The 1,153,433-nt window shown below is 43.5% G+C and overlaps 3 protein-coding genes and 2 non-coding genes across 5 annotated transcripts in view; 3 read left to right on the plus strand and 2 right to left on the minus strand.

Annotated features, from left to right (window-relative positions):
• Positions 1-17,479: 17,479 nt before the first annotated feature.
• On the plus strand, positions 17,480-624,661 carry ppfia4 (PTPRF interacting protein alpha 4). Its single transcript, XM_080210286.1, has 30 exons — positions 17,480-17,765; positions 444,727-444,828; positions 454,653-454,817; positions 465,076-465,150; positions 514,608-514,715; positions 529,720-529,941; positions 532,005-532,151; positions 535,719-535,853; positions 543,623-543,706; positions 549,844-549,975; positions 553,555-553,617; positions 557,027-557,118; positions 563,731-563,872; positions 564,746-564,972; positions 565,620-565,860; positions 567,096-567,125; positions 568,650-568,789; positions 572,361-572,533; positions 578,024-578,038; positions 579,147-579,240; positions 588,754-588,835; positions 590,385-590,585; positions 594,986-595,048; positions 598,876-598,902; positions 603,651-603,826; positions 605,851-605,948; positions 610,348-610,523; positions 610,628-610,696; positions 615,135-615,309; positions 622,413-624,661. Exons 1-30 carry the CDS (start codon positions 17,526-17,528, stop codon positions 622,460-622,462), a joined length of 3,744 nt encoding a protein of 1,247 aa, XP_080066412.1. The 5' UTR covers positions 17,480-17,525; the 3' UTR covers positions 622,463-624,661.
• Positions 535,976-536,167, plus strand: LOC145357181 (U2 spliceosomal RNA). Its single transcript, XR_013889267.1, has one exon. It is a non-coding gene; the product is annotated as a U2 spliceosomal RNA (small nuclear RNA).
• Positions 624,662-661,908: 37,247 nt separating the features above from the next.
• On the minus strand, positions 661,909-666,903 carry myog (myogenin). Its single transcript, XM_080209952.1, has 3 exons — positions 666,365-666,903; positions 664,942-665,041; positions 661,909-662,368 (listed from the first exon to the last, which is right to left on the minus strand). The coding sequence occupies exons 1-3, from the start codon at positions 666,860-666,862 to the stop codon at positions 662,238-662,240; spliced, it is 729 nt and encodes a 242-aa protein (XP_080066078.1). The 5' UTR covers positions 666,863-666,903; the 3' UTR covers positions 661,909-662,237.
• Positions 666,904-1,060,853: 393,950 nt separating this feature from the next.
• On the minus strand, positions 1,060,854-1,061,045 carry LOC145357178 (U2 spliceosomal RNA). Its single transcript, XR_013889264.1, has one exon. It is a non-coding gene; the product is annotated as a U2 spliceosomal RNA (small nuclear RNA).
• A 59,678-nt stretch (positions 1,061,046-1,120,723) lies between these two features.
• Positions 1,120,724-1,153,433, plus strand: part of LOC145357128 (adenosine receptor A1-like) — a 116,273-nt gene continuing 83,563 nt past the window's right edge. Inside the window, exon 1 of the mRNA XM_080210287.1 lies at positions 1,120,724-1,121,612. Within this exon, the coding sequence (XP_080066413.1) occupies positions 1,121,251-1,121,612 (362 nt within the window). The 5' untranslated portion in view covers positions 1,120,724-1,121,250. The remainder of the gene's footprint in view (positions 1,121,613-1,153,433) is intronic.

Consider the following 1,153,433-nt stretch of genomic DNA (forward strand, 5'->3'; position numbering starts at 1 on the left):
GGCTTACTTCATAAGTAAGGAAACCAAATGTAGAATTTTCCCAAAAATAAACAGAGTGGCGCAGTGAGTAGGAATAACAGTGAGAAAGACCCAAAGGTAGCTTTCCCCACCATATTGTATAGCTCATAGCCAAAAGAATATGAAAGTTTGGATCCCACAATGTCACGCTGGAAATCAGAGCCTGTCCTGCTGGCAACTTTGGTTTCAAAATGTATGGGTACCGTTTTAATGGGTGCTCAAGACAAAGGGGGGATTTTACACTCCCATTTTAGGGAGTAGGATCGATGCCAGGAGCGAAAATTCCTATGGAGTCCCAAAACATGGTTTATGTTATGTCCTTGGGGGTGGTGGTGGGGTTGGAGGAGTGGAGAGGAAGGTTTGTTGGGAGTTGGTAGTGGTGGGGTTGGAGCAGGACAATCACAACAGGAATCCTGCCAGTACAAACTGCTTTTCGGGACTTATAGAATTTCTCACCCCCACCCGCCACCAATCCCACCTCCCCAAATTAGGGGCAGAAAATTCTGTCCCCCCCCCAACCCCTCCCACAGTCATTCTTCTTCCAGGAACTTGTATTAAAAGATACTTTTGAATTTGATTTGATTTATTATTGTCACATGCATTTCTGGACGCATTGTCAAATAGAAAAATGAAACAAATTAAATTAAAAAACAAGAAACCTGAATAGGGAGGAAGTAACAATGGTTTAAAAAGTCACTTTGCTTAAAGATAGCCAGCTAAAACTTAAGCAAGAAAAAAATACATGTGAACATAAGAATAATAGAATTGAATAACTTACTATGTGAACTGATTTAAATAATTCTAATCATTTTGAGAGAGCTGGATCTTTAAAACTATTTTCTGTATAAGCTACAACATTGGGGCCATCTAATGTTATTAAAATGAAATAGTTATTCAAAACCACAATGTATAATGTATGGCAAGTGTACAATAGCTATTTTCAGAATTAATTTGAACATGGATATCCATTATTCATGTAACAGTGGGATAGGTACAATTGTAATAAACTACTTTGCATCATGCCGGCTCTATGTAATCTGACAATGAATCAATTGTGTTTTAGCTGGTCCACATAAATTATCATCGATGTGTTATACAGGGGAGTTATTAGTCCAGTGCTGACACATGACTGAGATTCTTAATTGTGTAAATGGCAAATAATTCATACACAACATAGTTGTGAAGAAGTAATGAGATTTTGCTTCCATGTATCATTTATTCATCCATCTCTTGGAAGTGGTACACGATTTCATAGAGCTTCTAAGTGTTAATGGCCTGCAATATATAAAATAAACTTCAGTGCATTTTTAAAACATTGGCGGAGCTGCCAAGACAATGTTCATCAACTTATGTTGAAAAATCCATGCCTGTCTCCAGTGGAGACCCTTGAATACTTTTGCCCCTCTTCCTGAATGGTATCATTTGAGCATCTATCATCTCCCTTGTTGCCTCTCCAGAATTCATGTTAAAAAATTGAAGGTTATCATTTAACAAAGAAAGAAACTTACCCTTTATTGTGGTTACAACATTTATAAATATTTGCAACAAATCTCTGGGACACTGGTGGTGTGGGAGCGGGGGGGAAACGTTGCTGATACTTGCATTGCATCTCATGTAGCTCCAGGTTGAGGAATTGCGGCTTGATATGGAATGAGACAGTGACCATGCATTGGCCATCCAGGGATGGAGAATTGGGGGAGGAAGTAATACGCGGGATGGGATAGTTGGAGATTGTGCAGGTGGGAGAGAGAGTAGGGACTGAGTGTCAGTGTGGACTGGGCTTCGACAGGGGATGGGGAGAGATGAGAGGGAGAAAGCAGAATGGGTTGGGTATAGCTTCCAATATTTCCTCCAATCAGGATCAGCAGCAGGAACAGTTGCAATGTGCTAAGAGGAAGGAGTCCGCTGCACTATAGCTTTGATCATTGTATGAAAACTTTCCTTTATTCACTCATATCCCAGAAATGTTTGGTGCCCAGCTGAATTTGTGACAATGTGCCCCATGAGAAATTGAGTCCAGCACCCTTTGTGCAATCTTTCAGCCTGGTTCAGATCAGTTGCTGGCGGCCAAATTTGACGTGGGAAATCCCAATATGGAACAATACTAATTGAGACTTCTGGTTTAGAGTTGTCACCATCACACAAAACTAGATTCCAAACAGTTGTCATTATTTTATGTGCATTTACCTTTAAGGGAATTATTAAAGCAACTGTCAATAATTGCCACCTTGACAAGATATGATACATTAGCCCCATGACTTGCATCAATTTAAGGGCAGCACAGTGGCTCAGTAGTTAGCACCGCTGCCTCACAGAGCCAGGAATCCAGGTTCGATTCCAGTCTATGTGAAGTTTACACATTCTCCCTGTGTCTGTGTGGGTTTCCTCCGGGTGCTCTGGTTTCCTTCCACACTCCAAAGATGTGTTGGTTAGGTAGATTGGCCATGCTAAATTGACCCTTAATCTCAGGGCGATTAGTGGGGTAAATACATTGGGTTATGGGGGTAGGGCTTGAGTGGATTATTGTCGGTGCAGATTTGATGTCCGCACTGCCTCCTTCTGCACTGTAGGGTTTTTGTGATTCTATGAAATATCATTATCAGGCCATTGAGTCTGATGGCCCTACACACTGAATTATGCCGTCACACGAATGTGAATCACCACAAGTCACTCATGACGTGCACCTGGTGAACAGAACCTGCTGGAGGCACACAGGTGAGTACAGCCCCTGGAGGAGAAGGTCATGCCCAAGCAGGGCACAGCCCCTTGGCACAAGGGGGAGATCTGTGGGGAAGTGCCCTGGGTTCCATGGGGAAGGTGCTGGTGGCGGTAGTGGGGAGGAGTGGGGGGGTTGGTCTCTGGTTGAGGATAGAGTTTTGTGCTGAATGGGGATTGGAGATCCTTCGAAGAAGCAGTGTTGCCAGTTTAATTTTTAAAATTCTTTTAAAAACTAAGTTGCTGGGGGCCGGGGGGAGGGGGTTCATCCTGAGCCCGACCCACCACTCTGACAATGTAGGACCCACTTCTTCACATTTTTTCAGTGTTTTAAAAATTTCAGTGGGATAAACTGGCAATGGCACTGGTGAACTACCTTCCACTTTACCCACCTGAGATGGCAGTTAGGCAAAACAATTGGAAAATTTTGCCCTGGCTGGAGCATATCTAACCTCAGTGAACATTATTTGTATATAATTTTATCCTCATTATTGCTTCACCAATCCTTATATATGTTTGATACATTTACATCTAAGAGAGAATGACATAAAATTTAAGTTTTAAGGTTAAGTTTATTTATTAGTGTCACAAGTAGGCTTACATTAACACTGCAATGAAGTTAAGATGAGAATCCCCCTAGGCGCCACACTCCAGTGTCTGTTCAGGTACACTGAGGGAGAATTTAACATGGTCAATCTACCTAACCAGCACGTCTTTCGGACTGTGGGAGGAAACCGGAATACCCGGAGGAAACCCACGCAGACACGGGGAGAATGTGTAAACTCCACACAGACAATGACCCAAGCTGGGAACCAAACCTGGATCCTGGTGCTGTGAGGGAGCAATGCTAACTACTGTGCCACAGTACCAACCCCACAGTGGCAGCACAGTGTTTGAAGATTTAATTGCCACATATACGAGCTTCAGCTCTCCACATGCAAAAGTGAAACAAATATCAAGACTCACCATTTGTAAGGATTCTGCACACACCATACTGTATTCTGGAGTATCCCCTTTCCTCAACAAGCAGATAACGGGTCCCAATAAGCCTGTTCGCATGTGGGAGAATTTTAATGGTTAAAGTTTACCTGCTGCAAAGTCTAAGCAAGATCAGAAATTAAATAGCAGACAATACTTCCCCTCCAATTCGATTTTCAAGTTTGTTGATGACACCACCTTAATGGGTTGGATCTCAAACAATGACAAGACGGAATACAGGAATGGGATAGAGAATCTGGTGAACTGGTGCGGCAACAATAATCTCTCCCTCAATGTCAACAAAACAAAGGAGATTGTCATCGGCTTCAGGAAGCGTAATGGGGATGAGGTAGAAGTGGTCAACAGCTTCAAGTTTTTAGGTGTCCAGACCACCAACAGCCTGTCCTGGTCTCCCATACAGACATTATAGTTAAGAAAACCCACCGTTGCCTCTACTTTCTCAGAAGACTAAGAAATTTGACATGTCAGCCACGACTGTCACCAGCTTTTACAGATGCACCATAGAAAGGGTTCTTTCTTGTTGTATCACAGCTTGGAATGGCTCTGGCTCTGCCCAAGACCACAAGAAACTACAAAAAGTCATGAATGTAACTCAATCCATCACGCAAACCAGCCTCCCATCCATTAACTGTCTCACACTTCCAGCTGCCTCAGCAAAGCAACCGGCATAATTAAGGACGCCATGTAGCCCAGACATTCTCTCTACCACCTTCATCCTTTGGGGAAAAGTCTGAAGTCACGTACCGACTGACTCAAGAACAGCTTCTTCCCTGCTGCTGTCAGGCTTTTGAATGGACTTACCTTGCATTAAGTTGATCTTTTGCTACAACCTAGCTATGAGTGTTGCACTACATTCAGCACTCTGTCCTTTCTTTCTCTGTGAACGGTATGCTTTGTCTGTATAGTGTGCAAGAAACAATATTTTTCACTGTATGTTAGTACATGTGACAATAATAAATCAAATCAAATCAAATTGGTCTCATTTTAAGTAGAATGCCATAGATAGGAGAATTCATTACTGCTGAAGCTGAAAGCTGTAGACATTGCTGGGAAGAAGACACTATCCAGTAATGGCTGACAAGAAACTTGTCAAAAAAGGTTTTTTTCCCACTGTTTGTTCATTTGCAAAATCTGCAGGCATTTCCCAACCCAAATCATTACTTTATGGGAGCTTTGAGCTAAAACCAGGAACTAAATCATTCAGAACTCCACAGTGTCACCATAAGTTATTCAGCAATACCTTAAGACAAGCTAAGGCTGTGGCACCAAAGGTACTGTAACTCAGAATGAAATTAACTTCAAAAGAGCTGGAAGAAACTTGCCTGACTGCTAGAAGCTCCAGCTAGCCTTAAAAATCTCGTAAAAGCCTGAAGGACGACCACAAAGTCACAAGATCGCAACACTCAACAGGAAGGCAACAGACCTCATATCTGAGTTTATTTTGTTCTGACAATGCATCCAGTTGTTTTTTTAACTACAAAATTTCCAAACCAGATAAACAAGGTATTAAAATTGTTATAGGGAATGAAGGTGTCCATAAACTGACCACATCACGTCCTCCGATAACCATCTAAAGAATCCAGGAAAAAAATGGTCGGTATTTGAAGGTCAGTTATGAAAGAAGTTCAACTTCGGAATGTGTCGTCAGGAATTCTTGTCTTTCAGGCAACAGCTGACCAAGATCATTGACTAATTCATAAGTAGATACAGCACTCTGATTGTGACTTTGTGGCAGTCATGCTAGCTGACAGAGGAATCACGATCATATTGATCTTGATTTGATTTATTATTGTCACATGTATTAACATACAGTGAAAAGTATTGTTTCTTGAGCACTGTACAGGCAAAACATACCATTCATAGAGAAGGAAATGAGAGAGTACAGAAGGTTGTGTTACAGTCATAGCTGGGGTTTAGAGAAAGATCAACTTAATGCAAGATAGATCCATGCAAAAGCCTGACAGCAGTAGTGAAGAAGCTGTTCTTATATATTTCATCTATATCATTCTATATCAACTACCTCAGTGGAAGTATTCCAAAAAGACGCCTTGGACTAACTCAGTAAGTACATCATGGAAGCATTACTGAAAAGCAGACACAAGTACATAGCCATATTACTGGGTTGGCAGAGTCTATGGCAATGAATAATTCATTCACCATTGGCACAATAACCAATATAGACCAACCTGGTGAACAGTGTGAGCAGTGCAGCCTCATACATGTACCAAGAAAATACTCAGCTTTTAATACGACGTACAAGGCATCTGGCGCCATACAGAAAGCAAAGGCCAGTGATTGTCATAGAACACAAATTGTCGTGGTTTAGCAGGAGGCTATTCGGAACATTCCAAATGAGCATTGCGTCATTTCCCTGCCTTTTCCCCCTATCCTTGCACATTGTTTCTGTTCACATAATAATCTAATGTCCCCTTGAATGGCTTATTGAACCTACTCCATCACACTTCCAGGCAGTGCATTTCAGAACTGAACCATTGTCACCATCTTTATTTGTCCTTCAGTATTGATGAAGACCATCTTCATTTGTCATCCAGATGTGGGGTTGTATGGGTGAGAAGGTGATGAATGACTCTTTACTCTCTAATGCAGTGGGGACGTGACAATGAGGTTGGTAGCTAGTTGGGGGCACTGTTCTCATGGTTTTTAACGTGCTCATACATTTGTTTTGGGTTGATACTACCTGTTCCTCCTGGCGGCATGGTAGTACAGTGGTTAACACTGCTGCTTCACAGTGCCAGGGACCTGGTTTGATTCCTGGCTTGTGCCACTGTCTGTGTGGAGTTTGCACATTCTCCCCATATCTGCACAGGGTTTCCTCTGGGTGCTCCAATTTCTTCACACAGTCTGAGAAATGTGCTGGTTAGGTGCGTTGACCTGAAAAGGTGCTGGAGTGTGGTGACTAGGGGAATTTCACAGTAACTTCATTGCATTGTTAATGTAAGCCTTACTTGTGACTAATAAATAAATTTTAACTTTACCTGTTGGGTCTTTGGCAATTGCACTCCTGCAGGCTTGCGTGGTCAAGGGTCTCCCATGATGCAGATCCTTGAGGGAGATTTTCAGAGTTTCCTTGAAGTTTCCTTCTTCTGGCTATGAAAGGAGCATGCTCTGTTCTACTGTTCACTGAAGAAGATTTGCTTACAGAGTTGGTTGCCAGGCATTCCAACGTCATGTCCAGCCCATTGGAACAATTTTTGTCATAACATCATGAAGAAGTTGACCATGCTGGTCATCCAGAGGGCTTCTGTATCTGGAACTTGGTCTTGCCATTGATCTTGAGGAGCTTACAGAGGCAGTAAAGGTGGAAACAATTGACTTTCTTTGCGTGTCGCTGGTAGACAGTCCAGTTCCTCATCCTGGAAGGTGTCAGTGAAGGTGTAGCTGGGAACTTGAAGAGGGCCAGAACCAGTGCATAGTCCTTCTCCACTCCATTGGTGACGGTGAGGATGGGCCTAAGTCTCATTGTCATTGAGGACTGGGGCCTATACGCCAATGTGAAACTGTCGAACCATCTGAATGAATTTGTCTGGGCACCCAAACTTGCTCATAATCTTTCAGAGCCCTTCAGGGCTGATAGAATCGATGACTATGGTTAGTTCGACAAAGATGACGAATAGGTCAGCATTTTGTTCTTGGCACTTCTGCAGTTGGTGAGCAGAAAACACCATGTTGATGGTTTCCCTACTTTTTCCTAAATCAGAAGTAGACCCTGCTCAAGATGTAATGTGAACCGGTTTATATAATGTGAGCCGGTTTAGAAGAATCTGGTAAGGATCTTTCCAGCAAAAGACAGGAGAGATATTCCTCAGCGATTATAACAGGACTGATGTTTGCCTTTGTGTTGTGAACAATGAAGGTGTCTTTAAAGTCTTGTGGAAGGACCCCTTGCTCCCATGTGGACCAGAAGAGCTGTGTGAGATTTCTGGGCAGCTGTGATCCACTGGATCTACAGATCTCCACTGAATCCAATCAGTCCAGGGGCTTTGCCACTTGATAATTGCTGTACAGTTTTCTCTGTTTCCGGCAGTGTGATGGAGTGCCAAGAGTAAGGTTGGTGCTGACCTTGGCCAGCCTATTTATAGCTTTATCATTGATGTGGAATGATCTGTTGAGGACATTATTGAAATCTCAGCCCATTTTGTGAGAATCTGAGATTTTTCTATGAGAAGCATGATTCCCATCAGCACTGAATAGTTGAAAGGTGTTGGCTGCTTGAGGACTATAGACTAGCCCTTCAGATTCATAGGAGTACTTCATGTCATTTTTGTCAGCATAAGATTGTACTGGATCTGCCTTTTGACTCAGTTTGCATCTCACATAGTCTTCAGTAGACTGTCCTATGGATGTTGTTATAAGCTGTATTTTTGGCCGTGGGCCCATCATTTAGGCACTCCCTGTGTGACATGTATTTTCCCTCAAAAAGCTGCTCGATCTCAGCGTCATTTCATTAAACCAGACCATCTACCAATTGCCCTTGGAGGAACTGAGTTGCCAGAACTATGCCGTCATGTGCACCGTGGGAATCAGGGTGGACGAGGGACAGACATTGGGAATGTTTGTTGACCTCGGGTGGGATTTTACAGTTTCGGGATGAGCACGACCATAAAATCCCACCCAGTATCTCTGAGCTGTAACGTATCCTGTGGGGACACCCAGATTTCCTTGATGTTTTTGAGGGAGTCTGAAGGCCACTTCACCTCATTTCTGGGTCAGTGAACTGCTGTTAGATGGAGTCGATTTTCAGTCTTGAGATGTTCAGAGACTTGGGAATCTTCTTCCCTTGAGGGCAACACTTTGGCTGAATGCTCAGTCTTCATAACTCGAGATACTGGTCGGAATTTTAATGCCCCACCCACCACGGGAATTGGAGCAGACGAAGGTGGTTGACTTCACGTAGGATTTTACAGTTTCGGGATGAGTGAGGCAATAAAACACTGCCCATGATTAATCCATGGTCAGTCCAGAAGTCAGCACCATATGCGCACTTAGTTCCCTTACATTCCGTCTGTCATTCTTCCTGACAATGAGATAGTTGATGAAATGTTAATGCCCAGAGTGGGGGTACTTCCAGGCAGTCTGAGCTCGGCTTGATAGCTGGAGGACCATGATAGAGAGTGGGAGCTCATGCTCAGCACAGAATTGCAGGAGTAGAAGATCACTGGTATTGCCTTTCCTTGGAGAGAGAGACAGATTGGAGATGCCAACATTAGACTGGGGTAAAGACAGTAAGATGTCTCACAACACCAGGTTAAAGTCCAACAAGTTTATTTGGTAGCACAAGCCACTAGCTTTCGGAGCACTGCCCCTTCATCAGGCGAGTGGGATTTCTGTTCACAAACAGGGCATATAAAGACACAAACTCAATTTACAAAATATTGTTTGGAATGCGAGTCTTTACAGATAATCAAGTCTTAAAGGTGCAGACAACGTAAGTGGAGAGAGGGTTAAGCACAGGTTAAAGAGATGTGTATTGTCTCCAGACAAAACAGTTAGTGAGGTTTTGCAAGCCCAGGCAAGTCGTGGGGGTACAGATAGTGTGACATGAACCCAAGATCCCGGTTGAGGCCGTCCTCATGTGTGCGGAACTTGGCTATCAGTCTCTACTCAGCAACTCTGTGCTGTCGTGTGTTATGAAGGCCGCCTTGGAGAACGTTTACCTGAAGATCAGAGGCTGAATGCCCGTGACCACTGAAGTGTTTCCCAACAGGGAGCGAACACCTCCTACATGGTGATTATCGAGTCGTGTTCATTCATGCATTGTAGCGTCTGCATGGTCTCCCAAATGTACCATGCCTCAGGACATCCTTTCCTGCAGTGTATCAGATAGACAACGTTGGCCGAGTTGCAAGTGTATGTACCCCATACCTGGTGGTATTCTCAGGTGAGATGATGGCATCCTTGTCGATGATCCGACATGTCTTGCGGAGGTTGCTGTGGCAGGGTTGTGTGGTGTCATGGTCACTGTTCTCCTGAAGGTTGGGTAGTTTGCTGCGGACAATGGTCTGTTTGAAGTTGTGCAGTTGTTTGAAGGCAAGAAGTAGGGGTATGGGAATGGCTTTGGTGAGATGTTCATCTTCATCAATAATATGTTGAAGGCTCTGGAGGAGATTTTGTAGTTCCTCCACTCCAGGGAAATACTGGACGACAAAGGGTACTCTGTCTGCCGTGTCCTGTGTTTGTCTTCTGAGGAGATTGGTTCTCCAAGGTGGCCTTCATGAACATGAAACGCAGAATTGCTGAGCAGTGACTGATAGCCAAGTTCCGCACACATGAGAACAGCCTCAACAGGGATCTTGGGTTCATGTCACACTATCTGTAACCCCCACGACTTGCCTGGGCTTGCAAAATCTCAATAACTGTCCCGGCTGGAGACAATACACATTTGTTTAACTTGCGTTTAACCCTCTCTCCACTCAAATTGCCCGTACCTTTAAGACTCGATTACCTGTAAAGACTCGCATTCCAATCATTATTTTGTAAATTGAGTTTGTGTCTTTATAAGTCCTGCTTGTGAACTGAAATCCCATTCATCTGATGAAGGAGCAGCGTTCCGAAAGCTAGTGGCTTGTGCTACCAAATAAACCTGTTGGACTTTAACCTGGTGTTGTGAGACTTCTTAATGAGAGAGAGAGGCAGAGAGAGAGAGTGAGAGACAGAGAGGGAGTCAGACTGAGCCAGAGAGAGAGAGACAGAGAGCGAGAGACAGAGAGGGAGTGAGCGACACAAAGGGAGAGATAGGGAGAGAAAGAGAGAGAGAGAGACAGAGAGAAAGAGAGATAACACCTCCCCATGTTAGGTAATGTGTGCCAGCCCTGACATTAAAGTCACCAGGTATGATCAGCTTATCAGATTTTGAGGTCACTGTGGTCAGGGTGTGGAATTCTGTTCCCTGACTACAGTTTTCCACAGATGTTGTCAGACATATGAGATTTTCCAGATTTTCTGTTTTTGTATCAAAGAAATTAAATTGGAGAAATGCAGAATCAAGCTCCCAGCCCTGGGTGAACCAGATGATATGAGGTTGCTCGCTGTTAGCAATTCTTTGCATGCTAATCTTCTGGATGCATATTCATGCACCCTAGGGTTCATCATAATTCTGGTGGGAAAGAACGATGAATGTTGTCTTTTCGCTTTGGAAGCCAAGAAAATTAAAAGGGTGGTGGAAAGCACCTTCGTTGCAGAAACCTGGCAATAGGTGAACAGAGTAAGAAGTCTCATGATATCAGGTTAAAGTCCAACTGGTTTATTTGATAGCACTAACTTTCGGAGTCTCAGGCTCCTTTATCAGGTGAGTGAGGACTTGTGTTCGCAAACAGGTCATATAAAGATACAAACTCAATTTACAAGATAATGCGAGTCTTTACAGGTAATCAAGTCTTAAAGGTACAGACAATGTGAGTGGAGAGAGGGTTGAGCACAGGTTAAAGAGATGTGCGTTGTCTCCAGCCAAGACAGTTAGTGAGGTTTTGCAAGCCCAGGCAAGTCGTGGGGGTTACAGATAGTTTGACATGAACCCAAGATCCTGGTTGAGGTTGTCCTCATGAGTGACAGTCCCCATGGTTGAAGCCATAGATATTGAGCGGGGGGTGGGGGCGGGGGGGTTCACTTGTCCATTATACTGACAGAAATGTTATATAGGGGTAAAGTGGGAAAAGTTTGTCCACAGAATGCTATTTTGATAAATGATTCCTGTGGGACAATGTCTATTCAATGAAAATATCACTGAGAAAAGGCTAAGAATGGACTTAGCTAGTATCAAATAAATATCAGGAAAAAGGGAGATTTCTCAGATATGATGGTATGATGAAAGTCACTAATTATTAGAGTGCTTAATGCAAAAAACATGCCTACTCCAAAAAAAATTGCTAAATGTATTTGAAGAGGGGTTTCTTATATTCTATTCACAAATTGGAAAACTAAATTTTCCTTTGTGGTCGTGTGTGTATCTAACTATGGTTAAGGGAATGTGGGATTTAAAATGATAAAGCACGTAACTTTGTTTCCATTTGTTTATTTTGAACAATGTGTTCTTGAATTTCTTTTTGTTTCTAAAGAAGGAAGGGGAATCCGTCAATGCATCAGCAATTACATCCTCTGTATAATGTCCTAGTTATGATTGGGGTTCCAAACAAAAACAAAAGATGTTGTTTGCATGTGTGGATTCAGAGTAACACACAGCAGATTTATTGAAAGAGATGGGGCCAGATGGGGCTCGGCCAGAAGAAGCAGGGCCTACTGGGAGTCAGGCTGATTGGTGGTGGGGGAGGGGTGGGGGGGTGACCCGCTGGACACTCTGCAATGGGATCAGTGGGAGAGTGAGGTGGGTGGCCATTGGGGCTGCACCAGGGGGAGAGGGGAGTGTTGGTGGGGAGGGGGATCAGGCTGCAAATGGTAGGGAGTCGGGGCTGAAAATGGGGGGCTGGGTTCAGGCCCGCACATGGGGGTTGGGGTGAGGTCTGGCCATGAGGGACTGTCGACTGGGGCTGGCCCAGGAGGGTGGGGGTCGGTTAGCTCGATGATCCAGAGGGGGTCAAGTAGGCTGGCGATTGGGTGGGGTGGGCGGGGCGGGGGGGAGCGAGGTGGTGGTCAGGGAGGCTGGCAATTGTGGCGGGAGGGGAAGCGTTGGGAAGCTAGTGATCAGCAGTGGAGGCCTGGAAAAGAAATCAGGAGGCTGGTGATGGAGGGGCCGGGCAGGAGGGAGGGGAGGTGGTTAGAGGGGGGGCGGGGGGGGGGGGGGGTGGGGAGCAGCAAGGGTGCCAGGGGGGCAGTGTGCATGTTCCACTGATAGATCGGTGCATGCAGAGTGGTCTGCTCAGCACATTGATTCTGGCCTCTCCAGCAGGATGAGGCCCCTGTTCCCCACTTAAGGCAGGAATTCACCTCAGACACTCTGTGGAGTACAGATTGCCAGAGATTCATGAAACTGAGCACACCCAAAAAATGGGTGGAAAAATTTCCTGTTTTCCCGCCTGTTGGGCAGATAAGGTTTTTTCCGGGAGAATCAGCCCCATGTTTTTCTCATTGCACAGAACTGAAACTAAACAGCAGCCTATCTAACATCCTAATACTATCACCATTAAATCATGTGATTAGCTCTTAAAGCAATTGTGCAACTACTTAAATAAATAAGACATTGGTGATTACAATGTTAAAGGTGATGATCATTGGCTCAGAGCATAAATGGGCACTGCTGGATCAGCTGGATATGGACAGTCAGAAATCATGTGTAAGGTTACTGAGTCATACTAAGAATAAACTTGTTAAAAGTAAAAGGCAAACTGCTGTATTATTTCTCCGTTATATACTGTTAGTGGAATTAACATACGATGAGTATGTGTATGTTGAATTAAATGAATATAACAGGATAGGGGAGAGAGATGGGGCATGTTAAAAATGACATCAGATATGTAGCTTCACTACAGTTTACAATCCAAGGAGATTCTTGCTGTTTTTTGGAGTCACACCCAGCAAAGGAAGATCTTAGTGGTTGTTGGACGTCAATCATCTCTGTTCCATGGCATTATTGCAGGAGTTCCTCAGGATAACGTCCTCAGCCTCAATATTTTAACTACCTTATCCATAACACTTTTCCTCCATTATAAAGTCAGAAGTGAGGATGTTTGCTGATGATTGCATAATGTTCTGGGCTCAAAGTCTGGTTTGGGAGAAGTGGGTTTGGGGGGAACGGGCTCCAGGACTGAGGAAAGTGGGACCTAAATCATTGGGATGATCTATACGTAAACTGTGCTGGGACTAGTGTTCTTACAAGTGTCATAACTAGGGAAGTTAATAGAGTTGAGATAAATAGTTGGGGCAAGTGTTCAATTTTGGAAAGATGTGGTGAATGAATAAGCAGAAATAAGATAAAGAAAAACGTATTATCACAGTCAATGAAAAAAGAATTGTGATAGGAAGGGATTTACAGTACAAATCTAATAGTAAATCAACAGATGAGACTAAAGGTTACAAAAACAGTAAAAGGATAAAACTAAAAGCTCTATTTCTGAAAGCATCTTGTATTCCATACAAAACAGTTGAACTGCAGAGAACGCAGATAGAAATAAATAAGTATGATTTGATAGCCGTTACAGAGATATGTTTGCAGGAGGTCATGGATTGGGACCCGAACATTAAAGGTACAGGATATCGAGGAAGAATAGGAGGCATGGAAAAGGTGGAAGGGTGGCTCTCTTAGTTAATGATGGTTTCAGTGTCATGGAGAGGAATGATCTAATTCCAGGAAATTAGGATTTTGAAATGGTTTGGGTAGAGTTGAGAAAATGTAGAAGTAAAGAGTCACGTGTGGGAGTCGTGTATAGGCCCCCCTTTGTAGTAACCACATGGTATCATGGAGCATAAAGGAAGATATTATTGCAGCTTATTGTAAAGGCACAGCAATATTCGGTGAAAATTTAATTTACCTTTAGACTGGAAAAGTCAAATAGACCAAGGTAGCCGAGATGAGGAGTTAATTAAAAGTTTTCAGGGTAGTTTCTTGGAACAGCATGTCTGGAGCAACCAGAGAGCAGACTATACCGGGCCTGGTGATGTGCAAGAAGGTGGGAATAATTAATGATTTCATAGCAAAGGTGCCAGGAGTTCGCAGCAACTATAATATGATTGAATTCTGCATGCAATCTGAGGGAGAAAGGAGTGGGTCTGAGGCAGTTTTTTAAACTTAAATGAGGGCAATTATGAGGATATGAAAACTGAGCTGGCTAAAGTGAATCAGCAAACAAAGGTAAGGGATAAGTTAATGGAGATGCAGTGGCAAACATTTAAAGGGATATTTCAATGCACAGAACAGATACATTCCAATGAGTGAGGAAAAGTGTAAGGGACAGACCCATCATCTGCGGTACTAGAAAGTCAATTTTATTTAATAGTTAAAGTCGGTTTACGTTCACACTGCAATGAAGTTACTGTGAAAATCTCCTAGTTGCCACACTCCAGCGCCTGTTCAGATATACTGAAGGAGAATTTAGCATGGCCAATCCATCTAACCTGCACATCTTTCAATCTGTGGGAGGAAAACTGAGCACCCGCAGGAAATCCACACAGATATGGGGAGAATGTACAAACTCCATAAAGTCAGTGACCCAAGCCAGGAATCACAGATTCACAGAATAACTGAATCCCTACAATGCAGAAGGAGGCCATTCGGCCCATCGTGTCTGCACTAACTCTCCAACAGACCATTTTACCCAGGCCCTATCCCTGTAATCCCACGTATTGGCCCCATTAATCCTCCTAACCTAAGGTTTTAGGACATTAACATGGCCAATCCACCTAACCTGCACATCTTTGGACTGTGGGACGAAACCGGAGCACCCGGACAGAATCCATGCAGATATGGGGGGAATGTGCAAACTCCAAACAGACAGTCGCATGAGGCCTGAATTGAGTCCCTGGAGCTGTGAGGCAATAGTGCTAACCACTGTGCTATCATACAAAAACTGAAGTTTATTTGTCAATTACATGTCAGTTCTCAAATTTTATAAATGTCTTTCTTTGTTTTATTGCAATCCTCTACCTTAACTATGCAAACTGCAACTTTTCAAATTGTGCTTCTCATTTCTAGGTCTGAACTACTTATGTAAATGATGAATACAGCACCAACTTTTCTGCAACAAATCTTTGCAACTTCTGAGGTCTTACGTTTAACCTCTATTGTTCTGCAAGCAGTCTAAGGACGGATGGATATCCATCCTTCTATTTGTCCAACATTTGATTTGATTTAGTTTATCATTGTCACATGTATTAGTATACAGTGAAAAGTATTGTTTCTTGCGTGCTATACAGACAAAGCATACCGTACATAGAGAAGGAAATGAGAGAGTGCAGAATGTAGTGTTACAGTCATAGCTAGGGTGTAGAGAAAGGTCAATTTAATGCAAGGTAAGTCCATTCAAAAGTCTGACAGCAGCAGGAAAGAAGCTGTTCTTGAGTAGATTGGTGTGTGATCTCAGACTTTTGTAGCTTTTTCCCGAAGGAAGAAGGTGGAAGAGAGAATGTCTGGGGTGTGTGGGGTTCCTAATTATGCTGGGTGCTTTGCTGAGGCAGCAGGAAGTGTAGACAGAATCAATGGTTGGGCGGCTGGTTTGCGTGATGGATTGGGCTACATTCATGACCTTTGTAGTTCCTTGTGGTTTTGGGCAGAGCAGGAGCCGTACCAAGCTGTGATACAACCAGAAAGAATGCTTCCTATGGTGCATCTGTAAAAGTTGGTGAGAGTCGTGGCTGACATGCCAAATTTCCTTAGTCTTCTGAGAAAATAGAGGAGTTGGTGGGCTTTCTTAATGATAGAAAGGGACCAGAACAGGCTGTTTGTGATCTGGACATCTAAAAACTTGAAGCTCTCTACCCTTTCTATTTTGTCCCCTTTGATGTAGACAGAGGCACATTCTCCTTTGTGTTTTCTGAAGTCGATGACTTCATTTTGTTGACATTGAGGGAGAGATTATTGTTGCCGCACCAGTTCACCAGGTTCTCTATCTGGTGTGAAGCCACCAGTAAAGATATTCAGCTAGGGGTCTTTGTCCTTAATCGATACAAAATAAATGCAGTAACATTTATAGATATCATAGGTTCAATTGTCCCTAAATGCCTCCATTGGAATTGGAAACCATACCTCAAATTGTTCTCGATATCATTACGTAGGTATTTTTAAAACTTCAATGAATAGCACAAATCCAAACAAATAAAGCTATGTTTATTTCTAAAACAAGATATAACTTTTAAACACAAATAAATAAGTAATCCTTTTATACCTAAAAAATAAACTGCTAGTAACTAATAATACGGTACCCAGTCTTGAGGCATTTTGTAAACAGTGGGCACAGGGGGCACAAGATATTGTAGATACCAAATACAATATTAAAGTTTAATTGGTGTTCATTTTGTCTGCTGTTTATCAAGTATGTTATTTAATTGGATTGTTTTTTTTATGATTTTGCAATTGCCATATTAATTTTTCCGTTCCCTTTGGTGTCATTTGGGAAGCAGAGTGGCAGCTTCGGAGGTCAATGTGGAAAAGTTTCAAAACCAATACCTAGCATAGTGGCTGAGGGGTGGAGAGGGGGCGGGGCAGGGAGAGGGGGGCGGGGCAGGGAGGGGCGGGGCACACAGGGGGTGGGGCAGAGAGGGGCGGGGCAGAGAGAGAGAGAGGGGCCTTGGCAGAGGGGGGCGGGGCGGGGAGGGGGGAGGAAAGAGGTAGAGGGCGGGACAAAGAGTGGGGGCGGGGCATTTAGAAGGATAGAAAGAAGGGAAGGACGGGGCAGCGCGCGGAGAAGAGGGTGGGGCGAAGCATGCCGGGGGCGGGGCGGGGAGAAGGGGGTGGGGCGAAGCATGCCGAGGACGGGGCGGGGAGAAGATGGGCGGGGAGCACGTGAAGAAGGGGCGGTGCAGGGAGAAAGAGTGGGTGGGGCAGCGCGTGGGGAGGGCGGGGCGATGGGGAAAGCGGGCGGGGACACTTGAGCATATGCGCACTGTGTTGCGGTGACGCAAGGGCGAAGAGGAGTGAGGAGGTGGTGCGCAGGCGCGGGTGGAGTGGCTGGGCGCACGCGCCGTGGCAGTTGGTGCCGGCAGAATTGTGGAGGAGCGCGAGAGCGGCTTTGGTTTCCCGGAGTGAGTGGGAGCGGCGGCGGCGGCGGCGGGGGAGTGGGAGCCGGCTCGATCCATGCAGACAGCGGCCGGGGGTGTCTCGTCACTCACAGATAGATATCCCATTGAAGGGTTGGTGGTCAGGCTTTGGGACGTGGGGTCGCTGAGGGACGATGATGTGCGAGGTGATGCCCACCATCAGCGAGGACACCCTCACCCAGAGGGGCTCCCAGAACGGCGCCGAGGACGCCAATTTCGAGCAGCTGATGGTGAACATGCTGGACGAGCGGGACAAGCTGATGGAGAGCCTGCGGGAGACGCAGGAAACTTTGTCCCTCACTCAGGAGAGGATGCAAGAGGTGGCCCACGAGAGAGACCTGCTGCAGCGCCAGCTGAATTCAGCTTTACCCCAGGTAAGGGGCCGGGCTGGCGGCTGCTGCTGGGTGGCACTGAGTTTATTTCTGAATTCACCGCCTCCCAATACATACATCTGCCAAAGGAGGGGAGAGATTGCGGAGTTCTGATAGGGAAAATGGGTCCGCAAGGGAATTAATTATTTTGTTATTTGTGCATTGCCTTATTATATAACGTTGAAATGATGTGTTGCAGTAGCACAGTCTGGTGAGCAAAATCAGTGATCGGTGTGCGTATTTATGGACTGCTCAGTAGATCAGAGCAGTGATTGCACACCTTTTTTATTCAAACACCATCCTACGTTGATCAGTGGGAACCGGTGGGTGAGTTGTTGGAGAATCCGTTTTCTTGGAGGGTTTTTAATTTGTCGCTCTCGTTGGAAGCTGTCGTTTTCCCTTTGGTGGCCTATTGTGCCACGCACCTGTCTTCAGGTAAATGGGCGAACCGAAGAGACCTAACGGTTTTTAAACTATTTAATACCTGCCTGCAGTCTGTCTGAACGCTACCACCAGGGGGCTGGATCTTAAAACTACAACAGATTTGTTTGTGGAAGACTGCAAATCATTTGTTTCCCTGAGAAAATGTGCATTCACGTTTTTATCTTAGTGTAGCTCCAGCAATTTTAAAAAATTTGACTGCTTTTTCACCCAGGTTTTGAAATTATTAGTGCAGCTGTACTAACAGCAAGTGATTAAATTACATTCTATTGATCATACTGCAGTGTTGTGAGTGTGTATATGAAATATTTCCTGTGCAGATCCCGATAGGGATAGAACCAAATACCTCACCAGACTGCATGTTAGCTTATTCTTATAGGTTCTTTAATACAATTCTGACTTTGTTGATCTATTTCGTAAAGGAAAGCAAAATCTATTAGAATATCATCACTTTGACGTGGAACACCATGTTCACAATGAGCCCCTGATAGCTCAAACCATATGGAGCAGCAACACCAACTGAGGAGAAAGCAATACAATTACACTAATTATACAAAACTGGAACAATAAAGTTTTAATGTGCAAAGTGATAAACAATTGGGACTGTGCCATTGAGGCTATAGAACATAGATTTCAGATTATATCTAACTGGAATGTGCTGTACCCATGAGTCCATTCATTGTCTTTGAGGGGAAAATTACTTTTCTTGTTTCCCACCATCCTATTGTTGTCTTTGAAACTAGCATGTCTTCTGTTAGCACCAGTCGCAACCCAGGATGAGCACACAGCACAATTTCCCCAAACAAAGATATCGCCGCGTAATTTCTTTGATATAATCCTGAACCAGCAACTTGCCCAAAACTCAATCGCCTGCTGTATCCTGTCTGAGTTGTGGCAAGACTGTCTAGGTGCATATCAACCTTAGGATTCTGGTGGATTTGTAGGTAACTGCTGTCAAATACCTCAGATGATGAGCTTAGGAGGACAAACAAGAATATTCTTTTGAGATGAATATAAATTCTTGTAAAATTAAATTGACTTGATGCAATTAAGTCCATATGGTACTTGCATCTGTATGGGAATGGATTTTTATGATGAGGACTATAATTGATGGGATTAGTGGAAACTATTAAAATGCCGATAGCTTGGAAACAAACTGCCTTTTTTATGTCTACTCTTTTGATGTTTTTGTCTTGAATACTAGATTCAATTTCATCCTGAAGATTTAGCCAGGTTTCTCTTTCACTTAATACCTTGTATTTTCATCCTGCTACTGGCTTCCAGTTCTGGCATCTTGTTTCTACTGCTTCTCATTCACGTACATACTATAGCTTTGACTTGCATTCAAGGTACACTAAGTTCTGGTCTCTGGTGCGCGTGCTTCTGGATATTTGTATTCATTTTTACTTTATATTATGTGTTTTATCTGGGATCCTCTTCTGCTTGTCTTTCTCAGACCCACTCCCCACCAAGCAATACTGATTTTTCAACCATTTGTGTTCCTTTGATGTCAAATATCATGATTACAACATGATTAATTATCCTATAAGTGTAGATTCTTGTCAATAAATTGTAAAGAGATAAGGTTTATAAAATTGCAGCCTTTTTATGGAATAATCTTTGGAATAGGATGCTGAAAAACTCAAGCAAAGTTGCATGACTTTAGCTAGCTGTCTGAGCTTTTTGATATCCTTCCTTTCTAGTTAATTACTCTCCTTGTATCTGTGTCACTTGCTTTTTTAGGCTTGTTCTCGTGTGTCCAGCAAGTGTTGGCACTGGTTTTGTCTGCATTTTCTAGGCCATTGAAGCATGAACAAAGTTGAAGGAAAAAGGAAAAGTTTTGGCAATATTGAATGCTTTCTCTCCTACTTCAAATTACACAATGTTGTATCGCTGAGCTGGTAGAGGCATGAAAGGTCCAGTGCACCATACCTTCTTCTTTCTCTCCCCCCCCCCTCCGCCAAAAACTGGGAATTGCTCTGATGATGCTTGTATGGACATCACCAGGGAAATGTAGTGAAGAATGATACTTTCCTACTCAGAGGTGCCAGTTATAAGATACATGAACCACAATAATAAACTTCCAGGCCAAATGTCTCAAAACATATTCTGAAGTGTATTGGTCAAAACAACGTTCAATGTAATTGCTCCATGAATCCAAAGGAGTTTTTAGAATGGCAAATTTCTGTTTAGACTTGAGGGGCAGGTAGTCATGAAATTACAAATATATTCTTCCAAGATAATTTTGTTTTCATTTACAATGTTGGCTGAAGGGAAGTGACTTTCTCCATTCATGCTTCTACTCTTACTTTATTTCACCCTTTTTCAATTGTGAAAAGTTTAACAATCATTCCCAATCTCCAGAAGTTTCAGTGTCCATTATATTCTGATATGCAAGTCACTGAAAAAAATAAAGTCATAGTTAGCAAATTGGACTCCTTCAGCTTTATTTTTAAAGAGATTGTAACAGTATATTGATGTTGTACCTTTCATATATAGAAAAAAGAGCCTAAGGGAAGTGCAGTGTAACTTAATCAGGAAAGCCTCCTGACAAAAAGTTCTAGAAGGTGACCAAGTGAACAAATTGAGATTTTTGAGGAGTATTTTGAAGGTGGTGGAAAGTACCAACAAGGTGAAGAAGTTTTCTCAGAGACAACACACAACAGTACAGCACAGTAGAGGCCCTTCGGCCTTCAATGTTGTGCCGCGCTATGTCGGAATCTAAGATCAAGCTATCTCGCTCCCTATCATTCTGGTAAGTTCCATGTGCCTATCCAATAACAGCTTGAAAGTTCCTAAAGTGTCTGATTCCACTATCACGGCAGGCAGTGCGTTCAACACCTCAACCACTCTCTGAATAAAGAATTACCTCGACATCCCTCCTATATCTCAAGGATAGTTTAACGGCTGCTGAAAGGCATTTCGAGGGGGATCTGCCTGCTGAGATAATATGGGCTGAAGTTAGAAATAGGAAAGGAGTGGTCATGTTGTTAGGAGTTTTCTATAGCCTTCCAAATAGTAATAGAGATGTGGAGGAGGAAATGGCAAAGCAGATTATGGATACGTCTAGAGGTCACAGCGTAGTTATCATAGATGACAGTCAAGGGTAGTAGTGAGAACTTCTGCATGGAGTCAGAGATAGGAAAGGCATTGAATGAATACTTTTCTTCAGTCCTCACTTAGGAGAGGGGCCATGTTTTTGAGGATGTGTGTGATACAGGCTGGTGGGATGGAGGAGGTAGGTGTTCTGAGGGAAAATGTATTGGCAATTTTGAAAAATCTGAGGGTTAAGTCTCCTGGGCCAGATGGGATGCATCCTAGGATACTTTGGGAGGCAAGGGATGAGATTGTGGAGCCTTTACCTTTAATCTTGGGTCCTCACTGTCCACAGGGATTGTGCCAGAGGACTGGAGAGTGGCGAATGTTGTTCCTCTCTTTGAGAAAGGAAATAGGAATGACCCTGGTAATTATAGAGAGTTCCAAAGACCTTGGTAGCTGGAGCAGGGGAGAGAGTTGCTAATATAGGTTACAGTGAATGGGGTTGAAAAGTTCAGAGAGAGGGCAGGATAGAATATGGAGGATTTTAAAGCTGAGACTGAAAGCTTAAAAACTGTTAGTCTGGTAAATAGGGAAGCAGTGAAAGTCTGAGCAAGAGTGATGGTTTTGTGACATACAAAAATGCAACAGAATACAAATAGCACACATTTGAAGGGTGTTTTTCAATAGGGATGAGCATTGAAGACAGACAAGACCATGAAACTTTGATGACAAGACGGGGTATTCAGGGTTTAGTAACCATAGAGTGATTTAGTTACATGCGTAATAATTAGTTGCATTTAAAGTGGGAGGTAAATTTCATGCATCCACCTAAACAGTCTATTAAAAGATTAAATTCAATTGTACAACTAAAGCAGAAGCTCGAATTCCAAGCACACATCAGAAGTTGGTCATGAACTGATTTAGCAGTAAAGCAAAGAACATTACAGCGTGAAGAAACAAAGGAGGATGAAGTTTGAAAATAGTTCAAACTGAAGACATGACAAAATAGCAATCGAAAACAGCAGAAAACAAAGGCATCGGAAATGGAAGTAAATGTGTTGCCAATGAGATCTCTAAGTGAATCGAATGGATCTAACCCATGATTCAGTGTATAATAATTAAGGTAAATTAAACTATATTCCAAAGTTTGAGATGGCGTTTATCAGGTTTTCAGAACTTTCCAATTTGTAACCTTTTGGACAGGGACAAAAAAATGAGGGGAGAGGCATTATCACCGAGTCTGAAGACATTCAATGCATTTTCCTGTTACAGCTGTGATGTCAAATTAGGAATTGCTTTTGAAGTTGTAGCAGAATTATATAGGTGTAAATTTAAAGTTGCTGTAGTTGAGTTCTGGTACAGTGACCTATATACTGTCAGTATATCAAATCTTCTTTTGTGGACGACTGTGGGTTAAGGGCAGAATAGTGCCATTTCAAAAACCTGCCGCAAGGATCTGGGTGAATGATCTGCTGTAAATTTGTGATGACACCTTACGAAATAAGTCTCCTGTCTGATGTTTTGACCTTCTAGATTATGGAGGTACAAATTTACTACATGCTGGTTTGTTTAAGGTAATGGTTAACCTGTGTTTAGGTAGACTAATATTTATGTTTCCATTTCCAGAGGAGAGATTTGCTAAAGTGGAAAATAATAAAATAAGCATCTAAATAATGGTATTTTGGTGTTAGCTATAAATAACTGGATAGAAAGTCCCAAATAACATGACCAGCTAATTAAGTGAAGATTTCCTACATGGCATATACGCATGTAGGGAGTAGGCTGAATTGTATAAGAAAATTTAAGAGCATGTTGAAACAAACTACTGTTGATGTATAAATCAACCAGCTAGTTCTGGGGATTAACTGCAAATTTCTGAAACATGCAAATCAATTTGCATCACATCTAGTTGTGTTGCATTTTTTCCCTCATTCATTGAACAGTTCTTAACAATTTCCCCCTCATGTTGTTTGTACTCTTTGTTCAGAGTGAAGTAGTAATTGTCTCTTTAGGCAGTCCTTTGGGATCTAGGATGACGCGCTTCCACTTTGGATATCAGCCATCTTGGAACCTATCAATCCAGTGTGCAATCTGTACTGCCACAAGAGTCAGGTGGTGCTTGAAGGGTTGGATAGAAGGGTTGTTGAAGGTTTGTGCCCTCCCTTCAACACTTTGACTTCACTTCTGCACATTCCCAACAAAGTCTCAATTGTTTGGTGCCTTCCTGGATGAGCATCACCATTTTGGTTGATCAGAGGCCAGGGTCTCCCATGAGTCGATCAGTATATTTGATCTCTTGAAGAATGTGCTGAGGACAACTCTGAAGCCTTTTTGGTGTTCTCTCAGGAGTTTCCTGCCATGGCTGAGTTCTGAGTAGATCAATTGCTGTGGCTGTCTGCTGTCTGTGTCGATATGCGCGATTTTCTTGGAGACCCCCTACACTTGGAGCCAGCAGTTTGCGGTGTCGATGGTAGTCATGATGTCTGCTGTTGGGCAGGTGAATGGCATATCCAGGCCAGTGAGCTTATTTTGAGCGATGGGTACCTTGATGCTGGGCAAGTTGACTTACAAGAGGCACTGCAGTTGGAACATCTTTTGCTCCACTGGTTTTGAAGGGACTTGTGAAGGCACTACAGGTCGTACTTCTCCAGTGCTCTGAGATGCTGCTGTAAGTTGCCCAAGTCTCTGAGCAGATAGGAGCACAGGAATCATTGCTACCCTGTAAACCATGACCTTAGTCTCTGATTTGAGATTCTGGTCCTTGAACACACTCTTCCTCCTATACAAAAGAATGAACAAGATCAGGATTTCTTGTTTCATTGTTTATTGCAAGTAGTAAAGTTCCTTTTCATGTTGGTAAGAGTGAAGGATATCTATATTGGTGAATGCAACACTTCACTGGCATTTCCTGTCAACACTGAACATAAACACAAAATTACATTTATGTTCTGATTTGTGCCTCTGTAGGTCATCCCAACCTGCACAATATACCTTGAGAACAAACCAAGGTTGCATGCCTTGGGCAATTTCTGAACTGAAGATCTGCAGCCGAAGAAAACTGTCTTGGAAGTTCCCATTTTTCACATTTGTATCCTGCTCTAAAACAGAGCGAGAACAATTTTTCTTTTAACTTTTTACTGTATGATTCATGGGTAACAAGAAACCTTAGTATCACCGTCAATTGGCGATGCTTTACGTTTGCCTAAATAGAATGTCAGCAGGCTGCTGATTTTAGGAGTTTAGAGGGAGATATTTTGCTGACTTTGATTCTGAACCATCTAGAAAGCTTTGATGCCTTCTCGATATGGAACCTCTTGATTTAGAGATTACTGAGCCTAGTTCTACTAATAAGACCTCAGGCCTCATTCTATTCATAGATGTTTGCAATTTAAATGTGCACCTACTAATATGTGTTCCAGAATGTGGAAATTACAGACTTGTATATTCAACAGAACTGGGAAATATCAGAAAGAAATTGATGAACACATCTAAGGTACCTTAGAATAGTCTATGAATGGTGATCTTGCTCATATGGCAGCCTGTGGGATTCATGTAAGTTGCGCATTGTAAAATAAAACTTGTGGGAAAATGTACAACTGAAGCTTCTAGTTACTTTAATTTTAGGTAACAAAGTGCCAGTAAGCACATCAGCAAAATGTTTACACTTGTTAATGTACGTTTATTGGTTTGGTATTTCATTGTTTATCCGTGACTGAATAAACACTTGGATTGTTGCTCTCAAATGTGAGTAGCCTTTTTACTGTATAACAAGCAAGACACTTGTGTTGCTGTAGTAAGGCATTATGTGATAATGCTTTTACTGAGAATCTCCCAAATATTGTTCACAAGAAAATGATAAGGAAACAAATTGAAAACTTGGTGTTAAAAATTTAAACTATCCATGAAAGATAGTTTCCTTTACCTTATTTCCTTTACACATTTACCTTCGGAAATATGTCATTTCATGCTTGGATTAGTTCATTGACGTTATTATGAATTACTTTTGAGAACAATTGATTTGAACTGTTTTCTGTAAGCATTTAATAGAATCCATTGGGATAGCTAGCCATGGAATTTAAGTTGGCCCAATTTATAACTGACAGCTATATTCTGCTGCATTACATAATGGGACGTTTGTGAATTAAATTAGTGTGTGTCGATCGTCCAAGAGCGGTTGAATTATTTCTTGTTTTGGTTGGGTTTGGAATTGAATTTTGCCAGAAGCTGATTGTTAAATGTGCCTATCACATGTTTACCTTCATCTGTTTTTAGTTGAACGGTTGCGTTGGAGTTTAATATTATGGGTGGAAGATGGATGATGGAATTAATTTTTAAATGTTCTCTTTACCTTTCTCCTGTTTTCCCTCAGCTTAGCAGACTGCACAATTGTGAATCACAATGTCTGGAGACAATTGACTAAGATCAGTGGACCAATCTTGGAAAAGACTGCTTGTACGTGTGTACGTGTTTTTCTGGTCATGCAGAGGACTTGCTGATTTGCATAATGAAAGAAGCACGATATTTATCGGGCCATCACTGATGTAGTGTACAAATGTCAAGTGATATTTTCAGTCATGTGCACTAAAGGGTGATGCAGATAGCATCTGACTTCAGGAGGATGCAGACTGGTGAAATGAGCAGAAACAGTAAGGTGAAACTTGAGGTAGCGAAATGTGAAACAATTCACTCCGATGAAGAATGGGAAGACAATATGGTACTCTTTTGAAGGTGCAGGGAAGCACAAGGGGCGAATGTACAGTCTTTTTAAGTTGTCCTGCCACCTTAAAATAATTAATAGGATTTTTTTTGACTTTGGAAGCAGAGATGATGCAAAAAAATCTGGAGCTATGCTAAACCTTTATTTAATGTGGTCCTAACTGGAATAGGTGGCCAATTCTGGATACCACACTTGGAGGATATTAAGTCCTAGGGAAAGGTACAGAGATGTGGCAGAATGGTGCGAAGGCTAAAATACTTCAATTATATTGGAGAGACTAGGGAAACTGGGATTCTTCTCCTTGAAACTTTGAAGGTTAAGGGGAAATTTGAGATGTTCAAGATCATGGAGTAAATAGGACAAATTGTTTCAAGTGGCATGGGAATTGGTAATTGGAAAATAAAAATTTTAGGTAGTTGTTGAAAGAGCCAGAAACAACATCAGGAAAACATTTTTTACACAGCCTGTCATGATCTGGAATGTACAGTAGACAGAAGCCAATTCAATAATTTTCAAATGGGAATTGGATACTTGAAATGGAAACAGTTTTGTGTGGTGAAAGAATAGGGGCAAAGTACTAATTAAATTGTTCTTCCAGATGAGATCTGAGTGAGGCTCTGTACAACTGAGGCATTACTTTTTACGCTTTGATATTCCAACCCTTGTCTCCATTTAGAAAATATCCCACAGTGCCCTTATTGGATCTAAAGTGCACCTTGCATTTCTTACACTGAACTTTCTATGCCACTGTTTTGTCCACTCGCTTAGTCTATTTTCCCCTCTCAGTTGCTGCTTCCACTTTACTTTTTACTGTTACTATTAAATTACTGTTTGCTGCAAATTTAGTTATGCAATTCTCTACATCCAAAGAGAGTGAAAAGCTGAAGACCCAATATAAATCCCTCGTAAGTACCATTTGCCTAATCTTGCCTAATTCTTCATGCTCGCTTTCTATTTCCTACATCTTCTGGGCACTGTACTTTAAGAAAGATGTTAAGGCCGTGGAGAAGCTGCAGAGATTTACCAGAATGGTACCAGGAAGCACTTCAATTTTTATGGATCTCATATAACCAACAAGACTATCCTTTATCCACCATGTTATCACCACTCAAAAATCAGCTAGATTAATCGACCATAATTAACAGTAAAGGATCGATGCTGTCTCCTAAATCAGCTGATACTTGTCAAATGCTCTGTTCCTTTTGATGGATTTCTGCAACTTTCTCACAAATCATGTTGAATTAGAAGTTCTGTAGTTTCCCAGTACCTCCCGCTCTTTCTTGAACACTGGAGTAATAATCCAAAAACACTTGCTAAAAATTGTAAATAATACATCAGCAATTTCATCACCTGTTTTCATACCCTTGGCTGGAACTCATCAGAAAGATGAAGAAATATCTATCATCGGCCCTGTAAATTTCTCCTATTGTTAACTTATTACATTAAATATTTACCTATCTTTGAATCATTTTTGTGCTCTTTCTCCAACATGAAAATTGACGCAGAGTGTTAATTTAACAAGTTAATTTGCCATTTCTTTACTGCTATTAGTCTTATCTGCATTTGTGTTTACCACTTTGTTTCTAAAGACTTTTAATTTTAGACGTTTAATTTATTGAACATGTCTTTATTACATTTTTTCACCCATTATTTCGTGATAACCATGTAGCTGAGAAACACTATATCGCAAACACATCACGTTGCACAAGTATGTCAGTGACAATCAACCTCACCACTTTGCTTGGATCTATCCACTGCCTTAATTTGTCACACTGCTTCTTTGTTCTGCAATGTGGAGATGCCAGCATTGGACTGGGACAAACACAGTAAGAAGTCCCAGGTGGCTTTTGCTACCAAATAAACCTGTTGGACTTTAACCAGGTGTTGTGAGACTCCTTACTTTGATACACAGAGCTCTTCTTTCCACTGTTCCTCAACCTGAGCAATACCATGGTGCTGTTCGACCCCAGGATGATCTTTTTAACCGTGTCCTTCACTTCCAAGCCACCTCCAGCTCCTAGAAATCTTTGAGATCTCTGGCATCCTCTAATTTTGCTTAAGTCTGAAGCTCTCTCACTTTTAGCTGCTCCTTTAAAACCTGCATATTTTACTAAGCCTTTGGTCAGTTGTCTCTATCTCCTCCTGTTCCTTGATGTCAAAAATGTGAACTGCTTTTACTGATACTGTTTTTAAGTACCTTGGGACATTTTTAAAACGGATAATGTGGATAAGCTACATTTCTTTCTGCATTATACAGTGATTCCTTTTTATTTTTATGGGCTGGGGGATGACAGCTGATGATTACAGTCTCAGAATAATAGGTCAGCCATTTAGAGGTGAGAAGGCTTGTAAACCTTTGGAATTCTCTGCCGTAGAGAACTGTAGATACTTAGCTGAGTATATTAAGTCAGAAACAGATATTGGACACAGTGAATGAAAGGGATAATGCAGGAAGGAGTTTGAAACTTACTGACTGCTGGAGCAGATTTGAGGAATAAGAACATAAGAAATAGGAGCAGGAGTAGGCCATCTAGCCCTTCGAGCCTGCCCCGCCATTCAACAAGATCACGGCTGATCTGCCGTGGCTCAGTTCCACTTTCCCGCCCTCTCCCCATAACCCTTAATCCCCTCGCTTATCAAAAACCCATCAACCCGCGTCTTAAAAATATTTAGCGAGGCAGCCTCCACCACTTCAACGGGCAGAGAATTCCAGAGATTCACCACCCTTTGAGTGAAGAAGTTCCTCCTCAACGTCGTTCTTAACCGTCCCCCCCCTCTATCTTGAGGCTGCGCCCCCTAGCCCTACTGTCCTTTGAGCGGGAAGAGTCTCTCCACCTCTATCCTATCCATCCCATTCATCATCTTATACATCTCAATGAGATCTCCCCTCATTCTTCTAAACTCTAACGAGTACAAGCCTAGTTCATTCAGCCTCTCCTCATAGCTCAACTCCGGCATCAGCCTAGTAAACCTCCTCTGCACTCCCTCCAAGGCCAAAATATCCTTGCGTAAGTGCGGCGACCAAAACTGCACACAGTACCCCAGCTGCGGCCTCACCAGTGCCCTATACAGCTGCAGCAAGACCTCCCTACTTTTATATTCAATCCCCCTTGCTATGAAGGCCAGCATCCCATTAGCGTCCCTGACCACCTGCTGCACCTGCAGGCTGGGTTTTTGCGACTCATGCACAAGGACCCTGAGGTCCCTCTGCACCGTCGCCTGCTGCAGTTTTTCTCCACGTAAGTAATAGTCCTTCCTACCATTCTTCCTACCAAAGTGGACCACCTCGCACTTGCCAACATTAAATTCCATTTGTCAGTTCCAGGCCCATTCGCCCAGCCTATCTAGATCCTTCTGCAGACTCTCCACACCCTCCGCGCAATTTGCCGTTCCACCAATCTTGGTGTCATCAGCAAATTTCGACACTGTACACTCGGTTCCCTCCTCCAGATCATCTATACAAATGGTAAGTAGCTGAGGTCCCAGCACCGACCCCTGGGGCACTCCACTAGTCACCAACCACCAATCCGAATAGCACCCATTGACCCCCACTCTCTGCCTCCTATTTGACAGCCAATCCTCTATCCACGCTAACACCCTACCCCCAACTCCATGCCCCCTTACCTTCTGCAATAACCTCTTGTGAGGTACCTTGTCAAATGCCTTCTGAAAATCAAGAAAGACCAATGGCCTTCTATTTCTTATGTTATCTCTCCCAGCCTGGCCCAACTGATTTTCTACTTTGCATTTGTGGTGATCTTTTTTAAGCTTGATATTATGACTTATGTAATTTGTAGACGAGGATTATTTAACTGCACAAATGAAGTCTTTGCCTTTGAGAGACTTACACTGGTTTTGGTATTAAACTTATTCATTTTGAATATTTTTAAGACATTAGTTGTAGGCTTTTCTTAATCCTAACAATTAGTCCAGTTTATTACTGTAAATTTATTTCTCATCCTTCCAAGTTTTCCCTATCCAATTTTAAAACTGTAACTTCTCCCGTCACCCTTGCCAAACTTGATATCAACTCATCATGGTTAAATTGTTTGTTGTCCATCATAAAGTCTAGTATGGCCTGTTTCCTAATGTGTTCTATTGCTATGTGCTGCACTGGTACATCTTCCTCTTGGCCCGTTATGTTGCTTAGAAGACCAGGAGGCAACTCCTTTCAGAGCCTTGCATCCTTTGCAGTTTGTTACTTTTACACATGCTTTTTCCATTTCACTGATTCCCTGTACTGAAATCTCTTCCGTCCATTGCTGTATTTCTGTTTCAATAATAATACACACCTCTTCCAAATTACCCTGTTCTTCCTAAAGATCTACAACTCAGAGTATTAATCGCGTTCAGTGGATAGGTAGGCCTTTGTAATGGCTGATTCTTCTTGTTCCTTAGAGGAATGTCCTTATGTGGCGTATAACAGAAATGTTAAGGTAAGATTGAGTCAGGCACAAAAGTCATCAATTTAAGAGAACAAAGACTAAAAAGAAAAACCAGGAGAGGTTTTTATTTTGAGTGTCAGAAAGTCACGTATATAATCTGTCTTGATAATATGCAAAATGTAGTGGAGGACATGTCCCTATCTATATCAATGGTGATGAAGTAGAAATAGTTGACCACTTCAAGTTTCTAGGTGTTCAGGTCACCAGCAGCCTGCCTTGGTCCCTCCAAGCTGAGTTACATTTAAGAAAGCCCACCAATGCCTCTACTTTCTCAGAAGGCCAAGGAAATTTAGCATGTCCACGTAAACTCGTCAATTTTCACAGATGAATCATAGAAAGCATCCCTTCCGAATATATCACAGCTTGGTATGGCTCCTGCTGTGACCAAGACTGCAAGAAACTACAAAGGGTTGTGAGTGTTGCCCAGTCCATCGTACAAACCAGTCTCCCATCCATTGACTCTGTCTACACTTTCTTGCTGCCTTGGAAAAGTAGCCAGCATAATCAAGGACCCCACGCATCCTAGACATACTCTCTTAAGAAAACGATACAGAAGTCTGAAAACATGTATCAAACAAATCAAGACCGACTTCCTCCCTGCTGCCATCAGACTTTTGAATGGACATACTATATGTTAAGCTGATCTTTCTCCACACCCTAGGGGTGACTGCAACACTATATTCTGCACACTCTCTGTTCCTTTTCCTATGTATCCCATGAATGCTATATTTTGTCTGTACAGTGTGCAAGAAACAATAGTTTGCACTATCCATGTGACAATAACTCGAAGCAAAAAATCTTTATAGGTCAGGTGTTAATTTGATGAATAAGTTATCAGGTTCAGCTGTACCAGCAGATGGTGCTGTAGCGCATGCTTAGCATAATTTACCCACAGCTGCAGTATTTGCAGTTGAATTACTTTGACCTTTTTGAATAATTTAATTTCAAGTTCTTGTTCACCCCCTGAGGAAACAATCTCTGCAGCCTCACATCTGAATTGGTGACAATGCATCCAGAAATCACAAGCACCAATTGCTGTTTCTCATGCTTAATATGATGGGCCGGATTCTCTGGCTTCACGCGCAGCTGGGATTTTCTGGTCCTGCTGAAGCGAATGAAAATTTGGCTGAGCACCAAATTCTCCATTCTTGCTGGCAGCAGGGTGTGAACAGCCGGAGAATTATGTTTTTCAGATTGACCTTATTCTGCTGATACTGCCGTGCTCTTGCATTTCAAACACCAGTTCAGAGGTTTATATCCTGTCAAAACTCTGTCCCTGTCTTATGAGGACACGTACCAACTAACTGAAGGTCAGCTTCTTCCCTGCTGCCATCAGACTTTTGAATGATGGACCTACCTCACATTAAATTGATCTTCCTCTACACCCTGGCTATGACTGTGACACTACATTCTGCACTCACTCTTTTTCTGTTCTATGTATGGTACATTTTGTAAAGCGTGCAAGAAACAATACTTTCCACTGTATGTGACAACAAATCAAATCACTCATGTCTGCTGTCCCCATACATTGTAATTTTTCCTTAAACAAATATCCTTTGATCTTAATAAAAATGCCAAAGTTCCACATGCAACACAATTAATTTCTATGGAGGAAGATGTAAACATTTGCATGACAAGCTCCAAGCCTCATTTATACAGAACTTGGATATTTTTCTTTAAGAATGATTTGATATGCACATTCTTCCAAAATCCAATTTACCCAATTCCCTTCCGAATTTTGGTGTAAATCTTGCTTTATCCGACAAGCAAGGTAAAACATTTATATTTTAACAACCCTCTGCAGAGCATTTTTCTTAAGAGATTGTGATGGGCTTCAGGAAGACATAGGCTGGTGGAATGGGTGGACAAGTTCCTGATTAAATTTAATTCAGAGAAGTGTGAAGTGATTAATTTTAGTGGGAAGAATGAGGAGAGGCACTGCAAAATAGAGTACAATTTTAAACGTGGTGCAGGAGCAGAGGAGGAATGGGTATGCACGTAAGTGGTAGAGTAGGTTGAAAAAGTGATTAACAAGTTTTATGATCCTTGATCAGACAACTAAGTTTTGGTTTGGAACCACAAACGTTTTGTTTAAAGTAGACAAAGTTTGAGACTTAAGATGTTAACTCAGTGAATAAGCCAGAAGATTCCCCAGGTTTTGAACAAAAAAGTCAAAGACGAAACATTGTACAATACCTGCCTTGAACTCATTCTCATCTAGGGTAAGTATTGAACAAAGAACAACCCAGCACGCGAAACAGGCCCTCCGGCCCAACGAGCCCGCGCCGCCATTTCAACAAAGCATTTTCCTACACCTACCCTGCCCTGTGTGTATGTGAATGGTACCCCAAATGTAGCCAGATCCAGGGGAGAATAGTGTAGGGTCAATTTGGTACACCAATCAGCCTAAGAAGCATCTTTGGGGTGTGGGAGGAAACCCACACAACCACAGGGAGAATGCGCAAACTCCCACAGACACAGACCCAAATCCATGTATCTGCACAGCTAGCAGTGATAGTCACTGAGCTGTTATGGTGCCCGTCTGCTGGTCCAGGATTAAGCACACACAACGACACGAAGTACTAGGCCACTTTCGAAACCTCCAAGAGCAGCCCACGCACGACCCACTGTGTGCATGCCCCTCGTTTGACAACAAGGTGGACCGACACCTATGGATTAAAAGAGACAAAACATTGATATGTAGTATTACATTTCCAGTGTCATCCCGAGGCTCTGACCCTTTTTAATACTGTCTTCTATAACCCTCCATTCCTGTTTCACTCGTGTCTATCTAAGTAAACCTTAAACAAGTCCAACGTGCCTGCCTCCACCACTTGGTAGCGCGTTCCATACCCCCATGAACCTCTGCGTGAAAAACCTTCCTCTAGTATCCAAATTATACTTCTCCCCCCTCACCCTTAGATCGTGACCTCTCGTAATAGTTGTCCCCAATCTAGGGAAAAGCCTGCCACTGTTGACTCTATCTATTCCCTTCCTTATTTTATACACCTCTATCAGATCCCCCCCTTAATCTCTGTCTTTCTAAGGAGAAGAGCCCCAGTTTTTCCAATCTTTCCTCGTAACTCAGTCCTTCCATACCAGGCAGCATCCTGGTAAACCTCCTCTGCACTCTCTCCAGGGTCTCCACGTCCTTCCGGTAGTAAGGTGAACAGAACATAGAACATTACAGCGCAGAACAGGCCCTTCGGCCCATGATGTTGCGCCGACCAATTAAAAAGCAATGACCCTCTAACCTAAACCAATCCCTTTCCATCCATAAACTTATCCACGGATCTCTTAAACGCCCCCAAACTAGGCGCATTTACCACCCTCTGGACGCAGTACTCCAAATGCAGTCTAACCAACGTTCTGTACAACTGAAGCATTAGCCAACAGCTCTTATACTCTATACCCCTTCCTATAAAGGCTAGCATTCCGTAAGCTTTCTTCACAACCTTCTCTACCTGTGTTGACACCTTCAGAGACTTGTGCACCTGCACTCCCAGGTCCCTCTATTTCTATACTCTTAATCGGTCTACCTTTTATCATGTAACTTCTCCCTGCATTATTCCTTCCAAAATGCATCACCTCACATTTTGTCAGGATTACATTCCATCTGCCATCTATCTGCCCAGTATGCCAACCTATCTATATCTTGCTGTGTCACCTGACAATCTGCCTCAGTATCTGCCAAACCTGCCATCTTGGTGTCATCTGCAAACTTGCTGATCACACCACGTACGCCCTCTTCCAAGTCGTTTATATAAATTACAAAGAGGAGAGGTCCCAGTACTGAGCCCTGCGGCACACCACTGGTGACTGACCTCCAGCCAGAAAAGGACCGTTCCACTACTACTCTCTGTCTCCTGTTGCCCAGCCAGTTTTCAATCCATCTAGCTACCTGTCCTTGTATCCCATGTGCCTTAACCTTTTCTACCAGCCTACCGTGAGGGACTTTGTCAAACGCCTTACTGAAATCCACATAGATGACATCAATGGCTCGTCCATCATCACCCGTTTTTGTCACCTCCTCAAAAAAATTCCACCAGATTCGTAAGGCAAGACCTCCCCTCAACAAAGCCATGTTGTGTATCCCTAATCAGATCACAACGCTCCAAATGCTTGTACATCCTATCCCTAAGAATTTTTTCCAATAATTTTCCTACCACTGATGTCAAACTCACTGGTCTATAATTACCAGGGTTATCCCTACTACCCTTTTTAAACAGCGGTACCACATTAGCTACTCTCCAGTCCTCTGGGACCTCACCTGTGTCCAAAGAAGAGACAAAGATTTGCATCAGGGGCCCAGCAATTTCATCTTTCACCTCCCTAAGCAGCCTGGGATAAATACCATCAGGCCCTGGAGCTTTATCCGTTTTTATGGTACCTAAAAACCCTAGCACTTCCTCCCTCGTAATGGATATTTCCTTCAAATGATCTACAGCACCCTCAAGACATTACACAACACCAAACCCCTCTCCTTCGTGAATACCGATGCAAAGTATTAATTCAGGATCTCCCCCATTCCCTCAGACTCGATGCATAGCTCCTCTCCTTTGTTCCTAAGAGGACCAATTTTCCCTCTAACCACTCTCTTGTTCCTCATATAAGAGTAAAATGCCTTAGGATGAAGGAAAATCCTATCAGCCAAAGCCATTTCATGCCCTCTTTTTGCCCTTCTAACTCCCTTTTTAAGCTCCCTCCTACTCTGTCTATATTCCTCCAGCGCTCTCTCCGTTCCCAGTTGTTTCGACCTAACATATATGCCTCTCGCTTCTTCCTGACCAAGTCTTCAATACCCCCTGTAATCCACGGCTCTCTAATCCTGCCTTTCCCATCCTTCCTCTTTGCCGGCACATGCCTTTCCTGCAACATTATCAGTTTGCCCTTGAAAGCCTCCCACTTACCAACCGTGGACTTGCCCGCTAACAACCCCTCCCAATCAGTGTCCTTCAGTTCTCTCCTAATCCGGCTACAGCTCGCCTTCCCCCAGTTCAGCACCCTCCCCTTCGGACGGCACTCATCCCTTTCCATTTTTATCCTAAAGTAGACAGACTTGTGGTCACTGTTAGCCACATGTTCGCCGACCGCAACCTCAATCACCTGCCCCGGCTCATTACCCAACACTAAATCCAGTATAGCCCCCTCCCTAGGGCTAGTTACGTACTGCTCCAAGGACCCTTCCAGCCACCTCTCCTCTTCAACCCTCCTCTGTCACACCTAAAACACTTATACCCAGAAACATTCAGCTGCCAATCCTGCCCTTCCTTTAACCACGTCTCCGTCACTGCCACCACATCTAAGTTCCTCACAAACATCAAGGCCCTAAGCTCATCCGTTTTACCCGTCACACTCCTCGCATTGAAACAGACACAGTTCAACCCTCTAGGCCCACTCGGAACCTCCTTCCCCCTAATAATTTTCCTTTCACCCAAACCTACCCTATCACCCAACGCACTCCCGACCCCAGTGTCTAATGAGCTATCAGTCCCATCCCCACCCCCATTCCCTATTAGTTTAAACCCTGCCTAAACACTCCAACTAACCTCCCTGCTAAGACATTTGTCCCCTCCTGTTCAAATTTTCCCCATCCCTCCTGTATAGGTGCCCTTCTCTCACAAATACTTCCCAGTGATCTACGAAAGTAAAGCCCTCTACCTTGCACCAATCTCTAAGCCGTGCGTTCAGCTGCATGATCTCACTATTCCTAGCCCTGCTGGTACTAGGCAGCAGCCCAGAGAATGCCACCCTGGAGGTCCTGCTCTTCAGTTTGGACCCCAACTCCCGAAATTGCCTGCGTACATCTGCCCTACTCTGCCTTCCTACGTCCCTCTCTCCTACGTGTATTATTACTTCTGCCTAGGTCCCCTCCCCTTTGAAAATTCCCTCTATCCTCTCCGATATGTTCTGTACCCCTGCTCCAGGGAGGCAGACTACCATCCTGGAGTCACGCTTTTGCCCACAGAACCTCCTGTCAATTCCTTTGACCCTCCCATCCCCCACCACTATCTCATTGCCAGCCCCCTTCCTTCCCTCTGAGTCATTCTGGCCCTCCTGTCTTTCCTTTTGTACCTCTGTCGATGCCTTTTGGGGGGGCCCCTGGGGTGCTCTTTGGACCAGGACTATTCTTCTTCTTCCTCCTCTTCCTCTTAACAGTTATCCACCCATCCTGTTCCTCAGCCCTTGGGACCTCCACTTGTTATTGAGGTACGTGTGGAATAACAAGTCAATATCAGTAACACTGAGCCTATCAAACTTAATGAAACTCTGTTCCCCTCTTATGAGGGATTCCAGTCTTCACCTTTGAAGATTTAACCTGGAAATCCTCTTCAGTAGCTGGTTCAACTTGGATGTCATCAACATCCAAGGCCCACATTGTCATTTGCCAAGATTCTTTTCCTCTGGATTCTCAAGTCTGCACTCAAGTTTTTTGGCCCTACAGAGCAGAGCACCACAGCTCCAAAGAGGTATTTTCACATCAGCCACATATGGAGTCACCAGCCTTCCACAGCTGCCTTGGATCTCCAGGGCTTCTCCTGAGCCCTCTTCATGGACATAATGGGCTGAATGGCCTCCTTCTGTGCTGTAACTATTCTATGATTTTATCAGTGATTGTCATTGGTTTTAATTTCAGGTTTCTGGTTGATCCTCTGGCAGATGCCATCTATCACCGTTTCCCTTTTCAAAATCTTTGATAGTGATGCACACCCCTTGTTCTGGTCCTCCTTAATCATCTGTTACAGTTTTTATTATGGCAAGCTTTTTAATAACTGCAGCTATTTGTTGACATCTTTCTAAAGTGTGGTAGGCAAGAGTTCAAACATTTTTCATCTTTTTCATTGCTTTCTTTTCATTCATATAGTGTGTTACCTGGCACAACCAATATTTGTACAAGTTGTGTCAATAAGTCAAAGAAGCCAACAAATTGGCAAGGAATGGAAGTGAACAATTCATCTCCGAATATGTTGAATGGATTTCAAGCCATGAAATTCTCATTACTTTGTCTCACAGTGAGTGACTGATCTAAATTGCTACGTTCTGGGGCAAGGATGCAAAGCAGAAGCGCATTGTCAAAGGAAACAAATTTAATAGTGACTCACTTAGTGTCACCTTTGCAAATTGTTAGGCAAGTAGTTCATGAGTGATTATGGCTAAATCAATGAGATCATGTTACCTGCCTGTTCCATATGTGACTGGTGCACAGCAGGAGACATTTTCACTTTGGATGTGACGGACGTTAAAATCGCTGCAGATCTAATAGATTGCATTGAAGACGCTTGCTGACAGCCTTGCGGCTCCTGGTATTGGAGCTTGCAATTCTGGAATAATCAGTATGAAATAACTCCATGTGTCAGCCCTAAAATCATTGGGTATTATCTTACAATTTAACTGCAGATAGGCATCACTGACTGACATAACGGAGAGAGAATAGGCACAAAGCTTTGACTACCGAAAGTTTTGAGCGCGTGTGAATTTTGGTTTGCCATATTTAGTGTAGGTTTCCCATTGGAAAAACAATAAAGTACTTATTTTAAAGTAATGACCTTAATTTATTAAGACTTACATTTATGACTTTAAATACTTTGAAATAGTTCCAAGATTATGCACAAATGTAGATGGACATTTAGTTTTTTTGACATTTTAATAACAAGCTTTTTGTTTTCTCCGCACAAAAGACTAACTTGTGTGGTCAGCATGCAAATCATGGGATTTTAATCTAAGCGGGGTTTTCAGCCTGAATAAACACAGTAAATTGCTGAAGATTGATAGTTGTTTATCTGCTTCTTGTTTACTCTGTGCAAAAACCTGGTCATTTGAATGATTACTTAAAATACATCACAATCTTTGGGATCAAATATAAAACAGAAGAAGTGTGTCAGCAAGTCACATACATTGTGGGAATTCCAAAATTCAGATGGCTGAAGGCTGTACAAAAGATTGTCGAGGAGGGGAAAAGGAGTTAAGTTGGCTTGTAGGGCTGACTTAAGATTGTAGGTGCTTTTTCAAAGCTGCCATTCATGAATTAGCTGTTACTGAGCAACTGGCCAAGTGCTTCAAGTTAATCTATACAATTCCAAATATCAAAAATAGCAAAATGTAAGAATTTTACAGGGATTTTCAGATTCTCCCTACTGTTTGAGATGCTTGGAAATGTCACCTGATCCTTGGGTGCTGGAATTTCAGGATATCATGGTTTAATTTGTTTGTTTTATTTGCAACTTTGAGTTGGTTTTGCCTGTGAAATTGTAACCATTCAAATGTGCCAGAAAAACGCTGGATAGCTACAGACACAATAGTTCCAGCTTTGTGACATCACTAAGCTCGAACCTTGTGGATTCAAAGCAGAACTTGGGACGATAAAATAAATTCTCTGAAAGGTAAAAATTGGATATTGGCTCCAAGGATAATAGCGTATTGTCCAAGCTGCTGAGTGAGAAATGAGCTAGATAAGGACTGAAATTCTGCTATCGTGTTGAGTTTATGCATTTTATAATTTGCTTTTTTCACATTGCTGCAACAACTTTAATTGATTCTAATTGTATATAATGCCATGTTTCTCTGGCATGGGATCAATAAAAATCAAATGAATAAAACTGATAGAATTGGATTTTTTAATTTTAGGATTTAGAGAGGTTTAAAAAAATTCTGATTCAAGTCATTGTGAATGTCTGTTTCATGGCCATCATGACCTTGTTGTGATTGAAGTGAAAAATAAACTTGAATACAGCTTACTTTCTATGTTTCAAGCTGCTGAGTCTTTTATAAATGCATTTTTGCATTGGGATACTTTGTGAATAATGGTGACCTTTAGTGACAAAAACAAGAGAATGAAATCCTAATTTAATCACTCGAAGAATCGGGTGCTGTTCTACCTCTGAAGCGAGAATCATATATAAACAGCATGCATTATTCTGGCCTTCATTGTTCCTGTTGTTTTACTTGCTATTAGCAAAATTAAATTATATTAGCCACCTCATATTTCAGCTTTATTGCACTTGAGAAGGTGGTGGTGAGCAGCAGTCTTTGACTGCTGCAGTGCACTTGTCGGTACATCCACAGTGTTGTTAATATCTGTCTCTAATTGACCCTTCTATTGTTAGTGCATGTATATAATTAACATTGCTCAGGAAGCCTGGTTCATCCCTGAAATCGAGATTGCTCCATAAGTGCTGCTGAATACTCTAATTCAAATATTTTCTGCTTTTATTCGAGTATACAACAGATCGGTTTTCTGAATAGTGTGGTGCAGCTAATGATGCAATTTCAGGTCTCCTTTAAATAAATGTTTCCATCTGGCAACTTTTGATGCCTTAATGTCACGTCATGATGTTAACTACAAAGTAGACCAAGGCATTGGAAAGGTGTTTTAAATGGAGACTCACTGGTCACCAGAGCAATGACTGTCGTATCCTTTACATTTCCACCGCAGCCTCAATAGTATGCTAAGATGATAACGGGTGTAATTTGCAGGACTAAAGGAGGGAGGCCATTCAAATCATTGTACGAATGCCAGTTTTATGAAAGCCCTGCTATTCCCTTATATTCAGATAAACACTTTTTGTTTTTGATAAATTAATGATCTGGAGCTATCAATTGAGTGAAAATAGTTTGTTAATGGAATATTCAATATTATGAAGCAATCTTAGAACCTAGTTTAAGTTTTGAAGTTAGTTCCAGTTTCTTAGTGCTTCTGCACAACTGCCTTTTGGTAGCCTTTTGCTGTCTCTCATGCCACCTTGCATCTCATCTAATATCTACTTGCAGTATGTTTATGCAGGCTTATGCAGTTGATGACAGCTGTGTTGGCTTGGAATTGGTTTTCTACATGTAGTAAGAATAGCCTTGATTTTAAAACAAACTTAAACGCCCATTGCAACTCGGTTGATCATGTTGCGCTCGTAATGCATAACGCTTGCATATTGAAATAAGCTCTTTCGCATTTGCTGGTCAAATACTTGTTTTTCTTAACTTTTGCAGAAGTGAAAATATGACTCAATAATGTACCATTATGTTCTTCATATTTATTTATTTTTAAATTGCAGGGCAACATTTATTGTTCAGGTCCAGTCGACTCAAAGTAAGCTGAATGTTGGTTTCTCTGTCATCCCTGAAACTATGTAGGAAAAAGGCAAAATTACCAGTGAAGAGCTCAGTGAAGAGGCAGGAATAAGGAAAAGAAGTGAAAGCAAAAGTAGAAAGTTAATGAGGTAAAAGAACACAAAAAATACAACTGAAGGAAGGTTTGGACAAGGATGTAACGAGTCGCAACATTTTTTGTTTTTAGGATATGGGCTCTTTATCTCTTTCTCTTGCATTCATTTTGCTGAGGTAGATATTGTGACAGTGAAGTGACATTTCCAGGTGAATTGTATATTTTTATGTTAAAATATGAAATATTTGCCATGACTGTACAATTCCCTTGAAAATATTAAGAGCTGAAAACTTGGATATACCGTAAGACAATGCTGTTAGTGTATGGATTATTTTACAAAATTGAAATGATAAAATATGGTTTTTAAAAAGTGATAGTTGAGCAAATTCAAGAACAAAATCACTGTAAATTTAGAGTAGCTAAGAGCAGTGGGCGAGAAGAGGATTGGGAAAGGTTTAAATGTCAACAAAGATTGACAAAGAAGTTGATAAAGGAGGGTAGGAGAAGTTATGAGGCTGGGCTAGCACTTAATATAAAAAAGGATAGCAAGAGTTTTTATAAATATATAAAAAGGAAGAGGCTGGCTAAGGTGAACGTTGGTCCTTTAGAGGATGAGAAAGGGGAGCTAGTGGTAGGGGATGGGGATATGGCTAAGGTCTTGAATAACTTTTTTGTTTCTGTCTTCACGGAGGAGGACGTGAATAATTTGCCGGGTGTTAGAGATGGAAAGGTGGTAGGAATGGAGGGTCTTAATGACATTACTGTTACTAGAGAGGTGGTGCTCGACAGACTGGAGGGGGCTGATTGTGGACAAGTCCCCAGGACCGGATGGAATGCATCCGAGGGTTCTGAAAGAAATGGCGGAGGTGATAGTGGATGCCTTGGTGGTTATTTTCCAGACGTCGCTGGATTCCGGGGAAGTGCCGGAAGATTGGAAAAACGGCTAATGTTACGCCGTTGTTTAAGAAGGGTGCCAGGCAAAAGGCGGGGAATTATAGGCCGGTTAGTTTAACGTCTGTGGTAGGTAAAATGTTAGAATCCGTCATTAAGGAGGAAATTGCGAGGCATCTTGAAGGGAATTGCTTGATAGGGCGGACGCAACACGGTTTCATTAAAGGGAAGTCGTGTCTGACAAATTTACTGGAGTTCTATGAGGATGTGTCTAGGGCAGTGGATAGAGGAGAGCCGGTGGATGTGGTCTTTCTGGATTTTCAGAAGGCGTTTGACAAGGTACCTCAAGAGGTTATTGCAGAAGGTCAGGGGACATGGAGTTGGGGGTAGGGTGTTAGCGTGGATAGAGGATTGGTTGTCAAATAGGAGGCAGAGAGTGGGGGTCAATGGGTGCTATTCGGATTGGCGGTTGGTGACTAGTGGGGTGCCCCAGGGGTCGGTGCTGGGGCCTCAGCTATTTACCATTTATATAGATGATCTGGAGGAGGGAACCCAGTGCAGGGTGTCGAAATTTGCTGATGACACCAAGATTGGGGGAAAGGTAAATTGTGCGGAGGGTGTGGAGAGTCTGCAGAAGGATCTAGATAGGCTGGGCGAATGGGCCAGGAAATGGCAAATGGAATTTAATGTTGGCAAGTGTGAGGTGGTCCACTTTGGTAGGAAGAATGGTAGGAAGGACTATTACTTACGTGGCGAAAAACTGCAGCAGGCGACGGTGCAGAGGGACCTCGGGGTCCTTGTGCATGAGTCGCAAAAACCCAGCTTGCAGGTGCAGCAGGTGGTCAGGAAGGCGAATGGGATGCTGGCCTTCATAGCGAGGGGGATTGAATATAAAAGTAGGGAGGTCTTGCTGCAGCTGTATAGGGCGTTGGTGAGGCCGCAGCTGGAGTACTGTGTGCAGTTTTGGGCGCCGCACCTGCGCAAGGATATTTTGGCCCTGGAGGGAGTGCAGAGGAGGTTTACTAGGCTGATACCGGAGTTGAGGGGATTGAGCTATGAGGAGAGGCTGAATAAACTAGGCTTGTACTCGTTAGAGTTTAGAAGAATGAGGGGAGATCTCATTGAGACGTATAAGATGATGAATGGGATGGATAGGATAGAGGTGGAGAGACTCTTCCCGCTCAAAAAAGACAGTAGGACTAGGGGGCACAGCCTCAAGATAAAGGGGAGGCGGTTTAGAACAGAGTTGAGGAGGAACTTCTTCACTCAAAGGGTGGTGAATCTCTGGAATTCTCTGCCCGTTGAAGTGGTGGAGGCTGCCTCGCTAAATATTTTTAAGAAGCGGGTTGATGGGTGCTTGATAAGAGAGGGGATTAAGGGTTATGGGGAGAGGGCGGGAAAGTGGAACTGAGCCACAACAGATCAGCCATGATCTTATTGAATGGCGGGGCAGGCTCGAAGGGCTAGATGGCCTACTCCTGCTCCTATTTCTTATGTTCTTAAAATAAGCATATGATCACAAGGGTGTCATTCTTCATGTTGGTTTCCATCAAGCTGAATTCACAAATATTGAATGCTCAGTTAGATGTGTCTTGCCCACTCCGATGCAAAGACTTAACCTAATACTTTATTGCAGGCAAATTTTTTGTACAATTCCATTGTACAATATTTACTAAAGGTGAAATTATATTTTTTGATATTCTTTGTTTTGAAATTTCCTCTTTTTTCCTTCTCACTGCTGTCCATCTCTAATGCCATTCTATTCCTGAATGTGCAACCTCCTTTTGGGTATCGTTTCCTTGTAATCAAGGAAATGCAGGAAGCATTCGGAATAAAGTGGATGAGCTGGTGGCGCAGATCGGCGCAAATGGATATGATCTGGTGGCCATTACAGAGACGTGGCTGCAAGGTGACAAGGACTGGGAGCTGAATGTCCAGGGGTATCAAGTGTTTAGGAAGGATAGGCGGGAGGAAAGAGGGGGAGGCGTAGCTCTGCTGATTAAGGATAGCATCAGGGTGGTAGCAAGGGATGATATTGGAGCCAAGGAGTAGAAAGTGGAATCGTTGTGGGTAGAGATTAGGAACAGCAAAGGGAGGAAGACGCTGGTGGGTGTCGTCTATAGGCCCCCGAATAATGATCTGGAGGTGGGGCGGGCTGTTAACGCACAAATAAGTGCGGCGTGCAGGAATGGGACGGCCGTAGTTATGGGGGATTTCAATCTACATATTGATTGGTCGACCCATGTTGGACGCGGTGGGCTCGAGGAGGAGTTCTTGGAATGCTGCCGGGATAGTTTCCTCAAACAGTGTGTGTTGGAGCCGACGAGGGAGCGAGCTATCTTGGATCTGGTGTTATGTAATGAGGTGGGTAGAATTAGGGACCTTGAGGTGAAGGATCCTCTTGGGGAAGAGTGATCATTGTATGGTGGAGTTTCTGGTGCAGATGGAGGAGGAGAAAGTGGGTTCCCGGACACGCGTCCTTTGTTTGAACAGAGGGGAGTACGGTAGGATGAGAGAAGAATTGGCGAATGTGGACTGGGGGAGCGCGTTGGAAGGTAGGTCTGCTGATGAGCAGTGGAGGATCTTTAAGGAGATCTTTCTTGGTGCTCAGCAGAAATTTATTCCGATGGTTAAAAAGGACCGTAGGAGGAGAGGTAATAAGCCGTGGATAACAAAGGAGGTGAAGGAAAGTGTTAAATTAAAAGCGGAGGTGTTTAGAGTAGTGGGCGAGAAGAGGATTGGGAGAGGTTTAAATGTCAACAAAGATTGACAAAGAAGTTGATAAAGAAGGGTAGGAGAAACTATGAAGCCGGGCTAGCGCTTAAAATAAAAAAGGATAGCAAGAGTTTTTATAAATATATAAAAAGGAAGAGGCTGGCTAGGGTGAACGTTGGTCCCTTAGAGGATGAGGAGGGGGACTTAGTGGTAGGGGATGGGGATATGGCGGAGGTCTTGAATAACTTTTTTGTTTCTGTCTTCATGGAGGAGGACGTGAATAATTTGCCGGGTGTTAGAGATGGAAAGGTGGTAGGACTGGAGGGTCTCAATGACATTACTGTTACTAGAGAGGTGGTGCTCGACAGACTGGAGGGGCTGATTGTGGACAAGTCCCCAGGACCGGATGGAATGCATCCGAGGGTTCTGAAAGAAATGGCGGAGGTGATAGTGGATGCCTTGGTGGTTATTTTCCAGACGTTGCTGGATTCCGGGGAAGTGCCGGAAGATTGGAAAACGGCTAATGTTATGCCGTTGTTTAAGAAGGGTGCCAGGCAAAAGGCAGGGAATTATAGGCCGGTTAGTTTAACGTCTGTGGTAGGTAAAATGTTAGAATCCGTCATCAGGGAGGAAATAGCGAGGCATCTTGAGGGGAATTGCTTGATAGAGCAGACGTGTGTCTGACAAATTTACTGGAGTTCTATGAGGATGTGTCTAGGGCGGTGGATAGAGGAGAGCTGGTGGATGTGGTCTTCCTTGATTTTCAGAAGGCGTTTGACAAGGTACCTCACATGAGGTTATTGCAGAAGGTCAGGGGACATGGAGTTAGGGGTAGGGTGTTAGCGTGGATAGAGGATTGGTTGTCAAATAGGAGGCAGAGAGTGGGGGTCAATGGGTGCTATTCGGATTGGCGGATGGTGACTAGTGGAGTGCTCTAGGGGTCGTGCTGGGGCCTCAGCTATTTACCATTTATATAGATGATCTGGAGGAGGGAATCGAGTGTATGGTGTCGAAATTTGCTGATGACACCAAGATTGGTGGAACGGCAAATTGTGTGGAGGGTGTGGAGAGTCTGCAGAAGGATCTAGATAGGCTGGGCGAATGGGCCAGGAACTGGCAAATGGAATTTAATGTTGGCAAGTGCGAGGTGGTCCACTTTGGTAGGAAGGATTATTACTTACGTGGCGAAAAACTGCAGCAGGCGACGGTGCAGAGGGACCTCGGGGTCCTTGTGCATGAGTCGCAAAAACCCAGCTTGCAGGTGCAGCAGGTGGTCAGGAAGGCGAATGGGATGCTGGCCTTCATAGCGAGGGGGATTGAATATAAAAGTAGGGAGGTCTTGCTGCGGCTGTATAGGGCATTAGTGAGGCCGCAGCTGGAGTACTGTGTGCAGTTTTGGGCGCCGTACTTACGCAAGGATATTTTGGCCTTGGAGGGAGTGCAGAGGAGGTTTACTAGGCTGATACCGGAGTTGAGGGGGTTGAGCTATGAGGAGAGGCTGAATAAACTAGGCTTGTACTCGTTAGAGTTTAGAAGAATGAGGGGAGATCTCATTGAGACGTATAAGATGATGAATGGGATGGATAGGATAGAGGTGGAGAGACTCTTCCCGCTCAGAAAGGACAGTAGGACTAGGGGGCACAGCCTCAAGATAAAGGGGGGGGGCAGTTTAGAATGGAGTTGAGGAGGAACTTCTTCACTCAAAGGGTGGTGAATCTCTGGAATTCTCTGCCCGTTGATGTGGTGGAGGCTGCCTCGCTAAATATTTTTAAAACGTGGGTTGATGGGTTTTTGATAAGAGAGGGGATTAAGGGTTATGGGGAGAGGGCGGGAATGTGGAACTGAGCCATTACAGATCAGCCATGATCTTATTGAATGGCGGGGCAGGCTCGAAGGGCTAGATGGCCTACTCCTGCTCCTATTTCTTATGTTCTTATGTATGAAAATGTTCCAGAAAGAAACCTCCTGCCTTTTACTTGCTCCTTTGCTGTAACCATCCTGTGGGTTATCATTGACCAGAGACTGCACTTGATTAGCCATATAAATACTGTGACTGCCAGTCAGAGACAATCCTGTGGAAAGTAACTCACCACCTGATTCCTCAAAACCTGTCCACCATCCACAAGGCACGAGTCAGGAGTGTGATTGAATACTCTCCACTTGCCTGGATGAGTGCCGCTGCAACGACACTCAATAAACTTGACACCATTCAAGACAAAGCAACACACTTAAGTTCATAAGATACAAGAGTCAAATGAGTCTGCTCTGCCATTCAATCATGGTTGATATGCTCCTCATTCCCATTTCCCTACCTTCTCCATGTAACATTTTGATCCATTACCAATTAAAAATCTGTCTAACTCAATTTTGCTCACTGTCCCAGTATCCACATCACTTTGGGGTAGTGAATTCCACAGGTTCACAATCCTTTTGGGATAAATAATTTCTCCTCAACTGTTTTAAATTTGCTGCCCCTTCTCCTAAGACTATGACCTCTCATCCTAGAATGCTCCACCAGCAAAACATTCTGCCCCATGTCTAGTTTATCCATACCTTTTATCATCTTGAATACCTCAATTTGATCTCCCCTTATTCTTCTAAATTCCAGAAATTATAGGCCTAAATTGTTCAATCTCTGATCATACGACACATCTCTCATCTCTGGGATCAATCTAGTGAACCTCCTCTGAACTGCCTCCAATGCCATTGCATCTTATCTCAAATATGGGGACAAAAACTGTGCACAATATTCCAGCTATTGTGATTTGGGCTCCGTCCACCACTGATGCATATTGTGTATCATCTACAAAACAGCATTTTAAAACGCCCATGCCTGCTACTATCAAGAAGGACTAGGGAAGCAGACATTGCACCACCTGGAAGTTCCTCTCCAAGCCACTTAACATCCTGACTTGGTAATATATTGCTGTGCCTTCACTGTCGCTAAGTCAAAATCCTGGAACACTCTCCCTAGCACATTGTGGGTGTACCTATACCACATGGTCTGCAGTGGCTCAGGAAGTCAGCTCACTATTGCCACCACCTTTTTTTTTGAGGACACTTGGGGATGGACAGTGAACACTGGCCTAGTTAGCAATATGCACATCCCCTGAATGTTTTAAAAAGTTGACACTGAATTATCATATCTCTTAATTACATGGAGAACAAGGAGGGTGTGGAGTTGTTGCCGGTGAACTATGGACATAAGTAGAATCCTACAAGTGCTGTATCATTTCGTAGTGTCATAGACTCTCTAGAGGAGGCCATTTGGCTCATCAAGTCTGCACCAACTCTCTGACGGAGCGTCTTGCCCAAGTCCTTTCTCTCCTCCTCCTCCCTATTCTCATACCCCTTGCATTGATCTTGGCCAATCCACCTATCCTGAACATCATAGCCATTTGGACAATTTAGCATGGTCAACCCACCTAACCTGCACAGCTTTGGACTGTATGGGAGGAAACCAAAGCACCCAGACAAAATCCACACAGATGGGGGGAGAATGTACAAACTCCACAGACAATCGCCCAAGGTTGGAATTGAACCTGGGTGTCTGGACACTGAGACAGCAGTGCTAATGGCCGTGCACAATCATGTCTCTACTGCAATGAAGTTAAATTATCAGGCTGGAAAGGTAGACCAATTATAGATTTAAATTCTGAAGCTGATGTTGAACACACTTTGCAACACAGCCTTCCATTGACAAAAGAATAATATTGATTTGTCAGTCTAATAGTTATCGTTAATGAAGGACCAATAAATGTATGAGAGTCGTTAATGGTTCAAGTGCTTAAGTTTAATTAACACATCAAAACCAAAATATAAGTTGTTTTCAGCATTTTACACTGACACTACATGACATGAGTTGTTGTAAATGCAAATTTATCAAGTGTTGGATATGTGCATACATTTCAATATTCATTGCAAATGAATAGAGATCCATTGAAAAGAAGTGACAAATGTCAGTGACGGCTTATGTGTTGCTTTGTCAATAGTTAAATCTGCAACACATAATAAAATTCTTGGAAAGGTGAATATTTTTTAAGTATGTGCTGTAACCACCAATGTTGTGGAGATGCCGGTGTTGGACTGGGGTAAACACAGTAAGAAGTCTGACAACACCAGGTTTAAGTCCAATCGATTTATTTGATGGTAAACTCACAAGCTTTCGAGGTTTCCCTCTTTGTCAGGTGAATAGTGTGTTCTGGCCTTAGACAGTGCATATAACAGCACAGACAGTTTACAGATTACTGACTAGAATGTGAATCTTTACACCTATCCTGCTATTCAGACTCACCATGGACTACTCTCCAGAATCGGTTGCATTCTTGGACACGCGCGTCGCCATCAAGGACGGTCACCTCAGCACCTCACTGTACCGCAAGCCCACAGACAACCTCACAATGCTCCACTTCTCCAGCTTCCACCCTAAACACGTTAAAGAAACCATCCCCTATGCACAAGCCCTCCGTATACACAGGATTTGCTCAGATGAGGAGGATTGTGACAGACACCTTCAGACACTGAAAGATGCCCACATAAGTACAGGATATGGCGCTCGACTCATCGATCAACAGTTCCAATGTGCCATAGCGAAAAACTGCACAGACCTCCTCAGAAAACAAACACAGGACATGGTGGACAGAGTACCCTTCGTCGTCCAGTACTTCCCCGGAGCGGAGAAACTACGACATCTTCTCTGGAGTCTTCAACATATCATTTGAAGACGAATATCCCGCCAGGGCCATCCCCACACCCCCACTTCTTGCCTTCAGACAACCGCATAACCTCAAACAGTCCATTGTTCGCAGCAAACTACCCAGCCTTCAGTAGAAAAGTGACCACAATACCACAGCAACCTCTGCAAGACATGCTGGATCATCGACCATGGGTGACATAATCACACGTGAGAATACCATCCACCAGGTATACGGTACATACTCTTGCAACTCGGCCGACGTTGTCTATCTAATATGTTGCAAGAAAGGATGTCCCAAAGCATGGTACACTGGGGAGACCATGCAGACGCTACGAAACGGATGAATGAACATCGCTCGACAACCACCAGGCAAGACCGTTCCCTTCCTGTTGGCAAACACTTCAGTGGTCACGGGCATTTGGCCTCTGACCTTCGGGTAAGCATTCTCCAAGGCGGCCTTCACGACACGACAGCGTAGAGTCGCTGAGCAGAGACTGATAGCCAAGTTCTGCACATGTGAGGACAGTCTCAACAGGCATCTTAGGTTCATGTTCATCTGTAACCCCCGTGACTTGCCTGGGTTTGCAAAACCTCACTTACTGTACTGTCTGGAGACAATACACATCTCTTTAACCTGTGATCAGTGCTCCTTCCACTCACATTGTTAGCCATTTTAAGACTTGAACAGCAGGTTAGGTGTAAAGATTCGCATTCTAATCAGTAATCTGTAAACTGTCTGTGCTGTTATATGCACTATCTGAGGCCAGAACTCTCCATTCACCTGACAAAGAGGGAAACCTTGAGTTTGAGTTTACTGTCAAATAAATCGGTTGGACTTAAAGCTGGTGTTGTCAGACTTCTTACTGTAATCACCAAGCCAGGCAATGGAGCTTTTGAGTCCTCTGCTCAATATTGTCAGAGGGCAGTCATCATTGATATGTCATTGTGTGCACCATAGCTGCAGGTGGTGTTCCCTTCAAGGCCCCACTTGTGCCAATTTTATGCACAAAGACCTTGCAGAAATGATTGGAGTGCCCAATATTGGCATGGCAGGTTGAAGCCGGGTGGTGGGCTGTGGGATCGATGATGAGTAAAAGTGAATCAAATTGTTTTTATGTTGACCAGGGCAGCAGGGATATTTCCCTGTTGCATTTAAAGAAATGTTGAGATCTTTTACAACCCTCTCGGGGACGGTGAGGTCTCTGTTTAATATTTCATCTGAAGGGCAGCACCTCTGATATTGCTACTCCCTCATGGTGGTTCAAAAGTGTTGGTCTAGACTATTATCAAGTTGTTGAATTGGGACTTTGGCTCATTATTGAGGTGATAGTGCAAGTACCAAGTCCAGGATGCTGAAATGATTTTCTTGTTTAGCAATTTCACATGAAGGACAGTGACACATTAAACTATGATTTAGTGTTTTCATTTTTTTGTAATAAACTGTCACTGATTTAACAGTTTGGATGTCCTTTAACATTACAACGTTTGGCCTAACCTAACAAATTTTGGCTTTGTTTAGTTGCTTATCACATGCCATTTATGAAATTAAGTAAATTCTAATAAATATCAAGATTAAATACATGACAATTTATTTGTATGGCTTGTGTCACCAATCAACAAAAACCTATAAACTGTATAAGATTAATGGAGCAGGTTGCCAAGATCAGTCTTTCAAGGGAAAGAATTTTGCATTGAAGGAAATCCACTGCAGAGATCTTGAGTGTTAAGTCTGGCTGTGGGATTTAAATTCGGATATAGTAAGTAGCTGTTTCAAGCATAAGAACTCAAAAGCAATTGACTTTACATGTTCCACTTGGCCCAAAAGCTCTGCTCAACATTTTGTTCAAGAGAAGCTTCATGGACTCCATTCCTAGAAACTTGAATTTTGAAAATCTAGAAAAGCCCTGTGGAGATAATTAACTAATAAGCAATGAACTCCTGTGGAGTGGCTAGCCTTTTCTCTTCATTGTTCTGCATAGCATTTGACTAATATCGAGTTTAAATGCACAAATCATTAGTTAGTATGCAGCATCCCCAGTCTTCTGGATTGAAAGGATGCACATTGAGAACGAATAATTGAGAACAATTATTGTCCTCAGTCTGGGTAGTCTATGGCAGATGTTCTTGTTTCTCAGTGTTGGAATACAAACCTATATTTCAGTAAGTTTAGTTTCTTTATTTGTGTCACAAGTAGGCTTACATTAACACACCAATGAAGTTACTGTGAAAGCTTGTGTCACCACACTCTAGTGCCTGTTCGAGTACACTGAGGAAGAATTTAGAATGGCCAATACACCGAACCAGCATGTCTTTCAGATTGTGGAAGGAAACCCACGCAAATGCGGCTAGAATGTGTGACTCCAGACAGACAGAGTGACCCAAACTGGGAATTGAACCTGGGTTCCTGGCAGTGTGAGGTAGCAGTGCTAACCACTGTGGTGATAGCAAATGTTTTAATTAAAAGGTTTCGTATTTCCAACTTAAATTTTGATTGGAATAAAGGAACTTTTGGATTCAAAAACACTTTTTTTTGTTTCATCCTGGTTATCCCAGCAACTGGATGGCATTCTATTTCTCCAACCCCCTGCAAGGCTGCATATTCACATCCTGCAATATGTTTTAAGCTTCAAACTGTTTGAAGTGTGTAGACCATTAGACATTGAACAACGTGGTAGTGTTTTCTATATTCAAGGAGTCCCTTCTACATTTTAATTGAATGGTTGCTGGCTAATTAGCATAACTTAAATTGACCCTGCTGATTCAATGGGATGCTATAGAAGTGTAGAAAATATGAGCAGAGGGTGGCCATTTGGCCCTTCAAGCCTGCTCTGTCCTTCATTATGATAATGGCTGATTATCCAACTAAGTAGCTTGATCCTGCTATCACCCAGTCCTAAAGAAAAAAGAATGTCACTAATCCATTATTGGCTTAATGGCTTGTATGAAAAGTGAGGAACTGCCCATTCCACCTAGCATATCTGAATAAAGGTCAATCTCGTATAAAAATCGACCCCTGACTTTGACTCAAAAATCCAAACTGTTTGTACTTTACCATTCACTTGCTGCTGAGGTCAAACTCACTCGAACACTAGCCTACTTAATGATAGAATCGTAGGACAGTACATCATTGAAGGTGGCTGTTCAGTTCCTTGTGTATGCAAACATCAACTATGTGATGTCCAGGTGATCACCTCACTAGTATGTTGCATTCCCAATAATCCTGACCCTTATCATGGCAAGGTGGCATCAAGAAGGAACAGCAGATACTCAATGCAGTTCAAACTTAAGCGTTGAGATTGCAGAGCAGACAAATAATTGTGCAGCAGCTAGAGAATGCAAGAAATCAGAGGAGAACATTAGAAATTGGAGAAAGCACTCTACGTAGCTTAGGCAGAATAAAAGTGCAGAACAAAACATAGTACGTGGCCACAGTTGAAAAGTTAAGTTGTGAAAATTGCCAAAATGAACTCTGTTTCTTGTGGGTCTGTGAGTATTTTCCACAAAACCAGCAGGAAAATTAGACTGTGCAGATTACAAAACCAGCCCTTGGTGATATTCCAGGTGAAGAGAAATACTTCGTACCTTGAGAAAAGACCAAGATTTCACAGCCTCTCCCAGCAGAACTTGGTAGCAGACGTATCGGATTTCAGCGATTTATAATCAAACATTGACAAAAGGATGCAGATTGTACTGTATTGCGAGCGTGGATGTAACTGCCCTGAATTTGGATATGCCAGACTGTCAAAAGGTGAACAAAGTTGGGGAGAAAGCAGTTGGTTATAAAATAGAAGATTGGCTCTTGTGTTTATCCGACAGGGCCAAGCTTGAATATCAATGGTGATATTCAAGAGAAAAACCCTCGCAAAACAGCAATTCCTAAAAGGAGTTGGTGACAAAGAATGGAAGAATAAAAGTGCCTCGAGAAAAGCTTAGAGTTTCAGACCAGAGGAATTAAGTAAAGAATGTACAGGATTCAAATGGGTCGCAGAGGCCTGGGGTGAAACCAGATTGGAGATTGTTGTCAAATTATTCATGTAACATGGAAGGTCCAATGCATTTGACGACAGAAGGTAACTGTTTTGGGAATGATATGGCTGATGAAAACATGATAAGCTGTACGATGATGCCATTCAAGAAACATGTTGAGATGCGTTATTTGGTTCAGAAGATGAAGACAATGATAATTTTAAGGATTTTAATACACGTTCCTTGCATGCATGTAGTGTTCCGTGCTAGGAGGAAAAGTGAAATTGTAAACTTGCATACATAGCTTGTTTCTAAAATGGATAGATTTGATTTTAGTGTACACAATTTAATGTCTGTCTCCATGGATTTTAAGTCTACATTTTGGCTGTGACGTACCACTTGTGGAGGTGGGTTGGTGGGAGCACTCTCCCATCTGGTGACTCTGATCATGCAATGATGGGAGAGGGTGAATTTCGACGCTTAAACTGCTAGTGTAGAAGTTGACCCCCCGCCCCCAGCTTATTGTCTAAAAATTTCATCTTAGAAGTGGAACTTTTACCTGATTATGTAAGTTACCTGTGCTGGGCAAAGTTTCCTGGTTTGGTTAATAATATGCTTAAAAACAGATGTGTGCATAAGTTTAAAAAAATGCTTTATTTTAAACTCTTGACCATCTCAATGGAAAAAAATGCTGCTGAAGGTAGAATGATGAGTATTTCGGCCACTTTCAAGTAATGTGCGTCTGTACAAATAAGTACATTTAATGGCATTTGCTCAGGATGAGCAACAGGAGGAGGAATTTTACTTGGTGACATCAAGTGCAGTTTTTGAACTTAAGTTGCACATGTTTCCTTGGATAAACTGAATTTTTGTTATTTATTGAGCTTTTCTTTTTCAGGACTTGTTGGCGATCAGTTTGTCAAAAAATGACGGCCTGGATTTTGCATTCAGCTGTGGAGGAACGACATTCACCTTTCATGCCTCTAGCTGTTCGTTTCTGGGCTTTTGAATGACAGTTTGATATTATCGGGTGCTTATAGGGCCTTGGAGGGAGTGCAGAGGAGGTTTACTAGGCTGATACCGGAGTTGAGGGGATTGAGCTATGAGGAGAGGCTGAATAAACTAGGCTTGTACTCGTTAGAGTTTAGAAGAATGAGGGGAGATCTCATTGAGACGTATAAGATGATGAATGGGATGGATAGGATAGAGGTGGAAAGACTCTTCCCGCTCAAAAAAGACAGTAGGACTAGGGGGCACAGCCTCAAGATAAAGGGGGGGCAGTTCAGAACGGAGTTGAGGAGGAACTTCTTCACTCAAAGGGTGGTGAATCTCTGGAATTCTCTGCCCGTTGAAGTGGTGGAGGCTGCCTCGCTAAATATTTTTAAGAAGCGGGTTGATGGGTTTTTGATAAGAGAGGGGATTAAGGGTTATGGGGAGAGGGCGGGAAAGTGGAACTGAGCCACGACAGATCAGCCATGATCTTATTGAATGGCGGGGCAGGCTCGAAGGGCCAGATGGCCTACTCCTGCTCCTATTTCTTATGTTCTTATGTTCTTATGTTCTTATAACAGCAAATCTGTGGCGTGTGAGGGCAGCAACAGTATTACCTTCGAAGCTATTAGATTGAAGAATCTTCATCGAGACATCTTGAATCCTTACCAGGGAGTGTAAATTAGAACATCTATAAAATCATTTAAAGTTAAATGAGGGACAAAGAAAGATGGAGTTGAGGGAAAGAAGTTTTGGATTTTAAATCATAATTTCTTTTTGAGAAAAATCTCCAATAATTAACTTTTAGATGGAATGGGACTCTATTTGTAAAATTACACTTTCATTGCCAGTGAGTCTGCTTGGCTGTAATTATGATAAATCACAGTTACACTTAACCTTTTTATCTGGTTTGTTTAGTGGACAAGTACAGCAACTTCATACCATTATTTGGATCTCAATTCAAGATCTATTGATGTACTGGTGGGACACAGCTTGTGGAGGAGCATGTAACTCCAGAGCAATGTCCTGATTTCCATGTCTAACTATGCGATTGCAGATTTCTGAAATTTGTCAGATTTACTGAACAGATAATGCTGACATCCTTTACTGGTGATACAATATTAACAAATTCCTGCCAATGCTTTGATATTGAGGTCATGAACAGTGAGCACTAGAATTATGAAGAGATATTGAATAGTCTGGGGTTGTTTTCCTTGGAGTAGAGGAGATTGAGATGTTGTGGCGGGGGGGGGTTGGGGGCGGTTGCCGCCATGATTGAGATATATAAAGTTATGAGGGACATGGAGTAAGCAAGAAGAAACCTTTCCCACTGATGGCGGATCAGTGACTAAGGGACAGGAGGTTTGGAGGGGATGTGAGCAACAAGCTTTTCACCTAAAGAGTGGTGGGAGTGTGGAACTTGCTACCTGAAAGTGTGGAGGCAAAGACCCTGATAAAGTTGAAGAAATATTTAGATGTGCACTTACTATGCCAAGGCATACAAGGCTATGGGCTGGAAAATGTGATTAGAATAGTTGAGTAGTTTGTCTTTGGTGCAGACTTGATGGGCCTTAGGGCCTTTTTCTGTGCTGTATGACTCTGACAATTTGGAGCTCAGTGTGGTTGTTGCTTACAGGTTTAATTGAAGATGCATCTGATGTGTGCATTTGAAGCAATATTCTTGACTATCAAGAGTGATGGTCCCAATACAAATTGGGTTCAGTGGATGAACAGCTATAATTGAAAGAGAGATTTTCAGTTGATAGGACACTTATTATAATCTAATGTAACTCAGTTATCAGAAAAGATTTTGTTATTCGTGAAGGTTACTACATAAACTTAAGGTGGGTTATTCATAGTAAAACCAGGAACTGGATAAATAATGTTTGAATGAAACAGTACTGTATACAAGTTAGAGCTATGCTTTCCAAACTATTTTCCACCAGGACCCCATTTTATCACTTGAACATCAATATTGAAACAAAATAATAACATTTACTAGTAACAGAATTAACTATTAATGTTTTCGTATTGTACAGCAGTATACAATGTGTTGGGTAACTATGGAAATTCTAGGCCACTGGTAACTGGCAGCAGACTGGTCACTAAATCCAAGAATCAGAACAATGTGGCTGCACAGAAACAATGAGAGGAATGTAATGGGTGTCAGTGTGAGATCCAACACATTAGAAGGAAAGAATGGTGAATGTTTACTCAATTAATGTTGATCAAGCTTGTGGTAAGGCTAACGGAGTTCTGGGATTGATTGCCCAGTTATTTGTAAAGTAACAAAGACAACAGAGTGCTGAGGCAGTTCAGTATATATGCTGAGGTTGTCAGGCTATAACTGCCACACTCACTGCTGTAATTCTTCACTTGAAGCCCTGTTTCTTTTTAATTGCTTCAAGGGATGTGGATATCACTGGCTAGGCCAGCATTTATTGCCCCATCCCTAATTGCCCTTGAGAAGGTAGTGTTGAGCTGCCTTCCTGAACCGCTGCAGTCCATGTGGTACACTGTCAGTGCTGTTAAGGAGGGAGTTTCAGGATTTTGACCCGGAGCAATGAAGGAACGGCAATACGTTTGTCAGAATGGTTAGTTCCTGCAGGTGGCTCAAAATGCTGCTACTGTGTTTCAGTGGTAGGGAACGAATGTTTGTCGATGGGGTGGCGATCAAGCAGGCTGCTTTGTCCTGGATGGTTTCACCTTTATCCCGTTTCCTTCAATTTTCTTTTCTTTCTTGTCTGTTGATTCTCCTTTCCTTTCCTTTATCCTGCTTTCCATCTTTCCCCTTATCACTGTCTTGTCTCGTCTCCCCTCCCCACCCCACTGAGGTCATTAAGAAACTGTTTTCACTGAACCTGTTTCAGTTTGTCCTTTGACAGTGCTTACCTTGTACTGCCATTTAACACATTCAGATCTCTGTGTGCTACTATCAGCACCCTTCTTAGCCATGATCACCATTATTTACACTCCCTTTGTCATTTTGTCCATGACATCTTTGTTAATCCCTCCATGCCTCCACAGTCATCCAAACTCGAAATGTTAGCTCTGAACATTTCCACATTGGGCATGTTAAAATTCTGCCCAGAGTTTGTGTAGAAAATATACTCTTGATATTTATCTCCTGAATAAATTAGATGTAAAATTTAATCAAACTTGTGAATAAGTACTCATCTGATACAAATTACTTCAAAATGTAGTTTCTACGTGACTATCGACTTAAAAGACCTGCATTTATATCATCTATTGGGTCCCAAAACATAGATCGGCCAATAGGTTTCTCTGTAGTGACTTACTTGCTCTTGGGTATGATTTGTATGGTAATTTTCTGCTTTTGTTATAAATCAGTCATTTAAAATGTGATGCTGCAGTGCCCAGAAAATGGCGCTGAATGGGTGGAAGTGGTTTCTCATTCTCCTAACCCACCCTCTAATTGTAAGTATCATGCTAAATTTTAATCAAAATTCTCTCTGCACTGAACTAGTTTGGTGCATTAGTCTTTTCTGTACTGGGATTTTTCCATTCAATACAATAGTCTCATGGACCTTGTTATATTTTTGAGATAGAAAAAGGAAAAAGTGATTGTGCTTTGATGCTCCCCATTCACAGTGCTGAGTTTTGATACTCCCAATACTGCTGGGATGAGAAACAAATCATTCCCAATCCTGTAGATTTTTTCAAAATAATGAATGAACCTGGCAGCATAAAATTGCAACTTAAATAATAAAGTAGTAGATGGCCAGTCCTTGTATTTGAAAAGCAGAATTTTTCCTGGATAAATCTTTGTGAATTGATGCAAAAGTGTATTAAAAGAGTGACTTCAAATTTAGCTCCACAAATTAGCTCAAGCCTCTTTATTAAAAAAATCGGTGAGCCATGAGTGTGTTTTCACAGCAGCAGAAATGTATTGAATTGGACTATATCTAAAAATGAGGATGTGGACTATAGTTTTTTTTTGTTAATGCCTATTGCTACTCGATATTGCCATGCTGTTTGAGTGGGAAGGTGATGCGTTTATCACTTAAAAGGAACTAAGATCCAAAAAAACGAACCAAGGAAGATGTAGCATCTGTGAAAAATAGCAGTGCTGCAGTCATCTTCACACCTTGTGTATAACTGCGTAGGTTGAAGTATTCATGGATTTTCAGTTTAGAAAATGCACTCAGTCGATAATGAAGAGGAAACCAACTGGATGTCCAATATCATTGCAGGAACACAAATTGCAGTTCCAATGTGTCCTAAAAGTATGCCATTGCATCAGCACTATACCATGGTAACTTGTTAGGATGTTTCATTATATATCTGTGGTATTTGCAGCATGTAGTGATTTGTTTTTGGGCCAATATATAATTTCTTTGGAGAACGTATGGTGAAAAATTGAGGCTTTAGTTCCTAGTGAATTTGTTTGAGCCTTTTTTTGCTCGGATTAAATTAAAAAATTTAGATTGTAAATCTGGCTGATGTCACAGTAACTTCAGGCAAGGGCAAATCCGTAATTAAAAAGTGACGGCAAGTCCCTGGCAGAGGTACATATCTCTCTGACTTTAACTCCATGAACGCATTCAAATGCATTGAGGTTTCTATACATGATGTGAAGTAATCTGTCAACAAAAAGTTAAGTGAATTCAAGTCTAAGTTCCTTTTAACAATGAGATTGTGCTTGATCTCAATGTGTAAGCATTTGAAAGAATTTTAATGTTGACAGAATGGCATGTCATACAGATGATTTGCCAAATCTAATCTAAAAGAAATAATACTGAGTTTTTTAAGTACTCAGCAGCATAGTTTATTTTACAGCAGAAGAGATCAAAATGATCATTAAAAACTAGGCAGCTGCCCTTGTCCAAATGGCAGGAACATTCTTGTGATTTGATACCAGTTGCTTTTTTCATGATTTCCCCCTTGAGATCTACAGTTGGTGCTTGAACATTGCAGAGAGATTGGAATTCAGGAAAATTTCGTAGCTGAAAAAATACATTTTGTCAAAGCTTTTCGATAATGCACTCATCTGGACAATCACAAGAACCAAGGGATGGTTGTTTCCCCTGATATTGGCAATCTTGAGAAGGGTGATGAGCCATATTAGCTTTATAAACATAAAAATTAAGAGTAGGAGTGGGCTACTCAGCCCCTCAGGCCTGCACCACCATTAAATAAGATCATGGCAGATCTGATTGTAATTTCCATTCCACATTCCTGCCTTATCTTTCACCCCCTTGTTAATCAAGTGTCCATCTAGCTCTGCCTTAAAAATATTCAAAGACCTTTTGTCCTCTGCCTTTGAGGAAGAGTTCCAAAGACTCATGACCGCCTGAAAGAAAAAGATTCTCCTCGCCGCTAGGCATGTAGTACAAAAATAAGCAGATAGTGCTAAACTTTTATTAAACTCTGGTTAGGCCCAGCTGCATTTTTGTTGCTGTTTCTGCGCACACATTCCAGGAAGGACGTTAGCCTTTGGAGAGAGTGCAGAGGAAATTCACCAGAAAGGGACCAAAGATGAAACATTTCAGTTTCGTGTAGATACGAGACAAGCTGGAGCTTTTGTCCTTAGAACTTTGAAGGTTCAGGGGACAGGAGAAATCATGAATGGTTTTGAAGGAGTAAATTTAAAGAAATTGTTTCCACTGGCAGAGGATCAGCAAAGTAAAAAGTCTGACAACACCAGGTTTTAGTCCAACCTATTTATTTGATAATATACTCACAAGCTTTCGAGGGGACTGCCTCTTCGTCAGGTGAATGGAGAGTTCTGGCCAGAACTCTCCATTCACCTGACGAAGAGGCAGTCCCCTCGAAAGCTTGAGTATATTATCAAATAAATAGGTTGGACTAAAACCTGGTGTTGTCAGACTTTTTACTGTGCTTACGCCAGTCCAACGCCGGCATACCCACATCGAGAGGATCAGCAACCAGAGGACCCTGATTTAAGGTGATTAGCAAAAGACCCAGAGGCAACCTGAGGAGAGAAACTATAGAGTGAGTTATGACCTGGAATAAACTATCTGAAAAAGTAGTAGCAGATTTTGCAGCAGCTTTCAAAAGGAAGTTGAATAATGCCTTGAAAAGGGAAAAAAATGCTGACTTTGGGCAAAGCGTAGATGAGTGGGGTTAATTGGATAGCTTAAGAGAGCTGATAGAAGCATACTGTACTAAATGGCTCCTTGTTATAAAGAATTTGTGGGCATGCTCCCTCCTGCCATTATTGATCTGCTAAAACAATTGAACATGTGTTGCATAAATATATTAACCATTGTTGCACCATTGTCAACTGTAATTTCTGTCCTATGTTGCTGTTTTTCCATTATTAAAATGGAGTCTACATTTGGGAAATCTACCTTTTTTGTGTGAGAATACATTTACTCAACATTCACTGCATTTTTCTTGCCTCCCATTTCTCAGATACCAATTTCCCTTCAAGGATTTGCTCACAGCTCACTTTTCCTGAATCAGAGCTTAATAAAGCTGCCCTTTCCCAAATTGAGAAATTGTCATGACTAGTCACTTGGTTAAAAAATTAAGCAGAGGAAGCACAGTCTTTTGGGGAAAAGGAAAGAAATGAGGCACTTCTGGAAATCGACTTATATACAAAATAGATGCTAATTTGCCCCAGTTGAAATGAGAAGTGGTTTCTACTGTATCTTCAACAAAGTTTAATTCAGGTTTTACAGCAACTTCAACTGTGTTGTAAAATAAATGGAGCTGAGAGGCTATACTTGATGGACTATACTTGAGAAACAGTCAAGTCCACTTGCGCCTCATGCCAAGTCTGGCAAACCACATTTTCAGGCTCTTGTTTCTTTAAAATCACTCTAGCATGAAGCGATTTTTATTTCCAGGAAATAAAACCTGAATTAGACTTTGGTGGGCTTTTTCTACAAAGAGAGATCGAGAGACTGGGATTATATTTTCTGGAGTTTAGAAGAATGAGAACTGATTACATTAAAGTGTAAAAAGATTTTACGGGCTTGAGAGTAGATGAAGGAAGGATGTTTACCCTGGCTGGAGTGGGGGGTCTACAGTCAGGATGCACAGGCCATTTGGGACTGAGGTGAAGAGGAATCTCTTCACACAGGGTGGTGAAATTTTGGAATTCACTACCTCGGAGATCTCTGGAGATGCATTCATTGAGATTGCCAAGGCAGAGATTGATAGATTTCCAGATATTAAAAGATGTCAAGATATATGGAGAAAGGCAATCAACCAAGATCTAGTTGAATGCCAGAGCAGGTTCAAGGGGCCAAATGACTTACTCTTGCCCCTATTTCCTGTGTTCCTATAAATAATGGTCAGGATATGTGAATTAGTCTCCTGCTCTGTGTAACACTTTATCCAAAAGTCAGTGGCTCTGATAGTAGTGAGTGAGTGTAATACAGTTTGTATCGGCACACATTTTTGTGCTCAAGGCTCGTAGTGGTAATTGAACCCAAAATCTTGTCAGAAGCAAATGTATGGCCAAAAGAGCCATGGCTAACAGAGGTTTTCTGAGATGAAGTTTTGAGGGTAAAAGGTGGAAGGCTCGCTAGCGAACATTTTAAATGGGAAATTGAGTCTGGCAGCAACAAAGGTATGGATAAGGTTAAAATGAAATACATAATGTGATCATGTAATCCTCTTGCTCCCAGCTATGTGTTTTTCTTCAAAGGCACTTATGAATAAGAGCTTTAATAACGAGACGTTAACTGATTCTGTAGCTCAGTATTTTATCATGAAAATATTTCAAATCAATTTTGTATTAAAATCTGATCGCGAAGATGTCTGTTTATGGGTTTTCAGTTAATATTATATGACTCCTATTTTGTTTGGGGATAGAATATGTTTCGATCCTTTGTAGTCATTCCCTCTCCTTCGCACCTTGGTTATACAGAATGAAAATAATCATATCTTGGCTGTTGAATTTGGGTTGATTTAGCAACTGCTGGGTTTGCTCAAGCTGTGAAGCTAGACTTCAGAGGACATCAAGATCCCTCAAGTGGTTATCTCTCTTTGCTCGGGCTTTATGTAGTGTCAAAATAAGTGTTTGGGGCCAGTGAACATTTTGTGTACACTCAAACTTAAATGTTGAAAGTACCCAAATATAAAATTTTAATTCTTTTGAAAAGAAGCTCTGCTTATGCATGTACACTTAGAGTTTTCCCTCTAAGTGATCTCATGCTCTCATAGAATTATAAAATAGTTATCCTGAGGCAGCATGTTCCAATTTGTCACCACTCTTCTTTTTAAAAAAAGCTTTTCTCTCATGCAACCTTGGGGTATTTAAGTCGATGTCCAATAGTTCTCGACCCTTCCACCATTGAGAGTAGTTTGCCAGTCTAAAACTTCCATGATTTCAACAAGCTGTCAAATCTACTCAAACTTTCTCTTGAGGGGAGATACCCAGCTTTTCCAATCTATCCACGTAAACTGAAGCCCCTTGTCCTTGGAATGATTTTCATCAGTGTTTTCTATACCCAGCATTCTCTGTTTTTTATTTCAGATTTCCTCCATCCACAGTCTTTTTCTTTTATTTAAAAAATGATTATCCTAATATAGACCGGGAAAATTTATGGGCAGCAAAGAAGACAACTATGTTCAGAAGAATTTTTTTGATTGGTGTTTTTCTGGTCCAGCAAAGGAGGAGGTATTGTTGGATTTGGCTTTGGGAAATGAAATAGATCAAGTGTCAGTGGGGGAATATTTAGCAATTGGTGATTGTAGATTGTAGGACTCGTAAGCTGAATATTATTTAAAAGGGGAGAGACTGCAAAGTGCAGCTGCACAGAGGGATTTTGGGGTCCTTGTGCATAAATCACACACAGCTGATTTGCAAGGTCAGCAGGTAATAGAGAAGATAAATGCAACATTTCCCTTTATTTCAAAGGGAACAATGTAAAAATAGAGAAATCTTGCTAAAACTATACAAGGCACAAGTTTGACCACACCTGGAATAGTGTGAACAATTGTGGCTCCCCTTATCTAAGGAACAATATACAGGCATTGGAAGCAGTCCAGAGAAGGTTCATTGGGTTGATCTCTGGTATGGAGTAATTTTCTCATGAGGGAGGTTGAGTAGGTTGGGCCTGTACTCATTGGCGTTTAGAAGAAGAGGTGACCTTATTGAGACATACAGGATTGTAAGGGGGCTTGACAGGGTCAATATTGAGAAGTTGTTACCCCTTGTGGGAGAGTCCAGGATCAGAGGACATAATCTGAGTATGGAGTCACCTATTTAAGATAGAGATGGGGAGGAATTTCTTCTGAGGGCAGTGAAACTGTGGCATTCCTTCCCATAGAGGCTGGGTTGTTGAGTATGCTCAAGGCTGAGTTGGACTGATTTTTCGTCAATAAGGGAATTAAGGGTTATGTGAATAAGGTGGGATGGGCCAAATGGCCTACTTCTGCTCCAAAGTCTTGTGGTTTTATGGACTACAAAAGTGAGTGTAAAATAAAGCAGAAAAATGGTGCACACAGCAGATATCTGGTAGATGATACAAACGAGAACTAAGTTCAATGCAAAGAAAAAGGGGAAAGTGAGAAAGGAGATGAGGCAAAGACAGTATGAGAAAAGATTGGCAGCTCATAAAAGGGAATAAAAAAAATACTCCATAGGTGTGGTAAAAGGTTAGTGGGGAAGTTCAGGCCCCAAAAAGGGGACTTGTGTATGGAAGCAGAGGACATAGCTGAGATATTGGATATCTTACATCTGCCTTTACCAGAGAAAATGCTGCTGAAAGTAGTTGAGATACAGAGAGTTAAAATTAATTTTGTTTTAAGAAAATAGAAATTTAGATGGGCTGACTGCTTAAAATTGGTAAGCCGCTTCAATCAAATGAGATATTTCAAAGGATGCAGAGGGAAGGAAGGATGGAAACCATGAAAGTACAGGCCATAATTTTCTAATCCTGCTCCAATACCAGATGCTGCTGAAGACCCTTGTTCAAAAAAGGGTGTAAGCATAAACCCAGCAACTTAAGGTCTTAAGATAATAAGCAATTTAACCTTCATCTTGGAAAAACTTTCTGAAACAGGACACAATTTAGAGTTAGATAAGGAAGATGAGCATGGATTGTTAAAGACAAATCATGATTAACAAATTTGTTTTTTTTGATAAGGTAACAAGGATGATTGCTGTGGTGTATTTGTCATTTGGTAAAATGCCACATAATAGAATTGCCAACACGTTTGAAGCCATGGAATAAAAGGGACTGGCAGCATGGATACAAATTTAGCTAAGTGACAGGAAACAGGGTGTAAGATTGATCTTTGGACTGGAGGGAGATACATAGTGGGGTTCCCTAGGGATCAGTACCATAAGAACATAAGAAATAGGAGCAGGAGTAGGCCATCCAGCCCTTCGAGCCTGCCCCACCATTCAATAAGATCATGGCTGATCTGTCGCTGCTCAGTTCCACTTTCCGGCCCTCTCCCCATAACCCTTAATCCCCTCTCCTATCAAAAACACATCAACCCGCGTCTTAAAAATATTTAGTGAGGCAGCCTCCACCACTTCAACGGGCAGAGAATTCCAGAGATTCACCACCCTTTGAGTGAAGAAGTTCCTCCTCAACTCTGTTCTAAACCGCCCCCCTTTTATCTTGAGGCTGTGCCCCCTAGTCCTATTGTCTTTTTTGAGCGGGAAGAGTCTTTCCACCTCTATCCTATCCATTCCATTCATCATCTTATACGTCTCAATGAGATCTCCTCTCATTCTTCTAAACTCTAACGAGTACAAGCCCAGTTTATTCAGCCTCTCCTCATAGCTCAACCCCCTCAACTCCGGTATCAGCCTAGTAAACCTCCTCTGCACTCCCTCCAAGGCCAAAATATCTTTGCGCAGGTGCGGCGCCCAAAAATGCACACAGTACTCCAGCTGCGGCCTCACCAATGTCCTATACAGCTGCAGCAAGACCTCCCTACTTTTATATTCAATGCCCCTCGCTATGAAGGCCAGCATCCCATTCGCCTTCCTGACCACCTGTTGCACCTGCAAGCTGGGTTTTTGCGACTCATGCACAAGGACCCCGAGGTCCCTCTGCACCGTCGCCTGCTGCAGTTTTTCGCCCCGTAAGTAATAGTCCTTCCTACCATTCTTCCTACCAAAGTGGACCACCTCACACTTGCCAACATTAAATTCCATTTGCCATTTCCTGGCCCATTCGCCCAGCCTATCTAGATCCTTCTGCAGACTCTCCACACCCTCCGCACAATCTGCCGTTCCCCCAATCTTGGTGTCATCAGCAAATTTCGACACTCTACACTCGGTTCCCTCCTCCAGATCATCTATATAAATGGTAAAAAGCTGAGGCCCCAGCACCGACCCCTGGGGCACTCCACTAGTCACCATCCGCCAATCTGAATAGCACCCGTTGACCCCCACTCTCTGCCTCCTATTTGACAACCAATCCTCTATCCACGCTAACACCCTACCCCCAACTCCATGTCCCTCGACCTTCTGCAATAACCTCTTGTGAGGCACTTTGTCAAACGCCTTCTGAAAATCTAGAAAGACCACATCCACCGGCTCTCCTCTATCCACCGCCCTAGACACATCCTCATAGAACTCCAGTAAATTTGTCAGACACGACTTCCCTTTAATGAAACCGTGCTGCGTCTGCTCTATCAAGCAATTCCCTTCAAGATGCCTCGCAATTTCCTCCTTAATGACAGATTCTAACATTTTACCTACCACAGACATTAAACTAACCGGCCTATAATTCCCCGCCTTTTGCCTGGCACCCTCCTTAAACAACGGCGTAACATTAGCCGTTTTCCAATCATCCGGCACTTCCCCGGAATCCAGCGACATTTGGAAAATAACCACCAAGGCATCCACTATCACCTCCGCCATTTCTTTCAGAACCCTCGGATGCATTCCATCCGGTCCTGGGGACTTGTCCACAATCAGCCCCCTCCAGTCTGTCGAGCACCGCCTTTCTAGTAACAGCAATGTCATTAAGACTCTCCAGTCCTACCACCTTTCCATCGCTAACACCCGGCAAATTATTCACGTCCTCCTCCGTGAAGACAGAAACAAAAAAGTTATTCAAGACCTTAGCCATATCCCCATCCCCTACCACTAGGTCCCCTTTCTCATCCTCTAAAGGACCAACGTTCACCCTAGCCAGCCTCTTCCTTTTTATATATTTATAAAAACTCTTGCTATCCTTTTTTATATTAAGCGCTAGCCCAGCTTCATAGTTTCTCCTACCCTTCCTTATCAACTTCTTTGTCAATCTTTGTTGACATTTAAACCTCTCCCAATCCTCTTCTCGCCCACTACTCTTAGCTACTCTAAATTCCTCCGCTTTTAGTTTAACACTTTCCTTCACCTCCTTCGTTATCCACGGCTTATTACCTCTCCTCCTACTATCCTTTTTGACCATCGGAATAAATTTCCGTTGAGCACCAAGAAAGATCTCCTTAAAGATCCTCCACTGCTCCTCAACAGACCCTCCCTCCAACGCACTCTCCCAGTCCACATTCGCCAATTCTTCTCTCATCCTACCGTACTCCCCTCTATTCAAACACTGGACGCGTGTCCGGGAACCCACTTTCTCCTCCTCCATCTGCACCAGAAACTCCACCATACAATGATCACTCTCCCCAAGAGGATCCTTCACCACAAGGTCCCTAATTCTACCCGGACAACTGGAGTGCAGAAAACATTTACGAGAATGGACTTGTTTGAAGAAGGATCAAATGGACTGAAATTAGCACTGTTTCTCTCCAGAGATGCTGCCAGGCATGCTGAGTCTATCCAGCATTTTCGGTTTTTATACCACCGTTCTGCAACCTTGCACCTTTGTCATTCCTCTGCAAACTTGCTCCTATTTATTTTTCTCAGTGGCATATGGAATACTTCCAGTAGTGTAACAATATTGTTTCTTGACCTAAGTTAATCCTGCCCTTGACCCCTTCAGAGCATTTCCTCTCTTCCCAATACTGTGATATTCTCCTTGATCAATGCTGCCACCCCTCTTTTCTTTCCTTCCCTATCTTTCTTGAATATTTTGTATCCAGGGATATTTTAGTACCCAGCCCTCTCCCTCTTTGAGTCAGGTCTTTGTTACATCATCGAATCACCATGGTTATTGCAGCTCATGAACATTATTTGCTGCATTTCTTGCATTTATATGGATGCACTATAGACATTATTGCATTCTCTGACCCTATCTTGTACCTTAATGTTTGCTACTCCACTGCTAACTGTGAAGCTGGGACTCAAACTGGCAGCCACAATATAAATTGAGAAAGAATTCATGATATGCAGGGAAAAGAATGAATATATGCACAACTGTAATGCAGTCAGAACTGTTGAAATGTCTACTTGGCAATTTTTAAATAAAATTGATAATTTGTGCTTTTATGAGTAGCTGTTGGAGCACACCTAGCAGCATTTATGATTAATGATCAGGAGTTTTTCAGAATCCTTACTTTGAAAATCCAAGAAATGGATTGTGCTGTCAAACCTGCTGGTTACCCAGAATCCTCAAAGAAACATTTTGCTTTTTACAGAAACCTGACTTTGAGTGGCAATTTTTCAAAATCAGCAGACACTATGTAGTTGACAGTATTGAGAAATTTATTGTTTGAAGACCAAGATAGCGTAACTCCATCTAACAATAACTTCACACAAGAATAATTTTAAAAAGTTTTCAAGGAATAATATATTTAGACGAGCTCTGGATTACCCAGGCACATACTTCTCTGTGGATGCATTCCTATCCAGAAGACATTCTAACAAGTTGATCAAGGAAGCCTGTGGCCTCCCAACCAAGATCTTGGCATGTGGGATGAAATTGCAAAGGAGAGGGAACTGGTGTAGAAGGAAAAAGGAAATAATTCAGGACCAATGAAAGATTGCACAAAGCCCCTGATTTAAATGGAGATTAGAGATATTTCTAACCAATGTGCTAGTTTTCATGTTCAGGTTAGATCAGATTCTGTTCACGTGAAATCAGCTGAAGACGTACCAAGATCAAGTGTGTGTTTCAGTATGAACAGGATCATGAAGAATATGACCCAAGGTCTTCATCATTGTGTGAAGCACTGGCTTAATGAGGAGACTGGACTTCAGTGTTGCAATTTCTTTTCAGTACTGTGAATTGTTGGAAATACTAATACAATGTTTTTGCATCTCAAAGCAAAAAGTTGGGTTAATGTGTTGGACACGAAGAGTGAAAACCAGTTATCAAAACTGAAAAAAGGGCCACTTGTTGCATTTCTGCACATTTCAAGTAGTTTCTTGGTAGAATTTCTGCTTCAAATTTAACATTGTTATGGAATTTGTCCATCAGACTACATAAAATCGCTGATAGTTTTCCAGTTTTTATGAAGTGCAACTTGTCTCATGGGATGGAATGGAAATTGTTTGAAGACGTGCTCGTCCAACACTTTCTGATCTGCTACTTCATGTTCAAAATTTTAGTAAGTGATTTTGACAGTTTTTCAAAGAATAGTGCCTGCAGTCGCAGGTAATTTCTCTCCTGCGTTTGTTACGATCAGCAGCACTCATGGGAAAGTCCCTGACTCTAGGAGCAGCTTTCTTCAGGAATAAAGTGCAATGCCAGTGGTGAGTCTGTCGGTAAGGCAGGGAGGTTTTCAGGGTGGGAGGGAGTGTCAAAGTTGAAGCAGAGCGGAGCTGAAAATGGCTGCTGTGATGAGGGTGGGGGGCAGCAACCCACAGAGGGTGAGGGTAAGTTAACAAATACCCTGAGACCAAGCTGGAAAAACACAATTTGACAATTTGCTAAAATCTTAAGCAATCTTAATTACTTAAGATTTTAAATGATCAATTTATTGTTTTGACATTGCTTTATTTTTGCTCAGTAAGTTGTTTCTTTTCTTACTGCAAATGAATGTTTAATGTTACACCAAACCTTATCTTCTCGAAATTTGCTCGTCAGACCTTGGGGTAAGAGAAAAATTGAAATGTGGCCCCTCTCTCAAACGTTGGGCAAACTTGTTTTAGAATTACAAGAATGTTGCTACAGTGATTGCTATGTAAGAAAATATGTTTGCACTGTCTGCTATGTTGTCCTCGTGTTTGAATTCCAATTCATTTTGTCAAGTAAAACAGCTAGAATTTCAAAAATTTTCATGAAGATTGTGGACTAGGTGCATCCTTTGACAAAAATCGATAGCCAATGGTGTTTTTTAGGACAAATCAGCAAGTTGTTGGCAAGTATGTGAAAGTCTTCACAGGCCCAGTGTGTCAAACTTTGGTCAGTCAAAAATTTGGACAAACTTTGAATTAATTGATAATTGTGTTCATGTAAATTTGGTATGCTTGATTTAAAATTGATTTTATAGCAATGAATTTAAAATTGTAACTGAAGTAGATACAATGATGCTGTATTTGGCTAAAGATTGAAGCAAATCAGAATATAAGTTAGCTTATTTACAGCAGCTGTGCTTGTTGAGTTGTCAGCTGTGCTTTGTAATCATTTAGTATTTAGCTTTCTACGTGTGTCGGTCTTTATGGAATGATTGTAAATTATATTAGTGCCGTTAGTTTTGTGAATCTGGGTGTCTCAGGTGGCACAACTGTAACAGTATAAATGCAGTGGAACTTGTTTGAAGTGATCATATATTAGTCTATATCTCCATTTCAACTTCTAATCAACTGGAAAGATTTAAGGCTGCAAACACACATTGTCTCTTTCTGTTCCCCTCCCTCTTTCAATCCTGACCACATCTGGCTGGCAGGAAATGTTTTTCACCTTCAAGTCCTTTCACATGTGGCAGTGGAGGCAAACAGCATCATCTGGAAAGTATTTCAGCTTCTGTAGCATCAGTCACCATTGTTGTAGTCGCCCTGCTTAAAAAGAAAACATGGTGAAAGATGTTGGTAGTAGAAACGAGCTGCTTCAAGAATGGAATACAATTTCTAAAAGTGCTTCTGCTGAAAGTTATTTTGTGCTCCTCAATAGGAAGTGCTGGAAAATGGACTTGCCCCATGACTTGCCTGGATTTGCAAAACCTCACTTACTGTACTGTCTCCAGACAATACACATTTCTTTAACCTGTGCTTAATGCTCTTTCCACTCACATTGTAGGCATCTTTAAGACTTGAATACTAGGTTAGTTGTAAAGACTCGCATTCTAATCAGTAATCTGTAAACTGTCTGTTCTGGCCTCAGACAGAGCATATAACAGCACTCTCCATTCACCTGACGAAGGGACAAACCCTGAAAGCTTGAGTTTACTATCAAATAAATTGGTTGGACTTCACCCTGGTGTTGTCAGACTTGATGTGGGGAAGGTACTGCCAGATTGAGTATGTCATGAGTTGGGCACAGAGGGGAGCTTGCTGTACTGAGCTCAGTAGTGCCTTCACTTCAAGAGCACTTCATACTGTTCAATGTGACACTAACTAAATGGGCCAGTTGGTTTTCTAGACTCTGGGCATGGATGGCATTTTAATATTATTTGGGCAAAATGAGTTATTTGTGGCATAGACAAAAACCTAAGCAGACACTCTTAAACTGCCAACTTAATTTAATTAGGACTTCTGCAACTGCATAGGTAGGTTGAAATTGACTATGTACGCTTAGAGTTCTGCTATGATGACTAACTGAAATGTTAAGCACCATGGACGACCTGTCACCATTGCTAAATTGACCGTGTTTCCCCCCCCTTGTGACGTTCTGAACAGATCCATTCTTTAATAATCCCCATAATCATCTCATCTTCCAACACTATATTCCCATTCAGGAGATGCAATACATTTCTTTCCACCAGTTCTCTTTCTACCAGCAGGGACCAAAAAAAAACTCCTTTCTAGGTGTAACAGTGATTTATTGGATCTTCAATTTATTATACTATATTTGTTGCTTACAGTGAAGGCACACAATGTTGAGCAATTGCAGCTTGGGTGACTTCTTCGCAAAGATCTGTTCAGCCTGCAAGTATGGTGTGGAGCTTCCAGTTGCCTGTTTTAATTATCTGTCCTACTGTCCCCCTCTGACCTTTATACTATTGAAATGAAACTTAAAGGACGGCGCTCACCTTTCAGTTTGGCCCTGTGCAGCCTTCCAGATTCAACAATTTCAAATTGTAAGCAATGCTCCCATTTTTCGGACAGTAGCTGTTGGTGATACTTCTGAGAGAACCATTTGCACCTCCAGGTGCATCTTTTGTTTCATTACCTCTCCCATTACTGTCTTCTATTGCTTTGCACCATTAACCCAATTATCTTTTAATCTCTTCTACCTCCTTCACCTGATGACTAACTTCTCCTTTTGTTCCTTTCTCCCCTGCACTTTCTTTGCCTCTCTACTTGCTTAAAACCTGCTACATCTCTAACTTCAATTGTGATGAAAGACCATTGTCCTGAAATGTTCGGTTTGTCTCTTCAAAAATACTGTCTAATGTTAGGATGGCACAGTAGTTAGCACTGCTGCCACACAGTGTCAGGCATACGGGTTCAATTCTGGCCTCGAATGGCTATCTGTATGGAATTTACATGTTTTCCCTGTGTCTGTGCGGGGTTTCTCCCACAATCCAAAGATATGAGTTAGGTTGATTGGCCGTACTAAATTGCCCCTTGTGTCAGGGGGATTAGCAGAGGATATGGGAATAGGACCTGGGTGGAATGGCTTCCTTCTGCACTGTAGGGATTCTATGTTAGTATTTTCAGTTTTAACTTGAGCACTTGCAAATTGCAAGTAATTTTGAAATTCATTAATGGAAACACAGTTTTATTGTGTTTTGTTTTGAACGTTGGATGGAGTTGCAAAATGAGCACTTCAATCCAATGAGACAAATTACTCCAATGGTGTAAGCCCATTAATTGTACTATTGCTGTGTCTGTGTTTATAATAATGTGGAGATCCCAGGGTTGGACTGGGTAGGCACAGTCAGAAGTCTCACAACATCAAGGTGACCCTTCCTCACATGATGAAGGAGCAGCACTCCAAAAGCTCATGTTACCAAATAAATCTGGTGGATTTTATCTTGGTGTTGTGAGACTTCTCACTATGTTTATAATTGTAAAGCTCAGTGAGTTTGATACAACAAATAGCACAAATTCATTCCTAATTTTGTAACTTATCTTGATCCTGTTTTTTAAATTTCTTGCCACAATTCTCTTGGCTCCTACATTTATGTCATAATTGATTATAGTACCTGGAATAAGCGAATAGAATCACAAAGAAAACCCTGTCGATTATTTGTAGGAGCAACTGCAGCACAATCCTTGTGGAGACCCAATCTCTCCCTCATGCTGAGGACACTTTCCATTGAATTGTGTAACACTCACTCATGTGATAAATGGAATACATTCAGAACACTATCAGGATTTTAAGCTAGTAAGTGATGGAGGAGAGTTCAGTTGAAAAACTTGGTATAATAATTCAAGCTAATGAAAAGAATGAAAGTAAATTAATAGTCATAAATTGTACTTGGGTACAGCAGGTAAGGAAAATAAAGATGTAAAGTAGTTAAAGCGACAAAGAAATATGAAACTTATGAGTAAAGTACTGGAACAAAAGGACAGGTTAGGTGTGTGGCCCAAATAAGTGTTCCTTATACACAGAGCATAAGGGGAAAATTGAATGAGTTGTAGGAACAAACTTAACTTGAGGTGTATGACATGGTCACTACTCTTGAAAAGTTTCAGTTCTGATGAAAGGCCATTGACCTGAAATATTTGCTGGGATTCTACCACCCCATCTGCCATGGGAATCTGAGCAGGTGAGGGGCAGACAGTGGAAAGGTCTGTTGAACTCAGGTGGGATTTTCCAATCTTTGGTCAAGCAAGGCTGCAAAATCCTGCCCATTAACAGTTTCTCTCTCCACAGATGCTTCCTGATCTGCTGAGTATTTACAGCATTTTCTGTTTATGCAAACTTTCAAATTTTGATTTGGATATTGTTCTTTTCGCTTGGAAGATTGTGCACTGTTTGAGAAAAGCAAGAGGTGGAAACCAGGTAATTATAGACCAGTTAGCCGAACATCTGTTGTTGAGAAATTATACGAGGCAAGAGTCTATAATTAAGAATAGAGTGACTGAATACCTTAAATTTTCAGCTGCTCAGAGAGAGCCAGCATGGGTTTATAAAGGGGATGTCATGCAAGATAGACTTGATTGAATTTTTTTGAAGAAGTTACTAATAGGGGAATTTCTCTGTATGTAATTTAATAAAAACTTCCAGAAGGCATTCAATAGGGTCCCTCATAAGAGACTATTGCTAGCTCAATTTGAAGTGCATGGAATAAGAAGTAAATTATTGGCTGAAGTAGCAGGAGATGGGAAGGTTGGAATATTGAGCAGGTTTTGGAAGGAAGTGATTAAGTGTTCCTTAAGGATCTGTGTTGAGGCCTCAAATGTTCACCATATTTATTAACAACTTAAATAACAATGGAAAACCATGTATCCAAATATGTAGATGACAAAAAGATGGGCAGCATTGTGAGGAATTCAGAAGGAAGCATAAAATTCCAGAGGTATTGATAGATTAAGTGGACAATGGATTTTAATGAATGCAAATATCCTGTCAGATAGGAGAATGCTTTCTAAATGATGAGAAATTCTAAACAGTGGTGGTTGAAAGAAACACAAGTCCACTACATTATTTAAGTGTCATGAATAGGTGCAGAAAAATAATAGAACAAGGCTAATGGAATACCAGTCATTATTTAGAATACAGAGGTAAAAACCATGTTTCAATTATACAAAACCCTCACTGGACCACAGCTGGAGTACTGTGAGCAGTTCTGGCCACCACCCCTCAAGAAGGAGATGCTGGCCTTAGCTGGGGGTGGGGAAGGGTGGTTGGTGGTGGATACAGAGCAGATACCTGGTTTCAAGTGTTAAATTCTGAGGAAATTTTTACCTAAACTAGGATTGTATTCCCTTGAATTTAGAAGGTTAAAGGGAGCAGATAGGGTAGACAGAGAGAAACCTTCACTGCTGGCTGTGGAATCAAAGGATGTAGGGAGAAGGGATGGGAGTGATGAAGCTGTGGTGACATAATTTAAAAATTAGAATCAGACCTTTCAGGAATGAAATTCAGAAATAGTTCTCCCGGCAGTGTGGTAGACGGCTGGAATGATTTCACGCAAATGGCAATTTATCCAAAGCTATTCAAGGATGTGGGACAAAAGCCCATTGCAGATTACAAGTGCAGTGTTTATTTCCAAGCACAGACGGAGACTGAACCCGTGACTTCTAAATTTATGATACCAATGCCTTCGTACTTGGCCACTGTGATAGAGAGGATTAGGGCACAGCATTCATGAGCTTATTTATTAATCCAACAGATTTGGGGCTAATTGGCCCATTTCTGTTCCAATGCCCTGATGAGCTGTGAATTGCAGGCAAATGAGACATCACCACTTCTCATCATATTGGAGGTTGCTGCTGATTGGAATCTCCAAAGGGTGGCACGGTGGTTAGCACTGCTGTCTCAGCGCTAGAGACTCGGGTTCAATTCCAGTCTCGGGTCACTGTCTGTGTGGAGTTTACACATTCTCCCTGTGTCTGAGCGAGTTTCCCCCCACAGTCCAAAAATGTGTGGCTTAAGTTGATTGGCCATGCTAAATTGACCCTACTGTCAGGGAGACTAGCAGGATAACTATATGGCTCTACAGAAATGGGGCCTGTGGTGGGATTATGGTCACTGTAGGTTTGATGGGCTGAAAGACGGCCTCCTACACTGTAGAGGTTCTATGGGTTCTAACTGGTGTTGTATTGGTGAGATAGTATTAATCCAAACACTAGAATAAAGTCTGAAATTTAAAGATTAATTAAACCTTGAAGGTTGAGTTAAGCAAGGCTACATCTTGTAGTTTTGCTTGAATAATTCTTATGCATAATCTGAGCATAGTTATTAAAAATTCTGCATTAAGTCGTAAACAGTGCAACTTTATTGGATTTTAAATCATAAAAGACTGATGAAAGAAGACAGTTGACATTAAATTATGCTTTTGTTAAATTTTTTACTCCATCTTATGGAACAAGTGAAGTTTTCTAACATCATGACAGTTGGGAATGCTTCCATATTATTGAGAAGCACTGATCTGTCCTGCATGAAAATTTCAACATTTTTTATCCATGCTCTTGTCTAAAGGTTTTTTCATGACTGACAGGCTGCCCTTCATCAGAAGATTAACTTGGCACGAATGCATTGCCTGGGAATCCCCTTCGGCCTGAGAATATGATCAGCTAATCCTCCTAAATAAGGCTTGTTACACGAGAGCTTCGATCTCTGCCTTGTGATTTGCACTGTTAACTATTGCGGGCATCGAAGAAGGTCGCTTTTCACTTTAAATGTGAAATGGTGTAGGAAGTAATTTGGAAAGTCCAAATAATTGTAAATGTACTGCTATACTCTCACAAGTCTACCCTTTATTTTAGTGAGGCATTATTTGTTATCTGGCAAAGTCCTGAAAGAATTTTAAATAAGTGCTCCTTTCAATAATCTCAACTTACTGTGCAGATGGCATGAGAAAGAAGATCTATGCAAGATAGTATGTATTTCTTTAAAACTGGGATGGTAATCAAAGCAGTCTTGAACAGTGCTCTCATCAGTGACAATTCATGAAACATACTTCAAATATTCGGAGCAAACAGTGACAAAGGGCTGGTGCATCATTTGAGAATTCTTTTGGAAATCTCTCGATCAGAGCATGCAATGCATTGGAAGAGGATGCACTGAAAGCCCAGTAGTTGAAGGTTAAGTGACTTTTGAAAGAATACTTTAAGTTATTCCATTTGGAAAATTGCATTTTGAACAGGTTTTAGCAGTAATTTTAAAGTTAATAATTTGCTTCATAAAAAGCAGTAATTTAGTTACTAGGTTGCTGTTTGAATAAGTATTAGTGCAAAGAATATTTCTCGTTATTGAGTCTTCATTATCTGACCCGCTATACATCTTAGTGTAATGTGTTTTTACACCACATGCAATATTTGGTGCAGAGAAAGTATGACATGCACTGAGCACTTGCCACTTACTTTCTTGCGTCAGCTGACTATAACTCTGGAATTTTAGGATTGTCTGACGCAACTTATTTTAAGATTTTAAGAAAGGACAAGTAATATGACTAGAAGCGCAAGCATAAATTTTAATTGATGCTGAAAAAAAAATCCTCCGGTGAATACTGTGGCACCATCTTTTTGTTCAGTGCACGGAAAAATGTTCTAAACCATAGTCCAGAGTTTTCTGTTATGTAAAATCAGTTAGTTATTTGGAAATGCCAGTTTGTTCTGGACAAATTGTTTGAACAGTCGGCGCGACTTTTCTCACCTTGTCGTCCTCCTTGCCCATGACTTCCCTCCCCTTCCCTGTCACTGCCATCCACTTCAGCTCCATAACTCCTCCTCTCTTCTCCCGTTCCTTCCTGCTCCCACTTGACCCCCTGTGTCCCACTAGTTCTTCTCTCCTCCTCCACTCACACCTGCTCCCCCAGATTGGTGTCTGACACAGGCATGGCCCCATCCATCTGTGGCCACCTAACCACCCCCCAGTTCTGATTTCCATTGTGGGCAGTCGTGGCAGTAAAATTCCGGCCAATATCTTTCTCATCTTGGGCACAGTAAAAAGTCTCACAACACCAGGTTAAAGTCCAATAGGTTTATTTGGTAGCACGTGCTTTTGGAGCATCGCTCCTTCTTCAGGTGAGTGCCAGAACGCTCCAAAAGCTCGTGCTATCAAATAAACCTGTTGAACATTAACCTGGTGTTGAGACTACTTATTGTGCCTACCCCAGTCCAACACTGGCAACTCCATGTCACTGCATATTCCGAGTGGGAAGGCAAATCCACAAAATCTGTGCCCCATTGTCCCCACCTGATGGCAGCTAGCTTCTGGATGCTTTTTACAAGTTCCTTGTGTGGTAACCAACTGGGCTTCCATTGTCTCTTAGAGAATTATCCTGTAGGAATTCAGACAGTGAAATGTAAAATGTACACCCAAGTTTTTTAAAAATTCAGATTTTCTTTAATGTTCATTATTTTCAGACATAATTTGGTTCTTTTTTCCTTCTCTATTCTGATAAAATATAACATGTAATTGTATGAGGCACCTCAGAGTACCATGTGATTAACTGAAAGAACCTGAACTGTATGGTACTTGTGTAATATCAACTTTGAATAGTTAAGTCTTTTATAAATTTTATTAATAAAGTGATTGCAATCCAGTTATAACACGATGGTTTGAGGTCCATAAAATTTTATCATGGAAAAAAAGCAGGGTCGCGCTAAGTTGGGGTGCTAACCTGCACAGCTTTATTTCAACATTAATCTCTCCATTTTTGCGGAACATTATAACAGGAGGCAAAACGTGCAACATGATCTGTTAATAGGATTAAAGGAAACAAACTCAATCCATATTAAGGAAATGTAAAGGCCCTCCTCCATCTTATTTCAAAACAGTCACAGCTTCTTCTGAATGAATATAGCGTGAGTTCAAGCTTCTGCAACGCGTCTCATTTACAGAGAATGGATACTGCATCAGTCATTTAGGTAGACATTGCCTTTAGCTCGGAGGTTATTACAGATCAACAGAGATGGGGAAAGGTGGAAGGATTTAGGTCAGGATCTTTGTCAGGGCCTAAGAACAGTGTTTGAAGGTTTTATCACCCTTGATGGGGTGGACAGAGGGAGATACTGAAATAAGTGGCAGTGAATCAGTATCAGTATTTCCTCGGTTTTTGTTTCCTTTTAGAAAGATTACCATACAAAGTGAAACATTTTGATTTTGTGACAGTTACCAGATATGCAAAGTCTCTTCTGCATATTTTAAAACAATGACAGGAATGAGAAGTAGCCTTGTGGGTCCAATGATTCATCGCGTTATATCCGAATTTGTGTAAAATCGGGGTTTCACTTTTTTTTTGAAAAGAGCTTTTCAAAACTTTAATTCTGTTGGAAACTGCCTTGCAATTAACCAGCAAGCAAGATGATTTGACGCATTGGTCTAATTAGAATTGGGGAGACAATTTTATTGAGGCAAAGGAAGTATGGAAGACTGAGATTAAGGTCTGATAGCTGACATTTGGACAATCATCTCCTCTTGTCCACATTACTACATTAGCAACTTTCTAAAACGCATACTTTACAGTAAGTTGATAGCAGAGGTCATTTCCTAGACCAGGCTAGCTTTCAGGTTCTAAGTGATAAATTTGTCATGATACTGTCATAGGATCTCTTTAACACCACCATAATTTCTGTCTGAGAAGAGATGTATACTTGAAGGAATTAGTGTCCAGTTGAAATTTGCGTTTCTTTGACTGAGGAGCCTCCAAAGGGCATTCATCAACCAGACGAAGAAGAGCATTTGGATGACGGTGCTGTACAAAATCTATTTTTCAAGCAAATCTTATGTATGCTTTTAAACAATTGCTCTAAAAGTATGGGATTAAACTAGCATGGCCGAGTGCATAAAAGCACTGGCACAGACAGATCAAATAGCTGTAGCATTATGATACTAAAGAAGTATCTTTACTGGAGCCATAGAACGATTGTGTAAAACCTGAAATAGGAGTGCATTGGCAGCTTTCTCATTAGCCCAATGAATCTAAATATATTTTGGTGGAAGATTTGAGTGACAAGATTGATAGCAATCAGGTTTGGGACTGTTTTTCAGTCAGTACGACGTAGACTTCCGGTGGCACTAGGAGTTGATGCCAATTCATGGAGAACGCAGATCATGAAGATGGACATGAACAGAACCAATGTTATTACTGTTCCCAGGTTTGACAGATCATGATTACTAATGTTCAGTATGGGGGAAAGTGTTTGAAAGTATCAGTTCAGTATTGTGAGGGTAAACTACCTAATGTAATGGAAATTTTAACCAATATAAACAGTACCGGAAAGGAAATGGTGAATTCTTTTCTCAATGATTCCTCCTCCAAACATGCACCTGATTACATTAAAAATTGAAGAATGCTATTGGGGAAAATGCAGCCACAGTTATTTGTATTTCATTTATACAAAGCCAAATGGCAGCCTAATTGGAAAAAATACTGAACATTGCCGCCATGTGCAATTAGAATGCGTTGCCACTTGACAGTGAATTGCTTGTGAAGTGGAATAACTTTGATAGCCTTCACTTCTGATGTAAACATTTCAAGCAAAGTTCTTGAAACTAAATATATATTGACTAATTCAATGTAATGGAAAAGAAAATGATTAAAATCAAGTGGCATGAAATTATTTTATTGAACTGATGCAAAAAAGTTGGTCTATTTATCTTGATTTTGGGTTCAGAAGGAGAAAGAACTTAAATGTGAAGAAGCCTCCTTGTTCACTGCTGTCCCACATCTTGCATTATATCTGCCTAACATTTCAACTCGTGTGAAATGATTTTGCATTTGGGGAAGTATGCAGTGTTTAGGTCACGGTGTGGTTTTTGCAAGATAATGAGTAAGGTGAGGCTAGGGAAACTGGTTGCTGCCAATTGGGTCAGGATGGTACTGCTGTGTGAGAGGAATGAGGGTTTATTCCCCACCACACAAAGGGAATGCGGATACTACCGTGGAGAGACTGACTTCTGCTCATTGAGCAAAAAGAATGGGGAATAATGCCCAGTGGATAAGTCAGGGGACTTATCTGGGGATGTAACCGTACAGTAGTGTCATCCTCGGGGCAGTGTTCTAGATGGAGTAGATTGCATTTACCCATTATTTTCAGGCCAGGAATTGATGGTGCAGTCCTGCGGTTTGCAAACTGCATAATTGTTAAATATTGAGTTTTAAACCACAAGATTTCAAAATAAATAGAGATGAGGCCCATTACCAGGGTTATAATTCCCTCATGGCCTCTGTCCCTGTTGATAAACTTTTAATTCACACCATTCTGAAAGACAGCAAATAATTTTCAGCCTTGCGTGAACGGAGCTCAGGAAATGTTTCGACCGAGTCTGTTTTGGACTTGACAGACTGAAGTTGTTTGGAAAAATATGCCAAGGGATATCTGTCCTAACTGCACACTTTCAGATTGACAAAGCTACACACAGCTTTGAACATTCCATTTAATTATTGCAATTTTTAGAAAAAATGAGCCTTTGCAGAGGTTTGAGTCAGCTGTTGGTTCAGATGCTGGCTAATGCTCACAGAACCAAGTTCAGCAGCGTTCAGTGTCTTTGGAAAGGGTCAAAAAAGTTAATTTCATTAAAACCCACAACGAATTTATTAGTGGGCAGAGGTACCCAGCATTCTTCTTGGTAAATACTTAGATGCCCACTGCAGCTGCAGAAAACATCTGCACTAATTGTGCACTGCGGAGCTGTAATAATGGAGGATTGTAGTTCTTCCTACCAGTCCCAGAGGCAATGACAACTTTGTGGTTCCGATCTAAAATCACTCCCACCATTTTGAAAATAAGAATACTTGAATATAGATAGCTGTGCCAGTCATAAAAGTATAATAAATAGGAGTTGGAGTAACTCATTCAACTATTCAAATTTGTTCCAGCAATTAACAAGACCATGTGGCTGATCTAGTCAACTCCATCTTCACACACTATCTCCATATCTCCTAATTCCCATAGTGCCCAAAAATCTATTGACCTCAGTCTTGAATATGCTCAACGACTAAGTATCCACAACTCTCTTCAGAGAAAACAAAATTTTATATAATACCTTTCACCAGCATGGTGCCTCAGTGCATTTTACGGCAGTTTAATATCTTTTGCAGTGTAGTCACTGTATTCCACAGATTTATAGAACATAAATGGGCCATTCAACCCAACTGGCCAATGCTCGTGTTCGTGCTGTACAGAAGTCTCCTCTATCTTTCTTTCTGTAACCTCAACAGCATACCCTTCCTTCCTTCCTCATACTTCAGTAACTTCATTTAGGCTATTCACCTGAACTGCTCTCCGTGGTAGTGAGTTATTCTTCGGATAAAGACGTTTCTCAAAAGACTTGGGTGAGCAGTTGGCATATCATAACTATCAAAGCTACGGGCCAAGTGCTGGTAAATGGGGTTAGGTGGGAGGCCAGGTGTTTCTCACTTATCAGTGCAGACTCAATGGGCCAAAAGACCTCTTCTGCAGTGTATGATTCTATGAATTGCCGATAAGTTTTATTATCACCTTTTATATTTTTGAAGTCATTTTGCCATCTCCCATAATTAGACATAGCTAGTTTACATCAACCCTATCAAACACCTTAATTTTAAAGACCTATTAACTCACCCCTCATCCTTCTCTTTTGTATAGAAAAGTGTGTTAACTGGTCAGTTCTTGTGAATTTTACCTGAACAATTATCACTATCTGCATAATCCTTTATATATTATGGACGCTGATATTGTACAGGCCCTAAGTAAGGTTGGTAGAATCTACAACTTTTTTAAAGAGTTGTTTTGGTCTCCAGCAGATAATACTTATCCACTGAAGTACAGAATTGCTGATTTTCAGATCCTTTCTTAGAAGCTGCTTTAAAAAGGGACATGTTTTAAAATCTAGCTGCTCATTGTTCCAGGTAGATTTCTAATTGGAAAAAAACTAAGTGAACTTCATTGTGGTGTTAATAAACGTGAAACCTTTGACTCTTGAATTCAAAAGCCTGTTGACTTTGATCTGAAGCAAAGCTGACTATTTTGCTTTGGGGTGCCCATGCCTTTAAAAAATATATGGTGTAATTGCAAGTTTCCAGTACTACACAAGCCCTTGTTTGCCTGAAGTTCTGCTTAATGTATGCCATTCCTCTATGTCATAGAAACACAGAACATGTGCAGTATATTTGGCTGAGATTGGTTTTGTGGATGCTATGTATGAAAAGATCATGTAATAGTGAATGTGATCTGTCTAGATGGTGAGATCATATGGCTTTGAGCTCCAGATTTCCATGGTGAAAACTGAACACATCATTCACGTAGTAGGCAATCTCAAAAAAAACTTGCTAGTTATAACCGAGGATGGAAAAGCAGCAAAAGATTTCAAATTCTTAGTTTTACTAGTAGGACCAAGTGTTGTTCCCCCACCCTCAGAGCAATAGTTTTACACTTATGTGGAGCAAAGGCTAATGTGTTTACACTTGATTTTATTTTTAAAGAAGGCCTTATTTAGGATCCTGATGTACGTGGCATATGAAATTTACAATGGTGTGCTCAGATTTTATTTTGAATTTCCTCCAACTTCTCCAGTCTTCACCACACCATGCTGGAGCATAAGTGAAGTTTTAGCGCTATGAATAGAGCTTGGCCTAATTCAGGATAGTTTTTGGTAGTCTGGATTGTGGGGGAAAGGTGGTGCAGTTTATTTGGTCTATGTGGACAATGACTCCATATAACTAACCATTCATCTACCATTTCTATTGGTGTTCTGTGGCAGTGTATCTGTGTTCTCATTATTTTCATAGTCGCATTTGTTAGTTTTCAAGCATTCAAATGGAAGTCAAGAATGCTTGATTTATTTAAACTTTTAATTCAAATTGCTGTTTTTGGGAAAGATAATCAGTGATTGTAAGTGGTCTCCTTGGTACAAAGGTGGATCTCACATCAACCTATTCCTTCATTGTCAGTGGGTTAAAATCAGGAATTCTCTCAATTAATGCATTGGCAGCACTTTACCACACAGTGGCTCAAGGAAGAGGCTCACTGTGCAGGCACTACAGGTAGACAACAAATGCTGGCCTCACTAGTGATGCTTGGCTTCTGAAAGTATTTTTAATGACAGGATGAATGGAATTTTATAGTGTCATCAGCACTTCTGGATGGTTATTAATATGTTAGGAATGTGATTTGATATGAATATACTGACTGCTATGGGAGCTTTTTTGACTGGTGAGAGTAAATATTGGTAGTTCCTGCAGGATGAGTAATTTAATATTTTAGCTCATATAACATTTACATAGTTTTAAAAAACTTTTGATTTCAAACTAGATTCTCAGCATTGCAACCATTTTGCTTCTTTTTGTTAAGTCACAGTTAGACATAATTTAGCGCCCACTTTAAAGTTGTGTTTTTATGTTCTATATCTTTCCATTAATTTTTTCCCTCGGATTGGAAACTTGTCATTTTGTAGTTGCACTTTCCCATCAGCAGTGGAATTAGTTAGGAGAAGATATGTTGCCAATGAAATATTCTATACAGACACTTGGACCAGTTTATTACTCAAAAACACATTTACCCAACTGCCCTTCCTTAGAGACAAAGGATTATAGTTCAAACTTAGTTTCAGTAAAACACTTGCAAGTTAAAGAAACAACTCTTACATAATAAATTAAGTTCACTTTTCTCTAAATTAGACTGCCTCCTTGAAATGCACATATACTAAGGCAAAGGCAAAATACTGTGGATGTTAGAATCCAAAACAAAAGCACACAATGCTGCAGAAACTCAACAGGTCTGACAACATCTGTGAGAGAGAATAGAGCCAATGGTTAGTTATTTGGTACACACATACTACCTGCTCTGGTGAACCTGACTGGATTCAATTCACTGAGCTCAGGTCGTTGGTTAAACTCTGGGTCTCCTTGGTACAAAGGTGGATCTCACATGCCCTCTTCTGTCATCATGGGGCGCAGCACGCCTGTTGAGTCTTCACTCAGGGTAATCTCCAGGGTGTCTGCTTTTATCCCCCATCTCCGAACCTTTCTAGAATGTTTTCCAGCTTTCAGCCAATGGGGTCACAGGGCGGCAGTCACAGCACTCAATGAGGTGAGGCTTGGATACACGTACTTCAGATTATCTTGGAAGGGGGTATCAGGGAGTCTTGCTAAAACTGGGGAGAACACCAATATAGTGGAGGACAATTTTCCCTTCATGCTGCCAGAGGAATCATAGCAGGCGGAGGGCAGACCGTGCAAAGGTCTGTTGACCTCGGGTGGGATTTCTGGTTTTGGGGTGCCCATGGCTGGAAAATCCTGCCCAATGTCTTTCTATTGTTCTGAGTTTCTCTTGATGGGTTTCCCATTGTTAAGGTCGAGCACCCCTGTTCAATATGCAAGAACGTTTGGATTGGGCCCTGTTGGCTATGTCCTGTAATAACTTTGTCGTGTCCGCATTCCATCTGGCCTTCCTTGCTGAAGCTAGAGCTGTGGTTAATTTAGAATGTTCAGTTTTATGTTGGGTTTAATTGTTAGGCTGTTGGCCACTTGTCTAGATTTATGTGACGCACGGGTAGTTTCCATTTTTTATGCGAACATAATTTATAATTGGTGAATTTGAGAGGAGGTGGACATTAATGGAGGAATTTAAATATACAACTAACGATCTAGTGATGTTGCATGCAGGCAGTGGCTAATGGAGTTTAGGATTTTTGCATCAGTCATCTCAATGGCAGAGCAGACTCAATGGGCTGCATGGCCTACTTCTTTTCCTAAAGCCTTTTGACACTTGGGTGTAGCTGGTTTAGAGCCTGGGGGATCAGGATGTGCATAAATAGGTTATTCAGTCTCCATTTAAAATCACATCTCTGCTCTTGCATTCAGAGTTCCATAATGAATTTGAATGAAGAAACTAGGTGACCTTTCTTGTTGAGGCTGCAGACCGGTGTGTAATCGGATGAGACACGTGCCATAACCATACTGCTGGAGGTCAGACATGTAGTAGGTGTGGGGATTAAGAAGATTGGAAGACACCTTGGAGGTGATGTGTGGGAGATCATCAAAGGGCGCACATAGGGCTAGGGTCTAGAAGAAGCAGTGTAATTGCAACTTGTCCGCAGCATGGCCCCAAAGAGCTGGGTTTTGTGGAGAGTGTGATGGGGAGGAAAAGATAGGGTGACCAGGGCACAGGAGAGGAAAGGGGAGCAAAAAACTGAGGACAGGGTAAAGATGGGAGCTGAGAGTTTGGTGGGTGGGGGATGTGCAGGAAACAAATCCATAACAGCCTTACTTTAAGGTTATAATATACCCAAGGCTGAGGCTGTTTTTTGACTCAACAGTTAAAATTTCATCTGACTTTGTACTGACTATTTTAACAGCGATAAAATTTTCTTATCGATATCATGAGGTGTGTGTGTGTATTTTTTTTGGTTGAAGTTTAAGTTGACTTCTCTCATCCGATTTCAGTGTTGGTTACAATAGTTATTAAAAATAAGTGACATTGCCAATTCAGTACTAAACTGTGTAAGAATTAAGCCGACCAGATTCTCTGAATTAACAAGGAGTTAGTTTTATTACTAAAACTCATTCAGGTAAAATCCAGAAATTAACAAATAAATTTGAAATGTAGGGATATGCCCAACTTCCCACCAATGAAAAAAAACACAGACACAAGTTCTCAGGCATGCACAAAAAGAAATAAAACGTTAAGAGTATCAGGTGTTAAAACTTGGCTGGGTTAAAAACTGAGGGGCAGAGTCAGTAAAGGTACTCACGGATTGACCAAATTTTTGTTTGCAGCTAGCCAGTCACTTTCCAGTGTGACTGCTGTACTTGGGTTTCTCGCTCTGGAGTTATGGCTGGTTGATTCTCTTTTCTCGTTTTGAATTGGGGTCCTCATTAAGAACTCATGGTTTGGCTTTTGGTGGCTTTCAAGGTACAGTAGGAAGTCTCGTAACACCAGGTTAAAGTCCAACAGATTTATTTGGCAGCACTAGCTTTTGGAGCCTCAGTTCCTCCTTCAGGTGAGTGAGACTTGTTTCACAAACAGGGCATAGAAAGAGACAAACTCAATTTACAAGATAATGTTGGAATGCAAGTCTTTACAAGTAATCAAGTCTTAAAGGTACAGCCAGTGTGAGTGGAGAGAGGACCAAGCACAGGTTAAAGAGATGTGTATTGTCTCTAGCCAGGATAGTTAGTGAGATTTTGCAAGCCCAGGTAAGTCATGGGGCTTGCGGGTGGTGTGACATGAACCCAAGATACCAGTTGAGGCCGTCCTTGTGTGCAGAACTTGGCTATCAGTTTCTGCTCAGCAACTCTGTGTTATCACGTGTCGTGAAGGCTGCCTCGGAGAACGCTTACCCGAATATCAGAGGCTGAATGTCTGTGACTGCTGAAGTGTTCCCCGACTGGAAGAGAACACTCCTGCCTGGTATCGTGGAGCAATGTTCATTCATCCGTTTGTTGCAGGGTCTGCATGGTCTCTCCAATGTACCATGCCTTGGGACATCCTTTTCTTCTGTCTATCAGGTAGACAATATTGGCCGAATCGCAAGAGTTTGTGCCGTGTACCTGGTGGATGATGTTCTCACGTGAGATGATGGCACCTGTGTTGATGATCTGGCACGTCTTGCAGAGGTTGCTGTGGCAGGGTTGTGTGATATCGTGGTCACTGTTCTCCTGAAGGCTGGGTAGTTTACTGTGGACAATGGTCTGTTTGAGGTTGCGCAGTTGTTTGAAGGCAATAAGTGGGGCTGTGGGGATGGCTTTGGCATGATGTTTGTCTTCATCAATGACATGTTGAAAGCTCCAGAGAAGATGTCGTAGCTTCTCTGCTCCGGGGAAGTATTGGACGACTACTCTGTGGAATCGGTTGCATTCTTGGACGTGTATCTCCATCAACGACGGTCACCTCAGCACTTCACTTTACCGCAAGCCCACGGATAACCTCATGATCGTCCACTTCTCCACTTTCCACTCTAAACACGTTAAAGAAGCCATCCCCTACAAACAAGCCCTCCGTATATACAGGATCTGCTCAGATGAGGAGGATCCCAACAGTCATCTCCAGATGCTGAAAGATGCCCTCATAAGAACAGGATATGGTGCTCGATTCATTGATCGACAGTTCCGACATGCCACAGCGAAAAACCGCACTGACCTCCTTAAGACAAACACAGGACATGGCGGACAGAATACCTTTCGTTGTGCAGTACTTCCCCGGAGTAGAGAAGCTATGACATTTTCTCCGGAGCCTTCAACATGTCATCAATGAAGACGAACATCTCGCCAAGCCATTCTCCACACACCCACTCTTGCCTTCAAACAATCTCAAACAGACCATTGTCCGCAGCAAACTACCCAGCCTTCAGGAGAACAGTGACCACGACAGCTCACAATCCTGCCACAGCAAGACGTGCTGGATCGTTGACATGGAAGACATCATCTCACGTGAGAACATTGTCCACCAGGTACGTGGTACAAACTCTTGTGACTTGGCCAATGTTGTCTACTGATATGCTGCAGGAAAGAATGTCCTGAGGCATGGTACATTAGGGAGACCATGCAGACACTACAATGAATGAATGAACAGTGCTCGACAATCACGAGGCAGGAGTGTTCCCTTCGAGTCGGGAAACACTTCTTCGGCAGTCACAGACATTCAGCGTCTGATATTCGGGTAAGTGTTCTCCGAGGTGGCCTTCACGACACACGACAACACAGAATTGCTGAGCAGAAACTGATAGCCAAGTTCCACACATAAGGACGGCCTCAACCAGGATCTTGGATTCATGTCACACTATCTGTTAGCCCCGCAATTTGCCTGGGCTTGCTAAATCTCACTAGCTATCCTGGCTGGAGACAATATACATCTCTTTAACCTGTGCTTAATCCTCTCTCCACTCACATTATCTATACCTTTACCTTTAAGACTTGATTACCTGCAAAGACTCACATTCCAACCATTATCTTTTAAATTGAGTTCGTGTCTTTATATGCCCTGTTTGTGAACACAAGTCCTTACTCAGCTGAAGGAGCTTGAGGTTCCGGAAGCTACTGTTGCTGAATAAACTTGTTGGACTTTAATCTGGTGTTGTGAGACTTCTTACTGTGCTTACCCCAATCCAATGCCACATCTCCACATTTCAAACTATAGGCAGAGCTCAGCTTTATTGAGGGAGATTTCAGAGAGGAGGGGTTAAGACTGTTGCCTCTATTATTCCTGCGGCTCTGTCTGTGTTAGTTCAAATCCAGTTTAGTTAATGCCTGAGAGCTGGATGATGTGACCTCCCTCTCGTTCCAATCGGTGGCTTACCCTCACCATTTGAGAGCTCTGTAGATCCACCTCCATAGCGTGCCTTGTAATCTTTATAAATACAACTGCTGTAGGCAGATGACATTACAAATGTTGTATATTGCACACCATCATAACATCTCCACGTGACATCTTTCATTGCAAGGTGTGGAAAAAAAAATAAGCACATGCACACCTATTTCACTCTTTTAATCTTACTGATTCAGCTATGCACTTTTGTAATTTTGATACCCAGGTAATTGTGACCAGACTTAAATTGTGGGCAAAGCATCAGATATCATGTTCTGTTTCCCTGCGATGTTGGTGACCTTTAATAGTTTATAATCTCAAACTCTGCGAAAATAGCCTGGCATTCTGGGTTTTGAATTTTTCCATAAAGTTTCTGGGGTTGTGGTCTGTATATTCGAAGGTCTCTCTTTATATCTGTTTAAGAGCCGGTAATGTTGGCACAGTGGTTAGCACTGCTGCCTTACAGCGCCAGAAACCTGAGTTCAATTGCGGCCCTGGGTTACTGTCTGTGTGGAGTTTTCACCTTCTCCTCATGTCTGTGTGGGTTTCCTCCCATAGTCCAAAGATGCGCAGATAAGGTGGATTGGCCATGCTAATTTTGCCCATAGTGTAGGGGAGTAGCAGTGTAAACATGGGGTTATGGGCCCTGGGTGGGATTGTTGGTGCAAGTTTGATGGGCTGATTTGGCCTCCCCCTGCACTATAGGCATTCTATGATCCTATGAATATCCCCTGGTTGCCTTTTCCACAATAGCATGTCTTTTTGTGTTAGCTTAACCTTTTTGGAAAGGTACCCCAATGGCCCCTTTATGCCTGACCTATCTTTCCAGGCCATTAGCCACCTTAAAGGTCTTACTGAAGTTTGAGGTAGCGAGCATTGGTTCATTGAATAGGATGGCCTTCAGTCTCTTAAAAGCTGTTTGGAATTCCCTTGAGTACACAGGTCTGTCAGTGGCACGGCTATAATGCTAATGTTATGAATGAACTTGTGGTAGAAGATATGCATCACTAAACATGGCATAATTTGTGTTTAGCCTTGTGGGTGGAGAAGTCAGTCAATGCTTTTGTACTACTGTTCTTGGCAATGCCTTTCCCTGACCCACAATATGCTCTGGATGAATTACCCAAGCTTTAGTGCATTCGCACATAATAAAAACAAAATGTTGAAAAAAACTTAGGTCTGGCAGCATTTGTGGAGAGAGGAACAGAGTTAACGTATCAAGTTCACATGTTCTCTTCAGAGTCTTCATATGGATTTGAAATCTTAACTCTGATCCTTACCACAGATGCTGCCAGACCTGCTGAGTCTTTCCAGCATGTTCTGATTTTATTTTAATAAACTTGCTCTTCACGAGATTTACCACTAAATCATCTGACTGTAGTATTCCGAAAACGGCTTTCAAGTTGTTTAAGTGGTCTGTGCAGGTGTCACTGTATAGTGGTTGTCAAGATCTTTGAAGAAAATAAAGGTTTACAAATTGAATAAAATAAAGGTTAGAGTCATAGAGATTTTAACATAGAACACTACAGCACAAACAGGCCCTTCGGCCCACGAGTTGCGCCGATCACATCAACACCTATCTATAACCCCCAATCCCATAAAACCCCATATACTCATCCAGAAGTCTTTTAAAAGACCCCAGCGAGTTCGCCTCCACCACCACTGACAGCAGCCGATTCCATTCACCCACCACCCTCTGAGTGAAAAACTTACCCCTAATTTTCAGCATGGAAACAGGCCCTTCAGCCCAACTTGTCCAAGTCGCCCTATTTTTTTTAAACCCCCTAAGCTAATTCCAATTTCTCGCAAATGACCCATATCCTGCTGTACCCATCGTACCGTGTAATTATCTAAATGCTTTTTAAAAGATAAAATTTTACCTGCCTCTACTACTGCCTTCTGGCAGCTTGTTCCAGGCACTCAGCACCCTCTGTGTGGGGGAAAAAAATGCCCCTCTGAACATTTTTGTATCTCTCCCCTCTCACCTTTAAACCTATGCCTCTAGTTTTAGACTCCCCCTACCTTTGGGAAAAGATATTGACTATCTCACTTGTCTATGCCCTCATTATTTTAGGAACCTCTTTAAGGTCACCCCTCAGCCTCCTATGCTCCAGAGAAAAAAGTCCCAGTCTATTCAGCCTCCTTATAACGCAATCCATTAAGTCCCAGTAACATTCTAGTAAATCTTTTCTGCACTCTTTCTAGTTTAATAATATCCTTTCTATAATTGGGTGACCAGAATTGCACACAGTATTCCAAGGGTGCCTCACCAATGTCTTGTACAACTTTAACAAAACGTCTCAACTCCTGTTTTCAGTGTTCTGACTGATGAAACCAAGCATGCCGAATGCCGCCTTCACCACTCTGTCCACCTGCGACTCCACTTTCAAAGAGCTATGAACATGTACCCCTATCTTTCTTTGTTCTGTAACTCTCCCCAACAGTTGACAAAGTTTGTATAAAATAAAGTCTGAAGAATGGGATGAAAGAGGAATTAATAAGAATGCAGGTGTTTGATGGAATTTTCTGATGTGCGAATAAGCTTAGCAAAAAAGCAAATGATTTCTTAAATTTAAAGAGAAAATGCAGGAAAATCTCAGCAGGTCTGGCAGCATCTGTAAGGAGAGAAAAGAGCTGATGCTTCAAATCTAGATGCTTCGAGTCAAAGCTGGGCCAAAGGGTCATCTGGGCTCAACATCAGCTCTTTTCTCCTTTATAGATATTGCTAGACCTGCTGAGATTTTCCAGCATTTTCTCCTTTTGGTTTCAGATTCCAGCATCTGCAGCAATTTGCTTTTATCAAACGTTTTCTTAAGTTTTGTGGGGCGCGATAGGAATGTAGAATTTTAGTTAAAACTGTAGAGGAAGTGAATCCAAAGCAAAGAGATAAGAACGCAGTTCACATCTAGATGCTAAAAGCCTGGTCCAAGGCGGTGTTTAGACGCAATAAGATACAGACAACGTGAGTGGAGAGAGCATTAAGCACAGGTTAAAGAGATGTGTATTGTCTCCAGACAGGAGTCAATTAAGATTGCTTGTTCTCTCCCTGTTGGGGAACACTTCAACAGTCAAGGGCATTTGGCCTCTGATCTTCGGATAAACATTCTCCAAAGCGGACTTCATGACCGACATACAATGCAGAGTCACTGAGTAGAAACTGATAGCCAAGTTTTGCACACGTGAGGATGGCTTCAACTGGGATCTTGGGTTCATGTCACACTATCTGTAACCCCTGCGATTTGCCTGGGCTTGCAAAATCTCACTAACTGTTCCGGCTGGAGACAATGCAGTCTCTTTAACCTGTGCATAATGCTCTTTCCACTCACATCGTCTAGACTCACATTCCAATCATTATTTTGTAAACTGAGTTTGTGTCTTTATATGTCCTGTTTGTGAAGAGAACACCCACTCACCTGACGGAGGAGCAGCAAGCGCTCCGGAAACTAGTGGCTTTTGCTACCAAATAAACCTGTTGGACTTTAACCTGGTGTTGTGAGACTTCTTACACTGGGGAGACACCCAGAGATTAGTGTAGCAGCACCTGATTGGACTTTAACAATCAGGGTGATCAAATTCTGATTAATTGGCCATGGCCAAAAGGGGTGCGAAAACCAACAGAGTATAAAGGGTACTGTGCAACAAAAGAATCTCTCTTGCTCTCTCTCTCTCTGACCCCACGAACGAGCTGCAACAGTGGTGGCCATTGCCAGCAGTGACCAGCGTGAGGAGAGCCACCGCATCTGAGAAGGAAGGAAGGCCAGCGGCAGAATATCAGACCAAAGGACCAGACTATGCAAAGGACCACAGAGACCAGCACGCAGATAAAGGCCAATATCTGCCTGGGTACTTGCCAGTCATGTTAAGGTCTAGTATTGGACTTGAGCTTTAGTATTTCTATAAGATAACTTATTGTTGGTTGGGTGGGTGATCATTGATTGTGACTTTAAATAAATATTGTTGTACTGACAAGAAGTCTACTCGCATTTTTGTCCATTGTATAAGGGTCAAAACAGACTGTGTGGCAGGCTCAACAGTGTCTATGTCCATGAATTGCAGAAAGTCTATATGCAGGTGCAACGTGGAATAAAAAAGACAAATGGAGCGTTGGCATTTATTGAAAAGGGACTGGAGTATAAAAGTAGAGAAGTGTTGCAATTGTATAGGGTGTTGGTGAGGCCACATCTGGAGTATTGTGTCCAGTTTTGGCCTCCTTATTTGAGGAAGGATGTGGTAGCATAGGCAGTTCAGCGGAGGTTTACCAGATTGATTCCAGGGATGAAAGGATTGACATTTGAGAAGATATTAAACAGTTTGGGCTTAAACTTGCTGGAGTTTAGAAGGATGAGAGGGTATAGATTGAGTTATATAAAATTTTAGAAGGGATTGATAGAGTGAATGTAGACCAAATGTTTCCTCTTAAGGGGCAATCTGGAACAAGTAGTCACAGATATAGGTTGAGAGGTGGTAGGTTTAAAACAGAAATGAGGAGGAACTACTACGCAGGGTGGTGAATTTGTGGAACTTACTGCCCCACATTGTGCGATGGAGTTTGAATCATTGGTTTCGAGAAGGAGATCGATATATTTCTGATTTTAAAAAAGTATATCGGGATTTGGGGAACAGTTGGTGAGGTGGGTTTGAGTCCAGAGAAAGATCAGCCATTCAAAGGGCTGATATTTTCTATGTTTTGCATATCTTTATTCATATTACATCAAATCACAAAATATAGCTTTAAAAACCAGTGTTCCACATTGCCTTCTGAGTTTTGGGATACACTTACATCTAACATTAACAAGGTTCTTTACATAGCACTGTTAGGGAGCTTGGCTATTACTTGGTTCATTAGACTCTGGAAAGGTGCTAGAGCTTTTCTTAATCTGGATGATATAACTCAGCATTGGAAGAATCCGTCTGGGTGACAAAGGCTGAGGTTTATTTCGCCCGGAGTTTTAATGGAACCTGCCAGTATCACTTCAGAGTGCTACTCTGCCCTCTTGGAGTGATATAGTGGTTAGCATTGCTCCCTCGCAGCGTCAGGAACCTGGATTCGATCCCCAACTTGGGTCACTGTGCGGAAACTATAAGTCCTCCCTGTGTTTGTGGGTTTCCTCCAGGTGCTCTGGTTTCCTCCCACTGTCTGAAAGATGTGCTGTTAGGTGCATTGGCCATGCTAAATTCTCCCTCAGTGTATCCGAACAGGCGCTGGAGTGTGGCGACTCAAAGTTTCACAGTAACTTCATCGCAGTGTTAATGTAAGCATACCTGCGACACTAACAACATAAACTTTACAATTTAAAAAAAGGTGCTGTTGATAATTTAAAGACTCCCCCTCTGTGGGTAGAGTGGATGGTGGTTGCCCAGATAGTGCAGAGATAGTCTCCCCTCTTAGCTGTTCAATTGAAATTCTCTTTCCTATCTTCATTCCTGCCTCTTGTTTATCTTTTCCCCTCTCTTTACGTCTGTTTTTTTTTCCCCTCTCCTGCTCTCTTTCTCTCTCTGTTTACTCTTTTCAGGAGTAAAACAGTCCCTAAAGCAATGAAATTTAGAACAAATCAAAATTGATGCTAGATCAAATAATTTCAAAACTAATAATTTGTTATTTGCCAAAGGTGTTAAGAGATATAGGGAAAAGGCAGTTAAATGGAGACAGGTCAGAGGAGCCCTGGCCTCATTGCTGAACAGGCTTAAGGGAATAAAAGGCCTACTGTTGACCTAATGATGTGGAGGTGACAGTGTTGGACTGAGGTGGGCACAGCAAGAAGTCTCAAAATGTTAGATTAAAGTCCAACAGATTTATTTGGAATCACGAGCCTTCAGAGTGCTGCTCCTTTATCAGATGAGTGTTAATCCAATGGGACCAGGGCCTTGGTCCCCAAGCCCAGATTACTAAAATATCAATCGATTAAAGCAGAGTAATTGTTAAAATTGTTATGACTGAATGGGGAGGAATGAACTGGCTCCCCTTTATTCAGCCGCAATAAGTGTTTTGTAAAAATGCATTTTTCCCACAAGTGCCTTTTCCAATACCAATATATTTAATTTTTACAAAGGAACCAATCAAACTAGCTTTGCTTGAATCAATCAAATGATGTATTCTTTGGATTCTGAAACTGAGGAAAAAAATGAAGGATAAAACCAAACATGCAAACCCCCCAGAAGTGTGAAACTAAGTGAAAGATGGAACGTAGATAATTGAGTTCTTTGCTTGCCCTTGAAATGCAGATTGTTGAATGTAACGACTGTATGAAGTTCGCTGGTCTCTTTTAAAATCCTGGAGTTGAATTGAAGTCAAGGAAACTACACTTTACTGGAGACAATTTCCTTTCTTTTAATTCTGTGATCCAGCTCCCAGAAGTTGAGGGTTTTTTCCCATGGTTCTTTCGAATGGACAACTGTTGTCTCTGGGAATGATTTTTACACTGTTAAGAACATAAGAGAGTCTGCAGAAGGATCTAGATAGGCTGGGCGAATGGGCCAGGAAATGGCAAATGGAATTTAATGTTGGCAAGTGTGAGGTGGTCCACTTTGGTAGGAAGAATGGTAGGAAGGACTATTACTTACGTGGCGAAAAACTGCAGCAGGCGACGGTGCAGAGGGACCTCGGGGTCCTTGTGCATGAGTCGCAAAAACCCAGCCTGCAAGTGCAGCAGGTGGTCAGGAAGGCGAATGGGATGCTGGCCTTCATAGCGAGGGGGATTGAATATAAAAGTAGGGAGGTCTTGCTGCAGCTGTATAGGGCATTGGTGAGGCCGCAGCTGGAGTACTGTGTGCAGTTTTGGGCGCCGCACCTGCGCAAGGATATTTTGGCCCTGGAGGGAGTGCAGAGGAGGTTTACTAGGCTGATACCGGAGTTGAGGGGGTTGAGCTATGAGGAGAGGCTGAATAAACTAGGCTTGTACTCGTTAGAGTTTAGAAGAATGAGGGGAGATCTCATTGAGACGTATAAGATGATGAATGGGATGGATAGGATAGAGGTGGAAAGACTCTTCCCGCTCAAAAAAGACAGTAGGACTAGGGGGCACAGCCTCAAGATAAAGGGGGGGCGGTTCAGAACGGAGTTGAGGAGGAACTTCTTCACTCAAAGGGTGGTGAATCTCTGGAATTCTCTGCCCGTTGAAGTGGTGGAGGCTGCCTCGCTAAATATTTTTAAGAAGCGGGTTGATGGGTTTTTGATAAGAGAGGGGATTAAGGGTTATGGGGAGAGGGCGGGAAAGTGGAACTGAGCCACGACAGATCAGCCATGATCTTATTGAATGGCGGGGCAGGCTCGAAGGGCCAGATGGCCTACTCCTGCTCCTATTTCTTATGTTCTTATGTTCTTATGAATGTGATTAACATGTATTGCAGTCACCGCTGTGGAACAAGTAACCGCATTTTTAATCTTTCATCTCCCAAACTTTTGATACATTTTAAGATACTAGAAATAATTAGCCAGGATGGTGTTATTCTGACTTGCACAGGGATTTTTCAGTGCCTGTTGGTTATGTATATTGTTAGTTAGCTATATTGTCTTTACTGTTGATTAAAGACAACATTTTTGCACTTGTATTGCCTTCCTTTCAACAGTCCCTTTGAAATACACCTTGATGCCCCAGATGTGCAATTCCATGTAACATGTCAGGGCAGGTCTGCAGTGCAATCTACATAGGAACTTCCCAGAAATGTGGTCAACTTACAAAACCAGGCATCAGGTGACATGTGGCAGCCATCTTTTGTCTGCACATTTTCAATATTTTTAGTAAACCAGATCTTCAGATATATTGTGGTTAGCTGGTGAAGTTATAGGCTGACTTCACTTGGTCATAATTTCCTGTCATCATGACAAAATTCAGAACGTAGAGAACCTGAGAAATTTAAATTCTCCAATATATCGGCTTGTAATTGGTTCCTCCACCTTGTCCATCTCCTGTGAATGAACAATATTGTGGCAATGGTGCATATTGTTAAATGGAAGGTGTTGGGGCACATATATGCACATATGTACCTTTAAAGAACAGATAGAGTTGATTGATAGAGTTAGGATAATATGATGAAATTCCTCCCACAAGTACAGTTATTAACGAGCCGTCCCTTGGCAACCTGCAGTTTTGTTTGGAAACGATCCTGTGAACAGTGCATTCCCTGGAACCAGGTGGAAGCATGAACTGTTAAATATTTCATCTGTTGCTCAGGGCACTGATCCTCAGTTAAATGAAACAATTATAATATGCAAGCATTAACAGATTTAGTGTTAGGATCATGCAAAGGCTGTGGAACAGTAAACTGTTCGCTTCGAAAGTAAATGGTCTAATCTTTGGATTTTCAAGGGCTGACCTTTCTGACTTCCTGAAATACTTCTTGAAGAGCACTTAACCAGTTAAAGTAATCCATTGATTTTTTTGAAACATACAAAGATATTTAATTAAACGCAGTGGACATTTTGGAACAGAAATTGTCTGCCAACTGTTACAAATTGATTCTCTTTTGGCTGTACAGAACTTGAATGTTGCTCAAAAAGAGAGACACATTACTGAAGCTTATCATCGTGCACTCAGGACTAATGCAAGAATGCCAAATTTTAAACCAATGTAACAATTTATACTCCCAGGAGTAAAAGGTGCGCATTTGTTGACAAAGCGACTTTGGCAGAGGCTCATACTAACCATGCGCTGGTGAAAGTAATAAAGGATTCAGTGTAGTACAATAACTTACTCCATTTAATCAAAGGTGGAGGACATGGCATGCTTATTAGAAATTTTTACTTTTTATGATAAAGCCATTTCCAGTTGTGTTAATAAAACACCAGGTTACCAGTCTGAAATTCATCAATCAATTCTTTATAATGGGGAAAAGACAATCACTTAAATTTCCCTGCTGTATTGGTTCAGGGAATATTTCATTGTGCAAAAGATTTTCATCTGGAACTTCAACTGTAACCCAACCAGCAGAATGTTGGCCTATTTTGGCCGACGTATCATCTTTTACTGCGGCAGTTTTATTATTTTGATCTTTGTCCTCTACGCTGAATGTTCCAAATGAATTCAACTGGAGTGAAATATATTGAAAATCCCAAGCAAGATTAACAAGCTAACTGCTATGCAATAACCTTCAGAATATTTGGTTATCTCCTCTGATCTACACATGTTTTTTTTTCTTTTTCCCTGTGAGTTTAAAGTTAGATCTATAACTTGCCAGGATAATGGCAGCCCCAGATGGCTTGCTTGGCCTTCAGCCCAACAACCATGTCAAGATTGGTTTTATAAAATCAGGATGGGAATTATAAAATTAGTTCGAATATATTTCCTTTTTAAAACTCCATTCAGTTTTTTCATTTGATTTGGTTTATTATTGTTGCATGAATTGTTATGAGGTGAAATGTATTTCTTTCTTGCGTGCTGTACAAAGTATACCATTCAAAGAGAAGGAAAGGAGACAGTGCAGAATGTAGTGTTACAGTCACAGCTAGGCTGGAGAGAAAGATCAATTTAATATAAGGTAGATCCGTTCAAAAGCCTGATGGCAGCAGGAAGTGTAGACAGTGCTAATGGATGGGAGAATGGTTTGTGTGATGGACTGGGCTTCATTCACAGCCTTTTTTAGTTTTTGAATTTGTATGCTTTGGGATTTTATGCTCATTTTGCACTGGCCTTTGATTAGTGCCATATTCAAAACAATCGAATTGGGCAGCTCCTTTGCATGATTCATATGTGCTGAATGGACAGAGGCACAGCTCTGGCTGCTCTTTCAAAGATGCATAGCGGGCTATGATAGCACTGTGCACTGCTGCATTCTGCAATATTAGGAGGAAATAACAGCAGAATTTATGCTGTGTCATGCAATATCATTCCCCTCTCAATGCTGCTCCATAATTCTAGAAAGAAAGGCAGCATTCCTTTTAAATGAGATGTAAATTACTGGTTTTCACTCCCAAATGGGATCAATGGATTGGGAGCTAAATAAACACGCATTAGGAGTTCATGAATGGATTCAGAGATTAAAATTTAGTTGGGTGGTAACGTTTCCATTTTATTTGTATCTCAGCAAATTCATGCCTGCAGCTCCCTTATTTCTATTCTCCATCTCTCTCTTTCCTTAAATTGATACTGTGTCTCTGCACAAATTGTCCCAACAATTCATTGTGTCATCTTTCCTTCAATTAGCCATTGAAGAAAGAAGTTAGGAAATAGCGAACGCAAAAGATGGTTGAAATGTGGAATGCCTTCTCCCAAAAAACAAATATTTGCCCGGATTTTCAATCTGAGATTGACATATCCTTGATAGAGAAGTGTAAAAAGGGATATCGTCAGGGGGGATAGATGGAGTCAGAGTACAGATCAGCTGTGATTTCAATGAATGGTGGAGCATGCTTGAAGGGCGGTACAGTGGTTACACTGCTGCTTCACAGCGCTAGAGGCTTGGGTCACTGTCTGTGTGGAGTTTGCATGTTCTCCCCGTGTACACAGTCTGAAAGATGTGCTGGTTAGGTGCGTTGGTCATGCTAATTTCTCCCTCATGTACCTGAAAAGGTGCTGGAGTGTGGCAACTAGAGGATTTTCACTGTAACTTCATTGCAGTTAATGTAAGCCTACTTGTGACACTAATAAATAATCTTCAAACTTGAGGGGCTGATCTTCTGTTTCTACCTGACATTTGCCTCATTGTTAAAGCCGTTGATGCTTGATTCCATCCTGTGTTCATAGCACCTCACTCCTCAGATGAACATTCCAGGTAAGGAACAGTTCATAGTTGCCTTCCAGCATGACCAAATAAAATACACATTTGATGTGAACTTTTATATACATAACCACAAATGACACTGAATGTTAGGAGACTAAGAAAAACTTTGTCTCTCTCTGTGTCAAGAAGCAAGACTCGATCTTAATAGTCTAAAAATCATGCACAGAGATAGCGATTGTCCATTGGAAAGAGGCTCAGGAGAAACCTATCGATTTCTGGAAGATGGATCACAGAATTAAAAAGAAGGAAATTGTTTCCAGTAAAGTGCAGTTATTTTGACTTCAGTTCAACTCCAGGATTTTAAAGGAGTTTGAATCCTGATTTGTTTTTTTCTGGTTTTTCTGTCCTTTGGTTTCCAGATGTGTCAATTGTTTTCCTTTTTGTTTATGATGGTGCATTGTAATATTAAGTGCAAAGCACCATGCCAACATGTGATTTTGCGTTATTCTGTGTTGCTTCAACTACGTAAATGAAACAGATCTTGCTGTATTTAAAATTAGAGGCGCAATTAAGTTTGCAGTATACGTGCTCCAACTAGTAGAAGTAACAGTTCCAAAAATTGATGCTTCAAAGGAGTAGTAACGTGGGATCAATTTATTATTTTTGCTGAAGAGGTCTGGATAGTGGCTTGTCTGAGGCTTTGCTAAATATGTATTCGTTCCAAGCTATCCTTGTATGGCAGTCAGCTGTATACATGACGTTGGCACTGGTTTCAAACTACCTGCCTCCTGTTATAATTAACCCAGACCAACAATAGAAGAATTAGTCCTGGGGCTTCCATGAGAATAGCAATTTGTAGCAGGTGGTGGATAGTTCCCACTTTGGTCACAGCAGGTGGGAATGTCTGGTCAGTCTGATGGATAAATGTGTCTGTATTCCTGGTCCATGAAGCAATGTGATCTGAAATACTGTATACCTAACTGTGATGTGGTAAGACTATTCAATTTGCTGATTACATTAACGAATGATAAGGGCATTTAACTTGGCTTCATCCAGAACTTGCAGTCATTTTCCCAACTGCAGCTTCCACCAAGGTGCTGTTGGATCATAATTTAATATGAATCAATAGAACAGGCATTAACAATAGCTGTCCTTGCTTGGAGAAAGCATAATCAGTGACTGTGCACATGATTTAAAAAGTCCCATGCAGGCAAGATAAGGTAGCCAAGATATCTCTCAGCTACAACTGGATCCTGGGCTTCCTAACTTACAGTCCATAATCAGTAAGGATAGGCAACAGCACCTCCACAATCATCCTCACCACCGGTGCCCCACAGTGCTGTATTCTGATCTCCCTACTATACTCCTTATACTCCTATGACTGTGTGGCCAGTTCGATTTTCAAGTTTGCTGATGACACAACATAGTGGGTCGGATCTCCAAGCAGTGACGAGATAGAGTACAGGAGTGAGATAGAGAATCTAGTGAACTGCTGTGACAACAATAATCTCTCTCCCTTAATGTCAACAAAATGAAGGAGATTGTCGTCAATGTCGGGAAGCATAAAGGAGAAAATGTCCCTGTCTACACCAATGGGGACAAAGTAGAAAGGGCCAAGAGCTTCAAGTTTTTAGGTGTCTAGATCACCAACAACCTGTCCTGGTCCTCCATGCCAACACTATAGTTAAGAAAGCCCACCAACGCCTCTACTTTTTTTGGAAGACTAAGGAAATTTGGCATGTCAGCTATGGCTCTCACCAACTTTGATGTGGATATGCCGGCGTTGGACTGGCGTAAACACAGTAAAAAGTCTGACAACACCAGGCTTTAGTCCAACCGATTTATTTGATAATAGATCCACAAGCTTTCGGGGTTAGTCCCTTCGTCAGGTGAATGGAGAGTTCTCCATTGTCTGGTGTTGTCAGACTTTGTACTGTGTTCTCACCAACTTTTACAGATACACCAGAGAAAGCATTCTTTCTTTCACAGCTTGGTATGGCTCTTGCTCTATCCAAGACCGCAAAGAATTACAAAATGTTGCGAATATAGTCCAATTCATCTCACAAACCAGCCTCCCATCCACTTCCTGCTGCCTCAGCAAAGCAGCCAGCATAATTAAGGATCCCACACTCTCGGGTGTTCTCTCTTCCACCTTCCTTCAGGAAAAGATACAAAAGTTTGAGGTCGTGTACCAACTGACTCGAACAGCTTCTTCCCTGCTGCTGTCAGACTTTTGAATGGACTTACCTTGCATTAAGTTGATCTCTTTCTACACCCTAGCTGTGATTTATAACACATTTTGCACCCTCTTGCTTCCTTCTCTCCGAACGGTATGTTTTGTCTGTGTAGTGTGCAAGAAACAACACTTTTCACTACATGTGACAATAATAAATCAAACCAAAAACTTTGAATTGGGCCACTTAGGCAGTTTGGGTAAAATCATTCTTCTTCCAAATGTTTTCTGGAACTTTGGCTGATTAATCTTCACCTTAGTTAAGGTCAGATATTTACGCACACAAATTGAATTTTTGACAGTACATCCTGTACTTTTCCTGCTTGGCTTGCTTGTTTCTACTCCATTTACGTTATTGCCGCATGCTGGTTGCTTGCAATCCATGTTGTAAGTTGTGTGCTGGGTATTTGGTTCATTTTATCCATGCTTTCAGCCAACTGCTGTTTTGCTGATGGAGTATCAGCTCTGCTGCCCTTTAATGTTGTATGACTTCTCTCGGAGACCACTGAGAATTGTTACTCATTCTGTACGTCAGTGAGCTGGTTTGCAGAGTTGGATGCTGTTATGTTGGAGTGGCAATGCAGCTGTGAAATGTGCCTCTGATTGCTAGGCTGGATGTGCCTTCAGAGACCCATGGGCTCCAATCTCAATAGTTCTGAGCTTTCCCACAGCATTGCCCAGATCTTTCCTATTCTGTAGATTTTGCTGTAAGCAACCTTTTCACATTCCAAAATTGCTTTTTGATTGACAACTCAATTCTACAAATTCAAGTCACAAAGAGCATAATAAAAGAGGGGACAGTTCTCTCGACCTCTTCGCGTTCAAGATAATTTTAACTCTAACTTCACAAAGTGGAGGGCTTTCCTATTTACGCTATCAAAATCCTTAGTTTTAAAATGCCCCCAATAAATCTTGGAGCTTTGTTTGCTGCATTGGGAGTAATTCCAGTGCTTTGAAGCTTGCTTGATAATTGGGTTTTTATTCATTGAATCATCCTTCTAAAACTTTGCTGTGGCTTTAGTGTCCGTTCCATATTTTTAAAACTGTACATTGAGCCAACTGGTCTATTTCATTGCCATAAATCCAAGAAGGCTTCAGACTACCGTATACAATTTTGAAGAAATGGCACCAATTTGAGACATTTATGGCCAGAATTTTACTGCCATGTCTGCCTCTGGATGGGCGAGGCTCGCAGAACAGAATTCGCTGTTGGCCTTGGGCAGGATTAGCCTCGCCCGAGCGAGGGGTAAAATACCGGCTAACTCTGTCCATGTCACCACGGATGCTGCCTGACCTGCAGAGCTTTTCGAGCATTTTCTGTTTTAATTTTCTACCTGCAAGAAACTTTGCTTTAGTTCAAAAGTAAACATGATTCATGTCTGCCTTCTAAGAAACTGCAGTTGAGAATTTTGACTTGGTGACAACACGCTTGCCTTTGTCAGGAGATTATAAATTCAAGCTCGCCCGAGTGACTTGTTTGTAACCCTGGCTAATGCTTCAAGATGGTGCTGAGGATGTGCTGTACTGTCAGGTTCTTTCAATGAAATCTTAAATTGAGCCCCTCTTCCTGAATGAACATATCTCATGCCACCATTTGAAGAGAAGCCAGGGAATTATTCCTTTGTCCTCTAAATATATTACTCAACCTCAAACCACAAGCATTATTTATTTATTTTTCTTTATTATTGTTACAAGTAGGCTTACATTAACACCGAATGTTACTGTGAAAATCCTCCAATCGCCACATTCCGCCTGTTTAGGTACACGGTGTGAGAACTTAGCATGGCCAATGTGTCTAACCACTATGTCTTTCGGAATGAGAGAGGAAACTGGATCACCTGGAGAAAACCCACGCAGACGCGGAGAACGTGCAGACTCCGCATAGACAGTGACACAAGCCAGGAATTGAACCCGGGTCCCTGGTGCTGTGAGGCAGCAGTGCTAGCCACTGTGCCATCGTGCATCATGCATCTAATCATTTGTTTAATTTCTGTTTGTGAGATCAGGTTGCGTTAGTGACTAGATTTTAAAAGTACTTCATTGGCTGTGAAAACACTTCTTGGGACATGTGCAATTGTGGAAGTTGTTCAACAAATTCCTTGCCTGTGTTTGGACATTCTTCAGTATCTGCACCCTGGCTGCTAGACGCTTTGGCAATCAGTAGCGTGGCAGAGAAGGTCAGGGGCTAATATTCGGAAGTGCTGAAATTAGAATTAGTGCTGTGATTAGAAGTCAGTTGGCACTTGGACTGCGTAATGATCCTTTTAAGATAATTGAAGTAACAGCTGGATTGTCGAAAAATTTCTGTGGCAGTCTGAGCACTAAAGTTAGAATTATCTTGTATGTAATCTTTTTGAATCCTGAAGGAGAGAAATGAGACAACTGTTGATAGAACAAAATATATAGTGAGGCCTTCCAAAACTCTTAGCAAGTCAGTGAAGACATTTGCCTTAGTTGGAAGTGGAGGATTTTACTTGCACCAGAAACATCAGTACAGAAGTTGATGCAAGTATCGGCAGCTAGAAATTGTCTCTTAATGATCGTGTGTGTCTGTAAAAGGGAAACTTGATCTAAAGAAGCAAGTAGTCTTCCAGAATATTTACAGATTAAAGTTAAATGCAGCAAAAATAAAATGCTGGAAAATCTCAGCAAGTCTGACAGCATCTTGGAGAGAGAATAGAGCCAACGTTTCAAGTCTGGATGATCCTTCGTCAGAGCTTAAATGCAGCATGGTTTTAAAAGTAGTACTAAGTAACTGACACTATTATTTTTATATCACTAGCGCTGTGAGAAACCAGTTTGTAAAACTGAAGATTCCAGTAATTTGTTCAACTGTTTGGAAGGAAATAAACGACAATCTGGCAATTCCCCAAATTAAATTTTTGTTGGATAATACTTCAGAGAGTGGTATGGTTTAATTATGGATGGTACAGGGTAAACTCTGATCTGAAACTGGGGGAGGGAACAGTTCATGGGGGAATTGTGATTGCAGCCCAGTTTAGGTTTTGCGTGCTAGCTGTAAGTGCTGCTCACTGCTGAGAGCACTGGGTCGCAATCACTTCACTCTGGTAGAATTACTGGGGGAATACAGCAGTGGCTAGCAAGGATTTTTGTGTCAGTTTTTTGCCAAACTGGAAGCATGTCACAGAAATGAAAAAGAAAACACCTGTGAACACTGAAAATGCAGAGCAGATGTTGTGTCTGCAGCACACTGTGTTGTGGTTGACCCTTATGGTTGAGAAAGAACTGCGAGTCAACCTCTTGTTAATACAGTAATATTTATTCATACACACACACAATGTTAAATAGTCACACAATCAATATGGTAGTTTACAGAATGCTAATGTTCAAGTTCAGTAATAGGCCTTGACTTAACTTTTGACTGACTAGCAAGTCCCCAGGCAGGATTTATTCGTGTGTTGGTCTCTCTGGTGCTCAGTGTTGTCTAGTCCTTCGGTCTGGTCTGATACTCTGGCTCTGGTCTTCCTTCCGTTGACAGTGTGGTGGCTGTTCTTGTGGTATCAGTTGCTGGTGGTGGTCACCATTGTTTTGTTCCTGTCGAGCACACTTTGTTTCTCTTTCTGTTCTTTCTTCCATTTGCAACCCTTTTATCCCGCATTGGTTTCGCGCCCTTTTGGTGGCCTCTTGATTATCACCAATCAATCGACCAGACTTTGATCACGCCGACCAATCGGGTGCTACTGCACCAATCTCTGGGCATGTACATAACGGCCATGCCTGTAGGTGCTGAAGGCACATAAGTCACATACCTCCCTCCCAAATAAGGGGTTAAGGCCCCCTTTGGTAAACAAGTATGTTTGTCAAGTATGAGTCTCAATTGTCTTCGAGATAGTCTATTTCTTGTGTATTTTGGAGTTGGGAGCTCCAACCTGTTCAGCCTTGTCCAACATTCACTTAAGCTGCAGCCTGTCCATTTCTGTATTTGGCCAACTGTCCCAGTGTGCTTTGTAAATCACTCTTTTAGGTGGCTCATTTGGCCACACAGGCCATTTATAACTTGGAGAGGAAAGACAGTGCAATATGTTGGGTGAAGATTGTCAGAACTGTAAATTTGTTAATTTGTTCAGTCTTGTACATTATAGAGACAAAGGTACAAGTGGTTATTGTTTGTGCGTTGCCTTGCGTGGTACTGTGTTAAAGCAAGCTGAATCCAAAGGCAAATGAGGTCTTTGAATTTCATGAAGTTGTTGGAACTTGGCATGTACTATGAACATCGATAAAACAACAAAGTTCTTGGAAATGCAGGTGGGAAGAAACCTACACAACATATGGCCAAACTTGATCAGTACAACATATGGCAATGAGCAGAATCCCAACATTCTTCATTTTAAGAGTTCTGTTCATGCACAAACGTTGGTTTCCCGACCCGGTTGAAAGGATAATTTTTAAATCTAGAGACATCATTCTGTTTTCTTAACTGTGGTTTGAGTTTGATTTGATTTATTTTTGTCACATGTACAGTGAAAAGTATTGTTTCTTGTGCAGTATACAGACAAAGCATATCCTTCATAGAGAAGGAAAGGAAAGGGTGCAGAATGTAGTGTTATAGTCATAGGATGTAGAGAAAGATTAACTTAATGCAAGGTAGATCAATTCAAAATTTTGATGGCAGCAGGGAAGAAGCTGTTCTTGAGTCATTTGGTGCATGACCTCAGACTTTTGTATATTTTTCCAGACAGAAGAAGGTGGCAGAGAGAATGCCCGGGGTGCTTTTCTGAGGCAGCAGGAATTGTAGACCATGTCAGTGTATGGGAGGCTGGTTTGCATGTTGGACTGGGCTTCACTCACGATCCTTTAAAGCAGGTGCCAAAACAAGCTGTGATATAACCAGAAAGAATGCTTTCTATGGCACAGCTGTCGAAGTTAGAGTTGTAGCTGAATGCCAAATTTCCTGGTTATTAATGCTCCAATTGTTACTTAAGGGGAATAGTTTTGGAGCAGTCAACCCAAGGCACTTTGTAGATGATGAACATGCATTGGCCATGTTCAAACACGGCCAGAAGAGCAAGAACTCCTTTGGAAATATAGCTTCCTTCACCTGTTCTGTTGTTTTACTTAGCCTTTCTCATTGCTATCTGCTGGCCTGGTGTTTTGTTTCCCTCATCGTTCTGAGAAATTCTTCTACCATTGCTCTTAACTCGTTTTGTTTCTCAGTCAAAGCTGAGAATGGGACTTTAGTGCTGACAATAATATGTAACTATTTCACTGAGATTCCTGAAAAATCTTCTGTGTCCTTCCCCACCATCCCCCTCACATTTGATATTTGATCTATTTAATAAAAGGTTTACTCTCTTTGCTCCTGCTGTGTTTTAAGCTACACGATGCATCCAAATGGCCGCCTTCAGCTAAATTTCTGAAGCCCAAACAGCCAGCCGGAGCTGCTTGGGATTTCGTTCGACGCTCTGGCAACCTGCTTCAGTTGACAAGATGGTTTCCATGTTAATGCATTGAGGGCAACTTGATGAGAATAAAAAAAAGGCCTTATTGCCAACGAACAAATAACTATATTTACAAGAGGCTCAGACAAGATAACTGTGCGGCTGTACACTACTCCTTCCTGGCTCTGACTGCGGATCCTCCTCCAGTCCAGGATATGTCCCTTTGGTTCAACTTCCCACCTCTACACTCCATTAGGTAAGGCCCGACCACGTGGCACTTAGAGAACGACCTCTTCAAGGAGCCACGCTACCATCCCACGAATGTTTTCTTCCGTGGAGCACTGAAGTGTCACACAGTCCTGCCATTGCAGATATCCTATTTGACTCCGACGGTGATTTCCAGCCCTGTTGAATTTAGCCTTTAGCTTAACATTTATTTAAATGAAAACATTTTATTTTTCTTTTCTCATCTCACTCACCCTCTGTGGAGGCACAGTCGGAAACTGAAAAGTGTGATCATTTCATCGAAACTTGATCTCCTTCAGGACTGAGAACCAGGTTGAGCCAATAAATAACTAGTCACAGCCCTTTAAAATTCAGCACTGAATCTGCGCAGTGTTCACTGATCTCAATGGATGATGGATGGCCTTCAACAGTTATTGGGATTACATGAGAAAAATAATCAACTGATATCTGTCCAATGATCTCTGGAAGGAAGAATGATCCTCCCCTCCACCTCACAGTGGAATAAGAACATAAGAACATAAGAAATAGGAGCAGGAGTAGGCCATCTAGCCCTTCGAGCCTGCCCCGCCATTCAATAAGATCATGGCTGATCTGTCGTGGCTCAGTTCCACTTTCCCGCTTTCTCCCCATAACCCTTAATCTCCTCTCTTATCAAAAACCCATCAACCCGCGTCTTAAAAATATTTAGCGAGGCAGCCTCCACCACTTCAACGGGCAGAGAATTCCAGAGATTCACCACCCTTTGAGTGAAGAAGTTCCTCCTCAACTCCGTTCTAAACCGCCCCCCCTTTATCTTGAGGCTGTGCCCCCTAGTCCTACTGTCTTTTTTGAGCGGGAAGAGTCTCTCCACCTCTATCCTATCCATCCCATTCATCATCTTCTCAATGAGATCTCCCCTCATTCTTCTAAACTCTAACGAGTACAAGCCTAGTTTATTCAGCCTCTCCTCATAGCTCAACCCCCTCAACTCTGGTATCAGCCTAGTAAACCTCCTCTGCACTCCCTCCAAGGCCAAAATATCTTTGCGCAGGTGCGGCGCCCAAAACTGCACACAGTACTCCAGCTGCGGCCTCGCCAATGCCCTATACAGCTGCAGCGAGACCTCCCTACTTTTATATTCAATCCCCCTCGCTATGAAGGCCAGCATCCCATTCGCCTTCCTGACCACCTGCTGCACCTGCAAGCTGGGTTTTTGCGACTCATGCACAAGGACCCCGAGGTCCCTCTGCACCGTCGCCTGCTGCAGTTTTTTGCCACATAAGTAATAGTCCTTCCTACCATTTTTCCTACCAAAGTGGACCACCTCGCACTTGCCAACATTAAATTCCATTTGCCATTTCCTGGCCCATTCGCCCAGCCTATCTAGATCCTTCTGCAGACTCTCCACACCCTCCACACAATTTGCCGTTCCTCCAATCTTGGTGTCATCAGCAAATTTCGACACCCTACACTCGGTTCCCTCCTCCAGATCATCTATATAAATGGTAAAAAGCTGAGGCCCCAGCACCGACCCCTGGGGCACTCCACTAGTCACCATCCGCCAATCCGAATAGCACCCGTTGACCCCCACACTCTGCCTCCTATTTGACAACCAATCCTCTATCCACGCTAACACCCTACCCCCAACTCCATGTCCCTCGACCTTCTGCAATAACCTCTTGTGAGGTACTTTGTCAAACGCCTTCTGAAAATCCAGAAAGACCACATCCACCGGCTCTCCTCTATCCACTGCCCTAGACACATCCTCATAGAACTCCAGTAAATTTGTCAGACACGACTTCCCTTTAATGAAACCGTGCTGCGTCTGCTCTATCAAGCAGTTCCCTTCAAGATGCCTCGCAATTTCCTCCTTAATGACGGATTCTAACATTTTACCTACCACAGACGTTAAACTAACCGGCCTATAATTCCCCGCCTTTTGCCTGGCACCCTTCTTAAACAACGGCGTAACATTAGCCGTTTTCCAATCCTCCGGCACTTCCCTGGAATCCAGCGACGTCTGGAAAATAACCACCAAGGCATCCACTATCACCTCCGCCATTTCTTTCAGAACCCTCGGATGCATTCCATCCGGTCCTGGGGACTTGTCCACAATCAGCCCCTCCAGTCTGTCGAGCGATGACTAGAAACTGCTGAGATGAAGAAGTCGTCTCCTGAGAAGATAAAATGTCCCTTGATCACCCACAAAGTCTTTTCTTTTAGAAAGATGGGGAAGTAAGCATGATGCATGCGTTATGAAATGAATGGTTCCTTTAAATAAATTTGTTGAAGTTGCTGGAAAATATAGTTTGCTTGCAGCTCTTTACTCATTCTGCCTCCTACCCCACCTTTCAGTATCTAATAATTAATGACATCCCCTGGAGTTTGAAAGTGAAGCAGGCATCCTCCCAGCTCATGAGAATTAACATGGCCTTTACCAGTGGATGTTGAAAATCTTTCGCTGTCTGCGTTCCTTGGGGACAGTTCTCATGGAGCGCTTCATTAAATTTCTTTTTACCTATCTGCTTCACTCTGCGTCAGACCTCAACAGCTCAGGAACGTAGCTGTACTGATGCGTGTGAAAAGTGTAAAGGTGTTGGGAAGCAACTGATTAACAGGGGAAGAGATTTTAGATTTAGAACAAAGCTTGAGAAAATGGAAACCTTCTGATATTCTTGCATGTTCTTTTCCTCTTTTGCAAAAATATGTATTCATTGGATGTGGGTATTGCTGGCCACGCTAGCATTTATTACTCAACTCTAATTGCTCTTGAGAAAGTACTAGAGATTAACGATCTTGAACTGCTGCAACACATGGTGCTTGAGGTACCTCCTGCTCCCTCAATCCTATTCCCAAGAAAGTGACCAAGTAATTTTCCTTCCTGGTCTATGTTAGGCAATGATGTCCTGTTTTGGACTCCCCCTCCCCCTATCAACTCCTTTAAAGCTACTATCATTACCCCTCTTCTGATAAAACAAGCCCTGACTTTACACTCCTGGCCAAATACTGCCCTGTCACCAATGTTTTTATCAAAAATCTCCTCGTGGTTTGAGCTAGAATTTTCTTATTCCTCTTCTTCAGGGTTCAAGATTATGTATAAGACAATTGTTAATAGAACTGAATTTTTGATTTGATTTATTATTGTCAGATGTAATAGTGAAAAATATTGTTTGTGCACTATACAGACGAAGCATATCATTCATAGAGAAGGAAAGGAGAGGTCCAGAATATAGCATGACAGTCATAGCTCGGGTGTGGAGAAAGATCAGCTTAATATATGGAGGTCCATTCAAAAGTCTAAGATAAAAGCAAAATATTGTGGATGCTGGAATCTGAGACAAAAACTGAAAATGCTGGAAAATCTCAGCAGGCCTGACAGCATCTGTGGAGAGAGAATAGAGCCAACGTTTTGAGTCTGTATGACCCTTCGTCAGGACTCTAGACTTGAAACTTTGGCTCCATTCTCTACCCACAGATGCTGTCAGACCTGCTGAGATTTTCTAACATTTTCTGTTTCCATTCAAGTCTGATGGCTACAGGGAAGAAGTTGTTCTTGAGTTGGTGGTACATGACCCCAGACTTATATATCTTTTTTCTGATGGAAAAAGGTGGAAGAGAGGTGGTGCGTGGTGTCCTTAGTTATGCTGGCTGCTTTTTCAAGACAGCAGGAAGTACAGATGATGTTTGTTTCTTTAAGTCTTTAAATGTATTGCCACCTCTCAAACCATGCCTATCTTTACTAGAGCTTCCTGTTTTAATCCCTCTTATCAGGTTTCTGCCTCTGCAGGAGAGAGATGTATACGATGCAGGAATCTAAAGCAAAAGCTGAATTCGTCATGTTAAATATATAGAAGAATACAGCCATTTCCACGTCTCTTCTCCCCTCTCCCCACCCCCCCCATCCCCTCTTTGCTGCCATCTTGAATATTCTTAGCTTTAAACATATTATGCAATAACAGTCAAATACGTTGATAAGGAAATAGATTTTTTTTAAAAAGCCACTCATTTATGCTTTTCACACAATAATGAACAGCATTGTGGAATTTATTCTCAAAAGCACTGCTTGAAATATTCTGTACTTTAAACAAATTTGGATGATTTAGTTGCAATTAATCAGTGGCCCTCTTATGCCCAGGGTGAAATGGTGATCATATCAAACAGCATATTCTTCAGCTCACTATGAGCAGTGTTACAGGAGAGCCGTGAGAGTTCAGCTTTTAAAAATCGAGTCAATTAAGCTCCATCTCTTTTTGACATTGCGCACAGCCTAAGTGTTGAGGATATCATGTACAAAGCTGTACACGGGAGTGAAAATGACTGACGGCAATGCTGACCTGCCTCTGGTGGGCACACATGCACCAGAGTGTTTCCTGTTGGCATCAATGTTGTAATCCTTTTGACTCGGTTAATCGTTAATCTGTCTGCACAATGCTGCCGTATCACCAATCAACTGTGATGGGTTGTAAAAATCTAATTGCAATGCAAGGTTCCCTCCCTCCTTTTGTGTTGAGTAGGCACGTCTCAGTGAGCTGAAGTTGGGAGAGGACAATCGATTAGGGTTTCCATAGAATTTATAGAATCTCTACAGTGCAGGAGGAGGCCATTCGGCCCATCGAGTCTGCACCGACAACAATATCACTTTAGCCTATTTCCCACATGGTGACCCTCCCCCCTCAATAGTTGAGGAAGGAGCAGCGCTTTGAAAGCTTGAGATTCCAAATAAACCTGTTGGACTTTAACTGATGTTGTGAGACCTTTTTATCACAATAATAGCACAGCATACAGGCCAGACAGTGTTGGTGTACGTGGGCAATGTTGTGATGCCCATGTGGAATAGCCTGTTGATTCTAACCATCTGCATTAATCCACAAATAATAGCGATTGGGAACCTTGCTTTTCAGGAGCTGGGTAATAAAGAACAAAGAACAACACAGCACGGGAAACAGGCCCTTCGGCCCAACGAGCCCATGCCGCCATTTTAACATTGAGTGCCCTCCTCCACCTATGACCTTTGTCTACGCCTATTGGGGAAGATTGAGGGAAGACGAATTTAGGGACAATTTGTTACACCAATCAGCCTAAGAGCACCTAATATCCCATTTCATTTTAGTGTGGTATGCTGTTGCATGGATTTGAGGAGCTATTGCATTCCTCACTGATATTTCTGTTTCAACATGTCTCCAGGTTTGTGTCCTCATTGCCACTGTGGGAAATATTAATATTGGGGAACAGAGCGAGGTATTTGTTGTCTGCCTGTTCAGTAGGTCTCGGACAGAGCTTCTGAGTCTTATATGGTCGAACATTAACTATTTAGCACAATGCTATGTACAAATACGCAGGATTAAACTTCTGAGCTAGCTCCGTGCTTTTTAACCGGCCTCTGTCCAGTTGTCCGAGGTCGTGTGTCACACCACATCGCACTGTTTCCCAATCTTTTTGTTATACCAAATGCCCTTGTATTACAGTATTGCAAAAAATAATAAATTTCCACATTTTCCCCGGCACATCTTGGGACTATATAATACACTGAGATTTTAAGTGGTTACCATTTTCCAGAGCATATCATGGAGCATGATGACATTATCACACCAGTTTCCGATAATGGTGAGTGGGTCAAAAAGTCAGGAACCCACCCTGTTGTTTAAATATCAATTTGAAAGGCAATTGAGCTAATTAATTACTTGTCTCATTGCAATAATGTAATCAAAAGGCAATGACGTGCCTTCAGACTGAGACCCACGACAGGTGGGGATCCATTTTTTTTAAGGGTAAGACTAGAGTTTCAGCTTTGCAATTCCAACAGAATTGACTACAGGATTGCTCGTTTGAATGTGCAGAGTGAGATTGTGAAGAGGAATCCCTTGACAATCAGAGGGTTTTTTGATTATTGATTGCATGTTCTGTCGCCTGTAACCCAGAGGTGAGGGGTGAAAACTCTCGCATATAGGTGGGGACCTGTGGTCTAAGTTGGAAAGATAACATCTAGTGAGGGGGAAAGAAGTTAGGAGTGCGGGAGGAAGAAGGGGAGACAGTGAGGCATAGGATATGGGAAAGGTGGAAATGTTACTGGGACTTGATGGTTTGAGTTATAAGAAGAGGCTGGATAGACTGGGACTTTTTTCCTTGGAATGTAGGAGATTGAAGGGTGGTCTTATAGATGTCTGTAAAATAATGAGGGGCATAGATCAACTAGATAGTCAATATCTTTTCCCGAAGATAGGGGAGCCTAAAACTAGAGGGCATAGGTTTAAGTTGAGAGGGGCAATATTTTTAGAGCATAGTGAGTGTCTGGAACAAGCTGCCAGAGATGATAGTAGAGGGCCAAAAATGCAGGTAATTGGGCTAGCTTTGTGACGAAAAACTGGGTGGTATGGACAAGTTGGGCAGAAGGGCCTATTTCAATGCTGTAAACCTCTAACTCCAAGGGGGCACAAGAGCAACAGACCCCAACGATCAGGAGGAAACCAGAGACACAGGCAAACTTGTGTCACCCCAAAGGTACGCAGGCAGTGAATCAATGCCTACAACTGACTGAGACTCAGTGCAGACGATGATTCAGGTTTTGAAGGTTAGAGACCAGTCAGCCTGTTGGGTCTGCACTGACCACAATCCCACACAGGGCCAATTCCTGTAATCCCATATATTTACGCTGCTAATCCCGCTGACACAAAGGTCAGTTTAGCATGGCCAATCCATCTAGCCTAATTTTTGGACTATGGGAGGAAACTGAAGCACCTGGAGGAAAACCAGGCAGACGCAGGGAGTATGTACAAACTCCACACAGTGATCCGAGGCTGGAATTGAACCCAGGTCTCTAGCACTGAGACAGCAGTGCTAACCACTGCCACCATGCCACCCAGTAGAATAACACCTCTTGCTGCACGCCATTGCATCAAGGTGCTTGCAGAATCCATTTTCCAAAGACCTGGGACTTGTAAGTCCTGCATGCAGTATGTCTAAAGCCAGATTTGCAGTCATTGCAGCATTCCCCAGTTTGCGGGGCGCCTTGACTGCCTGTACATAGTCATTAAGGGCAGCCACGTACCTTCCTAGACATAATATGGAGATGCCAGCGTTGGACTGGGGTAAACATAGTAATAAGTCTCTCAACACCAGGTTAAAGTCCAACAAGTTTATTTGATAGAAACCCGGAATGCTGTTCCGAAAGCTTGTGGGTTTACTAACAAATAAACTTGTTGGACTTTAACCTGGTGTGTGAGACTCCTTCCTAGACAGGCAGGGCTTCCACTCAGTGTGCAGCTGGTATGTGACCATAATGCTAGTGTGTGTCAGACAATCAGGCAGCAGTCTTGACTCATGGATCTTGGACTCCCAGGTTCCAGAATTTTTGACTGGGAGGGATGGTTACTCGGCGGTGAGGGCTGTTCACTGAAAAGCTGGCCCATGACACATGAGAATCAACACAGCACCTGGTCCACAGCAGTGCGGTGGCACAGTGATTAGCACTGCTGCCTCGGCACCAGGGACCCCAATTCAATTCTGGCCTCGGGTAACTGTGTAGAATTTGCAAGTTTTCCCCTTGTCTGTGTGCTCCAGTTTCCTCCCACAGTTCAAAGATGTGCAGGTTAAATGGATTGGCCATGGTAAATTAGTTAGGGAGATTAGCAGAGTAAATATGTGGGGTTATAGGGATAGGGCTTGGGTAGGATGATCTGAGAGAGGGTCGGTTCAGACTTGATGAGTCAAATGTCCTTTTGTGCACTGTAGGGATTCTATAATCTGTCTCTTAATGTTTGGACAGATCTGGAGGTGTGTTACATTATTGCCCTTCACACATTTCCCTGATGGTAATGGTTTTTCTGTGCACTCCATAATATCGCCATGCGGAGAGGAGATGTTCTGGAACATAATGACATGCCTAATGGCAGCCAATACACTAAGATGAGGGGCAATGATGAATTGAGGGATCTTGGTGTGGCTCCTGCTGATGGCTCTGGCTGTGATTGTGTGGGTCGCCATGAAACCAGAGATACAGCCAAGTTTTCTCCAGTAAGTTTTGCTGCTGCAGGAGGAGTTTGATTAACTCTTTTCCCAGCGCTCAGCATAGGCTTATCACGTCAGCCATGTACGGCATGCAGATGGGCACCAAGGGCAGCCGAGCTGAATCTGGGGGAAGCTTTTCACCTTCTAGAACACCTCTCCCCTCACTCCAATTACACTAACATCAATGCATGGAAATCTGTAATAAATGTGTCACTTCTCAATGTCAAAAGTTGGGAGACATTAGAATTTTTAAAATTTCTGCCATTGATCAAGAGTGACATGGTTGGCACAGATTAGCTAAAATTTCATTGGGCTTACCTGGCCAGACTGGAAAATACGCCAATCTTCACTGTGCCTAGTCAATGTACTCGACCAGTCATTTGGTCTGGTGCCAATGGTCCTTTAAAGTGCTGGCCATGACCTTGTTCCAGGTCATGGCCCTCCAGCACTCATTGGATAGGATAACAGTCTGTAACCCACTCTTGCTGCTAATTCACAGCAATTGATACATTATCTGGCACGCACCGCTAACTGTCTTACCTGGCAGGGATGAAATTATGATCAGTCAGGACATGAGGTTAGCCCATTGCACTGGGGATGTGTTGATGCCTGCAAAAAGTAGTTTGCCTAAGTTCGGGTAGAGTTAAAAAGTCAGGATAGCTGATGAGGTTAAACTGAGGCTTTACCTGGTGCAATTTTTCAAAGCAGCCGTCTCGGCCTTTTGGCTAAGATGAGATGTTAGATCGAGCCCGGGAAGGTGTGATGACTCCTGTCAACTTGGATCTTGTTTGAGTGAGCTCAAGATGGAGTGCAAAGACTCATCTTGTCAGCATGGATCTTGTTTCCCCCTTGTGGGGACGATGAATTGGATTCAGTTTGAATTTCGTTTTCTGGATAGAATAAAAACTTAAAAGCGTAGGAAGTCATAATGCCTACCATTGGTGCACAACCACATTATCGGTTACGAGTGGTGTGCCTTTCGGTTACGAGTGGTGTGCCTCAGGGATCTGTTTTGGGGCCACTGCTGTTTGTAATTTTTATTAATGATCTGGATGAGGGTATAGTTGGGTGGATTAGTAAGTTTGCTGATGACACCAAAGTCGGAGGTGTGGTAGATTGTGAGGAAGGGTGTCATAGTTTGCAGGGTGACTTAGAAAGGTTGCAGAGCTGGGCCGCGAGGTGGCGGATGGAGTTTAATGTGGAGAAGTGTGAGGTAATTCATTTCGGTAGGAATAACAGATGTGTTGAGTATAGGGCTAACGGGAGGACTTTGAATAGTGTGGAGGAGCAGAGGGATCTAGGTGTATGTGTACATAGATCCCTGAAAGTTGGGAATCAAGTAGATAAGGTTGTTAAGAAGGCATACGGTGTCTTGGCGTTTATTGGTAGGGGGATTGAATTTAGGAGTCGCAGCGTCATGATGCAACTGTACACAACTCTGGTGCGGCCGCACTTGGAGTATTGTGTGCAGTTCTGGTCCCCACATCACAGGAAGGATGTGGAGGCTTTGGAGAGGGTGCAGAGGAGGTTTACCAGGATGTTGCCTGGTACGGAGGGGAGATCCTATGAGGAGAGACTGAGAGATTTGGGGTTGTTTTCGCTGGAAAGAAGGCGGCTAAGAGGGGACCTTATTGAAACATATAAGATGATTAGAGGTTTAGACAGGGTGGATAGTGATAGCCTTTTTCCTAGGATGGAGAAAGCTAGCACGAGGGGGCATGGCTTTAAATTAAGGGGGGGTAGTTATAGGACTGATGTCAGGGGTAGGTTCTTTACCCAGAGGGTGGTGAGGGACTGGAATGCCCTGCCAGCTGCAGTTGTAAATGCGCCTAGTTTGGGGGCGTTTAAGAGATCCGTGGATAGGTTTATGGACGAAATGGGATTGGTTTAGATTAGTGGGTTAGTGTTTTTTTTTAAAAGCTGGTCGGCGCAACATCGTGGGCCGAAGGGCCTGTTCTGCGCTGTAATGTTCTAATGTTCTAAACTCCCTGAATCTCCTATACTTCCTGTACCATTTTTACATTATTCTTGTTAACGTTCATCTGGATAAGCTTTTACTTCTTGATTTAACAAGAAATGTCTAACTTTTTAGGAAAAAAAACATGTTATTGTGAATAATTGAGTGTTTAACCCTGGAGAATTTTGATCAAGCGTTAGTGCTTTATGCCAAAGCTTTTATTGAGCTTTTAAAAGACAAGTCAGCTGAGCTTTACAATTTGAAGATGAAAGAAAATGCTAAATACTGTGCACTGTTACTTACAACGGAATTCCTGACTGGCAATGACAGACTCCGGATTGACCTCGCTCTGATATTTTTATAAAGCTGAGTTCATTGTTTGCAAACTGTGGGCAAATCTGCGAATGCAAACTGCAAAACCTCGCTTTGGGACTTAAAAACACTGGGATTTAATATAGCTTACATAACAACTGACTGTCCACGCACTTTGGTTAACTGTTGTATTGTTGTTGTTAATGGCTGTGTATCCGAAACTCCAGCAGAAGCATAAATGTGGATGCTGGAATCGGAAACAAAGAAAATGCTGGAAAATCTCAGCAGGTCTGACAGCATCTGTGGAGAGAGAATAGAGCCAACATTTCGAGTCAGGGTGACCCTTCATCTGAGCTCAATCTCTGCTGCCTCATTCACATACAGCGCACAATCTTACAGATTTCTGAAGTGTTAACGTATCAGTCTTTTGAATTTACAAAAACAGGAGGAAAATAAAGCTGCAATGATTTGCTGTACATACTGACAATGTTTAGCTCTGTTCTGTCTCTACAGATGCTGAGAGCTACAGCAGAAGTGATTTTTTTTTCGTTCCTTCTACCATTGAATAATTAGGTTTTTCATTTGGTTTTGAGGTTACTTGCTTGAATACAAAGAACTAATCTACAATTGAAAACTCATTAGTTTCTCACCGATACCGTGATCATGATCAGCTCGGGCATCACCGTGGCAGTGTTTGGCACTGCTGCCTCACAGCACCAATCCAGGTTCAATTACAGCCTTGGGTTACTATCTGTGTGGAGTTTGCATATTCTCTCTGTATTTACGTGGGCTTCCTCTCTGTCCAAAGATGTGCAGGTTAGTTGGATTGGCCATGCTAAATTGCTTCTTAGCGTCAGGGGAAATTAATGCAGTGTTAACGTAAGCTTACTTGAGACACCAATAAATAAACTTTAAAACTTAAAAACAAATACATGGGATTATGGGGGTAGGGCCTGGATGGGATTATTGTCGGTGCAGGCGCGATGACTAAATGGCAGCCTCCTGCATTGTAGGAATTCTATGAAATGGGCAAGTCAGTCCAGTCAAAGTTGTTAACTAATGCAGCAAAGTATTTACAATGGAGAATCCATTAGGAGATTTGTATGAAGTTGAATACAATTAGGCTAGTGGAAAATTGTGATGTGTGAAGTATTAAATTTGTTGAATTGAATGTGCAACGAACAGAACTGAATTAGCAAAGGAGAATTAGCTGGGAACAACAGCAGGCACTGGACTTGATGTTCAGATAATGCAGGAAGCAATTGAGACAGTTTCAGTACTGAGATATAAAATAAAGCCAGTGCAGTAAAGTAAACAGTTATCGGAAGTCATACCAGCTTTCGCAATTGTGGCCAAGTGGCACTCTGTCTGATGTGGTCTTTCTAGATTTTCAGAAGGCGTTTGACAAAGTGCCTCACAAGAGTTTATTGCAGAAGGTCGAGGGACATGGAGTTGGGGGTAGGGTGTTAGCGTGGATAGAGGATTGGTTGTCAAATAGGAGGCAGAGAGTGGGGGTCAACGGGTGCTATTCGGATTGGCGGATGGTGACTAGTGGAGTGCCCCAGGGGTCGGTGCTGGGGCCTCAGCTTTTTACCATTTATATAGATGATCTGGAGGAGGGAACCGAGTGTAGAGTGTCGAAATTTGCTGATGACACCAAGATTGGGGGAACGGCAAATTGTGCGGAGGGTGTGGAGAGTCTGCAGAAGGATCTAGATAGGCTGGGCGAATGGGCCAGGAAATGGCAAATGGAATTTAATGTTGGCAAGTGTGAGGTGGTCCACTTTGGCAGGAAGAATGGTAGGAAGGACTATTACTTACGGGGCGAAAAACTGCAGCAGGCGACGGTGCAGAGGGACCTCGGGGTCCTTGTGCATGAGTCGCAAAAACCCAGCTTGCAGGTGCAACAGGTGGTCAGGAAGGCGAATGGGATGCTGGCCTTCATAGCGAGGGGGATTGAATATAAAAGTAGGGAGGTCTTGCTGCAGCTGTATAGGGCATTGGTGAGGCCGCAACTGGAGTACTGTGTGCATTTTTGGGCGCCGCACCTGCGCAAAGATATTTTGGCCTTGGAGGGAGTGCAGAGGAGGTTTACTAGGCTGATACCGGAGTTGAGGGGGTTGAGCTATGAGGAGAGGCTGAATAAACTGGGCTTGTACTCGTTAGAGTTTAGAAGAATGAGAGGAGATCTCATTGAGACGTATAAGATGATGAATGGGATGGATAGGATAGAGGTGGAAAGACTCTTCCTTCTCAGAAAAGACAATAGGATTAGGGGGCACAGCCTCAAGATAAAAGGGGGGCGGTTTAGAACGGAGTTGAGGAGGAACTTCTTCACTCAAAGGGTGGTGAATCTCTGGAATTCTCTGCCCGTTGAAGTGGTGGAGGCTGCCTCGCTAAACATTTTTAAGACGCGGGTTGATGTGTTTTTGATAGGAGAGGGGATTAAGGGTTATGGGGAGAGGGCGGGAAAGTGGAACTGAGCAGCGACAGATCAGCCATGATCTTATTGAATGGTGGGGCAGGCTCGAAGGGCTGGATGGCCTACTCCTGCTCCTATTTCTTATGTTCTTATGAGTTTCGTGTCAGTGCCAGGCTCTTTGGTTTCATTTGAACATTGAAAATGTTGTGTGTGAATTGGAAACTGACTTGGAATCCATACTTCAGCAATATGAAGGTATTGGAGAGAATATAGTGGAGATTCACAAGAATAATTCCAGGAATAAATGACTGGAACTATGAGGTTAGATTGGTGAGGTGCTGGGACTGTTTTCCTTGGTGAAAAAGAGGCTGAGAATAGGCTTGATGCAGACATTCAAGATCCTGGGGTGTGGGGGGGCGTTGTGGACAGGGTAAACAAACACTTCCCTCTTAAAAGTTCATTAAAAGCTTGAGGGCACAGATTCAAAAAGAGTAGAAGTGATGCGAGGAAATATAGTTTCACCCATAGGGTGGTTGGAGTCAGGAACAAACTTCCTGAAAGAATGGTGGAGGCAGGTTTGATTAAGCTATTCAAAAGCAAATTGGATTGCTGTCTGAAAAGAGAGAATGTGCAGAGTTACGGGGGTAAGGCAGAGGAGAGTGGGATAAGGTAGAATGTTCTTTCAGCCAGTCAGTGCAGACTTGATGGGCCAAATGGCCTCCTACTGCACTAAGGATTGTGTGAATCTGAATGAGCGTTTCTGAATCAGAGCTTCACTACTTGATCCTCACAAGTGCACAATTTGGGTTTGACTCCCAATTTTGAATTTTGTCTGTATTGACAGTGTAATTGCAGCATTCATACATAGCAAATCTCATGCTCTAGTTAAATTTGAATGCAACCTTCAGACTTCTTTTTGTTGTTCTGTTTTTGTGAGGCTCGTGGAAAAGTGGCAGAAATTGTCGAGAAGCGTGGTGATTCATAATTTATTGGGATTTTTTTGGCCGTGTGTTTCTGGCTGACATACCCACGAATTGTGATGCAGAGTGACATCAACAGCATGTGTTCAATTCCTGCACTGGCTGAGATTATTCAGCATGGTGGCACTGTCAGCGCCAGGGACCTGCGTTTCATTCTTAGCTCGGGTCACTGTCTGTGTGGAGCCTGCATGTTCTCCCTATATCTGTGTGGGTTTCCTCCCAGTACTCCAATTTCCTCCCACAGTCCAAAAGATGTGCTGGGTAGGTGCACTGGCCACGCTAAATTCTCCCTCAGTGTACCTGAACATGCGCCAGAGTGTGGCAACTAGGGGATTTTCACAGTAACTCTGTTGCAGTGTTAATGTAAGCCTACTTGTGACCAATAAATAAGTAGACTTTTATTCATGAAGGCCCCACCTTCTCAATTTTGCCCCTCACTTGAGGTGTGGTAATCCTTGGGTAAAAATCGCCAACAATCAGCCATTCCCCTCAAAGGAGACAGCAGCTTATGGTCATCTGGGAGTATGGAAACCTTACCATGTCCATGAATAATGGCAGGTTTCATTAAACTCCATTTACTTTGACATATTGATTTGTTTGTCGAAACTCATGGATAAACATGCAACTGGAGTTGTTAGAAAGAATGTAGTTCTTTTAAAGAATTTCTTTGAGTTATTTTGTGTTTCAGTTAGCCTTCCCTTGATGAATTGAAAGGCTGAATAGCAACTCAAAGTAGCTTCCAATTCCCAGTGGCAAAAGATCTTGAATTTAATTTGCAGTGAGGAGTTAAGGCTGCTGTGTGCTACATTTGCCCCATGTTGAAATCCTGTGTATTAAGATGAGATGATGGGAGAAAGCAAAATAATGAATGGTTTCTAAAAAACTGCAGCATATTTGAAAAATATGTCTTAAGGTGGCAGAGAGATCATGTATGAAGCATCTATTTGCCTTGCTAATTCATCAAGGAAAGGCCAGCTGAAGCACCAAATAATTTACGTAAACATTGAGAAACAACTTAGAAGGGAAATAAAAAAGAATTGGGACTCATGTCCCACTTCAGTAGGAAGCTGTGATGCTTGACCTAATAACTGATAAATGCTTGTATTGCAAGCCTCCAATTTACACAAAATAGGTATTGCTGAAAGGAGGACAATGCTAACCACCCTTTCAAAGCTTTCAAATACAATTTTTTGAAAATAAATTGTTAAATTTGTTACTCCAATGCGAGTAGGATATAGCTGTGTAAAGGTTTTTGGAAACCATGACCAGTTATTTGTAAATAGCGAGGAGGAAAGCCTAGATTACAGGGTGATATAGATGATGAAGTGGGAAGTCTCTAATTAGTCAATAAGGTTTTTAGACGGTATACATTTAGACACTGACAAGGCTACCAGTAAAGAGTTAAATGATTCTTGAAACAGGTTAATGAGACAAATAGTTTACACGTGTAAGCTGTTAGAGAATTAAACGACTAATTGTGAATTTAAAACATATTGGTAATTTAAATGTATTTTAAGTTTGTATGAATCATTGTTCACTTCAGCCAAAAGCAGGTTACTGCATAGTGTGATGGTAAAGGTGAAGAGTTCAGAGCCAAAGGCCTGGGAACCCTGTAGTTGGTGAAATTTGTATCTGATGAGGGAACACATCTTGCAAGATGATGAATAGCTTCATTCATTGTTTAGACTCAGGATAAGGATGTGCCTGGACGTAGGATCATATGTTTATCCAGGTTGGCAATGATCTGGTGGGAATGCCCTGTAGCAGGGGTAACCTGGCAACCAGGAAGTGATTTTAGGCAAAATAGGAGTTAGCATTTGGATTTAAATGGACAAATGAGATATCGTTATGCTGGATGATAAAAATGCAATTAGCTGAAGTGTATGTGAGGGATTATTATTGATGTATGTTTACTGAATGCAATTGATTTTAAACTAATGTAAGGCAGAAATAATTTATCAAAAAACTCTTGATCTGTTTTTGATTGTATACGTCAGGTTCATTGGAGAGGTTCTGTCACTCTTTCTCTGAGCTACCTAACCCTATTGGTGATCTCCGAGGTGTTGTTTGCTGTGTTTTGGTTTGAATAAATGCTGCATCTTTATACAGAGTTATCTGCCTCATGCGTTTTGTATGTCTATAGTTAAGGACAGTATCGGCCATCTCAATTTACCTCAACAGATGGGTAGAAAGGTGGCAAATGGAACTTAACCCTGAAAAGTGAGAGGTGATATATTTTGGGAATACTAACAAGACAAGGGAATAGACAATGAATGTAGCATGGTAGGAGGTCCAAAGAGACCTTGGGTGCATGTCCAAAGATCCCTAAAGGCAGCAGGACTGGGTGATAAGATGGTTAAGACGACATATGGGATACTTGCCCTTATTGGCTACAGAGGTTATGGTGGAACTGTATGAAATGCTCATTAGGTCACAGCTAGAGTACTGTGTGCCGTTCTGGTTGTCACACTTTAAAGAAGGATGTGATTGCACTAGAAAAGGTCCAGAGGAGATTCAGCAGGCTGTTGCCTATGGGGCAGCATTTCAGCTATGAAGAGAGGCTGATTAAGCTGCGGTTGCTTTCCTTAGAGCAGGAAAGGGTCAAGAAAGACTTGATTGAAGTGTACAAAATTGAGGGACATAGAAAATACCTTCTTCCCTTCGTGGAGGGATCAATAACCAGGGCATACATTTAATGAGGAAAATTAGAGGGAATTTGAGGTGAGGTGTGAGGACGATGCAGAGATACTTCAGCGTGATTTGGATAGGCTGAGTGTGTGGGCATTAAGCATGGCAGATGCAGTATAATGTGGATAAATGTGAGGTTGTCTACTTTGGTAACAATAATAGGAAGACAGATTATTACATGGGTGAATGGGTGAAACTTGACAGAGGTGGATACTTAATGAGACCCTGATGTCCTCATGCATCAGTCGCTGAAAGTAAGCATGCAGGTACAGCAGGCAGTAAAGAAGGCAAATGGTATGTTGGCTTCATAGCAAGAGGATTTGAGTATAGGGATGGGGATGTTTTGCTGCAATCGTATAAGGCATTGATGAGGCCACACCTAGAGTATTGTGTGCAGTTTTAGTGTCCTTATCTGAGGAAGGATGTCCTTGCTACAGAGGAATACAGTGAAGGCTTACCAGCTTGATTGCTGGGATGGCAGGTCTGTCATATGAGGAGAGATTTTGTTGGTTAGGATTATATTCACTGGAGTTTAGAAGAGTGAGTTGGGATTTCATAGAAACGTATAAAATTCTAACAAGTTTAGACAGGGTAGATTCAGAAAGAATATTCCCAATGGTGGGAGAATCCAGAATTAGGGGGTCATAGTTTGAGGATAAGGGGTAAATCTCTTAGAATTGAGGTGAGGAGAGGTTTCTTCACCCAGAGGGTGGTGAGTGTGTGGAATTCACTACCACTCAAAGTAGTTGAGGCAATATGTCTGTTTTCAAGAAGAAATTAGATATCGCTCGAGGAGTTAAAGGAATCAAGGGACATGAAGGAAGGAGTCTCAGGGTATTGAATTTGATGATCAGCCATGATCAAAATGAATGGCAGAGCAGGTTCGAAGAGCCGAATGGCCAACTCCTTCTAATTTCTGTGCTTCTATGCTTCAAAATCCTGGAGGGTAAATTTTCTGGTCCTGCTCGCAACAGGAATTGTAGTAGGCGGGACAAAGTTTGGCAGAACATTTAGAGGCCACTTGACCAATGGCTGGAATTTCTGGTCCTGGGGCGCATGGGGCCAGAAAATCCCACCTTGTGACTGTTCAATATCAGGTTACTTGCAGATATCGTGGAATCATATAGTCCCTAGAGTGCAGATGGAGACCCACTGTGTCTACACCAAAAGACATTGATTAAATTTTTTTGCGCTAAACCTATTTCCAATTTCATTAGCAAGTTGGCACTCTTAGATGCATCAAGGGGGATTTTTAAAGCAAAATCTAAAAGAAATTGCATTCGCTGGATTTTTCTGGTTCATAGTTTGATATGCAGGTGAGCTGAGCCGCAACCTGGAGAAAAGAATCAGTCCTCAAATCTTGTGGGTGGCATGCTGGGACAGTGATTAACACTGCTGCATCAGTGCCAGCGACCTGGGTTCAATTCCAGCCTCAGGTGTGGAGTTTTCACATTCTCCCCACGTCTGTTTGAGTTTCCTCCCACACTCCAAAGATGTGCAGGTTAGGTTGATTGGCTGTGCTAAGCTTTCCCTTACTGTCAGGGGGATTAGGAGGGTAAATACATGGGGTTGCAGGGAGAGGGCTTGGGTGGGATTGTTGTCGAAGCAGGTGCAGTGGGCCAAATGGCCTACTTCTGTACAGTCGGGATTCTATGATTCTAGTGCCAATTTGGACTCAGGTGGTTAGTTATGCTCAAAACAAACTTTCCCACAGCATTTGCTGATCCCAACCTGAATCCAATCAAACAGTTTCAATACATTTAACTAAGAAGGGTACAATAGTGATCAGAGCTTTAAGGCGCTCTGGCACAACTATCAAATTTAACACTAAAATAAGATAAAAATACTTTGCATACTGGAAATCTGAAATAAAACCCGGAATACTGAAAGAACTCAGGTCTGGCAGCATCTGTGGAGAGCGAAACAGAGTTAATGTACCAAGTCTGTGTGGCTGTTTTTTTCACATTATTTTCATTTCCAAAGAAGAGTCATACAGACATTAAATGCTCATTTTCTCCCTCTGGACCTGCTGAGGCTTTCCAGCATTTTCTGTTTTTATATCGCATTTAACTGTTAGCTGGACACACAATTCACAAAATTTCACAAACCTGGATGTGGCTTGGCTCCTTTCTCTTGACCTTTTTAATGGCAACCCAGAGCAGACTGTTTTGTAGTAAGTGTATTAATTGCAGCTGGATTTCAGATGCTGGCTTTTGAACAGTTTGTCATGAGATTGAACTAACAACCTCTTCAAACTCAAAGGAAAACTAAAATATTTTTTGTGGTTTGGCCTCTCATTGGCCTGCCAGTTATTAATCATTTTATCTTTTGGTTACTGGCCGTGAGTGAACAGTGCCGTGTGTGTCACAGAGCCTTCGCAATGGTGATGGTGCATTGAGCAAAGGAAGCAAAAAAGAAGGCACCTTGAAGGCAGTTGTGAGGGAAGTGGTCACTATTAAAGTCCAAGTGAAATGTCTTTGCTGAGAGAATAGTCAGAACATGGAACTTGCTGAAGGTGAATAATGAGGCTGTCTCAATCTTGCTCCTTGCCTGAAGTTTGACCCTCAGGTTAAATCGCCCAAGTCAGTTCTCGTCCAGAAAAGGATAGAGCAGCTTATAGTCATTTGGGACTATACCTTCAGTATACGCTACACAATGTACGCAGAACAGGCCACTCAAGCCGACTGATCTACGCTGTTTATGCTCCATGTGAATTTCCCTTTGTACCATTTCATTCCACCATTTCGGTATATCGCTCTATCCTTCTCCTCCTTGTGCTTATCAAGCTCATCCTTTAATATTATCTACAATAATAATAGTATTATTGTAGTAATATTGTATACATTAATAATATATTAATAGTATTAGTCACCTTGATTACACCCTGCAACGAATTCCACTTTCTAACTATTCGCTAGGTAAAGACCTTTCTCTTGGACAGTAATAGTGACTGTTCGTATTTATGACACTCGGGAACTGAGTGTATGGTGTCGAAATTTGCTGATGACACCAAGATTGGTGGAACGGCAAATTGTGCGAAGGGTGTGGAGAGTCTACAGAAGGATCTAGATAGGCTGGGCGAATGGGCCAGGAAATGGCAAATGGAAATTAATGTTGGCAAGTGCGAGGTGGTCCACTTTGGTAGGAAGGATTATTACTTACGTGGCGAAAAACTGCAGCAGGCGACGGTGCAGAGGGACCTCGGGGTCCTTGTGCATGAGTCGCAAAAACCCAGCTTGCAGGTGCAGCAGGTGGTCAGGAAGGCGAATGGGATGCTGGCCTTCATAGTGAGGGGGATTGAATATAAAAGTAGGGAGGTCTTGCTGCAGCTGTATAGGGCATTGGTGAGGCCGCAGCTGGAGTACTGTGTGCAGTTTTGGGCGCCGTACTTACGCAAGGATATTTTGGCCTTGGAGGGAGTGCAGAGGAGGTTTACTAGGCTGCTGCCGGAGTTGAGGGGGTTGAGCTATGAGGAGAGGCTGAATAAACTAGGCTTGTACTCGTTAGAGTTTAGAAGAATGAGGGGAGATCTCATTGAGACGTATAAGATGATGAATGGGATGGACAGGATAGAGGTGGAGAGACTCTTCCTGCTCAGAAAGGACAGTAGGACTAGGGGGCACAGCCTCAAGATAAAGGGGGGGGGCGCGGTTTAGAACGGAGTTGAGGAAGAATTTCTTCACTCAAAGGGTGGTGAATCTCTGGAATTCTCTGCCCGTTGAAGTGGTGGAGGCTACCTCGCTAAATATTTTTAAGAAGCGGGTTGATGGGTTTTTGATAAGACAGGGGATTAAGGGTTATGGGGAGAGGGCAGGAATGTGGAACTGAGCCACGACAGATCAGCCATGATCTTATTGAATGGCGGGGCGGGCTCGAAGGGCTAGATGGCCTACTCCTGCTCCTATTTCTTATGTTCACTCCTGGGGCATGATCTTGGTGAGCCGGTCAGATTGCATGCGGAACCAGAAATCGGGCTTGCGCCAGTTTTGCACCGCCTGCAGTGTAACTGGCACTCTTTGCCAGTGGAAAGGACGTGAAGCCCATTTGAATGTTAAAGCCACCATTAGCATGACAGTAACATTATTTGCACTGGCGTTTATGGCCTCATCTACACTTACTACGGAACGTCTGAAATGTGGAGTTTTTTCAAGAAGCAGCTACTGTGGGTCTGTGATAGGTATGTCCCTGTCAGGCAAGGAGGAATTGGTAGGGCTAGGGAACCGTGGTGCACAAAAAAAAGTTGATTTGTTGGTTAGGAAGAAGAAGGAGGCTTATGTTCGGATGAGGCTTGAGGGCTCGGGTAGTGCAGTAGAAAGCTTTAGATTGGCTAGGAGGGAGTTGAAGAGGGAGTTAAGAAGGGCTAGAAGAGGGCATGAGATGACTTTGGCTGATAGGATTAAGGAGAATCCTAAGGCGTTCTATAGGTATGTCAAGAACAGAAGGTTGGTTAGGGCAAGATTAGGGCCAGTTACAGACAGTAGGGGGAAGTTGTGTGTGGAACCGGAAGAGATTGGAGAGGCATTGAACCATTATTTCTCTTCGGTGTTCACGCAGGACGATATGAATGTAGCTGAGGAGGTCACTGGGGTGAAGGGGTGTAAAATAGAAAGTATTGTAGTTGATACAGAGGATGTGTTGGATATTCTAGATGGGTTGAAAACAGATAAGTCCCCTGGTCCGGACAGGATTTACCCTAGGATTCTATGGGAGGCAAGAGAGGTGATTGCAGAGCCACTGGCTCTGATCTTCAGGTCGTCGTTGGTCTCTGGTATAGTACCGGAAGATTGGAGGACAGTGAATGTTGTCCCATTGTTTAAGAAGGGGAGCAGAGACTTCCCTGGGAATTACAGACCAGTGAGTCTTACTTCTGTAGTGGGTAAGGTTTTAGAAAGAATTATTAGGGATAGGATTTATAGTTATTTGGAGAGTAATGAATTGATTAGAGATAGTCAGCATGGTTTTGTAGCGGGAAGGTCGTGCCTTACTAACCTTATTGAGTTCTTTGAGAAGGTGACCAAAGAGGTGGATAGGGGTAAGGCAGTAGATGTGGTATATATGGATTTTAGTAAGGCGTTTGATAAGGTTCACCATGGTATGCTTCTGCAGAAAATGCAGATGTATGGGATTGGTGGTAATTTAGGTACTTGGATCAGGAATTGGTTAGCAGATAGGAGACAGAGGGTGGTGGTTGATGGTAATTATTCATCATGGAGTTCGGTTACGAGTGGTGTGCCTCAGGGATCTGTTTTGGGGCCACTGCTGTTTGTAATCTTTATTAATGATCTGGATGAGGGTATAGTTGGGTGGATTAGTAAGTTTGCTGATGACACCAAAGTCGGAGGTGTGGTAGATTGTGAGGAAGGGTGTCGAAGTTTGCAGGGTGACTTGGACAGGTTGCAGAGCTGGGCCGCGAGGTGGCGGATGGAGTTTAATGCGGAGAAGTGTGAGGTAATTCATTTCGGTAGGAATAACAGATGTGTTGAGTATAGGGCTAACGGGAGGACTTTGAATAGAGTGGAGGAGCAGAGGGATCTAGGTGTATGTGTACATAGATCCCTGAAAGTTGGGAATCAAGTAGATAAGGTTGTTAAGAAGGCGTACGGTGTCTTGGCGTTTATTGGTAGGGGGATTGAATTTAGGAGTCGCAGCGTCATGTTGCAACTGTACACAACTCTGGTGCGGCCGCACTTGGAGTACTGTGTGCAGTTCTGGTCCCCACATTACAGGAAGGATGTGGAGGCTTTGGAGAGGGTGCAGAGGAGGTTTACCAGGATGTTGCCTGGTATGCAGGGGAGGTCCTATGAGGAGAGACTGAGGGATTTGGGGTTGTTTTCATTGGAAAGAAGGCGGCTAAGAGGGGATCTTATAGAAACATATAAGATGATTAGAGGTTTAGATAGGGTGGATGGTGATAGCCTGTTTCCTCGGATGGAGAAATCTAGCACGAGGGGGCATGGCTTTAAATTAAGGGGGGGTAGTTATAGGACGGATGTCAGGGGCAGGTTCTTTACCCAGAGGGTGGTGAGGGACTGGAATGCCCTGCCTGCTGCAGTTGTAAATGCGCCTAGTTTGGGGGCGTTTAAGAGATTGGTGGATAGGTTTATGGATGAAAAGGGATTGGTTTAGATTAGAGGGTCAATGTTTTGTTTTTAAAAATAAGACTGGTCGGCGCAACATTGTGGGCCGAAGGGCCTGTTCCGCGCTGTAATGTTCTATGTTCTATGTTCTACTACCTCTCCGGTTGGATCTCTCAAAGCAAGGATCACTCTTAATCCCCCACCATAGGGACCAGTTGTGATGGCCATGCCAGGGGAATCAGAGACAATTGAAGCACTTGGGTGGTTGGAGAACATAGCTGGACAGTACCATTAGATAGTACCTCCTTGGCTATGCCCATCTGGCACCCTGGCACTGCCTGGTTGGACAATGTAAGTCTGCTGAGGCATTGCCTAAGTGGAGGTGGGGCCTGAGTGGGAGCAGGCCTGTAGGTGTGGAGCTTCAGCCAGACCAAACAAGTGCTCTGAAGCTGGCTTCACTGGCAAGCTTAAGCTCTACCTCTTTAACTTCTACTGTCAAAAAAAGTGACAGAGCGTGGGAAGATTTCATTGCCGAAGTTGCTCAAAAATCTGGCCTGAAACACCTATTTTCAGACCCTTTTTGACGCATAGAATTTTTTTCTATATGATTGCACCCCTAGTTTCAATTCACCTACAAATGGGAATATTTTCTGGATATGCTATCAAAACCAATCATAGTGTTTAGGATTCTTCTGTCACCTCATAAACCTCTCTTTCCTAACCTGTTCAGATTTTACTGAAAGTATTTCTACCCTCTCCATCTGGTGTCATCCTTATAAATCTTTACTGCACTTTCTCCAGTGCCCCTCTATCCTAGAATTGGAATGAGACCCGTGTTCACAGCACTCCAAGTGTGGTCTAACCAAGTTACTGTTCAAGTTTTTCAGTTCTATCCTTAGAGCTAATTCCAGTGTTGCACTTTTTGTAATATCTGATACTGTCAATTTAGGCTACAATTTTACTGAGTCATGCTCAATTAGTAACTCTGAAATTGAATTTAAAGTTTATTTATTAGTATCATGAGTAGGCTTTCACTGACACTGCAGTGAAGCTACTGTGAAAATCCTCTAGTTGCTGCGCCTGTCTGAGTACAGTGAGGATGAATTTAGCATGGCCAATCCACCTAACCAGCAAGTCTTTCAGACTATGGGAGGAAACCGGAGCATCTGGAGAAAACTCTCTCAGACACAGGGAGAATGTGCAGAGTCTGCACAGACGGTGACCAAAGCTGGGAATCGAACGCAGATCCCTGGCACTGAGACACACAGTGCTAACCACTGTGCCATCTCCACGCTTGGAAATGTACAGATGATGATATCAGTTTCCTGGCTATATAGTTCACTAAGTGAAAATCAAGGTGATAAAATACTACGAGTCAGCCATTTGTTTCTCCAGGCACGTGAACATGGCCAATGGCAGATGAGTTCAGAATTAATTGTTGCAATCACCAATAACCATCTCTTTCCCAAAAAACATGTGTGCACAAAATTCACCTTTGCACTTCACTGGAGAAGCAAGATGTTATTCTCTTGAAAGTATGGATTCTTGTTTTTCTTCTTGCTGAAGGCAAGTGCTTCATTAGATCAGTGTCAACTTGTCTCTTATTTCATACAAGGATACAAATATTCATCATCTTGGAGATGATTTATCGTTATAGTGATTGCTAAACCTGTAATGGCATCTTTTAATTTTGCTTTGCAATTTTATTGGTAGATATTGAGTATAGTACAATCTCAATTAATCCAAATGCAAAACACTCATTATCCAATTCTTTGCTTTTATTCATTTTGGGCTAAAAATGAACACAAGTACTAACATCTCATTGAAACTAGACAGTGTTGTTTCTTCACCGCGTGTGGCTCTGTTGTAATGCGTGTACACGGCCACACCATGTTTTCCTGTGATTGATGTCCTGAAGTCAAGGAGTAGTAAAGTACTGTGTCCACAACACTTTAGAGAAATTGCTTTTAGGCTGAATTGTTTTAATGTCCAAAGCAGCGAAAAATGCACCAAGCAATGTCAGCAAACGAACAGCACTGGAAAGGTGGCCACAGTCCCCTCGGAATTCAAAACGCCCCTTTCGACCATATCGCTTTTATAAATTTCCACGTTCATAGCTGCTGCAGATGACACAGTGGTGTTTGCTAACGTGTAATAAGGCAGTGAAATGTCAGATATATCAGCGGCTTCAATGGCTAGAAGTCCCCACTGTATTCACTTTTTCTATTTTATTCACGTCGCTCTACTCATTTACTTCTCCCTGATGGTTTTGGTTAGCGCTAGCCGAAACTAATTGGCTTTCAGTCAACATCATAGAATTCCTACAATACGGGAGGTGGCCATTTGGCCCAATCTGACAGAGTATCTTACCCAAGCCCCATCCCCATAACCTCAAGTATTTACCCTGCTAGTCCCCCTGACAGTAATGAGCAATTTAGCATGGCTAATCAACCTAACCTGCACTTCTTTGGACTCGAAGGAAACTGGAGCACCCGGAGGAAACCCATGCAGACACAAGGAGAACGTGCAAACTCCACATAGACAGTGACCCGAGGCTGGAATTTAACCCGTGCCTCTGGAGCTGTGAGGCAGCAATGCTAACCGAACCACTATCAAGTGACATAGCATTATGCTTTCTTTTATCTGCATTGTAACAGCATATCTCAATTATAATGGGGTTAACAAATGAAAGAACCTCAAATGATTCAAAAGAAGCCAATGCTTTTTCTGTGCTGGTGCAAAGAGTACTTGTATCCTTCAAATATGGAAATTGTTTCAGGCAGATTTAGCTGTGCAGATTCTGATATTTATAGATTACCTCCTATGAATGTTTCTGGTAAAGAACAAAATCATTCCATTTGGGATTTAAGAGCAGTAAAGGTGTGTAGTGTTTACAATGGTGCAGTATAGTAATAACAAGTTTTCTTTTCATGCACTTAGATTACACAATTCCTTGAGGAGACATGTGTAACATCAACCGAGTGTTTTGGGAACAGCTCAGTTTATCTTGATGCTACTCAACAGCTGATCCAACTTTAAAATAACTGGTTAAATTTAAGATATGACTTGTGATGGTTTGGTTGGTAGCTGGAAAGACTGGGAAGTTGCTCGCAGACTTTTCTGGGGTTTGAATGTGTTCAGCTTCCAGCAGGAAGTCTGCATTAAACTCATTGCTGGGGTGTACAACTTGAAACCTTGTCGGTTATAAACAAGGAATCATTAAAGTCTCTGCAGCACAGGAGGAGGCCTTTTGGCCCATCAAGGCTGCACCAATGATGATCCCACCCCAGGCCCGATCCCCATAACCTCAAGTATTTACCCCCTGACAGTAAGGGGCGATTTAGCATAGCCAATTAACCAAACCTGCAAATCTTTGGTTTCTGGGAGGAAACTGGAGCGTCAGGAGAAAACCCATGCAGACAATGGGAGAATGTGCAAACTCCACACAGTCACCCAATTTTGCAATTGAACCTGGGTCCCTGGCGCTGAGGCAGTAGTGCTAACCACTGTTCTCCCACTCTGTCCACTGTACCGCCCTTGCTGGAAAGGTCCCTTTGCCCATCCCGAATTACCCATGAACTGAGTGGCTTGCTAGGCCATTTCAGGAGGTAATTAAGAGTCAGTCACATCACTGTGCATCTAACGGAGTCACATGTAGAATGTAAATGCAATGTTAGTTTGAGAACCCTTACACCTTGGTAAGTTCTCAATCCCTGCTCAGTTTGTGCACTGACTTACTAGTTTATTTTGTACACTTGTACATTAGTTGATGGAACTGTGCACTCATTCTGTGAATTATTGAATTTTTCTAAGATTGACTAAAGCCTGTACTCCTGAACATACCTAGTAGATTAGTGTCATTATGTTGGTCTTTGAATTCCACTGTCTTTAGTATTTCAGTGGAATTCTCCAAAGCCACCGCCAGCATGTTTAATGTCAGGAGAATGGGGCAGGAGATTCAAATTGTTTTCACGTAGTGTGAATTTACAACAGGATCTTCCACTGGTACCTGCCGTGCAGGTTGAAAAACCCATCACTAGAGGCTGGCATGAACCTTATTTGCATCCCATTAATGAACATAACATAAGAAATAGGAGCAGGAGTAGGCCATCTAGCCCTTCGAGCCTGCCCCACCATTCAATAAGATCATGGCTGATCTGTCGTGGCTCAGTTCCACTTTCCCGCCCTCTCCCCATAACCCTTAATCCCCTCTCTTATCAAAAACCCAACAACCCGCGTCTTAAAAATATTTAGCGAGGCAGCCTCCACCACTTCAACAGGCAGAGAATTCCAGAGATTCACCACCCTTTGAGTGAAGAAGTTCCTCCTCAACTCCGTTCTAAACCGCCCCCCCCTTTATCTTGAGGCTGTGCCCCCTAGCCCTACTATCCTTTGACCCAGGATGTTGATAGAAGGGGATTCAGTAATGACAGAAATCATAGAATCCCTACAGTACAGGAGGAGGCCATTCGGCCCAATGAGCCTGCAGTGACAATAATCGCCCCCTTTCCCCACAAGCCCCATCCCTGTAACCCCACATATTTATCCCACTAATCTCTCTAACCTATGCATCCCGGGACATTAAGGAGGAATTTAGCATGGCCGATCCATCTAACCCACACACCTTTCAGGTGTGGGAGGAAACTGGAGCATCCGGAGGAAACCCACACAGACATGGGAAGAATGTGCAAACTCCACACAGACAGTGACCCAAGTCAGGAATGGAATCCGGGTCCCTGAAACTGTGAGGCAGCAGTGCTAACCTCTGTGCCACCCAATATGTAATGCCATTGAGTATCATGTTGTTAAATTCTTTCTTACTGGAGATGGTCATTGCTTGGAATTTAAGCAGCAAATAACATTTGAGCCACACATCATCCCAAGCCTGAATGTTGTTCGGATCTTGCTACATGTGGGCATTGGACTGCTTTGTTGTTTGAGGTGTTGCAAATGGAACTGAATACTGAACAAACAACCCCACTTCTAACCTTAAAATAGAGGGAAGGTCATTGAACGGGGTGAAGATGCTTGGACCCGTGACACTGCCCTGAGACCTGGGACTGAGATGCTTGGCTTCCAAAAACCGCTCCATCTTTCTTTGTGCAAGATATGATTCTGGACAGCGCAAAGTTTTCCACCTGATACCCACTGACTTGAATTTTGCCAGGACTCCTGGATGCTGTACCTCTGTCAAATACTATCTTGTTGTTAAAGGTAGTCACTACCTCATCTTTGGGGTTCAACTCTTGTGAACGTAGTTGGACCAAGGCTGTAATGAGGTCTGGAGCTGAGTGGCCCAGATGGATCAAAAGCAGCCTCAGTGAGTAGGTGATTAAGTGCTGGGTAATCGCTCTGTCAATAATATAGTTTGCTGATGATTGAAAATACACTGATGGGGCGGTGATAGGCAGGATTGGATTTATCTTGATTTTTGCGTTCAGGACATCTTGGGCAGTTTTCCACATTTTTGGATAGATGCCAGTGTCGTAGTGAGACTGGAACAGCTTTGCTAGTTACACAATTTGTTTTGATGCACAAGTCCTCAACATTAATGCTGGGATGTTATTGGGAAGTGTCGCCTTTGCTGTATTTAGTACACTTAGCTATTTGTACATGTGGACACCAAAGTAATGGAAAATATCAGTGGGAACTATGCACATATGTACCAATTTTAATGTGTTGTTGATTGTGTAAGATAATGTTCATAACACAGAACCACTGTTTACACCCTCTCGCCAGCTTCTCTGCCCACATGCCCACCTGAATCCAGAGGGAAAAAACCCATTAACCATTACTTTTCTGGCATCCTATTCAGGTTATCACACAGCTTTTTTTAATACCATGTGCTTAATGTTAACAAGCTACCTATGTGACATCCCATTTAAAAAATCCATGCGAATAATATTATATGATTTCTTTGTTAATACAATCCATTCTTCCCTTTGGGGACTATTTTGAGTACATCAGCCACACTTGTTTTTTTCATACATCCAGCCTGTTGTTCTGCATTGACTTTTGTCCTTTATAATGGGCTCTACCAATTACAGTAAGAAATCTTACTCTGCTTACCCCAGTCCAACGCTGGCATCTCCACATCATCTCTGCCAGTTACTCAGACTGCTAGGTTGAAATTTTGATAATTCCCGGATGATTCTTTTCTCAATTTCTAAATAACAACGTTTGACTCTTAATTCTCCAGTTATCTGGAGCCTGTTTATCTCAGGATATTTCAAAGATCACGTTCAAAGGCTCCTCTTTTGACTGTTGAAGCTTCCATGACGTAGGTGATCAACACCCAGTGAAATGCTACTTATCTATTCCAGGCGACTGTTCCGCTACTTGCTCTTAGATCCTTTTGTTCCACATGCTGAACTCCTTTGTGAATACCAATGCTAAGTGCACATTGGTATTTCCTCCATTCTTCCATCTTCCACTTTTTTTCATTTAATCCGCCGACCGGTGGCACATTGGTTAGCACTACTGCCTCTCAGCACCGGGACCTGGGTTTGATTCCTGGTTTGGGTCACTGTTTGTGCTGAGTCTGCATGGGTTTTCTCCGTGTGATCTGGTTTCCTCCCATAGTCTGAAAGATGTGCATTGGTCATTCTAAATTCTCCCTCGGTGTACCCGAACAGGTACTGTAGTGTGGCTACTAGGGGATCTTCATAATAACTTAATTGCAGTGTTAATGTAAGGCTACTTGTGTGACTAATAATTAAACTTAAGCAACCTTCCCTTAGTGTTCCTAATCTTTCTACTTTCCCTTTGTTCTCAATACTCGGTTTGGTATTTCTTTTGTTAGAAGCCATGTTTAAACCTTAATTTTATTTTTATCTTAGGAACCTTGTACACATGTGAACATCTAACCTGTACCCTTGGCATTGCCTAATTATATGGTTCCTGCGCATTGTTAATTTCTTTTTGTCAGTTTTTTGTTCCTTGATCATTTGTGCACACAAGTGAAAAATATTGCAGGGTTTGAGGACACCAGATCCCCAGTTTGGAAGGAAAAATAACTTGAATTGTGCTGTTCTAATATGCCTGCTTCATTATTCAGTTTGCCAATCCATTTAAAAAAAACAAATAAAATGAATGAGCCTTTCAGCTGGGAGAATGCTTTTGTTTGTTTGTGACTTTCAGAATGCAAAGTATTTTTCTGTCTATCCTCAGTTGCACATCTATTTCACGTTGTGTCCTGGCCTCAGAGGGACATAATATGATACCAACCTTGAAGTATGCACAAACAGTGTACAGTTCTGGTCGCCCTATTATAGAAAGGATATTATTAAATTATAAAGAGTGCAAAAAGATTTACTAAGATGTTACTGAGATTTGATCGTTTTGAGTTATAAGGAGAGGCTGGATAGATTGGACCTTTATTCTCTGGAGTGAAGAAGGCTGAGGGATGATCTTATAGATGCCTATAAACTAATGGGCATAGATCAGCTCGATGCCAATATCTTTCCCCAAAGATAGGGGAGTCTAAAACTAGAGGGCAGAGGTTTAAAATGAGAGGGGAGAGATGTAAAAAGGTCCAGTGGGTCAATTTTTTTCAGAGTGGTGAGTGTCTGGAACGAGTTGCCAGAGGTAGTAGTAGAGGCGGGCACAATTGTCTTTTAAAAAACACTTAGATGATTGCATGAGTAAAATGGGTGTAGAGGGATATGGGCCAAATGTGGGCAATTGGGAGTAGCTTCAGGGTTTAAACAAAAAGGGTGCATGAACAAGTTGTGCTGAAGGGCCTGTTTCCATGCTGTAAACCTCTATGACTATAACAGCAAAATACTGCGGATTCTGAAGATTTGACAAAAATAGAACGTGCTGAAAAAACTCAGCCGGTCTCGTAGCATCCACACAGAGAGAGAGAGAGAAAAACGGAGTTAACATCTTGTGTCCAGTCAGACTCTTCCTTGGAACTTTGAAAAGAGTTCAGATTCAACCAGAAACATTAACTGATTCTCTGTCCAGCGATGCTACCAGACCTGCTGAGTTTTACCACCACTCTCTGCTTTTATTTCAACTAACAATTCTTCTCGGGTTGAAAGAAAAAATGGTAACTCTTGTAGCTTCAGATTCCAAAGATGATTTACTCAGAAGACCTGCTGGGGCAGAGAAAAGCTGAAAAGTATGCCAGTGCCTGAGGAAAGTACGAAAAGGTCATCACTGGTGTCTCAATTCGTTTCCAACTGTTTTTTGACGTGGTTGACATTTTGAGTTCAACAAGTGTCCAATTTATTTCAGAGAGAAATTTCCTAGTTTGTCATTTCATCATTACTATTTTAGTCTCAGTAATTATCTCTGGCTGGGATTGACTAAAACTTATAGCATTTGCATGTTTCAGGGGCGTGAGACAATTAACACATACTGTGCCCACCTTGGAGCAATAAGGCCATTTTTCCTTTTGTGCATTATACATTCCAAGCAAGTGATCATTTCCAGCCAGAAGATCCATCTCATGAACAATTGTGTGCTACACCAGGTCCAGCTATTTTAATGAGAACTTCTTTCTCCGCTCCAAGTGCTGAATATTTGTATCACATTTCATTGCGACTTCAGGTTTATTATGTTGCCTATGGCTGTGGAGTTCAACGTTGCAGAGTTGGTTTAGATGCAGTCCGGGGGAGCTGCTTTTTTCCCCAGAAATCAACGTTCAGATCACCTTACCATTGTCACTGCTGCAAGCATCTTTCTCCCAAAGTTTTAAATTATATAGTGAGACTGAGTCTGATTCAACAGAAATAAAAATTGAGAGCCCTATTTGGGATTTAAATTTTTAGGTTGCAGTCTGAGCCGTACAAATGTTCAACAAAATGTGACTGTTCTGAAACCCAAATTTGTTCTTGATTTATAATTGCAAGGGAATAGCATTCCTGACTTTGTTTTTCTTTGCGGGATGGCACAGCACTTAGCACTGCTGCCTCACAGCGCCAGGGACCTGGGTTCAATTTCCAGCTTGAGTAATTGTGTATGGAGTTTGCATGTTCTTTCTGTGTTTGTGTGGGTTCCTCCAGGTGCTCCTGTTTCTTCCCACACTCCAAAGATGTGTGGGTTAGGTGGATTGGCCATGCTAAATTGCCCTTTAGTGTTAGGGGGACTAGCTAGGGTAAATGCATAGGGTTGTGAGATAGGGCACAGGTAGGATTGTGATCTGTATAGACTTGATGGGCTGAATGGTTGGCTGTCTCCTGCACTGTAGGATTCTATGATCTGTGTACCTGTGTATTTTTGTACCAACTCTAATGTCGTGTAAATGGATTACGTCATGCACATTACCCCGCAGCCTGCCAATCTTGCTGTTGTTCACTCACATCAGAGATTTTCCTCTCCCTAATTAGAATATGACTGAGTAATGATAGCATCAAATTAGAAGCAATGCACTCGCAGCAATCAGCTGAATTATGGCCCACATGCAGTGCATCAGATCAGATCTGTTCTACACACATTGTTCAACAATATATTCACACATTTTCATTTTTATAAGTCTCTGTCGTGCAATATGTTAACCGGCCTCTTATGGTTTAGGGAATGAATCAGGAATGCATTTGGATTGCAGTGGTTTAAAAAGTCAGCCCACCATCACCTGAAAAATTAAGGATGAGCAATAAATGCTAGTGACTCTTCTATCACATGAAAGATGGCAAAGAATTGAGCGCTTTACCAGTGATAGTGCATTCAGCTGCTTCAGCTTGAAACTCTGGAATTCCCTCTTTTCCCAACAAAAAAAGACTTCTCCTCGACCTCTCTCTCTCAAGTTCCTCTTTAAAAGCTGCTTCTTGTATATATTGTATGCCACAGAACTATGCAGCAATAACAAATTTATAAACTTTCATAGAATCCCTACAGTGCAGAAGGAGGCCATTTGGCCCATCAAGTCTGCACTGGTCCTCCGAAAGAGCATCCCCCCTATGCCCTATCCCCATAATTCCACACATTTACCCTGCTAATCCCCCTAAATTGTACGTCTTGGGACATTAAGGGGCAATTTAGAATGGTCAATCCACCTAACCTGCACATCTTTGGACTGTGGAAAGAAACCCACACAGACATGGGGAGAATGTGCAAATTCTACACACAGTCACCGCAGGCCGGCATTGAAGCTGGGCCCCTGGTGCTGAGCAGTGTTAACTACTGCGCCACTGTGCTGCCCTTTGTTTTATAAAAGTTTTATACAATGCTTTAAAATGGTCACAGCTCTGGCTTCTAGCTCTTGCTATATTCTGGTTATTTTTTTCTGAATCACCCATGTTTAACAATGCAAGCATAGTGAGCATCATTAATAAATAGACTTGCACAGTCAAACACAACAGCAGAACACTACACCTCTGAGCAAGGATTTTGTCATTTGTCTAAACATCTCCTTTTGCTGCTTGATGTCATATTTTGTTAACATTCCTCTGAAACACCTTGGGCTGTCATGCCATGTTGAAGCAGCTACATAAATGCAAGTTGCTGTTGTCAAGTAATTCCTCACTCATCTAATGCCATCAGATTTTTAAACCCAATTGGAATAGCCTCACCAAAAACCTCTGGCCTCTCCCGCGGCTTGGATTCTCTGGTGCCTCTGTGGCGAATGAAGGTCTGGCTGAGTGCCAAATTCTCTATTCTTGCTGGCAGAGGGCCAGCCATGGACCAGATGGGAGAATCTTGTGCCCTGACTCCTGTATACCATGGTAGACATTACTCTGATCTAATGCCTTCCCTGAAAATTAAAAATAAATGTGTGAACTTCCTTTAATTTATTATTATGCTCAAGGTAACTGAGTACTGTAGAGTACATGATACTGATGTAGTCATGATGCCAAAATGAATGGTGAAGCATGCTCGAAGGGCTGAATGGCCTCCTATTTTCTGTGCTTATATGTCAGATTACATACTGAGAACTAAGAGGGATCTGGAGGAGAAGTTCTAACCTTGTGTCGAGGTCCTAATGTGCAAATACTTGCTGTAAATAAAAAAAAAAGTAATGGTTTTGAGTAACTGCCAATTGATGCAGCATACATCGAGAGAAGAGACTATCCCCAAATCCATCGCCTAGATCCCAGTCACACAACAAAACACTTTTATTTTGGGGGGGAAAGAAATCAGTCTTGGATCAAGTGCAAGTCAGAAGTGGCATCTTGCTGTGTCCAAACGCCTCAACTGTGTTTCCTCCCATCAGTTTCTTTGAAACACAGTCTTTAATGCGAAAGCATCCTAACAACACAGTTTTGATTCTCAGAACAAATGATTTAGTTGTCTAGTCCATCAGCTTCCCTCCATGCTCGAATTGTTGATGAAGCAATAAATCACACCACTGTCCGGAATACAGCACCGTTTTGAGTGTAAGTTGGGAACCAGGAGGAAATTAGCATCGAATCGCGAAGTTTTGTCTTTGGAGTGGGGTAGGGCTTTGATTTCAGTGCAGTTTCTGCAAGGATTGTGGCACATGGAAATCCAACGAAGTTACAGAATTTCAGAAGTCACTTGTTATTATATTCCTTTGTGCCACAAGTGAAGCCAAACGACGAGGATAGATCACTACAGTGGTTCACATTCCTGCGAAATCGTGGTGGGCTTTGGCCAATGTTTATGTCTGCATTTTGAAATAAAGTTTACTTCAACCTTGTTCAATAAATGTTAAAAAAAAACAGTGACAGTGTTGGGGATTGAATATAAAAGTAGGGAGGTCTTGCTGCAGTTATATAGGGCACTGGTGAGGCTGCAGCTGGAGTACTGCGTGCAGTTTTGGTCGCCGCACTTACACAAGGATATTTTGGCCTTGGAGGGAGTGCAGAGGAGGTTTACTCGGCTGATTCCGGAGTTGAGGGGGTTGAACTATGAGGAGAGGCTGAATAAACTAGGCTTGTACTCGTTAGAGTTTAGAAGAATGAGGGGAGATCTCATTGAGACGTATAAGATGTTGAATGGGATGGATAGGATAGAGGTGGAGAGGCTCTTCCCACTCAAAGGACAGTAGGACTAGAGGGCACAGCCTCAGGATAAAGGGGGGGCAGTTTAGAACGGAGTTGAGGAGTAACTTCTTCACTCAAAGGGTGGTGAATCTCTGGAATTCTCTGCCCGTTGAAGTGGTGGAGGCTGCCTCGCTCAATATTTTTAAGATGCAGGTTGATAGGTTTTTGATAGGCAAGGGGATTAAGAGTTATGGGGAGAGGATGGGAATGTGGAACTGAGCCACGACAGATCAGCCATGATCTTATTGAATGGCGGGGCAGGCTCGAGGGATTAGATGGCCTACTCCTGCTCCTATTTCTTATGTTGTTATCTCCTTCGTTTTGTTGATATTGATGGAGAGATTATTGTCTTTGCACCAGTTCACCAGATTCTCTATCTTTTTCCTGTATTCTGTCTCATTGTTTTGAGATCCAACCCACTACAGTGGTGTTGTCAGCAAACTTGAAAATCAAGTTGGAGGTGAATCTGGCCCCACAGTCAAAGATGTATAAGTGTAGTGGGGGGCTGAGAACACAGCCTTGTGGGACACTGGTGTTGAGGATGATCGTGGAGGTGGTGTTGCCTATCCTTACTGATTGTGGACTGTGGGTTAGGAAGTCTAGGATCCAGTCATGTGGGAAGGAGCTGAGACCCAGGCCATGGAGTTTGGAGATGAATTTCATCGGAATGGTAGTGTTGAAGGCTGAGTTGTAGTCAATAAAGAGGAGTCTGTCGGTTGGTACATGATCTCAGACTTTTGTATCTTTTCCGTGACGGAAGAGAGTATATATGTGGTGCATGGGACCCTTAGTTTTTTCCAAAGCATGCTTTATTCGGAATATTAGTAAAAGTACATTACATTTTTGATTTGATTTATTATTGTCACATGTATTAACATAGTGAAAAGTATTGTTTCTTCTGCGCTATCCAGACAAAGCATACTGTTCATAGAGAAGGAAATGAGAATGTGCAGAATGTACTGTTACAGTCATCGTTAGGGTGTAGAGAAAGATCAACTTAATGCACGGTAGGTTCATTCAATAGTCTGACAACAGCAGCAGGGAAGAAGCTGTTCTTGAGTTGGTTGGTACCTCACACTTTTGTACTTTTTACTCCTCTGGAAGAAGTGGAAGTGTATGTGTCCGGGGTGCATGGGGTCCTTAATTATGCTGACTGCTTTGCCAAGGCAGCGGGAAGTGTAGACACAGTCAATGGATGGGAGGCTGGTCTGCATGTTGGGCTGGGCTGCATTCGCAACCCTTTGTAGTTTCTTGCAGTCTTGGTCAGAGCAGGAGTCATACCAAGATCTGATACAACTGGAAAAGATGCTTTCTATGGTGTACTTGTATAAGTTGGTGAGAGTTGTAGCAGACATGCCAAATTTCCTTAGCCTCCTGAAAAAGTAGAGGTGTTGGTGTGCTTTCTTAACTAAGAATGGGGAGAGAAACTGTTGTCAAACTGGTTCATTATTTTACCTGTTGAGGAACTGATACCGGAGTTGAGGGGGTTGAGCTATGAGGAGAGGCTGAATAAACTAGGCTTGTACTCGTTAGAGTTTAGAAGAATGAGGGGAGATCTCATTGAGACGTATAAGATGATGAATGGGATGGATAGGATAGAGGTGGAAAGACTCTTCCCGCTCAAAAAAGACAGTAGGACTAGGGGGCACAGCCTCAAGATAAAGGGGGGGCGGTTCAGAACAGAGTTGAGGAGGAACTTCTTCACTCAAAGGGTGGTGAATCTCTGGAATTCTCTGCCCGTTGAAGTGGTGGAGGCTGCCTCGCTAAATATTTTTAAGAAGCGGGTTGATGGGTTTTTGATAAGAGAGGGGATTAAGGGTTATGGGGAGAGGGCGGGAAAGTGGAACTGAGCCACGACAGATCAGCCATGATCTTATTGAATGGCGGGGCAGGCTCGAAGGGCCAGATGGCCTACTCCTGCTCCTATTTCTTATGTTCTTATGTTCTTATGAACAATATTGAAATGTTAAAGTTTATTTATTAATATCAGAAGCTTACATTAACACTACAGTGAAGTTACTGTGAAAATTCTTTAGTTGCCACACTCCGGCGCCTGTTTGGATACATTGAGGGAGAATTTAGCATGGCCAGTGCACCCTAACCAGTTCATCTTTCAGACTGTGGGAAGAAATCAGAGCACCCAAAGGGAGAACATGCAAATCTCTACACAGCCACTGACCCAAGCCAGGAATCGAATCTGTGCCTCTGGAGCTGTGAGGGAGCAGTGCTAACCACTATGCCGCCCATGTTAGATTTTGAAGAATTAACATGAAAATGACATTTCATCTTCTGTGCTTGATTTCTGGAGGTGTGCAGTTGATATAAGTACATTTGTTTTTAATGGCCCTTATCGAGCAGTTTCACGGCAGGACGACAGTTTCGACTTGCATTCACCTTTTCATTTCGCTCGTATCAGAAATCGAACTGGATGAAGGAATGTACTCATGCATGCTATCCATATGATAATGTGTTCAGAGCTCCAACTGCTCTTCCACTGCCGTCCTGTCTGAGGAGATGAGACTGAGACACAAATAATAGTGATTTTGCTGATTGCTACATTAATGTAAAGCTTGCTCCTGCAAAAAAGGTTTGCTGAAACAGCGCATCAATAAACTCTTCACTTAGCTCCTGTATTCGATTTCAGAGTTAGCTGACGTGTGGGACGAGTTCTCCTGTTGTTTGTGGCTGGCTGCTGAACAAATTTGAGTATTTCTGCTCATGCGGTGTCTTACAACCACACACACACTGCAGGTATTGGTTATGTTTCTGTAAATATATATGTGATATCCAGCCTCAAGTACAAAAGCAAATTACTGTCGATGCTGGAATCTGAAACAAAAACAGAAAATACTGGAAAATCTCGGCAGATCTGACGGCATTTGTGGGAGAGAATAGAACCAATGTTTCTAGTCTGGATGTCCCTTCGTCAGAGCTAAAGACAAGGAAAATAGGATGAGATATATACTGTAAGGGTGGGGCGTTTGTATAATCGACCAGAATGTCATGGACAAAAGGACAAAGGAAATGTAAGTGGTAGTTAAAGGCTAAGAGTGGTGCTAATGTTGTCCATTCAGAGATTGGAATGTGTAAATGGCAAAACAAAGGTGCACAGTATCAAAGGGAATGGCACAGTGGTTAACACTGCTATCTCACAGCGCCAGTGACCTGGATTCAATTTCAACCTTGGGTGACTTTGGAGTTTGCACTTCCCCCGTTGTCTGTGTGGGTTTCCACCGATTTTCCTCCCACAGCCCAAAAACGTGTAGGTTTGAGTGATTGGCCTTGCTAAATTGCCCCTTAGCATTGGTGGGATAAGCAGGATAAATACACGGAGTTACATGTGATAGGACCTGGGTGGGATTGTTGTCATTGTGGACTTGATGGGCTGAATGGTCGTCACCTGCACTGTGGATAGTCATGAAAGGACAGTTGAGGATTCAGGGTGGATCATTTAGGACAGAGGTGAGGAGACATTCCTTCACCCAAAGAATGGTGAGCCTGTGGAATCCATTACCGCAGGAAGTAGTTGATGTCAAAACATTGAATCTATTCAAGAGACGGCTGGATATAGCACTTGGGGCGAATAGGATCAAAGGCTATGGGGAGAAAGCAGGATTAGGTTTGAGTTGGATGATCAGTCATGATCATAATAAATGGCAGAGCAGGTTCGAAGGGCCAAATAGCCTCCTCCTGCTCCTATCTTCTATGTTTTTATGACAACCTGAGGAATATGGTAAATGGCTTTAGTGAGGTGTGAGAGTGGCCAGGGAGTTGAAATAAACTGAAATGAACTAGAAATGGAGTATATATTAAGTATACATCTGTAATTGGCACATGCAAAATAACCATTGCTGAACTTTTTTTTATATATTGCATTGTAAACTCCATTAAGCCAAATAATATGCTGATTTCTGACTCCATTCGTCCACCATCTCGTGCAGGTCAGATACCAAGGTGCAGGCCTTTGCATTTCACCCCAAAGTCATTTTAATTTGAGATTTTGACAGTACAAGAGGAAAGCTAGGTTAGTGCCCGTTCTGGAGGAATGATCTTCTGAGGAGAGGTTGAATAGGTTGGGCCTGTACTCATTGGATTTGAGAAGGATGAAATATGACCTCATTGAGACATGGTTCTCAGGGAGCTTATGGGGTAGATGCTGCAAGGTTGTTTCCCCTTGTGGGAGAGTCTAGGATCAGAGGGCATAATCGCAGAGTAAGGGGATCATCTATTTAAAACAGAGATGAGGAAGAATTTCTTCTGAGGGTAGTGAATCTGTGGAATTCTTTGCTGTGGAGGACTGAAGAGGTTGGGTCATTAAATATGTTCAAGGCTTAGATTTTTAATCAATAAGGGAATCAAGGGTTATGGGGATAAGACGGGAAAGTGGAGTTAAGGATTATCACATCATCATCTCAGTCTTCTTCTTGAGCAGTGGAGCGGACATGATGGCCCAAAAGGCCGCCTTCTGTTCCTATGTCTTATGGTTTATCAGCATTGTGAGAGCGGGGAGTAAGGAGAATAATTTGATCAGTGCAGTGAGATGCTTCTGTGCACTAGTGGAGGAGAACGCTTCTTGGAGGTTGCTTGTTTTTGTCCTTGTAAAGCTGAGACAAACTGGAAGATAGTCATTGAGGTTTACAGCATGGAAACAGGCCCTTTGGCCCAATTTGCCCATGTTGCCCTTTTTTTTAAATGAATAAGCTAGTGCCAAATGCCTGTGTTTTGACCCATATCCCTCAATAACCATCTTACCCATGTAACTGTCTGGATGCTTTTCAAAAGACAAAATTGTATCCACCTCTACTACTACCTCTGGCAGCTTCTTCCAGACACCCTCCACCTCTGTGAAAAAAATTGCCTCTCTGGACCCTTTTGTATCTCTCTCTGCTCTCTCCTTAAATCTATGCTCTCTAGTTTTAGACTCCCCTACCTTTTGAGAAAAGATATTGACTATCTAGCTGATCTATGCCCCTCATTATTTTGTAGACCTCTATAAGATCATTCCTAAGCCTTCTACACTTCAAAGAAAAAAGTCCCAGACTATCCAACCTCTTCTTATAACTCAAACCATAAAGTCCCAGTAGTATCCTAGTAAACCTTTTCTGCATTCTTTCTAGTTTAATAATATCCTTTCTATAATAGTCTGGAGTGTTTACATGTGCAAATCCTGCCATTGATATTCAGTCGCATGCCAGATTTTTTCTTTTAAATTCATTTGCCGTGGATTTCACAGCACTAATTTGCTTTTTTTTTTCCCCTTCTGTGCTTCCACCCGACTGGTTCCGAAACTGATCTGCTCCCTGTGCCTGTCATACTCCTCACTGGGTTTCAGGTATGTGTCATCTTGTTAAAAACTAAAGAGAGAAGCAAAATCTGTGGAGTATATTTTTTGCACATGCTCTGGATGAATGTTTCTGAAAAGGCATATTGTTCATAAAAGCATCAGGCTCATTAATAATTCATTGGAACGCTTGGCACGCAAGATCCTTTAATGTTGCTGTACTTGTGTTTGATTAGTGAAGTGTAAAAGTTTATATGATTGTAAATGTGTTGGGTTGACTATTACAGAGAACTGTATCACCACCTTCCATCCATGAGCACTCGGACATATTCAACACCACATTGTAGAAACTGAGGAAGCTCCCTCATCGACATGGCTCAGTCTTGCCACTACTGTCCAAAATGGCTGAAATTGGAAGGACTGGGCCTGTGCAGGTGACGAGAGGAAAAGCTCCATGAGGGAGGAACCTACTTGACCTCATGCTCATTGTCGTAACTGTTGCAGATGTATCTATGTTGGTAATGGTAGCTGACACAGTGTGACGATTATTGCTTCTTTGACCTTTCTTCCTCTGAATTGGGGCTTGGGAGGGTCAAAGAGCCAAGTTCTTATCCTGTGCATTTATTTTTCCATATCTGGGATTGCCTCTGAGATGGAATCTGAGCTTGTTCTACCTTAAAAAAAATACAGAAATTGAGGAGAAAGCTGATTTGGCTTCCAAAAAGCTGATAACTCAGCAATACACCAGTAACCTATCACCTAAATAGCTACATAAGCTTCAAGCTGTTTTGGTGGTTGGAAAGGGGGTTGCACGAGGGTCGAGGTGCATGGAAGAAGTGATGATGTTCAGCAGAAACGTGTGGCTGTAACAACCCTTACTTGCATTTATGTAACAACATTAACATGAAAATAATATATCCCTACTGATTCTTAAGAGGGAGGAAATGTGAAGCCAAGAGAAAGATGAGGGTTGATCTTGAAAGCTTGGGTGAAAAAAAATTAGTTTTGGACAAGTTAAGGCAGGGAGACAAACAAGAATTGCAATGTCCAATATTGAAGATCCAAGGAAGAAGATTTGAAGTCTGTTGCCTCTAAGTGGAATGAAGTAAAGGGATCTGAGAAGGAGCCACTGGTGTATGGGATAGGGAGGGTGGAATAAATCATGGAGAAACATTAGGAAAATTTAAAACTTGATGTACTGAGGATTGGAAAGGTAAAGTTAGAACGATGCAAGCTAAAGCATTGAGCTGGACAATGGATGCAGGGTGTTGAAGTTGATTATTATACTTGACGATACCAAAGGGAGCAAAAAGGATGAGTGATGATGCATCACAGTCGTGGTTATCTGGCCTCCGAATCCAATTCATCTGAATCTCAAACAGGAATAGCTTTGGTCCTACCAGCACATGTGAGAATAGTCCTTGTCTACAACTGAGGGGACGCATTTTTAAAACATGCTTTCTGCTATCATACTATTAAATTGGCTTTGACTGAATGCTTTTGGATGTGTGATAATTAGACTGAATGTCTTAGCGTGCAGTGAAATTCAAAGACTGAGTAATTGTCCATGTCCATCATGGGAAGCGAGTGTGCTCCAGGCTTTTCTGCCCTTGGAAAACTGCACAGTTTTAGCTGAATGTTTTCAGATGTATGATAGTTGCACTGAATACCTTGTACAGTGAAATTCAAAGACTGAGTAATTGCCCCTTTCCATCTGTTCAACTGTACATTAAACAGTCATTTCCTCAGGCACTGAAGAGTGTATTTATTAAAACAAATGTTTTCATTTTGAAGTCTTTTATTACCCCTAAATTTTGTTCGGTGGAATTTTAAACATGGTGACCAACAGATCAAAGAGGAGCTTGCTCGGGTTACCCCCTTGCCATTGCCCTATCTATTTAATCTGCTGCATTAACTTGCAGCACTCTGTAATTTTTGATATTTAAGACATGATTGAGTCATCCACTTGTGCTAAACCTGCTTCAAGCCATTTCCAGCGTTCCTGCAGAGTAGACAGAGCACAGCTGATAAAGCACCTCTGGCTCTCTGAGAATTGAAAGCGCCTGACACATGGAGCTCATGAGTAATTGTACAATGCTACCTTGAATGAAAACCAAGAAAAATGCAGTCTTCAGCTTTCTTGTTTTTAAAAAAAATCAATGTTTCAACACAATGTGAGATTTTTTTTTAACCTCGGTCACTTTCGTTTATAGAATCGGCGGGGAGAAGGTTTGGCTGTTTCGATTTGCCCTTTTCCCAGCGAACAGAAAAGGCACTGGTGTCTCTTGTGTCTTATTTTCTTTGGAAGCTTGATAAAGGCCGAAGTTACAATGGAAACAGTTGTGAAGTTTGACATTTCGCCCCTATTTTGAGGAGCTGGGGGCCAAATGGGAAAAGTGCCCCACTCCCCCAGACCTTTTTGCTTTCCATATGTGACTCCAGATTATGGGGAGCATGTGTGATGAGGCATCACAGTCATGGTTACCTGACCTCTGAATCCAATTCACCTGAAGCTCAAACAGGAATGGCTTTGGTACTACCAGCATGTGTGAGAATAGTCCTTGTCTACAACTGAGGAAGGACATCTTTAAAACACGCTTTCTGCTCAATAATAAATTGGTTTTGGCTGAATGCTTTTGGATGTGTGATAGTTAGACTGAATGTCTTAGCGTGTAGTGAAATTCAAAGACTGAATAATTGTCCCACTCCATCATGGGAAGCGAGTGTGTTCCAGGCTTTTCTGCCCTTGGAAAACTGCACGGTTTAAATGTCAAAAAACAAGTCCCTTCCAAAAGAACATGTATACTTTTTATCCCTTGCTTTAAGCAAGGCTGTTTGCTGTATTCCTCTGGAATAAGATTTATTTTGGGGGGAAAAAGACTATCGTTCTGGTTGTAAGGCACCTTCTCCAACATAGCTGGTCCTATTTCTCTTCAGGTTATTGGATGGTTAATGAGGGAGTTTCTGCCCCATCATGCCTTTGTCCAAATGAATCAGGTAGAAAATGCATAGAACTGCAGCTCCTATTTGTTCGCTCCTACCCCATCAGCCACTGCATGTCCAATATGAAATTGCTTTCAAAGTCAACTTTTCTATTACTTAGAATATTGCATTCAATTCTGGTCACCACATTACAGAAAGGATGTGGAGGCTTTGGAGAGGGTGCAAAATAGGTTTACCAGGATGCTGTCTGGATTAAAGAGCATGAGCTATAAGGAGATGCTGGAGAAACTAGGATTATTTCCTCTGGAGGCTGAGGGAAGACCTGATGGTCTATAAAATTGTAAGAGGTGTAGATAGGGTTGACAGTCAGAATCTTCCTCCCAGAGTTGAAATGTCTAATACCAGGGGGCATTCACTTGAGGTGAGAGGGAGAAAGTTGAAAGGAGATGAGGGGCAGGTCTTTTACATGCAGAGTGGCAGGTGTCTGGAACACTCTGCTGGGGCTGATGGTGCAGGCAGATACACTAGGGGCTTTTAGATAAGCACATGAATATGAAAGGATTAGAAGGATATGGACCAAGGGCAGGCAGAAGGTATTAGTTTTATTTGGCATCATGTTCGGCACAGCATTGTGGTTCAAAAGGCATGTTCTGGTTCTGTAATGTTCTATGCTCTATCTTTTACATTTAAGAGTTTTGCATTCTACCCATATACCAGGCAACTCAAATGTCCTGTTGACTTTTTAAAAAAAAAATTGACTCCAATAAAAATTAACTCTCTCTTCAATGAACGCAATTTACTATAAAAACAACCAACAGACCATGGAAACGAAACATCAGATCCTCAAAACATAGGCAACAACCTTCAGGTAGCCATGTTGCAAATATATTTCAAAAAATGAATGAACCACGTTATTCAATAAAATAGTTTTGAAGATTACTATTAAATTGTCTATCCAATTTTATACGTGGTCCCGAAGTATTCTGACACTTAACCAGATTCATGTGACTCCTAAATACGTTTGACCTTCTCTTGGCCATGGATTGACTGCTGTTGGTTTGCCTATGGTAATAAAAGTTTATTGGCAACTTGGTGTACCTCTCTTTGTCATTATTGTTTTCCTGACACTTCAGTCTCTGTTGTGTATGCTGGCAGCAGCTATCCTAACAGTCAGACTCAGCTTGGCAATGGTCAATGCCATTCACATCCTTACTGAGGAAGTGCTGACCACATGTTGGGCTGATAAAACAAGCACTGAGGGAATTAGAATTGATGTGTTTTGATTTGGCAAACTTCTTCACAATTCTGCCAATTAAGGAGTGCGTCAGTTTTACCAAGTTTGAAATGATTTGTTTTTCACCCCTGTTGCTATGGAAATGCAATTTCTCTGACTAACGTGACTGCACTGTGGTTGCGCTGAAGCCTGAGTTTGGTGGGTAATGTTAGCTGAGGTGCAGCGTCTGTTCAGCGTGACGTTAATTACCATGTTTGCATGTGTTGAACACAGTGAAGACTAGGAATCTGGGTCAGCACGTGCACACAACAAACAGCTCATTGAGATATTCCAATTGGCACATCTTCGTTGTTGGTGTGGAAATTGGAGGCAGATGGTACATCATTGACCAGTCTTGATGACAGTTGTAAATTCATCAGTGTTTCTGGCTCCACACCAAAATCTAAATACCAAAAGTAAAAAATTACTCTGAATTGACCTTAACGTTTCGAATGGAGGAAGACTTTGTCTTAACATTGCTCTTAACATTGCTATTAACAATGTTGCAAAAGGAAATTGTTTGTGTAGATTTCCTTTAAGTTTTATTTATTAATGTTGCAAGTAGGCTTACATTAACACTGCAATGAAGTTACTTGAAAATTACCAAGTTGCCACACTCCAGCGCCTGTTCGGGTACGCTGAGAGAAAATTTAGCACGGCCAATGCATCTAACCAGCACGTCTTTAGGAATGTGCGAGGAAACCGAAGCACATGGAGGAAATCCATGCAGACATGGAGAGAATGTGTAGACCCTGCACAGACAGTGACCCAAGGCTGGATATCGAACCCGGGTCCCTGGGGCTTTGAGGTAGTTGTGTTGACCGCTGTTCTACCGTGCCACTCATGTCATTCTGCTGGTTGAAGAAATCCCTGAATTCTGTTATCCGTGCATAGTTTGTAAGATGTCATCGCACCTCTGATGTGCAACCTGTCAGTGGAATCAAAACTAATTCTTTTGAGCATATCTTACAATGCACTCTGCTACAAATTGCCTTCAGTATTTGCCCATCACCAAAAAAAAACATTTATATTGCATATCTGTAATATCCTGAAGAGATGGAAGGATGCCTTTGAAGTGTAGGAGCTGCTAAGTAGGCAAGGATAGAAACCATTTTTTGTTTGCTGCAGAAGGGAGATGAAAGCCAACAGTCCTATTTTGATGGTGATAGTTCAGAGGAAAATGTTTATGTTTGGATAATACCCTGCAAACCTAACTGTCCCCTGAGCTGCTCACAGGCAGAAGGGGCACTGAATCATGTTGCACAACCTCAAATGCATTTGTCAGTCCGGATTTTGTGTTCAAATGTGGGACTTAAACTCTAATCTTCTGACTGAGAGGCCAGAGTGCTCCCAGCTGAGCCAAACAGATGAGCAGCCACATGGCAAAGAACCCACCTAAAGATTGATGAGTTTGGGTTTTGAATGCTCTGGACTGACAAGTTGTGTTGATAACCTCCCCTCGCAGTAGGTCTTTTAGCTGAACGTGCGATGCTGTTTAGGTGGATTCCTAAAATTCCTTCATTGGAGAAGGAGGCCATTCAGCCTATCGAGTCTGCACCACCAATTATCCCATCCAGGTCCCATCTCTGTAACCCTACATATTTACCATACTGATTCCTCTAGCCTACGCACCCTGGGACACTAAGGAGCCATTTAGCATGGCCAATACACCTAACCTGCGTATCTTTGGACTGTGGGAGGAAACCACGCAACCACAGGGAGACGGTGACCCAAGCCAGGAATCGAACGTGGGTCCCTGGAACTGAGGTAGCAGTGCTAACCACTGTACCACCATGCCGACTGACCACGCTAAACTGTTCTTTAGTGCCAGGGTGATTAGCAGGGTAAATAGGTGGGGTTACAGGAAAAGGGCCTGGGTGGGATTGTTGTTGTTGCAGGTTCGATGGGCCGAACGGCCGCCACCTGCACAGTAGAATTCTATGACCGTGCACCAGTGATGCTGTTCGATTTTTTTTAACCTATTTTTGCCTTTGGCTAGTATGAAGATATGTTAATGTAGCCTCTGATTGCAGGTTTTTTGTTTCTAGAATTCCGTGGGCAGTTTGTGTCTTGTGGGGATAGTTTGGGTTTTCAGGGCAGTGGGCCTTCAGTGGTGAGCTTGAGTATTTCTATAATGTGCTTTGAGAGTGGAGTGCTGTCAAGCTTGAGGCAGCTTCGCTGAGGTGATTGCGAAACAGTAGGCTTGGCTTTCAGAACAAGGTCTGTCTCCGCAAGGGCCGCAGTTCAACTCCACCAGTGAGTGGCTGCAGTCCCATTGTATTAGCAGGAAAATGGTGCATAATTCCAACATTAGAGTGAGGGGAGGTGCAAATATCATCTTGGGTCAAGAATTATTTTTGCCTCCGTACCCAAGAATTACGTTGTCAGGAATTAAAAACAAGCATGATTAGTGTCAGCTTTTTAACTTCCTTTGGCATATCTGACTTATAAAGGGAAAAAGAACATGACTGTACCATCACACTTCCTTCTGGTAAGCTTTGACATTTTACCTTCAGTTCCAGAATGAACAGGGTAATCACTGGGGGCCTGTTGTGAGCTGTTTCTGTTTTTTTATATATACACGTGCTTCATTCTTTGACTGTGATTACTTTGATATTTGGAATATACGAAACTCTACAACTTCTGTGAATTTTTTCCAAAGACTCAGACCTTAAGTTACCGCCTAATGGAACTACCTCATCAACTCGATTGCAGCAAGGTTGGGATGTAGTGATACCAATTTGCTGATGTCAACAATGTTTGGCGAATTGCTGACAGGCTAATGAGGCCAATGGTCAGCTCAGTTCAAGTTGAAATGAGTGTATTCTTATCTCACCATATTGCTTCCAAGGTCAGCATCTGAACGATGCTTCCCCTCAATCCAGTTATCTTAATTTGCAAATGAATTACTGTTTTATGAGGAAATATTTCAGGGTGTTGAGCTCCGTTTACATGTCTAATTGACTTGGACCTGGAAGGTGCAGGTGAATTATAGACTCTCTCCAGTACAGGTGGAGGCTATTCAGCCCATCGAGTCTGTACTGACCACATCCCACCCAGGGTCTATTCCACTCACCCCACATATTTGCCCTGCTGACACTAGTGTCAATTTAGCATGGCCAATCAAACTAACTCTCATATCTTTGGTGTGTGGGAGGAAACCAGAGCACCTGGAGGAAACCCATGCAGACACGGAGAGAAAGTGCAAACTCATGTATGCAGTTAAAAATTTCCCAAAGGTCAGTATGTGGACATTGTTTTTATCTATTCTTTTCCAGTGTGTAGGTGTTGTTAGCTGGGTCTGTATTTTCATTCCCTTCCCTAATTGTTCAACTCTAATTGTCCTTGCGAAGGTGGTGATGAGCTGCTGCCTTGAACTGTTGAAATCCATGTGATGTAGGTACACCCACAGTGCACTTGGAAGGAAGTTCTAGGACTTTGACCCAACAACATCATATACCTCCAAGGCAGGATGATGTGTGTCTTGGAAAAGGACTTGCAGGTGATGTTGTTCCCATCAGACATCAGATATCCTTGTCCTCCTTGACGGTAGAGGTTGTGGTTTAGAAGCTTTTATCAGGGGAGCCTGCAGTATATCTTGTGGATGGTGCACACTGCCACACTGTCGCCAGGGGTGGAGAGAGTGGATGTTGAAGGAGTGCCAATCAAATGTGCTGCTTAATGTCCTGGACATATCAAATTTCACAAATATTATTGGAGCTGCACTCTTCTGGGCAAGTGGAGAGTATTCATCACATTCCTAACTCATCTCCTGACTTCCAAAAGCCAGTCCACATCTAGAAAACGTGAGTTACTCTCTACAGAATTCCTAGCCTCTGACCTGCTCTTGTAGCTGCTATATTTATATGGCTGGTGAGTGGTAACTTCCGATGTTGATAGTGGGGGAAGGTTCAGTGATGGCAATGCCGTAGAATGTCAAGGAGAGATGATTAATTATCTCTTATTGGAGATAGTCATTGCCTGGCACTTACGTGGCATGAATGTAACTTGCCACTCATCAGCCCAAATCTGAATGTTGTCTATGTCTTGCTGCATGTGGGCATGGACTGCTTCAGTATGTAAGGAATCATGAATGATGCTGAACATTGTGCAATCATCCCTATTTCTGACCTTATGATGAAAGGCAGATCATCAATGAAACAGCTGAAGATAGCTAAGCCCAGGACACTGAGAAACTCAGTGATGTCCTGGGACAGAGATGATTGGCCTCCAACAACCATAACTGTCTTGCTTTGCGTTAGGTATGACTGCAAACAGCATAGAATCTTCCCTCTGATTCCTGTTGACTCCAGTTTTGCTTAGGCTCCTGGATGCCACATCTGGTTCCATTCAGTCTTAAACCCTCAAACCAATATCACCACGATATGGCTGAAAACACTTCACATCTCCAACAGTGGCATAGTGGTCCGGCTGCCTCACAGCATCAGGAATCTGGGGTCGAATCCCGGCTTCGGTCACTATCTGTGTGGAGTCTGTACTTTCTCCCTGTGTCTGTGTGGGTTTCCTCCGGATGCTCCAGTTTTCTCCTACAGTCCAAAGATGTGCTGGTTAGGCGCATTGGCCGTGCTAAATTCTCCCTCGGTGTACCCGAACAGGTGCCGGACTGCAGCGACTAGGGGATTTTCACAGTAACTTCATTACAGTGTTAATGTAAGCCTATGTGTGACACTAATAAATAAACTTTAACTTCATAATGGAGTTATCTGATGACAGCTAACCTGTGCTAATGTTGTGATAATCTTCATTGGATTAATTCTTCAATTTTGGACTGAAATTAATCTCTTATGGTATAGCCTGCCTCTGTTTCTGCTGAGGTACTTTTTTTGTATTTGATTTATTATTGTCACATGTATTAGAATACAATGAAAAGAATTGTTTCTTGCGCGCTGTACAGACAAAGCATACCAAACACAGAAGGAAATAAGAGTGCAAAATGTAGTGTTACAGTCGTAGCTAGGGCATAGAGAAAGATCAGCTTAATGCAAGGTAGGCCTGTTCAAAAGTCTAATGGCAGCTGGGAAGAAACTGTTCTTGAGTCAGTTGGCATGTGACCTCAGACTTTTGTACATTTTTTCTGAAGGAAGAAGGTGGAATAGAGTATGTCCAGGGTGCATGGGGTCCTTGATTTTGTTGGCTGCTTTTCTGAGGCAGCAGGAAGTGTAGACAGAGTTAGTGGACGGGAGGCTGGTTTGTAAGATGGACTGGGCTTTGTTCATGACCTTTTGTTGTTTCTTGTGGTCTTGGACAGAGCAGGAGCCATATCAAGCTGTGATACAACCAGAGAGGTGGTTTTCTATGGTACATGTATAAAAGTTGGTGAGTCGTAGCTGAGATGCCAAATTTCTTTAGTATTCTGAGAAAGTAGAGGCATTGGTGGATTTTCTTAATGATAGCGTTGGCATGGAGAGCAGGGCAGGTTGTTGGTGATATCGGCAGAGAAACTTGAAGCTCTCCACCACTTCATCCCCGCTGATGTAGACAGGGGCATCTTCTCCACTACGCTTCCTGAAGTCAATCTCCTTCGTTTTGATGACCATTGAGGGAGGGATTACAGTTGTTGCACCAGTTCACCTATTTCTTTATCTCGTTCCTATATTCTGTCTCGTCATTGTTTGAGATCCGACCCACTATGGCAGTGTCATCAGCAAACTTGAAAGTCAAGTTGGAGGGGAATTTGGATACACAGTCATAGGTGTGTAAGGAGTATGTAGGGGGCTGAGAGCACAGCCTTGTGTGGCACCGATGTTGAGGATGATCGTGGAGGAGAAGGTGTTGCGTATCCTTACTGATTGTGGTCTATAGATTTGGAAGTCTAGGATCCAGTCGGAGGGGGAGGAGCTGAGCCCCAGGCCATGGGGTTTGGAAATGAGCTTTGTAGGAATAATCATGTTGACAGCTGAGCTGTAATGTTTAATTGTAATACTTGACTCCATTTTAATATTTTGTGAAGTTCAGTTGGAGAGGATTCCAATCCTTCAAATGTCATTCCTTATCTCCCTCATCCTCCCTTAACACAGCTGAGCCATGCCATCCTCCCCTAAAGCCTGTTGTTTGTTTTCCTACTGAGTGAGTCAGTGATGGCTTCTCTTCCTGATCCTTCACTGTTCACCCTGCAGTCTTCCAAAGTTTTATTTCTGCATCACGCATGCTCATCTATATGCTGTCTCCTGGTGACATCATCTGAAGACACTAGATCATCTTTCATGCAGATGACATCCAGCCAGCTTTACATTTTCACCAACCCCCTCAAACTCCTCTTCTGTTTCTGAATGGCTGGACTGCTTACCTGAAATCTATTTTGGTTAAGCTGATATCTCTTCCAGTGATATATTGGGAAGCTTGACCTATGAGGAATGTTTGAAGACTTTGGGTCTGTACTTGGAGTTTAAGAGGATGAGGAGGGATCTCACTGAAATCTACAGAATACAGAAAAGTCTGGATAGAGTGGGCATGGGGAAGATATTTCCATTAGTAGGCAAGATTAGTATTCAAAGGCAAAGCCTCAGAATACAGGGACGACTCTTTAGAATCAAGGATAATTTCTTCAGCCAGAGGGTGGTGAATCTATGGAATTCATTGCCTCAGATGGCTGTGGAGGGCAGGTTATTGAGTGCGTTTTAATAGTTTGAAGTTTATTTATTAGTGACACAAGTAGGCTTACATTAACAATACAGTGAAGTTTCTGTGAGAATCCCCAAGTCACCAGACTCCGGTGCCAGTTTTGGTACATGAGATAATTTAGCATGGCCAATGTACCTAACCAGCATGTCTTTTGGACTGTGGGAAGAAACAGGAGCACTTGGAGGAATCCCACGCAGACACAAGAAGGATGTGCAGACTCGTCACAAACGGTAGTGACCCAAAATCGGGAAGCGAATCCAGTTCCCTGGCGCTTTGAGGCAGCAGTGCTGACTGTGCCACCCATATAGAGATAAATAAGTTCTTGTTTGCTAAGGGAATCAAAAGAAAAGGTGGGATAATGGAGTTGAGAAGTTTGCCAGCCATGATTGAATGGCAGAGCAGACTCAATGGGCCGAATGGCCTAATTGTACTCTATATCGTATAGTCTGAAGTCCTCGAATTCACCTCTAACTTTGTACGCTTCTGATTTACACTGTCTCTTCCTTGGATTGCCATCTCCAGTTGAACCAGACTGTTCCCAACCTTGGTGTCCTATTGGTTAGAAACTGACACTGTATCCTGTTCAGCATAAAAACGTCAGCTGTCCCTCCAGCGATGTCCACCTCCCTCTTGGCTAACTCCTTCCTTCATTAGGAATAAACTACTCAATCTGTTCAGCTTCTTTTACCTCTGACCTGGCCAAGTTTCCTGGTATCTGCACAATAAGTGCAGTTTGTTCTTTGAAAGCTCGGAGCTAAATATCAGCGTTAAATCCAAAAGACTGTATGGATTCCAACAAGCCTGCAATTTGTTTTTGAACACTAGGAATTAAAAACAAAATTAAAACGAGGCTTAATAAGCTTGTTACCCTTGATTCTAAACACTGTTTAAAATAAAAGCTGATCCTATGAAAATATTTAATTGATTATGGGTTGCCCAGTAATCATTCACCATCCCTGCTTTCTTCAGGGGCCTTCAGACCAATTACACTGGCAGCAGTTTTAAAATAACTATATCTTCATAGTGGAATGAGGCAGGAGAAATCATGTTATTTCAATTAAAATGAAAGTAAGGCATAAGACATAGGAGTAGAATTAGGCCACTCGGCCCATCAAGTCTGCTCCACCACTCAATCATGGCTGATATTTTTCTCATCCTCATTCTCCTGCCATTTTCCCCATAACCCTGATCTCCTTATCGAGAACCTATCTATCTCTGTCTTAAAGACATTCAGTGACCTGGCCTTCACAGCCTTCTGTGGCAAAGAGTTCCACAGATTCACCATTCTCTGGCCGGAGAAATTCCTCCACATCTCTGCTTTAAAGGATTGTTCTGTTAGCCTGAGGTTGTGCCCTCTGTTAAAGCCAATTGCATTATGCGATGCAGTTCACATCTGGGGCAGTTATAGTTTTCATTTGTGTTGGTGTGAAGCAGTTTTAGCTTGGCAAAAATGCCCCAAAATGTGCAGGTTAGGGGAATTAGTGGGGTAAATACATAGGTTGAGGCTAGGGCCTGGGTAAGATGCTCTATTGAAGAATAGGTGTGGACTCAATGGGCCGAATGGCCGCCTTCTGCATTGCAGTGATTCTATGGTTCTAAAAATTGTTCAGCCCAACTGAGCTGCCAGTGGTTTGAGATGGCGATACTGTTCTCTGACTGACTGTTGTTATAGCTGCACCCAGTTTGTACCAAAGGCTGAAGATACCCAGGCTGTCAGCTGGATGCCTGGAGAGTTTGATGAACTTTGTCTTAATATTAGAAGTGACGGTTGTGCCTTTAGCTCTGACTCCATCAACCACCCCAGCTGCCACCTCTGACTGAGTCAGCGAGCGCTGAGTCTTTTAATACTGAGTCTTGTATTTCTTTCCCTCTCCCACCCCTCCCCAACACAGCTGACAAAATTTTAATCCACGCTTTATTAGCTTGACTTTTCTTGCACGCTTCCAGTTAACCTCTACCCTACTTCTGTGAGTTAGATGCTATTCAGAACATTGCAGCCTAGATCCTACATCAGCATGGTGGCACAGTGGTTAACACTGCTGCCTCACAGCCCCAGGGACCTGGGGTGGCACAGTGGTTAACACTGTTGCTCTATAGCTCCAGGGACCTGGGTTCAATTCTGGCCACAGGTCACAGTCAGTGTGGGGTTTGCTCATTCTCCTCGTGGCCGTGTGGGTTTCCTTTGGGTCCTCCCACACTCCAAACACGTACAAGTTAGGTTGATTGGCCAAAGCAAATTGCCCCTTTGTGTCAGGGGATTAGCAGGGTAAATATGTGGGATTGTACTTGTTGCAGATATGATGGGCTGAATCACTTCCTCTGCACTGTTGGGATTCTATGACTCTTATGCAGCCCAAGATTAAACAGCCTCTTAAGTTTGTCCCCTCTCAGCTTTAGTTGTTACCTGCGCCTCAGCGGGTTCATGGCAAACTTCTCATCCTTGTTTTAAACGTTCCAGAGTTTTGCCTCAGTCTCCCTTAAATTTCCTCCAGCTCTGCAATGTTCTTTCTCTCTCGTGGGGCGGCATGGTAGCACAGTGGTTGGTACTGCTGCTTCGCAGCTCCAGGAACCTGGGTTCAATTCCCGGCACGGGTCACTGTCTTGTGGAGACACATTCTCCTCGTGTCTGCGTGGGTTTCCTCCGGGTACTCCAGTTTCCTCCCACAGTCCAAAGATGTGCGGGTTAGGTTGATTGGCTGTGCTAAAACTGCCCCTTGGTGTCCTGGGATGTGTAGGTTAGAGGGATTAGCGGGTAAATTGCTAATTTGCTGATGACACCAAAGTTGGAGGTGTGGTAGATTGTGAGGAAGGGTGTCATAGTCTGCAGGGAGACTTAGATAGGTTGCAGAGCTGGGCCGAGAGGTGGCGGATGGAATTTAATGCGGAGAAGTGTGAGGTAATTCACTTTGGTAGGAGCAACAGATGTGTCGAGTATAGGGCTAACGGGAGGACTTTGAATAGTGTGGATGAACAGAGGGATCTAGGTGTGTGTGTACATAGATCCCTGAAAGTTGGGAATCAAGTAGATAAGGTTGTCAAGAAGGCGTACGGTGTCTTGGCGTTTATTGGTAGGGGGATTGAATTTAGGAGTCGCAGTGTAATGTTGCAACTGTACACTACTCTAGTGCGGCCGCACTTGGAGTACTGTGTGCAGTTCTGGTCCCCGCATTACAAGAAGGATGTGGAGGCGTTGGAGAGGGTGCAGAGGAGGTTTACTAGGATGTTGCCTGGTATGGTGGGGAGGTCCTATGAGGAGAGACTGAGGGATCTAGGGTTGTTTTCGTTGGGAAGAAGGCGGCTAAGAGGGGATCTTATTGAAACATATAAGATGATTAGAGGTTTAGATAGGGTGGATAGTGATAGCCTTTTTCCTCGGATGGAGAAAGCTAGCACGAGGGGGCATGACTTTAAATTAAGGGGGGGTAGCTACAGGACGGATGTCAGGGGTAGGTTCTTTACCCAGCGGGTGGTGAGGGATTGGAATGCCCTGCCTGCTGCAGTTGTAGATGCGTCTAGTTTGGGGGCGTTTAAGAGATCTCTGGATAGGTTTATGGACGAAAAGGGATTGGTATAGGCTAGTGGGTCATTGTTTTTGTAACTGGTCGGCGCAACATCGTGGGCCGAAGGGCCTGTTCTGCGCTGTAATGTTCTATGTTCTATGTTCTATGTTCTAAATGTGTAGGGATGTGTGGGTAGGACCTGGGTGGCATTGTGGTCGGTGCAGACTCGATGGGCCAAAGGGTCTGTTTCTGCACTGTAGGGTTCTATGTTTTATAATAGGCCAGACTTGTCATTGGCTTTCACTTTACCTTGAGCAATAATACTCCTGTTCTCTCCAAGCTCTGCCTAGTTCCTTTTGCCTCTCACCCTCTGTTTTGATGCCATCTTATCACTATACCCTATCTTTCTGGGTGCTTCTTAAATGCTCAGTGCAACCCAATTGAACTCGCTGCAACTGAGGAGAGTTGTGGGATTGTGAATTTCTGACTCTTTGGGATGACATTGTAACTGACAGTCAGATGCCCTGGTTGCAGGGCTCAGTTGGAGCTCTGTGTAGGCTGAACCTTGGTCTGCATTTTTTGTAATAAAACTCTCAAAGATTATGGTACCTTTCATGTAATAGATCTGTCCCACTATAACCACAGGATATTCTTTTTCTTTCAGTACTTTATTTCTAATCAAAAAAAAAATTCAAATTAAGTCAAATGATGGTCTCCACGAGAGGGATAAAATAGATCCAAGCTGACTGGATGAAACATTGCATCCCCACCTGAGCTTTATCTAATGCTTCATTTTAGCAAAACAATTGCATCAGGTAAAGTCTCAGTTTAACCTCATTGGGTATCCTGATCCTTTACTCTGTCCTAGCTGGTGCAGTATAAATAACACATTGAATTCCAGACACAGGATGTTTTTTCTGAGGTGGAGAAGGTTGAAGTGCAATATATACCAGTCATTGAGTAACAATCTCTGAGTAACATGAGTCAGAAGGCTGTGGGTTCAAGTCCCACCCTATCCCCAGGGTTCAGCAAAAACCTGAGGCTGATAGCCCAGTGCAGTATCAGAATGTCTGAGGCCCCCTCCCTCATGGAAAAGGTCCTGTGGCACTACGTTGAAGGAGACCAGGGGAATTGTCCCCTGTGTCCAGTTCAATGTTTATCTCATTCAACATCTCAAAAGCAGATCATCTGGTCGTTAGCATATTGCTGTTCATGGGAGTTTGTGCAAATTGCCTGTGGTGTTTCCTTCATGACTACACTTCAACAGTACTTCAAGTGCTTTGAGGTTTCCAGTGGTCGTGCAAGGCGGTATGCAAATGCAAGTCTTTTTCATAATTACAGTTGTGGCTGGCTGGTGATGATGTGGGATGTATGAAATCCAACCTTTCACCGGTGGCACCATTAGCGTGCACCATCTGCTCCTGCACCCGATGAAATCAAGCACACCAATCACCATGCATTCTGCATGAGTAGTTAGCTTAAAAATAGCGCAGTAAATAAAAAGAAAGTGAGAATGACATGTTATTTCGAAAAGTGATCTCATTTCTCCGGTGACAGTATGTGATACATTCACTGGGAAGCATTTTGTTAAAATTGTGGTGGCAAGTGACAGTTTAATTCTGCCTGTTACTGGTAGCTACGGCGTTCTAACTATCGCATGAGAAAGTTGCATGCTCACCGTGCTGTTAATTATTGGTTGGAACTGCTGTTTGGTTTTGAGCAAGACTCAAGGGATCTGTGATTTCATTTGCCCTTGTGCTAGTCACACAAGAGTTGGTCATTGGTGTTTGAGCAATGAAATAAAACCAATACCATTTATTCCTTTTGAGAGCAATTTAATTCACCTTCAAGTGAAGGTTTTTTTGAACTTCATGCTATGGTGGAAATGAATCCTGAAGTAACACTTATTGAATAGTTTAAAGATGTATTTCAGTGAACCATTTTTCCTAAATAACCTCACCAATTGTATCTGGAAATAGGCATTAATTAACTGAATGTGTCTTATTAATGGCTGACAGTACAGGACTGCAGACATTGTCCTCATTGGGTAGAGAAGCCTTTCTGCACTGCTGTCTATTGATGCTGATGTTTAATTTTGTATCTCTTGCTGTTTGATTCATTCAAACATACTCATCAGCTTCAGATCTGAGCAAGATGTTTGGTGTAGAGCCACGGGCTTAATGCAAAGATGTAAATGTTGATTTGAAACTGACTTGTGTGAATGGTTGGGCAGAAAAGGTGCCCTGCTGTTTGTGATAGCTCGTGATTTTCAACACTGTAACTGAAACTAGTTCATGTTGGACAGGGGTGATTAACACTGCTACCTCACAGCGCCAGAGGTCCAGGTTCGATTCCCAGCTTGGCTCACTGTCTGTGCTGAGTCTGCATGTTCTCCCTGTGTGGGTTTCCTTCAGGTGCTCCAATTTCTTCCCAAAGTCTGAGGCAGTTCGTTGGGTCATTTCCATCTTACTGACAGTTATGTCCATAAGCTGATTGCAGATTTCTTGGAGCCTTGGCTGGCACTGGTAGCAGAAAGGGATTTAAGACAATGGTTTGTTATGTCAACACCCAAAAGATGTGCTGGTTTGGTGCGTTGGCCATATTAGATTCTCCCTAAGTGTACCTGAATAGGTGCCAGAGGGTGGCAACTAGGGGATTTTCACAATAACTGCATTGCAATGTTAATGTAAGCCTCCTTGTGACACCAATAAATAAATTTAAACTAAACATAAATTACAGCTTTAGTACTGGTGATCCACACTGATAAAGACCAGTGCTATAAAGGCAAAGCTACCATAGTCCAAGATAACCACAGGCTGCTCCCACCTTTTGAGGGGGAGAGCTGACTTGTGATTTAGCCACCAGGTGAGGGGCAAGGTTGAGAAGGTGAGGCCTTTGAGTAACCTCAGTTGGTACGGGAATTGAACTCATGCTGTTGGCATCACTCTGCATTGTGAACCAGCTGTCCAGCCAACTGAGCTAAATGAAGGTCCCTAATACCCCACAATAGCTTTGTACTGCTGGGGATACGATTGCCTATGTGTGGCTGGAGGCTTGGACATTCGCCTCCTTAACTTGGATCAAGAAAAGGCCTTTGACAAATGTTGCGCAGCTGCATGATGGGTTTGCTCGTCAAAATGGGGTTTGGGGAGGGAAAGTAGATCCAACTGCCCTACACAAACCTCCGTTTCAATCAGTTAGTGGGAAACAAAGTTTTCCTATCAAATTTGTAGTCAGACAAAGTTTTCCCTCTTCTATTAAGTTGTTTGTCGAATCCATCCAGAAGGATGTGAGTGTAAGAGGGATGACAGTCACTGGCAGCCGTATTGCTCAATGAGGCCTAGGTCTATCCCTCTTCTGGATGACCGAAAGCTTGGGGCAGCCAACTCCAAGGCTCAGTTAGATAAGGCTGTCTTACCATATCATGCTGAGGGGCTGGAACTTGTATAAAACCCCCTGAGCTGTGTGTACCAGCAAATGTTTGAAATGGAATGGTAATGTACGTTGTAATATGGGGCACGGTGACTTTGCTGCCTCTCAGCTCCAGAGACCCATGTTCGATTCTGGCCTCGGATGTCTGCATGTGTGTGCGCATGGGTCCTGCGCTGGAGCGTGTGCATGTGGGCCCTGTGCTGGAGCCACATTGATGCCAAATGCTGTCCTTTGGATCCCCATCAACAAGGCGGAGAGAGAGAATCTGATGCTCAGGGAAACCAAAAACACACTCATATCCTGTGCAAAAATGCACCATGAAGGGGTTACTTGATCACTTAATGTCTTTTGAGACCAGAAAACCAAGGAGAAAAAGAATGACAAGTGAGGAAGCAGTATGTGTACAATATTGAATGAAGCTGCTGTAATGCTTATACTTTCTCAGAAGACGAAGGGAATTTGATATGTCAGCTACAACTCTCAGCAACTTCTACAGATGTGCCATAGAAAGCATTCTTTTTGGTCGTATCACAGCTTGGTACGGCTCCTGCTCTGCCCAAGACTGCAAGGAACTACAAAGGGTTGTGAATGTCGTCCAATCCATCACACAAATCAGTCTCCCATTCATTGACTCTGCCTACACTTCCCTCTGCCTTGGCAAAGCAGCCAGGATAAGTAAGGACCCCATGCATCCTGGACATTCTCTCTTCCACCTTCTTCCGTCGGGGTAAAAGGTACAAAAGTCTGAGGTCACGTACCAATCGACTCAAGAACAGCTTCTTCCCTGCTGCTGCCAGACTTTTGAATGGACCTACCTTACATTAAGTTGATCTTTCTCTACACCCGAGCTATGACTGTAACAGTACATTCTGCACACTCTCATTCCCTTCTCTATGAACAGTATGCTTTGTATAGTGCAGAAGAAACAGTACCTTTTTGCTTTATGTTAATACAGGTGACAATAAATCAAATCAAAAATGTGATGTACTTTTACTAATATTTTGAATAAAGTATGCTTTTGAAAAATATATCTGGATTTAAATTCGAACTGACATTTTGAAAATTCTGCTGGGACATTTAGTCACTGGGCACAATTTTTAAATGTTTTACTCCTCCTTTCTTGTCCTGGTGCCCAATAGTACTGAGTATTTAACCCTACTATAGCTCTTACATCAACGTGTAGTGCTGCCACTGGCCAGTGTCAAAATAGGTTAGCAGACCATTGCAAAATAGAGAATATCTTCACACTGTGAATCATATTATTTGTTTTTGCTTATGAGAGAAATTTATGTTTGGGGATGGGAAAAGTTATATTATTTCCAGTGTGACCCAATGCACTGAATTCAAAACAGTTCAATTGTTTGAAATGAACTAATTTCTTTCAGTGTATATATACCACATTGTGTCTCATATCAATTTGCAGCCTGCAACATGTAGATCCTGTATATGATTGATACCAATTCATATTTAGGTTACTCTGGATTTGTAAATCACTAACCTCATATCCCCCTAATAATCTGTAATTATTCCATCTAAATTGTCCCAAAAGAATGGTTTAATGGTTCCTAATTAATGGCAAGTCATAAGGGATGTGTCTCTTTCTTAAGCCTGGAAATCTTGTTGAATTGAATTTATTGTGGCATAAAGTCAGGCAGAGACGGTCACAAATCCACACAGGGATGGGCAGAAATAGGAAGCTACAAGTGGAAAGATAGGGCAAGAATGGCTAGCGTACAGGGAAACTGAAGTATGGATGCCTATAGATAGAGAAGGAGAACTACAGACAGCAACAAAGGAACACAGGTGTATGTGTGGACCTGAGTCTATTCGCCAGGACACACATTGAGTATCACAGGGAACAGAGAGAGAGAGACATCAAATGCACACGCGCACACAAACACAATCAGTCGGAGAGGGAACAAGAAAAGAATGCATGGAACATAGGGGAAGACAGAGCCAGAGATGTGCACAGATACTGTGTCCCCATGTATGCTTTATCATTTTTGATCAAAGATGGGCTGATGACTTGAGCAAGTTGCCAACGAAGATTATTACAAAATGGCAGAATAAATTAGTTTTGTTTGATCAGACTGAACATAAGAATTAGGAGCAGGAGTAGGCCATCTGGCCCCTTGAGCCTGCTCTGCCATTCAGTAAGATCATGGCTGATCTTTTTGTGGACTCAGGTCCACTAACTCATCCGCTCATTATAACCGTTAATTCCTTTACTGTTCAAAGATTTATCTGTCCTTGCCTTAAAAACAATCAATGAGGTAGCCTCAACTGCTTCACTGGGCAGGGAATTCCACAGATTCACACCTTTTGTGTGAAGAAGTTCCTCCTCAACTCGGTCCTAAAGCTGCTTCCCCTTATTTTGAGGCCATGCCCCCTAGTTCTAGTTTCACCTGCCAGCGGAAACAATTTCCCTGCTTCTATCTTATCTATTCCCTAGATGTTTCTATAAGATCTCCTCTCATTCTTCTGAATTCTAATGAGTATAGCCCCAGTCTACTCCGTCTCTCCTCATAAGCCAACCTTCTCAACTCTGGAATCAACCTAGCGAATCTCCTCTACGTCCCCTCCAGTACCAGTATATCCTTTCTCAAGTAAGGAGACCAAAACTGTACACAGTACTCCAGGTGTTGCCTCACCAGCACCTTATACAGCTGCAACATAACTTTGCTGCTTTTAAACTCCATCCCTCTAGCAAATGAAGGACAGAATTCCATTTGCCTTCTTAATTACCTGCTGCACCTGCAAACCAACTCTTTGAGATTCTTAGACAAGGACACCCAGGTCCCTCTGCACAGCAGCATGCTGCAATTTTTTACCATTTAAATAATAGTCCATTTTGCTGTTATTCCGACCAAAATGAACGACCTCACATTTACCAACATTGTACTCCATCTACCAGACCCTCGCCCACTCACTTAGACTATCTGTATCCCTTTGCAGACTTTTAGCGTCCTCTGCACACTTTGCTCTGCCACTCATCTTAGTGTCATCTGCGAATTTTGACATGCTACACGGTCCCCAACTCCAAATCATCTATATAAATTGTAAACAGTTGTGTTCAATATTGATCCCTGAGGCAAACCACTAGTCACTGATCGCCAACTGGAAAAACACCCATTTACCCCCACTGTTTGCTTTCTGTTAGTTAACCAATCTGTCCATGCTAATACATTACCTGTAACATTGTGCACCTTTATTTTATGTAGCAGTCTTTGATGCTGCACCTTGTCAAATGCCTTCTGGAAATCCAGATACGCCACATCCATAGATTCCCCACTGTTCACTGCGCATGTAATGTTCTCAAAGAATTTCACCAAAACAATCAAACATGTCCTGCCCTTCATGAACCCATGCTATGTCTTCCAATGGGACAATTTATGTCCAGATGTCTTACTGTTTCTTCCTTGATAGGTTCAAGTGTTTTCTCTGCTACAGAAGATAAGCTAACCGGCCTATAGTTACTCACCTTTTGTCTATCTCCTTTTTAAATAGTGGCATCACATTTGCTGTTTTCCAATCTGCAGTAACCACCCCAGAGTCCAGCGAATTTTTGTAAATTACCACTAGTGCATTTGCTATTTCTCCCGCCATCTCTTTTAGTATCCTGGGATGCATTCCATCAGGACCAGGAGACTTGTCTACCTTTAGCCTCATCAACTTGCCCAACATTACCTTTTTTGTGGTGATAGTTTCTAGATTCTCACCTGCCATTACCTTCCTGTCATCAATTTTTGGCATGTTATTTGTGTCTTCCACTGTGCAGACCGACGCACAATACCTGTTCAATGCCTCAGCCATTTTCTCATTTCCAGTTATTACGTTCCCCTTGTCACCCTCTAAAGGACGAATGTTTACTTTAGCCACTTTTTTTCGTAGAAATATATTCTGAGCTTGTTTACTCTCATCCATCTTACTTTTCTTTATAGCTTTTTTATGGCTTTCTGCTGACCTTTTCCAATCCTTTAGGTTCCCACTAATCTTTGCCACTTTGTATGCATTTTCTTTCGATTTGATACCCTTTTTTTTCCCTTAGATATCCGTGGCTGATTATCTCTTTCTACAGTCCTTCTTTATCACTGGTGTATTCCTTTGCTGAGCATTGTGAAAGATCACTTAAGTCCTCCACCGTTCCTCAGTTGTCCCACCATAAAGTTTTTGCTTCCAGTACACCTTAGCCAACTCCTCCCTCCCCTTGTAGTTTTCTTTGTTTAAGCACAAGACACTGGTATTAGATTTTACCTTCTCACACTCCATCTGTATTTTAAATTCAACCATACTGTGACCGCTTCTTCCTAGAGGATCCTGAACTGCAAGATCATTAATTATTCCTGTCTCATTACATTGAAGTTTGCCATCTTTAGTTCAAGATGTTGGTGTGTTTACCAGTGACAGCTCCCCCTATCAGTACAGTTGCTGAAAAGTAAGTTGAGTTATAAACTGCTATTGCTTAGGGGACATGTTCAGCATGCTATTTGTAATTGCCACCAGAAGCTGCCAGAGTCCTTTGGTTGACAACATAATCACAAGCAGAGGACAAACCTGTTAATTGTCAGTGTTCCTATTTTACTACTTTTGGCTTGGTCTGCCGCTTATTTCTGTCTGCCTTCCCCAGTTAGAGCAGGTGAATGGGCTTTTGGCCAATTTGTGAAAGGCAGTAGCTGTTGCTTTCACTTGGCTGCCACCAATTTGGTTTTATGAATGTAAAAACATTGTGTTGCCCTCACCACCCTGTCAATGTTGTGCCTCCCAAGCTTCTATTGGGGAGATTTTACTCTTGAGCTGTTGCCGCAGACTGGCAATTGTTAACTGCTAGTGATCATTGGGGTCTTGTTTCCAGATTTCTGTTGGGACAGGATTTCCATTGGTGTAACCAATTTGGGGAGGGTTCAGTGGGTTTCAGAAAGAGGGGGAAGAGTGTATCTTCCATGAAGAGGAGACCAAGCAAGACCCAAACTGATTATTAGTTTACGAAACACTTGTGATGCGAAGATCGCTAAATTTGGCACTCAGTGGTACTTAGAGCTGCCACTTTATCCATTCACTTCTATTCAGTTTTAGACAACAGAATAGACCTTTGTTTCTGGAAAAATTTCTTAGTGTGTGTTACGTCCATTCGTTCATCTCAATAGACAAGGAGACAACACTGATATGAGTTTGTGTTTTTTTTGAACGGAACTTAAAAAGATGGACGTGACAGAAGCGAAAAGAAGCAAACTTGGAGACTGATTTCTACTGCTAGCCCCTGTACTGAACTTGAACACACTGAACTGGATCTCAAAAACAAACTGAAGTAACACAAACTAAAATCCAAATTATATTTCAATATTTCATTGGAAATGTTTTTTGCAGTCTGTTTGTGTCTTCGAGAAACAATCCTTGCAGATGCTGTTATGAAAACTTGTTTGCCTGCATTGTGTAACTTTCAAGAATGCAGTCAATTTTGAGCTCACCTTTAGCCTCCTGATTTTCCATGTAGTCAAGTTAGCAGTCAATTTTTAAGTTTAGCGGAGTTAGTTGCACAGACAGAAGTCTCCTCAAATGAAATCATTGTATAGACTGAAACAAACAGGGTTAACCATGTGTACAATCTCTGCGTGGGAGTGGTAGTTAGTTCAAGTAAAGGCACTCCATTTTAACTTCCTTGAGCATAAATATTTAAAGCTTGAATCAAATAGGCAGGGGAAATGCACACCTCCTTTAATAGTCTCCAAGAATATTTCTGTGCGCCCAAGTGTAATTTTGTGACATCTGTGCTGCCATACATCTGAAAGGCCATGTTAAGAAACAAATGTCCAGTGAGCCTGGGAGGAAACATGAGCTGTGAATTGTTTTTATTGATGAGATTGCATGAAAATGATGCAGTTATTCATGCCTTCATAGATATTGAACTTTCTATTAATTTAGAAAAACAGCAGCCCCTTTGAAAACCTTCAAGATTATAACAGGAACTTTCTCACCTATATATCTGACCCAACATTATAATTGCTTCCTTATCCTGGGTGTGAAAAGGATTGTTCAGCCCAGCAAATTGGCTCCATTTGGATAAAGTTGTTGTAAAGCTTGCAGATAGTGAAGTTCTCTGCTCAGTCTACATGTCTGATTTTGAATTAGAGATCAATCAAGCAGTGGTATTGCAAATGCTTCCATAACTCTCATTATCGAACACTGCCTGTTCCACATATGTCATACAGGGGAAAAAATGTCAGGTTTGCCATCTCTCTCTGTAAATTTGCTTCTCTGCCTTCCATTTCTAAGTTCACTGTTGAAGTAGAGGCACCAAAAAGCAATTTACTTGTACCTTTCTTTGATCTGGATCAAGTTTCATGGTTTGAGTTTTCCTGATAACTTGATCCTCCTAAGCCTTAATATCAGTGTCTTGGAATCACCCTGGTCACCATCTCTGAACTTATTGAATGCATCTATTTCCTTTTCCTTGTCCAAGCACCAAAACATTCTCTAGAACTAATCTCGCCATTATTTGTTAGTCGTTTATTAGGCGTGCTGGTTAGATGCATTGGCCATGCTAAATTCTCCCTCAGTGTACCCGAGCAAGCGCTGGATTGTGGCGACTACAGGATTTTCACTAACTTCATTGAAGTGTTAATGTAAGCCTAGTTGTGACTCTAAATAAACTTTAAACTAAACTTACACGATTTTCTAATGTGCCTCATTGATATCTGCTTCATACTGAGCAGATACTGGAGGGGGGAAGGGTTGCAATTAGAAATCATTCCTACAACTTATTTTTGATTTCTACTGGCCTCTACATGTCCCGCCTATGTTTATTAAACCTCCTGCTTTTGCATCATCTATATTAAAACCTGCTGAACTCATTTTGTTTTTCCAAATATCAACTCCTTCCTGCTCATGTAGCTTTGCATTATCAAATTTATTCTTACTGCAATAGTTGCTATTTCACATCATTCGTACGCGTTGCTGCCAACAGGGGTTTTGGAACAAGTCCTTGTGAAATGCCCCAGGTTGCACACCACCACCACCACCCCCGCCCCCCCCCCCCGCCCCCAGGTGGAGCATTTATCACTACCCTCCTCCTGTGGTTGAGCCAATTCTCAATGCATAACGTCATTCTCAAGGAATAACGTTAAAATCCATACAAGTTTTATTGGGCGGTACCTGTCACCTGGTTTCAGAGCGTGGTGTGTCTGTTCACAATTGGCCTGTAAGTTTATAGCGACTGGGTGCTTACTGAGAACATAGGATCAGACACATTTTGTAACTTACGTAATTTTGAAAATCTAGGAAAGCAATAGCAATTGGGTAACCCTCATCCACAGTTACTCCCTCAAGAAGTTCCAGTAGTTTTGCAAGGCATGTGTCGTTAATTCTCATAGAATCCCTACAGTGCAGAAGGCGGTCACTCAGCCCATTGAATCTGCACCAACTCTCTGACGGAGTATCTTACCTAGGCCCTTTTCCCTAACATTTGATCCAATGTTTCAATTGTTCCTTCAGACACTGAGCTGATGGTGTTCTTTTTCCCATCTTGAGTGTTCGGTCTCCCTGATGTAACAACTTGTTTCTCAGTGTTGTAAATTTATGAAGTTTATCACCTTGTTGACTTTTAGAGATGGATTTTCAATGCTGTTGATCATCTTCTGTTGGATTTCTTTTGAACCTGTCATTCCTCACTCCCCCTCTCTCTTCACACTGCTGTCGTTACCCACCGTACCCCTCCCTGCCACCTCACAATTTCTCTCACCTGCACATTCCTGATGATTCCCTCCTGTCATCCCACAGTTGATTGGGCCACCCTTTTCTCCTCACCACACAATTCTTTCTATGCTGGAAGAGGGATGTATCTCTGAATTTTACCCCTACGTAACTGACACAAATGCTAGATTATTCATCTTAATCCAATATTAGATATGAAGAATGAGAAACTTTTATTCCACAGACAGAGGAGAATGTTTTTTGCAGAGATCGATGATGGTGCCAATCTGCTTATTCCTTTCTTACAGGTTCTGACTGTGATTGGAATACCAGTCTGACACTTGACCAACTTGCCACTCGAACTATCTCTGAGATGCACTGACTCTCAGAGAATATCTTTCACCTCCCTGTCCTATCCCAGTAACCCCATGCATTTACCATGACTACCTAACCTGCTCATCTTTTGAAACTAAGAGGCAATTTAGCATGGCCAGTCCACCTAACCTGCACATATTTGGACTGAGGAAGGAAACCAGAGCACTAGGAGGAAACTCTCACAGTCACCCAGGGCCGGAATTGAACTTGCATCCCTGGCGCTGTGAGACAGCAGTGCTAACTGCTGTACCACTGTGCTGCCCTATCAGTCCTCTCACCAAACTCCTCTGTATTTCCATCACTTAGAACTTTTATTTTAACCTAGTTTATATCACTCTTCCTAACCTCTTCCTCTGGGACTGCTTCAGTTTCTGTCTGATTACTCTTGTTAAGTCCCTTGAGCCATGTTTGTACATTAGAGGCACAGATTTTCTGAAGTGTATGAACAAAATACTCAAGAAGTGATGAAGATGGAGTTTATATGCGGATCCAGTCTCCTTATCGTGACACTTAGGCTTATTTGCTATGAGCTGTGCAGTGATGAGGTTGCAGCATGAGGATCTATCATAATGTTTTAACAACCTCTTGTGGGTGAATCAAGAACTACAAGGTTTCACTTTTTGACATTTTTGTACGACTGGATTTGCTTTCTCGAGCCGAGGCAGGAGCGAGGTTCCGAATGCATGCATTTTAGTTTGAGTTGAGTGTTATGAGGTGTCAGATGATGTTTAAGTAGGACAACCTTATTGAATTTGCCCGACTATGTCTGACTGCATTTCTATCACTTTCTGCTAATATTAAGAAAAAGCCCAGTTCAATTTTTACTCTGAATCTAATATTAAAAAGAACATGTTTGTAATGTGCCTGCATAATCTAAGACACGTCACGAAAGGTGATGAGAACAAAATTGAGTTACCAAAATTTAAAATTCTGAGTTGGTCATGGTGCAGGGCATCCCACAGTGATCAAGGTTTTGAGAGTTGATACTTCTTAGGGCTTGCAGCTTTAAGTAATCCACAGGGTGGCACAGTGCTGGGCACAGCTCTATTCAATGCAAGGCTGACTGGATTCTGATGCGCTGCAATTCCCACATACCAGTAAAATCGCTGAGACACGCAGGATTTGGGATGAAGAATTTTTTTGTGGCAAAAAGATGACATCATGGTTGGCTGGCTGCCAGTTGCCATGGCAATTTGCTCTTGAGCTCACAGCTCATCTTCCTCTGACAGGAACTATTGCAGTCTCTCGCTGATGGACGGGAAGGCAGTCCAAAAGGGAAAAAAAACACTTTAGCTCAATTAGTGCTGAAAGTTTCTGGGCAGGGGCAGTGGGCATTTGGTGTCGCTAAGTAACTGATGTAATGGGCTGAGTAGAATTTAATCCAGAAGAGCAGCATGAGGGGTCAGTGCACAAATAAATAAAGCAAGTGCTTGTCTGTGATCATTCTCTCTCGGCTTTTTCTGAAGCTCTCTTATCTATGCATGTAAGGAGATGTCAAGTCCTGGAGTGTGAGATGAGAAAACTCACGGCTTGCCGTTGGTTGAGTGTGTCCGTTATTCATAGAATCATAGAACCCTACAGTGCAGAAAGAGGCCTTTCAGTCCATTCGAGTCTGCACCGACCTGTATCCCATCCAGGCCCAACCCCATATCCCTATATATTTTACCTGCTAATCCCTCTAACCTACACATCTCAGAACACTAAGGAGCGATTTGAGCATGGCCAATCAACCTAACCCGCACATCTTTGGACTGTGGGAGGAAACTGGAGCACCCGGAAGAAACCCACACAGACACGAGGACAATGTGCAAACTCCACACAGACAGTGACCCGAGTCAGGAATCGAACCCAGGTCCCTGGAGCTATGAAGCAGCAGTGCTAACCACTGTGCTACCGTGTCGCCCCACAGTTCTCTACAGTTTGATTTAAAATTGATCATGCCGAACTGGTTAAGTTTCCCTCTCACTGGGTTGGTGATCCAGTCGGAATGGAGGTGCAGCGTGTGCAGTACTGACATTGACAACTTTTCCTGAACGTTGCAGCAGGGCTTGGACTGATGGAGGATGGCTGAACTCTTTTTCCTGTTGGGAACGCAATTGACGTCTTGGCCATGGAGTGACCGGTCACTAATGTATGACAGTGCTCTGGACTAGCCACTCTTGGCGACATATTGGCATCAGTGGATTCCAACTCTACTGCAAATACCTTCTCTGCTTTTGATGTTAATGACCATTTCTTCAGCAGCAACACTTTGTGACATGAAATGGGTTTAAGCCATTGAATCCTGACAGTGCACAGAAAGAGGTCATTTGACCCATCGAGTCTGCACCAAGTCTCCCCACAAGTGCATTTTACACATGCCCACACTCCCACCCTATCCCCATAACCCTGTGCATTTACCATGGCCAATCCACCTAACCTACACCATGTTTGGATACCAAGGGACAATTTAGTATGGCTAATCCACCTAACTTACACACCTATGAACTGATAGAGCTGTGATTCATGCTTTGGATGAGCTCTTGCCCTTCCCCACCTGTTGTTTTTCATGCTTGACATTTTAATTTGTTTACATCCATTCATTATTGCATTTGTTTAATGAAAGTCTGCATTAAGTGTGGGCATACTGGTTAAGAATAAATCAATCTGGAGATCACTATACTTCGGGACAGCATATTAGCTTGCTATAAAAGGCTTGAGGATGGATTTTCTTCTGCGGTAAGTGTTGTCACCAGAGGTGGGCTGGAGTGCCATTTCCACTTTGCTCCACCAAAAAGATCACATCCTACCTAGGGTGAGTGATCAGATCATAGGTACAAGGGAGGTATCCAAAACTGAGGGAGAACAAAACCCAGCTGGGTACATGCTGCATTGCCAAAAGTAGTGAGAGCCACAGTTAAAGGGCAAAGAGTTCCTTTTCAAATCAAGAACTTACAATAAAAGCGCAAACTACTGGGAAGCGATGGCCTTACGATATTATCACTCGACTATTAATGCAGAAACTCAGCTAATATTCTGGGGACCCAGGCTCAAATCCTGCCACAGCAGATGGTGGAATTTGAATTCAACAAAAGAAATCTGGAATTAAGAATCTACTGATGACCTTGAAACCATTGTTCATTGTCAGAAAAACCCATCTGGTTCACCAATGTCTTTTAGGGAAGGAAATCTGCCATGTTTACCCAGTCTAGCCTACACGTGACTCCAGAGCAATGTGGTTGACTCTCAGCTACTCTCTGAAATGGCCTAGCAATCCACTCACTGGTATCAATCACTAGCTCACCATCAACTTCTCAAGGGCAGCTAGGGATGGGCAATAAATGGTGGCAGCCAGCAACACCCATATCCAATGAATGAATAATAAAAAAAGCGGAGGCCAGCCCATACAGGAGAAGGCATTGGTTACAGGAGGGAGGGAGAAATGCCCAACATTAGTCTCTCTCTCTCTCTCTCTCTCTCTCTCTCTCTCTCTCTCTCTCTCTCTCTTTCCGCCCCCCTTCCTCTAATGTGGCATTTTGCAGGATTGCAACTCTGGCTCCATTATACTGTCGCATTCCTACGCACACGCACAATCACTTTCTTCAAGATTAAGTGGCTGAGCTCCCTGCCTGGAGGAAGTGGCTGAGAGAGAAAGACTGCAATGTTTGTAGGAGTCGGGATCTGGCAGTCAGTTTCTGCCCTGTCTCCTCCCGTTCTCCACACCTCTGTAGGGTCATCCAATCTGATTGCTGCAGTGCTGAAGCAGCAAATCTCAAATGAAACTGGACACATTGTCGGGGATTCTCCGGTCTCGTCCACCCTGGTCCCCGCTGCCAGCGGGAACAGAAAGTTCGGTGCTCTGCTGAAATTCCATTCTCTGAACCAGCACTGGAGAATCCCAGCCACGGGCGAGGTCAGAGGTTTTCAGTGATTGTTTGTTTCTCTCTCACATTTTAGAAATCAATTATTTTCTTGTGTCTCACATTATTATGAGCTACTGCTAATTAGACACACAGATTAAAGCTTTGTTTTTAATCAGCAAAGCCAGCATTAGAACTCTAGACTTGCTGAACTGACCATGTATTTTGATTCTGACTGCAGCCTAATCTCCGGATATTGTGACCCTTCAATAGGTAGCCATCATGCTGACAGGCAATTTTGGAAAAAGTCTTTTATTATGTTGGTGAATTGCTGATGACAATTCCAATTAAACCTTCACTTTGTTTAACAACTGGAAATGTCTTGTAAGAATGGCTCATATTCAGTCTACCCTCTGGTTGGCTTGACACAGAAAAGGTGCCCAACTCCATGCAGAACCTTATTAATCCTAGAGAATTATAGCCTTCAGAATGAAAATTATTCATACCACATTGGCGGGAGTGTTGCAGTCAATAATGCAATCCTGTAGTTGCTGATCTCTTGTCAAAAACAGAACTGAATACAGATGCTATCCACATAGTATAGGCTATGTCAAAACTGGCCAGATTAAGTGACATGATAGCACAGTGGTTGGCACAGCTGCCTCTCAGCGCGAGGGACCCAAGTTCGATTCTGACCTTGGGTTACTGTCTGTGCAGAGTCCTCACATTCTCCCCATATCTGCATGGGTTTCCTCTGGGTGTGCCTGTTTCCTTCCACAGTCCAAAGATGTGCAGGTTTTGTGGATTGATGTGAACTTAACCCGATGTCAAGGACATTAGTAGGGTAAATGTGTGGGGTAATGGTCGGTGGGATTGTGGTTAGTGCAGACGCGATTGGGCTGACTGGCCTTCTTCTGCATTGTAGGGACTCTGATTCTAGGATAATGTGACTAATGTTAGAGAATCTGGGAATATGTTGCCATTTGCTCTCTCGTGGAACTGCGGGTGACATTCTCAGGAGACTGAAGCAATCAGGTAACCATTGGGGAAACTTCTTTATTTAAAAGAAAACTGAAAAATAAGGTGCCGTTTTGGAATGGATTTTCAATAATTCCACCCTATTGACGTATGAAGGAGCCATTTGAATATTGCTTTCTATCCCAATTTCCAAATGATTGTCATTCAGGAGGTGTCAGGTGACAGTGGTTAGCACTGCTGCCTCACAGTGCCAGGACCCAACTTCAATTCCTGGCTTGGATCACTGTGTCTATGTGCACGTTCGCCCCTTTTCTGTGTGGGTTTCCTCTGCACGCTCTGGTTTCCTGCCACAGTCCAAAAGATGTGCTGGTTTGATGCATGCTAAATTTTCCCTCAGTGTACCTGAACAGGCCCCTGAGTATGGCGACTAGGGGATTTTCACACTAACCTCATTGCATTGTTCTAGTTTTTCCTACTAGTGGAAACATCCTCTCTACATCCACTCTATCCAGGCTTCACAGTATCCTGTAAGTTTAAATAAGGTCTCCCCTCGTCTTTCTAAACTCCATTGAGTATGGACCCAGCATACTCAACTGTTTCTCATATGACAAGCTCTTCGTTCCAGGGATCATTTTTGTGAACTTTCTCTGGACCCATTCCATGGCCAGCACATCCCCCCCTTAGGTATGAGGCCCAAAACTGCTCATAATACTCCAAATGAGGTCTGACCAGAAAACAGTCCCTGTAATTTGTATTCAACAGGCTCAGTGCTACTGATGGCAGGGAGCCGGACAAGGTTTTAAAAATTCTTCTTTTGTGGCGTGGAGGCGTTGCTGGTAAGGCCAACATTTGTTGCCCATCCCTGATTGCCCTTGAACTGATTGACCTTCTGGGCCTTTTCAGAGGGCAGTTAAGAGTCAACCACATTGCTGTGCCTCTGGAGTCACATCTAGATTCCCTTCCCTAAATAGGAGTTGGTGAACCAGATGGGTGTTTAAGGTTATCGGTGATAGCTTCATGGTCACAATTACTGGGGTTAGTTTTCAATTCCAGATGTTTTTTATTCATTGAATTTAAATTCTACCGGCTGCCGTTGTGGGATTTGAATCCACGTCCCCAGAATGTTAGCCTGGACCTCGGGATTACTAGTCCAGTAACATCACCACTGTGTCACCCTCACCCTTGCTCTGAAGGCTGATTGCCAGAAAGGTATGTTTGCTGTACATTTACCACATGTGACTCAATAAGGCATTCCTCTCAAGGAAGCTGGATCAACCTGATGGGTAATCCTCCTCATTGCTGTTACTGCAGGTAGCCACTTAAAACATTCCAAGTAAAAGTGTTCCCAGTGCTTTTCCTGCAATGTGTCATCCTCATTCGGCATCCCCAAACTTGACACTGCATCACACTAAAGGTCAGCAGTGCGAGTGGATTCCAAATGAAATTAATAAATGAAATCCCAACACTGCCTGGGCATCTTTCCTGAGCTTTTTGCAAAACATTGAAATTGTTCCAGTTAATTGGGTTGATTAATGCTCCTAGTACAGGGATCAACTGTTCTGTGTTGGCAGCATTACTTTTTAGGAGTGTGTGAATGATGGCCTATCTAGCCGGTGTACTGGGTGGCTTGACTGAGGTAAATATGATGGGTTTGGTTTCCACACTCAGTGGGGCTTCATGTTGCAAGATTGGGTGTGTCCTAAAGTTTGGAAGAATTCTCTTGGTGATGAGCTACTATTACTTATCAAAATTACCCTGGCAGCTCTGTCTGTTGTACGGAATCACGTGCCAATGAAATTAATGGATATTTTGTCGATTTCATCAGGATAATGTCTAAGCTGTGACCTAATCTATTATAATTCAAGACCAGTGGATTCTCCATGTAAGTTTACTACTTCACACTCACAAGAATGATATAGAGGAGGAAAACTTTTCAGTCCTTGGATCTGCCACATCCTCCAGCTTGAGTTTTGCGCCTTAGATGTGCTGAGATGATACTCACCAGTTCTGCTTGTCAATAGGAGTTTTATTAAAATGTCAGCTGCCTCAAGCTTATTTGTGGCACAGTGGTTAGCACTGCTGCCTTGCAGCACCAGCAACCCGGGTTCAATTCTGGCCTCGGGTGACTGTGTGGAGTTTGCACTTTCTTCCTGTGTCTGTGTGGGTTTCCTCTGGGTGCTCCAGTTTCTTCCCACTCTCCAAAGATCATAGAACCCTGCAGTGCAGAAGGAGGCCATTTGGCCCATCGAATCTGCACCCACAATAATCCCTATCCCCATAACTCCATACATTTACCTTAGCTAATTCCCCCTGACGTTAAGGGACAATTTAGCACAGCCAATCCACCTAACCCGCACGTCCTCCCACAGTCCAAAGATGTACGGATTTGGATGACTGGCCATGCTAAGTTATCCCTTAGTCTCAGGGGGATCAGCAGGGTAAACGTGGGGTTTTCGGGATAGGGTGGGATTGTTGTCAGTGCAGGCTCCATGGGACAAACAGCCTCTCTCTGCACTGTAGGCATTCTATGATGATTTCTCTAACTACCCTCATAGGCTTGATGTGCAGAATGCAGCACAGTGAAGCATTAAATAATTGAATGTAACATCTTGCTTGTATTCCCCAGTGGAACTAAAAGATCTTGTTTTAAATTAAACCTTCCTAAACCACAAACATATATGAACAGTGAATCATTTCTTGGTGCCTGGAATGAACATCTTTCTGAAGTGCAGATATAGTCTTTGAGATATGAAGGTGGCTGACAACAGTGCTGAGATCTACACACTTGAGGTTGAGGTTTCACGTCTTCACTGTGTGAACGTCATGGTCACTCAGTGGCAAAGAAATGCATCCTCGTAATCACTGTCCTTGAAATCAATGATTTGATGGTCTGCTTGCCATCAAAAATCTCGCATTTGACTTTGTGTTGTCATCCGACTGATAAACACAGGTACTGAACAGCCACTTGACCTGTTTTGGTGCTGATAGAGATGATATGAGCTTGTGGTCACAATTTGGCCATTTGATGTGAACACAATATCTAAATTCAAATCAAGGAGCGTTGGAAATGGGAGCCTGCCCTGTCCGTCAGCCACCTGGCTGCTCTTTTACCTCGAACCATTTCCCCACACTATCCCCATACCACTCAATATCTTTAAATCATAGAAATCTGTCTATCTCTGTCTTGAATGTGCTTAATGAATAAACTTCTACAGCCCTCTGAGGCGGAGAATTCACAAAGTTCACAAATCTCTGAGTGAAGCTGATGGAATTGGTGTGGCGGTGCGGGAAGCAGTAATTCCCCGAATCCAGTAAGTTAGGAAGGATACTGATGTGCCTAGTTTGTGTCTGGGATCACGTTAGTGCTATCTTCAGGTTTGAAGCCAAGCTAATTGAGCAGGTTTAGCCTTCAGCTATGTAGGGCATGAATTTGTCTGGGCTGGCATTTTTGTCGGTGACCGGAATCGCAACTGTGCTCAAAACCAGAATAATCGAGTCACCATAAGTTTGACAAATTGCACGATTCATTGTTCCAAAAAATAACATTGATAGTTTGTCAGTCAATGTCAGTGCGTTTGTGCTAATGTTGACCAGGAGCAGCATAGACATACTTGCAATCCCCACTGTGCAATCCTTTAAAATAACCTGGTGCTTTACCAGGTTATATTCATGTCATATTCATGTCTCGAAATGGTGTTTGTATTCATAGAATCCCTCCTGTGCAGAAGGAGGCCATTCGGCACATCGAGTCTGCGCCAACCACAATCCCACCCAGACCCTATTCCCATAACCCCACGTATTTACCCTGCTAATCCCCCTGATACTAGGTCAATTTAGCATGGCCAATCAACCTAACCCGCACATCGTTGGACTGTGGGACAAAACTGGAGCACTCGGAAGAAACCCACGCAGACATGGAGAAAGTGCAAGCACTGCACAGTGACCCGAGGCCGGAATTGAACCCGGGTCCCTGGCACTACGAGGCAGTAGTGCTAACTGCTGTGCTATCGTGCTGCCCAACTTCCACATGGTGTCCAATTTCAGGTGAAAGATTTTGGGGACACTTGGACATGGTGTTGAGCCTCTAAGGGTGGGAGGGTGCACAGAGCTATAGTGGTGGTCAGAGGTTTTGCTGAAGGTGTAAGAGTGGGATCATCTGGGTGGGGGGAAGGAGAGGTGGGTGGCAGGGGAGGGAGGATGCTGTCAGAGGTGCTGTGGGGTAGGGGGAACCTGCTGTAGGTCAACTGATAACGAAGCACGAGCCAGGTATGACATGCATTGAGCTTGATACATACAGGAACACAGAGGAAGGAAGTGCTGCATCCGGTGCCTGTGTGAAGGTGAGATTAGACCTTTCACGGCCCAACATGAGCAGAAATTAGCTGAAGGAAATCAGGAACAAAATACCACCCGGGAAGGCCTGACCTGTGACGCAGGACGATCCAAGAAAAGTCAGGAAGTTGGCTGCCCTGATTTTTCTGGAATTATTTCTTTTAAAAATTGACATCAAAAGGCTGCTAAATTGGCTGCAAAGGTTAGGTGAGTCATAGCGTTTTACAGCACAGAAAGAAGCCCTTCAGCCCATCATGTCTGTTCCAGTTATCAAGCACCTATCCTGATCCATTTTCCAGCACTTGGTCTGTAGCCTTGTATGTGATGGTGTTTCAAGTGCTCATCTAAATGTCTTTTAAATGCTGTGAGGGTTTCCGCTCTAACACCATTTCAGGCAGAGTTCCAGATTCCCAATACTTTAGTGAAAAAGGTTTTCCTCAAATCCTCTCAGAATCTCCTGCTCCTTACCTTAAATCTGTGCCCCCTTGATCATGACTCCCTATATTAAGGGAAAAGGTTTCTTCCCATCTCCCATATCTATGTCCCTCATGGTTTCATACACTTCAATCAAGTCCACCCTCAACTTTCACTGCTCTAAGGAATACAATCCCCCCGCCTAGCCAGCATCTCTTCAATGTTGCCACTGTTCTGTCCAAGTGACCAGCCCGTCTGTATCATCTAGTAATCTTAGGCTATCCTTGCTGTTTACCACAGCACCAATTTTCATGTTATCTGATCATACCTTCCACATTCCATCCAAGTCATTAATGTACATGACAAACAGCAAGGGACCCAGCACCGATCCTTGCGTACACCACTGGATACAGGCTTCTATTCAAAAAGACAATCTTTGACCATTGCCCTCTGCTGCCTTGAAGCCAGTTTTGGATCTAATTTGCTAAACTGCCCTGGGTCTTGGGCTTCTTATCTTCTTGATCAGTCTGCCATGGGGCACTTTGTCAAAAGCCTTACTAAAGTTCATGTAGACTGCATCAGCTGCACTGCCCTAGTCACCGCCTCAAAAAAGACAGTTAAATTTGTCAGACACAATGTCCACCCTGACAAAGCCATGCTGACCATCCTTCACTAAGTGTTTATTGCCTCTGCAAGTGCAGATTCATTCTGTTCCTTGGAATTTTTTCCAATAATTTTCCACTCAATGGCCTTTAACTTTTCTTTCCCTCACTTTCCCTTCTTGAACAAGGAATCACATTAGCTGTCTTCCAGCCTCTGGCATTTCTCTTATGGTAAGAAGTCTCACAAGACCAGGTTAAAGTCCAACAGGTTTATTTGGTAACAAACGCCACTAGCTTTCAGAGTGCTGCTCCTTCGTCAGGTGAGTGGGGAGTTCTGATCACAAACAATGCATATAAAGGTACACACTCAGTTTACAGAATACTGATTAGAATGCAAGTCTTTACAGCTAGTCAAGTCTTAAAGGTGCAGACAATGTGAGGGGAGATGGCATTAAGCATAGGTTAAAGAGATGTGTATTGTCTCCATACAAGACAGTGAGTGAGATGTTGCAAGCCCAGGCAAGTCATGGGGGTTACAAATAGTGTGACATGGATCCAAGATCCAGGTTGAGGCTGTCTTCATGTGCAGAACTTGGCTATCAGACTCTGTGCTGTCGTGTGCCGCGAAGGCTGCCTTAGAGAACATTTACCCAAAGATCAGAGGCCGAATGCCCGTGACCGGAAAGCTAGTGGCGTTTGTTACCAAATAAACCTGTTGGACTTCTTACTGTGTTTACTCCTGTCCAACACCGGCATCTCCACATCATTTCTCTTATGAAAATTAATGTTCAAATCCCTGCAATCTCTTTTCTTGCTTCATAAAGCAGCCAAGGATGCGTCTCACCTGGGCCTGGGGATTTATCCATTCTCAATACTCCAAAGCTGTTAACACCACCTCCCTTTCGATGCTAATCTGTTCACATATATCATAAGAACATAAGAACATAAGAAATAGGAGCAGGAGTAGGCCATCTAGCCCTTCGAGCCTGCCCCGCCATTCAATAAGATCATGGCTGATCTGTCGTGGCTCAGTTCCACTTTCCCGCCCTCTCCCCATAACCCTTAATCCCCTCTCTTATCAAGAACCCATCAACCCGCTTCTTAAAAATATTTAGCGAGGCAGCCTCCACCACTTCAACGGGCAGAGAATTCCAGAGATTCACCACCCTTTGAGTGAAGAAGTTCCTCCTCAACTCCGTTCTAAACCGCCTCCCCTTTATCTTGAGGTTGTGCCCCCTAGTCCTACTGTCTTTTTTGAGCGGGAAGAGTCTCTCCACCTCTATCCTATCCATCCCATTCATCATCTTATATGTCTCAATGAGATCTCCCCTCATTCTTCTAAACTCTAACGAGTACAAGCCTAGTTTATTCAGCCTCTCCTCATATCACAACCACCCTTCTTGCTTTCTATGCCTACATCATGCGTCCTTTGAAATTTCTGCATTGACTCCAAATGACCCCAGATTTCTGGAAGGCTCCTGATTGAATAACCATCAGTGGAGTACCCCTTAAACGGATGTAGCAAATTCGATCCATCTGTGGAATTCAGACCTTTTTTTGTCTGTGCACTTATCCAAAATTCAAATTCAACACCCACTGCAGCTTAGCTCAATACTTAACAGAAGAGATGTAGAAACCAGTGAATCATGAATAGGTGTAAATGGCCACCATTCATCTTGTGGTGTGTGGTAATGGCTTCGAACATCAACTCATTCTGAGTCAGCAAAGTGCAGTCGATTATGTGACAAAAACTTTCCTGCTGCTACCCCCCCCGCCCCCACCCACCCACCAAGAACCAGGGGGAAATCGGTCAGTTTGGAAACCATCAAGACAAGAGAGGCCAATCCCCCAGCCAGGAGAACAGAATCCTGCCTAACAACTGGTTAGTTCAGTCAGTCTGCAAGTTGGATTAAGATTTGTCTCTTGGCATAAATTTGTCAGAAAATCCAGAAACTTCCAACCTCCATTCATCTTCACTGGACCATGAGAGAGAATCCATCCAGCCCACCCTGTGTACACCTTAAAGAACTCAATCTAAATGTGATTCACTTCTTATATTTTAATATTTTAACTGTGTGCTATGTACAATAATAGCTGCGCATCTGTACAATAATCGTTACTTGTGTTTCCGCCTGTGTGCATGAGGAAGTGAGCTTTTTTTTTGATTGTGTTTACATTTTGGGATGTTACGTGACTCAATGTTATCCTTTCTTTTGGTTTAAACTTACGTGAAATCCTGTGTCATGTCTATTCGTAGAAGTAATGGGCTAAAAAGGTAAAATGCTCTATCTAAGCATGCAGGGACTCTCAAGCTGAGGAGAAAGGGGAAAAGTTATCCCAGCATCTTTCTCTCTCATCATCTGAAAATTATGCATGGTATTATATTTCACTTGGAGGAATACACCTCTCCGTGCGTCAAACTGATGAAGTCTTTGACAACCTGCACATCATTGCAAACTGATTCATCTTTGATTTAATCCATCATTAAAGAAGAAATAGTAGGGCACTTGGAAAAGAATGGTTCAATCAAGCAGACACAGCATGGATTCATGAAGGGAAAGTTGTGTTTGACAAATTTACTGGATTTTTATGAAGATGTAACGAATGCAGTTGACAGAGGAGAACCGGTGGATGTGGTGTTTTTAGATTTCCAGAAGGCGTTCGATAAGGTGCCTCACAAAAGATTCCTGCATAAGATTAAGGTACATGGAGTTGGGGGTAAAATGTTAGCGTGGATTGAGGATTGGCTGTCTAACAGAAAGCAGAGAGTTGAAATAAATGGGTGCTTTTCTAGTTGGCAGTTGGTGACTAGTGGCGTGCCGCAGGGATTGGTGCTGGGGCCTCACCTGTTTACTATAGACGATCTGGAGGAGGGGACTGAGTGTAGGGTAACAAAGTTTGCTGATGACACGGAGATGAGTGGGAAAGCAAATTGTGTGGAGGATGCAGAAAGTCTGCAGCGAGATTTGGATAGACTGAGTGAGTGGGCGAGGATCTGGCAGATGGAGTACAATGTTGGCAAGTGTGAGGTTATCCACTTTGGAAGGAATAGTAGTAAAATGGACTATTATTTAAAAGGTGAAAAATTACAACATGCTACTGTGCAGAGGGACCTGGGGGTCCTTTTGCATGAATTGCAAGAAGCCAGTCTGCAGGTGCAGCAGGTGATCAAGAAGGCAAATGGAATGTTGGCCTTTATCGCGAAGGGGATGGAGTATAAAAGCAGGGAGGTCTTGCTGCAATTGTACAAGGTACTGGTGAGGCTGCAACTAGAGTAATGTGTGCAATTTTGGTCCCCTTATTTGCAAAAGGATACATTGGCCTTAGAGGGAGTGCAGAGAAGATTCACCAGGTTGATACCGGAGATGAGGGGGTTAGCTTATGAGGAGAGATTGAGTAGATTGGGCCTGTACTCGTTGGGGGGATCTTGTAGAGACAGGGTAGAGGCAGAGAGATTATTTTCACTTAGAAAGGAAACAAGAACTAGAGGGCATAGCCTCCAAAATAAGAGGAAGTCAATTTCGAACAGAGTTGAGGAGGAACTTCTCTCAGAGGATAGTGAATCTTTGGAATTCTCTGCTCATTGAAGCAGTGGAGGCTACCTTGTTAAATGTGTTTAAGTCACAGGTAGATAAATTTCTGATCAATAAGGGAATTAAGGGTTATGGGGAGCAGGCGGGTAAGTGGAACTGAACCACTTTCAGATCAGCCATGATCTTACTGAATGGCGGGGCAGGCTTGAGGGGCTGGATGGCCTACTCCTCCTATTTCTTATGTTCTTATTGAGCATGGATGGCTATGTTTTCTCTGCAGCTGGCTGCGGAGCTGTGAATAGATGGGCACTTCTACAATGTGGGTACGTTCCTGAGGGTATCTGACTGCAATGGGGAAACCTGCTGATGAGACGACTGATAAACCAAAATACTGCAGATACTGGAACCTGAAACAACAACAGCAAAAGCTGGAAAATCTCAGCAGATCTGACAGCATCTGTGGGGAGAGAATAGAGCCAATGTTTCGAGTCTAGATGACTCTTCATCAGAACTGACTCAACATTGGCTCTATTGTCTCTCTACAGATGCTGTCAGTATTACTGAGATTTTCCAGCATTTTCTGTTTTTTATTGAGATTACTGATGTCTTGTTGTAAAGGCTGGGCTTGAACTGGGAGAGTTGGCTATGCTGCAGTCTGAAGGTGCACTGCTATTTAACCTGGCCCATACCAAATGTGGCAGCTTTGATCTGGGGTGCAGCAGTTGTGGCTTTTTGAGGCTCTGTCATTTTTCCCCACAAGGAGGTTTCCCTAAATTCACGGAAGTATTTTTCAGTAAATTGGTTATGAATTAGCTTGTTGGTTAGTTTGCCAAATTTACATGTTGAAATTACCAGCCACAAGGCTGACACATAGTTTTATGGGCTCTGTTTCCTTGGATCTCTCGTACAATGTACATTGTTTATTATCATCTATGGCCTAAAATATTTATTGAAAGCAATTACCAGCCTACCAAATGTAGATGCGTCTTGTGAGCTATTCAACCACTGTGGCCCCAGGCAATAAATGGGCCTTGCCTGCTGCTGCTACCTGCAAACTGTCCATATGCATTGTGACCAAGTCACCGTGGGTGGCATGGTAGCGCAGTGGTTTAGCACTGCTGCCTCATAGCGCCAGGGACTTGGGTTCAATTCCAGCCTTGGGTGATTATCTATGTGGAATCTGCACATTCTTCCATTGTCTGCGTGGATTTCCCCCAGGGGATGGAAAATTAGGGGTATTAGCAAGGTAAATATGTGGGGTTATGGGCATAGGGGCTGGGTGGGATGCTCTGTCAGAGGGTCTGTGCATTTGATGGGCTGAATAGCTTCCTTCTGCAACGTAAGGATTATATGATTCTGTGATTGTGTGCGGGAGACTCTGGTGACCTTTCAGATGCTGGGTACTGGACAGCGACCAGTTATTTGTAAAGTTTAGTTTGGTGTCTATAATACTGTTGTGAGTATAGGCCAAGGAGAAACTGTTGCCTGATCTTCTCACTCACCAGTTCAGTCAGTTAGGTACCTGCAAGTGGCTGTGTGATTGAACCCTTTGCACTGCGAAACTCTTTCTCATGGCACCATCTGAAATTCTCACCCACAACCTGTGCCTGAGCCTTGCTGCTGTGTGTTGATTTAATTCCACACTAAGCAATTGCCACCTGAGTGGTGGGACAAAGCGTGAATGGCCCAGTGTTTTTGTTGCTTTGGAATTATAGAATTTCTACAGCGCAGAAAGAGGACATTCAGCCCATTGAGTCTGTACTCAGCCCTTTTCTCCAACCCTATCTCCATAACGACACACATTTCCCATGGCTAATCCATCTAACCCACACATCTTGAGACACTAAGGGGCAATTTAGCATGGCCGATCCACTTACCCACACATCTTTGGAGTGTGGGAGGAAACTGGAGCGCCCAGAGGAAACCCAGGCAGACACGGGGAGAATGTGTGGACTCCACAAAGGCACCCACCCAAGGCTGGAATTGAACCTGGGTCCCTGGTGCTGTGAGCTGCCTAACCACTGTGCTGCCCCGTTGCGAATGCAGATTGTGGAGTAGCTTTTTTGTATTATCTATGTTACGAGCGGTACCATTTCCCATGAGCGTTAAAATAAAAGTGTGGCCTGCGATCTTTGTGTATATATGTGTTATCTCCTAAATAGCAGATCCAGGGGAATTTTATAGATCAAAATATGAATATTTTTGTGGGTTGCACAGATGGAGATGGGCAGTGGAGGTGCGAAAAGTAAAGAATCGGTGAATGGTTTTCACTCAGGTCAGATTATCCAGTTTTCTGCTGATAATGTGTTGGAAAGAGAGTGCTACCTCCAGCTGCGCGCGCTGATGACTTTTTAAGATGAGTGGAAAGAGCCTTTCACGATTACCATATTTCTTGGACCTTCCCTGCTGACTCTCCCATGTGCCTTTGTGCTCAATCTCGTGAGTTAGCCCCTGCTGTCAGCACAATCTATCGACATTTCCCTTCCGCATCATTTCCAGAATGAATTAGCTGCGGGTTCTGTAAAAGCCTGTTCATTGCAAGCACCCCTGGGGAAAGAGTTCCTGAAGGAAACTTGTTGAAGAATCTCCTGGGTCAATTAGTGATTTTTTTTTCGTTGTTCAGGCTGCAGAATCTACAACAGAAACTTGAGTTTGTATTGCACCTTTAAATGTTGGGAAAGGGTGTATCACAGCACACCGGACAAATATTAACCTTGGACTACATGAGATTATAGAATCATATATAATCGTTACTGGGCAGAAGGAGGCCCTTTGTTCCACAGTGCTCTCACTTGCTCTTGGTGAGACCAACTCAGCTGCTTTCATTCTCTCTGCCTCCACTCCCCCCCCCCCCACCCCCAAACTCCTTCAGTCCTGTAAATCTTCCCTCTTTGGATCATTAACCAATTCTCTTTTGAAAGATATAATTGACTCTGCCTCCAGCACACACACAGGCAGATCCTAAACACTCGCTCCGTCAGTCCAATTTTCCTCATTCTGCTTGTGAAATCTTTTGCCATTCATCTCAAATCCATTTCCTCTGGTTCTCTGTCCTTCCACCGAGACAGGGGGTGTGGTTTCTTGCCATCCACTCCCTTGTGATTTGAGTTGATTTGTTATTGTATTGGGATGCAGTGACAAGTATTGTATCTTGTGTGCCATACATCAAAAGGCCCCATACATAGAGTACACAGGGGAGAAGGAAAGGGGTAGGTTCAGAATATAATTGCAGTTATAGCTCAGGTGTAGAGAAAGATCAGCTTAATATAAGGTAGGTCCATTCAAAAGCCTGATGGCAGCAGGGAAAAAGCTGTTCTTGAGTTGGTTGCTATGTGATCTCAGATTATTGTATCTTTTACCCGATGGAAGAGAGAATGTTTGGGATGCGTGGGGTCCTAGATTATGCTGACTGCTTTGTTGAGGCAGTGGAATATGTAGATGGAGTCAGTGGATGGGAGGCTGGTTTGTGTGATGGACTGGGCTACATTCATAACCCTTTATGGTTTCATGTGGTCTTGGTCAGAGCAGGAGCCATGCCAAGCCGAGATACATCCGAAAAGGATGCTTTCCATGGTGCGTCTGTAAAAAAAAAAATTGGTGGGAGTTGTAACAGGCATGCCATATTTCCTTAGCCTCCTGAGAAAGTAGAGACATTGGTGGGCTTATAAACCCCTATCAAATTTATTTTAAGTTTCTCGCCTCTAAAGAGAACACTCAAAGCTTCTCCAACCTAGCCCTGTAACTGAAGTCCTTCATTCCATCCACACAAATTTTTGTTACCACACATGATTTGAGATGCCAATGTTGGACTGGGGTGGGCACTGTTAGAAGTCTCACAACTCCAGGTTAAAGATTTATTTGGTAGCACGAGCTTTTGGAGCGTTGGGATCACAAACAGAGCATATGTAAACATAGACTCAATTACACATGAGAAACCACTTGATTAAAGGGGTTAATGTAAAGAAGATATTTAAGAAAGAGAGATGGGGATATGGGCCCACAGCTTGGGGTTGGGGTAATTAAAGGCTTGGTGGTTGATGATTTGGTCATTGAGAATGGGAGTGCATGACAAATTATTGAAGAAAGGAACTCTCGGGTATGTTATGTGTTACGCGGTGGCCACATTGCTGTTTTTTATTCTAATCCGTGGCCTGTTCATTTTGAGGGTCTGCCCGTGACCGCTCCTATAATCAAATAGTCTGTCAGCGTTCACGGCACTTGATGGAACATCAGTCGCAAAATACTGCGAATGTTAAGTTTCAAAATAGAGCTGTAGAATTGAAGGTTCTAGGACAAGGCAGCAGAAACTCAATAGACCTGTGACAGTGGAAATGATGGACAGTGTGCGTGTTTCTGTGAATTGGACATTGGTATGGAAATGTGATCCTCACCCAAATGGACATTTACAGCAGTGTTTAATCAGTGCACTGTGCAGATGGCTTTGCTCTTCTCTACATTAATGCATGAGTGTGTGTGCGCGCATACGCATGCGCACAAGTATGTGCTTGTGGTGCGAACACACGTGTGTGGTTTGTGTGTTTCATAGGATCTCTACAGGGAGACTATTCTGCCCATTAAGTCTGCATTGGCCACAATCCCAGCCAAGCCCCATTCCTGTAACCCCATGTATTTACCCTGATAATGCCCTGATATTAAGTGGTAATTTAGCACCGCCAATCAGCCTAACCCACATAACTTCGGACTGTGGGAGGAAACCGGAGTACTTGGAGAAAACCTACACAGACATGGAGAGAACGTGCAAACTCCACAGTCACTTGAGGCTGGAATTGAACCTGGGTCTCTGGTGCTGTGAGGCAGCAGTGCTAACCACTGTGTCATCATGTTTGTGGTGTGTGTGTGCAAAGTTCTTTGGAAACTTCACTGTGTGCCTTTGCAACTACAAGGAAACAGTCCCATAAGATGGATCAAAGAAAAATTGTTTGCCTTGTAAGGAATTGTAGTTTGGATTAGTTATGTGCATTGGATGATGCCAGTGTTGGTACCTTCTCAACATTAGACCAAATTACTTAACCAGTTATTAATTGGTTAACTTACTGACTGTTTTCAGAAAGCCATCCGTGTCAGTAGATTTTTAACGTTTATTTATTAGTGTTATGAATAGGCTTACATTAACACTACAATTAAGTTACTGTGAAAATCTTCTAGTCGCCACAGTCTGGCACCAGTTCAGGTACATTGAGGGAGAATTTAGCATGGCCAATCCACCTAACCAGCACGTCTTTCAGACTGTGGGAGGAAACCGGACCATCCGGAGGAAACCCATGCAGATACGGGAAGAACGGGCAGACTTTGCACAGACAGTGAGTGACCTGAGGCCAGAATTGAACCTGGGTCTCTGGCGCTGTGAGACAACAGTGCTAACCACTGTGCCAAAATATTTCCATGGCTGCTGTTAAAAAAAAAATTGTAGGTATAAAAAGAATTTTCATTTCTAACTGGTTGAAAATACAGATAATTGGCACAAAATGAAAACATACTCTATTTGAAGAATAAAGCTTCTGTTTTCTTGCATCCATTGTAATTGCAACTGGGTTCAGCAGAGGGTGCCAGAGACAGTGTAATGTGAGTACTGGAACTTTAGTATCAACTTGGTATAGTTTAACTCATTGCTGATTCTTCTCTCTTCCCCTTGGTATGGATGTGAGTATCAAACTTAATTTTGTCAGTGATTTGTTTTAAACCGAAGTATCTGTGCTGCATTTATTTTGTTGGCCAGTCTCCATTCTAATTTGTTGTGGTGTGGGGAAAGCCAGGGTTGTGTCTTGTTGAACAGGTGGTAGTGCTTTTTCAGCAAATTATTTCTGTCCTTGTGCTGTTTGGTGACCCTGGCATGGTGTTTGGGGAATTCCAGAATTCTGAGATGCATCATGTTATCCTGGAAGTGATTTATCCAATCCCTTTGGGCACCTGGCCTGTCAGATATTGGATTCATATTAACTTGCTGCTTTTCTAAAGGTTATTCGCTGACAACAATCTCCCTGTGCACTGAAACGGGAGCTGAATCAGTGGTTGATATCTGCTCATTTCCGATGTGAATGGATGACTCAATGAAACCCAATCCTTGTGCGTTGTTGGAAATAAGCAATAGCTGTGACCTTAAGCTTGCTTTACCCACTGTTAGAACTTGCTGTGTTGCTGAAAGTGCAGTTGACAACTGCCAGTCTTGAGCTTTCATGCTCTTCCCTAATGATGTTGCCTGTGGAATTATGACATTTTCTACAGCATGACATTAAAATGTAAAAAGAAAGCTGAACACATGTGTCATCTTGTGACATATTTGCTTGGAGATTTCCAGGTCACTTTATATATAAACAAAACAATCTGTTCAACACCTTGTTTTGAGTCATTTGATGCAGCATCATCACAGCTTTAACAAGTGTGTTAGAAGCAGAAACCCGGCTGCATAAGAAAGGTTTGAGGAGCAAGTGAGGCTGGCAGCCTTCCTGCATCTTGCTCTGGGGTGGCATGGCAGCACAGTGGTTAGCACTGCTGCCTCACAGCACCAGCATCCGGGTTTGATTCTGCCCTCGGGTCTCTGCCTGTCAGGACGTCCTCCCTGTATCTGCATGGGTTTCCTTCGGATGCTCTGGTTTCCTCAGGAGATTAGGTTGATTGATCATGCTAAATTTCCCCTTAGTTTCAGGGGGACTAGCAGGGTAAATACTTGTGCTTAGGGGCATAGGGTTTGGGTGGGATTGTTGCCAGTGCATACTTGATGGACCGAACTGCCTTGCAGGGATTCTGTGATTCTTTCTTCTGTCTGTGAAATGGCCCCAGCAACATAAATAGTAATTTTACCATGTTAAACATGCCAGTGGGAACTATAAAGGAGCATTATTCTGTTTCATAAATCCAATTGATTAACCAGAATTCTTGGACCATAAGCTTTAAGAAAGAGCAGACTGGTGGTGATTTAACCCGAGGGGCATTGCATCTCAGATGAGGGTTGAGAAGGTGGGACCTTTGCGAATAACTTCAGCCACGCTGACGGCACACTACATCGTTAACCAGCCATGCAGCTAACTGACCCGACCCCACACGCGCACACACCCCCCCCCCCCCCCCCACTTTAAATTAGTTACCCGTGATAAGAACATAAGAACATAAGAAATAGGAGCAGGAGTAGGCCATCTAGCCCTTCGAGCCTGCCCCGCCATTCAGTAAGATCATGGCTGATCTGTCATGGCTCAGTTCCACTTTCCCGCCCTCTCCCCATAACCCTTAATCCCCTCTCTTATCAAGAACCCATCAACCCGCTTCTTAAAAATATTTAGCGAGGCAGCCTCCACCACTTCAACAGGCAGAGAATTCCAGAGATTCACCACCCTTTGAGTGAAGAAGTTCCTCCTCAACTCCGTTCTAAACCGCCTCCCCTTTATCTTGAGGTTGTGCCCCCTAGTCCTACTGTCTTTTTTGAGCGGGAAGAGTCTCTCCACCTCTATCCTATCCATCCCATTCATCATCTTATACGTCTCAATGAGATCTCCCCTCATTCTTCTAAACTCTAACGAGTACAAGCCTAGTTTATTCAGCCTCTCCTCATAGCTCAACCCCCTCAACTCCGGTATCAGCCTAGTAAACCTCCTCTGCACTCCCTCCAAGGCCAAAATATCCTTGCGCAGGTGCGGCGCCCAAAACTGCACACAGTACTCCAGCTGCGGCCTCACCAATGCCCTATACAGCTGCAGCAAGACCTCCCTACTCTCGAGGAGGAGTTCTTGGAATGCTGCCGGGATAATTTCCTTGAACAGTGTGTGTTGGAGCCGACGAGGGAGCGAGCTATCTTGGATCTGGTGCTATGTAATGAGGCGGGTAGAATTAGGGACCTTGCGGTGAAGGATCCTCTTGGAGAGAGTGATCATTGTATGGTGGAGTTTCTGTTGCAGATGGAGGAGGAGAAAGTGGGTTCCTGGACACGCGTCCTTTGTTTGAATAGAGGGGAGTACGGTAGGATGAGAGAAGAATTGGCGAATGTGGACTGGAGGAGCGCGTTGGAAGGTAGGTCTGCTGAGGAGCAGTGGAGGATCTTTAAGGAGATCTTTCTTGATGCTCAGCTGAAATTTATTCCGATGGTCAAAAAGGACCGTAGGAGGAGAGGTAATAAGCCGTGGATAACGAAGGAGGTGAAGGAAAGTGTTAAATTAAAAGCGGAGGAATTTAGAGTAGCTAAGAGCAGTGGGCGAGAAGAGGATTGGGAAAGGTTTAAATGTCAACAAAGATTGACAAAGAAGTTGATAAAGGAGGGTAGGAGAAGCTATGAAGCTGGGCTAGCACTTAATATAAAAAAGGATAGCAAGAGTTTTTATAAATATATAAAAAGGAAGAGGCTGGCTAGGGTGAACGTTGGTCCTTTAGAGGATGAGAAAGGGGACCCAGTGGTAGGGGATGGGGATATGGCTAAGGTCTTGAATAACTTTTTTGTTTCTGTCTTCACGGAGGAGGACGTGAATAATTTGCCGGGTGTTAGCGATGGAAAGGTGGTAGGACTGGAGGGTCTTAATGACATTACTGTTACTAGGGAGGTGGTGCTCGACAGACTGGAGGGGCTGATTGTGGACAAGTCCCCAGGACCGGATGGAATGCATCCGAGGGTTCTGAAAGAAATGGCGGAGGTGATAGTGGATGCCTTGGTGGTTATTTTCCAGACGTCGCTGGATTCCGGGGAAGTGCCGGAAGATTGGAAAACGGCTAATGTTACGCCGTTGTTTAAGAAGGGTGCCAGGCAAAAGGCGGGGAATTATAGGCCGGTTAGTTTAACGACTGTGGTGATCAGATACTTGACTGAAGTATAAAGTGCTGGGGAAAGACCTGGCAATTACCCAGAGTTTATAACACAGAAGTCGGCTATTTGGCCCAACTTGTCTGTCCTCCATGTGAACCTCCTTTATTAAATCCTATCTGCATTCGTTTTTTCTATTCCTTCACTCGAATGTCCTTCTCCAGCTTCTACTTAGTGGTATCTGTATTATTTGCCTCAATTATTCTTTGTTATAACAAATCCCACGTTTTGACTGGCACGGTAAAGAGTTTCTCCTGAATTCTTTATTGGTCTTCGCTTTGGAACACAATGGAGAGAACGGACGTAGCACATGGCAAAACTTGAGTGGCGGGTTGGGGGTCAAGAGAGAGCGAGGACATGCATTTCTTCTTCCATCCCACACACTATGTGTGCCTTGAGACATTATTGTGTTGATTTTGTGAGGGTTGGACATGTATATCAGCAAATAATTAGAAGTGGTAATGACCAGGAGAAATAATATTGAAGACAATGCTGACTGATGTGGAACCAATGTTGGAAATTTAGCTGGAATATGAAGGTATGTTACCATTGGTGCCCAGGGGATGCATCATTTAATGCTGTGCTTTGAACATTGCAGGTTTACATAGAGTCTTTGTTGATTCAATGCACATTTCATTGCAGTATAGAATCATAAAATCCTACAGTGCAGAAAAAGGCCATTTAGCCTATTGGATCTGCACCAACTCTGACGACAATCCCACCCAGGCCCTATCTCTGTACCCCTGATATTAACCTCATTAATCCCTCTAATTTATGCACTTTGGGACAATAAGTGACAATTTATCATGGCAAATTAACCTAACCTGCACATATTTTGGAGTGTGGGAGGAAACTGGAGCACCCAGAGGAAACCCATGCAGACACAAGGAGGACATGTAAACTCCACACAGATAGCCACCTAAGGCCAGAAGTGAACCTGGAGCCCTGGCGCTGTGAGGCAGTAGTGTTAACCACCGTACCAAATTACTATTCAATGTTTGCTTTGTACTATCTGAGTGGGAGGTTTATCACATTATAGTAAATGCTCCAAAGCAGTAGTGCTTTTTAAGGTTATGGTCACAGACACACAGAGATCAACACGGCTATTCATCGACAGAAAGACAATCTCACACAAGTATACTAGACTCTTGAAGATAGTGATACAATTTGATGTGAGTTTTTTTATTTGATGTGAGATTTATTTTAGGCTCCTATTTGAAGTTGCACTTAGGTCGGGCATGTGATTCAAAGAAAAATAGAAATGCAAAAACAGCTAAACCGTTGCTGAAAAGCTTTTAATCACTTGGTGGATTATCTCTTCATTCCAACGTACTTGCTCACTAACAGGTTGTAACTTCCTGGCTCCTGAGTATTGGATTGGTGGGGGGATGGTACCCCAGAGATATGTTGGGGATTCCCCCTTGGAACTTCACTGGAAATCATTTGCCTGGAAGTGGAACCATCCACTGGGCAATTAAGCTGCACTGGGAACCATTCTAAATGCGATTTAAATCACAAACTTTGGGTGATTCTGCCAGGGTTGCACTCATAGTTGCTCAGAAAAAGTTTGAAGTATTAAAATTTCTCCTAACATCTGGGAAACTGTTGTGAAGATCCAGTCCCTGCGGTGGCACAATGATGATGTGGAAATGCAGTGGTTAGCACTGCTGCCTCACAGTGCCAGGGACTTGGGTTGCATGCACGATTTGGGTGACTGTGCAGAGTTTGCACGTTCTCCCCATGCCTGTTTGGGTTTCCACCAGTTGCTCGGGTTTCCTCACACAGTCCGAAAGATGTGTTGGTTAGGTGCAGTGGCCATGCTAAATTCTCCCTCAATGTACCCAAACAGGCGCCTGACTGTGGCAACTAGGGGATTTTCACAGTAACTTCATTGCAGTGTTAATGTAAGCCTACTTGTGACACTAATAAATAAACTTTAAACACTCCCCCACCCCCCCAACCCAACCATCAGCATCCAACGGGAGGAACTAGAAACCTAACTGGAACACTCGCACCTCCTGACTCCTCAAAGCCTGTCTCCTATGGACAAGGCATATCTCAGTTGTGGGATGGGATACTCTCTACCTGCCTGAATCAGTGCAGCTCCAACACCTTTCAGGACAAAGCAGTGTTGATTGGCACATAATCCACATTGTTCAACATGCACTCTCTCCACTCCCAACACCCAGTGGTAAGGTGCACTGCAGCAGCCCTCCAAAGCTCCTGTGATAGCAGCTTCAAACCTGCAACCTCGATCATCTAGACTAACAAGGGCAACAGCGCAGAGGAACAGCACCACCTGCAAGTTTCTTCTCAATTGTAATTAGGGATGGGCAATAAATGCAGTCCTGGCCAGCAAAATCAACATCCCTTGAATAAATGAAAAAAGAGTTACTCTCCAAGTCTCTCACTATTCAGACTTGGATCACCATTCCTTCACTGTCTCGGGGTCAAAATCCTGGAACTGCCAAACAGTATGATGAGTATTCTGACATCATATGGACTTAGTGGTTCAGGAAGGTGGGCCAATACCACTTCGTGAGTACTATTAGAAATGGACAACAAATGATGGCTATGCCAGCAATGTGCACATTGCATGAACAAATAAATATATAGAATCCTACAATATAGAAGGCCATTTGGCCCATGGAGTTTGCATGACCACAATCCCACCAGCCCTATTCCTGTAACCCCATGTATTTACCCTGCTTGTGCCCCTGACACAGGTCAATTTAGCATAGACCAATCAATCTAACTGCACATTTTTGTACTGTGTGAGGAAACCCAGACACAGGGAGAATGTGCAAACTCCACACAGACAGTGACCCAAGGCTGGAATTGAACCAGGCTCCCTGGTGCTATGAGACAGTAGTGCTAATCACTATGCCACTGGTTATATACTTGTAAAAATTAATTGTCAGTACTAGAGAGCTTGTTAAGCAGCAATTAAGACATCCTTTATTCAAAAATTGATTACACTGGAATGGCTAAGCCCTAAGATTCTGTGACCTGATTAGTTTTTCTCTATGATATGATTAGGAAGTCATAATGCTGTTTCACTGTCCAGTTTCTTGGTGACATGATGAAGCTTTTGGAGATGTAAATTCCTCTAAGTTACACTGCTGAACAGAATGTGCTGTTCTGTTCTCATTTCATTAACAATGAACACTGATAGCCTTCACTACAAAACCCGGGCCCAGGAGTCTCTTGTCTTTTTCCCTTAGTTTGGTATGTTTGTAATTTGACCAGTAGCTGGTGCTGGAGGACTAGAAATCTGCTGAGAGTTTACTTGGATAGGAAAGAGTCCTTTGGAATTTAATGTGGAAGCCAAATGGCTGGAGTTCAACGTGACATTGGATGTCGCACCTGGTTGGTGCCTTAATCACAATCTTTTTATTAGCTGGAAGGTGTCAAGAGAAACTGCTAGGACACGTCAAATGGTGGAAGTCATTATTGATATCGTGCGGTGAAGTGTTTTTGAATCAGATGACACGGCGGGGTTTTTGCAGCTTTAAATAAACTGACTTGATGAAATATTTTGTGACCTTGTTTTGTAGAAATGGCTGCAGTGTTTGTTTGAACCTTCATTCCCAAAGTCCTTTTACAGGAAGCAGGCATAGGGGTCCCGTGAGTCTTAGAGTTTACAGCATGGAAACAGGTTCTTTGACCCAACTTGTCCATACTGTCCAGTTTTACCAGTAAGCTCATCCTAGTTGCCCGTGTTTGGCCCATATCTCTCTATACTCACTTTATCCATGTAACTGTCTAAACGCTTTTTAAAAGACAAAAATGTACCTTGCTCTACTACTACCTCTGGCGGCTTGTTCCAGATACTCACCACTCTCTCTGTGTGAAGAAATTGCCACTCTGGACCCTTTTGTATCTCTCCCCTCTCACCTTAAACCTATGCCCTCTAGTTTTAGACCCTCCTACCTTTGGGAGAAGATATTGACTATCTAGCTGATCTATGCCCCTCATTATTTTTTAGACCTTACAAGATCACCCCTCAGCCTCCTACTCTCCAGAGGGAAAAGTCCTAGTTTATCCAGCTTTCCTTATAACTCAAACCATCAAGTCCTGGTAGCATCCTAGTAAATCTTTTCTGCGCTCTTTCCATCTTAATAATATCCTTTCTATAATAGGGTGACCATAATTGTATACACTATTCCAAGTGTGGCCTTAACAATGTCTTGTACAACTTCAACGAGACATCCCAATTCCTGTATTCAGTGTTCTGATCAATGAAACCAAACATGCTGAATGCCTTCTTCACCACCATTTCCATTTGTGACTCCAGCATTTCTTTACTAAATTTGATCTGTGGCTGCTCTGCACCTTTTGTTGGAGTCTTGTGTTGGGAAACATCAGGGATCCCGAACCAATCATCAAGTTACTTCATTCAACCCTTTTCTCTTTCTCCCCTCAACGTTGTTGCTCTGCCAACTCGGTTGAGGACTCTGGGTTTATACTCATTGGAATTTAGAAAAATGAGGCGGGGGGGGCGATCTTATTGAAACTTACAGGATTCTGCAATCCCTGGATAGATTGAACATGGAGAGGATGTTTCCACTAGTAGGAAAAACTAGAACCAGAGGGCACAATCTCAGGCTAATGGGACAATCCTTTAAAACAGAGGCAAGGAGGAATTTTATGGCTTTAAACTAAGGGGGGGTAGTTATAGGACAGATGTCAGGGGAAGGTTCTTTACCCAGAGGGTGGTGAGGGATTGGAATGCCCTGCCTGCTGCAGTTGTAAATGCGCCTAGTCTGGGGGCGTTTAAGAGGTCTGTGGACAGGTTTATGGACGAAAAGGGATTGGTTTAGGTTAGTGGGTCATTGTTGTTGTTTTTTTTTTAACTGGTCGGCGCAACATCGTGGGCCGAAGGGCCTGTTCTGCACTGTAATGTTCTATGTTCTATGTTCTATGTTCTTCACCAGAGAATGGTGAATCTGTGGAACTCTTCACCACAGAAGGCTGTGGAGACCAGGTCATTGAGCCTCTTTAAGGCAGAGGTAGATCGGTTCTGGGTTAATGAGGAGATTGGGGGTCATGGGGAAAAGACAGGAGAATGGGGATGAGAAAAAAATCAGTCATGATTGAATGGTGGAGCAGACTCGATGGTACAAGTGACTGAATTCTGCTCCTCTGTCTTATGGTCTTGTGGTCTAATACGCTGATTCCTCACTTGCATCTAATTGCTTTCTCCCCTCAAGTTTTAACATACACGTCTCCTCATGCTTTATGGTCACTCAGTCTTTGGTTTGGAACACCATTTGAAAATATTTTCAGATCATGCGGTACACTGCCAGAACTTTCCTCAGTCAATCAGAAAATGAGAAGTATCTCCATACGTGAAGGACAGAAAAGTGGGAATAATTGAATAACTTCAAAAAACTAGTGCAGACAAGATGGGCTGAATGGCCTCCCTCTATTGTGTCCCATAGTATAATTTGGTCAGTCATGATCTTCCTTGACCAAGTCTCGCACCTTATCCTCCGCCTGCCCCGAATTGATGCAAATGACCAGATTGTTACAACCATTTTTACATTCCATTTAGGGGAGACGATGACCCAGTGATGATATTGCTTGACTATTAATCCAGAAACTCAGCTGATGTTCTGGGGACTCAGTTTCAAATTCCATCACGGCAGATGTAGTGTTTGAATTCAGTATAACAAAAATCTGGAATTAAGAATCTACTGATGACCCATGAAACCATTGTTGACTGTCGGAAAAACCCATCTGGTTCACTAATGTCCTTTAAGGAAAGAAATCTGCCGTCCTTACCTGGTCTGGCCTGCATGTGACTCCAGAGCCACAGCAATGTGGTTGACTCTCAACTGCCCTCTGAGGGCAACTAGGGATAGGCATTAAATGCTGGCCAGCGACACCCATGTCTCACAAATTGAATAAAAAACAGATTCCATTGATATTTCTCAGTCTGTTGTTAACTTCATATTGTAACTCTTTTGAAATTGGTTGCTAGGTTTTCAATTTGGGAGAATTTTCCAATTTGTAACCCTTAGTGCTGAGAAGTGTGCTAAATATATAGTTTGGACTTTGCATCATTCGCGATATTACTGAGTTTAATTGTGCGATAGGTGCTAGAGTATAGAAATATTAAATGGATGAAAATGTAAAGAAAGGATGTTTCTAAAGCAATCTGTAATGGCACAGTGCACTGAAAATGAAGCCCCTGTTGCCACAGAGTGAGGTAGTGTTCTCCTGGCCCAAATGGCAAATTCCTTTCCTTCTGTATCTTGTGATCTGATGTGCATGTAGATGAGATGTTAAATAAGGTCCTGTCCATGCCTTGGGTGGACATAAAAGATCCCATAGTTAGCTTCGGACATTGTTTTCTTGATATCCTTGCCAAGCAATATAATTGAAATAGATGAACTGATTATTCATATAATTAACTTTAGTGGAATCTTGCTTTCAGCAAATTGGTTGCTGCCTTTCCCAGCATAACAGCGATGATGCTTCAGATATACTTGATTAGCTGTGAGCTTTGGAAGGTCTTGTGGATGTGAAAGCTGTTAAGATAAGCAAGTTTAATTCCTTACCTAGTTGCTCTCTGTTTATACTGAAGTTAGGGAATTGTTAAAACAGATATTCGATATTCAAGAAGATGCACTCTGTGTGCCAATTAGACACTTTCTGACTCTGGTCCTTGCTATTTTTCTTGGCAACGTGTAACAATATAATGAGAAAATTCAACTAATTACTGAATGTTTAATTGGTCTCCAGCCTAATTTCAGCAAAAGACAGTCTTGTAATGTTTGTACACTGGGGTAATGAGCAGAGTGATATAATCACACTCTTCTCACCTGTGTAAGGCTTAATTAAAGCTAAATAAGTTATACTTGTCAAAGTTTTGAATGCTTCAGCTCACTGCTTCAGCCCATTTGATTTTGGTGGCTCAGTGTCCTAAGTTCTGATGGGAAAAGAAGAGCCTGTTAATTGTCTTGATGAGAAGTTACCATGGGGTTGGGGCAGAGTTTCCAGCCCTTCCTGCTGGCAGGATCTTCCAGTCCTGCCAAAGGTGAACTCCTGTGAAACTGACAGCAACTGTGGGAGTCTGCATATTAGCAGGATAGATAATACAGCACACGGTGTTGCTATGTCTCTTGTAATCACGAATTGATGAGGGACTGAAATATGATGAGTTTTTAAAAAAAATCAATTAAATAGCACAATGGATTTGTTTTATCAATGATGAAATTTGATGTTCCACAAATGTGTAATTTGGTTTTCAGGACCAGATCGTTTGTCAATGATAGATCTGACTGCGCACACTATTAAAAGCCCCAGTAGACTTCATTCAATAATGCACAAAGTTACCCTGAGATTAATTAATTTCACAATGAAGTGAAAGTTTACATCAGGTCATGTGAGTTAGGTCTGTGGACTCACTGACAGCAACATTTGGATTTATCTGGGTCAATACAGACACTGATCCCGGGCCAATCACTCAGCCCTCTCTCTGGAATTATCCAAGACCGATATGGACCATATCCAACATTGGTGTGAGATTTGACACTGAGATGAGCTTCCAGTGACATAGCAGCTCCATCTTCAAAACTCCCAATTCCTCTATAACCTCACTCCTGTCTCTGATTGTCTCCCTCATTTTGCCATTGTTACAACAATTTGAGTAATCCAAAGCTCTGCTGGTTGGCTTCCCCTCTTCTACCCTGTGTAAACTGGATCTTATCCCAGACTCCTCTGTCTGTGTCTTAGCTCACACTGAGTTGCGCTCACTTGTCACTCCTGTGCTGAATTGGTCGCTTAAGTGTCCCTCTGTCAGGTTTCAAATGGATTTTGAAATCTGCTATTTAAAAACTAGATGATTGCAATCGGCAGCCAAATCAGAGTTGGGATTTACAGCTGCCCTCTAACGGAATGTAGTTGAACATGACCAAGCTGACCTTGCCTAATAGCCCTGAGGGATTGGGCAAGTGAAATTAATCTTTCTTTGTCTTTCTCCACTTTTCTCTTCCATTTAAAAAAAAATTGTTCATCTCTCTGTATCACCTAGAAGTTGTATTCAATCCCGTCTCGTAATGCAAACCCCATTCTTCTGCTCCATTCCTACCCCCAAAATCTCTCCCCCCACTCCACTATCCCCCATTTCTCCCCTCCTTGCCCCCCCCCCCCCCCCCACGCCGTCCTCTAACCCCCAACATTGTGTGTGGGGTGAGGGGGTCTGTGGGTGGGTATGTGTGTGCTGGGGGTGGTGATGGTGTGTGTGTATGTTTGCTGTTGGAGAGGTTGTGTAGCTGAAGCTGCAGGAGAATAGTGCTGGGAAACTCTCATTCGTTAATGGAACAATGCCCCTCCCACAAAGCCTGTCATCCATGCGTGGATAATGATATTGGAGCAGTGTTAATGGGTTATAAATAATCCTATTGACTTTTTCCACTGAATACCCTTTCTACTCACTGCTACTCTGCCTTTAGCCACTGTTAGGTAGTGTGGGCAAATAAGCACATTTTACTCAGAAGCTTGACAACAATGTAACTGGAAGACAGCTAATTGCAAACAGAGCATTGCCTCTAAAACACCTACTCAGAAATTGTATGAGCAAATGAGAAGTTGCCAAGGAATGACCTATATATGCACTACAGTGTAAAGCCTGCACATTGAACATGGTTTGCAGCTGCTGACCCTGTTGGTGTGAATCTTGCTTTATTACACTTGACCAAGTCCTAGATGCACAATCCAAATGCACATTGCAATGTCCTGGCATCTGGAAATGATTCAGTTTGAGTAGTTTTGTTCCTGATGTGCAATAGTAGATTTGCCATTGGTGTTGAGAGAAAATCTGATTATAACTAAAATACTAATTTTCTCTTGCACCTAATTTGGTTTAATGTTGAAAGGCAGGGGACAAGGCTATGATCTTTCTGCAGCTAGGGAGTTGTAACCGTGCCGGTAATGCAGTAAATTAGAAACATCAACAGTAAAGGGGGTGACAGGTCTCTCTGATCTTGACAACACCAATATCCAGAAATAATTAAGGAAGGATCGTGGAATGAATTAAAATTTGAGACTTCCCCAAATCTAAAAGTTGGCAGGTAGGACAGTTGTGGAGCATTGACAGAGATTGTTTGGGTATAGTTCAGCTACGTTACCACATCCTTCCAACTAAAATACATCATTTCACGCTACCCTGCATTAAATTTTATTTGCCATATGTCTGGCCACTGAGGTTAAACTGACTGGCCTATATTGGAGAAAGATCAGTTAGCCAAAATAAAAGCACCCTGGACAATGAAAGATACAGAGAGTATGATGAAGCTTGAAAAAAAACAGATGTCAGATCAATAATACATGAGAGCGAGGCTGAATATTGAAACATAACCAGAAAAAGCAGGGAAAACGCAACAGGGTTGGCAGTATTTGTGAAGAGAGAAGCATTTCAAGGCAAACATGACTAAGTATGGAGTCCAAAGGGGGAAAAGAAAATATAAAAGGCAAAGAGAGAGTATGAGAAGAAGCTGGCAGTGAACAAATGAGAATCCAAAAGTCATATAAATAGTAACTTAAGTATATAAAGAATAGATGGGCAGTAAGAGGTGGATGGGACTGATTGACCACAAAGTCTATGACTGGGGTGCTAAATGAGTATAGTGTATCTCTCTTTAGCAAGGATGCCAACATAGTGAATGAAGAGGTAGCTAAGATATTGCATGGACTAAAAGCTGATTGATGAGATATTTAGCTGTAATTAAGTTTAATAGTTAGCTGAATTGAATGGAGTGGGTCCCAGGATACTAAGAAAAGTTAGCTTGGAAATTGTGGAGGTAGTGGCCATAATTTTCCAGTCCTCCATAGACATGGATTGTGTTGGAGAATACAAGAATTGCAAATGTTTTATGCTTTTCTTCAAAGAATGGCAGTAAGAATAAACCCAGCAACTATAGGCCAGTCAGTTTAAACTCAGTGGCTGGACATATGGCAAATAAAATTTAATGCAGGGTAGTGTGAAATGATGTATTTCAGTTGGAAGGATGAGGCAAGGCCATGTTAAATAAAGGATACAATTCTTGATGGGGTGCAGGACAAACCTGGGGGTATATGTGTACATATTATTGCAAGTAGCCAAGCAGATTGGGAAAGTGGGTAAAAAGGAAGGGTTATCCAAACTTGAGATGTTAGCTCTGCTCTCTCTCCTCAGATGCTGTCAGACTGACTGAGATCTTCCAGTATTTTCTGTGTTTGTGTTGGGTAAAAAGGGCTTTATAAAAAGATGTGTGGAGTACAGCAGCAAGGAAGTTAAAGGGATCCTTTTACAATGCACTTGGGTATTGTATTCAGTTCTTGGCACCTCACTTCAGGGAGAAAGCAAAGGTTTTCGTGAGGTTGCAGAAAGCAGGTAGGTAAGGTGGTCAAGAAGGCATATAGGATACTTGCCTTTATTAGAATGTAAGAACGGTGTTGGGGGGGGGGGGGGGGGGTGGGATAATAATGGAGCTGTATAAACACTTATTAGGTCACAGCTATGTGCCACATCAGGAAAGATGCAATTGCTCTAGAAGGGGTGCAGAGGAGAAACATAAGAACATAAGAAATAGGAGCAGGAGTAGGCCATCTAGCCCTTCGAGCCTGCCCCGCCATTCAATAAGATCATGGCTGATCTGTCGTGGCTCAGTTCCACATTCCCACCCTCTCCCCATAACCCTTAATCCCCTCTCTTATCAAAAACCCATCAACCCGCGTCTTAAAAATATTTAGCGAGGCAGCCTCCACCACTTCAACGGGCAGAGAATTCCAGAGATTCACCACCCTTTGTTGGGCTGGAGTGCTTCAACTATGAAGACAGGCTAGTTAGACTGGGGTTGTTTGCCTTAAAGCAGAGAAGGCTGAGGTGGGACCTGATTGAGTTGCACATAATAATGAGGTAGGTAGGAAGAAATCTTTCTCCTTAGTGAAGGGGTTGATAACCAGAAGTCATAGCCTTAAAGTCAGGGATAATAGATTAGAGGGGATTTGAGGAAAAGGTTTTTCATGCAGGATGTGGTGGGAATCTGGAACTCACGCCTGAAAGAGTGGTAGAGGCGGGAACACTCAACGTTTAAGAAGCATTTTGATGAGCACTTGAAACACCATTGCATGCAAGGCTACAGGTTAAGTGCTGAAAAATAGGATTAGAATGGAGAGGTGCTTAAAGGTGGTACAGACACAATGGATCAATGGACTCTAAAAGAATTGGACATATGGACAGCCCTATGGACTTCAGTTGCCTGGATAGATTGGAGAAGCTGAGGCTGTTCTTAGCAGAGAAAGATCGCAATTGTTATAGTGCAGAAGAAAACTGTTTGGTCCATTGCATCTGCACCAACTAATAAATATTTAAAATCCAATTCTCTTTGGAAAGTTACCATTGAATTCTGTTCAACTGCCCTTTCAGATAACAACTCGGAGTGAAAGAAATTCTCATCTGGCGCTTGTTCCATTGCCAGTTGCCTTGCCAATCTCTGTCTATGGCTGTTGATCCCTCTGTCTAGTTTTCCCATGTGCTCGCACCAAATCCCCTCAATTTTGAACACTCCTATTAATTCCCCCCCCATCTCTCCCACCCACCCAGAAGATAACATAGGAACTATAGTAGGCCACTTAGTCCCTCAAGCCTCTGCTGCCATTCATTCAGATTGTAGATGATTTAACACCACATACCCACCTTTACCCTATATCCTTTGGTTAACAAAAATCCATCAGTCTCAGATTTCAAATCAATGATTCAGCTAGCATCAATCCCAAACTTCTACCACCCTCTATGTTCCCTGATTGTCTACAATTTAGAGCCAGAGCTTTCAAGAGCTCAATGTCCCTTAGCCTTAGACATCCCAATCAGGGGAACTATTTTCTTGGTCTACTAGAGTAGACCAAAACAATCAATTTTCCAACACAGCAAAAGAAGAATGGCCACCTGATCAAAGAATGGAGGAAGGGGCAAAATGACATGATTCACAGAACCACGTGAATGGTATAAAGGAGAAACACACAAGGTTCATTTGGAAAGGGCAGAGGAATTGGAGTCAGGAGAAAGCTCTTTCAAAGGGTCACAAAAAGCCCACTAGTCACCTCCTATGCTATAAAATTCTACGCTTACTTCATACCAGTCCTCAGGCCACATCCTCAGACATATGATTCCAACAGGTTCGCATTGGCTGATTATTTCCTTCCCAGCCATGAGACATTCTAATGCATCAGACCTGGAGCTTCTGGTCCCCAAGTCTCAGTCAACAAACAGACCAAGACATTCCACCAATTTCAACAAAATATCATTATAATCCAGTTACATATTGGTGAAGTTGATTGAAACTGGCACAGGTTACTCATAACTAGACTTAAAGAGACGGTAAGGAGCAAGATGGAGGGCCTTACAAAATGTGCACTCGCAATGTTGCATCTGATAGCTCACTGGGGCTTTCATAGCTTGCAAAGAAGATAATCTCAAAGGATGGGTACAGAATAGAAGGGGGCTATGTGACTATGCAAGCTTATCTGCAAGAGCAACTCAACTAGACCTATATCACTTCATAGCCCTGCAACTTTCTTCTCATTAGGTCTTCCTTATGACATCTTGTGGTTCAGTAGATACTAAACCACGCCCCTGCACCAGAAGACCTAGGTTCGGCACAGTGATTAGCACTCCTGCCTCACAGCACCAGGAACCCAGGAGGTTTGGGTCACTGTCTGTGCAGAGTTTGCACTTTCTACTGTATCTGTGTGGGTTTCCTCTGGGTGCTCCGGTTTCCTCCCACACTCCAAAGATGTGCGAGTTAGGTGGATTGGCCATGCTAAATTGCCCCTTAGTGTTAGGGGGATTAGCTAGGGTAAATGCATGGGGTTATGGGGATAAAGCCTGGGTGAGATTGTGGTCGGTGCAGACTCGGTGGGCCGAATGGCCTCCTTCTGTACTGTAGGATTCAATGATAAGTCCCATTCCAGAATTTGGCCACAGGGTGGTTCAGGATGTGGTTCAACAGATTGATAATCAGCCTGCTTATCTTTTCAACACTTTCCACTATCCCCCAAATGGAAGAAGTGTCTGGGAAGATACACAGCTACTGAAAGCCTTGATTGGACCACAACTGGAGGACTCCAAGATTAAATTACAAAGTCAAGATGACACACATTACCATATTCCCTGCAATTTAGAAGATCAAGTGATGATTTGATCAAAGTATTCAAGCTATTAAAGGGAGCAGGTAGAGGAGGGGCACACAGTGCGGTATTCTGCCTCAGAGCTGGCCCGAACTGTCTGAGCCAAGATGACATGAAAAAAAAAATTCCAGGGGTGGGATTTTCCAGCAGCGCTCGCCGCAAAACTGGAAAACCCTGCCCGAGGTCAACGGATCTTTGCATAGTTTGCCCCTCGCCCATTACGATTCCCATGGGGGACGGGATGGGAAAATTCCCCCCAATATCTTTTTGTCTTGCCTAGACTAAACTAATGGCTACTGAGACAAGGGTGTTGCTGGCTAGCCAGCATTTATTGCCCATTCCTAGTTGCCCTTGGAGGGCAGATGCGAGTCAACCACATTGCTGTGGCTCTGGTCACATGTAGACCAGACGAGGTAAGGATGGCAGACTTCCCTAAAGGACATTAGTGACCCAGATGGGTTTTTCCAACAATCAACAATGGCTTCATGGTCATCAGTAGATTCTCAGTTCCAGATATTTTTATTGAATTCAAATTCCATTGTATGCCGTGGTGGCGCTCGAATCCCGGTCTCCAGAACATTCGCTGAGTTTCTGGATTAATAATCTAATGACAACATCACTAGGCCATCACCAGTCCCCATGACATTCATGTTGGCGCAACACCAAAAGCTACAGGACTGCCTATGAAAGGGATTAGAATCAGATGCGTGTTGTGTGCCAGCATTAACGTCAAGCTGGACGTCAGAAAATCTTGGCTTGCATAACTTCCATTTCATTTCCCTCTCTGATGTTGAAGGGTTCATTCAAATAGAAAGACGCTGCTTTAATTGTGTTTCTCTTTTTTTGAAGAGAATGACATGGCTGTTGTACAGTTATGCCGACATTCAGGCAATCAACAGAGCAGTGCTGTCATTATAGTTGACAGTCAGCCTGACGGTGCTTTTCCACTTTCAGATAAATAGAAAATCCCATGGTTTCTGTGAGTGAGCTGACAAACTGTAATCTAAATCCCTTCTTAAAGTATAGCAGCTACTTTATAATTTCTAAGGACCGAATTGATTAATTTTTGCCTTAACCTTGAGGATTTTATGTTGCCAAAATGATGACTGTTTCAGGAAAGCACCATTTTACCTGTTTCTGTCTTGATGTTACTACTGCGATACCAAAAGGGCCTTCCCTTCAGATCACCGTCATGCGTTCAGGGTTACAGTTGGCTGGCAGTGGGTTTAGAGAGTTGGGTCAGTTTGAATAACCTCATGAATAGATGTATTTCAGACACTATCGCTGAAGGACAGTGGTGGTCAGAGTTCCAGGCATGTGCATGATGTGACCGGGGTGCCTCATCTACATGGTGCACTGCAGCAACTCACCAAAGCTCCTTCAGCAGCACCTACAAACCTGTGACCACTCCTACCAGGGCAGTAGCACAATGGGTAACACAGGTGGCTCTCATTGCTGCCTCACAGTGCCAGGGACCTGGGTTCAATTCCCAGCTTGGGTCACTGCCTGTGCAGAGTCTTCACGTTCTCCCCATGTCTATGTGGGTTTATTCCAGGTGCTCTGGTTTCCTCTCACCGTCTGAAAGGTGTGCTGGTTAGATGGATTGGCCATGCAAAGTTCTCCCTCAGTGTACCTGAACAGGCACTGCAGTGTGCCAACTAGGAGATTTTCACATTAACTTCTAAGCCCTACTTGTGAGACTAATAAATAAGCTTAAAAGTAAACCTAGAAGGACAAGAGCAGAAGGTGCATGGGGACACCACCAGCTGCAAGTTCCCCTCTGAGGCAAATGGAATTTAATGTTGGCAAGTGTGAAGTTGACCACTTTGGTAGGAATAATGGTAGGAAGGACTACTACTTACACGGCGAAAGGCTGCAGCATGCTACGGTGCAGAGGGACCTCGGGGTCCTTGTGCATGAGTCACAAAAACCCAGTCTGCAGGTGCAGCAGGTGATCAAGAAGGCCAATGGGATGCTGGCCTTCATAGCGAGGGGAATTGAATATAAAAGTAGGGAGGTCTTGCTGCAACTGTATAGGGCATTGGTGAGGCCGCAGCTGGAGTACTGTGCGCAGTTTTGGTTGCCACACTTACGCAAGGATATTTTGGCCTTGGAGGGAGTGCAGAGGAAGTTCACTAGGCTGATACCGGAGTTGAGGGAGTTGAGCTATGAGGAGAGGCTGAATAAAGTAGGCTTGTACTCGTTGGAGTTTAGAAGGATGAGGGAAGATCTCATTGAGACGTACAAGATGATGAATGGGATGGATAGGATAGAGGTGGAGAGACTCTTCCCGCTCAGAAAGGACAGTAGGACTAGGGGGCACAGCCTCAGGATAAGGGGGGTGCAGTTTAGAACGGAGTTGAGGAGGAACTTCTTCACTCAAAGGGTGGTGAATCTCTGGAATTCTCTGCCCGTTGAAGTGGTGGAGGCTGCCTCGCTAAATATATTTAAGACGTGGGTAGATAGGTTTTTGATAGGCAAGGGAATTAAGGGTTATGGGGAGAAGGTGGGAAAGTGGAACTGAGCCACGTCAGATCAGCCATGATCTTATAGAATGGCAGGGGAGGCTCGAAGGGCTGGATGGCCTACTCCTGCTCCTATTTCTTATGTTCTTATGAGTCACTCACCACACTGGCTTTGAACGTGGCTATTTCTTCACGGTCACTGGATCCCATATCCTGGAACTCCTTTCTACCTGCACTGTGGGTGTACCTACACCACAGGGTTTGCAACGATTCAAGAAGGTGGCTCACCATCAACTTGTGAAGAGCAAAAAATGCTGGCCTAGCAGCGATGTCCATAACTTAACAATTGGTGCTGTGGTAATACCAGTTGTTAAGATGTTGGCAACAAGATAGGTTTTAAAAATTTAATCTGACCCTGATGTGGATTAATCTTGGGATTTAATTCCACTGTGCTATCTTGTTTTGCCAACACAATATTTTTTCATATGAACATAGAATATTGAGTGTTATCCGTTTGTCCTGCAGAGATCAATGTCGGCAAGATCAGTCCAGTCTTTTCCTGATGGCCCACCTTGCTTTAGCAGATATCCCTGGATAGTAATTAAGGATGGAAAGTGTCTTTTCATTAGTTCAGATTGCGATTATAATGTGCTTAAAATTTCCCCAAGTGAGGACAAACCACCACCTGAAATGTCCAGTTCAGACACAGGAATGTCACGGATGACCATGGAATCGCTATCATTCCTGTGACTGTGATTCTGTTTTACTCTGTTTTGATTCTGTGTCCCATTTGCCTCTAAAGAATCATTGTATCTATTGCTTTATGGTTTAAAGCAGTTTTTATGCTGCTGTGTCACAGAATGCAATCTAATTGTGATATTAGTTGGGCATGAAACGTCAGAAGCACTTTTGGCCTCAATGTTCTTTCAGTTAGGCGGGGAAACAATAATGTGGTTTCCTGCAGCAACCAGAAGTACAGAGACAGATTCTTGATCAATAAGGAAATCAAGAGTTATGGGGATGAGAATGACATCAGCCATGATTGAGTGATGGGGCAGACTCGATGGACCAGATGGCCTGTTCTGCTCCTATATCTTATGGTCAAGAATCACACTGGGTGAAGTTTTTCCAAATTGCACCCAGAGTGCTGGATCAAGTGAAGAAAGCTGTGACACTTGCTGGCTTCACAAGACATCTTTTCCCAGCTGATTAAACAACCCTCTGCAATTCCAGAATGCTGGTGAGGATCACACAGCCAGCTGGAGGGGTGGGGCTTAAATACACCAGCAAAGCAAGGAATCCTAGTTCGGGGCGTCGAATTAACATTTCAATGTTAAATTTAAGAGCCCCCTCCCTTTCCACTCCAAGGAGATCGGACCTGCTGCACCACAGAGATTGGGACCCGCCCTCACACCTCCTTGTCTTCCAGCATTGGAGCACAGCCTCCCTGCCCTTTTCCCCACCCACCTTTTACCCGCATGCACCACCAACACCGGGATACCCCCTCACAGGTGTCTGGGCTCTCCTCGTCGGCCCTCCCACCAATAAAGGATATGAGGAATTCCCCCTGCCCCATGGAGCAGGATAACCCTCCCTGCAAGAGCCCCCTTTCATGTGTCTCCTTGGTACTGCCCCTGCTGCTGGCGCTGCTTGGGAGCCAGGGGGCAATGCCTCGCTTTGTCTCTCAACCCACAGACCCTACCAGCGCCTCCACTCTCCTGGTGTGGTCATCATGACTGGTTTTCACTTTGGAAACCTGTCATGATTTGTGTTGGCATGACATCAAACCCTTGGGGTGGAGGATGCATTGCGGGCAGATGCTATGTCGTTAAGCCAAGTAATTACTTTTGAATTTATTAAAAGATACGGAAATGCGATTCACCCTTTCTCTGGATGTGAACTGAATCATGTCATTGACGGGGAAACAGAGAAGATCTCAAAACTGAGTTCAAATCCTGTTTGGAAACATTGAAGATTGGAGCAAGAGGAGGCCATTTTGCTCTTCGAGCCTGCTGCGCCATTCATTACAATCATGGCCGTATTTCTGGCTGCTCGCGAGATTTAGCAGCCATTACAGAATTTGAAACCATGTCTAATGGGGCCACGAAATCACAGCCACTGTTTGAAAGCCGTTTTTGTGTATAAGGAGAGGAACTACCTGGAAGGCTGACAGTGTGAATTCTGCAGACTATTCTTCCCAGTTTCATCGAAGAGAAATATTCGAAGCTGCTCCCACAGAAGTGTTAAATTTGTAATGGGTAAAAATGAAAAAGCTCAAGATAATCTGTGACAGATGACAATTTGAAATAATTCCCCGACAGCAAACAGTCCAAAGATGCGCAGGTTAGATGAGTTAGCTGTAGTAAATGTATGGGATTACAGGAAGAGGGCCTGGCTAAGATCCCCTGTCAGAGAGTCAGTGCAGACTCAATGGGCTGAATGGGCTCTTCTGCATTGTAGAGATTCAATGATTTAAATTGCAAGAACACTGAAGTTCAAATGTCACTCCGGAAGTTCTCAATCCTGTTCTGCTCACAGTTTATTTCTTTGCTTGTCATTTATGGCTGGTGACATGAGAGAGAGAGAATGCAGAGAAAGCTGCCCTGAAGAACTGATCGGCACTCGCTCCTGAATCTTGTAGTCACTGTATTGAGGATTTGTATTGAATATTCTGTGCATGAGATGATTTGTAAAGGTCACCAGCAATCAGTAGCGAGAAAGCTTTTTAGATTGGAAACACAGTACTTGTTTTTTTTTTATATTTTTCAAGCACCGAGCCAGTAATTGATTCAGATAAGAGCAGTGTGCTTCACAGCTTGATCCTGGGTGCAGTGCACTTGGTCAGTACAGTGTAGACCCTTTGCTTGGTCAACTTGTTTCAAGCAATACATTGGACCTTTTAAAATGATTTGAGTGTTGATGTACATTCCTAATTTTATGGTTACCTCACAGGTGATAATTCTTGCTGAGAAAATTCTTAATGATATGGAAATAAAAGCTATTAAAATCATTGCGGAAAAACGTGGCATCCCAGAATAAAGGTGCTGCCAAAATGAAATATTCATATTTCTTTGGGCTTTGATAATAGATTTGTGCCCACAAAATATCTACAAATGCAGACTAGCACTTGTATTGTGAGTGTCAATAGCTATCAAATGAAGTGCATTCCTGCAATTTAGTTGAGTTCATAATCATGAAACTAACGTTCATTATTTTAGTGTTACGTACACGTTATGATTATGACCTTGAGTAACCAGAAATGGAACGAGTGGCTTCTTTTCACCGCTGTTTTTTTTTTGTGTTCCATGTTTCTAGCTAGGTTTGTTGCCACTCAGGACCGTTAGCCGCTGCAAAAGGTTCATAGCGATTATAAACGAAGGAGTGAAAAGATGAGGGAATTTGCAAATGCCTATGCAGTTCAAGCTTTTCTATTGTAATCAAAGATAGTAATTAGATCCATGACTTGAGAAAGAGTCTCAGATTTGAGATCGCTGTTATGGACTGAGATATACGGTATGCTAATGTATGTTGCTGAGTGAAACAAGCAGTTGGGAAAGGTCAGACCATGGATAAATAGTGGAGATGGATGAATAGTCCATCACTTCACCAGCTTTGCTTGATTGCTTTCAAGCATCTGGAAGTAGGTCTGTAACATTAGCATTGAGGAGATGAAATAGTTAGGTGGAATCTGCGTATGATGGGCACCGTCATACGTGGTTTGTCAAAGGTTGACCAGGTCAAGTCGTCTTCTCTTCTGTACTTTATACGAAGCATGTAGTGGATATCTGAATACGTTATAATGAGTCTCAGTTGAATTATGCAATAAGCCTGTACTTGCATTACTTTATACACTGTATTGATAAAATGTAAGTGCTAAGTATTCCCAAAATAAAATGCTTTATTTGTCACCTACGCTGCTATCTTTGTGACTGACTGCATTTTTGAATCCTGAACGTATATTCTGATGCTTCATTTTAAAAAATTCTTCACCATTGTCACGACGACAGCGCAGGCCCCAGGGGATCATCAATAAATCTCAAAGAACAAAGAACAACACAGCCCGGGAAACAGGTCCTTTGGCCCAACGAGCCCGCGCCGCCATTTCAACATTGTGAGTTCCCTCTTCTACCCACGACCCTTGTCTACGTTTATGGCACTCCACATTGGAAACCAGATTGAGGGGAGACTAATTTAGGGACAATTTGGTACACCAATCAGCCTAAGAGCACATCTTTGGGGTGTGGAAGGAAACCGGAGCACCTGGAGAAAACCCACGCAAGCACGGGGAGAATGCGCAAACTCCCACAGACACTGGCCCAAATCCATGTATCTGCACAGCAAACAGTGATAGTCACTGAGCTGTTGTGTTGCCCATCAGCTGGTCCAGTTTAAGTGTACACTAACGACGTGAAGCACTAGGCAACTCTCGAAACATCCAAGAGCAGTCATCGTATGACCCATCGTGCGTATGCCCCTTGTTGGACAACAAGGCGGACCAAAGCACCTGTGGATTAAAAGAGAAAAACATCAATAACATGCACATCTTATGCAAACATTCAAGGGAATCCCCAGAAGCTCAAAAGTAAAACAAATGAGCCAGAAAATATGTTGGAAGGTCCATAGGAATCAATTGATTCCCAGGAACGTCCCAAGGCTCTTGATCCTTATTTAAAACAGTCTCCTATATCCCTCCATGTTCATCCCGCTCATGTGCCTATCTAAGTATCCCTTAAACAACTCCAGCGTGTCTGCCTCCACCACCTTACTTGGCAGTGCATTCCATACCCCCACAACCCTCTGTGTGAAAAACCTCCCTCTAACATCCAAATTATACCTTGCCCCCCTCACCCTAAGCCCATGGCCCCTCATAATATTTGTTTCCAATCTAGGAAAAAGCTTACCACTGTTTACTCTATCTATACCCTTCATAATCTTATACACCTCTATTAGATCTCTCCTCATTCTCCATCTTTCTAAGGAAAACAGCCTCAATTTGCCCAATCTTTCCTCATAACCCAGTCCTTCCACACCAGGCAGCATCCTGGTAAACCTCCTCTGCACTCTCTCCAGGGTCTCCACATCTTTCTGGTAGTAAGGCGACCAGAACTGGACACAGTACTCCAAATGCGGCCTAATCAACGTTCTATACAACTGCAACATTAGACGGCAGCTCTTGTACTCTACACCCCTTCCTATAAAGGCTAACATACCATGAGCTTTCATCACAACCTTCTCCACCTGTACTGCCACCTTCAAAGACTTGTGCACTTGCACCCCCAGGTCCCTCTGCGTTTCTATACTCTTAATAGGTCTACCCTTCATCATATAACCCCCCCCCCCACATTATTTCTTCTAAAATGCATGCATTCTCTTCATGGAATTTGTGGAGTACGAGGTGTCTTATTGAGTAAACAAAGGCTGACCCAATGGAAAGCAGCCAGCAGGGGTTTTAAACTTGTAAACTTGTAGGTCCCGAGGTGAAGAATACTTGGCTGGACGCTACAGGAACGATCTTTTCCTTTTGGTGCGCAATAAATGTTGTTGGTGATGTGAAACTGGCATTTGGCTGAATCATGTACACCCTTGAATGGAGTCATCACAGCATGGTGGCACAGTGGTTGGCAGTGCTGCCCCTCAGCTCCAGGGACCTGGGTTCAATTCCCGGCTTGGGTCACTGTCTGTGTGGAGTCTGAATGTTCTCCCTGTGTCTCTGTGGGTTATCTCCGGGTGCTCCAGTTTCCTCAAGTGCTGGTTAGGTGCATTCTCCCTCAGTGTACCCGAACAGGTGTCAGAGCATGGTGACTAGGGGATTTTCACAGTAACTTCATTGTAGTGTTAATGAAAGCCTACTTGTGACACGAATAAAAAAAACTATAATAAACTTGTTTGTGTGCCCAGTCACGGGTAGTAGTGATAAAACAGGACACCCACTCTGATTTCTTTGTGGAAAACTCTTAGAATCCTGACAGATCTATATGTTGTAATTCCTGAGTTTGAGAGCATGTTTGTGATGCAATCTAATTTGTGGATTCCTGTCATCCACATTGGGCAAGATGGGGAGAAGAATTGCATCTGAAGGGAAATCTCTTGCAGATTGCTCGGAATGCTGAACTGAGCATTACATGTCCTGGTGCCCCCATGCCGACACTATAGTTAAAGCTCACCAACGTCTCTACTTTCTCAGAAGACTAAGGAAATTTGGCATGACGGCTACAACTCTCACCAACTTTTACAGATGCCCAATAGAAAGCATTCTTTCTAGTTGTATCACAGCTTGGTACGGCTCCTGCTCTGACCAAGACCACAAAAAACTACAAAAGTTTGTGAATGTAGCCCAATTCATCACGCAAACCAGTCTTCCATCCATTGACTCTGTCTACACTTTCTGCTGCCTTGGCAAAGCAGCCAGCATAATTAAGTACCCCAAGCACCCTGGACATTTTCTCTACCACCTTCTTCCTTTGGGAAAAAGATACAAAAGTTTGAGGTCACGTACCAACAGACTCAAGAACAGCTTCTTCCCTGCTGCTGTCAGACTTTTGAATGGACTTACTTTGCATTCAGTTGATCTTTCTCTACACCCTAACTAAGACTATAACACTACATTCTGCACTCTCTCATTTCCTTCACTATGAATGCTATGTTTTGTCTGTATAGAGCACAAGAAACAATACTTTACACTGGATGTTAATACATGTGACAATAGTAAATCAAATCAAAATGTTAGAACTGAATTGTTCAGGTCAAGGTGGTCACATACAAATGAAGATTTATTTGAAGCTTGTATTTCCCTCTTCTTTGCAGGTTGGAGAACATTTATTACAGGAAGTGTTTCACATTTAAGACATTTGGAGATGGTATTTTCCCAATTTAAAATTGGGTTTGGGCTCCGTGGTGATGCCAGGGTTTAAGCTCAGTTACACATCCGAGAATGCAAATCTCAAAGCCATAGTGCCAATGAACCAGAGATGGGTGGGTATAATTCTTGGTAATTAAAGGGATTTGAAAATAACTATGGAAGTATATACATGGAATATAATACAAGTTTACTGATCCTTGTTGCGGGAATTTTCTGTACATTGCCTAAGGGCAGTCTTGGGATTATTTTGTGTCCAGTTGAATGGAAGGCCAGTTCCACTCCAAGTCTCACGCCATCCTGACTTGGAGCCATATTGCTGTTCCTTCACTGGGTCAGAGTCTTCTCAATCCTTTCCAAGCAGCACCTTGGCTGTCCCTTAACTAGATGGGCTACACCAATTCAAGAAGATGGCACACCATCTACTCGAGGGTGATTAGGGATGGGCAGCAAATGCTGGCCATTGCAGGAATGCCCATGTCCCATTAAAAAAAATCAAAATAAATCATAGGCGGGTATGTTTAAAGCATCCAGTTTTAAATTCTATCTGTGAAAAAGTCTGCCGGCCTTTTAGCTGAAGACATAGCCAGTGACACAGAGGATGCAATCTGCTTCTGTCTTTATAATGGCTGTTGGCCTCTGATTTGAAGCCAGTGTCAAATGCCAGAAGTACTCTTTGGATTTATAACCCGTGACCGTGTGTCGATAGCACTCGAACTTTTTTTAGGATTGCAGCTTGAATTTATTTAGTAGAGGAGCAAAGCTTGATGTAGTTATTGGAATGACTTCTGTCCCATAAACATTGAAACCTTTGGCAAATCTTACAGTCTGACAGCACCAAAGGTTAAAGATTCAGCAATATTAGTTTTACTGGACCAGTGAGCAGATAGCAGTAACCGTCGTATAAGTTAATAGACCCGGTGTCCAAGTTATATTAAATACTTAAGATGCAGAATACAATCTCACTGTGTGGTGTAGTACAGAGTAGTGTGCCTTGGTAATGAATTCAGAAATGTACAGATGCATGGTGTAACTTAGTAAGTACATTTTCCCATTCCAATTTTCCACATTTGTAACTAAATCCTTCACCTGGTGCACAAAAAATACCTTACAGGAGAGATGATATGCGTATAATACTCTTGAAATGAATAATATTCTTGGCGGCATGGAGGCACAGTTGTTAGCACTGCTGCCTCACAACTCCAGGGATCCAGGTTCAATTCCTGGCTTGGGACACTGTCTGTGTGGAGTTTGCATGTTCTCATCATGTCTGTGTGGGTTTCCTCTGGGTGCTCCGGTTTCCTCCCATGATCCAAAGATGTGCAAGTTAGGTGCATTGGCCATGTTAAATTACCCCTCAGTGTCCCAAGATGTGCAGGTTAGGTGGATTGGGGAGTAATTACGGGGATAAGGTGGGGAAGGGGAGGGCCTGGTGAAAATGCTCTGTCAGAGTGTTGGTGCAGATGTGATGGGCTGAAAGGCCTCTCCTATTGTGTAGAGATTCTACCTTTCACACTCTGTGATCTGAAGAAGTTATAAACCCAAAATGAAAACCTAAGTTGGACATTATTGGAAACTGCAATGAAGGTAAAACTGGATCATCTGAAAAATAGTTTTTGACTGTGTTCATTAGTTGTAATAGTCGCTAACAAGCACTGAAATTGCTGTTTAATATATTGGAACTGTGTAATCTGATTGAATCCTTGGGTCATTATACATCTAACACATGGTAATTGGAATCATTGACTGTGCCCAGTGAAAGCAGATGCAGGGTTGGAACTGTTGTAGTTTCACACATGAAAAGATCCATTGTATCACTGTTAATTTGAACAAAAAAGCAAGTTCTGAATATAAAACAATGTTTTCCAATTTTATGCTGATTAAGAATTTGTTTTCTTTATTCTTCAATGGGATGTGAGTGTCACTAGCAAGGCCAGCATTTGTTGCCCATCCTTAATTGTCCTTGAATTGAGTGGCTTGTTAGCCCATTTGAGTCAACCATGTTACTGTATGAAGCTGGAGTCACACGTAGGCCAGATCAGACAGCACATCTCCTTCCCTGAAGGACATTCATGAACCAGATGCGCTTTTGTGACAATTGACAATGGTAACATGGTCAGCATTAGACTTTTAATGCCAGATTTTATTCGATTCAAATTTCACTATGTCGTTTCGAACTCGGGTCTCTGAATTATTAGTCAATTATTAGAACCATCAAGAGTATAGAAACACAGAGGGACCTAGGTGTGTAAGTCCACAAATCCTTGGAGGTGGCAGCACAGGTGGAGAAGGTGGTGAAGAAGGCATATGGTATGCTTGCCTTTATAGGACCGGGTATGGAGTATAAAAGCTGGAATCTGATGTTGCAGCTGTATAGAACATTGGTTAGTCCACATTTGGAGTACTGCGTCCAGTTCTGGTCGCCACACTACCAGAAGAACATGGAGGCTTTGGAGAGAGTGCAGTGGAGGTTTACCAGGATGTTGCCTGATATGGAGGGTCTTAGCTATGAGGAGAGATTGGATAAATTGGGGTTGTTGTCCCTGGAAAGATGGAGAATAAGGGGAGACCTATTAGAGGTGTCCAAAATTATGAAGGGTACAGATACGGTGAACAGTGGGAAGCTTTTTCCCAGGTTGGCGGTGACGATCACGAGGGGTCACGGGCTCAAGGTGAGAGGGGTGAGGTACAACTCAGATATCAGAAGGACGTTTTTTTACACAGTGTGGTGGGGGCCTGGAATGCACTGCCAAGTAGGGTGGTGGAGGCAGACACGCTGGGGTCGTTTAAGACTTACCTGGATAGTCACATGAGCAGACTGGGAATGGAGGGATACAAACGAATGGTCTAGTTGGACCAATGAGTGGCAGAGGCTTGGAGGGCCGAAGGGCCTCTTTCCTCTGCTGTACTGTTCTTCGTACTTTGTTTCGTATAATACTACTCTGTTAGTGGAGAATTATATACTTCTACCCTTGGTGAGGGTGCTAGCCTAGGGATGGTATACATGGAAGCCAATATTTGATTCTCAATAGATTTATACTGCAGTGTAAAGAAGGCCATAGAGTTTAAAAGTTTATATATTAGTGCCACAGATAGGCTTACATTAACACTGCAATGAAGATTCCCTAGTCACCACACTCCGGCGCGTGTTCGGGTACACTGAGGGAGAATTTAGCATGGGCAATCCGCCTAACCAGCACGTCTTTTTGGACTGTGGGAGGAAACCCATGCAGATATGGGGAGAACATGCACACTCTGCACAAATAGTGACCCAAGCCAGGAATTGAACCCGGGTCCCTGGAGCTGAGAGGCAGTAGTACTAACCACTGTGCCACTAAGCTGTATCTAAAGAGCTACTTTTAAAGATAAGCTTGAAGGGTTAACCTACTTCAGACACAATTTTCCTATTGTTCAGGAATAACACTGGAGCTTCCTTATCAGAAATGTGTTAAAAATTCCACTTCCTCCAGTTTCAGCCAGAAGTCTCCTCCGGTTGAGCACTGTTTCCTTTGGTCCTGAAATTGAACATCTGGAGTGGATTTGTTCTTTGCCAGTAGATATTAGATTAATATGTGTATAGTTTTAGTTGGAGTCCTTCACATGTTCAGCAGTTGACTAGTATTGTTGAAGCGGCTCTTGGAAATTAGTCACCATTTCCAAACCATTCAAGGCTAGAGCTTGCAGGCATCGATTTGATGCTAAGTGTGTCAGGTGCTTTGAGCTGTCCTTACACATCAGTTGGTAAACCTGTGTAAGTTAAGAATTTAGCCACGTTAAATTGGCTTTTTAATGCAAAATGCCATGGGGAGTGAGAGCGCTGAGGGGAGGATGTTGTAACACGTACTGTCAGAAGAAATGTTTCCTATTGTGACTGGCTGTATCAGCCTTTCTCTTTCTCAACTTTTTTTCCTCTTGTATGACTATCCCTTGTGATGTTGCCAATGCAGCCCACTGAGCACTCACTCATGGCACTAAACACGATTGCTTCATGTATCTTTGGGCACAAATTCATGGCTTAATTGTGGGGGGAAAAATTTGGATATGTTCCATGGCCACTGTTGACATGAGTATTCAGGAGGAAGGAGTAACTAAATTAGTTCTGGAAGGACTAAATGGCATTTTTATCCTCGTGCATCACAGACAAGGGAAGATGTTTAAATCTAAAATCTACAAATGGAGCTCATATCAAAGTAACAAAAAGAAAAATCTCCTTCCTGGATTTCATTTCCTTTTAATTAAGAGTAGAAAGCTATAATGTTGCTGCATTGGCAAGTGTTTGGCACTTTGCATTAGAATGGTCAGTTTTGAGTCTTAAAACCCAATTGAACGAATGCTTGACTTCAAGTTTCTTGCAATGAAAAAATGAGGGGGGCTGTTAGATGCAGACCTCTGCTGAGAGTCTGCATGTGTTTGCATGTGTCTACTATTGGGGAATGGGTGCGTCTTAGGAGGAAACTTGATACAGGGAATTAATAGCTTAAATTGATCTGCTGCTTGTGGGATACAGGGATTTAGAAATGAATTATTTTCAAATGCTGTGTTTTAAAATGGTGATTTTCCACAATAGTAAGAGCAAAGGGCTGTAGCTACTGACAGAATTTGTTTAATCAAGCAGTGAATCTGTGTATTACAAGAAGATTTTATATAATGCCTTTAACCTGGTAAAGCATTCTAAGGTGCATCATGGGGTAGTAATTATAAAAGCGATAGAAACATAGAATACCTAGAGTGCAGAAGGCGGTCATTTGGCCCATTAAGCCTGCACCAACAACAGTCTTATCCAGGCTCTATCCCCCAAACCCCATGGGTGAGATACTCCCAAAAAAATTCTAAGTGCTGAATTTGTGTAAAAACTGGAGTAAATCACACTTTTTTTCAACAGCATTTTCAAAATGAGTTCCCACACTCTGTATATTGCAGAGTGCACTGGCATGAATCTCATTAAAAAGCTGTGGACGGTGCCTATTCCTGCTGGAGAGGCCGGCAGCATAGCACTGAACAGACCACACTGCTCATGAGCCAATCTGTCAGAGCAGAGATCAGTGCATGCACAGTAACCACTCTGGCCAGCGCCCCAATCACTGGCCTTCTCGATTGTTAGCCAGCACAGCAGCCTCCCACTGGCAGTACAATCCCCCCCTCCCCAAATCACCCGATCACAGGCCTGAATGTGTCTGAGCTAGATGTGGCCCTCTTTACCCACCTCCCCCCACCCCATCCTGGCCACCTCAATCTCCTCCCATTCCCACAGCCCCAACCATTGGCTTGCCTCCCTCTGTCACCACGCCCAAGTGCAGAGTGGCAGCAGGATGCCCTGCTTCCATTAGGCCCTACCACCTTGACACTGCCTCATGGCTGGTGGGCAGTGCTAAGGTGCCCCAGGGCATTGCCATTTTGCCCCTAGGGGGCATGGCTGGCACTGCCAAGCTTGCAATGCCCAGGGTCCACCCCCTTATCCCCCAACCTGCTGGGGCACCTCCACAGCCCATTCTTCACTCCAGAGGGGTCAGGCTGCCAGCTTCCCATTAGTGAGGAGCTGTTGTAAATCTTGCTGGAGCAAAACACTCCTGGGTGAGATGCTATCCGGCCCAGAGACTTCAGATCTAGGCCCGCTAATGGTATGAAAATCTTCATTTAAATAATTTATACAGAAATCGGCTTCAGTCTCTCAGCCTGCTGCACTGCTCTAGCTGGGAGAATTACATCCCCTCTTGTATTTATCCTGCTAATCCCCATGATATTAAGGGGCGATTTAACATGGCCAATCAACCTAACCCACACATCTTTGAACTGTGGGATGAAACTGGAGCACCCGGAGGAAGAACATGCAGACCCCAAACAGACAGTTACCCAAGGCTGGAATTGAACCTGGGTCCCTGGCGCTGTGAGGCAACAGTGCTAACCACTGTGCCTCCATGCATGCTGCCCAGTCTAAAGGGGGAGATATTACAACACATAGCCAAACGTCTGGTGAGAAAGTAAGATGAGGCATCTTAAAGTTAGAGAAAGTTGGAGAGCTGAGGAGGTTTGCAGATGGAGTTCAAGAACTGAGGGCTTAGTTCCAGACTCAGATGTATATGGCAGCTAAAATGGAAGGGGGGATGCACAGAAGATCAATATTGGAGGAACAGAGTTCTCTGGGGATTGTAGGGCTGGTGGAAATGGGATGAGGTGAGGCCAAGGAGGGACAATAAAATAAGACTTAATGTCGTGGCTTAGAGTCTACTTCAAGCAGAGGCATGAGATGCTTTTCAGCAGCTAGTGTCCGACCCACTCAGAAAACTATCGGGGGATTTTTAAAAAAATGATTCTTCCGTCCAAAGTATTTTTTGTTCACAATAGAAGTTTAGAGAAACTCATATCAGGGCATGCGTGGAATACAAAATATCCACAGAAGTCACAAGGGAATCTTATTGCCATGTCCCAAGGTTATGCTTTCATATCATTAGATATTTGAGCAGTATATGTGCATTCCTGGACACTTGGACCAGTTATGGAAATAATGACACGGTATCTAAAACTTGTAAATCTTCCTTCTCCAAGTCAATATGGAGATATCATTTATTGGCACTGTCGTGAGGGGGGAAGGGGGTGTCTATGTCAAAAAGACCGTCAATTGTGATATGAGGAACGGTTGAGGACTCTGGGTCTGTACTCGGAGTTTAGAAGGGGTGGAATCTTATTGAAACTTACAGGATATTGCGAGGCCTGAATAGAGTGGACGTGAAGAGGATGTTTCTCTAGAAGGAAAATCTAGAACCAGAGGGCACAACCACAGATTAAAGGGACGATCCTTTGAAACATACATGAAGGTGAATCTGTGGCATGCTTTGCTGCAGAAGGCTGTGGAGGCTGGGTCATTGAGACAGAGATAGAGAAGTTCTTGATCAATAAGGGGATCAGGGGCTATGGGGAAAAGGTAGGAGAAGGGGGAATGAGAAAAATATCAGGCATGATTGAATGGAGGAGCAGACTTGATGGGCCGAGTGGCCTAATTCTGCTCCTATGTCTTATAGTCTAATTGAATCTCAGCTCCATGAGGGGACATTGGAGCCTTCTCTGCTCAGGGGAAAAAGCACAATCCGTTACAAGTTGGGATTGAACATTTTCCAGTCTGTCGGTTTCCCAGGCCAAGACAGCTCTTGGTTGCTGAGGATTTGTTAATTCCTCTTTGGGAGCTGTTGCCACATGGTCCTGGTTCTCATAACTGACCAGTGTCATGGCTCAAGAGGAGTTTAAAAATCCAATCTGAGGGGCCATGAGAATTGTACATGAAGATAATCAAGTAAATTTGTGGTACAAGTGTTTCAGTGATTCAAATTGAAATACTCATTGAAGGTATCGCTTCACATGAAGTATTCTTGTTTCTCCTTTTTTCCCTCTTCACCATTTCACTATGTCCATCATCCCTGCTGTCCTCCAGTCTAGTGGGCTAAGATGAGACAAGGCCAATGCCCTGATTGCTGTGTTACAATGTTCTAATCAACCAAAGATGCACAGATGCGTTTTGAGTGATTTCTTCCCCATGTTGCTCAAAAACAAAGCTGCCACCAAGCTTCTGCTGCTGAAATTTGATATTTGGTATTTTGCCAGAGTCGTGGTGGGGAAAGAAGGAGTTTTAAATGCTTGAGGCAATGATTTGAGGCTTTGGGCTCCACTGGAATGCCAGTGCTTTACAGCAAAAAACTACCCTTCGAACTGAGGAATTTTTAATGTCCTGATTTAGAATTGAAAAAAAACAACTCATGTATAATCATTCAGGCTATTGTTTCTGAATTTGATGACTGTTTTACCATTCTTTTTTTTCCCAAAGAACTACTGGCTCTTGTTACTCATTACCTGAGCTTCACAAATTAGTGTTTCTTCCGGAAGTGCTTGACAAGCCAGTCAGCATCTATGGAGAGGAGAACAAAGGTCTGAAACTTTATCTAACTTGGAGGTGCAATGGTTAGCACTGCTGCTTTACAGCTCCAGGGACCCAGGTTCAATTCCCGGCTCAGTTCACTGTCCGTGTGGAGTTTGCACGTTCTCCCTTGTCTGCATGGGTTTTCTCCGCATGCTCTAGTTTCCTCCCATAGACCAAAGATATGTGGATCGGGTACATTGGTCATGCTAAATTGTTCCTTAGTCTCCCAGGATGTGTAGATTAGATGGATTAGCAATGGGAACTGTGTGGGGTTTAGGGGATAGGGTGGAGGAGAAGGCCTGGATAAGATACTCTATCAGAGAGTCAGAAAGACTTGATGGGCTGAATGGCTGCTTCTGCACTATAGGAATTCTATGGTTCTCTCTCTTCACTGCATATTTCCAGCATTTTCTGATTATAAACCAGATTTCTTACATGTGCGAATTTTTGTCTTTGTAACTATTTATTCTAGGTGGTTGGTTGAAGATATTTTAAAGGGAGGTTTTGCCTGGGCCATTAATTTGAGTAGTTTTAAGAGCTGTGGGCAGGGCAAGCAATGCTGCAACAATCCCACCTGATTTTAACCTGCATGTAAATTGTCCTCCTTTGAAATCAGTCAAGTGGCCTTGTAAAACATAGTGAATCGCTGCTGTGCAATGCACAGACATTGGGGAACACAGTCAGTGGGAGTGTATGAGGAAGGTGAAACAGAACAATTCATTGAATGAAGAGCATTGTCTGATACAGGAAACTTGCAGCCCCCAAACAACTGAGGCGGTATTCTCATCTGAAAATAAGTGAGCAGTTTTCGAGCCCTGACGGTGGTAGGTCGATGTTGGAGATCATTATTTAACTGCAACACCTCTTCGTGTTCTGTGCTCTATATATTTGCTGGACTGGATCATTGTCTTATTGTTTGAACCGTGCCTTTTTATTTCATATCTATTTATTTCTGGCAGCTGAGCTGTTGTATGCTTAGCTTTATGCCCTGGGCTAACGTGGAGTCACTCAGCCCTGCACCTTCTCCAGCTTGTACGCTGCTCAGTGGTGCAGTAGCAATAGGTGTGAAATTGCATCGCATTTCTACCTTTTGGGCAATCTGCCTCCTGTATAACTTCCAAATCAACCGTTTGTCTCCTTTTCCTGTCGTTTTGCAAAGCTGAAAAATTATTCAGTCCGTAATGCAATGTAGTGATTGTCTATTAGCAATCTGCTCATTGGCAGCGTGACCTGCATTTGACTAGCAAGTGCCAGTGATAATTTGGCTTGCCTTAACTTAATTCCAAAACTTGAAACCTCTTAAAATGCACTGAGGTACAAGGCACCCCAACATCAGGTTCTCACAATCAAGCTCTCTTGTTTTGAAATGTTATCATTTGTCAGTCAATTTGCAAGCAGCAAGATTCCACAAACAGCAAGGAGATAATGACCTGTTATCTACGAACAAGGAGTAGGAGTAGGCCATTTGGCCCCTCAAGCCTGTTTGTGGCTGATCTGATAGTAACCTCAAATCTGCATCCCGTCTACCCACGATCACTCCTCTAAGATTGCTGGCACCTTGCTGAAAGGGTGAGAGTCCAGAAAAAGCTCTTGGAACTTCTTATAGCTTGCTCACCAAGAATCTATCCACGTTGGCCCTTTTTCTGCATTCTAATCCTTTCAGCAAGGAGCCAGCAAGCTTCTGCACCTTCTCAGCTCCCCAGGACTTTTCTTGAGCCCCCAACTACACAGGGCCATTTAACAACAACAACACTTCTGCTACCTTGAGCCAACTAACACGCTCACGTTTTCCCCTGCTTAGAATGCTCACTCTCCCAACAAACACCCAATTGATTGCCCAATCAATTGAAACCCTAGAACCTTGTGAGGCCTCACAAGAACAGGATATGGCGCTCGACTCAGATCGACAGTTCCGATGCGCCACAGCGAAAAACTGCACCGATCTCCTCAGAAGACAAACATGGGACACGGTGGACAGAGTACCCTTTGTCGTCCAGTACTTCCCCGGAGCGGAGAAGCTACGACATCTTCTCCGGAGTCTTCAATGTATCATTGATGAAGATGAACATCTCGCCAGGGCCATCCCCACACCCCCACTCCTTGCTTTCAGACAACCACTCAACCTCAAACAGACCTTTGTTCGCAGCAAACTACCCAGTCTTCAGAAGAACAGTGACCACAATACCACACAAACTTGCCACAGCAATCTCTGCAAGACATGCCGGATCATCAACACGGATGATATCATCACACGTGAGAATACCATCCACCAGGTACACGGTAAATACTCTTGCAACTCGGCCAACGTTGCCTACCTGATTCCTTGTAAGAAAGGATGTCCCGAAGCATGGTACACTGGGGAGACCATGCAGACGCTATGACAGCGGATGAATGAACCTCGCTTGACAATCACCAGGCAAGACTGTTCGCTTCCTGTTGGCGAACACTTCAGTAGTCACGGGCATTCAGCCTCTGACCTTTGGGTAAGCATTCTCCAACGCGGCCTTCACGACACACAACAGCGCAGAGTCGCTGAGCAGAGACTGATAGTCAAGTTCCTCACATGTGAGGACGGTCTGAACAGGGATCTTGGGTTCATGTCGCACTATCTGTACCCCCCATGACTTGCAAAACCTCACTTACTGTACTGTGTGGAGACAATACACATCTCTTTAACCTGTGATCAGTGCTCCTTCCACTCACATTGTCAGCCTCTTTAAGACTTGAACAGCAGGTTAGGTGTAAAGATTCGCATTCTAATCAGTAATCTGTAAACTGTCTGTGCTTTATACGCTCTGTCTAAGGCCAGAACTCTCCATTCACCTGACGAAGGGGCTAACCCGAAATCTAGTGAGTTTACTATCAAATAAATCGGTTGGACTTAAACTTGGTGTTGTCAGACGTTTTACTGTGTTTACCCCAGTCCAACGTCGGCATATCCACATCATTCCTTTTGTGGACCAACATGTTTATTAAAGATTTGTTGAAAATTAAATATCTAAATAACTTACAATATGTGCAGCATTAATTGGCACCTCAGCTGACTTGAGGTATCTAGGTGTCATTGACATTTCTAGGATTCTCTTCCACTGAAACACAAGATTTATTGCTTGAAAAGATGGATGATGGAAGATCTAATTTAATCAGAGCAGGAGGATCAACCTTCTCTAAACATTGGTAGGTACCCAAAAGCAACCTGGATATTATCCTTCCTCCTGCTTATTTTCCCCCTCAGTGAATGTCCCCAGCTTTGTTAGCCCTCTGGATATTCCTTGTGCAGGCCCCGAGCGTGTCCAATTCCAATCCTTGGCGTTTTTGGCAGTCAACATTGCACCCAAAGAAAATGGAACTTGGTGCAATCCATTTCTGAGAGACACGATTTGGTGCTGGAGGTCAAACTAAAAAACATTAGTGACTAAATCTATTAATGCTGTTTGGAAAGAGGTGTCGACCATAAGATATAGAAGCAGAATTAAGCTATTCGGCCCATTGAGTTTGTTCTGTCTTTTGATCATGGCTGATATGTTTATCAACCTCATTCTCCCTGCCCTTTTTCCGTAACCTTTGATCCCCTTACCAATCAAGAACCTATCTATCCCTGTCGTAAATGTACTCAATGACCTGGCCTCTACAGCCCTCTGTGACAATGAATTCCACAGATCCACCACCCTCTGGCTGAAGAAATTCCTCCCCATCTTGGTTCTGAAGGGTTGTCCCTTTACTCTGACGTGGTGCCCTCAAATCCTAATCTCTCCTTCTAATGGAAACATCATCTTCACATTCACTCTATCCAGGCCTTTCAATATTCTGTAAGTTTCACTAAGATCCCCCCCTCATCCTTCCAATCACTATCTGGTACAGACCCAGAGTCCTCGAACACTCCTCATACATCAAGCCTTTCATTCCTGGGATTATTTACATGAATATCCTCTATGACGTACCATAAGTTAACAATATCAGAAGTACATTTGGAGATCAAAAATACACTAGGGTAGATCACAAAAGCATACTTTGTTCCATGCAATGCAAATATTGGAGGCTGAAGAACCATGAATGGTTGAGACCATAACTAAGAAAGTAGTCATGAAAATTCACGTACAGTTGCTGTAAATTGCGATGAGCTAATTTGCAGAATCAGCAAAAGTATTTGTGATTATTTCATTACCAGATCACCTAGCTGTTAGAGTATTGCAGCAAGGGCAGGAGATGTTTTATCAACAAACTTTAAAATGGAACGAACAGCATGGACTTGTATTTCTGGATAGCCTCGTTGCCAAATATTGAGGCAAACAGGCCCCAGTTGACACGGACTGATGGCACATCTAGCAATGTGGTTTTGTGTTCGGTTCATTGCTACACCCTTTCAGCTTGTCACGTGCAAAATTTTTGTTCATGCACTGTACAATTTAGGTTTCTCCCAGCCTATGTTCTTGCAGCTTCTCTGAGCTAAAATACCACGTGAACTTTTTTCAAGTCCTCAAAGAATTGCTACAGTGCAGAAGGAGGCCATTTGGCCCATCAAGCCTATACCAACAACAATCCCACCCAGTTCCTATCCCTGCCACCCCACGTATTTACCCAGCTAATCCTCCAATACTAGGATCAATTTAGCATAGCCAGTCGACCTAACCTGCACATCTTTGGAGTGTGGGAGAAAACCGGAGCAGCCAGAGGAAACCCACGCAGACACAGGGAGAATGTGCAGTCTCCACAGAGGCAGTCACCCAAGGTTGGGTTCGAACCTGGGTCCCTGGCGCTGTGGGGGAGCGATGCTTGCTACCGTGTCGCCCTTTTGAATCACGAATTTATGTTCTGTTCCACTGGCTATGCCAGTAGAAGTAGTGAACTTTTATCAGCTGTGATTTATGCAGCACGACCCAGTAGATGGCAAAACTCTCTGCTTCTTTCCATGTATTTTGCAGAATTGAAATGGTTGTTTTTGAGACTTGGTTTAACATCATTTTGTGATGTTGTTGATGCCTGCTGGTCTCCGGCCAAAGTTTCTGCATAGCTCCATCTGCTGTGAGCTTGTGTTTCATTTTTATAACTTGCAGCTTTGTTAGAAATTGTGGTAAGTTCCACTGAATAATCTCACCTTTTTCCTTGTCTTCAGGCCCCCCCCCAAGTGGCACAATGCAAATTTCCATCAACTCATGGATTTCCATTATCACTGGCCAAAGCTCTGGAATCCCCTCTGTAAGCTTCTCTGCCTTGTTATCTTGCTGCCATTATTCAAAATGGTGCTTAAAAATTACCTCTTTAAGCATTTGCTCACCTACCATTTGAGGCCTGTTTGCTTCAATATTTGATGATTGAGATTTTTGAACAGGTAACCAAGAAGGTAGATGAGGTCAGTGCAGTTGATGTTGTCTACATGGACTTTAGCAAGGCCTTTGACAAGGTACCGCATGGTAGGTTGTTGCATAATCTCATGGGATCCAGCATAAAGTATCCAAATGGATACAAACTTGTCTTCTTGACAGAAGCCAGAGGGTGCTTGTAGAGGGTTGTTTTTCAAACTGGAGGTCTGTGACCAGCGATGTGCCTCAGGGATCAGTGCTGGTCCACTGTTACTTGTCATTTATATTAATGATTTGGATGAGAATATAGGAAGCATAGTTAGTAAATTTGCAGATGACACTAAGATTGGTGGCATAGTGGACAGTGAAGAAAGTTATCTCCAATTGCAACGGGATCTTGATCAATTGGGCCAGTGGGCTGACAAATGGCAGATGGAGTTTAATTTAGACCAGTGTGAGGTGATGCATTTTGGTAGATTGAACTAGGGCAGAACTTACTCAGTTAATGGTAGGCCGTTGGGGAGAGTTACAGAACAAAGAGATCTAGGGGTACAGGTTCATAACTCCTTGAAAGTGGAATCACAGATGGACAGAGTGGTGAAGAAGGCATTCGGCATGCTTGGTTTCATCAGTCAGAACATTGAATACAGGAGTTGGAATGTCTTGTTGAAGTTGTACAAGACATTGGTAAGGCCACACTTGGAATACTGTGTGCAATTCTGGTCGCCCTATTATAGAAAGGATATTATTAAACTAGAAGAGTGCAGAAAAGATTTACTAGGATGCTACCGGGACTTGATGGATTGAGTTATAAGGAGAGGCTGGATATGGAGAGGGACTTTTTTCTCTGGAACGTAGAAGATTGAGGGGTGATCTTATAGAGGTCTTTAAAATAATAAGGGGCATAGATTAGCTAGATAGTTAATATCTTTTCCCAAAGGTAGGGGAATTTAAGACTAGAGGGCATAGGTTTAAGGTGAGAGGGGAGAGATACAAAAGTGTCCAGAGGGGCACTTTTCTCACACATGGAACAAGGTGCCAGTGGCACTCATAGAGGCGGGTACAATTTTGTCTTTTAAAAAGCATTTAGCTAGTTACATGGGTACGATGGGTATAGAAGGATATAGGCCAAATGCGGGCAATTGGGATTAGCTTAGGGGTTTTTAAAAAAAAAAGGCAACATGGACAAGTTGGGCCAAAGGACCTGTTTCCATACTGTAAACCTCTCTGACTCTAACCTAATAACAAATAGTGTGACTTTCGAATTGAAAGCTGTCTGATAATGTTGCTGTGAATCCCACCACAACAGATGGTAGAATTCAATTTTAAAAAATCTGGAATTAAGAATCTACTGATGACCATGAAACCATCGTCAATTGTCGGAAAAACCCAACTGGATCACTAATGTCCTTTAGGGAAGGAAATCTGTTTACCTTACCTGATCTGGCCTACATGCGACTCTAAAGCCATAGCCAGAGGTTGACTCTCAACTGGCTTCCAAGGTCAACTAAGGATGGGTGATAAATGCTGGACAGCAACACCCACGTCCTACAAATGAATAAAAAAGATGGAACTTGGGGTGATTTTCTGCGCTAATAGTTGTTTTGGCTGCATGTTGTTTGCGATGAACAGGATATCACGGATGTGATTTATCACATCTGTGATAAAAGCATAATAATGTGAAAGCAAAATACTGTGGATGCTGGAATCTGTGTCAGATTTGCTGAGATTTTCCAGCATATTCTATACACACAAAGTAATGTTATTTCTGAAAATCTGAAATTCAAGCAGGAAGTTCTGGAAAAATTCAGCAGGTCTGGCAGCATCTGTGGAGAGAGAAACGTTGTATGTGACTCTCCTTTGGAAGTCAGAGGAAGGAGAACTTTCTTTCCCATGCCACTTTCACCTTCTTGTTCACCTCTGAGACTGGAAATGCTGGAATGAGCACCTCATGCCAGAGAGACCAGAACATGGTTGTCTCCCATCCGTTGACTGTCTCTATACTTCCTGCTGCCTCGGCAAAGCAGTCAGCATAATTAAGGACCCCACACATCCCGAATATTCTCTCTTCCACCTTCTTCCATCGAGAAAAAGATACGAAAGTCTGAGATCATGTACCAATCAACTCAAGAACAGCTTCTTCCATGCTGCTGTCAGACTTTTGAATGGACCTACCTTGCATTAAGTTGGTCTTTCTCTACACTCTGGCTATGGCTGTAACACCACATTCTTCACACTCTCGTTTCCTTCTCTACGAACGGTATGCTTTGTCTGTATAGCACACAAAAAACAATACTTTTCACTGTATGTTAATACATGTTACAATAATAAATCAAATCAAATGGTTGTCAGTTGAGACTAGGATTAGAACAGGGGTGAATGTGTGATGTTCTGACTTGGCAGGACTAGGGTAATACGTGTCTGTTTGGAAATGTCTGGCTTTCACTCGGATACAAGATAAGAGACAGAAATCACTTGGCGATATTAAACAGAAAATGCTGGAAATGTTCAGCTGGTCTGGAAGCATTTGTAGAGACAGAAGACCCTTTGTCTTGACCTACTGAGTATTTCCAGCATTTTCTGTTTTCGCTGCAGGTTTTCAGCATCTGCAGTATTTTGCTTGAGCATGAGTAAACAGTTGCTGTTCAGGCTAGAGGGGGTTCTGCAGTGGAGTAACCTCAGGGGTCATTGTTGGGAAGACTGCTCTTCGTGATATTTACCGAATGTCCTTGACGTGGGAATACAGAGTATAATTTTGAAGTTGGCAGAGGACACAAAACTCACAATATTACCAGTGATGAGGAACTTCAGTTGTATGGACAGACTGGAGAAACTGGCTTTGTTCTCCTTTAGAATAGGAATGAAGGTGATATTTGAGAGGTTTTAAACATCTTGAAGAGTTTTGGTCGAGTAAGGAAGGAGAGATGAGTCAGTAATCAGTACAGGAGGATGCAAGTATTATAGAGAGATAAAACTTATGAGGTAATGTAGAGTAGTGCATTAACATAAGAAGCATGCATGAATAAGTTTATTTATTAGTGACAAGTAGGTTTATATTAACACTGCAATGAAGTTACTGTGAAAATCTCCCAGTCACTACACTCCGGCGCCTGTTCGGGTATACTGAGGTAGAATTCAGCACAACCAACCCACTTAACCAGCAGGTCTTTCACACTGTGGGAGGAAGGAGATGTAGACATGGGGAGAATGTGCAAACTCCAGGCAATTATGATGTCAGATCATATGACTAAGAAGTAAGAGCGATCTGGAGAGAGATGTTCTATCCTTGTACAGCGGTCCAAATATATAAATATTTGCTGTAACTAAAAATGAATGGTTTTGGAAACTATGGACTTGAGCAGCTTATTCAGGGAAAGGTAATCCCCAAAGCCCCTGTCCAGACCCTGACCACACAACAAAACTATGAAAGGGGACATCTTAAGATAATTGACAAAAGGACTAGAGATGACATGAGAAATACAATATAAGCAGCAAATAATGACCTGGATACATTGTTTGAAAGGATGGTATAAGCAAATTTAATAATTTTCAAAAGGGAATTGGATAAATACTTGGAGAAAAACATGTAGGGTTATGCAGAAAGTAGTGATAGCTCTTTCAAAGAGCTACTACAGGCATTATGGGCTGAATGGCCTCCTGTTTTGTATCATGATTCTGTGAATGAACAACAGACTGTATATTAATGCACATTGTTACAAGCATGAGGCTCATAAGACAATATCTTTAATTTATATTAAAATGGAAGAAGCAAAGGGGTCAGGTAACCTCTGATTTCTAGTTACTACAAGGATTAGCTTGGGTAAGGCTTAAAGAACAGGTTGCTTTACTGGGAAGAAGGCGTAAAGTAAACAATACCAGAACAGCTGTACTAATGGTGGATGAAAAGTTAGTCTCCAAGTCCCGGGCTAGGGGAAATGTCAGTTTTGTAAATGGTTATGCTTTAAACTGCCTGCTTCGAGTTAAATTTAAGTTGGGTATTCAGAAAATAACTTTCATTTCTGCTTGGATAAAAGACCCATGCAATTTACATTGTTATGGAGATGGGCTTTGGAAGAGGAAGATTCCATAGGAAGTCATTGCAGGATTAGGTTGCAAGGTTTCCTAAAATGTCACTGAACCTCTATCAGTCTGTGGAATCAGAGAAAGATAGAGAAAGAGGGCAATTGGAGACAAAGTTTCTGTTGCTCACTGCACAGAATGTCAGTGGGAGCTCTTGCTTAGATTGAAAAGATTAAATTTGAGAGGGTATAAACAAGGCTGGAAGATTTACCTACCTTTGTTGGAGGGAAAAATCTCCAGTTCATCTGGGATTAGGAGTTGTCCAGCTCAGAATTAGAAGTAAGCCCTTGGAAACATCTTGGACTAGTTCAGTGGAAAAACAAATGTCAACTCATTGGAATAACTATGGAGGGGATTTCTGGTGGTTCTAAAAGTTAATAACTTTTCTGCAGTTTAGAGTATAAGTTGCCTACTGAAATTGTATTTACATAAGAACATAAGAAATAGGAGCAGGAGTAGGCCATCTAGCCCTTCGAGCCTGCCCCGCCATTCAATAAGATCATGGCTGATCTGTCGTGGCTCAGTTCCACTTTCCCGCCCTCTCCCCATAACCCTTAATCCCCTCTCTTATCAAGAACCCATCAACCCGCGTCTTAAAAATATTTAGCGAGGCAGCCTCCACCACTTCAACGGGCAGAGAATTCCAGAGATTCACCACCCTTTGAGTGAAGAAGTTCCTCCTCAACTCCATTCTAAACCGCCTCCCCTTTATCTTGAGGCTGTGCCCCCTAGTCCTACTGTCTTTTTTGAGCGGGAAGAGTCTCTCCACCTCTATCCTATCCATCCCATTCATCATCTTATACGTCTCAATGAGATCTCCCCTCATTCTTCTAAACTCTAACGAGTACAAGCCTAGTTTATTCAGCCTCTCCTCATAGCTCAATCCCCTCAACTCCAGTATCAGCCTAGTAAACCTCCTCTGCACTCCCTCCAGGGCCAAAATATCCTTGCGCAGGTGCGGCGCCCAAAACTGCACACAGTACTCCAGCTGCGGCCTCACCAATGCCCTATACAGCTGCAGCAAGACCTCCCTACTTTTATATTCAATCCCCCTCGCTATGAAGGCCAGCATCCCATTCGCCTTCCTGACCACCTGCTGCACCTGCAAGCTGGGTTTTTGCGACTCATGCACAAGGACCCTGAGGTCCCTCTGCACCGTCGCCTGCTGCAGTTTTTCGCCACGTAAGTAATAGTCCTTCCTATCATTCTTCCTACCAAAGTGGACCACCTCACACTTGCCAACATTAAATTCCATTTGCCATTTCCTGGCCCATTCGCCCAGCCTATCTAGATCCTTCTGCAGACTCTCCACACCCTCCGCACAATTTGCCTTTCCCCCAATCTTGGTGTCATCAGCAAATTTCGACACCCTGCACTGGGTTCCCTCCTCCAGATCATCTATATAAATGGTAAATAGCTGAGGCCCCAGCACCGACCCCTGGGGCACCCCACTAGTCACCAACCGCCAATCCGAATAGCACCCATTGACCCCCACTCTCTGCCTCCTATTTGACAACCAATCCTCTATCCACGCTAACACCCTACCCCCAACTCCATGTCCCCTGACCTTCTGCAATAACCTCTTGTGAGGTACCTTGTCAAACGCCTTCTGAAAATCCAGAAAGACCACATCCACCGGCTCTCCTCTATCCACCGCCCTAGACACATCCTCATAGAACTCCAGTAAATTTGTCAGACACGACTTCCCTTTAATGAAACCGTGTTGCGTCCGCTCTATCAAGCAATTCCCTTCAAGATGCCTCGCAATTTCCTCCTTAATGACGGATTCTAACATTTTACCTACCACAGACATTAAACTAACCGGCCTATAATTCCCCGCCTATTCCCCGTATTTGGTCAATGTTTCTTTTAGTTTGTTACAGTAAAGTTCTTAAAACTTGAAATCTTATCCTGTGCTCCTGTCAGCTAGCCACAGGAAGTTTGATTGTTCTTTAAAAAAGTTACCTTCCTTCTACAGGGATTGCAATGCCAGGCGGATTTGAAATAAATGTTAGAATCATTAAGTAACTGCTTGCTGTTGGTGAATTTTGTCATTTAAACTTGTATAAGCTGCATAGTCACAGCTCAATGGTGTTGGATGAAATTGAGTTGCCTTTGGAATCACGGTTACAAGTGAAATGGTAAATTCTGACCGATTCATGCTGCATGATAGCAGATGGAGAATTTTACAGCTTACTATTAATGGGTAGCAACAATAATGGTGAACGGTAATAAATATAACAAAAAAATGAACGGCTGACACAGGGCTAGTAAAATAAACTTGTTCACAATTCTCTGGGAACAAATTTAGATCTATCACTGTATGGTTACTATTTTCGCGTTGTAAGTGATGATTAGTCGTTATTCTTATATCCCCATTAAAAATGCGAACGGAACAAAGTATTGCATCCCACGTAAGTGTATCATGTTTTTTGTGGGAAGGCTGCAGCATTGGCAAGTACATTACATTATGAGCTGTGTTATGTTCGATGGCCTGGTTGAGATAAATTGGCCCAGCACTCTGCAATCTGAGCCCACGATATGCTGCAGACCCGGGTGATTCCTGACCCACATTTTGATACTGATGTAAACAATTGCAGTTGGGCTGAAAGCTTTCTGACTGTGCGGGGGCCCCACTGAGAGAATCACACTGTGTGCTGTCTCCATCTCTGACAGAAAAGACTTCTCCTGTTCACCACTAAACTTTTGCTGAAGTCTCGAAAGGCTGTCTTAGATATGCAAGGGCTGCAAGAATCCGCCAGTCAGAGTATTAACATGTAGCAATCCTGTTTAGTTATTTTTTCTGTATTATTTTTAAATTGCTCCTTATTTAAGCCCTCGCTCAGAGAATAAAACGTAGAGCTGCTTCAGCACGCATTAAATCTGTTGAAAGGTATAAACTGGCTGGCGCGACTTGATTATTCGATGGTTTATTGCACACTTAATTTAGCACAGTGCGGATATATTTTCAGTGTGACAAATTCATGTGTAATCTAACGCCCCTGTTTAAAAAAAATAGAAATCTGGTGTATTCAGAATGTTTGGAGCTGTGAGCCCAGAGCGATGGGATTCGGTGTCAGTGCGATTCAGGGAAATTCGCAGCAGTTGAACACGAGAGAGCTGTTTGATCTCGGCTGTCGGTCTGCTTTGTCCCTGGTTTAGTTGGAGCCGGGGACATGAGGACTGTGTGGAAGGGACGGGGTTGGGGTGGGGGCTCGGTTTGCTGGCTACCGGCATGTCCCACCGAGGCAGGGTGTGTGGTGTCCTGTCTGGGGGCTGCAGTGGTGGCTGGTGGGGGTGGGGGTGGGGAGAGCGTGGGGGTGGGGAGGTTGCAATGCATTCAGTCACCTGGCCGCTCTAAAGGCATGTGATAGTCAGAGGGAGCAGATGGGCAGCTCCTGTGTGCTGTGAATTGCCTGGATGTGACATGCTCTCTCTGTCCCGGCTATCATTTCCTCATGTTTTACATCTCCGCTCCATTCAGTGAGGGACTGTTTCCCAGCCACCAGGCAGCTTATTGGCTGACTTCAGCTGAAACTAACCCACGCTTGCGGGATTTCAGATCCCTCTCTTGCTTATTCTGCCCCAAGTTGGAGAACACATCGCAGTTTGTGTGAAATCTCCCTACAGGAAGAATTTAAGCTCTGCGACTTCCTACCTCTTGTGGAATTGTTGATTACTGTGGGACCTGAGTATGATTTTTTGCGACATGAACTCGGGGACTAACTCCATAAAGATTCAGCTGCAGAATGGAATCCGCTTCAGCACCTATCAGGTAAACTGTTTACTCCTGGAGTGATTGTGGATTGGGGGGAGGGGGTGAGGAGGATACAAAATATGTCAAATGAAGTGCTTGCTTTGTAAGGCTGTCGATCCTGGATTTCATTGCAGACTTAGATGGTGTAGCTATAGAAATAGAATTGCTTCTGTGCAGTTTTTTCTCTCTCTCAAGTAATTTCTAATGAATGAGTTGTTCCTCCTTTATAAGGCTGTTCCAGAAGGGCAGTGGGAGAGCATCATTATTTACGACTGTAGCAATGATTGTTGCAGAGGCATTGGAGAGGGCAGATTGTGTAAAGCAGAAGAGAATGCAACTGATTCACATTCGCTCTGAGCTGCCGAGGAGTTGGAATGATTGCCAAATGTGTTCGACCTGTGACAGCGGGAGTCCCACAGATGAATACTAAACTGAAATCTAATAATTTCTGTAACCTAAAATAAAAACCCAGCGAGGAGGTGGATGGAGCATGTGATATAATGAGGATTGTTCCAGAATTTTAAAATGCTTTAATATCAGTTGTGTTTTGGTACAACAATTCTTTCAATTCATTGGCTGAATTCAGGTTGTCAGAAAAGAATGGATTTGTCAGTCAAGTGATTTAGATGAGCATTGATCATTGGGTGGCACAGTGGTTAGCACTGCTGCCTGAGCATCAGGATGCATGTTCAATTCCCAGCCTGGGTCACTGCCTGTGTGGAGTTTGCACATTCTTCCCGTGTCTGTGTGGGTTTCCTCCGAGTGCTCCAATTTCCTCCCACAGTCCAAAGACCTGTGGGTCAGATAGATTGGCCATTCTAAATTGTCCCTTAGTGTCAGGGGAACTAGCTAGAGTAAATACATGGGGTTATGGAGATGGGGCCTGAGTGGGATTGTGGTCGGTGCAGACTTGATGGGCTGAATGGTGGCCTCCTGCAGTGTATGATTCAATGAGTTGATTCTTTGATGAGGTATAAAGTTGAGGAGTTGCCAAATATATTTTTGCTAACTGGAATAATTTTTTTTAGCTTCATGGCTTCATACTGCCTGAATGTATTTTTTACTATTGTTCTATTTATTGCAACTTTTAAATCTGTTTTTTCTTTGTCTTTGTGTTTTGGAGTCCCCAAATAGACTTTTGTAGAAATCTGGTTTGTTGTGTCAGGAGAGAGACTGAGGAGTGCCTGCAGTTCACTGCTGACATGGAGCTGGTGGCAGTGTTGCTTTTGCTGTGATTAACAGAGCAGCTTTGCTTCGATCTCCTCAAACAGCTTGCTTTAACTAGGGAACATCTAGAAATAATTAAAACAATTGTCTGGTCTTCAAAATCACTTGCGGATCAGGTAACCCTATAAATGACTTGCCGTTGTTGGCAGATTTACTGTTGAGACCTGAAAGGAAAAATGCAGAAACTTGGTTATCTGACACACAATTAACAAAATAACTTAATTGTTGCTTCTCCAAAGAGACTGTTATACCAAGGATGATTTTCTAAGGAAGCAGATTGGGTACTGAGGATGTTCGTATTTGTTCTTGGATTGGCTGACCTGGGTAGCATGGTGGTCAGAATCATAGATTCCCAACTGTGCACAAGGAGGCCATTCAGCCCATCGAGTCTGCAGCAATTCAAACATCTTCTTACCCAGGTTGCATCCCCCTGACCCCACATATTTACCCCATTAATCCTCCCAACCTATAGATCTTGGGACACTGAAGAGCAACTTAGCATGATCAATCCACCTAACCCACCCATCTTTGGACTGTGGGAGAAAACTGGAGCACCTGGAGGAAACCCACGCAGACATGGGGAGAGCCTGCAGATTCCTTACAGACAGTGACTTGTGGCCGGAATTAAACTTGCATCTCTGGCGTTGTGAGGCCTCCGTACTAAGCACTGTGCTACTGTGCCATCCAAAATTACCATTGCTTCTTCACAGCATCAGGGAACCAGGTTCAATTCCAGTCTTGGCTGACTGTGTGGAATTTGCTCATTCTGCTCATGTGGGTTTCCTTTGGATGCTCTGGCTTACTCCCACAGCCCAAAGATATGCAGATGAGGTGGATTGGTCTTGGTAAATTATCTCTTGGTGTTCCAAGATGTGTATGTTTAGGGGAATTAGCCATGGTAAATTTGTGAGTTTGTGGAAGTGGGGTGTGCTGGGTAAGATGCTCTTTTGGAGAGTCAGAGCAAACTTGATGGATCGAATGGCCACTGTAGGGAATCTGTGGTTGTTGGGACTGGGTCAGTGGTGTGCAAACTTACAAACCTCAGATTCATTGTGTTTGTACCCAGTGTTGGCATAGTGCTGATGTTTCATCCATATGATGAAAAGGTTTATGGATGAAAAGGGATTGGTTTAGGTTAGAGGGTCATTGCTTTTTTAATTGGTCGGCGCAACGTCGTGGGCCGAAGGGCCTGTTCGGCGCTGTAATGTTCTATGTTCTATATGCACTGGCATCCTCATGACTCATTCTGCAAGGCTAACACTCCATTTAGCAATGCCGGCAGTGTGTTTAGGGCCTGGTAATCAGTGTAATGCTGGTAAGAAAAGGCCTGAGGATTGAATCATTTTAATTGCCTTCACCCAGCCAACAGGATTTAAAATGCAGAGGTGAACCCATCCGAGTTTTGGAGAATAAAGCTGTTAACTGAATGCCATATAATTTTTACTTTATAATTCACTGTTGAAGGCAATTTTCCTGCAGTAACATAGTAGTAGTAAATCAAGGTCATTGCTGGTTTCTGTGAAAAAATACTTCCAAAGTAAAATTTACACAATATTATGTCATTTTTTAAAAACACTCAATGTAAACAGCAAATATTTCTAAATGCACAAAAATGAACAAGGGTTCAGGTTATTTGCATTTTTCATTATGCCACCATAGGGTCGCACAGTGGTTAGCGCTGCTGCCTCACCATGCCAGGGACCCGGATTTGATTCCCAGCTTGGGTCACTGTGTGGATTTGCATGTTCTCCCTGAACCTGCGTGGGTTTCCTCTGGATGCTCCAGTTTCCTCCCCATTTGGGAAGGCGTGCTGGTTAGGTGCGTTGATCCAACAGTCACCGGAATGTAGCGACTAAGGGAATTTCACAGTAACTTCATTGCGTTGTTACCGTAAGCCTTACTTGTGGCTAATAATAAAATTTTAAAAGAACTCATTAAAACTTAATTCTGAAATCCTTTAAACTCCACAAAATCCAAGCCATTAAAAAAGAAACACATTTTCCAAGGGTAGGGGATTGAAGGATAAATAAAAGGGCCTGGAACAGGCCAATCTGAATTAAACGTCAAATACTTTAATAAGGGGTCCTTCACTGTGTGATCTGCAGGGAGTGTGATGGTGGAGCCACATTTAGGAGGCAGGGAGCTTAACTTGTGTTGCATCTTTCGGAGACATTTTCTTAAAGGGAAAGGAATTCTAGTGTCGTGAACCATGTAGGTTTATAAATCCATTTTGCTGATATTATTGATCCTAATTTCTTGAATCATGATGCTGTCTGGTCATTGTAAAGTCTTTCAAATAAAAAATATATCCTGATTGTTACATAGAACATAGAACATTACAGCGCAGTCCAGGCCCTTCGGCTCTCTGTTGCGCCAACCAGTGATCGAATTGAGAATTTTGCAGGGAGTTTCAAATATGGTTACAAACTCAACTGAACATTATTGGGTTACTTGAAAGTATAGGTGAAGGATTGTGGATGTTATTGGTTAGTGGTTAGCACTGCTGCCTCACAGTGCCAGGGACCCAGGTTCAGTTCTGGCCTTGGGTCACCGTCTTCGTGGATTTTGAGTTCTCCCACATTCTGCCTGGTTCCTTCAGGTGCTCCGGTTTCTTCCCACAGTCCAAAGATGTTCAAGTTAGGCTAAATTGCTCCTTAATGTCAGGGAGATTAGCAGTGTAAATAAAGGGTGTTACTCGGATCGATCCTGGGTGGGATTGTTGTCACTGCTGGCTCGAATGGACTGAATGGCCTCCTCCTCCACTGTAGAAATTCTGCAATTCTACACTTCTGTAACTTAAGAAAAGGCCTCAGCAATGGCTTATCTCAAGTGTTGACCCCTTGTGGAGAAGGGGGACCCCCTGCGTGAGACTGCACCCATGGTAGGCATGAACGGTTGATGGAGTGACGCATCTATATGATCTTGTAATACTGTTAATTAATCAGGATTGGAATAATTGCAAACTAATATCGCAGAAGAGTTGTAACATAAGAAACTGGTAATTGTAGGTCTTTTCACAAAGTTGTCAAGTTGCTACGCATGGAGAGTTATGAATAATAACAAACATTATATACATGAAACCAAAACCCACGCAGTATTTCCATGCGAGTAAACATATTCACCTGAATGGGGGTCATTTTGAAAGCTTCTTTAAACTTTGCTGAGGGCATATGGTAGTCATGATGTGGGAATGCCGGCGTTGGACTGGCATAAACACAGTAAAAAGTCTGACAACACCAGGTTTAAGTCCAACCGATTTATTTGATAATACTCACAAGCTTTCGAGGGGACTGTCTCTTCGTCAGGTGAATGGAGAGTATTATCAAATAAATCGGTTGGACTTAAACCTGGTGTTGTCAGACTTTTTACTGGGCATATGGTAGCACAGTGGTTAGCACTGCAGCCTCACAGTGCCAGGGAGCCAAGTTCAGTTCCGGCCTTGGCCACTCTGTGTGGAGTTTGCACCTTCTCCCCGTATCTACAGTGGTTTCCTCCGGGTGCTCCGGTTGTGTCTCACTCCCAAACATGGGTGTGTTATATTGATTGGCCATGCTAAGTTGACCCTTAGTGTCATGGGACTAACAGGGTAAACACTTGGGCTTACATGGATGTGTTGGGCCTGGGTGGGATTGTTTTTGGTACAGACTTGATGGACTGAATGCCTTCCTACTTGCACTGTAGGAATTCTATGATTCTAGTGAACTTGCGGAGTGGGGAAACACAGATATAAACCCATGTATGTGCAACCTGTTGCCTGACTGCTGTCTGTGGCTGAAATGTTGAAAGCTCCTCGGGACAGTCTCTCCCAGAAGAAAGCAAAGTAGTTAGCATTTCTGCTTAAACTCCCTGCAAGTGTTCAAGTAGTTACAGAATGTTCACTCTGTGGGACAGTGGAAGCTGAAGGTGCATTTTGTCCAATATCAGTGCCTTATCAGGAATGCCCTATTTCCTGAAATGAATGATCTTGAGTTTTGGTAATTGTCTTTCTGGTGGGCAGGACTACCTGATGTCCTGAAATAAATAGCACAGAATTGATAGAGGTACGTCTGGTTGATGTATATATTGGGGGTTGTGTTATAACCATGATTACTTGCTTTAATACAAGTCCCTTTCTCGTTTTCTTATAAATGTAGCATGAAGCCGGATTTCTTTCTGTCTCATTGCAAATTTTCTCAAATCATAGCATGAACAAAGAAGGAGGCCATTCAGCCCTCTATGCCTCTGCTGGGTGCAGTAGAAGTAAAAAGGTTTGGTGAAAATACACATTTGTGACTTGGAAATGGCCAACTCAACTTTGGTTGACTTTTTTTTTCTTCTTCAGTTGGACCCAATTATCTTAGCACTGCAGATTTTACATTTGTGATGTTTTAATGTTTATTTATTAATGTCACAAGTGGGCTTACTCCGGTACCTGTTCGGGTACGCTGAGGGAGAATTTAGCATGCCAATGCACCTAACCAGTATGTCTTTTAGATTGTGGGTGGAAACTGGAGCACTCGGCGGAATCCCACACAGACAGTGATCCAAGCTGGGAATTGAACCTGGGTCCTTGGCGCAGTGAGGCAGCAGTGCTAACCACTGTCCTACCATGCCAACAGTGGCTGCTGAGCTCAATGAAATAATTTATTGACATATATCAGCTGTTATGTTGTATTTTCCTATGGGGCAAGGAATATGAAACAAGATTTTGTTTAAAGTACTCCTATTGGACGATGGTCTAACCGCATCTCACTTCAAGGAAATAGCATAAGGAACAGAAGTAACTCTGTGGCACGTTTCTGAGGAACAGACAGATCTGTTGTAACTGAGATCGAGGAAGGTTGTGTCACATCTTCTGATAGAACAGGCCTAATTCTTGCTTTTCCAAATACTATTATTTGCTCTAGTAAAACAGTTTGGTTATGTTATTCATGTCAAATATCAAATTGTTCCTGAAAAGGTTTGTCTTTGGGATGTAGGCAGATAAAACTGTACTTATTACCCCTCTCTTGTCCTTCCGAGAAGATGGTGTTGCACCTTTTCCTGAAATTGCTGCTGTCTTTGTGATGACAGGCTTGCTCAGTGACATTAGGTATGGAATTCAGGGATCTTAACCCAGTGACAGTGAAGAAACAGTGATATACCTATCAGTTCGGATGGTATGCAAGTTGCTGGTAGTGATGTCATCAAAATGTCACTGTTCTTGTTTTTCTCTGTGACAAACTTTGCACAGGAGGGAAATGGTGTTGAAGTAACCCTGGTGGGTATTCCAAGTTGCCAGCACCAGGAGCTTCTGCTGGAAGGAGTGAAAGGAATGGCATAGATCAAGCGAGCCACACTGTCCTGGATGCTGTCGACTTTCTTTAATTGACGAGAAGAAGTGGTGGGATAGCTTTTCCTCTTTCCCTGTGCGTGGTTGTTTCTAAAAAGATCTATTTTCCTGAGTCTGTGTTTTAAGAGGAAAACATTGCTGTTCTGATGGGCTCCTTTCCTTGGTTCTTTTGCGGATGAATGGAAGTTGAAAGCCTCTAGATTTTCGAATGAAGGCAGGCTAGGCTTCTGTAGTACTCTTGCAGATGGAAACAAATTAGGCCCCCTGCAGTGCCAATGTAGACTGATTGTTTAGCCAGGGTTTTGTTGTTCTTGTTGTAAAATAGTGCAGTCTCATAGAACATAGAACATTACAGCGCAGAACAGGCCCTTCGGCCCACGATGTTGCGCCGACCAGTTAAAAAACAATGACCCACTAATCTAAACCAATCCCTTCTTGTCCATAAACCTATCCACGGATTTCTTAAACGCCCCCAAACTAGGCGCATTTACAACTGCAGCAGGCAGGGCATTCCAATCCCTCACCACCCTCTGGGTAAAGAACCTACCCCTGACATCCGTCCTATAACTACCCCCCCTTAATTTAAAGCCATGCCCCCTCGTGCTAGCTTTCTCCATCCGAGGAAAAAGGCTATCACTATCCACCCTATCTAAACCTCTAATCATCTTATATGTTTCAATAAGATCCCCTCTTAGCCGCCTTCTTTCTAGCGAAAACAACCCCAAATCCCTCAGTCTCTCCTCATAGGACTTCCCCTCCATACCAGGCAACATCCTGGTAAACCTCCTCTGCACCCTCTCTAAAGCCTCCACATCCTTCCTGTAATGTGGGGACCAGAACTGCACACAGTACTCCAAGTGCGGCCGCACCAGAGTTGTGTACAGTTGCAACATGACGCTGCGACTCCTAAATTCAATCCCCCTACCGATAAACGCCAAGACACCGTATGCCTTCTTAACAACCTTATCTACTTGATTCCCAACTTTCAGGGATCTATGTACACATACACCTAGATCCCTCTGTTCATCCACACTATTCAAAGTCCTCCCGTTAGCCTTATACTCGACACATCTGTTATTCCTACCAAAGTGAATTACCTCACACTTCTCCGCATTAAACTCCATCCGCCACCTCTCGGCCCAGCTCTGCAACCTGTCTAAGTCTCCCTGCAAACTATGACACCCTTCCTCACAATCTACCACACCTCCAACTTTGGCGTCATCAGCAAATTTACTAATCCACCCAACTATACCCTCATCCAGATCATTAATAAAAATTACAAACAGCAGTGGCCCCAAAACAGATCCCTGAGGCACACCACTCGTAACCGAACTCCATGACGACTATTTACCATCAACCACCACCCTCTGTCTCCTATCTGCTAGCCAATTCCTGATCCAATTACCTAGATTACCCTCAATCCCATACATCTGCATTTTCTGCAGAAGCCTACCATGGTGAACCTTATCAAACGCCTTACTAAAATCCATATATACCACGTCAATTGCCTTACCCCCATCCACCTCTTTGGTCACTTTCTCAAAAAACTCAATAAGGTTAGTAAGGCACGACCTCCCCGCTACAAAACCATGCTGACTACCTCCAATCAATTCATTACTCTCCAAATAACTATAAATCCTATCCCTAATAATTTTTTCTAAAAATGATGTTGCAATGATGTCTGCTCTTGGTTCGAGACTCTGTTGGCCCTGACTGGTTCTTGGAGCAATAAGATGTCATCTCAAATTAGTTTTGGTCATGTGTCCACTGAATCAATACTTCTGTTATCCAAACAGATCGTACAATGTTTGAAGCCATTGCCACACTGGCCAATGAATTTTAACTGTTCACACCTACTTTTGGCAATCATGGTTTCTTCAAACCCTTTTGTTAGGTTTCAGTTTTCAGAACCATTGTATTTGTGTGTCTGTAAATATCCAGACAATAGGAACTGCAAGTTCCACAAGGGATCTCACATCCTGAATGCCTTTTCAAGGAAGGGTTTCCCACGCAAACATTTTAATGACTTTCCAGAGATATGAGTTAGCCCCTGTCTGTGCAGAATTCGAGAGATACCTGATCCCCTGAATTGCATGTTGGGTCAAGATTAATTGTTCACATTCCGTGCTTTATTTTAGAAAGGGGAAATGTATTTGTACATTCACAGGGATATTGTGCAAGCATGACACTTCTTACTTTTTGATGCAAATACAGCTATCTAAATGACTAGTGGTGGATGGGATTGAGGAATGAGGAGATGGACCACTTGTGGAAAGGGCATGAGCTTTCCCCTCACCATGATATGTTTTTGACATAGTCCTTGGGACTGCTGGTCCGGTTAAGCTTCTTTTTGATGTTGAGGCTGGACACTCTGATGTTAAAGTTCCAGAAAAAATAGTTGGTTTTATTCTTGTTTGGGATGGCTAGTACCTACAATAGATTATGTTCATGTTACCTTCCATTTGGCATCCCAAATCTGGATGTGATCCAAGTCCATCTATGATCAACTTAGAGTTATCCTTGAATTTTATAGAAAATACCTGGGTAGTCTTCTACATTGGCTTGTAGATTGCAACATCATAAGAACATAAGAACATAAGAACATAAGAAATAGGAGCAGGAGTAGGCCATCTGGCCCTTCGAGCCTGCCCCGCCATTCAATAAGATCATGGCTGATCTGTCGTGGCTCAGTTCCACTTTCCCGCCCTCTCCCCATAACCCTTAATCCCCTCTCTTATCAAAAACCCATCAACCCGCTTCTTAAAAATATTTAGCGAGGCAGCCTCCACCACTTCAACGGGCAGAGAATTCCAGAGATTCACCACCCTTTGAGTGAAGAAGTTCCTCCTCAACTCCGTTCTGAACTGCCCCCCCTTTATCTTGAGGCTGTGCCCCCTAGTCCTACTGTCTTTTTTGAGCGGGAAGAGTCTTTCCACCTCTATCCTATCCATCCCATTCATCATCTTATACGTCTCAATGAGATCTCCCCTCATTCTTCTAAACTCTAACGAGTACAAGCCTAGTTTATTCAGCCTCTCCTCATAGCTCAACCCCCTCAACTCCGGTATCAGCCTAGTAAACCTCCTCTGCACTCCCTCCAAGGCCAAAATATCCTTGCGCAGGTGCGGCGCCCAAAACTGCACACAGTACTCCAGCTGCGGCCTCACCAATGCCCTATACAGCTGCAGCAAGACCTCCCTACTTTTATATTCAATCCCCCTCGCTATGAAGGCCAGCATCCCATTCGCCTTCCTGACCACCTGCTGCACCTGCAGGCTGGGTTTTTGCGACTCATGCACAAGGACCCCGAGGTCCCTCTGCACCGTCGCCTGCTGCAGTTTTTCGCCACGTAAGTAATAGTCCTTCCTACCATTCTTCCTACCAAAGTGGACCACCTCACACTTGCCAACATTAAATTCCATTTGCCATTTCCTGGCCCATTCGCCCAGCCTATCTAGATCCTTCTGCAGACTCTCCACACCACATCATGCACAGCTAGTTCTCCACTCCACATCATGCACAGCTAGTTCTGATACAGCTAGTTCTGATACACTAGAATCAGAATGTCGTTGGCATAGCATTTGCCGTTTATAGTGCGCTGTTATACACTAAGTTGATTTGTGATGAAATCATTGAGTTGATTAAGACAAACAAGATCCTTGGGATATCTAAATGGCATCCATGAGGCTGTGGGGCTATCAACAGAATTATAATCTTGTATTCTGGAGGACTCCTTTCTCACCATCAAGCTGGGAGAACTGATTTGGTTTTAAGAACAATGTAGGGGTGGGCATTCCAGCAACAGCAAAGAAATAAAGCTATGTGTACGCTGAAAGTCTAAAGTAGCAGGCTAAAGATTGAGCTGAACAGTTCCACAACTAGTGGATGAGAGCAGAACTAGTGGATGTACATGTGCCACAGATAGACAAAAGTAATAGTAGGGAAATCAGGCAACCAATGAAAGAGAGAGTGCCTGAATACCCCCACCCTCAAGTGCAAGAGACCAAGGATGAAATATTTTCAAGTGACTTCAGCCGCAAGTGCCAAGTGGACAATCCCACTCAGCCTTTTCATAAGGTGACTGCCATCTTTGATTTCACCACAGTCAACTGGTTCACTCTGTATAACAGAGCACTACACACAGCAAATGCTATGCCAATGACATTTTGATTCTAGTGGGTATTATCCATAAAATCCAAGGATAAATATAACCTGATTATACCAGGACTTGGATCACAGCCAGACTTGGATTCCCAAGTGGAAAGTAACATTAACATCACCCGATAGTAGGTACTATCCATTTCAAGCAAGGGCAAAGCCAGCCATTTCTTTCTGAACTTTAACATCAGAGTGGCTAGCCTCAACATTGATCAGAAGCTTCACTGGACCAGCAGTCCCATGAACCATGTCAGGGTGAGGGAAAAGCTAGTGTCCTTTCCACAAATAATTCACCTCCTCAATCCCATCTGTCACCACTTGTTTGGATGGCTGTACGACGGATGATGTGGCAATATGACTTTGTCTTAATTAGAAATAACCTTCAATTTTTATTATGTAGTTGTGGGCAGACATGTCTGACAGATCAGCTGATGACAAATTTATGCAGGATATTTTCCTGTGTGTTTGTTTGTATCCTTACCTCCCAAGGAAAGTGGTTTGGCAGCTATGTCTTTCTTGGCTTAAGTGGTAATAGATGTAATTCTCGGTTGAGTTTTGTACCTAAAATGCTTTTTTTTAACTTTCACAAGAACATCTTCAAGTGATCAGCAAGGAGGAATACTGGATTTGTTAGCTGGGAGGAGGGATGGCAGGGGGTGCAAGCAAATTTAAGAAGATTTATTTGATATTGACTTGAGGCATGAGACTTTGTGAGGTTGAATATTGGTATTGAGAGCAGCAAGTGACACTCCCACCTGAATGTATGCTATTTTGTTCTCAGCTCCTAGATTCTGTACTGGCGAGACAAAACGTATCCAGGTTGTTAATGAACTCCATACTGTTAGTTCCCAGTAATAGATGGAATCATTATCCATGTTGGGATGTTGGTTGACTTCTCTATTCGACAGTTCTCTCAACTTCATAGCTATCGCCCAATGTTAAGCTGCTTGAGTTTGTGGTTCTCCACACTAAGATAGCACAAATCTTATCTGGACATAATGCTTGGATCATTCCCAAGACATTTATTTGAATTTGATCATTATTTTCAGTGAAGTGGAAATGGAAGCCAAGAGTCAATCAATTGTCAGAGAATTATCGTCGTCTTGAGGCCATATTGGTAGGGGTAACAGATCTCTTTCCATCAAGACCAAAGTGAATCAAATGGGCTTTTAATTAATCTTCAAATTTTCATGTTTTTTTTCTAGCACTGGTCCGCAAATTGCTGTTGAATTGTCTAGTTTTATTACTGCAATGTGTGCAGTTTGGAGGATCTACTCTCCTAAAGCAATGCTACTCCTGCAGCGATTTCAATAATCTCTGTCCACTAATCACCACAGACACGTTCTGGAGCACATCATCTGAGAGTAACTTTATTGCAATGTTAATGTAAGCCTACTTGTGACACTAATAAATAAACAAACTTTAAAGTATTTGAACAAAGAAAATTACAGCACAGGAATCTGCCCTTTGGCTCTCCAAGCCTGCATTAATCATGCTGCCGGACTGAACCAAAACCCCCTACCCTTCCGGGGACCATATCCCTCTATTCCCATCCTATTCATGCATTTGTCCAAATGCACCTTAAACATCACTATCGTATCTGCTTCCACCACCTCCACTGGCAGCGAGTTCCAGGCACCCATCACCCTCTGTAAAAAGTCTGCCTCGAACATCTCCTTTAAACCTTGCCCCTCGCACCTTAAACCTGTGCACTCTAGTAATTGACTCTTCCACCCTGGGAAAAAGCTTCTGATTATCCACTCTGTCCATGCCTCTCAATCTTGTAGACCTCTATCAGGTTGCCTCTCAACCTCTGTCATTCCAGTGAGAACAAACCAAGTTTCTCCAACCTCTCTTCACAGCTAATGCCTCCACAACAGGCAACAATCCTGGTAAATATTTTCTGTACCCTTTCCAAAGCCTCTACATCTCCAGTGAAGGAGATCAAAAAGGCAAGTTCCACAAGTATGCACGCTGCCTTTTGAGGACCTGTGGAAATCAGGTGTGTTGAAATTATTGTATGAAGGGACTTTGAGCATCCCTCCTGCACGCACTGAGGAACTAAATTTCCACCTTGGAAAACCAAAGGCACAGTGGTTCACATTCAGCCACCTCTACCTGCTGTTCCTGTTTATCACTGGAGAGGTTCTTCCACATCCCACTTCTTAGTAGATGTTGCTGGGCTATTAAAATAAAACGGTGCAAGAGGAGTTGAAGTTTGGGTTGTGTTAAGAAAAAAAAGACACTGAGTACTGAGCATAATGTGAACACAATTTTACTTCGACCGTTTGAGTCTGCTATTCTCTTCAATTGCTTAAGCAGACAGAATGAATTGAAGCCTTGTTGAATGAGAAAGCAGCTCCACTCTCTGATGAGGTTGATAATATGGAGAATGGCAGTGTCTATGTCTCCCTCAGCTCTGCAATCTCTTGGCTGCGAAGTGATGAATTATGTTAGATGAGGACGATCTGATTGCTCGGATTAATTGACATTTAATCGAAAATCGTGATGATGGTTGTGTGATGTAGCTTTCCTGTTGTAGTCCTGAGGTGTCTAACTCAACATTAATTCATTGAGCATTTTTTTTGGAGAAGATGCAGACTTGCCCAAATCAAGGCTTTGTTATTATCCTTGCATGTTAAATTCACATTATATTTTGGCTGAGATAAGTAGTTTCTGTCAGTCAGCAGCAGTTTCATAAATCATCCTAATTAACTCGGCAGTCTTTAATCGAGTACCTTTACTCTGAGTTTAAGCTTGCTTTTTTTATGCAGTCTAACTTGAAATCCCATCAAGTGCCATGAAGCCAAGTGCACCCTGTACTACAATATGGACAAGGGCTGGAAATAGGTATTGGTTTACCATGTTCCTGATGGAACACAGAAGTTTATGATGCAGAGGTGCTGCTTTCAGTTCAGAGCAACAACCTGTCCTGGTTCCTCCATGCTGACGCTATAGTTAAGAAAGCCAACCAACGCCTCTACTTCCTCAAAAGGCTGAGGAAATTCAGCAAGTCTACCAAGACCCTCATCAGTTTTTACATATGCGCCATAAGAAGCGTTGTTTCAGATGTATGACAGCTTGGTGTGGCTCTTGCTTCGACCAAGACCGCAAGAAACAACAGAAGATTGTGAACGTAGTCCAGTCCATCATGCAAACCAGACTCCCATCCACTGACTCCATCAACACTTCCTGTTGCATTGGCAAAGCAGTCAGCATAATTAAGGACCCCATGCACCTTGAATGTGCTCTCTTCCACCTTCTTCTGTCGAGAAAAAGATACACTAGCCTGAGATCATGTACCAACTGACTCAATAAGAACATAAGTAAGAACATAAGAAATAGGAGCAGGAGTAGGCCATCTAGCCCTTCGAGCCTGCCCCGCCATTCAATAAGATCTTGGCTGATCTGAAGTGGATCAGTTCCACTTTCCTGCTCTCTCCCCATAACCCTTAATTCCCTTGTCTGTCAAAAACCTATCTACCCATGACTTAAATATATTTAGCGAGGTAGCCTCCACCACTTCAACAAGCAGAGAATTCCAGAGATTCACCACCCTTTGAGTGAAGAAGTTCCTCCTCAACTCCGATCTAAACTGCCCCCCCCCCCTTATCCTGAGGCTGTGCCCTGTAGTCCTGCTATCCTTTGTAAGTGGGAAGAACCTCTCTTCCTCTACCCTATCCATCCCTTTCATTAACTTATGCGTCTCTATGAGATCCCCCCCCCATCCTTCTAAACTCCAACGAGTACAAACCCAGTCTATTTAGTCTCTCTTCATAATCCTTCATACTCAAGAAACCTGCTCCACTGCTACCACCAGACTTTTGAATGGATGTACCATATATTAAGCTGACCTTTCCCTATACGCTAGCTATGACTGTAACACTACATTCTGCACCCTTTCCTTCTCCCCATGTGCCCTATGAACAGCATGCTTTGTCTGCATAGCGTGCAAAAAACAATACTTTTCACTCTATCCCAATACATGGGACAGCAATAAATTAAATCAAATCAAAAATTAATCTTATGCCTTAGCTCTCCCATCAACCCTGCAAACTCTGTGCTTCAAATATTTATTAACAATTTTGTGAACAATTGGAATAGTCTCTGTCGTAATCACACCATTATCAAAGCATTTATGCTCCAACATAATTTTGCATAAAGTATTTCTAGCCCTTTCGTTTAATATCTTTGTCCCAATTTAAAACTTACAGCCCACACTCCTGCCACCCCCTTCAAAGATTACGCCACCAGAGGAAGTAGTATTTCACTAATTTATCATAGGTCCTGATTTTTAAAACTTGTACTAAGTCTTCTCCTGATATTATCTGCTTCAATAAAAACGTCTTTAATATCTTGGGTTTTCATCAATCTCTGGTATTATGTTGCTGAATCTGTGCTGCAAGCTCGTTAACACTTTAATATCTTCTGTTCTGTTATATAACAGACCACCCAAAATTTCCTGCATTCCTTTATTATGTACTTAAAGTTATAGAGTCATAGGGATATACAGCCTGGAAACAGGCCTTTCAGCCTAACTTGTCCATATCGACCAGTCTTCCTACGTGTGCCATTACTTCTTTACTTCCATCTATGGCCCATATCAGCTCGGTTCAGATGTGGCCTCAATCACAAGGTTGTATGTTCAAACCCGACTGCAGAAGTTGAGCACCGACAGTAACTGGACACTTATTCATGATAAAGAGAAACCATTTACAGGACTGAGAGGGAAGAGCAGGGGAATGGGATTAATTGGATACGCTGCAAGACACAATGGCCCAAATGGCTTTCTGTATCATTCCATATTTCAATATTGAGAGAGTGCTGATTTGATGTTATATCGTTTGGATAAAACAGTTATCAGGGGTGTCACTATGCTCAAGTGGAAGTAAAAGACCCCATGGCACTTCGAATAAATGGGCACGTTTTTCTTCAATCAGCAACACAAATGGATGGGCTGGATAATCATAGAATTATAGACTCCTACAGTGCAGAAGGAGGCTATTTGGCCCATCGAGTCTGCACTGATCTGAATTCCTACTTCTGCCCCTAATTCCTATGTTCCTATATTTCAACATTTATTTTCTCTTTATCTACCAATGCTTTCACTCTCAGGAAATTGTGTTCATCAATGCCTTCAGTACATTCTGTTGAATGTTGACTTCGGTTTCTTACATTTCCTCTTGAAATCTATCATGTTTGCATCATCAATAGCAGCAATAACTTGTTTTTATATTTCCCTTTTGATGTAGGAAAACTTTTCAGTGCTTCACAGTATCATAATCAGACAAACATTGTCTCCTTGATTGGCTTCATTTCGTTGTTGAGATATCAACAATGAATTGCACCCTCCATCTGTTGTTCCTTTTTGTTAGCTGCTCTTTCTGGAGCCTTTTATTGCCCTCCTCACTTTGCCAAATCTCATACCTCAATATCATCAAAGTTTATCCAAACCACATTGTCTTGGAATGATGAAATGTGGACCTTTATCAGCCCACAGGTTGCATCCATTCAAGCCCTTCACCAGTTTGAGCCATGCCCATTTGTTCAAACACTGTTTCTTATCTGTCAAACAATTCTCAATACCTGTTGCTGTATTGTATCTGCTAACGTAAACGTGAATCTCTTTTTTAAATCTCTTGGTTTTATGAAAAGCCTTCTGCCTTGCTGTCTTGGAGCATAAACCCCGAACTGGAGGAAAAAGTCACTCGTTCATTTGAGTATATGAAGTAAAGTTTATTTATTAGTCACAAGTAAGGCTTACATTAACACTGCAGTTGGTTCCTTTGAAATTCCCCTAGTCGCCTCAGTCCGGTGCCTGTTAGAGTCATTGCACCGAACCAACACATCTTTCAGAACGTGGAGGAAACTGGAGCACTCGGAGGAAACCCACGGGGAGAACGTGCAAACTCCACTCAGACAGTGACCCAAGCCGGCAATCGCACCCGAGTCCCTGGCACTGTGAGTCAGCAATGCTAACCACTGTGCCACCTGTGGTAGAAGAGTTTATTGTTTATCTATTCATGTCACAAGCAGACTTACACTAACACTGCATTGAAGTTACTGTGAAAATTCCCTAGTCGCCACACTCCACCTGCTTGGGTACACTGAGGGAGGATTTACTCGGCCATTGCACCTAACCAGCTTTTGGGCTGTGGCAGGAAACCGGAGCACCTGGAGGAAACCCGAGCAGACATGGGGAGAACGTGCAGACTCTGCACAGACAGTGACACAAGGCCAGAATTGAACCCGGGTCTCTGGCGCTGTGAGGCAGAAGTGCTGACCTTATGTGCCTCATCACGATAGGTGACACCGATTTGACCTCAGGTGGTATTTGATACTGAAAAAAATCAGCCAATTATACCTTCACATTGTTATAAGCTGAAAGCGAAATCTATTCGAAGGAAAAATGGACTGGATTAGTAATGTTGTAGTAATTAGGCATTGATTTGTACCCTGATATTGAGTCACATTGGGTTTCTTCATTGAAGTTTAAAGAGATCCCATCTCAAGCACGAATTTCCTTTTGTTTTTACTGCTGCGTTTACAGCCAAGTAATAAACTTGAGTTAATTAGGTCTGTGCTCAGAACCCTGTAAATAAAACAGGCTTCTGAATATATTTGCCTTAAAAAGTTGATGTCTCAAATCTCCAAAATAATTGCTTAGATTTGCAATTTTAGACACAAGATGCTGCACTGAAAAGGCCTGAAGCCGGACACTGCAGAAGTTAGGAAGAATCCCTATTATCATTATATTTGGATGTGTCCCCGCCCTCCAACAGGTTTAGTATTGTTGAATATGAGGCAGAAACACATGGATTATTAATAATATCGTCCTCCATTAAACAGAGCAGTATGCAGCAGAGTTGAGGCATTTAATTCAGCATTGTGCATCTATATTGGAATGCATCATTGCATGTGTTGAAAAATCGGGAGCGAGTAGGGTGAGACACTCTTTTTCTTTCTGTGGGTTTTGAGAGTGTCACCATTGTGACAGAATCCCTGAGTGCAATTAACTAAGAAGTTGAATAGAATGGAAATAGCAAACAAATTAAAATTGTGACTGTCAAAATTATGGAACTCCTTACCCCTCACCTTTTCCTCCTTCAATCAACAGGCTTGTGGCGACTCAAACTTGTCAACTTCCACCTGTTCAATACTACGTCTTTCAACTTTCCTGCTGTGAATTTGGCCCCTGTTCCTCCTTGGCTCCTCGTGACAGCGCAGAGTTGCTGAGCAGAAACTGATGGTCAAGTTCCGTACATGAGGACGGCCTCAACCGGGATCTTGGGTTCATGTCATACTATCTCTAACCCCCACGACTTGCCTGAATAGCAAAATCTCACTAACTGTCTTGTCTGGAGACAACATGCACCTCTTTAACCTGTGCTTAACACTCCACTCAAATTGTCTGTATCTTTAAGACTTGATTACCTGTAAAGGCTCGCATTCCAATCATTATTTGTAAATTGAGTTTGTATCTTTATGTGCCCTGTTTGTGAACAGAACTCCCACTCACCTGACGAAGGAGCAGCACTCTGAAAGCTAGTGGCTTTTGCTACCAAATAAACCTGTTGGATTTTAACCTGGTGTTGTGAGACTTCTTACTGCATTTACCCCAGTCCAATACCGGCATCTCCACATCATAACCTAAGTCACAGTCATTGTACATGAATACTATTTGTGAGCCTGATTGGCAGGGTACCGTCTAAAAGATGTCTTGGAGTTGCACATAAGAGAGAACTTGGAATAAACAACTGTTTCAGTTGATATACGAGTTGCCAAGGTTCATTCCTACCGGATTGTAAAATGATCCAATGCATTCTCCAATTTTCTTTAAACCAGTTGGTTTGCAGGTCAGCTACAATCAATGAAATCATGTCACTTCTGTTGTTGTATAGATTCACAATTTTGGCAGAGTGACTTAACAGAATGCCATGATCCAGTTAAGTCTCTAAGTTAGATGCATTTTTGTCTATTTGATATCTTCACACGGCACAAATAGACTCAATAATGAAAAGACAAAAAAAATGAACTGCTCTAGGTATATATCTATCTTCGGCTGTGGCAGTTCAAAGCCGAGTTTTGCATGTTAGTTGTGTAACTGAGTAGAATTTCTGCAGTTTTTTTTTATTTCTTGCTATAATTTTGGCACAAAATAAATCAGCTGAAACTTTGGAGCAACTGCAGAAAGTGGTGTTGTTGTTGTGAAGGTTATGGCGGGGGGGTTGGGGAATCAGGTGGGCCCCTATAGAAATTCGGTACTTTTAGTCTTACTGAAAGTATTTCCTTCTACTGCCTTTTCACTGGATTGACATGCTCGTAGAATCCTACAGTGCAGAAAGAGGCCATTCAGCTCATTGTGTCTGCACTGACCACAATCCCACCCAGGCTCTATCCCTGTAACCCCACGTGTTTATGCTGCTAATCCCCCTAACCTACACATCTTGGGACACTAAAGGATAATATGTGGCATGGCGAATCCACCTGCACGTCTTTGGACTGTGGGAGGAAACCAGAGCACCCGGAGGAAACCCACACAGACATGGAGAGAATGTGCAAACTCCACACAGTCAGTCACTCGAGGCTGGAATTGAACTTGGGTGACTGGTGCTGTAATGCAACAGTGCTAAGCATTGTGCCACCTTGTCATTTGATTGGGATACAGCTGTTGTAATATGTGAAAAGCGCGTGGCCATTTTATTTCAATAGGGATAGCAAAGTGATAAAGCAAGTTTAGCACTAGAACTAAGAATAGAAGTTGCCTTTGTCAGCTACCTGTTTCATGCTAACTGTTGGTGCTCTAATGCAGTATCCGGGAACTAACTTTTCTTCAGTATTCTATCTGTGTCAGTTGGTGTCATCTGCCATTTGGTGTTGTAGAGTTTCAGCTGTTAAGTGCACTTACCTCCACTTTGCCTCTGCGTTCCCCTGGAGAAGGACATGTCAGGTTTGAACTCCAGTCTATACTGACCTGCCCCAATGGAGCTAAAGTGCCAGCCAGGTCACAGCAAATTGGCCTCCATGCTCCTGTTTCAGGCAGGTGCGAACCCAGCTTGGATTCCCACTCACTATATTCAAGTGACTCCTGCTGTAAAATGTGCTGGGCTGGCCTCTCATGCTCGTCATGTTCAAATGGCCTGCCAACTTTACTTGTCTGAACTAGTGCTTGAAAGACAACTTTGCCTGAAGTTTTGGACAGGCAATGTCGATGAAACAATTCCTCAGTATCAGGTAGCACTATTTGTGAGAAGACGTGCAAATGGAAAGTTAATTGTTCCTTAGACCAGCTGTTTCCAAGCATTTGTAGCATTGATATGCTGTAACTAAACAGTGGCAGCTGCCTTAAGAAAACCAAGTACTTTGATAATATATTCTGTTCTCCTGTGAACTGCATGGTCGCACAGGGATTAGCACTGTGGGGAGGTGATGGCCCAGTAGTATAGTCCTGGATTATTAATCTAGAAACTCTGCTATTGTTCTGGGTACATGGGTTCAAATTCCATGATGGCAACTGGTGGCATCTGAACTCAATAAAAATTATCTCGAACTAAGAATCTATTGATTATCGTGAAACTGTTGTCGATTGTCGGAAAAACCCACCTCGTTCACTAATGTCCTTTAGGGAAGGAAATCTGCGTCCTTTCTTGATCTGGCCTATATGTGACTCCAGAACCACAGCAATATGGTTGACTCTTTACTGCCCATCCCTAGTTGCAGCAGTTAATGCTGACCAGTCAGTGACAACCACGTCCCACGAATAAACAATAAAAGAAGACCTCACAGCGCCAGGGACCTGGGTTCACTTCCGGCCTTGGGTCACTGTCTGTGAGAAGTTTGCACATTCTCCCTGTGTCTGCGTGGCTTTCCTCTGGAACCTCTGGTTTCCATGATGTAGAGGTTCCACACACCTGACGAAGGAACACCGTTTCTGAAAGCTTGTGAGATTTCTATCAAATAAACTGGTTGGACTCTAACCTGGTGTTGAGACTTCTGACTCTGGTTTCCTCCAGAGATGCACAGGTGAGGTTGATTGGCCATGCTAAATTGCCCCTTAGTGTCCCAGGATGCGCAGTCAAACCTTTAAAATCTGTCCTGCCACCACGTTGTGTTCTTCAACTGAAAATATCAATCAAATGTAAGGATTGGTGAAACAATAATGTGGATTCCTTATTTGAAGATTAAGGTTATCTGCAGATAATGTTCTCTGGGAAACTGTAAGGCACATAACTAACCATGATGACTGCGACTTTCAGACTGCCTGTAAACTCTGGCCCATCATAAATGCTGTCAGAAGAGATATGAAAGCCCTCAACATCAATCGCAAGTGGGAAACTTTAGCTGATGATTTGTGCAAATGGTGACAGCAGCTGTAGGTCGGAATTGCTGCCATGATGGCACACAGTTTCAGAAGTTCCAAAGTAAGCAAGGCATCAGCGAACACCACCAGCAAGGATCAACTTTGTGACACTTGTGGCAGACTTTTGGCCCGTTCAGCCATCCAGTGAAACTCAGTAGATGGTTTCATCTGACTCCATCAAAGTTCTGAGGCTGTATTCCCATCAGGTCTCGGAGGTGGGAGAATGTTGGCCATTCTAGATTTATTAGGCAACAAACAGAGTTAATACGCTAATAAGCTAACAAACACACAAAATAGTTGGATTGGCCACTCTGAATTCGTTCCTTAGTGTGTGGATTAGCTATAATGAATGAGTGGGTTCCAGGGATGGGGGCGGGAAGTGAAGGCTGGGTCTGGGTAAGTTGCTCTGTCAGAGAGTCATGGCAGACCCGATGGGCTGAATGGACACCACCTACACTGCAGGGATTCTATGATAATCCAGACATCTGATTTCCATGGGTTTCTTTTGCCAATAAGCAATGGTCCAGGAATATAATTTTGAGGGTCTGTGCTCTAAACATTGTCTAAATTTGATGGTGATCAGGCCCTAGAATTTCTGCTGCAGCAAATGATGGAAATAATGAGTTATATCTGTTGTAAAGTATTCAGATGCAGCTATAAAAAGTGTCTCAATATCAGACACTGTCAGAGTTATATGAGGAGTATCAGTAGTAGTTTATAAGTTTATTCATTCAGGTTACAAGTAAGCTTGCATTAATACTGCAATGAAGTTACTGTGAAAATCCCCCAGTTGCCATGCTCCGGCACCTATACATTGAGGGGCAATCTAGTGTGGCCAACGCACTTAACTAGCTCATCTTTTGGACTGTGGGAGGAAACCGAGCACCTGGGGGAAACCCACGTAGACACAGGGACAAGGTGCAAACTCCACACAGACAGTGACCCAAACTGGGAATCAAACCTGAGTCCCTGGAGCTGTGGGGAGGCAGCAGTGCTAACCCACCGTGACACCCCGAATTCAAGTTGATTTTTTTTCCCTCCTCTCTAAGCCACAAAGATTACTTGTGCAGTTCTGGCTAGGAGAAGTTAGGTCACTAACATTTGTGGCTGGGTTCCATATCTGGGATTGCAATACAGTTGAAAAGGAATTAATTTCTTTCTGTTGAGCAATAGGTGCTTCCAAGTCTTCCACCATTAATTCCAGCTCGACTAGCTCAGTAATGCGAATTTTATAAATTTCATGCCTGAGTTTAATATTCTTCTAAGTTCAGTGACATTACTCACTTTGTACATGAATCCTTTTGTTTAAGTTCAAGAGTTTGCCCCATATTGTCCATGCTTTGTAAACATGAGAATTGGAGATGTAACACTGGGCACTGCCAGTAATGAATACCATATCCTTGTGCTGAGCTGTCATGTGCACTTCTCCAATATTTTTATTCATTCGTGGGACATGGGCCAGCATTTATTGCCTATCACTGGTTGCCCTTGTCCAGAGGGCAGTTGCGAGTCAGCCACATCACTGTGGCTCTGGAGTCACATGTAGGCCAGAGCAGATAAGGAAACTGATTTCTTTCCTTAAAGGACATTAGTGAACCGATGGGTTTTCCCAACATTCGACAATAGTTTCATGGTCATCAGTAGATTCTTAATTCCAGATATATTTTGTTAAGTTTAAATCCTACGAAGGCAGATGATGCTGTCCTTACCTGGTCTGGCCTGTATGTGACTCCAGAGTCACATGTGGTTGACTCTCAACTGCCTTCCAAGGGCAAGTACTGATGAGCAACAAATGCTGGCCAGCCAGCGACACCTATGTCCCATGAATGAATTAAAAACAAACCCTGTTTAGCCACATTATAAACAAGCCTTCTGTGGCTATCAAGCCCCAGAGTTTCTGGCATAGAGATAGGGACACTACCACTGCACCTTTTCCTTTTTAAATCAGCATTGGATCATTAGATTGATTCCTGAGGTGAGACTGAGAAAATTGTGTCAATAATGGCTGGAGTTCAGTAGAACGATACGTTGAAACAGTGAAGATTTTTGTTTATTCATTTAAGGGATGTGGTGTTGGCTGACTACACCAGTATTTATTGCCCATCCCCAATTGCCCTTGAGAAGGTAGTGGTGAACTGCCTTCTGGAACCACTGCAGTCATGTGGTGTAGGTACACCCATAGTGCTGTGAGAGAGGAAGTTCCAGGATGTTAACCCAGTGATAGTGAAGGAACAGCAACATGTTTCTAAGTCTCAGCATACTGTGTGGCTTGGAGGGGAACTTGCAAGTGGCGGAGTTCTGAAGGGCCTTGACAGGACAGACACTCAGATGCTATTTCCCCTGGCTGGGCAATCATGGATGCACAGCTTCTCGGGGTTGATGATTTAGAATCGAGATGTAAAATTGATTTCATAGAATCCCTACAGTATAGAAGACCATTCGGCCCATGGAGTCTGTACCGTCCACAATCCCACCCTGGCCCTATTCCTGATACTCCCCCTGACACTAGGGTCAATTTAGCATGGCCAATCAACCTAACCCACACATCTTCAGACCGTGCATGGAAACTGGAGCATCTGGAGGAAACCCAGACACGGGGAGAATGCGCAAACTCCACACAGACAGTGACCCCACGCTGGAATTGAACCTGGGACGCTGATGCTGTGAGGCAGTAGTGCTGACCACTGCCACCATGCCTAGAGTTTTGTGATTCTTTGGAACTCTCTATCCCAAAAGCTTGTAGATTTTATTTTTATTCATTCTTAGGGACATGGGCATCGCAGGCTGGCCAGCATTTGTTGCCCTTGAACTGAGTGGTTTATGAGGCCATTTCAGAGTAAACCACATTGCTGTGGCTCTGGAGTCGCATGTTGACTAGACCAGATAAGGACAGCAGATTTCCTTCCCTAAAGGACATTTGTGAACCGAATGAGTTTTTCTGACAATCGACAATGGTTTTGCAGTCATTAGTAGATTCTTAATTCCAGATTTTTTTATTGAATTCAAATTCCACCATCTGCCGTGATGGAATTCAAACCCACCAGCTGATTTTCTGGATTAATAGTTTGGTGATAATAACCACTTGACCATCGCCTCTCCTTTTGATGCTCCTTTTTTGGGCTGGATTTCAAGCCTGGATAAAAGAGAATGGACAGGATAGTAGAATTGAGGCATGAAATCAGCCATGATAGCGCTGATAGGAGTGCAGGTCTACTCCTGTTCTTATTTCTTATGGCCTTATGATTTCTACAGCAAAATGCAGGTCAATATATTTATAGTAAAGGTCCAAACCCCATCCTGAACAGTTGGATTTTATGAAGGCATTTTTAACAGTGAAGATTTTGACAAACATCAGTCGTATCAATCACTGAAAGAACTTGCTGTGGGCTCACCTGCTTTTCCTCAATAGAATTGGAGGAAGCCACAGTCAGCCTGCAGAATAAACTACAATTTGCAGTCTCCATTCCAAAAGTACCAGTTTTCCTCAGCGCTACTGTCTATTTTCTTTTTTGCTTCTTTTAACGTTTCATTCATGTTACTCCAGTCAAAGCTTATTTGGAAGATTAGTCAAGTCTGTTTTTCCCATTTTTATAACAAAACTAAATTTGGAAAATACTGGATTCCCAAAAAAGGAAATCTTTGTTCTGAAAGAAATATTAATTTACACATTAGAAAGCTTAAGAAAAAGCAAAGGACTTTTTAAAAAAAAATATTCAGACCAGGTAAATGGGTAAACTTGCACGCACACCAGTTTTAGGACACTGCTGTCTCTGTCCCCTTCCTTCTACTATATGGAGCTGTTTGTGATGTGAGCCAGCTGTAAACTCTTAACTATATTAGACAGCTCACTATTTTACAAACATAGTTACTGCAAGCTCTTTCTCTGGTCTCCATTGAAGCATTTGCTTTCAATGTGGTGACTACAAATTTTAGTTAAAGCTCTTGATCTCACCTTGCCATCTTAGAAGATTAAAATCAGTTTTTAAAATTTGGAAGACTGGCCTAAGTTAAACACACAGAGAAAACAATTATTTGATTCTTTTCCTTCAGCATCTGCTGAATTTGTTTGCAACCTGATGCAAAAAGTTACTATTTTAATTGTGTTTACTCTGGACATGGCACACACTGAAGGTATCTCCATGTTGAGTGATGTAATCCTAGCTAATTTTTTAGTGATTGGATTCAAATACTTGGCATTTTTAAAATCATCACCTTTATGTACTATCCATATGAAACACTGCAACAATTCACCAAAAATTCTTGGACAGCACCTTCTAAACCCACGACCACTTCAATCTAGAAGGACTAGGGCAGCAGATGAATGGGGAACACCACCTGCAAATTCTCCTGCAAGCCACTCACCATCCCAACTTGGAAATCTATTGCCATTCCTTTGCAGTCACTGGCCGGAAGTTTACCAGCGCAGCTGCCCCAGAATCGGAGCAGGTGAGGCTTGCAGAACAGCGTTCTCCATTAGCCTTGGGTGGGATATTAGAGGCCTCGGGCAAGCTAGGTGGTAAAATTCTGGCAATTCTGTCAGAATTCTGGAATTCCCTCCCTAATGGCATTGTGGATCAACCCACGGCATGTGGACTGCAGCAATTCAAGAAGGCAGCTCTTACTCGAGGGCAACTAGGGATGGGCAATAAATACTGGCCAGCCAGTGACATCCATGTTCTATGAATGAATTAAAAAAAAATTGTGTTACAAAATAGATAACTAAATTGATAGGTCAATGGACATAAAGGTTACAACAATTAGATGGTTTTACTATCAGTGGAAACATTTTCATGATGTCAGTTAAACAAAATACTCAATAAAAGTATCAAAGCACTTGAGTAATTATAATTGACTCCATCTAGACATCTCTGTAATAGTAAGTGGAACCCTGTTGAAGATTACTTCGTAATTGGCAGTTCTGCCAGAAAATGAAGCGACTTCTCCATTAACTAAAATGAACTTAGTGAGTTACTGAAACATAAGACCAAAGAAGACTCAGTATGAATCCATTATCTAGGAAGGGATATTTGGCATTGGCACTTGGCTACAACCTGCTGGATTACAGAAGAGAAACTGTCCAAGCTCCAGTTCTCAATCTGTTTTCACAGCATCCTGCTGGAAGAACCTGCACTCAAGATAGAATTGTCGATTTGTGGCTGCCATTCAGCATGGGCAGTGGCTATGTGAATGAAGCATTGGATGTCTCCGATACTATAGCCCGTGCAGAGCTAAATGCTTTAGGAAGAGAGGAAATTGATAGATGAAAAATGAAAGTGGGGAAAAGCCAGCTGAGCATTTGGGCTGGGAGGAGGGGGACAGTTTTATTGCCTCGCGTGTGTTTTCCTCTTGGCCTCCTCTGAAATTGCAACCACAGAGGCTACTTTGTAAGAAAGATTTAAATGTTTGTATAGTGAAGCTGCCAGATTAAATATAATTAAATGTGATGGTAGCCATTATATAATGCTGTATAGAGGTTTGAGAATAGCATCTGCCACAAGGGATGATGTGATTAAAGGGTGATGCTAGTTGATAATTGGAGTGTAATTGTATTCTCCCATTCGGAGCAATGTTTGAGCTCCAATTTCACAACATTAATCATGAAACAATCCCAAAGGGGCAACAGAAAGATCTTGGTACTTTTATACACTGCCACCACTCACTATAAAGAAGCTGCCTTTGGGTGCTTTACAAATGGGTTTTCAGATCAACTTACTGTTGCGGCAGGATCTTGGAACTTAAAGTTCAAAAACCTTGTTTTGTGTGAACAGGAAACAGTCAAAGGCGATAGAAAGGACCAGCTGTACCATCAGACTGGTAATGTTGTGAAATTGTTCAACTGGAAGACTTCATTTGTTGGCTCTCCCCATTGCACATCGACCCATGGTAGTGAAGGGAAAACTTTGCAACAGTCTACTTTTACAACAATTTATCTGATGCACAAAGGCAACAACACAGTTTGTGTCAGATTTACATCAATAGCCCCAGTCAATGCATGGCTTTGTTTAACTGGAACATCCAAAATTAACAGCAGCCTGCTTCCATACTTAATGACTTCATTTTAATTAATTCAGCAAATACCTTGGTCCAAATTTGTTGGTCTGGTAAGATTCGATGTAATTTAATAACAGAGAAACAAAACAAAATGTTGCAAATGCCCAGCAGGCCTGGCAATACCTGAGGAGAGAGCAAGAGAGAGATAAAGTTCCACATTAATGATGGGTCTTTGAGCTGAAATGTTGTTGCACAGTACTGGCCGTATGTACTGCGCACAAGTATCATTGTGACAGAACTTGCCAAAGCTCCTTCGACAGCATCTTCCAAACCCATAACCTTTACCATATAGAAGAAGAGGAAGGACAGTGGATGCCTGCAAGATCCCTTACAAAGCCAATCACCATTCTGACCTGCTATTCCTTCACTGCCCCTGGATCAAAATCCTGGAATTCCCATATGGACTACAAGAAGATGTCTCACCACCACTTTTCCCAAGGCAATTAGGAATGAGCAATGAAAGTACTGGTGGCATAGTGGTTAGGACTACTGCTTCACAACCCCAAGGAACCTGGGTTCAGTTCTGCCCTTGGCTGACTCTGCGGAATTTGCATGTTCTTGCCGTGTTTGCATGGGTTTCCTCTGGGTGCTCTGGTTTCTTCCCACATCCGAAGATCTGTGGGTTAGGTTGATTGGCCATGCTAAATTGCCCCTTAGTGTTAGGGGGATAGGGCCTGTGTGGGATTATGGGGGTAGGGCCTGTGTGGGATTGCTGTTGGTGCACGCTCAATGGCCTCCTTCTACACTGTAGGGATTTTATGACTTACAGATTCCACTGTTGGATGAAACATTTTGTTAGGTGAAAATTATTAAACATTCAACTTCTTTCTCAGGAAGAGAGAGTTTGAAAATTGGTAGAATGCAAACGCAATGAGGAATTCTGAGATTGGAGAATTCGAAAGGTGCGGAAACAATGGCAGTGAGTGCCGATATGAGGTTGTAATACTTCCCCTTGCTAATTTTGAGAGTAGCCATACGTAACACTGGTTAAACTATAGTCAAGAACAGTGCACAATTTTATAGAAATTGTAATTAACTCATGGTAAAGGTATAATGTCGATGGAATACCACTAGTGAGAAGATGAAAGGTAAAGTAAGGGTGAAGTCACCATAATCTCAGATGACCATAGGTTGCTCTCCCCTTTGACAGGGAAAGCTGATTGGCGGTGATTTAACCTGAGGATCACCACAACTCAGGCGAGGGGCAAAGTTGAGAAGGTGGGACCTTCGCAAATAACCTCAGCCACCGCGGGAATTCAACCTGCGCTGTTGGTATCAGTGAGAGAATCATTGAATCCCTACAGTGCAAAGGAGGCTATTCAGCCCATCGAGTTTGCACTGATCCCACCCAGGCTCCGTCCCCGTAACCCCACACATTTACCCTGCTAACCCCCTAACACTCGGGTCAATTTAACATGGCCACTCAACTTAACCTGCATACCTTTGGACTGTGGGAGGAAACCAGAGCACCAGGAGGAAACCCATGCAGACACGGGGAGAACATGCAAACTCCACACCCAAGGTCAGAATTGAACACTGGTCCCTGGCCCTGAGGCAGCAGTACTAACCACTACTGCGTCGCTCCATGTAGGATATAGTTATAGTGAGAGACATGAAAAAAAGATGGAAAATGACATCTCGGGTTGTGTTCAGTGGAGAAGATCAATATTGAGGAAGATTTACCACACTGTTTTGATAGGGCAGTTAATGCAGGTTTAATAGTGACTATCAAAGTGGAAGATGTTTGAAGTAGGAAAAATATGCAGCAATATGGGAGGGAAAAGAAGGGGTTAAGTGGGACTAACTGGATTTCACTTCAAAAGGATTTGCATGGACTCAGTAGGCTGAATAATAACATCTGCGCTGTTCTATGATGTAATGCTCAACATATAAGAGTCCTCAAAGTCACATTGTGGGAGAAACGGCTGGCAATCTCATACTTAGGGCATAAATTCAGATTTGTATTAACAATGAGAGGAGGCGCTGATGGCATTTTCATCATGCAGAGGAATGTTGGCATAAATGCATCGAACAGGAAGACATTGAAGAACTGGTTGAAATATATTCTGATGTCAACTTCCCCATCAGAACTTCCTGTCCTTCATTTGTTTCTTTGCCTATACCCTGATCCATTTCTCTCCAGATGTTCAATTCTGCCTTAAATGTCCTGAAGTCCTGCCTTCAATAGCTATCTGTAAATTTGATTCACAGCTCACTCTGCATGGTTGGGATGTTTGTTGATGGGTCAGAAAGGCTCTGTGCGTTGCAATTTTCAGTGCAAAACATATCCAAGGTATACTTCATTAGGGATTTGAATTGGATGAGATGAAATGGGCCACATGCTTCAGTAAGAAAAGACCAGGCAGAATTGTTGATGAGCGGATATAAAACGCCTCTGGGAATCTCAACACTGTAGTAGCAGATGTGTAGCTTTCGGCGGTTTGGAAATGTGGAAGCACTGCAGTGACTATAAGCCCAGGTTTTGTGTCTTCATTCCATGTGACTGGAGATTTTCTGAGCTTACCAGCTCAACTCAGCAATTGTATTTTTCTGTCGCGAAAAGCGGTTGAATGATGTCTTCTCAGTATGAGTATTCTTACTAAAGTTGTTCTCCCTACATGTACCTGGTTAAGCTGTCAAAATGTACTGCCTGGAGCAGAAATAATGAGCCTGAAGTTACTATACCTTAGCTCCCTGGTAATTCCAGCAGCTGTATTAAAAATTCTGCTCTCTGCATCTTTTAAAGGAAAGGAGAACCTTGGGGTGCTTCTATTACCTAATATTGTATTGTTGTGATTATATTTATGAAATATTTTCGTTTTGGGGTGAGGAGTTGCTACCTTAAGCCTCTGTCTCAGTCTCTGGTGAAATACATTAGTCAATGATTCAGATGTGCTTAGATACATTCAGGCCAATTTGAGCTGGTCCTTTTGGCCAGTATAGGAGACAGTTTGGAGCCACCTGAGTCTTTGAGGGTCTCTGAGGGTAGGGACGTGGATTTGAGACCTGGGGGAGATCAGCCATCATCTAGTTGAGTGATGGAGTAGGCTCGAGTGGCTGAATTGTCAACTTATGCTCCTACTTCCTATGTCTGCAGTAGCACTGAGTTGAAAGAGATTTCAGCTGTCTAAAGTCTAGGCTTCTGCTGAAATCAGTGGAGCTCAAATGAGATGCATGTTACCCCATTCATGGAGCAGTCAAGGAGAGAACTGGAGACTCCGAGGCTTCCAGACATTTTGTACTGAGTCCTTGAGCCTTTTTGCCTCAGTCTCATTTAAAGCATTCCTTAGAATCTCCCTAGTTGGCCAAGCTTACAATCCTGAAATATCATTGTGTTGCTAAATGTTAGATTTTGTTTGATAGTACCTCATGTCACAAAATCACTAAACTGTTGCAGCACAGGAGGCCATTTAGCCCATCATATCTGTACCAATGAATGAACAACTGACCTAGTTCCATTTTCCTGCTGCCGCCTTGCACCCCTGCACATCCATTCTTTTCAAATAACTCTAATCCTAATGATTTAGTTGAACCTTCCTCAAGCATACTCTCGGGCAGTGCATTCCCAGCCCTAACCACTGGCTGTGTGAGAAAGATTTTCCTCATGTCGCGATTGCTTCTTTTACTAATCCTTTTGCAAGTGGGAACAATTTTTCCCAATCTACTCTGTCTGGGCCCTTCATGATTTTGAATGCATCTATCAAATGATCATGAAATATTGTATTAAATTCACAACAAATGAAAATTGTGTACATTACAATTTCAACAGCAAAAATTATGCATGGGAGTTCAATACTGCTGTCTAGCTGTAACCAAGAGTAGCAGTGGAGTGTAGGGATACAGTTAGAGGAGGAAATTGCATTGACTAGGTGGTTACAGATAGCGAAAAATAAGTTTGATCCTGAATAATGCCACTCAAAGCCGGGGAATTGTAAAAAGAAATGCACCTACTTAAGGTTAAAGCTGCAAAATGGACTACTGCTTTCAGGAGATATCTTGGGATCTAAAGAAGAGTGAAGCATGAAAATAGTTTGGACTGTTCAGAATTTCTCCCCATTGATAGTATCTTTAAACATAAGATGATAGGGGTCCATGAGTGTAATACACGTTCATAAACTGTCTCCAGACAGTTGGCCAAAGGACTGGCAATAAGAATGGTAATTTTTGAAGTGCTGTCTGTGATATCCATTTGAACAAATAATTCAAACTTTAAAATCCATTTTAATAATTCAAGAATTGTGTTGTAATGTGTGATTTGTGTGTGTAAAGGCAGAAATCAAGAAACATGGATTAGCTTTTGGTTTATTTTCCTTGATTTTTTTTAGGTTACTTAATGGTTAAAAATTGTTGCTTTAGAGTTTAACATTATCAAGGTATAATTTAGCTGACATTATGGTTTAGACATTGGCTAAAGTGGCATATATTGTAAGTTTATTTTTCTGAACACATTATGAAACTGATAGCAAGGACAGTTTTCAGGTAGGAAGTAAGATGATCAGAGAACAAACAAGCAATTTAAAGTTTGTTTACTAGTGTCACAAGTAGGCTTACATTAACACAGTAATGAAGTTACTGTGAAAATCCCGTAGTAGCTGCACTCTGGCACTGTTCGAGTACATTGAGGGAGAATTTAGCATGGCCAATGCACCTAACCAGCACATCGTTCAGACTGGGGGAGGAAACCAGAGCATCCGGAGGAAACCAGAGCACCCAGAGGAAACCCACGAGATACAGGAGAACGTGCAGACTCCACACAGTGACACAAACAGGATCCCTGGCACTAAGGCATCACTGCTAACCACTGCCACCATACTGCCCACCAACAGTTGGCGTTTTGTTGTTTTAAAGGAAATACCTTTTTGGTGTCTTGTTTCCAATCACACATGCACTCTGTATTTAATTATCACTGACAAAATTTGTGGGAAACAGAATACAGTGATCCTAACTCGCCAGTGTCCCAGCTATCCCCATTTACAGGTGTACAATACCTATCACCTGTTTAGCATTGTTATTGCCATTAAACCTTAACAATGCAATTGCCAATAAGCTATAACAATAAAATTAATAAGATATTAGCAACTCAGTGGGGTACTCTTAACGCTTCAAAATTGAAGGAACTATAAATCCAATGCAGTGTCTAGATCGACATTGCTGGGAGGATCTATCTATCAAATTTTAGTTTAAATGTTTTTCTTGTTCCCACACCAAACATATCAACTTGAGTGCATGCATATATCTCGTCATGTTTCATCTAATTTACAGCCAGACACAGGTCAAGTAATCTGAACAGGGTTTTGCCTTCTTGGAGTGTGAACTTTATTTACCAGTTTAATGCAAGTGCAATGAGCTGTCCATTGTACTGAATGAATGATGTGGAGGTGCCATCATTGGACTGGGGTAAGTACAGTAAGAAGTCTCTCAATACCAGGTTAAAGTCCAATAGGTTTATTTGGCACTAGCATTCAGAGTCTCAGGCTCCTTCATCAAGTAAGTGAAGGCTTATGTTCACAAACAGGTTATATACAGACACAAACTCAATTTACAAAATAATAATTGGAATGTGAGTCTTTACAGGTAATCAAGACTTAAAGGTACAGACAATGAGTGGAGAGAGGGCCAAGCACAGGTTAAAGAGATGTGTATTGTCTCCAGCCAGGAAAGTTGGTGAGATTTTGCAAGCCCAGGCAAATAATGGGGGTTACAGACAGTGTGATATGAATCCAAGAACCCGTTTGAGGCTGCCCTTGTGTGTGGAATTTGGCTATTAGTTTCTGCTCAGCAATTCTGCGTTGTCGTGTGTCGTGAAGGACACCTTGGAGAATGCATACCTGAAGATCAGAGGCTGAATGCCCGTGACTGCTCAAGTGTTCCCTGACTGGAAGGGAACACTCCTGCCTGGTGATTATCAAGAGATGTTCATTCATTCGTTGTCGTAGTGTCTGCATGGTCTTCCCAATGTACCAAACCTTGGGATATCTTTTCCTGCAGCGTATCAGGTAGACAACGTTGGCTGAGTCGCAAGACTATGTACCGTGTACCTGATGGATGGTGTTCTCACGTGAGATGATGGCATCCGTGTCGATGATCCGGCATGCCTTGCAGAGGTTGCAGTGGCAGGGTCCTGTGGTGTCATGGTCACTGTTCTTCTGAAGGCTGGGTAGTTTTCTGTGGACAATGGTCTATTTGAGGTTGTGCGGTTGTTTGAAGGCAGGAAGTGGGGGTGTGGGGATGGCCGTGGCGAGATGTTCGTCTTCATCGATGATATGTTGAAGGCTCCGGAGAAGATGTCATAGCTTCTCTGCTCCGGAAAAGTACTGGACAACAAAGGGTACTCTGTCTGCCATGTCCTGTTCAAGACATGAGAACACCATCCACCAGGTACACGGTACATACCCTTACGACTTGGCCAATGTTGTCTACCTGATACACTGCAGGAAAGAATGTCCCAAGGCATGGTATGTTGGGGAGACCGTGCAGACCCTACTACAATGGATGAGTGAATACCACTCGACAATCACTGGGCAGGAGTGTTTCCTTCCAGTTGGAGAACCCTTCAGCGGTCACGGACATTCAGCCTCTGATCTTCAAGTAAGTGTTCTCCAAGGCGGCCTTCATGACACGCAACAACGCAAATCGCTGAGCAGAAACTGATAGCCAAGTTCCGCACATATGAGGACAGCCTCAACTGGGATCTTGGGTTCATGTCACACTATCTGTAATCCCCAAGACTTGCCTGGGCTTGCAAAATCTCATTAACTGTTCTAGCTGGAGACAATACACACCTCTCTAACCTGTGCTTAATTGTCTCTCCACTCACATTGTCTGTACCTTTAAGACCTGATTATCTGTAAAAACTCACATTCCAACCATTATCTTGTAAATTGAGTATGCCCTGTTTGTAAACACAAGGTCTCACTCACCTGATGAAGGAGCCTGAGACTCTGAAAGCTAGTGCCAAATAAACCTGTTGGACTTTAACCTGATGTTGTGAGACTTCATACTGAATGACGAATCATAAAGTTGTAGAATTTTGCAGCACAGAATGAGGCCCTTTGGCCCATCGTGTCTGTACTAGCCATCAAACACCTATCTATTCTACTCCCATTTTCCAGCACTTGATCTGTAACCTTGAATGCTAGCACATTTCAAGTGATCATCTCAATACTTAAATGTTTCCACATTTACCACCCTTTCAGGCAGTGAGTTCCAGATTTCTACCTAGTATCTGAGTGTAAATGTTTTCATCAAATCACCTCCCCTTATCTTAATCAGCGCTCTTTGGTTATTGCACCCCCCCCAACCCCTCATTAAGCAGAAATATGGCCTTCCAAATTTTGTACACCTCAATTGTGTCCACCCTCAGCCTCTTTGCTCTAAGGGATACAACCCCACCCTAACCAGCCTCTCTTCACAGCTGAAATTCTCCAACACAGGCAACATCCCAGTGAACCCCTTCTTCACCCTTTCTCATGCAAGTGTGGTGGCCTGAACTGTACACAGTACTCCAACTGTGGCCTGATGGGCATTGTATACAGCTCCATATTAACCTTTCAGCTCTTAGATTCTGTGCCTTGGCTAATAAAGGCAAGTATCCCATATGCTTTCTTAATCACCTTATCTACCTGCCCTGCTTCTTCAGGGACTATGGACATGCAAACCAAGGTCCCTCTGGTCTTCTGTTCTTCCTAGCATCCTACCATTCATTGTGTATTCCCTTGTTTTGTTCATCCTCCCAAAATGCATCACCTCATACTTTTCATGGTTAAATACCATTTGCCACTGTTCTGCCCATCTGACAATCCATCTATACTTCCCTGTAATCTAAGGCTTTCCTCCTCGCTATTTACCACATCACCAATTGTCATGTCATCTGTGAACTTACTGATCATATCTCTGACTTTCAAGTCTAGATCATTAATACACTCTACAAATAGCAATGAACCCACCATGATCCCCACTGTACATCACTGTGCTGAGGCTTCCAGTCACACCTGCACCTACCATGCTGCCCGACTTAACTGAAACTTCCTACCCTCCCAGGGACCATATCTGTCTATTCCAATCCTATTCTTGTATTTGTCAAGATGCCCCTTAAAAGTCACTACCTTATCCACTTCCACTACTTCCTCCGGCAACAAGTTCCAGTACCCATCATCCTCTGTGTAAACAAAAAAATCTGCTTCCTACATCTCCTTTAAACCTTGCCCCTCGCACCTTAAACCTGTGCCCCCTAGTAATTGACTCTTCCACCCTGGGAAAAAGCTTCTGATTATCCACTCTGTCAATGCCTCTCATAATATTGTCGACTTCTATCAAGTCATCCCTCAACCTCCATTGTTCCAGTGAGAACAAACCACGTTTCTCCAACCTCTCCTCATAGCTCAATGATCTCCATACCAGGCAACATCTTTCATTGTGGCTGAGCCTAAATTTCCACAATGGCACTTCAGGAAGATGCACACCACAGGACTGCTGTAATGCAGGAATGTGGTTCATCACCATCTTGTTGAGAGCAACTGAGATGGGCAACAAATGTTGGCTTACCCGTCCTTTGAATGAATAAAGAAAAAAATGTCATGAGGACGTAACGGCATTATCTGACATCCTTAATCAAAATTTTGTTATGTACGTAAATGTAGGGGAATGATCATTGTTAGCGCAAGCTTCAACTTGCAGTTGGTTAAGATCAGTTATTGATTTATTCAGCCTACGCTCGATCTGTTAAGCACAGTAAATAAAAAGACACTGAACTTTAAGTTATAAATAAACTTTATTCAGCAATGACAAATCCAATATAAAACTTACTTCCCCCTTCCCATCAGTGTTTAATGAACCATGAGCTGTTGGGAGTGTCGAGGAATTTGAGACCTTTAGATATTAAAGAATGTATGTAGGAAGAGAAGCTGTGTTCATGCTGTTTCATTTATCATAGTTATTTTTGCAATTAGCATTTTTTTGTGCACAGTTGACTAATTGGACAGCTCTTGTAAGAGTTCACTTAAAGATTCCGCCTACTTATGGAGTTATTAGATAAGCGTGACTGTGTCAGATTAAACCCATTAGCCAGACTGCTTAGTTCCAGATATATTGTGTGCAGGAGTAGCTTGCGCCAACTCTAATTAGTGGAGTTACTGTTGCAGAAACGGGATACAGGTGACACTTAATGCCCAAAACTCACTGGATTTGACAGAGTTTTTCATAGTTACTTTTATCTGGCTGTTCAGCTAATTATATCTCTGTATTAAATGTTGTATGATTTTGTTTAGCAAATTACATGCTGAGCACAAGTTTGTGAGCAATGATCAACAAGTGGTAACAAGACTTGGACAGTCTGTGGGATGGACTCTGGTTTGATGGGTTCTGGGATAGTCGGTAAGTCCAATGTGCAGGCTCTGTCAGCTGAAAGGGTCAGGTTGAGGTGATGTTTGAAGATTTGTCCATTCTCTCCAATGTCTCCACTTCACCTCTGCATTTCCCCGACAAAGTGTTTGTATTTGGTGCCTTGCCGAATGGACCTTCTTCATCTCAGTAACAAGCCAGGGACTTCCAATGAATTGGGAGAAATGTTGGATCGCCTCAGGGATGCTTGACCTCTTTGGGAATGCTTTATGGACATCCCTGAAGCATTTTCACTTGTCTTCTGGGAGTCTCCTGACATGACCAAGTTATAGATTGAGTAGTCTGGTGTCAGCCACGTGAATGACATTGCTTGGCCTGCTGGACAGTGGTGTATCGCTCATTGGGAATTCCGTTATGTAAGACAGCAAGAAATAGGAAGAGGAACAGGCCATTCAGTCCTTTGAACCTGCTCTACCATTTGATATGATGATACTGATCTATCAGCATTAGTGGCATTGAAATGAAGACTTTTTGATTTGGTTTATTATTGTCACGTATTAATATACAGTGAAAAGTATTGTTTCTTTCATATACAGACAAAGCATGCAATTCATCGAGAAGGAAATGAGGGAGTGCAGAATGTTGTGTTACAGTTATAGCTAAGGTGTAGAGAAAGATCGACTTAATTCAAGGTAAGTCCATTCAAAAGTCTGACAGCGGCAGGAAAGAAGCAGTTCTTGAGTCGGTTGGCATGTGACCTCAGACTTTTGTATCTTTTTCCTGAAGGAAGAGAGAATGTTCTGGGTGTGTGGGGTCCTTAATTATGCTGGCTGCTTTGCCGAGGCAGCGGGAAGTGTAGACAGAGTCAATGGATGGGAGGCTGGTTTGCGTGATGGATTGGGCTACATTCATGACCTTTTGTAGTTCCTTGCGGTCTTGGGCAGAACTGGAGCCGTACTTTCTACGTGCATCTGGCTTGAACCACTCATTGATTCCTGCTAGCTGAAGATATGTGCATTGATTTGAAATTGCGCACATTCTGTATAATAGAATCAATGGAAATGTACTATTTTGTAATAATGAATGACTTCCTGTGTTGAAGTGTATGGGTTTAGTCTGTAAAACCCTTGTGAATGAGAGAAGTTGTAACTTTTTATACAAATGTTATTTGTTGATACTTTTTAAACTTTTTGGATTGATGAGAGTATGTGTGATGTACAGTGCAATCATTTTGGTTAGTGTCCGAGGCATGACTTGCCTTGTGATGAATGTTACTTGTGATATATGTGAACGAAACCTTGGTGCTGGAAATGGTTTATTAGTATGAGAATAAATCATCTTTATTATCAGTAACACAATTACTTGGATCAGGAAGATATTTCATCATCTGTACTTTGTAAGAATGAATTGGAGTGGCTTCAGAATGATCACTGCTTGATGATATTGTTAAATATCATCACAGAATATCTTGAACAGACTTGGGCAAGGTCTTCAATGCTCGATGGAAGGGTATTGACTATTTGGAGTTGTCCAAAACCATCAGAAATTAGCAATTGATTGGTAATGGCTGCAATTAATTAGCTATTGATGATTTGCATTGGAGTATCAATGAAGTATTTGTTATTAAACGAGCAGTTAACACTAATTATTCCCAAGATGAAGCCCCTACTTGGACCTACTAACTTGTCGCTGAAGCGTAAAGCCCTGGATTTTGTAGTTCTTGCTGACCTCAAAGATTGTTGCCTGCAAAGACCCCTTTCTGACAAGGATTTCATCTTTACAGATGTAAGTTTGAATATAGTGCCAAGTCAAGGAGATCTCCAGGTATCCAAGAACATACAAAATAAGAGAAAGAATAGGCCATTCAACCATTTATTGTTAAAGTGTAGAATAGAGGTTACAGTTGGATTTAACTTGAATTTCTTTCTCAATGTAAATGAGCCACTTTCCTGCATTTATGTACTGTTCACTTTAAACATTAATCCTGCTGCTGGTTGGTTGGTAAGAGTAATAAGGGTTTGTTGATCTCATTACAATGCTGAATTGAGATAAGACAACTCATTGGACCAAATCTCTGAATTGCTGGGGATTGCCTGGCAAGTTTCAACTTCTGATGGACAATTCCTCAGAACGCTCTGTGCATGTCTTGACAGGATGGCAGAGTGGTTAGCACTGCTGCCTCACTGCGCCAGGGACCTGGGTTCAATTCCTGGCTTGTGCCACTGTCTGTGTGTAGTTTGCACATTCTCTCTGTGTCTGTGTGGAGTTCCTCCAGGTGCTCCAGTTTCCTGCCACAGCCCAAAGACGTGCTGGTTAGGTGCATTGGCCGTATGAAATTCTCCCTCCGTGTACCCAAACTGGTGCCGGAGTGAGCGACTCGGGAATTTTCACAGTAACTTCACTGCAGAGTAAATGTAAGCTTACTTATAAATAATAAATAAATAGAGTTGGAGACTTTGTACAGTTCTGACTGACTTGACAGAATAGTTACCGAGGAAATGTTCGACAGATTGAAACCTAGCCTAATATCTGGGCAACTACATAACTCACACCCAGAGTCCCCAGTTACCCTCCCAATCTGATCTAATTAAACCCTGGCTATCAGACTGCCCCGTTGACCAGACTCCCTCACCAGACTACCCACCTCATCTCACCCACTTGACCACTTCCCCCACCCTTACCCCCTACCAACCTGCTCACTACCCTACTCACTTTCCCATCGCCTATAACCTGCACCACTTCACTCATCTCTCCCTCATGACCCCTTTCCCCATGCCATAAGCATAGACATGGGTCAAGGGTGGAAGAGGGAAAGCACAATGTTAAAATGGCGGCACAGGCTCATTGGGCCGAAGGGCCTGTTTCCCGTGCTGTGTTGTTCTTGTTCTTTGTTTATCCCACCAACTTAACCCCCTACCTATCAACTGCCCTTCCCTACCCACCCATTCACTCATCCATTTGCTAATATTCACAGTAGTCCTTAGAACCTACCTTAGAACAGTTAGTGCCGTAACAGTGGAGTGTGTGCTGTCTTCCCCTGTCTGTTTCAATGGTTTCTCCTGGGGGAATGCTGTAAAAATTGTGTTTGGAGAGTCCTGGTAGAAATGCGAAGCTGTGTTGAGTTAGGGGAATTTTTGATTGTAGGATCTCTCCAGTGAGCATTGGTGCTGCTCAGAAGGTCCAGGCCAAAGTCTATTCTCTTGCCATCATCACAAATAGAGGGAAAAAAGTTAGTGGTACAACTCTCACGCAATACAATCCACCTGAGCGCTGCCGCTGCATGGCCAAGAACGTTAGGATGCCAATGGTACAGCACCACCATTGTTTAACATCATATTCTTATTGGAGCTGTTTGGGGAGACAGGTTATAATTGAACTTGTTTCAAGGGTAAATAGCTGAATGCCACAGGCTGCAGTAAAATGCCTTTGTTTAACATGCGCAAAAGCGGTACACAATGAATAAAATGACTTGTTGTGAAGCAATGTTTAAAGTTTACTTATTAGTGTTACAAGTAGGCTTACATTAACATTACAATAAAGTTACTGTGAAAATCCCCTAGTCGCCACACTCCAATGTCTGTTTGGCTACACTGAGGGAGAATTTAGCAAGGCCAGTGCACCTAACCAGCACGTCTTTCCACTGTGCCACCCAATGTTGCTAGTATTGGATGTTGTTGAGACATGTGACAAAGGAGGGCTGCAGTTTTGAAAGGTCTCATTATTGCCATCTTCAGTGTCATTGCTATTTCTGATGATGACCAAGGCTCATTTTTCTGAATCTTTCCAGATGCGCTATGCTCTACTCCTGCTGGGGTTGTAACTGCTGCACAGATAGAGTTTGATGTGAAGCCTTTGAGTGATAATTCTATTTGCAATAATGGATTGCACCTTGAGTAACAGATGCACACTAATGGTGTTTGAGTTCTCTGTCTGACAGTTGAAGTATGGAGGCTGCTGGAAACTGGATTCTTGTGTTTTTGACAGAGACTAACTTCCTACTTTCAGGTGAAAGTTTACTCCCTCTACTGGTGTGAAAAGTTGAAATGGAGGCAGTGCTCTTTACTGCCCTGGTCCTGCTCTGCTGTTACGTTTGCCATAGGTTTTTTGCTGAGCAGCTAAGCTGCCCGACTGAATCCAACTGGAGGTTCATTTGAACTTCCTGGATGTAGGTGATGAAGGAGCGACGCTCCGAAAGATTGTGATTCCAGATAAACCTGTTGGACTTTAACCTGGTTGTGAGACTTCTTACTGTGCTTTTATTGGTTAGATCGTCATACCTGCTTATATTATGACAAATTCAGTCAGTTGTTATATTTTTAGCATTGTTGTCGCATCACTAGGTACTGCTATGGTGTCAGTAATCCACCATTTTGTTTCTTTATCCGTTTTTTTTTATGTCATTATTTTTAGTTATAGTCAGTTTTCAAATCTCTTCTTCCTCCAGCACCACTGTTTTAGTTCCATTTATTTACTAAGTCTTGCTGCTCTCGAGAAAGACTGATCGCCAGTCTAACTTTTCTCGTTGCTCTCTTGACACTGTGCCACTTGTTTCTAGTTAATGTTATTCTTGCTGCACTGCAAGCTTGTGTGTTGCCAGATTACGAGTTGAAATTAAGTAGTAAGGATTGACACCACTGCCAGAACTTGAAGATGGATTGGCAGCAGACTGGTTAAGCAGTTCACTGTAGCAAACAGTCCATCTCCTTTGCTGCAGTGCAGAAGCAAAATACCGCAGATGCGGGAAACCTGAAATATAAATAAAATGTACTGGGGATATGTAGTAGGTCAAACAACATCTTTGGAGACAAAGAGTTAAGCATTTTTTTCTCAAAACTGTAAAGGGCACAGAGTAGCACGGTGGCTGCCTGTGGTTAGCACTGCTGCCTCACAGCGCCAGGGACCTGGGTTTGAGTCCCAGCTTGGATCACTGTCTGTGTGAAGTCTGTATGTTTCCCCCATGTCTGCATAGGTTTCCTCCGGGTGCTCCTGTTTCCTCCCACAGTCTAAAAGACGTGCTGGTTGGGTGCATTGGCCATGCTAAATTCTCCCTCCGTGTATCCAAACAGGCGACTAGGGGATTTTCACAGTAATGCCATGTAAGCCTACTTGTGACACTAATAAATAAACTTAAAAAAAAGATAAAAATGTACAGGTTTTAAAACCTGTGGAATGAGGGGGAGAAGTCTGTGACAGAGTGGAAGGAGAAAGAAGTTAACTCGCAAAATGTTTGATCATGCAATATTCAAAGATAGCGGTGATGGATGTAGTAACGAGGCAAAAGCCATGTCTAGATGAAGAGCAAATGGCTACATAAAAACCAAATGAATGCAACATGAAGGGACAAAGAAACAGGACAAGGCCAACCCAGTAAAACAATAAAACAGCCAAGGTATAAACTGAGATTATGATTCAAAATTGTTGACCTCAGTGTTGAGTCCAGAAGGTTGTAGATTGCTGAGTCGAAAGATAAGGTATTCTTCCTCAAGTTTGTGTTGAGTGTCACTGGAACTGTTTATCAGGCTATGGGTAGAAAAGTCAGATTAGGAGCAAGGTGGAGAATTGGAATGACCAGCTCAGCAAATACAGTGAGACGCATAATCTCTGTCAGTCGCAGTGCAGTGTCTGGTGAACTCAAAGTTATCCGATTGTCTCTATTGTGATCAAGACTTCTCTACATGCAGCCTTAAAGTTACGTAGGATGTTCGCTCTGCCTTCCTTTGTCTCTTTTCAACTTGGACAAAGTTTCAACCCAAGTGTTTGTTATGCTCAACCTATCTGAATCTCTGTTAACCCATAAGGTGACATTCCAGAATCTATGCAGCCTCCTTTTGACTCTTTTCCCTCATCCCCCATATTGCCCTACTGCAGCTTCTGGATCATTCCATCTAGATTTGTCCAATGTGAAATATTAAGTGGCAATTATTTTGCTCACAGTGTCTCCGTGGTTTGTGAAGGTTCCAGTCAGTGACTTGCAGAGTTGGTGTCCATTTTCTTTGTCAGACTGAGGTCAGTTGAATTCTCAACTTGGAAAGATGGTGAGGGGGTGCAATTTAAATTTGAGATTGAGTCATTTCATTTGTCAAGCAAAAGGCAATCCTATCTTGTCAGCATTTCGGATGCAGATGAATTGAAGTAACTCCTGCATTGATGCCACCTATGAATGCAGTGAAGTCTTCTCACACATAAGTTGCCCCATTGAGTGTTTGAGCAGAGTTGCAAGCTGTGCCTTAGAACTTTATAGCAGGCTTCCATTCTCAACTGAGTTGTTAAGCTGAGGCATCGAACTGAGATGAGCTGCCTGCATCTCCAAGAATTTGCATGATGGGTGATCCAGTCATGTGAGGGAACATACTCCCTTCACTTCGTTTAATCTTTGATTTTTGTTGCAAAAATTTTTGAAACAAAAGAGCAAGGCAAAAGTTAACAGTGTGTTGCAGAGGTCAAGTACTGATCTTTCAAACCAGAAGTAAGTTCCTTTGCCTGTCGTCCACACAGATACTGTGGAGGCCAATGTACTCAGCATTGTCCTTCCACCGTTTCATCAGTTTCCTTCATGTGAAATTAATTCTCTTCTTCAACAGCAATGGTGAAAATATACTTAAGAGCCAGTTGAGATTTGTAAGCCACTGCCTAAGATGATTGCAGGTTGCCAGTGTATACTGCAGTCACAACCTGGTGATGAGATCTCACATCTCTCTCAAACAGTGCATTCATGAATGCTATTATGCAAATCAGACCTTCACTGCTGCTGTTTCGTGGCTTTTACAGCGGTCCTAAACCTTTCTCCTATACAACCAGTGCTGTCGTATTTTTAACAAGAGTTCAGACAATAGCTAAATGTTTTCTAGACGTTATTCTGAAGTTCTGATCTACTGAGCCTAAATTCATCAATTGTGAATTATTGTTCTTTCAAGTGGCAAAATGTGGTGTAAAAATGAGCAGGAATATGTGTGTCTGATATCTGTGTGAGATTCTGAGGTTGTGCAGTCAGAATTACTGAAATAAATAAAAAAAAAGAAACTAGAAGCAGGAGAAGGCCATTCAGGCTTTTGAGCCTACTCCACCATTCATTCTGATCATGGCTGATCATCAAATTCAATATCCTGATCCTCCAATCCCCCCCCTATCCCTTTATCACTTTAGCCCCAAAAGCTAAATCTAATTTCTTCTTGAAATCAGACAGTGCTTTGACCTCAGCTCCTTTCTGTGGGAGTGAATTCCACACATTCACCACCCTCTGGGTGAAGAAATTTCTCCCCACCTCAGTCCAAAAAGGTTTACCCTTATCCTCAGACTATGACCCCTAGTTTTGGACTCCCCCACTATTGGGAACATTCTTTCTGAATCTCCCCTGTCTAAATAAAAAAATACATTGTGAATCTTCAGCTTTGTCAAATTCAAAATATGTCCTTTGAGCTGATTTTATCATAAAGTCCTCCAACCTGGCCCATTTGATATCTTGTGCTGACATTGAATCTTTGAATGAATCTAGTGTGTGTTTTTGAAGTCTGCAGGACTCGGGTGATGGGCAGTAGAGAGTTCTGAATGTTTTCAAGTAGCAATTATCCAGTATGTGGGCCTCGAATACCCCATCTTGGGTTGCTAACTCTGCAATGTCCTAGACATTCCAAGAAATTTAAAAAAATGTATCTCTCATAACCTTTTCAAAATGTTAGAATTTCTTAGTTTCAATTCTCCTTCCCTGCATCACCCAGAGAAATTCAGGTGATGGAACACCAGCAGGATTGTTGCTTCTGTGTAACCTTGGTTGGGTAAAACCTCAGCAAACACTGCAGCAACTGCTTTGCCAAAGTCATTCACTGAGACACCTCAGGAATGAGATGAAAAACTAGTATCTCCTGACTCAAACAACAGAAAATGCAGGAAAATTTCAGCAGGTCTAGCAGCATCTGTGGAGAGAGAATAGAGCCAGTGTTTCGCGTCTAGATGACCCTGCGTCAGAGCTGGTAGAAATAGGACAATGAAAGCAAGTTTTGGTAAACACCTTGTCGAACACCAGGAGGGAAAATGGAAAGCAATGAAGGGTGAAACAGGCAAATGGAAATCATACTGGAGTTAAGAGCAGTGTTTCTTCAGGATAGGCATTCCTGAAAGAGAGAATCTTTGTCAGCTAATCATCCAGACTCAACGTTGGCTCTGTTCTCTCGCCATAGATGCTGTCAGACCTGCTGAGATTTTCCAGCATTGTGTGTTTTTGTTTCAGATTCCAGCATTGCAGTAACTTGCTTTGACCCAAGTATCTCCTGAGGATTCCCTGTATATTTGGAGCACTGGATCATCACTATTCAGCAATTTAAACAACCTGCCCTTCAGGGTGTTATGGGCTTTAGTGACACATCACTTGTCATACATACTTCCAGTTCACTTGTGTGCATAGTAAGGAGTCTCCCAATGCCAGGGAATCTGCCATAGTACTGCTGTTTTCGTGTGGGATCTGATGAATGCTCATGAATTCCAGCTGTTTTCCTGGCTTATACCTTTTATGAGTTTGTAATGATATACTTTCAGAGACTCCATTAGTGAAAGAAACAGGATTTATTAATAAGAATTGTACAACAGCCACATGGCTCCAGCTAACTCCCCAATGTCTCTTTTCCTAAGAGGGCTGCACCTCCTGGGATGATTACCCAGTCTGACTTCCAATTATGCCCCTGACCAGTGATCTTTAATCTGCTGTGTGGCCCTTAAAGGGATTATCACCACATCCCTCCCTTTTAATTCCATTACAAAATCTTCAATATGTAAGTTACACATTCCTAAATTCTAATGAAACATGATTTACATGAGTTGGACAATTATAAATTGAGTCTTTGAGTGGTTGGAGTTTTTCTGTTTCTTGTAGAGCAATGTAATTCTATAGTCTGAGATGTTTCCACAAGATCAATATTAACAGGAACCCCAATAATGTATCTCTTCTGGCACAAGCAGGTTTTTTAAAATTTGTTCATGGGATATGGGCATCGCAGGCTGGGCCAGTATTTATTGCCCATTCCTGAGGGCAGTTAAGAGTCAACCACATTGCATGGCTCCAGAGTCACATGTAGGTCAGATCAGGTAAGGATGGCAGATTTCCTTTGCTAAAGGACATTAGTAAACCCGATGGGTTTTTATGACAATTGACAATGGATTCATGGTTATCAATAGATTTTTATTGAGTTCAATTTCACCATCTGCCTTGGTGGGATTTGAACCTGGCTCCCCAAAATTCCCCTTGGTCTTCTGGATTAATTGTCCAATGACAATACCACTATGCCACTGACTCCCATTGCTACTTGCTTCCATGGAGATATCAGTTATGTCTTTAACAGGTTGATCAGGTACTTTGGTACTGATGAGTTCAAAAACATTTCTTGATGTCAACACTGCCAGATTGTCCCTGTATACCTCAAGTGTTTCATGTGTTTATAAATGATCCATCCCTCCACATCCACTTAGTATGACAAGGATCCAATTTTAGAGACAATAATTCCAGAGATCTAACTTGATCTATTGAACTTTTATATTATATACAAAATATGATTCTTTATATTTCAGCGATGATAGCTCATTGATGAGGTCTTGAGGCTTGTGTGTTTAAACATAAACACTTTTATTCCCATTCTTGCACAAAGCTGTTTCCTGCAGGTTTGCTGCTTACTGAGTTCAGTGCAAGACTGTTCCCTGACTATGTGACTGCATACATCACACTGTGGGCAGTGCCACTCTCCAGTTGCAAGTTAACCCTTGCTCTGCCGAGCATCTTACATTATAATGCCTGCAAGCACACATCATCACAATACAATACAATCTTGTGTCTTGGCAGTTACTTCGCAATCTTGATCTGTTGTGTGTTAAGGAACGGTCATGGTACTCTATTTGTGGTACTTGGGTCATGTGATGGCAGCTCAGTGGCACAGTGGTGAGCACTGCTGCCTCATGGCACCAGGGACCTGGGTTCAAACCTGGCTTTGAGTCAATGTCTGTATGGAGTTTGCATATTCCTCCTGTGTTTGTGTGGATTTCTTCCATATGCTCCGGTTTTCCCCCACAGTCCAAAGATGTGAGAGTGAGGCTGATTGGCCGTGTTAAATTGCTTCTTAGTTTCAGGGGGATTAGCAGGGTAAATACATGGTTACGGGGACAGTGCCTGGGTGGGATTGTTGTCTGTGTAGACTTGATGGGCCAAATGACCTCCTTTTACAGTGTAGGGATTCTTTGATTTGACAAAGTTTCTTCTCTTTCCAACATTTCAATTCAGCACCTTTTTCACCAACTGTTTTACCATATTTGATTTGTGCTTTTCCATTCGTGTGACTATTTCAGCAAGCTTGTCTGGCATGCAATCTCACTTTCTTTGTGTCTGAATTGCTGTCAATTTCAATGTTTTTACCTCTTCAGTTAATTTCTCATTGTTAAGCTGCCTTTCTTCAAGCTCTCATTCTCCTGATTCAATTCTTCACTGGACTTGTTCTTTTTTTTTCATGGAGTTCAGCTTATTCTCCATTTTTCTATGAATTTCTCCTGAACTTTATTTTGTATTTTTCTTTGCAACTTCTTTATTCTCCAAGTTTGCTGTCAGTAATTTCATCTTATTGTTTGTGCCTTTTTTACAGTTTTAATTGTTTTGTTTCGCTGATTCTTCCTTGTGTTCAATAATTCCTGGTTTCTTTTGAAGTCTTTAATTTCTGTGTTTCTTTGGAGGTGAATTTGTCATGTTCTGACTGGACATGTACATTTCACAAGTGCAAATTTCAGTTATACTTGTCTTAAACCAAACTCATTTGGTTTCACTGTTGGCCAAGTCTGTCTCTAGCAAAGTGTTGACTTATTTCTGTTGTGCAATCCCCTCATTGACCTCCTTGTAATGTATTTTATTGCTGTGCTGCAATCTTTCGTTGCCCTTCTTCTTGGGTCTTTCTTTGCTCTGTGTGTAGGATGTTTTGTTGCCCTTCTCAGGCCTTTCGTCCCCCGCCCCCCCTGGGGGCCTTTTCCACCTCTGGGTTTATATTGAGAGTTGCCTTCTATTGGGGTTTATCGTTAGCCTCTATTGGATTTTCTATTGCCTCCTATCTTGGATCTTTTGCCTCCTTACTGAGGTCTTCATTGCCTCTGAGGTCTTCTGTTGCTTTTACTTTGAGGTCTTTGTCCTGTATGAACATTTTTTGATTTGTCCTCTATCTGGGATCTTTATTAATTTACTTTTCCATAGCTGTTTGTTTCTTCTTGTCATTGTCGCTTTAAGTGCATTGTCACTTTAAGACTGTGGTGTTATCTCTTTTTCCTCCCACACAGGCTGTTGTTGCTCGGATACAATTGGCTGCAGCTCAATCCCCTAATGTCTATTTTCAAAATGTTTCAGAAAAGTTGTCACACGTAGGCTTACATTGTTATTTTGAAAATCCCCTAGTAGCCACACTCCGGCGCCTGCTCGGTACACCGAGGAAGAATTTAGCACAGCCAATGCACATTTTTGGACTGTGGGAGGAACTCAGAGCACCCGGAGAAACCCACACAGACAATGCGAGAAAGTGACCCTAGACTGGGAATTGAACCAGGTCCCTAGCAACAGTGCTAACCACTGTGCCACCGTGCTGCGCTATCTTCCCATGAGGGCTCTTTCTCCTGGGGTGATTATCCACTCTGAGTCCCAATTGGTCCCACAGGCCAGGTAGCCCTTAACCTGTTGTGTTGTCACCACAGAGATACTCACCCTTTTGGAAATGAACAAAATGGAGAACTCTGAGTAACTCTGCGATATCAGTCATCACTGGCCTTGTTCAATTGTCTATTCTGGAGAGTGAGAACGCAGATTTGCATTCACTCGGGATTCTTTCTGTTATAGAAACTGCAATCTAACTGTGAACACTCATGCAAGTGTTGGGAAACAACTCAACAGTAAAAAGTGTGATGCTCTGATACATTAAACTGACAAAACTCTTACACGAATATCATCATATTGAATGTAAGGACAGCTAATTAATCAGATTCGCTTAATTTGTTTCATTTGCTTATATTCAGTTAAGTTACTCAATAGAACAGTAGAAAACGATTTCGACTGTCTACTTACTAATTGACAAGGGAGAAAGAATCACATCCCACCTCCAATGGCATGTTAGAACGAAGAAAAGTACAGCACAGGAACAGGCCCTACGACGCTCCAAGCCCATACTGATAATGATGTCCTAACTAAAGTTAAAAAAAGCCTTCTGCTCTTACACAATCTGTCTCCCTCTATTCCCTCCCTATTCATGTACCCATCCAGATGCCTTTTAAATGTTGCTAATGTGCCTACTTCCACCATCACCTCTGGCAGTGTGTTTGAGGCACCCATCACTCTGTGAAAATCTTCCACTGCAGATCTCCTTTAAACTTTCTTCCTCTCACCTTAAACCTGTGCCCTTTGTGTTTGACACTTCCACCCTGTCAATGCCTCTCAACTGTAAACATAACAAAGAAGTTGTAACTTTTATAAAACTGGTGGAAATGTGACGATAGTACTCATCCAAAAGTGGATGGGGGCAAATAATAAGCACGGAGGAAAATCCAAGGGTTAAGAAATGCCAGGAATGAGAGCCTGGAGTTATGGGGACAAACCTGGTGTAATTGGGGTTGCAGCAGAGAAAGTGAGGAGGAAATTTAATTAAGGATTTTGACGCAGTGAGTAGTTTTGGATACGTTTCCTCTGTTAGGGATGGCCGTCCATGTAAAATTAGAATTAAGCACATAAAAAGGCTACTGTAGAGAAATGCTCTTATGCAAAGGGTGGCACGGTGGCACAGTGGTTAGCATTGCTGCCTCTCAGCGCCTTGGGTCACTGTCTGTGTAAAGTTTGTATGTTCTCCCCATGTCTGCGTGGGTTTCCTTTGGGTGCGCCGGTTTCCTCCCACAGTCCAAAGATGTTGCAGGTTAGGTGCTTTGGCCATGATAAATTGTTCCTTAGTGTCCCAGGATGTGTATATTATGGGATTAGTGGGGCAAATACATGGAAGTATGGGAATAGAGCCTGGGTGGGATGCTGTGTTGGAAAGTCGACGCAGATCCAATCTGAATGATGACCTTCTGCACTATAGGGATTCTCTGAAGATTCTATTCTATGAATACTGTTGAGGTATGAAATGCTTTGCAGTGGGAAATGATTGAGGCAGAGACCATTATGCCTTGTAAGGAAGAAGTGGGGTTAAATTTTGAATGTGAGGAAAATGTGAGGAATGTGAGGAAAGATCTAGATAGGCTGGGCGAATGGGCCAGGAAATGGCAAATGGAATTTAATGTTGGCAAGTGCGAGGTGGTCCACTTTGGTAGGAATAATGGTAGGAAGGATTATCACTTACGTGGCGAAAAACTGCAGCAGGCGACGGTGCAGAGGGACCTTGGGGTCCTTGTGCATGAGTCGCAAAAACCCAGCCTGCAGGTGCAGCAGGTGGTCAGGAAGGCGAATGGGATGCTGGCCTTCATAGCGAGGGGGATTGAATATAAAAGTAGGGAGGTCTTGCTGCGGCTGTATAGGGCATTGGTGAGGCCGCAGCTGGAGTACTGTGTGCAGTTTTGGGCGCCGTACTTACGCAAGGATATTTTGGCCTTGGACGGAGTGCAGAGGAGGTTTACTAGGCTGATGCCGGAGTTGAGGGGGTTGAGCTATGAGGAGAGGCTGAATAAACTAGGCTTGTACTCGTTAGAGTTTAGAAGAATGAGGGGAGATCTCATTGAGACGTATAAGATGATGAATGGGATGGATAGGATAGAGGTGGAGAGACTCTTCCCGCTCAGAAAGGATAATAGGACTAGGGGACACAGCGTCAAGATAAAGGGGGGGCGGTTTAGAACGGAGTTGAGGAGGAACTTCTTCACTCAAAGGGTGGTGAATCTCTGGAATTCTCTGCCCGTTGAAGTGGTGGAGGCTACCTCGCTAAATATTTTTAAGACGCGGGTTGATGGGTTTTTGATAAGAGAGGGGGATTAAGGGTTATGGGGAGAGGGCGGGAATGTGGAACTGAGCCACGACAGATCAGCCATGATCTTATTGAATGGTGGGGCATGCTCGAAGGGCTAGATGGCCTATTCCTGCTCCTATTTCTTATGTTCTTATGTTCTAAAATGCATGATATGGGTAGAAGAGCCAGCCTGCGGATTAATTTTTGATACAGGTTTATGATCAGAGCAATAAAATGTGCTCTGGATAGCTCTGTCATTGAGCCAGCACAGAAATAGTTTGAATAGCCTTTTTCTGTGCTGCATCATTCTAATAAGAAATATAAATGCAATAGGCTGAGTTGTCTGGGCTCACTGGGCTCGTTCAAGGGGCTGGGGCCACAGGATGGAGATCTCTTATGTATGTATTAACAATATGCCGATTTGTTTTTATTACAATTTTTAAAGAACAGACTTGCAAGCTGCCGTGCATTGGGAAGTGAAGCAAAGAATGTCCAGACCTTGACATCTAGTCCCATGACACTGTACAAAATCTGCCCAGGGTCTGATTGCAATATCTCCTTTCACATTGGGTAAAAACAGTATTACCTGTAGTCCTCTTGGAAATGGCGTGGTGCTTGACTCAAGGCTATCAATTATACATCAAATATTTTTTTCCAGTAAAAGCTAAAATCAAACACACGAGTGGCAGTTTTTTAAAAAGAACAAAGAACAACACAGCACTGGAAACAGGTCCAACAAGCCCGTGCCGCCATCTTAACAATGTGTTTTCCCTCCTCCACCCTTGACCCATGTCTATGCTTACGGTACCCCCATTAGAAACCAGATAGAAGTAGAACCTTTTCATTTCCAATTGCCAGGATGGCACGGTGCACAGTGGATCGTACTGCTGCCTCTCAGTGACAGGGACCCAGGTTCAATTCTGACCTTGGTTGACTGTCTGAGAGTTTGTATGTTTTCCCCATGTCTGCATGGGTTTCCTCCGGGTGCTCCAGTTTCCTCCCACATTCCAAAGATGTGTAGGTTAGGTTGATTGGCCATGCTAAATTGCCCCTTAGTGTCAGGGGAACTATCAGGGTAAATATGTGGGATTAGGGGGATAGGGCCTGAGTGGGATTATTGTCAGTGCAGACTCGATGGGCCAGATTACTTCCTTCCGCATGGTAGAGATTCTATGAATTAACAGTCTCTTTCAATCTGATTCGTGGATAGTTTGAGAATAATTGCAAACAATCCTTTTGCAGCGCAGTGCAGCACTAGCATTCTGCACACACTTTTTACTGGACCACATTGATGAGAGTGATTGCCCAGAGGTTGAACTGACGTTAGAGAAGGTTACCAGCCGCGTGAGAAAAGCTTGAAACAGGATAAGAGCCAATGCTAGTCATGTGTAGGTGAAGATTCCAGATTGAGGCCATGTGCATTAAGAAGAGAATGACAAGTAACTGGGTTTAGTAAACAGCAGTGAGAACAGGATTGATGGAAAGATAATTGCCTTTTCCTGTGATTTCTGAATGCTGGTAGCACATACTGATCTGTCACTAATGAGTTTCTTGGCCTGGTCTGGCATCAGGAGGTTGCTTCTTCTGAGCCAAGCAAATTGCTCCAAATTGGCCACCATTACAATTACAGAGTAGCTTTTTATTCAAGACTGGAAAATAAAGTGGCCATTATTTTTAATTGATGTGCTTGTTCTCAGGACAAATTGTAATTTTTATATTCTTTCTCACTTAGAAGGATAGAATGGTGGCACAAAGGGAGAGTGGCTTCTGACACTGTCGAAGTCTGATGTTCTGGACCAGATGTGTAATCTGCAAGCTGAATACAAATAAAGTGATTTTATTGGATTAATCAGTGCTTTGTCTCATACAGAACTAGTTCTCTTTAAAAGTGAAGCCATGATCAGGCAGCTGGTTGCCCAGGACTTTGGGGGGTGGGGGGAAGGTGGGTGTAGGGGTTAAATGGGGGGTGTGAATGGGGTTGATTATGGGGGGGTGGGGGGAAGGTGGGTGTAGGGGTTAAATGGGGGGGCGATTATGGGGGGTGTGAATGGGGTTGATTATGGGGGGGTGGGGGGGAAGGTGGGTGGTCGTGGGGGGGTGAATTGGGGGCGGTTATGTGGAGAGGTGGCCTGCTGACACCTGCAATGGTGGTTTGCCGAAGCGAGGATAGAGTTAAGGATAAGGGTAGAGCCTCGAGGTTAAACTGAGGCTTTACCTGATGCAGTTTTCGAAAGCCGCCTTGGCCTTTTGGCTAAGAAGAAGCATTATACTGAGGCCGGGAAGGGTTGCAATGCTTCATCCTGTCAGCCTGGATCTTGTTTGATCGAACCCAAGATGGGATGGTCTTGCCAGCTTGGATCTGGTTTGTCCCTCATGGGGACCATAATTTGAATTGGCTTTTTGGATTAGAAATAGAGAATAAAAGTGATCCTGTTCCTTTTATTTTAGACCCATTCACAACCATCTGTGAATCCAAACCTATTGACTGGATGACTTTTAAACTGGTTTCTTTGGCTTTTGGCAGACCTGCCAAAAAGATCACGTGACCTCTGTGGCATGGATTTCCCATTTGCCAAGGTTGGTGTCTGTCTGATGCCCAATCTGGGGCATCACCAGAAGCAGCAATGCTGCTACCAGGTAGGGCATCGAGCAGTCAGCTTGAGGTATTTTCAGCCAGTAAACCAGGAAGTCACGTGCACCAAATATCACTTTGGATATTTTAGAGAGAGTGAAAATAATGATTGGGACATAACCATGGGGTTAAAATATAATCTAAAATATCTCAAACTGTCAAATTTTTTTTAACTCGTATGTAATATTTACCAAGGAGAAATTGAACAAATATATAATTTTTCAGAGTGCTTTCAGGAATAATTAGAATTTAGTATGCCATTAAAAACCTCTATTCAATCAGATGTAACTTTTTTGAGTGTTTTTACAGTGAGATTAATAGGGAAACTTCTCATCAGTTCATTGCTTTTCCATGGATTGGAGGGATTTTGGCAGGATAACCTATGAAGAAACATAGAATTGTTACCAGCATTTACATTTCTACATTTTACATTTTAACTATCATTTTATAATGCCAAAGGTTACTGTCAGCTGCAGTGGAGTAATGATGGAGAATACTAAGATACGTAGGCTTAATGGGGTAAATACGTGGCGTCATGGGGATAGGACCTGGGTAAGATGCTTTTTTGGAGAATCGGTATAGACGTGATGGGCTGAATGGACTCCTTCTGCACTATAGGGACCCTGTGATTCTAAAGCTAACAGATTGACTGCAAAGGTGCACAGTTTAGATGGAATCGTCATGCTAAATTGCCCCTTAGTGTCAGGGGAACTAGCAGGATAGATACATGGGGTGATGGAATAGTGCCTGGTTGGGATTAGTGTTGGTGCAGGCTCAGTGGACTGACTGGCCTCCTTCTGCATTGTAGGGATTCTATGATTTTCCCTTTCATCACTATGACAAATCCCAAACCATTACATGGCTAGTTCTGGAGCATAGATCTTCAGCAGTACAGCCTGGATGCAGTGCACTGAACTGTTTATTCATACCTGACACTTGTAGAACTTGGGCCACGCCTTCACTGAATGTTTCTGTGTGCCTGAAGATTTGTGCCTGATGTTTAGACTTCCCTGTGACCGTAAACGCATGTACTTTTCTTCAATGAATAATTAAAGTGAACGCGCAGCTTTAAAATTGTACCTGTTGCTGAATTCTTTGCTTGTTTGAATTATTTAGCTTGTAGTCTGACTGGGCTGTGCAGTGGTAGCTCTGGTGCAGATAATTAAGGGACCTAGGCGTTTTTGCAACAGTTCCCTATCAATGCTGATATATTTGTTTATGTACCAAGAATCCGAACCACAGCGAGCTTTTCTCAACAGCTTAATAGCATTCAGATGGTTCTATTGATGTTAAGAATTGGAAGTTGAAGAATGTTGCATTACTGTACTCTCAGCCAATTAATTAATGTCAATTTTCATTTTTTCTAAATTAGAAAAAAAGCCACAATGTTAAATGGTTTAAAAATCACACTTAGCCAAAAGGAACCTCATAAGTAGATCTAGATTCTCTCATTCCCTACTTTGAAATCTTTTTTTCTGCCTGCCTCATCCAAGAAGAGGTTTTTACCCAGAGACCCCATTGTTTTGTAAGTTACAAGTATGTCTGGGCTTTTTAACACTGCAGTTAACTGACTGGATTCCAATTCTCTTCCCACACTTAGTGGTGCACTCAGGAAGAACTCTGGCTGTTTCCATAGCTAGTAATTCCCGAACAGGTTGCTATTCTGTCATCAGGGACTTATAACATGAGGAGCACCATTCCACAATAAATATGGCTGACTAAGTGTCTCTCCCAGCCTTATTGCCAGCCATTGGTGTGTTGGGAAGGATTTGCAAACTTTAACCCGTTTTTAAAGTTTAAACTTTATTAGTGTCACAAGTAGGCTTACATTAACACTGCAATGAAGTTACTGTGAAAATCTCAAGTTGATACTCACCCTGTTTGACCATATTGTGAACTCACCTTCCTTGGCCATGATGTCTTGGGGTGGGACTTGAACCTGGAACTTCTGGCTCAGAGGCAGGAGTGCTACCCAGTGTGGCACCAGACCTCCTAATTAAGTGGAAACCACCTGGTGGTGGGATTCCCCAACTTCTGGGAGCAAGGATTCAAATGTGCTGTACCCCTGACTCAGAACTAAGAATTCAGCCACCCCAAAAGGCTTATTTTCAGGATTTTTGGATTTGCTACCGAACTCATTAAGATCCATAATTTCAGTATCTTAAACATTAGTTCAGTGTAGTGCAATGAGGAAGAGTTGATAGAATAACTTGGTTGTTTTGAAGTCTGATTTCTCCCAATGGTTTTGAGAGAAATTTGATGAATAAACAATTTTTAATAAAGAAAAATGATATCACAAACATTTAGGAAAATAGGAATAGAAAAAAAGGATAAGGGGGGATCTTATTGAAACTTACAGGATACTTACAGGATGAGGCCTGGATAAAGTGGACGTGGAGAGGATGTTTCCACTAGTTGGTGAAACTAGAACCAAGAGCACCAACCTCAGGCTAAAGAGATGATCCATTAAAACAGAGATCAGGAGACGTTTCTTCAGCCAGAGTCTCTGAGCTTGTTAGTGACACAAAATACAGTAGGTTTTATTTCAAAAGCTTTTGGGAGAAACCTGGCCCCTAACAGTGGTTTACCAGTCTTCTCACTGAACACAAATACAAGTGGTTATTTGTCCATCATGAGTCTCAGTATCAGTCATGACGCAAACTCCTGATTCCGGTTAGGACTGCAGGTCTTCCTACTTCAGTCACGATGCAACCCCCAGACTCAACCAGGACTCTCAGTCCATCTGGCAGCTGCAGTCACGACATAATCTTCGATCCGATCATGACCCACAACACTTCCGGTGGCGTCGGCATCTCCTTCCTTGACGTTACTTGGCGGCCGTGGCTGTCCCAGCGGGATTCTTCCTGTCAAAAAGCCGGTATCACAATCTACCAGCTGCAGCTGTTTAAAAATGTTCAGTTAGCACAAACAGGTAAGGTTTTCAATGTCTGCAAAATAACATTTACATTTGACTATCTGTCTTTATGGAAATGAAAGTTAAAGAATGAAAGACATGAACAAGTAAGAAAAACTTGAATAAATAATTTATATTGATGCCAGGAGCAGTATGATCTTGAAAAGATCAGCTATGGGGAAGGGTTATGTTTGTGATGTATGCTAGATACAAAATGCATTAAATTCATTACCCCTTTCCCTACTTCACTGTAGAACTCTTTGCTGCAGAAGGCTTTGGAGGGCAGGTCACTGAGTGTCTTTAAGACAGAGATAGATAGGCTCTTGATTAATAAGGGGATCAGGGGTTATAGGGAAAAGACAAGAGAATGGGGATGAGAAAAAAATCAGCCCTGATTGAATGGCAGAGCTGAGTGGCCTAATTCTGCTCCTATATCTTATGATCTCACGAATAGGAGCGGACCACTCAGTCCCTCGAGCCAATTTCATCAATAAATTTCAACACAGCTGATAACTTAATTTTTTTAAAGTGGGTTGTGGGCATTGTTGGTATCAGCAAGCAGTTGTTTCCTATCCCTAATTGTCCTTGTAATACTTTGCTTCCGTAACTTTTTAATGCATGTGCAACAAACACAAAGGTGAAAAAGCTAGTCCTTGAACTGGCCAATGACTTCCACAACCTGCCGCATTGTGACTTGGTGGCAGTACTTATCCAACCAATGAAAGAAACAGCTTCAATAATAGTCACTGATGATTTTTATTCATTGACACATAGGTTCTTTAGTTCTAAATTATGTTTAACTATAAACCGATTTAAGAAGAGGATGCCGTAACAAGTCTAATGTGGCATGTACTCTGCCTTTAAGGCGACCAGTTAGCTGAGGGAAAGAAGGGGTTACTGTTTGGAAAAGAACTAAACTGGATAAAAGATGGTTTTGCTCTGTGAAAAATGTGTTAATAACAGTAAATGTTTCATCTGGATCTGTGTAGCTGTGAAATGGAGAAGCTACTGAGGGTTGAGTGAAGTTCTTCTCATATGTTAATCTTTCTGCATGCAAGATTAAAGTGAATATGATCCCAGGGTGTCTGTCAAGATACATCCTGCAGAGGAAAAGAACCCCTAAAGTGCAGGGCTCTGTAGTACAATGTGTTTCATGATATTTTTGGAAGCTGTACATCACGCATAGAAAGAGAATTCTAAAGCATTGACACGAGCGAGGTTCAGGCTCTTGAGCTTGAGGTAGCAGTGCACTCAAGATCGATAACTTGTTACGTGAAGGCTTTTACTAGTGTCTAAAGTAGTGAACATTACAACAACATCATCTTGGATTTATCCTTTATCTGTTCCCCAGTGAATAGAAATCAAAGAGAAGATGAACAGCATGTATGCACAGAGGCTGTTCAGACAACTTAATTGCCAAATCCAATTGTAAATATGAAGTGATTTGAATGCTCTGTCTTATGTTGACTTACTAAAACATGTCCTTGGCCCAGTTGGAACCGCTTTAGGTAGTTGTTGAAGCATATTCTGGTAAAGTAATGCAGCATAGGATCACTAAGAGTGATATGAGGCTGTAAGACTCATTTCCAGAGTTAGCAGCTGAAGGAGGAGCTTACGTAGTGTCAAGACCGGAAATTGTACCTGGAATGAGATCTTCCGAAAACTTCATAAGCTAACCACAGACGTTTTGAACTGTTGAAAGAAGACCTGTTTTCTCAAAACACAAGAAAATACACTAATGAAAAAATGGCTGTCATGAATCACCTGATGTTTGATACTGTTACTTGACCACTTTTCTGGAAAGTTTCTACGTGAATTGCATGGAATTTTTCATCTGGTATGTGCTCATTTCAAAGTGGAACTCTCTTAAAAGTAAGTATTAAACATGCAAAGGATGGACTTTGATTAGCTGTAGTTCTATTAAGACAGTGAGGATTGTTCACCAGTCAGATACTCATCAGACATTTAAAACCCCCTGTGGACAATGGAATAACCTATCTCGTGACGATATCTGTCTTGAAAAGTATCAAAGATTTTGGAAATGAAAAGATCAAAGCTTGGGATTACTTGACTGCAACAATGACTGCAGACATGCTAATCAAATTGATATTTGGCAAGGTACAGATGAGAGTTTTAAAAACCTATTCTCTTCCTCTCTGAAGCGAAAAGACTTCAACAAAATGCTGACCTGAACCAAGTCAACTCCAGAATTCTATAGAAAACCAACTAACTTCGAACAACCGCAATGTTCAACAATCTGCACCACAGAGATACACAAAGTTCTTAAATACATATTCTTTTAACTTTTTATTGGACTCTAGCTTTCTTACTCTTGACATCTGTGAATATGTGTATCATAATGTCTTTCTTTTAAGGTTCAGAAACTAATGAACTTGGTCTTTGAATCAAGAGAACCAAGTTTGATTAGTTCCATGTCAAGGAATTAGACACATTTGAATTGGAAAAGGCATTTACCAGGGAAAAATTTTACAAAACTTCCATTACATTGGACCAAGGAGGGCTGAATGAAGGGGAGCCAGTTCACCCCCCTCCTCATCTGCTCATGACAATATTCATGATTAAATTGGGCCAAAGGATTGAAGGGATAGGGGATCCCACATTGCAGAAGAGGCCATTTGGCCTATTGAGTCTCTCTGACAGAGCATTTTACTCGGGCCTTCTCCCCAAACCCTTTCCCTGTGACCCCATACATTTTTCATGGTAAGTTTATTGAACCTACATATCTTGGGACACTAAGGGCAATTTATCAAGGCCAATCCACCTAACCTGCACATCTTTTGATCCCAGTAGACAGTGTGATTAAGACTATGTGAAGAATAAGGAGTGGGCCGTTTGTCCTGTTGCTTTTACGGTTAACAGTTTGTTAGTGTCACAAGTAGACTGACATTAACACTGCAGTAAAGTTACTGTGAAAATCCCCTAGTCGCCACACTCTGGCACCTGTTGACTTTGATGCAGCACCAGTTGAATGCTGTAAGAGTGCCTTCCACAGCGATGTGTTTGGGGAGCTGTGTTTGCGTAAACCACTCATTCTGGATGAAGTTGATGAAGGCAGAAGATTTGAACGCAACACTTGCCTGGCTCCTGAATGTCAATAAGATATAAAAGGATGTACACGCTGGATGAATGCAGTTGGTTTGACAGGTTGCAGTGTCAATAGTTTGCTACAACTCAGGGTCCAGCTGACACATGAAGAATGAACATTCGGATGACCCATCCACTTTGCATTGTTTTTTAAAATCCTCATCCTTGTTTTCAAATCCCTCTACAGCCCTCGGTTTGTAACCTGCTCCAGACTTACAAACCCTCAAGACCTCTCAGCTCCTTCACTTCGCTGCCTTTTGAGTATCCTAGATTTTTATCGATCCACCATTAGCAGCAGGACCTTCAGCTGCTCGGACTCTAAGCTGTAGAATTCCTTCCATAAAATGCTTTGCCTTCGTTTCTTCGATTGATGTCTCACTGAACCACTGCAGGATGGCCTGTGTCCTGATATTTTTGTTTGCCAGCAAAACTGTGTCTTTAAATTTCTTTTAGTGTCCCAAGTCGGCTTACATTAACACTGCAGTGAAGTTACTGTGAAAATCCCCGAACCGCCACACTCCAGCGCCTATTCGGGTACACTGAGGGAGAATTTAGCACGGCCAACGCACCCTAACCAGCACATCTTTCAGACTGAGAGAGGAAATCAGACTGCCTGGAGGAAACCCACGCAGATAGGTGGAAAACGTGCAGACTCTGCACAGATAGTGACCCAAGCCTAGAATTGAAACGGGGTCCCTGGCACTGTGAGGCAGCAGTGCTTGCCACTGTGCTGCCCTCAACTGCAAGGCAGCTCCAATGTGAATTGCTGTTCAGCGACTTAAAGCTGCCATTGAATGTCCAGGTATAGAAGAGCCTAAACCCTGCCAAGAATGCATGCACTGTTCAAAAATGATGAGCCATGCTTGTGGTATGATTGTGTTCTCGTGTCTTTTCTTGGTCTTTCACCTTGGTTGCTGTTATCTCATGACAACTCATTTGGCTGTAGAGTGAGTTTGGTTAACAAGAGAAAAGTGTACTGAAGCCAGAAGCTTTATTAGTATTCTTTATAACTTGAGTGTTATGTGGGATTTGCTTTTGTTTTCTCCATTGAGACAAGAAGAGGGATAAGCCTGTCGCAGCTGAAAAAAATGACAAATTTTAAAGGAATAAACTTTGAATAGTGTACAAAATATTAAAGAAAATTAAATTGCACTATATGTTGCAGTGCATGTGGAACAATAGCCTGAGGGAACAGATTAACCGGTGGAAGAACCTGTGGGGAGCTGTTAGAATCAGGAGTTCATTTGTTTGAAAGGGTGGAGGAAGCCGATTCCAAGGAATATGAGACAAATATGAAAAGGAGAGAACTCGGGGGAGGACAGCAAAATGAGAGCGATTGGATCGCTGTCCTGAGCTGTTACAGACAAGGGCCAACTGCACCTCTAGCGTGGTAAGATGCATCAAGATCTCGCTTTTGTTTGGTACCTTTAATCTATGCCCCTGTGCCTCACAGCACCAGGGATCCGGGTTCGATTCCGGCCTCAAGTGACAGCCTGTGAGGACTTTGAGTATTCTCCCTGTGACTGCACTGGTTTTCTCTGGGTGCTCCGGTGCTATGGCTATGACTCAACTTTCATTCTCTTCCCCTACAATATAAATATCTCCCACTTCCTATGTCTTTTAGTTTTGACAAAGGGTCATCTGGACTCGAATTGACAGCTCTTTTCTCTCCTTACAGATGCCGCCAGAACTGCTGAGATTTTCCAGTGTTTTCTCTTTTGGTTTCAGATTACAGCATCCACAGTAATTTGCTTTTACCCAGTAATTGTCTGCCCTCTACCTTGCAATATTTCATTGCTGGGGTGGGGAGCTTAGTGGCAATTTCTCCTACCCTGTGCTGTGCATGCTGCCTGCATATTTGGCTCTGTACAGGCCAAACCTAACTCCTTGAGGCTCAGTGATTGGCCAGTTGTCTGTTGACATTCACTGTTGGTTCGCAATGCCAGCTGCAGTCAGTCGATCTTGCATCATACCCTTACGTTTGGCAGCCTCTTCAGGTTTTGACCACCTTGCATAGCTAGTTCCTTATTCTCTAGCCATTTCCGCCAATTTCCTGGTCTCTAAGCAACCATCCAATTTGGCACGTCAATTGCAACTTAATCAATTTAGCAATATTTTGACCATCAATAGGTTCCATACATTCGCTTCCCTTCCAGATTAGCATGTCCTCTTCTTCCTAATTCTATACACTTACTCCAACTCTGTTAATCCATGGAATCATAGAATCCCCACAGTGCAGAAGGAGGCCATTTTGCCCATTGAGCCTGCACAGGCAACAATCCCACCCAGGCCCTATTCCTGTAACCACACGTTTACCCTGATAGTCCCTCTGACACTAAGGAGCTATTTAGCATGCCAAACAATCTAACCTGCACAACTTTGGACTGTGGGAAGAAACTGGAGCATCCCAATGAAACCCACGCAGACATAGGGAGAATGTGCAAACTCCACACAGACAGTGACCCGAAGTCAGTATTGAACACAGGTCCCTGGCTGTGTGAGGCAGCAGCGCTAACCACTGCGATTCAAGTTGCGTGTCCCATTTCCACTTCACCATGTCACATATAGTTCACCAGTTGGATGAGGTGTTGCTGACAATGACTGCAGGGTGAAGTGGCCAAGCATGCGCAGGTTTGCCCCTGAATTTTACACTGGAGGAGCTGGTATCCTGCCCTGCTCAGCATAAATCCTAATCCAATAAGGCATTCATGAAATCTTACAATGCACTGGGTCTCCAAAACCAATGGAATCCAGACAGCAGTTTAATTTCTGGTATAACTAACACCCCAAGTCATTTTCCTGCAGCAACTAATACACTGTGTAGTCGGGGAGTGGAGAGACTTGATGCAGTAAATTCTTGCTTACAAAGAATGTTTTAAGACATATGGGCATCTTGGAGAATGAAGGGTGAACAATCAAACTGCCATGTTTCTAAAAGGAACAGGAGAGCAGTGGGGTGCCACAAGAAAGGATGGTTTATCTTCTGAAAATGCCTGAGTCTTATCTGCAAGAAATACTTCTTCACTGAAAGCCAGTGACGTGGAAAACTTTGACAATATGTGGTTGAAGCCTGACTTTGGTGGTGTGGAGATATGTTATCAATAAAACTACTCAAAGGCTTCAAGAAAAAATAAGCCAGGAAGTTGTGTAAAGTCCCTTTGAAAAGCATAACTCAAGAACTCGTAAATAGACATTTCTCAAAGGATTCAAGAACAGATGAGTCATGAGGCTTTCTTTGTGATTTCTGCCATTTGATGTCGGAAATCTAAGGTGGCTTGTTTTTAAAAATTGGGGGTGACTGTGGCACAGTGGCAATGTCACTGGACTAGTAATCCGGAGGCCCAAGCTCATGCTCTGAAGATATGGGCCAGGGTTTTCAGTCCCAGTCGTGGCATGTCTCTCCCTGGTAGGCATGGTGAGACATTTAGACCTGCATTCCATTGACAGAACCATAATACCATAATCCATGTGGGAGTAGCTGTAAAACCTGGCCACGGTGGCACAGTGGTTAGCACTGCTGTCTCACAGCGCCAGGGACTTGGGTTCAATTCCTGGCTTGGGTCACTGTTTGTGTGGACTCTGCATGTTCTCCCCATGTCTGCATGGATTTGCTCCAGTTTCCTCCCACTGTCCGAAGATGTGCACGTTAGTGGATTGGTTGTGCTAAATTCTCCTTCGTTGTGCCGGAGTGTGGCAGCTAGGGAATTTTCACAGTAACTTCATTGCAGTGTTAATGTAAGTCTATATGTGATTAATAAATAAACTTCAACTCCCACCATGGCAACTGGTGGAATTTAAATTCAATTAAATCATAAAAACTTGAAATGTAAAGCTGGTTGCCGTATTGGTGACCATGAAATTATCATTGATTGTTGTAAAGTTCCATCTGGTTCACTAATGTCCTTTTTTAGGGAGGAATATCTACTGTCCTTACCTGGTCTGGCCTACATGTGACTCCAGATCCAATGTTGTTGACTCTTAACTGAGTTGAAATGGCAGTTAACAAGCCATTCAGTTCAAGGGCAAATTAGGCACGGGCAGCAAATTCTGCAGTGATGCCCACATCTCATAAAAGAATAAAAGGAAGCTGGTTGGCAAGCAGAAAAGATGGAAAAAGCAAAAATTACTCTTATGCAGCATAGATTGATTGATTGTACTGGTTCTCAGCAATGTCTATTAAGAACATAACATAAGAAATAGGAGCAGGAGTCGGCCATATAGCCCTTCGAGCCTGCCCCGCCATTCAATAAGGTCATGGCTGATCTGAAGTGGATCAGTTCCACTTTCCCGCTTTCTCCCCAAAACCCTTAATTCCCTTGTCTGTCAAAAACCTATCTACCCATGACTTAAATATATTTAGCGAGGTAGCCTCCACCACTTCAACAGGCAGAGAATTCCAGAGATTCACCACCCTTTGAGTGAAGAAGTTACTCCTCAACTCCGTTCTAAACTGCATCATTCCCCCCCCCCCCTTATCTTGAGGCTGTGTCCTCTAGTCCTGCTGTCCTTTCTGAGCGGGAAGAATCTCTCTATCTCTACCTCTACCCTATCCATCCCTTTCATTATCTTATATGTCTCTATAAGATCCCCCCCATCCTTCTAAACTCCAACAAATACAGATCCAGTCTATTCAGTCTCTTTTCATAGTCTAACCCCCTCATCTCTGGTATCAGCCTAGTGAACCTCCTCTGCACTCCCTCCAAGGCCAAAATATCCTTGCGCAAGTGCGGCGACCAAAACTGCACACAGTATTCCAGCTGCGGCCTCACCAGTGCCCTGTACAGTTGCAGCAAGACCTCCTACTTTTATATTCAATCCCCCTCGCTATAAAGGCCAGCATCCCATTCGCCTTCTTGATCACCTGCTGCACCTGCAGACTGGGTTTTTGCAACTCATGCACAAGGACCCCAAGGTCCCTCTGCACTGTAGCATGCTGCAGCTTTTCACCCTTTAAATAGTAATCCCTCCTACTATTATTCCTGCCAAAGTGGATAACCTCACACTTGCTAACATTGTACTCCATCTGCCAGGTCCTCGCCCACTCGCTCAGCCTAACCAGATCCCTCTGCAGACTTTCCACACCATCCGTACAATTTGCTTTTCCACCCATCTTTGTGTCATCAGCAAATTTTGTTACCCTACACTCAGCCCCCTCCTCCAGATCATCTATATAAATGGTAAATAGCTGAGGCCCCAGCACCGATCCCTGTGGCACTCCACTAGTCACCAACCGCTAATCAGAATAGCACCCATTGATACCAACTCTCTGCCTCCTAATAGACAACCAATCCTCTATCCACACTAACACCTTACCCCCAACTCCATGCCCCCTAACCTTCCGAAGGTGGCACCTTATCAAACGCCTTTTGAAAATCGAGAAACACCACATCCACCGGTTCCCCTCTGTCTACCGCACTAGTCACATCCTCATAGAAATCCAATAACTTTGTCAAACACGACTTTCCCTTAATGAATCCGTGCTGCGTCTGCTCTGTTCCATCTGCCCTACTGCCAGGGGTCTTGTGCTGACTTGAAACGTCATTGTGCACTTCAGCAGGAAGGAGGTTGACTAACAGTTGTCTTAGCAACCTGATGCCGGATGCTTTTGCACCTGTCATCTGAGGAAATTTCCCCATACCCTCCCACCCTGGTCTCAGTAGGTAGGAGAATGTACTGCACTAAGAATTGCTTTAAATACACCAAAAGTAAAAGAAAATGCAGGTTCAAAATCAACATTGGCTCCTTTTTATCAGTTTTGTACAATGTTAGCCACCTCACTTACAATATTGTATAAAGAAATGAGAACTTTACTTATTGTCTTCTGGTTTTTATTTACCCACATTTTTTGCTTGTCTTTTTTTCTAGCTGTGTTCTTGCTAAGATTTGAGGTGGAGAATTTGTATTTTTTTGTTTAATGAAAGGTTTTCCGTGGCTGCCTGTCTATTGGAAGATCTTGATTGTGAAGGTTGGTGCAACATTTGGTTTGCAAACTTGGATTAAGCCCAGGGAGTGCCTACCACGGCAACCATTGGACACCTTGGAAGGGATTTTCCCCACTGTGCTTGCCTCAAGGCTGGAAAATTTTGGCTGAGGTCAATGGACCTATTCATGGTCCACGTGCCACCCACTATGCTTCCTGTGCTGGGTGGGACAGGATGGGAAAATACCGTCCTTAACTGGGAAGAGAAACTGACTTCAGACATCATGGGAAGCCAGTATTAGTCCATAATGGACTTGACTGGTGGGCAAGAAAGAGTTAGTTAATTCATCAGTGGCTTTTGTGGGTCTTGATGGGATGTTGGTGGTAATGTGACTGTAATTCAAGCTACTTGGCGTAAGACAATCGGAACCAAATTTGGGCATTATCTAGTCTTCACCAAGAGCACAGTTATGAACCTAAATGGTACCTTGATGGGGATTTATGGTGAAGAGTTAAGGATCTGTCTCTTGTCCATAATGAATGTCCCTGTCAGAATCGGTGTTACTACAAATTCCAGCATTTATTAGGTTGTGAGTAATTCCTTGATTCTTTTGTATTTCGGAGGTCATTTTTGAAAGAGCTAAGCTGGGAATTATTTGCTGGTTAATCAGCTGAGGGATCAGAGTCCTCGGATGTTTTTAATATAAAGCTTTTCAGCTCTGTTGGACCACAGGGTCTTTCGCTCAACAATAATGACATATTTTAATTGATGCTTTTGTCCATGCTTTTAACTAAACTGTCACTGCTAAGTTTACATATTTGTATTCTCGCACAATGCAGGACACAGCTAGCTTGCTCAGGAAGTGTGATGAGAAATGTATCGTGTAATTTGGGGATTTTAGTCACATTGGGGAGAGTCCTGCAGTGACCCATTATATCCTTTTACCTTGTGCGCATTAACTATCCGATTTAACAACCCTTGCTTGCTTGTCTGAAGTAAAGGATCTCATTAGTTGCAAAGCTTTTGTCTTGAGGACATAAGACATGGAATAAACTTGAGCTCTTTCCTTATCCTGTCTGAATCAATGAGGGAGATTGTGGCTTAGTGATAATGTCACTAGACCAATAATCCATAGGCCCAGGCTGATGTTCTTGAGAGAGTGGGTTCAAATCCCACTAGAACCATTTAACTTAAAATCTGAATTGAATACTTGCTTCCATAATGGTGACCATGAATCTATCACTGCTTATCATAAAAATCCATCAGGTTCACTCATGCCCTTTAAGGAAGGAAATCTACCATCCTTATTGGATCAGATCTATATGTGACTCGCAGCAATGTGGTTGACTCCTGACTGCCCCCTGAAATGGGCTAGAGAGCCACTCAGTTCAAGGGCAAGTAGGGATGGGCAATAAAGAGACCTTTCCAACAACGCCTGCATTCCATGAAAGGATTTTTAAAAAAAAATTCCACATGTGGCATATTTCTAGCTGCCAGGGCCATTTCTATGTCTGTAACCTGGCCATCAGAATAGCAAATCTTCCGGGTCAGTTCTCCAGAAGACGACAAGTGAGAAGACTGTGTCCAATCGGGAGAAGGTGGATGGGCTGAGGTGGCTGGAGGCTAATGAGTACACTGGCAGCCTGCACCATGACCAGTGAAATGGCCATGAGTAAAGGTTGCAGGAACTGGCACCAAGTGGAATGTAGGAGGCTGAGGGGTGATCTTATGGAGGTCTATAAAATAATGAGGGGCATAGACCAGCTAAATAGTCAATATCTTTTCCCAAAGATAGGGGAGTCTAAAACCAGAGGGCATAGGTTTAAGGTGAGAGGGGAGAGATACAAAAGTGTCCAGAGGGGCAATTTTTTCACACAGAGGATGGTGAGTGTCTGGAACAAGCTGCCAGAGGCAGTAGTAGAGGTGGGTACAATTTTGTTTTTTAAAAAGCGTTTACACAGTTACATGGGTAAGATGGGAATAGAGCGATATGGGCCAAATGCGGGCAATTGGGACTAGCTTAGAGGTTTAAAAAAAAGGTGACATGGACAAGTTGAGCCGAAGGGCCTGTTTCCATGCTGTAAATCTCTGACTCTATGACTGTAACTCTGCACTCTGAGCACTTTCTGGGAGAATAACTTTCAGTACAACTCTTGTAGTGATGGGGCGCTTGCTGTCTGTGAGTGCTCTCAGATTTGCAGTTTGCACCATTACAGGACCCGTTTCTATCTTTCACTTTACTCTGACTTTTAGCTGTGCTGCTGCCTCCTCTGAGAAGCTGAGGTTCTGACACGCCCATGGATCTGTGCAATGCAATGAAAATTCTAACATCATTGGAAATTTGTCCTTGTAACACAGTCTTGGTCTTCATTGCACGTACACAACCTCAGGGTAGAGGGAGGCAAGAAGAGCACATTGGGCAAAGCAGCACAATGAATTTTTCTCCAATTTCCCTCACTCCTTCCCCATTTGGAGGGCCTGGTAAAATTTCCTTCAGTTCACCTTTTAACAGGGTACAGTAAGAAACCTCACACTAGGTTAAAATCGAACAGATTTATTGGGAATCATGAGCTTTTGAAGTGCTGCTCCTTAATCACTCGCCTCCAAAAGTTTGTGATTCCAAATAAACCTGCTCGACTTTAACCTAGTGTTGAGCCTTCTGACAGTGCCCACCCCAGTCCAATGCCGGTATCTCCAAATCATGTTTAACAGGATAGACTGATGAAGTTCAGGTGAACTTTAAAAGTCCAGTTATGTAACTGAAATTTTGCTTGAAGTCTGTGCATCAAGCTCATTTTCTGCAATTTTTAATTAAAGTTGTTAAATGTTTTACACGGCTAACCGTCATTCTCTGAAGATTCAATTGCCTGGAATGAGAGATGGAATATTTCCCATCAATATATCCCGATCTGCATGCCAATTAGTAGTCTACCAATAATGTTGCAACATCTATTAATGTTAAGAGCATTGACGTTCTTGATACATAATTGTCAGATAATGGAACTTACTGTTACGTGCTTGAACAATAGTATCAATGATGTTAAAGTGTCAGATGACTTCTGAACTAAATATTCTTTGAACATAAGCTTGTGAGCTCCAGTAACTAATCAAAGTTTCTTGGCAGAGTCTGTGATTTCTGTTTGGGAAGTTGAAATGCTACAGCAGTAAGATGATCATTGAAGCTATTACTCAACTGACTCAAAATTTAACTTCAGTAAATCTTGATTTTGGAAAGAAATAAAACATTTACATGGCTGTCTAGGGCAAGCTCAGAGTTATTTCCCCTCATTTCCAAGATTGAGATTGGTGAGCTCCTATTCCAGTCCAAAGCAGAGCTAGAATTGGAGAGGGTGCAGGGGGGATTTGGAGCAATTGTGTATTGCTCCCAAAAAATTACATGAAGATAAGTTGAAGCATCATAAAGATTCTTAAATATTTAAGAAATTAACTACTTTAAATGTAAACGCATCAATCCGCTCTGCTATTTCAGTTACAAAAATCATTTAAATCAGTTTGGTGGCTTTTTTTATAAGTCTATGCAGACATTTATTTTCAGGAGAGATGAGATATAACAGCATGATTTCAAAAACGTGTTTCTTGATGAATTATAGAATCTCTCTAGTGCAGAAAGAGGTCATTCGGCCCATTGAGTCCACCAACTCTGACAAAGCAGCTTAGCAGGGCTCTTTTCCTTCACTCTCTTCTGTAGCCCCAGACATTTACCATGACCAATCCGCCTAACCTGCACATCTTTGGACTGTGGGAGGAAATTGGAGCAACTGGAGGAAATCCACACACGCGTGGGGAGAAAGTGCAAACTCCACGCAGACAAGGCCAGAATCAAACCCAGGCCCCTGAAGCTGTGAGGTAGTAGCGCTAACCGTTATGGCCCCGTGCTGCCCGCACTGTGTCGATTGCCCACTAAATAAGGTGAAGGGAGCCCATCATCAACAGGGATTGGGGACCTCCTAGTCCTGTTGACGGCGAACCTCCACCACAGTTGGGGTGGGATGGAGGGATGGTGCATAAAATGGAAAAGCAAAAGATCCCATAGCCGGATCAATGGCGGGCCACCTCTGCCACCATGAAACAGGCCACATAGAAAATCCCGTTATGTATCTCAAAGAAAGTGCCGGATAGTTCAGACATATGTCTTGTTCCCTGGGTTCATTGCACAGTTTCATTTGCTTTCAGCTCACAATTGTGATTCTGAATTAAACTGCATAACGCTGAGGGCATTCCAACATCGGCAATTTCTGTAGCATGAATCCAAAACTATGATAAACAATTCAGTCACAATGTTCCATTAAAAAGAAAGCTTCACTTCTGACTATCCTATTGTTGCCATTTACCATTTTATTTTAATCATTTCTGGCTTTTATCTTGACCAAATTTCTTTCTTGACCTGTTTGTGGCTAGCTCTCACTCTATTCACAATGGAGAATTCATATTGCTTTAAAGAAAGGATTTCCATGGCTGAATCGAGCTTCAGAGCTCCCTGTTTAACAGATGGGAAACTGTGATTGCGAAGATTGATATCATTATTGATTTAAAACTGGAGTTAAGCCCAGGGAGTGCTTACCATTTGAAATTGGACCAGAACAATACTTGCTGGAACAGCACATTCACTGAAGTGCCAACATTACTCCTGTTTCTCATGGACCAACAGTAAGCTCACCAACAGTATCTGAGGCTTAGTTCTGCTTGTTAATTAAAACATTTTTAAAGTTTGTTTATTAGTCACAGGTAGGTTTACATTAACACTGCAGTGATGTTACTGTGAAAATCCCCTAGTCGCCACCTAACCAGCAAGTCTTTCTGACTGTGGGAGGAAACCGGAGGAAACTCAAGCAGACACGGGGAGAATGTGTGGATGCTGCACAGACAGTGACCCAAACTGGGAATTGAACCTGGGTCCCTGGCGATGTGAGGCATCAATGCTAACCACTGTGTTACTGTGCCACCCGTTACTTTAGCACAAAAATTGTTTAAATTAGTTCAATGCCTTTTTCATAAGTCTATGTAGATTTATTTTCAGGACAAATGAGATATAACAGCAGTAGCGTGTTTTCAAAACTGTGATTCTTGATGATTCATAGAATCCCTACAGTGCAGAGAGAGGCCATTTGGCCCCTTGAGTCCACTGACAGAACAACTTACCCAGGCCCGCTCCCCCAAGCTTGCTTGTTCCGGCGAGTATTGTTCTGGTCCAGCCTTGATGGTAAGCACTCCCCGGGCTTAATCCTAGTTTTAAAACAAAAATGACATCAATCTTCACAATCACAGTTTCCCATCTGTTGGACAGGCAGCCCTGAAACTGGATTCAGTCATGGAAATCCTTTAGAACAAGATGACTTCTCCACCGAGTGAGAGCCTAGTCAGAAACAGGTCAGGAAAGGAACTTAGTTAAGGTGCTTTGCTTTGGATCTTATCCTATCCCTGCTGGAACTTGGGTTTTAGAGTTGTTAGCTGATCGATGAGAAACTAGTGTGAATCACAGAGCTTGTTTCCATATAGATGTACAATAACTGCTTACAGAATTGCGTTGAAGAACAAAGGCATTCCTACTCAATTATGTGGAGCTGTTGGGCATGTCACAATGGCTTGCATATATCAGAATGTGAATATTGAATATTAGCCCCTTAACAAAAAAACTAAATTCCCATTACATGGTTTATAAATGGGAGAGAATTCTGTTTGAACAGTTGAAGGTTTTTTTCTCTCTGCATATTGGAAAACTGACAGAATGTAACATGAATAAGAATTCCCACGCAAGCTGAAGTGACACTTACTGCTGTTTAGTTTGAAGTTTCCATGCTTGAACAGGCAGCTATTTTTAACTCCATGCGAGAGGTTGGATTAAGATCACATTTCATGTTGAAAGTGTTTTTTCAATTTCTAAGAGAAGCTCAAAACTAAATTGTTCAAATCATTCAAGGAAGATCTCAGAAAACCATCATGGGCAAATGTTGGACTTTATTTCAAAAAGTGTACATTGTTGGGGTGAAGTTTGGCAGCTTCCTAACATTAATTCACAACATTATCTATTTTTTACCCAGCTGTTTCTTTAGTACTGCTTCAGAAATACAATCCAAACAGTGGCTGAGGATTGATTTAAGATGATTGTGCACGAAATATCTTTTGTATCTATCTTCAACTTCTTTGGCCATAGAAAACTATGAAGACAGTGGTTGGCACAGCAAATAGTCATTCTTCCATGGGCAGCACAATAGTTAGCATTGCTGCCTCACAGCACCAGGGACCTGGGGGAGAATGTACAAGATCAGTTGGAACAATATTCTTATTTCCCAGTTTTTCTGTGGTTTTTTCCTTCTGGGAATATTTGAGGAGTTGAACTGTAAGTTTTGTTCTCAGCCAGGGAAGTAAACTTGCTGGAAGGAGTTTGTGAGATAATTCTGCACCTTCTCCAAACTAAAATATGTAACTGCTATAAATGTTTGCGGATTGTTTTAACACATTATGGAATGCAGTTCCTAATCTCCGCACACACCAATCCCATGTTTCCACTTGTGCACAATTTTATATTATTCAATGCAAAATCTGTCTTAAACTAGGTAGCGTTTTGGGACTTAATTTAAACATGTCTGCTTCAAAGAATTTGCCTGAGTTATTTGCGTGTGTTAACTTGATACACCATTTGATGCAAACAAGTGAAAAGAGCTTTATTACAAAGATAAGCATTGCAAAACTGTGCTTTGTTCCTCTACCTGTCAGAAACCTAGTTTTAAATGAATGACAGTGAACAAGTACATGGAAACATTTGCTCATTTTATTGTCATAAAGTCAATTTCTTAGCAAATAAAATAAAAGCTTAAAAGCACCCATTGGTGACCTTGAGGCACAAAAGGAGTTTCATTTTGTGAACCTCCTTGACGGCCCACACGTGAATGCAACTGGTAGAAACTTGCCATGTGATTAGATTAATTTGAGGCCGTGCCCTTTTTTGCGGGGAGGGCTAACAGCTGACACACTGCTTTCTTGAATTGGTGCCAAAGATCATGGAAATGTGAGCAGCATGGTAGCACAGTGGTTAGCACTGCTGCCTCACAGCACCAGGGACCCAGGTTTAATTCCTGGCTTGGATCACTGTCTGTGTGGAGTTTGCACATTCTCCCTGTGTCTGTGTGGGTTTCTGCCAGTTTCCTCCCACATGCTGAAAGGCGTGCTAGGTTTGGCGAATTGACCCGAACAGGCACTACACTGTGGCGACTAGGGAAGTTTCGTTGTGACTACATTGCAGTGTTAATGTGAGCCTTACTTGTGACTAAATAAACTTTCATTTAAACTTGCCCTGGTAATAATTTGCTGTTAAAATTTCACAATTGTATGCGCTGGTTTTGTCATCTTGCAGGAACTGCACTGAAAAGACTAGCGCAACTGAGTGGAAACTCCAGGCCAAAATCTGTGCTGTCATAATATATCTGTTTCACCGTTCATGCCCTGTGCTTTCTTTGGCAGCGATGTGCTGTTTGCCCCTGGCATGTTTATTGTTTCTAGTCTTCTGCTTTTAGCTGTGCAGTGCTGGTAATATAGAACGTTCCTAACACAATCTGAATCTGAGGTTCTGTGCTACGAAGGGGCATACACAAGAGGCTTTTGCCTCTTTCTTCAATTGAAACCACCTTCAAAGCCTCAAAGCAACTCTTGACCTAAGAAAACACTTCGAGAAATTTGACGGCTGTTGTGTCTCTTGTACAAAGCCCAATGAGCGAAATCCCCAACCTTGATCCTAAATTGAGTTGCCAAACTCCACAACAACAAAGAAATGTACACGACTAAAAGAAGCTGGCTGCAGGCCAACTGACAGGGCTTTCCAGATATTTAATTGTATTTTTATGTTGGGCAACTGCTTCAACAATTGTTTCAGTGGGTCTGAACAATGTGCAAGTCATCCTATTCATGTTCAGATGAAGGATCCACAACAGCCATAAAAAAAACTATTTCAAGTTACAATTTTTAGATGCACCAACTGGTTTCCCTCATGGTTAAGAGTTGATGTTCCTGCTATTGGCAAAATGGTGATGTAAATGGAAATAATCAGAGCGGACAATGGGCATGAAATAGGGTTGCCAACTCTAGTGTGAATAATCTGGGGAGTTTTGATTATGTGACTTCTGATCACATTGGCATTCAGACATGTGGCACCACTTGTGGTCTTTAATCCCATGGCATTTGGTCACTTTTCACAGATATTCTTGCATTTACTTTGAGTTTTTTTTTGTTTATGCGTGGGGATGTAGGTGTCGCGAATGAGGCGCATATTTATCCTCAGTTGCCCTTGACAAAATAGTGGTGAGCTGCCTTCTTAAAGCGCTGCTATCCGTGTGATGTTGGGGAAGGAGTTCCAGGAACTTGACTGAACGACGGTAAAGGAATGATGGCGATATGTTTCCAAATCAGTATGGGGTCGGGGGGCACCTTCTAGGTGGTGTGTTCCGGAGCAGATTGACTTTGCAGACTAATTTGGACAATGTACTTTATGTATTGAAGCAGTTTATGAATTAAAACTCTATGGGTTCAGATGGTGGATATTGTGGAGTTTTTCCCTCAGACAGAGAGCCCTTTTGTTTTTGTGGAACTTGTCCTGTAATTACATGCAGCTAATTGAACTGGGGAAGTTAATCATAGGAGCAACTAAACAAATGGGCACAAGTAACAAAAGTGCCGAATGCAGTTGTGGCAGAGTGCGCTTTAAAACTGATTAGTCTGATGTTGGCCAGTTGCCTAAAACAATTGGAACCTGCTTTCTAATTGAACAGCCCCTCTGACGCCAGCCAAAATAATTTTGACTGAACTCCCTTTGGTTCGCCACTTTAATTCCATCCCATTCCAACATGAGCCTTTGATTGCATCTCGTTTTAATTCTTCATCCTGCTCTGAGCCCTCTGTTCGCAGCTGCCTACACTGTTTGAATATAGCTCAGGGAACATCACCAAATTTGGGCATTTCAGCTTTCTGGACTTGATATTGACTGCAGTAACTTGGGATCAGAACCACCCACCCATTACTTTTCCTTAGACACACACTCTGGTTCTGTTGCCATTTCCAGCTTCTGTCTATCCATCTCTTGTTTTTTTTTCTTGTCCCATTACCACAGTCCCCAGTCTCCTTGCTCCATCATTTTGTTCTCCTACTACAGACCTTTCCTTCTGAAGCAGTGATTACACCACAGAGAGGTTTTTTGCAACGCTTGCACTCCCAAAGCTTGTAATTTCAGACCCTGGACTACAATTCACTAATAAGAGTTCACATCATCACATGGATTTTTCCACACTACCAATGCACCAAGATACCCTCAAACAAAATAAAACTGCAAGAGGAGTGCATTCAGTGAAAGCATTATTAAAGAAGAATAGTGAAATCCAGCTTGCACCTCTAAGCTATCATTCAGCCCCTCTCCCAAGTGGTTTAGCAACGTATGTGCAAAGATCAGTCCAAAGATGTGTGGGTTAGGTTGATTGGCCATGTTAAAATTGCCCTTTAGTGTACTAGGATGCTTAGAGGGATTAGGGGGTAAAATACGTGGGGACATGGGGGTAAGGCCTGGGTGGGATTATGGTTGGTGCAGACTCAATGGGCCGAAGGGCTTCTTTCTGCGCTGTAGGGTCCTACAATTCTATGATTCTATGTATGAGCTCCTCATTGGAAGTTGACCAAGGACTCAACTCTCTACCCTTCCCCCCCCCCCACACACACGCCATGTGCACAAGCTGATGACTTGGATAAGGTGAGGAAGAAAGAAGTTGAATATTGTTTGAGCCAGGAGTGGAACTATAACATATGTCTCATAACACGCAACTTATCAGACCTCCAACCTGAAGCTTGAATCTGAGACCAAGCTCGCTCAGGACAGGCACAACGTTCGCAGTCATACCTCATCCACAAAGGTAGTGGTATACTGAGACGGAACAGCCACACAGAAACAGTAACCTTCTACCCAGCCAAACTGACCAGAAATGCTGTCTTCATTGAGGCATCTTGATGACTCCCACACTGGTGAACCTGAATCTCCTTCTGTCCAGCAGAGCATGAGAGATCACATGCAAGACTTGAATCCCCAATCGCTTCTAAAGGAGCCGAAGACTTGGCCGGGTAGATTAGTAAAACTGTCACAGTGATTCCCCCTAGAACAAGAAATGGAGTATAAGGGGTTAATTCTAACTGTGATATGTTATTGAGACATGTTATCCATCAGGTATTGTTGCAGGATTTTATGATCTTGCAGTTCAGATGTAGCTCGCAGTTCCAGAAAACCTTTTCCTCATGTCAGCAGACTCTAAATAATTTGTGTTCGCACAACGACAGCAAAGAATTCTTGAAGTGACTAAAGGCACGAATGAGAGTTTCTGAGGCAGCTGGCTTGAAGCTGGAGGTGGTGATAGAGGACATGGGATTGTAAGGCAGCTCAGGCTTGTAAAGATGCTAAGGTGTAGATTGTCTGATTAAAGCTGAGGTGCTGACTTGGTAGCAGGGGTACAGGGTTTGTGGCAAATGCCAAAGGCAAGTGGCCTCAGCCTTTCCAAAGATATTGCAGCTCATCCAAGAGTGGATGTCCAATAATATGGAGGAAGTTGCCGGATGGGTGGGGTGGGATGGAGTATTGGGTGTAAAGAGAAGGGCTGGAAAAGTGGAGTTGAGACCATGAAGGCCTCTGTCTTCTCTCCTGTCTCTTCACCTTTCTGTCAACCAATCATGTCACCTCTTCTGTTCCCTCTCTTTGGATAGTTTATCCCCCACAACTGCTCTAACCCATCACTGCAACTCTATCTTTCTACTCTCCCACTGCCATCTCAGGATTTAATGTTTATTTTCATCGATTAAGTCAACACTTCAACAATACACCAAAGAAAATTATATGCTTAGAATAACAGAAATTACTATAATGGCCCAGTCATAATTTACAGTTCTTGGCTGAGGAAGCAGCCTATAATTAAATTGTCACAGCACTGATAGCAACCAAAACTCTTTCGAGGGCCAAACTGTATTGCAGAATCTTGTGTGAAAAGAATTTTAAGAGGAAGGGTACCTGAGTGAGGCTGTGAGTGGTAGCCTTTTGTTCATCTCCTTTTTCTCAAAAAGATAGTGGACAATCTGTAAAAATGCTCTAGTAGTTTAGTTCAAGGTCTGCTCCAAGATTACATACTTCCATTTGGATGAAGTATCAAACTATTTCCTCTCATCATTCCTTGACCTTTACACAGCACTATCAAACTGAAAGGAGCTATTAATTTTTATTTTTGCTATTTGAAGACTTTGACTATAATTTTACTGCCCCGCCCACCACGAGAATCGGAGCAGGCGAGGGGCAGACAATGGGAAGGTCCATTCACCTTGGGTTTCGGGATGAATGAGTCTGTAAAATCTCGCCCTTTGTGTGACAAGGCGACTGCAATCTCTGTGACAGCTAAATGTTTGGCAACTTTCTAAAACTAGTAAATTGCTACATAAATGCTAATCTTTTTAACTTTGAACACAGTGTGCTAAGGCGTGATGATGGGTTTTTGTATGGTTAAAAGCAGTTCCAGAACGAATATTAAGAGATGTTTGTGAGCTGCTAATTGAACATTGTACCACTGATTTTTCAGTCATAATAAGAGCCAGATTTTCGATACTGGCCGTTATCTGTGTAAGGCTGACAGCAGCTTCCAGCATCCACACGTAGAAACGTAGAAACTGAAAGCAGGAGTAGGCTAATCTTCCCTTTGATCCTGCCCTGCCATTCATTTTGCTCATGACTGATCATCGAATTCAATATCCTGATACCCCCCCCCCGCCCTATATTCCTTGATCCCATTAGCCCCAAGAGCTATATATAATTTCTTCTTGAAATCAGACAAAGTTTTGGCCTCAACTACATTCTGTGGTAGTGAAATCCATGGACTTACCACTCTCTGGGTGCATAACTTTCTCTTCACCTCAGTTCTAAAAGGTTTACCTCTTATCCGCAAACTATTACCCCTAGTTCTCTTCCTCTCTCCCCCCACCGCAACAGTAACATTCTTTCTGAATCTCCCCTGTCTAATGCTGTTACAATTTTATCAGCTTCTCTGAGATCCACTCTCTCTCTTTTCTAAACTCCAATGATTACCATCCTAACCATACACATGGAGTTAAATACAGAAATTAGGAAGTGCTTGCGGATGCACTGTTCCTCCATGGGTTGTACTATTGCAGTTGTCTCAGATAGCATGATTAGAAACTGTAGGCATACAGCATGCTTGCTCTAATTGGCCGGGTCATTGAGTTTAAAAGTTGGTAAGTCATGTTGCAGCTTTATAGAACCTTAATTAGGCTGCACTTGGAATATAGTGTTTAATTCTGGTCACCACACTACCAGAAGGATTTGGAGGCTTTGGAGAGGATGCAGAAAAGATTTACCAGGATGTTGCCCTGGCATGGAGGGCATTAACTATGAGGGGAGGTTGGAGATACTTGGTTTGTTCTCACTGGAGTGATGGAGGTTGAGGGGAAACCCGATTGAAGTCAATAAGATTCTGAGAGGCATGGACAGAGTGGATAGTCAGAAGTTTTTTTCCCAAGGAGGAAGACTCAGTTACTAGGGGGCACAGGTTTAAGTGCGAGGGGCAAGGTTTAAAGGAGATGTACAAGGCAGATTTTTTACATGGAGAGTGGTGGGTACCTGGAACTCATTGCTGGGGGAGGTAGTGGAAGCAGATACAGTAGTGACTTTAAGGGGTGCCTTGACAAGTACATGAATAGGATGGGAATAGAGGGATATGGTCGCCGGAAGGTAGGGGGTTTTAGTTAAGTCGGGCAGCATGGTCAGTGCAGGATTGGAGGGCCGAAAGGCCTATTCCTGTGCTGTAATTTTCTTTGTTCTTTGCACTTTGACTAAAGGTTAACATTTGTTATCTTTGAGTGAAATCAGGTAAAAGTGCGTTTTTAATGGTACAAAATGTCATAGTTACTGCACAGCAACTGCTGGGTCTGCAGAGTTATTTTTTCTAAGTATGGAGTCTCATTCTCTTCAAACAACGATTAAATTGCTCATTTTTAACAAAATAAAGATTAATTTTCAAAAGGGTTTTTGTTCTGATGATGTCTCTGCCTTAACCCTGTGTACATGTCCCAATCTTTATTTTGCTTCCTGGACAGTGATATAAATGTGATTTATACTTTGGCTTTGCTGCTTATGATAATTCTTCAATTTGATTTAGATTCATAGAATCGATACAGTGCAGGAGGCGGTCCATTGAATCTGCACCCAACTCTCTGACTGAGCGTCTTACCCTGGTTGAACCCCCGCCCTATCCCTGTAACCCCACGCATTTACTCCACTAATCCCCCTAACCTACACATCTTGGGACACCAAGAGGCAGCCCATCCAGCCACATCTTTGGAGTGTGGAAGCAAGCTGGAGCACCCGGAGGAAACCCATGCAGACACGGGGAGAATGTGCAAACTCTACACAGACAGTCACCCAAGGCTGGAACCAAATCTGGGTCCCTGCCACTGTGAGGCAGCAGTGCTAACCACTGTGTTGTCATGCTACCCACTTGATTGATAATCTTGCCTGTATTATTTACAGATGTCATCAATCCCTGGTAGATGGTGCCAAATTGAAACTTCCATCAGGAAAGAGGAAGTCTATGCTGTAGACCCACTAAACTTTTACGGACAACATTTTTTTTTGAGGCCAGTAGCAAGCTGACCTCACCCCTGTCTGCAAAATCTGGGTTGATATTTGTATGATCCTCGACCAGCCTGCCAAGTTTTCGGTACAGTCGAATCAGGGCCCAATGATTTTTTTGTTTGCAATAGCCAGAGTTTGAGATAGGAGAATAAAGTCATAAGATTCCACGGGGTTCAAACAAACAAAAATGAGCTTTACTGTAGAAAGTCAGAAACGTTAAACAGTTTATCGTATCTATGTTCTAACGTTCAGGGTTAATGTGAGCTACATGTAAATTAACAGATAAACTGTGGTCAGACACAAGCAAAATGAGTTCCTCAGCAAGCTACCCAGATGTCAGTGCACGCTGAAACTCTGTCTCTCAAGGGATTCCAGTCTTCACCTTTGACAGTTTGGCTGAGGAATTCTCTCTAAATATTGCTCCAGCTTGGCCCACCCATAGGGTTTCCATCTCCTGTCTTCCCAAAGATGCACTCCAGCACCAACTCAAGGAGCAAACACAGCTTGCTGCTGCTCCAAAGGGTTTTCTTTACTCCAATAGCCTGCAGCTTGGAGTCACCAACCTTCTTCTTTCTCCTGAGATCTCCAGGGCCTCTCCTGAGCCTTGACTGCCAACTACAGTCCTTTCCCTGCTCCCCATTCTTATTGATTTAGCTGGAACCTCTCCTTGTCCCCTGCCTCTGCCAGAGACAGCCAGAGCACCTACTCTGCTCCTGGGTCGACAAGGGCCGGTTTTAGCACTGTTTCTCCTCTTTATGCAGTCGCACCCCCGTCGGGATGGCCAGTCCCTTCGTTGGATTGTGCACTCCCAGTCCATATATGCATAAAACTCCCGAGGCCTGTCAGGACTTGGATTCCTTATAATTAAGGGTTATGATGAGTGGGTGGGTAAGTGGAGCTAAATCCATGAAAAGATCAGCCATGGAGCAGGCTCGAGCGGCCAGATGGCCTACTCCTGCTCCTAGTTCTTATGTTCTTGGCACCAACTTCACAAGGTAAGTTATTTCACGTAGCAGCGAGTGTCATTTCTTCTTCAGTATCTGCAAAACCTGGATCGATGTGCTTGACCATGTTTAAATTCATCCAAACTATTCCAATACGTCAAAGATAAACAGCTGATTCCTGAGCTGTAACAAAACCATTTGCTGTGTATTTTGAATGCTCTTATTTTGATCAGCTGTGATTCAGGCGGGCTTCAGGAAACACTTTGGAGTTTCTAACCTGAACGATAACAGTAGGCTTGTACAACAGCATAATGGTTATTTCGTTGTATTTGCTCAACCTTTCTTGTGGACGTGATGCAAGGCCAGGATAATGATGGCTGTCGACCATGGCAATAAAATGCTATTGACGAGGAGAAACAAATGAAGATCAGCGTAGATGATGTGCTTATCATGATTACAGTGAATGCTCAGGGTTGGCTCAAGACGCTAAAAGAAGTAGTATTGCAAAAAAAACGCATTCCAATATTAAAAAATAAATATGCAATTTTCACTCTTGGAATTAACCATGCAGCATTTTAGCCTGTGTTAGGCTGGTGCAGAGTATTGCGACATAAGTGCAGTCGTATAGACAGCCAGTTTTAATAATAGGGTTAGGCAGCAGGAACACTAGGTTGGAAATCAAAGAAAGACCTTTATTGCCGCTGTCCCTGACAATATTTTGTGCTCTTCATCAGAAGACCCTGAAATATTGAATCGACAGGGCATTGCCTTCTGCGTACTCACATTTTAATAAGTCCAGCAGTTATGCTGTCAACAAGAATGAGATGAATGCAGTTGGCAACTTGCAGACGCGTAGCAGGAACCTCAGAATTCATGAAGACAAATTGAACAAATAAATATACCACGGCTGCCACTTAATGTCAATTCGCTGCCCTTTTCTGCCCTTCTTCTGTTTTTATCTGGAAGATCATCCCTTCTTGTACATGAAAATGTGGATTCCTTGTCGTGAATTTTCATCAGTCTTGGTTCCATTTTGCATGTATGATTCCTCCACATTGGCAGACAAGGTTGGGAAATGGCCCTTAAACCATCGCTTCCATTAAACTGTGACCACACCCATGGTCTGTGAAGACCCAACTTGTTTCATAAAGGTTTTATTGAGAAAGAACTTCCTTCAAATGTTTATTAGGGAAGGCTTGTAACCCCTGCCATGGCCTCTTTCTGCCTTTGCCTCTTTACTGCTGGGTTTCTGAGCAGGCAGAATGAAAGCAGCAATGATCGGTACTAGCTGCATGTAGACAGTAGCTTTGTACCACTGTATCAATTCCCATTTAGCATGCTTCAAAAATTGTGCCTTCAGGAGGTATCTATGCACCTGCAATGTTCACATATTTAGCAGTATTGATGGCCCAATGTAAACGAGTATTTAAGTATCACCACCTCCCAAATCCTTTTCCTAACTCAAGAGATGGCCTGTGTTGTCCCTGCCTTTTCCACTGTAGGATGTGACTCAGTCAGTCCTTAAAGCAACACGATTTAAAGAAGATGTAGCCCATTTCAGAAACTTTTTAAAAGTTTATTTAGCAATGTCACAAGTAGGCTTACATTAACGCTACAGTGACGTTACTGTGAAAATCCCCTAGTCGTCACACTGCGGTGCCTGTTCGGGTACACTGAGAGAATTTAGCATAGCCACTTTACAGGCACCATGGTAGCACAATGGTTAGCACTGCTGCTTCACAGCTCCAAGGACCTGGGTTCAATTCCTGGCTTTGCTTACTGTCTGTGTGGAGATTGCACATTCTCCTTGTGTCTGCGTGGGTTTCCTTCCACAGTCCAAAGATGTGTGGGTTAGGTTGATTGGTCAGGCTAAAAAATTGCCCTTAATGTCCTGAGATGCGTAGGTTAAAGGGTTTAGTGGGTAAATATGTTGGGATATGGGAGTAAAGCCTGGGTGGGATTGTGTTCGGTACGGATTCGATGGGCCAAATGGCCTCTTTCTGCACTGTAGGGTTTCTGTGATTCTATGATTCAATGCACCTACCCAGCATATCTTTGGAGTGTGGGAGGAAACCGGAGCGCCTGGAGGAAACCCACACAGACACGGGGAGAATATGCAGATTCCACACAGACAGTGACCCAAGCTGAGCATTGAACCCGAGTCCTCGTGCTGTGAGGCAGCAGTGCTAACCACTGTGCCACCGTGTTGCACTTGATCAGGGGTCTGGCCGGGAACATGGTGTTGATGGTAAAATCCAGTCATCTGTAGAACCTTCGACCATTCCTTTGAGCCGTGTGATACTTTACTGTGGAAAATTGCGGCTCTGAACACAGGATATTTTCTCAGGAGGAGTTTGAAATTTTAAGAACGATTTAACACAAAACAAGGCCATTGTGTCCGCTATGCCTGTACTGGCTGTTGGCAGGAGCCACCTCATTAGTTCCCTCCTTCCGCTGGTTCTACCAACAACCCTGCAAATCTATCCATTTTAACCACTTTTGAAAGTTGTTATTCTGCTTTTGTCACCTTAGAATCATTGGCTGGAATTTTCCAGCTGTTCAAGTCCTGCTGCAGTGAATGGAGATTTGGCTAAGCGCCAAGTTCTCCGTCCTCGCTGACAGCGACAACAGGGTGTGAATAACCGGAAAATTCCGGCTATAGTCGTACAGTACAGAAAGGGGCCCTTTAACCCATTGCGTCTGCATTGACAAAACAACACTAAATCTACACTAATTCCACTTTCCAGCTCTTGGCCCATTGAATGTTATGACATGTCACGTGCTCATCCACATACTTGTTAAAGGTTGTGAGGTTTCCCACCTTTGATATGCTCCCAGGCAGTGCATTCCAGAGCCTCATTAGTCTCAATTCCCCTCTAAACCACCTGCCCTCAACTTCAAATTATGTCCACTTGTAACTGATCCTTAAACTAAGGGGAATAGCTGCTTCCTATCCACCCTGCCCATATAATCATATAAATCTCAATCATGTCCACCCTCAGCCTTTCACAACTTGGTACGGCTTCTACTCTGTCCAAACCCACAAGAATCTACAAAGAGTTGTGAACGAAACCCAGTCCATCATTCAAACCAGCCTCCCATCCGTTGACTCCGTCCGTACTTCCCGCTACCTCAGCAAAGCAGCCAGCATAATCGAGAACCCCACACACCCCAGACGTACTTTCTTCTATTGGGAAAAAGATACAAAAGTCTGAGCACACGTGCCAAGAACTGCTTCTCCCCTGCTGCCTTTTGAATGGACCTACTATATGTTAAGTTGATCTTTCCCTACACCCCAGCTGTGACTGTAACACTACGTTCTGCACCCTCTCCTTTCCTTCTCAATGAACGGTATCCTTTGCCTGTATAGCGTGCAAGAAACAATACTTTTTACTGTATACTAATACAAGTGACAATAATAAATCAAATCAAAAGAGGTCATGTATTGTAGATTCTGACAAAAATCACTGCATTTCATTATAAGACTTTGGTAAGGCTGCATTTTGAGTATTGTGTACAATTTTGCTCGCCATACAGCTGGAAGGATGTTGATGCATTGGAAACGGAAGAGATTTACCAGGATGTCGCCTGGTTTGGGGGATATGGACTATGAAGAAAGGTTGAACAAACTTTGATTGTTTCCATTGGAGCGTCAGAGGATGAGGGGGAACCTGATAGAGATTTACAAGATTATGACAGGCTTGGATAGAGTGGATAGTCAGAGTCTTTTTTCCAGGGTTGACGGGTCAATTACTCGGGGCAAAGGTTGAAAGTGAGAGGGGGGAAAGTTTAAATGAGATGTAAGGGGCAAGTTTTTCACACAGAGGGTGGTGAATGCCTGGAACGTGCTGCTGGTGGAGTTGGTGGAAGCAGATTCTATAACATCATCCAAGAGGCATCTGGATAGATACACGAATAGGCAGGGAATAGAGAGATATGGACCTCAGAGAGGCAAGAAAATATTATATTAGAGAAACACCTGGTGGGCACAGACTTGATGGGCCGAAGGGCCCGTTCCTGTGTTGTACTGTTCTTTGTTCTATTTCCCCACTAAAACAATTGGTCACTTATCTCATTAGCTGGACTTGCCAGTGCTCTCATTTTTCTTTACAACATAGTGACTGTGCTTCGAATAATGTTTTGTTGGGTATGAGGTGCGTTGGGCATCCAGCGGTGGTGTAAGGTGCTCTATAAATATAGCTCCTATTTGTTTTCCCTTCTTCTCTCTGAAGCAGTTGTTAGCTGACCTGTCCATGTTGTTTGCTTTCTCCTTGACTATCTTTTGGATCCGCTCTTTCTTTCTGCCTCAATGCATCATCGCCTTTATGGCAGAATTGTTTATTGTTGCCAAGAGAGCTCGTCTCCTCAATCATTGAATACAAAACCGCAATGATAATATGGCTAACCAGGAGGATTCACTGAGCACATATTGGCAGCTTGATTAATCAGGTACGAAACATAAATCATGATTAGTACATCTAGACATGTGTGCACATTAGAAATTCAGTTTGGTGTTGAAGACACTGTATTGTTGGAAGTGCTGACCTTTGGATTGGGTCTGAAATCTGCCTGATGAGAAAGGAGGTGGGGGAGGTTCCCTCTGGTCCTCCCCGTCCTGCAAATGACACAATGTGGGTACTGCAGTGTGATTTGTGAAATTGCTGGTGTGAAATGGCTGTCGTGTTTACCTACATAAATCTCCATTAAGATTTATCATTGTGTGAACAGCTTTGTGATGTTTTGCTGCGATGCAACATTAAACGATTACTACATTTAAAATCCCGCACTAGAACAGCTGTGGCATTAAAGCGGAGGGTTTGTGAGGTAGCTTTTCCCTCCAGCTTGGCATATGATCAAACACTAGAAGTTTTAAATTTATTTATTAGTGTCACAAGTGGACATACATTAACACTGCAGTGAAGTTACTGTGAAAAATCACCTAGTTGCCACACTCGGTACCTGTTCGGGTACACTGAGGGAGAATTTAGCATAGCCAATCCACCGAACCAGCATGTCTTTTGGAATGTGAGAGGAAGCCGGAGGAAACCCACACAGAAATGGGGAGAACATGCAGACTCCGCACAGAGCTGGGAATTGAACCCGGGTCCCTGGTGCTGCGAGGCAGCAGTCCTAACCATTGTGCCATCATGTAGCCCCTAGAAGTTGCACCAAGGGTTAGGAAGGCCCCACAAAAGCAAATCAAACAGAGGGCTTTATTTCTGAAGAGATAGTTGAAAAGTATCAGCTGTACAAAAACTGTTTTGAACCCTGGATTGTTTATAGCACTGCACACAGTTCTGTTTGCCATCTTATAAATGGATGTAGGAGCACTGGTGAGGGTGATTTAGAATGATGATGCCCAGAAAGGTGTGGGTGTACATCAGGAAGCAATTGATGCTCTGAGTCTTTTTTCTCTTCAAAGAAAGAATGATGTGGGGAATGGACACAGAAGATGTTGCCCCTTGTGGGGAAGAGCATAACTGGAGGTTGTCAAAATAAGATAGTCACTGAGAAAGCCGAAGAGTTTTATAAATATGGAACCCATTACCACAGGATGTGATTGAAGCAAATAGTTGACAAATACTTGAAAAAGCTTGCACTGGTAGATTTAGATGAAAAAAGGTGGGAGGAGCCTTGGTTGGATTGCAAACACTGACATGAAGTGGCTGGGTTGAATAGTTTGTTTCTGTGCCATATATCCACTGCAATCCTGTGTAATGAGGAAAAAGGAAGAATAATTGTATCCGTGTTTCTACTCTTGAGCCTGTTCCTCACTGGACTATCCATTAGATACCTGAAAATGTACACATATTAGAAATGGAGAAATTACTTGTTTCAAACTGGGGTGGCACAGTGGTTAGCATTGCTGCCTGTTAGCACCAGGGACCTGGGTTCGATTCCAGCCTTGGATCACTCTATGTGGAGTTTGCATGTTTTCTTGTCTGTGTGAGTTTCCTCCCATACTCCAAAGGTGGACAGGTTAGGTTGATTGGCCATGCTGAATTGCCTCTGTGTTGGGGGACTAGCAGGATAAATAGGTGGGGTTGAGGGGTATGGCCTGGGTGGGATTGTGATTGGTGCAGACTCGATGGGCCAAATGGCCACCTCCTGCACTGTAGAGATTCTGTGATCCTATGAACTTTAATTAGTTGCCAGAACAGCAGCAGTGCCCCATCAGCTTTTAAGATGAAACATTTCACTGGGTAAGTTTCTGAGTGGCTTTTGTGTTTTGAAGATTGAAATTACACATTGAACTACTGAGATTGAGAAGCAATGAAAGTATCGCAAATCATGGAAATATTACAGATGTGGCTGTGATGTGAATCCAGAAAACATCTTTCTTACTTCTACCTTACATATTTGTTCTTTTTTTCTGTATCGCCTTTACTTTTGCAGTTTTTTCTTTTTAATATCTTTCCCAAAGATTTTCTAATCCAATTTACATTTTAATTCAGGCAGATTTGATATTATGGTCATGATTCAATCAGGATCTATGTTGTCAACACAAAGGACAAATGAGGGGTAGTGTCGCAGCCTGGTGATTAAATATTAGTCAGCTGTCTCTTGTGTTCATGTGGACCTATCCACTTACAGCACCCTCCCCAGCCCCAAATCTCCGAATCTTGAGCATATTATTGTCTCAGTAAAGCCATTAAATTGAAAAATAATTTCTCCATAGGGGATTGATTTTAATCAAATGTACAAAGGAGTAACCTTATTGATTAGTTTCATTCTCCGATTACAAGTCTAACAGGGTCTCTTACAATCCAGAGTAACACCAGCGATTTGCCACTGACTGACAACTGTATGCTCTCGCATAGAACCATAGAATGGCAACAGCATAGGCGGCCATTCAGCCCAACATGTGAATGGCAGCACACACTCTCAGAGCTATTCAACCAGTCACCGTCTCTGGCCTTTTTACCATAGTAAAAAGTCTGACAACACCAGGTTTTAGTCCAACCTATTTATTTGATAATATTCTCACTAGCTTTCGAGGGGACAGCCTCTTCGTCAGGTGAATCGTCAGGTGAGGCTGTCCCCTCGAAAGCTAGTGAGAATATTATCAAATAAATAGGTTGGACTAAAACCTGGTGTTGTCAGACTTTTTACTGTGTTTACGCCAGTCCAACGCCGGCATACCCACATCATGACTTTTTACCATAGCCACACAAATCATCTTCTCTCCCAATAATTATCCTCTTTCTGTCCGACCTTGGCATTAGGGTCACAATCCTCTGTTTTAGATATGAAATGAACTAAAGCACAGGGCACCAGAGGGGAAAAAAAACAATGTGATGGAGACTGAGTGAGTGCCTTGCTGTCGGAAAGACAGTACCAGAGTATGTTTACTGAGATGAAACAAACGGATCAAAATATGATGGAATTAATTGACAAAATGTCTCATTTAGTCCAATCCATTGTTAAGTTCTGTATGAGTGAAAACTTCTATGCAGTGAGTGGTTAGGCCTGGATTATATGACCTGAGGATATGGTGGAGATTGATTCTGTCATGGATTTTAATCATGATTTTACAATGAATCAAGATTATTGTAATCTAATTTAGTTCTTGGTTTTGATTCTGCCATCTCAGTGAGGAAACTGCAGTCTGACTGAAGAGATACAAAGTCAAGGCTGTCTTTCTATCATTGTACAGGGTTTTGGTGTGACCATGCCTGGAATCTCTGTACAGTTTTAGTCTCCATATTTAAGGAAGGACGTACTGGAGCCAGTGCATTAAAGGTTCACTAGATTGACTCTTAGGAAGAGAGCGTTGCCCTATGGTGAAAAGTTGATTAAATTGACCTGCTAATTTTTGGAGTATAGAAGAGTGAGAGCTGACCAGTTTAGAAACTACCAGGTTCTGAAGGGGCTGGAGCAGATAGGCAGCAACATTATTCCCTCTGACTGTGGAAGCTCGAACATGAAGGCACAGCCTCATGAAAAGAGACAGATCGTTCAGGGCTGAGGTGAGGAGAGATTGCTTCAAAGAATCACAGAACCCTACAGTGCAAGAGAGGCCCTTCAGCCCATTGAGTCTACACTGGCGCATGACCTGCCCACCTAATCCCACTTGCCAGCACTTGGCCATAGCTTTGAATGGTATGGCATGCCAAGTACTTTTCAAGGATGTGAGGCATTCCGTCTCCTCCACCCTCCCAGGCATTCCAGACCATTACCACTCTCTAGGTAAAAAAAAGCTTTCCCTCAAATCCCCTCTAAACTTCCCACCCCTCACTTTTAATTTGTGTTCCCCTTGTAACTGACCCTTCAGCTAAGGAGAACAGTTACTCCCTATCCACCCTGTCCATTCCCCTCAACATGTTCACTCACAAGATTGCCAATCTTTGAAATTCTTTATCAGAGAGGTTTGTGGATGCTCCATCATTGCCTGTAGGCTGAGATGGACAGATATTTGGTGTCTCAGGAGTCAATAAGGTACAGTATATGGGCAATGGGTAGAAAAGTAGAGGCCAAGGTCAGAGGCATCGCAAGGGTTGAATGTGAATTGAATGAAAAGTGGCATGGCAAGAAAAGGGGACAAGTCCTCTTTCTGTCTGACCCCAAAAAACCTGATGTATTGAGTGGTGAAGCAGGCTCGAGAGACTATAAAGTGCAGTCCTACTGTTCATGTTCTTCAAAGCTGCCAAAACGCTTGTCAACAATTGTTAAGGTAATAATGCTAAATGCGTTCATTTACTGCTGACCACAGAACCATGTTTCTGTGACATGTTAGATTTCTGTCCATTTTCTGTCTTTCTCCCCACCTCATACCTTCACACACAATCTGTGCAAGCAGTAATGGACTATTTTCATTTAATAATTGGAAATAAATGTGCCCAAATTGAATGTAAGATTGGATAAATAATGAGCAAATATTGCCACCAGGTTAGATGAAAAGCTGAATCACCACTGATGTTCTTTTGCCCCATCTTTTCAGGATGGCAGCTGGTAACTAGTGGAGCTCGCAGGGGTCACTGTTGGGACCACAGTTTTTCACTTTATACATATATGATCTAGATGAAGGAACTGAGAGCATTGTAACTACGTTTGCAGATGATACAAAGATAGGTGGAGGAACAAGTAGTACTGAAGAGGCGGGGAGGCTGCAGAAGGACTTAGACAGGTTGAGAGAGTGGGCAAAGAAGTGGCAAGTGGAATACAAGATGGGAAAGTGTGAGGTTATTCGCTTCAGTGGAAAAAATAGAGGCGTAGATTATTTCCTAAATGAGGAGAGAATTCGGGAATTGGAAGTGCAAAAGGAGAGTCCTAGTTCAGGATTCTCTTGAGGTTAACTTGAAAGTTGACTTGTTGTTAGGAAAGCAAATGCACTGTTAACATTTATTTCAAGAGGATTAGAATACAAAAGCAGAGATGTACTGTTGAGAATTTATAAGGCTCTCATGAGACCACTTTTGGAATATTGCGAGCAAATCTGGGCCACATTTCTAAGGAAGGCCTTGGAGAGAATCCAGAAGAGGTTCACGAGAATGATCCCGGAAATGAAAAGCTTGAAGTATGAGGAGAGTTTGAGGACTTTGGGTCTGCACTGGATGGAGTTTAGAATGATAAGGGGGGAACCTTACTGAAACTTAAAGGACATTGAAAGGCTCGGATAGTGTGGACGTGGGGATGATGTTTCCATGAGTATGAGAGACTCGGATCCAAGGGCACAACCTCAGAGTAAAGGGATGACCGTTTAGAATTGAAATCAGGTGGAATTTCTTCAGCTAGTGGATGGTGAATCTATGGAATTCATTGCCACAGAAGTCCAAGTCATTAAATGTATTTAAGACAGATGTAGAAAGGTTCTTGATTGGTAAAGGGATCAAAGGTTATGGTGACAAAGCAGGAAAATGGGGCAGAAGAGATTCAATGAACTAAATGGCCTAATTCTGCTTCAATATTTTACGGTCTTATGATCTTTTTGTTCCCTATCACTCAGTTATGTTGTGCCGGATCAGTACAACGGACACATGGGTGTGCTTGCTATCCCCAATTATGGTGGCGACTGACATGGATGATTTGGATATAATTATGATGTGGTTTGCTTACTTAGAATCACTCCAACCTAAGTGGGTCATATGGCAGGTAGCATTTTGAAAAGAAAGCTCATTTGTGCCCGTTAACATTGAATATCTAACGTGTACAATAAGCCAGAGACAACTCGCTTTTCTTCTTGAAGAAGACTGGGGCATGTTCTTCGTCTGAGCATTTTTTGTGTTTAATGTGATGTTCACAGTGCAGAGCTGCCAACTGTGTGCTCAGCGCCTGCTGAGTGTCAGCCTATCCAAATGGTATATTTCCCATCCCCTCACCCCCCAAATCCCCCGCTGGGATCAAAAAAATCGTTTGACATGCAGATGCTACTTTTCATGCAGATCCTAAGCAAAGTGACAGCAGAGAATCCAGGAATGGAAAGTATGCCATTTCTGTTCTACAAATTGAGTCGCAGCTTATAAAGCTGCATCTCTGTGAGGTATCATCGATACAGTTCAGGCAAAGAGAAATAATCTTGTTTTCCCCTTGTAGCTGATGTGTTGGACAGATGCACAGTAGGTGATAGAAGATTTAGAAAATTAATTACGAAGAAATGAATTACGAATTGAGGTGGAGAGGAAAAGAGTAGAAACGCTGCTGAGAATAGAGAAATAAGCCATAGAAAACTCAGTGCCAATAGATCTTCTTCTGCAGCAGCTCAGTTGATGAATCCATGGGGTGGCATGGTGGCACAGTGGTTAGCACTGCTGCCTCACAGTGCCAGAGACCCGGGTTCAATTCCCGGCTTGGGTCACTGTGTGTATGGAGTTTGCATGTTCTCCCTGTGTCTTCATGGGTGTCCTCTGGGTGCTCTGGTTTCCTCCCACAGTCCAAAGATGTGCAGATTAGGTGGATTGGCCATGCTAAATTGCCCCTTAAAGTGAGGAGGACTAGCTAGGGTAAATGCGTGGCGTTATCAGATAGGGCCTGGGCGGGATTGTGGTTGGTGCAGACTCGATGGGCTGAATGGCCACCTCCTGCACTGAAAGATTCTATGTTTTGCAATGCTGAGCTGTATAGACCAGGTAAATGTAAGTATGATTCTTTGTTTCTGTTGGGTTAACTGACTTCGGCTGAGGGGAGGTTTGGTGTATTCTCATTATTTGAGATATTCTAAAGTTAGGTTGTTAATCTTTGCTCTTTCATCATTATGGATAGAGGATATTAGGTGAACACAACATTGAACTTTGCTTTGCACTCTTCTGAGTTGAATATCCCATTGACACTCTGTATTTAGACATGAGAAATGAGAACACACGTGTCATGCTTGTGTTCATTAGCCAGGGCATAGAATAAGTTTAAATTTATTTATTAGTATCACAAGTAGGTTTACATTAACACTGAAATAATGTTGCTGTGAAAATCCCCAAGTCGCCACACTCCGCTGCCTGTTTGGGTAAGCTGAGAGAATTTAGCATGGCCAGTGCACCTAACCAGCACATCTTTCAAACTTTGGGAGGAAACTGGAGCACTTGGAGAAAACCCACCCAGATACGGGGAGAATGTGCAGACTTTGCACAGACAGTGACTCAAGTCAGGAATCAAACCCGGGTCCCTGGCGCTGTGAGGCAGCAGTGCTAACTACTGTGCACCGTGATTGGCAAGTCACTTTGCAGCTGTATAGACCTTTAGTTTGGCCACATTTGGAAGATTGGGTACAGTTCTGGTCACCACACCATAATGATGTGGAGACTTTGGAGAGGTACCGAAAAGGCTTACCAAGATGCTGCCTGCTTTGGAGGGTATTGGCTCTAAGGAGAGGTTAGACAAACTTGGTTTGCTTTCACTTGAACGTTGGAGGCTGAAGGGCAACTTGATAGAGAGAATTGATGGTCTTTTTCCCAGGGTAGAAATGTCAATTATGACGGGACACAAGTTTAAGGTAAAAGAAGGAAAGTTTAAAGGAGATACGAGAAGCAAGTTTTTTTACACAGAGTGATAAGTGCTGGAATGCGCTGCCAGCGGAAGTGATAGAAGCAGACACAATAGCAACTTCTAAGAGGCAACTTGACAAATACAGGAATAAGCAGGGAATAGAGGGATTTGGACCGCATAGAGGCCAAAGATCTTTAGTTTAAAAAGGTGTAATGTGTCAGTGAAGCTTAGTGGGCCAAAGAGCCTGTTGCTGTGCTGTATTGTTCTTTGTACTGTCAGCTGGAAGCTCTCCTTCTGAATTAGAAGATTGGCTTCAAGTCCTACTCCAGGATTCCAGCACAAACATGAAGGTTGACATTCAGTGTAGTAGTGAGCCAGTGCTACACTGTCGAATATACTTACTCTCAAATGAGAAATCAAACGGGGGCTCCGTGTACTCTCAGTTGAACAATCCCATGGCACTATTTTGGTAATAGCCCCAATGTCCTCACCAAAATTCATCCCTTGTGACAAGAACAAACAGATTATCAGGCCATTTTTGCATACTGTTTGGAAGAGGTCAGGAGGACTACCAAGGGTAAACATGTGGGTTATGGGGATGGGGCTGGTTGCGAATGTGGTCAGTGCAGGCTTGCTGAGCCAAATGACCTCCTTCTGCACTGAAGAATTCTGTAAAGAGATTGCAGAGTGAAAATTGGCTACCATGTTTCCTATATTATAACAGTGACTACACTTGAAAAGGACTTCATTAGCTGTAAAGCATTTGGAAGACGTTCTGTAAATGCAAGTCTCTTTATTTTCCAGAATGGTGGTTGGGTAAGCTTAATCTTGTCTTACATCCATGTGGAATGATTTTTAATTTAGTCAATTTTCTGTTTGAATTGCTTGCTTTTTATATCCCCTTGGTTAGACCATGGCCATTTCAAAATGTTTTCCTTCATATCTCTTTTTTTGAATGCGCCTCCACTTTCATCCCCATACTGTACCCACTCATTCACTGCTCGTTGACACAGTTTCTGTCTCTGGGGATTACAATGCTGCCACGTTGTTTTATTGCTGTCCAATTCATGCAGATGTTAGATTTCCTGAGATAAATTTTGTAGCTCCCGGCTCAGCAAAGAAACGAGCCTCAGTGTTCCTTCATTGTGGTCGTCCTGCTGAAATTAGGTGAGACTGTGCTGTCTGGCCCTAACCTCGTCATACTTAGTGTGTTTACTGAGTGGTTAACCATGAGTTGGGTGCAAAGAACTTTGAAGCTGTGAATCCTGCCTGCCTGCCTCGAGTGTGCGGAAACCTTGGCATTGGTGTAACTCCTTGAAGGGGATGAAGTAGAAAGGGCCAAGAGCTTCAAGTTTTTAGGTGTCCAGATCACAACAACCTATCCTGGTTTCCCCCACAGTGACACTATAGTTAAGAAAGCCCACCAACACCTCTACTTTTTCAGAAGACGAAGGAAATTTGGCGTGTCAGCTACAACTCTCACCAACTTTTACAGATTCCCCATAGAAAGCATTCCTTCTGGTTGTATCACAGCTTGTCTTGCCTCCTGCTCTGCCCAAGACCACAAGAAATGGCAAAAGGTTGTGAATGTAGCCCAATCCATCATGCAAACCAGCCTCACATCCATCTGTCTACGCTTCCCACTTCCCTCAGCAAAGCAGCCAGCGTAATTAAGGACCCAATGCACCCCAGACATTCTCTCTTCCAACTTCTTTCGTTGGGAAAAAGATGAAAAAGTCTGAGGTCACGTACCAACCAACTCAAGAATAGCTTCTTCCCTGCTGCCATCAGACTTTTAAATGAACTTATTTTGCATTAAGTTGATCTTTCTCTACACCCTAGTTATGACTGTAACACTACATTCTGTGCTGTCTCATTTCCTTCTCTATGAACATTATGTTTTTGTCTATTTAGAGTGAAAAAAACAATACTTTTTACTGTATGTTAACATGTGACAATAGTAAATCAAATCAAAATCCTTGGAGAGGGTATGAAAGACTGGTGGGTGGGGGAGAGTGGGGGTAGTTGTCCATCAATTGTCCAATCTGTTCCCCAATCAAGCAGGTGAGATTAGCTCGATTCTTTGAAAATCAAATATGTGAACTTCCAGGAATCCAGCATTCTTGCCTGAACTCTATCCCTTGAATGGGGGTCATACTATCCCTCGTGTTGTGAGGACTGTGCATTCGATACAGTGATTACCATGAAACTGCCAGCTCTCAAGTGAGCCTGAGGTATGAGAATCCCCAACTCCACAGCGTTTCCACCTCTCCCAGTTGCTCAATTTGTGAGGGATGGATAAAAGTCCTGCCCCTTTGCAAGATACTGAGAGAACTGCAGTTCGTGGCAGAGACCAAATTCAGCTGCACCCCCTCCCCCTTCTGGTGTTTATGTTGTCACTGCTCAGGGGTAGACTAATGGAATCACTGTTGAATCTCAGAGCCATCGTACTGAAACCGGCTTGCACAAGACAAACATTTATTCAGCAATAAATAACGCTGAAGTTCACACACCAAAAACCAAATCAGTGAAAAGGCTGGAACTACTAAGCTGGTGAGGCAACATCTGTGGAGAGAGAAACAGGGTTAACATAAGGGTAGAATAGTTCTGAAAATAGCTGCCTCACTGTGCAAGGGAGTTGGATTCTATTCCAGTCTTGGGTGACTGCGGGTGTGGGTTTTCAGGTTTCCTCCCACAGCGCAAAGACATGCGGGATAAGTGGTTTGGGTATGCTAAATGTGCAGGGTTACAAGGGTAGGGTGGGGGAGTGGGCCTGTTTAAGATGCTCTTTTGTAGGTTTGGTGGATTGGTCATGGTAAATGTGCAGAGCTACAGGGAAGGGCGGGGGGGGAGTAAGCTCTTTCAGAGAGTTGGTGCAGACTTGATGGGCTGAATTGGCCCCCTTCTGCACTGTAAGGATTCTATGGTTCAATGGTTTCTGCTGCTGACCTCTTCTTTCGGGTTTCAGCAGCAGATGAGCTAAGGTGGGGTTGGAGTTGGGGATGTTGCAGATGTGGGAAAGAGATGGAGTTGGGGCTAAAGATAGGAGATTATGCCAGGGACCAAAGACAACAGCTTTGATTTCCCCTTACTGAGTTGGAGGAGATTTTTGTCACCTGGTAACGTCAGACAATCTAAGGGGCTGTATGGAGGTGTAACTTCAGAGGCAACGGTGTGGGAGTGCGGAGAGATGCCATTGAAAACTGGATAGATAAGAGTGGAGCCAAACTAATGCAGTGCCATCCAACGAGAGTGGAGAGATGTTGGAGAAGGCTGGTATGATCGAACGGTGTCAAAGGCTGCTGGCTCAACTAGGGGGGGAGGATAGTTTATCTCAGCCACAGTTGTATACAATGCCATTTCTGAATTTTGATATCACGGGGGTAGAAACATGACTGGAAGGATCCAAACCTGTGACCGCAGGCCCTGGATTTTAATGCTCTCTTTTCTATCCCGTAATAATCTCAAATCCAATACCAGCTTTTCCCTCCCAGCATCAAGTCTGGCTTTTATGAACTCGCCTTAAGCCTGCTCTTCAGAATTCCTGGATCTGCTAAATCTCTTCTTTCTCTTTTGGTGAGCCACTTACCCTTGCTTGTGTTCATTATTTAACCTCTGCACCCATTCTGCTCCGTTCTGTGCCTATTGCTATTTGCACTGTTACTTTGGGATCCTGATTGTTTCCCTTTCCCTGTATGGACCCCCACGATTCATAAATTAGACTATTCGGTTTCTTCAGAAGGCTCTTTCTCCAAAATAAGGCAAAATGCTTTAATAAAAAATAGAACTGAGATTTAAGCAGTGATCTTGCTGTTGGGTAAGTGCGATAATTTAAGTACACAGGAGTGGATTATTAAAGACCACAATGCAAGTAAACATACTTCAAAGCAATCCAAAAAAATTACGAAAGAAGGATTATAGCTTTGAGTACAAAGATAAACTGAATATAGGAAGCCGAATATCAAAAAGAAAACATTTAAAAGTATATTGAAGTATGGGATAAAAAGATGAAATGAAAATAATTAGGGGATAAATTTATTTTTAATCTATTTAAATTACGTTTAATAGCTGGGAAATTGGTTAATATTTAAGGTTATTTGTGTATTTTTGCACCGTCGCAGCATACATTTTTTTAAACATATTTGCAATTTTTCTACATGATTACTGTAGAGTTCTGAATTTAATTGGTCTGATATGCCTAATAGCTCTGTAATCTGTCATGTGATAATTATATTTTAAAATAAGGTCAATGCCTAATCAAATGGAATCATTTCCTGCATTCTGTTTGGCTTACCTGCAGTCAGGAGATGCCTGCTGTCGGAAGAAAGTGAAACACTAAACAAACCATTCATCGCGAGTTATTTTATTTTCTTTCATGCAGATTTGGAGATTTCAAAATTACCCTAAAGCTCACAAAAGTAATTAAAATGGCAGGAATGCCAACTGTTTTGTGTTGCAGCCATCAAACTATCCAGATATGCATCGCATTCTGTACTGCAGTAACAGCATCTATTTCTTATGGCACTGGGGTTTTAATATGCATGATTCGTATATAATTGCGAGTCTTAAAAAACATTCCCTTTTGCAATATATTAGCTAAGCTGCTTGGAACATTTTAAAATAAATGTTCAATCTCTGCTGGATGGTGCCTTTTTGTTTATTAGTGTCATATATAGGCTTATATTAACACTGCAGTGAAGTTACTGTGAAAATCCCCCAGTCACCACACTCAGTGCCTGTTTGGCTACACTGAGGGAGAATTTTGCACCTAACCAGCATGTCGTTCAGACTGTGGGGGGAAACCAGACCACCCGGAGGAAACCCACACAGACACAGGGAAAATGTGCAAACTCCACACAGACAGTGATCCAAGCTGGGAATCAAATGTGAGTCTCTGGTGCTGTGAGGTAGCAATGCTAACCACTGTGCTCTCCCATTTGAGTCTGTGTGGAATCATAGAATCCCTATAATTCTAAAGAAGGCGGTTTGGCACATCGAGTCTGCACTGACTCTCCGACAGAGCACTCAGGCTATATCCCCACAACCCCCACATATTTACCCCATTAATCCCCCTAACCTTCATATCTTTAGATCCGAAGGAGCAATTTACCGTGACCAATCCACCTAACCTGCACATGTTTGGACTGAGGGAGGAAATCAGAGCACCCGGAGGAAACCCATACAGACACGGGATAAATCTGCAAACTCCAGACAGACAGTCACCCAAGGTTGGAATCGAATCCGGGTCCTTGGAGTGTAAGGCAGCGGTGCTAATCACCGTGCTGCCCAGGCCGTGTAGAGCAACTTCCCCTTCCACGAGCCTCTATTATGAAGCATGAAATTATGACCCAACACTCTGTGTTTTACAGTTAGTGTATCATGCCACATCTTCCCAGGCCTAATGTTGCTTCCTCACTGCTTTTCTCTTACCTCCCACCCTGCTTCTCTGTCTTCTTCCTGCTGGCATCTTTCCATGGTAGTGCTGTGCATTGCAAATCCTGTCCTAGTTATTCAAAGTAAACTGTGTTTCTTGTTATATACCGCAGAATTTGAATGTGAAAGGATAATTTTAGCCAGGTACAGAGACCACAGTGAATTGAGAGATATTGGGGTGGAATTTTCATGTCCCACCCCCTGACGGGAATCGTAACAAGAGGGAGGCAGACGATGCAAAGATCCATTGCCCTCAGGTTGGATTTTCCGGTCTTCGGAGCATGGCCAAAATATCCCACCCTAAGTGTTTGAGAAACAATGGCAAACAGAAACAGATTATAATCTTTGGATGCCAGCCTCAGAATTTCATTGTCTCTCTGCATGCACCTTCTGTCCAAGGACTGGATTGTCCTCCAGCTTAGACTTGAGGGCAATGGTGGACAGGCACATTGCCTACACAATGTCCTGTTCATAACGTTTTGCAATATAACCTCCCGAAACTCCCCCATGTTCCAAGACACCTCTCAACATCACCGAGTGCAGCGAGATGTCAGTTGCACTTCATTTAAAACAAAGACCAATGTCATTAGATAAAGGCAAATCAAAAAGTCAGTTGCCAAATACATTCAGGTGAAGGAATGGCAGTGGCATCACTTATGTGTGAGGCAATCATCCTGATTTCAAAGCTCCCTCTCATAAATCCCTCACATAATCGTGGCTTAGACAAGATATACATTAAAATTTAAACTGTCTATTCAGGGCAACTTGGTTGTGCATTAGTAAAAGATTGCAGATATCTGTTGTCAACAAGTTTGTGAAATGGGAAAACTCAGAGCAAACGGGAGATTGTACAATGTTTAAAACTTATTTATTACTGTCACAAGTAGGCTTATGTTAACACTGCACTGAATATCCCCGAGTGTCTGCTCAGGTTACACCGAGGGAGAACTTAGCGTGGCCAGTGTACCTAATCAGCATACTTTTCGGACTGTGGGAGGAAACCGGGGTGCCTGGAGGAAACCCACGCAGACAGTGATCTAAGCAGGGAATCGAACCTGAGTCCCTGGTGCTGTGAGGGAACAGTGTTGACCACTGTGCCACCTAATAGCATCTGTTCATTATAGACATGCTGTGAAAGACCAGTCTTTTCAATTTCACATAATTTTTATGAGCATTCTGGTCCGAATTGATAGACTGACCAATTTAATTTTGTTTCAATGTATGAGATAAAAGTGATCGTGAGAAGGGACGTATTGACAGGTACCTTTACTAGCATTAACCGAATGCTCGATAAGTAAAGGTTTTCCATCTTGGTAAGGCATTGAGATTTACTGGATAATAAGTGCAGGTTTTCAGACTTGTGTTAATTACTTTTTAAAGTATTTTGTTTCATCCGCCCCAGAAGATGTAGCTGGTGCGTAAAATCAGCCATCCAAGAATGAAATTTGTGCTGGCCTTGTAGGAGCAGTCATACTGACTTTGGAGTTCAGAACAGGGATTTTAGCAGTGCTTGGTTTCAGTATGTGCTCTGGAGTTCTTTACTGCTGGATTTATTGTTGATGATTGCAGGCTCCTGCGTGAAAAACAATGACTAATTTAAAAGGACAGATGGAATAGTCTGTGGCTACTTGGCTAAAGGCAAGGAATCACAAATATTATCCTGCACAGAGATATTTGTTAACCCAATTTGCATTCCAATCACAGCTCAATGTTTAACTCTTGTCAGGAAATACATAAGTGTGCTAGAAAGTGGATTTTTTTGGAAAATGCTCAAGTGACTAACAGCAGTAATTTCCTCTGTGGCCGAATGTTTGGGTGGTATCAAGGAAGGCTCACTTAAACTGCTCAATTTACTTTGTGCATTTAAAATTGGTTAATTGGCAGCCACATTGGAGGGTGCAGCTATGTATTCACAAAAGCTGCATTTAAACCATAGAAACTGCAACTTATGATTTTCCATGTCCCCGTGCAATTTTCATTTCTATATTCAGTGTTGAGACTTTTGCAGATTTGTGGTATTGAACAAACTTTTAGAGCCTGGATTTTGTGGTGGTAATAACAACAAAACATGAAACTCTGTAGAAACTGAAAGCAATTTCTGAAGTCTACAGATGTGCAAAATAAGGCAGAAGTCCAGAAGTTGCAGTCAGTAATTCTATAGCTTTTCAGGAAGTTTGCTATTGAAGCCTCGATTGCATCTCTAAGCAATCAGGACTTGATAAAAACTTCCATTCTTACACTTTGTTTTGCAATAGGAACAGTTGAAAATGTTATCATGTTCTACCTTCTTAACTGAGGGAAACTGGGTTTTTAACAATACACTGAGTTCATCATTACTGCTGTAACACACTCACTGGTCCTGAAACAGTAATTTTATGTTTGTTTGTTAAATTGTCATGAATAAATTCACATTTTTTTAAGTTCATTGCTAATGTTTAGCCTCTACATAATTCCAATTGTGATCATTTATTTTGTTCTTTGAAAATTTAAGTTAAAAATGAAGGAATTCAGTGCTTTTAACTCCCTGGTTTGCAGTCTGTGAGAATACTTCTGTGTGATTGGTTACATAGCCGACCTATTGACATCACTGCTACTATGTTTCCATATCTGGAGGTCGCCTTTGACTTGGCGCCAGATTACTGTCAACAAAAATGAAGTCAATGCCACAAAGGTTATTAGATCTTTGTACTGCTTTCTACATGGTTAGCATCATTGCTTTCACCGCTTGATTACAGAATTGAACTCTCTGAAGATGGTCAGGGATAATATTTTTACCTTTGTTAGTCTGTCTGTAAACAATAAGGATAGAATTTCCACCCAAAAAATTCCAATGTTTATAACAGTGTGAAAGTGGGAGCCATCCTCACTGCTGTTTTGGGTGAACTTAGCATTGCAATCTTCTGGCGTGCACACACAATTTTTTTGGCAGCAGAGAGCTTTGCGCTGTGATGGGGTGAGGGGGAGACGAAGCAAGTTGGTGAAGCCCAGTGGCTTGGGCACCATTGCACCGACAGTGAACCAGGAGCTCTTTCCCCTCCACCCTAATCATCAGTGGCATTGCTATCCCCCCACGCCAACATGGATCACAATGAGTGCCCCGGCGGATGCCTGACAGGATCAGGATCCAGATCCTGCATTTTTTTTGATGGATCCATGTCTATTTGCTCATTGGGCAAATTAACCTTTCTTTATAGAACATTGTGTGTTGTTTTATTTCGACTGTTGGTTATTTTAGAATGTTGTGGATTGTCTCAGCTGTTGTTTTGCAATTTTGCACAGTTGTCAAAATGTGAGCACTGTTTTTAGAGCAGATTGTTGGATGTGGCTTGGCCTGAAACCTTTTCAGTGTTGGAAGCTCTGAATAAAAATATAGTTTTTTAGAGCGTTGAGGTTACAGAGCACTGACCAGGCAGGGAAAAGCCTCAAGGACGAGCTACATAATTGTAATAATGTTGTGTTAACATAGTATGGTGTGTCATATATGAAAGACAAAAAGCCAGTGTATGGCCTGGTAAGAGAGAATCGTAATGGACGTGTTCTCCAAGTCAAAAGGAAAATCCATGCACATAGACAAATGAACATCAGAGGGCGCTTACTTCACGTTGTCTGGTCAAGCATATGGCTATTTATAAAAACATTAATGCAGCAAGTATTCTTCACTGCACTGTTTGAGCTCAATTGCACAAGTTAAATGTTTTGATATTTCTTTTGATGTCTGGCACTGAGTCTGGTTCTGCAGTGCACAAGAGAGAGGGGAAGAAGAGGAGAGCGGTAGTGATAGGGGACTCAATAGTCAGAGATACAGAAAGGAGGTTCTGTGGTCATGACAGAGATTCCCAGATGGTTTGTTGCCCCCCGGGTGCCAGGGTCAGGGATGTCTCTGATCGCGTGCACAGCATTCTGAAGTGGGAGGGTGATCAGCCAGATGCCATGGTACACATCGGTACCAATGACGTAGGAAGGAAGAGTGTGGAGGTCCTGAAGAGTGAGTATAGAGAGCTTGGTAGGAAGTTAAAAAGCAGGAGCCTGAGGGTAGTAATCTCAGGATTGCTGCCTGTGCCATGTGCCAATGAGGGTAAGAGTAAGATGCTTGGGCAGATGAACACATGGCTGAGGAACTGATGTAGGGTACAGGGCTTCAGATTTCTAGATCATTGGGACCTCTCCTAGGGCAAGTGGGACCTGTACAAAAGAGACGGGTTACACCTGAACTACAAGGGGACCAATATACTTGCAGGGAGGTTTGCTAGTATTTTTGGGGAGGATTCAAACTAGATTTGCAGGGAGATGGGAACCAGAGTGCCAGAGCAGATAGTGGAGCGGGGGTGAAAATAAATGATAGTTCATGCAAAATCACAAATAGAAGAGTTGTGTGTGGTGGTAATAATCTTCTGAGGTGTGTCTATTTCAATACCAGTATTGTGGGGAAGGCGAACGAGTTGAGGGCGTGGATTGACACATGGAAATATGACATTATAGCCATTAGTGAAACTTGGTTGCAGGAGGGGCAGGACTGGCAGCTCAATGTTCCATTGTTCCGATGTTTCAGACGTGATAGAGGCAGAGGGATGAAGTGGCGGGGGGGCATTGCTAGTCAGGGAAAATGTTGCAGTAGTGCTCAGGCAGGACAGATTAGAGGGCTTGTCTACAGAGGCCATATGGGTGGAGCTGAGAAACAGGAAAGATATGACCACATTAATGGGGTTGTGTTATAGGCCACCCAATAGTCAGTGAGAATTGGAGGAGCAAATCTGCAGAGAGATAGCAGCCAACTGCCCGAAATATAAAGTTGTGGTAGTAGGGGATTTTAATTTTCCACATATAGATTGGGACTCCCATACTGTTAAAAGTCTAGATGGGGTGGAGTTTGTAAAATGTGTTCAGGAAATTTTTCTGAATCAATATATAGAGGTACCAACTACAGAAGATGCAATATTAGATCTTCTATTAGGAAATGAGTTAGGGCAAGTGACGGAAGTGTGTGTAGGGGAACACTTTGGTTCCAGTAATCATAACGCCATTAGTTTCAACTTGATCATGGATAAAGATAGATCTGGTCCTCGGGTTGAGGTTCTAGACTGGGAAAAAAGCCAAATTTGAAGAAATGAGAAACTATCTCAAAAGTGTGGATTGGGACAGGCTGTTCTCTGGCAAGGATGTGATTGGTAAGTGGGAGGCCTTCAAAGGAGAAATTTTGAGAGTGCAGAGTTTGGATGTTCCTGTCAGGATTAAGGCAAAGTGAATAAGAATAAGGAACCTTGGTTCTCGAGGGAGATTGGAACTCTGATAAAGAAGAATAGAGAGATGTATGACGTGTATAGGCAACAGGGAACAAATAAGATGCTTGATGAATATAAAAAGTTCAAAAAACTACTTAAGAAGGAAATCAGGAGGGCTAAAAGAAGACATGAGGTTGCTTTGATAGTCAAGGTGAAGGGTAATCCTAAGATTACTTGCACAGTATATTAAGAGCAAAAGGATAGTAAGGGATAAAATTGGCCCTCTTAAAGATCAGAGTGGTCGGTTTTGTATGGAACCAAAAGAATGGGGGAGATATTAAATGGGTTTTTTGCATCCGTTTTTACAAAGGAAACTGGCATGGAGTCTACGGAAATAAGGCAAACAAGTAGGGTGGTCATGGAACCTATACAGATTAAAGGGGAGGAGGTGCTCTCTGTCTTGAGGCAAATCAGAGTAGATAAATCCCCAGGACGGGACAAGGTATTCCCTCGGACCTTGAGGGAGACTAGTGTTGAAATTGCAGGGCCCCCGGCAGATATATTTAAAATGTCAGTATCCATGGGTGAGGTGCTGGATGATTGGAGGATAGCTCATGATGTTCTGCAGTTTAAAAAAGGCTCAAAAAGTAATCCAGGAAATTATAGGCCGGTAAGCTTGATGTCAGTAGTAGGCAAATTATGGGAAGGTGTATGAAGAGAGAGGATCTACAAATGCTTGGATAAACAGGGACTTAATAGGGAGAGTCAACATGGCTTTGTGCATGGTAGGTCATGTTTAACCAATCTATTAGTTTTTCGAGGGGGTTAACAGGAAAGTGGATGAAGGGAAGGCAGTGGATGTTGTCTCCATGGACTTCAGTAAGGCCTTTGACAAGTTCCCGCAGGGGAGGTTAGTTAGGAAGATTTAGTTGCTAGGTATACATGGAGAGGTAGTAAATTGGATTAGACATTGGCTCAATGGAAGAAGCCAGCGAGTGGTAGTGAAGGATTGCTTCTCTGAGTGGAGGTCTGTGACTAGTGGTGTGTCACAGGGATCAGCGCTGGGTCCATTGTTGTTTGCCATCTATATCAATGATCTGGATGGTAATGTGGTAAATTGGATCAGCAAATTTGTTGATGATACAAAGATTGGAGGTGTAGTGGACAGTGAGGAAGATTTTCAAAGCTTGAAGAGGGATTTGGACCAGCTAGAAAAGTGGGCTGAAAAATGGCAGATGGAGTTTAATTTAGACAAGTGTGAGGTATTGCACTTTGGAAAGACAGACCAAGGTAGAACATACAGGGTAAATGGTAGGACACTGAAGGATGTAGAACAGAGGGATCTGGGAATACAGATATTTAATTCCTTAAAAGTGGCGTCACAGGTAGATAGGGTCGTCAAGAGTGCTTTTGGAACATTGGCCTTTATAAATCAAAGTATTGAGTATAAGAGTTGGAATGTTATGGTGAGGTTGTATAAGACATTGGTGAGGCTGAATTTAGAGCATTGTGTGCCGTTTTGGTCACCTAATTACAGGAAGAATATTAATAAGGTTGAAAGAGTACAGAGAAGGTTTACAAGGATGTTGTCAGGATTTGAGAAAGTGAGTTACAGAGAAACGTTGAATAGGTTAGGACCTTATTCTCTGGAGAGTAGAAGAATGAGGGGAGATTTGATCGAGGTGTATAAAATTTTGATGGGTATAGATAGAATGAATGCAAGCAGGCTTTTTCCACTGAGGCTAGGGGAGAAAAAAACTGGAGGACATGGGTTAAGGGTGAAGGGGGAAAAGTTTAAAGGGAATATTGGGAGGGCGGGGGTCTTCACATGGAGAATGGTGGGAGTATGGAATGAGCTGCCAGATGAAGTGGTAAATGCAGGCTCATTTTTAACATTTAAGAAAAACTTGGACAGGTACATGGATGAGAGGAGTGTGGAGGGATATGGTCCAGGTGCAGGACAGTGGGATTAGGCAGAAAAATGGTTCAGCACAGCCAAGAAGGGACAAAAGGCCTGTTTCTGTGCTGTAGTGTTTCATGGTTCTGCGGAGGGTTAGGCAGCTCCTGAAGTAGGAAATGCAGTGAAACTGAGAAGTTAATGTGATCTCATTACAGCAGACTAATTTCACAGGAAGGTATAATAAGAGATTTTTTTGTGGTTTTAATGCAGGATTATAAAGGAATGAAGGTTTTCCTGTAATTGCATGTAGTAATTGCTTTTCTGGAAATAGCTGAGTCTGGTAGAATTCCGTTTTGCTTTCAATAAGCTAAGTAGTTTTGCATCTATTTGGGGGATGCTGGTGAAATTGTCAAGTCACAATAAAGAATTTTTCCTAGAGCGGAACAGTGGTTAGCACAACTGCCTCACAGTGCCAGGAGCCTGGTTTTGATTCCTGGTTTGGGTCACTTGCAAAGTTTGCACATTCTCCCCATGTCTGCGTGGGTTTCCTCCTGGTGCTCCGGTTTCCTCCCACAGTCCAAGGATGTGTGGGTTAGGTGGATTGGCCATACTAAATTGCTCCTTAGTGTCAGGGGGACTAGTGGGGCCAAATGCATGGGGTTATGGGGATAGGGCATGAGTGGAATTGTGAAACCAAAAGAGTGGATGAAGGAAAGGCAGTGGATGTTGTCTACATGGACTTCAGCAAGGCCTTTGACAATGTCCCGCATGGGAGGTTAGTTAGGAAGGTTCAGTCACTAGGTATACCTGGAGAGGTAGTAAATTGGATTAGACTCTAGCTCAGTGGAAGAAGCTAGTGAGTGGTAGTGGAGGATTGCTTCTCTGAGTGGAGGTCTGTGACTAGTGGTGTGCCACAGGGATCAGTGCTGGGTCCTTTGTTGTTTGTCATCTATATCAATGATCTGGATGATAATGTGATAAATTGGATCAGCAAATTTGTTAATGGTACAAAGATTGGAGGTGTAGTGGACAGTGAGGAAAATTTTCAAAGCTTGCAGAGGGATTTGGACCAGCTAGAAAAATGGCAGATGGAGTTTAATGCAGACAAGTGTGAGGTATTGCACTTGGGAAGGACAAACCAAGGTAGAACATACAAGGTAAATGGTAGGACTCTGAAGAATGCTGTAGAACAGAGGGATTTGGGAATACAGATACATAATTCCCTAAAAGTGGCGTCACAGGTAGATAGGGTTGTAAAGAGGGCTTTTGGAACGTTGGCCTTTATAAATCAAAGTATTGAGTATAAGAGTTGGAATGTTATGGTGAGGTTGTATAAGACATTGGTGAGGCCGAATTTAGAGTATTGTGTGCAGTTTTGGTCACATAATTACAGGAAGGATATTAATAAGGTTGAAAGAGTACAGAGAAGGTTTACAAGGATGTTGCTGGGACTTGAGAAATTGAGTTACAGAGAAAGGTTGAATAGGTTAGGACTTTATTCCCTGGAGCATAGAAGAATGAGGGGAGATTTGATAGAGGTGTTTAAAATTATGATGGGTATAAGATAGAGTGAATGCAAACAGGCTTTTTCCACTGAGGCCAGGGGAGAAAAAAACTAGAAGACATGGGTTAAGGATGAAGGGGGTAAAGTTTAAAGGGAATATTGGGGGGGCTTCTTCACACAGAGAGCGGTGGGAGTGTGGAATGAGCTGCCAGATGAAGTGGTGAATGTGGGCTCACTTTTAAGAAAAACTTGAGCAGGTACATGGATGAGAGGGGTGTGGAGGGATATGGTGCAGGTCAGTGGGACTAGGCAGAAAAATGGTTTGGCACAGCCAAGAAGTTCCAAAGGGTCTGTTTCTGTGCAGTAGTGTTCTATGGTTCTCTGAAAATGCTGGAAAATCTCAGCAGGTCTGGCAGCATATGTAAGGATAGAAAAGAGCTAACGTTTCAAATTCTTTGACAAAGGGTCGTCTGGACTTGAAACATCAGCTCAGCCAGGCCACCTGAGATTTTCCAGCGTTTTCTTTTTTGGTTTCAGATTCTTGCATCTGCGGTAATCTGCTTTTACATTGGATGGGATTGTGGTTGGTTCAGACTCAATGGGCTGAATGGCCTCCTCCTTATTGTAGGATTAAATGATTCTATGAATTCCCAACAAAGGAAAATCTTTAAAACTGCCATTTTGTGAGCGTGTGACGCTAACTGCCTAAAGCTTTAAATGTATTTAGTGATGTAACAATCACAATAAAGCCTCCTGTGATTTCTTAATAGATTCCTCAAGTTGATGAGTTTCACTTCATAATATGCTATTTTTTCGATCCTCTGAAGTGTCTGCTCCATCCACCTCATTGTTTCTCTTTACCTCCTGTCCAACTTTCTGCAAATGCTCTTAAAGTGTATATTATCCTGTCTAAATGCAGGGGGTGGCATGGTAGCACAGTGGTTAGCACTGCTGCTTCACAGTACCAGGGGCCCAGATATGATTCTTGGCTTGAGTCACTGTCTGTGTGGAATTTGCATGTTCTCCCCGTGTCTACATGGGTTTTCTCTGGGTGCTCCGACTTCCTCCCACATTCTGAAAGACCTGCTGGTTAGGGGCATTGACCTGAACTGGCGCCAGACTCTGGTGACTGGGGGAATTTCACAGTCACTTCACTGGAGTGTTAATGTAAGCCTAACTTGTGATTAATAAATATACCTTACTTTTTAACTGTGGAAAATATAACTGTTTGTAGTTTCCTTTGTTTTTTAAACAGCGTGGAAAGAGAACATAAGAACATAAGAAATAGGAGCAGGAGTAGGCCATCTAGCCCTTCGAGCCTGCCCCACCATTCAATAAGATCATGGCTGATCTGAAGTGGCTCAGCTCCACTTTCCCGCTTTCTCCCCATAACCCTTAATCCCCTTGCCTACCAAAAACCTATCTACCCACGTCTTAAATATATTTAGCGAGGAAGCCTCAGCCACTTCAACGGGCAGAGAATTCCAGAGATTCACCACCCTTTGAGTGAAGAAGTTCCTCCTCAACTCCGTTCTAAACTGCCACCCCCCCTTATCTTGAGGCTGTTCTCTACTGTCACCAGAAGATAGTAGAGAACACTAAGGACACTATTAATTCTCAGAAAATTGAGATTGTCTGGGAATGACTGAATTTACAATCGTCCAAATTTCAAAGGGAATCAAGAAAATTGATCTCAGCAAATGGTTCACCAAAGAGTTTTTGGAGTAAATTAATTGGGTAAATCATTGAAGTTAATGCAAAGAGGTTAAGAAACTGTTGACTATAAGACATAGGAGCGGAATCAGTAAGTTAATGGAGAGGGTCCTGAGCGATAGGATTTATGACCATTTGGAAAGATGCAGTTTAATCTGGGATAGTCAGCACGGTTTTGTGAGGGGTAAGTCTTACAAATTTGATTGAATCCTTTGAGAATGTAACTAAGTGTGTTGATGAAGGTAGAGCAGTTGATGTCATATACATGGATTTTAGTAAGGTGTTTGATAAAGTTCCCCATGGTAGGCTCATGAAGAAAGTAAGGTGGAGTGGAACGGAAGGAAATTTGGCTGATTGGATAAGTTTCAAAGAAGACAGAGGGTGGTGGTGGAGGGAAAATTTTCAGACTGGAGGCCAGCTACTAGCGGTGTACCACAGGGATCAGTGTTGGGCCCTCTGCTATTTGTAATTTTTATCAATGACTTGGAAGAGTGGGTTAGCAAATTTGCTGATGACAAGAAGATTGGTGGAGTAGTGGATGAAGTGGAGGGCTCTTGTAGGCTGCAGAGAGATGTTGATAGGATGCAGAGCTGGGCTGAAAAATGGCAGATGGGGTTTAACCCTGATAAATGTGAGGTGATTTATTTTGGTAGGACAAACTTGAATGCAGATTACAGGGTTAATGGCAGGGTTCTGAGGAATGTGGAGGAACAGAGAGATCTTGGGGTTCATAACCACAGATCTCTGAAGGTTGCCACTCAAGTGGATAGTGCCGTGAAGAAGGCTTATAGTGTGTTAGCGTTTATTAACAGGGGGTTTGAGTTTAAGAGCCGTGGGGTTATGCTGCAACTATACGGGACCTTGGTGAGACCATATTTGGAATAATATGTTCAGTTCTGGTCACCTCACTATAAGAAGGATGTGGAAGCATTGGAGAGAGTGCAGAGGAGATTTACCAGGATGCTGCCTGGTTTGGAGGGTAGGTCTTATGAGGAAAGGTTGAGGGAGCTGGGGCTTTTCTCTTTAGAGTGGAGGAGAATGAGAGGCAACTTAATAGAGGTTTATAAGATAGGTATCTATCTATAAGATAGAGTGGATGTTCAGAGACTATTTCCTCGGGTGGATGTAGCTGTTAGTAGGGGCATAACTATAAGGTTCATGGTGGGAGATATAGGAGGGATCTCTGAGGTAGATTCTTTACTCAGAGAGTGGTTGGGGTGTGGAATGCACTGCCTGCTGTGATAGTGGAGTCAGACACTTTAGGAACTTTCAAGCGGCTATTGGATAGGCACATGGAGCACACCAGAATGATAGGGAGTGGGATAGCTTGATCTAGAGACTGGACCTAACTCAGCACAACATTGAGGGCCGAAGGGGCCTGTACTGTTCTATGTTCTGTGTTTTAGTTAGGCCACTCGGCCGACTGAGTCTGCTCCACCGTTCAATCATGATATTTTTCTCATCTCCATTCTCCTGCCTTTTCCACATAACCTCTGATCCCCTTATTAATCAAGAACCTATCTATCTCTGTCTTAAAGACACTCAATGACCTGGCTTCCACAGCCTTCTGCAGCAAAGAGTTCCACAGATTCACCACTCTCTGGCTGAAGAAATTCCTCCTGATTTTGGTTTAAAAGGATTGTCCCTTTAGCCTGAGGTTGTGCCCTCTGGTTCTAGTTTTTCCTACTAGTGGAAACATCCTCTCCACATCCACTCTATCCAGGCCTCGCAGTATCCTGTAAGTTTCATTAAGATCCTCCCTCACCCTTCTAAACTCCAACGAGTACAGACCCAGAGTCCTCAACCATTGGGTGGCTATATACAGACTGGAAAGAATGTAAATATGTCTGAGTAATCTCGAGGTAAAAAGCAGTCACAGTGGGTTTCATAGGTTGGATCCCCTGAAAGAATTACGTTATAAATGTGAAAATTAGCCACCAGGTTCAGGGGCTGAGTATCATGATGTGTGTTGTTAATCTCCAGAAATTGCTGGTTGCTTTATGCTGCTTCCCACAAATGATATCTTGTCCGTTGCCACCCTGTTGTTTTCGGAGCTTGCTGGCTTTATACTTTAATTGTCTATTAAATTCACCTCCAAATTTAGTCTGGCAATTAAGAGTATAAGTAGATTTTTAAAGATGTGATGGCTGTCAGTACAATGTCAATCAGCTTACCTTGCTCAAAGTGGGAGCAGTTTCAAGTATTGCGCGTCATCCTTCCATACTATTAATTTCCGGAGATTTATTTTCTGAGGAGCCATCTTTAATTTTTAGATTTTTCCTATATTTTTTAACTTTTCTCTTTCCAGTCTTTCTCTTTCTGATTTGATTCAAATGAAACAATTCCAGTTTGCCCTTTCTGCCATTATTATATTTTGCTTGATCTTTAAATCGTACTGGTTAAGGAAATTGCTGGTCTGACCATTTGCAAAGATTCTCGATGCCTTTTCACTGCATGATTACCAAATTGTGCTTCCAGCAAGTTACAGTACAGAAAATGCTGAACTGACAGAGCATACCTCAGGATGTTCAGCTCCAAGATCTGGCCACTAATCTTTATTAGTTTTATGTTTGAATCAGAACATGTACTTGTGGACTGACTTATCCTTTGCCCACCACATAATGGTGTTGTTTTAAATTAATACTATCTGGACACTGCTATTTCTACAAGTTGCTAAATTAGGCTTGGTGTGGAACCATCTTGTAGAAACCTAACTCTGTAGTTAACTGTTTCTTTCTAAAATTGCTGTTTACAGATTTTTCAAAATATGAGTCTATTGTCAGATTGGGAATTCATGAGTGCAGTGAAATATGTTTAGTCTCATGGTAACTGGGTGACTTTTTTTGTGAAAATGTTCTTGGTTAGTTTGGACTCACAGACCTATTTGCTCTGATTTAGTGACTTCATTAATCAAAACCTAAGTTCTTAATGAACCACATTCTGGGCTGTCAGCCAAGTGTACTGGAACACAACAATGGTGAACTGAACTCCAGAGGAAGCATTGTTTGATTGAGAGCTGAGACTCTGTGACCTCTGTGGTCAATTTCACAATGTTTGTTTGCAAAAGTTAAGTGGTTTTAAGGGATTGTGGTTTTTGAAACTTCAAAGGACCTGGATGCTTGAGAATTTTATTAACTTGCTGTCCAAACTGTATTTTCCCCAAGCACAGGAGAAACTCATCAACAAATTACTTTTCAAAGCTTTTTCTTTACACATCCTACTGTACACTATTGTGTTTATTGTTTCTAGAAAATGTACAGTGGGTCAATAGGCATGGAATGCATGAGCTTCACATAGGGAGCTTGAGGGAGTTAGTGGAAGGACCAGAATTTGGCACATGGAGGGAACATGAAAGACCTAACTACGGTGGAAGGAAGAGCTAATCATAGGAGACATAATGATAGTTGGGGAAATGTAACTTGGCTTCGGGGTCACAAGGGGACATGGGAGTAGGTGGGTGAGTGTTGTAACTTGGCACGAGGGAGCGTAAGCGGGTGGAAAGGGGCATGACTTGGTATGGGAGCCACCTTTTGAACTCACATTTAAAAGGCCCTTCATGCAGCCAAACATACATGACTCCTTGAAGGGACAATGAACCAGGACTCTTTAAAATGTTGGTCCTATTCAATGAAAATCGCGGAGGGGTTGGACTTTCCCCGCAATGGAACCACCCAGATAGGAAATTCTGAATGTAGACCAGACAGGTACCAGCCTGTGCCTTTTAAAGGCACGTGGGAAATTTGGCAGCCCAAGTATGGGGTTGGGAATCACAGAATTGAGACCCATCAGCCATTTTTAAAGAGCCCCCAAGCCAACCCAACCTGATGAAATTCCACGTCAATGTATATAATGTACAGATGTGAATGGATCCTGTCAATCTTTCTTCGTCTTATTGTGGTTTCCTCACTCAAATGAGATTGGGTAAATTTTAAGGTGTCAAATGATAGCCCACAATCTTTAGACCTCTACGCTGGAGTGCTGCTGATGGTCAGTTGTTGTGTATATTCAAGTCAGGGATTGATGGATATTTGGAAGCTTGGGGAATCAAGGGAAATGGAGGTAATGCAAGAAGCATTGGTAAAAGATCAACCATGATCTTATTTGATGGCGGTGCAGGTCAAGGGGTCAAATGGCCTATTTCTGCTCTGTAAATTTCTTGTGTCCCGACCATACCCTCCATACACCAACATCAGGGATTCTCTTATCTTTTACAGTCCAGCATTGAACAAAGAACAGAGAAAAGCACAGCACATGAACAGGCCCTTTAACCCTCTAAACCTGTGCCAATCACGATGCCCTAATTAAGCTAAAGAAAACCTGCTCTTCCTTGGACTGTTTCCCTCTATTCCGTCCCTATTGACATAACCATTCAGAGGCCTCTTAAATGTTGCCAATGTTCCAGGCATCCACCACTTTGTGCATGAAAAACCTTCCCTGCACATCTTCCTTAAACTTTCCCTCTCTCGCTTTGAACCTGTGCCCCCTTGTAATTAGCATTTCTATTCTGGGAGAAAGCTTCCGACTATCCACCCTGTCTACGCCCCTCAGTTTTGTAGACCTCTGTCAGGTTGTCCCTCCGCTTCTGTCTTTCCAGTGAAAACATCCTAGTCCATTCAACCTCTCCTCATTGCCAAAGCCCTCGAGACCAAGTAACATCCTGGTGAACCTTCTTTGCACTCTCTCCAAAGCTTCCACGTCCTTCTGGTAGTGTGATGGTTGCTTCTTCTGCCATCCAGAGTTCTATTGTTCAATTTTCTCACCCAACACATCAAGCGTCTGATCTCCTTTTTTCCTGCTTTTAATCTTGACGTTAAAAGCACAGAGACACCCTCCCTGACTGAAGAGAACTGGAAAAATGAAAGTTGCAATTGCTGAAGGGTAACCTTTAAGATAATGAAGAGGAAATTCTGAGATGTCAGCAATTTAACTCAATGCAGCCAAGTAGCAACTGAGACTGTTAGCGGAAGCCAGACTTTAAATTGGCTATGGAAAGAGTGTGAGCAGTTGACACCCTTCTACTTCAGTACAATGCGTCCGTTGACATTGAGCAACACAAATCATTGAGTTCTTTCTTTCCACCAAGTTTCAGTTAATGTTCTTTATTCACAGCGTTTGTAAAATCCCTTAACCATTGAACTGCATTGCAGCATGTATGTGTTGGACAGGATGAATTCTTCAAAGCCTTCTGTTTGACGTTGATATTAAGGAGTGCAAAAACAAATGATTTTTAGCAAACAGTTTTCATTTTGTTACCATTCTTTCTGGGGACACTACCTGAAGTGAATGGGGGCAATTTTGAGCTGGCACACTCTGCCTCCGAAAATAACAAGGTGTGCTCAAAATCCGAAGAGCGCGATTCACACAGGTGAGTTTCTGAGTTCTGATCTTCTTTGCTCCTTGGTGGTGGGAGTGGATAGAGAAGTGCCAACTCCCACTGGGGATGGGGAAGGTCCTCCTGAGAGCCCTGTGGTGGGCTGGAAGAGGAGGTTTACTCAGGTTCTGCGCAGGGCGTACGATGGTGCCTTGATCTCTGAGCAGTGGGGTTCCCTCCCCCACCTGTGTAGTGGTGTGAAACATGCCCCATTAATGTTTCTTTTGGCCAAATGTCGTAAGATCCAGAGAGAAGACTGACTGGTCTCTATGGAGAGAAACAATTGGTTTTCTCACCAGAAACATTTTTGGGAAGATTTCACCCAATGTCTCTTTTCTTGTGTTTGAAATGTCCCATTTCCAATCGTGGAACTTAGCTAATGAGAAATCACTGAACACATCATGCATAAAGGATGATAGGGACAAACTCAAATGCTAACAATAGGCTGCTTAATAGAGATTCGTAATATGTCTGAAGAAAATATATAAAGTCAGGGAATGAAATACTTGCCTTTCCGAGGTATGGGTTAAACTTTCTTCTACTCTACTTCATCTGTTGAAGCAAATGTTGTTTTCCGTATCAGGCATCTTTGAAATTACTAATTTGGTTAAGACTTGTGTGAAATTGGTGGTGGTTTTTGTAATTACAGGACAGTATGGTCCTGTGCTCCCCAGAAACTGATATCAAATTGTTCAAATTAATTTTTAGAAAAAACCTCTCAACTGTCTTGGTAGGGCCTATTTTTCTGAGAACCTTCACCATCCAGCCCCAATAATTGACCATTGTTTTTAATTTCAATACCTCAATATTTTTCTGATTGCATAATCATGAGTTACATTTTTATTGTTATGATTTTCTTTCTGCTGTCATCTCATTTTCCCTGCAATGTTTTCTACTCATGTTTCTTTATTAACCTCTGTTACCACTCTGACGTGGAGTGCTAATGGTTCTTTATCCATGGAGAAGTCAATATATCTTTTACAAAAATGTCAGTTCCTTTTGCGTTTGACATAATAATTGTCTTGGTTATCAAAAGTAAATGAAAGGTAATGTAACCTTTCACATCTGTGTGGCCAATGAGTTAAGTCTTGCCATCTGCCCTTGACATTCAAACACATTCCCATCATCAAATCCTTCACATTTTGGATTTAATTTGATTTCTTATTGACACGTGTATACAGTGAAAAGAATTGTTTCTTGTGTGCTATACAGACAAAGCATACCAATCATAGAGAAGGAAAGGAGAGAGTGCAGACTACAGTGATACAGTCATAGCTAGGGTGTAGAGAAAGATCAACTTGCTGTGAGGTAGATCCATTCAAAAGTCTTATGGCAGCATCTGGGGATCACTAGTGGTCCAAGGAACTTAACTGTGGCTTAAAGAGGAAGAGTCTGTGTACTCTCCAGTGAGTAATTTGACTCCTGATGCTCCCAAAGCTTTTCCACTATCTACAAGGCATAAATGAAGAGTGTGATAGAACACTTGCTTGGATGAGTGCAGCTGTAACAACAGTCAATACTTGACAAAGCAGCTCACTTAATTTGCATCTCATCCACCATCTTAAACATTCGTCCCCTTCACCACTGGGGCAAGAAGTGGCAGCGTCTGCCATCTACAAGATTCACTTCAGCAACATGCTTTTCGAACAGCGTATCCCAAACCCACTACCACCTAGAAGCACCAGGGCTGTAAATGCCATCATCTGCACCATCTAGTCACACCACTTTAATTTGAAAATCTATTCATTACAAGTCACTGGATCCTAGAACTCACTCCCTATCCTTACTATGAGTGTATCTGTGTCACATGGACTGCAGTGCCTCAAGAGGGCACACTGCCACCTTCTCCAGGGTGACTAGGAAAGGATATGAAACACTAGCATTGTCAGAGAGCCCTTGGATGAATTGAGAAGTACAGATGGCATCTCCAGGGAGGTCTGGTTGAAAATGCATGCAAGCAGCCTGAATGGGGGATGATTATTTTCAACCTCTAATGTATTTTTTGATTTGGAATCAGCAGAGCAAAAGCAAAACATTGGACGCTGGAAATCTGAAATAAAAACAGAAGCTGCCGGAAATATGCAGCCACTCAGGCACCATCTGTCGGCTGGAGTTAACGTACTTGTAATTGTAGAAAACAGGGGAGAAAGAAAGTCGAGAGTTACATTTTCTGCTCTTCTCTGAGATATGAACTGGTCTCTTCCAAGGCTGGGAGCTGAAAATTCACAAGCAATTGCCAATCCAGAGGATTAGGAAGCCAATAGAGTATTCCATTCTGCTGTGTCTCAGCAGGGAGTCAAACAATGAAGCTTCCGAGACTTTCTATAAGAGTCAAATCTCTCTCAGCACTAACAGTTTAGACTCCAATTAGTCACAAGATCTGCTGAATTGTGGTACGAGTTCTCAACGCATTAGTTGCTTCATAATTTTATTAAGTTTCTTTCACAGGGTGTAGGTGTCACTGACTGGGCCAGCACTTGTCACCAGCCCTAATTGCCCTTGAGAAGCTATGCGAGAATAGGTGTGATTCACTTTGCTTCTGCTGCATTTGTAGTCCTTGCAGGAAGCAGCTAAGATTTCAAAACAACTCGTGTGGCAGCAGGAATCTTTCCTCAAGTTGGTATCTTTATTTCGATCCAGAAAGAGCTCCGTTCCTCATGTGATATATTGTGCATGATGTGGTACCTGGTTCCATGGGCCAGCACGATCCTCCGTCTTACTGTGAGAATGGAACTGGAGAAGACTCAGCTGGAGAACGACAGCCAGTGACCAAAACAACACGGGAGCTGTTAGATATCCAAAATGAAAAACTTCAGAATAACGTAGGCTGCTGTGAATCAGATGTGTTTCAGGTTAGCTGTTGACATTGGGCAGTAGTGACCAAGGGTTTAATTGACAATAATTATAAACAGCGTGATGGAGATCTAAGTTTAAGTTTGTTTATCAGTGTCACAAGTAGGTTTACATTAACACTGCAGTGAAGTTATTGTGAAAATCTCTTAACTGCCACATTCCGGCCCCTGTTCGGGTACAGTGAGGGAGAATTTAGCACGGCCAATGCACCTAACCAGCACGTGTTTCGGACTGAGGGAGGAAACCGGAGCACTCAGCGGTAACCCACACAGACAAGGGGAGAATGTGCAGACTCTGCACAGACAGTGACCCAAACCGGGAATTGCTCCCGGCACTGGAAGGCAGCAGTGCTAACCACTGTGCCACCAGATATGGTAAGTCTCTCGAAGCAGATTATGTGAGAAAATGACAATATTGGGAATTCCTGTGTGTCTTAAAACTGAGCAGAAGAAAACATGGCCGGAAAAATGGAAGATAATGCACAGTGGCATTAAAAATAGTGAATGTGAATAATGGGGGCACTTTTGAGAGAATGTGTCATGGGGATTGTTCAGGCACTGTACGTTAACCACTGTACGTATCGACACAGTATACCGCAGCCCCCACTTGGGGATAAGTTGATGTCGATACAAATTGGTAGAGCGCCTAGCAACATTGGCATTTTTAGTAGCACATGGCATATTGAGTTTAAGTTTATTCATTAGCAACCACTGCCCCAGTTCTGATGGCATTACCACTTAGAAACTACCTTAAGATTCAGAGGAATTACAGCCATGGTGATTACTGACATTGGCCATTCGGTTTCAAATCGAAGCTAAGAAACTTAATACTTGGCTATTTCAACAGAGATGATTAAAGGGGATGTGACTATTTTTAAAAAAATAATGCAACTTTAGAAAAAAGTTCCAAGAAAGCTGTCAAGGAGTTCTGATGATGTAACTTATTATGATTGGGTTATGAATGTAGTTTGCTGATTCACTGTGTGACATAGAGGCAACACTAAACACACGGAACAGTGAGATTTAAACGGAAGGATAAAAAAAGTTCACCATTCAGAAAGTCTTTTAGCCTAAACAATTGTCCTGATAGTTTGTTTGTTACATTTGACTAGGTAATGCATTCCTCATATAAATGCTGTGTTTAGCATTGTGCTGTGTAGGCAATGTTGTATGTTATCAAAAGTTATATTTCTCCTTTACTGAATACATTCACTGTTGGATACATTTTCATTTATCAACTTGTATCAGTTACTTAAACTTTAAAAGTTCAATTGCCTCTTCCTATTTGTAAAAACTTGTCCTTCTGTTTTAAACTGTTTCTTTTTTCTGTTTAAATCTTATGGTTCATACTTTTTTATCCATTGATTATGGGACAAGCAGGTCAGCAATTTGTGCTGTGAAAGAGACACCCCATGTATTGCAAATCACTGTAAGGTACTGAACCATTCTGTGCTGCTCCATGAAAACAACATCTCGTCCTTAACCTTATTGTTGCATTTGTTCATTAACAGTCCATTGAACTCATCACAGAAAGTTAAGCGTACTAAGCAACTACCTTTTTATGATCATTATTATTACTCCTCACCAACTTGGGGTAGCACGGTGGCACAGTGCTTTAACACTGCTGCCTCCCAGCGTCAGAGACCCAGGTTCGATTCCAGGCTTGGGTCACTGTCTGTGCAGAGTTTGCACATTCTCCCTTGCCTGCTTGGATTTCCTCCTGGTGCTCGGGTTTCCTCCCACAGTCCAAAGATGTGTGGGTTAGGTGGATTTGCCATGCTAAATTGCCCCTTAGTGTTGGGAGGACAATGGGGTTATGGGGATAGGGTCCGAGTGGGTTTATGGTCGGTGCAGGCTCGATGGGCTGAATGGCCTCCTTCTGCATTGTAGGATTCCATGATTCTATAATGTTATGACTTCGATGGCCCCGAAAATGAATGTGGAGCCTTATGCCTTCAGGTAGTGAGCTGTGATTTTTAAAATGGCACATTTTAAATTAACTTATTCTTACTACTTTTTATTCTTTCTCTCTCAATCCAACCTGTCTTTGCTTTTTATTTTAATTTAACTTACTTTCTTTCTGTACTTGAGGTGACATTGAATGGTCCCATTCTAACCCAGCCTCCTCCTCAGTCCTTCCTCTCTATTTCTTGCTCCTCAAATAACATCAGTTAAAAAGAGTTACAGGTGAGAGTCTCTGGTATTCAGCACTGTGGAACGTGGCACCTTTTAGAGGCGATCCTTTGTGGGCCATGTGATTGGGCTGATGGAGCAGCTGCGTGGGAAACCAGGCCATTCGGGAGTAAGGGTGTGCGTCCTGGAACTGGGAAGTCCCTCAGTTGGAGCCAGAGAGGAGATAGAATCAACCTGTGTATATATTCTGTCAGAACCTTCTCTTGTATATAGTTACATTAGTTTTATAAACCCTTTGTTGTTGGAGCCACATTGAGTCATCGCTAGTTACTAAAAGGATTTTAAGAAGCTCTCATTCACTTTACTAAGAATTCCCCTTTGTGCTCTAATCTGACAATAAGCCTGTCCTCTTTACATTGTACTGGCAGGGTCAATTCTAAAAATAAAAATGCAGATAACAAGGGAAAAGCTATTGCCTTTGCTACTAAGCTGCATCAAGCTTTGGCCTGGCAACCAAACACAATTTTGAATCGTAATAAGAAGCCACAGGACTCTCATCTATTCTTCAGTTGATGGCTTAATTTAGCCACAAAAGGGAAACCTAATCAGGGAATTTCAGTCGGTAAATTATTGTTAATTTAATGTTTCCAGGTGATTGAAGTTACTTCAGTTGTTTTAGAAGGAAATTGCCGATTTCTTTTGCATAATACATTATTATGAACTGGCGCAAAACTTATAGATTAGCTTAGATATTGAATTATGGAAGACTTAATGAAAGGTCTGTGGAAATCAGTCAATGTATGTGAATGTCAGTGTTTGAGGCAGAAATTGAATCCAAAATTAATATTGAATGGCTGGCGAGTATTTGTTGCCTATCCCCAGTTGCCTTTTGAGTGCAGTTGAGAGTCATCCACATTGCTGTGGTTCTGGAGCCACAGATAAGCCAAAACAGATGAGGACTGTAGATTTCCTTCCCTAAAGGACATTAGTGAACCAGATGATGTTTTCCAAATGGGCAATGGTTTCATGATCATTAGTAGATTCCAGGTATTTTTTATTGAATTCAAATTCTATCATCTGCTGTAGCGGGATTCGAACCCAGGTCCCCAGAACATTAGCTAAATTTTTGAATTAGTAGTCTAGCGATAAAAGCATTGGGCCATCACATTTCCTATATTGAATAAAGCATTATCACAAGTAATGAGTTACCAGTTCAGAGATAACGTGGAGATATTTATCATTGGAGTCTAGGGAAATGGCTGTTAGTTTTCTCGACACCGCACTGAACTAATGGAAAGTTCATCGTATAATTTCAAGGTACTCAGAGGGTCATGAGTGCAAATGAAAATGCGCTCCAGCGCACTTATAATGAAACCAATATTAAACCCAATGCATTGCTCTTGTGCTTTTTGTTTGGAAATAAGGTAATGTAAATATGGCGAGGAGGATGAAGTCTTGGGTGAACTTTACCCAGTTTGTACTGAAGTCATCTTTATCAGTCCTTGCTAGTAAATTTAAAACCTGGATGTGGTGGTAACTGCTGTGAGGGGATTAGAAGCTGATTCTTAACTAACTGCTGGTTATCTTATTAGAAAGTATCTACTCAGTCAATGCACTCATTGTGCATCGTGTTTTAAGCCACTTCCTTCTTCGCATGAGCGACACACCACCCCAAACTTAAAAGTATAAAAAAAAGAACATGGAAGTTTGGAGCAGGAGTCAGCCATTTGGCCCTTTGAGCCTGTGTGAGTCCAAGAATGTAACTGATTCCGGAGAGTAGCCCATGGTGAGTTTAATGGTGGGATGGAACTTGTTGATGTCATCATATAGTTGTTTCCATGATTGTTTGCCACGAGTCCAAGAAAAGAAAATGTCATCAATGTATCTAGATGGCAACAGACACCAAAAGTAAACATTGATGTATATGGGCATCTAGGGGCATACAATTAAGGTGAGGGTGAAAGTTCAAAGGAGATGTGAGGGTGAGTGTTTTTCAGAGTGGTAGTTGTTGGAACGCGCTGCCATCGGTGGTGGTGCAGGCAGATACGATAGGGGTGTTTAAGGAGCTTTTAGATAAGCATATGAATGGAGGGATATGGATCAAGAGCAGGCAGAAAGGATTAGTTTAATTTGGCATCATGTTTGGTACAACATCATGGGCCGAAAGGCCTGTTCCTTTGCTGTACTGTTCTACATTAAAGTTTCTAGGTAAGGTCATGTAGTAACAGTGTATGACACAGCAATAGTGCATGGAGTTTAGTTTAGTTTCAGCACGGAAGGGAAAGTAATGAAATGCAGTGAAAATTTACAGCAGTTTTCCTATTTGCGTCACTGTGATACAACACAGAACAATCTGCTTAATAACACCTTTCATTGCTTCAGGACATTCCAAAATGTTTCCTAGCCAATGAAGTACTTCTAAAGAGCAATCATTGCTTTGATGTAGGGAAATGAGGCAGCCTGTTAGTGCGTTACAAGGTCACACACATACACTTGTATCCTACTTGGGTATCAGTGGCATAATGGTGTTGTCACTGGACAGGTGGGAATGAATGACACGTGCGTAGACACATTAGATGAGGCTTACTTTGTATTCTGTAATTGCTAAACTAAATCTTGGTTAATTATGAAACAGAATTGGCATTGGCTTCATCGGGTAATCTGTCACTTTTCTGATAGTTTGAGCAAAAATGATCAACCCCCACAAGGTGATTTTCCTTGATAATTTGTATCTTTATAAACAATGCAGTGACCTTTCCTCTTAAGCAAATCTTCATCAGAGATCGTTTCTAAGTATTTGTGTAGAAGAACTAGAATTTTGGAGGATGGAGTTTTGTAATTGTAGTATTAGGAGATTATTCAGCGTAGCAAAGCTTGATATGGAACAGGACTAGGAAATATGTCTATAGTTGTCTGTTATCAATGAACAGTTTATTTTCAATCACACACCCAGATCTCTTAAGTCACCAAAGAGCACTGTGCATTTTTGTGTGCCTTTTGTTTCCATGTGTGTAGATGTTATGTCATTAAGGCCACCTTGGCCACAGATGAGATAAATAAAGGCTATTTCTCAAGTTCTACATGGAGTCAGTGGTGCTTGATTTTGAATTATTTATCAGTGCTATATTCAAAACATTAAAACCTCTGTTAAAATGTAGTAGAAAGAGCATTTCATCATTTGTTAGCATCTTGTGCTCCTCTATGCACTGCCTTCACTTAATCTGAAATCTTTCATGCAGCGTAATGTTTCCCTGCAAACAGAATCAAAGAAGCCAATTCAATGTCAAGTTGGCATGTGTCTCCTAAACACTGCCCATTCTGTGCGTACTGTGTCCTCCTGAGTGGAGACCTTTGTGGAGCTCAGTGCAGTCACAGATGGTTGATTTGGTGAGTCTCACTGAGGTCTGGACTCTGAAGAGGATGCTAAGTACTTTTAATTGATTTCTCATGCAGAGCCAATGTCAGTCATACTGCACATTGAACGAATTCACATTTCCAATGAGGGATGGTGAGTGCAATATCACTGATTTGTCCCTTCATTATCTGGATTCAATTTATAGCTTAACTCCACCATAGGAAGACCAAATAGGTTTTTTTATTAAGTAGATAGTATTGATTACTGCTGCTCTTTCCAAGGCATAATTTTTAATTTGGAAAGAATGTTCCAACAGTATGTTAAATGTCATGAAATGAATCCAAAGTGTCTCCTGTAAATTTTATTTTTGTGTTTTTGTAATGTGGATCTCCATTTGCATTGAACAGAATTTAGCTCCCTTATTTCCTTTCTCCCATTGCAGCTCCAGAGGTTTGGGTTTTGTGACTGCTTGCCCTGAGGCATCTTTCTCTCTCTCTTGAGCATTACCGAAAAGTGTTGACCAAATGCTGCTCACCAAGTACTGTCGGTTGCTTATTAAGTATTGGTTATTGGGTGGATTGGCTATAGGCCAGACCTGCATCTTGTCTGTTTGGTCAGAGAAAATGCAGAGCAAACAGGGACTTTTCTTAGTTTTCATTATTGGTACTTGTCAACAGAACATTAAACAAAAAATAATCATGTTGGATCCTGTCACTTAATAAATTTTTATAAAATGAAGTGAAATGGGAGCCTTTCATAGTGATATTGTCACTGGACTTGTAATCTAGACTTCCAGGTCAATGTTCTGGGGTCCCAGGTTCAAATCCCATCACAGCAGATGAAATTTGAATTCCATAAAATCTTCAATTGAGGGTCTAATGACCATGAAACCATGTTGATTTTTGGAAAAACCTATGGGAAGGAAATCTGCCATCCGTACCTGGTCTAGCTTACATGTGACTCCAGACCCACAACAATTTAGTTGACTCTTAAATGCCCTCTGAAATGGCCTTGCAAGCCACTCAGTTCAAGGGCAGTTGGGAATTGACAAAAAATGCTGGCCTGGCTAGCGATGCCCACATTCTATGAGTGATTTTTCAAAAAAGTCATCTATCTGCTGTAAGGCACTCGCAAACTAATTTTTCATGGGTATGGGTCTAGAGTTCAAACCTGACTGTGGAATGCTTATCCCAGCACTTGGGGCATTTTCCCCTTTGAGGCAGAATTACTCCACAGTTAATCCTCACGTTGATGACAAGAAGGAAAAGACGGCCCCAAAAGCAGGATCTAGTTAGCAGTGTATTTTCTGAAATGGGGCAACTCCCCCTTGTAAAATGACTGGGCATTCACTATTTATTGTGCACTGTTAGCCCTACTCCAGGCAAAGGCAAATTAACTTTTCACCTTCAAGCTGTAAGAAATTGGAAGATATATGTAAGATAATTCTAGTAATTTTGGGTTGCATTTTCACCTATCAATTTTATTCCTTAACCACTTTATAAATGGTTTTGTTTGCATTTCCGTTGCTAAGACAAGGACAATCAAGGCAGTTGGAATACTTGATAGGAAAGTTATTTGTGAGAAATGGACATTTAATTGATTTATGTTACAAGTGTTTTAAGAGTTTGTATTCAGTAGCTCAGTTTGAAGAAGTAGCAAAAATTAGTTTGCTCTGAAAATAGTACCTTGGGGGTGATTCTCCAGCCCCAACCGCCCCAGCACAAGTTATAGAACATAGAAAACTACAGCACAAACAGGCCCTTCGGCCCACAAGTTGCGCCGATCTTTTCCATACCTACCAGGCCTATCTATAACTCGCAATCCCATTAAATCCCATATACTCATCCAGAAGTCTCTCAAAAGACCCCAGTGAGTTTGCCTCTACCACCACCGATGGCAGCTGATTCCACTCACTCACCACCCTCTGAGTGAAAAACTTACCCTTCACATCTCCTCTGTACCTGCTTCCCACACCTTAAACCTGTGTCCTCTCGTAGCGACCATTTCAGCCCTGGGAAATAGCCTCTGAGAATCCACCCTATCTATACCTCTCAACATCTCATAAACCTCTATCAGGTTGCCTCTCAACCTTCGTCTCTCCAGGGAGAAGAGACCTAGCTCCCCTAACCTATCTTCATAAGGCATGCCACCCAATCCAGGCAACATCCTTGTAAATCTCCTCTGCACCCTCTCAATAGCTTCCACATCCTTCTTGTAGTGAGGCGACCAGAACTGCGCACAGTACTCCAAGTGGGTTCTGACAAGGGTCTTATAAAGCTGCAGCATTACCTCCCGACTCCTAAACTCAATCCCTCGATTAATGAAGGCCAGTACACCATACGCCTTCTTGACCACATCCTCCACCTGTGAGGCCGATTTAAGAGTCCTATGAACCCGGACCCCAAGGTTCTTCTGCTCCTCAACACTGCTAAGAGTCCTACCCTTGATATTGTACTCCTTTAACCCATTGGACCTGCCAAAATGGACCACTACACATTTATCCGCATTGAAGTCCATCTGCCACTTCTCCACCAAGTCTTGCATCCTATAATGTCCAGAGAACTGTGCGAGATGGGTCAAATATGATTTGTGCCGGCGAGAACCCCATTTGAGATTCTCTCCCCCTCCCCTGCTCACCCCCACCCCATGGTGATGTAATCTGGTTCATGCCAAAGATGGCATTGCTGCTGCCACTGCCACACTTTAAGATCGGGACACCCCGAGCTGGTCCTGTACATTTCTTTCTGGTGGGAATCTCCTCAATCTCCAAAGAAAACTGGGTGAATTGCCACACGGATCAGCCAACCCACCCAGCAAAATTCTCACCATTCTCCCGCTGGAGATGATGCTTAGTCATTTTTTGGGAGAGTTCAGTCCTCTATAATCAGATCCAATGCATTGACTCCATTGATTCATACCAGAAGGAAATGTTTGTTTTCTGATATTACAATAAAGTGTTTTCAACATTTCTTCTGAATAGTGTTAAAATTGATGATGGGTGAATTATTGACAAGAAGATGTGACTTCATTATGTTTGCACCGTAACTAGAGGAAATGTATTGTTTGTTTGCAATGGAATATCGATTCCGAGGGGCTGGAGGAAACCAGAGATGAAGATTTATCTTCTAGAGGTGTGGGGGGGGGGGGGGGGGGTGGGGGGGTGGGGTGTTGGTGGTGGGTGGCAGTGGTGGTCTTGAGATGACTCTGGAGAAATTTCTTCAGCCAGAGAATGGTGAATCTCTGGAACCCTTTGCTGCAGGCAAAGGCCAGGTCACAGAGACAGGTTCTTGATTAATAAGGGGATCAAGTGTTATGGGAAAAAGGCAGGAGAATGAGGTTAAGAAAAATATCAACCATGATTGAATAGTGGAGCAGATTTGATGGGCCTAACTCTGTTCCTGTGTCTTATGGTCTTATCCTAAGCCAACGGAAGAGACGAATTTGGATTATTTTCAAATAAGGGAGGAGGGACAGTGAGGAGGGGGATAAAGGTTGGAAATCATAGTCTTTGTTGGCATGGTGATATAATGACTTCTGGGATATGACCCCTATGGACACAGTTCAACATCACTTCAAAAATAGAGACGAGAAAGACATGAGCTATGTTCACACACTCAAGTATTCTAAAATCTTGAGAGATGTGGAACTTCTTTGTTGTCGTCACTGCTTCTTGTTAACTATTTGTAAAACATTGCTTAATAAATTCTACTTGATGCATAAATATTAGTTATTTGAACCTTGTAGGTCAACTGGGGGATTCGGATGTTCGAGATTAAGAATTTGGACCTTAAGAGTTTTTAATTAGAAGGGTCTCTTACCTTGAAACTTCCAAATCTTACAAACCATTCATTATTGTCATAAGAAATGACCCATCACATCTCATTCAATTAATCATGGACAGTATCTAAAGAGCTGTCAAAACAAATTGGATCTTGAAAAATGATATTCCAGCTTTATCATTCAAGCCAGTTTAATGTGATTTTGCCACCAGGTGACATTGAGCAGTACATAAGTGGAGTAGATTCTTGACAAATTAAAATCATATACTCTGTTGGTAAGCTCATTTAAGAAGAGTTGAATGTTTAGTTAGACCTGAAGGGATGGACTGGTCAAAGTCATGTGTTGCCTCATTACCGAGGAAGAATGAAGCAGAAGCTATTTTCTGACAGAACATCAAGGCTGAGATGAACAAGTCGCCAGCTGAATCCAAGGATTCAAGATTATTTATGCAGAAATCAATAAATTTCTGATTGACCGATAAGGTGGCTTACATGTGCTTTCTGAAAGAAGATTACACAATCCTTCTTTATTTCACATTTAATATTCTTGAATCATATAGGGAGTATTTGTCTTTATTGATGATTTGATATCTATTGTAAACACTAATTCTCATGAAGAGACAATCTTCTATTCATATAAGCATCTATCCATTTGATAGACGAAGAGGTGAACTATTTGTATGTTGAACAATATATGATTAGTAGCATAGTATTTTATAAAACAGTTGTTTCTAAATGTGTTGGCCAGTAAGTGCAATGACCATTTTGGTCACAAGGCAGCTAAAACTTCTCATTAAGTTTTTACTGGCACTTGTATTGCCAACCGTATATGCCAACCATCAGTACTTTTGGGGAACCAGTAACATTTGCTGGTTAAAATCAATGTAGCCAGGTCCTCCTCCATTCTCAGTGACAAATTCACCAAAGCAGGTCGCTGTGTGCTCTTAGTGTAACTTCCAACGCTGATGACCAAAACTGTCGCTTCTACGCCATCGCTCAGAGAATAATGGTTCCCACCAATGATGTAAAAATAATACAATTCTGGCTGTTGCCCTTGGAAGTGGGACAGAGAGACAGAACAAGTGGGGAGTGGAGAGAAGAAATGTTTGACATTGTAACTAGAGGAAGAGAGGCAGAAGAGAAAGGAAAGTTTGAATTTACACCATAACTTTCAGGGTCTTGAGGTGCTTCAAGAGTTTAACAGCCAAGTAAATTCTCCCTGAGTGTTGTAACTGTTGTAAGCTAGGAAACTCAGTGAACAATAATGTCATGGTGATGTTGGCTGAGAGGTAAGTATTGGCAAGGCCGGAGTAGAACATGGGTCGACATGGTAGCCCAGTGGCTAACACTGCTGCTTCAGCGTCAGGGACTCAGGTTCATTCAGTCTCTGATAACTGGCTGTGTGGAGCTTGCACATTCTCCATGTCTGTGTCAGTTTCCTTTGAGTGCTTCAGTTCCTTCCACAATTCCAAAGATAAGCAGGTTAGGTGGATTGGCTATGGTAGATTGCCCCTTAGTGTCCAAAGATATGTGGGTTAGATGGATTACAATGTGCAGGGTTACAGGGATAGGCTGGGGGAGTATGCCTGGGTAAGATGTTCTTTCAGAGAGTCGGTCCAGACTCTGGTCCGAATGACTTCCTTCTACACTTTAGGGATTCAGTGATTCTAACTATCACGCTCTCTGAAATAATGCAATGCCATCTATCATGTCCATCCAAGAGAGCAGATAGTTTAATCCCTCATGATGGAATAAAGAGATAGTGTTGAAGGAAATAAAGAATGAAGAAGACGAAAGGGGAAATTGAAATTCATATTTATTATGTAATTAATTACTGCAAATGAAGTTTGGTTCTATTTTGGCCAGGTGCCAAAATTACAGAATGTATTTAAACTTGTCGATTTAGCATATTTTCAATCAATACTCACTGTTCAGCAAATTAATCTTTGACTCTTTTATTCAAGTGCATTCTTGAATGAAGGAAGTTGTATTAAACATCCAACCTGCTAAGGCACTAGAGTGGTGGGAAATGTTGCCGTTCTCACACAATTTGGAACTTGTGCTGAAAATCCAAAATCACGAGTAATATGTGAGGAATAAAAGCAACTTCAATTGTATTGTAAAATCATTCAAGTATCCAGCATGGTATTGAAGTATACAACTCCAACAAATACAACTTGCATATCTGCCCCTTCCACTGCAGAACAGTATCCAGCTATTGATGAGAATACACTGTCACACTGACACCCTAATATCGACTGATTACTTTCTCAGTGGATAGTGACAAAGAACAATTTTGCTTTTACCTTTTTGGTATTTCACCAATGTTTCCTTCAAAATTTGTGTCCGTGTAATTCACCTTTCTCCAAACATTTTGAAATTGCTTCATGTACACTGCAATTTCCCTCTTAGGTACAGATACCATGGTCAGTGGTAAATGGTGTTGATACCTAGATGTCTGGTCAGAGATTATAGAGGGGAAAAAAGATAAAATGAACAGTTAATTATTGAAAACAAAATATTGTTGTCAAAGTTTTGAAATTATTAACTTGGTGAACACCTGGTCTCGGGCGCATTGAGACAAAGACCATTGTATCCTTTGAGTAAAATTGAGTAGATATCTGAAGCAGAGAAAATGCGGGGCTGTGGGAAAATTGTTTGACAAAGGGCTTTGCTTTGCTGGAGTAAAATGACAGCAAGGATATGATGGACTGAATGGCCTCTTGTGCTGTAGAGTAGTGCATTTCCATGCAGCTTTTTCTGTTTTTTTTATGCCTTTTTAAATAGAGTATGACTGTAAGCCTAATGCATTGCAGTTGATAAAGTGGATTTTATAACTTGTTGCCAGTACTTTGCGCAGCTCATATAGCAATTGAGGTGATTAAGTTATTCTCTGGCATATTAAGCCTGAAACATTCTCTGGCATACAGCAATAACTTACATTTGTATAGCACCTTTAATATGTAACAATTTCAAGGCATTTCACAGGAATGTCATCCGACGAGAATTACAACTGAACCAAAGGAGGCATTGGGATGTGTGCTAGATTTTAGGGTGTATCTCGAAGGGGGAATGTAGTTGGAGAGACAGAGGCTAAAGTAGGGAATTCAGCTGAGAGCTGAGGATACTGAAGTTAAGAACAGGCCAGTTTTTGGTGGATGGAATCAGTGGCTGTGGAATGGTATTTGTGGTGTGGACTCGACAAGAAATGAGTAAGACCTTCCCAATCCTTAACTGGAGAAAGTTTCAGTTCATCCATTCCTAGGATGGGTCCCGGGAACTACCCTGACATTCCATAAATTTAGAAGAAGTACAGAATTAATTGCCAATATATGCGGACCAGTGAAGTAGATTGTGGGCATTTTCAAACCCAGTTCCTATTTGGTGACTGGGAGGAGACGTGTTTCCTCCCAAAGAGTCCTGTGAGTCTGTGTTACTAAGTGAGACAACTTGTTAGTGTTACTAAATCTTTCTCCATCTTTTCCCAGATGAATGTGTGAATAAGAGCATTGAACTGAGCCAGCAGCATTGTCTGACTGTGGTCTGAGTGTTAGGAAGTTCAGGATCCAGTCACAGAGGGAGGTGCTGAGGCCCAGGCCATAGAGTTTTGAGATGAGTTTCGTGGGAATAATAGTGTTGAAGGCTGAGCTGTAGTCAATAAATAGGAATCTGACATAGGTGTCCTTGTTATCTAGGTGTTCCAGGGTTGGGTGCAGGGCCAGGGAGATGGCATCTGCTGTGGATCTGCTACAGTGGTAGGCAAACTGCAGTAGGTCCAGGTAGCCTGGAAGGCTGGAATTGATTTGTGCCATGACTAACCTTTTGAAGCACTTCATAATGATGGATGTCAGAGCCACTGGCCAATAGTCATTAAGGCATGCTGCTTGTTTTTTTTTAAACACTGGGATGATGGTTGTCGTCTTGAAGCAGATAAGGACCTCAGATTGTTGTAAAGAGAGGTTGAAAATGTCTGTGAATACCCCTGCCAGCTGATGTGCAGGATCTGAGTGCATGTCCGGGTACTCCATCTGGACCAATTGCTTTCCATAGTTGACCTTCAAGAAGGTTTCTCTGGCACTTGAACCCCAGATACAGGATCATCCAGAGCTTCCAGGGTAGAGGGCACACTGTCACTGACCTCTTACTTAAAACGGCGTAGAATGAATTGTGCTTACCTGGGAGGGGTGCGCTGGAGCCAGTAATTTTACATGCCTTCATCTTGTAGCCTGTAATGTCTTGCAGACATTGCCATAGTCGATGGGGGTCAGTGTGGCTAGCCTGGGATTCTAAGTTGGTTCAGTACTTTCTTTTGGCATCTTTTAGATGGATCTTCTTAGATTGTATCTGGCTTTCTTGTATAGGTCAGTGTCGCCTGACTTAAACACCTCAGACCTGGACATCAGCAAGCAGCGCATATCCTTGTTCATCCATGGTTTCTGGCTGGGGAACACACGGACTTGCTTCTTTGGAGCACTGTGTTCTACACGTTTACTAATGAAGTCAGTTACTGTAGTGGCGTACTCATTCATGCTGGTCACAGAGTTTTTAAATACTGACCAGTCTGCTGACTCCAAGCAGCCCTGTAGGAGAACATCCGATTCCTCAGACCAAGATTGTACGACTCTCTTTGATGGATTCTTCAGTTTCTGTTTGTAAGCCGGGAGCAGGAGCACAGCCTTGTGCTCTGATTTGGCAAAGTGTGTTCTTAAATAAAGTTTGTTTGAATAAAAGCTTTCTAGTGGGTCAATTGAATCATGCCTGGAGCGAAACACCTTATGCTCACCTTAATGCCAAAATCACATGTAAAAGTTAGGTTCTGGCTCACTTCATAAAATATCTTGGCGTTTCTGATCTGGTCCTTAAAATATTTGCCATGCACCGCTCTGGTTAAATTATATTGCCCTACTACAGCAGGTCGTTTTTGTACATTGAGATTGATTGATCAACAATGCTGTTGTTCCTCTTCTCAGGTGTCAATAAATTGTAAAGTTATTATCTTTACCTTTTCAAGTTATGGGCACTTTGAAATGTTAAATCATCGAAGAATTACATTTTAGAGGTTTGATTTGTTAACTGAGTAAACATGGTTATCCAAAGCAGATATGGCATTGCGTCCGATTCTTCTTTGTGTGGATTAAGAGTGGGCAGTTGTGATGCCCTTCTCTGAGAAGGGATATCCTTGCTGTAGAGGGAGCACAGCAAAGGTTTACCAGACTGAATCCCGGGATGGCAACTCTATCATATGAGGAGAGACTAAGTCAGTTAGGATTATATTCACTGGAGTTTAGAAGAGTGAGAGAGCACCTCATAGAAACTAATAAAATTCTAGCAGAGTTAGACAGGATAGATTCAGAAGAAATGTTCCTGATGGTGGGGAAGCCCAGAAATAGGTCATAGTTTGACACGAAGGAGTAAACCTGTAAGGACTGAGATGAGGAGAAACTTCTTGACCCAGAGAGTGGTGAATGTGTGGAATTCATGACCACGGAAAGTAGTTGAGGTCAAAATGTTGTCTGATTTCCAGAATAAATTAGATATAACGTATGGGGCTAAAGAGATCAAGTGATATGGGGGGAAGTGGGGATCAGAATATTGAGTTGGATGATCAGCCATGATCAAAATGAATGGTCAGCAGGCTCAAAGAGCCAAATGGCCTACTCCTGCTTCTAGTTTCAATATTTCTATATAACACACAAATGTGGCTCTTAGCGACTGATGTGAAAAGTTGGCAAGGTGAAGTTAGCTGAGATGTATGGGATTGCAAGTGTTAACTGCCTCCCTTGCTTTCTCCCCTGTTGGACGGATTTTGGGGAACTGAAGGTTGCTATTAGCATCAAATGTTAAAAGGTAGCAAGGGAACAAGTCCTTAATGGCTAAACCATAAACACCATATGCTTTGTGAGCATTGCCCTTTATTTTTCATGAAGAGCAACTTTTGATGAAAAATTCTTTTAATGTAACATGATTTTTAAATTGAGGCTACAGATTGCCGAACATCTGTACAGCTTTAGTGGGATCTAACATGAAGTCAGGGATTTTAAGTCCTGATTTTCAATATTTATGTGATGAAAGATGAAAAGGAATAATGCACCAGCTGGGACTGGTCCTCATCATGTTCCACATTTGTTTGACACAAGAAGTAGGACTTCCCGAGTGGTGCTGAAAATAGAACAGGCTACCTTCACACAGATCAGTCACGCATTGATTTGCAAGTGTGTTAATGTCAGGCAGTCTGCAATAGGAACAAATGTTTCCTGATGTATTACTGTTCAGGGAGTCAGTTTTACAGTTTAACTTGATGCGTTAAAGTACCAATCCCTCTTCTACCTGATGCTAATTGGATTATCTTGCCTTGGCTGTTGCACTTTGGGAGTTTTGTTCCTGCTGTCTTTTCATTTTGCTGCAAAATTCAAGATTTGGGCATTACAGTGGCACAGTGTATTATTGCTACACGTATTGGGATACAGTGAAAAGTATTGTTTCTGGCGCGCTCTACAGACAAAGCATACCATTCATAGCCTACAAGGGAGAAGGAAAAGAGCTGCTTCACTGCTGCCTCACAGCGCCAGGGACCCGAGTTCAATTCCAGCCTCAGATCACTGTCTGCATGGAGTTTGCGCGTTCTCCCCATGTCTGTGTGGGTTTTCCTCGGATGCTCCGGTTTCCTCCCACACTGCAAAGATGTGCAGCTTGGGTGGATTGGCCGTGCTAAATTGCTCCTTAGTGTCCAAAGATTTGCAGTTTAGATTGATTGGCCTTGCTAAAAGAAAAGACAGCAGGAACAAAACTCCCAAAGTGTCAGGCGGATTAGCAGGGTAAATGTGTAGAGTTATGGGGATAGGGTCTGGGTGGGCTTGTTGTCGGTGCAGACTGGATGGGCTGTATAGCCACCTCCTGCACTGTTGGGATTCTGTGATTCTGTGCTGGTTATACAGATCTTTGTGTACACACCATCGGTTTCCAGAAAATGACTTGCATTTTGTGATAGAAATAACAATAAAGTGCTGATGTTCTCCGTGGCTCTTGAATTACATCACCTTGTCTTCTTTACAATCTTAATCATCCTCTGTGTATCGCATATAGAAATCACCTCGATTTCTTCTTGAAAAGGTATTTTTCAGTTGTTAGCAGGTGTCAGGCCCAAGGAGTTGGGGATATTCAGTCAGGTTTTGGAGTTGGAGATTGAAAGTTTGATAGAAAAGTCCAAGCAAAGAGATCAGGAGAACAGCAGGCATTGGCCCTGAGCTCTCCCTCTCTGGCTGTCGCAGTTACAGTGACTTTCAGAACCTTTCGTGTGTGGGGTAAAAAGGGAAAAGAACCTTTATTGTGGCTGTCTGTTACACAAGGTTTTAGGCATGATGGAGGAGTGAGGAAGATCCTGCTGGCAGGGAGGACTGGGAAATCCCATCCTTGATGTTCTGGTACCTGAGACTAGAGGGATCTGGGTGTGCGGGTCCACAGTTCCCTATAAATGGCAACACAGATAGCCAAGGTGATTAAGAAGCTACGTGGCATGCTTGCCTTCAATGGCTGAGGCACAGAGTATATGGGTTGGAAAATTATGTTGCAGCTATATAAAATCTTGGTTCGGCTGCATTCGGAGTATTGTGTGTAGTTCTAGTCACCACACTACCAGAAGGACGTGGAAGCTTTGGAGAGAGTACAAAGAAGGTTCACCAGGGTGTTGCCTGGTCTCGAGGGCGTTGGCTGTGAGGAGTGATTGAATAAACTAGGATTGTTTTCACTGTAAAGATGGAGGCTGAGGGGAGACCTATAGAGGCCTATAAAACAATGAGAGGCACAGACAGGGTGAATAGTTAGAGGCTTTCTCCCCAGGGTGGAAATGTCAATTACAAGGGGACACAGGTTCAAGGTGAGAAGGTGAAAGTTTAAAGGAGTTGTGTGGGGGCACATTTTTCACACAGAGAGTGGTGGTTCCTGGAACGTGCTGCCAGAGGAGGTGGTGGAAGCAGGCACATAATCAACACCTAAGAGGCATCTGGATGGATACACGAATAGGAAGTGAATAAAGATATATGGTATGAGTAAAGGGAGAAGGTTCTTTTTTTAGTTTATTCAGGGCATCATGATTGGCACGGGCTTGTAGGGCTGAAGGATGTGTCCCTATGCTGTAATTTGTTCTAAGAAATTGATTTGGTTTGTTGCGTTATTGTGGCAGTTTGATGCTAATTCCCATCATTTCTTATCTGTGATTCCCATTGCTCATTGGCTCCCCTTTGACCATTTTCCTTGGAATTGACTGGGGAGTTCCGTTCTATTGGAATGGGGCACAGTGTTTCTTTAGACATGTCCTCTCTGCAGGTAGAGACAGGGAATCTTATGATCTGATCTACTTATAAGTCACAGCGAAAGATTTTTGTTCCCCAAACATTAGTTGCAGTGTGTGTGTGTGTTTTTTTTAAAGCGGACATTGACCTTTCAGCAATCAAAACACACCGATCTCAATCTGCAAAACATGACCTGTCTGCATTTCAGGAATTGCTCAGCAGATGATAATGGGAATTGTACCCTAATCTAATATTTCTGGGGGAACTGTGGACAAATTGCCATTGTAGCAAGGCTGATTAATCTTATTGGATTTGGATGATATAATAAACAGAGCATTTACTGTTATTCGACAGATTGCAGCCTTGAAATCATGTTATATGCTCGATATGTGCTGTGGAGTTCCCCAGTTATTTTTTTCTGTCTCAGTTTAGAATTGTTCATTCCGTTGCTGTCATTGCTGATTCACTCTGCTCCATGTAGTGAATGCCTGATAATATCCTTTTCATGTCTACCCTTGGGATGGAGTTGACTTTCTTTCCCACGAGTAACTGTCAAAATGTAGCTCTCTGTGGCTGCCTTTTGGAAGAATCAATGAAATTATTTTTGTTTGCTAGCATGTAATGTCAGAGGTGCCAAACCTGCTGCTTTGCCTTGTATGGTCTGTGTTATTAAGCATGTCATGCTCTGCTACCTTTCTGAACAAAAAAAAATTACATCACACTTTTTAAATGGGGAGAGTCTCTGTTCAAGGTATCTTTCATTGTGTGCATTGAAGGCAAAATGCGAGAGAGAGGTTAGATGGATTGGCTCTGCTAAATTGACTCTTGGTGTCCAAGGATGTGCAGGTTTGGGAGATTGGCCATGATCAAGGTTATGGAGTAGGGTGGGGAGTGGGCCTAGGTCAAGTGTTCTTTCAGAGGGTCATGCAGACTTGATGGGTTGAATGTCCACCACTTCTTTCAATGAGTTGCTGTTTTATCTATCTTTTCTAGTTTACATAAAATGTGGAACTATCTGTCATGTGGTCGCTTTAATGAATTAAAAGTTTAACATTTATTTATTAGTGTCACAAGCAGGCTTACATTAACACTGCAATGAAGTCACTGAAAATCCCCTAGTCGCCACACTCCGGCGTCTGTTCGGGTACACTGAGGGTGAATTTAGCATGGCCAATGAACCTAACTAGCACATCTTTCGGACTATGGGAGGAAGCCACAGCACCCGGAGGAAAACCATGCAGATAAGGGGAGAATGTACAAACTCCACACAGACAGTGACTCAAACTGGGAATCGAACCTGGGTCCCTGGGGCTGAGAGGCAGCAGTGCTGTTTACTATGCTACCGTGCAGAATTATGATATATACTTACAATTGCTCTTCATTCTTCTCATGCTTTGAGATGTCCAAGTTTATCTGATTAATACTGTGACCTTTGCAGATATCTTTATGCTGCAACGTTCTTTGTAGTAAGTAAATAGAAGTGTCCAAGTCTAGATGTGCTCTGCTTGAGAACTGACAGAGAAAGACAGGTTTTATGTACTGAGGCAGCACGCTTTATTTAATGTTGTTACTACTTTAACACTTGTCCTTTAACTGTCTCACTTTGGCCCAATGTTAGTATGCAGAGCAGCAAGGTTTGAAGCTCAAGTTTTACTCCAGAGATTTGAGCACACATTCTGAGCTGCTGTTCTCATAGTGCTACACTATCATTTCATTAGGATGATAAACTGAGACCCCATCTTCCACCTCAGGTGGTCATTAAAGACCTAATGGCACTATGTTGAAGAAGAGTGGGAGGGGGGCAGGGTTCTTCCAATGCACTGGACAATGCTTATCCTTGAGTCAAAATCACAAAGAAACAGATTCTTTCCATAATCTTATTAAAGTTTCAAGTTTATTTCTTAGTTTCGTAGGTAGGTTGACATTAACATTGGAGTAAAGTTACTGTGAAAATCCCCTGGTTGCCACACTCTGGCGCCTGTTCGGGTACACTAAGGGACAATTTAGTACAGCCAATGTATTTAACCAGCACGTCTTTCAGACTGTGGGAGGAAACCTGAGCACCTGGAGGAAACCCACACAGACATGGGGAGAATGTGCAGAGTCTGCACAGACAGTTACCAAGCTGGGAATCGAACCCGGGTGCCTGGTGCTGTGAGGCAGCAGTGGTAACCACTGTGCTGCCCATATTGCTGTTTATGAGTCTCATTATCAGCAAATTGGCTGTTGTGTTTCCACGTTACACTTCAAAAACTAGTCATTGGCTGTAAAGTGCCTTGGGACATACTGAAGTTGTATAAGGTGCTATATGGTGCACAGCTTTTCTTAAAATATGCAAATATTTCCATATGGTGATTGTGGTCTAGTTCTTGGAGCTCTCTCTTCTCCTTCAACTTGTTTCTTGGCTTTTCAGCTTTCTTGAAGATGGAGTTAGTTCTCCCAAAACCTTGATGAGTTATAAGACCCTTTTCCTGACCTGAACCTACCCCTTTCAATTTTTAAACCTAACTGTTGTTCTATTTTAGCTGAGAGTTCAAAGCTAAAACTAATGCAGTTTTTTTACAAAGATCATTATACAAGTGGGTTACTTTGATCTTGCCTGTTGTGAGTTGTCCTGAGGGATCACTGCTGATTAAATTCACTTTTTATTTTTAAAACCCACTTCAGAAAAAATAGACATTATTTTCTTTGATTTTTTTTTGTAATATAATGAGGTGCAGTACAGTGGCTCCTCCAGTCTCTGCTTTATTCTATTGGCAGACGACTTTGTGACTCAGACTCGGGGGGTTAATGATATCGATGGACAACACCTGAGGAGACAGCGTTCTGCCACGACCTTCGTTCAACTGATCACCAAGGTACATCTAAAATCAAGACGCCATCCTCAGCATATTGGAATACTTCCAAAAGAAGCCACCTACAAGCTGTGGGCCTCAAACAAATTGAAGATATGCCAGCAGCAGTGTAACTGCTGGCTGGGATCTCTGAACAGCTTTTGCGCCACACAGTTAACTTTCATGTTTCCGAGACATTTGCAAACGGTTCTAGTCCCTCTTTTGATAACTGAAATTGCCAGTGGAATAGCCAGGCCGCCATAATGCAAGGTAGCGTTTGAAGAAGTTCCGTGGATATCCACTTGGTGTCTGTGTCAGCAGCTGCTGCCACTGGCCTCACTTGTGAAGATGCTCATGGGCAAGACTGGAGCTTGGAGCTGGGGTGAAGTGGGCTTTCTGAGGGTTACTTTGTCAGCGCTGATCAGGCTTCAATCTGAACATTGAAGGAGAGATCGTAGATGGCTTCAAAACTGAACATCGTCTTCATACCTTCCACGCAAAATAAATGAAGCTTGCATCCTGCCAATAAGCATTCTGAAGTAGCAAAATGGTAAAATAATAAAGTATTGGTAGCATTGATTGCAGTAAGCCTTAGACTTGATAATAAAACAGCGGGGGGGGGGGGGGCACGGTGGCACAGTGGTTAGCACTGCTGCCTCAGAGCAGCAGGGACCTGGGTTCGATTCTGAGCTTGGGTCACTGTCAGTATGGAGTTCACATGTTCTCCCTGTGTCTGCGTGGGTTTCCACCGGGTGCTGGTTTCCTCCCACAGTCCGAAAGATGTGCCAGTAATTGTATTGGCCGTGCTAAATTCTCCTTCAGGCACTGCGAATTTTCACAATAACTTTACTGCAGTGTTAATGTAAGCCTGCTTATGACACTAGTCAATAAAGTTAAACTTGTTGATGATTCGCCACTTACTGGTTACTCCCTTTAAGATCACTGTTCAAGTGTTGCCGAGATAAATCAAAGTAATTTTGTCTGTCAGGCGTCATTATGAGGTCAGCAACTCCCATCCATATTTCGGGCTCCACTTTCTGTTGACATAAGTTTTCAGTTTATTTTATTAGTGTCACAAGTAGACTTACAATAACAAGCAATATGGTTAAGGCTTTGAGTTTTGCCAATACGTTTCACTTGAAAGGTTGCTTTTGTATGGTTGGAATAAAGTTTTAAAGTTTATTTGTGTCACAAGTAGGTTTGCATTAACACTGTAATGAAGTTACTGTGAAAATCCCATTGTCACACTCCGGCGCCTGTTCGGGTACACGGAAGGAGACTTTCGCATGGCCAGCACATCGTTTGGAAGAACTCAGAATAAATTGCCTGGCTTCTTTTAAGTTTGATTTGTATTTGCCAAAGCTTGTGAATGGAATGTATTGGATTTGTCTTCCCCACATTACAGGAAGGATGTAGAGGCTTTGGAGAGGGTGCAGAGGAGGTTTACCAGGATGTTGCCTGGTATGGAGGGGAGATCCTATGAGGAGAGACTGAGAGATTTGGGGTTGTTTTCGCTGGAAAGAAGGCGGCTAAGAGGGGATCTTATTGAAACATATAAGATGATTAGAGGTTTAGACAGGGTGGATAGTGATAGCCTTTTTCCTAGGATGGAGAAAGCTAGCACGAGGGGGCACGGCTTTAAATTAAGGGGGGGTAGTTATAGGACTGATGTCGGGGGTAGGTTCTTTACCCAGAGGGTGGTGAGGGATTGGAATGCCCTGCCAGCTGCAGTTGTAAATGCGCCTAGTTTGGGGGCGTTTAAGAGATCTGTGGATAGGTTTATGGACGAAATGGGATTGGTTTAGATTAGTGGGTTAGTGTTGTTTTTTTTTTAAAAGCTGGTCGGCGCAACATCGTGGGCCGAAGGGCCTGTTCTGCGCTGTAATGTTCTATGTTCTATGTTCTATGGATATTTCTATATCCTGAGGCAGGGTTTAAAGTTTTGAGAAGGGTTTCTCATGTTAAGGTGTGTTCATCATTGGTCAGTGGATCATTTAATGTGAATTGTGATACCAGTGGCTCCCATTTTCTTACTTGCCTGAGTCACTCATTGGTTGGAATTCACCAAACTGCAACTGCCAGTGGAAGTGGGGAATTTGGCACTCAGTCAAATCTCTGTTCGCTGCAGCGGGATCGGAGAATCCCAGCCACGGGTGAGGTTAGAGATTTCGGCCATTGTTTTCTGCTGTTAGTTGATGTTAACTACTCTCTTACAGATAGGTCAATTCCCATTTATTTTTGCTGAAGGACATAAAAGGAACTTAGTTGCGGATTCAGGTAGCATACATCATTGAGGGGAAGGAAGATGAAGTAAGAACTGTGCGGATATACACAAAAATTGAATCTGAATGGTGTCGCATTCAAATTTCAAAATTTGCAAATGACATAAAACTTGGAATTGTTCTGAACTTTGAGGAGCGTAGTAATGGATCTCGAGGTTAGTCAGTGGATAGACACCTCAAATTTGGCACGGAGAAGTGGGTGGTTCATTTTAGTGGAAAGGTGGAGGTAAGTCAGTATCAGATAAAGGGCACAATTTTTAAGATGATGCACAGAATCATAGACTCACTACAATGCGGCAGGTGGCCATTTGGCCCATTGAGTCTGCACTGACTCTCCGACAGAGCATCTTACCCAGGCCCACCCACTTGTCCTATCTCCATAATCCCGTGCATTTACCATGGTTAATACCGCTAACCTACACATCTTGGGACACTAAGGGGCAATTTAGCATGGCTGATCCACCTAACCTGCATATTTTGGGAGGAAACTGGAGTAGCTGCAGACACGGGGAGAAAGGGCAGACTCCACACAGATGACCACCCAAAGCTGGAATTAAACCAGTGTCCCTGGTGCTGTGAGGCAGTGGTGATAACCACTGTGCCAATGTATGAGTGTATGCGTATATTTTGTTGAAAGTGGCAGAACAGATTATTCTTATTGTGTTTTAATTTGTACTCCATTCTTAAAGTTACTAAAGCCACTGAAAGAGTGGACTGGGCAGACCTGAATCCACCACCTCGTTTGCTCCAAAAACCAAATTCAAATTGAATCCAGTTCACGGTTCCCACAAGAGAGAACCACAAGATCCAAGCTGACAAGAAAAGGCACCTTGGGCTTGATCCGGTGCTTGATCTTGGGTGCCATGTTCTTCCCGGAAGGTTGACTGCTGTGGATCTGTACCTCTGGCTGCCACTGCTTTCCCTACCCTTTCACCAGAGGTAAACTGCATTCAGTCTATTATATCCACCACTTATTTTCTCCCCTCTTTTTTCGCTGTGCTATATTTTCCTCATCAAGATGTTGAAAAGGCAACTGAGGTCCTGGCTTCTATAAATAAGAGCAAGGAAGTTACACTGAGCCTTTATGATACACTGTTTGGCCTCAGCTGGGGTATTGTGTTCGATTACATTAGGAAGGATGCAAAAGCCTCAGCGAAGGTGCGGAGTAGATTTATTAGAGCAGTTCACTGCCCGAGGGATTTGGGTTATCTGAAGAAGCTGGCATTTCTCTCCTTGGAGAAGGTTGAGAAGAGGTTTGATAGGGATGTCACAATCATAATTGTGCATAATTATACAAATGAGACAACTGTAACAAATGCCAGATACTTGTCTTAATTTTAAATTAAGCTGAGGAGAACACTGGGTTGCAGGTGTGTAAACTAGACAGTATTGCAGTTGATAAGGGGATGTGCTGGATATTCTTGAGGGTTTGAAAATAAATAAGTCCGGACGGGATTTACCCTAGGATTCTCTGGGAGGCAAGAGAGGTGATTGCAGAGCCTCTGGCTCTGATCTTCAGGTCGTCGTTGGTCTCAGGTATAGTGCCGGAAGATTGGAGGATAGCGAATGTTGTCCCATTGTTTAAGAAGGGGAACAGAGACTTCCCCGGGAATTATAGACCGGTGAGTCTTACTTCTGTTGTGGGCAAGGTTTTAGAAAAAATTATTAGGGATAGGATTTATAGTTATTTGGAGAGTAATGAACTGATTGGAGATAGTCAGCATGGTTTTGTAGCGGGTAAGTCGTGCCTTACTAACCTTATTGAGTTTTTTGAGAAAGTGACCAAAGAGGTGGATGGGGGTAAGGCAGTTGACGTGGTATATATGGATTTTAGTAAGGCGTTTGATAAGGTTCACCATGGAAGGCTTCTGCAGAAAATGCAGATGTATGGGATTGAGGGTAATCTAGGTAATTGGATCAGGAATTGGCTAGCGGATAGGAGACAGAGGGTGGTGGTGGATGGTAAGTATTCGTCATGGAGTTCAGTTACGAGTGGTGTGCCTCAGGGATCTGTTTTGGGGCCACTGCTGTTTGTAATTTTTATTAATGATCTGGATGAGGATATAGTTGGGTGGATTAGTAAATTTGCTGATGACACCAAAGTCGGAGGTGTGGTAGATTGTGAGGAAGGGTATCATAGTTTGCAGGGAGACTTAGACAGGTTGCAGAGCTGGGCCGAGAGGTGGCGGATGGAATTTAATGCGGAGAAGTGTGAGGTAATTCACTTTGGTAGGAATAACAGATGTGTCGAGTATAGGGCTAACGGGAGGACTCTGAATAGTGTGGATGAACAGAGGGATCTAGGTGTATGTGTACATAGATCCCTGAAAGTTGGGAATCAAGTAGATAAGGTTGTTAAGAAGGCATACGGTGTCTTGGCGTTTATTGGTAGGGGGATTGAATTTAGGAGTCGCAGCGTCATGTTGCAACTGTACACAACTCTGGTGCGGCCGCACTTGGAGTATTGTGTGCAGTTCTGGTCCCCACATTATAGGAAGGATGTGGAGGCTTTAGAGAGGGTGCAGAGGAGGTTTACCAGGATGTTGCCTGGTATGGAGGGGAGGTCCTATGAGGAGAGACTGAGGGATTTGGGGTTGTTTTTGCTAGGAAGAAGGCAGCTAAGAGGGGATCTTATTGAAACATATAAGATGATTAGAGGTTTAGATAGGGTGGATAGTGATAGCCTTTTTCCTCGGATGGAGAAAGCTAGCACGAGGGGGCATGGCTTTAAATTAAGGGGGGGTAGTTATAGGACGGATGTCAGGGGTAGGTTCTTTACCCAGAGGGTGGTGAGGGATTGGAATGCCCTGCCTGCTGCAGTTGTAAATGCGCCTAGTTTGGGGGCGTTTAAGAGATCCGTGGATAGGTTTATGGACGGAAAGGGCTTGGTTTAGGTTAGAGGGTCATGGTTTTTTAACTGGTCGGCGCAACATCGTGGGCTGAAGGGCCTGTTCTGCGCTGTAATGTTCTATGTTCTAAATCTAAGTAAGAGTTCAGTGGACCCCGATCTTCCATGTATGTGTTGGCCAAGAAATAGCAACATGTGCAGTTCATCCATTTTTATGTTCAGCCAAGGCACAGCCCTGAGAATTTACTCAACAGAAAATAAAGAAAAATTAGACCATGTGGTGCGGGAGAACAGGTGACCTAAAAGGGGGACATGGGGAGGAAGACAAGATGAAGGCTCCAACTGAGAAGAACATCCAAGAACATATTCCAGCAGGGACAAAGATCAGAAACAGATCCTTTTAAGTTTAGTTGAGAGAATAAAGTAAACCAATAGGCTCTTGAAGTAAAGAGAGACAGTTGCAGAGAGCAGACTTGAAGCAAAGTGGGCTTGAGAAAAGCCATGAAGGTATAAGGAGACAGCTGAACGTTACTGCAGGCCATTTGGAGTAGGAGTGTCCTGTTTGGCATGGCTAAAGATCATTGTGCTTAAAAGGTGGAGCTAGGGTGTATGCAGAGATCCAGGGGAGAGGAATCTCGGAAGGCAAGATTGAAAACCTGGAGGTGGATCTTTGTTGAAGGTGTCCGAGTAGTATTCGCATTCGGTGAGATTTCCAAGGCGAGTTGTATGACCATGGAGATTGCAAACCCTTGTGAAAAAGGTAGTGTTTCAATGAGGCCATTTGGTTCACAGTGTAACAGGTGCCTGGTTAGATTGTTGAAAAATCCATAAAATCTGCTTTAATTGCATCTGTTATTTACTTTTGAATATGGTGTGTCTGCTACAGTTCACCAGTTTGTTCACATGTAGCTTGAATATTAAAGTACAGGATAGATATGGGAATTTGTTTTGGCTTTCTGAATTTGTGTCTGTAAAAACATAGTTGTGGTGGTGGAGCAGTGAATACTCAAATTTTCTCGTGGTTGTATTGAGATCTTTCGAACTTTTTTGCCTGGTGTAACATCAAGTTTAATAAATGTAAATTTCTTTGCATTAAATGTTCATCAGCAGACTCCTGTGAATTTGTTCAGTAACTTTTCTCCATAGTGCTAAAAAAGATCTATCGAGCTAGGTTTGCATCTAGTTGGTGAGTAAAGCTGTGTGATAAGGTGCTCCCTTGCTCAATCTTGTGCTGAATACTGAACTATGATTGTGAAAACATAGCTGAATTTCTGACTTTTTCCAGTAGCATTGCTGTTTTGAATGGAGCTTGAAAAATGGTCAATTACAACCTGCTGGTTTGAAATAACTCATTTTAAAAGCACCATACCTCAAATCATTGTCCCGTGTGTGTGTGGGCGTGTTACATCAGTGGGGATCGCTGAAGGATTCAGCACAACTACATGGGGTTGTATTTCATTAACCTGAAGGATGTGAATAGTCCTCGATGAATTTGAAAGTTTTAATGGAAGTGTAATGATTACAAACCCAGTAGGAGAAATATGTGTCGGGTGAAGGTAGTTTGAAGAGTAGACCATTTTCCTTAGAATGTTGGGAATGCATTTCATTTCATTTTTCTTTTGTTCGCCATGTGAAATTGTGTGTCATTATTCAGGGTTAGGATTATGCGATAGAAATTTAGTGGAAATTTCGTGCTTTGTTCGTCTTGATGGCAACTGAGCTTAATATTCACTGTGGGGAAAATAAAGGGTGACTTACATTTCTACTGTACCTTTGACCCCAGAACATTTCAAAGCTATTTACCATCAATAAAGTACCTTTAAAGTTACAAAATGAAATGAAGTCAAAATAATGCAATGTGATCTTTCCGATTTCCGATTTCAAAAAGAAATTGGATATAGCTCGGGGAGCTAAAGCGATCAAGGGATATAGAACATAGCGCAGTACAGGCCCTTCAGTCCTCGATGTTGCGCCGACCTGTGAAACCAATCTAAAGCCCATCTAACCTGCACTATTCCAATATCATCCATATGTTTATCCAGTGACTATTTAAATGCCCTTAATGTTGGCGAATCCATGCTCTTACTACTTTCTGAGCGAAGAACTTACCTCTAACATCTATCCTATATCTATCACCCCTCAATTTAAAGCTATATCCCCTCATGCTAGCCACCTCCATCCGAAGAAAAATGTTCACACTATCCACCCTATCTAATCCTCTGATCATCTTGTATGCTTCTATTAAGTCACCTCTTAACCTCCTCCTCTCTAATGAAAACAACCTCAAATCTCTCAGCCTTTCCTCATAAGACCTTCCCACCATACCAGGCAATATCCTGGTAAATCCTGGCAAATATCCTGCACCCTTTCCAATGCTTCTAGATCCTTCCTATAATGCGACGACCAGAATTGTACGCAATACGCCAAATGCGGCCACACCAGAGTTGCAACATAACCTCATGGGTTCCTAAACTCAATCCTTCTACCAATAAAAGCTAACACACCATATGGCTTCTTAACAACCTTATCAACCTGGGTTCCAAACTTCAGGAATCTATACACATGGACACCGAGACCTCTCTGCTCAACCACACTACCAAGTAACTTACCATTAGCCCAGTAATCTGTATTCCTGTTACTCCTTCCAAAGTGAATCACTTCACACTTTTCCATATTAAACTCCATTTGCCACCTCAGCACAGCTCTGCAGCTTATCTATGTCTCTCTGTAACCTGCATCATCCTTCCGCACTGTCCACAACTCCACCAACTTTAGTGTCATCTGCAAATTTACTAACCCATCCTTCTGCGCCCTCATCCAGGTCATTTAGAAAAATGACAAGTAGCAGTGGCCCCAAAACAGATCCTTGTGGTACACCACTTGTAACTGAACTCCAGGATGAACATTTCCCATCAACCACCACCCTCTGTCTTCTTCCAACTAGCCAATTTCTAATCCAAACCGTTTAATCACCCTCAATCCCATGCCTCCATATCTTCTGCAATAGCCTAACAGGGGGAACCTTATCAAACGCTTTACTGAAACAAAGGGGGGAAATATAGAGGGAAGGGGAATTCCGGATATTGAATTTGATGATCAGCCTTGATCAAAATGAATGAGAGAATAGGCTCAAAGGACTGAATGGCCTGCTCTTGCTTTTAGTTTCTATATTTCTATATACTTCTGAGAGAGTGGGCGTCCAAGGCCTTGGCTTAATATCTCATCCTAAAGATAGTACTTCAGACACTGCAGCACTCCCTCAGTATTGTACTAGATTGCTGGTCTGCATTTTCCTGGAGTGGATCTCGAACCCACAACTTTCTGACTTGGAGGCAAGAATGTTACAACAAGACTTGCAGTAAGTATTATTCCTTTAATATAATAAAATGTCCCAAGATGCGTGACAGGAGCATTAGGGAATAAAATTAGACAGTGGGCCGTGTAAGGGGATATTAGGTCAGGTGACCAAAAACTTGGTTGAAGTAAAAGGATTTTTTAAGAACAACTTCAAAGAGAGGCAGAGGAATATACAAGAATGAGTGTATGAAGACAAGGGGATCACAGTGGTGATGTCACATGTATCGGTATGCTACCAAAAGGCTTGTTTCTTGTGTGCTGTCCGGACAAAGTAAGCCATTCATAGACTACATGGAGAAGAAGGAAAGGAAAATGTGCAGAATGTAGTGTTACAGTCATAGCTAGGGTGTAGAGAAAGATCAACTTAATATATGGTAGGCCCATTAAAAAGTCTGATGGCAGCAGGGAAGAAGTTATTCTTGAGCCGGTTGGTATGTGATTTCACATTTTTGTATCTTTTTACCTGACAGAAGAGAGAATGTCCGGGGTGCTTTGGATCCTTGATTATGCTGGCTTCTTTTCTGAGGCAGTGGAAGTGTAGAAAGTGTCAATAGATAGGAGGCTGGTTTCCATGGTAGACTAGGCTATGTTCACAACCTCACCTTCACTACCCTTTGTGGAAGGAGGGCTGTGCGAGGCGAGAGTGAGAGTGTGGAGGGTGTTTGCGAAGGCAGGCAGAAGGGCGAGGAGGCAGATGTCGCAGCTGAACAATGGAAGGCACAAACCAGGTAGACCAAGCGGAGGGAAGTTGGAAACTCTGATTTGCTGGCACCCTGCAAGGTCTGGTGAAGATAGGTGGCCTTGGGAGTGATATGAGCATGCTGGACTGCTATATAAATATGGCACTGGCACCTTTTGAACTTGTAAGCTGGGGGCAGGCAGATGAATCAGCTGCCAGCCTGTCAGGAGAGTTCAAGGAGAACTTACATGTGTATAATTAATTGAGGTTCCAAGCATGGGATCCTGCCTTTCTGGTCAGAGGGACAGGTGGTGCCTGCCCAGCACCGCACTTCATCTCAAAATGGGAGAATTGGTGAGCAGGGTTGGTTACCAATGAGGACTTGGACAGCGGAGCTTTGAATAATCTGACGTTTGTGGAGGATAAAATGTGGAAAGCAGCTGGGAATTCATCGGAATAATAGAGAAAATGAGGCATGGTTGAAGTTTCAGATGATTTGAGGCAAAGTTGAAACCAGCCAGAAGTGGAAATAGGTGATTTTAGAGATGGTGTGGACATGTGGTAGGAAACTAACTTTGGTGTCAGTATGAAAGCAGGTTTATGAACAGTCTGCCTGAGTCTCAGTGGGCAGGGAGGAGGAAGTTGTCAGTGTCTGTAAACAGTTTGTCATGGAGACCAGCATCAACAACTTTCTTCCTCTTGATGGTTAATTGGAGGAAATTTCTGATGCACACATATACTCGATTAACTCTGTGGTGCAATCCTCAGAATTTCTTCTGATGTAGCCAGGTCTTTAGCATTCTGGCTCATTTTGTCTGCTCAGTTCTCTCTCTTTCGATTTCCATATAAAACTTATTTATTTATGATAGATTTTTTGTAGTTGTGTTATAGTTCAGGTCAGGAATTCCCATTTGTTTTATGGAGCACATCTGGATCATAAGTTTTGCACCTTTGATTTGGTGAGGATAAGCATGAAAGGTTTCACTTCAGCTATGAAGTTTATTTAAGAATATAGTTAACATGTACAGTAAGAATATTAGCAATAACTTCAATCACAAACAACACCAAAATAACCACGATAATGTATAACCCTTAACGAATATAGGAGTTGTCTCAATCAAACCAATCCCATAAACAAGACCTTTCAGACAGATTTAATACAGTATAAACTAATGCTCACGCAATACTGGAATTGAGTCCTTCAGATGAAGTCTGCAGCTCTCCTGAGTAGATTCAGAACAGTTTCCCAAAACACCAGGGACATTAGGCAAGCCACCAACAGCAGATTCCCCACCTTCAGGAAGGCAGACCTTACCTTCAGATAACCAGCAGAACTTTTAAAACTCAGGAGGAGAGAGAGTGACTTATTTTCAGCTTGATGCCCCTTCTAAAACTTAACTCTAACTGCAGCTCCAAACTGAAAATGTCAAAACTTGTGTTACCTGACCTGTCAACCAGTTTTTTCCCCTAATAATGCAGAGTCATAAACCTTCCAGTAAAAATAAACAAATCCCCATTTAAGCAGCAATAAAGGACATCTCCAGTCAAGCTGGGTGCCATAATGACATCAGGTAAGGCTACGAGCTGAAAAACACTGAAGCTATGAGAGTTGCAGAGATCAAGATTTAAAAACAAATTTCTTAAATAATACCTAATATCACAGTGGCATGGGGGTCATCAGTGGTAGAAGAAAAATGACAGATCGACAGTGTAGCAACCTTGACTCAAGTCACTGAATAACTGATTTTTACCCAAGGTATTTGGTGAACTTGGGACATGCCAGCATTATTTGAGATGACAAGCTCAGGTTCTGTACTGCTGATGGATAATAAAATGCGAGTGTTGGAGTAGCGCTCCAGGTCAGAGAACGTTACAGAAGGGAAAGACTTGTTAATGTTCCGACTTGAACTCTTCAGAAGAGCGCGTAATCTATGCACAACCTTTAGAATCAAAAAAGGTAAGGGAATCAAAGCTGTTTCAAAGTCTTTATGCATGCTTTGGGATGTGTTACCTGCTGAGAAACTCTACTGCCTTTACCCATCTGTAGCCGAGGGCAGTGAATGCACACTTAACTTAGTCATCATTTTATCTAATAGCTCGGTGGCTGAACCCAGCTAGCTGCACATCTCCCACGCATCCACTCCAGGCAGCCGAAGTTGATGTAATCAGCCACATACATTGGTGGAATGCACAAAATAATCAGTGTCATTGGATCGCATAATTTGCAACAGGAAGGGCAAAGGACCCATGTAACTCAATGTCAAAGATAAATTAATTAACGTATTACACTGAAGCAAAGTCATTGATTAGATTCAGAAGAAGCTGGTCATGCTTACGCTGGTAACTAATTCAATCACCTAAAGAATATATGCTCAGTAGAGGAAAAAGGATGGGGCGATGTTCTGCATCCCCAATGCTTTAACATTCTAACTGTATTTCAAGAAGAATCTTTCCAATGAGTATTTGATATTGTTTCCAATTTATAAATGTTAACACTGGTCTGTATATTTTTCGGTGTGAAGATTGCTTATTTCCCTTCCTCCATTTTGGTGCCAACATTCCTTGCGTATCAGTCAGACTTGATGGACTGAAGGGCCTCTTGTGCACTGTATGATTCAATGATTCCATTTTATTTTCAGACTCTTGAGTATTTAATTCATGGTTACTGATGTAATAAACCATTGAGTGTCTCTTCCCAAATAAAATTCTTTGTTGTAACATTATATTCCCTCACAAATGCTTCCCCTCACTCTCTGATGCAATCACTTTTCCTTGAAATTGTTCTTCAATGAACCTTTAGCTTCAGACAGTTGTACAATACTATTCTGTTTCTAATCTGGTCTCTGTGTGAGCTGAGTGTCACCGATTTCTTCGCTCTTCTTGTAGATGAGAAAGAAATTGCACAGAATTTGTGGCACAGACATACATGATTTGGCTCCAACAGGGGTCTCCTGGTGTTTTTGCTTCGGATGCATCACCTCCCATCTTGCTGCATCTCATTCTATCGACACAACTCTGTTCCATTCTCCTTCATGCACTGATCGAGCTTCCCTGTCAATGCATCCATGCTGATCACCTCACCCACCCTTATTGGTAACAGCTCCACATTCTCACCTCTATCAGGGTAAAGATATTTCTCCTGACTTCCTCTTTGGATTTATTGGTGAAGTATTATATTTAAAACATTTGATTTTGGATCTGCCAAAATCTACTTGATCAAATCGTAATGTGAAAGTCCTTTCTATTAGGTCATCATTCAACCATCTATCTTCTAGAGGAAAGAGACCCCACCTCTTTGATCCTGAACATTATAAACTCTCAGAACCTCATAAGTTTAAAATGCTGGTGCACAGTTAAATCTTTATTTTTGTGTATTTGTGGGGAATGGGTGATGCCAGTGAATGGAGAGTTCCATTTGCCAGTGGAATACAGTGTAATACTTATAGCATGGAATCCTTACAGTGCAGAATACATAAGAACATAAGAAATAGGAGCAGGAGTAGGCCATCTAGCCCCTTCGAGCCTGCCCCGCCATTCAATAAGATCATGGCTGATCTGAAGTGGATCAGTTCCACTTTCCTGCTTTCTCCCCATAACCCTTAATTCCCTTGTCTATCAAAAACCTATCTACCCGCTAGTTAAATATATTCAGCGAGGTAGCCTCCACCACTTCAATGGGCAGAGGATCCCAGAGATTGACCACCCTTTGAGTGAAGAAATTCCTCCTCAACTCTGATCTAAACTCTCCCCCCCCCCCCAATCTTGAGGCTGTGCCCTCTAGTCCTGCTGTCCTTTCTAAGCGGGAAGAATCTCTCTACCTCCACCCTATCCATCCCCTTCATTATCTTATATGTCTCTATAAGATCACCCCTCATCCTTCTAAACTCCAATGAATACAGACCCAGTCTATTTAGTCTCTCTTCGTAGGCCAACCCCCTCATCTCTGGTATCAGCCGAGTGAACCTCCTCTGCACTGCCTCCAAGACCAATATATCCTTGCGCAAGTGCGGCGACCAAAACTGCACACAGAACTCCAGCTGCAGCCTCACCAGTACCCTGTACAGTTGCATTGCAAAAGGCCATTTGGCCCATTGAATCTGTACTGACTGCAGGGACTCAGGAAGTAAAGAACAGTACTGTACTTTTAACCTTCAACAGTGCACTAAAGCATAAGTTAAAGTGTAAATAGTACACTATACTTGTACAACTTCTGGTAAAGTGATTCATATTAAATTCCAGGTAATAAAGTTGACTGTATGATGCAGTAAACTCCTTAGTGCATTATCTCCTTAGGACACTATTATTAGAAAATTACCAAAAATCTGTTACCAGCTACACTGGAGGCAATACCAAAAAATATCTCTGGCTTTCATCATCCATCACAGATTTTGAATTTATTATTGCTTGATATTTCAAATTACTTCAAATTACTATGAAGTTTATTCTGTTATGGAGCTCCGATTGTCACCCTAAATGTAGCTTCTGTTTGTTTATTGGATGTGGGTGTAACTGGCAAGGTCAGCATTTATTGTCCATCCACGTTGCCATTGAGAAGAAACTAATTCAGGACAAATTATTTTCCCGTCGCACCCGCCACAGGAATTGTAGCAGGTGAGACGAGGACCACGCAAAGGTTTGTTGACCTTGGGCAGGATTTTCCGGCTTTGGGGCTAGCGCAGTCAGAAGATCCCACCCACCGGTGTTTGAGAGAAGAATGTCTGTTCCATGTGGATGAAAGTGTTTTTATCATTGATTTAAAAAAACCTGAGGTAAGCAAAATGCTAATATTGCTCCTTTTGATAGAACTACAGATTGCGCATTCCTTTATTTAATAAATCCAGAAAGAGTTTACAATTTGTGCAACTTCTAACACAAAAAGGAAGATTTCAGATCTCGCACGAGTAATAATATTGATCCATTGTAATGGCCATAATGTTGCTGCACTATAACTCAACAAAATTTAGGCTGGTGCATAAACCAAAGGTTTGAGCAAATTGTTAGTAACCTTATCTGAGATTGTATCGTACTTCCGCACACATCTACCGAACTAGTTACTGGATCTATTTACAGTTCAGAGGTGCAGGTGATGGGTTTTTGAGTCCAATACTTTATGGTCGTCCATGATGAGGGCACAGTTAAAACAGTCAGATAATGCTGGTTTCCCTCCCCCCTCAGTCCAGTCTTATTTTGTTTGTGTTCTACTCCCATGGGACCGTATTACAGAATGCTCAGTGTACAAGCCTGAAATGGTGTTGATAACTGAAGTTATTAATCCACAAGGAATTGGATTGTTCTTGGACTGCATTCTCTTTGGCATTTGTAGAAATGTATGGATACCTCAAACAATTACCATCAATTTAAAACATTATCCCCTCTAAGTATGCTCCAGGAAAATAGTCACTTGGGCTGAAAAGACACAATTTTGCTAAATGCTTGGCATGGCACGGTAGTTGGTACAGCCCAGCAACCAAAGAGAATTTGAACAAGCTGACACAACAGTTTGCCATTTGTAAATTGTGAGGAAATATCCAAAGTCAGGAGAAGTAAATTTCAGACCACTTGTGAAAATTTTAAATAACAAATTTAAACAGTTATTGAAGTAAAGATAAAGGAAAATAACACTTGTAGACTCAAGAACAGCTTTGTATAGTTAACAGTACTTGTGTGCACATTTCCAAGAAAGATTTTGGCTTAAGTAAAGTCAGAACTCCCCTTTAGTGTGATAGGGGAAGTCTTAAAATCTCATTCAATGTTGCAAAGCCACAACTTGTTTCAAAATTTTTGCAGACATAAACACATTTTTCTGAGGGTGGAGGCAGCTGGTGTTCACAGGTCTGTCTCCAGCACATACTGTCACATCAGGATCTCATAGCCACCCTCTAACAGTCTTCAGTCTCTCCTTAAATGTGCTTTTTCCCTTTGACCTATCCCTCTACTGTTCCTACAATCCTTCAGAAGTTCCTCTTCCCAGAATTTACCAATCTTTCTTCTAATTTTATACCTAATTTTTATTTATAAAAGTAAACAAAAAACTTTATCTTATTGATTTGCAATCTCCCAATTGTACATGTTCCCATCGAAATACAACAGTTAACTTCAAATCACTTCCCTTTTCTGCCTAATGTAAATGGCCTGTTCCTAATTCCTGTGTAGAAGTTGAAAATTCATACTTAATAGCCAGCTGCTCCAGTTGCGCAACTGCTGCGCACACATTTAAAAGTGAGTGATAGCCATGGGGCTCCATCTTGCATCTCTGCCGATTGGAATTGAGTTCAGCTGTAACATTTAAAAGGGACATATATCAAACCTCCAAAAGGTTATTTTTAATGAAACTTTTAATTTGGATGCAGGGAGTAATGTGAACTGTGAACACTTGGATTCCTCCACTTACCGCCCATCCCTTTATGCACTGTTGGCTTCTTTTTACTCTCTAGTAGGTTATAAGCAATAGTTGCTCAGTTGCACGATCGAGATATTTTTATTACTGCCACTTAATAGGTCGTGCTATCATTTTTGGTGCACTCAATTATAAAGTTTCCACTCTTTATATGTATTAGTTCCAGGTTTTTAAGTTCAGTGCTGTCCTATAAGCAATGATTGATAGCTGCATTAAGCTTGAAAAATGGAGAGCAAAGCTGCCATGAAAAGTAAATGTGAAGTATCTCTGTCTTAAAGCACGAAAGCTGTCATTCTGCAGTGTGTGTGACAGAGAGTGACTACTATCCTGTATAAAACAAGACACTAAACAAATACTGGCCAGCAATTTTCCAAATGGTTTGATTGTGTACTTTTTTATGGAGCCAGGTTTTACCTTCTGTTCTGATGAACAGTTACAATATTAAACTGTTCAGCTGACTGTTTGGCATGAAGTTACTTTACATGAAGTTTTTTTTTAATTGTCTAGTAAGCATGTTTGAGTGGATGCAATCTCCAGTGCGTGACCTCAGAGGACAGCCAACAAGATTAAGGTTTGAGTTTTGCCACTATGTTTCACTTGAAATGCTGGTTGGGATAAAGTTTTAAAGTTTATTTATTAGTGTCACAAATAGGCTTACATTAACACTGCAATGAAGTTAGTGTGAAAGTCCCCTAGTTGCCACATTCTAGCGCCTGTTCGGGTATACTGAGGGAGAATTTAGCATGGCCAATGCACCTAACCTGCATGTCTTTCGGACTGTAGGAGGAAACCACAGCATGCAGAGGGAACCCACGCAGACAGTGGGAGAACATGCAGCCTCCGCACAGATAGTGACCCAAGCTGGGAATTGAACCAGCTCCCTGGTGCTGTGAGGCAGCAGAGCTGAGCATTGTGCCACTGTGCCAATGAAGAGGTACAGCCACCAGAAACACTTGGGGAATTAAATTTTCCCCTCTGAACCCATCATTTTTGAAAAAAGGCTGTCAGGTGAAGTTCAGCAAATAAAAATAGGTGCTGTACATCACCTGAACATTGGACATAAACCAGACGTTCTGTTCCCACTGGTCCTAGCTTTCTGCTCCTTTGGTTGTTCAACCAGGAGATTGTAGAACAACTTCCAGGGACCTCATTATTGTCCACTTCCAAGGATAAAGGGAATTGAGAGAATCCCACAAAACTGTCTTCAACCAGTTGTTATTGTCGAGCATCATTAAAGGCAGTTGTGCAGAAATTAGTGTCAGCCTTTTCACTGGCCCAGCATAGAGGGAATGGAGTTGAGGCCCCGTCATTTGTGTTTGATGGGAGCAGCGGGCGGTAAGCGAGGTGAAGAATGGATATTATTGAGCGAAAATCAACCATCCTCAAGTATGATACCATGGCTTTGAATTGCACCCACAAGTCCATTGCAGACTTGTGAAGACTTCAGCCAGGTTAATGAGGTTGGCTTGCTAGGGTATGAAGCCGTTAGTTAATTTGTTTGGTATACAAAAGAATACCTGATGAGTCCTAATTGATGGTTAAATCAGGGAGCCTCATGCTCCCTACTTAAAGCAGATGTGTCAGACTCGCAGCCAGCATTCAGCAGGGAGCAACTGGAGAGCTGGCAGTGTACAGATGTATGGTGTAAATAAAGTAATTTGGTGATGGGGGCTTTCACCTCCACGGAGTTATTACAAAACTTAACTGAGTGAAGGCTGGTTTCTCTGCTTTTATCATGACAGGGAACAATAAAATGACAAATTGCAAGTATCACAGATTTCGTCTATTGGAATCACTGGCTGTCATTCGACAGTTGATGGACTATTGCCTGAGTGTGTACCTTGTCCAGAGGTGGAAAATATTGTCATCCTAAAGACAGAAATGTAGCCACCAGTAAAAGCAGTAAAGGGTGAAATTCTCAGCAGGTCAGACAGTGTCTTTGGTGAGAGAAGTGGAGTTCACTTTTCATATCCAAGACTGATGGGTTAGGAAGTGAAGACAAGGGAAACCCTATGATGATTTTGCTCGAGGGGGAAGGGGAGAGTGGATATGGAGCAGGCACAATTGATGGTCAATGAAGGAGCAATATCCTCAGTTGATAAAAAAGGAAGACATATAAGCTGCATTGTCAGAATGGATGAGACAGAAAGAGAGGAACTAAGAGAATGGATTGGAGTACTCAGAGGATGGGTTGTGACTGTAGCTGTGGGGGTTGCTGGGCTTATAGTAGATATTAGTTGACAGCCTATCCCCAGAAATGAAGATAGAAAAGGAGAGTAGGAAAGAGTCAGAAATGATAACCTTCTTCCCATTAGTATAACCTGAAGTATTACTGTCATCAGTCATCAAAGACTTTGCTAGTAATTTTGAATTTGCTCACACTTCTGAAGGCTGTATTCTATCCCTCACTGCACAAGATTGTGAAACCTCTCATTTATTATAAATCCACTGCAGGAATATGCAGTTAGCCATTTATAGAAACTGAGTCATGTCATTCAGAAATGCTTATAGTTGTTCCAGTCATTGCAGAATGCATGTATGAATCATGATCTAACACATGAATACACACTCAGGCAATAGTGCATCAACTGTCGAGTGACAGCCAGTGATTCCAATAGAGGAAATCTGTGATACTTGCAACTTGTCATTTTATTGTTCCCTGTCATGATAAAAGCAGAGAAACCAGCCTTCACTCAGTTAAGTTTTGTGATAACTCCACGGAGGCGAAAACCCCTGTCACCAAATTACTGTTGTGTAGGGTTAATTGTAAATACAATTTGTAATATAGAGTCTCTTAGCCTTTGTGACTACAGTACAGAATAATGTGGAGATGCCAGCATTGGACTGAGGTGGACACAGTAAGAAGTCTCATAACACCAGGCTAAAGTCCAACAAATTTATTTGGAATCATTTGCCTAATGAAGGAGTAGCACTCCGAAAGCTCGCGATTCCAAATAAAATTTTAACCGGGCGTTGTGAGACTTCTCACAGTACAGAATGATACCAAGCTGAAAGGGCTAAATGATTAGGACAGGTTGCGTGGACAACTTTCTTGGGTACTTTCTTGAACAGAAGGTATTGAGGTATGTAAGGTTATTAGAGGATTTGATGAGAGATAGGTAGAGTCAAACTATTTCCTTTGGTTGGGGAGTCTAAAATAATGCAGGATAACCTTAGAACTAGTGTGATACTATGCAAATATATTGTCAGGAAGCAATTCTTCACACCGGAAAGGTAAGGAAAAGCAATTAGCTGAGACCATATGTTAGAATTGAGAAATGAGAAGATTTAAACTGCATTGGGAGTTCATGGGCTTCAAGATGTAGTGTCAGAATGCATTTCAAGACTAGAGAGACTTGTAGCAATAGCAGCATTTTTAATGGGAGATTATTCTAATTGTATGTTCTCCAACTGAGGGAGAGGGTAGATCATACTAGATTCAGTAACGAGCAACAAACTATTTGTTTAATCTAACAGTAAAGGAACATTGATCCAATAGTGATCTTGGAAGGATCATAGTCCATGTTAGTGTAATTAATAAGATGCTAGATTTTAGGTTAATTTAAACGGAATAAGACATTGGTTGATGACAGTAAACTGGAAGAAGAATGGGAGGTGTTCAGCAAAGGATTTCACTTGAAAAGAGTGAGACTTGACATGGAGCTAAAAGACACACAGATGTGCAAAGGAAATGGATTGGGAGAGTGATAAAGAACACCAATGGAATATTTTTTAAAAAAATGCTAAGATCTGCAAAACGGAATATGAAAAGAAACTTGTGAAGGATGTCCAGATTTGCATTCTTAGATGAAAGAAACGTTCATTTGTAATATTTCCCTTTTGAAAATAGATGTGGGTAAAATTGCAAATGAAAATATTATTGGTTTGGTTAGGTCATTGCAAATGAAAAAGAAAGTACATACATGTGGAATGATTACTTTGTGTCAGTCCTCACAGCGGAGGTCAAGGAGCAATATGCTTGACGTGCCAAGGGAAACCAGTGAACGATTAATCAAGGCCACTGGAACTGACTATAGTTATAAGTAAGAAAACAATATTTGGAAAAATAATGGCACTAATGCGTGGGCTTCCAAACCCCTCTTGATTCAATAATTAACCCTGATGGTTACAAAACTACAAATGTTATTCAAGAACAGGGGAAGAGAGAAACCAGGAAATTTTATCTTGTTAGTCTAATATCAGTTGTGGGAAAGTTATTGGAACCTGTAGGGACATGGTAACTTGGAGAAATTTAAATTGATTTGAGTCAATATTGATTTGTGAAGGTTAAGCCATGCCCCGAATTGATTTTCTTTCGCAAAATGAGCTGTTCGTAGACAGGGAAATGCCAATGAATGTAGCTTCCAAAAGGCACTCAATAATGTTTCACATCAGAGACTTGTAGGAAAAGCTGAAGTTCTTGGGATTGAAAGTATATTATTGATTTGGTTAGGTCATTGGCTAGGTGGTATAAGACTGAGAGTAGAGATAATGCAAATATACTCAAATTGGAGTGAAGGATCTGTTTTGGAGTTTCAGCCATTCTCTATATTTGTTAATACTTGGGCACAGGCTCTCTATAAATAGCACAAAGGTCAGCGCTATCGTAAATAGTGTAGAGAAAATAAAATGACAATGATATATTAATTGAGGGCGAAAATTCTTTTGCAGGTGGATTGCAATGTAAAAAAGGTTAGACTATTTTTTATTTCAATTGACGAAAAGCTAAAAACAATTGAGATGCAAAGCGATTTAGGCATCTGTGTACATAGGTCACCAACATTTTGTGATTACGTACAAAAATAATCAGGCTAGTGATATGAAGCTAGGATATAATAGGGAGAAAGTTTTATTACAGCTATACAAAGCCCTGGTTGAACCACATCTGGGTGCAGGATCCAAAGATAAAATTACAAGGAGGGATTATCTAAATTAGTCCTGTATTCCCTGGAATATGGAAAGTTAAGCCATGATTTTATTGGGATGTTTGCAGTTTTGAAAGAAATCAATAGGATGAGAAACTGGGAAGATGGTGACATCGTGGTAATGTTACTGGAATCGTAATCCAGAGGCCCAGGCTAATGGAACATGGCTTCAATTCCCACTATCACAGTTGGTGGAATTTATGTTCATTTAATAAATCAATGATTGCGCCCATGAAGTGATTGTTGGTTGTCATAAAAAATCTATCTGGTTCACTGACGCCGTTTAGGGAAGGAAATCTGCTGTCCTTATCTGGTTTGGCCTACATGTGACTCCAGAGCCACAGAAATGTGGTTGAATCTTAACTGCATTCTGAAATGGTAGAGCCACTTTGTTTGTGGGCAATTAGGGATGGATAATGAATGTTGGTCTTGCCAGTGATGCCCACACCCCATTAAAGAATTTTAAAAAATCTCTTTGGTGAGGGAGTTGAGGACAGAGGGCATAATCATACAGTCAGAGCCAGATTATTGAGGAGAGCAGTTTGAGGAAGGAGTGTGGAACACACTTCCCTGAAAAGCAATAATTTCTAACTCATTAAATCTATGATTGGTAGGTCTTTGTTAGCCAAGGGTAGAGATATGGAGCCAAGCACATTGAAGGAGTTGGGATTCAGTGATGACCCAACTGAATGGAGGATCAGGTGCGAGGGTCTGAATGGCCTACCTCTAAGAACAAAGAAAATTACTGCACAGGATCAGGCCCTTCGACCCTCCAGGCCTGTGCCCACCATGCTGCTCGACTGAACTAAAGCCCTTCTAGAAACCATATCCTCTTCCCATCCTATTCATGTATTTGTTAAGACGCCCCTTAAAAGTCACTGTTTCTTAATTGATTTTCAGTGCCGTTTTTATAGATATCTGACACTAGATAATGCTCCTCCATTTCTCTGCACTGTGTGGTTGTTGTGTGGCTGTGTGGGTATGTGGTGTGTGTGTGCGCAATGGGTGTGTTGTATGTGCCTGTCAGGGGAATAGATAAGAAGCTGAATGCAGTTTCATGCAGAGAGATGGAGGATTTGGGGAAACACAACACAAATAAGTATTACATCTTCAGGCAATTTTAGGCAAGGAAGAGTTTCAGCAGAGATGTGTTTGGTGCATTGTCACATCATGCTGAATGATCCTAGTATGCAGTGAACAGCTGCTGCTGTGAGTTGCTTAGTCCATTTACTTGCTGGAAATTTGTCTTTTTTTTTACACCTAACTATAGGAGCTATGTACTTCAATACTGATTCATAATTTTGAAGCTCTCATATGTGTTGACTAGCATGGTTAACTGTTAATATATTATATGTCACTAGTGGAGTACCGCAGGGATATGTTCTTGGCCCACAATTGTTCACTATTTACAGCAATAATGTTCTGTTAATATTATTAAACAGGAGGAAGGAACAGATTTTCAAATTTGGTGATATGAAGATAGGTGGAGGAGCATGATAAAGATATTATGATTTTGCAATGGGATGTAGATAGATTGGGTAACTGGGCGAAAACCTGGCAAATTAAGTTTAATGCGGGGGAAGTGCGAGGTCTTGCACTTTTTGGTGGAAGGAATCAAAAAGCAGATTATTATCTAAATGGAGAGCGACTGCAGGTGAGTGAAGTGCAGAGGGATCTGGGTTTTCTAGTGCATGAATCACAGAAAGCTAGTGGGCAGGTCCAACAAGTAGTTAAGAAGGCAAATGACATTTATTGCAAAGGGGTTGGAGTTTAAAAATAGGGAAATTCTGTTACAGTTGTACAGGGTGTTGGTGAGGCCTGACCTGGAATACTGTGTTACACCTTTGGTCACCTTATCTAAAAAAGGAGATAGTAACATTGGAGGCAGCCCAAAGAAGATTCATCAGGCTAATTCCTGGGATTAGAGGGCTGTCCCATCAAGAGAGACTTAATAGCCTGAGTTTGTATTCCTTGGAGTTTAGAAGAGTGAGGAGTGATCGTGGGGGGCCTGACAAGGTCGATGGTGAGATGTTTTCACCAGTGGGAATGCCTTGAACAAGGGGACACAGCAACAAAATTTGATTTGATTTATTATTTCCACATGTATTGGGATACAGTGAAAGGTATTGTTTCTTGCATGCTATACGTACCGCTCATAGAGTACATGGGGAGAAGGAAAGGAGAGGATGCAGAATATAATGTTGCAGCTGTAGCTAGGGTGAAGAGAAAGATGAGCTTAATATATTGTAGATCCATTTAAAAGTCTGATAGCAGCAGGGAAGAAGCTGTTCTTGAGTCGTTTGGTACGTGGTCTCAGACTTTTGTACGTTTTCCCAACGGAAGAAGATGGAAGAGAGTATGTTTGGGATACATGGGATCCTTGATTATGCTGGCTGCTTTACCAAGGCAGTAGGAAGTGTAAAAGGAGTTGATGGATGGAAGGTTGGTTTGTGTGATGGACTGAACTGTGTTTACAACTCTTTGTAGTTTCTTGTGGTCTTGGTCAGAGCAGGAGCCATACCAAGCTGTGGTACAACCAGAAAGAACTCTTTCTGTATTGTATCTGTAAAAATTGGTCTGAGTTACAGAACAAAGAGATCTAGAGGTACACGTTCATACTCCTGGAAAGTGAATTCACAGGTGGAGAGAGTGGTGAAGAAGGCATTTGGCATGCTTGGTTTCATCGGTCAGAACATTGAATACAGGAGTTGGGACATCTTGTTGAAGTTGTACAAGTCATTGGTAAGGCCACACTTGGAATACTGTGGGCAAATTGGGTAACCTATTATAGAAAGGATATTATTAAACTAGAAAGAGTGCAGAAAAGATTTACCACGATACTACTGGGACTTGATGGATTGAGTTATAAGGAGAGTTAAATAGAACGGGACTTTTTTCTCTGGAGCGTAGGAGCCTCTCTATTTTATAGAGGTCTATAAAATAATATAATTATTATAATAATAACTATTATTATAATAATTATTATAATAATAACCTTTTATAGAGGTCTATAAAATAATGGGGGGCATAGACAAGGTAGATAGCCAATATCTTTTCCCTAAGGTAGGGGAGTCTAAAACCAGAGGGCATAGGTTTAAGGTGAGAGGGGAGAGATACAAGTGTCAATTTTTTCACACAGAGGGTGGTGAGTGTCTGGAACGAGCTGCCAGAGGTAGTAGTAGAGGCGAGTACAATTTTTTAAAAAGCATTTAGATAGTTACATGGGTTCGATGGGTATAGAGGGATATGGGCCAAATGCGGGCAATTGGGATTAGCTTAGGGGATTTAAAAAAAAAGGGCGGCATGAACAAGTTGGGCCAAAGGGCCTGTTTCTATGCTGTAAACCTCCCTGACTCTATTATTCAATGAATCTAGTTGTAGCGGACATGCCAAATTTCCTTAGCCTCCTGAGAAAGTAGAAGTGTTGGTGGGCTTTCTTAACAATTGCATTGATGTGAAGGGACCAGAGCAGGTTGTTGGTGATCTGGACACCTAGAAACCTGAAGCTCTCGACCGTCTCCACTTCATCCTTGTTGATGTAGACAGGGATCTGTCCTCCACTATGCTTCCTGTGGTCAATGACTGTCTGCACTGTTCTCGTGATACTGAGGGAGAGATTATTGTTTTTAGCATTCATGTCATGAGAGCTAGAATACAAGAGCGGGGATGTACTTCTGAGGCTAAATAAGGCTCTGATCAGACCCCATTTGGAGTATTGTGAGCAGTTTTGGGCCCCATATCTAAGGAAGGACGTGCTGGCGTTGGAAAGGGTCCAGAAGAGGTTCACAAGAATGATCCCTGGAATGAAGAGCTTGTCATATGAGGAACGGTTGAGGACTCTGGGTCTGTACTCGTTGGAGTTTAGAAGGATCTTCTTGAAACTTACAGGATACTGCAAGGTTTGGATAGACTGGACGTGGAGAGGATGTTTCCACTAGGAGGAAAAATTAGAACCAGAGGGCACAACCTTAGGCTGAAGGCTCGACCCTTTAAAACAGAGGTGAGGAGGAATTTCTTCAGCCAGAGCCGGGGGGCTCTTTGCCGCAGAAGGCTGTGGAGGCCGGGTCATTGAGTATCTTTAAGACAGAGATAGATAGGTTCTTGATTAATAAAGGGATCAAGGCTTATGGGGATAAGGCAGGAGAATGGGGATGAGAAAAATATCAGCCATGATTGAATGACAGAGCAGACTCATAAGAACATAAGAACATAAGAAATAGGAGCAGGAGTAGGCCATCTAGCCCTTCGAGCCTGCCCCGCCATTCAATAAGATCATGGCTGATCTGTCGTGGATCAAGTGGCCTAATTCTGGTCCTATGTCTTATGGTCTTATGGCTGTTGCACCATTTTTCCAAATTCTTGATCTCTTTCCCATACTCTGTCTCATCATTGTTTGAGATCTGAGTCACTATGATGGTGCCATCAGCAAACTTGAAAATGGAGTTGGAGTGGAATTTGGCCACACAGTTATAAGTGTAGAAGGAGCAGAGTGAGGAACTGAGGGTGCAGCCTTGTAAGGTACCAGTGTTAAGGGCTGATCGTTTAAAACTGAAATGCATAGAAATATCTTCTCACAGAGTGTGGTTAATCTCTGCAATGCTCAATCCCAAAGCAGAGTGGAGGCTGAATCATTAGAAGTATTTGAAGTGAAATAGATAGATATTTGATAGATTGAGGAATAGAGTACAATGGGAAAATGGCACAGAAAAGTAGCTGAGACCAGTATAGATCAGCTATGATCGTATTAAATATTGAGGCAGGCTTGAATGACCTAGTGCCTTACTCCTGCTTCTATGTCTTGTGTTGTGTAGATCTCTATATTTATTTTGTAAGCATGTCAATATTGCAAGCTCTTGTATCAGTCAATTTGCCTTTACCTTCTTGATGTCAGTACACAAGCCTTTGTTCTTCTCAATGAGTGGATGAATTGACAGGAAATTTGTATATTGAACAAGTGGAAAAGAACTCAATGGCCAAAACTCTACCACCGTACCAGCCATGGAATCAGAGCGGGCAAGGGTCCGACATCGGAAATCACTGTTGACTTTGGATGAGAATTTCCATTCTCGCCTGAGTGACGCCGTAAAATCCTGCCCATTGTGTCTGTTTCAAAGGTTATATTACAACATTTTTTAAAATATTTTAACATTTGTCTCTGGATGTGAGGTATTGTTATGACTAGATTGAATGTACTGGAATTCTAAGTTTGGGATCATTGTAACAAGCAGTGCAAGGAGAAATTGAACAAAAAATGTTTCAAATCACGAGGCTTTGTTTTATATACAGGCAGATGAATTGTAAAGGACATAGGTTTAAGGAGAGATTTTTTTCTGCAGTGAGCAATGATTGGAATGCACTGCATAAAAGGGTACTGAAATTTTCCAAAGGCAATTGTATATCTAGTTAAATGTGGATAATTTGCAGGGCCATGTGGAAAAAAACTAATTGGGTTGCCTTCAGAGTCAGAACTGGCACCACTTGCTAAGTAGGCTCCATCTGTGTTCTAAGAGTCTATGATTTCAAAGTCCTGGAACTCGAATAAAACATTGTTTGTTTGGGTATGACTCTGATAGTTGCAGTTGCTAAGTGGATTTTAAAAGTGTATTCAAATTAATGTTATTTAAATCATTGCTGATAACTATTGTAACTATTGGTGGTTTGTGATGGTTTCCGTGTTGTTTTGCACCAATGGAGAAGGTCTGAGGTGGGAGAATCTTAGAATCCCTACAGTGTAGGAAGAGGCCAATAGACCCATTGAGTCTGCACTGACAACAATCTCACCCAGGCCCTATTCCCGTAACCCCACACATTTACCCTGCTGGTTGCCCCTGACGCTAAGGAGCAATTTAGCATGGTCAATCAACCTAACCTGCACATCGTTGATTTCTATTGTTGATAAAATGTCAGTGTCTCCTACACTGTAAAGGCATCCTGCATTCACTGACCCCACACTCACAATTTCTTTAGTATGTAAGGATGTTGGACTATCCTCCTGATTGAATGCTTATCTGACAAAGTTTATTTTGAGCAAAGTGATCCTGTAAGCTCCTTCACTCTTTCCAAATTTGTCAGTATTATCCATTGCAGTCTACAACTTCATTTAAAAAAGGAAAGAATACTAATTACAGGCAAGACTTCTCAGTCATGGATAGAATATGCAAAGGGTGCCTTGAAACAGTACATTGGCGTTGATATGCACTTGAAACAATAGACTGTGTCTTCATATTTTCAGCTCATCACTGTACGCATTCTAGCATGTAATTGTGGTACCATAATGAAGGCCTTAGTTAGAATTCAAGGCTGCTTGTTTAATCAAGGCTAACCTTCCTGTCAGAGATTTTTAAAATATATATTCTGATATATGGGAATTCAGTAGCCCTTTGATACATTATAGCACATGGAAGACATTGAACACCTTTGCTAGGCAAGGAAGGAGTCTTTTAGATAAATTTGAAGGAACATTGGGAGCTATTTCGAACGTCTATTTTCATCATTTTTTTTGTTCATTCATGGGACATGAGCATCACTGGCCAGTCAGCATTTAATACCCATCTTTAGTTTTGCCCGAGAGCAGTTGAGAGTTCTTACGTATGTAACTGCATTGCTGCATATTTTCCAATAACACAAGTTTACCAGTTGGTCAAATTCCTTGGATTATACAGGACATCGGATGAAGAAGGATTGGGAGCTGCCAGAGATGTCACCAAAGAAACAACAGTTGAGAAGGGGTAATTAAACTTTGTTTAAAAACTTGTTGATTGTTAGAGGAAGGAAAAGATTTTTTTTGCAGTTGAGAATCAACCACATTGCTGTGGCCCTGGAGTCACATGTAGGCCAGATCAGGTAAGAATGGCAAAATCCCTTCCCTAAAGGACATTAGTGAACCAGATGGGTTTTTCCAACAATTGACAATGGTTTCATGATCATCAGTAGATTCTTAATTTGAGTTTTTTTTATTTGATTTGATTTATTATTGTCACATGTATTAACATACAGTGAAAAGTCTTGTTTCTTGCACACGATACAGACAAAACATACCGTTTGTAGAGAAGGAAACGAGAGAGTGCAGAATGTAGTGTTACAGTCATAGCTAGGGTATAGAGAAAGATCAACTTAATGCAAGGTTGTTTGAATTCAAATTACACCATCTGCCTTGGTGGCGTTCGAACCCGAGCTTCCCAGAACAGTTGCTGAGTTTCTGGATTAATAATCTCGTGATAATACCATTCAGTTATCTACCCTCCATGAGCGCAGAGAACATGAACAGCACAGTGGTTAGCACCGCTGCCTCACAGCGCCAGGGATCCAGATTCAATTCCAGCCACGGGCCATTGTCTGTGTGGAGTTTGCAGTTCTTCCCCATCTGCATGGGTTTCCTCTGGGTGCTCTGGTTTCCTCCCACACTCCAAAGAAGTGCGGGTTAGGTTGATTGGCTATGGTAAAATGCTCCTTTGTGTCAGAGAGGTTAGTAGATAAATGGGGGTTATGGCAAAATGGCCTGGGTGGAATTGTGAGCAGTATAGATTCCATGGGCCGAATTGTCTTCTCTGTACTGTAGGGATTCGATGAAATTCTATGACTACAATAAAGTATATACAATATACTTATGCAAGTCAACCACTGTATGAAACTCAGCTGTTATGTGAACTGTAAATATAATTCCTGGTTTAAAAGCTAATGTGGAAATGTAGAATCTTCTCGGGCAGCTTTACTGATGCGTTTATTATGCTGAGCTGTCAGGCTCTCGATGTTGGATGGTGATGTAAATGTTCAGGCATGCCGAGTTCCACCGGCCAGCTTTACTGTCACTTTCTTTGTGGCTGAAAACAAAATTCATGAATATGCCAAAAAGAGACTTGTTCAGGCTGATGTAGTCTCGATTAATAACTCATCTCCTTTTGTGAAAATGAATCATATGCTTAAACACAACTGCAAATAAATTTAGTAACCAGGAGCTTGCTCTGCAGTCTCTCAAGATTTTTTCAAATACTGTGAGTGACCATTCGTGCCCTTGCTGCCTGATGGGAGTTACAATTAAGTTGTAAGTGTCATCCCTTCAATGAAAGGATCTTTTTTTAAATTTAATTGCTCCCCAATGAATTTAAATCAAGCCCTTCTTTAAGACAGATTGATTGTTAAGTCGATATTTTGTACTTCCACTGAGTGCTATTGCAGTCAGTTTGTCAGACCATCATAAATGTGGCCCAAATTTTCATTACAAGATATACATCCTTATTATGAAATAGTAAGTGCTTCAATTCTCTCACCAATCTGCTGACCTCAGTGCTGTGGCAGAGAAACGGGAATAGTGCAGGTGACTTGTTTCCATCTTCCTGCCAATATCACTTAGGATCCAGCTGCTAAAGGGGCCTGAAATTGGCTTGGGAATGAGTGTGCGCTCCTGATATTCCTGACTCCTGTTGTAAAGCATCTCAGCACAGCAGAATCACAGTGGCCTGGGAAACCAGTTTGTGTCCCGCAGTAATACTTTGCGTTAATGCTCCAATTTGCCATTAGTATTTTAATACTCTCATTTACACTATTTAAAAAGCCTGATATGTTGATTTGGTTAACTCTGGATTAATTCTCACAATGCTACCTATGCCATTATTTTAAATGACTTATTTTTAAGAAACCATCTGAGGTGTTTTTGATAGAAATTCTACTGAATACTGGAAGTGCAAAACTCGTGTTCTGACTGTCATCACTCAGTTGTAAGTGTGGTTCAAGTTAAATTGTTGATAAAAGTCGGTTAACTTGCTTGAATCCAAGTGTCAGAAATGCATCTTCAAATTGCATGCCTTTATTTTCTGCTGTTGCTCCAGTTAACTTAAATATATTGTTTAAAAACAAAAAAAAGCTCTGCTGTATGAGTATGGGAAAGCAATGGCCTCATGATGTTATCGCTAGGTTAGTAATCCAGAGACTCAACTGATGATCTGGAGACCTGGGTTCGAATTCTGCCACAGCAGATGGTGAAATTTGAATTCAATAAAAGACCTGGAATTAAGAATCTGCTGATGGCCATGAAACCATTGTCGATTGTCAGGAAAACCCATCTGGTTCATTAAGGTCCTTTAGGGAAGGAAATCTGCCGTCTTTACCTGGTCTGGCCTACATGTGACTCCAGAGCCACAGCAATGTGGTTGACTCTCAACTGCTCTCCAAGGATAACTAGAGATGGTTGATTGTCAAATGCCCTCCTCTGAAATGGAGGGCAGTTGAGGATGGGCAATAAATGCTGATCCAGCAACTACCCTCTGGAATGGCCCAGCAAGCCATTCAGTTACGTTTCAAGAAGGTAACTCACCACCAGCTTTTCAAAGGCAGCTAGGGATGGGTAATAGATGCTGGCCTGGCTTGTGACGCCTATGATTGAATAGAAAAAAAAGCAAGTATTTATGTAAATCACTTGTTCTTTGCAGTAACCCCTGAATAATTTGAGGTATCTTCTCAAAGCCTTGGCATGTATTATGGGGACTCCTATCCTCAGATTTCTGAGCTATATCAACTGATTTCTTCCCTGAATTAGTGGTGTATCTGTTTTATTTTGAGGCATATTCGTCTTAATATTTTAGTACATCTTCTTTTGCAAAATAATTTTTTTACCACACTGATGGGAACATATTCTGTTGATAAATTACTTTTCCTTCTATAGTTCAGAACCTCTGTGAAGAGTAGAAAAGACTTGATGGGTGCATGTACTGCATGACTAGTTTGTCTTGTTGAAATGCTGCTCTGGAATTTACTTAATATGTTAAGTGTGTGTGTCCAGACATGGATGGCAATTTAAAGAGCAGTACAGAAAGCTTTCAATTACCATGATATCACTACAATAATTTTTGCTGTTAAGTACAAAATGATAGCATCTATCAAACTGGATATTGAAGGTTGTCCTCTTCTGTGGTCTGAAAGAGATTTGGGGATGCTCTTCACAATCTGTCTCTTTTAGACCTCCCCAGTGCTACAGGGTACATCTGTGGAATCCTTCCAAGAATGAAAGCTTTAATCCCAGAAAGTATATTGTAAGGATAAATCCTTCATTTTATTTTCTCTCCTTCCATTATATTTCTGTTGTGTGGCAAATCTAAATTTGCCTTTATTAAATGGTAGCAGTCTGATAATCTACAGAAAGGATTAATCTGTGAGGCTCTTATCTGCTTGTCTTAGGTCAGTAATGGGATGGCTGGCTGGGTACTTGTATGGTTGCACCGTTAGCCCACAATGTAATTCCTGACCCTGGCACATTGTTCAGTGAAGGTATATAGATTGTCCTTATCTTGTTCCACAACATAGCCAGACAATCCCTATGTTTCATCTGTGTCCGTGCTTGCAGTACATGATGCAAGTGATACTGTGACACAGTGCTTCAGCGTGTATTAAAGAATCTTCAAAGACTGCTGTCCTTAGAGCATTGCGGAAATACCTTGTAAAGCCGTGAGAGGCAAGCCTAAATTAGTGAGTGGGCCACAGGAGTAGCCCTGCTTAATTTCAGTGGGCTGCAAGATTGAAATTGGGCTTGTTCCCTCACCACAATCCCACGATTAAGAATAAATAGATTTAATACATATCGAATATTTCATAATGAGCTACAGGAAGTGCTTAATCATTCACCTATTAGTAAAACTGTCATCAAATTTAAATCGTAAAAGCAAAAGAAATAGTCACACTTTGAGACACAGAAGGAGCGCTAGGCTCTCTCAGTCAATGTGTTGTGCAGTCAGCATACACCTCACTTCACTTGTCCTTGCTTTAAGTCTGTATTGGTGGGAAGAAATACACTGTGAATAGAAATGAGTGCAATTGGCAGTCCTGTGTAACGGTCAACAAGATGCCTCGTTGGCTGCAGTAGGAACTCTGATGGAGCAATGTGGCCCCAGGCTGCAGGGTGCCCGCTACTGCTGTAGAGTATGATTGGAGCCAGGAGTGTCTGACCCTGCTTGTTTCACATTGTCTATCAAAATTGATCCCTTTTAGAGCCACCCTTTTTCATATATGTATACATTGCACAAAGTTTCACTTAACTGCACGTGGCAAGGATGGATTGATCTGCGCTGTTGAAACTGGTGGCAAGGTAATGTCAGAACTATTTATGATATATGTTAGCACTTGACTTGTGATAAGTTGGATTGGTGCTTGCAGTAGCTTGCCCATTCACCAATTTGCTCGATATGTCCTACTTAATGAATAAAGTAATGTCCCTTTTGAGTGAATAGGCATTCATGTGAATATGATAATGTCAAGGACAACATACAGATTAGTTTTCAACATTTCCATTTATCATCAGGAAAATGTGGTTATTAAAGGGAACGGCTGCTTTTGTAGTTGCTGACAGCTAAATGAGGAGTGTTCTATAAGATCTGCAGAAGGTTGCAGGAGAAAATGGATATTTTTGTTGATTAGTATTTCAAATCTGTAAAATATGAATACGTACAAGGTCAAAGTCGACACCCTTCTAATGCGCAAATTTATTCAGGCCCTGACTGCACTATTCGTCCTGTGTAAAACTGGAATGCAGTTTATACATGTTGAGAAATCAGATTCTCATACACAGTGATAACAAATATGAACTGATGATACAGCCTGAGAACCATTTGAAATCTCAGCAAACCATAGACCACATGAATGCTACTAATGGCAGAGAGAATATTTCATGGGCAGCACAGTGAATTAACACTGCTGCCTCACAGTGCCAGGGATCCAGGTTCAATTCCCAGCTTGGGTCACTGTGCAGAGTCTGCATGTTCTCCATGTGTCTGCGTGGGTTTCCTCCAGGTGTTCCGGTTTACTCTAGGAGTTCAAAAGACATGCTGATTAGGTACATTGGCCATGCTAAATTCTCCCTCAGTGTACTCAGTGGAGACTAGGGGAGTTTCACAATAACTTCATTGCAGCGTTAATGTAAGCCTACTTGTGACACTAAAAATAAACTTTAAACTTTTGTTTGCTATTGGCATTTTCAGTTGATCCCTGGAAAAATGAAGTCACTTTTGAGGTTTGTGGCTATCAGGGAAATGTTGGTGTCTTGCCCACTGGCACTGGGCTTGCACAGAAACCAGGTGCTTTTTCTGACCCGATCGCCTTCAATTACCTTATTTCAGATGTTAGTCTCTCATGTTGATAGTAGATTGCTTGATAGGGCGGACGCAACACGGTTTCATTAAAGGGAAGTCGTGTCTGACAAATTTACTGGAGTTCTATGAGGATGTGTCTAGGGCAGTGGATAGAGGAGAACCGGTGGATGTGGTCTTTCTGGATTTTCAGAAGGCGTTTGACAAGGTACCTCACAAGAGGTTATTGCAGAAGGTCAGGGGACATGGAGTTGGGGGTAGGGTGTTAGCGTGGATAGAGGATTGGTTGTCAAATAGGAGGCAGAGAGTGGGGGTCAATGGGTGCTATTCGGATTGGCGGTTGGTGACTAGTGGGGTGCCCCAGGGGTCGGTGCTGGGGCCTCAGCTATTTACCATTTATATAGATGATCTGGAGGAGGGAACCCAGTGCAGGGTGTCGAAATTTGCTGATGACACCAAGATTGGGGGAAAGGCAAATTGTGCGGAGGGTGTGGAGAGTCTGCAGAAGGATCTAGATAGGCTGGGCGAATGGGCCAGGAAATGGCAAATGGAATTCAATGTTGGCAAGTGTGAGGTGGTCCACTTTGGTAGGAAGAATGGTAGGAAGGATTATTACTTACGTGGCGAAAAACTGCAGCAGGCGACGGTGCAGAGGGACCTCGGGGTCCTTGTGCATGAGTCGCAAAAACCCAGCTTGCAGGTGCAGCAGGTGGTCAGGAAGGCGAATGGGATGCTGGCCTTCATAGCGAGGGGGATTGAATATAAAAGTAGGGAGGTCTTGCTGCAGCTGTATAGGGCATTGGTGAGGCCGCAGCTGGAGTACTGTGTGCAGTTTTGGGCGCCGCACCTGCGCAAGGATATTTTGGCCCTGGAGGGAGTGCAGAGGAGGTTTACTAGGCTGATACCGGAGTTGAGGGGATTGAGCTATGAGGAGAGGCTGAATAAACTAGGCTTGTACTCGCTAGAGTTTAGAAGAATGAGGGGAGATCTCATTGAGACGTATAAGATGATGAATGGGATGGATAGGATAGAGGTGGAGAGACTCTTCCCGCTCAAAAAAGACAGTAGGACTAGGGGGCACAGCCTCAAGATAAAGGGGAGGCGGTTTAGAACGGAGTTGAGGAGGAACTTCTTCACTCAAAGGGTGGTGAATCTCTGGAATTCTCTGCCCGTTGAAGTGGTGGAGGCTGCCTCGCTAAATATTTTTAAGAAGCGGGTTGATGGGTTTTTGATAAGAGAGGGGATTAAGGGTTATGGGGAGAGGGCGGGAAAGTGGAACTGAGCCACGACAGATCAGCCATGATCTTATTGAATGGCGGGGCAGGCTCGAAGGGCTAGATGGCCTACTCCTGCTCCTATTTCTTATGTTCTTATGTTCTTATATGACAATGTTTAGCCATGTGGAGCTAATTGGCAACGCTGTTGCCACCAATATAGTGATGTGGCACGCTCCAGAAATGATGAAAGTAAAAGACAGTCAGCATTTGGCTAATGATGAGGTGAAAGTCTGGGCAAAAGATGGAAAATATTGAAAACATGTTCATCAGATTTCCTCCTTGCCTCTAGTGAATTGCTGTAGGTTTTTGGATGATGTTGTAACATTCTTGACTGCGCTGGGATACAACTGCTTAAGTGATTACTCTTTATGTCTTTCAGGGAGGTTGGCTCCATAGCCTCAGGAAAAGGAGGCCTTCAGTCACACTGGAATTTTATTGATTTGGCGTATAGGTTCTCTTTCATGTCATTGAATACTGATCAAACACAAGACCTTATGGTCCTTTCAGACACACTCTCAGGGTTTAACAATGGATGGATTTTGTTCTCATTGGTTTGAGACAGGAGGGGGAAAATCTAAACAATCCTGATTTTGCCTGTTGCCACATGCCCATAAAGAGGGAGGTATTTTGAACTGATTCCCTGTATATACATCTATTAATGAGCCGACAGCAAACTTGTGAAAGGATGAATGTCAAGGGTTAGTCTATTCGAACACACACAAAATGCAGAAGGAGGATCACAATGTAATCCTCTGTGTGCTCATACAGTAAAGGGGGAATAGATTTAAAAAAAAGATTTACAGGGCAAAGATCACCAAAAAAGTAGTATTGTTTTGCGCAAGTGCAGAACAACAATGAAGTATTCCTTCATGGAAGTCCTCAAGCTGAAAACTAATGCTGTGTAATTCACTTTGACCTCACACAAGGAGATAGGCACATAATAAGAATCAATCTTGTAGGCTGGAGAATTGGGCTGGGTATTCAAAATGGGCAGAACCTCTTTCTATGCAGCTGCATAAAGATGTTAAAAATTGCAGTCTGAGCTTTCAGTTGTGAGAAGTAGTGTAATTTTTAAGGCTGCAAGAGCCAACAGTACAATCAGCAGTGATGGACGAGTTCAGCAGCATACAGAAAGGGGGAGGCACATGACAGACAGTTAACTAGGTTACACGAAACAGATAACCACAGTGATGAGATTAAGCGCAAAATGGGAGTTGAGAGAGTGTTAATTGAAGGAATGACACAATACAAGCCATTTACAGTGTTTAAAGTTAACAAGGTTAACAGCCAAATAAGGGGGAATAACACAATACAAGCCATCACAATGTTTGAAAAACAGTATAAAATGTGCTGCAAATCTATGTGGGGTGTGCCTATTTTGACTAGACACCCGGTCTTGCAAGAACGACAAATAAAATCTTGCTCCTTCAGAACTTGACTTGACTAAATTGTTTAACTGTGAGCTGTGTTTCTCACACAGTACAACAAAGCAATTTAACTGGTTCCACCAGCTCGAGGTCCATGTCATGTGACACTTATCTCTCCACTCTGGCTTTGACAAAGAGTGTGTATATCTTTTCTCGGTTCCCAAGATGGTTAAGTGTTTTAATCACTAAGACTTGAAAAGGTGGTTGTGGGATCCTTTGTGCTAACACATGGCAATTGGCCAGCCTGGTTTATGAAATGCAGATGGTCTTTGCGCAGCATGGTGGCACAGTGGTTAGCACTGTTGCTTCACAGCACCAGGGACCCCAGTTCAGTTCCCAGCTTGGTTCTCTGTCTGTATGGAGTTTGCATATTCTCCCTGTATCTGCATGGGTTTCCTCTGGGTGCGTTGGTTTCCTCCCGCGGTCTGAAAGATATGCTGGTTAGGTGCATTGGCCATGCTAAATTCTCCCTCGGTTACCCAAACTGGCATCAGAATATGGTGACTAGGAGATTTTTACAATAACTTAATTGCAGTGTTAATGTGATTAATATATAAATAAACTTTGTAGTTCTCTTTGAATATAGTATCTGCAGCCCACAGTGGTCATCAGTGCCTCTTCAGAGATAACGAGATGCAAATTTCTGTGATACTGCCATGTTTGGGGTCACAGGCAGACACATTGGGTAGGATTTTACAGCCTGACTCGTCCTGAAACTGTAAAATCCTGCCCAAGTCAATGGACCTTTCTGTCCCTCGCCTGCTTCAGTTCCTGTGGTGGATAGGCCAGATTGGCCATAAGGAAATCTATATATAGTTATAAAAGCATAGAGTATGACATCTTAGATGTCTGACAGCAAAAATGGAAAAGTTATGATCTTAAATATTTACCATTGGAATGCATGTGAACGCAGTTATTTTGATCAGTAATTACTGATGTTAATCGCACAGAACTTATTTCATTAGCCAAGACTTAACAACATATAGACTGAGAAACTGCTCGGGGGAGCTAGTGTAGCATGAAAAATTCAATATCACTGAGAGCAGGGATTGCTTGTTTGCAAACACTATATTGGCATGAAAGAACCTTCCATTGCCTTCCTCTGCCCTGGTTACCTAAATTAATAATGTGACATTGAGCTGCTGCGTAATCCTTTGAGGCCTGGAATATAAAGTTTGTTTGAAAAGACTCTGTCAGTTTTGACTGGAGTTTTTCAGCCTTGTAACTTGAAGACGAGTTCTTGAGATTATGCTTCAGCCTCCACCTCTCCTTCAGCGACACTCCAGGATTGGGTTGGAATCTCCAGGAATCAAAGATCAACTTGCAGGACACACCCGTGCGTGAACTTGAATTAAAATATCATTGGGCCATTTAAAAAATTATTTCCTTTTCCTCATTCTGTCGGAACATTTCTTTTTGCCTAACACAAGCACGTTAAACATTGAAGAAAACGGCTGTTTGGTGTTAGGAACAATGCATAACTTTACATTTTATTTATATTGGCATATTAAGAAGATAGAACATGGTTTCACTTTCATTTCAGTTTTGTTTTGTGAGCTTGGTGCTAGGGAGTCTGGAGAACCTTCCGGCAAAAAGATCAGGTTTTTGAGATTTGTTTGTATGCATTTTGAATGGTGTTTTACAACCCTTGAAGTATAAAGATGGGTTAGTGGTTTAGTGACTTTGGGGGAAAGACACAAATAGAAAAGACTACAAAACAGAAAAAAACCTCCTCTGGGATTACCCTCAATACTGGTGCTCTGCAAGCTGTGTCCTCAGCCCCTTACTCTATTCCTTAATTTGACTCTGGCCAAATTCCTCTCCAATTCCATTTTCAAGTTTGCTGATGACACCACCATAATGGGTCAGATCTCAAACAGTGACAAGATGGAGTACAGGAAAGAGGTAGAGAACCTGGTGAACTGGTGCGATGATAATCCCTCCCTCAGTGTCAGCAAAACAAAGGAAATAGTCATTGACTTCAGGAAGTGTAGTAGAGGACATGCCCCTATCTACATCAACAGTAATGAAGTGGAAATGGTCAAGAGCTTCAAGTTTCTAGGTGTCTAGCTCACCATCAACCTATCCTGGTCCTCTACGCTGATGCCAAAGTTAAGAAAGCCCACAAATACCTCTACTTTCTACTTTCCCAAGAAGCTAAGGAAAGTTGGCATGTCCGCTGCAATGTCTACCAATTTCTACAGATGCATCATAGAAAGCATCCTTTCCAAATGTGTCACTATAAGAAGTGTCATGGCACCAGTTTAAAGTCCAACAGGTTTATTTGGTAGCACAAGCTTTCAGAGTGCTGCTCCTTCAGGTGAGTGGAGAGTTAGGTTCACAGACAAGGCATTTATAGACACAGACTCAATTGCAAGATAATGATTGGAATGTGAGTCTTAATAGGTAATCAAGTCTTTACAGGTACAGACAACGTGAGTGGAGAGAGGGTTAAGCGCAGGTTAAAGTGTGAATTGTCTCAAGCCAGGACAGTTACTAAGATTTTATAAGCCCAGGCAAGTTGTGGGAGTTACAGGTAGTGTGACATGAACCCGGTTGAGGCCGTCCTCATGTGCAGAACTTGGCCATCAGTTTCTGCTCGGCAATCCTGACGTGCGTTGTGAAGGCTGCCTTGGAGAATGCTTACTTGAAGATCAGAGGCTGAATGCCCTTGACTGCTGAGGTGTTCCCTGACAGGAGGGGAACATCCTTACCTGGTGATTGTCAAGTGGTGTCCATTCATTCATTGTTGTAGCGTCTGCATGGTCTCGCCGATGTACCATGCCTTGGGGCATCCTTTCCTGAAGCGTATCAGGTAGACAATGTTGACCGATTTGCATGAATATGAATTGTGTACCTGGTGGATGGTGTTCTCATGTGAGATGATGGCATTGTGTCGATGACCTGGCACGTCTTGCAGAGGTTGCTGTGGCAGGGTTGTGTGGTGCCGTGATCACTGTTCTCCTGAAGGCTGGGTAGTTTGCTGCGGACAATGGTTGAGGTCGTGCAATTGTTTGTAGGCAAGAAATGGGGAGTGGGGATGGCTTTGGCGAGATGTTCGTCTTCATTGATGACATATTGAAGGTTCTGAAGATGATGATGTAGCTTCTCTGCTCCGGGGAAGTACTGGACGATGAAGGGTACTCTGTCTGCAGTGTCCCATGTTTGCCTTCTGAGGGGGTTGGTGTGGTTTTTCGATGTGGTGCATCGGAACTGTCGATCAAGCGCCATGTATCTAAACAGAATAAAAGTTAGGATCCATGAGCCTGGGTTCCAAGCTGGAATCTGACTGTTCAGTAGTAACATCAGCTGGGATCATTACATGCTCTGATGCCATTTATTTTGTGCATTGTTTGCACTCAAAAGTCAGTAGCTTCCTGTTGCAATTGTCTCAATATCCTGTTAGATGAGAGAAAGATCAACTATCTGGGCGGGGGTATTTTACGTTCGGTTGTAGAAAGCAAAACCTGAAAAGTTGCTTAAGAGCAACGTTTAAGAGCACATCAGCTACCCATCTCCATACTATTCATGTGTAATAATTAATGAGGTCAGGGCTGGAAAATAAGGTTTCCTATCTGCTTCTGCAATGGAAAACACTCCCCGTTCCTGCCCCGTCATGGGACTGAAGCCAAGATGCAGCATTCTGCCGAATGAGATTTCAGTCCAGGGTAAGGTTTTGATCCACAGTGACCCTGCCAGCTTCACACCACAGATGACAATTTTAATCCTAATCCTCTGTCTTTCCTTTATATGCTTCAGCTTTATTCTACTGTGTGGTTATTTTGTTCCCTAGTATTTAGAAGTATCTTGCCTTCAATAGCGACATGTAGTGATCCATTTCTAGTAACCCTTAGCATGGTATTTCTTCTCACCCTCCCAATTAGAAATTTTGCCAGATGAACTGACCTTTAGGGCTCTACGAGGAACACTATTCTCCTGAATTGATGACAGTTCTTGTAAGTACAGTAATAAATTCAAGCCAATAGAGGGAGCATGCATTAGCTGATGGGAAATCAGATACTTCCCAATGTACAGCTTACTGGCAAAATAGTTGGTAGTTTAAGTAATGTATAATGTATTATGTGTGTTAGGAATAAGGTATAAGTTTAAGTGAGTTTAATTTTCTTTACTTGTGTGCTAAGGGATGATAACTTTGGTTTGGCTCCATTTTAGTTCACTTTAAACTTTGTCTGCATTGAGATTTTACAACCCCAAAAGCAAACTCAGGTTTTTGAAATAACTAAGCTGTTGCTCAGCAACCAGAGGCCCACACTGAAAAGCAGAAGTATTTGCATTTTTTGGGCATCAAGTAAACCAGAGGCAAGGAACCTCACACAGGAATTGTGAGAACGGACAAGACAATATACAAGGATAGAAAGCCAGTCCAAGTCTAAAGGACAGAGAGTACCAGAAAAGAGGGAATGGAACTGAAGGGAGTTCCAGGAAATTAAAGGAACAAAGAAAAGAAATCTGGAGAAATGGTTCTGTTCAGTGAAGTCAAGGGAAAGTGAGAGATTCCCAGTTAAAGATTGAGCTGCAAGATGCAGAACTGGAAGCATTGGATAGAGAGAAGCCAGACATCCAAGGTAATCGAAAGGTTGTGACACCCTAATAGAGCCTGTGAAGTGGTGGTGTTCTGTTGGTGTGGCTGGCAACCTGAGGAATCATGTGGAAACTTGAATGCACGTGCCAATCCAGGGCTGAGAGGAGAGCTTGAAATCCTGGATGTGGATAGCTGGTGAAGGCATCCATGAGAAAGCATTGTTTGGGAGAAGATTTTGAGACGTGTTCTTCAAGTGCAGAGTTGTGAACCTAAAGTTCCAGGGAACTGGTTGGCTGACAGTGTGACAAGCATTTGGGAAGATTTGATGGGAAAACCACAGAAGTTGTTTTGGGTGACATCTATCACTTGGTTTCAGACTGTGTGTCTGATCACATTTCACCTGTTGGTTTATATGGACTGATTTGATTTGATTTGATTTATTGTCACATACATTAACATACAGTGAAAAATATTTTTTTGTGCACTATACAGACAAAACATACCATTCATAGAGAAGGAAACGAGAGTGCAGAATGTACTGTTATAGTCATAGCTAGGGTGTAGAGAAAGATCAACTTAATGTAAGATAAGTCCATTCAGAAGTCTGATGGCAGCAGGGAAGAAGCTGTTCTTGAGTTGGTTGGTATGTGACCTCAGACTTTTGTATCTTTTTCCCGGTGGAAGAAAGTGGAAGAGAGTATACTTGGGATGTGTGGGATCCTTAATTATGCTGGCTGCTTTGCCAAGGCAGCAGGAAGTGTAGACAGAGTCAATAGATGGGAGGCTGGTTTGCTTGATGGATTGGGCTACATTCACAACCTTTTGTAGTTCCTTGATCTTGGTCGGAGCAGGAGCCCATACCAAGCTGTGATACAACTAGAAAGAATTCTATTTTGCATCTGTAAAAAATGGTGAGACTTGACATGCCAAATTTCCTTAGTTTTCTGAGAAAGTAGAGACATTGTACTTAGTTCGAGACTGTACTTACTGTGATTGTTAGAGTATATGATAGATTTTGTAACTTGTCTTAAAAAAATGTATACAGCTGGAAAGATATAGCTGGGGAGGAGTAGTGTATTGTAGTCAATCTTTTCTTGTTAATTAATGTTTTACTCTTCTGTTAAAAGTTTATCAGCCATCCTATGCCTCTGTTCACCCAACTTTTTAAACAAAATAAAAGTTAGGATCTATGAACCCAGGTTCCAACCTGGAATCTGACTGTTCAGTGGTAACATCAGCTGGGATCATTACATGCTCTGATGCCACTTATTTTGTATATTGTGCACTCTCAGAAGTCAGTAGCTTCCTGTTGCTGTTGTCTCAGCCTACAACATCCTGTTAGATGAGAAAAATATCTAGGTGAGGTTGTTTTAAGTTCAGTTATAGAAACCAAAACCAGAAATGTTGCCCTTGATTGAAAAGCACATCAGCTACCCATCTCCATACTATTCATAGTAAGAAGTATAACAATACAAGTTAAAATTCAACAGGTTTATTTGAAATCACGAGCTTTCGGAGCACTGCTCCTTCATCAAGCGAGTGACTTTAACCTAATGTTGTCAGACTTGTTACTATGCCGACCCCAATCCAATGCAGGCATCTCCACATCATGGCATACTATTCATGTGCAAAGTTATATTCCATGTGAAACAACAGCCGGGATTTTCTAGTCCCACCTGTGGTGAGATTTGTTGCAAATAGGATAAAAAATTGACGAACCGGCCAAACATCTGAAAACTTTGGTCAGGCCTGGAATATTCAGGCCTACATGTTTCTTCCCTTCATGATAATTGGACACACATCTGTATCTTTCCTTCGTTTCTCAGCTACTCAGTTTTGATAAGAACGTCTGCATTTGTAGCAGAATAGTTCTTCTTCCTCCACCCTAAACAGACAAATGAGTCTGTATTTGGCTTAGTAATGGTCATTAAAAGAAATGAGCTTAATGAAATTAAGTGCCATTTCTCATGCTGTGCTCTCTGATATTCAGTAATATGTTCCTTTTTTGTGTTGGAAGTGAGGTGGGTGAACTATCGTTGTGGTACCAGTAAGATTCCTTGTTGGCTCTGTCCATATGCTATAGTGTCTAGGATGAGAGACTGTTTAGAGAGACGGGAAAAATTGGAGCGGGCAATGGCCAAGTGGTATTATCGCTGGACTATTAATCCAGAGACTTAGCTAGTGCTCTAGGGATCTGGATTTGAATCCCACCACAACAGATGGTGGAATTTCGAATTCAATAAAAAAGTATCTGGAATTAAGAATCTATGACCATGAAACCATTGTTGATTGTCGGAAAAATCCATCTGGTTCACTAATATCCTTTAGGAAAGGAAATCTGCTGCTGTTATCCGGTCTGGCCTACATGTGACACCGAAACCACAGCAATATAGTTGATTCTCCAAGAACCCTCCAAGAGCAACTTGGGATGAGCCATATAGAAACATAGAAGAGAAGAGCAGGAGGAGGCCATTTGGTCTACCCTAAATGGTCTACCCTGAATCCTCATACTGTCACCCCTGGTTCTGGACTCCCCCACAATCCCGCATCTACCCTGTCCAGTCCTGTTAGAATTGTATAAGTCTCTATGAAAGCCCCCTCATTCATCTGAACTCCAGCGAAAACAGTCTTAAACGAATCAATACATCGTACATCAGTCCCGCCACCCCCAGAATCAACATGGTAAACCTTTGCTGCACTCCCTTAAGAGCAAGAACGTCCTTTCGGGAATAGTAATGAGTGGGACATAGACCTTGCAAAGGTCCATTGACCTCGGGTGGCGTTGTTTTGGCCAGAAAACCCTGCCCAGAGAGCTGCAGTTAACTGGACGGCTCTTTCAGAAATCCTGCACAAATACAATGAACTAATTTCCCTCTTTCCTCTTTTCTGGATGATTCTATGCAGCCTCAGAACACCTCCACAGCAAGGTGTATGCAAATATAAAGGCTGTCAAGCTAAGGTCGATGTATATTTTCACACCAGCCATTTAAAGTTATATCAAATGGCAAACCTGTGCTTTAATAGAAATTTATTTTGTTACTGCAGCTCTTGGAGACTTTCCCTCAAGCCTGCATAGCAACAGAAGATTATCTCAAGTTGGATGAAAATCTCTTGAAGGAAGGATTAGTTTTCTGTTGTACAGACAGACACGGGGGGCTAGATGAAGAACTAAACTTCGCTGTGGAATGGAATAGAATAGGAACCCTTCAGTGCAGGAGGCCATTCAGCCCATTGAGCCTACACTAGCACAGTCCCACGCAGGCCTGTTCACCTAACCCCACATATTTACTCTGTTGGTCCCCCTGACAATAAGGGGCAATTTAGCATAGCCAATCCATCTAACCTGCACATCTTTGAAATGTGGGAGGAAACCAGAGCACCTGGAGGAAACCCACACAGAGACGGGGAGAACGTACAAACTCTACAGTCATTTTGTACAGACTGTGTATTGTCTTAGACCAAAAGACTAAAAAAGAGCAGCGAGAACAGTGGAGAAAATTTTAAATCAATAGCAATCGAGCCTAATTTTCTTCATTTTACAGTGATTGGATTGAAGAGTTTTGCTTTGAATGGAACATAGCTTGATTGATGAGTGCACCGAGCACGATATAATGTCTTGGGCCTTGTCTTTTGCTCTTGTTTGCTCTTGAGTTTGAGATTGTGTGCTGGGAATGCTTGACTTCTCCACTCAAGGTCAATTATGTTTGAAGCAGGCTGTAGTTTAGGCTGCAAAGAAGCCTTTAAAAATTTTAACTTTAAGGGCATCTTTTAATTTAAAATAGTAATTCAAAACCATTCCTATTCAGAAAATAAGCTAAATAATGATTTCTGCACTTCATAACTGAAAAAAGCCTTTATGTTAAGCAATATTTATCATTTTAATCTTTCCACCTCATGAAGGAGAGCTCAGTGATAACAGGTACCGATGGCTCATTAGATTTAGTTGGAATTTTAAAAGTATATATTTTTTCATTCACGGAATGTGGGTGATGCTGGCTGGATTGCTATCCAAATTGCCCTTGCGATGGTGGTGGTACGATGGGACTGGAAGGTCATTCCAGGATTTTGACCCAACGACCAGTGTGCTTTATTTCCAAATCTGGATGGTGTGTGGATTGGAAGGCAGCTTGAAGGATCTGCTGCCCTAATCCTTCGAGGTGGGGGAGGTTGACTAACATGATATAAAACTTGAGTTCTTACTATTATGTGTCTGTTACCCACTGATCGAGGAGAAATCCGTTAATCTCAAATCAAAGCTATACATTGCAGTAATAAACGGTTTAGTTTTGGAACTTGTATTAAGCACAGCTCAATATGTCATTATGCGCTTGGTCTACCTTTGTTTTTTTTAAATTGTATATTTCATGGCACAGTGGTTAGCACTGCTGCTTCACAGCGACAGGGACCCGGGTTCGATTCCTGGCTTGGGTCACTGTCTGCGTGGAGTTTGCACATTCTCCCCATGTCTGCGTGAGTTTCCTCCCACATTCTGAAAGACGTGCTGGTTAGATGCGCTGCCCAGAGCAGGCGCTGGACTGTGGCGACTAGGGGAATTTCACAGTAACTTTATTGCAGTTTTAATATAAGCCTTGTGACTAATAAATAAACTTTTAAACTTTGTAAACATTTTTGCTCTTGTCTTAGCTTACAACATTTACTGTAAGACATCTTACTTCTGACCTACAGTACAGAAACTGCCTTTATCATTCTTAAATGATATCCTCCCTGACTGATATTTGACTATCCTTCTCTATCGTTGAGGCATTACTCTCTCTTTGTTCCATTCTTACCTGCCCCATTGTTGTCAATATAACTTTGCAAATCTGTAGCCACCCGTGTCACTCAATCCAGGTTTGACATGAGATTTCCCCTTTTCCTGGCACATTAGAAGTGACTTCCACATGGAATCATGTTTTATATGAAAAGATATTCAGCTTTGCCTTTCATCCTTGTACTCTTCTTCCCCAAGGAAATCGCCATCTCTCCAACTTTGTTTCTTGAATGTTCGAAACTCTTCTAAATTGGTATTTGGAAAATCAGAAGCCTTCCATTATGTTTTAGAGGTTGAGTCTGGGTCTGTATTCGATGAAGTTTAGAAGGATGAGGGGGGATCTAATTCAAAATTACAGAATACTAAGAGGCCTAGAGGATGTTCCCATTAGTGGAAGAGACTCTAACTTGAGGGCACAACCTCAGAGTGAAGGGATGATCCTTTAAAACTGAGATGAGGAGGAATTTCTTTAGCCAGAGAGTGGTGAATCTGTGGAACTCATTGTCACAGAGGGCTGCAGAGGCCAGATCATTGAGTGTCTTTAAGACAGAGATAGATGGGGTCTTGATCAATAGGGGATCAAAAGTGATGGGGAGAAGGCAAGAGAATAGGGATGCAAATCATATAAAACAAAGTTAAAGTTTATTTATTCGTCACAAGTAAAGCTTACCTTAACACTGCCATTAAGTTACTGTGAAATTTCCCTAGTCCCACAGTCCAGCGCCTGTTCAGGTCAATGCACCTAACCAGCACGCCTTTCAAAATGTGGGAGGAAACCGGAGCACCCGGAGAAAATCCATGCAGGCACGGGGAAAGTATGCAAACTCTGCACGGACCCAAGCCGGAAATCGAACCCAGATCCCTGGCGCTGTGAGGCAGCAGTGCCAATGACTGTGTATGTGCTGCTCCATATCAACCTTGGTTGAATGACGGAGCATTTTCGATGGGCTGAATAGACTAATTCTTCTCCTTAGCTTATAGTCTTATAAACTCCTTTGAGCTTCTGCTAACTTAGTCAAACTCCCTAACTGCAACCTTATGGACACCATTTGCATTATGTTGTTTTATCCCTTGCTGTATTTTATTCTTTCTATTTGCATTCTTCCAGCGCAATGTATTACTTTTTCTTACCCACTACTTCTTCCTTTGTAATTCTGGGCCTCCAGTTTGTGCCTCCCAAAGTTAGACTCTCCTGGCTCCACCGGGCCTCAAACCACCATCCTCCTCAATCTGAAGATTTGTTCAGCATTTGTGCATTGTGCCTTGCTGAAGCCTCACTCGTCCATTACCCTGGGCCATGCAGCTCCCTATGACCCAGTAAATCAACTTCAGAATCGATTCCTTCATCTTTTAAATGTGTTCAAACTTTTGTATCATTGAGTCTCAATGACCTTAAACCTGTGCTCAGCCTTGGCTCTTTTGCTAGCATTTTACTCTTCACTTCCCATCCTCAACTCTGTGGCTCGCCGTTCTTTTTCTGGTAAAAATCCTTTCCCCTTTCCCCATTCTTTCTGCTTTTAAAAACCTATTGAAGCCTTTTGCACTGCATGGGCTCTCCAATAATTCATTTATCCATTTTTCTCGTGTCCACTTTCATTTATCACTTTGTAAAGCGTTCTGAAATGTCTGGCTAATGCGAAAAGCGCCATGTAAATTTTCGGTTCGCTGTACCGTGTGGTTTACTGGCTAATAGTTTACTGGTAAATGCTTCTGTCATACATGTCAGTGTATAAAATTAGAAAAATCTAACTTTAGCACCTACCAAAGCATATCACAGCTAATTAAAAACTTTGAAGTGTGATAACAGTTGTATTGTCGGAAACAAGACAGCCAACCAGTACACAGCAAGCTCCCATGGCGGCAATGTGATAATGATCAGATCACTTTTTATGATGATGTCTGTGGGGGTGACTCACCTGATGAAGGAGCCTGAGACTCTGAAAGCTAGAGCCAAATAAACCTGTTGGACTTTAACCTGGTATTGTAAGATTTCTTACAGTAAATATTGGCCAGGGCAGTGGGGATAACTTCTCTGCTCCTCTCCGAAATAATAGTGCCATGGGATCTTTTATCTTCAATTGAGAGGGCAAATCCTTGATTCAGTGTTTATCCAAAAGACAGCCCTCTGACTGTACAACATTCGACTGTACGACGGAGGTTGAGGGATGACCTGATAGAAGTCTACAAGACAGAGTGGATAGTCGAAGCTGTTTCCCAGGATGAAAGAGTAAATTACTAGGGGGCGTGGGTTTAAGGTGCGAGGGGCAAGGTTTAAAGGAGATTGTATGAGGCAAGTTTTTTTTACACAAAGTAGTGGGTGCCCGGAACTCGCTGCCAGGGGGGTTAGTGGAAACAGATACAGTAGTGAGTTTTAAGGGGCTTCTTGCCAAAAACATGAATAGGATGGGAATAGAGGGTCCCCAGAGAAGGGGTTTTAGTTCAGTTGGGCAGCATGCAGGCTTGGAGGTCTTGTTCATTCCCTTCACTGGGACAACAGCCTAGATTGTTGTGTTCGGGAACTGGAGTGGGACTTGAACCACAACCTTTGGACACAAATGTGGGGTTGCTATGAATGGGGTCACTGCTGAAAGGTAGCTGTGAGAAGCTGAGCTCTTTCTCCTGTTAGCCACGACCAACATTCAACTGCAATTCCTCAGATCCCACCGTGGTTGGAGAAGAATTTTTTGGAAGCTTGGTGAAGTTGTCCCTGGAGATAACGTCTGCTGTGCCTGTGCTGGCAGGAGTCATTGCGACAGCCCCAAAAGCAGCTGAATATTAACATGCCATGTTAGTAGCCTCTGGAAATGCGGAAAACCCATGTGAAAAGTCAGTTGTCTGCCACTGAAATCACAATCATAGAGATGAAATGCTGGACTCAAAAGAATGGATCTCGCTGAGGAGGGGGAAAATGTCCACCCTCTTTGCCCGCTCCTCGTTTGACTGCTGTGGGTTTTCTTTAAGAAGGACATATTAGCCAATTCACTGAGTCTTTAGCTGTTTCTGTGCTGTGAGCAAATAAAAGAAACACTCGTTTCCTTGGATTTTTTGAAGAGAGAGTTTTTATTGTACTTATTCCATCTAAGTAAAAATAAATGAACAAGTTTTGACTTTCACACATGCATTAGCAAGTTGAGTGGGAGGATAGATTAAGTGATTCTTTAAAGTCGAATAAGTATTAAAGTGTTAAGGTTCTCGTAAGTTGAATCATAGAATTCCTGCAGTGCAGAAGGAGGTGGTTGACTTGGGTGAATTCAGGCTGTGCTTAATGGTCAGACTGGCTTTGGTGTCAAGGTGGTTTAAATATGTAAACTGCCTATTTAGGCAAGATGGTGGCATAGTGGTAATGTTACTGGACTAGTAATCTAGACACCCAGGTTAATGCTTTAGAAACATGGGCTCAAATCCCACTGATGGAATTCAAATTTAATTACTAACATGTGGAATTGAAGCTGATCTCAGAAATGGTGACCATGAAACCATTACTGAGCGTCATAAAAACTGGGGGGGTTCACTCCTGTCCTTTTGAGAAGGAAATCTGCCACCCTTACTCGATCAGGTCTACATGTGACCCCAGACTCTCAGCAATGTGGTTGATTCTTAAATACCCTCTGAATTATTCAGTTCAAGAGCAATTAGGGACGGACAATGTGCGTTGGCTTTGTCAGCAATGCCCATCTCCCTTGGATGAGTATAAGGATTATCTATTCTTCGGGAGACAGCAACTGCTGATTTGAGTTATTTTTAAAATATCTATCTGTAATACATCAGTTATCAAACAACAGACAAAATATGCAAGTTGAATAGAGAGAGAGCGATGAAGAGAGAGAGGGAATACACTCACGCAGAATCTTATTTCTTCAGTGTCGCACTTTCTCATGACACAGCCCTCATCTGGGCTGCACAGGAACTTAGAGTGGGAGGGTAAGAATCCAGTTGTCGTGGTCCATGTAGGTGCCAACAACATAGGTAGAACTGGAACAAAGGTTCTGCTAAAGGAATATGAAAAGCTAGGAGCTAAATTAAAAGGCAGAACCAACAAGGTGGTAACCTCTGGATTACTACCTGAGCCACGAGCCAATTGGCACAGGGTCGATAAGATTAAGGAGGTAAATGCATTGGTGTGGGAGGAATGGGTTTGAATTCATGGGACATTGGCACCAGTATTGGGGAAGAGTGGACCTGTTCCGATGGGATGGTCTTCATTTGAATCATGCTGGGACCAGGATCCTGGTGAATCTTATAACTAGGGCTGTAGATGGGGCTTTAAACTAAATAGTGGGGGGGGAGGGTTCAGGGGAATTACAAAATTAAGGGTGAAGGAGAGGGTAGGAGTGCAGGTTAATGATGAGGACATTCAGCTAGTTAAAGGAGCCGAGGGCTCAGGAGAGGTTAGCAATGTTTGCAGACCATGTAATAGAACAGAGAGTATAGAAGGTGGCAGGAATCTAACCTCAGGCAGAGTAAAAAAAGTAACAAGCATGAGGAGGGAAGTGGTCAATGCAGTTCAGGGAGATGGTCTGGGGAAGGATAACCAGTCTGTGACAGGAAGGGACAGAGCGTGCAATGAAAAGAATGCACTAACAAATCGGATCCAGATAAAGGCTGGCATAAAGACACTTTACCTGAACGCACGTAGCATTCAAAACAAAGAGAACGAGTTGACGGCAGAAATCAGTACAAATGGGTATGAACTAGTGGCCGTTACAGAAACGTGGTTGCAGAGTGACTGGGACTGGGAACTGAATATCCAGGGGTATCAGACATTTCGGAAGGATAAACAGGAAGGAAAAGGAGGCGGGGAAGCTCTGTTAATTAAGGATAACATCAGGGCGGTAGTGAGAAACGATATAGGCTCTAAGGAGCAAAATGTGGAATCGATGTGGGTGGAGATGAGGAATAGTAAGGGGAGAAAGTCACTGGTGGGCGTAGTCTATAGGCCCCCAAATAATAACTTTGAGGTGGGGCGGGCTATAAACAAGCAAATAACAGATGCGTGCAAAAACAGAACAGCAATAATCATGGGGGATTTTAATCTGCATATTGATTGGTTGACTCAAGTCGGATGCGGTGGACTTGAGGAAGAGTTCTTAGAATACTGTCGGGATAGGTTCCTTGAACAGTGTGTTACAGAACCTACGAGGGAGCGAATTATCTTGGATCTGGTAGTGTGTAATGAGACAGGTAAAATTAATGATCTTCTTGTGAGGGATCCTCTTGGGATGAGTGATCACAATATGGTTGAATTTGTAATACAGATGGAGGGTGAGAAAGTAGGGTCCCAAACCAGTGTCCTCTGCTTGAACAGTGGGGAGTACGATAGGATGAGAGCAGAATTGGCTAATGTAGACTGGGAGCGCAGACTAGTTGGTAGGACAGCTGAGGAACAGTGGAGGATTTTTAAGGAGACTTTTCTCAGTACTCAGCAAAAATATTTTCCGGTGAAAAAGATAATCTTAGAAGCCTGACAATTGTAACAGCACAGGTATCCTGTAGGATTGTGGAGCTGAAAGAGATTACAAAGCTGGAAAGGGGCAAGGCCACAGAGGGATTTGAAAACAAGGATGAGAATTTTATAATCAGAGTGTTGCTTAGCTGGGGGCTATGCAGATCAATGGACAGGGGGTGAACAGAATCTGTTGCAGGTTTGGAATCAGGCAGCAGAGGTTTGGATGACCAAGGGTGGAATGCGGAAAGCTAACTGGGAACATGTTGGTCAAGTCAGGAAGTAACAAAGGCCTTGGACGAGGGTTTTGGCAGCGAGATGAGTTGAGGCAGGGCAGAATCAGATAGGGTTACGAAGGTGGAAATAATTATGGTCATAGAGGTTTACAGCATGGAAACAGGCCTTTTGGCCCAACTCGTCCATGCCGCCCTATTTTTTTTGAAACCCCCAAGCTAATTCCAGTTGCTTACATTTGGCCCATGTCCCTCTATACCCATCGTACCCAGATAACTAACTAAATGCTTTTTAAAAAATAAAATTGTACCTGCCTCCACTACTACCTCTGGCAGCTTGTTCCAGACACTCGCCACCCTCTGTGTGAAAATATTGCCCGTCTGTTTCTGTGCCCTGTCACCTTTAGCCAGGCCCTCTAGTTTTAGACTCCCCTACTTTGGGAAAAGATATCGACTGTCTACCTTGTCGATGCCCCTCGTTATTTTATAGACCTCTATAAGGTCGCCCGTCAGCCTCCTACGCTCCAGAGAAAAAAGTGCCAGTCTATTCAGCCTCTCCTTATAACTCAATCCATCAAGTCCCAGTAGCATCCTAGTAAATCTTTTCTGCACTCTTTCTAGTTTAATAATATCCTTTCTATAATAGGGTAACCAGAATTGCACACAATATTCCAAGTGTTGCCTTACCAATGTCATGTACAACTTCACCAAGACATCCCAACTCCTTTATTCAATGTTCTGACCAATGAAACCAAGCATGCTGAATGCCTTCTTCATCATTCTGTCCACCTGGGACTCCACTTTCAAGGAGCTATGAACATGTATGAACTATGAGGTGAGGTGGTCTATGAACATGAAGTGGTCCACTTTGGTAGGAAAAATGGTAGGAAGGACTATTATTTACGAGGCGAAAAACTGCAGCAGGCGACGGTGCAGAGGGACCTCGGGGTCCTTGTGCATGAGTCGCAAAAACCCAGCTTGCAGGTGCAGCAGGTGGTTAGGAAGGCGAATGGGATGCTGGCCTTCATAGCGAAGGGGATTGAATATAAAAGTAGGGAGGTCTTGCTGCAGCTGTATAGGGCATTGGTGAGGCCGCAACTGGAGTACTGTGTGCATTTTTGGGCGCCGCACCTGCGCAAAGATATTTTGGCCTTGGAGGGAGTGCAGAGGAGGTTTACTAGGCTGATACCGGAGTTGAAAGGGTTGATCTATGAGGAGAGGCTGAATAAACTGGGCTTGTACTCGTTAGAGTTTAGAAGAATGAGAGGAGATCTCATTGAAACGTATAAGATGATGAATGGGATGGATAGGATAGAGGTGGAAAGACTCTTCCCGCTCAAAAAAGACAGTAGGACTAGGGGGCACAGCCTCAAGATAAAAGGGGGGCGGTTTAGAACGGAGTTGAGGAGGAACTTCTTCACTCAAAGGGTGGTGAATCTCTGGAATTCTCTGCCCGTTGAAGTGGTGGAGGCTGCCTCGCTAAATATTTTTAAGACGCGGGTTGATGGGTTTTTGATAGGAGAGGGGATTAAGGGTTATGGGGAGAGGGCAGGAAAGTGGAACTGAGCAGCGACAGATCAGCCATGATCTTATTGAATGGCGGGGCAGGCTCGAAGGGCTGGATGGCCTACTCCTGCTCCTATTTCTTATGTTCTTATGTACCCCTAGATCTCTGTAACTCTCCCCAATGCCTGCCATTATCAGAGTGAGTCCTGCCCTGGTTCAGTTTACCAAAATGCATCACCTCTCATTTGTCTAAATTAAACAGGCCCAATTGTGGCGTGGAAATATGGTCAGAAGGTCCTCGTTGGGTCAAGTTTAACGTCAAGATCACAAAAAAACCTGGCTCAGCTTCAGTCAGGTGTCACGGAGAGGGATGGGCTCAAGTAGCTTGGGAATGGAATTTGTAGCAGGCAGCAAAGATAGCAGCTGCGGTCTTCCAAATATTGAATTGGAGGACATTCCTGTTCATCCAGTGTAAAATGCTGAACCATGATCATTTGCTGTGTAGTTGCCAGTGTTTGACTGCAGGCCCAGTAAGAAGTCTCACAGCACCAGGTTAAAGTCCAACAGGTTTATCTGATAGCACGAGTTTTCGGAGCATTTCTCCTTCAAGTGAGTGCAGGATTTGTTTCACCAACAGGGCATATGTAGACACAAACTCAGTTACAAGATAATGGTTGGAATGTGAGTCTTAACAGGTTGTCAATTCTTTACAGGTGCAGACAATGTGAGTGCAGAGAGGGTTAAGCACAGGTTAAAGAGGTGTAAAGTGTCTCAAGCCAGGACAGTTAGTGAGATTTTGCAAGCGCAGACAAGTCGCAGGGGTTACAGATTGTGTGATATGAACCCACGATCCCGGTTGTGGCCGTCCTTGTGTGTGGGACTTGTTTCATTTGAGCTGTTGCTTGTTGGCAGTGCATTGACATTGCATCTGAACAGGAAGAATCTTCAGAAGTACTCAACAACTGAAGACGTTTCCAGTTGATTTGCAGTTATTGCGGTGGGTATCTTGTTCATAGTACAACAAATCTTTCTTGCAAATACTGCAATTTAGAAACAGTGTTTAGAACAATTTGGAAGCTTGCAGTTGTGACCAAAATGAAATATAGAAGGAAGCAGTAGAATGGCACGTAACTGAATAGCAAGCTGACACTTTCTCATATCTGCCAAGCCCATTTTTCACTTATTTGTACGGTGGTCCCTGACGCATCTGTTAATTTCTGGTGACAAGGCAAATAAAGGATATATTGGCACTGGAGGGTGTGCAGAGGTGATTCAATGGGTTGATTCTGGAGTTGAGAGGATTGGTTTATGAGGAGAGACTGAATAGATTGAAATTCAGAAGAATGAGGGGAGATCTTATAGAAACATATAAGATTATGAAGGGAACGGATAAGATAGAAGCAGGGAAGTTGTTTCCACTGGTGGGTGAAACTAGAACTTAGGGGACATGGCCTCAAAATAAGGGGGAGCAGATTTAGGACTGAGTTAAGGAGGAACATCGTCACCCAAAGGCTTGTGAATCTGTGGAATTCCCTGCCCAGTGAAGCAGTTGAGGATCCTTCACTGAATGTTTTTAAGGCAAGGATAGATACATTTTTGAACAGTAAAGGAATTAAGGGTTATGATGAGCGGGCGGGTAAGTAGAGCTGAGTCCACAAAAAGATCTTAGTGAGTGATGGAGCAGGCTCGAGGGGCCAGATGGCCGACTCCTGCTCCTAGTTCTTACGTTTTTTATATAAACCACTGTGCTATAGGCAGTGTGGTAAGCCAGAGTCGGAAATGTCTTCTCAGCGCCACGCAATAATGTGGCAGAGATGGATGGGTTCTTGATTAATAAGGGGATCAGGGGTTATGGGGGAAAAGGCAAGTGAATGAGGATGAGAAAAATATCAGCCATGATTGAATGGCAGAGCAGATTTGATGGGCCGAGTGGCCTAATTCTGCTCCTATGTCTTATGGTCTTACATTTGCAAAGAACTAGTGGAGTGCCCCAGGGGTCGGTGCTGGGGCCTCAGCTATTTACCATTTATATAGATGATCTGGAGGAGGGAACCGAGTGTATGGTGTCAAAATTTGCTGATGACACCAAGATTGGTGGAACGGCAAATTGCGCGGAGGGTGTGGAGAGTCTACAGAAGGATCTAGATAGGCTGGGCGAATGGGCCAGGAACTGGCAAATGGAATTTAATGTTGTCAAGTGCGAGGTGGTCCACTTTGGTAGGAATAATGGTAGGAAGGATTATTACTTACGTGGCGAAAAACTGCAGCAGGCAACGGTGCAGAGGGACTTCGGGGTCCTTGTGCATGAGTCGCAAAAACCCAGCTTGCAGGTGCAGCAGGTGGTCAGGAAGGCGAATGGGATGCTGGCCTTCATCGCGAGGGGGATTGAATATAAAAGTAGGGAGGTCTTGCTGTCGCTGTATAGGGCATTGGTGAGGCCGCAGTTGGAGTACTGTGTGCAGTTTTGGGCGCCGTACTTACACAAGGATATTTTGGCCTTGGAGGGAGTGCAGAGGAGGTTTACTAGGCTGATGCCGGAGTTGAAGGGGTTGAGCTATGAGGAGAGGCTGAATAAACTAGGCTTGTACTCGTTAGAGTTTCGAAGAATGAGGGGAGATCTCATTGAGACATATAAGATGATGAATGGGATGGATAGGACAGAGGTGGAGAGACTCTTCCCGCTCAGAAAGGACAGTAGGACTAGAGGGCACAGCCTCAAGATAAAGGCGGTGCAGTTTAGAACGGAGTTGAGGAGGAACTTCTTCACTCAAAGGGTGGTGAATCTCTGGAATTCTCTGCCCGTTGAAGTGGTGGAGGCTACCTCGCTAAATATTTTTAAGACGCGGGTTGATGGGTTTTTGATAAGCGAGGGGATTAAGGGTTATGGGGAGAGGGCGGGAATGTGGAACTGAGCAGCGACAGATCAGCCATGATCTTATTGAATGGCGGGGCAGGCTCGAAGGGCTGGATGGCCTACTCCTGCTCCTATTTCTTATGTTCTTATGTTCTTAAAATGAAAACAGGTGAATGGATTCGGAAGTTCAGTTAGTTTCTGTGGATTGTGTATATAATAAGGCAACCCAATTAAATGTTCTGGCCACTCTGATCAACAGGAATCAGAATGCACTGGTTAAATCAACTTCACACTGAGCATATTAAAATCAGCTAGACGTGAACAAATACTTGTTTCTTTACACTGCAAATTCTTAGTCAAGAATTAGATTAATGGCCATAAGCATCAGGGAAAGAGCAGTAACTTTAAAATTGAAAAACACATTGGCTGTGCTTCACGCCGATAAACAAAATCATACTGCCCGAGGGAGTTTAATATTTAGCATCGCATGTTATTCTGTGCAGCAAAAACAAAGTGTTGTGGATGCTGCTGAATTGAAGGAAAAACTGAAAATGTTAGAAATACATAAGAACATAAGAAATAGGAGCAGGAGTAGGCCATCTAGCCCTTTGAGCTTGCCCCGCCATTCAATAAGATCATGGCTGATCTGTCGTGGCTCAGTTCCACATTCCCGCCCTCTCCCCATAACCCTTAATCCCCTTGCCTATCAAAAACCTATCTACCCGCGTCTTAAATATATTTAGTGAGGCAGCCTCCACCACTTCAACGGGCAGAGAATTCCAGAGATTCACCACCCTTTGAGTGAAGAAGTTCCTCCTCAACTCCGTTCTAAACTGCACCGCCTTTATCTTGAGGCTGTGCCCTCTAGTCCTACTGTCATTTCTGAGCGGGAAGAGCCTCTCCACCTCTATCCTATCCATCCCATTCATCATCTTATATGTCTCAATGAGATCTCCCCTCATTCTTCTAAACTCTAACGAGTACAAGCCTAGTTTATTCAGCCTCTCCTCATAGTTCAACCCCCTCAACTCTGGTATCAGCCTAGTAAACCTCCTCTGCACTCCCTCCAAGGCCAAAATATCCTTGCGTAAGTGCGGCGACCAAAACTGCACACAGTACTCCAGCTGCGGCCTCACCAGTACCCTGTACAGTTGCAGCAAGACCTCCCTACTTTCACATTCAATCCCCCTCGCTATGAAGGCCAGCATCCCATTTGCCTTTCTGACCACCTGCTGCACCTGCAGGCTGGGTTTTTGCGACTCATGCACAAGGACCCCGAGGTCCCTCTGCACTGTCGCATGCTGCAGTTTTTCGCCATGTAAGTAATAGTCCTTCCTACCATTATTCCTACCAAAGTGGACAACTTCACACTTGCTTCGTACTCGGTAGTTACATCGCTAACTTCCAAATCCAAGGAAAAATCATCAACCTGAAACGCCAATTCTGTTTCCCCCTCCTCAGATACTGCCTGGCCTGCTAAGCATTTTCAACATTTGTGTGGATAAACTGGGATCATTGCTGTTAAGTAAAGTACAAGAATTTATGCTTTTCCTGTTTAAGTCTACATCGTGAATGGCATTTTTAACAACATCTCTTTTGGTCAGCAGACAGTTCAATTGTATCGTGAAGAAAAATCTGTCTTGTCCTGTTTATTTGAGCATCTCGGGTACATCTCAAGTTAGTTGTCTGAAGTTGTCTCCTGTTTGGCTGGAGTGTTTGAACTGCAAGTTGACATCATGAATATAATTTGTATCAGAATAGCTGTTGGGTATCTCCTAACTGAAGTTGACCATTGCCACAGGAAGCTATGGTACGGTGGTGTTGTGATATTGGCACTGGACTAATGATCCAGGAATTAAAGCAAAATAGTGCAGGGAGACTGTTTTTGGCCATCTTGACTATCAAAGTTAATTTTGCGGGAGTTTAGCCTGAACGTTTCTGGAGCTGGCTTCATGAAGCACATTAATGTTTGTTCAACAGTCTCCCATTGAATCCGGAGGAAGAATTTATTCTGATATTTCTCCAATACACTTTGTGTTGCTGCTGCATAGTCCAGCTCTCATTGCAATGAGCTGATAACAATTGGTCTGTGCCCTAGCATTTTTGTTGGTTTGAGAAGGATTTTGTTGTCAAACACTCGATGTCTTAGTTTGTAGGAGGATGAGTTGGTGCAACTTGCGGTTTTGAATCTCTTCTTTGATGTAATGACCTTTTGAAAGAGGTGGCTGCTGTGATCTGGGAAGTGATCAACATCTTCCAGACTCTCTCCTTCAACGTGTGGGAGGTGGAAAATTTGGCTGATCAAATGTGGGTTGATGTGAGATTTGTCTTGATAACATTCAAGGGACAGGCCTTGTTTCTTGTGTACAGAATTCGAGGGATCGACAGTGACTTGCAAATTTGGTGCAGGGTACGCAGAGACTCTGCACTCGTGCACAAACTGTAGATTATGTTTGACGTAGAATCCCTACAATGCAAAAGTAGGTCATTTGGCTCAACTCTCCAACACAGCATCCCACCCAGGCCCTTCCCCGTCACCCCACGTATTTACCCCAGTCCATCGAGTCTGCACTGACTCTCTGAAAAAGTATCTTACCCAAGTCCTCTTTTCCCGGTCCCTGTAACCCCACACATTTCCCATGGCTAACCCATTTAACCTACACATCTTGGGACACTAAGGGTCAATTTAGCATGGCCAACTCTCCTAACCTGTACATCTTTGGACTGTGGAAGGAAACCAGAGCACCCGGAGGAAACCTACACTGACATGGGGAAAATGTGCAAACTCCACACAGACAGTGACCTGAGGCAGCATCCTTGGTGCTGTGAGACAGCAGTGCTAACCACTGTGACATTGTCCCCCTCTATCTATGGCGGCCGGTATTGTATTGTTTTGACGCAGAAGAGGTAAAAGAATTTTCCCATCAAGATGGTATTTAATTTTGACACCACAGGTCAGTTGAATCAGGTGAATAACCACTGTCAGATTGTAAATAGTATAGAAACTTTCACACAGCTTAGCTTGAACCAGATGCAGATTGTGAAGGTATCCATTTCAAATCTCCCATTCCAGACAATTGCAGGCACCATCCTGTAGTAACCATGGTTTGTAACTGTGTTGAGCAAGCACAGTGCGACATTGTGTGGCCATGCTTGTGAAAATATTAATACTGCCACGTGAACTTTGGAAAACCTCTTCTCCATATTAATTTTTTTGTAATTCTAAACAAAACATGTAATTGAGAACAAATATTCTGCTTTTATTCAATAATCCCCAAGACTATTTGTGACACTCCCAAGTTTCATTCTTTCGGCATGTTTACAGTTCTAGTATTTATAGAGTCTAGTATTTATAGTTCCAACACTGCAGATACATTCCTGGCCACGACTGCTTGCTCGGTTACCTGAGGCCCAATCCCTGTTGGGTCCCGGCATTGCTGGAATTTCAACTGAGTGGCAGGCCAATAGGAACCTTCAGGCTGTGGTTTTAAACAGTCAGAAGTTCCTGCTTTGACCCGAATATCCAGCATGGTCAACAGCCTGGGGATTACCATTGACCAGAAGTTGAACTGGACCAAACATATTGATACTGTAGCTTCAAGGATGAGTCAAATGCTGAGAGTTCTACAGTTTGTGCACGAGTGCAGAGTGAATTAGCTGAAGGGGAACCAGAAAGTAGGGCCAGTAAGACTCAATGTGCAGAGTTGGATGTTCTCCTTGTGTCTGCGTGGGTTTCCTCTGGATACTCCGGTTTCTCCCCACGCTCCAAAGATGTGCGGGTTAGGTTGACTGGCCATGCTAAATTGCCCTTCGTGTTGGGACGACTAACAGGGTAAATATGTGAGGCTCTGGGGATAGGGCCTGGGTGGAATTGTTATCAGTGTAGGCTCGATGGGCTGAATGGCCTCCTTCGTATTGTAGGGAGTCTGTGTAATTTTATGTCTGTATAACATGGGTGTGATTGTAAATCTAAACTTAGTTCCTATGTTCGACATTACTCGATTTGGTCTCATTCATATCACCTAGTGCTGGGTTTATTCACAAGCACTCTGGGTTTTTAGAGTCTGATTGTTGCAGCAAATACATTGTTGTTTTTCTTGGTGAAATTGTGAGATGAGATGTCACCTTTCCCACCCACAACCCCGAGCCACAAACTGGGGGAATCCCTGTCGGGTGACCAACCAACTCCTCCGAGTCTTCACCCAGCCCTGAAGTCGGTCTCGAAAAATGGAGCTGTTGACTACATGGGCATTGATCTCGCTGCTGCGACCGTGTGCCACATTTGCCTGCACTTTTCAGCTATCTATGGGTTTTGTTGTTGAAAATCGTTGGTGCACTTAGTTTGTGAAATGAAGTTTTTCTAAATTCACTTGTACATCCATTAGTCAATTGGGTGGGTGAGAATTGTGTCGATTTTTGATCTTGCAGTTTGTAGACACATGGATCCACTCGATGCCTCTTCCGTTTGATGTTGCTTTATTCTGATATTCCTTTATTCTGATGCTCCTCTTGTATTTTCACTTTGGTCTGTAGTCTGATGCATCTCTTGGGTTCGGTCGACTTTGACTGCCTTTTGTGTTTGATGTTGGTTCACTCTGTGCCTTGTGTTTAGATTTTGGTCTGTTTTGACATTCCTCTTGATTCTTTGATGTGCTGTGTGATAAACTAGTGAAGTGATACTCATACAACCGTCATTTCTGTGATCATTCACTTCCCCCTCACTGGATGCATGGCAGAGACTTGCCTTTGTGGGTTCTTCATGTGATCTGACCCTCTGTTTATAGCCCACTGATGGTAGAAGCCAGGAGGGATGGCAGGTTAAGATAGTGACCTTCACCAAAGCGTTACTAAGCATGCCTTGTGTGCTTAACAATCGAAGTCATGCCTCTTGTTTGATCTCTTTTTGAGGCAACATAGGATAGAATGAGTTTCTTCCCAGAAGGAAAAAACAGCAGGAAAATAAGAATACTAGTCTGAACTGGTCTTGTATAAGTGGAACACCAGTAAGATGGGGAATTCAGAGTCCTGGTCCTCCCAATAGTTCCAACACTGCAGATATATTCCTGGCCACGACTGCTTTCTCGGTTACCTGAGGCCCAATCCCTGTTGGGTCCCGGCATTGCTGGAAATTCAACTGCATGGCGGATCAATAGGAACCTTTAGGCTGTGGTTTTAAACAGTCAGAAGTTCCTGCTTTGACCTGAATATCCAGCATGGTCAACAGCCTGGGGATTACCATTGACCAGAAGTTGAACTGGACCAAACGCATTGATACTGTAGCTTCAAGGATGAGTCAAACGCTGAGAGTTCTGTGTAGAGTGAATTAACTGAAGGGGAACCAGAAAGTAGGGCCAGTAAGACTCAGAGCAGGCTGAGTGTAGTTGGTAATCAAAGAGGATCTGGTGAACTGAAGTGCATTTGTTTCAATGCAAGAAATGTAACAGGTAGGGCAGATGAATTTAGAGCTTGGATTAGTACTTGGAACTATGATGATATTGCCATTACAGAGATTTGATGAAGGGAAGGACAGGATTGGCAGCTTAATGTCGCAGAATACAAATGTTTCAGGCGGAATAGAGGGGATGTAAAAGGGGTGAAGGAGTTGCACTACTGACTAAGGAGAATATGACGACTGTACTCTGGGAGGACACCTCATAGGGCTCACACACCGAGGCAATATGGGTAGAGCTCAGGAATACCAAGTGTGTAGTCACAATGTTGGGGTTTACTATAGGCCACCCAACAGCCAGCAGGAGATAGAGGATAATATGGACAGATTTTGACAATCCAAAAGTAACAGGATTGTTGTAGTGGGAGATTTTGATTTCCTCTACACTGACTGGGATTCACTTAGTGCGAGGGGTATGTATGGGGCAGAGTTTGTAAGGAGCATCCAGGAGGGCTTCTTGAAACAGTATGTAGATAGTCCAACTAGGGAAGGGAGCCATACTGAACCTGGTATTGGGGAATGAGCCCGGACAGGTGGTCAGTGTTTCAGCAGGACAGCAGTTTGGGAACAGTGACCACAATTCAGTAAGCTTTAAGGTACTGATGGATGAAGTTAAGTGTAGTCAGCAAGTTAAGGTGCTAAACTGGGGGAAGGCTAATTACAACAATATCAGGCAGGAACTGAAGAATGTGGACAGGGGGCAGATATTTGAGGTCAAATCAACATCTGGCATGTGGGAGGCTTTCAAGTGTAAGTTGACAGGGATTCAGGACGGGCATATTCCTGTAAGGGTGAAGGATAAGTATGGCAAGTTTTGAGAACCTTGGACAATGAGAGATATTGTGAGCCTAGTCAAAGAGAAAAAGGAAGTATTTGTCAAAGCTAGGAGACTGGGAACACACGAAGCAAGTGTGGAATACAAGAAAACAGAAAGAAACTTAAGCAAGGAGTAAGGAGGGCTAAAAGGGGTCTCAAAAAATCATTGGCCAGCAGGATTAAGGAAAATCCCGAGGCTTTTTACACATATATAAAGAGCAAGAGGGTAGCCAGGGAGAGAGTTGGCCCACTCGAGGATAGGGGAGGGAATCTATGCATGGAGCCAAGAGGATTGGGTGAGGTATTAAATGAGTACTGTGTGTCAGTATTCACCAAACAGAAGGAGTTGGTGGACGATGAACCTGGGAAAGGATATGTAGATAGTTTGAGTCACATTGAGATCAAAAAGGAGGAGGTATTGGGGTTTTCGAGAAACATTAAGGTAGACAAGTCCCCAGGGTTGCTGGGATATACCTCAGAATACTGAGAGAGGCAAGGGAGGAAATTGCTGGGGCCTTGAGAGAAATCTTTGTATCCTCACTGGCTACAGGGAAGGTCTCGGAGGATTGGAGAATAGCCAATGTTGTTCCTTTGTTTAAGAAGGGTAGCAGGAAGAATCCAGGTAATTACAGGCCAGTGAGTCTTACATCAGTGGTAGGGAGATTATTGGAGAGGATTCTTTGAGACAGGATTTACTCCCACTTGGAAATAAGTGGATATATTAACATAGTTTTGTGAAGGGGAGGTTGTGTCTCACTAACTTGATTGAGTTTTTCGAGTATGTTACCAAGACGATTAATGAGGGTAGTACAGTGGATGTTGTCTACATGGACTTCAGTAAGGTCCCTCATGGCAGACTGGTGTAGAAAGTGAAGTTGCATGGGATCAAAGGTCAGCTAGCAAGGTGGATACAAAACTGGCTCTGTCAAAGAAAACAGGGTAGCAATGGAAGGGTGCATTTCTGAATGGAGGGCTGTGACAAGTGGTGTTCCTCAGGGATCAGTGCTGGGACCTTTGCTGTTTGTAATATGTATCAATGATTTTGAGGAAAATTTGACTGACTTGATTAGTAAGTTTGCGGATGACACAAAGGTTGGTAGATTTGCAGATAGCGATGATAATTATCAGAAGATGCAGCAGAATATAAATCAGTTGGAGACTTGGGTGGAGAGATGCCAAATGGAGTTTATCCCGGACAAAGGTAATGCATTTTGGAAGGTCTAATAAAGATAAAAAATGTACAGTAAATGACAGAACCCTTAAGAGTATTGATAGGCAGAGTGATCTGGGTATACAGGTACACAGGTCACAAAGTGGCAATGCAGGTGGAGAAGGTAGTCAAGAAGGCATACGGCATGCTTGCCTTCATTGGCCAGGGCATTGAGTTTAAAAATTGGCAAGTCATGTTGCAGCTTTATAGAATCTTAGTTAATCCGCACTTGGAATATAGTATTCAATTCTGGTCGCCACACTATCAGAAGGATGTGAAGACTTTGGCGAAGCTACAGAAAAGATTTATCAGGATGTTGCCCAGTAGGGAGGGCATTAGCTATGAGGAGAGGTTTGAGAAACTTGGTTTGTTCTCACTGGGACTGAGGTTGAAGAGTGTCCTGATAAAAGTCTATAAGATTACGAGGGGCATGGACACAGTGGATAGTCAAAAAACTTTTTTCCAGGGTTGAAGAATCAGTTACTAGGGGACATAGGTTGAAGTTGGGAGGGGCAAGGTTTAAAGGAAATATGAGGCAGGCTTTTTTTACATAGAGGGTAGTGGGTACCTGGAACTTGCTGCCGAGGGAGATGGTGGAAGCAGATATGATGGTGAGTTTTAAGAGACGTGATACATGAATAGGATGGGAATAGAGGGGTCTAGTCCCTGGAAGGGTCGAGGGTTTTAGTTTGATCAGGCAGCACGGTCGGTGCAGGCTTGGAGGGCTGGAGGGCCGAAGGGCCTGTTCCTGTGCTGTAATTTTCTTTGTTCTTTTAGAGTAACTCACCTCCTGATCTCCCAAAGCTGGTCATCATCTACAAGGGATAAGTCAGAAGTGCGATGGAATACTCACCACTTACCTGGATGGGTGGAGCTTCAACAACATTCCAGAAGCTCAACATCTTTCAGGGCACTGCAACCCACTTGATTGGCACCCCATCTACAAACATTCATTCCCGCCACCATTGGCGTACAGTGACAGTCGTGTACCATCTACAAGATGCACTGCAGGACCTCACCAAGACTCCTTTGACAGCACTTTCCAAACCCACAACCACCACCATCTAGAAGGACAAAGGCAGCAGACACATGGGACTCAGTTACCCTCCAGATGATTCACCCCCAAGACTTGGAAATATATCACTGCTCCTTCATGTCACTGGGTCAAAATCCTAGAACTCCCTCCCTAACAGCACTGTGGGTGTACTTACACCATATGGACTGCAGCGGTTCAAGAAGGCAGCTCACTACCACCACCTTCAGGGATATTAGGGAAGGGCAGTAAATGCTGACCAAGCCAGTGAAGCCCACTTCCCACGAACGAATTCATCCCTGACAAACTTCATAAATCCTTTGAAGAAATGATGAAGACCGTGGATGGAGGTAAGTTGATGGGTGTTGTTTAAACGGACTTCCAGAAGCTTTTTGATAAAGTCCTGCACAAGAGATTGTTAGCTCAGATGGAAGCCCAAGGTAGATTGCTGACATGGATCGGAAATTGGCTCAGCAACAGGAAACAGACAGTTGTAGAAATGGACAAGTACTCAAGTTGGGAAGGTGTGATTCGTGGTATCCATAGTGATCTGTCTTGGGGCCTTAATTATTTACAATATTCATTGTTGACTTAAATAGCAGCATAAAAAGTCATATTTCCAAATTTGTGCATGACACAAAATAAGGCGATAATGTTGAGGACAGTACAAAACTTCAGGATATTGATAGATTGGGTGAAAGAGTCAAGCTGTGGCAAATGTATTTTAACATAAACAAGTATGAGGTTATCCATTTTTCCATGAAAAAAGGATAGATCAGAGTATTTTTTGAAGTTAAATTCAGTGGATGTCCAACGAGATTTGGGGATTCAGGAGCACAGCTCCTTAAAATGCCACAATCAGGGGCAGAAAATAGTCAAGCAGGCGAACGGAATGCTGGCCTTCATATCTAAAGGGTTGGAGTACAGGGATGCAATGTTATGCTGCAGTTGTACAAAACCCTAGTTAGAATCCACTTACAGTCACGTGAGCAGGTATGGGCACCACACCTTAGGGAGGTTGTTTTGGTCCTTCATGCAGGTTTACAAGAATGGTACCTGGACTTTAGGGATTAAATTACAAGGAGAGATTAAACAAATGAGGCATTTATTCTCTCAAATTCAGATGGTTGAGGGGTGATCTGATCGAAGTCTACAGGGAAAGACGGTGGATAAAAGGTGTTTCCACTAGTTGAGGACTCTATAACCAAGGGGTCATAATCTAAAAATTAGGGCTAAGCTGTTGAGGAGAGATGTTAGAAACACGTGCAGAGAGTGGAGGAGGTTTGGAATTCTCTTCCTCAAACAGCAGTGGATACTGGTTCAATTGTTAGCTTTAATTCTGAGGTAGACATTTTTCTTATTGAGCAGGGGTGACAAGGGATATGGGCCTGGGGCAGCTACATGGAGTCAGGCCACAGGTCAGCTATGATCTTGCTGAATGGCAGAGTGGGCTCGAGGGGCTGAATGGCCTACTCCTGTTCCCATGCTTTGGTAAGGGGAATGTGGGTCTGTCTTTTCAATTGGATGATCCCACATTATTCTACCTTCCCGACATGTCCCACAGTAGGAGATACAAGTAACGGGTTAGTAGTCATTGCCATTTAGTTATCCGTGTGATGCTTTTCTGGAATTGTTGGAAGCCCATTCCTTGTGAAAGAAGATTATTTATCTACATTTTGTTGTTGTTTCATCAACCCTGATAGACGGGTTCAGTGAAACTATATGCAGTGAAAATACTTTACGTGGATAGGATATCTTTGAATTTAAATTGTCTAATTGGACTGCATTGAGAAATTGATTCCTGCTGAGTTGTTTGATCCACCTCTCTTTGCCAATTGTGCAGTGGAACACCAGAACTGAGATTTCTTAAAGTTCACAGGACTGCGGCTTCTGTGTGCTTGAGTTCCTGCAGCAGAGTTCAGCTAAAAACCAAGGCAACTGGGACAGTTCGTTGAAACATTGTCACCTCACTCAGATAGATCTGTTGTAAATGGAACTGTTGGATATGTAGCTGGCCGAGAACTTTGCATTGTACTCTCCAGATTCTGCAGCAATTACTATTCAGAATGAAAACTGTGTTCTTAGAGACGGTTACTGGGGCCATTCTTCACATTCCGGAATCTGTATTGTCCCAAATTCTTTTGTTCTAGAGGGTAGTGAATGCATGACAATAAAACGATTCATATTGCTGGAAAGAACGAGTTGTTCAATCCTCACTGCAGACATGTTTCTCATGGGCTTTGGCATTTTTGGTTCCCTGCAAGACTGGTGCAATTTTCCTGTATGTATTCTTATTTATCAACTTTCTGCGTCATTGGAGTTGATTTGTTTTCTAGTTGTCTTGTAATGGATTTATAGAAACACAGAAGACAAAGCAGGAGGAGGCTACTTGGCCCTTCAAGCCTGCACTACCATTCATTACGATCTTGGCTGATCATCCAACTCAATAGCCTAATCCTGCTCTCTCCCCATAACCTTAGATCCCCCGTCCCAAATGCTATATCTCGCCGCCTCTTGAATACATTCAAAGTTTTGGCATTCACGACTTTCTGTGGTAATGAATTCCACAGGCTCACCACTCTTTGGGTGAAAAAGTGTCTCCTCACCTCCGACCTAAATGGTCTACTCTAAATCCTCAGACTGTGACCCCTGGCTCTGGACTCCCCCACCATCAGGAATATCTTCCGGGCCTAGTCCTGTTCGAGTTTTATATGTCTCTTTTGAGATTCCCCTTCACCTATGATGCACTTAGGACAGGATTTTACAGCCTTGCTAGTCCCGAAATCGTAAAATCCCACCTGAGGTCAGCCGACATTTCCAGCCCATTTTTGTTTTCTCTTTGCTTTGTTTTGAATTCCTGTGAAGTTAATACACTCCCAGTCTGAGAGGCTTGCCTTTATCAAGTTTATTGGATGATGTTTTGAGGGTCTAATACAAACGTTTCTTCAGATATTGGTTCACTGGTTGGACATTTGCTATTAAATATGTGTAACTGGTTTTGATATGTTGTTCCTGAGTTGTTATCACCTTTTCTCTTGAACATGACCATTGATTTTGAAGGATTCACCCCATGGGTGCTGGCAGATATCACCCAATTGAGCTTCTATGGATTTCTTCTCAAATCCTCCCAAATGATTATTACACTGTGAGCCAATTTATCGCACTGGACTCCAGCTTTGACACGAGCATTTCCAAAATCCACTCTCAAAAAGACATGCCTTAGAATCTTCTCTCAAACAATGCTTTTCCTCCATTCTTCCCAGCAAGAATCCACTTCCAAGGTTTCCAACTCTCCTTTCAGTATTCCTTTGTCTTGAATAACCACAAGCTTTCACACAATCTCTTAGCGATCCAGCCATCAGTTGCTTCACAATGGCTTCAACTTTTACTTCACAAGTAGTAAGATGCTACCGAATATTAGGATTGCTTCAGGTGTCTTTGATTTCTCAGTATCTAACTTTCTAGGTCTGCCCTTTTGAAAGCTCTGACTTTAGCTTCAATGAACAATTCCAGGTCCCTTAACTTCAACTTCCTTGAACTCCTCTTTCCACTTCCTGGTTTCTAGAACTAACTGTACTTCAGTTTCCAGGACTTGTTTTCTTGCCCATTACTCCACTGTTCTGCTTCTGCAGAGCTGAGAGAGCCAGTTTCTCTCTCTCGCTGCTAATCATCTTCTGCCAAATGAATTCAGTTAACCCAAAAACACATATTAGGGCTCCGATAGTAAGTGCTAACACAGTATTGAAGTTGGAGAATACCTTGCAGTCAAATCTGATGCTCTTCCTGATATCCATGTTTTCACTTTCCATCATGTGTAACTAGAGTAGATTTAAACACTAGACTGGTTCTTCCGTGGTTCTGCAGAATTTCTATTTCCTTATCTTTCACTTCTCCAAACCTGAAGACGCTTATTCCATCTGTTGCCTCCCTACTCTTGACCCAGCTAAGTCAGCGTGGAACAGAGAGTGAACCTGTTGGTCTACACAGCTCACCATCGAATGGGTGCATTTAAAAGAACGAACAAAGAGCAATACAGTATAGGGCGAGGCTCTTTGGCCACCAGGCATATGCTGATTCCTACTCATTTAGACCCACCACCCGTTCTTTAACCGTGGTTTCTATCCCTTGGTTTGTCTCCTGTTTATGTGTCCTTCAACAGTTGATTGAATGTTGCTACTGTGCTCCCCTCCAAGCATCCAAAACCCAATGTGTGAAAAATTTCCCCCGCACATCTCCCCTAAACTTCCCCCCTCTCACCTTGAACCTGTGCCCTCTTGTAATTGACACTTCCACCCTTGGAAAAAGCCTCCAAATAACCACCCTATCTATACCCATCACAATTTTGTAGACCTCTATCAGGTCGCCACTCAGCCTCCGTCTTTCTAGTGAAAACAACCTGCGTTTATCCAACCTCTCCTCATACTTAAAACCCTCCAGACCAGGCATCATCCTGGGAAACCTGCTGTCCAAAGCATCTACATCCTTCTGGTAGAAGTTTAGAACACAAAAGCAGAGAATTGTTTGTCAGGAAGCAGAAAGTTTGAAGTTATCTATTGTCGTCATTATTAGCAATAAGGTATAAATTTAAGTGAGTTTAATTTAGTGTTTCTGTTTAAGAAAGGATTAAAACTTGAGTTAGGTTAATGTTAAACATAGTGCTTACTTGCCTGGGCGGGTTTTGGTTTCAGTTTAAGCTGTGTCTCTATTGTGCTGAAAGAGTTTACGAGGTAAAAGGTAAACAAGCGCTGGGGAAAGAATGAGTTGTTGCTTAGCGACCAGAGACTACCATTCATGAAAAGACCTTGCCTGGTATTCTCCGACCTCGCCTGTGGCTGGGATTCTCTAGTCCTGCTGCGGTGAATGGAGGTTTGGCTGAGTGCCAAATTCTCTGTTCTCACTGGCAGTGGTAGCAGAGTGCCAGCCCTTGTGTTTTTGGGTTAACTGAACTCATTTGGCAGAAGATGATTAGCAGCGAGAGAGAGAAACTGGCTCTCTCAGCTCTGCAGAAGCAGAACAGTGGAGTAATGGGCAAGAAAACAAGTCCTGGAAACTGAAGTACAGTTAGTTCTAGAAACCAGGAAGTGGAAAGAGGAGTTCAAGGAAGTTGAAGTTAAGGGACCTGGAATTGTTCATTGAAGCTAAAGTCAGAGCTTTCAAAAGGGCAGACCTAGAAAGTTAGATACTGAGAAATCAAAGACACCTGAAGCAATCCTAATATTCGGTAGCATCTTACTACTTGTGAAGTAAAAGTTGAAGCCATTGTGAAGCAACTGATGGCTGGATCGCTAATAGATTGTGTGAAAGCTTGTGGTTATTCAAGACAAAGGAATACTGAAAGGAGAGTTGGAAACCTTGGAAGTGGATTCTTGCTGGGAAGAATGGAGGAAAAGCATTGTTTGAGAGAAGATTCTAAGGCATGTCTTTTTGAGAGTGGATTTTGGAAATGCTCGTGTCAAAGCTGGAGTCCAGTGCGATAAATTGGCTCACAGTGTAATAATCATTTGGGAGGATTTGAGAAGAAATCCATAGAAGCTCAATTGGGTGATATCTGCCACTTGGTTTCAGCATGGGGTGTGTCTGACCACAGTCGCCCTGTGCTCCAGGGGCTGTGTATTTACTGAGAGCATTAAAGCAGAAGATATATTTTGTAACCTGTGTTATCCTTAAAATGTTTGTGCATTAGTGAAAATAAGTAGAAGTGAAAAGGAATGTTGTGTTATAATCAAACTTTTCACTTCTTTATATTCATTTGTGGGACATGGGCGTTGTTGGTTGGCCAGCATTTATTGCCCATCCCTAGTTGCCCCTTGAGAAGGCGGTGGTGAGCTGCCTTCTTGAATCGCTGCAGTCCATGTTCTGTGGGTTGACCACAGTGCTGTTAGGGAGGGAATTCCAAGATTTTGGCCCAGCTACTGCGAAGGAACGGTGATATATTTCCGAGTCAGGATGGTGAGTGGCTTGGAGATGAACTTGCAGGCAGTGGTGTTCCCATTTATCTGCTGCCCTTCTAGATGGAAGTGATCGTGAGTTTGGAAGGTGCTGCCGAAGGATCTTTGGTGAATTGCTGCAGTGCATCTTGTAGATAGTACACACTGCTGTTACTGAGCATCAGTGGTGGAGGGAATGAATGTTTGTACATGTGGTGCCAATCAACCAGGCTGCTTTGTCCTGGATGGTGTCAAACTTGAGTGTTGTTGGAGCTTCACCCATCCAGGTAGGTAGGGAGTATTCCATCATGCTCCTGACTTGTGCCTTGTAGATGGTGAACAGGCTCTTGGGATAGGAGGTGAGTTCCTCGCCACAGTATTCTGAGCTTCTGACCTGCTCTTGTAGCCACTATGTTTATATGGTGAATCTAGTTGAGTTTCTGGTCAATGGTAACTCCAAGGATGTTGACAGTGGGGGATTCAGTGATGGTTACACCATTGAATGTCAAGGGGTGGTGGTTAGAGTGTCTCTTACTGATGATGCTCATTGCCTGGCACTTGTGTAGCGCGAATGTTACTTGCCACTTGTCAGCCCAAGCCAGATTTTGTTGCATTTGAACATGGGCCGCTTCAGTATCTGAGTTATTGCAGATGTTGCTGAACATTGTGCAATCATCGGCGAACATCCCCACTTCTAACCTTAAGACATTTAATAAATTTTTTTTTGTTTGTTAAGAGATGATTGGCTGTCTGGTGATTCTGTTCATCCACACTTTCTCAGAAAAAGTGGAGAAAACCTATGGTATTCTGAGCTAGGATTTCATTCTGGGATCTTCCCATCCAGTGGTCACTAAAAACAGTAAATGCCTACAGGTCAGGCAGCATAGAGAGACAAACCATTAATGTTTCAGCTCTGTGACTTTTCATTAGTGTGGGACCTTGGTGTGCAAACTGACCTAACATTCATTTCATCGCCATGACCTGCCTTGGAATCATCACTTGTCCCTGCCTTACCCGGTTCCTCAGGGTGTTTGCCTTTATCAACTTGCGGTCGAATTCTTCAATGTTCTACGTCATCCTCCCCACTTCCACCCTGCATCAGTTGTAATTCATGCAGAATGTCACCTGCCTACGTCACTGTTGAATGTCCTCTAATTCTGTTATCCCAGCCGGGTGTCACTGACTCCCCCGACATATTCAAATGAGTTTCAAGTTGCTTACCCTTATCCTAAGGACGTTGCTACACTGTACCTCTGGCTTCTCTGAAGTCTTACCTATTTCATCATTCCAACAATGATTAATTCCTCTCCTGGCTCTTCACATCCGCATGGCTGAGAACCTGCTTCTCTTTCTGTTACTGTCCCCACCCTGCTCTCGTACTCCACCCTCACAATCCCTCCAGCTTTATGACCTCCCTACTGATTTCAAAGAAAGATTCCTTTTATCTCTGTTTTTAATCAGCTCTTTCAGTTCTGTCCCTTGTTTTGTTTCTGTCCTTCTGCCCAATGTAATAGTGTTGGCTTTGTAATATTGACAGTGATATTGACATACCCGAGGGTAGCCAAACTACAAAATACATTTGTGAAAAAACCACTTGACACTTTTAATTAGCTCTAACTTTCCAAGAAGTGTCCTTTTAAAGTTGCCGTCCGAACAAATTTCTTATCAAAAACTGAAAGTGGCCAATCTTTTATTTAAAATCTTCTTTGATATGCAAGTTTCTATCTTTACATTCCCTTCACATGTGCTCTGCATTAAGTGCATGAATCTTGCATTTTTACCTCACCTCCCAGGTTTTTAACACCTCGGTTGCTGGTATAGGATTCTCCTATTACTGATGTTGAACAGAGGTCAGTGCCCTGGCAGTGGAAGCTAGATGTCCCTAAAATACTTTTCAACTGCAAACCATCTTTATCTTTCCACAATGAATTTAGACAGCTCAGTTGTCCCAGTTAGTGATCTGTGAAAACTCTTCATAAACACTAAGATAGGAGGAGCAAAACTTACAGTACTTTACCTGGCACAGATAATTCCTGACTCCAACATTTATTTTCAATGCTGAATGTATTATATTGAACAGTTACTGAAACAACGTGCCAAACTTCTGTTCCTTTTGCAGGAGTTTGCCGCATTAACAAAGGAGTTGAATGCCTGCAGGGAACAACTTTTGGAGAAAGAGGAGGAGATTTCTGAACTGAAAGCAGAGCGGAACAACACCAGAGTGAGTAAGACCAATCAGTCCAATTTTGTAGGGTAAGTTGAAGGGAAAACAGTTATAAGGCTCAACTGAGAAAGACCTTGGCAGTATTTCAAACGAGTCTGTACAGGAGGAGAATAGATCAGTGGGTCTTGAATCTCTAAGTTTAAAGTTTATTTATTGGTGTCACAAGTAGGCTTACATTAACAGTGCAGTGAAGTTATTGTGAAAATCCCCTAGTCGCCACACTCCAGCGCCTGTTCAGGTACACTGAGGGAGAATTTAGCATGGCCAATGCAGCTAACCAGCACGTCTTTCGGACTGTGGGAGGAAACCAGAGCACCCAGAGGAAACCCACGCAGACATGGGGAGAATCTGCAGACTTCGCTCAAACAGTGACCCAAGCAGGGAATCGAACCTGGATCTCTGGCACTGGGAGGCAGCAGCTCTAACCACCGTACCACCATCTATTACGTATATGGCTGATTCTGGCTGCTGTTATTATAAGTGTACCTTATTGAAAGTGAGGGGTGGCACAGTCGCACTAGTGCCTCTCAACGCCAAGGACCCAGGTTCAATTCCAGCCTCGGGCCACTGTCTGTGCGGACTTTGCACGTTCTCCCCATGTCTGCGTAGATTTGCTCTGGTTTCCTCCCACAGTCCAAAGATGTGCAGATTAGATTGATTGGTCGTGCTAAATTGACCCGAATATCATGGGGATTAGCAGGGGAAATATGTGGGGTTGCAGGAATCGGGCCTCAGTGGAGACTCGATGGGCCAAATGGCCTCCTTCTGACTGTAAGGATTCTGTGATTTTATGAGTGAAGATATTTTTCCACTTCCCCTGCTGTGAAACAGATCTTTAGGAGTTGAATAGGTGAAAGACATGAAAGAGATAACCACTGATTATTCCCTCTTTCCCAGTGTCCAAGTTTCTGAATTGCACTCAATACTCCCCAGAGGAGCGAGATCAGACAGTTGGTGGGTGACTTTGAGTTGGTCCTCTGTGACTCAGTGCAGCTTATCCTCAAAACATGCCATCACATCCCAACCTGTCTTGCTGATGACACTGTCTCATGTCATGGTCATGTTCTCTGCTGATACCAATAACTCCCCTTGTTTTCTCCCAGTGATTATTTTTAATGTCTGCAGGTTACTTGATTTGGGACAGTGCTTCATCAGTGCCAATCTCAATGCTGCCTTTATTCAATATTGTACCTTCTAGATGGCTTAGGATACGTGTTCAAAATTAGGGCATTTGTCTTTTCCAATCTGGCTGCTAATGACTCCCAAGCTGCCTTAATATAGTTAAAGTTTATTAATGTCACAAGTAGGCTTACATCAACATTGCAGTTAAATTACTGTGAAAATCCACGACTGCACACACTCCAGTGCCTGCTCGGGTTCACTGAGGGAGAATTTAGCATGGCCAGTGCGCCTAACCAGCATGTCTTTTGGACTGTGGGAGGAAACCGGAGGAAACCCACGGGGAGAACGTACAGGCTTCGCACAATCACTCAAGCTGGGAATTGAACCTGGATCCCTGGTGATGTGAGGCAGCAGTTTTTGATTTGATTTGATTTATTATTGTCACATGTAGTAACATACAGTGGAAAGTATTGTTTCTTGCGAGCTATGCAGACAAAGCATACCGTTCATAGAGAAGGAAACAAGAGAATGCAGAATGTAGTATTACAGTCATAGCTAGGGTGTAGAGAAAGATCAACTTAATGCAAGGTAAGTGCATTCAAAAGTCTGACAGCAGCAGGGAAGAAGCTGTTCTTGAGTCAGTTGGTATGTGACATCAGATTCCTGTATCTTTTTCCCGAAGGAAGAAGGTGGAAGAAAATGCAGATGCATGGGATTGAGGGTGATTTAGCAGTTTGGATCAGGAATTGGCTAGCTGATAGAAGACAGAGGGTGGTGACTGATGGGAAACATTCAACCTGGAGTTCAGTTACAAGTGGTGTACCTCAGGGATCTGTTGTGGCGCCACTGCTGTTTGTCATTTTTATAAATGACCTAGATGAGGGTGTAGAAGGATGGGTTAGTAAATTTGCTGACAACACCAAAGTTGGAGGAGTTGTAGACAGTGAGGACGGATGTTACAGTTTACAGAGGAACATAGATAAGCTGCAGAGCTGGGCCGAGAGATGGCAAATGGAGTTTAATGCGGAAAAGTGTGAGGTGATTCACTTTGGTAAGAGTAACAGGAGTACAGAATATAGGGCTAATGGAAGGACTCTTGGTAGTGTCGACGAGCAGAGAGATCTCGGTGTGCATGTGCATAGATCCCTGAAAGTTGGCACCCAGGTTGATAAGGTTTGTTAAGAAGGCGTACAGTGTGTTAGCTTTTATTGGTAGAGGGATTGAATTTCGGAGCCACGAGATCATGTTGCAACTGTACAAAACTCTGGTGCAGCCGCACTTGGAGTATTGCGTACAGTTCTGGTTGTCGTATTATAAGAAAGACGTGGAAGCATTGGAAAGGGTGCAGAGGAGGTTTACCAGGATGTTGCCTGGTATGGTGGGAAGGTCTTATGAGGAAAGGCTGAGGGACTTGAGGTTATTTTTGTTAGAGAGAAGGAGGTTAAGAGGTGACCTCATTGAGGCATACTAGATGATCAGAGGGTTAGATAGGGTGGACAGTGAGAGCCTTTTTCCTCGGATGGTGATGGCTAACATGAGGGGACATAGCTTTAAATTGAGAGGTAGTAATTATAGGACGGATGTCAGAGGTAGGTTCTTTACTCAGAGGGTAGTAAGGGCATGGAATGCCCTGCCTGCAGCAGTTGTGGAATTGCCAACTTTAAGGGAGTTCAAATGGTCAGTGGATAGGCATATGGATAACATTGGAATAGTTTAGGTTAGAGAGTCGTTAGATTCGTTCCACTGGTCAGTGCAACATCGAGGGCCGAAGGGCCTGTACTGCGCTGTAATGTTCTATGTTCTAAATGTCTGGGGTGCGTGAGGTCCTTAATTATGCTGGCTGCTTTGCCGAGGCAGTGGGAAGTGTAGACAGAGTCAATGGATGGGAGGCTGATTTGTGTTCTGGATTGGGCTACATTCACAACCTTTTGTAGTTCCTTGTGGCCCTGGGCAGAGCAGGAGCCATACCAAGCTGTGATACAACCAGAAAGAATGCTTTCTATTGTGCATTTGTAAAAGTTGATGAGAGTCGTAGCTGACATGCCAAATTCCCTTAGTCTTCTGAGAAAGTAGAGATGTTGGTGGGCTTTTTTAACTGTAGTGTCACCAAGGTCCTGTATAATTGCAAGAACACATCCCTGCTCCTGTACTCAACCTCTCGTAATGAAGGCCAACATACCATTTACCTTCTTTACCGCCTGCTGCATCTACATGCTTACCTTCAGTGACTGATGCGCAAGGACATCCATACCCCACTGCACTCTCCCCTCTCCCAATTTACAGCCATTCAGGTAGTAATCGGCCTTCTTGTTTTTGCTTCCAAAGTGAATAACCTCACATTTATCCAAATCATACTGCATCTGTCATTGATTAGCCCACTTACTCAACCTGTCCAGATCATGCTGAAGGATCTCTGCATCCGCATCGTAGTTCATCCTCCCACCCAACTTGGCATCACTTTGAGATGTGACATTTTGTTCTCTCATCCAAATCATTAATATATATTATGAATAGTTGGGGTCTCAGCACCGATCCCTATGGCACCCCACCAGTTCCTGCTTGCCAATTTGAAAAGCACCAATTAAGTCTTACTCCTTTGTTTCCTCTCTGCCAACCAGTTTTCTATCCATCTCAATACACTTCCCCTAATCCCATGCACTTTAATTTTGCACAATAATCTCTCATGCAGTGATCACATGGGTAAAAAGCGGTGACAAAAGTATGCTGGAACTAACTGGGCCAAACAACATATTTCTGTTTCGTATATTCTATGTTAAATGTTTTTGAAAAGGTTTGCATTCTGCCATGATCTGACTCTGGCAACTAAATTGGAGATACGGCAAGTGATCCTCCAAAGCTAGATATTAAAGTATTTTTCTGGCAAATATCTGAAATATGTTGGCTTATAACAAACACTTCCTCCTTGATCAGGAGGCCACAGTATAGGTTGAGATTTATAACTGAGGTAAGGAGAAACTACTTCTCATAGAGGGTGGTGGAACTCACCGCCCCATAGCGCAGTGGAGTTTGATTCATTGAATGGTTTCAAGGACATAAATATATTTCTGATTTTAAAAAAGGATAAGGGGATTTGGGGAATAGGTGGGGAGGTGGATTTGAGACCAGGGAGAGATCAGCCATGATCTGACTGAATGGCGGAGCAGGCTCAAAAGGCTGAATTGCCCACTTCTACTCCAAACTCCTATGTCCCAATCTTCTGTACAACAGCAATAATGTCTCTGAAGGCCAAAGAATAACTAGTTGTTCCACCATGTGCTCAGATTTTGTACAGCACAGCAGTTGAGTGCCTCATTTAATTGTCTGTTATAACTTTTGACAGTAATTCATTTAACTGGAGTCTGATATGCTGTTAAAAGTCCTGCGTTTTCTGGCCCTTCCCACTTGCAAGATCTTCCAGTCCCACCGAAGGCAACCCACTGCTGCAGCAGTCGGATGAGCTATGTAGATGACCATTGACTTTGGGCCTGGAAGATCTGACTTAATCAGACAGGAAAATCTGACTTTGGCATGACTGGAAGGCCTGACTTCAGCAGGACTGGAAAACCCCATCAGCAGTCAATGGTAAACTGTCTCCGCAGCTGGAAAACCCAGCCATGGTGGAAAATCCTGGCCTTTAATTTGTGATATCTTCCAATATATTGTTTTAAATTGTTTTTCCAGTTTATTTTTTACTTTAAAATTAAGTCTTCTGAATTCATTTGTAATTATTGTATTATCCATTTTGCGGGCCCATAATGCGATGTTGAATTTATTCACAGCTTGATGCCTGAGAGTCTGATGCTTATCTTCTCATTCTCTCCACCTTGGGCTTATTACTAAACAGTGAATCACGTGTGCTTGCTTAAAAAAAAACAACTTAAACTGCTTAAAAATCTATGACAAAAACAGAAAATGCTGGAAATACACCATGTCCAGTCATTTCTTTTGGAGGGGGGTGGAAGAAATGGCAGGTTAGTGTTTCAAGTGTAAAATTCTCTCTGAGCCTGAAAGATAATTAAAAGCCTTTGTGGAGTGGAACAGTAGCAGTGACCAGACTGGGACAAGATAACACTGAATCCCAGCGATGAATGACTGAAATAATCTGCAGTTGTTTGCACAAAAGCCTATTGAGTGGTACACAACACTGATATAATGACTTGCATTGGTATAATGGGCAGAATTTCCCACACAAGGCCTACCAATAGCCGGAGGCAGGATTTTCTGCTGCTTCTGTTTACAGGGTTTTCCGTTCAATGCACCACTTGCTGCTGGGAAAGCTGTGATGGGGGTGTGCTGTTGGCCAGACCAGAAGGTCCCTCCGGCATGAAAGGCTGGGAAGTTCCATCGTGTGCTTCTCGTGATCTCACAACTTTCCATACTTGTTTACATCCAATTAAATAAAGCTCTACTGCTGTCATATATTGGGAAATACAGCAGTCAGTTTGGGCACAGCAAATCCCAAGAAACAGTCAAATAATGGCCAAATAATGTATTTGAGAGATCTTATATATGCTTATCTCTGCTTAAGTCAATGCAAAACCTTCATTTTAAGATATTTCTGCCTATGCAATTGCATTTAAACACTAGACTGTAGGGATTAACTATGCTAACTTCTAAACTAAATTGACTACTTTTTAAAACTCAGAAGGCATGCTGGATTAGCTGAAAATTGACCACATTCCTGATAAGTACACAGCAAGCACAACAAGCTTTGATAACAACAACTACAAGAGTTGTGTTGGTCAGACAGAGACAGCTTTCGGAAAATGGTTACAATAATAAGATGAGGGTTAACACATAGTTTGGTACTGTGTGTTCAGCTAGCAGTTTCTTTTTGAGATCTGTCCAGTACAGTATAGCGACGGCTTCACAGCCGTTTGCTCTTTCTTTTAGTTTCTGTAATGTTAATTTTAAGTTTTGTTCAATAAATGAAATTCATTATACCAGTGCTGCCCTCTTCTATTCAATGGAATGAATGGACCACAGTATTGTAACAATGTTAGCTGAGGGATAAATACTGACCATTGAATTCCCCTGCTCCTCTTAACTTAAGAGGACCTGTGTGATCCTGTACTCCCACCAGGGCCTCTCTTTAACATTGCGGCTGGGAAACAGCACCCGAGCCAGTCCGGCATCTCTGCCCATGGGAGCAGAAGCCTCCATTTTGAAACCATTGGAATGGGACTGGAACCTTAGACGTTGAGGCAAGAGTGCTGCCATTGTGCCACAACTAAACAGCTGGAAGCCTGTGTAAAATAAGTAAGGTGTAGCAGAAAACTAATAGTAAAATAAGAGGAGAACGAGAATTAGGAGAGGGAAAAATCACTTTTGCAAGACTGGCTAACTGTTACAAATTTCTCTGTTTAATTCTGGTATTCCTGTCTGTCTTTAAGATAAATTTTCCACCATTTTGTCTTCCAGACAAATATGAGGTAATGCATTTTGAAAGGTCTAATGTGGATAGGAAATATACAGTAAACGGCAGAACCCTTAAGAGTTTCGCTAGGCAAAGGGATCTGGGTGTACAGGTACACAGGTCACTGAAAGTGGCAATGCAGGTGGAGAAGGTAGTCAAGAAGGCATACGGCATGCTTGCCTTCGTTGTCTGGGGTATTGAGTTTAAAAATTGGCAAGTCATGTTGCAGCTTTATAGAACCTTAGTTAGGCCTCACTTGGAATATAGTGTTCAATCTGGTTGACACACTACCAGAAGGATGTGGAGGCTTTGGAGAGGGTACAGAAAAGATTTACCAGGATGTTGCCTGGTATGGAGGGCATTAGCTATGAGGCGTGGTTGGAGAGACTTGATTTGTTCTCACTGGAGCGACAGAGGTTGAGGGGAGACTCCATAGAAGTCTACAAGATTATGAGAGACATGGACAGAGTGGATAGTCAGAAGCTTTTTCCCAGGGTGGAAGAGTCAATTACTAGGGGGCACAGGTTTAAGGTGCGAGGGGCAAGATTTAAAGGGGATGTACGAGGCAGACTTTGTACAGAGTGGTGGGTATCAAGAACTCGTTGCTGGGGAAGGTAGTGGAAGTGGATACGGTAGTGAGTTTTAAGGGGTGTCTTGACAAGTACATGAGTAGGATGGGAATAGAGAGACATAGTCCCTGGAAAGGTAGGTGTTTTAATTAAGTCAGGCAGCATGGTTGGTGCAGGCTTGGAGGGCCGAAGGGCTTGTTCCTGTGCTATAATTTTCCTTGTTCTGTCTTGTTGGGTTTCATTGAACTTTTTAAACAAGCTTATACATCTATATATATATATATATACATATATACTTACTATAGTTGCTAAACCATTCCAACCATTCATAATCCATTAATGAGAATGTCATTGTCAGCAAGGAGAGGGCATGGAGTGTCAGAATTTAATGCAAATTGTCATATTTTACTTAATCTAAGAGAACTCAACTCTTTGTTTGCTGTCAGACTCTTGGACAACAGCAGCTCAGAGATCTGTTTAATCTCTCCTTTTCCTGTCACAATCTTCACATGCCAATGCATAAAACTCCGTTTCACTTTCCAGCTTTAATAATGTCTTCGTTCAGCTGGCTGTACTCTGTATCCTATTCCAACTTCAGCTTCCACTGCTAATTTTCTAATGATCCATTAATGAGTATAATGGCCCAACTTCACTCGTTATCCTCATCCTTTGTACAAGATGGCCAGGTTTTTTAAAGCAAATGCTTTGATTTATTGAAGCCACCTTATTCTTTACTGCTTATTTTTCTGTGCTCCGACATACTTTCCTCACAAAAAATAAGCCTTTATTTTTGGCCTTTTAAAATTTTAATGTTGGTTTTCCTTCTCTCCTTGGGTCAGTTCCAGGGGAGGCATGCTACCATCTGCCATGCTTCAGGCTTTATTATTTCTTCCTGCTGCTTGATGAGATAGACTTAACTTCACAGTGAGTCAGTCTCCACTTCTTTTCCTTCTCCAATTCTCCTCCTCACCACTTGATTGTGGTAAGTATGTTTTAATGAGTGGGAGCCAGCTTCAGCTACAATACACACGTACCCATTCTGCTGTCCTCCGGGAAAAAAATGGACACATCTGAATATTATAACATCACCCTGCTGAACCACTGCAATCCAGAGACCCCGTCGTCCCTCCCCCCACTTTAGGGCAGCCCCCTTTCGGGACCACCCCTTTCAGGACCACTCCACCTTTTGGCACCCCCCCCCCCTTTTGGGACCACCCAGTTTGGGACCAACTCCTTTTTGGGACCACCACTCCCTTTTGGGACCCCCCCATCCAACTTTGGGACCATTAACTCTTCCATTATCTCCTGTCATCAATGACATCAAAACAGACACTATTGCATTTCCAGCCTTCATGCCAAACAGAATGATTTCTGATGTGTCGCAGACATACTTTGTTTCATCACAATAGATTTCAATATATTTGGAGAGGGATGATTGTACTGTATGTTAAAGATATTAAATTAATTTCAGACAAAAGTCCAAGCATGATCAGGACTAAAAGAGAAAAAGCAGTTGTGAAACAGTTTAATCTGTTTATTTGTCTGTGTGGTAAAATGTACACTGGAATGGACCCAGATGGCCATCCTCCAGCTTTCTACCCTTCACTCTACACCCCTGTTCATCTCAGTAACTTTGCTGTCTCTGGGCTGTTTCTCTTGCTTCCTCTCTATCTCTTGCTGTCACTCTTGCTCTTTCTGTCCTTGTGCCCATCCTCGCTGCCTGCCCCCCATCTTTTAGATGCCCCTCCCTCTGCCAGTCCTTCCCTCTCTGTGCCCTCCATCCGCTCCCGCCTGTACCTCCGCTTGCCTCCCACCCCCCCCCCCCTTCCCCCCCTTCCCCCTCGCTCTAGGATACATGAGCCAATCTTGCATTTATTTGTAGAGTGAAACATTACAAGCTTTTCCCTCCTATCACACCAAAGCTTCAGTAAGTGTTTCTTTCTATGTGCTGAAGTGAGATCCTAACTGGTACCCTCCACTTGTATATAATTAAACACAATTGTTATATAATTAACCTCTTAAACTTTCTCTTCAAACTTCTCTGCTCTTCTACTATTATTTCCTCCTTTAAGATACTCCTTAAAACCTAATGCTTTGGCTCAATCTCTGATCAAATGATCCTAATACTTCCATTTGTGGTTCAGTAATTGTTAATAACTCTCGTGAAGCACCTTGCGATATTTTACTGAATAAAGATGCTATGTGAATGCAGGTTGTCGTTGATGTACCTGTAATAAGAATGATGCTGAAATATCCTTGGCTACATGTAAAGGATCATAAAATCCTTATAGTGTAGACGGAGGCCATTTGGCTCATCGAGTCTGCACCAATCATAATGCCATCCAGGCCTCCTTTCTGTAACCCCACACATATTTACACTGCTAGCCCCCCTTGACATTAGAGTAAATTTAGTATGGCCAATCTCCCTAACCCGCCCATCTTTGGAGTGTGGCAGGAAACTGGAGCATCCAGAGGAAACCCATGCAGACATGGTGAGAATGTGCAAACTCCACACAGACAGTGACCCAAGGCTGGAATTGAGCCTGAGTCCCTAGCGCTGTGAGGCAGGAGTGCTGACCATTGTGCCACTGTCTAACATGTGCTGGAATGTTTGAGCATGAAGTTGTAAACTTTGAACCCTTTCGTTTCTGATTAACTTGATAAAATAGTGAAGTAATACCCAAGTAATTTATGTTGCCATGTTTATTCAACAGCTATTACTTGAACATCTGGAGTGCCTTGTGTCGAGACACGAGAGATCATTGCGAATGACTGTGGTTAAGCGACAATCACAATCCCCTTCAGGAGTTTCCAGTGAGGTGGAGGTTTTGAAGGCTCTGAAATCATTATTTGAACATCATAAAGCTTTGGATGAAAAGGTGAGATGATAATTGGTGAGTGAGACAGGGAGCCAAGGTTGGTGACTGAGGGGCACATGTGCCTTGGTCAACTTGTGCAAAGTGTATGATAAATAACAAGGTGAGGTTGGCTCCCAGTTCTTGAGAATGGCGATCAGAGATGGGCTGGGGAAACTCCCCACACTTTGGCAATAAAACAACATATTTTGAAGTGAAACATTGTACTTAGAACGGCTTTGGATGAAGGTTCTTTAGATACTTGAATAGGAAATACTGTTACCCATTCACTGTGGACTTGAACAGACTGGATGGCGAATCCACAATGGATTTGACAGTTGCTGCTTGTAACTTTGGGTTTTGGCTGAATTGGGCCGAGGAAAGGGAGCTCCTGGTGTTATTACCCCTCAGTGTGAGAAGCATTGCTGCTCACTCTGCCTTCCCACAATTATGGAATGTTTGTTATTAGACAGGTGCCAAGTAACATTGTGTTTATCTCTGTGCTGTGATTTCCATTATGTGTGATCTAGTGCTAATCCATTTTGCTTCTGACATAAATATAGCGGCAGTGGGAATACAGTTTCTGTTGTGGCTCTCCTCTGCATATGAATGAAAACAAGCACAGCTGCAGAAGGAAAAAAAATGGTTCCTCTGCGGGCTGGCCCAGAATAATGGGATTTTGAAACTAATTCCTCAAATTGCCACTATTTTAAAAGGATTACGATCATCAATTTATTTACTGGGGATCTCCTGTGAAAATTGATTTTGTCCTAGAACTGTGAACTGAAATTGAAATACTTCAACTTGTGCCTTTTTAAACACTGCTGTCAGCTATTTACTATTGAATAGAGCATCAAAGCTTTCATGGTTGGCAGCCCCTAAATATGACTTTGGTTTTTCACTGGTGGTTAAATGCTGGTGAAGCTTAATTGCACACCGTACAGATTGAGGAATTTCACACAACCTGTTAGCAATGTGAGCGAATGCAAAGTCTACTATTCTCTGACAGGGAGATGACTGGGTGAGATACGACTGACACCATGTCAAGAACAGTGTCCTTACACATTACACATCCCTAAGCTAAAGGGAACATGTTTTTAAACTTGTATCTACACAAGCAAGTCAGCAGGAACCCAGGACGCAGCTATCTCTTGTCTCATAGTTTAAAAGATTACTGATCTCGGATGTCTTATTTGAATTGGAAACCTTGTTTGTCAGTTAAAGTGTATTTTTACTTTAATCAGCAGAATGACTACATTTGGCTGCCATTACAGTTGAAGTGTCGAAAGAGCCTGTGCTAGGGCAATTTAGAACTAATCCTCCTCCTGTGCTGGTCTCCCCACGATCCTGTCCCTGTTCAATTCAAATAAGAATACCGTGTACCTTAAAGGCTGCAAAGAATATTCATCGCATGTTGCCTGTTGCAGATCTTCTCATGTCCATGCAAGAACACATTGCTACTCTAATCTCTCTCCCCTACCTTTAGGTTCATGATTCCTCATTAGCTGATTACCGTAGTGTAGAATCCTTCTCTGTTCACTATGATGAAACTTCTTTGTGGTTAATAAATGAGGACTCTCCTCGTGGCTCCTCCTGCTTCAGTGAAAATCATCCCCTAGTCTGAACCTTCTCCTCAGGACCATAATCCCATTCTCAACATCATCCTTATTAAAGCATATACCACAAAAACACGAGAGACATCTACAATGTGGGCTTTAGTGATCTCTATAATGAGGTGCCTGAAATGGCACAGAGTGCCCTAATGATCACAGAATCCCTACAGTGCAGCAGGAGGCCATTCGGCCCCTTGAGTCTGCACTGACAACAATCCCACCCAGACTCCATTCCCACACCTCACACATTTACCCTACTAATTCCCCTGCCACTAAGGATTAATTTAGCATGGCCAATCCACCTAACCTGCACTTTTTGGACTATGGGAGGAAACCGGAGCACCCAGAGGAAACCCATGAAGACACAGGGAAAATGTGCAAACTCCCCACAGATGGTGATCCAAGCTGGGAATTGAACTTGGGTCCCTGGCACTGTGAGACAGCAATGCTAACCACTGTGCCACCCCAGTCTTCTGCAATGATTTATCATTTCCCATCTTTACTGTCATAATCCATGATTCTATTTATAAAACTCAAACATTGTTGCCTTTCTCGAATGGATTTGAATTTATATACCAACACTTTCAGGCAATTATTGGTTTAAATGTCCATGAGTCATAGAATCCCTACAGTGCAAAAAGGCCCATCAAGTCCACAAATGATTTTCTGACAGAGTATCTTACCCAGGCATACTCCCTCGCCCTATCCCTTGAACCCCAGACATTTCTCATGGCTAATCCACGTAACCCGCACATCTTTTAAGTGTGGGAGGAAACCGGAGCACCTGGAACAAACCCATGCAGACATGGGGAGAATGTGCAAACTCCACACAGTCACCCAAGGCCAGAATTTCCAGTTCTCTCCATTCATCCACATCCTTCATGTCTATCCACCTCAGTCAGAGCATCAATTGAATGTGATTTCAAATCAAATTAAAGGTTAAATTTCTCTGCCGCAATCTTTGTTGAGGTCGAGCCCGTGACTTGTTTTCAGAGGGAGATCATCATTTGGAAAATGGCACAGTGGTTAGCACCATTGTCTCACAGCGCCAGGGACTGTCTCGTGGAGTTTGTGCGGTCTCCCCGCATCTGCGTGAGTTTCCTCCCACAGTCCAAAAATGTGTGGGTTAGATGGATTGGCCATGCTAAATTGTCCCTTAGTATCCCAATATATTAGGGTTAGATGGATTAACCATAAGATTATGCGGATAAGGTGGGGGAAAGGGCCTGGGTTAGTGCCGATTTGATGGACCAAATATCCTCCTTCTGTACTATAGGGATTCCATGAAATATGAGAGTAAGGGGAGAGGAAAAGAGATTAAATGAAAAGCTGGCTAATCTGGGTGGCACGGTAACACAGTGGTTAGTACTGCTGCTTCACAGCTCTAGGGACCTGGGTTTGATTTCCAGCTCGGGTCACTATCTGTGTGGAGTTTGCACGTTCTCCCCGTGTCTGCATGAGTTTCCTCCGGGTGCTCTGGTTTCCTCCCACAGTCCAAAGATGTGCAGGTTAGGTTAATTGGCCATGCTTAAATTGCCCCTTCGTGTCCTGAGATGTGTAGGTTAGAGGGATTAGCAGGTAAATATGTCAGGATATGGGGGTAGGGAATGGGTGGGATTGTGGTTGGTGCAGACTCGATGGGCCAAATGGCCTCTTTCTGCACTGTAGGGTTTCTATGATTCTGTGAATCTGGTGAGAATCGAGGAGACAGAATTGAGAGATTGCAAATGCCTACTTCCTGTATTATACATTCCGTTCTCCTGAATTGCAATCAAATGTAGCAACGTTTTCACCCTTTATTTTCATAAATCTCTCAATTTTCTTTAAAATAAATTCCCAAACTAAATGTTATTTTGTGATTCTATTCTGTGTGTGTGTTCCAGTGCTTAAATAAGATCATCAATACTTCCATTAGATTTAATTAAAAACACAAACCTGTTCAGCTTTTGTGCCATTATTTCACCAGTTAGACAGGTTAATTTTAGAAATTAAACTGTGTGAATAAATACATAAACACAAATGTCAAATTTGGCCATGTACTGGGCTATGGGTGATAATTCCATTTGAATGTTGTGGAGAAAGGGCTGGAGAATTCAATCTTGCAGGTGTGGTAATTTGAAGAATTCCTTTTGTTGAGTCTTTGGTGTCTGAAGTGTTTTTGCAGGTGTTCATAGAATCCCTACAATGCATAGGGAGGCCTTCAGCCCATTGAACCTGCACCAACAATAATCCCACTGGCCCTATTCCCGTAACCCCACATATTTACACTGCTAACTCCCCTGACACTAGGGTCAATTTACCATGGCCAATCAACCTAACCTGCACATATTTTGACTGTGGGAGCAAACCAGAGCACCTGGAGGAAACTCTCTCAGACAAGGGGAGTGCAAACTCCACACAGGCCAGTGACTCAAACGGGGAATCGAACCCGGGTCCCTGACGCTGTGAGGCAGCAGTGCTAACTATTGTGGTATCGTGCTGCCTCTGTTGTACTCACAACTGTTCCTGGAGATCTTGGATCTAGCAGGCATTGTTGCTGCCATGTTACAGGGAAGGGGGAAGATGACATGACCTGTCCCCTCACAGGCTGCAGCAGATATGGGGGTTATTGTTACAGTGCCTCTGGGTTTGAAACACATCAGAGAGATGGGGCACAGACTGCAGAGAGGGTTGGCTCTGCACCATATTCTCATCTACATTGAAGCTTGACTCTTCTGTGCTCTTCAGCAGTAAGAAGTCTCACAACACCACTCTTCAGCAGTGACAGGAGACTACCTGGCACATCAGCCAATGCACCAAATCGCTCAGTGAATATCTTCACCAGTTTAAGCTTATTTATTAGTGTCACAAGTAGGCTTATATTAACACTGCAATGAATTACTGTGAAAATCCCCCCGTTGCCTGCTCTGCTATGCTGAGGGTGAATTTAGCGTGGCCAATGCAGCTAACCAACACATCTTTCGGACTGTGGGAGGAAACTCACACAGGCACGGAGCAAATGTGCAGACTCTGCAGTGACCCAAGTCAGGAATCGAACCCGGGTCCCTGGCACTGTGAGGCAGCAGTGCTAACCACTGTGCCACCGTGACCATCAATATTCTCCAGTGAGCTGTGCATATGAGATACTCATCTGAGAGCAGCAGAACATGTCCATCCTTTCCCCTGGCATGGCTTCAGCCACTTATGCCCATTGACTCAACATATGCAGATCCTAACTCTCTACCATGTTCTAAGATATATGGCGTGTCAGTATCTGAACTAGTGGCTGAGCATGTCAGAGCAATTGATGGGGCCTCTTCATTAAAGCTGTGGCTACTGTGGTTGAACAGGGGCCACTTCTTTGGGTGTCTAAATATAGAAAATCAGGAGGAGATTGCTGTGGGGAAAGGGGATGTGGGATGAGAAATCGGAATGGTGATACCACCCTCACTTGGCATCCCACAACAGATAGCAGTAAGAGGGTGAGCTTGGAAAGGGGTTACAAGGAGGGAAGATACTGTTGTTATGATCCAGCTCAGAAACTCCAAGGTGTTTTGCAAAGTCAGCCTAGACCACAAAATTTTGCATTTTGAATTTTGGCACAGGTAATCATGAGATGTTTCATTTCAGGTATGATTTCAAGTGACCCGGGTTTCCTCTGGGTACTCCGGTTTCCTCCCATAGTCCAAAGATGTGCGGGTTAGGTTGATTGGCCATGCTAAGAAATTGCCTCTTAGTATCCAGGGATGCGTAGATTAGAGGGATTAGTGGGTATAATGTGTTGGGCTATGGGGGTAGGGCCTGGGAGGGATTGTGTTCGGTGCAGACTTGATGGGCTGAAGGGCCTCTTTCTGCACTGTAGGGTTCTATGATTCTATGACCACTAGGGAGTTTTTATTGAACAAAGTTTATTTAAGAATACAGTTAATATATAAGACAATTAGCAATACCTTTTACCAATTACAAATAAGAGAACAACCACGATGTTGTACAAATTTTAACAGCTAAGTGTACTGTTCCATCACAAACATTCTAACAGACATGCACCCTGTTCTAGGCTGAGCACAGAAAGTGAGTGTGCTCACATGATGCTGCATCTTGCAGCTTTGCAACACCTGCTGTGAATTAGTCCTTTGAATGGAGAATTGAAACTCTACTTGCCTTTCCCAGCACCCCTCGAGGTAGAGATAGAACCACTGCTTACCTCTAGCTAGCAAACCATTAACAACAATAATTTCACTCCAGAGAGGCAAGAAAGAGTCCAGGTCTGGAGTCCAAACAGCTTCTAACTAACTAAATTGAAAGTAACTCTTGGATTTCCCTGGGGAGGAATCATCTGACTCTGACCTGTCAATTTGTCTTCTCCCAACAATTCAAAAGGGTCATAAACTCCAGGACATTGCATTAGGCCCAAATTTAAAATAAACAAAAGGTCAATTATATCATCTTAGCAGCAGTAAAAGGGCATCTACTCATCAGCTCGCTGCCACAATGAAAACAAAACAGGGCTGTTCATAATTGCAGAGAACATGCTTAAAATACCATTCTTAAAGACACAGTAGTAAAGTGGAAGGTGGGTAAACCTGGACCAGTTTGCAGTGGTCCTTTTTAACTCAGATGCGTTATGCGTTGAGATAAAGGGGACAAGAGTCAGGTGACAGTCCAACACAACTTTATTAAACACTTTATCAAGGAAAACGATACATATCAGATATTATTGTACTTTAAATTAATGAAACCTATCAATCTCTTCACGGGAATCTTCAGTAAGCAGTCTTAAACAATGCTAAATTGCCCCTAAGATATATAGGTTAGGATGATTAGTGGGTTTACAGGGATGGAGTGGGCTAGGGAAGATGTTCTGTCGAAGAGTCAGTGTAGAATCAATGGGCTGAATGGACTCCTCCTTCACTGTAGTGATTCTGTGATTCGAAGTAAACAATCTCAAATCTACACTAGTTATCTACTTCTGACACTGCTTCTGAGGATTTGCTACACCCTATTCCCAGGTCCCCTTTCCTGTATTTGAACTGTTTGTCTGAAAAGACTGGTATTACCCATTCAAAAAGTCGGGGACAGGCTGTTTCTCGTTGATTGATGATTGACTGATTTTAAGGATTTGCATTAATCAATTTGGACTTCCCCACTTATCGAAGTCTAGTTCTGGCCCTCGCCTCACCAGGATCTGGTCAGTCTAATGGTGGTTCCCTACGAGATACAAGGAGCCATTTGGTTGATAGTCGAAGGTGTTCTCTGGAGATGCCATTGAAGAAGTGCTAAAGCAGAGAGATCAGGGGTGGATAAGAACAAAGAACAACCTAGCATGGGAAACAGGCCTTTCGGTCCAACGAGCCCTCACCGCCATTTCAAAGCATTTTCCTACACCTACCCTGCCCCGTGTGTATGTGAATGGTACCCCTAATGTAGCCAGATTCAGGGGAGAATAGTGTAGGGTCAATTTGATACACCAATCAGCCTAATAGCACATCTTTGTTGCCCTTTTTAGCGCCCCTTCTTTGCCCCCTTCTCGAATATTCTTTAGCCTGTGTCCAATACTAGGTGGGAGCAGGAGGACCCAATGAGGTGACTCCTTTCCATATTTGGAGGTTGCAGAATATGGTTTTGAACATTCGATTGAGAAGTGCTGTCCTTGCCACATTGCCTCTGGCTTCTGACTGAGCTGGATGCCACCAAGTCTGCTCTGCATTCTTTATAAACAATGTGACTGTTGGTACCTGGCCTGTTTGGTTTCAACAGGAAGTTGATTGCCCAAGATCTGTCTGCATGCAAACTGCCTGTCCCAGCTGGACAGTTTGAAAATTGCAGAGTCTGGCTCGGTTTAAATGTGGTTTCCACATTTTGAGTTTTTATTCACACTTAATATTTCTGCAACAGCCATGATCACCTGACCACTTTACCATCATCCTGAATGTTCTCAATGACGCAGCATGTCACAAAATCGGTTGCAACGGCATTATGCATGAAACCATTTCCTAAATAAGGTCCAGGAGATGCAGGCATCTTCATTACCTGTTGCTTCTGCTCTGTTCCCTACAGTTGTGTAGTTCTGCGTTTGGGTAATGGGGTTGCAACAGCAGAATAGCTGGAGGGCAGTGGAGCCAGCGAGAAGTGGATGTAGGCATGTGTGTGAGAGAGGTGGATGGTGACTGGATGTTAGACATGTGTCCTGAGTACCAGAGGCTGCTGCTAGGTGAGTGGTGGGGATGTGGTGCATTGAGTAACACGAGAGGTTGTTGGAGTGGTGGACCTGAGATGCCATGTGAAGGTGCACTCACTGACCTTGACCGCCCGTGTAAAGCGATGGCACTGCTAACAGGTTCTTGAGACTATATATTGGGAATTGACCTTCTGCCCCCTTGCTCCCATTCCTTTCTCGGAGCTGTCTTTCAAGGCTTCCTGGCCCCTGCAGAAACACGACATCTGTCGTCCTGTACATCTCCAGTCCTTCATCTTTGACAGTGGGGAGCCCTCTCTTCATTACATTTCAGTGTTGCAGGATGCGATGGCCTAGTGGTACATCACTAAACTATTAATCCAGAAACTCAGCTAATGCTCTGGGGACCCAGGTTCAAATCCTGCCAAGGCAGATGGTGGAATTTAAATTCCACTGAAGAAAAATCTGGAATTAAGAACCTACCGATGACCGTGAAACCATTGTCGATTGTCGGAAAAAACCCATTTGGTTCACCTTTAGGGAAGGACCTAGTCTGGCCGACATGTGACTCCAGAGCCATAGCAAAGTGGTGACTCACAACTGCGCTTGGGCAACTAGGGATGGGCGATAAATGCTGGCCAGCCAGCAATGCCCATGTCCCACGAATGAATAAAACACTATATCTTCCTCTAATTCATTGCAATTTCCCTTGAAGGACAGGCTGCCTTTAGGAACAGAAGGCTGACTACACCACGAGCTTTCTGCAAATGTTGTTCCGCTCCCTAAGGAGTTCAGAAGGCAGTCAGCAGTGTGACAAATGTTAGGCTCTACTCTGCAATTATAAATGACAACCTAAAAATTATGGTACTACCTTCATCCTTCAGAACTGGCCCAGGCATGTGACAAATTGTAATCCCATTGCCTGAAAAATGGCCCCAACTCAATTTTGAGTTCTATATTTTTAAATTTCAGTGTTACCAAATTGTAACCTGCGACAGTGGTATAGAATATAGAAATGTCAGGCTTCTATCTGCAGTTCTCCGCATAATAAATTCAAAGTCTGTGTATTTTTGGAGTGACTCCTGTCGTGACATGACTCATGGAGACTATTAGCATTCTGTTTAAATTAATGGCTTCTTCATCCACCCACGCAAAGCTAGCCCAGAAATAAAAACTGATGATCAGTGCGCATTCAGTCTGCCAACATCGCAGAAACTTGACAATGCAAGACAATTGAAATGTGGCACAGAAGAGGTCATTTACAAAGTGACAGATAGCCATGCCTCTCAGTCTGTGTTCAGCCATGTATGTTAGCCTGTGCTATTCACATGATCCCCAACTGTTAATAACACATGGGGCTTCCTGAGGAATTGCCACGTGAGTTGAGAACAGGCCTGTTTGTGATTGCTTGTCACAGTATTATATAGCAAAGTAATTGGGTACTTACGATACATTTTACCGACTTGAAACAGATCAGTTTATTGACCAGTTGGGCAATGCTCTAAATGGGAGGTGGTTCATATTGTGAACATGTGAATCTCAATGATGTGTCATGACTGGGCTTCTGGGGTTATTTTAAATTCTTCACATATTTTCCAAGTCATCCTTTTATCTTCTGGGTATATTTAGGGTCCAGGCCTTGTTCTTAAAGGTAAGTAGCAGGTAGATACTGCGTTTGATTTATTCCAAAAGCTCCTCTCATTGTCACAATCCTAGTCAATTTTCTCTTTTCAATAGTGCTGCTACACTGACTGTTTAATAAGAAAAGCATTCGCAGTGTCAAGGTGAGCTCAGTTTTATCTCCATGCCTCCTTCCTGCTCTCCCAGCATCAGGGCTAGCTCCGCATACAATTATTCTGCCATATTTATATCAGACCAAGGCAGTCTGTGCTTTGTGGGAAAACAGGCATTATCGTCTCTGGAGTCAGTGTGATTTTAGTGCATACACCAACACAGGGACATCAAAGGAAATTCAAACATGTGGCAGTAGTATACACTGGAGTTTCCCATACTTGGGGTTATGGTCAGACTCATGTCAAACATGCTGTTCTATAATGGCTTTTGTTCCATAGCGTGGCAACAGGTTGATGCCAACTGTGCACCTGCTTAGAGAATAGAAACCCACTTGGGAATCACCATTGTGCTCTTGAAAATGAATGTATCTGTCGTCATGGTGCACAATGCCGTAAAAGGTTACTGTTGCCACTGGTTGGCTGCTGGGAAGTCTTGTACCACAATTGCTTCTCTGCCCATCTCTACCCCCTCCACCTCACACTATACCCCCTCTATACCACACCGTCCCCTCACAATCCCACATAAGTGCAGCATGATTAGCATGTATAATTTGCTGTGTTAGATTGTTATGGGTGTGAAGCTGGGTCCTACCGTTTGCTACCCCTGCTCCTGGTTTCTATGTTGCACCAGTACTGCACTGCTCTCTACAGGATCACTTCTATTAATTTAACTGACAAATGATGAGCCACAGAGTGCTTGAGTGCTTTTCCTGTTCCTGCAGGTCCGGGAGCGTCTCCGAGTTGCTCTGGAAAGGGTATCGACATTAGAAGAACAACTGTCTTCAGCCAATCAGGAGGTAGGACTGCAAATTTCTAACAAGACTTATTTGTCATTATAAGCACGCTAAAGAGTTTAACTAAGCATCTGCATGTTGGTGAAAACCTGTTGAATTTATGATTTCTGTATATTTCAGTCTGGGGAAAATGGATTTTGTGCCGTTAATGCTACACATTTACTGCTCACTACCAAATGCGACCTAAATACTGATCATTTACTCGTAATTGTATGCCGTCAGCTTATTTGTTACATATAATAACAGGTAAAGAACAGTTCAGCACAGGAACAGGCCCTTTGGCCCACCACATCTGTGCTGATACAGGTGCCTTTCCACTCTTGCCTCTATGTGGTTCCTATCCTTCTATTTCCTGTCTATTCATGTATCTATCCAGATACCTCTTGAATGTTGTTACAGAATCTGCTTCCATCACCTCCTCCGGCAGCACGTTCCAGGCATTCTCCCCACTATGTGAAAAATTTAAATAGATTGAGTTAATCCTTTTCTCGCAAATGTTGCATGTTACTGTGAATGTCTAAGGAAGAGTTTCAGGGGCATGAGGTGGAATTTTCCAGGTGCCCTTGCCCAAGGCTGGAAATTCCCACCCGCAGTCAACAGGCTTTTCCATGATCCGCCTCACCTGCTATGATTCCCGTGAGTGACAGGATGGGAAAATTCCATCCACAGAGCCTATGGAGTAAGTATTTGAATTATGGAATCCCTACAGTACAGAAGGAGGCCATTCAGCCCACTGCACCGATAACAGTTCCACCCAGGCCCTTGTCTCGTTACTCCAGATATTTATCTTGCTAGTCCCTCAACATTATTATGTACAGATATACAAGGCTTCTTCGGTCCAAGCTGTGAGCTTTCTCTACTCAGACTAGCCTAATGTGAATTTTCACCAGCATCAAAGTAAACATCAGAACCTGACCAATAATGTCACCTTCTAAGTTGCCAGCTCAAACTGGACATCGCTGGAGGTTTCATCACATGACTTCCTGCCTCCAACTACCCCACCCAGTCACACATCCCTGTTCCCCATCTTCACTAGGTTACGGCTGAAAGAAAAGGTTGCAAGGCAAATGAGTAATAACCATCTTTTTTCCAGTGCCTGAGTGAGTTTTCTCCCAGGTTGCTTGAGGCAGTGTCCAAGAGATGAATCTTCCTAGAGATTCCTAGAGACTCCAATACAATCAAGGAGGCGATGGCCTCGTAGTATTATCGCTAGACTATTAATCCAGAAACTTAACTAATGTTCTGGGGACCTGGCAGATGGTGGAATATGAATTCAATAAAAGTGATTTGAAATTAAGAATCTACTGATGACCATGAAATCATTGTCAATTGTCAGAAAAACCCATCTGATTCACTAATGTGCTTTAGGAGAGGAAATCTGCCTTCTTTATCTGGTCCAGCCTACATATGACTCCAAAGCCATAGCAATGTGGTTGACTCTCAGCTGCCCTTTGAAGTGGCCTAGCAAGTCACTCCGTTCAAAGGCAACTAGGGATGGGCAATAAATGCTGGTCAGCCAGCGATGCCCATGTCCCACAAATCAATAAAAGAAAGTTGACCACCTTCTTTCTACTTAACATTTCACCTTTCATTTTGCCCTCATCCTGCCACCTGGCCATTTTGAACATGTTTAAAATATTGTGCTCCTATTTAACATGCTTTGCAAGTTTCAGTTGAGAGCAATTGTTTGGAGCATGTACCTTTTGACAGCCTTACCATTCAGAAGGCATAAACAGAGGGGTTTGATTTCCTGCAGTATTGAAGATGATGGCTGAACGTAGCCTCACAGTCAGTTTGCATATAAAGGATAAGACACAGCCTTTAGATCCAGTTGACTGCCTTGATGTAACCCCACCCAGCGACACAAAGCTAATTGACTTGTTATACATTGTGACACCCATCACTGGCACAGGTAAAATAATCTCTCCGAAAATAGCTCCAACACCACTCGAATGCAATAACATTTAATATGTATTAACATTTAACAATTAGTTAACATTCAGTGCAGCAATTAATTTTATGGTGTGGCACTGTGAAAAATAGCTCACTTTACACACAGGTGTTGAGGGACTCCTTTGTCTTCAGTTCCACTCTTTGGTCAGGAGACAAGCGGTAATAAGAAGTGGTAAGTTCTTAAAACAGCTATTCTGTCAGCATTGAGAGCTATGAGATTTCGTTTGGAAAGCAGCTGCAATGGAAGTGTCTCATGTATACTGTCAAAAAATAGTGAGGCCAACAGCACTGATAAAATGCTGGCACAAATTAAAAACTCCTCCAGGTGCTGAGGAGACAAATTTGGATAATGTTACAGGCCTTTTGATAATGGCATGATCTGGATAAAAGTGAATTATTAATTTACTCATACATTGACTCATAATCTAAGGATACAGGAAAAATGATTTAGGACTGAGATTCAGGAGGAGAAATTTTTTCTCCCAGAGAGAGGTCAACCTATGGAATTCGCTATCATAGTAAGTAGTCGAGGAAAAACATTGAATGCTTTCAAGGAGCAGTTAGCTATAGCACTCCAGGCGAAGGGAATCAAAGGACATAGGGGGAAGGCAGAATCAGGCTATTGAGTTGGATAGTCAGCTAGGTTCAAAGGGTCAAATGGCTCCCCCCCCCCTGCTTCTACTTTCCATATTTCTATGTTTCTATTCAGATATTTGAATACATGGTAAGCATGATTAAAAGCTCAGTGTACATCACCTGAGAATCTGATGCTCAGTTGTGTGATTCATATCATCTGATGAATTGATACTACAGCTTCAGAATCATAGAACAGTACAGGCCCTTTGGTCCCCGATGTTGTGCCGAGCTGTGTCCAAACCCAAGATCAAGCTATCCCACTCCCTATCATTCTGGTGTGCTTCATGAGCCTATCCAATAACTGCTTGAAAGTTCCTAAAGTGTCCGACTCCACTATCACAGCAGGCAGTGTATTCCACACCCCAACCACTCTCTGAGTGAAGAATCTACCTCGGACATCCCTCCTATATCTCCCACCATGAACCTTTATAGTTATGCCCCCTACTAACAGCTACATCCACCCAAGGAAATAGTCTTTGCACGTCCACTGTATCAATCCCTCTCATCATCTTATAAACCTCTATTAAGTCGCCTTTCATCCTCCTCCACTCTAAAGAGAAAAGCCCCAGCTCCCTCGACCTTTCCTCATAAGACCTACCCTCCAAACCAGGCAGCATCCTGGTAAATCTCCTCTGCACTCTCTCCAATGCTTCCACATCCTTCTTATAGTGAGGTGGCCAGAACTAAACACAATATTCCAAATATGGTCTCACCAAAGTCAGTATAGTTGCAGCATAACCCCACGGCCCTTAAACTCAAACCCCCTGTTAATAAACGCTAACAGACTATAAGCCTTCTTCACGGCTGTATCCACTTGAGTGGTAACCTTCAGAGATCTGTGGATATGAACCCCAAGATCTCTCTGTTCCTCCACAATCCTCAGAACCCTACCATTGACCCTGTAATCTGCATTCAAGTTTGTCCTACCAAAATGAATCACCTCGCACTTATCAGGGTTAAACTCCATCTGCCACTTTTCGGCCCAGCTCTGCATCCTATCAATGTCTCTTTGCAGCCTACAAGAGCCCTCCACCTCATCCACTACTCCACCAATCTTGGTGTCATCAGCAAATTTACTAACCCACCCTTCAGCCCCCTCTTCCAAGTCATTGATAAAAATCACAAATAGCTGAGGACCCAGCACTGATCCCTGTGGTACACCGCTGGTAACTGGCCTCCAGAAAAAAATCAAGGGGGATCTGGATAGAGTAAATTGGGAGACACTGTTCCTGTTCGCAAAAGGGTGGGAAACCAGAGGACACCAATAAACGTGATTGGCAAGTGAAGCATTGGTGAGCTACATTAAACAAAGATCTCTCCCAGCGAGTGGTCAGGTAACTTGGAATACTGTTTTTGAGCGTGTGTGGGATTCAATATAAACATAATGGGAAAATTACCGAAGCAAAAAATAAGTAGGAGCACAAGGAGGAGAATTGTTTTCCAGAAAGCCAGCACAAACATAATGGGCAAAATAGCCTCCTCCTATACCATAGCCATTCTGTGATTCTATTAATCTTCTGTTACGCTGTGTCTTCAAAACATATCGGAGCCTACATGATTATTTTTATTCCATTAATGCAATGTTCGAAACCATTTTCGGAGAGTACCTTAGCCATTGATGGGTGGCACTTTGGACAGCAAGTCAGTCAGCATTGTGTTGAGTTTTGTTCCACTGTGTTTTCAAAGGAATGCAAACTTTCTCAATACAATAAATACTGCTGAAACCACAGTTAGGAAATAAGTACCAGTTCAGGTGAGAGCTTGAGGCCTTAAGACCTTGGGCACATCGCGTTCTATTCTGCCTTATTAAATCCTTACTAAATACTGCTGTTGCTAGGCAGATCCACAACATCTCCTATGCTTGTGTTTATTTCAAAAAGTGCAATGTCCAAATATGTTCATTTTGCCCACCGAGGACAGATCCTTGCATATGAATATCTGCAGCTTCTAGCAAGTATGAGTAAGCTACATTGTGAGGTTGATTGATCATTTTAAATTGGTTGTTAGTGTGATTCTTAGCAAACTCGGGATTGTTTATTAAGTGTTATCCAGTTGTAGAATCATACCTAACGTTAGGCATTATGTTTTGAGTTTTGTAAGCACAGGTTGGTTGGGTACAGTCGATACTCTGCCTATTGTGAGCAGCCAAAGGGACGGTCTGTTTGATACGATCCGCCAACCATTGGTGGACACAGCCTACATTCCTGGCATTCCACTGACTCTGAAATTCATGTACCTCGGGCCAAGAGAGAGGTCAGCCATGGTGCTCCCAGATCACTGGCAATACCACTATGTGTCTAGATAATTCCCAATTGTTAATGACTGTTACTTCTTCCCACAGGGAAAGTGGCCAGCCTTTATACTCTGTATTCCATCGTGGATGGGCCAAGACTGGGAACAGATATATAAAAAAAATTACTGCGGATGCTGGAATCTGAAACAAAAGAGAGAATGCAGGAAAATTTCAGCAGGTCTGACATCTGCAACTCCACCGCCTTGGAAAAGCAGTCAGCATAATTAAGGACCCCATGCACCCTGGACATTCTCTGTTCCACCTTCTTCCATGGGGAAAAAGCTGGAAACGCCTGACCTGTGTGTGATATGTAGAATGTCTCTTTGGCTTTATGGCAGCATCCTGTCAATGGAGAAGGAGCATTCATGTTGCCACTGCACAGTAACAGAGTAGAATGGCTAGTTTCACCTATTGCTCAGATTTTTGAGATACTTTATCCATCCAGAGTCTGGCACTCATCCTGTGCTCAAAGTGACCTGTAAAATGGAACAGTCTAATGAAGCCCCCTTGGCAAACTGGTTGAGAAATCTGTGGGATGGATTCCCTGCTAGTCTACTGAAAGCTGACCTTCACTGCTCAAGGTATGCATTGGGACAGATCCTACAAGATTGGACCTTAGTAATCTTTTAAATAGGACCTGAGCCATTAAGTCATCATGCAAGCTCAGCACCAGAGTAGGGTTCATCAGAACTATTTTGTGGGGTAATTGCTACCCCGATCACCACAATGCTTGCTATATATTACACATGCCTGCAGATAGGTGGAAGTGCCACTTTTAGGCACGGAAGGTGCCCAGTCTACTTGAAATTACCCTGGCAAAACATGTTGGCAAAACAGATTCCAGTATTAATCAAGGTTGACCAGAAGTAATCTTAATCTTCGGAAGAGGATGAAATGTCAAAGATCCATTATAAATAGAGCAAGAAATATTCTGTAGCCAGGCTAGTTGTGGACAGTGAAAAGCCATAGAATAGATATGATTAGTCTATGTTTATGTTCACTATTCCTTCAGGCAGTCAGTCTGTTCCCAGTTTTGACGCTGACAGAGGGTCATTCAGACTCAAAATGTTATCTCTGTTCTGATTTGATTTGATGTATTATTGTCACATGTATTGGGATACATTGAAAAGTCTTGTTTCTCGCACACTGTATGGACAAAGCATACCATTCATAGAGTACATAGGGTAAAAGGAAAGGATAAGAAGCAGAATATAATGTTGCAGTAACAGATAGGGTGAAGAGAAAGATCAGCTTAATATGTGATTGGACCATTCAGAAGTTTGATGACAGGAGGGAAGAAGCTGTTCTTCAGTTGGTTGGCATGTGTTTGCTGACTTTTCTATCTTTTTCCCCATGGAAAAAAAATGAAAAAGAGAATGCCCAGGGTACGTGAGGTCCTTGATTATGCTGGCTGCTTTTCCGAGGCAGTGGGAGTTGTGGACATACTCAATGGATGAGAGGCTGGTTGATGTCAGACCTGCTGAAATTTTCCAGTATTTTCTCTTTTGTTTCAGATTCCAACATCCGCAGTAATTTTTTTATATCTGTTCCCAGTCTTGGCCCATCCACGATGGAATACAGAGTATAAAGGCTGGCCACTTTCCCTGTGGGACGAAGTAACAGTCATTAACAATTGGGAATCATCTAGACACATAGTGGTATTGCCAGTGATCCGGGAGCACCATGGCTGACCTCTCTCTTGGCCAGAGGGTTTTCCAGGGTTTGATGGATTTGAAAGGAAATGACCAAGTAAGTTTAAAATAATCTGAAGCTGAATCGCTCTGTTTTTCCATTGGATACAGCAGCATTTGCAGTAAGCAGCCAGAATCTTTGCTCCCTTCTCTCCTCACCCACTGGCAAAAACACCCTTCAAGATTAAATTATAAATCAGGTCTATCAATCTTGTGCTGCGGTTAGAATGAGGATTATTGCCTGATTCCAGTGTAGGTGTTTGAGGCTCCAAACTGTGTTAATGTGAAGACAGTCAATTACTATATTAAACTGGAATGTGTGGGTGGAATTCTGAACTGTCAGCATAAGTGGCAATACATTTGCAAAATTCCGTGAGAGTCGGGAAATAAGACTCACCGGCTAGAATCTATTCCCTGATTTTCCATATCCCTCCCCATGATGGAACGAGGTTCCTGCTCGTGAAGGTCAAGAAACTCATTTTAATATATTTGCATCTAATTTGTGAGCTATCCCCTGGGACTTCCACCCTCTTTGAATATTCATTAAAGTTTAAAGTTTATTTATTAGTGTCACAAGTAGGCTTACATCAACACTGCAGTGAAGTTACTGTGAAAATCCCCTAGCCGCCACACTGCAGCGCCTGTTCGTGTACACTGAGGGAGAATTTAGCATGGTCCATGCACCTAACCAGCACATCTTTCAGATTGTGGGAGGAAACCGGAGCACCTGGATGCTTTCATGCAGACACAGGGAGAACGTGCAGACTCCACGTAGAAAGTGACCCAAGCTGGGAATTGAATCTGGGTCCCTGGCGCTGTCAGGCAGCAGTGCTAACCCACGGTGCCGCAGCTGTTGTAAACCACTGCACTGGCAAGGCATCATGCTGCAGTGGTTTAAAACAGCTGTGTAAAAATGTGAACCTGGCGACCTTCCCACTGAAGGGGATATCGGAGGTGAGCACACGGGTGGCTATTTCTTTCAAAGGGATCTGAACCTTTGGAATTCTGAACTGCGGATTGATGTGGATGCTCAGGCATTAAGTATATTCAGGACAGGTTGATAAATCTTTAGGTAGTGAGGAAATTTAGGAAAATGGGGAATGTGCAAGAAAGTAGGTTTTGTGGTTGATGATCAACTATGTTCTTATTGAATAATGGGTCAAATGGCCACCTCCTCAAGTTGTTATATTTTGTTAATAAATTGCTTTATACTGTCTAAACTTCCACGCCCAACAATAGAGGCTGTGAGATGTGGTAATTTGCAGCAGATACAGAAGTTGGGATTTTGCACATTTGGTCACGGTGGTTGTCTGTTAGATTCCAGCATCGTAGATGTTCCTGTGATGGATTGTGTAATTGTAGTCTTTCTTACTATGATAACTGATTGTCCTTCTCTTCCTCTCCATTTAAAGCAAATGGAAAGGTATTTGGGGAGTGTGAAGTGTGCTGAATTCTGAGTGAAAGCATGGCCCTGTCATTGAGTAGTAATGATGGGTTTTCCGACCTTAATCACACTGCATGGGCCAGGATGGAATGACTGTGCTGTGTTTGTCAGGCACTAGCAAAACAAAACTAGACAATCATTGTCAGTTTTAATAGCAAAGCTCAGGATTCTTGATCAGCATATCGACATATTGTCTGTTTATATTTTGGTCTGGATGGTGTTGGGGAAATGGCCAACCTGATCAGATTTTAAGAGTGAACTCTGCAGATAACATCTCCATACTGTGTATGTGTGAGAGAGAGAGAGTGGTGAGCGTATGACAGAGAGAGAGAGTAGTGAGCGTGTGACAGAGAGTAGTGAGCGAGAGGGGGAGAGAGAGTGGTGAGCGTGAGAGAGAGTGAGAGAGAGTGGTGAGCGTGAGAGAGAGAGAGTGGTGAGCGTGAGAGAGAGAGAGTGGTGAGCGTGAGAGAGAGAGAGTGGTGAGAGGGAGAGAGAGAGAGTGGTGAGAGGGAGAGAGAGAGAGTGGTGAGCGTGGGAGAGAGAGAGAGTGGTGAGAGGGAGAGAGAGAGAGTGGTGAGCGTGTGACAGAGAGTAGTGAGCGAGAGGGAGAGAGAGAGTGGTGAGCGTGAGAGAGAGAGAGTGGTGAGCGTGAGAGAGAGAGTGGAGAGCGTGAGAGAGAGAGAGTGGTGAGCGTGAGAGAGAGAGAGAGTGGAGAGCGTGAGAGAGAGAGAGTGGTGAGCGTGAGAGAGAGAGAGTGGTGAGCGTGTGACAGAGAGTAGTGAGCGAGAGGTGGAGAGCGTGAGAGAGAGTGAGAGAGAGAGTGTGGGAGAGAGAGAGAGTGGTGAGCGTGAGAGAGTGGAGAGCGTGAGAGAGAGAGAGTGGTGAGCGTGAGAGAGAGAGCATGTGAGAGAGCGTGTGAGAGAGAGTGGTGAGCGTGTGAGAGAGAGTGGTGAGCGTGTGAGAGAGAGTGGTGAGCGTGTGAGAGAGAGTGGTGAGCGTGTGAGAGAGAGTGGTGAGCGTGTGAGAGAGAGTGGTGAGCGTGTGAGAGAGAGTGGTGAGCGTGTGAGAGAGGGTGGTGAGCGTGTGAGAGAGAGTGGCGAGCGTGTGAGAGAGAGCGTGTGAGAGAGAGCGTGTGAGAGAGAGCGTGTGAGAGAGAGTGGTGAGCGTGTGAGAGAGAGTGGTGAGCGTGTGAGAGAGAGTGGTGAGCGTGTGAGAGAGAGTGGTGAGCGTGTGAGAGAGAGCGTGTGAGAGAGAGCGTGTGAGAGAGAGCGTGTGAGAGAGAGTGGTGAGCGTGTGAGAGAGAGTGGTGAGCGTGTGAGAGAGAGTGGTGAGCGTGTGAGAGAGAGTGGTGAGCGTGTGAGAGAGAGTGGTGAGCGTGTGAGAGAGAGTGGTGAGCGTGTGAGAGTGAGTGGTGAGCGTGTGAGAGAGAGTGGCGAGCGTGTGAGAGAGAGTGGCGAGCGTGTGAGAGAGAGTGGCGAGCGTGTGAGAGTGAGTGGCGAGCGTGTGAGAGAGAGTGGCGAGCGTGTGAGAGAGTGGCGAGCGTGTGAGAGAGAGTGGCGAGCGTGTGAGAGAGAGTGGCAAGCGTGAGCGTGTGAGAGAGAGTGGTGAGCGTGAGCGTGTGAGAGAGGGTGGTGAGCGTGAGCGTGTGAGAGAGAGTGGAGAGAGAGAGTGGTGAGCGTGTGACAGAGAGTAGTGAGTGAGAGAGAGAGAGTGGTGAGTGTGTGAGAGAGGGTGGTGAGCATGGTGTGTGTGAGAGGGAGGTGAGTGTGTGAAAGTATCTGTTCAGTAGCTGTGTAGGAATTTATTGAGTTTTTTTTTGATGATTACAGTAAAGCTATGCTTCCTGTTGATTTTATGTTTCTGAGCACAGCTTCTCTGAATTGGCTCTCAATCAATAATCTGATATCGAAAGTTATGTGCCTGGCCTTTGAAGTTGCTGCCATTGAAGAGTGAATGCTGAGTGTTTTCAGAACTTTAAGGACTGCCAAACAGGAAAACATTTTGCCAAACTGTGGTGTAGTGTCTTGTTGCTGTGGATTGAATTCAGTTTCCAACAGCAGGGGTTCTGAATCTCTCCAGCCACCCGCCAGTTGGCAACATGAAATATTTTCTGTGTAAAATTTTTTAAAATTTAACTCCCCTTCCCAATGTATTGCTGGAGCGAGTCTCATGCAAAATATGTGCCATGTTAATGCCCCGACCTCTGTCCCTCCACGAGCTCCAATCTTCTGGAACCCCCACCCTCACTTATGTCCCTAATTAACCAGCCTTTACTGTGTACTCACACCCCTCCCTGCGCCCGCGCCCAACCCCATCTCCCTTGCTGCTCTCAGTGATAAACAAAAGTGACACTGAAAACGACAGGAAGCTTTTTTAAAGCCTGCATCTCCCTAGTTGCTGGCAGGAATGTTGAGATTAGTGTTATCTATTGGTTCCAGGTCAACCCTGGAAAATAAATCCTGGCTGGAGGCTGATATTGTGGCGCGAACAAACAGTTTTGCTTGTGATACCCTCTGTGGCCGAGTAAGGATGCAACTAATCAAAGTCAAGGTTTGTAGATGAAGAAGGGAGTTGGAAACCAGGGGCAGCAGCCAGTGCCCTGGTAACTATACCACAGTGTGACTCAACACTTGGAAAGTAGCATGAGAGAAAATGGGGAAAGTTATATGGTAAAGAATATTGAAATAAGTTTGCAGTCAGTCTGAGCTTTCCTGATAGTAATTGTCAATCCTGATTGTTTTCGAATATTAATATATTCTGCTGACCGCGAGCCACTCCTTGCAGCTCCTGCCTTATTCCTTGCCCCTTTCTGTGACTGACAATTACAATCATGTGAGTAACAAATAAAAAAGGACAGAAGAACTTGAATGAGCAAAATAATTGTCTGTGCATCAGGAGCCCGTGTTAGATGATTTCAATCGAATCATCGAGTCCCGACAGTGCAGAAGGAGGCCATTCGGCCCATCGAGCCGCTGACCACAGTCCTACCCAGGCTCTATTTCTGTAAACTCTCATATTTACTCTGCTGACACTAAGGTTAGTTTAGCATGGCCAATCAAACTAACTTGCACATCTTTGGACTGTGGGAGGAAACCGGAGCACACAGAGGAAACCCACGCAGACATGGGGAGAACGTGCAAACCCCACACAGACAGTGACCCTAGCCGCCATTGAACCCAGTCCCTGGCACTGTGAGGCTAACCACTGAGTCACGAGTTAGTTGTGGGCTCTTGACCTCAATGGTTCCTTGTGACAATGGGAATGTAAGGCAATGAGGGGTAAAAGTAGGAGGAGTTAGAATCATCGAATCCCTGCAGTGCAGAGGAGGCCATTTGGCCCATCTGGCAGTCTGGGGGAGAGGAAGCAGTAACCCATGCAGCGTGGTATGTGGATGAATGTTGTGAGAGTGGAGTGGGGAAGATGTGACATGCAGCAGGAGCTGAATTGAGACTTTGAGCCGGGAGAATGACAATCAGATCTCCAAAGATGTCTGGGTTAGGTGGATGGCCGTGCTAAACTGCCCATCAGTGTCAGCGGGATTAGCAACGTAAATGCATGGGGTTATGGGGATAGGGCCTGAGTGGGATTTTGTTGGCTCGATGGGCTGAATGGCCTCTATCTGCATGGTGACCTCTCAGCCAGCAGGAGCCTGACATCTGTGCCATCAGCACGTGTTCCAGAGAGGGCAAGTAGAGATCCAAAGTTGGCACTGAAGGCGCCAATTTACTCAACTAAATCTTACATTTTATACAATAGTATTTTTCTTTTTATCTGGGATTTGAAATGAAATCTGATTTATTTATGGATGGCTCTACTGAAAATGTCTTACATGCCCCTGATTGAGAAGGTCTGAAGCTACTGGATGGTTGAAGACTTCAGTTTGATTGTGAAGTGATCGCCAGAGGGCAGATTCACTGACCTTTTTGCCAAAGTTCACCCAGTAATCTTGACTTGCAGGTTAAAGATTGTTTGTGGGCAGTGTGAATCAGCATGGAATCCAGCCATCATTGACATCTTCCACACATTTGCCTATGTCCAGAACCCCATACATTTCCATGAAAGAACTTAGCATTAGAACAGTTGTCTGTTGTTTGCACAGCGTTCTGAAGGATACATCTTAGCATTCGCATCTGTCTGTTTAGACTTTTCTGAAGACCAGCCAAACGTTGCCAGGCAGTCTCTTCTTCCTGCCCTAGAAAAATCAGTCTGTCGGTCAGTCTGTGTCTGTCTCTCATTCACTCACTCTCTAACTTGCACAGTTCCTTCCACGCGCGCGCGCACACGCACACACACACACACACACACACACACACACACACACACACACGGTGTTCATTTGCTAACAATGGCTTCACTTTGCACCAGTTTGCAATTAAAAGTATACTTTAAACCTCTTGTAATCTCTCTCAACCTGTTACACTTTTACTTGAGTGAACACCAACTGTGCAACTCAGTGTTTTGCTACGTAGGTTGTTTTGGGTTACCTTAATTATCCAACTGTTGTTGGGTTTGCGTGCTTTGTGTTTGAGAGTTTGAGCTGCAGTTTGTTTTCTGTTGGTGTAAGGTCACTTAGTTTGTAACCTCTTACAAAATGACATTGGTTATCAGGCGATACACATAATTAATCTCAGACTAGAATGTCCCAGCCTGACTGTGTCAATAACTTTGTGGTAAATTGTATGAGTTTCTGTTTGCATGTTTGCTTCTGCTGCATGTTCTGCTGGTTTTTCACATTCCTATTTGCATTACAGTTTTGCTGTCTGTTTGGCAGTTGGCATTTGGAATCAGGCCATTTTGAAGGCATTGCTGAATTCCAGTTAGATCCACCAAAAAAGTGGAGTCTCACTGGAGCAGCACAGTGACACAGTGGTTAGCACTGCTGTCTCTCAGCACCAGGGATCCAGGGCGGCATGATGACACAGTGGTTAGCACTGCTGTCTCTCAGTGCCAGGGACCCAGGGTGGCATGGTGACACAGTGGTTAGCACTGCTGTCTCTCAGTGCCAGGGACCCAGGGCAGCATGGTGACACAGTGGTTAGCACTGCTGTCTCACAACGCCAGGGACCCAGGGCGGCACAGTGACACAATGGTTAGCACTGCTGTCTCATAGTGCCAGGGACCCGGGGCAGCATGGTGGCACGGTGGTTAGCACAGTGTCTGCATGCGTTTCGTTTTGGGTGTGCCAGTTTCCTCCCATAGTCCAAAAGATGTGCTGGTTAGGGTGCATTGGTTATGCTAAATTCTCCCTCTGTGTTCCCAAACAGGCGCTAGGGGATTTTCAGAGTAACTTCACTGCAGTGTTAATGTGACACTAATAAATAAACTAAACGAACGTATCCAGCAGCTTGGTGACGCCTCAGAAATCAGTCACTTGATGTTGACCTGTTTTTTGGTAACAAACGTTTGTTGAGCTTTTGAACAGCTACATCAAGAGTTATTTAGCTTTCCACTTTTTAGCCCTGACTCCTTTCTCTTTGCAATGTGACATGAGTTTCTCTAATGTTGTCTGTTACATCAAAGGCAGCCAGAATCTTTTCATTGAATCAACCCAGTTTTGACTGATGAATATTGGATTGATCAGTGTCCTTCAGCAGGCTTCCTTTCAGCAGTGATTGATGTTCTAGTAGCAAACCCAACACTTTCTAAATATTCGGGTTTTGAAAGTTGTTAGTACAATACAGTTGGTTTACTATCGGAGAGCTGAAAGGTATTGTTCAAAGCTGTTGTCTCCGTTTAAGCATTAATTGCTTCTTGCATACCATACAGGCAATTTCCCAGATAACACCATTGCCACTCCTGTGTATGTCCTATGCACAGTAAGAAGTCTGACAACACCAGGTTTAAGTCCAACCAATTTACTAGACTTAAATCTGCTGTTACATAGAACATAGGACACTACAGCACAAACAGGCCCTTCGGCCCACAGGTTACGCTGATCACATTTATACCTACCAAGCCATAGAACTATCTGTAACTTCCAATGCCATTAGATCCCATATACTCATCCAGAAGCCTTTTAAAAGACCCCAGCGAGTTCACCTCTACCACCACCAACGGCAGCCGATTCCCCTCACTCACCACCCTCTGAGTGAAAAACTTACCCCTGTCATCTCCTCTGTACTTGCTTCCCAGCACCTTAAACCTGTGTCCTCTCATAGTGACCATTTCAGCCCTGGGAAATAGCCTCCGAGAATCCACCCTATCTATTCCTCTCAACATTTTATAAACCTCTATCAGGTCGCCTCTCAACCTTCGTCTCTCCAGGGAGAAGAGACCGAGCTCCCTCAACCTATCCTCATAAAGCATGCCTCCCAATCCAGGCAACATCCTTGTAAATCTCCTCTGCACCCTCTCAATAGCTTCCATATCCTTCCTGTAGTGAGGCGACCAGAACTGCGCACAGTACTCCAAGTGGGGTCTGACAAGGGTCCTATAAAGTTGCAGCATTACCTCCCGACTCCTAAACTCAGTCCCTCGATTAATGAAGGCCAGTACACCATACGCCTTCTTGACCACATCCTCCACCTGTGAGGCCAATTTAAGAGTCCTATGGACCCGGACCCCAAGATCCTTCTGCTCTTCAACCCAGCTAAGACTCCTACCCTTGATATTGTACCCCTGCATCCCGTTGGTCCTGCCAAAATGGACCACTACACATTTATCCGCGTTGAAGTCCATCTGCCACTTCTCCGCCCAGTCTTGCATCCTATGTCACGCTGCAACTTCTGACATCCCTCCAGACTATTCACAACGCCACCAACCTTCGTATTGTCGGCGAACTTACTGACCCATCCCTCCACTTCCTCATCCAGGTCATTTATGAAAATGACAAACAGCAAGGGTCCTAGAACAGATCGCTGGGGCACTCTACTGGTGACTGACCTCCATGCAGAAAAAGACCCATCCACAACTGCTCTCTGCCTTCTGCAGGCAAGCCAGTTCTGGATCCACAAGGCCAAAGCCCCTTGGATCCCATGCCCTCTCACCTTCTCAAGAAGTCTTGCATGGGGGACCTTATCAAACGCCTTGCTGAAGTCCATGTAAACCATGTCCACCGCTCTTCCTTCGTCAATGTGTTCAGTCACATTTTCAAAGAACTCAACTAGGCTCGTAAGGCACGACCTGCCCTTGACAAAGCCGTGCTGACTATTCCTGATCATTCTAAACTTCTCTAAATGCTCATAAATCTTGTCCCTCAGAATCCTGTCCATCAACTTACCAACCACTGAGGTCAGACTCACCGGTCGGTAATTTCCCGGGCTATCCCTGTTCCCTTTCTTGAAAATAGGAACCACGTCCGCAATCCTCCAGAACCTCTCCCGTCTCCATCGACGATGCAAAGATCATCGCTGGGGGCTCTGCAATCACTTCCCTCAGCTCCCACAATAACCTGTTGTCAGACTTCTTACTTTGTATACCCCAATCCAACGCCGGCATCTCCGCATTATGTCCTATGCTACTGACTAGGATCAGGAGTAGGCCATCTGGCCCCCTGAGCCTGCTCCGTCATTCAATAAGATCATGGCTGATCGTTTCCTGGACTCAGCTCCACTTACCCGCCCGCTCACCATAACTGTTAATTCCTTTACTGTTCAAAAATTTCTCTATCCTTGCCTTAAAAAACATTCAATGAGGTAGCCTCAACTGGGCAGGGAATTCCCTTTTGTGTGAAGAAGTTCCTCCTCAACTCAGTTCTAAATCTGCTCCCCCTTATTTTGAGGTCATGTCCCTTAGTTCTAGTTTTATCTGCCAGTGGAAACAACTTATCTGCTTCTATCTTTTCCCTTCATAATCTTAGATGTTTCTATAAGATCTCCCCTTATTTTTCTGAATTCCAGTGAGTATAGCTCCAGTCTACTCAGTTCCTCCTAAGCCAACCCTCTCAACTTCGGAATCAACCTAGTGAATCTCTTCTGCACCCCCTCCAGTGCCAGTATATCCTTCTTCAAGTAAGGAGACCAAAACTATATACAGTACTCCTGGTGTGGCCTCACCAGCACCTTATACAGCTGCAAGATAACCTCGCTGTTTTTAAACTCCATCCCTCTAGCAATGAAGAACAAAATTCCATTTGTCTTAATTACCTGCTGCACCTGTGAACCAACTCCTTGAGATTTCTGCACAAGGACACCCAGGTCCCTCTGCACAGCAGCATGCTGCAATTTTTTACCATTTAGATAATACTTCATTTTGCTGTTATTCTGACCAAAATGGATGACTCACATTTACCAACATTGTACTCCACCTGCCAGACCCTCACCCACTCACTTATTCTGTCTATACCCCTTTGCAGACTTTCAGCGTCCTCTGCACATTTTGCTCTGCCACTCATCTTAATGTCATCTGTGAATTTTGACACACAGGAGATGGTGGTACAGTATAGCCGGGAGAAAATTGAAGGGTCATCCATACTGGAAACGTTGGCTCTATTGCCTCTCCACGGATGCTGTCAGACCTACTGAGATTTTCCTGCCGTAGTGTTTACCTGCATGCTGTACTGCTGTTGTGGTAGCCTTATTGATTCCAATGGCTAAAATGTTGGTTTTAATCTGAACTAATGCTGTTCTGCTGCTTTCTCTTGGGATTTTGCAGAATGGGGCTTGATTGGGATAATTGGCAGATATGGTCGTATCACGATAAAGATTAACACTAGAGCTTTGAAGGGAATGTTGGAACCAGTTGCATTGTGAAAATCAAGGAGCATGAGGTTAGCTCTTGTGGGATCCTTTGTATGATTTGCTTCAGTTAAAAGACTTCATTTTAAGATATCACTAATTATGCTAAGCTTTAACACTAACTTAACTGCATTTTAGACTCAGCAGACATTCTGGGATTAGTTTAGAAGTTGACTGCATTCTTTGAAAGTACAATACAAGCAAAGTTTTTCATAAACAGGAGCTTTCATGGTCACAGCTGCCAATTGTTTATGCAAGTTAGAGACACTGTTTGTATCGAGTAATTTCATCATAACAATAAGAATTTGCACCTTGTAAGTAACAACTATCTGTTCAATTCAGTTGAGTTCTGCGCAGATTTTGGATCAAGTTTGTACAGGGTGTGGCTGTGAAGCCATTGCCCAACTTCTCTGTCCCCCTTTCTCTTTCTCTTTCTTTCTCCTTCTCTCTCTTCCTCTTTTTCTCCTCTCTCTTTCTCCTCTCTTTTTATATCTGTTGTTTTTCATTTTAAATGATTTTCAAAAAATGAGTGCTTCACTTCAGATCAGTTTTGCCAATGTCTACTCTAGGAAGAGAACAGACCCTTAAAAGTGGCTTCTTGGCATGTGCCTCGAATTGAGCTGACCTACTTCAGCGCCCGAGTTATGTAATGTGGTTTGTCCAGATGCAGGACAAGAATCAATCCATTGTAAACTAATTTGCATCACCGAGTTATTAGTCATCACTGTGATATAACAATGTCTGATGCTGATGCCTGAATGCTGAGATGCATTGTAAAATCAGATCATATTCTACTTTAATTCAATGATAATGTTCACCCATTTCCCCCACCCCCAGCCCATAAATGAAGCAAATTTGTGTTTGTGAATGACATTCAGTCACAATGCATCCCAGGGTACGACTTTAAACAGAAGACTTTCCCTTCACTGAAGGTATTTCTGTCTGCAATTCTGAGGTAATCATTCAATTTGATTTTATTGCCTACAGAAATCTGTACAACCAATACAACCTTGACGAGCAGTTTAGTTTCCTGTGAGTGACGAATCAGAGGGTGAGCTGCCTTGAGCAAATCCACCCACACAGATTTTCGAGAGATGTTAAAATTCCTGAATCCCTGAGCGCGGTTACTATTGGAGATGTAAATGAGGCTCTGAGAAAGATGTACAGCCTCTAACGTCAGAGGAGCATGTTGGCTACTTGTGTTAAATTTACACCTCCCGAAACACTTGTGCTGAATATTTTTGGAAACTTTTAAATAACTGATTTTTCAAAAACAGCATCACCTTTTGAGCTGTCAGCTGGGTTCTGCCAAACACAACGCAGGTACCCAGCTATGTGCAGACAGCTGTGGTGACAGCACTTTATCAGACTTTTACCACCAATTCTATTTAGGGACTGAAGTGCCACATTTGGAAATGCGTATTTCAAAAAAGGTTGCTATTTGGAAGACAATTATCCCATTTATAAGCCGGCATGTTGCATCACCATATTTGCAAACAAGATAATTTTAGTTAACGTGCAGTGAACTGTACCACAATTTCTCATGTTGCTTTTCCTGGGTCCACTATTAATAGCGTCACAGAGTTGCATGGAGTTTTACAGCACCTAAGTAGGCCCTTCTCGCCAACAAGTGGGGCGGTGGCACAATAGTTAGCACTGCTGCCTCACAGTGCAAAAGGCCTGGATTCAAATCCTGGTCTTGGGTGACTGCCTGTATGGAGTTTGATGTGGAGATGTTGGCGTTGGACTGGGGTAAACACAGTTTAAAAAGTCTGACAACACCAGGTTTAAGTCCAACTGATGGTTGGACTTAAACCTGGTGTTGTCAGACTTTTTACTGTGTATGGAGTTTGCACATTCTTCCCATGTCTGTATGGGTTTACTCAGAGTGCTCCGGTTTTTTCTTTTGATTTTGATTTGATTAGATTTATTGTTGTCACATGTATTAACACACAGTATTGTTTCTTGCGCACTATAGAGACAAAGCATACCATTCATAGAGAAAGAAATAAGAGAGTTCAGAATATAGTGTTAGTCATAGCTAAGGTGTAGAGAAAGATCAACTTAATGCAAGGTAAGTCCATTCAAAAGTTTGATCGCAGCAGGTAAGAAGCTGTTCTTGTATTGGTTGGTACGTGACCTCAGACTTTTGTATCTTTTTTCCGATGGAAGAAGGTGAAAGAGAGAATGTCCAGGGTGCATGGGATCCTTAATGATGCTGGCTGCTTTGCCGAGACAGCAGGAAGTGTAGACAGAGTCAATGGATGGAAGGCTTGTTTGTGTGATGGATTGGTTTTCTCCCACAGTCCAAAGATGTGTGGGTTAGGTTGATTGGCCATGGTAAATTGACCCTAGTGTCGGGGGGATTAGCAGGGTAAATATATGGGGTTAAGGGAATAGTGCCTGGGTGTGATTGTAGTCAGTGCAGGCAGACTCAATGGGACGAATGTCCACCTTCTGCACTGTAGTGATTCTGTGAGGTACCTTTGAATTTTTCACCCCTGACCCTTATTGTAGATGGCTTTTAGATCCCTTCAACTTAAAGCTAATATTCTGAGCTGATTGGTTTTGAACAATGTATGATGCTGTGGTGTTTTGTACCTGGTCATGTGCAGATTGAAGAAGATTAAGCTATTAATAGGTTACCATTACTGACTTTTGAACAAATACATTTTAATGTCCTAACCTGAAATAGTGGGAGTGTTTGAAGGTTTTAATAAATTTTTAAGGTTATTTATTATTCTCACAAGTGAGCTTACATTAACACTGCAATGAAGTTTCTGTGAAAATCCTCTAGTCACCACACTGGCGCCTGTTTGGGTATACTGAGGGAGAATTTAGCATTGTCAGTGCACCTAACCAGCACATCTTTTGGACTGTAGGAGGAAGCTGGAGCACCCGGAGAAAACCCACACAGACACAGGGAGAACGTGCAAACTCCACACAGACAGTGAGCCAAGCAGGGAGTGGAACCTGGGTCTCTGGTGCTGTGAGGCAGCAGTGTTAACCACAGTGCCACCTTCAAAATGCTACTGTAATCTTCATCCAATTGAATCTGTTGGACTGAATTACAGTGGCTTTCTTTGTGTCCGGAAATGTAATTCATCTTGGGGTGGGAGATGTTTTCCCTGCTGTCATGAAAAATAAAGATGGGTCTTTGATTATTCAACTACAAAGAGTAGCGTTTAAACAATTGTTTAGTTGTGGTGTTCTGTTATAGAGTTGCCACTGATGCTGATCTTCGCACTGCTGACAATGCTTTGAATATAAATGAATGTATTTGGTGGTGCAGGGTGCCCTGTCCAGAGGGATATTTCACCATGCTGCAAGAGGGACAACAAAGTCAGCAACAGGCAAATAGGTGCCACTGTGAAGCACTTCCAGCAATCAAGTGTGCATTGTTGCTTGCTGAAAAATAGTTATGGCCAATACGTTATCTATTATTGCTGCAGTGTAGCCCCAGAACACTAAGGAGAAACAAATCTTTTTTTTTAGAATGGAATGGATAGAACCCCCAAGGTTCTGGTCAGTGACTTAACACCTGGATTATAAACTATCTGACCATTTGTAATCTATTTGTGTATCATTTGTCTCTCGGGGCTTTCCAATTAATTGCATGGGCATCAAGTACAATCCTTGTTCATATTTCCAAAGTATGTTTCCCAAATTACAATCATTTTCCTGCCTGGCTAACTCAGTAGTTGAGCATGAGACTCTTAATCCTAGGATTGTGGGTTCGAGGCCCACACTGCAGTGTGCTACTTCACAGCGCCAGGGACCCGGGTCCCATTCCCTGCTTAGATCACTGTCTGTGTGGAGTTTGCACATTCTCCCCGTGTCTACGTGTGATTCCTTCATGTGCACCGGTTTCCTCTCTCAGTCCAAAGACTTGCTGTTTAGGTGAATTGGCCATGCTAAATTCTCCCTTGATGTACCCAACAGGTGCCAGAGTATGGCGACTAGGGGATTTTCACAGTAACTTCATTTGCAGTGTGAACATAAGCCAACTTGTGACTAATAAATAAACTTTAAACTTTACTTTCAAAGTGATATGGTCTCATAAATATTTAAGGTGTTGGATGTGTTCCAGTGATGTACAAGGCCCTATCTCAGTGAGACAGATCTGATATGGTCACAGAGAAAGAGGGGGTTTATGCTTTTAAGGAAAAGTGCAATTCTTCACCACAACCAAGGGCAAGTTAACATGCTGGACTTGCTTATATTCTAACTAGCATCACTGATATTTGAATTAATTAGCTGGGCTCACTAATGCACCAGTTAATCTCCCAAGGCAATGTGCATATTCATAAACAGCTACAAAGATGAGACATGGTTTGAATAATTGCATTCCAGTCTGTTACTGAGTACAGTTTATGAGCTCGAGTCTGGATTTATTTTCCTGTAAATATTCTGAGTTGTCTCCCCAGTATAGTCATTTTCCCTGAGTGTATTGTCTGTAATGAGTTTCGTAATGTCATCATTTTATTACTGGACTCTGCTATCCAGAAGCCTGGACTATTGAAATTTTACCAATTTAAAATTGATTTTATTGAAATGTTTGCAAATAAAAATTGGGTTCAGTAAAAGTGACCATGAAGGTTTTTTTTAAAGAAACTGGTCCACTGATGTCTTTTGAGATGATTTTTTAATTCATTCATGGAACATAGGCATCGCTGGCTGGCCAGCATTCATTGCCCATCCCTAATTGTTGCTTGAGGGCAGTTGAAAGTCAACCACATTGCTGTGGCTCTGGTGTTACATGTAGACCAGATCAGGTAAGGACGGCAGATTTCCTTCCCTAAGGGATGTTAGTGAACCAGATGGGTTTTTCCGACAATTGACAATGGTTTCATGGTCATCAGTAGATTCTTAATTCCAGACATATTTTATCAGATTTAAATTCCATCATCTGCCATGGCAGGATTCGAACTCAGTCCCCAGAACATTAGCTGAGTTTTGGGATTAATAATCTTGCGATAATACCACGAGGCCATCGCCTCCCCTGTTTTTTCCAGGCTCGTCAATATGTGACTCCGGTTTGTCGTCGTTGAGATTAACTCTCAACCCCCTGAAATAACTCAGTTGTATCAAATCACTCAAAATGAAGACAGACCAGTGCCTGTTCCTCAAAGTGATGTGTTATCATCAATAAGCACTGGGGAATGGCTCCCCAGTTTGAGAATAGTAAAAGTATGGAATAAACAATAGTAAATCAGAGGAGTCTTCCATAGCCTTGTTTCTCATTAATAATAAAGCATTTTTGGAAACAACGCAATAATTCAAACTAATTGAAGGAGTGAAACAAAGGGAAAGAAGTCAATATCTGCTCTGCGAGTTGGAAAAATTATGTCAGACAGTTTAGTGAGCTATGAATGAAATCATTTGTAATAACCTTACCAAGGCTAGTCTTCCGTCACCAATCACCCTTTATTTACAGTGTGTTCAGAGCACTGTTCAGCAGCTACAGTGTACGGGTCAGTCCTGGCTCTCTCGGCTGTCTGCCTGAATGGACTCAGCTGGTTTGAAACCCCCCTCACCGCTGCTGCTGACCTATTGGGTGTGCCTCCACTCACTTTATAGGGGAGCTCATATTCTCTGAGGCCCATGGGGAAATTTATTGATGATCCCCATAGGACAGCTGTGCGGGAACCCCAGAGGATGATGCCATCCTCAACATGATAAGACCCTTGTCAGGCCTCACTTGGAGTACTGTGCGCAGCTCTGGTCGCCTCACTATAGGAAGGACGTAGAAGCTATTGAAAGGGTACAGAGGAGATTTACAAGGATGTTGCCTGGACTGGGAGGCATGCCTTATGAAGATAGGTTGAGGGAGCTGGGACTCTTCTCCCTGGAGAGACGAAGGTTGAGAGGCGACCTGATAGAAGTTTATAAAATGTTGAGAGGAATAGATAGGGTGGATTCTCGGAGGCTATTTCCCCGGTTGAAATGGCCGCTACGAGAGGACACAGTTTTAAGGTGCGGGGAGGCAAGTACAGAAGTGATGTTAGGGGTAAGTTTTTCACTCAGAGGGTGGTGAGTGAATGGAATCGGCTGCCGTCAGTGGTGGTGGAGGCGAACTCACTGGGGTCTTTTAAAAGACTTCTGGATGAGTATATGGGATTTAATGGGATTGGGGGTTATAGATAGGTCTATGGATTGGTAGGTGTTGATGTGATCGGCGCAACTCGTGGGCCGAAGGGCCTGTTTGTGCTGTAGTGTTCTATGTTCTATGATCTCCTGTTTCTTCATCCAGATGTCTTTCATTCATCTGAGGGTTTGAATCCCCTATGTAACATTGTGTGTTTTAAATTTAGACAGGACTGAGTCCTTTTGCATCCAAGCCTTCATTTGCCTTGCAGACATCAGCAATGTGAGGGTCACCACGACCTCGTGCACAGCTGGTAGCAAAGCCCAGCATTCCAGGCAACAGGAGAAGACTCAATGCATCGGTGTTAGCTATCCGGGTCCCAAGGCAGCACTCTAGGAGGTATCCGTAAGCCACCAGTAACAGGGCCCAATGCTGTATCCAGGTGGAGCCAATTGGGGGATATTGTTTTGCCTTCCTTAAGGAGTCCCAGCCATGATTTATGATCAGTTATGATAATGAAGTGTCTACTGTAGACGTATTGATGAAATTTTTTTAACGCCAAAGATGAGTGCCAACCCTTCTTTCTCGATCTAGGAATACCTTCGCTCAGTGTCTGAGTGGATCCTACTGCGTACGAAATAGGCTTCTCTGTCCCATCTCTCCAGCAATGTGCCAGTGCTGACCCAACCCCACCACAGCACTGCCTTGCGACCCGGATAGCTAACCTCACAAAGGGGGACACCACATTTCAAAATAAGGTCAGTTTTGGGGTCAAAAGGCACCAATAAATTAGAAGACAAAATTTGCTGTTTAACAATGTTTACAGCTTCCAACTGTGCCCCCCCACAAGACCACCTTTGACTTTTCTTTAGTTAAGCATGCAAGACAACAAGCAAAGAAGCTAAATGAGGAATCAACTTCCTCTAATATTTCACACTTTTCCCTGCATCCCCAACTTCTGAAAATCACTAGAAGACCTCTTCCAGGTTCACTAGATGTTTGCATTCTGAAGCTTGTGCGATCAGGTACACAGCTACTTGAAGTAACTCTTGGAGGATGTACTCCACCATCCGTTCAAAAATAGCGTATGCAGATGAGACCCCAAAGGGCAGGCAAGTATATTCATTGGGATAGGTCTTTGTGTGTGTTTTAACTCTAAAGTAGTTAGATGTAGCATCAAGGTGGACACAGGTCTTAGCTTTGGCTCCCCTTCATTTGCTTAGCTCTCCATGGAAGACTTTGGGCTATTTTATGATGACTTAATGCAGACCCCCGTGCTCAGTCATTGTAATGGATACAAGCTACAGCTTGACTTTTGTTTGGCACTTACAAACAATTTTGCAGTGTATTATTGTAACTTACATAGAGGCAAACTGGGGCAAGGTATTCTACTTTTCACTCCTCTGGACCCCACTAGCAAGACCGAGAGGGGAGGCAGGATGGTTCTAACGCTTGGGCAACCAACTCTCGCTATATATCCTGCACAGGAATATGCTGTGGAGCAATCACTCTGCTTATCCATTGGGTGCATGCTATTGTCAGGAGAGAGAGAGAGACAGGGACAGGGAGACCAAGGAGGAGGATTATAACTTGCATATTGCTTATATTCCTGCATATTTTGTTATTTATTTGTGGGACATGGACACCACTGGCTGGCCAGCATTTATTGCCCATCCCTAGTTGCCTTTGAAAAGCAGTTGACCACATTGCTGTGGCTCTGGAGTCGCATGTAGACCAGGTAAAGATGGCACATCCCCTTCCCTACAGGATATTAATGAACTCAGTGGGATTTCTCAACAATCGACAGTGGTTTCACGGTCATCAATAGATTCTTAATTCCTGATGTTTTTTCTTAAAGATAATCATTAGATTAGAACCCAGGTCTCCAGGACATTAACTGAATTTCTGGATTAATAGTTCTAGTGATAATACCATGAGGCCATCGTCTCCCCTGAAATGGAGTGCAATGCAATTTATTGGGGTGGGAGGAGGGAGAGAGTTTTCTCACAAGACTCAGTGGCACAGTCGTTAGCACTGCTGCCTCACAGCACCAGGGACCTGGATTCAATTCTCAGCTTCGGTCACTGTGTGGAGTTTGTACATTCTTCCCTCGACTGCGTAGGTTTCCTTCGGGTACTCCAGTTTCCTCTGAGTCCAAAGCTGTGCGGGTTAGATGGATTGGCCATATCAAATTGCCGCTTAGCATCAGGGAGACTAGCTAGGATAAATGCATGGGGTTATGGGGATAGTGTCTGGGTGGGATTGTAGTCGGTGGAGACTCAATGGGCCGAATGGCCTTCTGCACTGTAGGATTCTATGATTCTACAATCTTTCAATTCTCCAGCAAAGGTCAATGAATCATAGAAATCATAGAATCCCTACAATGCAGAAGGAGGCCATTTGACCCATCGAGTCTGCACTGATAACAATCTCACCCAGGCCCTATCCCCACTTAGTTACCCTGCTAATCACTCTAACCTATCACATCACGTCCAATCAACCTAACCCGCACATTTTGGACTGTGGGAGAAAACCAGAGCACCCGGAGGAAACCCACACAGACACATGGAGAATGTGCAAACTCCACACAGACAGTGACCTGAGGTCGGGAATCGAATACTGCCCCTGGTGGTGTGAGGCAGCAGTGCTAATCACTATGCCACTCATAATCTTTTCTGATGGGTCTTGACTATCATGTTTGCTAACACAGCTGAATATATATATAGGATAGGTGATGACCAAGTGGTATTATCATTAGACTATTAATCCAGAAACTCAAATAATATTCTGGGGACCTGAATTGAATCCTCCATGGCAGATGGTGGAATTCAATAAAAATACCTGAAATTAAGAATCTACTAATGACCATAAAACCATTGTCAATTGTCGGAAAAACCCATCTGGTTCACTAATATCTTTTAGGGAAGGAAATCTGCCATCCTTAACTGGTCTGGTCTACGTGTGACTCCAGAGCCACAAAGTGGTTGACTCTCAATTGCCCTCTGGCAACTAGGGATAGGCAATAAATGCTGGTCAGCCAGGTATGCACATGTCCCATGAATGAATAAAAAAGATGGAAAAAATATTGTACCATGATTTTTCCACTTTGTGTGTTTTATGTTTCTCTTCAGAAAATTTTGTTTGACCTTTTATTTAATTTGTTCTGTCATTACCAAACTTCTGCAGCTGATTGCAATACTCTATTTTGGTCTAAACTCAGATTTACCAAATGTGTTCAAAGTATTGATTTTAAAAAATAATTTAGAATGCATAGTAATCCCAATTTTGAGACCTACGCTATCTATTCAGCACTTTCCCATGCCTCATCCTGGTACTGCTCCAGTTGCCTTTTTACCCATTCCCAAGTTTTTCTGCTGAATCTCTGCAGCTTGGATAGTTTTTTGCATGTAACTATTATGAGTAATGTTTTGAAACGTTAACCATTGTCGAGTTGGGCTGTCACTTCCTCAAGGAGGCTGGTCCAGCAGGGTCTTCCCTGTATAATGTTGGTTTGTGGATAATCCTAAAGTTTAGTCCTGATCCATTTTCACCTTGAATTGAAGCAAGGGTAATTAGTTATAGCTTCCCTCCTCTCCCTTGTCAACTTGTTTGATACATTGACACCTCATGTTGACTGAATTAAAATGATTGTTACTGCCTCACTGATGTCCTTCCTCATCCCTCAACACTTGGGGTGTGTAATAATAGCCTGAATGATATAGGAACAATTTGCTGCTCACTTCAGTATAATCAAATAAGTTTTTTTTTACACAATTACGAACAGTTTTTGCTGTGATGCTGTCTGGATTTCTTCTGGTTACTTACAGCAAATGTCGTGACAATTTTTTAAATTTAGACATTGGAATATAATGTCAAATTCAAAAGTCTGATTTTTACAACATGATGCTGTACAGAAAACGAGATCCAGTCTGAAAAGCTTAACTCTTTGTGGTTGGAGTGTGGTTGGGCTGGTATTCCTTCCATCAGTGATTAGAACACGAAGTGGAATTAGGTTTGCTGGAGTCAACAAAGGATGTGTCCCCTGCCGACACTTTATTGAGGCCCTGCCATCCTGAAGATTCCAGCCATAGCTTTGATGGGATGAGAGATGTAACTAGCTACATACTAGGATGCTGCCCTTCATGAAAATAATTTTATACCTTTTTAATTTTCACATCACAAATGTGCAATTTTTTTACGCTTAAACATTGTGTTTTAAAACCAAGTGAATTGACACAGTTTGAAAATCTCTGCCACAGTCTGTGGGCTCCAGGTAGTGTGTAGAAGCCTAACGCATCCATTTGTTGAATATTGCAAGTCACAGTCGACTCCAGTGTGAGAGCCATTTGTCTTGTTGCAGGCAAATTATCTACGATGGGCCCTGACTGCGATAAGCTAATGCAGCGTAAAACAGAAATGGAAGCAGAGATGTTTAGCTGAGTTACAATTTCCTGTGCCGTTGCGGGGGATGTGTGCTGCTTCTGTTCCCACCATGCTATGTCCGGACTGACACATACATTGAATTCTATTCTTTCATTCATTTCATTCACTAAAGGAGCCTATTATTTCATACCAATGATTCAGGAAACTAAGTTTTAAAAACAAATGAGTATGAGAAAGGATAATTTTTAAAATTTATTTATTAGTGTCACAGGTAGGCTTACATTCACACTGCAGTGAAGTTACTGTGAAAATCCCCTCATCGCCACACTCTGGCTCCTGTTTGGGTACACTGAAGGAGAATTCAGCATGGCTAATCCACCTAACCAGCACATCTTTCAGACTGTGGGAGGAAACCGGAGCACCCGGAGGAAACCCATGCAGACACGGGGAGAATGTGCAAACTCCACACAGACAGTGACCCAAGCCGGGAATCGAACCCAGGTCCTGGCACTGATGCAGAAGTGCTAACCAGTGTGACACCATACACTCATAGGAGCATCATAAAATAGAATTATAAAATCAATATAGAATCCATACAGTGCAGAAGGAGGCCATTTGGCCCATAGAGTCTGCACTGAGTACAATCCTACCCAGGCCCTATCCCCATAACCTCTCATATTTACCCAAGCTAATTCCCCTTGACAGTAAGGGGCAATTTAGCGTAGCCAATCTATGTAACCTGCGCATCTTTGGACTGTGGGAGGAAATCGGAGCATCCAGAGGACACCCACACAGACACGGGGAGAATGTGCAAACACCATACAGTTACCCAAGTCTGGAATTGAACCTGGGTCCCTGGTGTTGAGAGGCAGCAGTGCTGACCACCGTGCCTCCCATAAGGGGGCTGAGAGGTTGATCCAATGCTTTGAACATGTGGGAAGGAAGAAATTAATTCAGTACAAAAGACCACGGCTGAAGCGGATTGGGTTTTGTTCGCAGTGTAAGGAAGGCTAAGCTGAATGCTGGATAGAAGAATAAAATAAGTCAATGTGATATGGCTGGCACAAAATGAATAATATAGCTTCATAATGTTCTGTATAAGTAGCTGAAAGTCACCTCAATTATAATACTGCATTAAATTATGTAGAGGTGGCGAGGACAAAGCAAAAAGAACAATTCAACAAATATTGTTAATTGACAAACAAGAATAACATAACCTGCTTTTTCACCTTTTACAGACTTTGGTTTTAGACACGGGAGATTTATTAGTCAGACTGGGGGGACTAATGATGTAAAAGGTCTCTGTTACAGTTCAGTTAAATGTTACTGAGACTGCGAGTAGTGTTTCTGTTAATACCAAAGCCTGACTAAAGCAAGAACAAACTAACATTTATATTGCATCTTCATGTCCTAAACCATCATAGAATTCCTACAGTGCAGAAGGAGCCATTCGGCCCATTTAACCTCACCTGACAACAATCCCACTCACCCTTTCAATCCCATGCATCTCTATCCTGCTAATCCCCCGACACACAATGGCAATTTAGCATGACCAATCAACGTAACCTGCACTTCTTTAGACTGTGGGAGGAAACAGGAGCATCCAGAGGAAACCCACACAGACATGGGGAGAATGTGCAAACTCTACAGACAGTGACACGAGGCCAGGAATTGAACCCGGGCCCTGGGCGATGTGAGGCAGCAGTGTAAACCATTGTGCTGCTCATTGAGCATAGCTCAACTATTGGAGTGAAGCTTCTGGTTCCCACCCACTGCAGGAATTGTCAGAGGCAGGAAGGAAAATTTGTAGTATCTTTAATGATTTGTTGATCTCTGGTGGGAATTTCTGAGTCTTGAGTAGGACGTGACTGGAAAATCCCACCCACTGTTTTACAGACAAATGTGGCACCCAGTAGTTCACCTTGAGACCCCACAAGCAGTGGCAGAGATGAATGACCAATTAATCTGTTTTCCTTTGTTAATTGAGGAATAAGTGTTGACTTGGACAGTAGGGAGATTCTTCATCAAATAATAATATCCCTATCCACACAAAGAGACATTCTACTCACTGGATAATGGATCCTCTTCACAGTATTTCTGTTATGTGACACTGTTTCAGTACTGTGCTGCTGACACATAAGCCTCAAGTCCTGAAATCTTTTAACTCTCAATTCACATCATTTAAACAGTTTGTCTGGTCATCATCACATTGTGCAATCTTGCTGTGAGTATATTGGTTGCCACATTTCTTACATTTTAACAGTAGCTCCCCTTCAAAAGTACTTTGGGACATTCTGTGTTTGTGAAAGATGCTAAATAAATACAAGGTGGCACAATGGTTAGCACTGCTGCCTCACAGTACCAGGGACCCGGGTTCGATTCCTGGATTGGGTCACTGTCTGTGGAGTTTGCACGTTCTCCCCGTGTCTGCGTGGGTTTCCTCTGGGTGCTCCGGTTCCCTCCCACAGTCCAAAGATGTGCAGGTTAGGTGGATTGGCCATGCTAAATTGTCCCTTAGTGTCCCAAGAAGTGTAGGTTAGGGGATTATTGGGGTAACTGTAAGGGGTTATGGCGATGAGCTTGGGTATGATGCTCTTTCAGAGAGCCAGTGCGGATTCAATGGACTGAATGGCCTCCTTTTGCACAGTCAGGATTCTAAGTCTGTCTTTTCTCCCTTTCTAATGGAGTATTGACCCAAAAACATCAGACTGAGATGAGTACGCTGCTATTAAATCAGGTTGACTGATATAAGAGTATCACTGGAGAAAGCAATATCATAATTCAGTTGTATCAAATAATCAAATGATTTAAAAAGAATGAAATAAAGATGCTTCTTTTCTGTTGACAGTATTGTAATAGACATTGATAGATGAAGCTGAATAAAATGAAGTTATGTTCTGCTTCTCAGCTTGCTGGATATATTTTCAGGAATACTTTCACCTGAGATAGATACAGGCCGGGATTCTCCCAGCCTCCTACACTGCTCGGGTAGCAAAGTGGCCCAGGAGGTACCAGCCTGTCGAGGGACTTGTGACTGGCATCTGGCCAATTGCTCGTTACCCAGACCATGTTCTTAGACGTAATCAGCCCTGCACTGTAAACAGGAGCTGATGATCATATGGAAATCATCACTTCCATATTATTAGCAAACCCAGGACGGTGGTCTCCAGGACCATTGGTGTCTACCCTCATGTTGCAGGAGGTTCCCACCAGCGGGGTGTGTAGCTGCTCCTCACCAACAGAGACCAGGTATGCTCACCCTGCTGGTGGGGACACAGGCCATCGATGAACTCCAGGGGGTGGGGGGGGGGGGTAGGGGAGTGCCCCTTAGGCAGTGCCAGCTGGCCATTGCCCACTGGGCACCTTGGCAGTGCTGCTATGGGGGTAGGTGGGTTTCGGGACTGGCCATGGAGGGGGTGTTGGGGGGAGATTGGGGCCGGCCATGGAGGTGCGGAGGGGGAGATTGGGGCCAGCCGTGGGGGCTGGTGATTGGGGCTGGCCTGTGGGGGAGAGGGGGAATGGGGGAGGTGTTGGGCTGGCCTGCAACTGGTTGGCGGAGGGGGGGTGTGGGTGGTGGTGAAACATATGGGAAGGCTGGTGATTGGGAGGCTGACGATGGGGGGCATGCACCAATCTCCCCAGTGGCTCAGCACACTGATGCCAGCCCCCCGAGTGGTTTGAGGCCCCCCGAGTGGTTTGAGGCCCTCCCCGCCCACCTCACTCACCAGCATGAATCTGAGGCACCTTGTGGAGCACGGAATGTCGGAGATTCATTCCGCTAAGTAAACCCAAATATCGGGTGGGTAATTCTCCTATTGTCCTATCAGTTGGGCACTGAGCTTTCTTGTGGGAGAATCCTGGCCATGGTATTTTGTTTTTGTAATTTGGTTGAGCCAGAAAACTTAGAAAAGAGCAGAATCGTGCCAACTTCGCAAATATGAGATATTTGTAGAGATTCTTGTCTTATTGGAAATGTCAAAATGCTTAGCCTCCACCCACAGTAAGTGACTTCCAGCTGTATACCGAATAATGATTAATGTAATATTGTAAGATAGATTTCTCCCAGGCTCACCAACTCTTCATGAAGAATATCTCAATAAAAGGATAAATCAGCTGCAGAAAATCTTCCTGCTGCAACTGAAATAAATGCTTCATAAATTTGTTAAGGAATGTGGTACATGTGTCTAAATATCTGGAAACGTCAGGTAATTCAGGAATTCAATCTATAAAAAACTAATAGAAAAGGTTGAATGTGAAGTCTTTTTTTATGCAGAAGCAGTTAGTTTGCAGAAGCTGCAGCCATCTGTGTCAGAACTGAAGAAGGTCGCCAAGAGGTTCTGCTTTGCAGCTGCATCAGGGATCCAGGTGCAAATAATGCTAGTTTTCAGATAATTTTGAGGGGTCAAGATTAAACTTTTTTTTATTCATTTGTGGGACATGGGTGTTGCTGGCTGGCCAGCATTTGTTGCCCATCCCTAGTTGCCTGAGAGCAGTTGAGAGTCAACCAAATTGCTATGGCCCTGGAGTCACATGTTGGCCAAACCAGGTAGGGATGGCAGATTTTCTTCCCTAAAGGACATTAATGGACCAGATGGGTTTTTTTTGACAATCGACGATGGTTTCATGGTCATCAGTAGATTCTTAATTTCAGACATATTTTATCAAATTTAAATTCCACCATCTGCCGAGGTGGGATTCGAACCTGGGTCCCCAGAACATTGAGTGGGTTTCTGAATTGATTTAGTGATGATACCATTTGGCTATTGTCTCCATTGCATAATGCCAATTATAACCTTTTCCCTGAACCAGCACAATAGCATTTTTAGAATATATTTTTTTAATGAAAATATCCCTTGATGCATTTCGAGCTGGGAAACTTCAACTTGCAAAAATGCAGCCGAAAATGACAAAAATAAAAGCATTTTATAAAAAAGCATTTTTAACCTAGAAATCTTGTTAATTGCTTATGAATAATCTGATTTTTAAATGACCTGAAAATAAATCACTTGCTGGTTGTGTTGATGAGTAGGGATCAGTTATCTATTAGTGTCCTTGAACTTGAGAGACTAAATCAGTTTAAGGTTTGAAGTCTACATACAGACACGGTTAGTGAAATCTCACCTGTTTTGTGGATGGGACAGTTTCTAATTTGAGATCTTTTTAAACTAGTGAACAAAAGATCACAACAACTTGATTCTTGCTGGACATCCTTTTGTGTTGGTTCGGGGAAATTGCACGGAGAAGATAGTGTATCCTCACAGAAACTCAGGATAGAGGGAGGTGCTTAGCAATTTTCCCACCCTGTTAGTCCCAAGCACAAATCCACTGGGCTGGTGAGTTTGGCCAGAGGCACTGGGGGGTTAAACACTTGGCATTGCTACTGGCCTGTTCCACCTGGCATGATCAGGATCTTACCCAGAAAGGCCCAAATTTTGATTCCAAATTTATTTGCATACATTTTAATCTCATTAGTGAGATTAAAGTCAAATGCACAGCCTCCCAGTCGTGTCAATCACTACATGTCCTAAAAGCAGGACCAGGCACCATGGACTCCAAGGGGGAGCAAGGAGGTGGGTACCACTCTCCACTTATCTCCAGATGGCACAAGAGAAAGCCTCTGCTGCCAGTGAGTACAGAGGGAAGTGTTTCAAAGTAGACTGGGAGGGTGGGAGGGAAGGGAATGGGGGGGGGGGGCTCAGACTCTTCTGGAGAGGTTCCGACCTGGATTGCCCCCTGGAATGGGTATCTTATTGCTAGTTTTCTTTCTGTTGCCTTTAAAAGCTTTGAACTCTGTGTGTCAATTTCAAAGTTCTGTGACGTTGCACGGGCCAATCTCTTCTCTATCTCCCCCTGCTGGGAGTGATTGATGCCAGTAAGGTTTAGTATAGCCCCCACTTGTGGGGAGCTGGTGACCCAACTCCTCTGGAGTGACTGGGGGGGAAGGGGGCAATAGGGGCTCCCCACAATGTTGGGGATTAGGGGGTGCCCATGACATTGCTATCTTGGCAGTGCCAGCCCAAGCCCTGTGGCACTGCCCAAGGGACAAAGTGCCAATGAACAGAGGGCATCTTGACACTGACCACTGGGAATGGGGCAGTTCCTAAGGTGGGGTGGGGTCTAATGGGATAGTGTCTCTAGGAGGAGATGGGTGAGGGGTCTAGCTGCCACTCTGCACTGAGATCTGTGGCAGAGGGAGGGAAACCAGTGATTGGGGCTGGCCATCGGGGTGGTGGGGGGCAGCCTGCTTGCGGAGTCGGGGGGGAGGTCTGCATTGCAGGAGAGGGGGTTTTGGGACTGCCTATGGGAAGAACGGGGAGGGGTGTTGGGGGGGCGTGGTTCTGGGGGAGATCAAAATGAGCCAGGTGGAGGGGAGGGGTGGTGAACTGCTGGCAGTGCAGGATCCCAGGGCTGGCCAGCGATCGAGTTGGCCAGCAATGTGGCATTGTTGCACATGCACCAATCTTGGTGCTGACAGATCGGTGCATGTGCAGTGGCCCACTCAGCCCTTGCTGCTAGCCCCTCCAGTGAGAATAGGCCGTGCCCACTAATCCCTGGAGTAATTCACTGCACTCTGCAGTACACAGAGCCTGGGAGATTCACTTTTAAACTCCTGCTGAAAAAAACCAGCGTGATTTACACCAGTTTTTATGCAAATTCAATACTTAGTTTTTTTGGGGAGAATCATCCCCAACATTAGCAAACCAAATGGGTTTTCCCAAGAATTGACAATAGTCTGTTGGTCACCTGGAGATTCTTAATTCCAGATAATTTTTTTGGTTATTGAATTCAAATTCCACCTTCTACCGTGGTGGGATTCAAACCTGGGTCCCCAGAACATTAGCTGACTGTCTGGATTAATAGTCTAGTGATAATACCACTAAGCCATCACCGTGGAGTAATGCACTGAAGATATAAGGCCCCTTGTGGGAATGATGATGTTGAAGGTTAAGGTAATGATTGATGGTGGCCAGGCGAGTGTGGAGAGCTCAATAAAAGACGATACAGATATCATAAGAACATAAGAACATAAGAAATAGGAGCAGGAGTAGGCCATCTAGCCCTTCGAGCCTGCCCCGCCATTCAATAAGATCATGGCTGATCTGTCGTGGCTCAGTTCCACTTTCCCGCCCTCTCCCCATAACCCTTAATCCCCTCTCTTATCAAGAACCCATCAACCCGCTTCTTAAAAATATTTAGCGAGGCAGCCTCCACCACTTCAACGGGCAGAGAATTCCAGAGATTCACCACCCTTTGAGTGAAGAAGTTCCTCCTCAACTCCGTTCTAAACCGCCTCCCCTTTATCTTGAGGCTGTGCCCCCTAGTCCTACTGTCTTTTTTGAGCGGGAAGAGTCTCTCCACCTCTATCCTATCCATCCCATTCATCATCTTATACGTCTCAATGAGATCTCCCCTCATTCTTCTAAACTCTAACGAGTACAAGCCTAGTTTATTCAGCCTCTCCTCATAGCTCAATCCCCTCAACTCCGGTATCAGCCTAGTAAACCTCCTCTGCACTCCCTCCAGGGCCAAAATATCCTTGCGCAGGTGCGGCGCCCAAAACTGCACACAGTACTCCAGCTGCGGCCTCACCAATGCCCTATACAGCTGCAGCAAGACCTCCCTACTTTTATATTCAATCCCCCTCGCTATGAAGGCCAGCATCCCATTCGCCTTCCTGACCACCTGCTGCACCTGCAAGCTGGGTTTTTGCGACTCATGCACAAGGACCCCGAGGTCCCTCTGCACCGTCGCCTGCTGCAGTTTTTCGCCACGTAAGTAATAGTCCTTCCTACCATTCTTCCTACCAAAGTGGACCACCTCACACTTGCCAACATTAAATTCCATTTGCCATTTCCTGGCCCATTCGCCCAGCCTATCTAGATCCTTCTGCAGACTCTCCACACCCTCCGCACAATTTACCTTTCCCCCAATCTTGGTGTCATCAGCAAATTTCGACACCCTGCACTCGGTTCCCTCCTCCAGATCATCTATGTAAATGGTAAATAGCTGAGGCCCCAGCACCGACCCCTGGGGCACCCCACTAGTCACCAACCGCCAATCCGAATAGCACCCATTGACCCCCACTCTCTGCCTCCTATTTGACAACCAATCCTCTATCCACGCTAACACCCTACCCCCAACTCCATGTCCCCTGACCTTCTGCAATAACCTCTTGTGAGGTACCTTGTCAAACGCCTTCTGAAAATCCAGAAAGACCACATCCACCGGCTCTCCTCTATCCACTGCCCTAGACACATCCTCATAGAACTCCAGTAAATTTGTCAGACACGACTTCCCTTTAATGAAACCGTGTTGCGTCCGCCCTATCAAGCAATTCCCTTCAAGATGCCTCGCAATTTCCTGCTTAATGACGGATTCTAACATTTTACCTACCACAGACGTTAAACTAACCGGCCTATAATTCCCCGCCTTTTGCCTGGCACCCTTCTTAAATCGTGAATCAAGATCTCAGAATTGAGAGGCCTTTTGTAATGGCAAGTCTAGGGTTACTGCATGTGAGGTTTGGAGGCAAATGGTTAATTTGCAGAGTAGGATTTATTGAGGACAGGCAAAGAAGCAAGAGGAGCGAGAGGCAGGGATTTTGGCAGAGATTCAAGTCACCAGGGATGAGGATTCAGTACAAAGGCTTACCAATGTGGAACAGGGTTTCAATGAGGAAGTCTCAAAGGCAATGCTATAGATAAAGTAAAGTTTATTTATTAGTCGCAAGTAGGCTCACAATAACACTGTGTTACTGTGAAAATTCCCTGGTCACCACACTCCGGCTCCTGTTCAGTACACTGAGGGAGAATTTAGCATAGGGTCATAGACGTTTATAGCATGGAAACAGACCCTTTGGCCCAACTTGTCCATGTTGCCCTTTTTGATAAACCCCTAAGCTAATCCCAATTGCCCACATTTGGCCCATATCCCTCTCTACCCATCCTACCCATGTAATTGCCTAAATGCTTTTTAAAAGGCAAAATTGTAGCTGCTTCTACTAGTGCCTCTGGCAGCTCATTCCAGACACTCACCACCCTCTTTGAAAAAAATTGCCCCTCTGGACCCTTTTGTATCTCTCCTCTCTCACCTTAAACCTATGACCTCTAGTTTAGACAGGTTAGGTGCATGGCCAATGCACCTAACCAGCATGTCTTTCAGACTGTGGGAAAAGAACCAGAGCACTCTGAGAGAAACCCATGCAGACACGGGGAGAACATGCAAACTCCACACAGACAGTGACCCAAGCCGAGAATTGAACCCAGGTCCCTGGTCCTGTGAGGCAGTAGTGCTAACCACTGTGCCTCCGTGCTACAGTAGACATGGCAATGGACATTTAAAGTAGACATAGGAAGTGAGATATTTATAGGAGAATGTCAATTATTGTCTACAGAACCCAGTTGTTAGATCTTTTAATGACAGGGGCAGCTTCTTTGAAATGCTAATGTCTGAAGATATGCAGGGCCTGATGTATTAGATACTCGCTGATTCTTGAACCATGAGGAATATCTATTACAAGTTGTGAAACCTAGCCTGGAGGGAAATACACGTAGGGAACGGCAACCTCCATTAACACATCGTTTCCCGGATGCTGCTAACATCTTACATTGTTGCAATGGCAGTGGCTTTAACGTGCAAGACATTTTCTTGAAATAACAAGGCTGGTCACCTTCAACTCTGGTATGGGGGAAGCTGGAACTTGGATCATTCAACAACATTCATCTTGAAGGTCTGTGAAAGTTGTTGCCTGGTTATTGATGAGTGGTTAAATGTAACAATTATTTTGGTACACAGCGAAACTCCCACAAACAGTAGAATGATGAATCAGCAGTGAATGTGTTTTTGGTGTTGGCTGAGGAAGAGGGTTGGGTCTGGGTAGAAGAATTTTGTTCTTGAAGCAAAACAGAGAGTCTTTAATTTCTACCTGAACTTTGAGAATAGGTAGATGTGATCTTGATTTAAAATCTCATTCAAAAGACAATGCCTCTGACAAAGGTAGCTTTACCTCAGCATCGATTATGAACTTAAATCCTGAAGTAGGACAGGGCTTAATCCTAGTTTAGTAAATCCGAGATGAGAATGCTACAAAGTTAACCAAACTGAAATGGACAAGTGTAGGTTAGGGTTCCAGATGTTGTTTTATTATTTTGTAGCATGTGGGTGTCACTGGCTAGACCTGCACTTCTTACTCATCCCTAATTGCCCCTCTGAAGGAAATGGTGTGTCACCATCTTGAACTGCTGCTGTCCATGTTGTGCTGAAGGAAAAGAGTTCCAACACTTTGATCCTGTGGCAGTGAAGGAAATGCAATAAATTTCCAAATCTGGATGGCGTGTGGCTTGGAAGGGAACCTCCAGATGGTATCGTTCCATGAATTCGCTACTCATGTCTGTCTAGGTAGTAGAGGTTTGAAAGGTGCTGTTGAAAAATCCTTCCCGAGTTGCTGCAGTGCATATATTGTATAATGTTCACTGCTGCCACTTGCGCAGAACCCAAACTGAACATCCGTTTATTTTTATTCATGATGGGACATGGGCAATGCTGGCTGGCCAGTGTTTATTGCCCATCCCTAGTTGCCAGAGGGCAGTTGAAAGTCAACCACATTGCTGTGGCTCTGGAGTCACAAATAGGCCATACCAGGTAAAGATGGCAGATTTCCTTCCCTGAAGGACATTAATGAACCAGAAGGGTTTTTCCGACAATCGACAATGGTTTCATGGTCATCAGTAGATTCTTAATTTCAGATATTTTTTATCAAATTCAAATTCCACCGTCTGCTGTGGCGGGATTCGAACCCAGGAATGCATAACATCAGCTGAGTTTCTGGATTAATAGTCTAGCGATAATACCACTAGGCCATGAGGTTATGGTTGTATAAGTAAGTTAGTAGCACTGTCAATGACCCATCACCTTGTTGATGATTAAGAGAAGGCTGATGGGACAGTAATAGGCCAGGTTGGATTTGTCCTTTCTCTTGTGCATAGATCATAACTGGGCCTTGTTCCACATTATCAACCCAGTGTTGAGCTGTACTGAGCAGCTTAAAGTGGGCAGCCAGTGGCATAGTGGCATTGTCACTGTGTTTGAATCCCACCACGGTAGATTGTGAAATTCGAATTCAATAAAAATCTGAACAGTTTAACCAGGGTGTGGCTAGTTCCAGAGCATGGGTTATCAGTACAATTGCTGGAATGTTATCAGGATCCATAGCCTTTGCTGTATCTGGTACCTTCAGCTTCTTGGTATCACACAGTTTATCAAATTGGCTGAAGACTGATACCGAAGATAAGTATTATCCACTCTGCACCCCGGCTGAAGATGGTTGAAAATACATCAACCTTGTCTGATGAAGATGGAGATATTTGTGGAGTTGCCTCCTCCTCTTAGCTGTTTCATTGTCCACAATTATTCACAACTGGATATAGCAGGATCGCAGTGCTTTGATCTGATCTGTTAGTTGTGGAATCACTTAGCTCTTGCATGCTGCTTCTACTGTTTGGCATGCAAATAGTCCAGTGTCGTCCTTTCACCTGATTATGTTCCAGTTTTTGGTCCACCCAGGTTGCTCGTTGCATGCCCTCCTGTGCCATTGACAGAAGCAGAAAGAAGTCTCACAACATCAGCTTAAAGTCCAACCGGTTTATTTGTAGCAAATGCCACACAAGCTTTCGGAACAGGCTGTTCCTTTGTCAGGTGGGTGGGAGTTCTCAAAAAAGTGCGTCAAAAAGCCCCAGAAAATCCAGGAAAATCTCAGCAGGTCTGATAGCATCCGTGGAGAGAGAATAAAGTTAATGTTACAAGTCTTGATGACCCTTTGCCAGAGCTGGGTCAGAAAAGGTCGGTTAGCTCCTAGCATCTATGACAACGTTGTGAAAATTGTCTATTTGGTTCCGTTCCATTGTACTGCCCCTGAGTTATTTATTTACTCTTAACTTTTACCCATTTCCGTTTGAAATCTATTATCAATTCCACTCTCATCATTGGTTTTTGATATTGTGTGTCCTAACAAGGTTCCGGACAGAATCCTTTACCCTAATTTCTCTGCTTATGATGAAGTTTTAAATTTATGCTCTTCACTTAGCAATGCAGTGACCATTGGGAATAATTCTGCTTGTTTATTGAATCATTGCAGAATGTTTTAGTTATTATAGAATGCTGAAAGCTTCCTTCAATAGATGGCCCCGTTTTCTCATTGACTTGTTGACCTGAGCATTTTTGAAATGTGATTACAAAGTCAGGAGGCTGAAGGCTTGTGACAGAAAAGATTTACTATCCTTATTGGGTAGAAATAAATGTGGAAACCTGTAGCTCATCATTCAGCAGAGTTACTGACTTAACAGTTCTGTGCTGAAAATAACCTGTCACTGTCCAATCTGTTTCAATCTATCTGTGGTTATTTGATCATTGTTGGTCTTTGAAAAAGTACTGTTTTTAATGATATATATCCGTTTGTTCGTAAAGGTGGGAAAGAATGAAACCCTTGTTGAGATGGGAAGAAAAGCCATGTATCATAACTTACTGTATTAGGGAGGCATGTTTTAGTTCAGTGATTGATTAGACACAGGGAGCAGTAATAATGGGGTGAGAGAGCCTGCCCTTGACATCAAGGCAGCATTTGACCGAATGTGGCATCAAGGAGCCTGTGCAAAACAGGAGTCAATGAAAATCAGGAACAAAACTGGGATCAGTCATCTCAATTCCAGGACATCACTGCAGGGATGCCTCAGTAAGAAGTCTCACAACACCAGGTTAAAGTCCAACAGGTTTATATAGAATCACGAGCTTTCAGAGTGCTGCTCCTTCATCAGGTGAATGGAGGTAGGTTCACAAGTATTGACATATATAGACAAAGACACAATTGCCACATCAGGATTTGCTCAGGGTAACCACCGTCAGTTGCTTTATCAATGACCTTCCTTCTGACATAAGGTCAGAAGTGGGATTTTCACAGATAACTGCACAATGTTCAGCATCATTCACGGCTCCTTAGGGACTGAATCAGCCCATGTCCGACTGCAGCCTGGACAATATCCAGGCTTGGACTGACAAGTGGCAAGTAACATTCACACCCCCCCGTGCCAGGCATGACTATATCCAAAAAGAGAGAAGCTAACTATCGCCCCATGACGTTCAATGGCTTCACTATTACTGAATCCCCCACTATCAACAGGCTGGGGATTAATACTATAGCTACCAGAATAGGTCAGAGGCTAGGAATCCTGTGGCAAGTAACTCCCTCCCTGAGTCCCCAAAGCCTGTCCAAGCCAGGAGTGAAGTGGAATACCCTCTGCTTGTCTGGATGAGTGCAGTTCCAACAATACTCAAGAACTCGACAAACATCCAGGATAAACTAACCGCTTGATTTTCAGTACCCTTTCCAAAATGTTCGTGCTCTCCACCACTGATGAACAGTGGCAGCTGTGTGTACCATCTACAAGATGCACTGCAGGAACTTACCAAGGCTCCTTAGACAGCAGCTTCCAAACCCACAGCCACTACTATTTAGAATGGCAAGGGTAGCAGACATGGGGACTTCACTGCCTGAAGGTTCCATTCCAAGTCACTCACCATCTTAACCTGGAACTATATCACCGTTTCTTTGCAATTGCTGGGTCAAATTCCTGTAACTTCCACCCTAACAGCACTAGGGGTGTGCCTATGCCTCGGCCTACAGCAGTTTGAGAAGGCAGCTCACCACCACCTTCTCAAGGGCAAGTAGAGATGGACAATAAATGCTGGCTTAGCCAGCAATACCCACATCCCATAAATGAATAAAAAAAACACCAGTGATATTACTGCTAAATAAAATGAATGGGAGCAATTTCATACCAATTGAAAACATTTTTGTTGAATGCATTACATGTTAAAATCAGGAAGAGTGTATCATGGCCCGTTGTGCTCCTTTTCATTGAATAAACTAAGTGTGAGATAAATTAAATATGCAGTTCCTTAAAGGGATACTACATCAAAGTAAACAGAATCATGGCCTATGGTGTGTCTGTAAAGTAAAATAAACACAGTGCCAGTATATTCTTTCTCAGGTAAAGAGACCAAAACTGTACACAGTACCCCAGGTGTGGCCTCACCAGCACCTTATACAGCTGCAACATAACCTCACTGTTTTTAAACTCCATCCCTCTAGCAATGAAGGGCAAAATTCCATTTGCCTTCTTAATTACCTGCTGCACCTGCAAACCAACTTTTTGTGATTCATGCACAAGAAGGGGGGGGAACTAAGATGGAGAATAAATTAATTCCTTGCCCTTTAGCTGCAGGTTGTGGGGTTGGCGTAACAGTGGACTTCGGGTGATAATGCTCATTTATGTAAAGCATTCAGTGCTGTATAGAACATTGCTGGTATGCCACACGGGATAAATAATTGAACCAGTTATGTCAAACTTTTTGACACTGCTTCATTGAGTTAATCTGTTGTCCAATAACACTTCTGGCCCTTCAGTAATTCTCACAGGCAACACAGCAATCTTCTAATGTCAGGTAAGGTGCTCATGATAAAACATTGAGCGTCCATATTTCTCACTCAATAAAGTTAATTTCCGACTTAGTGATGTTGATAAACATTAGCCTTGGGCATCAATCACATCCATTGTTCGACATCATTAATTACTACAAACATCACCTTGGGCAATCTGCCCTATTGCCACCTTATGTGGCTGAATGTTGAATGTTGTTCAATAACACTCCTGGAAGCACCTGAACTCTACTAAAGATTCCATCTTATTGTTTATCCATAATTTTAATCACTCCACCATTGGTGGATGAGGCTTTAGTTGCCTAAACTCTGGAATCCCCTCTCAAAATCACTCTGCTTCTCTTGCTCTCTTTGTCTCCTTTAAAATGGTCCTAAAAACATAACTCTTTGACCATGTGTTTGGTCACCTGTCTTAAAATCTCCTTGTGTGGCTTAGTGTCAATTTTTGGATGATAATGTCCCTGTGATTTACTTGGAGTTATTTTACTATTTTAGGCACTGCAAATTCACATTGCTGGTGTTTTTTCGTATTTTGGTTTGCAGTTCTGTGGTCTCTTTGCCCTCTTTGCAATGTGGGCGTCACTGGCTGGGCCAGCATTTATTGCCATCCCTAATTGTACTTGAGAAGGTGCTGGTGAGCTGCCTTCTTGAACCGCTGAAGTCCCTGTGGTGTAGGTACGCCTATAGCGCTTTTAGAAAGTGAGTTTCAGGATTTTGACCCAGCAACACTGAGAAACGGTGATATATTTCCAAGTCAAGATGGTGAGTGAATTGGAAGGGAGTTTCCAGGTGACGGTGTCACAATGCTGCCTGATGCCCTTATCCTTCTGGATAGTAACAGTTGCAGGTTTGGGAGGCGCAGTCGAAGGAACTACTCTGCAGATAATGAAGATGAGAACATTTTGTTTGGTCCTGTGTCAGGAGACTTTTGCTTCAAGTCGCAATCCAGAAACCTGAGGCCAAAACCTGAAGCTGTGCAATACTGAATGAGTGAAAGAGGATGACATGAACGGCCCAGAACTCTCAATCTGGGTTTTAACCCCTACTTCTGATGCAGATCTGACAAAAGTTTACCTACTTCCTCCAATTTTCTGGGCTTGTTTTCCAGTCTCTCTGTGCAATCTGCACAGGGACCAGTGGAAAGTATCACCATCGAAGTCACTCTCCCTTTTTATGCACTAGTCGCTACGTAGGGAGTTTAAAGGCCCAGAAGCCACTCTGAGAAGCTATAGAGAGGTCAGTGTGCGAGACGGTAGGATGATGATGGCATGAGTGAGGATATGAGGTGAAAGTTGGGTGGGTGAGCAGGTAGGGTGACATGTAAGTGGGTCTGAGTGTGGTGGAAGGTGGGTGAGTGGGTAATTTAGTCAGTGAGGGGGTAAGGTAGCAGGTGGGTGGGGGAAGGTGAGTGGGTAGGGTGGCAGGTGGGTGGGTGAGTGGGTAGGATGGAGGATGGGTGGATGGGGCAAGGTGGCAGGCAGGTGGGTGAAGGGTACAGTAGTAGATGGGTTGGCATGTAGATGAGGGGGTAAGGTGACGGGTGGAGGGGGTGAGGGGTTAGGTTGACAGGTGAGTGGGTGAAGGATAGGCTGGTAGGTTGACATGTAGATGTGTGGGTAAGGTGGTGTCTGAGTGGGGGAGTGGGCACTGTGAATTGGGAGGAGAGGCTCGGGGATAGTCAGGTGGCCAGGAGTTGTTGGAGGGTCCAGTTGGGAGCTGACGGTTCAATTATATGGTTGCCTAGGCGTTAGAACTGGTTTCAATCTTTTAACTTTTCTCAGATAATTATTTAGGTAAATGAATCTGAACCATCAAAGTCTCCAAATTTAACCCTGTGTTGGAAATTTTTTGGAGAGTTCCAGATGCGAGGGAATTTCCCATCGGAAGTCCAAAAATCCTGGGCAACCTTCACATAGTCAGTGTGTCAGAACTTCCAAAGAGATCCCCATCGAATCTTCAGGAGTACATCTGGGGTATGACCATCGGAAGATCAGAAATTCTATGCCATTAAACTTAAGATGCTGTTTGCTTAGGTGGATATAATGGATCCCATGACAAGCATCCACGGAAGAACAGAGAGCTATCACAATATTGAAGCCTCAACAAAGAGTCTTTGAAATAATACCTCAGTATCACATTGCTGTTTGTAAGACCTTGCACGTGCAAATTGGCTGCTGTTTCTTATATTACAACAATGACTGTACATCAAAAATACCCCATTGACTGGAAAGCAATTTGAAATGACCTTAGGTTGCAATATAATGGGGGATAAATGATTTTTCTAATAATACATGAACAAGCTGACATTAAGATTGAAATGCTAACTTGCAGTTTAAACTATGATGGATGCATGTAGCATATGTGATAAGTGAGTGGTGTCCAAAGTGAAGATCAGTGAGCCATTAATGGTTGAAGCTCTGCCACAATATTTGAACTTTTATCAGTGAAAAGCTAATTGATTTTATACACATAAAAGGAGAAAGAAAAGCTGTCATTGATTTTTTAAAAAAAATTATATTCTACCACCTTCAACTGTACCTTTTCCTCATTGCACTGAGATGCTAACTCTAGAGAGGCTGGCAATTAAAAAGGAAATTCCAGAGACTGTCTTACTCTCCTTTCATTTTCCATGGGCCTGGCAGATAATTTGAAAGCCCCTTCTACTTTTAAATACGATATAATGGCATGGACTCTGTGATGGAGTGAGAGTACGCAGTACTAACCTCAGAAAGCTGTCCACAAGGATCGAGCAAGTTTGGTGAAATAGATTTCATCTGTCCCAAAATTAATTTAGTTCTGGTGCCAGCTATAAGGGATCTATCTCTGTGTTAGAATGTAACTACTGATAACATTGGATCTGTTGTAGTGTGACCAATGGTAACAAGCTGTCAGGGTCAGCTGACCTAGTAAACTATGTAACCAATGACAAAATGATGTGGTGGTCAGCTGACTCTGTAAATAATTGGTTATGGGGTGAAGGCAGGAAAATGTGGATGAGGAGCATATCAGCCGTGATTGAAAGATGGAGCAGACTCGATGGGCCAAATGGCCTAACTCTGCTCCTAAATCTTATGAAATCTGACAAAATAAGAAGCTGCCGGGGTTTGTGGGGGTTTGGAATGGCCCAGGGGGATGCCACAAGTGGGCACGGCTTAGCGCTGCCTGAACGATCGGAGCTCTGAACTGCACATGCGCAGTTAGAAAAAAATCTGAAACAGCGCACCTGAGCGCGGAAAACAAAACCAGCAGAGAGAGCTGGTGGAGTGGAATGAGCTGCGATTGGACCCCCCGGGAGGCAGGCTCCTCTGCCAGACCACCCCTCCATGGTAAGATCCCCCCGGGAGGCAGCCCCACGCACACCCACCAACCCCCCCCACCCCCAACCTTGGCAGAGCACGCCCCCAAACTACCTTGAACTCTGCTCTCCCTCCACCATCCTTCTGACCTGCACTTGTTGATATGGAGATGCCAGCGTTGGACTGGAGTCAACACAGTGAGAAGTCTCACAACATCAGGTTGAAGTCCTGTTGCACTCTTACCTGGTGTTGTGAGACTTCTTACTGCACTCGTTGGACAGCCTGCAGCACTTTCCTGGCCTTCCAGTGGTGTCTGCCAGAGGAGGGGGGCAGGCTCAGATGGATCCCTGGTTCGGAGGAGGGGTGGTGGAGATTCTCCCAAGTCCATCCTCCATTTCCCCCCCATCCTCCATCACTCTCCCCCTCTCTGAACCAGAGATCCATCTGAGCCTGCCCCCCTTCTCCAGCAGACGCCAGCGGAAGGCCAGGAAGGTGCTGCAGGCTGTCCAATGAGTGCAGTAAGAAGTCTCACAACACCAGGTTAGACTCCAACAGGACTCCAACAGGACTTTAACCTGGTGTTGTGAGACTTCTTAGTGTGTTCGCCCCAGTCCAACGCCGGCATCTCCAAATCAATGAGTGCAGGTCAGAAGGATGGTGGAGGGAGAGCAGTGATCCAGGTAGGTTGGGAGTGTGCTCTGCCGAGGGGGGAGTGTCTGCCTCCCGGGAAGGTGGGTGGGAGGGGGTGGGGGCAGCGGGGGTGTGGGGCTGCCTCCCAGGGGGATTTGACCACGGGGGGGTTCTGAGAAGGGTGTTCAAGGAGGATGGGCTTTGGAGGTTCCCCTGCAGAATAGGAATCCGCTTTGGAATTTTATTCTGCAGGTTGGTAACAGCGCGGATCCGGAACGGACCCGAAGATGGCAAAGTGGGATTTAGCGGTCGAGTTGGGCGTGTGGTTCATTAGGTCAATTTAAATGCATGCTAACGCCCGAAAATGGGCACGAACGTTTGGTAAAATCGGGCCCAGTATGTCATAAAACACAGCTTTATGTCATTCAACAAGGCATAACCTTTCCTATAACTATACAGCTAGTTCAATGTAAATGCAGGTTTAAGACAAGATTTCCATCCGCAAGGACAAAACGCACCATTTGGAGGATTGGGGAACCGCTGACAACAACCTTTTAATTTGTGTGATTAACTGTGCATTATTGCATTGTGGGATGTGGGTGGTGCTGACAGAGTTAGCATTTATTGTCCATCTCCAGTTGCCTCTGGTGAGTTGGCCATGAGTTGCTGCCTTGAGCCACTGCAGTCTACACGGTGTAGGTACACCCACTTTGCTGTTTGGAATGGAATTCTAGGATTTTGATCCAGGAATAGTGAAGGAACAGCATTATAATTCCAAGTCAGGATGCGTGTGGCTTGAAGGTGAACTAGCAGGTGGTGCTGTCATGCATCTCCTGCTCTTTCTCTTCTCGATGCTAGAGATTGCGAGTTTGGAAAGTGTTGTTGAAGGCACAGTGTGAGAACACCTGAAGTCGCTCTGTTTCACAAATGTAATATCGGGGCATGCTGACAATGCCCAGGCAATATTTAGCATTTTGACCCTCTTATTATGCAAATACTGACTATAAGAAGCTTCAAGTGAAGCCCTTTCCCTTGTCTGGTTTCTGACTGTGTTCTGATATTCCTGACTATGGGTTGAATTCTCCAATCCTGCCTCAGCTAGGATTCTCCAGTCCCGCTGCAGTAAATGGAGTTTTGGCTGAACACTAAATTCTCCATTCTCGCTGGCAGCAGCAGAAGATGTATCAACAAAGAATGATGAATGACGAAGAAGTTGATAAAGAAAGGAAGGATAAACTATGAATCTAGGCTAGCGCTAAATATAAAAAAGGATAATAAGAGTTTTTATAAATATATAAAAAGGAGGAGGCTGGCTAGGGTGAATGTTGGACCCTTAGAGGATGAGAGGGGGGATTTAGTGGTGGGGGATGAGGAAATGGCTGAGGCCTTAAATAAGTTTTTTGCTTCGGTCTTCACGGAGGAGGACGTGAATAGTTTGCCGGGTGTTAACGATGGAAAGATGGTAGGGGTGGAGGGCCTGAATGAGATCATTGTTACTAGAGAGGTAGTGCCCGACAGACTAGAGGGACTGATGGTGGACAAGTCCCCAGGACCGGATGGAATGCATCCAAGGGTTCTGAAGGAAATGGCAGAGGTGATAGTGGATGCCTTGGTGATTATTTTCCAAACCTCGCTAGATTCCGGGGAAGTGCCGGAAGATTGGAAAACGGCTAACGTTACGTCGCTGTTTAAAAAGGGTAGCAAGCAAAAGGCAGGGAATTATAGGCCGGTTAGTTTAACGTCTGTTGTAGGAAAAATGCTTGAATCCGTAATCAAAGAGAAAATAGCGAGGCATCTTGAGAAGAATTGTTTGATAGAGCAGACGCAGCACGGATTCGTTAAGGGGAAGTCGTGTCTGACGAATTTATTGGAATTCTATGAGGATGTGTCTAGTGCGGTGGATAGAGGGGAACCGGTGGATGTGGTGTTTCTCGATTTTCAGAAGGCGTTTGATAAGGTGCCGCACAAAAGGTTGTTACAGAAGGTTAGGGGGCATGGAGTTGGGGGTAAGGTGTTAGCGTGGATAGGGGATTGGCTGTCAAATAGGAGGCAGAGAGTGGGTGTCAATGGGTGCTATTCGGATTGGCGGTTGGTGACTAGTGGAGTGCCCCAGGGGTCGGTGCTGGGGCCTCAGCTATTTACCATTTATATAGATGATCTGGAGGAGGGAACCGAGTGTAAGGTGTTGAAATTTGCCGATGACACAAAGATAAGTGGAACAGCAAATTGTGCGGAGGGTGTGGAAAGTCTGCAGAGGGATCTAGATAGGCTGAGCGAGTGGGCGAGGACCTGGCAGATGGAATACAATGTTGGCAAGTGTGAGGTTGTCCACTTTGGTAGGAATAATAGTAGGAAGGACTACTACTTACAGGGCGAAAAGCTGCAGCATGCTACGGTGCAGAGGGACCTGGGGGTCCTTGTGCATGAGTCGCAAAAACCCAGCCTACAGGTGCAGCAGGTGGTCAGGAAGGCAAATGGGATGCTGGCCTTCATAGCGAGGGGGATTGAATATAAAAGTAGGGAGGTCTTGCTGCAACTGTACAGGGCACTGGTGAGGCCGCAGCTGGAGTACTGTGTGCGGTTTTGGTCGCCGCACTTGCGCAAGGATATCTTGGCCTTGGAGGGAGTGCAGAGGAGGTTCACTAGGCTGATACCGGAGATGAGGGGGTTGAGCTATGAGGAGAGGCTGAATAGACTGGGCTTGTACTTGATAGATTTTAGAAGGATGAGGGAGATCTCATTGAGACGTTTAAGATGATGAAAGGGATGGATAGGATAGAGGTGGAGAGGTTCTTCCCGCTCAGAAAGGACAGCAGGACTAGAGGGCACAGCCTCAAGATAAGGAGGGGGCAGTTTAGAACAGAGTTGAGGAGGAACTTCTTCACTCAAAGGGTGGTGAATCTCTGGAATTCTCTGCCCGTTGCAGTGGTGGAGGCTGCCTCGCTAAATATATTTAAGATGCGGGTAGATAGGTTTTTGGTAGGCAAGGGGATTAAGGGTTATGGGGAGAAAGCGGGAAAGTGGAACTGAGCCACGACAGATCAGCCATGATCTTATTGAATGGTGGGGCAGGCTCGAAGGGCTAGATGGCCTACTCCTGCTCCTATTTCTTATGTTCTTATGTGAACTGCTGGAGAATTCCAGCCAATATCTTCACTTTCCTGATTTGCTCTGAGCATGGCTCTTTTTTTGGGGTCAAATATTCTTATTTTTTTAATAAACAAACAATGGTAGACAGAAAAAGACCCTCCAGTACATAAATTCAATACCACAGTGTCGTGATTGTAGTATCTGTCACTTTAAGCACAGTAGAAGAGGGTCGCCTGGCTTAAGGGACCAGTTACACCAAAAGCTGGAGTCTCCCTTCAAGCAGGAACATCGAACAACCATGTAGTAAGCGTGTGAGCACTGGGGCACTGCATGGCTGCCATCCCCTGTACTTGACTTCTCTATCAATAAATACCCTTTATTCCGAACAAAGCGTGAAGTGCTTGAGGGGTGCCGCGTTATTACGCATGCAATTGTGATGGCTTGTACATCACAATATATACAGCCAAAACCAAGTGCCCAAGGAGACTCCAAGACTGAACTCTCCCAGGCATTCAAAATGTGTCTGGGAGAGTTCAGTCTTGCCCAGATGCTTTCTTTACATTCCTTACTTTTCAATGAAGTGATCTCCACCCCTGCTGAAATCAGGTTTAACTCTTAGCTGGAGATATGTATTTTGATATCATCAACTGTTGTGGTTCTTTCCCCCAGCTTAGTTTACATATATGCACTCCAGTTTAGTGTCTATTAATGATACAACATGGGATCTACATAATGCATATTGTTAATAGCCTTTCAATGCCTGTCTTTCATTGCACATTTCTCTTTGCAGATGACTGTACTGAGGCAACAGACGCAAAGGAAAGCAGGAGCTGGTGAGCGTCCAGAAGAGTTACAAATTTTGGACAGCACAGAAGCCACTCAAAAGGCAGCGTGGAAGGTAAATAACTTTAGCAGTTTTTTGCCCTTTGTAATCAAGGTACTATCTACAATTTTCATCCTTTATGCAAGAGTACAAGGGGTGTGTTTCTGAAGCTTTGTTCTTCAGAGAACTTGTACAGATTACTCTTCATTTCCAGTTTACCACAAATAGTTCTTCAGATCCTTTCAGCTCTTAATCATTACAATAGAGGTTTGTTTTATATTATCATGGTTACAAAAAAATGAATCTCTCAAAGGGAATGAGAGCTTCTTGAAGAAAGACTTGTGATGAAAACTCAGTTGCGGAGTAATACAATGTTTTCTCCACATCCTAGGGAATTAGTCACATCATTAATGTTCTTTTTGTATCGAGCCCCGAGGAAAGGATAGCTCTTTTTTTAAACTGCATTTGAACTGTCTGATTATCATGCCGAAATTAGGAAGAATGATCCCATTAGGACCAAATATCAAAGTCAAAAAGCTCAGCTTTAGTCTCGCAGTTTCAAGCGAGATGCCTCAGCGCCAAAATAATTTTATAATAGAAGTAATTATTTCACTATAATTAATTTAATTGCATGTAGAATGGGACATTTTAGGGTTAATTAAAGTAAAATATGGGGCTAACAAGACAGTATCCACAACAATTGAATTAATGAAGTAACCTGACTAACTCATGAATGTGGCATTTATTTATCTTCCCATCTGAGAAATGAAAGTCCATATTACACTGTCATTTATCGATATATTCTGTAGTTAAACCATAAGACATAGGTGCAGAATTAGGCCACTCGGCCCTTCGAGTCTGCTCCGCCATTCAATCATAGCTGATATTTCTCTCACTCTCATTCTCCTCATTATTAAACATTATTCCTCTTATTAAAGTAGATATCTAATGATATTTTTCAGACTTTCTAGCCATGATACAGTTCGATCATGGTTGATCTGTAAAAGGCTAATGTACACCATTGCCCCTTGACAATCAATGGCATTACCCTTGTTGAATTTCCCACTATCAACATTCTGGGGGGGTTACCATTGCCCAGAAACCGAACTGGACTCATCGTATGAACAGAGCCGGTCAGAGGCTGGGAATCCTGTGATGAGTAACTCCCTCCCTGACTCCCCAAAGCCTGTCTGCCATCTACAAGGCACAAGTCAGGAGTGCAATGGAATACTCCCCACTTGCCTGGATGAGTGCAGCTTCAACAACACTCGCCATTCATTCCCTCTACCACTGGCGAATAGTGGCAGCTGTGTGTACTATCTATAAGATTCACTGCAGGAACTTAACCAAAACTCCTTAGGCAGCACCTTCCAAACCCACAACCACTACCATCTAGAAAGACAAGAGCAGCAGATACCTGGGACCACCACTACCAGGAGATTGCCCTTCAAGTCACTCACCACCCTGACGTGGAAATATATTGCCATTCCTTCACTGCCGCTTGATCAAAATCTTGGAATTCCTCCCTAGCAGCACTGTGGTGTACCTACACCTCAGAGACTGCAGCAATTCAAGAAAGCAGCTCACCTTCTCATCAACACCACAAAGGCAGCTAGGGATCAGCGATAGACACTGGCCTAACCAGTGGCAACTACATACCATAAAGAATTTTTAAAAATGACTTTTGTTACAGTAGGAAAAAGTAATGCCTTTTCCCAATCACCCTCAATTTATGATTTTACGCTGTGTGTTCATCATGCCAACATGGAGATTGAGGAAGCTTATCCAAATAGCTAATTTTCTTCTCCCAGTTTGAGATGTCAGCAAAACTTCCTCTGGCTGGGTGGTGATGAGATAAACAACAGGCAAGTGGGATTCTCAACTTTCTTGAGGACCAATGTGTTCACCTCTTCCCCAGTATACAAGATAAACTTGGCTGAATATTTGTTTGCTATCTCCTATGTAAAGTCAAATGACTGGTACATCACACACAACCACATATTAGCAGAGGGTTCAAATTACATTTGTGTGTGTGTGTGTGTGTGTGTGTGTGTGTGTGTGTGTGTGTGTGTGTGTGTGTGTGTGTGTGTGTGTGTGTATGTGTACGCACATAGCCATTTCTATATGATATATAAATGCAATCATGCACCAAACCAACCAGATTATGAAATAACTGAACTGTATATTTATTGAGATTACGTAGGTGGGAAATGAAGTTTCGCACTATCAGTTGCATCTTATTACAGCATGATAAATAGACTGGTGCAGTTTATCTGTTAATTTCCCAAGACGGCACTCAGACTTACCTGAATGTTGCTGCTTTTATGAGATCCACTGGAACTCCTGTAATGCACTGGACCGGGAAGAATTAAAAAGGAGCTGAATATCAACGGCTGAGAAAAATAACACTAGGTGTTTGAGGACTGAAAAATAAAATATGTTGAAACCTCATAGGCAGTTGTTGGATTAAAAAAAGACCAGAAGGGTGGGGCTGGGGGTATGTTCAGGTAGTCATGATGTGGAGATGCCAGCGTTGGACTGGGGTAAAACAGAAAGAAATCCCACAACACCAGTTTAAAGTCCAAACAGATTTATTTGTAGCAAAAAGCCGCAAGCCACCTGAACCCAGCCACCTGAAGAAGGGACAGGCTGTCCTGAAAGCTTGCGGCTTTTGCTACAAATAAACCTGTTTGGACTTTAAACTGGTGTTGTGGGATTTCTTTATGTTCAGGTAGGACAGGATTGTTCTAAAAAATGTCAGTCGCGTTTCAGCCCCTAGTGAGAAAATAAACTACTTTCCGATGCTGACCGATAGGTTATGTGCTGCCGACATTCAGTGTGGCTATTTTGTATAAAATAGATGTGCACGTAACTATATGCATTGTCTTTTTTGTGCTACATACAGTAAAATATGGGTGTGTTAGTTGTTGTGTAAATCTCAGAACATTGCAAGGATGGTTTTTGGTCTGTAAAGCTTGCACTGATGAAAAGCAGTCCATCATTTTAATTCCCTTACCCTGTAAGTATGTGGAATACCTTCTTGTAATGAGCTTGCCAGCTAATTACATTGAAAAGTTAAGTGCTACATTCCATATGGGATGGATAGGATAGAGGTGGAGAGACTCTTCCCGCTCAGAAAGGACAGTAGGACTAGGGGGCACAGCCTCAAGATAAAGGGGGGGCGGTTTAGAACGGAGTTGAGGAAGAACTTCTTCACTCAAAGGGTGGTGAATCTCTGGAATTCTCTGCCCGTTGAAGTGGTGGAGGCTACCTCGCTAAATAATTTTAAGACGCGGGTTGATGGGTTTTTGATAAGAGAGGGGATTAAGGGTTATGGGGAGAGGGCGGGAATGTGGAACTGAGCCACGACAGATCAGCCATGATCTTATTGAATGGCGGGGCAGGCTCGAAGGGCCAGATGGCCTACTCCTGCTCCTATTTCTTATGTTCTTATGTTCTTATAAGTGAAGGAAATCTGCTGCCTCTGTATTATTAGCAGACGTAAAGATTAGGGAAAAACCTAATAACTATTTTAACTTCAGTTTTATAACATTCCTATGCTATCATTAGCCTCCCACCCCATTTTACATGCAATTTGAAGGTTCCACCGAATTTCATTTTTCTCCCTCTTGAGTCCCAGACTCCATTTTGGAGCGTTAAATTGTGTTTAATTACACATATAGCTGGGGGCATTCATTGAGGTTTCACTCATGCATGGAGGCAATCTCTTTCTCTCTTGTGGATTTTTACTAGTCTCCCACTTATGCAAAGGCTGGTTTCTCATCCAATCAAACCTCTGGATTCTGGAAACTGATTGAACAAGAGCGCTGGAAGCTATCGTCGCGGGATTACAGCATCGTCAAGCCTCTAAGAGCTGCTGACCACGTGTATTTCCGTCATTGCATCTGCAATCCAACATTGCTTCAATGAGTAAATTCTCCTGCAGTGCACAGAGTATTTTTGGTCAGCTGCACTGCAGAGGCCGTCAGAGGATTACGATCTTTCTCTTGATCTATTCAGCAGCATTCACAATAAATCAAACCAGGCAGTGTGTTTGAGCTGCAAAAACAGCCAGAGCTTTCAGATTTTCCTGCAGTTTATTGTGTCTGTCCATGAAGCCTCTCACACCAACTCATTCCATTTGACTTTCTGCATGTGTCATTTTTGCAATTGTTTCCTTTCACTCAGCCTCCACTCTGGTGAATTTGCTTTGCTTGTACTTTAATTCACGCCGTCTGCTTCACTTCCAGCTCCTGATAAAATGAGGTATTCATGGCAAATGGATCTATCTTGCTCTGAAGTTGTTCCGCACTATCAGACCTACGTATTCTAATGCATTGGTTAATCCGCGTTTAGAATGCTGTGTACATTCCTGAAAGACCTAGATAGAGTGGACGTGGCAAAGGAGTTTCCATTCGTAGGAGAGACTAGGATCCGAGGGCACAGCCTCAGAGTAAAGGAACGGCCTGTTAGAACAGAGTTGAGGAGGAATTTCTTGAGCCAGAGTGGTGAATCTGTGGAATTCATTGCCACAGAAGGCTGTGGAGGCCAGTTCATTGAGTGTATTTAAGACAGAGATAGGTTATTAATTGGTAAGGGGAAAAGGTGGGAGAATGGAGTTGAGAAACTTATCAGCCATGATCAAATGGTGGAGCAGACTTGATGGGCTGAATGGCCTACTTCTGCTCGTATGTGTTATGGTCTTGTGCAGTTTCAGACACTCAGTTATAGAAAAGGCATTAAGGTCATAGAGCTTGTACAGTGTCTAACCATTGGAAAATTGCCAGGGTGGGAAACTTACGAGGTGAAAGTCAAAATATTCCGATCATTCCACAAAAGATTGAAAGGAAATTGAACTGAGGCTTTTGAAATTATGAAGGATTTTGATGGGACAGAGAGGGGAAAGGCTTTAGAAGTTGACAATGAAGGAGTCATCTATTTTAGGGTAAGAGAGAGTTTTATGGAAGGAGTATTGCTTGAATGCTTAGCTGCAGTGAGTGTTAGACAAGCTAGAGATGATTCCACTTGTTGGGAAATGGAAGCAGCATTTCAGCAGAGAAAAGGCAAGGCAATGGGGAGAAATTAGACTCGTGAGATTGGAGTCAGATTTTGCTGCAGGAAAGAGAGGATATGTTGTGAACTTGATTGACACTGGGCTATCACTTAATGTATGATACCAGAATGAAGATTTATAAGGTTCTCTGGAAACTGAGAAGTCCAGTTGCTTAGAGCACTGTCCTGCAATCCTTGGAAGATAAAATTTGACGCAGACCAATCAATTGGAAAGTCTCCTCCCTCTGCCAATGATAACTGCCCTAAACAAACCAATAAACCAATTTTGAATGCTTGCAACACATTGAAATGGAAAGATTCTAAACTTTCAATGTCTGGAATGAAAACATTGATATTGCTATTTCTGATTGAGAGGTGTTGTTGGCAAAATATTACTCTGCATTACATTGGCCTGAGTCACTTAGGTGGCCATGATGTGGAAATGCTAGAATTGGACTGGGCTGGGCACAGTAAGAAATCTCACCACACCAGGTTAAAGTCCAACAGGTTTATTTGGCAGCACAAGCTTTCCAAGTCTGATACGCTGCAGGAAAGAAATGGTACATTGGGGAGACCATGCAGATGATACGACAATGGATGAATGGAGGATAGCGAATGTTGTCCCATTGTTTAAGAAGGGGAACAGAGACTTCCCCGGGAATTATAGACCAGTGAGTCTCACTTCTGTTGTGGGCAAGGTTTTAGAAAAAATTATTAGGGATAGGATTTATAGTTATTTGGAGAGTAATAAATTGATTGGAGATAGTCAGCATGGTTTTGTGGCGGGTAGGTCGTGCCTTACTAACCTTATTGAGTTTTTTGAGAAAGTGACCAAAGAGGTGGATGGGGGTAAGGCAGTGGACGTGGTGTATATGGATTTTAGTAAGGCGTTTGATAAGGTTCACCATGGTAGGCTTCTGCAGAAAATGCAGATGTATGGGATTCGGGGTGATCTAGGGAATTGGATCAGGAATTGGCTAGCGGATAGGAGACAGAGGGTGGTGGTTGATGGTAAATATTCATCATGGAGTTCGGTTACGAGTGGTGTGCCTCAGGGATCTGTTTTGGGGCCACTGCTGTTTGTAATTTTTATTAATGATCTGGATGAGGGTATAGTTGGGTGGATTAGTAAATTTGCTGATGACACCAAAGTCGGAGGTGTGGTAGATAGTGAGGAAGGGTGTCATAGTTTGCAGGAAGACTTAGACAGGGTTGCAGAGCTGGGCCGAGAGGTGGCGGATGGAGTTTAATGCGGAGAAGTGTGAGGTAATTCACTTTGGTAGGAATAACAGATGTGTCGAGTATAGGGCTAACGGGAGGACTTTGAATAGTGTGGATGAACAGAGGGATCTAGGTGTATGCGTACATAGATCCCTGAAAGTTGGGAATCAAGTAGATAAGGTTGTTAAGAAGGCATTCGGTGTCTTGGCGTTTATCGGTAGGGGGATTGAATTTAGGAGTCGCAGCGTTATGTTGCAACTGTACACAACTCTGGTGCGGCCGCACTTGGAGTACTGTGTGCAGTTCTGGTCCCCACATTACAGGAAGGATGTAGAGGCTTTGGAGAGGGTGCAGAGGAGGTTTACCAGGATGTTGCCTGGTATGGAGGGGAGGTCCTATGAGGAGAGGCTGAGGGATTTGGGGTTGTTTTCGCTGGAAAGAAGGCGGCTAAGAGGGGATCTTATTGAAACATATAAGATGATTAGAGGTTTAGATAGGGTGGATAGTGATAGCCTTTTTCCTCTGATGGAGAAATCTAGCACGAGGGGGCATGGCTTTAAATTAAGGGGGGGTAGTTATAGGACAGATGTCAGGGGTAGGTTCTTTACCCAGAGGGTGGTGAGGGATTGGAATGCCCTGCCTGCTGCAGTTGTAAATGCGCCTAGTTTGGGGGCGTTTAAGAGATCTGTGGATAGGTTTATGAACGAAAAGGGATTGGTTTAGGTTAGTGGGTCATTGTTTTTAACTGGTCGGCGCAACATCGTGGGCCGAAGGGCCTGTTCTGCGCTGTAATGTTCTATGTTCTATGTTCTATGAATGAATGCTGCTCCACAATCACCAGGCAGGAGTCTTCTCTTCCTGTCGGGGAACACTTCAGCAGCCATGGGCATTCAGCCTCTGATTTTCAGGTAAGTGTTCTCCAAAGCGGCCTTCACAACACATGACAATGCAGAATCACTGAGCAGAAACTGATAGCCACGTTCTGCAAATGTGCGAATGGCCTTAACCAGGATCTTGGGTTCATGTCACGCTATCTGTAACCCCCAAGACTTGCCTGGGCTTGCAAAATCTCGCTAACTCCCCTGGCTGGAGACAATTCACATCTCTTTAACCTGTGATTAACCCTCTCTCCACTCACATTGTACTTGTAAAGATTTGGTTACCTGTAAAGACTCGCCATTCTAACTATTATCTTGTAAATTGAGTGTTTGCATGTGCCCTGTTTGTGAACACAAATCCTCACTCATCTGATGAAGGAGCAAGACTCCGAAAGCTTGTACTGCCCAATCAACCTGTTGGACTTTAGCCTGGTGTTGTGAGACTGCTTACTTAGATGGCACAGTGGTTAGCACTGCTGCCTCACAGCACCAGGGACCTGGGTTCAATTCCTAGCTTGGGTCACTGTGTGTAGTCTGCAAATTCTCCCCGAGTCTGCATGGGTTTCCTCCCACAGTCCGAAAGATGTGCTAGTTAGTTGCATCGGCCATGCTAAATTCTCCCTCAGTGCACCGAACAGGCGCCGGAGTGTGGCGACTAGGGAGTTTTCTTAGTAACTCCAGTGTTAATGTAAGCCTGCTTGTGACAGTAATAAATACTTTTTTTAAAAACTTTTAATACTTAACTTTTAACAGTTGAGCAATCTTTAAACCTGGAAAAGGATCCTCTAATATCTAATTATCAGTATTTCAGCTCCAAGTAAGTAAAAGTCTTCCCATACACTGAAACCCACAGTGGCTGAAGAGCTCTCACTCTTCAGTATCAATAACCTTTGCCTCAATACGCACAAAAACAAACTGCTCTCTGAAGAAAAAGTGAACGTTCCACATTGGTTACCAAAATTCACCTAATGTTTATAAAGTCCACATAGTCCAGAGCTGACTGGTGATGATTTAACCTGAGGATCACCATACCTGAGGCGAAGGGCCAGGTTGAGGAGATGTGGCTTTCATGAATAACCTCAGCTGCTACAGGAATCTGAACCTGTGTTGTTGGTGTCGCTCTGCATCACGAACCAGCCGTCCAGCCAACTGAGCTAAACCAATCTAACGTATTGCAAGTGCAAGAGTTCATCTGGTGCAAGGTAATATCCTAAACCCCAGCATTGATCCCACAGATTGTGGATTAATCCCCCACTTCAGATTTGAGCATGTGATTGGACTGATGTTGCTGGAGCTGCCGTCCTTTGAGGCAGAAAAGTGAGTCCCTGTCTTCCTGTTCCGAGGCATCAGGTCAGAACAATATTCGGTGAAAATCTTGGGAGCTCCCTGGAATGCTGGTCAAAACTCCCCCCTCATCCAAAACCACCAGAAATGGAGGAACTGGACATGCTTCTTGGAAGGAGGAATGGAGACATAGACTATTTTCTAAATGGGGAAATGCTTAGGAAATCAGAAACACAAAGGGACTTGAGAATCATTGTTCAAGATTCTCTTATGATTAACGTGCAGGTTCAGTCAGCAGTTAGGAAGGCAAATGCAATATTAGCATTCGTGTTGTGAGCACTAGAATACAAGAGCAGGGGTGTATTTCTGAGGCTGCATAACGCTCTGGTCAGACCCCATTTGGAGTACTCTGAGCAGTTTTGAGCCCCATACCTAAGGAAGGATGTTCCGGCCTTGGAAAGGGTCCAGAGGAGGTTCACAAGGATGATCCCCGGAATGATGAGCTTGTTGTATGAGGAATGGTTGAGGACTCTGGGTCTGTACTCATTGGAGTTTAGAAGAATGGGGGGGATCTTTTTGAAACTTACAGGATAATGCAAGGCCTGAATAGAGAGGATGTTTCTACTAGTAGGAAAAACTAGAATCAGAGGGCACAGCCTCAGGCTAAAAGGATGATCCTTTAGAACAGAGATGAGGAAGAATTTCATCAGCCAGAGAGTGATGAATCTGTGGAACTCCTTGCTGCAGAAGGTTGTGGAGACCAGGTCATTGAGTGTCTTTAAGCAGAGATAGATAGGTTCTTGATTAATAAGGGGGTCAGGGGTTATGGAGAAAACACAGGAGAATGGGGATGAGAAAAATATCATGATTGAATGGCTGAGCAGATTTGATGGGCCGAGTGCCTAATTCTGCTCCAGTATCTTATAACCTAATGGTCTCACTGCTGCTTGAAATACCTGCTAAACATGCAACATCTGCTTTCTTCACCATCATAAGTGACTGCACTTCAAAAGTAACTCATTTAGCAGAAAGGGAAGTATTCAATACCTTGAGAAATATAGTGTTGCATTATATAAATTATTAAATATCCAGCATGGAACTCCTTTCTAAGTTTAAAGTTCATTTATTAATGACACAAGTAGGCTTACATTAGCACTACATTTTTACTGTGAAAATCCCCTAGTTACCATACTCCAGCACCTGTTTGTGTGCACTAAGAGAGAATTTAGCATGGCTGATGCATCTAACCAGCACATCTTTTGGTCTGTGGGAGGAAATCAGAGCATCTGGACAAAACATACACACATACTGGGAGAGCGTGCAGACTCCACACAGAGAGTGACCCAAGCGGGAATTGAACTCGGGTCCCCAGTCCTGTGAGACAGCAGCGCTAACCACTGTGCCACCATGCCACCCTGCAGCAATTCTGCAGATTTATTGTTCCCCAAATTGGCAGCTTCCTTAGGATTTCACTCTTTTTTCAAAGCATAGACCTGGAACTCGAAGATAAAATCCTGGACAGCATCATTTTTGGAGGGAAGGTCCATAGAGATTGGTCTTCCCAGGTTAGCAGCGTTTCTTCAAATTTGGAGATTGCTAGATTTAATTTATTTCTGTCTTAAGGGAACAGAAATTATGATCAAAAAATACAGAAAATGTTGGAGAAAGAAATTCTCCAATATAGTTCCTCCACTGGAACACTGGTGATTTCCAATTTCATGTTGATTTGACAATAAATGAAAAGGTCACGCCATGAGCTGACTGAAATAGATTGCAAAGTCTGTGAGTAACTTGCAGAAATGTTCCTCTGTAATTTGTCATTGCAAAGTTGAAGTACATTGCTTCTAATCTTAATTACCATCAGCTCTGCATAAAGTCAAGATTTTCTCATATTGCATGTATCATTTTCACCTTTTGTCATGTGGAGATCTATTTATAAACTAATTACATCACTTCTAAGGGTTAGAATAAGCCTGTTGTTTGAACTGAAAGTGCCTGTAAATAGTGTGATGCAGAACTCCTTGCTTTAAAGCTATCTCTAATTAATTCTTTATCCTAACTCGAGGCTTCATCAATTTCTATGTGACAGTTATCGATCAACAAATCCGTCTTTTATGCACAGATCAAATGACATCTGAAAGGTGCAAAATACTTGATATAATTTCAAAATTAGTTGTAAAATAGCCTCATTAATTTGTTCCTCAGCGATGTTCAAAGAAGACTATGCTCATTGTATATTTGGCATTTTTCCATTTTGGACCCTTACGGCTTTGAATCTTGAATGGAATCACTAATTTTCATAAATGCTGAAATGTTAGCAACTAACCTAGGGGCAAAGTGTTGCTGGTGAGAGTGACGGAGAGGGATCGAAGCTGTGTCCATGGCAACACAGCTGTGGGAGTGGGGGAGTGGTGCAGGAGGAAGTTTGGGAAAGCAATAGTGACTGGGGATTCTATAGTGAGGGGAGCAGACGGGTGTTTCTGTGGACGAGGTTGTGATCCGAAGAGAGCATGTTGCTTCACTGGCTTTGGGGTCAGGCAGATCACTGAGCAGCTTAAGAGCTCTCCGAGAGGATAGAATGAACTACCTGGAGTCGAGGTCCATATTGGTGCCAACGTCATTGGAAGAAAGTGAAAAGAGGCCCCTTGGGCAACAAGTAAGTGAAGACCTGACTTTAGAGAAAGGACAAGACTGGATATTAAAAGTTGCTGGAGATGAGTTCAGGAAACTTGGAGGAGGGTGACGATATTAATTACGGAGAATATAATAGGGCTGGAGAGAGAATATCTCCTTGGGAACTCGATATAATCTATTTGGTTGGAGAAAGGAAATAATAGAGTGACCATTACATTGCTGAGTGTATTCTATTCTATCTAACTATTCTAACAAGTGGGAAAGACACAGAGGAAGAATTTTATAAGGAATCTCTATGGCTGTTATAATGGGGAACTTTATTGATTCTTGTGTAGTCTGGACTGTGAAGGGCAGAAAAGATGATGAGTTTTTGAAGTGTGGCATGAGAATTTTCTAGATCAATACTTTTCCAGTCCAAGAAGAAAGGAGACATTGGTGGATCTGGTTATGGGGAATGAGATGGGACAAGTGGATCGAGCATCAAGAGGGGAATGTTAGGCGACAGTGGTCATTGTCCAAATGTTATGGCAAAGGGCAAGGAGAAATCCAGGATGAAATGAATTAGTTGTGAGAGAGTCACTCACTGAGGTGTGAATAGGTCTTGTCCACATAAGTTTTAATGCAAGATTGGCAGGCAAAAGTGTAATTGGCCAATGGGCTGTGTTTGAAGAGGACATAGTTTAGCTACAGTCAAAGTTCATACCCAGGAGACCAACAGTGAGACTAACATATGACATACGTCAGGTGTAGAATACAGGTGAGAACCAGGCTAAAAATAAAATGTTCAGAAGAAGTTAAAATAGAAATAAGAGCAGCAAAGAAGGGACTAGTAGCCAATACACAATCCTTAATGAATAACCTCAGCTGCTACGAGAATTGAACCCAGGTTGTTGATGTCATTGACATCACGAACCAGCCGTCCAGCCAACTGACAACCAAGCTGGAAGTATTGTGAAGAGTGAGGAGAATAGTGCTGAACGTCAAAAGGACAGAGACAGATTGGTGCAGTGGGTGGGAGTCCATAGAGGTCTGGCAGCTGAAATTTAATGGAGAGAAGTGTAAAGGGTTGGGTAGTCAGTTAGCTCGGCTGGATGGCTGGTTCATGATGTGGAACAACACCAACAGCATGGGTTCAATTCCTGTACCAACTGAGGTTATTCATGAAGGTCCCACTTTCTCAATCATGCCTCTCACTTGAAGTGAGGTGATCCTCAGGTTAAATCACCGCCAGTCAGCTCTCCCTCCTCAAATGAGAGAGCAGAATCTGGGACTATGTCGACTTTATCTTTAATATAGTTTGGTGAGAAGCCTAAGAAAAGGGAATAAGAATTTGAAAAATACAATTTTTAGAAGAATGTAGAAACACAAGAACTGGGGTTAAATATTTGTAAACCATTGAAAGTGTCAGTGGCTGAGAAAGAAATTATTAAGCATACAGGAGTCGGAACCAGTGGATTCTTAATTCCAGATGTTTTTTATTCAATTCTAATTCTGCCGTGACGAGATTTGAACCCTGGTCCCCAGAATGTTAGCGAGGAAAACAAAAACACACATCACATCTCCCATAACTTAGTTCCCCTGTGCCAACAACTGGATGCAGATGTTTGAGTACAGATATCTCATTGAGTATTTCAGACTGAGCTTGGCATCACCCCATGAGAAATATCCTAATTTTTTCCAAGTGTTCTCTTACTTTTCTCGACTATTCTGCATTGAGAGCTTTACTTCTCCTAGATTTTGTGAATAATTCTCAGTCCTTGACATCTACATAAAAGAATGCTTACAACAACAAACCCCTCAGCTGTAACTACATTGGCGAGCACTGAGGAAAATTATTCAGAAGCTGTCCCGGTTACCTGCCAGTATTGAGACTTGAAAGTGAAATTCTCGCCCCAACACATTCCCCCACCAGTAGCATCATCATTCCCCAAGCTGCGCTCCATGTATACAACTTACTCAACCATCAGATTGGAATAGTTCCATTATGCTTTTGTTGTTGTCCTGAAGCTGTCCTATTTATGCTACAGTGTGGGCTCACCAACAGTGGATTATACATGCAGGTTTAGTGGTCAGGACAGAGTGTTTCCTGTTTTCAGGAGGATTCTCTGGCCAGGTCAGGTAAGTGAAAACCAAGCGAAAAAAAATCACCTGTAATTAAATGAATTCTCATGTTTTAGCTGAAATAAAAACAAAACAGAAAATACTGGAAATACTCTGAAACAAGGTGGCGAAAGAAACAGCGTCTGTAACCTTTCATTAGAGAATTTGAGATGTAATCGGATTTGACTCGGTCAGGGTGAGAACCAAGGTCGGAAGACGGAATCATAGAAGAATTAGTCCTCCGGGACCAAAGAGAATGGTGATGGGACAAGAAAAGAAACAAAAGACATTCCTGAAGTTGTCGTGTTGCTGACTGAAAGCAAAAATAAGAGCAAAAAATGCAAACCAAATCTGATATTGAGCTTCACTGGGACAGCACGGAGATGTTAGCCTGAGAGGTAAGTGGAGAATTCAGATTCCAAGCCTCCAGATGTTCAGGTCATGCTTGCAGACTGAACAGGGGTGGTTCATCTGCCCTGCCTGAAGGATATCCCTAACAGGCAGGAACACTTTGCTCCTGCTTCAAACCAGTGTTCTTGGAGAACAGGCACAAATACTTCTGTCACTTGGTTTCCCAATTAACGTACCAACCGACTCAACAACAACCTGCTGCCATCAATTCTGAATGGATCTACCGAATATTAAGTTGATCTTTCTCTACAGCCGAGCTACGACTGTAACACTACATTCTGCACGCTCTCTTTCTCTATGAATGGTATGCTTTGTCTATATAGCGCACAAGAAACAATACTTTTCATTGTATGTTAATACATGTGACAATAATAAATCCAATCAAATATAAAACAAAATTGGATATTTATGAGCATTGAAAGTTGCCTCAGAATGTAACAATAGTATTCTATGAACAGGAACATCAGCTTTCTGGTGAGACACTTTAAGTTCTATGTTTATCAATAAAAACCTTACAAATATGGTTAGGTTTTTTGAAGTTGCAAGTTGAACAATTTTTTTTCACATTTAGTTGAATGAAACCTTGCTAACTCTGTTTTCTGCTGTTTGTGAGGGAGTGACAGCTCATTTTTCCCCCCTCTTATTTCTCATACTTGTGTTTGAGTTTTGCAGGGCTATGTATAACAGAGATTTGTGAAAAGAATGTGAAACGTTTAAGCTTTTACTGGCTGCTTTCACGGCCCTGACAGTCGTGGTTTACATTCCACCAGAGTAGATTGATTTGTATTTGAACCTGTATTGGGAGCCTACTTGTCAGTCAATATAAGTACACCTGAGCTGAACATTGTCAATATTAAGCTGTTTTTTGTAATAAGCCCTCAGAGACGGAAATCCCTTTACCAAAATTCCTTTATTCAGAAGCTCTAACAACATAAACAGAGGGCTCTCAGTAAGCGGTCTACATCCCGAGTGTGTGAGAAACTGACACTCCTGTTTAAATACAGTGCAAGGGGCTCCCTGATTGGATCATTGATTTGGTCCTTAATTGCCTGATTAAAGTCATTACAGTTTTATCCTGTGACGTTTTACTTTCATATTCAGAATAAGGTGGCACAGTGGTGAGCACTGCTGCCTCACAGTGCTAGGGACCAGGTTTGCTTCCCGCTTGGGTCACTGTCTGTGCGGAGTCTGCACATTCTTCCCGTGTCTGCTTGGGTTTCCTCCGGGTGCTCCGGTTTCCCCCCTCAGCCTGAAAGACTTGCTGGTTAGGCGCATTGGCCGTGCTGAACTCTCCCTGAGTGCACCCAAATAGGCACCGGAGTGTGGGACCAGGGGATTTTCACAGTAACAGTGTGAATGTAAGCCAACTTGTGACACTAATAAATAAACTTAAATAAAAACTTAAAGAATGATATCTCTCCATTATCATGGTCCACTATTTTGAATATATGTAGAATTCCATGAATGTAATGTCTGTTCTGCTGCCCTTCATGTTGCAGAGGCTTTCAAATGGATCCATTGATCCCAACGATGAGGTTAGCCAGGTTGTGGAGATGCAGGAATTACTGGAGAAGCAGAACTATGAGGTGACACAGATGAAAGAGCGCCTGTCCACCCTCTCGGCGCGAGTGGCAGAGCTGGAGGAAGACCTGGATACCGCCAGGAAAGATCTGATCAGATCAGAGGAGATGAACAACAAGTATCAGAGAGACATCAGGGAGGTGAGGTGTGATCCTGCTTAAAGGATTCAGAATGCTCATCATCTAGTCTTTTTCTTCATCAGAGAAAGAGAAATGTATGTTTTCATCTGAAATGTTGACAAAATTTTACAGCTGTTTGCATTTTTTTAATTGGTCTGGTTGGTCCACCGTTTGGAATATTAATAATCTTCAGTGTAAAGATTCTTCACATAAAATTATTTGTGGAACCTTCATCAATTTATGATGGACAAGTTTTCACCAGTAATAGTGCCAATAGGATCCAAAAATGATGAAACTTTCTGCTTTAACGGATGTTTGTTCATAAGTACCATTGATTTTGTATTAATGCATGTTTAATGTCACCTCCATGAATTACTAAAAGGTCAAAGAATTATATCTTTTTTAACTTCTTTACCCCAGCACCTCACTACTATAATTATTTGCCCACTACATTTTATTAGAAACATCATTCACAAACCCAAAGGGTGACAGTCCTGTTGGGGAATAATTTCTATGAGGGAGAATTTTCACAATGTGTTCAGGTTTGACCTTAGTGAGGTGATAATTTTAAGGGTTGAACACTCTAATTTAGTTTTTTCTTGCTCCTTGATTTTGCTTCTTTTTCTTATTGCCCTTATTGCTACGGCCACCACTCTAGCATGGAAGCAGGAAGCATCCTATTGCCTGTGCCTCTGCTACCAAAACTCTTTAATCAGAATGCATAAGAGCAACCTATTCACTATCAGAATTTTTGTTTGCCACCTTCTGTGACACAGGTTAAATTTATGAAAACTAAGCCAGGATCAGGAAGTCAACGTGAAACAATATTTCCTCTATCCTTTAGTTGTTAAAAAAATCTTAAGCAGTTTATAATCTTGCTACAACTAACTTAGAGAAATTGGAATCGTAACAAATTCTGCCTACATTGTCTTTCAGCTGCGGACGTGCTCAAAGCTGAGTGCATTATGGATGCACAGACAGGTTGCTTGACAACCTCAGACTTGCATTCACCATCTGAATAGCAGAAAATAACTGGTGCTCTGCCTCTCCAGTCATAATTCACGATGACGGGAAGCAAAAACTAACTGGGGTGGCAAGTACTGCTGCCTCACAACAGCAGGGACCTGGGTCTAATTCTGGCCTTGGTTGACTGTGTGTGTGAAGTTTTCATGCTCTCCCTGTGCCAGCTGCTAAATTGCCCCTTGGTGTCAGGGAGATCAGCAGGGTAAATATGTGGGATTAAGGGATAGGGTTTGGGTGGGATTATTGTTGGTGCAGGCTCAATGAGCCAAATGGTCTCCTCCTGCACCGTACAGATTCTGTGATGTTTGAGTTGAATGTTTGAGTTGAACGTTCGACCCTGCCAGGAGAAGACAACATCATTTAATTTAACTGATGTTAGTGAGAGTATCTATATTTCATTTTCTCAGCCTCATCACTAAAAAAAAAATTTTGGAGTGAATGGCAATATTTTTCAGTTGAAGAATTTAAAGCGTTTTCTGGGAGCTTTGTTGAGTCACAGTGCTAAACTTGTCAGGAAGCTGGTGATTTCAGAATGTCCCACAGTGCTTCACAGCTAGTAAAGTATCATTGTTTCTGAAGTGCTTGTGCAGTTGTTTTACAAACATGTGATGAGATCTCAGGAAGCAGTTAGCAGTTAGTTTGTTGTGGTGTTGATTGAGGGATAAACATTGACTCGGGGACTGAGTCCAAAGATGTGCGGGTTAGGATGGCCAGCCATGCTAAATTGACCCCACTGTCAGGGGGGATTAGCAGGGTAAATGCATGAGGTTATGGGAATAGGGCCTGACTGGGATTGTGGTTGGTACATATTTAATGGGCTGAATGGCCTCCTTCTGTACTGTAGGCATTCTGTGACTGGGTGAATTTGCCAGCTCTTTTTCCGTATGGTACTTTTGGAGTTATGAATTCTCCTCAATACTGCACTGAAGTGCCAGGTTTGATTCTCAAGGGGTTTAAACCCACTGGTGGCTGGAAGTGAAAGCGCTTCCAAGTGAACTAAGATTGAGTAGAGTTTTGTTGTGTCTGAGTATTAATTTAACATTCTCTCTTGTTGACTTTAGGCAATGGCACAAAAGGAAGACATGGAGGAAAGAATTACAACACTTGAAAAGCGTTATCTTGCCGCACAGAGAGAGTCTACGTCAGTGCATGATCTTAATGACAAACTTGAAAATGAGCTTGCAAATAAAGAGTCTCTGCACCGCCAGGTAAAAGGTTTTAGTTGATATATCTATTAATGTGGATGTTGAAACTCTTTATTTGGCTTTTCTATTTCCAACTGTTAACTATAAAATGACAGTCACTCCTACTATTTGGCATGTTTTCAGTGAAACATTCCAGGATTGTTGTACGAATAAAAATAGCCTGCTAAATAGATGATGCTGTTATAAACACAGGTACTCTTAAAAGACTATAGTTCATGTAACCAGGAGGTAGTCACTTATTTTAAGATCATTGTGAGTCAATGATTTTTCTTTTTATTCCCCCTTGTTCCACTTCTACCTCTGAATCTTTCAGTGCAGAGAGGGTCTGCGTGACAGCTTTTGCAAGTGTTTGTGTTCGGGGTGCTGTTGCTCGATGTAAAAATACTTGTCTGTCCCCCAATATCCTATTGAAGATTAGAAATACATGATATGATAAATCACCAATTTAATCCTATATCCTGCTTCAACAAACTAGCATGCTCGCCTTCTGTAACACCAATTTTAACCAAAACCTTTCCACATCAATCTCCGTGAGGAATAGGACAGCCAACTTGGGAACGTTGAGTCAGTGACACAGAATCCAACCATTTTTGTGACTTAGATCTTTCCGGTGTCACACCATGCTGCTTACTGAGAGGAATTGTACTTCTTGATTATATGATATTTGTAGTAACTGGAGGTGACAGTGTAGCTCCAACATAAAGAAAGGTTTATTAAACTGTAATAACTGTGTGCAAGATAAGGGTCAGGTAGAACATCGGCACTGGTCTCCTCTCTTCCCCTTACCGGCTCCAACTAAAGTACTCCCAGTTTAGGACGCGCACCCTCACTCCTGATTGGTTTGGCTTCCCATGCTGCCATTCCATAGGCTCCAATCCAATCACATGGCCCACAAACTTCACCCCTTAAAAGGGGCCACGTTACCACAGTATTTATTAAGGTGCACATTGGTGCAAGGTAGTTTTCAATGTGGTTGTGTTTGTTTCGAGTATGATTTATACTGGAGTTGAGAAGGTTGCCCCTGATGTTGAGCTGAGAATGAGGAAGCTCCATCACTTTCTCCTCTTATTACTTTGGGTCACTGTCCCGCTCTGGTGACATTTGGATCAGAAATGGATTATTTCTGTTCCAATACTCCCCTTCCACTTTATCCCAGAAAGTAGTTATAAATGGTATTGAGTGGATCTGTAAGAACCTGCTCCCAAGCTACTTTTTATTTGGAATATTCCAGATAAAGGATAAATATCAGTTGTCCCAGAGGTGCTTCAAGTGGATATGTACTTTTCATTATCCTATGAGTAGGTAGAAATTAAAAACCAAGATATCATTGTCAAAAATTATGGGCCTTTTATTTGAAAAGAATAATAGTTGGAAAATAAACATGAAACATGGGTTAGCAGTGCTGCCTCACAGCGCCAGGGACCCAGGTTCAATTTCGGCCACGGCTGATTGTCTGTGCGGAGTCTGCACATTCTCCCCATCACTGCACGGGTTTCCTCTGGACGCTGAGGTTTCTTCCAACTGTCAGAAAGATATTGGACAGTTGGAAGAAACTGGTTAGGTGGCTTGGCCATGCTAAATTACTAACTTGTCCTGTAGTGTCAGGGGGATTAGGAGGGTAAATAGGTGGGGTCACGGGGATAAGGCCTGGGCTGGATATTTGTCGGTGCAGACTCGATGAGCTGAATGGCCTCTTTCTGCCCTGTAGGGACTCTGGGATTCTATGACTCTAGGTGGCAGAATAAAACTAAACTTTTGTAATCATTTGGGTACTTCTTATGCTGCAAATTGCAGAAGTAACTTGTCCTTAACTTTCTGGCTGTAAACTTGATCCCTATCAGCATCTTAAATTAATAGATAAGATGCAGAATTTAAAACATCAAGCCCCACTATGGAATTTAATGCTTATTTTTCTCAATGTGTAATAAATGAGTTAACAAACTTCACTTGATATGGCCTCCATCTGTTTCTGGAGATGAAATGCAAATGATGATTAAATGCTAAAGGTGTATAAATAGTATGAGTTCTCCCATATTTTGCTTAGATTCAATTTTTACTCAGATGTTAAAATGCAAACAATGCACATTGTGGGATCTGTCATTTGAAAAGTAATTCATTTATTTTTGCCTTATACCTTCAAATGGGATAGAGGTGAGGTCAGAGGGCAGGAGGTGGGGCATGCTGCCTGAATGTCCCATACGGTGTGGTTTCACTCTTGCAGTTGTGCTTTTTCTTTGTGATCTATATCTCAACTATATCTTGAAGCAGAGGGAAGAACTGGTTGCTTCTCCTGAGCAAAATGTGAAAATTGGAGTTTAGCTCTCACTCAAGTGTGGAATGTAGAGACATTCGCAAGAGCAGAAGGGAAGGTTCCGAGTTCTGGACTCAGTGGAAAATGAGGCATGTTGCAGAGAGGAAGAGAGCGGGAGAAAATAAACAACAAATGGTTTAGGATATAATTGAACAAAAGCAGTTCTGTGCACAAGAAGAACCATCTAATTGAACTGGAGGGGGTGCAGAGGTGATTCTCCAGGATGCTGCTTGGGATGGAATATTTAAGTTATGAAGGGAGGTTGGATAAGTTTGGGTTGTTTTTGTTGGGAGCAGAGAAGACTGAGGTGGTGAAAAAGATTGCGGGGCATGGACGGGGTGGATAGGGAGCAGCTGTTTCCCCTTAGTTGAAGAGTCAGTCACGAGGGAACAAAGGTTCAAGTTGAGGGGGCAGGAGGGTTGGAGGGGTTGGAGTGAGGAACATCTTTTTTACCCAGAGGGTGGTGAGGGTCTGGAATGTGCTGCCTGGGAGAGTGGTAGAGGCGGGATGCCTCACATCCTTTAAAAAGTACCTGGATGAACACTTGGCACATCGCAACATTCAGGGCTATGGACCAAGTGCTGGGAAATGGGATTAGGTGAAAGGTCAGGTGTTTCTCACGTTTCAGCACAGCTTTGATGGGCAAAGGGCCTCTTCTGCACTGTATGATTTTATGTTTCTATGAATGCTGTCATTACATGGTGGAACAGTCCTGAACGCTTGCAGTGCAGTTTTTAAAAATTAAAATGGAAGTTTAGAGTGACCCAATGTAAATGGCTGATGATCTTAAGAATAGTGGTTAGCACTGCTGTCTCACAGCGCCAGCTCACAGCGGGTTCAATTCCTGGATTGGATGACTGTGTGGAGTCTGCACGTTCTCCCCAAGTCTGCATGGGTTTCCTCCAGGTGCTCCGGTTTCCTCCCACAGTCCGAAAGATGAACAGGTTAGGTGTATTGGCCATGCTAAATTCTCCCTCAGTGTACCCGAACAGGCACTAGAGTGTGGTGACTAGGGGATTTTCATGGTAACTTCATTGCAGTGTTAATGTAAGCCCACCTGTGACAACAATAAATGAATAAACTTTTTAGGATTGAAGGAGTGACTCAGGTGGTTGTCAGAATATGGGCTACGATAGTTTGTTGCAAAGTGCTTCCTCCAGTATTTGCAGAAGGGGAAATGAAGTGTTGGAACTGGCAGAATGAATGTCATTGCGGCACTCATGCATTTATGACATGTTATTGTTCTCTCTTTTGTGAAGAGTGAAGAGAAGAATCGACACATCCAGGAGCTGTTGGAGCTAGCTGAGCAGAAGCTGCAACAGACCATGAGAAAGGCCGAGACGTTGCCTGAGGTGGAGGCAGAGCTTGCACAGCGAGTGGCAGCATTGACCAAGGTGTGTACTGGCGGCATGTGAATCGGCCTTCAACAAAGAAGGGAAATCTCATAATTGAAAGCAACCCCTTGATTTGGTGATACATGACATGCTGTACTTATACTCTTAGGGATCATTTCTACATTGCTTCTTGGCCTTTTGGCTAAGATCAAATGTAGTATCAACATGCTGCACTTGGTTGAAGTCATTAGTTTACATTTTAGCTTCCTTTGAAGCAATTTTTTAAAGCGGCATCTGGACCTTTTGGCTAAGATGTAAATGAGATCAAGCCTTGGAGGAGGAGCTACACCTACTCCAATCAGCTTGGATCATGTAGATCAAACCCAAGACAGGAGGTGAGAGCCCTGTCTTGTCAGCTCGGATCGGGAATGTTTCAACTTGTTGGGACTCTGAATTGGACTTGATTTGATTGGATTGAATTGGAATAAAGAATAAATTTCCTATCCCTCTTTCAAAAGATATGAAGGGGTTAGTGTCACTTTAATTGTGGAGGGAAAATTAACAAAAATAAAAATCTAGTGAAACGCTTGCAAGAAAGACTATCTTGCGATATAAAGAGAAAGCACAGCTCCGTGTGCGATACATCATCCCTCATCTGAAGACCAGAAGTTTAACTAATGAAAGCTTTGTCACTGGTGTCACAGTTGATACAGCTGTAGGGCATCACTTCAGACAATTCATACCTTTTATTTTGATTGGTTTTAAACTGTTTATTTAACACTGGTTGCGGATATTTCTACATGATTGAAGATAATACCAAATAGCCCTTATGGAGACTTGGGCAGCAAAGTGGTTAGCACTGCTGCCTCACGGCGTCAGGGTCCCAGGTACAATTCTGGCCTTGAGTCACTGTCTGTGTGGAGTTTGCATGTTCTTCCCATGTCTGCACAGGTTTCCTCCGGGTGCTCCCACAGTCCAAAGGTGTGCGGGTTAGGTGGATTGGCCATGCTAAATTGACCCTAGGGGGAGGTTAGCAGGGCAAAGTTGTGGGGTTACAGAGATAGGGCCTGGGTGGGATTGTGGTCGGTGCAGACTCACTGACCAACAGTTTCTTTCTGTACTGGAGGGAATCTGTGGGGCCTTCACTTAGGTGGTTAATACTTTTCAGTGATCATTTGTTGCATCTCTAGACTTGTCTCACAATTACAGCTCAGAGCAATAAAGATCTGATTCAACTAATTAAAGATGTGCTGCTATCGTTTGGAACTTGGTGCTAATTTATAACGAGAAACCCTTACCAGGCGAATAGAAAAAAAATTCAAAGATCCTCTTGTGACCTTTACTTCAATGTCAAAAGAAGTGGTAAATAGTTAGGATATTTAAAGGAAATTCCCTTCATTTCCAGCCAGCTTTTTTAGTTGTCTCTACATCAAGATGACTCAGAAGCAGTCCTTAACAAGTACCTGTCAGCTCCCATTTAGCTCAAAGTGCAAGTGTCACTGAAACCTGCAGGGGGCAGTTCATATGCTAACTTCACTATCGAGCTCCAGTTGTTAGCAACAATGAGTCGACCCATCATTATTTCACTGCTCTATGGTTGACCCATCTGCCCTTTCTTCCCAAAGATGATGAAGGCAAGTTGTCTATTATTGTTTATGTTCCTTAAATCTCTGAAATGCCTACGCCTGCCTTACAATTTATTTTCTCCATAGAATGGATTAGCTGGTTTCTGAATGAGTGAGGATGCTATAAATTTGATGTTGAATTGTGTTATAATGGAAACACGCAGGTACTGGAGAGGCAGCCATAAACCATGTGTTGTGGAGAAGGTCAGAAAGTTCCTTTATTTGTGAGAGTCAGGAACAGGTATGAATACTGCGGTGCTGCAGTAAACACAATAATGGTCATAAAAGCAAAGGTTTCAAGGATCTTATTCTAATATTAGCCCTGAACTACTAAATTGCACACAAAACCAATGTTTACATTAGAATAAAATTCCTATTCTGTTCACCTATTCTCTCCTTTTCCCATTGTTCTTTTTATTCTTCAATTAGGTCACTGAAGTATTTAAGACAGAGATAGATAGGTCCTGTGATTAACAAGGGGATCAGGGGTTACGGAGAAAAGGCAGGAGAATGGGGATGAGAAAAATATCAGCCATGATTGAATGGCGGAGCAGACTCGATGGGCCGAGTGGCCTCATTCTGCTTATGTTTTATGGTCTTATTATCTTCACTCCTTTTTCAGCACCTATTGAATATATTCAAACCTCTATCTTCTATTATTTTAAGGCTTTTTTTAATATTACTTATCCTGTCCTCACTATTTTTCACTATGACCCTGTTTGATTCTGGCCGTTGATTTCTCTGCCTACCACTTTTCTTATTCCCCTTCCTGTATTTTATCTTTGTTCTTGATTCCCCCCCTCCCCTCCTCTGACTCCTCACATTGCTTCCCATTCCCCTGTCATTTTAGTTTAAACCCTCCCCAACCGCTCCAGCTAACATTCCCCTGAGGATGTCAGTGCCAATTCTGCCCAGGCATGAAATGTCCAGTTTTTACTGGTCCCATCTCCCCCAGAACTAGCTTCAATATTCCAGGAAATCTGAACACCCCCCCCCCCCACCTCACACCATCGCTTCAGCCACGTATTCATCCGATACAAAAACAGAAAATGCTGGAAAATCTCAGCAGTTATGACAAGCACCATTGGGGAGAGAATAGAGCCAACGTTTTGAGTCTAGATGAGCCTTTGTTAGCGTTTGCTGTATTCTCTCCCCACAGATGGTGTCAGACCTACTGAGATTTTCCAGCATTTTCTGTTTTTGTTTCAGATTCCAGCATCTGCAGTAATAAACTTTTACATTCATCTGATATATTGTGCTATTTCTATGACTGGCACTTGGCACTGATTGTAATCATGAGATCACTAACTTTGAGGTCCCACTTTTCAACTTACTTCCTAACTCCTTATATTCTGCTTTTAGGACCTCAGCCCTTTTTTTGAAAATCTATTTTATTTGTACCAATGTGTTCACCCTCTGCTATCAGAATCTCCTGCAGCCGCTCCAATACATCCTTGACCCTAACACCAGAGAGGCAACGTACCATCCTGGAGTCTCGTTTGTGGCTACAGAAATGCCTGTCTATTCCCCTGACTAATGAATCCCCTGTAACTAATGCATTCCCACACATGCTGTAAAAATGGATTCCTTTACTTCCCTTCCAGTCTGCTTTTTACCAGTACCTGTGTGTTTAGTAACCTTAAGTGGACAGTATGCAGAGTGCAATATTCAATGCAGTATATTAATGGCTCACCACCATCTTTCTAAGGACTGTTATGTGAGGGCCTTGCCAATGATTGTCATATCCTGTGATTTAATATTAAAGATAATCCAGTACTCCAACATCATCCAAAAGAATAAATGCAACCCAGCACCATTGTGGATTCGCAGACTATTCAGTGTTCCAAAACTGATAAATTTTTAAAGATTTGTTATTAATTATATTTGGAACTTTTGCAGTGTCTGAAATCTGTGAAACGTTTTTTTGAAGCAAGTTACAGTAGAGTTCAATTTCTCAATTAAATTGATACCATTTCAATTTAATTCACGTTATATTTGGTGTATATTCATTAACAGGAAAATCTGTGTGGGAGAAAAAGGGAGCTTCCATATTTAAGATGTTGATTTTACCAGAGCACTCAGCCTCCAAGTACTTGATGCTAATTGCTTCTGTGCCTGAACCTTTGGTGAACATTAAATTCTTTATAAAGTATCTGAAATTAGATAGCTCTTTCAAAAAGCTGGTGGAATGGCAACAGGTGAATGGCCAACTCTCTCGCAGGAGATTCTGTGCTTCCAAAAAACCCATTTAATCGTGCACACTCTGTCTAGGCTATTACATTGTAGAGCCTTGTTAATTTAACCAGAATAAGCACTTCTGTATCAATCACAGAAATTGTTTTACACAGCTTTCATACGTCAGTTACTAGCCATGCAATCAATCCATTTCATTTTCTTTCTGCATTTAAAAGGCTTTGGCTTGGTCCTGGATAAAATCTGCTCTAACTGTTTGATGATGACCAGACTTAGGAAATACCCAGCCAGTCAATCAGTACCTGTAGAGATGACAACTTAAACATTCTAAGAATTTGCACTGTTAACCTGTCTCCCTACAGCTGCTGAATAATCTGCAGAATTTTCTGTTTAAGTTTCCAGCCTTTGCAACATTTTATTTTCACCTTTCGATGATGATGACAGGAAGGCTATGGCAGGTGAGAACCTAGAAACTATCATTATCACAAAAGAGAGAGTATTGGGCAAGCAAATGGGGCTAAAGGTAGTCAAGTCTCCTGGTCCTGATGGAATGCATTCCAGGATACTAAAAGAGATGGTGGGAGAAATAGCAAATGCACTAATGGTATTTACCAAAATTCGCTGGACTCTGGGGTGATTCCCGCAGATTGGAAAACAACAACTGTGACACCACTGTTTAAAAAAAGGAGGGAGACAAAAGGTGGGTAACTATAGGCCGGTTAGCTTAACTTCTGTGAGAAGGAAAATGCTTGAATCTATCACCAAGGCAAAAAATAGCGAGACATCTGGATATAAATCGTCCTGTTGGAAAGATGCAGCGTGGCTTCATGAAGGACAGGTCATAGCTGACTAATTTAGTGGAATTCTTTGAGAACATTACATACACAGTAGACAATGGGGAACGTGTAGATGTGATGTTTCTGGATTTCCAGATGGCATTTGACAAGATGCCTCACCAAAGGCTGCTGCGTAAGATGAAGGTGCACGGTGTTACGGGCAATGTATTAGCATGGATAGAAGATTGATTAACAAAAAGCAAGAAGTGTGGGTAAGTGGGTGTTTTTCTGGTTGGCGATCAGTAACTAGTGGTGTGCCTCAGGGATCAGTGTTGGGACCACAATTGTTACAATTTACATAATGGAGTTGGAGACCAAGTGTAGTGTGTCAAAATTTGCAGATGACACTAAGAGGTCATCTTAAGAAAGTGTGCAGAGGACGCTGAAAATCTGAAAAGGAAAAGATAGTCTAAATGAGAGGGTCTGGCAGATGGAGTACAGTGTTGATAAATATGAGGTTATCCATTTTGGCAGGAATAACAGCAAAATGGACTATTATTTAAATGGTAAAAAAATTGCAGCATGATGCTCTGCAGAGGGACCTGGGTGTCCTTGTGCCTGAATCTCAAAAAGTTGGTTTGCAGATGCAGTATGACATTGAGAAGGCAAATGGAATTTTGTGCTTCATTGCTAGAGTTTAAAAACAGTGAGGTTACATTGCAGCTGTATAAGGTGCTGGTGAGGCCACACCTGGAGTACTGTGTACAGTTTTGGTCTCCCTACTTGAGAAAAGATATACTGGGACTGGAGGGGGTGCAGAGGAGATTCACTAGGTTGATTCCAGAGTTGAGAGGGTTGGCTTATGAAGAGAGACTGAGTAGACTGGGACCATGTCATTGGAATTCAGAAGAATGAGGGGAGATCTAATAGAAAGATATAAGATTATGAATGGAAAAGATAAGATAGAAGCAGGGAAGTTGTTTCCACTGGCGGGTGAAACTAGGACTAGGGGACATGACCTCAAAATAAGGGGAATCAGATTTAGGACTGAGTTGAGGAGGAACTTCTTCACACAAAGGGTTGTGAATCTGTGGAATTCCCTGCCCAGTGAAGCAGTTGAGGCTCCCTCATTGAATGTTTTTAAGGCAAGGATCGATAAATCTTTGAACAGTAAAGGAATTAAGGGTTATGGTGAGTGGGTGGGTAAGTGGCACTGAGTCCACAAAAAGATCAGCCATGGTCTTATTGAATGGCGGAGCAGGCTGGAGGGGCCAGATGGCCCACTCCTGCCCCTAGTTCTTATGTTCTTATTCCGCAGAATTTTGGTTCAAAATCTGTCCTTATTTCTTGTTTTCCTTTATCTTGGACATCACTATAGGTCAACAGACAGAGTCAGATGCCAATACAGTGTACATTTAAGATAGAACAGAATCTGATAGGAAAGATAGAAGGACATTTTGTAGCTGCTGCAGAAACCATTGCAACTCTGAAGGAGGATTTTTGAGATGCATGAAATTATTGTAAATTTTAAGCACCAAGAAAAAGTTTGCTACCAGTCATGTTTTTGGGAACAAACAAAGATTCAGTAAAATGTATTTAGAATCGGAACTGTACATGCTGTTAAAACACAGGTTTCCTTAGTTCCTTTTCTAGACTCCCTCTGCTGGTATATGTGTGCCTTAAGTGGACAAAATGCACAATGCATTTTTCAATTCGTTACATCACCCTGAAGAATAGAGTTTTATGGACCTTTTCCTCCAAAGTAATCAGTAATAGCTGCAGTGCTTATTATTCTGCAGAAGCCAGTTACATTAACTAGTCATGTAGCATATGCTAAGAGATGTTGAGGGAGTTGGGAGAGGTTATAGTTTGATGAGTGGACAGCATGTGTGTTTTTTTTATTACCTAATTACAGGAAGAATTCTGATCACAATAAATGCAAGGGTTTTGGGTTTTTGCTTTTTTTAATGTAAAAGGTACTTACAGCTACTAATGTAAGCAGGTATTACTGCTGAGATCTGATATATCTAATTAATAGCCAACCAGCTCTTTACCCAGCAATTCCAAGTAATTATTGTTAGTTAATTAAAGCTTTAATTTGGATTGTGTTACTCTATTTCACTTCTCAGATGTTTGTATTCTTTTTGCACCGTCATTGAGGACCTCCGAATGTTGAATCACACCAGCTGTGTTTAGGTACCAAACCATGTGAAGAATCCCATATTTGCTCCAGGGTCATAACCTACCTGGTGTCAGATTTATTTTGGAGTGGGAATTAGCAATTTTCTTGACGAACTAGAAGTAAACTTTGTTATGGTTCAGGTTCGAAATGCCAAAGTGTTTTATGAAGTCCGCCTGAATCATAAGTTTTGCATCTTGAATTTTTTTATTCATTCATGGGACATGGGTGTCGCTGCCTGGCCAGCATTTATTGTCCATCCCTAGTTGCCCTTGGAGAGCAGTTGAGAGTTAACCACACTGCTGTGGGTCTGGAGTCACATGTAGGCCAGACCAGGTAAGGACGGCAGATTTCCTTCTCTAAAGGGCATTAGTGAACCAGATGGGTTTTTCCGACAATTGACAATGGTTTCATGGTCATCAGTAGTTTCTTAATTCCAGATTTTTTTAATTGAATTCAAATTCCACCGCCTGCCATGGTGGGATTCGAACCCGGGTCCCCAGAACATGAGCTGAGTTTCTGGATTAATAGTCCAGTGGTAATACCACTAGGCCATTGCCTCCCCCTAATTTGGCTAGCACAAGCATGTTATGTTCCACTTCAGATGTGATTCCAACCTCCCCCCTCCTCCCCACCCCTCCCTGAATGTCTCCCGCAGCCACCCTCTACAACTATCGCTGCCCTCTGTGGCAGTGCTCCACCTCCCTGCCCATATCGCTGGCACCTTCACGGCCACAAGGCTGATGGCGCAGGATATCCTGGCCCGATAAGATCATGATAGGCGAGAAGCCAGGTACAAACTCAATTTCTTTGCCCATCTAGTGATCTTACTGGCTCACTCTGCCCATTGAGCAATGAAATGCTGAAGTAAGGTTGTCCCCTTCCTTTCCATCAGTACATGTTGCTCGGGTTTGATTCAGTGGTGTTATCTTGAAGCCACGGTCAATTAATATCATGGAGCCTCTCCGATCTCGATAAACTCTGCAGCAACCACATTTTGACCAGGTTAAACGATGTCATTAATGAATAATAACCTTCCCTCTCCCTCCTGGTTAGGCAGAAGAAAGGCACGGGAGCATCGAGGAGCGCTTAAGACAACTGGAGAGCCAACTTGAAGAAAAAAATCAAGAGTTGGGAAGGGTAAGTTGCACATTGTTATTTACAGAATGGAAAACGTGGCATTTGCTGTTCCAACTGAAAATGCCGTGAGGAAATTTAGAAATGTAATACCTCCTGATGTGTTAATCACTGACTGCCTACATATGTCAGCTTTTTTATTGCTTATTTCCATTGCTTTGATCGCGGTATATTGGGAAATAAATATACTAACGGAGGCAAGTTTTCTACTTAGTGATACTGTTCAAGAAGATAATATGAAGATTGATTGGAGTCTCTGACAGTTTTGAAGGCATAAAGTTTTTGATAGTCTCTGTGATGGTTGTAGATTTAGCTGAAATGTCAGGGCCTGTTGGTGAGTTTGATAGAACAGCTTGTTAACCTGCCCAGTGTGCAGCATTTACCTCAAGCAAGGTTGGTTGCCAGGAGGACAGTTTGCTGCACCAATGTCAAACCTACATCTTGAGAAATTTTGCAAACGAAAGAGGGGAGTAGAAATAACATTGACAGGCAATCAGTTGTGCAAAGAGTTGTGGAAAACAGTGCTTTGAGGAATTAAACAGATAGAAGCTCTCAAAAATTGAACAGCAGAGTAAACAAAGTGAGCAAGAATTTCAGTTTTACTTCTGTAAGGAAAAGGCAAGCCACCAGACTGTTGTTACCTGAGGTGGTCATCATTCTGAGAGTCTTGCTCCTGACGTCTTCATGCACATCAGTTTGTATTTCCTTCCTCTGACAGTTTTCTGGAGTGGGAGCTCAGTTTAAGTTCATTTATTAGTGTCATAAGTAGGTTTGCATTAACACTACAGTGAAGTTACTGTGAAAATCCCCTAGTCACCACACTCCGGCGCCTGTTCGGGTACACTGAGGGAGAATTTAACATGGCCAGATCAAAACGACTTTCAGACTGCAGGAGGAAACTGGAGCACCCGGAGGAAACCCACACAGACATGGGGAGAATGTGCAGGCTCCACACGCACACTGACCCCAGTCGGGAATCAAACCTGGGTCCCTGTTGCTGTGAGGCAGTGGTGCTAAACACTGCCATCGTGCTACCCTATGGACCGAAGGAGCTGAACAGTAAAAAGGAAGTGAAGACATTTTGGGGGAATTATGTTTTTTAGGAATCACCTGTGGCAGGGACAGCTTGAGCATATAATTTTGGAAAAGAGTTCTAAGGAGCAGCATTGGGAGCTTTAGTCAACAATGAAGATAATACTGTGAAGTAAGAGGATAGCAATGTGAGGGGCCCTCTCAGATTGGAAAAACAATATGGTGAATAGTAGTTTACATTTCTACCTCAAACTTAACCATCTTCTGTTAACCCATTCTGCTAATTAGCTTTATTCTCCTGCAGTCTTTTACAATTGTCAGGACAACTTGCCACACCCAATACAAGTAGTTTTGCTTTGGGAAAACTCTGACTACAATGTGGATGGAGCGAGCTATCTTGGATCTGGTGTTATGTAATGAGGCGGGTAGAATCAGGGACCTTGCGGTGAAGGATCCTCTTGGGGAGAGTGATCATTGTATGGTGGAGTTTCTGGTGCAGATGGAGGAGGACAAAGTGGGTTCCCGGACACGTGTCCTTTGTTTGAACAGAGGGGAGTACGGTAGGATGAGAGAAGAATTGGCGAATGTGGACTGGGGGAGCGCATTGGAAGGTAGGTCTGCTGAGGAGCAGTGGAGGATCTTTAAGGAGATCTTTCTTGGTGCTCAGCAGAAATTTATTCCGATGGTCAAAAAGGACCGTAGGAGGAGAGGTAATAAGCCGTGGATAACGAAGGAGGTGAAGGAAAGTGTTAAATTAAAAGCGGAGGCGTTTAGAGTAGCTAAGAGTAGTGGGCGAGAAGAGGATTGGGAGAGGTTTAAATGTCAACAAAGATTGACAAAGAAATTGATAAAGAAGGGTAGGAGAAACTATGAAGCTGGGCTAGCGCTTAATATAAAAAAGGATAGCAAGAGTTTTTATAAGTATATAAAAAGGAAGAGGCTGGCTAGGGTGAACGTTGGACCCTCAGAGGATGAGAAGGGGGACTTAGTGGTAGGGGATGGGGAAATGGCTGAGGTCTTGAATAACTTTTTTGTTTCGGTCTTCACGGAGGAGGACGTGAATAATTTGCCGTGTGTTAGAGATGGAAAGGTGGTAGGACTGGAGGGTCTCAATGACATTACTGTCACTAGAGAGGCGGTGCTCGACAGACTGGAGGGGCTGATTGTGGACAAGTCCCCAGGACCGGATGGAATGCATCCGAGGGTTCTGAAAGAAATGGCGGAGGTGATAGTGGATGCCTTGGTGGTTATTTTCCAGACGTCGCTGGATTCCGGGGAAGTGCCGGAAGATTGGAAAACGGCTAATGTTACACCGTTGTTTAAGAAGGGTGCCAGGCAAAAGGCGGGGAATTATAGGTCGGTTAGTTTAACGTCTGTTGTAGGTAAAACGTTAGAATCCGTCATCAAGGAGGAAATAGCGAGGCATCTTGAGGGGAATTGCTTGATCGAGCAGACGCAGCACAGTTTTGTTAAGGGGAAGTCGTGTCTGACAAATTTACTGGAGTTCTATGAGGATGTGTCTAGGGCGGTGGATAGAGGAGAGCTGGTGGATGTGGTCTTTCTTGATTTTCAGAAGGCGTTTGACAAGGTACCTCACAAGAGGTTATTGCAGAAGGTCGGGGACATGGAGTTGGGGGTAGGGTGTTAGCATGGATAGAGGACTGTTTGTCAAATAGGAGGCAGAGAGTGGGGGTCAATAGGTGCTATTCGGATTGGCGGTTGGTGACTAGTGGAGTGCCTCAGGGGTTGGTGCTGGGGCCTCAGCTATTTACCATTTATATAGATGATCTGGAGGAGGGAACCGAGTGTATGGTGTCGAAATTTGCTGATGACACCAAGATTGGTGGAACGGCAAATTGCGCGGAGGGTGTGGAGAGTCTGCAGAAGGATCTAGATAGGCTGGGCGAATGGGCCAGGAACTGGCAAATGGAATTTAATGTTGTCAAGTGCGAGGTGGTCCACTTTGGTAGGAATAATGGTAGGAAGGATTATTACTTACGTGGAGAAAAACTGCAGCAGGCGACGGTGCAGAGGGACCTCGGGGTCCTTGTGCATGAGTCGCAAAAACCCAGCTTGCAGGTACAGCAGGTGGTCAGGAAGGCGAATGGGATGCTGGCCTTCATAGCGAGGGGGATTGAATATAAAAGTAGGGAGGTCTTGCTGCGGCTATATAGGGCATTGGTGAGGCCGCAGCTGGAGTACTGTGTGCAGTTTTGGTCGCCGTACTTACGCAAGGATATTTTGGCCTTGGAGGGAGTGCAGAAGAGGTTTACTAGGCTGATGCCGGAGTTGAAGGGGTTGAGCTATGAGGAGAGGCTGAATAAACTAGGCTTGTACTCGTTAGAGTTTAGAAGAATGAGGGGAGATCTCATTGAGACGTATAAGATGATGAATGGGATGGATAGGATAGAGGTGGAGAGACTCTTCCCGCTCAAAGGACAGTAGGACTAGGGGGCACAGCCTCAAGATAAAGGGGGGGGTGGTTTAGAACGGAGTTGAGGAAGAACTTCTTCACTCAAAGGGTGGTGAATCTCTGGAATTCTCTGCCCGTTGAAGTGGTGGAGGCTACCTTGCTAAATATTTTTAAGACGCGGGTTGATGGGTTTTTGATAAGAGAGGGGATTAAGGGTTATGGGGAGAGGGCAGGAATGTGGAACTGAGCCACGACAGATCAGCCATGATCTTACTGAATGGCGGGGCAGGCTCGAAGGGCTAGATGGCCTACTCCTGCTCCTATTTCTTATGTTCTTATGATTTTGAAACTTTCTGATAATGCCAAGGGGAATATTGGGCATAACAATGTGAAAGATTACAGGAGGACAAAGCAGAAAGGGACAGAGCAAAGCAGGTTAAGTTTGATGTAGAAACATGTGAAATTAAGAAGGCAAATGGAATTTTGTCCTTCATTGCTAGATGGATGGAGTTTAAAAATAGCAAGGTAATGCTGCAGCTTTATGAAGTGCTGGTGAGGCCACATCCAGAGTACTCACCCAAAGACCGGAAGATCCTGCTCGAAGTCAGTGGACCTTTTGCATGGTCCGTGTACCGCACCCGCTATGATTCCCATGGTGGGCGGCGGGACAGGAAAATTCTGCGCTCTATCTCACTGGCTAAGAACTGTCAGCATTTTCTGCTTTTACCTCCGATTTCCAGCATCTGCAGTATTTTGCTTTTGATCTCTTCATAATCTTGTTTATTCAGGAAATTGTTTACAGTTGAGTTAGAGAGATGGGGCAATAGGTCATTGTCAGCGCACTTCAACAATAATCTATTACCAGAGAGATAGAGGTAAAAGGTCATTATCAGAGTGAACTTCAACAGTAAACTTTCACAGGCTAGGCTTTCTCCAAATCTCACTTTGTGTGTAGATTCTTGGATTTATCATTACTCAAAAGTAAAATTGGGTATTAGTATTTTTCACTTTAAAAGTGCAGGAACTCTGGTAACATCCATGTCCCACATGTCGGTTTATTCTCCTGGGCATATCTACTTCACACACTTTTGAACCATTTGGATCATCTGCATTATTGCAACTGAGCCCATCTTTCATGTCGGACTTTGGTTTTGCTTTAAATTTAAGTTTTAAATCCTGTTGTCACACTTTTACTGCTGCCTCATACCACCAGGGACCCAGGTTCAATTCCCGGTGTGGGTGACTGTCTGTGTGGAGTTTGCACGTTCTCCCCGTGTCTGTATGGGTTTCCTCTGGGTTCTCTGGTCTCCTCCCACAGTCAAAATATGTGTGGATTGGTCATGCTAAAATTGCCCTTTAGTGTCAGGGGCACAAGCTAGGGTAAATGCGGTTATGGGGATATGTGGTCAATGCAGACTCAATGGGCTGAATGGCCGCCTCTTGCACTGTATGATTCTATGATCTTATGTCCAAAAATCCACACAGAAGATATGGTAAAACCTTTTTCCTTTCCTTTTGAGTTAAAGGGGCAATACTCCAAAAGCTCGTGCCACCAAATAAACCTGTTGGACTTTAAGCTGGTGTTATGAGACTGTGCCCACCCCAGTCCAACGCCGGCATCTCCACATCTTTTGAGTTAATGATATAGGACACTTTCAATTTATACGAAGAAGGTAAATTTGAAATGTAAGGAAAAGTAAAGCAAAGGAGGAAGAATTGAGTAAAGGTGGTTTAATGGGATGTAGGTTTCGCTGACAAGGAGCATTTGTTGCCCATCTCTTAATTGTCCTTGAACTGAGTGGCAGTTAAGAGTCAACCACATTGCAATGGACCTGAAGTCACATGTAGGCCAGACTGGGTAAGGGAGGCAGATTTCCTTCCCTAAAGGACATCAATGAAGCAGATGGGTTTTTGGAACAAAATAGTGATAGATGTTATGGTTAGCATTTGGATTTATCAAGTATAAATTTCCTCATTGCCATGGTGGGATTTGAACCCAGAGCATGAGCCTGGGCCTTTGGATTAGGAGTGCAGTGAGAATTCCACCAACTTCACCCAAAACTGAGAAGAATTTTTGAATTTGTTAAAATAGTTCATATTCTTTGGATTCAGATTGTAATAGAAAAGATACACCTGACTTTACTAGAAGTTTATTGTGATTGCGGTATTTATATAAAGAATGTAGAAGCTTAGTGGTTATAGTATTGGAGCAACAACCCATTGATGGTGGTAAATTGTGAAGTTCTTTAAATATGCGCGTATGATAGGATGATACAAAATTCTGAAAGCACCTACCAACAGATTCAAGAACAGCTTCTTCCCTGCTGCCATCAAACTTTTGAATGGTCTGATCATCTATAAAGCTGATCTTTCTCTCCATCCTCCCTGTAACTGCAACATTATATTCTGCACCTCTCCTTTTCCTTCCCCCCATGTACTCTATGAATGGTATATTTTGCCTGTGTAGCACGAGAAACAGTACTTCCCATTGTGTCCCAATACATGTGACAGTAATAAATCAAATAATTTATGAGCTAGTACTCGAGATAGTGACCAAGCAAGTTGCCAGATTGTCAGGAAAACCAAGTTGGTTCTCTGGGGAGAGATTTGGGAAGTTGGTTTAAAAGGACAGTGAGTATTGTTTCTGGAGTTGGTTTGCTTTATATTTAACCAACGTCTCTAATCCTGACCACAGGCTCGGCAACGGGAGAAGATGAATGAAGAGCACAACAAACGTCTGTCAGACACGGTGGATCGACTGCTGTCAGAATCCAATGAAAGGCTCCAGCTCCACCTGAAGGAGCGGATGGCTGCTCTGGAAGAGAAGGTCGGTGCTTTCGGGTTAAGGGTTTGCGCAGTCAGTGTTGGAGGGATGGGGAAGGGCTGGTGAATGAAACATTGTCAAGAATCTGAACTAGTTGTGGTCGTCAAGGAGGCCTGTATTTTCAATGTTGGACATCACTGTTAATGTAAATATAAAGCAAAAAAAAATCACCACTTCAAACCTGTTACATCGATTGCAACGCACGGAGCCATTTTCACAATTATAGAATCCCAACAGTGCCATTCGACCCATCAAGTCTGCACCAACTCTCTGACTGAGTATCTTAGCCAGGCCCTCTCCCCCGACCCTATCCCCATTGTCCCACACATTTCCCATGGCTAATCCATCTAACCTGGACATCTTGAGACACTGAGGGAGAATTTAGCATGGCCAGTCCACCTAACCAGCACATCCTTGGAGGAAATCGGAGCACCCAGAGGAAACTCACGCACACACGGGGAGAACATGCCAACTCTAAACAGTCACCCAAGGCCGGAATTGAACCTGGGCCCCTGGCACTGTGAGGCAGCAGTGCTAACTGCTGTGCCACCATGCTGCCCCAGTAAAAGAAGAGTGAATTATTGTTGGTGTGATGGCAGTTTGAAATTAAGCATCTAGTACTGACAAATACAAAATAATATTTTAGCATTGGAAAAATAAATACAAACAAAACAACACTGAATTAGTTACCCAGAGATTTGACATTAAACATTGTGCGGAGCATATTTACTGACAGTGGAATCATGATGATTTGGTGAATTGATTGATGATCAGTGTGTTTGAATTCTGAGCCCTGTTTCCCCAGCTCTGTAGTGGTCACAGACCATAATGGATGTCGCTAAGGGTGGTACTCAGAATCTGACATTGTCCTTGTTGTAAAGTACCGTAGACATTGAGTAAGTAGCGTTCAGACTGACCAAGGTGTCAATCCACAACACCAGGAACACAATTCTGTCTCGCTTGGGGAATGATCCTGTGAATCTACATCTCCAAGCCAGATTGAAAAGGTTTGTGATGGGAGCGGAGATATTTTATTTGACAGGCACCTGTTGCCATGATTAAATCAGAAACATTCTTTGTATTTCAGCTCATCACTATCAGGTCCAGCAGCAGTGACACATGGCCTCTAGTGGTTATACTGTGATACTACATGTCAATCCCTCGCTCACAATCGGCATTTCAACACTGAAATTTGATTCAATTCTTCCAGAAAAAGTCAGAACTGTTTAACTTTGGGGAAACTATTTACATAGGAAGGCATGTCTTTTAGATAATAAGGACCATCTGTTGATCACCCTTTATTGGTGTGCTTAATCTAACCCTGTAAAGCAGAATAACTATTATTGATCCAAAAACAGAAAATGCTGGAAAATCTCAGCGGGTCTGACAGCATCTGTGGAGAGAGAATAGAGCCAACGTTTCAGGTTTGGGTGGCCCATTGTCAGAACTGACCGAGGATCATCCTGATTCGAAAATTTGGTTCTATTCTCTGTCCACAGATACTGTCAGACCTGCTGAGATTTTCCAGCATTTTCTGTTTGTGTTCCACCTCCCAGCATCTGCAGTTTTACGCCTTTATTATTGATACACTGACCTCTGGTGAGATCCATCCTGGAGGGTGAAGTGCAGATTTGATTATCTTGCCTCATGAAGGATTGAGTTGCATCAGTAGTTCAGAGAAAGTTAAGGTGTTTTATTAAAGTTTATTTATGAGTCACAAGTGAAGTTTACATTAACACTGCAATGAAGTTACTGTGAAATTCCCCCAGTCACCACAGTCCGGTGCCTGTTCGGGTTAATGCATCTAACCAGCATGTCTTTCAGAATGTGGGAGGAAACCAGAGCACCCGGAGGAAACCCACACAGACACAGGGAGAACGTGCAAACTCCACACTCACAGTGAGCCAAACTGGGCAGCATGGGAGGACAGTGGGGGAGAAAGAAGGGTGGAGATGAATCAGGTTTTCACAACATTGAAAGATGTGTTAAAGTCAAGAAGCTATTGACACGATTGGCCTAGCTCAGATGAGAGAAGAAGTCCAAAATGTGTAAGCTTTCTAACTCTGGAAAAGAGGAATCTCAGGCTCTGAGTGACAGTGAAAGTTTCAAGGTCACTGATTAGCTGGATTGATAATGGCTGAGAAAGGGGGACAGAAGGTTCTACAGGTATTGACTGATCATTCTTTTGGAATGATGTACGAAGAATCTTGCAGGATTTTGGAAGGAGTGGATCCGGAGATGATACCAGCTGTCTTCGACCCAGAATGTTGAATGTTTCCCATTCCAGATTTTATGAGCTTGTATTTGAAGTTACAATCTATCACCATTCTGTGTCCCAAGTGTTTCATTGACCCAGGTATCCAGGAATATTATCACCCTGGTCATATAGAGTTGGTTTCATTAGAATACTTTATATCAAAAAAGATGCAGTCTTTTTTCAAACCCCTAAGCTAATCCCAATTGTCCACATTTGGCCCTCATCCCTCTATACCCATCGTACCCATGTAACTATCTAAATGCTTTTTAAAAGACAAAATTGTACCCGCCTTTACTACTACATCTGGCAGCTTGTTCCAGACATTCACCACCCTCTGTGTGAAAAAAATTGCCCCTCTGGACACTTTTGTATCTCTCCCCTCTCACCTTAAATCTATGCTGTCTCGTTTTAAACTCCCCTACTTTTGGGAAAAGATATTGATTACCTAGCTGATCTGAGTCCCTCATTATTTTATAGATCTCTATAAGATCACCCCTAAGCCTTCTGGAAAAAAGTCCCAGTTATCCAGCCTCTCCTTTATAACCCAAACCATCAGGTCCCGGTAGTATTCTAGTAAATCTTTTCTGCACTCTTTCTGGTTTAATAATATCCCTCCTATAATAGGGTGACCAGACCTGCACACAGTATTCCAAGTGTGGCCTTACCAATGTCTTGTACAACTTCAACAAGACGTCCCAACTCCTGTATTCAATGTTCTGCCTTCTTCACCACGCTGTCGACCTGTGACTCTATTTTCAAAAAGCTATGAATATGTACCCCTAGATCTCTTTGTTCTGTAACTCTCCCCAACGCCCTACTATTAACTGAGTAAGTTCTGCGCTGGTTCAATCTACCAAAATGCATCACGTCGCATTTGTCTAAATTAAACTCGGTCTGCCATTCGTCAGCTCACTGATCAAGGTCCCATTGCAATTGGAGATAACTTTCTTCACTGTCCACTATGCCATTAATCTTGGTGTCATCTGCAAACTTACCATGCCTCCTATATTCTCATCCAAATCATTAATATAAATGACAAATAACAGTGGACTTAGCACTGATCCCTGAGGCACGTCGCTGGTCACAGACCTCCAGTTTGAAAAACAGCCCTCTACAAGCACCCTCTCTGGCTTCTGCCAAGAAACCAATTTTGTATCCATTTAGCTACCTCACCCTGGATCCGATGAGATTTAACCTTATGCAACAACTATACACGTTATGCTTGGACTCCAGTTAGATATGCATTGCAAACAGTCTAAAATAATTGCACTGATGGCAAACCACCATCTCTCACACTTCTCTCTGCTTTCTTTTTCTCCTTCCAGAATACACTAATACAAGAAGTGGAAAGTACGAGAAAACAGCTTGAAGAATATCATCAGGACAAGGTGCAAATCGCAGTTGCTGTTTGGGTCAGGATGTGCCAATACTTTTTGTTTTCAAACTACTTTGTCCTCTGTTTGCTTTATTATAAGGACAGCGTGGTGACATTACAAAGCAGTGGGACCTCAGAGCTTCACCTTGTGGAGTTGTTTTCTCTTCCTCCTTTTGATTGCCACCAATTTCAGCCACAGTGCTGAGCACCAAACTGGCTGCACAAACACCAACAGTTTGTATTTAGATTCCACCATTAACATCGCTGGTGGACTGCGGGACAAAAGGAGATTACAAATATAAGGAGTGCAAGGCACTCGCCTTGGATTCGGAAACAAGGATGAGAATTTTAAAATTTGCATCATTTCATTAACCAGGAGCAAATTAGGTGAATGGAAGATTTTATGACTTAAGATATGGGCAGAAGCAATTTGGATGGTCCCTGGTTTTCACAGTGTGAGGGGCATTGGAATAGTTAAGTCTAGAAATAAGATGAAGGTTGCAGCAATAAATGAGTTAAAGCAAGGTAGGTATTACAGAGTTGGATACAAGAGGTGTTGGTGATGATGTGGATGTATGGTTGAAAGATCACTTCGGGGTCAGATATGATACCAAGGATTAGAGTAATGTGATTTAGCATCAGATAGTTGTCAGGGAGACTGATGGAATAGAATTTGTAGCAGAGGCCGAGGCAATAGGTCAGTCTTCCCAATATTTAGTTGGAGGAAATTTCTGCTCATTCAGTAGTCTGACAAACTTATAAAAGCAGAGAAGTGGAGGGAGAAGGTCGTAAAGTCAAATTGGGTGTCATCAGTGTACACGTGGAAAATGATGCTGTGTGCCTTTTGGATGATAAAACTGAAGAGGTGTTCGTAGCTGAGAACCAGGAGGTGTCAACAGATGGTTAAGGGACTGCCCAGGCAGTACCTCTGATCTGCCATTCACGCATTCTGATCACTTAATGGACACCTTAAGCTCCTTCTCAGCCTTCTGTATCCTCATTTACATTCCCTTTGTCCCATTCCACCCCCATCCACCCCAATAGTATAAATCTCTGCTGATTCTCTTTGCTCTCAGCTCTGACGAAGGGCATCCAGACTCAATGTTGGCTCTATTCTCTCCCCACAGATGCTGTCAGACCTGCTGAGGTTTTCCAGCTTTTTCTGTGTTTGTTGCAATGTAAACCAGATCTACACACAGCAGACTCTGTTGCTGAAACAGGTTCCACAATATGAATTGGCACTATTCCCTGAAGCTGCTTAGTAACCAACTGAGATGTAGTAACCAATTGGGAAGTGTTGCTGTACATTCCTGTGTAAAATAATTCCCCTTGTAATCCAATTGGATTGGATAAAAGAATATGACTCCTTAAAAAAAAAGTGTACTTTGTTTTTCACAAAGTGCTCAAACTCTTATCTTGAATACTTGCTGATTTCATATTCAGACAAAGAATTGAAATACATGGCCAGGTCTCAAAACCCATTAACCTTTCTTCTGCTGACATAGCAAGTGCATACCAGCAGCCTCGAGGTGTTTTTTACTTTTTTTAGTTACAGATTAGTTTGAAATTATTGCAGCTTGCCTGCACTGAGAAAACAACAGGCTTGTGTTCGCAACAATGACCCTGATAATACAACGTGTGCAAACTCGGAAAATCTAAACCAATGCACAGTCAAGCTTAGTTTCAAAAGGAGTCGTTTGAAGGGAGACATCCTGTATTTGCTCATTAATGTGTTTTCCCCGCTATCTTATCCTGGCATGTACTGAATGGTCAGTGAATCACGTAAATGCACTGAGTTGACCTGGTTGAAGTGTTGCAGAAGATCTTGTGGACACACACTCTGACATGTAAAGTTTATTTATTAATGTCACAAGTAGATTTACATTAACACTGCAATGAAGTTACTGTGAAATTCCCTTAGTCACCACACTCTGTTGCCTGACGGAGGATTTAGAATGGCCAATGCACCCTAACCAGCACATCTTTCAGACTGTGGAAGGAAACCTAAACATCTGGAGGAAACCCATGCAGACACGGAGAGAATGTGCAGACTCTGCATAGACAGTGACCCAAACTGGGAGTTGAACCCAGGTCCCTGGTGCTTTGAGGAAGCAGTGCTAACCACTGTGCCTCCATGCTCCCCTTTTTAACCTGACCTTGAACCTCCTTAATTTTCTTTGCTCTTTAGAGAGATATGGTCCCCGGAAGGGTAGGGGTTTTAGATCAGTTGCTTGGAGGGCTGAAGGGCCTGTTGCAGTGCTATAATTTTCTTTGTTCTTTGTTCTTGTTTATTTGAGCTACCAATGCCAGATTTGAACCTAAAGCTGTAAATGGCATGTGGCCATCATCTCTGCTGCCTCTACCTTTCACCTCTCCATTTTCATTGATTGATATGGCTCTGTTTCCACAATCTCTATTTTGTCTCTTGGCATTTGCCTGTGGCAACCTGTTGAAAGTCACTTTTGAAAAAACATATAATTTCAGCGAAAGCTATCTAATTTCTCTGCTCTCCCTGCACAACAGTACAGCCTCAAAGCAGAGCACTTTCAAGAAAAATAGCATTTTTTATTTAATTTGGTAACTGTTTTGCATCTGAATGTTAATTCACTGAGAGAAGACTGGGCATCATGGATTAAAATTGATAGCTGTATTTTTATGACAGCGTCTGTATTGATATCAGCTGAGCACATATCACTGCTCCTCCCATGTCACTGCTTTCACAGGGCAAGAGGCAAGCAATCGTTCACCTTGCAGGCAAGGAGGGACTTATTATGAGATGCAACTCAATGTTTCAATGGTTGACAGTGGAATTATAAACATAAGCATCACACAGACTCAAATTGTTTTCATTTGTTAACAAAATTTGAAACTATAGTTATCATAGAATCCCCACAGTGCAGAAGGAGGCCATTCAGCCCATCGAGTCTGCACCGACCACAATCCCACCCAGCCCCTTCCCCATAACCCCACATGTTTACCCTGCTAATCTCCGACGCTGTCAATTTGTCATGGCCAATCAATGTAACCCGCACACCTTTGGATTGTGGGAGGAAACTGGAACACCCAGAATAAACCTATGGAGAGAACATGCAAACTCTACACAGACAGTTACCCAAGGCCGGAATTGAACCCAGATTCCTGGTGCTGTGAGGCAGTGGCACTAACCACTGTGTCACCCATTACATGAAACATACTAAGATCTAATTGGCTTTTATAGGTTCGTTTGACCATTGAAACTTTCATTCAAGTGACAAGAAGTTTTCAGAAATTAGTTGATTGGAAAGATGAGTCTGTCCATCATCGTGGCACATGAGGTCTTTGGTTACTTTGTCTCGGTGAATACCTGCCTCGGTGTCCGGTTTTTATTTCTTTGCAGGTTTCCTGGCAATGATATGTGATGTGCATGTGTTTGACTTACACAGGAGAGACTGGCAAATGAAATCGGCAAGTTAAGAGCGGAAGTGGAGCAGTTGAAATTAAGGACAGGAGCGTTTGCAGAAAGTGTGCATCCAAGGTAATCATGCAAACAGTTTGAGTGCTGATCTTGTGAAGGTCGTGTTGTCAGCGGTGAGGTTAATTTTGTTTAAGAATGTGTGGGACATTCCAGCGTGAACAACCATGCTTGTGAATTTCTGAAGGCAAGAATTCCCATTCCTGTTGTTCACGAGTTGAGGAAAAACTTCTTTCCCCAAAGGGTTGTGAATCTGTGGAATTCCCTGCCCAGTGAAGCAGTTGAGGCTCCCTCGTTGAATGTTTTGAAGGCAAGGATAGATGCATTTTTGAACAGTAAAGGAATTAAGGGTTATGGTGAGCGGGTGGGTAAGTGGAGCTGAGTCCACAAAAAGATCAGCCATGATCTTATTAAATGGGGAGCAGGCTCGAGGGACCAGATGGCCGACTCCTGCTGCTAGTTCTTATGTTCTTATATCTTTGTGAAATTCCACCAAATACATCGCTGTGAGATTTTTTCAATGACTAGTGGAGTTCAATTTATTGCATTACAAAAAAAAATTCATTCCCAAGCTTTATTTGACACAGGATTAAAAATAAACCCACAAGATTGTCTTTCTATCTAAGAAACCGTGTGGTAGTGAGAGAGTAAATGTTTTAGGAAAAGAACAGCTTCCTCTTTAGAGTACACTATAAATTAATGGTGAAGATATGTCTGTTCACAGGGCAAATCCATTGAAGGTGAGAAATGTTTCTCATGAAAAAACATGGAAGTAAATAAATGTCATATTTCTATATGTGGTATAGCTGCAGCATGTCCTCCTCATTCCCTGTGTGAGATCCACACAGAACAGCTTTTCATTTGGTTATAGAACTCGACTGACAGCCTCAAGTTTCAATTCCACACTGCATGTTGTACAGCTGATTTAGGGTGTTTAATAGTGGGTCAGTCCAAGAAGAGATACCATGAAAGTTGCCTGGTTTATTGTAAACTGAAATATCTATCTATTGCACTAATACATACTTACAGCAGCCACTGCGTCTCAGTCTGTCTTGCATTTGTTTCCACTCCCATACCATATGGTTTGGTCTGAAAACCCTCAGGGCGACTAGGATTGGACAACAGATACACTTTGTCAGTGCTGCATCACATTTTTGACATTCTAATGAACTCCTCAAGCTTCACCACTATCAGAATAATTTGTATGAGTTATTTATTTTTATTCACTGCCATCGAATGCTTAAAAAAAAGGTTGCGACAGCATTACCGCCACAGCTTAATGCATTGGACTTTATAGGAACATAGAAGGTAGGAGCAGAAGGAGGCCATTCAGTCCGTCAAGTCTGCTCCGCCATTCATTACGATCATGGCTGATTGTCCAACTCAATAGCCTAATCCTGCTTTTCCCCCATAATCTTTGATCCATTTGCCACAAGTGTTATATCCACTGCCTCCTGAATACATTCAATGTTTTGACATCAACTACTTCCTGTGGAACTGAATTCCACACTTTGGGTGAAGAAATGTCTCCTCATTTCCTGTTAAACTCTATGATTCAGGCTCTGATTAGTAAAACTCACAAACCTGCAGTAAAAAATTGACATGGATCTTCCATATTTGAGTGCTGAATTATAACATTGAATTTACAGCACAGAAATGGGCCATTCAGCCCAACAGGTGTTTTATGCACCATATGAGCTGTCCCCGACTCTGTTTATTTCAACTCATTATCAACATTTCCTTCTATTCCTTCATGTACTTACCTAGCCTTCATTATATGGATCACTGCTATTTGCCTCAGTTGCTCCCCTTGCTGACATTTGCACTACTGAGTAAAGACGGTTTTCCTTCATTAGTCACAGAGTTGTAGAGGTTTACAGCATGGAAACAGGCCCTTCGGCCCAACCTGTCCATGCCACCCATTTTTTTAAACCCCTAAGCTAATCCTATTTGCCTGCATTTGGCCCATATCCCTCTATACCCATCGTACCCATGTAACTCTCTAAATGCTTTTTAAAAGACAAAATTGTACCCGCCTCTATTACTACCTCTGCAGCTTGTTCCAGACACTCACCATTGTCTGCGTGAAGAAATTGCCTCCCTGGACCCTTTTGTATCTCTCCCCTCTCACCTTAAACCTACGCCCTCTAGTTTTAGACTACCTTACCTTTGGGAAAAGATATTGACTATCTAGTTAATCTATGCCCCTCATTATTTTATAGGCCTCTATAAGATCACCCCTCAGCCTTTTACACTCCAGAGAAAAAAGTCCCAGTCTATCCAGCCTCTCCTTATAACTCAAACCATCAAGCCCCGGTAGCATCCTAGTAAATCTCTTCTGCACCCTTTTTAGTTTAATAATAACCTCCCTAAAATAGGGTGACCAGAACTGAGCACAGTATTCCAAGTGTGGCCTTACCAATGCCTTGTACAACTTCAACAAGTCCCAACTCCTGTAATCATAGTTCTGACCAATGAAACCAAGCCTGTCAAATGCCTTCTTCACCACTCTGTCCCCCTATTAGTGACCAGCCTTTATTTGTGGCCCATGGTTTTGGACTCCCTCAGAAATAGAAACAACATCTCCACGTGAAGGAAGTATTTTACTGTCAGTTTATGATCCCACATTTCCCAGAACGGCAGGTGTATTGTGTTTGTTATTTATGCCGCGGATTAACGTTCATAGAAAATGAATTTGGCAGCACTTCATTTTATCATGGCTCACTAACAGTTTGGCCGTGGGAGGGGATTGAAAGTCCTGAAGGAAGAGAATTAGTTAACGTTGGAATATATTTTATTTTCTAACCCACTTTTCACAGTGTCCTCATTAGATGGCGCCTCACTGCTATCCATTCTTGGTGGAAGCTCAAATGACCCAGTGAATTGAATATGTCACCAAAGCTGCTGTCATGTTGTGAGCAGTTAAAATGATCTTTGGGAGAGGACGGGGGTGGTACAGGATGTTAAGAAGACTTCAGAAACTCCCTCTAGCACCCTTTATTCAGAATTAATGCAAAACAACTGTATAAAGTTAAAGGAGAGATAGCACGAGAGGCAGTACAGAGGAGGTTCACCAGGATGTTGCCTAGGATGGAGCATTTTAACTATAAGGAGAGACTGGATAGGATTGGAAAGTTTTCTCTTGAGCTTAGAAGGCTAAGGGGGACATGACTGAGATGTATAAGATTATGAGGGGTATGAACAGGGTGAGGAGGGAGCAACTGTTCCCCTTGGTTGAGGGGTCAGTCACAAAGGGGCATCATTTTAGGGTGAGGGGCTTGAGATTCAGAGGGGATTTGAGAAAAGTGAATTCACTCAGAGGGTGGTGGGAATCTGGAATGCACTGCCTGGGAAGATTTTGGAGGCTGGAAGCCTGACAAACTTGAAAAAAACTATTTGGATGAATACTTGAAATATCATAAGAAATAGGAGCAGGAGTAGGCCATCTAGCCCTTTGAGCCTGCCCTGTCATTCAATAAGATCATGGCTGATCTGATAGTGGATCAGTTCCACTTTCCCCCCCTCTCCCCATAACCATTAATTCCCTTATTGGTCAAAAATCTATCTATCTGTGACTTAAACACATTTAACGAGGGAGCCTCCACTGCTTTAATGGGCAGAGAATTCCAAAGATTCACTACCCTCTGAGAGAAGTTCCTCCTCAGCTCTGTTCTAAATTGACTCCCCCTTATTTTGAGGCTGTGCCCCCTAGTTCTTGTTTCCATTCTAAGTGGAAATAATTTCTCTGCTTCTACCCTATCTAACCCCTTCATTATCTCTTATATGTCTCTATCAGATCTCCTCTCAGCCTTCTAAACTCCAATGAGGCCCAGTCTACTCAATCTCTCCTCATAAGCTAACCCCCTCATCTCCGGAATCAACCTGGTGAACCTTCTCTGCACTCCCTCCAAAGCCATTCCATTCGCCTTCTTGATCACCTGCTGCACCTGCAAACTGGGTTTGTGCAATTCATGCACAAGGACCCCCAGGTCCCTCTGTACAGTAGCATGTTGTAATTTTTCACTATTTAAATAACAGTCCATTTTACTATTATTCCTTCCAAAGTGGATAATCTCACACTTGCCAACGTTATACTCCATCTGCCAGATCCTCATCCACTCACTCAGCCTATCCAAATCCCTCTGCAGACTTTGTGTCCTCCACGTAATTTGCTTTCCCGCTCATCTTTGTGTCATCCACAAACTTTGTTACCCCACACTTGGCCCCTTCCTCCAGATTGTCTATGTATATGGTAAACAGTTGAGGCCCCAGCACCGATCCTTGCAGCACACCACTAGTCACCAACTGCCAACCAGAAAAGCACCCGTTTATTCCAACTCCCTGCTTTTATTAGACAGCCAATCCTCAATCCACACTAACACTTTACCCCCAAATCCATGTACCTTAATCTAATGCAGCAACCTTTTGTGAGGCACCTTATCGAATAACATTTATGGATGGGACAAGTGCAGGACAGTGGAATTAGCGATCCTTTAGTCGTAATTATTGTCGGTGCAGACCCGATGGACCAAACGATCATTTCTGCACTGTGTGACTCCATGACTGACCCATACTGCAGCCCCATTACACACACTGACTGACCCTCACTGCAGTCCCATTACACACACTGACTGACCCACACTGCAGTCCCGTTCCCCACACACTGACTGACCCTCACTGCAGTCCCATTACACACACTGACTGACCCTCACTGCAGTCCCGTTCCACCCACACTGCAGTCCCGTTCCACCCACACTGACTGACCCACACTGCAGTCCCATTCCCCACACACTGACTGACCCACACTGCAGTCCCGTTCCACACACACTGACTGACCCACACTGCAGTCCCATTCCACACACACTAACTGACCCACACTGCAGCCCCATTCCCCACACACACTGACTGACCCACACTGCAGTCCCGTTCCCCACACACTGACTGACCCACACTGCAGTCCCATTCCCCACACACTGACTGACTCACACTGCAGTCCCGTTCCCCACACACTGACTGACCCACACTGCAGTCCCGTTCCACACACACTGACTGACTCACACTGCAGTCCCATTCCCCACACACTGACTGACCCACACTGCAGTCCCGTTCCCCACACACTGACTGACCCTCACTGCAGTCCCATTCCCCACACACTGACTGACCCACACTGCAGTCCCATTCCCCACACACTGACTGACCCACACTGCAGTCCCGTTCCACACACACTGACTGACCCACACTGCAGTCCCATTCCCCACACACTGACTGACCCACACTGCAGTCCCGTTCCCCACACACTGACTGACCCTCACTGCAGTCCCGTTCCACCCACACTGCAGTCCCGTTCCACCCACACTGACTGACCCACACTGCAGTCCCATTCCCCACACACTGACTGACCCACACTGCAGTCCCGTTCCACACACACTGACTGACCCACACTGCAGTCCCATTCCACACACACTGACTGACCCACACTGCAGCCCCATTCCCCACACACACTGACTGACCCACACTGCAGTCCCGTTCCCCACACACTGACTGACCCACACTGCAGTCCCATTCCCCACACACTGACTGACTCACACTGCAGTCCCGTTCCCCACACACTGACTGACCCACACTGCAGTCCCGTTCCACACACACTGACTGACCCACACTGCAGTCCCATTCCCCACACACTGACTGACCCACACTGCAGTCCCGTTCCCCACACACTGACTGACCCTCACTGCAGTCCCATTCCCCACACACTGACTGACCCACACTGCAGTCCCATTCCCCACACACTGACTGACCCACACTGCAGTCCCGTTCCACACACACTGACTGACCCACACTGCAGTCCCATTCCCCACACACTGACTGACCCACACTGCAGTCCCGTTCCACACACACTGACTGACCCACACTGCAGTCCCATTCCCCACACACTGACTGACCCACACTGCAGTCCCATTCCCCACACACTGACTGACCCTCACTGCAGTCCCGTTCCACCCACACTGCAGTCCCGTTCCACCCACACTGACTGACCCACACTGCAGTCCCATTCCCCACACACTGACTGACCCACACTGCAGTCCCGTTCCACACACACTGACTGACCCACACTGCAGTCCCATTCCACACACACTAACTGACCCACACTGCAGCCCCATTCCCCACACACACTGACTGACCCACACTGCAGTCCCGTTCCCCACACACTGACTGACCCACACTGCAGTCCCATTCCCCACACACTGACTGACTCACACTGCAGTCCCGTTCCCCACACACTGACTGACCCACACTGCAGTCCCGTTCCACACACACTGACTGACCCACACTGCAGTCCCATTCCCCACACACTGACTGACCCACACTGCAGTCCCGTTCCCCACACACTGACTGACCCGTACTGCAGTCCTGTTCCTCAATGACTGACCCACACTGCAGTCCCGTTCCCCACACACTGACTGACCCACACTGCAGTCCCGTTCCCCACACACTGACTGACCCGTACTGCAGTCCTGTTCCTCAATGACTGACTGGCTGATTTGCGAAACAGGTTTCCAGTTGAAAGTCAGGTGTTTCATGAGCCTGGCACATTTTTGGAAACTCTTCTGAATGAGTTGATACAAAAATGACATAACTTTCATTTAATAAGAGTGATTGAATGCTTGTTTGTAGATCTCACTTGGGCAGTGCAACAGATCTGAGGTACCCACTCAGTTCTGTGGTGGAAACACCAGCCGAACACTATGGGACACCAACCGTGCTACGGCGACCTCAGAAAGGACGCTTCACACCTCTCCGGGATGAACCTACTAAGGTACGTTGATGGCTTGTTTTGAGCAAGAATCACAGAGGTTGGTAGGATTTTTGTTATTTTTTAATCATTAAAATTCCTGTACTTCCTGCCCACCCTTTCAATTTTGGAGTCACTTTTCCAGTTTAGGGAGTTCTCAGGCTGAGCCGGTTACTGGAATATCCACTTGTTTTGTCGGCATCTTGGTTTCAGTGACTGATGTGTGCAACAGAAGTTACTGTATGTGTTGTGGTGAGATCATTTCCAATATCAAAACAAGAGTAAAATAGATGAGCAACACTTCTAAAAAAGCATTTGCAGTCACGCCTGCACATTGCTAAATGTATCACTAAGCTTTCAAAGCAGTTAAATGCACGTCTGCAGAGTGATATCAAAATAAGGAAGAATTAAGAGAAATACTAAAGTTGGGTAAAAGTGGTTGCGGCAAGGCAGGAGGTGGAAATAAGGAGCATCATGAGCCCCCACACTATAACACAATGCTGTTCTCTTTAGTATTTTGTGAGCCTGAACCCCCAAATCCATATGTTCGTCCACTCCATCCAATACACCCTTTCAAGTATGAGTTCTAATTCTTTTCAGTCAAAACTACCGCCACTCATTTACAGATGTATATTCAGGTGCCCCTTGGAGGTTTCATTGAGCCTCGGAATCAGTTGCTTTGTCGCTCACCTTAGTATTAGCTCAAATTTGGACCCTGCTACCTCCCTGATATTGTGGCCAAAGTAAGGTCTTTACATATTTGGCATTGTGAGCATAAATGAAAATCTTGGAATTTCGTGGAACTGGTATGATATGTTAAATTTAAATTCAAATGAGTTGCGTGACTGTTGTAGATTTGCACCAAGCTTGGTGACTGCTATATTTCTGCCTTTCCAGATTCAAGCCCTAAATGAACAGGACTGGGAGTGCGCCCCACAAGCAAACGTTCTGACCAGTGTGACACACACCTTTGAAAGTGACCCAGAAATGTCTGACGTTGATGATGAAGATGGAGAGACAATGTTCAGTTCAGCAGACCTGCTTTCACCCAGTGGACATTCGGACGCTCAGACTCTGGCCATGATGTTACAGGAGCAGCTTGATGCCATTAACAAAGAAATCAGGCAAGGCAGAGACTGGACATGGAAGCTCCTCAAAGTTATTGTGACATTGGCTTTGTACTGTAACAACAACATACTCGTGTCATGAGTGATAACTTGCTATGCATCATTAACACTTTCACCTTGCTTCATAATTTACTTTATATACTATGACTTTTACCAGATGCATCGAGTTATTGCAGTAATATAACAAGATTAGTGACAATTCATATTTTAGCTGGAATCTAAGGGGTCATAAAATCATACAGTCCCTACAGTGCAGAAAAAGGCCGTTCGGCCTCTCCAACAGGGCATCTCACCCAGGCCCTATCCCTGTAACCCCACATATTTACCCCATTAATCCCCCTTACCTATGCATTCTGGGACACGAAAGGGCAATTTAGTGTGGCCAATTCACCTAACCTGCACTGGACTGTGGGAGGAAACTGGAGCACCCAGAGGAAACCCACACAGACACGGGGAGAATATGCAAACTCCACACGTTCAGTGACTCAAGCCGGGAATTGAACTCGGATCCCTGGTGCTGTGAGGTAACAATGCTAATCACTGTGCTGCCCGGTCACTGAGTGTATTGTTGAGTGGTTTTACAAGTAACTGTATGTTTACATAATCATCGATCTTGTAACTTGACCGAGACTTTCCCATGACAGGATGATCCAAGAAGAGAAGGAGTCCACTGAGCAACGAGCTGAGGAGATTGAGTGTCGCGTGGGGAGCGGAAGCATGGATGGGTTAAATTTAACCCGCATTCGAACAGGAACCTCCATTCCAACTTCCCTCACAGCCCTGTCTCTAGCCAGTTCTTCTCCACCCGTCAGTGGGCGCTCTACACCCAAACTTACTCCCCGCAGCTCTTCCCATGACCTGGATCGTAAAGGCATCATGACCCTGGTGAGTTCTGTACTGGATGAAAAAGGGGAGAATTGGGTTTTGAGAACAGATGCAAAAGCAAACAAGTCAACTGTAAAATTATTGGGAGCTGAAAGAGAATCTACAATGTGCACCTCCCAGTGCCAAATCTATACTTTCACAGGAAGTCTAATCCAAACAGGTGAAGCAAATCACTCCAGCGTGAAATGAAATTGTGACTATCAGATGGAGGGATAAAGGAGTAACTGTCTTCATAGTTTCTATTTAAGAATTAGTGTGGAATTAGAAAATATATATAATCACTGCCTTTATGTATTCATAATAGGAAGTGATGAAATAGGGAAGATGTGGAGATGTTGGCATTGGACTGGGGTGGGCACAGTAAGAAATTTCTCAACACCAGGTTAAAGTCCAAAGGTTTATTTGGAATCACAACCTTTCGGAGCACTTGTTCCTTCCTCACCTGAGGAAGGGGCAGCATTCTGAAAGCATGTGATTTCCAAATAAATCCGTTGAAATAGTGAAGATTTCCCTCAAATATTTCAGATCGTTCTGATACGTAGAATGTTTTTATTTAGCACGGAATAACCATGGGGAAAATGGCTTGTATGGTTTACTGAGATTAACAGTATCAATACATGAGAAACGTATCAGCCATGATCGACAGGCAGAGCAGACTCGGTGATTGAATGGTTTAGTTCTGCTGTTACATCTTATGGTCTTATAACGGTATGAAACAGAGGTGAATTTTCACCAACAAAAAGGTCCATTATCCCAGAATACATCAGCCTCAACTTTGTCTGCATCAGCCTTTCCACATGCCCAGCTCAGTTCCCTTGTTGTTTAACCACAGTTTTAGCAGGATTTCCACCTCAGTAAAAAAACAGAAGATAGAAGTTACTTGCGACTGAAATCGAAAGCACACCAAGCAATACGCATGATGTGTATCCTGATATCAAGTGTTTCGAGCTTTATTCCTCACCTTTGACAGCTCATGGTTTATGCCCCCAGTTGCAAATTGGGAGAGCAGCTCCACTGATGGGCAGTTTTGCAGATTGGAAAGAATCTGATGCGTACTTTCTAACTGATTCCTCATTGAACTCTCACTCCCTGATATTACTGCTGCCCTGCTGGCAGGGACCCCTCAGATAGGGAGTCAGTATCACTGCTCCCCTCAAACCTGAGTTGGTGCACTTGTGTGTATCCCTTACCTCACTGATTGTTTTTCTCTCCTCTCTCTTGCAACCGATGTTCAGCCTAGCGATTTAAGGAAACACCGTCGGAAGGTAAATAGAACTGATAGACACATTTATATTAGTAGATTCCCTCTTGATTTATTTCCTTCCTTTGTTATACTCATCTCTTGGTGACTCATGTCAGGGGAGAATTCTGCAATAAGGGGGCAATTATTTAGTGGCAACCTCACCCGTGAGCATGTTTCCCGTGCTGGGTTGTTCTTTGTTCTTTGTTCACCCAAATGACCCAAGCTTTGAAAGGAAATGCAAGGTATATGATCTTGAAGCTTGACCTGCCTTTCCCCAACACCGTACATTTGATTTGATGTATTATTGTCGCGTGTATTAACATAGTTTGAAAAGCATTGTTTCTTGCATGGTATGTAGACAAAGCATACTGTACATAGAGAAGGAAATTAGCGAGTGCAGAAGTGCATCCCAAAGGTCAATGGTAAGCAGCTGGGAGTGTGAACTTGGTTGTTATTTCCAAATTTCCTCAGCCTGGGAATCCCACAGGCAGTGGTGGTTTCCCAGAACCACTTGAGTAAGCAAAGCACTTGGCTGACAAATGGCAACTAATGTTCACACCCACACAAGTGCCAGGCAATGACCAAGTCCAGTAAGAAAAAAATCTAACCTTCGCCCCTTGACAATGCCATTACCATTATTGAATCTCCCATTATCAACATCCTGGGGTTACCATTGACCTGAAACTGAACTGGAGCAGCTGGAGTATGAACGGTCTGGCTACCAGAGCAGGTCAGAGGCTGAGGGTTATGCAGAGAGTAACTTACCTCCTAATTCCCCAAAACCTCTCCACTATCTACAAGGCCCAAGTGGAATACTCCCCCCTTGTCTAGGTGGGTGCAGCTCCAACAAGAAGCTTGACACCACCCAGGAGAAAGCAACCCGCTTGATTACTACCCCATCCACAAACATTCACTTCCTCCACCACCGATGCATGGTGCCAGCAGGGTGTACCATCTACAAGGTGCACTGCAGTAATTCACCAGGGCTTTTTAGACAGCATTTTCCAAACCTACGACCACTACCTACTGAAAGACAAGGCAGCAAATGATGGGAATACCACCAGCTGGAAGTTCCCCTCAATGTCCCATCTGGAAATATTTTATTGTTCCCTCATTGTCGCTGGGTCAAAATCCTGGAGCCCCCTCCCTAACAGCATTGTGGATCTACCTACACCACATGAACTGCAGCGGTTGAAGAAGGTTTTTAAGGGCAATTAGGGGAGTGCAGAGCCAATGATGCCCACGTATCTTAAATGAGTTTAAAAAAAAACATGCTTTTAAGCATCTCATCTAAGTCTTCTACTACTGTCAAGAAGCAGAGTTGTCTACAATGACAGTTCAGGTACATGTTATTGTAATCTCTGCATTCCACAATTACCCCAGGATTAAAGGGAGTCTATTATAAGTTAGAAGAAAATAATGGAGGACTGATTGTATGAAAAGTGCGATAATTTGCCTGTTATTTTGTTGCTTTTGAATTATTTGATGGAGTTACCAGGGCAACGATTCTGTCACTACACTGTTTGCCTTTCAATATGTGCTTTAGTCGTCAGTGACAAGGGATGAGAACCGTGAAGATAAAACCACAATCAGATGTGAAACATCTCCTCCTTCCTCTCCAAGGACCATGAGGCTGGAGAAGCTGGCACATTCACTCCAGTCAACCAGCCAAGAAGAAGGTCGAGGGTAAGGAAACTTGTATCTTGTTAAATCATGTTTCACATTTTAAAAAACAATCCCAGAAGCAAATGAAATTGAAGATGCATAGCAGTGTTAGAGCTGCAGCATACCCCCCTGATCTCTCCCAGCTGGAGTTACAATATCAGCTATATGACAATAAGATAGATACCAAATGGGTGCACGGTGGCACTGTGGTTAGAGCTGCTGCCTCACAGCACCAGAGACCTAGGTTTGATTCCGGCCTCGGGTGACTGTGTGGAGGCTGCACATTCTCCCTGTGTCTGCATGGGTTTCTTCCAGATGTTCGGGTTTCCTCCCACACTCCAAAGATGTGTAAGTTAGATGGATTTGCCATGGTAAACATGTGAGATTATAGGGATAGGGAAGAGGGAGAGCTTAGTGGCATGGTCTTTCAGAGAACCTATCCAGATTTCATGCTCCTCTTGCTTGTATGGATTTCCTCCGGGTGCTGCAGTTTCCTCCCACAGTCCAAAAGACTTACTGGTTAGGTGCATTGGCCGTGCTAAATTCTCCCTCAGTGTACCCAAACAGGCGCCAAAGTGTGGCGAACAGGGGATTTTCAGAGCAACTTCTCTGCAGTGTTAATGTAAGCCTACTTGCAACACTAATAAATAAACTTTTATTTGATGGACCGAATGGTCTCTTTTTGCACCTGATGAAGGGGCAGTGCTCTGAAAGCTCGTGCTACCAAATAAACCTGTTGGATTTTAACCGGGTGTTGTGAGACTATTATCTGTGATGTTGATTGAGGGATAAATTTTGGGAGTGTGTAACTTCCCTGCCCTCTTTAAAATAGTTCCATGGGATCTTTGACATCCAGCAGAACTGGTAGGTGGGGTCTCAGTTCAACATTTCATCTGAAAGATAGCACCTCCCACAGTGCTGCACTCCTTCAGTACTGCACTGGGGTATCACCCTTAATTGGTGACCTCAAGCCCTGGAGTGGGATTTGAACCCAGAAACCTGTGACTTGGTGGAGGTGTGAATCTGATGACTGATCAGATTCACACTCCTTGAAAGGAATCCACTTCCTCTATACCACAGACTTATTCAAGAATCCTTGATTTGTATAATTTATTCAGGTGCGACTGTAAGGGATAATTTCCTCCTCCAGTTAGTCTCAGGAAGCGCCTGTGCATTCTAAAATGGTCTTTTAACAGTTTGTTGCAGTCTATCTTGGTGACATTTGAATTGTAAATACCTTTTAAAAACAGAATTTCAGGAAGGAAACAAAAACAACTTGTTTATCTGACCTCTTTAGACATCGTAAAACATCATAAAGCAAATCACCAGAGTGTTAGAAAGTTAACAAAAAACAAAAGCAAAGAGTGCTTTCATATTTATTGCTGGAGGCACTGAATACAAAAGTAAGTAGGTTATACTGAACTAGTATAAATTGGGCCTCATCTGGAGTAATGTGTCCAGTCCTGGGTGCCATAGTTAAGGAAGGATATGAAGGCACTGGAGAGAGTACACATGACATGATAAGAATGACTGACTCCAGGGATAAACAACAGTAGTTATGAGGATAAATTGGAGAGATTGTGTCTGTTTTCCTTGGAGAAAAGGAGGCTGAGAGGAGACTTGATAGAGATGCTCAAGATCCTGAGGGATATGAACAGGGTAAATAGCAAGAAACTGTTTCCAACGAAGTCACCAAACACTAAAATTGACATGGCAGAGGGACAATAGGAATAACATTCAATCCATAAAGTAAAAGTTGATAAGCCTTCTGATGAGGCTGATTGAATTCTCATGTGTCTGGCTATGAAGCATCTCCTAAAATCAATCTCAATTTGCTGGAACCTGTCCAATTATTGGGGTTTAAGCCTTAAATGTTTCTTCTTTGTTTTTTAGAAGTCTGCAGATTTTGTCCGTCTTGCCAAATTTTGATGAACTTAGAAGGAAGTTTTTTGCTTTTCCTCAGTTCCGTGGATTTGAGTTTCATGTCACTTTCCTCTGTCTATATGGGAGAGTGGAGATGCCGGCATTGGATTGGGGTGGGCGCAGTAAGAAATCTCACGACACCAGGTTAAAGTCCAACAGGTTTACTTGGAATCATGAGCTTTTGGAGCGCTGCTCCTTGACCAGGTGAATGACTCACCTGATGAAGGAACGGCGCCCCAAACACTCGTGATTCCAAATAAACCTGTTGGATTTTAACCTGGTGTGAGACTTCTAGATGGGAGAGTGTTAATTGTAGATCAAGTATCCATGTGTCCAACTTCACTGGGGATGACAATGGGAAGCAGCAGTGGAATTCAGTTTATTACCTCAGGACAGGAGTATCCCAGTCATCCTATGAAAAAAGCAAATTACTGCAGATGCTGGAATCTGAAACTAAAAGAGAAAATGCTGGAAAATCTCAGCAGGTCTGGCAGCATCTGTAAGGAGAGAAGAGAGCTGACGTTTCAAGTCCAGACGACTCTTTAAAAAGCTAAAAGGCACAGAAAATGGGAGATATTTATACTGCGGGGGGGCAATGAAAGATAAGTCACAGCCACAGAAACCAGGGGAAAAGATTGCTAATAGCTATCCACCGAGAGAATAAAGGGTGTGAATGGCCAAATGGCAGAGAAGCTGTAAGCTGTGATAGATGGGGATGTTGGGGGGGTGGAATGGGGCAGAGATAGAATGTAGAAAAGGGGAAGCAGGAGGAGAAAAGGTAAAGGAAGGGGGTGAAGTAGGGGGAAAGAATGGGGGGGTGGTTAGAAAATGAAGAAAAGCCATAAAGAAATAAAAGTAGCGAACAGTAAAAAATTAAATAAAATAGAATGAAAACGAAGGGGTGGAGGTGGGGTAGAGAAAATCATCTGAAGTTGTTGAATTCGATGTTGATATCGGAAGGCTGGAAAGTGCCGAGCTGGAAGATGAGATTCTGTTCCTCCAGTTTGCGTTGAGCTTCACTGGAACATTGCAGCAGGCCAAGGACAGACATATGGGAATGGGAGTGGGATCGTGTGTTAAAATGGCAGCAACCGGAAGGTCAGGGTCCTGACTGCACATCAACCACAGGTGCTCAGCAAAGCGATCACCCAGTCTATGTATGGTCTCTCCGATATAGAGGAGACCACACTGGGAGCGGTGAATGCAATAGACCAAATTGAAAGAGGTGCAAGTGAAATGCTGCATAACCTGGAATGAATGTTTTGGACCTTGGATTGAAGAGGTAAAGGGACCCTGTATCTCCTGTGCTCAAATCTAGTCTGTATGATCTATCAGCCCTGGTATCATTCTGAGCAATCTACGTCTTCTCCAAGGCCAGTCTACCATTCCTGAGATGCAGTGTTGACTTTTAGTTTGAACATGTACTGTGACAGACACCTGCAATACTCACTGATCTCAAATGTAAGAGGTTTTTAAGCGTCTTCTAGTTTAACAGGTTATAATAGGATTAATAATATTGAATCGCAAACTTTTTAATGCAGAATCGATTAAAAGTAGAAGCAGCTTATCAATGATTTTTCCTTGTGTATAAGAGGTTTCATTTCAGTGTGTGATGTACCGCCTCCTGATTAGCTTTGTTTTTGATTACTATTATTGTGTTGCTCCTCAGCACATTGACAGCCGAGGAGCTGGCTAGCAATCCCAGCAGCAACAATAGCAGCCAAGACTCACTGCATAAAGCCTCAAAGAAAAAGGGCATCAAATCGTCTATTGGCCGCCTGTTTGGGAAGAAGGAGAAGGCGCGTCTGGGTCAGCTCGGAAAGGAAATGGCTTCGGTTCACGGTACGTCCAACTGCTCTTCAAAAAGTGCATTAAATGTCAATGAGTTTTTTCGGTGTATAACTTAGTCACGTAAACCAGGAAGGTCCGGTGTGATTGAAGGCAGTTCTCTCAGCGAGGGAGGTGGCAGTGGGATTCAGCTGACTTCCTGGTCATTGAATTCAGGAAGGAAAAAGCAGCAAGCTACTCCTGCTGGAAGTGTACACGGAATATCAAACTACCCTGAATGTCTGAACAGCTCCTAACTGTGGCTGTCAAAACACATGCAGGAATAACGCTCACCTGAGTAGAATAGAGCATCTGTGAAGCGGTATATCAATAAATAGAGACAGGGACAAGATTGGGGAACATAAGAGTAAGTTAAGTAAGTTGCTGTCCTCTCAGTTCATCCATTAGTATTGGACCACTGTCAAGCCAGTTTGTAAAACAAAATATTGGAAGGAGGGTTGGGCTGGCTATGTTTTCCCTCTGTAAGTAGCATTGGCAGAGTGGCATGGCAGCTCAGTGGTTAGTGCTGTTGTGTCTCAGCGCCAGGGATCCGGGTTTAATTCCGGCCTTGGGTCAGTGTCTGTGTGGAGTTTGCACGTTCTCCCAGTGTCTGCGTGGGTTTCCTCCGGGTGCTCCAGTTTTCTCCCACAGTCCAAAGATGTGCAGATTAGGTGGATTAACCTTGTTAAATTGCCCCTTAGTGTCCCAGTATGTGTTTGTTAGGGGGATTAGTGGGGTAAATATGTGGGGTCATGGAGATAGTGCCTGGATAGGATGCTCTGTTGTAGAGTCAGTGCGGAATCAATGGGCCAAATGGTCTCATTTTGCACTGTAGGGGTTCTATGGGTTCCATCTGTCTCAGAGAATGTGAGGATCCCCATCGGTCTGTTGGAATATTGAAATCAGGGCATGGGAAGGTGGGATTGGTGTAATTGCTCTGATGGAGTACTATTCCAATTTGACAACTGTGACTTTTCACCTTTATTCATGTTAACCTGTCCTTAGTTTTAATCTTTTGCCCTGATGATGTGCGTGACACTGGTGTTTTGCTACACTTGTCCCCAGCTGCCCAAGAAACAAACCTTTGCCTTGTTCGGGGGGTGAGAGGCTTTATATTTAATTGGATTTTTCTCTTTTCAACGCATTTTAACTTGATGAAATTCTGAATTGTTGCATTCATAGTTTCTGAGGTTATAAATGGAGCCCAGTATCAGAAAATCAGTCTTTCTACTATAGATTAAAAAAACTTAATTCAATTCTGTACTGAGAGTACAGTTCCTGATTCATTATGTAAGTTGTTAAAAAGTTCTGACATAACTTGACACTGTTTAAATGCCCTTCTTCTCTGTGATCTTTATCTCACTGAAGTAGAATAACTGTGTGCTCAATCTGGCATGTATTTGCCAATATGTTTAGGTTAATACAATGTGTTCATTGTGACCCTCGCGTCAGTCACTGACAAATGTACAATACATTGGATATGTCAAAGAATTATAGAAACAGAAGAAAGCCAGTCACCCCTTTGAGTCACTTCCTTTTATGAAAACATAAAGAAATAGAGCAGGAATAGGCCATTCAGCCCCTCAAGACTGCTCTGCCATTCAGTGCAACCTTGGTTGATTTTCTACCTTAATTCCACTTTCCTGCCTGCTCCCTTATTCCTCCATTTAATGAGGGAACAAGATTGTATTTACCTGAGCCTCAACAATGGAGCATCCATGAACTTCAGGGAGAATTGCAAAGATTAACAACAGTCTTACTGAAGAAACTTCTCTTTATCTCTGCTTAAATGATCAAATCCTTGTCCTGAGACTGTGGCCCCTTCGTCTAGTGAAGAAGAACAATCTCTGTCAACCCTGTCAAACTCCATTAGATGTTTGTTATTCTTTCATGGGATGTGGACGTCGTGGGCTAAACCAGCATTTATTGCCCATCCTTAATTTCCCTTGAGTAAATGGTGCTGAGCTACCTGCTTGAACTGCTGTAGTCCATGTAGTTACATCCACAGTGCTGTTAGGAAGGGAGTTCCATGATTTTGACCCAGCAACTGCAGAGGAACAGTGATATATTTCCAAGCTGGGACATGTGTTGTTTGGAGGAGAACTTGGTTGGGGTGTTCCCATGTATCTGCTCATGTATCATCTGCTCATGGGGTGTTCCCATGTATTTGGCCTTGGAGGGAGTGCAGAGGAAGTTTACTAGGCTGATACCGGAGTTGAGGGGGTTGAGCTATGAGGAGAGGCTGAATAAACTAGGCTTGTACTCGTTAGAGTTTAGAAGAATGAGGGGAGATCTCATTGAGACATATAAGATGATGAATGGGATGGATAGGATAGAGGTGGAGAGGCTCTTCCGGCTCAGAAAGGACAGTAGGACTAGAGGGCACAGCCTCAAGATAAAGGGGGGGCGGTTTAGAACGGAGTTGAGGAGGAACTTCTTCACTCAAAGGGTGGTGAATCTGTGGAATTCTCTGCCCGTTGAAGTGGTGGAGGCTGCCTCGCTAAATATATTTAAGACACGGGTTGATAGGTTTTTGATAAGCGAGGGGATTAAGGGTTATGGGGAGAGGGTGGGAAGGTGGAACTGAGCCACGACAGATCAGCCATGATCTTATTGAATGGCGGGGCAGGCTCGAAGGGCTGGATGGCCTACTCCTGCTCCTATTTCTTATGTTCTTATGCTGCCCTTGTCTTTCTAAAATATCACCCTATGGATGGTGTGTTGAAGGAGCATTGATATAATGCATCTTGTAGATGCTACACACTGCTGCCACTGTCTGTCGGAAGGAGTGAATGTTTAATTGGTGGATGACGTGCCAATCAAACAGGTCGCTTTGTCCTGGATGGTGGTGATCTTTGTGTCTTTGGAGCTGCACGCATCCAGGACAGTGGAGAATATTCCATCATTCCTGACTTCTGCCTTGTAGATAGTGGACAGGCTCTGGGGTGTCAGAAGGTGCATTACTCACCACAAAATTCCCAGCCTCTGACCTGTTTTGGTAGCCACAGAATTCATCTGGCTAGTCCGGTTCAGTTCCTGGTCAATAGTAATGTCCAGGATGATAGTGGGGGAATTTAGTGATGGTGATGCCATTGAGTGTCAAGGGGAAATGGTTGGATTTTCTCTTGTTGGAGAAGGTCATTGTATGGAACTTGTGTGGCGTGAATGTTCCTTGCTACTTGTCAGCCCAAGTCTGGATGTTGTCCACACCTTGCTGCGTACAGACATGGACTGCTTCAGTACCTGAGGAGATGAGAATGGTACTGAACATTGAGCAGTCATCAGCAAACATCCACATTTCTGACCTTTAAATGGAAGGAAGGTCATTGATGAAGCACTGAAGATGGTTGGATGTAAGGCACTGTCCTGAGGAACTCCTGCAGTGATTTCTGGAGTTTAGATGATTTATCCCCAGCCACCACAACCATCTTCCTTTGTGCCAGGTTTGACTCCAACCGGTGGAGAATTTCTCCCGATTCACATTGACTCCAGTTTTATTAGAGCTTCTCGATGAAAAGCTCAAATGTTGCCTTGATATTGATGGCAGTCACTCTACCTGCCTTCTGGAATTCAGCTGTTTTCTCTGTTTGGTATCAAGGCTGTAATCATCATAGAAATCATAGAAACCCTACAGTGCAGAAGGAGGCCATTCAGCCCATCGAGTCTACACCGACCACAATCCCACCCAGGCCCTACCCCCATATCCCTACATATTTTATCCACTAATCTCTCTAAACTACACATCCCGGGACACTAAGGGGCAATTTTTTTTAGCATGGCCAATCAGCCTAACCCGCACATCTTTGGACTGTGGAAGGAAACTGGAGGAAACCCACGCAGACACAAGGAGAATGTGCAAACTCCACACAGACAACGACCTAAGCCGAGAATCGAACCCAGGTCCCTGTGAACCACTGTGCTACCGTGCTGCCCGTGAGGTCAGGAGTTGAGTGACTCTGGCAGAACCCATTCTGAGCAAAAAGGAGCAGGTTTTTTCTGAATAGTACCATCTGATAGCACTAACCACAACCCCTGATAATGGAGAATAGACTGACGAGTTGGATTTGTTCAGCTTTTTGTGTAATTGACATACCTGGGCAATTTTCCACGTTGTTGGGTAGATGTCAGTTGTGTAACTGTACTGGAAGAGCTTGGCAAAGGGCACAGCAAGTTCTGGAGCACAAGTCTTCTATATTATTGCTGGAATATTATCAGGGCCCGTAGACTTTGATATCATGTGAAGTGAATTAAAGTCTGGCATCTGTGATTCTGGAGACTTCAGAATAAGTTCCAGTGAGATCACCTCTCAATTATCAAAATTTCAGAGTGTCCTATTTTACAGCCTTTATCATAGGGTGACTCTCTCATCCCAGGGAAGAATATAATGAACCTTTGTTGTACTAAGGCAAGTACATCCTTCCATAGATAGGGACCAAAACTATGCAGTTGTGGTTAAACCAAACCTTGGACAATTGTGGCAAGACTTCGAATTCTTGTATTCCAATCCCTTTGGAATAAAGGTCAACATGCCATTTGCCTTCCTATTGGTTGGCTTGCTGTATTTGCATGCTAACAGTATTTTTACGCCCTAATCTCCCTGAACTTTAACATTTAGAAATTTCATGTAACTTTTTTAAAACATTATATCCCTCCTACTAAAACAAATAGCCCCATTTTCCCCACATTATGTCTCCCACTCTGTTGCCCAGTTATTTAATCTGCCTGTATCTCTTTGCGACCCTTTTGTGTCCCCTCACAGTTTACATTCCCACCTGGATTCATATTCCTTTATCGCCTTATCTGACAAAAATCTATCAATATCAGTTCAGAAATATTAAACTGATGTCTTCAGTCAGATTTTGTTCAGATCCCTTTCTAATCTTGTGCCTTCTGTCTCTCTTTATTAAACTGCTGCACTCCTCATTTTTGGTTGTGATTTTAAGTGATGGAGGCCAGCGAGATCGCTGATTCAGTTCTTTTCGCAAATTAACTGATCGCAGCTCAAAAGATGGAGTTAGGATTGGTTGTTGTATTGCTTTGCTAAGTTAGGGATCAGAAAACACCACCAGGCTTTGCACTCCTGATCACTGTTTGGTGTCCTCCATTGGAAAATGTACAGATGTGGACATCTTGTGAGGGTGCATTTGCACCAAGCCGTGATGCCTTTCACAGTTGAAAAGACCAGCCGTCCTCATGGTTGAGATTTGAATGTGGGGATGGTGCTAAAAAGCCTCCAATAACAATGGGAATGGCATGCTATTAGTATTACATAGTATTTACCAGAAAAAGAGCAGGGAGAGGGAATTACAAAGAGAAACTGGGATCAGGAAAATAATTCTGCCAATGATACCAACAGTTTTATCCAATCATCATGCTGGATCTTGAGAACAGCAGGATTATATCTGCATGCAAGAATAAAATTGTTAATATTTTAAATAATGTTGAAGAATTGAGCTGGATATTTTGCATATAAATAAATCTACATATTTTCTTTTCTCCCCATAGGATATGGATACTTTGGTAAGTAGGAACATTACAAATGATCTGCTTTGTGCATTCAGCATTTTCTGTTAACAATTTAAATGATGAACTCTGCGCATGAGCTTAATGGGAGAGAAGTGGTTTTAGTTTGTTAAATTTGAACTTTTTTGGTAATGATTTAAAGTGATGTAATAAGATAGTGCAAGAATCTAACACATCTCCTACTGGAAGGAGAGTGTTTATTTCACAAGTACTTTGACGTAATGGGACCCAGCTTTACACAATGGGTAAATCAGTTAACCTAACAGGAGGAGATTTCTTTTGGTTGCGTATTTTAGACCATAGAATAGTTATTCTCCCTTTTGCAGGCCCTTCTTTTGTTCCAGTCCCCCCCCGCCCCTTGCGCTCTTGCTGTCTAATGTAAATATTTTATTTTTGATTTATTATTGTCACAAGTATCAACATGCAGTGGAAAGTATTGTTTCTTGTGCACTATTCAGACAAAGCATACCATACACAGTGAAGGGAAAAAGAGAGTGCCGAATGTGATGTTACAGTTATAGCTAGGAGGTAGAGAAAGATCAGTTTAGTGCCAGTTAGGTCCATTCAAAAGTCTAATGGCAGCAGGGAAGAAACTATTCTTCTGTCGGTTGGTACGTAACCTCAGACTTTTGTATCTTTTTTCCCAATGGAAGAAGGTGGAAGAGAGAATGTCTGGGGTGCGTGAGGTCCTGGATTATTCTGGTTGCTTTTCTGAGGCAGCAGGAAGTGTAGACAGAGTCAATGGATGGAAGATTGGTTTGTGTGATAGATTGGGCTGCATTCACAACTCTTTGTAGTTTCTTGCGGTCTTGGTCAGAGTCGGAGCCATAGCATGCGGTGATACTTCCAGAAAGGATGCTTTCTGTGGTGCATCTATAAAAAAATGGTGAGCATTGTAATGGACATGTCAGATTTGCATAATCCCCTGAGAAAGTAGATGCTAAAATGAAGTACTGTTGTAGCATTGTATATCTGATTGCATCTCTTTGTGTTTTATTCTATCTGTAAATGTAGGAATCAGACTTCTATTTTTTTAATGATTGAAACTTGGATTAAAGTGAGGAGAAGATCAATGTTTTTCTCAGTATCTCTTTATGTTAACTAGGTGGTATATTGGATACAGAAATGGGCATCCAGGACTCCCTTACTCTCGGCAAACTTGGAACACAAGCAGAGAGGGACCGAAGGCTAAAGAAAAAGTAAGTTTGAAGCAATTTTAAACTGTAAGAATCCAAAGCGTGTGATTGTTTTGAATGTTATTTATTTTCATTGAACCAGAGGAAAACCTACATTCAGGCACATAGCCCTCTCTACCCTTCTGCCTCACGTAATTGACTTTCCTGCAGTACATAGAACATTACAGCGCAGAACAGGCCCTTCTGGCCATGAATGTGGTTTATTGTATGGTTGAGGATGTCTCTGAGCAGTTGCAGCATATTCTGAAGGGGGAGAGTGAATAATCAGATCATTGTACATGCTGGTACAAGTGACATGAATGGCAAAAGGGGTGAGATCATAAGGAATGAGTACAAGGGAGTTAGGTAACAAGTTAAAAAGCTGGACCTCCAGAGTAGTGACCTCCAGATTACTCCCAGTGCCACAAACCAGTGAGGACAGAAATAAAAATATAGATCAGATGAATGTGTCACTGAGAAGCTGGTGCACAGGGCAGGGATTTAGCTCCTTGGATCATTGGGATCTCTTCTGGGATAGAGGTGACCTGTACAAAAGAGACGGGTTGCACTTGAACTGGAGGGGGGGTCCAGTATCCTTGAGGGGAAATTTGCTAGTGCTACACAGGAGGGTTTAAACTAGTTTTGCAGGGGGTGGATGGGACTCTGCGCAGGAGAGGGGCCAACAAGATGTCAGGATAGAATACAGTAGTCAGTGAGAGAGAGTTAAGTATTGGGAATGGCCAGGGGCACAGTAAAGGGAGAGAAAATAATTCTGGTTTAAACTGCATTTATTTTCATGCACAAAGTCTAACAGGTAAAGTGGTGAGCTCAGAGCATGGACTGGCTCTGGGCACCGGGATATTATCACCATAACGGAAACATGGCTGAGACAAAGGCAGGACAGGCAGCTTGTCTGGACAAATGTAGCATCTATGTTCCAGGATATAGATGCTACAGATGTGACAGAGGTACGGGTAAGCAAGGAGGGAGGAGTTGCCATTTTGATAAGGGAGGGCATAACAACACTCCTTGAAGACAATTTTTTTTAGAGGTTCAACAAATGAGGCCAAATGGATGAAACTTAAAAACAAGAAAGGGATAGCCACTCTGATGGGACTGTGTTACAGACCCCCAGTAGCCAGCAGGAACTAGAGGAACAGATGTGTAGAGAGATTGCAGATAGTTGTACAAATAATAGGGCAGTATTAGTTGGGGATTTTAATTTCCCCAGTATTGACTGGGCCACCCAGAGGGCAAAGGGCCTGGGCAGGGTGGAAATTATTAAATATGTCCAAGAAAGCTTCCTGAATCAATATTGAGGGCCGAACTCAGGAGGTCGCAACACTGGACCTCTCCTTCGGAAACAAGATAGGACAAGTGACTGAAGTGTATTCTTCAGGTCCAGTGACCATGACACCATCGGTTTTAAAATAGTAGTGGAAGAAGACAGGCCAGGACCACAGGTTAAACTGGAGCAGGGCCAATTTTGGGGGCATTAGGCAGGATCTAGCAGAGGTCGATTGGGTGAATCTGTTTGATGAGAAAGGAATGACTGGCAAATGGAAAGCTTTTAAAAGATATCAAGAGTCCAGGGGCAGAATATTGCTGTTAGGATGAAGGGAAAGGCTGGCAAGTTTAGGGATCCCTGGCTGACGAGGGACATTGAGGCTCTGGTCAGGAAAAGGAAGGAAGCGTACGTTGGATTTAGACAATCAGGGACAAGTGAATCCCCCAATGACTATAAAAAGTGTAAGAGTACACATCAGAGGGAAATCAGGAAGGTAAAAATGGGTTATGAGATGGATCTCAGGTAAGGTTAAAGAAAATCTCAAGAGGTTCTATAGCTATATTAAGAGTAAAAGGACGGCCAGAGAGAGAATAGGTCCCATTAAAGATCAGCATGGCTGTGTGTGGAGCCACAGAAGATGGGTGAGATTGTTAATGAATATTTCACCTCGGTGTTTACTTTGGAAAACATCATTGATGCTAAAGAAATAAGGGAAACAAGTGGTGACCATTTGGGTCACGTGCATATTACTAGGAAGGAGATATGTGCAGCTTTAAAGCACGTTAAGGTGGATTAATCCCCTTAGCCTGATCAAGTGCATCCTCAGATCTTATGGGAGGCTAAAGAAGAAATTCCAAAGGCCCTTGCAAAAATATATTTGCTTCATCCCTTTCCACTGACAAAGTCCTAGAAGACTGGAGGGTGGCTAATGTTGTTCCATTGTTTAAGAAGGATAGCAAAGGTGGAATTATAGGTTGATGAGCCTGACATCAGTGGTGGGTAAGTTACTGAGGGACAGAATCCACCAACAATCGGATCACGAGATCTAATTAGGTACAGAGAGCGCAACTTTGTTTGTGGGAAGTCATGTCTGATGAATCTTTTAGAGTTTCTCGAAGAGGTAACCAAGGGGACAATAGATGTTGGTGTTTGTATGGATTTTAGCAAAGCCTTTGATAAGGTCCCGCATGGCAAGCTTGTCTGGAAGGTTAAGTCACATGGAATCCAGGGAGAGCTAGCAAATTGGAATCAAAATTGGCTCAATGGCAGGAAGCAGAGGGTGTTGGTGGAAGGTTGTTTCTGGGACTAGAGGCCTGTGGCTAGTGGTGTGCCTCAGAGTCAATGTTGGGACCCTTGTTATTCATTATTTATATAAAGAATTTGGATGTGAATGTACAAGGTATGGTTAATACATCCGTTGATGATAGTAAATTAGGAGATATCATTGATAGCAAAGAAGGTTATCAAAAATTACAGAGGGATTGTGATCAGTTAGGGAAGTGGGCAGAGGATTGGCAAATGGATTTCAATACAGATAAGGGTGAGGTGTTGCATTTTGGAAAGTCAAACCAGGGCCCTGGGCAGTGTTGAGGGACAGAGGAACCTAGGAGCACAAGTACTTAGTTTGTTCAAAGCAGCATCACAGGTAGACAGTGTGGTGAAGAAGGCATTTAGCACACTAGTTCATCAATCAGGGCATTGAGTGTAGGAGTTGGGACGCTGTATTACAGTTTATAGGTGGTTGGTGAGACTGCACTTAAAGTTTTGGTCACTCTGTTTTAGGAAGGACATTGATAATCTGGAAAGAATACTCAGAAGATTTCTGAGGATGTTGCCAGGATCAGCCTGAGTTATAGGGAGCAGTTGGCTAGGCTAGGACTTTATTCGTTGGAATGTTGGAGAATGAGGGGTGACCTTATTGAGGTATATAAAATTATGAGGGGCATTGATAGAATGAACACACAGTCTTTTTCCCAGGGAAGGGGAATTGAAAACTAGAGGACGTAGATTTAAGATGAGAGGAGAAAGATTTCAAAGGGACCTGAGGGGCAACTTCTTCATGCAGAGGGTGGGGCGTGTGTGGAATGAGCTACTAGAGAAAGTGGTTGAGGCAGGTTCAATAATAACATTTAGAAAGCATTTGGATAAATACATGAACGGGAAAGGATTGGAGAGATTAAGGCCAAATGCGGACAATTAGGACTAGCTGGGAGGGCACCGTGGCTGGCATAGACTGGTTAGGCTGAAGGGCCCTGTTTCCATGCTGTATTGCTCTGTGACTCTATCAATACGGCAGCTTCTTGAGTGCCTTTGGTGACTGTGTGACTGAGAAAAATATCGCCCATTGAACTTCGTTAAAAAGCATAGAGAATAATGAGAGAAATTCTAATATTTTTATATTTTGCTCCATTCCAATCATGGCATTACCTCATTCACTGTCATTAGTTTTTCTTAATTTTTGCACCAGTATTGTTTGTTAATAGCAGCCAGTGACATGCACGCTAATATGTGAGTTTTCCTCTTCCCTTTCTCCCCCTCCCTGTGCCCGCCTCCCTCCCCGTCTCATTACCATTCTGCTAAGTTCTGTTTGTAACTGTAGTCAGATTAGGTGCATTTTTCTTTCTCTTGCTCAAGTCTTCTGGTTATTGCACAGTGATTGTGTGGAAGTGTGATTCTATTATTAAATAACAAGCTGGTCAACAGTTTCTCCAATAGGTTTCAGTGCACCCTGGAAATCTAAACCTGGGTCTTATTGAGTGAATCTTGCTGCACAAATGCAAGTTCTGCATTCTTTGTTAACTGCTGACTGAATGTGTTAAGTATCTGCATCCTCTCAATGGGTTATTCCTTGCAGGTATACTCTCTGTCAGGGAACATTGATCAGAGCAGATTGTTTTTGAGCACAGTGTGATCTGTTCCCTCTGTCTTGCAGTACTTAACCTCTTCTCAATAGCTTTCCACAGAGACATGATAAAATTGGGATTTTGCTGTTTCACTGCAGATTTTTGCTGTTGTTCTAATATCCCACATGCTAAATATCTCTTCACAAAATGAACCATTTTATTAGATCCCTGGGAATGAGGCTTGTTGAGCCTTAATTGTACCTTAGTTTGTACCTCGAGAAAGGGCCATTGAAGTGAATGTAAATGAGGAACCCACAGGTTACCATTGCTCACGTAAACAAAGATTTGTTTATGTTTTTTGGAACAGTCGACAATTGTCCTCCAGCCTGAGCCAGTAACTGTGCAGAGCCAATTCCAGTCACATCTATTATTGTGCCATATTTTTTAGGGTGGCACAGTGGTTAGCACTGCTGCCTCACAGTGCAGGGACCTGACTTTGAATCCAGGCCGGGTCACTATCTGTGCGGAATCTGCACATCCTGCATGGGTTTCCTCCGGGTGCTCCAGTTTCTGCCCAGAGTCTGAAAGTGTCTGGTTAGGTGGGTTGGCCATGCTGAATTCTCCCTCAGTGTACCTGAACTGTGGTGTGGTGACTAGGGGATTTTCACAGTAACTTCATTGCGGTGTTAATGTAAGCCTACTTGTGACACTAATAAATAAAGTTAAACTATTTCTTTGTTCATACTAATGCAGATTCCATGACTGTTTTGCTGCATGTGAGGTTAAAGCATACTTGTTGTGCTTATCTAACATTAATGAGTTAAGTGTCCAAAATGAGTTGGACATCCCTTAATTCCATCCACAGCATATTTTCCCTGCTCTGGATAAAATGATTTATGAAAATGTGGAAGACCAGAATATATTTGCAGAGTAAATTATTCCATCATCAATCTTGAAAGTCACCAAACTTAAAAGCACAGAGAGCCAATCAATATTTGATAAGAGAAACTAAGACCGAGTATTTCAGCTGGGACCTTCACCTTGGAAGCATATCCCAATCCAGTATGAATCAGCTCTGTGTAAGGAAATCTTGTTCATCTGATCTTCAGCTTTTTAAAAGCTATTTTTATCTCTCAGAACTGGCCATTCCATGCATTCTAACCTGTGTTAATCTTGTATTAGTTTTGGTTTGGTTTTCTATTAAGAGTTTAGACTACACTCAATGCCGTGCCATATGCTCTCTTAACATTTTCGTTTGACTTTTGACTTGAGGAAATCAGTGTTTGAATTTTAGAATTGATGTTTTGCACTAAAATATACTTCCTTTTGAACCTAGAATGTCTTTACAAGAAAGGCCACATCATAAAAACATTGCTTAGAGGAATTAGTGACTTGTGCAACTTGTATAAGCTAATAGAATCGCACTGCTGAAACCTCCTCAAGTTTTAAATCCTACACCTGCAGCGTTAAGTCAGCAGGCTGCCAAAACCTGACTCCACAGGGTTTGAATTCAATTTACATATAAAATAAAACTTGTGTAGGAAGCACTGCCTCTGACACTTTGTGACGCAGGTGAAGTTTTAACTTGTTGTGCTCACCAGTGGTGATGGATTAAAATAAAATCCTGGGCTTTCACTTGATCTTTCAAAAATTGAGATAAAAGTAAATTATTGCAGATGCTGGAATCTGAAACCAAAAGATAAAATGCTGGAAAATCTCAGCAGGTCCAGCAGCATTTGATCCGGAGAGGAAAGAGCTGACGTTTCAAATCCAAACCACCCTTTGTCAAAGCCTACCCAGGTCCTCTCCCATAACTCCTTTACCAGTACATCAATGATTATTTTGGTGCTGCTTCACTCAGAGTAGTTTTCACTCAGAGGGTGATGGGTGAGTGGAATCGGCTGCCGTCGGTGGTGGTGGAGGCAAATTCGATTGGGTCTTTTAAGAGACTTCTGGATGAGTACACGGGACTTATTGAGGGTTATAGGTAAGCCTAGTAGATAGAGATATGATTGGCGCAACTTGTGGGCTGAAGGGCCCATTTGTGCTGTTGTTTTTCTGTGTTCTATGTTCATGCTCTCGTCCAGCCCTCCAAAAATTCATCAATTTCGCTTCCAGTTTCCACCCCTCCATCACCTTCACCTGATCCATCTCAGACACTTCCCTTCCCTTCCTTGACCTTTCTGTCTCCATTTCCGGTGATCGACTATCTACCAATATCCATAACAAGCCCATTGACTCCCACAGCTATCTGGACTACAGCTCTTCACACCTCACATTCTGTAAGGACTCCATCCCTTTCTCTCAGCTCCTTCACCTCTGTCACATTTGTTCCGATGATGTCACTTTCCAAAGTGGGGCTTCTAATATCTGCTCCTTGTTCCTCAACCATGGATTCCCATCTACAGTTATCAACATGGCCCCCAACAGCGTGTGGTCCATCCCCTGTGCCACGACCCCCATCCCCTCCCCTCCCTCCCAGAACAAGGATAGAGTCCTCCTTGTCTTCACATTTCACCCCACCAGCCTCCACATGCAAAGCTTAATTTCACCAACTCCAGCGTGATACCACCGCCAAACACATCTTCCCTTCACTCCCTCTGTCAGCATTCCGCAGAGACTGTTCCCTCTGGGATAACGTAGTCCACTCCTGCACTATACCCAACACCTCTCCCTTCAGTTCCATGCAGTTGCAGAAGTTGTAACACCTGTCCCTTTACCTCTTCTGTGCAGCTTTGACAAAGGGTTATCAGCTCTTTTCTCTCCTTACAGATGCTGCCAGACCTGCTGAGATTTTCCAGCATCTTCTCTTTTGGTTTCAAGAATTGAGTCTTGTCTCCAATCTCAACTGCAGTGGAATTTTCCTAAATGTTCTAGCTTTTCTTACCAATCCTTAAATTTGTATCATAATTAAGATTGCTGTTTGTAATACCGGAACAAAAGGATATCATTTAAGTTTATGTATTTGTTTATTGGACTGATGTGTACTTAAAACAAGCACTGACCTGGGTCAACAGGCCTTTCATTTACCAAATTCCTTCTTGTTTCAATTAGAAATAACATTTCACAGTTTAGGAGATCTATGAGCAACACAAGTAACAGTGTGTGGCTCTTCAACCAATCACATTGAAGGATCCTCACAGAGGTACACAAAACCCAAGCTCGGAAGTGTAAAGTAAGACACATGAACTAAATTTAAAAGACAAAAGTAAAGTGAAACAAAGATTAGGAAATAAAAATAGGATTAAGGGAGAGAGATATAAGACACAGAGGGTAGAATTTTCTCGTCCCACCTGCCATGGGAATCCTAGTGGGTGGGACAGGACCATACAAATGTCCATTGACCTCGGGCGGGATTTTCTGGTCTTGGGACGAGTGCGGTTGGAAAACCCCACCCAAACAGTTTATTAAAAATTGTATATATATTTTCAGAATAATCCAGGTAATTGAGCCTTCCATCAGCCTTTTTGGAGAGGATTCGTCAAGACAGGATTTATTTCCACTTGGAAATAAGTGAATGTATTAGTGAGAGGCCATATGGTTTTGTGAAGGGGAGGTTGTGTCTCACAAGTTTTTTGAGAAATTGATGAAGATGATTGATGAGGGTAGGGCAGTGGATGTTGTTTACATGGACTTCAGTAAGACCTCTGCCAAGGTCCTTCATGGCAGAGTGGTGCAGAAGTTGAAGTCACATGGGATCTGAGGTGAGCTGGCAAGTTGGATACAAAACTACTTGGTCAAAGAAGACAGAGGGTAGCAGTGGAAGGGTGCATTTTTGAATGGGGGGCTGTGACAAGTGGCATCCCTCCGGGATCAGTGTTGGGACCTTTGCTGTTTGTAATATATATAAATGATTTGGAGGAAAATGTAACTGGTTTGATTAGTAAGTTTGCAGACGACATAAAGGTTGGTGGATTTGCGGATAGCGGTGAGGACCATCGGAGGATACAGGATATGGATCAGTTGGAGACTTGGGCGGACAGAGGGCAGATGAAGTTTAATCCGGACAAGTGAGGTGCTGCATTTGGAAGGTCTAATACAGAGAGGAAATATACAGTAAATGGCAGAACGCTTAAGAGTATTGATAGGCAAAGGGAGCTGTGTGTACAGGTACACAGATCACTGAAAGTAACAATGCAGGTGGAGAAGGTAGTTAAGAAGGCATATGACATGCTTGCCTTCATCGGCCGGGGCATTGAATTTAAAAATTGGCGAGTCATGTTGCAGCTTTATAGAATCTTAGTTTGGCCGCACTTGGAATATTGTGTTCAATTCTGGTCTCCACACTACCAGAAAGAAGTGGAGGCTTTGGAGAGGGTACAGAAAAGATTTACCAGAATATTGCCTGGTATGGAGGGTATTAGCTATGAGGAGAGGTTGGAGAAACTTGATTTGTTCTCACTGGAACGACGGAGGTTGTAGAAGTCTACATATTAGAGGCAGGGACAGAGTGGATAATCAGAAGCTTTTTCCCAGGGTGAAACAGTCAATTACTAGGGGGCACAGGTTTTAGGTGCGAGGGGCAAGGTTTAAAGGAGATGCATGAGGCAGATTTTTTACACAGAGGGTGGTGGATGCATGGAGATAGTGGAAGCAAATACAGTAGGGGCTTTTAAGCGGCGTCTGGACAAACACATGAATAGGATGGGAATAGAGGGATTTGGTCCCATGAAGGGTAGGGGGCTTTAATTCGGTTAGGCAGCATGGTCGATGCAGGCTTGGAGGGCCGAATGGCCTGTTTCGGTGCTGTAAGCTCCTTTGTTCTTTGGTTAAATCTCTGACACAAGTCCAAAGGTGTGCCGCTCAGGTGGATCGGCCATGCTAAATAGCCCCTAAGTGTCAGGTGGACTTTCTGGGATAAATGCATGGAGTTATGGGGATATGGCCTGGGTGGGATTGTAGATGGTGCAGACTTGATGAGCCGAATAACCTTCTTCTGCCCTGGATTCTATAACAATATTTTTTCAGAAGTCGCTGAGATTCTGCACTTATTTCAGGGCGAGAGAGGTCATTCGCTAATTATCAATAACTCCCGAATGCATCAGCTTAAAACTTGCAGCCACTTTTATGGAATGTGTGGGTAATATATCCGAGGTGCAAACCACTGCAAGTCATTTTAATGCCGACCCGTGTCCTTGGGAACTGCAACAATATACCCTGTGGGGAATCCTGACAGCAACTTCCGTGTTTAACAGAAATGTGCAGACCCCGGAAGTTGCTGTGCTGTTTGCTCCATAAGAATGGAGAGAGCCAAGAGACTCCTCCTTACTATCACAGAAAGATCCGGACCGTTAGCTTTGACACTGCTTCTGAGATTTCAATATTGAATTGAACCCTGTTTTAACATTTGGAGGGGCTTTAAACCAGGAACATGATAAACTGGCCTTAAATATCCTTGTTTTGTAGGCATGAGCTGCTGGAGGATGCACGGAGGAAAGGTATGCCGTTTGCACAGTGGGATGGACCAACAGTAGTATCGTGGCTAGAGGTAAATTCCTGGAGTAGTCAAATGATGACAATTAGACCATTAAAGTTGGGAATGTGGATGTATTACTGCTTTATGTTAATTACCCACATTTTCGTCAACTCAAATTCACACTAAACTGAGGTGCAATTTGTTAGATTTTTAAATTAGAAATGCCATTTTTTTCTTAGACTGCATTTTCCAGTTAAGAATGTGATGTGAAAAATACATTTAATTCAAGAAACCATGAGGTAAAAAATAAAAATTGTTTAAAGTGGTCATAAACAGCCTTTGGTCCCTATCACCCCTGAGCCAGTGGCTCCGGCCCCGCCCCTGGCCACTCTGGCCCCGCCCTGAGCCAGTGGCTCTGGCCCCGCCCCTGGCCACTCTGGCCCCACCCCTGGCCACTCTGGCCCCGCCCCTGGCCACTCTGGCCCTACCCCCAGTGTCTCAGACTGAATCATACTGATTGCGATCTCCGCATCCTCCATGATCGCATGAATATTTTATGATTCCATATCCTTTTCATCATTAAAAATCACCTCTTCAACACCACCCATTTCCACTCCATCTCAGGTTAACTCGCTCCTGAAATCATACTGTGTAACTATCAATTGCAGACTGAATTGCATTGATGTAATTGAGTCTTCCATCTCTCAGTCTCCATAAGTTTCACCTTGTACTGAGCTCTGCACCCCAGCTCACCTGCTGCCTCCAATCTCTTCAACCTACAATGTCTTGTTTTCAAAACCCCTTGGTTCCACCTTTTTTTGCATCCCTGCATTTCCCCATCTCTGTCCCAAACTCTGGAGTTCCTCCAATGGCAGCGTTATTTTATCTCCAAACACCTTGCAAATACGCACTGATGTCCTTTTTGAATTTCCTTTGGTTTGTTCACTGCAGCAGTACTCCATTTTACTAACCTGGTATTCTCAGAGCTCAAATGGCTTGCTACAAGTTGTCAGAGAGATGAAATCCACGGTTAAAAGCATTTACTGAACCTTCTGTTAATAGGCAGGGAAGCTGGATGTCCTTTTTGGACAGATAACGTAACATTCAGGTCATGAACTAGTGTATTTTGAAATTGCCCAGGTGACAGTGTTTGCAAGAAACCAAAAATGCAATCTTTAAAAAGCGTGTTTTATGAATTGGTGCCCCTGTCGAACTCTGAAGCAGCTGGAAATGGTAAATTTTCTATCTGAGAAGATTGTCCTTCATTTTTCTGCTTTCCACAGACCAGGTGAACCCTCTAGACCTTAAGTATAGGAAAGGGGAATGTCAGACTAGCCCCACACTGAACAGAATTGCCTGGACAGTAGATTGATGTGGGATGTGCTGTATTTGCGGTCCAACCTCAGGTTATGTAGCTGTATTGCAATTATTAATACAAACGACCCAAAGCAAGGCCAGTGATGGATAATCTTTCCTTCTGCCCAAACAGTAAGGACAATTTAGTTTTCACTATAGTCTGACTGCAACAAAAGAAAGCACATTTCATTTCAGAAGGAAAGCTGTCCAGCGCGTATAGTAGGAAATAATGTTAATTTTCTATCTCCTGTGTAATGTGAAACAGCTATGGGTGGGAATGCCAGCCTGGTACGTCGCTGCCTGCCGAGCCAACGTGAAGAGTGGCGCTATCATGTCTGCCTTGTCTGACACAGAGATCCAGAGGGAGATTGGAATCAGCAACCCCCTTCATCGATTGAAGCTCCGACTGGCAATACAGGAGATGGTGTCATTAACAAGTCCATCAGCACCACCTACATCAAGAACGGTAAGCTAATTGGTACTTTGGAAATGTTTGTGCAAATGCTTGGAAAGGTTGGTGAAATGGTGAACAGCTCAATGTATGGTCGGTCCATTCAAAAGTCTGATGGCAGCAGGAAAGAAGCTGTTCTTGAGTCGATGCTGAGGCAATGAGGAGAAGTTGATTAATCGGTCTTTGGCATAAAGTGCAAAATGTAGGGCAAACATATAAAATCACACTCTTGCACTGTTTGGGTTAAATTCAAGAATGTTATCATGTAGAATTTGTAAATAAAAGGGAGTTGTAATATATGTCAGATACTTTAATAATAAACTTGAGAATCAGCCCCAATCAGGATAAACGGTAAATGTTAATGAGCTGATAACTGATTCCGATCTATTGTGACGTGATTTTAGGACAGTTTTAATGGACACAGGTCATTGTCCTGATTTTCACTACAGAGGCAGGTAGCTTGAGGTGGGGAATTTCAATCTTGGTAGACCTGCCTTGGTTTAAAAGGCCCCATTAGACCCAATTTTCACTCTGGGGAGGTTGGTCTGGGACAGGGTCAGGTCTGCCAACCCCGGAAGCAGATTGTGAGGGAGGTTAGTGCCCGCGTGCCATGGTGGGCTGATTTGAAGGCCCAACTTGATTCTGAGGAACTTTATCCCAGTTTCTTTCAAAACTATTGGGCCCTCGAGCCCTCACCTCACCACCTCAAACCTCCATCCAACCCCCCCATGCTAACTCATACTGCCAGCCACCTCACCCCCTTCATACCCCCATGTCACCTCCGCAGCCAATGGACAGAAAAGAAAGCTAGCAATCTAATATGGCTCTCACTCATACACACGTGACAGGAACTTGTATATAATGTCTGAATCCATCAATTGGATTGTGTAAATAATACATCCAGGTAATCGATCTACTTCTACTTAACATATTTAATCTATCTTAAACTGTTTTTGTAATGTAGCCAAGTGTTTCATTCCCTTGTATTAACATCTGCTTAGAATCATGTAACAGTGAACGTGCATTGGACCAAAGCTTTTTATACATATATAAAGAGCCAGAGGGTAGACAGGGAGAGAGTTGGCCCACTCAAGGACAAGGGAGGGAATCTATGCGTAGAGCCAGAGGAAATGGGCGATGTATTAAATGAATACTTTGCATCAGTATTCACCAAAGAGAAGGACTTGGTGGATGCTAAGTCTGGGAAAAGATGTGTAGATAGTTTGTCATGTTAAGATCAAAAATGAGGAGGTATTGGGGTTCTTGAGAAACAAGACAAGTCCCAGGGCCTGATGGGATATATCCCAGAATGCTGAGAGGCAAGTGAAGAAATTGCTGAGGCCTTGAGAGAAATCTTTGTATCCTGACTGGCTACAGGGGAGGTCTCAGAGGATTGGAGAATAGCCAATCTTGTTCCTTTGTTTAAGAAAGGTAACAAGAATAATCCAGGTAATTACATGCCGCTGAGTCATACATCAGTGATAGGGAAATTATTGGAGAGGATTCTTTGAGACAGGATTTATTTCCACTTGGAAATAAGTGGATGTATTAGTGAGAGGCAACATGGTTTTATGAAGGGGAGGTCATGTCTCATTAACTTGATTGAGTTTTTTGAGGAAGTGACGAAGATGATTGATGAGGGTAGGGCAGTGGATGTTGTCTACGCGGACTTCAGTAAGGCCTTTGACAAGGTCCCTCGTGGCAGACTGGTGCAGAAGGTGAAGTCGCACGGGATCAGAGGCGAGCTGGCAAGATGGATGCAAAATTAGCTCGGTCAAAGAAGACAGAGGGTAGTGGTGGAAGAGTGTGTTTCTGAATGGAGGGCTGTTATAAGTGGCATTCCTCAGGGATCAATGCTGGGATCTTTGCTGTTTGTAATATATATAAATGATTTGGAGGAAAATGTAACCGGCTTGATTAGTAAGTTTAATCTGGACAAATGTGAGGTAATGCAGTTTGGAAGGTCTAATACAGATAGGAAATATACAGTAAATGGCAGAACCCTTAAGAGTATTGATAGGCAGAGGGATCTGGGTGTACAGGTACACATGTCACTGAAAGTGGCAATGCAGGTGGAGAAGGTAGTCAAGAAGGCATACGGCATGCTTGCCTTCATCGGCCGGGGTATTGAGTTTAAAAATTGGCAAGTCATGTTGCAGCTTTATAGAACCTTAGTTTGGCCACACCTGGAATATAGTGTTCAATTCTGGTCGCTACACTACTAGAAAGATGTAGAGGGTTTGGAGAGGGTACAGAAAAGATTTACCAGGATGTTATTGGTGTGGAGGACATTAGCTGTGAGGAGAGGTTGGAGAAACTTGGTTTGTTCTCAGTGGAGTGACAGAGGTTGAGGGGCGACCTGATAGAAATCTACAAGATTATGAGATGCATGAGAGTGGATAGTCAGAAGCTTTTTCCCAGGGTGGAAGAGTCAATTACTAGGGGGCAAGGTTTAAAGGAGATGTACAAGGCAGATTTTTTACACAGAGAGTAGTGGGTACCTTGAACTTGTTGCCAGGGGAGATAGTGGAAGTGGATACGGTAGTCAGTTTTAAGGGGCATCTTGACAAGTACATGAATAGGATGGGAATTGTGGGATACAATGCCTGGAAGGATAGCGGGTTTTAGTTAAGTGAGGCAGCATGGTCGGTGCAGGCTTGGAGGGCTGAAGGGCCTGTTCCTGTGCTGTAATTTTCTTTGTCCTTTTGAATTCAGAAGGACTTGATATGTCATCTCGGCGGCACGGTAGCACAGTGGTTAGCGCTGCTGCTTCACAGCTCCAGGGACCTGGGTTCAATTCCCGGCTTGGGTCACTGTCTGTGTGGAGTTTGCACGTTCTCCCCGTGTCTGCGTGGATTTCCTCCGGGTACTCCAGTTTCCTCCCACAGTCCAAAGATGTGCAGGTTAGGTTGATTGGCCATGCTAACAAAAATTGCGTGGGTTAGAGGGATTAGTGGGTAAATATGTCAGGATATGGGGGTAGGGCCTGGGTGGGATTGTGGTTGGTGCAGACTTGATGGGCCAAATGGCCTCTTCCTGTATTGTAGGGTTTCTGTGATTTCTATGAAGTCATGAAGGAGTCCTTCTGTTCAGATTGGATGTAGACCATGTTCCAAAGAGTAATCCTGTATCACCATCCAAAGCAAACGGGTTCGTCCAGCTGGGTTACTTATACAGATAATGCAAATAGAGGGCAATTATAAACTTCTCTGCATCACTTCATTGTTAAAGAGCTGCACTGATGTATTGGCCGGTGTTCGAGTTCTGAAGGACGTGGTGATGAAAGATTCATCCTTAGGACATGTCAGGGCTGCAAAACAAAGACACAAATTATATAGCCATGTGGTATGGGATTGCATTTACCAAAGCCCATCATCTGGCTAAGAGTTAACATGTACCAAGGAACTGAAAGTGTCAATTGAAGGGGTAAATTTCTGGATTATTTATGTGCCACAGCACATAACAGCACTGGGAAACCTACCGTTACTTATTTTGTTGATTTGCTCGATTATTTACGATTTGAAAGCTTGCTGTACTAAGTGAAAATGTGTGCCATTTCAAAGTGGGTGTATCCTGTGTGGAGGGATTTCAAGAAACCAGTCATTTCAACTTAATTCCGAAAGCATTGGTGAAAGCTGAGTAAAGAGAAAGAGAATGGCAGCTCACAACTGATTGAGAAACAAAGTGGTGTACGTTTTAAACAATGTAGAAAGCATGCTTCAAAGGGGTGTCTTGATTTGCTGTTACAGAATATTCGCTCAGATATTTGGAGCTTGACAGAGAAGAATGGGATTGGCCGAAATTAGTTTGTGAAAATAAATATCCACCCGGCCCTGGGACTGATGCTTTTTAAACTTTATCCCAATGTTCAATTTTCCTTCTCCGTTCAATGCAAAAAATTCAAACTCTATTTCTTTTTTAAAATGTGATCTGATAATATTCTGTTGATTCAGGTAGTTGAGTAAGATTTACACACTCGGATCAGCCTGATTGTGGATACAAATCGTAGTAATCTCCAGCCTTTGTGAACTATTTTTGGGAGTTCACAGCCAGGCTCTGGGGCTGAATGCTGTCCAGATACAGAGGGAGGAGAGAACTGTCAGACCATTCCTCACCTGTGAATGAGCATTGATGGGTCAGGAGTATTCTTAGCATTGAGGCTCCAGTTCAGACTCTGTGTTGCAGGAGGGAAAGCACCTTTGAAGGCATAGGGAAGTACCTTAAAGGGAATGAGCGTTCGCAAGACTTTGAAACTCTTATGTGTTTAGCTTTGCATCACTGATTCTGCCAGCAACAATGAATGGAAAGTGTTTGTTTTAATGAACTATCTCTTACTTCTTCCTGTCGTCTAACACTTTTCTCTTCTAACACTGCTTACTGGACTGTCCTTGTGTTTTTTTGGGCCTTCCACTTAGTCCTCTGGAAATGTCTGGGTTACACATGAGGAAATGGAAAACATGGCAGCTTCAGCAAAAACGGTTAGTCCATCCCTGTCCAGTTTGGTTGTGCTGCATTGAAGAACCATGTCTTGATTTACATTATTTTCATTTAACTCTTTTCAAACCTTCCTCTCTTATCCATTGATAAATATTATTGAAATTTGGTACCTACAAGGTGTAAGTTTTCTTCTCCAATGCAATTTAATTGTTTTATGATGAGATAAATACTTGCTCATTTAAACAAAGCCATATCTAGTTTAATAATTGTGACATATTCTGGGAAACGGAACAGTGAGAGCAGAGTGGTGTTTCAATGTACAGCTTTTAAGGTTATTTATTAGTCACAAATAAGGCTTACATTAACACTGCAATGCAGTTACTGTGAAAATCTCTTAGTCCTCACACTCCAGTGCCTGTTTGGGTACACTGAGGAAGAATTTAGCATGGCCAACGCACTTAACCAGCACGTCTTTCAGACTGTGGGAGGAAACCGGAGCACCTGAGGAAACCCATGCAGACACAGGGAGAACATGCAGACTCTGCGCAGACAGTGGCCTAAGCCAGGAATCGAAACCGGATCCCCGGCGCTGTGAGGCTGCGCTGCTAACCACCATAAATACTTGCCCATTTACAGGAAGCCATATCTAGTTTAGCAATTGTGCCATATTCTGGGAAGTGGAATGGTGAGAGCAGAATGATTATTAAGAAACATCACAGATCATAAAGTTTAATTGACTTGGAAACAAAACAAAACCTGTCAAGATGGTATGTTGATGATGGGACACTTGCGGTTTCTTTGTATTATCGAGTGAGTCTTTGGGAAGGGCCAGATGCTTACCCCCAGGAGAGAGGGAAAGTTAAAAGAATTGTCACTATTGACTCAAGAGTTGTGTTAGTAGAAACCAGAGAGGAAATCAGTTGTGTCCCATCATGGATTGAATCAGTTTAACCTGAAAAGCACCCAAAAATAAATAAGTTTCTGAACAAACTCAGATGAAAGGTTTGTTTCAGTATGTCAAATGAAATGAAATGATAGTGTTCAACACCGAGATTTTCAATTCATAGAATCATAGATCCTGCAGTGCAGGAAGAGGTCATTCAGCCAAAGAGTCTGCACCGATAACAATCCCACCCAGGCCCTATCCCCAAAATCCCATACATTTACCCTAGCTAGTCCCCCTGACACTAAGGGAGCATTTAGCACAGCCAATTCATTTAACCCACACATCTTTCGAACAGTGCGAGGAAACTGGAGGAAACCCACGCCGACACGGGGAGAATGTGCAGACTCCATACAGGCTTTGACCCAAGTCGGGAATTGAACCTGGGTCCTTGGTGCTGCGAGGCAACAGTGCTAACCACTGTGCTGCTAACTTGTTTGTGTTAAGGTGCTGAGACTCGGCAGCACAATGGTTTGTAACAACCATCCCTTCCACTTCGCCCACTCGGTTTGAGTGAAGAAGATCATTTCATCTCATCCTGTCAGTGACATCTTGCGATTCAGAATATTTGATCGATGGGCAGGAAATCCTGATGTTGCTTTCCTTTGAGTCTTCTCAATCAGAACAGTCCAGAATTGTGTGATGAACTGCCAGCCAGTAGCTTGTTAGTTCAGGAGGGCAAGAATGAAAAATGAGTTTGTCAGAAAATGCAGTTAACAAGCTTGAGGCTGAAGTGCGCTGCAGATCCATTGTGGGAGGATTTTGACCCTCTATCTAACGCATGCTTATCTGGAGTGTTTGATTCTGCTGTGATAGAGTGACAGAAGGTGTTTCATTCTGTCACCTTAATGAGTGCATTAAAATGATTTAAAGAGTAAATTATGTGACAAATTCACATGAACTCTCAAGACTATTCAAAGAGAATCATAGAATGGTATTGCATGGGATGAAGGCACTGTAAGTATATATCAATCCCTTTTTAAATGTACTACTGAATCTCCTTCCTCTATCAGCTAATACTTTCCAGATCATACTAATGCAGTAGAAATGTGTTCTTTAGTCACCTCTGGTTCTTTAGCAATTACCTTATACCCTATAGTGGATAGGCATCGATTATTGCTGGAAAAAAATGCTTTTGAAGCTTGTTATCTTGTACACATCAGGACAGGTCCTCAAGAATATCAAAACTCATCAGGAACAGCAATTTATGCGCAGGAGAAAAGGGTGAGGATTGGTTGGCAAATGATCTCTGATTGGTACAGATGTACCATTCACCTGACGAAGGATCAGCAAGCGTTCCAAAAGCTAGTGGCGTTTGCCACCAAATAAACCTGTTGGACTTTAACCTGGTGTTGTAAGACTTCTTACTGTGGTACAGATGTTGCCATGGAGAGTGCACCAGGGTACAATTGCTTCCCACCCCTCAACCAACCAAGTTTTTGTTTGGTTGAAAAAGATGTAATTTCTGGACATATTCTCTCTGTTTGCACAGGAAAGGGTGTCCTGCATATGTAGCTTCTAACAAGTGTAAATGATCCACTGATTATCTTAAATCAATCGACTTACTTGGTTTGAACTTAATCAAAATCTTAAGGGATAATTGTTCCCTGTTACATTCTCCATGACCGCATCTCTACCAATCAGATCCCACTTACCAACCAATCAGCACGTTTTATTCATGGAGTATTACTTGCTCTCCCCTTTGAGATTTGGTATTCTTGAGAACCTGTCCTGATGATTGCAAGTCAAAAAGCTTTGACTGCATGTTTCTATTTATTTTCAGCAATGCCTTTTATCTGTGTCCTCTAGTTACTGACCATACAGCCACTAGAAACCATTTCTTCTTATTTAATCTGTATCTTGTAATTTTGGACATCACCATCAGATTTCCCCCCTACCTTCTCTGCTCTGACAACTCCCATCTTATCTTGTCTTTCCACATAGTGGAAGTCACTCATCCTTGGTACCATCCTTGGTAACCCCCTTCTCAGGGCCTTGATACCATTTCTAAATTGTGGTACTTAAATTGGCTTCAATACTTCAGTCAGGGCCTGGTCAGTGTTTTGGAATGACTTGCTTGACTTTGTACAATTATGGCCCACTTTTTCACAGCTATTTAAAAATGATGGGCAGGACCCAATTTTGGGATTCCTGCCCCCATTCCTGGCAGACTTATTTTTCTTGTCCATGACTTGTGGCTCACGGCCCCTCAGAGGTGTCATGAACTGTAGTTTGGATGTGGGAGTGTATTGTTTTCTATGCCCCATCCGTGTCCCCATCAGATAATTTCCTTCAAACACTCATTGCTGCTATTCTACTTACAGTCCCGTTAGGCAAAACTGTATCCATCCAGTAACTGCCCTTTTAATCCCATGGTGTTCAACATTTCTAATAAGTCTTTATGTGGTTCTTTATCAAACTCCCTTGAAAGTCCATTCACACAATGTGACCTGCACTACCCTCATCAACCCCTGTGGAGTTCCCTTCCTTGTCCCCATGGTTTAGAAATTCAAAAAAGCAGGTTTTGTACTGCTTACTGTTAATTTTCTTGCCCCATCGTCCAATGGTGGGGAGGAGATGTTAGCTCTTCTTTTTCCAGAGATTGATTTAATTGTATCTCTTCCATTAAAGTCAACATTCCTGTCTTGGTGAGGTGCAGTGTTCTTGTCTGATTATATCTGATTGCCAAAGTGGCTAAGATAATGGAAATGCTATATCCAGACTTTATTTCCTCATTGTTGCAGAGTTTGAATTACTGAGGCTTACCATCCAAATCTACCTTGTGTTCTGCTGCAAAAATATATTGATGAGGTAAAATAATGTTCTAGCCCAGCAATTTAAGAGCAGTGATTGAACTAATCAGAGTGTTCTTTTTTTCATTTTCCTCTTTTTTTTAATGCTTTTACTAACTTGCTAACCTGTTAGGAGAATGAGGAGGGCAGTTGGGCTCAGGTGAGTATACAAGACATTCAGATATGTTTGAATGTGACTTTTGATGATTATAATGTGTATTAAATATAACTTTCCAAGATGTCTACTATTGATGGCAGCCATCGCGTCTCCCTAATATGGAACTTGCTCTTCAAATCGCTTCATTCTTCTGACTCCTTTCCCCAACTATAAGATTTCCCAATACCTCTTCAACAACAATTCTGACTAAAACAATTTTACCATTACATCATGTCAACATTTTTGTGAAAAGAACAATTGTTTCCTTTAAAGAGTTCTTCAGAAAAACTGGTAAGGCTTGACGATTCAGGCAGTGTACTGTGCCAGTCATCTGGAGGAATAATTACAACAAATGAATAATGGAGGATGGGATTAAGGGTGGGGTTTTATTGAAGATTGGTCAGGCTCTTGTATTTGCCATAGGTTGATATGTGTTCACGTTCTTACTGCTGATTGGTCAGCTATGCAGAATAGAGAATAATGTGTTTTTGGAGTAAGGCTGGTCGATGTCACAGATGAGAAAGCCTCCTAACTGGTCAGGAAAACACCCTTTGATCGATTTTGCATGCCATGGGTAAATCTAAATTTTCTTGTATTCATTCGTGGGATATGGGTGTCGCTGACTCGGCTTGCATTTATTTCCCATCCCTAATTGCCCTTGAGAAGGACCATGGGATGTGGTAGTTATCCATTTGAGCATGTTTAACAGTAGCTGACTTGTCCCATTCACTGTATTTGAAACAGTTTTGATGTTTCTTGCATACAGTCATAGAAATCATAGAAACCCTACAGTGCAGAAGGAGGCCATTCAGCCCATCGAGTCTGCACCAACAACAATTCCCATCCCCATAACCCTACATATTTACCCCTCTAATCCCTCTAACCTACACATCCCAGGATACAAAGGGGCAATGTAGCATGGCCAATCAACCCAACCCACACATCTTTCGTGTGTAAGCTGCAGCCTGTTTCCTCAATACAGACATGTCTACAATGGCATGGTTAGCTGCAAATTCTTTGTTTATTGTGAGATGCTTTCTGCCTTTGTGGGAGTGAAGGATGAAGGATTTCGGATGACTAGTGTCGGACTTTTATCTGCTGATGTGACTGTGTTGCCGTCCATGCGAGGTGGAACTGATGTGAGGGAGGCCTACTCTTTTCTTAATTCTTATGCAGTGAGCAGCAAGTGGGCCTGTGCTAACCTTATGTGAAGGGAGTCCATTAAGTAGAGTGTAGACTTAATGTGGCAAGGTTCTTGTTGTAGATATTTCTTGTCACTGATGAAAGAGCAGGGCTCCGAAAGCTCGTGCTACCAAATAAATCTATCGGACTTTAACCTGGTGGTGTGAGACTTCTTACTGTGCAAAAGATCGAAGCCTGTCAGTTCTACTGAGGAACTCTTTTTTCAGAGTGGAATTTACATGGTGTGATGGTCAAATCATCATCTCTGATGTTACTACTTTCTCTGTTCAACAAATTGTAATACCGACTTCTTAAACAGTGCTTTGTAATCCCTACCCCAACATAAAACCCAAGTCCTCTTTGGTTTTGAATTATTACAACGATGGGAGACTGATCCACAAGAGGTATTGGTGAAAATTCTGAGTCAAGTCGATTCGATTTCAGAATAAAATTGTATTAATTTAAACTGCTTTCCAAAATCACTTGAACATTCAGACTTAGTTGCTGCAGCTAAATTAAACTGTGCCATTGGCAAAGATTAAACATCACACAGTGACAGGTGATTAAACATCACACAATAATGTGTTTGATTGGACATCTTGCTGACAAGTTGCAGTGGGATGGGAGGGTGAAGGAGGTAGGGAGTGAAATTTTACCCCTAAAGCTCAGGCAGTTTAGTATTGGGGGAACAGTTAAAATTGGAGAAGTCTGAATCCTGCAGCCAATCTGCCTGCTTACGATTTTAGCAAAGGTGAGATTGCAAGTGCAGGCAACCAATCCACTGACAGGAGGAACAGCCTTCACCATTTTAATGAGGTTGCATGGCTCAAAATTGACCACCATTTTAAAACCAATCCTGGCCTATTGAGTGCAGGTCCTGGAAAATCGAACAGCTATCAAATGAGGTGAAGGTTACTGGCTCCTTACCACATAAGCTGCTGAATCAGTTTTGACTGCTTCACTAACCTGTGATCAGACCCATGCTCCCATCCCTGTTTAAAATAAGAGGGCCTCAGTGTTTCTTTGTCTCTATGAAATAGCCTCCCTCCCTCCCAAAGTTTCTGACTTATGGTCTGTTGTTGTTTTACCAAAAATTAGAAACCTGGAGGTTGGGCAAACACTTTCTGAACCTGCATACGTAGAACTATGAGACATAGGAGCAGAAGTAGGCCACTCGGCCCATCGAGTCTGCTCCGCCATTTAGTCATCTGATATTTTTTCATCCCCATTCTCCTGCCTTTTCCCTATAACCCTGGATCCCCTTATTAATCAAGAATCTATCTATCTCTGTCTTAAAGATAGTCAGTGACCTGGCCTCCACAGCCTTCTGCGGCAAAGAGTTCCACAGATTCACTACTCTCTGGCTGAAGAAATTCCTCCTCATCTCTGTTTTAAAGGACCATCCCTTTAGCCTGAGGTTGAGCCCTCTGATTCTAGTTTTTCCTGCTAGTGGAAGCATCCTCTCCACATCCACTCTATCCAGGCCTTGCAATATCCTGTAAGTTTTAATAAGATCCCCCCTCATCCTTCTAAATTCCAATGAGTACAGACCCAGAGTCCTCAACCGTTCTTCATACGACCAGCTCATCATTCCAGAGATCGTCTTTGTGAACCTCCTTTGGACCCTTTCCAAGGCCAGCACATCCTTCCTTAGATACGGGGCCCAAAACTCCAACTCCAAAACTCACAATACTCCAAATGGATTTGAAAAGAGCAATTAACTGATAGGCTTTGCTCTTTTGGGCTGTGTACTTGGCCCATTAAACCCCTCCCCCCTCCTTTATCCTGGCTACATCCAGGAAATTGATCCTGGTGATTCGATCCTGTTGGTAGATTCAGCAGGATGTTGTTCGTATTTCCTAACCTGAAACAGCGCTCCCTCCAAGTTAACATCCATCCCCTGGTGCCAAAGCTTAAATATGAAGAATGGGCAGTTGGATAATTGTAGCCTAGCTGGTATCTACAGCAAAAGCACGCTGTAGAGTTGTGAAAGGAGTCTTGTTCCAGAGGTGTTTTCTGTATTTTCTTCCACCCTTGTTAATGGACGATTGAAGCTGTACGTAGCAGTGGGGTTTACAATAAGTGGTTGTTGCTTGCTATGTAGAAGCTCAGTGTGCACTGAGGCTACGGTGCCTTCTGACTGCTGCAGAAATATCTTAGCTGCAGCTTCAGGGCTACAAATACTTGACCCATTCACATTAATAAAATGCTGCTTTAAACTCTTGGAGGAGATTCAAAAGGATGAGAACAGCTGTCACTGTCTGGCTCTCAAGACTAAATTTGCACGTTTGCAGTCAGTCTCACATCCTGCCCCTAAAAAAATTTTTCTTTTTTTTGACATTTGTCCAAAAGGATAAGAGTGATTAGCAGTTGTTCCACACGGGTTATTATGTCAGTGCTGCACATTTTTTCATTTTAGCAGAAGTCTTCATTTGACGGCTTTGCTAAATTAATAAATCAACATCCATTTCTTTCCAAAAATTGAAGTGTGGAGCTGGTTTTGGGCATCATTCCTCACAGGTGGTCAGGAGCCTGCCTGTAATATTTACTCAATAATTTTACACATGGTATAAGACCAGATGCTCTCAGGTGATCATTGCGGAGGGCGGGATAGCCGGGATGGGAAGGGAAGGGCGAATGTGGGTTGGTTTAGATATGTTCTCAAGCTAATCCATGGTTTATTTTGCTGCACCTGACAAGCTGTTTAAAATAACAGGAAATTAGAGTGTTTCTTTCTCTTTATAGAATACCTTCCCTCCACCCAAAAGCTCTCTGAGTTATGGTCTGTTGTCGCTTTGCTTTATCAGAAATTAGGTACTAGAGGGCATATGTTTAAAGTGAGAGGGGAGAGATACAAAAGGGTCCAGAGGGGCAATTTTTTCACAGAGAGGGTGGTGAGTGTCTGGAACAAGCTGCCAGAGGTAGTAGAAGAGATGGGTCAATTTTGTCTTTTAAAAAGCATTTAGACGGTTACATGGGTAAGATGGATATCGAGGGATATGGGCCAAACGTGGGCAATTGGGACTAGCTTAGGGACAAGTTGGGCCGAAGGGCCTGTTTCCATGCTGTGAACCTCTGAGATACCTGGAGGTTGGCAAACACTTTCTGAACCTGCTTGCAAATGGATCTTTGAACCCATAATGCTTCCTATTCTGTTTGTATATTACTTCCAGCGGTTTAATAATATCGGTTCATAGAATCCCTACAGTACAGAAGGAGCCCATTCAGCACATCGAGCCTGCACTGACCCCCCCCCCCCCCCCCTCCCCATACCCGTACGTATTTACTCTGCTCATCCCCCTGACACTAAGGGGCAATTTACCAAGCCAATCAAACTAACCCGCTCATCTTTGAACTGTGGGAGGATTCGGGAGCACCCGAAGGAAACCCACACAGACACGGGGAGAACGTGCAAACTCCAGACAAACAGTTACCCAAAGTCAGGATTGAACCTGGGTCCCTGAAGCTGTGAGGTAGCAGTGCTAACCACTGTGCCACACCCGGGATTATGGGATCAGGCTCTATTCTCAGAAGACAGAAGCGTTGACTTTATCCCTTCTTCTCACCAGACATTGGCTTATGGAGATATGAACCACGAATGGATTGGCAATGAGTGGCTTCCCAGCCTTGGACTGCCCCAGTATCGCAGCTACTTCATGGAGTGCCTGGTAGATGCGCGAATGCTTGACCACCTCACAAAGAAAGATCTGCGAATGCATCTGAAAATGGTTGACAGCTTTCACCGGTGAGCCGTTGTGTTTTTTGTAGTCTGATTGCAAATGCACGCATTCGAGGGAGTCATTCACTGAGTGAACCTTCAGCTGAGTAAACCTCTGACTGAGATGCAGACATGATGTGGAGATGCCGGCGTTGGACTGGGGTAAACACAGTAAGAAGTCTGACAACACCAGGTTAAAGTCCAACCGATTTATATAGTTTACTATCAAATAAATTGGTTGGACTTAAACCTGGTGTTGTCAGACATTTTACTGAGATGCAGTCAGTCAGCACATTAGATTGTGCAAAAGCAGGAAGACCGTGTGAAAAATAGAACATAGAACATTACAGCGCAGTACAGGCCCTTCGGCCCTCAATGTTGTGCCGACCAGTGGAACCAATCTAATGACCCTCTAACCTAAACTATTCCAATATTATCCATAAAAAAGCTGATGAATTTTGTTCCAAATTCAGATCTACATGTGTGCCATTTTAACTCCTTATGTGATAACAGGTACAGATATTTCCCCCCCCAGATCGATTTAGCATGTTGTAATTTTCTATTCTAATACTGCAGTAACACAAGTATCAGTTTGAGACCTGTAAGAATAAACTAAGAGGCACATGGTATCTCTAAGAGGTACATGGAGCCTGAGATGTGAGTTATGATCCAGGCTCAATGTTCTGCAGCTGCGTAAAGTTGCCCTTTCCATGTGCTAACTAGGTTATACCACAGTTTAAATGAAGACCCTGGCATGAAAATGAGCAACTAACAAGAAAGACTGTGAATTTTTTAAATATATTGAATCTGTGCTGATAATCCCTCCCAATGATGTTTGGAAACTTACCGTTCCTGTACATTGAAGTCAACCAAGTAAAGTTAAACATTGAGATAAAGGCAAAACACTGCAACTACTGGAATCTGAAACTAAAACAGAAAATGCTAGAAAATCTCAGCAGGTCCGACAGCAGGATCTGCCCAATGGTGGCCCGCCTTCGTCACCACAAAATACTCTGCAAGGGTTGTAGAAAATCCTGCCCATTTTCTTTGGGTCCACGTAATGAAGAAAGAGGCACAATCTAATGTTGTGTGTTTACTCTATAAAATAATTAGGAGCATGTTTGAACTTCATAAACCATTTGCTTTTGAATCAAATGGTTTGTGCGCCTCGATGCCTAAAGCAAATTTGTCCCAGTAAGGAAGATCTTGCATTTTTATAGCACCTTTAATGCTGTCATAGTGCCCCAAAGCAATTCACGGTCAATGAAGTCTTTCTGAAATGTAGTGACTGTGGTGACAAAATGAGACAGCCAACTTGCCCATTCAAGATCCCACTAACAACAATGTGATTAGTTACAAAATTGTAGTGAAATGTTTGAGAAATGAATATTGGCTAGGGTACCAGAACTCGCCTGGTCTTTGAAAAGTGTCATTGACTATTTTATACCCATGTGAGAGGAGAGTGTGGAGTAGAAGCCTTCTATTCGAGGGCTTCAGATTCACACCTTCTCCAACAGAGATAGCACTTTGAACATTGCAACTCTCTACATTGAATTTTAGCCTAGATTGCATGGTCAAGCAGGCCTTAAACCTACAACCTTCAGGCTCAAACAGACTAACATTGAGCCAAGGATAGAATAGAATCATAGAATCCTGCAATGCAGAAGGAGGGCCTTTCAGTCCATTGAGTCTGCACTGATCACAATCCCACCCAGGCCCATCCCCATAATGCCATACATTTACCCTAACTCACCCCCTGACACTAAGGGACAATTTAGCATGTCCAATACACCTAACCCGCACATCTTTGGACTGTGGAAGGAAACCGGAGCACCTGAAGGAAACCCACGCAGACACGGATAGAATGTGCAACCTCCACACAGACAGTGACCTAAGCCAAGGATCGAACCCAGGTCCCTGGTTCTGTGAGGCAGCAGTGCTAACCACTGTGCCACCATGTGCCCCCCCCCGCACCCTGATAACGCACAGAAAAAAAACTCCATGAGCTTCTTTTTGTAAATTGTGCTGACTAATATCTGTCTTGTTTCCAGCACATGTTTACATTACGGCATCATGTGTTTGAAGAGATTGAACTATGACAGGAAGGAACTGGAGCGGCGAAGAGAAGAAAGTCAACATGAAATTAAAGGTTAGTTCAGAAGAAAAGCTGCTGTTTGGTTCTCTGTTCAGATCCAAAATTGTAGTTACTAAACCTGGATATTAAAACATCAGTGTAATTTTAACTATCCTGTTTGTATAAATGTGCCCAGCAGAATCTGAGCTGTTCCTTCCACTGCTTCCGGTGGAGTTTGATGAAGGAATGGTTGAGCTGGTGGTCTGTCCAGTAGTCATCGGCACTGGTCATTACTTTGGTGATGAGGGCACCCTTTTGGTCTCGGGTTGGATGATGATGAAGTCGATCATGTGCCAGTGATTTAACCGGAAAAGTCTGGAACTTGTCTTTTTGGCAAAACAGTGTTTTAGTGATGACAAGCTGTTGGTCCATGCATTTGGTGACCAGGTGAACCCCATTAGAGTTGCAATTCCCAATTCCTCCCTTCCCAGAGTTCAGAATCCTTTCCAGTCTGGCGTTGAAGTTCCCAAGATGATTTCTTAGCAATGTTGAAGGGTATGTTGTGCAGCATGGAGTAGAAGCCTTCGTTGGAGTCATTGTTGGTGTTGGGGGGTAGGCACTCACGACTGTTGCCTGTTGGCCCTTGGCAGGTTGCAGATGGAGGTTCATGAGGCACTCGATGCTGACAGGAAGTTTTGAGAGTCAGTTGATGAGTTTGTTCTTGATGGCAAATTCAATTCCATGTGTTTCGCTCTGACCCCCGGGCTTTCCTCTCCAGAAGAAGATGTAACTACTGCCTTCCTCCCTCAGCTTCCCTTCGCCTGCTCTCGGCGTCTCTCGCAGGGCAGTGATGGCACTGTTGAAGGGCAGTGAGGATAGTTCTCCACTCCGGTCGATTGTTTTGCTCATTATCCACGAGGGTTCATACATTTCGGGTTCCGAGAATGAATTTAATTTTGATTTTCTGACTATAGGTAGATGAACCTGCTCGATGTGGTTTTCCAGCCAGGTTGAAGACGAACAAACTATTTTTAAGGGCACCTTTTGTCACCCCTTCCCCATGCAGGGTGAACAGAGTGGATCCTGAAGAAACGCTGCTCAGTCATGAAGAAAGCTGCCAAAATGCTCACCTGGTCCTAATCCATGAGTGAGGTGATTGAATCAAACTCCACCTCCTATGAGCCACTCCAGAGCTTGGATTTCTAAATCTCACGGTCCTTTTCCTATCGCCTCTTGTCTGTGTGAGGGGTTTTTGGTTTCCTCAAGTAGGCACCTTGTGGGACATCTTTTAATGTAGGAATGTTGTTGCACATCAGCAGATCCAAGGCTGTTGATTGAAGATAGGCCCAGTTCCAGTAGCAAGGGGATCTCCCTTTTACTGAGGCCGTCAACTGTCACTGCAGCCAGTGATATTGCACAAATATCTTGTTGATCCACCACTGAGGAATTGTTTTGGATTGCGCTTTGTTGGGTTCCCCCTCCCCGATTTACCAGGGGCTTAAGACTCATGACAGTATTGTTCCTCGGATCAACGGAATACTCAAGCCTGTCCACCACAGCAAGATGGCAAGGATCAACATTAAGTGGCTTCAAGAGCCAAGCGTACCAACAAATTTCCAACAACATCTTCACCAAAGTCTGCAGAGCATTTGTACTAATGTAGTGGAGGAAAATTGGAAAGAGCTAAAGATAGCTATCGTCACAAGCTGTAAAAAAGAACCACTGACTACACAACCAGGAAATAGCAAGACTTGTTTGATGAGAATGGCCACATCATCCAATACCTCACTGACACTAGGAAAGCTTTCCACACCTGGTAAAACGACATCACCAACAAGGCAAAAAATAGAACTCATCAAATAGCAAAGGCGGAGGTACAAAGAACGGAAATCGAGAACCAGTGGTGGACTGAGAAAGCTAAGGAGCTGCAACTCTTTGCCAACAAGTCCAACTCCTAGGGCTTCTTCAGTGCCACCAAGGCAATATCTGGATCCAGCAGCCAACCCCTCAAACTGGTGTAGAGTAATGCCAGAACCCTTTGGGAGCCTGAGAAAACATCAACCTTCAATAGAGCAAACACTTCAAAGAATTCTGAAACCTTGATACAATCGTAGATGAGGGCATGTTCAAAGAATTCCCTCAATTCCCCACCAATGATGATATTGGACTCCCACCAAGAATGGACAAAGTCAAACCACTACTAAGCATGTGGAGAATGGAAAAGGAGCGGATGGGATACAAGTGGAGAAACAATTACCCATCATCTCCATCAGCTGTTCCTGAAAATCTCAGACAGAGAAGAAACTCTGCTGACCTCAGGGTTGCCATCATTGCCACCATCTTCAAGAAAGGAGACAAGGCAAACTGCAAGAATTACCCAGGAACCTCCCTTCTCTCCATCACCAGGAGAATTATTGCTAGCCACTTTCTCCCAATCTCTGAAGAAATCCTTCCAAAAATACCAGTGTGGCTTTCAACCAAACAATGGAAAAATGGATGAGATTTTAATTGTTCGAAAACTTCAAGAGAAATGCCAGGAGAAACATCAACCATTCTGTATAGTGTTTATTGAACTGACCAAGAGTTTTGATTCAGTCAGTTGGGAAGTGCTGTGGGAAGCCCTGTCAAAGATCAGCTGTCCAGAGAAATTCATCAACTTCCTCTGACTTCTCTGTGACAAGATGTCATCGATAGTCTTCACTGACGGAAAGGTGACAAAATTCTGGAGTGGAGCAGGGATGTGTCATCGTTCCCACCCTCTTCTCCATCTTTATCATCATTCATCACCTTGTCAAGAACAAACTTCCCAATGGAGTGGAAATAGTCTCCAGGATGGACAGAAAACTTTTCAACCTCAGCCAGTTGAAACCCAAGAAGCAAACGACACTGATATAATTCATGGAATTTCAGGATGTGGATGACATCACTACCTCAGCCCTCTCAGAACAGAATCTTCAAGCTTGATGCCTTCATAGAAGCATACCGAAGAATCAGGTGACAGTCTGCGTGGAATTTGCACTTTCTCCCCGTAGGTTTCCTCCCAGTGCTCAGATTTCCTCCACAGTCCCGAGATGTTCAGGTTAGGTTGATTGACGATGGTTTAAAAAAAAATGCCCTTTAGCGTCCCAAGATGTGTAGGTTAGGTGGATTAGCCATAGTAAATGTGTGGAAGTATGGGGATAGGGAAGAGAGAAGGCTGAGTAAGATATTCTTTCAAAGAGTTAGTGATGACTTGATGGGCTGAATGGCGTCTTTCAACAATATAGGGATTCTATGATTGTCCTCAACAAGGATTTTGAACATAACTGTACACTTCGCAATTAGCATTTCTTTATTCAGAACCTGGAACAGAATAAAAGCATTCACCTTCCTAAAGATCGAACATGTTTGTAGCACTAATCATCTGCACAGGATTTAATCAATTGTTTGGTGCTAGTTTGGTGTAGCAGAATGAAAAGTATTATAAAATATTGATCAGTTGAGGCACAGTGATCATTTGCAGCATTGGTCATATTAACTGCTTATGAGACCATTATGGAATTATCACCCTGCGTAGAATCCTTACCGTGAAGAAGGGGGCCATTAGATCCACCGAGACTACGCTGACTCTCCAACAGAGCATCTTACCCCTACCCTATCCCCATAACCCTACACATTTACCCCGCTAAATCCCCTAACCTTCACATTTTGGGTCACTAAGGGGAATTTAGACAATTTTAGATAATTTATCTAACTTGCACATTCTTTATAAAGTACTATTTGATATAAAATAGCCCTCATGTGTTCAAAAAAAGACTAGTCTATTTCCGATCTCACTTTGAAACCTTCAATTTAGTGAGGCTTTTTTCTGTCTGGGGACCTGAATCAGTTTTGGCCTTGCCTTGCTTAAATGTAGGCTATGTAAGACGGACTGTTGGGTTGAGACATCTCCTGCAAGCTTTGATGATGATTAAGATTGCTGAGCCACCCACTCTTTAGTAGATTCGCCTTCTCAGGCTGTGCTTGGAGATCTGAAATGATGATTCTCTATGAAGAGGAAAGTACCTCATTTCAAACAGAAATCCGAATGGAAGATTTTTTGCAATACAATTGAAGAGGATTTGTGATGCCTCTGGGCTCTTTTCTTTCCTGTTTCAGTTATTCATAAGCTTATTCTCTTACGTAACTGAAGCTCCTTTATAGAATTCCAGTGTAATTTGAGAATTGAGAATACCGAACCATTCTCCTGTCCTGTCTCATTTGTTCCTTCGCTGAATTGTGGCTTCTGAAGAATATGTTGAGTTTGCGAATCACTCAGAAGGAGTCTTCAGAACTGCCAATCACTATGTTTTACGCCCTGGTCTGCTGAACATAGAGCTGTGTGGGAAGCATGGCTTTTCCCAGAATTGAAGTAGTTCCCTGTTTAAAAATCCAATTTGATGCGCACAACATTTCTTGACTGTGAAATAATGACCTTTATTTGACTCTTGCCTAGATGTGTTGGTGTGGACTAACGATCAAGTCATTCACTGGGTGCAGTCGATCGGACTCCGGGAGTATGCCAACAACATAATCGAAAGTGGGGTACACGGAGCCTTGGTAGCCCTGGATGAAAATTTTGATTACAACAGTCTAGCGTTATTGTTACAAATTCCCACACAAAATACACAAGTAAGCTCTTGTCCCAATGTCTTCCTTTCCTCTGTCCGTTTGATTTCCAAATAATTACAATAGTTATGAAGTTAAAAATGGATTGTGATCATTTTTTTTAATAGGCAAGACAGGTCTTGGAACGTGAATTCAACAACCTATTGGCCTTAGGAACTGAGCGGAAGTTGGATGATGTGAGTATTAGGATTCAGTCATACTTTTGTTGTGGAAAACCTAGGCAGCGTCCTGGCTGTATTTGAGTATCCTGAATTTTTGACTCATCAAGTGTTGGATTCATGGGAGACGGGACCTTTCAGAAAAGGCTGGGTTTTGAATGTAATGTTGCATTATCCTTTCTTGTCCTCCTTAACTTCTCCCATCTTTCCATTTATTTTTCTGCATGGCCCTACCCTTGATTGATTCCACTCTGAGCTTCGGCAATCTCCAACAATGACTTAACCCATTCCTCCACTAAAGGCTTCTGTTTGGCTCCCTCCAAAACCTCTGAGTCATCATCCTGGTTGCATCCACCTCGAAGCTATTCACCCAGACTGAATCCAGTCCTAATCTGTCACTGAGGCTGTCCGTTACCTCCTCCACTCACTGAGATCCTTTATTCATCACCAACTCTGTCAGCTCCCAAATTTCAACCTATACCTGTTAATTTTGCCAAACTCCCACACAATTGACAGGATATTCCGGCTGCGCTCGCCCAAAGACCAGACAATCCTACCCAAGGTCAACGGATCTTTTCACGTCCGTGTTCCATCAGCTACGATCCCCGTGCTGGTTGGGATGGGAAAATTCCTCCATGACTATTGCCCCATCCTTTAAGAAAAACTTAAAATGGGCATAGGGAAAACCAAATGGATTCCTCTTTATTTTCCTGTTGCTCCAAGGCTTTGGCCTTGCTTAGCAACCTTCTCCAGCACATCTCCCACTTTTCTCTGACTCTGGTCCTCTGTGCTTTAAGTTATTCAACCCTATATTGAGGAAGCTTCTCACCTATTGCTCCTCTTCCAATCTTCAAATGTATTCTGAAAGCTTATCTCTTCAGCCATTCCTTTGACTGTTAGCCCTATTACTGTTCATGCCAGGCAGTCAGAATTTACTATATGACTAAACTTAGGTAACTGTAATTTGTAATAAACTAACAATGCCAATATCAGCAGATTAGCCTATGTTTTTACCAAAACATTCATTAATTTTTGCCATTGGTTTGAACCATCTATCTTGAGGAAAATAAGGGATAGAGTCTAAAATATATGAGCAGATAGTCCATAGCTTGGGGGCCTAGGCAGCTGAAGGTGGAATGATTAAAGTGGAGAATGTTCAACAAGCCAGAATTACAGGAGTGCAGCTATCTCGCAGATTTGTAGGGCTGGAGGATGTTCCAAGGATAGGGGGTGGGGGGGGGCAGGCGCGTGACACTACAAAAGGATTTGCAAACAAGGATGAGAAATTTAAAATGAAAGCATTGTTTAACAAGGAACCTACGTCACTTCAGCAAGCACAAGGGTGATAGGTGAACAGGATTTGGGTGAGGACCCAGATATCAAAGTTTTGGATGGCCTCAAGATTACGTGGGGTGAAATGAGGGAGGCCAGCCAGAAGTGTGTTAGGATAGTTAAGTCTGAAGGCATTGTATGAAGAAGGGCACAGGCAGGGACAGAGTTGGACAATCTTACCAAGGCAGAAATAGGCAGTGTTGGTGATGGTGTGGAAATGTGTTTGAAAGTTTATCTCAGGGTCAAATATGTGAACAGAAATATGCAGCGTCACTTCCAGGGAGCAATATGGGTTCGGTGGAGTCGGTTTCGGGGGAAGGTGGGGGGCGGGGTGGGGGGGGAGAACAAAGAACAGTACAGTACAGGAACAGGCCCTTCAGCCCTCCAAACCTGTGCCAATCACATTTACTTATCTAGACCAACCACTTATATCCCTCTATTTTGAGTTTGTTCATATGCCTATCAAGTTAAATCTTAAAATGTCACTGACATATCTGCTTCAACCACCTCACCTGGCAGTGCATTCCAGGCCCCCAGCACCCTCTGTGTAAAAAAAACTTCCCCTGCACATCTCCAGTGAACCTTTCCCCTTTATCTTGAATTTGTGCTCCCTTGTGATTGTCATTTCTGCCCTGGGAGAAAGCTTCCAACTGTTCACCCTATCTATAACCCTCATAATTTTATAAACTTCTATCAGGTCCTCCCTCAGCCTCCGTCTTTCCAGGGAGAACAATCCCAGTTTATTCAATCTCTCCTCAAAGCTAATCCCCTCCATACCTGGCAGCATCCTGGTAAATATTTTCTGTTCTCTCTCCAAAGCCTCCATGTCCTTTTGATAATGTGATGACCAGAATTGGACACAATATTCCAAATGTGGCCTAGCCAGCATTTTATATAACTCTAACAATTTTTATACTCAGTGCCCTGTCCAGTGAAAGCAAGCATGTTGCTTGCTTTCTTCACTACCTTTTCCACCTGTGCTGCCACTTTTAAGTATCTGTGGACCTGTACTCCAGAGCCCTGTGTGTCTGATGGTTCTGCCATTTATTTTATAGCTCCCACCTGAACTGGATCTACTAAAATGCATTACCTCACATTTGTCCAGAATAAGTTCCATCTGCCATTTCTCTGCCCAATTTTCCAGCCTATCTGTATTCTCTGACAATCTTCGTCACTATCGGCAACTCCACCAATCTTAGTATCATCTGCAAACTTGCTAATCAGACCAGCTATGTTTTCTTCCAAGTCATTTATATATTATCACAAACAGCAGAGGTCCCAGCACTGATCCCTGTAGAATACCACTAATTACAGACCTCCATTCAGAAAAACATCGTTCCACCGCTATCCTGTCTTCTCTGGCCAAGCCAGTTCTGAATCCATTTAGCTAGTTCACCCTGATCCCTTGAAATTTAATCTTTTGCACCAGCCGGCCATGAGGGACCCTGTCAACGCTTCGTTAAAGTCCATGTAGACAACATCCATGGCCTTTCCCTCAATCATTTTTGACCTCCTCAAAAAACTCAATTAAATCAGTGAGACATGATCTCCTTCATATAAAATCATGTTCTCTGTGGCTAACAAGACCATTCAGTTCCAATGGCTACAGTTCCCATTATTTTGTTGGAGGAAATTTCAACTCATCCAGTTCTGTGTGTTGGATAAGCAAGCTAACAATTTAGCGGGACTGGAGAGGTAAAGTGAGCTGTCATCAGTATACAATTGGAATCTTGCATTGTGTCCATTAACATGTCTGCTAAAGAGTAACGTGTAAATGAGAAATAGGAGTGGGACAAGGGTAGATCCTTGGGGACACATAGAAAATAGGAGTAGTAGTAGGCCATGCAACCCTTCAAGTCCACTCCGCCATTCAGCATGATCATGGCTGATCCTCTACCTCTGTGCCATATTCCTGCTCTCTCCATATACTGCTTGATGCGTTTAGCGTTTAGAAATCTATCTATTCCCTCCTTAAATATATTCAGTGACTTGGCCTCCATACCCTTTTGTAATAGAGAATTCTGTAAGTTCACCTGGTGAAACTTAGGTCATCTCCATCCTAAATGTCCTACCTCATACCCTGTGACTGAGACCGCTTAATCTAGACACCCCAGCTGGGGAGAACATCATCCCAGCATCCAGTCTGTCCAGCCCTGCCAGAATTTTATATGTTTCAATGGGATCCCCACTTATTCTTCTAAACTCCTGTGAATACAAATCTGGTTGATCCAACCTCTCCTGATATGACAATCCTACCATTCCAGTCTGGTGAACCTTTGCTGCAGGTATATCCGTTCTTAAGGAAGGAGACCAACTCTTTGTCGGTCTTCGGATGCGTAGTCTCAGCAAGGCCCCCTGCAGCTACAATGAGACATTCCTGCTCCTGTACTCAAATCCTCTTACAATAAAGGTCAGCATACTATTTGTCTTCCTAACTGCTGTATCTGCATGCTTGCTTTCAGTGACCACTGTACAAGGAAACCCAGGTCCCTTTACATGTCAGCATTTCCCAATCTATCACTATTTATGTTATACTCTGCCATTCTGCTTTTTTCTACCTAAGTGGATAACTTCACACTTAGACACCTGTACCACATCTGCCGTGTATGTGCCCATTCACTCAACTTGTCTAAATCGCCTTGAGGCCTCACCAGAGATTTTGGTGCAGGAATGAAACTTTAAGCTATCAATGGTGATTCTCTGTCTATGATTTGATTTGATTTTATTATCACATATATCGGGATACAATGAAAAGTATTGTTTATTGCTTGCTGTACAGATAAAGCATACTGTTCATAGAGTACATGAGGAAAAGGATAGGGTGAGGAATATAGTGTTGCTGCTACAGGTGAGCAGAGGAGAAAGATCACTGTAATATGTGATGGGATGTATAATATATGATATATAATATGCATAATATATATGTTATATATGATATAGTATGCATGAAATGATGAGACATTATATAATACAATTGATATATACATATAAACATATGACATATATAATACATGTGATTTATATGACATATAATGTGATTTATATGATATATAATATGTATGATATATATGACTAGCTAGGTAGTTCGAGCAACACCACAATTTTATTCCTTCTGGTATTACAGGGTGACGACAAAAGCTTTCGACGAGCACCGTCGTGGAGGAAGCGCTTCCGACCACGAGAGATCCACAGCATCACCATGATGGCAGGGTCGACGGAAACGCTACCCGCAGGGTTCCGGGTGACAGCAATGTCCAGCCCCGCTCCAGCTGTACAACCGAAGAAAATCCAACCAGAAGGTAAATTAAACTCACCCCTCGCTGACTCTCGGTTCACTGTCAATTACATGAGCAAGAGTCAAATCATTGATTCACAATGTGAATGTAATGTAACTCAGTGTGTGATGAGGAATCAATTAACTACAGTGATAGTGAAAGTGAAGGTCATAGCGAGCTTGGCCGATCTGTATTTATCCTTAATAAGCCTGACTAACAAATGGCTGGGTTGCAGTGCCTTATCATTGAAGTGCATGAAGTGGAATTAGAACACTTTCACAGTATCAACATAATGTGGAATGGACATTGTATTAATTAGCATCATCAGAGACTAAATATCAAACCTTTGTTTTAATGTTAAAAATACACTGCACCAATTGACGACTCTAAGAAGGTGTTAATATTTGAACCCGATTGCATGCTGTGAAATAACACTTCAAACAATGTAACATGTGTAGCTGTCCAGGGTGATTTATGTCCAAAGCTGCAGTAAGAGATTTCTCAACATGAATTATTCAATTCCAAAACCTAAAAGGTAATGGAGCTTCCTCGCTCCTTCATTTCTTATTACTGTCAATTGTTTCTGGTTTAGTTTCCAGGGGGATAATGAAAATAAACCCATTTTACTTAATTCAGGTAATCTTGAGGGTTCCTCCAATAACTCAATCGAAATCTTACTGCCAGAAAGTCCATTCTTAATGCTTTCTGATGTTTGCTTCAGAGCATTTACCTACTCATTCCTAGCTCAGCCAATATGCATGAAGCGCTAATAAAAATCATAGAAGATCATAGAATCCCTACAGTACAAAAGCAAGCCATTTGGCCCATCGAGCCTGCACCATCAACAGCCCCACCCAAGCTCTATTGCCCCACATATTTACCCTGCTAATCCCCCTGACACTAAGGGGCATTTTTTTTAAGCGTGGCCAATCCACCTAACCTGCACATCTCCGGACTGTGGGAGGAAACCGGAGCACCTGGAGATAACCCATGTAGACACGGGGAGAAATTTGCACAGTCACCCAAGACCAGAATTGAACCTGGGTCTCTGGTGCTGTGAGGCAGCAGTGCTAACCCCTGTGCCACCATGCCAGATGGTGAGTTTTATATACCCATTACAGACCCACTGCAGTCTCTGTGTGTGAAGTGGTGGATTGGTAGCAAAGCAGTGCTTTGACTTACTAACATTACCCAGTGCAAAATACTGACCATACGCTCTCCCTGCGATTCAGCTGTATTAATAAAAGTTAAGTAGGGGGAGGTGATGGCCTAGTGGCATTATCGCTAGACTGTTAATCCAGAGACCCAGCTAGTGTTCTGCGGACCTGGGTTCAAATCCCACACTGGCAGATGGTGGAATTTGAATTCATGTCTCACAGCGCCAGGGACTCAGGTTCAATTCCTGTGTGGAGTTTGCACATTCTCCCTGTGTCTGTGTGGGTTTCCTCCCACAGTCCAAAGATGTGCGGGTTAGGTGGATTGACCATGCAAAATTGCCCCTTGTGTCAGGGGCTAGCTGAGGTAAATGCATGGGATTGTGGGGATAGGGCCTGGGTGGGATTGTGGTTGTGTAGACTGGATGGGCGAATGGTGGGGGAGGTGGGAGTGGGAGGAGGGATTCTATGGTTCTATGATTCTAAGCAGGTCAGTGAAGTCAAGATGTGGAGCTTTTCTTTCCTGAGACAGTTTATTGACTTTGTCCAGTCTCACAGCTCTTTCCTCTCACACCCAGTGCCCCAGCTGTCCCCTATTTATATGTGATCAAGGTACCTAATTCAACAGTGCTCTTCACTTGTGTTTCTTAACGAAATATTAACATGCCGTTAACAAGCTAGTTAAGGCGTTGAGACATGGGGTCAGAGATTATCAGGTCTGTGCTGAGTTGTATTATCTCAACTGAACCTGCACCCGAGATGAGGCACAGCAATATCAGCCGGTCTCCCTACAGATCTCTGCAGTTGCACAGATCTGAATGTTAGGTGAGACCAGGCTTGATTGCGAGTGCGCCTGTGATCAAACACTCAACATTCTCGATTGAATGCAGTTTCTAACTTGAGGCACCGCTGAACAACTGGCACCTGGGGAACACATCAGCAACTGATGTCTTCAGAAGGATAGAGAAGTGGCAGATAAAAAGCAAAGAGAATAAATAAACCAGTGACCCAAATGGGATCATTTTCTGGAATTATTTTTGAACAATGTATTATTGATAGCTGCTAGATTGCTGTTGGTAAAATCTCTTTAATAGTGATCCTTCCAGCAGTGCCTTGGTCCCTTTAAATCAGGGACTGAATGAAGGTATTCATTATCCGAACTCTGGAATCTGGTGCATCCTCCTTTCCTTCACTCCTCTGGCAGACCTGCCTTTGTCTGTCTGGGCTCCGAGCTGAGGGATTCTCTCACGAAACCTCTCCATCTTTCATTCCTCCTTTAAGCTGTTCCTTAAAGCCCACACAACTTTAGTCACCTCTTCCCAAAATCTCTGCTGATTCAGTTTTCATCCGATTACTCTCCTGTGAAGTACTGTGGGATTCCTTTTCCTATCTTAAAGGCGCTATAGAAGTGCAATTTGTTGGTGTAAAGCGAGATGAGTGAAGTTGTGATTCTTGCGTGCGCGCACACGCACACACACACACACACACACATACACATACACACACACACACACATACACACACACACACACATACACACGCACACGCACGCACGCACACAGTGCTGAAGTGGAGGTTCTGACCTTGGCATCCCTGTCGGATGCTGTTGCTAAAGAAGTGAAGCACCTTATGATGTTCCTTCCTGTGGGAGAAAGAAACAGTTGAGTGCTGAGCTGACCTCATTGTCCATTCCATAATCTAACCTTAGGACACTATCGTCCAAGTAAATCATAGAATCCCTACAGTGCAGAAAGAGGCCATTTGGCCAATCAAGTCTGCACCAACAACAATCGCACCCAGGCCCTATCTCCATAACCCCACACATTTACCCTTCTAGTCCCCTTAACATTAAGGGGCAATTTATCATGGCCAATGAATCTAACTTGTGCATCTTTGCACTGTGGGAGGAAACCCACACAGACACGGAGAGAATGTGCAGACTCCACACAGACAGTGGCTCGAGATCAGAATTGAACCCGGGTCCCTGGTGCTGTGAGGCAACAGTGCTAACCACCGTGCCACCTAAATCAAAGGTGGAGAATGTGCTGTCCCATGAGGATTTTTTAAAACTTGTATCCAACATTGTTTAAGAAGGGGCTGTCTGCAGGTGGTTAAACACAGAGCCTGCCAATTGTTTTTTTGTAATTTTCAATGATGATACTGGTTTAGAAATCAGTGACGTTCAAGAGAGTTGGAGAAAGTCAGAAGGTTGGAGTGGGCTGACCATGGAAAAACTCTGCCCCACTTCACCCCTTGCCAATTTCAGGACAAAGCTTGGGAACTGAGCAGCACCAGAAAAGGGAAATAACTGGAGAACGCTCGTTTGAAGTTTGACTTCTATGTTTGTGCTAACTTACAGGCATGACTTGCTTACTTACTGCATGTTGTGTGTGTTTTTTGTCATTTGACTGGGATATAGTTGGCACATCAGGGACACAGAGGTTAGACACATCGACAGTGCGCACCTACTCCTGCTGACAGTCAGAGCAGTCAGGGAGTCGGCAGTGATTACCAGTGAGTATGCAATTTTTATTTTCTGATATTCATCACTAGATGGGTAGAATGGAGAATTTAGAGAAATGTAGTTAATCACTGTGCGTTGTATTAACCAGGTTCCAATGTGAAATTGCAAATGCACAATGTTGAGAGAGCTTCAGCCCTGACAACTTGTAACTTCCATGTGCTTTTTTTACAAGGACCTATCTACAACTTTTTTGTACAATCTTCATGTCACTACCTTGTGAATGGCCAAAGTTACCAACAGCCTGCAAAAAATGTCATCACCAATAGATCAATCTTATTTCTGACTGTTAGCCTTTTTCATTTCCAAGAATAAACTGCTAGCAAAACGTGCAAGCAAATTCGAATGTCAGACCAGGCAATATGATCGTTAAATAATTGATGGACCTGCAAAGGAGTTACAGACAGTGCCCAGGTCTAATCCTGCTCTCAGATGTAATGCCTAAGTGGAAAATAGGTTCAATTGAGAAAAGACCTTGTGTGTTAAAGTAAGTGCTGTGACTATTTCCCATGATAAACCACCCTATTCTTATGAGTGAGCTCAGTGAATGATGTCAGTTGTTTCACTGGCATTGCCTAGTAACAGTATTCTCAAACCCCCGTCAACAAGTTGAAAAGGTCCGTGTTTTCAAGGGCAGCGTGTAAAATGGTTCATCCTTTATGGTGTCTCTCTCTGTAAGAACACTCATCCTTACTGGCAAGGCCAGTCTTTATTGCCAATCCCTAACCGCCCTTGAGTTAACCTGCCTGTGCCTCCATGAAGAAAAATAGAGTAAATATTATCTTAACTGTCACGATCCTCAGGAGAATTTACTGTTCTGCAGGCGACATCCACAGGCAGCTTTCATAGCAACTGGGAAAACATCACTGTCATTGATCAAATCCCCTTTTTGACTACTTTAATCTTGAAAATTCTTCAGCACATTAATGCCAATTCTTCATGCAATACTTTTATTTTGTTGTTACGTTCAGTCAGCTCTCACAATTAAATGTCCTTTCACCAGAAATACATTGTCTGCTTTCCTCCCGTCCTTTACAGCATTTAACTTGGAATTTACTGTTAAAATTCTCCTGTGTGTCAGCCAACAGCAGATGGCATCACAGAGGAACTAACCAGCATGAGTTACTGATTATGGTGGAGCTACATTTGCACTCTTATTTGAGAAAGATCATAGAATCCCTACAGGGCAGAAGGAGGCCATTCGGACCATCAAGTCTATGCCAACCACAATCCCACCAAAGTCCTATCCCCGTAACCCCACGTATTTATCCCACTAACGCACACTAAGGGGATATTTACCATAGTTAATCTACCTAACGCGCAAATCTTTGGAGTTCTGAATTGTATTGAATAACCCAATGAATAGCACGCACACAATCAGAATTGCAAATTCTTTCCCATTCTTCTTGCCCACTCCCTCCCTCATTTTGTAAGAATTTGCTAAAGTTAGGTTGTGTGCACTGATCATCTAACTGACCCAAGAAGCAATATGGGAGTGATTTTCAGGGACAGAAATGATCCACTCAGTTGCCCTTGTGAATAGTTTTGGAAATCGATTTCCATTTTTTTTCCACGTCCCACTCGTTTATTAAAAAAGGAATCTCCATACTTGGCAAACTTTGAAATCTGGTCACCTATGGATAACTGTATTTCTTCACCATTATGTGTGAAAGCACCTGTAGATTACAAGTGTTTTTATTCATTTGTGGGACATGGGCGTTGCTGGCTGGCCAGCATTTATTGTCCATCCCTAGTTGTCAAAGGCCAATTGAGATTCAAGCACATTGCTGTGGCTCTGGAGTCACATGTAGACCAGACCAGGTAAGAACATTGGATAAAAGCAAATCACTGCGGATGCTGGAATCTGAAACCAAAAGAGAGAATGCTGGAAAATCTCAGCAGGTCTGGCAGCATCTATAAGGAGAGAAGCGAGCTGATGTTTCGAGTCTAGATGATCCTTTGTCAAAGCTAAAAGGCACAGAAAATGGGAGATATTTATACTGCAGGGAGAGGGAATGAAAGATAAGTTATAGCCACAGAAACCAAGGGAAAGGCTGCTAATAGCTATCCACAGAGAGAATAAAGGGTGTAAATGGCCACATGGCAGAGAAGCAACAGATGGAGATGTGGGGGGTGGGGAACGGGGAGATGGGACAGGGGCAGAATGTAGAAAAGGGAAAGTGGGGGACAGAAGAGGTAAGGGAAGGAAGATGAAGTGGGAGGAAAAGAGTGCAGGGGGAAGAAAAACAATAAAGAAATAAAAGGTAGCGAACATTAGTGTGGTAGGTCTCTGAATCCTACCAGTAAACGGTGAACTACCTGGTATGTATTTAAGGCTTGCTAACAAGTATTGAGCTCAGTGGAAAAGTTCAGGCTTACAGACCTCTTGGGCTAACTGATTTTTAAAGAAAGATGAAGTGACTTGGATATTGGATAATCAGTATAAAGAATGTATGCTGCGATCCCTGCTGCAGCGAAACTTTGCCACTTAAAGCACTGATCATTGATGAGATAGCAGGAGTTAAGACTTTGGAACTAGCCCCAGTGCCCTTGTGCAAAGGAGAGAAAATTTTAAAAACAGCCAGGTTTCTTTCTGTGCTCATTATCCAATGATTCACCAACTGCAAAGTGCAAAACACAAAAGTCTGAGGTCACGTACCAACCAACTCAAGCACAGCTTCTTCCTTGCTCCCCTCAGACTTTTGAATGGGCCTACCTTATATTAAGTTGATCTTTCTCTACACCCTAACTATGACTGTAACACTATATTCTGCACCCTGTCCTTTCCTTCTCCCCTATGTACTCTATGAACGATATGCTTTGTCTGTAAAGCAAGCAAGGAACAATATTTTTCTCTGCATACCAATATATGTGACAATAATAAATTGAATTGGGTGATACAGTGGTTAGCACTGCTGTCTCACACTGCCAGGGATCCAAGTTCAATTCTGGCCTACATCACTGTCTGTGTGGAGTTTGCACTTTCTCCCCGTGTTTGTGTGGGTTTCCTCTGGGTGCTCCGGTTTCCTCCCACTGTTCAAAGATGTGCAGGTTAGGTTGATTGGCCATGCTGAAATTGACCCTAATGTCAGGGGGATTAGCAGGATAAATATGTGGTATTGGATTAGAGCCTGGGTGGGATTGCGGTTGGTGTAGATTCAATGGGCCAAATGGCCTCTTTCTATATTGTAGGGATTCTATGATAAATCAAAAATCAAGGAAGTGGAGATCAGGTGAGGACAGAGTTGTGCAGATGAGGCCCCCCCACAGTTGAATAAGCTGCTGATATTTCCAGTCTATCTAGCACATGAAGAATGGCCTCTTGGGCAAAGCACCTAGTATCTGTGGAACTGTCCTTCTTGCTCGGCGCTCCCACCCTCCTGCAAGGGATGAGTATTTTCAGACAGGTATGGAGAAAGTGTAATTAACAATTGGCACATTGTCTCTTCCAGTTCATTCCCACTACCTGTATGGACACATGCTGACTGCCTTTCAGGAATAATCCACTACATCTCTGTGAGATCAACATTAGAGGTCAAATGCTGCTACAGAGTAATTGGAAAGGCACAGATGGTGTCAGCTGTACATTGAATATAAATGGGAAACAGTTTACTTCAGACACAAAATCTTAAACTATCATTTTATTTATCCAGTAATGACTTCCTTTGTGGGATTATTCTTTACAAAGCCGGTAGATGAATCTAGGGATCCATTTTTGAGCTGTTTTACTGTATTATTGTTCTGGTACAGTCAGTAGTAAGTTATGTCAACTTTTAACCTCAAGTACAGTTGTGGTTTTATTGGTTGTAGTAATTTTTTCTCAAGTGTATCATACCTGCTGTATGTAAACGTATGACCATGAAGTAATGCAAGTTTTTTAAATGTAAATGTATATAATACGGCTGACTGTAACAGCGTTTTTTTAGATAATTTAATGGAATTTGAAGCAAGTAGATTCAATCTAAATGCCGTCTTAATCAATGTTGCTGCCATTTTTATCTTGCCAATACCTTCCAAGGACATCTTGTTCCCATTGATGAGGAATTATTCGTTTTCAGCGAATGGAGTGTGCAATTATTTGTCTGCCATGTTAATTGTAGCATCACATATGACTGGGTAGCTTGCATCATGATTATTTTTAGGTTGTTGTGGAAACAACAGAGGTTAAACAGATTCCTGTGTGCTTTAAATCTCCGTTTGATGGCAGTTCCCAGTTCCTGGAAACCCTTGCTCCACTGGACATATTTTAAAAAAAACGATAATACTGTATTGAACTCCGACTTGTGTCTACACAAAGGGTTGGTCTCTTTATTTTTCCCCTGATGAATCCCTGAGCCTTATACATCCAATCCTGTGTCTTTTTTAATTCCAGTTCCCCTTTCCTAAGCTGTGTGTCAGAACACCTCTCTATTCCTCATCACCCGTTTTATTGCTGTACATGCCAATCTGGTTACAAAGGATATTTTTAAAGGATTATGTACAGTGGAAATATTACTTTTGTTTTTAGGAAGTTATGAAGCAGTACAGCATCCAAAAAGTTTAAACCTTCAACGCTGCCCTTCAAATTTCTGTTATAACAGTAATCGCCCATGTTAACTGAATGGCTTTGAAATGGGCAGTTTCAATTGCAAAATGTTCTTCAAATATTCTGTAAGATGTAGGGTTTTAAAAAAATCTTAGCATTTTTTCAAAAGGTGTCTTGTAATGTTTAAACGAGATGATTTCCTCTTGTGATTTCTCACTGAGTACGGCTTCCAAAACAAGAATCAGGGCACTTTGCCCTTTTCCCTATTTTTAAATGAATGTGACAATCTAATAGTAGCTTCAGATAGTGTAATGTGGCAGACGTTTGCTATTAAAGTAGCCATGCCCATTCTACCTGTGACACAGGGAACAGACTTTGGGAAGTTAGTACCAAGCTGACGTTTACTCCAGATCTTTCCTGAGGAATTTAGCCAGGTTCCCTTTCAAAGTGGCTAAGCACTGGCACTTTTTTTGTTCCCTTGAGTCTGTGTGACTGTACCTTGAAAAATACTTATACGAGGATTGATGAAACGTTGATCGTGTTTTATAACTTCATTTTTAATAAATTGGTATATAAGAGCCCTTCTAAGCCGATGAAGGGTCCATGATTTTAATTCAGCACTTTGTGGGAGTGGGTCAGAAATGATTCTTAAACTTAAAACTGTTTTGCAAAGTACAATAATTTAAATATGCTCAGTAAAGAATTGAAATTCCCAAGTGCCACAAAGAAAAATATGCTATGATTTCTTCACAAATCTTACTTAGCGATGTCAGCAGCATGCAACATGCAGGGAACGGATAGGACCACGTAAGGAATTGATCTGAGCTGTACCTGTAATATGTTGCCTACAAAGGTCAGCTTTATATTAAAGCCCCGACAAAATAGGAGGTCATAAATAACTTTCTTTCGCAACAGCTGCAACTTAGCCATCCCACATTTTATCCAATGTGTCCAATAAATTTGGGAAATGCTATCAGCATCTTCTGCATCCAGTTAGTTTCTGCCTAATAAAATTGCAAATAGTCCCTGCTTTCCCTTCTTGGGAAGCAAGCATGTTGAACAAAAGTGCATGAAAATCACCTGGTTTAATCTTGGGAATGCAAACACTTTGAGTAGCTGGTTTTGTCCACGCATCATCATCAAAATAATTCATCAAATAGCTAAAGTTGTTAAATACTTTGAACGCAATTGTTTTGAAATACATCGTTTCATTATGTTCAACAAGTATTGTGGGCAAAATTCTCTGGTCTGCCAGCCACCTGCCTCCCGCCGGCGAGAGGTGGTGTGTTGTTTGCTAGCAGCGGAATTCTCTGGTCCCGCCACTGTCAATGGGAATTCCTGTCGACTTTACCCCACACTGGCGGAAAACCCGCGGGCGCGTGTGCTGCGGGTGGAACTGGAGAATCCCGCTGGCATGAACGGCCGGAGAACTCCAGCTTGTGTCTGCTTTTTAATATATTTTTCTCCTCTGAAGATATTAGCAGCATCAGAGAAACGTCTCTATTTATGAAGCTTATTGCCAGCACTGTGCTGAGTGTGCTCACTGCTTGTTTTAATCTGCAGTCATGCTCATTGCATTGTATTTTAAAGGTGCCCAGTAGTTTCTGGTGCCAATTCAAATGAGTTCCTTCAATTGTGTTTTTTTTTACTGGTGAGAGAATCTTATTGCTGAGTTTTATGTTTGAATATATACTTGATTGCAAAGAGGTGGTCCAGGAAATGTGCTGATCAGAGTCCTGAAAGTGATTAAATTGCCCAGTTAAAATTAAAGGGGACTCACATCACACCACATATATACATAGACACATACGCACTTTGTTTACCCAAATACCATAGGCACCATTTAAAATCCCTACCGAGCATATTTTGTAACATAAACTGGATCTGTATTCTTCCATCTGCCCATAGATTATGGTCAAATTTAATTGAGTGAACATTTAAAAAAAAAAGCAAAGGCCCTTCCTTCTATTTCCATAATCCAATTTCCCAGCTCATCAGAAGTTTTACGGGCATTCTTTTTTTTTAAAAATGCTCCTTTATTGTCTCTCTTTTGGGCAGTGATATTTACTCAGTCCTCAGTTTTGCACTTTCATTTATTCTCGCCAAGTTTGCCTTGTCATGTGGTAATTGTCCTTTTACCAAATGTACTAATTCGAAGAAAACAAAATGTACATAAACAGTGAATGATAACTGTCAATTCTAATGTTGTTTGACTGTACAACATTTTGTTACTTACTGCTTGTTTCTTTTGATGATGAACATGTCTTCTGAGTGTGCTGCAGTAGTGATGCAGAGCTTCATTAATAGATCTTAACTAGCCCCATTTTTATACAGACTCATCATGGGGTGAGGCGGGGTGGTTGTTGGGAGGGGGAAGGAAATTCAAAGGTAGTTGACCAGAGATGGATAATTACTATCTACTCATTTGTTAATCCCATATGTTTTTTGTTAGTAAGTATTGCAATCTCAAACATTTGGGTCATCATCAGGATTCATCATCAGCATTCATTCATTGGAGAGACACGATGGCACAGTGGTTTGCACTGCTGCCTCGCAGCTCCAGGGATCTGGGTTCAATTCCGGCTTTGGGTCACTGTCAGTATGGAGTTTGCAACATTCTGCCCGTATCTACGTGGGTTTCCTCCGGGTGATCCTGTTTCCTTCCACTCCAAAGATGTGTAAATTAGGTGGATTGGTCATAGGAAATGCGTGGAGTTACAGGGATAGGGTTAGGGAGAGCGCCTGGATAGGATAGTCTGTCAGAGAGTCGGTGCAGCTTAATGGGCTGAATGGCCTCCCCTGCACTGTTGGGACTTTATGGCCATTGAAGCTCTGTATGTCCTTAATTTCATTAGAGTAGGGCACATTGGAAGAGATTAGATTGAAGTAAAGTGTGGTTACTTAATTGGAGATTATATATTTTTTAATTAGTGACAACAAGATAATTAACTTTATTAGCAGCTCTGACAAAGAGTCATCCAGACTTGAAGCATTAGTTCTGTTGTCCCTCCATAGATGCTGTCAGACCTGCTGAGATTTTCCGGCATTTTCTGCAATTATCTATTGTAGCAAAAACTCAAAGAAACTTTTTTTTTAAACCACGTATCCCAGATTAAATGAACCATTCCCCGCACACCAGATGCTTTTCAGAACAAATATCTCTTATGTCAGCCAACAGAATAGAAAGAGGTGGGTTTATGAGCTACACACAAGCCTTTGAAATAAAAATGTACTTTAAAAACATCATTAATATCATGAAATGATTCATTGGTCAAACCTGGAGAATTACCAAGAATGTTTTGACATCTCCCGTGGATTGTGCTGTCACAGTGAACATAATATGTTAGTGTGCACGTAACATTAACGGTTCGATTGTCACACAGTAACACAGATTATTTTTGAAGGTTGACTATATGCAACTTCTATTGGAGCTAATAAAGACAAGTGCTGGCATTTTGTTTAAGAGACATTGTCACCTGCAAAGCATGCAGTGATGCAGCTTGTGACACAATATCATGAAAGACCTGGTTGTGACAGCCAGAATATAAATCAAACAATAAAAGAAAACATCAGTTTATTCTGTAAAAGCTGGCCCCAGAGCAGCTAAAACAGCTGTGGCTCTATGAACCTGGCTCCGCTACCCGTGTGGCTGAACTGCTCTAATTTTTCCAGAGCTTCGCTTACTTGAGCTGGTTTCCAAACTTGACCCCTATGAATCATGATGTGACGGGTCTGTTGATGGCTTGACAGAAAAGACCTAATTTTATGCAGTTTTGTGAACGCACAACATGCAAATGTTGCCCGCGTGGCCGTTTCCAAAGCCAGTTACCTTGAGGTATGACAGCTTCCTGCTGCTCTGCTGTTGTTAATGTACATTCAACACTTTGCTGCCATTCACCACCACCACCACCTTGTGTGCGTGCATTCATGCAATGAGGGAGTGCCTTGCTGGATTCCGAGTAAGGTGCTCAATCTATATCTCACCTGGTATTTAGCTTATTTTAGGTTTTGGGAAGAGCAGGATAATTGGAATGACAGAAATGATGATCAGTGACACTACTTAAAAATCTAACACTTCATTTAAAGGGACAGTATCTACCACATTTGCTTTTGAACAGCCAGGAATGTCCAACTCTGAAAATTCCATCAAAAGCCCCTTTGCCAACATTGCCTGGCTGGTTTCATTTATAATGTTGGAGATGGTGGCACAGTGGTTAGCACTGCTGCCTCTCAGCGCCAAGGAGCCAGGTTGGATCACTGTCTGCACAGAGTCTGCACATTCTCCCTGTGTCTGCTTGGGTTTCCTCCGGGTGCTCTGGTTTCTTCCCACAGTCCGAAAGATGTGCTGATTGGGTGCTTTGGCTGTGATAAATTCTCCCCCAATGTACCTGAACAGCCGGAATGTGGTGATTTTCATAATAACTTCATTGCAATGTTAATATAAGCCTACTTGCGATAATAAATAAACTTTAAACTCCATGTTGGGGGATGGCTGAGCTGAAGAAGAATAAATGGTGAATATCAGCACAACATGTAATGTGTTGGGATAAACATTTTACAAATGCAGCCGCATTTATTGAACATGAGGAGGTGATCTATGATTCATGGGTTTCAACAAAACAGTTGGTTACAAATCTGGTGACCTATTCAACACACAGCCAGTGTTTAAATATTGAATCAAGCATACTTATCATCTACATTTGACCCATGTTAATACAAGAGCCAACATTTTTGCAAATGTGATCTCTGAGCTGTCTAATTCTGATAGCTATGAAGACCCAATTCAAGTCATCTATCAAGTTACGTTAATGTAACGAGGGTGACAAATTTAATTTTAATTAACAGTTGGCTTGAATGATGGTCAAAAAATGAGGATGAATTGTGTTTGGTTGCGTAGATTTAATAAGGCACACATATAGTGAATAAAACATACTTGAATGCAGTTCTCTTTGGCTCAGGCCAGAGTAACTTATGAGAACTAATTAGTATGTAGTATAATAGTGAAGTTACAGGGAAAATTATTCATTAATTCATGGATTGCAGTCACTCAATTTTAAGAAATTAATTCTTTCCATAAATTAGAACTGATCTTACGGTATGTTCTAGAAAAGAATGTGGAACTGATTAATCAACATTTTAAAGTAACAACTGCAGGTAAATAATATCTAATTTATGTACACCATGGTGCTGTTTATTTCTGCTGTTTATTAAAACCTTGTACTTCCTGAGCAACCTCGGATATACCTGTTACTGAAACAAAAACTTGATTGTTTCATTTCATGCAATGATTGTATCTGTAGCACCAATGTACATAATTTCATGATTGTTTATATTGTATTTATATTTAGGATATAGCACTCAAGGTTTCATCTCACATTCTAAATGTTACCAGGTACCGATAACATTAGGAAGCAATTAACAGTGTATATCTGATGGTGCGCAGTTCTGTACATTTCAGCAGGATGGGTAATTTTTGCATCATTTTAAGAATATAGATGTGCGAAATTTGTGGGGGATGAGAGGGGGAGTGGGCAGAGTGGGGCGGGGTGGGGGGGAGACAATCCTGAATTCAGCCAGTTGAATAGTTTGACGCTGAAAGTTGGTGCACACTTGGAAAGACATGTTCATCAGTGTCTGACAATGTGGTCTTCCTTTCTGTTGCTTACAGAAATAAAATGTAATTGTTTGCAAGTTTCAATAGCTAACTGAGAACACAACATTGTGGTCTTTGCACTTGAAATGCTCTTGTTTTGTACAGTATATCCAAATCTTTTGTTTCTTTTGTCAGTATTATTTGTTGCCTGGTTTCAGTGGATATTAGAACTGAAACAATTATTTTCCACTGCCAATAAAATAAATTGTAAAAATGATGTATGTTCTGTTTCATCCATTTATTTATATACACATTACATTATTTCACTCAAACCACAGAATGAGGCATTATGTTTATTATAGAAGCAGGAGGAGGCCCCTCAGTCCTTCCAGCCTGCTCCTCCATTCAGTTTGATCATGGCTGATCATCAAATTCAATATCCTGATCCCTGCTTCCCCCCCATATCCCTCGATCCCTTTAGCCCCAAGAACTATATCTAATTTCTTCTTGAAATTACACAATGTTTTGGCCACAGCTACTTTCTGTGGGAGTGAATTCCACACATTCACCACCCTCTGGGTGAAGACATTTCTCCTCATGCTCTAAAAGGTTTACCCCTTACACTCAAACTATGAGCATTAGTTCTGGACTCCGCCTATCATCAGGAACATTCTTTCCGAAACTACCCTGCCTACTTCTGTCAGAATTTTATTATCTTGCTTTCATTTTCTTGCTTGGCATTTTGAAGATCTAGGATTAGAAGAAATGCAGACTTAGCTGATATATCTTGATGGATCAGGTATAATCCCCATAGCTCTTGTGAAAGGATGTATTGTACGGATGCAGCTGTCCTTAAAGACTGTATATAAGTCACCATTCTTCAAGTGTGACCTGAAGTCGTGAATATTGGTAAGTCATTCACAGAATCACACATTGCAGACGAGGCCATTGAGTCTGCACCAACACGTGAAATGCCCTGACCTTCCACCTAATCCCACTTGCCAGCACTTGGCCCATTGCCTTGAATGTTATGGCGTGCCAAGTACTCAGTCAGGTACTTAGTAAAAGGATGTGAGGCATCCTGCCTCCACCATCCTCTCAGGCAATGCATTCCAGACCGTCACCACCCTCTAGGTAAAAACAATTTTCCTCAAATCCCCCCTAAACCTCCCACCCCTCACTTTTAACTTGTATGCCCTTGTAACTGACCCTTCACTAAAGAGAACAGCTGCTCCCTATCCAACTTGTCCATGCCCCTCATAATCTTGAAGATTTCAGTCTGGTCACCCTTAGTCTTCTCTACTCCAGAGAAAACAACCCAAGCCTCTCCAAACTCTCTCTAATTTAAACAGAACATAGAGAAACTACAGTACAAACAGGCCCTTTGGCCCACAAGTTGCGCCGATCATATCTCTACCGACTAGGCTTACCTAGAACCATCAATCCTATTAAGTCCCACGTACTCATCCAGAAGTCTTTTAAAAGACCCTATCGAATTTGCCTCCACCACCACCGATGGCAGCCGATTCCACTCACCCACACACCCTCTGAGTGAAAAACTTACCCCGACATCTCCTCTGTACCTGCTCCCCAGCACCTTAAACCTGTGTCCTCTTGTGGCAGCCATTTCAGCCCTGGGAAAAAAGCCACTGAGAATCCATCTAGGATGCTCCATCTCAGGCAGCTTCCTGGTGAATCTTCTCTGCACCACTTCCAGTGCGATCACATCCTTCAACCAGGGAGAGCGTCTTTCGGAAGCCCAATGCTATCTTTACCCAATGCTATCTTTACCCAATGGAGAAACAATCTATTGCCAGCAGGAATCAATAATTCTTCATACTCACTCTCTGCTGGTTGACTCATAGAACACTACAGCACAAACAGGCCCTTCGGCCCACTAGTTGCTCCAATCACTTGTATACCTACTAAGCCATAGATCTATCTATAACTCCCAATCCCATTAGATCCCATATACTCATCCAGAAGTCTTTTAAAAGACCCCAGCGAGTTCACCTCCACCACCACTGACGACAGCCGATTCCATTCACTCACCACCCTCTGAGTGAAAAACTTAGCCCTAATATCTCCTCTGTACTTGCTTCCCTGCACCGTAAACCTGTGTCCTCTCGTAGCGACCATTTTAGCCCTGGGAGATAGCCTCCGAGAATCCACCCTATCCATTCCTCTCAACATCTTATAAACCTCTATCAGGTCGCCTCTCAACCTTCAACTCAACACCTCCTCTCTCACGGTTGAGCACTTGGCACTTAGCAGTCCAAGATCTGCAGCAACATTTTGAGGTTGTGCATTTGTACAATACATAATAAGATATACCAGCTGCTAGATACTTCACCTTGCTGCTTAAACTTGACAAGAGCATGTCATGTACAAATGGGAGGAGCTAGGCTTGCAGAGGGAAAAAGCAGGCAGTTTCTGCTTGGATTTGAAAGGACTAGTAGCTTCCATTTCTCCCCCGCCCCCTTTTCTCTCTGGATATTGAAGTCTGGGACATGCTAAAAAGTAGGTATCTCTCTCCAGAAATGTTCTGGAGGTTTGAAGACTAGCATCCTGTATACCAGCATGTAAGCCTGTTGTTTGCTAACTGATTTTCAAGTGGGATTTAAATCTACGAGGAATATTGCTTGAATTAGAACTAATAGAGATAGGGTAGATGTTAATAATTATGACATGGTTTAAGTATTTCAATTAGAAAATGGCACTCCAATTTTTTTTGTTATAGTTAAACTACTGTTAAATAAATTTTGTTTTGGTAAAAGCTTCCTAGTGGATCAATAGAATCACACCTGGAGTGAAACATCTTATCCTCACACTAATACCAAAATCAAAAAAGGTTGGAGTCGAGTCAATCTTCAAAATATAACTTGGCGTTTCTGAACTGGCCCCTCACAGCAGATTAATTAATTTTGTTCTTGAAATGTTAGCCATGCTGCTTTTATTGCCGATCTTGGGTATTTCTTGAGAAGGTGGTGGTGGTTGGCATTCTTGGTGTTTAACTGTGCAACTGAGTGGCTTCCTCAGCCTATTCTGAGGAATTAAATGTCAAACACATTGATTAGGGCAGCATTCCTTTCCTGGAGGAGATCGATGAACCTCCTAACATTGTTCTGAAATTCCTAGTCTTTTTCCCCCTGAGGCCATCCCACAAGGGGACCAGCTTTATTCAAATAGAATTTGAACTGATTGCATTTGGATATTGTTAGACCATGCCATAAAGTCTACAATAATCCCATGGTAGGCTCATGAAGAAGATAAGGACGCGTGGGATAGAAGGAAATTTGGCCGATTGGATAAGTAACTGGCTGTCTCATAGACAGAGGGTGGTGGTGGAGGGAAGATTTTCAGACTGGAGGCCAGTTACCAGCGGTGTACCATAGAGATCAGTGCTGGGTCCTCTGCTATTTGTGATTTTTATCAATGACTTGGAAGACGGGGCTGAAGGGTGGGTTAGTAAATTTGCTGATGACACCAAGATTGGTGGAGTAGTGAATGAGGTGGTGGGCTGTTGTAGGCTGCAAAGAGACATTGATAGGATGCAGAGCTGGATCGAAAAGTGGCAGATGAAGTTTAACCCTGATAAGTGTGAGGTGATTCATTTTGGTAGGATAAACTTGAATGCAGATTACACGGCAGGGTTCTAAGGAATGTGGAGGAATAGAGAGATCTTGGGGTTCATATCCACAGATCTCTGAAGGTTGCCACTCAAGTGGATAGAGCCGTGAAGAAGGCTTATAGTGTGTTAGTGTTTATTAACAGGGGGTTTGAGTTTAAGAGCCGTGGGGTTATGCTGCAATTATACAGGATCTTGGTGAGACCACGTTTGGAATATTGTGTTCAGTTCTGGTCACCTCACTATAAGAAGGATGTGGAAGCATTGGAGAGAGTGCAGAGGAGATTTACCAGGATGCTGCCTGGTTTGGAGGGTAGGTCTTATGAGGAAAGGTTGAGGGAGCTGGGGCTTTTCTCTTTAGAGTGGAGGAGAATGAGAGGTGACTTAATAGAGGTTTATAAGATGATGAGAGGGATAGATAGAGTGGACGTGCAGAGACTATTTCCTCGGGTGGATGTAGCTGTTACTAGGGGGCATAACTATAAGGTTCATGGTGGGAGATATAGGAGGGATGTCCAAGGTAGATTCTTTACTCAGAGAGTGGTTGGGGTGTGGAATGCACTGCCTGCTGTGATAGTGGAGCCGGACACTTCAGGAACTTTCAAGCGGTTATGGACTTGCTTCAGATGAGATCCATGCTGTCTCCAAAGGACGGTTTGTAGTCCAACAGTGCCCACTAGTGAGTTGCAATGTTTCTGGAGCTGTCAGCCAATTGGTCTTGGCAGCTTTTGGTGTTGGAGGGAGATCTTCCTTCCGCTGACGGATGGCTGTTCTACATTGAGCTCATTAAGATCACCCATAGCAAACTATTATGACCCAACCTTGGAGGCAAACCCACCCTCCGTAAAATCCAACCTGTAGAGGCTGCAAAAGAAATACATTTTGCCAATGCAGGTTGTTAAAATTTGGTTGCTATTCCTTGTTACTTTTAAAATATAACAGTAAATTTTAAATCATCTCCCTTATCTGCTGAATGTAAATTCCTACTCATTCTACTCCCCAGCTCTCCATCTCAGTCCTGTCCATTTCCTTTGCAACCTCTTGCCTTTCCACCAATTGATGTTTTGACTCTTAGTCTTAACTGTCTTCAGTTCAGTTCAAGCAATCACACCCATAGCCTTACACACAAGCCTGATTCACAGTATGTGACAGTGATATTAATAAATATATTGAGAAATCTCACTTATGCTTACAGAAATCGGTGTGTGCCGTGCTCATTTTTTGCATATAAAGCACAAAGCGTATGCCCATTTATCAAAGGAATGGCCAACAACCAACCTACGCAGGCTTAGATCCCCACTGCTAAATTCATTCAGCCCATTTCTTTAGGTACACTGAGCAGGTGCTAAAGACAAGCATTAGACGGTGGCACAGCGCTTAGCACTGCTGTCTCTCAGCACGAGGGACCTGGGTTCGATTCCCAGTTTGGGTGACTGTCTGTGTGGAGTTTGCATGTTCTCCCCGTGTCTGCGTCGGTTTCCTCCCACAGTCTGAAAGACGCGCTGATTAGATGCATTGGCCATGCTGAATTGTCCCTCAGTGTACCCAAACAGGTGCTAGAATGTGGTGACGGGGGGATTTTCACAGTAACTTCATTGCAATGTTAATGTAAACCTACTTGTGACTAATTAATAAACTTTACTTTTAAAAAACTTTAGACTCCTGAACATATGAATTCAAAATCTAAATCTTGTTAAAGGATTCCATTTAAAATTTCTTTAAGTTGTCAACTAAGATGTTCCTACCTCCTCCTCTCGATGACCTGGCTGAGTTTGTGAATTTTCCATTTCAAATGTCTCGCATCCTCATTAGCTGGAAGGTCGAATGCATGGACATGTAGAACCTGGAAAATGTCAAGAATCAAAGCCCTCCTGAGGGCCACTAACAGGCACATCTGTCAAGAGATGAGGACAAGTCAGCAGATGGAGTCTGCCCAAGAGCTGGTAATTACTATTCGAGACGTGAGTGATGTTGATGAAACAGCATTCAGAGAGTTGGAAAGAGTATCCTTCTATTCCCAAATTCTTACACAACTGCAGCTGTTGGTTTGAATTCCATTGCTGCGTTTGTTGAATGAAGGATGGACATTAATGAGTTTAAATTAGACAATGTCTATTCTTTCTAGAGCAAGACCCAACTTCTTTAGAAAGCTCTTCATTGGTGGTGACTGAGGTACCGAGAGTGAAGGAACATTTGAAGGCCGCATCCTTGTACAAGGTATTAGACCAGAACATTCAAATCCATGTACTGGCTTCATCACGGATGTTGTGTTTTAGACAGCTGTTTGGTGCTGCTCTGTTCACATCTGTATCCAATGCAACAACATTACCTAACTATATTTTAATAAGGCTGCTTTTTTCAAGAATCAAAACACAAAGGGAGTGTTAGAGGGAAATAATTAATATGGTTTATTACAACAATTTTTTTAGGGCAAATAGCCAGCATGGAGTCTTAAGGGATTTCCTTAAAGATTAAATGTCTCATCAGAAGGGAATAGGGAATCTATGCAAAACTGTCAGAAAGTTTAAGTAAAATTCCACAATCAGGGGAAAAGAACATATTAATATTAACAAAGACTGTTTATTTGGGTGAACAGCTAGTTAGTGTGGCTAGTGACCTCTGTAATACTTAGATGGCCTGGTAGCAACAAACACAAGGGAAAATACTACGAGGACCCAAAGGAAGATAAGAAAGTCAGATGTTCGCAAACCCTGTTTTGTGAACACCTGCAAATTGTTAAATGTAAAACCTAAAGCTAGACAGTGTTGGAATGTAAGTAATGCCATGCCTACGTGGTTTATAATGTATAGATATTGCATGGTTCTTCAGCTGGGCAAAGTCTGCCTCAGAGTCCTTCCTCTGAAGTAGTGTTCTCATTATATGTGCCTGAAAAAGGCAGTTGAAGCAGAGAATCAAATGGAAATCCCAAAACAGCTTTTACACTGACCAATTGACCCTATCCACTGCCAATGATGTAATGGGAATCCCACATTAAAGCAGATATTTCTAAAATTATTAGGCCTTTATGCTTGATAGTACCCCCATTTTAAATTGTCCATTCATGTTGGAGTGCAATCACGACGGGTCATGTGGCGCTGGTGAGGAGAACCCACCAGAGATGCGTGGGTGAGTACAGTCCCTGGGGGTGTGAGGGTTATGCTTGGACAATGCCAAGGGGCAGTAGGCACTGCCTGGCCGGTGCTGCAGGAGGCTATGAGCGGCGGGTTCCATTCCAGTGGGGGGGAGTTCTGTGATGGGGTGATGTTACAATTCATATTCTTTCTACTGGACTGCCTTTTATTTTTCAAATACCTAAGTAGTTTTGTGGTGCCCACCAGTGTTATGTCTTGAAACCGGCCTCCATTTCTTTTGCCCGTAGGTTTAAAACCACGGCAGGGAAACCTGCCCAACCCTGCCAACAGGGCTACCCCCTGCTCTTCCACCCAAGATAAGAGCTGCCAAAAAGTGGCAACATTCCATCCACTGTCCTTTATTGGAGACACCAGGCTTTGAATATATCTTCGGTTAGTAGTTTGGACACTTCTAAACAAAGCAGAATTGCCACTCTTATGTGTGACTCCATGATGCTAATAGGTTATCACGAATTAGCAATTCTTGGTGTCCACAAGAATTTTTTGTGAAGGTGGAGTTGCTTTTCTGAAGACTTTGGTGCTTTTTGTTTGTGCTGTGTAAGAAGTGTTGTACTTGGTACCGAGCGCTGCTTATGTCTGCCTGTTGAATGTGACGATGGTAATCGGAAGAAACAGTAGATGAGCAATCTTATTCCTCAAACTAACATCCTTCACTGTGAGTATAACATTCCCTCCCCACTCAAAGAAAGGGGCAATTGTGTAGCAATGAATACTTCTGGATAAAATGCGTTGAGCTATTCGCTGTATCATTATCAGTGTAAAATACCTCATGCCAGAACAGGAGTAGTACCATACATAGGATCATGGAATCATAGAATAGCGCAGAAGAGGCCCTTCAGCCCATCAAGTCTGCACCGACACGTTAGAAACACCTGAACTCCCACCTAATCCCATTTACCAGCACTTGGCCCAGAGCCCGGAATGTTATGATGTGCCAAGTGTTCATCCAGATACTTTTTAAAGGGTGTGGGGCATCCTGCCTCCACCCCCCTCCCAGGCAGCACATTCCAGACTGTCACCACCCTCTGGATATAAAAGGTTTTCCTCACATCCCCTCCAAGCCTCCTGTCTCACACTTTGAACCTGTGTCCCCTCGTGACTGACTCTTTAACCAAGGGAATCAGCTGCTCCTTATCCACTCTGTCCGTGTCTCTCATAATCTTGTATTCTTGATCAGGTCACCCCTCAGTCTTCTCTGCTCAATGAAAACAACCCAAGCCTATCCAACCTCTCTTCATAACTAAATGTTCCATCCCAGGCAGCATCCCGGTGAATCTCCTCCAGTGCAATCCCATCCTTCCTGTCTATCCAGATCTTTCTTTTATAGATTCAAAACTGATTAAATGGTGGCTTTATTGTTGAATCTTTACAACACCTTCAGAATGAATTTGTAAACCATCAAATGGAGAGATGTGCATTAGAAACTATCTGCAGTGCGTTAGGAGTTTGGTGAACATGGTAGAAGGAAACGCTGTGTCTGGAAAAGATTCTGCTGAGGAAAAGATACAGATGAAACATTTCCAGATCATTCAATCTGGAATCCAACATCAGTGTAACGAAAACCAGAAAATGTTGGGAACACTCATCAGGTTGGGCAGCACCTGTGGAGAGAGAAATGTTTCAGCTCTGTGACCTTTCATTAGAACTGATCATTGTACTGTTTTGTGATGAGTAATTAATAAAATATTCCATTTAAATTATAAGGTGACAATAGCAGTCCTGATGAAGGCAAAATACTGCAGATGCTGGAATCTGAAACAAAATGTTGGGGAAACTCAACAAGTCTGACAGTATCTGTGGAGAGAGAATAGAGCCAACATTCTGGGATTAGATGACCCTTCACCTGAGCTTTGTGTCGCCTGGGTGACCCTTTGTCATTTCTGATGAAAATTCTTCTTAATAAAATCAGAAATTTTCTAATTTAATCTTAAAGTTGGCACATTTCAACCCAGGGCCTACTGTGCACAGTAACATGACCTACAGGTCTGAGGGGGAGTACAGTTTCATGTCCAGAGAGATGGTAAACAGAGATCAGCTTTCTACACCTCAAGGTCACTCACAGACATTAGGAAAAGTTATGCTACAATGGGGAAGGAAACACTGGGGAAGTGATGATCCAGTGATATTATCACTAGATTATTAATCCAGAAGCTCAGCTAATGTTCTGAGGAACCCGGGTTCGAATTCCACAACGGCAGATGGTAGTACTTGAATTCAATAAAAAAAATCTGGAAATAGGAATCTACTGATGGCCATGAAATCATTGTCGATTGTTGGAAAAACCCATTTGGTTCATTAATGTCCTTTAGGGAAGGAAATCTGCTGTCCTGACCTGATCTGGCCTACAGGTGACTCCAGAGCCACAGCAATGTGGTTGACTCTCAACTGCCTTCAGGCAACTAGAGTTGGACAGTAAATGCTGGCCAGCCAGTGACACAGATGTGCCACGAATAAAAGAAAAGCAACGTGAACACGTGAGAAATTCCTGGCTACATCTTGAGATTTTGGTTCATAATTATTTCCTTTCAGGATTTGTCACGTGGGTACGTAAGGGATTGAAGTACGGATCCAGTTTTCACTAAATTGCCTCCTGTAGATTTTACCCAAATTCTCTTAATTATCCCAGTTCTAACTAAACAGTTTGTCCACCTTGTGTTACAGACACTGGATTTATGGCCCAATTTACTGGTCAAATCTGTATTAGTCCTTCGCTCACTTAAGACTGGCCATCATGTAGAGCTCCTGTCCTCTTAATCCAGGCTCAAGCAGAGGGTTGGACAATACCGGATTAAAGCTTTGACTTTGGAGCAACGTATCACTTCTTATCGAAGGACTGTCTGGGGTGCTAATGTTGTACCTGTTAATTCTCAGATACTTTTGACCAGTTTGCTTACTCCAAGGTTTTATCCCCATGCCCTTATATTTGCAAGATGGACAAAGGACAAACACAAGTAAAGGTTCAATAAGTTTATTAATAATAACACTATTAACCCTTAAATTACCCATAAAACAAGAGGATACCCCAGGTTTAAGTATACTACCTGCTAAGATGGTTTGGTTAAACTGCAGGTTCGATTCTCTGAGTCCCTCTGGTCTGTTCCTTCCTTCCTTCTCTGGTCAATCTTCCGAATGGTCAAAGACACCTTGCTCGTTGGGTCTTCGCTGCTGGTGTGTCTGAGATGTGTACCTTTTATCCCCTGCCTGTTTGCCTTTCCAGAAACTTCTCTGGCTTCTGGCCAATGATGTCCCAGGAGGGGGTTCCAATATCCAGTGGGTTTCTTGATGTCTGTCAGACAGGACACCGGGGCCAGCCTTAGGTGTCCATCTCCATGTTGTTATTTACATGTAACCTGTTATTGGATAAGGTAACTGCAGGAACTCTCGGTGACAGAATCGTGTGTGGCTATTCATGACAAAGGAATTCCTGAAAGGAGATTTGGATACTTGCTGAAAAGAGTCATGGGAAAGAATTATTTGAAAGAGGATTCTAAGGCAGAGTGGAGTTTGGTAACACTCATGTCGATGTTGGAGCTCAGGGAGCGAAGTTGGCTCATGGTGGGAGGATTTGAGGAGAAATCCATAGAAGCTCGATTGGAGGCATCTGCCATTTGATTTCAGCATGGGATGTATCTGACCACAGTCATCCTGTTGGGCTACAGGGACTGTGTATTTACTGAGAGCATTATAGCATAAGATACATTTTGTAACCTGCATTAGCCATAAAATCTGAATGTATCTGTGAAGTAAATTGGGGTCATGGAGCAGATATTTTTTCATATTTAATAATTTTTCTGTTGTTAAAAGCTAATTGGCAATCCTGTGACTCTGTTCATCCCCGCTTTCCAAATCAAAGTTGTCATTTTTGAGCCGGGATTCCACTGTGGGACCTACCTGTCCAGTAGAAACATCACCGGGATTGTGACACTGCATGAAGAGAGGTGTTTTGTTTGGATACTGGAGCAGTTCAGAGCCCCCAGCATTCCTCAGGCTGCACAGAGTTAACACCTTAATTTTTCCAATGATTGGCTATATCCATATTACCCAGCCATGCAGAAAATGTGTGCATTAGGCCAAGTTCTCAACCTTAGTCGGCTGACCAGTAACAGGAACAGCCTGCGTTTGGACCCATGTCTGGCTTGAGGATAAACTTAATTACCAACTGCCAATTGTAACTATTATTATTGTCAGCATTGATTTCATCGATAATGGCCTCTTCTCTTCAATCACAAGCTTTTAGGTTCAAGTCTCCGGGGCTTGTGCACAAAAAACTGAGTCTGCCGCTCGAATTCAGCAGTGAGGGAGTACGGCTAAGACATTAAACTGAGGCTGTGCCTGGGAGGATATAAAAGAGCCTATGGCACTCCTTCCAGGAAGATTGGGGCGGAGGGGGTGGGGGTTATCTCTCTGTCATGATCAGTATTAATCCCTCAATCAACAACACCAAACACCAGAATGGATTGTCTAGCCATTATCATGTTGTTATCTGTTGGATGTTGTGTATATAGGGAGGTCTTGCTGCAGCTGTATAGGGCATTGGTGAGGCCGCAGCTGGAGTACTGTGTGCAGTTTTGGTCGCCGCACTTACACAAGGATATTTTGGCCTTGGAGGGAGTGCAGAGGAGGTTTACTAGGCTGATGCCGGAGTTGAGGGGATTGAGCTATGAGGAGAGGCTGAATAAACTAGGCTTGTACTCGTTAGAGTTTAGAAGAATGAGGGGAGATCTCATTGAGACGTATAAGATGATGAATGGGATGGATAGGATAGAGGTGGAGAGACTCTTCCCGCTCAAAAAAGACAGTAGGACTAGGGGGCACAGCCTCAAGATAAAGGGGAGGCGGTTTAGAACGGAGTTGAGGAGGAACTTCTTCACTCAAAGGGTGGTGAATCTCTGGAATTCTCTGCCCGTTGAAGTGGTGGAGGCTGCCTCACTAAATATATTTAAGAAGCGGGTTGATGGGTTCTTGATAAGAGAGGGGATTAAGGGTTATGGGGAGAGGGCGGGAAAGTGGAACTGAGCCACAACAGATCAGCCATGATCTTATTGAACGGCGGGGCAGGCTCGAAGGGCTAGATGGCCTACTCCTGCTCCTATTTCTTATGTTCTTATGTTCTTATGTACAGATTGGCTGCCATGTTTCCTGTATTATAACATTGACTATGATAGCACAGTGGTTAGCGCTGCTGCCTCACAGCACCAGGGACCCAGGATCAATTCTGGCCTCGGGTCACTGTCTTTGTACGGACTGCATGTTCTCCCCATATCTGCATGGGTTTCCTCCGGGTGCTCCAGTTTTCTCCCACAGTCCAAAGATGTGTGGGTTAGATTGATTGTAGCCAGCGGTATGCGCGATCTTCTTGGAGATCCTCCTCCACATGGAGCCGGCAGTTTGCGGTGTCAATGGTAGTTGTCGATATGTGCGATCTTAGGTTGATTGGCCATGCTACGTTGACCCTGGTGTCAGGGGAATTACAGGGTAAATGTGCGGGGTTACAGGAATAGATCCTGGGTGGGATTGTGGTCAGTACAGTCTCGATGGGCCAAATGGCCTCCTTCTGTATTGTAGGATTCTATGATTCTACTTCAAGAGTACTTCATTGGTTGTAAAGTGCTTTGAGGCATCTGGTGATCATTAAAAGCACTTTGATTTTTTCCCCTTCTTCTGTCCCCAGACTGTGAACAGGATTTACTCTGGGCCTCATGTAGGCTTGAGGATGTATGCAATTGTCAGCTACAATGTCAAACAAGCTGAATAATTTTAAAATTAATCATCATCTTATAGGAATCCAGTAGTCACAGATACAGAACAGAAAAACCTACACTTATCCAATCGGTGTAATATCTTTGCTTACAATCGCAGACACACTTACAGCAAAAAATACATTGGTTTTAGATTCTTATTCAGATTCTCTCTTGCTGAATATGGCACGTGGAAGATTCGGATCACTGCAGTTCCTGCAAATGAAATGAAGTCTTTCTTTAAAAAAATCTTAAAGGTGGAAACATATAAAGTTCAGGAAGATCGGGCTCTGTGTGTTTTCATTTGCATGAGTGGAGAACCATCTTATAAGTTATTCAAAGCTTCTAACAGATCAATTCTTCAAACCACATTAGCTCCATTTAAATTTGATTACCTTAGTATAGCGGTCAGAGACAGAGCAGCTAAGAATGCTTCTCTGTAAATGACTGATCTACTTGTGTGGACAAACAGCTTACGTAATTGGCAAACTGTGAAGGACTGTTAACCTCTTGTAATTAAGAGGAGTGTAGCAATCTAATCTTCGATTCAGCCTATCTTCAAAGGATGTTGAATTATCTCTCGGTGTCTGACTTTATTCTGGTTAACACAGTAAGAAGTCTCACAACACCAGGTTAAACTTTATTCTGATGGTCAGTCATTCTGACCCCAGTAGGAAAGACCAGTGACAGATTTTTTTTGCCGCAAAGTAAGTGACTGCTTTTAAGGTCAATGTTATGTTGCGAGGTAGTGCATCAAAGCACGTGTTGTTTTAGCATTTCAAATTGTAATGCTATTGTAAATGTGTTGTTTTATAGAATATGTTTCTTTTACCTGTTATATTTGGAATAAATTATTCTGTTGGTCTTTAGTTTGAGCTAGAGTTTGATAAAATGTGTATCAATCTGCCACCAAAAATCAGAAGGTATTGTAGCAGTTCATGATATGTGACATGGATTCTCAATGCAATTTCTGGGATTTATTACATGACCAAGATTCTGGTCAAATAAAAACACATTTAAATTTCTCAGAAACACAAGCTTCGCTTCGAGAGACACGGACACTGAACTGATGTCGAACAACGAATGTAAAAAAATTACTAAAGAATAGTTTTAAATATGAATATTTTTACAGTTTTTATTTCCAGCTTGAGGCACGGGAATGTTTGGAGTGTTCCAATATCAGAGTATTCCAAATTGTAATTCTGTACTGAGCAGTTCCTGTCTTTCATATCGACTCAGCGTCCTGTAACATTGTTTTAAAGTGTAAATCTTTGTGAAAATGAGATCATATGGGGGTAATTTTCAGCTTAGTTGCCTGGGTATGGTCCCTGGCAGATTAGTACAAAGGTGAGATTGGTACTTTTCCCGATAAAATTCAGGAAAGTACCACATCACTTGAACATCTCCAAGTGAATGTAACTAAAACACCTTGTGTGAGTTGGGCTCAATAAAACAGAATTTGAAAAATAATTAAAAAGACAAAAGCACAGTTATATTTAAGTTTAGAACTGCTCGCTAAACGTTAATAATGGTGAAGCTTTTATTTTAGGATTTCCTTCCTTACATAGTGCTTTATTTTTAGTTTTTGAGAAATGCATCAAGAAAAGTGATACAACTGCTCCATCTACAGTATTAAAACTGGCACAATATCAAATATGCTTCAGGTGTTGCAATAGCTTAAGGATTAGTAGTTCACTGATAGCCTCATTATCTAAGAATGGGGAGCTCGATGTTGTGAAAGGTGCACCCTTGAAGATTATCTGGTGGAGCAGGTCTGGAGGTAAATGCGGACCTGCAAATGGACTGTAACTAACCTCAAATCGATATAGGTGCTGGAAATGAGTGAGACATACCCAAGGAATAGTCCAAAGATGTGCGGGTTAGGTTGATTGGCCGTGCTAAATTGACCCTAGTCTCGGGGGGATTAGCAGGCTAAATACGTGGGGTTATGGGAATTGAGCTTGGGTAGGATTGTGGTCAGTACAGACTCGATGGGCCAAATGTACTGTAGGGATTCTATGACCTGTGAACTGGAGTTCACTTGGATCCAGAAGTGGAGTTGACTGGGATTTGGAGCTGGAACTGAAGATAACATAAAGATGAACATGGATATCTTCGTGGGCCCTGACCCACTCAGGACTCCTCGAGCCAATTTCAGCCCCGCAAACCAATGCATTTGCATGGGTCATGGCCATGTATCAAAATAATTTGATGAGTGCAGTAAACCTTATCATCACTCACTTTATGAAGGGACAGCTCTCTGAAAGCTCATACTACCAACTAAACCTGTTAGATTTTAACCTGGTGTGAGAGTTCTGACTGTTACTAGCGAGGTAAGATAGTATAAATCTAGTCTATTCCTTATTGCAAATTATTGGCACCAAATTTTAACCATCTTCTGTTGATCGAAATAACAAATGTAATCAAATGCTGCATTTAACAAAGTAGATATTGGGTGCAAAACTGAGTTGTGCAGCACCTACCGCAGGGTCCTGGGCATCTGATTTGCCACTGCCTCCTTCCAACACAACCCTTGCAGCATCCACGCAATGGAACGGTGCGCACAGATACATCCACCATGTACGCCGGGAGGTGTTGAGTGGATATTGTCATAAAGCCACTGATCTGAACAGCCTGAAATGTCACTGAAATCCCAGATGTGGTCAATGAATGTTCGTTGTTTCTGATACAGCAAACATTATGAAGCAAGCTGGTGCTAACTGAAGAGCCTCTCACAGGTTGCAGCTGAGGTGCTTCAGATTTAAGTCTGTGTGCTCTGCTGAATGATTGGAGTAACTTACAGATTTCTACTGGCCATAAAAGGAGGGGACTCACATCGACATGGGGGCAGTTATTGCAGTAGACTTGAACTGCTGTGTCAGGAGGACATTGTGCGAAGGTGGCACGGTTGCACAATGGTTAGCATTGCTGCCTCTCAGCGCCAGGAACCCGGGTTCAATTCCAGCCTCGGGTTACTGTATGGAGTTTGCACATTCTCCCCGTATCTGTGTGGGTTTCCTCCGGGCGTGCCGATTTCCTCCTGCAGTCCAAAGATGTGCAGGTTAGATGGATTGACCAAGATACATTGACTCTAGTATCAGGGGATTAGCAGGATAATTTGTGGGGTGGTGGGGTTATGGGTTGGTATGTACATGATGGACTGAATGGCCACCTCCTGCACTATAGGAATCCTGAGTCTAACATGGGAAACTCTCAGTGGGTGAACGAGAATGAGGGCTCTGAATAGAAGGCCCAGCACAGAAAGGGTGTTCACGGAACTACCCACGACTGAGCCCTGAGTCAGGAGCAGTGCCTGAGGAGGCTGTGATTAATTAGGAGGCCTTCAAGGAGCTGTGCTGCACCTTCACACTGACCTGGAGCCACAAAGCTCATGGTGGCCCTCACATTCTATCCAAGTGGATGCTGCCAGACAGGAAGAGGAACAGCAGTCAGCTATAGGTGGCTGCTTAAAGATGCAGCAAGATGGTTGAAGAGGAACAATCCACCAGGACAGGAGATGTTTTTTCTCTCAATGGGAACACAGAGTGAGTCAGCTTGTGGATTTGCCAAGATAGCAGGTTTCCCGAGTGGACGAGGTAACATGCAGGGTACGTGGGCCAGCAGGCAGCCCACATCAACAAGGGTAAATACTGTAATCCTGAGGACTGCCTCATGTGAACTTGCAGCTAGTGTGTAATTACATCAGAAAAATTAATCTCAGCGATTGGTTTCCTGACAGGATCTCTGATACTTCAGTGTCAATCTGTAATATTAAACACTGGCACCATTCAAGGAGAAGGCCACGGATAGGACAAGGAAGGAACAGGACTGTCCCTGTGCTGAAGATGAGATGGGATTCTCCCAGGAAGCAGTGAGTATGTCTCCAGTTTGCAGTTGCAAGTGGACTTGAACACGTGAGAAAGATGTTATGCTGCAGCTGTACAAGGCCTTGGTGGGAGCACACCCGGACTATTGTGAACAGTTTTGATCTCCTTGTCTCAGAAACAACTTGTCTCAGTTTTGATCTCCTTGCCATGGAGGGAGTGCAGTGAAACCAGACTGATTCCTGGGATGGCAGGATTTTTATATGAGTAGATATTGGGTTGTCTTATTTTATATTCACTGGAATTTAGAAGAATGAGAAGGGATGTAATTGAAATGTATAAAATCCTGACAGAGCTGGACAGCCTGGATGCAGGGATGTTGTTCCCTCTGGCTGAAGGGCCTAGAGCAAGGGGTCATTATCTCAGGACATGGACTCGGCCATTTAGGGTTGGGATGAGAAGAAACTCAGAAGAACCCTAATCTGTGGAGTTCTCTGTCACAGCAGGCTGCGGAAGGCAGGTTACTGAATATATCCAATAAGGAAATAGATTCCTAGACTCTAAAGGATTCGAGGATCTGGGGAAAGCACAGGAATATGGTATGGAGGTAGCAGATTAGCCATGGTCGTATTGAATAGCAGAGCAGGTTCAAAGGGCTGAATGGCCTACTCCTCCAATCTCTGTTTCTATTCACTTCTGAGGCTCTTTTGTGAGGGAAATGTGGCCTCCACCTGTCTAACCAGTGTCTCCGGGAATGTGACCCTGAGGGGAGCTCCCTTTCCCTGGTGGGGGACATCAACCTTCAACTTCCTCAGTGCTCTGAATGATTATCAAACAGCCTGCAGTGCTTTGTTGCAGCAATTTTATGGGGACAAAACCTTTATAAAAGTAAGATTGCCCGTGGTTCACGGTTTGTTCAGAACACGATTCAGACCCCCAAGGTGCACATTGTCTTCTGGCAGTGCTGTTCAGCATGGGGTGTACTGCAGACAGAGACAGGAGATGGTGGCACCGTTCTACATGCTGCCCACTTCGTTCAGCCCTCAGTCCCAAAAACTGGGCTAGCCAACATCACTTACATCCATAAAAATTAATTAACTGCAATATAGGTCCCGGAGGACGCTCGGAGCATCCTTATCAATGAGCAGTTATAAGATAAATCATATGAGGAGAGATTGGGTTGACTTGTATTTACTGGAATGTAGAAGAATGAGAGGGGATCTAATTGAAATATAAAGAATTCTGACAGGGTTGGACAGACTGGATGCAGGGATGTTGTCATAAGATATTGTCACAGATTAAAGGTTGAGAGATATGAACATTGATGTGATCGTAATTGCTGTCATTTGTTTCTTTATTTCTTTGCTCTTTCCAATTGAAACTGTGAACATGTACATCTGGTGACAAAATAAAACAGAGGCAGTAATGCCAACTATAATCTGCTAAGTACGGGAGCTGATACACATTTACACCAGCCTTAGTCTCAGATGTTGTGGTCTCCACATTGCCATGCTGCCTGTGATTTAGGATCTCTTTTCACAGTAAGGGATTTTCACAGTAACTTCATTGCAGTGTTAATGTAAGCCTACTAATGAATAAACTAACTAAACTCTTTGGGAAATCCAGAGAGTGATATATACGTCCTAATCTTCCTCTGGTGTAGAAGATCTATGTAAAGGTCTATCCTTGGGGGCCCTCTCCAGTTTCCTAGTCAGCAATGAGAAGGAAGGGTGATCTGAACTAGCTGCTCTCTCAGTTCCACAGTTTCTTGAAGATGGTGTTGAAACATCTCTCTCTGACCCAGTTTGCTAATGAGATTGTGAGGGTGACACAGTGGTTAGCACTGCGGCCTCACAGCGCCATGGACCCAGGTTCTGGCACTGGGTGACTGCGTGGAGTTTGCACATTCTCCCCCTGTCAGCCTGGGTTTCCTCCAGGTGCTCTGGTTTTGTCCCACAGTCCAAAGGTGTGCAAACTAGGTGGATTGGCCATAGTAAAACTGCCCCATAATTGCCTGAGATGGAGTAGACATGGTAAATGTGTGGGGTGACGGGGATAGGGTGGGGTTAGGGCCTGGGTAAGATACTCTGTTAGAGAGTCGATACAGACTCGATGAGTAAAAATGGCTTCCTTCAATACCGTCGGGATTCTATAATCATTCCATAAACTTCTAGAATTCTATCCTGAAGGTGCTTACATCATACTCAGAAAATGAAAGAGTTTGGTGTCAGTAATATTAATTTTCATCTCATCTGGGTGGGGAACACTTTGTGCTAAAAGCACCATTTATAAAGACCACAGCAGCAGAGACCAATCCAGGAATCATTCAGGCTGATTTAATGGAGTTCCCGACTCATGGACAGAGGCTAGCAGTTCATCAAGTTTCAGGAATTTGTTCCAGGAATGATTTAGAAATTAATTACACTTAAGTGGTATGATTTAATTTAATTAAGATGTTCTACACAGAATTAGAATTCTCCTCGCAGTAATATGCTGTAACAACTGAGACAACGAAGAGATAATGTGTTGCTGAGCGAGGCTGCTGAAGATATCTGTTTGCGGTGATGAGGAACAGTTGTTGTGAAGTTGCAGATATAATGTTAGAAACGTGGTGTTTGACAAATGTGCATATTGAAAAAAATTGATGAAGCCAAAAGAAGTAATCACATCGCATTTTCTCTTTAAAAAGCACGTGTCTTTGTGTTGGGGATTTTAAACTGCATAAAACAGGCTGCAGAAGCCAACTTTGCAACATTTGTGTACAGAGCAGCAGCCAGAGTCCTGCAGAACAAAACAGGCTTTTGAATTGGACCAATGATTTTAAAACAAGAACTCAAAGACACACAACCAATTGAATTCAAATTGGAGTGTCGATTGACAGCCTCAAGCCACTCAAACTGCAGGAATTCTGTGAGATAATTCTAGGTATTCTGACAGGAGGAAATAACAGTTAGAGTGAGCTTACCACCTCTGTACTCAAAAGGAGGGAAAGGTGAGGCTCTCAGATGGAATCCTGCAATAACATAGAACATTACAGCGCAGAACAGGCCCTTCGGCCCACGATGTTGCGCCGACCAGTTAAAAAAGCAATGACCCTCTAACCTAAACCAATCCTTTTCCATCCATAAACCTATCCACGGATCTCTTAAATGCCCCCAAACTAGGCGCATCTACAACTGCAGCAGGCAGGGCATTCCAATCCCTCACCACCCCCTGGGTAAAGAACCTACCTCTGACATCCGTCCTATAACTACCACCCCTTAATTTAAAGCCATGCCCCCTCGTGCTAGCTTTCTCCATCCGAGGAAAAAGGCTATCACTATCCACCCTATCTAAACCTCTAATCATCTTATATGTTTCAATAAGATCCCCTCTTAGCCGCCTTCTTTCTAGCGAAAACAACCCCAAATCCCTCAGCCTCTCCTCATAGGACTTCCCCTCCATACCAGGCAACATCCTGGTGAACCTCCTCTGCACCATCTCCAATGCCTCCACATCCTTCCTATAATGTGGGGACCAGAACTGCACACAATACTCCAAGTGCGGCCGCACCAGAGTTTTGTACAGTTGCAACATGACGTTGCGGCTCCTAAATTCAATCTCCCTACCAATAAACGCCAAGACACCGTATGCCTTCCTAACTACCTTATCTACTTGATTCCCAACTTTCAGGGATCTATGTACACATACACCTAGATCCCTCTGTTCATCAACACTATTCAGAGTCCTACCGTTAGCCCTATACTCTACACATCTGTTATTCCCGCCAAAGTGAATTACCTCACACTTTTCCGCATTAAACTCCATCCGCCACCTCTCGGCCCAGCTCTGCAACTTGTCCAAGTCTCCCTGCAAGCTATGACACCCCTCTTCACTATCTACCACTCCTCCGACTTTGGTGTCATCAGCAAATTTACTGATCCACCCAACTATACCCTCATCCAGATCATTTATAAAAATTACAAACAGCAGTTTGTAATTACAAACATATATATAGCTTCATCAATTCATCATCTGAATAGAAGGAGAAACCAACTCAATATTCCAGACCGAAGGAAGTTCATACTTCCAACAGATGCTTTATATTATTTGAGGGTGACTATATTTTGTAGTGATTTATTTCATTATTCCTGACTGAGTCTTGTAATTGGAACAACATTCTTTTGGAGAGTTTATTCAGTTTGTTAATTATTTTAATATGGCTGTCACCAGTTTTAAAATAAAGGCTTGTTAATTGTTCATGGGTAGAGACACCAGAGTTTTACCGGCGTGCCCGCCCCGATTCAGGGGGTGGGTGAGACTCGGAGAGCGGCATTCTCCCTTGGCCCCGGGTGAATGTTGGGCAAGCATGCCAGTAATATGTCATTCAGAGTGTCAGATCCTGCTTTAATTTACCAAAACCAGTAGCTTGCTACTATCTCATACACACTTACTTAAGATTACGAGGTGAGGTATCCTTTTGGGGAGGGGAGGGGGTTCCAAAACCTTGCAGAGGGAAAAATCCCCCCCCCTGCTGTAACACAGTGATTAACTTGTATCTCGTTATCAGTACTGATTTGAGTGTCATTCTCTGAGCATCAGTGCTTGGTGTGATGGGTAGCAGTTTGTGTTGACAGCTTATAGTCCAATCTCTAAACAGGAGAAGCACTGGAATGATGTCCCACCCTGGAGTATAAAGACAAAAATAAATCTTATTTTAAATATTTGAAGGTCAGTCTATCCAGTAGGACCTGGAACCCAGCCTCTAACCTAATGAAGCACAATTTACTTTATCTAATATCAGAACAAAATCCTGGCAATACTCAGCAAGTCAGGTAGTACCTGTGGAAGGAGCACCAGAGTTAACCATCTCTCCATCTGCCTCTCCTCCTCTGAACCCTTCGTAAAATTCCTCGAAAATCTTGGTCACCTCTCCTAACATTTCATTCTTTGGATTAATGCTTTTTTATCTGATTACACGTCTGTCAAATATTTTGGGATGTGTTTTTACATAATAGGAGTGCTAAAAATACAATTCATTGGAAGAAGTGAAAGAGAGTGTGCTTGACATGAACCAACCATGGAACAGTATTTTGCTTTTATTTGCATTGTTAATTTAGACCTGGTAATAACCTCACAGTAAAAGGACCTCGCTGTAGAAATGATAATAACAGAATTTCAGATTTAGTTTGAGTGAGGAATGTGAGCCTAAAATGGGTGTCTTGAACTTTGAGTGGCAGATACAAGGGTATGAAGATAGGATGGGTCAAATTGTCACTGGGTAAATAAGTCAAAAGCTACAATGATAGAGAAACGGTGGTGTTGGACATTAAAGGCAACATTTCATAACTCTCAACAAAGGCATAATCCATCGAGAAAGAGAGGCCATGAGAAGCATGCATGACCCGTGGCTGATTAAGGAGGTTACGAAAAGTATCAGTTTGAAAGTAAAGGCACGTGATATTGCAAAGATTAGTGACAGGTCAGAAAATTGGGAACATTTTAGATATTTACAAAGAATGATTAAATAAAAAGTAATAAAGGGGGAGTTAGAATATGGAAGAAAACCAAGAAGAAATATAACAACTGACAGTAAAAGCTTCTGCAAGTATATAAAAAGGAAATAAATCACTAAAATTGGCATTGGTCCCTTAAAGGGTGAAGTGGGAATTAATAATAGGACAGGTGATGCTACTGTTCTGTTAAGAAATGTATTTTAATCATATTTTCTGCAGTTATAAACAGCTTAGTTTTTTTTTCATTGTGGCACCGGCTGCCTGATTAGATGTCCTTTTATCACTGTTTAGTTGGGGTTTTGATTATTTTTAATCTGGGCCTAATGCACTTCCTGGGAGTTTATGACATTTTGCATTGTTGTGGGAAGAATGATTGACAGATCAGGTGGGACAGTTTCATTTTCCTTCCCAAGAATTCTTTTACTTTCTGTTTTGGCTGTTGGCTAGTTAGAAGACTGACAAATGTGTTTCTGTGTTTCTTCCTGGTCGTAGAAATTCTGCTGGCAAGTTGTTTGCAGTTTTTCTTGCCTTCCTGGAGTGAAAACTTTGCTGTCAGTGGTTTGCTGGTTAAAAGGTAGCGACTGTAAAATGTCTCACAGCACCAGGTTAAAATTCAACAGGTTTATTTGGTAGCACAAGTTTTCAGAGCGCTGCCCCTTCATCAGATGAGTGGAGAGTTGTGTTCACAAACAGCATTTACAGACACAAACTCAATTTACAAGAGAATGGTTAGAATGCGAGCCTTTACAGGTAATCAAGTCTTAAAGGTACAGACAGTGTTACTGGAGAGAGGGTTAATCACGGGTTAAAAAAATGTGTATTGTCTCCAGCCAGGACAGTTAGTGAGATTTTGCAAACCCAGGCAAGTGCAGTGCTAGAAAATCTAGCATCACATGAGCATTCTTATTTTCCAAGCAAAACCTGGGTGTGTGTTTATGAGGAGGCCAATTTGGTTGGTGGATCAGAACTCTCCACTCATCTGATGAAGGGTCAGAGGCTTGAAATCCAGTGGCTTTTGCTACCAAATAAAGCTGTTGGACTTTAACCTGGTGTTGTGACCCTCTCTGCCTCCAGTGATTCCTGAAAGATCACCATCAATGCCTCCATAATTCCCTCAGTTATCTCTTTTCGAACCCTGGGGTGTAGTCCATCCGGTCCAGGTGATTTATCCACCTTCAGACCTTTCAGTTTCCCCAGAACCTTCTCCTTAGTGATGACCACTGCACTCACCTGTGCCCCCTGACTCTCCTGGAGTTCTGGCATCCCACTGGTGTCTCCCACTGTGAAGACTGATGCAAAGTAATTATTCAGTTCCTCTGCCATTGCTTTGTTTCCTATTATTACTTCTCCAGCCTCATTTTCCAGAGGTCCAATGACTATTTTTGCCTCCTTCTTATCTTTTATATGCTGAGAAAACTCTTCCTGTCTTCTTTTATATTACTAGCTAGCTTACACTCATATTTCATCTTCTCCCCCTTATTGTTTTTTAGTTGTTCTCTGTTCACTTTTAAAGGCTTCCCAATCCTCTGGCTTCCCGGTAATCGTTGCCACCTTGTTTGCTTTCTCCTTTGCTTTTATGCTGTTCTTGACTTCCGCTGTCAGCCATGGATGCCCCATCCTCCCCTCAGCAGGTTTCCTCCTCCTTGGGATGAATTTCTGTTGTGTCTCCAGAATAACCCCCAAAAACTCCTGCCATTGCTGTTCCACTGTCTTCCCTGCCAGGCTCCCTTTCCAATCAACTCTGGCCAGCTCCTCCCTCATGTCTTTGTAGTTACCTTTATTAACTACTTATTGTAATAAAATAATATTTTATTTGCCTTTTCTATCTCCTGATTTATTTTCTGCCCCACATCCTGATTACTGGAGGGGCCTGTACATAACTCCCACCAGGGCTGTTTTATTTTTGCGATTCTTCAACTCACCCACAGAGATTCTCTGCCTTCTGATCCTATATCACTTCTTGCGATCAATTCAACTTCATTCCTTACTCACAATGCAACCCCGTCCCCCTTTGCCCATCTGCCTGTCCTTCTGATGGGACACATATCCTTGGATATTTCAATCCCAGCCCTGATCCCCTTGCAGACACATCTCTGTGATGCCCCCAACATCGTACCAGCCAATTTCAACCTACGCAACAAGCTCATTTACCTTGTTCCGTATACTGCGCACATTCAGGTACAACACCCTCAGTCCTGCATTGACCATCTCCCTTCTCATACTTGTCACCTTTCTTGCTCTGCCTGAGGTTAGATTCCTGCCACCTTCTACACTCTGCTCTATTACATGGTCTGGAAACTTTACTAACTTCTCTTGAGCCCTCAGCTCCTTTAACCTGCACTTCTACCGTCTCCTTTAACTTTAATTCTCTAATTTGCCATACAACTGAAACCTACCCCCATCATCTTGTGTTAAAAGAAATGGTCAGAGAGATAGTGGATACATTTTTCTAATCTTCTATAATTCTCCGGATTTTGGAAAGATCCCAGTGGATCAAGAATTTGCAAATCTTACCCCTCTAGTCAAGAAAAGAGGAAGACAGATAGCAGAAAACTACAAGCCAGTTAAATTTAACATCTGACTTTGGTAAATGGTAGGTTCTTTATAAAAGAGGCTATATCAGGGACTATTAGAAAATCATAATCTAATCAAGCAGAGCCAATATGGTTCTGTGGAAGGGAAATTGTGTTTGTTAATGTTTTTGGAGTTCTTGGAGGCTGTAACAAACAGGGTGATAAGGGGAACAAGCAGGTGCTGTGTAGTTATTTATTCAAAAGGCATTCACTAAGCTGTAGTATAAAATGTTCCTACACAAGGTAAGATTTATTAGCAGATGCAAGGATTAGGGTTTGGGCTCAACTATTTATGATCCATATTATATAGTTGGGTGAAGGGACCAACTGTATTGTAGCCAAATTTGGTAATGGTACAAAGTCAGGAAAGCAAGTTGTGAGGGGGATACAAGGAGCCTACAAAGAGATACAGATAGGTTGAGAGACTAGGCTAAAAAAAAATTCATTTGTGGGACATGGGTGTCGCTGACCGGCCAGCATTTATTGCCCATCCCTAGTTGCCCTTGAGAAGGTGGTGGTGAGCTGCCTTCTTGAATCGCTGCAGTCCGTGTGCTGTGGGTTGACCCACAATGCCCCAAGGGAGAGGGAATTCCAGGATTTTGACCCAGTGACTGCGAAAGAACGGTGATAGATTTCCAAGTCAGGATGGTGAATGGTTTGGAGGGGAACTTGCAGGTGGTGGTGTTCCAATGTGTCTGCTGCCCTTGTCTTTCTAGATGGAAGTGGTCGTGAGTTTGGAAGGTGCTGCCTAAGGATCTTTGTTGAATTGCTGCAGTGCATCTTGTAGATGGTACACACAGCTACTACTCAGCATCGGTGATGGAGGGATTGAATGTTTGTGGCTGGGATGCCAATCAAACGTGCTGCTTTGTCCTGGCTGTCAAGCTTCTTGAGTGTTGTTGGAGCTGCACCCATCCAGGTAGGTGCTTAATGGGAGGTTGTCCACTTTGGCAGGATGAACAGAAAAGCAGATATTATTTAAACAGAGGGGAACTTTGAAATATTGTTTCAAACAGTATATGGAGGGATTTGCTTGTACATGAATTACAAAAGATTAGCGTGGAGATGCAACAAGTTGTTAGAAAGGCGAACGGAATGTTTTCCTATTTTGCAAGGGGTTGGAATATTAAAAAGTAAGGAAGCCTTGCTGCAACTGTATGGAATGCTGACGAGATGGCATCGAGAGTATTGTGGACAGTTTGGTCACTCTGCTTTCATTGAGTACAGTTCTGAGAAGGTTCACTGAGTAAATTGCCTTATGAGAAAAGATTGAGCAGGTTGTGCTGGAATTCACTGGGAGATTATAAAGATGAGAGATAATCTTATTGAAACGTGAAGGTTCTGAGGGAGGTTGACAGGGTGGATGCTGAGAGGATGTTTCCCTTGTGAGGAAATCCAGAATTCAGGGGCACATTTTCAAAATAAAGGCTTACCCATTTAAGATGGTGATGAGGAGGAACTTCTTCCCTCAGAGGGTTGTTAGATTTTGGAATTCTCTTCCAAAGCAGTGGAGGCTGCATCACTGAATGTGTTCAAGGCTGAGGTGGACAGGATTCTCATCTACAAGAGAATCAAGGGTTATGGGTGACAGGCAGGAAAGTGGGGTTAAGACAAAGGCAGATCACCCATGATCCTAACTGCGCACATCCAAAGATGTACTGGTTAGGTTGATTGGCCATGCTAAATTGACCCGAGTGTCAGGCGGATTAGTAGGGAAAATAAGTGGGGTTATGGGAATAGAACCTGGGTGGGATGTTGTCAGTGCAGGTTTGATGGGCCAAATGGCCTCTTTCTGCACTGTAGGGATTCTATGATGATCTTATTGAATGGAGGAGCAAGCTCAGTGGGTTCAATGGGCTATGCTTGCTGTTCTTTCTCATGATCTTCTGAGTTTTTTCATGAGTGTATCTATAATGATCATAAAACATGTATGGTTTATAATTATGGAACTTTAAATCTTTTCTCCAAACATAACACATTCACACATACACATCAATATATTTTTATCCATGAAGAAAACTGCAAATGCTAAAAAAAACTGCAAAGTCCTGAAATATAACAGCTTGTGCCTCTAATATAACAAAACGTCCCTTGGTGCTTCACTAGAGATACTAGTTATAAAGCAAAATCTGACACTGGATCACATTAATAGATCTTAGGGAAGAAAGCCAATAGTTTGGTCCAAGTGTTATGGAGCATCTTAAAGGAGGCAAGAGAGAGAAATTTAAGAGGGTATCTTGCAGCTTAGGGCCTTGGCAGGATGTCAATGGTGGAGAAATTAAAATCTGGAATACTCAAAGGGGCCAAAATTAGAGGAATGCAAATATCTGTGTGTCGGGGAAATCACAGAGATAGGGAGAGGTGAGGCCATGGAGGGGTTTGGAAACCAGGTTGAGAATTTAAAAATGGAGGCACTAATTAGCCAGGGGCTAATGTCGGTGAGTGAGCATAAGGCTGAGTGGTGAATGGGACTTGCTGTGACTTAGGACATTGACACAGCTGATCCATCAATACTCTTTACATGAAAGGCAAATTGGTGACGTAGTCTAGCCTTGTTTCTGCCAAAATGTAATAAATTGCAGAGACTGAGGGTTTTGCTGTGAGGGATTCAAGTCCCTTATTTTTCACAGAAAGACGATCTCGTGTGAATTCACAGAGAAAGGTCTCAGCCACCGTCCACCTTCAGTCCCCATAATCTTAGGTCAGCTAACACATGCTTCTGTGACATTGGAACACCAGCTGCCTTCCATAACTAGCTTTGATAGAGGTTAAAGGGCAAGTGTCACCAATTGCACAGCTTTCCGGCCAGCTCAGTTCTTGGCAATGTTAGATAGAGTTTGCATTTCAACACATCCTCTGCAGTGCTTCTTTCAAAATTCATAATAGTGCGAGGAATTGTCATTTTTTTTAGCAGAAGCACGTAATCTTATGACTTGGTTTTTTGTCATTTTCGATCCAAAAATGTGCGGGTTAGGTGGATTGGCCATGGTGAATTGCCCCCAGTGTTGTGGGATTAGCAGGGAAAACGTGGGGTTACGGGAATAGGGACTGGGTGGAATTGTAGTCAATGCAGACTCGATGGGCCGAATGGTCTCCTTCTGCACTGTAGGGATTCTATTCTATAATTCATCTGCCTCTTCTGCCAATTTTCATTAAAAAAGGTGGATGTGTCACATGATGCTATTGATGTCCATGGAACTTCACCCTTGTCCATGTATCAGTGTTTTATTGGTCAGGCTACCGTCGGTGTACTGTGCCCAGTTTTGGTTCCCACACATGTTGAGTGATATAGTGGCCTTAGAAGAGGTCCAGTGAACTACAAGAAAGATATGTAGGCAGATTTTGGCAAGGTGTAAAAGTAACAGGGTTGTTGCAGTGGGAGATTTTAACTCTCCCGATATTGACTGGGATTCAATGACCAGGTATTGACTAGGGGTGTGGACGGGGCAGAGTTTGTAAGGAGCATCCAGGAGGGCTTCTTGAAACAGTATGTAGATAGTCCAACTAGGGAAGGGAGCCATACTGAACCTGGTATTGGGGAATGAGCCCAGACAGGTGGTCAGTGTTTCAGCAGGACAGCAGTTCGGGAACAGTGACCACAATTCAGTAAGCTTTAAGGTACTGATGGATGAAGTTAACTGTAGTCCGCAAGTTAAGGTGCTAAACTGGGGGAAGGCTAATTACAACAATATCAGGCAGGAACTGAAGAATGTAGACAGGGGGCAGATATTTGAGGGTAAATCAACATCTGGCATGTGGGAGGCTTTCAAGTGTAAGTTGACAGGGATTCAGGACGGGCATATTCCTGTTAGGATGAAGGAAGTTTTGAGAATCTTGGATAACGAGAGATATTGTGTGTCTAGTCAAAGAGAAAAAGGAAGTATTTGTCAAAGCTAGGAGACTGGGAACACACGAAGCAAGTGTGGAATACAAGAAAACAGAAAGAAACTTAAGCAAGGAGTAAGGAGGGTTAAAGGGGGCCATGAAAAATCATTGGCCAGCAGGATTAAGGAAAATCCCAAAGGTTTTTATACATATATAAAGAGCAAGCGGGTAGCCAGGGAGATGGTTGGCCCACTCAAAGACAAGGGAGGGAATCTATGCGTGGAGCCAGAGGAAATAGGTGAGGTATTAAATGAGTACTTTGTGTCAGTATTCACCAAAGAGAAGGACTTGGGGGGAAAGGATGTGTAGATAGTTTGAGTCATATTGAGATCAAAAAGGAGGCATTGGGATTCTTGAGAAACATGAAGGTAGACAAGTCTCCAGGGCCTGATGGGATATATCCCAGAATACTGAGAGAGGCAAGGGAGGAAATTGCTGGGGCCTTGAGAGAAATCTTTGTATCCTCACTGGCTACAGGGGAGGTCCCAGAGGATTGGAGAATAGCCAATGGTGTTCCTTTATTTAAGAAGGTTAGCAAGAATAATCCAAGTAATTACAGGCCGGTGAGCCTTACATCAGTGGCAGGGAAATTTCTTCGAGAAAGGATTTATTTCCACTTGGAAATACGTGGAACTATTAATGAGGGGCAACATGGTTTTGTGAAGGGGAGGTTGTGTCTCACAAACCTGATCAAGTTTTTCGAGGAAGTGACGAAGATGATTGATGACGGTAGGGCAGTGGATGTTGTCTACATGGACTTCAGTAAGGCCTTTGACAAGGTCCCTCATGGCAGACTGGTGCAGAAGGTGAAGTCGCATGGGATCAGAGGTGAGCTGGCAAGGTGGATACAAAACTGGCTCGGTCAAAGAAAACAGAGGGTAGCAATGGAAGAGTGCATTTCTGTTTGGAGGGCTGTGACAAGTGGCGTTCCTCAGGAATCAGACCTTTGCTGTTTGTAATGTATATAAATGATTTAGAGAAAATGTAACTGGTTTGATTAGTTAGTTTATGGATGACACAAAGGTTGGTGGATTTGCAGATAGCGATGAGGACCATCAGAGGATACAGCAGGATATAGATCAGTTGGAGACTTGGGTGGAGAGATGGCAGATGGAGTTTAATCCAGAGAAATGTGAGGTAATGCATTTTGGAAGGTCTAATACGGAGAGGACATATACAGTAACAGGCAGAACCCTTAAGAGTATTGATAGGCAGAGGGATCTAGGTGTACAGGTACACCGGTCACTGAAAGTCGCAATGCGGATGAAGAAGGCATACGGCATGCTTGCCTTCATCAGCCGGGGCATTGAGTTTAAAAATTGGCAAGTCATGTTGCAGCTTTATAGAACCTTAGTTAGGCCACACTTGGAATATTGTGTTCAATTCTGGTTGCCACACTACCAGAAGGATGTGGAAGCTTTGGAGAGGGTACAGAAAAGATTTACCAGGATGTTGCCTGGTATGGAGGGCATTAGCCAAGAGGAGAGGTTGGAGAAACTTGATTTGTTCTCACTGGAACGATGGAGGTTGTAGAAGTGTACAAGATTATGAGAAGCATGGGCAATGTGTTAGTCAGAAGCTTTTTTCCAGGGCAGAAGAGTCAACTTCTAGGGGGCACAGGTTTAAGGTGCGAGGGGCAAAGTTTAAAAGAGATGTACAAGGCAGATTTTGTTCACAGAATGTGGTGGGTGCCTGGAACTCATTGCTGGGGGAGGTAGTGGAAACAGATACGATAGTGACTTCTAAGGGGCATCTGGACAAATACATGAATAGAGGGATATGGTCCCCTGAAGGGTAGGGGGTTTTAGCTAAGTCAGGTAGCATGGTCAGTGCAGGCTTGGAGGGCTGAAGGGCCTGTTCCTGCACTCTAATTTTCTTTGTTCTTTGATTCTGGATTCTAAAACTGCCAAAGGAAATGGGGACCGTGCTGGGTTTGGTGTTGAGAGGATCAGCCATGATCATACTGAATGGTGGAGCAGGCTTGGAGAGCAGAATGGCTTACTCCTGTTCCTATTTTCCATGTTTCTATGATTCCCAAGATAAAGAGCCTCAGCTACTCAAGCTCAAAGGCCTGGGTCCATTTATTTTAGAGAAGTATAGATTTATTAGCAATCTAATTGAGGTCTATTAAATAAGAGGTGAGGGGGAGGGAGAAATGTTTGATACTGTTTCTCAGGCCATCCTGGTGTGGGCCAGGCCTTATGATCCAGCTGGTTTGATGCTCAACTTTGCTTGTATGTAACAGGATTGTGCATTGTGTGTTTTCTGAAGGTAACACTGCTACTTTAAAATTCACTCCTTGGAGGGATTTTTTCTGTTACACTCTCCACAGTGGGGGGTGTGGGGGGTGGACCACGCAAACGTTCATCGACCTTGGGTGGGATTTTCCAATTTTGGGGCGAGTCAAAATCCTTTTTCTTTATGTCAAAAGTAACAATGAAATCAATATTATCAATTTATCTTTCTATTGTCAGACTGTACCCCCCGACATGTTGGCTGAAGTGGAAGTTTACAGGGCTCCATGGGGAATCTAACACAGGCTTTTTTTAAAGGTTGTAAAACTCTGTGGATGAACATCAAACTGTGATTGAATTCACCTACACAGTTACCTTTTCCAGCAGCAACATAAATAAACTAAATTTGAAACTACAAAAATAATTGTACTATCAGCAGGAGCAAAATGCATGCAGGAAAACAAATATAATTGATCAGTTCTAAGTACCAGTGAGGGATTTAGAGGGTTGTGATAGATAGAGGTCGCTGCTATTATTTCCATGCTGTTACTTAGAAATTGATTGCTCCCGAGTTACATTGGGATCATTAGCAGAATGAAGCAGGCCTAATCTCAAGTCGCAATGTGACCCTGCACTTTATTATTACTTGTGCATTCCAAACAACAGCGAAATTGTACTCATTGAGAAGAGAAGGTCTATAAAATCCAAGTGCCGTAACTCAATTCCATTCCTTCAAGCTGCCAAACCCCAAGGTGAGGGCCAAGAGCCATGGAATGACCACCAAGAATGTAGCGAGAAAATATGAGCAAAATCAAGATGTAGTGATTCCTGCAGACCAGAGTTTGATATTAAAAGTCTTGTTGGAGGACAGAGGGCCAGAGATAGGGAAGGAGTTTCCTGATGCCAAAACAGAAAAATGCTGGAAAATCTCAGTAAGTCTGACTGCGTCTGTGGAGGGAGAATTGAGCCAATGTTTCGAGTCTGGATGACTCTTCATCACAGCTGAAGGCAAGGAAAATTGAACAAGATTTATACTGTGAGGGTGAGGGTGAGGGGGAGGGGGAGGGGGAGGGGGTGATATAATTGGCAGGACTGACGTAGACAAAAATACAAAGGGGATATTAATGGTGATGGTAGAGGCTAGTGAAGATCAGGCTTCATCATCACCATTTACATCCCTTTGTCTTTTTGTCTATGCCATTCCCATCTATTACAGAGTCCTCCATCTCCCCCTCACCCTCACAGTATAAATCTTGTCCGGTTCTCCTTGCCTTCAGCTCTGAAGAAGGGTCATCCAGACTCGAAACATTGGCTCTATTCTCTCTCCGCAGTTTCTGTTTTTGTTTCAGATTCCAGCATCCGCAGTGTTTTGCCTTTATCTTAAGGAATTTCCAGAGCCTGTTAAACAATGTGTTACGTTTGGAAATTGGTCTTAATTTCACCATTGGGCATTTAGGGAGTCCGTGCTTTCAGTTAACTAAATAGTGAGCTGTTACTAGTTAGCAGCAATAAAACAGAATTGAGTTGAATTCTCAGTTTGACTTTTTGGATTCCAGTGTTTGATTAGATTTTGAATTTAGTGTTTTTGAGTGAATGTGGAACGTTGGAATTATTGAGACCTCTCTGAACCCTGACGGACACAAACATACACAGTGTGGCAGCAATAAGCTAAAGGAGCAAAGACAGGAATCAGTTAACAATTAATGAAAGAGAATCAGGCAGGCCTCAACATTGGCCATTGTAAGAATTTGGGTCTCGCTCCATACACTGATATGATTATGGTTATCAAAAGGCTTGTAGGAAAAAGGACAGTCGGCTAACAATCGATATACAGGACAGCGATATTAAGTGAATAGGTGTTGAAGAACTTGATGTTCCTCAGTTTGATTTTTTAAAAAATAAATTCCTTTTTGTCCCAGTTTCTATCCATTCAGTGTGTGTGTGTGGCATGGTAGCACAGTGGTTAGCATTGCTGCCTCACAGCGCCAGGGACCCGGGTTCGCATTCCCAGCTTGGTTACTGTCTGTGTGGGGTGTGCATGTTCTCCTCGTGTCTGCGTGGGTTTCATTCAGATGCTCCAGTTTCCTCCCATATTCTGAAAGACAGGCTGGTTAGGTGCATTGACCCGGATAGGCACCAGACTGTGGCGACTAGGGGAATTTCACAGTAACTTCATTGCAGTGTTAATGTAAGCTTTACTTGTCACACTAATAAACTTTAACTTTTAATTTTATAAAAAGCTGATTTCACTAATTGAGCCAATAGTTTCTCTTAATAATGCAACATTTGAAATATTTTATAACAATAACTTTATTGTAAAAAGCAAAATAACTTAGCAAAAAATCCAAATAACAAACTCACTCAAAATAAATGAATTGTAAAAAGGGGAAATGTATATTTACAACAGTAATTTCAGACTGTTTAGTTACAAAAGCACACATTGGTCATAAAGCTCTATAAAAAGGATTGGCCATTTTAAACAGGTTTAAGAATTAGGAATGATTTTTTTTTACTAACAAAGCAACCCTTTTGAGTCAACAAACCCGATGCACAACACACATCAAAAAAGTATAAAAAATAAAAAAGCTTCCTATAATAAAAAGACACATGGAAAGAGCAAATGCAATTGATCAGTTTGGGGTGTTATCCTCCAAGAAGCTGTTTGGTGAACCTTCTGGTGTAATACTGTCCATTAGAGAGGAGAGAGAGCCAAGGCTGGTACTTCCAGACGACTGCACTTTGTTCACAGATAGTAGGTGATCTAAAAAAACATCAATATAGATAGTGAATGAGAGTCAGACAACATTTGTTGATTCATAATCTGAAATGTTACATCCTGGAAACATTGGTGTTCGAACAATGACAGTTAGAATGGGAGAGTAAAAGATACATGACAGCTTGTGTCATTATTGTCTGTTGGAAGGCAACCATCTCTTCCTAAAGAACTACTGCCAGATATAAAACTAATGATGTAACTATTAAAGTCTGAAATTGTGTTCATACTCTGGCAGTAGATGTATCTTCCAGCAGAAGACATATGGCTGGCACTGTAGTTAGCATTGCTGCCTCACAGCGCCAGAGACCCAGGTTCGATCTCTGGCTTCGGTGACAGTCTGTGTGGCGTCTGTATGTTCTCCCTGTGTCTGCATGGGTTTCCTCCGGGTGCTCTGCTTTCCTCCCACAGCCCAAAAGATGTGCTGGTTAGGATGCTTTAGCTGTGCTAAATTTTCCCTCGGTGTACCAGAACAGGCGCCAGAGTGTGGCAAATAGGGAATTTTCACAGTAGCTTCATTACAGTGTTAATGTAAGCCTAGTATGACACTAATAAGTAAATCATCTTGGTTTGAAGTTTAAACTATATCAACAAATGTTCATCAATTTGAATGATAGCTGTTATAACTGTCCAGCCTGTATTATCTCTGCTGTCCCTCCTTGGCCTCTCTGTGTTCTTTGGTATGGTTGATCATCTCATCTTTCTCCACTGCCTTTCTGCTGTGGTCTACCTCTGTGACATTACTCTTCTGTGGTTCCATTAATATGGATTATAACATAGTTATCTTGACCAATGTTTTCTTTCCCTCCCATTCCCAACATTCCATCCTTGGCCACCACTTATTCAATGAAATGCTGCCTGTCAGCAACATTATTCATCAGCGTGTCTCAACTTCCATCCAGATGTAGCCTTCCGATATTGCCCAAGACTGCCCAGCTGGTCCTGTACTGTCCAGTTGCCTGGTTGACATCAAACCTGTATGAGCTGAAAATTCCTTGAGCTCAAATTTAGGAAAAGCAAGTGGTCCCATATCTGTTTCCTGACTACTCATTCCATCCAAAGCTAGTAGTACTCGGCACTATATACCCAGCACTAGATACCATATTCACACTAGTTACATTTCATATCTAGTTCTTTAAGAGTACTTTTTACACTATCAGAGTATTGTTCACACATGATCAGCATGATGGCCCCACTACACTTTAATGACATCTGGGCTGAACTTTCACAATAACCTATTGGTCCACCTAGCCTACACAAACTGTACGTTATCCAGTACTTCGCTATCCACATCCTATCCCATCATAAATTCTATTTTCTAAGTTCCTCCACTGGTTCCCCAACCCTCAGCACATTGCTTCCAATATCTTTGTCCTTGTTTACAAATTGTTTGAATGCCCAACTCCCGCCCATCTCTGCAAGCTCCTCCAGCCCGGTGCCCAGTTCTCTGCTTCACTTCTTCCAACCTGGGTTTCCCCTTTCTCATGTTCCACTATCAATGGTGGGGCTTAAACAATTCATGCCCTCAAACTCTGGAATACTCTTCGTAAAGATTCACTGCACCCTCACAGCTGCTTCAAGCTTTTGCTGAAAACCACTATCTTCCTGATCAGACCATTGTTCATCTTCTGGTTTTTCATCTTCAGCCAAAGAGTGGGGAATCTTAGGAACTCTTTGCTGCAGAAGACTGTGGAGGCCAGATCACGGAGTGTCTTTAAGATAGATATAGATAGGTTTCTGATTAATAAGGGGATCAGGGGTTATGGGGGAAAAGGCAGGAGAATGGGGATGAGAAAAAAATCAGCCCTGATTGAATGGTGGAGCAGACTCGATGGGCCGAGTGGCCTAATTCTGCTCCTATGTCTTATGGTCTTCTGGTTTTATATTCCAGTATTCATCTTTTTTTACCCATTGTGATCTGCCTTGGGAGATATCACTATGTTAAGGGTTAAACAAGTCTGGGTGTGATTCAGATGCATTGTATCAGCTCTGAATTTCATTCGGAACCCCCTTGAAAGAATTGGTTGTATTGTATCTGAGCTGGACACTATGATGATGGTATCTGGTGGTGGTAAGACTCACTGTCCACTGAAGCTTGCTTCCTGATGGGTCGGTTAGAGAGACTTGATGAATCTCTGCAGGTGGTGATATTCTGGATTGTGCTTTCTTCCTGTCTGACTAGGCCAGTGTGGGCACTTTACAGCCCTTTTACTGTTGACTTTACACACAGTGTTATGCAATGTGAATTTTTGCCCTCTTTTAAAAGGATTTGAAAGGTGGTTATAACATGGGAATAATTAAAAGCACAACATTAGACAAGACAATGAGGTGGTCTCCTCAGACCCAAACTAACTACTCAACTGTGGAAACACAAATTATATTCCCATTCCATTGGTTCGTTCAGGGAATCTATACAAATAGAATAATTCACAATATGGAGAGTTTCTTTGTTCCTATTTTGGAGGCTGGCTATAATGTATTCAATGTTACTGAAGGTGATATAGTTCCTCTCTGTGGAAATAAGAAGATTTCCTCACCAGTCTATTCTGGGCTGTACTTACCCCTGGGATGGTTGTATGGGGTGTTGCAGTGGTCAGCGGAGCTGGTCCACTCAGGGCTGCAGGAGGCGCTGTTTGATCCACACTCGCTGGGCACACCGACCTATAATTGCAGTAATGGAAAAATGACCAGGGATGGATTTACAAAGACTATTTATAGCAAAAAAGTCAAACTGCTTTCAGATCTACAGTCTTCTGAACTTGCCGAGCTACGGTATTCCATGTTTTTTTCTCTCTCCCCAACACTCCTCACCCCCCTGTGCCCTGTATGAAACTACAACACAATCAACTGTAATGATTTCCCAGCTCTGAAATGTCGCCTCTTGTGTGACATGGTGAGACTCTGAGCCTCTCCAATGGTAAACCTGTCAAAACTGCTTCCCCTTAAGTTCAGGTGACCATTCATCCATGTATTTTGAACAGCTTATTTCAGTAAAATTACGCAATGTACTTGGTTACAATGGTTGTAAAGGTGCTTTGGGACTTCCTGAAGTGGTGAAAAGCCTTATAAAAATCTTTCCCACGAGGCACAGTGTCACTTTAAAAAGCCTCTTTTTTTAAATTGGAGTTTCCCATTTGCCGTGGATTTTAAGGATGAATCCGTTAAATGTCATATTTGCAACTCGACTAAAACCCATCGAGATTCCTCCCATCACCTGTTTCCCGATATTTCTACACAAGTCCACTTTGTGTTTTTTATGTGTCTTTAATGTGTTTTTTAAATAGAGCAGTGAACTGTCAGGGACTGTAGAGATTAGACCTTGCTGAATTTTCTGAGCTAACTTTCCTACATTACAACAGTGGAAAAGTTAGTTAATTGGTGATAAGGCATGGTGGCACAGTGGGTTAGCACTGCTGCCTCCCGGGTTTGATTCCCCGTTTGGGTCACTGTCTGCGTGGAGTTTGCACATTCTCCCCGTGTCTGCGTGGGTTTCCTCCGGGTGCTCCGGTTTCCTCCCACAGTCCGAAAGACGTGCTGGTTAGGTGCTAAATTCTCCCTCAGTGCATCGGAACAGGCACCTGAGTGTGGCGAAGAGGGGATTGTCACAGTAATTTCATTGCAGTGTTAATGTCAGTCAACTTGTGACACTAATAAATAAATCTTAAAACATTAAACACTTTGGAAGGGCTAATTTCTAACTTTAGAAATTAAGGTTTGCCAGACAGCAGAACTATCATAGAGCAAACTAGGGATAAGCTATTCTTTAAACAAAAAATTTATACTTCTGGGGATGGTGCCAAAGGAAAGGTTAAAGAGAAAGATAAACCTCCCATTAACTCATCTCAAACATTGCCCCGTGTTGCTGCAGCCCCATCAGCTGATGAGTTTGCTGTGAGTAGGTTTCCCCAGGGTGCTGAGGTTGACTATACTGATGGTGTCTAGGCTGGGTTATATGGTGCTGTGTGTGCTGTGGGGGATACTTGCCGCTGGGTGTGTGTTGCTGCTGCTGTCAGTATAATGCAGCTTGTCCTGTTGATTCAAGGTGCCGAGTAGAGCTTGCAGCCTCTCGATGTACTGGATGGCACTGCGGAGAATCTCCACTTTGGGTAATCTCTGGTTGGGATTCAGCAAAGTGCTGCGTTTCAGAGCCTCGAACGCCTCGTTCACCTTCTTCAGCCTCCTCTTCTCCCTCAGGGTGGCCGCCTTCCTCCTGTCCAAGCTCACTGATTTCCTCTTGCAGGTTTTGCAAGCCCAAAGTAAGCACTGGCCGGGGCAGACTGGCTGCTGCTGGAGCTCCGACCCCGGGTACATGTGCTCCTCCAAGCCGCCTTCCAGTGGGCTGCCATCGGGACACACAGCAGCCCCCAGCCGCTCCTGGTAGGCGGGCGGTTCAAAGCCCTGCAGCCGGGAGGGGAACACATTCTCATTGTCGAAAAAGCGCTGGTCTGCAAAGTAATAAGGGTTAGTTTCGAATAGCTCCATTATCAATGGGGCTTTTTAGTCTCAAGTTAACTCAAGCACCAACTGCTGTACAGTATGTGAACGCCAACTGTTTAGGTGGCATTTAAAGTCTCCGCTGGCATGAAATCACTGAGATATATATAGAAAGCGCAGAAACTCTATCCAACTCTTAGCTGTCGCCCTACATCACAACTTCAATCTGATTTCACCTACTCCCAGGGGAGAACTGGCTCAAAGTTCGACCCCGAATGATGTTTCTTTATCAAATAACTTTCCAACATTTGAACACACACTCAGGGCAAATTTGGGAACTGGGGCTGGGGGGTGTGGGGGGAGTCACTAGAACAGAGCTGTTCAGGGATTCTGAAAGTTTCCACGTGGGGGTATCAATGTTCTCCCTGAATCATTCTGGGAGTAACCCTTGTTAGATTTGGGAGTTGGTGGGGGGGGGGGGGGAGCATCAACCCCCCCATTGGCTAAATGTGGACGGGGATTAATAATAGACTGGAGAAAATTAGTATTTTTCCTTAAATTTCCTTTAAGTTTATTCATTAGTGGCTGCAGTGAAGTTAGTGTGAAAGAGATATAACTATTCCGCAGAGCTGGTCCAGTGTAACTGTTATCACAATCCTGTAACTTGCCCCTTTTTATAAACCGGTTGGAGATGGATTTTGGAACATTCGAGCAGACTGGATGGCTGGAATGATCTGTTTCTGCAGTGTGTAGGTTCCCCCCCCCCCCCCCACACACACACACACACACACACTGCAGGGGGGGTGGGGGGGAGGCGGTAACTGAATGGAATAGCTGAGAGCCGGAGGGATCATGTTTGAATTGTCCTCAGTGTTGATGCGCTCCTGAACATTTTGTGTCTCTCTCTCTCTGGACACGGGCAGCGAAAGGTCAGCTGGAAGCCGTTTTCACTTTCCCCGGCAGCCTTTCACACCTTGTAAACTCTCACAGAAAAAAGCCCCCAGCTATTCCCGAGTTAGCGTCCAGTTGTGCCGTGCCCAGGAAACTCTTCAACTGCGATTCATTCCCTGCCCGAGGATTAGATCCCTGGGCTGCCTGGTGTCAAGTTAAACAGTGATGGATGATAGCGAATGTTAAAATAACACAAAGCTTCCATTGTGTCGATTATTAACGATGAATGTGTTGGGATCAGTCAGTCAGTGTCTGCGGACACAGTCTCCCCTATCACTAGGGGGTTTGGACTAGGAGTTACTTTAATACACAGACACCATCTGACAACACAATGTCTCACAGGGATAGACTTCACAACATCACAGTCTGAAAAGCTTTAGTTTTTGCAGTTATGCCTCCTGTACTTTTTTTATTCATTTTTGGGACCTGGGCATCGCTGGCTGACCAGCGTTTATTGCCCATCCCTAGTTGCCTGAGGGCAGTTGAGAGGCAACCACATTGCTGTGGCCCTGGAGTCACATGTAGGCCAGACCAAGTGAGGATGGCAGATTTCCTTCCCTAAAGGACATTAGTGAACCAGATGGGTTTTTCTGACAATTGACAATGGTTTCATGGTCATCAGTAGATTCTTAATCACAGATTTTTAAATTGAATTTATATCTTTTATTGGGTGGCATGGTGGCACAGCGGTTAGCACTGTTGCCTCACAGTGCCAGAGACCTGGGTTCAATTCCAGTCTTGGGGCACTGTGTGGAGTCTGCACGTTCTCCCCCTTTCTCTGTGGATTTCTTTCAGGTGCTCTGGTTTCCTCCCAGAGTCTGAAAGATGTGCAGGTTATGTTGATTGGCCATGCTACATTACCCCTTAGTGTCAGAGGGGTTAGCAGGGTAAAATTACTGGGATAAGTATGTGGTTAGTCCAGACTCGATGGGCCAAATGACCTCCTTCTACACTGTAGGGATTCTATGATCCTCATTAAATTCAAATTACACCATCTGCCAAGGCAGGATTCTAAACCCGGTCATTAGCTGAGTTCCTGGATTAATAGTCTAGCGATAATACCACTCAGCCATTGCCTCCTTTTACTATTTTGTTTGCTTATTTGACAATAGTACATGCCTTTGAAAGCCTTAATGTCAATGCAATGAGTTAGTCATGATTTCAAAACATCTCAAAATACTTTGACTTATTCCACACCCCAAAGCCAATTCCTTAAATCTACTATGCCACACGTGGCTTTAAAGTCCTTTTAATGGACAGACTGGGCAGCCAGTGTTTCTGACACACGATAATAGTGAGATATTAAAGTACCTAGCAAACTGCACATTTAAAAAGAGATACATTTAAGGGGAACTCAGTAAATATCTCAGGAAGATAGGGTGTGTTAATTGGGTGACATGAGTTAATTTGGGAAGGGATGTGGAAAGTAGAGTGAACTGAATGGTTTGTTTTTGTGATGTGAATTCTACATGAATTTCTCAGGACTAACTTTATTTATTATAAAGTAAGAACCTATTGAAAGTGCAGATTTTAAAGGGGACCTTTGTTACTTTTCTGATTTACAGTCTTGTTGATGTCTAACATCTATTGTTGGAATCAATTATTAAGGAAGTGATCGCAGCACATTTGGAACATCATAATCTAATCAAGCAAAGTCAACATCGCTTCATGAAAGGGAAATTGTGTTTGATTAATTGATTATAGCTTTCCAAGGAAGTCTCAATCAAAGTGCGTGGAAGGGAACCAGTAGATAAGTTGTATTTGGATTTCCAGAAGGCAATTGACAAGGTACATCACAAACGGTTAAGTCATAAGGTAAGAGCCCATGGTGTTGGAGATTGTATATTGGCCTGGATAAAGAATTGGCAAATGGGCAGGAAATAGCAAGTGGAGATAAGATTATTTTTCAGGTTGGCGACTTGTAACCAGTGAGGTTCCACAGGGATCAGTGCTGGGATTACAAATGTTTGCAATATATATTAATGACTTGGAAGAAAGTGAACATACTGTAGCCATATTTGCAGACAACACAAAAATAGGTGGGAAGGCAAGTTGTGAGAGGTATACAGTTTAGAAAGAGATATTGATAGGTTAGGTATGTGGGCAAAAAGTAGGCAAACAGAGTGTAATGTGGGAAAATGTGAAGTTGTTCATTTTGGAAGAGAGAACAAAAGAATAGAGTATTATTTACATTAAGAAAAACTGCAGAAAGCTACAGCACAAAGAGACTTGGGGATCCTTGTGCACAAAGCACAGAAAGCTAGCTCACAGGTGCAGTGGGTGATCAGGAAGGCTAATGGAATGTGTAAGAGTCGGGAAGTCTTGCTGCAACTGTATAAGGTGCTGGTGAGACCACATCTGGAGCACCATGAGTAGTTCTGGTCCCCTTATTTAAGGAAAGATATTATTTCATTGGAGGCAGTTCAGAGAAGGTTCACTGGGATGATCCCGGTATGGAAGGATTGTTTTATGAGGAAAGGTTAAACAGGTTGGGACGCTACTCATTGGCATTTAGAAGAATAAGAGGGGATCTCATTGAAACATACAGGATTCTGAAGGGGCTTGACAGGGTGAATCCCCTCACAGGAGAGTCTCGGATCAGAGGGCATAGTCTCAGAATAAAAAGACATCAATTTGAGACTGAGATAAGGAGGAATTTTTTCTCTCAGAAGGTTTGGAGTGTTTGGAACTCTTTGCCACAGAGAGATGTGGGGCAGAGCCCTTGTGTATATTTGAGAGATAGATTTTTTTTTATCAGTAAGGGAATCAAGGTTAGGGGGAAAGGGCAGGAAAGTGGATGTGAGAAAAACTGGATCATCAATGATGCTATTGAGTCAGGAGCAAGCTTGAAGGGCCGAACAGCCTAATCCTGTTCCTATTTTTTATGGTCTTATTGTCTACTATTGCGTCACATATGAACATTAAGGCTGAGCTGGTGACCATCAGTTTGATCTCGACCTTTCCCCAAGCTCTTTCGTTCAAAAGTCATTTTGGAAAAAAAAAATCATCCGCGTGATAGGCCTTTCTTTATTCCATTTTTTAACATTCTGATTGTAGTTACTATAGAAACACACAATAGGAATAGGCCATTCAGCCTGTCGAGCCTGCTCTGCTAACTAATGCAATCATAGCTGATCAAATACTTCCATGCCTTTTTCCCACACTATCCCCACAACCTTTTACCTTATTGTTAATCAGAAGTCTACCTGACTTTAAACATACTCATTAACTGGTCTTCCTGGGCCCTCTGAGACAGAGAATTCCAAAGATTCACAACTCTCCGTGGAAAGAAATTTCTCATCTCGATCCTAACTGACATTTCCATTATTTTGAAATTAGAACCCCCCTTCCCCCAACCAAGGAAAATATCTTAGCTGCATCTACCCTCTTTATTCATTTAAGTATTTCCTAGATTTAAATTTGATCACCCCTCATTTCTTTGAAATTCTAGAGAATACAGGCCCAGTTTGCCTGATATTTTTTCATAAGACAGTTCCACCATCTTTGGAGCAAGTCTAGTGAATCTTTGTTGTTCTCCCTCTATTACAATAATATCCTTTCTGAGGTAGGGGATCAAAGCACAGTACTCAGTTAGGCCGCACTTGGAATATAGTGTTCAATTCTGGTCGCCACACTACTAGAAGGATGTGGAGGCTTTGGCGAGGATACAGAAATGATTTACCAGGATGTTGCCTGGTATGGAGAGCCTTAGCTATGAGGAGAGGTTGGAGAAACTTGGATTGGTCTCACTGGAACAATGGAGGTTGAGGGGCGACCTGAGAGATATTTACAAGATTATGAGTGGCATGGATAGAGTGGATAGTCAGATGCTTTTTCCTAGGATAGAAAAGTCAATTACTAGGGGACATAGGTTTAAGGTGCGAGGGGCAAGGTTTAAAGGAGATATACGAGGCAGATTTTTTTACACAGAGTATGGTGGGTGCCTGGAACTCGCTGCTGGGGGAGATAGTGGAAGCAGATACAATAGTGACTTTTAAGGTCCGCCTTGACAAATACATGAATAGGATGGGAATAGAGGGATATGGCCCAACTAGTTCAGTTGGGCAGCATGGTCGGTGCAGGCTTGGAGGGCCGAAGGGCCTGATCCTGTGCTGTAATTTTCTTTGTTCTTTTTGCTCCAGGTCTAACCAAGCTTCCATACAACTGAAGCAAGACCTTACTAATCCTGTACTCAAATCCTCTTGTGATAAAGGTGAATATTCCATTCGCCTTACTAATAGCTTGCTGTATTTGCACTATGAAATATCTGTGACAGTTTTTGCCCTAACTACTAATTTATTTTTCTTCCCAGTAATATTACCTTTTTTCCGTAATGAATGACCAATGAACAAGTACTCAGGATCCAGTGGTTCCCACTGGAAGGTTTGAAGAAAGTAGGTGGAAAAATTGCTTTGGCCATAAACTTCCAAACTGCTCTTGATTCAGATTTTGTTCTTTTAGATTGGAAAATTGGAATCATTCCTTAAAAATGGTGTGATAAAAGGTAGAACAGGGATTTATATAAATGTTAGTTCAACAGCTGTAATGGGAAAGTTATTGTAATCTGATCATAAAAGACAGATGTAGTTTTTAAGTTTAAGTTAAGTTTAAGTTTAACCTGTGAACTTTTATACATTGGGCGGCATGGTAGCACAGTGGGTTAGCACTGCTGCTTCACAGCTCCAGGGTCCTGGGTTCAATTCCTGGCCTTGGGTCACTGTCTGTGTGGAGTTTGCACATTCTCCTTGTGTCTGCGTGAGTTTCCTCCAGGTGCTCCAGTTTCCTCCCACAGCCCAAAGATGTGCGGGTTAGGTTGATTGACCATACTATGAAATTGCCCCTTAGTGTCTAGGGATGTGTAGGTTAGAGAGATTAGTGGGTATAATATGTGGGGATAGGGCCTGGGTGGGATTGTGTTCAGTGCAGACTCAATGGGCTGAAGGGCCTCTTTCTGCACTGTAGGGTTCTATGATACCACAAGTAGGCTTACATTAACACTGTAATGATATTATTGTGAAAATCCCCTCGTCTTCACACCCCAGTGGGAGAATTTAGCATGGCCAATGCACCTAAGCAGCATGTCTTTCGGACTGTGGGAGGAAACCCACACAGACAGGGAGAATGGGCAGACTCCGCACAGACAGTGACCCAATTTGGGAATCGAACCCTGGGGTCCTGGCATTGTGAGGCAGCGGTGCTAACCACTGTGTCACTTGTACATTTGTTACAGCTCCATATTCTGGAGCAAAAAAATGCAGGTTCTTCTGTTCCTCTCTACATACAATTAACAACCGTGTGAAAGTATCAGGTGTGACGGACCCAATTTTTATAAGACCATTACGCCGGATGAATATGGTCTCACCAGTCAGATTGCCATGGGAAAATCACAAGAGTGGAGGTTCGCTTCAAGAAATTTGATCTAATTACAAAGAGTCAACATGGATTTATAGATGATAGGTTATGTCCAACAATCTAATAGAATTTATTTATGAAGTAACTAAAGTAGTAGACAGGGAAATGCTTATAAATGTAATCCATATGCTCACGTGAATTACCAGATAATATTCATTGACATTCCACGTAAGAGTCTATTAATGAATATTAAAGTGCACAGATTTGAAGTCAAATTATTGACCTGGGTCACAGATTAGTTAGTTGGCAGAAGACAGAGTAGAGATAACGGTTATATACTCAAATTGGAAGGACATGACTAACCAACCATGTTCACACATGTATCTGTGCTGAGAACTCAGCTCCTCAATATACTTATTGATGACTTAGACAACACAATTGAGAACCGTGCATTGAAGTCTGCCAATAACACAAAGATTGATGGAATAATAACATGGGAGCATAAATTGCAGATACATTGATAGATTAAATAATCAAACCAAATTGTTGTAGACGGATTTCAATGCAGACAAATGTCAGTTCAATTATTTTGGACCAAAAATGGATCGAGATGAATATTTTTTAAATGGTGAAAAATGGGAATTGTGAAAATCCAATGAGATTTAGAGTTCCATGTACACATCACTAAAATATTGTAGTCAGGTAAAGAAAAATTAAAAACTAATGGAATATTAACCTTTTCAACAAGAGGGCCACAAAGAGAAGGAAGTGTGACAATAGTCATACAAAGATCACGACCAGATCACTGTTTACAATTCTGGACAATGCAGCTTAGAAATGATATTTTACCTTTGAAAGGAGTTCACCAGAATGATTGACTTATTGTCACATCTATTGGGATACAATGAAAAGTTCCTGTGAACTATACAGATAAACCATATTATTCATAGAATACGCAGGGACAAGGACAGGAGAGGGTATAGAATATAGTGTCGCAGTTGCCGAAATGGTGAAGAGAAAGATCAGCTTAATATATGATTGGAGCATTCAAAAATCTGACAGCTGCTTTTCCGAGACAGTGGGAAGTGTAGATAGATTCAGTGGATGGGAGGTTGGTTTGCGTGATGGGCTAGGCTACATTCACAACCCTTTGTAGTTTCTTGCAGCCTTGGACAGAGTAGGAGCAATACCAAGCTGTGATTACATCTGGAAAGGATGGTTTCCACAGTGTATCTGTTAAAATTGGTGAGAGTCACAGGAACTGTACCAAACTGAGTCACCAGAAATAGCGTGCCAAACAATCTTACCAGAACTCTAAGGCTTGGGTAGTAAAGAAAGATTTCATAAACTAATCATGTATTCCCTGAAATACAGAAAGTTAAGAGGTAAATTGATTAAGAGTTCATGATCTTGAAAGTAATTGATAAGATAGATAGAGTGAAACATTTCTTGATGTGCTGAATTTTAGGATGCGGTAAAATTAGAAACAGGTCATGAGGACAGAAGTGAGGAAATACTTCTTCACACAAAGGGTGGCAAAAGTGTAGAACTCTCTCCCATCAAATGCAGTAGGTACAAGCTCAATTAATAATTTTAACTCTGACAGATTTTTAACATCTCAGAGTCTTAAGCAATTGGATGGAGTTAGGATTCAGATCAGTTGTGAACTTATTGAATGGGCAGTGCTGACCCAAGGGGCTGAGTGGGCTGTTTACCTTCCCGGATGGTGCTAATGGAGAATTCGGAGAATATTCCGCTTTATAGTGATACGAGTATTGTAATACAGCAGAAACTCCTGAGGTGGAGTTTAAAGTGATCAATTGCCTTAAGATCACAAAGTCTAATTCTAGCTAAATATTGTGTTGAGGTCATTCAGAGTTTAATTGCAATTTCTTAGTGGAATTTTCAAACTGGAATATATTTGTACATTTCTGCGCCCAGGTAAGAAAACAATTTGCAATAAACAAATGAGGAATATAGGTATACAAGTGGTTGGTTTAGATAGGTGAATGTGATTGGTGCAGGCTTAGAGTGCTGAAGGGTCAGTTCCGATGGAACAGTTCCTATCCTCCAAGCCTGCACCGATCTGGGAAGAAATTCTGTAGATGTTCTTTGTTCTTGATCACCTTTCCCTCCCTTTTATACTTCAGACATTTTTAAGTTTTATATATATTGTCAAAATTTTGGTACAGATAGATTTAGATACTTTTATACTGGGCTTTTAATTAATATGAAATGTTTTAGATGTTGCAGCATGAAAAGGCACTAAATAAATGTTGGCATTGTATAAAACACTCCTGTATTGATTGAAGGTGAAGTGAATTTTTGAGGATGTTTTAATGGACAAAGTGGAGACTCTGTGCCCTGATGTATCATAATGGTAAAACATTGTCGTACTCATCTTAGTGAACTTGGAAAATGCTTTTTAATTAGTTTCTCAAATCTACTTGCACTTCTAGCCTTAAAAGTCACCAGAGAAGTAGAAAACACACCAAGCATTTCCATTTGAATTTTCAGCATTACTCATTTTCTGTAAATATCGTAACAGTCAGTTTGTCCATTGCCGTATTTATCCAACTCAGAATTATTGTCCAGCTGCTATTGTCACTTCTGGGATTATGAAAATTGCACTGAATGCTAAAGATAATTGGGGAATGAATGAACAGGCTTGAATGGTCTACATCTGCTCCCAAGTCCTATGTTCCTAGGTAACATTTCAGCCGGAAGACCAGGGTTAGTGCTATTACCAATTCACTGAAAGCCAGATTCAGTGACCAGTACAGAGTGGTCAAGAGAATTGGAAAGGAGATTGAGTCAATTGACATCCCAGACTGAAGCAACAAAAGACAAAGTGGTGTTACATTAATACCCTGAAACAACATCATAGCTGGGAAGAGGACACACAGGCCTATCAGGCAGTCAGGAATAAGGAGAGCAGCAGGGATGGTGGGGATGAGCTGGAGAGAGGTTTGCATGATTTCCAAATTGATCTCCCCACCGTCTGGTTCTCTAACACCCAAATGTTGGGGAGATTTGACATTGTGCTCTTTTATTTAAACACAGGGCAGAGACTACACAAGTGCTTACAGTGTTTAAAGAGACCTGTAGGGATTAATCAGCCCCATCCCTAGGCCCACATGGTGTGGATGTAAGAGACACCCTCCCACAATACAAAATCCCTATCAGATAAGCCTCGAAAACCGACGCAGGTTTGGGGAGAAATTCTGTAGATGTTACAGCACAATTGAGCCCAGCCAGAGCAACTGGAGTTCCTCAGCTATGTTTGTGCCTAAGCCAAATGGCTGAGACAAACTGCATTGACTACAGGAAAGTTAATGAAGTGACCAGAACTGTCTCTTACCCAATTCCCCATCTAAAACTCTGTATCAATAGTGGAAAACACAACTTATATCTTGTTTAAAGGATACTGGCAAGTTCCTTAACTGCCTGAGCTAAGGGGATCGTGGCTTTTGTAACCCCAGCTGGCCTATTCCAGTGCTGAGATGTGTCATTTGGATTACGAAATTCACTAGTCATCTTCCAAAGGCTAATGAGGTAAGTAATGCCTGGCTTATCCAACTGTGTCGTATACCTGGATGATCTAATAGTAAACCTCAATACCTTGAGGAACCACCTCAGCCAGTTAGAAACACTATTCTGAAGGTAACAGTTGCCTCACTTAATGATAAAATTTGAAAAGGCAAAGTTTGCTTCAGCTATCTAGGGTCTATTGTAGGTCAGAGGCAGGAGTTTCCTCAAACACAAAAGTGCAGCATTGAAGGATTTCCCCATCCCCACAAACACAAATGGGAAATAACACAATTTTGTTTGGGAATGTGGGAGTTCTACTGCACATTTGTACCAAACCTCAGCTCTACACTTAACCCACTGACAGGCGTGTTACAGAAAAAAGTGGAGGTAGTGTGGTCAAGGACACATCAAACGTCTGAAAGGCTGAAAGCCACATCAACCAATGAACTGGTGGCAGCAGCTTCAAAGTTCAACAGACCTTTAAAATGGCCAGAAATATTAGTGCCCCAGGGTCTGATGCCATCCTACTGGAAAATAATGGATCAAGCATTAGAAGACCAGCTAGGTACTTGTCCAAACAGTTAAAGAGACACCAAGAGGGATGTGGAGAAGGAAACTCTGGATGTTTTACTGACTCCCAAACACTTTGAAGCATATTTCAGATATGGATCTAGACAGATCGTCACTTATACAGATCACAACCCCTTAACATTTGCAGAGAAACTCAAAATTCAAGACTATTTTTGATGGAGCTTGTTTTTACCACCTTACCATGTAAAGATTACCTACAATACAAGGACAAATAATGTGGCTGCTAATGCTTTATCCAGAGTTTAACCCAGCCCTTGTTACAAAAAAATAAACAGAGCAAGTACCAGTGTAAGGTTGAGATATAAGCGTTTGAGGAGGAATATGTGTGTATGTTTTTTTATTTGACTCTTATAATGAAATGTTGCTGTTGTCACATTTTGTTTTGGTGTGGAGATGTTATCCAGATGCACTGAATTGAATAGATGTCCAAGATGAATACAGTCCAAGATGGCTAACCCCAATATGCATTACTGCACATTCTGCATTCCGATTTATTAGTGTGTGACCAGCCGGGCTGTAAAGCTCAACAAAGACAATGATTTAGGAGAGTGTGAAAAATTCGCAACTCCTGTCTCATTAGTAAAGTATCTATGGCAACCACCTGAGGTATTCCTTCCTGAGGGATTGAAATCCAAGTCCTCCGACCCACATGGAAGGTGGAGGAGAAAACATTGATCCAATCAGCAAGTTGCTTCTGCTCCACCATTCCACATAGCTATTACAGAGGGCCGGGGGTAGACAGATCTGTCAGACCAGCTGGTTATGAGAAAGCGTGTGACAGTACCGACAGGGATGGTACGACAAACAGAAAAGGAAGTTTCAGTTCAGAAAAAGGGAAATTACTGTGGATGCTGGAAACTGAAACAAAGACAGAAAATGCTGGAAAATCTCAGCAGGTCTGACAACATCTGTGGAGAGGGAATAGAACCAATGTTTTGAGTCTGGATGAGCCTTTGTCAGAGCTGAAGACAAGGAAAATCGGATAAGATTTATACTATGAGGAGTGAGAGGAGGTGGAGGACTCTGTAATTGATGGGAATGGATTAGACAGAAAGACAAAGGGAGTGTAAATGGTGATGATAAAGGCTGAGAATGTGCTAATAGCGTCCATTAAATAATTGGAATGTGTAAATGGCAGAACAAAGGTGCAAAGATTTCTATTTTAGTTTCTATTTTTGTTTCAATTCAGAAATCCCGTTTCTTTCTCTATATATCTTCAGTACAGATTTGTATTTCCTCTACGATTAATCTTACAAATGATCCCATTATTACAGTATTTTGTGACAGGCACCGTTTCCCTTTCTGTTTTATTGTTAACGTATTACCCAGGTTATTGTAGCCATAAAATAAATCAGAATAATCTACCGTCTTTTCTGATACACTATTATTGGCCAAGGTTAAGATGCCACTGTTTTCACTATTAGTTGCAAACAGATCCAGCATGACTTGTGTTACTATCCAAATGTTTGATTAGTTGCTGCCTTCTATTTGTTCCCAGCCATCTGTATAATAAATAACAAGCTTTAGTATGTTGCAAGATAGTAATATATTGCTGCGTTTAGATGAGGTCATAAAGCCTAATCTTGACTGGTCTGTCCCTGTCTTCAGAATATTAAGGTGTGTTACTGCCTTGCAAAACAATCCTATCTGTGCTGATTGGAGGCTCTTCCAGCTTCTTACTAAACAGGCTAGTCTAATACATCAGGGATCAGTGATCAGCATGCTGCTGTAATATCAACTCATCATTAACACTGAACTCATACTGCAGCCAAGGTTCAGAGTGAATTCCTATTAAACTATATCTTTTTAAGTTTATTTACTAGTGTCACAAGTAGGTTTACATTAACATTGCAATGAAGTTACTGTGAAAATTCCCTAGTTGACATACCTGTTTGGGTACACTGAGGGAGAATTTAGCACCTAAAGATCACGTCTTTGGATTGTGGAAGGAAACTGGAGCATCTGGAGGAAACCCACACAGACACAAGGAGAATGTGCAAACTCCACACACACACACACACACACACACACACACACACACACACACACACACACACACACACACACACACACACAGTGACCCAAGCCGGGAATCAAACCTGGGTTCCTGGTGCTGTGAGGCAGCAGTGCCAAACACTGTGCCACCATGCCATTTCACACAATGTTACAGGGCAATTGAGTGTCCTTATTTCTAGTAATATATTTTTACAATGTTTATCCATTGCATACTTGCATCCATCACAATGTACTTGTCATATTTGTGCTTTATTGCCTCAAATTTATTTAGCCCATCTACAACAATAATAGCTTAGATTATATAGTGAAATTGTATGAAATTTATTGAAATTAAACAGGGATTGGCCATGAAAGGGAGAAGTTTCCAGTGAGTGGACTCTCTACTATCTACCATGATCTTAGTAACTGAAGACTTATCATTGCGGGCATATCTAAGCTGTAAGTAATTTTGAGGGTCAAACTTTACAACTAAAGCTGCAGTAAGGAATGGATTATAGTGGGGGAAGGATGCTTGCTGTGATTCCACTCTCTTGACAGCTTTAGCTTGATCCTAGCCATCTTCGTAGCTAGGCAGCTGCATGCCTACAGCCCAAGGCAAGGCCAAGATCTACCTCAGCTGTTATGGGGATTGAGACCACACTGTTAGCATTATTCTGCACCACACTCTCAGCCAACTGAGTTAATCAGCCCCCAGACGAATAGGTCAGAAAAGTAGATTTTGAGGAGGTTTGTGAAGGAGGGTGTTTGATTCAAAATACCAGTTACTGTGAGATACTGGGTGCTAGGATATTTAGGGAAGAAAGTTAGCTTTTCTTTCATATTTCACAAACATGTTATTGGGATAAAATTCACACCTGTTTCAGCTGTTACAATCTGTGAGACTGGAATCGATCTATTTTTCCATGCAAATATTATAAACCACAAAACCTCCGCAGGCAGCACGGTGGCACAGTGGTTAGCACTGCTGCCTCAGAGCACCAGGGACCTAGGTTCAATTCCCAGCTTTGGGTGCTGTCTATGTGGAGACTGCACAACCTCTCCGTGTCGGCATGGGTTTCCTCCGGTTTCCTCCCACAGTCTGAAAGACGTGCTGATTAGGTAGATTGGTCATACTAAATTCTCCCTCGGTGTACCTGAACAGGCACCGGAATGTGGTGACTAGGGGACTTTCTCAGTAACTTTATTGCAGTGTTAATGTAAGCCTTACTTGCAACACTAATAAATAAACTTTAAATGTATTTGTTTCTCTGCTTCCTTAAAGAAAATACATTTTATTTCCCATGAGGAATTTTGCGTCCTTCCAAATACTTTGAATATGAGTGAAGAAAAATAGTTTCTGCATGGAGGCTTCCCAGTTTTGTGTGCCTGTTCAGGTACACTGAGGGAGAATTTAGCATGGCCAATGCACCTAACCAGCACATCTTTGGACTGTGGAAGGAAACTGGACCATCTGGAGGAAACCAACGCACAGGGAAAATGTGCAGATTCCACACACACAGTGACCCAAGCTGAGAATCAAATCTGGGTCCCTGGTGCTGTGAGGCAGCAGTGCTAACCACTGTGCCATTTCACACAATGTTACAGGGCATGTTCTCCTCATTTGGGGGAGCGGGTTGTGGGGGGGGGGTGCAGAGAGGCTTGGTTCTCCCATCGACACCAGGAGGTGGGGGAGGAACCATTAAATGGATCAATGAGCTGTTTCTATCCACCACAACACTCCCCAATCACCAGCACACTTTCCTACTCACACATCAGTTCCCCAATCGCCACCACAATACTTCTCCACCAGAGCGCTTCTTCATTCCTACAGCACAGTTACCTCCAGTGACTTTAAACTTTTGACTCTTGGCTCACCAGAAGCAGTGCCACAGGAGATCTGCTGGAAATCTTTAGTTGGGTACCACTTATGCCAGAGTAGTTTTTACTTGCTCGATGGAAGGCAGAGTTTGATAGAATGGACTTCATCCTTTGTTATTTTTTATTCATTTGTGCGGTGTCAAGATTACAATGATGCAATGGAAAAAGAAATCTATAATGTGATATGTAATTATAGCACACCCTCTCACTGTGGATATAACTGACCTTCCAGCATGCTTTGGACTGAATGATTAATGGGCACATTATTATGCAGTTTAAATGTTTCAGTATTAAGTTCCACATAAATTCATAGCTGTGATATGCTGTTAAAGGAATCTAAAGTGTTTCTGGGATGTGCTGTAGTTGTAAAGTAATACTCAAAGTATGCCGGATTTGCATTCCTAAAGCATCAGGTATCATTGCGTGGTAATATCTGGTAATACTCCGTCATGTGATAAAATATATCAATTTCTGGACAGTTTTTATCACCTTTGTTTTTACATGTACCTATTTGCTTCCCCCTTAAATCTCTTTCTCTGGTGTACATTGCTTTTTTAACAATCATCGATGGGGCGTGGACAGGACCATCATTTGTTGCCCATCCCTAACTGCCCTTGACCTGAGCACCTTGCTAGGCCATTTCAGAAACCATTTAAAAATCAACCACGTTGCTGTGACTCTGGAGGCACGTGGAAGCCAGACCAGGCAAAGATGGCAGATTTCCTTCCCTAAAGCACATTAGTGAACTGGTTGGGTTTTTACAACAAGATAATCAAAGATTTACTACTGAATTCAAATTTTACCCCCAGCCATGGTGAGATTTGAACCTGGGTTCCAAGCATTATTCTGGCTCTTTAACTTACTAGTCTAGTGACAATGTCACCACACCACCACTTCCTCACAGATGTCAAACCTTTCCATTTATCATAGGAAGTGACGCAAAAATGGCAGGCCAATAATGTCAGATCTGCATCTGAATGGAAGACAGGAACCGGTGTACCCTGTTCGGGTACACTGAGGGAGAATTTAGCATGGACAATGTCCCTAACCAGCCCGTCTTTTGGATCGTGGAAGGAAACTGGAGCACCCGGAGGAAACCCACGCAGACACGGGAGAACGTGCGGACTCCACACAGACAGTGACCCAAGCTGGGGATCGAACCTGAGTCCCTGGAGCAGTGCTAACCATTGTGGCACCGTGCCACCCATGCCCCTCACCAATTCACATCCCACCTTTCAGCCCCTGGAGATTATTCTGCCTCTCACTTCTATCTTTACCAGTTTAGGTGTATTTTTCTGTTGAATTTTCAAGAAGCATTTCATACGGTGGATACGAGAGATTATTACTCACAATTTGGACTCATAGGTTTGGAGATAATGGGCAGAATTTCCCTATCCCACCCACCATGGGAATTGTAGTGGGCAGGCATGGACCATGCAAAGTTCTGTTGACTGGGGCAGGATTTTCCAGTTTTACGGTGAGCGTGGCTGGAAAATCCCACCCAATATATTAATCTGGATTGAAGACTGCTTAATGGAAAGGAGCGTGAACTGGTGGAACATTTTGGCTGAACAGGTTGTGTGAGAAACTGTAACTTGGACCTCAGCTATTCACACTCTAGATTCATGACTTTTCCAAGGGGACTGATTGTAACGTACCCACATTTGTAATGATACAAAGTTAGGTGGGAAATTAATTGGTCATGAGTATGGGAGGCACTGTGGTACAGTGGTTAGCACTATTGCCTCACTGGGCCAGGAACCCAGGTTTGATTCCCAGCTTGGGTCACTGTCTATGCGGAGTCTGCATGTTCTCCCCATGTCTGTGTGGGTTTCCTCCGGATGCTGTGGTTTCCTCCCACAGTCCAAAGATGTGTGAGTTTGGTGCATTGGCCATAGTAAATTCCCCCTTAGTATCTCAGGATGCATAAGTTAGGGGGATTAGTGGGGTAAATATGTGGTGTTAAAGGCATGGGCCTGGGTGAGATAGTGGTCAGTGCAGACTTGATGGGCTGAATGGCCTGCTTCTGCACTGTCTGGTTTCTATGTTTCATTGCAGTGTTAATGTCAGTCTGCTTGCGACTAAGAAATAAACTCCTATGAAGAGGGGTTTAGACAGGTTGGTTAAAAAGGGCAAGAACATGGTAGATGGAATACAATGTGTAAAGTATAACCTTTTCCACTTCGATAGGAAAAATTAAAAACAAATAATATATTTTGAATGGCAAGAGGCTGGAAAATGTTTGCATTCCGAGGGACCTTGGGAATCCGTTATGCATGAATCACAGAAAGTTGAACTGTAGATACAGTAAGTAGTTAGGAAGGCGACTGGTATGTTAGTTCCTGTTACAAAGGAATTGGTGTATAAGGGTAAAAAAGCCATATTATAATGATCTGTGGAAGTCACAGCAGGAATATTGTGTTCAGCTTTAGTCTCCCTGTCTATGGAAGGATATAACTGACCTGGAAAAGAGCAATGAATGTTCACTGGAATGGTTCCTGGAAGGAGAGGATTGTTCTACGAGGAGGGATTGAGTTGAGTAGGCCAATAGTCATTATATTGTAGGAGAACGAAAAGAGATTAATTGAAACATAAAAAATTCTTAAGGGACTTGACAGGTTAGGTGCTAGGAAAATGTTTCCCCTGGATGGAGTCACAGAGCGGAATTTTCCCATCCCGTCCACCATGGGGACCATAGTTTGTGGGGCGGACCATTCAAAGCTTCATTGACCTTGGATGGGAATTTCCAGCCTTGGGGCAAGTATGAACGGAAAATCCCACCCAGAGTCCCACCGGATCAGCTGTTTAGAGATAGGGAGACATTCCTGCCCTGAAATCTTGCAAATAAATCTTCGGAATTCTCTCTCTCTGAGAACTAAGGATGTTCAATCACTGAGTACATTCAAGGCACAGGAAGATAGATTTTTGGGTATTTAGGGGTCTGGCATTGTGCAGGAAACTGGAGCTGAGGTGAAAGATCAGCCCTGATCTTGTTGCAGTAAAAAGTCTCACAACACCAGGGTAAAATCCAACAGGTTTATTTGGAATCATGAGCTTTTGGAGCGCTGTTCCTTCATCAGGTGAGTGGACCAAAAGCTTGTGATTCCAGATAAACCTGTTGGACTTTAATCTGGTGTTGTGAGACTTCTGACTGTACCCACCCCAGTCCAACGCCAACATCCCCACATCCTGATCTTGTTGAATCGCAGAGCAGCCTTGAAGTTCCAAGTGGCCTCTTCCAGCTCCCACTTCCTGTGTTCTTACACCTCAGTGCTGGTCAGAGAGAGATTTGTCTGCTGTTTTTGTCAGCTCACTGTCCATTTCAGTTGTGGATAGCTGTCTCCGATCAATATCTGTAATGAAAATCGAAGTTCTATTTATGCAGTGCCTATCACTTAGGGTATTGCAAATTATCAGCCAAATTATGAAATGCAGCCACTACAGCTTTGTAGGCAAATACAGGGGCATAAATATAATTAAACCCTGAGTAAACCAGCTCTGCCACTGCATCATTTGCTTCATTCTCCACTAAAGAGCAGAATTAAATAATCAGAGATTTAACAATTGGAACTTCAGTCCAGTGTCATGTTTGCTCAAAGCCAGGGCTGCATAGAACATTTATGGATCCTCAACCCATCAAGCCCGCACCGACAACAATCCCACCCAGGCCCTATCCCTGAATCCCCACATATTTACCTCGCTAATCCCTCTAACATACACATCCCGGGACACTAGGGGACAAGTTAGAATGGCCAATCAACATAACCTTTGGACATCCCACTCCAGTTGTTTCAATAACTGCCCTAACAAACTCGAGACGTTCTTTCTGCTTCCTTCCTGCTACGCTGTGAAGTCCTGACAGTTTCTTCCGCTCTTTCCTCTATCCTTACAGGCCTCTTCCAGGGACTGCACGGATCATGTTTGGGCTCCAAGGCTCAGGGAGACACCAAATTTAAGTGACTAACCTTACACCAAGGACCAATTTCCATTCACTGCCATTCATGTAATCGGCGGGCAGTACTATTGAGGTTTATGGTGAACTGTGTGTGTGTGCATCCGTCCGTATGTCTGTCCCTTTGGTAAGGGCCCCATGTTTGGCTGAGACTCTTGGTACGGCCCCACATGCTCAGGTAGCTTTGCTTAAAGCTGCATGAAGCTGTTCTGCACAAATATGGGTGGCAGAGTGGTTAGCACCACTGCCTCACAGTGCCAGGGACCCAGGTTCAATTCTGGCATCTGGTGACTGTCTGTGTGGAGTCTGCACATTCTCTCCGTGTCTGCGTGGGTTTCCTCTGGGTGCTCCAGTTTTCCCCCACACTCCAAAGATGTGCGGGTTGGGTGAATTGGCCGTGCTGAATTGACTCTTAGGGCTTGATTTTACCATTTTCATTCGAAATGTCGATTCTGGGTGTAGTACAGATCCGACTCAGAAATCTGCTTTCAGGCCCCCTCCCAATACACTCTCAGCCATCTCCAGTCTGATCCGCACTGTGGGTGGGGTTTAGCGCTGCCGGAACGATCGGAGCTCTGAACTGCGCATGTGCAGTTAGAAAAAAATTTGCAAAAGTGCCCCCGTGTCAGATTGCTCCCGAACCGCAGAAAGCGGAGAGAGCGTCCCGGGAGGGAGCGTGTATCCCGGGAGGGGGGGGTGTGGAGGAGGAGGAGGGAGGTGGGTAAGATGTATCTCGGGGGGGGGGGGGAACAGGGGGTCTGCTGCCACTTTGCGGATGATTGGTGGTGGGGGAGGGGGGCAGGGGTGGCGATCAGTCTGGGTAGTGGGGGGTGTGGATAAGGGGGGCAGTGATGTGTGTGGGTAGTGGGGGGGATGGATAAGGGGGACACACACAAACACATCACTGCCCCCCTTACGGATACCCCACTACCCAGATCGATCGCCACCCCTGCCCCTCTTCCCCCCACCGATCACCCGCAAAGTCACAGCAGATCCCCCTGCCCCCCACCAGAGATCCATCTGCACCCCCCCCCAACACTAGAAACCCATCTGACCTGTCTCCCTCCTCCCCCCACAACAACAAACTTGCCTCACTCCCCCCCCCCCCCAAGAGAATGGTCTGGCCTCACTCCCCCTCCCAAGAGAATGGTCTGGCCTTACTCCCCCCCCCCCCCCCCCCCCAAGAGAATGGTCTGGCCTCACCCCCCCCCCCCCCCCCCCCCGGAGAATGGTCTGGCCTCACTCCCCCCTCCCAAGAGAATGGTCTGGCCTCACTCTCCCCCCCAAGAGAATGGTCTGGCCTCACTCCCCCCCCCCCCCCCCCCCCCCCAAGAGAATGGTCTGGCCTCACTCCCCCCCCCGGAGAATGGTCTGGCCTCACTCCCCCCCTCCCAAGAGAATGGTCTGGCCTCACTCTCCCCCCCCAAGAGAATGGTCTGGCCTCACTCCCCCCTCCCAAGAGAATGGTCTGGCCTCACTCCCCCCCCCGGAGAATGGTCTGGCCTCACTCTCCCCCCCCAAGAGAATGGTCTGGCCTCACTCCCCCCTCCCAAGAGAATGGTCTGGCCTCACTCCCCCCTCCCAAGAGAATGGTCTGGCCTCACTCCCCCTCCCCTCCAGAAGAATATCTGACCTGCCTCCCCCCCCCCCCCCCCCCCCCACTGTCCTGAGTCAGGGAGCTGTTGGAAACACTGACCGTGCTGTCCAGAGGCTGGGGCACCCGACTCACAGTTTTATTCAGCAGGTCCCTAAAAGGGCGGTTCCGAATTGGTAAACGCGATGGTAAAGGGGGAAATACTGATCGAGCTGGGTGGGCAGTTCATTAATTCAATTTAAATGCATGCAAATACATTTAAATCATCGTTGCGCCCGATTTAGGTGTGGAACGGATCCCCGCCATTCGCAGGTCTTGGTAAAGTGGCGATCTGCGCGGACTCGGGTGCAGATCGTGATAAAGGCCTCACACCCGACTTTACCTCGATTTCACAGCTGAAAATGGGTGCAAGTTGTTGGTAAAATCAGGCCCCTAGTGTCGGGGAATCAGCAGGGTAAATACTTGGGGTTTCAGGGATAGGGCCTGCGTGGGATTGTAGTTGGTGGAGCTCGATGGGCTGAATGGCCTCTTCCTGCACTGTGGGGATGTTATGATGGGTTGTTGATTAAATGTTGCTCATTAAGGATATATTTTATACCTTTCCTTTTATATAATCATAGTGGCATCGCCATTTGATTCTCAGGATGTAGGTGTCACTGGCCAATGCTGGCATCTATTTCCCGTGCATGAGAAGGTGATGGTGTAATTATTCTTTGCAGTGGGTTGGTACAACTCCAATGGTGTGCCGGTTAGGCTGGTTAACCATGCTCAGTTTCCCCTTAGTGTTGGGGGGACTAACAGGCCAAACACATGGGATTGTGGGGATAGGTCCTGGGGGGAGGGTAGTGGATTGGATTGTGGTTGGTGCAGGTTCAATGGGCTGAATGGCCTCCTCCTGCACTGTAGGGATTGTATAAACTGTTGAGGATGGGCAATGAGAATACTGGCCTGGGCAATGATACCCATGTCCCATTTAAAAGAAAAACAAACTGCTAGGGTACTTCAGAAGGCACTGGCATGGGGCTGGCATTATCTGGCTACAGATTGGAGGTTCTACCCTTAAAGACATGAGTGAAGCCTTTTGTTTTTTTCTGACAGTTGCGACTGCTACTAGCTTCTTATATCTATGATTTGTTTATGAGTTCCAAACAGTTCATATTCTCTGTATTATCAATGCAGGCCCCCAGTAGCAAAACCACTGTGTTACTGTACTCCCATTATTAATCACAAGATGTTAACTACATTAACAAAAATAATCTTAACTATTTTTGGGCATTATGTGCTGTATGTTATAGTGAATTACAGGATTATTCTCTGTATTCTGTGTCTGAATCAAAACCATTTCTTTTTTTTGGAATTTCTCATTCTATGATGGGATAATGTGTGGTTCCTCACTCGATAAACTCTTGACTTTTATCAATTGACTTGTGTAGCCCAGTACGTTTCTAGGTAAAGGAAACTAATGACACTTAAAAACCATAAAGCTTAACAGGCAGAGTTAGGTACTAAATCTTGCTGTTCTTTCAAGGTGGCCTATACTTACCACATTGATGACTAAGAATAGTGCAGCTAAGACTGGGATCTTGTTTTTAAATGTCAGGCTATATCTGTACAATAAGAATGGCTGCAAAGTGGTCAGTATATTGTATGGTGCACAATGGGAATAACTGGGACTTGTGTGGGAGACTGCAACTCTGTGTAATTAAGTTTTCCAGCTTTCCTTTGATCTTATATCCATAGATCCCTTCATTAAGATCCCTCAATTGCCAAAACTGTCTGTCTTCAACCAATTCTCTCTGAATGAAAGCAGCTCGGTCAAGTTCATTGGCACAGATAATATTAGAATCTCAGGCAAATAGAATTGAGATGATTTGGAAAAGTAGCTGTAAGTTAATATTTATTGAACTCGTTAATAAAATTGGGCTGAACTGGGAACCGAGTCTTATCCTTTTGTGCATCTCAGAAATAAGAGCACCTGAGTAAAGTGTTTGATCAAAGTGTCTAACTTTCCAGATAACAACTCTTTCTATAGTAAACAACTGGTCCTAGAGGTTGTTTTATGATCACACAAACAGCAGCAAATTATATCCTTTTCAAACAAAAAAGAACTCTTGGGCTGGGAGATTCCCGTCCGAGGCCAACAGACATTTCCATTGCCCGCTCCGATTCCCTGGTGGGTGGGTGATAGAATTCCTACATGGTCTCCCCAATATACCATGCCTCGGGACATCCTTTCCTGCAGCGTATCAGGTAGACAACATTGGCCAAGTTGTAAGATATATGTACCGTGTACCTGGTGGATGGTGTTCTCATGTGAGATGATGGCATCTGTGCCAATGATCTGGAAAGGATCAAATGCAGAGACGGCAAAGAGGGAATTATGTGATCCCCTCCCCACTCAATCGTAACAGCCGTCAACAGTTCAACACTCACTGAAGTAGCAAGCGTGTACTACTTAAAAAAAAACTGTGGCTATCAAATGAAGGGAGGAAAATGAGAGGAACCATTCTTCTTTCTTCACTTCATTGTAGCATTTACTAAGACTGCTGGTGGAGTACTGTGTTTAATACAGTGCTCCATTTGATTGGGAGGGTGTTGAGACAATAAAAAGGGCACGAGGCAGATTTTCTGGGATGCTGGGTTCTGATACAGCACAGTGGTGAGCACTGCTACCCGCCAGGGACCTGAGTTTGATTCCCAGCGTGGATCACTGTCTGCGTGTGGAATCTGTGTCTACGTGGGTTTCCTCCCACAGTCTGAAAGACGTGCTGGTTAGGGTGCATTGGCCATGCTAAATTCTCCCTCAGTGTACCCGAACAGGCACCGGAGTGTGGTTATTAGGGGATTTTCACAGTAACTTCATTGCAGAGTTAATGTTGGCTACTTGTGACTGATAAATAAACTTTAAAATCAGCCTGAAATGGTAAGTTTTTTTTCTTACCACAGAAGCTGCTTGACCTGCTGAATATTTCGAACAAGTTTTGTTTTTATTTCCCATTTTGGGCTGCTGCAGTATTTTGCTTTTGTTTTCATTCCTAGAGTGCAAACTGATATTGTCTGAGTCTCTGTCCTCTCAGTGCCCTAGTCTGTGGAGGTGATTCTCATATTCCCGCTTCCATCCATCTCCGGGTTTCTTCCAGGTCTTCTCTGTAGTCTCATTGAGGGTTGTGCTGAGTCTTCACTGGGGATGGTCTTTTCTTATCTCCCTTTTCACATCTTCCAGAAGATTCTCTGGCTTCTAACTAGTGAGGTCACCAGTTGGGAGTTGCAGCACCCAATGGGGTTACAAATTCCTTGTTTGGAGGATGCTAGATGCATCCTCGGTATCCATCGCCAAGTATGAGTACTGGTGACAGCATGAGCTACCTCTGCCATAGTAGTACACATGGCCCCCAGGTTTCATAGAATCATCGAACCCTACAGTGCAGAAAGAAGCCCTTTGGCCCATCGAGTCTGCACCGACCACAATCCCACTCAGGCCCTACCCCCATATCCCTACATATTATACTCACTAATCCCTCTAACCTACTCATCTCAGGACACTAAGGGGCAATTTTAGCATGGCCAATCAACCTAACCCGCACATCTTTGGACTGTGGGAGGAAACCGGAGCACCCGGAGGAAACCCACGCAGACATGAGGAGAATGTGCAAACTCCACATAGACAGTGACCTGAGCTGGCAATCAAACCCAGGCCCCTGGAGCTGTGAAGCAGTAATGCTAACCACTGTGCCTCCCATGGATTCCTGCTCGGGCGGAGGCCTGAATCCAGTCTGCCCATCTCCAATGGTGCAATCCAGCTCCATGCCTGCCAGCTGGGCTGCCCACTACTGAAATTCTGTCACAGCCCTCGGTTCTCCCCTTTGTTAAGCCACAGCTATTCTCATCAGTTGTGGCTTAACTTCTGCTTAAAGACAACGGAGCAGATGGATTGAAAGGAATTGTATGTTGCATCCGTTTGCACATAGTAATTTCACATTTATTTCTCACGCTTCCACTGATAGAGATTGTGTGGCATCATATTAATGACCTGAATGATGTCCAGAAAGGTCCCAGGACAGCGTCCTCCAGGGTGCTGAACTCACCCATAAAAGAAGATACGTGTCAGAAAGCCCATCATTGGCTGGTACCTTCTGTACCTGAGCCTATTTGCTCCCCCCCCTTGAAGTGTGTGGAAGGGTGAAGGAGATATTGTGGTCACTCCACTGCAGAGTGGTAGAACTGCAATGGGGCTGTGAGGTACAGCTATCTGCTGTTATTACTGAAGCTCATGCCCCCTGACCTTCATTAGTTCCATTGTGGTTAGTGTGAACAGCTGAAGCTTCACAAACCCTGGAAGAGTGGATGATCTTATTCATTCTCTTCCTGCTCTCGAGGGCTGACCTGCGCTGGAAAACCTGGGCACTCTCAGGTGCGGGGCTGGTTACCCTGCCAGGCCTCCTCTTCCAATCAACCGGGTGAGGAACACACCAGCTGACCTCCACCTGGCCAAGGAGAATGCACAGGGCAGCGTCACCAAATACAGGCCCAGGAGGTCCGAGCCTCCTTCCTGCCATCACTATTGGCCTTGTCAGTGACTTCAGTGTCCAGGCACCTGTTAAGTATGGCACTGGATGTGATGGCAGGGCACGAGCATTCCCAGCCTATCCCAGTCTACAGGACAGCGGGAAGCCCCGGACTGCATAATTTATGATGCTGTAAGATATTGCGGGATCTGCAATGGTTAACGCTGCCTGTCCATACCTCCACCACGAGACTTCATTCCGAAGAGACAATTCCTCCCATTATCCCTGTATTGCAAAGCTGATGTAATTTGCTTACATCTGAAAGCTAACTTAGCCATGCTCTCGTTGTCCCAGCAATTGGTCTCAATAGCTCATCTCCAATAACCAGCTGCCTCAGGTGTTTGTCAAAGATGTTTTGATGATGAGCCAGGAGATGTGAATCCCTCACAGCCTGCTGAAGATTCTGAAGGGGGTTGGGTGGAAGGGGGAGTTGAATAGTTGGAGGTTGTGGTTCACATTGGTACCATTGACATAGGTAGGAAGAGGGATGAGGTTCCGCAGCACTAATTTAGGAAGCTCGATAGCAGATTGAAAAGCAGACCTCAAGAGGTTGTAATCTCTGGATTACTTCCACTGCCATGTGCTAGTGAGTATAGGAAGGAGGATTGAGCAGATGGATGTGTGGCTGAAGAGTTGCTGTAGGAGGGGGAGCTTTAGTTTCCTGGATCAGTTTGTGGGGAAAGTGGGACTGTATAAGTCAAATAGGTTACACCTGAACCAGAATGGGGCCGAGATAGAGATCCTAGAATCATAGAGGTTTATAGCGTGGAAACAGGCCCCTCGGTACAACTTCTCCATGCTGCCACCTTTTTTTAAAACCCCTAAGCTAATCCTAATTGTCCGCATTTGGCCGTATCACTCTATACCCATCTTACCCATGTAACTATCTAAATGCTTTTTAAAACACAAAATTGTACCCACCTCTACTACTGCCTCTGGCAGCTTGTTCCAGACACTCACCACCCTCTGCGTGAAAAAATTGCCCCTCTGGACACTTTTGTATCTCTCCCCTCTCACCTTAAAACTATGCCCTCTAGTTTTAGACTCTCTTACCTTTGGGAAAAGATATTGACTATCTAGCTGATCCGTGCCCCTCATTATTTTATAGACTTCTATAAGATCACCCCTCAGCCTCCTACGTTCCAGAGAAAAAAGTCTGTCTATCCAGCCTCTCCTTATAACTCAATCCATCAAGTCCCAGTAGCATCCTAGTCAATCTTTTCTGCACTCTTTCTAGTTTAATAATATCCTTTCTATAATAGGGTGACCTGAATTGCATACAGAATTCCAAGAGTGGCCTTACCAATGTCTTGTAAAACTTCATCAAGACGTCCCAACTCCTGTACTCAATGTTCTGAGCAATGAAACCAATCACGCTGAATGCCTTCTTCACCACTCTGTCCACCTATGACTCCACTTTCAAGGAGCTATGAACAAGTACCCCTAGATCTCTTTGTTCTGTAGCGCTCCCCAATGCCCTCCCATTAACTGAGTTAGTCCAGCCCTGGTTCAATCTACCAAAATGCATCACCTTGCATTTGTCTAAATTAAACTCCATCTGCCATTTGTCAGCCCACTGGCCCAATTAATCAAGATCCTGTTGCAATTGGAGATAACTTTCTTCACTATCCACTATGCCACCAATCCTAGTGTCATCTGCAAACTTACTAACCATGCTTCCTACATTCTCATCCAAATCATTAATATAAATGGCAAATAACAGTGGGCCCAGCACTGATCCCTGAGGCACACCGCTGGTCACAGGCCTCCAGTTTGAAAAACAACCCTCTACAACCACCCTCTGGCTTCTGCCAAGAAGCCAATTTTGTATCCATTTAGATACCTCACCCTGGATCCCGTGAGATTTAACTTTATGCAACAACCTACCATGTGGTACCTTGTCAAAGGCCTTGCTAAAGTCCATGTAGACAACATCAACTGCACTGCCCTCATCTACCTTCTTGGTTACCCCTTCAAAAAACTCAATCAAATTTGTGAGACGTGATTTTCCACTCAAAGCCATGCTGACTGTCCCTAATCAGTCCTTGCATCTCTAAATGCCTGTAGATCCTGTCTCTCAAAATACCTTCCAACAATTTACCCACCACAGATGTGAGGCTCAGTGATCTGTAGTTCCCAGGCTTTTCCCTGCTTTTCCTTTTTAAACAAAGGCACAACATTCTCCACCCTCCAATTTTCAGGCACCTCACCCGTGACTATCAATGATTTAAATATCAATTTCCTCCCTAGCCTCCCACAATGTCCTGTGGTGCACTCTGTCAGGTGCCGGGGATTTATCTACCTTTGCAGGAAGGTTTGTTAGTGCCATTGCGGGAATAGAGTGTTTAAACTAATTTGGCAGGGAGATGGGTTACAGAGTAGATGTACAAAAGAGGAGGATGCAAACTAAATATGATGAGAAACTGAGTCAGTCTGAAAGGCAGAACAAAGATAAATCTATAAAAGCATGAGAGAATATGGCAAGGCTGGATGGCATTTACTTTAATGCAAAGAGTCTTACAGATAAGGCAGATGAACTGAGGGTATTGTTTAACATTTGGGAGTGTATCATTACTACCGCAGACAGAGGGGCAGGACTGCAGCTCAATATTCTGGGCTATAGAATCTTCAGGCGAGGAGAGGTGGTGGTGTAATAGGTGTTGGTGTTACAGTATCACTCCGGGAATCAATTATTGCAGTGAGGACAGATAATGCAGTGAGGAGGGACGCTATCTTAACCGGCTCCTCAGCTGAGGCCATATGGTTGGAATTTAAAAACAAAAGTGCACAATCACATTGTGGGAGTGCCCGACAGGTCCCCGAACAGACCGGCACAGATAGAAAGCCAATCTGCAGACTAATCTCAAAGAATCATAGAATCCTTACAGTGCAGAAGGAGGTCATCCAGCCCATCGAGTCTGCACTGATTCTCTGCATATTAGCCAGGCCACACCCAATCCCGGTAATTCCACACATTTATTATGGCTAATTCGGCTAACCAGCACATCTGTGGAGTGTGGGAGGAAACCCACGCAGACATGGGGAGAACATGCAAACTCCACACAGACAGTCATCAGAATGGTCCTTGGTGCTATGAGGCAACAGTGCTAACCACTGTAGCACCATGCCATGTGAAAATAATAAGGTAATAATGGTAGGGTATTTCCATTTTCCCAATATTATTTGAGATAAGCAGATTGTAAAAGGCTTAGAGGGGCGGCATTCTTAAAGTGAATCCAGGAGAGCTTCTTGAACCAGCATGTAGAAAGTTCTACAAGAGATGGGGTGTTACTGTTTAGGAAATTAAGTCAGGCAGGTGGTAAATGTGTCAGTGGGGGAGCATTTTGGTAATAGTAACCATAACTTGGTAATATTTAAGGTTTTTATGGAAAAGAGCAAAAATAGACCAGAAATAAGGATCTGAATTTGAGGGTGGTCAATTTTAATAGGATAAAACAGGATCTGGCCAAAGTGGGCCGGGAGCAATTATTTGTAGGAATATTCACATCTGTGCAGTGGGAGTTATTCAAAAAGGAAGTAGAGAGAGTAAAAGATAAAGGGTCAGACCAAAATGTCCAGAGAACCCTGGATGTCAAAGAAAATATAGGATTGGATAAGGAAGAAAAGGAAGGTTTATGGCAGATAAGGGGGGCTGAAAATAGTTGATGCCCTCGAGGGGTACAGAATGTGCAAGCGAGTACTTAAAAAAGAAATTAGGAGAGCAAAGAGGTGACATGAACAAAGACTGGTGGGAAAAATAAAGGAAAATCCCAAGGTGTTCTAAGCACATTAAGGGCAAGAGGGTAACCAGGGAAGAGTAGAGCCCATTAGGGAACAAAATGGCAACCTGTGTGTGGAGCCAAAATATGTCGGTGAGGTAATAAATATTTTGCATTTGTGTTCACTATGGAGAAGAACATTGTAGGTATGGAAGCAGGGAGAGGGGCTGTGATATAATTGAACACATTGACATTGAGAGAGAGAAGGTATTCACAGTTTTAGCAGGATTAAAAATGGATAACTCCCCAGGCTCAGATGAGATGCATCCTAAGCTGCAGTGTGAGGCTAGACAGGAGATTTCAGCGGCTCTGACATGAATTTTTAAATCCTCTTTGGCCACAGGTGAAGTGCCAAAGGACTGGAGGACAGCTAATGTGGTCCCATTGTTCAAAAAGGGAAGTAGGGAAAAAACCAGATACTTACAGGCCGGTGATTCTAACATCAGTACTGGGGAAATTACTGGAAAAAATTCTGAGGGACAGAATTAATCTCCACTTGGAGAGGTGTGGCTTAATCAAGGATGGTCAGCATGGCTTTGTCAGGGTGAGATCATGTTAACAAATTTAATTATTCAAAGAAGTGACCAGGTGATCAAGACGGTAAAAGCCTGTAAGATCCAGGGCAATTTGTCAAATTGGTTCCAAAATCGCCACTGTGGCAGGAGGCAGAGGGTATTGGTTGAAGGTTGTTTTTGTGACTGGAACCCTAGTGGTGTCCTGCAGGGATGGGTGCCGGGTCCCTTCCTCTTTGTTGTGTATATTATTGACCTAGATGGGAATATGAGAGGTGTGGTCAGCAAGTCTGCAGATGACAAATTGCTGCTGTGGTAAATAATAAGGAGGATAGTCTTAACCTACAGGGTGATATAGACAGGCTAGTTAGACGGATTAACACTGGCAAATAGAATTTAATCTGGAAAGGTGTGTGCTAATGCATTTTGGGATGAATAACAAGGCTAGGAAATACACAATGAAGGGTAGGATGCTAGGAAAGACAGAATACCTGAGAGACCTTGGTTTGCATTCCATAGTCCCTGAAGGAAGGAGGACAGATAGATAAGGTAGTTTAGAAGCCACATGAGATACTTGCCTTTATTAGCCAAAGCATAGAATCTAAAAGTAAGGTGGTTGTGATGGAACTGTATAAAACTCTCATTTGACCACAGCTGGAGTATTATGTGTAGTTTTGGTTGTCACACTATAGGAAGGATATGATTGCACTAGAGAGGGTGCAGAAGACATTCACTAAGATGTTGCCTGGACTGGGCTGTTTCAGCTGTGGAGACAGGCTGATTAGGCTGGGATTGTTTTTGTTCGAGCAGAGAAGGCTGAGGGGGCGATCTGTTAGAGGTGTATAAAACTATAAAGGATATAGATAGGGTAGATAGGAAGAAATGTTTTTTCCCTTAGTAGAGGAATCACTAACCACGGGGAATAGATTTAAGATGATATGGATTCGAGGAAAATCTTTTTCACCCAGAAGATGGTGGGAATCTGGAACTCGCTGCCTGAAAGGATGTTAGAGGTGGGAGTCCTCACAACATTTAAGAAGCATTTAGATGAGCACTTGAAACAAAATAGCATACTATGGACAAAGTGCTGGAAAATGGGATTGGAATAGATAGGTGCTTGATGGCTGGCACAAACATGATGGGCTGAAGGGCCACTTTCTGTGCTGTAAAACTCTATGACCAACTTATTTGATATAAAGTAATGGATAGGCTCTATTCTTTAAAAAACAAAGATACACAGGGTCTTTCATATAGTTTCCTCCACATATAATAAATGTAATGGTGACAAGAGTACCTTTGTGCATCTTGTTTGGACATGCCTCAAGCTTCCAGCTGTATTCTGATGTAAGTAAATAGAATTTTGCCCTGACCCTGAGATCACCGCATTGTGACACTCTGATGAGTAAAAATGAGAGGGAGCGATTTATTAGATCATTTGGAATGATGATAACAAAAAATGTTATCCTGAAAGTGTGGAAACAATACCGCTTTTAAATTCATAGTTACTGGAATTAATATGTACATTGCACAAGGAAAGAATCTGCCATAATATTCATAACAAAATAGATACATTTTGTGAAATATGGCAGCCATTTCTGGACCACTTGGAGAGTGGCAGAATACAAGAGGGGCAAGGAACTGTGCAATAATTATCTTATAAATGATGTTATAAAGCGATGACTGAATGTTGACTTTTCTTGTCTATCCTTTTCTATGAGGAGCGGCAGTGGTTAGTGTTGCTGCCTCACAGTGTCAGGGATCCAGGTTCAATTCCTGGCTCGGGTCACTGTCTGTGTGGAGTTTGCATGTTCTCCCCATGTCTGCGTGGGTTTTCTCTGGGTGCTCCGGTTTCTTCCCACATTCTGAAAGATGTGTTTGTTAGATGCATTGACCCAAACAGGCACTGGATTGTGGTGACTCGGGGAATTTCACAATAACTTCATTGCAGTGTTAATATAAGCTTTACTTGTGACTAATAAATAAACCAGGCACTTGTTTCATTGGTGGTCACCCTGTTTGTCTATTTATCCTTCTTTGCTGGTGTGTTTTCTTTGTTGTGTTTAAACAAACAAAAACAATCAGTCTTCATTGTCATTTAGTGCTTGCATTCCTTTTTTATCTTCTCATTTTTGTACCGTTGTTGTGATTGTTTTACCGTTTTGACATACTTGTTAGTTGTAAAAAAAGGGAAAAAAAAACTTATAACATGTTTCTGAGTTCTAGCTGTTGCAGGCTCTTTAATTGCCTTGTTTAAATCTTTGCCAGTGACATACAGCAGCAGCCTTTGAGCAGCTGTGCACTGAATAACTTATTGTAAAGAAATGCCTAGAACGTGGCCACATTAGCCAAGGAATGCAATGCGTCCATATCACACTTTGTGCCTAATGCCTAGAATAATAACAGTTTCTCCACTTACTAGCTGCCAGAATGAGCTTCTGTATTTCTTCCTCGGGACAGGTGCTTCCTTCAGTGAGATAGAGTTGGTTCCTTCAATCCTGCACTGCGAGCTTTTACTCTGATAGCGGATTAATCTTTTGATGAGATCTCAACTCCGACGAGGAGATTTTGAAAGCCATAAGCACTTTGGCACTCGGAGTGTGCAAGCAATTGAACCCTGAACATTAATGATTTCACCAGGGAGAAACTCCTAAAGATCCTTTCAAAGAAGCTGCTGGGCTTGATTACCAAGTTTTAACAATACCATCACTTGTGTCCCAACATGTGTCTGCTGGGATTTCAATGAGAGTAATAACATGCTTTAGATTGCTCATAGCTGGCTTGCTGGACTGATACTTAGACCATTATTAAATTAATAAATGGCTGATCACTTTTTGTTAAGGGTCTTATGCAAGAGAACAAAATGCCACAAGAGCATGAAATCTGAAGCTTAGAAAGAAGTGGAAATATTAATAATGGACTACAGATTGATCATTGGAGAAATGAGAACTCGTGCTACTATTATAGGTGTAGGACAATTCAGCAGACTGGAAAAGAGCTGGAGTCATTGACAAGATTATTGTATCACAGAACAGTTCCACTCTTCCAATCTTAATAAAAAGTTACATTCAAAATATCAGAGGCTGAAGGATTTACTGTTATTGCTTCTATTATTTATTTTGGATGCAGAGTCATGCTGGGGTGATAATCACCCCGACAGTTAACATACCTTATCAATAATGCTGTACCTTTCACTTTTCTAGTCCACTACAATCTGGACTGTAATGGGATGTGCACCACTTGAATTATAAAGTGATCATATTTCATTCCGAGACACAAAGCTTTCCTTCAGTGCCTTAGTAACACTGATAGAGTTTATGCTTTTGTTTCTGGAGTGAGAACATCTTAGAGTGAGCATGTCCTCCTTACTGTTTCACCAACAGTCCTTTAACATCAAATAATAACGGCCTGAGCTGCTCACTGAAATTAAAGAGAAATGCAAAACTGCTAGGTCCTAAACTTGGGATCCTCTGATTTCGCCCATGCCCTCCCCACTGCCAGCGAGAATGGAGAATTTGACGTATCGGCCAAAACTCCATTCACTGCAGCGACACCAGAGATTCCCAACTATAGATGAGATCAGGGGTTTCCAGCGCTAGTCTCTTCTGTGAGAAAAAGCCTCTGTTTAATCACACAATAACACTAGGATTAAAGCAGACTGTTATTGCATGTTAAGTGCATTGTTAAGATTTCATGAATAATAGATTCCCAATTTCCAGCAGTTTCCCAACAGCCAATGTCAGACTAAACTGCCCATAGTTCCCTGTTTTCTCTCTCCCTTCCTTGCTTAACTAGCAATGTTATTTTTGCTCCCTCCATTCTGCTCAGACCATTCCAGAATCTGGGGAAATTTGGAAAATCACGGAATCAGTGCATCCCCCGGCTGGAATTTTCTGCTCCCCTCTCCTGCCTGCAGGATCCTCTGGTCCTGCCAAAGTGAATAGATCCTTGAATGACTCGCTTTGTTTTTGATCCCGACCCACCGGAACCCAATGGATCCTGAAGGGGCCGGAACATTCCATCACTACCTCTGCAGCAACTTCCTTTCAAACTCAAAGATATGGGCCACTGGGTCCTGAGGATTTGTTGGATTTCAATCCCTTGAGTTCCTTTAAGACTTTATCTCTGCTGATATCAATCACCTTAATTTTCTCTCGTTACCCTCTATTTCTAGGATATAACTTATGCTTTCTAATATGAACAGACACAAAATATATCTGTGCAATGCCTATGATATTTTCTCATTCCCTACGGTACTTTCTCTGTCTAAGCCTCTAAGAGGCCAATATTTACTTCTGGGTGGGAGTGTATAGAATATCCTCCTCTCCTATTCCCTCCTCCTCTCATCTCTATTTTCCCCTCTCATCTCTTTTTTTTCCTCTTTCCTCCCCCTACATTCTTTCCCTCTCCTCTCCCTTTCGCTAGGTGTCAATTTTCTATATGAAAACTAATCCCAGGATAACTGCAGCAAGTAGTCTCACAACACCAGGTTAAAGTCCAACAGGTTTATTTGGTAGCACGATCTTTTGGAGCGCTGCCCCTTCATCAGGTGACTCAGTGAAGGAGCAGTGCTCTGAAAGCTCATGATTCCAAATAAACCTGTTGGACTTTAACCTGGTGTTGTGAGACATCTTACTGTGCCCACCCCAGTCTAATGCTGGCACCCCAGGGTAACTGTCAGATGAAACTGGTGATCTGATATTGACATCTATGCCCTAGTCGAAAACTCTTGGATCTTTGAAGCTGCTATATTCTCCCTCTTTGACATTGTAACTTATCACATTGTCTAATTAAATATTTCTCAAGAATGATTGTTCTGAATGATTTCCCTCTGCCTTCCCCCTGAAGTTTCAAGACTGCTAAAACAAAAAACATTCAGTGATTACAATAGGAAACAACTTCCAACCATTTCTTCTGATCCACTAGTGAAGTGATTGATCCTGTCTGTGACACCACCCCCACCCCCCTCGACCCCCCTTTCCCCCCTTCCCAACCCTTATAACCATTAACTCTAGGAGCAGGAACAGCATGGCCAATAGTAATGTGAAGCAATGACAAGATTACTTAGGATGTCAGCATGTCTCTTAACATGAAATGCACGGGTACCTGTATTAATAGAAGCACCTGATTGAGACAGGAATTGGACTGATATACTGGACCATCGTTGCCCACTTCAACTCCTGTAAACCTAACTCCTGCAACTAATTGATATAAATATAAAAAATATATAATTACAGTGTCTGATGCTAGAAAAACTAGGAAATAGAGCAGAGAATGAGCAAGTTAATATTTCAGCTGTGACTCTTCATTTCTATTTATGTTCTTGATTCTTTCAATTTTACTGATGGGCCTTGGGCTTGTCACAAAGATTCGGAAAGGCTGTTTCTCTCTGTTGTTCATTCCCAATTGCTTTTATTCCCAATTTTTTATCAAAATTCTCTGGAATCCAGGGAAGTGCCGGAAGATTGGAAAACGGCTAATGTTACGCCGCTGTTTGAAAAAGCAGACAAAAGGCAGGGAATTATAGGCCGGTTAGTTTAACGTCTGTACTTGGAAAAATGCTAGAATCCGTCATCAAAGAAGAAATAGTGAGGCACCTAGAAAAGAACGGTTTGATCGAGCAGACGCAGCACGGATTTGTTAAGGGGAAGTCGTGTTTAACGAATTTATTGGATTTTTATGAGGATGTGACGAGTGCGGTAGACAGAGGGGAACCGGTGGATGTGGTGTTTTTAGATTTCCAAAAGGCGTTTGATAAGGTGCCTCACAAAAGGTTTCTACAGAAGGTTAGGGTGCACGGAGTTGGGGGTAAGGTGTTAGCGTGGATAGAGGATTGGTTGTCTAATAGGAGGCAGAGAGTTGGTATCAATGGGTGCTATTCTGGTTGGCGGTTGGTGACTAGTGGAGTGCCGCAGGGATTGGTGCTGGGGCCTCAGCTATTTACTATTTATATAGACAATCTGGAGGAGGGGGCTGAGTGTTGGGTGACGAAATTTGCTGATGACACTAAGATGAGTGGAAAAGCAAATTGCGTGGAGGGCGTGGAAAGTCTGCAGAGGGATCTGGATAGGCTGAGCGAGTGGGCGAGGACCTGGCAGATGGAGTATAATGTTAGCAAATGTGAGGTTATCCACTTTGGTAGAAATAATAGTAGGAGGGATTATTATTTAAAAGGCGAAAAGCTGCAGCATGCTACGGTGCAGAGGGACCTGGGGGTCCTTGTGCACGAGTCGCAAAAACCCAGTCTGCAGGTGCAGCAGGTGATCAAGAAGGCGAATGGAATGTTGGCCTTTATAGCGAGGGGGATAGAATATAAAAGTAGGGAGGTCTTGCTGTAACTGTACAGGGCACTGGTGAGGCCGCAGCTGGAGTACTGTGTGCAGTTTTGGTCGCTGCACTTGTGCAAGGATATTTTGGCCTTGGAGGGAGTGCAGAGAAGGTTCACTAGGCTGATACCGGAGATGAGGGGGTTGGACTATGAAGAGAGACTAAATAGACTGGATCTGTACTCATTGGAGTTTAGAAGGCTGAGGGGGGATCTTATAGAGACATATAAGACAATGAAGGGGATGGATAGGGTAGAGGTAGAGAGATTCTTCCGGCTTAGAAAGGATAGCAGGACTAGAGGGCACAGCCTCAAGATAAGTGGGGGGGGGGGGGCGGAGTTTAGATCAGAGTTGAGGAGGAACTTCTTCACTTAAAGGGTGGTGAATCTCTGGAATTCTCTGCCCATTGAAGTGGTGGAGGCTACCTTGCTAAATATATTTACGTCATGGGTAGATAGGTTTCTGATAGACAAGGGAATTAAGGGTTATGGGGAGAAAGCGGGAAAGTAGAACCGATCCACTTCAGATCAGCCATGATCTTATTGAATGGCGGGGCAGGCTCGAAGGGCTAGATGGCCTACTCCTGCTCCTATTTCTTATGTTCTTATGTTCTTATTGTTACTTTGAAACTTTCTCTGCTTCCCCTTCTTTAGCCAATTTATTCTCCAACTTTGTTGTTGAGCTATTGTTTAACTATACCTCTGCAGCAAGTGGCTTCACCTGGCATTTGTGAGAATCACAATTTACGGAAGAATTCTCATTCTCTAATATTTTTTATTCTTAAAATGTTCCAATAAATGTATCAACCGCTTAGCTTGTCCGTGAATTCTACTGATGCTGACACAGCAACTTTAATTTTCAAAGATACTATATTATTGACTGCAGTAAGTTCCACAGTCTAGGCTCCAAAACAACGAGACTGCAATTCCCAGGATCATGTGTTTGACCTTTTCAGAAGATGGGACTCACGTTACTTATTTTCCAGTCTGTAATCCTGTAGCTTCTCAGTTTGTTTTTAGGGGTAGTATCGTTGTTTGATGTCTCCTGTTGCTTGGTGTTCTTATGTGAATTCCATCTGAAGCTCAACTAGGTTGACTGAACTAAAACCCCCTACCCTTCCGGGAACCGTATCCCTCTATTCCCATCCTATTCATGTATTTGTCCAGACGCCCTTTAAAACTCACTATCATATCCGCTTCCACTACATCCCCCGGCAGTGAGTTCCACGAACCCACCACCCTCTGTGTAAAAAAACTCGCCTCATACATCCCCTTTAAACCATGTTCCTCACACCTTAAACCTGTGCCCCCTAGTAATGGACTCTTCCACCCTGGGAAAAAGCTTCTGACTATCCACTCTATCCATGCCCCAGTGTGACGACCAGAATTGAACACTATATTCCAAGTGCGGTCTAACTAAAGTTCTATACAGCTGCAACATGACTTGCCAATTTTTAAACTCAATGCCCTGGCCGATGAAGGCAAGCATGCCGTATGCCTTCTTGACCACCTTCTCCATCTGCATTGCCATTTTCAGTGACCTGTGTATCTGTACACCCAGATCCCTCTGCCTATCAATACTCTTAAGGTTTCTGCCATTTACTGTATATTTGCTATCTTTTATTAGACCTTGTAAGATGCATAACCTCATTGGCCATGCTAAATTTCCCCTGAGTGTTAGGGGGACCAGCTAGGGTAAAATAATGGGATTATGGGGATAGGGCCTGGATGGGATTATGATCGGTGCAGACTTGATAGGCCGAATGGCCTCCTTCTGCACTGTAGGGATTCTATGATTCTAAGAACATGGTTTCTCATTAAAATAATAACCAAACTGAAGTTTATAAATCAATTGTTTTCAAAAAGATTTGGGAGTTGTCTGTCTCAAATAACATAATTGAGAATTTGGTGAACGTTTGCACACAAAGAGGGTATTTTTCAGATGATCTGATATGTGGAGAGAAGGGACAAGATGGAGACAACATCACAGGCAGATGTGAAATCTGTGTGTGAGAACAGAGCAATAATTTCAGCAATGGTAGTTTCCTTCTCATCCACTTTGGGTTGCTGCTGCACACACTGATCCCCTTGCTGCCTAGAACATAGAACATTCCAGCGCAGTACAGGCCCTTCGGCCCTCAATGTTGCGCTGACCAGTGGAACCAATCTAATGACCCTCTAACCTAAACTATTCCAATGTTATCCATATGCCTATCCGATGACCATTTGAACGCCCTTAAAGTTGGCGAGTCCACAACTGCTGCAGGCAGGGCATCCCACGACCTTACTACCCTCTGAGTAAAGAACCTACCTCTGACATCCATCCTATAATTACCACCCCTTAATTTAAAGCTATGTCCCCTCGTGTTAGCCATCACCATCCAAGGAAAAAGGCTCTCACTGTCCACCCTATCTAATCCTCTGATCATCTTGTATGCCTCAATGAGGTCACCTCTTAACCTCCTTCTCTCTAACAAAAATAACCTCAAGTCCCTCAGCCTTTCCTCATAAGACCTTCCCACCATATCCAATGTATGGAGTAAGGCCTGTGTCAAAGCCTTTCTGTAAGACATAGCAGTACAGTGTACAATTCAGTACCATGATCCCTGACCTTGTGATGCCCTCCCTCTGCGCACTGCACACATCCTGAATATCGACCTCTTCATCCCGTGATCCTGGCCTGCACCCACTCACACCATCCCCCCTCACCCCCTCACACCATCCCCCCTCACCCCCTCACACCATCCCCCCTCACCCCCTCACACCATCCCCCCTCACCCCCTCACACCATCCCCCCTCACCCCCTCACACCATCCCCCCTCACCCCCTCACACCATCCCCCCTCACCCCCTCACACCATCCCCCCTCACCCCCTCACACCATCCCCCCTCACCCCCTCACACCATCCCCCCTCACCCCCTCACACCATCCCCCCTCACCCCCTCACACCATCCCCCCTCACCCCCTCACACCATCCCCCCTCACCCCCTCACACCATCCCCCCTCACACCCTCACACCATCCCCCCTCACCCCCTCACACCATCCCCCCTCACCCCCTCACACCATCCCCCCTCACCCCCTCACACCATCCCCCCTCACACCCTCACACCATCCCCCCTCACCCCCTCACACCATCCCCCCTCACCCCCTCACACCATCCCCCCTCACCCCCTCACACCATCCCCCCTCACCCCCTCACACCATCCCCCCTCACCCCCTCACACCATCCCCCCTCACCCCCTCACACCATCCCCCCTCACCCCCTCACACCATCCCCCCTCATCCCCTCACACCATCCCCCCTCACACCCTCACACCATCCCCCCTCACCCCCTCACACCATCCCCCCTCACCCCCTCACACCATCCCCCCTCACCCCCTCACACCATCCCCCCTCACACCCTCACACCATCCCCCCTCACCCCCTCACACCATCCCCCCTCACCCCCTCACACCATCCCCCCTCACACCATCCCCCCCACCCCCCCTCACACCATCCCCCCTCATCCCCTCCCACCATCCCCCCTCACACCATCCCCCCTCACCCCCCTCACACCATCCCCCCTCACCCCCCTCACACCATCCCCCCTCACCCCCTCACACCATCCCCCCTCACACCATCCCCCTCACCCCCTCACACCATCCCCCCTCACCCCCCTCACACCATCCCCCCTCACCCCCCTCACACCATCCCCCCTCACCCCCTCACACCATCCCCCCTCACACCATCCCCCCTCACCCCCTCACACCATCCCCCCTCACCCCCTCACACCATCCCCCCTCACACCATCCCCCTCACCCCCTCACACCATCCCCCCTCACCCCCCTCACACCATCCCCCCTCACCCCCTCACACCATCCCCCCTCACACCATCCCCCTCACCCCCTCACACCATCCCCCCTCACCCCCTCACACCATCCCCCCTCACCCCCCTCACACCATCCTCCCTCACCCCCTCACACCATCCCCCCTCACCCCCCTCACACCATCCCCCCACACCCCCCTCACACCATCCCCCCTCACCCCCTCACACCATCCCCCTCACCCCCTCACACCATCCCCCCTCACCCCCTCACACCATCCCCCCTCACCCCCTCATACCATCCCCCCTCACCCCCTCACACCATCCCCCCTCACCCCCTCACACCATCCCCCCTCACCCCCTCACACCATCCCCCCTCACCCCCTCACACCATCCCCCCTCACCCCCTCACACCATCCCCCCTCACCCCCTCACACCATCCCCCCTCACCCCCTCACACCATCCCCCCTCACCCCCTCACACCATCCCCCCTCACCCCCTCACACCATCCCCCCTCACCCCCTACACCATCCCCCCGCACCCCCCCTCACACCATCCCCCCTCACCCCCTCACACCATCCCCCCTCACCCCCTCACACCATCCCCCCTCACCCCCTCACACCATCCCCCCTCACCCCCTCACACCATCCCCCCGCACACCCCCTCACACCATCCCCCCTCACCCCCTCACACCATCCCCCCTCACCCCCTCACACCATCCCCCCTCACCCCCTCACACCATCCCCCCTCACCCCCTCACACCATCCCCCCTCACTCCCCCAAAATTCCCTACCACCACCACCAACCTCTGCCCTATCACTCTCCCAATTGCTACAGGGAACATCCCCATATTCCCCTCATCCCCTACCACTTCTCTTGCCTCGGACGGTTGCTCAGACTGTAAGGTAGTCGACTGCAGTCAGACGCTTTTAGTAAAAAGAATTTTTAACAAAACCCTACAGTTAAATTCAGCTGGAGTTTTATGTTCACAAACTCACCAGATTTGTGGGCCTTTTCTGGGCCCTCGCCTCTCTATAAATATTCAGCCTTTGTGTTTAACTGGTGCACATTGTAATGAATAAGATCTTGTTGTCTTTGTATCTCAATGGCCTTTGAATCTGTGAGACATAAAAACAACATGTGCCACTCTGAAGGTCCTTTAAATACAACCTTTAAAAAAAATCAGTTTCACAAACAAAATAGCGTGGATTTTTTCAGCTGCCACCATGCTCAAGCTGCTGAACAAGTGGTGTCATGTTGGGGTTGGAGACTATAACCCTGCAAGTTTACAAATAATCCAGCTCATGTTACTGTACCACACAGACTGGTGTAATATTAGAACAGAATAGACAACCCTCTTCACACTTTCACTGAATTGTCTCTGCCTGAAGGACTCTGTGGAGGAGATCAAATCCCTTTCTTATCTCATTGATTTAGTCCTTCTCTCCTTTAAAACTTTCCAGCAAAAATCGTTAGCGCAGGTAATAAGCAAAAGGAAATCTTCAGCTGCTTATAAGGATTACAGTTCTATTTGGAGGAATAATAATTTAAAGCAAGATAGAAGTTACGTTTATTTAAGTTTATTTATTAGGGCAGGATTTTCCAGCCCCACTCGCCCCGAAACTGGAAAATTCTGACCGAGGTCAATGGATCTTTCCATGGCCCACCCCTCGCCCGCTCCGGCTCCTGTGGAGGGCGGGACAGAAAAACTCGCCCCTTAGAATCACAAGTAAGGCTTACATTAACACTGCAATGGAGTTACTGTGAAAATCCCTAGTTGCCACATTCCGGCACCTGCTCAGGAACACTGAGGGTGAATTTAGATTTTAGGCCAATGCCAACCAGAACATCTTTTCAGCTGAAGACAGCCAGTAGGATTTTGCAACCTGTAATTGTATATGGAAATATATCTACCCTCAGCCCAAACATTACCTTGCAGGAAAGACAAAATGTAACAAAAAATTACCTAGCAAAGATTGTGATGAACCATCGATGTACCCTTTCGCTTTTATTATGGATTAATATAGAACATGATTGTCAGAATTTTTCTTGCCACTCCATTGTTGATGTGCTGTAATATAATTTACACACAAAATAATTTTGCTGCATTTCCTTCTTACATATTTTACAGGTAGCAGTACAATTTTTGGTGTGATACATTACTTATCAATATGTAAATGTATAAAACTATGATAATATGAATGAATTCTAAGCACGAACATCCAGAGTAAAGTTTGAATAGCTCACTGTCAAATTCCAGTGTTGCCTTCACTAATGATTGATAAATCTAATCTATCAGAAAGTGTCTTAGCCGCCAACTCAACAAAGTGAGACATCATCCAAATTAGAGTTTGATTAAATCAAACTCTGTTTACAAGTGTATTACTCATTAAGGCAAGGGATGGTCATACTGGGAAATGTAATTCTTCCCTGTCAGCATTCCCAATCCCATCCTGCTTATTTTTACCTCTTTAATATTGCCTGACTCTGTGCCTACCTCAGCACATCTACTATTGAAACATTGTCTGTTACTTTATTATCTCTAGATTTGACTATTCAATGCTTTTTGTGGATGGCCTCCCATCTTCCACTCTTCATATGTTTATGTTTAGTGTCACAAGCAGGCTTACATTAACACTGCAATGAAGTTACTGTGAAAGTCCCCTAGTTGCCACACTCCAGCACCTGTTCGGGTACACTGAGGGAGAATTTAGCATGGCCAATGTACCCTAACCAGCACGTCTTTCAGACTGTGGGAGGAAACCAGAGCACCCGGAGGAAACTCACTCAAACAAGGCGAGAACATGCAAACTCCGCAGAGGCAGTGACCAAGCTGGGAATCGAACCCAGACCCCTGGCACTGTGAGGCAGCAGTGCTCACCACTGCACTGCTATAGACATAACCTCATCCAAAACTCTGCTGCCTATACATCCTAGCTCACAAGTAGCTCCATCCACCCATCATTCATTAGACCTGGGTCTGGCTGTGGTTCAGATTTAAAACTCTCAGTCTTTTCAAATCCCTTCATAGCCTCACTATCTCTGCAAGTTCCTCCAGACTTACAATCCTTTGCATGCTCTAACCTTATTGAATTGTGGTGCCTTGTGTATCCTGATTTTAATCTTGCTGACATTGGTTGCAATGTCTTTACTTACTTAGCCCTCCTAAACCTTTCTGCCTTTGTAACTCTCTCTATTCCCTCACGGTGCTCCTTAAAAGTTTTGTCTGATGAAACTTTTGGCAATCTCCTTATGCGGTTGGAAGCCAAATTATATTTAATCACACAAGAGTGTTTTAGGAAGTTTCACTATATTGAAGGCACATATTAGTTTAAGGTGTTATTCTGTTTCTATAACCTAGCTCACTGGCAAACGTTTAGTGAGAGCTGGCAGCTAAAATCACCCACAAGACTTAACCAGTGACACCCAGCCTCCTGTCAGTATCTTCAGTTTTCTGAGCAGCAGCTTGGAGATCTCCTGGAGACCAGAGAGGTCAATCCGTTTAGATCTAGACTGAGCTTCGATGAAGGGATTGCTGCCCAATTGCTGTTTTACTGAACCCTGACAAGAGATCTTGTGATTTTCTTATCAGGTGAAGCTGATGGGAGCCCAAAAACTTCAATTTATCCATTTTTCGCTATTTTCACTGTGGGTTCTGGAGTCCGTTTTCGAGCCGCATGAGAAAATGCTCGGCACTCCCTGTCCCTGCGAGGTCTTCCTGAAATCCCCCCCTTATGACTCATTCCTGATATCCAGGGGCTGGTCCTACATTTCACTGGTGGAAAGTCCCACTTGCTATCTGTGCAGCTGCCACTCTCGGCCAGTTTTTGGCAGGAAACCAGGGCTGATGCGAATAAAACTCATGAATTTGTTGGGGAGGTGACGGCCTAATGGTATTATCACTAGACTATTAATCCAGACACTCAGTAACGCTCCGAGGATTCAAATCTTGCACAGCAGATGATGGAATTTGAATCCAATAAAAAAATCTGGAATTAAGAATCTACTGATGACCATGAAACCATTGCCAATTGTTGGAAAAACCCATCTAATGTCCTTTAGGGAAGGAAATCTGCCGTCCTTACCTGGTCTGGCCTACATGTGACTCCAGAGCCACAGCAATGTGGTTGACTCTCAACTGCCCTCAGAACAAGGGCAATTAGGGATGGGTAATAAATGATGGCCAACCAGCGATGCCCATGTCCCACGAATGAATTAAAAAAGAATTGGCTGGAATTATGCTGCTGAGGACATGGGTGTGTGGCATTTGTTGAGGCCCCTGGTATCCACTTCCCACGTTGTATTCTGATTTGGTTTGATTTATTATTGTCACATGTATTAACACACACTGAAAGTGCTATACAGATAAAGCATACCATTCATAGAGAAGGAAAGGAGAGAGTGCAGAATGCAGTGTTACAGTTATAGCTAGGGTGTAGAGAAAGATCAAATTAGTGTGAGGTAGGTCCATTCAAAAGTCTGATGGCAGCAAGGAGGAAGTTGTTCTTTAGTCAGTTGGCACATGACCTCAGACGTTTGTGTCTTTTTTCCGATGGAAGAAGGTGGAAGACAGAATGGCCGGGGTGTGTGGAGTCCTTAATTATGCTGGCTGCTTTGCTGAGGCAGCGGGAACTATAGACGGAGTCATTGGATTGGAGGCTGGTTTGCGTGATGGATTGGGCTACATTTACTATCTTTTGTAGTTCCTTGCGGTCTTGGGCAGAGCAGGAGTCACACCAAACTGTGATACACCCAGAAAGAATGCTTTCTATGGTGCATCTGTAAAGATGAGAGTCATAGCTGATATGTTAAATTTCCTTAGTCTCCTGAGGTCACATTAGTTGGTTAACTAGTTTCACATTATATCCGTGTAAACATCCCAGGGAGTATTTTATTGAGTACCTGATTAAACTGATGTAGTTGGGGCAAAATCACAAAACACTTGGTAAAGTATCCAGCTGGTTTGAATAAAGCATTTGAAGAGGGAACTTTGTTAATCAGTGCAACAAAGCAGGAGATAAGCAATTATGAGTGTCTCAATGAAAGACCTACATTGAACAGGATTTATAAGAAATAATTCATGTACGGGGCATTGTGCTAATATTTATTTGAGATGCTGGGTCTTTGAAACACTGCACTGTTATGAGATATGACACTTCTCTGCTCCCTGTGTGATGTTTTGTGACAAACTGACAGCTGCTGGTTGTAGGGTACATGTTGCTATGAGTGATTAATGTTGATCTGCATCTTGTGCATAGTGTGCCTGCCATTCATTTCTACCAACTATCATGTTTCATTGTACATCGCATTCTTTAATCAACTGGATCATATGAGAAGCTTCGGTTTATTTTCCTCAATTGAAAATGTTGTGAAGTACAGGACCAGCTTTCAGAGCGGGAGAGAGGCGTGGACCATGCAAACAAATGTCAAGAGGCCGCTCCTCTTCACACCTCCCATTTGGGCACGTACTTCCAGAGGAGGTCAGCAAGGCTCCTTTGACAGCACCTTCCATCCTGCCAGCCTTTATCAGCCTGAGGAACAAGGAGAGCAGCGCACAGGAACACCACCACCTCTGAGTATCTCTTCCCGTCACACACATTCCTGACATGGAAATGTATTGACATTCCATCGCTGCTACTGACCCATTTGTGACCTGCCACTTCCGACAAGCAGCACTGTGGTCTTCCAGAAGAGCGCTCATCATTACCGTCTCAAAGACAGTCAGGGATGGGCAATAAATCCTGGCCTTGCCAGTGATGCACACATTGCACACAGAATAAAAAGGTATCGGATGGCAGCCGGAAGGAGAAGCCTGGTGTGTTATTTTCTCCCCAGTCTGGGAAAACTGACACCTCATCCAAGTGGTTGGAATAGTCTAACTCAGCATGAAGCAGATTTAACCTGCGATGCCACCGTGACATACTTCTAATTCATTGGGTGGGAATCTCCGATATGTTTTCCAACTGTTGGCTTTGGTTGGAAAATTGGAGAGAATCCCACTGTGAAAAAAAAACATTGTATAATTATCCACTCGAGCTGGACAGCCTGGGTTCCGTACCTTTACAGCAATGTAACTCCACCAATGGAAAATGGATGGTAATTCAATCTGATTGAACACCATTCATGTCCCGCCTGATATAATTTCCAATGTTTCAGGGATAAGAGGCACCAAAATATACCTACCTCAAAGAGATGGGAACTTCAATACGGATGGGAATATCCTGCATTTTCCAATGATTCAGCGTGAAGAGAGCTGTCAATCACTCCCACGAGTGTCCATGGTAGCAGTAGGTGTATGGACGATTATGGAGAGGACACCATAATGATGGTGGCTGGGGGAGGGGGAGCAGGGGGTGGGCATGTTTCAGGAATCCAGGTGAGTGCTGCATTGCCAGGTTATTTTCTGCACCACCATTCGTAACCCCCTGAAAATCTCTGCCTGAGTTTTTTTTGGAGGACGAGATGGAAGAGCACTAGTCACACCGAGAGACATTCTCACTTGATGGTACTTGCACAACACCTTCAGCAAACAGAGGTAAACTTTTGATAAATGATGAGTGCACGCAGAGACTTTTCTCCCTGAAAGAGAGTGAGGCAGGAGATCCAATCATACCACTCGGATGTATGGATGGCCAACAGACTCTGCTCAGAAACAGTTCCCCCTCACAAAACCGTGCTGACTATCCCAGATTAAACTGCATCTTTCCAAATGGTCATAAATCCTATCTCTCAGGACCCTTTCCATTAACTTCCTGACCACTGAAGTAAGACTAACTGGCCTATAATTACCAGGGTTATTCCTATTTCCTTTCTTGAAGAGAGGAATAACATTCGCCGCTCTCCAGTCCTCTGGCACAATCCCCATGGACAGCGATGACCCAAAGATCAAAGTTAAAGGCCCTGCAATCTCATCCCTTGCCTCCCAAAGTATCCCAGGATGTATCCCATCTGGCCCAGGGGACTTATCCACCCTCAGATTTTCAAAATTGCTAATACATCTTCCCTCAGAACATCTACCTCCTCCATCCTATCAGCCTGTATCACACTCTCATCCTCAAAAACATGGCCCCTCTCCTTAGTGAATGCTGAAGAAAAGTATTCATTCATCACCTCTCCTATCTCTGACTCCATGCACAAGTTCCCACCACTATCCTTGACTGACCCAATTCCACCCTGGTTATTCTTTTATTTCTCACATAAGAGTAAAAAGTCTTGGGGTTTTCCTTTATCCAACCTGCCAAGGACTTCTCATGCCCCCTCCTAGCTCTACTAAACCCTTTTTTAAATTCATTCCTAGCTGCCTTGTAACCCTCAAGCGACCCAACTGAACCTTGTTTTTTCATCCTTACATACACTTCCTTTTCCTCCTTGACAAGACAGTCAACCTCCTTTGTGAACAATGGTTCCCTCACTTGGCCATTTCCTCCCTGCCTGCCAGGGACGTACCTATCAAGGACACGCAGTATTTGTTCCTTGAAAAAGCTTCACTGGTAGTCCTGCTGGAATTTTATAGGTTTCTATGAGATGCCCCTTCATTCTTCTAAACTCCAGTGAATATAATCCCAGCTGCCTCAATCTCCCCTCACATGTCAGTCCTGCCATCCCAGGAATGCCAATTCCTATTCCTAAAACCACCGACATACTTGAAATCTGAGAATGAATCTTGATCTTTCTCTATACCCTAGACTTGACTGTCACACTACATTCTGCACCCTCTCCTTTCCTTCTCTATATATGGTTTGCTTTGTATGAATAGTGCACAAGAAACAATTTAAAGTTCTAAAGTTTATTTATTAGTCACAATTAAGGCTTACATTAACACTGCAATGAAAACATAGAAACCCTACAGTGCAGAAAGAGGCCATTGGGCCCATCAAATCAGCACTGACCACAATCCCATCCAGGCCCTACCCCCATTTCCCTACACATTTACCCACTAATCCCTCTAACCCACGCAAATCAGGACACTCAGGGGCAATTTTAGCATGGCCAATCAACCTAACCCGCACATCTTTGGACTGTGGGAGGAAACCGGAGCAAACCCACACTGACACGAGGAGAATGTGCAAACTCCACACAGACAGTGACCCAAGGTGGGAATTGAACCCAGGTCCCTGGAGCTGTGAAGCAGCAGTGCTAACCACTGTGCCACCGTGCCACCCAAATCTGCTGACCACCCTTGTAGATGGTAGTGGTTTCCAGCTGATAAACAGCTTATCTGGGGAATACGATTTGAAGCCCTATCTAAAGGTTTAGATTGAAAAGGATAGGAGAGAACTTATTGAATCAAAATGTCGTGATTATAACAGAGAGGGGGTGTTGGCGATGGAGGTCTTACCCATCAGCAGGTGAACTGGCAGAAGCCCCACGCTGTCTGATTGGTGAAGGCTCGCCATAATGAAGTGTCCATCAGGCACTTAAATGTTCAGCAGTGGGCCTTTCCTGGGAATTAGGGCACTGGGGGGGAAATATCACCCCCAAAAGTTGCCAATCAGAGGCTGGTAGCTATCCATTGCTGAGCAGCATAAAGCAGTGACCTGGGATAGCCATGGGTGGGTGGAGATGGGTTTGGGGTCACAGGGAGGGACGTCACTAGCTGGGATATGGGCAGATTAAACATCAGGGTGGTGGCTCTCAGCATGCCCCCCTCCCCGTGATTCCCAATGATCTCTCAACATGATTTTATTTTTGGACTTCCCGTGTGGCAACGCCACTGCCCATCACTGGTTGAATTCTGGCGGCTGTGGGGTGAAAGCTTTAAGGGTCTCAGTTAATATTCAGGTGGGAATGTCAGGCCAAAGCTGATTGGACAGAAGCAGGAAGATGATGGGGTCTTCGCCCCCCCCTCGCTGCCTCCAAACCTGCCCTTGTGGAGGTGGGTGATGTGGGGTCATCTTAAATTTGGGTTTAAGATGATAGGGGAACGGCACCAATATAGAAGGATGTTGTTTTTTACGCTGCTGAAAGTGCCTCTTAATACCAATACGGTAAAATCGCTTAACATGATAATGAAATAAGAACTCTCACTACACCAGGTCCAACACGTTTAATTGGAATCAGGAGCTTTCGGAGCACTGTTCCTTCACCACCTCATAATTATGAAGTGAAATAACAAAACTTACGGTTGTTTTGATGATTCAGACTTAGGCCTCATTCTTGTTTCCAATTTAAATCTTGTAGATGTGCGTCTAAAACAGAAACACCAATTTATAAGCAAATATAGCTCACAATTCTCCCATCACGACCCGTAACATTTCTGGCAGGTCGCACTGGGAGCCGCGCGTCACCGACCTTGAACAGGGATTTGCTGACCCTCCGGGAATGTGTGTACATCTCCCAGAGCCGGAGAACAGTCACCGGGCAGACCACGCTGGAAACCGGTGGCAAGGGACACTTGAGTCTTCTTAAAATGTACTTTAAATATGTTTTCAATCTAATTAGCGGGAACTTTCGGGTCCCAATTGAATCCCCCACCCCATCAGGAGTACTTCATTCCTGCGGGGTTCAGACTAACTCCCTACATTCGGGGAACTAGCGGGAGACTCTTCTGGAAAGAGCAGGAGGGCAATCGGGAGCCCCCCAGGGGATCGGGCAGTGGGGGTGGTGCCCCCTGGGCATGGGCACACTGGCAGTGCCCGAGGACCAAAGTGCCCATGCCCTTGGCACTGCTCACTGGGCATTGGGCAATGCCAAGGGGATGGGGCCTGTTGTGGGTGGGGCCTGGGGCCATCAATGGGGGCGGGGTTCCCACTGCCACCCTGCATGGCGATGGAGGGAGGGTTGTGATTGGGGTGGGCTGGTGGGGGGCTGTGGGTGGTCTGCTGGGGGGTGCCTGCCTCCCGGGGGAGCAACGGGGGGGGGGTGCGGATTGCCACTACTGGGGGAGTGGGCTGGACATCGGGACGCTCCAGACCAGAGGGTGTCAGGGCTGGCCTGGGAATTTCTGTGGGGGCTACGATTGGACCATGGGGGGTGGGAGCTGGAGGGGCAGCACTGCGGGGGTACTGGGCTGGCCGGCAATCGGGGAGACTGACAGATCGGGGGCACTGTGCATGTGTAGAGTTCCGGATCTGTCAGAGATTGCAGCGTGAGTACACCTTGGCCCCCCTGGGTTTTTAATGAGATTCTTAACTGAGATCTCGGCAGTGCACAGAGTGCGGAGATTCAGGTCTGAAGCTGAGCTGATAAAACAGTCGGGAACTAGAACAGCCTTCCCGCCAATTCAGCACTTTTCGGAGAATCGCGGCCGTGATCTCACAGGTATTTACAGGGGGAGGAAAAAAACCTTCCTCAACGCTACCTTCCCCCTTCCTCCCCATTCCCCACCCCACAATCTGCTGTTAGTTTCAGTGAATTTTTGAACAGCTGTAGACAATCCCCATGACGTGCAGGGGAACCAAACTTGTTACATTCGAGTTACATCAGAAGGCTTTCGCCCGCTGACCTGCCAACACAGGTGCTGTATGTCAGCCAGGCACACATGGTGTGTAGAAATCACCCAACAGGCAACAGATGCAGGCGAGGGGAGTCAGCATTCGTACCGACTCGACAACAGCTTGACTTGCGATGATTAACTGGTCCTTAATTGTGGTGGAAATGAATGTCTGCCCAATGTGGAAACAAAAAAAACCCAACCCTTCGAAAAACTCAATGTACAAAAGCATGGCTCAAAAAAATACATTGAAATATTTTTAGAGAGACCCCAGCTCCGAGAGGTGCTCAACAACTTCTGTTTAGTTCTGTCTTTCTGGAGAAGAGAAAAGCTCAAAGACCCGAGCATCGTTCCTGTCAATAACCACACGTGTGTGTCTCTGTGACGCATGTCAACATGATTTCAGAACATAACTAGCACGTGTGTAGCCAATAGCTTTGACAAAGTATTCTGCTTATGTTTGCAATACTCCAATAAAAACTCCCTTTCTCTGTTAGATAATTAGATAAAATTTAGAAAAGGTAAAAAGAGTTAGATAAAAAGACATTAATGTGCCTGACTTTATCAAGAAGCAGTAACATTTCCAAACTGAATCATTGACATTAGCTTCCCCTGGTTTCTCTCTTTCCGATGATGTCAGGTTGGTTTAAAATGTCTGTGTTGATGACACTGGCTCAGGGGTCACCGAGAATGATCGGTGTCAACCAGCTGACCTGATAATCACAGAGATAATCGCATTAGCTCAGGACCGGTGGGTGGGCTTCTGAGATTGTATATCAACCATATATAGCAATTATTCTCTTTAATGTTGTTGATCTTTGAGCCTTTGTTTTCAAACTAGTCCATCCAGTAATATAGAAACATTGAAAATAGAAGCAGGAGGAGGCCGTTCACCTCTTTGCACCTGCTCCACCATTCATAGCTGATCATCAAACTCAATATCCTGATCCTGCCTTCCCTCCTTACTCCTCGAACCCTTTAGCCCCAAGAGCGATATCTAATTCCCTCTTGAAATCACATGTTTTGGCCTCAACTACTTTCTGTGGGAGTGAGTTCCACACATTCTCCGGGCGAAGAAATTTCTCCTCACTTCAGTCCTAAAAGGTTTACCCCTTATCCTTGAACTATGACCCCTCGATCTGGACTCCCCCACCATTGGAAACATTCTTTCTGAATCTACCCTGTGTAATCTTACAAGTTTTTATGATGTTCCCTCCTAGTCTAAACTCTAATGAATACAATCCTATCCAACTTTGTCTCTCCTCATATAACAGCCTTTGTTCACCCCCTCTATAGCAAAGATATCCATTCTCAGACATGAATACAAAACCTAAAAAATGGGCTAAATGGCCTCCTTCAGCACTGTAATGATTCTATGATTCTACACTTTATGATGAAGTGCATAAGGCACTGGGTAGCCTTGAATGCATTTGGGTTCAAATAAATATGGGCTTTAATCCTTTTTATTCACCCCAAGTTCCTTCTGGAAAAGCTCTGAGTATCTGTGCAGGAGCTTTTTGCCTTGTTCTTCACTTAAGTCCTGCTCAGCGCATTTAGTCTCCTGGGCCACCTATCGTTATGGTCTTTTTCAAGGAGATTTTAGTCTTAGCTAGCAGCTACTTTTGTATTGTGAGGCTGTTGATCCCACAGACCAAACAGTCTCTTTACATTTCCCCTAAAGCTGGGTCAATTTCGCAGTGCTCTGCTCACCCACTCGATCTGACCATGAACCTAAAGACAGTCTCCCCTTGGCTGCCTCACAGCAGAATGAAAGTTATACCTGAACGAGATGATTGAAGGTTCGGGGTTGAAATGAGCTTTGACGATTCCCACTGTCTGGTCAAAAGACTTTGGCCGGGATTTTCTGGCCGTACTCACCGCAAGGCTGGAAAATCTTGCCTGAGGTTAATGGACCTTTGCACAGTCTGTGTCCCGCCCACTACAATTCCCACGGTGGGTGGGATGGGAGAATTCCACCCTCTGTGACTGGAGCATCAGGCGATGTTAGGCTCATCACTGGGCTGTAAATCTGTGGGCCAGAAATTGTGATTAGCATCACCGTTTGTTTATCCTCCGCTATGATCTCATTAGCCACAACACAATAATACAACCTTTCGATATATTTACCCCAGCTCTCAAGGTTCAGGTCAAACAGCTCTGCCTTTCCGATTTAAAGCATCTGAAGGCCCCCTGTACCAGTCTCTTAGCTTCGATGATCCCTCTTCTCCCCTCTCACTGTGCACTGCGATCTCGCAATGACTGATGTAGTTTTTCTCATTTGTGAGAAAAGGTGAGTTGTGACTTCAACAAGGAGTAGATTATTACTAATATAATGTCTGTACAAGAAAAGGGTCTAACGGAACTAATACGCAGGTCTAATCTCTTCCTCCCTGGCTCCAACTGAGGGTCCTTCCCATCCCAGGACACCCACCCTTGCTCCCAACTGGCTGAGCTTCTCACATGTGTTCTCCATGGGTCCACCCTGGTCATGTGGCCTGCAAAGGAACATCCCTTAAAGCGGCCACATTACCACATGTATAAACAGTCAGCGGTTGATTGTTCCAGGATACCTCAGGCACTAGAAGGGAGTTCTGAGATGGCCAAGATGAGATCTTGAACTGCAAAGTTGGTTTAACCGGTTTTTAGCATGGAATGCAGTCTCAGTAAAGCGGTTGATGTGCATGTTAGGAATGGCCACTTCAAGGGTCATTAAAGCTCTGATGACTTGCACACATTAAAGAGTTTACACATGGTTTCGCTGCTCACACTTCAATGTGTGTCCTTTCTGATCAGCAACCATTCAACAAGTCATTGCTGAGAGGTTTCGAGTGCTACTTGAAAACATGCCAAGCTTTCACTGTTCATTCACTGCTGTAGGTAGAGTGAGGTGGAGATGCTGGTGTTGGACTGGATAAGAAGTCTCACAGCACCAGGTTAAAGTCCAACAGGTTTGTTTAGGAGCACGAGCTTTCGGAGCACTTCTCCTTCTTCAGGTGAGTGGGAGTTGGGTTCACAAATAGGGCATATATAGAAAAAGACACAATTGCAAGATAATGGATGGAATACGAGCCTTAATAGGTAAACAGATAAGGTAAGTAACAGGTAAATAACAGAGTGTGTTCAAAGAGAACTTTTGAGACACTTGAGAGATGTTTTGGGACTTGGCACTTTAATTAGATTCTATCACCATTCTCCCCAATCTTCTCTGAAAACTTCATCTAAAAAGAATGAGTGCTGTGAGACTCAACCTTGAAGAATCAGCAAGAAGAACTGAGTGTTTGAACACGAGGATCTTTCTAGGGGTTCCCCTTGGTCTAAATGAGGAAGGAGATGAGTCCAGGCAGAGCAATACCAGAGGCTACAGAAGAGTAGGACAGGAATGTAAGATAAACTCCTTCCTCACACACTGCATCTTCAGAGAACCTGTTCTCCTCTGCACCTCCTCCATCAGGGCCTGCTGTCTTTAGTTCAATATCTTTCTTCAGTCTCTGAACCATCTTGTGATAAGAAGCAACACACTATACCTTCAGTGCAAGTGGGTACAAGGAGTCTACAAGTACGCAAAACTTGCTTCTAATCAACTGTTGACTGCTAAATGTGTATCTGTTTTAGTGGCTCCAGGCCCATTTCAAAAAAGGTAATCAGTCATTAGCCGCAAAAATTACAACAGACTTTTAAACAGTCGCATCATAGTAGCACAGGACTTACCGTCATGAAGCTACACTCCTTTATTGTCAAAAATATGATTTTTGTCAAAAATTATTGTCAAAAATATGATTAATCATATTATTGTCAAATCATTGTCGAAAATATGATTTTTCAGCTTTCGACTGATTAGAAATTTTGCAATTTGAGCTGTGGCAGTCTGCTTAAAAATGGAAAAATTCTACGTTCTTTGATTTGATTTATTATTGTCACCTGTATTAACATAGTGAAAAGTATTGCTTCTTGCGCTCTATACAGACAAAGCATACCATTCATAGAGAAGGAAACGTGAGAGTGCAGGATGTAGTGTTACAGTCATAGCTAGGGTGTAGAGAAAGATCAACTTAATGCAAGGTAGGTCCATTCAAAAGTCTGACAGCAGCAGGAAAGAAGCTGTTCTTGAGTCGGTTGGTACGTGACCTCAGACTTTTGTATCTTTTTCCCAGTGGAAGAAAGTGGAAGAGAGAATGTCTGGGGTGCGTGAGGTCCTTAATTATGCTGGCTGCTTTTTCAAGGCAGTGGGACATATAGACAGAGTCAATGGATGGGAGGCTGGTAGGAGACAGTTTGTTGTAAATAAGCATAAACTTTATTGGGACACATATTGAAATAGTTACAGGTGTTATACCTCAGATATTTCCGATCAGTCTACTTACTCAAATGTCTTACCTTGGTGCTCTTCTTTGCAAGATGGATAAAGGGCAAACACAAGTAAATGTTCAATAAGTTAATTAATAATAATATTATTAACCCTTAAATTACTCACATAAAACAGGACGATACCCCCAATTCAAGTATACTGTCCGCAAAGATGGTTTGGTTAAACTGCAGGTTCGATTCTCTGAGACCCCCTGGTCCATGAAGGTGAGTCTTGATGGCAGCTTCTTCCTTCATTCCTTCCTTCTCTGGTCAGCCTTCCGGATGGACAAGGTTGCCCCCCTCATCAAGTCTTTGCTGTTAGTGTGTCTGAGATGTGTACCTTTATCCCCCACTTGCCTGCCTTTCTAGAAACTACTCTGGCTCCAAGCCAATGAGGTCTCGGGATGGGCGTCCTAATACCCAGTGGCTATCTTGATGTCTGCCTGACAGGACACCGGGGCCACCCCCAGATGTTCATCTCTATGCTGTTACTTACATGTAACCTGTTGCCAGATAAGGTAACTGCAGGAACTCTCGGTGACAAAAAGTCTGACTCGATCTGGGCCTCAAATAATAGTCATGATGTGGAGATGCTGACATTGGACTGGGGTAAACATAATAAGAAGTCTCACAGCAACAGGTTAAAGTCCAACAGGTTTATTTGCACGTGGGGACAGCCTCAACCGGGATCTTGGGTTCATGGCACACTATCTGTAACCCTCACAACTTGCCTGGGCTTGCAGGATCTCACTGATTGGAGACAATACACATGTCTTTAACCTGTGCTTAACGCTCTCACCACTCACATTGTCTGTATCTTTAAGACTTGATTACCCGTAAAGACTTGCATTCCAACCATTATTTTGTAAATTGAGTTTGTGTCTTTATATGTCCTGTTTGTGAACAGAACTCCCACTCACCTGACAAAGGGGCAGCACTCTGAAAGCTAGTGGCTTTTGCTACCAAATAAACCTGTTGGACTTTAACCTGATATTGTGAGATTTCTTACTTCGAATAATAGGTCAGTGCATTTCAATGGGGGGGTGGTGATCCCTTGCTGGGTCTCAGTGCGATGACCTTTGATGGGTGAATGATGGGCTTGACCCAGACATGTTTCTGTGTCTGTATATTTGACTGGAGTCAAGTCTGGTTTGCCTGAGGTTTGACTGTGTTTGATTTTAATAGGCCCAAATCTTTAATTTAGGATATCCAATTTGATCAGCTTTAAAACTAGGCCCTGATTATATCACCACGCAGGTTCGCTGCCATCTAATTACCCCGACCATAGCGCTGGCACTCCCCTTACCACAGGTACACAAAGGCCACATCCAATAGAGAGGATGACCTTGTTCAATATATTACCAGCTTAAGGAGGACCTATGGGTGTAAGGGTGAGGGGAACAGGTGGATGGCAATGAGGTGAGAGTGAAACTGCAATGAAGATGGTATTTATTAACTCCTGGACAACTGAGGAGGTTCAAAGAAAATTACAGCACAGGAACAGGCCCTTCGCCCTCCAAGCCTGCACCGACCATGCTGCCCGACTGAACTAAAACCCCCTACCCTTCCGGGACCATATCCCTCTATTCCCATCCCATTCATGTATTTGTCAAGATGCCCCTTAAAAGTCACCATCATTTCTGCTTTCACTACATCATCTAGCAATGAGTTCCAGGCACCCACCACCCACTGTGTAAAAAACTTGTCTTGTACACCTCTTTTAAACCTTGGCCCTCGCACCTTAAACCTCTGCCCCCGAGTAACTGACTTCCACCCTGGGAAAAAGCTTCTGATTATCCACTCTATCCATGCGCCGCATAATGTTGTAGATTTCTATCAGGTCTCCCCTCAACCTCTGTCGTTCCAGTGAGAACAAACCAAGTTTCCCCAACCTCTCCTCATAGTTAATGCCCTCCATACCAGGCAACATCCTGGGAAATCTTTTCTGTACCCTCTCCGAAGCCCCCACATCTTTCTGGTAGTGTGGTGACCAGAATTGTCACTTTTCCATGTACCTGTAATTGTCTAAAATCTCAGCTTCTGAAGTTCAGAAACAGGGAAGCCATGATCAAAATAAATGGTGGACTGGCATGGGGGGCTGAATGGCTTACTCCTGACCCTGTATTCTTATGACCAGAGAGGGAGAGAAACTGGGAGCATTACATTGGAGCAGGGAAGAAGGAGATGACCAGCATTAACCGAGCTTCTGGTGGGTGTGCGGGGGAAGAGTGGCGGTGGTGTGAAAGAATGGAGAAGGAGAGAAGGAAAACAAAGAGGGGAAATCCTATCAGCTTGGAAAGTGGGTTAATGTATGAGACATTCAGCCCCTTGATCTTGTTCCAGCATTAATTAGACCATGATTGATCTATACCCTGACTCCATATACCATCCCAGATTCCATAACCCTGGATACCTTTGTCCAAGTAAAAATTGTCACCCTCAGTTTGCAAATGTCTATTTGACAGCACCTTTTACTTTCAGAGCATTCAAGATTTTTCTGATTCTGCAGAATCATAGAATCTGTAAAGTTCAGGAAGGGACCATTCGACCCATCAAGTCTGCACTAACTACATCAGAGCACCTTACCCAGGCCCTATCCCTATAACCCTGTGTTTTTACTTTGCTAATCTGTCTAACCTACACATATTGGGACTCTATGGGGCAATTTACCTAACCTATACATTGTTGGATGGGGCACTGGGAGGAACCCCACGCAGACATGGGGAGAATGTGCAAACTCCACACAGACAATGACCTGAGGCTAACGTTGAATGCAGGCTCCTGGTACTGTGAGGCCAGGACTCTGTCTCAATCAGTAAATGTTTTCTGGGCTTGAAGTGAGCTCCATTGCCTGATTCAAGTGTGGCACAAAGTTATAAACCACACTGTCACACAAAATAAGGCAGGAATGGGGCGTAGAAGCTACGGTGGCACAAGCTGTGAATACCTTTCTCCCACATTGCCTGGGAGTTGGATTGCTGGTCCAGGAAGACTCCTTGGCAAACCTGCCTTTCCACATTCAACAAAACTTGACCTTTCCTTTGAAGAAATATGTAGAAAGAGCTTTGATTCATTTGAGTTGCGGTACAGTATAAACCAGGAATATGCTGCCCTTTCTGGGGATATTTTTGGTGAGAGGGTGATGAACATTGGTGACATGTTCACATTCATGGACTTATTATAGCCAGCTGCTGACCACAAAAAACTCAAACTTGCCCAAGCCTGTGATGGTTATTTTTAGCCTTGTGAGTGCTCCTGGAATCACTGCAGCTGGACAGTAAAGTTGTCGGAAAATATTCAATTTTATTTTAGAACTTGGCTTTAAATAAAACAATGTGGTGAGGCATCCAACATTCAAAAGCCATCGAACACTCAAGGAGGAAAGAAGAATGATACAAAGACTTGTCTTCCTGCTTTCCCCTGTGATTGATGTGAAGTAGCTAGGCTGTGTGAAGATTTCTGACAGATGGGATTAAACAGGGTATCTCTCGGTGAATGAAAATCACACTTGAAAATGCATCTGAAGCCATACCCATTTGACTCATGCCCATTTGACTTCAGTCTCATTGGAATATGCCCAAACACAAGATGTGGTCTCACAACACCAGGTTAAAGTCCAACAGGTTTATTTGGTAGCCCAAGCTTTGGGAGCACTGCCCCTTCATCAGCTGAATCCTCGTAGATATTTGCCTGATGAAGGAGCAGCGCTCCCAAAGCTCGTGCTACCAAATAAACCTGTTGGACTTTAACCTGGTGAGACTCCTTACTGTGCCCACCCCAGTCCAATGCGGCAACTCCAGATCGTGGCAAAGGTGTAATTCAGCCGAGATAATTCATCTGAACATACCAACCACAGTGTGTTCAATCATTGTAATCAGGGAGGTCTTTAGATCTTTAATGTGACTTGGACCAAAGATACATACAAAGAAACCAAACCTAAACTGTGAGGGTTTTATATTTACAAATTGTTCAAGTAAAGTGCTGTTGACAACTTTTATTATTATTTTCTGGATTTAATCCAGTTTTATTTATTCATTCAAGGGCTGTGAGTATTACTGGCTAGGCCAGCATTTATTGCCCATTCATAATTGTTTTTGAGAAGGTGGTGGTGAACTGCTTTTTTAAAACTGCTGCAATCCATATGGTGTAGGTACACCCACAGTGCTGTTAGGGAGGGAGTTCCGGGATTTTGACCCAGTGATAGTGAAGCAATGGCGATATATTTCCAAGCCAGGGTGGTGAGTGGCTTGGAGGGGAACCTGCAGGTGGTGGTGCTCCCATGTGTCTGCTGTGCTTGTCCTTCCAGACGGTGGTGGTCCCGGGTCTGGAAGGTGAGTTCCTGCACTGCATCTTGTCGACGGTACACACAGCTGCCACTGGTTGTTGGTGCTGGAAGGAGGGAATGTTTGTGGATGGGGTGCCTATTATGTGGGCTGTTTTCGGTGGGATGGTGAAGAGTGTCTTGAATGTTGTTGGAGCTGCATTCATCCAGACCAGTGGAACATATTCTTTCTCTCAGAGAAAATGCTGGAAAATCTCAGCAGGTCTGGCAGCATCTGTAAGGAGAGAAAAGAGCTGATGTTTCGAGACCAGGCGACCCTTTGTCTAAGCTAAAAGGCACAGAAAATGGGAGATATTTATACCGTTGGGTGGGGGGATGAAAGATGAGTCATAGCCACAGAATCCAGGGCTAATACAAGTCCACAGAGAGAGAATAAAGAGTGTGAATGGCCAAATGGCAGAGAAGCTGGAATCTATGACAGGTGGAGATGTGGGGGAGGTGGGGTGGGGAGCAGAATGGGGGCTGGGGGGAATGGGTGGGAGAGAGGTAAAATCCCCACCTATATCCAGGATTCCTCTGATGTTGTACTCACAGCCTCCAGTTTGCAGGTCCTAACTGCCTCCTGTTCACCATGGATGTGCAATCTCTCGACACCTCCATTCCACACCAGGACAGCCTGAGAACTCTTCACTTCTTTCTCTCCTCCGCTTGGCTGAACTCGTTCTATCTCTCAACAACTTCTCCTTTAACTCATCCCACTTTCTCCAAATCAAAGGAGTAGCAATGGGTACCCGCTTAGGTCCAAGCTTTGTTTGTCTTTTTATGCAATATGTGGAACATTCCTTGTTCCAGGCCTACCCAGGTCCCCTCCCACAGCTCCTTTACCGGTACATCGGTGACTATTTTGCTGCTGCTTCATGCTCTCGTCCAGACCTCAGAACATTCTTTAATTTCACTTCCAGTTTCCACCCCTCCATCACCTTCGCCTGATCCATCTCAGACACTTCCCTTCCCTTCCTTGACCTTTCTGTCTCCATTTCCGGTGATCGACTATCTACCAATATCCATAACAAGCCCATTGACTCCCACAGCTATCTGGACTACAGCTCTTCACACCTCACATTCTGTAAGGACTCCATCCCTTTCTCTCAGCTCCTTCACCTCTGTCACATTTGTTCCGATGATGTCACTTTCCAAAGTGGGGCTTCTAATATCTGCTCCTTGTTCCTCAACCATGGATTCCCATCTACAGTTATCAACACAGCCCCCAACAGCGTGCGGTCCATCCCCTGTGCCACGACCCCCATCCCCTCCCCTCCCTCCCAGAACAAGGATAGAGTCCTCCTTGTCTTCACATTTCACCCCACCAGCCTCCACATGCAAAGCATAATTTCACCAACTCCAGCGTGATACCACCGCCAAACACATCTTCCCTTCACTCCCTCTGTCAGCATTCCGCAGAGACTGTTCCCTCTGGGATAACATAGTCCACTCCTGCACTATACCCAACACCTCTCCCTTCACCCATAGCACCTTCCCATACAATCGCAGAAGGTGTAACACCTGCCCCTTTACCTCTTCAATCCAAGGTCCAAAACATTCATTCCAGGTTAAGCAGTGTTTCACTTGTCCTTGTTTCAGTTTGGTGTATCGCGTTCACCGCTCCCAGTGTGGTCTCCTCTATATCGGAGAGACCATACATAGACTGGGTGATCGCTTTGCTGAGCACCTGTGGTTGATGTGCAATCAGGACCCTGACCTTCCGGTTGCTGCCATTTTAACACACGATCCCACTCCCATTCCCATATGTCAGTCCTTGGCCTGCTGCAATGTTCCAGTGAAGCTCAACGCAAACTGGAGGAACAGAATCTCATCTTCCAGCTCGGCACTTTCCAGCCTTCCGATATCAACATCGAATTCAACAACTTCAGGTGATTTTCTCTACCCCACCTCCACCCCTTCGTTTTCATTCTATTTTATTTAAATTGTTCTCTACTTTTTATTTCTTTATTGTCTTCATTTTTCTACCCCCCCACTCTTGCCCCCCACTCTTCCCCCCCACTTTATCCCCCCTTTCCTTACCTTTTCTCCCCCTTTTTCCCTCCCCCCCACTTCATCTTTTCCCCAGGGTGAATCCTGGAATTTAGCACAGCCAATGCACCTAACCAGCAGGTTTTCGGACTATGGGAGGAAACCGGAGCACCCGGAGGAAACCCATGCAGACACAAGAAAACTTGCAGATTCCGCGCAGACAGTTACCCAAGCTGGGAATCGAACCCGGGTCCCTGGCGTTGTGTGAAAGCAGTGCTAACCACCATGCTGCCTCGGACAGAACTGTGGATTTTAGATTTGTCTTCTCTTTTGAGAGGGAAAAAGACAATCCATAATTTAGTTATGGTTCACTGTGGTCTCATCCAGAGGTTAATGATGTTTTGTTGATGACTCTTTGTTAGAATGTAAATTTTGCCTTGACCAAGACAAAAACTAAGAGCCACAGAGGGAGAAAGACTGACTTATTTTGGAGATGTAGAAATTTTGAGCAGGTTATGTGGTACAGTGGCCATTTCGTCTGCTGGATAAAGTAATAGAAAAAGGCAGTTAGCTGCCAGATACACATCCTGAAGAAGATTCAACTTTGAGGGACACAGAGAAAGGCATATAGAAACATCCAGGGCTTCTGTGGTAAGCAGGACTGGCTGGCTGCTTATAACATATAAGATAATGTACAGACATAAAAGATAATGAAGGGGATGGATAGGGTAGAGGTAGAGAGATTCTTCCTGCTTAGAAAGGAAAAGAGAGCTAGAGGGCACAGCCTCAAGATAAGGGGGGGTGCAGTTTAGAACGGAGTTGAGGAGGAACTTCTTCACTCAAAGGGTGGTGAATCTCTGGAATTCTCCACCCATTGAAGTGGTGGAGGCTGCCTCGTTGAATATGTTTGAGTCACGGGTAGATAGGTTTCTGATAGACAAGGGAATTAAGGGTTATGGGGAGAAAGCGGGAAAGTGGAACGGATCCACTTCAGATCAGCCATGATCTTATTGAATAGCGGGGCAGGCTCGAAGGGCCTAGATGGCCTACTCCTGCTCCTATTTCTTATGTTCTTATGTAGCACTGTCACACCCGCAGAACCAGAAGGGAGTTTCTCTCTGTAAACACAAGAACGTAAGAACATAACACAGTAACACTTTGTCTTCAAAACATATCAGATCTGCATCGAATATGGATTAATCTTGATTTATATGTGTCAGTATTGTTTTATCTTCATTTATAACTAGTGTGTACCCATTGAATCCTTGCAGTTCAGAAGGAGGACATTCGGCCCATTGAGTCTGCACCGAATCTCTGACAAAGCACCTTCCGCAGGCCCTATCTCTGTAACTGCACTAATTCCCCTAATCTGTACATCTGGAGAAGCTAAGGGATGATTTAGCTTGGCCAATCCGCTTACCCTGCACATATTTATATGTGTGTAACTTGGTATTGTCTTTGGTAACTTCGAGAGCAATGGAGTGAAAGAAACGTAACTTTTTTTGTAAAAGGGCTTTATTGTATTTTAAATTGAATTTCCTTCTCCACGGGTAAGAGAATATAGTCAGAACCGTACACATAGATTGTTCATGGGTGACCTTGGGGAAACACCGTTTTAAGTGTCCACTATAACATATTAATAATCACTTATGGCACTCAGTGTAACAAATATTCACATTTAAACCTGACAGCAAAACATGTCAGTAGCTATGACAATAAGTTAATACAGAAAATAGATATTTTAGGAAGTGCACACAACGTTTAAGTAGAAACCAACTGAAAAAAGTGATGTAAGCATAGATGTAGTCTGAATTTTCAGAGTCTAAAGCTTTATATTGTGTCGAGTTTGAACCTTCCTGACTATAATAATCAGACTAATGCAGCGTATATTGGGTGCCCTTCACCAGGATCACCCTGGGGATAAAAGATTCTTCTTTCCATTCTTATCTCCTTTAACATTTCTCCCTTACCTGCTCCAACCTCCCCTCTAAGATCTCATGAGGACCACATGGATTTGATTTGATTTGATTTATTATTGCCACATGTTCTGGGATACAGTGAAAAGTATTGTTTCTTGCTTGCAATACAGATAAAACATACCATTCATAGAGTACATAGGGGAGAAGGAAAGGATTTGATTGGAAGGTTAAAATCATTGGCTGCCTCCTTTCACTTTGTCCGTTAAGCCAAGCTGTCCCTTGACCAGCCTCCTCCCCCCTCCCCGACCCCCACCTCCCCGGCCCCCAAAGGCTAGCCCTGATCTTGTGTCTTTCTCCTATTCCCCCATTTGCTTTCTCTGGCTGCAAGACTCATTTTTTTGCTCCCAATAAACTGCTCACCTTTCACCTTTCCTCCCCAGTTTTCAATTAAGTTAAATTGTAACTAGATTTGTTTCATCAGGTACTGACACCGTCTCCTTCCTAATATCCGTCATCCAACTCTCTGTCCTTGTACCGTGTTTTGGTTCTTATACACTATTTTCTGGCTCAACGACCGGTGAGAGTATCTGTTTTCCTGATTTGAAATCTGTGTCTTTCTGGTTCAGACTCCTCCAGAGTTCCAGGGATCAGCAATTGTGGCAATTACAGGATTATTACTGGATCCTGTGCTACACTGCTAGACTTGGCTTGATAGATTGGAGAAATTATACAGAGATTTAGAGATAGCTACAAAACACAGTGAACCAAACTAATTATGAGAGCATAAGGCAGCTTTGATTTATATCCAACAATTAGTTCATTAACTTTCTCAATAACCCTTCTCTAGCAATTAATATACTCTTTGGAATAAAACAGTAAAAGGCTGCGACAGATTTGATTAATTATAGTATTAATGTGATGGGAAGCTGTTTCATTAATAAGGCATTAAAATGAAGCTGGATCAGTTTTTGAAGAACAGTTCAGTCCGGGGATATGTCACTGATTTGCAACTTACTTGAAGTGAATATTCATTATAATCACTTTATTCTTATTTGTCCGTTCATGAGGTGTAGACGTCATTGGCCGGACCAGCATTTACTGCCCATCCCTAATTGCTCTTGAGAAGTTGGTGGTGAGCTGCCTTCTTCACCCTGTGGCAGGCTGTGTGGTGTGGGTACAATCGGAGGCAGACTCGCAATGAAATCCCCCGTGTTCGGACACAATAAACGGGGTGGGACCACTGCCGGCCCCCGTGTCTGTGGCCACCAATCAGATTCTGATAGCTCTGCATGAACTTATCAGCAGGCAATGCGCAGCATCATCATACTCTGATTGGTCGAATCCCCTGATAGCGGGAAAGTACGAGTGGACAGTGATGTGACTCGGAGGGAATCCCCTGCGTTTACTTAATTAACCTTTTTGTGAATTTGTCAAAAAGGCATGAAGGAGGGAGGTGATGAGCCAGAACGCAAGCTGCGATTGAGGGGATGAGAGGGTACTTTATCCCATGGGCAGCGCTGAGGAGTTCTGGGTGGGCCATAGCCAAGCAGCCGGCAGTGAGGTGAGGTGCGGGCACTGCCAGGACCAGGTAAATTGGCAAAGAAAGCCATGAGGGAGGGAGGTGAGTGAGGCAGCCAGCTGGCCAGTCAGGACTCCGAAATAAGCCGTCCTCAGGGGGAGCAGGGGTGACCCGAACCACAGGTCAGCGCTGAGGAGGGCCAAAAACATCCTGCTCTTTCAGAAAGTTCATGCTCGTTAAAACTAGAACCATGAGTTAATACGAAGCAGCGCTATTAATCTAGCAGTCCAGAACACAGAAAACTGAAGGTGAAGCAAGGGGATAAAGCAAGGCAAAAAGAGAGCTTGTCATTTACTTCCAAAAATATCCTCAATGTGAAGATGGGACCTTGTCTCCACAAGGATTGTGTGGTGGTCTCTTCTACCAACTCTGTCATGGACAGATAGATTAGTGAGGATTAGATCAACTACAAGAGGTGACTTCAGCCACAACAGGTAGTCGGACATGGTAACAAATTCAAACTGTTTCATGTACAAAGCGCTATCTATATATAATACAGCAGGAACTCAGGACTGGGAGAAGCAGCTCGTACACAGGTGCCTCGTAGAAAATGAAACCTGCGAAACCCCTGCTACTGGTGATATCCTTCTGTGCATCAGCAAACGCATTTCAATAAGAAGATAATAACAATCTCTAACACTTCTATCCTTTTAACTTCAATCCCCTTTAAGAACAGAAGTACAATGAAACTAATGTCTTAACTGTACATCAAACTTTCAGGAACTTTCATCAAAGTAAAGGAGGTGCTATATAAGTATAAGGTGCTCTTGAAATTGCAAGAATTCCTAAGGAAACTCTTTGAACTTAGAATCCCTACAATGCAGAAATAGACCATTCAGCACATCAAATCTGTATCAACAACAATCCCTCCCAGGCCTTATCTCTGTAACCCTACATATTTATTCTGCTAGTCCCCCTGATACTAAGGTCTATTTAGCATGACCAATCCACCTAACCCGCACATCTTTGGAGCATGAGAGGAACCTGGAGCACCTGGAAGAAACCCACACTGACATGAGGAGAATGTGTAGATGCCACACAGACATCCAAGGCCAAAATTAAACTGGAGTCTCTGGCACTGTGAGGCAGCAGTGCTAACCACTGTGCCACCCGCTTTGTGTCTGGTCTCAGCTCATTATCCATTACACCATAGGATCGTTAAGTCAAGAATTTCTTCACCCAACTACATAGGATCTCTGTCTGTTCACTGTTTAATTTGCTTAGAAATATAGAAACTAGAAGCAGGAGGAGGCCATTTGGCCCTTTGAGCCTGCTTCACTATTCATTCTGATCATGACTGATCATCAAATTCAATATCCTGATCCCCCTTTCCCCCGTATCTCTTTATCCCTTTAGCCTTAAGAGCGACATCTAATTTCTTCTTGAAATCACATAATGTTTTGGTCTCCAGTAGTTTCTGTGGTAGTGAATTCCACACATTCATCATTCTCTGGGTGAAGAACTTACAATAACATGTAACTCTGAAAGATGATTATCTTCTGTAGTGCTGCAAGATGCAGCATAATGGAAATGGTTTTCCAACCTTTAAACTTATAACATGCAGTTGTTAAACCAACAAATGATTAAGAGCAGCATCTATTGACCTATTTCAAAATTGACCTCTTAAATTGCCCTTTCACAAAGCCGATTAGCCATGGCCAGTTTTCATTAAAGACCCATCCACCATGAAAGGTCTTCATTAGTTGGGGTGCCATAAGAACATAAGATATAGGATCAGAATTAGGCCACTCGGCCCATCGAGTCTGCTCTGCCATTCAGTCATGGCTGATATTTTTCTCATCCCCCATTCTCCTGCCTTTTCCCCATAACCCCTGATCCCCTTATTAATCAAGAACCTATCTATCTCTGTCTTAAAGACACTCAGTAACCTAGCCCCCACAGCCTTCTGCAGCAAAGAGTTCCACAGTTCACCGCTCTCTGGCTGAAAAAATTCCTTCTCATCTCTGTTTTAAAGCTTCATCCCTTTAGCCTGAGGTTGTCCCCTCTGGTTCTAGTTTTTCTTACTAGTGGAAACACCCTCTCCACGTCCACTCTATCCAGGCCTCACAGTATCTGATATATTTCAATAAGATCCCCTCTCATCTTTCTGAACTCCAATGAGTACAGACTCAGAGTTCCCGACCATGCCAAGAAATGTTTAAATGAACATAGCAACAACAGCTTTTAGAAAATCCCAAATATATTCAAACTTTCTCGACTAGGTTCAGATTATCTGCTCACTCCCAATACTTTAGAATTTTACCTGTAGATAATAGTTCCTCAGCATGCTGCACACAAAATGAAATTACATTAAAAAATCATTTTCATACATCTTACCTGATACCAAAGCTGGTGCACAATTAATAGCAGCTTCTCTTTGTTTTAAATCTTATATTTCCGCATGTAATTTTATTGTGCTTGCTCACGATCAACAGAAGTTACAATGCTACATCATGTAAACGATTCAAAATGCAATAATCACACAGGAAACATTCCCACCTGTCCCTCACTTCTTACCAGCTCACATCTTTACTAAGTATGCTTTCAGTGTACCCTGATCCGACAAGCTATGATTTATTTGAGTGCCTGGTGATGTGATTCCTGCATTAAATATTTATTCTTTATTCATTCAAGTGTCATGGGCAGCACTGGCTGGCCAGTATTTATGGCACAGCGCTTAGCACTGCTGCCTCACAGTGCCAGGGACCCGGGTTCAATTTCCCGCTTGGGTCACTCTCTGTGAGGAGTCTGCATGTTCTCCCCATGTCTGCGTGGGTTTCCTCTGGGTGCTCCAGTTTCCTCCCACAGTCCAAAAGACATGCTGGTTAGGGTGCATTGGCCATGCTAAATTCTCCCTCAGTGAACCCGAACAGGTGCCGGAGAGTGGCGACTAGGGGAATTTCAAGTAACTTCATTGCAGTGTTAATGGAAGCCTACTTGTGGCATGAATAAATAAACTACACTTTATTTATTGCCCATCCCTAGTTGACTCTGAAGGGCAGTTGAGAATCAACCACATTGCTGTGGCTCTGGAGTCACATGTAGGCCAGGCCAAGTAAGGCAGAAGTCTTTCCCTAAAGGTCATTGGTGAACCAGATGGGTTTTTCCAACAATCGATAATGGTTTCATGGTCATCAGTTGATACTTACTTGCAGATATTTTTTATTGCATTCAAATTTCACCCATCTGCCAGTGGCAGGATTCGAACCGGGTCCCCAGAATATTAGCTGAGTTTCTGGATTAATAATGTAGTAATACTACCACGAGGCCGTTGCCTCCCCTTACTAAATATGTCTTGTAATTTTATATACACACACACGCTTACACACTCACTCACACACACATGCACACACCCATACACAGAAGATTCGAAATGTCAAAAACACTCAGTTTTGTGCAGATAATGTAAAGAAGTCTTTGAAAACTGGAAGAAACATTCAGAAGTGAATGGACGGAGAGAGAAATAGTCCAAAATGACAGACTTAATAAAGAAGATGCAACAAGCATGCTTTTAATGTTGAGAATGTGAGGAACGTAAGCCATTCAGTGTAAGCAGACAGCAGGGACATATGGTTCACTCATTACTGACACTCCTAAACAATGAGGTCATATAACCAACAGGCAACTACTGGGGGCTTAATGCCTGTGAGAGGCAGGGCTGGTCTCTGCATAGTTCCATCAAGGGTTTTCACTTGTTGGATGGTTTTGTGCGGTTAACAAATCAGGGCTCAAATCACAGGAAATTGCTTATCTCTTACACACTGTTGACAGTCTGAATATTATGTAACATGGGCGGGTTTAATTGGAAGAATTAACTCCATATTAAGTCTTAGTTTAACTTGCATATTACCATGTTTAGCCCAATCAGTCTGATGGCCATACAAGGCAATTTAATCACATCTAAAATCTCTTGTATGTCAGTAATATGACATTGTAGCACATCCACTCATTCAACACACAGTCACCTTCAGATTGACTGAGTCCATTCAACCTTGCCTTTATTTATTCATGGTTAAAGCAGTGAATTACTGACAGAATGCGGGTAGTTTTCTTCCCACTGATCTAGTTTCTTTTTTGGTATTTTTATTCCTGAATTTCTTAAGGGAGAGGAAAGTGTATTAAATTATTTGTCAATCACTTTGCATAACACAAAACACATTTCCAACTCATGGCATGCAGATATATTCCTGCAAATCTTGTGATCAGCTTGTTTTAATAAAGGGCTCTCATTCTAAGTACTCAGTAACTGAGCAAAATATTGTAGAAAGCTGCATTTTTGGCACATTTAGCTGTCCAATTCTTTCTGGTCATGGTTGTTACAGAATTATTTCTGCAGCAAATTCTGCAGCAAGGAGAGTAAGATAGTGAATAATGTGCAATGTTAGTTTACTGAGAGCGTTTCATCTCTGAGATAAATTGGTATGATTTAACTGATGAGTTACTGAGATGAGAGTGACAGCACTTGACATCAGGGCCACATTTGACTGAGTGTGGGATCAAGGAGCCCTGGCAAAACCGGAATCAGAGGGTAGCAGGGGGCAAATTCTCCGCAGGTTGGAGTCATACTTGGTACATGGGAAGATGATTGTGGTTGTGGAGAGTCAGTCATCTCAGCTCCAGCAGGAGTCCCTCAGGGTAGGGAGAGAATTCCAGGATTTCTCCACAGGCTAGGCCCAAAAATCTTCAGCTGCTTCATCAATGACCTTCCCTTCATCATAAGGTCAGAAGTGGGGATCTTTGCCGATGATTGCACAATGTTCAGCATCATTCGCAACTCCTCAGATACTGAAGCAGTCCATGTTCCAATACAACAAGATCTAGATAATATCCAGGGTTGGGCTGACAAGTGGCAAATAACATTCTCACTACACACATGCCAGGCAATGACCATCACCAATAAAAGACCACTCTAACCACTGCCCCTTGACATTCAATCATGTTACCATCGTTGAATCCTCACTGTCAACATCCTTGGGGTTACCATTGACCAGAAACTCAACTGAAACTCACCATATAAACACAGTGGCTACAAGAGCAGGATAGAGGCTGGGAATACTGCAGCGAGTAACTCACCTCCTGACTCCCCAAAACCTGTCCGCCATCTACAAGTCAGGAGTGTGATGGAATATTCCCCACTTGTCTGGGTGGGTGGAGTTCCAACAAAATTTAAGAAGTTTGACACCATCCAGGACAAAACAGCTCACTTGATTGGCACCACATCCACAAATATTCAATCCCTCCATCACCGACACTCAGTAACAGCAGTCTGTACTATCTACAAAATGCACTGCAGCAATTCACCAAAGATCTTTAGGCAGCACCTTCCAAACTCATGATCACTTCCATCTATAAGGACAAGGGCAGCAGATAAATGGGAACACCACCACCTGCAAGTTCCCCTCCAAACCACTCACTATCCTGACTTGGAAACATATCACTGTTCCTTCGCAGTCCTGGGTCAAAATCCTGGAATTCCCTCCCTAACGGCATTGTGGGCCAACCCACAGAACACGGACTGCAGCGATTCAAAAAGGCAGCTCACCCCCACCTTCTCAAGGGCAACTAGGGATGGGCAATAAACGCTGGCCAGTCAGCAACGTCCCTGTCCCACAAATGAATAAAAAAATGTAAAAATCCTTTATCAACAGACGCAGTTTGCATCTCTGACATATCTTTGACATGAAGCAATATCTTATTATCAATATTTGATATATATTGTTATAATTAAGCAGTCAGATTGGATTGTGAACAAAAGTTTTATTATTACTCACAGTATCTTCTTCAAGATGCTTTTGAAACAAACAATTAAGCAATCGCCCAAATGTCATCATTGGGAACATGGAGGGGAGATTTGCTACATTAACGAACACTAACGAGCTGCCTAATAAAGTTGCGTAGACTAACTCCTCACTGCGGGTCTCCCAGTGATGTCAGCCATTTAAATAAGAAAGTTAAAGAAATAAACAAAACATATTAAAAGCTGTCGGAGAATTATAATCTTTTGTAATTATTTTTGCACTGTATATATTCTATGATTCTACGATTTACAAATGGCCCCCACAGTTAATACAACTTGGTGCATGTGTCTGACTGTATGAAATTAAGCCCAGGATTTTCCAGTTCCCCTGTGGCGTGTTTTTCAGTGGCGGAAGAGGCTTGCTATTGGTCACTGGTAGGATCTTCCAGTCCCGCTGGAGTCAATGGCCGTTTGTGTTGCTGACTTGCCCTGCCGCTGGTGTGATTGGACAATCCCATCAGAGGAAGGGTCGGAAAATCCTGCTCAAAGTATCTCTCCCAGATTGGTGTTAGATCTTTCGGAGCAATGCAACTGGAATAAAATCATAAAGGCTGTTTATTTAATATGATACAATATAATGTAACACAACTAAGAAAAACAAAGACTTGAATTTTTAATGTTGCCGTTTCATGGCCACAGGATTTCCCAAAGCCAATAATGTTCTTTAATTTTTAAATAGTGTAATTTGCAAACAGACAGTAATATGATAATGACCAGAACATTTTGTGTTGCTTGAAGAACAAATATTAGCACTTGGGATAACTTCCCTATTATTCAACAACATAATGGTGTGGGATCTGAGATATTCACCAGAGAGGACAGATGAAGCTGCTGTTTAAAGTCTCATCAGAAAAGCAGCATCCCCACCAGTCCCTCAGTATTGCATCGCAATGTCAGCCTAGATTTCTGCTGCCCGACCTTTGGATGGCAACTGAATCTATATCTCCCAACAGGAGGGTGAGAGTTCTACTCACTGAGCCACAGGTGACACTTATATAACATGTAAAATAAGATAAAGTCACCATAGTCCCAGATTACCATAGACTGCTCTCCCCTTTGATTTGGCTTGATTTATTATTGTCACATGTATTAACATACAGCGAAAAGTATTGTTTCTTGTGTGCTATACAGACAAAACATATTGTTCATAGAGAAGGAAACAAGTGCAGAATGTAGTGTTACAGTCATAGCTCGGGTGTAGAGAAAGATCAACTTAGTGCAAGGTAGGTCCACTCAAAAGCCTGATGGCAGCAGGGAAGAAGCTGTTCTAGAGTCGGTTGATAAGTGACCTCAGACCTTTGTATCCTTTTCCCAATTAAAGAAGGTGGAAGAGACAATGTCTGGGGTGTGTGGGGTCCTTGATTATGCTGGTTGCTTTTCTGAGGCAGCGGCAAGAGTAGATATAGTCAATGGACGGGAGACTGGTTTGTGTGATGGATTGGGCTACGTTCTCGAGCTTTTGTAGTTTTTTGCGATCTTGGGCAGAGCAGGAGCCATACCAAGCTGTGATACAACTAGAAAGACTGTTTCCTATGTTGCACCTGAGTTGTTGCTGACATGCCAAATTTCCTTAGTCTTCTGAGGAAGTAGAAAGGTTGAGAAGGCAGGGCCTTCATGAATAAGCTGAGCCAGTGCAGGAATTGACCACTTGCTGTTGGAGTCACTCTGCGTCAACAAACCAACCAACCAGCCAACTGAGCTAACCAACAGAGAAACCTGGGTGTGCAGGTCCACAGTTCCCTAAAGGTGGCAACACAGGTGACCAAGGTGATTAAGAAGGGGATGCTTGCCTTTGTTGGCTGGGGCATTGTGTACAAGAGCTGAGAAATCAAATTGCAGCTACATAAAACCTTGTGGTTAGACCACATTTGGAGTATTGTGGGCAGTTCTGGTCACCACATTACCAGAAGGATGTAGAAGATTTGGAGAGACTGCAAAGAAGGTTCACCAGGATATTGCTTGGTCTCAAGGGTGTTGACTATAAGGAGAGATTGAATAAACTCGGATTGTTTTCGCTGGAAAGACGGAGGCTGAGGGGAGACCTGATAGAGGCCTATAAAACTATGAAAGGCACAGACAGGGTGGATAGCCAGAGGCTTTCTTCCAGGGTGGAAGTGTTAATTATAAGGTGGCACAGGGTCAAACTGAGAGGGGGAAAGTTTAAGGGAGATGTCCAGGGGAAGTTTTTTACCAGAAGGTGGTGGGTGCCTGGAACATGAGGCCGGAGGAGACGGTGGAAGCAGGCACACTAACAACATTTGTTTTTAATTTAGTTAGGGCATCATGATCGGCACACACTTAGACACGCTTTGTCATGAAGAAAGCATTCGGCATGCTTGGTTTCATCGGTCAAAACATTGATTACAGGAGTTGGGACGTCTTGTTGAAGTTGTACAAGACATTGGTGAGGCCACACTTGGAATACTGTGTACAATTCTGGTCACCCTATTATAGAAAAGATATTATTGAACTGGAAAGAGAGCAGAAAAGATTTATTAGGATGCTACCGGGACTTGATGGATTGAGTTATAAAGAGAGGCTGGATGCACTGGGAGTGTAGGAGGCTGAGGGGTGATCTTATAGGGGTCTATAAAATAATGAGGGGCACAGATCAGCTAGATAGTCAATATCTTTTCCCAAAGGTAGGGGAGTCAAAAACTAGAGGGCATCGGTTTAAGGTGAGAGGGGAGAGATACAAAAGTGTCCAGAGGGGCAATTTTTGCACACAGAGGGTGGTGAGTGTCTGGAACGAGCTGCCAGAGGCAGTAATAGAGGCGGATACAATTTTGTCTTTTTAAAAGCATTTAGAGAGCTATATGGGTACGATGGGTATGGAGGGATATGGGCCAAATGCGGGCAATTGGGATTAGCTTAGGGGTTTCAAAAAAAAGGGTGGCATGGACAAGTTGGGCCGAAGGGCCTGTTTCCATGCTGTAAACCTCTATGATTCATGATTCTAAGGAGCGATTCCTGTGCTGTAATTTTCTTTATTCTTTGCCCTAACCACCCACCTGGATAACATAATATAATGTTGTACATTATAAAAAATATACCTGGTAGTGAGTTCCAAAACTGATCCAGGAGATAAGGGTCAAGCATGTTTTTGAACAGTGGGTTGAGAATTGGATTTGCTGCTCCAATCTCCCTCAGGAATGTTTCTTTTCTCATTTTCCAAAGGTTGAGTCTTCAGCAGATAATCATTTCTCACACTCTCCTCACTGGTCCAGCTCGGAATAATTGGATACATCTATTCACTAGCCCACTGCATTATATTAATAATCTGTTTATTTCCTTTGCTCAGCACAGGGCTCAACTTTCTACCAATTTATTTTTTGTCAGTGGAAGGCTGGGTATTGCGACCAAAATATAAATTCACATCTATATATATGTATATATATATCTTCAGTCTCTCCTGTACACCATATTCCCTCATGGACATAATAGTATAGATCGTATTTCCTTATATAATATTTTCAATGCATCACACATTGCATAAGAACTACACTTCTCTATATTTGATACATGTTATATATACATATACTTTGATCTAAAGATATCATACATATAAATCATGGAGGGAGTTTTTTGGTCTCCACACACTGTGCTTCTTGCGCTGGACGGCAGCGTGCCGTTTGCCGGTGGTAGGATCTTCTGGTCCCACCTCTACCAATGGGATTTCCCATTGACTGCACCCCATGCCACCAGGAGATCCATGGCGGGGTTGCGCAGCTGCCGGCATAGACAGCCAGAATTCCAGCCCATATTTTTCATCTACATGCCACTTTTCCTTGTATATGGCTTGTTACATGAACACAGCATTCTGATATATACACTACATTGCATTGTATATAAATTACATTGCCTCATCATGTATCATTACTTCCTTCTAAGGCATATTTCCATATATACCTACCACAGTGTCTTCCATATATATAATGTTGCCTTATATGCATGCACTCAGCAGGAGTTTATATAGGCATCTGATGGCCTTATAACTATTTACTGTCCCTTATTAATGCAACATACACCATTGTACATCAAATTACTTTATATTTGTCATGTTCCCTTACATACATGCAGTTCCATTTACATATACCATATACAAATCCCTTCTGCAGATCCCCTGTACATACACAATTCATTCCTGCGTGCATTGCAGTTTTTGCACACATCAGTCTGATACATGGCAATACTGGAGACTTTAGCCAAAAATTTGCTTTACGATCCCAGTAGATTTGATCCCAACACTAATTAAATTACAGGTTGGCTCAAGGACATGAAATGTTATATCTATAAACTCAGTTCAAGCCATTTTATAATGGCTTTTTACAATTATAATTTATAATGCTGAGAAAGGAAGGAATGAATAACATTTCAAAGAATGTAATTTGCTATGAATTGCGAAAGGTCCTGCTTTTACATCGGGCACAATAAAATGTCATAACGTGTGGAGTCTCTCAGGGTTTTTCACTTCCTCAGTTAGCTAAATGTGATATTTGTTTCCCAAGTCACACCACCACACACCTCACTTGCAAGTGTTTTCTGAGAAAAATTGCAAGGTTCTTGCTTTGAAAAGGATCAGCCAACTCTTGCATCGCGTGAATATGTTTATGATTGTGGACTTTTATCTTGCAATGTCTTTTGACTTATTTCTTCCATTTTAATTGTAAATAAAACCTGACCAACACCTGTCGCCTGGAGACATTGGTTGGGTGATGTGGTTTTTGGGGGTTGACCACTCTGAGGTTGTGAAAGTTGCTGTGGAAATCAGATTTTTTTATTGTTCAGTCCACCAGAATAATAGAAGCCTTGGCATTGGTGTATTCTGAGTCCTGAATTCTACAGTACAAAATTTACAGGGACATTGGTGCATTCTGGAAGGAACTTGCTACTATATTTTCAATCTCTGGAATAGGAAAGATCTGGGTACACAATACAATTTGGAAGGCACCAACCTTCTGATGCAGGTCCCAGAGGGAGGAGTAGATTTGTTGAGGGAAGCTTTCCTGACGTATTCTGAATGTACAAAGCCAAAATTATATGCTAAATTAATGTATCTTTTCAAACTGGTTTCTTTTTTAAATGAATTCATCCTGTTCTAAATGTCCTTTTTCTTGTACGAAGTGTGCTTTGTAAGGAATCAAACTCAACCCAATTTAAAAAGCATTGTTGTTGTGGATTTGACTGGGTGGAGGTTGTGAATATCCGGTTGAATCTTATTGTCTCTGTGACGATTAAACATTTCAATGAATCAGTATGGTTAACTGAATAGATAGTGGTTATTTAGGCCAATTAAAATCATGCTTCATCTTCTGTATCTGCCAATGACTGATGACAAGAAAGCCTCAGTTATCAAGAAAGGTGCCAAATAAACCCAGAAGAAAACATTAACAAACAGTGGCAAGAAGAGGGGGAAATGTGGGAAGGAGAGTTACTCCATCTACATCTACAAAGTGATGAAGCAGGTTTACCCTGACACCAGCATCTCCTCCACAGCCACCAGCATCACAAACTCGTTTATCAATGACGTCTTTGAGTGCAGCATGGGTAAGGCTTCCCACCTGATCCATTACAACAAGCACAGCGCCATCAACCACAGGGAATTCCAGATCATTGTGCGCCCTGCTGCTGCCCAGGGAACTGGCCAAGCATGCTGTGTTGGAAGGCACAAAGGCAGTGATCAAATACACCAACTCCAAGCAAAACTACACTCGCAGTGTAATGGAGGGGGCTTGGTATAAGATTTAACAAGCTCGACATTCTATAGTTTAAATTGATGAGATACATGTTGTCTCATGTAGTATATGTAATGCAGTGCTTATCTTCTAACTTACTACTTACAGTGGTTAACACTACTGCCTCACAGCCCCAGGGTCCTGGGTTTGATTCCTGGCTTGTGTCACTGTCTGTGCGGGGTCTGCATATTCTCCCTGTGTCTGTGTGGGTTTCCTCTGTGTGCTCCGTTTTCCCACCACAATCCAAAAGATGTGTTGGGTAGGTGCATTGGCCGTGTTAAATTCTCTGTCAGTGTACTCGAACAGGAGTATGGCAATTGGGGGATTTTCACATTTCAGTGTTAAGGTAAGCCCATTTGTGACACTAATGAATAATAATGAAAACAGCCTACTGGTGCGATCGATATTTTCCATGTCTTTATCAGCTTTATTTTTGTTAGATTTTCAACCAGTTTCCTTCAATCCTGTTTCCTTTTCTAGGTATTGCTTCCTATTGGGATACAGTTTCTTAGTTATTGTTCCTCGTCCTTCATGTGTATCACCTCGATTTTGGCATTTGAAAAGTCATTGACCATTGTGTCAATATAACAATGTCTGTTTGTCCTGATAACCCCACCAATACACATCCAGAGGAAGAGAGACAATGACTTGGAGTAGGAGCCCTGGGACATTGGAGTTAACGGCAGTGCTCCAGTGGATATCCTAATACCTGTCTCGATGGGACCTTACAGTGAGCCCCACATTACGAACCAAGGCATCATTGGAGTTCTGTTTAAATTGTTGTTATCGCAGTCACTCCACAACCAGAACTAAAATGCAAAGGTTTGCCTGACACCCAGTACAGGATGAATGGAAATTTCCTCCAATTAAATAAAGGAAATATCAAAACCGTCACCTTCAATCTTCTCAATATTTAGTTGAGGAAATTTTGATCTTGCCTTCAGTCCCCGCCACAGATTCTGGGATGAATTTTACATTCCCCGGCAGGTCTATTTTATTACCAGGAAGAAGAGGGAAGGGGGAAGGGGGGGGCAAGCAAAACAGGGCAACTGCCCACCCCCCCACCTTCCCATCCACTCTTCATTTCACCCCCAAAATACAGGGGGTTAGTGGGGGTGGGGTGGGAGGTAGCTGAAATCTGCAGCCATATTTAAGTGAGTGGTTAAGGAGCCAGTAAGCTTGTAATCAAACCTATTGATTCAGACAGTACAGCAGCCACACCGTAAAACATTCAACCTGGGCTGCAGGGTGGGGCGGGTACAAGATAAAGGATGTGATGGAAGAGGAGCTGGGGGTGGGAGGGGCTCTCCAGGGGCTGTCCGTTGCCAATTGTGGGGCAGCCCCCCCTCCGGCTTAGGTTGAACCCCATCCTCACGCTGTCCTTCCGACCCACTTCTCCCTTAATCTCAGCCCCTCCCCTTTCCACTGCCCCTCTCCCAAATATAACCAAACCCTCCTGACCCAAGACTCGGGGTCTCCCAGCTTTGGGGACCCAAGGCCTTGGGGTCCTTCCTTCTCTAGAAACCCTGGCAGTGACCACTGACACCTTTCTGCAACTGCCAGGAATGACTGAGATGCCAGATAATTGGACTAAATATTGTACAAGCCATTGATAAGGCCACACTTGGAATACTGTGTGCAATCTGGTCACCCTATTATAGGAAGGATATTATTAAACTAGAAAGAGTGCAGAGAAAATTTACTAGGATGCTACCGGGACTTGATGGATTGAGTTATAAGGAGAGGCTGGATAGACTGGGACTTCTTTCTTTGGAGCGCAGGAGGCTGAGGGGGTGACCTTATAGAGGCCTATAAAATTATTTTATAGTCAATATCTTTTCCCAAAGGTAGGGGAGTCTAAAACTAGAGGGCAGAGGTTTAAGGTGAGAGGGGAGAGATACAAAAGTGTCCAGAGGGGCAATTTTTTCACCCAGAGGGTGGTGAGTGTCTGGAACAAGCTGCTAGAGGCAGTAGTAGAGGCAGGGACAATTTTATCTTTTAAAAAGCATTTCGACAGTTACATGGGTACGATGGGTATAGAGGGATATGGGCCAAATACAGGCAATTGGGATTAGTTTAGGGGTTTTAAAAAAAAGGGCAGCATGGACAAGTTGGGCCGAATGGCCTGTTTCCATGCTGTAAACCTCTTTGACTCTAACCTCTATGACTGGCTGGCAGCTCCAGAGGAGGGTGCTCCAGCGAGGGGTGGAAGTCCCACGTGAACCTCATCAGTCGACCGGCAGTGCTGTGGGGTGGGTTGGCATGTTGGCTGCGAGCCGATGTGGTTTCTGGAGGGGATGGGGATGCACCCCACTACCCCCCCCCCCCCCCCCCCGTATTATTCAGCCCTTCATTCCTGACCCACTGAGTCTATTCCTTTCACTGTTGTTGCTGAGATGTGCTTCATGTCACATCCATCAAGATTGCTTATTTGCACCTTCCATCACAACCCTGCCTCAGCTCAGCTGCTGTTCAAACTTTCATTTGTGCTTTTCCTTCCTCTGAATGCTCTACTGCCTCCCATATTCCACCCTATATAAAATCAACTTCATCCCAATCTCTGCTGCCCTTACACTAACTTACACTGGCCCCCATTCATTATAGCCCTGCCCTCACTGATCCAGTAAGAAGTCTCACAACACCAGGTTAAAGTCCAACCAGTTTATTTGATAATAATCCCACAAGCTTTCGGAAACACTGTTCTTTTGTCAGGTGTGTGGAAAGTTCTGATCAGAGAAGATCAGACCCTCTTATTAATTTGCATTCCACTAATGCTACCCTCTAGAGGATTTTCCATTGCTTCACTATTAGTGACCTCGCTTTCAGCTGCCTGGATCCTAAACTCTGGACCTCCTGCATGAGTTCCACCTTTCTATATCTCTAACCTCTTTACATTGCTCCTTAAAACTACCTATCTGAGCTTTTGATCATCTGCCTGAATGTTGCCTCATGCGGATTGGTGTCATATTTTGTTTGATAATAAAACATCATGGATATTTCACATAAAGTTTTAAAGTTTATTTATTAGTTATGAGTACATTAACACTGCAATGAAGTTACTGTGAAAATCCCCTAGTAGCCACCTTCCAGAGCCTGTTCAGGTACACAGTGGGAGAACTTAGCATGGCCAATGCACCTAACCAGCACGTCTTTTGGACTGTGGGAGGAAAACTGGAGCACCCGGAGGAAACCCATGCAGACATGGGGAGAACATGCAGACTCCGACAGTGACCTGGGAATTGAAAGCAAGTTCCTGGTGCTGTGAGGCAGTAATGCTAAGCACTGTGCCACCTTGCCGCCAAAGGTGCTATATAAATGCAAGTTGTTGTGATAGTGAGAGCAATGGACATTTAATCACAGAATCAAAATCTTGGTGTCAGAATCGTAACGAGGGAGTTCAACTGCTTCGAGTCACCCAGTCTGTGAAAGTCGATGGGCCAACAGAACCAACACATCCCTCCACCTCAGTTTGTGCTTTATAATTTGCAAAGATCTGTAGCTCCATATTTATTGAACACTACACAGGTTTTTAAGCATGAGATTTAAAGAGAAGTGTATCAAAAATTCATGAACTTATATTGCTACCACTGTAAGATTTAAAAATCCCTGATTCCTGAGGCATTGCACTCTCCTGGAGCAGGTCATTATAAAATGGCCATGGAGTACCACACTGTGTTGAACAGAGGTATTGCAGCCAAATAGAACATAGAACACTACAGCACAAACAGGCCCTTCGGCCCAGGAGTTGCACCGATCACATCAACACCTACCAAGCCATAGACCTATCTATAACCCCCAATCCCACTAAACCCCATATACTCATCCAGAAGTCTTTTAAAAGACCCCAGCGAGTTCGCCTCCACCACCACTGATGGCAGCCGATTCCATTCACTCACCACCCTCTGAGTGAAAAACTTACCCCTAACATCACCTCTGTACTTGCTTCCCCGCACCTTAAATCTGTGTCCTCTCGTAGCGACCATTTCAACCCGGGGAAATAGCCTCCGAGAATCCACCCTATCTATTCCTCTCAACATTTTATAAACCTTTTAAACATTTTAAACATTTTATAAACCATTTTATAAATACTACATTCTGAGACAGAAAAAATGGCTGGAAATGTAACCGGAACAGGCAGTTGTGGAAATACAGAGCAACCCTGTCAGCATCTGAAAAAAGGCAGATTAAATTTATTTATCAGTGTCACAAATAGGCTTACATTAACGCTGCAATGAAGTTACTGTGAAAATTTCCTAGTTGCCCCACTCCTGTGCCTGTTCGGGTAACACTGATGGAGAATTTAGTATGGCCAATGCACTCTAACCAGCACATCTTTCAGTCTGTGGGAGGAAACCCATGCAGACACAGGGAGAATGTGCAGACTCCACACAGACAGTGACCCAAGCCAGGAATTGAACTGGTGTCACTGGCGCTGTGAGACAGCAGTGCTAACCATCGTGCTTAGACTGATGTAGGCTCCTCACTTATAAAGTTAATGAATTTTTTTCTTTCTGGTCATATCTTCATGATGTTTCCTATTTAATTTATTTTGCAAGTCCTTGCTGTGAGGTTGTGTCAGAAAGAATCTGAGCATGAATTATAGATGTACGATGCATGGGCGCCACGCACTCTACACGGGTTTCCCTAAATAACTCAAAGTATTAGACTGAAGGAAGGCACCCATCGAAAAGAAAATTCTTCAGATCATTCATCAGCCAAATTCAGTACGTTAATTTCAGTGAGATTATTGCCTTAAAATCAGTCACGTCCACATAATCCATAACTTGCAGCTTTCAGATATTAGGAGTTACAGTGGCTGTTCACAGGTTTCTTGTGAGTTCAATAATCCAAGTGTTGAATTTTATACTGTCAATATAAGAGGTGTTTGAATTCTTTTTTTATTCATTTGTGGGACATGGGCATCGCTGGCTAGCCAGCATTTATTGCCCATCCCCAGCTGCCCTTGAACTGAATGGCTTGCTAGGCCATTTCAGAGGGTAGTTCAGAGCCAACACATCGCTGTGGGTCTGGAGTCACACTTAGGCCAGACCAGGTAAGGTCAGCAGATTTCCTTCAGTAAAGAACATTAGTGAACTAGATGGGTTTTTCCGACAATGGTTTCACGGTCATCAACAGATTCTTAATTCTAGATATTTTTTATTGAATTCAAAGTTCACCACTTGCTGTGACGGGATTCGAACCCAAGTCCCTCTTGAATTTTTCCACATTGCTGGGCTCCACATGTTTTGTGCTGTCTTCATTCTAATTATACTTAAACTGCCCATTCCCCCTTTAAACTTCAACTCATGTCCAAAGCTGCTAGAGTTTCTGATAAAGTCGACAATAAACAATAACTTGTTTGAAAGTGGAATTCCCCGAATGCTGGAAATTGAAAACAGACAAGAAAAAGATTGAAATAGAAGGTTGGACAACAGCCGTGGAAATGAAACCAGCACTCACATTACAGCCATTCTTTGTTTATTAGCAAGACAACGCAATGTAGAGGCGACCCAGGACTCTTACACATCGATAGCTTTTCTTGAAAGCTCGACAATGAGATTGGCAGAAATTCTAGAATTGTTGGACACTTTAGTAATGGAAAGGTGTGCAGAGAGTTTACAGGGGTAAACTTCCCCATCCTGCCCGCCATGGGAATCATAGAGGGTTGGGGGTGGACAACGCAAAGGTCCGTTGACCTCGGATGGGATTTCCTGGTTTTGGGATGTGCGCAGCTGGAGAATCCCACTCTAAATGAGACTATTTCATGTCGGAGGCTTTAAGGAGTGAATTAAACAGAGAGACAAAAACAGAAAATGCTGGAAAATCTCAGCAGGTCTGACTGCATCTATGATGAGTCTACATGACCCTTTGTCAGAGCTGATGCTCTGTTTGGGTAAGTGAGGGACTGACACTTTCCCAATGCACTATGTGTCCTTGTACTCAGTGCACTGGAAGGTCAGGGCACATGCGCAATAGCGCCCTCCAGCAGTCTGCAGCTAGCTTCCTGGTATGAAAAGATTTCGTCCACTCCCCCCACTGGAAAGAATCACACTTTGCCTCATCTTTTTTGTAACTGCCATAAGATTGAGCCAGGGAGCTCACCCCAAAAAATGGGTGCAATTCTCTCCCATTTTCACACATATTCGGCACTTAGAATTTTTTTAGTGAGATCGTCCTCAAGGTTTGTTTTATATTTCTGATTTAAAGTCCTGTGATGCAGAAATTGTACAAGGAAAACACGTAATTATAGCGGACCTGGAAACTGCAGTGATTTTCAATAATTCCCTGTACTGATTCAAGCTGAGATGTAAACTATATACTTGTGTTGTGGCGGACTTCTAGAAATTAACCTCAGGGGAATCAGGTACAGGTTAAATTCTTTTCTTCAAGCTTCAAGCATGGAGAGCATTGTCTTAAAGACCCCTAATGCAGCACTCACTCTAATACAACACTCACTCCCTAATACAACACTCACTCTAATACAGCACTCACTCTAATACAGCACTCACTCTAATACAACACTCACTCTAATGCAGCACTCACTCTAATGCAGCACTCACTCTAATACAACACTCACTCTAATACAACACTCACTCTAATGCAGCACTCACTCCCTAATACAACACTCACTCTAATACAGCACTCACTCTAATGCAGCACTCACTCCCTAATACAACACTCACTCTCATACAACACTCACTCTAATGCAGCACTCACTCTAATACAGCACTCACTCTAATGCAGCACTCACTCTAATGCAGCACTCCCTCTAATACAACACTCACTCTAATGCAGCACTCACTCTAATGCAGCACTCGCTCCCTAATACAACACTCACTCTAATACAGCACTCACTCTAATGCAGCACTCACTCTAATGCAGCACTCACTCTAATACAGCACTCACTCCCTAATACAACACTCAGTCTAATACAGCACTCACTCTAATGCAGCACTCACTCTAATGCAGCACTCACTCTAATACAGCACTCACTCCCTAATACAACACTCACTCTAATGCAGCACTCACTCTAATACAACACTCACTCTAATGCAGCACTCACTCTAATACAACACTCACTCTAATACAACACTCACTCTAATGCAGCACTCACTCTAATGCAGCACTCACTCTAATGCAGCACTCACTCTAATACAGCACTCACTCCCTAATACAACACTCACTCTAATACAACACTCACTCTAATGCAGTACTCACTCTAATGCAGCACTCACTCCCTAATACAACACTCACTCTAATACAGCACTCACTCCCTAATACAACACTCACTCTAATACAGCACTCACTCTAATGCAGCACTCACTCTAATACAACACTCACTCTAATACAGCACTCACTCTAATACAACACTCACTCTAATGCAGCACTCACTCTAATGCAGCACTCACTCCCTAATACAACACTCACTCTAATGCAGCACTCACTCTAATACAGCACTCACTCTAATGCAGCACTCACTCCCTAATACAACACTCACTCTAATGCAGCACTCACTCTAATGCAGCACTCACTCCCTAATACAACACTCACTCTAATGCAGCACTCACTCTAATACAACACTCACTCCCTAATACAACACTCACTCTAATACAACACTCACTCTAATACTGCACTCTAGTACAGCAATCTCCAAGTTACAGGTCTCCACAATGTTAATAACTGTTAATCAGTAAACAGAACACTATTTAACTTCTTAATACAAAATCTTGTATTATGAAACTTTGCACTTGGAGCAAGACTGTTATCTTTCCTAGCCAGAGACTGCCTGCTCTGACTTTGTTCCTGTTCTTCTACCTGTAAGCAACCAAGGCCTTTCTGACAGGTTCCTGTTGATGTTGCGCCCTTCAGTGTGTGTAAATTCATCACTGGGGTATAACATAGAAACTGGAAGCAGCAGCAGGCCATTTGGCTCTTAGAACCATCGAACCATACAACACTACAGCTCAGAAACAGGCCTTTTGGCCCTTCTTGTCTGTGCTGAACCATTTTTCTGCCTAGTCCCACTGACCTGCACTTGGACCATATCCCTCCACCCCCCCCCTCATCCATGAACCCGTCCAATTTTTTTCTTAAATGTTAAAAGCGACCCCACATTTACCACTTTATCCGGTAACTCATTCCACACTCCCACCATTCTCTGCATGAAGAATCCCCCCCCTAATATTCCCTTTAAACTTTTCTCCTTTCACCCTTAACCTCTGGTTTTTTTCTTCGATCCTTCTCCACCATTAATTTTGATCATGACTAATCATCAAATTCAACACCCCAATTTCACCCCACTTCCCCCCATATTGTTTGATCCCTTTGGCCCCAAGAGCTATCTCCAATTTCTTCTTGAAATCACACAATGTTTTGGCCTCAACTACTTTCTGTCATAATGAATTCCACACATTCATTGCCCTCTGGGTGAAGACATTTCTCCTCACCCCAGTGTTACAAGGTGATCCCTCATCCTCAAACTATGACTGCCACTTCTGGACTCAATCACCATTGGGAACATTCTTTCTGAATCCACCCTGTCTAATCCTGTTAGAATTTTATATGTTTCTATGAGATCCGCTCTCCCCCTTCTAAATGCCAGTGAATATAATCCTAACCAATTTTGTGTCTCTTATGACAGATTACCATCCCAGGAATGAGACCTTCACTGTACTCCCTCTATAGCAAGATATTCTTCTTCAGATAAAGACACCAAAACTGCACACAATACTCCAGGTGCCCTATACAATTGCAGCAAAACATCCCTATCCCTATACTCAAATCCTCTCGCTATGAAGGCCAACATACCATTTACCTTCTTTATTACCTGCTGTACCTGCACACTTGCATTTGACTGGCATGTAATTTTACTCAAAGTCAGGTTTTGCGAAATATATTCATTTTCCCTGACACTTAAAACTGTTTGAATCTTATTTTTAAATTATGGAGAATCCCAGAATATCACTGGACAATTAAATTAGTCCAGTGTTGTTTCTGTCTGGCAAATTGTATTGTAAACTGCCACCATCTCTTAAATAAACAAGTCATTCTCACGTTTTAGTATTTGTTTCTGGGGTGTGAGTATTGTTGATAAGGCCTGAATTTATTGGCCATTGATAACGTTGCTCGATGTGGTGGTGAGCTACCGTCCTGTTTTATTTCGGTCATTGTTGAATTGGTGTAGGTACACTCACAGTGCTGTTAGGGAGGGAGTTCCAGGATTTTGACCCAATGATAGTGAGGGAACAGCAATATAACTCTGAGTCAGAAGAAATAAAGACTGGGATTTTCTGGCCGCATTCACCCCAAGACTGGAAATTTGTGTCCGAGATTAACAGACCTTTGCCTGATCCGCTGAACCTTCTGTCCTCCGCACTACAATTCCTGTAGGATGGGAAAATTCTACCTATAAAACTCCTGTTTGCATCATCTGTTTGCACAGAAATAGTGTGTCAACTGCTTACATAGAATCATAGAATCCCTACACTGTAGAAGGAGGCCATTCGGCCCATCGAGTCTGTACTGATTCTATCCAAGCCCTATTCCCGTAATCCCACACATTTACCCATTTTCCCTATTATCAATAGGTTTTATATCGATTCATTCTGGAGGCACCCATTCAATAATTTGGAGCAAAATAATTATAAGCTACATTTAGGCCACTATTGGGAGCTAACATAGGAAAATCAAACACATCCCATTCTGGCTAATGGAAAACCGTATCATATTTTCAAAATATGGGCACAGTGCTGGCCCTTTTAGAGAGTGGGTTAAAACCCTCCTCTCTGGGGAACACCAGAGAGTCCTCCCCCCTCACCCTCCCGTCTCCCATCCCTGCTCCTGTGATTTATAAATCTGTGATACTTCAACATACTCCCAAAATGAGTGTGAGTGAACTTGCTGGCTCTCTTCAGAGTGCAGACAAAGCTCTTTAAAACACAATGCTTTTGTTGTGCTCTTATAGAAGGCAATTTGTTGAACCTAATTCGCAAAGGTCTCATTCAGTTGCACTCGGAGGATTGTTTGTGTGCAGCGATGGGAATTGGAGTGCGAGTGAAGTGTAGTGGAAAAGTGGGTGAAATTTTAAACTAATGTAAAAACGCCCTGTAGCATATAGGATAATATAATCAGGATTGTATATGTCAAATGTTATCAGTACCTCCTCATGAGTAGCTAATGGCTTTTGACATGTTGATTTATACAACTAAATGAAGGTTTATTGCAGGAAGGCACTATAATCTGCTCCAGATAGGGTCAGCTACACTTTTCTCTTGTTTTTACACTCTGTGTTTGATCATACATTATTTGAATTATTATTTGTTTTAGAAAGTTGACAGAAAATTGACTCTGATTCATCAGAAGTAGAATGCATTCTGGTGATTAAAAAGATTGAGCAGATTTTCATAGGTTCCAATCAGCATTATTGTTCAGGGGGTCACGTATGAGTATCTGGGGTGTGGTAAGAAATCTCACAACACCACATTAAAGTCCAAAAGGTTTATTTGGTACCGTGAGCTTTCGGAGCGCTGCTCCTTCATCAGGTGAGTACGCATTCACCTGATGAAAGAGCTGTCCTCCGAAAGCTCATGATTCTAAATAAACCGGTTGGGTTTTAACCTGGTGTTGTGAAGTTTCTTACTGTGCCCACCCCAATCCAACACCATTTGTGGGGTGACCAGTGATCGTATGCTTCAGTAAGGTGGGGGGGGGGGGGGGGGGGGTGCATTGCCTGGTTTATCTCCATCATTCCCTCAGGGTGACACTGCTGAGATTGAGAGCCTGCCTCCCAGTTAGTTAGTAAATTAGAGCCTAATTTCCACATTGACTTTGATGTCTTTTTTCACAAAGCTCCATGGGCTAAGCTAAGACAGAGGAAATAAAACATTTGTGGCCGATGGACACTATAAGGATGGACACAGCCTGCATGGAAGCAGATGTGACAACAACACAAGCAACTCGGACAGTTCAGAACCAAGATATAAATACCCTGTGAGTGATCAGCAACCTTTGTTTGTGAAATTATCCCATCTGTCAGTTCAATAACATTAACCAACTATAGTCCATAACAATAACAGATGGGTGGCACAGAGGTTAGCACTGCTGCCTCACAGCTCCAGGGATCTGGGTTCGATTCCTGGCTTGGATCACTGTCGGTGTGGGACTTGCACATTCTCCCTGTATCTCTGTGGGTTTCCTTCGGGTGCTCCGCTTTCCTCCCACAGTCCAAAGATGTGTGGGTTTGGTGGATTGGCCGTGCTAAGTTACGCAAAGGTTTGCGGGGTGAATGTGTGGGGTTATGGGAATAGGGCTTGGGTGGGATAGTTGTTGGTGCAGTCTCAATGGGCCGAATGGCCTCCTTCTGCACTGTAGGGATTCTATGATAATGGCAGAATTTTCTCATTTTTTTTACTGAGGACACAATGTAATGAAAAGAAGTTCTAAAGGCATGATCTTATGATCTCATCCCCTTTATCGTTCGGCGATCGAATTGCTAAGATTGGCTGAGAAACGGAAAATCGGGTCCCGCCTGGTTTCCCACTTCACCCGATCTCACTGGGCCTGTTATACCAGGCTGGGCACCATAACTGTACCAAGGCAGTGGCAAGGGGGTGGGGCTCGAGGGGGGGGTGGGGCTCGAGTGGGGGTGGAGCAATGATGGGAGGGAGACGGGGGGGTGGGTGGGTGGGGTGCCCTGCAGGGTAGTGATTGACGGGGAAGGGAAACTCTGCAGACTCAGTGATCACCCATCACCACCCCTGCCGAGTGTGCGCCCCACCCATCACCACCCCTGCAGAGTGTGTGCCCCACCCATCACCACCCCTGCAGAGTGTGTGCCCCACCCATCACCACCCCTGCAGCCAGCATGAAAACTGATGAATTTTGCACTTTTTACTTCGTATGCAATCTTACCACCTCACCATTCCAATAGACGGGTGGGACAAGTTTGTAAGATCGCACCCTCAGTGTCGAACGAGTGAGACAACACATGTGTTGCAGACCTTTTTTTTGGTGAGTTTGACAATGCAACTTGTAATTCTGTCACTCTTTTGGACAGAAATACGATTCTCACCAGTTTGGGGAGGGGGTGGGGGGTGTGGGGTGGGGGGAATTTCCTGCTGTCAACACTGATGAAGGAGCCAATGCTTCAGCCGTTGAAATTGAGCTGACGTACACATCAGACTGCAATTCATCCATTGCTCCTGGGCGAAACCCTGCCTCTTGATACCAGTTAGTCTGGTCGAACATCTAGTGGGTAACTCACCTCCCACAAAACTGGAGAGTGGGATGAATGCTGAAGTGAGGGAAGGCTTTGAATTTTAATTCAATAGACAAATGAAAGCCAAAATAATTCAAATACACAGCAAATGGGATTAAAAACAAGACAGGGTGTGCAGAAATAAACCTGTCAAAAAGGAGTAAAGCAAACCGAAGAGGAAATGGCCAAAATTCTGACCGTGATATCTCAAATATCCTCAAGAACTTGTTAGTGGGAAACATCTATTCAAAAAGTGAGAAGAAATAAGCCAGATAAGTAGTACAGCGAGTAAGTAAGCTTCTAGCACAAGATAAAATTATTACTAACCGAACATGACATGGGTTAATAGAGAACACCCAGCGTGAGTTGTAAAAGTTGTGTCTGGCAGATTTAAGGATTCTTAAATGAAGTAAAGGAATAATATCCATTAAGGAAGTGCTAAGGGGCATTATGAGTTTGGATTTTTTCAAAGCTACCTGCTTCATACGCTTGTTGCTTGAATTAATGCACATTTCGTTAAAAAAGAATAGAAAGTTGATTCAAAAACAGGAGATAGTCACTGGGACCAGATGTAAACAGTGATGCCCTCCAGAGGTCAGTGTTGAGACGAGTGACCCTCTGATACAAATATAAATGATCCAGAATTCTGTGCAATACCACAATTTGCAGAAAGAGACAAGAATGGGGAATGTTGTTAGGAGAAGATACCTGGGTGTCAATAGGGCAGAAAGATGTCTGATAAAATTTAATGTAAAATAAATGAGGCAACAGGATTTGAGAGAAAGAATAAGGAAAGTAGTATGTATATATACATATTTATATTTGCAAGAAATTTTGCATTATCTGAACACCCTATGGTGGTGCAATGGTTAGCACTGCTGCCTCACAGCACCAGGGACTTGGGTTCAATTGCTTGCTTGGGTCACCATCTGTGCGGAATCTGCACATTCTCCTTGTGTCTGCACGGGTTTCTTCCAGGTGGTCTGATTTTCCCTCTCAGTCCAAAAGACATGCTGGTTAGGTGCATTGGGCTGCGCTAAATTCTCCCTCAGTGTACCTGGACAGGTGGTGACTGGGGGGATTTTCATTGTAGTGTTGATGTATGCCTATTTATAATAAGGAAATGTACTCTTTTACACTTTAAATGATGTTTTTACACCAACTCAAATCTTGAGCAATGCTTATTTTAATTACCCCACCTTCAGTCACATCAGGCTGATCTCTGGAATGTATCGCTGAGCTTCAATCTCATCATTTCAGATACTCCTTAAAGCTGACCTCTTTTACTCAGTTTTTTTGGTTGCATCCTAATGTTTTCTGTCGTGGCTCAGTGTCTTATTTTGTTTTCCAATGCTTGGGGAAGCACCTTGGGACATTTTATTATATTAAAGGTGCTAGATAAAGCAAGTTGTTGTGTAAGAATCAGTAACTGAAGAAAATACAGCACAAGACTATTGGAAGAAGTTGAAGTTTATTTTTAAATGCAGCATGGTTGTAAAGACATGGAATAACCCAACCAACAATAATGGTGGAAGCAGAATATCAATAAATTTAGCATTTAGGTAAACAAATATATGAAATAGTAAAGGTTGCCAGGTATGTGGATGCAGTGGCCTAATGATATTGGCACTGTACTAGTAAACTAGAGACAGGGTAATATCTGGGGGCTCAGGTTCAAATCCCACCATTGCAGAGGGTGGAAGTTGGATTTAAGTTTTGAAAGTGTAACGATGACCATAGAACCATTGTCGATTGTTGTAAAAACCCACCTTGTTCATTAATGTCCTTTAGGGAAGGAAATCTACAATCTTTACCTGGTCTGACCTACATGTGACTCCAGAGCCACAGCAATGTGGTTGGTCCTTAGCTGCCTCCTCAAGGGCAACTAGGGATGGACAATAAACGCTGGCCCAGCCAGAAATATCCACACCCCATAGAAGAATAAATTTTAAAAATGGGAAAAGTAGGAGAATGGATGAATCTTTCAGAGAACCAGCATTGGCACAATGGTCTGAATGGTCTCCTTCATTACTGTAAAATACTGAGATTCTCAACTGTCTACTGCTTAAATTATCAAAGCGTTTTAGTCATGTGAGAATAATGCATGGATCAGCTAATATCTGAACAGTATCTTAGTGTAATAGGTTTCAGAATCACCGTGTAGGAATGGAATTTATTTTCTTAAATCTCCAACTAGGTAGTAAAATATTGTGTGGGGCTGCTGGTGACCCAAGAGTTAATGAGAATCTGTTTTAGTTGTGATTTATAGCTTCTGTAGGATAATAGAAATAGCTGGTACTTAACCATCTCCAGATCGATGTGTCAGGTTAATTTAGATGAATGGGGGGGGGGGGGTGGGGAGTTGATCGATGCTCAGCATTTCAATGCTCCTGATGTTCATACCTTTCAGGGTTATGGTTTAAGACTGGAGCAGTGGCCTATCAGCTGGTGGGCAGGTATTTCGAGCAATATCATGCTAAATTTTTACATTAAAATATCATTTTCTCTCCAGAATAATGTATTATCTGATAAATAATTGCAATTTTTAAAAATGTAGGAAAGGGCATATTGTATTTGGGGCAACAGAATGGAATCCCTAGTGTGATGATGCAATGCCTTTTAGACATGTATTTATATTTAATTTCTTGTGAAGGGAATGTTTTAAATTTCAGTTCTGATTATGGTACCAATTTGTCTGTTCCAGGTAACCCACCTGCTGAGAATGTAGAAAAATAATTACTCCGAGATGTTGGGATGTTTATTTTAATCTGATCTAATGCAGTTCTGTTTATTTTTTGGGTTGTCCCCTGGGTTTCAGAGTAAGGTTTAATTAGATTGATTGACAACAATTTGCCATGTGCTGATGGGATGAGCTAGGCTTACAGAAGGAAAAGCAAGCAGTTTATCTTTGGGTTTGAAAGGAACAGCAGCTCGTTTCTCTCTCTCTCTCTCTCTGGAGATTGAAGTCTGGGACCTGCTAGAAAATGGGTATCTCTCTCCAGAGGTGTTAAAAAGCTTGAGGACTGGCAACCCAGATAAGTCTGTGCATTTTTGCTGATTCTGAAGAGGGGTTTAAGGCTATGAGGTATATTGCTTAAACTGGAATTGAGAGAGATAGGCTAGCAGTTAAGAATTATATCTTGTCATGTTTAAATATTTCAATTGGCAAAAGTTTTGCTAATTATTTTGTTATAGTTAAACTGTATTATTAAATAAAGATTGTTTGATAAACGTTTCATGGTGGGTTAGTAGACTGGAGTGGAACACCTTATGCTCACATGAATGCCAAAAATCAAATATAATTGGGGCCTCGGCTAACTTCATAACATAACTTGGAGTTTCTCATCTGGCCCTTAACTAACCTATCTCATAGCTAGAACAAAGAACAAAGAACAGTACAGTACAGGGTCAGGCCCTTCAGCACACCAAGACTGTGCTGACACACGTGTCTCTCTATCTTTTCTCTATGTGTTCCATATCCCTCTATTCCCTGTCTATTCATGTGTCTATCCAGATGGCTTTTGAATATTGTTATAGAATCGCTTCCACTATCTCCTCTGGCAGCGCGTTCCAGGCATTCACCACCCTCTGTGTGAAAAACTTGCCCCTTACATCTCTTTATACTTTCTCCCTCTCACTCGCAACCTAATTGACCCTTTGACCCTGGAAAAAATCCCTTGTGCAGGAATTTATGGCCTTGCTCAGGAAAGACCAGAAATTCCCACCCAAGGTAATGAAGATTTCCGTTGTTGGGCCTCTGTGACTCTATGACTCTCGCTTGCTTTGAATCTGTGATGGTAGCGTTCTAGCCTCTGACTATCCACTCTATTCAAGCCTGTCATAATCTTGTAAATCTCTATCAGGTCCACCCTCTATTTCCGACGCTCCAATGAAAACAATCCAAGTTTGTTCAACCTTTCTTCAAAATCCATTTCCTCCAAACCAAGCAACATCCTGGTAAATCTCTTCTGTACCCTTTCAGATGCATCAACATCCTTTTAGCAATGTGGCAACCAGGATTGTACACAATACTCCAAATGAGGCCGAACCAGTCTTATACAGTTGCATCATGATTCTCCAATTCCTATTCTTGACGCGCTGACCAATGAAGGCAGCATGCCACATGCCTTCTTGACCACCTTATCCACATGAGTCGCCACCTCCAGGGAACTGTGGATCTGCACGCCTAGATCCCTCTGTATGCTAATGCTTCTAAGGGCCCTGCCATTCACTGTATACTTTCCTTCTTCAGTAGAGCTTCCAAATTGTATCACCTCACATTTGTCTGGGTCAAATTTCATCTGCCATCTTTCAGCCAAGATCTCCAGCCATTTATATCCTGCTGCATCCTCTGACAGTCCTCCTCACTATCCACTACTCCCTCAATTTTTAGATCATCTGCAAATTTACTAATCAAACCACCTACATTTTTCTCCAAATCATTTATATATATCACAAACAACAGAGGTCCCAGCACTGATCCGTGTGGAACACTGTTTGTCACAGACCTCCAGTTAGAAAAGTACCCTTCCACTGCTACTCTGTTTTCTATGTCCAAGCCAGTTTTGTATCCATTTTATCAGATCCTGGGGAGGTAACAGCCTAGAGGTATTATCACTAGACTAGTAATCCAGCTCATGTTCTGGGGCTCTGGGTTTGAATTCCGCCACAGCAGATGGTGGAATTTAAATTTACTTTAAAAAATCCAGAATTAAGAATCTATTAATGACCATAAAATCATCGTTGATTGCTGGAAAAACCCACCCGGTTTGACCTACATGTGACTCCAGAGCCACAGTGAAGTGGTTGACTCTCAAATGCCCTTGGGCAACTAGGGATGGGCGATAAATGCTGGCCAACCAGCAACATCCATGTCCCATGAATGAATAAAGTAAAATGACTTTCTGTATCAGCCTGCTATGAGGAACCTTATCGAAGGCTTTACCGAACTCCATTTCTACAATGTCCACTGCCCTGGTCAATTTTTCTTGTCACTCCCTTTCCTCAATCAAGTTTGTGAGACACGAGCTCCCCTCCACAAAGCCATGCTGCCTATTGCTAATAAGCTGCCCCAAGCTACTCGTCTGCAGAAAGGTAGGAGTGATCTGCTCCTGGTGCAGGAGGATTTTCACTGAATCAACATGCTGAAGAAGCTGAGAGAATCACAGGTAGCGATGGTATTCATGTGTAGAGCAATACCTTCTTTTAAAATACAGCGTTACATTTCCTGCACATTGTTCAGTATTTGAATGATGTAATAAATTAGACATTAGAGCCTATTCTGGACTTGAGTTGGAAGCCAGAATTCCATTATTCATCCAAGAATAATCCATTTAAAAGGAGATCAAGGAAAGAAATACTGCAGTAAAGATTGGTCCAGAATTTTTGTTCTCCTGATTGTTGTACCAAGGTGGTAACCCTCAAGATTCCCTGGAGGATCCTCACAGCTGCTCCTACACTTACAGTCCACCTATTACCTGGAGGTTTGATGGGGGAGAATCTACGATTAGTTTGCATCTGAAACCCTCTGAAATTCTGAGTTCAAGTCAGAGACTTCTGATGGTTACAGTATAGTTACCCAGGAATAATAATAAGAATTAAAACCAGTTCTCACTCCTGGGTGATAGTTTGTTCTGGCCTCGGGTCACTGTCTTTGTGGGGTTTGCACATTCTCCCCATGTCTGCATGGGTTTCCTGTGGGCGCTCCAGTTTCCTCCCACAGTCCAAAGATGTGCCGGTTAAGGGGATTAGTGGGGAAAATGTGTGAGGTACGGGGATGAGGCCTGGGTGGGATTGTTGTCAGTACAGGCTCGATGGGCTGAATGGCCTCCTTCTGCATTGTAGGGATTCTATGGTTCTATACTGGTGACTTCCCAACTACCACCACTAATCCCCCGACTACCCGTTCAACACCCGCCCCACATATCCCTCCACCAACTCTCTACCCTGCCCATCTTGACTATCCCTCAACTACCCACATCTGATTACCTTTCAACCTCAACCTCAACTATCACCACCCCCCGACCACCCTTCGACTCTACCACCTGACCCTATCCCCCTCCTCCCCCTCATCCACTTCTCTCCACAGCTTCTCAAAAGTGGCTTTGGGACATTTCAACTTATTGGAGTAAGACACCCAGTGCTGTAAGGAGCCATTGCTTGGATTGCCTCTGTACTGTGAAGGAGGAATCTACACTCCACATTTGTGAGGAGGTTTGCTTCAGAGGTTTAGGGAAATGCAGAGATCCGGATGCAAGCTTCGTAAGTCAGAGCGGAACAGCAATCTGACAGTGACTGGCAGTCCTCGGAAAATTCAGCCCAATGTTGATTTAAAAAAACAGACAATTTGCTGCAATTGTTAGAATAATAGACCCAACATTTCACAGCAAATCCTCTGTAAATTAGTGAAATTACTGACGAATGACATTGGAAATGAAAGCAAACTGTGATAAAATTGATAATGTGTTGAAATTCTGGATTATTCGTTTTAAAATGACTTCTCACATTGTTGGATTATTATGAATTACATGAAATTTAATGCAGTGAAAGGAGTATTTTGCCCCAACTTGTCCATGCTGAATGTTTATGCTCCACCTGAGCCTCTTTACACCTTTCTTCAGGTATCTCACTCCATCAGCTTGACCTTTCTCCTTCAAATACTTTTCTAGTTTCTCTTTAACTGCATTCATATTATTCGCCTCAACTACTCAGTACAGTAGCAATGTCCACATTCTAACTGCTTTTTCATAAATATGTTTACTGTGAATTCCTTATTATTATTTAACTGTCTTATACTTAAAGCCCCTAACTTTGGACTCCCCTAGATTGGGGAGACCATACAGACGCTACAACAATGGGCGAATGAACATCACTCGACAATCACCAGACAAGACTGTTCCCTTCCTGTTGGGAAACACTTCAGTGGTCACGGGCATTCAGCCTCTGATCTTCAGGTGAACATTCTCCAAGGCGGCCTTCAAGACGCACAACAGCGCAGAGTCGCTGAGCAGAGACCGATAGCCAAGTTCCGCACACATGAGGACGGTCTCAACAGGGATCTTGGGTTCATGTCACACTATCTGTACCCCCACGACTTGCCTGGGTTTGCAAAACCTCACTAACTGTCCTGTCTGGAGACAATACACATCTCTTTAACCTGTGCTTAATGCTATCTCCACTCACATTGTCTGTACCTTTAACACTTGATTAGCTATAAAGATTCACATTCCAATCATTATTCTGTAAATTGAGTTTGTGTCTTTATATGCCCTGTTTGTGAACAGAACTCCCACTTACCTGATGAAGAAGCAGCTCTCCGAAAGCTAGCTGTGTTTGCTACCAAATAAACCTGTAGGACTTTAACCTGGTGTGAGACTTCTTACTATGTTTATCCCAGTCCAACACCAGCAACTCCACATCGTGACCTCCCCTGTAGCCAGTGGAAATATAAAGATTTCTCTCAAGGTCCCAACAATTTCCTCCTTTGCCTCTCTCAGTATTCTGGGGTATATCCCATCAGGCCCTGGGGACTTGTCTACCTTAATGTTTCTCAAGAACCCCAATACCACCTGCTTTTTCATCTTAACATGACTCAAACTATCTACACATCCTTTTCCAGACTCATCATCCACCAAATCCTTCTCTTCCATGAATACTGACCCAAGGTACTCATTTAATGCCTCATTTAATTTCCTCTGGCTTCCCTGTTCTTGAGTGGGCCGATCCACTCCCTGGCTACCCTCTTGCTTTTTACATACGTATAAAAAGCCTTGAGATTTTCCTTAATCCTGCTGGCCAATGATTTCTCATGACCCCTTTTAGCCCTCCTTACTCCTTGCTTAATTATCAATTTTATCACAGTTTGCTTTCATTTCCAATGTCATTCACCAGTAATTTCATTAATTTACAGAGGATTTGTTGTGAAATGTTGGGTCTGTTATTCTAACAATTGCAGCAAATTGTCTGTTTTTTTACATCAACATTGGGCTGAATTTTCCGAGGACTGCCAGTCACCATCAGATTGCTATTCCGCTCTGATTTACTCAGCTTTCTTTCTACTTTCCTTGTATTCCACACTTGCTTCGTGTGTTCCCAGCCTCCGAGCTTTGATAAATGCTTCCTTTATCTCTTTGACTAGGCTCACAATATCTCTCGTTATCCAAGATTCTCAAAACTTGCCATACTTATCCTTCACCCTAATGGGAATGTGCCCGCCCTGAATCCCTGTCAACTTACACTTGAAAGCCTCCCACATGCCAGATGTTGATTTGACCTCAAATACCTGCCCCCTGTCTACATTCTTCAGTTCCTGCCTGATATTGTTGTGATTAACCTTCCCCCAGTTTAGCACCTTAACTTGAGGACTACACTTATCTTTATCCATCAGTATCTTAAAGCTTATTGAATTGTGGTCACTGTTCCCGAACTACTCCCCTACTGAAACATCGACCACTTGACCAGACTTATTCCCCAATACAACATCCAGAAGAATTGGGAACCCTGCCTAAACTGATAGCCATATCAAGCAATATATTGCCTGTTAGCTGCCGCACAGCCTGTTTTAACCCTTATATGACAGACAAAGAACTGTTGACGTCTTGTTAGTACAACCAATATTTATTTAAACCCACACGATCAATAGTCACCCACCTAACCAGCGATAAGTTATCTTACATGAAAATACTAAAGTTCAAGTCCAATACAAGACCTTGATTTAACTTTGCGTGACTGGCAAGTACCCAAGCAGATAGTGGCCTTTATCGGTGTGCTGGTCTCGGTAGTTGTCTGCGTAGTCTGGCCCTTTGGTCTGGTCACGCACTCTGGCTCTGGTCTTCCTTCCTTCTCGGGTGTGGCGGCTCTCCTGGTGCTGGTCGTCGCTGGTGACCAGGGAGAGAGATTCCTGGTTGTGCAGATCCTTTATACCCCGTTTGGTTTCACGCCCCTTTTGGCCATTGCCAATCAATCGATCAGGACTTGATCACGCTGATTGATAAGAGTCCAATCAGGTGCTACCACACCGATCTCTGGCTGTGTCCCCGGCGGCCATGCCTGTAGGTGTTGGAGGCACATAGATCACACACCTCTCTCCTAAATAAGGATTCACGGTGCCCCTATGGTACACAACCCAGTGTGACCAGAAAGTCTCTTTCATCCTGGAGATGACCCAGATCCTGTGTGTTCACTCATCAGGGTTGCAGTTTGTTTATCTTTAAACTGCAGCCTGTCGGTTTAGTTCTTAAACAATTGTCCCAGAGTGCTTTGCAAATCGCCATTTTAAATGATCTGTTCGGCCACAGGGAAAAGTAGGATTATTTGAATTTCACCTGTAAGATTATAGTTGCTTCTCCTCAGAAGCTCAGCCACGATTTCTCATGGAAAACCCAGAAACCTCCAACTTACAATGTCTTTAAAAACCAAGTGCAAGAACTATTTCAGGCCTGTATTGCTGCTTTAACTTATAGGGCTGGCTAAGAACATGAGTCTTGTTCCTTGTCTCTCTTCGTAATCTAAGTGCATTCTTCATCCCCAGCACTTGTCTTTCCTTATCTGTCTGTCTGTGTGTTTGAGAGATTGGGCGTTACGCTATGTTTACACTTCTGGTGTTGTGTAAATAGACGTTTGTCTTTTCCTTTGACTTAAACTTACCATAACTTCTCTTTCGTGCCTATTCTTTAAAATCATATCACTCAAATAATTCAAAACATCCCTTATCAAATATATAACTTACTGAGGTCAACCAAGGGGTGAGAATAAGGGGAAAAGTTATCCCAACCCCTCTCCCTGTGCCCAGCCCCTTGAAGTAGTTAGACTGCCTCATCATCTGTGCACCATTCGTACCGCCCACTGTCAATATTCTTGACAAAGTGCAAACTCCACACAGGCAGTCACCCAAGGCTGGAATTGAACCCAGGTCACTAGCACTGTGAGGCAGCGGTGCTAACCACTGTGCCACCCCATTAGTTCACAAGATTTGCCCGCAGTTTGAGCAGTGCACCCGGGAGTGCTGACAAGTGATATTCTCTGACTTTGTTGTTCTGTCTTCCATTCATAGATGCCATCACCCCCTTTGTGAAACCAATGATTTAATAACTGTAGTGGCAGCCCAGGCTAAGACTTTAGGAGACATGATTGTATTGGATTCTGTGTTTGCCAGTTGTGTATTAAACTGCTGTGTGAATCCTAGCTTGAACAAATTCCAATCTAAACTTCCTTGGGTCACCACACACCTGTAAGAACAGCTTAGCATATCTGTGGCTGTGAGATATGGGCACAGACTGGGTGTGATAATTGCATGCCTGAAGAGTTTAGTTAATTATATGACAGGGCTAAGGACGGGAGTGTCCTCCTGAAGCAGTCACTACCATCAGGATAGGTGGGCAAGGGGATAATATTGGAGATGAATTGAAAAGATGTACCTTGTTTAATAAAAACCTCTTGTGGTTTAGGTAAAGATTGATATCTTTATCAACTCCTACCAGCCTGTAATGTTGGGATATGTTCCATGTAGGCAGGAAATTCTGCACTAATTTGATAACAAGTTCATTGTAAAGTGAGATAGGATTGCAAGTTCCTGCAAAAAGGGTTTCTGTTCATGTTGCCATTGTTATTAAACCTTACCACTTGATGGCAGCAAGCAGTTGAGCAATTCAGCCAGAATTCCTTCATTATATTCCACATCTATTTTCCATCAGCAATGTTGGAACAGCGGAAGAGTTATGCTGAGAGATGTCTAAGAGTCTTAGTGGATTTGATGCCTGACAAGTCTATTTTGTTAATACATTTTTAATTATAAGTGCCTCTCCCAATGTTAACTTTTTCTCTTAAATGTTCTGCTTAACATTATTGTTCATAAGAACATAAGAACATAAGAAATAGGAGCAGGAGTAGGCCATCCAGCCCTTTGAGCCTGCCCCGCCATTCAATAAGATCATGGCTGATCTGTCGCTGCTCAGTTCCACTTTCCCGCCCTCTCCCCATAACCCTTAATCCCCTCTCCTATCAAAAACCCATCAACCCGCGTCTTAAAAATATTTAGCGAGGCAGCCTCCACCACTTCAACGGGCAGAGAATTCCAGAGATTCACCACCCTTTGAGTGAAGAAGTTCCTCCTCAACTCCGTTCTAAACCGCCCCCCTTTTATCTTGAGGCTGTGCCCCCTAGTCGTACTGTCTTTTTTGAGCGGGAAGAGTCTTTCCACCTCTATCCTATCCATCCCATTCATCATCTTATACATCTCAATGAGATCTCCTCTCATTCTTCTAAACTCTAACGAGTACAAGCCCAGTTTATTCAGCCTCTCCTCATAGCTCAACCCCCTCAACTCCGGTATCAGCCTAGTAAACCTCCTCTGCACTCCCTCCAAGGCCAAAATATCTTTGGGCAGGTGCGGCGCCCAAAAATGCACACAGTACTCCAGCAGCAGCCTCACCAATGCCCTATACAGCTGCAGCAAGACCTCCCTACTTTTATATTCAATCCCCTTCGCTATGAAGGCCAGCATCCCATTCGCCTTCCTGACCACCTGCTGCACCTGCAAGCTGGGTTTTTGCGACTCATGCACAAGGACCCCGAGGTCCCTCTGCACCATCGCCTGCTGCAGTTTTTCGCCCCGTAAGTAATAGTCCTTCCTACCATTCTTCCTACCAAAGTGGACCACCTCACACTTGCCAACATTAAATTCCATTTGCCATTTCCTGGCCCATTCGCCCAGCCTATCTAGATCCTTCTGCAGACTCTCCACACCCTCCGCACAATTTGCCGTTCCCCCAATCTTGGTGTCATCAACAAATTTCGACACTCTACACTCGGTTCCCTCCTCCAGATCATCTATATAAATGGTAAATAGCTGAGGCCCCAGCACCGACCCCTGGGGCACTCCACTAGTCACCATCCGCCAATCCGAATAGCACCCGTTGACCCCCACTCTCTGCCTCCTATTTGACAACCAATCCTCTATCCACGCTAACACCCTACCCCCAACTCCATGTCCCTCGACCTTCTGCAATAACCTCTTGTGAGGCACTTTGTCAAACGCCTTCTGAAAATCTAGAAAGACCACATCCACCGGCTCTCCTCTATCCACCGCCCTAGACACATCCTCATAGAACTCCAGTAAATTTGTCAGACACGACTTCCCTTTAATGAAACCGTGCTGCGTCCGCTCTATCAAGCAATTCCCTTCAAGATGCCTCGCAATTTCCTCCTTAATGACGGATTCTAACATTTTACCTACCACAGATGTTAAACTAACCGGCCTATAATTCCCCGCCTTTTGCCTGGCACCCTTCTTAAACAACGGCGTAACATTAGCCGTTTTCCAATCATCCGGCACTTCCCCGGAATCCAGCGACGTTTGGAAAATAACCATCGTTGTTGATGGGGACCTCGACACCATTAGTCATTTTGAGGCTGGTTGCAGTGTGTCTGAAGATGACTGATCAGGGTCAATTCGGGCACGGAATGTCCTGGCACATATTGGACAGACTTGTGTAGACACTGTAGTTGTTGCGCTGGTGGCTCTGGACTTGCGCAGCTCGCGTTTAAGTTGTGTTTCAGCAATACACCTTGCTTCGTGAGCTTGACAGCCTTTGTGGATGAGGCAGTGCCAGTTAGGGTGGTTTTGTGCCAGCGTTTCCCAGGTGGTCGTGTCAATGTCAAGCAACTTCAGGGAGGCTTTGAGTGTGTCTTTGAAATGTTTCTTCTGCCTTCCATGCGAGCGTCTTCCAGCAGAGAGTTCCCCAAAAGGGAACTGCTTGGGAATGCACTTGTCTGACATACGGATGACATGACCTGCCCACCGGGTCTGCGCTCTCATCAGCAGTGTGTGGACTGATGGTAGACTTACTCTAGAGAGAACTTCAGTGTCTGGTACTTTGTCTTGCCATCGGATGTGTAATATTCTGTGGAAATGACATTGAAAGAAGTCTCACAACACCAGGTTAAACCTTGGTTTCCAGGATGCGGTATTTGCTGTAGAGCTGGTGTGTGAGGTGGTTGAGGAGTGTGAAAGAGGTGAGACGGTAAAGTCTCTCAGTGTAACCTGTGTTATAAGTTGACCTGAGTGGGTTCGTGATCTCCTTACTGTGCTTAACCCAGTCCAATGCCAGCATCTCCACATCTTGCTTAACATTGACAGTTCTGATGAAGTTAGACATATTAATTTATTATTTACTCTGTTACTGGATGTTACTTGGATATGATACATCCTTTTAGGCTGATAAGTTGCTAAAATCACTGCTGTCCGACAACTTTATGTTCAGGCTTTAATGAAATGATTGGCTTGGCAGAATGACTTGGTTCATCTGCACTCAGCCTAAGGAGTATTTATTCAGGTGAATCAGAGCAGTGAGAAATAGAACAGCCTGTGTGAGCCATTAATCACCGTTCATTGAGATAACATTTCTGATTAGTGGTCATTTTAGAGAGGTCCGAGTGTAGTACATGCTGAGTGATGGTGGTGTAGAGATTGAAGTATTGTGTGCTGTGCTCCACATGCTCTGGCCATTATGGGACACATAATTACAGCTATTATTTTGCAGTACTTTACAGCAACAATGTGTTTTTTCTCAAAATGTAATTGACAGAAAATTGCATTGATAAAGCTTTAGGTAGGAGGGAAAGGACTGTGTGAAGATAAGCAGCACCTGATCTCAGTATCTCCAAAGTGGAATTCTTTCCAATTTCATTGACCTCATGTCCACAGCTGCTTGTCCGAATCACTTTCATCCTGGCCAATGTTCATCTTAAAAGGCCTCACAATACCAGGTTAAAGTCCATCCAGTTTATTTGATAGTAAACACACAAGCTTTCGGAAACAGTGTCCCTTCGTCAGGTGTGTGGAAGGTTCTGATTGGAGAAGGGCGTATAAAGACACACAGTTTACAGAATACTGATCAGAATGTGAGTCTTTACAGCTAACCTGCTATTCAAGTCTTAAAGATGCAGACAATGTGAGTGGAGAGAGCATTAGGCACAGGCTAAAGAGATGTGTAACGCCCTTCTCTGATCAAAACCTTCCACTCACCTGACAAAGGAACACCGTTTCCGAAAGCTTATAAGATTACTATCAAATAAACTGGTTGGACTTTAACCTGGTGCTGTGAGACTTCTTACTGTGTTTACCCCAGTCCAACACCGGCGTCTCCACATCAATGTTCATCTCCTCAGATGATAGTTTTTCGGAACGTACTCCTGAATTAGGAAGAGGAGGAAAAGGAGGTCCTTCCAGCTTGCTTCACCATTTAAGAAGATTATGGCTGACTCTAACCTCGACTCCACATTGCTGCCTATCCCCGAAAACCTTTCACCCCCTCGTTTATCACATATCCAGCTACCTCTGCCTTTAAAAACATTCTGCCTCCAATGCCTTTTGAGGAAGAACATTCCAAAGACTCCCAAAGCTCTGAGAGCAAAAAAAATTCTTTATAAGAACCTTTTGGTTTTTGCCAAAGCTTTTGCTGAATTATTGGGTGGGATTGCTCTGGGCTCACCCTAGGTGGGCGGAACTGGAAATGGCTTGGGTTCCCCCCCATGCCCAATTAGAACTCGGGGTAAGATGCTGGCTGCCACTTCAGTCAGAGCCGGTGTGTTTGTGGCTGAATTAGTGCGGGGGGGGTGCCCAATGGCAGCCCACCACAAACTTCAAAACCAGACTCCATTGGCCGTAGAAGAACACCTTTGTCACCCATGGGAGCAGCAGGGGGTCACAGCAGGCAGGATGGGGTGGGGGGGGGGAGGGCAGTGGATGGGTGACCTCTGATACTGATGGAAAGATCACAGCCAGGCAGGATATCCTGATGTCAGGGGATGGGAAGAGGAGGTTACCTCCTTTCACCAAGAAGGTATGGATCAAGGTGGCAGAGGAGGTGTCAGCGGCCATGACCTTGCATCCAGTGCTGGAGAAGGTTCTGCGCTCGGCATGGATGAATATTGAATGGGCATTGTGTTGAATGGGGCATTGGAGAATGGCCATCCATGGTTAAAAGTTAAAGTTAATTTATTAGTCACAAGTAAGGCTTACATTAACACTGCAATGAAGTTACTGCGAAATTCCCCTAGTCACCACAGTCCGGCACCTATTCGGGTCAATGCACCTAACCAGCACATCTTTCGGAATGTGGGAGGAAACCAGAGCACCCGGAAGAAACCCACACAGACACGGGTAGAATGTGCAAACTCCACACAGACAGTGACCCAAGCCAGGAATCAAGCCCAGGACGCTGGAGCTGTGAGGAAGCAGTGCTAACCACTGCGCTACTGTGCCGCTCCTATGATCAAGTACGCAGGTTTCATGTAGTCCCTGTACGTACTACTGTTAGAGAGATGAATCAGGAGTCTCTGTCCCATCAAAGGTTCAGGTCTCCAAAGGGATGGTAACATTCTCAAATCTCTCGGGATGTTCTGTGTTGAAAGGGCAGCATGGTCTGGCATTGGAGGTGAAGTTTCCAACTCTCCACTGCCCTGCAGGAGAAATGAAGCTTCAACAAATGGGGGAGATTTGCCACTGGTGGGGGTTGGGAGGGTGGGGATGGGAGGGGTAGGGGGGGAGGGGAGGAGGTGTGCGCCAAACCTGCTGATCCTCACTAGCCCTGGAGTTGGAGGATGAGCACAGAGGAAGGTCGTCAGGGCGCGGAGAGACTGACATCTCTGAAGAAGGCAAGAGATGGATGGGCAGAAGTGTGAGATACTCAGGGTGAAGGTGATGACAGCCGGGCACAGAGGTGCTTAGATGTGACTAAGGCCGATTGCGATGGGCAGCATGCACTGACCTGTGTGATAAGACTCAGGAATCCTACCCTTTGTTTCAATCCCTGGGGTAAGCAGTGTGCCAGGGCCAGCCAGCAGGCAGACAACCTCCCCACCCGCCGACACGTGGCACACCATCTCTTGCCACCCAGCACCAGCGCAGGTACATGCACCCCAGGGGCCGTGACCTCATCAGCAGCATTGTTAGGGCACAGCGGTGGGGGCTGTTCTTGCTCGCGTGGGCAGATGGTGGAGGTGGGGAGTGTCCAGACTGCTGGAGATAAGTGTCATGCTGAGTCTGAGGGACAAGGTGAGTGTCTGGGTTCATCTGTGAGACAGCAAATGTTGGATGTCCAGCAGGGTGTACAGGGACGCCTGGAGGAGATCCCTAAGGGTCTGCGTGCTATGGTCTCTATTATAGAGGAGCCATAGTGGAATATGTGGTGACCTGAGCATTGAGTACACAGCTTCATCCATTGAGGGATTGGCAACTCTCATTGAGAGGAATCATCAGGAACAGAGTGAGATGTTCCTGGGGTTATACTCAGACCTGCAAACTCCCACACAGGCACTGACTTCATCGCCAGTGTGGGATGAGGAACCACCAAGCAGCATCACCCATGGGTGCCCATCCTTAACTGGTGAGCAGGGAGGGGAGGACTCACCTCAGAATGGCAGGTGAGATGGCTCCCATCTCTGGATTGCAGTATGAGGGCATCAACTTCTCTGTCTCTCTGCCAATCCCTGCTCTGTCACATGCCTCCACAGCAACTAAGGATCATTTACCATGCTGTTGAGTGTACCCCCCCCCCTCCCCAGTGATGCCTGCTCAGTCCCCAGCAATCAGAGGACCAACACCAATTCAGTGCCACCAGAGTGATGAGATCAGCAAACTGCCCCCAGTGTGACTATCAGCAGCAGAGTGGGGGTGAGGGGGTGGGAGAGGGGGAGGGCTGAACCTGGGCTTGACATCTGCTCAAGGTACATGAGGCATAAACAGGTGTCCGCACTGGGTGGTATTGAATTGTTTGGATTTGAGATGTTACATGTGGATAAATCTTCTTTTTGTATATCTCTGAATTTATAAATATCATACCACACTCAAGTCAGATGTGTCCTGTGTGTTAATTTGGTCTCAGAATAGTCACTGCTTGATCAGAAATATCCACAGCGCCAAACTTTCTTTGGAATGGAGTGGCCTCATTGGATGGATGAGGATTACATGTCTGGGATGCAGGAAGGGAGGGCATGCCAGCCTATCTGAATCAGGACATCCCTGGTGTCCCTCCCTGTCTGGGGATTCCGCCTGACGATTGCACCCTCATTTTTGAAGATGTGACTAAACACATTGATGAAGGAAGAGCGGTGGATGTGGTTTATATGGACTTCAGCAAGGCATTTGATAAGGTGCCCCATGCAAGGCTTATTGAGAAAGTGAAGGGGCATGGGATCCAAGGGGATATTGTTTTGTGGATCCAGAACTGGCTTCTCCACAGAAGGCAAAGAATGGTTATAGAAGGGTCATATTCTACATGGAGGTCGGTCACCAGTGGAGTGCCCCAGGGATCTGTTCTGGGACCCTTACTCTTTGTGATTGATGTGGAGGGTAAGTTTGCTGATGATACAAAGGTTGGAGGTGTTGTGGATAGTCTGGAGGGATGTCAGAAGTTGCAGTGAGACATAGATAGGATGCAAGACTGGGCGGAGAAGAGACAGATGGAGTTCAACCCAGATAAGTGTGAAGTGGTTCATTTTGGCAGGTCAAATAGGATGGCAGAATATAATATTAATGGTCGGACTCTTGGCAGTGTGGAAGATCAGAAGGATCTTGGGGTATGAGTTCATCAGACGCTCAAATTGGCTGCGTAGGTTGAAGCTGTGGTTAAGAAGGCGTATGATGTACTGGTCTTCATTAATTGAGGAATTGAATTCAGGAGTTGGGAGATAATGCTGCAGCTTTATAAGACCCTGATCAGACCCCACTTGGAATACTGTGCGCAGTTCTGGTCGGCTCATTAGGACACAGGTTTAGGGTGCTGGGGGAGTAGGTACAGAGGAGATGTCAGGGGTAAGTTTTTCACTTAGAGGGTGGTGAGGGAATGGAATCGGCTGCTGGCAATGGTGGTGGAGGTGGATTCGATAGGGTCTTTTAACAGACTTTTAGATAAGTATATGGATCTTAGTAAGATAGAGGATTATAGGTAAGCCTAGTAATCTCTAAGGTATGGATATGTTCAGCACAACTTTGTGGGCCGAAGGGCCTGTATTGTGCTGTAGTTTTTCTATGTTTCTATAGCCCTCACTGTCTGGCTGCCCAGTGTCAGCAGTGGGATTCTCGGGGAGAGTCGGATAGTGAAGAACGCAGCAGCCTATTCACTCAGGCAGGTACAGCCGAGGGCCCGTCGATCGGTTGAAGCATCTGAATCTTATCTTCAGCAGTTCAACGGTGCTTTTCACCACAGTGTTTGTGGATACCTGGCAGTGGTTCTATCTTTGCTCTGTGTCTGTCCTTGGTCACCTGAAAGGCGTCATTAGCCACATTTTCAGTGGGCAATCAGTGTTACAGAACTCGTACAGTGCACACGGAGGCCATTTGGCCCATTAAGCCTGTACTGACAACAATCCTACCCAGGCCTATCCCCGTAATCCCACACATTTACCCCACTAATCCCCCAACATCCCCCTAACACTAGGGAGAAATTTGGCCTGGCCAATCAATCTAGTCCGCACATTTTCGGACTGTGGGAGGAAACTGGAGCACCCGGAGGAAACCCACGCAGACACGGGGAGAATGTGCAAGTTCCACACAGACAGTGACCCGAGCCAGGAATCGAACCTGGGTCCCTGGCGTTGTGAGGCAGCAGTGCTAACCACTGTGCCACCGTGTCGCCAATCAACCACCCATCTAGACAAGCTGGAACTGAGAAGATCCCTGGGCATCTACCAGAAGGCATGAATCACGGGAGCTGCCCGGGTACCTAGTGCACAGCTGCAGCATCTGGATCCTGTGGTCACCCACAAACTGAACACTCGTCGTGTGAAAGGCCTCCCTGTTCATAAAGGCTCTGGACTGGCCAGCTGGTGCCTTGATGGCCAACACTGTGTGGATCAACACGGAGAATGCAGGAAAACCCTCAAATTGCAGTCAAACCTCTCACTCACTCAGCCTGGCTAACCTGGTCTGTGCTGATATAAATAAATCGACTCACATGGCTGAATAGTGCATCAGTTAACAACTCAACATAGCGATCTTCAGCTGACTGAGATACTCCACAAAGGTCACCCACTGCACCCTGGAATGATCCAGAGATATGACAGTTTTGTGCAATGTGACCATCACAGCAATGGGCATAGAACATAGAACATTACAGCACAGTACAGGCCCTTCGGCCCTCGATGTTGCACTGACCAGTGGAACCAATCTAATGACCCTCTAACCTAAACTATTCCAATGTTATCCATATGCCTATCCACTGACCATTTGAACGGCCTTGGAGTTGGCGAGTCCACAACTGCTGCAGGCAGGGCATTCCACGCCCTTTCTACCTTCTGAGTAAAGAGCCTACCTCTGACATCCGTCCTATAATTATCACCCCTCAATTTAAAGCTATGCCCCCACGCGTTAGCCATTGGGTGTCTGCCCACACAATTAGAACCTATCTTGAGTCCAATCACCTGGCAGATGTTTATGACTGCTTCCGTTAAGAGCTGGAGTCTCCTGTGGCACTGCACCTCAGTCATGCCAAGGTGGTTGGACTGCTGCCTGAACACCCTGATAACTGGACAATGGTGTCTCCTCTGGGGGCAGATGGATTGCCCTCCCTGATCGCTCCAACTATCATGTACATCAACATCTGCCCTTGGGGAATTCCTGCGACCACCTTGCCTCCTAAATCTTTGTTCCTCCCCTGCCTCAGAGGAGGTGTTCCCAGCTGAGTGGAGAGTACCCATCAGCGGGTTGGCCAATGGGACTCATCTGTGTTTAAAGGGTGACAGACAGATATCGTTGGAGCTCCACATTCCAACACACAAAACACTCTTCCAACACCCTCTCACCCTCACAAATGCTGAAATCCTCAGCTGCTGTAGCCAGTAGGAGTTTTATCCTGCATTTGCTTTAAAAAAACTTCAGTCCCAATTGGCCCGTGTTGCCTGTCTGATGAGTTTAATATCTCACGGGGTAAGTGAGATTTTGCTCAGTTGAGTTTTAATCCCCTTATAATCACTTCCCTTATTACTGTCTGGCACACCCAACCTGTGCCGGGAAAGATCAGATGAGTGCAGGATGAGGTCAGGATGTGCGCTATAGTCATGCATTATTAAACAGATTCCTGGGTTGGGCCTGTGCCGTTTGGGAGACATAAAATTTTACCCATTGCTTTCTCAACAATGTGTAAAATGGTTAGTTAAAATCAAATCTATCTGAGCTGGTAATTAATAAGGGAATTTCAATTCAGCTTTCTCAATCCTCATTCAATTTTAATTCAGATATACAAAATCCCACCTAATATTCCTTATCTCAGATTTCACCATCAATCTTCCTTTAGTTATTAAGATTCTCTTTTGACCTTAAACAGGACCCCACTGGCAAAGCTGCCTCACACAAGCTGGGATGTCTTGACAAGTCTTAACTCTCTTAGTGTCCAAATCTGTCAAAGACTTAAATCTTGTTCTCCTGTAAAGATGGATCATCCGGGAAACTTGTTGCATTCAAATGGCCTTTGACGTTTACTTTCTGCAGAGGGAGCACAGCGTACATTCACCAGAATGAACCCTGGGATGGTAGCATTGTCACATGAGGGGAGATTGGGTTGACTGGTTTTGTATGCACTCGAGGGGATCTCACTGAAACATATATAGTTCTGACAGGGCTGGACAGACTGGATGCAGGGATGTTGTCTCCTCTGGCTGGGATTCTGGACCAAGAGGTTACGGTTTCAGGATACGGGACAGGCCATTTGGGACAGAGGTGAAGAGAAACCTCTTCACTCAAAGGGTGAATTCTCCACCATCGAAAACTGTGGAGTTCAAAGCACCGAATATATTTAAGAAGGTAATTGATTTCTAGGGGGCGATTCTCCCAAAAAACGTTCTAAGTGCTGAATTCACAGGAAAATGGTGTAAATCATCTGCTAGTCCCACCAGTTTCCTGCGTGGTCCTGACTGTGCTGGTAATCTGGTGCTGGGAGATGTGTACGTTTCCGGAATGCACGCCCGAATCCCACGGATTGGCCCCGGGGCAGCTCTTTTGGCCCAAAGTGCTAAAAAGTGAGTGCGTCGGGATGGGAGAATCACCTCCTAGAGTCTCAAGGGATCGAGTGGTATGGGAGCAGTGGGTGAATGACGTTGAAATAGATCATATTGAATGGTGGAGCATGTTCAGTGGGCCGAATGGCCTACTCCTGCTCTGATTTTCTATGTTCCTAGACAGACATTCAAAGGACAAAGAACAAAGAACAATACAGCACAGGAACAGGCCCTTCGGCCCTCCAAGCCTGCACCGATCATGTATTCCTAACCAGACCATCCGTTTGTATCCGTCTATTCCCAGTCTGTTCATTCTTGGCTCATCTCTGTCCTTGAACCCTCCTCTCTCTCTCTCTCTCTCTATCCTTAGCTTACTTGTCTCTCATTTTTTATTGACAAGCTATCTTTATTTACATCTGCACATTCACCTCTCAGGTGCACACATCCCATCTGATACCCCTTGGAATCCTGAATGTGTTGAAAGTCCAACAATTTCCTGTCCCAACAAAACAATTTTCCCCAAAAACTTTTGTGTTCTTTCCTCTTACAATTAACCTTTTAACTCAGGGTTCACCATAATTTAGATCATAGATTCCATACAGTGCAGAAGGAGGCCATTCAGCCCATCGAGCCTGCATCGACCACAATCCCACCCAGGTCCTATTCCCATAACCCAATATATTTACCCTGCTAATCACCCTGACTCTAGGGTCAATTTACCACAGCCAATCAATCTCACCCGCACATTTTTGGGCTGTGGCAGGAAACCGGAGACCAGGAGGAAACCCACGCAGACACAGGGAGATCATGCAAACTCCATACAGACAGTGACCTGAGGCCAGAATTGAACCCTGGTCCCTGGCACAGCGAGGCAGCAGTGCTAATCATTGTGCCACCGTACCACCCAGCACTCTTTCACACACTTTATCTGCAGATGTAAATCTTGTTGGTGTCTTGCATTTTTGCTTTTTGCCCTCTCCCTAGGTTTTACAATAACAAAGCGTGGATGATATCTTAGCTCCTGATCTCGAGGCTATGAGGAAAGATTGAATAAACTAAGATTGTTTTAGCTGGAAAGATGGAGGCTGAGGGGAGACCTGACAGAGATCTACAAAATGATGAGGGACACAGACAGGTTGGATAGTCAGAGGCTTTTTCCCAGGGTGGAAGGGTCAGTCACATGGGGCACAGGTTCAAAGTGAGAGGAGGAAAGTTTAAGGGAGATGTGTGGGGGGGGAAGATTTTCACACAGAGAGGGGTGGGTGCCTCGAACGCGCTGCCAGAGGAGGTGGTGGAAGCAGGAACATTAGCAACATTTAAGAGGCATCTGGATGGGGACATGAATAGGGAGGGATTAGAGGGATACGGAGCGAGCAAGGACAGGAGGTTATTTTTTAGCTTAACTGGGACATCATGATTGGTACAGGCTTGGAGGGCCGAATGGCCTGTTCCTGAGCTGTGCTTTTCTTTGTTCTTTGCCAGTTCCTTTTAACCCGAGCTCAGTTTGCAGCGCTGAGCAGGAAATTTCCAGGTTCAAGTCCCACTCTGGCACAAAAGTCAAAGCTGAGACGTCAGTGCAGTACATGGAAACCCCCTCATCCAACCCCCTCATCACTGGCCTCCTGACACCACCACCATCCCCGCCCCCCCCAACCCCAGATCGCTGGCTTACCGGAGCCACCCCAGGCCAGCCCCCATCTCCCCCTGTCATGGACATGCCCGACCTCATGGCTAACCCCGATCCCCTTCTCCCTCCCTTTCCCACTGATTCCACTTGCAGATTAGCAGTAGGATTCCCTCACTGATTGCCTCCCCCAATAAACCCCATCCCTTTGGCACAGCCAAGTGCTCAGTGGGCAATGCCAAGGTGCCCAAGTGGGTAGTGCCAGTTTGCCCCTTGGGCAGTGCCAGGGTGCCAGGCTGGCACTCTCAGACTGGCACTATCCAAGAGGCATCCCCTTTCTCCCGACCTCCTGGGGGCCTCAATGGTCTCTGTCCCCACCAGTGAGTGAGGACATCTGTTCACTGTCAGTGGGGAGGAGTTGTAAACTCCTCTGTTCTCTGTGGGGGGGGTGGGGGTGGGGAGGTAGATGCTAGTCCCAGTACCATCCCAGCCCACTAATCATATGGGAATGTGAATTTCAATGACATTCCATGTGGTAATTCCGAGCTGATTTCTGGCATGAGATTTATTTGGGGAAAATGACTATACCCAAAACAGAGATAAGAATCTTTCCAAATTCTGGGATCCAGACTCCAACTGCCAGAAAGTCTGCACTCCTGCTCTCAATTCAGGCACCTCTCTGCAATTGACCCAAAGGGTCATGATAACTCACACTTTAAAGGGGCCAGACACCACAGCAAGGTTTTTTAAAATGTTTTAATTTCATTGTTAAACAGTCAGTGTGGCTTGGACGAATGCAGAGCTGGGATGACTGAATGGAGTGTGGGAGAGATCCAGAGAGTTTCGAATCACTGCAATTTCCATTTCGATCAAATACCTGGCACCTGAAAGTCAAAGCAATTTGGCCAAATCTGTCGATAATAACTACCCAGAGGAGGAAAAATCACTGAATGAGTTAGGCAAAATGAGTAAATGGAGAGAACAATAAGAATAGGAATTTAATGAAGACTTGTGCAAATTATGGTAAGTCAAAATAAAAATACATCAGTGTCCGGTATATGAATGTTTCAGAATGATGTTGAGTAGCGAGAGATCTAAGTAGATTCGATACCCATATTCCCAACCAATACATGACAGCAGCAAACACAGCAAAACATTGAACAACGTGGCCAGACAAACCAGAGGAAATCACAACATCAACACACACATCGAAAACTGATGCAGTCATCGTCACCAAGAAACAAAGGCCATTCATCCTCTCGAAACAACACCATTCAAAGGCACAGACGTGTTAATGGGCAGAGTAATGAGGAAATAACCCGATATAGAGTGAAATACAGTTAAAGTTTATTTATTAGTTGTGAGTAGGCTTACATTAACACTGCAATGAAGTTCCTGTGAAAATCCCCTAGTTGTCACACTCCGGGTACACTGAGGGAGAATTTAGCATGGCCAATGCACGTCTTTCAGACTGTGGGAGGAAACCGGAGCACCCGGAAGAACACACGCAGACACAGGGAGAACATACAGCCTCCGCACAGACAGTGACCCAAGCTAGGAATTGAACCTGGATCCCTGGTGCTGTGAGACAGCAGTGTGAACCACTGTGCTGCCCTAATGTGCATGAGGTATCAGGATGGAAAGGATAAATTGGGAATATTACTTCACTATAAACTTTGTGATCTGAAACAACCATAAATCCCTTCAATCCCAGGTCCCAGTGTTGGATCAAGTGAATCCCTCTTCCTCATCTCTCCAATCACTGTTGCTTAGATGAAGCACACAATTACAGTCCTTGACATTAGAAGAGGGGTCAAGGGTCATACAGACTAACACAAGGATCATACAGTTAACTCTATTTCTCTCTCCACAGAGCTGCTGAATTTTTCCACAGCTGGTTCTGTTTTTGTCATAGCCCATGACATGTTGGTTACACTGCTATGATGCTGGGGCAGTTCAGAACTCTGCTGTTTTGGATTGTTCAGTCTCTACAGATTTGGCCATCTCTGGCTGCTCCTTATTCCAAATCTACTGAGTGTGTGTATAAGATAATTGAAAGGGGAGAAGTGGAAGGGGGAGAGAGGGAATCACTGAATCAACATCTAGCTGACCATTCATTTGAACCTTCTTGACTTAAAACTACAGCAACAAGGTTAGATTGATTGGCCATGCTTATTTGCCCCTTAGTGTCGGGGGGATTAGCAGGGTTAATAAGTGGGGCTACAGGGATTGGGCCTGGGTGGGACTGTTGTTGATGCAGGCTCGATGGGCTGAATAGCCTCCTTCTGCACTGTAGGGATTCTATGATTCTATGATTTTAAGGCAATGACCATTACCAGATTGAGACTTGGCCATTCAACACTGCCTGCTGCCTTCTGTTTGAGGTCTCTACGTCCTCCTTATATGGCACTGCCTCAGTTGTATGCTATTCTGGACCTCTGCTGTCAGTGATAACTAATCTTTATTGCCAGTGCCCCAGGGCCCAGAGTAATTATAACATGGCATTTGCTGTAAGGTTGCCTGAGTAATGCCGTTGTTTTTCCTAAATTAACATGAATCATTTCTCAAATATAAACATTAGTCTGGAACCTTCTTAATCTTTTCCCTTTTAGTCCTGATTCTGCATTTCTCACATTTTTGCTCTTTTTATTCTGAATTTTAAGTTCCTGGTATAGTTAGTTATAGAGTAATGCACTCTCTAATTTGCCTAAACCTCCACCCAAATTGTAGGTGAGAACCTCAGAGTGACTATTACATGTTTTTCCACTTCCTGCACCAGACATGCTGTGTCTTTGAGTGAGATTAGTGCTACACTGGAGGGGAGGTTGACTCACTAAAAGTGACATTGAGATGACCTAAGTTTATTCTGATGATTAGCTGATGGAAAGAAGTTTCACGAGTCAGCTTGAGTTGCATTTGAACCAAATCCCAACAGGAGAGACCAGCATCGAATCCACTGTAGCCCCTAGCCCCATCATTTCCAATTGTTCAGAAGCTACACCTGTATGTTGGTCATGTCACTTTACCCCATTGTCTGCTAATTCATCCTGAAGTAGAGTTCAGTCACACACAAATCTAAATTCCTTTCTGTGAAATCATTTTAAGAAGTTAAGAATGCGATAAGTACACGGTTAAGTTAAGAGAAGCAGAATTTACACAAGAATGTAAATGTGCATTGGTTTACAATAAGTAGGCTTTGCCCTCCATTCTCCATTCTCCTTGAGCAAAGACTATTTTCCCAGCGTGTTTCACACATTGGTGTTTTATCCAGAGTCACTATTGCCTTGATTTAACTTCAATTTAGATCAGAAGAAAATATTTTTATAACAAATTGCAGGAGTGATTTTGTGACAAACAACCATATCCATAATTGAAAATACAACATAGTTCCATCCTGTATTTGGAAACTCTCTCATTTTACTTTTGTTCAATGCTAATGGCTTTGTAGTTTTACCAAATGGCCAGTGTGACAATAAATCAGAGACACGAGACAACCAAGAAAAGGAATCCAATCAGAGGACAGCACGTCACTGAGGGGAATTCTGGGAGACGGCAGTGCCGTCACCACAACTGGACAGCAGATTTCAGCAGGTCCCTCAGCGAGAGGGGAAAGATTTAAAAGGGATCTGGGGGGCAACTTCTTCACACGGAGAGTGGTGCGTGTATGGAATGAGCTGCCAGAGAAAGTGATTGAGGCAGGTACAATAGCAACATTTAAAAAGCATCTGGATAAGTACATTGATAGCATGGATTAGACAGATATGGACCAAACACAGGCAATTGGGACTAGCACGGTCAGCATGGACCAGTTGGGCCAAAAGGCCTGTCTCTGTGTTGTATTGCTTTATGACTGTAAATGTCAGTGCATACAGAACTTGTGTTCTATTTTGTGAACAGAAAGTGATTATTTCCACTGAACAATTAACTTTGAAAAAGGCACATCATCTCATCTGTATTCTCAGACACAACTCCTCCCTCCACGAAGCCCAACTCCACCTGATTTTTGAGGATATTTCTTCCAATCCATCTCTCACATCCCGGAACATAATGCAAAGAAATGACAATAATTGTGGAGACAAGGCTTTTCTGAGAACATTGTCACTGGTGGAGTGGTTTTTGTTCTGGTTCACAATCGTCTGTTCCTGGGTTTAACCTTGATTCCAATGCCCACAGCTGGGAAGCTTCACTGATTTCACTGGCATCTGTGGAACAACAGCTTATTATTAATAAGATGAATTGATTTAATTTAGTTTAGAAAACATACTATAAAAATTGATGCACTCATATTCCTAAATTATAAATGAAAAGATGTCATTGAATAATGGCACATATAATAGGAACACTGCTATGTGAATATAGATTCAAGAGTAATAATTTATATTAAAAAATCCTTAAGGCACATGTGGGTAAATCAATGATATATAGAAAAGGTCTAAACAGATGTTTGAAGTCATCTGTAATACGTAAAAGAATTGGTGCGGACTTGATGGGCCAAATGGTCAGTTCTGCGTTGTAGGGTTTCTGATCTATGATTCATAAAGATTCAATCATCTTACATCTCAATGCGACCCTTTGCATGCTAACAATAAACAGTAAACCTTACTATTTACAAAACAAGTCACTTGTAAATAATTTGCCAAATTTCTCGACCAGTAAGGATGGATTATTTACCCAGCAAACTGTAACAAAGTTATGAATTGGGTCAGTCCAGGGGCAATTTGTTCCAACATCAAACAGCAAAATGTAGAAGTACGTTTTGAGGTAAATTGTCCCTGTGCTTCGTGCCCCTGTATTAACCATCCTGTGTATGGGGATCATGCCCATGTATTAACCATCCTGTGTATGGGGATCATGCCCATGTATTAACCATCCTGTGTATGGGGTTCATGCCCATGTATTAACCATCCTGTGTATGGGGATCATGCCCATGTATTAACCATCCTGTGTATGGGGTTCATGCCCATGTATTAACCATCCTGTGTATGGGGTTCATGCCCATGTATTAACCATCCTGTGTATGGGGATCATGCCCCTGTATTAACCATCCTGTGTATGGGGATCATGCCCATGTATTAACCATCCTGTGTATGGGGATCATGCCCATGTATTAACCATCCTGTGTATGGGGATCATGCCCCTGTATTAACCATCCTGTGTATGGGGATCATACCCATGTATTAACCATCCTGTGTATGGGGTTCATGCCCATGTATTAACCATCCTGTGTATGGGGTTCATGCCCATGTATTAACCATCCTGTGTATGGGGTTCATGCCCATGTATTAACCATCCTGTGTATGGGGATCATGCCCCTGTATTAACCATCCTGTGTATGGGGATCATGCCCATGTATTAACCATCCTGTGTATGGGGTTCATGCCCATGTATTAACCATCCTGTGTATGGGGTTCATGCCCATGTATTAACCATCCTGTGTATGGGGTTCATGCCCATGTATTAACCATCCTGTGTATGGGGATCATGCCCCTGTATTAACCATCCTGTGTATGGGGTTCATGCCCATGTATTAACCATCCTGTGTATGGGGTTCATGCCCATGTATTAACCATCCTGTGTATGGGGATCATGCCCATGTATTAACCATCCTGTGTATGGGGATCATGCCCCTGTATTAACCATCCTGTGTATGGGGATCATGCCCATGTATTAACCATCCTGTGTATGGGGTTCATGCCCATGTATTAACCATCCTGTGTATGGGGATCATGCCCATGTATTAACCATCCTGTGTATGGGGATCATACCCATGTATTAACCATCCTGTGTATGGGGATCGTACCCATGTATTAACCATCCTGTGTATGGGGATCATGCCCATGTATTAACCATCCTGTGTATGGGGATCGTACCCATGTATTAACCATCCTGTGTATGGGGATCGTACCCATGTATTAACCATCCTGTGTATGGGGATCGTGCCCATGTATTAACCATCCTGTGTATGGGGATCATACCCATGTATTAACCATCCTGTGTATGGGGATCATACCCATGTATTAACCATCCTGTGTATGGGGATCATACCCATGTATTAACCATCCTGTGTATGGGGATCATACCCATGTATTAACCATCCTGTGTATGGGGATCATGCCCATGTATTAACCATCCTGTGTATGGGGATCATACCCATGTATTAACCATCCTGTGTATGGGGATCATACCCATGTATTAACCATCCTGTGTATGGGGATCAGGGCTGTAAGTCTTGGGCATTTTCAGCCATCTCACTGGAATTGGTATTTGCTTCTAATTGTTGATTGGCTGGACACCTGAGCAGGGGGCCAATACCTTGCATGGCTTGTGTTAGGAAAATAAAGGTAATTATAAGGAATTTATCTTTGTATTGGTAAACATTAGAAATAAGGCAGAGTTTTAAATGACATCATGACCTTCCTCCTCTGCAAACTTTTGATGCCCATTCACTGTGTGCCCTCAGTAACATGGTCTGAGCAAAGCTTGGCATAACTTGTTCAAAAGTGTGCACGTACCATGGGCACACTTTTGGAAGTCTATGGATGCTTATAACACTGAAAAGAGGGTGCAAACGATCATCATTTCTCACACTGTAACTCTCTTTTACAGAACTTTTACAGATTCACCATAGAAAGCATTCTTTCTGGTTGTATCACAGCTTGGTATGGGCTCCTGCTCTGCCCAAGACCGCAAGAAACTACAAAAGGTTATGAATCTAGCCCAATCCATCACACAAACCAGCCTCTCCCATCCATTGACTCTGTCTACACTTCCCGCTGCCTTGGCAAAGCAACCAGCATAATTAAGGACTCCACACACCCCGGACATTCCCTCTTCCACCTTCTTCCTTTGGGAAAAAGATACAAAGGTCTGACGTCACATACCAACTGACTCAAGAACAGCTTCTTCCCTGCTGCTGTCAGACTTTTGAATGGACCTACCTTGCATTAAGTTGATCTTTCTCTACACCCTAGCTATGACTGTACACTACATTCTGCACTCTCTCCTTTCCTTCTCTATGAACAATATGTTTTGTCTGTACAGCATGCAAGAAACAATACTTTTCACTGTATGTAAATACACGTGACAATAATAAATCAAATCTTGTTTTTCATTTTCTCTCTAATATATCACATCACATTAATATCCATTTGATTTCCTTTTTCTATCTTCTCTCGAGCAGTGATAATTTCTTCATGGTCATTTCGCAGAACCCAAATTTCATATCTTCATCTAATACTCATTTTTTTTCAGGTTTATTCAAATATCATTTCAAGTGAAGTAATGAATTATTTACACTAGAATTCGCTCATAAAAATGATGCGAGTGCATTTTGTTTCAGCAGGGAAAACAGATCAGGCAGGCATGCCCCTGCAAAGCTCAATAGATTCATAGAATTCCTAGAGTGCAGAAGGAGGCCATTCAGCCCATCAAGCTTACACTGACAACAATCTCATCCTATCCCCATGGCCCCATATATTTACGCTGCTAATTCCCCCAAACTCGGGTCAATCAATCTAACCTGCACATCTTTGGACTGTGGGAGGAAACCAGAGCACCCGGAGGAAACCCATACAGACACAGAGAGAACATGCAGACTCCACACAGATAGTGACCCAAGCTGGGAATTGAACCGGGCTGTGAGGCAGTTAAGCATATTAAAAATTGATTACTTGCTTGGAGAGACTTTGGGTGGAATTCTCCCAAGAGATTTCTAAGTGTCAAAGTGAGAATAATGGAGTGATCTGCACCACTCTCTCAGAGGCGCTCTCTGTACCACATCCCTCCCACACTCTCCTGTCGGGGGGGGGTGATAGTAGTGTGCAAATTGGCTGCCACCTTCCAAAGACAAATGGGTTAGGTTGATGGCCAAGCTAAATTGCCCCTCAGTGTCAGGGGGATGAGCAGGGTAAATATGTGGGGTCACGGGGATAGGGCTTGGGCAGGATCATTGTCAGTTTTTTGGAGAGCTGGGAGTTTCATGCCAATATTGGGGACGGGGGGGGGGGCGCCTAAACACACTGGGTGCTTGGGCATCATTTCACAAGGGCACCCCCTCACAGCGCACTCGGAGACCCCCTACCTTACTCCATGAACATCCAGACCACCCCCACAAACTGCCCCCCCCAACACAAGCTGTGAGCTTCAGGGTTCCCCTGAGCAGACCCCCCTGCCAGACCACCTGCGGAGTCCAAATGGATTCTTAGGCCTGTGTGCTAATCTTCAGGATCAGGGTGACTCCCTAATGGCGCGGTGAGGTGGGAGAATCACCCCCTTTGGCTCTGCTTGGAGGTAGCTTTCCTTGATAAATTAATCATGAATGAAGTAATTAGCACTGATCTATTAGTTTCATTGTTATTTAAGTCTGGGCTGCAGTTTCAGAAATAAAGAACCTAGTTTGGCAACCTTACTTACGTGAATCCTGAATCCTTTGGGGACTCAATTGCATTAAACTAAAGGCAGTAAAGTATCTGTCACTTGTTAATTAAGCAACAAGCATTGCCTGATTTCCTCTTTATGACTTTGCCAGGCAGATTACATTCATTTTTGGTCGTTCTGCATGAATAGACTTGTTGACGAGTATTCTCTGTTTTTTTGTGGTTGGGGGAATGGCTTAAATGCTGAAAGTTCAGCCTTTATTTGACTGGAAGTATTCGGAGGGATACAGGAAATGAATCTGTAAAGGCATTAATCATGTACAAGAGCAAACACACGGAGAATGACAGGATGACTCAGTCCTGACGTCTCACAATAAAAATGATTGCTAGAAAGAACTTGTATTTATATAACAACTTTTTGTGACCTTGAAGTATCCCAGAGTACTTTACAACCAATGACGTACTTGACTTTTTATGATGCAGGAATCATAGAATCCCTCCAGTACAGGAGGAGAAGGCCATTGGCCCTCAAACCTACATTGATAATAATCCCATCCATGACCTATCGCTGTAACCCCACATATTTACTCTATCAATCCCCCTGACACTAAGGAGCAATTTATCATGGCCAATCCACCTAACCTGCACATCTTTGGACTGTGGGAGGAAACCAGAGCACCTGGAGGAAACCCACGCCAACACAGGGAGAATGTGCAAACTCAACACAGGCAGTGACCCAAGCTGGCAATCGAACCTGTGTCTCTGGCATTGTGAGGCCGCAGTGCTAACCACTCTGCCTCCTTGCTGCCTCAAAAATATATCCAGTTTTCTCTTGAGAGATGGAATCAAGTAATTCATCATCCTTTGTAGCTTGACTACTGGCTCGCCTGCATTTTCTGTCATCAGTGAAAGAATGGTCCTTGTTCTCCAAATAAACATGATTTGATTTTGTGCAATTATATTTGCGTTCATTTCATTCAATGAAACAAGGGACATGATAAATGGAGAAAAATTATAAATTTATGCCTGCACTCGACTGCAATGAAGCATTTATCCTGGCTCTTGAGTTGAACTTTTCAAAATTGGTTGATAATCTTCCCATTAACCATTGCCCTTGTATAATTCAATTGTGAAATTAATTGTGGGGCTGGTGTTAAAACAGGCTGACACATGTCATGACATTGAATGGGAAACAAACTGATAATTCATCACACGGTTAACATTTTCTGTGTGGGTCTCCAACAAAAGAAATGTTATGCAGTATCAGAGATGATAGAACTATTCCCATCCATCATACTAGCTTTAAAATAATACAAGTTAAATATCTCAAAGGGTGCATTTTTTATCAATTGAGAGAAGAAAAAGTTGGAAGAGAATTAATTAATTTTGTTACAGTTGTGTCTCAAGGAAGATTTACAGTATTTTTTGACATAGAAATCATTGCTTTAGATTTGCATCACAGACAAGGCCATCCTCAAAAATCCCTCTCCATGCACGTTCCTTACACTTTTCCATTCCACTTCCTCTTACGTCCAGCACCTCATCCCCCTGCCAGTCACTTACAAACTGACCATGGTGCCAGTGTCTAGATTGTGACCAGACAGACAGTACCATATCTCTGTGATTGTCAATGTACTCAACGACTCTCTCTGCACCACTGTTATAGCCTGTAAAATCTTTATCATTCTTAGAATCATAGAATCCCTACAGTGCAGAAGGAGACCATTCGGTCCATTGAGCCTGCACCGACAACAGTTCCACCCAGGCGAGTGTAGTATTTATTTGGCTCATCCAGTTAAATTCCTGGTTATGTTGGAGATGGTGGAGGATTAATCAATGGTAGTACCATTGATTTTCAAGGGCGATGGGGAGGGGTGCAGGGGGTAGTTAGATTCTTTTCCTTGTGCTACACAAGCGACAAGCAACAAGATTAACATAGGAACTTGGGAAATAAGAACAGTAGGCCATTCTGTCCGTCAGGACTGCTCAACCAATCAACTCAATCATAGCAGATGTTCTACCTCAGCACTATTTCACCACACCATGCCTATATCCCTTAATATATTTAATATTTATTAATCTATCAATTCCTGTCTTGAATATACTCAATAACTGAGTCTCCTTTTCAGATGGAGAATTTCAAAGGTTCACCACCCTCTGATTAAAGAAATTTCTCCTGATTTCCAAGATAATGTCCCTTGACTGTCCAACTGGAGAAACATCCTTGCTGCATTTACCCTGTTGCACTCTGTTAACATTTTGTATGTCTCAATGAGGCCACTTCTTATTATTCTAAACAGGAGTAAATGCGAGTCCAGGCTCCTCAGTCTCTCTTCACAGGACCATCTCACCAGCACAGGACATTCATAGCACTCCCTCTATGGCAAGCATAACATTTCTTTGGTAAGGAGACCAAAGCTGTACGCAATGATCTATATCTTACCAAGTCTCTACACAACTACAGCAAGACATCTTTACTCCTGTATTTAAATCCTTTTACAACAAAGGCCAACATACATTTGTATGGCTATTGCGCCTGTATCTAAGCTTTAAGTGATTTATGATGGACACCCGGATCCCTTTTGTTACAGTCCTGGTTGATGTTACAACTGGACAGGAAAATCCCAGAATGAAACCCTGGACCAAAAGACCATAATCTTTGGAGGATTAGAGTTACAGGACTGCTAATTAGTGTTAATGACAAAAAATGATCAAACATGGAAAGATTGGATTCTAATACACGGCTCCTTTACTCCCTCCTTATCTTAACAAATGCACATGTTTTACATCTAAATGCAGATGACAAAGTATATTTGAAGGTCTCATTCGAACATAAAGCTAGTATTTGCAGATGTCTCCTCAGAATCCCTCCAGGTGATTGTCATATAAGAGTTTCAAATATTCACTCCTAAAATAAGCTTTAAAATCTTCTTTCATTGGAAAATACTTATTTGCTGATTCACATTCTGAAACCCCTCCACGTTTTCGAAAGGACTCTTTTGACCGGAACTTCCACTCCATTTTTAACAGTGACTCCATTCCAGGATTTTGTCCCAATCCTTTTCGGTTTTCTTTGCCTTACATCTTACCACTTAAATACAGAATGAAACAGAAGACTCACTAATTTTGTAGTTTTCTTTTGAGAGCTTCCCTTTAACTATTAGCAAGTGACTTGAATTTTTTTCTCTTTTTTTTAAAACTAGATAATTTATACATATTCTCTATGCGTTCTATTCTCACTAATTAACTTCTGGGATTTCTGCGATGCCCCTATTTGATTTTATTTTAAAACTCATTTCCAAATTCTGACTGCCAACCCTTCCTAGTGTTGTTCCTCCCATAGATTCACTTCCCTCCAAGCTTCTAAAAAAATGATAGGTCTAGAACATGGCAATCTATTTATCTTCTCCTAATTATCAGACTCCCAGATATACAAATATCTTTGTCCAGCATGCAATCTAACTATTGGTTTCTTTTAGACACATAAACATGAAAATAAACCCACCTAAAACTAAACCCCATTTCTAAAGTTCTCCAACACAAATTCCTTAAAACTCTCTTTGGTTTCCTAAAGCTTTGGACATCAACACTTCCCAATCTCTCAACATGTAAGAAATACTCTGTTCTTCCCATCAAAGTGGATCATGAACATTTTTCCTCATTATGTTCCATCTGTCATGTTCTTGCCAACTCACTTGACTTATCTAAATTCTCTTGAAGCCTCTTTGCATCATTGTTGAAACATACATTCTTACTTTTCTGTCATCAGAAAACTTGGAAATATTACAATTGGTCCAACATCCAAATCATATTTAAGATTAGGAACAGCTGGAGCCCAAGCTCTGATCCTTGTGGAATGCCACTAGTTACAGCCTGTTAACCCAATTCATTTTTCTCCTACTCTTCATTTTTCGACATTAGCCAATTCTCAATCCATGTCAGTACTTCACCGCTAATCCCATCTGCTCCAACTTTGCTTAACAGCCTCCTGTGTGGGTCATTATCCAAAGACTTCTGAAAACCCAAATATATCACATTCACTGGCGTCCCTGTTTGTACTCTGCTAGCTACGTCCTTGATGACCTCCAACAAGATTGTCAAATTTCCCTGAAATAAATCCATGTTGACTCTGCCCGATCCTATTATTATTCTCTAATGTCCTATTATCATTTATAATAGATACTAGGATTTTCCCTACTACCAGTGTCATGTTAAAGACTACATGTCAGACTTCAATTCCCAGCTTGGGTCACTGTCTGCGTGTGGAGTTTGCATGTTCTCCCCGTGTCTGCATGGGTTTCCTTCAGGTGCTCTGGTTTCTTCCCACAATTCAAAGATGTGCAGATTAGTTGGATTGGCCATGCTAAATTGCCCCTTAGTGTCCCGGGATGCGTAGATTGGAGGGAATTGTGTGGTAAATATGTGGGGTTACAGGGATGGGTGGGAGTCTTGATGGTACAGACTTGATGGGCTGAATGGCCTCAATCTGCACTGTTGGGGTTCTAAGATCATCTCTCACTAATATACAGATCTCATCCTTCATTATTCAACTCTTCCCACCTTCTTTTCTGTTTTACCTTTTTTTCCTAAATGTTGAATACCCTTGAATATTGGGTTCCCAGCCTTGGTCACCCTGTGGCCTGGTCTCTGTAATAGCCGTTCAATCATACCTGCTTCCTGCTATTTGTGTCACCTCTCAATTCAGCTACCTTGTTGTAAATGCTGTGTATGTTTGCATAGAGTGCCTTTAACTCTGCCTTTTTAACATTTTCCCATACTTTGCCCCAGTTTGGTGTTGGCCTTGGTTTCTGCTGTTCTCCAATTTTGCTTACTGTGTTTCTTCCTGTCATCACCATCCCTGTTTCTTTCATATCTGAATTCACCCTCAGCGTTCCACCTACACACCAAACCATTTCAATCCTCCCCAACAGCAATGGCAAATCTCCCGGCAAGGACATTGCTCTTTGTCCTAAAAAGGCTGAATACGTACTCCTTGTACAGGTCCCACCTGCCCCAGAACTGGCTCCATTCTCTCAGAAATCTAAAGCCCTCCCTCCCCCTTCATGAATTGGATCTATTTTTCTTTTTCTATACTCACTAACACTTTACACTGGGAGGAATGCTGGGATCATGACTTTGAAGTCCTCTTTACTTGACCTCTCAAATCTGCTTTCTGTACCTCATCCCTCTTTTCACCTATGCCACTGGTACTGATTTGGACCATGACCACTGGGTCTCTATCCTCCCCCAAAAACATGTCTTGCAGCTGATTAGTGACTTCCTGACCCTAGAACCAGGTGAGCAACTTACTGTCCTGGAATCGTACCTGCAGCTGAAAAGACACCAGTCAATTCTCCCAACTATTGAATCTCCTAATACTGTTGTCTCCCATTCTTTGTTCTTCTCTCGTTTGCATCTGGACCATCCATGGTACCATGGACTGGCTGCACTCCTCTAAGGAACTGTCACCCTCACCAGTATCCAAACCAGAAAACTGGTTAGTGAATGAAATGGACCTGGGGATCTCGCATTATGCGCCTGATTCTCCTTCGCTGATTAGTGATCACCAAATCCCTCCCTGCCTCACTCTCTTAACCTTACCACCTCCCTGAACAGTTCACCAATGTAATTTTCCACCTTGTGAATGTGTTGTATTGCCTTCAGCCATTGCTGAAATTCTGAAACCAGAGTTCAATTTCCTGCAGCTAGTAAGACTTCATTCACTTCCTGGTTGTCTCAGCCACAGGAAGCATCCACAACTTCCCACACATGACAGGACGCACATTCTAAATGGCCAAACAGCCTCCCACGCCATAGCTTTACTTTACAGACTTATTGTAAACTGGAGGCTAGGAAGGAGGTAGAAAGTAGAATTATGCACCAGCTACTCACTAATTGTTTCCTTCCCCACATCTTTCCTGAAATTTAAACTTTGTTAATACAGCATTAATACATCTTACCACTTAAATATAGAATGAAACAGAAGACTTGATAATTTTGTAGTTTCCTTTTGAGAGCTTCCCTTTAACTATTAGCAAGTGACTTGAATTTTTTTTCACTTTTTCTTAAAACTAAGTAATTTAAACACATTCTCTATGAGTTCAATTCTCACTAACTAATTAACTTATGGGATTTCAGTGATTCCTATATTTGATTTTATTTCATTTCCAAATTCTGACTGCCAATGTTTCCTAGTGTTGTTCCTCCTGTAGGTTCACTTCCCTCCAAGCTTCTAAAAAAAAATAAGTCTAGAACATGGCAATCTATTTATCTTCTCCTAATTGCTGTTCCTCCCCCAGATCTGCCTCTCTCCCTGCTTCCAAAGGTAATACTGAACCAAACCATCTCCCCTTGACAATCAAAGGCATTAGCATTGCTGAACACCCCACCATCAATATCCTGATGGGTACCATTGACTAGAAATGTTACTGGAGCAATAATATAAATACTGTAGCTACAAGAACAGGTCAGATGCTGGGACTTATGCGACAAGTATGATGATACTGTGCCTTTAAGAAATGTATCCGAGCCATGTTCTTGTGCAGGATCTGATGTAACAGTTTTTTATGATTTTGTACCCGTAGTGTCTACTGGCATCCTGTATTGTTGCTACAGCATAATCATTTCTAATTGCTAGAATGTTGATTTTGATCTGAACTAATGCTGTTTTGCTGTTTTCCCCCGGGATTTTGCAGAGTGGGGCTTGATTTGGCTGATTGGCAGATATGGTCATGTGACAGGAAAGGCTGGAGCTTATGCAGAATATTCAATCTTAGATTCTGCTTTTTGACCCAGGAGGGATCAGTGTCTCTTTATTGTCCTCTCTGAAGTTAGAGATTAGAATCTATCAGGAGATAAGTTTCTTGGCGATTCTGCTGTATGAGAGTGAATCTTTCTTTGAGAGTTGCTGTTTTGGAAACTGGTCTCAGGATTTTTATCTGCAAGTGTTAAAAGATCCAGCATCAAGTGAGGATACTTGTTTTTGTGCTAACTAATCATGAAGAAGGATGTATGTTTATGGGCTATTGCTTTATAATTGGAACAACAAAGATAGCTAGTTGTCAAGGGTTATACTTTGCCATGTTTATGTACTTCAATTGTAAAGATGATGCTCATTCTTTTTGTTATATTCTAACTGTGTTCTTAAAGTGTTCTTAACACTTCAGCAGTCACGGGCATTCAGCCTCTGATCTTTGGGTAAGTGTTCTCCAAGCAGCTTTCAAGACATACAACAACGCAGAATCGCTGAGCAGAAACTGATAGCCAAGTCCCGTCCACATGAGTCCAGCCTCAACCGGGATCTTGGGTTCATGTCACACTATCAGTAACCCCGATGACTTGCCTGGGCTTGCAAAATCACCTGTGCTTAACCCTCTCTCCATTCACACTCTCTGCACTTGCAAAGACGTGATTACCTGTTAAGACTCACATTCCAACCATTATCTTGTATTTGAGCTTTTGTCTATATAGGCCCTGTTTGTGAACCCAACTTCCACTCACCTGATGAAGGAGCAATGTTCCAAAAGCCCGTGCTACTAAATAAACCTGTTGGACTTTAATGTGGTGTTGTGAGACTTCTTACCGTGTTTTTAAATAAAGTTTGTTTTGATAAAATTTTCCTAGTGGATCATTTGGATCATACCTGGAGTGAAATATCTTATGTTCACACTAATACCAAAATCAAATGCAAAAGTTAGGTTTGAGGCTAACTTTCTAATACAACTTGGTATTTTTGGTCTGGGTCTTAATACAAATAAGTCACCTCTAGACTCCCCAAAGCCTGCCCACCATAAGGTACAAGTCATCAGTGTGATGGAATATTCCCACTAGCTTGGATGTGTGCAGCTCCAACAACATTCAAGAAACTCAACGTCATCCAGGACAAGGTCTCCACTTATTTGTCAGTCCATCCACAATCTTAACTGTTCACTCCCTCCAGCACTGACACACTGTGGTAGCAGTGTGTACTATTTATGAGATGTACTGCAGCAATTCACCCAGCCACTTCTCAAACCCACAACCTCTATCTCCATAAGGACAAGGGCATCAGATGCATGAGAATTCCCTCCAAGCTGCACACCATCCTGCCTTGGAACCGTACTGCCGTGTGACAGCACAGCGCAGTAATGAAAGGTCACAGACCTGAAACATTAACTCTATTTTTCCCTCCACAGTGGCTGTCCGGCCTGCTGAATATTCCCAGTGCTTTCTGTTTCTATTTTAATACCACTTGATGTGGCTCTGGCAGATTTGGTGATGTTTAGCTAAACTAGCTGGAACCCGTGCAATGTCACTGCCAATTTTAAATTCCCCCCCCATCTCCACCGTTCACCCTCTGCCCTTTGATCGAGACTTTCTTCACTCATCCAAGTATCCTCCTCTCTGGCCGACCATTCGGCTTTCACTTGGGTAAACCTTCATGATGCATCATGACTTTTACTTAACTTAAAGATATTCCAAAAATGCAGGTTGATATCATTCTCCTTACTCACCAAAGATAAAATCTCCCTTATCTTTTCTGCATGTTTATACAATCGCTTGTGTTATGTGTAATGTATTTGCAATCGGTGATGGAAGTTAAGACTTGGTCTTATCTCACACAAGACAATATTGAACTAGGCTTTAAACTGCTTCAGTTCTTTTTGACTTGCCGAACGCTCACCCATCAGAACAATGGGAGACTCCTTCGATGGATAGACCTGAGCTATGTTAACGTCCCATTTCAAAGGTGGACCCTCTGAGACAGGCTCCCGACACTGCATTGAAGAGATTTGGGGAAAGAGCTTAGACCAGGAGCAGACGATGCTGTGCGAATGGAACATATTTATCTTGGTAACAGAACGGATGCGGGAGAGAAATGATTAATAATTGCTGATTTGATCGAAGTATGAACCCGAAATTAAGAAGGATCACAGTCAGAAACATATAGCTACTGGTAGGAGCTGGAGGGTGATTTCAGTTCAGTGTTAAGCCTGAGGAGATTTAATAACTCTGACTTTAAGAGATTCATATTACATTTTTAATTCTCTTTGATTTGCTGTTTGCAATATCTTCCTGAGATATTTCAATTAAGTTTTATGACTTTGCTGTAATACCATTCATTTAGAGCGACAGGTCCCACACTAATTGGCAAGTCAGTGCGTCTGCATCAGCTGGGACACACTTGAAGGTCATTGGAAGCTGCAGGTACGGCATAAATAAATAGGAGGGTGGGCAGGCACACTGATGACTTTCTTGTACAACGTAAATGGAGTTATGAAACACCATGTGATGATATTGAAAGGAGTGTTCGAAAGAAGGGAGGCGTTCTGGTTTTATCTACGTCATTTAGGGGAATTTCAGTTACCATTATTCAAATCTGGTGAGCTGATAAAACGTAATGGAATGCATGACTAGGTTTTTTTGCTGAGTTTATTTTGTGATGTAGATAGAAGGTCATAGCTGTTCCTGGTTTCACTGGGAAATGGGAAAACGACCTATGTGTGAAGCTGACTGCGAAATTATATTGTAATCCAAGTGAGTGCCTGAGATTTAGAGGGAGATTCCGACACTGCACTCTCCATCTGCCGGAACGGCTCCCTGCGCTCAAAGCCCGCAGAGCGCGATTCTCGCCGGCAAGTTCCTGAATTTCGATCTTCCCGTCCGGTGAAGTGGCGAGTAACAGACCGCAGCACTGCAGAGAGCTCATTCCAATACATCAGCATGTCACTGTCTCTGTGAACCCCCAGTGCACCGGAGAGGACTTGGGGAACACAGAGAGTTCAACTCGGGACTGGGGTGGTGGGGGGGGGGGGTCACCATTTCAGGGAGGGGGTTGGGAGGAGTTACTTACCTTCCCTGGATTTTGGGATGCCCCTTTGCTTTAAAGGCTGGCATGCGGGCAACACTTCCCATGTCTTCTTTCCTGGGTTCCTGTCCACATCGCAGCAGAGGAGGTGCCCTACCTGAGTGGGGGCTGGCACCACCACCCTCACACTCCACAAGGATCACTCACTGGGTGAGTGCAGTGGTTCCCTCAGCTGTGGTGGCATGAACAGACAGGGTGGAGGCTCTGTGGGTGAACAAAGTGAAATTTAAAGCCAAACATTCAATAAAAACTTTATGGATTGAGTTATAAGGAGAGGCTGGGATAGACTGGGACTTTTTCTGTGGACTGTAGGAGGTTGAGGGGTGATCTTATCGAGGTCTATAAAATAGTGAGGGGCACAGACCAGCTCGATAGTCAATATCTTTTCCCAAAGGTAGGGGAGTCTAAAGCTAGAGGGCAGAGGTTTAAGGTGAGAGGGGAGAGATACAGAAGGGTCCAGAGGGACAATTTTTTCGCACAGAGGGTGGTGAGTGTCTGGAACGAGCTGCCAGAGGCAGTAGTAGAGGCGGGTACAATTTTGTCTTTTAAAAAGCATTTCGATAGTTACATGGATACGATGGGTATAGAGGGATATGGGCCAAATGTGGGCATTTGGGATTAGTTTAGGGGTTAAAAAAAGAGCGGCATGGATAAGTTGGGCCGAAGGGCCTGTTTCCATGCTGTAAACCTCTCTGACTCTATAAAAATGGTGACCTGTCTACACTAATGCCTATATTCACCCATGCCCATGAAGTGCGTATGGTTTCTTAACCTTCCTCACCCTCCCACTACATCGAGGTGTACCTCTGGAATTACGGTGACCTGCTGATTTCTACACCCTTTTTCCTGACATGGCGGATGTCCCCTGGGAGGAAGGGATCTTGAGGCTCCAGGCCTGCTTTTGGGCAACGTGGATAGTTGGCTGTTTCTCTCTTTGGTGTCAGATGCTGGAGTTGTCGGTCTCAGGGAGGGGGATGTCAAATAGGCTCGGTGGTGGGTGGGCCCCCAGCTGTACTCATGCCAATCCTCTTCACTCAGGTTCCTGGAACTCCTGAGCTCCTCCGCAGGATGGAGGGATGGCTGGAGGGAGATCCAGAAGCCTTGCTGTCCTCTGCTGCTGACACTTGTGGATTCCTGCACCTTGCATTCAAAGTTCTGCATCACGGTGCGGACATCTTCTGCCATGGAGTGCTCATCCTGCACCAAGGTTGCCAATATGGACATCGCCCTCGGAGTGTTGGCCTCAGTGCACTGCAGTGTCAGCACCCCCTCCCCAGATAGAAGGTGATGGGCCTTCTCCAATCAGCCTTGCATTCTGAGGAGGGCTGTTGTACATAGAACATAGAAGATAGAACACTACAGCACAAACAGGCCCTTCGGCCCACAAGTTGCGCCGATCACATCCATATCCCTTTCTGAGACTGGTGATTCTGCCTTTGGCCTCAGAGCTGTGATATGACTGGGCCCAGGGGCATATCATCAGCACGGGGCTCAGCAGAGTCCTGGGCTCCGAGTGCAGGTTCTCTGGGACATCCCTGCCTCCATCTGCTGTAGATCATCAGCTGTGAGGTCATAGAGTCAGAGAGGTTTACAGCAGGGATCAGCCCTTCGGCCCAACTTCTCCATGCTGTCCCCTTTATTTTAAACCCCTAAACTAATCCCAATTGCCCACATTTGTCCCGTACCCCTCTATACCCATCTTACCCATGTAACTGTCTAAATGCTTTTTAAAAGACAAAATTGTACCCACCTCTACTACTGCCTCTGGCAGCTTGTTCCAGACACTCACCACCCTCTGTGTGAAAAAATTGCCCCTCTGGACCCTTTTGTATCTCTCCCCTCTCACCTTAAACCTATGCCCTCTAGTTTTAGACTCCCCTACCTTTGGGAAAAGATATTGACTATCTAGCTGATCTGTGCCCCTTGTTCTTTTATAGACCTCTATAAGATCACCCCTCAGCATCTGACGCTTCAGGGAAAAAAGTCCCAGTCTATCCAGCCTCTCCTTATAATCCAAATCATCAAGTTCCGGTAGCATTCTAGTAAATCTTTTCTGCTCTCTTTCCAGTTTAATAATATCCTTTCTACAATAGGGTGACCAGAACTGTACACAGTATTCCAAGAGTGGCCTTACCAATGTCTTGTACAACTTCAACAAGACGTCCCAACTCCTGTATTCAGTCTTCTGACCGATGAAACCAAGCATGCCGAATGCCTTCTTCACCACTCTGTCCACCTGTGACTCCACTTTCAAGGAGCTATGAACCTGCACCCCTCGATCTCTTTGTTCTATAACTCTCCCTAACACATTACCGTTAATTAAATCCTGCCCTGGTTCAAACAACCAAAATGCATCACCTCGCATTTGTCTAAATTAAACTCCATCTGCCATTCGATAGCCCAATGGCCCAACTGACTGGTGAGGTGCTCACCAGAGTGACCCAGAAGCCTGTGTACTTATTAAACCCACCGGGGTGTGACTATCTGGTGCCAGGTGTGGGTGAGAGCTGTGGCGCATCTTTAACGGCGGAATCAGAAAATCCCCCCTCTGAGGGGTCCAGGGGGTCCACGGGGCCATGCAAGTCTCAGAAAATCAGCTGGCCCTCTTAAGAGCTCCCCTTGAGGGGATGGAGAGGGGGGGGTCCCTTATCAGTTGAAGGTGTGGGGTTCTCCTTGATTATGGAGAGGCTTCCCCTTCTGTGTGTGATTGGTGGAGGAAGGGTTTCACCTGAGTCATGTGGGAGGTTTCCGTGTGTGCAAGTGAGATGCTGTTAGCCCACCCCCCCTCCCCACGTCCTTTGAGGGGGTCCCTCGTGTCGATGGAGGGGGTCTGTCAGTTTCTGGAGGGGGGGGTTCCTGTGCATGATGGGTGGAAGGGGTCTGTTGGGGTCTGCCCCATGTTCTGAGAAAACTCCATGTCTGGGGTGGGGAGGGTCTCCATGTGTGGGTCGGAGCAGGGGGGCAGGGGTTGGTGGTGAGGCGAGGAGGTTCTGTGTTGCCTATTGGAGGGCACAGATTTGAAAATGATGCTCCGATTTTGGGATTCCTGTCCAATACTAGCCCCAGCCCATGCCCACAGATTGCCTGGAGAGGGAACTCGGTCTGTGAGCTGCACACTGTTCTCCCTGCCTCAGACAGCACACTGTGCAGTTATACATCTAACTGCTGAGGCAATCTGTTCTTACTATCTCTCTGATTCCCTTGGCTTGACGATTTCCCTTGTGATCTTTATCTTTAAAATTAGAGATAAGTTGTTTTAATAAAAAACATCAATGCTCACACTGATCAAGCTTTGCGAGGCAAAATCATTAAGGTTTATATGACGAAGGTGTATAGATGAAGTTGGGTGTGTATGGGGTGTCAGGGAGGGGTAGTCCCTCTGGTGGGGGAACATGTTGTGTCCTTTCAGGGCGGTTTGTCCATCCTTTGTCCCCACCTGGCACTCAGCTCTCACCTGTGGCTCCCCGTAGCTGTTTGCATGTGACAGGGGCCACACCCCAGGCAACGGCTTCAACAAGCCGGCTAAACCAGGTGAGGGTAACCGACGGGTCTCAACCCTCGGTGAGATAGGGAGATGTCTATCCCAGCGAGTGAAGCCAGAGTCCGGCGGATTGAGCGGACGAGACCAATGGAAGGTCCAATGGTCAAGATGGCAGTCTCTGCAAGCATCGTGGAACACGAAGAGCAGGACAAGACACAGGCGATGTCCTGGTCACCCACTGCGCCTAGTCCCATCTCCAGCCGGCTTGACTCTTGTCTTGCCACTGGATCGAGATGGGAATTGGGAAGAGAGAGTGAGGCTGATGCGGCACAACTCTCCCTCACTTTAATCCAAATCAAGCGCTAGCCTCGACACCATCATCATCATCATCATGTGTCCTGTTCAACCCTTGAAGTCCTGTGGTGATGGGGGAGTTATGAAGCAGTAGGTGTGGATACACTGGGAGCTGTAGTCACCGACCTGCACAAAGGCGACTCAGGTTGTATGGTCGTTTTCCGCTGACTGAAACAGCAGTGAAACTCGGTGTCTACCTGGGCGACTGAGCAGTCCTCTTCAGGAACGCACTGCTCACCTCTGCGGAATGAGGAAGGGGCTAGAAAAGGTGCCCTAAACATTACCTGCTTCACTACACCCTGGCCAGTTTACCGCGGCTGGCGGGGATCCCATCTTGCAGTCGAACACACAAAATAAAACACAAGGTGACACCGCTCACCATTGGCACTGGGAACGTGCGCACGCTTTTAGACAACCCTACAGCAGACAGACCAGAGAGAAGAACAGCCTTAGTTGCCAGAGAGCTTGCAAGATACAACATTGACATTGCTGCCCTGAGTGAAACTCATCTTGCCAACGTAGGTCAGTTGAGTGAAACTGGACTTTTTTCTGGAGTGGTCGTGGCAGTGATGAGCATCATGATGCTGGAGTTGGATTCGCCGTCAGGAGTCACCTTGTTCAGAAACTCGATATTCTATCCAAGGGTGTGAACAACTGGCTTATGACATTACAGCTTCCGCTACAGAACAGAAGTCAAGCCACCCTGATCAGCGCCTATGTCCCCACAATGAACAACCCAGTCGAGATGAAAGACAAGTTCTACGAAGAGACTCCCTCCTATCAGCAGTGAGCGGTACCGACAAGCTGATCTTGCTTAGCGATTTCAATGTAAGAGTAGGGTGTGACTCTGCAACCTGGCAGGGAGTCATTGGGAGGTATGGAGTGGGCAAGTGTAACAGTAACGGCCTACTCTTAATCAAGACCTGTGCGGCACACGACCTCCTCATCACCAACACAACCTTCCGTCTGCCTACCCGTAACAAGACCTCCTGGATGCACCCCCGCTCTAAACATTGGCATCTTATCGACTATGTCATTGTCAGGAGAAAAGAAAGGCAGGATGTCAGAGTGACCAAGGCCATGTGTGGTGTTGATGAAATACAGGGTTACGCTCACAGAAATGACTTGAAACGGTTCTATGAAGCCCTCAACACTCTCTATGGACCTCAATCTCTCAGGAGTTCCCCCCTCCTGAGTACAGATGGTACAACTCTCATTACAGAGAGGGCTCAGATCCTGTAGAGATGGGCTGAACACTTTGAAGCCGTCCCCAACCGATCGTCATCTATTAATGATGAGGCAATAGACAAGATTCCCCAGGTCGATATCAACAGCTCCATGGATGGCCCACCGGTAGTAGCCGAAGTCACGAAAGCTGTCAGCCAGCTATCCAGTGGCAAAGCCCCAGGGGCAGATGCCATACCCGCAGAAATCTATAAAGCTGCTGGTCCTGTACTTATCGAGAAGCTCACCGAGTTGTTCCAGTCCTTTTGGAAGCAAGGATCCATTCCTCAGGAACTTAAAGATGCTTCCATCGTACACCTCTACAAGAGGAAGGGCAATCGGCAAGGTATGCGACAACCACTGAGGAATCTCGCTGCTCTCTGTCACAGGAAAAACCCTCGCAAGAGTCCAGCTAAATCGTCTGGTCACTCATCTGGATCTGGGTCTGCTTCCAGAGTCTCAGCGTGTCTTCCGCAAAGACTGTGGGACTATTGACATGATTTTTGCTGCACCAATGTCAGTGTGTACCTGTACATGAGGTTGGGGTGAATGGGGAGGGGAGGGCGAATGGTCCAGGCAGCAGGGGGTTGAGGGAGTTGCCTAACCCAACTCTCTGTCTATCTACCATGGCGATGTTTGTGGCCAGATAGACTTCAAGAGGGACACCCAGTTTCCATCAGCACACTTTGAGTCTCCTGGGATTGCCCCATGCATCATTATCTCCGGTTATGACACTTTGGTTTAATTAGTTAAGTTTCCTTTAGTCATTTTGTTTTAGTCAGTGCCCCACAGTCACTCCTGTCATTTATTTTTTGTTTAATTTATTAAATTTTGTTTTATTAAACAGCTAGAATGTCATCTGTGATTAGCTCCGACCTATCGCGTGTACAATAGTGGTGATCACGGACTTTGCTGGATTTGTTTATTAGTTCTCTTCCTTTTCCTTCTGGTGAAATTGTGGTTATGTCCAGTGGCCTGTTGTAAATTTAAATAAATAAAATCAAACCTTATATAGAAATTGCCTTAATTTCATCAAATGATGAATGAAAGGGTCCAGAGACATGCTATTAAATTTTGATCGATGGAGGTAGAAATTAGTTGGCACTGTCCTGTCTGTACCTGAATGAGTAGATCCAGTAATCACCTGACACTAGGCCTGAGGCCTCATTTAAATTACACCGGCAGGGTCCAGGCACCTAACAGTCATTCCCAGGCAGCTTGTTAATGAAGGGATATTGAAGCTTGTTCTCTGGAATCCCAGTTATCCTTAGGGACTGAGAACAAGTGTATTCCATTTTACAGAATCAGGCGGCAGCGATTGTACATTTTTGGTTGGGGGGGAGGTGTGGTGTAGTGGTTTAGTCTAATATCAGGAAGGGGATGTGTGTAGCAGCTACATGAGATAGAATTAGGCCTGGTGGTATTACTGCCAGACTATTAATCCACAAACCCAGCTAATCTTCTGGGTCACCCGGGTTTGAACCTGCAGATGGAATTTAAATTCAATAAAATTAAAATCTGGAATGAAGAATCTACTGATGACCCGTGAACCCATCGTCAACTGTCGGAAAAACCCATCTGGTTCACTAATGCCCTTTAAGGGAAGGAAATCTGCTGTCTTTAGCCGGTCTGACCTACATGTGATTCCAGAGCCACGGCAATGTGGTTGACTCTCACTGCCCTTGGGTAATAAATGCTGGCCAGCCAGCGGCACCCAAGTCCCACGAATGAATAAAAAATAAAGGGCATTCAGTTCAGAGGACTCAATGATAGAACGGCTTATCTATGTTTCATAGCTGCCTTGGTATCGAATGGTAAATATGATTGTTCATTAAAACAAGATCTTGAATACTGAATGTCTATTGTTTCACTTTTGAGTGGATTAGTTTAATATTGAGAGCTTGTAATCATGTAAAATGGTCTGGTCTTTTAGTCTGCTGGGCGGGTGAAATGGATTTATTTCAGATGATGATTACATGAAACGCAGCAACAATGAAATGATAACTTTTCATATTGGAAGTTGCTGGAAGTTTGAATCTTGCTGAATTTTAAATTAAACGGGTGGTACAGTTTGATCCCAAAAAAAATTGTGTTGCTAATTTTAAAATGCCAGCAATCTCGTTAAAACAAATAAGAGATATTTGCATCTGAACAATTATCCATGATGAATTGAGTTGACAGTTTTAATTCGGGGATATTCGTGAATGAAAGCGAACGCTTGCAGCCTCATTTGTTTCTTTTTCTGATCAGGCAAGAACAATGATTTTTGCTCCTATTCTCAAATAAAGTTTTATTCTGTGTTTAATAGTAGATTTTTAATTTAAGATTGTGAAAGATCTCAATTCCAAAAGAATAATGGGCAGCACAGTAGCACAGTGGTTAGCACTGCTGCCTCACAGAGCCAGGGACCCGGATTTGATTCCAGCTTTGGGTTACTGTCTGTGCGGAGTCTGCACATTCTCCCTGTGTCCATGTGGGTTTTCTCCGGGTGTTCTGGTTTCCTCCCACAAAGGTGTGCAGATTAGGTTGATTGGCCATGCTGAGTTGCCCCTTAGTTTCAGGGGGACTAGCAGGGTAAATAACGGGAGGGGTTGCGGGTATATTGCCTGGGTAGGATTGATGGGCCAAATGGCCTCCATCTGCAATGTAGGGATTCTAAGTAAGCTTAAAGAGTTTTCTTCAGAATCCTTGCAATTTCAAGAGCACCTTACATTTATATAGCGCCCGTGCCACTGCTACATTCGTACACTATCACACCTTTACTTCTTTTAACGGTAACTCCCTGACACAGTGAAAGTGAGCTGGGTCTGATTGTATGCTGTGAGGAGCTCTTTGAAGAAGAGGTAAGAGATAGTTTGGCAAAAGGGTTCAGTCAAAACATTGCTGACAGCAAAGTTAATGGTGTCTGAAAGCCATTCATTGATAGTAAGAAGGCAATGTGGAGTGTCAAATGCGATAGGATTGTCTTTCATCTACCTTGCAGCAATGTGCACGAGTTCTTAAACCCTGGCATCTTGTGATATATCTTCCCACTTTCAAAATCATTAGAACCTGCTCAGCTGCACCTTTGATCTCTTCCCAGAATTTCCTTTAGTCCTGCTGGGGTCTGGCATTTTGCTCCATCAACTTTGTAATGCAATTATTTATTGCCTTCACTGGTACAGGTCAGAATGGAGCCAGAGGACGGCGTCAGACTACAAAGGAAGAATAAAACAGTGAACTATATTGACAACCGCAGAGGTTGAAGAAGATATGGGAAGGCATCATATATGATATATTATATATTGTCATAGCCTCAGGACATTGAAGCTCTGGACAGAATGAAATCAAGCAATAAATAGGGTGAGAGAACAGATATATTAAAGTATAAATACATTTTTACTGTTTTTGCAGTGAATCTAGTTTGAGTTTAATATCTTGGCTAGGATTCTCCCAAAAAAATTCTAAGTCCCCAATTTGCAGGAAAATGATACTAAATCCCACTTTTTTTTTGGTGTGATTTCCAGAATGAATCTCCCACACTCTGTCCATCACAGGGTGCCCCAATGGGATTCACCCTGGAAATCTGAGGGCGTGGCCTATTCCCACTTGAGAAGCCGGCAGCATACCGCTGAGTGGGCCACTGCGCGTGTGCCGATCTGTCGGAGCAGAGATTAATAGGGTGATAGGACAGATATATTTAAGTGTAAATAGATATTAACTGTTTTTGCAGTAAATCTAGTTTGAGTTTAATATCTTGGCTGGGATTCTCCCAAAAACATTTTGGCGCATGGTGGCACAGTGGTTAGAACTGCTAACTCTCAGTGCCAGGGACCCGGGTTCAATTCCAGCCTTGGGCCACCGTCTGTCTGGAGTTTGCACATTCTCCCCATGTCTGCGTGGGTTTCCCCCCACAGTTCAAAGATGTGCAGATTCGCTCGATTGGCCTTAGTGTCAGGAGGACTATTAGGGTAACTTAGTGGATTTATGGGACCAGGGCCTGGGTGGGATTGTGGTCGGTGCAGATTCAATGGGCCAAATGGACTCCTTCTGCACTGTAGGGATTCTATGATTCTACGATCAATGAATGTGCACTGGCCCCTCCTGATCACTGGCCAGCTCGAATGTTGGCCATCCCCGCAACCCCCATCGCTGGCCTTCCGACCCCTCCCCATTCGCTGGTCTCCTGCACCTCCCTAGGCAAGCCCCCATCGCCGTCTTGCCAGAGTGCTGGGCTGGCACTGCCCAAGGGACACCCCCTCCTTACCCCAACCTCCTGAGGGGCTCCAATGGCCTCTGTTCTCCACAATGGGGTTGGCCGTCTGTTCCCTGTTAGTGGGGAGGAGTTGTTAAGCCCGCTGGAGTGAATCACTGCTGGCAGGGGGGACATGTTAACAGGCCCAGGGACCCCAGAATTGTACAGCATTCTCCATTGGCCTGGGGCGGGATCTTAACAGCCTTGGGTAGGTGTGGCAGTAAAATTCTGGCAATCATGAGTGCACAAGCTCTCCAAAAAAGCAACACATTTTCATGCCTTTTCCTCTGCCTTCTCGCTGTACCTGTTTGTGTAGTTTTCAGTTTGTAGGAAACAATGTCTAATGTACACCATCTGAAAGCTGGACATGTAACCGGTTAAATTTAAAATGAATTTCCTTCCAACAACAACGTGACCACGACCAGAATCACTTATCACTTTACAGACATCCTTGATGTGAGAACACATTCTGAGATTCTCCACAAATAAGGAGGGAAATGATACAGTGCATTGAAGCATCAATTACAGAAAATAACTGAATGTTTTCTCAATGCAATAGGTTTTAAGAAAACTATTAAAGGCATTGAGGAAAAAAATATTGGCAGGTTTTGGGGGGAATATCAGGGCAAGAGGGCTGGGTGGTTGAAGGAACGGTCATCAGTAACAGGATTTCAATGTAAGGGTGAAGAATTCAAAAATGAAGCCACGATGGACCAATTAAGAGTCGAATTAGACAAGGGAAGGGATGATGGTGAATGGGATTTGGTGGCAGATAGGATTCAATCAGTGGAAGCTTTAGATAGGGTGAGGTTGCCAGAAGGAGGATGAGAGCTTTGGAGACAACAAACACATGGATAAGGCTTTCAGTGGAAGGTAGAATGGAGAAGTGTTTGATGACATTTAAAATAGTATTATGATTTAGGCTTAAATGCCTACAAATTCTGCACAGTTAATTTGTGAAAGAGGTATTCTGCTTTTCGATATTGAAAATGGAAACAATGATATTATCCTCAATGGCTTTCCCATCCTCCTTGTATCTCTCCTGGTTATCGATTCACCTTTACCCAACTCATTATCCTGCTGAGATCCCAATATCTTTCTAGTTGCTGTCCTGTCTCCGTGCCTCATCTTCCCTGACACTGCTTGGAGCTGTTACAAATTCCTGGTCTTCATTGCTATTTATGCTCCCTTTGTATTTTTCCTTTCCTTGGGCTCATGTGCCCATTCCTGCTTCTCTGTTAGCAGAAAATGATTAAACACAAAATCAAAAAGAATAGTCAAGCGAGTGTTTGCTAAAGGATATTGTCACGTGCAAAAAAATGAAAGACTAAAATAAATAAAATAAACAGGGATCTGTTCTGGGACCCTTACTCTTTGTGATTTTTATAAATGACCTGGATGAGGAAGTGGAGGGATGGGTTGGTAAGTTTGCCGATGACACGGAGGTTGGTGGTGTTGTGGATAGTTTGGAGGGATGTCAGAAGCTGCAACGAGACATAGATAGGATGCAAGACTGGGCGGAGAAGTGGCAGATGGACTTCAATGCGGATAAGTGTGTGGTGATTCATCTTGGCAGGTCAAATGGTTGAAGGGGTACAATATCAAGGGTAAGACTCTTAGCAGTGTGGAAGATCAGAAAGATCTTGGGGTCCGGGTTCATAGGACTCTCAAATCAACTTCGCAGGTGGAGGATGTGGTTAAGAAGGCGTATGGTGTACTGGCCTTCATTAATTGAGGGATTGAGTTTAGGAGTCGGGAGATAATGCTGCAGTTGTATAAGACCCAGGTCTGACCCCACTTGGAGTACTGTGCGCAGTTCTGGTCGCCTCACTACAGGAAGGATTTGGAAGCTATTGAGAGGGTGCAGAGGAGATTTACAAGGATGTTGCCTGGATTGGGTGGCATGCCTTATGAAGATAGGTTGAGCGAGCTCGGTCTTTTCTCCTTGGAGAGACGAAGGATGTGGGGTGACCTGATAGAGGTTTATAAGATGTTGAGAGGTATAGATCAGGTGGATTCTCAGAGAACATAAGAACATAAGAAATAGGAGCAGGAGTAGGCCAACTAGCCCTTCGAGCCTGCCCCGCCGTTCAATAAGATCATGGCTGATCTGTCATGGCTCAGTTCCACATTCCTGCCCTCTCCCCATAACCCTTAATCCCCTCGCTTATCAAAAACCCATCAACCCGCGTCTTAAAAATATTTAGCGAGACAGCCTCCACCACTTCAATGGGCAGAGAATTCCAGAGATTCACCACCCTTTGAGTGAAGAAGTTCCTCCTCAATTCCGTTCTAAACCGCCTCCCCTTTATCTTGAGGCTGTGCCCCCTAGTCCTACTGTCCTTTCTGAGCGGGAAGAGTCTCTCCACCTCTATCCTATCCACCCCATTCATCATCTTATACGTCTCAATGAGATCTCCCCTCATTCTTCTAAACTCTAACGAGTACAAGCCTAGTTTATTCAGCCTCTCCTCATAGCTCAACCCCCTCAACTCCGGCATCAGTCTAGTAAACCTCCTCTGCACTCCCTCCAAGGCCAAAATATCCTTGTGTAAGTACGGCGCCCAAAACTGCACACAGTACTCCAGCTGCGGCCTCACCAATGCCCTATACAGCCGCAGCAAGACCTCCCTACTTTTATATTCAATCCCCCTCGCGATGAAAGAGGCTTTTTCCCAGGGCTGAAATGGTCGCTACGAGAGGACACAGGTTTAAGGTGCTGGGGAGTAGGTACAGAGGGAGATGTCAGGGGTAAAGTTTTTCACTCAGAGGGTGTGTGGGTGAGTGGAATCGGCTGCCGTCAGTGGTGATGGGGACGGATTCGATAGGGTCTTTTAAGAGACTTCTGGATGAGTACATGGGACTTAGTAGGATTGAGGGTTATAGGTAAGCCTAGCAGGTAGAGATGTGTTCGGCACAACTTGTGGGCCGAAGGGCCTGTTTGTGCTGTAGTTTTTCTATGTCCTAAATGGTCAAAGCAACATTCTGTAGCATCGGTGTAAATAATGGTTTTATTGTCGATTTGTATTTCTTGGCATCTTTGTGTTTCAATCAATGGTAAGGTTTTGATTTAATTTATTATTGTCAAATATATTGGGATACAATGAAAAGTATTGTTTCTTATGTGCTCTACAGATGAAGCATACTATACATAGAGAAGGAAAAAAGAGAGTGCACAATGTAATGTTACAGTCATAGCTAGGATGTAGAGGAAGATCAACTTAATGCAAGGTAAGTCCATTCAAAGATCTGATGGAGTTTATAAGAGTTAGAGATTTAAATGTTTAGAATGATAGTAAAATATTTGAGGCTATGTGGGCACAGTTTGCTAGAAGTGGCGACACTCCACGCTATCTTGGAATGATGTGTTGGAGTAATGATAGGGCTAAACTGCAGACAAGCTGTCAAAGAATAACAATTTCCATATTTGTGCTCCATCCGCATATAAACTGAGACTCGTGACTTGCAGCAGTCAAAATATTACTGCACTGACAGTATTCTACCCTAAACCACAATCATTTCAATCAAATCATTATATCTTTTGTTAGAATCTCTGGGCTTCACTGTACATGATTAGTTTGTTCTACGGTGTTTTAAAGATTAAATGAGATGTATTTATATGGAGGGCCATTCTGTATTTAAATGGTTCCGTCAGATCAGAAACTGAACAGTCCACTGACGAATTATCTGAATGAATTAATCAGCTTCTGTCCAACTTTCCTTAGTCATTATGATGGACAAAAAGTTCTGCTTGAAAATAAACCATTAATAATGTAGAAAATCAGCTAATAAATGCTTACTCACCTGGGATACTAATAGATTGTGCTGAACTGTGGAGCTAATGACTCAACTTTAGTAGGAGGCACACGCTGAAGGTTGTGCGTAGGTTGTGTGTGACTGATCTAAGGGTTACAATGTGACACACCCACACCTCCTCGCCCCCCCACCCCCCCACACACACATACCCACACACACCCACACACACGTTCACACACACAGAAACATCACACACACAGACACACGCACACAGAAACATCCACACACATAGACACAGACACACACACACACAGACACACACACACAGACAGTCTCACGATAAAACATCAAAGTTGGAGTTTCACCATCTGGGTTTTTTAAAAGTAAACCTGTCACCTCCCTTTCCACTGCCTCAATACCCGCTGATAATACAGGTCAAACTGTGATGTTATCAGAGTTGCTTCTTGTTTACTGTGGATTCTCTAGTACACACTGTAACTTAGATAAACTTAGAGTCTCAATGCTCTGCCTTCAGCAATGTTTTCACAGGCAATGCTGCTTGGGACGCACCCAGAATGTCAACAGAACAATTATTTTGATTCTAGTTAACTGATAGTAAGCTTCACTTTTGAAATTTATGCTGACTAATCTTTATTTTTGATTTCCAAATGTTTTTCTATTACACCTTTACATGAGTACTCCATTATCTTTCCTACCACGATTGTTAAAATAACTGGTCTCTAACTTCCTAGACTTGTTCTATCTCCCTTTCTGAACTTTGGGGTAACATTAGCCATATAACAGTTCCCTGGAACCAGTTCCATATATGAATATGGTGTAAATTTGTATATCTGCTTTCTCTTTTGCTTATTTTCGTGTATGTGGATGCAAGGATTATATCTTCTCCATTTATGTCTAGTCTATCAATCATCTGTCCTCTTTCTATCTTAAATATCTTTGTATCATTTTTAGTAGCTTATTCTGAAGCCACACCTATCTTAGGAGCCACTTGGAAATGACTGATTTGCCAATGTTGAATTTTTATAAAACTCTAGCTTGGTCTTAGCTGGGGTTCTGTGTTCTGTTCTGGGCAGCTCAGGAGAGATGTGAAGCCGGTGGAGAGAGTACAGAAAATATTCAACAGAATGGCTTCTGGGATGAGGAGCTTCAGTTATAAAGATAGATCAGGGAGTTGACAAAAGAAGGTGGAGGAGAGATTTGATGGAAGTTTTCAAAATCCTGCACACTCTGGGCAGAGCAGATAGGGAGAAACTATCCCCACTTAATGAAAGGATTGAAAACAAAAGATTAGAGATTTAAAATCATTGGGAAAAGAAACAAAATCAACATGAGAACAAACTTCTAATGTGGTGAATGGTTATATATTTATACTGATTTCAGAAAAGTTACACTAATATATGCATAACTGTTCATCCTCCCAATACACCACACAGGGGTATTGACCTGACTACCCTTTAACCCCTCCTCTGGCCCCTCACTCTGACCCCGTTCCTCCCTCATGCTCCCCCTCAAACCCCCACCTCCACCGCCTCTCCCCTTTCCCCTTCAGAATACCCACTCAGCCTAACCCCCCCATTCAGGCCTCTCACCTTGGTGTGCTATCCCCTGGTACCTTGGCCTGGTGTCTTGGGACACAAGGAGGGGTCAAGAAGGTCAGTCCAGTGGCCATCGACCTCTCTGATGCTGCCAGGTTGCAACATATGTGTCCTTCAAAGATGCTGGGCATTGTGTGGGCTCAGGCAGAGATGGGCTAACACGGTTGGACTGCCCCCTTCTGGCCCTGGCAGATCTGACGATCACCCCTGGCATGGTGATTTTAGACAACCTGGTGATCAACATCTACATTTCTGAGGACGGAAGGCAGAGGGGGGAGTTGGCATAGGGAGAAGAGAGATTGGGGAAAGTGGGGATGGAGCAAGGGGAAGGGAGCAAGGGGGAAGGAGAGGAAGGGGACGGTGGGGAAAAGGGAGGGAGTGGGAGGGAGGGAAGGTGGTGAGAGGATAAGGAAGGGGAGGGAGGAGCAGGGGAGATAGGAGAAAGAAGAGAAGGGGCAAGGCAAAAAGGAAGGGAGGGGAAGGTGGAGCAGGGAAAGGACTAGGGGGGAGGAGGAAGGGTTAGGCGGAGGTTTCTAGTTTATTTATTGGTGTCACATGTTGGCTTAATTAACACTGCAATGAAGATACTGTGAAAATCCCCTAATTGCCACACTCCAGCGCCGGTTCGGGTACACTGAGGGAGAATTTAATATGTCAATGTACTTAACCAGCATGTCTTTTGGACTGTGGGAGGAAACTGGACGTCCCAGAGGAAACCCATACGGACACTTCGCACAGACAGTGACACAAGAAGGAATTGAATCTGGGTCCATGGTGCTGTGAAGCAGCAGTGCTAACCACTGTGTCACCGTGCTGGGGTTTGGGGTGAAGGGAGAGGGTGTGGAGGGAAATGGAGGGGGAGGGAGAGGGGAAGTGAAGGGAGTGGGTGAGGAGGGGGAGAGGAAGAGGGGAGGGGTAGAGGGGGAGGGTAGTGTCTCCATCCTGCACAGATTTTAGCTTGCAAGAAGCTCAGAAACTTCTAATCAAAGTTGTGTGTATACACTGGGGCTGAGTGTATGTTGTAATTCCGAGCTGACAGGCTAGAATGTAAATGTTCATTACTGGGCTGCCTAAAATCATCATGATGTGGAGATGCTGGCGTTGGACTGGGGTAAGCACAGTAAGAAGTCTCACAACACCAGGTTAAACCTGTTGGACTTTAACCTGGTGTTGTGGGACTTCTTACTGAAATCACCATGCCAGGGGTGATTTTCATCTCTGTCAGAGCTGGAAGGGGCAGTCCAGCTGCAACACCTCCATGCCAGGGGACCATGGCAAGGTCCATGGGCCATGGCATTTAGATGGTCATTGGATAAACGTATGGATGATATTGGAATAGTGTAGGTTAGATGGGCTTTAGATTGGTTTCACAGGTCGGCACAACAGCGAGGGCTGAAGGGCCTGTACTGCAATGTGTGCTAGCACAGAAAGGCACTCAAACTCTGTGGGTATCAATGTTCTGGAAATAATCCTGTGTGTAACAGCCCCTGAGTCAGATAGAGCTGTATTACTCTGCTATTGGGTAGACCATTGTGTTGTTTGGAATCCGATAGTTCCTACTGGAACACACTCCACACCTTTTTAGCTGATGGCAGCACAATCTCTCAATGTCCACTTCCTAGTTGACTGCAAATATCACCAAGCGTTACACGGTAACTGACCTGAGTGGTGAAGTCCCAGGTTTCCACCTTCCACAGAAAACTTGGACAACCCTCAAGCCCTTGAGGATGAACTGGGGAAGCTGAGGCCACTTACTTCACAAGTGGAACATGAGGAACAGCTTCAAAAAGTTTTCCTCACGTCCCCTCTAATTATTCTGCCACTTATCTTTAATCCCTGGTTTTTGAACTCTCTGCCAAGGGACACAGGTTCCTCCTGTCTGCTCTCTCCCTACCCCTCACAGTTTTGTACACTTCAATTACCTTACTCCTCAGCCTTCTGTGTTCCAAGGAAAACAAACCAAAGTGGTGAAGGAGGCATTCGGCATGCTTGGTTCCATCAGTCAGAACATTGAATACAGGAGTTGGGACGTCTTGTTGAAGTTGTACAAGACATTGGGAAGGCCACACTTGGAATACTGTGTGCAGTTCTGGTCACCCTATTATAGAAAGGATATTATTAAACTAGAAAAGATTTACTAGGAAGATACTGGAACTTGATGGTTTGAGTTATAAGGAGAGGTGGATAGACTGGGACTTTCTCTCTGGAGCGTAGGAGGCTGAGGGGTGATCTTATAGAGGTCTATAAAATTATGAGGGGCATAGGTCAGCTAGATAGTCAATATCTTTTCCCAAAGGTAGGGGAGTCTAAAACTAGAGGGCAGAGGTTGAAGGTGAGAGGGGAGAGATACAAAAGTGTCCAGAGGGGCAATTTTTTCACACAGAGGGTGGTGAGTGTCTGGAACGAGCTGCCAGAGGGCAGAAGTAGAGGCGGGCACAATTTTGTCTTTTAAAAAACATTTAGATAGTTAATGGGTACGATGGGTATAAAGGGAGACGGGCCAAATGCGGGTAATTGGATTGGCTTAGGGTTTTAAAAAAAGGATGGCATGGACAAATTGGGCCGAAGGGCCTGTTTCCCTGCTGTAAACCTCTCTGACTAAATGGCAGGGGATGGGGAGTGAATGGCAGGAGGTGAGGGGGTGAATGGTAGGAGGTGAGGGAGTGAATAGTAGGAGGTGAGGGAGTGAATGGTAGGAGGTGAGGGGGTGGATGGTAGGAGGTGAGGGGGTGGATGGTAGGAGGTGAGGGGGTGGACGGTAGGAGGTGAGGGGGTGGATGGTAGGAGGTGAGGGGGTGAATGGTAGGAGGTGAGGGGATGAATGGTAGGAGGTGAGGGAGTGAATGGTAGGAGGTGAGGGGGTGGATGGTAGGAGGTGAGGGGGTGAATGGTAGGAGGTGAGGGGGTGAATGGCAGGAGGTGAGGGGGTGAATGGTAGGAGGTGAGGGGGTGGACGGTAGGAGGTGAGGGGGTGAACGGTAGGAGGTGAGGGGGTGAATGGTAGGAGGTGAGGGGGTGGACGGTAGGAGGTGAGGGGGTGAATGGTAGGAGGTGAGGGGGTGGATGGTAGGAGGTGAGGGGGTGAATGGTAGGAGGTGAGGGGGTGAATGGTAGGAGGTGAGGGGGTGACGGTAGGAGGTGAGGGGGTGACGGTAGGAGGTGAGGGGGTGACGGTAGGAGGTGAGGGGGTGACGGTAGGAGGTGAGGGGGTGACGGTAGGAGGTGAGGGGGTGGACGGTAGGAGGTGAGGGGGTGAATGGCAGGAGGTGAGGGGGTGAATGGTAGGAGGTGAGGGGGTGGACGGTAGGAGGTGAGGGGGTGAACGGTAGGAGGTGAGGGGGTGAATGGTAGGAGGTGAGGGGGTGGACGGTAGGAGGTGAGGGGGTGACGGTAGGAGGTGAGGGGGTGACGGTAGGAGGTGAGGGGGTGAATGGTAGGAGGTGAGGGGGTGACGGTAGGAGGTGAGGGGGTGACGGTAGGAGGTGAGGGGGTGACGGTAGGAGGTGAGGGGGTGACGGTAGGAGGTGAGGGGGTGACAGTAGGAGGTGAGGGGGTGGACGGTAGGAGGTGAGGGGGTGAATGGCAGGAGGTGAGGGGGTGAATGGTAGGAGGTGAGGGGGTGGACGGTAGGAGGTGAGGGGGTGAACGGTAGGAGGTGAGGGGGTGAATGGTAGGAGGTGAGGGGGTGGATGGTAGGAGGTGAGGGGGTGAATGGTAGGAGGTGAGGGGGTGAATGGTAGGAGGTGAGGGGGTGAATGGCAGGAGGTGAGGGGGTGAATGGTAGGAGGTGAGGGGGTGGACGGTAGGAGGTGAGGGGGTGAACGGTAGGAGGTGAGGGGGTGAATGGTAGGAGGTGAGGGGGTGGATGGTAGGAGGTGAGGGGGTGACAGTAGGAGGTGAGGGGGTGACGGTAGGAGGTGAGGGGGTGGACGGTAGGAGGTGAGGGGGTGAATGGTAGGAGGTGAGGGGGTGACGGTAGGAGGTGAGGGGGTGACGGTAGGAGGTGAGGGGGTGACGGTAGGAGGTGAGGGGGTGGACGGTAGGAGGTGAGGGGGTGGATGGTAGGAGGTGAGGGGGTGAATGGCAGGAGGTGAGGGGGTGGATGGCATGGAATAATGAACAAAGAACAAAGAACAACACCGCACGGGAAACAGGCCCTTCGGCCCAACGAGCCGAAGAGAGTGGGGTGGGGGGGGGGGTGAAGGGATGTGGAGGGATAGGGGGTTATTCAAATCTGCTAATAACATTCCAATTAAATAAATATCCTTCTCTTCATCTGGTAAACAAAAAAGGTTTTTTTGAGAGAGGGCTAGGAAATGTGAATAACTCCTGACGTGGCTGTGGAGATTCCAGTGATTGCAATGAGTGTGTCCATCGCTCACAACACTGTCAGCAAACCAGCTTTATACTGACTGCTCAACTCACCGAATACTCTCACAACAACCAGGTTACTGTCCAACTGGTTCATTTGGAATCACGAGCTTTCAGAGTCTCATTCCTTCATCAGGTGAGTCTGATGAACCTGATGAAGGGGCAGTGCTCTGAAAGCTCATATTACCAAATAAATCTGTTGGACTTTAACCTGGAGTTGTGAGACTTCAATTCAATTCATTGATTTCAGTGGCCGCTAACCTTGCTGTTTTTGTCTGGTTACATTATTGGGGGCCAAATCTCATGAATAGCCAACATCTCTTAAAGCTCACAATACCAGCCTGCACTGCTCAAAGCCAGCCTGTGCCTCTTAACGCTGGCCTGCACTGTTTAACGCTGGCCTGCACTGTTTAACGCTGGCCTGCGCTGTTTAATGCTGGCCTGCGCTGTTTAATGCTGGGCTGCTCTGCTTAATGCTGGCCTGCACTGTTTAACGCTGGCCTGCACTGTTTAAAGCTGGCCTGCACTGTTTAACGCTGGCCTGCGCTGTTTAACGCTGGCCTGCGCTGTTTAATGCTGGCCTGCACTGTTTAACGCTGGCCTGCACTGTTTAACGCTGGCCTGCACTGTTTAACGCTGGCCTGCACTGTTTAAAGCTGGCCTGCACTGTTTAACGCTGGCCTGCGCTGCTTAACGCTGGCCTGCGCTGCTCAAAGTGAGTCTGCACTGCTTAAACTGATAGTGCATTTGACCTGTCTCGGCTTTAAAATATTCAATAACTCTGCCTCCACCAGGTTTTGGGAAAGAGAATTCCAAAGACTCTCAACCTTCTGTGAAAAGAAAATTCTCAATTAAATGGACAACCATTTACTTTCAAACACTGCCCCCGGTAACTTCTCCAAGAGGAAATATCATTTCCATATCACTGTCAAGACCCCACAGGATCCTATTGTTAAGTTCATTTTTCACGAGATTCTTCCATCCTTGATACAAAGGCAACACCAACCACTGTCCGATTCAAAAGTTCTTTATTCTTCTTACGTATGTAAGCTGGCAAACATTCGCTACGTAACTTCCACTCAGTGCTGGGAGTCAGGTTGCAAAGGCGCTGTGAATAATGGGACAGTCCCCTTTTATGTCGCTTTTACAATCCTTATGATCACATGCGGTCTGATACAATATAGCTAATCATAAGACAGCCTTTGTTCTAGTCAGGTTTACCATATCTAAGGTTGTAATATAGTTATGTTGAAAGGAAGAGAACTGTTGAAGAATAAATTTGTTAATCAGAGGTATCTTAAACTTATCATTTTAAAATCAACTCAAAAGTTCTTAGTTGCATGTGATGTTAACCCCTTAATATCTCACTATCAGATCATTTCTTTCAGGCAGTCTGGTCCAATCGGAAAAAGGAATGTGGATGTTGTCTCCTCCCTATCTCTTCTTTCTTCTTTTCCTGATTCTGATCCTGATCCTCAGTCTGATAGCTTTCGACAAGTTCTGCCCCCTCCTGATGGCAAGGTTGTGCAACTTACAGGAGGCAACAATTAGTCTTGATGCCCCACCCCACCCCAAATACTGAGCAGCCAAGGCAGCAGGAGTATTGTTTGAACACATTGATGGTTTGTCCCAACACGTTTTGTGTGGCACCATGACTTCTATTCTGTGCATCATTGACATATGTGTATGGGTTGTGAACCCGAGTCATTGGCCATCCCATCAGTGAATAGGCCTTGTTGCCCTGTAGCCACCATTTGGTTTAATATGGTGGCTCAAGTGCAGCTGACAGAGCAGAATAGAGGCACCATACCAGCCAGGACAAGGCATTGATCTACATGTTACTGTTTATGGTCACGCACCAGACAGAGATAGAGACAATCCCTTTCCATCTTGGTATGGGGGCACAGTGATGCCCACAAAATAATGTGTACACAAGCAAGAGCTCTTATCGTTACAAAATGTATGAGTCTGCAGTGTCACACAGCTTCTCCAGTCCAGAAAGGGAATAATGAAACTCTGGAGCGTCATTTCTGCAGCTAGTAAATGGTTCTTCGAGGGAGTAAATTGGGAGTGGGTCTGGGTAAGATGCTCTTAAGAAGAGTCAGTGCAAACTCAATGGGCCAAATGGCCTCCTTCTGCACTGTAGGGATTCTATAGGCAAAAGAGAAAACGCTGGAAAATCTCAACAGGTCTGGCAGCATCTGTAAGGAGAGAAAAGAGCTGACGTTTCAAGTCCAGATGACCCTTTGTCAAAGGGATTCTATGGAAACCTCCGGAAACAAAGTGACCAATTTCACAGCAGTTGCCAATAACTCAGAGAAATGGGAAAGCTGCTATTGAGACAGAGAAGAAAGGGGAAAAAAAAACAGATATTGTTGTTTGGAGGAATGAAACATCTCCTACTGTGAAACACATTGTTTTAGCAACCAAGCAAGATGCTTGTGAGAGCTGGTTTCCTGTTCAAGAGGAAGGGGACAAAACCAACGGGGCATTTGGAGATTTAAGGAAAAAGGGATTGTTGAGTGGGCCTTGCTGGTGAAAGTCTGATCAGGCTGAATGAGTTCACTTTCAAAGGACACGGGAATGTTTGATTTATGTTGATTTTAATTCATTTGTGACAATAAAAGTCTTAAAAAGTGGAATCTTGTCCTTTAGGTACTCCTGTTAGTCGCTGGAGAATTCTTTTTTTGAATAACTTATCGATCTTGACAGGTTTGTAATAATATATAACCTTACACATTCTAAATATTGTAAATATTTCTAAATATTGTAGCTCAGGCTTCAGAATGCCTTAGTTTCAAAGCGTATTTGTGCAGAACAAAATTAAATTGGTCTACAAATTTATACCATAGATGTTTCTGTTATATTTGTAACACAAAGTGAAACAAGGCAGCTAATTACAGGCGTTGTGTCTGTGGTTACAATGATTAGGATTCTCCGGGAAGTTTGATGCGTCGGTATGTTTGATGAATATGTGTAAAGCTGCTCATCAACTATTCACTTTTATCAGAGTAACAGAAGATCAGACACGAACACTCAGGTACACTGGAGACCATCACAACAATTCCATTCCTCACTCTGTAGGAAGCCAGGGATGAAAGAATATTTAAAGCAAAATGTTTTGCTCTTGACTTTTCCAATCCATCACCATTTAATTAAAAAAGAACCCTCAACTCTTTAATCTATCGCAAGCCTCTCTGTGTTTGTCTCAGTCATTCAATAAGAGTTATATTTCTGCATATCTCCGCAGCGATGACTTACTTGCATCCAAATCATTTCAGAACATTTACGGTCCTACTTTTGCTGCATTCTCTATCACAACAAGTGCTTGAAATGAATAGTGTATGTGCATTTTAGAGAAAGCTCGATAAAGAGATGTTTAGATGGATTGGCCATGCTAAGTTCTCCCTCAGTGTACCCGAACAGGTATTATATATTCTGCTGGTTAGCTGAAAGCAGGTTTTCTTGCCCTCCTGGAGTGAACATTCTATCTCTTGAAGTGGTTCACTGGCTAAAACGTAGAGGCCAGCAGTGACAATGTCTCTCTCTTGAGGCCTGCTGGAGGTTACAAGGCTGAGATTCAATTTTCCAACCAAAGGATTAAGTTCCAGCATCACATGATTTGATTTGATTTGATTTACTTTTGTCACATGTATTAACATCCAGTGAAAAGTATTGTTTCTTGTGCGCTGTACGGACAAAGCATACCGTTCATAGAGAAGGAAAGGAGAGAGTGCAGAATGTAGTGTTACAGTCACAGCGAGGGTGTAGAGAAAGATCACCTTAATGCAAGGTAGGTCCATTCAAAAGTCTGACAGCAGCAGGGAGGAAGCTGTTCTTGAGTCGGTCGGTACGGGACCTCAGACTTTTGTATCTTTTTCCCGAAGGAAGAAGGTGGAAGAGAGAATGTCCGGGGTGTGTGGGGTCCTTGATTATGCTGGTTGCTTTTCCGAGGCAGCGGGAAGTGGAGACAGAGCCAATGGATGGGAGGCTGGTTTGCGTGATGGACTGAGCTTTCTTCACGATCTTTTGTACTTTCTTTTTATAGTTGAGCAGTTTTATTTTCTATATTAAGCCTGAGGTAGGGGGATGTTGTAAGGAATTTTGTTTGGTTGGAACATTTCATATAGTCGCTGAGGTTTAAACAATATCATGGTTGTTTTATTTCTTGTTTGTAATTGGGAAATGTTATTGCCAGTGGGTCACACCTGAAGTGAAACACCTCATGTTCACCCTCGCTAAATTCAAATTGGAAAACCCATGATCCAGGCAGACTTCACAAAATACATTGGAGTTTCTGACCCGAATTCTAACAATCAGTCCCATTAGAAGCTGCCATTACCCACGTGATCAGCAGGAGGTGTTGAGCACCATTTGATAATGACAATGGCATCATAGATCCAACCGTTATTCACCTGCACTCTGCACAAATATACTCAGGAACTAATTAGATAGTAATCGGAAACAGGAGCTTTCTGCTTATTAGCTTGAAATTTCAACCCCTACAAGTTGAAATGGAAAAGGCTGCAGAGGTGAAAAGATGCAGCTTAGTTAGAGATGATTAATGGGGAAAGGTTTTGATAGTGTCAGATTTCGGGCACAGGAATTACAATGAGTGATTATCCCTCATCCAGATCAGGTGATGTTTGCAGAACACAAGCTTTGTGCTGCCTCCTCATCAGTATAACTATCATCCGCCACCCAGCGCTAAACACACTGCTGACCGTCTACACATTCAGGAGCCTAATGTGATATAACCTACATTTCAGAATGCGTATCAGCACCTATTGTTAATTATTTTACAGTTTGACAGGATATGATCTATGGTTTTATATTGTGGACAGCTGCAGGCAGAGTGTATGGACATTAGGAGCAGACACCCTGTGGTTCCAGTAGGAAAAACTAGAACCAGGGGCACAACCTCAGGCTAAAGGGACGAATCTTTAAAACGGAGATGAGGAGGAATTTCTTCAGCCAGAGAGTGGGGAATCTGTGGAACTCTTTGCCTCAGAAGGCTGTGGAGACCAGGTCATTGAGTGTCTTTAAGACAGAGATAGATAGGCTCTTGGTTAATAAGGGGATCAGGGGTTACGGGGAAAAGGCAGGAGAATGGGGATGAGAAAAATATCAGCCATGATTGAATGGAGGAGCAGACTCGATGGGCTGAGTGGCCTAATTCTGCTCCTATGTCTTATGGTCTTATAGTGTGGCACAGTGGTTGGCACTGCTGCCTCGCAGCACCAGGGACCCGGCTTTGATTCCGTGTCTGTGTGGGTTTCCTCAGGGTGCTCTGATTTCCTCACACGCTCCAAAGATATGCAGGTTAGGGTGATTGGCCATGGCAAATTGCCCCTTGCTTAACAAGATAAATAAGTGGGGTTAGGGGATAGGACAAGGCAGGATTGTTATTGGTGCAGGCTCGATGGGCCCATTGGCCTGCTCCTGCTCTATAGGCATTTAATCAGTCGGACACCGGGAGCCTGCTGTGACATTCAACATGATCGTGACTGATTTTATTATGGCCTGAACAGCACCGTACAGCCTACTTCTTTTCTTGTCAGTCAATATTCTATTTAACTCTCAATAATATTCAATAACCCTGACTGAACCAGTCTCTTGGGAAGAGAGATCCACAAACCAATGTCTCTCCTGAGAAAAATTTCTTCTCGTCTCCATCTTTAACGGAGACCCCTTGTGTGAGATTAACCGTCCAATCGTGGATTATATTCCTTGCTGCTGTGAAACTCGCTGTGAGATTGTGCCGCCTGCCTCACTTACAGTCACACCCTGCTGCCCCGACCCACTGACTGAATGTTAGGTCCCTAATCCACCAGGTGTGACTGCCTCCTGAAACAAGGTGTCCCGTTAACTCACCCCCTCCCAGATTGTCGCAGCGTCTGAAACTTGGACTCCAGCTCATCACTTCTCAGCCAAAGTTCTTCTGAGCAACCAGCGGTTGTGGTCACTGCAGTTCGCAATGCGATCAGCCAGTTCCCACATCAGACAGCTACAGCACATCACCTGCCCAGCCATCAGTGTTTAGTTATTTAATTTATTAATTAGTTTTGCAGTCATTTTGCGGCACAGATTTTCTACCTGCCAATTAAGTCACAGCTTTCCCGTAACGTTTCATTACAGGTTTATTTTCAGTTATAATATTCTCACTGTGCTGTTGTTCTGCCTTCTGACTGGTCCCTGGAGACCCCTCCTTCCTTCCTCTGGTATCTGTTTGCACCCAAATCGATTCCAGATCCAATGAGCCGATATTATCCCCCAGAACTGCACTAATTTCCTCCCTTCTTAGCAGAACTACTCCAACACATTTCTCTCTCCATCTGTCGGAACTAAAAGTCAAATAACCCTGAATATCCATTTCTCAACTTTGATCTCCTTGTAACCATGTCTCAGTAATGGTTAACAAATCATACACATTTAACTCTATTTGAATGATTTTGATTTGATTTGATTTGTTATTGCCACATGTATTAGCATACAGTGGAAAGTATTGTTTCTTGCTTGCTATACAGACAAAGCATACTGCTCATAGAGAAGGAAAGGAAAAAGTGCAGAATGTAATGTCACAGTCACAGCTAGGGTGTAGAGAAAGATCAACTTAAGGCAAGATATGTCCATTCAAAAGTCTGACAGCAGCAGGGAAGAAACTGATCTTGAGTTGGTTGGTACGTGACCTCACACTTTTGCATCTTTTTCCTGATGGAAGAAGGTGGAAGAGAGAATGTCCGGGGTGCACAGATTCCTTAATTATGCTGGCTGCTTTGCCAAGGCAGTGGGAAGTGTAGACAGAGTCAATGGATGGGAGGCTGGTTTGCGTGATGGATTGGGCTACATTAATGTCCTTTTGTAGTTCTTTGCAGTCTTGGGCAAAGCAGGAGCCCAGACCAAGCTGTGATACAACCAGAAAGAATGCTTTCTATGGAGCATCTGTAACAGTTAATGAGAGTTGTAGCTGACATGCCAAATTTCCTTTCTCAGGAGAACCCTGAGAAAGTATTTATGCCATCAGTTCATTTATTTTGTTTTTGATGCTACATGCATTAAGATACAGAACTCTTAATTTTGTTTTTCTCCCATTGTCCCTCATACTAAACTTTGTGACACTAGTCAAACCAGTGCCCAGGTATGTGCACGCAGATATGAGGTGAAACTAACCCCTCTTAAGGGGGAAGATGGATTCAGGAGTTGGGAGTATGACTTTGCCATATTGTTTATTTTTATTCCTGTGTCATCTTTTGTTTTCACTTTTTCTGCCTCTTGTTTCTAATGGAGTTTGCATCTCCTCGAACTTTCTGCTCAGATACTCATTCCCCCGTTATACTAGTGTAAAGCCTCTCTGGCAGTCTTAGGAAAAAACACCCCTACAAGGTTATTAGTTCCAGTCCTGAATACAGTTGGGTTGTATTCAGCTGGTACAGGCTCCTCCATTCCCAGAACCTGTCACAGTGCCTCCTATTCTGGCCAGGCATTCATCCTACCCATCCTCCTACCTCCGCTCTCATGGCACTGGGAGAAATCCTGAAATTACTACCTCGGAGGACCTGCTTCTTAATTTATCACCCAACACCTGGTATTCAGCTATCAGGACCTTATCCCTTTTTTTACCCATGTCATTGATATGAACATGTGCCATCACCGCTGGCTCTTTACCCTCCCCCTCCAAATTGTTTGGCAGCTGCTCTGTGATATCCTGGAGCCTGGCACCAAGAAGACAACATATCATCCTAAATCACTGCAGTGGCTACAGAAATGCCTACCTGTTCCTCCCACAGTTGAATCCCCTATCACTATAACACTCCCTGTCTGAGCAGTTGAGCCACACGATGTCACGGACTTGGCTTTCACTGAATTCCCCTGAGAAGTTGTTATCCCTCAACAGTATCCAAAGCAGCATGTCAGTCTGAGAGGGACTCTTACACTATCTGTTTACCTTGACTTTGTCTAGCCATTCCCTTTGTGCCTGTGCACATTTAACCTGGGGTGTGACCATCGGGGTGGCACTGTGGCACAGTGAAACCTGTGAACAATGTACCAAGTCTAACAATACAGTTAGGGCAGGAGGTTAGGATCACTTGAATAACAAGATGCCATAGAGGTACCTATAGAGCTCCAAAGTGGCATCCATTGCATGGGAACAAACCTTTGGGGCCAATCACGATGTACTTCATATTGGTGAGAGAGTTAGTGCCTGCAGAGCAGGAAGACCACAGTATCGAACATAGGGTGGCACAGTGGTTAACAATGCCAGGGGCCCCAGTTCAATTCCCAGCTGGATCACTGTCTGTGTGGAGTCTGCACATTCTCCCCATGTCTGCATGGGTTTCCTCCCGGTGCTCTGGTTTCCTCCCACACTCCAAAGATGTGTGGGTTAGGTTGATTGACCATGCTAAATTAGTGTCCTTAGTGTCCCAGGATTCATAGGTTAGTGGGATTAGCAGGGTAAATACATGGGGTGGTGGGGATAGGGTCTGGGTGGGATTGTTGTCGGCACAGACTCAATGGGCCAAATGGCCTCCTTCTGCACTGTAGGGTTTCTATGAAAAGCAAAATATTGCAGAAACTGGAATTCAGAAATAAAAACAGAGAAAATATGCTGGAAATACTCATGGGGACACAATACATCTCTCCAGATTAGCTTTATGTCTCACTAGCTAGAGTAAATTGAACAGGCAGGGGTCAATAGAGACCACGGCTCCCCCCCACATTTGCAGGAGAAGACTCAATCCCACGCCCCCCTCCTCGCTGAGAAAATAATATTCTTCCATTTTACTCTGCTGGTCTATAAATGATAAACCCTTTTTCTTTCACTGCTCTCTTCTGTAATTTTCAACTTAATTCCTGATGCAGCTTGCCACAGCATCCAACTACCTTTCTGAAGATAACTGCACCTTTTAACTGTCCAATTTGATATTGTAGTTGGCAGCTTAGAATTGTGCAGCACAATGTAATTACTTCTAAAAAGCACATGTTCATCAACGAATGTCACTCTTCCCAAGGCAGCTGTAGCTGCAGCTTTCCACATAATAGACTGAGTGCTTTGTCAAAGTCAGGAGCCCGCAGTGGAGATTTTGTTGGACTGTTCACGGGACACCTGTTCCTCATCCTGTTTGATTTAAATTGGTTAGCTATCTAGCTGATATAATCTCCAATTCCTGCAGCCACCATCGATGGGTTGCAGTAGATTTTTGCCCCTCATGCCATCCCTGAGGTCTTAGTGCCCAATAAGGGCACAACGTTTATAGCTGAGGAGTTCTGACTGTTTGTGAAGGTTATTGCGTGATGTTAGTGTACCTTTAAGAAAGTTTTTTTTGAAACATGATTTCTGCAGCTCACAGTATCAGTGATGTCATTGCTGCCAGCTTGACTATGATGAATACTTTTTTGTTTGTAATTGGTAAATGTTCTTGCTCATTTTCTTACTGTACATGTTAACTTTATTCTTAAATAAACTATGTTTGATAAAAGCTCCCTAGTGGGTCACTTGAATCAAACCTGAAGTGAAACCTATCAAGCTTATCTTCGCCAAATTCAAGATGCAAAACTTATAATTCGGGCGGGTTTCATAAAACACTTTAGAGTTTCTGACCTGAACCACAGCAAATGGATTACACCACGTTCATTCCTTCCCAGGTCACCCAGCCTTGAATGGCTTAGCAGACTGAGCTGTACAAATGTTTAAAGCTTCAATGTTACAGTAAGCTACGTTTGCCAAGCTTCTTGTTATCGTTCAATATTATACCACTTGCTATCATCAGGGCTATGCCAGCTGATTTATTAACGGGACGATGCATGTTAACCCACTTGGATTTTCAGATTTGTTGGGGATGGTGGAGACTGGAACCTGGTTTTGGCAAGAAAGCTTGCTGATGGTCCAGCCTGCGTGTCAGGAAGGATTGTAGAGAGAATGGGACTGGTTTCATACATGTTGGAAGTTCAAGGCCACTGTGTTTAAAAAAAGCATGTGGATCATTTGAATGAGAGAGCTGGGTCTGATCTACTGTGGACTCAGGTGTGCCAGTTATGGAACCAGGGATATCTGTGGCTGCTGTTTAGCCTAGACAGCCCCCTCCAGCTGTTACAACTGGGGAGGAAAATACCATTGGGATGATGTTGATTCTGAGCTGATGAGTTTGGCTTTCTCTTTGGCCGAACTGGATTGTTTATTTGCTGAAGGACCCAGTCTCGAACTGAAGTGTTCCAGAAGTTTCCGGACTGAGTGAATTTGTGATTCGACTCACCCTTGGTCTCTCTACACGATAGTATATTTTTGTCCCTATATATAACAACGTTTCTCTCCATTCCCACTCATAGGTGAACTCAAAGACTGGGGGGGGGAGAGGAGTGTGGTCATGTGACCCTTTAATCATCTGTAGGCCACACGATTGGGCCGGAACCTATGGAGAGACTGTGTGGGAAACCAGGCCAATGGGGAACGTGGGCCCCTTCAACTGGAGGTAGAGAGGAGAAGAGAGTGGACGTGTGCGAGACTTTTCTATCAGACCCTTAACTTGTGTATGTATATATATTAATATTGTTAATAATAAATCCTTCATTAAATCGTTCACCACATTGAGCTGACTCTGGTTATTACAGAAGGATTAAAAAAAAATTAAAAACCACAACAATTATCCACCAATGATGAACCTGGCAGCGTAGTGTTAATAACATTATTATCCTGGGACCTTGTCCTTGAAATAAATGAACTGAAATCAATTTAACAGGAACTTCCTGCTGACTTCTACCAAAAAAACTAAATGAAAACCCATAATGTTGGAAGAGTATATTACAATATAGCACGAGGCAGAACAAAACTTTCATATTTACTTTGTGGATCACACTTACTCCCAATATTGCTGTTTGAGAATAGTAAGTTGTTGAATAAATGGTTAAGCAGATAGTGACGATCAGAAATCTCTGAAGCTTTGGAAAATTGGGTTTTTTAGCTAGGTTAACAGGGGGTTATAGTCCAACCTATTAGACCAGCTAAGAATGCAGGGAAATAATAAAACATAGATTCAGTTTCCCTCAATCTGGATGGCCATAAAACATTAGACAGGGGTTGTGGGTAGAGAGGTGGACTGGTGGTGTTGAGATGGCGGCGTGGGCTCGTTGGGCCGAAGGGCCTGTTTCCCGGGCTGATTTTGTTCTTTAGATCACAGAACATTACAGCACAGTACAGGCCCTTCGGCCCTCGATGTTGTGCTGAGCTTTGTCCAAACCCAAGATCAAGCTACCCCACTCCCTATCATTCTGAAGAGCTCCATGTGTCTGTCTAATAACCGTTTGAAAGTTCCTAAAGTGTCCGAATCCACTATCACAGCAGGCAGTGTATTCCACATCACAACCACTCTTTGAGTAAAGAATCTACCTCGGACATCCCTCCTATATCCCCCGCCATGAACCTTATAGTTATGCCCCCTAGTAACAGCTACATCCACCCGAGGAAATAGTCTCTGCACGTCCACTCTATCAATCCCTCTCATCATCTTATAAACCTCTATTAAGTTGCCTTTCATCCTCCTCCACTCTAAAGAGAAAAGCCCCAGCTCCCTCAACCTTTCCTCATTAGACCTACCCTCCAAACCAGGCAGCATCCTGGTAAATCTCCTCTGCACTCTCTCCAATGCTTCCACATCCTTCTTATAGTGAGGTGGCCAGAACTAAACACAATATTCCAAATGTGGTCTCACCAAGATTCTGTATAGTTGCAGCATAACCCCACGGCCCTTAAACTCAAACCCCCTGTTAATAAATACTAACAGACTATAAGCCTTCTTCACGGCTCTATCCACTTGAGTGGCAACCTTCAGAGATCTGTGGATATGAACCCCAAGATCTCTCTGTTCCTCTACATTCCTCAGAACCCTGCTGTTGACCCTGTAATCTGCATTCAAGTTTGTCCTACCAAAATGAATCACCTCACACTTATCAGGGTTAAACTCCATCTGCCACTTTTCTGCCCAGCTCTGCATCCTATCAATGTCTCTTTGCAGCCTGCAAGAGCCCTCCACCTCATCCACTACTCCACCAATCTTGGTGTCATCAGCAAATTTACTAACCCACCCTTCAGCCCCCTCTTCCAAGTCATTGATAAAAATCACAAATAGCAGAGGACCCAGCGCTGACCCCTGTGGTACACCGCTGGTAACTGGCCTCCAGTCTGAAAATTTTCCCTCCACCACTACCCTCTGTCTTCTATGATACAGCCAGTTACTTATCCAATCGGCCAAATTTCCTTCTATCCCACACCTCCTTACTTTCTTCATGAGCCTATCACGGGGAACCTTATCAAACACCTTACTAAAATCCATGTATACAACATCAACAGCTCTACCTTCATCCACACACTTAGTTACCTCTTCAAAGAATTCAGTCAAATTTGTGAGGCAGGACTTACCCCTCACAAAACCGTGCTGACTATCCAGGATTAAACTGCAATCAATTTTTAAACAGATGAGTAAATGCTGATGATAGAATCCTAGAATTTGCAGTGCAGAAGGAATGGCAGAAAAAGGACAAAAGCCCATTGAGTCTGCACCAAACACAGTCCTACCCAGGCCCTATTCCGTAACCACTCATATTTATCCTCCTAATCCCTCTAATACCAAGGGTAATTGATCACAGCCAATCCACTTAACCCACACTTCTTTGGACTGAGGAAGAAAATCAGAGCACCTGGAGGAAACCCATACAGACACAGGGAGAATGTACAAACTCCACAGAGACAGTGATCCAAACTGGGAATCGAACTTGGATCCCTGGCACTGTGAGGCAGCAGTGCTAACCACTGTGCCACCGTGCCACCTCTGATACTGATAGAGATATTGTGAGAAGTATGATTGAAACGCAAGAGGAAAGAATTTATCAATCCTTGATCAATAAGGTTGCCTATGTGTGGAGCAACAGGACGTGGATGAGATCCTAAACATATATTTCTCATCAGTATTGATGGTATTGATCGAGTGGATTTTTCCCAGGGCTGAAAGGGTTGCCACAAGAGGACACTGGTTTAAGGTGCTGGGGAGCAGGTACAGAGGAGATGTCAGGGGTAAGTTTTTCACTCAGAGGGTGGTGGATGCGTGGAATCGGCTGCCATCGGTGGTGGTGGAGGCGGATTCGATAGGGTTTTTTAACAGACTTTTGGATAAGTACATGGGACTTAGTAAGATAGAGGGTTATAGGTAAGCCTAGTAGGTAGGGATATGATCGGCACAACTTGGGGCCGAAGGGCCTGTTTGTGCTGTAGTTTTTCTATGTTTCTAAGTTCTATTTACCACGGAGAAAGATCTGGAAGCTAGAGAATTTGGGGAAGTAAATAGTAATGTCTTGAAAAGTGTCCATATTGCAGGCGAGGAGGTGCTAATGCTCTTAAAACACATAAAGGTAGATCAATCTCCAGGACCTGTATCCCAGGACATTGTGGGAAGCTAGGGAAGAAATTACAGAGCCCCTGGCAGAGATATTTGTATCATCAACCATCACAGGTGAGTTGCTGGAAAACAGGAGGGAGGAAAATGTTGCGCCGTTATTAAAGAAAGGCAGCAGGGAAAAGCCAGAGAAATACAGACCGGTGAGCTTCATATTAGTGGTGGGTAAGTTGTTGGGGGGTATTCTGAGAGACAGGAGCGACATGCATTTAGAAAGTCCAGAACTTATTAGGGATAGTCAGCATGGCTTTGTGCGTGGGAAATCATGTCTTACAAATTTGATAGAGTTTTTTGAAGAGGTGACCAAGAAAATTGATGAGGGCAGTGAGGTAGATTTCTATATGGACATCGGCAAGGCTTTTGACAAGGTACCACATAGTAAGCTGGTCAGTAAGGTTAGATCACATGGATTCAGGGAGAACTAGCCAATTGGATACAAAATTGTCTTGTCAGTAGGAGACAGACGGTGATCATAGAAGGTTATTTTTCAGACTGGAGGCCTGTGACCAGCAGTGTGCCGCAGGGATCGGTGCTGGGCCCACTGTTATTTGTCATTTTTATAAATGATTTGGACGAGAATTTAGGAGGCATGGTTGTAAGCTTGTAGAGGACAATGAAATTGGTGGTGTAGCGAACAGTGAAGAAGATTAAGTAAGATTACATTGGGACCTTGATCAACTAACTGGGCCAATGGGCTGAGGAATGGTAGATGGAGTTTAATTCAGGTAAATGTGAGGTGTTGCATTTTGGAAAGACAAACCAGGGCAGGACAGGCACAGTTAATGGTAGGGCCCTGGGGAGTGTTGTCGAATAGAGAGAACTCGGGGTACAGGTACGTAACTCTTTAAAAGTGGCGTCACAGGGTGATGAAGAAGGTGTTTGGCACACTTCCCTTCATTGGTCAGAGTATTGAGTACAGGAGTTGGGATATTATATTACAAATGTATAATACACGGTAAGGCCGCATTTGGAGTACAGTTTTGGTCACCCTGCTATAGGAGGGATGTTCATTAAACTGGAAAGGGGACAAATTTACAAGGATGTTACTGAGACTGGAAGGTTTGAATTATAAGGAGAAGCTGGATAGGCTGAGGCTTTTTTCCTAGGAGTGCAGGAGAACAAGGACTGACCTCATAGAGATCCATAGAATTGTGAAGGGCATAGATCAGATGAATAGCTGAAGTCTTTTCTATAGGGTCGGGGTGTCCAAAACTAGAGGGCAGAGGTTTAAGGTGAGAAGGGAAAGATTTAAAAGGGACCTGAGGGACAACCTTTTCACACAGAAGGTGGTGCGTGTATGGAATGAGCTGCCAGGGGAGGTGGTACAGGCAGGTACAATTACAAGATTTAAAATACATTTGAACAGGTACATGGGTAGGAAAGGTTTGGAGGGAAATGAGCCAAATGCAGGCAAATGGGACTAGTACAGTTTAGGAAACTTTATTGGCATGGATGACTGGGGCCGAATGGCCTGTTTCTGTGCTATATTTCTCTATGTCACTAATAAATACTGGAGAGGAAAAAAGAATAAAAGAAACAGGACTCATCCTGTCTTTGTTACTTTAATATTGTAAGAATACACGACACATAATTGCGAGTGGGAATATGTATTGAAGATAAAGTGCAACATTCGGATTAACAGAGATCTGGTTAACCAGAACAGGGGAACAGGAAGATTGATGCCAGGGATAAGGGAAGGAGCGAGGAGGGAAATTGCAAATATTTTACACCCACATAGGGAAGGATAATGAAATGAACAGTCTTAAAGGCAATCTGGTTATTGTCCCTTTGAGAGAGTTTGCAATGGGCAGATTGGCTACTTTGTTTCCCATATTACCATAGCAACAAAACAACTTTGACACAGTGAAATGTCCCAAGGCTCTGAACAAAGTGCTGTTATCAAAGAACATTTAACATCAAACCTTATAAGGAAATATCAGAGCAGATGATCCAAAGCTTGGTCAAGGAGACCAGTTTTAATCATTGTCTTGAAGTGTGGAGGAGAGGTGGAGAATGTGGTTTGGGGAGGGGATATCCCAGAGTAAAGGGTCTGGGCAGCTGAGGGGCTCCATTGGTGCAGCGACTCAAATCGGGCATATGCAAGCAACAGGCTGAGTAGAAGACAGATGTCTTGGAAGGTTGTAGGATTGGCGGAGAGATTATAGAGAGACAAAGGACTGAGGCTATATATGGATCTGAAAACAAGAGTGAAGGACCGTAATTTCCTTAGACTGGCAATCAGCATTGCATTGCCACTCTATGCCCAGTTACCCACGTGGATTTTCCTCCGTGGCTGGGTTTTGCCAGGCGAGTTCCAGGCGGTGCAACTGTTCCTGACACTCAGTCCAACACCGTCAGGGTGAAGGAGAACATGCCTCCTTTTTCAGGACACAAGGTGCCATAAAGTAGGTAATTGAGAAAGGTGAGTGTCTCAGGAAACCGCCAGGATTCGATGGAATGGGGAGGACTGGAGGCCAGGAGTGGGGAATGGGACCTCAGATGGGGGTGGGATGGTTGAAGGTTGATTGGGGGTGTTGTTTATGGGGTAGTTTGTGTTGGGTAAGGGATGTGTTGGGCCTTCGGGGTGGGCAGAGGCTGGGCTGGGTCAGGTAGGAGTGGTGTCAGGCCTGCAGCGGGGGCGGGGGGGGGGTCAGGTCAGCGGGGGGAGTGATTCGATTGGGCGTGCGGGGCGGGGGGATGTCAGGACGGGCCAGGGAAGGGGTTTGGGTCAGGGTGGGGCTGTGAGGCTGGGAGTGGGTGGGGGGTGGGTGTGGTGGGGGGTGGAGGAGGTGGTGTGGGGCCAGACCAAGAAGGGGAATTGGGAAGGAGAATGAGGTTGGATTGCAGTTGCAGAGCAGGGCGGGGGGGTCGGGCCAGGAATGGGAGGGTTGTGGGGGGGCAGACGTAGGGGATGTGAGGGGATGTGAGGGGGTGGTTAGGGATGGGGTGACAGTAGTCAGGTTGACTTCAGTACTGAGCTGGTTTCTGTAGCACTGCTATTGGCCATGGAATGGCTGAGTAATGTTCTGAAATAACTCCATTCTCCAGCCAGTCTCCTGTCTAAGGAATAGGTGCAAAAACCAGCTGCAGGATAATCACACTGGAACACTGAGGGGGGTGTAGCAGCAAGCGAGGGAAAGGCTTCACAGATAACCCAGCGCTGGAGACACTGGTCAGACAGGAGGAGACAAGAAGCCAGCACAGAGTCTCCGATAAGAGGCTGGGCTGGTCAAAGGCGGTTAATGCCCAGAGTCTGGCACCCAAGGACATGGCAGCGAGTTTAATAATCTCACACAGTGAAATGTCCCAAGGCTCTGAACAAATCGCTGTTATCAAAGACCATTTAACATCAAACCTCATAAGGAAATATCAGAGCAGATGGTCAGGATTAATGAATGCATCATCACATCACATTCCAGAGCCTCTACAGCACACTGCTTGATAGACCAATACTCATCATCCCACAGCTGCACACCCCTCACATGTTTCCATACACCTCGCACACACACACAGACACACACAGACACACACATACAGACACACAGACAGACACACAGACAGACACACACATACAGACACACACACACAGACACACAGACACAGACACAGACACACACATACAGACACACAGACAGACACACACGTACAGACACACACACACAGACACACAGACACAGACACAGACACACACACACACACACACACACATTTCTATACACAACTGCAACCCTAGTCAGCTGTGGCAGGCACATTATCCCAGTTCATTGCCACACACTCACTGACATTCCACACTCCCGCTGCACTTTTTCTCCGTTGTTGATGTGTTGCTGAATAAAATTGTTGCTTTAAGAATTTGCTGTTGGCCTTTGCTGAATGATGTAGGCCAAGGTGACTTTGTAATAGGGAGTTTGACATTGATGTACTGTTAGGAAATGGTCTGTTTTGGGATGGCACAGTGGTTGGCACTGCTGCCTCACAATGCCAGGGACCCAGGTTAATTCCCGGCTTGGGTCTCCGGTTTCCTCCCACGGTCCAAAGATGTGCAGGTTGGTGGATTGGTCATGCTAAATTGACACTCAGTGTCAAGGGCACGAACTAGGGTAAATGCATGGGGTTATGGGGATAGAGGCTGGATGGGATTGTAATTGGTGCAGCCTTGATGGGCAGAATGGCCTCCTTCTGCACTGTAGGATTCTATGATCCTATCTGTGGTAGCTTCATGGTGGGATTTGGGCTTTCATTTAGTCTGGAGTGACACTTCACTATGTGGTCATTCTTGATTTGCCTAGTACCATGAGACCTCCTCCAGCCTCCCCTCCCTCCCGCTTGGTCTACCTCCAGCTCTTCTTTCCCCTGCTCCTCCTTCTTTACAGGTGGCTTCTAAGGGTGGTGGCTGGACCCTCAGCTCTGCCATGTTATAGAAGGATCAGCATGCCATTGCTAACATGGAGACCGTATCAGGCTTGTACAGGAAGGGATCCCTCAAGGTGATCTAAGCGGCATTTGTTTGAACAAGCTGCTCCGTGATGTGATGGTTCTATCGAAGGCCCTCTGACCTCACAGGGCAGGATGGGGGAAAGGGCTCTTGAAACATTGTCACCAATGTGACATCCTTGGTGTATCTCGGAGGCTCAGCGAAGGTCAGTATTAGCCACTGGTACAGGATAAATGCACATCAACCTAAACCAGGTGAGTGTTGCCCAGATACCAGGCATTCACTGAGACAAACTTCCTGCTGTGGTATTGACAGAGTGATGTTTCTTATGGTTGTCTCGGAGGCCAACAGAGTCTCATGTTTGCAGCCAATGGGAATCTGCACAATTAGGAACCCCGCTATCCTGGCTGACCCAGAAACCCTTTCGTCCTGGAGTTCTCTCCTCACAGAGAAGTGAATAAATCTCCCCCTCCTTCAGTAAAGTCTTGCCATCATCATCTCCCATGTCCAGCATGTTGCTGACACCTCAAGCTTCTGCGTGGAGTGATCCAGTGAAAAAGAATTGCAAGATGATCATTTCCTTCACAGCCATTGTGAGGCCTTTCCTCACCCTGGATTTGAGGCTCCCGATCATTATGAAGGAGGTAGCACAACTCTTTGTGACTCATTGACTCCTCAGGCTCCTCACTCATTGCTGTGTTGAAGTGGTGCTCCGAGGAGGGAAACCCTCCTCTCCTCCACCCTCACTGAGTTTGTCTCCTCTGCCTCTTCCTTCTCATTGTTGCAGCACAAGAGAGGAACCACTGCCCCGATACCAGTTTGAGGCCATGTCACTCTCTCCTTTTCTGTAGGCGTGAAAACCTCTGGTCCAGAAACTCACCACAATGTTTCCACAAATGTTGCTTCAGCTCATATCAGTAAAAAGCACCTCAGTTTGAACATCTGATTGGCTGTTTGAATATCTTGGAAGCAGATTTGTTTTCCTGCTTGCCATTTCCAGAGGTCAACAGATCATAGAATCCTACAGTCTAGAAGGAGGTCATTCGGCCCATCGAGTTTGCACCGACCACAACCCTTTCCAGACCCTATCTCCATAACCCTATGCATTTACCCTAGCTAGTCCCCCTGACACTAAGGGGCAATTTAATCATGGCCAATTCACCTAACCTGCACATCTTTGGACTGTGAGAAGAAACTGGAGCACCCGGAGAAAACCTACATAGACACGGGGAGAATGTGCAAACTCCACACAGACAGTGACCCGAGCTAGGAATCGAACCCGGGTCCCTAGTGCTGTGAGGTAGCAGTGCTAACCACTGTGCCACCGTGCCACCCATAACTGCCTGCACATGTTGACTAAATTAGTGGCTTGAGATTGCCTCAGCCTATTTGTGCCACTGAGGTCATGATATTGTATTTTCAATGTCTCTGGGTGTACCTATGACATTGAACCATTCACAGCACAGAAGGAGGCCATTTGGCCCATCAAGTCTCTGCTGGATTTCACAAATTATGTAAGCGTGTGCAGTTAGAGGCTCATCAGAATCATGAATGACTGAGAAAGGCTTTTGCAGTGCTGCCAGAAATGCCATTGTGCAATGGAACTTGAGAAGGAGGAACATAATAGGATGTGTGTAAATTAATTCAAGGGATGTGAGCTTTGTTGGCTGGGCCAGCCTTTACTGTCCATCCCTAATTGCACTTGAGAAAGTATCAGTGAGCTGCCTTCTTGAACTGTGGTGCAGATACACTCACAGGGAGGGAGTTCCAGGATTTTAACCCAACGATACTGAACCAATGTGATACATTTCCAAGTCAGAATAGTGACTGGCTTGGGGGGGAACTTCCAGGTAGTCGTATTCCCATGTGTCTGCTAGCCCTGCCATTCTAGATGGTATGGTTGTGGGTTTGCAAAACGCTATCTAAGGAAAGAAAATAAGAATACACGGCAGATCACCAGTATTGACGGCTCAATGGTTTCCTCGATCCTGTACTGTAATTTGTACAGTTATCCTTCATCTAAAAACAACACGGAACAAAGTTTAGAGCACAAAAAACAATTAAATGAATAATGAGTTTGATTGCCCACAGAGGGTTGGACACGGCATCATGAACTAATTGAAATCTGGATGGAAGGCAGTGGCATTTCCCAACAAAACGTCAAACTCAACATCATTCTTGTGACCTCCGCTCCCAACATGAATGAGAATTATAAAGGTATTCAGCTGGAAGGAATCTGCGTTAGATTAAATCAGAATTTATATCGAATGGAATATATTACAGACAATGGAACCATTTGCTTTTCTGACTCACTTTTGAGTTCATCGGCTAGTAATTAATGACAGGTCCTACCCATTTTAATCTGATCAATGTAATATTCAGTTTCTTTTCACACATTAACATTGAATGAAAGGTTTGACATCATTAGTTTATTTTAAGCGGAGTACATAGCAACATAGTTCTCAATTTATAATAATCCAGTGAACTCTGACACATTGCGTTAATACTGATATTTCGTTCAATTTGTTTATGTTGTAAATATACAGAGTATAGAATCATAGAATCTCTGCAGTGCAGAAGGAAGCCATTCGGCCCATTGATACATAGCCCCATGTATTTACCTTGCTAGTCCCCCTGACGTTAAAGGGTTAGGGTTAGGGTTACCTACCTAATCCCGACACATTTTTAGAGTGTGGATGGAAACTGGAGCACCTAAAGGAAATTCACGCAGACAACGTGCAAACTCCACACAGACAGTCATTCAAGGCAGGATTTGAACCTGGATCCCTGGAGCTATGAGGTAGCAGTGCTAAACCACTGTACCATCCTGTCGTCTTTGCAGCATATGTAATCATCTCCTACGCATAGTGAAAATCTGACACTTTTGTCTCATTTAGAACAAAGGTTATTGTGGGGGAAAAAAATCATTTTTGGACAAAATTAATGATAATTTTTTTTGCCAATTACACAGATAAATATTTGCCTTTGACCAACACAAGTTGGAGGATTTATCCCTTCCAAGAATGGGTTAATGACTCTGAGTTGCAAGTAAAAGAAGATATTGGTTGATTTGAATCATTAATGAATATGTTGTGCATTTTCTCCCTGCAGTAAAGGCAAAAAAAAAGTTTGTTTCAAGTAAATGGAACTATTTAACAGTTTAACTTTTCAATCATCAGAGCAGTAATACACGCAAACTACACACGGACAAAGTCTACTTTGCATTTTTCCCTTCTCAGCTATTTTCGCCTGTGTGACATAAACGGGAATAACAGTGGCTGTTTCTCCACAGTAAAAGGAAAGCAAAAATTTTAAATAAAAAATAATGACAAAAAATCACAAAACAAAATATATTGTTTGTTCCTGCGGCTGAAAATTGAATTGATTAGTAGAAAATCTCCCAGGAGCAAATACCTTTCGTAAAATGTATTGAGAATATGAGCCTCACTTCATAAAACTAAAAGTAGTGTTGTAAAAGCAGGGGGAATATAAACCACCAAATTCATCTATTTTCTCATTTTAGTTACTTAAGAAATGCACATTCATATCATTTTTTAAAATTTTCAGTATATTGAACCATCTGATCTCATTTCCCTCTTGCATTCAAAGTTAATTAAAGTCCTCTTCCTCCAACAGGCAATCGACATATGGCCAAATCCCTTCATATCAAAACAAGCTGTGATTTAGCTCAAAGAGCAGGAGCTCACTGACACAGTCAGACAGGGAGGATAGTTTCTGGCTAAGTTGAGCCAGGCAGACCAGGCTAAAGAGAAAGATGTTGGTAAAGGATTAGTAACAAGGGGCAATGAAAATGGTGTGTGCCTGTTTGTGGGCGTGTGCCCAGTTCTGTTGAAGCAGGCAGCAGGCAAACTTGGTGATTGTAGGGTGGCACAGTGGTTAGCATGGCTGCCTCACAGTGCCAGCGACCCGGGTTTGATTCCTGTCTGTGTGGAGTCTGCATGTTCTCCCTGTGTTTGTGTGGGTTTCCTCCGGGTGCTCCGGTTTCCTTCCACAAAGACTTGCCGGTTTGGCCGTGCTAAATTCTCCCTCAGTGTATGTGAACAGGTGCCGGAGTCTGGCGACTAGGGGATTTTCACAATAACTTCATTGCAATGTTAATGTAAGCCTACTTGTGACAATAGTTTTTAAAAAATGTGCATCCAAGTGTTATCCACACTGTGGAGCTGATGGGGGGACTAACAATGCATGAGGGTGACATGTTCCAGCTAGTTTCCAACTCTTCAAGGCAGTCTGTCTGGACAGGGAACTGCACTGAAGGATAGGAATCTGCTGGCTGCCAGCACTGCAATTGGAAACAGAGAAAATAGAATTCCAGGGAAGAGAGAGTTTTGGTACCTATAATCTTTTGTCAGGATGCTCCGTGGACCCAATATTCCCCGGACTACCTTCAATAGCAGTTTGGGACCCTACATCTCAGCCCTGAGCAATTAGACCATCCAGTGAACTGGCTTTTGTAGCCTCCAGTCCCCTCTTTCTAAGTCCGGTGATCCAACATGTGTAGAGCCCCTTCTTTACCCTACTCTCTAAAGGATGTATGGTGCCATCTCTGTGGCTGGTGCTTGTTAGGGTCAGATGGAGTGATGCACCCATCTTCAGGCCCTGTGACCTGGAGGCCGGAGGGGAGGAGATCCAGGGTTATGTGGAGATGTGGAAGGAGAGCCTAGATCGAGGAGCTGGTGGAAGTGTCTGTGATGTGTAGGGCAAGATAGAATTAAGAAAGTCAAAAGGAAATGTGAAGAAACTGTGCACAATACTCCAGGTGTGGCCTCACCAATGTGTAATTTCAGCAAAATGGACTACACATTTCTGTCTGGGGAAAAGGCACATAAATGGGGTCCCTTCTCTCAGAGTTTTTATACTCCTGCAAGGAGGAAGAGATTATTGGTGACACAGTGTTGCACGTTTTGAGAATGTGCCTGTAATACTGGAATAACTTGGAGGGAGATTGCACAGATGTGTTGTGGGGCATTGACAGTTGGAGTAAGAATAGAAGGGTAGAGTGTGTGAGCTTGAGAAGGAGGAGGTGTCATGGAGTGGTTGTAAGAGAGAGAACAAGAGCATGGGAGGAGAGGTGGGAGCTGGTGGTGTGAACAGAGAGTAATAGAGCAGTCAACTTTCCTTAACAACTCTGCAGATCATTGAACATTCTCCCTGTGCCTGCTTGGGTGTCCTCCCACAGTCCAGGTTAGGTTGATTAACCATGCTAAATTGCCCCAAGATATATGTTAGGGGGATTAGTGTGGTAAATGCATGGAGGTTAGCCTAGATAACAATCAGTACAGATTCAATGGACTGAATGGTCTCCTTTTGCTCTGTAGGGATTCTGTGTTCTGTAGAGAATTTCCTGCGTCAGTATATTGTGAGTTCAATGAGAAAAGAGGCTGTTGGAAGGAATGAATGAACTGAGTCTTCCGAGACCATATAGAACTTCAACACAAATGGCTTTATTCAACATGCATGAGGGAGAGCAGTATTTGGAGCTGTAATTCCAGCTTGTTCCCAAGCTGCTCTGCTAATCATAGGTTCTTACACATTCTTATACTTCTTTGCATTACAAAGCACTACATTTTGATTAGGTCATCATATCGTTCCTTTAAATTTGTTAAAGTTCTGTTTTGATCATATTAAGCTGATCCATTGTCCCGTGTGCTTTATCTTTAATCATTTTCTGAACTGAATATTACCAGTTTGTAATATCAAAGCACTGTAGTTATCAAGCCAATTTCAACCCTGCTCCTTAACTCCGAAGCAGTTAAGGAGAACTGCAACATTCCTCTTCTTATCCTAATCAAGCTGAAACAAGAGGCACAATAGCTCCTCTAGACATTGTGGAGTCTTGATAAGTATTATTGATTCTCTTATTGTTATAAACTTGGAAAGATTTCACCTGGGGTGCAACTGTGTTATTGCCATCTGGGATGTAGTTATTTGTAATTTGTCATGTGTTTGCCTGCAGTGAATGTGAAAGTAAAGTTTATTTGAGTCACAAGTAATGCTTAAATTAACACTGTGGCGTTACTGTGAAATTTCCCTAGTCACCACAGCCCGCTGGATCAATGTACCTTAAGCAACATGTCTTTCAGAATGTGGTAGGAAACTGGAGCACTGGAGGAAACCCATGCAGCTACGGGGAGAACATGCAAACTCCAGTGACCCAAGCCAGGAATCAAACCTAGGTCCCTTAAAGCAGCAATGCTAACCACTGTGCCACTACAGTCAGGCTGTCTGCTTAACCCTTTCCATTCTTTCTTCTCCTGCTGCAGCCTACGCTCCCTGGGTTGTTCTACAACAGAGGCTCTGGTGAACCTAGCTCTTGGGAATAAAGTGGGCCAAGTGGATCAAGTATCAGCAATGAAATGTAATTGGGGACAGTGATCATTGTATCTTAAGGTTTAGGTTGGCTATGGAAAAGGGCAAGGAACAATCCAGAGTAAGAATAATTAATGAGAAAGCCTATTTCAAGGGAGTAGGAATGGATCTGGTTCAGATAAATTGGAATCAAAGATTAACAGACAAAACTCAAACAGAACAATGGAACTGAACTCCTTTAAAGGAGATTGTTCAAATGTATTCAAGATATATTCCCACGAAGTGAAACCAATTCAAAGCTCTCTAAATCATTAGATATTTAGATAAAACTGAAAAGGTGTGCTTGTGGCAAATGTATAATAGAATTCAGAACCAGGCCAGGTACTGTGGGAAAGTTTGTATTTAATTCATTCATGGGATGTGGGTGTCCCATTTCTCATCTCTCATTCTCCTTGAGCACAGTGGCGTTTCAGAGGGCAGCCACCCAAGGGCAGAATTGAACCCAGGCCCCTGGCCCTATATGGCAGCAATGTTAATCACTGTGCCACCATGCCACCTTAGAACACAACTGAGGAACTCTTGTCACTCCCACCATTTTATGGTCCCATTCCACACTTGGATAATTTAATTCCTTCACTGTTACTGTTCTACAATTGTTGCATTTCTCTGTGACTTCCTCACAAATTTGTTCATCTCCATTTTTCCTTCTCATTGGTGGCCTCGAGACTTTACTGAATAATGTGATTTTAGCTTTTTTGTTCCTTGGCTTTAGTCAAATAGGTTTTGTCCTTGATCTCTCTGGGACATCCTCTCCAAAACTGCAAAGTTCTCTTTAATCTATCCTGGCACCTCTCTTCCTACCCAATCTTCCCTGAACAGCTCGATTCAAAGAATATTTAACACCTGGTCCTGCTTTCTTTGAGACCTGTTTCTGTTATTGCCACAATGATCGTACATACTTCAGAGCTTTTATATTAGCGACTTGTGATTGTTGTACAGAAATTGTGAAATTATCTTGTGGAGTGCGTCCCAGCAGTTCCAAGGCAAATCTTTCTAGCAAAGTGCTCACTAATTTAAAGATGGATAATTGCTTGGCAGTTGAGACAGACTGTCCTTGCTCTTGTGGAACACAAACACTGGCTTCAGCTACTCTAAATCTAGTTAGCTGAAAAGTACGACAGGTACATGGTGATAACAACCTGCATGGAAGAAGGAGACAAGCCACATCTGAACTGCTTTCCATTCACTGTGTGCACTGCTAGCTCATCTTCTCTGTTTAAGTTCAATGCTAAGTAACATTTCTATCAAACAGGTTTGGCAGCAGCCTTGGGATAGTGCATCACCTGTCAGACAGTGGTGTGATGAGGCTATTGACTAATAGTCTGCACTTCTTGTTACTTTTTTCTCCTTGTTGCCGTTCTGTTTTTGCAGCCCCTTTGCACCGGTTTTATGTACTGAATACAAATTCTGTTCTTGCAGACAGTCACTCCTAACCCCCCTCCCCACCCCCTCATTGTCCAGCATCCTGAGACTTTGGTCTATTAGTTGGTTAAAGTTCTGTCTACCTGATTATAGCCAGAGAAATCACGGCACGGTGGCATAGTGGTGAGCACTGCTGCCTCACAGCGCCAGGTTCAATTCCAGCCTCAGGTGACTGAGTGGAGTTTGCACATTCTCTCCGTGTCTGCATGGGTTTCCTCCGGGTGCTCTGGTTTCCTCCCACACACCAAAAATGTGCAAGTTAGGTTAGTTGGCTATGATAAATTGACCCTTAGTGTCAGGGGATTAGCAGGGTAAATACATAGAGTTACAGGGATAGGGCCTGTTTAGGATTCTGGGTGAAATTGTTGTTGATGCAGACTCTAAGATCAAATAACCTCCTTCTGCATTGGAGGGATTCTATGATTGGAGGGATTCTATGATTGGAGGGATTCTATGATTCTCTAAATTAAAGCAAAGCAAAATAGTGCAAATGCTGGAAATCTGAAATAAAAACCGATGTGCTGGAAATACTCAGCAGGTTCAGGAAGCATGTATGGAGGGAGAAATAGAATTAACATTTCAGGTCAATGGACCTTCCATCAGAATGGTGAAAAAAATACAACCAATTTGGCCAAATAAAATTCTACTGCTATTAGATAAAAGATCACAGGTGGTTCTAATGTTGTAAAAATATTTCTCATGAGTTGTAGATAAGCCATTTTTATCATTGCATTGCGTTGACCTTATGTTGATCTCCAGGCTCCAAACACAAGTTCGGATGGAATGGCAAATGTTAGCAATGGGGGTGATTGCCAGGAGTGAACCCTAAGATCCTGAATCCAGTGCAGGAAGAAGCCTAATAATCCAGCATGAGTTCTCAACGTCAGTAAGCGCATCAAATTCCATATTCTACCAAACAGATTGGACGGTCTTCACTGGTTCTGTTCCATCTTTTTTGCAGATGAAATTGGCTCGCAACAGGAGATGGCAGCAATTAGTGGGAGAGGGAGAGATACGCCTGCATCTGTAAACCCCTATAATGAATATGCTGGAAAATGTCATTGCTGAGTCTATACCGCCACTGTGACTGAAATCATTGAAGATATAGCCTCCTCCTCTGGCCATCCCACCTCTCCCTCATTCCTCAATCTATTCTGACTCATAAGCTGCCAATGGCAATTCTTACTTATCCACTCCCTGTGTCTCGACTCTTGTCGCTATTTCATTTCAAATATTCAGGAATTGGAACCTTTCCAAGCATTGGAGGGAGAGCCAAAAAACAGGAAAGAAGAAAGTCACCGTCACATCGAGTCACAATCAGAGGCACCAGCACAGAGGCAGACACTGTGCCTATCCATTATTGTGTAGAGGAGGGTAGCACAAGTGAGCTTGAATCAGGAATGGGAAAAAAAAGGACGGATACAAGATTACACATTAGTCTCATTGCAGAAGATTCAGGTGAGGATTTTGATGGACCAGGTTACAGAAGAAGACTGGTGATGTATACAGTAATTATACTGTAAATGGCAGAACCCTACACTAACATACAGAGGGATCTGGGTGTGCAGGTTGCCGAGGTGATTAAGTAGGCATATGGCATTCTTGCCTTTGGAACATGGAGTACAAAAGTTGAGAAATTATGTTGCAGCTATATAAAACCTTGGTTAGGACACATTTGGAGTATTGCCTGCAGTTTTGGTCACCACATTACCAGAAAGATGTGGATGTTTTGGTGAAAGTGCAAAGAAGGTTCACCAGGATGTTGCCTGGTCTCAAGGGTGTTGATAATGAGGAGAGGTTGAATAAACTAGGATTGTTTTCACTGGAAAGACAGAGGCTGAGGGGAGACCTGATAGAGGTCTGCAAAATTATGAAAGGTATAGACAGGGTGGGTAGAGGCTTTTTCCCAGGGTGGAAGTGTCAATTACAAGAGGACACAGGTTCAAGGTGAGAGGGAGAAAGTTTAAGAGAGATGTACAGGAGAAAGTTTTTCACGCAGGGAGTGGTGGGTGCCTGGAACGCGCTGCCAAAGAAGTGATGGAAGCAGGCACATTAGCAACATTTCAGAGGCATCTGGATGGGTACATGAATAGGAATGGAAGAGAGAGATACAGACCAAGTAAGGGCAGAAGGTTTTTTTGAGTTTAGTTAGTATATCATGATTAGTACAGGCTTGGAGGGTCGAATGGTCTGTTCCTGTGCTGTACTTTGGTTTGTTCTTCATTCTAGCTCCTTATATCCCATCTCAGTTTGCAGCACTGAGCCAGACGTTTCCAGGTGCTGTACTGTTCTTTGTTAAATCTTGGCTCAATGGGAGACCTGTGTTCAATGTTCAGGATCATGTTGGAGTCCAGCACCAATTTGCCACAAGTTTTGAACAGAACTTGGAGCCTGTCCTTTACTGTATGAGGTGGATGGCCACTCTGTCAGCACATCTCTGATGATACACCATTGTTGATGTCTCAACTTCCACCGTAGCACAAGCATCAACCAGCCAGCGCCCGAGTGCTAAACAAAAACTCAGACCAATCTCAGCTTGTTACTGTGGTAACTGGGACACTGACAGCATGGCCACAAATATCAGTGGGCAATGAGGGCTTTCTGGACACCACAGAACTCCAGCAAAGTGTTCCTGAAAGACGCTTTGTGGATATGTCCTTTTACTGAGAGTCTTTCTTCTGCTATCCTTTGGCATTTGCTAGCAGATTGCATTGCTCTGTATAGTCATAGAATCATAGAATCCCTACAGTGCAGAAAAAGGCCATTCAGCCCATCGAGTCTGCACTGACTCACTGATAGAGTATCTTACCCAGGCTCTCTTGCCGCCCTATCCCCATAACCCCACACATTTACCATGTCTAACCCATCTAACCAACACATCTTGGGACACTATGGGCAATTTTAGCATGGCTAATCCACCTAACCTGCACATCTTTGGAGTGTGGGAGGAAACCAGCACACCTGGAGGAGACACACGCAGAGACAGGGAGAACGTGCAAACTCCACAGAGTAACCTGAGGCTGGAATTGAACCCGGATCCCTGGTGTTTAACCACTGCGCCTCCTCAATGGGGAAGCCTGCAAGAAACTGATTTGTGCACAAACTATAAGTACTCTTAATCTCTTTAAGATTGTCGTGCTGACATAAATCACTGTTCGTTTACCCTGGTCCTGATGTTTTTGGGAGAAATGTTCTCTGTTCCTCTATTGAGTGTATGAAAAATGTGTGCGTTGCAGGTGCAGACACTTCTAATGGCAGACACGCCATTCAGCCCACCTTGATCAAAGGGCTCCGTGTGAGCTGACTGGCTGCTGGCAGGGCATTGAACATGACGCCAGTTAGTGTGTAATATTGATTTGACATCAGTGCTGCCGCACTTCAGCTGCAGACTATTATTAACTTGACTCTTGCTAAAATTCGCAACATTTTGGGTGCTGGTTGAAAGTTTCATTCGTCTGCAATACTTTATCACCAAAGTAGACAAATAAAACTTGCAATAAGCAAAAAATAATCCAGCGACTAACCTGAAAGTTGTCGATAAGCACTTTACAGATCAATCATTCTTCGTAAGCTGATCAGAAGTTGTTATGAGGTTTAGACAGAAAGTAACAGAGTGAAGATAAAGATACCCGTTGCTTTGTGAAGCCAAGATGCAAAGATGATGAATGAGGTAGACAGCTAGCTATGTACAGCGAAGAAACACTGGACGGAAGTAAACACAGGGGACCAAGATAATGATTTTCTAAAGAACCAGATGATAAATGAACAATAAGTACATTGTGGATAGATTGTTGTGACAGCTGGGGTATGGCTATATTTGTGATGACCTGTTGCTGAAGCGACTAACGTGGCTGCAGATTGTGCATAAAATGTGCAAACTTCTTGCTGCAAACAACTGCAATTGGCTCGCAAAAGATCTGTTGTAAACACTGCAGACAAAGATCGACATAATTAACTGATCAACAATAGACCGGAAAGTTAGTCCACTTCCAATATCAACACTCAGAGGGTTAACTGGGAATGTGGGGATGGTTGTAATATTAGAATCATAGAACCTTAGAAAAACTACAGCACAAACAGGCCCTTTGGCCCACAAGATGCGCCGATCTTATTTCTACCTACTAGGCTTACCTATAACCCTCAATCCTATTAAGTCCCATGTACTCATCCAGAAGTCTCTTAAAAGACCCTATCGAATCTGTCTCCATCACCACCGACAGCAGCCGATTCCACTCACCCACCACCCTCTGAGTGAAAAACTTACCCCTGACATCTCCTCTGTACCTGCTCCCCAGCACTTTAAACCTGTGTCCTCTCGTAGCGACCATTTCAGCCCTGGGAAATAGCCTCTGAGAATCCACCCGATCTATACCTCTCAACATCTCCTAAAGCTCTATCAGGTCACCTCTCATCCTTCGTCTCTCTAAGGAGAAAAGACCGAGCTCTCTCAACCTATTCTTGGGAAGATTTAGCATGATTCAGTAGCAGGACTGGCACAATACAGTTTTTTATACATTGTAATCGCGAAGGACAAGTAACTCAGTAAGAAGTCTCATAACGCAATTGGAGCAGAAACAGGAAAATTCTCGACCATTTCTGCTACATTTAGCACAATTCCACCACATCTTTCCCTCTCACGAGAGGTCATCAAAGCATTGGCTTTATTCTCTTCTCACAGATGGTGTTAGACCAACGAGGGGGAGTTTTCCCGTCCCACCCACCACAGGAATTGTAGCGGGCTGGACATGGAACATGCAAAGGTCTGTTGAACTTGGGCGGGATTTCCCGACCTTACAGTGAGTGCAGCAGGAAAATCCAATGTTTTGAGTATGGATAACTATTCCTTAGAGCTGATGAAGGCTCGAAACATTGGCTCTATTCTCTCTCCACAGATGCTGTCAGACCCGCTGAGATTTTCCAGCATTTTCTATCTTTGTTTCCCAAGCTCAGGGAACTGTTCCACTTCCCAACAAGTCTGCTGTTTGAATAATGTGAATGAAGCTATTCATCCAATCACAGGTTGGTACGCCCTAGTCCAGCCTATCAACAGCAAATGCAGGGAGGAATCAGCCTGCGATTGGCTGAATAGCTTCAGTGTGTTTTTTTGAACAGCAGAGCAGCCAATCGGCTGTGAGTGTGTGGGAGAGGCCGGAATATCGGTTTAATTTGACATTGTGTATTTTGCCGATATCCCAATGTCAGCTTCAGGAAGAGGAAATTTTGTTTGCTTCTGAGAAGTAGCAGATGGGAAAGTTTTGAAACTCATTCATTTTTGGTGGGCCTGTGCCAGGACATGGTGTGTTTCATTGTAAATCCACTCGGGTGATTCCCCGAGTGGACAATACTGTGAGAATAGAAAGCTAAATGCATCATTTAAAGAGACCATTCTTGGTGGATGGACCAGGTGCTGGCAGCTGTGTACGAAATTAGTGTCACTGGGGAAATATTAAACGTGACACAGCACAGGAAAGATTCTCCTTTTAGATTCACCAGAGGCCTTTGAGGAAGAGGTGGAAAGGAAGATGTCTTGTCTGTACACGGGGGGAGGCACATTCCCAGAGGCAGTGGGAGCAGATTGCAAAGGGCAGTTCAATGTCAGGAGTCAAGCGCTGAAACTAGGACGTGGTTCCATAAATTCATGACCTCTCATAACCAGTCAAAGTCAGCAAATGATCCTTAAATACCATATTCTACCAAGCCTCAAACATTGCCTAATCCATTCAATCCACACCACTCATCTATCAATCTTCTCTCTCAGGTAAGACTACACCACCGTAGTGACTCAGATCTCAAACAATGATGAGACAGAGTACAGGAAAGAGATAGAGAATCTGGTGAACTGGTGCGGCGACAATAATCTCTCCCTCAATGTTAACAAAACGAAGGAGATTGTCATCGATTTCAGAAAGGAGGACATGTCCCTGTTTACATCAATGGGGATGAAGTAGAAAGGCTCGAGAGCTTCAAGTTTTTAGATATCCAGATCCTGTCTTGGCTCCTCCATGGCTAAGAAAGCCCACCAACACCTCTACTGTTCAGCCTCCCTCGCCGAAAGACAGCACCTTTCCCCCAACCGTACTGCAGCCATCGGGATAGTGCTACACAGGAGCACTAAGGTAGACAAGGGTGTATCCAAGTTAAGCAACGAGGTGATTCATGACAGTAATTGGCCCTGCTTTTTATTTTGTTGATATTTTCCTGGGTAAATTTGTTGTCCATTGTTGAATCATGTTGACTAAAGAGACATTATGAGGGAGGGATTTAAAGTGGAAGTGAATGAGTGTGTCCATGTTGGGTTGGGTAAGTTCCTTTTAGCTAAAGTGAAACCTTACATTGTGGTCCATCTTACTCTGTCCAGTTACACGTGATGGATCTGATGTCTTCTTTTCCTCCATCTCCTTCTCCTTTTGCTCCTCATCTTCAACCTCATTCTAAGGTGGCTTCTGGATTCTATGAAGTAGTGGCTGAGACCTCGGAATTCTGGCCTTGGGTCACTGTCTGTACGGACTTTGCATGTTCTCCCTGTGTCTGAGTGGGTTTCCTCCCACAGTCCAAAGATATGCATGTTAGGTTGATTGGCCATGCTAAATTGACCCTAGTGTCAGGGGGATTAGCAGGGTAAATGTGTGGGGTTATAGGCTTAGGGTCTGGGTGGGGTTGTGGTTGGAGTAGACTCAATGGGCCGAATGGCCTCCTTCTGCACTGTAGGGGATTTATGAATTGCCAGCAGCAGCAAACCGTCACAAACATGGTCCTTTGCCCCTTCCTATTGTTTATCTATATGCTGCCCCTCAGTAACATTGTACAAAAACACAGCTTCAGTTTGCACGTGTATTCTGATCGCAAACAGCTCGACCTCACCGGCACCTTCACACCTTCACTGTCTCTCCATCCGCAACCAGTAATGTCCAATCAGATATTGGGATTTGAAGATATCATCAGTGCTGATGACTTGATTTTGAAATTCTCATCCTTGTTTTCAAATCCTTCGATGGCCTCACCACCTGCCCCACATAAACTCTCTAACCCGCTCCAGCTCCGCCACCATCTCTGCTCCCCTCCAATTCTACCATCCTGACTACCCCTATTTTTAACCATTCCATAACCTGAGGATATGCTCTCAGCCCCCAGAGACCTCCTCAAACCTCTCCACATACTCCTCCCTTTTTTCTCCTCTAAGACACTCCTTTAAAGCTTTCATACACTCTCCTTGTGACCCAGTGTCAATCTGATAATGTTTCTGTGAAGTGCTTGGGAATGTTTTAGTATTTCCGAACTGCTATATAACTGTGAGTAATTTTGCCTCGTTTTTCAGTTAATTTGTATTGATTGTGCTGTGGGCACACCATCCATCCACATGTCAAACAACCACATGGGTGGAAGTGTGTTTTGCTTTTAAATCCTATTGATCTTCAGGGGTGGCACAGTGGTTAGCACTTCTGCCTCACAGCACCAGGGACCTGGGTTCAATTCTGGCCTTGGGTAACTCTCTGTGTGGAGTTTGCATGTTCTCCCCGTATCTGCTTGGGTTTCCTCCGGATGCTCCATTTCCTCCCACTGTCCAAAGATATGCAGGTTATGTGGATTGGCCATGGTTAAAGAAGTTACACAGTGTTACAGGAATTGGACAGAGGGGAGGCTTTGGGTGCTTTTTTGAAAAGTCAGTCAGATGGGCCACTTGTTGCACTGTAAGGATTCCCTGGATTCTATGGATCAATAATAAGACAATGAAAGAATGCAGAAGATTGCAAATAGTCCTTGCCCTGCTGGATTCTATGAAAGATTCCCTACTCCATACTAATTGGAAGTGCTACTTTAATATTCCAGTGCTGTTTTGATAGCTCTCTACTGTACACCAGAATGTTCAAGTGTCACTCCAGAGATTGCAACACCAAGTTCTAGTGCAGCATAATGACAATCCTTCATCGCTGATAGGAATTGCCGCATTTCCAACACTACCACCTTCACTACATTTCCAAAGTAGCTGTTAGCCACTTTCAGACATCCAGAGGATGTGAAAGGTGCTATGTAAACACAATTCTTTCTTTTTCTTGATAATGCATTTTTGAGAGATTTCACTGTACTTTCCTGCTTAGTTAATAATTAGTTGGGGAATGGTCGTGTGAAAGGCAACAACTCATCATTCCGGGTTTCCAGTAATTCCTGTTGTGAGGGCACTGAGGACTGGCATAAAATGAAGATTATTTTGACTGCTGCCTGAGTAGATGGATTTGGGTAATTTATTATTATGAGACTAGAATATTGGCAAGAATTGTATTTTATGTTTCTGCATTAAGAGCAGTCAATCAGTTACAATGAATCCTGAAATCTTGATTGATTTACGTATCTATATTGATTTGGTGATTGTCCTGATGAATCAGTTTCTGCGCTGCAGAAGTTCAGTACTCTATTTTTGATGAGAGTTGTACAGGAATATGGCTAGTTCTGTTCGACAAAGACATTTACATACCCTGGTAACCCCTGTGAGTTTACAGCTGGAGAGCGTGATAAGCAAACCCTAAGCGGGCTGTACCTGTGGGGTTGTGATCCCAGCTGGCGTTACTACAGGAGGAACCAGGTCCCAGAATGCAGCTCCTCATTTTTAATCTTTTTGGTCAGGGGGTCGTGGATGAACAGAGTCACAGGTTTACTGATGAGCTTCTAACAAAAGAATAAAACCACAAGGTTGGGTTGGAGGGTGAACTATGAGGTGGATGCTTTAATGTGATCCAGATAAGTTGTGTCAAATGCAAGGCAGATAATGTGAATAAATCTGAGGATATCCACTTTGGTGGATAAACAGGAAGGCAGATTATTATCTGAGTAGGTATAGATTGTACAGCTAGAAATATTGTGCAGCTAAAAAGCACTGCAGTTTAGTGGAGGCCGCCTGTTAACCCTTTGCAAACCAATGTCCAAGGTATCTAGCTGCATACTTGCAGATATGTAGCTACTGGCTGAGAGTATTCCCAAGTCAGTTCTCAGAGATGCAGTGCTGTAGAAGGCTGCATCTGTCTCAGGGCATCTCAACCAGACCCTGCAAGAGCTGGCTCCACATGGAATGTGAGGACACCCACTGCTTGAGGCCCTTCAACTCAAACCCCTCTGAATTTCTGTGCTAGTCGCTCATTCCAGGCAGCACAACTGACCGGAGTGTGGAATCTCCCAGTTAGCCAGACAGAAATGGGAGGTGACAGAGGGAACGTGCATCATTTATTAGGAACAGTGGCAAGTGATAAATTATTATTCCACATTTCAAAGTTATCGTTTATGGACTAGAATTTTAAAATTAAGCAGCAATTTCAAAAATGTTTAGAGTGAGGAGACATAATCCCTGATTTTCATCTTCGGTCTAAAGAGTTCCACTTTGATAACGTTCGTATATACTTAATGTCCTGTTTTTGTGGTGGGAACATAGGGAAATGATATGGAAGTTGCAAACAGATCACTCGTCACCAGAATGAAATCAAATATTCTGTGTCTAGCCCCAGCACTGAGAACCTAACACGCTTTTGAACTTCTCTGAAATGTGTGACATGGCAAACCTCAAATCATTTCCCCTTCTCCCCAGGGGCGATACAAATGGGCATCACCATGAGGAAGTGAGTTACTGGGAACCAGATAACACACTTACCTCGACACATTGAAGCAGATCCCACACAAATCTTACAGAATAATTTCACTGACATTGTCACACCTCTCAAACTCCTAACCTAATCTTTTCCTTGCAAGAGTGTAACCCTGAAACTCACTCAGTAATGCCACAGTGGGTCTGAGATCTCTTCATTTTCTTCTTTGGTGATGATATCCTCCAGTGGTCACATCCTATTGAATGACATCTCGCTTCACAGCTATTATTCTTTGCCAACCACTGAAGTTATTTTTCTGTCAGGTTTTATTTGCAGCAGATAGTAATTCACACATCTGGTAACCATTGAGCCTTGAACATTTTTGATCTTGTGCCATCTAATCTCAGTAATGTATATTTCTTCAGCTTCACTTTGGAGTCCATTGCTGCCACTCTGTCTTGTCTTTCTCATCAATTCACTCCACCAATATTTCCAAGTACAGGTCTTCTTCCGGCTATCGGTCTGTCTGCTCCTCTGCGGTCACTGGTATCTAACCCCTCTGTCGATCCATTCTCACACTCAGATATTGTCATTTGGTTTCTGATTCTATGTATTTGGCAGCACTTTTGAGATTCACCATCCCCATGTCCATGTTACTTCCTCAGCCTGGTCACTGCACACTTAGCATTTCATTTTTTGCTTTTGCTTTTTTAATCACGGTCTTTGCTGTCTAGTTTTTCTCTCTCTCTCATAATTTTATACATTTCAATCATGTTTTCCTCTGCTCTCTGGTTGGTACGGCTCCTGCTCTGACAAGAACATAAAAAACTACAAAAGGCTTGTGAACGTAGCCCAGTCCATCATGAAACCAGCCTCCCATCCATTGACTCCGTCTACACTACCCACTGCCTCAGCAAAGCAGTTAGAAAAACCAAGGATTCCACACACCCCGGACATTCTCTCTTCCGCCTTCTTCCATCGGGGAAAGGATACAAAAGTCGAAGATCTCATCTCAACCGACTCAAGAACAACTTCTTCCCTGCTGCCACCAGACCGTTGAATGGACCAAGCCTACTTAAGTTGATCTTTCTCTGCACCCTAGCTATGACTGCAATACTACATTCTATATCCTCTCCTTTCCTTCTCCCCTAAGTACTCTATGAATGGTATGCTTTGTCTATATTGTGCGCAAGAAACAACACTTTTCACTGCAAACCAATACATGTAATAATAATGAATCAAATCAAATCAAAATCAAATGGATGGAGGCATCTACTGAGTGGGCTAAAGTGCGATATAATTTTGTTTCTAAAGAGTGTAAGTGGATATCAGAAAAATCATAGAATCATAAAAAGATCATTCTTATTCTCCTCCTCCCACCTGTATATAAATCTTTGAGAAATGTACACATTGAAATGGGCTTCTCTCACTTGGGGATAACTATTTGAAGCGGATGTTTATTTAAACAACTGTGTGAATCACAGAATTGTTACAGCATAGAAATAGGCCATTCAGCCCATTGTGTCTGCACCAGCTCTCCAACTGAGTAACTCACCCAGTGCCATTCTCCCACCTTCTGCCTGTAACCCTGCACATTCTTCCTTTTCAAATATCAGGCTAATTCTGAACCTGCTTCTCAGTCAGTATATCCTAGGCTTTAACCACTCACTGAAAAGATCTTTCCTTATGCCACCTTTGGTTCTTTTGCCAGTTACCTTAAATCTGTGCCCTCTCATTCTCGATCTTTTTACGCATGAGAACAATTTCTCTCTGTCCACTCTGCCCAGAGCCTTCATAATTTTGGATACTTCTGTCAGATCTCCTCTCTGCCTTCTCTTCTCCAAAGCAAATATTCCAACTTCTCCAGTCTATTTTCTTAACAGACCTTCCTAATCCCTGGACCCATTCTCATTAATCTTCTCAGCACTCTCTCCAATATCTTCATATCTTTCCCAGAGTGCGGTGCTCAGAGCTAGAAGTAATGCTCAGGTGAGTTCAAGCTAGTGTCATATAAATGGTCAATGTAACGGTTTGCTTTTATATCCTTATGCCACTGTTAATAAAGCCAAGCATACTCTGTGCTTTATTAACAGCTGCCTCAGCCTATCCTATCACCTTCAATAACTTGTGCATCTAGACATCACAGTGGCACTGCTGCTCACAGCGCCAGGGACACGGGTTTGATTCTAGCCTCAAATGACTGTTTATACGGAGTCTGCATGTTCTCCCCATGTCTGTATGGGTTTCCTCCGGGTGCTCTGGTTTCCTCCCACAGTGTAAAGATGTGTGGGTTAGGTGGATTGGTCATGCTAAATTATCCCTCAGTGTTCCAAGATGTTTAGGTTAGGGGGAATTAACCTATAGGGTGAATATGTGGGGTTATGGTGAATAGGGCCTTTAGAAGCAGGAGGAGGCCATTTGGCCCTTTCAGCCTGTTCTGCTATTCATTATGATCATGGCTCATCATCAAATTCAAAATGTTGACCTCCCCCTCGGGTAAGAAGCTCTGTTTGAGAGTTGGTGCAGACTCAAGGGGCCAAATGGCCTCATTCTGCACTGTAGGGATTCTGTGATTCCCTCAAGACTTTAACTTGTTCACTTTTCTGTCTTTTTATTCAGACCTGAAGCAATGATGTAGCTCCGGAATCACTCCCTCCAGAGTCCCCAGTTTCTATGATTGGTTTGGGCCCTGTATGAGTCCAAATTGATCTGGTTGATATTTTTTAAATTGCAAGTTCAGCTGTAAGAGGTTTTGGAAAATCCAAGATGGCCCCACCATGCCCTTGGTGCGCTCCCATGGCAATGGTGTTCATGATCTCAGTATTTAATTTGTTTAACCAATGGCTGCCTGGGTTCTTTTCCCCAAACAAGTGCAATATTCTCTTGTTGTTAACTATTAGAAACCGTATACATGAGTACAGTAAGGTTCAAGATTGGCCCAGGCTTACTTCTTGCAGTCCAACAACTCACAGACCCCTAGACATAGGTCACAGGTGAAACACTGTTTACAATTCTGATCACCCTATTATAGAAAGGATATTATTAAACTAGCAAGTGTCAGGAAAAATATACTTGGCTGGTACCGGGGCTTCTTGGTTTGAGCCGTAAGGAGAGGCTGGATAGACTGGGACGTTTTTCCCAGGAGAGTAGTAAGCTTCTGGGTGATCTTAAGGAGATCTGTAAAATAATGAAGGGCATAGATAAGATAGAAAGTCAACATCTTTTCCCAAAGGTAGGGAAGCATAGACCTGAGGGCATAGGTTTATGTTGAGAGGGGAGAGACATAAAAGTGTCCAGAGGAGCACTTTTTCACTCGGAGGGTGTCTGGAATGAGCAGCTAGAGGCAGTAGTAGAGGCAGGTACAATTATTCATTTAAAAAGGATTTAGACAGTTACATGGGTAAGGTGGATATAGCGGGACATGGACCAAATGTAGGGAAGCATAGACCTGAGGGCATAGGTTTATATTGAGAGGGGAGAGACACAGTGGGCAATTGGGACTAGCTTAATGGTAAAAACTGGCCAGCATGGACAAGTTGAGCTGAAGACCCTGGTTCCATGCTGTAAAGCTTTATGATTCTAGATGATCTCTTACATCACTGTGTGGGACGTACCATATTCAGTCACACATTAATTCTTTATGTGCCAGATCCTTATACAACTAGTGCAATCCTTAGACATTTGACTTGAAAGAAACCATGTTACCTGGCAGGGGTGAAACCAGGCAGGGGATAAGGCTAACCCATTGCAACTGGAGTGTTCTGATGCCTGTGGTCGTAGGTTGTCTAAGTTAGGTTAGAATAAGGAATCAGTGTAGCCAATGAGGTTGAACCGAAGCTTAACCTGATGAACTTTTCCAAAGTCATTTGGCTTTGGACAGGATGAAGCATTAGATCAAGCCCGGGAGGGGGTTCAATGTCTCATCCTGTCAGCTTGGATCTGGTTTGTCCCTCATTGTGGGGACAATGCTTGGCCTTCATTTGAATTGGCTTTTTTGATTAGAATTAAAATAATAAAGGTAGCAAACAGAAGCTCCCACATTGGCCTTTATACTCTGAGCTAACCGGAGACCAGTTTCCCACATGTTGCTAAATCCTCCAGAATGAACTCTGTGGATTCTGCTGCACAGGAAGGCCAGGAAGTAAAGTTTTATATCTGAAGTTTCAATCTATTCAAGTTTCTTGTATCAAGAAATAAACACTTTGGGCAGGATTTTCCAGCCACCAAGCTGGAAAATCCTGCCTGAGGTTAGTGGACTTTCCATGGTCTGCCCCTGACCCGCTCTAATTCCCATGGTGGGTGGAAAGGGAAAATTACCCCTTTGTATCTCTGCAAAGCCCAAACCACCAAGAAGAACCACCACCTTTCCCCAAGATCGAATGGTGGAGCATGCTCAGTGGGGCCGTGTGGGCTACTGCTGCTCCTACTTTTTAGATTAAACAAAACAAATGGTGTTATTGTCCTAAAGCTGTCGTGAAAATGAACAACCAGCTCGCTGACATTCATATAATTTATCAGTGCTGCACCAGTCAAACTCCAGACACTGAACGGCAGGGCCTGATAATGCAGGAAAATTACTGTAATAGGTAACCAGAGGCTTGGATTAAAATTAGCAATGTGAGCTTGATTAAAGAGTAATCAAGGTGATTGAGAGAGACAAATCATTGATGATGGATGTGCCCTTTCAAACATTTGGAACCCGGCCTGACTGATGAAGAAGATCAGTCCAGCCAAAAATAAAGGAATATTTCCATGACCGTTGGACAGTTGGGAATCTGTTCATGTGCACCGCACTGATTGTGTTTTATAATGATTGTTCAGAAGGGATTGTGTAAGCACATTGTTCATTTACTGGGACCAGGTATGTGAGAACATTTATACAAAGGTAGAAAGTGTGAAGATATCAGCTGCAGAGCTGTGTGTGCTGTGTTGTGTTCACAGGCCAAAGTGAAAGTGGATCTCATGGTACACTTCCCTTCTAGTGATGGCAGGCTGCACTCTCTTAAAAACATGATAATTTTCCTCACTTTGATTTTTCTGAGGTCTCAGTTGTGTTTGAGTTGTTTCATTCACTGACACCATTATTGCAAGTTATTGGGTGTAGTTTGGGATGGTCTTACTAAGGCATTCATAGTCTTAGACAGCTCAACAGTCACTCATTATTAACTTCTAGAAATGATATACTTAAGTGCAGTAAAGGTCAAAACACAGCGATGTCTCCATGCTTGTTTCTACACACAGCTCTGTCCAACACTACATTGACTCCTAGGTGCAGGTGATGAGTTCTCTTACACTACTATTTGGGCAGATCTGTGGCCAATCCCATATTAACCCTTCATGTGCCAGACCCTTAAACAACTAGGGCTATTCTTGGGCATTTGACTCAAAAATATTTATGTTAGAAATAAATTCACCCATGTTACCTTTTAGATTCCAAACTAACTGGAGACAAATTTCTTACATGTTGCTTAAACTTCCATGATAAACAGTAGACTCTGAGGCAGAAGAAATTAAATCTAATATTTTTCAATTTTTAAATTTTTTTCAACAGGAAATAGAAGTTTTGCATCTCTGAAGAAATCAAACTACCATAAAACAAACCCTAGAACTTTTGATTTGATATGTTATTATCACATGTATTGGGATACAGTGAAAAGTTTTGTTTCTTGGATGCTATACAGACAAAGCATACTGTTCATTGAGTACAGAGGGGAGAAGGAAAGGAGAGAGTGCAGAATATAGTGTTGCAGTTACAGACGGGATGAAGAGAAAGATCAACTTAATGTAAGGTAGGTCCATTCAAAAGTCTGATGGCAGCAGGGAAATTCTTGAGTTGGTTGGTACGTGACCTCAGACTTTTGTATCTTTCTCCCAATGGAAGAAGATGGAAGAGAGAATGGCCGGGGTGCATAGAGTCCTTTATTATGCTGGCTGCTTTTCTGAGGCAGTGGGAAGTGTAGACCAAGTCAATAGATGGGAGACTGGTTTGCGTGATTGACTGGGCTATGTTCACAACCCTTCGCAGTTTTCTGCTTTCTTGGTCAGAGCAGGAGCCATCCCAAGCTGATGTATGTCTGGAAAGGATTCTTTCTATGGTGCATCTGTAATAATTGGTGACAGAGCAGACGTGCCGATTTCCCTGAGAAAGTAGAAGCATTGGTGAGCTTTCAGTGTGGAGGGACCAGGACAGGTTGTTGGTGATCTGAACACCGCTCTCGACCATTTTCCTCTTCAACCCCATTGATGTAGACAGGGGCAGGTCTGCATTGAAAATGAGTAACCCTCTTTCTGACATTTGTATAATTAATCAATGTTACTGCCAGTCAAACTCCAGGACCTGATAGTGCAGGAAAGTTACTGCAAATGGTAACCAGTGGCTTGGATTAAAATTAGCAATGTGAGCTTGATTAAAGAGTAATCAGGGTGATTGAGAGAGACAAAACATTGATGATGGATGTGCCCTTTCAAACATTTGGAACCCGGCCTGACTGATGAACAAAATTAGTTGAAGAAAAAACAATGGAGAGAAACTGATTGGACGGTGGAAGCCTATTGATGTGTTTCTGATTGAATATTAGACTTTATTTTTAAAGCAGATGGAATAACTGAGGAATTTGTGAATTAAATAGAACATTGACATTTTCATTAGACATATTTTGTAGGCACCAAATTAATTTTTCTATATTCAGTAGGTGTTGATTTTTCCTCCTTCCATGTTTTAGATTAGTCTTTATCCTTGGGTTTTATCCTTGGATCTGTGTAATCTCATCTCCTCAGTGTTATCCTTTCTGAATGATAGTGAGAGTCAGAGTCCAGACACCTTTGCACCAGACAGCAGGGTATAAAAATCAGAACCAGGCTGCTTTTGTAGCTTTTCAAGATCTGCAAAGTAACACTTAAAAGTAAAGTAACATTTATTTATTCATCACAAGTAAAGTTTACATTAAAATTGCAATGAAGACACTGTTTAAGTTCTCCTAGTCCCCACGGCGCCAATTCGGGTCAATGCATCTAAACAGCGCATCTTTCAGACTGTGGGAGGAAATGGGATCATCCAGTGGAAACCCACGCAGACATGGGGAGAATGTGAAAACTCCACACAGACAGTGACCCGGACTGAGAACCGAACCCGGGTCCCGAGTACTGTGAAGCAGCAGTGCTAACCACTGTGCTACTGCGCTGCCCCCTGCCAAAACTACTTAGACATTGATTCAGGGGCAGTTCCTGGGCCATGCACTTATATCCTCATTTCAGGGAACCTATGAGATTCGATAGTCTCTATCTGCACTGTAGGGATTCTATCATTTTTAAATGGATTGATGGTCTTTGTATCTCCAGGACTAGAACTCAAGGGTTTAGAAGTAATTGTTCAGTTTTGCAAAATGCCACTGGAATACTGCGTGCAGAGATTGCTGACATTCCTTTCTCAGCTTTCTATTCTGGCCCTTCTCTTGCCATCAGATGTACTCATAAAATTGTGTCTGTATGGGTGACTCGGTGGCACAGTGGTTAGCATGTCTGCCTCACAGTGCCAGGGACCCAGGTTCAATTCCAACCTTTGGGTTACTGTGTGGAATTTGCACATCCTCCCAGTGCCTGCATGGGTTTCCTCTGGGTGCTCTGGTTTCCTTCTACAGTCCAAAAGATACGCAAATTAGATAGACTGACCATGTTAAATTGTCCCTTATGTCAGGGGGACTAGCGTGGGAATAGGGCCTGGTGGGATTGTTGTTGGTGCAGGTTTCCTGGCCTCTTTCTGCACTGTACGGATTCTATGATTCTGGAGGTTCCTCCAAATAGGTGTCTTCTGAGCAAGAGTCTCCCAGGCATTGACATCCATGTTGCATTTCTTGAGATAAACCTTCAGGGTGCGTTTGAAGCTCCTCCTTTGTCTTCCTCTTGTTCTGGAGCCTTCCTTGAACTGGGTGAAGAAGATTTGCTTTGGCAGTGGGGACTCTGACATGCTAAGCATGTGGGCGATTCAATGGAGCTGGTTTTGGATGAATCTGATGATCTTGGCTCCTGCATGGACACTGATGTCAGTATGCCTGTCCTCCCAGCTGATACAGAGAAACAATTCCACCTCCTGGAAATAGCTGCCAAGTGTACAGTCGAAGCTGTGGCTCTAGAATCGGGTTAATCAGCCACACAAGAACCCACAGAACGATGAGCAGTGAGGCGGAGTTCCTTACGTGAACAATCATACTTGTTAGCAGGTGACCTCCAAAGAAGAATTGTGTGGAGATTTGGTCAACACAGCTTAGGAAAGATCTATTGGCCTTAGAGGGAGTGTAGCAAATGTTTATCAGCGTGAAACCTGCAGCAGTATCATTCTGGCTCTGTGGACGTGTGTTTGAGGTGCAGGCCTGCTGTGCCTTCCATCTTCTGACAGCTCCAAATTTCTAGGTGTCCAGATCACTAACAGTCCTATCCTGGTCCCTCCATGCCAAAGCTTTAGTTTAGAAAGCTCACCAGTGATTCTACTTTCTCAGGAGGCTAAGGAAATTTGGCATATCTGCTACGACTCTCACCAACTTTTACAGGTGCCCCATAGAAAACATCCTTTCTGGATGTATCACAGCTCGGTATGGCATCTGCTCTGACCAAGAAAGAAAGAAACTACAAAAAGTTGTGAATGTTGCCCAGTCCATCACACAAACCAGCCTCCCATCCAATGACTCCATCTACACTTCACACTGCCTCAGGAAGGCAGCCAGGATAATCAAGGACCCCACACCCTGGACATTCTCTCTTCCACCTTCTCCCATTGAAGAAAACACCAAAATCTGAGATTGCATACCAACCGACTCAAGAACAGCTTCTTCCCTGATATCATCAGACTTTTGGATGGTCCTATTGCACATTAAGTTGATCTTTCTGCTCACCCTATCAGTAATTGCAGCACTATATTCTTCACCTTATCCTTTCCTTCTACCCTGTGTACTCTGTGAACAGCTCGCAAGAAACAATACTTTTCTGTGTCTACCAATACACATGACAATAATAAAGAAGTTCAATTCAATTAGCCAAGCACATACCTGGGTTCACTGCCAAAAATGCAGCAAACCAGCAATGTGCCCAACAAAGAGACTGCACACTGTAATCATGTTGAAGTTTGCCCTCCATCTGCCTCAACAGGACCAGGCCAGGAGCGATCAGGTCTAACCTACTATCTCCCCCTGTGTGCCTCAGTAAATATTCTCCCAGATAAAGTTAAGGAGATGTACAGTTGCTTGTTCTGGTCATCCTGATCCCAGATCTTCTGTAGAGGGTGCTGCATCAAAAGCCCTTTGGAACACTGCACTGGAAGATATCAAAGAATTGTTTGAGAAATCAGAAACAATATGGGTTTAATTTTTTGAATAAAATGGATTGTGTACATGATTCTGTGTTTAAGATCATGTTATGAGTGAAACAATTTCAGGATATCCTGAAGTGTTTGTCAGTCTCTGAAGCACTTTTGGTGTGTAGACAAAGGGAGGAAATATTACAGTGAATTTGTATACAACAAGCTCCCACAAACAGCACAGTGATAGTGACCAGATAGTCTATTTTAATGATGCTTATTGAGGGATATATATTGGGGCAAGGCATTGGAGACAATTTCCCTGTCCTTTATCAATAGGGTGTCTTGGGACCTTTTGAGTCTGCCTGAGATGGAGGGTGGGTCTTGGATTCATGGTTCGTTCAAGATCAGCAAATCTGACAGTGCAGCACTTCCTCAACACTGTCTAACTAATCTGATAGAATTTTTCGAGGAGATGACTAGGTGTGTAGATGAGGGCAGCACAGTTGATGTAGTCTACATGGGCTTTGGTAAGGCTTTTGACAAGGTGCCACATGGGAGACTGATCAAAAAGATAAAGCCTATGGGATCAAGGACAATTTGGCAAATTGAATCCAAAGTTGGCTTAGTGTCAGAAGGCAGAGGCCGACTGGAAGCCTATACCCTGCGGTGCACCAGAGGGTCTCTTGCTGTTTGTCGTGTACACTTACTGGATGGAAAGTGGGAGATATGATCAGTGAGTTCACAGTGAACACAAAAATTGGCACTGTGGTAAACAAGCCTTAGATTCCAGGATGATACAGACGGGCTGGTCAGACAAGTAGCAAATGGAAAAGTATGAGGTGATGCATTTGGGTGGCTAAGAAGATAACAGCATTGTTAATGTTAGGTAGGTGCTAGGAAGTACAGAAGATCTGAGAGGCCTTGCAGCTCAAGTCTAAAGGTTCCTGATGGTAGCAGGGCAGGTAAATGAGTTGGACAAGGAGGCATGTGGGATCATAGAACCCCTACAGTGCAGAAGGAGGCCATTTGGCCCATCAAACCTGCACTGACAACAAAACCACCCAGGCCCTATCCCCGTAACCCTATGCATTTACCCTGCTAAATCCCTGACACTAAATGGCAATTTATCATGGCCAATCAACATAAGCCACACATTTTTGGACTGTGGGAAGAAACCGAAGCATCTGGAGGGAACCCACACAGATATGGGGAGAACAAGCAGACTCCACACAGACCTGAGGCCAGAATTGAAGCCGGGTCCCTAACAGTGTGAGGCAGCAGTGCTAACCATTGTGTCATTGTGCTGCCAATGGTCCCACAGACACTTGCTTTTATTAGCTGAAGCACAGAATATCATAGTTTGGTGGTTTTGATGAGGTTATATAAAACTCATGTTCAATCACAGCTAGCATAGTGTGTGCAGTTCTGGTTGCCACATGATAGGAAGGATGTGATTGCACTGGAGAGGGTGCGGAGGAGATTCACCGGGATGCTGCCCTGGGATGGAGCGTTTCAGCGATGAAGAGAGGCTGATTAGTCTGGGGTTTTCATTGGAGCAGATATGGCTGAGGGGGGAACTGATTGAGGTGTACATGAGTGACATTATGAGGGACATAGATCGGAAAACACTTTTCCCCTTAGTAGAGGAGCCAATAAGCAGAGGGTATAGATTTAAGGTAAGGAACAGGAGAGTGAGAGGGGATTTGAGGAAAAATGATTTCACTCAGAGGGTGTTGGGAGTCTGGAAATCGCTACCTGAAAGAGTGATAGAGGCGGGAACCCTCACAACATTTATTTGATTTGATTTGATTTATTATTGTCACATGTACTAACATACAGAGAAAAGTATTGCTTCTTGCGCGCTATACGGACAAAGCATACCATTCATAGAGAGGGAAGGGAGAGGGTACAGAATGTAGTGTTATAGTCACAGTGAGGGTGTAGAGAAAGATCAGCTTAATGCAAGGTAAGTCCATTCAAAAGTCTGACAGCAGCAGGGAAGAAGCTGTTCTTGAGTCGGTTGGTACGTGACCTCAGATTTTTGTATCTTTTTCCTAAAGGAAGAAGGTGGAAAAGAGAATGTCCGGGGTGTGTGAGGTCCTTAGTTATGCTGGCTGCTTTGCCAAGGCAGCAGGAAGTATAGACAGAGCCAATGGATGGGAGGTTGGTTTGCGTGATGGATTGGGCTACAGTCATGACCCTTTGTAGTTCCTTGCAGTCTTGGGCAGAGCAGGAGCCCATACCAAGCTGTGATATAACCAGAAAGAATGCTTTCTATGGTGCATGTGTAAAAGTAAGAAGCACTTAGATGTGCACTTAAAACACCATAGTGTACAAGGCTATGGATCACATGCTGGAAAAAGGAATTAGAGTAGACAGGTGCTTGATGGCTGGTGCAGAAACAATGGGCCAAAGGGCCACTTTCTGAGCTGTAAAACTCTATGACCCAATGAGTGCACTGGAGGCTCAACCTACATTTGGTAATCAAGTCATGGAACACAAGTAAGAGCTGCTGAGAGATGGAAGGGAACTGTAATAACCTTGAGACATTCGCAAACATGCTGAGAAAAATTGCAAACCCATAGTGTTTTGAAAAATATAAAGAATATATTCTTATGACAATAGGAAATAAACCTGTAAGGTAATGGATAGAGAGAAAGAATCCATCTGAGATTTCACATCACATCAAGATGAAAGTAGCAAAAAAAATCAATTGTTTTCTCAAGAATATGTCATTAATGTGAAATTTTGAAGTAAAGATTGAAGAAGTGGGGAGGTATGGATATAAATATATGCTCATTTCTATGAAATGGAGTTAGCACTTTGAATCTTGTTATTCTAAGAATAACCATACTCTAAGCACAAACACACACATTTACTTCCAACAGCACAAAGCAAAGTCCCCAGAACACATGGAGCCAGTGTAAGGAGGCTTTACTCTGCTCGGTGCCCACATGCACTCTCTGGGTCCTGCTGCCCCTCTCTCGGCATTCACTCGCCATCACTGCGACTCCACCATCCTTTAGACCTGCCAAAGTTCTTGAAGTTGGCTCCTTCCAGTTCATTGTGTCCACCTCAGAAACTGCTTTCCTACCTTTCTTTGTATGGTGTTGTCTATTGTAGAGGAAATGGAATCCAAAAGTCAGAAAATATTGCTGCAACTGTACAGTACGTTCTTTGTGTTCTCCTTGAGCTGTGGTCCTGTGCTGTTTGGAATTTGGAATGTGCCTCCTCGCTGTAGAATCTGAACTGCAGAGAGTAAGAGCAGGAGTAAGTTGGCCATTTGGCCCCTCGAGCCTGTTCCACCATTCATGGTGATCTCATTGTAGTTTTAATTCCTCTTTTCAGTCTGGCCTGCAACTATTGCCTCCCTTGCTGATCAAAACTCTTACTAACTCAGCCTTGAATACATCCCAAGATCGAGGGAACGGTCACATCTCATCTTTCCCTTTGAATATTGGCTACTGCTGTCGCTAGGCAGGTTTATACCTTTTGTGGGCAAATCATATCCTATCATTCCTTGTTAAATGCTTGTCCCTGCTGTTACTAGGCAGATCTATAACAATTAGAAAGTCAGGTTTAGAATAGCATTTCCAGATTCAGACTAGGGATTTCAGGCAGAAAATTATGATTTTTATGATTACTTCTATTGGACAGCAACACAGTTCAACCAATCACCAGCCTCTGGAGTGGGGGTGGTTGGAGTTTTATTCAGCAAGGTTGCTGTCCCAGCTGCCAACCTGAGAACAAAAACACAAGGATCACAGCAATTTATAAAATGGGAAAACAAAAAGAAATATGTATGAATTGGACAGGATGAAAGGACACAGTCAATAAGGTAGGTGATGGTGTGATGTTGTTGCAGGATCAGTAATCCAGACCCTCAGGGTAATGCCTTGGGAACCCGGGTTCAAATCCCACCATGACAGATGATGAATTCGATAAAAATCTGGAATTAAAAGTCTAATGATGACCATGAGTCGATTGTCATTAAAAACCCATCAGGTTCACTGATCTCCTTTAGGGGAAGGTACACGTGACTCCAGACCCACAGCAATGTGGTTAAATGCCCTCTGAACTGGCCTAGCGAGCCACCGGCGGGCAATTGGGGATGGTCAGAAAATGCTGGCCCAGTCAGTGATGCCCACAACCCACCAATAAAATCAAATCTGTGAAGGGGTGAAATGTTCTGCTCAACTTTGGAAATAAAACGTGAGGATTTTATGTGGAAGACTTTGCAAGAAATGCAGAAGTTGAACCAAAGAAGGAAAGAGAAACTCAGATGAAGGTTTGGCAGGGTCATTTTAATTTTAAAAATGATTTCCTCTTTATGATTTCTGTTATTCTGTGGTCACGGCCGCTGCTGTGAGAGGTGTCACTGCCTCTCAGGTTTCTGATGGTGACTCTCTTATTTTCGTGCGACATCACTTTAATTATTCAAAAAATATTGTCCAGTGCGTCATGAGAAGCCGAATGAACATTCAGTGCAGCTAGTAGGCTGGTCGGATGGATGAAGACTGCTTCAAATTGCAATCGACCATTTATGAAGTCAGTTATTTGTTGAGTTCTTTATCTTAAGCATCAATATTGATTAAGTCGTAGTGACAAAATGTGCAGCCAAGCAATTGCATTATGAAGCAAGACCATTGACAGTTCCTCCTTCACATACTTGCTGCACATATGGGAATGGATGAATTAAGGGCACTCTGCAGACTTTATATCATTCTGTTTAACCTTGATGATGGTTCTCTCACTACATTCAGTAATTTGGTGTTTGGTACAGCAATACTTCATCATTCTGCTTCACTCTCTGCATAACAATTAGACTCTACTCTCCTGTGGTTTAACTTTGCAGCATCGCGCTTGGAGGGAGGATAATTAGCAGAGGGCAGAGATCTAAGTGGAAACTTCCTCCCTGGTGCACCCACAGTGGAGATGGAGATTGGCTGCTGAGTGTAAGATTGCATGAGGAATCTGTACTGCCTGGTGTATTATCATGGGCATTGCCAGGACCTCGTGCTGTTAGAATCAGATAAACTCCTTGAAAATTTAGAAAGGGGCATAAACTAAGGCAGGGTGGCACGGTGGCGCAGTGGTTAGCACTGCTGCCTCACAGCACCAGAGACCCAGGTTCGATTCCCACTTTGGGTCACTTTGTGGAGTTTGCATGTTCTTCCTGTGTCTGCGTGGGTTTCCTCCGGGTGCTCCGGTTTCCTCCCACACTTCAAAGATGTGCAGGTAGCTGGATTGGCCATGCTAAATTGCCACTTAGTGTTAGAAAGATTAGCTGAGTAAGTGTGTGGGGTTAGGGCCTGGTTGGGGTTGTGGTCTGTACAGCCTCGATGGGCCAACAGCCTCCTCCTGTACTGTAGGGATTCTATGATAACCCACTCTGATATCTGGAGCTACATCTCTGTTTCAGTGATGTGCATCTGCAAAAAATGGGTCCAGACTGACATCCTGATCTTTAGCACCTGCATTCGGAAAAGTGCCCAGATTTGCTGGTGACCTTTCTGATATTTTCCTTCAGCTGCTGTAGTTTGCTGATATTTTTGCAATTTTGCTGTCTTTGATTATTTCTTGTTTTTTGTTACTGTTCAACTGAGCTGCTCTCCAAATGGATAGAAGGTATATTTCTTTGAGAGATTTCTTGCTCTTGAGGGAACGGGACTGAGCAGAGACAGATTGCATCAGAGAGCGGCTCAATGGATCTGCTCTGACCCAAATACGCAGACGGCATCACAGTGGTTCAGATAAATCCAAAGGATTCTGTCATTGACGCTTATGCTTCATCGGGGAGGCAGTTTCAGAGTTGGGCCATTCCCTATTGGACTTTTATCCTGAGTCTAGAAAAGATAAACTACTTACCATTTTCTGGAACATTTGAACAATTTAGGCCTCCTCAGTGTGTGTCTGATTGTTTATTCAGTCTGCAATGCTCTACTGTATCCATTTAATCAATGATGCATCCTTTACGCCAAGGCAAAAAGCTTCATTACAAGAAGGGTAGGATGATGGCTACTGCCTCACAGCACAGTCCTGATTCCTCTTTGATGCTCCCTCCTGTATATTTGGGCTGGGTGCATCTCTTGCATTTCATGACTTTCAGAATAAGCATATGTAGGTAGCCATCATGTATGTAGGTATGTAGTTTCCTGATGATAGCGCCATTTATACCTGATTCTGTCTGGATGCCTGCTAATCACATTTCTGGGAATGGTCACATCTCATCTTTCCCTTTGAATATCGGCTACTGCTGTCGCTAGGCAGGTTTTTACCCTTTGCTAGGCAAATCATATCCTATCATTCCTTGTTAAATGATTGTTCTTGCTGTTACTAGACAGATCTATGACAATCAGAAAGTCAAACCATGAACAGGTTGCAAATCATCAAGCAGCCATGGTAATTAATAGCAGTACCTTGACAGTGGAAGATCCCAATAAAGAGAATAATGCTCTTCCCATCCCCCATCCCCATTGTTCAAGTCTAAAGGTCACCTGAGAACCAATCTCAAGCCTATTGCGAACCCTTCACTCTGTCAGACTGTCTCTTCAGCTTTACATTATCAAAACTATTGTGTGTGGGTGTGTTGTGTGTGTGTGTGGCATGTGAGCATGTGTGTGTACCTGTGTGTGTGTATATGTGCATGCATGTGTGCATCCTCATTGTTAACTCACAAAAGCTTGCTGCTGAAATTAAGTACCCAAGATTTTGAAGGTTGCCATCCAGCATTTCTCCACACCAATAAACAGTCTCAACATTATTTCCTGAAATCTTTGCCCCATGTAGATGAATCCTGAGTGATTAAGGGTTATTTTCCTGCTGTGGTTGATGTAAAATTCACAAAGGAAATATGATAAGGAACATGTCCCAAAATGAAATAGATGATGGGGTATGTTGGAGTGAAAGATTCCCCTTTCTGGAATGATCAAGTAGATTCCTTCCTGACTGACATGTAATTTGAGCACCAAGAAATGATTTGATCTCAAAGCTATTGAAATTTTGGGCAGAGGTAAATTAGATACATAACTACAATATTTCCAATCTTGATCTTTAGCATCCACTCTTCAATCTCTCTGTTCAAATGAATGCTCGCCTATAAAACACCCAGAGGAAGCAGAGGCCAGTAAACTCTGCACCCTCTCAGCCCACAGCCTTCTACGCAGAGAGATTGGTTCAACTGGGGCTGTATTCACAAGAGTTTAGAACAATGAGTGGAGATCTCATTGAAATGTAGAAAATTCCAACAGGGCTGGACAGAGTGGATGCAGGGGGAATGTTTTCCCTGGTTAGGGAATCTAGAACCAGGGGTCACAGTCTCAGGATAAGGGGGTAGACCATTTAGGACTGAGATGAGGAAACATTACTTCACACAAAGGGCAATAAGGCTATGGAATTCGCTAACACAGAAGGCTGTGGAGGCCAAGTCACTGAATGCATTCAAGTAAGAGATAGATCATTTTTTAGATTTCAATGGCATCCAGGGGAGTGGGGGGAATGCGGGAATATGGCATTGAGATAGAAGATCGGCCATGAATGATGGAGCAGGCTCGAAGGGCTGAGTGGCCTTCTCCTGCTCCTAGTTCTATGTTCCATCTGCAGCATGTGCAGCAGAGATTGTTCCTGGTTTTGAGATGCAGCAGAAAATAAAGCCTTTTTTTTCTGATTGTTTAACTGCTTATTTCCTTTAATTTAATCTCACTGACACCTACTCTACACTATCTGTATCTTTCAATGTATTTTCATAGGATCAGAATGATACACATGAAAAAATTGCAAAATGTCCCCATTCCTAAGTTATTAAAAAAGCAATACCCAATGTTCATGATTGATGGATAAGTTTATGAGTCAAAATTTAAACATAATACTCAAAGAAGAAATAAACTGGTTCGGGTTCAATGGTTCCTCGAGTTGCAATTACTTCCACTGATTTACAGACATTTAATTCCATTTTTGATGAGGTTGGGAGAATAATTGAGCGTAACCCTGACAACAGCAAAATGGGAGTAGCTTTTGGAAGCTGTATTGTTTCTGTGCGTGCTCCTTCACCATGCACTCTGGTGTAATGTCATGCTCAATATCCCTCTTAGATCAGTTGTACCATTCTAGAGAGAAGGTAAAACAACACACCTATTACATCAAATGCCACTTGCCAACACAACACAGTGTTATGATATGTTGGCATTTGCTACGCTTCTGATAAACACAACTCCTAAGTGGTGTTGCAAATTCATCTAGTGAGGAATATGTTCCCTCCCCAGATGAGAGTGTATCAAAATGCAATGCCCAAGTGGATATTAGTGGATTGTTTACTGCCCCAGCTTTTTCCAATAATCTGGTAGCTGAAGGAGCCTGTTGTATGTTAACAGTGAGTTGTTATTAACAACTCAGAGCTATATAAATACAGGTAGCGGTTCCCGTATCCAAATGTTCAGGCTGGGCAGCATGGTGGCACATTAGTTAGCACTGCTGCCTCACAGCATGAGGGACTCGGGTTCGATTCCCAGCTTAGGTCACTGTTTGTGTGAAGTTTGCATGTCCTCCCCATGTCTGCGTGGGTTTTCTTTGGGTGCTCCGGTTTCCTCCCACATTCTGATTAGGTGCATTTGCCGTGCTAAATTCCTCCTCAGTGTACCTGAGCAGATAGGGTGTGGCAATGTGGGGATGTTACTTCATTGCAGTGTTAATGTGAGCCTACTTGTGACACTAATACGTACACTTAAAATTTAATGTTTTTTTGTGCAGATTTTGCATCCTGTATGGCACATCTATAAAATGTAAAGAGTATGGGAAGTAAAGATAAAAAGGCTTTTATTTACTTTTATTGTTTTATGATTTTAATTTTTATTTTCATAAATCTCTTCTCAGCTGTGAAAGTGTTGTCCAGGTACACGGTGTGGGAAATGAAGGTTCAGACTCTTGTTAAACAACATCCTGCTTTAATTATATGGACCTTCCTTTCAGGAACATCACTTGTATTTTGTAGACCCACTCAATATGCTGCTCCTCTGCTCCATCCCATGCATTGATACCTCGGTAATAGATCTGCACCTGGAAATAAACACTTTTTCCTCTTCATTCGGACCATTATTTTCATCCTCACCAGTATCATTCCCATTCTCTTTACTCTTATTCATCACCATGTCACATATTTCACTGCTTGTGAGTTGGATGTGAACTGGAACACCATTGTCCATATTGAAACAATTCTCTACAGCTTCTCCGTCCAACAACTTGGCTCCAGCACAGGACGAAGCTTTCACACATGCCAATAAACCTGCAACAACTTTTCCTTTCTCCAGTCAGACAGGAACCACTGAGAACACGTAAGGACAGAACAGTGGCACAATGGTTAGCACTGCTGCCTCACAGCGCCAGGGGCCTGGGTTCAATTCCAGCCTTGAGTGACTGTGCAGAGTTTGCCCATTCTCTCTGTGTCTGTGTGGGTTTCCTCCGGGTGCTCTGGTTTCCTCCCACAATCTTAAAATATGCGGGTTAGATTAACTGGCTAAAAAACAAATTGCCCCTTACTGTAGGAGGGATTAGCAGCATTAATACATGGGGTCACAGGGATAGGACCTGGGTGGGATTGTTGCCAGTACAGACCCGATGGGCTGAATGGTCTCCTTCTGCACTGCAGGGATTCTCAATTTCACCATCACCATTTAGGAACATGGTACATGGCCACAAATTGTCCCATCTATTGTTACAAAATATCTTGGGGTACATTGACCCAGGCACTCACAGTATTCCAGAGTGCATCTTTTACATTGAATACTCTATTGTATTCAATGAGCACTTTCCGCATGAGCCTGATGGGCTGAATGGCTTCATTCTGCACTGTAGGGATTCTATGATAGCTCAGCCTTTGTACCTGGAACCAAGAGAGAAAACGTTGGAAAATCTCAGCAGGTCTGGCAGCATCTGTAAGGAGAGAAAAGAGCTGATGTTTCGAGTCCAGATGACCCTTTGTATCTGGTCTTGACTTCGGACAGGAAGCCTTGATCCATGGGCTGGATGAGAGGACTGCAATTGGGAGGGTCAAATATACTGAAAACCATGTCCCTGATGAGGAACTCTGCATCGGGTTGTGCAGCAGAATTATCCAGGAGTGTAATATCTTGCAGCCCTCGGGGAGACCCACAAACTAACAATCAGCATTGTCTTCAGGAACAACATTGTTCTTGTTTCCAAGTCAAGGAAAACTGGTCCAGTCATCCAAGCACATGTATCAGCCTTGGAAACAACAGGAAAGTCCTAATCCCCTTCAGATACACAGGGCGTGCCCTCACAACCTCATCCTTAACTTTTGGCAACACGAGGTGGTATGATTGTGTGAGGGTTGCAAAAGTTAGGTTTGTACCCGGTTTCCCGCCTTCCCCAAGGAAGGCAGGAAAATGCCCAGAAAGGATGCAAGGCCAATTTAAACAGTAATGACAAGCTTAGCATGAGATTAACAAGCGTCAAACACTATTGTCCGGACTCACTGACCTTATCCACCCCACTGGTCGAGATTCTCCCAGGTGAGAATCACAGATGGTCTCCATCAGCAGATATCGGAAGTGATGGCTTCACCAGGGAGGGATCAGAGGCCATTGAAACCTCCTGGATGGTCAAGGCTGCACCAGGCAATATTCATGGGACAGTGCCAACCTGGTACTGCCCACTAGGCACCCTGGCAGTGCCCAGCAGGCACCATAACTGTGCCAGGAGGGTGCTAAGGGGGTGGGGCCTGAAGGGATGGAGGTGAAGTGGGGAACGATGGGGGGGAAGAGAACAGGAGCCCTAGAGTGGTGAGAGGGAAGAGAGAAACCCTGGTGGGGATGGCAGTTGGCAGTGGGAGGGAACTCTGCAGATGGAGGCAATTGGTGGGTGGGAGGGTGGTGATTGGGGCAGCCATGTCTATGGGATGGTGAGGTGTGGGAGACTGGCACAGAGGGTAATCAGTAGTGTAGGGGGTGTCCCGATGTGTCTGTGGAGAGGATGGGGAGAGTGGCAGCAGATCTTCCAGTACGCTGGGAGTACTTGCCAGGCTTCCCTGGCAAGTTCAGGCTCACTCCTCCCCCCTCCCACAGCACCCCCTCCTCTCTCCCTGCACTGCCTCACCCCTCCCACCCACACTTCCCCTTGCTAGCATATTCCGGTACTAAGTGCCATAGGATTGCAGTTTCAAACTTGCCCTAAGTACAGTTTGAATCTCTCTCCTTTTCTTGCTCATTCAGCACTTAGAATATTTTTTACTAAATCACGCTCATAAGGTTCTGACTTTTATCAAAAACTCACCACTCCAGGGCTCCTGTTCTCTTCCCCCCCCCATCGTAACTCCACCCCCACTTCACCTCCATCCCCTCAGGCCCTATCCCCTTAGCACCCCCCCGGCACAGTTATGGTGTCTGCTGGGCTCTGCCAGGGTGCCTAGTGGGCAGTACCAGGTTGGCACTGCCCCATGAACACTACCTGGTGCAGCCTTGACCACCCAGGAGGTTTCAATGGCCTGTGATCCCTCCCTGGTGAAGCCATCACTTCTGATATCCGCTGGTGGAGGCCACCTGTGATTCTCGCCGATTTACACATGTTAAATCTTCTTCCAATATTATCATGCAAGCTACACCCAAATATGCCTCTGAAGATTTATGGTCAGCTTAAGACTTGTACCACATTCTTTCAGCAGACATACACCGAGGTGTTTTGAAAAATTTGGTTTCCTGTCCTGAGGAACATTTGCAACTGTGTTCGTCAACTAAACTCTTCAAGAAACTTGGACAAATAAACTGGAAGGAGGCGTTCTTAGGGAAAAGTACCGAAGGAAGGTGACAGATATTCAAGGAATGTGTGTCTGGAGCTCTGAATGTCTCGATGAGACGAGGGGGTTTTGGTGGGTCGAGGGAACCGTGGTGCACAAAGGATGTGTTGAACCTAGTCAGGAAGAAAAGGAAGGTGTACAAGAGGTTCAGGGAATTAGGAGATGTTAAAGATCTTGAGGAGTATAAGGACTGTAGGAGGGAACTTAAAAGGGAAATTAGGAGAGCCAGAAGGGGTCATGAGAAGACCTTGGTGGGTAAGATTAAGGAGAATCCCAAGGCCTTCTATAAATATGTGAAAGGTAAAAGGATAAGAAGAGAAGGGATAGGACCTATAAAAGGTGAGGGGGGAAAGGTTTGTGTGGAACCAGAAGAAATGGCGGAGGTGCTTAACGAGTACTTCGCCTCAGTATTCACGGTGGAAGCCGATCTGGGAGATTTTGTTATGGATTTGCAGCAGATGGAAAGGATTGAGTACGTGAATATTAAGGAGGAGGATGTGTTGGAACTTTTGAATTCTATCAAGGTAGATAAGTCGCCGGGACCAGATGGGATGTACCCCAGGATACTGTGGGAGGCGAGGGAAGAGATTGCAGAGCCTCTGGCGATGATCTTTGCGTCGTCAATGGAGACGGGAGAGGTTCCAGAGGATTGGAGGATTGCAGATGTAGTTCCTATTTTTAAGAAAGGGAACAGAGATAGCCCGGGAAATTACCGACCGGTGAGTCTGACCTCAGTGGTTGGTAAGCTGATGGAGAGGCTTCTGAGGGACAAGATTTACGAACATTTGGAGAGGTTTGACATGATCAGGAATAGTCAGCATGGATTTGTCAAGGGCAGGTCATGCCTTACAAGCCTAGTTGAGTTCTTCGATAATGTGACTGAACACATTGACGAAGGAAGTGCCGTGGACGTAGTGTACATGGACTTCAGCAAGGCGTTTGATAAGGTCCCCCATGCAAGACTTCTTGAGAAGGTGAGAGGGCATGGGATCCAAGGGCCTTTGGCCTTGTGGATCCAGAACTGGCTTGCCTGCAGAAGGCAGAGAGTGGTTGTGGATGGGGCTTTTTCTGAATGGAGGTCAGTCACCAGCGGAGTGCCTCAAGGATCTGTTCTGGGACCCTTGTTGTTTGTCATTTTCATAAATGACCTGGATGAGGAAGTGGAGGGATGGGTAAGTAAGTTCGCTGATGACACGAAGGTCGGTGGTGTTGTGGATGATCTGGAAGGATGGCAAAAGTTGCAGCAGGACATAGATAGGATGCAGGACTGGGCAGAGAAGTGGCAGATGGACTTCAACGCGGATAAATGTGTAGTCGTCCATTTTGGCAGAACCAACGGGATGAACGAGTACACTATCAAGGGCAGAAGTCTGAGTAGTGTTGAGGAGCAGAAGGATCTTGGGGTCCGGGTCCACAGGACTCTTAAGTCGGCCTCGCAGGTGGAGGAGGTGGTCAAGAAGGCGTATGGTGTACTGGCCTTCATTAATCGAGGGATTGAGTTTAGGAATCGGGAGGTAATGCTGGAACTTTATAAGACCCTTGTCAGGCCTCATTTGGAGTATTGTGCGCAGTTCTGGTCGCCTCACTATAGGAAAGATGTAGAAGCTATTGAAAGGGTGCAGAGGAGATTTACAAGGATGTTGCCTGGACTGGGAGGCATGCCTTATGAAGTTAGGTTGAGGGAGCTGGGACTCTTTTCCCTGGAGAGACGAAGGTTGAGAGGCGACCTGATAGAAGTTTACAAAATGTTGAGAGGAATAGATAGGGTGGACTCTCAGAGGCTATTTCCCCGGTTTGAAATGGTCGCTACGAGAGGACACAGATTTAAGGTGCGGGGAGGGAGGTTCAGAAGTGATGTTAGGGGTAAGTTTTTCACTCAGAGGGTGGTGAGTGAATGGAATCGGCTGCCGTCAGTCGTGGTGGAGGCGAACTCGCTGGGGTCTTTTAAAAGACTTCTGGATGAGTATATGGGGTTTAATGAGATTGAGGGTTATAGATAGGTCTGTAGGTTGGTAGGTGATGTGATCGGCGCAACTTGTGGGCCGAAGGGCCTGTTTGTGCTGTAGTGTTCTATGTTCTATGTTCTAAGAAACACTTTCACTTGGGCCGTCATAATGAAGTGATGCAAAGAGTATTTCTCACTGCAACGCTCCTGATCCACTCACGTCACAACTTGTTGACAAGGACAGACTTAGGCTGATGAAGTCTTTTCCTTTCATCTACTAATTTGGACATGTCACTGCCAGCATAAAATTTACACAACTGTTCCTGCCTCTTAAATCATAAACGGTGAATGTACCCACAACAAACTTTTCAATTAATCTTTTCACTGAGGCACTCTTCCCAAGATACATTAGTAACTCCACATTCTGCTTAATACTCAGTGACAAATGTTTCCTCTTGGTGCTCCCAGCAGTCACCATGCATTTTGGCCGAAATAGTGTAGGGGGGAGTTATATGATAAAGGGTAGACCTATAAAGAGTATAGAAATGCAGCAAGACCTGGGGGTGCAAGTGCACAAGCCTTTGAAAGTGGCAGTGCAAGTGGAGGTGTGTGGTGAAGAAAGCCTATGGTATGTTAGCCTTTATAGGAAGGGGTATAGAATACAAGAGCTGGAGTCTAATGTTGCAGTTGTATAGAACGTTGGTTAGGCCGCATTTGGACTACTGCGTCCAGTTCTGGTCGCCTTACTACTGGAAGGATGTGGAGACCCTGGAGAGAGTGCAGAGGAGGTTTACCAGGATGTTGCCTGGTATGGAAGGACTGGGGTATGAGGAAAGATTGAGTAAATTGGGGCTGTTTTCCCTTGAAAGACGGCGACTGAGGGGGGATCTAATAGAGGTATATAAGATTATGAAGGGTATAGATAGAGTAAACAGAGGTAAGCTATTTCCTATGTTACAGACACACAGTACGAGGGGCCACGGGCTTAGGGTGAGGGGGGAGAGGTATAACACAGATATTAGAGGGAGGTTTTTCACAGAGGGTAGTGGGGGTATGGAATGCTCTGCCAAGTAAGGTGGTGGAGGCAGGCACGCTGGAGTTGTTTAAGAGTTACTTAGACAGGCACATGAGTGGCTTGGAGATGGAAGGATATAGGAGATTGTTTTAAATAAGGTTCATTAGCATTGGGACGTCCCTGGTAATGTAAAAGGATGTGGAATGATACTAATGTTTTTCTCTTTTAATTCACAGGTTTTAAGTCGGTCCGCCTTGTTGTCCAACGAGGGGCATACACGCGATGGGTCGTACTAGGGCTGCTCTTGGTTGTTCGAGATTGGCCTAGTGCTTCACGTCGTTAGTGTGTGCTTAAACTGGACCAGATGCTGGGCAACACGACAGCTCAGTGACTATCACTGATTGCTGTGCAGACACATGGATTTGGGCCGGTGTCTGTGGGAGCTTGCGCATTCTCCCCGTGCTTGCGTGGGTTTTCTCCGGGTGCTCCGGTTTCCTCCCACACCCCAAAGATGTGCTGTTAGGCTGATTGGCAGGAATAAATTGTCGCTAAATTAGTTTTCCCTCAATGTGGATGGCCATAAAACAATAGATAAGGGTCATGGGTGGAGAGGGGGACCGGTAATGTTAAAATGGCGGCGTGGGCTCGTTGGGCCGAAGGGCCTGTTTCCCGGGCTGTTTTTGTTCTTTGTTCTCTTCAACATGATAATACAGTAAACAATTGAATTACAGAGAGACACTTCTTCAAACTGTGCGGCACCACCAAGTAAAGCAGGAGATTGACAGTTATTTGTGAGCCAATTTCAGATTACTGCACAAGGCGTCATTGTCAAGGGAGCCGGTTTTCAGATCCTTCTGTTTTTTGGGGTGTTGGATGGAGGGTTCTGTACGTGAACTTATAGCAGGGGTTTTGGGTTTGGGGTTGGCCCATTTCTGTCCATTTCCAGACTGACCCTGGCTCACAGAATCATAGAAACCCTACAGTGCAGAATGAGGCCATTTGGCCCATCGAGTCTGCACTGACCACAATCCCACCCAGGCCCTATCCCCATATTTATCCACCAATCCCTCTAACCTATGCATCCCAGGTCACTAAGGGGTGATTTTAGCAAAGCCAATCAACCTAACCTGCACATCTTTGGACTGCGGGAGGAAACCGGGGCACCCGGAGGAAACCTGTGCAGACACGGGGAGAATGTGCAGACTCTGCACTGACAGTGACCCGAGCCGGGAATCGAACCCAGGTCCCTGGAGCTGTGAAGCAGCAGTGCTAACCCACTGTGCTATTGTGCCGCCCTGGGTCATGTGCCTGCTTACATCACTGTGTGGGTGATACTGTACTCAGTCCCAAATATCTTGATTTATTTGGGGTGGCACGGTGGCACAATGGTTAGCACTGCTGCCTCACGGGTTTTGCTTACTGGTTTGGGTCACTGTCCTTGTGGAGTTTGCACATTCTACCCGTGTCTGAGTGGGTTTCCTCCGGGTGTTCCGGTTTCCTCCCACAGTCTGAAAATGTGTAGGTTAGGTGGATTGGCCATACTAAATTGCCACTTAGTGTCAAGGGAACCAGTAGGGTAAATACATGGGGTTATGGGGATAGAGCCTGGGTGGGATTGTGGTCAGTACAGACTCGACAGGCCGAATGGCCTCCTTCTGCACTATAGGGATTTTATTATTCTATGATTAACCCTTTATCTACTGACTCCACTACAGCAGCACCATTACTCAAAGATTTATGTAGAATTGTGTGACCGTGAATGAATATGGGCACTTTGAAATTACTTGTGAAGACACAGTTCTGAAATGAGGACCTTCCCTGATGTGAGGATACAGCTGATGGAGGTGAAGGTGTCTATTGCTGTTGTACCACCCCAAACTGAGGGCAACAAGAACATTTCGCAAACATTTAACTTCGCAAATGTCTCAAGCTTTGTTCTTGAAATAGAGCCATGGATCTCCTTATCTCAGAAGCTGCAGTTGTCTGCTCCACCCCTCTTCCTGCTCCGCCCCCTCTTCCCGCTCCGCCCCCTCTTCCCGCTCCACCCCTCTTCCCGCTCCGCCCCCCCTTCCCGCTCCGCCCCCTCTTCCCGCTCCGCCCCCTCTTCCCGCTCTGCCCCCTGCTCCCTGCTCTGCCCCCTTCTCAGATGGAAACCATTCCATGCTTTCTTAGCTGCTGCATTGCTTCACCATTCTCTGTGGGAAAGGAGCAGTTCTGCCTCCTCCCTGGACCCTGGTCCTCTGTTCATTTAAATCTAACACACGATTGAAACATAGCACTGGTAAAGCACTGATTATTGCAGGTGCCAATTGCTCAAGCCCTCTGTTCTGCTGCTGTGTCACATTCCATCCTTTCCAAGCTGGGCTCATAATCCAGGGGCTGATCTGCACTGGGATATTGTCAAATTAGTAACATTAAAGAACCTTGAGGAATATGCTTGCTCCTCTCTAGATCCTGTAAAGCGAGGTGTGCAGGTGAACATTGGGACTGCCAGCAGATTTCCCCAGTCTGAAGGGATGAAGTTATTGTGAAGTGACAATACCATTGTATTACCTTCAGGTTGGTACAGGTATTCCCTTTCATACATTATTGCTAATATGTGACAAATGTACCTGGATGTTACAGCCATCGCCCACATCAAAACACGAACAATGTCTGACCTTTTACGGGCACATTGCATACTCACTCCGTGCATTAGTCGTACTGGGATTGCATCTAATTTGTTCCCAAAGGATTTGGTCTACCAATGAATGTGTTTATTTAAGAATCAGCAATTAGTTCAGTATATTAACAACAAAAATCGAGCGAGTGTATTAGGGTGCTGAGGCAGGTTTTAATGAATGTCATTTGATGTAAATAAACGATCCTTTGAGAAGTCAGTCGTTTAACACAATAGAGTCTCTCAGTAACAAAAGACCTCAGTTTTGATGAGGTTATCTTTGCGCTGAATCACTGCTGATCATAGCTGGAAAGTACAATAATATACCAAAGAATGTCTGAACTCCTGATTGGAAAAAGTAGTTGAGATTCCTGTCACTTCCTGTGCTGTGACTCAAGCTACAAAGTACACATGATGAGTAAGGATATGATAGGGCTCAAATATGAAGGAACCCAAGAGGAAATAACTTGCCAATTATTCTTATCTCAGTAAACCCATGAAGAATGGATCCGTGGGCAATGTAGGGCAGCTAAAGGTTGTGCTTCTAACTTAGAACCTGAATAAATTCCTTAAAGAAAACGGAGGACAAAATTGAAAGGGATTTAATTTTGTTTTGAAAAAGAAAACACTTTTCCCAGCTGTTAACTGTTGAACACAGAGGAATTTCTAAATGACAATTTTATCCCAATGTGTTATATAATCTGCCTCAGTTTTCTTTTTATTAACCTCATCACTGCCCCTTAGACGTTCTCTGCCAAGAGGTCACCTCCCTGGAGGTAGTGGAAATACACCGGTTTGATGACTAGTAATGAGAAATTGACAGCACACCTGCCTCGGAAGAGATCCCAATGGTTCAGACATCTGAAACCTTCCCTCCTACACCAGCTGTTTACCCACATGTTGAGCTGTACTATCCTCCTGTTCCTAGCCTCACTGGTACACGGCATAGTGAGTAATCCTGAGATTACAGCCCGAGAGATCCTGTTTTGTAACATTCCACCTAACTCCCTAAACTGCTGCTGCAGAACCTCGTCACTCTTCCTACCTATGTCGTTGTACCAATATGTACCACAACCTCTAGCTGTTCACCTTCTCCTTTCAGAGTGCTTTCTGCCAGATCAGAGACATCCTGGACCCTGGCACCAGGAAGGCAACATACCACCCTGGAGTCTCTTTCACATCCACAGAAGTGCTTATCTGCACCCCTAACTATAGAGTCCCCTGTAACTATTGCTCTAGTGCTCTTTCTCCCTCCCTGCATAACAACAGAGCCTGCCATGGTGCCACTGTTCAGGCTGCTGCTGTTGTTATTCCCTGGTAGGCCACCCACCCCCTAACAGTCCCCAAAACGGTATACTTGTTGGAGAGGAGGACAACCACAGGGGTTCCTGCACTGACTGCCTGCTCCCTCTAGCACTCACCCATCTATCTGCCTGCACTTTGGGTGACCATGTCTCTAAAGCTCCTATCTATGATGCTTTCCACCACCTTCATGCTCCTAAGTGCATCTAAGTGCTGCTCCAACCTATCCATGGGGTCTGTAAGCAGCTGCAATTGGGTGCACTTCCTTCAGGATAGTCTTTGGAGACACTGGAATTGTCATGGATTTCCCACATCTCACAAGTGCAGCACTTAAACCCACTGACCGACATTTCGAGCACCACTTAAATTATTTGAGAAAATTTATAAAACTCTTACCTTCACTTTTACCTTCTCACATTGTCCTTTTTTTTGTTTAGAGGAGGAGAGAGGGAGCGACACACTATTGTAATGTTTGGGGCTTATTGCTCTTTGACACCAAATCTTCCGCTTCCCACTTCTCAGTCAATGTTGCTGGATTGACTTCTCCCAAAATGCACCAATGAAGTCCCTCAGCCACTGCTACTGTACTCTATGAATGGTATGTTTTGTCTTTAAAGCACGCAAAAAACAATATTTTGCACTGTATACGAATACATCTGCCAATAATAAATCAAATTAAATCAAATATAATGATAATGGAGTTATTGATTAATCAGAGTGATCAATCTCTATCAATCTCTAACAAACGAGACATGAGAAGCAGAATCTGCTGTTCTGGAATATAAATTGTGTAGCTCGAGCATAACTGAGAATGATGTCCTATCGGGGGTGAGATAGCGATCACATACAATCTCATGGTTCTCAACTTGTTACAGGTACAGACGTGAGGAAAATGGCAAACCTTGCAGTGTGGGCAGGCAGGAAGTTCCTACCCCTACCCTGACCTCTTTGGGTCAAAAATCCTGGCGGCAGATGTAATGGGCACCTGGAGAGTTATTCACTCACTGTAAACCAGGGGCTTCAGATTCTACAGCCATCAAAGTGCCAGAGAAGACAACATGTGGCCCCATGGTTCAGTGTTGCCCCCTGCTGGTTCCCCTTCAGGCCATGATGTGGAGATGCCGGTGTTGGACTGGGGTAAACACAGTAAGAAGTCTCACAACACCAGGTTAAAGCCCAACCAGTTTATTTGATAGTAAACCCACAAGCTTTCAGGGTCTGCCATCTTCAGGCCAACCAGAAAAGTGAGAGATCCAGTTTTCCAGGGATGGCAGCAAATGGCCTCCCACCATTTCAAGGTGGCCTAGACGGAGATCACGGTGAAGGTTAATTCCTGCGAGGCTACAAAAGAATCATGAGCACAGGGAAAGGATGAATACCAGGTTAAATGACACTGTATTCTCACTGCACTCGAACACTTGTCATGAGCAGATCGAACATAGAAACAGTACAGCACAGTACAGGCCCTTCGGCCCTCAATGTTGTGCCGAGCTTTGTCCGAACCCAAATCAAGCTATCCCACTCCCTATCATTCTGGTGTGCTCCATGTGCCTATCCAATAACCACGTGAAAATTCCTAAAGTGCCCGACTCCACTATCACAGCAGGCAGTGCATTCCACACCCTGACAATTCTTTGAGTAATGAATCTACCTCGGACATCCCTCCTATATATCCCACCATGAACCTTATAGTTATGCCCCCTAGTAACAGCTGCATCCACCCGAGGAAATAGTCTCTGAACGTCCACTCTATCTATCCCCCTCATCATCTTATAAACCTCTATTAAGTGGCCTCTCATCCTCCTCCACTCTAAAGAGAAAAGCCCCAGCTCCCTCAACCTTTCCTCATAAGACCTACCCTCCAAACCAGGCAGCATCCTGGTAAATCTCCTCTGCACTCTCTCCAATGCTTCCACATCCTTCTTATAGTGAGGTGACCAGAACTGAACACAATATTCCAAATGTGGTCTCACCAAGGCCCGGTATAGTTGCAGCATAACCCCACGGCTCTTAAACTCAAACCCCCTGTTAATAAACTCTAACAGACTATAAGCCTTCTTCACGGCTCTATCCACTTGAGTGGCAACTTTCCGAGATCTGTGGGTATGAACCCCAAGATCTCTCTGTTCCTCCACAATCCTCAGAACCCTGCCGTTGACCCTGTAATCCACATTCAAGTTTGTCCTACCAAAATGAATCACCTCTCACTTATCAGGGTTAATCTCCACCTGCCACTTTTCGGCCCAGCTCTGCATCCTATCAATGTCTCTGTGCAGCCTATAAGAGCCCTCCACCTCATCCACTACTCCACCAATCTTGGTGTCATCAGCAAATTTACTAACCCACCCTTCAGCCCCCTCTTCCAAGTCATTGATAAAAATCACAAATAGCAGAGGACCCAGCACTGATCCCTGTGGTACACCGCTGGTAACTGGCCTCCAGTCTGAAAATCTTCCTTCCACCACCACCCTCTGTCTATGATACAGCCAGTTACTTATCCAATCGGCCAAATTTCCTTCTATCCCACACCTCCTTACCTTCTTCATGAGCCTAGCATGGGGAAGCTTATCAAACGTCTTACTAAAATCCATGTATATGACATCAACTGCACTACCTTCGTTTACACACTTAGTTACCTTCTCAAAGGTAGCAGTAGAGGTGGGTACAATTTTATATTTTAAAAAGCATTTAGATAGTTACATGGGTACAATGAGTATAGAGGGATATGGGCCAAAAATGGGCAATTGGGATTAGTTTCAGGATTTTATAAAAACAGCAATGGACAAGTTGGGCCGAAGGGCCTGATTCCATGCTGTAAATCTCTATGACTCTATTAACACTGCAATGAAGTTACTGTGGAAATCCCCTAGTCACCACATTCCAACGCCTGTTCAGACACACTGAGGCAGAATTTAGCACAGACAACCCACCTAACCAGCACATCTTTTGGACTGTGGGAGAAAACCGGAGCACACGGAGGAAACCCACACAGACATGGGGAGAGCATTCAGACTCTGTACAGACAGTGACCCAAGCCAGGGATTGAACCTAGATCCCTGACTCTGTGAGGCAGCAGTTGCTAACCACTGTGCCACTGCTGTAGCTCTCACAGCCGAGACAGTGACTGGCTGGTTTGTAATTTGAATTTCACTGAAAACTGCATCAAGTTGGGGACACTGTCTCTTTGCAGGAGAGCCCATCACCAGCTATTTATGTAATTGTCATTAAACATGGGAAAATCACTACTGTTATACCTTTAGTTAACAAATAATAAAATCCTTCCATTAGTCTTTACATCAGCATTCAATTCATTGTTAATTTATAAAGGGAACCACATTTTAGAAATAAAAGTGCATATTCTAGGGGCTGAAAAAGTATTTCACTGTTTAAATTGTATTTTAAAAGGAACAATTTATTTATTTTAGAATTAATACTTGCTGACTCAGTTATGACGGAGGGAGATATATCTTTGTCACTACTGTCCAGCCTGAAGCAGAAATGGAAAGCTAACAGGGAGGATCACACACATTTGGTAACAAAACTCACTGGATTTTCCTTGCAATAATTATAAAGGAAGCAGAATCAAAGGGGTTCATGAGATTTTACAGTCAGAATTTCCTTTCTACATTCCATCTGTTCTATAAACAGACATTTGATAATAGAAAACTTGTGTATTGTTGAAAAAAAGATATTTTTTGACTAAACTTTTCATCTTACACTCATCAGGACATTTGCAAGCATACAATGTAAGGGAAATCAACAAAAAATTACTGTATGAGAAGAGAGTACTAATTGTTTGGCAAATGGACTCCGATTGGTAGAGGTGTTGCTATAGAGAATGCATCAGTTGATGCTGACTGACAGTTAATGGCCAAGCATTGTTTGAAATTTAAACCAGGCAATTTAACTTTGATTAATCAAGGCACGGTCATGAGGAATGAGCCAGTGAGTGGCTATCACTTAGTTTGTTTAGTTGAAACAAGTGCAGTGTGTGTGTAGATGTTCTTTCTGTCAACATAGAACTGAACTGATGGACCATATCAAAAATCATGTCACTTCTACAGTTCTCTACAGGCAAGGTACCCAACCAGTCCATGCCTGCAAGACTCAAAACATAGATGGGATTCTGTGATTGAACAACATTTGTTAATTGATCCACAGTGTCTAAGAATTATGTGGGAACCAATTTAAAATTGCCAGTTGAGCTCACACTGCAGCATACCTACATGTACTAGAAAGCACATTATTATACGGAGCTCCCTGTTGCAGCTAAATAAAATATTGATCTTGTCATTACTCAGGACAATGCTTTAACCAATCAGTGTCAAGCTATCTCGTTTAAATTTCAAACAATGCTTTGCAGTTAACTGTCTGTCACCATCAACTGATGCATCCTCCATGGCATCACCTCTACCTATTGGGCTCCACTTGTCGACCAATTATAATTTTCCCAGGTTTATTCCAGCAAAATCCTTCTTCATTGACAGTTCCAATCAAACTTTCTTTAACCTTTGCTGCTTTAACAGAATAGGTTCCATGTTTGTGCTTTATATTCTGCATTGTATCAACGTACCCAATGTAATCGGGCACCCAAAGCAGTGCTTAATGCTCTAACTGTGGCCTTGCCAGTCCCAATGCTGATTTATTACACAGTATTTACAGCACACACACAGGTGATTTATCATTGCCTCTTCACTCTCTGTCTCTGATTATAAAATCCAATATTGCAATGGCCTTGTTAACAGTATTGTTCCCTTCTCCTCACATTTTCAGGAATAATTGTATCTGCACGTTGAGGTTTCTCTCTTCTTTCTCATAGGATCACAGAATCCCTACAGTGCAGAAGGAGGCCATTTGGCCTATCGAGTCTGCACTACCCACAACTCACCCAGGACCTACTCCCGTAACCCCACAAATTTAATGTTAATCCCCTGACACTAGGGTCAATTTAACAAGGTTAACTCATATAACCCACACATCTTTGGACACTAAGGGACAATTTAGCATGGCCAATCCACCTAACCTACAAGTCTTTGGACACTAAGGGACAATTTAGCATGGCCAATCCACCTAACCTACAAGTCTTTGGACACTAAGGGACAATTTAGCACGGCCAATCCACCCTAACCCACACATCTTTGGACTGTGGGAGGAAACCGGAGCACGCAGAGGAAACCCACTCAGACACATGGAGAACCTACAATTTCCACAGACAGTGACCTGAGGCTGGAATTGAACGCGGGTCCGTGGCACTGTGAGGCAGCAGTGCTACCCTGTGCCGCAATGCTGCTCCATCTTGCTGTATTTTTAAATAAGTTTATATTTTCATGCTTGGAGCACGATCTTACGTGCCGGTCACGCTACACTCCTGCTGCAGTGAAGTTGGGAAATTTGGCAGCCAAAAGTTCCTTCCCAAAAAAAGTTATATTTCATAACTATGGAAACTTAAACAGATCCTGAAATGTTAATGTAATATTGGCACCAAAGTGTCCAGAGTCATGGACTTTTAGGGTGGGATTTTCCAGCCTCACTCACCGCTGTTATGGTGAAATGAAAGTGATGGACACAAAGTGGTTACCTGACACACAATATGGACTCTGGGAAGGGACATTAAGAAGCATGGACTTTGGGCACAGACAGTTACACAAAGAGTTAAAACCTGAATTGCTGCAGGAAACTGATCAGATCTGGGGCACTTTAAGACTTAAGATAAAGAGCAGACCCAAAGCAATGAGTTTGATAATGAGATCAGCCACTGATAGGGACATAAATGTATATAACAAAATCAGTCATTGATAGAGGACATAACTGCATAAATATATCCATTCTATGCACAATGATGTGTTAACTGTTCATGTCCGTACCTGTCTGCTTGGAACTGTTGCTACCCGTATCTGCCTACTCAACTTCTAACGAAGTGTTAGCGGTTAATGTCTATACTATCTATTGTCTAAAAGGTATAAAGATGCTGAACTACCATTGTATAGTTGAGAAGGTCACTGCCCAGTACTGCAGAGTACCAGTGCTTTCTCCCAAAGCTTTGTCCAAAATAAAACTGTTTTGTTGAACCTCCAAGTCTGACTCCAAAGTGGTGATTTTCCCACAACACCCTGAAACTGGAAAATCCTGTCCCGGGTCAACGGACCTTCCCACGCTCCATCCCTCATCAGCTCCTATTCCCATGGTGGGCAGGAGGGTAAAATTTGCCCCTTATTTTTTAAAACATTCATTCCCGAAAACACAACAGTGAACCAAATGGGTTTTTAACGACAATCAAAAGTGGTTTCATGGTCATCAGTGGATTCTTAGTTTCAGATTTTTTGTTATTGAATTCAAATTCTATCATCAGCTTTGACAGGATCTAACCTGGGTCCCCAAAATATTAGCTGAGTTTCTGGATTAATAGCCTGGTGTTAATGGCACAAGGCCATCACCTCACATTCGCTTAATCCTGCGCAGATGTTTATCACCCACCATATCTGTAAGGCTCCTACAGACATTGAGGCATTGCACCTGAATTAGACATTTGCCCCTTTGCACACGCAGATAGGAGTCCTCATCTGTCTTTCAGGCCCCATTTTAGAGAATGTTGGGATGGCTGATTTTGTCTGCTTATTCCCTGATCTCACCTGGCATCCAAACTAATGATCCTTGCATCAGGTCGCTAGGGGCTGCCTTATGAAGCGTAAGCTTTCAATTTTTCATGTACTTCAGTCTGGAACAAGAATGAGTAAGCATGGCTTGTTATCAACCAGAGATCAGCCACCCCAAATACATTTCAGGCTCTGCTCACAATCCTACTTGAAACTCAAGCCGGAAATATTGGTGCCTTCTGAGTCTTGTCGCTGACTGTAAGGGCCACCATTGGCCATTGTAGCAATTGAGGATGGGCAGAACATTCCCATTGGTCCTCCTGCCCTCCTCATTAGCAATGGGAGCCAATAAGCAAGCCACAGGTCTTTCACCATTAGAAGGTAATTTCCTGTCTGAATTCTGTCTGTGTGAATTTACTTTAAACTTACAATAAAAAAAATCATTCCTGGGTGACTGCTTCAATATATTATTCATGGAAATACAAGAGCTCCTATAGGTAAAAGCTCTCTGTGCAAGAGATAATACATCACACTGAAACTTCAGACCCAATGGGTAAATAGTTGCTTGTGTAACTGAAACATTTCCTCTAATTTCTAAAGTCACGATAAAGAGACAACCTAAAAATAAAATCAAAATCCCTTTGAAAATAATTTATTTGGAGATGCGACAAAGGTGAAAAAATTACCATTAAAAATACACTGGAACAAAATGTTCACTCTCAGTGCTCTCACTGCCTTTGATTTTCCCCTTTGTAGTCGCCTCTGTTTTTGTATTTGGTAGCTATTAATACTTTCAAATCTTAAGCACGTATATCATCATCCAACTTGCCTAAAGAGACTGTTTATTAATACTTACCATTCCCATCAAAATGTAATGACTGTGAACCAATGCATTAATGCTTTTTGATATAAGGTTTGCTGCCAGCTATCACGGACATCCTTTTCCCTTTCATATTTGTTGGCCGATATTTCTGACTGCCTGTTGGAAGTAAAGAACTGAACACCCATCAAATACTTTGTTAGAAATTCTTTTCGTACGTGTGAGAAATTCGTAAGAGAAATGTTGGTGGGGAGCAGTATTTTAGTTTAATTTTGTTAAAATAGCTGGAATAAATAATCCCAGTGTGCAGGTTTTAAATACACAGCAGCAGAGAGGTTGTAGCATTCTGTCATTTGCAGCAAGATCAGGAATTACAAATGGCTGGATTAAAGAGAGTGGGCCTTCTGTACCCCAGTGTAAATCATAGAATAGGATCACAGAATTCCTACAGTGCAGAAGGAGGCCATTCAGCCCATCGAGTCTGCATTGACCACAGTCCCACTCAGGCCCTATCCCATAACCCCATGCATTTACCCTGGATAGTCCCCCTGACTAAGGGGCAATTTATCATGGCCAATCCATCTAACCCACACATCTTTCGGACTGTGAGAGGAAACTGGAGCACCTGGTGAAAGCCCACACAGACATGGGGAGAACATGCAAACTCCACACAGACTGTGACCCAAGCTGGGAATTGAACCCGGGTCCCAGGCAGCAGTGCTAACCACTGTGCCACCCAGTGTTAAGAGTGGAGCCACTCCTGCTTAACCAGTTCACTCCACTTTCATTTTTTTGGGCGATGGCTCTCGAATTGATACGAGGCAGAACTTCCATCCGTGTCCAGGAGGACCTTTCACCTCACTGAGCTGCCAGCCAATCAAAAGCCAGTGCACTGGGAGCACTGGTGGTCACTGCTGGTATTACAGGTATTGCTGCTGGTATTACAAGGAGGTGGCATTGAACAATAGGTTCAGACGTTCATACACATCTGGGTCTTACTGGGGTCAGGCTGACAGGCCCCTGTGAAGTGGGGGGTGGGGTGGGGTGGAGATAGGGAGCACGTTGGACAAAGCAGGGAGAGCGAATAATACAAATTGTTGACTTGTCGGTGTCTGGCATATCCTATATTTTAGCCAATGGTGTTGTCACAATGGAATTCATATTTGGATAATATTTAGTCCATAACAGTTAAAGCTGCCATTGAGTTAGGAAGTTGTACTCGTTAATTTGTTATCAGGTCTGTAAGGATTGATGTACTGAAAATGATGGAAGTAGGTGAGTGTCGTGTACAAGAGCATGAAGCATTTTATCCATCCTCTCATATCTCTATAGATAACAGTATATTAAAAGATGTGTCTATAAATGGGAATCACAGCAGTTACAGATCCATTCCACAAAGAACTATGTAAGAGTGAGTGAACCTAACAGCCATTACTCAACATCAACCCACAGCCAGAAATTTCCCTTGGCCCAGTTAAAACGCATTTTATTTTTAATTTGGAGACTTTCTCTTTGGCTGAGTCCTGGCAGCGAGCGATGTGCCACAAATATTGTATTCCGCTGGAGAAAAAGTTCCGGATTTCCAAGGGACCACGAGTGGGCACAGAGAGAATTCAGCTCCTTGAGATACTTACACTGATGTTAAATTGAATCTCACAGGATTTGCCCTGTGAGGTCCAGGGGAGAAGTGAAGCAATAAGTTAAACATTGTGAGCAGGATTTTCCAGACACACTAGGCCAGAAACAGGAAAATACCACCCGAGGTCAATGGACCTTTCCATGGTCCACCCCTCACCCGGAACGAATCCCGTGGCGGGCAGAATGAGAAAATGATTTGATTTTTATTTTATTTATTATTGTCACATGTATTAACATACAGTGAAAAGTATTGTTTCTTGCATGAGATACAGACAAAACATACCGTTCATAGAGAAGGAAAGGAGAGGGTGCAGAATGTAGTGTTACAGTCATAACTAGGATGTAGAGAAAGATCAACTTAACATGAGGTAGGTCCATTCAAAAGTCTGACAGCAGCAGGGAAGTAGCTGATCTTGAGTCGGTCGGTACATGTCCTTAGATTTTTGTATCTTTTTCCCAAAGGAAGAAGGTGGAAGAGAGAATGTCCAGGGTGCATGGGGTCCTCAATTATGCTGGCTGTTTTGCCAAGGCAGCGGGAAGTGTAGACAGAGTCAATAAGAACATAAGAACATAAGACCATAAGAAATAGGAGCAGGAGTAGGCCATCTAGCCCTTCGAGCCTGCCCATCATTCAGTAAGATCATGGCTGATCTGTCATGGCTCAGTTCCACTTTCCCGCCTTCTCCCCATAACCCTTAATCCCTTTGCCTATCAAAAACCTATCTACCCGCGTCTTAAATATATTTAGTGAGGCAGCCTCCACCACTTCAATGGGCAGAGAATTCCAGAGATTCACCACCCTTTGAGTGAAGAAGTTCCTCCTCAACTCCATTCTAAACTGCCCCCCCTTTATCTTGAGGCTGTGCCCTCTAGTCCTACTGTCCTTTCTGAGCAGGAAGAACCTCTCCACCTCTATCCTATCCATCCCATTCATCATCTTATATGTCTCAATGAGATCTCCCCTCATTCTTCTAAACTCTAACGAGTACAAGCCCAGTCTATTCAGCCTCTCCTCATAGCTCATGGATGGGAGGCTGGTTTGCGTGATGGATGGGGTTACATTCATGACCTGTTGTAGTTCCTTGTGGTCTTGGGCAGAGCAGGAGCCCATACCAAGCTGTGGTACAACCAGAAAGAATGCTTTCTATGGGGCATCTGTAAAAGTTGGTGAGAGTCGTAGCGGACATGCCAAATTTCCTTAGTCTTCTGAGAAAGTAGAGGCGTTGGTGGGGCTTTCTTAACTATAGTGTCAGCGTGGGGGGGACCAGGACAGGTTGTTGGTGATCTGGACACCTAAAAACTTGAAGCTCTCGACCATTTGTATTTGCTCCTATGAATCACAATCTACGTTAGAGAGTAAGTGCACACTGGGGGAGTGATAATGATGCTGCAACTGACAGCAGGAACCCAACTCCCAAACCAAGTGCTTTGATCATTCTGCAGGGGGAAGACTCTGAAATGGAAACACGGCACAGGAACTATAATGTAAAAAACAGGCAGTTGCTTCAAAATCTCCTCAGCAAGTGCCTGTCATGTTGTTCTGAACATTCACACTGCTTCCTGTGAGGGGATGAACTGTGGACACAGTGGGGTGGGGATGGGGGGAAGGGGATGGTGTGGGGGGAGAGGGGGCAATGAATGTAATCTTCCAAAAATAACCCTGAAGTTTCATATTAAGGAATAACAGACTCTTTAATGACCATGAGTGGCTATCCGCCACTGTCAATGGGAATTCTCCAGGGAACGCTCTGGGAGGCACGGATACGTCAGGGAGATAGTTCATTTATATTCCATAACTCCAGACTCCCAACATTACCTTTAAAGGCTGGGGGGATTGCAGCCTAAGAGGCAGACGCTGATAATACTGAGTCCAGAAGAGAAACATCCCGAATAAATCACTCAGGAAATTCAGCAATGGATTGGCTGGCCCAAAGGTCGCATGAAGTGTTCCAAGGAGTTGATCAAAGAAATCCAAGTGCCACTCCACACACCCTGATATTTAAATAAAATACTGCTATAATACTTTATAAACATTCGCATGAAGGAAACTCAGAACATTGACAAGTGTTAGCCCAGAGAGAAATATAACTGCAGCAGTAATGCCTGGACAAGGCTTGGTGTTTAGGACAGGGATCTGAGAGTGTATTTCACTGTGTGTTACACATCAACACAATGTGATTCCCACTGCACAACAACATAAAGGCTGTAATATAACTGGAGAGTGGAGGACGACAGCGTCTGTTACAGTAAGTCCAACAGAGGGTTAATTGTAACAGTCTGTGTTGTCGTAGAAAGGAGCGACATATAATCATGTGACAGGAGACTCGGACAGTCTAAAGTAAAAGGATGAGGAAAGCAAGCATTATCACACACTTGTGTTCCATAAATACACTGGAATAAATGTTAGGAGGGCTACTCCTAGCCGCCTTCAGAAAGAATCGGAATTTCTCCAACCCAACAACACAATGGAAAATGGCAGAGTGTTGGTTCTGGTGTGAAAAACCGAGTGTTTCCCATTAAGACACCAACGTGTTTTCAGGCCAAATCTTACGCCTCATTTGACATAATTTCTATACCCATGTGAATTACACCGTACCAGCGGCATTATCCCTCAAATTCTCCCGCCTGTCACAGCTTCACTGCTGCAATCCCGGGGGAAATTCCGTATAAACAGCTCCCCAGCACTTGTTCCACAATGACTGGAGCAGGAAAGAAGACAGCACCGTGCTTTTTGGAGGAGGATTTCATCAACATGTTGGATGGAGAGGAGCAGAGGCGGGTCACATTCTACCCCCACTCTAGGAGATGTTTGTTCACCAGGGTCACCAGCCCTGCCTGGGATACAGTGGCAGCCCTGGTCAGTGCAAGCGCACTACAGAGAGGACAGGGCAGCAGTGTCAGGGTGAGTGAGCCACCCCCAGTCTCCCAGGGGACCCTCTCGCACACTCCTTACACTCCCAACCCCTTCTCTCTCTCAGCCATCTTGGTTTTTCCCAACAGCAAACATCAGGTTCCCCCCTCTTCCTCCCTCCCAAATTCACCAGCAGCCGTTCTGCTCCTCCTACCCCAGCCCCCACCCTGCTATACCCCATCAATCTCACCACTCTCATCTCCACCCTCCCTATCTCTGACATTGCAGGACAAGCTCAGCCACACCATGCATGAGAGGCACAACCAGCTGGAGACATGCCCGAGCTCTGAACCCTCACCCACTTGGAGGATCAAGCCCCCGAGCTGGCCAGGGGGGAGGGAGAGTGAACCTGTGCTGCTGGTGAGGTGGGAGCAGCATGAGAATCCTCAGGCCATGGGGGGAGAGGTGGGGTGGGGGGGGGAGTTCTCCCAGCCCAATGCGCTGTTAAAGCAGAACAGCGGCAGGGAGACTCCAGCGGAGGGTCCCCACTGGGCATCATGGCCTCCACAAGTCTCCAGTCACCAGGTTTCCGGGGTGGGGGGAGGTATTGGGGGGGGGGGGGGGATCAAGACTGGCCTGGACATGCCTGGAGGGCCAGTGATCAGAAAGTGGGGGGGTTGAAGGGGCAGGATTGTGGGGTTGCTGACTAGCGATTGGGAGACTGGCAATGTGAAGCTGCTGTGCCAATCTCAGCACTGGCAGATCAGCACATGCGCAATGGCCCCCTCAGCACGATGCTGCCAGACTCTCCAACAGCCCCACTCAGAGATTTATAATGAGCTTCACACGGTGCACTCTGCAGTGCGCAGCAAGTGGGAGATTCATTTTGAAAATACCATTGACAAAACCAACAGGATTTACCAATTTTTACTCAAATTCAACACTTGGAAATCTTTTGGGAGAATCCCACCCCATATGTCATCAACCCTCAAGTCTCAAGTAAGTAATCAATGCTCCCTCAGTATCTCCTGTAATGCACTGATGTCATGTCCCTTCTCTTGAGGTTGGACCATCCTCACATCCAATGGACTCACCGGACTCCGGCAGTTCAGAGGGAATCTTCTCCAACCCCACCATTGAAGAGGCGTCACAGCTTTCACCCACACCCGGCACCACCACAGATACTCACGGTGGGTTCAGTCGGCAGGTTTCCGGGTCACTCACTTCTTAGTTAAAGATCCACTGCAGACAGAGGCAGGGATGTCAGAGAACCCACACTCCGAGGGATGACAGATCCCAGGAATCTGCTGGGTTCCTTGCCGATTATTTGCCCATGGGCAGAGTTGTGAGTATCAGGGAGGGGTGATATCAGCCCTCCTCAGACTGCGAGGCTGATTTGAGGTGACCCATGATCAAGACAGCGCACTGAGGCTAACACTGCGAGGCTGGTGTCTGCAGTGGAGACCTTGCTGCTGGACGGACACCCCATGGCAGGAGATGTTCCCATGGTGGGAGAGCTCTTCATTCCCCTGTCCCACCCGTCCCCAAAGCGAGACGCTATGAGGCCATTCCGAGTGTGTTGGCCCAATCGGGCACTGTTCATTGCCCAGGGTTCTTCTGCTCCTCCTCTGCACGGTCACTTTCGGTAAGGCCTCTGTGGCTCCTTCTCCGATATGCAGATCGCAGGACCTCACTCCTGGCCCTGAATGTCATTTATCTGTGATTCCCGTGTCCTCTCTGGTGCTCCCTGAGCAGTGAACACCCCAGAGGGTGCCTGAGCACTTACCCCCGAACTCTCTGTGGGACCCGCAGTATGTTTGACACCACGCAGCTGGGAAGATCAGAACGCATCGCACATTTCTGAATTTTGAATGTGCTCTGCCATCCCACAGACAGAGAGTGTGGGCTCAAAACTGCCTAATATATGGTGGCTATTGGGTAAAAGGATTGTGTTAGAAAAATTCCCTTTCTCTACTAAAGATTTTAGACTAAGTTGCAGCTTAAGTCAAGCTGAGGATACGAGAGGTTCACTTGATTTCACACTGCACTGGGCCTTCCAGACAAGCGATATTGTGAGTGGGTCAGCACACTTTTGTGTACAATGGGAAACTATGCAGTGTAACATTTTATTTATACTGGAGATTGATGAGGCTAAAACCACACATGGTGAAATTGTTAATGCTTTAGAGATATAGTTCAATATCTGCCAGAAAACCATTGTGGAACCTGCAAAATTCACTAAATGTAGCCAGAGACACAAGGAAAGTATTGATACATTGATTTGTGATTTGTGCTGATTAGCCAAAGACTGGAAGTATGGTAATTTAGAAGCAGAGCTAATTAATGACATTAATGTGTTGGATGATGCATTATCAAATCACTTGGAGACTTGATGCTGGTGAAGACAATTCCATTAAAATAGGCAAGCTGAGGTCAGAATGCAAAACCCATGAGTAGTCACAGGGACCGAGGTGGCCTGAACCTTAAAATAACAGACACATTGAATTTCTCAGACATTAAAAAAAAGAGAAAATAGAGAGAAGGAGGCTTGTGCAGCATGAGAAGTAATTAATGGTGGATGACAAGCTAGTGTTGGTGCCTTGTCAAACACGCAAGTTTGAACACATTGCTGACTGTGATTTGAGGTCCGAGGCATCTCTAAGTTTTCCAGAAGGTGGATAATTGAACTGAGATTGTAGCTGTTTTCCTGACAGCATTGTGAGGACATGGAAAAGTTACCAGCTGTTACAACGGAGCTCTCACCATGTCCTGGAAATCACTGACAGGCAAAACAGTGACATTGACAAGTGTGAAAGGAGACAGTGGCTGCAAATATGAATGAGTAACTGCTGTATGTCTGCAAGACTGGCCTTGCCTTTATGTTCAATTAAAAACAGTTTCCTGCTGTTTGCCCGCAGGAACCACAATTTTCAAGTTTGCTGATGACACCACCATAGTGGCCAGATCTCAGTGTCGAGACAGAGAACAGGAATGAGATCGAGAATCTGGTGAACCGGCACGGCAACAATAATCTCTCCCTCAATGTCAACAACATGAAGGAGATTGTCATCGACTTCAGGAGGCACAAAGGAGAACATGCCCCTGTCTACATCAATGGGGACAAAATAGAAAGGGTTGTAAATGTGGGCTCACTTTTAACATTTAAGAAAATCTTGGATAAGTACATGGATGAGAGCAGTGTAGAGTGATATGGTCCAGGGGCAGGTCAGTGGGACTAGCACAGCCAAGAGGGGCCAAAGGGCCTGTTTCTGTGCTCTAATGTTCTATGGTTCTAATGGTTCTATGAGGGCTTCAAGTTTTTAGGTGTCCAGATCACCAATAACCTGTCCCGATCCCCTCATGCTGACAGTGTAGTTAAAAAAGCCCATTGACTGATCCACTTTTTCAGAAGACGAAGGAAATTCAGCATGTCCGCTACGACGCTCACTGACTTTTACAGATGCACCATAGAAAACATTCTTTCTGGTTGGATCACAGCTTGGTCTGGGCTCCTGCTCTGCCCAAGGCTGCAAGGAACTACAAAAGGTCGTGAATGTAGCCCAATCCATCACACAAACCAGCCTCCCATCCATTGACTCTGTCTACACTTCCCGCTGACTTGGCAAAGCAGCCGGTGTAATTAATACACCCCAGACATTCTCCTTCCATCCGGAAAAAGATGCAAAAGTCTAAAGTCACATATCAACCAGCTCAAGAACAGTTTCTTCCCTGCTGTTGTCAGATTTTAGAATGGACTTACCTTGCATTAAGTTGATCTTTCTCTACACCCTAGCTATGACTGTAACACTACATTCTGTACTCTATGAATGGTATGCTTTGTCTGTATAGCACGCAAGAAACAATACTTTTCACTGTATGTCAATACATGTGACAATAATAAATCAAATCAAATCAAATAACCTTTCATTTGTTACCAACTTACTTCCTAGCTTCACTCTGCTGTCGCAAAGATGACATTTTACTTCTAACAGTGTTAGTTTTCCTGCTTGTCTCCTTCCCTGTTCCTGAGAGATTCAAATGATTCCCACCATGCTGTATCCATCGACATTCATCGGAACACAATCCTATCATTCGCCCATTAAGCACGGTCTATCATTCAGTTGGCTTATGGTTAGAATCATAGAATCCCTACAGTGCAGAAGGAGGCCATTTGACCCATCGAGACTGCCCCGACAACAATCCCACTCATATTCTATCCCCGAAACCCCACATATTTACCCTCCTAATCCCTCTGATGCTAAGGGGCAATGTATCACGGCCAATCAACCTAACCCGCAAATCTTTGAACTGTGGGAGCACCCAGAGGAAACCCACGCAGACACGGGGAAAACATACAAATTCCACACAACAGTGACGGGCGCTGGAATTGAACCCAGGTCCCTGGCGCTGTGAGGCAGCAATGCTAACCATTGTGCCATCCGTATAGGCATTTAAAATTGGGATGGGGAGACCAGAAGTCTGAAACTTTTAAACATGCCTCCGAAACAGCCAATTCCAAAACACATACAGGAACCGGGATGGAGGGAGGGGATTTTGGAGGTGGGGAGGGAAGGAGAGGGAGTGTGCAATTGGAGGTAGAGAATAGGAAAATACCTAAATATATATATATATAAACGCACCTCTTTCAGAATACAATATACATATATATCGGTATGTAAATATGACATTAAATTTGTAAACCATTTCAAATGTTGGGAAGCTGATTGGTTAAGGTGAGGCAGGCTCGACTGGATTGGGAGGATATATACTGCTCACTTTTACATTTAGATTTCAATCACCCTCTCCCCGTACCTCCCCACCACCATACCATCTCCCACCTGGCTCTTCATATCTTTCCCACAAAATACTCCTGATCTCCCTTCCCCAATTTCAAACATCTCAACAAAGTCATCCCCAAATGTTCTAAAATGAAGGGAATTCATGCTAAGTTTCTGAAATGCATCCCGATCATTTAACCCTTTCTGTTCGAGTGTAATTTTGGTGCATCTGAATTGCAGCCCCTTCAATTCATTGTTCCTGAAGTGGGATCTGAGCAAAGCTCAGTAACATTGAAGATTAAACCTTCTCCCATTTGCTGTCCAAACCTCCTGTGATAAAGACCACTGTTGTATTTTCTTTCTTGGTTACGTTTTGTGCTCAAGTTCCTGTGATTTGTGAACTTGGACATGGTAATCCTTTTTCTCCTCCACTGTTTCTGATCTCTTGCCGTTACGAAAACACTTTGGTTTTTGCTTTTATTTTGATTTCTCTATTTTAGATTGGAAGTGGATTCCCTCCTCGTTGAACTCCATTTGCTGCAGTTTTATCCATTCACTCAATGTGTCTTGTCCCTTTGAAACTCACTGCTCCTATCTGCGTAAATTATTGTTCCTCCTAATATAGTGAAATCTGTGGATGTGGTTTGGTGATTTTGGTGATATCAAAGCTTTAGAAAGTGTGTTACACACTGCCTGCATCAAAAATGGTGCAGAGCCTGACCAAGGAGGGGTGGGCGTGTCTCTATCCAGTATTATTCCTTCTGTGACACAGTGACCATTTGGAATAACTCTGCTGTAACCTTGGCTGAGTGTAACTCAGCACAGACCATTTGTCATTGGCAGTCCCTCGATTCGAGGGTGTTATCTACTCAGAGTAACGAGTCTTGTGTCTTCATGTTCCCAACAGACTGGTTCTCAACCTGCAGATCTCTGAGCATCTGGGGCAGGAAATCCCATGTGACAATGAGAGATGAATGTGGGAAGATTTCCTTCCTCTTATTTCCTTCTTTGTCACCGCTCTGCCTCACCAGTAAGATGCAGTGTCCTGAAGAGTGATTCAGCTTGATAGAGAAGTTGTCGACAGTTTGAATGATAGGTAGCAAGCTCCTCCCAGTCACAGGATCATAGAATCCCTACAGAGCAGAAGGAGGCCATCAAGTTTAAACTGATCACAATCCCATCCAGCCCCTATCCGCCCCCCCATAGCTCCACGTATTTACCCTGCTAGCCCCCCAACACTAATCTATCACGGCCAATCAACCAAACCCCCACATCTTTGGACTGTGGGAGAAAACTGGAGCACCCGGAGGAAACCCACACAGACACAGGGAGAATGTGCAAACTCAGCACAGACAGTGACCCGAGCCAGGATCAAACCCAGATCCCTGGCGCTGTGAGGCAGCTGTGAATGTTGCCCCTTATCAAGGAGACGCTCAAGAATATTTCTGAAGCACTTTCTTTATCAGACTGTGTGCTGACGATCTACATCTCACATTAATATTGCTTAAGCACTGAGTAGAAAGGAGCTGCATTTGCAAAGTATAATAGATGCAGTGAAGTTAATAAACATTCTGGTATTTTGCCTATTAAATATGAATTAACTGGGCATTCTATCAGACTAGAAATTACTGACTTCTAATTAACAAATAAGATGTGCCTTAATGGCTGTTTCTACTTTCAAGCAATCACACAAGCTCTCCAACATGTAGGGAATCTGGTCATTCTAAACTACTGAACAGACAAGCTTTAAAACAACAGGGGCTATGTGTGTTTGTTGCGGGGGAGTAATGATTGTAGAGGCAGTCCAATTATGGAATTGGAACTGATAGAACATAGGACAGTGCAGCACAGAAACAGGCCCTTCAGCCCACAATGTTGTGCCGAATATAGCACCAAATTAAACTAATCCCTTCTACCTATCCTTGGTCCATATCCTTTTAATCCTTGCATCGTCATTTGCTTATCTAAAAGCCCCTTAAACACCACTAAGCATATCTGCCTTCATCACCACCCCTGGCAGCGCGATCTGTGAGTTAATTTGAATGCGGGGACGAGAAACAGTTTCCCCCTCGGGAGCTGGGCCTCCAGAGGCCAGGTAAGTTCGACAACTTTAATTTTGAGTTTCCTTCTGGGTTAGGAGAAGTAGGAGTGCTCCTCCAGGCCTCCCAATCCTCAGGTTTCCCTTTGCCTCATTGTAGTCATTCCCATCCCCAATCATGGACAGGTCTCCCTCCCAGCCAGAATCCAGCGTGAATGCTTGGGGACAATTATCCAGAGTCCCCGGCTGTGACCTCCAATTGCCAAACTCCTGCTCCCACCCAGCAGATAGGTTGTGGATCTGACTGGGTTCAGGGAGATCGGGGAACATTCATTCCAACGAGACCCTTTGTTAAGATTCACATGCAAGTATGTTGGCAATGTGAAGCCAACATTGAATTAACACTTTGAATTTACAGAAATATGCAACTTTTCTCAATTAACTTTAGGGGTGGCATGGTGGCACAGTGGTCAGCTCTGCTGCCTAACAGTGTCAGGGATCCAGGTTCAATTCCAACCTTGGGTCACTGTCTGGAGTTTGCACATTCCCCCCGTGTCTGCATCAGTTTCCTCCGGTTGCTCCAGTTTCCTCCCACACTTGAAAGATGTGCAGGTTAGATTGATTGGCCATGCTAAGTTGTCCCTTAGTATCCCAAAATGTGTAGATTGGGGGAATTAGTGGGGTTAATATGTGGGGTTACAGGGATAAGACCTGAATAAGATGCTCTGTCAGAGTTTTGGTGCAAATCCGATGGGCTGAATGGCCTCTTTCTGCAGTGTGGGGATTCTGTGCTGGGGCGTACTGGGTATTTTAATGAGACTGTTAAAATTTGCCTGGAAACTGGAGTGAGGAGAAATAAGTGAGTTTGTTAGTCATTTGGTTGGAAAGATGAATACAGCTCTTATTAGTAACTGAAGGTGCCACTTTGGATGTACCAACAGTGTTCCTGATGTTTATTAGGGTCAAGTTGCCTTTCTCACTGTGTTGCAGCGAGGAACACTCATTATGTGCACTGTCAGATTAACTTCACTCCTGGCAGGTTGTACCGCCCAGCAAACAGCTTCTCCCCCTGATGGTATCTGGGCAATAAGTGTGTTCTTTGTCCAACTGCATTGATCACAACTAGCCAATGAATTCATGCCACCTCGCTGCTGTTTATTTGCCCATTGGTGTTTCGGATCCAATGTCCATGTTGAGATGTCAAAATCAGCCTGGAACTGCCACCAATCGGTTCCCATTAACTCTTTGGGACTCTCACATTGACATGGAGTTGATCCGTGAGTTAACGTACCTCCATTTATTTAATTTGCACGGTTGTTTCATCTGGATTTTGTTGAACCAGGAGGATTTGTAACTTGTGGAGGTAAAGAGAAGCTGGAGCGTTTTTGGCAAATGACTTTTGGAGTTAGACTCCGAAGGTTTGTGCTACCAAATAAACCTATTGGACTTTAACCTGGTGTTGTGAGACTTCTTACTGTGTTTACCCCAGTCCAAAGCTGGTATCTCCATGTCACTGTTAGGAGCAGGCATAGATACATGCAGGCATAGACACACTGCTATGTCTGGGGCAGTGTAGGTGCAGGGTAATCAGCCCCGGTTACTGTCTGAAAGTCCTCACTGGATTAACAGCAGGGCCTCCCCTGGACCTCTTACAAATGAACTGCAGCTTCAGGGTCAGCTCCCGTTGGGGGCCTCAGACACAGGGAAAATCTCAGCGCTCACTATAACTGAGCTATAAGATCCAGTCCATCACTCCAGTGATTGTTAACATAACCTCCTTCCCTCTATTAGCCAATCCCAATATCCCATGTATTCTTTAAACAGCCTTTCCAACTTGACACAAAGTTTTCAAATATTTGCGTGCATATAGCCCCAGCTCTCTGTTCCTGCATCCCCTTTCATATAATCATATAATCTCACACTGTAGGAGAAGACCATTCAGCCCATCAAGTCTGCACCAACAACAATACTGCCCAAGCCCTATCCCTGTAACCCCACATATTTACTCTGCTACTCCCTGTAACATAAGCATCCCAGAACACTAAGGGGTAATCTTACCATGGCCAATCAACTTAACTCACACATCTTTGGACTGTGGGAGGAAACTGGAGCACCCGGAGGAAACCCAGGCAGACACAGAGGGAATCAACAAACTCCACACAGACAGCGACCTGAGCTGGAATTGAACCTGGCTCCTTGGGGCTGTGAGGCAGCAGTGCAAACCACTACACCACCGTGCTGCCAACTGTATCATTTTGTTTAGATTTCCCTTCCTCCTTTTCCCATTGTAACATTTCATAATTCTCTGCAACCAATCTGTACCTGTCAATCTCACCAGCTTGTGTACGTCTTCCTGGAGGCAGCTCTTATCCTCCTCATTATATATCACATTTCCACTTTCGTAGATGCTGTAAGATTTGAAACTGTTCTCTGTTTGTCCAAACCCATATCTGTCAAAAGGAACATTGGACAGAATATTGAGCCTAGGGGAACATCATTGTTTCTGATCTGAAAAACAAATAACATAAGACCATAAGAAATAGGACCAGGAGTAGGCCATCCAGCCCTTCGAGCCTGCCCCGCCATTCAATAAGATCATGGCTGATCTGTCGCTGCTCAGTTCCACATTCCCGCCCTCTCCCCATAACCCTTAATCCCCTCGCTTATCAAAAACCCATCAACCCGCGTCTTAAAAATATTTAGCGAGGTAGCTTCCACCACTTCAACGGGCAGAGAATTCCAGAGATTCACCACCCTTTGAGTGAAGAAGTTCCTCCTCAACTCCGTTCTAAACCGACCCCCCTTTATCTTGAGGCTGTGCCCCCTAGTCCTACTATCCTTTCTGAGCGGGAAGAGTCTCTCCACCTCTATCCTATCCATCCCATTCATCATCTTATACGTCTCAATGAGATCTCCCCTCATTCTTCTAAACTCTAACGAGTACAAGCCTAGAACTGTTCTCATAATCCCTGTATTCTATCTCTCTGAGCACTCATGCTCCCATTGCCTCTTCATCCAATAGGCAATCATTTTATTAATAATTATTGTATGGATGTTCTCTGTGAGTGATGGCCCATGAAGTTGGGAACACAGGTCGAAAAATCAGGGCCGTGATTCTCCCATCCCACAGGCCGGGAGATTCTCACGTCTGCTGATCTGTGGGGTTCGCTCGAGTGTTCGCACCCCATTTGTGTCTCCCAGCAACGGATTTCCAGCAGCATCTGCTCTGCACTGGAAATGGGCAGGGAGATCACAGACATTTACATGGTCATTCTAATATAATTTAAATATGATTAACAGGCCCGGGACTACAGGAGGAGGGTTATTGCTGGGGGGGCGGTTAGAGATCATGGTGGCCTGGGGTGGGGGGTCTGGGGGGGGGCTTTGTTCAGGGCTGTGCCTGGGAATGGTCAGGGGGTCAGTAATCAGGCCATGGGGGGACGGAAAGCTGGTGTTGCTGGAGTCGTGGGGCTGGCCAGCGATCAGTAAGCTGGCAGGCAGATGGACACATGCGCAGTGACCCACTCAGCGTGCTGGTGGATAGGAAATACCCCCTAATTCCATTCACACCTCCTCCAGGCACACTCACTCCATTCACACCTCCTCCAGGCACACTCACTCCATTCACACCTCCTCGAGGCACACTCACTCCATTCACACCTCCTCCAGGCACACTCACTCCATTCACACCACCTCCAGGCACACTCACTCCATTCACACCTCCTCCAGGCACACTCACTCCATTCACACCTCCTCCAGGCACACTCACTCCATTCACACCACCTCCAGGCACACTCACTCCATTCACACCACCTCGAGGCACACTCACTCCATTCACACCTCCTCCAGGCACACTCACTCCATTCACACCTCCTCGAGGCACACTCACTCCATTCACACCTCCTCCAGGTACACTCACTCCATTCACACCTCCTCGAGGCACACTCACTCCATTCACACCTCCTCCAGGCACACTCACTCCATTCACACTTCCTCGAGGCACACTCACTCCATTCACACCTCCTCGAGGCACACTCACTCCATTCACACCTCCTCGAGGCACACTCACTCCGTTCACACCTCCTCGAGGCACACTCACTCCATTCACACCTCCTCGAGGCACACTCACTCCATTCACAACTCCTCCAGACACACTCACTCCACTCACACCTCCTCGAGGCACACTCACTCCATTCACACCTCCTTGAGGCACACTCACTCCATTCACACCACCTCGAGGCACACTCACTCCATTCACATCTCCTCGAGGCACACTCACTCCATTCACACCTCCTCGAGGCACACTCACTCCATTCACACCTCCTCCAGGCACACTCACTCCATTCACAACTCCTCCAGACACACTCACTCCACTCACACCTCCTCGAGGCACACTCACTCCATTCACACCTCCTTGAGGCACACTCACTCCATTCACACCACCTCGAGGCACACTCACTCCATTCACATCTCCTCGAGGCACACTCACTCCATTCACACCACCTCGAGGCACACTCACTCCATTCACATCTCCTCGAGGCACACTCACTCCATTCACACCTCCTCGAGGCACACTCACTCCATTCACAACTCCTCCAGACACACTCACTCCACTCACACCTCCTCGAGGCACACTCGCTCCATTCACACCACCTCGAGGCACTCTCACTCCATTCACACCTCCTCCAGGCACACTCACTCCATTCACACCTCCTCCAGGCACACTCACTCCATTCACACCTCCTCCAGGCACACTCACTCCATTCACACCTCCTCCAGGCACACTCACTCCATTCACACCTCCTTGAGGCACACTCACTCCATTCACACCACCTCGAGGCACACTCACTCCATTCACACTTCCTCGAGGCACACTCACTCCATTCACACCTCCTCCAGGCACACTCACTCCATTCACACTTCCTCCAGGCACACTCACTCCATTCACACCTCCTCGAGGCACACTCACTCCATTCACACCTCCTCGAGGCACACTCACTCCATTCACACCTCCTCGAGGCACTCTCACTCCATTCACACCTCCTCGAGGCACACTCACTCCATTCACACCTCCTTGAGGCACACTCACTCCATTCACACCTCCTCGAGGCACTCTCACTCCACTCACACCTCCTCGAGGCACTCTCACTCCACTCACACCTCCTCCAGGCACACTCACTCCATTCACACCTCCTCGAGGCACACTCGCTCCATTCACAACTCCTCCAGACACACTCACTCCATTCACACCTCCTCGAAGCACACTCACTCCATTCACACCTCCTCGAGGCACACTCGCTCCATTCACACCACCTCGAGGCACTCTCACTCCATTCACACCTCCTCCAGGCACACTCACTCCATTCACACCTCCTCGAGGCACACTCACTCCATTCACACCTCCTCGAGGCACTCTCACTCCATTCACACCTCCTCGAGGCACAATCACTCCATTCACACTTCCTCCAGACACACTCACTCCATTCTCACCTCCTCGAGGCACACTCACTCCATTCATACTTCCTCCAGGCACACTCACTCCATTCACACCTCCTCGAGGCACACTCACTCCAATCACACTTCCTCTAGACACACTCACTCCATTCGCACCTCCTCCAGGCACACTCACTCCATTCACACTTCCTCTAGACACACTCACTCCATTCACACCTCCTCGAGGCACACTCACTCCAATCACACTTCCTCTAGACACACTCACTCCATTCACACTTCCTCTAGACACACTCACTCCATTCACACCTCCTTTGACCTTGCACCATTCAACCCTCAGCTATTTAATCTCTGCCGCCTTGCGTCTAATCCCAGATCTTTGCTTTTGTTGTTCTCCCTCCTCACCCCTCATCCCCTGCCCCTCTCCCCCACCCCTCTTCTCCACCCCTTCCCCCACCCTTCTCCCCCACCCCTCTCCCCCCTCTCCCCCACCCCATTCCCCCACCACTCTCACCCACCCCTCTCCCCCCTCATCCCCCACTCCTCTCCCCCACCCCTCATCCCCCACCCCTCTCCCCCAACCCTTTCTCACACCTGGAATTACTCCAGACATTTCTATATACTTGCTCTTAAAGGGGCAATGCACATCTTTAACCCCAACATATATATCTCTTTGGGATATGGACTGCCTCTTTAAGCACATGGGCCAGGCTATTAGCTCTGGCCATTATAGAACCCTATTGGACAGTATTAGGCCTGGCTATGAATCAGTGATGTGGAGATGCTGGCTTTCTGTTGTGAGACTTCTTACCATGAATGAATGCACACCTTCAACAGACAGTTCCCTGCACTGAATTATTCAAGCCTTGTGATTCTTTATGCCTCTTACTCCACAGGGGCACATATAATAACTTCTAGCCTTCTCAGTTCTGATGAAAGGTGTGAAACATTGGCCTAAATATCCTAGTCCTGTGGAATTATAACGGGCAAACTGGATAATTTGATGGATCTGCCTGAGGCCCATTGAATTTGAGTGAGGATTCCCAGCAAGCCAGGATCGGGAAATCTCACCCTTTATCTCGGTTTCTCTCCCTGTAGATGCTGCCAGATCTGCTGAGTATTCCCAGTACTCTTTTTCCTTCTGTTTTTGTCTTTTTTAAAATCCGAACACATTCCTTCCCGGCACAGCAGACCATGTTTACAAGGATGCAGGTGAAAGGACATTGTTTGTACATTCCCTGGAAACATGGACAGTGTGTTCCTTCAGAAGGAACTCTTCAAAATGCAGCTAATGAAAATACAACAAAACTTACTCCAACTTATAAATCAAAGAAAAGGTTTAATAAAGAAACACCATTACTCCAAATCTCTCAAGACATGCCAGATCATTGACACGGATACCATCATCTCACGTGAGAATACCATCCACCAGGTACACAGTAAATACTCTTGCAACTCGGCCAACGTTGTCTACCTGATACGCTGCAGGAAAGGATGTCCTGAGGCATGGTACACTGGGGAGACCATACAGACACTACGACAATGGATGAATGAACATCGCTCGACAATCACCAGGTAAGACTGCTCCCATCCTGTTTGTGAACATTTCAGCGGTCACGGGCATTCAGCCTCTGATCTTCGGGTAAACGTTCTCCTAGGCGGCCTTCATGACACACGACAGCACAGAGTCGCTGAACAGAGACTGATAGCCAAGTTCCGCACACACGAGGACGGTCTCAACCGGGATCTTGGGTTCATGTCGCACTATCTGTAACCCCCGTGACTTGCCTGGGTTTGCAAAACCTCACTTACTGTACTGTCTGGAGACAATACACATCTCTTTAACCTGTGCTTAATGCTTTCTCCACTCACATTGTCTGAACCTTTAAGACTTGAATAGCAGATTAGCTGTAAAGACTCGCATTCTAATCAGTATTCTGTAAACTGTGTGTGCCTTTATATACCCTGTTTGTGATTAGAACTCTCCACTCACCTGACGAAGGGGCAGCGCTCCGAAAGCTCGTGGCGTTTACTACCAAATAAACCTGTAGGACTTTAACCTGGTGTTGTGAGACTTCTTAGTGTGTTTACCCCAGTCCAACGCCGGCATCTCCACATCATGGAGATCATAGTGACAGGGAGGGATTTGAAAACAAGGATGAGAATCTTAAAGTTGAATGTTGCTTGATCGGGGGCCAGTGTAGGTTAGCACGCAGACGGGTGATAGGAGAAAGGGAATTGATACAAGTTAAGACATGGGTGGCAGAATTCTGCATGAGCACGTGTTTGTGGAGGCGAATGTGGGAGAGAGACCACCAGGAATGTATTGGATTAAGTTGAAGTTAAAGTTTATTTAATAGTGTCGTAAGGAGGCTTACATTAACACTGCAATGAAGTAAATTCCTAGTTGCCATACTCCAGCGCCTGTTCAGGTACACTGAGAGAGAATTTAACATGGCCAATGCACCTAACCAGCCCTTCTCCAGACTCTGAGAGGAAACTGGAACACCCGGATGGAATCCACGTTTCAGAGGTAACAAAGACAAGAATGAGGGTTTCAGCAACAGATAGGCACAGACAGGGGGTGAAGTCATGTGATGTTACTGACATGGAAATAGATGGTCTTAGTGAAGGCATGATGGTGTGTTCAGAAGCTCATCTTGAGGTCAAACATGATACCAAGATAGTGGTTTGTCTCAGGCTGTTACTATGGAGATGCTGGTGTCGACAGCTAGGAAACTGAAAACAATGCCATCAGTCTTCCCAGTGTTTAATTGGAAGAAATACAGTAGCAGACACTGACCTGCGTTATTCTCTGCCTGATACTCACACAGCAGCTGGACATTGAGGGAGTGGAATCCCTTCCGGCCAATTTGACAAAGTGATGTGCATACAGTCAATGTCACCTTACACTATAGGAAAACCTGAAATTCTGACAAAACTGAAGCTCACTCCACACGTTTCCCTCTGAAATGTAATTAGCACTTAATGAATAGACAGTCTGGGTGACCTCCATTTCACAAGAGCAAACAACAAACAGTGAGACGTTGCAAGTACTTCTCGCTCCAAGCTGAAAGGTGGCACCTGCATCTGCGTTCTTCATAGTGAGTGACAATGTGGTCCTTTCCCTGCTCGGAGTTTGCAGTTACAGCTGCAGCAGATGGCAGTTTTCAGTGAGAACACACTTTTGGGAGCAGAGACATTTTGCACATTGTTAATTAGCAAGATTCATGTCGGAGGATTTCTCCTGGAATGGTTGATACGGTTGGTGGTTGAGAGCCCTTCTCTCCTTCCTCCTCCCTTTTCCAGCAGCTTGTCCTGCTCTGCATGGCCTCGGTTCAGTCTCCAAGTTGGGCTGTAACCCAGGGGGACAAACTCCTGCAGCAGCTTTTTCTGGGGGCAACTGATTTGTGCAGAAGCGTCGGGCGCAGCAAAAACCCCCTCGACATCTGCCTAGATTTTCACAACGAGAAACAGCTTTAGAAAGAACCAAACACTTGTAGAATCAAAGCAATATCCAGATGAAACTCAGCAGTAACTAACCTGCAACTTGTTGATGTTCCCTTTAAATAATAAAAGTGGCTTTCTATCCTGCTGCTGAGTGTGTATTGAGTTTTGTGAGATTGAGATTGTTAGCTGCAGTGTTAACTTCCAGAGTGGAGCTGCTGTTATCAAATCAGTGTTAAACATCATGGTCTGTACAGTGTGATGAGGGATGTAGATAAGGCAGATAGGAAGGAAATGTTCCTCTTTGTAGAGGGGTCAATAACCAGGGGGCACAGGTTTAAGCTAAAGGGGAAGGAGATTTAGAGGGGATTTGAGGGAAAGCCAGTGTGTGAGGGGAATCTGAAACTCACTGCCCAAAGGGGCGGAGCCCTCACAACATTTAAGAAGCATTCAGATAACCAAACACCGGAAAACGGAATTAGAATAGGCAGGTGCTTGATGGCCAGCACAAACAGGATGGGCTGAAGGGTCTCTTTCTGCACTGTAAAACTCTATGGGTACAATCTTACTGTGGAGATACCGGCGTTGGACTGGGGTAAACACAGTAAGAAGTCTCACAACACCAGGTTAAAGTCCAACAGGTTTATTTGGTAGTAAAAGCCACTAGTTTCCGGAGCACTGTCCCCTTTGTCAGGTGAGATCGGTAGCTAATTATGTAAGATGTGATTAATATGACTCGCGTTTGTAGATGAGACGGACCAATGGGGCATGAGTCTCTGATTTTTTAAAGCCTGACAAACATTAATTGGTTGTAGATTGATACAATCTTCAAGGTGTACGAGTAATGGGATTAAATCTGTTTGGTGATAGGCACTGTTTCTAACAGATTGGCTCTGTAATCTCACTGAGGCTTTGAAATCTTATTTTTACAATATGGAGACTGATTTAAATCAAAAATGTGAAGTCATGGACAGCAAATCAGGATGTTCAAATCACTGAATCATTTCACTATTTAATTCAAAATTTATTTTAGTTGATTTCAATATCAGGAGAGATCTAGAGGATGTGGAGAGAGAGAGAAACTGTTCCCACTGGCACCAGGATCGAGATCCAGAGGTCACCAATATGAGGAGCCTGGCAAATGAAGCAATGGCAATGAGGGAGAGTTTTTTATTGCAGTCAGTGGTTAGGATGTGGAATGCAGTGCCTGGGAGTACAGTGGAGTAGATTCAATTATACGTCTCAAAAGACAATTGCAGCATTATTGGAAGAGGCAGATTTCAATGATCAAGAGTGAATTAGTTTCTACTGTCTGAGCTTGTGGGTAAATTTTCCAGGATCCACTTGTAAGCAGTGAATTTCCTGTATCCATGCATGTTGTGAAATTATGGATGAGGTGCTGGGACTTTCTGATATCCTCTTGGAGAAAGTGAGGACGTGGAACATTTCCCGGAGTCAGAACTGGGATCTCTCAGGTCAGGGGTAGCTTAGACTGATACAGCCTGAAGCTCCCTGCACCCAAGTGTACCCCATTTCAGCTATTCTGTTTCAAACAAATATAAATCATAAAATGCTTAGAGCACAGAAAGAGGCTATTCGGCCCCCTATCTCTGTGCTAGCTCTCTGCAAGGCAATAGAGGCAATTATTTCTCTCGAATAATTCTCAAAGTTTATTGCTGACTGGAAAGGTCTCTGTTGTCCAGTTGACCCAGATCCTGGATGTGGGATATCAATGTTCACAAAGATTAATTTAACTGGCCTGAATTTTCCGTGGCGAAGCAGCTTTGCTGGTCTTGAAGAAAGTTGTCTGCATTGATCTGGTGACCTCTGAGGGTAGGACTATCTCTTTCTTGAGGTTTAACTCTGACATCAAGTCACGGAGATCTCCAGGCCATGCAACAGCAGTGACGTTCGCTGGGTGGGTCACGGTATTTGTACGACACCAGATTCTGACACCTGATTCTGGCAATAACCGTTCGACTTGGTCATGGCTGGACACTACCCGGACTGCAGAAGGATGTCCTCACATCATCCTTGACGAGATGCTGCATCCCTAGCAGTGATACAGTGGTGTAGTGGCAATTCCTCTGACTAATAATTCAGAGGTGTAAGTGAATGTACAAATGACACGGGTTCAAATCCCACCATAGCAGTTGATGAAGTTTATAATCAATTCACATCTAAAACTGAAAACCCATCCCCATTGTGGTCACCCTGCCAATTTTCCTAACTTGCTTAGAAATTTGGTGATCGATTCCCCAGGTTTTGCCCTGCTGCATCACTAAAATATTTCAGAAGGTTTGGGTCTGAATGGCCTTTAACTAAGTCTGGTATTTAATTAAAGGTTTTTGAATCTGTGGCAGCTGGGTAGGTCAGGCTTTTTATCATATTGAATATTGGGACCTTACAGGACGCAACAGGACCACTTTCTGCTTCTCATTATCCTCTATATTGTTCACCCAGAAGAAATAAGGAAGGGCAGGTGACAGAAGTGTTAGTGAGGGATCACTTTGGGACCAATGAACATAATTTCATTAGTTTTAAAATAGACATGGTGAATGATAGGTCTGGCCCAAAAGTTAAAATTCTAAATTGGGGCAAGGCCAATTTTGATGGTATCAGACAGGAACTTCCAAAAGTTAATTGGGAGAGTCTTTTGACAGGCAAAGGAATGTCTGGTAAGTGGGAGGCTTTCAAAAGTGTGTTAACCAGGGTTCAGGTTAAACACATTCCTCTTAGAGTGAAGAGGAAGATTGGTAGAAGTAGGGAACCCTGGATGACTCAAGATATTGAGGCCCTGGTCAAGAAGAAGAAGGAGGCACATGACATGCATAGCCAGCTGGGATCATGGATCCCTTGAGGAGGAGAGGGGTGTAAGAGTAGAGTTAAGAGAGAAATCAGGAGGGCAAAAAGGGGACACGAGATTGTTTTGGCAGATAAGACAAAAGAAAATCCAGAGATTCTACAAATACACAAAGGTCAAAAAGGTAACTAGGGAGAGAGTAGGGCCTCTTAAGGATCAACATGGTCATCTATGTGCGGATCCACTAGAGATGGGTGAGATTTTAAATGAATATTTCTCATCAGTATTTACTATTGGGAAAAGCATGGATGTTAGGGAATTTGGGGGAATAAATAGTGATGTCTTGAGGAGTGTACATATTACAGAGAAGGAGGTGCTGGAAGTCTTAAAGCGCATCAAGGTAGAAAAATCCCTGGGACCTGATGTAGTGTGTCCCAGGGCATTGTGGGAAGCGAGAGAGGAAATCGCGGGTCCCCTAGCAGAGACATTTGAATCATCGATAGTCATGGATGAGGTGCCTGAAGATTGGAGAGTGGTAAATGTTGTGCCTTTGTTTATAAAGGGCTGCAGGGAAAAGCCTGGGAACTACAGGCCAGTGAGCCTCACATCTGTGATGGGTAAATTGTTGGAAGGTATTTTGAGAGACAGGATCTACAGGCATTTAGAGACACAAGGACTGATTAGGCTTTGTGAGTGGAAAATCATGTCTCACAAATTTGATTGAGTTTTTTGAAGAGGTAACCAAGAAGGTAGATGAGGGCAGTGCAGTTCATGTTGTTGACATGGACTTTAGCAAGGCCTTTGACAAGGTACCGCATGGTAGGTTGTTGCATGAGGTTAAATCTCACGGGCTCTAGGGTGAGGGATCTAAATGGATACAAAATTGGCTTTTTGACGGGAGCCAGAGGATGGTTGTAGAGGGTTCTTTTTTAAACTGGAGACCTGTGACCAGCAGTGTGCCTCAGGGATCAGTGCTGGGTCCATTGTTACTTGTCATTTATATTAATGATTTGGATGAGAATATAGGGGGCATGGTTGGTAAGTTTGCAGATGACACCAAGATTGGTGGCGTGGTGGTGGTGAAGGAGGTTATCTCCGACTGCAATGGGATCTTGATCAATTGGGCCAGTGGGCTGACAAATGGCAGATGGAGTTTAATTTAGATAAATACGAGGTGATGCATTTTGGTAGATCGATCCAGGGTAGGAATTACTCAGTTAATGGTAGGGCGTTGGGAAGAGTTATAGAACAAAGAAATCTAGGGGCAGATGTTCATAATTCATTGAAAGTGGAGTCACAGGTGGACAGAGTGGTGAAGAAGGCATTCGGCATGCTTGGTTTCATTGGTCAGAACATTGAATACAGGAGTTGGGACGTCTTGTTGAAGTTGTACAAGACATTGGTAAGGTCACTCTTGGAATACTGTGTACAGTTCTGGTCACCCTATTATAGAAAGGATATTATTAAACAAGAAAGGGTGCAGAAAAGATTTACTAGGATGCTACCAGGACTTGATGGTTTGAGTTATAAGGAGAAGCTGGATAGACTGGGACTTTTTTCCTTTGGAGCACAGAAGACAGAAGGGTGATTTTACAGAGGTCTATTAAATGACGAGGGGCACAGAACAGCTTGATCATCAATATCTTTTCCCAAAGGTAGGGGAATCTAAAACTAGAGGGTAAAGTTTAAGATGAGAGGGGAGAGATACAAAAGGGTCCGGAGGGGCAACTTTTTCACACAGAGTGTGGCAAGCAGCTGGAACAAGCTGCCAGAGGTAGTAGTAGAGATGGGTACAATTTTGTCTTTTAAAAAGCATTTAGATAGTTACATGAATAAGATGGCTATCGAAGGATATGGGCCAAGCATGGGCAATTGGGACTAGCTTAGTCGTTAAAAAAAAAAGGGTGGCAGAGACAAGTTGGGCCGACAGGTCTGTTTCTATGCTATAAACCTCTATGACATGGGCCCAGTTTTATACGCTTGTATCACAGATTTCAGAGGCAGTATTTTTTTACTGGAGGATTAGTTGTTTTGATGATCGATGTTCTCCAGAAAGAATAGAAACTAGTTTTACTCCTCGTCGCCAATGTAGTAATCTGACTGAGACTGGTCTTTCATAACCAACGCCCTTTCGTTACATAGTGAATAAAACACTGATTCTGCAGCCACGTTAAAAGGCCAAGTTCAGGAGACCTTTGGCTGCCAGTCCGATTAAAGACCTGATTTTAAACTCAACTTGTTCCTTTCTTATTGGATGATCCTCCACGATCCCTGATGCCTGTCATTACACCATGAAAGAATTAAAACGCATGGGAGTCCCTGACTTGTGGCCAAGCAAAATGGAGAATGTTTATTCAAGAGACTTTGTTGGGTGTGTGCGGAGGTGAAGACAAGGCTTTGGAAAGAGCACACAAAGCATCTCATCTACCCAACCGTTCAAGCGCTGCCTACTCTGCAAACGGCAGAGTCTTCTGATCGTGCTTTAGGCTTCTCAGCCAGCTCAGAACCCATCAAACAGCAATGGAAACAAGTCACCCTGATCCTTTGGGGTTGCCTAAGAAGGAGTTGGTTGACATTTTGTTTCTGAGTCACAAGGTTTTAGCTCATGTCATACACCAGCGGAGCAGAAAATCAAGGCTGACACCCTGGTACAGTACAGAGGGAGTGTTGCACTGTCAGAGGTGCCATCTTTCTGATGAAATGTTATGCTGAGGTCCCAGCTAGCTGCTCTGGTAGATGTGAAAAATTTTATGGCATTATTTCAAAGAAGAGCAGAGGCCAATGTTTATCCCTCAATCGACATCACAAAAATATATTAATTAATGTGAGAGTTTGAGGGGGTCACACCCAGAAAGGAAGGAATGAGATAACACTGATTTGCCCCTCTCTTACTGCTTGCATACTGAAGGGTATTATCAGAGAATCCCTACTGTGCAGAAAGAGGTCATTCAGCCCATCGAGTCTGGGCTGACTCTCTGACAGAGTATCTTACCCAAGCCCTCTCCCTACCCCATCCCTGTAACCCCACATATTTTCCCTGGCTGATCCCATCTAACCTGCACACCTTTGGTCATTAAGGACCATGTTACCACGGCCAATCCATCTAACCTGCATATCTTTGGACAGTGGGAGAAAACTGGAGTACCCGGAGGAAACCCACACAGACATGGGGAGAACATACAGACCCCACACAGCCACCCGAGGTCAGAATCAAATCTGGATCCCCGACATTATGAGGCAGCAGTGCTAACCACCGTGCCACCTGCATTAGTTCTCACTTAGCCAATTTGGTGGCTAAGAATCCATCCCAAAAGATTGCCTGTACGTCTGGTAAACTGCCAATAAAAGATGCAAACTACTCCTGTGTCTTCTTATCTGGAAGGTAGTAACACTTGTACTCCTTCACTGTCAGTTTGCATCTGTTCTTGTGGCATTAGGAAGACAGTGGAAAAATAGTTTCACATTAATAAAGACTAAATAGATTAGGTTAACATGTTTAATGAAAGCCCTTGTAAACCCACTTTACTTAGTAACAACAAAGTCTTCAATAACTGTAAATCAGGTACTGTGCACACTGAAGTGCCCCATGTACCAGAGGCAAGAAAATCCATCTTGAAAATAATAATGTTTGCTTGCAGCCTCAACTTACACTTAAAGAGGCAATTTGCATTTTTAGTTTTCCAAGCATGCATTTCTTCAGCAGTGGAACTCCGTGTTGTTGGCATCACTTTACCAACAGCAGCTGGACGAAGACAACAGGTGACAATGAGGCAACACAGCAGCAACTGCCCTGCTGGGAGTTTGAAGGCAATTAAACTAAAAAGGTTCCAGCTGCAGGTCATCACGACACCAGCGAATGAGTTCCCCAAATTAGCTGCAGGACAGTGAGAGACCGGCCCAAACACACAATCTCTCACTGCAGCTCCATCACAAAACAAGCTAGGAACTGTTACATCAGTGTTAATTCTCAAGGCCTAAATTATCGTGAGATCCCCCTCCTCCCATTTTAATTACTTTTCTTTATATATGTCACTTTGTCTATCCTACAGTCTACATTAAAAACATTTACATTTTGTTAACTTTTCTTTTATGTGTCATTTCACCCTCCCAGCCCCAAACACAATGGACTATTCTACAGCCACCCATCCTTCCTACAGTCAATGGATCAGTTTTCACAGGAAAAGGGAATACTGAGCTCTGGCCTTTTTGACACCCCCTTTATTACTCCTTGGGCTGGGCAGTGAGCCGTTGAAATCTCCATTCATGTTGGTGGGACTGGAAAATCCTGGCCAGTGGCTCTGTTCTTTATCTTGACTCAGTTGGGGTGAATGGTGGATTTTTATAGCTTTTCCTGAAACCATAAAATCCCACCTGAGGTCAACAAACCTTCTCATTATCCACCCCTTTGCCTGCTCTGAATCCCATTGTAGTAATATAATCAGGGCTAGTTTTAAGGCTGATTAAATTGGATATCCTTAATTAAAGAATTGGGTAAATTAGAAACAAACACAGTCAAGCCTCGGGCAGGTCAATTATACAAATGCACCAACATGTCTGAGCCTGACCAATCAATCACCCTTCAAAGATCACTGCACTTTACTGAGACTCAGCAGGAGATCAGCACACCCCATTGAAATGCACTGGCCTTTTGTTAGAAGCCCAGATCAGGCTGAGAGTTCCTGCAGTTACTTTATCTGACAACAGGTTACATGTAAGCAACAGCATGGAGATGGGCACCTGGGCATGGGTGGGGGTGAGAGGTGGAGGTGGAGGTGGGGGTGGGGGTGGGGGCGGCACTGGCATCCTATCAGGCAGGCATCAAGAAACCCACTGGGTATTGGAAACCCCCCTCCTGGGACCTCACTGGCAGAAAACCAGAGAAGTTTCTGGAAAGGCAGGGAGGGAGGGGGATAAAGATACACATCTCAGGCACACCAACAGCAAAGAATTGACGAGGGAAACGAACTTGACCATCCAGAAGACTGACCAGAGAAGGAAGGAAGGAAGAAGCTGCTATTGAGACTCACCTTCACGATGGCAGACCAGAGAATCGAGCCTGCAGTTTAACCAAACTGTCTTTGTGGGTAGTACACTTGAATCTGGGGTAATCTCTTGTTTTATGTTTCATTTAAGGGTTAATACTGTTATTATTAATAAACTTTCGAATCTTTACTTATGTTTGTCCTTTGTCCATCTTGGAAATAAGGGCACCCAGGGTAAAACTCTTGAGTAAGCAAACTTGTCGAAAGGATGTTGATAGTAGGGGATTCAGTGATGGTAATGCCATTGAATATCAGAGGGCGATGGTTAAATCCTCTCTTGTTAGAGATGGTTATTGCCTGGCACCTGTGTGGTATAAATGTTACTTGTCCCTTGCTACTCCAAGCCTGGGTATTGATCAGGTCTTGCTGCATTTGAACATGGGCTGCTTCAGTATCTGAATGGTGCTGAATATTGTCCAGTGGTCAGCGAACATTCCCACTTCTGAACTTATGATGGAAGGAAGCAGCTGAAAATAATTGTGCCGAGGAATTCCTGCAGCAATGTCTTGGAGCTGAGATGGCTGAGTTCCAACAGCCAAAACCATCGTCTCTTGTGCTAAATATGGCTCCAGCCAACAAAAGGACTTCCACCTGATTGCCACTGACCCTGGTCAATCAGGCTCTTTGATCCCACACTCTGTCAGTGTAAGGACAGCCATTCTCACCTCTGGATTTCAGCTCTTTTGCCCGTGTTTGAATGAGGTGAGTGACCCTGGCAGAATCCAAACTGAGAATCAATGAGCAGGTTATTGCTTGATGATGAATCTGTGGTCTTGAGGAGAGTGGGGTTGGAAAATCCCGCCCAAACACTTTAGTACTGGAATACTTGATTACTGCTTTGGATATTAGAATTTAATCCATACAATCCATTGGATATAATCTTAAAGTTGAATAAGCAATGAATATAATTATTTTAGTATAAATAGAGAGTTCTAATCATTAGAATATATCAAGCTCAGTTTAGTATTGAAGGTTGCATTATTTGACCCAGTGGAGATAGGTGTAAAATTATGACATTCATTAGTTTAATGTGTTTGTTTTTACTATTGTGCCACTGCCTGAAGCTACTTCAGCCCATGCTGCCTCCAGTTCCCTTTTGTTCTGCATCCCTCATCTTTCCAATCTTCCCACCCCATTGGAGAGGTGCATCAATAAGAAAATAAGAAAATAGCTCATGCTTTACTAACAGTTAGGTCTTCCAATGCTGCCTGGAGCAAATCTTTGCAAACCAACCCAGCAAGATCATCATCGCTGATTCCTTTGGCCAGAATTTTACCAACACACTTTCCCTGATTCTGGAGGCAGGCAAGTCTCGGAGAACGGCATTTTCCATTGGGTGGGATTGTGTGAACCTTGGGCCAACATGCCGGTAAAATCCCACCCTTAGAGATTGTACACTCAAGAACATGATACACATTTTATGTGGTCCTGAACAGAATTAGGAACATACAGCTAAAGTTTAACCCTAGGATTCAGGGTCAACCAGGTTCCGAATCTGGATCAGTTACTCAGAGCTGGCGACATGAGCCAGATCCAGACTGGATCCCTTTGTCAGCTCCTCCACTAAGACGTTGAGTGGTGTTGGCTGGAGCACCACACTGCTGTGTTCAACAGATTCACACAGCACTCTCAGCCCCACCAGCCTTTGATGTTCAAGCATGCATATCCATATCAGCAGGACCCCTTCCAGCACACACTTGGCACAGTTTGCATCCAGAATGTAATCAATTACATCTAGGGGGCTTCACTGACACTAGATACTCGTTATGCTCAGATCGAGAAGAACCTCCTTGCCCTAGTTGTTGCTGATCAGAAGTTCAGTGAGAGAACAAAGAACAAAGAACAACACAGCCCGGGAAACAGGCCCTTTGGCCCAACGAGCCCGCGCCACCATTTTAACATTACCAGTCCCCTCTTCCACCCATGACCCTTGTCTACACCTTTGGACTCCACATTGGAAACCAGATTGAGGGGAGACTAATTCAGGGACAATTTGGTACACCAATCAGCCTAAGAGCACATCTTTGGGGTGTGGGAGGAAACTGGAGCACCCGGAGAAAACCCACGCAAGCACGGGGAGAATGCACAAACTCCCACAGACACCGGCCCAAATCCATGTGTCTGCACAGCAAACAGTGATAGTCACTGAGCTGTCGTGTTGCCCGTTAGCTGGTCCAGTTTAAGCGTACACTAACGACATGAAGCACTAGGCAACTCTCGAAACATCCGAGAGCAGCCCTCGCACAACCCACCGCGTGTATGCCCCTTATTGGACAACAAGGCGGACTGAGAGTGCCTGTTTGGGTCTGTTGAATGCAGCAGTGTGGTCCTCCTGCCAACATCATTCAACATCTCAGTGAAGGAGCGGAGGCAGGGGTCCAGAGACCTCACTGCAGCAAGAAATAAGAGATAATAATACCTGGTCAAGCTGGAAACTGACCACCATCCACTCAGCTATTCTAAAAAGATCTCTTCACATTGGCACAGCTGCTAAAGCTACAACACCACAGTCTCAGTGTCACCCACAAATGTGGTAATGAACCGTACCTGACAAATATCCCTTCCAGAGCCTCTCCTCCCACCACTGACCAGTCAAACCATAAAGAGAACATCAACACCATGACTATGGATGGATTTTCCTCTCATTGACTCCAGGAATTTAAGGATGCCCTATAGGTGGATATCACATGCAGACAATTTCACAATGTTATCATGAGAAACAGGCCTGAGACTGATACTGTGTGCTCAGCAATTCGTCATCCCCAGCTCTCTGCAGAGGTACTAAAACTAACGACTCCATCAAGGGCGCCCAGGGTTGGAAACAACCAGATACAAGGCAAAGTTATCCCTGCACTGGCCCTCGAAGTATGCGGACATGGCAAGGGAAGTATCCAGGTGTGTAACATGCCACACACTCAAGCTGCATCAAGCCAAAGGACCACTGCCCCTACAGGAGACCCCGGATCCCGATCACAACCGCTGACATTTTCAAATGGAATGGAACCGAGGACTTGGCCCCCGTTGATACGTACTCCAAACAACTACAACTCAACCACCTGACAGATACGAACAACAACTTAATCAGTTAGGAGACACTTCACTGCATTACTCAGGGGATAATGACAGACAGCACTCACCAGATCATCTCCAATGAGTTTCAGAACTTTAAATACACGCAGGACTTTGAACACATTATGAGTGGTGCCCAAACAGTCCAATGGCCTGGCAGAATGGGCAGCATTCTCAGCCCAGTATCTACTTGAGAAATGTGCCCATGCCATGCAGATTACCATGCCACACTCTTCAGCCTGAGAAATGTGCCAAGACAGGGTTTGCCCCCAGCAGTACAGTGACTGTTCTCCAGACACACCAGGGCCACAATCCCCACCGTCAAGAGCAGCTGAACATCAACACAGTCTGACTGACCCCTTCATGGAGCACTGACAGAGGGGGAAAGGTTCTCTGATCAAAATAATCACAGACTCTGTCCTTTAACCCCTAGCCAGATGGTCAGGTTCCGATGACACATCGCCATGGCAAACTGGCAGTGCTGCAAGGTCATGCCCTGCAGACAAACAGCTGTATGGTAACCTTAGTAGCCCATTACATATGAAATGGAGATCACTAACTGCAGATACCTGAACCAGCACCATCCAACACCACTGTCCCTCAGTGCCACCCAGTGCCACTGTCCCTCAGTGCCACCCAGTGCCACTGTCCCTCAGCACCACCCAGTGCCACTGTCCCTCAGCACCACCCAGTGCCACTGTCCCTCAGCACCACCCAGTGCCACTGTCCCTCAGCACCATCCAGTGCCACTGTCCCTCAGCACCACCCAGTGCCACTGTCCCTCAGCGCCACCCAGTGCCACTGTCCCTCAGTGCCACCCAGCACCACTGTCCCTCAGTGCCACCCAGCACCACTGTCCCTCAGCACCACCCAGCGCCACTGTCCCTCAGCACCACCCAGTGCCACTGTCCCTCAGCACCACCCAGTGCCACTGTCCCTCAGCACCATCCAGTGCCACTGTCCCTCAGCACCACCCAGTGCCACTGTCCCTCAGCACCACCCAGTGCCACTGTCCCTCAGCACCATCCAGTGCCACTGTCCCTCAGCACCATCCAGTGCCACTGTCCCTCAGCACCACCCAGTGCCACTGTCCCTCAGCACCATCCAGTGCCACTGTCCCTCAGCACCACCCAGTGCCACTGTCCCTCAGCACCACCCAGTGCCACTGTCCCTCAGCACCACCCAGTGCCACTGTCCCTCAGCACCACCCAGTGCCACTGTCCCTCAGCACCACCCAGTGCCACTGTCCCTCAGCACCATCCAGTGCCACTGTCCCTCAGCGCCACCCAGTGCCACTGTCCCTCAGCGCCACCCAGTGCCACTGTCCCTCAGTGCCACCCAGCGCCACTGTCCCTCAGTGCCACCCAGCACCACTGTCCCTCAGTGCCACCCAGCGCCACTGTCCCTCAGCACCACCCAGTGCCACTGTCCCTCAGCACCATCCAGTGCCACTGTCCCTCAGCACCACCCAGTGCCACTGTCCCTCAGCACCACCCAGTGCCACTGTCCCTCAGTGCCACCCAGTGCCACTGTCCCTCAGCACCATCCAGTGCCACTGTCCCTCAGCACCACCCAGTGCCACTGTCCCTCAGCACCACCCAGTGCCACTGTCCCTCAGCACCACCCAGTGCCACTGTCCCTCAGCACCATCCATTGCCACTGTCCCTCAGCACCATCCAGTGCCACTGTCCCTCAGCACCATCCATTGCCACTGTCCCTCAGCACCATCCAGTGCCACTGTCCCTCAGCACCATCAGCGCCGCTCTACCTCAGCACCAATATGAATCACTGTTATTCAGCCATCTAGCCTACAATCCAAGCCCCCTGCATCTGGGAATGGAAGCTGTTCAGAGGCCAATGCAACAAGCCCTGCAGCCACTGGGTATACTGGATGCCTGATGGCATCCACACTGAGGGCACCAACCCAAGAGCATCTCCAACACAGCCAACTGGTACAGCCTCCTGATGAGGGGGTGTGACTAAACCAATACAAGGTTCCAGGGCTACGTCATGGCCTAAACCCCAACTGACGTTCGATTTTAAAGAGGGGGGGGGTTGGGAGAGGAGACGTGATGGGCAATGCATCAGCTGCAGAAGCCTAACACATGTAGCATAACATAAATAGCTATGTGTTGTCAGCCTATTCAACTTGTTTAAGTTTATTTGTGACACAAGTAAGGCTTACATTAACACTGCAATGAACATAAAATCATAAGAACTAGGAGCAGGAATAGGCCATGCTCTATTGGCCACGTTCTATGTTCTATGTTCTATCTGGCTCCTCGAGCCTGCTCCACCATTCAATAAGATCATGGCTGATCTTTTTGTGGACTCAGCTCCACTTACCCGCCCGCTCACCATAACCCTTAATTTCTTTACTGTTCAAAAATTTATCTATCCTTGCCTTAAAAACATTCAATGAGGGAGCCTCAACTGGGCAGAGAATTCCACAGATTCACAACCCTTTGTGTGAAGAAGTTCCTCCTCAACTCAGTCCTAAATCTGCTCCCCCTTATTTTGAGGCCATGCCCCCTAGTTCTAGTTTCACCCGCCAGTGGAAACAACTTCCCTGCTTCTATCTTATCTATTCCCTTCATAATCTTAGATGTTTCTATAAGATCGCCCCTCATTCTTCTGAATTCCAATGAGTATAGCCCCAGTCTACTCAGTCTCTCTTCATAAGCCAACCCCCTCAACTCTGGAATCAACCCAGTGAATCTCCTCTGCACCCCCTCCAGTGCCAGTATATCCTTTCTCAAGTAAGGAGACCAAAACTGTACACAGTAACTCCAGGTGTGGCCTCACCAGCACCTTATACAGCTGCAACATAACCTCGCTGTTTTTAAACTCCATCCCTCTAACAATGAAGGACAAAATTCCATTTGCCGCCTTAATTACCTGCTGCACCTACAAACCAACTCCTTGAGATTTCTGCACAAGGACACCCAGGTCCCTCTGCACAGCAGCATGCTGCAATATTTTATCATTTAAATAATAGTTCATGTTACTGTTATTCCTACTTAAATGGATGACCTCACATTTACCAACATTGTACTCCATCTGCCAGACCCTCGCCCACTCACTGAGACTATCTGTATCCCTTTGCAGACTTTCAGCATCCTTTGCACAGTTTTCATTTTAGTATCATCTGTGAATTTTGACACGCTACACTTGGTCCCCAACTCCAAGTCGTCTATGTAAATCATGAACAATTGCGGTTCCAACACTGATCCCTGATGCACATCACTGGTCACTGATCGCCAACCAGAAAAACACCCATTTATCTCCACTCTTTGCTTTCTGTTAGTTAACCAATCCTCTATCCATGCTAATACATTACCCATAACACCGTGCACCTTTATCTTATGTAGCAGTCTTTTTTGCGGCAACTTGTCAAATACCTTCTAGAAATCCAGATACACCACATCCACAGGTTCCCCATTGTCCACGGCACGTGTAATGTTCTCAAACAATTCCACCAAATTAGTCAAACCATGAAGTTAGAATGAAAATCCCCGAGTAGCCACACTCCAGTGCCTGTTCGGGTACGCTGAGGGAGAATTTAGCATGGTCAGTGCACATAACCAGCATGTCTTTTGGACTGTGAGAAGAAACTGGTGTACCCAGAGGAAACCCATGCAGAAACGGGGAGAACGTGCAGACTCCACACAGACAGAGATAGAAGTGAACCCATGTTTGTGGTACTGTGAGGCAGCAGTGCTAAACACTGCCACCCTTCGCACGCTGCAAGTAGTTTGCATCTAGTGACTGTCCGCACACACTGTTACACCTCAGTGTTGTCCCAACTTAAACAGGGAAGTTGTTGACCAGGTGCTCACACGAATGTTTTAATGATGTGGGTATGTAAGAGGTCATGTATTAGTAGTGTGGGAGTAGGTGGACACACAGCGTGTAAGAGTTACTCAGAGTATTCAATAAACTGTTGCTATTCTAAGTCCTTGGTTGCCAGATATTGGAACCCTAATATTTCCACAAATCCATTTTTGTCAAGCGACTTTAGATAATAACATCTAATGTTAAAAAATATTGAAGGTGTACAATCCCATTGATTTACTCCAGTGTTTTATTCGCTGTTTCATTAGCAAGCTGATGGAGTCATCAAGCATTTATTCAGGAAGTGATACCATTAAATGACTGGAATATTAATATCTCCTTATTTCTCTGTGAGCAAACAGCAAATATTTCTACTTTGATTTATCTGCATAGTAACGAATTTCTGCCTTTTAAAAATGGTCCACAGTGGTTTGGCACGGCGGCAGAGTGAAATCCAACCCTGAACATTGCAATTACATCCAAGTACACAATTCCCTGACCCCAAAGTGTCACCGATACAGAGGCCAGCGCAAAACCAAATTGTGTTTTCTCTGTGTAAAATAGTGTCTGGTGCAGGGATTAAAGAGGGGAAAGGAAAAGGCAGGCTTGAAAAGATGAGGCCATTTCAATTAAAGAGCCAACTGCGGCATCTCCCAGAATGCAAATCTTTGTGGTTCCGAAAGCTGGCCTGGAATTTTAATGAAGGAATCCTGCCAAAATGTAAAAATGTTCTAAATACAGCGCTTAAAATAACACATAGATCTCACCGTAATGATTCAGTGCGGTACAAAACAGCAGAAGATGGAAACTAAAATCACACTTTTCAATGAGTAAAATACATTTTCAATCCTGTCATTTGCAGCTGATTGGATTGAATTTCTCTGGAATCATCGATAAAGAACTGAAGCTTTGATAGACTCGCTTAATCTATTCTTAAAATACTTGCTGAGCTCAAGGTAACCTTTAGATTTAGATCAAAGAATATATAGTCACTCTGAGCTGTATTTGTTCAATAAAAGTAGAACGATTCTGATAGACTGCTTATCTCCCAGAAACCTTTTCAAATGGTTATCCGTGTCCTGGCCGAAATGAAGTTTGATTAATTCAGTGATTATAATCAATTTGTGGGCTGTGTGGTAGCCAGTGAGGAAATAGGATGGCGTGGTGGTTGGCGCCGCTACCTCACAGTGCCAGGGATCCGGGTTCGATCCCCAGCTTGGGTCACTGTCTGTGTGCAGTCTGCACATTCTTTCCATGTGTGTGTGTGGGTTTCCTTCTGGTGCTCCGGTTTCCTCCCACGGTCCAAAAGACGCGCTGGTTAGGGTGCATTGGCCGTGCTAAATTCTCCCTCAGTGTAACCCGAACAGCACATACCCTTAAGTCTGAACATGGTGGGTACTGTGTGAGTTGGCATGTAGGTGTATGGGCAAAGGGTGATAGGTGGGGGGGGGCATGAGTTAGCATGAGTTATTAGTAGGTTGGCATGGGCAGAGTAGAGGATATCAGGTTGAAATGGAGGGTTTGGTGGCCATGAGGTGGGTTGAAAACATGAGGCAGCATAAACTGGCATGGATGAGGTACGGGGAGTGCATGGCAAGGTTAAGAGAATGTGAGTGGTTGAGGGCTCTTTTTTATTCTATTGGTTATTTTTAAATCTTGACACAAAACCAGCACACAGAGGCAGGATTTCTACCCAGGCCAGTTCTCACCGAGCAGCATCTGTCAGTCTTACACTTGTCCTGGGGGTGATGAGCTTGACTCCCAGAGAAGCCCCCTGCCCCAGAATGGAAATCCCTACTTCCAGGGTACTTTTGTCTGGGTCACATCTGTGGAACCCCCAAAATGTTTTGACCAGGCGTTCCGGATTTTAGGTTAAAAGTTCAGACACTCGTATCACAGCGGGAAAATGGGGGCCTGATCTTTATGCCACCGGATTGCCCATCGAGGAGAATGCTCTGGGAACCTGGGCTCAAACACCAGATCATCAGATCTGAATTCAATAAAAACCTGGAATTGATAATACAATAACTATGAAACCATTTGTCAAAAAAACCCATCTGGTTCACTAATATCCTTTAAGGAAGGAAATCTGATATCCTTTCCTGATCTGCCCACATGTGACTCCAAATCCACAGCAAAGGTTGACTCCTAAATGCCCTCTGAAATGAAGGGCAATTAGTGAAGGGCAATAAATCCATTTTTTCATTCATTAGTGCCACAATTGGGCTTACATTAACGCTGCAATGAAGTTAATGTGAAAATCCCCTTTTTGCCACGGTCTGGCACCTGTTTGGGTTAACTGAGGGAGACTTCAGCATGGCCAATCCATCTAACCAGCACATCTCCCAGAATGCAGGAGGAAACCAGAACACCTGGAGGGAACCCACGCAGACACAGAGAGAACATGCAGACTCCACACAGACAGTTACCCAAGCTGGGAATCGAACCCAGGTCCCTGGTGCTGTTGGGCAGCAGTGCCAACCACTGTGCTACTGTGCCAACTGTGCCATGATTGAATTTTTTGAAAAGCAATTGTTAAATGAATTTCAAAACAGATAAATGTGGGAGTGGTGTCCAGAGTACACTGTAAAAAGGGGCTTACAGGAAGAAATAATGGGGGCTTGCGAAAAGGTTTGGCAATAATCATGGGTATTGCAACCTACATAAAACAGATGGAAAAAACAGATTAGCAAAGGTGGTCTGGATGATGAATTTATAAGTGTGATTTTGGGAGAGTTTCTTGGAGAAGCAGATTCTAGAGCCAAGTCAATAGCAGGTTTTATTAGCTCAGATAATGTGAATTGTGACAGATTTAATTAGTTTGTAATAATGAAGGCAGCCCTCGGTAACAATGATCATACTGAATTTCACATTCAGTTGAGGGAGACGGGGGAGCTATCTTAAACTTAAATAGTGATAATTTTGAGGGCGTGAAGGCAGAGCTGACTAACGTGAACTGGGAAATTTGGTTAAGTGATACATCTGTGGAAATACAATGGAGATATTTAAGGAGTTTAATAATCCAAAGACCAGAGTAACATTCTGGGGAGCTGGCTTCCAATTCCAGTACCACAGATGGTGAAATTTTAATTCAATCAAAATTCTGGAATTAAAAGTCTAATGATAGCCATGAAACCATGGTCAATCATTGTAAAAACCCACCTGGTTCAATAACACCCTTCAGAGAGGGTAGTCTGCCATCTTTGTCTGATCTGGCTGGCATGAGATGGCAGGTCCACAACAAGGGGTTAATATTTAAATACTGTTTAAAATGCCTGGGAAGCCACTCCAATCACCGAATAACAGTCAATAAAAAGGAATGGAACTGGACAGCACACACAAACTGATCAAGGCATCAGGAATGACAACAGCCAACACAATCTCATGGCCATGCAAATTCATCCTTATTAGCATTTTGGACCTTGTGCCAAAATTGGGAGAGCTGTCTCACAACAGAGTGACATAATCGTACTCACAGAATCCTATTTCCCACAGAGAATGTGCTGGCACCTTGGTATTGTCAGTGGGCCAGTAACCCAGACACTCTGGGAACTGGGTTTGAATCCCACCACAACAGATGGTGAAATTTGTAATTAAGGAAATCAGGCATTAAAAGTTTAATGATTGCCATTGGGTTCACTCACTAATGTCCTTCAGGAAAGGAAATCTATCACCCTCAATGTGAGATGGCATGGTGGCACAGTGGTTAGCACTGATGCCTCATAGTGCCAGGGGTTCGGGTTCGATTCCTGGCTTGGGTCACTGTGTGCGTGGAGTCTGCATGTTCTCCCTGTGGCTTCCCTCCAGGAACTCTGGTTTCCTCCCTCTGTCCAAAAGACATTCTGGTTAGGTGCACTGGCCTTGCTGAATTCTCCCTCAGTGTACCCGAACGGGCGCCGGAGTGTGGCAACTCGGGGGATTGTCACAGTGACTTCATGAGTGTTAATAAAGCTGACTTGTGACATGAATAAATAAATTTAAAACATTTAATTTTCAGATATGATTGACTCTTAAATGCCCTTAAATGAAATGGCATTGCAAGCCATTCAGTTCAAGGGCAATAAATGCTGGCCCATAACCAATGAATATTAAATCAACATCACCGTCTCCTGGGTATGTCCTGTTCAACCAGCGGTGGTGTTCCTCCTCACTGCTTCTTCAGGGTTGACTTAAAAGTTCCAGTGGTTTGCTCAGTTAGCCTGTTAGATGATGCAGGATACTCAGACCTAATGTTCTTTATATCTTTGAGTGTGGTGGAGTTTTTGAAACGTGTGAATACAGTTCCATTGTCAGAAAATATTGCTTCAAATATTCTGTGGGTGAAAAAACAGAGGCAAAATCTTTCAACGGTAACTCTGTGATTTATGAGATTTCACCTCAAAAATGTTCACCCCACTGGGAATGTGCATCACCAATGGGCAGAAACATTGGGGGAATGGACGGGTGATTCTCCCAGCCTGCTGTGCTGCTTTAACCTCAAACGGGGGCTATTTATTGGATCACCACATTCTCCATCAGTCTCTGACCACCGGATTTACACATGCCAGAAATCGACGTGGAGCTGAATAACTCATTTATACCATCATCTCCATGTAATTTACATTTGATCAATGGGCCCGGGACTGAAATCTCTGGGCTGGCAAACCTCTCCCCCTCCCACCAGGAGTGTCTCACCCCTGTGGGGTTTACAGCAGCTCCCCAGCTGGATCTTCAGGCCCAACCCTACTGGGGTGAAGGGGGACCATCGAGGCCCCCCAGTGGGTTGTGGATAAAGGGGGTGCCTCCTGGGCATTGCCAGCTTGGCAGTGCCAGCCTGGGCACCTTGGCATTGCTCAAGGGCCAAAGTGGCAATGTCCAGGGTGACATTGACACCACCCACTGGGCATCAGGCAGTGCCATGGGGGCAGGGCCTAATGGAGTGGGGCCTATTTGGGGCAGGGACTCTGGGGGCGATTGGTGTGGGCGGGAAGGTCCTGCTGCCACTCTGCAATAGGATCAGCGACAGAGGGAGGGAGGATGTTGCGGCTGGCCAGAGGGGTGGGAGGGAGGGGTTAGTCGGGACTGCGGGGCAGGGGAACAGACAGGGAATGGAGGCAGAACTGCAGGGGGGAAGGTCAGAACTGCTGGGGGGTCTTGGATAACGGGACAGCCGAGGAATGGGGGTTAGGGGAGATTGAGGTTGGCCAGGGGCGGGGGAGAGTGCAAGGCTGGCCAGGACAGTGATCAGGGCATGGAGGGATTGGTGTATGGAGGTTTATAGGGCTGGTCAGCGATCGAGCTGACCAGTGATTGGGAGGCTGGCAGTGCAGGGTCACTGAGCATCCATCGATCTTGGCGCTGACAGATCAGTGCGTGTGCAGTGGCCCACTCAGCGCTATGCTGCCGGCCCCTCAACACAGTACAAATACTAAAAAACTGTTATAATAAAATCATAGAATTCCTATTGTGCAGGAGGCCATTCAGCCCATCAAGTCTGCACTGAACACAATCCCACCCAGACCCTATTCCCGTAACCTCTCATATTTACCTTGTTAGTCCCCCTGACACTGAGGTTAATTTAACATGGTCAATTCACCCAACTTGCACATCTTTGGACTGTGGGAAGAAACCGGAGCGCCCGGGGGAAACCCATGCAGACACGTGAAGAACATGCAAACTCCACACAGGCAGTGACCCAAGCCGGGAATCAAACCCAGGTCCCTGGTGCTGTGAGGCAGCAATGCTAACCACTGTGCCACTGTTGCAGCTTGGTTATATAATTATCTTCAACATATTAAATTATTTTCAACAGCTCACACTTACACAATATAACAGTAATACAGTCAACAGACCTTTACATGGCCCTTCACCCACCCCCCCCATCCTCCCCCACCCCCAGCTCACCCACTGCAGCTCCCATGGTGGGGAATTACAGCACAGAAAGAGGCCCTTCAGCCCATCAGGCAGGGTTTTCCAGCTGCATTCACTCCAAAACCGGAAAATCCCACCCAGGATCAATAGACCTTTCCATGGTCTGCCCCTTGCCTGCTACAATTCCTGTGGAGGGGGAGGCTGCGAATTGGGAAAATTTGCCCCATCGTGTCTACACTATCAAGCACCTATCGTAATTCCATTTTCCAGTGTGTTGTCTGCAGCCTGGGGCTTTTCAGCTGCTCATCAAAATGCTCCTTCAGCATTCTGAGTGTTCCTGCCTCTACCACCCTTCCAGTCAGCAAGCTCCAGATTCCCATCTCCCTCTGGGTGAAAAAGTTTTTACCCTCATCCCCTCTAAATCTCCTGCCCATCACCTTAAACCTGTGCCCCCTGCGTACTGACCCCTCTGAGTCAGGGGAATGAAATTCTTCTGAGCTCCGTCCCTCAGAATACCTTGTAATTGAGTTTGTATCTATCTATGACCTGTTTTGTGAACAAAATCCTGCACTCACCTGATGAAGGGACAGTGCTCCGAAAGCTTGTGCTACCAAATAAACCTTTTGGACTTTAAGCTGGTGTTGTATGATGTCTTACTGTTCCGCAGAATATGCTGACCTCAGATATAACATGTTTATTAACATCCTCCACTATGCACCGACTCTGGCTGTTCTACTCTGTTAAATGTATTCTGTAAAAACGAGCTGTTGAAATGAATGAAAAACTAAGCTGATTTGATGTTTTAAAATCAGTACAGTGTTGGAGTCCCTAATTATTTAAATTACACAGTAATGGAGTTTGACGTATTGTAATTCCTGTTTGACCTTCAGGTGCTCAACAACATCCAATATTCATCTCAAAATGCAGGGAAGGAAACAGAAAGAAACAGTGGTTCCATCATTCATTGCAGCTAAATCAATGTATTTTTGGTGAAATGCAACTGCAGTGAAGGGGAAACATAGCAGACTGAGCTTTTACTCATAAATAAAGAAATGGTGACTATTGACACCTCAAGCTACAATGGACAAGCATCAAATCACTCTTTTTGTATAGAGTATTTCAAGCATGTGTCTTTTAATACTAAATAGGTTTCTTGTTTAAGCATGGGGTTTGTCTGGCAAATTGTGATAAACTGCCTGGGAGCATGCTGTAAAATGAAGATGAGAAATGATATATTTTTCACAGATTCTAGCAGAACTCCCACCTGTAGGATGCTGTGAGAGAATGAACAATGTCTGTAACTTGTCATATTGAAGTGACTGTCCATCATAACTTGGCATCCAATTGTAATGCAGATCAGCTGATAGTAAGAAGCCTCACAACACCAGGTTAAAGTTCAACAGGTTTATTTGGTAGCAAACGCCACTGACGAAGGAGTAGCGTTCCGAAAGCGAGTGGTGTTTGCTACCAGGTAAACCTGTTGGACTTTAACCTGGTGTTGTGAGACTTCTCACTGTGTTTACCCCAGTCCAACACCGGCATCTCCACATCATGATCAGCTGATAGGACAGAAAATAGTCATAAATTTTCTGTATCCTAGATACGAGTTATCTTCCTATGCATTTTGCTTTATAATATCAGGACCAAATAACATTAAACAGAATGTATTTTCCCAATGAATATCGGATGTTTCGAATGGCAAGTTGGTTTATTTAGAAGAGTGAAGCAATTCTGCTGCTGAATGGGAATATGTGATGCAACTTAATTATAATCTCACGCCTGCTGTAAGAGTGTTTGGTGAAATGGAAATGAGAAATAGTCAGCTGAGAGATTGAGGCTCATCCATGTTTGATTTATAAAGAGTTGTCCCCTTCATTTGCATTCCCTGTAAACCCATCTGTTACAGGGGTTAGGCCAAAGCGTAATCAGTCCAGATTTGGTAATAACAAAAGCACTGCTGAACAGATCGAGTTCGCCAATGTGCAAAAATCAAGTACGTCGATGATGGGGATTTAGATCGAACCAGTTCTCCTTGCCAGTCATTGTATAATTCTGTTACTGAGAGGTGGCATGTTATTGCAGCCTAGCGGGGGTACGGTACATAGCAGGAGGATGTGTTCTTAGAATGTGATTCATTCTAAGCTGCACTGTTCTGGTGTCAGCCCTGCTTTGGTGGGATGGCACAGGACTGAGACCAGATCTCACTTTGACACAAAGGAAAAAGGATCAGCAAAATCAGCTGGTGTTAGCCAGCAATTAGTGATAGAACTCTGAGAACAGAGAGGATTTTATTGAGCCTTTACAACGCACTGCTTCAACCTTCAACTGGATGTATTGTGTACAATTCTGGGCACTACATTTTTGGAAATATGGACACCATTAGAGAGGGTGTTGTAAAAGTTCCAGAAATTAGGGACTTCATTTATGTGGATAAATGGGAGCAGCTGGAGCTGTTCTCTTTGGAGATGAAAATCCACGAGGGAATCCAAAATGATGAGGGGTCAGATAGAGAAAAGCTGCAAAAAACAGAGGGCTCTGGTTTAAAGTGAATGGCAATAGAACCGCACATGGCCTGAGGAAAGTCTTTTGTACTCAGTTAATAGAAAATATATTGATGGAGGATGTGTTGGAGGCAGACTCAATTGCGGCTTTTGAAAAATAATTGAATAATTACCAATGGGAAAATGGTTTAAGGGGAATTAGTTGAAGTGCTCTTACTGACAGCCCGAACAAGCTCGAACGACCAAATAGAGTCCTTCCCCGCTGTCAGCATTCTATGATTTTATGATTCCACTCTCGGTGGCACAGAGAGCTTGGTTAGCGACGGAGACTCGAGCTCAATTCCTGGCTTGGATCACTGTCTGTGTAAAGTCTGCATGTTCTCCCCCTGACTGCGTGGGTTTCCTTCAGGTGCTCCGGTTTCCTCCCACAGTCCTGGGATGTGCTGGCTAGGTGCAATGGCCATGTTAAATCCTCCATCAGTGTACCTGAACAGGCACTGGAGTGTGGCAACTCGGAGATTTTCACAGTAATTTCACTACACTGCAAACGTAAGCCTACTTGTGACACTAATAAATCAACTTTACTTCACAGATGGACCCCTTCGCTCTGCTGGTTCTTGCTGTGTAACCCAAGTGAAGGAACAGGGAAGTGTCTATTGTTTAATTGCAAGAAATTTGCACTCTTGAGTTTGCAGTTTCTACTCCCACTGTAATTATATCAGTGGTCACGGCATCTTGTTGTAATCAACATTTCTAAGAGAAGTCACAGGAGACAATATAAATGCAAATGTTCCCTTTCCAGCATTTAATTGCTGGCAGGAGAAAAGAAATTTTTTTTCATGATCTAGCTATGTGTTTAATAAATGACATCCATGATCGTGTGGAGAAACAGCCACAGTTTGATTGCACATTCTGACTTTGCTGTTAATCTGCTCTGTGTGTTAGTGTGCAGTACAATCTTCAAATTCAATCGATTTTGATAATTGAAAGTTTCAATGAATATAAATGCAGAAATGCCCTTGTGTTAAGCCTGTTGTCTGTGAGTAGACTTTGAGCAGAGGGATTTGGATAGCGCAGTCTCTATGCAGCTGGTGAAATGGTAGAACTTGAAGTCAAAGTGGGGATTTTAATATTTTGGTCTGGGCCACGAGTGGGTTGAACTGGTGAAACTGATCACAGCTCATGAAGCAGGTTCCAACTCGCTGTATTTCACTCTTCAGAAGAAGCAATTAGCTTATTGCACAATTAGAATGGTATTATCAGATAATCTTAAAATCATGGAATCTCTACAGTGCAGAAGGAGATCATTTAGCCCATCGAGCCAGCACTGACAGCAATCCCACCCAGGTCTTATCCCTGTAATCACCCCACTAATACCTCTAATCTACACATCCTGGAACACTAAGGAGCCAATCACCTAACCTGCACATCTTTGGACTGTGGGAGGAAACTGGAGGAAACCCACGCAGACACAGGGGGAATGTGCAAACTCCACACAGACACTGGCCCAAGCTGGGAATTGAACCTGGGTCCCTGGCGCTGTGAGGCAACTGAACTAATCACTGTGCCACTGTGTCATCCATAAATCAATTCAAATACTACAAGGCCACTGCAAGCCTAGAACATCAAACTGGAAGTTGTGCCCAGAAGGAACTTGAATCCACAGCAGGACTAGATTGTGCCACTTCCTGACCCCAGGGCAGGAGCACTAACTGCTGAACCACGGGGGCAGCAGCACGCTGGTAGCTTTGTAAAACTCTTATAAACATCTTGATGCTTGGCACTATTGCAGTGTAAAGGTCTGGCATATATATAGTGTTAATGTGGGACTGAGTATGGTAATGTCCGCACAACGATAGAAGAAAGTGCATGACCTTCATCCAGGGTCAGTGTGGTGTTGGATAGCATCGCGTGCAGATCCAAGCATGGAGACAGTTTGTACGTGACCGCTTTTACCAGATCTTTGTAAATAGATCCAATAGTTAATAAAAACTTTTAATTAACTTATGTCAGACTACAAAGACTTTGTTGAAACCCACCGAGATGTTACCAACACAAGTCAACATTTATTTTGTCACATTTTATACAAAGTGGTTGAACATATAATTTATAGTTTACACAGCTTGCATATTTTTCTTTATTTTGTGTGTGGGATGTGGGTGTTGCTGGCTGGGCCAGCATTTATTGCCCACCCCTGACTGTCCTCCATTTCAGAGGTCATTTGAGAGCCAATCACATCACTGTGGGTCTGGAGTCACGTGTAGGCCAGACCGGGTAAGGATGGTCGATTTCCTTCCCTAGTGACCTAGATGGGTTTTTATGACAACGGTTCCATGATCATTAAACCTTTTATTCCATATTTTTATTAAATTCAAATTTCACTTTTTGCAACAGTGGGATTTGAATCCAGGTCACGACAGCATTACCCTGAGTCTCTGATTACTAGTCCAGTGACGATATCATTAAGCCACTGCCTCTGCAAAGAAATGAACAAACATTTATGTGTATAGAACTAATTTCAAAGTTTGGAAACAAATGCTTTGCACTGGCTTCAGTATACAACCACATCCAATATTGAATTGGCTGGAGATAAACATTGCAGCAGGCTCTTAATGAAATTGTCTTTTGGTCCTGGCAGTGTAACAGAGGTATACGACTAGGACCTGCACTGAAACATTTGGAATAAGAGATGATGACCAGTGGTAAATTTGGTTCATGCTTGTGACGTGTTTGAATGACTGCTTCCCTTACGCTGCAAATAGAGAATTACTATTGGTCACAGAAAGCGCAGTGAGCGCGGGCCGAGGGGTTAAGCTAGCCCCTGCTGTGTGCTTCTCCTCGCCCTATTGTAATTAACAAATATCGACTGATTACAGCAAATTGAAGATATTCTTGTCACAGAGATACAAGTGTATAATTTTCTGCTGTTCTGTTTCTAGCTGGTCTGTCTGTGTAAAGTTAACAGTTCAAATTGAAGAAAATAATGCAATGAACTGAATTTGTTTCTCCTTTTCAAAAGATTTTAAAAAATTGATTCAAGCTGTTGGTGTGTGCAGAGTGCAATATTTTTCATGTGTTGGACACACCTTGAAATACTTCTGAAACACAGCAAAGCGTTATTTATATCCAATTGTTCCTACAAAGGAAGATATTGATGGAACTATATATGCTACATGTATGAAAGCAAAGTATAGAATCATAGAATCCCTACAGTGCAGAAGGAAGCCATTTGACCCATTGAACCTGCACTGACAATAATCCCACGCAGACCCTATCCCCATAACCCCACATATCTATCCTGCTGGTCCCCCTGACATTCAGGAGCAATTTCCCACAGCCAATCAACCTAACCCACACATCTTTGGACTGTGGGAGGAAACCGTAGCACCCGGAGGAAACCCACACAGACACGGGGAGAAAGTGCAAACTCCACACAGTCAGTCACCCGTGGCTGGAATTGAACCTGGGTCCCTGATGCTGTGAGGCATCAGTGCTAACCATCGTGTCGCCATGCCACTGCCCCCAGGTAGATGACAGAATTTTGGGCCTGATGATGGCATGTAGCTGAGAACTACGGAGAGTAGTAAGGCAGGGTGTGAGGAAACATAGAGAACAGGGTCTAGATTGTGGAAAATGGCAGAATGCAGAGCGTGGAATCGAGCATCAGAATTAGCAGCTGAGACTTGAGTGATAAGGTTAATGAATTGAGGCCATAAAATCATAAGAAATAAAAACATGAGTCGACCATTTGCCTATTGAGACTGCTCCACCAATCACTGGGATCACTTGCCTGTCCTTTCCCGGTAATGTTTGATTCCCTTCCTGGTCAAAAATCTATCTCAGCTTTAAATGTACACAGGGAGCAGGAACAAGGCTAGAACATTGCACCCGAGATCAACGGACCATTGCATTGTCCGCCCCTGCCCACTACAATTCCTGCGGTGAGCAGCAACGGAAACTTCCACTCAATAACTCTGCCCCACATCTCCCTTTGACAGGGAGTACCAAAGACTCACAACCCCCCGAGAGAAGATATTCCTCCACATCTCAGTCTCCAATTGGTGCACCTTTATTCTGAGACTTTGCCTCCTGATTCTAGACTCTATCAAATAAATCGGTTGGACTAAAACCTGGTGTTGTCAGACTTTTTACTGTGAAAACAACTTCTCAACATTTTCCTTCTCAAATCCCTGAAGGATCCAATGGGAAGGACTTTACGACCTCACTCATCCTGAAACTGTGAAATCCTATTTCCAGCGTCCGCCCGTGCCCCCGCTCAGATCCCCCTGGTGGGTAAGGCTGTAAAATCCTGGCCTATATGTTTCGATAGATCATGGATCCTGGACAGAGTTTTCGGGAACCCTCACAGAAAGTTTATGCCAGATGTTTGCAGAATTTTGTTTGTGAGATTACAGCACCATAACTGCCACAATTTCAGATTTAGGATTATTCTCTGGCTCCAGAAGCTGATTGGTTGTTAACACAATAATTGTTGGTTTGTGGTTGGGAGATTTAGTTTGGTCAAAGGGATTTTGGAAATTTTACACCTTCACATTGTTACTGACATCAAACTAGTCATTTTATCTGGATAAAAAGACAAATTAAACTGTTTGACTGCATTCAGAAAGAAGTGAATGGGATCAAAGGTTATGGGGAGAAAGCAGGATCAGCCATGATAGTAATGAATGATGGAGCAGACTCGATGGGCTGAGTGGTCGCCTCCTACTCCTATCTTCTATGTTTCTGTGTGAGCCTGACAAAATATAATAGGAACAAAATAAGGAAATGATGAACTAGAAAAACACATGAGTGAATTTAACTGGTCATTTATTCTCAATAGTTGGTAATAAGCTAATAACATTCAACTTCCTCGCTGTCAGGTTGGTATTCTCTGAAAATAGATGAAGATAATGGCCTGAACTTTAGAGGAACAGAAATGATTTATGGATTGCAACACTTCTCCATCATCCCGCAGCTCACTGCGACTCCTCATCTCTTCCAGAATCTTCCAAGACTGGTTTTCCAAAGAATGTATCTACCCTCAGAAAGCTCTGTAGTGGTGGACTGGCACTGGCTGCCATATTGTAAGCAGAAAGGCCCTGTTTGAATGTTAGTGAATGTGTAGGCAGGCAGCTAAGTGGGTAAGGTGGAAGGTGGGTGAGGTGGCAGGTGGGTGAGGTGGAAGGTGGGTGAGGTGGAAGGTGGGTGAGGTGGAAGGTAGGTGAGGTGGTAGGTGGGTGAGGTGGAAGGTGGGTGAGGTGGAAGGTGGGTAAGGTGGAAGGTGGGTGAGGTGGAAGGTGGGTGAGGTGGAAGGTGGGTGAGGTGGTAGGTGGGTGAGGTGGAAGGTGGGTGAGGTGGAAGGTGGGTGAGGTGGAAGGTGGGTGAGGTGGGAGGTGGGTGAGGTGGGAGGTGGGTGAGGTGGCAGGTGGGTGAGGTGGAAGGTGGGTGAGGTGGCAGGTGGGTGAGGTGGAAGGTGGGTGAGGTGGCAGGTGGGTGAGGTGGAAGGTGGGTGAGGTGGAAGGTGGGTGAGGTGGAAGGTGGGTGAGGTGGAAGGTGGGTGAGGTGGGAGGTGAGGTTGGGATTGGACAGGATAGTCGGGATATGAGGGGGTTGAGTAGTTGTTGGGTCCGGTTGGTGGTTCGGAGGTCAGGCCACAAGATGAGGGCTGGTTTGGGGAGGTCAGAATGAATGATTGGGGATCAGTTCTGTCGTTACTCAGAAGTTAGATTAGATTTTAATATGTGTAATTGTTCATTTGTATTAACATGACCTGGGTAACTATTTTGGAATGAGGTTGGAATTGTCCCTGAGTCTAACTCAGATTTGGAGAGTCCCAGGTTCAGGAGAATTGTCTATTGGAATTTCTGGGGCAAATCCGAAGAAGATCTGCACATCCAAACTTCCACATGGTCCCAACATGCGCCTCAGTCACGTGTCTTGTCTCTGATGGTCTGGAGATTTGGGCTATTATAATTATTTCTGAAATAAAAACAGAAAATGCTGGGAATGTTCAGCAGGTCGACAGCACCTGTGGAGGGAGAGAAAGAATTAACGTATTGAGTCTGTAAAACCGTCCTTCAGAACTGAAGAGGGGGAGACATGGGATGGATTATATAGTTTGAGGATGGAGGGGGTGGAGGAGGCAGAATAGAAGATAAAGGCTAGGCTGTAACTAAAAAGAAAATGACAAAGATGTCACAGACATGAGACAAAGGGAATGTTAATAGTAACATTAAAGATTGGAGATGGGTTAATAATAGCATAAAGATAAGGCTGTAGAATGTGTTCATCGGAGAACAGAGGTCAGTGCTCAGTGAAAGGAAAGCTGAAGAACAAGTGACTGATGGTGCTGTGTGGGGTGGTGGGCTTGTTTGGGTTGGGTTGGCAGCTGAAAGTGGGTTTTGATAGAATGAAGGGAACAAGAGATAAAAACAGGGTCAAGGTGGAGGGGAATAGAACATAGAACATTACAGTGGGAATGGTCACAGCCTGAAGCTGTTGAACTGAATGTTGAGCCCAGAAGGCTATAAGCTGTGTAATTGGGAAATAAGGTGTTGTTCCTTCAGTTTGTGTTAGGCTTCACTGGACCATTGCAGCAGATCAAGGACAGGCATGTGGGCATGAGAGCAAAATGGCCAGTGGAAAGTGGGAGTGTGGATGGAGGGTGGGAGCGGGGAGGGGGATGCTGATGGAGTTGGGGGGAGATGTGTTCAATGGTGCATTATGCTGGAGTTGGTGGAAATGGAAGAGGATTGTCCGTTGAATGCAGAGATCGGTGCAGTGAAAATTGAGGACAAGAGGTATCGCATCATGGCTCTGGGTGGGAAGGGAAGGGTTAGGGTAGACATGCAGCAGATGGGTCGGACATGGTTGAGTGTCCTGTCAACTACAGTGGGTGGGAAACACTGATAGAGGAAAAGGCAGACATGTCAGAAATGTTGTCTTCAAAGGTTGGAACAAATGCATCAGAGGTGGGGAAATTAGGAGAATAGGATGGAATCTTTACAGGGAGTTGCTTTGGGGAGTTGACAGTAGGACGGGTACCATGAGCCTGGATAGAAATTGATAACTAAGGGAGTAACTCAGCTCGTGCCTAAGCTGCATTGATGCTGTGCTATTGAGACTTGCTTTTTTTTTGCTGCTGTTCAGGGATTCACCCCTGACATGGGGTGGCACGGTGGCACAACGGTTAGCACTACTGTCTCACACAGCCAGCGACCCGGGTTCGATTCCCAGCTTGGGTCACTGCCTGTGTGCTGTTTGCATGTTCTCCCCGTGTCTGCATAGGTTTCCTCCAGTGCTCTGGTTTCCTCCCACAGTCCAAAGATGTATGCGTTAGGTTGATTGGCCATGATACATTGCCCCTTAGTGTCAGAGAAGTAAATATATGAGGCTGTGGGGATTGAACCTGGGTGGGATTGCTATTGGTGTAGGCTGGAAATGGCCCCCTTCTACACTATAGATTCTATGGCTTTTGATTTGACAATCCAATTTCTTGGTATTGTTTAAACCCAGACCACTTCGAGCTGATGTTAATAGTGTTGATTCACACTATGTCTGATTGGTAGTTGGGCATTTTAAATGTAATTTGTGATAATGCTTTAAAACAGTAATTGAGTCATTTATATAGGGTAAGAATTCTGCTGAATACTCTGTGTAACTATACAATGAATAGCAGCTGTAAAGGATTCTTCTGCTCACTATAAAATGTCACAGAAATAAGGAGGTGAGGAAATCGTCATAAGTTTCTGTTCTTGTTCCACATGCTGGTCAGAGGATCTCCTCTCTGTGTGTGATCGGATCGGTCATTCACTACCTGCTCCTGCTGCAGCGAGGATGGAGAATTTGGTGGCCAGCTGCAGTGGGATAGGAATGAGCAGCTGGGAGATTCTGACCACTATCTTTTTCTCGACTTTATGCCCTCATTTTTTTTTTAAAAACCTTTTGTTCTAAACTTTCTTTCCAGCCCTGTCATAGTGGGACCCGTCGTGGAGAATGTGATCGGCCAGCCAGATGTCCACTGAATGTTCAGCAGGACTGGAAAATCCAGCTGTAGGGTGGAGCTGGAAAGTCTCACTCTTAGTGTTTCCTGCCTGCTTTCCCTTCCAGTCAGAGAGCTGCTGGTTGACCAGACTGAGATATATTGTTAGCTTATAGAGGCTAACTATGAGGTGATTAATTATAGGTCATAGGATCATAGGTTCCCTACAATACAGAAGGAGGCCATTCAGCCCATCGAGTCTGCACCGACAACAATCCCATTAAGTAACCCCATGTATTTACCTTGTTTATTCCCCTGACATTAATGGGCAATTTACCATGGCCAATCCATCAAATTTACACATCTTTGGACACGAAGGGACAATCTACCTAACCTGCATATCTTTGGACTGTATTTAACATTGGGAAAAGCATGGATGTTAGGGAACTTGAGGAAATAAATGGTGATGTCTTGAGGAGTGTACATATTACAGCGAAGGAGGTGCTGGAAGTCTTAAAGTGCATCAAGGTAGATAAATCCCTGGGAGCTGATGAGGTTATCCCAGGGCATTGTGGGAGGGTAGGGAGGAAATTGCGGGTTCCCTAGCTGAGATATTTGAATCATTGATAGTCACGGGTGAGGTGCCTGAAGATTGGAGGGTGGAGAATGTTGTGCCTTTGTTTAAAAAGGAAAAGCAGGGAAAAGCCTGGGAACTACAGGCCAGTGAGCCTCACATCTGTGCTGGGTAAATTGCTGGAAGGTATTTTGAGAGACAGGATCTACAGGCATTTAGAGACACAAGGACTGATTAGGGACAGTCAGCATGGCTTTGAGTGGAAAATCATGTCTCACAAATTTGATTGAGTTTTTTGAAGGGGTAACCAAGAAGGTAGATGAGGGCAGTGCAGTTGATGTTGTCTACATGGACTTTAACAAGGCCTTTGACAAGGTACCGCATGGTAGGTTGTGGCATAAGGTTAGATCTCATGGGATCCAGGGTGAGGTAGCTAAATGGATACAAAATTTGGCTTCTGGTTGTAGAGGGTTGTTTTTCAAACTGGAGGCCTGTGATCAGCCTCAGGGATCAGTGCTGGGTCCACTGTTATTTGTCATTTATATTAATGATTTGAATGAAAATATAGGAAGCATGGTTAGTAAGTTTGCAGATGACACCAAGACTGGTGGCATAGTGGACAGAGAAGAAAGTTATCTCCAATTGCAACAGGATCTTGATTAATTGGGCCAGAGGGCTGACGAATGGCAGATGCAGTTTAATTCAGATAAATGTGAGGTGATTGGTAGATTGAACCAGGGCAGGACTTATTCAGTTAATGGCAGGGCATTGGGGAGAGTTACAGAACAAAGAGATCTAGGGATACATGTTCATAGCTCCTTGAAAGTGGAGTCACAGGTGGACAGAGTGGTGAAGAAGGCATTCAGCATGCTTGGTTTCATTGGTCAGAACATTGAATACAGGAGTTGGGACGTCTTGTTGAAGTTGTACAAGACATTGGTAAGGCCACACTTGGAATACTGTGTACAGTTCTGGTCACCCTATTATAGAAAGGATATTATTAAACTGGAAAGAGTGCAGAAACGATTTACTAGGATGCCACTGGGACTTGGTTGATTGAGTTATAAAGGGAGGTTGGATAGACTGGGACTTCTTTCTCTGGAGCGTATGAGGCTGATGGGTGATCTTATAGAGGTCTGTAAAACAATGGGGGGCACAGATCAGCTAGATAGTCAATATCTTTTCCCAAAGGTAGGGGAGTCTAAAACTAGAGGGCAGAGGTTTAAGGTGAGAGGGGAGAGATACAAAAGTGTCCAGAGGGGCAATTTTTTCACACAGAGGGTGGTGAGTGTCTGGAACAAGCTGCCAGAGGCAGTAGTAAAGGTGGGTACAATTTTGTCTTTTAAAGTGTTCAGCTAGTTATATGGATAAGATGCGTATAGAGGGAAATGGGCGAACTGTGGGTAATTGGGATTAGCTTAGGGGTTTAAAAAAAACGGCGGCATGGACAAGTCGGGCCGAAGGGTCTGTTTCCATGCGGTAAACCTCTAAACCGGAGCACCCAAAGGAAATCCACACAGACACAGGAGGAACATGCAAACCTCATACATAGAGAGTTATCCAAGGTCAGAATTGAACCTGTGCTTTGAGGTGTCAGTGCTAAGCACAGTGCCACCGTGCCACCCCATTGATGATGGATGATTTGACATTCATGTGGGAACAGATTAGAACTGCTTTAGTTAAGAGAGAGGCAGCTCAAACTGTTTAACCAAAGAACCTGTGATGCACTGAAAGTAATGAAAGATACTTGCAGTGAACACAGGCTGGAATTGTAATTTTGCATTCTGAGATTGCAGAATGTGATTTATTCATTTGTCTTCCCTGTGGAACGATCAGCAAGTTCACAGTGACAATAAGTAGTGTTTATATGTTCCAGCTGTGATAATTGTTCCTTTAGCTGATAAGCCTATCTGATCAGGCACTTTTATTAAAGCAAACGGCAAAAATGGACACTGCTTCAGAAAGCAGTAATTTGAACGATGATATTGAATTAGAGGATCCACACTTCCTCTCACTCTACTCACCTTAGGTTCCTGCCTGTGTTTCTGAAATTCAAATTATAATACATGGGCTTCAGTGGCTGGCCAGCATTTATTACCCATCCCTAGTTACCCAAGGACATTGGAGAGTCAACCATGCTGCTGTGGATCTGGAGCCACCTGTCGGCCAGGCCAGGTCACGATGGCAGATTTCCTTCCCTGAAGGAGGTCAGTGAACCAAATGGGTTTTTATGACAATCAGCAATGGTTTCATGGTCATCATTAGACTTTTAAATCCAGGTTTTCATTGAATTTAAATTTCACCACCTGCCTTGGTAGGTTTTGAACCCAGATCACCAGATCTTGCCCTGGGGCTCTGGATTACTAGCCCAGTGACAATACCACAATTCCACCACCTCATCATGTTTAGCCCTGTGAAACTGGAGCCATTTTGAGGCTGGGTTCAGCTGGTGCATGCTGGATGCTAATTCAGAGTTTGTTTCAGTTTTTTATGTTTATTTATTTATTAGTTACAAGTAGGCTTACATTAACACTGCAATGAAGTTCCTGTGAAAATCCCAGGTGCCTGTTTGGGTGCACTGAGGGGGAATTTAACATGGCTAATGCATCTCACTAGCGTGTCAGTGGGATAAGTGTGGGATAGAAAGTTAATTTTGTCTGAGGTTTTTGTACTGCTCCAATAATCCCTTAAACACATTGGAACATATGGACAGAGCGTGCATTTGATATGATCTTTACATTTGTACCTTAAAATTACTATCAGGCTCCTGTGTATACCCCAGAATCTTAATTTAAATGTTACAAGTGCTCTCCCTCCTGAAACAGATAGATGGCCACCCATCTTGGCACCCCACCCAAGGTGGTGATCATCCAAGCACCATTGTAAGCGAGGTGGTAGTGCCTCAATACTATTTTCAGGTTACTACCATCCTAGCTACACCACTAGGCTAGCAAGGTGGTACTGTTGTTAGCAGTAATGTCTCACAGCGCCAAGGATCTGGGTTCAATTCCCAGCTTGGGTCACTGTCTGTGCAGAATCTGCACGTTCTCCCCATGTCTGCATGGGTTTCCTCTGGGTGTCTCTGTTTTCCTCTATTACTCATTGCTACTTGCAAGGCCCAGGGGTGGCACGGTGCCACAGAGTTTAGCACTGCTGACTCACAGCGCCAGGCACCTGGGTTCGATTCCTGCTTTGGGTCACTGTCTGTGTGGAATTTGACATTCTCCCCGTGTCAGCATGGATTTCCTCCGGGTGCTCCAGTTTCCTCCCACAGTCAGGAATGTGTGCCGGTTAGGGTGCAATGGCCATGCTAAATTCTCCCTTTGTGTACCCGCACAGGCACTGGAGTGTGGCAACTAGGGATTTTCACAGTAACTTCATTGCAGTGTTAATGTAAGTCTACTTGTGGCACCAATAAAAATAAAACTTTTAAAAACTAGGTAGAGGGCATTAGAAACGACCTGTCTGTTTTTGGGATCCAAGTGGGACTGTCTCGGCTTTGATTCTGTTCTCGGTGAGCTGACATCTCCTGCGGCAGTCGAGCCTCTGCAGGATTCAGCTCAGCCCAGCGTGGCATTGGGCAGTCAGCCAGGCAGAGCCACCTCACTCACAGCTGCTAATCCTGACGGGCAGCGATGGCACTGACACTGGGAGGAAGTTGTTCCTTTGAGATATTTGTGTGATCACCCATGGAATTAGAACCCAGAAATACTGCATCATGACAAATAATCAGCTGTGAGTGAGGATTTCAGGAGCTAGCCCTTCACTCAGAAAAGGGTCATCAACCTGAACCGACTTCACGGAATCATAGAATCCCCACAGTGCAGAAGGAGGCCATTCAGCCCATCGAGTCTGCACTGACCAAAATCCCACCCATGCCCTATCCCCACATCCCTATGCATTTACCCTAGCTAGTCCCCCTGACACTAAGGGGCAATTTAGCATGACCAATCCACCTAACCCACACATCTTTGGACTGTGGAAAGAAACTGGAGCACCCAGAGGAAACCCACACAGACACAGGGAGAATGTGCAGACTCCGCACAGACAGTGACCCACCGCCGCCCCTGATGTTTTAATGTTCCTTTGGTAATTTCCATCATCCTGGATGCTGCTGATGTCTTTAAGATCATGGTCAGCGAAGATAATAGCAACTCCTTTCCCAGATCATCCACATTTCAGGACTACCAAGACAATTAAACTATTAGTGCCTCTCAAAAACAGATAATGTTGGAAAAACTGAACAAGGGGAGGCACAGTGGTACAATGGGTGGCATGGTAGCACTGGGGCATCACAATGGCACAGTGGTTAGCACTGCTGCCTCACAGAGCCAGGGACCTGGGTTCAATTCCTGGCTTGGGTCAGTGTCTGTCTGGAATTTGCATGTTCTCCCTGTGTCTGCGTGGGTTCCCTCCAGGTTCCTCCCACAGTCTGAAAGACATGCTGGTTAGCTGCATTCATCCGAAAGGTGCCGGAATGTGGCAACTGGGGGAATTTCACAGTAATGTAGTTGCAGTGTTAATGTAAGCCTTATTTGTGTCTAATAAAATAAACTTTAAAAACTTTAAAACAAATGCATAACAAGAGGAAAGATTCTAAAATCATGGTTTAAACAGAAAATTAGATCCTACATTGTAGCAAATGTAGCTGAAATTGGATTTTGATAGAACAATATGAAACTTCCACCTGGCAAACTTGGAAAGGAGGTATAAAAATCATTTAGCGCTGCAGCCAAGCAACTTGTATACAACCAATGGGAAATGACTACTGACTAGATCCTTCTGTGTGTAATGCCTATCACTGGAAGTAATATTGCTAACTGGTGCTCCAACCAAACAAAGAGAAGTCTTTAACATTTAACTTGGGCATTATTTCTCATGGATAGTCATATCCAAACTGTAGAGTACCTGCCAAGGGTTAAAGGTATTACACTCCAGCCAGATTGGGAGGCTTCCTTCATAATAATATTGGGCTATTGTGTGAGCGCACTGGAAACTACCAACATAAAAGAAAGACAGATATTTATAAAATGGTGTTCATGAGTTTCACACTTCTCAGTGCGGTTTATAATTATTATGTACTTTTATAGTGATTTCAGATCTGTTATGTTTTACAACCATGTGAACTGGGGGTTAATGGATTCCCCTGTGCAGATTTGACCAAAACAGGATATTTTTGGAAAATTAGAGAGAATGTGCTTTGCTAATTCTGTAAGAGTCCAACTGTAAAACACACACACACACACACACACACACACACACACACACACACACACACACACACACACACACACACACACACACACACACACACACCCTCTCTTCTACACACACACACAGTACAAATGGCAGAGAAAGAGGGTTGGCTTGGAGGATTGTAAGATTTGCTATCATAAAAATGAGAGTGAAGTATTTAATTAGTTATTCCCTTGGCTGGTCCTGATGTGGTGATTCCACATTTCTGCTGTTTTGTTCAGTTGTCTTCCGCAGTGTAGATGTATAGAGCAGATTTCCACATTTTCTCCCCAGAAGGTTCACAGTACATTTCTGTTCTCAGGGTGCAAAATCAGACACAATATTTCTGACAGAGAGAAAGAGACAGATAGAGCACACAGCTTCAGACAGGCTGTGTTTAGTGAAATATCATTATTTTCTCCCTCTTTACCTTGATGAGGAATCCATAAAAATATTTTGCTGGCTGCATATTCCAGGGAAATTCCATGAGTTCATGTTTGCTGCAATTATTCTTTCAGAATATTTTCATGTCTCATCTCAGAAACATTTGAGAAGTTAGTGAGAAGCCTACAGGAGATGGGATCTTTGACAATCACTGGGGGTTGACTGGGATGCAGAATTGTGTGTTTTGTGGGAACTGGTCAAGTTCACCATTGTCTCTTAGAGAGTTCCCGTTTATTTCAACCCAGCAAAAATTGGAACTGTATCTTTAGAAAGCAGATCCTTGTAACAAATGGAAGAACAAATCTTATATTTAACTCACTCTGTCTCCTTTGTGACATTCATGCCATGCCTGGAAAGTTAATTGGGAGATGAATATTATATTTTCAAAAAGAACACAATATGGAACCATGGAAACTGCACCTTGACAAAATGAATTCCAGAAAGTCAGGTTAACTTCTGCTGTTGTTGCTGAAAAGTAGGAAGTGTTCTTTGAAAGTGGATTAAAATGCCAGTGTTTTCCCAGGTGCTAACAGATTACCCTTCACCAGGTTCGATGGGAGAGATTTAAAAGACAATGATGACCACATCTGTCAGTCTCATGAAGCTGAGATTTCAAATGAAGCATTTCTGTGAGTGAATCGCCAACTGGAAAAAACTCAAAAAACTGAAATAATTATTCCCCTTCTCCGCACCAAACCTCCCCCACCAACCTATCATTGTGTATTAATTACATCAGCTCCAAGAAAACCCACCAACACCTCGAATTCTCAGTTACAGATTCATAGAATCATACAGTGCAGGGAAAGGCCATTGGGCCCATCCAGTCAGCACTGATCACAGTCCCACCCAGGCCCTATCTCCACAACCCCAGGTATTTACCCTGGCTAGTCCCCAGGCACTATGGGGCAAGTCAGTATTGCCAGTCCACTTCACCTACACATCTTTGGACTGTGGGAGGAAACTGAAGCACCCGGAGGAAACCCATGCAGATATGGGGAGGATGTGCAAACTTCTCACAGACAGTGTGCCAAGCCGGGAATCGAACTTGTGTCCCTGGAGCTGTGAGGCAGCAGTGCTAACCACCACAGTTGACTAAGGAAATTTGGCATTCTGCCACAACTCTCACCAACTTTTACTATAGCAAACATTCTTTCCGGATGTATCACAAGTTGTTGAGCCAGTGTTGATCCCCTGGTTGAGTGGCGACGGATGTGCCTGGCCATGAGATTGTAGATTGTGCTGGAGTACAGTTCTGCTGCTTTCGGTGACCCACAGTGTCTCATGGACACCCAGCCTTGAGTTGCTATTCGAAGTCTGTCCCATTTAGCGCAGTGATAGTGCCACAGGACACGATGGAGGTTATTCTCAATGTGAAGGTGAGACTTTATCTCCACAAGGACTGTGTAGTGGTCACTCTTACCAATACTGTCTTGGACAGATGCATCTGCGGTTGGCAGGTCAGTGAGGATGAGATCAAGTGTGTTATTTCCTCTTGTTGGTTCCTTCAGCACTCTGCTACAGGCTCAGTTTAGCAGTTCTATCCTTTAGGACCTGATCAGCTCGATCAGTGGTGCTGCTCCTGAGCCACTCTCGGTGATGGACATTGAAATCCCCCACCCAGAGTACACTTTGCACCCTTGCCACCCTCAGTGCTTCCTCCAATTGTTGTTGAACAAGGAGGATTACTGATTCATCAGCTGAAGGAGGACAGTACGTGATAACCAGTGAGAGGTTTCCTTGCCCATGTTTAACCTGAAGCCATGAGACTTCATGGGGTCCAGTGTTGATGTTAAGGACTCCCAGGGCAACTCCACTTTTCCTGTATATCACTGTGCCGCCACTTCTGCTGGGTCTGTCCTGCTGGTGGGACAGGACATATCCAGGGGGTGGTAAATGTGGTGTCTGCAGTTAAGTGTAAGGTATGGTTCTGTGAGAATGACTGTGTCAGGCTATTGTTGAGAGACAGCTCTCCCAATTTTGGCACTAACCCCTCCCCGTTTGCTTTGTTGTTGTCTTTTCTGGTGCCCAGATCGATACCAGGTGGTCTGTCCGAGTTCATTTATTTGTTGGGATTTTATAACGATTGATACAACTGAGTGCCTCACTGGGCCATTTCAGAGGGCAGTTGAGAGCTAACCACATTGCTGTGGCTCTGGAGTTACATGTAGGCCAGACCAGGTAAAGACGGCAGATTTCCTTCCCTAAAGGATATTAGTGAACCAGATGGGTTTTTCTGACGTTTGACAATGGGATATTCACCCCTGCCTCAAGCTGACATCACCTTACCCCCCCACCCAACACAACTGAGCCTGACCCAAATGACCCCCGCTGACCTGACCCACCCCCTCCACCCTCCTGACCTGACATTCCAACCTGAATGACTCTCCCAAATTCAAAGACTCTCCTGATCATGACACCCGGCTAACCTGATGTTCCCCACCCTCCACCTGCAACCCAATTTCCCCATCGAATGACCATCACAATCTGTATGGACGCCCCCAACCCAAATGACCGTCCCCGTGTCCCAACACCCATCTATGTCCGTATCCCCCATTCCTGAATCCATCTCCATGTCTAGATCCATCCGTCATGTCTGTACCCCTCCCACGTCCATGTTCACCTTCCATCTTCATCTCCCCTGTCCAGATCTCCCACACGTCATGTTTACCCTCCGTCCCAGCTAAAACATCCTCACTCACTCCCCACTCCTCTTTATGCACACGTTCAAGCCTCCATCTCCACTTACCTTTGAAATTTATCTTTTACCTTTCAATGGGATCTTTAAACCAACCTGTTTTATGGCAGCGAGTGGTGTAAAACTGAGACATGCCCTCCTTCACTCCACTCCTTTTGCCATTCGAGGCAGGGATGTGCTCACGGCCTGAGTCTCACCCTGCCTGAGTCAGGAATGTTGGTAAGACAGGCACTTTCCAATCTTAGCGCGGGTAAATGGTTACAGAATGACAATCTGTCACTGATTGCTACTCCAAGGATGTTACAGGCTGATGTTTCACTGAACAGATTTGAAACCACTTGAGCAATAAATATATCATTGACTGATTCGAGCTGCTTTCTTTCTGAAGCTATTGACAACACTGAGATAAATGGTACACTTTAAGGGCACCAGTATTCATTCCTTTAATGTGCTCATTTATCCTTGCTGCTATTTTACCATTTAACTGCTGAGCAAACAGTTTTTAAAGGTTAAAAAAATACCAATAGTACAGACACTGACATTAAGCTCTTTTATTAACAAATCTACTTGTTGATGCTTCTGGTGGTTTCCAATAAGTTTCACCTCCAAAGTTTGGTTCCCAAAACTTACTTCACCAACTTAACAATCCCGAGCTGCATCCTGTGTCCATTCCGGACATTACCTGGGTCGGATCAGCCCAGGATCCTAAACCCGTCAAAGGCAACATGAGTTACAAAGCCAATAATTATCAAACAAAGCAGCAGGCACAGTCAACCTGATTGAATGGAAGGTTTCCCCTCTTGGGTTTTACAACTGAGAATAAAAAGCTTGTTTAGTTTAATTTCCTTTTGCAATTGAAAGTAAATGAAATTGGATTCAAAGACCAGGGGAGACCTAAAAATACTCAGGAAATTTACCTCCATAATTAGATTAAGAAACCCCCTCCTGACAGCTCGGTTGGAAAGCTCACTAATTGACATGGAATTGGAACATGTCTGAGGGTCAGTCCCTAATCTGTGTTGAGCTTTCTCACTTCAACTAAGGCAGCACGAGGGGTGAGCAAACACATGGGAAACATCACCTTCACAGCTCTCCACCCACTGTCACTGAGTAGGTGTTCGCATGTGTATCAACTCAAGCAGAAACCTCGACTGAATTATTTTGCGAATTAAAGATTCTGAAGCCAAGTGAGAGCTTCCTCATTTGCTGAGTTTAAAGTGATTAGTTCACTGTTTAGTCTGCAGAGAGAACACCCCTCGATAATGCTCAGTATTGTTTGTGTCCCTCCATGAATATTCGTGGGCCGGAATGTTACAGCCATCCACCCTGGCAGGATTTTTACACCCCGCTGCAGTGAACAGAGATTTGATTGGGTGCATGGTGTGAAAGGCCAGTAAGGTCACCTCCAAGGGGCTTGAGCTGAGGGCCTCTTGGTGGCGGTTGGCTGCATTGGAGCCCTGGCCCGTTCTGAAGCTGTTTAGTCAGCACCAACCTCGTCATGGTCACCCGAAGCCAGTCGACAGATAGCATTTGTCACAAGGAAATTTTCAGTGTTTCTCATCACTTGATCCAAAGGATGTTTGGGACATCCATCTTGCTATTGAAGGTTGCTCCATGTGGAATGCTGAGAGAGACGATAGACAGTAAGGGGGGATTGAACAGGTTATCTGGCCTTGGAGGCAGTTGAGAGAAGGTTCATTAGGTTGATTCTGGGAATGGAGGGGTTTTCTCATGAGGGCTGGTTGAATAGGTTGAGTCTGTCCTCAATGGGGTTTAAAAGAATGCGGGGCGACCGCTATAAGATTTTGATGGGGCTTGACAAGGTAGATGCTGAGATGTTGTTTCCCCTGGTTGGAGAGTCCAGGACCAGAGAGTGTAAGACCAGAACCCTTTAATCTCAGATGTGGATGTGGAGGAACTTCTTTTCTCAGTGGGCAGTGAATGCGTGAAATTCTTTACTACAGGGGGCGATAGAGGCTGGCTCATTAACTATGTTCAAGGCTGGGATAGACAGATTTTAATTCAGTGAGGGAATCAACGGTTATGAGGATAAGGCAGGAAAGTGGAGTTGAGGATTACCACATCAGGTCAGTCATGATCTTATTGGCAGATCAGGTTTGATGGGCCACATGGCCTACTTCTGCTTCAATGTCTGTGGTCTAAGTTCCAACATCCACAGTGTCTTGGCAGTAACACCACACTTAGATCTAGCAAGTTTGGTTAGTTGGTAGTTTTTGGTTTTGACTTTTGATGCTGTTTCTGTTTTATTTCAGTTCAGAAACTGCAAAGTGTTTAATGAAGGCCACCTGGATCCTAAATTTTACATTTTGAATTTGACTCGGATAAGCATGAGATGTTTCCATTCAGGTAGGATTCAAATGACCCACTGGGGAGCTTTTATCAAATAAAGTTTATTGAAGAATACAGTTAACATGCATAGAAAGAAAATTAGCAATAACCTTTGCCAATTACAAACAACAAAACCCAGCCATGATACTGTATAAACCTTAACAGCTAAACACCGTTCCAGCGAAAAACATCCCATCAACAAAATCTTTGTCACAGGTTTAATACATAAAATATGAATGCTCACATGATGCTGGAACTTAGGCCTTTGGATGGAGAATGGAAGCCCTGACTTCTTAGCCTTGTAACTTCTAGCAGTCCTCTGAATATACATACAGAACAGCTTGAAGTCTCAGAATAGCTTCCCAAAACTCTAGGGAGAGAGACTAGGCAAGCTAAACATTAACAGCAGATTTTCAACTCCAGAATGGCCAGGAAATTTGCTTCCAGCTAACAGTAGAATTTCCAAAGTCAAGAAGATCAGGGGACCTGCTTCCAGCTAGCCAGCTGACACAATAATACCAGGGAGAGAAAGAGAAATACTGCTTTCAATCAGATGTCCACCCTTTTCTAAACTAAAACTGAAAATGACTCCTTAGATTTTTCCCTGGGGAGAAACCACCTGACTTTGACTTGTCAATCAATTTTCCCCCTCACAATACAAGGTCATAAAAGATCCTAAACAAAAAATAAACAAAACCTCATTTAAGCCATTGATGTAGCAATAAAAGGGCTTCTAACAGTAATGAAAGAAAACTGAAAAGGTCTGCTTGCAACTGCAGAGAACATGATTTTAAAAAAATCTCATAAACGTACACTGATGTCACATTTTCTTCAGGTATTCCAGGAAGGACAAAACCATACTAAGGGTCATGCCCAAATATGTTAGGTTGAAAATCATGCTTTAGTCTCTGGCCATCCATGCAGATACACAGCTCTTTTTTGGCACTGGCATTATGGAGGTGGAATACACTGGATATGGTTTTAAAAGGGGGTCAACATGGGGCACTGTGTGCTGCTATACAGCATCGACTTTGCAACATCATTATTAAGGATCTGCTCCAGGTTGCAGAATGCTGGAACTTGGGTGTCACAGCAGATATCATTGGCATGGATGGACTTGATAAATCTTGAACTTCCGTCTGACCAACAATTCTCATTGGCACTCATTCTCCAGACTCACTTATCAATTATGACCATTGGGGCTTGGGCACTAGAGGAGAAGATTGAACTGGGAAATAGGGGCAGGAAAATGTATAAAGGTGTGAGTGTGTCATTGCTTATTCACCAAAATGATTCTGCTTACCAATGTATACCATAAATGAAACCCATTTATCTGTGATAATAGAAGTAATGTCTGAAGTGGAAACACATGTGATTCAGGAATGTTAATGATAAATAAGCAGTTTGGGACGTGTGAAATACCGGGGATACTTCATTTATAACTACTTAGTGAGGCAAGCAAGGACTCTGAATGCTTTTACCATTAAGTGTGACATATCCTTTGACTTAATGTTTTCCCTTACGGCCACAGAAACGGCTGAGGTTGCAAGCACAAAGCATATTATGTGTCTGACTTTACTAGCTGTCAAATTAAAGTCAAACATCGCATCTAATTACAAAGACCAACTCACGTCCATCTCGACTTTGTACTTAGATGATACATGTTTACAGAATCTGCTCAGGCTGTTGGTTAGATACACATTTAATGGCACGTTTGCTCAGAGGGATTATTTATTGTGGCTCCTAGAACCAGCCGTGCAAAAATGTACAGGCAGGACAAATTCTTAAGGCAACATTTTTCATCCATGACCTGCTCTCTTCCATTAATGTTAACACTGCACTCAGTCACTGCAGACCAACCACCTTTGATCTGTTTGCCATTAGAACATTATTTTAAGGGAGAATATTATCAGTTTTGGATGATTGTCAGACATTGTATCATCCAGATTTCAAAACCGCATGGTAGTGATCATCTCTATGGCCAGCCCAGTCACTTTGTTCTACAGGAACAATACACGAGTCACAGAAGTGTGGACTCGACTCACTCAGCTTCCCCAGATCATTTCAGCTCAATTTTAAAAGAATCGAATAACATTAAAAAAACCTTTCATTTATATGGTCCTTTTTATTATCTCAGGACAACCCAAAAGCAATGAAATACTTCTGCAGTTCAGTCATGGTTATAATGTCAGAGATGTAACAGCCAATTTATACACATCAAACTCCTAGTGATAATGACCAGATCATCTGTGGATTGAGAGATCAGTATTGACTAGGTCACCGGGGTGAACTGCCCTGTTCTTCTTCAGAAGAGTGCCATGCGGTCTTGACCACCTGAAGGGACAGACAGAGCGCCAGGTTAATGCCACAGCCAACAGATGAAAGCCGGAATTCTCCATCCGTTCATGGCAATGGGATATTTTAGTCCTGCCAGCGGTGCACCTCCTGCTGTGGGTTTCCCGAGGGTGTGGTGTGGTTTCAGTGGAAATTCCTATTGACAGGAGCAGGACCAGAGGACCCTGTCACCAGTGAATGGCACGCTGCCTCCCACTGCAGGGGTGGCCAATGAATCTCACCCAATTTTCCAAAATACAGCACTCCCTCAGTACTGCGTTATTGTGTCAATCCAGATTTGATCCTCAACTCTTTGACTTTTGATTTGATTTATTATTGTCACATGTATTAACATACTGTAGCAAAATTAACTAAAGTATTGTTTCTTGCGTGCTATACAGACAAAGCATACTGTTCATAGAGAAGGAAAGGAGAGGGTGCAGAATGTAGTGTTACAGTCATAGCTAGGGTGTAGAGAAAGATCTACTTAATGCGAGGTAAGCCCATTCAAAATTCTGACAGCAGCAGGGAAGAAGCTGTATTTGACCTCAGACTTTTGTATCTTTTTCCTGAAGGAAGAAGATGGAAGAGAGAATGTCCGGGGTGCGTGGGGTCCTTAATTATGCTGACTGCTTTTCCCAAGGCAGCAGGAAGTGTAGACAGAGTCAATGGATAGGATGCTGGTTTATGTGATGGATTGGGCTACATTCATGAAGTTTTATAGTTCCTTGCGGTCTTGGGCACAGCAGGGGTCATACCAAGCTGTGATACAATCAGAAAAAATGCTTTCTATGGTGCATCTGTGAAAGTTGATGAGAGTTGTAGCTGACATGCCAAATTTCCTTAATCTTCTGAGAAAGAAGAGGCTTTGGTGGGGCTTCCTTAACTATCGTGTTTGAATAGGATTTGAACGCTCAAACTTCAGACACAGAAGCCAGATTGCTGTACATTTAGTCATGACTGATACTGAAAGATGAAGCATTGAGATCAGTAAAGATATTTTAATGCACATCACAAAACAAAACACTGCGCATGCTAGAAAACTCAGACAAAAAGTGGAAACTGGATCCTGTTGAAAAGCCGTCGAGTCGAAGCAGTGTTTCACTCTCTGCAGATGCTGCCGGAGTTCCTGGGTATTTCCGGCATCTTCTGTTTTGACATAAACGTATGTAATTTAATTTCTCATTCTTTCCTGGTATCTTTGTAGTTCTTTTACATTAACATACAAAGAGAATGTTACTGAAAAGAGAGGGTTTTTTTGCCAAAGCTTTTTTTTTTGTACACATCAGGACACTTTATGAGAAAATGAACACCCAAGGCAGATCATATTTATACTGCATGAGTGCTGACTTGTTAGCAAGTGGATTCAGATTGGTAGAGGCATTGCCATGGAGAATACACCATCTGATGGTGACTGACAGTTAACTGCCAAGCATTGTTTGAAATTTAAACTTGGTAGCTTGGCTCTGATTGCTCAAGAAATTGCCCTGAGGAATAAACCAGCAAATTGTTGTCATTTACTTTGTTTAGCTGAAACAGGCACAATGTGTCTACGTGTTATTTTAGTCTGTAAATAACAGGGTCTTTTGTGTTAATATATGTAGCTTCCAGTGCAAATAAATGAACCACACTCCGAACCTTACTGACAAGCTTAAATCAGCAGTCAGCATAATTTTTAGCACACTGAGAATATTCCCTAATAGTCGCTAACTATTTACGTACGTGGAATAATATTTGCTCTTTACAAAGGGTGATTGCCCTTTAATGTCCAAAGATGTGTAGATTTGGGTGGGGGGATTAGCCCATGGTGAATGTGCAGGGTTACAAGGATAGGATGGGGGCGGGCCTGGGTGAAATATATGATTGGACAGTCAGTGCAGACTCGATGGGCTGAATGGCATCCTTCTGCACTGCAGGGATTCTGTTCGATTCTTACAAAATGATGAATGCATGACAAAAAACTTTGACAAAAATAATCCTTTTCCAACAATACCGCTATGCTACCAAAACATTATTTCTACAAAAAAAAGAAAGAGAAATGGTCTTCAGGATCATAATACCTCCACAAACTGTTAAATGCCAATGAACTTCCATTGATAATTTTCGGCAATCACTTTAGTGCAGTAGATTGCAGCAGCTGTAACTCAGTGAGGAGAAACAAGCCTACTATACTCTTACTGTTCTCAGCCCCCTACTATACTCCTTATACACCAATGCTGTGTGGCCAAATTCCCCTCCAATTCAATTTTCAAGTTTGCTGACGACACCACTGTAGTGGGTCAGATCTCAAACAATGACAAGACTGAGTACAGGAGTGAGATGGAGAATCTAGTGAATTGGTGCAGCAATAATAATCTGTCCATCAATGTCAATGAAACAATTGTCATTGACTTAGGAAGCATAAAGGAGAACATGCCCCTGTTTACATCAACGGGACAAAGTAGAAATGGTTGAGAGGTTCAAGTTTCGTGGGTGTCCAGATCACCTGTCCTGTAGTAGTCCCCCCATTCCAACACTATAGTTAAGAAAGCCCACCAATGTCTCTACTTTTACAGAAGACTAAGGAAATTTGGCATGTCAGATACGACTCTCACTAACTTTTGCAGATGCACCATAGAAAGCATTCTTTCTGGTTGTATCACAGCTTGGTATGGGCTCCTGCTCTGCCCAAGACTGCAAAGAACTACAAAAGGTCATGAACATAGCCCAATCCATCACACAAACCAGCCTCCCATCCATTCACTCTGTCTATACTTCCCGCTGGCTCGGAAAAGCTGCCAGCATAATTAAAAACCCCCACACCCCAGACATTCACTCTTCCACTTTCTTCCTTCGGGAAAAAGATACAAAAGTCTGAGGTCACGTACCAACCGTCTCAAAAACAGCTTGTTCCCTGCTGCTGTCAGACTTTTGAATGGAGTCATCTTGCATTAAGTTGATCTTTCTCTACACCCTAGCTATGGCTGTTACACTACATTCTGCACTCTCTTCTTTCCTTCTCTATGAATGGTGTGCACACAAGAAATAATACTTTTCACTGTATAACTAATACATGTGACAATAATAAATCGAATCAAATCAAAATCAAATCAGTTCTGTTCTATCAGTTAATAATGGGTTAGCATTGACTGTGGCTATACTGACATCAGTATGCCACACTTTCTGTCTGAAAGGGGGAACATGGAAATGGGTTAAAAAAACATTACGGACACCTTATACATAACAGAAATGTGAAGTTAGAAATCTTCAACAACCGAACATATATTGCCTTGTACAAAGGATCTATCACTAATTATTTATGTACATGGAATAATATTTACTCTTTACACAGTAATACTTAACATACATGCAAACAAATGCCTTGTTGCTATAAATGTAATTGCTATTTGCTGCTGGTCAATGAAGAATTAACACTAGGCATGGGGAATATACAGAGTGCATCCATAGGTCACTGTACTAAACATTCTCTCCCTAACAGCACTGTGGGTGTACCTACACCTCAGGGACTGCAGTGGTTCAAAAAGGCAGTTCACCACCACCTTCTCAAGGGCAACTATAAATGAACAATAAATGCTGGCCCAGCCAGCGATGACTACATCACATAAATCAAATAAAACAAATTTGCTCTCTTTCCTCATTGTGGAAAAATTTGATGTAACACCATCTGTCAGAAATTAGTAAATGTGCTCTTTATTTAAAATTCTTGAAAAGCATTACATAAATGTCCCTAGTTTCTGTTCTGGTATCTCTGTAATTCCTTCATATTAATGTATAACAAAGGGAGAAAAGATCACCAGGGTCATTATATTTCCGCATCCGGCCGTGCAGACACAAATAATATCCCCATTTTTACATCACATTTATTTTATTTGCAGTTTATTTAGCTCTAAATTCTTGTTCTGAATCCAAATTCCTTTAGTGCATGAATCCAGCAATGCCTGTTTGAACAAGCCAACATTCTCACAGCACATTAAAGAAATAACATTGTGAGATATTTTCTTCTGAAATAAAAATTTCCAGACAAACTGTACACAGAGAGAGCTAGCTGGTAATCCCGATGCTTGATGCAGCCTTTGAAATTGTGCTTCAGATCTCAGCAATGTGAATAAAGTTCATTTCGAAAGGGATTTGTCACATAGAGGACTGTTTCACCACAAATCCAGTTCTTCAAACAGCCAGGATAAGACATACGGGCCTCAATATGCAGCTTATTGCTGATTTGTGGTGTAACAGTTGCAACAATATATAGTTTGCATTGTGTCCCGCTTGGTTACCGCTGCTGCCTCACAGCACCAGGGACCTGAATTCAATTCTGGTTTTGGGTCACTGTCCACGTGGAATTTGCACATTCTGCCCGTGTCTGCTTGGGTTTCCCCTGAGTGCTCCGGTTTCCTCCCAAATCCAAAAGACGTGTGGGTTAGGTTGATTGGCCGTGTCATATTGCTCTTTAGGGTGGAATTTTACCGGCATGTCTGCCTGAGATTTGTACGATCCCACCCGAAGCCAATGGAGAATGCCGTTCTCCGAGCCACACTCACCCCCAGAATTGGGGCAGGCGTGCCGGTAAAATTCCAGTTTAGAGTCAGAGAATTAGCAGGGTAAATACACGGGGGGTAGGGCCTGGTGGGGATTGTTGTCAGTGTAGGCTTGATGGGCCGAATGGTCTCTTTTTGCACTGTGCATCTATGATTCTATATGCTCCCCTAGCAAGTCGGTGCTCTCCCAAAATTAACACTGTGGTTCAATTGGTAACACCTTTACCTCTTAACCAGAAAGGTAGAGATCCAAAAATTACTCCAAAGACCTGAACTCTTCAAAAACTTAAGCCGCCACTCTCCTATAGTAACATGAGCATTGTGTGTTTTGTGCTTCGGAGGTGAAATTGACTTGGTTCAATGTTCATTATTTATTTATTAGTGTCAGAAGAAGGCTGACACTAACACTGCAATGAAGTTACTATGAAAGCCCTCGAGTCACCAAGTGAACAGGAGCTTTATTCAAATACTTTCAAAGCACTTGTTGCTTCATGGCAGTTTCTGTCTCATCACAAGCTCAGGGTTGACTGATAGACACAGAACAGTGAGCTGTCAGCAGACACATGCAGTCAGACATCAAGCAGTTGAACACAGCGCTGAGAAAGGGGTGAACTGTTTAGGTCTTTGTTTGGCAGCGATCACTTGGAAGAAACCAACCATCGCAACAAAGCTTGTAGAATGCTTGAGAGAGAAGATTGATTCCACAGCAGGGTTATTTCTTGGTCAACGTTTTCATAACTCAGTAGTGTCTATTTTCAGTTAAATAGTCAAAGTTGATGTTCAGCTTGAGTTAAAGTTCAGTAAAGAGTTAATGAGTTGCAACTGTTGATGTTTGAGTTGGTACTGGAAGTGTTAAATAAAAAAAAATTGCATTACTGTCCTTGTTTGTCTCATTAAACTGGACTGCTTGGAAAGTTTTTAAATTAAAGCTGTGTAACAGTGGAATCAAAAACCTCAACATCCCAAAGAAACTGTTCACTGAAACCAATATTTCACTGGAAAAAGCAATAGGGACGACCCAAGTGACTGAATGCGCTGAGCAAGGCAAGCTCCACTGTGGAAGGCAATGCTTAGTGGTATTATCACTGAATTATCAATCCAGAAACTCAGTTAATGTTCTGGGAACCCAGATTCGAATCTCGCCTTGGCAGTTGGTGGAATTTGAATTTAATACAAAATATCTGAGGTTAAGAATTTACTGATGACCATGAAACCAGTGCCGATCGTGGGAAAAACCATTTGGTTCACTAATGTCCTTACCCGGCCTGGCCTACATATGACTCCAGAACCACAGCAATGTGGTTGATTCTCAACTGCCCTCCAAGGGCAACTAGGGATGGGCAATAAATGCTGGCCAGCCAGTGACGCCCATGTCCCATTAATTAAAAGAGAAAGTAAGGTAAAAGAGAAAGTAAATTCAGCACCAGGATCTGAGGCATACTTTTGGTGTGGGGGGGATCATTCTCAAGAGACATGCTTGTGCGAGGATTTTAACTGTTTCAGGTGTAGGAAGAAGGTTCAGCTGCAAGCTAGGTGTAGAACGAAGCAGGTTGTACAGAACATTCCAGAAAAAAAAGTGCTGAAAAGAACATCTGGATGTGTAAAAACTTGAAGCTCCCAACCCTTTCTACCTCATCCCCATTGATGTAGGCAGCGGCATGTTCTCCTTTACCCTTCCTGAAGTTGATGACAATCTCCTTTGTTTTGTTAACTTTGGGGGAGAGATTATTGTTGCTGCACCAAAGAACAAAGAAAATTACAGCACAGGAACAGGCCCTTCAGCCCCTCCAATCCTGCACCGACCATGCTGCCTGACTTACCTAAAACCCTCTATGTTTCCGGGGCCCATATCCCCCTATTCCCATCCTATTCATGTACTTCTCAAGACGCCCCTTAAAAGTCACTGCCGTATCCACATCCGCTACCTCCCCCGGCAACGAGTTCCAGGCATCCACCACTCTCTGTGTAAAAGAATCTGCCTCATACACCTCCTTTTAAAACTTGCCCTTTGCACCTTACACTCTGGGAAAAAGCTTCTGACTATCCACCCTGTCCACGCCCCTCATAAGCTCAAACTGTTGTTTGTGGGGCTGCGGTGGGAAGGAGCGTGGCCCCTTTAAGAGGTCATCCTTTGTGAACCACATGACCAGGCACGAACCAATGGAGTGTGAGCACATGAACCTCTCCGAATGCGGAGTGAAGGCGTGCATCCCTGGGGGGTGGGGGGGGGAGAGCTGGGAATCCCAGTAAGAAGCCTGACAACACCAGGTTTAAGTCCAACTGATGTATTTGATAGTAAACTCACAAGCTTTCGAGGTTTAGCTCTTCATTCACCTGATGAAGGGGTAAACCCCAAAAGCTAGTGATTTTACTATCAAATACATCGGTTGGACTTTAACCTGGTTTTATCAGGCTTCTTACTGTGTTTACCCCAATCCAACGCCGGCATCTCCACATCATGGCTGGAAACCAGCAGAGTGAATTGGGGGGCTGCCGGGGGGCAGATTGTGTTATTGCGTTTCGAATCCTTCAATTGTAAACAGTTCTTCTTGTGAAATAATCTTGTTTTATACCTTCCATATCGAGTTGTTGTGAACTATCACAACCTCATCACTGTCCCAAGAGCTGATTGTAAATTGGCTGCAATGTTTCGGACATCACAACATTTCCAAAGTAGTTCATTGGCTGTAAAGAGCTTGGGACCATGCCATGGTTATAAAGGCACTTTATAACTGCAAATATTTGCCTTTTTCAGTGTGTGAATGAGGTCTAAAGATCTCAACTGGAGAAGGAGTTGGGGGACAAAAAACTAGCCCCGTCTCCCTGGAACAGGATGAGGAAAACCCATTAACCAGGGCACCAGCTCCTGATGGATGGCCCAGTGACCCCGGTTAGAAATTGCGAGGTGGAGTTGGTTGAGGGCAGGGTCAGGGTTGCAGGCGAGGCTCTCACGATCGAATAGCTTGTTGATACTCACTGTGCAAGCTCACAGTCGAAAAGCAGACACTTGTTTCAAACGCTGGAGTTCTGCCAACATGGAACCAACAACAAGCTAAAATGCTTCACCGTGGGGTGGGGGAAGGTGGGGGAGAGTGGGGGGGGGGGGAGAAAATTTGGATAATAAATTGTTTAATGAAACATTGATGACAGTCTATGACTGAGACATGATGAGGAGTTCCAAAAACACCAGTTGCCGAGTACTATGTTTGCTGATGTCAGCCTTTCAACGCGAATGTTGTTTTGTTTGAGAAGTCCAGATTGTCAGTTTATATCAAAGACCCAGATCCCACCCAGTGCCAATACTACTCTGAAACTGGAACACTTACAATAAACACTTTACACTCGGGGACGTTCTGTCTGTACTGTTATAGAGCGAGAGAGAGTCTGTGTAACATGGGCCTATATACACTCTGGAATCATAGAATCTACAGTGCAGAAGGAGGCCATTTGGCCCATTGAGCCTGCACCGATAACAATCCCACCCTGTAACCCCACATATTTACCCTCCTAATCCCCTGACATCAAGGGGTAATTTAGCACGGCCAATCAACCTAATCCGCACAGCTTTGGATTATGGGAGGAAACCTGATCGCCTGGAGGAAACCCACGCAGACATGGGGAGAATGTGCAAACTCCACACAGACAGGCCAGAAGTGTGCGGGTTAGGTGGATTGGCCATGCTAAATTGTGTCTTAGTGTCAGGGGAACTAGATAGGGTAAATACATGGGGATAGAGCCTTGAAGGGATTGTGTTCGGTGCAGACTCGATGGGCCGAATGGCCTCCTTCTTCAGTGTAGGCATTCTTTTATTTTATGATCTGAGGCTGGAATTGAACCTGGGTCCCTGGCGATGTGAGGCAGCTGTGCTAATCACTGTGCTACAGTTTAGAGATTAGAAGAACGGGAGGTGATCTTTTCAGAAGATAAGATTCTGAGAGGGATTGACGGAGTGGATTCTGGTTGGATAGTCTAAACCCAGGGGTTGCTGCCTCAGGATAAGAGGATGTCCATCTCAGACTGGCTCGAGGAGAAATCTTTCCCCTCGGAGGGCTGTGAATCTTTGAAATTCCCAATACCAGGAGTTTCTGGATGCTCCCATGTACTGAGTGTGTTCAGGGCAGAGAGGAGTGGTTAAGAGAATAAAGGGAGTTGGGAACCAGGCTGGAAAATAGAATTGAAGTCAAAGATCAAATGTCAATTTATTCAATAGTCTCTCATTCTTCTAGATTTTATATTATTATCTGGAGAACAACTTTCATTCCCATCTTTCTTGTCCTGTTTCACAGCTAATTCCTGGTAGGTGGAACTTTCTCAAAAAAATTCTGTGTAAAGTGGGTGAGAAAACAGGAGGTTTTCTCGCCCATATTTTAAGCAAGGGAAGTCATGGTAATTTACCGCACCCTGTGCAATACAGGGGCTGTAATGTGCTTGAACCCAATCTTCCACTATATTGTGTAAACAGTGTACTGAGAGATTTGCCCTATAGGCACCACCTTTCCCAATCGCCAACCCAACCAATTTACTCCCCGATCATAACCCTAACTGATTTTGTGCCCCCCCCCCAGCCCCACACACACCGATTGCTGCCCAACTGGTCAACCACTCTCCCTCATAGAGCTCCCCCCTGCCTCCTTTCCATCATGGCCCTATTCCACTCAGTCCTTGACCCTCATTAGGCCTTTCCCATCAGGCTCCACCCCATTAATCCCTGCCTCCTCAACCCCCCCTTGACATTGCCCATTGGCTGGTGAGCAGTGCCAGGGTGCCTGGTGAGCACTGTCAGTGTGCCCAGTAGGCAGTTCCAGGACTGCTTGTTGGACAGTGCTGCGGTGGCACTGTCCCATGGGCAATGTCCAGCCCTGCCCCAACCATCTGGGGGGCTTCAATGGCCTCCGGTCCCACTGACAAGGGGAATCAGATGTGGTCCCCGTTTCTGGGGCCCATTTGTGATTCTTGCTGGTGAGGACCCAAACCGGTGAGGGAATGAAGATAAGTGAGTCTGGGCTATTGTGCCTGGGCTTGTTAACGACATGCTAATCATGTCAGTAATATCTGTTAGAACTGAGCCTTTGTTCTAACATCACACATGAGATAACATCAAGCTGGAGTGTAAACTGGTCTCTGTTTGGCTGAATATGCATTCATCGAAGCGATGGGAAAATCCATCTTCATATCATGGTCATTTCTATATGACAAAATCTGAAACCATTATCCTAACTTGTTGGGTATGAATAGAGGAAAAGGACACTGCCTGCCTTGTGATAAAATTATCCATGAAACCTTAAAGACTATACCTTTGTAGAATTTGTATGTGCAGAGAATTCATATCTTTTTAAAACATCCTTGTAAAAAGTCTCACAACACCAGGTTAAAGTCCAACAGGTTTATTTGGTATGATGAGCTTTCGGAATACTGCTCCTTCATTGACCCATCTGGTGTAGTGAGACTTTTTACTGTGCCCATCCCAGTCCAATGCCAGCATCTCCACATCAAAAATATCCTTCAGCATTTGGGTTTAATCAAAACACTCTCATTATTGTAAACTCCATGGGGAGCAGTAAGAAAAGAGCTGATTAATCGAACTCTGTCACTGATTTCATTGTGGTTAATTTTAATGCAATTAATAAATGAACATGTTGCAGATGGTGCACTAATATTTTACTAAATCAGATTTAATCCCCATCAATAACTTCTAAGTTTGTTAAGCAGTAATAACATTTCTGCCCCAGGTTTGGCATCAGGAAACTGGTGGGTAAGACATGATAATATCATATTCTATTCCTACATTATACAGATGTTGTGCTAACGCTGCCAATATTGACAGCCATCTGAGGCTAATTCATTCAGAATTCAAGCTGTCACTTCTTACCCTTGATATTATAATTCAATTCTATGTCAAATCTGTTCTTGTGTTTCAAAACACAGTTTAATTTCCAAACGTGTAGAAGGTCAAAATGAAATGACCCAGTCCAGTGACACAGAGAGTGGGATTTCCCAGCCACACTCACCCCAAAACCAGAAAATCCCACCTGAGGTCAATGGACCTTTGCATGGCCTGGCCTCTGTCCGCTGTGATTCGCAGCAAAATACCATCCAGAGTCTCTTACAGCACAGAAAGAGGCCCTTTGGCCCATCTTGCCTGTGCCAACCATCAAGCACTTGTCTCTTCTAATACTATTTTCCAGCACGTTGGTCTATAGTCTTGTACGCTATGGTGTTTTATGTGCTGATCTAAACGCTTCTTAAATGTTCCCACCTCCACCACCCTTTCAGGCAGCGAGTTCCACGTTTCCATCATCGTCTGGGTAAAAATGCTTTTATTCAAATCCCCTCTGAGTCTCCTGCTCCCCGTCATAAATCTCTGCCCTGTGATTATTGACCTGTCTCCTTAAGGGAAAGGTTCCTTCCTATCAATCCTGTCTATATAGAACATAGAAAAACTACGGCGCAAACAGGCCCTTCAGCCCACAAGTTGCGCCGATCATATCGCTACCTACTAGACTTATCTATAACCCTCAATCCTATGAAGTCCCATGTAGATCCTTCAGCCTTCTTGGCTGTAAGGCAATCCCAGTCTAACCAGACTGTCTTCATAGCTGAAACACTCCTAGTGAATCCTCTTTGCACCCTCTCTAGTGCAATCACATTACTGGTATGATGTTTTCTAACTTCCTGTAGAGTTTCTTGGCCCATCCCATTGACAATAGGACAATTGAATGGTCCTTATTGTAAATGCATTGGGGACAAGAGGCTGACCTTGTTTGCAAAGTTAGTTGATATATTTAAAGGTTCTCTTGAAGCTTAGTGCACCATAATGAGGTTAGGTTGGATGCCCAGAACCAGCAGCTCCCAAATGGCTGTCGGTTGCCTTTGAAGTTGTGTATCAGTTAGCTGGGAAGTGTTTGAATCACATTCAGTGATTCAGCATGTTTTGGGAGTTAACTTGACCTGGACACAATTCAGGGTTACAATAGCCTGATTGTTGTGCAATAATCTCTCCTCCTGCAGATCTCCACTTATGCTGAGTTACTTGATGGTGCTGCCTCTCGGTGACCCCAATGATGTAACCCCATGAGGACGGGTAATGGACAGATTATATAGAGGTGGGATCAAGAGATATGGTGGAAAGGTAGAAGTAGTCATCAGTGTATATGGAACCTGACCCTCGTCCCTACAGATCATGGTGCAGAGAAAAAGCTGGTGAAAGAGAAGTTGGGAGAGTTGGGGGTATGAATATTTAACCATATGAATTAGGAGTAGGAGTAGGCCACTCAGCCCCTCGAGTCTGCTCCACCATTAGTAAGATCATGGTTCATCTGACTGTAACTTCAACCCCACATTCCTGCTGACCCCCTGATAACCTTTCACCCCTTGTTAATCAAGAATCTATCCAGCTCTGCCTTACATATATTTAAAGCCTCTGTTTCCACTGCCTTTCCAGGAACAGAGTTCCAGAGACTCCTGGCCTTTTGAGAGAAAAAAAATGACTCCTCATTCCTGTCTTAAATGAGTGACCCCTTATTTTTATACAGTGACCCCCCCCCCCCACACCGAGTTCTAGGTTCTGCAACAAGAGAAAACATCCTCTTCACATCTACCCTGTCAATATCCTTCAGGATTGCAAAGGTTTCAATAAGTCTAGGAAGATACAAGCCTAACCTCTCCAGCCTTACCTCATAGAACCCCCACAGTGCAGAAGGAGGCCATTTGACTCATCGAGTCTGTACCAATCACAATCCCACCCTATTCCCGTAATCCCACACATTTACCCTGCTAATCCCCCTGACACTAGGGTCAATTTAGCATGGCCAATCAACCTAACCTGTACATCTTTGGATTGTGGAAGCATCCAGAGGAAACCCATGCAGACACGGGGAGAATGTGCAAACTCCGCACAGACAGTGACCGAAGGCTGGAATTGAATCTGTGTCCCTGGCGCTGTGAGGCAGCAGTACTAACCACTGTGTCACTGTACTGCCTCCGTAAGATGCTGAAGATGGTTGTTGTTGGGGTTCAGAAAGGAGGTAACTCATTGGAGGTAAGGGATAGGATGCTTTATTAAAGCTCCACACACAAGGAAGCAATTCTCTTCAGATCGGCCTAAAGCTAAAATCCAACTCAGGCTGCGCAAGTAAAGGAAGCTGTTTGGAGGGTCAGAAAGGAGGTGATTGTCAGATAAATTACATGTTAATGTTCAGTATAAGGAAGCTCTATGGCATTTGGTGGATAGTATTTTACTTCACAAATTCTCTGAAAAACAACCAGAATATTGAGAGGAAACTGGTTATTGGTCAGGGTTGTCAGTGTGATGTGAAGATACAGCATTTTCGACTGTTTGAAAAGTACTGGAGGTTTGAACAGGACATGAAACCTGTCAGTGTGAAAGAGACTGGAACCCACTCCACATCCCAGTGGAAGTGATTGAGTAAAGGCCATGTATACACTGCTCCAGGAAATAAAATGAGTTTAATTTGTACTTGAGTATTCAACCTGCTGATTTCTCTTTTATCGTCTCCAAGTAAATCCAAATGATGACAATCAGCAATTAGGACTAAAATTACTTTCTAAATCCAGATGTTCAAACAGGTGCCAAGTTAGCAGAGCACACATTCAGCACTTGTTTTCACTCTTGCACTAAATAAACCCCAGCTTGTATAAATTGCCAAATATTGCCTCTAATAACCTGCAATTACAAATGGAATATTCCCTGATAATGGCTGTGTGTCAGCCTGCACGATTAACCTGCCACCTTTCAGTGGATGCAATTTCAGCTGCTTGCTCAATTTAATTATTTCCGCATCAGCCAGCATAAACAGCCATCAGTAAAAGCCCATATAGAATAACTCCGTGGCACCCCTAACCTGCAACTCTGCAAAAGAAAAGTGTAACTGTATCTTTGATTTGATTTGATTTATTATTGTCATCTGTATTAATATACAGTGAAAAGTATGGTTTCTTGCGTGCTATACAGACAAAACATACCGTTCACAGAGAAGTAAAGGAGAGGGTGCAGAATGTAGCGTTACAGTCATAGCTAGGGTGTAGAGAAAGATCAGCTTAATGAGAGGTAGGTCCATTCAAAAGTCTGACAGCAGCAGGGAAGAAGCTGTTCTTGAGTCGGTTGGTACGTGACCTCAGACTTTTGTATCTTTTTCCTGATGGAAGAAGGTGGAAGAGAGAATGTCTGGGGTCCTTAATTATATTGGCTGCTTTGCCGAGGCAGCAGGACGTGTAGACAGAGTCACCAGGGTTGGAGGGCATGCTCTCGCTGATCTCTTGTTCAAAACGGGCGTAAAATGCATTGAGCTTATCAGAGAGGGATGTGTTGGAGCCGGTGATTTTACATGCTGGAGATACTGAAATCATTGGGAATAGTTTTGTTGGACAATTAACAGTGGCTGGCCATGAGAGAGAGCACGCACTAAGGTTTTCAGGCACTGCACTGGGGTCTTGGTGGAGGGCATGGAAAGTAAGAGAGATATTTTATATCCATGAAGAGTGGGGGTGGGGGACAAGGACAGAGGAGGTCTCCCAGTTATGTGGCTGGAAGTTGTGGATAATATCGGAAAATTAGCGCCAAGGTTTGGATGCAATGTTGCAAAATGTTTAACAATGTCCCTAAGTTTTCAACATCAATGAATGCTTCTTCAAATGCTCGATTCCAAAATCAAGGCCAATTGGTACACACATAATTGGGAACAACTGGCTTGTACCAACGCCTGAGATCAGCAAAAGGTATTCCAGCATCTGCCATAGCACTTGCTGTAGACTTTTAAAATTTGACGTATGGAAAGTGGCAAAATGAGCAGAATTGGAGCAAATAGTCAAAAGAAATGAACCAGAAACTTAGTCTATCATTTTATTTGTAAAGACCAGGTAAGACTGTTCCCTTCCTGTTGGCAAACACTTCAGTGGTCACGGACATTCAGCCTCTGACCTTCAGGTAAACATTCTCCAAGGCGGCCTTCACGACACTTGATGGTGCAGAGTCGCTGAGTAGAGACTGATAGCCAAGTTCCACACACATGAGGACGGTCTCAACTGGGATCTTGGGTTCATGTCACACTATCTGTAACCCCCATGACTTGCCTGGGCTTGCAACATCTCATTAACTGTCCTGTCTGGAGACAATACACATCTCTTTAACCTGTGTTTAATGCTATCTCCACTCACATTGTACCTTTAAGACTTGATTATCTGTAAAGACTGACATTCTAATCAGTATTCTGTAAACTGTGTGTGTGTCTTTATATGCACCGTTTGTGATCAGAGTTCCCCACTCACCTGACGAAGGAGCAGTGCTCTGAAAGCTAGTGGAGTTTACTACCAAATAAACCTCTTGGACTTTAACAGTGAAGAAATAAACACGATAGAGCCTAATTTTGACCCCAACTTGCACAAACCTCCAAAGAAAGCCGAATGATCTCCCTTTCCTGCACATTGTGAGTTTATCACATGGAAGTTACGCAAAGACTGAAAGATGGGAATTTGGATTTGGAGAACAAAAAAAGTTAAAATCATTTTCCTGAAAAAGAGGAAATTATTTTACTGAAATTAAGTATTTTATAACTAGACCAAAGATCCCTTTAGTATTCACCAAGGAGAAGTTAAAGACCCAAGTTACAACAATTACCTCAAAAAGTTGGGGTTCACAGCAGGGTCAGAATGTGGATTGTTTGAATTGTTTATTTGAAGAACAATGAGTGACATAAGCTATTTATGTTGTTATTTATTATATTTCCCATGCCATGGGTAATGTGTAAAATGAGAATGACCCGACAAATCACCTACATAGCTCACAGCAAGATCAAATGTCAACTAACATTGTTGCTCTATTTTCTTTCAAAAAATATCATGTTGGAAGCAGTGTCTAAGCAGCTTGTGAGGATGGCAATTTTCAACAGCAAGTTCAGAGGTGGCCAAGGTGGTGTCTGGAGCTGAGATTGTTTAGTCCGGTTTGAGAACAATAGACCATCTTGTTGAAGGAGTTGAAGAATGTAGTAGGACTGGTCACCCAGAAACTCATTTAAATAGCTGATTGTTATTTCAAACCTCTCCTAGCACTCATCAGGAGTCTGAATACATTTAGAATCCTGTGTCTGTGTGGATTTCCTCGGGATGCTCCAACTTCCACCCACAGTCCTCCCAAAGATGTGTATGTTCGGCGGATTAGCTCGGTAAATGTATGGGTTTATGGGGATATGGGTGAGGGTGTGAGCTTGGGTTAAATACTGTTTCGGAGAGTCAGTGCAAATGCGATGGGACAAATGAGCACTGACTGCCTTGGAAGGATTATATTTATTATTTATGATTCTTACGTCGTTTGTGCTGATATATTCTCTGCCTTCTGGTTAGTTAATTGACTAATGCTACCAAAGAGCATCTGGTGTTTATGATGATTTTTCACAGTCTCTTAAAGCCTCGTCTCTGATTGCCAAGAAGGTTGCAATATATCTTGGTGAACCTTTCCAGCATGCCTTTTTGAACAGTCTGCTAAATTGTTCTTCTAAAAATTCTGCATGGGTGACTTTAGTTCCCAGATCTCATTCCACTTTGTTTCCCTGTCTGACTGTGCTGTGGGATAATTGATATCACCATATTGTGTGACTAGTTGGAAGGTAGGAGGCATAAAATGCTGGAACTAGAAGACAAATTCATCTTTTTCTATTTTACATTTAGCAATTCCAATATTCCTTCCTCTGCATCGTTATTTTGCTAAGGTCTTATAAACCTGTGATGTGAAGGATAAAATGTATTTGCATTGAAGTCTTGAGGGTGAATTTTGCATTTCCCATGTTGCGAGTCCTGATTTCTCCTCTTACTATGGAGAAGAAAGTACTTTTGCTTACCTCCCCCCTTTATAAATGGTGGCATATTTCCCGACCATTCAATTTTGCTGTGATTCAATTCCTATTAATAATCCCACAGCAAATCTGAGATCAGGTAACCTCAGGGGATTAATTTATTCACGTACATTCAAACATCAGAGGAAGGTTACATTCTAGCCACTTTTCACTCATACAATAAGAAGGGGAAGACTGAGACAGAACGATTTCTAGGGCGTAGACCACAGAATAAAGAATTATTGTTTCACCTGAGTCCAGAATCAGAGTCAAAATTTGAAAGCTGATGTTGGATAATTCACTCTTGGTGTATCGTAATGAATCAGTCTTGCAGGCGATGGTCGAGATGTTCAGAAATCCCAGTAGAAACAGTGTAGATGGGGTCAAGACAATCAAACCTGGACTGAACCCTTAGTCTGAGCTGTAGCTGGCTAGATTGGAAGCTCAGTAAGAAGTCTCACAAAACCGGGTTAAAGTCCAACAGGTTTATTTGATAGCAAAAGCCACTAGCTTTCGGAGCTCTGCTCCTTCGTCAGGTGAGTGGGAGTTCTGTTCACAAACAGGCCATATAAAGACTCAAACTCAATTTACAAAATAATAGTTGGAATGCGAGCCTTTACAGGTAATCAAGTCTTAAAGGTACAGACAATGTGAGTGGAGAGAGGGTTAAGCACAGGTTAGAGAGATGTGTATTGTCTCCAGCTAAGATTTTGCAAGCCCAGGTAAGTCATGGGAGTTACACATAGTGTGGCAGGAATCCAGGATCCCAGTTGAGGCCACTCTCATGTGTGCGGAACTTGGTTATCAGTCTCTGCTCAGCGACTCTGCATTATTGTGTGTCGTGAAGGCCACCTTGGAGAACGTTTCCCTGAAAATTAGAGGCTAAATGCCTGTGACCGCTGAAGTGTACCCCAATGGCAAGAGAACAGTCTTGCCTGGTGATTGTCAAGCATTGTTCATTCATCTGTTGTCGTAGCGTCTGCATGGTCTCCCCAGTGTACCAAGCCTCAGGACATCCTTTCCTGCAGCGTATCAGGTAGACAACATTGGCCGAATTGCAAATGTATGTACCGTGTACCTGGTGGATGGTGTTCTCACATGAGATGATGGCATCTGTGTCGATGATCCGGCATGTCTTGCAGAGGTTACTGTGGCAGGGTTGTGTGGTGTTGTGGTCTCTATTCTCCTGAAGGCTGGGTAGTTTACTGTGGATAATGGTCTGTTTGAGGCTGTGCGGTTGTTTAAAGGCAAGAAATGGGGGCATGGGGATGGCCTTGGCAGTGCCCTGAAAACTAGTGGCTTTTGCTACCAGATAAACCTGTTGGACTCTAACCTGGTGTTGTGAGGCTTCTTACTGTTTTTACCCCAGTCCAACACTGGCATCTCCACATCATCACTAGATGGAAGCTGGCAGACTGATTGGCAAGAAATAAACTGGTTCTGCCAGCTGAGTAGGGGGCTGTGGGGGGCTCATGTCACATGATTCCCACCTCTCCACTTTGGCTTTGAAAAAAGATGAGTCCTCCTGTGACTGGGATCTTATGAATGTTAATCTTCCAAGTGTTAAGAAATTTGAACGAAAGATACAAGGTCCTTTGTCCTCGCACACTGGTAGACTCTGATAGCCAGACCTTTCTATAATTCCCTTTGAATTTAGCCTCTGCAGCCCACAGGGCTATTGGAGCTTCTTAAGGAATAACAGAGTTATTAAGTTGATCTTTCTCTACACCCTAGCTATGACTGTAACACTACACTCTACTCTCTCTCCTTTCCTTCTCCATGTACGGAATGCTTTGTATAGTGCAAGAAACAATACTTTTCACTGTATACTAAAACATGTGACAATAATAAATCAAATCAAATAAATGTCTGCTTCTGTGATTCTGCCAAAAGGATCCTTTAGTTCAAGGTTACAGGCAGACATAACTTTACCTTTCCTAAAGTCCTTGTCGAGCTTTCAGAATTTTAGGATTGTAGATACATATATATATTTCATATAAATATAGCGTGAGGTTTTAGCTCCAACATAATATCAAAGCTATCTTTTAATTATACATTTGGTCAGCTCTCTCACTTCTCCCAATACCACTTGTAATCCGCTTGCTGCTCAGACAGCAATCTGAGGACTTTGCATTCTGTTGAAGTCTGCATTGAAACTCACATTTTTAACCTTGTCCTTCCTACCTGTCCCAACGCCATTCAAAGGTGAATACCTGAAAGCTAATTATGTTTTCCTCTTTTAAGATGCTGAGAGGTTTATTGTATATTTAGAACTATAGAAAAGTACACTATTGAAAGAAGCCATTCGGCCCATCAGGTTTACACTGCGGTTAGCCTCGCTCCTGTAGTTGTTTCCCATATCCCTGCAGTTTTGTTTCTCCTTCAAGTCTCGATCCAATGCCCTGGTGAAGGACACTATTGAATTGGTGTTCAGGATATCAGTTAGAGCATTCCAACATCCTAAACATTCACAGCACAGAACAGCTTCTCTTCATCTTGTCACTAATTCCTTTGCCAATCACCATGAATTTGGTTATTGGCCCACATGCCATTAGGAACAGTTAGTTTTTATTTACTGCACCTCCACTTTATTTAAATCCCATCTAGAACTTGTCCAGATAATGGATAATAAAACAAGCAGTTCCATTCCAGATGCTCACAGTGGACACTGTAAAGGAACAAATGCTCAGATCATCCAATGCCAGGTTCAGCAAAATGCCAATTAAACGCAGTGTGGACAATATAATTTATATAGGTACCTCTGGATAGATCTGAGTGAATCCAGCATACAGTTCTAAAATCAATGGGCAAACCAAAATGTACCCTCTGTCCATGATTTATAAAGAGGTAAACTCAGCTTACAGAAAAGATTAGCTCAATTATTAAATAATGCCTAAATGGTACAAAATATACACATCAGCTCCTTTTCAAATACTGTCACTGAGGGAACACACCATTCATAGGATCATTAACACAGTGATGGACAAGGCGCAACCTCCAGGACAAACACCTCTCTCCGGCTTCCTTGAACTACGGGTATGGGACCTACTTGCACAACCCTTTCTATTCTAACACTGAAGGTAGTTAAAATATCCATGTACGATCATATTCCAGCAAAAAGGGAAAAAAGAAGTAAATCATAAAAGAATATTGCACATGCTGGAAATCTGCATCAAAAACTGACAGCACCAGAGACACTGGTCCGGTCGGGCAGTGTATTATCGTTCAGCTGATGTTTTAGTTCACTTTTAGACAGATGCCGAGTGTCTGTAGTGTTCCCTGCTGTCCTGACAAGATAAAAGAATCCGCATTAAGGAGAGCACACTTTAAGAAGGACTACAGTCATGTATAGATGGGCAGATTAACAATAAAAACTTACATATTTACCAAACTAGATTGGAACTTAGACAAACCCTGTCTGAACTTTATGTTCCCTGGGTTAAACCAAACCTCCCAAACACACCCTGTGTTATTTTGTGTATTCACCTGATTCCTAATTGGAATAAGGGCACTTTAACGGACCAATCACATGATGTTCTGATGATGCCATCAGTAATTTGAGTGGGAGAATAAGTAGTGTATAATAACAGCCTGTAGTGTCAACGCCTTTCCAATAAAAGCTCTTGCTTGTTTGTACCTTGTGTCTGCAAGCCTATCCTGTAAAAATACCACAGGTTATATATATTCATTTTAAAAGAGGGAGTGACTAAAATACACAGTGTTCAGCAAAAGCCAAAGATCCTCTATAATGTGGGTGAGTATATCTGCAACTAACACCTCTCCCAATCCTTGAGAAAAGCTGGATAAAAGCAAATTACTGCAGATACTGGAATCTGAAACCAAAAGAGAAAATGCTGGAAAACCTCAGCAGGTCTGGCAGTGTCTGTAAGGAGAGAAAAGAGCTGATGTTTCGAGTCCAAATGACCCTTTGAAACATCAGCCCTTTTCTCTCCTTACAGATGCTGCCAGCCCTGCTCAGATTTTCCAGCATTTTCTCTTTCTGTCCCTGAGAAAAGCTGCCTTGAGATCACATCCATACTGAGAGAGAGCGTACTAATGGACAAACACTGGTTAAGAAAAGCAGCAGACAGAGGGTGGCAACAATAGGTGGTTACTCTAATTGGCAGAATACAACTGGTCATCTTCCACAAAGATCTGAGCTGGGGTCTCAACTTCCCACCAAATTGATCAACAGTTTAAAATGGATGATAGAAAACCATTCATTCAAATTTGTTGATGGCACAAAGATAGATAGCATCGGTTGAAGATTCTGTGCGGAGAAGAAGTCTTGTTCGAACCTGTGTATGAAGATGTTGGCATACTGAGGTGTGAATTTGGTCCCCATGGCTGTTCCATGTGTCTGGGTGAAAAACTGGTTGTTGAAGGTGAAGACATTGTGGTCCAGGATGAAGCGGATGAGTTGTAAAATTGCATCTGGAAACTGGCAGTTGTCAGCATTGAGTACTGAGGCAGTCGCAGCAATGCCATCGTTGTGGGGGATGTTGGTGTAGAGCGCTGAGACATCCATTGTGACGAGGAGTGTCCCTGGTTCAACTGCTCCGTGTGTGCTGAGTTTCAGTAGGAAGTCCGGAGTGTCACGACAAAAGCTGGGGGTTCTTTGTACAATGGGTTTCAGGATGCCCTCGACGTAGCCGGAGAGGTTCTCACACAGAGTCCCATTGCCCGATACGATGGGACGGCCAGGTGTGTTTGCCTTGTGTATCTTTGGGAGGCAGTAGAGATCTCCAATGCGGGGAGTATGTGGAATGAGAGCACGGAGGGTGCTCTGAAGGTCCGGATCAAAGGTCTTGATCAGATTGTTGAGTTGACGAGCGTGTTCTTTGGTCAGATCTGTGGGTAACTGTCTGTAGTGTTCCTCATTGTTTAGTTGTCGGTACACTTTACAGTAATCCGTTCTGTTCAGTATGACAATGGCCCCTCCTTTGTCCGCTGGTTTGATGATAATGTTGCGGTTGGTCTTAAGAGCGTGGATGGCGTTGCGTTGTGCTTGGGTGATGTTCGGGGCTGTCTTGTGAGTGCGGCTGATGGTTCTCTGTGTGAGAACCTCTCTGGCTACGTCGAGGGCATCCTGAAACCCATTGTACAAAGAACCCCCCGCTTTTGTCGCGACACTACAGACTTCCTACAGAAACTCAGCACACATGGAGCAGTTGAACCAGGGACACTCCTCGTCACAATGGGTGTCTCGGCGCTCTACACCAACATCCCCCACGACGATGGCATTGCTGCGACTGCCTCAGTACTCAATGCCGACAACTGCCAGTTTCCAGATGCAATTTAACAACTCATCCGCTTTATCCTGGACCACAATGTCTTCACCTTCAACAACCAGTTTTTCACCCAGACACATGGGACAGCCATGGGGACCAAATTCACACCTCAATATGCCAACATCTTCATGCAATCTCCACAAAGATAGATGCCATAGTAAGCAGTGTGGGTGGAAGCAGAAAATTAAAGATACCAATAGATTTAATGAATAACAGAATAGTGGCAAATGGAATTCAGTGCAGACAAATGTGAAGCCACCCACTACGGAATTAAAAAAAAACTTTCTAAGTGGCAAAAAGCTAAGCAAATAGACATTGGATCCAGGTACAGGCCATTTAAATGAACAGCTACAGAAAATAATCTTAAAGAAACTAATTGAATACCAACATTTGTATCGAGAAACTTTCAAAAGTATTTCACCAGACATGAGCATCACTGACTAGGCCAGCATTTATTCTCCATCTCAAATTGCCCTTCAAATGGTAGAAGCCATACTTGAGCTGTACAAAGGCTTGTTTAGACCATACCTCAGTATCGGTGAGCAGTTCTGGGCACCACATCTTAGGAAGTTATGACAAATGATGCAGCAAATAATCTCTCCTTCAGTGTCAATAAAATGAAAGAGATTGTCATCGACTTCAGGAAGCATAAAGGAGAACGTGCCCCTATATACATCAATGGGGATGAAGTAGAAAGGGTTGAGAACTTCAAGTTTTTAGGTGTCCAGATCACCAACAACCTGTCCTGGTGCCCCCATGCCAACACTGTAGTTAAAAAAGCCCCACCAATGCCTCTACTTTCTCAGAAGACTAAGGAAATTTGGCATGTCAGCTATGACGCTCACCAACTTTACAGATGCACCATAGAAAGCATTCTTTCTGGTTGTATCACAGCTTGGTCTGGGCTCCTGCTCTGCCCAAGACTGCAAGGAACTACAAAAGGTCATGAATGTAGTCATCACACAAACCAACCTCCCATCCATTAACTCTGTCTACACTTACCGCTGCCTCGGCAAAGCAGCCAGCATTATTCAGGACCCCATGCACTCCGGACATTCTTTCTTCCATCTTCTTCCTTCGGGTAAAAGGTACAAAAGTCTGAGGTCACCTACCCTTCCCTATTGCTGTCAGACTTTTAAATGGACTTAACTTGCATTAAGTGGATCTTTCTCTACACTCTAGCTATGACTGTAACACTACATTCTGTACTCTCTCGTTTCCTTCTCTATGAACAGTATGTTTTGTCTACAAAGCCTGCAAGTAACAATACTTTTTACTGCATGTTAATACAAATGACAATAATAAATCAAATCAACAAGCCTTAATGGAGTGTAGTCTAGATTCACTAGAATGCTGCTTAGATTCTGAAGTTTAGATTACAAGGAGAATTACACAAACTTTGGTTGTATGCTCTGGAAATGGCAGATTAAGGGGTGATTTTCAAACTAGGAGAGCAGATAGGACATAGAACATAGAACATAGAACATTACAGCACAGAACAGGCCCTTCGGCCCACGATGTTGCGCCGACCAGTTAAAAACAATGACCCTCTAACCTAAACCAATCCCTTTTCGTCCATAAACCTATCCACGGATCTCTTAAACGCCCCCAAACTAGGCGCATTTACAACTGCAGCAGGCAGGGCATTCCAATCCCTCACCACCCTCTGGGTAAAGAACCTACCCCTGACATCCGTCCTATAACTACCCCCCCTTAATTTAAAGCCATGCCCCCTCGTGCTAGCTTTCTCCATCCGAGGAAAAAGGCTATCACTATCCACCCTATCTAAACCTCTAATCATCTTATATGTTTCAATAAGGTCCCCTCTTAGCCGCCTTCTTTCCAGCGAAAACAACCCCAAATCCCTCAGTCTCTCCTCATAGGACCTCCCCTCCATACCAGGCAACATCCTGGTAAACCTCCTCTGCACCCTCTCCAAAGCCTCCACACCCTTCCTATAATGTGGGGACCAGAACTGCACACAATACTCCAAGTGCGGCCGCACCAGAGTTGTGTCCAGTTGCAACATGACGCTGCGACTCCTAAATTCAATCCCCCTACCAATAAACGCCAAGACACCGTATGCCTTCTTAACAACCTTATCTACTTGATTCCGAACTTTCAGGGATCTATGTACACATACACCTAGATCCCTCTGTTCATCCGCACTATTCAGAGTCCTCCCGTTAGCCCTATACTCGACACATCTGTTATTCCTACCAAAGTGAATTACCTCACACTTCTCTGCATTAAACTCCATCCGCCACCTCTCGGCCCAGCTCTGCAACCTGTCTAAGTCTCCCTGCAAACTATGACACCCTTCCTCACAATCTACCACACCACCGACTTTGGTGTCATCAGCAAATTTACTAATCCACCCAACTATACCCTCATCCAGATCATTAATAAAAATTACGAACAGCAGTGGCCCCAAAACAGATCCCTGAGGCACACCACTCGTAACTGAACTCCACGACGAATATTTACCATCAACCACCACCCTCTGTCTCCTATCTGCTAGCCAATTCCTGATCCAATTTCCTAGATTACCCTCAATCCCATACAACTGCATTTTCTGCAGAAGCCTTCCATGGTGAACCTTATCAAACGCCTTACTAAAATCCATATATACCACGTCAACTGCCTTACCCCCATCCACCTCTTTGGTCACTTTCTCAAAAAACTCAATAAGGTTAGTAAGGCACGACCTCCCCGCTACAAAACCATGCTGACTATCTCCAATCAATTCATTACTCTCCAAATAACTATAAATCCTAGCCCTAATAATTTTTTCTAAAACCTTTCCCACAACAGAAGTAAGACTCACCGGTCTATAATTCCCGGGGAAGTCTCTGTTCCCCTTCTTAAACAATGGGACAACATTCGCTATCCTCCAATCTTCCGGTACTATACCTGAGACCAACGACGACCTGAAGATCAGAGCCAGAGGCTCTGCAATCACCTCTCTTGCCTCCCAGAGAATCCTAGGGTAAATCCCGTCTGGACCAGGGGACTTATCTATTTTCAAACCCTTAAGAATATCCCTCAAGAAAACCCTCAAGAATAAGATAGAGTAGAGAGAGTGTGCTGTGCCTTTAAGAAATGTATTTTTATCATGTTCCTTTGCAAGATTTTATTAGTGCCTGTAACTGGTGTCCTCTAATTGTTACTAAAGCAATGTAATGGACATGGTGCTGATTTTAATCTGGCCTAATGCAGTGTTCTAGTCCTTTGGGGATTGTTGGGTGGAGCTTGATTTGAGAATGATTGACAGGTTGGGGACAATTTCCTTTTCATAGAAAAGTCCAATTTTTTGTTTCAGTTTCTCAGTTGCTGTTAGAAGTTGGTGGAAGAAGGCAGTCTGTCTCTGTCTCTCTCTCTCTCTTGCTAAAAAGTCTAGGTTCCAGAAGCCTCAGAGAATTGATCCAATATTCAAAGAACCAATTCATAGCATGTGTTATAAAACTGAAAAGCCAGCATCACGTGAGCGTACTTCTTCCTGTCCCAAATCTGAAGAGGGGTGTGTACCTGCGGGATGGTGTTTGACTTGGAGCAACATAGATAGCTAGCTGTTAAGGTTTATTCTGTGTCATTTTTAATTCTTGTAATTGGTAAAAGTTATGCTAATTCATTTTATTATATGTTACTGCATTCTCAAATAAACTTTGTGTGATAAAAGCTTCCTGGTGGATGTCTTGAATCATACCTGGAGTGAAACACTTTTGCGCACCCTAATGTCAACATCAAATATGAAAGCTTAAGGTCCAGGCTAATTTCACAGAACACCTGGTCAAGGTCTTAACAGGAGACAAATTATTTTGGTGGCTGGGGAGTATAAACCCAAAGATTACATAAGAACATAAGAACATAAGAAATAGGAGCAGGAGTAGGCCATCTAGCCCTTCGAGCCTGCCCCGCCATTCAATAAGATCATGGCTGATCTGTCGTGGCTCAGTTCCACATTCCCGCCCTCTCCCCATAACCCTTAATCCCCTCTCTTCAAACCTTTTAGGATTGAAATTAGGAAACAATGCAAGACTAAAGGTGGCAAAAGTTTGGAACTCCCTACTGCAAATGGTAAATGATACCAGATCAATTAATAATTTTAAACAGAGGCTGTTAACCATAAGTTGAGTGTCCTAGGTTAAAAGGGGGCATGTGGTGTTAAATAGCAGATCAGCATGAATATACTGAATGATGGAACAGATTTGAAGGATGAAACAGTCCCCTTTTACATAGGAACAAGGAGCAAGAGTGGGCCACTCGGTCCCACGAGTCAGTTCCGTCATGTAATACAATCACGGCTGATCAGATACTAACCTCAAATCTGCATTCTGCCTTTCCCCAATAAGCCATCGTTCCCTTACTTACCAAGGATCTCTCTACTTCCATCACAAAATTATTCAAAGGATGTCCTTCCACTGGCTTTTCAGGACTTACGACTCTCAGAAAAAAAACTGTTCACAAAAGACACTAGAAAAATAAAGGGCTTTATTTTAGCCAAGTCTTCCTCGTACAAAACTGATAGAATTGAGTTAACTATTTGTTTACGTCCACCACTCCCTCTCTGCCCAATCTTCCCCAGCCCCCAAACTGATTTAACATTACACTGAAGTTAAAATTACCCTCACTTTTAGCAGCGGAGGCGGATATCTGGTTCAAGATGTAACATTGACTGTTTTGCTGTTTTGTTACGTTAGTTTGGTCAGACACTGACAAGTAATTGTGATTTAATAAATACTGTCTCATTAGAATGAATAAAGCACCTTAAATCAATTCAGCTGTGCAAGCAATTGTGCTTCGTTAAGCTGTGTAACTGAGTCATATTGCCAATGAGGACTTTATAATTAATCGTTATGAGAAAGTATTGGTTTGCAAGATAGTACAGTCCATGCATCTTAGAAAAGGCTGGCACCCAGTAATAGGAAAAATATAGCAAAGTTACTTTCCTCATTTGAGACCACTATCAAATGAGAGCTTGTTCTGAGTGACAATTCAAACAGTTTGTGGCATTTATGGTGTCTATCTTGAGAAAGGATATACTGGCGCTGGAGGGGGTGCAGAGGACATTCGCTAGGTTAATTCTGGAGTTGAGAGGGTTGGCTTATGAGGAGAGACTGAGTAGACAGGGGCTATACTCATTAGAATTCAGAAGAATGAGGGGAGATCTTATAGAAACATATAAGATTACAAAGGGAATCGATAAGATAGAAGCAGGGAAATTGTTTCCACTGGTGGGTGAAACTAGAACGGGGGGGGGGCATAGCCTCAAAATTAGGGGAAGCGGATTTAGGACTGAGTTGAGGAGGAACTTCTTCACACAAAGGGTTGTGAATCTGTGGAATTCCCTGCCCAGTTGAGGCTCCCTCATTGAATGTTTTTAAGGCAAGGATAGATAAATTTTTGAACAGTAAAGGAATTAAGGGTTATGGTGAGCGGGCGGGTAATTGGAGCTGAGTCCACAAAAAGATCAGCCATGATTTTATTAAATAGTGGGGCAGGCTTGGGGGATCAGATGGCCAACTCCTGCCCCTAGTTCTTATGTTCATAATAAGTGAAATGTTACTCCATTGAAAGCACAGCAAATCAAGTTAGATTTGAAAAAAAGAATTGCAGATTCACTGGTGGGTGGGCTGAATTTACTTGTCTTGGCAGTAGCCCCATCCACAACAATTTAAGATGCAGTTTGAGTGTGCAGAGTCAGATTGAAGAGAACTTCACGGTAGAATGGAACCTAAAAGATCAAAGGCTACTCCTCAGTTCAGCTACTTAGATGTGGTGTTAGGGGCTGTGAGGGGTGTAATGTGCTATTGCCACGCAACAGGAGGACCTCTTTATTTTGGCCAAATCGAATGAACTAAATCAAATAAACTCAGGGGTGAAACAAGAAGGGAACCGCCCAAAACAACAAAACCAAATCAGAAAGGAAACTTAACACATTATATTAAAATGTGATTAAAGGGGTAAATAATGTGTCCAAGTCCTTGTCCAGCAGGCACAGAAGGATGAAATCAGCTGGAGATATCAAGAAAGCATAGGTGGAGTTAATGAGGAGGTTGGCAGCAAATTAGTGGTTCCAAGTTCTTAGATGCAATGTAAGAAGTATTCAAAAACTTGAGCAAGGTAGGAGAGGTGAGAAAATGATACATTCACACCAACTTACCTACGTAGACCTATCCCTCTATGTCTATGCTCTCCTCATATCCCCATCTGTCCATCCATCACTGACACTCACCTTCATCCTTTTCATGTTTTGCCTTTCCCCCACCAAATGCCCTCCATTCACCATTTCATGCCTGCCATTATTCCCACTCATAAGCCTCTTCCCTTTCTCTTTACAGAATATTAAGGCAGAGAACTGGAGAAAGACCTCCAGACATCTCACAATTAACAAATGCTGAAGTATTGCTGTGACTGACAATTTATCATTCAGCAAATAGCTGCTGGATGAATAGATGATTTTTATATGCCTAATTTTAATTTATATATTGCTAATAATTTGCAGTGACATGTTCCTTCTAGCTGCTTCAGTTCCATAAATATAGTGAAACAAACTCAGTTATGTTCATGTGTTAAAAAGCTCGGGATCCCTGTTATAAATTGATGTTCTGTTGGCAAAAAAGTTACTCAGTCCCAAAACCACAGCACGGAACCATAAAGTCTAAGATTTTTAAAAGGTGACTACTTTCTTCCTGCAGCTAATTGTAATTCTAAACTGAACTTAATATAACAATAATGATTTTGAATCTTGATTACTAGAATGAGGCCTGTGTGATGGAGTTAGTCTCAGACCTGAATCATTGCGTGGTTGGGCTTCACAATCTGTAAGAGTGATTCTTAGAGGCATCTCATTGACACAGTGGCAGGGCAGCTGATTTTATGGAACCTGCAGCAATGTTATAATGGTCTATGACAGAAGCATTGGGAGTGAAGGGAAGAATTAGCAGCAGGCAATTTGAAATGCCTACAGCAGCCAAAAAGTTATAACTTGGAATGTTTAAGGCTCAACTTCCACAAATGTATTCAGTAACAAAGTAAAAGTGCTTCACCAGTTTTCAGTTTTTATTCACTGCAGCCAAGGATCCAAAGAACAAAAGAACAAAGAACAGTACAGCACAGGAACATGACCTACGGCCCTCCAAACCTGCGCCAATCCCTTTAACGTCAACTCAAAATGGTTCAAGTGTTGACACCCAAGTTTCTACACCTGTCCATAAAACTTACACTAATCCAGCAAGCAGGGAAAACACTCATAGTTAGGCAATGACAAATGAACTTGTTTTAAGTTTATTTATTAGTCACTTACATTAGACTTACATTAACACTGCAATGAAGTTACTGTGAAAATCCCCCTAGTCACCACATTCCAGAGTCTGCTCAAGTACATGAGGGAGAATTTAGCGTGCCAATTCATCTAACCAGCACGTCTTTCAGACTGTGGGAGGAAGCTGGAGAACCCGGAGGAAACCCACGCAGACACAGGGAGAACATGCAGAGTCTGCACAGACAGTAACCCAAGCTGGGAACTGAACCTGGGTCCCTGTCCCAAATCGAGACAGCCATTGGTAGGATGGATTGAGAAAAATTCCTCTCAGACTCAACGTAGTGGACATATCTAAGAAGTTAAAATGGCATGTACAACGGACAATTGGATTTATAGAAGAATTTTTCCATCAGCATTGATCTGTCCTCATACTATCAGGAATACGTTGACAATATTCAGTATAACTAATCATCAGGAGTGGCTCTGAAATGTATTGGTTTATTGGGATTCTTACGTCAATGATGGATGAATCTGAAACTGCTGCAAATGAGGAAAATAATACATTATCTACAATATCTACCATTCCTACCCTCCAATCTCATTGCTTGTTTGCATACTTTATGATTCTTCATGTGAGGCAATCACAGTGGTTCAGATGTTCAGATCATTGGAAACCAGATTACTCCACAATGTTGTTTGGGACCCTGCGGAAGTCCTGATCCAATAAGTTTGTGGGAATTTCCTGGGAAGTTTGTTAAGTCCTACTCCCTGGGCCAATCCAAAAATGTCTCCAATTTTGAGTCAGAATCAGAGACTTGAGACAGTTTTGATTGTTTGGAGTGTTTGTAGGAATATAGAAATTATATTCTATGTAATAGAAAAATCCCAGTCTAATTCCTGCATAAGGTGTACAACTGTCTCCTCCCCAACTGTCCCACTGCCCAACTCCCTGAAACTCCTGACCTGACCTCCAACACCCCAACTCCCCCCCTCGATCTAACTTGACTTGTCCCCACCATCAAACTGCCCCTGGATCTCCTCTGACATATTACACTCCATCAACTGACTCCCCCATTGACTTCTGACCCCAACTTACTCCATTTTGACCCAGCTACGCACTCACCCACCCTCTCCGCACAACCCACCCCAACCACCTACAACCCAACCCACGCACTGCCCTACCCAGTTGCACCCTGCCGAGCTGCCATCCTGCCCTGTTACCACCCTACTTTCCACCACCTTGCCCAGTTGTCACCCTACCAACTTAAGTCACCCACTTACCACTTACATACCTACACATTCACCCATTCATTCACCCATCCACACACACAGTCACAAACGCACTGCAAAGCTCGGCGACTTTAAGAGAACTCATCAAATTATAGCAGCTGGCACTGTAAAAAAGGCAGTGGGGGGGGGGGGGGATGTTGCTAGATGGGTATGTCACAAGTTTTCTTCACTGCTGTCTGTGTGGATTTCCGCTCAGAGGGAATTCTGCAGGATTCTCCACTGGGAATCGGGGCCTTTTCAACATATGCCAGTAAGTGGCTAGCCTTCTACTTGGTCAGAACTGGACACAAGTTATCCAATCCTGATTGAAGGTTTTGGGCCCTGATGTTTCAAAGGAAATGTTACTATTGCTTGTATCCTTGTGTCGTGTAAACTGTTCCATTGTCACTGGAAGAGGAAAGGTAATTAGACTCTTCTGATGAGATTATTTTCCACACAGATGATGCTGAATATTGAAAGAGGTGTTTGAGGATGCCAACATCAGTAATTGCAAGGGACAGTTGGAGTGGTATTTGTTCTGAATATTAATTGAGGCATTTTAGTAAAATCTGCATATTGGTATTGAGCTCGTTCAGAGGTTTTGTGTTTTGCAATCCTTGGAATTCTGTATTCCCACAAATGTTTCATACAGAGGAGACAGGGATCTGAACAGAAGAGGCTAATCCATAGTTAGGACATGTGTTTAGTCCTAGCTTTAACCTGATAAATTCTCATCAGAATTGTTAATAGCGCAGAGATCTTTTAAATAATAAAGTTTAGGCCACATTGCAATCAAATAACTTTTTTGTTTCTGTCTTCACGGAGGAGGACGTGAATAATTTGCCGGGCGTTAGCGATGGAAAGGTGGTAGGACTGGAGGGTCTTAATGACATTACTGTTACTAGAGAGGCGGTGCTCGACAGACTGGAGGGACTGATTGTGGACAAGTCGCCAGGACCTGATGGAATGCATCCGAGGGTTCTGAAAGAAATGGCGGAGGTGATAGTGGATGCCTTGGTGTTATTTTCCAGACGTCGCTGGATTCCGGGGAAGTGCCGGAAGATTGGAAAGCGGCTAATGTTACGCCGTTGTTTAAGAAGGGTGCCAGGCAAAAGGCAGGGAATTATAGGCCGGTTAGTTTAATGTCTGTTGTAGGTAAAATGTTAGAATCCGTCATCAAGGAGGAAATAGCAAGGCATCTTGAGAGGAATTGCTTGATAGAGCAGACGCAGCACGGTTTCGTTAAAGGGAAGTCGTGTCTGACAAATTTACTGGAGTTCTATGAGGATGCGTCTAGGGCGGTGGATAGAGGAGAGCCGGTGGATGTGGTCTTTCTGGATTTTCAGAAGGCGTTTGACAAGGTGCCTCACAGGAGGTTATTGCAGAAGGTCAGGGGACATGGAGTTGGGGGTAGGGTGTTAGCATGGATAGAGGATTGGTTGTCAAATAGGAGGCAGAGAGTGGGGGTCAACAGGTGCTATTCGGATTGGCGGTTGGTGACTAGTGGAGTGCCTCAGGGGTCGGTGCTGGGGCCTCAGCTATTTACCATTTATATAGATGATCTGGAGGAGGGAACCGAGTGTAGGGTGTCGAAATTTGCTGATGACACCAAGATTGGAGGAAAGGCAAATTGTGCGGAGGGTGTGGAGAGTCTACAGAAGGATCTAGATAGGCTGGGCGAATGGGCCAGGAACTGGCAAATGGAATTTAATGTTGGCAAGTGCGAGGTGGTCCACTTTGGTGAGAATAATGGTAGGAAGGATTATTACTTACGTGGCGAAAAACTGCAGCAGGAGACGGTGCGGAGGGACCTTGGGGTCCTTGTGCATGAGTCGCAAAAACCCAGCTTGCAGGTGCAGCGGGTGGTCAGGAAGGCGAATGGGATGCTGGCCTTCATCGCGAGGGGGATTGAATATAAAAGTAGGGAGGTCTTGCTGCGGCTGTATAGGGCATTGGTGAGGCTGCAGCTGGAGTACTGTGTGCAGTTTTGGTCGCCGTACTTACGCAAGGATATTTTGGCCTTGGAGGGAGTGCAGAGGAGGTTTACTAGGCTGATACCGGAGTTGAGGGGGTTGAGCTATGAGGAGAGGCTGAATAAACTAGGCTTGTACTCGTTGGAGTTTAGAAGAATGAGGGGAGATCTCATTGAGACGTATAAGATGATGAATGGGATGGATAGGATAGAGGTGGAGAGGCTCTTCCCGCTCAGAAAGGACAGTAGGACTAGGGGGCACAGCCTCAAGATAAAGGGGGGGCGGTTTGGAACGGAATTGAGGAGGAACTTCTTCACTCAAAGGGTGGTGAATCTTTGGAATTCTCTGCCCGTTGAAGTGGTGGAGGCTGCCTCGCTAAATATTTTTAAGACGCGGGTTGATGGGTTTTTGATAAGCGAGGGGATTAAGGGTTATGGGGAGAGGGCGGGAAAGTGGAACTGAGCCACGACAGATCAGCCATGATCTTATTGAATGGCGGGGCAGGCTCGAAGGGCTAGATGGCCTACTCCTGCTCCTATTTCTTATGTTCTTATGTTCTTAGGTTCTAAATGGTGTCCCTGTGCTTGTTACCCGGTTTATTGTGGTATCATGCCCTTTGAGCTGCCTTTAGGAAGCTAATATTGAGCGACACTGTTTATTAACTGTTTATTGTGCTGGCAACACAGGGCCTGGGGGATTGCTAACTGAACTTATTCTTCCACTTTCACCTAAAAAGTACAGCCAAAATCATTACCCATCAATGTGAAAATGATGGTCAAACAAAATGTTTTAGTTCCAGGAATTAAATGTTCTGTCAACAAAAGCTTGATGTACGAGGAGCATTTGAGATCTCTGGTTCTGTACTCAATGGAGTTTGGAAGCATGAGGGGCAACCTCATTGAAACTTGCAGAACACTGAAAGGCCTGGATAGACTGGGTGTAGAGAAGGTGGCTCCATTAGTAGGAGACACTAGAATCTGAGGGCACAGCCTCAGAGTAAAGGGACAACCCTATAAAATGAAGATGAGGAGGAATTTCTTTAGCCGGGAGATGTTGAATCCATGGCCTGTGTTCAGGGAAGAAATAGAAAAGCCTCAAATTGTCTTATGAGCGGTTAGCGGTGTTGAGTGATTAAACATCCATGGCAAAGAGAAGATGTTTAAAATGATGGAAGGAATTGGAAAGGCGATAGATTTAAGTGGGAAGAAATTGGGCCAGGGTAGGTGAGGGCAGTGACAGGCAGTGTGAGGCCCAAAACCTAGTTTATAGATCCTGGAATTCATTCCATTCCCTTTATGATTTCCTTGACAATTCAATGCATTTAACACAAATCAGGTGCCAATGATATATGACTGAAAAGAATTGTACGTGCCAGAATTCTGCAAAGGAAAGAGAAAAAGATGAAGTTAGACAGTAGGTCAGCCAAGATCTGTAAAAAGATGAAGGTGGCAGGCTAATGATGCGGGTGTAAGATTGATCTTCAGATTTGATGAGGGCTACCCTTCCAAAATTCAAATTTTCATGTTCTCTTGATAGATATTAGCCATTAAGTTTGATGTGAAGCAAATAATATTCAACCTCAGGTGTTCTTTAATAACTCCAAAATTGGCAGCAATGTATTTGTGCGAAGAAAACAATCTTAAAAGAAAGTGTTATAAAGGTTAACACATAAAGAATTTACAATCGGAGTAGGAGGAGAAGGGTAGTCGAGGGTAATGTGGGTCTTTTAAAAACAGATAGGGATAATATTACAAATGAAATTAAAGAATGACAGACTTGCTGAAAACAAATTACTTCCTTGTCAATCCCAAGGAAACTGATACTGAACCAAAGACTGCACTAAATTCGCATAAAAAAGAAATCAGAATTAGAGTAGATAAATGACAGTAAAGACTGACAAATGACCAGGGTCTAATGCTTTCCATCCCTGAGTTTTAAAGTGTTTAGGTGAGAGAATTGCAGAAGTTTTAACCAGCGCCTCCAAAAGCATTGTCAATTTAAGCAATTTAGATTGGAAGATTGGAATTTTCACCCTATTATTTTAAAAAGTGAAAGAGAGAGAGCGAGAGTGAGAGTTCAGGAAATGACAGAGTAATTAGGTTAATTAGTTGTTGTGGGAAGACTATTTGACTCTATTACTTTTTATCATTTTAAAGAATTGAGTGATTGAGCACATATAGAAAATTGAGTTGTTTACGGGGAGCCAATCCGAATTTGTAAAGGGAAGTTTATGGCCGATTTCTCCCAGCCTATTGTCGCCATGACACAAAATGCAATAACATTCAGGTACTCGATATATGTCATGTTGCCCTCTGAGCTGCTAGAAATGATACAGGTATTTCAAACTGGTCATTATTAATGATGTAGAAGTATTTTCAGAGACGTGTCAAAGCAGGGGGATTACTCGGTGAGGGAGCACTTTTAGCTACTGCGTGTATTGTTTACACCCACTGCTTTCAGGTCATTAGAGACAATGTGGAGAACTGGCAAAACCTGACCAACATCTCCAGAAATGCTGATAACTCAAAAATAGGGCTCTGAGTTGTAGGGCTGTCAGAGCTGGTTACGCTGAATTTGCAGTGAGGTGGAGGCATATCGTAATTAAAGCTACAGTTATACGCCTAATTTCCATTTCATCCCTTATCTCTGCCTCTGAACCACCCCTAACCTCGCTTTAATCTCTGATTTTCATTTCTACTCAAGATGCCAACCCCCTCCCCACACCCCCAAAGCACACTGTGTCCACTCAACCCAATTATTTTCTCTGTGTACAAAATACATTAAATGTCCACCTGCTCCTGGACTGTGTTCTGTTCTGGAAGTATTCCCACCCATTAAAATGCCTACAGTGCAGAAGGAGGCCGTTTGGCCCATCAAGACCCCTGACCATTTGGCCCACGGCAGACTGCTGCAGGAGGTGAAGTCGCATGGGATCAGAGGTGAGCTGGCAAGGTGGATACAAAACTGACTCGGTCAAAGAAGTCATGATGTGGGTATGCCGGCGTTGGACTGGCGTAAACACAGTAAAAAGTCTGACAACACCAGGTTTTAGTCCAACCTATTTATTTGATAATATTCTCACAAGCTTTCGAGGGGACAGCCTCTTCGTCAGGTGAATGGAGAGTTCTGGCCTCAGACAGAGCATATAAAGCACAGACAGTTTAGAGATTACTGATTAAAATGCGAATCCTTACACCTAACCTGCTGTTCAAGACCTGAAGTGGCTGATAATGTGAGTGGTAGGAGCACTGATCACAGTTTAAAGAGATGTGTATTGTCTCCAGACAGTACAGTAAGTGAGGTTTTGCAAACCCAGGCAAGTCACGGGGGTTACAGATAGTGCGACATGAACCCAAGATCCCTGTTGAGACCGTCCTCATGTGTGCGGAACTTGGCTATCAGTCTCTGCTCAGCGACTCTGCGCTGTCGTGTGTTGTGAAGGCCGCCTTGGAGAATGCTTACCCGAAGGTCAGAGGCTGAATGCCCGTGACCACTGAAGTGTTCGCCAACAGGAAGGGAACAGTCTTGCCTGGTGACTGTCGAGCGATGTTCATTCATCCGTTGTCGTAGCGTCTGCATGGTCTCCCCAATGTACCATGCTTCGGGACATCCTTTCTTGCAACGTATCAGGTAGACAATGTTGGCCGAGTTGCAAGAGTATTTACCATGTACCTGGTGGATGGTATTCTCACGTGTGATGATGGTATCCATGTCGATGATCCGGCATGTCTTGCAGAGGTTGCTGTGACAGGGTTGTGTGGTATTGTGGTCACTGTTCTCCTGAAGGCTGGGTAGTTTGCTGCGAACAATGGTCTGTTTGAGGTTGTGTGGAGCAAGAAGTGGGGGTGTGGGGATGGCCCTGGCGAGATGTTCGTCTTCATCAATGATATGTTGAAGACTCCGGAGAAGATGTCGTAGCTTCTCCGCTCCGGGGAAGTACTGGACGACGAAGGGAACTCTGTCCACTGTGTCCCGTGTTTGTCTTCTGAGGAGATCGGTGCGGTTTTTCGCTGTGGCGCATCGAAACTGCCGATCTATGAGTCGAGCACCATATCCTGTTCTTACGAGGGCATCTTTCAGGGTCTGGAGGTGTCTGTCACGATCCTCCTCATCTGAGCAAATCCTGTGTATACGGAGGGCTTGTCCATAGGGAATGGCTTCTTTAACATGTTTAGGGTGGAAACTGGAGAAGTGGAGCATTGTGAGATTGTCTGTGGGCTTGCGGTACAGTGAGGTGCTGAGGTGACCGTCCTTAATGGAGATGCGTGTGTCCAAGAATGCAACTGATTCTGGGGAATAGTCCATGGTGAGTCTGATGGTGGGGTGGAATTTGTTGATATCATCATATAGTTGGTTCAGTGATTGTTCACCATGAGGCCAGAGGAAGAAAATGTCATCGATGTATCTAGTGTACAGCATCGGTTGAAGATTCTGTGCAGTGAAGAAGTCTTGTTCGAACCTGTGCATGAAGATGTTGGCATATTGAGGCGCAAATTTGGTCCCCATGGCTGTTCCATGTGTCTGGATGAAAAACTGGTTGTTGAAGGTGAAGACATTGTGGTCCAGGATAAAGCGGATGAGTTGTAAAATTGCATCTGGAAACTGGCAGTTGTCAGCATTGAGTACTGAGGCAGTCACAGCAATGCCATCGTTGTGGGGGATGTTGGTGTAGAGCGCCGAGACATCCATTGTGACGAGGAGTGTCCCTGGTTCAACTGCTCCATGTGTGCTGAGTTTCAGTAGGAAGTCCGTAGTGTCGCGACAAAAGCTGGGGGTTCTTTGTACAATGGGTTTCAGGATGCCCTCGATGTAGCCGGAGAGGTTCTCACACAGAGTTCCATTGCCCGATACGATGGGACGGCCAGGTGTGTTTGCCTTGTGTATCTTTGGGAGGCAGTAGAGATCTCCAATGCGGGGAGTACGTGGAATGAGAGCACGGAGGGTGCTCTGAAGGTCCGGATCAAAGGTCTTGATCAGATTGTTGAGTTGACGAGCGTGTTCTTTGGTCGGATCTGTGGGTAATTGTCTGTAGTGTTCCTCATTGTTTAGTTGTCGGTACACTTCTTTACAGTAATCCATTCTGTTCAGTATGACGATGGCCCCTCCTTTGTCTGCTGGTTTAATGACAATGTTGCGGTTTGTCTTGAGAGCGTGGATGGCGTTGCGTTGTGCTTGGGTGATGTTCGGGGCTGTCTTGTGAGTGCGGCTGATGAATCTGGTGTTAACGCACCTCCTGCAAGAAAGGATGTCCCGAAGCATGGTACATTGGGGAGACCATGCAGACGCTACGACAACGGATGAATGAACATCGCTCGACAGTCACCAGGCAAGACTGTTCCCTTCCTGTTGGCGAACACTTCAGTGGTCACGGGCATTCAGCCTCTGACCTTCGGGTAAGCATTCTCCAAGGCGGCCTTCACAACACACGACAGCGCAGAGTCGCTGAGCAGAGACTGATAGCCAAGTTCCGCACACATGAGGACGGTCTCAACAGGGATCTTGGGTTCATGTCGCACTATCTGTAACCCCCGTGACTTGCCTGGGTTTGCAAAACCTCACTTACTGTACTGTCTGGAGACAATACACATCTCTTTAAACTGTGATCAGTGCTCCTACCACTCACATTATCAGCCACTTCAGGTCTTGAACAGCAGGTTAGGTGTAAGGATTCGCATTTTAATCAGTAATCTCTAAACTGTCTGTGCTTTATATGCTCTGTCTGAGGCCAGAACTCTCCATTCACCTGACGAAGAGGCTGTCCCCTCGAAAGCTTGTGAGAATATTATCAAATAAATAGGTTGGACTAAAACCTGGTGTTGTCAGACTTTTTACTCGGTCAAAGAAGACAGAGGGTAGCAGTGAAGGGTGTATTTCTGAATGGAGGGCTGTGACAAGTAGCGTTCCTCAGGGATCAGTGTTGGGACCTTTGCTGTTTGTAATATATAGAAATGATTTGGAGGAAAATGTAACTGGATTGATTAGTAAGTTTGCCAATGACACAAAGGTTGGTGGATTTGCAGATAGTGATGAGGACCATCAGAGGATACAGCAGGATATAGATCAGTCGGAGACTTGGGTGGAGAGATGGCAGATGGAGTTTAATCCAGACAAATGTGAGGTAATGCATTTTGGAAGGTCTAATACAGATCGGAAATATACAGTAAATGGCAGAACCCTTAAGAGTATTGATAGGCAGAGGGATCTGGGTGTACAGATACACAGGTCACTGAAAGTGGCAATGCAGGTGGAGAAGGTAGTCAAGAAGGCATACGGCATGCTTGCCTTCATCGGCTGGGGTATTGAGTTTAAAAATTGGCAAGTCATGTTGCAGATGAACCTTAGTTGGGCTGCATTTGGAATGTAGTGTTCAATTCTGGTCACCACACTACCAGAAGAATGTGGAGGCTTTGGAGAGGGTACAGAAATGATTTACCAGGATAATGCCTGGTATAGAGGGCATTAGCTATGAGGAGAGGTTGGAGAAACTTGGTTTGTTCTCGCTAGAACGATGGAGGTTGAGGGATGACCTGATAGAAGTCTACAAGATTATGAGAGGCATGGACAGAGTGATAGTGAAAGAGTCAATTACTAGGGGGACACAGGTTTAAGGGACAAGGGGCAAGGTTTAAAGGAGATGTACGAGGCAGATTTTTTACACAGAGAGTAGTGGGTGCCTGGAACTCATTGCTGGGGGAGGGAGTGGAAGTGGACGCGATAGTAACTTTTAAGGGTCATCTTGACAAATACATGAATAGGTTGGGAATAGAGGGATATGGTCCCTGGAAGGGTAGGGGGTTTTAATTCAGTCAGGGCAGCATGGTCGGTGCAGGCTTGGAGGGCCGAGGGGCCTGTTCCTGTGTGGAATTTTCTTTGTTCTTTTTCATTGTTCTATGAGTCTGCACCAACAAAAATCCTTACCAGGTAGTGTAAATGGGTGGGGTTAAAGGAATAGGACCTGGATGGGATGTGGTTGGTACAGAATTGATGGGCTGAATGGCCTCCTTCTGTCTTGTGAGGATTCTATGCTTGATTCTATGGTCTTTGGAGTGTGGAAAGAAACTGTAGCAACTGGAAGAAATCCACGCAGATAAGGGGAGAATGTGCAAACTCCACAAAGACAGAGACCTGAGGCTAGAATCGAACCTGGGTCCCTGGCACTGTGAGGCAGAATGCTAACTGTTAGAATGCAACCAACGATAACATTGGATCTGCTGTAGAGTGATATCATGGTCAGCTGACCTGGTAAAAATGTAACCAATGACAATATGATGTGGGGGTCAGCTGACCAGCTGACTCAGTATAAATAAGAAGCTGCTAGGGTTTGTGGGAGTTTGGAATGGCCTGGGTCAGGCCTCGAGTGCTGGAGTAATGAAGTTTCTTTATTAAACCTTTTACTTTGATCTATAAGATGGAGTAAGTCTTGTTTTATTTTGCTGCTTACAGTTAAAGTGTCCCTTCTGATGAATCAACAGTAAACGCACCCTCAGAGGGAGTCAAACCTGTCAATCCAGATGACTCCCTATTGCATGTTCCTGACTGTAATTCCAATTTGCCTGGCTCTGACACATCAGGGACTCTTACCCAAAATTTGAGGGGTAAACCTGTCCGGATTGGTGAAGTAACTGATTATACGAAGGTGAAGAGTAAATGAAAGGGTTAATGATTCTTTATCGGGAAATAGCTGACCCGCACAAAGCATCTCACACACCTTTTTCTCAAACTAGGCCTCAAATCTAAACTGTGGGTTTCCATAACACAGGTACTCCTGAGGTGGGTAATTTTATTAAAGGTTTCTCACAGATATTTAATCCAGGATGCAATTAATCTCAAATTACACTTTCAGTTTGTGAGTTGTATTTATACTCAGGTTCTAATGTTCAACCTGTCAGAATGATCTGTAAAATATTCAATCCTTATTACTTAATATTTTACTAAACTGTCAATCTTTTCTCTCTCCTTCTCCTGGTTTTCTGTTCAATAGGGATATTTATTAGTGTGCCAATAACTTTTCTGCCTGTTTAACTCAGTAGTAATAATATTGATGCTATTTGCAATGAGATGATTAAACAAATAAAACATCTTTCATTTTACTGGCATGTTATAGATTCATTTCTTAGAGACATTATTAATGCGTTTGTTAGATATTTTGTATTATTCTCAAACCATATATTAAAACTTTAGCTGTTAAATGTCCTCATGTTGGCTATTTAGAATTAATCAGAATTCTCAGCTCCAGGTATTAAAGAACTCTGATTGGAGGGAGGACATCCTGCAGGACCTGAAGACCCCAAAGCTGACCAGGCAGCTGCCTATTTACTTTTGGTCACATTGGGAATCTTGGAAAAGATTGTGTTGGGATAACCACTGGCTCCAGCTCATGGACAGGCCCACTACTCCAATCAGTAAATCTAGCCCAATGAGTTCAGTTAAAATTGTCTCCTATATGTGCATGTAGAGCCATAGTTAATATAAATTTAAGAGAACAGATAAGAAAACGTTGAGGGAGAAAATATGAAGAAAAAAAAACTGTAGTGTGAAAATTGTAGTTACCAAAAATTGGATTTCTGAGTCATTACTCGTCAAGGCAGATGGGATAATTACAGTAGGGTGAGGAAAATGGTAGTATGTGGAAGGTCTCTTGGGGTCTATATCACCAGAATGACCTGAAGGATGTAGGATTTGGGTAGTCACAAATTCTAGTGGCATGCACAACTTGGCTTCTTCTGAGGGCTGCTTTGTCCTGGATGGTGTCAGGCTTCTTGAGTGTTGTTGGAGGTGCACCCATATAGGCAAGCGTGGGGCGGGGGTGGGGGTATTCCATCAAATTCTTGATTTGTGCCTTGTGGATGGTGGACAGGCTTTGGGGAGGCAGTATTCCCAGCCTTGGCCTGCTCTCTGTTTATGTAGCGAGACCAGTTAAGTATCTGATCAACGGTAATCCCAAAGTTGTTGACAGTAGGGGATTCAGTGATGGTAACACCAGTGTAATTAGGAACAAAGGGTTACATATCTGGCTGTGAGCGCATAGCATAGGAGATTAGAATAAAGTCAATGTCTTCTTCATCATGGGACCAGGTGATCTTTTCGTGTTATTTTAATGATACAAGTTATTGGACTTGTTCACTTATAAAACACAAGGGACCAATCACTCATTGGGAAACATCTTGATTTGATTTATTGTCACATATATTAGTATAAAGTGAAAAATATTTTTCTTGCACGCTATGCAGAATGAGCATGCCGTTCATAGAGAAGGAAAGGAGAGAGTGCAGAATGTAGTGTCACAGACATAGCTAGGGTGTAGAGAAAGATCAACTTAATGCAAGTTAAGTCCACTCAAAAATCTGATGGCAGCAGGGAAAAAGCTGTTCTTGAGTCAGTCGGTACATGACCTCAGACTTTTGTATCTTTTTCCCGAAGGAAGAAGGTGGAAGAGAGAATGTCCGGGGTGTGTCAGACCCTTAATTATGCTGGCTGCTTTCCCAAGGCAATGGGAAATGTAGACTGAGTCAATGGATGGGATGCTGGTTTGCGTGATGGATTGGGCTACATTCATGACCTTTTGTAAGGCCTATTTATGAAACTAGGCACATGAAAACAGTTATTCATAGATATAAAGCTTGAAGATATTAAAGCTTTGTGTGCTTTGGTCAGAACAAAAGTGAAATGAAGACTGGATCTCATGACATTTCTTTTCAAATGATGTCATGCTGCAATTGTTTAAAAGTATATTACAACAGGTGCTCGAGGTAATGTCTAACCAATCCTCAGTACAAAGGACTATTTTGAAATTAATCAAATGCTGCACTCATTCTTGCACAACCAGGACTGAGATTGTCTTGAGAGTCGCATTCTATGAAAAGAAGCAGTGGCAAAGTGAGACAGCCGTCAATCACATTCTCAAATTTAAAAAGAACTCTCTCATCACTGTGGATATGGCACAAACTTAGAGATTTGCTTTTGAAGAACCCCATAGTCTGCAATAGGTTACATACCTTATGCACAAGTGTTTAAACACACTGGGCAGAAATTTACCATTCTGCCCACCACAGAAAGCAGAGTGGGTGAGGGGGGAGTCCATGGGAAGGTCCGTTGACTGCAGGCAGGATTTTCTGGTTTTGGGAAGAAGGTGAGAAAATCCCACCCATCAATAGCAAAAATAGAACGAGGCTGTCCAGAGTGAAGATGAATCATGACATACGAGGTATGAAACTGAGAGAGTTACATGCTTGTCTGGAGCATGATGAAGAACCACTGCAGTGATAATGAAGTTGTTGTAAAGAACCAGGCGCCTTCCCATATCTCAGGAAGACTGGAGGGAGTCTCCATCAGTGTCACGTAGATTGTTTATTTGACAGAGAAAATCTGACAAAGGGAAAGCATGATAAATTTCCTCTTGTCAAGATTATGCCTGCAGCCCAGTGTGAAAGCCATGAAGAAAGTTATTGTTTGCCGGTATCACAAAATCCACTATTGCGTTTGTGGGACACGGGCATCGCTGGCTGGCCAGCACTTATTGCCCATCCTTAGTTGCCCTTGGAGGGCAGTTGAGATTCAACCACATTGTTGTGGCTCTGGAGTCGCACGTAGGCCAGACCGTGTAAGGACGGCAGATTTCCTTCCCTAACAGACGTTAGTGAGCTGAATGGGTTTTTCCTGACAATCGACAATGGTTTCATGGTTATCAGTAGATTCTTAATTCCAGATTTTTTAAATTGAATTTAAATTCCACCATCTGCCGTGGTGGGATTTGAACCCAGGTCCCCAGAACATTAGCTGAGTTTCTGGATTAATAATCTAGCGATAATACCATTAGGCCATCAGCTCCCTGACTAATCAAACACAGGGAGTCAGGCTCTTTGATTCAATGTGAATAGACACAAACATTATATGGAGTTGGTATCAAAGTTCAGATTTGACACAATGGGAGATATTGAGGGAACAGAATCAATCTAATGGAAATGGAAAATCCCAAAGAGAAAGAGACAGAAGCCAGATAGGTTAACTGGAAACATGTGGAGAGGAAGTTAAAAAAAATCCTTTCAGTACTTCTCATGAAATGATATTGTTGTTAAATATGTATCCTTGTTAAACATACATTTTTCACAAGTAAATTACTCTGGTAGTTTTGATCATATATGTTGTGATTACAGTAACAATAAATGAGCAAACAATGTGTTAAATTTCAGACATTCCTGATGTTAGTGTAGTTTTATTGTATTCTGGGAAATTGTGTATATGTACCATTTTACATCAGGGAGAGTGTAATATCTTGTAATAGTGAGGTATTTATTATACTGCCCTCTCTGTGTGGGAGGTATAAATAAAGTTAGTTCAATGATGGCCCTCTGGAGTTGAGCCTGTGTTAGTCAAACACAATGAAATGCATGAAGTCATTCTCAATCACCATTTCATTTGTATCCTACGAGAATTTCAATGGATCAGTTGGGCATGAACAGTTGAATTTTCATGGATCAATGTCAATTTTGACATAAATTCTCTCAAATATTCCTGAATTGTTCTGTATATGATTGATTGCAGCAATTTTCTTATTGTCAATCAGTTCCTGGTTCTCTGGAGCCAGTGAAGGTATCTGGTGAGGCAGCCTGGATGGAGCTACATTCAGAAGCAGCACAGGATTGAAGCTGTAGTGTTTCAGACTCAACACTCCCCATCCACCCAAACCCAACTCCAGTTTGTTTTCCGACTGAGAGGAATGTTCTCTCCAATTTTTCTTTGTAGTGGACAGGCTACCAATTCCTCTCAGCACTATCATCTACAATATGGCTCACATCTCAAACGCACAAAATGTTAGATCATTGTCAGAGGCCAATGCACAGAATATTCCAGAATGCTGTGTAGCTGTGATGCATGAACTTTAACAGAAAACATTGCTCTCCTTCCATTCCACCTCTCACTGGCCTCAGTGCACCTCTCCACTAACTGGTTATATTAACCTCCTATTCACACATGTCCCAATCCAGCTCTCTTCCTCCATTGTCCCTCTCATCACATATCCCATTCTATTCCTCACACATGTATTCTCCCTCTTCTCTTTAAGTTCCCACCCTCCCCTGCCTCTCACATATCCTTCAGGTGGACTACGGGGCTATTGGAATTTGGGTCTCCCTCTCATCATGGTGTGACTGCCTTGGGGCTTGTATCAGTTTCATCCACTCAATCCCTTGACTGACTTGTGGAATCTCCTCAAGTCTCAACCACTCCCACCATGTTTAACCTTCAGAATCTCAGTCTGTCACTGGGCTCTGTTGCCCTACCTGGTTCCATGCCTCCCACCGTCCTTATCGCACGCTGCTGCCTTCTGAACACCAGCCCTCCCTCCAACTCAAGCTCATTGTTCCGTTAATCACAGCTTCCCTCTCTCCTGTGCTCACATTTTATTTTGCTCTTTCTCCAGTCCCTTGTCTCATTGCGATAGGGGATTGATGTTCAATGTTGCCCTCTACTCGAGTGGCTTGTTAGTAACACTGCACAAAACAGTCCAGATAGCTGCTTTCCAGCCAAAGTACGTTGGAGTTGTAGTCGTTATTGTAATATCAGAAACTGGCAGCCAATTTGTGCACAGCAAACTCTCACAGCAACAATAAGGTGAAGAGCAGACATTCTGTTTTAGTGACTGAGGAGTTCATGTGACGAGGTTATAAGAGGAAACTCCCCGGTTCTACTTCAAAATAGCATTTTTATTATATCTGCCTGAGAGGGAAAATAGGACCTTGGTTATATGTCTCATCCAAAAGATGAGGGGATGAAGTTAGAGACCGTGGAAGCTAAGACTAGAGGTATACCATCATCCTGCTACCAATGTGAAGTGGTTTCTGACATGTTTCAGTCGGGTGAAGTAGATCCGATGTCAGCTGCTGGTCTTCTGCCTTAAAGTTTATTTATCATTGTCACAAGGAGGCTTATAAACCTGCAATGAAGTAACTGTGAAAATCCCCTAGTCACCACACTCCGGCGCCTGTTCGGGTTACACTGAGGGAGAATTCAGCATGGCCAATGCACCCTAACCAGCGCGTCTTTCAGACTGTGGCAGGAAACCGGAGCACCCGGAGGAAACCCACGCAGACATGGAGAGAACGTCCACACAGACAGTGACCCAAACCAGGGTCCCTGATGCTGTGAGGCAGCAGTGCTAACCCCTGTGCTACTCTGCCACCTGAATGAACGATGGCAAGAATTCTTCCTCTTTCCACTGCCAGGAAACTCTGAGGCCAATTAGGCTTTGAAGCTATTGCTGTTTAACTCACATCTGTTGGAAGGCTGCTGTTTTGCATGTTAGTGCTTGAGCAGTGTTCTGTAAGACAGTTGAGGACATCATTCTTGCCATGACTAACATTGAGAAATCAATAGCCCAGGGAATGGTGCTGTCTACACATGTCTGAGCGTAGGAAAACATGAGAACCTGCTCTGCATTGAACAGGGCCATGGTTAATCTGATTTTGGCATTAATTCTGCTTTCCTGCTTGATGCATATAGCCCTTAATTTTCCTGCTTAGAATTTAAATGTGTGTACTATCTACAAGATGCATTGCAGCAATTCACCAAAGATCCTTAGGCAGCACCCTCCAAACCTACGACCACTTCCATCTAGAAGGACAAGGGCAGCAGATAAATGGGAACACCACTACCTACAAGTTCCCCTCCAAGCCACTCACCATCCTGACTTGGAAATCTATCACTGTTCCTTCGCAGTGGCTGGGTCAAAATCCTGGAATTTCCAATGGGTTAACCCACAGCACGAGGACTGCAGCATTTCAAGAAGGCAGCTCACCACCATCTTCTCAGGGAAAACTAGGGATAGGTAATAGATGTTGGCCAGTCAGCGACGTCCATGTTCCAAAAATGAATAAAACAAAACACTGGTCCTCTTTGTCAGGGTTGAATCCCCCCGTTGTTCCCAGACTTGCCTTGGTTCCCATTTGACAATGACGTGTCAAGCTGACTTATTGAGTGCCTGAATATGATGGAAGAATCTTTAAAATTGCTCAAACTTCCTCAAAATCAACTTCAGAAGTTCCAAAAGAAAAGGTGTGGCACCACAATCTTCAGTCTTTTATTCCTCAAATGCAAAAGAAAGAATTCCTATTCTCATTGTTTATCTTCCTGTTGTGTGTTGCACTGAGTGAGATCAACACATTCAGGAAGCTATGGCTGAATTAACATAATACACTCCTAATATAGAGGGCAATATAACAAGATGCCTGGTTATTGGAATATGTTACAGGTAATGTGGGTGTTAATGTACAGTGACACGGCAAGCTGACAATAATACAAAAATTCACAATGTGCATCTCCCATTTAACATTTATTTTAAGCTGCTGGGCAAATACATTTATTACAAATGTTTTGTGTTTCTGCAATTATAATTTACACGTTATGGTCTTTTCTTGCGAACACTCGGATAATGAGATGAACGAGAACATTTATAATGAAACACTTCTAACTGAGTCTCGTGGGATCTCATTATTAATAATGATTTTAGGAAGGCTGCAGGGATTGATGGGATAATCGCTGTGCTTTCTTCGTTTCTGTGATTTCAGTATTGTTACTGGTTTAGGAAAGTTTGAGAGATCAACTAGGAGCCGATGGATTTCCGGAAGGCATTCGACAGGATGCTGCACAAAAGGCTGTTGTATGAGATATAAAGGCACGGTGATATGGGTGGATAGAGGATTGGTTAACTAACAGAAAGCAAAGAGTAAGGGGAAATGGTTGGCGATCAGTAGCTAGTGGTGTGCCTCAGGGCTCAGTGTCGGGACTGCAATTGTTTACCATTTATATAGATCATTTGGGTTCACCAGGTTGATTCCGGAGATGAGGGGGTTAGCTTATGAGGAGAGACTGAGTAGACTGGGCCTGTACTTGTTGGAGTTTAGAAGGCTGAGGGGAGATCTGATAGAGACAGATAAGATAATGAAGGGGCTAGACAGGGTAGAAGCAGAGAGATTATTTCCACTTAGAAAGGAAACAAGAACTAGAGGGCACAGCCTCAAAATACGGGGGAGTCAATTTAGAACAGAGTTGAGGAGGAACTTCTTCTCCCAGAGGGTAGTGAACCTTTGGAATTCTCTGCCCATTGAAGCAGTGGAGGCTACTTCGTTAAATGTGTTTAAGTCACAGGTAGATAGATTTTTAACCAATAAGGGAATTAAGGGTTATGGGGAGAAAGCGGGAAAGTGGAACTGATCCACTATCAGATCAGCCATGATCTTATTGAATGGCGGGGCAGGCTCGAAGGGCTAGATGGCCTACTCCTGCTCCTATTTCTTCTGTTCTTATGTTCTTAGTTGGTGACCAAGTGTAGTGTGTCAAAATTCACAGATGACACAAAGATGAGTGGCAGAGCAAAGTGTGCAGAGGACACTGAAAGTCTGCAAAGGGATATGGATAGTCTAAGTGAGTGGGTGAGGGCCTGGTAGATGGAGTACAATGTTGATAAATGTGAGTTCATCCATTTTGGCAGGAATAACAGCAAAATGGACTATTATTTAAATGGTAAAAAATTGCTGCATGCTGCTGTGTAGAGGGACCTGAGTGTCCTTGTGCAGGAATCACAAAGTTAGTTTGCAGATATAGCAGGTAATTAAGAAGGAAAGTGGAATTTTGTCCTTTCTTGTTAAAGGTATGGAGTTTAAAAACAGCGAGGTTATGTTGTAGCTATAGCGAGTGCTGGTAAGGCCACACCTGGAGTACTGTGTACAGTTTTGGTCTCTTTACTTGAGAAAGGATATACTGGCACTGGAGGGGGTGCAGAGGAGATTCACTAGGTTGATTCTGGAGTTGAGAGGGTTTGAGGAGAGACTGAGTAGACTGGGACTATACTCATTGGAATTCAGAAGAATGAGGGGAAATCTGATAGAAACATATAAGATTATGAAAGGAATAGATAAGATAGAAGCAGGGAAGTTGTTTCCACTGGAGGGTGAAACTAGAACTAGGGGGCATGGCCTCAAAATAAGGGGGAGCAGATTTAGGACTGAGTTGAGGAGGAACTTCTTCACACAAAGGGTTGTGAATCTGTGGAATTCCCTGCCCAGTGAAGCAGTTGAGGCTACCTCATTGAATGTTTTTATGGCAAGGATCGATAAATGTTTGAACAGTGAAGGAATTGACGGTTATGGTGAGCGGGTGGGTAAGTGGAGCTGAGTCCAAGAAAAGATTGGTGGAGCAGGCTCGAGGGGTCAGATGGCCTTCTCCTGTTCCTAGTTCTTATGTTCTTAGTTCTTAAAGCCAGGCTCCAGAGCAGCTTTGTTGTCCAGTCCTGATTATAATCCATAAAGATCGCAACAAGTTCCACACAGCAAGTAATCCAGACAGGAATCCAACTACCTTTTTCACTTTGCACACAGCTCTAACCCACACAGGAATCCAACACCCTCCTCACTTTCACTCTAAAGTTTTCTTTCCTTTATTATTGCTCAGCGATCTACTTGTCTAGCCTATGTAAGGATTTGCTGCTGAATCTGATCACCAAGATTGATATGGAAGAAAGCACTTCTGGCCGGAGGTTGCCAGTTTCTTCTGGCCATCTTGTGTTGGCTGTACTTGGCAGCTGTACTGAGTGAGGGAGGGGCACGATCTATAAAATGGAGGAGTGAGTATCAGAAATAGTGACCCTTCAGCACCTGGCAACCTGTGACATCCCATAATAAATGAGCACTTTAATTGAACCATGGAACATTCTTTCTTACGCATGATTTGAGCTGCAACCACAATAATGGCTCAGTAAAGTGCTCCAGCCCAGTACTCAACAAGTCCCACAAGGGAGGGGACAGCTTGATCTTGAGATTGGACACAGCTCGGCACAACATTGAGGGCCGAAGGGCCTGTACTGTGCTGTACTGTTCTATGTTCTATTCACTCTTTGTTATTAACATTGAAAATTTGATTCTGAATCCTCTGTCCTTCTCCAGCCTGTTAACAACCTCATACCATCAATTAACTTGCTGCTAAGTTCACTTCTGTGGGGTCTCCCCACTCTCCCCTTAACCTACCAGCCCTGAGGTATTAGAAGGTTGATGCATCATTCGAGTGTACCGTTTCTAGAAAACTGACACACCCGACATCATCCTGTGGGTCATTTGAAAATCCGGCCCACATGAACCTGATTAAATCATCTTCAAAAACAACCTCCTCCCTGTTTGCCTGGTTTCCAGATGGTCAGGCAGCAGGCGTACCCCAGAAGATGAATTACAGAACCCCCTCTAAATCCAAATGGAAGGGCTCTGTGGGAATTGGATGGGAAGTTAGACCTTCCAATAGGAAGTTCCCCTGCTCCCTGCCATCCTCTGCAAAAGTTTCCAACTCTGAACTCAAGTTGGAGACCATTCTGACTTACTCTCCTGGATAATTACCCAGGAAATGATACAGAGAGAGGACATGTCTAACTCCTGGGTAACTATGTAACACAGTAAAAAGTCTGACAACACCAGGTTTTAGTCCAACCGATTTATTTGATAGTACACTCACAAGCTTTCGGGTTAGTCCCTTCATCAGGTGAATGGAGAGTTCTGGACGCAGGGACTAACCCGAAAGCTTGTGAGCTTACTATCAAATAAATCGGTTGGACTAAAACCTGGTGTTGTCAGACTTTTTACTGTGTTTACCCCAGTCCAATGCCGGCACATCCACATCATAACTATGTAACAGACAGTCTTATTACTCTGATTCTCCATTGTCTTGGCTATGAGGAGAGATTGGGTAAACTGGGGTTGTTCTCCCTGGAAAGACGGAGAATGAGGGGAGACCTAATAGAGGTGTACAAAATTATGAGGGGTACAGATAGGGTGAACAGTGGGAAGCTTTTTCCCAGGTCGGAGGTGACGATCACGAGGGGTCGAGGGCTCAAGGTGAGAGGGGCGAGGTATAACTCCGATATCAGAGGGACGTTTTTTACACAGAGGGTGGTGGGGGCCTGGAATGCGCTGCCAAGCAGGGTGGTGGAGGCAGACACGCTGGCATCGTTTAAGACTTACCGGGATAGTCACATGAGCAGACTGGGAATGGAGGGATACAAACGAATGGTCTAGTTGGACCAATGAGTGGCACAGGCTTGGAGGGCCGAAGGGCCTCTTTCCTCTGCTGTTCTTTGTTCTTTGTTCTATGACCCCCACCGCCATCACCAACCCAACCTGACTAGGCCCTATGACAAGGCTTTGTTCCCTTGTGTGTGATTTGATGTGATGAGCCACCCCTCCCCACCACCCCCCCGCCCAATTTGATAACTCCCACTGACCCAAACTGACTTATCCCCAAAGGTAGTTCTGAGCTTCTGAAAGTGTTGGCAGGATAAACTGTCTGATAAATATCCAATAGTGAAAGATGAAATCAGGAATCACACTCGGCATTAGAATTGGGGAAGCGATTTCCATCTGGAACAGTGACTCAAATAAGGGGATAAGTTAGAAGGAACAGATACCACTTATAAATTCCCAACTGAGTAAAAAATGTGGGGTGGGGTTTTGATTTGATTTGTTATTGTGTGGAAGGGAAGAGAACGGCTGCAACAATAATTTAACAACAATAATGGCTTTAAAATGACTTTTGTGGCTGAAAGTTGAGCATGCTGAGATTTTTGGTCAATTTATAGATTAAAACCACATGCTTTGTGGTTTACCACATGTAAAAAGACTCTGGTCTGGGAGTGTGACCTGAAGTGATCTGTGTTAGTCAGATAAGTGAAGTTGTTTACATTAACCCAGAGAGTGTGTCTTTGATTTATATGGCTGTTACATATGGTACATTTCTAATTAACTGAGCATAATGGCATTGTTCAAAAGTAATTTCATTGGATGTTCGAGCCATCTGATCAGTTACACAGCTGGCTGGATGACAGAATCTTCCAGAAGCAAGTGGAGGATTGTGGATAAAAAAAAACATGTGCAGCCTTTGTTTGCCAGCGATAACTCGAACAAACCAACAATCGCAAGAAGACTGTACCCTGAAGGATACTTCAGAGAAGAAGATAGATTCTACAGCAAGGATATTTCTTGGTCAAAGTTTTCCTAAACTTGGTAGTATCTATTTTCAGTTAAATGGTTAAAGTTGATGTTCAGTTCAAGTTAATATGCATCTCAGAGTGAAAGTTCAGTTGAAAGTTGATCAGTTAAAGTTCAGTTCATGTTTGAGTTAATGCTAGCAGAATGGTTGCATTACTGTCCTTGTTTGTCTCATTAAACTGGAATTCTTGGAAAGTGTTTAAATTAAAAACCTAGTAACAATTGTCATCTGTATGAGTATAAAGCGAAAACTATTGTTTCCTGCGTGCTACACAGGCAAAGCATACCATTCATAGAGAAGGAAATGAGAGGGTGCAGAATGTTGTGTTACAGTCATAGCTAGGGTGTAGAAAAAAATCAACTTAGTGTAGGGTAGGTCCATTCAAAAGTCTGACAGCAGCAGGAAAGAAGCTGTTCTCGAGTCGAGGATTTTCGAGCCACGTTTGCCCCAAAACTGGAAACTCCTGCCCCAGGTCAATGGACCTTTGATTGTGATTCCATCAAAGTTCAGACTCATCTGACGAAGGAACAATGTTCCGAAAGCTTGTGGTGTTTACAATCAAATAAACCTGTTGGACTTTAACCTGGTGTTGTGAGACTTCTTACTATAAAAAATCAGCGCAGGTTACCTTGTGAGCGTTATCAGTGCAGCTGGCTTTTTAGTGATGCTGCACTCTGCTTCCTGATTCCTATATCAGGATTGAGGCCACAACTTTAGTAATAACGAGCAGGAAACCTAACATAAAAATGGATTGCTCTGCCTCAGAAATCAACCTTTGGGTGTTTACCCCAAGCCCAGCACATCAGCCTGACTGTTTGTTCAATCTACAGTGTTAATAAGCAGTGACCTATAAACAGGCAACATTCAAACACCTCGATCAATGTACATGACCCCTCTTTAATGGAATATCCCGAAGATTTGGTGTTGTTGTAATATTCGTTCCAAAGAGCATGAAATATATCAGGCCATTTCTATGGTTCAACGTACAGAGTTCAGATAACCCACACTCTTCAGTAATAAATTAAACAGCAGGTTGAACATTGCACATTAGATTCTGGAGGAAGATGTATGTGCCTTGCCTCTTACCTTTGATACAGCATGGACACATAACCTTTCCCTTGGACCTCTGTGTGGATAAGACAAGCTACTCACTTTGCTAGAATGCAGCAGGTCATTAAACCTTTCCTTGTACTGAATCCATGAACACTGGTCTCCTACAGGACTCACCATAACTGCTATTCAAATCCAGGCTTTGTTTGCTGCAGGAACATTATGTGAGCCAGACGGGTAGAGAACTCCTCTTCTGGACTCCTTGTATCAAATTGTGAAGGTCCTGGTCATGGTGGGGCAGCTGGACCCATCCCTTCCCATATCTCCTCTGTGTGGGATTCCAGGAATAAAAATGTAAGGTGAAAAGGGTTGTGAACTATTCAGATTACAATATTCTCTTATTATCAATGATTACTGGAAAACGATGGTGAAGGCACTGGCTCTGCCTTAATGCTTGGTGCTGTGTGTGTTGTGGCTGTGACTCCAAGGCGGCCTGCTGTGCTCTGCGGTCATTTCCCCCTCTGAGTCACACTGTTTTGCTGTGATAGTGTTCAGATAGAAGGGATCTGGCCAAGAATCAGCAGTGTGGGTGCATCCTGATAGACGGGTGACAAGAGGTGAATGGGATCGTGAACATGGCATTGTTCATCATTTAGAGTCATAGAGGTTTACAGCGTGGGAACAGGCCCTTTAGCCCAACTGGATACATGCCACCCAGTTTTTATCACAAAACTAGTTCCAACTGCACGCATTTGGCCCATATCCCTCTAAACCCATTGTACCCATGTAACTATCTAAATGCTTTTTTTACTACTACCTCCAGCAGCTTGTTCCAGACACTCACCATCTTCTGAGTGAAACAATTTCCCCTCTGGACCCTTTTGTATCTCTCCTCTCTCACCTTAAACCTATGCCCTCTAATTTTAGATTATGGGGAAAAATGTTGACTATCTTATCTGTGCCCCTCATTATTTTATAGACCTCTAAAAGGTCACCCCTCAGCCTCCTACGCTCCAGGGAAAAAAAGTCTCAGTCTATCCAGTCTCTTCTTATAACTCAAACCATCAAGTCTCTGTAGCATCCTAGTAAATTTTTCCTGCTCTCTTTCTAGTTTAATAATATTTCATAAAATTTCCCCACCCTCTGCATCTTGGCAAAAAATTACATGACTGTGTATTACCTGCGCCATGAGTGATGCAATACAACACCAACTCTGTAGCTGTGTTTGAGAATCCACTCCATGCTTTTAGGGTTCAGTAAATTTCACATTGATTAGGCAGCAATGACAATTCTCCCACAGAGAGAGCCCAAGATGGGTCACACTTTCAGGGTCATCTACCAGCTGGACAATGTTTACAGCTTTGATACTCATCTGACAAGGCAATGATGTCTCCTCAATGACTTCATCATTGAGACCTACTTCTCAAATGGACCTTCAGAATGCCCGCTGTTTATCTGCACCCATTGTCATCTGACCTGCATCAGACCTCCCTCTGTCCACTCACCACATCTGGTGTTGCCCGCCCCGATTTCCATTTTGGATTGTCCAGAAATCTATCCAAAGTTTGATACTCATTTGACATAAATTTTGCTTCAATGTACCTGGGTGGTTTGAGGTGTTGAAGATGTCACAGAAGGTAATGGGGTTGTACATCTGAGATTGGCTTGAAAAAATGCAGCAACAAAAGAGAGGAGGTTTCCTTATCTTTTGTAGCTCTTTTTAAAACATTAAAAATAATGTTTGGTGAAATAGTTGGGGACAAACTGTATCCACTGATTGAGATCAAAGCACACGGGTATAAGATCATTACCAGTAGAATTTGTCAATGAGAAGTGTGAGTGGGGCAGTGGGGGGGCTGGGGAGGGGAATGTTAAAATGAAGAGATACTTTTGGTCAATAGTTGTGAATGTAACTCAATCCATCACTCAAACCAGCCTCCCATCCATTGACTCTGTCTACACTTCCCGCTGCCTTGGCAAAGCAGCCAGTATAATTAAGGACTCCACGCATCCCAGACATTCTCCTCTCCACCTTCTTCCATCGGGAAAATGATACAAAAGTCCGTGATCACGTACTAACCGACTCAAGAACAGCTTCTTCCCTGCTGCTGTCAGACTGTTAAGTGGACTTCCCTTGTATTAAGTTGATCTTTCTCTACATCCTAGCTATGACTTAACATTACATTCAGCACTCTCTCCTTTCCTTCTCTGTGAACGGTATGTTTTCCTGTATAGTGTGCAAGAAACAATATTTTTCACTGTATGTTAATACATGTGACAATAATAAATCAAATCAAATTAAATCAATCTGGATCTGTTACCTGAAAGTGTGGTGGAAGCAGAATCAATAGTAACTTCCAAAAAGGACCTGGATATGAATTTAAAAAGGAGAAATGTGCGGGGCTAAGTAGAAAGAACAGAACAATGGATCTATTGGATGGATCTTTGTCTGAACAGATTCAAATGATCACATTCTGTGCTGTCTGATTCCATGTGTATTTTGTACTTGCACTGGGTTTGAGAAGGGAAACCAGGTTCCATTTCTGAGTCATACCACAGCAACTAGGAAGAACATTTCTGGAACTCAGTTCTGAATACATTCCCAGCTGTTTGTTGATGGGATATTCAAGAGCCAGAGTAAAGAATTCCATGGAGGTCTGTCTGTTCTCCAACAGTGACTTTGGCAGAAAACTGGTCAAAAGCTGAGAGATAAAGTTTAATATTTGTTAGTGTCACAAGTAGAGTTAGATTAACGCTGCAATGAAGTTACTGTGAAAGTCCCCTAGTGGCTACACTCTGGCACCTGTTTGGGTTACACTGAGGGAGAATTTAGCATGGCCAATGTAGAAAAAGGTGTGATTTTCCTGTCCCGCTATGCTGGGTGAGTAGTGTAGCCGAGTGAGAAATGTCAGCAGGAGGCCAAGAGCAGGAATTGGGAGGGATCCGGGCCGGCCATTGGGTTCAGCCATAGGGACGCAGGTGAAGTCCGGGAGGGGTGGGGAGGGAGGGTGCAAGATCGGCACATGTTTAATGGCACCCTGAGCAGACTCGAACGGGATTGGACCCCACTCCCACACCCCCACTACTGCAGTGAATTGCCTGATGCTATAAATTCATTTAATTAAACTCACCCAAAAAACTCCCAACTTCCTGTCCATTGGGTGCTTTGATTTTTTGGGGAAAATTGTGCTGAGTTTTTCTGTGCTTTCTCCAGTGTTTCTCCAAATCCTCTGTTGAAGTCATGGCGAGGGATTGAGAGGACATATCAGAACAATTTCTCTCCTCTGTTTTGTGAGAAATATGTGGTTTGTGACTTGTCTTTTTGGCCACTGTTCCTTGGACTCTGGCTGAGAACCGAGACTGAAGACCAAAGGTGACAGAAGAATTCATTCACCAGCTTCAGTTTGGGACTTTCTTCATCTTCAACCCCCACCCCCAGCCAACACAACAGGAGGTGAAATGGGTCCTACCCGGGAGTCCAGGCTTTCGACACCGCCTCTTTCCCTGAATGAAAATTATTCCTCAGAATGTTTCAACCCTTTTTAAAATGCATTCAATGGGCAAATTCAAACAACGAATTAATATTATTACTGCGAATCCAAAGGTTATTTCTTAATAAATGTTGGTTTGTACAGTTCATGGCCAGAATTCTCCCAAAAAAATTCAAAGTGTTGAATTTGTGTGAAAACTGGAGTAATTCACGCTGGTTTTTTCTGTCAGGGGAGTTCAGAGAAGAATCGTCTACACTCTGTGTACTGCAGAGGCTACCAGGGTGACTATCATTAAAAACTGGAGGGGCGGGACCTATTCCCGCTGGAGAAGCTGAAACCAGCATGCTGAGTGGGCCATTGCGCATGTGCTGATCTGTCAGTGCTGAGATCAGCGCGTGTGCAGTAGCCCTACACTGATGGCCTCCCATGTCAGTGAGGATGGAAAATTCCAGCCAATATCCCATTCATTGTCAATGGAGATGGGAAATCCCAACTGCAAATGAGGATGGAAGATTATGGACACTCAGGACGGGATTTTCCAGCCCTGCTTTCCCCAAGACCAAAAAATCCCACCTGAGATCAACGGACCTGCATGGTCCTGTCCCACCCACTATAATTCCCATGACGGATGGGACGGGAAAATTCCAACCCCAGATAGTCCGAACCTGCAAGAGAAAGAGAAGATGAATGTGTTGTGTATCAGAACATTCATAGAACATAGAACATAGAACATTACAGCGCAGAACAGGCCCTTCGGCCCACGATGTTGCACCGACCAGCTTTTAAAAAAAAACAACACTAACCCACTAATCTAAACCAATCCCATTTCGTCCATAAACCTATCCACAGATCTCTTAAACGCCCCCAAACTAGGCGCATTTACAACTGCAGCTGGCAGGGCATTCCAGTCCCTCACCACCCTCTGGGTAAAGAACCTACCCCTGACATCAGTCCTATAACTACCCCCCCTTAATTTAAAGCCGTGCCCCCTCGTGCTAGCTTTCTCCATCCTAGGAAAAAGGCTATCACTATCCACCCTGTCTAAACCTCTAATCATCTTATATGTTTCAATAAGGTCCCCTCTTAGCCGCCTTCTTTCCAGCGAAAACAACCCCAAATCTCTCAGTCTCTCCTCATAGGATCTCCCCTCCATACCAGGCAACATCCTGGTAAACCTCCTCTGCACCCTCTCCAAAGCCTCTACATCCTTCCTGTAATGTGGGGACCAGAACTGCACACAGTACTCCAAGTGCGGCCGCACCAGAGTTGTGTACAGTTGCATTCCTCAGAGCAGAAATATATCGAACACATTGATATCTTTTTGAAGATGTATGACTGAGTGTCACATAATATCCCAACTGTGATCCTATCATGAGTTATAAAAGCTTCAAACTGCCTTTTCCATTTCAAATGTTCGTGTCACATATTGAGGGATTTAATCAATGATAACAATCCTACATTCACTGGACACTTTTCATGAATGATTGACAATAACAGCAACATAATTTTGTGTTTCCATCTTTGTCAATGGATATCCATCAGTCTGGGGATATATAATATCAATGTTGTGTTATTATGGTGATATAAATCCAGCAATCACTCCTAAGGGATTGGATAGACATGCAGTGAGTTCAGTTATTAAGAGTAAGTACATGAAAGCAGGAATAAACGGAGGATTGAAGACATCAGCAGCAAAGCTGTGCTGCTCAAAAACAAAAAGTGAAACTGAGACTGGATCACATTCCTTAGAGTGATGACATGCTGCTATCTGTTAAAGGCATATTACAACAGCCACCAGGCACCTTCCATCTAATGATGAAGCTTTGTTTTGATTTTCTCAACATTTATTTGATCTTCAGTATGTCTTCTTTTAAAATTATCAGAATACATAGGCCTATCTGTCCTTTAAGTCTGAGACTACCAGGGAGACAGCTCCAAAGCAGTAATACGAGCCACAGGAAGAATAAGGTTTATTGATGAACTGTACGCCTCACACTCCAGCCCTCGAGTGGCTGGGAGCGGTTTCCCAAAGCAGGTCACCCCACGCCCTGGGTCACCTGACCCTCCTCTTAAAGGGGCTATGCCCTGCTTACATAACATCCTTGAATGTTTCATGATGCCCAGCTAAATGGGGGATCTGACACGCTTTAGTTCAGTCTTGTAATTCCACTACCTGGAACACCTGTAGGGTCTTCTGACAATCCATGTGCATTCTGGGATAGATTCACCACGTCCACAGCCTGAAACCAGCTGTGAAGGTTGGAGACAGAACCATAACACTCCAATTGTTCAATCTATGTTCCCTTCAAGTGCAGTTTTCCATTAGGAGCACATGTTTGTTAGATATCTGACATCTACTAATTTAATTGTCTCTTCAAAATACATCCAGAATAGTAATTCCTGACCCAGTGTATGTAAAACACCGCTGACATCTTGTAGCATCCTTAATCTTAGACAAGCGTTGGTCCTGAATCTTTACTACTCTATTTAATGTATTGAAATATCATTATGCGTTTGTTAACCTTCTCTTGGGTAACAGCAACCTAAAGGCACTGAGTCAACTCTTTATACAAACAGCGCTGGACACCATGCATCCAATGCAAGGTCTTTAATTACCTGTGCACAAGGAGAACCCACAAACGGCCAACCCTGGTTACAGAGAAACAGTTTCTCAGCAGTTAGAGTCAATTACAGCACATTAGGAACAAGAGAATTTTCACATCTTTCATTGACATGCATATTTACCAATTAAATCCTGGCCTTTCGCCCTTTCTCATTCAGTTAAAAAATTGGCTTCTGCTAATTCTTCATTTGCGTAGCATATTCCCATATCCTTTGGTGTTTGTTATGGAAAACAATTGATCTTGTTCACCCCCTGGTGAAAGCTGAAAAAGGGAAATGCTATGGAGCCTGTGAAGGGACAGCAGAGACTGATTCCTTTTGAAGGTCAATAAGCTGATAAACATTTTCCACTATCGTACAGAGAGAGGATGAGTTTTTAATTTGAACACTTTAAGTTCCACACAATTTAACTTTCAAACTAAGAAACTTTAATCTGAACTTTTTAACTTCCACACATTAACTCTACAGCCACAACTCCGATATTTGTTGGAACACACCTTGATATTATGAATTGGAATCTTTGCTGGGAATGTTCGAACTCAGTTGCCTCGTTACCATTTATTCCTTTGAGTTTCCCGGTACACCATAACCTCTCCAGTCTGGAATGTTTGGAACAAAGTAATATCTGGATTTCTGAATTTCCTCGATCATACAGATGTTTCCGACCAATAGGTTTCCAAACTGGAGAGGTTACAGTGTGTGTAATTATAAAACATGTTTCATTTTCAGGCAACCTATTATTTTGTGCAACGAGTACAATTCATATCATCACAACATAGAAAATGTCAATAATTTGTAAAAATGAAACACGTTTGCTTACTCACGAAATCGGCCGAATCCTGTTTGGTTCCAGAATTGATTTCTGAGCCGTGCTGCAAATTTCAGTAACTCTCTGGGACATCTTTTTTTGATAATCTGGTTTCTGTGCTGCTCTCAGTGCCTCAGTCAATAGATTCTATTCCATGCTTCGATTCCTTTATCTGAGTTCTGCTTCTCATCCCTCGGTGTGTTTTCTGTTCTATTGCACTGGGCTCCACAGCCCCCCTTGAGTTGTGCTCTGCTCATCATCAATGTCCTCCAGTGTTCCGTGTTCAATCTCTCCTCCCACTGAATACACTCCCTCCCCTCCCTGTGCTGTATTGTACACCCTGCCTGATTCTCCCTAATGCCTGGGAAAGTTATTATTGTTCCATGCCCTGACTTCTCAAGTTTTCCTGTTCCCAACAAGATGTATTTTCTGCTTTATAAAATCATTATATCATAGAATCCCAACAGTACAGAAGAGGCCATTCAGCCCATCGAGTCTGCACCATGTCTCTGACTGAGTATTTTACCAGATACCTTCTCCCCTACCCTATCAGTGTAACCCCACACATTTCCCATGGGAATCCACCTAACCTACACGTCTTTGGACACTAAGGGGTAATTTAGCATGGCCAATCCACCTAACCTGCACATCTTTAGACTGTAGGAAGAAACTGGAGCTCACAGAGGAAGCCCACGCAGTCACAGGGAGAATGTGCAAACACTGCACATACAGTCACCCAAGGCTGGAATCGAACCAGGGTCTCCGGAGCTGTGAGGCATCAGCGCTAATCACTGTGCCACTTTTGCCATGATCTTTCTGTTGATATGTGCTGTGGACCGTCCTCCCCACCTCTCCACTGTATACTGTTCCTGGTGTCCCCACTCACGCTACTCATTGTCCCCCTATACTGAGATTCCCCAATGCGGAACAAGATCATGTGACAATCCTTACGTCCCCTTGTGATCCCACACTTTCTCCGAACAATACCTCTAAAAAGTCTGTTAGAATGATGAATAAATCTTGTTTACATATTATTCATCTGTATCTCCTCCTTCACATTAACTAGATGTAATACTTTACCTCCCTGCCTTACAGGGAAAATATTTCACTTTATTTCTGTTTAATTTCCAAATGAATGTTGTCCAGTGCATCTACCACAAGACATCCTTACAACCTTCAGAATCCTTCTCCTGTCTTGTGTCAGTGTTATTATTTTTTTCTGTATTATAATTGTAACTTCAAGACCATCTATACAGCGATTAATGGTACCCAAACATACGCCAATGTCTACATTACTAATGAAACTATAACAACGACAAACCAAATCAATACTCATATAAATTCTGGTTTAAGCCTCATTAGGATTATGACATTGTATTTCTGGGATAATTGCTACTGCTCTCATCAAAAATAGATCAGCGTTAATAATCTGCCTCATTGCTTTATACCACGCTGAAGGCAGTTGAAACAAGAAGGCATCACAACAGGCTTATAATGTACTTACGTTGAAAAATACTATTTATCGCTGTAATTCTTTAGTCAGTTAAATTAAGAGCGATATTTGCAGTTTGCTAAGTGCAGACTCCATTTCAGATAGTCTGGACCAATCAATAGCCATATTTAATCAAGAAATATGGTCACCAATAATTAACAAGCCAATTATCTACTTACAGGGTTTGCAAAACACCATGGGCAATAATGGAAAAGCAACTTTCACTTCCTACCACCACCCCCACCCACACCCCCCCACCCTCCCAATCTTCCCCACCACCCCCTCCATCCGGTTCCACCCTGCTCCCCCTCATGCCCACCGACCTCTTCACAAAAAAAAGCAGGACCACCCAAACACACTGCAAGATGACTCCCAACATAAGAAAGTAAAGAAACTTCTGCCTATTGCAGTGTAGGGACAGGAGGAGGTCTTAAGCCCCTGTTAGCCATTTAATTGGATATAGTTGATCTGTATCTTAACTCCTGCTTTGCTCCTAAATCTGCACATCTTTGGAGTGTGGGAGGAAACCCACGCTGACACAGGGAGAACGTGCAAACTCCACATAAACAGTAACTCAAAGCTGGAATTGAACCCTTGTCTCTGGAGCTCTCTCACTTTAGTTTGAAGGCTGTTTCTGAAGCCACAGATTCCAAGACAAATAATTTTGACACTTTTACTCACAAATATGGAAACCCAAGTGAGAAAACAGCATGCCCATAAATCTCCAAAACTCCATGGCCAAGAATATCCATACCTTCTCCAGCTTCCCCTGCCTATCCCTCCCCTTCCCTCAAAGGTTCAAGCTGGGAAGGTGCAGTCTCAGAGCAACGTAAACCCCTGGGGTAGCAGGGAGAGCTGAGAGACTCACAAAAGCTATTCTCTGGGCCTCAATATTGACAATCTGAGGGTGAACACAACTACTCTCCCAGAACTGGAGAATTTAAATGGCTGGAACTGAGACATCATTGATTTCAGCTTAGTGTGTTTGAGAAGAAACTTCACAGGTTGCTGAAAATGCATGTTCGATACACCTGATAAAGATATCTGAGGCAAGTAGATTCAATTTATCTTCATTCTGAATGGAGCGCCAGCCACAAATCAGGATCCCTAAAGGGCATGAGGCCTGCCAGGATTGACCCACCCCCTGACCCATTACCCCCATTGAGTTCTTATCCAGAGGAATGGGCAACCCAATAATCATGTAAATGCTTTCATTTGAATGTTATTAGCGGGACTGACCCCAGATGTAGTGGGCAAGTGATATTCTTTCTTTGTAGTGGACACGGACATAAGTTGGTGTTACTATTGAAAAATGGAGACCTGGCAGCGAGGCATGAGAGGGGGAGTGAGGAGGTAGGTGTTCATTTCAAAACTTTTTAGCCTTGCTTAACGGGTGAAGAGTATCTTACCCGGGTCCTATCGCCATAATCTCATACATTTCCCATGGCTCATCCATCTAACCCACACATCTTGGAATACTGAGGGGCTATTTTACTTGGCCAATCAATCAAACCTGCACAGCTTTGGAGTGTGGGAGGAAACCCAGACACAGGGAGAACGCGCAAACTCCGCACAGATAGTGACCCAAAGCTGGGATTGAACCCTTGTCTCTGGAGCTTGGAGGCAACAGTGCTAACCACTGTGCCACAGTGCCGCCCTGGAAACATCAGTACCAAGATTGTCCCAATCTCAACTGAGCTGCTGCTTCCCCTCTGCCACAGTTAGAACATAGATCACAGGTCATAGATCATAGAACATTGAACATTCCAGCGCAGGACAGGCCCTTCGGCCCTCGATGTTGCGCCGACCAATGGAACCAATCTAATGACCCTCTAACCTAAACGATTCCAATATTATCCATATGTCTATTCAATGACCACTTGAATGCCCTTAATGTTGGCGAGTCCACAACTGCTGCAGGCAGGGCATTCCATGCCCTTACTACCCTCTGAGTAAAGAACCTGCCTCTGACATCAGTCCAACATTTATCACCCCTCAATTTAAAGCTATGTCCCCTCGTGTTAGCCATCACCATCCGAGGAAAAAGGCTCTCACTGTCCACCCTATCCAATCCTTTGATCATCTTGTATGCCTCAATTAGGTCACCTCGTAACCTTATTCTCTCTAATGAAAATAACCTCAAGTCCCTCAGCCTTTCCTCATAAGACCTTCCCACCATACCAGGCAACACCCTGGTAAACCTCCTCTGCACCCTTTCCAATGCCTCCACATCTTTCTTATAATGCGGCGACCAGAACTGAACACAATACTCCAAGTGCGGCTGCACCAGAGTTTTGTACAGTTGCAACATAATCTCATGGCTCCGAAACTCAATCCCTCTACCAATAAACGCTAACACACCATATGCCTTGTTAACAATCCTATCAACCTGGGAGCTAACTTTCAGGGATCTATGCACATGTACCCTGAGATCTCTCTGCTCGTCTACACTACCAAGAGTCCTTCCATTAGCCCTATATTCTGTACTCCTGTTGCTCTTACCAAAGTGAATCACCTCACACTTTTCCACATTAAACTCCATTTGCCACCTCTCGGCCCAGCTCTGCAGCTTATCTATGTCCCTCTGCAAACTGTAACATCCTTCCTCACTGTCTACAACTCCTCCAACTTTGGTGTCATCAGCAAATTTACTAATCCATCCTTCTACACCCTCATCTAGATCATTTATAAAAATGACAAACAGCAGTGGCCCCAAAACAGATCCCTGAGGTACACCACTTGTAACTGAACTCCAGGATGAACATTTCCCATCAACCACCACCCTCTGTCTTCTATCAGCTAGCCAATTCCTGATCCAAACTGCTAAATCACCCCCAATCCCATGCATCCGTATTTTCTTCAGTAGCCTACCATGGGGAACCTTATCAAACGCTTTACTGAAATCCATATACACCATGTCAACTGCCTTACCCTTGTCTACCTCTTTGGTCACCTTCTCAAAGAACTCAATAAGGTTTGTGAGGCACGACCTACCCTTCACAAAACCGAGTTGACTATCCCTAATCAATTTATTTCCCTCTAGATGATTATAAGTCCTATCTCTTATAATTCTTTCCAAAACTTTTCCCACCACAGAAATAAGGCTCACCGGCCTATAATTCCCAGGATGGTCTCTACTCCCCTTCTTGAACAAGGGGACAACATTTGCTATCCTCCAGTCTTCGGCACTATACCCATAGCCAATGACGACATGAAGATCAAAGCCAAAGGCTCTGCAATCTCCTCCCTAGCCTCCCAAAGAATCCTAGGGTAAATCCCATCCGGCCCAGGGGACTTATCTATTTTCATGCTTTCTAGAATTGCTAACACCTCCTCCTTATGAACCTCAATCCTGTCTAGTCCAGAAGACTGTATCTCAGTATTCTCCTCGGCTACATTGACTTTTTCCTGTGTGAGTACTGATGAAAAATACTCATTTATTGCCTTTCCTATCTCTTCAGGCTCCACACACAACTTCTCACTACTGTCCTTGATTGGCCCTAATCTTGCCCTAATCATTCTTTTATTCCTGACATACCTATAGAAAGCTTTAGGGTTCTCCTTGATCGTACCTGCCAAAGACTTCTCATGTCCTCTTCTAGCTCTTCTTAACTCTCTCTTTAGCTCCTTCCTGGCTAATTTATAACTCTCCTGTACCCTAACTGAGCCTTCACGTCTCATCTTTACATAAGCCTCCTTCTTCCTCTTCACCAGAGATTCAACTTCCTTAGTAAAGGTCATGGGTGGAAGAGGGGACTCACGATGTTAAAATGGTGGCGCGGGCTCGTTGGGCCGAAGGGCCTGTTTCCCGTGCTGTGTTGTTCTTTGTTCTTAAACCACGGTTCCCTCACTTGACCACTTCCTCCCTGCCTGACAGGTACATATTGACCAAGGACTCGCAGTAGCTGCTCCTTGAACAAGCTCCACATTTCAATTATTCCCATCCCCTGCAGTTTCCTTCTCCAACCTATATAGCCTAAATCTTGCCTTATCGCCTCATAATTTCCTTTCCCCCACCTATAACTTCTGCCCTTCGGTATATACCTATCCCTTTCCATCGCAAAGGTAAACGTAACCACATTGTGGTCACTATCACCAACGTGCTCACCTACCTCCAAGTCTAACGGGCCACGGCTCTCACCCTTTAACTCAATTTCACTCAAAAAGGCATGTCACTGATCCACACACCCTCTGCTCTCTCTGGCCACAGTGTCTTCAGAGTCGTAACCTTTTCTCCACCCTGTTCCCTGCTCTCTGTCACGCAGGGAGAGAGAGACTGTGCTTCCGAGCCAATGTCACAGGACCCTCCTCCTTGTTTGGGAGGTAATGAAATTGTCAATGAAACTGGCCCAATTCACTCAATGGATTGAATGAAATACTGCTTTAAAATCTCCTGGGAGACTTTCTTTAGCCAGCAGGTTATTGATACCAGTTCTAGGAGACTCTCAGCTAGTCCAGAAGGATTGGCAGCACTCTTGCGCAGAAACTGTGTTCAGGAAGTGCTACACCATTCCCTGTCACTTTCCAGCTGAACTGCAAGCAACCCACCAAGGGATAATACAAACTCAGCCAGATCCCAGGGAAACTAACCAAAACACAGCCCAGTATCTAACCAAACACTCAGTGATGATCTCTATCAATAGAAGGGGCTGTGGGGGACATGGGATTAACAAATGTTCTGCTGTACAAAGTCAAGAGAAGGTGTTAGTTGGAGAATTTGCGTTAAAAAAGCACAGTGCTGGCATCAGGAGAATCAGCATTACAGACAGACTGGTGCCACAATCTGCTCATTCAACCAGTGTCAAGTATGTGCAGTGTCAGCACAAGTAGATCCAAAATAGCAGCTCTAATCTTCTTACTCCCCTGCTTGGTATGAAAGAGAATTCCAAATACTAACAGCCCTCTCTCTGAAAGAAGAAATTCCTCCTCACCTCCATCTTAAGTTGCATTTTTTTTAAAGGAGATACATGCTAGCCCTATCATTGACCAAGGACCCAGTTTCTCAGTAAGAAGTCTCACAACACCAGGTTAAAGTCCAAAAGGTTTATTTGGTAGCATGAGCTTTTGGACACTGCCCCTTTAACTTCACTTGTTGGATGTTAATGTGGTGTTGTGAGACTTCTTACCGTGCCCACCCCAGTCCAATGTCGGCATCTCCACATCATGGCTCAGAGGTATAGGCTCTGCATAAACAGGTTTTGTGACTAGCACACTTTTTTCATGTAGACTTCCTCTATGAGTTAATTATGGTGATCTAAAGGTGGCATGGTGGCACAATGGTTAGCATTATTTCCTCACAACTGGGACCTGGATTTGATTCCCGGCTTGGATCACTGTTTGTGTGGAGTCTGCACATTCTCCCCATGTCTGCATGGGTTTCCTCTGGTGCTCTGGTTTCCTCCTACATTCTGAAAGATGTATTGGTTTGTTGCATTGGCCATGCTAAATTCTCCCTCAGTGTACCTGAGCAGGTGCCGGAGTCTGCTGACTGGGGGATTTTCACAGTAACTCCTTTGCAGTGTTAATGTAAGCCGACTTGTGACAGTAATAATTAGACTTTATATTTTTGCGTAACACTAAATTTTTTTCAAATGGAATGAACACTCTTTAATGCTGTCATAGATTGATTCACAAAGATTTACTTTTATTATGGTTTTCAGGATACCAAGAATGAGCGAAATCTCTTCCTGGTGTCATGACAGCATGTATTGGAAGAAATCATGGTGTTTAGGAACATTAACAGAACTTAGCATGTTGCTAAAATTAATAGGTGTAGCAAAAGTTAAATCAACTGCGTCCATTATCGTTACTCAGGCCCTGTTGGAGTCTGCAATCTCATGGTGTACCCAATTAAACTGATTCATACATATCTGGAATTTAACAAGTTTCAGCATGAAATTGCTGGAAGTGTGACTTGATGCATGATGAGGGATACTGAAAAACTGGGTCCTTGGTCAATGATAAGACCAACATGTATCTCCTTTAGAAAATATGCAATTTAAGATGGAGATGAGGAGAAATTTCTTCTTTCAGAGGGAGGGCTGTTATAATTTGGAACTCCCTTTCACACCAAGCGGAGGAGGCTGTGTCATTGACCATATTCAAGGCTGAATTAGATGGACTTTGGTTGACAAGGGAGTCAAGGGTCATGGGGGACAGGCAGGAAGTGGGGTTAAGGCCGCCATGACGTTATGGAATGGTGGAGCAGGCATAAGGGGCAGATTGGCCCAACTCTGCTCCTATTTCTCAGGTTGTTGTGCTACAGGATTCAGAAATAAACAGAGGAAGATCAAAGAAGGAGGGTGAATTGGAATGGGTGAATTCAATGTCGATCAGGTACAGGAGGAGAAATGTGGAGAGTGAAAGAAAGATTGGAATAAGAGAGATAAAAGAGACAGAGGGGAAAAAGAAGGTTGAAATTTAAATTGACATTTTTAGAATGTCCGCAAACTGAAGTTTTATAATTCACTTTCTGGCTGTGAGAGATTTATTAACAGATGTTAATTTGTAAATGGGCTCTTAAGCAATGAATGATCAGATTTAAGTGTCTGGGGCAGGTTTAATGGGAAATTAACCTGTGAGTGCAGCAACTTCATTGAAGCCATGGTCAAATCAAGTTTTTGTGAAGCTAAAAGCTGAGCGACCCAAATCATTCAGCAACTGGTGATGTTTCACAATTCACAGGGTATCTCTTTCTCAGCACGAGCGCTAGCGGGTTAGCTACATTATTTATTATTTATTTTATGTTTCTTATTGGTCACAAGTAGGCTTAATTAACACTGCAATGAAGTTACTGTGAAAATCCCCTCGTGGTCATTTTAATTCCAGATTTTTTATTGAATTCAAATTTCACCGTCTGAGGTAGGATCCAAACCATGGTCCCCAGAGCATTATTCTGGGTCTTTGGATGACCAGTCCAGTGACAATACCTCTACACCATTATCTCCCCTCATTCACAAAGACTAATGCAAGAAACCAAACCAGGGTCTCGATGCAGTGCAGAAAGTCAGCACAGGAACAGGCCCTTCGGCTCACCAAGTCTGTGCTGACACAAGTACCTCTCCAATATAACATTTTCATCACCCCCTGTGTGAAAAACTTACCCCTTACATCACTTTATACTTTCTCCCTCTCACTCTCAACTTACGCCCCGAGTAATTGACCCTTCGACCCTAGGAAAAGACTCTGACTATCCACTCTATCCAAGCTTGTCATAATCTATCAGGTTCCCCTCATCCTTTGACGCTCCAATGAAAACAATCCAAGTTTGTTCAACCTTCCTTCACTGTCCATATCCCCCAAACCAGGCAACATCCTGGTAAATCTCTCCTACACTCTTTCCATCAACATCCTACTGACACTATGCATTATTTGGAGATCATCATAGAGTTGGAATTTGCACGGGATGCAACCCCCTGAATGCTCCAGTTCACTAGAAATGTAAGGCAGGATCTTCTGCTCTTGAGGTCATAGAGTCATCGAGGTTTACAGCAAGGAAACTGGCCCGTCAGCCAGCCTTTCTTTAAAAATCTCGAAGCTAATGCCAATTGCGCGTATTTGGCCCATACCCTTCTATGCCCATCTTAACAGGGGGTTTGAGTTTAAGAGCCGTGGGGTTATGCTGCAACTATACCGGACCTTGGTGAGACCACATTTGGAATATTGTGTTCAGTTCTGGTCACCTCACTATAAGAAGGATGTGGAAGCAATGGAGAGAGTGCAGAGGAGATTTACCAGGATGCTGCCTGGTTTGGAGGGTAGGTCTTATGAGGAAAGGTTGAGGGAGCTGGGGCTTTTCTCTTTGGAACGGAGGAGGATGAGAGGCAACTTAATAGAGGTTTATAAGATGATGAGGGGGATTGACAGAGTGGACGTGCAGAGACTATTTCCTCGGGTGGATGTAGCTGTTAGTAGGGGGCATAACTATAAGGTTCATGGTGGGAGATATAGGAGGGATGTCCGAGGTAGATTCTTTACTCAGAGAGTGGTTGGGGTGTGGAATACACTGCCTGCTGTGATAGTGGAGTCGGACACTTTAGGAACTTTCAAGTGGTTATTGGATAGGCACATGAAGCACACCAGAATGATAGGGAGTGGGATAGCTTGATCTTGGGATTGGACACAGCTCGGCACAACATTGAGGGCCGAAGGGCCTGTACTGTGCTGTAATGTTCTATGTTCTATGTTACCCATGTAACTGTCTAAATACTTTTTAAAAGACAAAATTGTACGACCTCTGGCAGCTTGTTCCAGACAGTCATCACACTCTGAAAAAAATTGCCCCTCTGGACATTTTTGTACCTCTCTCCTCTCACCTTAAACTTATACCCCCTAGTTTTAGAGAACTTGCTCTAGTGGCAGTGCTGGGCTAGTTCTGGTGCCCAACTGAGTGACCCAGTGCCAACCCCAGTGAAAAACCCCAGAGGAGCCGTATTTGCAATTTTAATTGGGAACTCATTGTTGGAAAGGGGGAGAGGGAGGTGAGGAGGAAATGGCTGATGTTGTAGGAATCAGACACACAACCTTCCAAAACTGTGCTTGACAAGAGGCTTTGCCGAAGGAAGTCCATTACACAGGTGTGAGAAAATGTTTCTGTAGACTGTCAAGATAAGTGGAACAGCAAATTGTGCGGAGGGTGTGGAAAGTCTGCAGAGGGATCTGGATAGGCTGAGCGAGTGGGCGAGGACCTGGCAGATGGAGTATAATGTTAGCAAGTGTGAGGTTATCCACTTTGGTAGGAATAATAGTAGGAAGGACTACTACTTACAGGGCGAAAAGCTGCAGCATGCAATGGTGCAGAGGGACCTCGGGGTCCTTGTGCATGAGTCGCAAAAACCCAGCCTGCAGGTGCAGCAGGTGGTCAGGAAGGCGAATGGGATGCTGGCCTTCATAGCGAGGGGGATTGAATATAAAAGTAGGGAGGTCTTGCTGCAACTGTACAGGGCACTGGTGAGGCCGCAGCTGGAGTACTGTGTGCAGTTTTGGTCACCGCACTTACGCAAGGATATTTTGGCCTTGGCGGGAGTGCAGAGGAGGTTTACTAGGCTGATACCGGAGTTGAGGGGGTTGAACTATGAAGAGAGGCTGAATAGACTGGGCTTGTACTCGTTGGAGTTTAGAAGGATGAGGGGAGATCTTATTGAGATGTATAAGATGATGAAAGGGATGGATAGGGTAGAGGTGGAGAGGCTCTTCCTGCTCAGAAAGGACAGCAGGACTAGAGGGCACAGCCTCAAGATAAAGGGGGGGAGGTTTAGAACGGAGTTGAGGAGGAACTTCTTCACTCAAAGGGTGGTGAATCTCTGGAATTCTCTGCCCGTTGAAGCGGTGGAGGCTGCCTCGCTAAATATATTTAAGACGTGGGTAGATAGGTTTTTGGTAGGCAAGGGGATTAAGGGTTATGGGGAGAAAGTGGGTAAGTGGAACTGAACCACTTCAGATCAGCCATGATCTTATTGAATGGCGGGGCAGGCTCGAAGGGCTAGATGGCCTACTCCTGCTCCTATTTCTTATGTTCTTATGTTCAATGACATCTTACATAATGAAATATTAATCTTCCTGTTCACTGTACCTTCTTCAATCATTTCCTCTTCTTTCTTTGCTCTTCGCTCTGTCTCTCCCCTGTGCTGAGATTAAAAGCACAGTTATATAATTCTGCTACACTTTTCACTGCATCTGAGTGTGTAACTCACTTCAAACTGTTTTTGTCACCTCAATTCTTCATATTACTGCCTGATAACATTCTCCAGACTACATTAACTCTTACACTCAATCCTCAAATCCATCTGACCTGGTATACATTTTAAAGGTATTTTAAAAGTTTGGGTGGCATGTTGGCACACTGGTTAACACTGCTGCTTCACACTGCCAGGGACCTGGGTTCGATTCCCAGCTCGGGTCGCTGTCTGTGTGCAGTTTACACATTCTCCCCGTGTCTGCATGGGTTTCCTCCGGTGCTCCAGTTTCCTCCCACAGTCTGAAAGATGTGCGAGTTGCATCGATTGACCATAATGAATTGTCACACAAGATGCAGATAGGGGGATTAGAAGGGGTTGTTGCATGGGGCTGAGGGGATAAGGCAGGTGGTAGGCCTGCGAATGATGCTCTGTTGGAGAATCGGTGCAGAGTAAATGAGCTTCCCTCCCACAATGTGAAAGATGCGCTGGTTTGGTGCATTAATCCACAGGAATGTGGCAACTAGGGGAATTTCATTGCAGTGTTAATGTAAGCTTTACTTGTGACACTAATGAATAAACTTTACCGTAAGTTGAAAATCAAAGTTTAAAAAAACTAAATACAAGCATTGTGCTGAAAACATCACTCCTATTTTAATACTTGCAGCTTTTTTTTTATGCACTGCTTGTAGATCATGTCAGATTTAGCACCACAATACAGCCGACTCGAGGGTTTTACACCACTCTCAATGTTATCTTGTACAATATTTATGTGTGGGTGTAATGTTTACACAGGAACTCATAAAAAATGAATGAGTTTACACCCACAGCAAATTAATTAGGAGGGTGGTGATGGAATGGTATTGTCACTGACTTGTAGTCTCGAAATCTGGGGTCACAATGGGTTCAAACCCTGCCATAGCAGGTGGTGAGATTTTAATCCAATAAAAATCTGGAATCCAAAAAGCCTAACGATGACCATGAAACTATTGGCGATTGTCTTTAAAGCCTATTTAGCTGCCTAATGCCCTTTGGGGAAGGAAATCTGCCTCCCTCACCCAGTCTGGGCTACATGTGACTCCAGGCCCACCGCAAAGGCCCTCTGAAATGACCTATCAAATCACTCAGTTCAGGAGCGATTAGGGGTGGGTGATAAACGCTGGCCCAGCGGCAACACTGAATCAACAAAGAGGAGACTTTCTCAAGAGCAGAATAAGAGTATGATCAACACTTAGACATGAACTAGGCTAATCTGTTTGTCCTTCCATGTCTACAGCAGAATTTGAGTGACTGAATTGAACTAGTTCTAATATCTTAAATTATATTTAACTTGGATCATTTTGAGTTCATGGAGTCTATTTTAACTCAGACGTGTAAGAAAGTAAATATGCATCTGTTTCTTGGCACAAACACAACTCCATTTTGATCTTATACTTAATAAAATGTTGATTCTAGTTTGGTTATAACAGACACCCAGCATGTTAACCAACCTCAGAGGCAGCCTGCCTTTAGCCACTGATCTTCCAGTCTTGCTGACATTATGGCATTTTGCATGTCTGGCCCACTCTGCTGCTGGAGAACCTGCCACGCCAGGGCACGGGGGAAGGTCGCTTTCAACAGGACTGGAAGATTGTGGCGATGGGAATGGTCAGAGAATCCCACCCACCATCAAGAACAACAATGAGTTGAGACACAGACGACAGAGTTTTGGAAACCTGGAGTTCACAGAGTCATCATCATCACCATGGAAAAAATGCTTTGCCTGTTTGTAAACACAATTGTCCTGAATTCATGGGAATGGCAAAGTTAGTAACAAATGCTATAAATCCTGCAATTGATTTGATTTGATTTGATTTATTATTGTCACATGTATTAACATACAGTGAAAAGTATTGTTTCTTGCACACTATACAGGCAAAACATACCATTCATAGAGAAGGAAAAGAGAGAATGCAGAATATAGTGTCACAGTCATCACTACACCTGTGAAAGACTGAATTAGAGAATTGTTAGAGAGTTTATAGAAGTTAGAGTAAAGTTTTAAAGAGGTATGTTCAGCACAGCTTGAAAGACGGTTCCACACTCCTGCATCATCTTGAATTGTATATCTTTGTCCTGACGAAGGGGCAGCGCTCTGAAAGCTAGTGGTGTTTGCTACCAAATAAACCTGTTGCACTTTAAGCTGGTGTTGTGAGACTTCTTACTGAGCCTTGAATAAATCCAGTAAACATTCCAGGGGGAACATCCATATTCAAAGAATAATTAAAACTGGGACAGCATCACAAGGAAATGTTAGGGCAAATAGAATGGATATATCAAGGGGAAAGTTAGACAATCACACGAGGGAGAAAGGTACAGAACATTATGCTAAAATGTTGGTGAGGAGGATTGGGAAGAGAGATGTGTGGGGCATAAAGACCAGCAGGGACCATTTGGCCAAATGGCTCATTTTCCTGCCGTTTTGGGGTGAGACAATGGCCTAGTGGAATAGTAATCCCGTGGCTCTGAGGTAAATGCCCTGGAGGCACAGGTTCAAATCACACCAAGGCAGCTGATAGAATTTGATTATTTAAAAATAAAACTAAATCTCACATATAAGGCTAGCCATCAGTAATGGTGGCCATTGGTTGTTGTAAAAACCCATTGGGTTCACAAATGCCCTTTAGGGAAGAAAATCTGCTGCCTTTACCTGGACCTGATCTACAGATGATTCCAGGCTGTTGTAGGAAACTCTTTGAGGTGGCCTGATTAATTTAAAGACTAAAACTTTTCATTAAACATTTCATTTCACAAAGGCAAAAGAAAGTTTATTCAGTTCAATGAGATTCTTCAATTAAACTAGGGTTGGTACGGTAACACAGTGACCAGCATTGCTGCTTCACAGGCATGGTGTGGAGAGGCCAGCGTTGGACTGGGGTAAACACAGTCAGAGGTCTCACAACACCGGGTTAAAGTCCAACAGGTTTATTTGATAGTGCAAGACTCGCATTCCAACCATTATTCTGTAAATTAAGTTTGTGTCTTTATATGCTCTGTTTGTGAACAGGACTCCCACTCATCTGATGAAGGAGCAGCGCTCTGAAAGCTTGTGGCTTGTGCTACCAAATAAACATGTTGGACTTTAATCTGTGTTGTGAGGCTTCTTACTGCTGCTTCACAACACCAGGGATCTGGTTCGATTCCTGGCTTGAGTCACTGTCTGTGCGGGGTTTACACGTTCTCCCTGTATCTGTGGGTTTCCTCTGGGTGCTCTGATTTCCTCCCACGTTCTGAAAGACGGGCTGGTTTAGTGCATTGACCCGAACAGGCGCCAGAGTGTGGCAACTAGGGGTATTTCACAATAACTTTGTTGCAGTGTTAATGTAAGCCTTACTCGTGACTAATAAATAAACTCTAACTTCATTAAAACATTGAAATGTTCGAATCAAAAACATTACAAATTAACAATATTCAGACAAACATACAATCAGGACAAGACAAATCTCATTTTGGCCAAAATGGGGGATCAATTGTTCCAGCTACACGGCTAATACAGGGTTTAGTTTTCGTTATCAGGTTAATCAACCCAGCCCTTCATTGAAAACAATCTAATTCATTCACTGATCTGTCAATCTAACAATGGCATGTCCTTTCATCAATCATATTTTGACACCTTCAAATCTTGATCTGTCATCATCTACCTGTTTTATGGAAGATCCCACCCAAAAATGGCTTCTTATGATTCAGCGTATTCTCTAACCACTTTTAAGCCAGTTCTATCGAAGGCACCTTTACCTATTGGACTTATTCCCCTGGCTTAGATATCATTGGTCATTTACTTTGTTACATTATTTGTGCCTGACTTGTCCTAATATCTTCCATGAATACATCCTTAATTTTAATGGCATGTTAAGAACATTTCTTAGAGACATTATTAAGATGCTACTTACGTATTTTGTGTTATTCTCAAACCACATATTAGAACATTAGCTGCTAATTATCCTCATGTTGACTAATTAAGAATTAATCAGAATTCTCAGCCCTTCACTGCCCTCTGAAATGTCTGATCAAACCATTCAGTTTGAGGGCGATTAGGGATGGAGGACAAGTGCTGGCCAGCTAACGATGCCTGCAATCCATAACAGGATAAATATTTCTGCGAAAGACAATTGTCTCAGCACGACATGAGGTAGAGTCTCACACGCCTGGTTCTCAGGAAACTCTTACTTCTCCAGATTGAGAATACGATGGAATTGTGAGGCAATCCTTGCTCCAGGCCATTGTTGATTGGAGCTGCGTCCCAGACTGTTGTAAAAAAAGTAGATAAGGAATAAAATTCTTGGAATGTCAAAAAATAACAAACAGCAATAAAAATTATGGCCATGATTTCAAAAATGTAGCTATCGCAATATAGAAAGCTCTTTAAAAAAAAACTAATTTGGCATCAAAAGAAAATGATAACTGCTGAGTGAGCAGGTGGTGAGAAGATAAAGCCACAAAATTCAGAAGGGGGATCTGATTTAGATACAGACTCAGAGCCTTCATAAAACTTATCTAAAATGTCACCAGTTTACAATGCTGCAAATTGCAATTCATGGTATAAAGCCAGACTGTAGACCCAATTTCTTGGCCTGTACTTGCAAAACCTTCACACCCCAGACATTAAATTGCAAAACGTAGGTTTATATATTAATTAAAGTGAAGATGAACAAATGTTTCTGTTATAATTCCTCACCTTGTCACTCCCCATTATTTAGTGTACAAAAAAACAATTGTGCAGTTAAAACAAACTGTCTTGGCAGAGCCATTGATGAGATTGTTCCAGATTAATAATTTAACCATACACGCCTTTGAACGATAATGGAATACATTGTTGATGTCGGCTAATCAATTGTAGTTGTAAAGGGACAAAGTAACTAAATGATAATTACCTGCAGGACTTTCCAAAGGGTTTGACACAGCACAAACATAGAGGCTGCAAAGTTTAACACCCTAGTTGGGATTTACAGGACCCCCCCTCCATGATGTATGGAGGTGGCGTGCCAATGGCCAACAATGAGATCTTCTGGTCCCATGAATGTCTCAGGAGTTTGACCTATCCCACACCCTCTGCCACTGGGGAATATGTTTGACTGGAGTCTGTGCCAGGAAAGCTGGAGTAGCTGACAATGGTGTACTCGCCACTAACGGGTGGAATGGTGGCACAGTGGTTAGCACTGCTGCCTGCCAGTCCCAGGGACCTGGGTTCAATTCCAATCTGAAGTGACAGTGTGGAGTTTACATGTTCTCTCCGTGTCTGCGTGGGTTTCTTCCGGGTGCTCCAGCTTCCTCCCACATTCCAAAGATGTGTAGATTAGGTTGATTGGCTGTGTAAAATTGCCCGGAGTGCCGGGGGATTAGCAGGGTAAATACGTGGGATTACAGGGATAGCTGGAATTGTTGCTGGTGCAAACTAGATGGTCTGAATGGCTTCCTTCTGCACTGTAGGGATTCTATGGGATACACATACGGCAAGGTCTGTGTGGTGCCTCATGTTTGTAAGGGTGCTGATGTAGGTGTGATATGTGTGACTAGGACATGACATCAAACAACTTCTAAGGCTGATCTGATTTACATTCTGCTCATTTGGATCATTTAAGTTGAAACTCGCACACTTACATCTGCAGGAAGAACTTCCACATGTGTTTTTTTAAAGAATCACAGTTTTCAAGGGTGATGTTTCTGAATTACTTATGCTGTTGTAAATGATATGTAAACGCTGTGTTACACAGTCATTGCAGAATGACTGGTGGAAGCTGTTGATTTTCATTGGGCGAGACTACAGATGGACTCCCAAGACCATCACAGGCAGCACTGGGCCCTGAGGGCCTGGCTTCAGACTGCATCACTTCAGCATAAGTGGCAGCAGACTGGGCTCACTGACTGAGAGGCAACAGTAAGGACACCAGCAGAAGTAGCAGTGAAAGGAGTTAAATCCTGTTGGACAACAGCAAGCTCCTTGGTGTTACTGCCATTCCCCTGGTACTGCAACTCAGTGATCCGAGCACTCTGTTGGAGAACAAATTGCTGGAGGGATGAGAGAGCCTCATTCCCTCTGTGAACCCTGAGGTCTACAGACTTGGTGGCAGCCAGCATGGATCTGATAGAGTCATCCAGATATACAGCATGGAAACAGGCCCTTCGGCCCAGTTCGTCATGGCCTGCGTTTGAGTTTCTCCCTCAGCTCAGAGAAATTAGACAGATTTTGTTTAGTGAGCTGATGTACAGGACGTGGGTTGGTGAGAATGTTAGCAGGAACCCACCATTCGGGATTCTGCTGTGGAGTTTTTAACTCTTCACTAAATCTGCAACATCAGTGATGGGTTCACCACAGTTTGATTGACAGCAGGAGCTCCAATCAGGCAAGGTGCCAGCCATGGATGGTCACAGCATGTTTGTACAGGAAAGCCAGGGTCAGCCAGGGTTTGTGGGGGGTCAGAGGGAATGTGGTCAACTTGGGAGGCTGATGAGGAGTGAATTGGATGGGATGTGATTGGAGGGAAGGTGTCTTGAGTTCAGGACCTAGAAAGCGTATCTTTAGGGTTTGTCTATTACCCTGAAAATGCTACAATAAACTTACTGGTTAAAAAACATTCTTATTTATTTACAGTTCCCTGTCAGTCTCAGTAACTCTGCACAAGGCTGTGCCTCTGCTTCTCTCCAGATCACCATCTCTTAGACATTGCATCATGGTTATATCAGAAGTTGCGTCAGTATAAGGTGCTCCTGATTTTAACCCTTCAGTGTACACAGATGGGCTGCAAAAGGAGAGTGAGCAACTAGAGAGAGGTGGGGGACAGCCAGAGACGTCATTGGGATGGAGGGCATTGGGCTGTGGTCAGGAAGGTAAGTTAGAGATCTTGGAGTGTTGGGGATGATTGTGGAAGAGGTGGTCCCTGATCTCTCAAACCCCTCAGTGAGTGGACTTGGATCCAAGGGGCATTCGCCTCCTAAATACAGGCCTGGCTTTGGAAAAGCTGCCAGATTCCCTGCTGCAGAAGTTAAAGCTTCATCAAAAGCTGCTGGAAGGTCAGGCTTGCAGCCTCATTATCATATTTAAAGTTGTAACCCATCTCCTTGGATTGGCTGGGTGTCATATGGCCACTTTTAAATTTCAGTTAAAGCTGGAACAAGACCAGTCAGAAATGGGTTTGAGTTCTACAACAGACTCCTGAGACCTCAGCTCCCACCTGTCCAAACCTCAGCTGCTTTAGTGAATATCCAGCTTTTTGTGTGGTATCTACCTGTCTACAATGAATGCTGAGCCAGTAACTACTGGACAATTCATCACAGGTGGAACCAAACATGTAGCTCGGTGGCACATTGTTGAGCACTGCTGCCTCACAGCGCCACGGACCTAGGTTCAATTCTGGCCTCAGGCCACTATCTGGGTGGAGTTTACTCCGGGTGCTCCAGTTTCCTCCCACAGTTCGAAAGACGTGCTGGTTAAGTGGATTGGCCATGCTAAATTCACCCTCAGTGTACCCGAACAGGCTCTGGAATGTGGTGACTGGGGGATTTTCACAGTAACTTCATTGCAGTGTTAATGTAAGCCTTACCTGTGGCACTAATAAACTTTAAACTGTAGAGTTGGTTACAATAACCTCCTCACTGGGAAGGATTGTTTGAGGGCTGTGTGAAACTCTGTGCCAAATCAGGACTAGGATCTATGACAGTAACAGCTTGTTTAGGATCAAGTATTTCAGTGTACATCCTTTACAGCAGCTCCTCGTATGCCCCTGATCTGAGTCCCTGCCACAGGTAACATCTACAGCTCACCTGCAGTGGAGCTGACTCATTAACTCTTCTTTCTGCTCGCCTGGCTTCATGCACAGTGACTCACCGTATCCGGATACAGATTAATCTCCAAAATAGGCAAGGTGCGGGGATCTTCAGTGGTCACTGCAAATATCTAATTAATGAATGATGTTTCTTCTTCAGTGGTCTACAGCACCTCCCCTCCTTCCTCATGAGGCTGCAACAAATGATTACGTAGTGGACCTTGAGTGTTTGAAAGCAGAAATACAGAAGGAGAAGGCTGAGATGAAATTGGAAAGTAAGAACTTCACCGTCACACTCTCTGAGACTGCATTTCCTGTCAGACGGCTGGATGGTGGGAAAGTGGGTTTTGAGAAGGGAATTAGCATTCTATCCCATGAGTGATGTCAGATACAACAAGTCTGTCACTGTCATTCCATGATGAAAAGTACCATAGTCACCAGAAGGCTTCATTGCTGCCGCATACCTTTCCCCTGCTGCTCTTTCCTGTTATGAGAACTTTGTCCTGGAAGAAAGAGAAAGTAATGTCACGGAACGTATTCCACCGTGCTTAGATGATGTGTCAGGCATGGCTGAATAGCTGGGGGTGTGTGAGAGCAGGGAGACCTGGGGCTGAGACTGGCAGCATTGGAAGGTGTGAGGGTTGGCTGGAGTATGTAACTGGTGGACTGAATTGTTGCCTGCTGGGGATAGCAGTTGGGGTGCGGTACACACAGCAGTGTGACAAGTTGCTGGTGCAGTGGGTAGGAGACTCAGTTGAAGATGTGCTCGCTGAGCTGGACCCACCGTGTCAGGTCATCAAACATCTGGCAGCATTGATACCGGGTCCACTGCCCTCGTCCTCTGGGAACTGACCCTCCCTGGTTACCATTTCCTTCTGACAGTGTGCCTGGAGAGGCTCGTGAACCCCGGCAAAACAATTGCTCCTGCACTAATTCCTCTGGCATCACATTGGAAAACCTAGGAACCTTCTTTCCTGCAATTTTTCTTAAAACTGTCCTCTGCTGGTGCTTCAGGGCATGTATCACATTCATGGTCATCACCATTCTGTGCTTGGTATGTTCGGTGAAGGTCAGTTAGTCCCTGATAATGTTTACCACGAACAACTTCAGGACCTTGTGGATCTCTCAGTAAATCAGGCCGGAGATGAGCTTGTGCAGCTGCAGTGAGCCAGGTACCGAATGGCCAGCTTGCTGATGTCCTGGATGTTGTTGCCTTGGAGCACTTTGCGGAGCCGGCTTGGCTCCACCTTTGCCCAGTCCTTTACTGCCTTCCCCTCTGCCCAACATGACCCACACTGAGCGATCAACACTCTTCTTCCTTCCTGGGTGGCCTAACTTCTGTGCCTCTCCTCGTAGCCAAAGCCTGTATTGACACGCCAGCAACGACATCTGTGCAATAACTGGAGCTTCCCTTTGTCTTCAGGAGGCACAGGCACGTTGAAAAACTTGTCACTACGCATTACTGAGGCAAGTCAGTCAGTATCACAAACAGCACAGTGCTGCACACGGAAAGTATTGAAATGAGGAGGCAGCAGGAAGTTTGCACACTGCCTTTCTCAACAGGAAAGGAGGCAAGAATAATCAGAGAAAGAAGTGGAAATAATCAAGTTTCTCCCCAAAGATTCTCAGCAAAACAGCACAGTTCTATTGGAGCAGTAGAAATTGTGCACCTGTCCTGAAACTGATGATGATTATCGTAATAATAATGCAGTTTTGTAATTTACTGGGCTGTAATGAGCTCAACAAGAGTTTACACCAGTCTTCATCTTATTCAGAAATCATCAGAAAGCTGGTAATTGCTGTAATGCTGCAGAAAAGACTCTGTTATTGTAAAGTCTTTGGTTTAACAAGATTCTAACCACCTTCTCCTACCCAGCTTCTAACAATGAGATTTATGAAGGTAGAAGTGGTACATAAAATTGAAATAACAATAAATTCACTGGTTAATAGCTGAGTGTTCAAATAATTATTCTGTTTAGTAATTGTTTGCTGGCAGTTAATGGGACAACTTCACAATGGATGGCCTATCGCAAGTAACGTATTGATTTTCCATTTTCCAAAAATTATGTTGGATAGAATGGAAGCTTCCAAACAAAAGCGCCCTCGACTTGTTTTCTCCTGTGCATGGCCGGCTTTTTACATCAAAACACACACCGGAATTCTACCAGGTCGCCTGTGACGGAATCGGAGTGGGAGAGGGGCAGTCAATGGAAATGTCTGTGACCCAACCCCAGTCAGAACCTTCACCAGTGCAGCCACTAAGGCAAGTGAGCCTGGACAACTGTGTCCAGGAATCACTAATACTATTTAAATCAGCATTTAAATTCATTTAAATGTTATAATCAATTTCTTATCCTTGCCGGGCCCAAGGTGGATCATGCCAGAAATCCAGGGCCAATAAGATTGCGAGAGGCGAGAAATTGGGCACGAACTTGATTTTTCACCTCTTGCACAATCTGACAAGCCAATAAGATAGCCCGCTCCCCACCCCCCCGAAACCTCTGATTGTTATATAGAGTAAGAAGTCTCACAACAACAGGTTAAAGTCCAACAGGTGTATTTGGTAGCACAAACCATTAGTTTATATATGTTTTATATAGTTTATATATGTTTTATATATAAAACATGGAGGAACAGTATCATAGGATCACAAATTAGTTCTAATAACAAGAAAAAAGTTATTAAACATTAAAAAATTGGATTATAATACTTTATACCCCCTTTGCTTAACTATTACACACAGATTTTAAGATTAACATGGATTACAACGTAAATCTTAAATTACAACAGTCTCATTCACACAAAGTCCCTTTAAGCACACAGATTGGCTGTGGTCATATGCACACTGCTCTCTGAACCCACATTAATGACAATGGATTTCTCCTTAGAATCCTCCAGATGACTGTCATGCGAGAGTTTCCAAATTTCACCCCTGAAAAATCACACTTTCAAATCCTTGTTCATGACAATACTTTCTATTAACCATTTGCAACCTGAAATCCAATCTGGTTTTCCAATGGCATTTTTAAACAAAACTCCTGCTCCATTTTTAACTGTGAATCCAGTCCAGGATTTACACTAGCCCTTAGGATTTATTTGTCTTGACTGCTGTACTAGTTGTTCACAATTGCTTTAATTCTTAATTTTCACCTCTAGTGAAGCAGTGTAAAATGTTCCATTTATCTCTGAATTTGCTGTCCCACTTTTGGTTCTGGTTACTGCAATTGTCATTTTAACTCAAAATACTTTGTTGATTCTCCTTTGAATTCTTCAGTTGAATATCTTGATCCCTGCTTTCTTAACTCCAGTTGTCTTAGACATTTTTTCTGTCCCAATTCCCTGGTTATCTAGACTGTAACTTGCTCAGTAGGAAGCTTGCATCTTTGCAATTCCCTTGTCCTGTCCAGCCTCTCCTGATAGAGATAAGAGATGTTCACTTTACAGTGTCATAGAATCATAGAATCCCCACAGTACAGAAAGGGGCCATTCGGCCCATTGAGGTGGAAACCCACACAGACACAGGGAGAATGTGCAGACTCAGCATAGGAGGTGACCCAAGCCAGGAATCAAACCCGGGTCCTTGGCGCTGTGAGGCAGCAGTGCTAACCATTGTACCATCATGCCATCCCATGGTGTGTCCTGTCTCTAACTGCAAGGTATCGAGCTAGAAACTAAAATTTAAATGCTTTTTTAGCCTAACAAGGACTTGCAGTTGCTAAACAACAACAGCTACTACTATTTGCTCTTCATATCATAGCCCTCTCTAAGCACAATAGAAACACAGCTGGAACTTATCCAATCCCAACAGCTACAACATCCTTGTCCAGCGTGAATCTAACTATAGGTTTAGCCCTTCCACGCACATAAACTTTGAATTGAACACCCTTAAAACGATACCTTTTCTCTATGTTTGCCAATATAAATAGAAACCCCTTAAAACTACCTTAAAACAATTGTGTAAAGGTAGGTGGCAAGTCAGAAGCTTGGACAAAATATAAAGAACAGTGAAGAATAAGAAAAAGATCAATTGGGAGGGATGCATTAGAATGTGAGAGAAAACTAAGTAAAAAAAAAAGACAGAAAGAGTTTCTAATACTTAAAAAAAAGTTAACAAAGTGGTTGTTGCCCTCTAGACTTCTTACTGTTCTCAGCCCCATTCAACGCTGGCATCTGCACACTATAGACTAAGGTGAGTAGCTTGGGGTTTATGTATTGTATGAGACACTATACTCATGGACGATTGCTCGTCAGGGATTGGATAAATTAGGTTCATTAATTAAGACCAGGCAGATGAGAACAGGTATATGTTAGTATAAAGCATGCAGAGCTGTGTGTGTGTGTTCTGTTCAAAACAAAAGTGAAACTAAGATTAGATCGCATGATATGTTTTCTTCTAGTGATGTCACACAGATATTCCTCGAAGGCAGATTGAGTCAGCTCAGTCCCCTGATACCACACCTGGAGCCTGTGAGAACCGGGGGGAAATCAGTCTAGATTATTTCTTCTCTTGCTTCCTTTAGCAGCCAGGGGGCGGTGGGGCTGGGGGGGATGGGAACTCCAATCCTGATGAAATCCTGGCCAAAGAATGTATTAAAATCCATGCCTACGTTTTGCACCTTCACACACAACTTATTTTTTTGATCTCTAATTTTCCCAAGCGGCTTCCTTAATTACCGTAGCATCACAGAATCCCTACAGTGTAGAAGGAGACCATTTAACCCATTGACCTTACACCACAATTCCAAAGAACAAAGACAAAGAACAAAAACAGCCCAGGAAACAGGCCCTTCGGCCCAACGAGCCCGCACTGCCATCTTAACACCAGGCCCCCCCTCCACCCATGACCCTTATCTAATGTTTTATGGCCATCCACATTGAGGGAAACTGATTTAGAGACAATTTATTCCTGCCAATCAGCCTAACAGCACATCTTTGGGGTGTGGGAGGAAACTGGAGCACCCGGAGAAAACCCACGCAAGCACGGGGAGAATGCGCAAACTCCCACAGACACCGGCCCAAATCCATGTGTCTGCACAGCAAACAGTGATAGTCACTGAGCTGTCGTCTTGCCCAGTATCTGGTCCAGTTTAGGCACACACTAACGACATGAAGCACTAGGCCAATCTTGAACATTCAAGAGCAGCCCTAGTACGACCCATCGCGTGTATGCCCCTCATTGGACAACAAGGTGGACCGACTTAAAACCTGTGAATTAAAAGAGAAAAAAAATTATTACTCCACCCAAGCCCTTTCCCTGTAACTCTATATATTTACCCTCCTATTCCCTCTGACACTAAGGGCCAATCCACCTAACCCACACATCTTTGGACTGTGGGAGGAAACCAGAGCACACGGAGGAAACCCATGCAGACATGGGGAGAACGTGCAAACTCCACACAGACAGTGACCTGAAGTCGGAATTGAACTGGGGTCCCTGGTGCTGTGAAGCTGTAGCGCTAATCACTGTGCCAATGTGCTCCCTGGAATCCTCTTATCCTCTTGCTCTTTATGTAGTTATCAGATATAATGGCGTTCTGTTGATTTGACTTTTCAATATACTCTCTCTTTGCTTTTCTCATTTCATTTTTTTCAGTTTTTCTATTATATTACCTCTGGTTTCTGCTGTATTGAATCTCCGACAGCTGAAAGAAATTTCCCTTTGTTTTGGTCTGATCCTGTTCTGCTCTTTGACGATTGAGTTTCCAGATTTCTGAGTCCCACTTTAGTGCTTTGTGAGTTACTCACTGAACCCTCTTCAGCTCTTCCTCAAACACTTTCCACCCATCACTATCGGCTGACCCTCAGTTCGAGGACAGCCTCTAACGGAAACCATAGAACCATTTCTCCCATTGGGATTTGTGTGACTGAGCAGGCCTACTCTCAATCTGCAGGTCTTTGGCCAGATGGGACAGGCTGTCCCTTATGTTCATGGGATCCTATGTACAAACTTGCCTTCCTTTTCTTCACTGCCATTGATTTATCAGCAAGTCCCAGTTTCCAGTCCAATGTTGCCAAATTGCATCTCAGCTAAGTAAACCTTTTTCAAACTTTTATTTTCAGTGCATTTTTATCCCTTTCCAGAGCTAGTTGAAATCTAACTGAATTTTGATCACTACTGGATGGCACAGTGATTAGCACTGCTGCCTCACAGTCTCGGGCAGCCATGTTCAATTCTGACCTCAGGTCACTGTCTGTGTGGAGTTTGCATGTTCTCCCCGTCTCTGCGTGGGTTTCCTCCGGGTGCTCCAGTTTCCTCTCACAGTCCAAAGATGTGTGGGTTAGGGGCATTGGCCATGCTAAATTATACATTAGTGTCCGGGGGAATAGCTAGGGTAAATACATGGGGTTACACGGATAGAGCCTGGGTGAGATAGTTGTAGGCGCTTGCTTGATGGGCTGAATGGCCTCCTTCGGCACTGTAGAGTTTCTATGATTCAACTACCAAAATGCTGTCTCACTTTTCCACCTGCTAAGTTTCATCCCCCACGCAGAACTGCCCCTTCTCTTATTGACTTGCTACAGAGTGGCAAGAAAGGGTCTTCTGACCACATTTCAAAAATTCTACACCATCTGTACCTTTTACACTGTATTTCTCCCGGTTAATGTTAAGATCATTGTAATTCCACAGCACTACTGCCTTTTATCTCTCTGTACTTTTCAGCATTTTGACCACATACTGCTCTTCCATCCCTCTCTGACAGTCACAGCATCGATAGCACACTCTCAGCAGAATGATTTCTTCATTTCCCCAGGTAGCCTCTATTGATGTATCTTTTTCCTGAGCTGTGAATCTTCCTTTAACCAGCGTTGTGACTCCTCATGCTTTTCCATCTCCCTTTCTATCCTGTCTGAAAGTCCTGCAACCTGGGAAATTGAGCTGTTATTCCTGTCCTTCTTTGAACCACATTTCACTAGAAATAGGGATCATATTCTTGGAAGAGTCTTTCTGGGCCCTCAGCTCATTTCTCATATTCACTGGACTTACACTGAAAGATAGCCTCTATGACAATTCGCACAATCACATCAAAATTCTGGTTTCAAAAGAAGATTGTGAAAATTTGAGCAGTTTCGCCGCTTCCTTATTCAATTGGAGCCCACATCAGCATTATTCATACAAGACAACATTGCTGTTTTAAAATATTGAAACGAAGGGTATTTTGTCTTTGAAAGGTTGTTGGTTTTAACGTTTGTCCACAAATGTACTGGAGTAAGTTCATTAAAAGTAGTGAATCCGATCTGTTTGTTATTAACATCTTTCAAACATCTAATTTTCTATCTTCACTATACAATTTTACTTCTCTTCCTTCTGAATCTACATATCTGTTTCCCTGTTGGGTTAGTTTAAATCTTCCCTAATAGCACTAGCAATCCTCCCTAAAAATGAATCCATCCTGGTCTTGTTAAGGTGCCATCTGTTCAGTTTATACAGGTCCCACCCCCTCCAAAACTGGTCCCAATAACCCGGGAATCCAAAACACTTCCTTCAGCACCACCTGTCCAGTCATGTATTCAATTCCACACATTCTATTACTTCCCTATGCACCTGTCCACAGGTAGAGTGGACAAATGAAGTCCTACTTTCCTGAAATCTGCCTGCAGGATCTCATTGCTCTTTCTATCAATATTTTTGGTAACAAAATATTCAGTGACCTCTGCCTGTTGACCCTCCCAGTACAGAATGTTGTGCAGCCACTCACTAACACCCTTGACCCTGGCATCTGCCATCCTGGAGATACTTAGATGACTTCAGACTGGTTTGGTAGCATGACTGGCAGCAGGAAGTCCTCAAGGTTTCAAAACATAAAAGTTCTATTTTCATACAGAAGAAAGGATTCAATAATTCCTCTCTGGAATGGTCCTTATGGTGCTATAATTCAACACAGTGCATTGGATTGTCAGCCTCAAGATGAGTAATGGGTGTCAGGAAAATTCCTACCTTGACATGCCAGTCTGAAAGGAAGTGCCAGGAAAGATGGGATTTCCATTGGGATGGGAATGGGTGGGTGGTGGGATGAGTGGCGGCTGCCACTCCCTAATCAGGGAAGGAGTTCATTGAAAGCCACAGATTTTCCAGAGTGGAGGCAGGGTATTTAAAAAAAACACCTCCACGTACTGGGGTTTTTCCCACATACCATGAAAAATGTAAGGACTCTAACCCTCACTCCTCACCTTTAACCCCCTCCCCACTCACACACAATCTCTACGTTCTATCCAGACCACCACAGGCCCCCACCCAGCCCTATGGCCCCTCATGTTGCCCCCTCCATGCTAAGTTTCATTATGCATTCTTGAATGAGAGTCTGGACATCCATTGGAATACTTGAACACCTGTGCCTCAGATCGATGAACAACTCTAGTCCTCTGATCTCTTTAATTGTACAAGATTTATTTACCTTGGCATGAAGGAGCCATTGGGGCATATCTTGGTATGAAGGGTATAAGAAACCATCAGAGGTGAATGGGGTATAACTTAGCATGGGACGTATGAAGAAGAACTTTGAACTTATCTTTCAGAAGATTTCCTCATTCAGACAATGGTTCACTACACCTCTGGGATGCTGTGAACTACAACCCATAGAATCATAATATCCCTACAGTGCAGGAGGCCATTTGGCCCATTGAGTCTCTACCAACCACAATCCCACCCAGGCCCTATTTCCATAACCCCACACATTTACCATGCTAATCTGTCTGACACTGGGGTCAATTTAACATGGCCCATTCACCTAACCCATATATCTTTTCACTGTGGGAGGAAACCGGAGCACCCGGAGGAAACCCACTCCTACACAGGGAAAATACGGGGGAATTCCACACAGACGGTGACCCGAGGCCAGAATTGAACCCGGGTCCCTGGTGCAATGAGGTAGCAGTGCTCACCACTGAGACACCACGCTGCCGCTTTGAAAATGCAACCCGATTCCATGTAAATTGCAAAGGACTAGGATCTGACTATCCTCACAATGGAGACAGACAAGTCAGGAGTACAAAGTACATCTTGTGACTTGAACCAGTTCGCACCCTTAAAAGACACTTCCGACAATCAGAGAACCTGAGAATGGGAATCTCGGAATGTGATCCTGCTGCCACTTTCATCTCTTCATGGAGTCTCCCCGACTCCTTGGAAAAAGCTTTCTGACCAGTGACTTCTAACTGTTAATTCTAGTTTCCTAGCTTTTGTACCCTGTGGGCGAGATTTCCTGGTCTTGCTTGCCCTGACACTGGAAAATCCCACCCAAGATCAACGGAACCTTTGCACAATCCAGCCCTCAGACCCACTCTGATTCCTGTGGCTGGAGGGACGGTAAAATTCACCCCGTGCCTCTATTTATAAAGCAGGGGATGCTGCATACTTTTTACAATTTGTCCTGCCACCTTCAAAGACTTATTCATATTTCTGGCACAGTGTTTCTTACTGCATGTTTACGTAGTACCATATAAATGGAAATTGATGCTGTTAGCAGGTTACTGCAGTCAAACAAGCTTTTGTAGGAAAATAGTGGACAAGTGATGAGAGATAATCTCACTACAGCAGTCTAGTCCAACATTAGTCAGACACAACCATAAACGATGTTTGAAATCATATACTTGAAATTGTAATCACAATTTTATCACTGCTTAAGACGTCATAAAAAAACATGAAAGGCCAAACAGCAATAATTACAGTGACTCGTCATCACAAGGAGAAAAAGGAATACATTGATCAACTATCTACTTGGACCAAAAAGAATGACTTCAATAGCCTTCCCAGGAAAACTGGCCAGAGATAGAAATGGATGATTAACATGTTTATACTTGGTTTCAATTTTAACATATCGTTTTTCTGGAAAGTAATTCTTCTGTGGGAATATACATAGCTTTTATGATTCAAATACTTGGACAAGCAGCACACATTCCAACCAGAGTTCTAATCAAACAGATAAACAAGCCTGATGTCATTCTAAGTGTAACATTATCAAAACTAAATCGGTTTACTTCTCACTGGAAAATGGTGTTTTTATTCATTCTTGGGATGTAGGCATCGCTGGCTGGTACAGAATCGATTGCCTATTACTGAGGGCATTTAAGAGTTAACTACATTGCTGTTGGCAAAAATATATCACTGGGGACTGAAGGGATCAATGCTAAAACAAATGTGCACACTCGTGAGAACGATTCCTTTTCAGAAAATATGAACAATCTCACCCAGGTTTCTTATCATGTCCATAAGACTGTAGGAGCAGAATTAGGCCACTCGGTCCATCGAGTCCGCTCCACCATTCAATCTTGGCTGCTATTTTTGTCATCTCAATTCTCCTGCCTTTTCCCCATAACCCCTCAATGAGCTGTCCTCCACAGCCTTCTGTGGCAAAGAGTTCCACAGATTCCCCACTCTCTGGCTGAAGAAATTCCTCCTCAACTCCGTTTCGAAGGATCATCCCTTTAGCCTGAGGTTGTACCCTCTGGTTCTAGTTTTTCCTACTAGTGAAAATATCCTCTCCACGCCCAGTCTATCCAGGCCTCCCAGTATCCTGGAAGTTTCAATAAGATCCCCCCTCATCTTTCTAAACTTCAATGAGTACAGACCCAGAGTCCTCAACCGTTTCTCATGTCTAATGGCTAGCTGACTCACGTACCCCATTAAATGTCCCACCGCTCCCTGGTTAAGTTTAACTTCCCCCTTATGTTGTCACGCAAAATAAAGATAAGCATTTCATAAACTTGCAAAACTAAATTTGCCGGATATGGATGCATTTACACATGGAAGATTTACAGTTTAAAAATAATCATTTATAAGATGGATTCTGAAAATGTAATATGCTAGATAATCATTTTTGGAAATGTCCATCAAATTCAAATACTTATTTTATGAAGGGGATGTCACAACAAGGGCATTAAAAACAATGTGGTTAGCGTGGAGACAGTTGTCTTCTGGATCATTTACGATCATTCCCAGTAGTCAGCGCGTCACTGGACTCTTTGCAATATGCCCCAAAATTGCACGATATTACACAATAGTCACAGTAGAAAGCAACTCAGATACAGGCCGTTCTGCCTGTTGGCTCTATGCTAGTTGTTGCAATCTAATCAGGGACATTCAGAGAGAAATCCAAGTACTTGGTTTTAACCAACTGAACTATATTTCAAGATTTCAATTATTGTAAAGAACAGAACACATCTTAGAACATAAGAACATAAGAAATAGGAGCAGGAGTAGGCCATCTAGCCCTTTGAGCCTGCCCCGCCATTCAATAAGATCATGGCTGATCTGTCGTGGCTCAGTTCCACATTTCCGCCCTCTCCCCATAACCCTTAATTCCCTCTCCTATCAAAAACCCATCAACCCGCGTCTTAAAAATATTTAGCGAGGCAGCCTCCACCACTTCAACGGGCAGAGAATTCCAGAGATTCACCACCCTTTGAGTGAATATAAAACAAAATGAACTTAACACTATGGTTTCTAACTATGATAGCCACTCAGGTTTATCTCTTACTTTCCCCAAGTATTCTCTTATACATTACAATCTTAAACTTGTTTACTTTATAGCGAATAACCATAAATATGCCACATTCTTTAGCCCTGTTGTCCTCAACTCCAGCTTTCCCAGAAGTAAAACGTTCATTTCCCATCACTTGGCTGGATGCCTCAGTCCCTTGTTCTGATTGCTTCTTAGATATTCCAAGCTAAGTTACTTGTTGCTTTCTTTGGCATTAGACTTTACAGAGGACCACAGTACAAATCAGGCAATCTTCCTTCTTTTGTTCCCTCATAAAATTCGCATTAAGACAAAGCCTCAGGGATATCCCACAAGCTTCAGTTTTATTCTACTTCTAGCACAGCTCTATCGACCTATCATTTACTTTGGCTATTAGCTCAAAGCACATGAGGTACAAACTGTAACTAAAGCTTCCAGCAAAAAAACGCAGCTAAACTGAAAGCAGAATCATAGAACCATAGAACCCTACAGTGCAGAAAGAAGCCCTTCAGCCCATCAAGTCTGTACTGAACACAATCCCACCCAGGCCCTACCTCCATATCCCTACATATTATACCCACTAATCCCTCTAACCTATGCATCCCTGGACACTAAGGGGCAATTTCTTAGCGTGACCAATCAACCTAACCCGCACATCTTTGGACCAAGTAACACTCCCACACCTTGAAACTTCACCCAACTCCAGACAACGTACCCTACTTTGGGCTGTCCTCAAATTGAGAGCAAGTGGAAATGATGGAGAAAGTGGGTGAGAATGACAGATAGAGTGGGCAGGAGACAGCAGGACAGGGGGAACAAACAGTGGAGTGATGGGGAATGTGGACTGAGGAGTAACAGGGAGATTGGACAGTGGAGTGACAGGGAGAGTGGACTGTGGAATGATAGGAAGATCGTTTAGTGGAGTGACGGGGAGAATGTTTAGTGGAATGAAGGGGAAAATGTCAGTGGAGTCACTGAGATTGTTCAGTGGAGTGACAGGGAGAACAAGCAGGAGTGGGGGAAGAGTGGGTAAGAGTGGGGAAGAGTGTGCTGGTGTGGGAAAGGTAGCCATCGATCTGGCAGAGAGAGTGGGCAAGATTGGGCAGAAGTGATAGTGTGAGAAGGGGAAAAGCAAGGCAAGGGTTGGGGTGAATGGGAATCACCAGCACGTGAGAGAGAGAGGGTTGAAGATTTGTCTCCGTGTGTGTGTGTGTGTGTGTGTATCTGTTTGTGAATATCTCTGCGTGTGTATTTGTGTACGTGTGTTTGTGTGTCTGTCTGTGTGTGTGCATGTGTGTAAGAGAGAAAAGTGAGTGAGTGTGTAAGAGAGAGTATGATGTGTGTAAGAGGCAGAGGTGTGTGTGAGAAAGATTTGTCATTGTATATGTGTGTGTAAGTGGGAGAAGTGAGTCTGTCAGCATTTGTGTGTGTGAGAGAGGAACAGGTGAATGTGAGTGAGGCGGAGGGAGAGATGAGCTTGTGAGAGAGGGAGAGAGAAGTGAGAGTGACTGTTTCCATGTGTGAGAGAGCTGATAATTTGTAAGAGAGAGAAAGGGAAATAGAGCTGAATGTGTGTGTGTGTGTGTGTGTGTGTGTGTGTGTGTGTGTGTGTGTGTGTGTGTGTGTGTGTGTGTGTGTGTGTGTGTGTGAGGAGGTGAGACTGAGCATGTATCTGTGAATGAATATTTGTATCTATGAGTGTGTGTGTGTCCAATATTAGAATCCAGTTTTCCAACAAGGTTCCTCCCCTTAACAGACTCAACCAAAGGAGCAGAATCACTTCTCCCATTAAGAATAGCAAACAGATAAGACTTTAAGTACTTCTTTTAATAAGGTAACTTTTTAATTACAATAAATGTACACATAAAATGAATAGAAAAGGCTTCCACCAATTAGGTTTTTATATAAAAGAACCGATAATGCAAATCCAATCAATTTCTTGTGGTCTAACACTTCATTGCAAAAATAATATTTCTCAAGGTTTCCGTTAGTCCTATTGGGCAGTCAGAAGGGTTCTATGGTGGTAAAAGCTTTAGATTAATGACCCCTCATTTACAATTTCTTCTTTGCTCTGATCAATTTTCAAACCTTCCAGGGTTCACTTTAAGACACAGGACAATACAGAAAAACCGAACAGAAACTGATAGCCAAGTTCCACACACATCAGGACGGTCTTAACCAGGATCTTGGGTTCATGTCACACTATCTGTATCCCTCACCATTTGACCTGGGCTTGCAAAATCTCACTAACTGTCCTGGCTGCAATCAATTCAAACCTCTTTAACCTGGGATTATCCCTCTTGCCACTCGCACTGTCTATACCTGTAAAGAGTTGATTACCTGAAAAGATTCACATTCCAACCATTATCTTGCATTTGTATCTTTGTCTATATATGTGCCATATTCCTCCCCACTCACCTGGTGTACAAGCAGTGTTCTGAAAGCTCGTGATTCCAAATGACCTTGACGGACTTTAACCTGGCGTTGAGAGACTTCTTACTGTGCCTACCCCAGTCCAATGCCAGCATCTCCACATCAGGGTTCACTGAGTAGCTTTCAACTCATTTTGACTCTAACACCCCAAATAAAAATATCTGTCTGGATTGCCATTACTGCAAGGATTGCAGATGTCGCATCTCGAGCCCTTTAGCTAATTAAGCCCACATGCTGCTTTATGGCTGACTTTTCTATCTTGACTTTATCGCATAAACATGGGTCATCTTGTGAACTGCCTGAGACTGTCTCAATGCTTGACATACTCTGGCAATCTATAAAACCCAGAACTTCAATTATCTCACTTTTACAACTTTAGCCGTCCCAGAGCTAAAAATAACTCCAAGATATTAACATGAACCATGAACTAGATATGTGCAACACAGTCTATACGCTACACGTGAGCCTTTTCCCACTTTGTTTCACCCTATCAACATACCACAGTCAAGTTAAAATAGAAAATAATTAACGGTCTTAAACCACACCTATTAATCATAACTAGACTGGTAAACACAGTGAAATTTGTAATGTAGATAACAAATTATGTTTGTTCAGGTTTGTGTGTACTTTGTAGTCTCTAATGCCACAACTAAATCAGGAGTAAATTAAACATTAGAAGATTTGAAAAATATCTTTAATTTAGAAAATTGCTTCTATTCCTTTCACATACCCATGCATCTGGCTGTCTTTAACTGTGATATACAGATGCCAGCATTGAACATAAGAACATAAGATCTAGGAGCAGGAGTAGGGCATCTGGCCCCTTGAGCCTGCCCCCCCATTCAATAAGATAATGGCTGATCTTTTTGTGGACTCAGATCCACTTGCCCACCCACTCACCATAACCCTTAATTCCTTTACTATTCAAAAATGTATCCATCCTTGCCTTAAAAACATTCAATGAGGGAGCCTCAACTGCTTCACTGGGGAGGGAATTCCACAGATTCACAACACTTTGTGTGAAGAAGTTCCTCCTCAACTCAGTCCCAAATCTGCTCTCCCTTATTTTGAGGCCATTCCCCCTAGTTCTAGTTTCACCCGCCAGTGGAAACAACTTCCCTGCTACTATCTTATCGATTCCCTTCTTAATCTTACATGTTTCTATAAGATCTCCCCTCATTCTTCTGAATTCCAATGAGTATAGCTCCAGTCTAGTCAATCTGTCCTCATAATCCAACCCTCTCAACTCTGGAATCACCCTAGTGAATCTCCTCTGCACCCCCTCCAGTGTCAGTATATCCTTTCTCAAATAAGGAGACCAAAACTGTACACAGTACTCCAGGTGTGGCCTCACCAGCACCTTATACAACTGCAACATAACCTCTCTCTTTTTAAACTCCATTCCTCTGGCAATGAAGGACAAAATTCCATTTGCCTTCTTATGTTCTTATGTACTCCATCTGCCAGATCCTCGCCCACTCACTTAAACTTTTTATATCCCTTTGCAGACTTTCAGCATCCTCTGCACACTTTGCTCTGCCACTCATCTTAATGTCATCTGTGAATTTTGACATACTACACTTGGTCCTCAACTCCAAATCATCGATGTAAATTGTAAAAAATTGCGGGCCCAACACTGATCCCTGAGGCACACTATTCATCACTGATCGCCAACCCATTTACCCCAACTCTTTGCTTTCTGTTAGTTAACCAATCCTCTAACCAATGCTAATACATTACCCGTAACACTGTGCACCTTTATCTTATGTAGCAGTCTTTGGTGCGACACATTGCCAAATGCCTTATGGAAATCCAGATACACCACATCCACAGGTTCCCCACTGTCCAATGCACATGTAATGTTCTCAAAGAATTCCACCAAATTAGTCAAACATGACCTGCCTTTCTGCGTTTTACCAATGGGACAACTAATGTCCAGATGTCTCGCTATTTCTTCCTCAATGATAGATTCGAGCATTTTTCCTACTACAGAAATTAAGCTAACCGGCCTATAAATACCTACCTTTTGTCAACTTTTTATAAACAGTGTCATCACATTTGCTGTTTTCCAATCTGCAGGAACCATCCCAGAGTCCAGCGAATTTTGGTAAATTACCACTAGTGCATTTCCCTGTCACCTCTGGATTGGGGTAAGCACAGCAAGAAATCTCACAACACCAGGTTAAAGTCCAACAGGTTTATTTGGCAGCACAAGCTTTCAGAGTGTTGCTCCTTCTTCAGGTGAGTGATGAAGGAGCGATGCTCCAAAAGCTTGTGATTCCAAATAAACCTGTTAGACTTTAACCTGATGTTGTGAGACGACTTTATGTGTCTTTAATTGTCCCAGTAACAGCTCTAGGAAAGCAGCTGATTAACTAGTTCCTGGATTTTAATGTTACATGAATTTCAAATTTAGTAAGTTTGACATGAATGAACTAGATGGAGTTATGTTTTTGCTCACTGCGAGTCAGATTCAATTTAAAGCAATATTTCTAAACTACAACTAGGAAATAGCGCAAAATAAGAGCTTCCCTTTTCAACTGTGCAGAAAATTAAAATTTCAATGAATGCTGCAAGACAGCTTTCTCATTAATTGTGAGGAAGGAGACAGGGAATAGTGGCAAAGAGATTGTACTCTGATTGGTGTTAAGATTCCCCAGAGATCTGCATTGGTGTCTGTTTCTCACCATACATCTCAATTATTTAGTTGAAGAAGTATCAGTTTGGACTAATGACCATAAGTAGAGCAGTAGAGAAAGTTATGCAGATAGCAGCAGGGCATAGAGGGATTAAATGGGTTGCCAAAACTATGATGGAAATCAATGTGCAGAAATGTGAGAGCCTCCACTTCATCTCCAAGAAAGATAAATTTGAATATGTTTATAACAGTGGTGAACTGAATGATAAAGGAGCAAAGAGGTTTAAATATCCAAGTCCACTAATTACTAAAAGCTAAAGGAGAAAATCTAAAGGCTAACCTAATGTTGATTTTTATCCCAAGGGTGCTGGAATATGAAGGGGAGGAATAAGTTATGCTTGAGTTCTCCAGAGACTGGATCAAAGCACATCTGGAGTATTGAGCATGATGTTAGACAAACAGCTCAGAGAGTATACATTGGCCTTAGAGAATGTTTTGTCTTGTGTTTGGGGGTCAAAAGGATTTTCTTGGTGTTTGACTGTTTAGTTAAGAAAGCTCCTTAAGCCTGTAGTTCATAATAACCGTTATTATTTACTTTCTGCTCGTGGAGATCTCAATGACTTGACACAAGGTGAGGTTTCTTCTTCTTTTAGAATTGTGACATTGTGTCACAGTTATCTCAGCATCAGGTGCTTCTTAATGCGACATCACCCCCTTCAGTTCTGTATCTGAGTTCAGTATATCCACTCCCAGCTCTCCACAAATCACAAGGGGAATTTTCCCATCCTGCCCACCATGGGAATCGTACTGGTGGCTGCGATACAGCCCACGCAAAGGTCCTTTGTGCTTGGACGGGATTTTCCGTCTTTGGGGTGAGCGTGGCTGGAGAACCAGGTTTAGTCTCTGAGGTGCCTTGACCAATCTCCCTGATCTTGTGCGGATCTCATCCTGAAGTCAAGAACATTCTGCATTTTCTCTTTATTCGATATGTGGGTCCTTTTCTCAGGTGGCTGAAAAATGTGGTCTTGCCCATCGAGCCTGCACTGACAATGATCCCACTCAGGCCTTAACCTCACGTATTTACCCTGCTCATCCCCTGACACTAAGGGGCAATTTAGCAAGGACCTTACATGAAACGCACAACGGGCAGTTCCCCCATGATTCTCCGACCCTGGGCAGCCCCAACATGCCCTGTGTGTGAAAATGCAGGGCCAGAGAATCACGGTCAATGTTTCAAGCTGGGATGATCTTCTGTATTGTTAGCCCTTTCTCTCCATAGTTGCTGCCTGACCTGCTGTGTATTTCCAGCAGCTTTTTTTCTTTTATTGCATGCTTCACTTTAATTCAGATGGTTGAAGGATAACCTGAACACAGTGATTGAAGAGAGGGTCTGAGAAGGTTATTTTCTGAGATCAGGAATCCAGAACGAGGGGGGAAGACAATCTTCCCAGCAGAGCAAAGCAATTCACCACAAACCAGCAGCTGAGGACTTTAGTTCCAAAGTTTCATGAGTAAGTTTATTTATTAGTCACAAGTAGGCTTACATTAACACTGCAATGAATTTCCCACCGGATCTTCTGCTGCTGCGACCGTGATGGTCGGAAACCTGATCACAGGCTGCGTGAAACACATTTGCATCCCATTAATGAGATGTAGATAAAGACTGACTGGAATCTTCCGGTTCTACGCAACGCCAACAGGAAGACATGTTGGTTTGAACAATGTGGCGTGCAGATGTCAGGACTCACCCGAACAATGTCTGGAGCTGCTTCTGAGAGTTTAAGATGGAGGCTCAGAGCCAAGAACATCAGAGCAGTCGGTAGGAAACATCTGCAGGTGGACCTTCCAGATTAGTTGCCCTGGAGGGTGTCCATCTTCCAGACTCAAGGGGCAGGTTTTACAGCCTTGATCGATCCGTGACTGGAAAATCCTGCCCAAGGTAAACAGACATCTTCTCGGGAACAAACCCATCTGATTCCACCTCCCTTAGAATCATCCCAACCAGCCCCTCACCTCCGTGTGGCCACCAACCTCCCTCTCTTTCTCCTTTTCAAACTCTGATCTGGGAAATGTTGATACAAATCGCTAAGCATTTAATTGAAGCTCTTTTGAGTGCAAAGGTGTACCTCATCTCCTACTCCTTACTTGCCTGCCCAAATTAACCAATAAAATGGATTAAGTTGCAAACCACATATGGCGCCCAGTTCAGATTTCCTGGCTGTGCTTGCCCCGACACTGGAAAATCCTGTCCAAGGTTAACAGGTCTTTGCATGGTCTGTGTCCGGCTCACTATGATTCCCATGGCGGGCGGGATGGGAAATTTTTCCCGTTGCTGGGTGGGATTTTCCCCAACTCCCATGCTGTGTATTGTACTGGTGGCCCACCATTGGCTGATGACAGGAGCTTCTGGTCCCACCATTATCAATGGAGTTTCGTACTGTTTGGACCCTACACTGCCAGGGAACCCATGTGAAGGGGGTGGGGGACTGGAAGATCCTGCTGAAGAAACAGCTGGAGAATCCTGTCTGTCACCTGGGAGATACATAGTGACCTGACCACCGAAGGGTATACTCCCCCACTTGTCTGTGCTTTAGGGCAATGGGTTTTTTAATATTTGTCAGAGGGGACAGACAAAGTCTTGGGTTAATATCTAATCTGAAAGATGGTTGCATTAAGATGGTGACCATGGCAGCTAAGACTGCAGTCATACCATCATCTTGGCATGTGTAAAATGGTTTCAGACGTGGCTTAATGTGAAACTAGCTCTGTAGTTTGCACATTGGATCTTGACCTTTTGCACCCCCTTCCTCCCCATCCCCATCCCACCTCCTGTCTCCCATCCTGGCACAGAAATCTATGGTTGGTTAATTCCAGACTGTCACAAGATGGAATGCCAGGGTTCAGTGACAGACTGGGAAGCAGATACAAGACAATTTTTTGCTTGTGCTAATATTGGGAAATAACAGCCCGGGGAGAGGAGCTGTCTACATGTGACAAAACACATATGAGCAGAGCTTAACAGATCTGACGGAAACTTGGACAGATGCACAGTAAAGCTCCCATTTCCTGGCTGTATATCATCCATCAAAGTCACCAGTCTGAAAACAATAGCTGGAATCATAACTGACATTCCGAGTTAAAATGCTGAGGTACCCAATGTTAATCTGACCAACACTAAATCAATTCACTCACAATATTAGAATTCTGTGACCTCCCTCCTGCCCAATTCCCAGGTAAATTCATTTGAGTTAAAGGAAAAAACATCAATTTAAAAAGAGTCTAAAAGTAATTCTGATTCTTATTAGTAATTTTACATAATCTCACTTCTTATATCACTCTTTGGGGCATAGACCAGCTAGATAGTCAATATCTTTTCCCACAGGCAGGGGAGTCAAAAACTAGAGGGTATAGGTTTAAGGTGAGAGGGGAGAGATACAAAAGGGTCCAGAGGGGCAATTTTTTCACACAGATGGTGGTGAGTGTCTGGAGCAAGCTGCCAGAGGCAGTAGTAGAGGCGGGTACAATTTTGTCTTTTAAAAAGCATTTAGATAGTTACATGGATAAGATGGGAATGGAAGGATATGGGCCAAATGCAGGCAATTGGGACGAGCTTAAAGGTTTCAAAATAAAGGCCAGCATGGACAAGTTGGGCAGAAGAGCCTATTTCCATGCTGTAAACATCTATGACTCTAGACACAGACTCTCTTACAGAAAGAAAATATTGAAAAAAGGAAATTGCCAGATGGCAATTGCTACTTCTACGAGTGCATGTTGGGAGTTTGGGTCAGGAAACATTCTAACCGTTAATTTTGATGGGTTTAATTTTGGGTGAGAGTGAAGTTCTGCCCTTGGGGTCGATCCCATTTCGACTGGCTGCAGGATCGGGGTGACTCATTACAACCCGACGTGTCCGCTGTGGATGACAACCCAAACTCAATCAGAAGGATGCCAGTGACACATTACCGCAAGGCAAAGATGATACTCTTCACCCTGTTGCTTTGATATGGAGATACCTTGATGTGGAGACGCCAGTGTTGGACTGGGGTAAACACTGTAAGAAGTCTCACAACACCAGATTAAAGTCCAACAGGTTTATTTGCTGTGGTAGGGTTGTGTGGTGTTGTGGTCACTGTTCTCCTGAAGACTGGGTAGTTTGCTGTGGACAATGGTCTGTTTGAGGTTGTGCGATTGTTTGAAGGCAGGAAGTGGGGGTGTGGGGATGGCCCTGGTGAGATGTTCGTCTTCATCAATGATATGTTGAAGACTCCGGAGAAGGTATCATAGCTTCTCCGCTCCGGGGAAGTACTGGACGATGAAGGGTACTCTGTCCACCGTGTCCTGTGTTTGTCTTCTGAGGAGGTCAGTGCGGTTTTTTGCTGTGGTGCGCCAGAACTGTCGATCGATGAGTCGAACGCCACATCCTGTTCTTATGAGGACATCTTTCAGCATCTAGAGGTGTCTGTTGTGATCCTCCTCTTCAGCAACCTCTGCAAAATGTGCCTGATCATCGACATAGATACCATCATCACACATGAGAACACCGTCCACCAGGTACACGGTACACACTCTTGCAACTCGGCCAACGTTGTCTACCTGATACGCTGCAGGAAAGGATGTCCCGAGGCCATGGTACATTGGGGAGACCATGCAGACGCTACGACAACGGATGAATGAACACTGCTTGACAACCACCAGGCAAGGGTGCTCTCTTCCTGTTGGTGAACACTTCAGCGGTCACGGGCATTCGGCCTCTGACCTTCAGGTAAATGCTCTCCAAAGTGGCCTTCATGACACACGACAGCACAGAGTCTCTGAGCAGAGACTGATGGCCAAGTTCCGCATTTGAGGACGGTCTCAGCCGGGATCTTGGGTTCATATCACACTATCTGTAACCCCCACAACTTGCCTGGACTTGCAAAATCTCAGTAACTGTCTTGGCTGGAGACAATACACATCTCTTTAACCTGTGATTAACCCTCTCTCCACTCACATTGTCTGTATCTTTAAGACTTGATTATCTGTAAAGACTCACATTCCAACCATTATTCTGTAAATTGAGTTTGTGTCACTATATACCCTGTTTGTGAACAGAACTCCCACTCACCTGGTGAAGGGGCAGTACTCCGAAAGCTAGTGGCTTGTGTTACCAGATAAACCTGTTGGAGTTTATGATGCTAATGTTTTTCTCTTTTAATTCACAGGTTTTAAGTCGGTCCGACTTATTGTCCAATGAGGGGCATACACGCGATGGGTCGTACTGGGGCTGCTCTTGAATGTTCGAGAATAGCCTAGTGCTTCACGTCGTTAGTGTACGCTTAAACTGGACCAGATACTGGGCAACACGACAGCTCAGTGACTATCACTGATTGCTGTGCAGACACATGGATTTGGGTCGGTGTCTGTGGGAGTTTGCGCATTCTCCCCGTGCTTGCGTGGGTTTTCTCTGGGTGCTCCGGTTTCCTCCCACACCCCAAAGATGTGCTATTAGGCTGATTGGTGTAACAAATTGTCCCTAAATTAGTTTTCCCTCAATGTGAATTGCCATAAACAATAGATAAGGGTCATGGAGGGAGGGGACTGGTAATGTTAAAATGGCGGTGCGGGCTTGTTGGGCTGGAGGGCCTGTTTCCTGGGCTGTTTTTGTTCTTTGAGTTTAAGCTGGTGTTGTGAGACTATAAAAGTTACCCAGGGCCTGCCTTTGTGTCAATGACTAATGAGTATGTCAATAGCAGCTGTGAGCGTGACTTCTAGCTGTACAGTCACGATAGTTAGTTTGATTGAACCTGTCAGGTCGGCCCCAGTAAGTTGCTAACTACGCTTCGACATTTTATATTTCACTTGCAATTCCTTTTACGAAAAGAAAGAGTGCTTCTGATACAATATTTTCACTGAACTCCACTGAAATCACTTGTATTTTGCCAGAACTGGAATGATCTCTAATCTCAGGGAGTCATTATTTAAAGCATAAATAACGATGGAAGGGCAAGTCACGCAAGGAATAAATTCTGCTGCAAATTCCCACAAATTCCCTGGGTCGAGATGAAGCAGGGCCGCACCCTAAATATTGATCATTCTTAGCTTCAGGGCTTGATGCATTTGTTGTGCATTTTCAACACTTTATTTCTTTTGGTGACACATCCTGATGGTCCTGTGTATCAATTTGAAGATTTAGGAGTCTGACCTTCAGTCAGGGATCTCTGCTGTCACCCGCACCATTCTCTATCCATTCACTTTGCTGAGCCAGTGAGAGCAGCAGCAACAATTATTGGTCAGGACTGTTCCATTTGCCCACAAGAGGTCTTTACAGCTGCAAAGTGTATTTCCCACACTTCAGTCATCTACCGCCAGCCTGTGAATATGGGCTGCACAGTGCAATCCCAGATGTGCAGCACCTGAGTTGTGCTACAATCTGTGAGCTTCATTCTAATGATCAACCGAGAGTTTGGTGCAAAGCTCAGACCCCAGCCAGTGGATTATAGATGTCATTGAATATGAGGATTGCTACAGTGCGGGAGGAGGCCATTTGGTCCATCAAGACTGCACCAGCAACAGTTCCACCCAAGCCCAATGCTCATAACCCCATGTATTCACCCGGCTAATCCCCCTGACTAAAGGACCATTTAGCATGGCCAATCCACACATCTCATCAAAAACAGACTGCATGAGGCCCCACAATGAAATCAAATGCTAAGGTAGGGCAGGATTTTCCAGCACTGCTTGCCTCCAGGTTAGAAAATTTGACCAGAGGTCAACAGACCTTTACATAGTCCGTGTCCCATCCGCTGTGATTCCCATGGTGGGCAGGGCAGGATGGGAAAATTCACAGTGCCCAGAATGCCTGATGGAGAATTTGAGCATTTTGATATAACCACTTTGAATGTACTGGTTATTTCGCAGCAGTGATTAAGTCTCCCACATGTTCTACAGTCGGGCCCTGAAGTTAACATTCCATTAAAACATTCTGCTGATCTGGTGCCCCCAGCCCCCAGTGAGAAATCATGGCTGCATTCTCCAACCGTTTTGTGTGGGGCTATAGAATTCTGATGTGTAAAGGAACCTAGATGTTCTCGTGCAGGAATCACAGAAGGTTAGTATGTACAGTATGTAATCAAGAAGGTGAATGGAATGTTAACCTTTATTATGGGAGGAATAAAACATAAAGTAAGGATGTTATGTTTGAGTTAATCAGGATTTTGTTGAGACCGCATCTTGAATACTGTGTGCAATTTGGTTCCCCTCATTTACAGAAGGGTGCAAGTGCATTGGAGGCAGTTCAGGAGTTTACTCGATTGACAATCGGAAGGACTGGGCTGGGGGGGTTAGGCTGGGCTTGTTTCCAATGGCAATTCAAAGAGTGAGGGGTGACTAAATGAAGTAATTAAAATTCTGAATGGTCTCGACAAGATAGATGTGGAAGGGGTGTTTTCCCCGAGGGTGAATTCCAAACTATAGGGGGCAGTGATTTAAAATTAGGGGTTTTTTTTAGGACAGAGATGAGGATAACTTTTTTCTCTGGGAATTGTGCCTTGTTTGGAACCCTCGATCTCAGAAGGCAGTGGGAATGGGAACACACTGAATATTTTTAAGGCAGAGGTAGATGGATTCTTTTGGGCAAAGGAATCAAAGATTATCAGCAAACGCAAAACACTGAGAATTCTCAGGTCTGAGTGCAAGAGACAGTAAGAAGTCTCACAACAGCAGGTTAAACTGTAGCAGGGTTATTTGTAATCACGAGCTTTCGGAGTGCTGCTCCTTCATCAGGCTCCTTTATCAGGCAGCACTCTGAAAGCTCGTGATTCCAAATAACCCTGTGGGGCTTTACCCTGGTGCTGCGGGACTGCGCCCATCCCAGTCCACCACCAACATCTCCACACCATGAGTGCAAAAGAAATGTTCAAACTGCTTCTTTGCTCTGCCGAGGCGGAACAGAATCTTTCTGCCACAGAGGTTGCTTCTATCTTCATTTAATTCAAAATCCAGCCACACGGAAACTGTGTAAAGCTGACAATTTAGTTGAATTATAAGCAGATTTATGCCACGGTTCAAAGCCCAGTAAAAATTTTGTGTTACAGTTAAGCAGCGGTGGGGATAATGATTTGATCAGAATGAGCCATCATGAACTCAGGAGCCACAGATCATCCAACACTTTCCATCTATTAACATTCTGCAGACAGAATAATTGACCAGTGTAACCTTGTTCCACAATTTATTGTTAAAGTCCTCACCCACTAACTTGAACACACTTCCCTCATCCAGAAAATCACAGGCTTGTGGCCACTGTGGCATAAACAGGTTTGGAGAATTTGAATATGGGTTACACACATTTCAGTTTCACTTTCTCTGAACTCTGATACCTTTCCACACTTGCGTACACACTACACCAATTCATAAAAACATCATAGTTCTGAATACGGTCATGGCTCAGGTCAGAAGCTCCGAAGTGTTTTATGAAGCTGGCCTGGATCATAAGTTTTGCCTCTTGAATTTGGCTCAGATAAGCATGAGATGTTTCACTTCAGGTATTATCCAAATGACCCACTAGGGAGGTTTTAATAAACAAAGTTTATTTAAGAATATAGTTAACATGTATAGTAAGAAAATTAGCAAGACCCTTTATTAATTACAAACAAGAAACGAATCAATTACTATAATGTATAATCCTTAACAACCATATCTAATGTGTTAAATCAAACAAACCCCATAGACAAAAGACTCTTTTCACAGGTTTAACACAACAAATTCATGTAATACTGGACTTGGGTCCTTTGGATGAATTCTGCAGTTCTCTGGATAGACTCAGAACAGTTTGAAGTCAGAATAGCTTCCCAAAACACCAGGGATTCTAGGCAAGCCGCCAATAGCGATATCCTCCCATCAGAAAGGCAAGACCTTGCTTTCAGCTAAGCAGCAGACTTTCCAAAACCAGGGAGCAAGACAAAGACACTTATTTCAGTCTGATGTCCATTCCCTTCTAAAACTAAAACTCAAACTGCAGCTCCAAACTGAAAATGAAAAAAACTGCTTTCACCTGACCTGCTAACCAGTTTTTCTCTTAACAATGCAGAGTCAAAAAAACACAGTAAAAATAAAGAAAGCTGAAAGGTGTTTTTCTCTGCTACATATCTAGCTCCTCCCTTAACTACACTATCACATCATCGGAGAATCTTCATCCTTTAGCTCTCTCCTAAGTGAGCACCGCAGAGCTATAATGAGTAATTATCGCGCTCCCCCACATCTAAACTGCATTCCATCCAAACATACCAACTGCCTGTGGGAAAAAACTGAGCTTTAAAACTTTAAAATAGTCCCCTTAAATATAAGTATAAATATATGTATATATCTATAGCAGCGTGCTGGCACAGTGGTTAGCACTGTTGCTTCACAGTGCCAGGGACCCGGATTCGATTCCCAGCTTGGGTCACTATCTGTGAATGTTTGCACATTCTCCCCATGTCTGCGTGGGTTTCCTCCGGGTGTCCTAGTTTCCTACCAGCCTGAAACACGTGCTGGTTAGGTGCATTGACTTAAACAGGAGTGTGGTGATGAGGGCAATTTCACAGTAACTTCATTGCAGTGTTAATGTAAGTGTTACTTGGGACTAATACATAAATAAATTAAACTAAGCAATAACAAACTATCATCACAAAGATTGTAAGGTCCCCAGTTGTAAAGCTAATTGGAACCAGTTGAACTGAAGAAACTACTTCGGAATTGAGATTAGATAATTCCTCTTGTGAGCTTTGATTCTTCTGGTAGTTGTTTTGGTAAATGAGCTGGATTCAGGAGAAGCCTTGGGGGGATGCAGTTTTATCGTTCAGATATAGATATACCCCAAAACTGCACACGTCAGTAAATATTGATTTGTACATTAAGTAAAAGATTTACTTGGGCTTGTCTTCGATGATAGTCCAGAGTTCTGGAACAATGAGGTTCTCCATCATTGCAAAATTAATGAAATGCCTGAAAATCGGAAGTCTGTCCATCGCTTCCCATTTCCACGGAGTTGGGGTGTGGGTTGAGGGGGTGGGGGTGTGCGTTGGTTGAGTGGGACAGCTGCGTGATTTACAGAGCTGACCATTTACATCATCAGCTGCATTCACTGATTGGGATTTTTGGAGGCAATGAGTGAAAGTCAGAGTGTGCAGACTCTACCGGGTAAGAGCATGGCTGAACTTTGTAGATTCATTTGGGTACCCCTTTGGATCTGGTCCTGGGGCATCTCTGGGGGAGGCTAAAATGCCCTTTGGAGTAGGTCCTTTCGATATGTTAGAGGTGGGTAGAAATGTTATAAAAAGCACAATTTCGCTGCCAGTAGCTTGCCAAAATCAATTAAGAATGTCAAAAGCCCTTGTCAAAGGTGGGGACACAGGTATGGGTTGGTACATAGGCTATGAAGGGCCACTGGGATGGGTACATGCTGTAGCATGGCCCTTTAAGAGAGAGGAAATTTCCCAAGGGCCCCGTGATTAGTGAAGGCCCTATGGATCATCCCAATGGGAAACTGAACCAAACAGCCGGAAGGCGCAAGCCACAGGTCAAGGAGGGGCTTGCAGCTGGAGCCAAGAGTCAAGTAGATTACATTGTAATTTGGTCTGAACTTGGCAATAAAGCCTTTATTGACTGAAGCCACATTGAATCACCCTTAACCTATTCTAGTACAGGATTCGGGGTGCCTTAGATTGGCAAGGGTAGGGCATGGGGAGTGTGTGCAGGGTGAAGGGTGAGGGCCAGAGGGAGGCTTCATGTTTTAATACTTATTTTTATTTTTCAGCACAGATCCCAAATCCCGAGCCGAGCCTTCCACTTGACCCAGCAACCTTCTCGCTAATTCCCAGGTCATCCACCCCGACTTGCTGGCACCGCTCACTGAAAATCTGACATTCAGACAGCAAGGTCAGATCCTCAGGGTCGAGGTTTCTCCCGTCTCTGTGCAATCCACTGTGGAGCAAATAATCTGGGTCAACTGGAAATGACTGTTGAAGAGCTGGAATTATGATAGCTTCAGCCTCTCAGTGGAACTCATAAACTGCCCGTCTGCCAGTATAAGTCTGATTCTCCATATCTCTCTAACTCTTTCTAATCATATTTTCTTTTGCAACAACTCAGGTAAAACTTTCCACTGAATCATTTACAACTGGACTTTCAAACTCCTAAATATCTGAGCTATGACCTTCCATTCACCACATTCCTTCCGCAGCTGTCAATTTGTTTCATCACTTCTTCATCTCCACGACTGATTACCCTTTTCCTCAGTAAAACCTTTACTCTGTCCCATCCTGGTTCTTTCACTGCCTTGTTTGACTGTGCCAGGGGCAGCACAGAGCACAGTAGCATCATTGCCTCACACAACCAGGGACCCAGGTCTGATTCTGGCCTGAAGTCACTGTCTGTGTGGAGTCTGCACATTCTCCCCATGTCTGTGTGGGTTTCCTCAGGCTGCTCAGGTTTCCTCCCACACTCCAAAGATGTGCAAGTTAGTTGGATTGACCATGATAAATTGCCTCTTAGTGGGCCTGGGACATCTCTGGGGGAGTTAAAATGCTCTTTGGGGAGGTCCAAAGATGTATAAGGTTAGATGGATTAGATGTAGCAGATGCACAGGGTTATGGGGATAGGGCATGGGGTGGGCCTGAGTGGGATGCTCCTTCAGAGAGTCACTGCAAGCTGATTGGGCTGGATGGCTTCTTTCTGCACTGTAGGGATTTTATGGTTCTCAGAACTCCAGCTTTGCTTCCTCAGTGCAATCGATAGAGTTTGGACTGTTGTCATGCCTGATTGTCTTGGGCTAAAATTCTCCCTATTCCAAGATCACCCTGAAGACCAAAGTGAACCCTGGATTGTTTTCTCCATTACTAAACACTCCTGTAACTCCCTCTTCCCAACAAGATCCCTTTCTAGCTTAACTTTCAATAGGTCCAATAGCTGATGGATATTTTTGCCATGAAAGTCCTGAGTATCTCTTTTGCACCTTTGGAACGTTTTCCCTACATCCATCTCACCCCACTCTCCATTCATCTTGCTCACAAATTAAACCCTCACCCCATGAGATCCTTCCTACCCAGAGCACAGCCTACATCTCATTCAGTATTACTCCCATCTCTGTGAATTCTCCCTCCAAGCTTACCTTTTCCATCAGTTCCATGACCGGCTATATTGATTATATTCCTGATTTCTTTACCTGACCTTTAGCTGACAATGCCAATGGTTTTGCTTGCCTCACATTCTATTCCCTACAGCTCATCTTTGTCTCCCCCCCACCTCAAACAAACCCCTGCCCGAGCCTCTGCCATTTTAACAGCATCAACACCGCACCCCCAGCTCTTCCCCTGCCCAACTCCACGGCCCTCCTATTTCCTGTTTGAAAATTTCGAGTCAGGTTTCAGCTCTATCCAGTGAGCAGGTCCAAACTCTCAGCAGACACCCTCTGTTGTTGCGACCTCAGAGCATTATCTTGACTGACCCTCCTCGATCTCCATCCAGCCCTTGACCACACCATCTTCCTGTAACACCTCTCCTCTGTTGCTGGACTGAGTGAGATTGGTCTCACTTGGTTCCACTTTGAACCAAATATATCCAAGTCTCCCAGCAGTGAGGTATGGAGTAGATATTTGTCTCAGGCATTGACAGTGAATGAATGATATTGGATCATTGCCCATTGTACACAGCATCTGATAACAAATCCCATTGCATTTAATGGATTCGAATATCAGGCACTGCATAAAGCAGGAGAAGCCAATCTGATAATATCCATTTTGTCTCCACACCCACTTCCATTTCTACCCCTTACCCCTTGAATCCCCAAAGATTTCTTCCTCACCTGTGTATTGTTCCTTAACAACATTATCGGTTGATAATTAAAAGGGGAGTAGTGGAAGCAAATTAACTCTGCAGGAACTTTCAGAAGGTATTTGGCTATGTACCAGAAGAAGACCAATTTACAGGGTTATGGAGAAAGTTCTGTGGTATGAAACTAAACTGAGCAGTTCTTTCAAAGACCTAGCTCAGGCGTACTGGACTGAATGGTATCCTTCAGTGCTGCAAGGTTCTATTTGGGGTTAGCATCTACATTTTGTTGCAGTTCTTCATCTCTTGACCTTCGCCTTGCCTGTATTTTGTCCTTCGTCTTGTCCAAATCCAAATCAGCTGAGGAAAAGCTCTTCTTGCGAACATTAATCACCTTCAAAGCGTCATCAGCCTCCGTTCTTTGTGATTGACTCCATTCTCCTGATTGGCTCACTATCACAGACTGAACCAGACTGTTCACAACTTCAGCAACCTCAGTCTGCAGCTAAATTTCCATCCTCACACACCCTCCATCACAAGGAACATCTGCTTCCACTTCTGTAACACAATCCGTATCTGTATTTATCTCAAAAGATCTGTTCTTAAAACCTTCAAATATGCCATTGTGACCTCTGGACTCAACCATTCCAATGCTCTTTGTCCTGTCCTTCTAACTTCTATCCTCAGTGGACCTCAGTTCACACAAAGCTGTGCTGCTCACATCCTGCAACAGCTCCTGCTCACCGAATGACTGCCATAATTCTCAGTCCCCACTGATTCAAGCATAAACTCTCATCCACGTGTTTAAATTTCTTCATGGTCTTGCAACCTTTCATATCTGTAATGGCTTTCAGTGTAAAATCCTTCCATTAAACTCCTTGTTTCTGTCCCTCTAACCTCTGTGCATTCCTTAACTTCAATACTATCACTGGTGATCATGACTGGAATTCTCCGATATTGATCCCTGTTGCCGGCGAGAATGGAGAATTTGGCGCTCAGCCAAATCTCCATCCACAGCGGGGCTGGAGATCCCAGACAGAGATGAGGAGGGTTGTGAGTCATTGAAGTTCCTCGCCACAGAGAGCTGCAGGGACAGAGTTATTGGGCAGGATTTTCCAGACAGGCTCATCTTGAAACTGTAAAATCCTACCCGAGGTCAATGGATCTTTCCATGGTCCGCCCCTCGCCTGCTCTGATTCCCGTGGTGGGAGAGGTGGGTAAAATCCTTGCCATTGTGCATTGAAGCTGCAATAGATTGTATTTTGATGAGAAAGAGAATCAAGGGTTATGGAGAAAGGGCAGGAAAGTGAGCGTGAGGAATGTAGGATCAGTCAAAATCCTTTTAAAAGGTGGGGAAAGACTCGAGGGGCTTTAGGGTCTGGCAAGATTTCACAATATCATCAAATATTTCTCCACTTGTGATGCAGACAATATAAATCACCACAGGAGCCAGCTTCCCCATTGCTTTGGCATATTTCTTCAGAAAGTCAAAGTAACAAATGTGTCCTGATGCAAGAAATGGTCACCGGCAAATCTCAAAACCAGTAGAATGGACACAGTGTCCTTGATGTTTTACGTCCTGCATGCACACTGTCATATTTGAATTAATTAAACTGAAGGTTATACTCCTTGCCTTATCACTATTTTGAAAGGGTGAGGGAGGCCATGTTAATATTCAAAGTTTTTTTTACTGACCTACCTGGAGCAAACTAACTCTGACAGTTTCCATCGGAATTATTTCTTTTTCATTTTAATTTACGGCGCAATGTGATAGATTTTGACCAGCATAACCTTAATTTTACGGCTTCAGATTCTATTAGGGTGAGACATGGAGCTCTGTGTACTTTTATTCTGGGGTCACTGAGATGTTTGAGTGTTTATTTTGCGCTGCTGTAAACAGTACCACTTTATTCCCCAAGATTCCACGATAGATACATTTATAATTGAAAGAAAATAATGTTGATTCTGGAGTCAGGATTTAGAATGGAGATGAGATAGCTCATCGCCACTTGACATGAGTGCATTGCTTGGTGCTCAGTAGAGCTCACAAGCCCAGATCATTTACTTTAGAAATGGTGCTACGGTGCACACCATGGGCCTGATTTTACCATTTTCATCCTAAGTGCTGAATCTAGGCGCAATGCAAATCCGATTTGGGAATCTGCTTTCCGGCACGTCCTATACGCACTCAACCTGAAAAAGAACATCTCCAGTCCCATTCGCACTGTGGGTGAAGCTTAGCGCAGCCGAAACGATCGGAGCTCTGAACCGCGCGTGCACAGTGAGAAAGAAATTTACAAAAACGTGCTTGGGTCAGATTGATCCCGGGCCGGAGAAAACTGCCCAGGAGCGAAAAGCAGGAGCGATGGTGCACAGACATCACTGTCCCCCTTATCCACAGCCCCCCCCACTACTCAGACCTATTGCGACTCCCTGCCCCCTTCCGTCCCCACTCCCACCTCCTGATCACCCGCAGAGTGCAGCGGACCCTCCTGCCACCCCCACCAGAGGTCCATTGTTACCCAACTCCCTCCTTCCCCCCTCCCCCCAGAGAATGTCCTGGCCTCACATTTCGCCCCCCCCACCCCACCCCAGAGGAGTATCTGCCCCGTCTCCTCCTCCCTCCCCACCAGACGACAATCGGCCCTCCACCCCCCCACCCTCCACACCACCAGACAATGATCAGCCCTCCCCCCCCCGCCCACCACCAGACAACCAGCAGCCTTCCCACCACCCCCCCACAACCAGACAACGATTGGCCCTCCCCGCCCTCCCACCACCAGATAATGATCAGGGCCCCCTCCCCCCAAATCCCCCAACCCCCCCCACCCCGGTCCCCACCAGAGATATATCTGACCCACCTCCTCTCTTCCCTCCCCCAACCAGACAGCGACCTGGCCTCACTCCCCTCCCCCCCACCAGAGAATGATCTGACTCACCTCCCCCCACCCCCCCCAATCACCGATCTGAGTCTGGGAGTCGTTGGAAGCTCGAACTCACCCCTTCAGCGACTGGAGCGCCCGATTGAGACTTTTATTCAGCAGGTTCATCTCGGCGCGAGTGGTAAACGCGGTGGTAAAGGGGGAAATGCTGATGAAATTGGGTGGACAGTTCATTAATTCAGTTGAAATACATGCAAATGTATTTAAATCACCGTTGTGCCTGTTTTGGGCGTGAAGCGGATCGCCACCATTCCCGGATCTCGGTAAAGTTGCAATCTGCGTGGATGTGGGCGCGGATCGTGTTAATGGCCCCACACCCGACTTTACCACATTTTCGTGCCCCAAAAATGGGCACGATGCGATGGTAAAATCAGGCCCCATGTTTGGGTTATGATATCTGAGGGGTACGGCAGTGAAAGGTGCTTACATGCAAATTCCTTTTGCAGTTAGCAGGGTTAAAACTAGTGATTAGTAGCTTCAACTTTTCCAAAGGCTGCTCTGAGGGAAAGAAAACATCAGGCAAAGAGCAACGGAAGGTAAAACTAATGTCAATATATTCACTGGGGACAGAGTGGCACAGGCCCGACTGGGTCAGTGGGTGATCTGGGTGAAATTGGGCTTGGCTGGTACCACACCATCCTCTGTATAAGCTGATAGCTCACCACACTCAACCAATGGAATCAGCCCGTTTTGGGTTGACTAACTGCACTAACAGGTCCTTTCAGGAATCCTGCAGAATAAAGTTAAAGTTTACTTATTCATCACAAGTAAGGCTTCCATTAACACTGTAATGAAGTTACTCTGAAATTCCCCTAGTCGCCGCACTCCGGTGCCTGTTTGGGTCAGTGCATCTAACCAGCATGTTTTTTTTTGTTTTTATTCCAATTCAATCCAATCAAATCCAATTCCGAGTCCCAACAAGTTGGGACATTCCCGATCCGAGCTGACAGGACAGGAATCTCACCTCCTGTCTTGGGCTTGACCTACATGATCCAAGCTGATTGGAGTAGGTGTAGCTCCTCCTCTGAGGCTTGATCTCATTTGCATCTTAGCCAAAAGGCTGAGATGTCGCTTTAAAAAATTGCTTCAAATGAAGCTGAAATGTAAACTAATGACTTCAACCAAGCGCAGCATGTCGATAATACACTTGATCTTAGCCAAAAGGCCGAGAAGGGATTCAGACTGTGGGAGGAAACCGGAGCATCCGGAGGAAACCCACATAAACACTGGGAGAATGTGCAGACTCCACACAGACAGTAACCCAAGCCAGGAATCGAACCTGGGTTGCTGGCGCTGTGAGGCAAACCGCTGTATCGCCGTGCTGTAAGACTGTCCTGTGTGTCATATACAACACGGTCGGCTGAAATTGCTGTTGTGATAGATCTTTCTGTCAACCAGTTCTACATTTACTGTTCATCAAAACCAAGTCCTCACACAATCTTACTGTTCTTCTACTGAGCCTCAGGGAAACACACAACTAGCTGAGGCACACATTTAAACTGCAACTTGTCACACTCATATTCTCTAAAGGCAACATCCATCGTGACACAAACTGAACATGCCGTGTGCTAGTCAGCAATGTTTTCCAGCTTGTGGGAACTGTTACGACAGGAGGGGAGTTCATTTAAACAGCCCTGAATTCTCTCATTACCTACCTATAAACAGAAAGTTGTTTTTGGTTTTTGGTTTCCTCTTTATAAGAGATGGTATACTTTCTCCATCCCTTCAGCATAAAGTCTTCTTAGCCTCTATGAGTAACCCCGACAGCAGACCCAAGATAAACCAAAATAAGAGGCTTGCTTTAATTTTCACAAAACACGGGAAAGGGGCTTTTGAAACATTAGCATTCATATAATAAAAGAGAGAGAGGGCAAGAACACAATTAAAGAAAAGAGATATGGTTATACGTGAGTCTAGAGTCCAGAATCAAAAGTCCAATGGCCTATTCCTTTAGGGATTAGCAAGCTAACTGTTTCAGAATCATCGGCCTGTCCGGAAGCGACAGTTTCCATGATGGGAGAAGGGATAGCGGTTATTCTTGGAAGCATAAATATGGAAGTTTAAATGTTCCAGTCGCTTACAGTGTAGATGAGGGCCAGACAAATTTCTCTGGACAGAGCTCTCTCTCTTCTGTTACCGATTCAATAATAAAATGGTGGACAACCACAGGCTGTTTGCCTGGAGTCCTGTTTCTCTTCTGATAGTTTAGTTCCAGCTGGCAATATTACAGGTTTTAGCAGCTTGGGGGAAGTTATGTATACAGTCCAAGACCATAAGAAACTACAAAGGGTTGTGAACGAAACCCAGTCCATCACACAAACCAGCCTCCCATCCATTGACGGACAATTATTCAAGGACCGCAGGCACCCCGGACATTCTCTCTTCCGCTTTCTTCCATTGGAAAAAAGATACAAAAATCTGAGGACACGTACCGACTGATTCAAGAACAGCTTCTTCTCTGCTGCCATCAAACTTTTGAATGGTCCTACCTCATATTAAGTTGATCTTTCTCTACACCCTAGCTATGACTGTAACACTACATTCTACACTCTCTCATTTCCTTCTCTATGAATGGTAAAGCTTTATATCCAACTCCCTGATTTTGATTTGATTTGTTTTGATTTATTATTGTCATGTGTATTAACATATTAACATATGCGTATTAACATCTTGCTCTCTATACAGACAAAGCATACCGTTCATAGAGAAGAAAACAAGAGGGTGCATAATGTAGTGTTACAGTCATGCTAGGCGGTAGAGAAAGATTAACTTAATGCAAGGTAGGTCCATTCAAAAGTTTGACAGCAGCAGGGAAGAAGCTGTTCTTGAGTCGGTTGGTACGTGACCTCAGACTTTTGTATCTTTTTCCCGAAGGAAGAAGGTGGAAGAGAGAATGTCCGGGGTGTGTGGGGTCCTTAATTATCCCGGCTGCTTTGCCAAGGCAGCAGGAAGTGTAGACAGAGCCAATGGATGGGAGGCTGGTTTATGTGATGGATTGGGCTACATTCACAAACTTTTTAGTTGCTTATGGTTTTGGGCAGAGCAGGAGCCCAGACCAAGCTGTGATACAACCAGACAGAATGCTTTCTATGGTGCATCTGTAAAAACTGGTGAGAGTCGCAGCTGACATGCCAAATTTCCTTAGTCTTCTGAGAAAATAGAGGCATTGGTGGGCTTTCTTAACTATAGTGTCGGCGTGGAAGGACCAGGATAGATTGTTTGTGATCTGGATGCCCAGAAACTTGAAGCTCTCGATCCTTTCTACTTTATCTCCATTGATGTAGGCAGGGGCATGTTCTCCTTTACGCTTCCTGAAGTTGATGACAATCTCCTTCATTTTGTTGACATTGAGGGAGAGATTATTGCAGCACCAGTTCACCAGATTCTCTATCTCATTCCCTTCTTCTACCTAGTCATTGTTTGAGAACTGACCCACTACAGGGGTGTCATCAGCAAACTTGAAAATCACATTGGAGGGGAATTTGGCCACACAGTTACTGGTGTATAAGGAGTATAGCAGGGGGCTGAGAACACAGCCCTGTGAGCACTGGCGTTGAGGATGATCATGGAGGAAATGCTGTTGCCTATCCTTACTGATTATAGTCAGTGGTTAGGAAATTCAGGGTCCAGTTGCAGAGGGAGGTGCTAAGGCCCAGGCCACGGATTTTGGAGATGAGTTTCATAACTGCTGACCCTTAAGGCAGTTAGTTGTGTTTGACAGAAGGTGTTGTTGGAATGAAATCAAAGTAAAGGACGCTAAGTGGTTACTGACACACAAAATGGACTCTGGGAAGGGACATTAAAAGGCACTGACTTTGGGCATAGACAGTTACACAAAGAGTTAAACCTGTAGTGTTTAAATTACTGCAGGAAACAGGTCAGACCTTGAGGCACCTTAAACTTGAGATAAAAGCAGACCCAAAACAATGAGTTTGATAATGAGATCAGCCATTGGTAGGGACATAAATACATAAATGTATATAACAAGATCAGCCATTGATATAGGACATAACTGCATAAATGTATCTACTCTATGTACAATGATGTGATAACTGGTAATGTCCGTACTTGTCTGTGTATAACGATGTGTTAACTGACGATGTCCGTGCTATCTACTCAACTTGTAACGATGTGCTAACAGCTAATGTCCATACTGTCTATTATCTAAAAAGTATAAAAGGTGCTCAATTGCCATTGTGTAGTTGAGAAAGTATCTGCCAGTACTGCAGAGTGCCAGTGCTTCTCCCAAAGCTTTGTCGGAATAAAATTGTTTGTTGAACCTCCAAGTCTGACTCCGATGTAGTGAATATCCCACAACAATGTGCAAGTATGGGTAGGTGCCTGTTGATTCCCCTCACATACTTCCTTCTATCTTATATCACTCTGCATGAAGTATTGTATTTGAGACAATTGCAGTGCAAACTTACGATAATCCTTTTTAAAAAAAAAGTTACTGAAAAATGAAAACAATTAGCAAAGTTAAAAAATGTCTATTAAACCAACTCACTAATAAAAAAATCTGTAAATTTTACAAAAACAGACACATATATGATCTCCTTTAAGAACTCCAAAAGCCGTGACACCTCTTACGATTCCATTCCAAACGTGCGCAGAAGAAGCAATGAGAAAATGGACCGACTCCCACAGAGTTGTGCCCGGTTTTAAATAAATATTGCATTAACAGTTGCAGGGACAGAGGTTTAAGGAGCATGGGGAAAAGTTTAGAAGAGGTGTACGAGGTAAGTTTTTTATGCAGACAGATGCGCTGCCCGGGGAGGTGATGGGAGCAGGTACGATAGCGACATTTAAGGGGCGACTGGACGAATAAGTGAATAGGATGGGAATGGAGGGATACACACTCTATAAGTATATACAGTTTTAGTTTAGGCTGATATCATGATCAGCACAGGCTTGGAGGGCCAAGGGGCCTGTTCCTGTGCTGTACTTTGCTCTCTGTAGATTGGGGGCTTTAATCAAACTAAAGGATAATTGGGATAAAACTTACAGTAACCTGCAGAATTACATCCCATCGGACACACGTTATATCCTACCAATTCATCAACCCCTTGTATCTGTGCTGCTCCCCCTGCAGCTTAATACTGCAGAATTGGCCTCCTAAGATTTGTGTTAGGCACTTAGCCCAGACTGAGAATGAAACCAGCTCTTCTGTCACTGAGGGCATTCTTCATTCATCTCTTGGGAGTTGCTAGTGTGTTACTTGTGACTGCTTTATTTCCCATTCCTACTATGTGCAAGCATTTCACTTCAACTTTTATACTTCCAATGCTCACTATCCTATGGTTACAGACGGTAAATAACCAGAGCTGGACATAACAGTGGACCTATAACTCATTATCATGTGACACAGTGAAACGGGCTATATAATGAGATGGATGAAAATGTTTCAGTTTAATGTGGGGCTTTACTGCAGTATCGGAATTGGATGAATTCGAGCAAAATCGGTGGTAAGTATATCTTCTGATGTTATTGATCAATATGTGTTTCGCTGGAAAGGTCATGCACTCTGGCAATATATTCCAGTATTAAATTATTCTCATTCATCTAAAAAAGGTCAAAATCAATCATTACACAATTTAATTGAGATTGTTTTATGACCTTTTCTAAGGCAATAATCCTTTATTGGAGACAATTGCATTTTAGTAGTCAAGCATCATTCCATTGGTACAGTCATTGAATTCAGTATGAAACTCCTCTTAAAACTCAGCCTAAACAGAGTAAACATTTTCTTAGAAATACAGTTAGTAGGCAGCTATAGTCTCGCCACTATTGGAAGGTTCCTTCCGAATAGGTCAGGCCACACAACTTAATTTCACTGGAAACAACCACATAGCACAGAAAATGGCTGCTCCAACATCAGATCAGAATTAAATGCTGACTGACATCGGGTCTTGTCTGGTCCACATAGACACAGCGCATTATCCTAATGCCCTCAACAAAATTGCTTCCTGTGTGAACTGTACCAGAGCTGTATGTGCAGATGCTACAGAACCAAGGGACAGAGATGTTTTACTGCAATTGTATATTCACCAGAGTTTAGAAGAGTGAGAGGGGATCCCATAGAAACTTATATCATTCCAACAGGGTTAAACAGGATAGATCTAGAAAGAATGTTTCCGATGGTGGGGAGTCCAGAACAAAGGGCCATACTTTGAAGGTAAGGGATGAACCTTTTCAGAACTGAGGTGAGGAGAAATTTTTTCACCCAGAGACTGGTGAATGTGTGGAATTCACTCCCACTGAATGTAGTTGAGGCCAAAAAATTGTCTGATTTCGAGAAGAAATTAGATATACTTGGGGATAAAGGGATCAAGGGATATGGGGGGAAGGGGGATCAGGATATTGAATTTAATGATCAGCCATGATCAAAATGAATGGTGAGCAGGCTCGAAGGGCCGAATGGCCTCCTCCTGCTTTAGTTCCCAGCCACATGTCTCAACATAAACTAAATTGGTGTTGTAACATTAAGGTTATGCAGATCCAATTCAATCACACCTTCTCACACAGTAAGGAACACAAGATTTAATCCAGATGGAATCAATTGTGGTAATATCCCTCCTGATTTGTCAGTAAAGAATTTACAGCCTTGAGTAATTGCGGGAGTAAGTGACATTACGAGTGTGTTATTCCTTGCTGCATCAGAGATGTCACAGAGGCCCTGTATGAGTGGAAACAATAACTGGAAACCCATTTGTAAATTGGTTTAGTTATTGGATCAGCCCAGTGCCTTCACAAAGTCTCCTGACCTTATAGCATAAATTTCATTTTAGTCTTTACCAAACAAACAAATTCATTAAACAAAAGATGAACAAGTTACTATGTGACAGTAATACATTTACAATAGTTGTTACATGAATCAGTACTTCAAATAAAATAAATGAAGACCATGATCTATCTGCTGGGTTATTATTTTTGTCATTAACCTTTACTTTCCTTGTGATTTTTTTTCAAATGGATGAGCCTGACCTATCTCTTCGAATCTATACCATGATTTCTGTTATCCTATGACTGATTAAACAGGGTCTGTAGGTATCAGCTGTGTCTCGGTTAATCTTGCCTTGGTCTTCTGGGTTCAAGCCCCAGTTACAGCCCCGAGTATAGAATCCAGGCTGACACTCCAAGGCTGTAATGAGGGATTACTGCTCAGGGTGCTGTCTCGAGGTGTGAAAGCGAGGTCCCATTTACCTGCTCAGGTGAATATAAATGATCCCACATCACTCTTTTGAAGAACAGCAAGTTCTCCTCAAACCCTGATCAATATTATTTCAGCAAAAATCACAGAAACAGATTGTTGTGAACCAGCATTGAATCACCAGCACACTTAAAAAAAACACTTAATTGACTGTAAAAACCCTGGGACATTCTTGAGGCTTTGATGAATACAGTTTAAATGCCAGTCTTTTTCTTCCAGTGCTAAGCTAAAAATACATGTTTTATTTTTGCCTGACGTATCTCATAGCCGAGTACAGGTGTAAAATTATACTTCCTCTCTCACTGCTAGCTTGGGAACACCGAGACCAATTGAAACCACAGCTTAAATCAACCCTCTCAGCACTAAGAATAAACCTGAGACTTTCCTCATCTGAATGGCTTCACTACTTGGGGATAAAGTTAATTAGTTATTAGGGCAGCTGTTTGTGTTTCCATTTCGAATTTACATTTAAACTATCCTGCAAAAAGTTTTGCACCTGTCACAATCTTGGCATTTTTGAAAGGAAAGTACTGACCCGAAATCCCTGCCAATGTCTTACCTGTTCATTGTCACTTCTGTACAAAATATCTATTCGTATTTGGCAACTAAAGACTTATCATCTAATTGATAGCACTGGGGTAAACCCAAGACCTATTAAATAATGTTCCACCCTTAATGCTTTATTTCTACCCAAGACAGCATTTTCAATATCATTCAAAATTTTTGAATTATGAATGAATATCTGTTTTTACAATCAGTATTATACATTTTAGCCAATTCTAGTCTCTCTCCGATGTAAGTATAAATCTGACTGGTAATTTAATTTGAAAATCATAGCACTGTCCAAGGAATAGATATCAATTATTTTGCACAGGAAGCAGTCTGACAACACGAGGTTAAAGTCCAACAGGTTTATTTGGTAGCACGAGCTTTTGGAGCATTACCCCCTTCATCGCTCACTGGATGAAGGAGCAGTGCTCCAAAAGCCGAGCTTTTTGACAAAATTATTTATTGACAAAAATAAAACATGTATTTTTAGCTTAGCACTGGAAGAAAAAGGCTTGAAAGCTACCAAATAAACCTGTTGGACTTTAACCTGGTGTTGTGAGACTACTTCCTGTGCCCACCCCAGTCCAACACCGACAACTCCACATCAATCATTTCACCACTGAGTGAAAAAGCTTGTGTGAATATTTTGCTTCCTGACTTCATTCAAAGATGAGAAAAAGAATTCTCATAAAATCTATCATTGGAAGGTGTTCAGAGGAAGAACTGACAGTGACAGCACTAAAACATCTCAAAATGGCCAGTTCTGTTGTTGAAGAAGAGAAATACTTCCACGCAATTCCACTGTATAATATGTCTGCAGAAAAGCAATTGGATTGTCTTATCAGATATCATATCTGTTGTGTCAGAAATTTTAATTTGTGCTCACACTTTCAATTTTTAAATAAAACAACCGTGTGTGTTATTAGCATTCTGAAGCTGAAGGTGATTTATTAATGTAATTTTTAGTGGAAATGGAGATATGAATATGCTAATAAAGGAATTCAACCCATATTCAACTCATATCTGAGGAATCTTCAACTAAATTAGACAATCTGTTCAGATAGGCTTAGAAAAAAGAAATACCAGTAATTGGCTGCTAATCCCAATGTTTTACTGCACGTAATAAAATTCACACGTCATGACACATGAAGAATACCTTTTTAATTAAATATTATAGACTGCACTAACCCAGTTAGTGTCAGTTTTCAGACATCCATGCAGCATCTTCCAGACCACCCAGGTTTTATTACTCAGCCAATTATTTGTAGAGGGGGTTTGTGTCTGATTCACAAACAGTAGCACAAAGGATGGAGGATCACTTCCTCCACAGAGAATTCAAAGGATAAACAGCAGAGATTTCAAATGGGAAGGTTTTTTTTTCTAACCCTTTCTGAATAGATTGTCTAACTTAGCTTAAGATTCCTCAGATATGAGTTGAATATGGGTTGAATTCTCTTATTAGCATATTCATGTCTCCATTTTCACTAAAAAATACATTAATAAATCACCTTCAGCTTCAGAATGCTAATAACTCACACAGTTATTTTATTTAAGAATTGGAGGGGTCAGTTTCGCTCAGTTGGCTGGACAGATGGTTCATGATGCAGAGCAATGCTAACAATTCCTGCATTGGCTGAGTTTATTCATGAAGGGTCTGCCTTCTCAACCTTGCCCCTCACCTGAGATGATCCTTATTACCAGTCGGCTCTCTCTCTCCCCAGCTGGGACCGTGCCAACTTTACCTTTATTGAACTTTGAAGATATAACAGAAAGCACAGCCGAGGATACTGCAAAAAATCTTATATATTTAGATTTTCGAAAGCCAATCCCTTAGGACTGAGGATGACTTGCTTCCACTCTGGCTTGCTGAATGCTAATGAGTTTAACACAAGATATGTATATCTGAACATAGGGTGGGTGGTGTTTGATGGGCCAGACGGATAAGGTTTGTGCCCTCTCTCCAATGTCTCGACCTCGCCACTAGGTGCTCTGATGAGGTCTCTCAATGTGTTTGGTAACTTTCTGAATAAACTTGCTCCATTCTCCATTTGGGTAATCAGTAGCTTTTTCCCAGGGTGGAAGATTCAATTTCTGGGGGGCGCAGGTTTAAGGTACGAGGGGCAAGGTTTGAAGGAGATGTATGAGGCAAGATTTTTACACAGAGAGCAGTAGGTCTCAAGAACTCGCTGCTGGGGGAGGGAGTGGAAGCAGATACGATAGTGAGTTTTAAGGGGCGTTTGACAAATACATGAATAGGAGAGGCATAGAGAGATATGGTTCCCGGAAGGTTAGAGGGTTTTAGTTCAGTCGGACAGCATGGTCGGTGCAGGCTTGGAGGGTCGAAGGACCTGTTCCTGTGCTGTAATTTTCTTTGTTCTTCTTTGTTCATTCTAGTCAGTCACAAGCCAAGATCTTCAAGGAATTGACAGGATGTTTCACCTTGTCAGAGTTGCTTTGCCAGCATCTCTAAAGTGTTTCTGTTGTCTTCCTGGGAGTATCCTGCTGCAAACAAGTTCTGAGTAAAACTCAGTGACAGGCACATGAGGGACGTACACCAAGCAGCGGAGCTGGTTTTGAGTGATTAGGTCCTCAATGCTGAGCATGTTGGCTTGTAAGAGAATGCTGGGCCAGCCTGTCTTGTCGCCAATTTGGAGCATCTTATAAAGATCCACTGATGTTTCTTCTCCAGTGCGTTCAGGTGCCTGCTTTAGGTTCAATTCTCTGAATCATGGGTATGATTTTCCAGGCCTGCTGTGTTGCTTGAGTAGAACTTGGGCTGAGAAATATCACCGGGAGGCCAAAAATGGGAATTGTGACCAGCAATTGGCCACTCGTGTTCTTCCTGGGCCAGTTTATGGATGTAATCAGCCTTGTACCTGGGTGCAGAGTGATGCTGATAACAATATGTAAATCGGCATTTGCATCTATTTACCAAGATCATATCATCAGGGCTCACTAAAGTTTCTGACCCCACTGTGGGGGTCCATGCCAGTGGGGGTCACATATAGTCCCCAGCAATGGCGACCTGGTGTGATGATCTCATTAGTGGAACCAGAGGCCCCCTGGGAGGTTGGGGGCAGGAGGTGACCCTTGGGCACTGCCAGCTTGTCACCCAGGCACTGACTACTGTGGCGGGGCTGGACAGGGCAGCTGGTAACCAGGGGATTGGAGTGTTGGGACTGATGGTCATTGGGTTCGGGGCCAGTAATGTGGGGAGGGGAGTGGGGGTGGTGCGTCCTGAGGGCAGAGGTTCGAAATCTCCGGGGATGAGAGCATGTCAACTGATCTCCCAGTATACTGGGATCCTGGCGCATGTGCCCTGGCCCTCTGAGCAATCTGCTGTTAGCCTGTCTGCCCCTCCCTTACCAGTGTAAATTCCCTGATGGCCTCTGTAATGCACAGAATGCTGTAAATTCATTTCACTGAGCTCACGGAGCACTGGGCCGGGGCCTCAGTTGCCCCTACCCTCTGAGGCCCCACCCCAGTGGTCAGTGCCAGGGTGTCAAGCCAGCAGTGCCAGGGTGTCAGACTGACAGTGCCCAAGGAACAACCCCCCCCCCAACCCCCACTAGAGCGGCAGGAAAAATTCCCATTTTCTCACCCATTGGTCACTTAGTTTTGTTGGGAAATTGCATCCCATTTGGAGCACAGGGACCTCTTCTGCCCAGTAAACCATAACTGTAGACTCAGGTTTAAGATTCTGGGGCTCAAATATTCTTTTCCTCCACTGAGCTGGCTCATTGGAGGCAATGATGAGTTTAATTGTCTGCTTTCATCAAGAGAAGGCTTCCAAAATACAGGAAATAGTCCACATTTTAGCAATTGATCTGAATCGAATGGAAGAGATGCTGTGTGAGCTGGTTGAAAGAAAACCTTCTGGCTGTTTAGTGGCCTATTTTCTCATATCATGGGAAGGAGTCAAGAATAATTTGGAGCTCAGTTTCTACGTGAGCTCACTCTCAAATGTCATCTACTTGCTGAAGTGTGATAAAGTTATGATTGATGTGACCTTATGTCAGGTCAAGTTAGGTGCTCGTCCTTGCTAATCTGGTTTTTAATTTGCTGTAATGAATGGGTGATAGAGGTTCAGTCTCAATGCAGCAGGGTCAGTCCCATTACAGGCAGACCATAATCTTCCCATTGCAAGAACTCCGACACACCACAGACACGTATGACATCAGGACACATAAATGCATTGCACATCCTCAGGACAAGTGTCAGTGTCGGCAGGAAGCACCCAGTTCAACAACAAAGGAAGTGGAAGGTTAACTTTGGAGAAAAGAAATTTCTGCTGATTTTTTTCTTATCTGGGAAGATTCCCCCCTTTGGATTTAATAGCAATAGACAACCAAAGGAGCCAAAGCAAGCTTTGTCCTCAGTGAGAGTTCTATCCAAGCAGATCATCAAGAGAAGAGGATACAGTCGTTAGGGTTGCTTTAGATGCAGTTATAAGAACTTCAATTGGGCTTCAGAAAACTGTCAAAATTATGCCAGAGGGTAACTGATGTCTTACCCAAGAGAAACAGCAGTCTAGAATGGTGGTAAGACAGTGGAAAGGCAGGGAGGCAGTCATGGCTATAGGTAAGGATTAGGGTAGGAGGAACATACTGAAAGTGGGAAGAAATGAAAGTTGAAATTGTTTCTAAAAAGTATAATGCAGCGGATTGAATGTTGGATATTTCCATATTAATGAACATCATCAACTTCCTCAGTGTAACTGCATCCCAGTCTCCATGTTTACACACCTCCTTTGTTAATGGTGAACTGTTGGGTTGGCTTCTCTTCGTGCAGTCACTGACACAGACATTGGCTGTCTCAATCCAAACCAGACTTGGTGATGAGACATCAAACAGGCATTAGGCGTCTTGTCTACAAACTCAAAGGTCCTAACACCTGCTTCTGACATGGGGAGAGTACCTTCCTCACTTACACTCATTCTGACATGGGGAGAGTACCTCCCTCACTTGTACTCATCCATCATGTCAGTTGCAAGAAGTCTCAAGTAAGGAGCGGTGCTCCGAAAGCCAATGATTCCAAATAAATCTGTTGGAATTTAACATGATGTTGTAAGACATCTTAGTGTGTCCATTCCAGTCCAACACCCGCATCTCCCCATCATTATGTCAATTGATTCACTCCCACTAAGAGCATCTGTACTTCCTCCCAATATGTATTGTTGAGAAATGAGCACTGTATGATTTTTGTTCTAACACCTCAATGTGCAGACCGATATCCAAGGATTTATTTTTGACAAATCAACATTTTGGAAAGTGCGGATAAACTTTGGAAATTAAAAAGCATCTGAATGTATTTTTGTAGAGTGAGATTTATTTTTCACAGCTCAAACATTTGAGATGATGCCCAGCTCTGTACATCGGTTTTCATTGTTGTTTTTCTGACAGTAATTTAGAAATACAATCCTCAGAGTTTAATTAGCCAGAGTTCCAAAACCCAATAGGGGATCCAAAGTTTAACAGGGTGAAGAGTGCTCCTATTTTATTTATAGATATCTCTCCTGCTTTACCACCTGTACCTGTCAGGGTGGGTGCTACTAGTTGCAGTAACTGGTGTGCTTGATGCAGGGCCAATCACACTTTAGACAGACTTTCTCTCCAACCTTGCAAACAGCAGAAAAGGAACAGATGTTCCAATTGCGGTTGTAAGATCTCCAAGTGTAATATACAATGTGTGATTGACGTAATCCTGGGCCTGCTCTGCAGATGGCGGCTGTTAGGATCGTTGTGATTTAAATTTAAATTCAATCACTGCTTTGGCTGAAATGATTTCCCTCATCACATTCCCCGCTCCAATAACCTCTCCCCCTCCCAGACCATCACAACAGAATACAGCAGCGGCCAAGCCAAAGGCAGTATAGCTGCCTCTCAGCAATTTTGGCATCTTGAGTCAAGGCAGAGAAAATTGAGTGAAAAATTTCATTGAATCCTACAGTGCAGATGGAGGCCACTCAGCCCATCAAGTCTGCATGGACCACAATCCCAGTAAAAAGTCTGACAACACCAGGTTTTAGTCCAACCTATTTATTTGATAATATTCTCACAAGCTTTCGAGGGGACAGCCTCTTCGTCAGGTGAATGGATCCCACCATGGCCCTATCCCCATAACCTCATATATTTACCCTAGCAAAACCTCCTAATACTAAGGGGGCAATTTAGCACGGCCAATCCACCTAACCCACACATCTTTGGACTGTAGGAGGAAACCGAAGCACCCGGAGGAAACCCATGCAGACACGGGGAGAGCGTGCAGACTCCACACAGACAGTGACCCAAGGCTGGGAATCAAACCCAGGTCCTGGCGCTGTGAGGCAGCAGTGCTAACCCACTGTGTCACCGTGCTGTTGGGATTGAACCCAGGTCCCGGCGCTGTGAGGCAGCAGTGCTAACCCACTGTGTCACCGTGCTGTTGGGATTGAACCCAGGTCCCGGCGCTGTGAGGCAGCAGTGCTAACCACCGTGCCGCCCCATGGAGGATAAAACATCCATCTTTTACTTTTGCTCCCCATTCCCAAAAATACTGTGCATTATTAAAGGAACAAATTCGTTCACATCAACTTATCCCCTTGCAGACTTTCATAACTGCACAAAACATTGGGCAGAAATCAAACAGCTCGTCCATAATGCCAGTTCCTCCAAGCTCCCCACTGTCTCCTACTCCACCCCTCTGGCCTGGGAAAGGAAAAACAGCCCAGAAACAAAACAATGCAAATAAGGGAACAGGTACTCATTAAAATCCTTCTCTGCCTCTGTCAGGCAATCAGCGTCAGTCCAGGAGATCACACCCACTTAAAAAGACACTTGTTTCTCCATGCTGATAGCTCCATACTGCTGAGTCTAATATCCCAACAATGTTAGGGGTTGTAAGTATAAAACAAAACAAAAAAGATGTGGTTTGCATGTGTATATTCAAAGTTATACACAATAGGTTTATTGTTGGAGTTATTTCCTGTACAGAACAGAAGCTTAAGCTAAAAGCAGCCCGTGAAATACCATGATTGACATCATCATAAAATCATATGAGTGGATGAGGTTCTTTATACCAGAAATCAGTCCTTTATCTTTCCTCTGGACCTGATCCATAGTGTGCTGGACCTGTTGGACTTTAACCTGGTGTCCTAATCCATCACAATCACTAGACAGGAGTGTTCTTTTCCTGTTGGCGAACACTTCAGTGGTCACGGGCATTCAGCCTCTGATCTTCGGGTAAGCATTCTCCAAGGCGGCCTTCACAACACACGACAGCGCAGAGTCGCTGAGCAGAGACTGATAGCCAAGTTCCACACACATGAGAACGGCCTCAACTGGGATCTTGGGTTCATGTTGCACTATCTGTAACCCCCATGACTTGCCTGGGTTTGCAAAATCTCACTAACTATCCTGTCTGGAGACAATACACATCTCTTTAACCTGTGCTTAACACTTTCTCTGCTCACATTGTTTGTAAAGAACAAAGAACAAAATCAGCCCAGGAAACAGGTCCTTCAGCCCAACGAGCCCACGCCGCCATCCCAACACCACCAGTCCCTCTCCCCCCCACGACCCCTGTCTAATGTTTTATGGCCATCCAGATTGAGGGAAGCTGATTTAGGGACAATTTATTCCTGCCAATCAGCCTAAGAGCACATCTTTGAGGTGTGGGAGGAAACCGGAGCACCCGGAGAAAACCCACGCAAGCACGGGGAGAATGCGCAAACTCTCACAGACACAGGCCCAAATCCATGTGTCTGCACAGCAATCAGTGATAGTCACTGAGCTGTCGTCTTGCCCAGTATCTGGTCCAGTTTAGGCACACACTAACAACATGAAGCACTAGGCTATTCTCGAACATCCAAGAGCAGCCCCAGTACGACCCATCGTGTGTATGCCCCTCGTTGGACACGAGGTGGACCGACTTAAAACCTTTAAGACTTGATTATCTGTAAAGACTCGCATTCCAACCACTATTTTGTAAATTGAGTTTGTGTCTTTATATGCCCTGTTTGTGAATAGAACTCCCACTTACCTGATGAAGGGGCAGTACTCCGAAAACTAGTGGCTTTTGCTACCAAATAAACCTGTTGGACTTTAAGTTGGTCTTGTGAGACTTCTCACTGTCCTGATCCGAAGGCCAGACACAATGCTTCTAGAGTCTCTCGTTAAAAATTTTTAAAAATATTAGAAAATACAAAATAGATCATAAGGGCACAAACAATTGGGTTAGGCCATATTGTCCTTAAGGCCTGTTCTGCCAGTCAATACACAATGGCTGATCTTTAACCTCAATTTCTCTATACCACCCAATCCTCAGAGAGAAAGCATTCTTTCTGGTTGTATTACAGCTTGGTCTGGGCTCCTGCTCTGTCCAAGGCCACAAGGAACTACAAAAGGTCGTGAATGTAGCCCACTCCATCACACAAACCAATGACTCTGTCTACACTTCCCGCTGCCTTGGCAAAGTAGCCAAAATAATTAAGGGCCCCATGCTCGGACATTCTCTCTTCCACCTTCTTCCTTTGAAAAAAGATATAAAAGTCTGAGGTCACGTACCAACCGACTTAAGAACAGCTTGTCCCTGCTGCCATCAGACTTTCGAATGGGCCCACCTTTGATCTTTCTCTACACCCTAGATATGACTGTAACAGTGCATTCTGCACTCTCTCCTTTCCTTCTCTGTGAACGGTATGTTTTGTCTGTATAATGCGCAAGAAACAATACTTTTCATTGTGACAATCATAAATCAAATCAAATCAAATCAGATAAAAATGTGAAAATCTGTCCATTTCAGCTTTGAATATCCTCAACGACTGAGTCCAGAGCCCACAGGGGTGGAAAATTCCGAAGGTTCACAAGTCTTTGAGTAAAGAGGTTTTTCCCCATCTCAGTCTTTAATGGGTCACTCCCTAACCAGAGAGTAGAGGCTGGATTGTGATGTCCTGACATCCAACCACACCAACCATCTGAATCAGGAGGTGGGAGGAATGTGAGTTTAAAGTTCCCAGCTGATTTCCACCAACTGCCATTTTGACCAGTCACAACCCAACATGTATGCAAATTGACGCTGGGTTCAACCTTTTAAATACCTGCCTTAATTTGAATTTTCCTGAGAAACAGGGTGGCATGGTGACACAGTGGTTAGCATTGCTGCCTCACAGCGCCAGGGACCCAGGTTCAATCCCAGCTTTGGGTGACTGTCTGTGTGGAGTCTGCACGCTCTCCCCATGTCTGCGTGGGTTTCCTCCGAGTGCTCCAGTTTCCTCCCACATTCCAAAGGGTGCGGGTTAGGTTGATTGGCCATTCTACAATTGACCCTAGTGTCCGGGGATGTGTAGATTAGTGGGTAAATGTGTAGGGATATGGGGGTAGGGCCTGGGTGGGATTGTGGTTGGTGCAGACTCGATGGGCTGAAGGGCCTCTTCCTGCACTGTAGGGTTCTATGGTTTAAAAAAAATAAAACGGATGGCATGGTAGCACAGTGGTTAGCACTGCTGCTTCACAGCTCCAGGGTCTGGGGTTCAATCCCTGGCTTGGGTCACTGTCTGTGTGGAGTTTGCACATTCTCCTCGTGTCTGTGTGGGTTTCCTCCCACAGTCTAAAGATGTGTGGGTTAGGTTGATTGGCCATGCTAAGAAATTGCCCCTTAGTGTCCAGGGATGTGTAGATTAGTGGGGATAATATGTAGGGATATGGGGGTAGGGACTGGGTGGGATTGTGTTCGGTGCAGACTTGAAGGCCCTCTTTCTGCAGTGTAGGATTCTATGATTATCTTGTAGACCTCTGTAAGATCATCCCTCAGCCTTTTACACTCCAGAGAAAAAAGTCCCAGTCTATCCAGCCTCTCCTTATAACTCAATCCATCAAATCCCATTAACATCCTAGTAAGACAATCTGTAAATAAAGCTAGTATTCAGTAAAAGATCGGTGCCAGTTTTCTATTTCTCCCTCTGAGTTTAGTGTTTATTGACTTACCCCAGGCAATCCCTGGTGTAATCCATAGGTGAGCACCATCAATGGGACATCTGTAACTGGTCACCAAATAGACGGAAAACAGCAAGGCCTTTGACTCCAATGACATTGCAGCTGAGATCTTCAATGCCGGTGGACATTAGCTCACATCAAGAATCCATCTTACGGGCTGGAGGGGGAAGCTAACTCTCCACTGACCTCAGAAATGTGATAATGGAAACTATCTTCAAGACGGGAGGTAAATCATACTGAGGGAACTATCGAGGTACTTCACTCTCGCCCAGAGCAGATATGCATTCTCTGAAATCACCTACTTCATGTGGCTGGGGAAATTCTTCCAGAGGCGCAGTGAGGCTTTGGACCTTTCAGAGAAACCTCTGGCCTGATCTTTGGTGTCACATGAATCCAAGTAAAATGTAAAGCACCACAGCAAGAATTCTTCTTTATATTTGTTAATCGGAATATTTGAGTCTGTGAGTCACACACACAGCTGTGTACGTTGTGTCGCAAAGTCTTAAATAACCAACAAACTTCATCACAATCCTGTAAATGCTTCATCACAACTACAACCATCTTGAGTAGGAGAAGTGATGGCCTCGTGGTATTATCGCTAGACTATTAATCCAGAACCTCAACTAATGTTCTGGGGATCCTTGTTCAAATCTCGCCATGGCAGATGGTGAAATTTGAATTCAATAAAAGATACCTAGAATTACAAAATCTACTGATGACCATGGAACCATTGTCAGAAAAACCAATCTGGTTCACTAATATCTTCAGAGGAGTAAATCTTTTGTCCTTACCCGGTTTAGCCTACATGTGACTCCAGAGCCACAGCAATGTGGTTGGCTCTCAACTGCTCTCCAAGGGCAAATAGGGATGGGCAATAAATGCTAGCCAGCCAGCAACACACATCTCCCACAAATAAGTTAAAAAAAGAACAGAAACAGATGCCTTCAAAATCTGGAGTGGAGTCAAGCAATGTGATAGCCCCACAGTATTTACAATCTACCTGATAATGGTTATTCACTCATCAAAGATAAAATTACCCCGGTGTCAGTATTAAATATCATTTATGTTAAAAACTCTTTAATCTCATTTACCTCCATGCTAAAACTGACCATCATAGATTCACATTTGCAGATAGGTTGTTGCTTATTCTGTGCCAGATTTACAAGTAAGTCACTCCCAATCTCTTCAATCCTACATGAAGGAAACACAGCCTGTGCTTCAATGTTACCAAAACAAAACTCCAACCACCCACAGCTGGCCTTATAGGTGTTGAAGGAGAGTTTCTGAAATACATTGAACATTGAATACATGGTTAGGTGCCAGAGTGTGGTGAGTAGGGGAATTTCACAGTAACTTTATTGCAGTGTTAGTGTGAACCTTCCTTGTGACTAATAAAGAAACTTTAAAACATTGACAACTCTCTAAAAGGCCACAGTTGATCAGGAGATCCCAGCCTGGACCAGCTGTGCCGGGTCAATCTTTTACAAACCACAGCAACAAAAACATGTTAACAAAATGTAAGAAAGATATTAACAAAATTTCTAGCGTCCAGAGTAACTGTGTGAAGCCTGGACTGTGTATTAGTGGCACGTGAGAGATTCTGTCACCATATCCTGCAGATTCACATGGAAAGGTTATTAAATAAACACTTGTGTCTTAAAGTCAATTCACAAGGTTAACCCCAACAAAATCAACATCGATGGACTGACATCCTCAACTGTCAAATGGTCATCATTCCCAAGAAAGGCAAAAAAAAGCTTCAAAAACATACTAAAACTCTCCTTGAAGAAGTGTTGCAGCATTGATGTAAATGACTGGGAGGCATTTGCGACTAAATGTTCAGAATGGCAACAAATTGTCACTCAAGCTGCTTTGAGTCACGTCAGCTTAATGTCACAGAGGATCTGAGGGCACAGCCTCAGAGAAAAGGGATGACTCTTTAGAACCAAGATTTTTTTTTATTCATGCGTGGGACACGAGTGTTGCTGACTGGCCAGCATTTATTGCCCATTCCTAATTGCCCGAGGGCAGTTGAGAGTCAGCCACATTGCTGTGGCTCTGCAGTCACATGTTGGCCAGGCCAGGTAAGGACAGCAGATTTCCTTCCCGAAAGGGTGAAGGGGAACTCCTTTAAAACTGAGATGAGCAGGAATTTCTTCAGCCAGAGGGTGGTGAATCTGTGGAATTCTTTGCCACAGGTGGGTGTGCAGTTGGGTCATTGAATGTATTAAAGACAGAGATTGGTAGGTTCCTGATTGGTGAGGGGATTGAATTTAAGTGGAAAAGGTGGGAGAATGGGATTAAGAAACTTATCAGCCATGATTGAACGGTGGGGCAGACTCGATGGGCCAAATCGCCTGATTCTGCGCCTACGTCTTGTAGGATGGTATCGTATGTTACTGTAGCAGCAAAGGAAAGAAAGCAAATTCTACACTCCAGATCCCAATCCCTCATGGGATGTGCTGCCTCTTGTACTCAAAGACTTGCAAGTGGAGAGTCAGCCTTTCCAGCCACATGAAGACAGATTGTAGAGGTTAAATGTCATCTATAAATCCTGGTAAAACCAAAGGAGACAATGATGACTCCATGGACAGGTACTTACAGGTGTTCCCCGCCCAGTACATTGCTCCATTGAGGGCTGTCCTCTAATCAGATTGGGGTATCCCCAATTTACACAGGACACCCCCTCCAAAAGAAGTATCCCGTTATTTCTGTCTTTTTTGAGGTGATGAAGAAACAGAGTGGTATCCATCATCATCCCCTCAACCCCCAACCACATATAATACTGCTGTAGAGGCAGAAATAGATCCAGTTAACAGCCTCAATAGACCTAAAGGTGGGCAGGCTGCTGATGCTGTTATGGGGGAGAACTCGGGGCTGGATAGGAACGTTCTGAGCAATCCAACCATTCGATTTTACTGCTCTCCCTCCCCCAAATGTACCAGCTTGGAGTGGGGTGGGGGGGAAGGTTCTATAAGATTCACCTCATATGTGGTCTCACCAAAGCCTTATACAATTATAGTGAGCACAGTGACTGGAACTGCTGCCTCATAGCACCAGGGTAGCAGGTTCAATTCTGGCTTTGGGTAACTGTGTGTATGGAGCTTACACATTCTTCCCGCGTTTGTGTTGGTTTTCTCTGGGTTTTTTGGTTTTCTACGACACTCCAAAGATGTGCTGGTTAGGTGGATTAGCCATGCTAAATTGCCCCGTAGTCTCCCAGGTTGTGTAAGTAAGGTGGATTTTGGATAAGGTGGGTAGGGTTTTGATTTGATTTGATTTGATTTATTATTATCACATGTATTAGCATACAGTGAAACGTATTGTTTCTTGCGCACTATACAGACAAAGCATACCGTACATAGAGAAGGAAAGGAGAGAGTGCAGAATCTTACAGTCATGGCTTGGATGTAGAGAAAGATCAACTTAATGTGAGGTAGGTCCATTCAAAAGTCCAATGGCAGCGAGAAGAAGCTGTTCTTGAGTTGGTTGGTCCATGATTTCAGACTTTGCCCAATGGAAGAGGGAAAGTCTGGGATGCAGATGCGGGATAGGCTGGCTATTTTTGTGAGGCAGCAGGAAGTATAGACAATGGATGGGAAGCTGGTTTGAGTGATGGATTAGGCTTCATCCATGACTCTTTTTAATTTCTTGGAACCATAGCAAACTGTTGGCATTATTGCAAGTGGGCCAGAGTACCAGAATAAAGAAGTCATACAATCATAGATCCCTACAGTGCAGAAGGAGGTTTTCAGCTCATCACAACTGCACCGAGTCAGCATCTGAGGTCCCTATCTGCTTCAAGAAGATGACCATTATCCTGGTACCAGAGAAAAGCCAGGCAGCTTTTCTTACTGAGATACAATCAGAAAGAATGCTTTCTATGGTGCATCTGTAAAAGTTGATGAGAGTCATAGCAGGCGTGCCAAACATCCTTGGTCTTCTGGGAAAGTATAGACATTGGTAGGCTCCCTTAACTATAGCATTGGCATGGGGAGACCAGGACAGGCTGTTGGTGATCTGGTGGGGAGACCAGGACAGGCTGTTGGTGATCTGGTGGGGAGACCAGGACAGGCTGTTGGTGATCTGGTGGGGAGACCAGGACAGGCTGTTGGTGATCTGGACACCTTAAAACCTGAAGCTCTCAAACATTTCTACTTTGTCCCGTTGATGTAGACAGGGGCATGTTCTCCTTTACGCTTTCTGAAGTTGATGACAATCACCTTTGTTTTGTTGACATTGAGGGAGAGATTATTATCACTGCACCAGTTCATCAGATTCTCTATCTCACTCCTGTACTCTGTCTTGTCATTTTTTGAGATCCGACTCACTACAATGGTGTTAACAGCAGACTTAAAAATCAAGTTGGAGGGGAATTTGGCCACACAGTCATAGGTGTATAAGGAGTATAGTAGGGGGCTGAGAACACAGCCTTGTGGGGTACCAGTGTTGAGGATGATCGTGGAGGAGGTGCTGTACCTATACTTATTGACTGTGGTCTCTATGTTAGGAAGTTCAAGATCCAATCACAGAGGGAGGAGCTGAGCCCCAGGCCCCAGAGTTTGGAGATGAGTTTTGGAGGAATTTTGGTGTTGAAGGCTGAGCTGTAGTCTATGAATAGGAGGCTGACATAGTGTCTATGTTATCGAGGTGTTCCAGGGTTGAGTGTAGGGCCAGGGAGATAGCATCTGCTGTGGATGCAGCGGTTGGTGAACTGTAGCTGATCCAGTCAATCTGGGAGGCCAGAATCAATTCTTGCCTTCAAGGCACTTCATAACGATGGGTGTTAGAGCTACTGGACGATAGTCATTAAGCTGCATGACTTTTCTCTGGTACTGGGATAATGGTCATCTTCTTGAAGCAGATAGAGACCCCAGATGCTGACTCGGTGCAGGCCTGATGGGCGGAATGGCCTCCCTCTGCACTGTAGGGACTCTATGATTATATGACCTCTGTATTCTTGTACTCTGGCCCACTTGTAACGAGGCCAACATACCACTGGCCTTACTAATTCCTCCGAGTTTCTGTATGCTAATATTCCAGATTGAATTTACAGTTTGTGGTTGGAAACAGGAGTCAGGACTGATTTTTTATTAATTACACTTATAAAACTAGTAGAATATTCAGTAATGTTCTGTGTAATCAGAATGTGTTCTCTCTGAAGAGCCAGCGGGTCGGATTAAACATTTACAATCTACAAGTTGCTGCGCGCTTGCAAACCACTTAAAAGCAGTAAATTGCTAAAACTGTTATGTTAGATATTAAAAACCACACACTGATAGTTGGAGATTATGTAAGAGAATTAAACCACTTTATTTTCTCCCCTTGCCAGTTATTTGTATTTGTGCCAAAGCTGTTTTCATTCTGCATTATTAATACTTTCTTATTTCACCTGATTCGAGGTAAACATGGAGAATATGATTTTAAATTAACTGTGACTGAAAACTGAATCCTTTGGCTGCTTGTTCAGAGATTGGTCAAAACTCTCCGAATGTGCAGCCATAATTTCTAAAGAATGGCAGTGCCAATGTTCTGTTCGCATTGATGCCGGACCAAGAAAAACATGAAGCCAAAGCTCGTATTTTGGCTGGCGTGACTTTCGTTGAAATGACAATACACGAGAGCCGGCAAAAAATCACTCCGTTAAAATTTAGCCATCAGAGTAGTTACCTCCCAGCAGAGTCAGATGTTTAACAGCATTGATCAATTGGCAAGAACCAGACAAGAAAAGATTTCAGTTAAAGGAAGAAGAGAATACACTGGAAGCACACAGCTGGGCAAACAACATCTGCAGAGCGAAGAAACAAATTAATAGGTTGGACGTTGTCAATAAGATTGCCACATTTTACAGACATTTGAAAAGACGAACAAACGTCTAAACTGGGTCCTTGCGTTTTTTTGTCCCTTTTTCTGTTGCTCAATGGACTGCTTCACTGATTCAGACAATCCTCCAGGACCACAACAAAATATCCACTGTTCATATTTGATCTAAGATGGTTAAGAGCTGCCCACTTACCCCGTAATAGAAATTATCTCAGTTGAGCCTTCCTTACCTGGATCTACACATGTTGATATCTGTATGGAGGTTAATGGAGTGCGATCAGGAGGCCCAGAGGAATAGATTTTAAACCCCAAAAGTTGGCCAAATGTTGAATTTTTTATTATCCTGACTTTCCTTCGCCCAGTTGCAGGTTGGATGAAGTGGGATAAGAGGTTGGCACAAAATGCACTCCCAGGAAATGGGTTCACAGTTTATATCTTTCACAGGGTGGCAATCTTAAATGCAGGTTTAACAGTGAGCATCCCAGGAAAACCTAACCAATGGTAGGAAGGCAAGAATAGCTTCATGGGACAGTGTAAAAACCTTCATACTGTATGTGGAACGAAGATGGAATGTTTCCTTCCTGACCACCCTTTCCCAAAGTTTCTACCCCCCCCCATCCCCAACCTAACCCTAACCCTAACGCTCCACCTCAGGCACACTAGCCCAATACAAAGACCCTTCACGGTCAGGAATTAGACCTGTTCCGTTGTTGGTGATTGCCCCCACACCCTGCCAAAGTTAGGTATTAGATTCCCTCCTGGATCAGTCCCACTCTGTCCAGGGTTTGGACTTCATAGACTTATAAAATTCTAACAGGACTAGACAGGGTAGATGCAGGGAGAATGTTCCCAATGGTGGGAGGGTCCAAAACTAGGGGTCACAGTCTGACAATTCAGGGTAGACCATTTAGGATGGAGGTGAGGAGACATTTCTTCACCCAGAGAGCGGTGAGCCTGTGGAATTCATTCCCACAGGAAGTAGCTGATGCCAAAACATTGAATGTATTCAATGGGCGAATGGAATCAAATGCTATGGGAGAAAGCAGGATTAGACTATTGAGTTGGACAATGAGCCATGGTCTTGATAAATGGCGGAGCAAGTTTGAAGGGCTAAATGGCCTCTCCCTGCTGCGATCTTCTATGTTTCTATGACCTGAGTCTTCTAGGTCTGACTGGAGCCCTGGTTGTTAGTCAGGCTAATCCAAACAGGAACCTGTTAAGGAGAGAAAAGGTGCACATTGTGGAGTTAGAACTTCACTGCATGGGGAACCCAGACTCCTCCCTCATCTGAAACACTGGTGTCCATCAGCACCCCACACAACCCCTCCTCCCCCCTCTCCTCCACTTATAGAACTCACTCCCATTAATATCTCGGTCTATGGTTCTATTTTCCAATTGCTGTCCCAGTCAACATCAGCTTTCACAGCAGAGTTTGAGGATTGTACTTGGCCCGAACCCACATTCTCAACAGTATTCTGGTGGCTGCCATTCCAAGTTTTTTTAATTCATTTCAGAGGATGGATCAGAATTTATTGATTGTCCCTAACTGAGAGTCAACCACATTGCTGTAGGCCAGACCAGGTAGAGATGGCAGATTTCCTTCCCTCAAGCACATTGGTTAACCAGATGGGTTTTTCTGACAATCAGCAATGGTTTCATGGTCATCCTTAGACTTTTAAGTGCTGATTTTTATTGAATTCAAATTTCGCCATCTGCCTTGGTGGGATTTGAACCGGGGTCCACAGACCTTGCTCTGTAGATTAACCGTCCAGTGACAAGCCCAATGTGCTCCCTCCTCAATGATTGGGGGAAACTTGACCAGGACTTAAAGCAATGTGACATTTCTCCATCTGAGCTCTGGGCTTTCCATGGCTGCCTGCTGCAGAAAGTATTTATTCTGATTGTTAGTCATTTCGATGGATGGTCAGGTTTGCAGACGGAGACAGTTTCTATGAGTCTGCAATTTCTTCTGATTGGCTCAACAAATCATCAGTGCATCATATCATTTGCATTACTTGTACTAATTAGATCCTGGAGTCTGCTCTTACAGGCTGGTTTACCGAACCTCACCAAGATTCCCGATGCTTTAAATTAAAGGGAGACAAAACAGCAGCAAGGCTTTTAAAAGTCCTACTTGGTCTCATTTTGATTCATTTTTGGGAAGGCATTGTATGGGTACAAGGCAGTATGGATTACAGCAGACTGTCTCAATGTAAAAACAATTTAATAAATTGTTATTACGTTTATTCTGAAGAACCTCAGGCCCAATATCAAATATAAGATTACAGAACGGCATCAATGCACAGTTTTAGAGGCTGAGTGAATATTTAACCCAATTAGCTTAAAGATTAGTCACACAGATGTTCCAGTGTTCATTCTTTCCCTGGTTTTATAGATATTAATGCTATATTTCTTCAGGTTTCACTCAGAGCCACTCCCCAACATAATAAAGCAACCAGACCTTAGCAAATAGAGATTAAAACTTGCTGGAGGAAAGTATGCAAAGTTTCTTCAAGATAATCCATTGGTGTCTTTTCCTGTTTGTGAGGCACTCCCCACCAAAAGGGAAAAAAACCCCAGGGACCTGTTTTCCCTTTCTCTCAGCCCTTTTGGCTGGACTGACGTTGAGGATTGCTGGGTGAATATTGTGGGTGCAAATCCATAACCATAAGACCACAGGACATAGGAGCAGAATTAGGCCACTCGGCCCATCGAGTCTGCTCCACCATTCAATTATGGCTGATATTTTTCTCATCCCCATCCTCCTGCTTTTTCTCCATAAGTCTGATCCCCTCACTAATCAGGAACCTATCTATCTCTGTCTTAAAGACATTCAATGACCCGGCCTCCACAGCCTTCTGCGGCAAAGATTTCCATAGATTCCCCACTCTCTGGCTGAAGAAATTCCTCCTCATCTCTGTTTTAAAGGATTGTCCCTTTAGCCTGAGGTTGTTCCCTCTGATTCTAGTTTTTCCTATTCATGGAAACATCCTCTCCACATCCACTCTATCCAGGTCTCACAGTATCCTGTAAATTTCAATAAGACTCCCCTTCATCCTTCTAAACTCCAATGAGTACAGATCCAGAATCCTCAACCCATTCCTCACACGACAAGCTCTTCATTCCAGGGATCATTCTTGTGAAACCTCCTCTGGACCCTTTCCAAGGTCGGCACATCTTTCCTTAGATACGGGGCCCAAAATTTCTCACAATACTTCAAACGGTGTGTGACCATGTTGTGAGAAAGCATGTTGATGTTTCAATGTAAGTTTTAATTTCTATTTGCTAAGGTCTGGTTGCTTTATTATGTTGGGGAGTGGCTCTGAGTGAAACCTGAAGAAATATAGCATTAATATCTATAAAACCAGGGAAAGAATGAACACTGGAACATCTGTGTGACTAACCTTTAAGCTAATTGGGTTAAATATTCACTCAGCCACTAAAACTGTGCATTGATGCCGTTCTGTAATTTTAGTATTCGATTTTGGGCCTGAGGTTCTTCAGAATAAACATTAGACACAAAGGTGTAAAATTGTAGGACTTTCACATCAACGGGAAAGAGAGTTTCACCCTATTTCTGTATCACAGAAGACCATATAAATGACTTTTGACAATTATCATCAAGGGAACTGAAGTTTTTCACCTAATAAGTTTAAAAATGACATAATGACAGTTTTTCAGCTCAGCTTGACAACACTGCTGAAAGGTCTTCTGTTTCCACATAGGTTTGAAAATAAAAACTTGTCCATTTGTGTTTAACAAACTTTCCAGGGATCATTGCTGCATCCGTGAGAATGACACAGTGGTTGTCATTACCACCTCACAGCACCAGGGGCCTGGGTTCGATTCCCAGCCTGGGTCACTGTCTGTGCAGAGTCTGCACGTTCTCCTCGTGTCTGTGTGGGTTTCCTCCTGGTGCTCGGGTTTCCTCCCACAGACCGAAACACGTGCTGGTTGGCTGGATTGGCCATGGTAAATTCTCCCTCAATGTATCCGACCAGGTGCCAGAGTGTGGCGACTAGAGGGTTTTCACAGTAACTTCACTGCAGTGTTAATGTAGGCCTACGTGTGACACTAATAAATAAACTTTAAGCTTAAACTCTCCCTGTAACAAACTGATATTTGTCCCCAGTGTTGAAACTGGATATTTTAGTTTTTAATAGTTCTGTAATGTTAAATTCAGCTGAACCTAAAGCCAGAAAGGAGTGAAAACAGGGAAGCTGCAATGATAAAATCAAAAGATCATTGGAGAAGGAGGAGGCCATTCAGCCCATTGAACTGACTCTACTTTTGGAAAAGATTGGAGCTGATTTGATTGTGGCTTTAGCTTCACTTTTCTGTCTGGCCCCCATAACCCCTGAAGCCCTCAGAGTTCCCAATCTGTCTAACGCAGAATGTATCCAATGACCCAGCCTCCGCTGCTCAAAGTGAAAAAGAAGTACAAAGACTAATGAAAATAAATTTTCCCTCATCTCCATCTGAAGTGGGAGAGGGACCTTTTTAAATCTCCTAGCTCTAGATTTTCCCACAAGAGGAAACAACTCGAGACCCCTCGTTACCTTATTTGTTTCACTCAGGTCACCTCGCATTCTTCGTAACTCCAATGGCTTTAATGACACCAGTGAAACATTGAGCAGCGAGGATTTCGATGAAGCTTCACTTTGCTACCAATAGGCCCTCAATGCTGAGTTGGAAGATTCAGAGGACAGGCCCGGCTAAGTTCAACACCACTCCCTCTGCGCCCTGCCTGGGCAAACATCACACCTCCACATATCCACCGACTTTCAACAACCCACAACATTATAGAAAACATTTGCAATGCATCCCCTGCCACTCCTTTCCCTGTCCCCCACCCATATCTGTCACTTCATGCTGATCTATTTAGCCCATCCAAACTATGACTCCCACCAGGAAGGCCGATCTGGAAACTCCCTCCCACAGAGGGCTTCAACGCAAATTCCATCTGGACAAATGAATGGGAATCATTGGACACAATAAACAAGCCCTTGGTCTCAAACCCAACCCTATATCTGCCTTGTTTCAACCTTCCAAGGAAAGAGTGGTCCATCCTCACCAGGCTCAGGACTGGCCACAGCCCCTACTTGGCCAACATCCACAGATGAGGCATTAGTATCAGCCCCCTATGTGCCTGTGGGAGAGAGCAAGCTACGCACCACATCACAGAAAAGTTTCCAATCCACAGACTCAGTGGAGACCTGTCTACACTCAACACAGCTGGACCAGGAGAAATAACTTGGCTTAGGGACTTTTCATTGGCTAAATAAAATATTAAAATGGCTGTTGACCCAATCTGTTCAACCTTTCCTCTCTGGACTACTTCCAATTTAAATATCGTTTGAAGTGTTAATCACCCTCCTGACAAATTAAATAGAATTACGTTGAATTTATAACATAGAAACAGACCACTTAATCCAACCAATCTATGTTTGTGATCAACTTCTTCTACCCTAATTTATCAAATCCATCAGCATATTTTTCTATTGTTTTCTCATCATGAACTTGCCTAATTTTCCCCTAAGTTCATCGATACCAACCATTGTAACTAGACCGTGAAGTCACAAGTTTCACATTTTAACCCCTCTCCTGGTAAGGAAGTTTCCCCGAACTCCCTATTGGATTTATTAGCGTCAATCTTATTCTTATGACCCATAGTTTTGAACATTTCATCTTTGGAAACAAACTCCTCCTTAACTTTAAAAACCTCAATTAGATGACAACCCAGATTTTCTTCATTAGAGAAGAGCCCAAGCTTGTTCAGTTTTCCCAACAGAAAAAAATCAAAATTGAAATATGTCAGCATCAATGCTGTTCTTTTACACAAAACCAACAGTACCTTTAGTACAGTAATACAACCAAAGTATTTTACAGGAGCATTTTTAAGCAAAATTTGATACCAAGTTTCATGCTTAGAGATTAGGGCAAATGTAAACATCCTTGGCCAGAAAAGCAAGTTTTAAAGAGCATCTTGAGGTAGAAAAGCAATCTAGGGAGGCTCAGAGAAGGAATTCCAAAGATTAGGGCTTTAAGGAGCTAAAGACACAGACCCCAATGGTGGAGTGATTGAAGTTGGTGAGGTATCTCATGCAGCTGGAATTAGAGGGATGCAGATATCAGTGTAGGGCTGCAGGAGATTACAGAGATCAGAAAGGGTGAGGTCATGAAGAAATTTGCAAACAAGGAGGAGAATTTTAAAATTGAGACATTGCTGAGCCAGCAGTCACTATAGGCCAAGAAACACAAGAGTGATGGGTGACGGAATTCATTGTGAGTTTGGATATAGATTTGGATGAGTTTAAGTTTATGGAGAATAGAAAATGGAGACTGGCCAGGAGATCATTGAAATAGTAAAGCCTAAAGATGACAAAGGCGTGTCTGAGGGTTTAGTAGCAGATTAGTTAATGCAGTAGCAGAAACAAGCAATGTTACAGAGGTGGAAGTGAACGATCTTGCAGATGCTGGGAATATGTGCTCAGAGTTCAGTCTAACAACAATCTGGTGAACAGCTTGACTCAAGCTCTGGCAGTTGACAGGACGAGGGATGGAGTTGGTGATGAGAGAGATGGAGTTGTCAGTGAGTGATAGAGTTTATGATGGGGACACTGGGTGTGGGTTCAGGGCTTGGGTAAGGGGGTTACATCAGGATACACAAGTGCATTGGGCAGCCAGTCACCCACCATCATTTCTGCATTTAACTCCAGTGCATTAGATTGTGTGTTTGCACTTGGTGGAGGCAGGAGGTGGGGCAGGGACCAAGTTGATTAGCAGTAGCTCCAATAAAATCAGCAGCAGCAGAACCAGGAGCTGGAAGACTTGCACCAGAAACCATGACTGCTCAGGGACTCCCCAATATTCTTTCACAGGGTATGGGTGTTACTGACTGGGACAGCATGCATTGTCCGTCCATATTTGCACTTGAAATTGTGGTGTTGAGTTGCCTTCTTGAACCTCTGCAATCCAAGTGGTGTAGGTACACCCACAGTGCTGTTACAGAGGAAGTTTCAGGACTTTGACTCAGTGCCAGTGAAGAAACAGCAATATATTTACAAGTCAGGATGTGCATGGCTTTGAGGAGAATTTGCCTGTAGTGGTGTTCTCATGCCTCTGATGCCTTTGTCATTACATGGTAGCAGGTTAGTTGCTACCATCTGTAGGTTTGGAAGTTACTGTCAAAATACCTCAATGAGTTCCTGAGTGAATCTTATGGATGGCACACACTGCTGCCACTATGACAGACCGGTGCAGAGAGTGAATGTTAAAGGTGGCAGATGGGCTACCAAATGGGTTGCTTTGCCCCCGATGATGTCAAGTTTCTTGAGTGCTGTTGGAGTTGCACTCATCCAGGCAAGTGGAGAGTATTCCATGTCACTCCTCTCTTGTATCTTGTAAATGATAGACATGGTTTGAGGAATCAGGAGGTGAGTTACTCTATATTGAATCCCTAGCATCTACTCCTGTAGCTGGAATATTGGTATGTCTAATCCAGTTCAGCTTCTGCCTAAATGAAACCCCAGGATGTGATGGTGGAGGGTTCTATGACGGTAATGCCACTGAATATCAGCAGGAGATCGGTGCATTCGCTCTTGTTGCAGATGGTAATTTCTTGGCACTTGTGTGATATGAATGCTGTTTGCTAGTTGTCAGCCCAAGCCTGAATATTGTCCACGTTTTGCTGCGTGTGGGTATGAATTGCTTCAGTATCTGAGGAGTTGCAAATGGATCTAAGCATTTTACAATCGTCAGTGAACAACTGTATTTCTGACCTTACGATGGAGGGAAGGTTATTGATGAAGCAGCTGACGATGGTTGGCTGTTGGGCACTAACCCTGAGGATCTCCTGCAGTGATGTCCTGGAGCTGGGATGATTGACCTCCAACTGCCACAATCATCTTCCCTGTGCCAAGTTTGACTTTAACCAATGGAAAGTTTTCTCTTTGATTCCCATTGACTTCAGTTTTCCTGGGGATTGATGTCATATTCAATCAACTGCTTCCTTGATGTTAAGAGCAATCACTCTCACTTCCCAGCTTGATGTCAATCCATTTGTCCATGTTTGGACCAGGGTAGTAATGAGGTCAGGAGCCATGCTGGCGAAACCCAAACTGAGCGTCAGTGAGAAGGTTCTTGCTGAGTAAATGCTGCTTGAAAGCTCTGTTGATGACTCCTTCCATCATTTAACTAATGATTAAGAGTAGACTCAGAGCATGGTAATTGGTTGAGTTAGATTTGTCCTGCTTCTTGTAAAAAGGACATACCTGGACAATTTTCTACATTGCCGTGTAGTTGCCAGTGTTGTAGCTGGACTGGAACAGCTTGGCTATGGACATGGCTAGTTCTGGAGCACAAGTCTTCAGTAATATTGCTGGAATATTGTCAGGGCTTAGAGTCTTTGCAGCATCCAATGCCTTCAGCCGTATCTTGATATAACGCAGAGTGAATCAAATTGGCTGAAGTATCGATGACACTGGGGACGTTCAGAGGAGGCCAAGATGGAACAACTGCTTGGCACTGCTGGATGAAGGTTGTACCTCAGTGACTTGTTTAATTATTCACCGTAATTCATGACTGGATATGGCAGGAGTACAGAGCTTAGATCTGATCGTGTGATCTTTTGGCTGCCCATTAGTTGCTAACACTGTTGGCACGTTAGTAATCCTGTGTTATCACTTCACCAGTTTGACACTGAGCTATGAGTGGTGTTACTCCAGGCATTCCCTGCTATATTCCTGTTCTTATTTCCTGTGTTTCTTTGTAAAACCAAATCCCATCGAATTTAATATTTGGATTGGGATTTAAATCACAACATGAGTGTTGTCCTCAGGCACATTGACACTGATTGGTTGGGAAACTGGATGTGTGCGTTGAGTGGGTTGCATACAGTCTCTCTGCATTAACTTGCAGATTTTTTGGACTCTACTGGATCCACAGGGCTACAACTGAACAGAGAAAAATGGAATCAGGCGTGTGTATTCCTGCCCAACTGGCCTTGCAAAGGAGAGGATTGAGGAAAATCGTACAGACATGTCAAAAGCTGCAGAGAGGTTGAGAAAGATAACAAAGGGTAGATCATTACTCTCACGGATCATCATTTGGGGCTTCGATAAGGGCTGCCTCAGTACCGAGGCAGGGACAGTTCGGAAGGGTTTAAATCTGGAGTTCCAGGAGAGATGGAAATGTATTTGAAAGGTGACAATACGTGCAAGGACTTTACAGAGGACTGGGATGTTGATGATGGGACAGCAGCAAGTTTCTGAGAATGTGCAACATTGAAAAGACCCCAGGAATCAAAGCAAAATATTGCGGATGCTGGAAATCTGAAATTTAAAGAAAAAGAAAGTCCTGAAGAAACTCAGCAGCCTGAAACTTGCGGCCTGAATCCTGACTTGATTATTCACTGCACGTGCACATTGGTTCCGATGCATGGACATGCCTACATGAAGCGCAGCAAGTTTAAATCTCTGATTTGGGTGTGTAAAGCTTCCGGCAATGACGTGCTGCAATACAACCTCTCCCGAACTTCTGTCACCTGAGCTGGTTATACTGTTTATACTTGCGCTGACTATTTGCATTAACTTACTTGCAATGTTTCTTTGGGATTAGTTGCAGTGAGTAGAGGCAGTAGACATTCTTTGGGAGGATAATGTTTCAAAAAGACATTAAACATATACATAGCGCACAGAAAGTGAAAGGAAGATTTTTGAATTTTTTGTACAACTTTGTCATGACAACTAAGTCCAGTAAGAAATAAGGTCATATATAACTGGTAGACAATAGTGTCTGGAATCATCGAATCCCCACAGTGCAGAAGGAGGCCATTCAGCCCATCCAGTCTGCATTGATTTTCCAACAGAGCATCTTAGCCACACCCACCCCTTTCACTATCCCTGTAAACCCACACAATTATCCTGCTAATCCCTCTAATTTACTCACTAAATTGACTTTGGACACTAAAGGGAGAATTTGTCATGGCCAATCCATCTAACCTGCACATCTTTGGACTGTGGAAGGAAACCGGGGCACCCGGAGGAAACACATGCAGACACGAGGAGAATGTGCAAAATCCACACAGACAGTGACCCAAAGTCAGAATTGAACCCGGGTCCCTGCTGCTGTGAGGCAGCAGTGCTAACCACAGTGCCAGCGGCAAAAGTCCATTTGTTTATCTCACTCTTAAGAGTCTCCCTTATGCAATGTTGATCTTTTGAAACCTCTTGGTGAAATGAGTTTTACATTTGCAGTGGACAGTAAGCAACTTGGCTTCAGAAAAGTACTCCTTAATATGCAAGTCTTCTGTAGGCTGATGTGAATTCTCTCCCTGACAGGTATTGGAGGATCCAGTGCAGATTGAAAATCTGGAGTCATGTTCCACCACAGCAGGTACATTACACTTTTAACTTGGCTTCTTAACTTTCAGCTTCAGTGTTGGTGTAGGAGAGCCAGGCTACATGCAAAATGTACAATTTTTATGTCTGAACCCTCCTCTCCTCCTTCCCTTTCCCTCACCCCCGTGCTCCACCCCCTCTCTCCACTCATATCCATCCATCCCTCCCTTATCTCCTTCGAGACAACAGCGCTGTTATGTTAATGTATAAATATATTTTGATGACTGTTGTGTCAAAGAGAAAAGCATATTTTGTAAGAAATTTGAAAAGATGAGGCAATTAAACAAAACGTCACAGTGCAGCTGTGAAAGTAAAATGTTTAGTTAATTATTCACATAATGAATATTATGAGAGTTATATGAGGATTATAAATGAAGGAAGGCAGAGGAATACTAACAATAAACACTTTTAGATTTTCCGCAGCCCAGAATGTGAACAGAATCATGCAGAGATCCAAATTATGTCTCAAGAAGTTCTGACCTCTCTTCTTCACAATTACATTTTTAGTTTCCATATTCTAAATTAAAACACACAGACACTTCTCAGCATGTCACACCTAAAGTTATAGAATAATGTAATGCAGATTTAAACACTAGTTTTACAGATTCAGAACAAATAACAAAACCCATGTTCATTTATACATTAAATAATACTCATCTTCAATCATACACAAAATAAAAATTACATTTTAAATGAGCCAATAATAATAGGATTAACTACTTAAAACAAACAGCTGAAAAATTTTTATAAAAGCTTCCACGTACCTCTTATAACAGCAGGGAAACCTTTCTCTGCATTCAATGTAAAATGGCTAATTCCAAGCTGGACCTCAATGGGTGTTCCCAGCCTGTCCTCATGTATCGCTCTGTGGCCTGCAGAGAAAGTTTCCCAAAAGCCAAAGGCTGCTGTTCCCATCAGGAGTTCCAGCACCGTTTTTAAACTCAGGTAAGCGCGCAAAAATTTATTTTATTTCTTGCAGCCCACAGCTTTCCAACGCTGATGAGAAGTTAGGGGTCAGTAGATCCAGCAGTATCCACAGAGACAGAAACAAAGTTAGCGTCTCAAATTTAACATGACCCATGCAGACACAATGGGCTGAATGGCCTCCTTCTGCATTGTAACAATTCCCTGATTCTGTGATATAATTCTTTTTCAGAACTGAATTCCAAAGAAGTCATATTGGACTGGAAATGTTAACTCTGTTTCTATCTCAAAGGACAAGGGCAACAGGTGCATGAGAACACCTTCACCTGGAAGATTCCTTGCCAAGTCACTCGCCATCCTGATTTGGAACTATATCACCATTCCTTCATTGCCATTGGGTGAAAATCCTGGATCTCCCTCTCTAACAGCACTGTGGGTGTACCTACACCACATGGACCACAGCAGATCAAGAAGCCAGCTCACCACCATCTTCTTTAGGGCAATTAGGGATGGGCAATAAATCTGGACCAGCCAGCAAAGCCCTTGAGTGAATAAAATAAAAACCTCCACAGATACGGCCAACTCTGCTGAGTGTTTCTGCCACTTTCTGTTTTTACCCCAGCAGATCAACTAGTTCAAATAGGCAATCATGGACTAGCACCTTAGGTTATCAGCAAAGTTTGTTTAAGAACAGTAATTGTTAATAATTTGCTGTTGCAGGCCATAGGTTGTTTTCCCACATTCCTGCATTTGTTGGTTGATAGCAGCCAGTACAAGTGATGTAAGTTATAATCTGCATGTAACACTACCATAGAATCCTAGAGTGCAGACAGAGGCCATTCAGCCCTTTGAGTCTATGCCAACCACTATCCCACCCAAGACCTATCCCCATAACCCTAGCAAGTCCCCCTGACACTAATGGGCAATTTATCATGGCCAATCAATCTAACCTGAACATCTTTGAACTGTGGGAGGAAACCGGAGCATCTGGAGGAAACCCAAGCAGACACGGGAAGAATGTGCAAACTCCACACAGACGGTGACCCAAACCAGGAATCGAACCTGCGTCTCTGGTGCTATGAGGCAGCAGTGCTATCCACTGTGTCACCATGTCACCGTTATGGGCGTGATTTTCTTGCCGTGCTCACCCCAGAACTGGAAAATCCCACCTGAGGTCAATGGATCTTTCCATGGTCCAGCCTGCACCCACTCTGATTCCCGTGGCGGGGAGAACAGGAAACTTCACTCACTGAATAGTTGGTAGGAAAGGCTGCAGTGGAACCATGGGTTCTGCTTATGGAAATTACACTCTCTTACTCCAACAATTACAGTCGCTACAAAAATGCAGAAATCAGATGGGATTCTTTTGCCCCATTATTACTTGTCTCAACTTAATCACCTAACCACATGTTCTGGTTTATTTTACGGGATGTGGTGTCACTGGCTGGGACCAGCATTTATTACCCATCATAAGCTGCCTTTCAGAAGATGGTGGTGTGTGATAGTGAAGGAATGGCGTTATCTATGTTTACCAATCTAGTTTAACAGGAATTTCTTCTCTCCTGCAAATGTATAGATGATATGGGCTTTGAGTTTTGAAGTAGTGTCACAAGCATCCAGCTGCCAGCATTTATATTTACTCAGAACAAGATATATTGATGGCTATATAAGCATTTTTAACTCAGAGATCATCTTGAAAGAGGCAATTTTTCAGGAAGTTTATTTATTCCATTGGCCAACCATCAATTTTTTTAGTTGTGAAACCAGTCACCATTGAGGCATTCAGACATGCCCAAGACAGCAGTGGTTAAATAAAATGAAAATTAAATGATGCAGTCAAGCTATACAAACACACAGTAATGTGCTTTCTTTGTGACCAGTGTGATTTAAGTTTTTGGCTCGGAAAATGCTAATATAATGCAATCATTTTCATATCAGTAAGAAATCAGCTTTGGGAAAATATAGGGAGAATAAAGTAATTTAATATCCTTGCGATGATCTTGATGAGTGGCTCGTTCCCATCCCATTTCCTTCTACCAGCCTCAGCATGAAATCTCCACCCAGAGCCACAGAACATAAACCTTGACAGTTTTCCAGAGGAGAATTCCTATCCTATTTATTTTCTTTCAGGATAAAATTTTGATGTGTTTGTTCACAAGCTTAGGGCACTCAGTTTGTGTGGAATCCAAAGGCGTAGTTCATATCTCAGTTCCAGTTCTGTGATATGACAGCACCAATTATAAAAGCCTGGCAAAAGCCTTAGCCGATTTGTATAATGTGCCGAGGTCAGTGGATTTGAAAGGACAAAATAAAAGGGGGTGTTTCCAAAATGCCATGGTAAATCCTTCGCTGTATTACTATCCCTAAAATCCTCAAACAGCAAGTTGGGGTGTAGCTGTATCATTCTAAAAGATTATATTTGTACTCAGGCGCAACAAGGGATGGCATGGTGACACAATGGTTAGACTGCTGCCTCACAGTGTCAGGGACCCAGGTTCAATTCCAGCTTTGGGTCACGGTCTGTGTGGTGTTTGCACATTCTCCCTGTGTCTGCATGGGTTTCCTCCGGGTTCTCCGGTTCCCTCCCACAGTCCAAAGGTGCGTAGGTTAGGTTGATTGGCCTTGCTAAATTGTCCCTAGTGTCAGGGAGATTAGCAGCATAAATGAGGGTTATGGGATTAGTGCCTGGGTGGGATTGTGATAGGTACAGACTCGATGGGCCAACTGGCCTCCTTTTGTCCTGTAGAGATTCTGTAGACATCAAAGGTCATTTCCTAAAGAGGCCTCTAACCCTTCCACTGTGATTAAAAATAATTTAATGGCAACTCTGTACCTTCCATAGGATATTAATAAATATATTTAAATAAATCTCCCTCATTCCTGCACTGTATTACAGCTCTCCCATAGCCCCTATTACAAGTTGTGCAGCCTATAGGAAGTTTTGAGAATGCAGGTTATAATAACTTGGATGGCACGGTGGCACAGTGGTTAGCACTGCTGCATCACAGTGCTACAGACCCAGATTCAATTCTGGCCTTAGGTGACTTCATGGAGTCTGCACATTCTCCCCATGTCTGCATGGGTTTCCTCCAGGTGTTCCAGTTTCCTCTCACATTCCAAAGATGTGCAGGTTAGATATGCCATGCTAAATTGTCCCTTAGGGTCCCAAGATGTGTAAGTTGGGGGTATTAGTGCGTTAAATATGTGGGATTACGGGGATAGGGCGAGGGTATGATAGCAAAAAAAGGCTGGTACAGACTCATTGGGCCAAATGGCCTCCTTCTGCACTGTAGGGATAAAGAAAAGAAAGACACTCACTCTGCAAACAGACTTCACCAATAATAGCACTGACAGAGTGTGATTGGAATGGAGGCTGCATTTAAGTTACGTTTACGGACCTTATTTTGCAACGGTATATCGATCCCATCCTTGCTGACCACCATCTCCCTATTGCCAGAGACTGTCCCCAAGGGTCCATGACTAGCGCCTCCTCATGCTGGTTTACCCTCTCAGCTGCTGGTCAGTGTGTCAACTTGGCTAGATGTCAAGCTGGTAACAGACTGAAAAGATATGATCCTGGGGTCCAGTAACTTTGTTTAGCATGAAAACAAAAAGTTTATTGGTCACAAACAGGCTTATATTAACACTGCAATGAAGTTACTGTGAAAATCCCCTAGTCACCACACTCTGGCGCATGTTCGGGTATACTGAGGGAGAATTTAGCAGAGATTATCCACCTAACCAGCACATTTTTGGACTGTGGGAAGAAACCAGAGTGCCTGGAGGAAACACACACAGACACAGGGAGAACGTGCAAACTCTGCACAGTTACCCAAGCTGGGAATCAAACCCTAATCGCTGGTGCTGTGAGGCAGCAGTGCTAACCCCTATGCCACTATGCCACCTCCCTACATTCCCAGCTTTATCAGGGTTTTTGGCCATTTTCGGCCTGCTCCTTCCTTGATAAACATTGTGGCCCAAATGTGCATTACTCTTGAGTGGAATGGGCTCGAACCCACAACCTGCTTAACTTAGAGGCAAGATTTAGCAAGGTTTCCGTTCTGTGGACACATATACAATGTACTTAAGGCAGCTGCTCCAAAACCAACAAAAGGTAAAGGTACAGCATCCCATCACCTTCCCAACCTGTTTCCCAACAAAAGTGTTTACAATCTGGCGTTCCATTGTTGAACAATATCGTATAGAATTAAAGTATTGAACAATTCCAAAAATTCCTTAATCATGAATCGGAGCATGGTTTTTGCAGGAAGGGAGCAGGATTTTGTGAGCTGCTTCGCCTGTGGGATATCTTCAGCATGTTTCCTCCACCCTCAGTTTGTGGTTAAAATTAAACTCTCACTAAATCAGCTGCCAGTGGTTTCCACCTGGTTATCTCACTGCTGGCAGTCCCTTCAATGTTTGGAACCATCTGCTCTCTTCATCCGCTTTGGAGACTGAGTTATTGCCATAAGAAAATGAATCCTTGTTACAAAAAATTTTCTTCAGTGATTGGACATGAAGTTCTATAAAAGGAAGCTAATTTGCATTTAACCTTAGCACAAGGACAATGTGTATTTATAGTATATAAGTTCTATAAACATGCATTTGTCAAAGAACACACATGTCCTTGTGGAATTATTTACATTAACCCTTCAAGGACAATTTTCTTCAAGAGTGGCTAATTCTTGGAAAATTGGAAGATTGTTTGTTTTGTAACGCAATCAGTAAGGAGGGGCAACGAGACCTCCTATCTGATCATCCTCAACACCAGTGCCCCACAAGGCTGTGTCCTCAGCCTCTCACTCTACTCCTCCTATGATCTGTGGCCAAATTCCACTCCAACTCTGTTTTCAAGTTGAAGGGCTTGAAGTGGAAATGTCTGAGAGCTTCAAGTGTTTAGGTGACCAGACACTTTAGCACAGAGGTTAGCACTGCTGCTTCACAGTTCCAGGGACCTGGGCTCGATTCCCAACTTGGGTCACTGTCTGCGTGAAGTTTGCACATTCTCCCCATGCCTGCGTGGGTTTCCTCCCATAGTCCAAGGATGTGCTGGTTAGGTAGATTGGCCACGTTAAAATTGCCCCTTAGTGTCCTGAGATGTGTAGGTTAGAGGTGTTAGCAGGTAAATATGTAGGGAGATGGGGGTAGGGCCTGGGTGGGATTGTGGTCAGTGCAGGCTCGATGGGCCAAATGGCCTCTTTATGCACTGTAGGGTTTCTATGATTCTATATGTCCTGGTCCCTCCACACCAATGCTATAGTTAAGAAAGCCCAAACATTTCTACTTTCTCAGGAGGCTAAGGAATTTTGGCATGTCCCTGACAACACTCACCAATTTTTACAAATGCACCACAGAAAGCACCCTTTCTGATGTATCACAGCTTGGTATGGGCTCCTGCTCTGTCCGAGACTGCAAGAAACTACAAAGGGTTGCGAACAAAGCCCAATCCATCACACAAACCAGCCTCTCGTCCTTTGACACTGTCTACACTTCCCACTGCCTCGGCAAAGCAGCCAGCATAATTAAGGACCCCACGCACCCCAGACATTCCCTCTTCCATCTCTTTCCATCAGGAAAAAGATACAAAAGTCTGAGATCACATGCCAGCTGATTGGAAAACAGTTCCTTCCCTGCTGCCATCAGACTTTTGAATGGACTTACCTTATATTGAGTTGATCTTACTTTGCATCCTAGCTACTACTGTAATACTATATCCTACACCCTCCCCTTTCCTTCTCCCCTATGTATTCTATGAACAGTATGCTTTGCCTGTGTAGCCTGCAATAAACAATATTTTTACTGTATCCCAATACATGTAACAATCAAATCAATTCAATGGTTTGTTAATTACTGGTTCCAAAATCGTGTAAATCTTTCTCACTGATTGTTTATTTTTATTTTTCCTTTTCGTTTTGGGTGAAGGGTGGTGTGATGGAGAAACAGCCACATGTTCTGCCGATTGCAGTTGTGGGGTGGTCCGTTCCTCAGCAATACACCTCCCAGCCCCCCCCTTTATCAATTCTCCAATCACCTTTCCCCATTATAACCCCAGCCAACTCAGCTTTTTCTCTCTCCTTCCCATTCACAACTTCAACTCCCTCTTCCAGCAAACCCAAGCTGAGCCTGAAACCTGGCAGCCCTCTCATTCTACAGCCGCCCATCCCAATTTTTATCACATCCTTCATTAAATTTCCCAAAGACATATGGCAAATGGCCAAGCCTTCCTTCCTATCTTCATTGGGGTGGCACAGTGGTTAGCACAGCTGCCTCAGTGCTGGCACCAAGGAACTGGGTTCAATTCCAGCCTCAGGTCACTGTCTATATGGAGTTTGTGCCTTCCTAAGTTTCCTCCCAGAGCCCAAAGATGTGAATCTTTGGTGGATTGGCCATGCTCAATTTCCTTTTAATATCAGGGGGATTAGCAGGGTAAATATGTGGGGTTATATTTAGGGCCTGGGTGGAATTGGTGTCAGTGCAGACTTGATGGACTGAATGGCCTCCTTCTGCCCTATAGGGATTCATTTCTGATTTGTTTCCTTCAGAAGTTTTGTTTGTTTTCAAACTCTATTTTTTTTTAAAGCAAATTAAGTTGAGGAGATACATTTTCAGTCTGGCTTTCAGTATTTGGGCCTGTTTTTCTTACAAAATCCTTTTTCAACTGTTAACATGTCACTGGTGACATAATTAGATAACTTGAAAACTTATCTTTTGAAAACGGAATGAAAATTCTTAAATCATTAATGTAAACATTAGAAGCTTCAAAATCTGAAAGTAAATGGTGGATGAAAGGATGTCAGACAGCATTTTGTGGGACCCTGTTGTCAGACTGTATAATTGCTGGGGGTGACATATTTGCATTTGTGACACATATTGTAAATGTGCATGTAGGGATTTATAATGGAAAAACTTTGAGACTAAAATATGGCAGTAATACGTCAATTTGTGCAACCAGGAATTGGATGCAGATAAAAATTATTTTATATGCATCGCAAACAATATTATAACCCAGAAACATCCATTAAATTCAGCAGGCTGCAGGCATAGAACAAGAGTGGCCATGTGTCTATAACATTCATAGTTGCTGAGTATAAAATCTGGAAAGACAAAAGCTCATAAACTCACAATAAAAAGTACATTGGAGTGGTGGCAGAAAAATTAACTCATTGTTCTCAAGGTCACAGTGAAGATATGTTGGCAGCATCATGCTCTCTGACGCTGAAAGTCAATATGCAGAAGATGCATCAAAGTTCAAGTGGGTCTATTAGAGATGAAAGTTACCCTTAACAAAAGCACAGATTCCAGCTCAAAGGGGAGAGGCTGCTAATCAAATCAGTGCAGTCACACAACTCTACCTTCCTCTGTGCAAATGAAGACCAAGGGGGCAATTTCCCCATTCTGCCCACCATGTGAATCGGGGCTGGTGGGGGAGACCCGGGCCATGCAAAGGTCCATTGACCTCAGGTGGGATTTTCCAGTTTGGGGGTGAGCTTGGCTGGTGTCCTGATATTTACAGCACAAGTGAAGATTAGAGTGCTTTTCAGCATTGTACACATTTCTTGTGATAGTCAATGACCATTGCATGAACCTCGGTGGAGAATGGCCTTCTCTACACTCGGGGGGTAAGATTTAAAACATTATGTGCAGTCACTACTCTTTTACATACAGTGATTTATCAGCCTAAGCTTCATGGACCATATCTCTTGAATTTGGGGACAACAATTGAAGAGCAGCAAGCAGACTATGAGGAGTCCAGAGAAAAGTGTTCCTTTATTATAGAGTTTTTGATGGAGTTAATAGCCGTGGTTGTCAGGGTTAGCCTAGTTCTCCAGTGACCCATTTACTGTAATTCTATATAACAAAAGCAAAATGCTGTGGATGCTGGAAATCTGAAATAAAAACAGAAAATGCTGGAATAAGAGCAGCTCTGGTCACACCTGAGAGAATAGCAGAATTAACAGAATTTTACTGGCATGTCCACCCTGCTCCTGGGGATGGGCGAAGCTCAGGAAACAACATTGTCCGTTAGCCTCGGGTGGGATTGTACGAACCTTGGGTGGACGTGCCGGTAAAATTCCACCCAACATTTCAAATCCTTATGATTCATCTTCCCAGCTATTGGCTGGAATTTTCCAGCCGTTCATGCTAGTGGGATCTTCCAATCCCATTGGTGGTGTACCCACACCATGGGTTTCCCAGCGCTGAGGGTACACTCAACAAAAACCCCATTGACAATGACAGCACCAGAAGACCCTGCCACCAGCCAATGGGGGGCCATATCTACCCCTGTGAAACACATGGCAGGTTGTGTGAAAAATGCCACTCGTTGTATTTCTATTTTTGCCTAATACAAACTCACCCATCTCACTCAGACAGGACTGGAAAACTCAGTGTAGGCTTGATTTATGTGAAGATTGCTCGACTATAAAGATTCAACAGCTACTGTTAACAGGAACGTACAGTTGCACTCCTTCACACAGCATGCTGCCAGGTAAACTGCAAGTGTCGCTGAACAATGACTTCTGATTACGTGACAGCAATCAAATAAATGTTAGCAAAACTGGAGGCCCACCCAAAAAAAAACAAACAACAAAATGCAGCAAATAATCGAGAGAAATACAAACACTTATTTCTAAGTCTACTTTCTGCTCAGCTTTTATGAGCAAGGATGTGGGTGGAGTCTCGCCTAAACTCTTAATGTCTCAATCAAAGGGACTTCAATATTTAGATGAATCCATCCATACTGGGAGTGCCTAAATCCTCTGTTAGAGAATCACCGCCCACTGCCTCTCATCAAAAGGATGTAAAGAATTGGTCATGTGAAGCCAGGAGCCCAATGCTCTGACTCATGAGCTGCGTGTGCCGGGTTTATCTGTCTACAGTGATCAATGCATAACTTAAATTCAGTTTTGCATGATTGCATCTAAAATTCAATTAAAGTGCTTAACTGATTATTGGTGGTAGCTTAAAAATGGGAATTGATGCTTCACAGCTTGTTTGCAATTGGACACCATTTATGAGCATTCCTGCCCACTTACCAAGTTTTTTTTCAACTCCAATAACCTAATTTGAAATGGTATGAGTAGTTAAAAATAATTCCTCCTCTCCTCCTTCATCTGGGTAGCTGGACAGACACAGAGCTCCTATATGAAGTTAATGAGTTAATGTAGCTCCCGGACTGGTCACTGTTCTTGTTACTGCTCCAGAATGGAGGGACAAGGACAGGAGCCCCTTTCTCAGGCAGTAGCACAGAAGCCTTATTTGCTTTGCTGTCTCTTTTGTTCTCGGGGGAGGATCAGTGCTACATAAATAGGCAAGCTTTGGAAATCTCGGGCATAAAGAAGGCAGAAACTGGTGCTGTATCTCCCTTCATTTTCTCCTGTCTTTTGAGCGGAGCAACTAAGCATTTTATGTTGCCAAAAGATTGGTTTTATATCCTGATTTGAGTTGGTGAGTTATGGGACGGTATTATCACCAGACTAATAATCTCAAGATCCAGGATAATTTACCAGGAACCCAGGTTCAAAATTTGAAATCAATAAAAATCTGGAATTAAAAGTTGAATGACAGCCATAAAACCATTGTTGATTGTCGCAAAAATCCTTCTGGTTTACTAACGTCCTTTAAGGGAAGGAAATCTGCCATCCTTACTTGGCCTGGCCTGCATGTGTGTGGCACAATGACACAGTGGTTAGCACTGCTGCCTCACACTGCCAGGGACCCAGATTTCATTCCAGCCTTGGGTGACTGTCTACGCGTGTTCTCCCTGTTTTTTGTGGGTTTCCTCTGGGTGCTCTGGTTTCCTCCCACAGTCTAAAAATGTGCAGGTTAGGTGGATTAGGCATGCTAAATTGCCCCTTAGTGTCCCAAGGTGTATAGGTTAAAGGGATTAGCAGGGTAAATGCATGAATAGGACCTGGGTGGGATGCTCTGACAGAGAGCCAGTGCAGATTTGATGGGCTGAATGGCCTCCTTCTGCACTGTAGGGATTCTATGGTTCTTCTATGACATGTGATTCCAGACCCACAGCAATGTGGTTGACTTCTGAACTGGCCTAGCAAATTATTCAGTTCAGTTATGGAGCATCAAAAGCTGGCCCAGTCGCAACATTCCACATTCCGTGAATGAATAGAAATGAAAGATTAGCCATCTTTAATCTGATGCTGGGTCACACTGTCCTGATGCCAACTTCTCCACAGAAATGCACTTTTCACAAAATAATAACATTTACCTTTATTAAGCTTTCCATTTGTGAACCAGGCCAGACCAAATGTAATCCTTTATGTATCTCTTGTGAATTTGATTGTTGAGAAATGAATTTAATTTCATAACTTATTAGTGTCCACTCTGCTGTAAAGTTAGACTGTTTCCTTTGTTCCATTTATTGACTTTAGCCTATTGAAGAACATAAAGTCATTGCACCTGACTGCACCTTATATCAGCTGGGTAAGGTTGTGTTGTTCTGATGTACAAGCGTTCCAAATATGTTCAGTAAGCCACTGTCTCAATACATGACAACTTTGTTCTGCCTTCTTGGGAATTATTACTGACCTACTTTACACTGATGCTAATTGCACGCATTCTTTCCCAGAGTTATTTTAATCATGTTGTATTATTGTATTATGTTCTTTTCATGCCACTGCACAATTCCTTTCAATTTGCCATGAGATTAAAAAAAACTTACTTTATTAAACTAATTCCTTTTCTGGCAGGTTAATTTGGATCAAACATCTCTTATGATCATTGCAATCACTCCAAGTAAACAGTTTATTTTGGAGATGAAGTGATGCAGTTTGAATTCTCTAATCAATGTTAGACTAAATGAAATGATGGCTCAGATCTTCCAGGTTTCTGATTGGTGGAGACCTGATGAACAGCCCAAGATGCATGTCAGAATCCCGCAGGAGTTCCAATGTGTTCTGCTCCATAGGAATTTCCCAGGAAAGTTTGTCCATTCACCTGCTCACTCTGACCCTCTGTCAATGTCTCTGACTCTATACCGAGTTGGTGACTTTGGACAATTCTGTGTGATGTACTGGAATAGTTACCCAGGAAATGTGAGTCCAACTTCTGGGTAACTACAGAACTGCCATCCCCACTCACTAAAACTGACTGCCCCCTGGCTGGCCTCTCCTCCTCCCCCAGCTGACCACCCCCCACCTCCCCCCCCAAATACCCACAACTTCCTGACTAGCATTCCCACTATCTGATTAACACCAGCCCAACCTGACTACCCCCCACCACCCAATTACCCTTCAAACCTGACCTATCACTTGCCTACATACTAACTCATTCACCTGCCATCTTACCTGCTTGCCACTTTACCTGTTGCCACCCTACTCACCTATCACCTCACCCACCTGCCTTCCTATCCACCTGCAAATCTACTCACCTACCACTTCACCCACCTGCCAATCTACCCATCAATCACCCCAACAACCTGGCATTCGCTCCACTTGCCACCCTATCTACCTTCCGCCCAACTCACCTTTCACCCTACACCCTAATCAACCCATCCATCTGCCATCTCACCCACCTACCATCCTATTTATCTATCAACTCGCCAATCTACTACCTGCCATCCTGCCCACTTCCCACCTCACCCACCTGCCACCCTGCCCAACTGTAACTTAACCTATCTGTCGCCCCTTCCACCACAGGGTGCTGGGGAGTAGGTACAGAGGAGATGTCAGGGGTGAGTTTTTCATTCAGAGGGTGGTGTGTGAGTGGAATCAGCTGCCATCGGTGGTGGTGGAGGCAGATTTGATAGGGTCTTTTAAGAGACTTCTGGATGAGTACATGGGACTTAATAGGATTGAGGGTTATAGGTCAGCCTAGTAGGTAGAGATATGTTGGGTGCAACTTGTGGGTCAAAGGCCTTTAGTGCGGTAGTTTTTCTATGTTCTATGTGCCCCCTTACTTGTAGGATAAAGTTCTGACATTGATAAGGCTAATATGACCAAACACATTACAGCGCCCAAACTGATGTAAGGCAGCCCAGGACCTGCACCCAGGGATCAACCTAGTGTGTCGGTCAGAGCTGTGTACTAACAAGCGTGGAGACAGCTCCTGGCTTGTTCTCATTCTGATATATCTGTAAAGATTTCTAATCGTCAACAATGACTTACAATTAACCTATATGTGACTACGAAGGCTTCCTTACAATTTACCGAACTGTAACACGCTACAACATGATGGCAGCCAGTTGAAAAACTCAAAGTACCAGAGAAGAGAAAAACTAAATAGCAGGAAGACTGAGAAAAAATTCAACCCAAGCACTCTGACCTGAAAGAAGAAAGCTTCTGAATCAGAGGTGTAGCAGAAAAGCTGCCAGGAAAAAGGTCCAAAGAGAGGTTTGGAGAATGAAGCAGAGATTAAAAATTCCTTCCTGCTGCAGGAGACTCATTAGATGATCTCCACTTCCTAAGAACCTTTTAATAAATTCAATAGTTAGAAATGCAGTTTGAAAAAAAAAGCAAGTTGCTAAAATCCAATCACCAGGTCAAAGCTTTCTCCAAAATAAAAAAAAGTAAAATGAAATAATTCAAGACAATCATGAATTAGAAACTCAGCAAAGCCAGGTTTCAAACATTTTGTGACTCTAAAGGTAAAGTATTGTAAAGAAAACATTTTCGGGCAGTCAATCCAGAGAGCCATTGTTAAAACAGTTTTCAGGCTAAGTGCAATTGCCTCTGTAGAGGAACTTGCCAAAAGCAGCGGATGTGAAAATTCCACTGTCTTCAAATGAATAAGTTGCCATCTTCAATTTCAATAAATTCTTCAAATTGAAGATACACTTGTAAATTTTTAAGCATGGATCAAAATCCCACCCTTTGAGACCAACTTGGGTTTATCCAAGGGCCAAATCTAATGGAAAATCAGACATCTTGGAGAAGGGAAACCTTAATCAATTGGATGACTTAAGGTCGAAGTTAAAAAGTCAGCAAGTCTAGATTAATATCTTTTATACTGGTTTGGTGATCTTCCTGATGAAGTATTTTGAAAGAAGAACATTGATGACCCCTTAACCAGCTTTGATGAAACATTGGAAATCTTTGACAGATTATTTAACTTTCAAGGTGTAGAATATAGAGATTAGAAAGATGATAGAGAGGAAAATTATAATAGTCAATAAAGACTTAGTTAACCTATATGTGATGATGAAGACTTCTTCAAGACCTACCAAATTGTAACAAACACCTTACAATACTATCCACAGATAATCTTTCACACTTGCCTCCCTACCCACCTGCAGCTTCACTTACCTGCCACCCTAACCACTTACCTTACCCACCCACTCAACATGCCACCATATTCATTTTCTCATTCATTCACTCAACCATTCGCCACCATTCAGAGTGGAAACTTAAGCTTACTATATGCCAGTTAATGCTGCAAAAGAAGATGGAGCCTGACTTCCCCCAAATCTACAGCATTGCCATGCAGTTCTCTGATGGACACTGCACTCCACATTTCTGGAGAAGACAGTCTCGGAAGATCACTTCTTGCTGCTTCTCAGTAGATCCGTTCTGTTCCGTTGCAATACAATACAAACTAACCATTCAAACGTCAATTATATCTAAGTCTTCATTGGTCATTCATTTGTTACCTCCTTTTTTTGCCTTTCTAATCAACACATTTTGGGATCTGGTTTTTTAAATGTGCATCTAGAAGCACAAGTGTCTGCAAATGTTTCCCCAATATGGGGGAATGGGTGGAGAACTCCCCGTGCTTGCGTGGGTTTTCTCTTGGTGCTCCGGTTTCCTCCCACACCCCAAAGATGTGCTGTTCGGCTGATTGGCAGAAATAAATTGTCCCTAAATCAGTTTCCCTCAATCTGGATGGCCATAAAACATTAGACAGGGGTCGTGGGTAGAGAGGTGGACTGGTGGTGTTGGGATGGTGGTGCGGGCTCGTTGGGCCGAAGGGCCTGTTTCCCGGGCTGTTTTTGTTCTGTGTTCTTTGTTAATATCGAGCACAAGTTTGATCTTGTGTGGCTCACATGTGTACTTCCCAGGACCGGTCACTGAACGGTGACCACAGCAATAAGCCGAGCTCCTTTCAAGGATGTCAGTAAGCATGAGCCACAAACACCATGGTAAAAGAAAAGTATTCTGTTGGTCCGACCCTTGGCAATATTTGGCCTGCACCACCAGATGGCAATAAAGTTGAGTGCTCTGGCAATTCCATGGTTAAAGATTAGGTTAGGCTGCAACAAGAAAACTGATTAGTTTCCCCTGTCCCACACACAATGCAGTGTACCTTAACAATCTTGTAATAACTGTGTGGTGCTGGAATGTGAAAAACACCACAATGCAATGTACATTCTTGGCTGTTAAGGTGCCACATGTCATCATCAACAGATAATGGAAGAGTTGCAGGTTGCCAGTCTACATGAGAGGCATCACTTTCTTTAGAGTTTTTTTTGGGTGAAGGATCTCTTTGGTTATTGGTGAGTTAATGGATCTGATAGTTCAAGCCTGATGCAATGCTACTGACATCACCTATGTCCAGAGCATTCGATGTGCAAAGTGAACAAATGTTGTATGATAATTGTGGCATTGGTTAATCTAATCTAAATTGCCTGTGCTTACAGGCAGAGTACATGATGTTGTAAGAGTGAACCATGGGTATCTGGGACTGAGAAGGAAGGTTTGTTGGCTGCCAGTTTGTTGTTGCCATTTTGATTTGTATTTTTAGCCACTGGAAATTTAAGTCTTCTTACAGAATTTGGCTGTGAAAAGTTATGAATCCTGGGAGAAGTAGGATGATTCCATTCATTCAGCAGAATAATTTCTCCGGGAAAGATAGAAGGATTAAAGCACATCTAACTCCTGGTTAAATGTATCACTAAACCTCCCAGCTTTCCACTGGAGCTCCCCAACAATTCCTTCCATTTTACGACTCCCCTGACCAACTCGCCACTCCACCTCACCCCAAAATATATCCCCAACTATCGTTCTGATACTCAGACTAATCTGTTGACTCCCCCAACTACGCTCCCCAACCCCTGACTACCCCCAAAGCCCTGACTTCCCCCCAACCAAGGCTGTCCCCTCACCCACTCACTATCTCTCTACTGCCTCTTCCACTTCCTTCCACCCTACTCCCTCAGCCATCTACCACCTTAGCCCTTCAGCCACATATCTAATACACTTACCTTCTTCCCTAGCTTGTCAAAGTGACCTATAAGTTTACTGGCATCTGGCAACTAATGCTGTTAAAAGGGGGCATAACTCATGGTTTCTCCTGCCACCCCTGGGCTCTGAGGCAATGACTCCAAGAGCAGGTGCACCCCACATCTTTCAGGAGGCTTGGTTCAAGAATTTAAGTGAGAAATGTAAAACTCCAGTGTCAGGAGTACAGAGGCAATCTGACAGTGATTATCACTCATTGAAAGAAATGAACAACCTCTCTCAGCTGCACTGCCACCCAACAAACCAACAAACTAGTGACTAAGTGCATGCACCATCATGCCAAAAACAACAGGGAATGCACTTAAACAAATCACCCACACAAGAAGAGAATTAGAAATTACATTAATTCCCAGCAGTCTACCAAAATCACCTGTCCTAAACGCTCCAATCAAATTATGGACAAGCTCTCAATTTAAGTCATTCAATGATTTAACCTGGTTACAGTTTGTACACAGGCTGCTAATATATTGCATACTGACAGACTGCATCAGAGCCCCGTGCTCGAGGGGTAACAAGCCCTGTGCCTCTGGTGTCCAATGAACTACCTTCCATCACATTATTGGCCCCCGTGTGGAATATTAGCAGCAGATTGGTTGTCACATCCATGGCCTGACTTCCCTCACTCCCTTTATTTAATACAGGGAAACTAAAGGCCAATTATTGTGCCCCAGTTGTTGTTTTAGCAGAAATCAACTCAGGATATGGTCTGGGGGCTTTTGCTGATTTTTACATGTCTGCAGTAAACTGGATATTCAATCATTCACTCAGCTGAGCCCTTCAAGAGTTCAGTTACATCTCAGTGGTTAGAATGTGCCTTTGAAATCAAACCCTTTCTCCCTGCACATTCATTAGTTCAGAAGGAAGCAGTTTGCCGTCCATAACCAAGCTCCAACCTCACTGCATAACAAATACAGTGCTTGCTCAAGGTACGCTGCTGTATTTCCATCAGTTTCGGTTCGAAGGGTATGTGTTGTTATGCCAACTTAAACTGAGCAAAAGGCAACAAATATTGATTATTTATACATCACCTTCACATTTGCATCAAGTAACACAGTGGGAGAGAAAATTAAACTTCACATTTTCTGAAGTATGTTCATATTGTTAAATTGGTTTATTTGAGGTGTCAGTTGTGGTTCAGTGCTCTCATCTCAGAGGCAAAACTTTGTGGGTGGAAGTCCCACAAAGAGCTCAGGCCCATCGTCCTGCCTGATATTTCAGTGGAGACCCAGAGGAGTGCTGCACAATCAGAGATGTCCACCTTTCAGATGAAATGTCCAGCTGAAGCCCTGCTCTGGTGTCTCAGATCCAGGAAGAAAATCCCATAGGGAAGAGGATGGGAATTCTCCCAGAGTCCTGACCAAAATTTAACTTAACCGAATCCATTAAAGCAAATGACCTGGTCGTTATCTCATTGCCACTTGGGGCATCAGCTGTCAGCATAAGTACAAGGGAGAGTTGGTGATTCCATCCTTCATCTCAATGCCACGCATTATCCCAGCACAACATAATTACACTTCAGACCTCATCAGCCATAAATTGTTTTGTGTCATTTGGAAGTCACGCATGGTATCACATAATTTAAGGCCTTCTTTCTTTCTATTTTTCAATAGCTGCAGTGAGTCAGCACTAAACATGAGATGGACGTTACTCTCTGAGTGGCATTTTAAGTGATTTATTGAAGGGTCACCATCCTGGGATGGCCGGGGTATTCCCCCTTTAGTTAATCCAGCAGGGGCCACAATCATCTCACCTCCAATTGATCTCTGATTGCCCTCAGGTAAGGGAGATATAAATTATCCAATCAATTTCCTGATTGGTCTCCAGTGAACAGTCCTGTAATACAGAAGTGCAAAGATTGAAGGAAAATGGGCGCAGGCCTCTCTGTGATGCTCCATAGAGTCAAAGAGGTCATTAACACTCACTGTACAGGCTGAGCAATGAGCAGTAGGAGTTTTGGGGAAAACTGGCAGAGAGTTTACCCAATGCTCAGTGTTAGTGTCGATTGTTGGGCGATAACACTCCTTCACAGAACTTTGAGAAATGTTATTGTGTTGCTGTTGTTGCTCTTGCTTCTCAATGGCAAAATACCCCAACATCAGTCAGAATCTTTAGAACAGAAAGGAGCTGTAATAGGGTGCTGGGGTTGCTGGGGGACAGAGTGGTTGTAGCAGTGAGTTAAAAACTCAGCTCCTAAGAAGGTGCTTTATAAGATTTGTAAAGGAGTGAGTGCCCAGTTAATGATGCAGGTAATAATTTATCAATACCATTGATGTCCCCTTTAACGGGGATGGTACGGTGGTTAGTGCTGCTGCCTCACAGTGCCAGGGACCCTGGTTTGATTCCCAGCTTGGATCACTGCCTGTGTGGAGTTTGCACATTCTCCCCATGTCTGCGTAGGTTTCCTCCAGGTGCTCTGGTTTCCTATCATAGTCTGAAAGACGTGCTGGTTAGGTGCATTGACCCGGACTGTGGTGATTAGGAGAACTGCACAGCAACTTCATTGCAGTGTTAATGTAAGTCTTACTTGTGACACTAAAAAATAAACTTTAACTTGTTGCTTGTCCTTCTAAGACTGATAAACAAATAGAAAAGTCTGCCTGTTAAGAGGATCATTGTTTGTGCAAGGCTTGTTTGTGCTCTGAGCTATTTTGAATTGCTTCATAGCTGTACAACTTTGCAGCTTAAAGTGACCACTGACCATCCCAATTCCTGATAATATCGACTATAAAAATTGTCGATGAACTTTAGTTCAAAGCAAATCTGCGAATCAGTGAGACAAAAAAACAGTATCAGCCAGAACAGCCTGACATTGTAAAACCAGTTGTTCCTGTTCACCAATCAACCAAGGTGCCCCAAGTGCATGGTCATTGGTACAGCATGAACTTCTACTAAGAAATTAAAATGCTGTGTGATGAAGGTGTTGCCACAGAATATAAAAGCAAATTACTGTGGATGCAGGAATCAGGAACCAACAGAAAAAACAGTGGAAAATCTCAGCAGGTCACAGTCACAGAGTCAGAGAGGTTTACAGCACGGAAACAGGCCCTTTGGCCCAACTTGTCCATGCTGCCCTTTTTTTTAAAACCCCTAATCTAATCCCAATTGCCCTCATTTGGCCCATATCCCTCTATACCCATCGTACCCATGTAACTATCTAAATGCTTTTTAAAAGTCAAAATTGTATCCGCCTCTACTACTGCCTCTGGCAGCTTGTTCCAGACACTCACCACCCTCTGCGTGAAAAAATTGCCCCTCTGGACATTTTTGTATCTCTCCCCTCTCACTTTAAACCTCTGCCCCCTAGTTTTAGACTCCCCTACCTTTGGGAAAGATATTGACTATCGAGCTGATCTGCGTCCCTCATTATTTTATAGACCTCTATAAGGTCATCCCTCAGCTTCCTACGGTCCACAGAAAAAAGTCCCAGTCTATCCAGGCTCTCCTTATAACTCAATCCATTAAGTCCCAGTAGCATCCTAGTAAATCTTTTCTGCGCTCTTTCTGGCAACATCTGTAAGGAGAGAAAAGAGCTGACATTTCAAGTCCAGATGACTCTTTCTCAAAACCGGCACCAAAATAGTCATTGATGTACCAGTAAAGGAGGTGTGGGAGGGGACCCTGGGCAGGCTCGAAACAACGAATGTTCCACATACCCCATAAAAAGACAAGTGTAGCTCGGACCCATGCAAATACCCGTTGTTACTCCTTTGATTTGGAAAAAGTGGGGTGAGTTAGAGGAGGAGTTGTTGGAGAGATAGAACAAGTTCAGCCAGGCGGAGGAGAGTGGCTCTGACAAAGGGTCATCTGGACCCGAAACGACGGCTCTTTTCTCTCCTTACAGAGGCCGCCAGACCTGCTGAGATTTTCCAATGTTTTCTCTTTTGGTTGTCACACAATATCTTTGTAGTGGAACTCAAGCCTGATGTAAAACCTGGTCTATAAAGTGCTCATCCCAGCTTGGTGGACCTCATGAGTATTTTCTATATTCAGTGTCACCTGAGGCACCACCCAGACATCAGACCCAAAATAAGCCAAATTCTGCATCCATTACACTAATTTCATATAGTATCTAATCTGCATGCTTATAGATTTAAAATATTCTTAGAATTTACAATTCAACTCATCTAATCACCACTCTGACAGAAGCCTAATGCCTAATAATCTGCAGCTGAAAAGCTCTTCAATTTTTAATGTGACTTATAAAGGATTTCTATTGCAAAGCATGAAAATTGGGAGATACGGAACAGATACATGCTCAAAAAATTACAATTAAAAGAGTCAAAAAATGTTTTTACATCAAACTGCCCCAGGGTGCCACACCGAGGCAGGTACAATGGGAAGAATCTTGCATTCAGGAATTGGGAGCACGATCTTTGTGGCTTTCTTTCTTATTTGCTGATGGGATGTGAGTGTTACTGGCAAGGCCAGCAATTTATTCCCATTCCTAATTTCCCTTAAACCAGATATGTTCCAGTGGAGTGTTTGATGGCCAAATCCACAAGTTTGAGGAAGCATGTTTGCCTTAGCAGTAGCCTGGTTAGCTCAGTCAGTAAAGCACGAGACTCTTATGCTGGGATTTTGCCACCTTGCCCACCATGGAAATCGCAGCAGATGAGGTCCATTGACCTCGGTGGGATTTTATCGTTTTGGGACAAACAAAGCCATAAAGTTCTGTCCATAATCTCAGGGTCATGGGTTCGAGTTCCACCTTAGCATCATTGTTTTGGGGATGGCATGGTGACACAGTGATTAGCACTACTGCCTCACAGCGCCAGGGACCCAGGTTCCATTCCTGGTTTGGGTCATTACCTGTGTGGAGTTTGCACATTCTCCCCATGTCTGTGAGGGTTTTCTCCAGGTGTTCCGGTTTCCTCCTAGTCTGAAAGACGTGCTGGTTAGATGCATTGACCCGAACAGGTGCCACAGTGTGGGGATTTTCACAGTAACTTTATTGCAGTGTTAATGTAAACCTACTTGTGACACAAATAAATAAATTCTAAAATGAAGCTCATTGTTACACATGTGAGTCAAACTGACAATTCCACAATCATTTGAACCTGGGTGCAAAAATGCAAAGAAGCTCTGAGCCTGTAACAACATTGAATTAATTTACTGTGAGGGAGAGGTGTGATGCCATTTCACTGAGTGAACATTAAGACAGCAATGTGGCAGCACCTCGCGCTACAGTGCAATAGAAATTCAAATTGATTCTATCAAGGTGACAGATGTTAGAGAATCATATCAGCAGAATCATCAGCTGGAAAAAACAATCAGGCTGTAAAAAGCTTGAATTGCTGATGTATAAAGCTCTGTGTTTGGTGTCATTAATTCTAAAACAACAGCAACTTGCATTTATTTAACACCTTTAGAATACAAAAACCTTTCAGGGCATTTCGTACAAGAGTATGCAGACAAATGGTAACTCCAAAGCAAAGAAAGACTTCATAACAGGAGACAGGTTACAGAGGAATGTCTTAAAGACAGAGAGAAAGAGATACAGAAAGGATTAATACAATTGTACTGCTAAAGTCATGTGAGCTGTACTATGTTGTGTCTTACTCTGTCCACCAGAGGACATGTACGAAGCAGCTTCAATCAGCTCCTTAAACACCGCCCCCCCCGATCCCCCTCCCAACACCCCTTATTGTCTTATTGGTAGCTAATTTTAACATTCGGACAATGGGCAGCCATCACCATGACTCACAATGTTAACAGGGCTAAATATAGAGTATCTAAAATTCCTAGGACATTTAACACTTTCACAGAAATATTTTTTAAAAAATCAGGCTGGAGTTACACTGCATCTAGTGGAAAGTCCTGATGGTATGAGAACATTGAGGAGAGGGTACACAATATTTGCTTTAAGCCAATATTCACACACAGGCAGTGGAAATATGGAACATCTTCCCTCAGAACATAACAAAGTCCGGGTCAACTGAGAGTGATTGATTTTTATTAGGTAAGAGTATCAAAGTTTATGCAGCAAAGACTGATGTATAGGCTTGAGGTATGATAAATTGTGATTTACTTGAATGATTGAGGTGCTGAACTGTCCACTGCTATCCAGAATTTCACCCAATTCTGGGATCAGATTGGGACATTACACTGCTTTCTCAGAGACTAAGGAAATTTGGCATGTTAGCTACCATGCTTACCAACTTTTACACTTGGACCATGGAAAACATTCTTTCTAGTTATATCACAGCTTGGTATGGCTCCTGCTCTGTCAAAAAATACAGAGGGTCCTGAATGAAGCCCAGTCCATCTCACAAATCAGCCTCTCATCCATTGACACTGTCTACACTGTCTACAGAAAAGCACAGTAAGAAGTCTGACAACACCAGGTTTAAGTCCAACCAATTTATTTGATAGTAAACTCACAAGCTTTCGGGGTTTGTCCCTTTGTCAGGTGAATGGAGAGTTCTGGCCTCGGACAGAGCATATAACAGCACAGACAGTTTACAGATTACTGATTAGAATGCAAGACTCACACTCTAATCAGTAATCTGTAAACTGTCTGTGCTGTTATATGCTCTGTCCGAGGCCAGAACTCTCCATTCACCTGACAAAGGGATAAACCCCAAAAGCTTGTGAGTTTACTATCAAATAAATTGGTTGGACTTAAACCTGGTGTTGTCAGACTTCTTACTGTGTTTACCCCAGTCCAACGCCAACATCTCCACATCATGACTACAGAAAAGCAGCCAGCATAATTAAGCACCCCATGTACCCCGGACATTCTCTCTTCCTCCTTCTTCCATAGAGAAAATGATACAAAAGTCTGAGGACACGTATCAATCAACTCAAGAACAGCTTCTTCCCTGCTGCTGTCAGACTTTAGAATAGACCTACCTTGTATTAAGTTGATCTTTCTCTACACCCTAGCTATGACTGTAACACTACATTTTGCACTCTCTCCTTTCCTTCTCTATGTAAGCTTTGTATGCTTTGTTTGTATAGTATTCAAGAAACAACATTTTTCACTGTATGTTAATACATGTGACAATAATAAATCAAATCAAATCAAACATGCACTGAAATCAAGCTGGAATCAACATAAAATTAGTGATAGAATTTCAGTCACAATTGTTCTTCCTTTGAACTGAAATTGCATTTATAAGGAATTGTTGATTTTATAAATAGAGTCAAATGTAGGCATGTTAGGTATTTCCTTTAAAAATAAAGACTGAATGTGTGTGGGGTTTGAATGTTCTCCCCGTATATGTGAGGGTTTCCTCCAGGTGCTCCTGTTTCCTCCCACAGCCCAAAGATGTGCAGGCTAGGTGGATTGGCCATGCTGTCGCAAGTTGTGTAGGCTGGGTGGATTAGCCTTGGTAAATGTGTGTGGTTACATGGATAGAGTAAGGGGGTGGGCCTGGGTAAGATGATCTTTCGGAGAGTCAGTGCAGACTCAATGGGTTGAATGGCCTCCTTCTGCACTGTAGGGATTCTATGATTCCATGCTGCAGTTGGAGTCTTGTAATCAATTCTGCACATCACGTTTTAGAGAAAATGTCAAGTTTCCCGAAAGGGTGCTGAGGAGATTAACTAGTACGGTGCAAGAAATGAGGGAATTCAGTTATGTGGAGAGACTAGAGAAACTACAGCAGATTGGGTGGAGGGGATGTTGGCTAGCAGTGGTCACAATCATGAAATATTGAGTAAGCAAAGAGAAATTTTCAAAGGTGGAAAGGTCAGTAAGCAGAGGGCAAAAATTTAAGATTAAAGGACCAAAAGGCAATGTGAGGAAAAATGAATGATGCAGCAAGTTGTTATAAACTGGAGTGAACTGTCTGAAATGATGGTGGAAGCAGATCCAGTAATGACCTCCAAAAGAAAGTGGGATGAATACTTGAAGTAACCAAAGGAGGAGGGGAGTGGGATTAAAAGATTACTCTTCCAAAGGGCTAGCACAGGCTCAATGGACTGAATGATCTTCTCCATGCTGCATCATTCTACCTTGATGAAGGAGCAGTGTTCCAAAAGCTCGTAATTCCAAATAAGCTCAATGGACTTTAACCTGGTGTTGTGAGGCTTCTTCCTGTGTCCACCCCAGTCCGATACCAACATCAGGATTCTATATTGATACTGACTGCGTACAGAAAGGGAACATGTTCTAATCTGAGTGGGATTCACAGACAAATAAGCAATGCTGTACTCTCCCTGTCTCCATCACTAATCTGGTTAAATGGAAAACAATTGCAAATTGAAAATTACTTAACAATTCACTCTTTACCCAATGCAGCCTCAAAGGACACAGAAAGCAGTGGGGGGGGGGGGGGGGTGGCAGGGGCGGGGGGGGAATGGCATGGATATTCGTTTTAATGGAAATTTAAACTGCTGATAATAACAACTCACATACACAAATTAGCACAAATTAACTGAAAATCCAGTGTCATCAGATTTGCAAAATCTGATTTTTACTTTGGAGATGGGCATGGGGGGAAGGAAAATGGGGAAACTCCACACTTCTTTCAACTGCACTGGGTTGGTATTGATGACCTGCCTGTGATACGGGATACTGGTGCCCTGTCCCAGGCTGCCTGCATGATTTACTGATAATGGAGAATCACTGACCCCTTTAATTACGTGTAAATGAACTGTTGTGGAATAATTTAACATTTAGCTTTTGGATTGATTCAAGTCCACACTGCCTGTGTGCCTTTTGGTGTGATGTCATGGGTTGGGAAGGAACATTGCATCTTTTATCCCCAATCTGTTAGCGATGAGGGTGTGATAACCCATGTCGAGGGAAAAGTGGGATATGGGAAAAGTGGGAAGAAATTGCAATAATATTTCGATTGGATAGTTCAATACCAATCAAGTGTTCCGATTGGTGGCAGGGAGAAGAGTAAATGCCCTGCTTGTGGTGATAGCGCCTCACTCACATTTTATATCCACTGCAGGGAGAGGATACAACAGATAGATGAATGTTCCATGGTCTGCCATCGCTTCACAATAGCTCCCTCTGCTGTATCTGTATCACTTCTCTGTTCAAATCCCTGTTTCCCATCAATGATGAATGAACAATTTCAATGAGGTTGCTCATTCGTGGGGATTTTTTCTTTGTCCGCTATATCGCTTTGTGCTCGTTAACATCTCGCTTACATTGAAGGCAGACAAGGATTTGGACAAAAGGGACATCAATCTTGGTCATTCCAGTTTATTGCACCGCCTGGCTCCATCACTGTTGCTAACTTTAGATGAAAAGGTTGACACTAACATTTTAAAACGGGTTTCTTTTGCGATGCAATAAGACAGGCACAATTTATCTCGGCTGTTGTGTAAGAAAGAAACTAGGGGTTAACCTATATTGTATCTTTTCCAGCTATTATTAATTTAATCAGAACTATTAACCTTTCAGAAACATGACTGCATTCTGTAATTTTAAGATTGAAGTTTATTTATTAGTGTCATAAGTAGACTTACATTAACATTGCAATGAAGTTACTGTGCCCCCTCGTCAGCATACTCCACCGCCTATTGAGGTGCACGGAGGGAGCATTTAACATGGCCAATGTACTAATATTTTCAACTGTGGGAGGAAACTGGAGCACCAAAACCCACGCAGACACGGGAAAAGCTTACCGACTCCACACAGTAACCCAAGCCGGGAATTGAACCTGGGTCCCCGGCGCTATGAGGCAGCAGTGCTAACCACTGTGCCATATAATGTACTTCAGTCTACCTATACATAACTAATAGCTTTTCAAGTACACTATTGCATTCTATAATGTATTTCATTCTAAATGACCTTTCAAATACGCTGTTGCATTTATAAATAACTCGAAGAGAAACAGGAACATGTTTATTTTGTTTAAACTGTTTTGTTTTTAGATGTTTAAATTCACTTGGCTCCAAATACTAAGTTTGGACAGTCGATGTAACTTTACCTGCCTACACACTGTTCAAAATGTGTAAATACATAAACCCATTTCCAGTTAACTCAAACCTGTTCCTACAATGGATTTGTGTTTCCTCTCGTTCACAGCAATGAATACTTTCAGCACAGTTACAGGTTTGTTCTGGACTCCAGATTATATCTGCGCCACTGAAGACTAATAACTCCCAACGGAGTTGGAACTGGACAAGTGCCGAGATTTCTTTTAACCTTTCAGTGCCTTTACCGAACTGCAGACACCTGGCTGGGATTACATGGTGAACATTGCTGTTTTAAATTACCACACACGCTCATCCCCTTAAATCAAATAAATCAAACACACACTCAGATGTGCACACTCACCAACCACTCACAAACACACAACTGCAAACCAAATACACACAAGCTACACACAAACACTCAAAATCACACAACCGCACAAATCCTGATACACTCTCAAACCCCACATATCAACACCCAAATTAAAGACATTCACAAACCAATTCCTCCACTCAAACCACATACACACACTTACAAACCAATTCACACACCAGACATAGACTTATTCACACCACCAGGCACTCACATACACCATTCAGGCTTACAAACCGACTCCTACACACACAAAATTCACACATTTAAAACACCGCATTTACAGCACGAACGACAGTTACAAACTATCACACACTCCAACTGCACACACTCAAATCGCACACATACACAGTCCACACCTACTCAAACCACACAAACACACTCACAAACCACACACACACACTCAGAAATACAGAATTGCAAACCAAACACACTGCCAAACATCATTACACACACACACACACACACACACAGACTCAAATCTGACACACACACACACTCACACACACAAACTGCACACAGACACCTACAAACCACAGACAGATTCACACTCACTACAAACCACGTTGGAAGCGAACAGCGGGTAAGCACACTCTGCGGGACTGATGAACATCGACAGAGGGGCGGGAAAGCACGGGTTTCAGCTAAACTGCTGAGACTGAGGACACAGCTCCGAGAAAGGTCATCAACTCCTGCCCCAGATCCTGGTGGGGCTGTGAAACATTGCCAGTGATTTCGGCTTCGTTCTGCAGGAGCCTGTGTCTGTAGGAAGCGCTGATTTCATTATCCGATGGGAAGGTTTTCCCAATGACCTCTGAATTGTAAACGTGCCGGTAAGGAGATGAGAAGCGTTGCCAGTTTTGGCAGCGAGCTGCTGAGGGTTGCTGAGATGTCAGTGTGAAGCTGGGAGCTGGCCAGTGAAACAGGAGCAGTTTTCTCACTGCCAGTCCCCCTCCAGCAGAGGCAGAGAGCGGCAGGGGGAGTGAGGAGGGCTTTGTGAATGCAGAGGGGTGAGGGACAGGAGGGTACCTTCACATTGACACATTGGTCCGATTCAGGATGCCAGCCACTCGGGAGGAGGAATCAGGGAGCATCTCCCCCTCTCTGGGCATCTACATCGGGATTGAGGTGCTGATCGCAGTGGCCTCGGTGCTGGGCAATGTGCTGGTGTGCTGGGCAGTCAGAATAAACCGAGCTCTCAGAGACACCACCTTCTGCTTCATCGTATCACTGGCCCTGGCTGACATCGCGGTGGGTTCGTTGGTCATTCCCCTGGCTATCACCATCAGCATCGGCCTGCACACCCACTTCTACAGCTGCCTGCTCTTCTCCTGTACCGTGCTGGTCCTCACCCAGAGCTCCATCCTCGCACTGCTGGCCATCGCTATAGACCGATATCTGCGAGTCAGGATCCCCACCAGGTAACCTTCACCCCTCTCCCTGTCTCAGTCCAACTCTCCCTCTCTCTGCCCCTCTCTTTCGCTGTCCCACTCTCCCTTTCTCTCCCCTCTCTCCCACTCTCCCTCTCTCCCTTTCTCTCTGCCCCTCTTTCTGCCCCTGTCTCTCCCCCCTCTCACCCCTCTCTCTCCTCTCTGTCTCCCCCCTCTCCCCCTCTCTCTCCTCTCTGTCTCCCCTCTCTCCCCCTCTTCTCTCTCTTCCCCCTTCTCCCCCTCTCTCTGCCTCTCCGCCTCTCTCTCCTCTCTCTTCCCCCTTCTCCCCCTCTCTCTCCCCCTCTCTCTCCTCTCTCTCCCCCTCTCTCTGCCTCTCCCCCCCTTGCCCTCTCTCTCTGCCCCTTTCTCCCCTCCTCTCTCCCCCTCTCTCTGCCTCTCCGCCTCTCTCTCCTCTCTCTTCCCCCCTCTCCCCCTCTCTCTCCTCTCTCTCCCCCTCTCTCTGCCTCTCCCCCTCTCTTGCCCCCTCTCTCTGCCCCTTTCTCCCCTCCTCTCTCCCCCCGCCATTCCTCCGGGTTTAGTTAAACTTGTCTGAAGCAGTATTAAGCACCCGTGTGTGGCTGGGAGCCGCCAGCCTGCAGTTAAAGCAGAAAGTGAGATATGTCCTTCACCCGTTTACTGCAAGGGCACCTCACACTGCCGGGGACAGAGGGAGACTCAAACCTTTCCAGCACTCACACTACACAGGAAACAATCTTCAAATGCTGGCGACCCCCTCGGAATCTGTGAGTCTAAAGGCTTTGATATGAATGTAGATCCCGGTGTTGTAATAGTGAACAATCTCCCGCATTAACATTCTTTCATTCCTACCATCGATAGTTCCTTGTTTCTCTCCCTCTCTTTATCGAAATGAGATATCTACCTGCGCATTTTCACTTCACCCTCACTCACAAAGACTGGCGTTGCAGACCTGTTTAAAAATATACCTTGACAGTGAGTCTGTTGGACATTTTTAAGCGAGAGTTTGACATCCCATTAGCCTGTGGACAGCACGGGATACACAGGTTGCAGGGTTAGCTCCCTCCCCACTTTTCACTCCAATACTTTGCGAGGTAGAGAAGAGATTGGGGTTTATATTTTTTGCCTCTGCCCTTTCCTTCTCTGCATCAACAGACTGTGGAAAGGACGGTTTACAGAGGGTTGTCCCTGAATTCTGAGAGAGTTGGTGATTGGTTTGTGACGCTAAGCCCGACAGTTTGAGCTGATCTAGGCTGAACCCTCTTATTCAGCTTGCTGCACACCCTGGAACAGGACTTGAGGGCGAGAGGCAATGCCTCGCCAGCATTCTCACTCCACAAGATACATGAGACAAAGCGATATTACCAGTCACTGTACAGTGATAGTTACTATCCTTTCACTAACATGGAGCTGGGGGAGAAATCAGGTGGGGATATAATTTGGAGGCATTTAAAGTTATGGAATTTCCAAATGAAAAATGTATTTTTTAAAAAAAAAATCTCGTTGTGTTTCTGGTTTCCTTCACAATCAAATACCTCACAGGGAAATTGATGCAACTAACTCCATGAGCACCTAACTCAGCTTGTTCCATATAGCAATCTGTCATCTAAATATATCTAAAATAACAGTCCATCATAATCTTGGCTCCATTTGAATGTGGAGGAACTAATGCAAAGTGTTGTCATAATAATCTAGAATGCTTTATTGGATTATAACCAAGTTTTAGATTTCCTTTCATTAAACAGTGAGGTATAATTGAACACACCCTTTCTTAGGAAAATTAACATAGATCTTTTCCAAAAGTCAAGTAGACTTTTTTTTGGTTTGTCACCATTTTAGTTACAGCAAATGATTAATAATACCAAAGATGGCCAGAGCTGTGTTTCATCCCTGCATCCAAACTAAAACACTATTCCCCAGAGTGTGGAGTGAAAAATCCCCTCATGTCTTGAGAATAAGAACAGTCATTCTTGCATAAACCGCCAAGATTATTTAAATATACACAGCGTCACATATTTTGTTTACATCAAGACAGAATTGGCTTTATCTTGCCAAGTATGCACCCCTTCTAGATACTAATTCATTATTTTAGCTCTCTTTTCATATGTGTGTGCACATGTGTGCATGTCCAGAGTGCAAAGTGATTTGATTTATTATTGTCACTTGTATTAACATACAATGAAAAATATTGTTTCTTGCACACTATACAGACAAAATATATCATTCATGGGGAAGGAAAGGAGAGGGTGCAGAATGTAGTGTTACAGTCACAGCTCAGGTGTAGAGAAAGATTAAGTTAATGCAAGGTAATTCCATTCAAAAGTCTGACAGCAGCAGGGAAGAAGCTGTTCTTGAGTCGGTTGGTACGTGACCTCAGATTTTTGTATCTTTTTCCTGATGGAAGAAGGTGGAAGAGAGAATGTCTGGGGTGGGTGGGGTCCTTAATTATGCTAGCTGCTTTGCTGAGGCAGCAGGAAGTGTAAAGAGAGTCAATGGATGGGAGGCTGGTTTGCATGATGGATTGGGCTATATTCACAACCTTTTATAGTTCCTTGCAGTCTAGTGCAGAACAGGAGCCCATACCAACTGGGATACAACAGAAAGAATGCTTTCTATGGTGCATCTGTAAAAGTTAGAAAATGAGTGGGGTGGAAAGTGTGCCTGTGATTGTGTGTGTGTAATGGAAATGAATGTGACTGTGTCTATATGTGTAGAATGCTATGTATTTGGGTGTGTGTGTCTGGATGTGTGTGTAATGGAAATGAGTGTGTCTGTGTGTAAATGCGTAGTCTGAAAGTTATGTATTTGGGTGTGTGTGTCTGTATGTACGTTGAATGGAACGTATGTGTGTGGATAGGTGTATATAGTGGAAGGCGTGTGTGTGTGTGGGGGAGGGGCAATAATTATAATGACTCGATAAGCATGAGTATACTTCATTCTACACCGTAGTTGTCACAATTACTAGGTTCTGAGATGTCCTCCCTAAACCTTCTTTGCCTCCAAAATCTTTCCTCCTTTTAGCTGCTCCACAAGAAATGTTTCTTTGAACAGTGAAGGAAAGCCAGCTTGCTTAACATCACCTTATGTAGCTTGGTGTTAAATTTTGCTTTACAACACTATTGTGAAGTAGCGTGGGATGTTTTATTCCATTAAAGGCACTATGTAAATACAAGCTGTTGTAATTTACCAAAGATAATTTCTTCAGATAGTGTGTATTGCTTTACTTTTTATTTTACAAACTATTACGCAAGGATATTTTGGCCTTGGAGGGAGTGCAGAGGAGGTTTACTAGGCTGATACCGGAGTTGAGGGGGTTGAACTATGAGGAGAGGCTGAATAGACTAGGCTTGTACTCGTTAGAGTTTAGAAGAATGAGGGGAGATCTCATTGAGACGTATAAGATGTTGAATGGGATGGATAGGATAGAGGTAGAGAGACTCTTCCCGCTCAGAAAGGACAGTAGGACTAGGGGGCACAGCCTCAAGATAAAGGGGGGGCGGTTTAGAACGGAGTTGAGGAGGAACTTCTTCACTCAAAGGGTGGTGAATCTCTGGAATTCTCTGCCCGTTGAAGTGGTGGAGGCTACCTCGCTAAATATATTTAAGACGCGGGTTTTTGATAGGCAAGGGGATTAAGGGTTATGGGGAGAAAGCGGGAAAGTGGAACTGAGCCACTTCAGTTCAGCCATGATCTTATTGAATGGCGGGGCAGGCTCGAAGGGCTAGATGGCCGACTCCTGTTCCTATTTCTTATGTTCTTATTCCAAACTTTAGCAACCATGTATATGTCATGTGTGTGCCTGAAATACCAGTATAACGTTCAGGGCACACACACACACACACACACACACACACACACACACACACACACACACACACACACACACACACACACACACACACACACACACACCAAAGAACAACACAGCACAGGAAACAGGCCCTTCGGCCCAACAAGCCCGCGCCACCATTTTAACATTCAGTGAGTGCCTCATTCCAATCCTTCTTTTGCCTATGACTTTTGCCTACACCCCTTGGACTCCATAATAAAGGGGTGCAAATTTAAAGAATTATGTGTGTGCCAGATTAAGGGAGGTCTAATTTAGGGGCAATTTGTTAGCACCAATCAGCCTAAAAGCACATCTTTGGGGTGTGGGAGGAAACCAGAGCACCCGGAGAAAACCCACGCAAGCACGGGGAGAATGTGCAAACTCCCACAGACACCGACCCAAGTCGGAGATCCGACCCGGGTCCCTGTAACTGTACAGCAAACAGTGATAGTCACTGAGCTGTCATGTTGCCCGTCAGTTGGTCCAGTTTAAGCGTACACTAACGACGTGAAGCACTAGGCAACTCTCAAAGCAACATCCAAGAGCAGCCCTCGCACGACCCACCGCGTGTATGCCCCTTGTTGGCCAATAAGGTGGACCGAATCACCTGTGGATGTAAAAAGGAGACATCGATAAACATACGCAGCTTATACAGACACATTCACAGAAATCCCCAGAAGCTCAAACGTAAGACAGGTGAGCCATAAAATATGCTGGACAGCCCGTAGGAAACTATTGATTCCCAGTAATGTCCTAAGGCTCTTGATCCTTATTTAGAACAACCTTTTGTATCCCTCCATCTCTAGTCTGCTCATGTGCCTATCTAGGTAAGCCTTAAACAACTATAGCTTGCCTACTTCCACCACCCTACTTGGCAGTGCATTCCAGGCTCCCACAACCCACTGTGTGAAAAACCTCCCTCTAACATCTGAATTATACCTCTCCCCTCTCACCCTAAGCCCATGGCCCCTCGTGATTTTTGTATCCAACCTGGGAAAAAGCTTCCCACTGTTCACTCTATCTATACCCTTCATAATCTTATAAAGCTCTATTAGATCTCCCCTCATTCTCCATCTTTCCAGGGAGAACAGCCCCAATTTGCCCAATCTCTCCTCGTAGCTAAGACTTTCCATACCAGGCAGCATTCTGGTAAACCTCCTCTGCATTCCCTCCAGGGTCTCCATGTCCTTCCACTAGTACAGCGACCAGAACTGGACGCAGTACTCCAAATGCGGTCTCACCAATGTTCTATACAACTGCAACATTAGACGTCAGCTTTTATACTCTATACCCCTTCCTATAAAGGCAAGCATACCATATGCCTTCTTCACCACCTTCTCCACTTGTACTGCCACCTTCAAGGACTTGTGTACTTGCACACCTAGATTCCCCTGTGTTTCTATACTCTTAATAGTCCTATCATTTATCACGTAACTCCCCCTTACATTATTTCTTCCAAAATGCATCACCTCGCATTTATCTGGATTAAATTCCATCTGCTATTTCTCTGCCCAATTTACCAGCCTGTCTATATCCTGCTGTATTGTCCGACACTGCTCCTCACTATCAGCAAGTCCAGCCATCTTCGTGTCATCTGCAAACTTGCTGATCACACCAGTTACTCCCTCTTCCAAATCATTTATATATATTACAAATAGCACACATACACACACACAGATACACACACGCACACGCGCACACACACATATACACACACACACATATACACACACACACACACACGCAGACACACACACACACGCAGACACACACACATACACACACACACAAACGCACACACACACACAAATGCACACACACACACACACACACACACACACACGCGATGCCAGTGGAGGGGTCTGGCTCTGATTCGCACCCTGTTGCCTGTGATGCCCTTGGTGGCCATTCCCCAGGGGGATGAGACCTGGAGAGCCCTGGCTGACTTGCGGATGATACTTTTTCATCCCGCTGGCCCTGAGATGCCCCAGTGTGAGGTTGGGAGGAACCAGAATGTTGGAATGTCCTGGATGGAAGACCCCAGCATGGGCTCAAGCCCTCCTTCCTCCCTTGGGGTGCCCAGAGGCCCTGGTGACACTCAATGGGATGCCAGGGTAGCTGGGCTGAGCTCCAGAAGCTCTGGCATCACCTGGCTCTGCCAGTCCTGGAGGCCCACATGCATCTGCCCCATGGCCTGTGAGCCCTCAGCCCTGGCCCTCTGAGACTCAGTCAAGCTTCGGAGCCCCTCCACTACAGCATTCTGTGAGTGAGCCAGGTTCTGGAGCCCCTCAGCAGTAGCCCTCTGAGCCTGGGCTAAGTTGTTGAGGCTCACAGCCATGGCCTGCTGTCTCCAGAATGCCAGTGAGAGTCCCAGCCATAGCCAGCAGTGTCTCTCATAAACCCCTGACACCCATGGCCACAGACTGATGTCCCTCCTGAGTGCCAGCAACACCCTCGGCTGTGGCCCATTGTGTCTCTGCAATGACCCGCAGTGTCTCTAGGATTTCCTGGACCCTGTCACCCATGAGGACTGACCCCTGAACCAGACTTTCCACTGCAGTTACCATCCTTGCAGTGTTGGCCTGGGTCTCACGCTGTGTCGGCACCACCTCCTGCAACAGCACTCTGTTGGACTCCCTTAAACAGCCTTGCAGTCACAGCACAGTTGCTGACAGCACTTCAGAACTCCCCGGGTTTCCTGATGCATCTCCACAAGCCTCGGGAGGAACGAACCCAGTGGCCCAACAGCTGGGTTGGAGGCAGCTGAACCCTGGCCTCCGGCAGACCTCCGTGTTCCCGATCCCTCAGATGTGCCCACCTCCCCCTGATGTGCTCACCAGTGAGTGACCCAGAAGGCTCAGCAGTAATGTGACCCATAGAGGTGATAGTCTCTGTACTGGTGGGTTGTGTGGTTGATGCCTGTGCAGGTTCACTGGTGCTGTCCTCGGAGGATTGTTCAGGGCCTCCCTCTGAGGTGTCGTCTGGGGTGTCCTGGGTAGCTGGTTGGGGAGCAGCAGGGTGGGCACCAATACCCAAAGGGCCTGGTTCCTCAGGGACCAGGACTGTAAAAGAGAGCTGACACCAGGGGTAGGGAGTGGAAGCAGCATGCACACCACAGCACTCACTTCAAGGAGGGTTCAGGAAGCAGCTGTGGCTGATGTTCTCTGGCATGCTCTTCCCTGACCCGCCTGTCGATGACTATTCTGGGTGTGGAATCTCCCCCTGCCAACTCCAGGGCATGCTGCCCGTAGACCATCAGCAGCCGCAGATCAGGAACACTGCCACCAGTCTGTGCCCCCTTGGTTGTGCGTGATTATCTCCTGTGGGGACTGAAGTATGACAGGACAGGGGGTACAATATGTCTCTGAGTTGGGGAGTTTGTGTTGTCCGTTTCGGGGAATTGGTCACCACTGGGGGGTACAGGGTTGGATTCAGTTCTTTTGGTGGGGGGGAGAAGGGGGTGGAGGGGAATGGGCCAGTTGTTGGATGCCCTTGTCTGTCTGTGATGGTTTGACATTGTTAGTACAGCACATGTACAGGTTCCAGAATGAGATGCCAACTCACCCTTGCTGCCCGAGGAAGGTCATTCAATTTCTCATGGCACTGCTGTCTGGACTGAGGTGTCAGGGACCTGGCATTAACTGCAGACAATGCATTTGCTGCATGACCATCTGGGCAATGGCCATTAGTGGGCTACAGCAGCTGGCACCTCTCCCCCACCACCTCCAGCAGGCCAGCCTGCTCAGGTTCAGTGAATCTTGGGGTAGATTTCTGTGGGGCCATTTTCCTGGCGTGACAGTGTCCATCGTTACAGTTTCTATGTAGCTCTGGCTTGTTAGGGGAGTCCAGCTGCAATCAGTTTGAGCCAGTCTGGGGCCCGTTAGTTAAAATTCCTTCTGAGAAATGTACACACAACCTGCTTTCAATAGAGAGTAAGTCAACACCAAAGGTGCTGTGTCAGGGGAGGGCGGGGAATGGGGTGCAATGCTCAAGACTCTCACTCAACAAGGGGGATTCTCACAGGCAGAGGCTGTATATGGTAGCACAGTGCTATTTGTGTGCAAGGCAACAGTGAGGCCAGTGCTGTGTGTGTGTGAAGGAGGAAATGTGGGGAGGGCCAAGAGGCCCAGCAATGTCTGAGTCACTGAGGGACAGGGAGGCCAGCAACGTCTGGGTCTCTAGGGAATGGGGAGGCCAGCGATTCCGGGTCGGGGGGATGGGGAGGCCAACAATGTCCATGGGTGGGGTGGGCGGGGAGGGGGGTGAGGTGGGGAGGAGTGAGGGTGGTGGGGTGTGGGTGGTGTGCTGAGAGGCCAGCAATCAGACTAGCAATATCCGTCGAGTGTTGAGGCCAGCAATTTCAACGCTGATACGATTTGTTCAGTGATTTCCCAGAGATGTGCGTTCGCAGGGGGGCCCGTAAAGCACGCTGATTTCAGCCTCTTCCGCAGGAATCCTGTCCCCGGATTTTTATTGTGATTCACACTGCTGCCCTCCACAGTACACAGAGCGTGGGAGATTGTTATTGAAGCTCCCACTGACAAAAACAGTGCAATTTACTCCAGTTTTCATGCAAATTTGACATTTTGACTTTTTTTTGGGAGAATCTGGCCCTTTAATCTATGACAACATTGGAAAGTAATCATGTTGCACAGATAGTTTGAGTTTAAGAAACTAAATATAGATGACCATGAGGTATTTTCATTCAATAATTTATAATATATATTTGTAAATCTTTCTTGCATTTCATACAGCTCATCAGGTCAAAGTAGTCCTCAGGTGAAGTGCATTTCTAACACAAGGAATATTGAGGCAAAGACGCACAAAATTATTGTGTATACTTGAAAAACAAGATGTGTGGTGGTTTGTGAAGAAGAGAAGTAGAGATGCTTGTTTCATAGAACTGTCTCTGGGCCAAAGAGCTGAGAGATACAAAACTCAGCTGCTGCAGTACCACAAGAGCATAAATACGGTTTAACAAGATACATGGGCAGTTTCCAATATAAATGTGGAAGGAATTTATAATGGTAAAAGCTGACATGGGAAGTACATGATGTGGAGATGCCGGCGTTGGATTGGGGTAAACACAGTAAGAAGTCTCACAACACCAGGTTAAAGTCCAACAGGTTCATTTAATAGTAAACCCACAAGCTTTCAGAACACTGCTCCTTCGTCAGGTGAGTGGAAGGTTAAAGAACCTGACAAAGGAACAGCATTTTGAAAACTTGTGGATTTACTATCAAATAAACTTATTGGACTTTAACCTGGTGTGTGAGACTTCTAAATGGGAAGTACATTCAGATTTAATATCTTGAATGTATTATATTGGTTGATGTCCAAGCTGTAACACGGCACACGGTAAATCAACACCAAGTACAATCCTCAGGTAAGATAGGAGTAGAGGCCGTGGGATAACTGGACAGGGTGTATAGGTATTAAACAGTCCCACTGCTATAGCCATGTACTCTATTCTTTATATATTTCACTGTAAACTCACATGTTCCTCAATATATTGGGAAGAGCCCACCCAAATTTGTCATATTGTAATAATAACCTCCTTCGTCAAATGACATTGCCTCCAGTGGAGGGAGGGTGTAATTGCAGCTCTTCAACACGATTTTACGTCAACCTAAAAATTCTAAATGGAAAAAAGGAATACTTCAAGTACACTTCATGTAAGACTTTATATGTTATGGATAGATTGATAATATACATTAGTACCATAGAAACATAGGAACTCGGAGCAGAAGTAGGCAAAGTCAATCCTTTGAGCCTCCTCCGCTATTCAATCAGACCACAACTGATCTCTCCCTGGTTTCAAATCCACCTCCCCACCTGTTCCCCACATCCCTTTATCCCTTTTTTATTAGAAATATATCTATGTCCTTCTTGAAAGCATTCAGTGATTCAGAATCCACCGTGCTATGGGGAGCGAGTTCCACAAATTCTGTGAGAAGTAATTCCTCCTCACCTCAGTTTTAAATCTACTGCCTCACAACCTATACCTGTGACCTCTCGTTTGAGACATGAGATACAGGCTTTTAGACTAGGCAGGATTGAGGTTCATAAGGAGGAGGTGTCAGCAATTCTCGAGAGTATGAAAATAGATAAGTCCCCTGGGCCAGATGGGATTTATCCTAGGATTCTTTTGGAGGCTAGGGAGGAGATTGCAGAGCCTTTGGTTTTGATCTTCATGTCATCATTGGCTACGGGTATAGCGCCGGAAGACTGGAGGATAGCAAATGTTGTCCCCTTGTTCAAGAAGGGGAGTAGAGACCATCCTGGGAATTATAGACCGGTGAGCCTTACTTCTGTTGTGGGAAAAGGTTTGGAAAGAATTATAAGGGATAGGATTTATAATCATCTAGAGGGAAATAAATTGATTAGGGATAGTCAACACGGTTTTGTGAAGGGTAGGTTGTGCCTCACAAACCTTATCGAGTTCTTTGAGAAGGTGACCAAAGAGGTGAATAAGGGTAAGGCAGTTGGCGTGGTGTATATGGATTTTAGCAAAGCGCTTGATAAGGTTCCCCATGGTAAGCTACTGAAGAAAATACGGATGCATGGGATTGAGGGTGATTTAACAGTTTGGATCAGGAATTGGCTAGCTGATAGAAGACAGAGGGTGGTGGTTGATGGGAAATATTCAACCTGGAGTTCAGTTACAAGTGGTATACCTCAGGGATCTGTTTTGGGGCCACTGCTGTTTGTCATTTTTATAAATGACCTAGACGAGGGTGTAGAAGGATGGATTGGTAAATTTGCTGACGACACCAAAGTTGGAGGAGTTGCAGACAGTGAGGATGGATGTTACAGTTTGCAGAGGGACATAGATAAGCTGCAGAGCTGGGCCGAGAGATGGCAAATGGAGTTTAATGCGGAAAAGTGTGAGGTGATTCACTTTGGTAAGAGTAACAGGAGTACAGAATATAGGGCTAATGGAAGGACTCTTAGTAGTGTCGATGAGCAGAGAGATCTCGGGGTACATGTGCATAGATCCCTGAAAGTTGGCACCCAGGTTGATAAGGTTGTTAAGAAGGCGTACGGTGCGTTAGCTTTTATTGGTAGAGGGATTGAATTTCAGAACCATGAGGTCATGTTGCAACTGTACAAAACTCTGGTGCGGCCACACTTGGAGTATTGCGTACAGTTCTGGTCACCGCATTATCAGAAAGATGTGGAGGCATTGGAAAGAACATAAGAACATAAGAAATAGGAGCAGGAGTAGGCCATCTAGCCCTTCGAGCCTGCCCCGCCATTCAATAAGATCATGGCTGATCTGAAGTGGTTCAGTTCCACATTCCCGCCCTCTCTCCATAACCCTTAATCCCCTTGCCTATCAAAAACCTATCTACCAGCGTCTTAAATATATTTAGCGAGGTAGCCTCAACCACTTCAACGGGCAGAGAATTCCAGAGATTCACCACCCTTTGAGTGAAGAAGTTCCTCCTCAACTGTGTTCTAAACCGCCCCCCCTTATCTTGAGGCTGTGCCCTCTAGTCCTACTGTCCTTTCTGAGCGGGAAGAACCTCTCCACCTCTATCCTATCCATCCCATTCATCATCTTATATGTCTCAATGAGATCTCCCCTCTTCCTTCTAAACTCTAATGAGTACAAGCCCAGTCTATTCAGCTTCTCCTCATAGCTCAACCCCCTCAACTCCGGTATCAGCCTAGTGAATCTCCTCTGCACTCCATCCAAGGACAAAATATCCTTGCGTAAGTGCGGTGACCAAAACTGCACACAGTACTCCAGCTGCGGCCTCACCAATGCCCTATACAGTTGCAGCAAGACCTCCCTACTTTTATATTCAATCCCCCTCGCTATGAAGGCCAGCATCCCATTTGCCTTCCTGATCACCTGCTGCACCTGTAGGCTGGGTTTTTGCGACTCATGCACAAGGACCCCGAGGTCCCTCTGCACCGTCGCATGCTGCAGCTTTTCACCCTGTAAGTAATAGTCCTTCCTACTATTATTCCTACCAAAGTGGACAATCTCACACTTGCCAATTTTGTATTCCATCTGCCAGGTCCTCGCCCACTCGCTCAGCCTATCTAGATCCCTCTGCAGACTTTCCACACCCTCTGCACAATTTGCTGTTCCACTTATCTTTGTGTCTAGGGTGCAGAGGAGGTTTAACAGGATGTTGCCTGGTATGGTGGGAAAGTCTTACGAGGAAAGGCTGAGGGACTTGAGGTTATTTTCGTTAGCGAGAAGGTTACGAGGTGACCTAATTGAGGCATACAGGATGATCAGAGGATTAGATAGGGTGGACAGTGAGAGCCTTTTTCCTCAGATGGTGATGGCTAACATGAGGGGACATAGCTTTAAATTAAGGGGTGGTAATTATAGGATGGATGTCAGAGGTAGGTTCTTTACTCAGAGGGTAGTAAGGGCGTGGGATGCCCTGCCTGCAGCAGTTGTGGACTCGCCAACTTTAAGGGCATTCAAATGGTCAGTGGATAGGCATATGGATAAAATTGGAATAGTTTAGGTTAGAGGGTCATTAGATTGGTTCCACTGGTCGGCACAACATCGAGGGCCGAAGGGCCTGTACTGCGCTGTAATGTTCTATGAGATTGCCCCATAAAAGGAAACATTTGGTCTACATTTACTTTATCAATCCCTTTTAAAATTTTATACACCTCAATCAAATCCCCTCTCATCCTTCTAAACTCCAGTGAGTACAAACCCAAACTATTTAATCTCTCCTCATACGTCAACCCTTTCATCCCTGGAATCAATCTGGTGAACTCCCTCTGAACTGCCTCCAACGCCACCACATCCTTCCCCAAATAAGGAGATCAAAACTGGGCACAAAACTCCAGATGTGGCCTCACCAACACCCTATACTCTATATAATCTACTCGGATGGACGGAACTGCAGGGTATGCAAGCTGAGTCTTTTCACATGCATTGGTTTGACCTTTCCATTACCTCAATCCTAGCGCTTGCTTCTGATTTTCTAAAGTGATTTTTACAAGATGGGGAAACAGCAGCTCTGATATAACAGAACATAATTCCTTCATGTCCAGTATCCAGTATTCAAGAATGATTTATCGAAAGTTTCATTTTTCTTGCCAGCTGTTGAGGTTACAACTGAAATTAATTGTGACAGTTCTGATTCAGCTCAAAGTAGTTGGGAGCTCACTACACAAAACGCTTTGGATTGTATACTAATTGCAATTAAATTAGTTGCACTCAAATAGGTCACAAGGATGGGTTGTATAAGAGATGGAATTATGTACCAGTTAAGTGTGGATGTGTTTAGTCTCTTGGAGTAAGGGGTGAAACACATCGATTGTACATACAATGGAAACCTTAACCTGGATCTAACCTATCTCAGAGCTAATCTGGAGTTCCTAATAATACAACAAAAATAAAACAGCACCATTACAACTGCCAGCATTGATATCTTCCATCATGATGTCCAAAGGAAGTTTGATTTTCTTACAGAAGAAGTTTACACTAATTTTGTAGAAATGAATTCAGTCATTGATGTCCACCAAAGCTGCACATGTGAGCAGAAAGAAATAAAGTAGGGTTGGTGAGGATTCAGAGGTGACAATGTGTGAGTGTTCCAGCTCTGAGACTTCGTCACCATAAATTTTCTGACATCAGGCGGAAGTGAGTTTCAACATTTATAATGAGCGCCTGGTTCGGAAAGTGCACAAGATAGTGGTTGGCACGGCTGCCTCATAGCACCAAGGACCCGGGTTCGATTCCCAGCTTGGGTCACTGTCTGTGTGGAGTCTACATGTTCTCCCCGTGTCTGCATGGGTTTCCTCCGAGTGGTCCAGCTTTCTTCTGAAAGATGTGCTGGTTAGATGTATTGGCCATGCTAACTTTTCCTTCAGTATACCTGAAAAGGTGCCTAAGTGTGGCTGCTAGGGGATTTTCACAGTAACTTCACTGCAGTGTTAATGTAAATCTACTTGTGACACCAATAAATATTTAAGATATTTTAAGACATTTAGTGAACCTGTACCTTTGCAAAGAAATGAACATTGTAAGGCAAAGTCAATGATAGCATTTTCCCAATATTCATCAAAATGCAGATAGATTACATGTATCTCGAGACATAGAGTAAGAGAGGTTTACAGCAGGGAAACAGGTCCTTCAGCCCATGCCACCTTTTTTTAAACCCCTAAACTAATCCCAATTGCCCACATTTGGCCCATATCCCTCTATACCCATCATATCCATGTAACTATCTAAATGGTTTTTAAAAGTCAAAATTGTACCCGCCTCTACTGCTACCTCTGGCAGCTTGTTCCAGACACTCACCATTCTCGGTGTGAAAAAACTGTCCCTCTGGACCCTTTTGTATTTCTCCCCTCTCACCTTAAACCTATGCCCTCTAGTTTTAGACTCTCCTGCTTTTGGGAAAAGATATTGACTATCTAGCTGATCTGTGCCCCTCATTATTTTATAGACCCCTATAAGATCACCCTCAGCCTTTTACGCTCCAGAGAAAAAAGTCCCAGTCTATCCAGCCTCTCCTTATAACTCAATCCACTAAGTCCCAGTAGCATCCTACTAAACTTTTTCTGCACTCTTTCGAGTTTAATAATATCCTTTCTATAATAGGATGACCAGAACTGTACACAGTATTCCAAGTATGGCCTTACCAATGTCTTGTACAACTTCAACAAGACGTCCCAATTCCAACGCTGAATGCCTTCTTCACCAATCTGTCCACTTGTGACTCCACTTTCAAGGATCTATGAGCATGTACCCCTGTTTGTTCTCTCTGTTCTGTAGCTCTCCCCAACGCTTCACCATTAACTGAGTAAGTCCTGTCCTAGTTCAATCTACCAAAATGCATCACCTCACATTCATAAATTAACATTCTTCAAAAACGACATCGTGGTTATCTAGTGTGCAGCTAATGATTTTTACGAGATGTTTTACAGGAAATCGAGGCCAATCAACATACTTCATTCCTAGTAGATCAACATCTCAGAGGAATTGGTAATGTGTATTATCCGAGGTATTTATAACCTGTGGTTTAGCAATGAAACATTCCATCCATCAAACGCAAGATCTAGATTGCTTTTTATTTATACATTTCAGGGATGTGGACATTGCTGCTATGCCAGCATTTATTGACCATCCCTAATTGACCTTGAGAAGGTGGTGGTGAACTGTTTTCTTGAACTGCTGCAGTGGTTTAAGGGAAGGTTTTATTTATTATCATTCTTTCTTATGATGGGTGTCACTGTTTAGGCTAGCATTTGCTGCCCATCCCTAATTGCTCTTGGGAAGATGGTGGTGAGCCTTCCACATGGTGAGCACATCTTATTGCCTTTAGGGAGGGAGTTCCAAGATTTTGACCCAGTAACAGTGAAGGAATGATGATATATTTCCCAGTCGGTACGGACTGTGTCTTGGAGGGGAACTTGCAGGTGGCGGTGGTGTTTCCATGCATCTGCTGTACCTGTTCTTCTAGAGGTTATGAATTTAGATGGTGTTGTCAAAGGACCCTTCCACAGTGTGTTTTGTAGATGCTATACATTGCTGCTGATATGTATGAGTGGCAGGGGGAGTGTATGTTTAAGGTGGTCATTGTGATGCCAGTAAAGTAGGCTGCTTTGCCCTGAATGTTGCTGAGTTTTTTGAGTGCTGTTGGAGAAGCCAATGAAGAGTAATCCTTCAGACTCCTGATTTGTGCCATGTAGATGGTAAACAGGCTTTGGGGATTCAAGAGGTAAGTTACTCACTTACTAGGTGGATTCCAAAGCTCTGACCTGGTCTTGTAGCCACAGTATTTTTAAGGCTAGTCCAGTTCCGTTTTTGGTCAATGGTAATCCCCAGGATGGGGGAGTCAATGATAGTAATGCCATTGGATGTCAGATGGTTCTTGCTGGGCACGGTGAGGAATGAATATTACGTGCCACATATTAGCCCAAGCCTGAGTAGTGTCCTTACAAAACTGCATGTAGACACGGACTGCAGTCAACATCTGAGGAGTCACAAATGGTGCTGAATATTGTGCAATCATTAGTGAACATCCCCATTTCTGATCTCCTGGCAGAGAGAAGGTTATCGATGCATCAACTTAAGATGGGCCTAATCAATTATCGTTAATATCTTGTCCATTCACAGCAACCCCCATGGGTCATGTGCTGTTCCGGCCACCTCCTAGAAATACCTTTACAGAACTTACAAAATGAGAAAATAATGGGTGAAGGAAGATTCAGCAGTGACTGCGGCCTTTTTGCGATTGGTTCATGTCAAAACAGTTAATCGATGATCTAATGATGGCCCCAGTAGCCATGTTCACATTGACTAATACCGTTTATACGCTGAATTTTATGAGGACACAGTCATAGTGAGAAGCCTCACTTATTGCTACCATATAGCAAAGAGTCATTTCAGTATGTATTGAGAAAGTTAACTCCTAGATATCGTCAATGATAAAAATGGAGTTGTGCCTGGACCAGCCTGTGGCTTCTTCTCTGTCACCACGTAAGTTAAAATGTCACCTGAAATTTTAGAACATATTTTCTTTGTTTATTTCGAGTCTATTGGATTTGACCCAAATGTTTATTTGGCACCAGAGAAAATTAGATTGTCATACTATCAGGCAGTGTTGATCAGAAATTTGGTGTATTTAGTAGCAGGAGACTAGTCAGCCTAAGAGTCAGATTACAAATCTAAAATGGTTTTTTAATTTGGAGTAGTGTGGGCTGGATCTGATGACAGTAATGCAGTTGGTTAATGGCATCAGTGTCACAGTAACTCATGATGGCAGCAGCATTTAAACACATAACTAACGCAGTATTTTATGAAACAGCACTGGATGATGTTACTTAGATTTCATAGTTCAGAGGCAATGTAGTAGCTATAATTTCACCCAGATCATTTCACTTTTGTTGCGGGGGGGGAAGGGGGGAGTAGCTTTCATCATCGCTCTGCACCGTTTAGTAACAGGAACCTACAAACTTATGTGTGATGTGAATGGGATGAAATAACTCAGGAAGTAGAATATCCCTTTTCCAGTCCAATGATGGAACAGAGGTTTTTTTTAAATTCATTCACAGGATGTGGGCATTTATTGCCCATGAGGGGGCACTCATGACTCACATTGCTGTGGATCACAAGTCACATGTAGGCCAGACCAGATCAGGATGGCAGATTTCCTTCCCTAATATATTTGAATATAAAAGTAGGGAGGTCTTGCTGCGGCTGTATAGAGCATTGGTGAGGCCGCAGCTGGAGTACTGTGTGCAGTTTTGGGCGCCGTACTTACGCAAGGATATTTTGGCCTTGGAGGGAGTGCAGAGGAGGTTTACTAGGCTGATGCCAGAGTTGAGGGGGTTGAACTATGAGGAGAGGCTGAATAAACTCGGCTTGTACTCGTTAGAGTTTAGAAGAATGAGGGGAGATCTCATTGAGACGTATAAGATGATGAATGGGATGGATAGGATAGAGGTGGAGAGACTCTTCCCGCTCAGAAAGGACAGTAGGACTAGGGGGCACAGCCTCAAGATAAAGGGGGGGCGGTTTAGAACGGAGTTGAGGAAGAACTTCTTCACTCAAAGGGTGGTGAATCTCTGGAATTCTCTGCCCGTTGACGTGGTGGAGGCTGCCTTGCTAAATATTTTTAAGACGCGGGTTGATGGGTTTTTGATAGGAGAGGGGATTAAGGGTTATGGGGAGAGGGCGGGAATGTGGAACTGAGCCACGACAGATCAGCCATGATCTTATTGAATGGTGGAGCAGGCTCGAAGGGCTAGATGGCCTACTCCTGCTCCTATTTCTTATGTTCTTAAAGGAAATCAGTGAGTGGAATTTTCCAGCCATTTGCATCCCTAGGCCAGACATTCCCACCTGAGGTCAAAGGACCTTTATATGGTTTGCCCCTTCCTGCTATGATTCATGTGACAGGCAGGATGAGCAAATTTTGCTAGGGGTGCTTTTTGATGACAACAGTTTCATGCAAACTTTCAATTTCATTTTATTATTAAATGCAAATTTCACCAGCTGCTGTGGTGGGATTTGAACCTAGGTCCCAGAGTATTACCCTGGGTTTACTGGATTACTAGTCTAGTGACAACACTGCAGTGCCACCACCTCCCCCAGTAGGTCACAGGGTTACCCATCATATGTTGATTCTATTTTGAAAGGTGGAAAATGCTGCACTGTCTCACTGTTGTATTCAAACCAATCTAATAGCTGACCATAATCACAGGCCGGTTCATTACACAGAAGTGAAAGGAAAACACCAAACCGATACACAGTCTACTCCACAATCTGTTACAAAAGCACAATCACATTCCACTGATCTTGATTTGAACCAATGCTGGAAAATTAAGTGGAGGGTCGACATACAAAGCCCCTTTAGATTTAACTTTAAGTTGGTTTATTATTGTCACAAGTAGGCTTACATTAACATTGCAATGAAATTACTGTGAAAATCCCCTAGTTCTCACACTCTGGCTCCGTTTGGGTACACTGAGGGAGAATTTAGAATGGCCAATGCACCTATTCAGCATATCTTTCAGACTGTGGAAGGAAACTGGGACATCCAGAGGAAACCCACCCAGACACGGGGAGAGTGTGCAAACTCCACACAGACAGTGACCCAAACTGGGAATTGAACCCGGGTTCCTGGCTCAATGATGCAGCAATGCTAATCACTGTGCCACCCAGATGTCAACAACAGTCCCACATTAACTGAAGATGGATAGGCACGCACAAGAACTTGTAGATACAGGGAAACAGATACGTTAAATGTAATTGTGAATCTGCAAAAAAAAATAGATTTCTGTATCACGGAGCAAAGATCCTATCCTCTATTCATGCAGTCAGCATGTTGATCATTTCCACTCTTTATAGCGATGAAATATAAACACCTAATTCTTCATTATCTGCAGCAATCATTCTAAATATCTGACTGAGTTTGGAAGGTCGCATAAATTAACATTTTAAAGACTGACCCATGATACACAGCAGCCAATTTTCACACAGCCTGTTCCCACAAACAGCAAAGCGATAATGTCAAAAAAATCTGCATCAGGAAAATGTGTGGAGGGATAAGTATCGGTCCGGTCACATGGGATAATGTCCCCAGCCCTTCTGCAGCAAGTGGGATCTTTTACATCCACCTAGGAGTACAGCGGGGCTGTGGAGGGGTGGCTCGAAAGACAGCTCTGCTGACAGTGCGGCACAGCCCTAATACTGCATTGGAATATCAACCCTGATTTTTATATTTAAGTCCTGCAGTGGAATTTGAAGCCAGAACTGTGAGAGTGAGGGATGGCCACAATCTTACAGCTGTAGTTTCATTGTCAGACATAGTGCGAATCAAACCTTTCTATTGTCTTTCATTAACCCCATTCTCCACCATACTGACCTATATACAGTGCAAACAAGAGGAAGATAAGAAGGCTAGTCCATGTAGATGTTGGTCCTGTTCAGTTATGTTATAACCGGGCGACACAGCTCCTAAGGTTTCTTAGGAGCAGCTATATGATTTTCTGGGCGGGGCAAAAATGATAGATAAAAACAAACCTCGATGAATTAGGGAAAATGAATTTTGATAGGCTCCTCTGAATGTGATGAAAAACAATTTCGATGAGAATGTTTTTCCCTGAATTGATCCTCGAGCCAGTTATAGCTGAATTATGAAAAGTGTGAATCAAGCCCTCTAAGAACAGGAGTACAAGTTCCTCTAAACCCAGAATTAAATCGAGAATGAGAAGTGAAGGATTAAGGAGTCATTTTTTGACTCTTTAAGTCTCTATAAATCTCACCTCCTGAGTGCAGATTTAAAGAGACAATACAGGGCATGTTTTTCATGAGACATTTCTCTGGCGTTTTGACTGGAGTGCTTTCCTGAGAGGACGCAGACTTTGTAAAATCACCTTTTGAGCTAAGTATGTTCTTGATTGAAGGATAACACTAGATACAAATTTGTACGCTAAACAACATTCAGATGTTTCAGTAGTTTGTTGCATATTCTTTGCACATTTCTAGTAACTAATGCATCATTTGATGAAAGCTGTTCTCTGAATTGCTGCTGCTGACTTTCCCAAGTGGTTAAAGTGGCTTTTGACAATTTACCTGAATTGACCCCTTGCACTTAACCAGTGCACACCGCATCACTGGCATTTGGATTTTAACTTAGCGTTCGTTCTGATGTGTGGTGTCTGGGCAGTCAGAGACCAGTGGGGAGTCGGGGGAATGGAATCAGGGGTCTCATAGGGAAGGCTGAGATGGAAAACGAAAGCGTGGAGAGCTCCCTGATCATGTGTGGTTGTTTAGTTGTGCAGGATTGGCCCAGGCATGGACACTGAATCCAGCAGCTAATGTAAAATACACTCACCACCTGGATCCAGCAATCCTCAACTGGCTTTAACTAATGGCTTTCTTAAAGTTAATTTATTAGTGTCACAAGTAGGCTTACATTAACACTGCAATGAAGTTACTGTGAAAATCCCCTAGTCGCCATATTCCAGTGCTGTTTGGGTATACTGAGGGAGAATTTATCGTGGCCAATCTACCTATCCTGTACATCTTTGTGGGAGGAAACCGGAGCACCCAGAGGAAACCCATGCAGACACGAGGAGAATGTGCAAACTCCACACAGACAGTGACCCAAGCCAGGAATTGAACCTGGCACTGTGAGACAGCAGTGCTAATCACTATGTCACTGTGCTGCCCCGGGTCCCTGGCAGTGTGAGGCAGCAGTGCTAATCACTGTGTCACCGTGCCACCTCACCTGGTCATCCACAGTTCAATTTCAGAAGGGATGATAACAGTGAGGCTCACAGCCTGATTATAATATTCAAAATCTTAACCCACCTCCTTGGAACTGGCGTTTCACCTGTAGATGAGAGGGGAAAGATTTAAAAGGGAACTGAGTGGCAGAGGGTGGTATGTGTATGGAATGAGTTGCCAGAGAAAGTGATTGAGGCAGGTACAATTAAAAAGCATTTTGATAAGTACATGGAGGGGAAAGGATTAGAAGGATAGAGACCAAATGTGGAAAATTGGGACTGACTAGTAGGCACCATGGTCAGTGCGGAATGATTGTGCCGACGACCTGTTTCCATGCTGTAATGCTCTATGGCTCTGAGACCTGCCCACCTTTAAACCTGAAATGTATCTGCTAGAGTTAGGAGCTTGAGTTGGGACTCAGCTTTTTAACAGTTTGCCCTTCTGCTTGTCCCAAATCCATCCAGCTTTTGAGGTACAAATTCCCCCCTCATCTTCCCACACATATAAAAGAACAAAGAAAATTACAGCACAGAACCAGACCCTTCAGCCCTCCAAGCCTGCGCCAACCATGCTGCCTGACTGAACTCAAACCCCCTACCCTTCCGGGGACCATATCCCTCTATTCCCATTCTATTCATATACTTGTCAAGATGTCCTTTAAAAGTCAGGGCAGGATTTTCTGGTTATGCCTGCTACAAGACCGGGAATCCTCACTTGAGGTTAATGTGCCGATAAATGGTCTGTCTAATTTTCCATCCTGCCCGTGATGATCCTTGCAGTGGGCAGGACTGGAAAATTTACCCCATAACTATCAATGGAATCCCACAAAATGAGCACTAAATTGGCAAACGAGGCACAGCCCATGAACATGCCGACAGGTTAAATCATAGCGAAAGGGAAAGAGAGGACAGGCTACTTATCAATCTCACTCAGCAAAAGTGGCACCTCCCCCGATTGATAACTGAAAAGCATTTGACCAGCAGACAACAGGGAGACCAGAGCTGAAATGTTGGCAATCGATGCTGAAGAGGGCCGCGGGGAGCTGAGTATGTTCAGAAGGAACATTCATTTTTAAAAAAACTTGCACTCTGCTCGACATCTCTCTCTCCCTTTTGTGTCATAGCTTTGGCAAACAGTTCCCTTTGGCAAATCATTCCCTTTTCTGTACAGAGCTGCTGAGAATTGGGAATATCAAACTAAAGATATCTCTATTTATTTTGCACTGCATGCAGGTTAATCACACCAATACTGAAACAGTCTATATAATTTATGTTGGTTACAGTCACTACAAAGTTACTTACCGTAATGCACATGACTGTCTGGTTTCTATCTGTGGATACGTTGATTCATGTTTTAGTGCCAGACCATTTCCCAAGAAAAATAGCCCGACGCTGACTATGTCCAGACACTTTCTGTCCAATCTTTGCCTTATCAGTGCAGCCCAGCAAGAAGATTTCATTAAACTAAATATCTGTGAATGGAGTAAACTCTGATTCACCTACATGGTTATCAGATCAACATTGATTTAGTGGCAACCTTATTCTTTGTAACAATTATTATGGAACCACGGAAGCAAATGGTTATTTTGAAGTGGCATAAATATAACTTATGAAGATAAAAAGCATTAAAACAGTTTACATCCACCAAGAAAATAGTCTCTGCATGTCCACTCTATCTATCCCCTCATCATTTTATAAACCGAAGAAATCAATAACAATTTTATTGTGACACGATATTAAATGTGACCTATAATTGCCATGAGACAATGGGATCTTACAACCAGGCTCCCCACAGTAAGATTTGGGGGTGACCCCTAAGGTGTGCTGAGAAATCCTTCTTGGATTTTCCCAGGTGTACGCGCCACAATCATCCAGAAACGTAAATATATCTGGGCATTTTTTCTGGGAACTTTCCAACAACACAATTTCAATCTCTAACTTTGAATAGTTCTGTTGTTGAAAAGGTGTTGCTGAAAAAGTGTTATTGAAAAAGTTAGGAGAAATAAAATCTTGCCAAACTTGAGTGGAACTGTTTTAAACACCCAGATCGATCCCCACACAGCACTCCCCCAACACTGTTGACACCCCTGACCCATGGGATTCACACCCTATTAACCACCACCACCCTCCACCCACTCCCCCAACCCTCCCCAAAACACACACACACACACACACACACACACACACACACACACACACACACACACACACACACACACACACACACACACACACACACACACACCCCAAAGACAGTGGTCCCCATCCTGAGGTTCACCCACAGGAAATTCTCAAACCCTCTGACCTAAACCCCAGTGCCCCCCCCACCACCAACTCAAGTTGACACCCCCCAACCTGGACTAATTCAAGACCCCCTTACAACAATCTACACTGACCAACCCTGATAGATCTACCTGACCAGGCAGGAAACCCCCCCCTCACCGCCCAACCCAACAACTGACCCGACCTCCATTCTACAGATATGTGTCCCCCAACACCCGATGACTGATTCTGCCTGCCCCCTCTTGATGTGCAACCCCCTCACTCCACTAATTGTCCAACTCCCTAGCACTATCCCCCCACCCAAATGTCCTAACCTTCCCCCCAACCTCCATGTCCAAACCCTCCGACTCCTCACATCCACAGGTGATTCGGTCCGCCTTGTTGGCCAACAAGGGGCTTACACGCGGTGGGTCGTGCGAGGGCTGCTCGTGGATGTTGCTTCGAGAGAGCCGAGTGCTTCATGTCGTTAGTGTACCCTTAAACTGGACCAGATGCCGGGCAACACGACAGCTCAGTGACTATCGCTGTTTGCTGTGCAGTTACAGGGACCCAGGTCGGATCTCTGACTTGGATCAATGTCTGTGGGAGTTTGCACATTCTCCCCGTGCTTGCGTGGGTTTTCTCCGGGTGCTCCAGTTTCCTCGCACACCCCAATAACGTGCTTTTAGGCTGATTGGTGTTAATAAATTGTCCCTAAATTAGACCTCCCTTAATCTAGAGCACATATAATTCTCTAAATTTTCACCCCTTTATTGTGGAGTCCACTAGAGGTAGACAAAAGTCGTAGGTAGAAGAAGGATTGGAATGAGGCACTCACTGGGTGTTAAAATGGGCAGCGCAGGCTTGTGGGGCTGAAGGGCCTGTTTCCTGTGCTGTGTTCTTCTTTGTTCTCACCCCATATCTCCAGCTCCAACAACTTACCATTCTCTGACACACCCACACCACCATGCCACCTGGATATCCGACACATCCATGTCTGACCCACCCTTGCACATGTCCAAACCTCTCCACGCACCCCTATCTCTGACCATCACAGCTCCCCAATGTGTCTGACCCCTGCAATGCCCCCTGCCTGCCCCTCACATCTGACCCTCGCCGCACTCCCTAAATCCCATCAACTTACCTTCTCCTTATTCTTGTCCTTTCGTTTCAATGGGACCTTTAAATTTACCTGCTTCACGGCAGTTGATTTCAATGCTGGGTCCCAGTGATTTTTGCACTGCTGGGGTCCCACCCGGTCTGAGTCAGGAAGAGACAGCCACAGGAGAAATTTGATGCAGGTAAGTGAGTACAGAGAGCCAATCTGATGCTGGTTGCCACTCTGAGGAACTTACAGCCCAATAATCACAAGACAGATCAAGTGGATGAAGCCATTCAGCCCACCTTAGTGTATCCATGAAGAATAGCCCTTGAAATCCCTATAATAAAAACCAAAAAATCTGGAAAAACCCAGCAGCATCTGTGGAAAGAGAATCAGTTAATGTATCAAATCCACATAACTCTTCTTCAGAGCTCTTAACGTCATTCGTTACAGTATCCACTCGTTTCTTCAGAAACTCCAGACCTTCTTCACCAACCTATTTGAGAATTTTTTTTTTAAACTTTTGTTCTTTTATGGGATGTGGGCATCATAGGCAAGATCAGCATTTGGTGCCATCCCTAATTATCCTTAAACTAAATGACTTGCGAGGCCAGTAAAGAGGGCAATTAAGAGTCAACCACATGGATGAGGTTCATGTAGGTCAGACTGGGTAAAGTTGACAGAGTTCCTGCCAAAGAACAAAGAAAATTACAGCACAGAATCAGGCCCTTCAGCCCTCCAAGCCTGCACCAACCAAACTGGCCGATTGAACTAAACCCACCCCTCCATCAGGGGACCATATCCCTCTGTTGCCATCCTGTTCATGTATTTGTCAAGATGCTCCTTAAAAGCCACTATCATTTCTGCTTCCACTACCTCCCCTGGCAGCGAGTTCCAGACACCCACTGCCCTCTGTTAAAAAACTTGCCTTGTATACCTCCTTTAAACCTTGTCTCTCGCACCTTAAACCTGTGCCCCCTAGTAATTGACCCTTCCATGCTGGGAAAAAGCTTCTGACTATCCACTCTGTCCATGCATCTCATAATCTTGTAGACTTCTATTCCGTAGCCTATCGGCTTCCCTAAAGAATACTTGTGAATCAGATGGGTTTTTGCGACAATTGATCATAGTCTGATGGTTACCTTACTGAGACTACCTTTATATTCCAGGTTCTGTTAACTGAACTTAAATTCCACCAGCTGCCATGGTGGGATTTGAACTTGTGTTCCAAGAGCCTTTTCCCCAATGTTTACCCCTTATATGGTTCAAATCTCTGATATCGCCTGTCAAGGGTTAAAAAGCTTATGTTTTTCCAGTCTCTCCTCATAACTTGGACATCAAACAGTAGCAATCAACCCTTCAGTCTTGGTGATCACAGCAAGGCCCAAAAGTCAAAAGCCCTTTGATCAGACAAGTACACATTGGCCACCATGTCCTTGAATTGATACTTTATGACTTTTGCTCTATTGTTCAAGATTCTATTGACTGTAGATCTATTTTGGTGAAATATGGTAGCACGGTGGCACAGTGATTGGTACTGCTGCCTCACAGCACTAGGGGTTTGGATTCAATTCTATCATCCAGTCACTGTCTGTATGGAGCTTGCACATTCTTCCCACATCTGGGTTTCCTCCTGATGCTCTGGTTTCCTCCCACAGACCAAAATGTGCAGGCTAGGTGGATTGGCCATGTTAAATTGCCCCTTAGTGCCCCAAGAGGTGTTGGCTAGGGGCATTCGTGAGGTAAGTATGAGAGATTATGGGGATAGGGCCTGAGTAAGATGCTTTGTTGGAGACTCGGTGTAGGGATTCTATGAAATATATAGGCCTAGATCATTCAGTCCCAATGGAACAATGGGACATCTAAAACCTCCGGGATAGAGAATTCCAAAGATTTGGAACCTTCTGAATCAGCAATTTCTTCTCATCTGAGTTCAAAATGATCAATCCCCTATCCTGAGACTTTGATCATGCTTTAGAGTTACCAACCACGTAAACAAACTTTCAGTGTCCATCCTGTCCAGCCTTTCTAGAATTTCATATGTTTCAATTTTATTTATTTAGCAAAGTCCCTAAGCCAAGCAATTTCTTCTGGCCTGCTGCATTGAGCATGGATAGGCCTCCGCTGACTCCATGGATTGGATACTCTTCTACGATGTGGTGTGTAGCTTGCTCTCTCCCACAGGCACATAGGGGGCTGGCACTAATGCCCCATCTGTGGATTTTGGCCAAGCAGGGGGTGGCCAGTCCTGAAGCTGGTGAGGGTGAACCACTCTTTCCTTGGAACGTTGAAACAAGGCAGCTATAGGGTTGGGCTTGAGACCAGGGGCTTGTTTATTGTGTCCAATGATTCCCATTCATTCATCCAGATGGAATTTGCATGGAATTCCTGGGCGGAATGGTTTTCCCAATGAGCCTTCCTGATATGAGTTATACTTTGGGTGGGCTGAATAGATCAGCATGAAGTGACAGGGGTTGGCGGGGGGGGAGTGTGGGGGGTTGGGGGTGGGGTGGGGGTTGCATTACAAACTTTTCCCATTATTTTGTGGGTTGTTGCAAGTTGGCGGATACGTGGAGGAGTGATGTTTACCAGGACAGGGAGCCAAGGGAGGGGTGTTGATTGTAGTGTTCCAGTGATGATACGCATGGTCACATTCAGCTGGTTGTCAACTCTTGGTGATCTTGAACAAATAGAATTCACAGTAGAGTGTGGGAGTGTGAGTGCTGAGGTTTGGAGGCAGTGGTTGCAGAACCCCACATTAAGCCAGCCAGTTTGGCAATCAATAAGTTTCAGGACTTGATCTTGGCTGCAGTTATCACAGAATCTTACAGTGCAGAAGGAGGCCATTCAGCCCATCAGGCTTGCACCAACCACAATTCCACCCAGGCCCTATCCCTGTAACCCCATGCATTTACCTATGCTAGCCCCTCTGACACTAAGGGGCAATTTCGCACGGCCAATCCACCTAACCCAAACACCTTTGGACAGCGGGGGAAGCCAGACCACCCGAAGGAAACCCACACAGACACAAGGAGAATGTGCAAAATCCACACAGACAGTGACCCAAGCCGGGACCCGAGTTGTTTCCGAGGGTCTGTGTCGTTTTTAGGGTCATTTTGAGATAGGTTGGTGTTGGGTAATCCTGAATCCTGTAGCCATTCATTTCCATGTTGAGATCTTTAGTGGCTTTTTTATTGTGAAGGTGGATAAGCTGGATATTGTTTTTACAGGGCTGGAGTCACCATGTATTTCAGTATTGTTCAGGTTTTGATAAGTCTTCTCTAGGCACAGGAGAGGTGCCAGAGGAGTGGAGAATTGCAAATGTCACAACCTTAATCAACAAAGGTTGCCAGGATAGCTCCAGCAATTATAGACAAATCAGTTTAACATTATTGGTGGGCAAGCATCTCGAAACAATTACTCAGGATAGAATTAGTAGGGTCAATTAGGAAGAACCTGCGTGGATTTCTAAAGGGAAATCATATTTAACTTGCTGGGGTTTTTTAAGATATAACAGAAAAGGTTGATGGGGCAATGCTATTGGTGTAATGTACGTGAACTTTCAGAAGGTATTCAATACCTTCACAATAAACTTGTGAAAAAATATAACACGTGGAATAAAAGGGACAGTAGCAATGTGGATACAAAATTGGCTGAATAATGGCAAGTAGAAAGCAATGGTCAATGGATATTTTTCCGCCTTGAGGAAGGTTTATAGTGGCGTTTCCTCAGGGGTCAGTATTGGGACCCTTGTTTTTCCTGATATATCAGTGATCTAGATCTTGGTGTGCAGAGGGTAATTTCAAAGTTTGTGGGTGACACAAACCTTGGAAGTATTGTAAATTCTGAAGAGAACAGTGTAGAACTTCAGAAGGACACAGGCAAGTTAGTGGAATGGACAGCTAAGTGGTAGACAAAGCTCATTGCAGAGAAGTGTGAGGTGATGCACTTTGGTTGGAGGAATATAGAGAGACAATATAAAATAAGAGGTAAAATTCTAAAGGGGGTACAGGAGGAGAACATCCTGGACAATTGTGTGTATAGATCATTGAAGGTGGCAGGACAAGTGGAGAACAATATCCTAGGCTTTATTAATAGGGGCATAGAGTACAACAGCAAGGAGGTTATCTAGAACATAAACAAGGCAGTAGCTGACCTGGCTGGAATAATGTACAGTTCTGTGTGCCACACTATAGGAAGGATGTGAATGAATTGGAGAGAGTGCAGAAAAGGTTTTAGGGTTGAAAAGTTCAGTTATGAGGATAGATGGAAGAAGTTGGGACTGTTCTCCTTGGAGAGAAGGCTGAGAGGAGATTTGATAGTGATGTTCAAAATCATGAGGGGGCTGGATTGTGTAGGGAGGGAGAAACTGTTTTCTCTCATAAAAGGATCAGGAATGAGTGGACACAGATTTAAAATGATTTGCAATAGAAGCAAATGTGAAGTGTGGGAAAGGTTTTTCACACAGCGAGTGATTTGAGTCTGGAATGCTGTGTGTGGAATGTGGTGGGAGCAGCTTCAAACAAGGCGTTCAAGACGGCATTCCGATGATTATTTGAGTAGAATCAATGTGCAGGAGGATGGGGAAAAAGGCTGGGGAATGGCACTATGTCAGGACTTTTGTTTGGAGAACCAGTACAGACGCAATGGGCCAAATGGCCTCTTTCTGCACCATAACAATTCTGCAAATCTGACCTCCTTCCATTGGAGCAAGAATGCTGGAGTTTCCAAATAAAGAGGGGCTTGATAAGGTAGATCAGAAAGAATGACTTTCCTTTGATTGATAAATAAGTAAGTAAAGGGGTAATTACCAAACAAAAGAAACTGAATTCTTTTTAGGTTGAAGGTGATTTGGGTGATGAATATCTCATCGAAAACAATGGAAACAAATCCTCCCATTGTTTGAAAAGGAGAATAGATCAATATTTGAAAAAAAGAAGAAAAGGAAATTAATGGTTAGATCAGTAGCTAATTGGAACAAAATAACTATCTCAGAGACACAGCAAGGCACTGTATCTTCCTTCACTGTTTTTAATTGCTTTGCCTGCATGGAGTATAAATATTTTGATGGAGGTGGGTGGAGTTTAAATCCCTACATGCTGATGTTTTAAGCCTGGCATTTAAATCAATGTGAAAATAATCCAAACAAAATATATACTTAGTGAAGTTACTAAACTAATGGAGTGTAATTCAGTGGAGATTGTGATCAGACCACAACCTGAGTTGTCAGCTCAGTGGAGATTGAGTTGTCAAAGCACAAGGGGAACATCTGGGTGTTCAAGTCAGTGCGGAGAAAACAGACTAAAACTTAGCAATGGAGGATTGAGGTGTGAAGAAAGGAATTGACTGAGAAGGTATTTACATCTTACAAGCAAGAATGATATGGTACAGTAAAAGTCAATCTGAGGTGGCACGATGGCATAGTGTTTAGCACTGCTGCCTCACAGCGCCAGGGACCCAGGTTCAATTCCGGCCTTGAGTCACTGTCTATATGGAGTCTGCACGTTCTCCCTGTGTCTGCGTGGGTTTCCTCCGGATGCTCCAGTTTCCTCCCACAATCCAAAGATGTGCGGGTTAGATTGATTGGCCATGTTAATTTGTCTCTCGCACCAGGGGGTTTAGCAGGGTAAATATGTGGGGTTACGTGAATAGGGCCTGGGTGGGATTGTGGTTGGTGCACGCTCGATGGGCTGAATGGTCACCTTCTGTCAGGATTCTGTACAGCTCTCACTGATCATCCCTCCTTCCAGCTCAGAACTCTTTTATGTGACCAAGAAATAATTTCAGCTTTACGTTGTTCGGTTTTTAAACCCGATTCATTGCACTCACACTGAATTGGAAAATAAATTACTCCTAGTGACTGTAAACGATATCAAAGTATGAGTTAGGTTATTATACGCACAAATTGTGTGGCACCCCTTTGCTATATTTAATGGGGGTTCTAGTAGGCAATATTGATTATAGTACCCCTCCCTCCCTCCCACACCACTCCCTGCCTATACCAGTGTGTGTGAGAAGCATGCAGATCTAAATGCATGGATAAAATCATTGATTTCAATCACAACTTAAGTGGCATGCTGTGCATAATTTACTGAGGTAGAGTACCAAAATATTACAGGGTAAAATTGGTATTTGTCAATTTCAAGGGAATAAACTGAAGTTAATGGTAAAGGAAATTGGAAGTAAAATTAATGATACAATACACAACTGCTTACATTCCTCCAAAGACCAATTTCAGCCGCAGTTTGGACGGAACCTTCCAAGGAAGGGCAGTCACCCTCAGATTGCCATTCTGCTTCCTTCATTTCCCCACACATGATGCCTTTCTGGTCTGGACGTCCAAACCAGGCCCCTCCAGAGGTACAGGACAAACCTGTTGTGTTCCTTCTGCTGCTGTAAGATCCATGGCCCCGCTTTTTACAGCATCACCTGTAAGGGGAGGCGGTGACATAATGGTAAAGTGGCTGGACTAATGACCCAGGGTAATGCTCTGGGGGCCCAGGGTTCGAATCCCACCACGGCAGATGGTAGAATTTGAAATCAATAAAAATCTGGAATTAAAGGTCCACTGATAACCATGAAACCACTGTGGGTAAAAACCCCTCTGGTTCACCGATTTCTTTTAGAGAAGGAAATGGCCAACATGTGATTCCAGAGCCACAGCAATGTGGTTGATTCTAAAATGCCCCCAGGGATGGGCAATAAATACTGGCCAAGTGGCACCTACATCCAATGAACAAATAAAAAAGAGCTGTTTTATTTTGGTAATTCTTTATTCACTAACAGAGTGAAATGCTTTGGGCTATTTAAATAACTTTTCAGAATGGAAGTGAATGAGCGTGAGTGAGGTGGGTGGATTTGTGATTAAGGTGCATGGAATGTGAGACTGGGTAGTGTGCCAGCTGTCTAGACTGGCAGGTTAGGGAGGGTAGGTGGCAGGGTGATAGGTAGCAGGTTGGGTAGGGTGGTGAGGTTGGGTCAGAGGGTTGGGGGGGTGCTCAGAAGGGGATTGGGAGGATGGGGGGGCATCAGAGGATGTCAGAATGCGACGGGTGGATTGAACAATGGGATTCTGGGCGTGGGTCAGTTTTATAGTCACCAAAAGTTAGCTTTTCAGAGTAATAATTCCTGGGTGACAATCCAGGTGAGTGAATCAGAAGAAAACCAATTCCAAATCCAGAAACCCCACCCCCAGTCTGGTATGTACCATTTTTGCCAGTGGGCTTTGCACATCCAGGTTTAACAGAGGCAGCTGCACATTTAAACGCTCAGCTGTCTTCACTCAGAAGCAAATTTGGTCATCCAGATTTCTGAGACGTTGTTTTAGAGATTTGAGGAAAAGGTCTGAACCAACCAAAGGCCTTTGGAGAGGTCCCTTTTGGAGAGATAAGTTATCCTTTTGGGGGATGCCCCATATTGTTTGGGAGAGGTGAGGTGCCCTTTGGAAAGGTTAGGTACCCCTATGCTAAAGATCATACACCTTTTGGGAGAGGTCAGGAATCCTTTGGAATTGTTAAGAGAAGACATGAATTTGTGTAAAGGTAAGTAATGTCTGTGGAACTGTCAAGGCGTCAAATCATTTAAATGCCCTGCTCTTTAAAGTTTCGGATAAACAAAGTCTGAAGTTGAATAAAAAACAGACGTTTGCAGTTTCACTACTATTTGTTGAGATAAGTCTGAGGGTTACCACTATAGGTTTTGTGCTGCCTGACCCCTCTACTACCTATTATCACAGTATTGTGGGGAGAGGGGGGAGGAGTGGCAGGGCGGGGAGGTACATATGCTGCCAACTTTATTGACTATTCAAAGTGATTTTAAATAGGTAAGCTGTCTTGATGTGTTGCTATGAATGCAAATGTTTCTCTTATGTCCTTAAAGATATTTAAATATATTAAATGGATTTTTACGAATGTGT

Source organism: Carcharhinus amblyrhynchos, chromosome 22 (genome assembly GCF_965287045.1).
Source record: "Carcharhinus amblyrhynchos chromosome 22, sCarAmb.v2.hapA, whole genome shotgun sequence".
Taxonomy (NCBI): domain Eukaryota; kingdom Metazoa; phylum Chordata; class Chondrichthyes; order Carcharhiniformes; family Carcharhinidae; genus Carcharhinus; species Carcharhinus amblyrhynchos.

Coding starts and splice junctions, on each gene's coding strand:
- ppfia4 (XM_080210286.1), top strand. CDS start 17,526: ATGATGTGCGAGGTGATGCCCACCATCAGCGAGGACACCCTCACCCAG. Junction 590,586..594,985: donor CACCACCTACATCAAGAACG/GTAAGCTAATTG, acceptor CCTTCCACTTAG/TCCTCTGGAAATGTCTGGGT. Junction 610,524..610,627: donor TTCCCACACAAAATACACAA/GTAAGCTCTTGT, acceptor TTTTTTTAATAG/GCAAGACAGGTCTTGGAACG.
- myog (XM_080209952.1), bottom strand. CDS start 666,862: ATGGAGCTATTCGAAACTAACCCTTATTACTTTGCAGACCAGCGCTTT. Junction 665,042..666,364: donor GCAGCAACACACACCCAGCG/GCAAGTATCCCC, acceptor CTGCAATTATAG/GTCGGTGTGCCCAGCGAGTG. Junction 662,369..664,941: donor CCCATACAACCATCCCAGGG/GTAAGTACAGCC, acceptor ATGTTTTTTTAG/ATCACCTACTATCTGTGAAC.